The following is a 1,153,433-nucleotide window of genomic DNA, read 5'->3' on the forward strand; positions in this document are numbered from 1 at the left end:
AAATGCTTCCCACAACGACACGGCCGAGTCAACAGACCCCTGGTTGTCCTTAAAAAAGTGATCAACTGTCTTCAACAGCGCACTGCGCATCTTGGGGTCCCGAAAGTACCAGGGGTTTATAGGAGCAACCCTGCCCCCTCCCTCGCGCCCGACATCCAGCCGAACCCACACTGGCAAATGATCCAATATGCCCCGCGCCATATGCCTGGCCTCAGATACCAACGAGGCATGCGCAGCCAGGGTAAGCAGGTAATCTATCCTAGAGAGGCTACCATGCGCCCCGGAGTGGAAGGTGTATTGGCTCTGTGTGGGGTGCCGGAGCCTCCAGCAGTCTACCAGGCCGAGTGTGTCTAGGAAGTCTGGAAGCCACTTCTGAGCCCCCCCGGTATCCCTGGGCGGGTACCTATCCAGCAGCCCAGAGCCGACAGCATTGAAATCGCCCCCCACCACTAACATACCCTCCGGGAGGTCCAACAAGGCCCTACCCAGATCTGTGAACGTGGAGGCCTGCAGGGCAGGAGGGACATAGACCGAAACCAAAACCAAAGTTCTGCCTTCCCACCTCCCCGCCACCGCCACAATCCTCCCCCTATCATCAACAATGGTGGAGTTCACCTCAAACGGTAGTGAAGCTCTAACTAGGATGCCCACACCCCTGGATCCAGAGGAGAATCCCGAGTGAGCTATGAATTTGTAACCTTTCCTATTAAGAGCATGGCAAGTGTTACCTATAAGGTGTGTCTCCTGCAGTAGGACGACATCCGGCAAAGACCGTTTCAAGAACTGCAGGACTATCCCCCGCTTAATGCGATCCCCGAAACCATTAACATTCCAGCTAAGAACGTTTAAACCCCTACCCCCCATCCCCACACCACAAGAGACCCACCCCCCACCCGAAGAGCCACCATGGAATAATCCTGACAATGAGTACTGCGCCTTGCAAAAACAAACCCCCCAACAACAAAACCAAAATCCCAACTATCCCCCCCACCCTGCACCCCTGCTGCAGCTTACAAAGCCCCCCCAACTTGCAGTGTGCCTGTCGCCCTACCAATACCCAAATCTACAAAAAGTACCCTGAGGGAGGAAAGAGCTCCCATCGTCCTCCCGCAACCCTCCGTATTGTACTGCAATCGGTTCAAGTCATCATCCGGAACCAAATCAAGTCAGTCCGGCTCCAAAGGCATCAACCCTGCTCATCCCGGCCACTGTCCCCGTCTGTGGCGGCATCCTCACCAGTCCGTCGTCGGGGCAAAGCGTCCAGCCATTCACCGGCCATAGCAGGCGACTCAAAGAAGAAAGTTCGGTCTTCATACACCACCCGTAATCTGGCAGGGAAAAGCATGGCATACTTCAGGTCCCTCTCCCGAAGCCGTCTCTTCACCCCCAGGAAGCTCAGCCTTTGCTTTTGCACCAGCTGGGTGAAGTCAGGATAGAAACTCACCGACGCGTTCTGAAAAGGGACCGGGCCCGTCACCCGAGATGCTTGCAGGATAGCGTCCCGATCTCGGAAGTGAAAGAGCCTGGCGACAATCGGTCTCGGTGGAGCTCCCACCCTGGGCCTCCCGCCTGGCACTCTGTGGGCTCGCTCAACTGCGAAGAACTTCCCAAGGCCCTTAGGCTTCAGATGATTAAGCACCAAGTCCTCCACGAGAAGGTCCACAGAAACCTCGTCCGAGGATTCCGGGACCCCGATAATGCGCACGTTGTTGCGCCTGGCCCGGCTCTCGAAGTCCTCGAGCCGACGGGCGGAGAGGTCACTCTCGGCCCGCAGCTTACGAACCTCAGTCTGAAGTTCCGAGACATCGTCAGCGAGGCCCGTGGTCTTAAGATCAAGGGTTTTTACCCGTTCATTGGTTTTGCCCAAGTCCGCGCGGATCAGGTTAACGTCCACCAAGATGGTATCCACTTTATGCGACAGGGCATCAAACTGTCTCCCAATCGAGGCCTGCATCCCTTCGAGTGCGCCCATGACGTCCTGCAACGAGAGCTCCGAGGACGGGGGTGAGGCAGTCTTCTGTCCGTCCAGCGACTGGCTCGATCCACCGGGCGACCCCTTCTGCTGGGCATACCGGTCCATGTTATTAGCTTGAGTATAAGCTCCCCGCCTGGTAGCCTTGGGTTTCAGACGATCCACCTCTGGTTTACCCGACATGTCTGGCTCCAAGCAGTCCGGTGCCAAAAGACGGTCCTCTCTCAGGTAGAGGGAGCAGGAGAAGTCAGTACTGCAATAGCCCGCCTGGGTAGGGCGCAGAGCGTCCAGAGGATAATGAAGCAGGCGAGAGCACTCCCAGGCCAAGGCAGACAAAGGGCGAGAAAGTGAAAGTGAAAGGACGGGATCTTCCGTCCGACAGTTCACACCTCCCCTGGCTGCTGTTGTTCCATTAGAGGTCTGGCATCCTGCCAACGCCAGCCCCTGGCATCCCTCGGAGACAGGCCTCAAACTTCCGCCGTGCACAACTCCGGTTCCCTGGTGGGCGATCTGAGCTCGGGCGGCATCAATCGCCTCCATAACGAGTCATCTGCAAGATGCCGTGCATATAATACAGGATTGAAGACAGGATAATCGACGGAGGGCGCGTGGGTCTCGGGAGCTCAAAGCTCACGCGGCCATCTTGGTCCGGCGCTAGGCTCCTCCTCGGTGATAATCTTTGATTGGGAGTGGGTAGGCATATTGAGTTTGTTCTCTAAAGAACTATGGGCCATATTATCAAGGAATGGCGATAACATTATCGCCGCTTTAGCGGCAGGAAACTGCCGCTAAAGCGGCAATGATGGGCTTGATAATATGCCCTTGTGAATTCCCATAGAAGCCCAGGTTCTGGTGTGAACCTGGGCTTCTATGGGAATTCACAAGGGCATATTATCAAGCCCATTATCGCCACTTTAGCCGCAGTTTCCTGCCGCTAAAGCGGCGATAATGTTATCGCCGTTCCTTGATAATATGGCCCTGTAATTTAAAACCCTCTCTAATTCTCTAATTCTCTAATTCTAATGTAACACAGTCATAATTTTGAAAATGCCACTTTTAGGAAGTTGGCATTTTTATTTCCCAACCATTTGGTGCCTGCCGCCTGCTCCTGGGTCAAATGCATAGGTGTGAATGGCAGTTGGTCTTTGTGTATTCCTCTCAGACAGTCACACAATAGATAGACTGGGTGGTGGCAAAATGGAGAGAGGGAGCTGTCACCTACCACACTTGCACTTCAAAGGGGATGCCTCAGGACGCTCACACTAGATCATTGTGCCTCCAGACAACCTGGTACTAGGACAGGGAGGCAGGAAAGTCCAGGCTCTTCTGAGGGGGGAGGGACTTCAGCAGCTTCCCTTGCTTCAGAGGGTGCACCAGGGATAAAAATAGAACCCTCAGATCAACTCTTCAGTTCACCAGTTAATTTCTGTACCTGCAGAAGGAATCCTAGATTACTGCCCTGCTGCTTGAGTCCTGCTTTTCCGCTTTCACCCAGGACTACCAGAGTGACTCCATGGGCTTATTTGCTGGTCTCCTGATCAGAGCCTCAGAGACAGAACAGACTCCAACCATCCTGAACCTGTACCTAGCCTGAGTGAGTCCTGATTCTCCATGTGGTGCCCCTCCAGTCCACAACCCTTGAAAGTGGGGTTAAAAGTGCTTTACCAGCATATCTGAAGGATCCACCAAATCTGTTGCGAAGCAAAGTGAAGCCTCTTAAAGCAATGCTGCGCAGACCACACACCAAGGACATAAGGTACAACCCTCATCATACCAAACTTGATCTAGTGCAGTTTGCCTGAATTTGTGACTTTGCCGTGGTCCAGCACAACCAAATGCCCTCAGTTGGTGATTTTTGCCTTTTGGCTCTATTTATATCTAAATCTTTAAAATTGCATTTCTCTACTTCTACCGATTGGATTTTTGTAGTTTTGGTGTCATTTTCGTTATTCCATTTTCTAAATTGGTGTGGGTATTTTCATGTGTTGTATTTCTTTATTACTGTTTGCGTGCTACATAAATACTTTGCACATTGCCTCTGAGTGAAGCCTGACTGCTTTTGTGCCACACTACCAGAGGGTTAACCACCGGTTAATTTAGTGACTTTTGTTTTTCAGTCTAACAAGGATTGTGGCTGATACTTAAGAAGGGCACAAACCCCCTCAACCAACAATCCAATTTTTCACAATGATATTGGGGTTTGGGTGGTGGGGAATAGTGGAAGCATCCCTGTATCGCTGCCCACTTATCTTGTTTTTAATGGGTTGGGCAATGCTACCCCAGTGCATCAACTCTCTGGCCATGTGTTTGCTGCTAAGTGCAAAAGAGGTGTGACATAGGAGAACAGAGGGCACTGGTGGCATGGTAGTGACAGAAGTATCTCCACTGCTGGGTGGAGATGCAGTGGTGATGTGTCTGCATGCTTCTGCTCAGTAAGTTGCCATGACAGTTGGGCATTGACCTAGATGATCTCATCTTCAATGGTTCAAATGGCTTTGGACATGATGTTATCCTCAATGGCTGTCCAGCAGAGACAGTATCGAGCATCAAATTTTGCACATATCAATAAATGGAACAAAAGTGAGGACACCAATTGTGTAGAGCTGTCAGGATGACTGATTCGTTGGGTTGTTTCGTGGTGGCTGAGAAGCTAACTGGAATTGGGGGTGGAGGAGAAGAGCTATTGGACTTGAAAGTTAGAATTTACTCCCCACCTAGTTGAAGGACACAGGCGTTTCTGGCTATTCCTCCTCTGCCACCTCCTGAACCAAGGTTCCACCCATGATACTGGTGCCTAGATCTGCTAACTGTTCTTCCTTGTCAGTAATGGGTTTATCTTCCTCCTGGTGTCATGAGCCTGCCAGCACTCCTACTACAGTGTGTTGGTCTGCTCTGAATATAGGTGGCTTTGCTGCATGGAAGTGGTAGTGGCACTGAATGGTGCCCCTCTGGTGCTCATGCAAAGCAGAAACAGTGAATTGTCAATTGAACATCTACTTCTAGTTAATATGCTCATACAACCCCGTGTAACGTTGGTCATCATTAATCTCCTGTACAAATCCAAATCTCTCATTATATCCTGGTGGCGTTTTGTTCAGAGTTGCTTTAATCAATGCAACCAAAGTTGGGTAGGCAGAGCACCTAAATGTGGTGTTTTTCACTCTGGCGTACTCTTCATATTTCACAACCTCCACACTAGGCAAATGGTAGCATATGACATTGTCTTCCATTCCATCTGTGCCCAAGACAGTTAATCAGATAGTTATTACAAAGGGGTACAGGCTGATAAAATCCCTCTTGCAGTTGACCTTAGTGGGCTCTCACATGCATTGCTATGCAATCTGACTGCACTTAAATGCCTGTAGACACATGGGCTAGAGGCATTCACAATTTGTCTCTGTGCTCAACTGAGCAATAAGCATCCCTGGAGACGAAGCACTACTTATGACTGTATCATGTGAATTGGTGGTTAGTGAAGGTGACCCCAGTATAAGAGTCTGCCCTGGCATGTGACTGTGGATTTAAATAAAGTGCAAAAGGCCTATTGTAGGAGCATCGAGGCAAGTGTGAAACAAGTTAGCCTGTTGCAGTTAGCAAGCAAGTATGGCACCTGCAAGTTACATATACTTATTCTGAACATACAGGTCATATGCCACAATCTGTTCTGTCCACACACAAGGTAAAGGTGCATATACATTGTCGTCTCGGGGGATTCAACAGAGGCAGACAATATTTTGAAGTGTGTGATACATAGCCAAGGAAGAGGATGCCAAGAATGGGTCAGGCTGTTTGGGAGGGTAATGAAGAGTTAGAAGAGGATTGTAGACTACATATGAGTTTTGGTTTAGATTTATGTGCCATTGTGGCATCCAGCAGATGCCTGCTGTTGCAGTGAAGCACTGTGCTGTCCTGTCCAACAGAGATTCAGTATCTCCACTGGCATGTCCCCATTAGTGCAATCATTAGGGTGGATGTGGATGGTAGTGGATGAAGAGTGGAGAGGCTTTAAGGGATTCCACTTACTTAACAAAATTGAAAGTTCCATTGTGTACATGTCAGCAGAAGTCACACACATGCATCATAAAGTTCTGCCCACAGACACTTTGCTCCTTCTTCTGGATATATACCCACCATGGAGTCGAATGGGAACATACAGCGCAAACAATTCAGTGAGCAAGTTTATGACAGCTGGATAGCTATTTATCCTGTGAGGGTATTCGAGCTCTGTTTCATTCAGCTACAATCACTTCAGAGCCGATATTTCAGAAATGGCACTGCCTTATGTGCATAATATAATTGTTTGCTGTTTGTGAAAGCCTAAAAGCTCTTGCCCATAGTGTAGATTGTGGGGAAGCCCTGACCATAAATTAGAAATTGATTTGTGAAATGCTTGAGCTAATCTCATCCACTAATACTTTTACATTCCATTCCACTGTTTTTATCATTTGTGCTACTCTAGACAGAGACCTGAAATACAGAAATATTCAAATCAGACGTAGTCCTGCTCCAGCAGGTGCAGTTTAGCTTGAACAATTAGACCTTCCTCCCCCAGATGTCAAAACAAGCATCCCCAGACTGGATTCAGTCAATTTGGGTCTCATCACTGAGGTGCAGATTATGGCCAATGGTACAGTGAGCATGGACCCACTACTGGTCACACCCGTAGAGCATAGGGTGTTTAGTGTACAAAAATAAAAACTTGATCCATAACTTAGGCACTGTTAACAGACCTACATCACTGACCTCAAAGGTCTTGGTAGGGAGCCCAGAATGCATCTTTTATAAACAGATGTTAAACATATATGGGTACTTAAAGTAGTGATTTACAGTCCGAGGTGTCTACTTTAAATGATAGACTGTACCTTGTGTGCTTGCCTGCCTTAACTGCAGAGTCTGTGGACAGCACAAGCTTTGAGGATCTCCACTGGGCTGAAGTTATTTGAGGCGATAGCGTGCGTGTGTGACCTTGAATGATGAGATCACATGGTAAATATTGTGTGTTTTGTTGTTTGTATGTTGAGTGATGGGACTCTTCCTTGCCCAATAGCACAATGCATAAAATGTCCACCGAAGGTGATATGTGAGTGATATGCTTACATAGAAACCTTAACAACGCGGCTGAGTGGAAGGAGATATTTTCCATTATGGACAGACACTTGCCAGGTGTCAAAAGCAGATATGACAGCTGAGGAGCTAACATAAAAACGATATGACAAGATGGCTGAAGGTCCTTTGTCTTGCTACTGCAGCAGATTCTGGGTGGGGATTGAGGTCAAGACTGAAGTCAGTATGAATTTATGGGATGCGATATTGTATAATACTCAGAAGACAATCTGGCACGCATCATCTGAGGTGTGTAGCAGTATATATCCCCAGTGTGATTCAGGCAGCAAGAATGGGACTTCAAAAATCTGCTTAATGATGCTACCAGCGTGTTTGTGCTTTGCAATATCATAATATCATATATGTAAATAGTATCATATACGGATCCCAGTTTAAAATGATAATCTTGATGCACAGTATAATGAATTTCAACACTGTTTATGCACTTTATTACTCCACAGGTAACCATGTATCTGATAACATATAGCAGTAGTATTTCCGCGCAATAGTACTTTACGGATCCCAGCTTAAAATGTTAATCTTGATGCACAGTATGAATTAGCTGGTAGGAGAATTATAAAAAAACTCATCTAGATTACTTGGTGTTTTTTTGAATAACAAATGTTATTGTTTTATTGTTGTCACTAACAAACACAAACTTGCATATTCGGAACTTAGGGGTCTATTGCGATGTCGGTCAAACCGTAATGGGATGGAGTCTGCCCGAATACTAGTCGGCGGTTTCATCGACCAAATTAGGATGCGACTGCCCTATGGGCAGTCGAAAACATCAGTTTTTCCATTGCAGCTTGTGTAGCGGCTGGAAAAGGGGCGCAGCACAAGGTACAATATAAAAATTAATGTTTTCAAACATCTATGCACCTTGTGCCAGGCACCATGCAGTGCCTTTCACATGGTGCATGGATGTTTGGGGGGCACCAAAGTTGCCCTTCAGGCCTCATAGTGGAGGCCGTGAGGGGACGGTGGCCTTGCTAGGGCCCCCAGAGTCTGTTTCCGATAGTTTCTCTATGGCGGTCGGACAGCCATAGAAAGGCTGTCAGAAAAGTGCATCGTAATACACGGTGGTGCCTGAGCAGCACCGTCTCCACTTTGGGGTTTCCTATCCACTCCGACAGGCTCATTGATATCAGAGTGGAATTCCCCATGGGTTTCCCTCTGGCTGCCAGTATTGTAATGCGGCAGTCAGACAGAATCCGCTGATGTCGAACGGAAAGCCTCCGATGAGCTGTCAGATGGCTTACCGCCCGACATCATTATGAGGCCCATAGTCATTCCCCCACATCCAGCCTGTGGTATTCCCGCCATTCACCCCATATTTTCTCATGTTTCCATTGGCAGCCTCAAGCTGCGTAGATGGGCCACTCTTGTTGAGCACACCAGTCTACCCCTGACATGGTCCCACACAAAAGTCACTACAATAGGCTGAACACCATGTTGATGTAGTGTCAGCAAGAAAACGTTCAGTGCACACAATAATGTACAATGTGCATTCGCAAACATCCTGTACTGATTGCATAAGATTCTGGTGGTGCAGAACAGGCCCTTAGATTCAAAGGTAGTAAGTGCATAGGAGATTGATTGGGCAGACTAGCCCTCCTTTAGTGCCTGCAGTGGATGGCTAAAAGTGTGATTTTCAGGATGTGGTTTCCAACACTGCAAAGTACTGAAGGGGTTCAGGGAGTGGCTGACTGACGGGGCTCTGGGGTGTGCCCTCATGAGGCATCATCCAGTCTCAGTGGCAATTTTAGATGGATTCCTATAAAAGGGTTTCCTTGATTGCCATGCCCCTGCTAGGCATCAGCCCTCAAGAGGAAAGCAACTTGCCAGACCTCAACTCACCCGATCCAGTGAAAACGCCTCCTCTGTTGCCTTGATGATCCCCAGAGCAGCGCTCTTCACTGTCATCCTCAGGATTCCTGCAGCTCTTGTTTTGTTATTCTATCCCATTTCCCCCATTCCCTTGGGAGATTGGTGGGTAAGGTGGGCGGGCTCTGATTCATGGTCTCACTTTAAGCTTCTGCAAGCGTGGTCAGATAATTTGCAAACCTCTCTCCCTATTTACTGCCAGTAGGGGAACAACATAGGGCAGGACCAGGCCACGTGGAAGAAATCTGCCTCCGGTAAGGAGCATTGGAAGCAGTTAGCCTGGGAAATCCTATCAGCTCCGTGAAGCTGCAGGGAGGTCATGCAGCTGATGTGTAAGTAGTTAAGTTAGATCATTCTAAGATATGTGGAAATAGCTAACTCTCTGGGACAATTCTGACCTCACTCCAGTCAGCATTTTCAAGCTCCCTCACCCAAGCCTCCCATTTCTGTCTCAACCTGGGAAAATCAATTATACATCAGAGGGTCCCTGTAAAGACAGAATCAAGGGGGGAAAAGCAGGGAAACACAATCAAATAAACAACAACAAACCCCTTTAGATTATATTCACTGCAAAACTGTGTCTTCCGGTAATCTACGAGTGGAAGACGCTTGGCGGACCCGTGATTTCAGAGGGACTTCTTCCCCTTACTTAATTTTTCTTATCACCTTGGGATAGAGGAATTATTGCAAGGCTATAGTAGTATATGCCACAGAAGGGACGGACCTGAGTGGATAAAATGTCTATGACCCAAGCTATTTCATATTTATTATCTGTGGAAATGGACTTGTCCATTCACACTGTGCTTCTCAATTTATGATGTTCCTTATTATGGATCTACACGCATATCACCTGAAGTATTTGATGCCCTTTGTGGTTTAAGTATCTAACCTTGGCGAACATCCACAGCTTCCAGTGGCCCATATCCATTGACAAAATAGCTCGATATATCTTATATCTTCTTTTGAAGACATACATAAGCATTGAACCGTAGGATGAGAGCCTCAAGGATTAGTTCAATTTGTAAGATAGACTGCTTCCTGCATAAACTATTTTCGACATAACAAATATTACTGACGGAGCTACGACAAATATTTGAAAATAATTTTGTATCAGATTAAATTATTGTATAAGTTACCTTTGAATTTTTTTTAATACACCATCAGCGCCCAGAGGAAGGATGGTACATGGAATTCCGAAACGCGCGTCGGCGCAATTGTGCTGTATATATTGTCTGTAATGTATATTATTGTTATGTATTGTCTTTGTTTAAATTGTCTCTGTTTTTTGATTAATTGTATTTTTTCTTTTTGTGCATGTTATGTTATTTATTCTTTATTGTTGAATCATGTACTTTGATTAAGTGTTCAGCTTCGTCGTTTTTTGAGACTTCTCTCTTTTTTGGACAAAAAGTATAGTTATATGTATTTTTGATACGTTATGGATATCAATTAATTGAAAAAGATAAATATTTTTGAAAATAAAACAAAATAATGCTATAGATTACTGTTATCCTTTTTTTGGGACAGTTTTGCAGTGAATATAATCTAAATTTGTTGTTTATTTCAACCTGGGAAAATGACTCGGGCACTAATGACTAGGGATCGGTAAATCTGTGAGATGGTGCTCGTGTGAAGCTTCCCCTTCAGTAGTTTAGCCTCAAGTGGGCTGAAATCCGAAACCTCCGTAACTGGGGGAATATTAGCCTAGAGTGCATGTTGCAATTGCAGGTATTTATGAAGCTGGCTACGGGACAGTTGATACTGCTCCTGTATCCCTCAAAACATCTGTATATGGGTACCCACCCAGATGTCTCAGAGATGGATGATTCCTATCCTGTCCCACTTCACAAAACCCTCTAGCCCTGCATTGCGGTGCAACCATTTCCCCTGCCAGAGGGGGGTCATCCCCATCAGCCTGTGGTCCCAGCCCGTGAGGAGGCAAGCTCTTTTGTGGTCAGCCAGTAGAGAAGCTTCCTTGAATTATCCCCGTGTTCATAGACCTGTTGGGTAGATGCCTTCCAGCACTGCTAGTCCTCCTCCAGCGGGATTTGTTTCACCAGTGTTCTGTCCAACGACAATAAACGTTAAGCTCGGTTGAGCATCTCAGCAGCACCTGATGTTCCAAAGTAAGGATTTGGACCTCCAGGATTGTGATTTGCACTCATTTATTTTTTCCCTGTTCCTAATGTATCTGCTAACTGAGCCCCTAAGTGAGTGCTTGCTGGCTGCCCACAGAGTACCACCTGACTTCAAGATACCTTGTTTGATCTCGAAGTAGGATTGAATTTCCAACTCTATGTAGTCGGACCTATCTTGTCAATTATGTACCAAGCATTGAGGATCGACATAGAACATAGCGTGACATCAGGGTACCCAACTGTAATGGAAGAAAATCATGATCCAATATCCCCCGGGGTAGGGCTTCAACCTGAAACAACTGAAAGATGTCCGCAGCTAGGAGTCAAAGTAGATCGATATGCAACATGGTTTTGTGGGCCACTGAGGTGTGAATATATGCAAGATCTCAGGGATGCCACATTCTCCATGCATCGCAAAGTCCCATAGCGTTTGCCCTGTCCGATAGCTGGTGAGAGCGTGCCTAACGCCCCGGCCTTGGGGAGCCAGTGGCATCCATCTCTGGGTTAGGAATAACATTGTAATCCCCTCCCACTACAGTGACGCTCTGCGGGAATGTCAGCAGGAGGGACCCCAGGGAGTTCAGCTGCTGAGGAGCTATTGTTTTCGAACGTACACTGATATGAAGTATTGTCTACCTTCCATATGGCCCTCTAACCCAATGTATCTCCCTTGAGGGTCTGCATGTGAGTTGGTTATTGCTAACAGAAAACCTTCATGTTGAAAAATGGCCGACCTGTGATGCTCAGGTGAAGTCCACATGATAGACTCTGTCATAGCCAGGGCGGTGAAGGAATGGGCAGCGATCGCCCAGTAAATGGATTTCTTGAAACATAAGAACTGCAGGCTGAAATTTTTAACATACCGAAGGACGGCTGATCTTTTGATGCGATCCAGCATGGCGTTTACGTTCCATGACATTAGTTTAACTGCCACCATAAGGACTGGGAATCAGGCGGCCCAGGCTGATGGGTGAGAATGTGTTCGGGCCCGGTGGAGCAATAATGCCTCGTTTTGTGTGGGAATCCACTATCTCAGGAAGAGTGCCCTTGAGTGTGACTGTCCTGATCAGTAAGCTGTGTGGTCAAACAACCTGTAACAAATATAACCTCTCAACTTCATCTCACCCCTTGCATCTACCCTGGAAGCATCTGTCACCCTAACACTGGTCATAATGTTGGCTACAACAAGCCCCTAGGGCAAAAGCCTAAAGTGGGCCTCCTCTATTGTAGGATCCCTGTGCCGAACAACTTCTATACTCTCATTTGTGGAAAATTGTACAGTGCCCCCTCTGGATAAAGTTTCACCAAGATGGACTCGTCAGTATGAAATATTTCTTCATGGGGGGCCTCGGTTCCCTCAGGGAACCCAACAAACTGGAGGATATTCCTGCTTAATCTCTTTTCATCATCTTTGGCTCATTCCTCGAGTAGTGCTGTTGTGGAGAACAACTTGGAGACCTGAATTTTAAGTGTAGCTACCTCATCTTCCACTGAGGACATCAGGATTTCCGCTGTAGCCACCCAATTAGCAACATTGTTGAGGTCTTGGCACAGCTGTGAGACATGCCTTTTGACTGCGCCCACCTCAGTCACTACTGCCTCTCTCACGTCCTGGATTGCCTTGAGTATGGTTGCAAGTTTGGATTGCGCAGCATGCCTATGCTGCACCAGGGGGTTGTCAGTGGCTCCTGTGGCTTTCAAGGATGATGTTGAAGATCGGTCGATCTTAGTTTGTGCCGGGGCAGGAGGTGGAGGTTTGCCTCTCCCCATTTTGCTCAAAGCACCTCAGGATCCAGGGCAAAGTGGCCACTCTCTGTGACTGTGGTCCGCTTACTCTCCTGGGGCAGCACAAGCAGCCAGGGTTAAGGCTGCGGTTGGAGATGTTTTGGGTGCAACAAGGCACAGCAAGCCCAGATAGAAACAGGAAAGGCAGGTCGCAGGTGGTGAGGCCCCAGTCCGCAGGGCCAACACACTAGGCCTCTCTCACTTCAGTGGATTCACTACTGAGCAGTCCACGGTCCCAATATGGCAGCCATAGATGATTTCCCCAAAAACATGGAAAAAGGGCTCAAGGCTCCAGAGTACTCTTTAGTTAATCACTAGCCTGGGGCTGTTGGTTCCTCTCTCCAGCCACACAGTGAGCAATCTGCAGCCACCTGTCTCGAGGTGGCTATTCCAAAGGCCTATGAGACTCTACACTTGCTGTATTCATACCATTAAAAGGAGAGCATGATGTTTATGGGGGCAGAGGCTGTCCAAGTAGCGAAACTGAGGTTCACATTCACTACACTATCCATATGAAGCGAAATCCAAAGATAGATTCTCACCCAAGGTGTTCCCTTCCCAGCTCACCTCTCACCCAGACGCTGCAGAGATAAAGTGGTAGCAGCCAGGGTAGTGTCACGCTAGTCATAGGCAATGAAACCCATCACCACGGTTTGTGCAAGGCTTCCTTAACTGATGGCTCACTGTGTGAGCTTTACGGGCACCAAGACCAGGCCCTCGCCCTCTTGACTGGAGCCCAACGTTGTTGAAAATGCCCTGTTCCTTCATCACTGCTCTCATCCCACCCATGGCCCATAGCAGCCCCGTCACGTACCAGGCCTTCGCTCATTCTGTCCACCCGGGCCCCAGCACCACAGTACTGTACCCAAGAGCCAGAGGGCTGGGTTCACAGGAGAGTTTGGATGCAGCTCCACCCGTTGGGCATTCTGCTCAGCGCTGCCGCTGGGATGCGGTGTCAGTCAACCTTCTCTCACCTGTCTGTCTTCGGGGCCCTTTCCCATGGCTCTCACAATTGCTTTGGCCCCAGGGCAGTCGTCTCGCTCCTCGGCTCTCTTCCCGCAGGAGGTCCGGGACTCGTACAAACAGTATCAGGAGCGGGCCACCATTCACTACAGGTTAATGCCCCATCCGTTAGTGGGTGGCGGCATCCAGGGACCTGGGTGTCAGCAAAAAAAGGAGGGGCATTGCAGGCTCCTGATGATAGTGGTTTCGCAAGGAAGGCTGAGAGCAGCCCTAAACTGTGAACGCCATCTTGGCCCTCCCACTTCAATATCTATTGCTTGATGTTTTAATGTTGATATTTAGAGAGGAGTGTAAGTTGGTTTGATTATATGTTGCTCTAATTTTTAGTATGCTGTTGGAGATTCTTTAATATAATATTTATTTTAGAAGAAAGATTTTTTAATTGTTAAGGCATAACTCTTGGAACAATAAACTTATGTGTTATAACTCCTCTCTCTCTCCGTTGCTCACATTCAGCGATTTTTCTCACCTTTCTCTTTATAATCTTTCTCTCACTCTTCCTCTCTTACTCTGATGCTTCTTGCTTACTTGACTCTTTATAACTCTCTTTCCCTTTTCCTCACGCTGGAGTCTTCTTCAAGTCCTCTCTCCTCCTCAATTCTCTTTCCCTGGTAGTTCTTTTTCTCTTCTCTAATTTCCCACCTGTGTAAAGTGACACAGAGTCACATGGGTGGCTTTCACAGTATTTTCTACATTGCAACACGAAATTATTACCGAAAATGCATCTGAGCAATCAACATTTTTTAGACTTTCCTAGATTAAGCTGGATTAATCTCAAGCAGGAGCTTGGATTCGAATCCTAGCCCATTGCACAATGATGTAAACCATTACTTATCTGAAAGACTATTATTTTTCAACTTTATAGACATTGTGCTTGCAAATCTTCATAGGGTTTTTCTGTTTTTATATGAATGACGCAGTCCTGAGGATGGTCTCGGGGATGAAAACACTTTGAGACCGAAATGTCGACGCATTTCCAATCTTTCCTTTGATAATATCCATTAGAGTTGGTTTGTAATGTCCATCAGACATACATCCTCAAGATATATATAGAAAGTGGGCTTCCAGTACATGGATGTCTGTTCAAGAACATCAACCCAACTTGTGTAATAGACTTTACCATATCGATGTGTTTGGAACTTTTTTAATAAATAACCCCTGGACAATATCACATACATTTACAATGCATGCCTTTACAAAGCAGTTTTCACATCGCAACGTCCTTCACAATGCATTCTTTTACATCGCATGCCAATACATCGCATTTTCAAAACTACCATTACAACGCATTCCATTATCATCGCATTATACCTTTAGAGTGCATACCATTACAATGCATACCATTATATCGCATTTAAGGTAAGTGTTGGATAGTATAGGGGTAATAATTACTATTCTAACTCCAGTGAGTGCAACAGTAGGGTAAGTGTTGGATAGTGTAAGGGTAGTATACGTTGTAATGGTATGCATTGTAATGACTTGTGATGTAATGCCTGCGTTGTAGTGACATGCGATGTAATGACATGCATTGTAGTGACATGCGATGTAATGACATGCATTGTAGTGACATGCGATGTAATGGCTGCATTGTAATGACATGCGATGTAAAGGATGTTGCGATGTAATGACTGCTATGTAAAGGTAGTGTGATGTAATGACTGCGTTGTAAAGGTAGTGTTATGTAATGACTGTGTTGTAAAGGTTGTTTCCCTCTTTATGTATGTTGAAATAAATGTTGTTTTGATATTCTATGTTACAAGCGTTTCAATGGATGCACATCATTTGTCTTTTTGATTATGAGTATGTGATGTTCATTGCATTGATATCGAGTGAGATTCATGTGCAGCTGACTGGCATAATTGAAGATGAGAAAATCATAAGCAGAGTATTTCACACAATGCCCCTTGTTGGCACCGCTACCTGTTTAGATTTGAGTACCCAAGGCCACAAGGGTAGATTGGGGAGCCCTTTTCTGTTTTTACTGTGCTACTTTCAGCAACCTTCAGCAACCTGCCAAGCGCATCTGGCAGAGTAAGCCTTCCACGGCCAGTAACAGTGGCTGGTCTGTATTTTAATCACATCGTCCTGACATTGCACGGGTGCTTGGGGTCCCCCACACCACTGGGGCTCCTGGACCCTCTGATACTGCCTTATAAGGATAAGAGATTAAGGGGCTGATAAAATAGAATTGAATTTGACTTTATTGTTTGATTATGTAATACCTTTACAATTAGAAAATACTGCATTTGTATAAAAGAACTTTAAAAAGGCGAACCGTATATGCAAAAGTTAAAATGCAATAATGTTTCTAAATTTCGTTGAGGCATAGTGCCCTGGATGTTAAATGTGCACAGTTTTCAAGCGTCGTAATGTATCTAATGAAGGGTGTTGGCCAGCAGGGACCAAAACTTCATTGTTAAAAAGGTGTGACAGGCCAGGGTTAGACAGACGAAAAAAGAGAAAAGAGAAGAAAAAGGGAGCCAAACTGGGTAATTGTCTCTAGAGTTTCGAAAATTCAATGTAGATTGAGGGCCTAATTTAGAGGGTTGCTTACTCACTGGATATGCTGTCCACTTTACTACAAGTGCCAAGGGATATAATGCGCTTGTAATAAGGCGGACGACTGAACTGTAAATCAAGCCCTGACTTGGACCGGTTGGACTTTGAACTGAAAAGTCACATAATTTATCAGCAATGACAGTATAACTTGCTGAGCCCTCTGGTTAGCTCCAGGTGCACAGTCAAGAGTGTGCAGATGTGAAGCAATTGCTAACAGCCATTGACCCAGATAATACTGATGTTCGGGACCTATCTTGAATGTTTTCAGCCACATCATCACAGGAGCCTTTCTCAGCTCTTTCTTAACTCGCTGGTGACCAGCAAACGCCTCCCAAGACTCAGTGCTTCGGTGTTCCCACCCATGTCAGAGGTTCCTGCAGTGTACTGAAGCCGGGCACATCATAGGAGGTAAACCTGTTTCACTTTATGAGCATGTCTTGTACCGAACAAGAAAACATGGTGGATCAGGATCTGGCGCCATCTAGTGGAATTAGTCAAGCTAGTTGCCCTGTCATTGATGAAGTTGGCATGTCTAGTTTTGAAATTAGTCAGTAAATGTGTGTGGCATGAGTACTGGGGCCCTCGAATAGCATGGGGTCTGTGGGAGAAGGACACCTCTGCCCATCACCTTCTGGGGGGCCTGGATATTCCAGATCTCCTTGGTGCCATTCAAGGCTTCTCCAATGAAACGTACATGTTCTACAAGCACTGTTAGCATACATCGTTGTGACAAGGCTGATAAGGGAGAACGTGAAATAAACATTTAAGGGTCAGAATGGGCGGTTGTCGGAGGCATATTGTGATAAAAACAGCTCAAGGATGATGTGCTCTGCTCATCAGTTAGAATATCATTGACATAACTTTGACCGTAGTCATGCGCACTGCTGTTGTGTGCGCAATTACCACGACAAGGAGGGTCGTTTCCAAGTAGGTTTATTCTGATAACAGAAGGCAGGTCCTGCAGGTCGATGACTGCAGTCTACAATGACCCAGAACGCTTCCAGTAACGCGCACTGCAGAGAAGTCATTGTAAACAATAACAATGCCTTCATGGAACACGTGCATGCAAATCAAGCAATAAACACATAACACATCCCCCTTCCAATAAAAGCAAAAGAACAAAGGAAAATTTACAAAATAATATTGCATGGAATTTAATAATATAAACGTTAAGAATTGCATTACCTTAAAATAGAATTTTAAAAAGTTGAAGAAAAAACAAATTCGAGATAGAACAATACACAAAAGGCAATATATCTCATAAATTATAACACACAAAAGAGCGTGCACTAGTAAAACACACAATATTAAGCATTCTCACCACCATTCCCTTCCACAATGTAGGGGCTAATTATGATGTTGGTGGGTCTGACACCTACGCCTTGTCGGTGCCGGGCCCACTGACATCTCATACAGCAGTCCGCTCGCCTCATTGTGATGCGGCGAGCTGAGGCATTGGGTGGAGGGACTGGCTGTGGCGCTTCTGACGGACGCCATTCATAACCCAAAATGACGGCAGAGCAAGCCTCGGCTCTGCCGTCGGAATTATGCTAGCACTTTCCGACAGCAGTTTCATGTTGGGCTTTCCTAGCAGGGCCCCCATCCCTCCGTGGCCTCTGCTCTGGGGCCTAGGGGGCACCTCAACATCCCTGCACAGTGTGACAGGCACTGCATGGTGCCTGCCACATGGTGCAGGGATGTTTCAAAGTCTCCATTCGTCAATGAAAGTTTGTGCTGCAGGCCTTTTCCTCCCACCGCACAAGCTTCCATTGACAAATCGCAATAGTGCAGTCGGCACCGCCGACCTAAGGTAGGGCGGTTCCTTTTCCGCAATGGTGTTGGGCAGACTCTCGTAATATGCCCCATAATCTTTGAGACTTGCCGGTGGCCTCCTTTTCATTTTATTCTGAACCTCCTCTCCAACACCATCCTCAACCGAAACGTCATTCTCATCAACACTTCTCTCAGTAATATTCTCCATTACAGCTGCTTCTTTGTTCACTTCATTAGACTCTACACATTTTCCTGAATTTGGGGGGATTCCATCTCTAATGCACCATCCATCCAATGGAACCTAGTACTTGGATCATTGATACTATCTTTCCACAAATCTTGTGAACGCAAAGTCACCCTTATAAGAATCCACACTTTGTCACTTGTCACCCTCACAGCATAATTGGAAAATTCTACAACCATTTCAACCGTTGCAACCTTACCTGGTTTTTTATGCACACACAGCCCCCCACTTTTACATCGATTTGTTCAACCCCATGCTTACAATCATAGTATGATTTGCTTGTCTTGTGCACTTCAACCAATCTCTTCCTCACTTGTTCAGGAGACCAATTTTCCACGACTGCACTAGACAAACAGCCAGGGTTGAATTTCATCCTGGGGTTTCTTCCCCTCATCAACAAAAATGGGGAAAATCCAATAGATTAATTAATTGTCACCCAGTAGGCCCACATGGCCTTCATCACTTGTACTTACTTCCCAATCACTATTAGACCTGGCAGATGATTGAATCGCACCTTTAATCACTTGGTTGAACCTTTCCACCATACCATTCCTGCTGGAAGTTTATAGGGATGTGCTTCTGTGTTTCACACCAATCCTTTCAAAATACTACTTGGCTGTTTTGTACACACATTTGACCCCATTGCCACTGAGAATGGAGGACGGAATACCCTCAGACACAAAAACAGCATCCAAAAACGTAATTACTGACTCCATATCTGCTCTGTCCACTACAGGCCATCTGGTAAAAAGGTCTAATAGTATAATAATATACTTGTGTGCATTCCCCACTGGTCCCATCACATCTATTGCAACAATCCCAAGGCTGTTTAGGTATGTCACAAATACTCATAGGGGGTCTTAGAGTGCGTAATTATTTGTCAGCAAAGCCGTACCACACAAATGTGCCCTTAATGACAAAGATTCTTTCTTTCCTTCCTTATACCTTCCCGAAGGACAATTTTATCCCCTCTTATAATCACCTCATTGTCCCTGGACAGTTCCATTCTGACCTCCCAAAATGGTCTTACCTTTCAGCTAACTTTGTCTTTTCTTGGCCAACCATTCTGAATAAACTTGGATACTTATAACTAAACAGAATCCTTCTGGTATTCTGCACTCTATTGTTCCTTCTTAATAACTGGCATGCCACAATCATGGACCATAGCTACCTGAAAATCATCCCAAGCATCACTCACACATTCCTCTAAGGGAGCAGGTAAATGAGATAAACAATCGGCAGCAACATTGTCCTTCTCTGGCACATAGAAAACTTTGTAAACATAGTCTTGCATTCTCATGGACAATCTGGAAAATCTTGCAGAAGAATTCACAGTTCCTCCTGTTGTCAGCACTCTTACCAAGGGCTTGTAGTCACGCTGTATGATTCGGGTTCTCCCCCATATGAACACTCAGAAACAGCCAACGCCCATGAACATGCCAAGGCTTTCCTCTCAGTTATAGGATATTTTTCCTCAGCTGGGAATAAAGACCTTGAAGTAAAAGAAATCACAGTTTCTACACCATCACTATTTCTCTTTGACAAAACGGCTACTACACCCTTATAACTTGCATTGGTGCTAATGATATTACTACCTTCCGGATCAAAACTACTTAAACTAGCAGCATTGAAAAAGCATGACTTAAGTCTTCTGAAATCTTCCTCACAATTAAGGGGCCGATTCTGATCCTGGAAAAAACGGGTACGAATTGTCGGACAGAGCGTTTTCTCCGTCTGACTCGTACCCGGGAAAACCACCTTACAAACCCACAAGTACGATTCGTACAGAAACACATTTCCGTACGAATCGTAAAAAACACCGACCGGCTAAAATATACCCACAATTCCGATCCGGGACACCGCGTACGCGACATTCGCACGGAGTCAGGCAGCGTTTTACGGACCAGCAAGTACGATTCGAACCCACAGCACTTCGCCCGGCAATATTTTTACGGGACCCAAAAAGTGCCGGAAAAGCTAAGTACGCCATGATGCACGGCGAAAAGGGGGCCCGGTATGCACCGTACCCCCATCCCTACACATCCGCACCGTACCCCCAGCCCCACCATGTCTGTGCTGTACCCCAGCACCCCCCCATGCCCATGCCGTACCCCCACCCCCGTATGTACGGTGCGTACCCCCACCCCCGTATGTACGGTGCATACCCCTCGTATGTACGGTGCGTACCCCCACCCCCTGTATGTACGGTGCGTACCCCTCGTATGTACGGTGCGTACCCCCACCCCCGTATGTATGGTGCGTACCCCTCGTATGTACGGTGCGTACCCCCACCCCCGTATGTACGGTGCGTACCCCTCATATGTACGGTGTGTACCCCCACCCCCGTATGTATGGTGCGTACCCCTCGTATGTACGGTGCGTACCCCTCGTATGTACGGTGCGTACCCCCACCCCCCGTATGTGCGGTGCGTACCCCCAGCGCTAAGCGCTGGGGGTACGCACCGTACATACGGGGGGTGGGGGTACGCTCCGTACCTGCGGGGTGGGGTGGGGGTACGCTCCGTACATACGAGGGTTACGCACCGTACCTACGGGGGGTGGGAGTACGCTCCGTACCTACGGGGTGGGGTGGGGGTACAGCACGTACATGGGGGGGCTGGGGGTACGGCGCGTACTTGGGGGGATGGGCTGGGGGGGTGTTCGGCACGTATGCGGGCACATGTTTGGACGTCTCCATGGTTGCTATGGGAGTTCGCTCCGTACGGTGTTTTTTCCATACGGTTGTGCATTCGGACGGACGGGACGGATCGTACTTGCACGCTCGGACTTCAGTTTCCCGATTCGTACGTAAAACTGTCCGGGGACGTGTCGGACACTTTTTCCGACCTGGGGACGTGTCGGGGAATTTTCCCAATGCGATTCGTATGGATTTTTTAACATACAAATCGTACTTGCCAGTTTGTACGGGACTTGTACGATTCGTACGTAAAATAATCCGGATACGATTCATACGGGGAATATTTTTAACGGATCGGAATCGGCACCTAAGTGTCCACTCAAATCTAGCTTGGTTTTTCAGCAGTTGCCTGATATTATAAGTAAATTCAGCAAACCTGGATATGAATTTGGCACAGTACTCAGCCATGTCCAAAAAGAATCTTACTTTCTCCTTACTACTTGGTGCCAGAAATGGGTTAATAGCATCCACAAGAGATGGTTTGGGTTTTCCTCCACCATCCCCAATTTCATGGCCTTGGTCTTTCTGCACATTAACAATTAGAATGTTTAACCATTAGGTGGTGTTCCTGTGTGTTGGACTTGGCCCTTCTGGCAGGTTCACCCCTAAACTTTTTTGCTTTTATTGGTGACTTGGTGATAGTGGTTTTTGGTTTCTGCGCACTTTCCCTGTGTCCCAGGGTAAAGTGCGTGCGCACTCTGAGTGCATGTGGTGAGATAGGCCTGCCCTCCCATAGGAATGCATGGGAAATGTATGTGTCCCTAGTAGTTCCTGATGCGTGGGGTGTGCATGGTCGAGTCTGGTATGTACAGATTTGTGTCGTTAAATGCTGCGCAATGATGCATGCGGCGTGCGTGTAGCTAGTATGGAAGTGCCACTTCTAGAAGTGGGCACTTCGGTGTGCAGTGTAAAATGTGTGCCTTGTCGCGTGATTGGCTGGCTGAGGTCATGTGACGGGCTAGGGATTCCCCAGAGTCAGGAGGAGTCACCCGGTGGTGAATAGGGAGATTAGCATGCTGATGGCTGGGGAGGAGTGCACCTTGGACCTGAATAGGGCAGGGCTTTCCCGCACAATGCTGGCTCCGCCCCCAGTGGTGCGACTGACGACCCTAGCCCTGCCAGTGAATAGAGTGAGGGGCTGAGCACATCAAGGGTGCTCCCCAACCAGCTGCGACTGGTTTTCCCCCTCACCCTGAACCCAGAACAAAGGGTTTTACTGTATAAAAATGGGGCTGTGTCCCCACAGAAACTGTTCACTTCCAGGATCCTGAGGGGGGCTGCCGCTGCTGGAGGCCAGGAGGAACCGCCACTTGGGACTGCCTTCCTGCCCTGGAGGGCCCAGTGAGCTGGCCCCTGGCCCAGCCTTGCCCCCTGCCCACCTTCCTTAGGACTTTGCTGGACTTTGTGCTTATTTTCCCCTAAGCGCTGGGAGCGCTTTATTTGTATCCCTAAAGCGCCTGGGAGCTTCTATTGGCCTTTAACGCTGAGAGCGCTTTCCCTTTTTATCCCTAGCGCTAGGAGCGCTTTATTTCTGCTAGCCGGTGTCCACCCGGCGTTTGCCCCGTTTTTGCCGATTCCAGAGTCTCCTGGCAGGTGCCCACCCTGCCAGGGACATTGCTGTAACTGTAAGCGGGTGCCCACCCCGCGGGATATTGTTTTATTATCACGAGGGAGCCTACCCCTCTGGTTGCCGAGTTGTGGAATCACCGCCGCGGCCGGGGTTGTAGGAAGTCAGGCAGGCTGGGGGCGGGACTCCGGGACAACCGGAAGTAGGAGGGCGGGAGCCTACCCCGCCTCCTTCCGACGACGCGCGGTTGGACTGATTCCCCTTCGAGACCCAGGCGGGAGCCTACCCCGCGCTGGGCCGGCCCGGAGAAGAAGCGGGGCCGGAGGTTCGGCAGGAGCCCACCCCGCCAACCAGCGAAGAAAAGAGCCCCGTGTCGGCTGCTGCGCCCGATCCGACGGAGTCCGGTGAGTGGGGGCAGCCTGGTTGGTGTGAAGGGCGCGAGGTCGCTCCCAAGCAGGGCGCATTGGTGTTTAGAGCCCCGAAAGGCTCCATCGCGGGCAGGAGGCTGCATTGAGATAACGAAGCCCCGTGGGGCTTGGGGGACATTTTCTAGCGCCCCAGTCTGCTCAGTGCCACTGATTTATCCAAGAGTCCAGAGGGACTCAGATTGCGGGGGCATTAAGTGCGGAATCAGAGTGGCCCCGGAAGGCAGTGGGCCGCTCCCACGAAGGAGCGCATTATTGATTCGAGCCTGCGAGGCTCAGGGGGCATTTCTTGTTTAGAGCCTGCGAGGCTCAGGGGGCCACAAGTGTGGCATATTTAGAGTCCAGGAGAGGCTCCAACCCCTGCCATATTTGTTTAGGAAGGCACAGTGGTGCCCCAGCATCTCTCCAGTTGCCCAGCACTTAGTGGGCAACTGCTACGTGTAGGTTGTGCTTTGTGCGCCCTGGTTTGCGCAGCCTGCGCAGGCGCGCCCTGACTCTGCTGGACACAGGGCGTCCTTGCTCCTTCCAGGCCAGTTGGCCTAGGGACTGCCACAGTGGTGGCTAATGTGAGTTTGGCGCTATTCTTGTCCTGCACCTCTGAATGTATTTTATGCATCATGTGTTTTCCTTCCCTACACCTCTGAATGTGATGCATCATGTGTAACGTGCTATTACCCCTACAGGTATTGTGATACTTAGGTGGTTGTTTGTTTTCTCCCTAGTACAGGTGGTCCTAGTTCCCTGCGCAATATATTCCTAAGGTGGTTAGGGTTGCGTAGGTGGTACTTACCTGATACCAGTAGTTACTGGTTGTGTGCTACATTTGCTATTTTGTACTACAGTATTATTCCTATGTTCTAAGTGCTAATTTCTACCAAGTGCTAATTCCTGACAGTGGTCCATGTGGCCCTGTCCCCTGTCCATATAATCCCTTGTAAATTCTGCCCGTGCCTGTTGGCACATTGTAAAGTGTGTGTTTTATCTAATGTGTTTTGGTAATACAAAGGTTATTTTTATACAATACCTTGTGTGGAGTTTCTTTTGTGGTGGGCCTTGGGTGTTGTTGCTGGGTGCGTGCGCAAACGCTTTACACATCGCCTCAGGGATAAGCCTGTCTGCTCGTGCCAAGCTACCAAGGGAGTGAGCAGGGGTTATCTTTGGCGTGTACCTTCCTTGCCCTGACTAGAGTGGTGGTTTCTGCCTGGCTTTGGCGCAAGCCCTAGCCAACCAGAAATCCCATTTCTAACATTGGTGATCAGCGGTGGGATTTGGACTTGCGTTTGCGCTGTACCTCAGCAGCAACTGGCCGCACTACAGAACTCTGCATTTAGATAATCACATGGTATAGGGATTATTGTTTTAAGTTTGTTTTTGAATGTCATTTCTTTGGAAATGTGTTTCTTGTGCACTGTGAGTTAGGTGTCCCTAGCTCGGGAGGGTAGATCATCCCCCTTAGTGCACTGTGTTTTCTGGATTCACCAGAGGGAGGGATCCAGTGGTGGCAGCGTAATAGTGTCCAGTACATTTGTTCCCTGCCCTGCGCCCAGAGTTGGTACCTGTGTCACTTGTAGTCAGGTTGAGGAATCAGAGGTGGTAGAAACTGCCTTACCAGTCCGAGGGGAGGGTTGTGTGTGGATGAATGGTGTGTGGCACTAGGCAAGTGAGTGTGAGTTCTCTGGGATAGAGAGCTTGCTGAACCCCTTTTTTGTGAATTGTGTACTCCTGTTAAGCTCAGACCCCTAGGTTCCCTGTGTAATCTTTTCACCAGAACGTCCGCCAGAATGGAGCCTGCTTTTGATCTCAGTGATCTAGTTTATTACAGTATGCAGGAGTTGGAAAGGTTCTGTAGAGAAAGAAACATAGGGGTGAGAGAGTCAGACACTGTGTACGAACTGAGGAACCACATGATCGGATGGCAAGCGGATGAATGGGAACGTGAGCGCAGTGAGGAAGAAAGGGCCCGGGCCTCACACCTGGAGGGTGTTGGGTCTGTGGGGAGCCCTGAAGATTCAGAAGAAGATGACAGTACCTGGACACCAGTAGAGAGTGAGGACCCCGTAGGTAGGGAGTCCCTTGCTGGGTCCAGCGTAGGAGATAGCGCCTCATCCCTTTCCCTGTCCCCTGAGCACAGTGGTAGTTTTCTGGATTCCCCAGTGAGGGTGGAATCCAGTGGTGGCAGCGATATAGAGTGCAGTACAGAGAGTCCCATTCCCAGTTCACCCAGTCTGGTACCTGTTTCCCAAGAAGAGGAGTATAGGTTGAAATTCAGGGGCAGTAGGAAGCTGCCTTACCAGACTTGGAAGGAGTTTGCGAATGAATGTGATGATGCACTGGACGATTGGGTGAGGCTTAGCCCAGAACGCAGTTATTCCGCCATGTATGATCTGGTTATCAAAGAGCAGATGCTCAGTAGTTGTTCTCCAGGGTTGCGCCAACACCTGTTGAGGTATGGCTCTTTTTGTCCTTGGGAACTTGCGGATGAAGCAGAGCGCTGGGAAAGTGCTAGAGGTCCTCTAGAGTCATTAGTGAGTGATTCCAACAATAGTGGGTCAGAGATCCTCCAGCCCAGCGTGGTGGAGGAGGCTCAGTGTAGCCCAGCTAGGTCCCAGGATAGCAAGGAGGGTGTAGGGGCTCACTGCCTGGCTCAGTGGAGCAGGAGTGAGGGGGTGACCGAGGGTCCCCAGATGCCCGAAACCCTGCCTCAGGACTTGAATGGTTTCATGAGGGAACACCAAGTTGGGGACCTAGGCTGTCCTGTTAGTCCACTTGAGGAAGATCTCTTAGTGAGTAGAGGACCTGGAGCGCCTGTAAACAGGGCTCCTGTGGTTCTGGAGTCTGGCAGTACCGCTCCGGTAGGGAGGGTACAGGAGTCCAGCGTGAGGAGTGATTGGGGGATGGGTTCCCCAGTGGAAGAGCTAGTGGGTCAGGGACTTCCCAGTTGGGCTAGGATCCCGTGTAGTGACCATGGGGACACCATTTCTGTTCTGGGGGATCTCCGCGCACTGTCAGGTGGACAGGGGACGGGAGATCAGCGCCAGACAGACAGTCGCTCGACATATGTGTCATTTGATAGCCTCAGGGGGATGGAGTGTAAATCCCCCAAAGTCCTGGAGTGCCAGGCGATTATTCCACCAAAGGTTCTAGGCCGGAGGTTGGAAGGCCAGGTTCAGGATCAGCCTGACCTGAAGGGTGGGACGTCTGTAACCAGCGTCCCGACCGGTTCTTCTTCCAGAGGTACCGCCCCAGTTGGTAGGGATTACAAAAAATGGGGTTTTCCCAAGGAAATCAAGGACCTGGGAATCAAATTAGTACAACAGACAATGGTCCTGACTCAATACTTAGCGAATCAGCAATATGTCATCCAGTTCATTATTTGTTAAGTTTAGAGCTAAATAACATTTCGCAGAGCTCAAGAAACTCAATTTTGATACTTCACCATGAAGCGATACAACATCCACTGATTGATTAAACGATATTTATTTATGTACAACAATTTTTGGTTATTTAAAGGATTGAACGAGCTGGAGGAGATCAATAGACAGATTTCCGTCATGAGTACCGGTTAGGATACCATCTCTCGCCATTGACCTACTGCTCATGGTTACAACTGATCAATAGTGTGAAATGTGGCCCCTTTTTCTGTCAACCCCTCAATCGAGTGCCCCGGATTTCATTTGGTCCATACTGTAACATTTAGGCCTCTACATTGACAGCCTATGCTTAATTATATGTAATTTGTATGCATGTTTGAATTGTATATACGTTGGAACTGTTGTTCTATTGTCCGTCGCTGTTAGTCTTTGGTGTTAATTATGTATTTTAAGAAATGATGTCTCCTCATGAACTGTATATTCATTTAATGGATCCCTGATTGTCGTAATTCATTATGTTTGTCATTTCATCTATGCGTGACTGAACCAATGATTTTATCGAACCACGAGTTATGCTCTTAATTTTAAGTCAATATGCCCTCCTGGTACTGTAGACCATGATCCAAACCCTCTGGACCTCAGACTGACATCACTAGCCGTTTGGAACTACAGGCTTAACGCCTCGGTGAGTCTTTTCACTCTGACTCTTACCGACGCACCGTCACTACGTGTACGGTTACCCGGTTGCTTCATATCTAGGGCGCATGCGCCCGTATTCCCTCCGGTTGAGACGCCGGTTGAGACGCCACGAGCAATACACCCTGTACTTGAGACAGGTAAGAACGCTGGCAGGCCTTCTTGACTTTTTAGCTTACCACGCTGTCCAATTGATACTTATATCACTCACTTTGTCCCTTAGAATGGCCAGCACTCGGGAAATGAGAAGCTTAAGTTGAAGTCCTTTCCCTGTGACTACACTGCAGAACGGATTGAGTCCGCGTCGCAGGTACTATTTTAACATCACCCCATTTCCAATCTCTATCTCCGCATCAGAGCGAGCCGACTGCCCCTTGGCCCTTACACTGTTCATCTGTTTAATTTCAGTTCCGGTGTTTGTGAAATATAATCCGACCAGAGCACACGCATGGTCAGTGTACTATTGCCACTAGCGATCCATGGTTGAACCACCCCTGGAATTACACTAGGTAAGCATACACCCGCTTTGCCTGTTGTTAATCGCATCTGCGATACAACATCCTGATCATCTGTTTTGCCCCTTGTTTTTAGATCCTTAAGCTAAGCTGAGGAACTCGTCAGGTTGCCCACCTCCCTTGTTGTCCTGAAGAAGACCCGCATGGTCAAGGCATCAAATTACCTTTGTACCCCAAGACGGGTCGAAACGTCGACACCCCCTCATAAATGAGCCTGGTACACGTCCCTCACCCAACGTGCTAAAATATGAATTTGATTCTGTACATAAATTTGTGACTGTATTCATTGTTACGTGACCAGGACACCTTGTACGGTGAATTGTAAACCGTGTATTTTTGTTACTTACCTTATTCTCCACCACTATCTGAAATTTCTCACCCCACACATTCACCTCTTAGCACCCTTATCTTATGCACGTTCCCTCTGGAGCAACCATGCGCCAGTTGGTAGGGAGCAGGGCTCTGGAAGGGGGTGCAGAGGGTGGGAGAGCCCACCTCTGGCCCCGGTACAACCTGAGGGGTTAAACCCTGGGTTGGAATTGCGTTCTAGGTGTACCCCTTGCCAGAGGAGGAGGAACCCTAGGAGAAGAGGTAGGGGGAGGAGAGCCTTCCCTGAGACTCCTGGTCCGCCTGAGGGTGTAGGCCCTAGGCTGGAGAACCAGTGGCAGTCTAGTCCTGTCTTGCAGACAGGAAGAGTGGAGAATGGCCGCTATGTGCCAGGGGTTACTACCCCCCACTTTGTGATTAGGCAAGGACCGGTGATACCTGGGTGGCCTAGGGCCTGGTCTTGGCCGCGGACAGCTTGGGAGTACCAGTGGGGTAGCCCAGTTGGTCCAGACAGTGGTTTAAGAAGAAATCCCATGGGTTCACCGTGGCGTAGAACCGGAGGGTGTCCCGGCAGTTGCGGGCCCGCGTCCGTGTTCTATCGCCCCAAGCAGGGAAGTCCATCACGGTGGTGATTGGTCTGCCCTGCGTTTTGGCTGGAAGGGGGTTGTGTTGGACTTGGCCCTTCTGGCAGGTTCACCCCTAAACTTTTTTGCTTTTATTGGTGACTTGGTGATAGTGGTTTTTGGTTTCTGCGCACTTTCCCTGTGTCCCAGGGTAAAGTGCGTGCGCACTCTGAGTGCATGTGGTGAGATAGGCCTGCCCTCCCATAGGAATGCATGGGGAATGTATGCGTCCCTAGTGGTTCCTGATGCGTGGGGTGTGCATCGTCGAGTCTGGTATGTACAGATTCGTGTGGTTAAATGCTGCGCAATGATGCGTGCGGCGTGCGTGTAGCTAGTATGGAAGTGCCACTTCTAGAAGTGAAATGTAACAAGGGGCAAACCCAATAAACCCTTGTGGGCTTGGGCAAGTGAATTGGAAAGGTTAAAGTGCCGACAAGGGATTTTGTTTTGGAAAAAATTACTTGGTTGTCTTTTGCAACAAATTATTAGGTGGATGTAACTAAATGAATTTTACATCAAAGGCAGAATTGTCGTCATGAATAATCATTCAATACAAAAGAGTACACACACACGGGGATTTTTTCTGTGAATTAAACACGATTCATTTTATATATAAATCAGATTAAAAAGAAGTACATAGGAGCCATTTGTTAGAGCAATATCTCATGAAAAACAGGTTACATCGAATCCACAATTCATTGAACAGACATCTATTCCAGCACAATTTTGACAGTGACCAATCTCATCATTGAGACGATAATCTACTGGACATATTGAATATTGCGAAAATAGATGGTTGAGTCGACGTTTCGGTCTTGGATGGCAGAAGTCCGTCAGACCATTTACGCGCGGCGTACTCGACTTTGGCAGACCCCTATGCGTTTGGCTCCACATGAGACATTTTTCAAAATCAGAACGAAGAATAACTCCTCGAGTTCAAGTTCCTATGACTAGCAATTTGGAATAAACAAACGCAACAACTAGAAACGCTTCCACTACGACAAAAAACACAAACATCGTGGTATTTCCAGAATTTACTAAATGGTCTGACGGACTTCTGCCATCCAAGACCGAAACGTCGACTCAACCATCTATTTTCACAATATTCAATATGTCCAGTAGATTATCGTCTCAATGATGAGATTGGTCACTGTCAAAATTTTGCTGGAATAGATGTCTGTTCAATGAATTGTGGATTCGATGTAACCTGTTTTTCATGAGATATTGCTCTAACAAATGGCTCCTATGTACTTCTTTTTAATCTGATTTATATATAAAAAGAATTGTGTTTAATTCACAGAAAAAATCCCCGTGTGTGTACTCTTTTGTATTGAATGATTATTCATGACGACAATTCTGCCTTTGATGTAAAATTCATTTAGTTACATCCACCTAATAATTTGTTGCAAAAGACAACCAAGTAATTTTTTCCAAAACAAAATCCCTTGTCGGCACTTTAACCTTTCCACTTCTAGAAGTGGGCACTTCGGTGTGCAGTGTAAAATGTGTGCCTTGTCGCGTGATTGGCTGGCTGAGGTCATGTGACGTGCTAGGGATTCCCCAGAGTCAGGAGGAGTCACCCGGTGGTGAATAGGGAGATTAGCATGCTGATGGCTGGGGAGGAGTGCACCTTGGACCTGAATAGGGCAGGGCTTTCCCACACAATGCTGGCTCCGCCCCCTGTGGTGCGACTGACGACCCTAGCCCTGCCAGTGAATAGAGTGAGGGGCTGAGCACATCAAGGGTGCTCCCCAACCAGCTGCGACTGGTTTTCCCCCTCACCCTGAACCCAGAACAAAGGGTTTTACTGTATAAAAATGGGGCTGTGTCCCCACAGAAACTGTTCACTTCCAGGATCCTGAGGGGGGCTGCCGCTGCTGGAGGGCAGGAGGAACCGCCACTTGGGACTGCCTTCCTGCCCTGGAGGGCCCAGTGAGCTGGCCCCTGGCCCAGCCTTGCCCCCTGCCCACCTTCCTAAGGACTTTGCTGGACTTTGTGCTTATTTTCCCCTAAGCGCTGGGAGCGCTTTATTTGTATCCCTAAAGCGCCTGGGAGCTTCTATTGGCCTTTAACGCTGAGAGCGCTTTCCCTTTTTATCCCTAGCGCTAGGAGCGCTTTATTTCTGCTAGCCGGTGCCCACCCGGCGTTTGCCCCGTTTTTGCCGATTCCAGAGTCTCCTGGCAGGTGCCCACCCTGCCAGGGACATTGCTGTAACTGTAAGCGGGTGCCCACCCCGCGGGATATTGTTTTATTATCACGAGGGAGCCTACCCCTCTGGTTGCCGAGTTGTGGAATCACCGCCGCGGCCGGGGTTGTAGGAAGTCAGGCAGGCCGGGGGCGGGACTCCGGGACAACCAGAATTAGGAGGGCGGGAGCCTACCCCGCCTCCTTCTGACGACGCGGGGTTGGACTGATTCCCCTTCGAGACCCAGGCGGGAGCCTACCCCGCGCTGGGCCGGCCCGGAGAAGAAGCGGGGCCGGAGGTTCGGCGGGAGCCCACCCCGCCAACCAGCGAAGAAAAGAGCCCCATGTCGGCTGCTGCGCCCGATCCGACGGAGTCCGGTGAGTGGGGGCAGCCTGGTTGGTGTGAAGGGCGCGAGGTCGCTCCCAAGCAGGGCGCATTGGTGTTTAGAGCCCCGAAAGGCTCCATCACGGGCAGGAGGCTGCATTGAGATAACGAAGCCCCATGGGGCTTGGGGGGGGACATTTTCTAGCGCCCCAGTCTGCTCAGTGCCACTGAAGGCACAGCACAGTTCTGCCTCGCACAGCTCAACCCCGGGGGCAAGTCGTTTTGTCTAAGAGCCCCGAGAAGGCTCCAACGTGGAGATTGATTTATCCAAGAGTCCAGAGGGACTCAGATTGCGGGGGCATTAAGTGCGGAATCAGAGCGGCCCCGGAAGACAGTGGGCTGCTCCCACGAAGGAGCGCATTATTGATTTGAGCCTGCGAGGCTCAGGGGGCATTTCTTGTTTAGAGCCTGCGAGGCTCAGGGGGCCACAAGTGTGGCATATTTAGAGTTCAGGAGAGGCTCCAAACCCTGCCATATTTGTTTAGGAAGGCACAGTGGTGCCCCAGCATCTCTCCAGTTGCCCAGCACTTAGTGGGCAACTGCTACGTGTAGGTTGTGCTTTGTGCGCTCTGGTTTGCGCAGCCTGCGCAGGCGCGCCCTGACTCTGCTGGACACAGGGCGTCCTTGCTCCTTCCAGGCCAGTTGGCCTAGGGACTGCCACAGTGGTGGCTAATGTGAGTTTGGCGCTATTCTTGTCCTGCACCTCTGAATGTATTTTATGCATCATGTGTTTTCCTTCCCTACACCTCTGAATGTGATGCATCATGTGTAACGTGCTATTACCCCTACAGGTATTGTGATACTTAGGTGGTTGTTTGTTTTCTCCCTAGTACAGGTGGTCCTAGTTCCCTGCGCAATATATTCCTAAGGTGGTTAGGGTTGCGTAGGTGGTACTTACCTGATACCAGTAGTTACTGGTTGTGTGCTACATTTGCTATTTTGTACTACAGTATTATTCCTATGTTCTAAGTGCTAATTTCTACCAAGTGCTAATTCCTGACAGTGGTCCATGTGGCCCTGTCCCTGTCCATATAATCCCTTGTAAATTCTGCCCGTGCCTGTTGGCACATTGTAAAGTGTGTGTTTTATCTAATGTGTTTTGGTAATACAAAGGTTATTTTTATACAATACCTTGTGTGGAGTTTCTTTTGTGGTGGGCCTTGGGTGTTGTTGCTGGGTGCGCGCGCAAACGCTTTACACATCGCCTCAGGGATAAGCCTGTCTGCTCGTGCCAAGCTACCAAGGGGGTGAGCAGGGGTTATCTTTGGCGTGTACCTTCCTTGCCCTAACTAGAGTGGTGGTTTCTGCCTGGCTTTGGCACAAGCCCTAGCCAACCAGAAATCCCATTTCTAACACTGTAAAATACTTAACACTTTCTGTAACCTTACATCATGAGTTTCTTTGTTCTCCCCAAAAACCAAAGAGTCACTCTCCTTGCAGAAGTGCTTGTACATCAATATTTGGAACCTAGCAGCAGCAGATTCTATTCGAAAAGGCATCCTTTTGAACTGGAAATATCCCACTGCAGTTATAAAGGCCATCAAATGATGAGAAAAAGACGCTACCAAAATCGGGTGATATGCTGATGATAAGTCAGTCGTGGAGAACCACTTTGCATTCTTGAGACATGCCACCATTTCATTTATTTTAGGAAGGGAAAAAAGGTCCACTACAATGTTCTCATTTAAATGGCAAAGGTCCACACAGAGCCTGGTTTTGCCATTGCCACGACGTGCCACGACCAAGGGAGAAATCCATTCAGAAGATTCCATAGCCTCTATAACCTGCATAGCGACTAATTTGTTCAGTTCATTTGAAACCTCATCCCTTACAGTTATAGGTATGCTCCTCACCCTGTGGATCTTAGGAACAGCATCTTTTTTAAGGACTATCAAGTGTTCAAATCCCTGCAAATCTCCTAAAGTCTTACTGAACACCCCGGAAACTTGTCTAGCATGGCTGTCTCGACTGTAACCCCCTCATCCACTATCAGCACTTTCTCTTTACTGTTAAGATCAAACACGATTTGAAAGTTCCCTTGATCCCTCCATCCTAACACCAATGGACCTTTCTTTGCTATATACAGCATCCCTCTAGCGGTTCTATTCTTGAAATTGAAAGTTAACCATTGGTAACCCAGCATATCAATTTTCTCACCACTATAACTCTCAGGTTGTACTCTGACTCCAACAACCTTGTACCTATCTTCTTAACAAATGTGTTTTTCCAAATTTCCCCACATACAATTGTGTATGGTGAGCCGGAATCTGCATATAATCTAATCACCATATCACCAGGGGCGGCTCCTTTGCTAAGGCGGAGGAGCGTCGCCCCACTGCTTTCAGCAGTGTAAGTAAAGGAAAAATTATAATAACTCAAAGTTATCACTTTATTTATTCTTGCTGCTGCAGCTCTGCGGGTGGGGCTGCTCTGCTGGTTACTTAATATAAGTGTCTCGCACACTTACACCGTGACTCCAATATGTGCTGCTGTTGTTTTTGCTGCTAAAAAAAGGTAACCAGTAAATCCTTGGCATGCAAAGAGTAGAACCAGTGCTCATCGCCAAATTGTCGTTAGCACAATTACCACGACAAGAAGGGTAGTTTACGAATAGGTTTATTCTAGCAACAGAAGGCAGATCGTGCAGGTCGATGACTGGAGTGTACTATGACCCAGAACGCTTCCAGTATCGCACTCTGCAGAGAACCCATTCTAAACAAGAACAATTCTTTAAGGGAGCACTTCCATGCAAAGCATGCCATACACACATAACAACCACTAAGCATGGCATGTACGTAGGTGCCCGCTTCACTATGATTGAGAAAAAGTACAAAAAATGTGTATCCGGGCACACGTGCTACATTTCCGCATGCGTTCCCTTTGGAAAACTTGAAGCTCCTGAAAGTATCCCAGAACTCCTACTGGGAATCCATGACAGTTGCAGCTTCTCATATGCACTTCTGAAAAGTCAGAAACTGACCCCAAACATAGGCATAAGGTTACATGAGTACATTCCTACATTTTGGGAGAATCAGCCCCATAATTCTTAAGGAAAAAAGTAATATTTTTTAGAGAATCCACAGGGTGTAAACCCAATATATACAGGCAGCATCCACTTGTAGCCACGCAAGGGTTCCAGTGATGGAGGCTTACAACTAAAAGCAGGCACTGCCAATAATATGTGCGATGCAGGACAGAAGCGGCAGTGTACTCACATTGACTGTCATGCGGGAATTTGTACAAGATGTTGAGTCAGAAAATCTCTTTAAATCGTCTGTTGCCTGGAGACAACCTTTAATTGCTGCATATGTTTCTTGTAACATTATCTCACCTCTATCTTTGCTTTTTCTCTGCCTGTCAACCAAAGACCTGCACAGAATTAAACACAAGGTAAGTGTTATCACTGCTTTAATTAACTTTATCTGACTGTTAGCTGAATTGGGAATTGCGCTGTTTTAAAATTATTATCTATATCTATATATATATATATATATATATATAAAATACATGAGATTCTGTAATCCTGTATAAATTGCAGTCTCTAATTTCTTTATGATCGTCGACTTGTGACGCACCAAATTGCCAGTTGATGATTGGGGGGGGTGGGAGAATGGGAAGCACCATTCCCGCTGCTGGTTTTGTTACAGGAGGCAGATATTGTAGCACTGCTTCAAAACCGGCCGCCTGTAACATAACTGGCCCCCAGGGGTCCAAAACGGGCCCCCACCCTTCCGGCCCACCGTGGAAACGACCGGTGCCCACTAGGCGAGTCCATCTCTGGTTATTATAGTCGAGTTCTGACGTCACAATGCCTGCAGCCGAGGTGAAAGGCAGGTCAGGTCATGAGGCATAATTGAAGCTGCTTTTCTTTGTTCTGCTCTATTTTCATACCTTACACTGACAAGCAGAGAGGATATGTTTATGTTTTGCACTCCTTAGATAGAGAGCACCGAGAATCTTTCTGTATGCTTCTACACATTACGTACACATTACGTACTATTCCAGCGTTTTTTTGTTCTTAAACTCACTTTTATTGAACTGTTTCTAATATCTGTTTGTAATAAATATCTAACATGTTTAGTATGTTTAATTTTGCACTAGAAGATTTATTTTTATTCTTCATGTTTACAAACACGCTCACCTTTTCATATGAAAGAGATACACACCAAGGGCTTCATTTATAAAAAGTGTTTCATCGTTGCAGTAAATCAGTGATACAACACTTTTCACTGTGCCCTCCTCGTGTCACCATGGATGTGCCGTATTTACTGTACGGTGCTCTATGTCGCATGGATTGACAGATGCGTCAGAAATCCTGACGTATCTGTCGGCACAAAACTCACGCATTGCTGGAGTTGTGTTGTAAGCATGCGGCAACCCCAGCAATGCATGGGGAGGCCTATACCTATTGCACTGTGTCACCCTTACAGCTGCTATGAGGCAGGTGTAAGGTTGAGTATTATAGGTGTAAGGTTTTGACACAGTGGCGTCCTAAAAGTGGTGCACTGAAATCTAATAGATTTCACTGTGCCACTTCTACAAGGCTTTCTTGAGGAGGAATGCCCACCACCCATACATTATACCTGCCGCATGTATAATGTGGCGCAGGGGTTTACAAAGTGATGCATCTGCCTTGATGCATCACTTTGTAAACATGGCACAATATAGGGCATTATTTATGCCGCTGTTACGTCACTTTTAGTAAAAGTGTCACAAGGGGCTCATAAATAAGCCCCCAAGGTTTTAAGTGATGTGTGGGAAAGGTGATGGATAACCATGTATTATATGGGATAAAGTAACCCCTGGCGTACACTATAAGGAAACTGCAGGTGACCTCCGAGTTCCATAATCTTTTAAATGAACTCAGCCTTTGGCTTCATTGCTCTATATGGTTATGGAACTCCTTGGTCACTTGCAATATCTTTATAATGGACGGCAAGGGGTACTGTATCATAAAAAGATAGCTATCTAGATAGATAGCAAAACATCCTACTTCCACTATAAAACATGCATTATATACCACGATCCCCATAATAATATAGATAAAAATTATATCTATATGTAGTGCAAGTGCACCCTAGAAGCAGAAATCTATCACATGTGCTGTTTTGATACTACATATTCTATACCTTTTTACATTTAAGATGTTTTAATGAAAGTATTCCTTTCATGTGGTCAACTCTCCAGCTATTTCAGCTGCATGGCTGTTGCCAAAATTATGACTGCATACCGTAGAATGTCAACATTGATTTACTACTATGCCTCTAAGTCAAATCTATCACTATGTTGTTTAAACATGGGAAAAGAGGGGTTTATTTATCAGCCTAATTTGTCAGCTTTCAATGTTCAAACTTGCACACACACAGGGCCATATTTACCAAACTTTCCTGCAACGCAGCAGGACAACTGGCTGCACTGCATGAAAGAGGGAGGGCAGAAATGCGCCATATCTACCAAGATATGGTGCATTCCTGTCCTCTGCCTGTGCTGGCACACAATTAGTAGCCTAGCACTAATGCAGGCACACTTGCATTACGGTGCAAGGGTTCGTGGGTTGTAGGCAGAATTGTTTTGTGCAGGAAAGGACATCTTCCTGCACAAAAACAATCCTAAGAGGCTTTTTCCTCTTTCTGTTTGTGCGGCAGATTGCAGCACTCGTAGAAAGAGGAAGAAACTAGGAGAAATAAAGCTATTTCTCCTTGATACGCCACATCTGGGGAGACGTAGAATTTTGACACATTTCCAGGTATGCCACTAATGGTGAATCTGGGAATGAGCTAAAATCCATGGGTGGATACGTGGGAACGTCAATGTTACATTCATGGAATGGGTCCATGGGGCAGAGTATAGCAAGGTAGCGTTAATAGCAAACAGAAAACACAGTGCATCTGCTATTTGTGTCTAACTACAGAAGAGCTACGAAAAGAGGATAAATGTTACCAACTGTGTTTTATGCCTGTTTTGTGCATAATGATACTCCATGTACCTTGGTTTATATGTGTAGTGTGTACTTGCCTGTCAGTGTGTAATTTGTAAAGAAATAAGTGCCAGTGCCCAAAGTATTTCACACAGGTCCACTGCTGCTGTCACAACCCACATGTCACTCACACAGCACCACTATGTAGATGATTCACATAAATAGGTGCTGGTGTTAACAAATAATTGCTAGTGCCGAGTACCTGAAACCACTGGTACAAATTAAGCACTGTTGCCAGGGCTAAACGAGCACAAGTGCAATTTATGCCCTCTCTAAACAATGGTAATGCTAACCAGATGCAGATTGTGTTTGAGCGTATTTTCTATGAAAACATGAATCTGAATGACTTGGAGGCTCATTCAAAAGGTACATGTATATTTACTATTGCTCCTAAGTATAACTCTACACTTTTTTGTTATTCACCATTTCCGAGTGTAGATTTACACCTAAGTGTAGACTTACATGTCTCCACCTTTGCAGTTCAAGAAGAGGAGGCATTTAAGACTGAATTTATGAGGGCAAAGTTACTAGTAGTAACTTTTCACGCATAGATGAGATCTCCCCATATGAAAGTAAAGAGAAATTTATTGATATTTAATAATTAAAAAAATACAGATTAAAACTATTTTACAATAAAATACAATTGTACTATAATTTAAAATTGATCATTTAAAATGTGTAATTATTTTTAGCCTAGAGCTAATAAAATAGGCTGTTACAGCACATCAAGTAGACCCTGACCTCCTTGGCCTCCTTGGGTGGTACTAGAGTACCAGGGACCACTGGATCCACAAATGTGATATTTGTTTTATGCTACAGCAGATCTGCAGATGATCTGCGGATCTGCAATAACATTAAAATTCAGAAAAATAAAATAAAACCCCCCCTTGGATGGGGTAGGGGCCCGGGGTTCGGCACAATATTTTTTTTGGGGAAGGGTGGCGTGCAGCATAGCAGGGGTTTGCCTAACTAATGGGGCTTGCCTATCTGGAAGGAGTTGACTTGTAATCGGCTGTGCACAAGACAAAGGCTATATATAATATAGGCATCCCAAACTAAGGGTGCTTAGCTATTTGGAGTGAGTGGTCTATTTGTGGAGACCACTGTACATGGTCAAGGCTGGACATAGTAGGACGGGGTGATGGAGAGTCCTCTACGCTAAGACATATTTCCATTTTGTTGGGTGTACGTAGTGTGATATGGTGAGTGTGTGGCTTCTGTACTGAGACTTCTGTACATGGTGACAGCTGTGTGTAATGGATTGAGATGAATGACTGGCCTGTTTTCTCAGACCTGTGTGCATGGAAATGGCTGTGTGTAGTAGGGTGTGGAAATTAACTGACCTGCATACTAAGACCTGTTTTAAGTGTGATGGCTCTGTGTAGTTCGGTATTGTAAAGGAGAGGTCTTTCTGCTGAGATCTTTCAGCAAGCCAATGTTATTGTACGGTATGCTACTGAAATTTATTAGGTTCAAAGAACTTCTCCAAATGCAGTACTCTGGCACTGAAATCTAAAGACTAGAAGGTCCCAAAAAAGAAGAATGAGATAGCAGCCACTGCTTCAAAATAACCAAGTCTTGAGTAGTCTCTAGAACATGGGAATATTATGACAAGACCAAATGTGTACAGCCAACTTGTTGTAGTACTGTCAGGCAAGATATGAGAAATAATGGCCATGTCATCGTGCTGTGCATATGTGACGTGGCATATCCAGTTCCACATAAGAAGATCTAAGACTTCCCGACTTCAAGTGTTAACAGGCAAACTAGCACAACTGGCTGTGAAAAAAAGACCATAGAAAGCTCACCCCACACTATGATGGTGATATGCTTATCAACAGCATTGTGAAGTTTAGAATTATTTTGAACTTCTTTCCACAGACAGTTCCAGCTGTTCTGCCGAAACATCCACGTTAAAGTGCTGAGAGATGGCCTTGAGTAAAGGAGTACTGTGGGGTCCTGGAGGAGGTATGGAGTCCTGAAGGAGACTGAAGGGAGCGGGATCTGCAAGTCCCAGGGGAATGATGTGATAATTACAGTGAGCAGTGAAAAATATAGAAATTGACACATAGAAGGCATTGGTGCTACCTATGCAGGCCTGTAGTACACACACACCAACATTTTACAACAGCAAAGTGTGAAATTTAGAAAAATAAAATCAGGGGGGCATATTTTCCCCATTGCCTCATATTGAAACATAGTCAATTTTAGGTGAGAGACAGCAAAAATAAAATCTGGAATCTCTCACCTGAATCGGGTCTGTTGGCATGTATGGGAGTGATATCTTTGAATGATGGTCACCTCCGTTTTTAGTCTGCTTATAAAGTGCATCATTCTTTAAGCCCCAGTCCCTGGTGGGGGCTATGGATTAGCCCATCTTCAGGACCCGGTACAAGCAAATGCAGCCCAGCCTAGTCAAAGCTCCTTGAAGATGCCTTGCGTAGTCTTCTTTTAGTACTCATTTTTTCATTTCATAAGGCTTTATTCGGAACAAAAAAAGCAATGTCCATAAAAACACACATATAATAAAATACAATAACGGTACAATTACAATCACATTAGACAGCTGATATTTAAAAAGGAGACATTCAATACAGGCGAGGGGAGAATAAATATTTAAAAACTCATACTTTTCCTAACATTGATAGCTTTTAGTAAGAAAGTAGCAGTAAAAAAACAAATGTCAGGTTGGTGCAGAATAAAGAGCAATTTCATAGAATCATGTACTGTCCTGACACCAAACTTAACAAAAATGGGTTTTAAAAAGGCTTTACGGAAGTTCCCATATAGTTGACACAGCAAGAGAAAGTGCGTAGTGCTTTGTGCTGACAAGTTATCACACGGACAGGGACCAACAGGCTGCTTTTTCACGGAAGGGAAGGCAACCAGATTATGCACAATCCCCATTCTTAGTCTAGTAAAAACAAACTGGTGAGAAACTCTGGTCACTTGGGTCAAATAAGGTTGATAACCCTCCATTTCATTCATATTGCTGTAACGCACACAGGTGGGTAGAATGCCAATATTGCAGGCCCGTCTCTCAGTTTTACACATCAAAAAGATATGCTTCATTTCTGACTTTGGAGTTTCTGAAGCCCCATATCTATCAGTTTTAATATCAAGGCCATAGATCTCCTGGAAACTGTTGATAATATATTTAATCCATGGGATCTTTAAATGGTTATCAACAGTGAGACAATCATTAATAATGGCTCTGTTTAAAGATGTCTCTTCTTTCAGCCAAATTGACCGCCACAGCAATAATGGCCTCAGGAGGATCAGATCATTCAGAAATGGAATACCAAGTTCTCTGTGGACTAAGTCATTAGAAGTAGATTTGGGCAGACACAAAAGTCTTTTTAAAAAGACATTCTCCTCCACCTGTAAGCACCCAGCCGGGGCAAGACCCCGAACCCCTACACCATAAAGGGCGGTGGAGAGGCATCGTGACTGAAAGATCTTAAGCATATCGCTTATCCGTTTATCCCCTAATTTAGTGGCAAAAGTAAAGACCCCATTAGCGCTGCTTACCATCTTAGCTCTAACACTTATGTGCTCGCTGGCCCAACTGCAATTCTTGGAATAAAGTAATACCAAGATAACTGAAATTATCGACTTGTTGGACCCTATGTTCATCTATATAATAAGAGTGGGGCTTACTCTTCCCCGGCCCACACTCCATGGTATAAGTTTTGGTTTTGTTAATCACTAATTTTCTAGATATAATAAACTGTGCGAACCCATCCATTAAGCGTTGAAGGCCTATCGGGGTCCTGGACAGTAACACGGCATCGTCCGCATATAGTAATACCGGGACACTGATATTATTAACTCTAGGGGCGTCTGCCGCTACGGTCTGTAGGACGGAGTCCACTTCATTAATGAAAAGGGTAAAGAGCAGGGGGGCAAGATCACACCCCTGTCTTATGCCCCGTCCGATCAAAAATTTGGTGGTACACTCCCCACTAGAACCATATTGTACGCTAGTACGTAGTTTGACATAGAGTCGGGCCAAGAAAAAGACAATACCCTCAGGGGCCCCCATTTCAATCAACTTGGCCCAGAGAATTGCATGGTCCACCATATCAAAAGCACTACTCAAGTCTGCAAAGCAGAGATAAATAGAGCCCTTCTTAGCCTGGGTGTATTTCCCATTCAAAAGATCGAGATTTAAACATTGCTCGATCGTCCCGCGTCCCTTTCTAAACACATACTGGCAATTTGCCAGGATGCCATTGGTTTCTGCCCATTCTTCCAGCCTGACCAAAAGTACCCGGCTCATTATTTTCACAGAGGAATCCAGCAGGGAGATGGGACGGTAGTTCTTCACGTCCCCCCGATCTCCTTTCTTAAATATTGGTATTATAATTGATTCCTCCCAAGTTGAGGGTACCCCAAAACAAACTGCTGTATTAAAAACTTTAACCAACATGGGTCCTCATACATCCGGGACTAACTTATAAACACCGATGGGCACCCCATCGGGACCCTGAGCCTTTCCCCCTTTGCTTGCACCGATGCTATCTAAGACCTCGGTGATGCGAATGTCCAAGGGGACAATGGGCCATCAGTCATTATAGTTACCCAAGGCTTTAATTTAATTTCTTTCTTTATTCGGTTTTTTGCAATTTTAAAAACCTTAAAAGAGCAGTTAATAAATAATACAATGCAGTATATAAAAAGAAAAAGAAAAAACGCACACAAATTAAAAACAGTGATAGTTAAAACTAATCAATTATCAACTCATGTAGTTAAAACCAAAAATTTACAAGGTTTCGTTTCATCTATGTAAACTAGGATCAAACTCCTGCTTACAAATTATTCCTATGTTTCAGAATACATCTTAGAAAGTTGAGGACAAGATAACAGATCAGTTCGGAGTCTAGCATTTGAAGGCGTAGCATCGCTGGGCGACATGTCTTAACCCCCAACTCTTTAGTACAGGTAGTAACCAGACCCTCCTGTGTGGATGATGAAACTTACAGAACAAAATGGTGTGTAAATTTGACTGTATTGACACTTCATCACAAGGACAAGGAGTGGGAACCGACTCCCAACTGTTTCTCTTGGGGAAGGATACTAACCTGAAAAAAGAGTCTAGTCTGAATCTTGTCAGCAACATTCTATGGTAGGTACTAATCTGTATTGTCAAATAGGGTTGAATGGAGTGAGTAATCTGAATCAAATTGGCATGAACAGCCGAAGGTTTTGTCGCCACAGAAGTCAGCCTCAGGGACTCCAAATGTGTTAAAGCCAGTTTTTTCAGCTCTTTCTTTGATATTTCAATGATTTTTTTAGGATCCGAGTAACAGTTCTCCAAGCCTAGATCCCTAAAAAATTTTTTTACATAGCGTAACCATTGTATTTTTATAGAGTGGTCTATGGTCATTGAGTCCATCAAGATTTCCTGTGAAAACACATTATTATCGGAGGACCAGATACGCCGCCAAAGCAATAGAGGTTGAATTCTTATCAGATCCTCAAGGTAGGGAATTCCAAGCTCCAAATGGAGAGCGTATACTGAGGAGCTCATTGGTACTGCTAAAAGAAATCTTAAGAAATTGTTTTCAGCGACCTGAAGGGTACTGACTTCAGCAGAACCCCACAGGCATGCTCCGTAGAGGGCAATCGCCTGACATTTAGCTGAGTAATTTTTAACAGCTCCACTGGGGGCCTTTTCCCTAACCTCTGTGAGAAACTTATCAGGGACATTATGGCTCTTTTAAACAAATGACATCTGGCCTCTACTGCTGCTCTCCATTTGAGCCCATCGTCAATCATTATCCCCAGATAGCAATACTTCGTAGTCACCTCTAATTTTTGCTCTTTAAGAAAGATATTCTTTACACGCTTTTTTACTCGCCCGGCTACCATAACAAATGTTTTTTTCACATTGACTTGTAGGTCCAGGCCACCCATGAACTCAACATATCTATTTAGGGACTTTTGCAATTCGCATGGGGTGCGGGCCAGCGTCGTCCGCGTAGAGCAAGGCGGGTATCAAACGCCGTTTAACCCGAGGTAGGTCCAGAGCCCCCTCAACATCTCCACCTCCAGGCCATTTGTGTACAGGGAGAAGAGGAAGGGGGCGAGGACGCATCCCTGCCTAACACCTCGCTCCACTCCGAACGGCGCGGTCAATTCACCCTTCGTACCAAAGCGCACCCTTGCGGTGGCCCCAGAGTATAGCTCTCTCATAAAATCTACGAGAGGCGGGTCCACTCCCATACATAACAAGATATTCCAGAGTTTTGTGTGTGAAACACAATCAAAGCGGCAGATAAATCTACATAGACCATGTACACCGTTTCCCAAGGCTTTATCCGAATCAAAAATTATAGAAAAATGGGAAATCCATGTTTCCATACTGACCGTAGATGTTAATTCTGGTACCTTCTCATCTTTTAAAAATGGACAGTTAACAGTGGCCCAAATAGTGTACAGTCTTTCCTTTCAGCAGCCTGTGTCAATTTATCCCAGGCCTCGTGTTGTAGCTCCATCTTCCTTTGCTTATCTGTAATCTTATAATTTGATCTAAGCTGGGACACCTGGCTCCTGACTCTGGGTTTGGTTGCCAGTGCATCTTTAAGGTCTTTAAGTGCAAGGGTGCAAGCATGATTGAACCATCCCCTTTGCTGATTGGACTTACGCTCAGCTGATTTGGTAAATTTTTGATCAATGATGGAATTAGTTCTAATAAAATGTTGAATAGAATCGGCAGTGACGTCAGCCTGCTCAAGAATCTCAATAATTTCAAATAAGCAGCTATTTATAATTAGATCAGACGTCATTTCCGCTTTTTCGCCTTTCCATCTTAACCTTGTACCATTTGGTCTATGTGGTTCAATATTAGCTATAACCCCCGATTCAGGTACAGGTGTTTTATTCCATAGAGTAACCTCTACAGTAATACAGTTATGGTCGCTAAGCATTATATCCATGACCTTAGGTGCCAAACTCCATGGGACAAGGATCGATGACAAACTGATAAAATCAATAACAGTATTTGCCCCCCTCCCAGAAAATGTGAGAATACTCTCACCTAGATCATTCTTTTCATTGACCAATATTTCCATATCATATGCCGCTAAGAGATGGTTCAGGGATTCCCCATACTTATTATGAGGGAAATGGAGATCCGCATCCCCAAAGCGGTTGGTGACCCCACACATACAATGGTTGGAGAGGGGACATACTGCAAGATTAAAATCCACCACCAGAATAAATTCAAACACAACATTTGAACCCGCTATAATATCAAGCAGAGCACTACCTAGTGCGTCTACCACCAGGTGCCTGGTGCTGTCAAAGATGTTATTATAAAAATTAATTAAAAGAATGTTTCTTCCGTCCCCCTGAGAAAGCCATAAAATCTGGGAATGAGCCCCCACTAAAACATGTTTTTTAACAATAATGGGTAGTTTGATAGAGATCAAAACCAGAAGCCCTCACTTAGCTCTACCAGAAGTAGATGCCGTAGCAGGTAACTGGTAAGAGACAAAACCATTGTAACCAGAAACATTTTTGCACAAAGTTTCCTGGAAACAACAGATATCGAAAGGTCGATAAATTCTAACCACCCCAGACTATCTTCTTTAGATGCTAACCCCGCAACATTCCAGCTGGCAAGAAAACTACTCGAGGACCCAATGGATGTTTCAATAACTTCATCCTGGTTAAGTATGCTTGGACTCGGGCAGTGGTTGTCTACTACAGGCAAAACCCCACTACCCCCCTCAGCATCACCCACGAAGCTGGATATCGGGCAACAATCAAGAAGCACACTAACATTAGCTGGGGTCCTATAGTAATTCCTTCTGACTCTACTCCACAGAATACTGTTCCAACTTCAAGCAGCGCCTCATCAAGATCCAGTCAATCATTAGAGTCTAAACCACTCAGGGATTGATACCGGTTGGATGTAACCACCTCAAACCTACTGGACACACTAGAGGCACAGCCACTACCCCTTCTAAAACCATTAGGGGGTTGATCAATTAAATGTTGATAGAAAAATCCCAAAGGTCTGAGTAAGATTCCCTGGTCGTTCAGGGGTCGAGAAGTGGCTCTGAGCAAGATAGTAGTAGCAAGCTGGGGATTTTTAAAGTTAACAATTACACAATCACCACTGATACTTTTGTGTGAGTTCCCTATCCAATTGGCTCTGGTAGTGGTTAGAATTTGATCGGACAAAGCTACAGGGAAACCGCACTCTTGGTTAAGCCAGGCCACAGTTTTATACTTCAGGGATTCATGGGTTTCTGGGTTACTACGAGTCCCGGTGTCCGAGAGTGGTGGAACGTTGCTTAAAACCACCACATATGGTGCACAGTCCGGGGGTAAGTTAGGCGTCGAGTAACCATATCGTTTAGACTTCGCTTCGATGTTCCCTGGCTTATCCACTGTCACAGTTTTAGTTGGAGTACTTAAACATACCATTGGGTTTGGTACAACTACAGTAACTGGACATGATCCCCCATTAGGTATCTTAAGGGTCTCCATTACAGGGCCATTGACCTTTATAGATTCTTCTGGGCTAACCTTTGTCCCAATATGTGAATTCAAAAGGCCTCCCAACCTCTTTATTTCCCCTGAAAGAGTATCAAGTTTGTCCATTAAAGGTTTAATAATTTTGTCAAACTTTGCATCTATAATGCTAATCAAGAGCTCTAGCTGCTCGGGGTCTAGTTTTACTTGAGAGTTGTTAATTACTGTACCTGGGTCACTGACAACACACTTGGATGGGGGGTTAGATCTTTTTTTGTTATGATTCCCCCCCGTTTTGGAAGGGTTATCCTACCTAAACCCCTCCCCGATCTTAGTACTCTCTGGGCTCTCAGAGCCGGAGAGCATGAAACTGGTGATACATGGGAAGACTCTGGCGTGATCAGGTTGGGGTCTAGTTCTACATGGGTAACCATAGTTAAAAGTGCAGGAAACTGCAAGTTACCACTAACATCCCCTAATGGGGTGGACAAGGAAATAGATGAATTAGGAGCGCTGGGTCACCTGTTTTCTCCAAGTGGATCCTAAGTCAGGCGACAAGCCACCCTGAATCCTGTGGCTTTATAATCTATCTTTCAGCAGCTAGAATTTAAGATTCATTCTTAACATGTACTTCTTTACTGATTGTTCTTGACAAATATAATACATCTCACTGTTTTCTAATTCTTTACTATGCCAGGTATGTGTCACAGATAATTGTATGTACTCTCATTCTTGAAATGATGAAAAGAACACCAAAATGGCCAAAGTCAAATTAAGAAATATTTTTCTACAGAAATATCCTCTAAAGTAACATTGCAGGGGCGTGGCCAAGATGGCGGGGTGAGCGGACGCTTCCTCCCGTAGCTCCTCCGGCCCGGCCAAGCTAGAGCCCTTTTCTTATGCTTTTCTCCCCCTGCTGAGGCTCAGCGCGGGAGAGGAGCGTGGCGGAGCATCAGGGGTGCACATTGGTGCTGTTTTGGTTCGGATCGCCTCGGGGGAACCCCCCCAAAAAAGTTCGATCGAGACCAAGGAACGACGACGGCGAGCCCGAGGGGCGGAGCGCATTGGAGAGCTGTCCGGGCGCCTCGGCTGGGCCTGGTGCTGAAAGTTGCGATCTGGAGGGGAGCTGGCCCGCCGTTCGACGGTGACTGAAGGAGCCTTGCGGGAAGGGACCCGACGGTGTGGAAGGCTTGGGACGGGTGCCCCGGCACTCAGACTGGTGACGGCGACACCTCGCACTGCGGAGGCCCTAACCCCTAGCCGAGGTACAGCGGACTCCCTGATGGGGTTGGACCATCTGGGCCCCTGTGCGTGACAGACGGGGGCCGGTGGTGGAACTTATTTTACTGTGGGGTGCCTCGGGGGCCCCGGTGGTGTCGTTGGGCCTGGTCGTCTTGGCCTGCTCCGCCTGGCCGCCATTTTGTCCCCGAAGGAGCAGTGGTGGCAGCCTTCGCCGGAGTCCTAGCTGCTGGATGCAAGTGACCCCCGCTGCTGCTGGGCTGATTACCGGAGGGACGTGCTGATGGGACCCCTCTGCTGCGGCCCCCTTGGTTGTCTCACACAAGCTCTTGCGGCTGACGGTGACCGGACTGGGCCGCCATTTTGTCACCTGTGACGCAGCGACTTCACTCGTGGGGGATACCCAGGTCGAGTGCTAGCCGGCGGCTGAGCATCCCTGGAGCGCCTGGACCGGTGCCCGACTGCGGAGCTAGCGATGTCTGGAAGAGGAGGCCCGAAGAAAGGGGACCGTACCCTGCCGGACATGCTTGGCAGGGCCCAGCACTTGCGGGACAGGACGCAGCCCTCACCGGGGCCCTCCCGGGCTCCGGCGGATGTGACTGGAGGGGAACCACCCGTCACGAGGGCCTTTATGGAGGAACTGTTCAGCTCCCTCAGGGAGGACTTCCAGACACTGAAGCGGGAGGTGGCCAGCGAGGTCCGAGAAGTGCGCAGGGAGGTGGAGGGCCTTGGCGAGCGAGTGGAAGCGGTGGAGACGGAGGGCCAACAGCGAGCGGAGGAGATAGTCCACCTCCAGCAGGACGTTCTTCGCCTCCGGGAACAGTGTGTGGAGCTCCAGGCCCACTCCGAGGACCTTGAGAACAGATCTCGGAGGAACAACATCCGAGTGCGTGGCGTGCCGACTGCGGACGAGGGGTCCGATCTGGGGAGCTACCTGCGGGCCCTGTTCCGAGAGATCCTGGGGGAAGCTGCGGACTTTCCCATCAGCATTGACAGGGCGCATAGGGTTGGCCGGCAGCGCCAGTCATCGGCACCTCCACCGGACATTCTGGCCTTCCTGCCCGACTTTCCACTAAAGGAACGCATCATGGCTGAAGCCCGCAGGAAACAGCCCCTGACTTTCCGGGATCGGCCGGTGGCGCTTTACCAGGACCTCTCCGCCATCACTCTGCAGAAACGCAGGTCCTTTAGGATTGCCACTGACTTTTTGCGCGAGCATGAGACGCCGTACTCTTGGGGTCACCCCTTCCGCCTGATTTTTCGGTGGAACGGAGTGTTACACCAGCTACGCTCCTTGCAAGACATTTGTGGTGTCCTGGGGCTCACGGCGGCGGAGGAGGAGGGAGCTACGCCGTCGTGGAGGTCCTCGGAGAGACGGAACCGGCGGAGGTCAACGGGGCGGCGCTCAGCGACCAGTGTGGGGCGCCCGGACTCCCCTACCATCAGAGCGGACATGGCCGGCGCCCTGAGGGCGGCGGCCGGGGACTCGACCGGCTCCTCTAGCGTGGCCTTGACGGCCTAACACACACTCCGGGGGGAGATGTCTTTAGCTTCTTTACACGCTTGGTACGGGGCGGGGGGGTTGGGGGGGAGCGGTTGGAGGTGAGTGGCTGGACGTCCACTTCGCTCTTTTCTACGGACTTGCCCGTTTTGGGGCTTGACTGAGACTATGGGGTGTTTGAGTTTGTGGGTGGCTAGTTGCCAGGGTTGTGTTTTGGGTGGGGGTGGGGGTTGTTTTGGGGTTGGGAAGGTCCCGTCCGATGTTGTCTATGCCCGCTTTGTTTTGGCTTGTCCTGCGCTGCGGCCTCGCGCGCCCCACCCGCTGATTCCCTGCCCATTGCATGGCGCTCCCGACCCCCGCGAGGAATGCCGGGCCTAAAGGTAGTGACCCTTAATGTTCAGGGTCTGAACAACCCGGTGAAGCGCAGAGCGATCCTGTCGTTGCTGGAGGGGACGCAGGCGGACATTTGCCTTTTGCAGGAGACACACTTATTGCCCCGAGATTGCCATAGGATGCGCTCTGCTAAGTTCCCTACCCAGTTCTTTTCCTCGGCAGCGAACAAGATGGCGGGGGTAGCCATTCTCCTAGCGAGCTCCTTTCGGGGGGAGGTGTTGCATAAGTGTGCTGAACAGAAGGGGAGGCTCCTTGCGTATCGCATGCGCCTGGGAGGCATAGCATTTACGGTCGGCTCCGTTTATAGCCCAAACGACCACCAAGAGCGCTTCCTAGATTCCGCGCTGGTGGATGTCACTGCTTCCCCCGACCGCCACATTATCTTGGGGGGAGATCTCAACATTGTCTTTGACTCTGTGATGGACAGATCGGCGCAGCGCTTCCCGCAGACGAGGGAACTGTCCCAGGCTGGGAGGGCCCGGATTGCGGAAATGGATCTGCACGACCTCTGGCGCTCCATGCACCCCACGGATAGGGACTACTCTTACTTCTCGCACGCACACCGAACCTACTCACGGCTGGACTACCTCCTGGTGAGTGGACCGATGCGTGCCGCTGCCACGGCGGCGGACATCGGGGTCCTGACCCTGTCTGACCACTCCCCAGTCACCGGCGTTTTCCAGTGGCCGGCGGCCCCCCCCTCTCGGGGGGTGTGGCGCCTCCGGGATACACTTCTACACAAAAAGTCGGTGGTGCAACGCATCGGGGAGGTCATACAGGACTATCTCACCCACAATAGCAACACTGACACCTCGCAGGCGACACAGTGGGCGGCATTGAAGGCCGTCCTCCGGGGGGAATTCATCTCTATCTCTGCAGCTGAGAATAAGGAGCGGCAACTGAAGAGGGATGAGCTGACAGCTCAAGTCCGGGAGCTTGAGCAGGTCCACCGCCGTACGGGGGCGCCGAGGGTGTGGAGGCAGTTGAAGGCAGCGAGGAAGCTCCTGTCGGCTCTGGATCTTGACAGGGCGGAGTACGCCGCCCTACGCTTGAAACATGCCTACTACACTGGGGGGGACAGATGTGGCAAGCTCCTAGCACACCGGCTCCGGGTCGCGCAACAGCGCAGCGTTGTGAAAGAAGTGGTGGGCGCGGACGGGGGGGTTGTCTCCGGGGACGCGGAGGTAGCGGAGTCTTTCCGCGGCTTCTACGAGGCGCTGTATGCTGAGGAGCCCTCCTCGCCACGGGATGCCGACGGCTATTTGGAGTCGGTGACCCTCCCGGTACTGGATCCGGCTCAGGCTGACCACCTGGAGCGGGACATCCATGTTGAGGAAGTGATTTCAGCTATCGCGCGACTGAAACATGGCAAGGCCCCGGGCCCGGACGGGTACACGTCGCTATTTTACAAGACTTTTTGCACGGCCGTGGCCCCTGTCCTTACTCGGCTATTTAACTCTTTCTCCAAACCGGGAGCCATCCCTCCGGATCTCCTGAGGGCGACGGTCGCGGTAATCCCGAAACCTGGGAAGGACCGGGCCCTCTGCGGCTCGTACCGACCCATCTCGCTTTTAAATGTCGACCTCAAGTTGTACACGGGGATTCTCGCGTCCAGGCTGGGTCCACACCTCCCCGACCTGGTGGAGGCGGACCAGGCTGGTTTTGTGCCCGGCAGACAGACGGTTGACAACACCAAGAGGGTGACGCATGTTCTGGAGAAGGCCTCAAGGATCTCGGGGGAGCGGATGTTGCTGTCCGTTGATGCGGAGAAGGCCTTCGACAGAGTTCACTGGCCGTATCTTGAGCTGGTCCTCAAGAAACTGGGAATCGGCGATAAGTTCCGCACCATGGTCTTTAACTGCTATAAGCATCCTTCGGCGTCGGTGCGGGTCAACGGGGGTAGCTCCGGGGGCTTTGCCATCGAGCGCGGCACGCGGCAGGGCTGCCCTCTTTCGCCGCTCTTGTTTGCCCTCTACATGGAGCCGTTTGCTCAGAGGATTCGTAATAATCCGGATGCTGTCGGGGTCCGGATGGGCCAGTACGTCCACACCGTCAGTCTCTACGCGGACGATGTCCTGCTGACTTTGGACAACCCTAGGAGGTCGCTGCCTGCTTGCCTCCGAGAGCTGGACGCCTTTGCGGGGGTGGCCGGCTTCAAAATGAATATGAGCAAGTCGATGGCATTAGACGTGTCCCTGGCTGCGGAAACCAGGAGGGATCTTCAGCGGCTCTTCCCCATGCAGTGGTTCTCGTCCACGGTGCCGTATCTGGGGATTCTGCTGGCGCCTACATTACCGGAGATGGTTACGGCCAATTATGCCTCCCTCAGCAGGAAGATCAAGGACGAGCTTGGCCGCTGGAACAAAGGCCTGCTGTCCTGGCTGGGGCGAATCGCGGCGGTCAAGATGACGGTGTTGCCCCAGATACTATATCTTTTCCGGGCCCTTCCGCTCCAACCCCCGGTGGGCTGGATACGACAAATGCAGGCTGACATCTCCCGCTTTGTCTGGCAGGGCCGCAGGCCACGCATGAAGAGGGTCCTCTCCACGCTTGCTCCGGAAGCGGGGGGTCTCGGCATTCCGGACCTCCGTAGGTACTTTCAGGCGGCACAGCTCCGCTATCTGGTGGAGTGGAGCAGGTGGGAGTCCGACAAACATTGGCTCTTCCAAGACCAGGCAGTGGCGGGCCGCACCTTACAAGAGGTTCCATTCCTGCGCCGTGCGCATCGCCCCCCTAATCTTTACGCTTCCTTTGTTACGCGGGTCCCCCTGCGTGTGTGGGACGCGGTCTGTGAGGCCCGGGGCTTTACCACCTTCCCTTCGCCGCTCACGCCCATTGCGGGCAACCCGGACTTCTCCCCAGGGATGGAGCCGGGGGTTTTCTCCCACTGGGTGCAGGCGGGCTGCAGGGCACTCTTCCAGATCTATGGCCCGGAAGGAGTGGTTCCTTTTCAGCAACTCCGCCAGGAGTTCGGCCTGACGGAGCTGGACAGATTGCGCTACATGCAAGTTCGGCATTGGGCCCTCCAGCCCCAGGTGCGTGCCACCGCCGCCCGTCCAATTACACCGTATGAGAGGTGGTTGGCTACTCGGACCTCCGACGCTAAACTGATCACCGATCTGTACAAATACCTACAACCCCCGCCGTTTCACTATTACAACCCGGGGAGGGAGCGTTGGCACAGGGAATTGGGTAGGACACTCAGCCACAAGGAATGGGACAAAATTGCGTATCGGGCGCGGCACTCTGCATATCACACGGGCCTTACGGAGACCTTTACTAAGGTGTCCACATACTGGTACTACACCCCGGAGAGACTGTATGAAATGCATAAACACACTGACAGGGGGTGCTGGCGGAGCTGTGGGCAGGAAGGTACCCTTACACACATTCTTTGGGATTGCCCAGTGCTGACCGCCTACTGGAAGGAAGTCTTGGATGAGGTGGATAAGCACTTTGGGATAGAGCTGCCGCGATTCCCGGCGTATGTCCTGTTGGGCCTCCCCAATGACCTAATGTACCCACTGAAGTCCCGTAGGGGTAGGCAGATCGCAATCGCGCTGGGGTCTGCGGTTCAGAACATTCTAATCCACTGGCGCACAACCACCGTCCCCTCCATCACCGGTTGGTTGCACAGGCTCTGGCATGTGCTGGGGATGGAGAAGCTGTCGCTTACGGTTGCGGGGGAGATAGACCAATTTGAAGAACTATGGCAACCCTTTCTAGCGCTGTTGTCCACTGAATTCCGGGAGCTCACCTGCCCGAGGTATCTTAGACTTCTCAGGCTGACGCCGCCGGTGACCCCGGCGGACTAGCTTATATGTGAGACGGGGTCCCCCCGGGGAGGGGGGGGGGGTGCGGGGCTTCCTGGTTAAGATTACTCTGATGCGGGACCATAGGACGGGGGGGGGGGGGGGAGTGTTGCTGTTTCGTTACTGGGAGGATGGGGGACGGGAGGGGGGGGATTGTGTTCTATTGAGGTGTTGATGGGGGGGGTTTTTATTGCTTAGATTGGGGGTGTCGGATACGCGTGTGGGGATTTCACAGCTTGTATTTCTAGCTTTCATTCACTGTGTTTTTCCCCCTGACCTACCGCGCTACCTATTGCCAACCCTCTGGAGTTGCACCCTTTTTCTTTGACTGTATTCCATGTATCCTGCCCTCCTATCCCCCTCCCCCATGGTTTGTTTTGTCTCAATAAAACGTTTTAAACATAAAGTAACATTGCAAGTTAATGTTATGAAGCATTAGCCATTGTATAAAAAGATGATCTTGTAATAATTTGCAAGATTCATTCTTCCTATTTTCCCATGTAGTCTCATCTTAGGTAGATATTTTTGTCACTTAACTATTTGAAATCATTTTTGACAAGTACCTATCCATAGTTTTAATAAAATCATTAAAGAGCCAGATTGGGAACATGCTGAGTGTAAGGGAGTTCACCACTGGTGTTACAATTATGTTGATTATTTGCAGTCTACTTCACAAGTATAGGCTTTTGGGGATGATTCTAGTATTTCATTGGTGTATCCGATCCATTATTATTTCTGTTATCCCGATTGCTGAATTAACCAGAGTTCCTAACATCCTGTGAGCGCAGTGCAATTCATGCTTTAGGTTCTAATTTATTTTAACTTAAGATATAGCCAGACACCTCCAAATAATATGAGCGAATCAAGAGTTCTCATGTCATGTTAAGATTAAAATACTGCCTGCAATATCATCAACTCAAGCCATTCTATGTAATTCACATGTTCTATTGCTACAGGGAAGTCTTCAAAGGAGTGAATCTTTTCATTTGGACTGGATGCATACTTTTGGTGCAATGGCGAGAGTAAGGAGGGACACGCTGGTCTGTCCAGTTCAGAAACATTGAGGAATTGCAGTGACATGAGGGCAATACTGAATGATGGTGAGAGCATTGCCTTTGGAGTGAATGCATTAAGTGATATTCATCTTGATATCCAGAGTATTGGCTGAAGAAGGAGTTTAATGTCTCTGATGCATGTGGGGCAAGTGAGCTGAATGGAGGCTGAGGCAATGATGTCAAGATTTCTTCTGCGAAAATCTTTTACTGTCCAAAGGCTTTGAGATGAGGTTGAAAGAGCCAACGTGACCTGCTGCAAATGTGGATGAAGAGTTCAGATGATTTAGAAGTTACTGGTTCGCTTAGAGTGCCAGGCCATGTAGCAAGTTTGCATTGCACCTCAGAATACCGTGTTTGTAATATTGTGCCCCCCATATTACCAGCCCAAAAATATTGACAAATAAAATATCAGTAAGGTAAGTCTGTATTGCTAAGTATAGATTTACTGTTCTTAAGTTCACATTAACATACCTTGAATATATATGATCAAGGTACAGGTATCTGGAGGTAGCTATAGTAAATCTATACATACCTCTACAAACTTCCTTTATTAATATTTTGGGTGTCTATATTTCTACTGTGATATTATGATATCACAATTTTAAAGACTCAGTATTCCTGTACCATACCTGAGTTTGTGAAGAGGTGGTTAATAGCCATATTTCTATGATGTGTCTGTAAAGTTGGGGTTGTGTGATGAGGTCAGCTACGTCACAGGCATGGATGATAGAGAAGTGTGTTTTGAGAAGCAAGAGTTTTATTGTTTTAGCTGTTGATGCGTGAGTATGCTTTTATGGATTTGAGTAGGGTGTGACTGAGGTGTGATATAGGTGTTTGCATAGTCTCAGTGTGAATGTGGAAATGGGAGTGCTGTCAGGTATCAGGTACTGCAGATGGTTCAAAATGCAGTAGTCAGAATTTTTCTTAGGATTAACTTTAATTTTAGTCTGTTTTAAAACAAATCTACAGATTGCATTGGCTTCCAGTAAAAAGCCATATCAAATGTAAAGCTCTCTGCATAACCTGCAAAGCCCTGTATAACATCCGCCCAGATTTTCTGAAGCATCTTTTCAAATGGTACCAGCCCACCAGAATCCTGCGCTCTACTGGGCTAAGTAATTTGTCACACCCAAATTCCGTAAAACGAACTGGGATAATAGAGACTTTGTCACCGGAACGACTAAGTTGTGGAATAAGCTTCCCCTCCACATTAGAGCTCTGCCCTCACTGATCTCCTTTAGGAAGGAGCCCAAACATGGCCGTTGAACAATCATTAATTTCCTTTCAGTCATCCTCAGGTTTACTTCAGCGCCAAGAGATAACATAACATACAGACCACTCTCTTATTAATATGCGGCTATCGCTAGCCGGCCCCAAACTACAGCTACACCGCAAGCCCTCACTCAAACGCCCCTGGCATAAACTCTATCATGCTGCCTTCCTGGCCGCCTTAAGCACTCAGCTCCCAGAAAGGTCTGCCAATATTAAAGAGGCCAGTGTGCACTTTCGGGGGTGGGTTACCAAGCTCTGGACACCTGTATCCCATTCAAACTCACTCACTCTAAAAGCGCATGGGCTAACGTCTGGTTTAATGAATCTCTGACCCTAGCCAGGAAACAGCAAGGTCTTAGAGCGAGCCTGGAGGCGATCCTATGACCCTTTGGCTAAAGCACAGTACTGAAGTTCGATTAAGGCCTACCACAAATTGGTGCGGAAGACAAGGGCAGCACACTACACCAATCTGACCACCAACAGCAATAACCCTACTAAAACCATCTTCTCTCTTTTGAAGGACCTGGTAAAGTCCCCCTCTGTCTCAGACAGTACCATATCTTCTAGTCTGCAATGTGAAGTACTGGCTAAATTCTTTCTGGAGAAGGTAGAACACATCTACAGCAGCTTCCACTCAGGTGATACCTCCCGGGGCACGGGGTGGAACGTGTTGGCGGGCTCTGAGACCTACTCGCTCGCCTTGCTCCCACTATATCCCACCAAGCCATGGAAACACTGTTTGTCAAAGTGAAATCAGGGTGCAGAGATGACCCCATGAAACCCAATGCTTTCATAAAATTCCAACAATGTCTCCTGCCTGAATGCTTGGAGCTAATTAATCTATCCCTATCCTCAGCAGTGGTCCCTAAGCCCTGGAAGCACGCCACAGCAGTTTCCCTGGTGAAAAAAACCAACACTAGACTTATCCAAGCCAGAAAACTTCTGACCAATCTCGCTGCTCCCGTTCCTGTCCAAAATCACGGAATCACATTTTAATTCGATCTTAACTCATTACCTGGAAGCAAACTCAATACTAGACATATCTCAAAACGGGTTCCGGACTCGGCATAGTACAGAGTCTGCTCTGCTGGCGGTCATAGAACAGCTACGGACCTCCTTGGATGCAGGCAGAACTACAGCATTAATTCTGCTGGATTTGAGCGCGGCCTTTGACATGGTCTCCCATGAGATTCTTCTTCTACGTCTGGAGGAGACCGGTGTCAAGGGCTTTGCCCTCTCCTAGATTTCGTACTTCCTAGACGGTCAGACCTTCCGAGTCACTGCCTTTCCTTTGCCTTGAACTCACTTTGCTGTGGGGTGCCCCAGGGGTCAGCATCTAGCCCTACATTATTCAAGGTCTATGTGAGACCGTTGGCTCTGCTCGCCAAAGCCCGGGGCATCTCCCTGGTGTCATACGCAGATGACACCCAGCTGGCGATCGCCTTCTCTAACAATCCCAGCCAGGATGCGGCAAAATTTAAACAGGATCTAACAGCCATCTCGGAGTGGATGGCCACTAATTATTTGCAGCTAAATTCAGCCAAATCCGAGATCCTTCTGGTAGGCATGGATTCGCATCTCTGGGGCATGAGTGGTGGCCTCCTGCTCTTGGAGTGCCCCCCCATACCCAAACCTGTGGTGAAGAACCTAGGTATAATGATGGACAATGAACTCACCTTTAAGGCCCACGCCAAATCAGTGGCAGGGAAATGTTTCGGACTGTTGCGTGGCCTCAAACCAATACTGGGTCTCTTTGACTCTCAGACTCGGCAGCTGATCATCCAATCATCAATCCTTGCCAGATTGGACTATTGTAATGTGCTACTTCTAGGAGCCAACAAATCCATGATCAAAAGGTTGCTGAGCATTCAGAATGCTGCTGCTCGCGATATCTTTGCCCTTCCCAAACACTGTCATGTCTCCAAACTCCTCTGTCGCCTACATTGGCTTCCTCTAGAACAGAGAGTGTGCTTCAAAACGCTGTGAGTCACCCAAAAAATCCTTCTGGGCATTGGCCCAAGAATCCTGAGTGATCTATGTTCCTACTACGCACCCACACACGCCCTGCACTTGGCAGATCTGCTCCTGGCCAGAGTCCCTCAGATACGGAGGTCCAGGGCGGGTGGCCAATCCTTCAAGCTGTTGGTTCTCGCCCTTTGGAACTCCCTCCCTACTCACATCCGCAGCAGCCCTGATCACCTGACCCTCAGAAGGCTGGTGAAGACCTGGCTTTTCTCCCACTGTTAATCTTCTTTCTCTCTATCTCCTCACTCTGTGTTCAACAATAGCGATGGGACACCCTGATGCTGGGGCAGCCATGCGCTTTACAAATACTTTAACAGAACATAACATGTATGTGCCCCACATGTGCCCACTTACCTTTATTGGGGGCGCATCATGGTGGCCTTTTGAACCCCTATCACCCTTGTAATTGCATTAACAATTTGCGATTACCAATTTGGTAATCGTAAATTGCGACTGTCTTCCCATTCATTCCTATGGGCCTCGAGGCCCATAAGAGTGAATGGGAAGGCATTCCTTAAAAGCGAATCGCAATTTGTGATTCTCTATTAAGGAATATGTAGGAATTGCAATTTTTTTGCGAAACCTACATACATTGCATTTTGCGATTCCTTAATAGCGAATCGCTAAAATTCGCTATTATTGACTCGCAAAATTCGATGTTGATACATCTGGCACTAAATACTTGAAGAAACTACATATAGAAGAATTTTAAGCAAACCTAAAAATATTGAAAGAGAAGGAATGCCCTGAAGACTCACCAGTAACCTCTATATTCGGTCGGCCCAACCAGGGCGTGTTTGAATAATGAACATCATTATTGATTTAAATGGAGTCTGTTTGGAGTGAACACAGAAAAACCAGCAGCATGCTGTTTCGTTTGTGGAGCCTCACGGAGATCACAAGAAATGTGTCCTTACTAAAGGAATCTGATAGCGTGTTTGGATATAAGACTTTTGACCTACTTTTTGGTGAGTTTCACTGTATTTCTGTGGCGGAGGGTTGTGTGTTGTCATTAACAGCAGGGCGTGCCATTTAAATAGCCATTTGCCCACTATGCTGCATGCACGTGCTGAGTGTGTTGGAGCCTTACTGTGCATGCAACATTGGAAAATGCTGGGTCGGTTGCGTGGACACACTGCAGGTGCGTGATAGAGGCTGCGAGGCAGCAGGAACCTTTGAAGCCACGCTGAAGTCCAACAACGTGCTTCTAGTATGTGATGACGTATGCATTCTGATGTATGCGGTAGCAAGGATGTGGTATCCTGAAGAAGCTGGAGCGCCAACTTGTCAGTTTCCTCTGCATGGCTTTACGTTGAACGGTATGCGCCATCTTTGAGTGATGTCCAGCACCTGATGGTTTGGTGCGGCAGAGTCCGTGGTGATGCAACCTACATCGGTGTGTCGTCTCTCCTCTGCTCATCACCGCCCTGACCTGGGGAGAATTTCAGCTCTATTGGACATTCATATTGAAAGTGAATGGAGTGGCATGGCCGTTCTTAGTTGGTGAAGCGATTTGTCTGGTTAATTCCGATAACGAACGAGACTCCTCCATGCTAACTAGTTACGCGACCCCCAGCGATCCCTCTCCTGTGTTTCAGTATATTCCATTTCTCGGTTACAACCTGTCTTCTTTTTAATGGGAACTGCTTACCAATATTGTTTATGTGGTATGGACAATGTCATGGACCATTCCTGCTGAATAATTTCTCTGAGTTGGCAGGCTGGTAAGGCTGGATCAGTTTTGGGTTGTTTCAATTCGAGTGAGATTTCTCTCACTGGTGGTTTATGGATACATTGTTTTTTGCTCATGATGGCACTCATAGTGTTTCTCCCTTATTTACGCATTTGTAAACTGTCTCAGCTGGGCGTGGCCTGTGACGCTCTGGAGCTCTGTCCACAGCCATAAGTTGGGGAAATTCTTGTATTTAGTCTGGAGTGCTGCCTTGGAGCCGGAAGCTTCCCTTAATGTCTTGGATGCTGCTGGACTGACTTCCGGGTTAATCCAGCAAATGACAGATGTGTGGCTGCATGTTATGTTATGTTAGAAAGTATTTGTAGAGCACAACTATCACTCCAGGGAAAATCATGGCGCTAGAGTGGATTGATTGGTGGGCAGGGTGATTGAGACTGGAATGGAGGGTTTAAATGAGTGCTCTACATATTGCATCTGGGCCGTGAAAATCCAGGTTTTCATAGTCTTCCTAAAGAGAGTTTCCGATTGAATGAAACAGAGGTTACTAGGGAGTTGGTTCCAGGCTTTGGTGCCTATCACAGTGATAGTTCCCCCCTTATGAAACACATCTGAAAGCTGGGAGTTTTAATAGATTTGCATTGGAGGATCTAAGGGTGCAGATGGTGAATAGCGAATGAACTTGGACCCAAGGTACTGGGGCCTGAGGAGTGGAAGCTTCTAAAGGTAATTATCAAGATTTTGAACAGGATTCTTTTGTGGATAGGTAACCAGTGAAGTGCTTCCAGATCAGCTGATGCAGATGATTTTCTAGGCCATTTTAGTACTAGTCGTGCTGCAGTGTGTTGAACCATCTGAAGTTTTTGTGGGACTGATTTATTAGCTCCTTCATAGAGGCTGTTGCAGTAGTCGATTCTAGATGTGATTAAGGCTGTTGCAACTGTCTGCCTCACCATGATGGGGAGTAGATCAAAGAACTTTTTTAGTGATTTGATCAGGTGGAAGCAGGTGCCCGCCACAGATAATGATTGCTGGTGGAAGGACAGGGCTGCGTCAAATCTGACTCCCAGATTTCTGGATGCCGTTACTGTGTTTCAGGGGGGGGGGGGGAATGTAGGCCGGCCACCATAGACTGGGGCAAAAATCATCCCCTTTCCCCAACGGCATGATTTCAGTTTTTTTCTGAAGTACATCTCAGGTGATTGGCTTTCATCCAGTGAAAAACTGCTGTGAGACATTGATGGAGATTTTCCGCAGCTAATGTGTTGTCTAAGACCAGGATTAGCTGTGTATCGTCCGCATATGAGATGGTCTTGATGTTGAAGGATGATATCAAGCTGATCAATGGGGCTATTTAGACATTAAAAAGCACTGGACTTAGGATGGACCCTTGCAGGACCCCGGAGAGCAGAGGCTTTCCTGCTGACTGGTATTGTCCAAGGGTGATGACTTGCTTTCGGTTTTGAAGGAATGATTTTAACCAAGCCAGGGCAAGGTGAGAAATACTATAGGATTCGAGGCAGTCAAGGAGAGTGTCATGTGAGACCGTATCAAAGCTGCTGATAGGTCCAAAAGGACCAACACAGCATTCCTTCCCTGTTCAAGGGCGGCTGATTCCGTAGAGTGCTGTGGCCTAAAACCAGATTGATTTGGGTGTAGGATATTTGCTCCTACCAGGTAGGTCATAAGTTGTGAATTGACTAGTTTTTCCGTGATCTTACTTAACAGGGTAGTAGAGAGATGTGGCAGAGGTTAGTGAGTGCGTGTTGGGAAGTTTAGATTGTCAAGGTTAGTCTTGATTTGCCCAGGGTGGTATAATGTGTACTTTCGGGTTGGTTATTTGCATGGTGTATCTACTATGTAATTATTATAATTTTTTTAACTATTTTTTATTAACAGAATGCAATAATTACATCAGGATATATGAGATTTTCGTACATGCAACATCATCTATTAATAATGTCCTCACCTATATAGACCTATATAGTCCTCCTTAGCTTATTACAAAAAGCATCACAGTGATATAACTCCCCAAACTCCCAGCCCCCAATCCCCTTTTCCGATTCGTGTCAGGTTAAATGGTTACATAAACAGATTTGATGCTGTTCAGAGGCCCTAGAGTTACCAAATTTAATCTAGGCACTGTTCCCATCTTGTTCCCCCCTAGGAGGAACCCCCTCCTGTGGGTTCCCATGGGTCTTGGGTGCTCGTTCATCCCTAAGTTACGCTATCATAACAGCCCATGCAAGGAGATCGTCTTCCACCTTTTCATCCTTTCGCACAAATTTTATTTGCACCGATTCCGCAGTCACCCATTCACATACATCTCTGATCCATTCCTCGGGCTGTGAGGGGCAAGGACGCATCCATGCAATAACAACGCGTCTCTTGGCCAAGACGAGCCCTAAGAGAACAGGCTGTCTACTCAGCTTTCTGCGCTTCGGCGCAGGCAACAGTCCTAGCAAGACTTGCCTATCTCCATAGGGATACTCCATCCTGTAGCTCCTCATAATCTTGCAAGTATTTCCTCCCAATAGGAGAGCAGGAGCGGGCAGGACCAGATTATGTGGAGGAAATCCGCACATTCGTTACATCTTGGATATTCATCTGTGCAGGACGGGTATATTATGTGTAGCCTGCGTGGAGTGAGGTATACCTGATGAATTACGTTATATTGGAGCAGCTTGGGGCGTGGCTTGGAAGCCGAGGGAAATGGCCGCCACCCGTCGGTGCTCCGTGACGGGGTAACGTGCCGGAATCCCTCCAGGCCAATATTCCTATCCTTCGGATCCTTCGGTAGCATAAACATGCTTCGGAACCCATCCTGCATCGCCCGAAGTGTCTGCGAAGTCCGGGGGTGAGCGCCACCGACGTGTATCCGTGATTTCTTCTTGCTCACGGCTTAATGAAAGTCGCGGCCGCCATTTTGTGTATTCCAGTCTTCCCATGTTTCAATGCTGAAACTTCTCCTCACATTCTGACACTCATATGACCAAAGGTGAGCGTATATTACCTCACTTGTCACCTTTTCTTGAATGCTGAATACAACCTGCGCTGTCCTATGTGGAATTTACTGATATTCCATTTTGAAGAATCTCTCCTCATGGATTAAGGCTTCAATGTTTTAAAAATGAGCGTTTCTTCATGTTTTTTCGCCGCACTCACATATTTTTGAGCAGTAATCTACTCCAGAGTTTGCACCATTGAACTTTTTGCTGTTTTTTATCTTTTTTATCTCTGCAGTCTACGCATATAAAAAGATTCTGTGACCTTTGATTTTATATTGGTCTCTGTCTAGTGTATTTCTCCTCTATTTTTGATGGCAATGCCTCGTACTAATCGTGGTAACATCCAACATAATAAAAATATGTCACTAGAAGACTCTAATCCTTTCAGCATACTACAAGATAATATGGAGGAGACTTGTACTGACTCTGCCAGTTCTAAACTCTTGTCCTCTACCACATCGAGTTCCAGTTATAAAACAGTTTCTAAAATACCTTCCGCATCCCTTTCTCCTTCTGGTAAACGAACAAAGGTTAATCCTCCGTTTCCTCCCACTTCTTTATCCACAATCTCCATGGAACTCTTACTAGAAGAAATACGCTCTCTTAAGCCGTACATGACAGAGACTAACTCGCGTCTCCAGAGTCTTGAGGATAATTGGTCACACACGGAGAAAAAATGTGATGCTCTTGAAAACCAAGTGGAGTCTATTCAAGCTATCATGGATCAAGTTCCTGGTATGTGAAGAGAGATTCTACAATTTACAGAACAAGTTGAAAATTTGAAAACCGCAATAGGCGTAATAATTTACACATTTATGGTCTTTCAGAAGGTCTCGAAGGCTCTGACCCTTTGTCCTTTTTTCAAACCTTCTTACCAAAGCTTCTCGGTTTTCCTGACATGCCTCCTCTAAACATCCAACGAGCTCATCGCTTAGGGCAAAGTCCTCGTTTTTCTTCTGCTGCATCCTCAACCTTGAAACCTAGGGGAGTTATTTTATACTTTTTGGAATACACTGCTTTGCTCAAAGTCCTTCGTGCTGCCAAACAAAAAAGAAAGATTTCTTGGAATGGCTCTAACATATTCTTTGCTCAAGACTATTCTAAAGCCACTGCAGATCGTCGGAAGAAATTCTTAGATATGAGACCTGAACTTCGTAATCTGAATGCTCGCTATGGTTTATTTCATCCTTGTTTGTTCAAAGTGACTTATAATAACAAAACAACAAATTATGAAGATCCTGTACTTCTTCAACACTTCTTCAACACTTGCAGAGACAAATCCAATGACATACCTGAACCATAGCTTTCTGGATTGAGTTATCATTGTTTGTTGCTATTTGCTTTAGTCTCCCCTCTGATATATTTGGTTTTGTATGTGATATTTCTTGTTAAAAATTTTCTTTTCCTTTTTCGGATGTACGATGTTACAACGCGAGTTTTTACAACGCGTACTGTTACATCGCGGTCGTTACAACGACTGCGATGTTACCACGCCATGCCTTTACAACGCAAGTCTTTACATTGACTTGCACTAGATGGCGTGCTAACATTAGAAAAGCGTAATTTACTATTCCAACTCCAGTCCACTTAACAGTAGGGAAGGTGTTGGGATAGTAAACTACACTATTTGTAATGTTAGCATGCCATCTAGCGCAAGTCGATGTAAAGACTTGCGTTGTAATGGCATGGCGTGGTAACATCGCAGTCGTTGTAACGATTGCGATGTAACTGCATCGCGGTGTACTAACCGCGATGTTAAGGATGTTCCCCTCCTTTTTCTTTATTAGACGTGCTTTTGTGATCCGTCACCTCATGTCCCTTCGTTATTGCTGGAGGTCGTTTTTCATCATGCCTTCATCCGTCCTGGAGTTCCCCATCGGGTGTGCTGCCTTTCCTCATGTGGCTTCACCCCCCCTCCTTCAATGTATACCTGTGGTATGTCTTTTTGCTACTTTTTTTATTGTTTTTTTGTAGTTTGTCTTTTTGACTTCTGTTTTTCTTATCAAATGTTGGCTTTGTATTGTATTTTTGTTTTGTTTTTGGCTCTTTTTCATATTTTTCCTTTCCTGTCCCTCTCCTTCATCCTTTTTTCTTCTCACAAGGATATAACTTATAAATTGTTTGTTTTGTTTTGTTTCTTTGTTTTTTGTTATGTTTGTACCTTTTCTATCTTTCCGCTTAATCATTTTTCCCCTCACTCCACTTTCTGGTCTTTTTTCTATTTCTTGTATTTCTCTTACTAATTACCTCTAATTTTCTGTTTTAATCTTTCATGCTTTTCTGCTTTCAATTTCCTTATTTTACTTCTATTTACTATTTCATATTTTTCTGCTTTATTCCGACAATATTCCTCTATTTCTAACTTCAATCTCTCAAATTATTATATGATGTTTTACTCTTTACTCATGTAAATAATTGATCTCCTCATAGTTTTTTGCTATACTTTATATTTTTAGATGTCGTTAAATATATTATCTTGGAATGTTAAAGGTTTGGGCTCTCCCATTAAGCGACAACAAGTCTTGTCTCATCTAGCAAATTTAAAAGGAGGCATTGTGTTATTACAAGAAATTCATATAAAAGATGCTGAAATTACAAAATTACGTCGTAATTGGGTAGGCCATGTTTTTGCGTCTCCTGGTTCAGGGAAATGTAACGGTGTTGCTATTCTCTGCCATAAATGGTTAAAGGTCAAACTCATAAACCAAGATAATGATTCTGATGGCAGATGGGTTACAGTATCTTTGTTTGTTTTTTTTTTTTTTTTTTTTTTTTTTTTTTTTTTTTAAAGTTTTTATTGAACAATAATTCGATTACAAGCACGGGCCTACAACCACCAGGGCCGGCCGCTAAGTACAGAATGAAATATACATTTATCAACGCTGCAGTCGGTTCCCGGGGGTCGGCCCCGTAGTGAGTCCGGATAGTTCTAGAGGCACAGGAGACTTAGATCAAACAAACACAGAAAACTAAAAGAAAAACAAAAGGCGAGGCATAAAGACAAACGGCGCAGGTCAGGCTTCCTCCGGGGAACTCCAGGTCAGACCATTAAGCAGCACACGAAAGGAAGGAGTACCGGGAGGCTGGGGACGGGGGGGGGGGGCCAAGGGAACTGAACGTCCATATGTAGTCATTCCAAAAGGTGCCCGGAACCGTCAAGGGTCAGGGGGACAGGGCGATATCGGTGTCCACCAGGGGGGGCGTACAGATACCCCCGCGATAAGCATTCCATTGCCCCCAGATTCTGCCCCATGCCCCCGGCTTACCACGGGCAACATACACAGTCTTCTCCCTGAACATACACCAGTCCATATTCTCCTTCCATACTGACACGGTGGGCGGCCGCTGGGCACCCCAAAGCTGCGCTATATCTCTCTTGGCAATCATGTTCCCCAGGGCCGCCCACCGAGTCTGAGCCGCGCTATAATCATTGGGCTCCCACACATTCAGGACACAGCGACGCACCTCCGGCAGCAGCACAACCCCAGTGACCTGTCCCATAACCGTATGTACCCGGCGCCAGTAGTCCGCCACCTCGCGGCACTCCCACAGGATATGGAGAAAGGTGGCACTGAGCCCACAACCCCGCTTACAGAGCCCATCGTCGGAATATCCCATCGAGACCAAGCGAGGACCCGTCACATACACCCGGTGAAGAATCTTAAGCTGTACCAACCGGAGACGGGCTGGAATGGCGACCTCTTTGGGGGACGACAGTGCAGACTGCCAGTCCTCGTCGTCCAATTCCACCCCATCCCCCGTCCAAGCCTCCCGAAGGCGCACCAAGAGGTCAGCCCGATGATTAATCAGTTTCTTATAAATTAAAGAAATAGTGCTGTCCGGGACATGTCCGTCAAGTATGCGGTCCTCGAGGGGCGAGGAAACCGGGATCGTGGTCCCCTCTCCAAAGACCGAGAGCAGGGCGTGTCGAACCTGGGCATAGCGGAAGAACTCCCTGTCCGTAAGCTCATATTCGGCCTGAAGAGCCGCGAAAGTCTTAACCGCGCCCTTATGCCACAGGTCTCCCACTTTGCTGATACCAATCGTGTCCCACTGGTCAAACCCCTTCGTAGTCCAGAGGCTCCCCAGGCGATCGGAGGCAAACAAAGGAGTAGCACATGTCAGTCGCTCACCCCAGCCCGTGGCCGCAGTGGCAGCCCTCCAGGTCCGCACAGCGATCTTAGTAGGACCCGTAAGGGTCCGGCCAGCCGAGCGGGAGTACAGCGCCCTGTTATAGTCCCCGCCGGGAAGCAGGAACTTGTCCATCTCATACGCCGGGTTCAGGCCAGGCGCATACGTGGCATGGTTAATGGCCGAAAGCTGCGCGGCCCAATAATACCTGCGAATGTCGGGAAGCGCGATGCCCCCGTCATACCAGGGGAGAGTAAGCTTAGCAAGAGCAATACGCGCCCGCCCGTCCCACACCAGTCTCCTCTGCAGGCTCTCTACCTCCCGAAAGTAGGCCACTGGGATGACGTCGAAGGAATTCTGGAGTGCATAGAGGAACCTGGGAAGGGACATCATTTTGAACAGCGCGGCCCGACCCAGCGGGGACAGGGGCAGCCTGCACCACCGGGCCGTATCCTCTCGCAATCGCCGAAGCGGACGCAGGAGATTCAGCTCATAGCGAGCCACCGGGTCCAGCGAAACGTATATCCCCAGGTATTTAAAGCCGCTCAGTGATACCTGGATCGGAAGCCGAGGCGGTAGGAGTGGAGGACCACCGGAGATCGGATAGACGCAGGATTTAGACCAATTGATCGTGAGACCCGAATTACTCCCAAAGGAAGTCAGAACGTCAAAGAGGACGTTGAGCGACTGCCGCGGTGAGGTGAGATATAGGAGAATATCGTCCGCATACAGCGAAACCCGATCTTCAAAGCCCGGGGCCCACCGGATCCCTCGAAGCGAGGGCTCCCAGCGGAGCCAAGCCGCGAGTGGCTCCAGGGCGAGAGCGAAGAGCAGAGGGGACAACGGGCATCCCTGCCTCGTGCCCCTGCCGAGGGCAAAGGGCCGAGAGACCCGCCCGTTCACCACCACCTGAGCCATGGGTCCCGTGTACAGAAGCTTCACCCAGCCAATAAATCCTTCCCCAAAGCCAAATTTAGCCAAGACAGCCCAGAGGAATGGCCACTCAATGGTGTCAAAAGCCATCGTGGCATCCAAAGAGACCAGCACGGCCGGTTCGGAGAGGAGCTCCGCCCTGGCAAGGGCGCCATGAAGACGCCGCAAGTTAAGAGCGGTGTTACGATGCGGGATGAATCCGCATTGGTCCGGATGAATCAGATCGCACACGACGCTCAACAGACGATTGGCAAGGACTTTCGCCAGGATCTTAGGCTCCGCATTTAGCAGTGAAATAGGCCGGTAAGAAGTACAGCGATCTCGCGGCTTGTCCTCCTTGGGGATAACGACTATCGTGGCCAAACGCTGATCGGCCGGGAGGGAACCCGCCGCCAGAGACTCACGGAACATGCGACAGAGGAAGGGCGCAAGCTTGTCAGGGCGCAGTTTATATAGCTCAATGGGCAGACCGTTGGGACCCATAGCCTTGCCCGAGCGAAGGGAGCGGATCGCGGTCGCTATTTCATCCACCGACAAGGGGGCCTCCAGCCGCTCACGGTCCTCAACGGACAGGCAGGGCAAGGCGATATCCCTCAGTAGAAGGCGAGAGTCGTCCTCATCCCTGTCAGTCACTGGGGAGTACACAGCCCGGAGGTGGTCGGCAAAACATTCCACAATCTCGTCAGGCTCCGTCACACACACACCATCCGCAGCACGCAACTCCGGGACCACACGATTCACTCTCTCCTTCCTGTCCAGCCACGCGATCAACTTTCCCGCCTTGTCCCCGGCATCGTACAGTCGACCCTGCTGCTCCCTATACATAGTTTTGGCCGCGTCAGTGACCAGGGACCTATATTCAAACTGTTTCAAGCTGAGGGCATGGAGCCCGTCCGGAGTAACATTCGCCTCCAAGGCCGACTCCAGCCCCAAGATGTCAGTCTCCAGCCTCACCACTGCCTCACTCTTGACCCTCTTAGCCACCACTATCTGGGAAAGGGCGTGTCCGCGGATCACGGTTTTAAAGGCTTCCCACAGGGACATTGCAGAAGACACCGACCCCTCGTTATCCAGGAAGTATTGGTCCATAGCCTTAACCAGGCTGTCACGAGTCGTAGGGTCTCGCAGGTACCATGGGTTAATGGGAGCGATCCGCCCTGCAGACCGCGGCCCGGTGTCAAAAAACAAGCCACAGCGGAGAATGGTCGGAGATACCCCGCGCCAGGTGCCTGACCTCTCGAATCCGACCAGTCTGCGCCGCGGGCATAAGGAAGTAGTCTAACCTAGAGAGACTCCCATGCGCCCCCGAGTGAAAGGTGAATTGACATTGGGTCGGATGCATTAATCTCCAACTATCCACCAGGCCGAAGGTCTCCAGCATCCCACCCAGCCATGCCTGGGCAGCGGGGAGGGTCCTTGGTGGGTGACGATCCAGTTCACCCGAAACCACAGAATTGAAGTCCCCGCCCATGAGCAGGAGGCCGTCCGGAAGGTCCAGCAGCATTCGACCCAGGTCAGTGAAGGTGGAGTTCTGGAGGCCCGGGGGGACGTAAACTGAAACCAGGGCAAGGGGCTGCCCCTCCCACTTCCCAATCAAACACACATAGCGCCCTCTGTCATCCGAGACTATCTTAGTGATCTCCACCGGAAGTGAGGTTCGCAGCAGAATGCCCACCCCCCTGGAACCAGTTGTGAAACCAGAATGGGCCACGAGGCGGTATCCCCCCCTGTTCATTGCATGACAAACATTGCCAACAAGATGCGTCTCCTGGAGAAACACCACATCAGGAGTCAAACGACGCAAATATTGCAGTACTACACCCCGCTTGATACGGTCCCCCAACCCATTGACGTTCCATGACATAAGCCTCAACCCGTCCCCCCCCATCCCCCCCAATAGAACAAGGGTCCCCCCGCCTGCCGCACCGTTCCCAAATGTGGACAAAAATCAGTACCTCGCCCTGTAAACAAAAAACACACAGCAAAACAAACCCTCCTCCCCCCCAACCCCACCCCAGGACCAACTCCCCCCACCCTGCACCCCTGCGGGCCAAAAAAAACCCCCCAACTTGCAGTGTGCCTGTCGCCCCACTAACCCCATTCTACGAAAAGAACCCAGAGGAGGTAAGGGACCCGTCCCCGCCCGCCCCCCTCACTGGTCCTGGTAAAACACAATATGCAAATGAAATAAGACCCGACTGTACAGTGCAAAAAGGCAAAATCAAGGACCAGAAGTCATTCTAAAGGGGACCCATCACCTGCGGTGCCCGCAGAGGGTCCGGGACGGCCACCTCCGTCCGGCAGAGAGTCCAGCCAGTCACTTGCAGCCACAGGAGAGTCAAAAAAGGCTGTCCGGTCCCCATGTTCCACTCGGAGTTTTGCAGGGTAGAGCATCGAATACTTTAGGCCCAGCTCACGAAGACGACGCTTCACCCCTTGGAATCCCATCCGTTGTTTCTGGACCAGTTGCGTGAAGTCCGGGTAAAAATTGATGGTCGAGTTCTCATGACGAACCGGGCCGTGGGTCCGTGAGGCCTGCAGAATAGCGTCGCGGTCCCTGTAATAGAACAGTTTGGCCACGATAGGCCTCGGGGGGGCCCCCGGCCGTGGCCGACCGCCCGGAACTCGATGGGCCCGCTCCACGGCAAAGAACTTACTTAGGCCAGCCGAGGACAACTGTTTCAGGATAAGTTCCTCGACCACGAGGTCAACCGGGCGGCCGTCAGAGGACTCCGGTACACCTATGACGCGGATGTTGTTGCGTCGGGCCCGTCCCTCGAAGTCCTCAAGCCGCCGGGCCATATGGTCGTTAACCACCCTGATGTCTCCAAGCGCGGCCCGCAGATCCGACACATCCGCACCGAGGGTGGAGGTCCGCGCGTCGAGGGCCTGGACCTTCTCGTTAGTTTTGGAGAGGTCGGCCCGGATCAGGGTGACATCGATCGCGACAGTGTCAATCTTACGGGCCAGGGCCTCATATTGCGTCGCGATGGTTTCCCTGATGCCATCAATGGCGCCCATAATGTCCTGCAAGGATAGTTCCGTAGTGGCGGTCGCGCCTCCTTCCGCAGTATCCGAGGGGAGGCCAGCAGCGCCAGAGGGCCCCCTGCCCTGGGTGTAGCGGTCCATGTTATTGCTCTGGACTGCCCCCCCGCGGAGGGAAGCCTTGGTCTTGCGGCCCTCGGGACCCCCTTTGCCCCCCATGTGAACACGGTCACCCGAGGGGACCTCCAATCAAGAGGTGTAAGGCACCAGCAAGAAGACCACAAAATGTCGGTATAGGGGGTCCGAGGCGATAGGCGCTCTAGCGGCAGATGAAAGAAAACCTCATACAGAGGCCCAGGAAGCACCTCTCCACCCCGAGCGCACCTCCCTGCCGGTCTCCTGAAGTGCAAAACCGAAACCAAAAGTGGTGGATCGGCAGCTGGCACCGCGCTGAAGCCGCTGTTGTTCAATTGCAGCCCGGTCCCTCGGGTCACCTTCACCCCGGTCACCTCCGTCGGGTGGGTCCCAAAAGTTCCGACGACGACAACTCAGGATTCCCAGGTCCGATTTGAGTTTTGAGAAGAGATATACGCTCAGCTGGTCTTTATCTCCCAGATTCCATAAGCCACGTCAGGATATTCTCAGGATAAATTCCGAGGAGCAGAGAGGGTCCGGGGAGCCCTGTGCTCACGCGACCATCTTGGATGCGCGCTAGGCTCCTCCTCTCTACAGTATCTTTGTTGATTGATAAAATCCCTTTAACTATTTTTAATTTGTATGCTCCCACTTTACAAGACAAATTGTTTTGGCCCCAGGTCCTCGCTTTATTGATGCAACATACTGATGATTATCTTATTTTAGGGGGTGACTGTAACATGATTATGGATCCTATTTTAGATGGAAGGTCCAATTCTCGTTTCTCACCATCTCCCATGCACATTCAATTTACCTTTACTATATCTCAAAGATCTCTTGTTGACTCATGGAGACTTTGCCACCCTACGCTACAACAGTATACATACTACTCACCTGCTCACTCCTCCCAATCTCGGATTGACTATCTCTTTATTTCCAAAGCTTTGACCCAACACATTATCCACTCTGATATAGGGTCTATTTTAATCTCTGATCATGCTCCAATTTCCTTACGCCTAGACTTACTCCCCCCCATAAAAGGTTTAATAACTCTCTCCTATTGGATCCCAAATTTACACCAGCTTTCCTTGATTTTGCATCCCTGTTTTTTACGGATAATGAATCTCCTCGGATATCCCCTCAATTGTTATGGGACACCTTTAACGCTGCCTCTAGAGATTTCGGGCCATATGTAGGTAAAAGTGAAATACCGAATTCTTAATACCGAATTTTACCGAATCGGTATTAAGAATTCGGTATTTCCGATGTAGGTAAAAAATTGGTATTTTTTACTGAATCTGTAAAATTCAGAGAAAAAAATACCAATTCGTTAATACCAATCGGTATTACCGATTCTGTATTACCGAATCGGTAAATACCAAATTGGTAAATACCGAATCGGTATTTCAAAATAGCAGCAATTGAGGAATCAGCCAATCCTGTGCATCCACCCCACCTCCCAACCAGGAAGTGGCCACACCCATGCAGGTGCATTGCATCTGAACCTTCTGGAGAGGCAGGGAGTGCAGAGGAGAACACAGGAGCAACAGTAAGAACTGTCCCCTAAAAACACTGCATAATGGCCAACAAGGAGACAGAAAATGTAGGAGCAGAAAGGAAAAGAAAGCTATAATTCAGCGAAAGGGAGCTGCAGATCCTAATTGAGGAGGTGGTTAAACATCACACAAAGCTGTTTGGGAAACAGTCCTTGCAAGTACCAGAATCAGAGAAGCGGAAAATATGGCTTGGAATCTATGCACAGGTGAATGCGGTAGGAGTGACCCCCCGTGAAATTGACGAACTAAAAAAAAGCTGGTACGATGTCAGGAGTATCACAAAGAAGAAGATGGCTACGATCAAAAAACAAGCCAGCCTGATAGGAGGAGGACGAAACAGGGCACCTGCACTGACTGCACTGGAACAGCTGGTGGAGCCCACCATTGAGCCTGACAGCGTCAGTGGAATCGGGGATGCAGACAGCTCAGCCAGAGCTGTCAACAAGCAAGGTAAGAAGCATGCACACCAAGCTGCGCCCTCTAACCCCATTCCCCAATGAGACAGTGTGAATCCCACTCCAGTACAGGTTTTACTAAACACCAGCAATGCATGATGGGAGATGTAGTCAGTGTAACACCTATCATGACAGTCATCCCACTGAACACAAAGGCATGTGACACGCATCAGTGATAAGCAAGCAGAGGACAGAAAGATAGATTGACAGAAATGAAAATGTATTATTGGTACATAGTCCTGCAAGACTAGTGAGCTAATGTACTATTTGTGTCCACAGGCGAGACATCGCGCAGGTCTGCACATGACAAGGCAGGAAGGACACCCCGGAGGGAGAGATCGGAGGAGCCCGTTGCAACTGCAGGGCACACCACACCACCGGCATAACCACCACTGCCAGCCTCACCACCACTGCCAGCATCACCACCACTGCCAGCATCAGCACCACTGCCAGCATCAGCCCCACTGCCAGCATCATCACCACTGCCATCAGCACCACCACTGCCATCAGCAGCAGCAGCGTCACCACCGGCAGTAACAAGACCCAGGAGGCAGGCATTTGCCAGACTCCAAGAGATGGAGTTGTCCTTGGAAGACAGCAGAGGTGGCGAAAAGTCAACAGCGCCAGTTGGTGGCAATGATGCAGGATCGCAGGCCCCAACAGAGCGATCACACACAGGTGCCAGACGCCGCAGGGCTAGTGAACCCAGTCCACCTTTGCAGGGTGAGGAGCATTGTGTGTTTGCAGGGCTGGAGGCGAGCATGCTAAAGGTTTAGCGCCTGCAAGGGAAAGCAATCCTGTCAGTACAGCGGCAGCTGAGATAAGTAAATGCAAACATGCATAAAATAGAGAAGGGCATCTTCTCAATGAACAAGACGCTGGCTGAGGGCATGAAGGAAATGGCAGAGGGCATGAGGGACATGTCCCAGTCAGTGATGCTGCTGTGCAGCAAGATGGATGAGGACAGGATGGCACGGCGCAGGGAGAGGCAGAAGATGGAGAAGTATACGAAGGCGGTGAACCGCATCTCCACAGCCACTTCTCTGCCCTGCAGGCGCTTCGTGGCCATGCAGGAAGGGCTGGCACACTGCAGCTGTGATGCTTCAAGGGGGCTGGTTGAAGTTACAAGTGCACTTGAAGTGCTCCTAACTACTCAGGCAGCCAACATTGGTGCAGGTGACGTTTGGGACAGTGCGGAGATGACAAGTCGCAGCAGTATAACGCTCCCTGCTACTGAGACCAGAAGGAACAGTAGACGTCATGGGGCTGGCACTGGATCGATTCACAGTGATGACAGTCTGCTAAGGGAATCCAGCAGTGTTGTGCGTGGCCGCACCTGCTGCGTTGGGCTCTGGCTGTGCAAAATCATCATCATCGTCCTCAGAGTCAGTTAATTCAACTTCTGTACCTTTCTTAGTGGCAAGGTTATGCAGCATAGCACAAGTTGCGATGATCTTGCAACAGATAGGATAGGATATAAGTCTTCTAAAGCACTCGAATGCCGAAGCGTCTTGGCGCTGGTAAGTATAGAGAGGGAACAACAGTCTTCAATCTAGGCTCCCTGAAATAGCCAGGTTTTTAAAACTTTCCTAAAACATTGATGGTGGTCTACTGATTTTAACGAACAAGGAAGCCTATTCCAAAGTCCTGCGGCACGGTTCGAAAAGGCTCTACCTCCCCATCTGGCTTTCCTAATCCTACTAACCTGGATGAGGCTCTGAGTACTGGACCTTAGCACATGGCTGGGAGTATAGGGGACCAATATTTTCTGGATATCCTTGGCTCCACCACCAAAGACAGCCTTATGGACCAAACATATGGCCTTAAAATCTATCCGTTGTTGGACGGGGAGCCAATGTAAAGTTTTAATTCCCGCAGAGACCGATTGATTTCTGGGAATGTCCAGAAGTAATCTCGCCGCTGCATTTTGCAAAGCCTGCAGCCTTTTAAGCTGTGCCTTGTTTATCCCTAACAGTAAGGCATTACAATAGTCTAGCTTGAATAGCACAAGCGCCACCACGACAGTCTTGCGAAACTCTGGCGTAATAAAGGGGAATATCTTTCGTAAGGTCTTTATTAAGAAGAAACACGATGATACAAGGCTGTTGACATGGGCCGAGAAATTTAACTGGCAGTCAAACAGCACGCCCAGGTTTCTCACCTTGGACACAGGACTGGGACACTCCCCGGCCTTCAAAGGCCACCAAGAGTTATTCCACAGGGGATTCCCCTGGCCGAACTCAATGATCTCTGTCTTTTCAGTGTTGATCTTCAGGAAGCTCTCATGCATCCAGGTCATAATTTCCGATTTAAGCGCCATGTCTTTAGATTGATTGGCAGTGGAAATTATGAGCTGGGAATCGTCCGCATATGAGACAAAGGCAAAGCCATGCTTCCTGATGAGTCTGGCCAGAGGAGTGACATAAATGTTAAACAGCGTAGGCGACAATGCTGATCCCTGCGGAACCCCACATGGAAGATGAAAGCTGCCAGATTGTAGGGCATCCCAGTGTAGACTTTGCTCCCTTCCTTCCAGGAAAGATGAAAGAAGAGACAGCGCTGGACCCTCAATACCAATCTCCTGTAGCCTTCGTATCAACACTGTATGATTAACGGTCTCGAAAGCAGCCAACAGATCTAATAAGACAAGAATCGTCCTGCCTCCTTTATCGACTATGCTACGGATCTTCTCTGCTTCCGTAAGAAGTGCTGACTCCGTCGAGTGTTGTGCACGAAAACCATGCTGGGTGGAGTCTAATAGGTTATGGGAGTCTAGATAGTCCATCAATGATCTGTTAACTGCTCTCTCTAAGATTTTGGCTGCAATAGGTAGTGCAGCAATAGGGCGATAGTTCTTAGGTACACGGGGATCCAGTGTAGGTTTTCATCAGTAGTGGTCTGATCGTAGCTATCTTCCAGCTGGAGGGGTAGCTACCAGAGTCCAATACTTGGTTAATTAGAGGGGCTAGTTCGCCTGCAATTGTATCAGCGGCGAGGTGCAAGATTGAGGGGGGGCAGGGGTCTTTAGGGGAGCCTGATTTAGTTAGAGTGATCAGTCTACGGGTTTCTTCTCTCGTTATTGATGGAAATTTCGTTCAGCTAGGATGAATCGTACCTCTGCTTGTCAGTGGATGCCCTTGCTTCTCTAGATCGGGGTCCAAATTTATGAATTCTTTGTAGATTAGCTGGACCTTCTCCTGAAAAAAGGAGGCTAATTTTTCGCACATCGCTTGGTCAGGCTGAAATGTATTGTCCTGAGGTGGTTTTGAAAGTACAGTTATTGTTTTAAAAAGCGCTTTAGTTGTGTTCCCTGCTTCCCTAATTCTTGTTGCATAATAAATGCTCTTTGCGGCAATTATTGCGTTTCTGTATTGTGAAAGGGCGTAATTGTACCTGGTTTTATTCTCTGCACTGTAGTCCACCCTCCAAAAGCACTCAGCCTTTCTGCAGGCTATTTTTAGGGCCTTGAGTTCCCGACTATACCAGGGCGCAGACGGCTTAGATCTTCTAACGGATAGCCGCTTTTCAGGCACTACCTCGTCAACAGCTGCCGCCAACCATTCATTGAAAACCTGAACTGCCTCCGAATTGTCCTTACTATGAGGGAGATGGGAGTGGCCAAGTGCAGTAATTAGCCAAACTGCACAGACCATAGCCCATTGTCTGATCTTTACCTTTGCCGGCTTTGGACGAGGTAGGGATTTTGGTGATCCTGATTTAATATTAAAATAGATTGCACTATGATCAGAGCAGGGGAGAGCAGTGATTTTGACCAGCTCCAGCTCTAAATTATTAACAAAAATACCATCTAAGGTATGGCCCGCTCGATGGGTAGGACCATTGACTACTTGATTGAAGCCGAGGGCTGCCAGATTCACAAGCAGTTTAGTCGAATCTGGATGATTGGTGAGTTCCAGATAGTAGTTGAAGTCACCAAGAAGAATAAAAGGGTGGGGGTCCATACGGGTTTCTAGATGGTTCATTAACGCTTGTGGAAAGGAAGGCTTAGGCCCAGGTGGGCAATAGACTAAAAGGCCCTGAAACTTAAAAAGGTTACCTAAATAGATGGTAAAATAGAGTGCTTCTGCTGGTAAGTCTAAATGAGTTTCAACCCGTAATTTTAAATGGGCTTGATGAACGATCACTATCCCTCCACCCCTCTTGCCTACTCTGTCTTGTGCAGTAACCACATAGCCATCAGGTAGAGATGTATTCCAATCTGGACCGGAGGTGCTGTCGGTCCAGGTCTCGGTCAGAAAAATTAGATCTGGGGAAATATTTTCAATCAGGTCCGCAATCTGATATTTGTTTTTATGTAAAGACCGAACATTCAGAAGAATACAACGTAAGGTCTGAGACTGGCCCATCTTACTATCTGTCCGAAGATTATGTCTAGAGGAGTCTTCTGAACAGGTTGCACCCACCCGGTCTGAAAAGATATCTGTCCCTATGATGTTCTGACTGCCACCCAAAACAGAGCCTCCCTTTCTATCCAGTCTGATCTGATAGGTACATTTAGTACAGACCAGCCTTTCTATTTGTCTGTTGGATAGCGCCAACTCATGAGCTTTACACAAAGTCCTATTTAGAGCAACCGATGATGGGTGTGTACTGACGGGCACCTCCGCTTTTGTGGAGGCAGCGGAACCTGCTTTTCAATAGTCCAAACGTTCGCTCCACAACGTTGCGTGTTGATTTGTGCACCACATTGTATCGTCTCTCACTTGGGGTCGATGGGTTTAGGTAAGGTGTGAGGATGAATGACCGCACAGCATAAGCGCTATCACCTAGGCGGAGAAGACAGTGCCATTAATAACAGTCACCAACACATTCATCTGCAGTGTACATCAGGGTGTGTCACAGTGATTTACCTAGCAGGTATCCTTTTCCAAATTCTCCCCCAGCCAGGCGTGTGTAGATCCCACTGTTCTGGAAAATGTATGAGTCGTGGGTGCTCCCAGGAAATTTGGCCACAATGTCGGTGATTAAGCTGGCTGCATCGCAGATTACCTGCACATTAATGGAGTGGGTTGATTTTCTGTTTCTGTAGATGTACTCAGTGGCTGCAGGTGGGCAGATTGGAATGTGTGTCCCATCAATGCACCCTATGACATGCGGGAACTGTGCCTTTTGGTAAAAGTCTGTCTTCGTTTTCACCAGTTCCGGCTGTGTGGTTGGGAAGCTTATGTAGTGATACATTCTCTGCATCATGGCATCAAGAAAATTGTTGAAGAAACGGGAGAGGCAACTCTGTGACACCCCACCTACCGCAGCTATCACCCCCTGGTAACTGCCAGATGCAAGTAGGTGTAGGCTACAGAGCACCTGCACATGTGGTGGTATAGCGTGCGCCCTTGGTGTTGGATGCTCCAGGAGTGGGTGCAGATCCCTTATCAGGTCCAGGATGGTTTGGGGGTGTAGCCTGTACCTTTCATGGATCTCTGCCTCAGTCAGTTGGAAGAGTGTGATGCACTGTCTGTAAACGCGCTCCTCCCGTCTCCAGATCCTCACTCCTGCTGCCTGTAGCTGTAGCCACCTTGCTATCACATAGAGGGCCGCCATATTGATCAAACTGTTGCATTTTGGGACTGTTTAAATACACTGCAGCTGATTACCACCTGCTTGCAGTCAGTGGTAATTACCGACTCTTAAATACCGAATTTTAGGAAATTCGGTATTACCGAATTTCTATACATCTCTTTCATCGTTTTTACAGTTTCTTATTTACCAATTCGGTATTTGGCTGTTCAGTAAATCCGATTTAGTAAATTAGAAATCTGTAACAAGGAATCGGTATTTACCGATTCCTTATTACCGATTCCTTTCCTACATTGGGGATTGCTATATACCGGTCGGTAAGGCAGAGGTGTCAGACAAGGATGTCCTCTTTCTCCTCTGCTTTTTATTTTAGCATTAGAACCCTTTCTAACAAAAATTAGAATGAATAAAGATATTACTGGCTTTCCTTATGGGGATAAACATCTGAAAATCTCTGCTTGTGCAGACGATATTATTTTAATCATTTCTAACCCCCAAACTACTATTCCAGCTTTTCTATCAGAAGTCTCTGACTTTGCGATGGTACGTGGTTACAAACTTAATGTTGATAAATCTGAAATTGTCCCTCTAAATAAGTTTTGTTTCCATGCAGATTTCTTGGCTTCCTCTTTTGATTGGAGACCAGCTAAGATCAAATACTTCGGTTTATGGTTTACACCCTCCATTAAAGATACTGTAACACTAAATATGAAAAATCTACAAACAACTTTAAACAACTCTACAACTCGTTGGCATCCCTTGTTCTTATCCTGGTGGGGTAGACTAGACTCTATTAAAATGATGTTAGTTCCAATAATTTTATTTTACCTTTCTAACCTCCCAATTAATATTCCTAAATCCTGCTATAAAAATATTTACTCTATTTTATCAAAATTTTTGTGGCAAAACAAGAAAGCTAGGATGTCATTCGCTAAACTTAAGTGTCCTAAACATTTGGGTGGAGTTAATTTTCCAGATTTTTCCTCATATCACACTTCATTTTTTCTTAATCATTCTATTTCTTTGTTATCCAAGCATATGTCTGATCTCGCCTCTCAACCATTGTGGGTAGAGATTTAATCCTCCTTTTTTCATCCTTTCACCTTTGAAGAATTTGTATCACTATCCCATATTCCAAAGACAGCTTTGTAAACGCTGTTTCCCCTTCTTGCGGGGTATGAAGCTCCATCTGTAGGGTATCCACCTTTTGTTCAGTGGTGGTCAACCTGTTTCAATCAATCAATCAATCAAAGCATTTATATAGCGCACTACTCACCCAGAGGGTCTCAAGGCGCTAGGGGAGGGGGGTCCGCTACTGCTCGAACAGCCAGGTCTTGAGTTGCTTCCTGAAGGCGAGGTGGTCCTGGGTCAGGCGGAGGTGGGTCGGGAGGGAGTTCCACGTCCTGGCGGCGAGGAAGGAGAAGGACCGTCCCCCTGTGGTGGCTCTTCGGATGCGGGGGACGGTGGCGAGGGCGTGGCCGGTCGATTGAAGCTGGCGTTTGGGAGCGTAGAAGTTGAGGCGGCTCTTGAGGTATCCTGGGCCTTGGTTGTGTAGGGCTTTGTGTGCGTGGGTGAGGAGACGGAAGGTGATTCTCTTGGTGACCGGGAGCCAGTGCAGGTCTCTCAGGTGTCCGGAGATGTGGCTGCGACGGGGGATGTCCAGGATGAGTCGTGCTGAGGCGTTCTGGATCCGCTGAAGTCTTTTCTGGAGTTTGGCGGTGGTTCCGGCGTAAAAGGAGTTGCCGTAGTCCAGACGGCTGGTGACGAGGGCCTGGGTGACCGTCTTCCTGGTCTCGGTGGGGATCCACCAGAAGATCTTTCGTAGCATGCGCAGGATGTTGAAGCACGACGAGGAGACGGCGTTGACTTGTCTGGTCATGGAGAGGGTGGAGTCCAGGATGAAGCCCAGGTTGCGTGCGTGGTCTGTTGGTTTGGGTGCGCTGCCTAGGGTGGGGGGCCACCAGGAGTCGTCCCAGGCGGAGGGTGAGGATCCCAGGATGAGGACTTCCGTCTTGTCCGAGTTCAGTTTCAGGCGGCTGTTCTTCATCCATTCGGCTACCTCTTTCATCCCTTCGTGGAGGTTGGCTCTGGCGGTGGCGGGGTCGTTGGTGAGGGAGAGAATCAGCTGGGTGTCGTCGGCGTAGGAGATGATGTTGAGGTTGTGCTGGTGTGCGCTGTCTGCGAGGGGGCTCATGTACACGTTGAATAGGGTAGGACTGAGCGAGGAGCCTTGAGGAACGCCGCAGATGACTTCGGTGGTTTCAGATCTGAACGGGGGGCGGCGGACTCTCTGTGTCCTTCCGGCGAGGAAGGAGATGATCCACTCCAGTGCCTTTTCCTGGATTCCGACGTTGCTGAGATGCTGCACTAGTGTACGGTGGCAGACAGTGTCGAAGGCCGCGGAGAGGTCTAGGAGGATGAGGGCCGCTGTTTCTCCGTTGTCAAGCAGAGCTCGGATGTCATTGGTGGCTGCGATCAGGGCGGTCTCGGTGCTAAGGTTGGCCCAGAAGCCAGACTGCGAGAGGTCGAGGGATCCGTTCGTCTAGAGGAAGGCGGCCAGCTGCCTGTTGACGGTCTTCTCGATGACTTTTGCAGGAAACGGGAGCAGCGAGATGGGGCGGTAGTTCTAGAGGTCGGTGGGGTCGGCTGATGGCTTCTTTAGTAGAGCGCTGAGTTTGGCGTGCTTCCAGCTCTCCGGGAAGGTAGCGGTGTCGAAGGAGGTGTTGATGATGTCCCACAGGTGGGGTACGATGACAGCGTCGGCCTTGTTGAAGACGTGGTGAGGGCAGGGGTCGGTAGGAGATCCGGAGTGGATGGAGTTCATCGTGCGGACGGTGTCTTCGGTGCTGATCGGGGTCCAGGCGCGGAGGGTGGTGGTGGGGGGCGGTGGTTCGGTCGTGGCGTGCGTCGGTTGAGTGCTGAAGCTGTTGTGTATATACGCGATCTTGTTGTGGAAGTAGGAGGCGAGGGAGTTGCAGAGGTCTTGTGAAGGGGTGATGTCGTTGTTACCGGCGTTGGGATTGGAGAGCTCTTTGACGATGTTGAAGAGTTCCTTGCTGTTGTGTGCGTTGTTGTCCAGTCGTTCCTTGAATGCGGTTTTCTTGATGGCGTGGATGAGTTGGTGGTGTTTTCGGGTGGCGAGCTTGAGGGCAGTCATGTTGTCCGGTGTTGGGTCTCTGCGCCAGGTTCTCTCGAGGGCTCGGCAGTTCTTCTTGGAGCTCTTGAGTTCGTCGGTGAACCATGGGGCTTTCTTGCTACCGGGTCTGCTAGTCGGGGTCTTCAGAGGGGCGAGGTCGTCTGCGCAGTCGCTGATCCACTTCGTGAGGTTGGTGGCCGCTTGGCTGGGGTTCGTTGCGCTGGTGGGTGGGTTCTTGCTCAGGGCGGTCGCAAGCTGGTCGGCTGTGATCTTGTTCCAGCTTCTGCGTGCAACCTGTTGCTGGTGGTGGTGGATCGTGGTCCTTCTGAAGCTGAAGTGGACGCAGCTGTGGTCCATCCAGTGGAGTCCGGTGGCGTGGCTGAAGGCGATGTCCTTGCTTGATGAGAGGACGGGGTCGAGTGTGTGTCCGGCGTAGTGGGTGGGGGTGGTGACCAGCTGCTTGAGTCCGAGGTTGGCGAGGTTGTCCAGCAGGGTGGTGGTGTTGCGGTCGTTGTTGTTCTCCAGGTGGAAGTTGAGGTCCCCGAGGAGGATGTAGTCAGCGGAGGGGAGGGTGTGCGTGCTGATGAAGTCGGCGATGTCTTCGCTGAATAATGTGCGTGGTCCCGGGGGTCTGTAGATGAGGGTGCCTCTGAGGGTGGTCTTGGGGTTGATGTGGACCTGGAAGTGCAGGTGCTCGGCGGGTGCGAGGGTGTCGTCGGTGTTGGTCGTGATGCGTATGGTGTTCCTGTGGATGATGGAGATGCCTCCTCCGGTGTGGTTGATGCGGTCCCTTCGGATGATCTTGTAGCCGTCTGGGATGGCGATGGCAATGTCGGGCGTTGAGGAGGCGTTCATACAGGTTTCCGTGAGGAAGGCGACGTCTGGGGCTGTGGTGTCGAGCAGGTTCCAGAGCTCGACGGCGTGTCTGTGGACGGAGCGGGTGTTGAGCAGGATGCATTTCAGGTGGCTGCTGCTGTTGCTCGTTTTGGTCTTGGTTGGTGCTGGAGTAGTGCAGGTCCGGATGCAGGTGAACTTGCAGGAGTTGCAGCAGAAGGGTCCGTGGGTGCGTCTCGGTAGCATCCTGGGCTTCGGCCGGCGTTGAGTGCGTTGAGGGTGGTGGCGTCGTACGTCCGGTGGGTGGGCTGGGGTCTGCGGGGGCCAGGGGTCCTGGCGCTGGGCGCGGTCCAGGCGCGGACGGGCGTAGACGGGCTTACCTTTGGCGCACCTTCGGCGCTCAATCGGTGCTCCCGCTGCACGCGTCCGCTGCGCGGTCGCTCTGGGGACGTCATAAGAAGGGAGCCGGTCGGGAGGGTCTGCGGGGAGGCGGGAGCGCGAGCCAGTCGGCTGGCGGGGGGGCGGGGCCACGGGCTGGGGCGGCGGGAAAGCAGGAGCGGGCTTGGCGGCCCTCGGGTGGCTGGGGCTGCGGGAGGCTGGTGTGGGCTCGGCGGCCCTCGGGTGGCTGGGGCTGCGGGAGCAGGCAGAGGCACAGGAGCGTGGGGGTGACCAGGCCGGAAGGCGCAGTGGTCACTCCCTGGTTCTGGTCAGGCTCCCCTTAAGAAGGGAGCCGGTCGGGAGGGTCGCGGGGAGGCGGGAGCGTGAGCCAATCGGCTGGCGGGGGGCGGGGCCACGGGCTGGGGCGGCGGGAAAGCTGGAGCGGGCTTGGCGGCCCTCGGGTGGCTGGGGCTGCGGGAGGCTGGTGTTTAAAACTTCCCCCTGATTACAGTGGAGCAGATTAACTTCAATTACAAAGGAGTCTATTATCATCTCACCCCGCATGAAATAGATGGCTGCCAACACATCAGCAATAGAGGGGGCCTGCTCCCCGGCCCACTGTGCCCCGTCACCATGTGGAGCCTTAGCCGTCATTTGCGCTCTCTGGTCAAGGGAGAGAGAGTGTGCGTAATTTGAATTTTTGTTGGTGTGGGTTGCATTTCCTCCTTTCTCTTTCGCCATTTTATCTGTTCAGGAAACCTTTGGGCGCCACCTGCATGTCCCCAGTAAGCACCTCTCATGGCACCAGACAGTGTCTCTATGTCTGTACTGCGAGTAATGTCGTCAATCTCCCTCACTGCACAGACCCGTATCAGACTGCAGCCTCAGATAGTAAGCAGTGCAGACATCCACCCTGACCTCTGCATTCCTCCCAGCAGACAGAGTATCCCCTGCACACTGGGCCGCTCGGTATGTGGGAGAAACTTCGCCCCCCGGCTTTTCCTTCTTGTATCCTGTTCTGTGGGCTCACAAAGCCTTTTTACAGAGGTGTGCGTATCCTTACAGTAGTTGGTTCTGTTGGCTCACAAATCCTTTCTACAGAGGTGTGCATATCCTTACAGTAGTAACAGTAGTAGCTGTGTAGGCCTCATACGAGATTCCTTGCTGCTCCGCGTTGCTGGTCACCAATAGAACTGCCAGTTGCTCACTTTCATCACTCCGGAGTTACCAACCAATGCCGTCAGAGCCAGCACCCCTCACCACCGCCTGTAGTTAAGGCCCTTATTTAGGGTTCACAAAACAGTTCACTGTTAGTTTCCACTTCAGCTACTCCACCCAAGGAGCCACTGCAGATCAGCTCTCTGTCCTGAAGGAAGCGCCAGGCAATTTACCCCCCAGTGTTCACTGCTGCCGCTATTGAAGTGCGGTACCCTCCAGTGAGGGCACCAGGCGTGCACTCTGCTGGCCGCCGGGGCGTGTCCCACGTTGGGTCGGCCTTGTCACAGTCTCCTGCAGCAATCTTTCAATGCAGTAACTCCAGCCGCGGGGCCGCCCCCACAGTCGCTCGCAGTTCAAAAGAGGTTCTCACTTGGCCTCCGCCTTCCGCTGGTGTCTCTACTCTAATCCGGTTGCTTTGTGAGACTAAAGCCTCTAGGGCTAGGCCAACTGCCCTGGGATCTCAGGCCCAGGCCCTCTGCCCCAAACTTCACCTGTCGCCCGAGGGGATTGGGCTGTCATGAGAAGGGCGCTCTCTCACCAGGCATTCAGGAGTGCTTCCCTCAACAGGATGGCAGGTGCCCACAGTCTTGTGCCGCACTTTCCTTCCTCCAGCCGCCTTGAGAGTGAGACCCCCGTCCCGGGTCCCAGCAGCGAAGGCGAAATGACCAGCTGAGCTCCCATTTGCCTGAGCTCGTCCGGGAATGCCACCAATTATCGGCCCAACAGAGATCGCAGTCAGCGGCAAGGTAAGGGAGGCAAACTTTTGAAGCGGATATTTATTAACTTTACAACTTGTAACACACAGGATTTTTACAGATCACTGGAGTTAACGGGCACTCCAGGAAAAAGCGCCTACTCCGCCATCTTGTTAGGCCACGCCCCCTTTACTATGTAATGATGTGCTGTGTTTGCTATGGTCTGCTTCCAGGGTTTTTCATGTTTATTTCTGAGTGCGCTGTGATGTATGGTGTGTGGTTGCATGTTGGATTTGCAGACATTGCTGTGATACTCTAGATGCCCTTGTATAGGGATGATTGTGTGGGGTTGTGGGCCACCCATTCTTTGCTTTTGTGACACACTAGATACTCTTGTGTAGGGATGATTGTGTGGGGGTGTGGTTTGCCCATTCTTTGCTTGTGTGATACACCAGATGCCCTCTTGTAGGGATGATTGTGTGGAGGTGTGCATCACCAATTCTTTGCTTGTGTGATAAACCAGATGCCCTCCTGTATTCATGATTGTGTGGGGGTATGGGTCACCCATTCTTTGCTTGTGTGATACACTAGATGCCCTCTTGTAGGGATGATTGCGTAGAGATGTGGATCACCCATTCTTTGCTTGTGTGATACACCAGATGCCCTCCTGTATTCATGATTGTGTGAGGGTGTGGGTCACCCATTCTTTGCTTGTGTGATACACTAGATGCCCTTGTTTAGGGATGATTGTGTGTGGGTGGGGGTCACCCATTCTTTGCTTGGGTGGACACTAGATGCTCCTGTGTAGGGATGATTGTGTGGGGATCACCCATTCTTTGATTGGGTGGATACTAGATGCTCCTGTGTAGGGATGATTGTGTGAGGGTGGATTTCATCCATTCTTTACTGTTGTGAGGGATGGCTGTGTGTTAGTAAGTCCACCCATTTCTGATGCAGATGTGTTGTTTGCATGGGTGTGATCTGCTGTGCCACTTTGTGTTTGTTTCCCTGTGTGCTGCCATTCGTGCTTGTCTGGCCAACGTCTGTGTTCTGTGGCATGCAGGGTTTGGTATGAGATGTGAGGCATGGTACAGCGTGGTGTTGTCTACTGTGGTTTTGTAGGGAGGGAGATGTGTCCCTTTTATTATTTAGTGCTAGTATATGTGTGGTCTTTTATGTATCTATCTGGTTCTCAGGGTTTTTGCATGCACGGTTTCCTATGTATTACATCTAATTTTTTTCCATGCATTCTTCATCAGATAGCGATATGTCTATCTGTTATTCGTTAAATTGTCTTTCTTTTATTTAGTGTTTTTTCATGCATGGTTCCTTATGTATTATATCCGATTTGTTTCCATGTATTCTTCTTCAGAAAACGACATGTCCATTTGTTTTTTGCCATATTGTCATTCTCCTTTGTGATGCATTTGCAAATGTGAATTATCTCTTGGGCAGTCACATTGAGTTCTTTTTTCCCTGTAAAGAAGGGAGATGTGTTATACCTGTTGCTCAGCCAGTGTGAGTGTGGTGAGGAATGTTGGTGTGTGGTGATGCAGTGGAATGTTGGATGTCTGAGAGAGTCAGTTGGAGAATGGGCTGAGCAGCAGGGAGGCTGCTCCTGGTGGGGCTCTTGATTGTAACGACTTAATAAACCATCTTACTTAATCTACATCTGGAGTAATGGACTTCTTTATATTGCATCATATATGGGACATTATGTGGGCGGAATGACTTAATTGAATGATATTTTGCAGTTGCCCTTTCTGGACATAACAAGCCCAAACAGTTGACACCCTTGTCTGTGATCACCCTTAACTGTGCATGTCCAATAGGAGGGACGCCCTGGAGGGCAGGAGGTGAAAGGCCTCGGGGTGTTGATAGGCTGTTGGTGTTAGATTGTCAACGCCAGTGGCAGGGAGGTAACTGGACTATCGGAGACGCAGTGGGAGGAAGCAGCATCCTTTGCTGGAGATTTTGGAGAGAATGTTCATCAGATGGTAGGTTTCTGTAGAAAACACTTGGCGAGGTTTAGGTGCACAGGGATGGTGGGCAATGCCCTAGAGGCATTCGAGGATTAGGCAGAGCATGTTGCCGTAGACAATGGCTTCACCAACAGGCAGTGGGATTGCATGTCCTCTTATTTTGCAGATGGCAATGAGCTGTCCAGCACAGCAGACTAATAAATGAGGGTAGATGCTCAGGTTACTGTCTTGAAATTGAAATGCCAGCTCGAGAAGAATGGCAGAAATTACTTTAGTGTTCTCTCCTTAAGCGTGCTGCTTTAATATCTGGCAGCTCTTTCCAACTCCATAACTGATGCTTCTGACAGGTTTTAGGATCTCGCACTATATCTGCAGCAGCAGCAGGTGTTTTCAAGTATCCCTCATTCTGAACGCATAAAATATATGCGATTAAGAGCCTCACATGAAAGGAACTATGGGCATTATTTGTGTCAAAGAGCCTGGGACACCTAAAGAGAAAGAAAAAGAAACACACATTGCTGACATCTGAAATAAGTACCATTGATGTGGGCCTTTGTTCTGTGTAAAGGACTTACAGGCTTCCATTGAAGGCATTAGACTTTCAAATCGTTTCACCAACCAGTGTTCAGTTCATGCCAGTGGTTCTCTTGAATACGAAACTCAAGAACACACGGGCCATTCATCTTCAACAGTTCAGGCCTCATTCAGAAAGCTGTTGAGCAGCATAAAAAGCTTCAGAGATTCTCAAAATCTTTTGCGTGGGCGACGCTGCTCTCTAAATGACTCATAGAACAGCCCTCTTCATCCCTGCAGAATTCAAATCCACAGTATTGGCTTCACAACTCACTTTGTGAGCTGGAGTAGTTATGTGTCATTTGAAAAAATGTCCCACCTTTTCACACCTTACCATTAACTTCAATCCTGGAGTTACTTTCAGCCCCTGCTCTCAATGGCATGCACATGTTACTTATGGGTTTTTATAGCACCACATGTCGGGGTAGGTCTACCTCAGAACGCTTCAGCATCAATCTGGTCCACCCTAGGGCCTTTGCCCTAACTCACCAGAGCTGTTATTGGGCTTCACTATAGAACTCAGTTTTCAGTTGGGCTCGCTACTTGAGCTTTCATCTTTTTCATTGTGTTGTTTTGACTCCGAGCATGTCACAAATGTGTTATTGTTATTGGAAAATTATTTAATTCATCAGCCAGACTTCCCACTCTTAGGGCTCTTTCAAGCCTTTAGAATTGTAGACACAGGGGGCCAGATTTACTTACATTTGACGCAGCACTACGCAGCAAGACAACTTGCTGTAGTGTGCCAAGTGGAGAGAGCAGGAATGCGCCAAACATATGGTACACTCCTGCCCTCTCTCTGCTATGACGCACTTGTGGCTGCCATGGTGCAAGGGTGCCTGCATTACAGCCAAGATTATATTTTGTACAGGAAGGGGCACCTGCCTGCAAAAACACAATCCGCAGAGGCATTTTCCTTTTCTGATGCATGCTGCAGGGTGGAAATAGCGAGGAGAAATAAATATATTTCTCCTTGTTCCGCCCTCAGCTGGGAAGGCATAGCATTTTGAGGCATTCCCAGGTTTACTAGTATTAAGAAATCTGGGAATGCGCCAAAACCAATGGGTGGATGCATAGGAACAGCTACAATCCACCCATGGAACGCTTTCCCCAAGCAGAGTAATATAAGGCAACTTGCACTGCCTAGTGGTACTCCAGGTTTCCTGTCAAGCAGAACCATGCAAGGTGGCTCTGCATGACATAGTAAATCTAAGTTAAGGCCTTGCCTTGCGTCGCCTTGTGTGATGCAAGGGCAGAACAAGCCCTTGATAATTCTGGGCCAGGATATTGGAGGTGCTTTTGTTAACCATGTACCTGAGCATGAGATAGCCAGCATACCTGCTCTAATTAAACTGGTTGAAAATATATGAATCTTTACAAAACGTCTTATGTTCACTGATAATCACTGAAGATGTCTTTGTTTGAAAAAAAATGCATAAATGAATCTTCTGCCTCCTTTAATCCTCCCGGCTGCGGCATTCTGACCCATTTTTTGTCTGATCAAGGATTATACCCAAATAAGGAATGTTGGAGCATATATTCATGTGGCTTGCGCCATACACTGCAGTCTAATAAGGGTGCGGATGGCAATCGGTGAAAAAAGTCAGTCCCGAGGTTCTTGTGGTGTACACAGGAAGGGGTTCTTAAGACTTTTCTCTTGGGCAGGTTGGGAGAGCGTGCTTATGAGTTGACAGCTGGCTTCACAATTTGGGGTCTTGCCAGCAAGGCAACTTGCTCTGTCTCTCAGTTTTCTGGAGGAGGTTGCTGTATGCACATCGAGGAGGTTTTCAAGAAGGGCTGATGGACTTTTTGATAGACAAGTAGGATTCCAAGTTCCTTAGCAGCATTTCTTGGTTGGGCGGAGAACATTGACTTTCAAAGAGAATTTACTGGCAGTCAGTGGAAGTTTCTCACGTCTCTTATCTTGATTTCTGGAGTGAATTGCTCAGCAGCTAACACTCTACTAAATGAAGAATAATTATACGATTACTGTTCTAAAATGTTGCCTATTATGGCGGTATGAATTCCATTAATGTTCTTGATTTATATGTTTTCTAATACCTGGTTGCGGTTTCTACCTTTGGGACAGATGCATATATCCGATCCCAACAAAAGATCTTCCCATATATCTTCAGTGCCAGATGTTAGGCAGCATTCGTGGTGACAAGTTTGGCACAATTTGGTGTCCTCAGATGTAAGCATATACCACAAGAATTCAGATTTCCACCATATATATCAAATCTACCGAAGCATTCATCGGCCGCCCAAATCTCCATGTTGTATTGATCATGCTCTATTATTTGAACACTTTGGGAAGTACAGTGTCAGCAAAGCAAAGGTCTGTATTTTGTTTTCACTATGGGGTTGTGTTTAACCCAGAGAGGGGTATGTTTGTTTTGGGCATTTCTGGGAGTAGGTAGGCCTGTTTCTGTCATGTGATAATGGAGTGTTAAGTGTCTTTAAGGCTTCTTACCTAAATATGATTGTGCTCATAATTATGAGTTGTGCTCCTTAGGCACTCATTAACAGTTGTCTAAAGTTTTATGGCCACTGTGCAAGCCCCTGTTTGTGCAGGGGTCGGAATAATACATTATTCAAATGTTAGTGCACCTTTAGATGAGAAAGGGGGATATGGACCCTAATGCAAACATAAAAAGTCCCTCCCCCACACGCGCCCAAATATTTCTAGCAAATGACAGGCATGCCTGGGGACCCAAGGTCCACTCCCAACCCTGGGCCCCGGTGCCCCTGAACTTGGTGCACTATTGATAGACCGTTATGGTGGACTTAGGCAAGAGTTGCATAGGCAGTGAGTGGATTCCGGCAAGTTCAGGTTGGTGGAGTCAAATGCTAGATGGTTTGTTTCATTGTTCTAGTAAAGGTCCCACGGGCTCTAATGAAAGCATAGACATGGTCTTCATGCCCTCCGGATGGTTAGTAAAAGACAGAACAAATTAGGGTGCAGTGGCCCCAATTTTTCCTTCGATCCGGTGACACCAGGACATTACTTACTGGCTGGCTGTGATAAAGTTTGCGTGCCCTGTTACATTGTGACATGCCAAACCAGCTGGAATTGAACAGGGGGAAATGCCCAGTAATTATTGTAACATGTGGATGTTGGTACAGTGGGCCCCGAAATTGCACGTTCTTCCCCATTATCGGAGAAGCACTTGTAATAAGTGCTATTTATCGCACCAATAAACTCAATTATCGTTGTAAATAGTGCCTAAATGTTTCCCATTCTCATGCTGATGTTGCACCAATGTGATGTCATAATGACTTTTATACATAATGTGACATTTTACTACCACGTTTTCTCTCAGTATTGAGTGATTTTGCAATTAAATGTTAAACCACACACTTGCTGATTTTTGCGCCAATGGTGTATTCCCACCTTAATATTTGTGTAATTATCTTTTTTCTTGCACATATATGAGCTTCTTCATATTCATTTTGATGTAGTACAGATGGTAATTTCCACCTAAATGCGATGTTGCCGCTAAATTAGATTTTTCGCTCCTGTAAGTGTTTTCACGCTGTTGTTCATGTTACGCCACTGATAGTTTCGCACCTAAATTGTTTTAGGTCTGGTGATTGTTCCTCTGGGCGTCCCACACCTCTATTGATGTTTCACCAATTGAGATTTTGAATTATATGTCATTTCGCGCATACATACGATTTGTGTTTCTGAAGGTTTTCCACACTCATTTGTCATTTTCTCAAGTAGCTACAATAAGGCTTACATTTGAGCTTGTAAGAGCTAAACACAGACACTTTCTCAGAACCGTTAAAAATCTTGTAGCCCTTGATTCGGCCTGCCTCCCGGCATCCACCACTGTGATGGATATAGTACCCTTACCACATAGGGCCCGATTACGAGTAATGTGGAATTGTTCTGAGGAGATTCTGGGAGACATGAATTTCTGATACCGGCTGGAATTTCCACACAGAACTCCTCTATTACAAGTTCAGCCCATGGGTATGGGGAATAACTGTGCTTAGATTGCATTGTTGGGCAGAATTCTGCATGGAATTTCAGATTTTAGGAGGTTTGACACACACACTTACCATCTACTCTGACCAGAGGTAAATGTGTGTGGAGGCTCTTGAATTGGTTGTGGCGTGGTATGAGGGTAGGACAGGATGCTACCTGGCAGACAGGGCCGGAATGGGAACCAAAACCGGCCCTGGCAAAGTACTCGGCCGCCCACCCCCCCTCGCCCGCTTGGGGGTGCTGCCGTTCTCTTTGCCAGGGCCGGTTTTGGGCCGATTTTGTTACAGGGCCGATTTTTCAGCTATGCTGCAAAAACGGCCCTGTAACAAAAACGGCCCCCAGTGGCCCAAAACCGGCCCCCACCCGTGCTGCGCACCGGGGGATTACCCGGTGCCCGCTACGGCCAGTCCAGCCCTGCTGGCAGAGGATGCTGCTTGGCATGCTTCCCGTGCTTTAGCTGAGGATTATGTGAGGGCTTGGAACTGGGTCGATATAGTCCTTTCCCAAAAATATTTCACCAGATAGATTTTGTGGAAAATCCAAGTGTGGGAACACTGGAATTCTGATAATTGTGTGGAGCATAATCCCACATGGCAATCATGCTCTGCCCAATTTATAATCAGGAACTGGCTTGACGCTCACCAGAGAATGGGGCCTGGGCTTGTTCTCCATGGAGGCTGTAATGCAGCCTGCATGGAGAACGGGGAAAGTGCGCATGACTGTTTTGGGCGGCCTGAGAGGGCTGACACAACAGTCATTGCGCACTTAGGAGTGGGCAAACCATTCTTTCCCTGCCCTGCTCCATGAGCCGAGCAGCTCCGCCCACCTGCAAAGGAAACATAAATTGATAATAACCCAAAGTTATTACCATTTTATATTTCCTTTCCTTTACACTGCTCAAAAGCAGTGGTGCGACGCTCCCCCGCCATTGCGGCGGAGCCGCCTCTGTTGCTCTACTGTCCAGAAAAGCCTGATCTGTACATTTTTTCCAGTTTGCAATTAGAGGAAAAATAATGCTAAATGACTCAGGAATCAACATACTCACTTCCTGCAGTGCTGTGGTACTTTATTTTGTGAATCATGTTAGCCTATGGAACATTACACCATTAATAAATAATCTAATTTGGATAAATTAATGAAATACAGTGTTGGTAGGCTAACCCTCAATTACACAAGAAATCAAATTCCCTACCTTCCTCACTCATAAGGAAATCTCTTTTACTCTGTTACACTCCTTAGAGCCTCTTGTGAATACTAGGAAAGGACACCTCATGCAAATTAAAAACTGTTTGAAGAAGTCTATCCTTTGTAAACAAGGTTCTCGCTTACCAATCTTGCTAAGGACGTGAATTGTAGGAATCATGGCGTGGGACATCTGGGTACCTAGACAACTTCTCTCCATCACACCTGTTTAGGAGTAAACTAAAATTGCTTTACAGGACACTGTGCATCATCTATCTGGATACCTAGAACCGCAGCCTGCTGACTTTTTCGGCACCCGATTCTACCCAAGACAAATATATTGAGCACCCTTTAGTACCTAGCTTTTAGGATTCCTTTGTTCCATAGAGCCATCATAACCCAAGCCCAACTCAGTCCTTCAGAAAAGCCCCAAAGACTGATTTCCTAGACTCAGGGAAGGCACCTTCACTCCAGCTCAGTTCTTAGATTCTCATGTGCACTACCCATATTAGTTCTTTCTCAGTAGACATTTCCAGAACTAATAGTCCCGAGTAAACTGCTGTCATTGACACTTGGGGACAGATTTCCAAAGATTTGATGAAACACATCCCTGTAAAACAAATTGATTCACTGCGTCAAATGGGGAGAGGGAGCAATATAGCATATTTAAGAAGTGGCACATTCCTGCTCTCCCTCTGCACTGGTGCACGGAGTGCTGCCCAGAGCCAATGCAGACACCCTTCCACCATGGTGCACCTTCAGACAGACTTCAAAGTTTTCAGCATTGGGGTGGCCCTACTTGGGGAGTAGGAATCATAGTAGACAGAGTCCAGGTGCTGGGTTCAAGGTGGTTGTAGCCTTTTCTGTCCCTAAGGCTCTGATCCGGAAGCCAGTCAACTAGCCCTTGGAGTCACTCTGGTGGTCATGAGTTCAAGATGGAGGTCCAGTCCTTCTCATTCAGGCAGCAGGGCAATAGGGTTTTAGTCCTTCTTGCAGAGCAACACAACAGTCCTTCTGAGTCTTACACAGGTCCAGAGGTGTACTTAAGAGTTGGGTCTGAGGGTCCATTTTTTATACCTGGTGCCCACTGTGAAACAGGAGAAGTTTCTAGAGACTTCCACCCCAGAGGTGCTTGGAATTTCCTGCACGCCTGCACTGGCTGTAGCTTGTCTGGTGTCACAAAAGACTAACTCTTTGTGAGTGTGCTCAGACAAAGCCTTTATGATGTGTAAGTGTGGTAGATGACAGCTACACCTAATCATATGACCCAGGATACAGGCTGCAGGCACCAAATGGTTAGGACAAGAAAATGCCAACTTTCTAAAACTGAAATTTTCAGAATTATGACTTAAAATTCAACTTTATCATTAAAGAAGTTTTTTATTCCGATTCTTTAGACACTAAACTCGACATTCCTACCTGCTCCTAATAGAAAGTAGGCACATATTTAATGTCATAGGGTAACACAATGTTATTCTATGGGAGAGATAGCCCTTGCAATAGTGTAAAATGAATGTAAGAGTTTTTCACTACCAGGAAGTGTAAAACTTAGAAGTATATGTCCAGCCTTTCAAATACACTGCACCCTGCCCAACAGGCTATTTAGGGCCTACCGAAGGGGTGACCTATGTGTGTTAAAAATTAAGGTTTAGACCCAGCAAAAAGTTTATTTTGCAAGAAAGAAATGGCAGTTTAAAATGTACACAGGCTGCAAGAGTAAGTCTAATACATGTTTAAAATGCTACTTAAGTGGGTGGTACAATACGTGCTGCAGGCACACTACTAGCATTTTAATTTACAAGCCCTGGGTACATGTAATACCACTTTGCTAGAGACATACAAGTAAATTAAATGTGTCAATTAGGTATAAGCTTATGTTTCCATGTTTAAAGAAGAGAGCACAAGCACTTTAGCACTGGTTAGCAGTGGTAAATTGCTCAGAGTCCTAAAAGTCAACACTTTTCAGAAAACAGGAAGGTGAAGGCAAGATGTTATCGGATGACCCTGCAGAGAGGGCCAAATCCAATACTTGCCCTTCTAAATAAGACATGACTGTGGCCTGGAAATACTGACACTACAGCTGCCCCAAGTGAGAAGAAACCCTTTTGCAGTCAACTTAGAGGATAGGCACTTTGGTAGATTTAAAAAAGCTAACTACATTGAGTATGGAATCCAGAGTAGAATGTTCTGCTATTTCATGTACTATATTGAATCTGGTCCTTCATTCTTAAACCAATATGAATCTATGTCAACTATCTGACATTGCTTTCATTTATTTTTTGCTATATAGGGTGAACCTGGCCAAAGATCATTAGAGGTCTTTAAGTGAGCACCACCTTAAACTACACAATGGCAGATTATCTTCGTTGGCACAGGACGATTGGGTTATTTGCTCAGACTTGCAGGATGTTGAGCAGACACCGGGATTTGAACTGGCCAAGCAGAATCACCTTGTGTGGCTCTATGTGGCCTAGTAAATCTGGAGTAACTCAAGGCAGTGCAAGTTGATGACTTGCATTGCTCTGGCCTGGGAAGGCTTTCCATGGGTGGAGCGTGGGTGTTACCACACATCCACCCATGCTTTTTAGCACATTCCCAGATTTACCAAGATAAATAAACATGTCTTTGTGTTAGAAATGTAGCCTTCCTGATAGAGGCGCAACGTGGAGAAATAGGCTACACTACGTGCTCCAGCGCAGGGCGAGAGCAGGAATGCACCATACCTTGGTAGATATGGAGCATTCCTGACATCTACACTTGATGCAGTGCAGCAAGTTGTCCTGCTGCGTTGTGCTGCATCAAATATTGATAAATCTGCCCCTTGGTTTTAATTTTTTCAAAGTCGCAGCTCTTACCCTTATGCTACATCTTTTCCAATCAGTTCACCTACATTTGTGCATATTCTCAGCCCTTCCTGGCCTTATTAAGCCAAACTTCCTTTTTGTGTTATACTTAACTTGCATTTGCCTTCATACATATTATTATTTTTGAAACTATTTCCCCCCGCAGTTCATATTATTTTTAATTCAAAAGGCAGGTATTATATATGTTTGTTTCTTAAAATTTCTTTTCCAGACGTATTGCCCTGTTTTTCATCAATATCATCCTGAAATGTTGGGATACTTGCCTGGAATTAAGGAGTAAAATTGGCTGGTAATTTCATTTCATAAATCTTTGAGCTTGAGTGAATTGGATAGTCAGAGTTTCCTGTTAATAAGAGCACTTATGAAGCTTAGTGTGCCAAGGATACCTATAATTCCAATAGTAACTACCATATTGGAAACTTCTAGAATCTGCTTGCCACTAGGAGCAGCATACTTTACGTAAACTATTCAGACTACCATGCAATGTAGGGCTTTGTGGTAATAATTCTTCAATCAGTGTTCATATTCAGTCTGGAGTCACATATTACATAATATCTGATGCATGTGAATTAATCAAAACATAAAAACTGAGAAACCACATTTAAGGAAACCAAATCATGGAAAACCAATTTTAACCCGTTCGTTGTGTGCGTCGGCCAACGGCCGTCACGAGCAGTAGTAATGCACACGTCCGTTGCCCGACGCGGCCCTGCCCGCGCACGGAAACGTCCGCACCGCGGCGGATTCTACGCCGCGCTAAAAGGGTTAAGGAAAGACAATTTTAGGTAAATAAAAATAAATAAAAAATTAATGGTAACATTTTAAAGCAAAGATAATTTTAAGGAAACATCCAAAATCACACCCTTGGGTGAGTATTAGGGATAGTAAGATTTTTTGGAGGTTCAGGGATGGATGATGTTTTGGGGCAACAAGGGATTTTTAGAGTTTTAAGGTGGCTGGAGTTTAAGGGTGGTGAGGGCTTTTAGGGTCAGGCATGGGTTTTTAGGGTGGAGAGGGATTTTAATGTTTTCAGATGAGTGGACGTTAGGGGTGGTGAGGGGTTTTTAGGGTTCAGGAATGGGAGGCATGTAGGGGAGTTGAGGTTTTGTAGGTTTTGCAGATCAATGGAGTTTAGGGCTGGTGAGTGTTTTTCAGGTTCAGTGATGGGTAGAGTTAGAGCATGAAGGAATTTAGAGGTTGTGAGGGTTTTTAGAGGTTATGAATGGGTGATTTTCTAGGGTGGTGTGGGTTTTATTGGGGTTCAGAGATTAGTATAATTTAGGGGAGGTGTGATATTTTAAGGGATCAGGAATTGGTGGGGTTTAGGCATAGAAAGGGGTTTAAAGGGTTCAGGACTGGCTGGAGTTTAGTGGTAGTGGAGGGGGTTTAAGTTAAGAGATGGGTAGAGTTTAGGAGTAGAAAGGGCTTTAAGGTTCAGGGAAGGGTGGAATTTAGGGGTCATAGATGGGTGATGGTTTATGCGTGGGGTTGCAAATTTAGGGGCAGAGATGGATGTTGTTTAGGGGTGGTCAGGTGTCTGCAAATTAAAAACATCTAAGGTAAAATGTGAGAGAGAAAGAGAAACTCATCCGGTGGCTGAATTGCAGAATGAGAAAGGAGAAAACCTAATATCAGTACTGGCTTCCCCACTTGACCGAATTGTGTGATCCTAGGCAATTAGTTAATTTCACTTTGCCATCTTTTTCATCATCATCATCAAATATCTTTATTTCGGTCGTTGAGACCATAAAATAATACATCATAATACAAGACACATTTGTAGTATAAAAACATTGCACAGTTGTAATAAAAATATTAGCTCAATAAAACATCATTACTTGATATGGTTTTAAGAAGGCGTAATCGTGTAAACCACATGGACGTTAAGAATTTGGCAACCGCAAATGCAATTGGGGGCGAAATGTCAGACTTAAGTAATCTAAAAGCGGGGGAGTACTGATTAAATCCCATATTTCTAAGTAGTGGACAAAGCCAATACTTCCTTGCTCTTCTATATACCGGGCAAAAAAATATGACATGCAAGTCAGTCTCTTGTGTCTGCTTACAAAAGGGGCATGAGGCCGTATGTTCTGATTGTGGCCAAAGAGCAGTAAATGCCCTCAGGGGGAGAGTATTATAGCGCCATTGCATATAAAGCTTTCTTGTGAGAGTGGGACCCATATCATTATAAGTCGACTCTAGGTGGTAATAGTCTTTGAAAGCCAGGAAGTAGGCAATGTGAGAGCCCTCCTTCGCATTCCTTATAGCATCTTGCAAATGATGCTCACGAAAAGCCTTTGTGATGACTTTACGTGAGTCCCTGAGGCATGCAGCCTCGGGATCATGCCATAAGTCTGGTCGATCCAATGTCTCACAAGTATGCTTTATGTAACTTAGCCAAGGTATTTGTGTATTTTTTCGAAGGCGCAGAATCTCTTGCTGTTTTGGGGCAACAAGGGATTTTTAGAGTTTTAAGGTGGCTGGAGTTTAAGGGTGGTGAGGGCTTTTAGGGTCAGGCATGGGTTTTTAGGGTGGAGAGGGATTTTAATGTTTTCAGATGAGTGGACGTTAGGGGTGGTGAGGGGTTTTTAGGGTTCAGGAATGGGAGGCATGTAGGGGAGTTGAGGTTTTGTAGGTTTTGCAGATCAATGGAGTTTAGGGCTGGTGAGTGTTTTTCAGGTTCAGTGATGGGTAGAGTTAGAGCATGAAGGAATTTAGAGGTTGTGAGGGTTTTTAGAGGTTATGAATGGGTGATTTTCTAGTGTGGTGTGGGTTTTATTGGGGTTCAGAGATTAGTATAATTTAGGGGAGGTGTGATATTTTAAGGGATCAGGAATTGGTGGGGTTTAGGCATAGAAAGGGGTTTAAAGGGTTCAGGACTGGCTGGAGTTTAGTGGTAGTGGAGGGGGTTTAAGTTAAGAGATAGGTAGAGTTTAGGAGTAGAAAGGGCTTTAAGGTTCAGGGAAGGGTGGAATTTAGGGGTCATAGATGGGTGATGGTTTATGCGTGGGGTTGCAAATTTAGGGGCAGAGATGGATATTGTTTAGGGGTGGTCAGGTGTCTGCAAATTAAAAACATCTAAGGTAAAATGTGAGAGAGAAAGAGAAACTCATCCGGTGGCTGAATTGCAGAATGAGAAAGGAGAAAACCTAATATCAGTTCTGGCTTCCCCACTTGACCGAATTGTGTGATCCTAGGCAATTAGTTAATTTCAGTTTGCCATCTTTTTCCCCATCACTACATATGAGAGCCTGTTGAAATACACTAGTTCGGGAGGTGTTCTGTACAAAAACTTCTCTTGTTTTTTTTTTCAATAAATTATAATGTTCCCAATCTTTAAGAACCAAGTCCACACACAAGGTCTACCTGACAAATGACGTACCTCTTGGTTCACTAACGGCATTGTTTTAAGAACGGGGGCGAAATTAATGTTTCCAAGAACATGTTTGAAAGCTATTACTGCTAATAAAGGCCTCTCAATGCAGTGATATAATCTACTAAGGTAAAGCGCTCAGGCATGTTAATAAAATACACTTTTTTGAAGTTTGCAGTGAGTTTATCATGTTTTTACATGTTTAGTGCAAGGTGTCTTTAAAACTAAAAGTATTCATAATGATAAATTGTCTAGGACACCTTTGTTGCTTCTTTACTGTTACTTTAAGTGTAAATAGTTTAAGCCTATTTCCCAGCTTTCTGAATGCTCTTGCTCTGTCAAGTGAACAGCAGCCCAGTGCTGCTGTTTGCCAGGAGACCACAATTAAACGCCAGGAGGGTCGCATGCAGCCCCCGGGTCCTACTTTGAGTATCCCTGATCTAAGGCAATTGCTTGACAATGTAAAAAATATAAGTCAGAAATATTGTGCTCTATCGTCAAGCATTGAAATAAATACATTTGACAAGAATGCTTCTGAAAGTAAGACCCACATACATTTCGTCTGCATTTTTAAAATAAGAATGCAAAAGCCAATTTGGCAAAGAAAAGACTATCTATGACTTGGTTTCTATGAAATGGTAAATGTCATTCATCCTGAACATTTCCGTTAATCCGTTTAGATGAAATGTTTCTCACTAATGGTATTCCATTAAATATTGTTTCTATAAAATCACATCCAACCATAACATCAATATGCCACCAAAGCTTGGAGGGGAAGAAGGATGACATTGGCAGAGGGAGTGGGTGTTCAGAATTTTGTTACATTCCACTGTGGAGCGCTTTTTGCCCCCCCATCGATTTCTAGGCCCCAACGTCAGGGGTGCAGCTATCAACAGTGCAGAAAGTGAAGCAGCATCAGAGGCAGGGGTTTGTTTTTTCACTACTCAACCCTATTTCATTGCTTGCAATAAGGGCCCATGACACGCTTATCGCGTTAATACACAAGCTCCACGTGGAAGTTTAGAGGGTGTTGAGGTAATTCAGTTTTCCGATCCCGTTCGTATTTAGCCACCATTTTGTGTCTTTCCGCCATTTTGTGTTGCCCTCACTCAGGCAGCACGGTGAACGAGGTGTTGTTTTCCCTCATCCTACTGCAACGTGTCAAATAACCTCCTGCCTCTGTTTAAAGCTGGTGTCAGGGTCTGGCCGACTCCACTAATCCTCGTCTGGTTTGACTGATCCCTGTCTCGACTATCTGTTGGTTCGCACCATTCTTTCCTGACTTTATCTTATCCTCTGGCCTTCGCTATTCTTTACTCGTATTCTCTCATTTCACAACTGTCCTCCGGGGCATACAAATGTGTCCTGCCACCTGCAAGTCGACTTATAAACACTACCACTGATTAACTTGTGGGGAAGGGTGACAAACACAGTTGGAAGAGAGGCTTATTTGAGTTACTTAATATCTTGTTTTCACATTCTTCTCATTGGTTAACCCTGTATGCATTGGGAGTGTTCTTTGTGAATATGTGTGTTATAAAAGATTGTGCGCCACGAAGTAAAGTGGCAGTCTCCTAAGAACATACCGAGTGTACTTCTGGGACAACTGTACTTAGCTGCAGCTAATAAACCTTATCTTCTACGCCTAACGGAGTGTCCCGTGTCTCTGTTCGACAAAGCAGGTGAACTCAGGAGATTAAGGCGTACCCTGCGCCGCCAGGCCCATAAGGTCCCGGTTCTTCAATTTGGTGCCCGAACGTGGGCCGGCTTCAGAGGTAGCAGTTCTGCCCGAGGATCGTGAGGAGCCCCGCAAGAAAATTCTGGAGGAATCGCGAACCACGTCAAGCGACCCCTGTATGTCGAAGTGGTCCGAAGGTCTTTTGCAGCGCGGTTTCTCCTTTCTGACGGCTGCTGATGACTGCTGCCCTGACTGCCGCCCTGCTTTGGTCCCTTTGATGATGTTCGGTATCGCGAGACATTAGACGGGCCTCTGTTGGCGTAAGAAGACACTTAGTTAAGTATTGGTGGGTAGCTCTCACTATTTTGTTTTGATTTGGGTCTTTGATTCGGCTATTGCAAAAGCCGAAGCCGAGGGGTGAGTACGTTTGTACTGCATTATTTGATTTAACCCCTTGATGTTTGTGAACAGTCCAGTGAAATAATGATGCCTGGTCTGAGTAAGTTTAGGAAGTTCTGTTGCCTTGGTTGTAATAGGGATTCCCGGCTGGAGGACTCTTGTCCGATTCCTCCGGTTGGAACTCCCACCTATGAGCTTTATGGTGTCAGCCCCATTGCCTTTAAGAAGGCATGGAGCCGATACACGAAGAACGATGGCGTTCTACAGTGGCCACAAAATGGTAATTTTGAGCCTGACATATTAGACAATTTGGAAGCGATATTGTTCAAAAGACAAGCCCGGCCGGCAATGTTTGACTCTTTCCGCCTCTGGCGTAAGGAAGCCAAACAGAAAGAAATTAAGCAGGCAAAACGAGATAAGAAAGCACAAAATATGACGATTATACAGGCTGCCCAGCAGTTTAAAGATAATGAGATTGATAATGCAATGGAAATTTCAGAGAGACAGCATCGTATGGCAATAGATAGATGCTATCCGGTGTTGCCTAATTCCCCTTCTAATGAAAGTAAGGATCTGGAGGGAGACCGACATCACCCTTTATGTCAAGGATCCGGAGACGAATTTGAATCCATTATTGAGGGAGTTTGTGCGTTTCGGGGGGCTCTCGGGTATCCACATTAACTGGGCCAAATCACAGATCTTCCACCTTGCTGTGGCGGTGTCGCGTTTTCAGGCTGACTATCCATTGGAGTGGTGCGCCACTACGGTGCGATATCTGGGGGTGCATGTCTCGGCGGACCGGGAGGAACTGATGAGAGACAACTATGGGCGAGCGCTCGATGCCATGAAGGACTCTATCACACGATGGATAGCCCTGCCGCTGTCTCTTGCAGACAGAGCGTCTCTGATAAAGATGGTTGTTCTCCCGAAAATGCTTTATTATTTCATGAATATTCCCTATCATCCGGGCAGAGTGTTCTTTGCCGCCCTGCGCACTGAGCTCTTGCGGCTGGTGTTGGGGGGGAAACAGGCCCGCATTCGGTGGGATGTGCTTGCTCGGCCGTACGCGGTGGGGGGCTTGGATCTGCCAAATTTTGAACTGTATTATCAGTGCGCCCAGGCCCACTATGCGCGCTACTGGACGGGCGGCCCGCGGTACACGGCGCATGTTGCCACGGAGCATTGGTTGGCTGACCCCGTGCCGTTGGGGGGGGGGCATTGTGGAGGCCCACCTCCCGCCGAGAACGCAGTCCCGACACTGTGGAGTGTACGACTCGCGCTTGGGAATGGATAATGCAGCGGACGGGGCTGCCTTTGTTGTATTCCCCGCTGCTCCCGCTTGTGTACCATCCTCGCATGCCACTGTTGCAGGAAGGTATTTTCACTAAACTGAGGCAGCACAGGGGACTCCGTACCTGGGGTGATTTATACAGGGACGGCAGGTTCATTACTTTACAGCAGCTGTGTGCTGACCCTGCCCCCTCCGTCATGGAAACCTTCCTGTACATTCGGCTTCGAGCCGGGGTCCAGGCTGTCACATCGGACTATCCGGCAGAACCGGAGACTTCTCCCCAGCTACATGCGTTGCTACGTGCTACCACTGCCTCCCATCTGGTATCGATACTTTACCGATCCATATACTCTGGGTCGGAATATGCGCAATGTGCCGCACGGGGCAAGTGGGAGGAAGAGTTAGGACAGCCATTGACTGACCGTGACTGGCTATTTAGTTGCAGACAGACAGAGCAGATTGCGGCTAATAGCAGGCTTCGGGTCACGCACTACAAATTCGTTCAGCGATACTATTACACCCCCATGAAGCTGCATAGATTTGGGCTGCGGGAGGATACCAGGTGTGCTCGGTGCGGGGCCGAGGGGGCGGACATGCTCCACCTGGCGTGGGCCTGCCCCTCAGTGCATGCGTTCTGGCTGCTGGTGTTTGATGCGGTGGGGAAGATGATTGCGGCCCCTTTGCCGCCGACCCCACTAATGGGTGTTTTAGGTTGTACGGAGGGCATACCGGCTCCTCACAGGAAGTTCGGCTCATTCTGCCTCCTCCTGGCCAAGCGTAAGGTAGCCTGCAGATGGGGGAGAGGACGGGCCCCCAAGTTCAAGAATTGGCTGGAGGATCTGATTAGATGGCAGGAACAATTGACTCTGTACGCGGACCTCCTGCCGACTGCTTCCAAGCCCAGGGACATATGGGACCCCTTGAGGGGGTACCTGCTTCAGTACCCTCAGGCTCATGTTGGTACGAACACTGTCACTTCCTAGGCTGGCCGCACACTGGGAATTAATGGGGTGCGCTGAGTGAGTTCGGAGACTCTGATGCCTGCTTTCTCTTATAGGCACGGGCTGTCTGGTCCCGAGGGCCTCTTGTTGCCGTATTGTGCAGGGGGCGGCAGGCGGGGATGTGGGGAGGCCGTGGGGTGTCCATGTGGGTATGCTGTGTTTGGAGTAGCGATGCCTGGCCTGTCGGGGGGGTCCTCTTTGAATGCGTGCTGGTTAGGGTGGTGCTGTGTGAAACATATGCTAGCTTCCCACCTTCTTATTGCTTCCCTACTATTTATTTTGTCCTTTAATATTGAGATGCCATAATTGGGTTTTTTTGACTGCCTCTCGGGTTGCCTGGAATTACCTGACATATATGTTTTCTATGGACGCGGCCGGCCCTGATGGGTTGTAGGCGGCATGCTGTGTTAAATTTGCAAGGTTGTAGGCGGAAGACAGCTGTGTCAAACTGTGGGTTTTTTGTGTGTTTTTTTTCGTTCAATAAAGGTCTTTAAAAAAAAAAAAAAAAAAGGATCTGAAGGAAGACCCTTTGATGTCTCACCTATTGAGATTGCCTCCACCCTATGTACAAGGTGCTAATGCACCCCCATTGTTACAACCAGTTCAGCCATTAGTTGCGCCTCCGCCTGCTCCGGCTCTTCCGCATTTGCCCCTTCCGGTGGTGCCACCCCCACCTCTTCCGCCACCGACTTCTTTGCCTCCGTTTCCTGAACATCAATCTCCTTTGCCTTCGGCTCCCCTTATAACTGCCAGTCCCTCTCCTGTATCGCCTAATACCTTGTCCCCTGTCCTTATGTCTAATTCTCCTACTGTGCGCAAACGAATAACAGATACTGTCTCTGGTTTTTTGTCCCCTTTCTTTGGGACTCTGAACATGTCTCTGGCTTTTTCTCGAAGACAGTCTCGTAGTCAACTTCCAGGTTCCGACGAGCGGGTGGTGTTGGACTCTCTCGCTCGCAAATGGATCGAGAAGGGTCCCCAGTATAGTGTGAAAGATATCATGATCACCTTTCATCAGTGGGATGCGCCCGCGCTGATATATGTATTTAATGTTATGTGTGATACTCTTGCTAAAGGATAGGAGGATATGGATTTGGGTTTACTTCCCCAGGGTCTGTTGGACGTTCAGGCTAATTCGAGGACTCATTGTGGGTTCTAAGGTTGAGGACACCGTAAGGACGCTTGTTAGTTTTAGGTCCTTATTTTCTTCACAAACTTTTCTTGATTCTGATCCTGCTGTTCGGCAGACATTGAAACATTACCCAATGAGAGAGGTTCCTCCGATATGGAGGGAAGAGGTTGCGCAAGCAGGTAATCATCCAGCTATTCCCGCTCACTTCCAGCGTATATGGGTACATGTGCCCTGGAAGAGATCTGATGTTTTGGCCCTCAAACAATCTTTACCGGATCCCCGTAAAAACCCTGCTGGTTACTATAAAGAATTGTTCCAGACTGTTGATGCCTGTATTATGAATTTAGCCGATATTGACATGTTGATGGGAAATGTAGTCTCACAAGCGTTATGGGCTCGGATTCGTAGAGAGGATCACGTTCAAGAATTGGGTGGTACATGGAATGCTATATCTGCCTCGGATAGAGCACAAGTGGGTGGTGCTAAGCCTGCTGTTTTGATCATAGAACTCCCTGGTAGGATTATTACTTTAATGAAAACAATGATGCCCGCCTTACGAGTTAATTGGCACAAATTAGCTGCGTGTAGACAGAAGAAAGATGAGAGTGTCTCCGATTTCTTCACTCGTTTTGAGGAAACATTTATTGATCACAGTGGTCAGGATATGACTACGGAGGGTGGACAGCGATTATTTGTAGACAAATTCGTATTTAATTTGCTCCCCGAGTTGTCACATAAGTTAAAAGACTCTGGAAAGTTCATGGGCTGTTTCTTCTTCTGCTCAGATATTGGCTACTGCTCAATATTACGAAAACAGGGACAAAGAGGAAAAAGACAAACAAGAGAAAAAGACCAAAGAATTAAAAACAAAGGTTCTTCTGCAACAAGCTTATCCTCCTCGCTCTGCTCAGCGCCAGTTTCAACAGCCTCCCCAGATCCGGGGGGTGTTTCAAAAGCCTGAGCCCTATATTCCGCGGCCTTTGTTAGGTCCTAACCAATGCGCCTATTGTAGGGAGGAAGGTCATTTTAAGAATGGCCGCCCGGTTTTATTACAGCGTAATGGAGGACTATCTACTCCACGAGGTCGTGGTGGTTCCCAGTTAGCGCCCAGGGGTAGAGGTCGAGGTATGTCGCCCCAGACACAGCGTTCCCTTCCACCTCCACATTCTATGAACTACTTTGATCAGCAAAATACTCAGTCTACACAGTATTACAATGATGATTACTATGTTGAAGGTGAGAATGATGGTTTTCACGCTAACTAGGACAGCCATAGACAAAGTAAGGGAGTTGTATCGATTCCAGTAGATCAGAATGGGCCTTATGTTAATGTCACTACAATGGGTGTTTCAGAGCCATTTCTTTTAGATACTGGTGCGATGAGAAGTTCTATTATTCACTCCAAACTCCCTGGGGCACCTTTGTCTGGCTTAACAAACGTATCCATAGGATTTTCTGGCGCCCCAGTTCATAGCCCGGTCTCTTGTCCTCTGCCTATTTCAATTGGTTCTTATGATTTGGAAGCTCCGCTTCATTTAACGACTGGTTGCGGTGAAAATCTGTTGGGTTTGGATTTATTGAAAAGATTGCATGCAACGATATATTGTTCTCCTTCTGGTGTACATCTCGTGTTGGGGCAGAAACTGACTTCTCCAATGTATTTGTCTAAAGATAAATTTCCACCTGAATTGCTTTCTCTCCCTGCAACACTTTGGGCTACGGGTCCAAATGATGTTGGTTGTCTTGAGATCCCACCCTATGTCATTACCCTCAAGCCCAATGCTAAATTGCCACGCATCCCTCAATACAAAATTCCCAATGATGGTGAAAGAGCACTTTTTGCTATTATTTATGATTTCGTTCAGAAAGGTGTGGTTGAGGAGACGCGGGGAAATGTATGCAATAGTCCTGTTCTCCCGGTTCTTAAACGCACTGATCCTTCTCAGCCTCCTGTTTATCGCTTTGTTATTGATCTCCGGGAGGTTAATAAAATTGTTGTGCCGCAGTTTCCTGTTGTTCCAGATATCACTGCCCTGTTAACTATGATACCTGCCTCGGCAGCTTGGTTTTCTGTTATTGATCTGAAAAATGCTTTCTTCAGCATCCCCATTGCTGAAGAGAGTAGGGATATTTTTGGCTTCTCTTTAGGAGGCCGAAGTTTCCGGTTCAAGCGCGCACCCCAAGGCTATTGTGAAAGTCCCTCCATCTATAGCCAAGCTCTGAAATGCCAGCTTGATGCTTTTCCTTTGCCGCCAGGTGCTACCCTTATTCAATATGTGGATGATTTATTGATTGCTGCTGATTCAGAGGATATTTGCAAGAACGTGACTATTGCACTATTGCGTCACTTGTCTGACCTTCACCATAAGGTTTCACCTTCTAAATTACAACATGCCCGCCAAGAGGTTACCTATTTAGGTCATCTCTTGTCGAAGGAGGGAAGGCGACTGACCCCAGAACGTATTTAAGCAATTGCACAAATGTCTGTGCCATCCACACAAAGAGAAGTGCGTGCCTTTCTGGACATTACCTCTTATTGTAGACAGTGGATTCCAAATTTTTCTTTGTTGACTAAACCTTTGTTGGCACTCACTTTGAAAGACACACCCCAACCCCTTCCTTGGACTGACAAATGTCAGAAGAGTTTTTCTGATTTACGTGCTGCTCTGTGCCCTGCTCCTGTGTTGGGTACTCCGGATTACAGTAAGCCCTTCACATTCTATGTCCATGAAAGAGAGGGTTGTGCGTTTTCAGTCTTAACAGAACGATTTGGAGACAAGCAGCGGCCATGTGCCTACTTTTCGGCTACATTAGATCCAGTAGCCAAGACATTGCCTAGTTGCCTTAAAGCTACAGCAGCAGCAGCAATTTCTATTCGTCAGTCTGCTGGAGTGGTGCTAGATAACACTCTTATTGTTATGGTACCACATGCAGTGGATACCTTGCTAAATAGGACAAAAACGCAGCTTCTTACAAGCGCTCACTTGTCTGGGTATGAGCTGACGCTCTTGGCTAGTCATGTGCACATCAAACGATGTAACACTTTAAATCCAGCCACATTGTTACCTCTTCCAGAGGAGAAAGGTATTCAGGAACAACATGATTGTTTTCTCCTTACTGAGGAGGAGACAAAAGGTAGGATTGATTTGAAAGATACACCACTAATGGACCCGGATGGGATCCTATGGGTGGATGGTTCTTGTTTTAAACTCCCTAATGGTGAAACAACTTCAGCTTATGCTGTTACCACCTTGCATACAATCGTGGAGACAGCACGCATCAGACATAATTCAGCTCAGGCAGCTGACCTGATAGCTTTGACCAGAGCGTGTGTGTTATCTAAGGGGAAGAGAGTGAATGTATATACCGACAGCCAGTATGCGTTTGGTGTGGCACATAGTTTTGGTCATTTGTGGAAGGAAAGTGGATTCTTTACCTCCCACGGTACTAAAATACAGCATGGTCAGTTGGTAACTGATCTTCTTGAGTCACTTGCTTTGCCTACCCAGATAGAAATCATAAAGTGTAGTGTGCATAAGAGGATTACTGATGATGTTGGTCGCGGGAATGCTTTTGCGGATGAGGTAGCGAAAGAAACAGCCAGAGATGCTATGAGTCGCATGTATGTTGCGGGCCCTGCAAATTGGATCCAGGAAAAAGGAATGTGTGAGGATACAATAGAAAGTGTGAGATCGATTCAAGGAGAGGCTACAGAGAAAGAGTTTAGTAAGTGGAAAGAGAGTACAGGAATGTTAGACGCGATGGGATGTTGGGTAGAATTGTCAGATCATCAGAGTTGGCTGTTACCAGATGCCTTTGTACTGCCTGTAGTTGCTATGGCACATGGTCCAGCCCATATCAGTGCGAAAGGAATATGTAAGCTTCTGGCTCCAGTGTGGCTGAACGAAGGGATTCCAAAATGTGCAGATAATTTAGTGAAGCATTGTATCGTTTGCTTGATGCATAATCCAGGAAAGGGAACCCCAACTCCAGCAGGTCATTTTGCTCCCCCAACATATCCTTTTGAGGTGTTGCAGATTGATTATATTCACATGGAACGATGCAACAATCTCAAATATGTTTTCGTGGTGGTGTGTGCCTTCTCCAGGTGGATAGAGGCCTACCCCCTGAAAGACAACACTGCTTTGTCCACTGCCAAAGTTCTTCTGAAAGAGTTCTTCCCTAGGTTTGGTTTGCCACACATTGTCTGGAGTGACAATGGAAGCTAATTTTTATGGGCCAAATTATGAAAAAGGTGTGTGCCGGTCTTGGTATCAGGCAAAAAAAAAATTCCATGCGGCGAACCATCCCCAATCAGCAGGTTTGGTAGAGTGCTATAACGGCACTCTCCAACTTAAGCTTGCAAAGGTACAGGCTAGCACTAGACTTGCCTGGCCCGATGCTTTACCTTTGGGTCTCCTATCCACTAGAACAGCTGTACATTCTCGTTTGGGACTCAGCCCATACGAGGTTGTTTTTGGGCGCCCTGCTAATGTTTGGGGAGTCCCTCGCCCTAAAAAGTATTCTGACATACAGTATCCAATGCTGATTGACTACTTACATGACCTCACCACTAAATTACGTGTTCTCCATCAACAGGTTCAAAACGCTTTACCAGAAGCCTCCACAGACCCAGGTCATTCTATCCAACCGGGGGACTGGGTCTGTGTGAAACATTTTCAGAGAACAAGGAATTTGGGACCTCGTTGGAAGGCGCCTCTACAAGTTCTTCTGGTGACACGTACAGCAGTGAAGGTCGAAGGGAAAAAGAACTGGATCCATGGCGTGCACTGCAAAAAGGTGCCCTTGCCCTTGCCTTTTGACCAGTGGGTCCGTAAGGGTGTAGGTGATTTTGAAGGCGAAAGGGTCCCTCGGTTTGTACCTTTCAGTAGTGCACACCTAGATGGAACTCGGTCAGAGAAAGAAGATGACGACGTTTTACAAGAAGCCGTACCGCCACATCTCCGATTGAACACTACAGATCCACAGACACTATTTCAGGACCAAACTGTACTGAACAGAACTCAATATAATTTAAGGCCTAGACTGGTCAAGGACACCTGAGATTTTCATCTCTTTCGTGACATGTATCATCTGTCCAGGTTGCAGGGTCACGGCAGGAGTCTTGGTTCGTGACCTGTATAGTGGCTAGGCCCCCAGGACTTGCAGTGTCATAGGACGGCTAATAATCACAGCCAAGTGAGTAAGGAAGATTGCCGTGAGCAACAATTTTAGAGGATGGATGTCAAAGTGGCAAAGAATATTAAGAAGGAAGAGATGAGAAAGAAATATTGTAAATTAGTGTACAGTCAATGTGGCATAACATTGTGTGTTCTTATGTTTTTTAGTACCTTATTGGCTTGTGTAGGTTGGATTGTTCATGCTATGTAGCACAAATCTGTCCCTACTTCTATTTCCTTGCCTCTCCATTCTACTATCTCCCCACATCAATTACATACGCTTCCCCAACAAGAACTAATCAGGAGAACAGAATATTTTAACAATTCATTTGTCCAGTTGTTGCATCAACACCAATTGGTAGTCAACACAACCGACTGTTGGGTGTTTTGGCTTATGCCTCATACCACAGACAAAGGGATGCCATATTTAACCCTTCCATTTTCTTATGAAGGTTCCGCTTGGGCCTATTTTGTGATGTTTTCAAATGCATATCAGAACCGATTCAGATGTCCAGTTGGTTCATATGGTAGTGGACAAGATTTTAGTCATAGTTCTCTGATAAAAGGAATAGTGGCTATGGCTAGAATTGTGGAGAATAGTAGGGTTCCTGTTGATGAGAAACGGGCATACGATGGTTGGAACGTGACTCGTTACGTTACTAGCCTTACAGATAGAGTTAAACAGGGAAAATCTCCACCAATTTGGACTGTGCCTCATCGAGGTAACTTTTGTTTACAAATGAATGGCCAGACTACTGACACTGGACAAGGAAAGAGTTTGTGTTCCCATACATACATTCACACATCTCAGAATTGACCACCGTTAGTGCCATCCCAGGGCATGTATTTTGTCTGCCACGATAGAGCCTACACGTGGCTTCCGACGGATTTTTCAGGAACGTGCTATATAGCCTTTCTTCTCCCTCCTACATACACTGCTCCTTCGGGACATCACATAAACAGATATGGCAGAGGGATTATTGATTCTAAAGACACGGCAGGACAAGAGGGAGGTGATTTCCTTAAAGGATTTCTCCCTTTTTGGGGCCCAATGGCCAACAGTAGAAACATGAGATAATTGGTTCGTGTTGTTGAGACTACCATAGATGTCACTGTGGGAGCCTTGAGTAATCTCACAGCTGAACTTCAGGCGGATCGTCTCATGACATTGCAGAACCGGATTGCTCTGGTTGTTATTCTTGCGGACCATGGTGGAGTTTGTAAATTCATCGGATCTAGCTGTTGCATTTATATAACTAACGACGCCCCTACGGTATACCAAGCCATCTCCAAATTACATGTGATCTCCGAGTCGATTCATCAGGACGAAGGAGATTGGTCTTTATTGGAATGGTTTTGGGGATTACTGTCCAAATGGGGATGGAAGGTATTAACATTCCTTGGAATGGTTTTGGCCATAATTTTTTCCTGTTGTCTCTGTATGCAGTGTGGCCCCGCCATCTGTGGTCTTTGTGCCACTATGTGTGTCTCAAAGCCTGTGCCACGAAAGACGGAGAGCATTAAAATGATGTTGCAGCAACAGCTTGATGACCTCATGGCCATTGACGTCGACTCAGATTAAAATGAGTCTGTGTGTCTTGCCTGAGTAATGGCAAAAGGAGGGTCTGAGGTAATTCGGTTTCCGATCCCGTTCGTATTTAGCCACCATTTTGTGTCTTTCCACCATTTTGTGTTGCCCTCACTCAGGCAGCACGGTGAACGAGGTGTTGTTTTCCCTCATCCTACTGCAACGTGTCAAATAACCTCCTGCCTCTGTTTAAAGCTGGTGTCGGGGTCTGGCCGACTCCACTAATCCTCATCTGGTTTGACTGATCCCTGTCTCGACTATCTGTTGGTTCGCACCATTCTTTCCTGACTTTATCTTATCCTCTGGCCTTCGCTATTCTTCACTCATATTCTCTCATTTCACAACTGTCCTCCGGGGCATACAAATGTGTCCTGCCACCTGCAAGTCGACTTATAAACACTACCACTGATTAACTTGTGGGGAAGGGTGACAAACACAGTTGGAAGAGAGGCTTATTTGAGTTACTTAATATCTTGTTTTCACATTCTTCTCATTGGTTAACCCTGTATGCATTGGGAGTGTTCTTTGTGAATATGTGTGTTATAAAAGATTGTGCGCCACGAAGTAAAGTGGCAGTCTCCTAAGAACATACCGAGTGTACTTCTGGGACAACTGTACTTAGATGCAGCTAATAAACCTTATCTTCTACGACCAACGGAGTGTCCCATGTCTCTGTTCGACAAAGCAGGTGAACTCAGGAGATTAAGGCGTACCCTGCGCCGCCAGGCCCATAAGGTCCCGGTTCTTCAGTGTGGCCTCAATATTTTCTGATTATATCTAGAGGAGGGAACGCACATGCTTTACATATCACCTGTATTTCCATAGGTCTGCAAATTCTATGAGGTGGCCGAAGGCCTAGTCAAATATAGCCAATCGATAGTGTTCCACTGCACTGTGCCGCCACAGTGTGTTCACTATCACCACCAGTTCGAAAAGAAAACCACACACACACAATTTATTTGCTTCTTTTTTTAAAACAGACATTTTACATTTTGCTGGGGTGAAAAGTCCCAACATCGAAGCAGCGACAAGAAAAAGAAATTATTGATAATTAAAAAAAAAAAAAACAAGAACATTGTTTTCCATTGAATAAGCTGGCACTAGGAGAGTTTGGGAGGGCCTCCAACGTCCAAAGTCACAATGCCAAAAAATACAACTCATGGCCCTGCAACTGGAAAGGCCTCTGGGCGCTTGAGACGTCACCTCCAAACTTGAATGGACCACTTTCCACTCTTCTTTTGCCCAATCCTCAAGGTTTACCACGTACAAAATCAGAATTGGCAAATTGAACCCTTGTAGGTATCCATGGCGAAGAGGCAGAGTCGATGCATGTACCTGCGTCCCTCTGCCCGAAGGGTCTTTTTGCTCGTGATCCCCGTGAACCTCGATTCCTATTGGCAGAGTGTGGTGGCACATGACCCCTTGTGGGCCTGTGTGTCCTTTGGCAGGGCCTTGCCCTAGCGCGCCGGCTTGCCTTGGCACTCTCTCTTGGAGCACTGCGCTGGTTTCCACCAGTCCCCGTTGTGACAGTGGCAGATGTTGCATTCGTCCACCTTCACTTCGATGCCCGCAGGGATGATCGTGCTTCCTGCAAAGCAGTTTGGACCTAAAAACACACAGAAAGGGACCGGAGTTAGAGGTGTGTAGAAAGAGGCAGAGCAGAGTTATTTTGCAGAGAACACCTAGTGAAAAATGCAGAGATTCGGCGTGGGATCAACTATAGATATTACTTTCTCCAAGATCACACAGTGAATCAATTTGCAAAAAAAACGAATATGAACAAACTAGCACCTGTGAAACTGCGCCCAATCACAAAATTCAGTTCAATGGGCACTTACAGAGTCTTTCCCTACAGCTCGTTAGCGTGATCACAAGAACCACGGGCTGTGGTCAGACTGCAGATATATGTGCCAATTATGCATGGGTAATTTGTGCAAGTCCAGAATGTGCCAGCAAAACGTATCCATTCATTTTAATGTAAAGTGTTGCTATCCATTGTCGAAGTGGGGAAAAATAGTAGGGGAACTGTGGCCGGAGAATCAGAGGGCAGGAATATCCTGAGAATCGGGTCATTGGGCGGAGTCAGAGGTGTGGCCAGAAAGAGCAAAACATCCCAATTTTTAGTATTTATTTGGCATTTTACTGCCCAGTTACAGCCTTTTATGTTATTCGATTCAACCAATGGATACATATGTTTATTTATGGTTTAATATGAGTTAGTGACATTAAAATACATTCACAAAATGGGATATGTTTCCAATCACAGAATGTCCCAAAGAAGCTTAAAAGTGGAATCACAAGCCATTTGTCTCTGAGCCATGCAGTTTCTGTCATCAGCACTGTGTGGTATCTTCATGTCTTTGCTATGCATTCTCTCCATAGTTATATGCCCCTGCTGCTCAGCCAGTTTGACTGTCAGGTAATAGAATGTTGATGTGTGGATGGTTTGAGTGAGTGTCGGTTGGAATGCGTGGGCTTAGCAGCAAGGATGCTGCTCCCAGTGGGGCCTTTCTGCTTCCTTACTACCATCTTTTGCTGTAACATGAGACTCCTACTTTAAACCTTATCCTGTTTCACCTATTCTACTGGCTACCCTGCATCTTCATTTACCACACAGTTCTCCCTTCTTCCACAAGAGCAGTTCAAACATGAATGGCAAAATATCATAGTTTGCAAATGTTTTCCACATAATTATGCCTCTGCCATATTTGCCACATTGTACATCATCTGCTGCATAATCTGAGGATTTAAACAAAATGTTTGCAGCTCAAATGGATCAAAGTTACAAAAACGTGACTTGTGTTGCTGCACAGTGGAGGGCCCTTTTTGAAGGCTGACTGATCACCTTTCTCATTGCTGTATTTGTATGTTACACTGGTGCTAATGAGGCAAAGACTTTGCAGAGACTGTTAGTATGTGTAAAAAGTCAAAATAATAAAGTATCAGAAACTTTACTGCATTAGGCTGCAGCCTTATTTTGCTGCATAATTTAGCCAATACAGCGAACACTAAGACATAATTTTGTCCTCCATTGCTGCATAATTCCAGTGGTCCCAAAGCAGGCAGCATGTGTTAAAAGTGTTTGTCCATGAAGCAGCGAGACCGTGAAGTTTGCAAACTTAGTTTGGTGTGCATGCAAATCCTACATTGCTGACCCCTGGTGAGTACACTTCTTTTGCAGAAACAAGGCCAATGGAGGTACCAATGGGTGAAGTGGACTGGCCTCAAGGGCCCTGTGACCTCAGTGACAGTCACTGTCGTTCTAGGGCTTCATAGGCCTGTCCGCAAGACTGGAGGTGAACTACAGTATGGATTGTGATGGACAGGCCTTCAAGGTTAAACCACACTTGTCACCGCTAGGGATCACCTTCTGAACCTAAGACACCATGTCTACTGAGCTCTAGCGGGGCCTTCTAAGGTCTAGCATGGCTGAAGTGACCTGGTTGCCCAGTTCCAAATACGGCAGCTCTGGCCATAGTGCCACATCCTTTTCCCCCACTGAACAGCATACTGCCCCACTGAGAGAAACTTGCACTGCCTTTAGCTGCAACCCAATTGTGCCCCACATTAAACACATGGATGCGACTCAATTCAAATTATGTTCTAGACAAGAGTAATATGATGCCTTGAAAAAAAAAAAGTAATAACGTCCTGGATAAAGCAAACACTCATAGGGAATGCAAGATTAAGTAAAGCATATGAAATGTAAGCAGAAACATGGTTACCTTAACGTTTTTACACTCAATATCCAGAAATCAATGAGTGTTTTTGCCTGAAAGGTTAAGGAGATGTGTACAGGGCCCAGAAGGGACTGTTTCAATGTCCATTGCTTATATTTCTACAAAACATAAGCAGTATGGTTTAAAAAGATCACATCCCTGAACACAGAGCAGAGGGGCATATTATAAAAACTAAAATAAGAAAAATAGCTGATTAACCATTTTCCACTCCACTCATCAACCAGGTATTGTAGTACCTCCAGGAATGGTGCACTTCCCAACCCAGGGAAAACTATGTTGTTCATAGAAAGACGAGAAAACAAAGGTAGCGCTTCACTGGCAAACTTTCTGTAAAGTGGCGCTAATGTGTTTGGGTGTGAATAAAACCAATCTGGTCACTTTGTGACCACTCTAGCTTGCTTTATTTAGAATTTTTTTGTATTTTAAACCTTTTTTTTCTCTCCATCCCGGACTGCACTTCGGAATAGAAAAATGTCAGAAAAAGACGACATTTCCTTAAAAGTGTTTCTTTCTTTTTTGGATTAATTTCACAAATTGAGGAAGGGGGGGGGGCAGCTGACAATAGCGGAGCAGGAGAAATGGACACCGTCCTTTCTTCTCTGGACAAGAAGGAAAAGACAGAGTTCTTTTCCCTCTCACTCAGGTGGCTTCAATCGATCAGGCGGCTTGTAAAGCGTGACTACTCACCCGTAAGGGTCTTATGGTGCGGGGTTGGCATAAGCTGCAGGTCCATCGAAGGTGCTGTGGTTCAGTCTAAGAGCCAGGTCTTGCGGTCCTTCTTGAAGTGATCCAGTAATGCTGATTGCCTGAGGTGGAGAAGCAGGATGTTCCTGGTCTTTGCTGAGAGGTAGGAGAAGGATCTTCCTCCGAATGTGGTCTTGCAGATACGTGGGACAGTAGCCAGGGCCAGTTGGGTGGAACAGAGTTCTCTGGTGGTTGCATGGCATGCGAGGCAGTTATTGGGGTGTGCAACTTCCCTGCCCACCCCGCCCTTCCCCCAATGGCCACGAATGCCAAGCCTTATCCATAGGCCATGGCTATTTCTGCCATCCAGGGATGCATTTTTAAAATAAAAAAGTTGGGGAATGGAGTATAAAAAAATTTGAAAGTAGGGGCACACAAAAAACACTTAGGGGCCTATTAGGATGGCAGGCAGACTTTAGTCTGCCTGCCATCCTTGCGGTGCTGGGACCGGCCGCCAGACATGAGGCGGTCCCGTTCCACTGATTAGGATGCGACTGCCACCCTGGCGGTCGCATTCCGCATATTTGCCAAATGAACATGTTGTGCATTTCCATGCACAACGTGGCAGGCATCGCGTGGTGCCTGCCACCTTGTACATGGAACTGCAGGAGGGTACCATGGGTACCCCCCAAGTGCACCCCCCACTCTCCCCTGCTGGCCTGCAACGGGCCCCCACAGCACATCTCCGCCAGCCTTTCCATGGCGGCATCGCCGCCATGAAAATGCCTTTCACTCAATGCATCATAATATGGATGGCGGTGCCTTCTAGGCACCGCCACCATATTGTGCTCTAGCTCCGCCCCGCCGGCAATCGGAACGATTGCCGACCGGCGGAAAAGCGGCAGACAGACTTTCCGTTCGCCATCCTAATGACCCCCTTGGTACTAATTGACTATTAACTCTAATCTTAGGTTCCAGACTAACGTTCTACTCACAGAAAAGTGCTTCAATCCCTGTCCTTGTCTGCTCTGAACAAGAAGGATAAGACAGAGGGGCAGATTTACAAGGACTGGAGCATCCCTGCATATCAGCAGGGATGCGCCAGTACCGATACGACACGCAATTCTACCCATGCGCCACCACGGATGCATTGTTAATGCGGCACACCGTGGCCCAGGGATAGACAGATGCATGTCGCACCTGATGGTGTAAGGGCGGCGCATTGCTGGAGTCGTGTCGCAAGCACGACGCAACTCCAGCAATTTTCAGAGACTGCCCATACCTAACGTGCTGCGCCACTCCTTACGCCTGCTTCAAGCAGGCGTAATGTTTCGTCGCAGCGGTCTCTGAAAAGTGACTCAGTAAAATCTTGTAGATTTCACTGTGTCACTTTTACAAGGCTTTTTCTGACGGAACTCCCACCCTGCATACATTAAACCTGACGCAGGTTTAATGTGGCGCAGGGCTTTACAACGTGACGCATCTCCCTAGATGCGTCACGTTGTAAATAAGTCTCAGAGTCGTGCATGGTTTATGCCGCCGCTGCGTCACAGAATTGATGTGGTTCAGTCGAAGAGACAGGGCTTGAGGTCCTTCCTGAATTGAGGTAGTGACGGTGATTGCCTGAGGGGAAGAAGCAGGGTGTTCCAGGTCTTTGCTGCGAGGTAGGAGAAGGATCTTCCTCAGACTGTGGTCTTGCAGATACGTGGTAGGGTAGCCAGGGCCAGTTGGGCAGAGCGGAGGTCTCTGGTGGGTGCGTGGAATGCGAGGCAGTGGTTGAGGTATACAATTTCTCCGCCCACCCCACCCATCCCCCACGGCCCGGAACGGCCGAGCCTTATCCATGGGCCATGGCTATTTCTGCCATCCTGGGACACATTTTTTAAATAAAAAAGTAGGGGAATGGATTCCATTAAAATAAAAAAGTAGGGGCTCACAAATAAACACTCAGCACTAATTTTTTGTTAACTCTAAAATTAGGTTCCACTGTAACGTTCTACTCACAGAAAAGTGCTTCAATCCCTATATATATATATATAGTGAAAATTTCCAGCACAGCTGATTCCTCACCAAACGGGGCCGGTGCGATGTCCGGGTGCCGGAACCCGGTTTGTAGATACAGGAAATTCAATATCCGATTGTATCCACAGAAAAGACTTGCACACCAGGGTCACTTTTCCAAGATTATATATATACTGTGAGAGAGGTCAGCCTTAGGATGGTCTTCCCCCAAACTTTTTGCCTCGCCTCCTCCAATTTGCTGAACCTATTTTTGTTGGACTTAGGGTACTTTACAACTTCTAACCAGTGCTAAAGGGCTTGTGCTCACTCCCTAAAACATGCCAGATTGGCTTATACCCAATTGGCATGTTTAATTTACTTGTAAGTCCTTAATAAAGTGGTACTAAATGTACCCAGGGCCTGTAAATTAAATACTACTAAGGGGCCTGCAGCACTGTTTGTGCCACCTCATTAAGTAGCCCTTTAAAAATGGTTCAGGCCTACCATTGCAGAGTCTGTGTGTGCAGTTTTAACCATCCTTTTTAATACATATAAGTCAGCCCTTGGGTAGGCTCTGGACAGCCTAAAGGGCAGAGTGTGATGTGTTTAAAAAGTAGGACATGTACTTTTAAGCTTTACATGTCCTGGTAATGAAATGAGTTTTTCCTGGTAAATTCGCTCTTCTCTCCCATAGGATAACATTGGAGTTGTCCCCTTACATTTTATGAGTGTAATTTCCACATGGGAAGAGATGCCAGATAATGTTTGGTGTCTGGAATTGGAGTGAAAAGCCATGTTTAGTAGAGATGTCTGGTCTTTGATCACAATTTCAAAACTGCCACTTTTAGAAAGTTGACATTTGTCTGCCCTTTTGTGCCTAAAGTCTGGCCTGGGTCATATAACTGGGTGCAACTGGCAGACATTGTCAATTCCTCCCAGACAGTCACACAATGGAGGGAGTAGGTGTGCCTGAGTGGGCCATCTGCTGAGAGGACAGGGCAAAAAGAATTATTTATGGACAGAATGCAGAATAATGTCATGTTTGCTCTAAGTTAGCAGGGTATGCCCAGACATGGGTCCCTTGCTCACTTTGCCACTGGATTCAAGATAACCTGGCTGATGAGGGTTATGAACCCGAAACCGGTCCCAGGATGCTTGTTTCTGGTCCAGGGAAGACATGGTTTGGCAGTTCGGGCTGGACTGTTCCCATGAGGCACAGGGTCAGACTGATTTGCATATGGCCATGTCTGAACTGGGGTGGTGGAGTGAGCTAAAGAATGATAATGGATTAAACCCAGATCAGTTGACTGGGGGTGAGTGTTTGATTTGCTCAAACGCTCCGTCCATCATCTCCTTTGGTATCGCTTTGGGAGGACAGGGCGGAGCTTAGCACAGACCCACTTACACCTGAATAACCTGTGATCTGCCTTCACAGAAAGGGCCTAATGACCCTGCATTGTCACTTCAGCTACCTTAGAGCCAGGGCAGGGGATGCAGGAAATTCATGCCACTTCAAAGCCACTGTCTAGAAGCTTCTCCTACCATCCAGAACCAGGACACCAGGGAATAAAAGAAGAACCTCAGACACCAACTCTTCAGTATACTTCTGAACCTGTGGATACCCTGACACAAAAAAGGACTGCTGTGCTGCTAGATGGACTGTCACTGTACTGCTGCGCTAAAGTAACTGCTGCTCTGATGTGCTGACCTGTTGCCTGCTTCCCTCTTGCCTAGGGAAGAAGAACTGGACCTGCAACTTCATCTTGAACCCAAGATGACAGAGTAAATCAAATGGCTAGTCTGCTGGCCTCCTAACCTGAGCCTCGGGACATAAAGGTCTTGCCAACCAACTCTTGGACCCAGCTGCTGTGTGTTCCTAAGTGGTGCCTCTCAGGTCCTGGACCCTTGGTATGGTTCACAAGCTCTAGAAATCAAGCCTTTGAGTTCCTAGTGAGCATGTAAGGACCCGTTCGCACCGGAACCGCGTTGCTGACATGGAAATTCTGCGCGAGCCGCGGCCATCCCATCTCTTTGTACAGCAAGCATCAACTGCACACAGAGGACCACCACATGAAGCTCCAGCCCTCCCGTCCACAATACCCGACCAGCTCTTTGTGCCACATCGACCACCACCCGAGACGCTCCCCTTCCCCCTGCAACCCTCCCCAACGCGAATGGGACACAAATTAAAAGGGAAAACTTCAGTGGGACTAATCTGGCCCTGTATCCGACCTGTGCTCCATCGTGGTTGGCCTGAACATTTGACTTCAACATGGTTCAGGGTTACCAGACAGCCACTGTTGTGCTTTCTGCTTTTAGGTGCTATTCTACAGTTCATTCTTTAAAAATTCAAAACTCTGGTTCTACTAATTGGATATTTGTCGTTTTGGTCTTGTTTTATATATTAAATTAAGCTCCATATTTCTAACTTGATGTGGGATTTTGTTTGTGTGGTGGTTACTGGGTCAAGTATTTCACATTACACATTGCCTCTAAGTTAAGCCGACTGCTCTCTGCCAAGCTACTTGGGGCTGAGCAAAGGTTAATTTTGGGTTTGCTGTGCCTTGCCCTAACTAGGTTGCTGCTTGACCAGGGCTCACACCCCAGTCAACTTAATTTGTAACATATACTATTTACAATTTACAATTATAGACTAACCAGAGCCCTTTCTTTCTTCCTATAGCAAACATATTCGTATTCCTGTAACTATTTATGTCACCTCTCATGCACCTTGTAAAGTGCATTGCGGCCTAGGGGAGTAGCTATTGACAGTGCAACAGGTGCAGTGGCACGAGGGCACAGAGATCTGAGGGGCCACTACAACCACATTATTCCTTTTTATTTATTTTTATTACTAAAACAGGGGAATTTTTCTCATTTTCATTTCTTGCCGTGTGGCCAATAGTACAAAAAAATTAGGGGTCTAATTATAACACTATGTGTCAGAAAATACCTGTCACTTGAACATTGAATTATCGAATGGTTTCTTCCCCAACTTCTCTAGACTTGCCCTTTGATGCCAATGACCCCATAAACTTCCACCCACTGAACTGGTCTGTAAGATGACATTCTAAGAACAGGGTGAAATGGAGCTGTCCCACATAAAGAGAGTACCAGAAGTACTACATTTAAGCAAGGTATTTGCTACTGTTTTTGGCTGAGATGGCTTAGACAGTTGAAGAAATGGAGGGTAAGTGGTTGTTTGTTCCTGGACAATGCAATAAAGGTATTGCTCTTTGGCTGGTTAAGAATAATTTGTTGATTCCAAGGTAATGTGGTATAGTCATGTATATTGTGTATTTGTGTGCATGAATTATTAGTAGTGACATAGTAAGATGACAAAGTAAGATTCTACAGTGAATGTTGATGAGACACAGAAAAGCCGTTGGGACTGGATGCGCTTCTGGGATCTGCTATTTTATAACTTATAATTATAATAATATATGCCAATAAAGCAATAACTATTCAACTTTCATGTGACTTTGTGATTAATGCTACCTCAGGTAATTATAGTGAACAACAGAAAAGGACATAATACTATAACACAAAAAAAATAACACTCAAACAAAATCGTAACAGGGTAGAACACACCAATATATTTGAACGAATGCGAGACAATAAGAACAAAGCAATGCAAAAATGGGGCAAAAATCACAGCAGCATAAAAACAACACAACACTATGCCATCAAAACATAATGCAGCCCTACAGATATTTTTGTTATACGTTACCACCGATAATAACCGGCTTTCATATTATGGTAGTAAAGGGTGTTTGCACCTAGCTTACCACCAAGAACATATGAGAGGTCAGTCAAAAATGTCTTGTGATCTGGTCCATGTGTTTTTCAGTATCAACTAAAAACAGCTTTATCTGTCTGTTTACCAGACTTATTGTTTCCAAATATTACAGATACATAGAGTGGGCTTTACTTCAGCCCCTTCCTCATGATTGGATGGCTCTGTTGTCTGCTCTTGATTTGCTAGCTTTCCTCCCTATTCTTGTATTTGTCCCATCCAGGATAATTTTGGTCTCACAGTCTTCTGATTGGATGAGTAGTATCATTTCACTGCATATTTATTTGGAAGACCATTTTCTTATTTTAAATTCAGCACTGCTTGACGTTCGGGAGCAAGGCGGAGGGCCTCCTGGGTGGCTAGTCAGGAAGATGTCATACAGTTTATCTTGGACTTGGTGGAGAAGGGGCTTACAAAGGTCACGATCATGGGCAAGGTGGCGGGCATTTCTTTAGTCGGGAAATTGTTGTGGGGCTACCCCCCTCCGCGGGTGAACTGGGGGCAGGGCGCGGGAGTGTGGGCGCGCCTCTCGAGTGCGGAGACCTTTGTCGTGGGAACTGTTGGAACGGGTGCTTATGGTGTTGCCTGGAGTGTGTTTTGATGAAGGGGAAGCAATTCTTTTTCTACGCTCATGTCCTGGATGTTTTTCGGGGCATTTAGGGTTTCAGAGTTGTTGGGGTCCAAAGGGGAGAGGGGTTTGTCTTGGGGGGAGGTTTCTTTCAGTACAGAGGAGGTTAACATATGGCTTCGAAAGGCGAAAACAGATCAGAAAAGCAAAGGGAAATGGGTGGTTTTGAAAAGGGGCGCACGTCGCCAGTGTGTCCTTATCGGTGGAGGCTGCGGTGGAAATCCTTGTTGGGGGAGCAGGGAGGGCTGGTCTTTGCTCATGGGGATGGGCGGTGCGTAAAGGCTTCCCAGCTGTTAGCGGCACTGAGGAAAGCGCTGGGTAGGATGGGGATCGACGGGAAGGGGTTTGGCACGCATTCCTTTCGGATTGGGGCGGCGTCAGAGGCCCATGCTCGGGGTTGGGGGCGAGGGGACATTATGAAGCTGGGTAGGTGGTCATTGGATTGCTATCAGCGTTATGTGCGCAGCGCTGCTGGGGGAAAATTTTTGTAAAAAAAAAAAAAAAAAGAAATGTTATCTGGTGCTTTTCTTGTGTCTCATTCTTGTTTCTCCTTTCAGGTTCGGTTATGGGTCCCCTCGCCAGGGAGATGTCCATCTGGATTGTGGGACATTCATTTGTGAAACGGGCGCAGGTCCAGACCTGCTCGAGCTACTTTGGAGACAGTTTGGGGTTCAATAAAGACTTATTTTCGGTGGCTTGACGGGGTAGGGGGGGTATGCGTTGGAAGGAGTTGCTGTCGGTGCTGAACGGTCTTTTGGTGGCGTGTAGGTGCCCGGATGTGTTGGTGTTACATCTGGGGGAAAACGATATGGTCAGGGAGACTGGTTTGACGCTGATGCGGGCTATGAAGAGGGATTTGTCGTTGATCAAAGCTCAGTGGGCAGGGTGCTCCATTGTATGGACAGAGTTTGTCCCTCGGAGAGTTTGGAGAGGGGCGGTCAATCCGGGGGCAGTTGACAAAGCTAGGGGAAGATGAACACTGAGATGGCGAGGTTTTGTCGGCACTTAGGGATTGGTAGGATTGCTCATAGGGAAATTCGGTACGACTCGCATGATTTTTTCTGGGATGATGGGGTACACTTGTCTCGGCTCGGCATGGACCTGTATTTGTTGGAATTGCGGGAGGTGTTAGCACGGTTGTTAGGAGTTTACCGTTGTAAAAAAAATAAAAAATAAAAAGGAAAGTCGAACGGTTGGGGGGGGCAGAAAAAGAGGGAGGCGGTGTATCCGCCTACACTCCCGCCTTTTTCTGGGTGGCGGGGTGGTTGACAGTTGGCCGGGATTGGCTGGAGTTTGTTGTTATATGTTTGGTAGTTAGTGAGTAGGAACAGGGAAAGGGTAACCATATAGGATAAGTTTAGATTAGAGGTTGGTTAGTTACAGTAGCACAAAGGCAGGTAGGGATTACGGTCAGGGGAGTTTAGGATTTGGAAAGGCTAGATTGTGTAGGATTGGGTTATATTATGGTTATGGAATGTTATGTTGTATTTTGTGGGATGGGGGAACTGATGTGGGGATCGTAGGGGTGAGGGGAGGAACAAGGGGTCAGGAAATTTTTGTATAGTGAGGTGTTTAGTTTTGTAAGGCAGTGGCCAAGGGATGAAATTGTGATATGCACCTGTTTCAAAAAAGCGGCCTTTTTCACACACAATAAACTGGTCTCGTGTCGGCTCGCCCCCATCTCCCCCCTTTATCTCCCAAGGTACAATTTGACATCACCGTGAGGAATGCGTCAGCTGCTTCCATTTACCAGCTTTGTGAAAGGGCAGAGATTTTTTTCCCATACTCCCTAGCCTCCCGTTTTATCACATTAAGCACCCAGACCAGGCTTGGTACTGCTTTGTATTAACACATTACGCTTTTCTAGGTAGTTTGTTGCCCGCTACTGCCGTTTCTTAGGTTGGGTTTGACTCAGGCTTATTTTTCCAACAGATTGCACTTGCTTCACGGCTTGGAAGAGAGAGATTGCGCGCGTGTGTCTCGCTCCCTTTAGGCATGCTGACACTGTGGACCCAACTGATAGGAGCCATTATTAATCCCTTGTCCACAGTGACTCCAGAGTGGACTCCCCAGCCCTTCCCTGCCAGGTGAGCGGTCCCCCAGCTGTTCGTTTCCGTACATATTTTTCATAACGTGCTGGTATTTAATTTGTACATGATATAGTGGAACTGTGGGGCCTGCTGCAGTTTATTATTTGAGGCCATGGCTACAGAACTACTCAAGAGGCTCTGAATACAATATTTGGTTTTTAGTAGGTCTACACCCGCTTGTTTAGCTGTAGGGGTCTGATGGCTATTAGTTGTGATTTGAAGGATTGGCACTTTGTGGTGTAATTCTCGCAGGGATGCAGGGTCTGATGCAGTATGGTTCCTGGGACTATCGCCTCGTAGCAATGCCCAACACTGTTTCTAAAACAAGTAGAGCAACTGATTCTGAGAGAATCGGCGTGCACTGAGTCTGCCCGCAGCCCACGCAGGGGCCCCCATAGGAGGGCGGCCATCTAGGTGCCACATTGGGCACAAACCCAGCGGGTCTAGTGTCGGGACCTAAGGGGTCCGGTGCTTCCTGTCGTCATTTCCAGAGTGCAGAGTGGGCGAGGGCCAGGTATATTTACCTCCCTCACCCATCCGGCAATCCTTTCGTGCCGAGGTTCCATGCCGTCTGGTCGTTTGCTCGTTGGAGCTGCTAATGCGCTGAGTCCATAATCTCCCCCTCCCCTAACCCTCAACTCTTCAGCACCGCCCAGCCATAGCCTGGGCTGGTGTCCGCTAGAGGGGGGAGGTTATGCAGCAACCCTGGTCCAGATTCAGGTTCACTCGGAAAAGAAGATGGCATTGTGGTCGGGGATGCACATGGGGGCAGGTGGCCGTGGGCGATGCGTCCGGGCCTCCTCCCACCCCTCCTTTATGTGTCAGGAATGGACGATAGGGCGGGGGGCACTGTTGGATGGGGCCGGTTGGCTCATTTGTATGCGGGGTGCTGGTAGCGCTATGGTCGTGGGTTCAGCACAATGGAAAAACAGTTTTGGGGAGCAACCGCCATGGCGCAGGGAGTGGCGCACGCGAGTAGGACAGGGCCCCCCCGAACCACCGCGTAGGGAGACAGGCATCTGCCACAAAGCAATCGCTGGAGCGAGGAGGGCACTGCGATAGCTCGCGGCCCCTCCTCGACACGATAGTTGCCCTGCCACACCCCACCCCAGCAACTAACAGCTGGGGAGGCGACTAATCTGGGGATGCCAAAATTTACGACATGGGTCCAGCAAGGTCATGGAATGCGGGTAGGGGGTGCCATGGGTGCATGTGGGCCCTTCCCAGCACTGCAGGAACAAGTCTGCCCCACCCCAGCAAGAATATATGTCGTTACTACGCATTCCGTTGCAACGCATGCCTTTACCACGCATGCGTTACAACGGAATGATTTTTCTAGGCATAGCCTTTACCTCCCATTTTTCCTTTACCACGCTTTTTTTTTTGGGGGGGTGAGACCCCCCCAAGCCCCCATTTTTTCTTTTTTTTGCCTTTTTCTCACGTCTTCGCCGACACTAAAAAAGGACTGACGCATTTTTTCAGATGAGGAAGAAGACGTTCCGTGAAGACGTTGCTTGCGTGGTAAAGACGGTCGTGGAAGCAATACGCGTTGTGAAAACGTTTACGAGGTAAGTGTACCATTGTAAACGTAACGCGTAGAAAAGCCTTCGTGGTAAAAGGCTGTTTCCCCCCCAGTAACTGCCACACGGGGGTGGCAACAGTTCAGCACAGGATGCATTGTTGTATTTCAGGTGCGAAAGGACCCCGGTTCGGGACTGGGCGGAAACAGCTTTTGATTGAACTGATACGCTCAGTGCACTCTTGCTGGCGTGACCGATCTTTAGGCAGGGTGGATGAACAGCTGCATAAATGCCTCCAGCAGGGCATTTCAAGGGTTGGGTGTGTGTATCCTGGTGTATCCATGATTGTGATTTCTCAGTCGGGGGTAGAGCCAAGGTTACTTCCTTGGCGGGGTGCGCAATGCATGAGCCCAAGGGCTAGTTGTGTGGTGTGGAGAGGGTGCCACAGGAGCATGTAGGCCCTCCCCACCACGGGAGGAACCAGGCCCCCCAGTCCCAGCAACTAGCACGCTGGGGTGGCAACGATGTGGAGGGGATGCATGATGCTGCGGGCCCCAGGCAGTGGGCTTGAGGCACAGGTAGGGTGCCGCAAGAGCCACAGTGCGCACTTGGTGACAGGCCTCGGTGGTGGTCCACTGGGCGCGGGGAGGGTGTTCTGGGTGCGCGGGCCCTCCTTTGCGGATGCCACGCCCTTGACCTGGGGGTTATTGTGGGTCGCACTGCACGCGGCACCCTTTCTTATGAGCTTTTGGGCGTGGGGAGGGGTGCAGGTGGCACGCAGACCCTCCCTGTTCGGTAGCAGTATGCAGGTGTAGGATATCAGGCGCACCCTGCGTGCTGGAGGGGGAGTTGAGCATTTACCATTGTCTTTTGTGTCCCCAGCTAGCTGTTACCGATCCGGGCCTATCGTGAACAGCTACAGTGTGAGCGTGCACGAACGGACCAGGTTGTCCTTAGCAGGTACAGGGTGATTTGAACAGATACCCGACGGCGCTAGTGGCAGCTCAGCAAGGGGCAGCATAGGTCATTTGAGGGGACCTGAGTGAAAGTATTAACAAAGTAACCTATTACAGGATCAACACGTATGCAAGGGGAGGGAACCGTGACTAGACTGCCAACTTGTAGGAGAGAGGTATCACCGGGACGTTCTCAGGTATGCGATACGCTTGGTGCGCAAGGCCGGGGAGTCTGCGAGGGAGCACCCATTTCCATGAACTTCCTGCGGGGTGGGCAAGAGTGCGCGGCAGGGTAGAGGTGGCGGGGAGTTGGCAACCCTTAGAGGTCAACTCAGCGTGACTGCAATATTAAGCGGGAGACAGCTGTTAACATTTTGTTTTTTTATCCTCGCAGTCGGAGTAGTCGTTGATATTTCAGTAGGGCGAAGGACAGCATCAGGTCACGCCAGGGTCGATACACAAATAAATTTGTCACTGGGTGGCCGCCTTTTTCAAGGCGTGGCATGGATAGCCAGGGCTCTCCCTCCCTAGTCTACCATTTGCCCCCCGTGGAAGATTCACTGCCAGGCACGTCGCAGGATGTGCAATGGGTGGCTTTCATGCAGATGGCCAAGACCAAGGGTTTGTGTTGGGCGAAGGGAATCTTGAACTCGCACGAGGCGGAAAATTTGGGGTTCATCATCGACGCTCCCATCCTTGAGCAGCAGATGAGTGCGGACACAGAGCATTAAAGGCCGAAACAGGCTTGCAGGCCGACCAAACATAGACTTCCCTGCTGATCCGCTGTCACCTAGAAGTAGAGTGCATTCAACCCCTTGAGATGCCGCCCCGCAACAGCACCCCCGTATGCCCAGGCCCAGGGACAGTGGCAATGACAGTTAAGTCTAATTGGTCGCACACTGCTCCACCTACCAAGCGTGTTACCCCAATGAAAAATGGTCCCTGAGGTCAGCGTCGGCGAGTACGCCTATGCCCGTGTAATGCATGCAAGTATGAGTAGCGTTAGCCATCCCTGGACACGTGTTTCGAGGTAGTTGCCTCTCGTCAGCAGGGAGTAGGAAAGTGTGTAGGGTTGCTGTGTAAGCTGCTAAAATCGTTATCAGGTAAAGTACCTCTCGTAGTGCGCAGGTGCGTAACCATGAGCCCGTCGGCTCCGCCGGCTCAAGGGAGCCTGAAAATAAAGTTAAGTCAGTGGCAATGACAGACAGTAGTGCAGCCACAATGATGTCTGAGTCTACGGACTAGATGGGTAAGCTCATGGACACTATGATGAGTTTCATGTCAGAATTTAAATCCAGTTTTGGTGAACAGGGCCCCCCGCCAACTCACTGTAGCCCAGCCAGCAGCAGGGAAGGGGTGCAAGCAATTATGAAAGTGTGGGGAACTTATTCAAACAAAGTGCAAACCTCTAGCGCAGTCTCTGTGGCAGCTATGCTGGCATTTCCCACGGAGGTGGCGAGACAAATGGAGCCAGAGTTGACAACTGGTTTATCAGCAGCACGCATAAGTGCACCAGCTCCCAGCAACACACCCACCCCACTTCCTCCCCCAGCCCATTCAGTGGCTTATGTAGGTACGCCAGCCTCTCCCCTTGTAGCGCCTCCCGTGACTCTCGCTCAGAACTCCGCCCTGCCTGCTGCTAGCATGGATACCCAGAAGGTACCGCTGACAGCAACAGTCATCCCGCCTCTTATTACTGTTGCTCCCTTGCTGTCTGGTCGTTGCTTTCTAGCGTGGCAGGTCCCCTTGGCTGTCAAGGAGGGGATCTGGCGAGGGGACTTCATTGATATTTTCACACTCCTAATGCATGGTCTGTATACTGTGTACTGTCGGCAGTACTAATGGAAAAACACCCAGACTTGGGCCCATGTTTATTCCAATATTTCTGGACTATTCACAACAAGGCCCTCAAGTGGGGAGGCATGGGTTGGTATAACTATGATCGAGAGTTTAGGAAAAAGATGGCCATGTGCCCCAACATGGGTTGGGACTAGAAGGAAGTTCAACTTTGGATGGAACATATAGGTAAACACACTCCGCAGAACAAGGAATACCACACCAGATACCAGGGTGGGAACTCAGCAGGAAGGGGTTCTTTCCAGTCCAGGAGGTGTAACTTCAAACAGCCCTTTCGAGGCGCGCGGGGGGAGCGAGCAGGAGGGGAGGTTTCAAGCACAAGTTCTCTGGAACTTGTAGGCTGTTCAATGCTGGATCCTGCTCCTGGGTCAAAACGTGTAAATTTGCACACACTTGCAACAAATGCGGGGCTCCCCACCCTGCAGTGGCCTATTACAGCAAACATGAGCAGCAGCCACCCAGTAAGAACAAGCAGGACAGTTAAAAGGGAACAGCCTAGCCTGCTGCAGTTTATTATTTGAGGGCCATGGCTATAGAACTACTCGAGAGGCTCTGGATACAATATTTGGTTTTGAGTAGGTCTACACCTGCGTGTTTAGCTGTAGGGGTCTGATGGCTATTGGTTGTGATTTGTAGGATCTGCACTTTTTGGTGTAATCCTCGCAGGGATGCAGGGTCTGATGCCGTATGGTTCCTGCGACTGCCACCTCGTAGCAATGCCCAAAACTGTTGCTAGAATAAGTAGAGCATCTGTTTTGCGAAAAGGAGTACATGAGCATTTTTTGGAGCCTAAAATGCTGATTCTGAGAGAATCCGCGTGCACTGTTTATATAGTCTCGAGGACAGACCGGCACTTCTCCCCGCGGCAATCCCCTGGTGCCGCAACTGACCAGCAGTTTGCATTTCCCAGGTTGGTTTCCTAGTTACTTACTACAGATCCTTTGCTCTAGTGATTGCCATCTCAGGCACACTCCAGTCACTGAAGGAGACAAAACACCGGTTAGATCATGGAACCTTTTGCAAATTGGACCCTGGGGAATAGTTTTCTAAATATATATATTTGCTTCTTCCAAATTAAAACAGGGCTTCATTTGCTGCATGATGGATTTAATGAACACTGTAGTGAAGCTTCAAGATGCAGCATTTTGAATAGCCGTGCCGCGTTCCACCATGGTAATCTGCATTTGAAAACTCTGCCGCCAGAACCCAAAAAAAGCTTTGATCCATAACATAGAGATGAAGGTTCAATTCTAAGGCCCATCTATCATATGGGATCCTGCAAATGACGTCTTTGGAGACAGCTGCAAGTGCGACTGACTCTGTCCCAGCTCCACGTCAATTCCAGAGAAATCCCCTTGCCTGGAAATCTACCTATCTCGCTTTCATCCATCCAACCTTGATATAATGACGTTTGTGAAATATAATAAGTTGACTCAATGTTATCTTATGGGACATGCAGGGTGAGGGTGTTAACCCCGTCTTGCTGAACGTATTAGTTAGGGGGAACAACCTTTACAACGCAACTTTTACAACGCACTACCTTTACAACGCATTTTTTACAACGCATAATCCATTACAACGCATGACATTACAACGCATACCATTACAACGCATTTTTAAAAACTACCTTTACAACGCATTCCATTACAACGCATACTACCATTACAACGCATACCATTACAACGCATAATATTACACTACACTATCCAACACTTACCCTACTGTTGCACCCCCTGGAGTTAGAATAGTAATTTTTACCCCTATACTATCCAACACTTACCCTACTGATGCACCCCCTGGAGTTAGAATAGTAATTTTTACCCCTATACTATCCAACACTTACCCTACTGATGCACCCCCTGGAGTTAGAATAGTAATTTTTACCCCTATACTATCCAACACTTACCCTACTGATGCACCCCCTGGAGTTAGAATAGTAATTTTTACCCCTATACTATCCAACACTTACCCTACTGATGCACCCCCTGGAGTTAGAATAGTAATTTTTACCCCTATACTATCCAACACTTACCCTACTGATGCACCCCCTGGAGTTAGAATAGTAATTTTTACCCCTATACTATCCAACACTTACCCTACTGATGCACCCCCTGGAGTTAGAATAGTAATTTTTACCCCTATACTATCCAACACTTACCCTACTGATGCACCCCCTGGAGTTAGAATAGTAATTTTTACCCCTATACTATCCAACACTTACCCTACTGTTGCACCCCCTGGAGTTAGAATAGTAATTTTTACCCCTACACTATCCAACACTTACCCTACTGTTGCACCCCCTGGAGTTAGAATAGTAATTTTTACCCCTATACTATCCAACACTTACCCTACTGATGCACCCCCTGGAGTTAGAATAGTAATTTTTACCCCTATACTATCCAACACTTACCCTACTGTTGCACCCCCTGGAGTTAGAATAGTAATTTTTACCCCTATACTATCTAATACTTACCTTAAATGTAATTTAATATAATGCGTTGTAATGGTATGCGTTGTAAAGGTAGTATGCGTTGTAATGGCAATGCGTTGTAAAGGTATTTTTTAAAAATGCGTTGTAGTGTCATGCGTTGTAATGTCATGCGTTGTAATGGATTATGCGTTGTAAAAAATGCGTTGTAAGTGCATGCGTTGTAAAAGTGTGCGTTGTAACGTCATACATCCATTAGTTAGTTTATGGTCAGGTTTGTTACTGTTTTTGTCTTTGCAGTCAAAAGGCACCGTAAGATTATTGCCAGTGCTTTTCCAAACACATAATTAATAAAACCTGTTGTCAGTTCAGTTTTTATCAGCTTTACGTATTCCAAGCCTGGTGCCCTTCACAGTTTTTTTACCTCTCTCATCTTGGGACCCTGCGGCCGCACCTGCTTCTCCTCCCTCTGTTCAAGCCCAGTCTTCGCTCTTCCAGACCTTCTTCTGGAACCTCTTCCGATTTTAAAACTGCATCCCTCTCTGCTCTCTTCCTCTACCTCATATACACTCGGTTGTGGTAACGTGTTCTTCTCTATGACCACTCAGAAACCATGGGTTGTGGCAATGCTTAATTTTTTCTTGTTTATGGAATGTTCCCAGATCTCATAGTTTTTATGTTTCAGACAAACATCTTCGGATTTATCCAGTGTATTATACTGGGTCACTTGAGGCTTCCTTCAAAAACACGCATTCTCCACCCAATTCCCTAGGAAAAATAGTGGTAATTAGTTTTGTTTATTAAATGGCACCAACGTCTTCAAGGATCACATCACTTAGCCACTGCTGAAATCAGTTACCATGAAATAAGACACATTTTCAGACTTCGGTTCTTAAACTTAAAATAAATGGATAACATGAGTTGAATGTACCCATGCTGTGAGTGTGAGATGCAAAGCAAAGCATGAGACACACAATTAATAGACGGAATGCAGAACAAATGAAAACATTCACCCCCAGTCAAGAGATCTTGGTAAAATCCATCATTCTTTTGCTCTCCATGCCACCCCAGTTTAGAGCTGACCATATGCAAATCAGTCTTGACCCTGTGCCTCATGGGAACAGTCCAGCTCGAATCAAGCTATCCTGGCTGAAGAGGGGTGAAACCCCGAAACCAGTCGTAGGATGCGTGTTTCCAGTCCAGGGAGGACCTGGCTTGGCAGTTTGGGCTGGACTTTGCCCATGAGGCACAGAGTCAAGACTGATTTGCATATGGCTGGGTTCAAACTGGAAGGGCATGGTGAGCAAAAAATTAGGCCCAGATTTCTGTACTGGGGTGAATGTATACCATTGTTCTGCATTCTGTTCATCAACTGTTGTTTTTGCTTGTGAGTGTGAGATAGACACTTCATTTCCCTACGCCTATTTAATCTCTTACTTTGTGCTTGCATTAATGTGTGCGTATATATTTAAGGCTCCAGCTTCCATGCTGAAGACACAATTCCACACAACACAATTCAAAACTTCCCAGCATAATTACACTACACATAATACCACTCAGCACAACTTCATTCAACTCCACATAAAAACACTCTACTCACTGCCACATAAAGATCCCACACATAAAACCAATCTATACCCCATAGCAACAATCCACATAAATATACTCCACAAAATTCCATATAAATACAATCAACACAGTTCCACGCCACACAAATCAACTCAACACATTTCCATTACACACCACATAATTCAACAACTAAGCACATAATACAAATCAACAACACAATTAAATAACACACCTCATAGATACAATCAACACCACCTAATTCCACATCACACCACAAAATTCAACACCACAGCACATAATTAAACTCCACTACATAACATTCCACAACACAAAATACCATACCACATAATTACTCTCCATAACACACAATCCCACTACACAAAACTCCTATACACTAAATACCACATAAGTACTATCCACATAATTCCACTATACCACATAATTCTATTACACACCACATACATCCACTCCAATCCAAAACACATAACTAAACAAAATTACATTTACAACGCCAATAGTGTTAAGTCTCGCAAATTCGAGACCTATTGCATTGCAAATGCTTGTTTACTTTCACCGTCGTGAGTGCCTTTATTTTCACTTCCACCTCCTCTCCCTGATGTTTCTCACCATGTTCCCGCTCTGTTATTTACTTTATTTATTTACTTTTGCGAGGGGCGGACAGCTGTAAAATGTTACAGAGCTGCTTGCCCCCTTTCCTTACTTTTTATTTTACTTTTATTAATTTATCATTCTAACCTGGCAGTCGCCCATGTTAGAATGGTATATTGGAATGCCCGTCTTGTGTTACCATGCACATGTGCGCATGCATCACTATGAACACGTTCACCTCGGGTGGCCATTTTGCAATGTATTTTTAATAATGAAAATCAATTGAAAAGGGGGGGCTGTTGGCCCCCCCACCCGCATGGCGGTGCGGCGACCCCTCCCCTTGTCCTCCGGACATCTCGGTGGTGGGGCGTGTCCACTGGGGCGCGCCCTGTCACCGATTGGTTGCCACTCCACCCGTGACCCGGATGGCGTTAATCGACATCCGGGTCGGGGGGAAGGGGGGGGTGGGGCGCTAGGAAATAAAGAGGCGGGGAGCGCCCAGGTGACCCCCTTGTTGCCTGGACGCTCCCCCACACCGGACGTGCCCCGCGCTCGGGGCCTCGTGTTTTTTAATTGTTTTATTTTTTCTGTTTGCTCCAGGTTGGATTCGCGCGGCTCCCGGCTTCGCCAGATCAGCTGTGATTGCCGGCTCGAGAGACCCCCGACGGACGCGCTGCTACCTGGTGAACAAGGGGACGCTGGCCAGACACGCGGTGGGCGATAAGTACCGTTGCCTTGTCCGGTTTTGTTGAGGTACGGTAGTTGGAGTGGGGGCGGTGTTGCGTGTGGCTTCCGGAGTCGGCGCGTGCACAGCACGATAACATTCTCGGCTCCCGGAGGCTGCGCGGCGCTGCTCTCATTGTCTCCGGTGCAGGTGAGGGGTGAGCATAGCTGAAACACGAGCGCGCCTTATACCGCCCAGGTCGGTAGGGTGGGGGTTACATAGCGGAACGGCCTGCACACGTGGGCAGCCTTTTTTGTGGAGCGAATAAGGGGGTGAATAGGTTGTTTTATCGGGCAATTTTACTGTTAAGACCCTGAATGGGGGACAGTAGGCGGTAAATAGGGGGTTTGGGACTTTTACCTTTGTTGATTGTGCCCAATTGGGATGTGGCTTCTCTGTTACCAGGTGCAGTGGGCTGGGCAGTAAAAGAGTTCGAGCAAGTACATGGGGGTTTAACTTTATACAGTCTGCTTTGCATAACTGTGGGCCTTAATATTCCCAGGAATTAATGCATTTTCTGTTTCAGGTGTATTGTTACTGCATTCATCCAACGTCACGTGGTACGCTCTGAGTGGTGGACAGCGGTGGTGGTCACAGGTCAATTCCGGCTGGGAGTACGCAGGATTGGGACGGTAAGAGGAGAGCGGGGGGCTCGCATTACATCGCTTCTGGTAGCCGCCGGGTGGGTCTACGTTAGAGTTTACTCACCCCTGACAAACCGGATAAGCCGGGGCGTTGCGGCTACGGTTGCATGGTGCTTACAGCCCCCTGTACATCCTCCTTCTGGTAAAGGTATTAAGCACACTCACACCTGTGTTGGAATACTAGGAGTGTAGGGCGGTGCACCTCAGTCATGCCGAGGTCGATGGGTGAGAAAGGAGGGTCCAGGATGGAGGTTATGATGCAGGCCATGATGCATGAGATGAACAGCATTAATAGGCGGTTGGGGAAGGTGGATGAATTGGAGGCCCTCATGAATGAAAGGTTTGCTGATTCCCCAGGCCCTTCAAGCAGGCCCGCGCGGCGGCGAAAGGCGCCCTTGCCAAGGGGCGATTTTGCTAGCCCGCCAAAGAAGTCTAAGGCCAAGAAGCCCAGGTGCAGTGCCCCAGCCCCAGCAGTTCCGGTCTCGATTCCTCCCGCACCCGCGAGTCCAGTACCTTTGATACCTGTACCGGTAGTTCCGGAGCCCGCTGCACCGGCTCCTGCCATGCCGCCGGCGTTACCTCCTGTGGGCCCTGTTTCCCCGCCCGTGGCACCCGATGCCAGTGCCGGGCTTGCCGCCACCGGTTACTCCGTTGCCTGCCATACCAGTGCCACCGGCCACGCCCCCTGGGGCGCCCGTAGTCCCAGTTGATAACTCGGACTCGGTCCCTGCTGAATTGGCTTCTCAAATAGCGGCCTTATTGCCTTGGTTACAAAAGGGGGGCGTGTTACCGGCTTCATCAGATCACACTGCGGAAGCAGCGCAGTTGGTAGAAAAGATTAAAGCGGCAGCGGCAGCCGACAGAGCTGCGGTACCCTCATCTGCTTCACTTTCAGGTTCCAGCCCCGCTCAACGGAACGCAGATGGTGGTCAACCAGCCCGGGTACAAGGAAATGGTAAGGAGGTGGCGCTGCCTCTCTTAGGGGATGGGTCAATACCTTCCAGGAGTGAGAATTTGGCACAACATGTGTCCCAGGCAACGAAAGAAATTATCTGGGCGGGAAAATATATTTACATCTTTTCATTGCTACTTGATAGCAGGGAAATGGAACATGCGAAGACACTTAAGGAATGGATGCTTCCTAGTGAATGGAGGGCACAGTGTTCTAGATTTAGGGTGGAGGAAACTTTGCTCAACTGGGTCAGGGCTTTCGCCGTATTCACGACCATCATGTCCGAACGGCCGCCTAATGTGCAGGCGCCATTGGCTTGCTACCAGAGTAGGATTGTGGGGTGGAGCGAGCAGTACCCGGGGGATGCCTGGAAGGAGTATGATGTCAATTTCAGGAAAGCTAGAGAATTTGACTCATCACTGACATGGGATAGGGTTGACTCTGTGTCGTGGCATAGGCAGTTCTCAGGGAGCTCGGCCCCACTCCAGTCCACCAGTGCGGGCAGGGGGTACCCCACCAGACCTCATCACCCCTTTCGGGCGGCCCAGGGGAGCGAGGTCCCGGGTAGGAGTAGGGGGGGGGTTTGAGAGGAAAGGGGTGTGCTGGGATTTTAATAAGCGCACCTGCACGAGGGCTCCTGGCACCTGTAGATTTAGACATGCATGTGCAGTCTGCGGTCACCCCTCCCACCCCGAGTCATCTTGCAGGTCTAAGCAGGGCAACCACAGTCAGAAGGGTAGGGGGAAGCCGGAGTAGTGCAGATAATTTGGTTATCCCCACCCCTATAGATGTTTTGGCAATGATTCCTTGGTTGAATAGGTACCCGAATCACACAGCGGCCACTCTACTTCAGGAAGGTTTTTCCCAAGGTTTTAGGATCCCGGCAGGGGGGTACACAGGGAGTGCACATTGCAGGAACCAACTGTCAGTACAACATAACCCCACAGTGGTGGCTGCTAAGATTAGCAAGGAACTCTCTTTGGGTAGGATAGCTGGCCCTTTCCAGACGGTGCCTGTTCCCAATTTTGTGTGTTCTCCACTAGGGGTAGTACCTAAGAAAGAGAGGGGGGAGTTCAGACTGATCCACAACCTGTCGGCACCTAGAGGAGCGTCATTGAATGATGCGATTGATGAGGGGATTTGTAGTGTAAAGTACGCCTCATTTGACCAGGCAGTTGACTTATTGCGGGCGCTGGGGCCAGGGTCGATGATGGCAAAATCAGACATAGAATCTGCTTTCCGTCTCCTCCCAGTCCATCCTCTGGACCACAATTTATTAGGTTTCACTTTTGATGGCAAGTTCTATATGGATAAATGCATGCCCATGGGCTGTTCCATCTCATGCGCCTATTTCGAGACGTTCAGCTAATTTTTGGAATGGGTCATGAGAGAGGCGACGGGCCACCGGCAGGTTATGCATTATCTGGACGATTTCCTTTTCTTGGGTGCGGCGGGATCTCAGGAGTGTGCGTGGGCGTTGCAGGAATTTTGTGTGCTCATGCGGGCTTTTGGGGTCCCGCTAGCGCCGGGGAAGACGGTCGGACCGTCCACCTGTTTAGAATTCCTTGGTATCGAAATTGACTCAGTGGAAGGATGCTTCAGGTTGCCCGTGGACAAAGTGTCTAGGTTTAGAGCAGCCCTACGTCAATGCCTACGCAAAGACAAGGTTACATTGCAACAGCTACAGGAAGTGGTGGGGCAATTGAATTTTGCGCTTCGGGTCATCCCAATGGCACGCCCCTTTTCACGCTCCATTGCTCAAGCCATGAAAGGGTTACGGGAGAAACATCATCGCACGAGGTTGTCATCTGAGGTTCGCCAGGATATGCTTATTTGGATGGCATTCCTGGAGGATTTCAATGGCAGAGTAGTGTGGTCAGGTCCTCCCGCCACATCAGCAGAATTGGGCTTATGGACAGACGCTGCGGGAAGTGCGGGCTTTGGTGCCATCCTGGGGACTAAGTGGGTCGCCCAGCGGTGGCCAGCGGAATGGAGAACACGGGGTCTGACCGCCAATATTGGCTTTCTGGAACTCTTCCCGATATGGGTAGCATTGATGGTCTGGCCGGAACACTTATGCAATCAATCCGTGGTGTTCTGGTCAGATAACATGACAGTTGTGGAATGCATAAATCAGCAGGGGGCACGCTGTCCATTCATACTGCGCTTAATAAAGGAGATTGTGTTGCAATGCTTAAAATGGAATGTGGTGTTCAGAGCCAAGCATGTCCCTGGCATCCTCAACAATGCAGCTGACTCCCTTTCTCGCCTTAAAAGCAGGTTTTCAGGGAACATCTTCCTGCGGCAGACCCCCAGCCAGCGCAATTCCCGGCAGTACTTTGGCAGATTGGTGCTCCAGATTACAAGACCTCGTGGTTGCTAGCTTAGCCCCCAGGACCAGGACAGCTTAAGAAGGGGCGTTTTTGTCTTACCGGGCCTTTTTGGGGCAGGAATGGGAGGTTAGGTGGGCGCAGGAGGACAGTTTTGCAGCTTACCTAGAATCGATGCACAGGGAAGGGCGCTCAGTGGCGGCTGCGAGCAGACATAGGGCGGCGGTCTCCTTCTTCGCACAGGGTAAGGGTATGCGGGATCCCACTAACACCTTTCTGGTACGCAAGGCCTTGAGGGGTTGGCGCCGTTTACAGGGTTGCCGGGGTGATAAGAGGAGGCCCATTGGACTGGCACGGCTGACAGCATTACTGGGGGCGCTGCACAGTGTATGTAGCTCACAGTGGGAAGTACTTTTGTTCAAGGCTGCATTTTCCATGGCCTTCTATGGGGCTTTGAGGGTTGGGGAGTTAGTGGCTGGGTCAAAGGCTGATAGGGTGGGCGGACTACAGTGGGCCGGTGTGAAGATCAGGGAGGACGTTCTGTGGATAACAATTCAGAGATCAAAAACTGATCAGGATTCTCGGGGTCACACTATAGTGCTCCGCCGGGCTCGGGCTAACCCTTGCTGCCCGGTTTCTCACGTGGAGGCTTTCTGCAGGCAGCGTGAGGGCACGGTGGGGGGCGCACTGTTGTGTCATGCCGATGGTACACCATTGACCAGGTACCAGTTTAGACGAGTCTTGGAGTTAACGGTCAGACGGGCAGGTTTTGATCCAAAGGAATTCGGCACCCACTCATTTAGGATTGGGGCAGCAACTGAGGCAGTGGCGAGGGGTCTCTCAGTTGAGAATGTGAAGAGACTGGGGAGATGGTCGTCCGAACGTTACAAGAGTTATGTACGAATTGACATGTTGTGACAGGATGGTGCTCACGCCTGGTATGTTTCTGGTTTTTTGCAGTTTCTCAAACCTGTCACGCAGGGGAGGAACTCGCCACCGGGCGTCAACTACCGACATCGGCACAGCACGGAGGACACAAGAAATTGGTGACTTGGATTGTGGGCCACTCTTATGTTAGGCGTGCGGAACATGTTTTTCTTTCAGGAGACCGTAGGAAGAAGGTGGCGCAAAAGGGGTTTGATATCTCATTCTTCGGGAGAGGGGGTTTATGCCTTAACCAGTTTCGGAACAGATACTTCACCTGGGGGAGAATGATTTGGCCAAATTGGGGAGGCGCTTGCTTATTGAGGAGATCATTTCCACTGCGGGGTGGGTGGCCAGGACTTGTCCGGGTTCCACAGTAGTCTGGTCGCAACTTATCCCTCGGTGGCAGTGGCGAGGGGGGGACTCGGTTAGGGCGTTGAATCACTCGGTACGGAGGATCAACACACAGTTGGACAAATTATTTCGAGCCCCCCGGTTGCAGACGATTCCACATGGGTGTATCTGGGGTGAGCAGTTCTACCTGAGGGACGGGGTGCACTTGACTGAGGCAGCGAACGTCTTGTGGTCTAATAATGTCTGGGCCTGGTTGGAGGGATTTGCAAGGTAAGCGCGCTCCTGGCTTAGGTCTAGGGAAGGGGGAGGCCAGATCGTCGGTCAACAATGCTGGCCTGTGGCGGTAAGGTCATGACCGGTGAGCAACTATTTTAAGGTCTGAAGGGGCGGGCATCATCCTATGGAGGTTCCCGCCCAGGGGGAGGGGCCATTGGCCCCTCCTAGAACTTCAGGGGCAAGGTAACTGGTGCTTCAAAGGGGCGCGGGTTGGGGAGTCACGCTTTCCTTAGGCTGGTAGCCACCCCTCGCGCGCATACTCATGACGTCACCGGATGGCGCAGAGTAAGGGCCCTCCTTTAGTGGGTAAATGAAGTTCACGGCGTGGACCAGGTAATTACCGGGCCCGGCTGCGCATGCGCACATCTGAGGCGCAGCTAGTAGGACCTGACACCGGTTAGCGACCTTGCCATTTGGCCCAGAAATGTTAGTATACAAAAATGCAGATGAGGATGTTAGACTCGGTTAGGAAACAATCTGTATTAGAGTCTTTGTTAAGGATAGTCATTCACACTTGTTGACAATAATGTATCTAATGTCCTGCTGATTTTTGTATAACGGTTTATCATGCAATTATAACATTTTTATTGTTTTATAACTTAATAAATACGGCCGGGGGGTATTGCGACCTCCCGCCTTCCAAAGATACCATGCTTATGTTCCTGTCTCTGGGTGTGGTGAGGTCATAAGGGGGGGGGGGCGGTAGCCAGTCACTGACCATGTGAAAAGGGGGGGATCTTGGCCCCCCCGCCCGCATGGCGGTGCGGCGACCCCTCCCCTTGTCCTCCGGACCTCTCGGTGGTGGGGCGTGTCCACTGGGGCGCGCCCTGTCACCGATTGGTTGCCACTCCACCCGTGACCCGGATGGCGTTAATCGACATCCGGGTCGGGGGGAAGGGGGGGGGGGGTGGGCCGCTAGGAAATAAAGAGGCGGGGAGCGCCCAGGTGACCCCCTTGTTGCCTGGACGCTCCCCCACACCGGACGTGCCCCGCGCTCGGGGCCTCGTGTTTTTTCCCACCCACCATCCCTGTAGGACGCGGTTGATGCGTTACTAGTCCGATTTAGGGTGTAAATTGCTAGGTTGTGGTTAACTTACTTTCTCAGGCACGGTAAACACGGTAAACTGGGTCTGAAATGTTGGTTTTTCTGATGAGGTTTTCTTTTAGGACTTTCTCTCCCATTGTAGTGATCGATATTGTATTGCGAAGATATGTTGCTGATTATGCTTTCTCGTAGGCCTTTTTTCTCCCAATGTAGTGAATGGTACTGTATTAAGTGTCACTGGTACAATTGTGTATAGGCCCTTTTTTCCCTTGTAGCTCTACGGTGTTATACATGATGTATGTTTTTGTTTTTAGTCAGTGTAGTTGTACTTGAGAATTTTTTCCCATAGGTCGTCGTATTTATTAGGAATGGGGCATGCGGTAAGGTCATGACCGGTGAGCAACTATTTTAAGGTCTGAGGGGGCGGGCATCATCCTATGGAGGTTCCCGCCCAGGGGGAGGGGCCATTGGCCCCTCCTAGAACTTCAGGGGCAAGGTAACTGGTGCTTCAAAGGGGCGCGGGTTGGGGAGTCACGCTTTCCTTAGGCTGGTAGCCACCCCGCGCGCGCATACTCATGACGTCACCGGATGGCGCAGAGTAAGGGCCCTCCTTTAGTGGGTAAATGAAGTTCACGCCGTGGACCGGGTATTTAGCGGGCCCGGCTGCGCATGCGCACATCTGAGGCGCAGCTAGTAGGACCTGACACCGGTTAGCGACCTTGCCATTTGGCCCAGAAATGTTAGTATACAAAAATGCAGATGAGGATGTTAGACTCGGTTAGGAAACAATCTGTATTAGAGTCTTTGTTAAGGCTAGTCATTCACACTTGTTGACAATAATGTATCTAATGTCCTGCTGATTTTTGTATAACGGTTTATCATGCAATTATAAAATTTTTATTGTTTTATAACTTAATAAATACGGCCGGGGGGTCTTGCGACCACCCGCCTTCCAAAGATACCATGCTTATGTTCCTGTCTCTGGGTGTGGTGAGGTCATAAGGGGGGGGGCGGTAGCCAGTCACTGACCATGTGCAATGTTGTCTGCCATGCATGCATGTGTCTTGCTGCATGCGTTTTTATGCGAACAGCACAAAGCCTTGAAAAAGTCAATACCTCAGCCTTATCAAGTTGACTGTGCCAGGGCTTGCTTAGAACAGGTCGCCCCGCCCCCCTCTCCTTCCCAGCTTCCTTTCTTCCCCACATTCTAGAACATGATGCTCATAACTCTGCAACTAAGAGCAGCTAACAGAGTCTGCCGCTCAATCTGTACCTTGTTCCCCTCAAGTGTCAGGGGCTTCATGTCAAGAGCTCGTGTTCCTGAAAAACACAAAGCTTCCCTGCTGATAAATAATGCAAAGCTTCACTCTGTAGCCCTGCCTGCGAAATCTCATCACTTGAAGTCACTTCACAGAGAGTACATTATATTTCTGCAATCCTTATCTGTCGGACGCGGAAGCAGTCTTCCGAGCAGTGAGCCGGCTGATCTGCATTTATACTTCAGCATCGCCACAGCATCAGCAAAGGGAACCGAAGGCACTGCACAGGCTGTGCAAGGATGCTTTACAGCACTGAGGTACAGCGCAGGCAGCAGCACATGCTTCCTTCACACACACAACCGAGTGTACGAGCAGGAGTACAGGCATCCCTTACCCAGTGGAGCAGGTACAACACCAGCAGCAGCAGTTCAAGGCTCAAAAAATCATAGCACAGGGACCAGGAGAAAACAGCCTGCAAACTTCCTTTCTGCATAGAAGATTCCTTTCTGTGTAGAAGAGGTGCATGAGAGGAAGCGGACACTGAAGCTTTCGCCCCTCGAAGCTTTCCTCCCTCATAGAAGAAAAACAGCACGCAGTATCATCTTCAGAATTTTTTGGGCCCAGCTAGAGAGATGTTAGGGCCCCTGTACGAATTTTATTGCCTATTTTCTGCTAATTCAAGATTGCATCAATATCAACAAACATACACGCATGCACGCTGGCACACACATGCGCATGCACGCATACACACCCACACCTACATATATATATATATATATATTCAATGAAAAAACAAACGTTACAAGAACGTTATAGTTAGCCAATAGGAATTTTAAAAACTTAGAAATTCACACAAAAAAAACCCCAAAGGATACAGGGACGTTATAGTTGGGGGTCAGATTTTTCTCATACAAAACCAGAGAAATTCAGCCCTTAGAGTTACCCAAGTTAACTATAACTCGCGCCCCTGCAATGCTTTGCTTATGACCTCACATATTACATCACTCATGACATGGTCAGTGACCTCACTGATGACATCTCAAATGACACGCGGCCCCTCTCCCATTTTGAAAGTAGCCACTGGGAGGTGGTGGTCCCTGGGGCAGCGGGGGGGGGGGGCGCGTGCACCCCCAATGTTAAAGTATAGTAGCCCTGGGGAGGAGCCGGTCCCTGGGTTTGCGTGGCGGGGGCTGGTGCTCCCCCACACATTATAATTAAAAATAGCCCCGGGGTTTACTTGCTTTGGGCAATCAATCCCACAACTTCATCAGGGCTGTAGAGGCGTATCTTGGTAATCCTTATCTTCTCGCCAGTTGTAATTTCATACTGGCCTCTATTTATTGATGTATTTCCTTACGAAACAAAAATCTTGTGCTCCGTAGTAGGAATTCCGAACTGTATCAAGTACTTTTACTCGTGTTCCCTGCGTTTCCGTAGTATGTGCCAATGTTATCCTCCTGCCTTGCGTGTACGCTCCGTTGTGGACGGGATTACAACTGATGTGAAGATAAGGATTAGCAAAATATACCTCTACAGCCCTGATGAAGTCACGGGATTGATTCCTCAAAGCGACAAAACACGTGTTGGCCAAGGCTAAGAACATAACAAGAATATAAAGAACAGATGAACAAAATAATTTGGGCAATCTTGTGACATTACTGTTAAACAATTATATGTGGATGCCGCGTGTGCTGGAGGGCAGAAATCGTTCAATTGTTGACTTATGTCACCTATTAGGGAGAAGGGTGATCTCCGAACCTCTAAGCACTGCAGCACACTTTAGAGAACTCAAATAATACCACACTGGTCTATTGTGCACCATATCCCTTTTATAAAATTCAACCAGGAAATTATAACTGTTCTGCAGTATGTTCTATTACCAGGACTGAAACACTTGTGATGTCAACATTGGAATGTTGAAGCTGGAACTGAGGCATGGAGACGGGTTTGGGAATGAGAGGCTGAAGAGAAGGGAGTCACAGATTGGCTGTAGAAAGGATGGAGCTTCAGTATTAAACTGGTAAACCTGATAGGAGCCTTTGGGTATGTTTAGGAGGTTCCAGATTCCTAGAGACTCAAATGTTTTTCAGTGAACTACCTTAGCAGAATTGATGCTGTATGAGATGTGGGGCCAGAGGCAAGCAGTGTTGCTGGTGAACTGGCAGGATTTCTCTGTTTAACATCAACGAGGGAGCAGATATTTTGTCAACCTTGCAGGCTCAGACTGGGACAAAAAAATAGGCCAGGGCACCAAATTAAAATTGCCCCCATTAGCAAACAAGATAGCTAAATCAAAGTGGCTCATATTTTCAAATCAGGAAAGTTTTGAAATGGTAACGATACAATGTATGAATATAACATATGGAAGGCTTTATACATTTGGGAGGCTTTACCGGATCTTTGCTTGGGCCACTGTTGGCCACAACTTGCTCCTGGGATGCTCTTGTACCTGCTCCTGTTGACTGCCAACGATGGGGGCACTATCATTGGGAGTGAGCCGTTGTGCTACGGCCTCAGGGTAGTACATGTCCCAGAAGCCCCTCCTGCAGCTCCACCTGTGCCGGATGAGTGCTTCTTGAGAGCGCTTCACACTGTATTGTGGGACGCACACGGGCAAAGCCCGGCGCAAGGGCGGGCCCATCCACGCCCCTCAGAGACTGGAGGAGGCTGGGCCACCTCTCCTGGATGAACTCCCCGGACTTAGCGTGTCGAGGTCCTTTCTGAGTGTTAACATAACAGCACAATTCCAAATGGAACTTTCCATATTACATGGTCCGCAGGTTTTGAACGAAGGCTGCTTTCTCTTGTTTAGCCCTTGTTGCATCCTTACTGACACAACCTCCGCATTTCTGATTTTAATGTTATTTAGCATTTGTTTTATTCCTCACCAGAGTTTAAAGTCTTGTGCATTTTTTGTGTGTTTTCTCTTTGCAGTTAATGCTTTTTTTCTGTGTTGATTATCGTAGATTTTAATAATATCGTGCATTTTCTCTGCAACTTCTAACCAGTTATTAGGTGCTGGTAAAATGGGTAAACGGAAGGCCTCAGACCTTCCACAGGGCATTGTCAAACATCCTAAAAGCACCAGCAAACCAGACAATTGTATGTTTAGAGGGATCAGTTTTCTGATTGAGGAAGTGGAGTCACTTATTTGCTCATATACACTACCCCCAGGGAAAGATAGACCTGACTCGAGCAACAATAATGTTGTAGTCCCCCACACTAATCTTGGCTCCATCCCTAAGCAAACCACCTACTTGATCTTAAATCAGACGTTCGGTCAGGCACGAAGGGCAAGTGGGGCACCTCAAACATAGCTAACTTCTTTAAAGGCCATCCCAAGGGAACACAACAAAAAGAACCAATTGCAGTTCCTGATACAGCTGACACAGATTTAGCAATACGACCACACACACACACAGGCAATTTTGATTCTGTGCAGTAATAGATGCCTCTCCCTTGAAGTGCAGACCCAGACTGTTTCACCACACTGATCACTCGACAATCCCATCCTCGCACAATCCAATACCTTATCTCCTGAACGCCAATTGGCTACCTTAACACATACAATTTCTGAACTTAGAAATGTGGTAGAGGAACTTAAAACAATGATCCTTCATTTATCCACCCTCCTAAACGAACTAATTGTTGCCAAAAATACCACCACTATTTGTAAAGAGACAAGGGAACCCTGTAAGTCAGAAGAAACCTAGGGTGTGCATAGCGTTATAAGGAACATTGGTCCCTCCAGGAAGGGTATAGGAACAATGGTACACAAAACCACAGTATTTCCTGTGGTGACATTAACCCAGTGGAGATGCAATACATGTATTAAATATAAAGCAATTGAAGGACAGAAAGCAAAAATATATACTAGCGTCCTTGCCAAGACTAGCGATGGGTGGAGCAGGCATAGTGCCTCTACACGGAATTCCACGGAGTTGGAAAAAAACTCAGTGGAACTCCGCTCCACTCCCTCCCCTCTCCCAAAGTAATTATAATGTTAAATAAAAGCACTTACCTGCCGTGGCTGCCTCCTCCTCGCAATGGCTGCTCTCCTTCCTCGTCTTCTCCGCCCTTCTTCTTTGATAACTCCTACGTTGTACGTCATGCTCGCATGACATACAACCTAGGGGTTATCAAAGAAGAAGGATGGCGAGGACGAGGATGGAGAGTGGCCATGGCGAGGAGGAGACAGCCACAATAGGTAATTGCTTTTATTTTACATTATAATTACTTCGGGAAGGGGAAGTAGCCGGCTAACTCCGCCCCGCCACAGAGTTGGAGTTTTGCCTATAATCCGCGTTCGCAATGGAATGTGAAGAAGGCAAAACTCCAGAAACTCCGCTGGTGTAGCAGAGATACCCACCCGGGGTTAGCCGAGACTCAAACCCGGTTCCACAGAGTCGAGGTCGACCGCTGTAGCCGTAAGTCCACATCCTCCTGAGTGGCATTAGATATATGGACTCTACCCTTAGTGACTCAAATATTTGCTTCAAGTGTAGATGCCAGGACCAGAGTCAAACCATAAATGGGCATACCCCCTCCACTCTCTACTCAAGAGAATCTCCCTTGCGGGGAGTAGATTGACTGCTAAATTTCCCTACAGGCCTTCATTTGACAGTCGAACCCTGTCCACTCAACAATAACTATCAGTGTGTGATTAACTCACCATCAAACACCTCGGTACCCACACATAATGTTTTCCTCTTCGCTATCTCTACTGGTCATTCCAAATCATTGCTTTTCCAATCACCCCCCAACCGCAAGGCCACACAATTCGCAAACTCTCATTCCATTTTTACTGCTCCTCAGTCCGTGGAAGCTGGCTCCATTATATAGTGCAAACAAGCTGGTATAAATGTGAAAGCAGCTTCCCCAGATTGGAACGCATATATAGATTTTAAAGACATCTGCCTATTACAAGAAACCTGGGCCCTAGAACTAGTCTTTAAGTTAGGTTATCTTAACTTCTGACAATTCTAGCCACACGTGGATCTGTAGGACAACTAGTGGGTGGTTTAATGACATGGATTATATTAAATCTGGATTTTACTGTTAAACAACTGTAAACAGATTGCGCTGATATCTTTAGTTTATATTAGACTAGGCAATTCCAACCTTATTGATATATACAAAGTGTATATCAGAGAGGTTAAGGAGGGGCTAAGGTCAGCAACTATTTCTATCTTAGATGACATTTTTGATGAGCATCGAGGGGAAGCGTACTTAATTGTAGCAGCCTCGAGGGGAAGCGTACTTAATTGTAGCAGGCGATTTCAACTCCACCTTTGAACCCTTAGATACAGATGACATTCATGTGGGAGTGGAGGAGGACGCGACTTGGGGAGTACCGCAGCTTGAATTGCCCCCCAATTCATAAATGGACGTAGACAGCCCTACAGTTAAAGTTACTTACATTGGAATACAGGCTTAGATCTGTGAATGGAAGAACTGAATCTCACACGAAGGGGACCAGTACTTTTTACAATCCACCTTATTCAAGCCACATTGACTATATTTTAATTGACTTACATCTATGTCCATGCCTTAGTGACGTGATTAGGCATTGATCTGCAGCTAGTCTTAGCCGAGATGAACGAAAGCACAATAAATCATAAAGGGACAGCCGCCATAGCTGATATTCACAACCAATTTTTAAATATATTTTAACATATTCTACCATTCAGGTCAGTAAATTCTGGAAATGTCGAATCAAAATCAAAACGTGGTATAACAGCAAGTGCCAGCACAACCATCCCCAGTTAAACAAGGCACTGAGATCTATGGACATCTCCCATATCCAAGCAGCCAGGAAGGCCTACAAATTGGCCCAGGTCCGTATCAAGAGGGAATGGGATGACAGGAGATGGCAGGATCTGAAAGAGGCCTGCTTTGCCAAGGACTTGACCACAATCTGGGCCTTAATCAATGGGGCAGAGAGGGCCATCCGCCATCCACCTACAACTTTGTAGCTCCTTCTGTATGGGTGGAATATTTCTCAGCCTTGCATTCACCATTCTAGCCCACTCCTTCAATAGATGATCAATCGATTGTCCTGCCACTAGATGATTCCACTGCACTGCGGGAGCTTACTTTTGAATTGTCAGAAGTTAATCTTGCCTTGGATGCTGTAACCAGAGGCAGGGCCCCTGGCCTGGATGGTATTCCTGACGATCTATTTTTACAAGACATGGAGAACTGGTCTATCTATTGTTTATTTCTGGCTAATGCCATCGCTGGAGGAGCTCACATTCCGGAATCCTCGAAGTGAGCTGAAGTCATCTCAATACACAAGAATGGCGATAAAGCCATCTTATGAAACTCCAGACCAATTAGTTTAATTGATTATGCTCAGAAAATCGTTGTACACCTTCTACTGGGTAGAATACAGGGCTGGATTGATGACAATAGTATTCTGACCCCTTTTCAAGCTGGATTCTGTAGGAGGGTAAGCAACATGTATCAGGTCCTCCACTCCCCCCTTCTATACTGGAAGACAAACGTGAACAACGGAGGCAGCTTGTATGTTGCCTTCTTTGATATTAAATCGGTCTTTGACCTGGTCCCTCGAAATAAATTGTGGCATGTCCTCCTTTGTATAGGCATGCCATTTGCCCTCCTGGCAATTTTTATCCATATGTGAGAAAAATAATTCTCTTGGGTATAGTTAGCTACTTTGTCCTCAAATATATAATATCAAATAATGCATATATCAATCACTCTTATATCCAATTGGGATTATACACATCCTGGTGTTAAACCAGCATCAAGCTAAAATGTGGATCACCAAATAACAACCGCGTTTGACTAAATGATAAAGAAACTGAATCAGTTAAAAATTATTATCACAATTTACTAACAATTATATAATCACATATCTACATCAATAATAGTTGACAAATTCATATAGACCTCATAAAATAAAAGACACCAAAAACATATAAACATACATTAAAAAATTAGAGAGCAAGAATGTGATGTGAAATCAATATATTCATCAAACAATTGAAGGTTGTGAATTTAATAATCAAACTCAGCTTTTGGTTACTTTAGACATTGAGGCCCTCTACACGAACATACCCCAGGATGGCACCCTTAGGGTTGTCAGCGACATCCTGGGTCCGGGTGAGTGTAGAGGGGCCCAGGCTGATTTTATTCTGGCCTGTACAGAATTGGTACTTAAACATAATTTGATTCTATTCAAGGATGACCTCTATCTCCAAACCAAGGGCACCAGCATGGGGGCCACCTGTGCCCCAAGTTTGGCCTGCCTATATGTGGGTCAATTCGAAAATACCCACATATTTAATGAATCTGCTCCATTTTTTGAGAATGTTGTCAAATGGAGCAGATTCATAGATGATATCCTCTTTATTTGGGAGGGCACAACTGATATGTTGGAACAATTTTTGGCTTGGTTAAACTTGGGGGATGTTAACCTCAGATTTACGTCGGAATACAGTAACTAAAGTGTTAACTTTTTGGATCTGAGGATCAAAGAGATTGGAGGCACATTAGAGGTCGAATTATTTACCAAACCTACAGATAAAAATACATTATTACATTACTCGAGTTTCCATCCCAAGGCACAAAAGGATAACATTCCTTTTGGACAGTTCCTCCGGTTGCGGAGGAACTGTTCGTCTATTGATGACTTCTATAAACACTCTGAGGTTCTAACGAACAAATTTAAGGATAGGGGTTACCCCAAAAAACTGATTTCACATTCCTTCAAACGAGCACGATTTTATAACCGTGATAGTATGTTGGGAGAAAGGAAAGAAAAAAAATTGATTAATGACGCCAAAAAATTAGTTTTTGTAAGTCAATATTCTTGTTTGAGCAATAAAGTAAAAAACATTATTAACTCAAACTGGAATATTCTTAATGACTTAGCATCGACTAAACTAGATAGACCACTGTTCGCTTTCAGACGAAATAATAACCTGAGAAGAGAATTAGTTCACACCTACAGAGAAGTTTCCTCTATACATCAACGTACTTTGATGGGTACTCAAGCTATTGGCAACTACAAATGTAATAGTTGCAATATGTGCGGACAATGTATACAGGGCAAAGAGGTGATTTACAATAAATTCACTCTGGTTTCCAAAACCCTGAATAATTGTAGAAGTAATAATCTAGTGTACCTACTTCTATCTCCCTGCAATTTGGGATATGTTGGTGAGACTTCACGGGAATTGCGAATCAGGTTAGGAGAACATAAGTCTGCAATAAAAAACAAAAAGGAAAATGCTCCGCTGGTCAATCACTTCTTAAAAGAAGGACATACCTTAACGGATTTTAGGTGGTTCATTATAGAGAAGATAGAAGGCAATAAAAGATTAGGTGACTTAACCCTAAAACGCAAAAAACGTGAGCAATGGTATATCTCTATTCTAGATACTATTAAAATGGGTCTGAATACCAAGGAGGACTGGATGAGATTAATAGATTGATATACATCTTGGAAATAACACATTAACTGTCTGTATTGATGGTTGATGTACTAGTGACTAGATTTCTGTTCCATTAGTTTAGTTGGTGTACCGGCAACCAGCCCCTCTATGGAGTAGACTCTGTCCAAATTGTACCTGCCATCTGTATGTTATTTTTAGATTGTAAAGAAATAATGGTAGAAGCCAACCTTACATTTGATGTTCCTATTTTGTTATATCCCAGCTAAAATAAAGATATTATTTCATTCCTGTTATCTTGGTTTCTTTTGGGAAGTTTATAACTAGGTTGATCAAATCTATTAGTCTACGATTAATTCTAGAAATTATTTTAAACTGTACATTAGTACTCTTCATATTCATGTCACTGAAATGAATGAATGATTTGATGGACTTTGTAGATGATGTGCCGCATTTCGGCCACTTTCTCTGCAAGTGGGTCCCACTAGAGGTTCCGTTAGATATCGCCGCTTTAAGAAAGACAGTACCGCTTTAAGTAATGAGTGGCAGTCGCGCGATTTTGACGTAACACTCCAGGTGAAAATAGTTATGTCCGACTACTTAAGATATAAAAATGACCGTGAACCGATTATGGGTTCATCGGTCGCTTACCCGGACACGAAATGCACGGGAAGACGTAGCGGTATTCGAGAGGATCATTCCGAATCAAGTTACGAAGGTAAAACGCAACACAGGGTGAAGTTAGCTGTAGGCACGTAGGGGTAGCTCATTGAGAACCCGTGAAGGGATATTAATAGTTTTATATAAACCTTGCTTCATCTATAAAAGTATTTTTGTTTTATCTTTAAATTTCGGACGCTTTGTTAATATACAGCGCCGCATTATACAGCATCTTGTTGGTAAAAAATACAAGACTGCCTGGAAATCACTGATTCTGTGGGAGTATAAATAGAAATCTTTATAAATCTTTTACAACATCTTATTTCACTTTTGGAATAGTTGGAGCTTTGTGAATACACAGCTCTATACTGGCTAGCGTCTTACTGGTTAATAATACAATGCTGCCTGAAAAAATGTTTGACTTTAAGACGGTTGTCAGCATACGATCTGAGTGAATTTCGCCCAAAAACGTTTTTATAAAAACTCACAGGACCATAGTGTATTAAATAATTGGTTAAAAAAGGCTAGTTTATATTGTTAAAACTTACGTTTTGGATGATTCAATCTGTATGAAACCCTAAGTGAGTGAATTAAGACCAACAATACACAAATGTCAAGTAGGCATAACTATGATTTAAATATTTAGACACGTCAAATATATAATATATGTTATTTATTGACATTGTAGGTTGAAGTGGAATACATACTATTCACAAGAAGATTCCATCAACAAATATAAAATATTGGTACATTTCTGCGATTACCTCCAAATAATCTGGTTGGATTTATACATATAGATTCACTGAAAAAACCATAGGTTTCACACATGTTATAGTTAGGAATTAGCATTTAAAAAACCTTGCAAATTCACTGAAAAAACCATAGGTTTCACACATGTTATAGTTAGCTGTACATTTTACTGATAAAAAACCAATGAATTTCCCCCGTTATAGTTACTGTAGGCAACTATAACTCACGCGACCGAAATCCTCTGCTGATGCTAATACTGTATTTAGACACTTATTTGCCCATGTCTTCTTCCATTAAATTTTAGCTATACATATATTACAAATATTTTTTTTTCATAAAGACACATATGTCATCAGCAGAGGATTACGGTCGCGTGAGTTATAGTTGCCTACAGTAACTATAACGGGGGAAATTCATTGGTTTTTTATCAGTAAAATGTACAGCTAACTATAACATGTGTGAAACCTATGGTTTTTTCAGTGAATTTGCAAGGTTTTTTAAATGCTAATTCCTAACTATAACATGTGTGAAACCTATGGTTTTTTCAGTGAATTTGTACGGTTTTTTAAATGCTAACTTACTTTACGCCATTCGTGGTGTGCGCGCCCAGTTAACGCAGTTCGTTCCGTGCGCGCACGGTGCGCTTCGCGCACCGTGCGCGCACAGTGAGCACGCGGTGCGCTTTGCGCACCGCGCGCCCACTTTACGCAGTTAGTGCCATGCACGCACGGTGGTCACGCGGTGCGCTGCGCGCACCGCGTGCCCACATTATGCGAGATGGGCCATGTACGCACAATGCGCTTCGCGCACCGTGCGCACATGGGGGACATATTATGCGCATCGTTGTGAAATGTTTTGTTTATTGTTTTCAGTTCTTTTATAAGCCATGCACAAATGAAGTCCTTCGGGCACCATTTGCACATGGGGTGGGGAGAGTGTGGATACTTTTTTATTAAAAAATTTTTTTTTACCGTACGCGTACGGTAAGCGTAATCGGCGATTTTTCGAAAAAAATAATAATTTTTTTTTGGGCCTTGTGGGTTGTTTGGGGGCCAGTATATCATTGCTGGGTGATTATTATCTCAATATACTGCCCCTTTACACATTTTTGGGCTTCATTTATGCTGCCCCCCTCAGAGTGCGAGAGAGAAAATGGCGGCCGCCGCTTCCTGGTTTCGGCCGATTCGAATGTTTACTAAGATCTAACAGCCAATCAGAATCGGGCTCGCGCACGTCACCGTACGCGTACGGTAAGCGCACCGTAAGCGCACCGTAAGCTGGCTCAGATATATATATTGATTTAAAGGCTATTTTCTCAGAATCTACTGAACAGATTTACACCAAACCTACAAAAGGCACTTCCTTGACCTGAGGACTACCTCTCTGCCAAATTTCAAGTAATTCTGTTCAGCCGTTCGGGCTGTAGCTGTGTCTAAAGGTCCTATGGAAAAATGCATGGGAAAAACGCGTTTTGGGACCCCCCTTTTATCTCAGCCCCCGCTTGACGAATCCCCCCGAGACTTTCAGGGTAGGAGCGGAGCGTAGCGCCCCACCTATTTTAAAAAAGTCGCGAGGATTCGTCGACCGGCGCAAAAGTTATTCAAAATAGAATGTTGCGGATTTCCTATGGAAACGTGGTCCTAACTATAACTACCTACTGGCGACCGCCAGTAGGTAATATACATATATTCTATACCACAGTGAGAACACTGAGGTAAGCAGGAAACTTTTAATGTCCCAATTCTTTTGCACATTCATTATATCTGCACTGGATCTAATATTCAACATGTATTTGTATCCCTTATTAGGACCCAATAGTTTGAACAAACCGATGGACCAAGATATTCCATTAGGAATACATTCGTAATAGGAACTCGCTATAAGTCTGTTCCTCTGATTGGATCTAACCCATAGAAGGGGTATGTATTATTATTGAAAAATACCCCTCTACAAAGGAATAGATTAAGAAGGGTTATTAATTATTTAATGAAAAGTAGAGGAACCACTAAGGTTTCCATGATTTAGAACATAAAGGACAGAATTGACAGTAGGATGATATATCATTATGGATTAGTAAGCGTGTGTTGTTGAGTCAGGTATGAATTAAATGATTGGTGGACACCATTTTTAATAAACTGCATGGACTTATTGATAAAGAGAATGACATACCTATTTCTGTTTAAATAAAATGTTATATTGGCTTTAATATTGTTGTGTAATATTGGATAAATCGATCAAAGATTGATTTAAGAACTTTATGACTATCTATTTAGGACTCTTAGATCTTTTGTTACTTTTTATTTAAAAATTCTTTTTATTGTCTTACTAGGTTATTTTATGCTTTTATGAAAGTTTGGAGAGATTTTACTATTCTAGTCCTGATGAAGGTGGAACCTATATAAGCAACTACCACCGAAACGCGTCGACGCCTGTGCTATTGAGAATTGGTTATAAAATCCAGGAACTGTTTCATATCAAGATCTATTGTGAAAATAATATACTAAATGATCCCTATATATTGATTTATACTGGATTTATACCTTTCTTTGATGAATATATTGATTTCACATCACATTCTTGCTCTCTAATTTTTTAATGTATGTTTATATGTTTTTGGTGTATTTTATTTTATGAGGTCTATATGAATTTGTCAACTATTATTGATGTAGATATGTGATTATATAATTGTTAATAAATTGTTATAATAATTTTTAACTGATTCAGTTTCTTTATCATTTAGTCATACGCGGTTGTTATTTGGTGATCCACAGCTTGATGCTGGTTTAACACCAGGATGTGTATAATCCCAATTGGATATAAGAGTGATTGATATATGCATTATTTGATATTATATATTTGAGGACAAAGTAGCTAACTATACCCAAGAGAATTCTTTTTCTCACATACTTGAGGTACCCTGTCTCTTGGGCAGTGGGGTCGCTCCTGATTTTTTGTATATAATTTTTATCCATATGCACAAGGATAACTATGCGCAGGTCCGCTGGGGGCAACAGGGAGAGCTAACAGAACGATTTCCTATTCTTAAAGGGGTTTGCCAAGGCTGCGTGCTGGACATTCTTTATTTTCCTTATTTTTAAATGATGTTTGCATCTCTCAAGTCATCCCAACATTGCACCATCTTTGGCTGGTATTAACACACCCATTTGATTATTTGCCGATGATACTCCCCTGATTTCTAAAACCCCAGTGGTCTACAGAGAATGCTGCTTTTCTTTGAAGACTTCTGCAAATCTCATGGACTTGAGATTAAATCTCCTAACACTAAGTTTATGACCCTTCAGAAAAGGAAAACGTTTAAGGGCAGACTAGGGCTAGGGGCACCCAGCTAGAGAGGGTTTGATGTTTTTACTTATTTGCGGGTTACCTTATCCTCAAATCTTGCAGGGAAACTTTAACTGGAACTTTCCTCTCTTAAATACAAACAAATTGCAGGTGCTATAACTCCTCTCACTCAAAAACCATCTCTCCAACTTTACTTAAATATGATGGTAAAGCACTGGGCTCCACACTTTATGGCGCTGAACTCTGAGGCTTCTCAGATTTAACTTCTCTTACATGCTCAGAGAACAAATTCCTAAGAAGCCTGGTTTATTTTCCAGCTACCACTGATGCTTGACATGAGCAGGTACTCAGTGGTAAGATAAGGCCAGACTTCGGCCTCTACTGTTCTGGAGAAGGACCTGGTCCCAACTAGAACTGACACCATACAGGGTGGTACTGACAGATATTCTAAAAGTGGACACATATAATTAAATCCTATGGCTTCGCCAGATAAAAAAATTCCTTGCATCCAATTGCTTAAGTACACTATGGGATAATCCTCCAACCGCCACATCCATCACAGCGATGTCCTTAAAGAAACATTATTGGTTCTGGGTTAGACAATCGTTCATTACTTCAGTTGCCAACTCTTTTTAAAATGGAACATTTTTGGACTTTAAATCAAATAGTCATCTGGAGTTGTACTGGGACACTATCACAGTTCCCGGATGGGAAGCTTTACTTCCAATTCAGTGTTGGCATCCTACCTTTAAAACCTTTTACTAGTAAATGGTCCTTAAATATCGACATTCAGTGTCCTACCTGTAAGATCTTAAAAGAAACACTTGGGCAAGTGCTTTTCGCTTGTCCAGGATATATTGCACCCTGCCAAAGATGGTTCAAACCACTCTGTAAGCTCCTAGGGACCCACAGAAGCTGGACAGCATTGAGGATCCTGAGGTCAGACACGAACTTAACTTATGTCTGTGTCTTTGCAATGTTTCTGAGCTGGATGTGGGTGATTAGAGCAAAAGCTACATGAAAGAACTTACCTGTTTTGGGATTGTACTTTTAAAGTTGGTCCCAATTGTGAATAGCAATGAATTGTGTTCCTACTAAGCCCTATCCTGGCTAACCGGCCAGTAACAATTTGCTACTAAATCTGGGTCTTCCTACTTTTTGCTAGGGTTATTCCTTCCCCACTCACTTTTAAAATATTTTATTATGTTATTACGCTGTGTGACTATGGCTACCACCAAATTTGCACCTGAACTTTGATATTTTTATTGTGGCTAAATGTATTATTATTTGATTTTATTCTCTATGTGCTTTTATGACTGAATATTTTGAATAAACCTTATTTGAACGGCTTCATACATTTGTGTTTTCTGCAGGCAATATTTGTGGCAATATCAGGGAAATCAACAGCAAAAAATGGCCCACCTGGCCATAAAACAGACCCACACACTGCTTCAAATAATGGCTCACACATTGATCCGTCAGATCTACCCATCAGACCCTGCCTGTTTGCCCTAAAGGCCAGTCTGACCATATTCCTTTGTGTGCCTGAAATGTTCTGAGGAGAGTCAAAAGGGTCCAATAGAAGGTGGTGTTTGAGAATGACTATGGAGGTAAGATATAAGATGCCCATTTTACAGGTGGTAACCACATCAAAACATGAAGGAAAACAGAACAGGAAACCTTAACAGAGTCTACGTTATACGCACGTACAGTAAAGAATCAACAAAATCATAGGGATAATGCTCAGTTAACGTCTAGCAGTATTCTCTCACTAAAATTTGGTGTGCGGCTAATTGCATTAAATACAATTATTTTTTTAGTTTTGGCCCTTATAAAGCTTAACTTACACCCAACATTGATAGCTTGATGCTAAAAAGTCTTAACTATTCCCAAAAACTCTGACAAGATAGAATAGGACATAATGGTGGCCGGTTGAATCGGCTCTGGGCAGAACGACTCCCGAATCTCTGGATGGGTGACAATAGCTCTGATTGTCCCCTGATGAATACCTCAGACTTTTGGCAGACACCAACTACCCCGCTTCACCACCCAAGCACACACTGGCCGTCCTCCCCTCACCCCCTCTACTAAACTCAACATCTAGTGCCTCCCATATGCGGCATGAACAATCCTTTCACGAGCTTCCCCTCCAGGGCAGCAAGCAGGGGAGAATCCAGGGGATGCCTGACTCTAGCATGGCGGCCGTGGGAGTCACGATCATCAGGATGAAGCAATTGAGGGACCTCAAACTACCTGGGTGACTGACCTCGTCTTGGCCTCCACACAAATGAACTAAACTCCTAGGCTCCTACCTTCTATTCTTCAATCCCTCACCCTTGAAACCCCTCCACCCACACTGGACTCCCTGGACTGACAATTCGAGGTTGCTCTAGTGAGGCTAGAGGTGCTCCCCCTACACCCTCCCACCCTGGCTAACCCACCTTGACATTAACTTTGGGATCTTTCTCTGACTGTTGAGACCTATCTAGCTGACCGATACCCGGTGGAGCTACCTGCTAACTAACGAAGAGTTGGGCTGTAGATTTCCCCCGCGACCATCACCTACCCAGCCGGACATTGGGCCGACTTTCCTTCGTCTTCCTATACTCTTTAAAATGTTTTGCTTCTTAACTGAGACCTTGCTATTTGGCCCTGGCCCGGTGGAGCTACCTGATAGCTAAAGAGGAGATGGGATGTGGACTTCCCCCTTAGCCGCCACCTACCCAGCCGGACTCGGGGCAGATTTCCTTTTGTCTCCCTGTCCTATCTTCCCCTACCCCACCTTCCCTGCCCCCTTACTTTTCCTCGCATCTATGCTCTTGAAATGTTTTTCTAGAAACTGATGTTACCTGATTCTAATGTACTGTGTAATTTTGAGGAACCTTATGTAAAGCGCTCTGATACCTTCGGGTCTAGTCAGCGCTATATAAAACTCTTTAAATAAATACATAAATAAATGAAACCTAATCTGGGACCAATCATGTCTCCAATGATCTGCCTATAGAAATCAGATTCATGAAAAAAGAGAGGTGAAAGCAATTTAATTTTGAGGCCACCACAATAGACAATGACCTGGTATTGAAATGATACTTTGGAATCTTCAAGAAAAAACTATCTTCTGATCTTAGAACATGATCTGGGGAGTACCAGCTGAATCTGATGTGGTGAGCAGACATTTCAGGGATAAAGATTGCCTTGTGTACCAAACACATAGCTTTCAATAGGGTCCATGAGAAAGTGTCTCTTTTTGTGAGGTCAGCCTTAGTTTTTGTGTACTAATGCAGCTGTTTTTCGAACTCTGCTACTGGAGCACTGCTGTACAGCTCCCAATGTATTTGCATTGCCCTCTAAAATGTAGTAAGATTGGATAACTCCTAATAGTCATACATCCCTTTCCAGAAAAATACACCAATGGCATGGGAAAGTTGAATGTAACATATGGGCTGCAGCACATGCTGTGTCATCTGCTAAGCTGATAACATAGGTTCAGGGCTAACTGTGTCGGCGACTCCTACAGCTTTATACCTACAGGCAAACCAATCAAAATAGCCTTTTGTAACAGGAAAGAAACATACTTTTTATTATTAAATGAGACACCCCCAAGCAGGCCTTGCAGCCCACAAGTTGGGGTGCCTGTTTTTTAAAAATGGTACTAGAAGAATTTAGTATTGGCATTTACCTACAGGGGCTAGCCCCCAAACAGTATTTTCAATGTTGAGGGCTGTAGCTGTACTTTTAGAAAGGAAAAAAAAAACTTAAGATGAATTAATAATTCTCTTATCTTAGGTTTGGTATAGGTTACAGAGATTATCAACCACTATTGTTAATGGTTATTTAAAATTCAATCCATTGGTGAAGTCGGATTTTCAATAAACGTTTAGAAAAAGTATATTTTGAAAAGTTACACTTTGTTTGCCAGAACGTCCATTAGTTTATTTAGCATAAGCTTGCCATTATTGGTCCCTGTCAGTGCTTCCTCTTGATGTGATTGAACACTGCTCCCTGGGCAGAATCAATGGCTTTGTGTTTTGGCAGGAAGTCCTGGGTGTCAGGCATGTGACTACTATCAACCCAGGAAGGGCAGTTCAGGAGGGTTCAGAAACTTTGTTAACTTGAAAAGGACCAGGGTGATGCCTTCCAATCCATAGTTAATTGTAAAGGGAAACCCGGGGAGGAGCAGTCTCTTAGGGCAGAAAAGTGCTGCCCTCTTGGATTTGCCTCAGAATAATGAACTGTGGGAGAGTTTCAGTAAATTAAACAGGATGTGCTGGAAAAGCGGGAAGGATTGCCCGGGAAACTTTTCTTCATTGGTTAGGGAATCTCCTGGAGTCATTCCCACCCACTGACTAGTGAAACCTACAAATGTGGCACCTCCCCCACAGCTCATCATAACACTTTCTGAACATGTGGATGAACAGAAGAAGACTGGAATTGTTGTTTGAATTCTGTGTGGAGACCTGAAGGGCTCTACCTGCTTCCACTTGTACCCAGCACTAACAGGTGGACTTTTCGGGATCAGATGGCTAACCTTCTGTGTATGTACAAGGACAACAAATGCTGAAAGAGGCCTTTTTCCTGGATTGATGAGTTGACCAGTAATAAGTAGGACTGGCTTGAACCTGGTAAGTGTCCACTGCTGCAGTGAATCCTGGTTCCTAGAAGCCTTAGAAGTGATCAAGACGAACTTCTCCACAAAATCGGAAAGGTTTTAGACTTCCAAGACCTCCAGAATGTCAGCGAGACCTTGCAGCTAACATGTCCGATTGTTAGTGCCTTTTGTCACATACAGCTTCGCTTGTGCCACTGGAGGATTTGGAACGGCATAAGAAATACTGAGTCCAAAGGCAAACATTTTAACCAGGCGAAGGCACTAAAATTCTCCACCTGATGTGAGGACTTTGGCGAGCATGAAATTTGAATTTCTCCCGAGAAAACTGATTTTGTACTAATTAAGTTCTAGGCTATTTCACAAATTGAACAAGGAGAATATTCACTAGATATTTGCCTATGGATGAGGCAATAATTCCAGTGTGATATCAGCTGATCCTCAAAAGTGAGTGTTCACCATTTATTTAAATTAAGTTAAGCAACTGGATTGCACTACATTGAACGTGTATTCATTCACTTGAAACATTATGTGGATCCTTCCCTTATAGTATCTCAGAATTTTGAAGTGATGTTTGAGATCTTGTTTTGAAGTAAGTATTAACTTATGTGTGAGCAAACATGCATGACCTGACCTTTGGAGGGCACATTTCATTTAGATGGATTAGTATATTTAACAGAGAGGGTAGTATGTTACATTGCAATTGAAAGGAGAATAAACTCCTCAGAGCATTATTTTAATAGGAGACATAATTAATAAAATCCTGACTCTAGCTCCCAGTGCATTGAACACCTTAGAATAAATGTTAGATTGAAATGTATTTGAAATGACTTGAACTAATTAAGTGGTTGTTATGCTACCTTAATTGATGGCCACTATCTAAGAATTAGCAAATTGTCATTTGAGAATCTTAAGGAGAAATCATCTGTATCTAAATATAGTCTTAAATAGATGGTATACTAAAGCGAACGTACATTTATGGGATAGATCAATTTTCGAGAATAGACTTTGGATTCAGTTCATGAGAATGGACGTAATCAATGACACGGTCACTGATTAAATGCAAGTGATATCTCTTATTTATACATATCATCTAGTATGTACCCAATCCATTGAAATAGTGATTTTCAATTGAATTATTGAGATGGAAACAATTTCACGTGCTGCTAAAGGCATTGTACTAATAAAATGAAAGCTGAAACGCAGCTACTTATATTTCAAAACTCGACAACCAAGGACAAAGATGATTACATATACATTTATTTTCAAGTGCATATGTATAAGTGAGTGTGTTTTGTGTGGTATGAGTGAATTATGGGAATCTTTTCATTTTTCTAATACGGATATAAGCAAGCACCAGAAATAATATGAATATATATTTGGAATATATAGCATTAAGAACAATGGAAACTGCAAGTAAACTAAGAAAGATGTATTTTCTTTAAATAGAGCTTGAGAGTAATGCATATGTAAGTGATTTGAATATGCAATGAATCCACAATTATTTATACTTTCATCGTTATATGGGGAAAAGCAGATTCTCTGAAGAAGACCAAAGCTAAAAAACACAAAGAAAAGCCACCAACTAGGTTCAAGGATGCTACCAAAGGGTAGAAGAGGAAGGAGAGGGTGTGGCCCTGGTTCCTTCACAGCATTTACTTTGAGAAGCAGACAAACTTTATTAACAGGGTGTCATTGGTGGAATAGCAACATTTATAGCTGTTAAGCAAACATTTTACAGGTCTGTAACATGAAAAGATATATGCAAATAGTAAACTCTATCGGTGACCGGCTAAACACCAGGCCCTCAGTCTCAAGAGTAGGGTGTAATGAAGCCAGTAGAAACCAAGAGCTAAAAAAAGAAAAAGAAGAAGAAATGCATTGCTGATGGAATCTCTACATACAAACACACACACACAGACACACACACCCTCAGGCTTGCACATGTACACGCGCGCACACATCCATCCATCAACGAATCAAGGATTTTTCACTTAGAATTTCATTCTCTTGCACGCATGCATTTGCTCATTCACCATTTGCTAGCCTCTCACCCGTTAATTCATGGTTTAAGACAGTCATATCAATACATTCGTTCATTGTTTTATTCTCCTAAACCCATATTTGCAAATATTGTTTCATTCACTCACATTCAGAGGCTGAGCCGTTCGTTCACTAACCCCAGGATCAACCATCCTCTTATTATTTTATGGAGTGCGTGGTCACTGGCGAGGAATTCACTCATTGTTCAAGTCTGTCCCTGTTAAATACTCACTGCTGGTTTTATTCTCTTAAACCCATACATGCATTCTCAGCCTCTTTCATATCATCATCCCTTCACCATTCCATTCATTCCTTTTTATTATTTCACACCATCCCTGACCCGTGCCACCAAGGATCCTGCATGGCATCAGGTGGCTCTCCTGGCAGTGCTGGTGCTCTTAGCGGGTGCTCTGACATCCCCGCCGGCTGTCGACTGGGTCATATGAGGACAGCACGATGCCCACTCCCAAATTCATGAGACAGACTTTCCCTGACAGACTGATACCTGCAGCATACATTAGCCTCCCCAGACATAGTAATGTTTGATGAAGAGCCCTGCCAGCCTAGGGCCTGAGGACAGAGTGAGCGGAAAAGACTCCTGGGAGGGACCGCACATGCTGGAGGGACTGGGGTGGGCGAGGGAGGAGAGTCTGGGCACAGCTGGCAAATGTGCACGCTCATTGCTGCGAGAACTGCCCTCCAGGAGCCCGCGTTTCAGAACAAAGAGGCACATGTCCCGGGTACTCTGACATGCGAAGACAAAATCCACAAATGTAGGGGCCGATTTACATTCCCTGGCGCATCCCTGCAAATCAGCAGGGATGCGCCAGGGAAGATGTGTCACGCAAGTTTGCCCTTGCGCCACCCGGTGCAAGGAAAAGCAGATGCGTGACGCATCTGCCGGCGTAAGGTTGGTGCAGTGCTGAAGTTGTGTCGCAAGCGCGACGCAACTCCAGCACTGTTCCAACCTGCCCTATCCCCTAACATGATGCGTCACGCCTTACGCCTGCTTGAAGCAGGCGTAAGGATTTGACACACCAGCGTCGGAAGAGTGACTGCGTGAAATCTTGTAGATTTCACTGCGTCACTTTTCCGAGGCTTTTTCCGACGTAACGCCCACCCTGCATACATTAAACCTGACGCGGGTTTAATGTGGCGCAGGGCTTTACAACGTGACGCATCTCCCTAGATGCGTCACATTGTAAATCTGTCGCAGCATGGCGCTAGCTTTGCGCCGCCACTGCGTCACAAAAGTGACGCAACGGCGGCGCAAAAGTGGCGCACGGGGCTTGTAAACCTGCCCCAAAGAGCGCATTTATTTAATTATTGGTGCATTATGGAGTGATATATACCGCTCACCGGCCCCATCACTGTGCCAGAATGTGAAGGAGGAGGAGGGAACGCATAATAAAGGAAGCATACATGGCATGAATGTCATGGCCGCGGACTTTCTACCATTAATAATGTGCAATAAGACAGTGCATGGGGACTTTGTTGGAGACTGATTTGCATCAGGGATTGGGTGACGATGTAAGATTGGGGACTAGTGATGACATGCAAATGACATTACTTTCAGACAGAGCAAGGTAAAGTAAAGAGTCAAAGTTATGTAGACAGGGATTTTAGATTAGAAACAAAGTATGTTAAAGTGGAACAATATAGCACATTATTTATATAAATGCATATAAAGATAAAGGGTAATGTTGGAGAAACAAATAAGGTGGTAGGTGAGGGTGGGTTCCATTTTGGTATGGCTGTGAGTATGTTCTTTACTTTGGAAGTGTAGAGTGAGGTCTGGCTTGAACCGAGGAAGTGTGAAGAAGTTGTAAAGTTGACCTGGGAAAGTATTCCAGATAAATGATCTTAGCAGTTGGAAAGATTGTAACCTGGATGTTTACCGAAGAGCTCTGAGGCTTAGGAAGCTATGGCTGGCTAAGCACCGGGCGTGATCTAGGACCATGGCAGGAGAGGAGCTCTTGGGGTACACAGGTGAGGGGGTGTTCAGCTTTAGATTTGCATTTCAATCAGAGCCTTCTGGCCTGATGTATTTATGAGAAAGTGCCAGAGACTCTTGGAAGGCTGAGCAAACTCCTGTGACAATACATTTTTTATAAGGAAAATTGTAGGAGTTCCTTTTTTTATTTTTTTTATTGAAAGTAAAAAAGTCAAAATACATATAAGTAGAAAAACCAATTCGAACAAGTACCTCCCCCCTACCCTCCCTCCAACCCCCACCCCCGGCGCTTAAACGTTAGAATAGGAGCTTGGTGAGGGATGTAGTACAGGAATTCAATGTCTAAAGTTTCGAAAATCGATAAACCAGTGAGTATAGGGGAGAAGAAAAGAAAGGATAAAGGTGGAAATACCAGTGCATCATGATTTATATAATTAAATCTTGTTATGGCGTAAACAATATAGGTAACTGAATGTCTCATCTGAGATCGGACAAGGTCACGGGCTATTGTAAGTACCCGGATAGTCCCCCCCGCTAAGACTTTCCTGGGCTTGGGTGTTGCCTATATTTCAGGGTACAGGAGGTAGGTAAATCCTGCCTAGGATGGAGTACATTAATTATTACTTATTTATATGCCTAGAGCCCCAGTTAAGTCCATCTCTATCTTAGCCAAGCAGGTAAGGGTTGCCAGATGGCCAGACCCTTTTTTTTCTTCGGCTGCCCATTCTGGCAAATATAGCCTTTTCCATATGGCAGGTAGAAAACAGTCGAGCTAGCCAATGAGAGAATGATAGAGGATTGGGGTCTTTGCAAGAAGAAGCTATGCAGAGGCGTAGTATAGTCATGGCCACAAAAATAAGCGCGCCCCCATTATTTCTACTAATCTTGTCTTGCATGCCTAATAAGACAATCGTGGGGGTCAGCTGGAATCCCCAAGAAAGAACTTTAATAAGGAAGTCTTGTATCTGACCCAATAGAGGTGTGAGTTGGGAACAAGTAGCAAACATGTGTATCGAGTCTACACTGAACTCTGCGCATCTAGGACAGAACGTTCCAGCCCCCATTCCCCATTTAGCGACTCGGCCAGGTGTACTGTATAAAAAAAAAAGCGGTTTTAAAAAATTGTGCCTGTAATTTGGCTGAGAGTAAGTCCTTCCTAGCGGATTGGATGGCCTTGTTGAATATATTAAAGGGGATGGTCAATTTCACTTGCCATTTATTAGCAGTAGCAAGCATATCGTTGGGCATGAAACTAACTAATATAGCATGTATATATCCAATCCTAGGTGGGGTGATGTTTTTTAATTTGTCAATGAGGTCTACCCTAGAGAAGCCAGCAGTCCCCCCGGTCTTGCGTGTCAAGAAGTCTCTTATAGCCATGTATTTAAAAGATTCCAGTTCCCCCAGATGAAATTCAATTTTAAGTCCACAGAAGGGTTTGATGCCATCGGTGGTTATCAGGTCTCCCATTTTTAGTATACCGACTCGATGCCATTCATGTAGGTTAGAAGACCCGAAAATCGCAGGTAGATTAGTGTTGTTATTAAGGGGAGAATAGTAGTTTAGGCAACCCAGCCCTAAAGTTTTAAGGATATTGGAGAAGACTTTAAAGGCATTCGTTAAGGTCTTAAATCTTACCAGTTTGTAATAACCAAAGGAGAGCTGTCTCCAGAGACAGCCGCGAGTCTCTTCCCCCAAAAGCAGTTGAAAAGGCGATGGTAGGCCTGTGTTTGGGGTATGTGAGTGTTCCTGAAGCAGCTCTGCGTTATATTGCATGACCGAGGCCCAATAGTAAAATCTTAAATTGGGCAGCGCCCAGCCACCCCTCTCACGGGGAAGAGACAGCAGTTTAAAAGGTCGCCTTGGTCGAGAGTATGCCCAGATAAATTGAGAAAAAATTTGGTTGAATCTCTGTAACATTATTTTTCCCATCTCCAGAGGAATGGCCCTGAAGAAGTACAGCAATTTAGGAAAGTAGGTCATTTTAATGACATTACATCTCCCCACTATGGCAAGATGTGATTATTATTTAGCCGTTTAAGTGCTCGTTTAGTTTCAGTAGCAACCGGGGTCAAATTCCTTTCTACTATCAGGTCGATATTGGCAGCTAGAGACACCCCCAGATATTTTGCTGACTGTACCACCCGGCTATCTGCCCAGTCAATCTGATTATTAATAATAATCTGGGATTTGCCTTGATGAAGGTCATAGCCTGATATTTTCCCAAATTGTTTGGCCTCTTGTTCTAAAGCGTTAATAGCGCTCACAGGGTCAGGGGTCACTACCGCCAGGTCGTCGGCGCAAGCCATGATTTTAGTATCTAGCCCAAATCTGCTCACCGCTCGAATAGATTGATTATTTTCTATAGCCTTGATGAAAAAATCTATATAAAGAGCGAAGAGCAGAGGTGAGCACGGACAACTTTGGCGGGTCCCCCATGAGATTTTAATCTGCTCCGTCAGGGTCCCATTAATTGATATATTAGCTGTGGGATTATAGTAGCGAGCTTGTATGGCTTGTATGGCCTTAGGCCCAAAGCCCATTTTCCTCATGATGACCCAGAGAAATGGCCAGGAGACTCGATCAAACGCTTTCTCAGCGTCGAGTAGAATTAGTGAGATCGGGTCTCCTGCTACCTGAGCCGCGTCCAGCACGGTGATAGCTCTGCGGATGTTCTCCATCGTACTCTTTTTAGGGATGAACCCATGTTGCCACTGTGATACCAGAGACTCTATTCTCAAAGATAGTCTTGTTGCGAATATTTTGGCATAAATCTTAGAATCACAGTTATTTAGGGTTATTGGTCGATAAGATATCATTTCTAGAAGAGATTTATCCTTTTTTGGGAAAATTGCTATCTTGGCATTGGACCAAGAGTCCGGAGGGAGTTCACCATTAAAGATGGAAGCTACCAGTAGAGTAAGAAGGGCGTTTATCTGAGGGGCAAATACTTTATAAAACTCAACCGGTATGTGATCAACGCCGGCCACTTTCCCGTCTGGGAGACAAGCCAGGGCTTTAGCTATCTCATCCCATCCGGGAAATTCCTCAAGTTAGTTGTAATCTTTGGGACTGAGTTCCGCTAGGTTGATCTGTTCTAGATATTCCAGGCTTTCCTCTTCTCTCAGTTTTAAGGCCCCTGTGTTGTCTTCAGAGTAAAGATTCTGATAAAACTCGCGGAATGCGTTACGGATCTTAGTTGCATCCTTTGTGATCTCGCCAGAGCTGAGTTGAATTGACAGAATTTCGCTAGCAGACGCTTGTTGTCTAGTTCTAAGAGCAAGTTGGTGGCCGATGTTATCATCACATTCATATATTTTCTCTCTAGCAGAAGTCCATTTCATAGCAGTTTTTTCCGCAAATATGGCCCCTATTTCTGCCTTGCTGGCTATCACTTCTAGCTGGGCACTTTCGATTTCGACACCCGAATTAACTGCTAAGATAAATTTTTCCTCTGCTTGCTTCATTTTGTCTTGTGCCTTGACTAGCTCGACTTTGTTTTTTTTTGTTCCTCCTTATGGAATACCGCCAAGGTCTCCCCTCGGATGCCCGCCTTCAATGCGTCTCATACGGTTCGCACTGCTGCTGAGCCTATATTATTTTCCAAGAACTCTTTAATCCACCCCTTCATGTGTGATCGATAGCCCTCGTATTACAGTAGAGCTTTTTTGAAGCTCCAGCTCGAGATTTTCCCCCTGGACCCTAGCCCGCTGATGTTTAGGATGAGAGGATTATGGTCCGACATAAAACGTGGGGCAACCTCAATAGAGCAGTTTTGGAGAAGAGATGAGGAGACAAGGAAGTAATCTAGCATAGCAAGGGAGAGATGAGGAGCTGAGAAATAAGTGTATCCCGGATGGGTTGGTTTTAACGCGGCCCAGACGTCGCTAAGCCCATGTGTCTGAATTAAATTAAGCAGGGCCTGATAGACTTTAGGCTTCCTACCTGTATAAGGCCAGTTATCAGTTGCTTTCCAATTACTGGGCAGGTTGAAATTTAAGTCCCCAGAGATTACCAGTGGTAGAGGTCAATGGGCAAGTTCTCCCGAGATCCAGTAAATGACTTCGGGGTCATCAGTATTGCTCCCATATATAGAGCACAATGTAAAGACCAGGCTGGGGGGGATATGGCATTCTGCAATAACCCACCTGCCAAGAGGATCAGATTTCACCCTGTTGGAAGTTAATGGGTGTCTGTTTTGAACCAAAACTCCTACCCCTCTTGTCTTTGCCCCATGGGAGGATTCTCCAATAGCCCTATACCTCGGTGAGTTTAATAAATGTTTCTGGGATCCCTCTACATGCATTTCTTGCAGGATGGCTACTTCGCTCCTAAAAAACGTAGGCCCTGAGCTACTTTCTGCCTCTTCAGGGCATCATTTAAGCCACAGATGTTAACAGACACAATTTTTAAGGAACATTGATTATTCATATTGTTTAACATTTTTGTTTTTCTCCTAAATCTACGCCTTGAGTCGTCATGCCTTTAATGTATCCCACCATATACTGAGACTTACTCACTTGTAAATTTTTTCCTTTCCTATTTTCTATTCTTTTGATTTCTTTTTTACCCTTCTTTTTCTGTGTTTTGGTTTCATCAACCAATATCAAACTAGTCAATATCATGAGCCCCTCACCACCAAGTCGTGTCCCTCCCTTCCCTCCCCTCCCACCCCCAAAAATAGAGCAAACAGGGAAACCCTGAATGATGGTTGTCAGTTAGAATGCCTCGCCTCTAGGCCGCGCCTTGAGTTTAACCGGTAACATGATCGGCCTTAGACTATGATATTGCGGTTTTTTTTTCCCCTTCCACTTTAAGGCCTAAAGGAACAGACCACCCAAAAAAAGAAGAAAGAGAGTCAGAGTACTGCACCATATATGACTTATGGGAAACTTCCCTGTCAATCAAGTATGGCAAGGGAGAGATGTTCCATTGAACTGAAATTACTTTCCTAGCTGATCATATTACACTTCTGCAGGTAGATTTTCCCTCTAACCCTTACTTGTTTCCCCCTTTTTTTGCCTTAATCTCCGCCAGGTATTCCCCTGCCTTGACCTCGGACATAAAGATCCGTGTGGATCCATTCAGAATAACTTTCAGCCTGGCAGGATTCATTAAAAACACGTGGGCGCCTAGCTGTTGAAATGGAGTGATTAGTTGGCGCAGATGCCATCTACGCTCTACTGTTGTGTGGCAAAAATCGGGTTTAGCGAAAAACATCACGCCATTAGCTCCCTTCAATGAGTTCGGGAGGGCTTAATCGTACACAAACTGTCTGAGAAGGAAGTTCCCAAAGAACACTAAAAAAGCCCCAGGCTTTCCGTCAGAAAAATTGCTGCCACTTCGTCTCGGTTTTAGATTGAAGGGGAAGCGGTGCGCTCGCTGGATTTCATAGTCCCAGTTCCAATTCGTTTGGTTCGGGAAGGTTTCACGGAGCAGTTGTACAATATAGCGTCTCGGGCTGTCTCCTTCGGCTCCTTCCGGGATGCCTAGCAGTCAGAGATTGTTCCTGTGCTGTCGATTTTCTTGCTCCTCCATTTTCATCCTGACATCTGCTAGGCATGCCTCATGAGAAGAACCCTGGCTCTTTAAGGTGGATACCTCTGTTTCTAGGCTCTCTGTAGGGCCTTCAACCATACTGACATGGTTGCTGATGTCAGTGCATATCTTATTTAGTTTTCGCAGGCCCCCTTGTAGCTTTTTGGCTGCCCCCTTAGCAGCTTGATTTTCAGAGCGAGCCTCTTCTTGGAATTCTTTGATCAAGCCCAAGATAGAGGATAAGGAGGGTTCTGTCATGGGTTCTGTTGCTGGTTTAGCATTTTCCCAGATAGACATCTGCTCAGCTTCGTCAGCTGGGGGAAAGGACATATGCGAGTCTGAGTAGTCCCATTTAAGTTGACTGCATCTTTTAGGAGGATTTCTGCTTTTCTTCTTCTGGCGTAGTACCGTCCCCGTGTCTTTAGAGATGTCAATGCTGATATCTTCGCTAGAGCTGGTTTGATCTCCATCAGAGGATGTCAAAGAGCCATCTGAGTAGAAGTGCTCCCCATTGATCTCTGGGATCCAGGGGGCTCTGAGGCCCGGATTGGGCTCCACTCTAAGGATATAATGCCTGTTGTTAGGTGTTTTTGCCCAGTCGCATTTTCAGCCGTCTTGGAGAAGCTTACGTGTAGAATAGTCGAGAAGGCAGAGTCCTGAAGGGATATTGAGCCTAAGTCTAGAGTAGGTCTGGTAGCCTCTTCAGGTAAAGGAGTGATATTGCATGGGTTACTAGATAAGCTTACTGAAGCCACTAGTCCTTCTGTGCCACTTTGGACTGCCGGCTGCTCACTAGGTGGTTGAGATTTCTCCTTCTGATTAAATATGCCACTTTCTTGGGGTCCATCTGTCTTTGGATCAGGGTTCAGGTACTCCCGGACCTCTCCAGGCGGATGTTCTGATTCAGGCGTGGTTGGAGGGGTAGGGGTAGGGCTTGGAGCAGCATCTAGAGCAGTGTCGAGGTTGTAAGGCGGTGCCTTGGGACCGGTGAGCATTTCTACAATCATGGGTTGAAGACCTTCTTTAGCTCCCCCAGCGGCCCCGCCACCCCCAGTTTTCCCCGTGGCCTGTCTAAAACAATTAGCCTCCTGTTTACCTCTGAGTGAGCTGTCCTGTGTAACTGCTTCCCCAGGAGCAATGCTACTTGACGTAGACTGGCTTGTTGGATTTCCCAGCCTTGAAGCCTCTGGTCGACATCCTCAAACACGCACGTGGCAAAGTGGCACAGTGTCAGAAGGCAAAGATGACTTTTGGTCTTCCCAAGGCTTGAGCACAGAGATGCTGCCCATGCGTCTTACTCCTTCTCGTACTCAGTGTTGCCAACAGGGAGCCCAGAACGATCACGAGCCCCGCAGAAAAAAGGAGATATACAATCTGGAGGCAGAAGAAGAGACATGGCACTCCTCCCAGCGCGATGTGCACCACGGCAGCAGAGTGAACTCCCGAGCTCCCCCGGACTCGACGGCAGAGCGGCAGCGCTCGCGTCTTGTTCTCTTTCAGTGTTAACACCGGGCGTCCGGAAGTAAGGGTGGGCGCTGGGGGCACAATGCTGCACAATGTCTGAAGGCAGCAGCAGGAATGTAGCGCTCCACCTCGCGCGACGCGATCCCAATAGCCCGGAATGCCTCCCCAGGCTTGAAAACGGAGCTGCTCTCCTCGCGTCTGACTCCCTTGCGGCTTCAACATCGTAAGTCAGTCAGCCGATGGTCGAGATGCGCGGCAAGTGCGGCTGTGCGACATGGATTCACACTGACACCATCTTGCTCCCTCCGATGACGATTGTCATACCCCGGAAAATTGCAGGAGTTCCTAGTGTAAAATATTGCAGAGGGGCAGACTTTAGAATGAATATTAATACTTATAAATTGGCTTTACTGAAAACAGTCCAGTTTGCAATTGAGATTTTTTTTTAATTATCGTCTTTCAAAACAAGTGGGCAACCGTACTATGAGTATTTTGGTGACATCTACTACTTCACTCATATGCTTGAGCTCCTCCTAAATAAGACTCTATAGAATGACGGTATAAGAGCCTCAATGTGCATAGATACCGAGGAAATGGACTAAGAATATATCAGTTGAACACACACTGGAAACTGATTCATTGAGATACTTCATTCAGAAACACAACAGTAAATAAGAGCAATTGTTTTTTTGTGTTTTTTGTGTGGTTGTTGTAACCAAAATAATCTTCGTCTCCTAAGAGCACTTTGATGCAAATTTGCATAACCAGTTTTGTACTGCCTGTGTTTGAAGAACATATTTAACAGAAGTGCAAATCAAAAAAAATAAAGCCTGTCTTTTTTTAAAAAGAGTACTCTCTTAGACACGTGTAAGTTTACTACAACACTAAATGAATTAATTAACGGAGAAATAAGCTAAATAAAACAAAACATTTGAAGGAATCCTCGTGTGTTGGCTTACATAGGTAACATCATGATCAGCTTGAACAGTGCTTAGCATCAGTCAACACAGATTTGATCCTATGTCCCTATGGTAACAACCAGAACCCTCACTAACACTTAGCAATAAAAGTTCAGTAGGAAACACGTAGTAGTAGATCGATCTGCACTCTGTTGATCCTCGGATGACTTTTACAACCCTCACTACAGTTGTAACTCACCTTTCTTACCACAAAGTGCAGGGGATATTGCTCAGCACCACCCTGGCTTCAACGTTTTACAAAGGCTACCAAAGTGTAAATATGCTTTCCTAAATACAGGGCAAAGATATCTTCGATCCGGTTAGCATGGCATTCAAACTTTCGGGCGGGGGATGGCAGAATGGTGGTTGTGCACAACGTAGTGCCCAAGTAGAATCCATAGTGTAATTTCTAAATCTATTCGGAATTTCTCAAAAGCATATGTCTAAGAAAATGCATTGTGAGTTGAAATGCGTCACCCTTTTCATAGATAAAAATTAAGGTATGTGTTGTATAATTTGTACTTTAGGGAAACCTAGGGGCATCTGGAAAATACAGAGGGAGCCTTGGTTTCCTCCAAGGGCAGGTGTATTTGACTGCCTGATGGGGAGGATAGTTTCAACTTTGTGAAGGCATCAACATCCGTGAGACAGACTTTAAGAGTGGATCCATCTCAGCAATATGCCTGACTCAGCCATGGCACAGCGGTGTGTAACGTGCGCGCAGAAAGTTAATACGGCCAAGTCCTGCTTGATGACCTGTGTTGCTTGAGCCAGCTCTTTTTAGTCAGTTTTTAATTGTTTGTATGCAGCCATATTACAATTGTCATCTACACCCTATTACCGGCATTTTAAGACTGTGATTCTCCCTTAGCGTTTTTTGCACAGCTATGTTTTAAATTACGCTATTTGCACATTCATGTATTTTAAAACAGTAATAATTGCATAAGAGCCATTTGAATCTAGTCTTGACGACTTGCCGTGTCCGGTTGCTCCTCCCCGTTCCACCGCGGGTGCCGTCCCGATTGATGTGGAGGGAGATTGCCACTTCCGGTGCACGGCAGTTAGCGTTCTAGTTGTCTCACTTCCTCACGCTTAAAACGGATGCCCTGGACAACGCGCAGCGGACGCGCGCAGAAAGTTAATACTGCCAAGTCCTGCTTGATGACCTGTGTTGCTTGAGCCAGCTCTTTTTAGTCAGTTTTTAATTGTTTGTATGCAGCCATATTACAATTGTCATCTACACCCTATTACCGGCATTTTAAGACTGTGATTCTCCCTTAGCGTTTTTTGCACAGTTATGTTTTAAATTACGCTATTTGCACATTCATGTATTTTAAAACAGTAATAATTGCATAAGAGCCATTTGAATCTAGTCTTGACGACTTGCCATGTCCGGTTGCTCCTCCCCGTTCCACCGCGGGTGCCGTCCCGATTGATGTGGAGGGAGATTGCCACTTCCGGTGCACGGCAGTTAGCGTTCTAGTTGTCTCACTTCCTCACGCTTAAAACGGATGCCCTGGACAACGCGCAGCGGACGCGCGCAGAAAGTTAATACTGCCAAGTCCTGCTTGATGACCTGTGTTGCTTGAGCCAGCTCTTTTTAGTCAGTTTTTAATTGTTTGTATGCAGCCATATTACAATTGTCATCTACACCCTATTACCGGCATTTTAAGACTGTGATTCTCCCTTAGCGTTTTTTGCACAGTTATGTTTTAAATTACGCTATTTGCACATTCATGTATTTTAAAACAGTAATAATTGCATAAGAGCCATTTGAATCTAGTCTTGACGACTTGCCGTGTCCGGTTGCTCCTCCCCGTTCCACCGCGGGTGCCGTCCCGATTGATGTGGAGGGAGATTGCCACTTCCGGTGCACGGCAGTTAGCGCTCTAGTTGTCTCACTTCCTCACGCTTAAAACGGATGCCCTGGACAACGCGCAGCAGACGCGCGCAGCGGGCGCGCCAGCGGCGCGCCGAAGGCGCGCCAAAGGCAAGCCCGTCTGCGCCCGTCCGCGACCCGTCTGCGGCCAGGGCCAGGCATGCTGCTCGTAGCGCTACAGATAGGGGGAGGATCGTGTGGTCTCGAGATGACCTGTGGCGGCTCAACACAAACGACATGTGCTGCACTCACAGGTTTGACCTAAGTTCTCCCCCCCTCACTTACGTTTGTGGGACGTGTGGGAAATCCTTCGGAGGGCGGGATAATGAGGAGGAGAAGGGGCTCCGCAATTCCAGACCGCTCAGTAATAGAAGTAATAGAAGTCTGAGAGCGGGGCTGTTGAATTGCAGATCCCTCTCAAAGCATGCCAATGATATCTGGCTGCTATTGGAAGGTGATGACTGGGATGTTTTATTTCTGTCTGAAACGTGGCTTAGTGAGGATAATGTGACGGCAATAGCTTTGGCAGTGCCCCCGGGCTACACAATGTGTCTCGCCAACCGTTTGGGCGGAAAAAGAGGTGGAGGGGTTGCTGCTATAATTAAGGAACAGTTCACATTAACATCCTCGGCCCCTACGCAGATTGCGGGTATGGAGGGATTACACTTCTGCATTCAGGTGGGCTCTCAGACCTCCTTAGCAGGCCTAGTTATCTACCGCCCACCGGGTGGGAATGACTCTAACCTTACTACCCTGATGGACGTAATAGTGCAGAGCTCCCTCCTCCATCCTTACTTCCTTGTAGTGGGGGATTTTAACATCCATATGGACAGTACGGATTGTGCCCAAGCAGAGATACTTAGGGCCACTCTAAACGCCGCTAATTTGAGATTAATTATTAATGGCCCCACACATAGAGCGGGTCATACACTTGATCTCATCCTGTCCAATGTTGAAAAGGTGATGATGGAAGAAACCCTACCACTACTCTGGTCCGACCACATGCTCATACCCTTTTTAATTAACCTGGCAGCCGACAGACTAATGCCAATCAAACGCGTTTACATGAGAAGGCAATGGTCGAAACTTGTCCCTACCGCCATGGGCTCAGTGCTGGCACAAAACAAACCCCCGTTAACTCTGAACGCCAACACTGACGCCCTGCGGATTCATCACTGGATTGGGAATATGATTTCTTCCATTGCCCCAGCCAAACGCGCTATGTCTAAGAGGTATTCGCCCTCTGCCCCATGGTTCTCTCAGGACCTTAGAATTGAGAAGGCTAAATGTAAACGGTTAGAGAGGCTGTGGAGGGCAAACTATGGGTCCCAGGAAAGGACCCAATATAAGGTGGCCTCCCGCAAATTTCAAAAGTCTGTCAGACAGGCTAAAAAACAGTTTTTTGCAGAGTCAATCGAACAGGCTGAACACTCCAGCAAGGAAGTCTTTAAAGTGATTCAGTCTTTTTTTAAACCTAGATGTATTGAAAGGGAAAATACCGTCTTCGGTCACCCTTTGCAATGAAATCTCGGACTTCTTTGATCAAAAGATTAAGCGTGTCTATGACACATTTGGCCCAGAGGTATTAACAGAGAAATCAGATCAGTTTGCTAAAGTGTTGACAAGTGGACCGTTAACTTGCTTTCAACCAGTTACTCTGCCCGCGGCCATGAAGGAATTAAGTTGCTGCAAATCGGGCTCACCGGACGACCCTTGCCCCCCTAAATTGTGGTGTTCAATCGCGGATTTTGTGGCTCCATCCCTACTACATGTTTGGAATACATCTATTTCTTTGGGGGTCTTCCCAGATATATGGAAACATGCCACCCTGCTCCCACTAAAGAAAAAGCCTAATGGAGATCCTAAGGACCTCAGCAACCTTCGCCCTATTTCCTTGTTGGCTGCCCCAGGTAAGATGCTGGAGAAAATGATCCAGCGGCAGCTCAGCAAATATATAGAGGACAACAATATTCTACATGAGACTCAATCGGGCTTTAGACCCGGCTTTAGTACCGAGACAGCTTTGATCGAGGTGGCAGAGTCGATAAGATGGTCGTTGGATTCGGGAGACTCAGCTTTACTGGTCCTCCTGGATCTTTCGGCGGCTTTTGACACCGTCGACCACGCAAGGTTGATGATGCGGTTGTCAGAAGTGGGCATACAAGACCAAGCGCTGGACTGGTTACATTCATACTTGTCCCAGCGCACCCAGAAGGTGGCTTTGGGGTCCGCTTCCTCTACGCTGAAGCCGCTGGGCTGTGGCGTACCGCAGGGCTCGGCGCTCAGCCCTTTATTATTTAATATCTACATGGCCCCACTTTTCACACTTATTGCTAACTGGGGGGTCAAGGCAGTATCTTATGCCGATGACACCCAGCTTGTGTTTCCATATGCAGAGGTGTCAGAAGCGGCCTTATCAAGTTTTAAAGGCTGTCTCCTTGATGTGGCGCGTTGGATGAATATTAATAAACTAAAGCTCAACGCGGATAAAACAGAAGTGCTGTACTTTGGTAAAGGCACTCCGCCCCCCTCTGAGCTTTGGTGGCCGATGGCAATGGGTTCCCCCCCTCCCCCAGTCCCTCGGCAAAAAATCTGGGAGTGCGATGGGACAACAATCTGTCCTTTATTTCGCATACACAACAGCTGATGGGCCGTTGTCTGGGCAAACTCAGGAATCTTCGCAAAATTTTGCAATTTCTTCCGGTAAATTGCAGGAAAACAGTAGTCCATGCGACAGTCACATCTAGATTGGACTACGCGAATGGCCTGCTCCTAGGTTTGCCCAAATATTTAATTCAACACCTGCAAGTGGTTCAGAATGCGGCTGCGAGACTGCTAATGCATATTCCATTTAAACATTCTGTCTCTCCGCATCTTCGAGCACTTCACTGGCTACCTGTAGCCCATAGGATCAAATTCAAGTCCCTTACGCTAGCTTTCAGATCCTTGTTTGGCCTGTGCCCAACCTATTTGAGGGATCGGCTGCCAAGATACACGCAGTCCCGCGCTCTCCGTTCTAACCGCCGGATCCAGCTAATAGTCCCTCGAGAAAAAAGGGCTCGGCTGGGTGGGAGAACGTTCTCGGCCAATGTAGCAAGGCTTTGGAACTCACTCCCCCTTGAGCTCCAACAGGCCCCCTCTGAACCCTGCTTTAAAAAAATGTTGAAAACCTGGCTCTTCGCCCAACCGCGCTAATTGACTGACTTGCACTTCGGTATTTGCTTCTCTGCTCTGCGTTTAGCGCCGGGACACCTCCTCGTGAGGTAACTGTTCACGCTCTATAAAACTCTGTATTATTATTATTATTATTATTATTAAATAACTTTGTTGCTCCCAATAGGAAGCGGAACATTGGAACAGCATGTCTCACATTATGCAAAGTAAACAGCATTCCAGTCAGTAAGGCAAATCCAATGGCCTTTCCCTCTTCTTAAACTGTCATAAAAGTGGGAAGTTTTCCGTTTTAAGGAACACTCATTTGTCTTAGTGAGTTGAAATAACACACAACTCGGCTAAGGAATTCAGAATTGAATGCCGACCCATAGACCACTTCAATGAACAGCCTTTAGGGCGAGTCCAATCGCCCTTGGCTTACTTGCTTGAGTTCTCGAAGAGAAGAGCAAATCTGCCTGCTCCTTGACATATGCGCTCGATGAGTGGGTTTTTATTGTTGGAATTTGGGAACTTTCCTGTTGCTGTGGAACTAGTGACTGGAATTCTTAAAACAGATGAACAAACTTAAAGTAACAGAGTTACAGGGCAAAAGTAGGATGTGGTTAAAGGGAATTCGAAAGCCACATGAGAAATAGGTTTGCTGTCTATGCCAAACTATGAAATATTGTCATACTTGGGCATATCAAAAGAAACTGCATAAGGAAGTGAATGTGAGCAAGACACAATACCGAGTACAATGTTGGTCACTAAAGGATAATGAATAAAGTTGATGTTCTCATGAAAGAAAGCATGATATAATGATACAGAATCTCTTTTAAAATGTAAGAAATTGGATATTATTTGGGGTGGGAAAAGTATAATCATAACCTTTGTCAGGGTGAACCCCTAAAGTTACTGAATTAACCTGAGCCCGATCCCCTGGTAGCTAAAGCACAGAGGTAAGGCTTAACTTGGGGCATTGTGCAAAGTACCAAAACACCAATTAGGTAGAAACACCAGGCAATTAAAATCCCAAACCAAATTAGAAAAATAGAGTGAAATTTAAGAAACCAAATTACAAAAATTCCATAGGGTGAACCAAATATATGATTTTTTTAAATGTTTAAGTAAAAATAGCCCAAAAAAGCACAAATCACCAATGATAATCAATGATCACAGTAGACCATGCAAAAAGAACAATTGATGGACAGAATTCAGAACAATGTCATACATTCACCTCGGTACAGAGATCTGGGTCTCAACCCATCGTTTTTTTTGCTTCCCATGCCATTCCATGACCAAGGTGCGATTTGAGTCCAAACATTATAAAGCACTGGTTCGATACACCAACAAAGGTCGTCATGGTCAAAGATTTTAACTTCTGATTAAGGGCCCGATTTAGAGTTCAGTGGATGGGTTACTCCATTACAATTGTGACAGATATCCCATCCACCATGTTACAATTGCCATTGGATATAATACACTTGTAATAGCACAGACAAGATATCCGTCACATTTGTGACGGAGTAACTCGTCGCCTAAAAACTAAATCAGGCCCTTCGTCTTTTAAATCCCAAATCAACTACAGAAGTACAAGGCTGCAAGGACCACAGAGGAGGCACTTAAAGATTCACAGGGGTCAAGTAGAGGCCAACAGCAGGGTCCAATCCAGGTCCAGTTTCTACTGGTCAGTTGGGCACTACTAGGTAAAAAGCTCTTGCAGCTTGTTCTTTCCCTTTAGCCACACGGTAGGTCAGCCAACTTACTCTTGGAGTCCACTTCTTATTCCGGGGTACAAAAGGGAGCAGCCCCAGTCCTCCAGGGCTTTTTCCAGGCCACAAACAGCAGATCTAGTCCTCTTCTCATCTTCCACAGGTCCAGCAAGTGTTCTGAAGAGGGTGCCTGGAGATGCCACGTTTATCCCTGGCACTAGCTAGTGGGTGGGGAGGACTCCTGGCACTCCCTAACCAATGGGTTAAAAGCTTCCGGGGCTAACTTTACCATCTTTTGCAATAGTTTCTTACTGCAAACAGGGACAAATTACATTGGGTCTGGGTAAATCCAGGATGGTAAAAGTCTCTGACTGCGCTAAACTTGTGCCCTGAGGCCATGGGTGTGAATAGGGAGTGTACTATGGTAATCCTATTGTCCTCTCAAATAAAAACCCCCCACTAAAATCCAGTTTGAAGCTGGCAATGATTGTACCCACAAAAAATCCGGAGACAGAAATCAGGTAGGATAAAGCAGGACCCTTCAGCAACCAGAAAGGGGATCCACAAGAACTGACTTGGCATCCTGTTTTAGCCCTTTTAAGTGCTCCTCAAGTGTTACTAGTGGCTCAACAGACCAGGCAAGCAGGATTGGACAATGTGCTGTCAAGAGGAGAAACACAGCCCCACTCAGCAAATTCTGTTGAGTTAAGAGGAGTCTTTTCTGCTCATTCAGGTCACCTATTGTTTGCTACTGGGAGCATTTCACACCTCTTTCACACCTATTCAGTGTGAAAGCTGGCAGGGCTACTGCTGGGAAGCTAGTGCAAAAGAGCTACCAAGACTTTCTGGGAGGGGAAATGTAGCTTTCTAAAAGTTACTTTTCCTTAATATGTATTAAAAATCTAACTTCACTGTTGAATTGAATTTTAATAACCATTAAAAATAGCTGTTTGATTATTTTTCCAGCAAGTCTCATTCTTGAGTTACAGTATTTGCCCTATAATCTATACTTTGGTTTTCTACATAGGACAGCTAGGACTGTCACAGTTCAAATAGCTTTTTGGGGCTTTTCACTGTAGAGACATGGTAACATTAATGTTATACATTTCCCATGCAAATACCAGGTACCTTACCTTGTAGGCTACCAAGCATGAGTAGGGGTGCCTTACTACTATTTAGAAAGGAGATTTTTCCTGCCAAAAGGGGATATTTTAACCTGGCTACAGTGGTAGGCCTACAGCTATGTTTTCCTTGCCACACTAGTGTATGGCACAAAAAATGCTACATTCCACAGGTAACATTACTTTCAGGGGTCTGGGTGAACGTTTAATACAGCATGCACTAGAAACTTATTGGTAAGTTAAATATGCAACTGAAGGAGAAGCCAAAGGAGGAGCACATGCACTTTACTACTGGCTAATCAAGTGGGGTGGAGGGAGGAATCAATTCAGACAGTACTGTGCAGCTTTTTAAAAATCATAGATATAAGTACATTTGCAGTTTAAGGCACAGGAAAAATAAGTGGTATGCTTGTGCAATTTTTGTCAAGTTGCAAAACTGAAATTAGAATCCAACTCTTTGGGATTCAAGGTAAGTAACATTGGGCCTGATTTAGAGTTTGGCAGGCGGGTACCCTGTCACAAATGTGGCAGATATCCTGACAGTCTTATTACAAGTGTCATAGGGCAGTTTGCATTTGTTATGAGTCGAACAGCATAGCCAACACTATTATGACAGAGTTTCCCATCCATTAAACTTTAACTGAGAGCCTTGGTTAGTAGCCCAAATGAGCATATGTTGCTCTTAAATAAGAAATGGAACGAACTCCCACAGCACCTCATTTTATTGAGCATAACCATGGCCTCCATGACGTTCAATGGTCAAGCATTTGAAGGGTCAGATATTCCTTTCCCAAGCGTAATGCTAATGGATATTCTAATAGAACCCAGTCCATAGATGAGTAGATCACTACAAAGAAAGGGATAGAATGATTTCCGATATGACATTATCACATTAACCAATTGGATAAATTCTTCTGAAATATATACTGGGTGCAATTCCTGAAAGCCACAGTGAGGCTTGAGAAGAGAATACTTTAACCATTACCAGAAGTAATCTATAGTATTATTTAATCGAAGCAATACCGTGTCATCGGAGAGGGTAAAGTACAGTCAAGGAGACATTAATCTTTAATAGAGATCATAAAAACATTTGTACACTATGTAAACCAATAATTTACATCGAATTCTTAATTGCCTGCTTCAGTTTTTCCACATTTACGCCGTGTTGATTATAATTGTTTATGTAAATTAGTTTTCCTGATGAAAGCTCACAGTGTAATGTGTTCCACTGGAAGGAAACCCGTTGATGCTGCATCTGTAGATAAGTTAAGTTTGCCACTCACTTCTTCTTAATTCTTTGTTTGTAGAAATGTGTTAGTTGTGGCCAGCCTGTCAAAGGGTTCCATTGATGACTAAACATAAACATTTATTACTTTTTCATTGTGTATTACAATTAATTTGTCATATATTTATTTTATATGTAGCAGCAGTTTCTTTAAAAATGTTACAAATGGGCATTCTTTAGGGATTTCGTGTTGTAGACCATTAACAATATAAATATTATTAATTTCTAAGCCTCCCAAGAACATTAAGAGATTATGACGATCTGATCTCATTAGGAGCGGCTTGGAAATTCTGGTATGTGCCGAATTCCACATTTTGCACCTAAAACCAAACCCCTGCAATTTCCCCAAGGTAAATTTTGGCAGGTTAAACCTACCAAAATGTAACAGTGGCAATTAGCCCAGAAATTACCGGGACATGTGTATTTTATGCCCCATCAGGGTTGAACTCAGAAGGGGCAATAAGTTATCACAGCAGTTAAATTCTGATTTCCAGCGACCTGAAGTTTAACAGATGCAACAATTATCACTTCTGGGGTTGGGTCAATCCATAGTACCCATACATTGTCATTTCAGTCTAGCGTGGAACCTGAAGCAGTGGAAGGTTCCTCCTCTTGCGCATTTGATTCAGGTTGGTATTTTTCACCACAGTTGGAGATTTTCTATTAAAATACCGATTCTCGTCTATCCAGAAAACTATGGGCCAAATTTTATTAGGTTTTGACGTAGGCCAGCACTGCAAGGAATCTTGCTGCGTTGTCCTATGTCAAAACAAAAAAGGAGGAATGCGTTGTATCCATGTGATATGGCGCATTCCTGTCCTATTTCCCAGCACCGGCGCACAATGGGCTGCCGTTCGCCAATGCAGGCACCCTTGCACCATGGTGCAAGGGTGCAGGCATTGTAGAGCTGATTGATTTTGTGCAGGAAGGCCCACCTTCCTGCACAAAATCAATCAATTCAGGCGAGATCCTTTTTCAATGTGTGCTGTAGAATGCAGCACACATAGAAAAAGGAAAGCACTAGGAGAAATTAAAACATTTCTCCTAGTTGTGCCTCCCTAACGTCACCCCCAGGGTGGCGTTCGGTTCTGACACATTCTCAGGTATATGATTTCTCGTAAATCTGGGAAAACCCGCAGCAACACCCATGGAACGCCCTTTTCACGCAGTATTCTGTGTGAAAAGGGCACATATTTATAAGGCCATGAAAAGCCACGTAAAGTGGCTTTACGTGGCCTTATAAATATGATGTGGCACATCGTGCCACCAGAACGTCAAAAAAGTACAGTTCCGGTCATGCAAACGTGCCAGTAGGGCCTCATAAATGTGGTCCTAGGTTCTTTACTGCATGTATAGGGCTTGGAGCATTACCTAGTTCTCTAGGCCAAATGAGTGGGAGACATTTAATTGAGTGGCCACCTACTCTCCTGATCTCGTTCTTTGGGCCATTAATGCAACTAGCTGTCCTTTATCCAATGGCACACATTTATAGTCAAATATTTATAGTTCTGTTTTTGTCTTCTGCCACACTCAACCTTAAGTGTACTTGAATACCATCTGTGTACATTTGAAACTGGAGGTTGTTATGTTATAGAGGGTTTTATAGCGCGCTCAAATACTCGAGAGTGTCCTGGCGCGTGGTTGTGCTACACTAACACCAGAGCCAGTGGTCTCCAATGGTGTTAAAATGTAAAGGACTAAGAGATTGGTGAGAACCCCACACAATGCATGCTTTATTGATGATGATTGTAACTACTTTGGTCCTCACAAAGCTGATCACAATATTTTTTCTAAAATTTTAAATAGCCAAAGGACACCAGCTACGGTGTAAAGGTTGATTAAAATATCAGAATCTAGGGGAGTATTGTTCTTTCAGCAGATTACAATTGGACTACTAATTATTAATTTGCTTTTCTTCTGTTATCATCGTTGTACCCAGGCTTGAAATATCTCACTAGGTTGACCAAAGGAAAATCTAATTATTTGGCTTTGAAAATCGCCCTTGGTTGAATCAAATCCTCACCATATTTGGATTTCTGCTAATTAGTTACCATTTGGCAAGATGTTATGGGATAGTACATCAGCTATCTGGCACGGGGGGAGACGTAGCAGTAGTAGTGGAGAAGGTGAAATATTAGATGTAAAAGATGTGATTTTATCACAAACTAACAAGAAGGTGTGGCTTAGGTGCTCCTTGGTAACGCCAGGGAGATACAAATGCTCCAAACCTATAATTATCAGACAAGGCCAATGTGGTTGTACCATTAAATTAGAGAGAGTATTTTTTGTCAATATAAACGACAAGGCAGAGGTCCATATTATGCAGTGGCACATCAGTCAGTAATATATTTTGACATGCATCAATCACAGCAGAATTGCTTTGTGTGTTAAAGTGTAAATGAACATCCATCCAAATGGCAAAAATCCTTCAAGAGGCCAGGAAAGACTACTGGGTTAGTGATTTCAATGAAACTTAGCTTCTCTAAGTGGGTGAGCGAACAAGAAATTGTGTGACTAGCTGCACATTATGAAAGATATAGAATCTCAAGAATTGGGTGTTGTGTCAAGAATCAGTGAGTCTAGAGGTCTGAAACAAGAATTAAGAGTGAAAGGTTCACAGACAATAAGACATTGGTGCACAGGTGACACAGATTGGGGCAAGGTTGGAAGAGTTGGAGGATGAACTTGTGGTGGCTGGGGCAGAGAAGGATAGAACGTGAGGTCTACCCGAGAAAAAGAACCAATCAGGGTTTCTCTTACAGCACATAGGTTAGATCAGGTGCTTCCAGGTGACATTAAGTGGTAGCAGCCGGAAGAAGGGGGTGCCTTGCAAATTGCTTTGTGGTAAGGTTCCTGCTCCTTTATGTTTTCTCACTGTTAGCGTTCCTGCACCTTTGTTGTTTTTACCATTCCCTTTGTGTTTCTTATCTTTGTGTTTCATTCCCATCATTCATCGACGTCATTTGGCATTTACCTTCTCCCCATCTACTTTGCTGCCTCCTGTGGTCCAGAGCTCAGAGAAGGTCTCATGGTACTCTCCAGATATGTCATTGGCCCATGATATGGAGCACAAAGCAGGTTCAATACTGTTTGAGTGTGTTGTGGTGATTACTGCGCTTTAACATTGTCAATTTAGTTGCATTCTATGTTTATCCAAGATTCATCCCTACATTACGAACAATACCTCAAGCTAACAAGAACTACTTGTTGATATATAGTAGATGAGCAAAGCAGCCATGTTTTTTTCTTGCTCTCTCCTCCCTTACCTCCTTTTGCCACAGTTGTGGCCGCAGCAGTGGTTTTTCTTCAAAGTCTTCCACTCACAGACCCTCTCAGGGAGAAAATTGGTGGAATCTCATCAGAAGGCTAGTTCCATTCACCTCACACCAGACAATTGTCTGGGGAAGTCTTGCATTGCATTCCACAATTTGTAAGAAAATCCTAAAAATAATTGCTTCATCCCTACCATTTTGTAATTATGCTGTTTAGTACATTGATAAGGTATCTCTTACAAACTAAATGAGCAATGGCAGGGGAGGGAGCAGTCATACTATCACCAGCCCTCTCACCCAAAATGTATGATGCAATCAAGGGATGTTCTAAGTTGATCCCCACTTTAAGCCCCTTGCACTGTATTGACTGAAAGGAGAACCCTGGTAGACCTTCTTATGAAAGGGGTGTCACAGTGTCCTTCATTTCTTTTCCTTGAGACAGAGCACTTAGCAGACAGCAGTCAATTGCTGTACGTATTAAGGCACAGCATTTTACGCAAATGAACAGAAGAAGTCAGTGATGGTCCATTGCAGGCTGGAGCAAATGACTGAAGGGGAGTGGCCATCTGAACAATGGTTGTTGTCGCCTCAGGCAGGTGGACAAGTCCCAGTATTCAATAGGGAGACCAGTGAAGATCCTTGGATGCTGCTTCGATTTCTTTGGGTGGTCCCGCAATCCTGCTCCCTGCCCCCACTAGAACCAACTCTGTGATAGTCCATGATCTACCCTCATTCACCATGCATGATCTGACTTTCAGTCAAATTCCTGAATTATATTTTATCTTTCTTCGTGTCTGGTGAGATGTACACCAGTTATATCCTGGAACAGAAATCCTTTCTTGTCCCTTGTCTCATTGAAGCCAAAATCATCAGCATTCAGAGGAAGCTTCAGTGTTTTTTATTCAATCACTGCTTTTCTGAATTCTGTGGTAATCAACAATCTTGTCTCCAAAGGGAGCGCTAGTCCTGCACTCTAAGTTTACGGTACATGAGACACTGACTGCATTTAACTTGTGAGAGACATAACTATCACACTGTCTACACCTTATTTGATTCCATGGCAATACACCCTTCATAGCACTCTTTGAAATGATGGGTTCAATAGGTGACTGCAATATGGGTCACCTTGTGGTTTGCCAAGCTAACCTCCTGCCACATCAACATTTCACATTATAAGTTTGTCAGCGTTAGTCTGATGTAAGTATGATTATTGACCCTTCTTTTTACCATTTATGCAAAATAAAGTCCACATTACATTCTGCTAGCCAGGTATACCCGGTGCTCCAGTTAAATCCCTGTTTACTTCATTGTAAAGCTAATATAACCAAAATAACGTCCCAAGGGTTCTTATACTTGCTGTTGCTCTGTATTTTCTCCTTAAGGAGATGGTCTACATAGGTCCATTCTTCCACCTCTTATGGTCGCATTGGAACTCTAATAATCCTGCTTGGCTGCTTTGCCTTCCGTTAGGTGTCAAACATGAAAAGAAGACAGGAAGACTGACACCTCATGAAATTATTGGCTTTCATTATTTATCATGAAAGTAATTTATTCCAAGAACTGCAGACATTACTGAAAAATAGATCCTCTTTCAAGCTTTTAGACATGAATCCAATGATTCATCTCACAAAAGCCTAACTGCAGCTCTGTGTATGCCAAAAAAGACTAACCTACTCCAATTCAACAAAAAACAAAAAACATTTTATATTCATCAAGTCTCCTGGAAGATTATCTTCAAGAACAAATGCCAAGCAACACTCTTTGTCAAGCACCAGCACATTTACCATAATGCAGCCACACAGTCACCATCATATGGCCACACACCCACCATCAGACACACACATGCAGCTACCATCATACACTCATCATCAACTCCGAACATCAAATGACCAAACAACAACAATGAAAGCCCACACACTTGCACTTCTTGATAACTCTAATGACTGACATAGACCCTTTATTTTACAGTAGTATGTAATTCAGTACTCCGGTGGTAAAAGAAGAATTGCTGAAACAAAATATGATCGAACTATTTGACATTTGTGATCAGCAGCAGGAACTTATTGTGAACTCAGTATATTGTGTGTGTTACAATTGGGTACTGCTCTTTCAGAAGGCCTAGATTTGTTTCTTTTTGGATCACCCAGTTTTGGACTTTTTTATTGTGCGTGAGTCTCACTACATGTGTCTCATCAATGGAAATCACATGGCAAATGTACTACACATGTTTACCACCAGTGTCTGCCTTTTAAGCTAAGGCTGCTGCAACGTAGCTAGAGTAAGGGGCACTTGGATGTTTACACATGAACACGTGTACACACGCATGTGCACATGTGTGAGACTACAGTTGTGCACAGTCCGGTAATTGCGCATAGGTAGCCTGGCACAGAGGGTACTCTACAAGATTAGATATTGACCTAAGGTAGGCCTTATAATGTTAGTGTACACTAATAGGGAAAGCCAGTGTTATTTATTGTTTTGTCTGTAATGACATTTTATTATACACATAGGGAAAAAACTGGCTTAGAGTGCAGTTTTGCTTTGCCTTGGCCTACAGAGAGCAGTAACGTATCGAAATAGGGTGTAACCTGTGCAAGAAAATCAAACCTGCAAGTTCCAAAAATATATCTGTACAATTTATGAGTCAACCAGAATTGTAATATTTTTCTGGTTCACCTCAGGATCAGAACCCAGGCCTTTTGTCACCCTGCTGTGCAAGTTAATTACATTTCTCTCAAGCAGCAGGAGCAAAGGCCTCCCCACAAGGAGCAATGAACAGTTCTTGACTCATCTAATGAGGAGGAAAGGGGTGAGGCTGGAGGATCTGCGTCAATCAATCAGCTATCACACTGCACTAAGAATGGGCCTGCTCAAGCCCACTGAAAAAAGAGAGAGATCCCAGACCTCTGGAACTAACACAGGAGGGGGCTCTCCTTTGAAAATTTGGTGAGAAAGGCCCTGGCAGTGATGTCAGTGAGGAGACGTGACTAGTGACTCCTTGTTTACGCCATCTTGAACTGTCCCAGCATTCTGTGCAGGAGGGTCAGACAGGGGTGGAGAGGTGACATGGCACCCTAGTATTAGCCAGGGGTTCCTGGCTTCTGGAACCTTCCACTCCCTTTTAAAAACTCTTGCAGAAGAGGGAGACTCTCACTTGGTTGGTGTTTTTCTGTGCTTCACTGCTGGACTCGGGGGTTGCCATGGACAACTGGAAGGTGAAACCCCCTGATGACCGGAAAGGATGAAGGGCTCTGTCCCATCTGACCTAAGGGCCAGTGAGACCACCTAAAAACCAGTTGGGGGAAAGCCCTTGACTTCTTCACCCAGAGACAAAGACCAGGAGGAAGGCACAGGGAACCAGCAGAAACAGCTCTGTGTGGATTACACAACTTTGGAGGTGAGGAGGTCTGCTGCAACTGCCTGTGTCGACTAGAGCTCGCCACCAGGAGTAAAATTAGCCCAGGATCATCCAGATCAGCCCAACAAGGCCCAAGTTATGGCGTCTTGAAGATCATGACCTTTGACCCCTCAAGACAACACAGCACGTGGGGCTCCACTACTCTGGTCTGAAACTATCCCTGAGGTGAGCCAAGGGCCAGGGGTAGGTGCAGGATACCTTATTTCATTTACTTTTTCCAGGGATGGGGAGTGCGTGGGATACCCTCCCCAGACTTTCCCAGGGCCAGGGGACCCCATCCCCCTGGCTGTATTTGTAATGGAGGGGGCTGGGACCCCATTCCCAACCCCCAAGCATCAGCAGGCAGAGGGAGCATTGTCGCAGCACCAGTGGCGGTGTGCCTGCACCACTCCCTGTGCCTGTGTCTAGGGGATGCAGACGGCCACCATGGCATGAGGATCATTGCTCGCAGAAGCCGTTAGGGAGGGAGAAGCTGCAGGCTCCCACGCTTGCAAGCAGAGGTGAGGGCCGTGCAGGAGCTGGTAGGACAGCAAAGGGTGGGCTCCCTCAGCTGCCCCTAAAATTAAGAAGGCATGGGGGTGCACGAGTGGGGCTGGTAACAACCCCCAAAAAATTAAAAAGCTGCGTGGCCAAAGGCAGTGGCTATCCCAGGCTCAGTGGGAAAGCCGCTTATTGGATATTCACCGCTCCCAAAGGAGTGCCCCAAAATGCCCTGCTGGGGCCTGCAACTGATCAAGCAATTTCTGCTGCTTGTGCTGCCCTCAGGATGGCTTGCCACCACCAATACCATAAAAAAGGATGCAGGGAGCTGCAGGAGCACCACCCCACTCCCCCTGCCCCCCAGGAGGCCCACCAGAGCGTACCAAAAGGTATTGACCCTACGTCTGTAAGGTCTTCAAAGGAAGGACCAAGCCTGGATTTTGCTTAATGTTATCAAAGCACTGCCCAGCCTGAAGCTTCTGCTCTACTACTGGGAGTGCAGCGCCCTCTAGGGGTTCGTTCTATGGCTGCGTTTCTGGTGGCCTGAAGATGTTTAAAGATGTACATGTTGTACAGCAGCCTCTAGGGGCTAAGACTATGATTGCATGTAATGTGATCAAAAGGAAAATGTGATGCCCACTATGGGCTGTTTGTATGGTTGCATTTTTATTTTTGGAAAGTATATAAAAAGATTGCAGAAATGTTTTGCTCATTTTAAAATGCTTTATTCCTATAATAATGTTGACAGTGATTATGGATTACCATGACTATGCTTTATTAAGAGTAATAAGTGCATTTATATATGATTATTATTGATGATTTCATTTACATGCAAAATTATGTCTTTAACATGTGGTTTGTTGATCTTGAACCCTCAACCAAGCCAATAGACTTACCTTATATGTTTGTATGACTCTTTTGGGGGACAAAGGTGATTATTCAATGTCATCTATGTAGTTTCCCATCGGCCAATGTATATGATTGTAAATGACTGCGTAGTATTTAGTAGTGTGTGTGTAATAAGTGTGCTTTTCCTTTTTTATAAAGAAAAAGCACTGAATGGACAATCATTTATTGAGTGTTAATATTGTGTGCCAGCGAATGGTGATTACTAGCCCACACCACCTCCCCAGAGTAGGCCTTGGACTGCTCTGCTTTGCTACCCTGAGAGAGTCAAGCTATACAATGGGGTGCTTGGTTCCCAGGCAAATTGTGGACCTATTACCTGTGCAGGCCACACCACTAATATTTCAGTTTCCTTCAGTGTAACTCCTTAATTATACCCGAGGTAACATACACCAGCACATTCAGAATATTACTGGTCCCTGAGAGCACAAGTCACAAATCTTATGTAATTTGCCTTATCCATTTTATATATTTATGTCTATGGATTTTGCTTTCAGAATATTGTTGAGGCAGTTGTCCCATGTCTTGAAACTGCTCAAATTTTGTTTACTGTGCTGGATGGGTTATCGTTCATTCATTCTTTTATGTATCCCTTAAGATCACTTGGACCCAATTCACAAAAATATTGGAGTTTTACTCCATTAATTTTTCTCATAAGTTTGGAGTACATATTGAGGTTTATTGGAATTCAAAAGAGGTTCCAGAAGTTCTCCTGGGAAGTGGAAGGATCCGAAGAGTACTCCTGAAATTCATTTGTGAATTTCTCTTCATAAAACAATGTTCCATGCATCACTGTTCGGAATATCTAGATACCTATGCATAAATGCATCACAGTAAAGCAATTGCATTTGTTGGATAAAATATTTTCTCCTTTAGGAATCCTCATACCTACAACCGCGCCAATTATGGAGGTCCATCATTTCCACCCTGAAAAAGGATTTACTTCATCTCTTTTTAAAAAAATATTCTATATTGATTTTCAACAAATTGTAAAAATAAAATTCATGTGTTAATGATATTATTATTGGCATTACAATGACAGTTGCTTGAATAGGCTAGGCAGGATGCCAGGGTATAACCAATAAAATCAACACAATATTAACGTTAGTCGCCTACAATTTTTCAGGAGAATATAAGGAGATTCGAATACAAATTTAGATTACATTACAAAGCAATTGAACTGTTAACTGTATAAAAAAGAAACAAAAAGTCAATCTCCTCGGCCGCTGGTGGGTTGGGGCATAGGGCCACGTGTGTGGCTGAATGAGTGTGGACGTGTATGATGAAGGGTGGGGGGGCGGAGATATGCCCATAGCCCGACTCGGGTTACCCAACAGGCACCTCTCCACGTGATATAGAGATGTATTGTGCGTACTTGTGCGTGAGGGTATGGTCTGCTAGAGGCATCCAGCGGAGCTGCAAACTATGTTGGGCGGTTGCGTTGTGGCTAATTTGGTCTCCATGGACGATTTTGCCACTGAGTGGGACTGGCCCGTGCAGATGCACGTGATGCATTGGACAGCTGCACTGTATGTTCTGCGACTAGTGCCCTGCGAAGGTCGAACAGCCATGGTTGTGTGTTGGGAACTAGTTGCGACTTCCAAGACATTGCTATTTTATGTTTGGAGAGGCCCAGGGCCAGATCCAAGAATTTATTGAGGCCTTTGTGAAAGGCACTACGTCTCGTAATTCCCAATAAGAAATAAGTGGCCTGGGCTATCACCGGGGCATTTGCTGCCTCCGCCAGCACCGCCGCAATTTCGTTCCAGTATGACTGGATGCGGGGACATGTACATACCATATGCGTAAATATTGCCTCCGAGTTCAGACACCTGGGGCACACACAGGTTGGATACATCCACGCCAACCTATGTGGTGTTAAACATGTGTGGTGTAAATAGTTAAATTGAGTGTATTTCAGTCTGGCGTTTGTGGATTGATTTTGGGGTGGCTGATGCATTGTGGCCACTGTTTGTCGATGAAGGTGGTTGACAACTCCATATCCCAGTATGCACAAAGTGATGTCAAAAGAGGCATGCCATCAAGTCCGAGGGAGTTGTAGATTGCTGTTATTGCGTGCCTGCCACGTCCGTGTGACGGTAAGGTTTGTACGAGTTTTGATGTGGCAGGTAAAGTGCGATCGTTGTCTTATGTCTGGAGAAACTGGCGCATTGGCAATGCGTCAAGTATGAACGTCCGCCGTGGTATCCCAAAGTTAGTCACTAAAGCCTCAAAGGTTTGTAATTGCGAATCAACGTACATATCAACCCAGGTGTCCAATCCCTCCATTCTCCAGGACTCGAGCTCTGGGTGGCCGTGGCAAGCAAATGTACCTTGTAAGACTTCCAGTGGCAGGTTAGGAGCGTAGGGCTTAGCCTGGTTTTTAGGGAACACGTATTTAGATCAGTTGTGTCTCGCTATCAACATTAACAGATTTACTCCATCCCTAATGGACGATATAATGATTTGAATACTTCTGATACAGGCCTTATCCTATCTAGTAACAGAAGAAGGGTGAGATGGGAGAAATTGTCTAACATCCCTGGTGCAATTCAGGATTTGTACTCAAAGGTAATTCCGTCATTGGAAGCAGTAGGACACCTTCCTCTCCAATATCCCACCAAGGATACACTCAAAAAATTTGAGAATTTGAACCTTGAGTTAAACACCATACTAGCTAGCGTGTTCAATCCTGTAACAACTAAGGAAAGTAAAAGCTCTGCTCCACCAAAGTGGTATAACGCACAATGCAGGCAGGCAAAGATTCAAATCCTGACTGCACTGAAATCCACCAAGAATAAATCGTTAATAAAGCAGAGACGTTGGGAATACAAAACACTAATTGCACATGCTAAAGCAGATTGGGACACTGACAATTGGGTTAAACTACCGCAGGCAGGCAAAATGTAATGACCCGCGAACTTTTTGGCAAATTGTTAACACGGGTTCGTCCGCCCCTACACCAGCAGTTGTTTCCAACATAGCTGCAGGAGTCTGGGATGCCTATTTTTCAGCGCTCTGTGCTTGCGCTCCTCCCTCTGACGGTGTGAGTACAGAGGCTAGTTTAGAGTTGCCCGTTGCACCCCAGTTTTTGGAAGAGTTTGGGGTTCTTGAAGTTGTTGATATTTTGAACACTCACCCCACTGGGAAAGCCCCGGGACTAGACAAGCTCCCTGGTGACCTTTTAAAAAACGAACCGTTAATATGGGCTCCCTACCTAACGGCACTATTTAATGCCATTTTAAATGGCATGGCAATTCCTACCACTTGGTTCGGAGCTGAGATAGTTCCCATTTTTAAAAAAGGCTCTCCTCTACTTCCTGTAAATTACAGGCCGATTAGTCTGATAGATGTACCTCAAAATTTTTTCGCCCGCTTGATCTTAAATCGTCTCCAAGACTGGATGGAAGAGTGTTCCATCCTTAGTCCCTATCAAGCTGGTTTTCGGAAGAAGGTCTCTACGACAGATCAAATCTTTCGGCTTATGCTTTTACATTGGAAAACTGTACATGCTGAGCTGGGATCATTGTATATCGTCTTTGTCGACCTGCGGGCGGCTTTTGATCTTGTCCCAAGATCAAAGTTATGGACTGTCTTAGCTAACTTGGGTGTACCTGCCTCGCTGTTGAATATCTTAATTCGCTTACACCAAGCGAATTTTGCTCAAGTCAGGCATGGGAAGTTTGGGACACTTACTTCAAGATTTGCTGTAGAGAAAGGAGTCAGGCAAGGATGTGTCCTGGCCCCTACTTTATTTTGTCTCTACGTTAATGGAGCCTTCACCTATCTAGATAAGGTTATAGACAGCGATGCTCCTAAGTTAGCTAGCAGCAGGGTTCCGGCGATAATGTTCGCTGATGATACCCTCCTGCTTTCGAAATCCCCCTTTGGTTTACAGAGGATATTGGACGCGTTTGAATTATTTTGTTTGGATCATGGGCTGGAAATCAACACATTGAAAACTAAATTCATGATTTTCAACCCACCTTCTAAAACACGTCCAAACCCCTCTATAGGTGGTACAACTTTGGAGAGAGTTAATACCTTCGACTATCTCGGTCTCACTCTAAATGAAGGATTCTCTTGGGCCCTTCATCAAACCAAGGCCCGTTTAAAGCTAGTTCAGTCAATTGGTGGGATTATGAAGTTTTATAACTCTTCATCTGCAAAACCACTAGCGCCCCCACTCGAAATATATAAACTTCAAGCACGTGGTCGTATTTCTTACGTCGCTGAACTCTGGGGATCGAAATGTTGCCCAGAGATTGTACGTGCGGAATGCAAGTTTTTAAGACACCTTTTATTACTTCCTCAAAGCACTCCTTTACTTCCTTTAAGACTTGACTTAGGTGTACGTCCTATAGATGAAGTCCTCGGTCTGAAACCCTTGATCTTCTGGAGAAGGATGTGGACAACCCCGGAGTTACAGCCTTATAGGAATGAATTAGCGGAAATATTGAGTTTCCCGAGTGCAGGCAAATTTCCCTGGTTTCAGTATATTAGGACCCAATTTGATGCTCTTGGACTTTCTGATCTTTGGTCAACTCCAGCGACAGCCTGTTTCACCATTTCCGCCAAAAAATTGACTTTTATTTACTATGCGGCTAAATTAGCTAATGCTATTACAAAATCTCAATCTTCTACTTTAGCCAAAAACTTTTTAACCTCAAAAGATGATTTTCACTTTGAAGAGGCACTCAGTGAGATTAGACCCCATCTTAATAGGAAATTATTTATCCAGTGGAGATTTGGCACACTTCCTGTAAGAGCATACACAGCCAATTGGTCAGTCTCCACTCTGGAAAATTGTCCTAGCTGCGATGCTGCATCAGAGTCTGATTTACATATACTGTTTTTCTGTCCGACCTATAAGAATAGCAGGAAATACTGGATTATACCTATTTGTAGGAATCTTGGATTCATGCACTGTAGGGAAGCTTACAGAGTCCTTAAGACTGATTTATCTAGACAAATAGTGTTTGCAGTATCCTCATTTCTTGCATCAATGTGGAGGATAAGAAGACTAAATGTGCCCGCTATTTGATCCTATTTTGCTGGTCCTATGTTTAATATAATCTATGTGCTATCAGATATCTCTTATCTCCCATTTATGCTTTGGTAATGAAATATCCTTTGCATATGTTTGCCTTTTCATTGTAATATTTTACAATTTGTCTTTTACTGTTTTTTTTACATGTATGTGCTTTTATGACTATTGTGTCGAAATAAAGCTGATGATGATGATGATATATTCGACTGTGTCCAGGTTAGGAATGGCTGTGGAAAGGTTTGCAAATACTCACAAATATGTAACTTTGTGGGTGTGCACGAACACTTCAGGCAATCTCTGTCCTGGAAATCACACCCCACATCCTTGGAAGAAACTTTTTTCATACATCCAAGTCAGCCGCGGCCCGTACAGGTAAAAGCGGTGGGGCCAGGTGGGGTGGGGGGGGATTTCTGCAGACCATGACGAGGGAAAAATAATTATTTTTTTAATTTTCCCTCATGGTCATCTGTCGAATCAACCCCCATCCCGGCCTCACCGCTCTTACCTGCATGGGCCGTGGCTGATACAAGTGTGTGTTAGGAATCCTTTTTACCAGTGTATGTCCAAATTCGGAGAATACTAAACATTCATGTACGCTCCCTACTGGGAATGGTCATTTAACACAACAGTCAAATTGCCGAGATTTTCTCTAAAATGTCTTAGAAACTTCACTGAAAATGTCAGAGAAGGGGGTTTTATGCCAAATCGCCTTTTGAAAACAAAAATGGCACTACTAAGGGGCTTCTACAAACTTCAGAGCAGTACCAAATAGGTTCGAGACTCCAGGCTAATGCATGGAGTGCCACAAAAGAAGCCATACTGTGTCTGGACCCAATGTAGTGAAATCATGTACTTTACATGATTACACATTGACTTGATTGTCCCTGGAAATATTTACAGTTGTCTCCCCAGAACTCTAAATTCAATTCAGAGACCCATCTGATATATACAGAATGGGACAGAGTTGTGACATCATCTGTCTGTCTTTGGCAGTCCTGTACAAAGAAAAAGCTTAGGCAAAGTCAATAGGTCTGTTTTTAATGACCAAACTCATGGACACTGGTATGCATAAATGACATATACCTATGTTAGCATATTAAGACAGACCTACTGTCTTTGACAGTGCTTGTTTTTTATCGGGTTATGCACTTAGATGAATCGTAAATCTATTCATTATACCTGTGCTGCTAACTCTCTAGTTTAGCACAGATATTAAGTCAATATACGATACAGTGCGATAAAACATGATTATAAATGTTCTGATTTATATCGGCAGGTGTTTCCATCAAAGGTTGTTGGCAGGCGGTAGTAGGATCGAAAGACAACAATGACAAGCATGGGATGCAGAACAACTTACACGGTATGTCAGTAAGTAAAAGGCACACTCGCAAGTCAATCATTGGGTTCTCTGAAGCATAGTCCACACTACAAGCCATTCAAGGAGCTGGCAGGGTCAGCTTCAATTAACCACAAAAAAGACAAGTCCAGCACAGGGTCTATATTCTACACCAACTCTCCACAACTACAGATTGTACACACTGTAAACAGTCAACTACCAGTAACATGTGGTTCAGCGTGAAACTGGCTATACCTTTACACGTCGCAATTATATAATATAAACGTACACTTAGCACATGTTTCTTGTGTGGTGTAATAACATTAAAATAAGGGTTGGACTTGACATTATTACTACAGTGCATTTACAGTAGGATTAGCGAATTTACTCATATTGTTTGCCTTAACTGCATTACATGATATCCTTTGAAGACTTGATGAATAAAGCTTCCTTACTTAGTAGACATGCTCTCATTATAAAACTAAATTGATTTACATAATGAGTGCCTTAATATATCAAATTACATTTACTGTTGGGATGTTGAGTAGAAACCATCCTCACATATTTTATTAATTAAATGTGTGCACTAACATTTCATATATTACCATAAAATGTAGTTGTTATACATACTTACACATATACCATTAGGATATTGCTGTATGCCACAGATAGTGTGAACCTAATGCGCTGACATTTTACATTTAATTGTGTTTAAATTTGCACATATATATTAAATGTGCACCATTGAGTTAATACTTTAAGATGTCTTAAGTAGGCCTGTCTTCCACTCCCATAAAATACTGTTTTCCATTTTTTGCTGACATGACTTTCTTGCAAGTATTCACATGCACTGTTAGTTTGATAATAAATACACTACTTTACTATTGATAGAAGGCTGAGAAGAAGACCTTGACGAAAGAACATGGAGAGCCAGAACGTTAACTAAAAGGCCTATTCAGCATCTTTTGCAATCTTGTCTGTCTGAACAATGACGATGTTGTTTCCATGTGCAGTGTGGAGTCTTTTGTTAATGTTTCAGGTTACAACATAAGAATGGAAAAGGACAATGGAACCCCTGATGATGCGAACAGAGGGTGTTACCTGAATGATTTTAGTGTGAATAACTGGAGTCTACACTGTCTGTTTCTAGAGCACTTTTTCCTTGGACTTTGAGAGTTTTAGACATCTATGCTTATTGCCTTTAACTCTTTCTGAGTGTGGCTTAGGCTAACACTTACTTCCATGACCCAAGAAGACTCTTGACTGAGCTTCTGCAATGCTGACACCTTCCCTGACTTCCTATACTTCCTGTTTCTCACTTCCTGTACTTCCTTAGATTTTTTCAAATTTTCTGAAGTTCCCTGAATTTTGAGATCTTGAGGTTTCAAAATCATCCTTTTAGCTTGGACTCTAATTTAGGTGATTCTAGGATTTTCTATATTGAGATGAGAAAATCTAATACTCTTCTGCATCTGATACTACTGCTAATCATTTGTATTGCTTTTGTATTGGTTGAACTTCTTGTCTTTTTAATTCTGGTACGCCTAACCTTCTTTAGGAGGTTGGGTTTACCAGTTGCTATTCTGTATCTTTATAGCATGGTGCTGAGGGTCATGTACCTTAACTTGATTGCTTACTTGTAATAGACCTTCTTAACTATAGTTTCTGATTCCTGGTCCTTATTTTGTAGGCAAATGGGTTACGCTGTTAATTGGAATTGATTGATGTAATTCTTAATTCCCATTACCACACATTATGAAAGGTCCACCGAAGGATAAATGCTAAGAGGGTTAGCCCAAAGTGCTGCATCAATTCAGTAGCACGTCAGATGGTTTTCCCCGAAAGTGAGGGAGTTTGGGTGCCCTATTTAGAAATTGCCCCAGCCCAGTGCAAACCTCAAAATCCCATGGTTCAGAAGAAGAATTGATGGAGTTACAGCAGTTCGGAAACTAATTGTAACAGTGGAGGAGTGCGAGTATTACCAGGGTTGCTCGTTGTAATTGCTTATGCTTAGATTGTGGTATTTTGCAGTGGGTGTGTGGTGTTCTGCAGAGATGATTTAAGTTGATGTGCGAGTGTGGCTCTTGATGCAGAGAAGTTGAATCGGTTATCGGGTGGATCTCGGGATAGAGAGACTAAAACTCAAGTTGTCAGTCTAGAAGACACTGGGTCTAATTGTCTGCTGTGTTGTGGTGCTTTTCGTGAGACATCGTCAACAGCATTATTGAGAAAGAGACTTTCTCTTTGTGTGATCGTCAGGTGTGGTTGGTATTGTTGGTCTCTGTGCACACTGAAGAACTGCATCAATCGAGTGTGATCCAGCTGGTCGAGGTCTCATTTAAAGTGAAGTTCAGGATAGGTCGGAAAGTGTTGCTCCAAACTGTCTCTTGTGTGTATGAATACAATGTAATTTCATTAGAGGAGCAAACAGAGATAGTTGTTTAAATTGCTTGCATTTGTTTGTGCATAAATTGCTGAGAGAAACTCGCTTGTGAAATAGCAAAGGAGGGTGAGCTGCTGCAAGGAGTTAGATTGACGTTACAGTGTGCTGCGCTGGCATAGGTCGGTTGGTGTGGAGCCACGCTGGTATTGGTTGGATACGTAATAGAGAGTTGCGCAGGTGTTGGTTGTGGTCATCAAACAGAGAATTGTGGGTGGAAAATCATTACCTGGTTTAAACGAAAATTCATTTGTGAATGTTGCATATTGATCCAAAAAGACGTTCTTTAAAGCATTACAAAGCATAGTGAAGGGAGATGTGACTGTGCCTGTTAGAAAAGGGGAAGAGGCACCACCTTAAGGTTCACCAGGTTATACTATGGCAATAGACATGGGTCTTGACACAATGGCATAAGATCACTGAGAAAAATGGTCTTTTGACATTTCATCATTATGGGACATTTATTTGAGAATTATCGAACATTTAAGGAGGACCCTGTATGACATGAAACTGCCTACTAGGCCTATGCAATATGAAGCACTCAATGCCTGGGAACATATAGCTCCTCTTAGGCAGAGCATCTTAGGCACAGAGAGAGATTTCAAGGAAGGGTCAAGAAAGCTATTTGCATTTGTGTGAATGAAGAACAGAAATATTGGAGAAGTGACATGATTGAGGGAGCTAGATTAAAGCCTGCATTAATGAGTGAGGAAGAAGGGAAAAGTTAACAAAAGTATAAGATAAATAAGAAAGTTCCAGAAGACTCAGAGAATATAGCTGTGGACAGTCATAGTGATTCAAATGAGGATTTTATAACCAAATTATTGTTGAACCATCCACCTCCATACAATGTCACCCAAAGTGGAGGAGTGAGTAATGTACCTATTGGTGAGACTTTTGATGTGCCTATGGCACCAGTAAATATGAATCCTAATTTGATGGGAGAGAACTTGGGAATGACAGCCCCTTCAAATTCGCTTGTTCCAAATGCCCCAGATGTATTGACTTTTCCTGTCACAATTGGTCCTGTAGTTCCTTTGTATAAACCTATATTAGCAAGAAATACTACACATACTTTGGCTATTCCTTGTGGAACTAATGCTGTAGCTAGTAAGTCAATGGATTCGCCAATGTGACCAGTTCCTCAGACTCCTATGGTTCCGACACAAGAGAATAACCCATGTGCTGAGAGTGCAGCCCCTACATTAAATCGGACAGGATTTGACCCAGCTAGAAGGTTTTCATAAAGATCATCACACTTTTTTCTGCCTACAATGAATGAGCTTCAAAATGTGAACTATAGTACAACCAGGACAGAAATGTCTATAGGAACACCAAATCCTGACATGTCTCTGTTGAAATCACCACCTAATGCAAATAGTGGTACCTATTGGGGAGAGATAATTCTAAATATCCCAGCAGAACAATCAGGTCTCACTGCCTGAGAACTCAATGATTGGCTCAGAGGTATAGATACTCCGACTGGTGTTGGAAATCCTGTCACGAATGGAAGGAATGCTCAGGTCCCAGAGAGAGAGAGAAAGGTCAATGGATGTGGCTAAACTAAAACTGGGAGAAATAATAATTGGAACTCTTGATTTGACTCAATTAAAGTCTTACCGAGATGATGAACTGTTGTTCCTGTGTAAAGACATTACTAGATGTGCAGGGCAGGCTAATGAAAGATTGTCTGAATTTACTCACAGATATGGAATTGGCTTGCGGAATTCTAAAGCTTTGCAGAAAAGTTACTGTTTAAGCTTCAATGACAGAGATCTTGCAAACATGCGACTACCAGGAATGAAATTACATACAAGGAATTGATTGCCTATGTTCAAAAATTGAGTGAGTTAGATAGATGAGAAGGTAGATGAGAAGGTAGATGGGCAATGTAAAAGGAACCAAGGAAGGTCAGGCTAGAACTACCTCTGTCTGTAAAAGAGGAGGAAGATGAGGATATACATATGTTTCCCATGAGAGAGGTGCCTGGTGGAGGTTATGACCACATACCTTGAAGTAGGACTGATCTTGCGTCATTCACAAATGATTTTACGAAATTGAGAGAGAACCCAGTGGAAAGGTACAGACAGGTTGATTGAGTTTTAAATATCTCAAATGTTCTGTGGAATGATTTGAATACCTTGTTTGAAATTGTGGGTCCAGGTGATTTGTGGGTTGAATATAAAGTTGTCATTGATTTGCCCGAGGTGGAACCAATGAGACATCCTATTTCATAAGCTCTGTCTCCAGAGGTAATGAAAAAGTATAATCAGATGTTTCCATTTTTGGAGTCTAAAATTTCTCCTAGAGATATTGATTGGGCCAAGATTGTCACAACGACCCAATAGTCCAAAGAGTCGATACATGCTTATTATGAGAAACTGTTGCAGGCATTCAAATACTTTAGTGGGACAGAGACTATTGAGGCAAAAGACATGGGAAATATTGTGTACAGATGTGTGTATGGATTGAAGCCAGAGGTTAGTTTGATGATTCAGCAGCATTTGATATTTTGGCAGAGTAAGCCTATTGACATATATTGATATGTGCAAATATTGTAGTGACAAACTGGAAAGGAAACACAAGAATTTGATGAAAAAGATGATGGCAGCACAAATAAAGGCTGCACAGTGAGGTCAGAATCAGTAGTTTGTTGGGAATTCTGGTACCATGCAGGGAGTGTATTCCCCCTGTTGCAGCACTGTGTATCTGGTGAGTCTGGCAGTGGGACTGGGACAACGATCAGCACATGTCCAATCAACCAGTGCTGTTGGGACAAATCAGGTCCTTTGCTCTAATTAGGACTGAGTGCTTTCTATGTTGAAAGGTCGTGTGCTTCACCAAGGGTCAGTATTTCGCTTTCCCAATTCGGCCTGCACAGGTAGTGCGCTACGAGCCAACGAGATGCATTCTCCACAGACATGTTGCAGAGGCAACATGGAGTCCCCAGATGATGTCAGCTTTGCCTCAACCAGCCACAAGGGAGTGGAACCCAACATGGTGCGACTGCCGCTCATCCTAAGCCCGGAGGGAGAAGCACACTGGGCTAGAAATCGCCGTGCCCTTTGGTCCTGGTGGGCCGCTGAGTCAGCCCCGATCACCTCCTGTTGCATTGAGTCTTGTTTTGCACTCACTGTTTCATCAATACACAAAGACTAGAGAACCACAATGATGGCAAATAAAGAAGAATGCAACACAATCCTTCACTATAATACACAGAAGGAAAGCTAAATGACTTGTAGGGAGCTGTTTTGTGTTTAGATTCTAAAGGAGAATTTGCACTTCCTGCTGTATAATCAAAGGTGTTTTCTGATGAGAAATACATGCATTACTACTAAAATTGTAATAGGCGTTTTGGAGTATTCACAAGCTCACCTCAGAAGCCACAGCTGGGCATCATGATGTCCAATCTGTAAATACTCCAGTCAAGGCAGGGTCCGGTTAACACTTTCCTACTAACTCTGACACTTTATCTTCTTAGCAATTTTAATTCAAGGTTTGCCAGGCAGGAAATGGTCTTCCTCAGTTCAGGATGTCTCGGTGTTCTCTATAGTAATGTGTTCAGGATATCATAAACTCCACTTGCCATGCTCCTCTCAATAGCCTTTAATCTAAGCACATTGCGGAACCATGTATCAACCAACCCGAGTAGTCACAGCAGTTCTCAAAGAAGTTGTACTCTCAAACTGTGTAGTTTAAGGGCCACATGTATCAAGCTATTTGCATTCCCAAACTGTGCAAATCGCTAAATTTGATCATTTGCAAAATAGCCTTTCAAGATGTATGAAAGGCTTTGGCAGTGCATTTTAGGTCATCACAATTTTCTGTGATGACCTAAAATAGTGACTACAAATAGGAAATTCCAATTTGCAATTCTCTAAGCACATGTACCTAGCATTTTCTAAATGCAAACAGTGCATTTTGGAAATGCTATTGCCACCGACTCCAAGTCGATGGTTACCGTGTGCAATTTTTGAAAATGCACAAAAAAATGCATTTTTCAAAGAGCAATGTAGCGCATTCATGCCCTTAAAGCATGTGTGTGCTTTACACATTATATTTTTTGTGGTGCTTCAGAGGGGCCGTAGGCCCCCGGGCACCCTTGGTTTTGCATGACCTAATTTGCGATTACCAATAAGGTAATCGCAAATTAGGTAATGCAAAACCATTCACACCTACCGGCCTTTAGACCCATAGAAATTAATCGAGTAGTATTACCTAATAGAGAGTACCTAATTGTGATTGCACCTTAGTAGGAATTGCTATTAGGTAATTGCTATTTTCTTACATACCGTTTTTCACTCCTTAAATAGCAATTACCTAAAATTTGCTGTTTTGGGAATGCAAAATGGATTTTTGATGCATGTTGTCCTTAGTGCCTAAGACTGCAGTGGCGGCTGCTTAACTTCTAAAGTTGTGGGGCTTTTCATAAATCTAATTCATTTATATGGTCAGTGGTTTTACTTAAAGTTTGACATGGATCCTTAGCCATAAAATTGCAAAGATCTGATGACTGAATGATAAGACAAATTTGACAGGATCCTTTCCATTGAAATCCATTAGCAGACTTATATTTCCACCTTACTTGTTCATAATTCATCTATATGTTTCCAAATACACGTTAATAGGTACTCAGGCTGGGAATTTGATTGTTCCAAGGCTAGTATTCATCTCTAAAGTCAGAAGTGTTTTGTGCATAAAGTGCAATAGTTTCACACTGTCTCCACACAGTTCTCAGGCATTGGGAAGTAAGCTATAGTATACTCTGTAATTCTAGCTTTTTTTAGATTCCAATAAGACTCCGATCATAACATCGCTAGCCACAAATTACAAATAGTCCCAATGTCTATTCTCAATTCATAGACATATATTGAAGCCCACAAATTACATCTCATTGAGTTGGATAGTGTAAAGTGGCCAAGTACAAAACAAGATCATTGACGACAACCAAACTCTATTCTCACAATAAGTAAGTGTTTGTTTTCATAATGTCAGAAATTGGGCCTTGATTCCACTGCTAATCCATCACACATCCTAATTTAGGCTCACTTGTCATTATGGATAACAACCTTTGGGTATCTCTTATGATAGGCATCCTCCTGAAGCAGACTGAAGCTTGTTGATAAATCCATAGAGTGCATACCTTGTCTGTTCTGAAAGCATTATCTCTTTGAGATCAATTATAAACTACTGTTGGTTTAATCATTATACCCTGCATGGGCATCCTGCAAGGACAGTCACTTGTGACCACCCTTAGAGGATACAATGTATCCCATAATGGATGCTTTCCTGATCTGGTACCAATATATGTTTATCTCTCTGTGCTTGATGACTGTCACTACTCCCCTGCATGTTAAATCTCTTTCCAACCAATCAATCAGGCATGGTAAAGCGCAACTACTCATCCGTGAGGGCCTCAGGGTGCACGGGGGGGCGAAGGGGAGGGATGGCTCTGTTAAGTGCTGGGGTCATCCGAAGAGCCAGGTCTTGAGGTCCTTCCTGAACCGGGGCAATGTGGGAGATTGCGAAGGTGGTGGGGGAGTGTGTTCCAGGCTTTGGCTGCGAGGTAGGAGAAAGACTCACCTCCCGTTCTGGTCTTGTTGATCGTGGGACGGTGGCCAGAGAAGGCTGGGCTGATCGGCGGTTTCCTTTGTTTGCGTGGAAGGAGAGGCAGCTGTTCAGGTATGCAGGTCCAGTGTTGTGACAGGCCTTGTATGCGTGGGTGAGAAGTTTGATGGTTATTCTTCTTACGACTGGAAGCCAGTGGGTATCACAGAGGTGTTGGGTGATGTGACTGCGACGGGGGATGTCGAGGATCAGTCTGGCTGCAGCGTTCTGGACTGTCTGGAGTTTTTGAAGGAGTTTCTTGTCAATTCCGGCATGGAGAGAGTTGTCGTAGCCCAGTTTGCTGCTGATGAGTGTGTGTTTGACAGTTTTTATGGATTCGGTTGGGGTCCATCTGAAAGTCTTTCGAAGCATGCGGAGGGTGATGAAGCAGGTCGTGAATATAGCGTTGATCTGGCGGTTCATTGTCGGTGATGAGTCTAGTATGATGCTGAGGTTTCGTGCGTGGTCCGTCGGGGTGGGTGGATTTCCGAGGGCGGAGGGCCACCAGGATTCGTTCAATGTGGAGGGGGTGGAGCCAAGGAGGACTTCTGTCTTTTCTGAGTTGCGTTTCAGGCAGCTGTTCTTCATCCAGATGGCGACTGCTTTCATCCCTTTGTGGAAGTTTAGTTTGGTGATGTTGGGTTTGTTGGTGAGGGAGAGGATCAGCTGGGTGTTGTCGACGTAAGAGAAAATGTTGAGCCCGTGGTTCTTGGCCAGGGGGGCTATGTACACGTTGAAGAGGTTGGGGCTGAGGGGCTGAGGGAGGAGCCCTGGGACACAGTTGTCTCTGTCGGTTCCGAGAGATAGGAAGAGAGTCTGACCCGCTGAGTCCTGCTGGTGAGGAAGGAGTGTATCCAGTCGAGGGCCTTGCTGCAGATGCCGGTGTTGTGGAGTCTAGTGGATAGTGTGTGGTGGGAGACGGTCTTGAATGCACCCAAGAGGTCCAGGAGGATGAGGGCTGCCGTTTCGCACTGGTCTAGGAGGAGCGAATGTCATCAGTGGTGGCGAGTAGGGCAGTCTCGGTGCTATGGTTGCTTTGGAATCTGGAGAGGGAGCTGTCCAGGACATTGTTAGCTTTAATGAAGTTTGCTGACTGGGTGTTGACTGCCTTTTCGATACCCTTGGTTGCGAACGGAAGCAGGGAGATGGGCCTGAAGTTCTTAAGGTCCATCGGATTCGCAGAGGGTTTCTTCGGGAGGGGGTTGACTTCGGCTGTTTCCAGTCATCGGGGAAGGTGGCGGTCTCAAAGGAGCAGTTGATCATCCGGCGTAGTTCGGGTGCGATGATAGAGGCGGCTCTGTGGAAGATATGGTGTGGGCAGGGGTCTGAGGGTGCTCCGGAGTGGATGCTTTTCATGGTCTTCATTGTGTTTTCTGTTGTGAGCGGATCCATTTGATCAGGGTCTGTTTGGTGGCAACGCATGAGGGGGGAACTGGAGAGGTGAGGTGGTCTTCGATGTCGAAGTTCTCGTAGAGCATCTTAATCTTGTGGTGGAAGAAGGTGCTAAGTCTGTTGCAGGGATCTTGGGGGGGTGGGACGTCTGTTGTTTCGCTGCAGGGTTTGGCAAATTCCTTGATGGAAAAGAGCTCTTTTGTTTTGTGTGAGTTGGTCTTGGTGGTGTTTCTTCCTTGTGAATTTGATGAGTTGGTGGTGTGCGGTGGTGGCTGCTTTGCAGGCGGTGCATGTTTCTAAGGTTTTGTTGTTGTTGTTTTGTAGTTCCTCTGTGTCTTTTGGAGTCATCTGCAGGAGCGTCTGGATGTGTCTTCTGGTGGCTTTCTTGAGGGGGCGAGTGTGTGGACACAGTTCGTGATCCAGCAGTGGAGGTTGCGTGCTGCGGTGTTTGCGTCTGACATAGTCGGTGGTGGTGTGCTGACAGGGGCGAAGGTGAGCTAGTCTTCTGTGACTTTGTATCAGCTTCTGCGGGGGAGGCGGTGGGCGTACTTCTGTACAGTGTTTTTTTTTTTACTTTATTTATTTGATTTTCCAAACAGACAGAAAAAAGAAAAGCATATAATGATAGAAAGATAAAGAAGACATAATTGTGTCTCGTAGTCATAACGATTCAGCGTCTTGTCATTTTCATTGTGAGAAACAACACCAACTAAAGAAAAACATAACTTACACAAACATTAATGGAGCATATGTGATTTACCATAGACTGTAGAGCACATCATAGCTCGTATAGTGGCACTTGCAATCCAGCGATTGTGGATGTATAGGATCCATAAAGGAGTAAAGGTATATCTGCATATCGGTGCCTGTCTCTCCAATTGAGCGGAACCTGCAGACCCCCGTGTTACTACATAATTTACCCATGTCCACCCTGCGCCTCATCTATGGGATGAATCTGCAGGTAGTCTTTGAGTGGTTGCCATATATCCCGAGGCCGGGAGGAAAGAGATAGTAGTGTAGCATACGTATCACTTGTTGTGTTGATATAAATAAGGTCCCGCACCCAGTCTTTTGCAGTAGGGGTTTGTGATCTGCCCCAAGGGAGGGATATTTGACGTTTAGCTAGGAGGAGCGCAAACACTGTGAATCTTCTGATACTTCTCTTAAGGGGCTTGACATAACCCAACAATGCCATCATTGGGGAGGGTCTTAGTGTTAATACAATCATGAGCGATAGCTGGTGAAAAATAGTCTCCCAATAATCCCAGATTGGTGCACAATTCCAAACAAGGTGTGTGGAGTCTGCGTAGGGCATCGCGCATCTGATAAATCTACTCAGGACTGTAGGGGTTAATTCTGGCCATCAATTTAGGAGTAATATACGTTCTGTGGAGATATTTAAAATGTGTTAATTTATGCTTGTAGTTGTTTGATACAAATCAGGTTTGAGCACAACAATAGGACCATATTTCGTCTGAGAGTGTCTCACCCAAATCCAATTCCCAAGTGGCCTTGGACTTAAGTCCCACCACTGGGCGCATGGATTGTGATACCCTATTAAAGTGGGAGATGAGATGTGCACTATCAGTGGATTTAATGGCTAGTGTAAGGGGGGAAGTCAGTTGGTTCTGTTGTAGCATCAGGCAGAACACTCTTTAAGGCGCCATGTACTCTATGTAATAAAAATATATCCATGCAAGTAGTGGCGCCTCTTGCTGCCAAGTCAGTAACAGAGCACAGTTGAGAGTTTGTAAACAGGTCCCCTATAGTGCCAAGCCTCAACCTGTCCAGCGTCCTTTTAGTAAGGGTTTCAGTGGTAGGGGGTAACCATAAGTTATCGCGTAGCGGTATATGAGGGGAATATAGAATATCATGTTGCAAGATCGACGCAGTTTGGTCCATGCCCAACAAGTTGTGGACACCGTCTGTATTTCAGTGGGGCAGCGTGGGAGCTCTTGCGGTAGAAGCCATGAGAGAGTATTCGGTGTGTTTGGGATCGTTCAGGTCTGAGATACTGAATGCGAGCATCGGGGTGATACCAAAAAAACGTGAAATGGACCTGCGCTATAGATAGTAAATATAGAGATCGGGAACAACGAAACCACCCCGTTCATACGCATCGTGAGAGTATCCCACCCGATTCTGAGTTGTTTACCCGCCCACACCAGTCGGATTAGTATAGAGCGTAGGGTGGAAAAAAAAGCAGTTGAAAGTGCAATTAGAATATTTATAAACAGATATAACAGGCGTGTGAGAATAACCATTTTAATTATGGCTGTACGACCAGCTATAGAAAGGGAGAGTTTGATCCAGCGGTCGACCTGCGATGTAAGATGGTCAATAGCCAGCCCATAGTTGGTGTGGACGACTTAGTTCGAGCTGCAATGTAAATAAATTCCAAGGTACTTAGGGGGAGAGGTACACCAGTGCAAACGGAATTTGATGTCCACCTCGGTGGTTGCAGGCGTCAGTTGAAAACATTTCCGACTTTGACCAGTTTATGACCAAGCTTGAGTGAACGCCAAATCGGACTATATCCCTTAATAATGGAGGGAGATTGTCTGCCAGATTTTGAACAAATAATAGTACATCATCCGCGTAGAAGAAGGCTATGAGCGAACCAGTGTGTAAATGCAAGCCTCTATGGAGGTGGCGCTCCTGCATATGGCGGGCAAGGGGGTCCATGGCTATAATAAACCGTAGGGGTGATAATGGACACCCCTGGCGGTTGCCGCGTGACAGAGTGAATGGAGCCGTAAGTATCCCGTTTACTCTAAGTCGAGCAACTGGACTGGAGTATAGTAGGCGAACCCAGTTCATGAAACCTATGGGAATGCCCAGTTTTTGCATTGCTGCATATAAAAAAGTCCATTCTAAGGAGTCCAATGCCTTTTCGGCATCTAGCATCACGACAGCAGCTGGGAGTGCAGGTTCCATTTGATTTATTACTGAGAAGACTGTATGCAGATTGATAGTCGCGCATCTACTGGGAATAAACCCCGCCTGGAAGGGGCATAAGATGGTATCCACCAGTAGTGAGAGGCGAGTAGCTATAATTTTTTGCGAGAATTTTGTAGTCATGGTTTAGCAATGATAAGGGTCTGTAAGACTGGCATTGGGTAGGGGCATTCCTGGTTTAAGAAGGAGTGTTATTGTGGCTTCTCGCATAGTTGGAGAGAGGGACCTGCCTTCCAAGGCCTCAACGTATACCTCAACTAATCGAGGGGTGAGTAAGTCTTGGTAAGCTTTGTAAAAATCCGCTGTGAGGCCGTTGTAACTAGGGTCTCGGCTACTGTTTAAGTCTTTTATTGCTTGTCGCACTTCATCGGCATCGATGGGAGATGCTAAGAATTCACGTTGCCCATCTTCGAGCAAAAACCATGGCTATTTCTTGCAAAGAGTTCCTCAGGGCTTGGTCGCCAGGTGGGGACCATGTTTCGTACAGTCGGGTATAAGATGTTAATAGGGTTTGCGTTATGTCAGAGTTAGTAATCGGTGAGTTCCCATCATCTGAGTCCAGTTGTGTAATGTATGTCGATTGGTATTGTGGGCGAAACAAGTCTCGCAAGTGTCCTACCAGGCCTTTCACCCTCCCCATAAACCCTGGCCCTGGCATATTTCCCTAGGTATTTGATTTTCCGGGTGGCTGCATCATGGAATTCCACCATAAGCTCATAGCGGATACGAAAAGAGGAAGCAGAAGGGTCTGCAAGGGAATTAGTGTCCACCTCTCTTAGCTTACATTCGATTGTACTCAGCTCTGTACGTATTGAACGGAGCACCCCCGCCTGCTTGGAGATACTGATCCCACGTACTACAGCCTTGAAGGCATCCCAAAACATAAGTTGGGAGTCCACTGTGCCATTGGTAAGCTCGAAATATTCTTTAATAGCGTCTCCTACTTCAGTGCGAAACACTGGATCCAAAAGAGCAGAGGAGGGGAATCTCCATAACGGGCACTGTTTGGGGAGTAATGAGAAATCCAATACCAGGAGGGCTGGGGAATGGTCTGAAATTGTGTTAGGTAAGTATTCAATGTTACGCACATCTAGCAACAGCAGCGGTGTAAGGTACCAGTGATCTATCCGGGATCATGACCATGTGGGGCTGAATAAAAAGAATAGGTATGAGCCGCTGGGTGATGTGTTCGCCAAGGATCCTCTAGTAATGATGTATGTAGGCCTGAGGTTCAGGAGGCTTGAGGTAGAGTGTGGCATTGTGGTGCGTCCCGGACCAGTAGTATCAGCAGCGGGGTCAAGTGTAAGGTCACCCCCCATCAAAAGAATGTCAGTACCCAGTTTGTCAATACATGCGGATAGATTAGGAAAAAAGTCGACGGAGTCTGTGTTTGATGCATAAACATTTACAAGCAATATAGCCTCACCCCCCAGAATCCCCTTTGCGAGGACATATCTACCCTCTGGCTCAACAATGACCTCAACAGATCGGAAAGGGAGGGAACGGTGTATTAAAATGTACACTCCCCGTGAGTAAGAGCTGTAGCATGAGAAGAAGCGGTTCCCACCCCAAGTGGATACAAAATTGTGTGCGGGAAGTGGTGCATAATGGGTCTTTTGCAGAAATGCAATCAAGATAGTGTGACGAGCCAAATATGCTAATATTTGTCTACCCTTCTTGGTATTAGCCAGGCCCCTAACATTCCAGGACAGGCACCTAAGTCGGAGTCCAGGGCTGATATCACTGTCAGTGGTCATGTTCATGTTCATATAAATAACAGAACGCATCAGTGGCTAATCGTATGCACAATTTGCAATAGAACAAAAAAAAAAGGTTGATAATGCTCCATACCTACAAACAACATGACTAACATAGTCGCATAATAAGAACGCCCTTGTAACCCTTTTCCACCCCCACCCCTATCGGATACACAACAACAAGGTACTCGGTGAATTCCAATAGAGAAAGACCAGCACAGAATGAATAACAAAGAAGAAAAATAAGAAGAGAGAAGAGAACGAATAGTCATCCTATGGGGGATGGCAACGCTCCGTGGAGCCGTCAAATTGTACAGTAAATACAAACAATAGTTTCCACCCAACCAATAGTAGCATTCACCAGATTGTGGACCGATCCCATCAGTATTTGTAAAGAGCACTTCAGACACCAAGGCAGAACAAGGGTATTGCATTAAACTTGCTAATGGATAGTCAATCCGCCTCAAACATGCGGAGAGTCAGTCGCAGTGTGTCTAGGATATATCGCGCATGGTGATATCAGTTCACCCTGAATGAGAAAGTCATGGGTCAGGCACTGTGTCGGCCTCTCGTCATTGCGGCGATGTAGATGGTTTATGCTTCTTCCAGAACTTCTCCACCTCGTCCAGTGAATCAAAAATCGAAAGTGAAAGCCTGCTCTTAGTTCAGCCATTATGTCCGCTGTGCCCTCAAGCTGGCCCCCCCTCCTCTCCAGCAGCACTGTAATAAAGTGTGTTTTGTAGACATGCAACAGTCACATGCTCTGGTCATTTTTGACCACGGAGAAGAATGACATGTCTGATGTCAGTGGGAAAGGCTACTGTATGACTACTAGGGAGCGATGTTGGAGAGGGGCCTCTCTGGAAGATCAATCTAGCAGGTAAGCCATAGACTATCTTCACATAAGAAGAATACGCAGAAGTTTGGAAGTGCTCCAACTAGACACAGACATGCCCCATAAGGGGTAAACTGCATCAGGAGATGCAGCCCGACTGCCATTATTGGGACGGACAGCAGCCTCACTAATGAAGGTGGAGATGAGTTTGACAACCAGGCTCCTAGGAAAAGAGGAATCATATACAAAGAAGCAAAGTAGGACATGAGGAAATGGACAACCCTCCACCCATATATGTTACACAACAAAGGAAGCTCCAGTCAAAAACTGGAACAATACCAGATAGGTTGACAACAAAGAGAAAATCCTCTTATGTTATGATGTTGAACGACTAGTATGGGTCCCTCTACAATCTTGGTTACTAGCAACAGTGCATTTATCAAATGGTTTGATGAGCCTAATTCTGTAGAGAAGTGGCACCACACAGGTGTGGAAAAAGGGACTCCAGATGCTGAAAGTTACTGGTTTCCTGGCTTCTCATACTCGGTGTCAATCACAAAGGCTGGCCTATGTCTACTAGACAGAGTACTTGAGTCAAGTAACCTCTTGCAGAATGAGAAATCCTTTATGCATTTGAGAATATCTTTTATTGAGAGAGATGGGACAGGCTAAGTCCACAGAAAATCCATTTAAGGATTTCAATTTGGAACTTGTATAGCACGCCACATTTCACAGCTGAAATTGGAATTTGACCAACTAACACATTCAGGGGGATATTCACGAGGACTTATCTCTGATTTATCTGCACCTTAACGCATCAAAAGTAGAGATAGACTTAACACCCCGTTCACAAGCTGGTACAAACTGCAGACATCGGCAGTATTCCTGGGATAACTGCCCTAAATTTTTCACCACGGCGGACACCACCAACTAACCCTAATGAGATGCAGAGTAGGCGTTCCCGTGCAACAACACACAAAAAAACACACAACACCACTTTCACAACGAACTGCCAGATCTGCGAAGCAAACCAAAAACAGGCGATAAGCTGTGGTAGCCGCAGGTATTTAACACCTGCCTCAAGCAGGTGTAAAGATAGACGACTACCTGCAGTATGCAACGGAGCCCCGCACACAGCCACACCCGAAGAACAAACGACGCCATGGAGCTACTCATCATGCAGCTCGGAGCACCAACAGGGCCACACACCCATCGCCACAACCCCCAGGACCGCCACCACCCCCATGTCCCGGACCCACCCCAGACCACCACAGAGGCAGCGCAGAGTAAGACAGCAGCAGAACGCACCACTCTCACAGACCTAACGCCCGAGGAAGTCATTGTCCACAACAGGCTCAAAAGGGCAACCATCCTCCTTATCATGACCCACATCGCCCACAGGCTGACGGTCCCAACACAGCGGGGAACCAACATCCAGCTGGTGACAAAGCAAGGCTTCTATGCCATAGCCGGATTCCCGACTGTGTTGGGGGCAATCGACTGCACACATGTCCCACTTGTGCCCCCTGTGGATACTGCACACCACTACCACAACAGAAAGCATCAGCATTCCATCAATGTGCAGGCAATCGTGGGCCACCGGGGACTCTTAACCAATGTCGTCGCCAACTGCCCAGGCAGTGTGCATGATTCCTTCATCTTCCGACAGTCCGTCATCAACCAGCGCTTCCAGGATGGCATATATGGAACGGGACTGCTCGTTGGTAAGTGCCAAATCAACACATCACACACCCCAAAGCCACCAACACACAACGCACCACTGTGGGAATGCACACGTGACCAAACCACATACAACATGTCAAACTACACGGCCACCTACCAGACACGACAACACCACTCCATGGTCATCCTGGGCTACCCCTGCACTCAACACAGACATTTCATGGCAGAACAGCCAGACAACAGCTGAACGTGTGGAGAAGCGGAATGCAGCCATGTGCGAGGATGCAAGTGACCCGTGAGTAAATGTAAATGTAAATTGATACTTGTATAGCGCACTACTCACCCGCAAGGGTCTCAAGGCGCTTGTACGAATACCGCTGTGGAACCCATCCTGGCTTTCCCGGTGAGGTGTCCACTCCTGGGCACCCCCAAGGTGGAGGCCAGGCATCCTTAGCGTTGTGGGGGCCGTTGTGGAGATTAAGCAAGCTATTGCCCAGAGTTGCAGAGTGGGACTCCATGATTGGAATGGCACCGAGACGAGAATTATCAGGTCCGTGGAATTTTTGAGCCCAAGACCCGCCGAGGCGGGGAATTGAACCCTGGTCTGCATCAGGGTCTGCCGCTCTAATCATTGAGCCACACTTCTCCACTGGGAATGTACACAACGAGAAGTGAGGCGCAGATGTGCAGGACAGACATGGGAATGCAAACAACTGATATGTCCATGCAGACCACAACTGCTGGTGACTGGAGAGTAGTGAGCAGTGGACGCAACCATGTCACCCCAGGCCATGGGTCAGGTAGCGGATGCCGTGAGCAGCGGGGCCTGCGACCCTGTGCACCTGCTGCACCCCAGGATGCTGATACACAGACCAGGCCTGCCCACCTCAGCACACCAGTGCCGCACTGCTCACCTGCCAACACTGTCGTGTGTCAAAGAGGGCCCAACACTTGCCGGTGCAAGCACCAAGCCACAGTCCCGCGACCTCTGCAGCCTCTGTAGACCATTGCTGGCCCCCCCGATGCTGGTCCCCATCACTCCTTACTAATTTACATGCTCCACCAGCGTCCTCTTCGGCCCAGTAGGTACCACATGTGGAACAGAGTCCTGAATGGCAGTGACCCCAAGTCCGTGGCAGCAGCCACAGCACAAGACTCCCTGCGACATGTGGTGCCACTAACCCTGTGCACCATGAGTGACCGTCATCCTCCTGTTGAACATCGTTGGTGTCTGAGCCTGTGGCCTGGGGGTTGTCATCAGCAATGGACAGGTACGGACTTGGTGTCTGGCCTGGGTCTGTGGCATTCATATCCGCCATGTTCCCGGACACAGCTGGCATGTGCCCCCTACATCATGCCCTGGGGGTAGGCCTCCCATTCTCCCCCGTGACACTCCGGGGAAGGCACCCATGACACATGTGAGGCCCTGCTCTGCCCTCATGACCCTACCCCAGTCTCCCGCAGGTCAGCGTCCCGTGGCGGTAGGCCCGTGTCGGCCGCTGTGCCTCCGGGGCCACTAGCCCTGGTGACTCAAGTCATTCTCCCTTGTTGTACTGACATTGCATTTCTGAGTGCCTGATGACTGTTGGAGTTGTTGCCAGCACCAGCTACCCCCACACACAGCCAGCACAGGTGTCACTGTATTAGTAGGCCTGCCATCACATCCTGCCGAACCAAGTATTGACTCTTTTCTCCCTGCACTGTCACAGGTGATCAAGGATATGCACTCTGCCCTTGGATGATGACACCCCTCCGAGACCCGGACACACCCACCCAGAGGCAGTACAATGCCGCCCACATACGCACCTGGGGCATCGTTGAACGCACATTTGGCGTGTTGAAGTCACATTTCAGTTGCCTGGGCAGCACAGGTGGAAAGCTCCTGTACAGCCCGGACATCGTGTGCAAGATGATCATTGCATGTTGTGTGTTGCACAACATCTGTGTTCGCACCAATGCCCCATGGATCCCAGTACCAGAGGTAACGGATGATGATGGTGACGATGGGGCAGGTGGCCCACCTCCCACTGCAGCTGTGGCAGGAATGGCCCGTAGGAACTCCATCATTGACACCTACTTCTCATGAGCACGTCACATTGTGGCCGTCCATGGCACTCATGGGACAATAGAAGATGTCCAATTGCACTGCATGTGTGATTAAAACATATTTTCAGGTTCCAGGTTGTACTTGTACATTGTCATGGTACATTTTCCTGTGGTTTCAGATGTGATTTGCCATGTTGTGCACATGTGCGGAACCAGTTGTGCCCTGTGTTCAGTTGTGATGGGGTTTCTGTTTGTACCAGGATGTTGTCAATGTCCAGGTGCACTTCTGCTTATGTGCGTATGCTGCACGCTGGGCGAGTCGCTCCTGCGGCTCTGATTTGTCTGCCACTTGTCTCTTTCATGCGGTGTGCCTGTCGGTTCTGTTCTTCCACGGTGCTTGGTTGTTGTGGTGTACATGTTGTCCTCTGCAGTCGGTCAGGGTGCATCCGTGGTACTCCGCTGTTGATGTATTTTTTTCTGTGGCATTTTCCGTATGCTGTTCTTCTGCTTTTTCCCTCATTGCGCGTAAGTATTGCTGCCCTCGCGCTGGTTGTCACTGTTTTGCTATCGCGCTTTGGCTCATGGCAGGTTTTTAGGCATTGGGGTTTGTGTTTTTATCTCCATCGAGGTGGTTGTATCGCGGGCATTGGCCGCCGTTTCGGCAAACTATCGCATGGGGCTGCCTTGTTGTGAATTCCACGTTGACACTGGGTTATTTTCCCGCGATAGGCTGCAATGTTGAGAGTTGCACTAAGCTACTCTTGCTGTAGTTATCACACATTCTTGTGAATATACCCCTCAATATAGCGGTTGAAGGGCAGGGGTAGGCTAGGGAATTTTGGAGTACCTTAGAAGATAATTTATAAACAGCAGTTAATTTAGAATTAGAACTGAATTCATTGCGAATAACTAGCTCTCAGCACACACATGATTGGAAAAGAATGAGAATAAATAAATAGCATGTACTATGCAAATGATCGTCCTAGCCATTATAAGGGAGGAGTTAGACCTTGCTTCTCAGTCATTTGAAGTCTGGTTCACAGAATCCACTGAATCCAAAAATCCTTCAGGTTGAAGTCTTGATGGAAAACTGTGAGTATAGTCTCTGGAGGTTAAACTATATTGATGATGGATGGACGGCAACAATGATTAGAGGGACTCAGTCTATAAACTATAAAAAAGGAAGAGAGCTGTCTCGCCTGCTTTCATCCAGCTGTGAGCCTGAGGTCACAGAAGAAAAGCAAGGAACTATATGGTTACACCGCCATGACATCACATGCATAATATCAGATGTCAATTACATCATGTCCACTATATCTTCGCTTTACTACATCGCAAGCCAAGTTTAGAAAAGCGTAAAAGAAAAGTATTATAATAGGCTGTCAATGTAAGACTTTGCTTCTGTGCCACTGTTTTTTCCCCTTTGCTGCCCCGCTTTTTGCCTTCTGTGCCACTGTTTTTCCCCCTTTGCTGCCCCGTTGCTTTGGTCCTGTGCCACTGTTTTTCCCCCTTTGCTGCCCCATTTTTTTGCCTTCTGTGCCACTGTTTTTCCCCCTTTGCTGCCCCGTATTTTGCCTTCTGTGCCACTGTTTTTCCCCCTTTGCTGCCCCGTTTTTTGCCTTCTGTGCCACTGTTGTTCCCCCATTGCTGCCCCATTTTGCTTTCTGTGCCCTCGTCTCCCCCGCCGCTGTGCACCCGCCCCCCCTGACTACCCACTGCCCATTCGCTGATCCCGCCTTCCAGCTGCTCCTCTCTCCCACCTCCCCATATATGCCGGACGCTGCGCGGTGAGGAGAGCGACCCCTGACCCTCCTGGTAGGTCGCTCCCCCTCCGCACAGCTCCGCCTGTGTGCTCCTGCCCCAACTGCCGTTGCTGAAATCTCGCCGGTAAGTGTGCTTCCTCCATTTCTGTGCCCCGTTGCTTTGCTTCTGTGCCACTGTTTTTTCCACTTTGCTGCCCCATTTTTTGCCTTCTGTGCCACTGTTTTTCCCCCTTTGCTGCTCCGTTGCTCTGCTTCTGTGGCACTGATTTTTCCCCTTTGTTGCCCCGTTTTTTGCCTTCTGTGCCACTGTTTTTCCCCCTTTGCTGCCCCGTCTTTTGCCTTCTGTGCCACTGTTTTTTCCCCTTTGCTGCACCGTTTTTTGCTTTCTGTGCCACTGTTTTTCCCCCTTTGCTGCCCCGTTGCTTTGCTTCTATGCCATTGTTTTTCCCCTTTGCTGCCCCGTTTTTTGCCTTCTGTGCCACTGTTTTTCCCCCTTTGCTGCCCCGTCTTTTGCCTTCTGTGCCACTATTTTTCCCCATTTGCGGCCCCGTTTTGCTTTCTGTGCCCTCGTCTCTCCTGCCGCTGTGCACCCTGCGGCCCAGCCCCCCTGACTGCCTGCTGATCCCGTCTCCTGCCTCCCAGCTGCTCCTCCCTCCCACCTCCCCATATATGCCGGACGCTGCGCGGCCACGCCCATGGCGTGCCAAAGGCGCGCCTGAGGCAAACCCGTCTGCGCCTGTACCGCGCCCAGCACCAGGAACCCTGGCCCCCGCACACACCATGATGCCCGCCTCCGCTACGACTCCAGCACTCTCCACACACTCAACGCCGGGCGATCACGCACCTGCTGCCTGGCTGCCCCGAAGCGCACCCAAGGACCCTTCTCCTGCCAGAACTGCAGCTTCTCCAGCATCTGGCTCGCCAACCCGCCCAATATGGAAACCAACTTTCTCAGATGTATCCTGATCAACACCCGCTCTGCCCACAAACACGCCATTGAACTCTGTGACCTACTCGACTCCACCTCCCCAGATGTCGCCTTCCTGACGGAGACCTGGCTGACCCCCTCCTCGGCACCCGACATCGCCATAGCCGGAAGGCTACAAGATCACCCGCAAGGACCGCACCAACGGAACAGGAGGAGGAATCGCCATCGTCCACAGGAACACTCTCAAAATCTCGACACACGCTCCGACGACACTCTCAGTACCACCGAACATCTGTACTTCCAGATTCACACCGACCCCAACACCACCCTCAGAGGCACCCTCATCTACAGACCCCCCGGACCCCGACCGCAGTTCAGCGACTCCATCACCGACCTTGTCAGCACATACGCCCTTGCCTCCACGGACTACATCCTCCTCGGGACCTGAACTTCCACCTCGAGAACAACAACGACCCCAACTCCTCCACCCTGATCGACAACCTCTGCAACCTCGGACTCAGACAACTCGTCACAGCACCCACACACTCCACCGGCCACACGCTTGACCCCATCTTCTCAGCGAGCACCCACGTCTTCTTCGACCGCACCACCGAACTCCACTGGACCGACCACCGCTGCATCCACTTCACCTTCCGGAAACCCACCACACACCACCACACCCAGCAGATGCCACGCCACAGCTGGGGCAAGATCACCGAGAACCAGCTAACCGCCACCCTCGCCCAGAGCCCACCCACAGACCCAACCGACGCCGCAGCCCGCAACCTCAAACAATGGATCAATGACTGCGCCAACACCCTCGCCCCGCTCAAGAAACCCCCCAACACCCACACCAGCAAGAGAGCCAGCTGGTTCACCGAAGACCTCCAGGCCTCCAAGCAAACCTGCCGTAAACTAGGAAAAAACTGGACCCGCGAAAGAACACCCGAAAGTTACACAGCCCACAGGAACGCCACCCGCCGACATCACCAACTCATCAGATCTGCCAAAAGGTCCGCCTTCAGAGACCACCTCGATAATAACGCACACAACAGCAAAGAGCTCTTCAGCATCGTGAAGGAACTCTCCAACCCCAGCTCCAACACCAACGACATCCCACCATCACAAGAACTGTGCGACTCGCTGGCCACCTTCTTCCACCGCAAGATCACAGACATCCATGACAGCTTCAACGCCGTCACCACCGCAACAACAGCCGACACCCCTGCTCCCACGACCACCACCCGCACCAACCGCCTGCTCGCCTGGACCAACGACGACACCATCAATATCATGAACACCGTCCACTCCTGATTCCCGGAAGACCCCTGCCCACACCACATCTTCAACAAAGCCAGTAGGCACCCCACCTTCGGAAAACCATCAACATCTCCTTCGAGACAGCGACCTTCCCGGAGAGCTGGAAGTACGCAGAGATCAACGCATTACTAAAGAAACCCAAGGCGAACCCCAAGGACCTCAAGAACTTCCGACCCATCTCCCTGGTCCCATTCCCGTCGAAGGTCATCGAAAAGGCAGTCAACAAACAACTGACCAGCTTCCTCGAAGAGAACAACATCCTAGACCCATCCCAGTCAGGGTTCCGCAGCAACCACAGCACCGAAACTGCCCTCATCGCTGCCACCGACGAAATCAGGATCATGCTCGACAACGGAGAAACCGCGGCCCTGATCCTCCTGGGCCTGTCAGCCGCCTTCGACACAGTCTGCCACCACACACTAAGAGCACGCCACCACGACGCCGGAATCCAAGAGAAGGCCCTGGACTGGACCACCTCCTTCCTCTCCGGATGAACCCAGAGCGTCCGCCTACCCCCCTTCCGCTCCAAAGCCACCGAGATTATCTGCTGCGTACCCCAATGCTCATCTCCCATTGCAATGTTATTCAACGTCTACATACATGGCACCACTCGCCCACGTCGCCCGACTACACGACCTAAACATCATCTCCTATGCCGATGACACCCAGCTGATCCTCTCGCTCACCAAGGACCCCCACGCCCCCAAAACCAACCTCCACGAAGGAATGAAGGCCTTCGCCGACTGGATGAGGAACAGCTGACTGAAGCTGAACTCGGACAAGATGGAGGTCCTCATCCTCGGCTCCACCCCCTCATCCTGGGACGACTCCTGGTGGCCGACGGCACTAGGAGCACCCCCTACACCCACCAACCACGCACGAAACCTAGGGGTCATCTTCGACTCCACACTCTCCATGACAAAGCAAGTCAACGCCGTCTCCTCCTCCTGCTTCAACACCCTCTGCATGCTTCGCAGGATCTTCAAGTGGATCCCCACCGAAACTAGAAGAACGGTCACCCAGGCCCTCGTCAGCAGCAGACTGGACTACGGCAACGCACTCTACGCAGGAGCCCCAGCCAAACTCCTGAAACGACTCCAACGCATCCAGAACGCCTCCACTCGCCTGATCCTGGACATCCCCTGCCGCAGTCACATCACACCCCACCTGAAAGACCTGCACTGGCTCCCCATCAACAAGAGGATAACCTTCAAGCTCCTCACCCACGCACACAAGGCAGTCCACGACACCGGACCAGCGTACCTCAACAGACGACTCAGCCTCTACACCCCCGCCCGCCAGCTCCGCTCCGCAGACCATGCCCTCACCACCATCCCCTGCATCCGAAGAGTGATCAGCGGCAGATCATTCTACCACCTCGCCGCCAAGACGTGGAACACCCTCCCCATCCACCTACGGCAGACCGAAGACCTTCTATCCTTCAGGAGACTCCTCAAGACCTGGCTCTTCGAACAGTAGCAGCATCCCCCCCCCCCCAGCGCCTTGAGACCCTCATGGGTATGTAGTGCGCTTTACAAATGCTATGATTGATAACATACAGAACAATGTAGTGCTGGGCGATGCACCGAATGCAATATTTTTGTAGGTCAAGATTATTGCCCTTGATATAGTGTTAGTTAACCCTTCAAGGAGTTCAAAAGAGACTTTCCATGAAAATAATTATTGGTCTGTAGCAATTTAAATATTTAATTGAGACGTATAACACACGTCATCTTCGACATGGAAAGTTCAGGCAAATTGCTTAACAAAGTGAAAACAAGTCTGCATTTGCGAGGCAGCACAAGACGGTGCATGCCCCCCCGGCTGTGAATCTCTTAGGGCACCCTCAGTTTATGCATCGCTCATCAGTGACAACAACTGTCCTTGAGGTGTAATTTACAGGGTTTACCATTCATATATTCTGCCGATTCGAATGATTATACATTCTTCTCATGAATATACATTCATTTCCAGTTTTACCTCTTTTTGCAGCATTAGCGAGTAAACCCTACAGCCATGCCTCGTGATCTAAGAACCGTGTGAGACACAGATGAGCAAATTAGTACAAGTAATCCTGTTTTGTGTTTGTTAACATTGCACCTGGAGGAAATTTCAGTCTGTAGCTCCCGTTACTGTGTTTGTTAAAATTAAATGTTAATAAAAAAGATAAAAGGTGTATGCTGGAAGAGAGTCTTTACTAATGAAACATTACCAAGGGCTTTCGTTTCGAAAAAAAATATTTTAATGAAATTACATTTTCAAAGCTCTATTGAGTATATTTACATAAGTAAATATTCTGACACTCAGGGCTTATGAACATGCCTTAAAGTCATAAACGCATATGTGACTGGACGTGCACCTCGTGCTACCAGCTTCAATCCTATGGAGGTAATATCTGTCCATTCTCTACAGTTCAAACATTATAGGCTTCTTTGGGTGACAGGTTTGTGAGTACTCGGCAATCCTCAGAAACCTCTGGGTCTCAGTTCATCCACTATTGCTGCTTATAGTTCCTGCTCAGTGGACCTGGAGGTGTGAATGTGGGGATACGGGATAGTCACAGCCCCAGTGGAATCCAGTGGGAATACAGGTTCCCAGAGTTCACGGAGAAACTGATATTTAGAATTAGGGTTCAGTCTTTAAACCTCGATATTCGGATAGCTTTAAGAATGAGATCTTCAATGAAAGGGAGAACCTATGACGCCCGCTTGGGCTGCAAATGAGCAGAAGTGAGCTCATACAAAGGGAGGGAATTGCTAGGGTGAAGGCAATGCAGGGTCACCAGAGCCACAGTCCAGGAATGTCTGTGGTGGATGTTATAATTCTTTGAAAAAGGGGCTTTCCGATTAAGACTGACCGGGAAGACCGCCTCTTGCTCTGGCTCCATTGCTTTTGGCTCCTTTGCCTCTCATATTCTAGTTCAGCAGCAGCCCTAGTTTTCCCACTAGTTTCTCTTTCCTCTCTCCATCTAGTATTGACTCCTAGTGATCCCCTATCTTCCACCCATCTCCTCGGTCCTCAAGGGTTCCCAGTGGCCCTTTCTTTAAGAAGGAGCAGGGCACCAGGAGCCGTCTCCCACTCAATCATAGCCCATGAGTGCATGGCATTATCGAAGACATATAGTCGTGAAAGCTCCCAGAGACTTTGCAACCAAGGACAAAACTACCTTTGAGCATCCAACGCCTTCCCTCATTTTCCCCTTCCTTCTGTACATGTACCATTTACTTTTATGATCCTAATTAACTGCTATCGGACCTAGTTATCTATAATTATACGGCTTGCATCATGTCACTGCATACTTTTCCCACAGGACAGCTCAATGCCAATATTCCGTATTAGACCAGACATAACGTACACATCGAAGGTGCAGAAATGCACTTCATTAAATGAACTAACTTCACTCCATCTTGACTCCAGTCAGTGAGAACTCCCAGAACCCACACACCGAAACCAAATATGGGTTATCTTGTCCCTACATCATCACAGTGCTTTAAAGGCATGTCATCAAGGCGGCGCTATAAAATTATCGCCGCTTTTGTGTCAGTTTTCAGCCGAAAAGCGGCGATAATTTTATCACTTTATCAGCAAGGTCACGCTATCGCGCGAATCCTTGCCTTAGCACCCTTTCCCTTAACGCCTATCTTTGCATCTCTAATGAGATGGAAAGTGGGCGTTCCTTCCCAAAAGAACATGAGAAATATCACTAACCGACATTTCTCCTATTATCTAGCCTCACGCTAACCTGCAAAGCGATAAGAAAAGTAGCGATAACTTCGGTTATCGCTACTTTCCTTACGCCTGCTTTTCATCTGACTTACCCATGATACCCAATGGAAGGTGGATACCATGGCTGAGTATGCCCTGCCCTATCAACAAGGTATCGCCAAACGTTGTGCGATTATCGTTGGATTTCCAGCAATAATCGCACATTTGGCAGCTTGCGCCTGGAATTTTATCACTGTGAGATAAGCGTTGCTGATAGCACGCTATAGCAGCGATAAAATTCAGCATTAGCCAGCGATAATTATCCTCGCGCTAAGCGCGCTGAGCGATAATTATCGGCGGCCCTTGCTGATATGCCCCTTAGACACATCTATTGGCGCTATCATCTACTGCACAGAGCACTCCAGCAAAGTCCTGGCTAAACTCCGCCACCTCAACCACATATCTATTTCAAGATTTACTCCTACTCATGCCTCGTGTGCCATCAACAGGACAGATTTGACATCCCTCTTGGCACCATCATGCCAATAACAAAGTATTACTGTTGGCCAAGCATTGCTACTTCAACAGCACATTCCTTCACTCTCAATCACATATACATCAATACACTCTCAATAACAAATTCGCCAACCATTCAGAACAAGTTAAAAACACTACCCCCTTGTGCTAACAATATTGCACCAATGTCATGGCAGCAGCTAATGATACTTTTAACTAATGAACAACCCATGAAAAGGTAATGAACAACCGTGCACGCCATAGAACGAAACAAAATGTCAAACTCCTTTGGGGCATACCTGCATACATATAACACATTACATGGACTCAGAACAGGATCTAATTATCCATGATCCAATTTCTGCTGCTGGCAGTCACCATGATGTATTACTAAGCAACAACGAACATACCCAAAACACAGTGTACAACACAAATCCCTTTGACACCGGGCAACGAGAATGCCTGAGCCAAAATAGGTACCGAGACTGAAATTTCGATGGGACCATACAAATGGTAGGAATGCGCCATACAAATAATCATAACATATCATGAGGTATGGAGAAGGTCAGTATGAATATATAAATGGACTGTTGAATTACTGAAGTTGATTAGTGCATTTAGAGCACAATCATAGCAGTAGAACCTTTTCGACTTGAACATTTTGCATGCTACTAATATTTTGTGCTTGTTGTTGGATCCAGGTCCCCCACAATGTCTGAGTGTGGCCCTTAGGAAGTTGTAACTTTTGTTCATTAACTCACTGAGCTGGAAAGAGGCTGTAGCTTAGAATCAGTGATACGATGAGTCGAGCATTCCACACTCTCATGTTCACCTGAGGTCTCTCAAGGCGTTGCTATTTCTAAAAAAGGCTATTTCTCATGTTTCAATATTTATTAGAACAGATGACCTCAACTCACTGACTGTTCGCATCAAGGCCTAATGGTGCTGACATCCTTAGTAAGTAGCTCAGGTGTCAACGTCCCAATCGGGTTAGGGACTACGTTGTAAAGGCAGATCGTGGCTCTGCCTTTATTGTAAAGGATGTTTCCCAAATTGAAATGATGCTGGAGTAATTCGCATAATTTGCGATTGTACCAATCTGATGCTACGTCATGTCAAGACATTTGCAGAAACATTTTTTGAGAGTGTGAGGGAATAACATAGATGCACAGAACAACAGCTACTTTTTCTTGTGCCACTTATTTTTTCGCTTTATTTGTTTTACCACAAAATGCATCCTTGCATCAAAAAATAAATGATAGCGCTAAATGAAGGATTTTCATTTCACTTAATTACGTGCAATTTTAGGTAAATTTCTCGAAATTTCATTTTATTACTCAAAAGAAAATTACACACATTTTGCACACCCCGAATAGCTATAAGTGTTTGCCAACATGCACTTGAATCACCAAAACGATGTTGAAAAGTTAGATAAAATCAGTTTTGGGGGGTCTTTTTTATGGCTGGTTGATTACTAGGGGAAGAAAGGTTCTGCCATCTTGGATTTAGGTGGACAGTGCACTGTGGGGTTGTTTGCAACTGTGCACACAAGAACTGCTCCAAAAGTGGGTATTGTTACCTCTGGAAACTTTTTCCCTATTGGTTAGGGAGAGGCCAGGACTTACTCGCACCCGCAGTCCAGTGCCAGGCATAAATGTGGCACCACTGGACACCCTCTTCAGAATGCTTCTACAGCTGTGGAAATCGGAAGATGTTGTAACTGTGACGAGAATACTACGGGCTAGACCTGCTGCAACTTGCAACCAGACCAGAGAAGTCGACTCCAAGGGTCAGTTGGATGACCTCCTGTTAAACTACAGGGACACAAAAGCTGCAAGGAGCCCAGCTAATCAGTTTCTACTTAAAGTGCTCAGGTTCCTGCTGCATCAGCAGCACATCTTTTTCAACGGGGTGTCGCAGAGAAGGTATGCAGCCTTGTAGAGTCCAGTACAGCTTACAGCTTTCAGCCTAGCCCCGCTCCAAAGAAGTGACTAAGTCTGTCTGTAGAAATCATTACCGGGCAAAGGTATCATAAGTATTTGGCTGGTGAGGGACCATTCCTGGGCACGAATGTTGAATTTCTCCCATTGGAGCTTTCTGACAAAAGTCTGTTACTTCACCGAGCCAGCCTGGTATGGCTATCTGGCCTCATGAAATGGAGGCCATCTCAGCCACAGCCTGCTCCCTTGCCCTGCTGAGGAGTTTTGACTTCTGTTTCTGAGACTAAGGGCCTGATCATGATCCTGGCAGATGGGATACTCTGTCATAAACATGACGGATATCCCGTCTGCCGTATTACAAGTTCCATAGGATATAAGGGAACTTGTAATACTGCAGACAGGATATCCGTCACATTTGTGATGGTGTCTCCCATCTGCCAAGATCGTAATCGAGCCCTAAGTAAGAGGGTACATCTTCTGACCGGGATGAGCCTGGTCTCTAGCGACGTGTGCTCCATTGCGGTTGGCCTTAACTCATGACTAGTTATTGGTCAAGTGCAACCAGATCGCCGTGGTTGAGGCTTAATATTTTTTGGCACTAATATTATATTAAAGTAATAAAATACATATCTCCGGTTCCCCATATTAAATTTTTGTCATTTTTGTGTCATTTTTCCATTAAATATTCTTTAGTTTTATAATTTAGAGTGTGACTTTTTATTGTGTTGTGTTATTGACTTTGTATCTGCTTTAGCGCTTTTAAATATTTTACACATATTTATTACGTTAAGCTTATCTGTCCTTTGCAATAGCTATGAGGGGTTGAGCTCAGGTTTAAATTGCTTAAAACTTTACTGGACCTAACAAGAAGAGAGACATTATTACTTATGGTGGACTACCATCCACCCCAATTAATAATCAACTCTCTTACAGTAGTACTCAGGTTAAACTAATCAGCAAGCCCTTGCTAAAAGGGTCATCATTTAATTTCTAATGTCTCTATCCTGCTTCACTTCATTGATGGGTTTCCCAAACTAACACATGCTATATCATTTTGATGAATATTTACATTTATTAAAACATAGACAGGAAGGAGTCCCATTTACTAAACGTGACTGGACAGGATTCACCCATGGAGGCTAGCAGAAATCAAACCTTGTTGCTTCTAAACACTCCAATAAACTATATAATGGTGATGCCATCAGGGACCCTGACACAAGTGATGAGGGAGCTATCGCTGTGAGGTTACAAGGTGGTAAGACTAATTTATGATTGCCCAACATCACAGGGCATAGTAAGGATATCCCCAAGGATCACTAAAATACAAGTGGAAGTCTCTTGCAATTAGTGGTCTAATAAACAGCCAGAAGATTGAAAGGGAGCCTCTGAGATGAGGAAGAAAATGTCAGGAATGATGCAGCTACACACTGAGGGGCCGATTCCGATCCTGGAAAAACCGGGGACGAATCGTCGGACGGAGCGTTTTCTCCGTCCGACTCGTACCCGGGAAAAATACCTTACAAACATGCAAGTACGATTCATACAGAAACACCATTTCCGTACGAATCGTAAAAAACACCGACCGGCATAAAAATACCCACAAATCGAATCCGGGACACCGCGGACGCGACATTCGCACGGAGTCAGGCAGCGTTTTACGGATCAGCAGGTACGAATCGTACCCACAGCACTTCGCACGGCAATATTTTTACGGGACCCAAAAAGTGCCAGAAAAGCTAAGTACGCCGCGATGCACGACGAAAAGGGGGCTCGGTACGCACCGTACCCCCATCCCTACACATCCGCACCGTACCCCCAGCCACCCCCATGTATGCACCGTACCCCAGCACCCATACGTGTACGCGCCGTACCCCACCTCCGTACCACAGCCCCGTACCCGTACGCACCGTCTCCCCACCCCCCCACGCATGTACGGTGCGTACCCCCACCCCCGCATGTACGGTGCGCACCCCCACCCCGTGTAGGTATGGAGCGTACCCCCCGTAGATACGGAGCATACCCCCACCCCGTGTAGGTACAGAGCATACCCCAACCCCCCCGTATGTACGGTGCGTACCCCCACCCCGTGTAGGTACAGAGCATACCCCCCGCAGGTACGGAGCGTACCGCAACCCCCGTATGTACGGTGCATACCCCCACCCTGTGTAGGTACGGAGCGTACCCCCACCCTGTGTAGGTACGGAGCGTACCCCAACCCCCCCGTATGTACGGTGCGTACTCCCACCCCATGTAGGTACAGAGCGTACCCCCGTAGGTACGGAGCGTACCCCCACCATGTGTAGGTGCGGAGCGTACCCCCACCCCCCGTATGTACGGTGCATACCCCCAGCGCTACGCACTGGGGGTACGCACCGTACATGCGGGGGGTGGGGGTACGCTCTGTACCTACACATGGTGGGGGTACGCTCCATACCTACGGGGGGTACGCACCGTACCTACACGGGGTGGCTGTACACTCTGTACCTATGGGGGGTACGCTCCGTACCTACACGGGGTGGGGGTACGCTCCATACCTACGGGGGGTGGGGGTATGCTCCGTACCTACATGGGGTGGGGGTACGCTCCGTACCTACGGGGGGTACGCTCCGAACCTACACAGGGTGGGGGTATGTTCCGTACCTACGGGGGGTACGCACCGTACCTACACGGGGTGGCTGTACGCTCTGTACCTACGGGGGGGTACACTCCGTACCTACACGGGGTGGGGGTACGCTCCGTACCTACGGGGGGTAAGCACCGTACATGTGGTGCGTGCAGGTACGAGGCTGTGGTACGGAGGTGGGGTACAGCACGTACACGTATGGGTGCTGGGGTACGGTGCTTACATGGGGGGCTGGGGGTACGGCGCATACTTGGGGGAGTGGGCTGGGGGTTGTTCGGCGCGTATGCGGGCACATGTTTGGACATCTCTATGGTTGCTATGGGAGTTCGCTCCGTACGGTGTTTTTTCCATACGGTTGTGCATTCGGACGGACGGGACGGATCGTACTTGCGCGCTCGGACTTCAGTTTACCGATTCGTACGTAAAACTGTCCGGGGACGTGTCGGACACTTTTTCAGACACGAGGACGTGTCGGGGAATTTTCCCAATGCGATTCGTATGGATTTTTTTACATACGAATTGTACTTGCCAGTTTGTACGGGACTTGCACGATTCATATGTAAAAAAATCCGGATACGATTCGTACGGGGAATATTTTTAACGGATCGGAATCAGCACCTTAATTGGGGATTTCTGACCTTAAAGGTTGGCACTAAATTATATTTAGTTCAGGGTAAAGGTAAAGGTAAAGGATGGAGTTTTCGTCATGGTCATCTTAGTGTTGGAGAGAGAGTAATAATCAAGGCGAGGGGAAGGGTCAGGTCATTGTTAGAGTAAGCATGGGTGTCATGGCCATGGGTATGGTCAGCGAAAGGGTTGGGTTAGAGTCAGAACAAGGTTAGATTGAGGTAAGTGTTATGTGTGGGTTAGAATGTAAGATCAAATATTATGTTATTAGTTGCAAGGAGACCTGTGTACACTGTTTTCCCAATTGTAAGAGGCCCATATGACCACAGACCTATGACCCCAAAACCTCAATCAATATCCATTTACATCCTGTCATATACAAGGGAGCAACATTATGCCAGGTGTTATTATCTGGGCATGTTCTTTACAATATTATGCCTAAGTTCTATGTGTACAATGTGCCTACATGTTAAAGTTACTTATTAACAATGCACAACCCTACACCTCTATTTCATACAAATTATATGACAGTAGGGACTACATGTGAGTATTCTTCCAGCACAAAATCTCATGCTACTGTTCTCACACTCACATCATGAGAACACACCTTGCCATCCACTTTTCACTTTGTCAGAACTTCTAGAGGAGCACATTATGGAACTATGGCCATATGTGAAAAATGTATTCTTTGGGTTTGTTCAGCCCTAGATAAATGTAGGCAGCTTTTGTTTTTCACGTCTACTTACGGTAGATTGTTATCTTCTAGTAATAAGGTTTCTAGGCTATATATGAAATATATAAATACATATATAATGATTTTATTTAATGTATCATTTCTTATGCTTACTATTGTGATAATAGCATTTCACCATATATATTTTGTATTACATTGACGTAGTGACCTATAATATTAGAATCTATATGTCTCGTGTGTGGATGTGTGGAGATGAGCAAATGGGAACCCACCAATAAAATGCTAGGCCTCTGGCAGGACGGTTCCCTGATTAAATTTCGATTAAAAAAATATAGTTTACAAAAATATCGTGGTAAAAATATCGAAAACAAAAATATCAACTCCCTATACTTAAACAGGTAAGTACAATAATATTGATACAAAAATATCGAAGTAAAAAATAAAGATGTAAAAAATATTGACTTAAAAAAATATATAACTTAAATAAAATAAATTAAATAATATTAATATTTTTAACAAAATAAATTACATTTAATATATATTTTAAATAAATATAACAAATAAACTTAATTAAATAAAATATAAACACACAAAAATGTGTACAAATACATATATGTACTTAAATTCTTTTTATTAACTCTTATCGTTACTTAATTTATAAACGTTTTAAATTATATAAAAAACATATACAAATATGAATAATTTAAAATAAAATAAAACATTCTATATTTAATTAACACATTAAACTATTAAAAGAAATATTAAAAATACATTTTGCAACACAATAAATACAACAGTAGGGAAAATGTTGGATAGCGGAAGGGTAAAAATGACTATTCCCACTCCAGTGAGTGCAAAAGCAGGGAAAGTGCTGGATAGCGGAGGGGTAAAAATTACTATTCCCACTCCAGTGAGTGCAAAAGCAGGGAAAGTGTTGGATAGCGGAGGGGTAAAAAATACTACTCCCACTCCAGTGAGTGCAAAAGCAGGGAAAGTAATGAATAGCAGAGGGGTAAAAATTACTATTCCCACTCCAGTGAGTGCAAAAGCAGGGAAAGTGCTGGATAGCAGAGGGGTAAAAATTCGTTTTCCCACTCCAGTGGGTGCAGCAGCAGGGAACGTGTAGGATAGCGGCGGGGTAAAAATTACTATTCCCACTCCAGTGAGTGCAACAGCAGGGAAAGTGTTGGATAGCCGAGGGGTAAAAATTACTATTCCCACTCCAGTGAGTGCAGCAGTAGGGAAAGTGTTGGATAGCGGAGGGGTAAAAATTACTATTCCCACTCAAGTGAGTGCAACAGTAGGGAAAGTGTTGGATAGCAGATGGGTAAAAATTACTATTCCCACTCCAGTGAATGCAGCAGTAGGGAAAGTGTTGGATAGCGGAAGGGTAAAAATTACTATTTCCACACCAGTGAGTGCAACAGTAGGGAAAGTGCTGGATACCATACCAATAAAAAAATAAACATCAAAATTTGTATTACATTTTATTTCCATTATTAACATATTTAATATTGAAATTTAAATGTTATTATTAAAAAAATTAAAAAACATTCATTAATTACACATTGTTTAATACTATAATATCCACAACACACATCTAAAATGAATGACACAATTACAATTAATAATTACTTATTAATTAATTCAAATTAATTAACAAATTAATTAATACAAATGAATTAACAAATAATTTATAAATCATCAATAAAAAATAAATTACTTCCCACCATTTACACCTATAAAAACCACAACACACACCTAAAATTGGTTAAATAATTAACATAATTAATTATTAATTAATTAATTTAAAATAATTAACAACTAATTATCAAACAATTATTAATAAATTAATTAACACATTCATAACTCAATAACATCACAATTATACAATTATGAATAAATGTAAATGATTAAATACATTTCATATAATTAAATTACTTCCCACCATATTCCCGCAAAATTAAATTTGAAAAAAATTAATAGCTACTATATATAATAAATAAAATCTATATAATTAAATTACTTCCCACCCTATTCCCCTATAAACCCTCAACCCGCTACAGAACTAAAAACGCAAAATTCAACTTAAAAAAAAATATTAACTACTAAAATGTTAACACATAATAAAACAACAAACAATTCTCATACAAAATACTAAAATACATAACAATATATATATATTTTTTAACTTTATTTTATTGATTATCCATCATAGTCATTATTGATCTCTACAAATCACATATGTGTTCAACATGTATATATCACGTTAATATTGCATAGAAATCAAACAGCATTGTCCAGCTTTCTCGTTATAATGAAACAATATACACGTCAAAACAATCGAAATAAAGGAAGCATATTTCTAATAAGTCCCTCCATGTCCATTCATGCAACCAACTGCTTCAGAGGATCTAGCGGGGCTATGCACCCAAGATACCCAAACTATATGAAGGTGACATATGTTCAAAAGTGATAATATCTATAGTGTTGGGAAATGTCCAGTACAACTAATTCACGCATGATGTCATTGCCCTATCCCACCCCGTAGGTACTATACCCGAGCTGGCCTGAGGTGTGGTAGAATTGTTTACGGAATCGATGTAGACTTTATATGGGCCCCAGATATCTCTGGGACAAGCTGCGCTCGATAAGGTGCTGGAGTATATCTCTCTATTTGTTCTACAGTGGGCTAAGCTGTGAAACCAACCTTGCAGTATGGGCGAAGACTTGCTGCCCCAGCGTAGTGCGTAGTGCAATTTCTCGCATTGCCAACAATAAACTAAGAGATGTCAATTTCCGGACTGCTTTAGGAAAATTCACTGTGTAACCCGGAAGTGCTACCTCAGGAGTAGGAACAATGGCAAGACCGACGAGCGTCACCTAGCGTCGAATTCACTAGGGTCCAGTAGGGCCGTATGCAGGGGCAGGTCCAGGAGAGGTGGGCAAAATCTGCGTGCGGAGTGCCGCATTTCCGGCGTGTGTGTGGTCTACTGGGATCTATTTTATGTAACTTGGCCGGTGTCATGTATATCCGTTGTAAGAACTTGTAGTGTAGTAATTTGTGCCGACTATTCAGGGAAACGTCTTTTGTGGCCCTGCAGCAGACCGTCCATTGGTCATCCGTAATCTGGTGACCCAAATCTGTATCCTATTCCGTACGTAGTCGGCTGTCCACGATAGGGAGTTGCGTGATGCAGAGTTTGTAGAGTTTGGATACTATGTGCACTCGACTATCGCTCTCAATAATGTGGGACAGAGGAGCGAACGAGTCAGGTTCCAACGGAGAGCCAGTAATCGTGGCTCGTAGGGCCGACTAAAATCGTTTGAGCACAAATTTATCCATGAACGTGCCCTCCTTAAAACTGGTTTCCTCAGTGGCCGAAAAGATTTGGCCGCCCGGATACAAGTCACCTATCGTACAAATATTAAAATTAGTCAGTGTGTGTTGTACGAGTGTCTCATTTGAAATAGGAAGCCTGCGAGACTGTTTGTATATCTACGGGATCCCTAAGTTCTCCTCTGGGCAGGACGGCAGCCAGTCGCTCAGGAAGGACTAAGTTAGCCTCTGGGCGCAGAAACGGAATCCTGGCATCTGGGTGGTACCAAGCGAAGGCGAAACTACTCTGAGCCACCAAATAGTATAAATAAAAATCCGGAACCCCAAGGCCACCTCTATCGTATGGTAGAGTGAGAATCCTCCATCTAACACGTGGCTGCTTTCCACCCCAGGCCAGTCGGATATGATGAGATCGTAGGGATGAAAAAAAACTGTGCGTGATGGGGATAGGAACATTGTTAAAAAAATACAGAAATTTGGGAAGGATCATCATTTTAATTATGGCAATTCTACCTGCTATGGATAATGGGAGCCGGAGCCACCTGTCCACCTGAGTGTCCAATTTCGCTATTGCCTGTCCATAATTTAGTCGAATAATCTGGACTGGGTCCAGGTGAATATGAATACCCAGATATTTAATTGAGTCCGAGCACCATTCCAAAGGGAACTTGCATTCCCAAGGGGATGTACTGGTAGTCAAAGGGAAAATAATTGATTTGTGCCAATTAATGCCTAATCCAGAATGCTGCCCAAACCGAAGAATCTCTCTGAGGAACGGATCAAGGTTCAGGTGCGGCTCCCGAACATAGAGGATAGTGTCGTCAGCATATAAAGAGACCCCTATGTAGTCCCCTATGCAGATGACGCTCTTGGAAGTGACGTATTAGAGGGTCCATGGCGAGAATGAACAGCAGAGGTGACAAAGGACAACCCTGACGCGTGCCGCGGGTCAATGAAAAAGATTCAGAGAGGGTCCCGTTTATGCGAAGTCGGGCTATTGGCCGACTATATAGTAGGCCTACTGTGGCTATAAATCCGGCAGGCATGCCCATGCGACGCATGATAGAACAGGGTTCGCAAATTTGGGGAGGTCGACCTATGGGGAACAAAACCTGATTGTGCTGGAGATATGATGAATTCCATTAATTGGGAAAGTCTATTGGCGACAATTTTAGTGAGGATTTTGTAGTCAACATTCAATAGTGAAAGCGGCCTATAGGATCCGCAGAGGGAGGGGTCTTTACCGGGCTTAGGCAGGAGAATGATAACTGCTTCACTTAGTGTAAGCGGTAAAGTCTGTTTTTCCAGGGCCTCGGCATACACTTCGATTTAGCTTCGGCGCCAGTAGGTCAAAGAAGGCTTTATAGAACTCCCCAGTAAAGCCGTCTAGGCCAGGGGCGGAGGAGCCACACAGCACTTTTATTGCTCCACATACCTCGGTCTCAGTAATAGGTTCCGCCATGAATTCATGCACATCTTTTTCAAGGTATACAAGGGCCACGTCAGAGAGATACGCTTCCTGCTCAGATGGGTCTCGGCCCAGCCTAGAAGTATATAATGTGGTGTAATACGACCGGAATTCATCCAGAATATCAGTGGGGGATGTGAGTAAGGTCCCGTTTGCAGAGCGAATATCGGCAATGCAGGCCTTGCTATAGGGCGGTCTAAGCGTTTGTGCCAGTGTGCGACCCGGGTGGTCTCCTTCTCCGTAGCGACGGGCAGTTTGATATTTGCCTAAATAAAGGATCTCACGATCCGCTGCTTCCCTGTATTCTGCAAGGAGCTCCAGCCTTCGTACCTGCGAGGGGGATGACAAGGGATCTTGAGCTCCATTGTCGAGAGCTGCTAAATCACCCTCCAATTTGGCTAGAGGTGTGCGCAGAGAATTGAGCACAACAGAGATGCAGAGATGCAGACGTCACAGATTTAGGCTTTGAATCCCTCCCACAGCATCGTCCAGGTGTCCACCGACCCAGTGTTCAGTGTGAAATAGTCCTCTATTGCTTCTCCGATCTCGTGGCGAAAAAGATCGTCAAGGAGGGCCCGACCAGGGAAGCGCCACTGCCTCTTGTATCCCTCTGGTCGCGGGACCCGGAGGCGAAGTAGGATCGGGGAATGGTCAGAGTACGTTCTAGGAAGCGTAATCAACATCTGATACCACAAGGACACATCAGGGGATAGGAGCCAGAAACTAATTCTGGTCAATGTGTTGTGCTGACCTGAATAATGTGTGAATTTTGTGAGAGTGGGGTTACGTCTACGCCAGATGTCAATCAAAGAGAATTGGTCACATAGCTCTAACAGTGCGCGCCGGGCTCGTGGCTTCGTATCTGGTGTGGCTGAAGTACTGTCTAAATCAGGGTTAAGTAGAAGATTGAGATCCCCACCCATGATAATCAGACTAGGTTCTAATTTGGAGAGTTGTGCGTGCAGTCCATGGAAACATTCTGGGGAATCAGTGTTAGGCGCATAGACACATAGCAATGTGACCTTATGTCCCATCATGGACAAAGTGACAATAGTATACCTGCCCTCCCTATCATTAACAACTAACTGGCAGGTAAAGGGGATCCTCTTGTGTATGAGAATTGCGGTTCCTCTTGCATAGTTGCTAAAATTAGCAAAATACCTGTGTGCCCCCCAGCTTGAAGTGAAACGTGCGGTGTCTGAAACCGGTCAGTGCGTTTCTTGTAGGAAGGCAACATCTATATTATGTCTAATCAAATAGTGCACCACCTGTCGTCTTTTACGGTTGTTATTTAAGCCACGAACATTCCAAGACCGCATGGACAAATTGGAGGGACCCTTAATCAAACCTGGCTGTGTCATTTGTAAACCGTAAGGTTTCCAACGTGTTTTGATTCAATAGTAAAGCAATGGACCTAAGCAAACAGCGACAATAACGACAATCAATAATGAAGACAGTGTAACATACCCACGCCCCCCCACCCACCCCCCAGCACTACTGCAATAAAAGTAAGGCATACCCCAATCTGCAACCAAAAGTACCCAAAAGTACCCAATTTTTGTACTATATGACAATGCTACGTCATAAGGGTACATCAGAATCAAAGACAATATTCCCAAGGTTTTCACCAAAGGGCGTGGCAATGCCACGTCAGTCAACCAACTGTGAAGTTTATCTGAAACTGTGACATAATATAATCCCAACTCAATTTAAGACCAATCAAGGATATCGATACGCCAATGCCACCCAACCCCGGAACCTGAAAAGAGTTCTAGGCTGGCCACAGAATCACTGTGAGGAGGGGATGGTCCACCCCTGTCTTCTTGCAACTGTTTATTGATACGTTTAAAGGTGCGACAAAATTCCTGGACCTCGGTAGAGTTATCAAAAAAACTTGACCGGCCCCCCACCTCCACCCTCAGTCGTGCAGGATACAGCATGCCATATTTGAGGCCAAGATTACGCAGCGTGGCTTTCAATCCAGTACACTTGCGCCTGGCTTACTGCACCATAACAGTGAAGTCTGGATATAGTGCAATTTTAGAGCCCTGCCAGATGGTTTCTCTGCACTCCCTTGTGAGTCGAAGGGCAGTATCCCGATCCCGGAAGTTCATGATGCGGGCAATAAGAGGTCGGGGGGGAAGGCCATTGTTAGGTCATGGTCCTAAAGTAAGATGGGCCCGCTCCACCACAAATCCAGGTGTGATGGAGTCTCTCCCGAACAGGTCCGACAGCAGCGTTTCCACAAAGGTGTCCAGGCGACCCGTGGCGGCGGATTCCGGAACCCCAAGGATACGGACATTGTTGCGCCGACTGCGCGCTTCAAGATCCTCGTTCTTTATGGCGACGTCTTTCAATATGCGTTCCATTCTATCTAATCTCTTGGTCGATTGCGCAGTCTCATCTTCTATATTGGAGATCCGGGCGTCCGCCACATCTAGACGCCTGTCATGTGCCTGGATCTTACTGCCCATTGACTCAAGAGTCTTAGCGAGGGAGTCAAAAAGGCTGTCCAGCGCCTGAAAGCCAGCTCTCATCTCCTGCAGCCGCTCTGCTGGAGGGGCCGCAGAGGCCGCGCTGCGATCTGGGCTCGAATCTCGCTCTGCCATGTCTGGCCCTTCCTCCGCATTTTGTTCCACCAGCTTTTCAAACTGGAGTGTTCTTTGTTTCGGGTCTTTGCGGCCCATGCCGTTGGAGAACGTGCGGAAGTCAGGCCAGAGATGCCCAAGGAACACTGCAGGGAGCACCACCCAAGGCCAAGATATGCTTGTGTCACTCGGCCGCCGCAGCTACACCGGGTCCACAAGTCACTGCAGTCGTCAAAGCAGCACCCGCAGCACTCCAAGCCAACCCGCCGTAGCGCCAAGCACGTAGAGGGTCATTAGGATGGCGGGTGGACTTTGTCCACCTGCCATCCTGTCGGGGAATGGGAACGCCCGCCATTGGTGCGGGGGTCCTGTTGCAGACATTAGGATGCGCCCGCCACACTGGCGGGTGCATCCTGCATTCCTAACATTGCGGCAGGCGGTGCTCTCAGCACAGTCTCCCGCAATGCCAGGAAGGTATGTCATGCACTTCCATACACAACGTGGCAGGCACCAAGCGGTGCCTGCCACGTTGTGCATGGAACTGCAGGGGGGTACCATAGCTACCCCCCATGTGCACCCCCAACCCCCCAGAATCCCTGGGGGCCCACTACAGGCCCCCAATGGCAAAGACCGCCTGCCTTTCCGTGGCGGAAAGGCACATCCCCACATGTATGCTAATATGGATGGCGGTGTCTCCCTGACACCGCCACCATGTTAACTGCTTTTCCGCCCGGTCGACTCTACAACCGGGCAGAAAACCGGCAGACAGTCTTTTCGTCCGCCGGGGTCCCCGCTGCCATGGTAATGTGGCCGGGGGGAATTTTGAAGCGGGCGGTGTTTTTTAGAGGGTGGCTCGCCACCACCATATGGGCGGTGGCGATCCGCCCACTATACTAATGGCCCTCCTAGTGCATAATCGCCCTAGGACGGTGCGCCCAAGGCAGAGAGGGGACTGTTTATGTAGCGTGGCAGACCAGGCAGTGGCGAGGAAGGTTATCAAGGGGCCAGTATCTGATGTCACTTGCGCCGTGGACCAGAGTTCACATATTTGATGGGGTCAGAGAATGTCTGCTGCTGAACTAATGCAGTGTGTGGGCGTCCAGTGAAGAAACAGCGGCTTAATCAATGCAGGAGAGAAGACCAGACAGCAGCCAACAAGCCATGCGCCATTTACATAATGTGCCGCTATTTGCAGGGGGCAGCTTGGGAGATGTATTGGGCACCGGTGGCATTAGGCGTTCTCAGGCTCTACCCAAACCATGACACCTGAGCCGCCATAACAGACCCTGCATCCTCCCCCCAACACTAGGATGGGCCACAGGGGTTAAGGCGGATTCACGGACCAGGAACGTCCCGGCAGCCAGGCATGTCACGACCCTGCGTCAGCGCCCCACTGAGAATCGGAGCGCCAGAGGGGAAGCGCGGGGGGAGCAGAGACACACCCGACCGGCACCCAAAACACTCACCGGCAATGCGTGGCCCGATCCATGGAAGTTACTGCGTCTGAGGTCCTCAGCGTCTGTGCTCCGGCCCGGCGATCTTGAAGACCGCCATTTTCTTTACTACCTCGTCGCAGATGCCAGCTCCCACATCTCGGTCGCACAGGCTCTGTGTCGTCCTGGGGACATCAGCAACTATGCGGTATCGTTTCCGGGAGACAGCGACCCCGGAATCACTCGCTCAAACACACAGGATTGGGGATTAATCTCCTTAAAACTGGTTTCCTCAGTGGCCGAAAAGATTTGGCCGCCCGGATACAAGTCACCTATCGTACAAATATTAAAATTAGTCAGTGTGTGTTGTACGAGTGTCTCATTTGAAATAGGAAGCCTGCGAGACTGTTTGTATATCTACGGGATCCCTAAGTTCTCCTCTGGGCAGGACGGCAGCCAGTCGCTCAGGAAGGACTAAGTTAGCCTCTGGGCGCAGAAACGGAATCCTGGCATCTGGGTGGTACCAAGCGAAGGCGAAACTACTCTGAGCCACCAAATAGTATAAATAAAAATCCGGAACCCCAAGGCCACCTCTATCGTATGGTAGAGTGAGAATCCTCCATCTAACACGTGGCTGCTTTCCACCCCAGGCCAGTCGGATATGATGAGATCGTAGGGATGAAAAAAAACTGTGCGTGATGGGGATAGGAACATTGTTAAAAAAATACAGAAATTTGGGAAGGATCATCATTTTAATTATGGCAATTCTACCTGCTATGGATAATGGGAGCCGGAGCCACCTGTCCACCTGAGTGTCCAATTTCGCTATTGCCTGTCCATAATTTAGTCGAATAATCTGGACTGGGTCCAGGTGAATATGAATACCCAGATATTTAATTGAGTCCGAGCACCATTCCAAAGGGAACTTGCATTCCCAAGGGGATGTACTGGTAGTCAAAGGGAAAATAATTGATTTGTGCCAATTAATGCCTAATCCAGAATGCTGCCCAAACCGAAGAATCTCTCTGAGGAACGGATCAAGGTTCAGGTGCGGCTCCCGAACATAGAGGATAGTGTCGTCAGCATATAAAGAGACCCCTATGTAGTCCCCTATGCAGATGACGCTCTTGGAAGTGACGTATTAGAGGGTCCATGGCGAGAATGAACAGCAGAGGTGACAAAGGACAACCCTGACGCGTGCCGCGGGTCAATGAAAAAGATTCAGAGAGGGTCCCGTTTATGCGAAGTCGGGCTATTGGCCGACTATATAGTAGGCCTACTGTGGCTATAAATCCGGCAGGCATGCCCATGCGACGCATGATAGAACAGGGTTCGCAAATTTGGGGAGGTCGACCTATGGGGAACAAAACCTGATTGTGCTGGAGATATGATGAATTCCATTAATTGGGAAAGTCTATTGGCGACAATTTTAGTGAGGATTTTGTAGTCAACATTCAATAGTGAAAGCGGCCTATAGGATCCGCAGAGGGAGGGGTCTTTACCGGGCTTAGGCAGGAGAATGATAACTGCTTCACTTAGTGTAAGCGGTAAAGTCTGTTTTTCCAGGGCCTCGGCATACACTTCGATTTAGCTTCGGCGCCAGTAGGTCAAAGAAGGCTTTATAGAACTCCCCAGTAAAGCCGTCTAGGCCAGGGGCGGAGGAGCCACACAGCACTTTTATTGCTCCACATACCTCGGTCTCAGTAATAGGTTCCGCCATGAATTCATGCACATCTTTTTCAAGGTATACAAGGGCCACGTCAGAGAGATACGCTTCCTGCTCAGATGGGTCTCGGCCCAGCCTAGAAGTATATAATGTGGTGTAATACGACCGGAATTCATCCAGAATATCAGTGGGGGATGTGAGTAAGGTCCCGTTTGCAGAGCGAATATCGGCAATGCAGGCCTTGCTATAGGGCGGTCTAAGCGTTTGTGCCAGTGTGCGACCCGGGTGGTCTCCTTCTCCGTAGCGACGGGCAGTTTGATATTTGCCTAAATAAAGGATCTCACGATCCGCTGCTTCCCTGTATTCTGCAAGGAGCTCCAGCCTTCGTACCTGCGAGGGGGATGACAAGGGATCTTGAGCTCCATTGTCGAGAGCTGCTAAATCACCCTCCAATTTGGCTAGAGGTGTGCGCAGAGAATTGAGCACAACAGAGATGCAGAGATGCAGACGTCACAGATTTAGGCTTTGAATCCCTCCCACAGCATCGTCCAGGTGTCCACCGACCCAGTGTTCAGTGTGAAATAGTCCTCTATTGCTTCTCCGATCTCGTGGCGAAAAAGATCGTCAAGGAGGGCCCGACCAGGGAAGCGCCACTGCCTCTTGTATCCCTCTGGTCGCGGGACCCGGAGGCGAAGTAGGATCGGGGAATGGTCAGAGTACGTTCTAGGAAGCGTAATCAACATCTGATACCACAAGGACACATCAGGGGATAGGAGCCAGAAACTAATTCTGGTCAATGTGTTGTGCTGACCTGAATAATGTGTGAATTTTGTGAGAGTGGGGTTACGTCTACGCCAGATGTCAATCAAAGAGAATTGGTCACATAGCTCTAACAGTGCGCGCCGGGCTCGTGGCTTCGTATCTGGTGTGGCTGAAGTACTGTCTAAATCAGGGTTAAGTAGAAGATTGAGATCCCCACCCATGATAATCAGACTAGGTTCTAATTTGGAGAGTTGTGCGTGCAGTCCATGGAAACATTCTGGGGAATCAGTGTTAGGCGCATAGACACATAGCAATGTGACCTTATGTCCCATCATGGACAAAGTGACAATAGTATACCTGCCCTCCCTATCATTAACAACTAACTGGCAGGTAAAGGGGATCCTCTTGTGTATGAGAATTGCGGTTCCTCTTGCATAGTTGCTAAAATTAGCAAAATACCTGTGTGCCCCCCAGCTTGAAGTGAAACGTGCGGTGTCTGAAACCGGTCAGTGCGTTTCTTGTAGGAAGGCAACATCTATATTATGTCTAATCAAATAGTGCACCACCTGTCGTCTTTTACGGTTGTTATTTAAGCCACGAACATTCCAAGACCGCATGGACAAATTGGAGGGACCCTTAATCAAACCTGGCTGTGTCATTTGTAAACCGTAAGGTTTCCAACGTGTTTTGATTCAATAGTAAAGCAATGGACCTAAGCAAACAGCGACAATAACGACAATCAATAATGAAGACAGTGTAACATACCCACGCCCCCCCACCCACCCCCCAGCACTACTGCAATAAAAGTAAGGCATACCCCAATCTGCAACCAAAAGTACCCAAAAGTACCCAATTTTTGTACTATATGACAATGCTACGTCATAAGGGTACATCAGAATCAAAGACAATATTCCCAAGGTTTTCACCAAAGGGCGTGGCAATGCCACGTCAGTCAACCAACTGTGAAGTTTATCTGAAACTGTGACATAATATAATCCCAACTCAATTTAAGACCAATCAAGGATATCGATACGCCAATGCCACCCAACCCCGGAACCTGAAAAGAGTTCTAGGCTGGCCACAGAATCACTGTGAGGAGGGGATGGTCCACCCCTGTCTTCTTGCAACTGTTCATTGATACGTTTAAAGGTGCGACAAAATTCCTGGACCTCGGTAGAGTTATCAAAAAAACTTGACCGGCCCCCCACCTCCACCCTCAGTCGTGCAGGATACAGCATGCCATATTTGAGGCCAAGATTACGCAGCGTGGCTTTCAATCCAGTACACTTGCGCCTGGCTTACTGCACCATAACAGTGAAGTCTGGATATAGTGCAATTTTAGAGCCCTGCCAGATGGTTTCTCTGCACTCCCTTGTGAGTCGAAGGGCAGTATCCCGATCCCGGAAGTTCATGATGCGGGCAATAAGAGGTCGGGGGGGAAGGCCATTGTTAGGTCATGGTCCTAAAGTAAGATGGGCCCGCTCCACCACAAATCCAGGTGTGATGGAGTCTCTCCCGAACAGGTCCGACAGCAGCGTTTCCACAAAGGTGTCCAGGCGACCCGTGGCGGCGGATTCCGGAACCCCAAGGATACGGACATTGTTGCGCCGACTGCGCGCTTCAAGATCCTCGTTCTTTATGGCGACGTCTTTCAATATGCGTTCCATTCTATCTAATCTCTTGGTCGATTGCGCAGTCTCATCTTCTATATTGGAGATCCGGGCGTCCGCCACATCTAGACGCCTGTCATGTGCCTGGATCTTACTGCCCATTGACTCAAGAGTCTTAGCGAGGGAGTCAAAAAGGCTGTCCAGCGCCTGAAAGCCAGCTCTCATCTCCTGCAGCCGCTCTGCTGGAGGGGCCGCAGAGGCCGCGCTGCGATCTGGGCTCGAATCTCGCTCTGCCATGTCTGGCCCTTCCTCCGCATTTTGTTCCACCAGCTTTTCAAACTGGAGTGTTCTTTGTTTCGGGTCTTTGCGGCCCATGCCGTTGGAGAACGTGCGGAAGTCAGGCCAGAGATGCCCAAGGAACACTGCAGGGAGCACCACCCAAGGCCAAGATATGCTTGTGTCACTCGGCCGCCGCAGCTACACCGGGTCCACAAGTCACTGCAGTCGTCAAAGCAGCACCCGCAGCACTCCAAGCCAACCCGCCGTAGCGCCAAGCACGCAGAGGGTCATTAGGATGGCGGGTGGACTTTGTCCACCTGCCATCCTGTCGGGGAATGGGAACGCCCGCCATTGGTGCGGGGGTCCTGTTGCAGACATTAGGATGCGCCCGCCACACTGGCGGGTGCATCCTGCATTCCTAACATTGCGGCAGGCGGTGCTCTCAGCACAGTCTCCCGCAATGCCAGGAAGGTATGTCATGCACTTCCATACACAACGTGGCAGGCACCAAGCGGTGCCTGCCACGTTGTGCATGGAACTGCAGGGGGGTACCATAGCTACCCCCCATGTGCACCCCCAACCCCCCAGAATCCCTGGGGGCCCACTACAGGCCCCCAATGGCAAAGACCGCCTGCCTTTCCGTGGCGGAAAGGCACATCCCCACATGTATGCTAATATGGATGGCGGTGTCTCCCTGACACCGCCACCATGTTAACTGCTTTTCCGCCCGGTCGACTCTACAACCGGGCAGAAAACCGGCAGACAGTCTTTTCGTCCGCCGGGGTCCCCGCTGCCATGGTAATGTGGCCGGGGGGAATTTTGAAGCGGGCGGTGTTTTTTAGAGGGTGGCTCGCCACCACCATATGGGCGGTGGCGATCCGCCCACTATACTAATGGCCCTCCTAGTGCATAATCGCCCTAGGACGGTGCGCCCAAGGCAGAGAGGGGACTGTTTATGTAGCGTGGCAGACCAGGCAGTGGCGAGGAAGGTTATCAAGGGGCCAGTATCTGATGTCACTTGCGCCGTGGACCAGAGTTCACATATTTGATGGGGTCAGAGAATGTCTGCTGCTGAACTAATGCAGTGTGTGGGCGTCCAGTGAAGAAACAGCGGCTTAATCAATGCAGGAGAGAAGACCAGACAGCAGCCAACAAGCCATGCGCCATTTACATAATGTGCCGCTATTTGCAGGGGGCAGCTTGGGAGATGTATTGGGCACCGGTGGCATTAGGCGTTCTCAGGCTCTACCCAAACCATGACACCTGAGCCGCCATAACAGACCCTGCATCCTCCCCCCAACACTAGGATGGGCCACAGGGGTTAAGGCGGATTCGCGGACCAGGAACGTCCCGGCAGCCAGGCATGTCACGACCCTGCGTCAGCGCCCCACTGAGAATCGGAGCGCCAGAGGGGAAGCGCGGGGGGAGCAGAGACACACCCGACCGGCACCCAAAACACTCACCGGCAATGCGCGGCCCGATCCATGGAAGTTACTGCGTCTGAGGTCCTCAGCGTCTGTGCTCCGGCCCGGCGATCTTGAAGACCGCCATTTTCTTTACTACCTCGTCGCAGATGCCAGCTCCCACATCTCGGTCGCACAGGCTCTGTGTCGTCCTGGGGACATCAGCAACTATGCGGTATCGTTTCCGGGAGACAGCGACCCCGGAATCACTCGCTCAAACACACAGGATTGGGGATTAATCGCAGGAGTCGTTGGTCGGCTGCGGAGCTTCAACAGCAGGCGGCCATATCTGTCCGCGGCTTGGCCACGCCCCAACATTTATAATAATTCGATATTTTTAACAACTATATTTTTGTAAACGATATTTAACACTTCAATATTTTTGAAATTGATATTACTTACCTGACAATCGATATTCTTGTCCACGATATTTTTGCTATCGATATTTCTTCCCCATTATATTTTTACGTCGATATTTTTGTATATCGATATTTCTACATCGATATTCTAGCTCTGTACCGGCAGGACTGACTGCAAGTCCCTATGTTGGTGTACCTTCTGCTACAGTCTAAGGGAAGGGCACTGGCATACCTCTCTCTTTATAATGATCTGCAAAGCAGCTAGGGCATACTCTTTATGTCTTCGTAGCCAAGAAGAATGTACTGAGTTGTCTAAAATATTGGCATTCATAAGAGGCAGATTTAGATCTTTAATACTTCAGCAAAAAAAGCATATTTCAAAAATATGCAATTTCAAAAAAGTAGCGTTATCATAAAAAAATCAATATTGTTTTCAATTTATTTTTTTCAACTCAAGAGATGTCATTGACATTTCCATTTCTGGCTAATTCAATGAAAGGGTTTTCAGAAGTAAAGATACTTGGAAAATGTATGTATCTTAAATGACATAATGACCATTCATTGATTTCCTGGAAGCCATGGGCCTCTGGAAAGCTGGCCAGGCTGTGGCAGGTGCATATCAGGTGTGTTTCACATATGGCTGCCATTGTGACATCCCCAGCAGTATTTCAGAGCCCTTGGCCTGCTGGGACCTGCTGGGAGGTTATTATCTCTCTGAAACATCTGGCGACCCCTGGATGAAAGGAAAACTTGCAAGTGGGGAAGCTGCGAGGCATATTTCTACTCCATATTGGGTTAAGGAGGGGTATGTGTCCTTCATGCTTATTGACTTCTATATTTTTACAGCTAATTAAATTTGCATACAGTAATTGCTTAATATAGGGATTATCAATTGTCAGCCTGCGCCAGGCATGCTTAAGATCACTGAAGCCATTAAACATATCTCTATGTTACTTCCTCTCTTCTGAGGCCCTGGCGAGCTCCTTTGCTTTTTACCAGTTATAAATCCAAATATTTTCGTGCCAATACCCTGTCCTCGTTGTCATTAATTAAAATTCAATACCATGAAGGTTACTGGCATCGGTAACTGTATTTTCAGCCGCAATGGAGAAACATGCAGACGAACTTGGAACTGTGTCGAGAGCAACCCGAGGAAGGCGCAGGGATGCCTGGACAGAGAGTAGGTACACACTTAGCCGAGCACCTTCAAGCGATGGTGCTTGTGCGTAATCTATCATAAACCCAAGCGTGGCAAAACCACTTGTGCAACACTCGCAGTCGAAAGAAGGGCTCGCCAGTTGTTCTAGCTCTGTGATTGGTTAAGGTGGTGGCAGCAGTGCCAAACCTTCACAATCAATGTCATATGTGCATTTGTGCAGTGATGTTGGTCAAACTTGAATGTTGATGGCCACAAGAAAGCAGCCAGAGGTTAAACTCCAGACACAAAAGGCATGAGGTTAAAACAAGCATACTTGTCATTGCTTTGTTAAAAGGGTCCAATGCCCCCCACTACCCATTCTGCAGAACGTCATCATGGCATGCCAGGCCTTCGGAATCATGTTTATTCCTATTATTGTATGTGTGCGAAAAGAAACCCCACCTCAAGAGACTGTCCCCGAGAAAAATACACACAACAAAACTCCCATGAGGATGTAAACAAATGACTCGGCAACTGTGTGTTTTTATACACATTCACACATGCACAACACGCACACACACACACACAAGCTCACTGCTTCTCGTACTCTCTCTCTGTTGCTCTTTCTCTCTCGCTCTCCCCAAACAGAAAACACACACACTCATACAAAAGACACACAGAGGGGACTACACAATGCGCCTCGGGAGGCACCCAGCTGCACGCACAGAAAGCAGTAGGTGTACTGAAATGGCTGCTTGTGTAATATTTACATCCTCAGCCCTTCATACCAGTTTTCCAGGAGTACAGCACACTCCACTGCTCCATTCATTCATTTGCATGCCCTCTCGGACACGGCTGTGTGTCTGCACTGGTGAGCGCCAATGGCTCATTCAAGGTAGCCATGAAATCGGTGCCACGTGCTTTCAGAGACATACAGCGCCCAGAATTCCGAGACTTATGATGCTGGAGACTTAAGTTTGAATTCCAAACATTAAGATAATTTCACATTTGCGAGGGCCTTGTCAAAATGTGTTCCTGTTAAAAATGCAAAACAAAACACACAAATGCCACACCAGGCCCTGTCCATGCTTCAGCAACAGTGCAATGCTCATTGAGCGCCTTCTGATCCTGGCTCTACTCTAATAGTACGGAGAACATTTCAAGAAGCATTTCTTTCGAACACTGACACCTCAGTGTTTCACAAGCCTTCAATCACTTGCTCAACGAATCTGCCATGTGTGCTATAGTAGCACAATATCAAGTACTAAGTATCGTGCTGCAAAAATACCACAGCAAAATTATAAACAACCAAAATATCAGAAAGTTAAGTACATAGAGGAAACTATAGGTTTAAAATACTAGACCTCACACACATATACCTTGACACTAGGCCTGGTAGGTTCCGAAAAACTCAGCGGGGGGGGGGGGGGCGCTGAGTGGAGTTTTTCCTCTTTCGCGGCTCACCAATTAAGTTAGCGAACAACAAAAATACAACGCTAGACCACCTCCCGCCACGATTTCACAATGCGGACAGGTGTGGCAGGTCACTACCTCTCGCATTGAGAAACCTGTTGCTCGCATTGAGGAAGATTCTGCTCGTGTAGAACATCTACTCGGCCAGTAGAAAGAAGCTGCGCCCTCTTGCGCTGCAGGTGGTGCCATCTGCCCTGATTTTACAGTGCAGGACAAACACCCGGTGCTAAAAATCAGCATGAGCAGCGCAACTTACCTCACTCAGCCACTTGCGGACTGTAGAGTGCGGCCTTGTTTTTTTGTCATTGAAAAAGGCTTTGTGCCCAAACGAGTCTGTCAGTGCTTGTGGTTTGTGAATAAAGCATTTTGTTGAAAGAAATTTTGTCCCGGAGTGCACTCGTTGTTTGGCAATATGATTGCAGTTGCCGAAGTTAACCAGTGTTGAAGCGGCTCACCACTGCAGGAGTTGCAAGCAATCTATATATATATTCACTTAAAAAACCATAGGTTTCACACATGTTATAGTTAGCTGTACATTTCACTCGTAAAAAACCAATGAAATTCCACGTTATAGTTAGATCAGGTAACTATAACTTGCGCGCCCACAATAAACTGCTGATGACGTCACATAGTACATCACTCATGACATGGTCAGTGACATCACTCATGACATCAATGATGACATCTGAAATTACACATTGTGGATTGCGGTCGCGCAAGTTATAGTTACCTGATCTAACTATAACGTGGAATTTCATTGGTTTTTTACGAGTGAAATGTACAGCTAACTATAACATGTGTAAACCTATGGTTTTTTAAGTGAATTTGCAAGGTTTTGTAAATGATAATTCCTAACTATAACGTGTGTGAAACCTATGGTTTTTTCAGTGAATTTGTACGGTTTTTTAAATGCTAAGTTATGTATTTATTTTTTATTTTTTTTTCTGGTTTTTCAGTATACGCACACCCTGCGCGCTGTGGGCGCTCGGTGCGCTACGCGCACCGAGCGCCCACTTTGCGCAGTCCATGCCGTGCGCGCCTCGCCTTTTTTTACGCAGTAACATTTGTTTTTTTCTCCCTTGTGGGGCCTTTAATTTATTTAATAAATGTGATTGTTACTTCTTTATTTTTTTTATTTTTTATTTTTGCCGTGCGCGTACGGTAAGCTTACCGTACGCGTACCCCGCGATTTTTTTTTAAAATTATTAAATTTATTTTTCGTACTTTTGGGTCCTTCTTGGACCCCCTGAGAAACACTAGGGGGTCTGCAACTCTCTTCGTTGCCCCCGTTTCACGTTCCCCACCTTTGTTTCTCAGTGCGAGAGACAGAATATGGCGGCCGACACTTCCTGATTTCGACCGATTCGAATGTTTACAGTCACGTAACCACCAATCAGAATTGAGCTCGCGCACGGCACCGTACGCGTACGGTAAGCTTACAGTAAGCGCACGGAGCGCGCTTACAGATATATATATTGATTTAAATGCTATTTTCTCAGGACCTACTGAACAGATTTACACCAGACCTACAAAAGGCACTTCCTTGACCTGGGGACTACCTCTCTGCCAAATTTCAAGTAATTCTGTTCAGCCGTTCGGGCTGTAGCTGTGTCTAAAGGTCCTATGGAAAAATGCATGGGGAAAACGCGTTTTGGGTCCCCCCTTTTTTCTCAGCCCCCGCTTGACGAATCCCCCCGAGACTTTCAGGGTAGGAGCGGAGCGTAGTGCCCCATTAGTTTTGAAAATTTCGCGAGGATTCGTCGACCGGCGCCAAAGTTATTCCAAATAGAATGTTGCGGATTTCCTATGGAAACAGGGTCCTAACTATAACTATCTACTGGCGACCGCCAGTAGATAATATATAAATATATATATATATATATATATACCAGCCCAGCCCATGCCGTGCGCGCCTCGCCTTTTTTTACGCAGTAACATTTGTTTTTTTCTCCCTTGTGGGTCCTTTAATTTATTTAATAAATGTGATTGTTACTTCTTTATTTTTTTTTTTTTATTTTTTTTGCCGTGCGCGTACGGTAAGCTTACCGTACGCGTACCCCGCGTTTTTTAAAAAAAATTATTACATTTATTTTTCGTACTTTTGGGTCCTTCTTGGACCCCCTGACAAACACTAAGGGGTCTGCAACTCTCTTCGTTGCCCCCGTTTCACGTTCCCCACCTTTGTTTCTCAGTGCGAGAGACAGAAAATGGCGGCCGACACTTCCTGATTTCGACCGATTCGAATGTTTACAGTCATGTAACCACCAATCAGAATTGAGCTCGCGCACGGCACCGTACGCGTACGGTAAGCTTCCGGTAAGCGCACGGAGCGCGCTTACAGATATATATATTGATTTAAATGCTATTCTCTCAGGACCTACTGAACAGATTTACACCAGACCTACAAAAGGCACTTCCTTGACCTGGGGACTACCTCTCTGCCAAATTTCAAGTAATTCTGTTCAGCCGTTCGGGCTGTAGCTGTGTCTAAAGGTCCTATGGAAAAATGCATGGGGAAAACGCGTTTTGGGACCCCCCTTTTTTCTCAGCTCCCGCTTGACAAATCCCCCCGAGACTTTCAGGGTAGGAGCGGAGCGTAGCGCCCCATTAGTTTTGAAAATTTCGCGAGGATTCGTCGACCGGCGCCAAAGTTATTCCAAATAGAATGTTGCGGATTTCCTATGGAAACAGGGTCCTAACTATAACTATCTACTGGCGACCGCCAGTAGATAATATATAGATATATATATTGAATGCAAACAATTTATCCTCGACTAAAGACCCACACTAAATATATATAAATATATATAATATGGTAACACTATCGATCTGTTTATTTTTAACAGATATTTCAGCAGCCAAAAGTAAACAATATCTCTCTGCATAAATCTAGGGACAAATGAGGAATTAGAAGAGGAATCGGAATTACTGATTTCCCTTGTAATTCTTCATCTCTAGGGGAATCGTCCTTGTCCTACTTGTAGTTACCAGGGCCCTTGGTATTAGTAACTCCAGAGGGGGCAAGGTTATATGGAGGATTTTAACTTTTTGCTCTATATTCAAAATTAAACTATTGACTAACAATAACTGCTGGGCCTGCAACGGCCCCAGCGAAGACATTCTGCATATGTTCTTCCAGTGTCCAAACGTCTCCTCTTTCTGAAAGCAGGTATGGCACAAAATGTCTAAACATTTTTGTATTATGACTCCTAATAGCACGGTTTATGTTTTTCTCGGTGGGTGCTTGGATATATGGTCTGGTAACAATGTTAAAGGTATGATGGTAGATCTTCTCCTGGTGGTGGCCTTTCAAGTCATTACCTCCAATTGGAAGAATTCTAATAAAATTTCTTTTCTCACTTGGTGGAACTTGATCTTTCATAATCACAGACTGGACACTGTTCATTCACCCACATTACAAGTAGCCATTAAGGGAGACCCCCTGTGGCTAACTTTGACTAAGTCTGGGCGGTGAACTGCGCACTGCTCGCTTTCATCAGTTTAAAGTTGGGGAGTGCGAGTGAGGAAAATAGCAGAACTCCGCGTACTCCACCCAGGATTACCTTTGACCTCATACTTATCAAACCATGACACCATCAACATTATGGGGTTGATTCCGATCCAGTAAAAAGGCCCTACGAATCGTCGTACGGAGTGTTTTCTCCATACAACTCGTACCCGGTAAACTGTCCGTACAACCCAGGAAGTACGATTCGTACAGAAAGCCGATTTCCGTACGAATCGTACAAGAGACTGTACGGGTAAAAAAACTGTACAAATCATCTCCGGAACAGCCTGTACGCGCCGTCCGTATGGATGTAAGCAGCGTTTTACGGCCCAGCTAGTACGATCCGTCCCTATGGCACTCCGTACGGCTCTTCATTTACGGGAGCCAAAAACAGCCGTAAAAGCTGATTCCCCAGGGGTACGAGTCGTACAGGCCCCCCCACCGCACTAGTATGTACGCACCGTACTCCCACCCCGTATGTACGCACCGTACACCCACCCCCCCATATGTACGCACCGTACTCCCACTCCCCGTATGTACGCACCATACCCTCAGCGCTAAGGCTTTGTGCCCAAACGAGTCTGGTTAAGAAAATTTTTCTCTTTGGGCTGAGATAAAGGAATTGTATCGTATCAAGTATCCTCAAGTCATTCACTCACTGACATACTCCATAGAGCTCAATTGTGAACACCCCACCAGAAATGTTGGAAAATTGTCAATATAAGACACCTTTTTTTTGTAAAAAACATCCGTTGATATTTATTAGCATATTAAAAAACACATTATATCAAAATAAAAATAAAAAAGTCACAAATATATGACTCGAGATTGTCACAAAACTACAGTGCAGAAGAAATATAAATGCTATCTAAAGGTACAAAATTAAGAAAAACATGATACTCAATGTGAATAAAAAATTAAAAATTAAAACAGCACATATAGACAATTCATATATTGGGAGGAAAAAAGGACAGACATCAAAATTGTATCTTGAAGGTGTGAATTTGTAATTATGGTTAACAGAAAAAAACTGGTAATGCTACACCCTAATTTTTTGCGGGGTTCTGTACCACACAAATTCCACTCCACACTATATGCGTCGACGCGTTTCGGTGGTGCACAATGATGAAGACCACCTTCTTCAGGACTGACAAATGTATTCCTCCATGTAAAAAACTATCAATAATTCCTAAACATAAAACATAATATGAGCATTTAGATATAATAAAAGTGCCAAAATCATTTACATGTGTAAATTTCTTTTAGTAACACAAAATCAATACTTGTTTGCAAAGTAAGGCAAAAAACATAGCATGACATTAAATCTAAAAAACCCCATATATGAATATGGGATATAAAATACAAATTTTCCAACATCCCCCCGGTCACACAATATGACCAAACGAGTCTGTCAGTGCTTGTGGTTTGTGAATAAAGCATTTTGTTGAAAGAAATTTTGTCCGGGAGTGCACTCGTTGTTTGGCAATATGATTGCGGTTGCCAAAGTTAACCAGTGTTGGAGCGGTTCACCACCGCTAAGCGCTGGGGGTATGGTGCGTACATACGGGGGTGGGAGTACGGTGCGTACATACGGGGGGTGGGGGTACGGTGCGTACATACGGGGGTGGGGGGGCCTGTACGACTCGTACCCCGGGAACAACTTTTCCCGGGCTACGAGCCGTACAAACTTTGCTTCGTAGCGGGTAGAGTCATTCCCCGTGTACGGGCCGTTTTCCGTACGATTCGTAAATCGGATAGCCGGTCCGGATCGTACTTGCACGCTCAGACTGTCATTGTACGAATCGTACGGAAAAGTGTCCGGGTACGTCTCGTACAACTTTTCCCGCTACGATTCGTACGGAGCGGGCCGATCCGTACGTACTTTTTCCCGTACGAATTGTACTTCACGGGTCGGACGTGACTTGTATGATTCGTACGGAAAAAAATACGGATTCGAGTTGTACGGAAATAATTTTTAACGGATCGGAATCGACCCCTAAATGTTGAAGTTTCTAATCTTCCCTGATTCCCCATTTTATTTTTCATCTTGTTCCTTCAATCTCACCACATATCTTACTGAATGCCTCCAGTCTGACTACTACCACCATATCTTAGCCATTTTCCCCAAAGCATAAGAGTTATAGATTGCTTCCCCCTTTTCTTTCTCCCACTCACCCTAGAAATATAAAAATGCAAAAAATGCTATTAGCTTTATGATGCAAAATTTCGTTTCTCTAGATATTCTCAGAGATATCCCATATTTTGTATAGATAAAGTTATTGTATTGTATATTTTAATTGTTTCTTCTCTCTATATCAGTGGAATTATTACTCTGTCAAGTCTCGTTGATATGTACTTTTGAACATTTTGCAATGTTTCAATATGTTAAATTCACAATAAAGCTTCTAAAACTTAAAAAAATATAGCAGAGCCGAAAAGCTCAGAGGGATCTAGCAGTCAAGTTCACATCTACTATGGCTGACTTTTTGCAGGTCTTGGGCGTTGTTTAACCCCTTTGCTGCGGCGGAAATTCCGCCGCAGTGCTGGGGGGTGCGGGGGGGCAGCGCGGTGGCGCGGTGCTCATGACGGAGCCACTCCGTCATGAGCCACGGTTGGGCTGTGCTCATGACGGAGTGGTTCCGTCATGACTCCGCCCCAGCGCTAATCGCCCGCACAGGCGGGGAATTAGCGCCGCGTGGGCGGCGCGGCCGCCAACGGCCGCAGCATGACGGAACCACTCCGTCATGAGCACACGGCAACCGTGGCTCATGACGACGTGGTTCCGTCATGAGCACGGAACGAGTTAAAGAAATCAGATAAAATTGGATTCAGCCCACATTTTTACTTTAGTTCACAGTTCAACATATAAATTCCAATCCACTCGTGAATAACACAAACGTGTAGTTTAGAAAGTTGTCTTAATAAACTCATTAATCTCTTAAAAATGTGAACATGATTAGCTAAGTCGATATTATTAAACAACTCTGGTAGGCAACTGAGTTGCTGGGGTAGTTTGTTGAGCTCTGTGTTCAAACTTTTTTTAGGATTTTCTGAGTGTTTGTAGCAGTAACCAGTCGGAATTCCACAACGGCCGGGAATCTAGAAGGGACAGACCCACATGCCAAAGAAAACAAAGATTGTACCAAGCAAAGTTCTTCCGGACATCTTCAGAAAATATTATATAACAATCAAACTTGGAAAGAAAACATGACTTCACCTTTCACAAATCTACTCACCCCGAAACAAACATCCACAATGCGATTCATAATAACAAACGCTGAGCAAACACAGACCTGTGCAAATAAGAGCCTTGATTCTGAGCATAGCACATAGGAAATGCGATATAAGGTAAGAATGAATGTTGCAGTTAAGAGAGCACCCAATCAAGGAACCAGTTCACTTCTAAACTGATACTTTTGTAACATCCAAGTTCACTGCCACCATTACTTACGCCACAGGTACGTGGACATCTACAACCCCTATCAGAGTACTGTAGTGATCATCACCAAAACCCACCAAAATGGTTTTATGAAGCAGAACGCCATGAACTGTGCAGATGATGAAAGGGAGGCTCAACCTCCTCCAATGCAACTTCAACAGGCAAGGGTGTCATCAACAACAAACTACACCTGGTCATGCCACACATCGTCACCCTTAAAAACGCATGCCCGCCACCATATCAGCCCATGCAAAGCCCCTCTGTGCACTAAAGTATAAGGCTACTGCGTCTCTCCAAAATCCTACCATTAGCGCATCAAAACCCATCCACACAGCACTATAACAACCCATCATGACTCCCTGCATTACCCCCACAAGTGGCAGCGGATACCAAATGGGCATATGGCAGATGACACCACCACAACAATGACAGCAGAGGATAGAATAAATATAACAGGCACACATTCAGATGCACTACCCCAACAAGTGAACTAATAGGGTTATCAAACAGCAACTCAAGGGCCTTCACCAAGAACCCTGTGAGAGACAAGTGTGTTTCCTGAATAGAAGGAACCTGCTGCCGGATTGCCTCATGTACTATGACCACAAATAGATGGGTACCAATCCTGGCTGATGATGGGCATACGCACATGAACATTGGCAGCCCTGATGAAGTTGTGCGGTTGCACACCCATATGCACCAAAACATGTGTTGACTAAAAGTGAGTGTCCAAAAGGCCGGGAAAGAAAAACTGAAGTTTATGATTCTATATTGTACTATCATTTGATTAGTTTGCGTGTGCTTAAGCTTGTGTGACTAACTACTGGTATCTTTCCACTTAGGTGCTTATCTGTTCATGTCTGAGACAATTATTTTTTTCTTTGCAGCTCGTCTTTGTTGAAGCTTCCCTTTTGGTGGTTTCCTCGTGGCAGCTTAAAGGCAGTGTGATTCTCCTTTGCGGTGCCCGTCGCTGCTTGCATTTTATTTCATAGTTCACTCAGTCTCCCGTGTTATCCCCCCACCACCACCTCCCGTTTGCCGCTGCCTAATATTATTTTTTTATTAGCTAGCACTCCATCTTTTCCTGAGCTGTCTGAAACAACAACATGAAGTAGAGTGGATTGTACTATAATGTCCAGAAAAGCGAGGGATGTTTCTTTTTTCAAGTGAAGATCACTTTAACGCTGCAACAGTAGCTGCTACTTCCGTTCTCCTTCAACGCTAATGACGGAATATTGTCATTTGATACATATCCTATGGCTTAACATGTTTTTCGAGTGTGACAAAGCAACTTTCCTGTTTACTAAAGTGTATCGTACTCCATTAATTTCATTACCCACCACTCCTTTCCCCGTGAGTTGAAGCCGTCCTGTAGCTTTTCTTCAGGACGGAACACCCCCACCCCTCCAGGGGTCAGGCAAGGAGAGGATCTTCCTCGAGGCAGCTTAAAGGCATTGTGAACCTCCTTTATGGTTCCCATCGCTGCTTACATTTTTTGGGCATTTCTGTACCGCCATTGGCCTTTGATGTCCCGTGAATAGTTCTTATCAGTGTTTCGAGCTAGCAGGCCGCCAGTATCCATTTTAAGTCTCTATGCGGACATGTTCACAGAATCTGAGCAGTTTATTGCAGCATTCATCCATCCCACCTCCTCTCATGTCACAGCATGCCCAGTCTTTGCCGAGACTTAAACCTGTTTTTCCAGCATTTTATTTCATTCTTTTGCTTCCCCCCGTCATCTTTGCTTACTGTGCCCATCATTACACAGACATCCCTCCTTGCACAGCTGGTGTCATGACAACCCCCAGCTGTGCATTGTTTTTAAAGGTGGGCATCTTGCATTCTGAGTCTGCCCAGACTGTGAGACTCTGCAGGGCTTTACTCCTTTTAGATGCTAAAGAAAGTCTTTGCAACAGCCCATTTACTGACACATTGACATAACTGGTGATCATAATGCCTTAAGCACTTCTATGTACTTACCAATTAAGGGATTGGCACAGAACTATAACTTAGCCTCCATCACCCAACACTAGACGGATGGCTTCCGCCTAGTCTAGCATATGAATAGTCACAAAGAGTCACCCAGATCCCTCCTCAAGCTACATCTAAACACATTTCTCGACTGTCTTGGGGGAACTTACCAGACTCTATAGCACTACACTACATCCAGCTAATGCATGCAATTAGGGACTATGGGGCAGATTTATAAAGCCCTTGCGCCTCAATTACGCCGCCGTTGCGTCACTTTTGTGACGCAGCAGCGGCGCAAATCCTGCGCCATGGTGCGGGGTATTTATAACGTGACGCATCTGGGAGATGCGTCACGTTGTAAAGCCCTGCGCCACATGTAGGCGTTCCAGGGCAGGTGGGGGCGTTCCGGCGCAGGAACGCCTCCTAAAAGTGGCTGAGTGAAATCTACAACATTTCACTCAGTCACTTTTGAGCCCATGCTGCGTCAAAACCCCGCGCCTGCTTGAAGCAGGCGTAAGGATTGACGTAGCATTGTGCAGATAGGGCACCCTCGAGCCTTGCTGGAGCTGCGACGCGCTTGCGACGCAACTCCAGCAATGCGCCATTTTCGGCACAGATGCGTGACGCATCTGTGCCGTTTTTGCCCCATGGTGCGCCGCATTATAAATGCGGCGCATCCATGATGGCGGAGCTGGGGCGCAAAATAACTGGCGCATCCCTGCTGATATGCAGGGATGCGTCAGTTATTATAAATATGCCCCTTTATGCTTAAGCCCATACGTACCCCAAATGCAAACCCAAGATGGTTCAATGGGGCTTGCTCATTGGCAAATAGGAGGCTGAGGAAAGCCCTACACGCTTGCCCCAGGAATAGGTCTGAAATCTCCTTGGCGCGCACTGAGTACAAATCCGCCCTTGCAATCAGGAAAAGGGAAGTATACATCCAAGACTGGGAACTTTTGGAACTCGTGTCTCAGGGAAATGATAGTAAATCCTTCTGGGACGTAGTAAAATTAATACGGTCAAGGAAGTCTCCCATTAATCCCCCACTCAAAAATAATATCTCTGTTGCAGACTGGGTTACCCCTTTTTCCTCTATTTATCACACCGCAGAGGACCCTATTTTGTGTGCCGCTCTTCACACCTCATTGCAGAATTTGCCCCCACTTTTGTTAACTTTGGAGGAAGTCAAGTTGGCCATTCAGCACAGTAAGGGAGGTAAAGTCCCAGGCCCAGACGGGGTTCCAATGGACCTGGTGAAATCCATGCCCAAAATGTGGGGCCCTCTCATTACGAATACTTTTAACACTTCCCTATCTCTTTCTATCTCTCCCTCATGGTCTTCTGCAACAATAGTCCCCATATTCAAAAAGGGAGAGCGATCGGCGGCCAAGTGCTATCGACCAACTTCACTCATTGATAGCATGATTAAAATTATTGGTAGAGTTATCTACGACCGTCTGGTCGTATGGGCAGCTGATAAGCACATACTCTCCCCTTTTCAATTTGAGTTTTGTCCCAAATTAGGTATGAACGAACAATGTCTGAATCTGGCTTTGACAATCTCCAAATATACTAAGGCAAAGCGATCCCCCATATATTTAGCTTTTATGGATCTATCCACTGCCTTTGATTCAGTGAACAGAGCCAAACTTTGTTTAATGTTGCTGGATCAAGTCGTGAATCCCTTTCTGGTCAACTTCTTATTTTGTCTGCATTCGGACCTCACCGCACGGATCCATTTAACTTCAATTGGGAAGCTGTCTTCCGAATTCTCGGTAAAGAGTGGGGTGACATAGAGCTGCAGATCAGCGCCTTTATTATTTATTTGATATATTAATGGTTTAACAGTTCACCTAGCCTCGTCTGACACAGACATACCCAGAATTACAGGCTCTCCAGTCTCCGCTCTGTTATATGTGGACGATGCAGTACTGTTGCCCCTTACTCTAAAAGCCCTGAGATATCAGGTGGACTGTTTTGTTTCCTTTATGCATAAGTTGAACCTTAACACTAATTATTCCAAGTTGTACATCAACATCATGTCCTTTGGCCCATGCAAACTAAGATGAAATAAAATCAGTATTAACGGCCAGGTTCTGCTGTCCGTCGAGACTTTTCATTGCATGGGATTAAATTATAGTTCTTCAGGGTCATGGTACCCCCACTGTGCTCAGGTTTGTTCTAAGTTAAGCAAAACCGCGGGCACAGTAAGCAACCTCATTAGACCACTGTTGGACTCGGCCCTTCTGGCAGGTTCACCCCTGAAACTTGGTGCTTTTTATTGTGACCTGGTGTTAGTAATTGTTTGGCTTCTGCGCACTTTACCACTGTGTCCCAGGGTAAAGTGCGTGCGTGTAGTGAGGTTGGCCAGCCCTCCCATAGGAATGCATGGGGGAATGTATGTGTCCCTGGTAGTTCCTGATGCGTGGGGAGTGCAGGTGCGAGTTTGGTATGTGCGGACTCGTGTGATGAAATGCTGCGCGATGATGTGTGCGGCGTCAATGTACCTAGTGCGGAAGTGCCACTTCTAGAAGTTGGCATTTCTGTGTACAGTGTGAGATAAGTGCCTTGTCTGGCGATTGGCTGGCTGAGGTCATGTGGTGGGCTAGGGAATCCCCAGAGTCAGGATGAGTCACCCAATGGTGAATGGAGAGGTCAGCAGCCAGATGGGTGGGAGGAGTGCACCTGGGACCTGAATAGGGCTGGGCTTTCCCCACACAATGCTGGCTCCGCCCCCTGTGCTGCGACTGATGACCCTGGCCTGCCCTGTGAAAGGAAGGAGAGGAGCTGAGCAAAACAAAGTGCTCAAGTGCTCCTGAACCAGTTGTAACTGGTTCTGCCCTAAACCCTGTGCTGTGTCACAAAGGAAACCTGTGTATAAAAAGGGGCTGTGACCCCATGTATGTTGTTCTCTGCTGATCCTAACTGGGGACTGGGGGGGCCTGTTGCTGCTGCTGGGCACCAGGAGAGACCGCCACTGGGGACTGCCTCCCTGCCTGGAGGGCCTTGTGAGCTGGCCCCTGGGCCCAGCCCTTGCCCCCCTGCCTCCTAGAAGACTTTGTTCCTGGGCCTTGCCTGGGAGGGGCGCTTTGTCTTCCCTGGCTGAGAAGCGCTTTTGCTGAAGAGCACCTTCGTGGTGACAGCAGCGCTGAGCTACAATAACCTACGACGGAACCCCGACGTAGGGATTCCCCCGCTTTGCCCTGGATTCATAGCAGGTGCCCACCCCGCATTGTGGTGCTAGTTGGCGGGTGCCCACCCCGCTTATAACGTAATATTTGCGGGAGCCTACTCCGCGTTATTGCCGCCATACAGATTCGCTTGTCTTAAAGCGGGTGCCCACCCCGCATCACGGTGCTCATTGGCGGGTGCCCACCCCGCATTTGTTTAATCTAAAAATGGGAGCCTACCCTGTATTTATCGCCACAGAAAGATTCACCGCCGCGGCCCGGAATCCGCCTGACTGGGGGCGGGGCCTCGCGACGGAGGCAGGAAGCCATCCGGGAGCCTCGCGGGCTCCATTCCCGCCCCCTCCCCTCTCGGGTCCAGGAGGAGAACTGCACCAGAAGAAGAGGCCGGTGTCTCCCCCCAGGGCTCCCGAGAGGGAGGAGAGCCCTTTGTGCAGCGGAGGAGCAGAGAAGGGCTGAAGTGTATGCGGAACCCCCGTGTTCGAGAGCGCCGCGGAAGGAGTCCCGGTGAGTGGAACATGCGGGAGAAGGGGTTGGGGGGTGTGTTGGGACACAGTCCCGGGGCCCGTCCTCCTCCTAAAACAGTACCTACTTCTTTTGGGGGCATTATTCTTCTTTGTTAAGAGCCAGAAAAGGCTCCAAAGTGGGGGCATATTTGTTTTAGAGCCCGAGTGAGGCTCCAACATACGGGGACATATCTTTTGGTGACAAGAGCGGCCCCGGAAGGCAGCGGGCCGCTCCAACGTTGTCCCAGGGGCACATTGGTGTTGTCGAGCCCACGAGGCTCCAACATGACTGGGGCATGTTTCTTTTGCGGATCTAGAGCCCACGAGGCTCCCACGTTGTTTTGGGTATTCCAGAGCCCAGAGAGGGCTCAAGAGGCACGCCGGTGCCAGGTTCAGTCACAGCTGCCCAGCACTTAGTGGGCAGCTGCAACATTTAGGTGGTGCTCTGCGCCCTGCACCCTGTGCGTTGCTGCATTCGCAGCTAGCCCTGACTCTGCTGGACAAAGAGCGTTTGAGCGCCTGAGAGGCCAGGTTGGCCTAGGGGACAGGTCTAGGTGATCTGTGCGCTATTTGTAATTATTGCCTAATGTGATTTATGCAATGCTTTGTGTATCCCTCTAGATGTATTTTTTATACCTAGGAGGTTGTGTTACCTAGTATAGTGATACTAGTGAGTTCATGGTTCCCTGCGTAATATTTTCCTAAGGTGGTTAGGGTTGCATAGGTGGTACTTACCTGTTACCAGTGGTTACTGGTTGTGCGCTACATTTTGTAATTGGTGCTACAGTGATTATATGTGCTATGTTCTAAAGTGTTATTCCTACAAAGTGCTAGTTCTAAAAGTGCTTATTCCTGACAGTGGTCCATGAGGCCCTGTCCCATGTAGATAATAACCCTGTAAATTCTGCCCGTGCCAGTGGCACATTGTAAAGTGTGTATTTATTACCTAATGTGTTTGGTATAATACAAAGGCTATTTTTATATATAACCTTGTGTGGAGTTTCTTTTGTGGTGGGCCTTGGGTGTTGTTGCTGGGTGCGCGCGCAAACGCTTTACACATTGCCTCCGAGATAAGCCTGACTGCTCGTGCCAAGCTACCAAGGGGGTGAGCAGGGGTTATCTTTGGCGTGTAACTCCCCAGCCCTGACTAGAGTGGTGGTTTCTGCCTGGCTTTGGCGCAAGCCCTAGCCAACCAGAAATCCCATTTCTAATATTGGTGATCAGCGGTGGGATAGGACTTGCGTTTGCGCTGTACCGCAGCAGCAACTGGCTGCACTACAAAACTCAGCATTTTCGATAATCACGTATTTGGGGATTATTGTTTTGAGTTCCATTATTTCTTCTCCTAAAGGTGTCCTTTGTGAATTGTGTACTCCTGTTTTAGCACAGACACCTAGGTTCCTTGTGTTGAACTTTTCTCGAGAACGTCCGCCAAAATGGAGCCTGCTTTTAATTTCTGTGGTCTGTTTAGATTCAGTATGTTAGAGTTGGTCAGATTCTGTGAAGAGAGAGACATAGAGGTGGGTGAGTCGGACACCCAGTCCAAACTGAGGGACAACCTGATCCTATGGCAAAAGGATGAATGGGAACGTGAGCGCAGTGAGGAGGAGAGGGCCCGGGCCGCACGCCAAGAGGGTGGTGGGTCTGAGGGGAGCCCTGAGGAGTCTGAAGAGGAGGAAGAAAGTGACAGGACAGGGACGCCAGTAGATAGTGAAGACCCCATGGGTAGGGAGTCCCTTGCTGGGTCCAGTGTCAGGGGCAGCGCCCCATCCCTTTTCCTGTCCCCAGAGGAGTGGGTAGATAGGAGGGAAGAAAGGGAGCATCAGCTGGCATTGGAGAAGCTCAGGTTAGAGCATGCCAAGCAGATGGTGGAGGCTGAGAGGGCCTTCACCAGGGAGAAATTAGATCTGGAGGGTAAGTTGTCCCCTGAGCGCAGTTGTAGTTGTCTGGATTCCCCAGGGAGGGTAGAGTCCAGTGGTGGCAGCGATATAGAGTCCAGTGCAGGACGTCCCATTCCCAGTTCCCCGAGTATGGTACCTTGTTCCCGAGAGGAGGAGTACAGGTTGAAGTTCAGAGGCAGTAGGAAGCTGTCTCACCAGGATTGGGGGGAGTTTGCAGATGAATGTAGTGATGCACTGGTTGATTGGATAAGGGTTAACACGAAACAGGATTTTGAAGGACTGCTCAATCTGGTTATCAAAGAGCAGATGCTCAGTTGTTGTTTTCCCGGGTTGCGCCAACACCTGTTGGAGTGTGGGTTCACTAGTCCATGGAGACTTGCAGAAGAAGCGGACCGCTGGGAAAGTGCGCAAGGTTCTGATGAGTTATGGGAGAGTACTTCCAACAGTAGTGGCTCAGTTATCTTCCCGTCCAGTATGGGGGAAGAGGCTCAGAGTAGCCCAGCTAGTTCCCAGAGTAGTGAGAGGGGTGTAGGGGCTCACGACCTATCTCAGTGGAGTAGGAGTGAGTGGGTGACTTCGAGTCCCCTGAGGCCCGAAACCCAGTCTCAGAGCCTGGATGGTTTCTTCAGGGAACACCAGGTTGGGGGCCTAGGCTGTCCTGTTAGTCCATTTGAGGAGGATCACCTAGTGAATGGAGAACCTGGAGAATCTGTAAGTAGAGCTCCAGTGGTTCTGGTGTCAGGCAGTACCGCTCCAGTAGGGAGGGTGCAGAAGTCCAGCGAGAGGGGTGGCATGGGGTTGTGTTCCCCAGTGGAGGAGCCAGTGGGTCAGGGACCAGCCGGGAGGGCTGAGTCTCCTAGAGGTGACCATGGTGACCACACGTCTGTCCTGGGGGATCTTCGCGCACTGTCAGGTGGACAGGGGACGGGAGATCTGAGCCAGGCAGACTGTCACGCACCCTATGAGGCATATGTTACCCTCGGGGGGATGGTGTGTAAGTCCCCAGAAGTCCTGGAGTGCCAGGCAAGTACTCAGCCAAAGGGTTTAGGCCCCTGGTTGGGAGGCCAGGTTCAGGATCAGCCTGACCTGGAGGGAAGGGCGACTGTAAACAGTGTCCTGACCGATGTAGCTGTTAGGGGCACCACTCCAGTTGTGAGGGTGCCGGACTCTGGAAGGGGGTGCAGAGGGAGGGAGTCCTTGCCTCTGACCCCGGTGCAACCTGAGGGGTTAAACCCAAGGTTGGGAGACCACTTCTCAGGGAGAGGTCCTGAGCTGGTGGGTGAATTGCGTTACGAGGTTGCCTCTCAGAGGAAGAGAGGGCGGAACCCTAGAAGAAGAGGTAGGGGGAGGAGAGCCTCGCCCATGACTGTTGGTCAGCTTGAGGGTACAGACCCTGGGCTGGAGGATCAGTGGCAGTTTAGAACTGCCCTGATGAGGGGTAAAGTGGAGAATGGTTGCTATGTGCCAGGGGTTACTACCCCCAGGGGTGTGGAATTTTTAAAATAATCTACTTGGCCAAGGGACAAAATGCTACTAAGATCTACATGTCCTGAAAAATCCACTTGTCCCACCAACTCCCGACAAAATTATAAGAGCTGACAGAGAAACATTCACTATATTTTTATTTTGTTTTACACGTTGTTGCATTTCTACAGCACCGGGTGCTCCGGTCAAGGGCCTGAAGGAGACTCTGGATTTTCTGAAAAGTTACCACCTCGTTAGCTTTGCATGACCGGTAGATTTATTAAGTTGATTTATAGCACGCCCTCATGTCCTTTAAAGCATGAATTTTGTAGACAGTGGGTTTAAAATATCTGTTTTGGATGTTGCAAGGGGGTTTTGAAAGTGCTCCAGTTTTGTTGTGGCAAGCTTGCAGTTGTATTCAGGCAGGACGTGAAACAGAATGGTGCATTTTTGGTTACAGGGTATTTGATCATGCCGATCATACGTCATGTCAGAAGCTTGAAACCAAAATTTGCGTAACAACGAAGGACACCTTGCAGTGGTCTAAGCTCAGCACGCAATGAACAGCATGGTAATTTGTAACATTTATAAGGTGCAAACTAAGTTACAGGTAAGTCATGTTTTTCAATTCTTTTGTTGGACCTTCTGCTGGGAAAGGCTCGTGTGTTTGGGAGGTGCCAATTCTTTACCGCGGTCTAAAAATCTGGGTATTTTTGAAGTATCCGTATTCTTGACTGGGAGATTTTCCAGAGTGTGACTCGCAGGGCCAGTCTGTATCAGAGACACATTCTTTAGCAGTAGGTGTGACGTTTGAGTTGAAGGAAGATCGGTCCTGTATAATGGATGGTCTCGTGTGCGATGCAGAGAGCCATGAATGAGCTGTTTCTTGCAGCCAGTGTCATTCTTGAAGAATGTGAGTGATAGGATTATGCATACATGGGTGTTGACATTGTCTGATGCCTGCATTCGTAATTAGCTCAAAGTTGGGGAGGAAAAATAGCATTGGGCACCAGTAAATAAACTCTTGGCATAATGTAGGTGTGACTGTCCCAAAGCGATGGTGGCCATCTCCCTGTGAGGAATCCCCAGATATAGAAAGATGTGGCATTGAGTTCACATTGAGTAAAACATGCCTTAGTCACTTAGTTTACCTAAGCAGTGGTCGAGGCCATAGTCCCCATCTTGTTTCTCACTTCATTTGATAGCTCTGGTTCATGCCTGTGTCCAGATGGTGAAGAGGTGATACTTTGCTTTGTCCAAGTTTGTTTTACGTGCGAGAATCTGTCTTTGACAATATGAACTTGAAGTGATTGAGATTGAGATGCTGAAGATGTGTAATAGCGTGTTAGCACACTTTGAACAGCTAAGGCATAAGCTTAAATAAAAAACATTTTACTTCTGTCTTTTTATTGATATTTTCCTTAATAAACCTAAACAAAATGACTTGCTCTTCTGTAAATGTTGGGCATAGGTATAACTCCTGCAGGGATTAGAATACCCTGTGTTTACAGTAAAAGACTCACAGACTGTCACTAATGCACCCTTGGAAATGACAGGGGGCAGTGTTGTTCAATTATTGTAGTGCCCAATATATCACGATCATTAGTTATCAAGAGGTGAGCTGCATAAATAGTCTCAATTTACATGGAAGAGTACCTTGCTCATATAGGGGCATGTGTAAAGACGCCATATTTGTGTGACATAACCACAGCCATAGTGAACAGAATACAAGGTTTCCGTGTCAACATGGAAGATGCGAGGCCGCAGTTAGGACTAAATATGACCCAGTCTAGAGCTCTCCAGCTGCAAGGTACACCCAAGCTAATGGGCTCACGTGACTATTGAATCCATCGATCACTGTCACTGGAGTGCGGCCTTTCAGCAAAGGGAAAATAGTTGCCCAGCACTAACTAACATAATGTCGTTATGCGTGATAAATTCATACCCTTGCTGTAAATTACCTTTTGACCCCCTCCCCCATGGTCATTGATCCCGGCCCGTAGCATGCAGCATCACAGTTTCCGTACATTTCTTAGTAAATGGTGTGGTTTTCTGCAGATAATTAATGTGTTTATTCAGGGTCTGACTTACCTGTCAGAGACGCCTGCCACTGACAATTCTAGAAAGACGAGCGCCTGTGTGAGGCGGAAACGGACACTGCATGATGGGGGAAATCGAGCCACTCTACAACCGGCGGCAGAGAGACCACACGGACGCCCTGTCCCACGACGCTTGGACCAGGCAACAGAGAAAGCGTTTCCTGCCTCGACCCACTCTTTGCATGTTCGGCAGCTTGGTTCAGAGAGTGGGTGGGCTGCACCAGTGTTTAACCCGCGCTTTTCCCACTAAAGAAACAGTGATGTTTTGCTGGGCTGAAGACTCCCAGACAATCACTGGCTAGAGCCAGACATGGGCTTTTAGCCAATCAGAAGCCTCCAATGTTCTTAGGCTTTCTGTCAGCATGTCTAATCGCCGCAAGTACCCGAGAGTGCACGCAGCTCGTATATTTTTAGTGATTTAATGTCTACTTGTCCGTCGGACAAAGTAGATATTAAATCTTCTTGGCCAAAATAAAAATCAACATGTTTCGGGCGTCGGGCGATACGATTCCCCCACCCCTGCTACCCCCCACTCTGTGGTTAGGCAAGGACCAGTGGCACCTGGATGGCTTAGGGCCTGGTCCTGGCCGCGGACAGCTGAGGAATAACAGTGGGGTAGCCCAGTTGGTCCGCCGAGTTTTTTCAGAGGGAACCACGTGGGTTCAGAGTAGCGTAAAACCGGAGAGTGTCCCTGCCGTTGCAGGCCTGCGTCCGTGTTTTATCTAGGCCTGGGCAGTAAATTCCGTTCTGTTCGCGAACTTTGCGGAATTTGGCTAATTTCGCGTTCCGCGGAGAACGCGAAATTGCCCAAAAATCTGCGTTCCGCGACTTCGCGAAACTTTTTGCTTGTTCGCGTTCTCAATATGCGTGTTCGCGAGATATTTCACCCCGAGCACGCATACAGCGGTCGCGAACAGGAAAAAAGTATCGCCAACAAGCAGTTCCGCGTGTTTGCGGAATTTCTGCGTGTTCGCGGAGATTTTCCCGTTTCGCGGAGATTTGCGGAACACGATTACGCATATTCCGCCCACCCCTAGTTTTATCGCCCCAAGCAGGGAAGACCATCACAGTGGTGATTGGTCTACCCTGCGTTATGGCTGGAAGGGGGTTGTGTTGGACTCGGACCTTCTGGCAGGTTCACCCCTGAAACTATTTGCTTTTTATTGTGACCTGGTGTTAGTGATTTTTTGGCTTCTGCGCACTTTACCACTGTGTCCCAGGGTAAAGTGCGTGCGTGTAGTGAGGTTGGCCTGCCCTCCCATAGGAATGCATGGGGGAATGTATGTGTCCCTGGTAGTTCCTGATGCATGGGGAGTGCAGGTGCGAGTTTGGTATGTGCGGACTCGTGTGATGAAATGCTGCACGATGATGAGTGCGGCATCAATGTACCTAGTGCGGAAGTGCCACTTCTAAAAGTTGGCATTTCTGTGTGCAGTGTGAGATAAGTGCCTTGTCTGGCGAGTGGCTGGCTGAGGTCATGTGGTGGGCTAGGGAATCCCCAGAGTCAGGATGAGTCACCCAATGGTGAATGGAGAGGTCAGCAGCCAGATGGGTGGGAGGAGTGCACCTGGGACCTGAATAGGGCTGGGCTTTCCCCACACAATGCTGGCTCCGCCCCCTGTGGTGCGACTGATGACCCTGGCCTGTCCTGTGAAAGGAAGGAGAGGAGCTGAGCAAAACAAAGTGCTCAAGTGCTCCTGAACCAGTTGTAACTGGTTCTGCCCTAAACCCTGTGCTGTGTCACAAAGGAAACCTGTGTATAAAAAGGGGCTGTGACCCCATGTATGTTGTTCTCTGCTGATCCTAACTGGGGGGGCCTGTTGCTGCTGCTGGGCGCCAGGAGAGACCGCCATTGGGGACTGCCTCCCTGCCTGGAGGGCCCTGTGAGCTGGCCCCTGGGCCCAGCCCTTGCCCCCCTGCCTCCTAGAAGACTTTGTTCCTGGGCCTTGCCTGGGAGGGGCGCTTTGTCTTCCCTGGCTGAGAAGCGCTTTTGCTGAAGAGCACCTTCGTGGTGACAGCAGCGCTGAGCTACAATAACCTACGACGGAACCCCGACGTAGGGATTCCCCCGCTTTGCCCTGGATTCATAGCAGGTGCCCACCCCGCATTGTGGTGCTAGTTGGCGGGTGCCCACCCCGCTTATAACGTAATATTTGCGGGAGCCTACTCCGCGTTATTGCCGCCATACAGATTCGCTTGTCTTAAAGCGGGTGCCCACCCCGCATCACGGTGCTCATTGGCGGGTGCCCACCCCGCATTTGTTTAATCTAAAAATGGGAGCCTACCCTGTATTTATCGCCACAGAAAGATTCACCGCCGCGGCCCGGAATCCGCCTGACTGGGGGCGGGGCCTCGCGACGGAAGCAGGAAGCCGTCCGGGAGCCTCGCGGGCTCCATTCCCGCCCCCTCCCCTCCCGGGTCCGGGAGAAGAACTGCACCAGAAGAAGAGGCCGGTGTCTCCCCCGGGGCTCCCGAGAGGGAGGAGAGCCCTTTGTGCAGCGGAGGAGCAGAGAAGGGCTGAAGTGTATGCGGAGCTCCCGTGTTCGAGAGCGCCGTGGAAGGAGTCCCGGTGAGTGAAACACGCGGGAGAAGGGGTTGGGGGGTGTGTTGGGACACAGTCCCAGGGCCCGTCCTCCTCCTAAAACAGTACCTACTTCTTTTGGGGGCATTATTCTTCTTTGTTAAGAGCCAGAAAAGGCTCCAACGCGGGGGCATATTTGTTTTAGAGCCCGAGTGAGGCTCCAACATACGGGGACATTTCTTTTGGTGACAAGCGCGGCCCCGGAAGGCAGCGGGCCGCTCCAACGTTGTCCCGGGGGCACATTGTGTTGTCGAGCCCACGAGGCTCCAACGTGACTGGGGCATGTTTCTTTTGCGGATCTAGAGCCCACAAGGCTCCCACGTTGTTTTGGGTATTTCAGAGCCCAGAGAGGGCTCAAGAGGCACGCCGGTGCCAGGTTCATTCACAGCTGCCCAGCACTTAGTGGGCAGCTGCAACGTTTAGGAGGTGCCCTGCACCCTGTGCGTTGCTGCATTCGCAGCTAGCCCTGACTCTGCTGGACAAAAGGCGTTTGAGCCCCTGAGAGGCCAGGTTGGCCTAGAGGACAGGTCTAGATGATCTGTGCGCTATTTGTAATTATTGCCTAATGTGATTTATGCAATGCTTTTTTATACCTAGGAGGTTGTGTTACCTAGTATAGTGATACTAGGGAGTTCATGGTTCCCTGCATAATATTTTCCTAAAGTGGTTAGGGTTGCTTAGGTGGTACTTACCGGTTACCAGTGGTTACTGGTTGTGCGCTACATTTTCTAATTGGTGCTACAGTGATTATATGTGCTATGTTCTAAAGTGTCATTCCTAGAAAGTGCTAGTTCTAAAAGTGCTTATTCCTGACAGTGGTCCATGAGGCCCTGTCCCATGTAGATAATTCCCCTGTAAATTCTGCCCGTGCCAGTGGCACATTGTAAAGTGTGTATTTATTATCTAATGTGTTTGGTATAATACAAAGGCTATTTTTATATATAACCTTGTGTGGAGTTTCTTTTGTGGTGGGCCTTGGGTGTTGTTGCTGGGTGCGCGCGCAAACGCTTTACACATTGCCTCCGAGATAAGCCTGACTGCTCGTGCCAAGCTACCAAGGGGGTGAGCAGGGGTTATCTTTGGCGTGTAACTCCCCAGCCCTGACTAGAGTGGTGGTTTCTGCCTGGCTTTGGCGCAAGCCCTAGCCAACCAGAAATCCCATTTCTAACAACCACAAATTAGGGGAACGCTGTATCCACCTTTGAAAAAGTGTTCAACTCTCAATGCATTAGTGTGGCCACTTACAGAGCGGGAGTTTGGGGTTTTAGCAAGTGCGGCTCCATTCAGGCAGAGGAAAACCGCTTTCTTCGTACGCTTTTAAGTGCACCTCCATCTACCCCCACCCTCACCATGCACTTTGAGCTAAACCAAGGTTTTATTGAGGATACAATCCAGATGGCGCTGCTTTATTTATGGGTTAGCATCTAGTTGAATCCAGCCGCTAAACTTTGTAAGGACATTATATCTGACTGTATGACGATTGACAATGTTTCCTCCATACCATGGCTGAGCCATTTACAAGAAACTTTTAGCTCCCTTGGCATATACCCTGTTGGTACTCTGAACCCAGCTGCATTCCCAATAATGCCAAGTCTGAGGTGAAATCATTATTTAAGGCCCACCAAGCAAATATTAGGTCGAAATCTGAGCTATCCAAACCCTTGGTGCTGCAATATTATAGTGTCTTTTATACTGACGACTCCCCGCTGTATTTGGCCTTGCAGTTGACCAGATGGGAGAGGTCCTTACTTTTTCGTTTCAGAGCTGGTACAATCCACTGGTCACTTGCTTTTTTTTAACATTTCTTAGATTTAGAAGGGAGTATGGTCTCCCGTTGTCCGTGTGATTATCACACTGACCAATCTTTGTTGCACTTTATGTTCTTTTGCAATTTGCACAGTTTAGCAGAACTGCACTTTCTGACTCCACTATTAAGGAGGTTAGGCATTCGTCAATGCAGTCCGGCTATCCTCCACTTACAATCTCTCTGTTCCCCCGAAATTGTTTTTTCTGTCTGTGCCTCCTTGAACGCAGCACATAGGACCAGACAAACTATGTTGGGTTAGTCCAACAGAACATTATACGCAGCGTGGCAAAGTGCACTGAACCCGGTAGATGCATGGGGTTTTATTAACAGGGGGTAGTAGGAGCACATGGTGGACTCTTTTTTGAATTTTTTTGCCCTCTCTCCATCCCCCACTGTTGGTGCTTTAATCGCAGCTTTTACTGTTATTTTGTAACAGTGTACTTCAATCTGAACCTCCACCCGTGAACTTCACTAAACACTTCTTTAACCTTTTCTTATCTTTTCTGTTTGAGCGCTCTTAGCTATCTATTTAATTTCATGGCCACGTTGCTCAGCGTGTCTGGTTATTTGATATATTAGCTATCATGTTTCGTCTTGTACGTCAAAAGTCTCTTTTAGTACTTTTAAATATTCCTCATTATATAATCATTTTAAACTGCTATGTGTGTTTACAGCTATGTGCAATATTTTTATGGTCTATTCTTTTAAGACTGAATAAAGGTTTTTGATTGATTGATTGACTGACATAACTGTGTCTTATTGGGAAATGTCAGTTAACAGTGCAGTTTGCACATGCCGATCCTTCCACCTAGCCTGTGATATCAAGAACAATAATTATTGAAAGCAGGTAACCTTTCATAGGGAAGTCCCAACACTTTTAGCATCATTTGACATTACGTCTGTCTATTCACCTGCGTCATCCAGCTTGAGGTAGTAGAGAGAAGCAAGAGATGCAGGATAATATGATGCATGTCTAAACACTTATAAGGTCCAAAAGGCGAAACCTATTGGCTATACCAATGCTTGTTATACATTCTCTCCTAGGCATAGTAGCTGTTACCGTTGAGTCAGTGTCCTGTGCATGCTCAAACCATTCCTGAGGCGTCATGACTTGTAAATGCCTATGATCCCCATTGGGTACATCGTCAGTCCCCACTGCAAGCATGTCATCTTGACATCTACAGAGAATAAGGTTCTCAGCCTGAGAATTGTCTAGCTCCCTGGCACACTTTGTATTTATTTTCCATGCTGAAAATATCAAAAACATAACGTCTGAGCAGAACAACAATGATTTTCTTCATTGACGGTAAATGATGGCAAGAGAGAAATATATAGCGCTAGGAATGTTGTGTCATTCCAGGGACATTCACAATCCCAATGAGATGAGTCTAAATATGGCATGTACCAAGTTAGATCTAGGTCAGCATATTGGTTTACAATTTGTGGCTCAGTGCCCATGCCATGAAGGGTGTGGGCTGGACTGGGGTTTCTGAAATGTTTGGCAACCGCACCAATGTAGCGTTATTATGGTGTTCTTTGGAGCTAGCATGTCTTGGGGGAAGGAGTACCGCAGATAAATCAGATCATACATTTATAGGCCTGCAAGCTAAATAGTTGTGCTTGAATGTAACAGATATTTTCCTGTAACACAAGAGTTACATAATCTTGCTCAGGAAAGAGTGCTAAGTAATTAAAGTACTTCAGACACACAACAGGGCAAGTTTCACCTCAGCATTTTGGCCAGGGAGATTCCTACATGGTATTATCTACTCTGCCATGTTGCCTTTGTTGGGACACACACCTATTGTTCGCTGTTTTTGGCTCTGGTGTCACTGGTGCTACTGTCTGTAAATGTAATGGTCACCTGTTGTGTCGCTGAGGCATGCGTGTGGAGGTATTTGGAGGCAAAATTTGAGGGGTATGACCCCACATAATTTGCAGTAGCTGCTGGCTATTGGAACCACAGTTGATGTTGGAGCCCTTCAGTATCTAGTGTTTCTTGTATTTCCCTGAATGCTTCTGCCATCTCTCCATGGTTTAGGTACATCTGGATGCAGAACTTCCTAATCTTCTTTAAGTGTGCGTCATTGCTTGATTTTCCTGTGTTTGACGTGTGGGTGATGCTTGAACATGTTGGTCGCTGCACTTGTCCTATGTTGGCTGTGGAGCAGCTGCTGCTGTATTCTGTATTTGTACAGGGTGCTCTTCTCTTTAGGTTCTGGCTTGCAACTGTGAGTGTGTGCTGAACCAATACTGCGTAGAACAGTTGATGGTCTCATTGGAACTGGGCTCAGATGTGGCCTGCTCCATATGCGGGGAGTCGTGGTCAGTCTTGGGTAGATTATTTCTTCTGGATAAAGATTGGTAGGTCCAGGATAGTGATGACTTTGTGACTACATTTGCTAGCTCCGTTGGTACAACACTTTGTCCTAGGCATGATTCAGGGCCTCTAGTGGTATTTGTTTTTGGTCCAATGCTCACAGTTTAGATTCCCTGCAGGTCTACTTCGCCTGTCATCATATGAGGTCGATAAAGTTAGTGTCACCAAGTTAAGTAACAATATAAATCTATTAGCTGCATGTTAACCCTAAGATACTCTTCGTTATGAATAGATGCTCTATGCACACATAGTTATGTCATGTTAAGTTGTGGATTTCTGCATAGTGGTGTATTATGCTAGTGGTCAAAATCACATACCTTCACTCTTAGCCTCTGTACAACTTCCTTAAAAAAAGGTTCTAAAAGAATTTAGCCAAACACATGGGTTTGATTCTAATTGCACCCTCTTCTTGCAAAGACAGGTCCTCGCAACAGCATCTTTCAATTGTGGCCACTTAGTAATTCACCCAGAACCCTTAGAGACCTACCTGGGGCCGAACTGCAGAAAGTGCCCCGGGGGGCAACTGACATTTGCACCCACTTTTTGCGCGCCCACATGGCACTTTGGTATTACAGACATTTGTGCGGCCCCATCTGTAATACCGATAGCTCTGGCACATATAAAGCGCCAGCACTACCTGCAGGAGGTGTTCAATCATTTGCATGGCGGCATGCCCCATGCAAATGAGGAAATCCCTTTGCCTCTGTGCCATATTACAGACGTGGGCACAGAGGCAAAGAAGTTGTCAAGGGGCGCATTGACAGGGCGCCACCTAATAAGTGGTGCACTGTCAGTGTGCCCCCTGAGAGTAGCCCTCTGGCAGGAGAATTACTTTTAAAGATCTGTGTTCTGTTTTGAAGCCCTGAATAAGAAGTCATGTGCATAGATATGTGCATAAAATTGGCATATTTTTAGGTCTGGCTTGACAGGGCAGCTGTTGTCAGGCTTTATGTGATGAACAGAAAAACAGCTTTAAGAAACATCACTGAGAGAGGGGCTAAGGCTCCGCCCAAAAGTTGCTTCTACCACATTCAAATTTTGATTAGGCAGAGTTTGTGTGTTTCCACTAGAAAAAATAGTGCTTGTAATGTGCTTTTTGTCTTGTGGGAAAGCTTAGGCTCAATATAGCTGGCCTGTGATGGTTATGGTGACAAGACAATGATCATGACTTTGGGGCCGATATGTTTATTATGAAAAGTTATAACAAAGGCAGAAGGCTTGACTTATTTATTATGGACAGCATATTTTAAAAAACATAGGTCTTTACGGGTAGGTTGTAATTACACTCTGTTAAAGCGTGTAGACCGTATTTTGCTACATGGAAACTCACACATTACCATATTAGGCAAGTGCTTTGGTGGTGGTTAACCCCTTGGACAAATGCTCAATGTAGAAGATCTGCACTTTGACAACCCTTGATATGCTGTTTTCCGAAGTGTTAACATTGTTTTTTGAGTGATAATTGTACATATTTGTGATTTTACACCAATAGTTACCTACCAATAGTATACCAATATTTGACTTACTGTTAAAGCCTGTAGACAGGTATTACGTCACATGAATTCTCACTGGTTAATGTGATAGGCAAGGGCTTTGGTTTCCCTCTCTAGAATCTCAGTCTGACAAACCCTGCGGGTAGAAGTTTTATACTTGATAATTCTTGACAACCGTCTTAGGTGGGTCTGAATATTGTTTTCCCAACTGCAATTTTATGTATATTTATAATGTTCTGACTTTATGCTGAGGGTTGTCCTGTCGGACGGCTTGTGCAGGATTCACTAGGATTAAAAAACAGGTTATAAAATAACAAACCACTGATAAAGGCTTTGGGCCTGATTGGTACCTTGGGAATATTTATATCAAATGCTGTATATCAGATTGGTTTATTATGAAAAGTTTTGACAAAGGCAGTAGGCTTCAACAATGTATCAGCATTTGTTATTGCTGATAGGCCTCTTGGAGTGGATTGTCATTACCCTGTGTAAAATACTTTAAACCGATATTTAGTTACATGGAATCTCACTGATTACTGTAGGAGACAAGGGTTTGGTATTGCTTGCCCTCCCTCATACTTGAAGATTAGCAATGTGTTAATCCTTGTTGGGCTTTTATTCAGAGGCATTACATATTGCTTCACCAACCTTCATGTTATATATATTTTTAATTTTATGACTGTGTTCCTGATGTTTGCCAGCTTATGCTCAATACAGGAGACCTCAGTTGGTTACGGTGGCAAGCCAATGATAACCGCCATACACTTGATTGGTTTATTGGGAAAAGTTAATTCAGATTCCATAGGTCTGCTCTTTTTACTCTGAAAAGTTACAACAAAGGTAATAAGCACGACTTACTTATTGTGAAAATGCATTTATTAAAACCAATAGGCCTTTCTGTCTGGATTGTTATCACACTGTGTTGAAGAATGTAGACCGGTACTTTGTTACATGCAATCTCATCGATTAATTAAGAAAGCAGGGGTTTTCCTGTTGGTCATCTCCTCGGATAATTCCTTGAGGTGGAAGGTTACACTTTGATAATTCTTGTTAGACTTTGGCAAGAGCTGCACCAATTGTTTCTGTTTTGCCACCTATAATTTTACACAAATTTGTAATTTTGCTGACTGTTTGCCTCGTGGGAAAGCTTATCCCCGATAGAGTAGGCATGAGCTGGTTATGGTGAAGAGACAGTGATTAAAGCTATAGACCCAATTGATTCATTAGGAAAAGTTCTGTCAAGGGCCAATGGTCCAATCTGTTTATAATGAAAAAATACAATAAATGCAGTAGTTATAACTCATTTATTTTGAGAATCATATGTTAAAGACACTAGGCCTTTAAAAGTGGGTTGGTATTACACTTTGTTAGAGTTTGTAGACAGGTATTTTGTTGCATGGCATCTTCAAGATCACTGCAGTAGACAACAATTCTGGTGTTACTTCCTTTGACAAACACTGGGTCAACAACATTTGTACTGTGATATTTTTTAGTAGACTCCCTTATGAGGGCCTTGTCCTACAGTTGTGAACCATGCCATTCTATTAAGAAACATCAAAAAACTCTACATATTAAAAGGGTCTTTGAGTCAGCCCTATTCTGTGTGCTCAGGTGTCATTTACATTCTGCTTCTCCCCATAACACCATACTACATTGGGCAATGAGTTGGCCCATTTCTTCAGTTTGCTCTATTGCTCTGCGAGTGACAGCATTCTGCCTGATCCGGGGACATCTTAAGGATTTTGGGGCCCTAGGACAAACATATTTTGGAGGCCCCAGTTCGGAACAGTTTTGAATATATGAACCAATTTTAGCTCGTTCATGCCCTTCTTTGGCCAGGTTACTGACAGTGCACAGTCACACTGGTCCAAATTCGAAATGTGTTTACATCTAATATTTAGGGGTAGTGATGTGTGTTTTCAATGTTGTAGCCCAGCAACAGCTCACTAATATTACTGTAAATAATCTGTGACACCCCCGCCCCTATTTCTCAAATGTTTCTCATATGATCTGAAAAAATCTTTTTTTATGAATGTTCCATGAAGCACAAACACAACATTTCTCTGCAAAATGTTTGTAATAAACTTTCACACATCACTCACATTAAAAATAAATGAAAGGAAGGTTATTAAAACAATCTGTTTAAGAATTGTTCAAGGTCATTGGGGCAAGACTTTCTTCAGAACAGAGCTGGCTGTAACAGGGGGCCCCCTGAAAGGCTGGGGCTCTGAGCCTGAGCCCACTTTGCCCTTGCCTTAAAACGTCTTTGGTGTCACTGGCCGGATCACGTGTACACACCTGCCTGAAATGAGTACTCTTCTATGCCTAGGTCGGTGAGCCAGTCATTTCGTTTTTCATTATTTTTAAAGGTCTAATTTCTTCTCTTTGCTTCTTCTTTTCCTTTATTATTAGCATCTTCTAGCTCCGGAGACAGTTCTACCAGGCTGTCTGCTTTACATTTATTTTTGTCATTTTTATTGTGTGTGCTTGTTTTCTGTGTGTCTGCTTTATTGTGGTTTGCTAAGAGCGTGAAGGCAAGAATGAGTCAGTTGGTAGATGTATGAGTGCAAGGATGAGTGAAACAGTGCATGCATGATGACTTATTGAGTGCTTAAATTCATAAATGACTGAAGAGTCACTTTCACTGACTAGCAAAACCTGTTGGCATTGCTAATAAGTGTTTTAATAATGGGTTGGACTGATATTTAGGGCCATATGTAGGTAAATTATATTTACCGATTCTTAAATACCGAATTTTACCGATTCGGTATTTATGAATCGGTAAATGTAATGTAGGTGAATTATTACCGATTCGGTAAATATCGGTATTTAAGAATCGGTATTTACCGAATCGGTAATGGCAACTGGCTTCCCATTCATTCCTATGGGCCTGGAGGCCCATAGGAATGAATGGGAAGCCAGTTGCCATTACCGATTCGGTAAATACCGAATCGGTAATAGGGGAGGCATCATCATGGGTGGCAGGGTGTCACATTGACACCCTGTTGCACCCCTGATTCGTGCATGTGTGCACATGTGGCGCACACACATGCCCTAAGGGCATGTATGTCTGCCACATTGCACTTTTCAAATGGCACAATAATGCTTTTGTAAAGGTATTCGTCATTTACCATCAACTTTTAGTTGGTGGTAAATAACGAATCCACACACCGACGATACACTCCCCCTACATATCATTTCAGGATTCGGTATTTACCGAATCGGTAAATTTACCGATTCGGTAATTTTACTGATTCGGTAAATTACCGAATCCTGAAATATGCCCCCTACTTAGCAAATGCCTAAATACCGGTCGGTAACGGGATATTTACCGAAAATCGGCCGTTACCGACCGGTATTTGGCTTCCTACATATGGCCCTTAGTCTTTAATTAAAAGATTCCTCCTGAAAATACATTTCTTTTATCTTCTTAATTCCTATAGGTCGAAGGATGGTCAGTGCTCGTCCAGAAAAGAGTTCCGCACATTTGAAGCAAAGCCAGAGAAGAACGGAACTGTTGAAGTGTTTGCTGCTCCCTGAAGTTGGAAGTTTCCAAGGAACATATTTACAAAGGAAGCCAGTGGGAAGATTTTCGTAAAATAAAAAGTAGACAATTTCTGTAGTCCGTTCAGTTGTTACTATGAAGTTGTTCCTGGGCATAGTAGGCTCTTATGTAGTATTGGGGCTGAAAATTTGGCCACCTGGTTTTGATGCAAATGTGCCCCCCTGATTTTGAGGCGAACTCCTTGGTCTGTCTGTCTGTCTGTTGTATAGTGCAACACAGCACACTCTGACTGTACCTGTCAGCGGTGTAGGAGAGCAGATACATTATATGTTACTTTGGGCCCCCAACATATTTCACATTAACTGGTAAACGACCATGCTTTAAGATTTTAGGTGATCAAGTTTTGATGGCAAGGGCAAAGGGAGAGAGTCTCATCATTTTTTCTCCGAGCAATCTGATTGTTCACCAACCCAATTGTGAATATTTAAACTTAGGTTTGCTGCATTAATGTTTAGAGGCCAATTGAGAGATAAAGGAAGGTACACGTATCGATAACGTTTTACTCTGTAAACTGAACCCATACTGTATAACATTTGATGCACAGAACATAGACCCTGATACTGAATTGCAAGGTAAATCTGGATTGGGTGCATGGAGTCTTTGCACCTGCATATGGACTACAGGTTGTGCAGTAATTTTGTACCACCGTTGTCTCTCCTCAAATTAAATATGTCACCTGCAGGAGTTTGCATTGGTAAAACGGGCTCGAATGAAGTAAATGTTTGTAATGTGGATGCGGTGAAATTGCATTTTGCAAGTTATCTCTCATTCTGGCCTAAGAAACTCAGAATTGGATGATAGCTTTTGTCTGAGAAAAAATAACACAAGATGCAGTAACGGATATACCTCATGACCATTTTATCATCAAGAAAATCCGAGATACGTGTAGTGAATCCCATAGGGGCATATCAACAAGGGCTTTAACTCTGCTTTTTTGGCTTTAAAAGCCAAAAAAGCAGAGATAAAACTAGCGCCCTATCAACAACAGGGTGCTAACACGCAAATTTGCATGTTAGCACCCTTTTACTCTACGCTTCCCCTTGCATCTCTAATGAGATGCAAAGGGGGCGTTCCAGAGTAAAATAATAGGAGAAATGTCGCTAAGCGACATTTCTCCTATTATCAAGAATATCGCTAACCCTGTTAGAGACAAAAAAAGCAGTGCTAACCGCGGTTAACGCTGCTTTTTTAAGTCTGGTATTTTTCTGACTTAGCCATGATATCCTATGGAAGGAGGATATCATGGCTAAGTTTGTCTGTCCCTATCAACAATCTAAAGTGAGATTATCGCTGAGTTTCCAGCGATAATCTCACATTAGCCACTTAGTGTGAGGATTTTTATCGCTATTGAGATAAGCGTTGCTAATTGCACGCTATCTCAGCGATAAAAATTAACGCTAGCCGGCGATAATTATCCTGGCGCTAAGTGCGCTTAGCGATAATTATCGCCGGTTGTTGTTGATATGCCCCTTAGTGTGAGGATTTTTATCGCTATTGAGATAAGCGTTGCTAATTGCACGCTATCTCAGTGATAAAAATTAACGCTAGCCGGCGAAAATTATCCTAGCGCTAAGTGCGCTTAGCGATAATTATCGCCGGTTGTTGTTGATATGCCCCATAGAGTCTTAGATACAAACCTCTTGTAAACTGACATCATCTGCTGGCTGCTTCATGTGGCAGATGCATGGTGACCTTTCTTTATACCAAACACACAGGAGCAATATGTGTAATATGCTAAAGCCTATGGATGGTTTCCCTTGGTAGACCTACCGAAGCAAAGTTGGCAAAATCCGGACAAGACTGAATACATGCCTTGAACAATTGTAAGAATGTTAAAATGGAGTAAATTATTTTCAGGATTAATAAATAGATAGATAAAACAGACCTCAGAAAATGCAGAGACTTGGGAGTTTAGGGAAAGATGTGCATCCACAGGCATGCACAGATATTTTCTCAGGGGAAAGCAGGACCCCATGGGTTTGGCCCTAAACAGTAAACCCTGTTGCTTATTCTGGGAAAGAAGAACCTGTGCTTTGGAAGAGTATCTTAGTGAAGGCGTCCTTCAGCGTGGAGCACAATGGATCAACGCTAGGACATGACATAGGGTGGATCAGCTGTTGAAAATAGCCCAGTTCCTGTCATTAGGAAGCCTAGTAATGATGCCTCCTGGCTCTTCTGTCAACTATATTAACTCTAATTTGGAACTTGTGCTGATCTGGTCCCCAAGACGAGCCCTCACTCACTGATACAAGGCTACTTAATTCCGTTTATAATTAATATTGTATATCTCATCACAAATCCCCTGCTTGTTGCATGAAAGGGCCACCCTGAACCCTTCCAAAGTAGTTGTGTTATATGCGAGAGACACCGTTTCTTCCTAAGAATGGTCATTGATTGGGGAATGGCATACTGGTATAGTTTCTGTCTCATTTATGACTGCTTTCTAAAAAAAAATGCATTAAATACCCCCACAGCTGCAGCCTGAATACAGGCTGAATGGGAGCTTTTTATGCTTCTTCGATTTGCTGCCAAGGCCTTGTCGTACATCATACCGACTGCATTCCAAAGGACAAAGTACAGTTTTAATTTTCCGCGCCAAGTTTTTTTTAAAGATATATAAAGTTGTTAGAGCGGCCTATAAAAAGGATAGCTGGCAGCCCCAGGCGTTGGACATAGCCCACAAGGCCAAGCGCCAAGAGGGGGGTTCCTGGATTTATGCCTGCAGATCAATGGCCGCCGCACTGAATCACGCCACACTCACGGGGCGGGAAAAGTGATTCATGCCTTCAGTCTCCTGGTGTTTGATGTGTTATTATCATATGCTTTATCACCTCTGTGAAGAAGTGCTTGGTTTCTTGATGCTGGGCTCCTCAGCGGGGTCACCATTTCCCTGTATTTATAACTTCTCAAGACCAGTCTTTATTTTCTAATACAGTAGAACAGTTGTGAGGGAGGGGGGCAAACTTGGGCTTTTTGGGGAAATATTTTTCCTAAAAAGGATTTCATGTATTCTTACTGTTTCAAGTTCAAAAAAACATAAATGTACCTTAGGCCAGGAACCGAGTCTCTGCTCCTGCTCTCCTGTCTCTGACTCCAGGAACAGGAAGCAGGCAGCAAGCCTCCCTCCACTCAGCCAATCACAATGCTGCAATGCAGCCTTGTGATTTATCTGACACGACACTGAGCCAGGGGCTGGAGAGGTGGGCATGTTCTCCACGCAGGCTGTAATTCAGCCTGCAAGGACAAGGGAGAAAGTGCGCAAGACTTGCTTGGGTGGCCCAAGAGGGTTGACTAAACAGTCATTGTGCACTTAGGAGTGGGCAAATCACACCTCCCCAGCCCTGCTCCAAGAGCAGAGCAGCACCTCAAAGCAGCAGGACACAAAGCATAAAATGATAGTAACTGACAGATATTATCATTTTTTGTTTCTTTTTCAAACTGCTGAAAAGTAGTGGGGCCATAGTGGAGGAGCTGCCACTGGCTGCAGGTATTAGTAACAGACTAGTAAGCTCCTTCATTCACAGCAGGCCTGGTAGGCAGTGCTTTACATGGGCCAGTACTCATCAGAAAAGAGTACTGCCACTTTTTAATTTTCTCCCTTTGAGAACCGAAACTTTTCCTTGGCCAAGGAGAGTACCGGTAGTCTTATGGCGAAGGCAGGCAGGACAGGCTCAAGAAAGTGCTCTGCTCAACTGCGTCCCATTGCGTTCATCTCAGCCATTTATATAAGCCCTTCATCTCGTGTGTCACCACTCTAGTTCCCTGTAATCACTTCACTTGCCCACTGCTCAAGTTAGGTACCTCGTGCACCAATTGTAAAAGCTGTGGCTGGTTTTGATTGACCATAGTAGGTGCCTGCTGTATAACAGATGATGGCTGAGACAGTATTGAAGTCTGCATTATGTTGAAGACTGGATTGAAAATGTTCCCTTTTGTTTGGGTTGGTTCTGTGACTTCAGTTTTGATGTTTACTGTGTGAAAAGTGGAGGAGGCAACAGAGAGGAAAAGGTTGTAAAGATACGAGGTGCAGGGTGTACCCTACAGAATGGAGACCAAAAGGAATAGGCCAATCGTTATCCAGGTTTCTTGGTCAAATTGCCTACAATAGCTGTTGTGCACAATGAGAAAATTAATTACTTTTATGTTTCATATGTGCATAGGCTCAGTGACAATCTGCATTGGTGTGACATTCCCCAAAAATAAACATATCCTTTTGCACATGGGAGGTAAAAAACAAAGACTCTACAGATAGCAGAAATATTTCTGCATTATCAAGCACAATACAATGTGGCTCCCATTAAAATGCCTGCCTCAAAGCTCAGCCTCTATCCACGCCCACAATTGCCCCTCCTCCATTCACTGCTTAAATTGATTAGTACCTGAACATATTTTTCCCCATTTAAAACACTGCTGATAGGAATACTATGTACATCAATGGGAGTACCTAATTTGCAGTGGCGGTCGGCAACGCTCGGGGTGGCGAGGCGGGCGCGGGGAGGGGAGCACCACGGGGCGCCGGTCGCAATATAAATTTAAAAAAAAGAAATAAACACTTACCTTGCCGCCGGGTCCCGCGTCTCTGTTCCTGCTCTCCTGCATCTGACTCCAGGAACAGGAAGCACTACCAGGCTCCCCTGACCAATCACAATGCTGCAATGCAGCATTGTGATTGGCCTGAGCGCCGTGAGATGGCACTCAGCCAGGGGCTGGAGGGGTGGGCATGTTCTCTATGCAGGCTGTTATGCAGCCTGGGTGGAGAAGAGGGAAAGTGTGCATGACTGTTTTGGATGGCTCGAGAGCGCCGGCCAAACAGTCATTTAGCACTTAAGAGGGTTCTTCCACTCCTCCCCTGCTCTGGAGCCCCGCCCCCTCATGCAAAGCTGCAGCAGCAAGAGGACCTTACGTTATTATCATTTTCTTTTTTCTTATCTTTTACAGTTTCAAGGCAGTGGGGCGACGCTCCTCCTCCATAGCAGAGGAGCCGCCACTGCTAATTTAGAATAAAATAAGTGCCAACACTATTACTAATCATCACACTCCTACAAGCGTGATAGTTCAGTCTATTTCAGGCCCCCAAAGCTATAAGAATTGCTTGGATGGCAGTCAATAGTCACTCTTAATGTATAGTGAATTAATAAACAATTGTTGTTGTGCTCATCTTTAAATTAGACAGCTAGAGCCACTATGTGGCAGACTGTTACAAGCCCCGGTTTAAGTGCTGGTGTTGAGCACCGGAAACCACTGGCTCAAATAAAGCACTGGTCAATGGTGTCTATTTGCTTCCTCCCTCCAGGCCTGCCCCTACAATCATACTTTGACCACAAGGTGTTGCTGCTGTGCCGAGGTCAGGTGGATCGTTCTGAAAACTCTTGCTCCTCTCTTATGGGTCCAAGATGCTACTGCTTCACAATGGCCTACCTGATCTTCACAAGACATCCAAATATGCCGTATTCTGATTAGCCACTTTATTACCTTACTGAACCAGTATCTGCTTTCTCTACAACCTTTGCCAGTGTATTACTCCTACTGGACACAGTGGACTGGATCAAGCAAGCCATGAAATTCCATAATCATGAAGACGATATTCGGCGCCACATAAATCCATGTCCAAAAACTGGGATGTAACAATTAAGAGTGGGCAGAGCTCGCGGAGTGTTACTCCATGGAATGCCACGGAGTTCCTTAAAAACTCTGTGAGATTCCGCAGAGTTCCGCACATCGTGTAGTAACAGGTACAGCACTACTGAAAGGGAGACGATTGGAAGGAAACAATTTCAATAAAAATATAGCTGCACAAGGCTCGGTTCAAACTACCTACCCTAACCACAACGTACATCACATCAGAGCATTCCATTCCGACCCACCTATCATCGATGTAGAGTCATTATTATGCCAGTGCTGAGCCCTTTGACCCCGAGGATGGCCTCTCTGTCAGGTTGCTGCGGCTCTTGGAGTCGGACGCCTTCACCTGGCAGAGCGAGAGTGCCAGTAAAGTGCCAGCTCTGCTTTCAGGAGAAGTGCGATCACATGCATGGTGAATATGCGCTGCAACAATGATTCCAAACTGGCAGCATGAGGGCAGAAGTGAACTATGAGCGGAAGCACACTGACCTGGTACACGCTTTGCATAGAAATAGAAAATGGACATTGAAGATCTCCCTGACAACCACTGGAAAGCGAATAGTTATTTTGTTATAAAGTAATTATTCGCTTTCTAGTAGTTTTCAGGGAGAACTTCAATGTCTGTTTTCAATGTCTATCCTAAGCGTGATAGGAATCAGGACTATGTCAGAGGCGGAGCACAGATACAGAAGTAATAATTGTGCCATTAATGTGTCATCATAGAAGGGAAACTGCAACCCAACACAACGATCACTATGACGTCATGGAGTGTAATACAGCAGCACAGCAGCTGACAATGCAACATCAGAGAACGAGTAATGTGACTTCTGAGTTGGAGGTGCTGTAGAGGTAAGAGCACTGCAGTGGGCACTAGGCCAGCCAAGGGGCGCTGTGCTGGAGATAGGACCCAGGGCAGATATGTATACGTTGGATAAATGTGATATCTAGGGGTGCTGCACTGCTGTGTGATGCACGATAAACTCCGCTCCGCTATGCAGCAGAGTTTTTTGCCGAACTTCGCGCTCCAAGCGGAGCCCATAGTGGACAAAACTCTATGAACTCCACCAGCGGATTGGAGTTCACTGCCCACCCTTAGTATCAATCATCTTACGCATATTATTTTCTGATTACCTCATAACTGGACCTCAACAACATCATCAATGGCTCAATACAACTCTGCCAAAACAAACAAAGTAATCCTTCATCTTATCTCCACAGAAACCCTCTACATAACCATGAAGCCAGCTATCTACACAACCCAATAAACTCCAAAACAATCCTCTACATTAACTTACACAAATATATATCGCCATGAACATTTGCAGTCTACTATGCTGAAGAAACTCACTGCACAAACCCTGCACATATCCTCTCCTCATCTCACTTGAAAAGCCCTCTACAACATAACATCCATTCATATGCTATCCTCGACAAGGCTTCAAACTTAGCAATCCACACAAACCTACACAGATACAAAAACTTAACTAGGACCACTCAGTCAATACTCCTACAAAATACATCAGATTAACCCTGTGCCTACAAGACACAGTGATCGGTCTATAAACCATCTACTTCAATTATCAAATACCCACTGCCAACCAGTAGCAATTGATTATTTTCTTTTATTGTATATAGCTCTGAACTTAGTGAAAGTGGTTTCTTAATACCTTTTTGAGATACGCAATTCAGTGTCTTGTTTACACTATATTAAATTGCACCTCTGCCTATGTCATTGAAGTGAACTTGAGCGTTTGCATGACTGATTGGTGTTGTGATTGACACGTGTGCCCGTGCATTGCTAACAAGTGTGTGATATCCCTCACTTTAGCACAGGACTGACTAGTTGTACTTCCAGGGTTATTTGCCACCTGCTATTCCATTTTACCATGTATCCCTGAACAGCAGCTTGCCAGCATGACTGTGAATGACACTGGATGAAAGGGGCGTGGCTTGTGTTTGTTTTGAGTGTTGTTAGGGCCTTTTTCCGTATCGTTGGACCCATATGGTCATCCCCAAAAAGGGCTAGAAGGTCAGAGTATTCCTTCCTGGGCTCCTTATGTTTTTTATTTGTTTTTGGAGTCCCTAAATCCTGTAATGACTGCTGCCAATCACATAGATAAGTACTGCTGGACTAGCCAATCAAAATAATAATAATAGTTCATTTATAGAGCGCCTGGCTACCCCCGGAGGTGTGTCCCCCGTGCTAGAAGCCCTACAGTAGGAGTGGGTGAATAACTAGACTAAAGTTTGTAGAGCCAGGTTTTCAGTCCTCTGCGAAAGATTGGTTCAGATTTCTCAGCTCGTAACTAGAGAGGAAGTGTGTTCCAGTTCTTGGCTGCTAGATAGCCAAAAGATTGTGCGCCCATCCTAACTTTCCTTATCCTGGGAATCTTGAGTAATTGTGCTCCTGTTGATCTTAACTGCCGGCCAGGAATGTACGGGGTGAGAAAGTCATGCAGGAATTCTCTTCCCGATTAGCAGCCAATGGAGGGAATCGAGAGCTTGTGTCGTTGAAGATCGACTAGGTAGATTAAGAACAAGGCATGGCGCTGCATTTTGAATACTTTGGAGTCGTTGCACACAGTCTTTTGTCGCACCCAGATATAGGACGTTCCCATAATCAAGTTGCGAGGTCACCAGAGTATGAACTATGGTTTTCCTAGCTGATACAGGAAGACGTCTAGGGTTTTTCTTAACATCTTAAGGGTGCCAAAACAAGAGTATAGGATCGAGTCATATTCCCAGATTTTTTACCTCAGTTTTGGGCTCAGGGATAGGTCCCAGTGCCTCCGACCAAGAGGCTGTACCCCATATGGAGGGAGATTTCCCGATAATCATGACCTCTGTCTTGCTGCCATTCAATTTAAGGCAGTGATTCGACATTCATGCGGCCAGATCATTTAGACAAGAGGAAAACTACTGCCGACTCACCAGAGTCTTGTGCTAGGGTCACCACAAGCTGTGTGTCATCAGCATACGACACCATGGAAATCTTGTATTTGTCCATGATCCTGGCCAATGGTCCAATGTACAGATTAAAAAGGGTGGTACTCAGAGTAGATCCCTGTGGGATCCCTTGCTGGAGTGGCAGGATTTTTGATCGGTGGGGGTGTTGAACAATTTGGAAACTACAATCTTCCAAAAAGGACCACATCCACTGTAGAGCTGCCCCATCCAGTCCACACACCTGTAAACGCTGAAGGAGTAGCATGTGGGATACTGTGTCAAAAGCAGCACTTAGGTCTAATAGGACCAAGGCTACCGTCTGGCTGGCATCCGCCTGTCTCCTTATGGTCTCTGTTGCAAAGAGGAGAGCGGATTCGGTAGAAAAGGATGCTCTAAAGCCTGATTGAGTTGGATGTAGAAGGTTGTGTGAGTTTATATGTTCCACTAGTTGTTTGTTCACAACCTTTTCAGTGAGTTTGGATATGTAGGGGAGCAGAGAGATAGGACGCAGATTATCCAGTAGCTCGGGGTTGGCCGAGGGCTTTTTCTTTAGAGGTATGCTGGTCGCATGTTTCCATGCCCTGGGAACCTCTCCGTCCTTAAAGGATGCGTCTCTTAGTTGCTGTGTTTTGTTGTTTTTCTCTCAAGGGTCTCTTTGCAGCAACTGATATCGCTATTTGTTAAAACTTTCTTTCTCTAAAACAGCTGAACAGATTTACACCAAATCACTAAATGCACGCTCTCTGGATAAATATCTAGCTTTCTGCCAATTTTGGTGTAATTCTGTTCACTAGTTTTCTTGTATCATCTAATTTTCAGTGTTTTATACCCCCGCAGCCTTGTCTTCAGCCCCTGCTGCACGGATCATCCTGAAACTTTCCAGGAAGGAAATGAGGTTGATAAACTTTTTTTTTTGCAAAACAGTTTGGGAAGACTCATCAAATGTCACCAAAGTTGTTAACTAAATGAAAACACTCTCCCTATGGAAACTCTGATTCACATTTAACTACACAAGGGCGTCTTTAGCATATTCTACAGTGAACCTCAGCTCATAATCTTGCATAGCAAGGGTTGACTGCAGGGTCTTTGGCCAACCCAAACAAGCACCCCCTTCATGCACTGCTTATGACCTCACATATTACATCATTCATTACATGTTAAATTACACCATTCATGACATCACTGATGATATCTCAACTTACATCATTGATGATATCATCCAATTAATATGTCATTGTGCTATGGCTACACTTGAGACCAATTTTCTATAACAACTCAAGTGCAACATGCAAGACATTGCATATCTACCAACTTACCCATATTTAGTAGATGTGACCCTCTTTTTTTCTGGTAGTCAGCTGCCTAGGGAACAAAATGGTTCTATAGACATTAATGGGGTCAGCAACTTCTTAAATATGCTCCAAAAAAGTGGTCATTCTTTATTTACCTTAATAGATTCAGCTTGTTAAACCTCTCATCTGACTCACAATTTTGAGTGAAGAGCCTCACATATATGTATTAGCCACTGATAAAGTATGGACAACGCTCCATAGTTTGTTAAAATACACTACACACATTCCTGAAAGGAGCAGAATAGCGCACAACTTTAGAACAATCCTTACTTCCTTACTGTGAGTTAAACCATCTCCGAGTGGGTCATTCATAATTTTTACATTCTTCAACAATGTATAATGTCTCAAAATATTCAGGGAAATTATGGAAATAAATATCTACACCTTATAAACCTCCATTGTATATAGAAGTTGTCTATAGCACTGCATGGCAACTATTTATTTAGCTTGCGCATGCGTCCAGATATCCACCGGCGATAATATATTGTAATATATTGTAAACAGAAGCTTTAGCTTTTTTCACAATATTTTGGCAATAGGCCTTGGATTTAAACCACAACCTATTTGAATCATGCCTCCACAACTTTCACCAGTTGCGCTCAATTTTTACTTTGTTTAACATGGAGCACTGGTTACACTTGAAACTTTACTGTAGGTAAACTGCATACTATATAACTTTCAGCACATTGAGCCATACTTGTCTCAAGGGCTATACTTTTTCTATTCTGTACATGCACACATATACACAAAGTAATTCTATTCTGTATGTGATTATAGGCCTTTACAAATAATGATTTTTAAAATGACTTAAAGTTCATGAAGTAATGTGAAAATATCAACATCATGGATGTTGTGATGGCAGCAATTATGCAATTTGTGATGTCATCAGTGATGTCACCAATGACGTAATTTAACATGTCCTGAGTTATATAATATGTGAGACCATAAGCGGTGTGTGACGGGGCACAAGTTTTATTTAGTTCAGTGAACTATAACTGATTCATTTCAGCGTTTTTTAGTTTTTAAACGTAAACTCCTTAACCTTTAGTTTTTACACAATGAATATATAAATTTATAATATATATTATATTATACACACACACAGAAAGAGAGGGAGGCAGCAAGCAAGAGAAATAATTTATTGTATGATTAATTAAAATCTTTAAGAAATCTCCAGAAATAAGCATTGAAAAATCTTAACATAATTTAAGATCAAAATGGGTCGTTGACCATAAATAATAACAGTGCAAAACGTAAACTTTCGTGACAGTAACATAAACCTTGGCTCTTCGTACACTTAAAAGACCAACGGCACTTTGCCATTTCGCAGTCACCGGGGATTTATGAAGTATTCGTTAAAAATAAGCATCTTTCTGATAGACTACATGCTCAGGTCCTACATCTCAGCTTATGACCGGTCTTACAACTCAAAGCAAAAAAAGGTATTACTCTCCAAGAGCAGGAATAGACAATCACAAGAAATGTGGTTCACGGTCACCATCCTATTGCCACATACCTAGCAGTGGAGGCCATGACTGATGTGCATTGACCACGTCTACAGACCTTCCAAATTGGGAGCAACAGGAAACAGACCCGCAGAAACTTGTGCTTTCGGGACTTTGATATTGGATGCCTCAAATATGGACAGCAGAATATGGGAGGTGATGCTAGGCTGCTGAGGTGTCTCTGGGAAGGTAATGACGTGAGGAAAAAAAAGGAAGGTGCGTTATAGGGCCTCGGCTGTTCGACCTTTTGTTGGGGAGATGGGGCAAGAGGGTTGAGGACTTTGCCTTGGGCAAGCTCAGAGCAGAGGACGATGTCTGCAAAGAGGTTCCAGTCCACCTGCTGCCCTCGTTGCAGGACCAGTTTCATGCAACTAAAGTGAGCTGGAAACGGTGCCATTTTTTCTCTTTTTTTTAACTTCACTACCTTTGGGAAGTTTAAAATATAATTATGTCAATTCGAGTCGGGTGTCTTTGCAGCTTCACACCCACAGTTATCATGTTTGCTGTGGCTACATTAGCTGTGAGTGCAGTAATCCGGTTGACAGGCCACTTTTATTTAATTACATCCTGTTCTTTATAACTAAGGCTATATTGAATGATGTGCGCATGCCATCTCAAAACAAGCATTGGCATAGCCAATAGGTCTCGCCTTTGGGGTCTTATAAGTGTTTAACCATGCAACAGTGCACCAAGGATATTGTGCTGCATAACTAAATACTTATAAAGTCCCAAAAGCGAGACCTATTGGCTATGCCAATGTTTGTTTGTTTATGTATTACAGACGTATTCTGAAGGTTGGCATCTCCAAGCAAGAGTTAATAAATGATTTACTCAGATTCTGGTAGATATTTTTCTTGTAACTTTTTCAAGGGCCTTTTTGGTTCTTGTTCATGCCATATGACAGCAGTATGTAAAAACACGTGCAGATTTCTCAAAAGTGGGTGGGACTCGCTAGCGAGGAGGAAGGCACTTTCGATTTAGAATGCATAAACAACTAGAAAGGGACAGTTAGGGCAGGTGCAGTGGCACAACAAAGCCCCACCCCTCCCCGAACCCACTTAGCAGCTCTCAGGCCTGGGGGATGCCGCCACGCATAGGAGGCCACCTGGAGTGCCAGAGGCTAAGGTTACGCCACTAGACTGGTGTACCAACCACCCTACTTCCTCTTCGTTTCCCAAATTGCTACCAAATTTGAACTAAAGTAAGAAAAGAAGGCAGATATTCTGGATGTCTCAACTTTCATTATGCCAGCAGGTGATGCTGGAGGAGCTCCAGCTGGAGTCCCAGGATACTGGACTGTGATGGCTGCCATTTGGCGCAAGAAGACAACATGCAAGCCAGCGCAGCTGGCGCTGCAGCTTCAACAGCTACAGGTGCAAGTGGCAGCAATGAGCTAGAGTGAGGAACATGAGATGAGAGGCGGACTCAACAACCCTGCACTACCAAGCAAGACGTTTTGCCTAATCACTCTCAGGTAGCCCCAAAACAAAGTGGCCTCAATAGGCTAAGGTGCACTGCGAGCTGACTAGCTAGAAACTTAGTGTGAATGCCTTGCACACAGTCTTCTAGCAGCAGTGACTAAGATGATTACCAAGACAAATTTCTTTAACCTAGCCCTCCTGTGAGAGAATACCCATGCCGTGGTGAAAGAAGGACTATACACGACCCATGGTCCCTCAGAGATGCGTTAAGTATCAAACAAACGTTGCATACTACCTGTATTGAGAGGTAGACAAAAGGTTTAGCTGAGTTAGTCACTGTCATCAATCACTGTTTCAGTACAAGCGAGGGAGAAGGAAGGTAAATGAAAGGCTTTACAAAAGCAATCATTTCAACCAGCATTAAAATAGTGTGGGGGGTGAACACAATGGGAGAAAGGAGTGGTAATGGTGAGAATCCTGGGGGACAGGTACAAGATAGAAGGGGAGAGGGTATGCAGTCTCTCAGGGAGGTTCACGCTTCAACTGTAGTCACTTGGCTCACTAGAAATGTGAATGGCCTTCCCTGGTTTTTAATGTTGCCTTTCATCCCGTAGCCTCACATTCACCCAAACTACGCACTCTCAGTACTTAACACCTTCCCTGCTGGGGTAATTGCCCCACGGTACGGGGGCGCGGTGCCGCTGTGCTCGTGACGAGCTGAGCTCGTCTTGACTCACAGTGGAGCTGTGCTCATGACGAGCTGAGCTCGTCACGACCCCGCCCACTGATTAATTCTCCCGCACAGGTGGGGAATTTATGGCGCGTGGGCAGGCCGCGGCCATTATGATGAGCTCCACTGTGACTCATGACGAGCTGAGCTCGTCATAAGCATGGAAGGGGTTAAAGTAGCAGGACAGCCCATGAGGCATCAACTGCCCCTTGAATACCAACATTCAAGTTCATCAAAATGGACAAAATATGAAGTACGCGATTAACAGTAAACCCACTTGTCTGATTGATACTGGTGCCAGCCAATCATCTCTAAAGACATTAGAGGATCCCTCTTTGCCTCTATTGGGTTTGTATATTGATGCAGTTGTCATTTCTAATACTAGATTTTCCCCACAATATCACCGATCCAGTTTTCATCAGTTTAAGACCTGTAAATGTGCCACATGCTTTTTTTGTGGAACTTTGTCTGCAATTTTACTAGGTTGCGGCTTGCTATTTAAGTTGAATTGTTCTATACACTGCATATCTGAAGGGGCGCTCCTCAATGTACCCAATGCACATGAAAATGAAGTATTAGGGGTTTTGTGTGAATCGGACGGGTTGGATGAGTATACGAGAAAGTGATATGTAAATTCATAACAGTAATTTCAAACAAGTACCTTCTTCTTTACGGTCACACTATGCAACTGATGTAGGCTATTTCCTCTCAGCTGATCCAGTTAAGACTAAAGTTAAACCCATGAAGGGATTGCTTCACATCCCACAGGATCCTCTACATCCAGAAGCTTAAGGTGGAATAAGACCAGTCACTGCAGTACTTATAAAGCAAGGAGACTTAGTTGCCATTATGAGCCCCCACAATACTCCCATACTCCGAATTTAAAAAAAAGTAGGTACTAAAGACTGTTACAAACGTGTCCAAATCTGTGCGCTATGAGGATGGCGAGGTATTGTAGATAAGGAATTTTAGGTTGTTCATCTCTGGTTAAGTCTCTTCAAGTCTGTGTTTAGAAAGACATCCATGACCCATGCACTGGACCAAAGAGGCAGAGTGAGTGTTTGTGCAGGTGAAAAAAGTTGCCTTTACCCACGACTTAGGACTCCCCGACTATGCCAAACTATTCACAATGTAGTGTCATGAACAAAATGGTACAAGTTCTGGTACAGAATCATAGGGACTAAAAGAAACCCACTACCTTTTACTCTTCCATTCCTGACTCCATGGCAGTTTCTCACCTTGTGTGCAGTCTGTGGATGCTGCTGTCCCACTTGCTAAGGCCTCTATAAAGATTATTTATTGGGTTCTACTTTTACAGTTTATTTTCACCATTCTGTGGCTGCTTTATTACTCACAATGAAACTCAACATTTGTTGACTGCATAGTTGCCCTGATACGAGATTGGTAGACTCCCTTCCACAGCACAATAATCCACTTCCTGTCAATGAATTTGTTTTCCCTAATGCCCACTGCACAGACTATCTCATTACAGAACACTTGATTAAGTCCCAAATTGATTTGTCTGGTGCTGCAATCTCCAACAGTGAATTGGTACATTTTGTGTTTGGACCGTTTCTCAGAAATAATGTTGACAATCTTATTGTTGTATATGCTGTATATATAATTGTATGAAGTAGTGAAGAGCAGACAGCTACCTCAGGCCTACTCGGCACAAGTAGCGGATCGTATCGCCCTCACCTGGGTTTGCATTACAGCATTACGTAAGATTACTACTGTGTTCACAGACTTCAGGTACGTCATAGCCCATGACTGCGGGCTGCTCTCGAGTGAGAAGTTTTGTTACTTCTGCTAGGATACCCACTAAACTGGGTTTATATTAAGTCTGTTAAATGATCTCATGCTGCTCCACGAGGCTACAATTGTATAACGAGTTGCCAAAGTTCTCAAGATGACGTGTCTTGGGGAAATGCTTTTTCCATGAAACTGCTAAAAAGGCTGCTCAGTCTCCAAATAAGGAAATTGCATGTGCATTGATGAATTTCCTCTCTACCTACACAGAAAGACTGGTCTCTATTGCAGGAGCAGGTATCCGAGAATGACAAGCATTGGCCGCATGGCTCACTAAGAACATCAAAGCGGCCGAAAGGGGAGAAAGGAGGGGTGAGTGCAAGCCGAGGTGACAAGAAGGGCTGGGCGAGAAGGGAGGGGGGAATGCAAGCAGCAGAGGAGCCTGATTAAAGCTGACGAAAAGGGAGGGGGAGAAGGGAGGAGGGAGTGCGAGCAGCAGCTTTGCACGTGCACGCCATCGTGCACTCAAGCTTCAGGCCTGCAAAATCATGTGGGGAGCACTTTGAAAACCCGTATACTAAATGCTCTCCGAGCAACGCATGCACGCTGGCTCAGCGAGACCTAAACAAAAATCACTCACAGTCTTTTGTTCATCTTCTTAAAGAAGTAGAATGTAAAAATCTGCTTTACTCCCTTAAATATGCCTGTCAGTTGCAAAATCCATTTCCAGACATTGCATCTAAGGATCGTCTTGACCACCTCATGCCTGTGCTGTGGAATGGAATTGTAAGTTCTGAATTGAAGGTTCTAATTGTACTTCCGGTTTAAAAAAAAACCATAATTAGATCAGGTAGATGGAGTCCTATCACACTACAACATTCTGTTGTTAGTAAAAGTCCTGGAGTCTGGCAATCGTGAGTGTTTTGAATTTCATGATCTGCTTGACTGAAATCAATTACACTTCCATTGCCGGCATAGGATGGAGACTATGATGGACGCTGTCTGGGATGACATTCTAGTGTCAGCAGACTGGGGAGAATCAGCCCTACCCATCATTTTAGAGCTCCTAGTGGCTTTTAACACCACCATCTTGTTTATTTGCTTGAGCTCTGTGGTACTGCTGCAGAGTCACTTTTGATGTAGCTGCCATCTTGTTTAGAGTGAGGTGTCCAGTGTGTCATGCTTGGTCATTTCGCTTTGTCTTCTCTTTTATCCGGTCTGTCTTTGACAGCACATGTATCTGTATGATTAATTGTTGTCAAGTCTTTAAAGTATACATATAATGAACATTGGCTCGACCCAGTGGAGCATCACCTTCTTACCTCATGCTATTGGCTATTTGGTGTATCATTCCATCTCCCAGGAGTACTTCCATTGTAATGTGTGAGGGACTATTTCATATATGAATAGTGCACTCAGTCATCATGCTGTTCGTGATATGAAATTCTTTTCCTTAAATGCATGCTGTAGAGAAAGCAATCCTCTTGTTCCCCCTCCCCCCCAGTAATTGCAAGCCCATAGGGTATATTTAATGTGATGCACGGTATATGTGCATGTAAGCAGCATGTGTGAGTGCCTGTTTGCATGCTTTGGCACATTATAACTAGATCTATTGGCAACATCAATGCGTATTGTGTATAAAGGCCAATATTAGACTTATTGAGAGACCAGAGCTTGACATTTCATTGATATGCTGGTGACAGACAATGTATCTGTGTGCCAGTGACACCCTTGATGAATTTCACGAAGTATGGCAGGCTTTTGATGGCATGGCTGAATGTTGGGATGTAACTCAATGCCCGAAAAGCTGAGGTTATGATGTTGGGACCTTGTATCTAATTCCCAGTCCTTTTTTCTGCCCTTAGTCCCTGGTGTTGCTTGGGCTCCTTTCTACGATCGCGGAGAGAGACAAGGACTGAGCTTTATCTGGGCATCAAAGTTTAGCCTCAGTGCCCAGGTCAGAGCAGTGGTCAAAAGTTGCAACTTCAGACTCCCCACGTTCTGCAAAGTGCTCCTTTTTTTACTTAATGCATGTCACATTTTTTATATTTGCCTCTTTAATTAACTCCAATTTGAAATTTGTAAACCACCTCTTTTCCTTTAGGCCAAATGCGGCCCTTACACAGGAGCCAGACTGCTGGTCTGAGGATGTGTTTGTCTTAAAGAAGTCTGAGCTCCAGTTGTCACTGCACTGGCCACAGGTGAAAGGCAGAATGGCATTTTAAATCTTGAGCCTCAAATTTCTTCAGTGACTTAGCTCTCTCTTTCCTGTGAATACATTGGCTTGGTATAGTCCTTCACATCCCTCATCGTTTTTCCCAATGTGTTTATGAAGCACCTGGGTCAGAAACTGCACTTCCAAATCCTGTGTTAATGTTCCTTGTTGGAGTTTGAATCTTCGAGAGATAATTCTGGTGATACCTTCTCGTTTACCGGTGATGCATAGAACTAAAAACTTTCAGCGATTAGCTGTTAACATATGGAAGCGTTTTCGATTTGATCTCCAGACTTTAGACTTTGTTTGGCATTTGTGTTTATTCTCATGTTGATTAGATGGACGTGACTATTCTTGCTGATGATTTTTCGAACTGTTTCTTGAATCCTACATTTAGAAGACAAAAACCTACTATCGAACAGAGCCAGAGATATGACATCAATGAGGGTGTTGTTAATACTTGATAAAATCTAAATCTGTGGAAGACTTTTTAAACCATCCTTTTTTTGTATTGAACATGAGCATGCCACAAATCTAGCACTTGGGTGGGTAAACTGTTGTCCAAATAACTGCATTATGTGGTCAACACCCGAAGAGATCTGCCCCACAATTCCCAAAAAGGCTTTGCTCCTACAGAGAATACAAACTGGCCCAATTATGCCAGAGGACCAATACAAGTAGCTTGACCTCCAGGTTCCTGGATTTCAAACAGCAATACAAGTTGGAGTTGGCACTTGATAGTATCCAACCACTCTTGGCAAAGAAACTGTTCCTCCAATTTAGACACAGGGTGCTTCCACTTCGAGCATTTACCATCAAATGGCAGGGAGCACTCAAACTAGATTGCCCAGGGTGTGATACAGTTGAGGAAACAGAACTACATGTTCTTTTCTTTTGCCCCGCCTATAGTAGGCCAAGGGCTAAGTGGGTGTTCCAGCTCTGCAGAAATCTGGGGATTAGACACCATACTGAGGTCTTTAGGCTCCTCAAATATGAAACTGACTCACTATTTGTGTTTGCTATTTCCAGGTTTCTCTATGCAATGTGGTGCATTCGCAGGGGCATTTTAAAGAAAAAGAATTTAGAAAATCCTTAGCTCCCATTGTCCATCAAATATGTAGCTATGTTATGCCTGTACATTTTCACAGCTCGAATATAGTCCCGTAACTTCTTCTCTTTTGGGTTGATTTCCTTTCTAAACGTTTTATATTTTAATCGTTTTCAACCTGTTTTTTAATATATGCCTTTGGGGCTATCAGTTAAAGTTAGAAACTTCACTATGTATCAATTGATTTGAGTTTTATATATATTAATGCAGCGGCAATCACTAATAACATGGGATATTGCAACCCCTCTTGTTGAGATGTAGAATACACATCCACTGTCGAATATTGCCTGCCTATTTTAGTACTAGAACTGTCAAGAGGCAGCGCAGTCAATGCTGAGCCGGAAAACCTTGCACAATCTGCACTTGCACTCTTAGCTCTATGATGACATTTTATTCTAACATCTGTTCTTTTATTATTGTATGAAATGTATTTGTATTATTTTATGTGCTTTTATGGCCATACTGGCCGAAATAAAGCTTTCTTTGACTGACTGACTGGCATTATTATAATATGATGGATATACATGCAGTCAATAAAATAATGTATTCATTTTCTGAGACAAGAGTTCGGAGCATAGTCCAAGACCAAGATTCCACAGAAAGAGACCCTCAGAGTGGAACGCCAAAGTAGCATGTATTAACATGGGCAGACAATTCCTTAACAGGATAACAATATGATTGTTAATTCATCCATATGTATACTAATCACGATATTATTTGTTTCCCTTCCAAAGGTCATGTTCAACTTCCTGAAAAGCAGTGTTTACACACCCAAACTAGTTTGAAGTGGTTCCTAACTAGTGTTTTTCTCTCTTTTCCAATTGCCCTTCCCACCTGAGATTCCAACACAGATCCTATTGTGTATATGGAGTTATATAGAACTTTGAAAGCAATGTGGATATAGGCATCTTCTGTCTCTGGCATTCCTAAAGAAATAGTAATCCTTTGTATATGACACCATCCAAGCAGACTAGTCCTTCCTTTATTACCAATGAGCATAGGAATAGAAGAAGAACAACCAATAGAGGATTCCCTCACCATTTCAGTGTTCCATGAACCACAATGGGAATTAAAATAGGGCTACTTACTGATCTCTCTCCCAGCCAGTGTGCATACTTCTCACCCACAAGACTGACAGTAAATCTAATGAAAAGGCAACTGGCAGATGTGGCGTAGTCTCAGAGCAGCAGCAGCAGCACACCAGGTAAGGCCGGCCTGCCTGCCAATTAAGGAGACCGGCATTGTGTTTTTAAGAAATTAAATCATTGCTGGTTGGCCTACAGTAGGAGGGGTGACCCTGCTAAAGGAATGTAAGACAGAAATAGGGGGCTACACTTTTGCCTCTGTTACTAGTTTTTCACAAACGTTAAGAAGAGAGATAAGGAATGAAGAGGTGTCATTGCCAGATGCTATAAGCGGGAAGTCCTTCAGAGTTGGTGGCATGCAGCAGTGCAGGAAGGGAGTTGGAGAGCCAGAAATATGATAACCAGAATAGCCCTGAGAAAGCTGTGATGGAGGATAATGCCCAGGGCCCTTGAACTGTGTGATTCTGTGGCATTTTCCAAATACTCCCCATACATAATCCACCATCTGCTGCATAGTTTGCATAATTCAACAAAAACCTTGCCATTTAAATGGATACAAAAGTTGCTTACATTGAGGCATAATTAAGTCAGCCCTGCTGTGTAACTTGGTCCTCAATTGCCACATTTTTTGGTGGCCCTCATAGTGTCTCATTACACGGCAGTCAAAAGCTGTGTGATGGTGGCAGCGAGCCAGCCTGCTGGTATCACCAGAGATGTGTTCAGAGCACTAACAGGGCAGCTGTGGACCTGTCGGGGCCCAATGGGCGTATGGGTGAATTCTATTTTACTAACATTCTATATTGCCTACGTATACATCTCTAGGACAGAAAGAAATTCACTTCCATGATCGGCCTCCAAGCAGGGGTGCAACAAAGGCCCCTGTGGCTCAAGAGGGCCACCTTTCCACCTAAGGCTATGCATATCTGTGAGATTTCGGAATCTCAGGCCCGTTGGCACATTCTGCGGGGATGGGGGGGGTGGGGGAGGGCACCACCATGTTTTATTGCGCCACTGCCACAAGAATGAATCAAGTTAGACAACTGTGCACTAGTGGCCCTCGCGGGGCAGCACCAGCAGCATGGGCTGCAGGTCTCTGACAATAGTGGTATAAGTGAGCCACTTAAATCACACAAACCTCGATGATGGGGTCACGGAGAGGGGTGACAGGTCACTATTTTTTCTTTCCCTGTTTCTGTACACAGGATAAGCTGCTAGTGCTCTCTCTGTCTGGTATATAAGGCCATTTTAAATGCCGTTTTTCCAGGAGTGTTAATTCTTGCCCATGAACAGGCAATGATCGCAGTCATATCTGAAAGGCTTCTCTGCCTTCTCACCCTCAGGGCTGTTTAACCTGTTATTGGCTATAGGAAAAAAACGCAGAAAGCCAGTAGGATGTTGCATTGTGAGGTTTGTAGTTTTGCTTTTAATAGTTTGATTATGGGATCAAAATCCCAGCTTGCAAAGGCTGCTAGCCGAAATGGCAAAATTGGCTTGCTGTGTTATTCATGACATGGAACCACTTGTCAGCTATGTTTTTACATTTTACTGAGTTGCCTAGTACATTTAAAAAAAATCTTATTTGACTTATCAAACCAAAAGTAAATTCTTTCCACATATTTTGTGAGGGATCACTCTGTCACTCTCATGCATTGGCAATGACGATTGATTTTTCTCGTAATGGAAACAAAGGTACAACGTAGGCAACCGCGGCACTACCTATCCTAACACAAAGTGTAAGTAGATGACGGGCAGCAGTGGCAGAAAAAACATCACACCATTTTTATACACATACAGGATAGGTACAACATGTATAGATAACATACTAAAGAGTGAGTGAGAGGCGTTAAAAGACTGTTGTATGATTTGAATTAGCAGACATAAACATTCAAGAGGTACAAAACTCCTGCAAGAAACTACCAAACCTCCTATGAAATTACCCTATATTCATGTACTCATGTAGGATGAGGAACGCTCACCTACCTAGTATGCTTCATCAGTGCACTGGAAAGCATTCAAGAGAAGTACTGTTCACTGCTTACACAGTTCCCAGTAATGGATTTCTCTAGTTTGGGTGAGATCATGTCACTATGTCAAGCAGTTATACTCCCTCTTTGTTAAACTGTCAGGCATATTAAAATTTTATGTGGGTGATCCAAAGCAATTTTTAGTTGTGTCTCCCAACTGAAAAATAAAAAAACAAGAGGGCAGAGTGAAGAGATGAGAAGACGTCCAGTTCAGGTAAGTTCACCTTAGTTTATTTCCGCCACAACATCAATACCGAGCATCTGGCAGCAACTGTCAATCTCGGAATCTTCACTCATCCTCCCAGCTCCTCTTATCATTCCAATTCCCATCACGAAGATTAGAATGATTATAGGCCAATTCCCAACACATCCCTTTCAAATCACTCACAAGGAACAAGAAATACAATCATATACCACACTCATATCCATAAAACTACAATACCACAAATACACAATTACAACTTTTCCTATAAAGAAAACTTAGTGAAATACAGACAGTTGAAGGAGAACAATCAAAATAACCTTATACGTATAAACTACGATAACACAAAAACAAAATTCAACATCTCCTATAACGAAAACCAGGTGGAATATGACCAATATAGGGGAGGATTCAACGGAACATTTACATTATAAAATCATTGAATTTCTGGACACAAACTTCTTCCACTTTGAATTTGGGCAACACTCTGGAACATACACATTCCCTGACCCCTGAGGTTGCCCAATGTTCATCCTTTTCACACACATAGTCAGATTTGCCCTTGGGTACCTCCACCACCTTGCTCTTTTTCCAGACTTTATCATTCTCCATGATCATGACTCGGTCCCTCACTTCTCTTACTAGTTGTGGTGGTGAAAACATAGACTGACCCTTATGAACATGCCTGGAGATTAGTATCCTCACAAGGCATCCAGCTCAGACTGTATGCTCATTCTTTTCACTCCCTGTGGAAGCATACTTTTCTACAACACACCTTCGCATGTCCAGTACACCACCTAATTTCTTATCATGTAGATTCTTTCTGTTCATCCATTCTCTGTTTAAGCGAGTATTAGCCTCTCTGCCTCTCAATAAGGAAAAATTAGGCACCCCAGTGATGACATTTGGAGTGGTTCTCATGGCCCATAACATGTCCTTAACAGCTTTCTCACAATTTATGCCATTGACCAGAGCTAGCTGAAGTTGATCCTTCACCGCATGATTCACCCTCTCAACAAGTCAGTTACTGTGGGGATGGTACGAAGACATTCTTATATGTTTGATAACATTGGACACTAAGACATTACACATCTCACTTGATATTAATTGACTACCATTGTCCATCCCTAACTCTTCTGGAAATCCCTCTCTGTTAAAAGTGTCTTGGAAAAAAACAATGATTGTCTTGGATTTGACATTTGTGACAAATCTTATTTCTGTACACTTAGACATGTAGGCAAATTGCCCAAAACCCGGAAAGAGCCAGACACATCCAGTGCTAACTTGTACAAAGGTACTTCATTGCTGATTAGAGGGGAAATGGGAGACGTACAGTGGACTGCGGCTTGTCACCTCCTACATGTCATGTGCTTTGGGCCATTTGCCAGTGACATATTCCCTCATGCAACACATTTTACTTAGAGGTAACAGAACTTATCAGGTTTGCGTGCCAACATAATTGGCACCAACCATTCTGAACGTTCGATGGTTTCAATGATACCTAGATCACATAGTTTTTTTAATTTCTACTTAAGTTCCTCTCTCAGACTGATGGGCACACACAGTATTTTATGTACCCTTGGCTTAGCATTCTCCTTCAAGATTATGCGATGTCTGAAACCCTTCAACCTCCCAAGGCAACCCATAAAGACTTCAGGACACCTACTGGTCCATCTACTCTCAAACACATTGCACATCTTCTCACTGCATGTCTCAATAAGGCATCTTGATAAAACTAACTCAGGATGATTTGGATCCTGAATTATATCCAGATCTCCTTGCTCATTCCATCCTAACAAGTTGGAGTCTTCTTTTAGTTGCATAACCTATATCACTTGATGTTTTGCTGTAGAAACCTAAACTGCCATCAAATTGTCCTACCACCTCCACCTTTTTTCCATCATAAGCAAAAATGTTGACACATGACTGCTGAAGATGAGGAATATTCAATTTAGTCAAGCCGGAATCCACCATATCCTTCACTTTAGACCCATTAATGTAATGTCACACAGTGGAGGTTTCCTCTTCTTACCTTCACACATGGACACATCCTGGTTGGCAATGTCACCCTTGTTTGGTTCAGGGAACATCAATATCATGTTTTCGTCATCATCAGATGTGGCTTCCTCAACGGACTTTACCACAGGGTATTTTAACTTTTCTTATGTGCTTTATGTATAAGACTTCCTGTTTTCCATTTTTACGGACTTCTACAGATAAATACAGACAGAAAACAACGTGTTTTCTGTCTGCGTTTATTTTTAAAAGTGGATATATACAGAAAATTGTGCTTCTTTTAAGTGACTCTCTGTGCTGTCTTTCATGAATTATAGGCCAGCAGCTGAGCAGATGGACAGAATGGGAAATTAAAAAACAGGATGAAATTTCTTTAAATAACTGCATTTGTCAACATACATTTATAGTATAATGCTAGCATTTACCAGTGGATGTATTGGTGTGTAATATCTGGCAGCTTAAATAGCTAAAATATGACAGGCATCAAAGTATGAGTGCGCGTCTATCAGTTAAATAGATATGGAAATGTACAGTTTTGCAACTTCATTTTTACGCAAAACACAAAATAAATATGGATAAATACAGATAAAATGGGCAAAAAAATAAATTTGGATAAATACAGATGGAAATAGCCAAAAAAGAAATACCATAAAACTGGGAGCCTAATTTATATATCATTGAAAAATTACCCTTTTTTCGCATTTAAAACATGACTGGTTGACAGCAGGACAATTCTTATATGACCTTACATGTAACCTGCTCCCACAACAAAAACATACTATATCTGCATAGCCACTTTGCCCTTTAACATTGCTACGATTACTACCTGAATGTGATTTGTCCTTTGAGGGTTTGCTGACTCTTTTGTCAACTTGTTTGGTAATGACTTGACCTTATGTGCCTTCGTACTCATACTCATTTCCTCCATACAATGCTCCAAATGTTCTGCACTCCCAGCAATAGTTAATGCAGATTCTAAACTGGGGTCTTCTGTTTTCCTTCTGTTTTCCTGAACCTTCCTATTTTCGGTTTTCTCAATCAACTGGCTTCTTATAATTTAATCTTTTATCTCACGATAATTGCACGTAACACCTAAATGTATGTAAAGCTGCTGCAAAGTCATCTATATGTTCTCCTGGTGCCTGAGAGCGTTGAAGGAACTTATGGCGTTCTAGTACCACATTTTTCCTAGGGTTGAATCTCCTTTCTAAAGTAAGAACGACAGTAGCATACTCATCCACTACTTCATTGTCACCATCTTCCTCGGTGCCTTTCCCGTTCCATCACTTTTTCTAAGGGAAGTGCAGTGGCAAGGTTAGCCCTTTGGCCTCCCGTGGCGGTCCCTTAGTTTGGCCGGAGTGAAGATCGGGGGGAGGGGTGCTGACAAGAGTTCCATTTAATTTGCCCCCCGCGGCAGCCAATTGAAGAGCGGGGGGAGTCCCTGTCCCGAGACTGCAGGTAAGAGCAGTGGGAGGCCACCACCCCCAAAACTCGTGCCACATGGGGCGGGCCACTCCCCGCCTTCCCCTTGCTACGCTACTGGGGAAGTGTCTTAAGAATGCTTCTGCCCTCAGCACTGAGGTTATACGTTAATAGTGCTTTTTTTTTTTTTTTTTGGGGGGGCCTGGTTTAGCGCCCGCGGAAGATGGCGGTCTGTCCGTGAGCTCCGCGACCCGGCGCCTTGTCAAACTAATATAATGACAGCTTCGTAGTCCTTCAAGGTGAACAGCTCGGAATACGCTGTCGGAACCTCCCGGCTTCCTGATGGTTCCTTTTATCTCCTGATACGAGCGCCCGTCTTGAGGTATTTGACGGTTGCGCTGTTTCCTCAGGTGCGGCCGCCATTTTATCAACGTGCCTGATGCCCGTTAGCTGCTGTCTCTCACTCGCGCAGCTGCAATCCCATTTCGTTTTGGATTTATTATTGCTCTTTTAGTGCAGTGTACCTGTTTATAATGCTTTTTAAGCATTACTGAAGAAATTGGGCTCCTCTCTTCGCTGGTCCTTCGAGGTGATGTTATCTCTGGTAAATATTCTTCTGGCTTGCTGCGGATTATGTCTGCTATTTACAGCTTCTCTCCTCTCCACAATGGCGGCCTGTGCCCTATGATGCTGCAGGTTCTTTTTTCTACAATATTGCTCTGAACGTAATTACCTGCTCTTTCTTTTATTGACTTTGGCCATCTGTGGTGGGACTTCTCTGCGGCATTTCACCTTCTTCTCACTCATCGCATCGCTATTCCCTTCGGAGCTGGTTTGCAGTGGTTTTTATGGATATGGGAGGAGAAGGTTCTTTATATGACTTTCTTTTATTTTGCAAGGGATGACGTACGTACCTGTGGCACTTGACATGCACTTCTGAAGACCCTGGGGCAGCATGTTCTACGCTAACGGAATTTGACGACATCGGAGTGATCCGCCGGAGTTGCCGCGCTAGATTCGCACCCACAGGCTGTTTGATGTGTCATTAATCTGCCGGAAGCTCCGTTGTTTGCATTATTGTATCCCAATGAATTTTTGCTTGCCGCTTTTCAGATTGGTGCGACATCGACTCTATAAGATATAAGCTCCTTTTTGAGTAGACTTGACCTATTGTTTTGCTCACTAATTTTTCAGACCTTCTATGGGGAAACTCCGAGGTCTCAAGCTGGCTGATTCTTCTCAGCTCCCAGCGGATTCGGACTCAGATTCTCCACCTCAGGATATGGTGGACGCCACGGCACCAAGATCAGATCTATTGCGAGGAGCTATTCCGAAAGCACGCGTCAAAGGAAAGGTGCCGACCTCTCTTGCTTCCTCTAAACGCCTGAAGAAAGACCCACCTTCTCCAGAGAGTAATTCCTCACTCGCCTCCATGGATCTCATTTTGGAAGAACTCCGCGCGTTCAAACCCTTTATGGAAGCTACCACGAAGAATATGCAAGCTATGCAGGAAAAATGGTCATCTCTGGAGTCACGCGTCCAGATTTTGGAAACTTCCACAGACTCTTTACAATCCTCTTGCTCTCATATTCCGTCAATGGAGGTGGAGATTCTTCTTCTTAAGCGCCAGACAGAGGATTTAGAAAATAGAAATCGTAGAAACAACCTTCGCCTGTATGGCCTTCCAGAACTTACAGAGGGGACAAATCCCACCGTCTTCTTCCAATCCTTCCTTGCCAAGATCTTGGATGCCCCGGCTTTGTCTTCCGTTAATATCCAGAGAGCTCATCGCCTCGGCCCGAAGGTCACCAGCAAGCCCAGAGGTGTTATTATGTTATTCCTACAATTTACTGACCTCCTTCAGGTCCTGTCAGCCGCCAAGCTCAAAAAGCAAATTATGTGGGAAGGTCATCGCCTCTATCTCTCACAAGATGTTTCCAAGGCCACTGCGGATCGACGGAAGAGGTTCTTGGACTTGAGACCTCAGCTACGGGCCCTGAATGCCAGATATGGATTACTACACCCCTGTCTCTTCAAGGTCACATTCAAGGACAGAACGACCACATACGACGATCCTGCAGCCTTACAGGCATTTCTTCAACGACATCGCCCAGATGTTATGGATGTATCAGGACCTGGTTGACGAACGTGCTCATTCTTCCTGAAATTCTGCTGTTCATGATTCTGTTCTCTCCATTTTCCCTGATGTTGTTAGTTCTCCATTGTCTCACCTTTCGATAGTCGTTTTCACTCCATTTGTTTCTCCTATGTAGTTCACCTGTATTTTGTCTATTTCTTCAACTTCCAGTGACACATTTTTCCTTTCATTTGTATATATCTCTTGTTTCTACAGATATCTCCCCCCTTCCTTTTACCTGGATGTCCCGCGTTATTGTTCCTACGCTGCGTTTTATTTGGATCCGTTGTATTTGAACTTTGTTGTCTGCCCTGGATGTCGCCGTCGTTGTCTTCTGGCGCTACCACCCCATCCTGGTTCTTGAGTTTTTTCGTTCGTAAGTATGTTTCTCAGTCGTTCATTTCGAACGTGTACTGTCTTCTTGATGGTTTTAGTTTCTGTCCTTTTTTCTATACTCGCTCTTTTACCTCTCGCTTTTTCCTCTCTTTTCATTTTCTTTTTTCTCCCATTTCCCTTTTTTGTCCCTTCCTTTCTTTGGACTCAATGCTATATTCACAATGACACCTCCTGCTTTTTCTTTTCCTTTTCTTCCTTTTCTTCCTCTTTGCTTTTTTTCCTCCTGCCCTCTCTCCTTATTCAATTCATTACAATTTTCTCAGTTCTGTTTAAATATTTTGCTGTAATGACAAGCATGTTATTATTAGATGTTTCTTTTCGTTGTTTCATTCCGTATTACTTCTTGGAATGTTAAAGGTTTAAATAACCCCATTAAGAGGCAAAGGGTTTTATCGCACTTAGCGAGACTTGGGTCGGATGTTGCTCTCCTCCAGGAGACCCATCTTTCTGACACGGAGGCTCTAAAGCTTAAGCGTTGTTGGGTGGGTCATGTTTTTTGCTCTCCCACAGTATCTAAGAAAAACGGTGTTGTGATATTACTGCATAAAAAGTTAAATGTTTCATCTATTACTCATGAATGTGATGTTGATGGTAGGTGGGTTATTGTTACACTGCTTATAGATAATATTCCTATCACTCTTTTTAATGTGTATGCCCCAACTGGAATTGATAGATCATTTTGGCCCTCTATTTCAACCAAATTATCCTCCCTTTCTGAAGAGTACATACTTCTCGGGGGGGATTGTAATCAAGTTGTTGATCCCTTCCTCGACCGTCATTCCACTGTTAAATTTGTCCCCTCTAAGATGCACTCTCAATTTGTTAACACCTTTCAAAATAATGCCTTGGTGGATATTTGGCGATTGTGTAACCCTGACCTTAGGGAATACAGTATTTATTCCCCTTCACATCATTCACAATCCCGCATTGATCACCTCTTCCTTAGCAAATCCCTTTCCCAGCATGCCATACGCTCTGACATTGGTTCTATCCTAATTTCAGATCATGCTCTGATTTACGTGGACCTTGACCTACTTCCATTTTCCCCTCATTCTGGCAGATGGCGTTTTAACAATGCCTTACTTTTGGAACCTACTTTTTGTTCTGAATTCACTGCCTTTGCCACTGAATTTTTCCTTTTTAACCACACCCCGGACTCCGCTTTTGTCACTATTTGGGATTCTTTTAAGGCAGCCTCTAGGGGTTTTATTATCAATTTTGTAGCCCGGCGAAAGAAACTTCGAGAAACTAAGTCCAAATGCATTCTAGCCAATATTAAGACATTAGAACTTGATTACCATGCTACCGGATCTGAGGTCTCCCTTAAAAAACTTATCGACGCGAAAATCTCTTTCAATAGGTTTACAACTGACGCTGCCTCTAATCTTTTGCTGAAATGTAATTCCAGGTACTATGGGGGTAAGAACAAAATGGGGAAGCTTTTGGCTAACTACTTGAAGATAAGGAAGGAGCGTACAAGGATTGAGTCCATCAGGACCTCCACTGGAAACTCATGCTTTAAAGATAAAGACATTCTCTCTGAGTTTGTTAAATTCTATGACAATCTTTATACTCCTGAGCATATTCCGGAGACCGCGGATCTTATCTCATATTTCCACTCGCTTCCCTCCCCCCCGGCTTCTCACGTTGATTTCGCCGCCCTGGACCAGGACATTTCATTTTCTGAGATTTCCCGTGCTGTCTCTAAATTACGCCACGGTAAATCTCCTAGCCCTGATGGTTTCACTATTGAATTCTACAGCCATTTTTCCTCTTTACTTCTCCCCAAACTATTACTATTATTCCAATCTTTCCTTACTGCGGGCTCTTCCAGTGGCTCCTTCCAACAGGCTTTAATCTGTTTAATTCCCAAAGAGGACAACGATCACTCATTATGCAAAAACTACAGACCAATCTCCCTAGTCAATACGGATTACAAAATTCTGGCAAAAATTCTAGCATTACGCATGGATCCACTTCTACCCGACCTCATTGGCCCTGAACAATCAGGTTTTGTCAAGGGTCGTCTCTCATCTGACAACTCCTGTGTTTTTCTCAATATACGTAATAAAGCTTCCTCTTTGTCGCTTCCTTTCGCGGCTATTTCTTTAGATGCAGAGAAGGCTTTTGACAGGATCGGGTGGGACTTTATGTTTCAAGCCCTCCGATGGGTCGGTTTTTCTACCAAATTCATCTCCATTATTTCTTTACTTTATTCTCATCCTCAGGCTTCCATTTTTGTTAACGGGATGACCTCGGACTATTTCTCTTTGCGTAGAGGAGTCCGTCAAGGCTGTCCTCTTTCTCCCCTACTTTTTGTCCTAGCCCTGGAACCCTTCCTTACTAAAATTCGTTTGGACAACAGTATTTCAGGTTTTAAATTTGGCTCACGTCAGGTCAAACTCTCGGTCTATGCTGACGATATTCTTTTTTATTGCTCTGACTTTGCTTCCTCTATTCCCTCTTTTCTCAATCAGGTATCTTCCTTTTCCTCGGTCTCTGGTTATCGTCTAAATGCTGATAAGTGCGAGATTTTACCTTTAAATCCCACTTGTCAAAAACATCTTTTTTCTCAAACTGGTTTCTCATGGCAGCCGTCTAAGATTAAATATCTGGGTGTTTGGTTCGCTCCTCTCCTGTCAGATACGCTTACATTTAATTTTGATTATGTTTTCAAGAAAATGGATACGGCTATTCAACGCTGGCACCCGCTCTTTCTATCCTGGTGGGGTAGGCTCAATTCTATTAAAATGATGCTTTCCCCTCTTCTTCTCTATACCATTTCCATGCTCCCAGTACGCATTCTAGTTTCTCTTTTTAGACGGATTGACTCTTTGTTATTAAAATTCTTATGGAATGGCAAGCGACCTCGGATAGCTTTAACTTCGTTGCGCAAGGATAAGGCTCAATCTGGTGTGCGTTTTCCGGATTTCAGACAGTATCATCGAGCTTTTTCTCTGAAACAATCATCTCGCTGGTTTTCTTCTGATCTCCCGCTTTACCCTCCCCTTTGGCTAAGTATGGAAGCTTTCTTTCTATCTCCCTTTACCTTTCGCGAGTTTTTATCCTTCTCGTCTCCTCTAATCCGCTTTCGTACACCTGTTATTTCTTACTCTCGTACTCTTCTTCTCCCCTATCTATCATCATCTTATCCCTCATTTCTTTTCATTCACGAACAACCGATATGGCACAACTCTCTCATCAAGATCCGTAATCGCACCATCTTTTGGAAGTCATGGTATTCTCGAGGATTGTGTTGGATCTCTCAACTAATTTCCCAAGATACACCCCTTTCTTTCCAAGAACTTCAATCTTCTTTCTCATTGCCCTCTTCTGCTCGATCGCAGTATAATGCTCTTCTCCCAGTCTTGATCTCATGTCTCCGCTCTCTAGCATTATCTACCGACTTTCCTTTAGAGTACAAAGCCACCTCTTTACTTCTGGAGGCATCTCCCTCTGCCTCTGCTATTTATAACTCCTTTCGTTACTCCATCGGCAGACCAAAATCTAAAACCGAGATTGCATGGGAATTGGACCTTTCTCAAGACTGGCCAATACCTTTTTGGGACAAAATATGGGCTAAGCTTCATAAGACCTCTAGGGCTGCTAACACTACCCAAACCTTATACTTTATTTATAACAGAACCTTATGTACTCCACATGCCCTATCCCGTTTTTCATCTGACTCGTCCCCTATTTGTTGGTCATGTTCCTGTCCCATTGCGGATTTCAAACACATGTTGTTTGAATGCCCTCCCATTTCCAAATTCTGGCGCTTAGTGTGGACACACCTACAAAAGATATTTCATTTTCAAATCCCCTTTTCTCCTGTACAAATTTTTCTAGGCTCCCTATCACCGTCCCTCCCGCAATCTCCTTCCCATTATCTATTACTTGACCTCCTAATTGCTGTAGCTCTCCATACCATTACTTCTAACTGGAAGCAGGCTGCAAATGTCTCCTACAATTCGTGGTGGAACGCAGTTTGTTTCCATCATCGCTTAGATACTAATTATGTTTCTCCCATCTCCCTAGCAGTCAAGCGTGACTTGCTTTGGCTCCCTCTGGTATCCTATCTCTCCTCTTTTACTCCAACTCATACTTCCCCAGTCCTTGACACAGTTGAGGTGCGTAAGCCTCCATGATAGTCTTGTTTCTCTATTGCCTCTTTGTTACGTTTCACTATAATATATTATATAGTATTTTCACTCATATAATAATTTCTGTTCATGTAGTCCACATGCTTGTCACCTTTCTTGTTTTTAATGAGAGTTTCCATTGAATTGCTTAATCTTTGCATATGTTTATCATGATGATTACACCCTGTACCCCTTTCCTTTCTCCTCCCCTTCTCTTTTCTCAATAAACTCAAACTTAAAAAAAAAATAGTGCTTTTTTTTATTTGAAGTGAATGTATCCCCATCCACAGCCTCTAATAGGATACAAATGTTTCATACCATTGCTCCCAACAGACTGGCGGTGTACTCGGAACTGTAAAAAATGGGGGTGGCGCTATAATTTTAACCATGACTGTTGTAGCCAAGTAACTAAACTCAAGCAAATAGTAGCAATTGTAGTGTTAAATTTGCTGTATGTGATGTCTCCTGTGTCCGTATCACCCTGACACGCAATTAATTTATGGTTGCAACCCAGGGTGTGCGTATAACTGAATTCGCTAATGTGACAGATTGGAAATGCTTCAGTTCAAGAGTCAGACAGGGGCATATTTTCAAGGATGGCGTTAAAAATTATCGCTGGTTTAGCGCAGGAAACTGCCGCTAAAGCAGCAATAATGGGCTTGATAATATGCCCTTGAGAATTCCAATAGAAGTCCATGTTCTGGTGTGAACATGGGCTTCTATTAGAATTCTCCAGGGCATATTATCAAGCCCATTATCGTCGCTTTAGTGGCAGTTTTCAGCCGCTAAAACGGTGATAATTTTAACGCCGTCCTTGATAATATGCCCCTAATATGGGTACTGTACTAACACTCACTGATGTCTCCGTAAAACACAATTTACAATGTATTACTAATGGCTAAAGAATTATGGGTGTGCGGATCACCGCAGACACGCAAATTGAAATGAATTGCTGATAACAAATTTCTGCCTAACAGAATTTGTGCACGTCACTGATCGTCACGCAAGGTAGTCAATTATCATTCACTAATATACATCAATTGGTGTGTGTGTGTCACTGATTGTAGCACACAATAGACCAAACCAACATGGCGCCCGTGAACAATGTCTGCGTGTGACGTCGGTAACGCCGCTGACGTAGTGGTAAGCATGATGCTCGTCTCCTTGCGTGCACAGGCTCTTGCAGTATCTAAGCACAAGCCAAATACAGTACTCCTCACCTTAATTAATAGTCCTGCAAGTAAGCGGCACCCTTCCTGAACAGAACAGCATAACACCTCAGCCCTGTCTGGGGCAAGGAAGGACAGACCAGGTCTTCCCTGACAGTAACCAACAAAGTGCCCTCTTACGAGAGCAGGAAGCACCACTTGAGGATGCTGTGTTCATGCATGGGTGCGCTCGGTGCCACATCATGGCCACTGAAGAGATGAGAAGATGTCCGGTTCAGGTAAGTTCCCGTATGCCTATTTCCGCCACAACACAAACACTGAGCATCTGGCAGCAACTAGGCCTGGGCGAAAATTTCGTTCCGTTCGCGGAAATTGCGATAATTTGACATTTTCGCGCTCCGCGGAGAGCGCGAAAATGTAAAAAATTCCGGTTTCCGCAGCTTGGCGATAATTTGTTTCTTGCTCGCGCTGTAAAATAATACATTCTCGCGCGCGCGCGATCGCCTTACCTGAATCCCTGCGTTCGCCGACAAGTTTTCTTGATCCGGTTGCGTTCTCCATGAGATGTTGTATTGTTTTTAGCCATTTGCGCTGTCTCGCGACAGTTCGCGCCTGCAGTGACGTCATGCGTCGCGCGATCACGTCTTTCTTCTCGCGATCATGCACCGCGAGACAACTCAAAACAAGATGGCCGCGCCCGCAAGCAACCACATGGGTAAGTTGGCGACCCGCAACCATGCAGAAAATCTCGCGAACATGCCGGAAAAAAACTTCCGCATCTTCGCGATATTTCCGCTTGTTTGCGATAATTTTAAACATTTTCGCGATAATTTGCGAAAGTTAATTTTGCAAATTCCGCCCACCCCTAGCAGCAACTGCCAATCTCTGAATCTTCAACCGTCATCCCTGCTCCTTTCATTATTCCAATTCCCATCACGAGGATTGGAATGATGACAGGCCACTCCCCAACACAAAGCAATAGACGCTATATATCATTTATTTTCATCAGCATGTTTTGGTGCTTGAATTTTACCCCTTTGGACACAGGAGTCTTCCCCAAGAATACAGTATCTCACATCAAATAATCCCTGCTTTCATAGGGCATGTTCACCAGCCTCGTCAGGGGGGTGAAAGTTTCCTCAGGTCCCATTCATTGGCAAGGTCATGAAACATACCATTGGCGATGCTGTCTTCCAGTGTAGCATGTTTCACAGGGGGAGACACTCTAATCATACCCTGCACTATGAAACAGGCCATGCCAAGTCACACTCGCATCTGACTGAGTATGGACAGCAGGACTGCATAGGCCTTGCGGCTCATTACTATGCACCACTGCGTACTATGCAACACCAAAGCATCTCCTGCTCCCTACCAGCACAAATAGGGCAGTCACTACCCAAGTCCCATAATTCTTCAGAGCTCCATCAGTGTTGTAGCCTGTCTGCAAAAGCAGCGGCATGAAAGCTGGCAACATCTGTCAGGTCAGCCTGGACCGCCTGCCCTACTGCAAGAGTCATAGACTGCCACTCCATTTCTAACTTTTATATATAAAAAGTGTTTTTTGGATTGTTTCACCTTAGATTATATCACTGAACTGATTGCACTTTATTAAAATTAGTGAACCACACCCTCTCTCTGGTGTCAATTTTATTAATAACTCAAGAGGCAAGTCAGTTTTCTTGTTTCTTCTATATAAGACTTTATTTTTATAGATGGAGCAGCATTATTGTCTATAAACCGTACACAAGAGAGGTTGTTGTACAGAATGCATCCTGAACTATTTCAAGGTGCTCTCAATTGTGGTGGACTCTTGTTTTGAAACCAGTTTTCCTGATGACACATTGTGCAATGCAGAGCCTGGGTGGACATTACGTTCTTTGCCACTTCTGCCCTGATGACAATTTTATAAGTGACCCAAGAGACAAGTTGATTGTCTTGTGACTCTCATGAAAGGCCTTTATTGTTGTTATAGATTGAGCAACATTATAGGCTAGTAAACTACATGGAAGAGAGGTTTTAGTACAGTGCACATCTTGAACTGAATTATTTGAAAGTGCTCTCAAATGTGAACATCAATGAAAAAGAGGCAGTGTGAAAAATTGCCCATGGTCATGCAATTTATCCAAGCTGGGATTGAAACCAGGGTCTCTGGGTCATGGTTCCACAACAAGTTTTGCCCTTGTTCCATTAACAGCTTCTGACTGGTCTGAGCATCAGTGGCATGACACAAAATGATGGGACCCGCCTGCAAAATGTGATGAGGAGCCCCAGCGTCTTTGCTGCAGGTGGTCTGAAAGAGAAACCAGATTGACTTTCCAGAGCTTTTACCTTTTTCTTAGTCCATGCCATTGCACCCATTCTGAAAGACATGCAAAGACATAGCTCTGGGAGGTTAGAGGACCCCCCTCCGAAACAAGCAAACCTGGAGGCACCACAGCATTGCCATGGCTGTGGGGCCTCCTTTACTCTGCGGAGCATGTTATCCCGCACTACAACTAGGTTTGTAGTGCAAGGAGATACCCTTTAATGAAACATGCCACCCTCGGTGGGTGAGGAGAATGGTCCCCAGAAAGGGATTCCCCACTACTTTATTTCTAAACTAGACCAGGGGCCTTCTATTGTGTTTTCTAGTTGTATAGTGGGGAATCGGCACCTGTTGGTCTTTAAAATTCCTCTGGTCACCTTTTTTGTGTGTGACATCTAGGGTAGCACCAGCACAAGGTTTTTCAATTCAGGTCAGGTACATATCAAGCAGCAGCAGTGCAAGTTTCGCTGCCTCTCAGAATAGGGACAGGATGGCAGCAGCAAAGAAAGTTTCTCTTTCTCACAGAAACTATAAGTTCAGTGTTCTATTTCTTGCTGAACAAATCCAGCAGGACAAATCTCTACAAAATGGCAACACTGCAGCTGCCAGGGAGATTAGTGTAGAAGATGCAAAGCGAGGGGCCTGCCAAACTCAGGCCACGATCCAATCACCCACCCCCCAGGGCAATCATTTTGATTTGCCATGCCACCCGCCCTAGTCCAGTCTGACTGTCCCTGGTGTAAGTCCTGTCTGACACTCCTGGCAGCTGCTGCAGAAACTTTACTGGTCAGTGAGTGTGAGGGCTGACTCCGACAACGTCTACTGCACTCTCCCTTGGCTGGGATCGGCAATATAGAATTTGTCGCAGGTGGCGGTCATCAGCCCCACAGCATGGGCAGTCGGGCCGCTGCAAGCAGACAGCAGCGCTGAAAAAGAGAGCCCAGCACCCTCCTCACTAGTGCGCTCCCACAGCTCTGGCTTTTCTCTCAAACTTCCCTCTGCGCTCTAGCAGGAGGACGTGATGTCCCCCACTGCGCCACCGGCCAATTGTATCAAACAACTTGTCTGGTCCCAGCCCTTAAGTCAGCTTGTCTGATTGAGAGCCACCCTTCGCAGAGGAATCATTACATTAAGATACATTGTAGCACTTGAGCCTGCCAGCGGCACCTTAGCTCAGCTAAGATCACATCACAGGCGGCACACTGCCACAAACTCACAGCTTCAGCGCTTCACAGTGGCAGCTCACGGACATATGCAAATATGCGTGACAATGCATTTCAGTACGGTGATGCAGAGCACCACAGTGAAATGCGTTAGTCCAACGCCTGTTGCATGGTACCTGGCAGGAGTGGGTTAGGATTTTTCCCCCAGTCTTTCATTATCCTAATGTTGCAAAAAGGGTTTCCATGGGTAGAAGTCAATTCTTATTAGTAAAGCCAACCCCAAATGTTTTAAATTCTGAGTTTGTGCTTCTCCAGACCAAGCACTCTTAAACTGTACTGTCTACCAGGAGGAATGACTTGTGACTCCTACACCTTGTACTCCTCTGTCTGATGTAATATTTCCTATAGACTGATTTTCACACGTGATTTAAAGTGTTCTGATACCTTACACTGGTATGAGTGATGCTATAAAACAAAAGAAATGCATGAGTGGTTATGTCGAGTTGAGGGGCACTCTTAAAGGGTGGTAGTGAGGGAATACGTGTAGAAGGAGATCATTGGGGGGCACCAACAAACATTGCCACACTGAGCACCACCAGCACTAAAACCGCCCTGGCTGTGTTTTTTACAACAATGGACCTGTGATATTCCCGCCTGTATCAGGTCGTTTAATAAACTAAAACCAGTGATACTGGGAGGCCTGACTCCTGCGTGATACATGGGTATGAGATATGGGAAAGATTTGTATTCACCAGTGCTTATTTTGAGCTGGTAGTCACCAGCACTTAATCATCAGCACCAGCGCTTTTTATGGGCACCAGTTAAGAACGCATTAATTTACGGGGAGATTAAGTGATTTATCCAGAATCACAGGGAGTTGAGCCGACGCTGAGACTTCAACCTGGTCCCCCAGCTCCAAAGTCCGCAGCATTAGCCATTATGCCAAATCCTCTCCCCACTTTCATGTTTAGTAGGTGGGTCTCTTTTAGGCAGCAGCTAACAGCAGAAGTGAGCTGGTGCAAGCTGCATCCTGACAAGAGCCCTGGCAATTATTCTTTTTTACAAATGAACCACTGGTATTCACATGCCCTGAATCATCCGAGGGATTTGTGGCTTCTTCTGATCTGGGCTAAGACTGCAGGGGCAGTGCTTTCTATTATGGAACATTTATTTTTAAATATATATAGTGAACGCGACCCGAATGGAATGCTTTACATCAGCACTAGTTATATGACACAAGGACACTTTCATTTTTTGAGAGATTAAGTGATTTTCCATGAATCGCATGATGGTGAGCCAACGCAGAGACTCAAACCTGGTTCCCTCTTCCAAAGTCAGCAGCTCTGGCCACTACACCACAGCTTTACCTTATTCTGGAGGAGCTGAACATTCTATTGTGAGTTGTGCAGGAGCTGTACATGTTATTATGAGTCCTGGAGGAGCTCTCTTGTTTGTCATTAGACCTGCAGGAGGACTGCTTTTCATTGTGAGACCAGGACTCATGTTTTACTAAGAATGGCAGTGCTGCGCTTTACACTGAGGCATCCTCTGCTAATAGACTTGCTTCAGACCCACCTTCTATTGTGAGTGAGCCCAGAGGGGCGTGTGTTTATTGTGAGGCCAGCCAGTGCTGTGCTTACATTACGAACAGTTCATGAGCTGTGGTGTCTATGATAAAGCCTGCGGGATAGGTGATGAGTATTGTGACATTGGCCCATTTTTGGCTGTTTAATTCATTACTGATTTTGAATTTCCCCAAAAATCTGTATTCGAACCTCTTGTAAAACAGTATTTATTTAATTGTTTGTACAGCAATTACTTCCTTGTGCGGTTTTTGCGCTGTCTTCCCTCTGTCTCACTTGTCACTTGCACCATTCACACAATTGCACAAGCACTGTTGTGCACAACTTCTCATGAGTTGCTCCCACATTCAATGTAAATAGTGCTGATATTGTTTTTTTTGTTCTTTTTGTTGAAAAAGTGAAAGAAACTGGAATTCAGGAATCCAGGAAAACACATGATGCAGTAAAGTCAGATTTTCCTCCTCTTTTATTATGCCACTGGAGTACAGCAGAATTTGCGCATATCAATTTACAATTTTCAATGGCCTAACGACATAACGTACAAGAATAAATACCTGCATCCCACATTTGATTCATTACAACCCACGTGCTCCCAACAAGTATATTTCAAAGACAAACCACGTGCACAGTGGCACGCATGTCACAGCATCCCCACTTCATAAATAAACTATGCCATACACGAAAGCGCACGAGGATGCCTAGATACCTTGTGCGCTCGTGTGTATGTAACACACCTTCCCCCCTAATTTTTTTTCCTTCTTTAACTAAGAATGTAATCTGCAAATTTAGCTGGAGGGCGTCTCATTCTATCCATTTTTTGCCTTGCAGTATCACCAACATGAATATGTTCCATGCTAACATGTTGATGTGGTTTAGTTACATGAGTACTAACATATTGATGTGGTTTAGTTACATCCATGAATACAATACTTTCAGAAAGTTCACAACTATTAGTATTACCTTTGAACAAAGACACTCTGTTCAGGTTCCATACACTCCCCCCCTTCAACTCGAACAGCACTCCTAAAAACTTGTATGTCACGAATGGGATCCATCCAAATACTCCTTCCCTTCCCGTCAGCTTTGGATGTTTTTTTATTGGAATTTTTTTATGCATACCACATCACCAACATTCACTCTTTGGTTGCTAGCAGAACCCCTTTTGCAACTCATGTTTTGCTTCATTTTGGATTTGTAATCCTCCGTCTTGCGTCTAATTTCCTTGAAATCCAACTCAAAATCATCAACTGCATTATCACGCTTGTTCCTTAACCACCATGGCACTAATTTGGATCCAGGTTTACGTCCCCTAAGTAGTTCAAAAGGACTGACTGATGTGATGGCATTAGGAGATGATCTATAAGCTAATAGCATGGAATGTAACGCAATTTTCCACTTTATACCGCCCTACACACTCAACTGAACAGCTTCCTTGACAACTCTGTTAAAGCGTTCAACTTGGCCATTAGCCAGAGTATGGAACACAGCAATCTTCTTATGTGACACACTACAATTATGAAGATAATCCTCAAAAAATCTGCTGACAAATTGTAGTCCATTATCCGTGACCAGCTCTTGAGGAATACCCTCTCTGAAAAATACACTGTCCAAGAATTCTACAACAACTTCCAAGGTTACATCTTTCACCATTTTGATCTCAAGCCACTTGCAGTAATAGTCAATGAGGACCAATCCACATGACTCATGTTTAGGCAAAACAGCAAATGGTCCAATGATATCAAGCCCTAATTTCCACAATGGACCATCAGGAAACTGAACCGGTTGCGGTTCAGACCATAAAGCTTTTGCAGATTTATCACTCAATACACAATGTTGGCATAACCTTATATACTGTTCAATGCAAGCATCGATTTCTGGCCACCTAAAACACTCTTTGACCCTTCTACTGGTAAATGAAATTCCAAGATGTCCTTCATGAGCTAAGAAAATGATAGAATTCCTTAGATTAAACGAAGGAATAGATTTGTCCCCCTTACAACTATACCGTTTTCAATTACTAACTCCTCGCAAACTTTAAAAAAAACAGGCAATTCATTTTTTACTTTCCTTTGTTCTGCCCATCCCTTAATATTACACTCTGCCACATTCTTAAGTTCAATCTCTTTCTCCATTTCAACCAACCATTTATCCTCGTGAACAATAGGACAGGAACTGCCAAACAATATAATATCTTTGTGTGTAAATGCTACTTCACACTCAAACTTGTCATCCTACTCAGACCGATCTGAAGCTAATGGCAACCTTGACATGCAATCGGCATGTACATTATTTTTCCCATTCACATTTTCCAATTGGTAACGAAAATTCTGCAATCTAGAAGCCAACCTTGCCAACCTAGCAGACATTGTGAGACCACCACCTGGTGCCATCATATATACAAGCGGTTTGTGGTCTGTTTTTATATTAAACGTGGTGCCCCATAAGAAAGTCCTAAAATGTTCGGCACCCCAAACACAAGCTAAAAGCTTCTTATATTACAGAATATTTTTTCTCTGCATCTTCGACAGACACCTGAAAGGGTCTACTTTAGAAGCATAATTAGAGATACACTTTGCATAAAATTCAATCAAGTCAAGAAATGCTACTAACTGTTCTTTTGCATTAGGAGTATGTACATTAATAATACTGTCAACATGGCTCTTCTTGGGTTTGATGCCTTCCCCACAAATATTGTCCCCAAGATTCTCCACTTCCAATTTTTTACATCTGCACTTGTCAGCACGTAATGTAAGACCTTTTGAAGATAATACAAAAATAACTTTCTTGAGATTGTGATCATGTTCCTCGTGGTCTTTCCCAAAAACTAGGATGTCATCTTGGAACGCAATAGCCCAAGATAATCCCTCCAATGTTTCCTTCATAAGTCTCTGAAACACTGAGGCTGCACTTGCAAGCCCAAAAGGCATTCTACAAAATCTAAATAATACCTCAGGTGTGATAAATGCAGTGAAATACCAGATTCCTCATCTAAGACAACTTGATGGTATGCGCTAGCAAGATCTAGACACAAAAAAACCTTGGCACTCGCTAAAGTTGATACCATTTCATGTAAATTTGGAAGAGGATGAGCACCAATCAAAATGGCACTATTTAAACTGCGCAAGTCCACACATAATCTCCCAGAATGTTTATCAAAATCATGATGGGAGAAACCCATGTTGATGACTCTACAGGTTCAATAATGTTTTTGCTACAAAGGTCTTGTAACATTGTAACATATCTTTGAGTTTATTTTTTACTTTATGATGCACAGGAATAGCGCCCTCCATAACTCTGATGGAATGTTTAAATCCTTGATAAGTTCCTAACTTGTCACTGAACACTGTAGGGAAAGACTCTTTTAATTCATGAGTGATTTTGTTGGAATCTTTTATATTAGTAATGGTACTTCCTACGGTGAATATTTGAGGATTAGCATTAGGGTCAAAAGCGATTGCCCCTTCTTGGATATATAAACTTTTCCATATGTGGAGCGGCCAGAAAAACTTAAATTGGCCCAAAAGTATCCAACCAACTCAATTTTGTGGCCTGTATATCCACCAGGTCTAATATCTGGGTTACCTAATTCTAAATTGGGCCAGTTTTTGTTGACAACATCATGAGACAAATCAATATAGCAAGAACATGAATTCACCAATACATGTGTGCATACACCGTTAATTATAACATGACAAGAAGGAAACTTATTGCTACGCTCACCTAAATTCAATATAGTGTTTATATCTTGTTCATCATAATCATAGGAAGAATCAAATTCATCAGAAACATGTACAAAATGTACTCTTTTAGGAATGGATCTACATACTCTGCTAACATGTCCTTTCTTTACGGATTTAATACAAGATTTTCCCATGACAGGACAATTTCTGGAGCTCCCTAAATGCCCACTGCTGCCACATCTATAACATAAATAAGGACCTCTTTTATTGTCTTGCCTCGGATCTTTATTTTTCTCATTCCTTTGAAAATTACTAAACTTGGGAGGAACATTTTTTTTGTTTTTATCAGGATCATTAGAGACAACTTGTACTTCACACTTCTCTGTGCCCCTTATCTCTTGTACAATCTTCTTAGAAAGTTCAATTGCCTTGGCAATATCAATAGCAGCATTGAGAGACATATCAGACGTGGTCCACAACCTCCCTTGAATTTTCTTATTGTTGGTTCTCATTAAAATGTGGTCCCTTAATACTTGTTCATATGAGATATGTTCAAAATCACATGTGACAGCAAGGGGTCTTAACGATGAGGCATAATCATCAATAGACTCATTAGCTAACTGTTTTCTAGAGTTAAATATAAATCTTTCCATAACAATGTTAGTTTTCTTACCATACATTAGACTTAGGGCCATATTCACAAGGAGCTATCGCTGAATTAACTGCACTTTATCGCTGCCAAAGTTGTGATAAAATTACTTCCCCATTCACAAGCTGGTGCTAACAGCCCACAGCACCACTTTACCCGCGATAGCAGCCGCAAAAAACATCGCCACAAAGGACCCCCACAACTATTGCTAATGAGATGCAGAGTGGGTGTTCCTGTGCCAAAAGCCGCGACCACACCACTCCTCACCATTCTCAACGATCAGACAGATCGGCGATAAAAACACAAGAGAGGCGATAAGGCGTGTTAGCAGCAGGAAATCTACACCTGCTCTGACCTGGTGTTAAGTCGGACGGCAGTCAGCACCACAAAAGGGAGAACAGCCCAGGGCCACATCGGAAGTGCAACAGATGTCAAGGAGCCACTCATCATTCGGCCCGGACACCCAAGAGGGCCACAACACCCACCGACACCACCCCAGGACCCCACCCCACAACCGGAACCACCTCCGGACAACCACAGAGGCAGCCCAGACAAAGAGAGCGTACCCCCAGGAAGCGTACCAGCCACACAGACCCATCCTCTGACAATGTCACCATCCACCACAGGCTGTAAGGGATAACCACCCCACGCATCCTGACCATCGTCGCCCAACAGGCCTACGGCACCAACACAGCGGACAACCAACATACCACCCCACACCAAGCTGCGGGCTTGGCTGCACCTGTTGGCTCCTGGCACCCCCAACCAACACCCGCCACAGTCGGAGGAGTCTCACTGCCAGCCACATCCAAGTCCCTCACACCTGTCTTGGACATCACCATCACCCTGGTACCCCAGTCCCCATACGTCCAACACAATGCGCAGGTCACGTTGAAGACCAAGCAAGGATCATACGCCATAGCAGGATGCAGCATGTGTTGGGGGCAATCCACAGCACACATGTCCCATCTGTGCCCACAGGTGACACAGCACGCAATCACCGCAACAGAAATCACACATCCCACCCCAATGTGCAGGCAACAAAAGAACACCATGGAACCTCCAACAATTTCACTTTCAAATACACAGCCAGTGTGCATGATTCCTCCATCCTCCGACAGTCCATCAGCAACCAGCATCCCTAGGATGGCACCAAGAAAAATGCACAGCCCCTTGGCAAGTTCCAAATGAACACCCCGCTCACCTCAACTCCAGAACCATGCAAATCACAACTCTGGCAATGAACACATCCCAAAATCACAACCAACATGCACAACAACATGCCCACCCTCCAGACACGACAGAACAACTCACAATGGTTACCTGGCCAAGCTGTGAACATGAGCCATCAACGGCACAGGACCTCAGCCACACATCAGCTTAATGTGGGGAGAGGTGGCAAACAGGCATGTGTGAAGGATGCAGTAGTACCATGATTGGGAAAGTGCACAATGCCAAGTGTGGCGGAGATGTGCTGGACAGACCGCAGTAGGCAGCACACACCCATATCCATGGCGACACACACCTCTGGTGTATGGAGTGTAGTGGACAGTGGATGCAACCATGTCACCACATCCAGTGGGGGACCTCAAGGAAATCTTGCCTGTTACGCCCCCCCCAAGCGTGACCACAGTGGGATGGCCTGGCGTACGCCATGCCAGCGTAGGGGTGTGAATAAGTAGCACGTAGCCCTGGGTGTGGTCCTCTTTCGGAAAGCCCAACGTCTCTGCCAGGGCTGCGCCTCTCACCCCGCCATGAGGCCGATGCCGTCCTCTAGAGCGGAGTTGCCTGCGACGCTGTGTGCCTGCCGGACCACGAACCCGTCAGGCCTGCCCCTGCGCAGCCAGGCCTCACTGATCTCCTGCTGACACCGGCGTGTGTCAAGGAGGGCCCACCACGTTCCGGCTCAAGCTCCAGGCCTGAGTCCCGCGACCTTGGCAGCCTCCTTAGACCATCACAGCCTCCACGACAGGGGCCCGCTTGAGTCCTTTTTCGTTGACGAACTCTACTGCCGCCTCAGGCCTACTCCTCGGCCCAGTAGGTCACATGTGTGAAACTGTGTCCTGAGTCATGAATGGCAGTGACCCCAAATCCAGGCCACAGGCAACAGCACCAGACTCCCTTCAATCAGTGAGGCATAGTTCCATATGGGCTTCTTGCAACATGTGGTGCCACTAACCCTGTTCAACGCCAGCTGGCGACACGTGGTGCCACTAACCCTGTTCAATGCCAGCCGGCGACACGTGGTGCCACTAACCCTGTTCAATGCCAGCCAGCGATACGTGGATGAGGGACCAGGACTACCCTGCGGACCAGTAGGACCCACAACCAGCACCTAGGCGCAAATCACGAATGGCAGAGTCCACACCAGTGGTCGCCCGGAGAGGAGTAAGAGGAAGATGCGGCTCAGTCCGGACGAAACCCGGGTCACATACACGGAGGTGTCCCAACACGTGGTGCCACTGAACCTGAACTACGCAGGCCGGTGGGGCCATCCAAACTATGCCCGCGACACTCTGTGAATGGGCCGTGCTGACTGCTGCCACAGGCCTACACTACGGTCAGGTAGGTCACACATTTGACAACTGAGTCTTGATTACACCATGGCAGTGAACACCATTTAAGGCATAGGACAAGTCACTATACTCACTTTGATGCTGTGCCAAGAAGTCTGTGCATGGCATCACAACCACACGTCTCTGTGGCCCTACGCGGACTACTGCCCTCGGCCTACGCTGCGCACGATTGGGTCACAGATTTGGAACTGAACATTGGTTATTCAAAAGGCAGAATACATGTCATCACACGCCCGGAGAGGCGTAAGAGGATGACGCGTTGCAGTCCGGAGGGAACAAGATCATCGTTACGGAGGTGATCGGACACTACTGACAACTGCCCTTGTGTCACTAACTCTGTGCCTCGCCAGCCAATGACACTTGGCTGGGGGCCACTGCTGACCGCTGCCTCCGACCTACACTGCGGTCCAGTAGGTCACAGACTCTTCAGTTTGCAATGACTGAGTTCATATCAGCGTACCAGCATCATCGCAGACAGCATCCCCTCTCAGCCCCAGTGCCACCAAGTCTGTTCCCTGACAATCATGGACACTCTCTGGTCGAACTTTGGTGGCGTCTGAGACTATGGACTAGGGGGCAGTTTTCATCCTCATGTAGCTGATACCTAATTGGTGGTGGCAATGAGACTGTTGCATTCCACTCCTCCATTTGTTGCTTCCGGATAAAATCAAACCTTTCTGCATCATGCCCTGGAGGACACCTTCCACTGTCCCCCGATACCCTCCGCAACATACACCTTGGACATTGATGGTGACCTGCTCAGGTCGCATGGCTCATCTGACTGCACCACAAGTCACCGTCCCACAGCTGGGTGCCTGTGCCGGCTGCTGTGCATCCAGGGCCACTAACTCTGTGCTGGTCAGGTCCGGGACCCCTTCTCCTGAGATATTGGATGGCCCCTGAAGAGTTGGCCTTGGGGTCATCAACGCCATTTCTCTGTGGCCCTGCGTTGTACGCAGCCTCCGTGCCCAACAGTGTCCCACCAGGGCTCACACACCAAATCGAGTCCTGATTGACCCGGATGTGGCATCACTGCAGGAGGCACACGCCACCACCGCAAGGACCACCTCCAACAGCCATCTGCTGAAACGGTGGTCTTGACGGACTTGCGAAGTTGCTCAGACCTGTCAGACCTGTCGTGGATGCCATCATTGGCCTGGTACCCTGCTCAGCACTCCAGGTGCCAGTGACTCAGTGCACCGCAAGCCATTGTCCATTACTGATTGAGTTATGAACTGTGGAGAGGTTGCCCAGCTATGTCACCTCAAACAGTGTGGGGGCCCTGAGACATTGATGGGGAAGATGATACAGGTATGACACACCCCACTGCATCGGTATCAAGTGTCTGTCGGAGGGACACGATCTGAGACTTTTTCTTCACATGGGCACGCTCATCTCTAGTGTCCCATCCCCAGTGCACTGCAACTCACGGACACTTCTGTTTGCATGTTGGCTGTCCTCTGGACTTTCTCCAGCTCCCTCCATGTTGCTCAGCAGTTGACTCTTTTATGCATGTGTTTTCTTTTTCCGTTGCACTGGTGTCTAATATTCAAGTGGTTGTCAGCACCAGACATTCCGTGCGGAATGGCTTACACTGACCCCACACACATCTAGCACAGGTGTCACTGTACATGTGGCCCAGCCAATAAAGGGGCAGGGCGCATGTGCCTGTAGCCAGTTCAACATGGTATCTGCGTGTGTCCCTGTGGTCTTGTATGCATGAGGGCCCTGGGCCCGACGCCATTACATTGTGCTGTGTACATCGGATGCAGATGTGTCACCGCAGGCAGCGGGTTCGAGCTTGGACATGTAGCTTTGTTGTCACCCACTCAATTTGAAAGGGGAGTGGCCAGGGCCGTTGTATGCAGAGCCAACATAGGTGTGTGACTGGAATTTAAGCGCCCCTGCCCGTGGTTCTGTACTGTGAATGTACAATTGCATGTGTCTCTATGGCAGTGTGGGTCTCTTTAGTGGGGTGTTGGTGGCCCCTGAAGGGTGATGGACACCTACGTATATGTCCTGGTTTGCATTCCATGGGTTTGACCCCCACCCACACCTGTGGGGCCACCTCTTTTTGGCGTGTAGGAACATGGCATTGGGGTGCGATGTGTGGGTGGGTGAAGTGTTGTGAGCCAGCTGTGTTTGCGGGTGATTCCTGCTGTGTGGTCTGTTGCAGGCTGGGTGTTCTCCTCTGAGTAGCTTGGCTGTCCGGGTCCTGGTGGGGGGTTACGTGGGATATCCATGTGCTGTTGTAGGGCGTGGGTGTCAACGGTGTGATGGTCCTCTCCGGCATCACTGATGTGTTGTTTTCTGTGCTCTGCTGAAGGTGTTTTGTGCCTCTCTGCGATGTGAAGGGGCGGTGCGTATTGACTTTGCGTTGACATATATGTTGGCGCATTGTGCAGGTTTGCATGCAGATTGTATGGCAATGTACATTGTGACTGTTTGGGGTGCTGGATTCTTCTGCTGGACAGTGTAGATTTGGTCTACATGACGGATGTGATGTCGTACGCGTACATTCCTATTTCACAGTTTCCGGCTCCGTCAGATGTAGTAGGTATGTTTCAGTTGTGTCCTCTGTTCTGCAGTGTCGGCTATGCGCGTTGTTCCTCGTTGTCATCAATGTGGGTGTGCTGTTCGTGCTTTGTGTGTGTGCTGCAGTGTGCCAAGGGGATCGGGCCCATGGACCTGGGTGATTGTGGGTGTGCAGTGTGCTACACCTTGTTGTGCATGTATGCCATTGTGCCCACTCCCCCTTCCCCCCAGTTCCTGTTCGTTGCACTCCCTGTTGATGTTGTGTCAGGTCCTCTTGAGCTGTGTCTGTACTCCCTACTCTTTGCACCATCTCCACACTGATGACTGTGGCCTGGGTTTCCTTCAGCTCTTCCGGTGGCACTGGACTGCCACCTCCTGTCGCTGTTGCTGCCTTCCTGTTGGCAGCGGGTTTGTGCCTGGCTAAGGTAGTCACGTCATGCCAATGTCTATTGGCCTCCTAGATTTGCCTCCTGGGCACTCCGACTGCAATCCAGGTGGTCTGCTAGTGGGTCAGTTGCTGCCTTCCTGTTGGCAGCGGGTTTGTGCCTGGTTAAGGTAGTCACGTCATGCCAACGCCTATTGGCCTCCTAGATTTGCCTCCTGGGCACTCCGACTGCAATCCAGGTGGTCTGCTAGTGGGTCAGTTGCGGGTAGTGTTCTGTTACCTCCGTGACGCGGGTCTTGTTTTACTGCGGTCTGCACCCCGTCTTCCTCTCCCTCTTCTCCTTGGCCTTCCCCGACTCTGTTGTTCCTTGAGGGTAGTCTGTGGGGGTTGTGGAGTTCCGGTTGGCCCCTGCGCTGTGTCAGGGTGCATCCATGTTGCTACGTACTTTGGATTGTTTTTGGTGTATGTTTTCTGAGGGTTTTTATAGTGCATAGTTCCGCCAGACGTGTGGGATTTGCAGGCCTGTGGCTGGTTTTCGCTACTTTTTGTACCGCGGTTGGCCTAATCGCATGTTTTTTTGCATTCGTGTATCATATTTATACGGCGTGGCGTTGATTTTGACTGGACATTTGGCATGTTATCTGGTGACTATCGCATGCTACCGCCTTGTTGTGAATCCCACGTTGTCACGGGGTTATTTTCCCGCGATGGGCTGCGATATTGAAAGTTGCGTTACGTTACTCTTGCGGTAGTTATCACACGTTCTTGTTAATATACCCTTTAATTGCTTAGCTGCATATTGATACACATTGATATTTCCAGGATTAACTAAAGGCGGAAAATTCTTAAATTCTTTTAAACAAATACCCCCCAAGCAATGTTTCAAAAGTGCCAGCTTCCTTTCAGGTTCTCACTCTTCCCCTTCAAGTACCTCAACATAAGCTAAGAATACAGGTTCCCATATATCCCAAGCCATAGGTGGTTCACCAGGAGTTGATAAAAAAATAGGGGGTGGTACAATTCCTGACATATTTGTTTAATGCAAGATAAAAAATAAATAATGGAAAGTAACAGCAATTTAAAATAATAAACGTAGTCACCGTTGTATTAAAATATGTAAATAGTAGGTGTATCACTGTGATAAAGTGTACATGTTGTTCAACACAGTACCTTCCGAATATAAATATGCACAAAACGATATCAGAATAAATAAAGTAGAGAAAATTTTATCATAACATGTGTGAAAACATGTTAGAAAACGCAGGATTTCCGATGCCAATGGTGAATCATTAGATGCTGTAGAAAATTAGTCAACACTTCCTTATGGAAACAGCTTGAAAGAAAATAAACTTGGCCAAACAACTGCCTTGGTTGCATTAACTCCCGTAGATCAAGTGAGGCGTTAAACCATGAAATCCCTTGAGACAGCAACCTCCGTGATCCAACGAGGTGCTGCAAAGGTTAAAATGCCCTTCAAACGTCACCGTGGAGGGGCGGAACAAAACGCCCAATAATCAATCAGTGACAAGATGCTTCAGGTGACGTGCCGCGCTGTGAAAGAAAACAGCCAGAAGATTGTTGAAAACTCAAACGCTGCGATATACAGACGGAGAATGAATCCACAAAATCCAGGAAATACTTAAAAGTGTCGTGGTTCTCCCGCTCGTCACCAGTGTTGAAAAAGGGAAAGAAACTGAAATTCAGGAATCCAGGAAAACACACTATGCAGTAAAGTCAGATTTTCATCTTTTATTATGCCACTGGGGCCAGTGGCGTCACTAGGGTTGGTGTCACCCGGTGCGGGTAACTCATGGTGTCACCCCCTCACGACTTACCGCATGGACCTCCTCCGCTCCGAGTCCCCTAGCCTACAAGCCCTAGATTAGATTATATCTACTTGCAAACAGTCACCAGTATACAACGGATCAATTCTGTGTGTACACAGAGCAGGGCTGGCTTTAGCGCTGGTGGCGCCCTGTGCGACAATGTTTGTTGTCGCCCCCCTCCCATGTCCACTTCCACCACGTATTCTCTCACTAGCACCCTTTAACAGTCTCCATAACCACACTCTCTCAGATACATTGAATTAGTTTTATAGCACCACTCATACCAGTGTTGGGTGTCAGAGCACTTTGCATCACACACACATTACACAGAGACAATCAATCATACGTGTTTTAAATTAGAGTATACAAAATGTTTACATAAGCCAAAGGACTAAAAGTGTAGGAGTCACATGTCATCCATACTGGTAGGCAGTATAGTTTAAGAGTGCTTGGTGTGGAGAAGCACACACTCAGAAAAAGAAACAGCATAGTTGGGAGTTTTCTTTAATAAAAAGAATCGATTTCTAGTCAAATTAACCCTTTATGCAACATGAATCAATGCTCTAATGTATGCTTTGCAGTGTGTATGCAGTTCTATGATGAAAGTTAATAGCTCACTGTTGAATATTAGGACTTTAAGTTATAAATTGCAAGTAACAAAAGGATGTCTCTTTTGAAAGCAGTAACCTGCTGATCTGTTCACATTATAGGCACTCTGTAATCAACTTGGTACACGTTCTTTGCAGCAGGCATATTAACCCTCTGCACTAACTTCACAGAGGTCAAAACCTCAACTATACAAAACGCTGATCTCTCTCCAGGAAGATAATTAATCGCACGAGTTATCTTGACATTTTTGTGAGGCCTGGTAATTGCCGGAGGAAAGAAATGCAGCAGGTGCTTCAAAAACATAATAAACTTGCAAACACGGCGCCCCCAGGAAGCCAGCACCCGGTGCGGTGGCACCGGTCGCACCACCCTAAAGCCTGCCCTGATACAGAGCATGTGGAGAGTTATTTGAAAGTAAGAGCGATGTCTGGATGTAAGTGCAAACCCTCAAATTCCAACAGGCCAGGTTTTAACACAAGTACTTACTTCCAGGCCCGATTATCCACTTTTCGACCATCCCGCTCCGGTGTACCTTATCTCACAGCTGACCTTCGGGCCCCAGCCCCATATCAGCCTCATCCAGCTCTACTTTCATTATTACCGTAAAAAACATTAGCAAAATCACCTTCAAACTTAAAACATTAAATATAGCAGTAAATATAATTAGCACGCACTTTAAAATATGTTCCACAGTTGCCCTAATGACCTGATTGCTAATTAAATAAAAACAGAAAGGCAATGACAGGGCGGGTTTTATCGCTAGTATGTAATTCCCATCTACAGGGAATGTCACATGACCCAATGAGGATTACAAGATGTAGGAATCACATGGCATCCATACTGGTGGGCAGTAAATTTAAAGAGGGTTTGGGCTGGGGAAGCACAAACTCAGGATTTAAAGCATACCGTAGTGGTTGGGGCTTGGCTTTACTAATTAAAATGTATATCGGCCCAAACTCTTTTTAGCAACATTAAAATAATGAAAGACTGGGGAATTTCTAACTTTATAGTAACACAAAAAAAGTGAAGTTCTAACTATACCATTCATGTTTGTCTGCAGGTCTTTGATGACAGTTCATAGCCACTGTCCTATGTTAGGATTGTAACTTTTGAACTGCAAGTAACACAAGAATCTCTGTGACAAAGGCAGTAACCCACTGAGCTATCCAAATAAAATACAGTTTATCTTCATTTCAAAACTACCAACAGGCAAAGGACTGCTCTCCAGCAGGATCATTAATCACCAGTTCTCTGGACATGTTTTATTGTTGCCTTGCATCCATGGCCATGATAATGATGTGCCTTGCTGGGCGTGTGCAGATTTTTAAAATAAAAACAAACAGTAATGAGGTCCCTAATTATCCCCTTCCATTCATCTTTAAGACTTTCATGTATACATCCATCTATCCATCGTTTCATACTTTCAGGAATCCTTTCACCATTCCATCCATCCACCCTTTCATTATTAGTTTTCCATCCATACATCCTTTCGCTCACACTTCCAAACATTCATACATCCTATTACCCATCCATTCGTCAATCCATTCTTCTTCATCCATCCACCAATTCACCCTCCTTTTATCAGTCCAGCAGTCCATCCTTCCACACCTCCATCCAGGCGGCCATCCATCCAGACTTCTATCGTTCCAGCCACTTTCTTTCTCACACTCATGCAAATATTGTTTTGTCCTTACATGACCTTCCCTCTCAGCAGGCAAGTTAGCTTCTAGGTTAAAGAACAGTAGATGTTTCAGCACAAATTGCTAATATGCTGCATTGCTAAGTACATATAAGGTCCCAAAGGCGAGACCGATGCATTGCAAATGCTTGTTATATTAAGAACCCTGAGGGCGAGGGCAAAAATGGAGACACGGATAGGGACCTGTCTCACCACACCTGCTTTTAGAACTGTGGTGCTGAGCACCGCCAGGACCCGGCCCACTTAAAGCCATAGGAGGTTCTCTGGATGAATAAATCTTGAACAGGCTGGCTCCTGGTCTGTCCCATCTTTGCAAAACTAACAAGCATTTGCAATGCAATTGGTCTCGCATTTGTTAAAGTTAGAGCTGTTGGTGTTGAAAATGACAATGTTTTTTTATTTTGTTTTTTATTTGCAGTGTAGTCATTATATTTGCATAGCGTATAATTGGTATAAAAAAGCAAAAGTACAAAACAATGTCATTTTTAAGAATAAAAAACAGGAAGGAGTGAAGATGAGAATTGCTGACAGGCTTGAGAGGACTGGTGAAGGGGTGAGCATGCAAGAGCAGCAACCGTGTGGTACAGTGGGGAAGAGAATCTTAATGGAAGGAAAAGGGACTATGGCAGCAGGTCTGTGCATGGAACTACAACCGACCTCAGGCCCGGGGCAGTGTGCTGGTGACAAACATATGAGAAGGGTGGAGGAAGCAGCAGATCGAAGGGAGAGAGATCGAGGAGAATGAGCAAAAAAGATTAAAGGGTACATCAAAAGAAACAGAATGAGCTACAAAGAGAGGCCTTTTTTCAGTCCATAGTAAACAGAACTGGCAGCAATTATGCATCTGTTTACTGTGGTTTTAAAAAGAAAGGATATCTACCTAGGAAGTAGAGAAACAGAACCACCGTATATGTCGAAGTGATTGCAACATGGAAACAGCTCAAGCTGTCTTCGGGTCCCTCCCTGAAAATCTCTCACTTCTTTCGCCATTTAACTGTATCTGTGCCCGTGCTCTGTCCAAAACTCCCACACTTGCTTTTTCTTTGTGCCCAACAGGAATAAATTCATTAGAGATCTTATGAAATAGAGGGAGATGAAAATATTGTAGGGTTGTGTGTTACCGAGAGCAACAGCCAACAAGAAAGGAAAGTGAGGCTCACCCCAAACACACACACACGGGCTCGCGCACACACAGTCTCTCACACACGGAAACGAAACCAATGAGTAAGAGATGCAAAGGCACCAAAAACACACAAACACATGGAAACCAATAAGCATCAGACACAAACATGCACATAGAAAGACACATTATACAGAAATGCAACTAATTAAACCCACATATTAAAAACAATACCTACACTCCAGAGCAAGTAAGACATTAAATAACACACCGATCAAGTGTGGTTTAACAACATGCGTACTTACAAAGTGCAGGTGAATTTGTGCCATTGCGCAGCGGGGAGCCCCCGGTGGTGGAGGAGGGAGGAGGTTGGTCAGAGCAGGAAATTCAGTGGAGGAGTGAGTATTGAAGAGGTGTTGCTGCCTCATTAAGGTAAATGTTGCTTTTGTGCCGGGCTCTGAATGCGAAGTGGGAGGGGAAAAGCAAATACAGCTTTAAGGAGCACGCTGCGGTGTGCAACTCTAAAGAAAGACGGTGCACACTTTATGCCTGGGTGATACCTCCAAGCATAACCCACACCCAAGAGCCATCTTTTTCACGGGCTTCGTTCTGATATGGAGCGAGGCACCCGAGAAAGGGCGAAGGAAGTTGTGCAACTTGGGGCCCAATGCTGCGGGATTCGGATTCCTCCAACAACGCCGCCCGACTGCACCCCTCTAGTGACGACGTGACGTCACTGCCGAGGCGCGCAGACGCGGCGGAGGAGGAGACAGTGCGCGCTGCGCACTCACCCTGGAATGGTTCTGACGTCAGCAAGCATGCTTTTGATTGTCTACAAAGGTAGTATTTGGGGGCAGTGGACAGTGGGACACAGATGCAGACACTGGTGATAGTTGTGAACACTAGGATGAGGAGGCAAGACTCCGAGTACTCAGATCACCGGCGAGTATTCGCTCCTCCCCCTGGAGGGGCCCTCTCTGTCCCCTGGACACCGGGAGACCGGCTTCAGCTGTCACTGCTTTCCTGCCGACGCTCATGACGTTCTGTCAGCGCCCGCCAAGAAGCGGGGTCGGAAGCGGGGTGCACCCTGCACAGGGCCGTGACCCCCCATTGTCAGCGCCGGTAGCAGCCGGTCCGAGCACCAGGGACACTTCTGAGGTTTACTACCAAGCAGAGCTCAGCTGCGGCCACGAATCTTATCAGGATGAAATGAGAGCTTTGTTTCTCAGTTCAACAGACATTGTGTTCCCAATAAAAATAATGATAAAAACAAGCTGTGCCTGTTGGGGAAGGGGAGGGGGGGTGGGGGATATATTTATGGTTGATTCGTATACTCCCCGTGCCAGGGACCCTTGCCCTATTTTTCAATAATGGCTGGGAGATGTGTTGGTCACGCACAGGTACCTCCTGCTGAAGGTTAGGTTGCGCGCCGGTTTCTGGACTGCTGGTTTTAATAGAATTTTGCACGGACGGTTGCAGTGCACCACACAACACCGACCGGACCGGCCCTTTGGTGTCACCCCCCCGTGAGGGTGTCACCCGGTGCGGTCCGCACCCCCCGCACCCCCCTAGTGACGCCACTGACTGGGGCACAGCAGAACTTGCGCATATCAAGTTACATTTTTCAAAGACATAACGTACAAGAATAAATACCCGCATCCCACATTTGATTCATTACAACCCACAGCTCCCTACACAGTCCTGCCAAGTATCACGCATCAGGTGTGACTCTAACGCATTTCAGTGTAGTTTTCCGTATCACCGCACTGAAATGCATTGTCACGCATTTTTAATGCCACCTCTGTGCCCCTGTGCGCCGGCTCTGCTGCTCCCCGCAGACTTGCCAGCAGCTCTGGCTCAGTCTGTTTAGTTAATAAACAGTTAACTAAAATCTTAATCTGCTCAGTCCTGCATAAGAGTCTGTCTGTGCTACAATGTTACAAATCGGCCGCCTTTCTGCCGTTGAATCCTGCCCGCGGGGGGGGGGGAGAGGGGGGGGGGAAAATATCCGGATGTGACCTCACCTCTGCCAAGTAGTCCCGTCCGGAAGAGTGAGTGAGGTTCAGAAGCGACGGGGGACTCTAGAGAATCGAGTCCTGGTAGTGCGCTGCTCTGCCCTGGAAGTGGCTACCACTGCAATTGGGATGGTGCAGCGATGGGCTCAGCTGGAGGGAGCAGGAGATCACCGCGGTTATCATAATTGCATTGAAATCTACGAGTCGCACTACAATTTATTTAATTTGAAACTGAAAGGACAGGTCGCGCAATTGAGAGCGTTTACATTGCACAGAACTCCAGAGATCATCTGGATATTTAAAAACTGTTTGTAAGTGCTGATGGTGGCTGTGTTGTAGTTGACCTGTGCTTCCCTCTATCGTACCCGTGGGTCAAGGGGTCACCTATTTGTTGGGTAATGCAGTGGCTGGAGTCTGTTCAAACCGTCACTTATTCTATTAACAAATCGAGAAGAGGGTCTGCCACCAAGACTTTGCTTGCCTTGCCTAGACTGTTAATTTCTACCAGGAGGTGTACCTTACCACAGAGTGAGTCTGTTAGTGGTAGGAATAAAATCTCTGTGTTGCAAGAAACACGACTGTCTGTCCTGTTTAGTTTTTATTGTTAGGACATAAACTTTGTTACGTTATTCTCTTTTTCTCTGACAGAGTTTCATTGCATATCACAAGCAAGCACCCCTCGGAGGTATTCTACATTGCTGTGATATGTACACACTTGATTAATTCTCTTAAATTAATTTTTATGTATGCTGTATACATTTCAGATAGGAGCATTTTTTAACACAGAAATATGTTAAAAAATGCTCTTATCTGAAATGTATACAGCATACGTAAAAAGCTGTGCTGAGCTTAGAAATAAGATAAGTATATCAAGGACTGAGTGAGCTGTCCTGTTTAGTTTTCATTGTTAGGACATAAACTTTGTTACGTTATTCTCTTTTTCTGTGACAGAGTTTCATTGCATATCACAAGCAAGCACCCCTCGGAGGTATTCTACATTGCTGTGATATGTACACACTTGATTAATTCTCTTAAATTAATTTTTATGTATGCTGTATACATTTCAGATAGGAGCATTTTTTAACACAGAAATATGTTAAAAAATGCTCTTATCTGAAATGTATACAGCATACGTAAAAAGCTGTGCTGAGCTTAGAAATAAGATAAGTATATCAAGGACTGAGTGAGCTGCATCAGTCTTTGTAGTTTGCTCATAGTAGTGCTGCTTTTAGTGATTCTTGACTCGCATGTAAATACTGCGTTCCTAAACAGGGCCAAGAGACTCAATTAAAATTGCACATTTCAAGAGACATGCAGTACAAACTCCACTGCAGCTGTGTTTCTGTGGGAAAGGTTTGCCTGCACTTGATCCTCCTTTTGCCAGGATCATTATATTAGCTTTTCTCCCTAAAAGAACAGTGTGTGATGATATACCACTTTTTCCCACTGAGGTTCTGTAATTCTCGAGTCTGACTCCATTTTGTTCTGTGCCACCATTTTGTGTTGCCCTCACGTAGGCCTGTGAAGGTAGCCTGGCGAATAAAGTGGCCTGGCCTTCTTAGTTCATGTATACATTAACTAGGTGTCTTTTTGACTCTGAAATGAACTGTAAGAAACTGACCTCTGCACCTGAAACTGACCCCGCAAAGCTAATTTCCCTGATCGATCTTTGTCTGAGATTGCCAATCAATGTTCAGGACATCGTTAACTTTTAGTTTCCTTGCACATGCCTTATCTTGTTCAGCATCTGTTACCGTTTCTTTTTTTATGTTTCTTCATTACAATGGTTATGCTTTCAATTATAGGTTTGTCTGGCTTATGGAGATTGAATTTGGGACATTCCTAATAATTAACTTTTGGGTTGGGATACTGTAAATTGAGTTTTTGTTATGTGACACTTTGTTTGAAAATGTACCTTATTGGCTAGAATTTTGTGCAGTGGGTGTACATTTATAATGTGAATATTGGGTATAAAAGGAGATGTCTCGCAAAATGAGCAGTCTCCTGAGAATTTACACCGTGATGTATTTCTAGGATCACTGTAACTAGCTGCAGCGAATAAACTTGGTCTCTGATGCCATCCAGAAGTATTCCGTGTCTCTGTATACCAAGACAGGTGAACTCGAAGATCTTAGGCGTGCCCCTGACGCCGCTGGGTTAAACCCCGGTTCTTCAACTGGCGCCCAACGTTGGGCAACTTCAGCGGTACTGGTCCAAGCCCGAAGATTGTGAGGTGCCCCGTGAGGAAATTCTGGAGGACAGCCGCCACTTCATTGACCCCTGCATGTCGACGTGGACTGAAGGTTTTTTTCTGCGATGCTTCCCCTTTCTGACGGCTGCGAAGGACTGCTGCCCTGACTGTCGCCCTGTCTTGGACCCTCTTGTGATGACTTGTAAGGCGAGACGTTAGACGGTCTTCTGGTGGCGTGACAGACATTTTGGTTAAGTATAAGTGGGTCGCTCCCACGACTTTGTTTTGTTTCTTGGTTTTGATTCGGCCATTGCAATAGTCGAAGCCGGGGGGTTCGTATATTTGCGAGTGTATCATTTTTGATAACCCCTTGAAGTTTGAAGCAAGACTAGTGAGCTAAAAGATGCCTGGTTTTAGCAAATTTAGGAAATGGTTTTGTTGTAGTTGTAATAGGGATTCCCGATTGGAGGACTCGTGTCCGATACCTCCGGTTGGAACTCCAAATTATGAGCTCTATTCAAAGCATGGTGTAGGTCCCAATACCTTTAATGAAGTATGGGTCCGTTATACAAGGAAAGATGGTGTTTTACGATGGCCCCAACATGGTAGTTTTGAATCAGATGTTTTAGATAACCTAGAAGTTACGCTATTTAAGAAGAAAGCCCGGCCGGCGATGTTTGACTCTTTCTGCCTTTGGCGTAAGGAAGCCAAACAGCGAGAAATTAAGCAAACTAAGAGAGATAGGAAGGAAAGGAATATATCGGTAATGCAAGCTGCTAGGCAGTTTAAGGAAGATGAAGAAGATCGTGCGATTGAAGTGTCAGATAGACAGCATTGCATGGCCATTGACAAATGTTACCCGGCTTTGCCACCTCCCCTTTCAAATGTGACTGTAGACCCTGAAAAGGATCCTTTGATGTCACATTTACTGAGATTACCACCCTCTTATGTGCAGGGTGCTACTGCACCTCTGGTACCTCCAGTTGTTGCACCCCTTGTTGTCGTTCAACCCCCTGTTGTTGTTCAGCCACCCGTTGCTTCACAGGTGGTTCTTCCTCCCCCGGCGCAGACCCCTCCAGGGCCGCCAGCCTTGCCACCAGCCTTGCCTTAAACTCCTTTGCCTTACACTCCTTTATCTTCGACTTCTCTTATTTCTGTCCCTACGTCTCTTTCACCTCAAAACACTTTGTCTCTTGTCCTCATGTCAACTTCTTCTCCTTCTGCTCGGCAACGAATGACTGAGACTGTCACTAGTCTTTTGCCTCCTTTCTTTGGGTAACTGAATATGACCCCTGTTTCTGAACGTAAGCAGAGACGTAGTCAGCTCCCTGGTCCTGAAGAGCGGGCAGTGTTATATCTCCTTGCTCGTAGATGGGTTTCGAATACCTCCAAGTACAGTCCACAAGTGGTTATGGATATCTTCCTACAGTGGGAGGCACCAAAACAAAGGTATGTTTTTGATGTCATGTGTACCTTCCTTCGTCAGGAGTGGGAAGATAATGAGTTGGGTTCAATTCCACTGGAATTGCTTAATGTTCAGTCTGAATTTGCTAAAGGGACGATAGTGGGTTCCGATGTTGAGGAAGCGGTAGAGACACTACTCACTTTTAGGTCTAGACTTCCACCTCAGTCATTGTTCGAACCTGACCCTTCTATTAGGAGAAAAGTGAAGCAGTATCCTATGAGAGAGGTTCCCCCTGTATGGAGAGAGGCAGTTGTGGCTGATGCCGCTCATGGTATTGCAGCTGCGCCGGCTCATTTTCAGCGAGTGTGGGTGCATGTCCCTTGGAAGAGAGCTGAGGTCCTGGCTCTTAAGCAGACTTTGCCTGACCCCCGTAAAAATCCTGCTGGTTATTATAAGGAGTTGTCTCAGACAGTTGATGCGTGTGTTATGAATTTAGCTGACATAGATATGTTGATGGGTAATGTAGTTCCTCAACCCTTGTGGGCGAAGATCCGTCACGAGGATCACGCGCCAGAGTTAGGAGATACGTGGGTTAATATTACTGCTGCAGATGGTCGGCAGGTAGGAGGTGCCAAACCTGAACGTTTAGTTGCATAACTACCTGGTAGGATTATTAATTTAATGAAAACTAGGATGCCTCCTCTGCGGGTGAATTGGGACAAGTTAGCAGCATGCAAACAAAAGAAAGACAAGAGTGTGTCTGATTTCTTCACTAGGTTTGAGGAAACATTCATTGATCTTAGTGGTCAGGATATGAGTACAGAAGGTGGTCAGAGGTTGTTTGTAGATAAGTTTGTTTTTAATTTACTTCCTGAACTTTCTAATAAGTTAAAGGACTCTGAGAGTTCATGGGCTGTTTCTTCTTCGGCTCAGATATTGGCTACTGCATAATACTATGAGAATAGAGATAAAGATGAGAAGGATAAAATAGAGAAGAAGACTAGAGAATTAAAAACGAAAGTTCTTCTGCAGCAGGCTTATCTGCCTCGCCCTAATCAGCGTCAGTTTCAGCAACCTTCCCAGTTTCAGCAACCCCCACAGTTTCAGAAAATGTTGCAGAAGCCTGAGTCTTTTGCTTCGCGACTCCCGCTAGGCCCTAATCAGTGTGCTTATTGTAGAGAAGAAGGTCACTTCAAGAATAGTTGCCCGATCTTGCTACAGCGTGTGAATGGTATGTCTGGTCTGAGAGGTCGTGGTGGTTTCCAACAAGTACCTAGGGGTAGGGGGCGTGGTACGTTTCCCCAGAATGAGCGTTCCTTTTCCCCTCAGAATTCTATGAATTATTTTGACCAACAGAATGTTCCAACCATCCAGTCCGCTCAGTACTACACTGATGATTATTATGTTGGAAGTGAGAGTGCTGGTTTTAATGATAGTTAGGACAGCCATGGACAAAGGGAGGGAGTAGTGTCATTTCCATTAGACCAGAGTGGACCTTATGTTGAAGTGATTACATCAGGTGTGGCAGAACCTTTTCTTTTGGATACTGGTGCAGCAAAGAGTTCTATCATGCACTCTAAACTCCCCGGCGCACCTTTGTCTGGCTTGACCAATGTTTCAGTAGGATTTTCTGGCGCCCCAGTTCGTAATCCGGTTTCTTTTCCTTTGCCCCTTTCTATTGGTCCCTGTGAATTGGAGGCTCCCCTTATTCTAACGACGGGCTGTGGCGAGAATCTGTTGGGTTTGGACTTGTTGAAAAGATTGCATGCAACATTACATTGTTCTCCTTCGGGAGTACATCTTACGGTGGGTAAGAAAGTGATTTCCCCGATGTATCTGTCTAAGGATCGCCTTCCACCGGAACTGCGTTCTCTCCCTGATACACTTTGGGCTACAGGTCCCAATGATGTTGGTCTCTTGCAGATTCCACCCTACGTTGTTACCCTTAAGTTGAATGCTAATTACCTCGCATTCCCCAGTACAAAATCTCCAGTGATGGCGAAAGAGCTATTTTAGTGATTATCTATGATTTGGTTGAGAAAGGTGTGGTTGAAGAAACGAGAGGTAATGTGTGTAACAGTCCTGTTCTGCCTGTCCTTAAGCGTACTGACTCTTCTCACCCACCTGTGTATCGGTTTGTGATCGACCTTCGAGAGGTCAATAAGGTCGTTGTGCCACAGTTTCCTGTTGTCCCGGACATTACTGCTTTTTGACTATGATCCCTGCCTCAGCTGCTTGGTTTTCTGTTATTGATCTGAAGAATGCTTTCTTCAGTATTCTGATTGCTGAGGAAAGTAGGGATATTTTTGGCTTCTCTTTAGGAGGCTGCAGTTTCCGGTTTAAGCGCGCTCCTCAAGGTTATTGTGAGAGTCCCTCCATTTACAGTCAGGCTTTGAAAACTTAGCTTGATACTCTTGCATTGCCTTCTGGTGTTACTCTTATCCAGTATGTTGATGATCTGTTGGTTGACTACTTACATGATTTGACTGCTAAATTGCGTGTTCTTCACCAACAGGTCCATGACACTTTGCCTTCAGTTTCTGTAGACGAAGGCCACACGATTCAACCTGGCGACTGGGTTCTAACCAAGAATTTCCAGAGGTCAAAGAACTTGGAACCAAGATTGACCGGTCCATACCATTCGCGGCGAGTCAGGCTGCGTGTTATTGCGCTGTTGTGGATGCTGTTTGTTTATGATTTATGTTTTTTGATGCAGTTAACCTTCTTTTAACTAAGCACGTTGAAAAAGCATTTTAAAACGAACACCACTGTGTACTCACCTGTACTTTCATCCCCTCGTGACCCCGTTCCGCCCCGGCTTGTGCCGTTTGTGCGGAGGGTCAGTTCGAGGAGCGTCACTTCCGCTCGTGACACCACTTCCGCCCTGCACGTAACGTTTGCAGGTTAGCGGTCTAGTGTTGCTGAGCCTGTCAAGTATAAATAGTGAGACTCTTGCTCCCAGGCCCTTTGACATTCGCGGCGAGTCAGGCTGCGTGTTATTGCGCTGTTGTGGATGCTGTTTGTTTATGATTTATGTTTTTTGTTGCAGTTAACCTTCTTTTAACTAAGCACGCTGAAAAAGCATTTTAAAACGAACACCACTGTGTACTCACCTGTACTTTCATCCCCTCGTGACCCCGTTCCGCCCCGGCTTGTGCCGTTTGTGCGGAGGGTCAGTTCGAGGAGCGTCACTTCCGCTCGTGACACCACTTCCGCCCTGCACGTAACGTTTGCAGGTTAGCGGTCTAGTGTTGCTGAGCCTGTCAAGTATAAATAGTGAGACTCTTGCTCCCAGGCCCTTTGACATTCGCGGCGAGTCAGGCTGCGTGTTATTGCGCTGTTGTGGATGCTGTTTGTTTATGATTTATGTTTTTTGTTGCAGTTAACCTTCTTTTAACTAAGCACGCTGAAAAAGCATTTTAAAACGAACACCACTGTGTACTCACCTGTACTTTCATCCCCTCGTGACCCCGTTCCGCCCCGGCTTGTGCCGTTTGTGCGGAGGGTCAGTTCGAGGAGCGTCACTTCCGCTCGTGACGCCACTTCCGCCCTGCACGTAACGTTTGCAGGTTAGCGGTCTAGTGTTGCTGAGCCTGTCAAGTATAAATAGTGAGACTCTTGCTCCCAGGCCCTTTGACATTCGCGGCGAGTCAGGCTGTGTGTTATTGCGCTGTTGTGGATGCTGTTTGTTTATGATTTATGTTTTTTGTTGCAGTTAACCTTCTTTTAACTAAGCACGCTGAAAAAGCATTTTAAAACGAACACCACTGTGTACTCACCTGTACTTTCATCCCCTCGTGACCCCGTTCCGCCCCGGCTTGTGCCGTTTGTGCGGAGGGTCAGTTCGAGGAGCGTCACTTCCGCTCGTGACACCACTTCCGCCCTGCACGTAACGTTTGCAGGTTAGCGGTCTAGTGTTGCTGAGCCTGTCAAGTATAAATAGTGAGACTCTTGCTCCCAGGCCCTTTGACATTCGCGGCGAGTCAGGCTGCGTGTTATTGCGCTGTTGTGGATGCTGTTTGTTTATGATTTATGTTTTTTGTTGCAGTTAACCTTCTTTTAACTAAGCACGCTGAAAAAGCATTTTAAAACGAACACCACTGTGTACTCACCTGTACTTTCATCCCCTCGTGACCCCGTTCCGCCCCGGCTTGTGCCGTTTGTGCGGAGGGTCAGTTCGAGGAGCGTCACTTCCGCTCGTGACACCACTTCCGCCCTGCACGTAACGTTTGCAGGTTAGCGGTCTAGTGTTCCCTCGCCCCCTAGTATTTAATGGCAGCATGGAGGAAGCGCAGCGGACGAGCGCAGCGGGAGCGCCGACTTCGCGCCGAAGTCGCGCACAAGTCAAGCCCGTCTGCGCCCGTCCGCGGCCGACCAGGCCCAGGGCCCTGCCATATTGCCCAATTTTACTCATATTCCTCCTCCGAGCTCCTGGGACTCAAATCCACAGGACCTATACCTGCTCGAGCTGCTAGTATGGCCCAGGCATGTGGCATTTTTGTTCCCTCTGGTTGTCCGACACTTGGTTCTCCCCCCAATCCTTTTTCTTCTACACAGCAGACCACCTCCTCTTTACTCATCTACTACCTAAACACCCGCTCACTTATAAGTAATCAGCTTGAGATTTTTCAGTTATTGCACCAGAGCTCTATTGATGTTCTCCTTTTAACTGAAACCTGGATCTCAGAAACTTCGGCCCCTGATATCCTTGCAGCAATCCCTTCGGGATATTACATTATTCAAGCTAATCGGCCTGCAGGGAAGACGGGTGGTGGGGTGGCAGCTATCATCCGCTCGACCCACACCTTTTCAGAGATTGACGTAACTCCGCTTCCCAATACTGATTATCTGGCTTTAAAATTTTCCTCTCCCAAGTTATCTTTTGCTTGTATTCTTGTTTACAGACCGCCTGATCATATGCCCCTTTTCCCTAAACTTTTCAGCGACTCTATCGCCCAACTAGCTATCAGCTATGCGAATATTATAATAATCGGCGATTTTAACTACTGGCCTTCGGACACTCATGAAAGCCAATCATCGCTGGAATTCACAGACTTATTAAAAGGAATGAATCTTTCTCAATCTATTCATACTCCTACTCACTGCAAAGGTCACATATTGGACCAGGTCTGGATGTCTGACCTCGACATATCTCCTCCTTTGGTCTTCCCTTGTTCCTGGTCTGATCACTACTTCATTTCTTTTGTCCTTCACTTACACACTATATGCCCTCCCCCCGGATTAAGAATTTTAGAGCCCGGAACTGGAATAGAGCGGATCTGGCTGAATTCTATGCCTCACTAGCCTCCACTGTACCTACCCCGTCGACTTCGCTTACAGCTCAGTCAGATAACCTCGATACCTGGTTACGTCAGGCCAGCGACAAAGTCGCCCCCTTTAAGAACATCAAAGTTAAGCGCCCTCATGACGCCCAACGCTGGTTCACGGACCAACTGAAAGCGGAGAAACTCGCCTTGCGGCAATTTGAACGCCGCTGGCGTTGCCATTATGACCCTCAACTAAAACTAGCTTACACTGAGGCGTTGAAGCTGTATAAATTATCGATCTTGGCAGCCAAAACGACATATTATTCTAAACTCATTTTGGATTCCAACAACAATTCCAAAACCATCTTTTCTGTTGTTAATGAGTTATCCCTGCCGGATAGGGTCACTCCCCAACCTTTGCCGACTCAATCTCTCTGCGATTCACTTAACTCGTACTTCATTGACAAGATCATCACAATAAAAAACAATATTCCGACCCCGGCATCCCCCACTCCGCCCCCCCTCCCTCTAAAAAACACTAGCTCCCTGTCTAGATTCCCCCCTATCTCTTCACAAGAATTCATCTCTCTTCTTCTTAAAGTTAAATCAGGCTCCCCCAACGATTGTTGTCCCCCTCAGATTCTGAGAGAAGCCTTCCTAACATGCCCAGGCCCTCCCCTTGCTCTTCTCAATAACTCTCTTGCTACTGGGGAGGTCCCTCTCTCCTTTAAGCAAGCATCTATTGTTCCTATTTTAAAAAAACCTAACACTGATCCCCTTACACTCAGCAATTACAGACCCATCTCCCTTCTTCCCTACTTGGGAAAAATTTTGGAGACCTATGTCACCCGCTGTTTGAGTTCATTTATTGAGGAATCTGGTTTCTTGGACTCTCAGCAGGCGGGCTTTAGACCCCTCCACTCCACCGAGGCGGTCATAGTAGCAGTCATGGACACCCTCAGGAAGGGTGCCGACAATAACACCTCTCAGGCCCTTGTCCTGTTGGACCTCTCGGCGGCTTTTGACACGGTCGATCATTCCATCCTGATCGACCGTGTCCACAATGCCGGCATTCAGGGAGTGGCCCTTGACTGGCTCAGATCCTTTCTTCATCAGCGATCACAGTCCGTCCATCTCTCCTCCTTCTCTGCCCCTTACACCTCTCTCCCTTGCGGCGTCCCACAGGGCTCTGCATTGTCCCCTCTCCTCTTTAATCTGTATCTCCAACCTCTCCTAGTCTCCCTCCGTGATTCGCCAGTTACTAGTTTCAACTATGCTGACGACCTTCAGTTGATTTTTCCTATTGACTCCTCCCCATCCTCCTGTCTTAATTTTCAGTCGACTATGTTGTCCATTGCGGAATGGATGTATCATAGTCACTTGAAGCTGAATCCTACTAAGACTGAGCTTGTCTTGGTTGGCAGCTCCAACCATCCTTGGAACTCCTCTTTTTGGCCTCTATCCCTGGGGACCGCTCCGGTCCCTGTGTGTTCTGTCAAAAGCCTGGGAGTGATTATTTCTGATGATCTTTCAATGAAGCCACAAATCAACGCGGTCACCTCAGCCTGCTTCTTCCATCTTAGGCGGGTTCGTAAGATCAGTAGGTTTTTTACTAAAGAAGCCCTGACCCTAGTTGTTATGGCACTCATCACTTCCAGGCTTGACTACGCCAACTTACTATATGCCGGTCTCCCGGCTTGTCATCTGCATCGCTTACAGCTGGTGCAGAATCAAGCTGCCCGCCTGATTTTCCACCAGCCGAAATTCCAACATGTCACTCCCTTCCTTCACAGTCTTCATTGGCTTCCTATCTCCAAACGATGTATTTTCAAGATGGCATGTTCTACCTTCAAGGCCCTCTCACAGGCTGCCCCGGCCTTCATTTCCTCTAATCTGTCCCGTTATACCCCTTCCAGAACCCTTCGATCCTCCTCTCTTAACCTTCTTGAGATTCCCAAGTATAAAAGGAAAAAGCATGGTGGCCTCTCCTTTTCTGTTTTGGCCCCTTCTACCTGGAACGCTCTGCCATTAGCTCTTCGCATCTGCCCTAAGTATGAATGCTTCCGCAGACTTCTGAAAACCTCGCTCTTCCAATCTGCATACGGCTAATTTATCTCATCCTGGCTCTCTGTTATTTGTCATTTAGCGCCAAGAAACCGATGGTGAAAGTGCGCGGTATAAATATTTTAACATAACATAACATAACATAACATAACATACCAAGTCCTGTTATCAACTCGGACTGCTATTAAGGTGTTCAGCAAGAAAAACTGGGTACATGGTACCCATTGTAAGAAGATACCTTTGCCCTTACTGTACGATAAGTGGGTCCGGGAAGGTGTTGCCGATTCCGAGAGTGAAAGGGTTTCGAGATTTGTACCTTTTAGCGATGCACATCTGGAATGGACTCAGTCAGAACGTGCAGATGATAAAGTCTTGCAAGAAGCTGTGCCGCCATGTTTGAGACTTGATACTACGCACCCAGAGACACTCTTTCAGGATCAAACTGTGCCTGGTAAAGAACGCTACAACTTAAGGTCTAAAAAGGACAAATAAGATTTGAATTTTTTTGTGAAATACACTCTTTCAGACAAGAGACTATTTTTCTTTTTCTTTTTCGAACCACCATCCGGGTTCAGCTGCAGGGTCGCGGTATAAGAACTTAAGGGGTGGCCCGCGTATTGACGAAAGGTCTGCGGTTCTAGGGACGTCTAGGATGCCTGGACGCACACTTGAGTGAGGAAGGAAAATTGCCGCGAGCAGCACGTTAGAGGATGGAGTCTGTTGTTACTGAAAGAGATGTTGAGAGAATAGATCTTAAGACAAGATTTTGTACATTGAAACATAGCAAATGTTTTATAATATTGTGCTTTTTGATGTTTTTAAGTATCACAATAGCTTGTGTGGGTTGGACTGTCTATGCTACACAACAGACATCTGCACCCACCTCCCAACCTATGCTTTCTTTCACTACTGTTTCTTTGTACCAGTTTTATACGTTGCCTGAACATGAACAGACAAGGAGATCAGAATTTGTCAACAACTCGTTTATACAGTTGTTGCATCAGCATCAGTTAGTAGTAAATACCACTAATTGTTGGGTTCGTGGTCTTATGCCTCATACCACAGATAATGGTATGCTATATTTGGTTTTGCCTTTTTCTTTTAATGGGTCTGTGTGGGCTTTTCAGACCATGTTTATCTATGCAAATGAGGTACGCCCCTTACGTTCCCTTAAAGATAACTCGAGCAATAGGGCCTTAATAAGGGGAATAGTAGCTATGATCTGAGATATTGATGCATATAATGCTATCCCTAAGGATGAGGTGCAGGCTTACGTTGGTTGGAACGTGACTGGATATAGTACCAGTTTGACAGAGAAGGGGAGACAAAAAAGGTCTCCCCCTATTTGGATTGTACCCCACCAAGGCCACTTTTGTTTTCAAGGTAATGGTCGGAATCCGAAAGCTCAGCTAGGTAAGAGTGTGTGTGCTCAAACCTATGTCTATTCATCTCGGACTTCTCCACCGTTTGTGCCAGCTAAAGGCACATATTTTGTTTGTCATGACAGAGCCTACATGTGGTTGCCACCTGATTTTTCAGGAACATGTTATGTGGCGTTTCTACTTCCCCCTACATACACTACTGCTTCAGACTATCATAGAACGAGATATGGTAGAGGTGTCTTCAATAAGGAAGATACCGCAGCACACGAAGTAGGAGATTTCTTCAAGGGCTTCTTGCCCTTTTGGGGTCCTGTGATCAATAGTAGGCATATTCGACAGCTTGTCCGCGTTGTTGAAGCTACTATTAATGAGACAGCAGGTGCTCTTAGTAATGTTACAGCTGAGCTTCAAGCGGACCGCCTTATGACTTTGCAGAACCGTATGGTATTAGACATCATACTTGCAGATCGAGGAGGAGTATGTAAATTGATTGGATCCAGTTGCTGTGTTTACATTCCAGATAATGCCCCTACAGTGTACCAAGCCATCTCTAGGTTGTATAAAATCTCTGAGTCTATCCATGTAGACGAAGGAGACTGGTCATTGACGGGATGGTTTTGGGGACTGCTGTCCAAATGGGGATGGAAGATGTTGACATTCCTTGGTATGGTTTTAACCATCCTTTTCTCTTGTTGTCTTTGCATCCAGTGTGGTCCCGCCATTTGTAGTCTTTGTGCTACTATGTGTGTTCGGAGACCTGTCCCGAGAGAAGTAGAGAATAATAGGATGATGCTACAGCAACACCTTGATGGCCTAATGAATATCGACATAGACCTAGATTCAGATTAACATGAGTCTTAGGTTATTGCCTACGTAATGGCAAAAGGAGGGTCTGAGGTTCTGTAATTCTCGAGTCTGACTCCATTTTGTTCTGTGCCACCATTTTGTGTTGCCCTCACGTAGGCCTGTGAAGGTAGCCTGGCGAATAAAGTGGCCTGGCCTTCTTAGTTCATGTATACATTGACTAGGTTTCTTTTTGACTCTGAAATGAACTGTAAGAAACTGACCTCTGCACCTGAAACTGACCCCGCAAAGCCAATTTCCCTGATCGATCTTTGTCTGAGATTGCCAATCAATGTTCAGGACATCTTTAACTTTTAGTTTCCTTGCACATGCCTTATCTTGTTCAGCATCTGTTACCGTTTTTTTTTTATGTTTCTTCATTACATGGGTTATGCTTTCAATTATAGGTTTGTCTGGCTTGTGGAGATTGAATTTGGGACATTCCTAATAATTAACTTTTGGGTTGGGATACTGTAAATTGAGTTTTTGTTATGTGACACTTTGTTTGAAAATGTACCTTATTGGCTAGAATTTTGTGCAGTGGGTGTACATTTATAATGTGAATCTTGGGTATAAAAGGAGACGTCTCGCCTTAGTAAAATGAGCAGTCTCCTGAGAATTTACACCGTGATGTATTTCTAGGATCACTGTTACTAGCTGCAGCTAATAAACTTGGTCTCTGATGCCATCCAGAAGTATTCTGTGTCTCTATATACCAAGACAGGTGAACTCGAAGATCTTAGGCGTGCCCCTGATGCCGCTGGGTTAAACCCCGGTTCTTCACCACTCTCCCACACATCAGGCCTGTTGCCTGTCTAAGGTAATTAGATGACTCCATGTAAGTAGGGACACAGTGCTGTATTCCTGGGATTTTCTGTTAGTTCAAACGATGCGAGCCAGGACTGCAATGACCAGAATGCAGTAGATTTGTTGTTGAATGAAAATCTACAACAGGAGCAAGGCATCCTTGGTAACATGGGGTTATCTTGTCACTGTACTGATGTCTGTCATTGGATCCCCGTTTTCTCATCTCTAACTACATTATAGTATTTCTTCTCTATATACCGGATGGGGTTGTAACTCAAACTCTTATGTCTTCCAGAAGAAAGTAGGCAGTACTCCACACCATTGAGGCATCCACACTGCATGGATAGTAGTGCTGCACAGGTGCGAGCATGGATCTGTCAACCTGCAGTCACAGAAGCATTGCTTATGGATACAGAGAGCTGTCAGAAGCGGCTGGAATCCTCTCCCTCTCATTTCTCCCTTCATTAATGTGCCGGTCAACCCGGGTCCAACAGCAACTACTTTACTTTCAGCACTGATCAGCAGCGTCACTGTCAATAGAGCCTGTAGCTCTGTGACAGGCTGCCTGCGGCTGGTGTGATCTGGTGCTTGCTGCAGGGCTGGGCACATAGGGGAGGACTGCTCAGCTAGGGTTGACTGTTTTTATTATGGTTGAGGCTGCTATAGTAGTCTTGAAATAATAACATACAGCCTGGCTGTGACCTATGTGTGCCTCAGCCTCACTCACTGGTGTCATTTCTCATATGTATATTACTCGTGAGAAAGTGTCGCTCATAATCGTTGAAATGTCACTCATAATTACATTGAAGTTATGAGAATGTCACACATGGCAATCTGAAACCTTGGCAACTATGCCAACAAGTATATTTCAAAGACTAACCACGTGCACAGCGGCACATGTCACAGCATCCCCACTTCATAAATAAACAATGCCATACACGCGAGCGCACGAGGATGCCTAGATACCTCGTGCGCTTGTTTGCATGTAACACTTTTACCTTGTTTCCCTGAAAAAACGCTCCTTAAACTTTCAAGTAGTCATTTTTGTCTCCCTGGCTCTCTCTTTCTTTTTTGCACTTGTCATGCATATATATCATTGTCTATGAATATTACCTGGTGAGACACTGTTGTTTGCTATAATACAAGATACCCACCCGGTCTCGACTGGTTTTATGGGTAACCCCCTGTGGTGTTGTACTGCTACATTGCCAGTACTTCATGAGCTGTGGTTTCTATGATCAAGCGTTCGGGATCAGTGATTTGTATTGTGACATCGACGGGAGATTTTCTTTCTGCTAGTTCTGTGCCTCCTTTCGTGACACTCGAAGGAGCTTTTCGATTAACAAACCTGCAGGGGCTGTGCTTCGAGTCTGAGACCTGCAGGGGCTGTGCTTCGAGTCTGAGACCTGCAGGGGCTGTGCTTCGAGTCTGAGACCTGCAGGGGCTGTGCTTCGAGTCTGAGACCTGCAGGGGCTGTGCTTCGAGTCTGAGACCTGCAGGGGCTGTGCTTCGAGCCTGAGACCTGCAGGGGCTGTGCTTCTAGCCTGAGACCTGCAGGGGCTGTGCTTCGAGTCTGAGACCTGCAGGGGCTGTGCTTCGAGTCTGAGACCTGCAGGGGCTGTGCTTCGAGCCTGAGACCTGCAGGGGCTGTGCTTCTAGCCTGAGACCTGCAGGGGCTGTGCTTCGAGTCTGAGACCTGCAGGGGCTGTGCTTCGAGTCTGAGACCTGCAGGGGCTGTGCTTCGAGTCTGAGACCTGCAGGGGCTGTGCTTCGAGTCTGAGACCTGCAGGGGCTGTGCTTCGAGTCTGAGACCTGCAGGGGCTGTGCTTCTAGTCTGAGACCTGCAGGGGCTGTGCTTCGAGTCTGAGACCTGCAGGGGCTGTGCTTCGAGTCTGAGACCTGCAGGGGCTGTGCTTCGAGTCTGAGACCTGCAGGGGCTGTGCTTCGAGCCTGAGACCTGCAGGGGCTGTGCTTCGAGCCTGAGACCTGCAGGGGCTGTGCTTCTAGCCTGAGACCTGCAGGGGCTGTGCTTCGAGTCTGAGACCTGCAGGGGCTGTGCTTCGAGTCTGAGACCTGCAGGGGCTGTGCTTCTAGCCTGAGACCTGCAGGGGCTGTGCTTCTAGCCTGAGACCTGCAGGGGCTGTGCTTCGAGTCTGAGACCTGCAGGGGCTGTGCTTCGAGCCTGAGACCTGCAGGGGCTGTGCTTCTAGCCTGAGACCTGCAGGGGCTGTGCTTCGAGTCTGAGACCTGCAGGGGCTGTGCTTCGAGTCTGAGACCTGCAGGGGCTGTGCTTCGAGTCTGAGACCTGCAGGGGCTGTGCTTCGAGTCTGAGACCTGCAGGGGCTGTGCTTCTAGTCTGAGACCTGCAGGGGCTGTGCTTCGAGTCTGAGACCTGCAGGAGATGTGAGTTTTATGGTGAGACTTGCAGCAGCAGTGTTTCCCTTTGATAGACCTGTTGTGAGATCTGCTTGGCTGTGCTTTCTATGATGAGACCTGTAGGGGCTGCACCGGCTGTGCAACAGTTGCACGAGCTGTGCTTTATACTGTAAGAATTGCAGGGACTTGCTCTGTTTGCGAGACTCGCATTGACTATGCTTTTATTGTGAATTTTGCAGGTGCAATTCTTTCTTTTTTGAGATTTACAGAAGGTACGAGCTCCAGTGTGATACCTTCAGGAGCTGCGTTTTCTTCCATCAGACCTTCTGGAGACAGATGTGTGTTTATTGTGAGGAAAGCAATAGTTTTGTTTTTACGTCTCACCTACGTACAGCATCTAATTGTTAATACACAGAATGACGGTGGCTATGCCAAAACTTTGCACATCTTAAGCAGCACAAAAAAGTTTGGGAAAATCAGTATAAACAGCAAACAGAATTCTGAATTGGTGCTTTGCTGTTATAAACATCCTGCCACCCAGGGTGTGATAGTCAAGGCCAAGGAAGTTCAGGCCGGCAGATAAACATCAAACAAAATGCCGAAGCACACAAGGAAGTCCAAAAGTACAATATGCATTCAAATGTAAATCTCTCCTGTTGCAAAATAACCCCGGGCGGAGAACTCCGCTCCGCCAACGGAGTTTTGCCTTCTCCGTTGAGAAAGCAGAGTTCAGGCACAACTACGACTCCGTGGTGGAGCGGAGTTAGCCAGCCCCGCCGCCCTCCCTAATTTAATTATATATAAGAAAGGCACTTACCTGCTAGGGCGTCTCCGGGCTGCCTCCTCCTCACCATGGCCTCTCTCTCCTCCTTGTCCTCGTCCATGGAAACTCGCAAGACGTACAACGTAGGGCTTTCCATGGACGAGGACAGCGAGGACGGCGAAGAGAGAGAGAGACCATGGCGAGAAGGAGGCAGCCCAGAGACACCCAGCAGGTAAGTGCCTTTTTTAAAAATAATTAAATTAGGGAGGGTGGAGGGCAGCAGAGCGGAGCGGAGTTCCACAGAGATTTTTTCCAACTCCGTGGAACTCCTCGTAGCGGCACTAAGCCAGCTTCCCCCGGCCTTATTGCAAACTTGAGGCTGTTTTGTGCATGATTTATTCTTTCCACAGTAATTCACACAGATGATTTTTTCATTTGGATGCATATTGTACTTTTGGACTTCCTTGTGCGCTTCGGTAGTTTGTTTGAAGCATCTAATTGCTATTATTGTCCTATTGTGAACTATACCAATCTTTATAGTGGACTTGGGTCATCTCATTGCTTACCATTGGTTGGTTTTCTTGTCAATCTGAGTTGCTTGCTTTTTATTGAATTGCGTTCCTTCCTCTTGTGCTTTTTCCTCTCCTGGAACATAGGCTCTTTAACGGTCCTTTACATTGGATGGCTTGCGCCCTTCCACTGTTTACAGCCAAGGAGCTATGGGATATAGGGGCAGAATTTAAGGATTGCAATTCTCAAATTGAGATTCTTTGTGAATCGTAATTAGGAAATCGCAATTTCTAATGTACAAAAATATACAGGTTAGTAATAGTGATAGACCTACCTCATGAATGGTGAAGAGGTAGGTCGCAGTGTGTGACCCATTAGGAATTGCAGACATCCAAGGGATGATGGCCTGCTGGGGCCAGCAGACCACCATGTCTGTGATTGCTTTTTAATACAAATATTTTTAATAATTTTTTATCTTTATCTTTATTTTTTTTCAAATGCAGCAGTTGTTTTTAAAGTAAAATGGTATACGTTTATTTTAATGTTATGTTATGTTAATGAGATTTATAAAAGCGCATAAATACCCAAATGTGTCTTAGCGCTAATACACATCTGAACAATATATCCTCTCATTCAGCCTATCACCACTGCGAGGATATTATGGTCACTTACTGGAAATATTTTTATGACCATTCTGGACGCCATGTACCTATTTGTATCGCATATCAATACATAAAAAAGAAGAGTGGCAAAATCCAGTCCCAGTGATTCAGGAAGCTAGTATTTGAGCCATAAAAGTAAATTTGGCCTCAAAAACAATGAAACTCTTTTTATGTAGGTTTAATTATGTTTGCGTCTGTCGGAGGAACTATTTCGACATCAAAAGGGATAAATATTTCCAGGAGTGATTTGGTAGCTTTCAGTTCCAGGTTGTACTCCTCAGCTATCTTCTAAGCAGTCAATGTCTCAGGCTGACGCTTATGATTGCTGGGGACTGTGAGTGCTTCTATGATAGATAGTTTTCCTTTCGGTATGTTCTGAACATCTACAATGGAAAAGTAGCCATGCTTGGAGGTCTGCACTCCTCCTGTTGATTATTGATGACATTTCCTTTTCCTGTCTGGATAGGTGTGGGGATGTAGACTCAACATAAACCTCTCTTACTAACAACATAAGGTGATCATCCTTTTTTATAAATCTTATCTTGAACTGCATCATTTTGAACACATAGCTCTTGTGGTGTTGTAGGGTGAAGCAGAGTCACTTTCGGCTTCTCTTGGCTAACCACCTGGGGGCATATGTATGAAAACCCGAATTTGCGAATCTCAAATAGCGATTTTTTGAGAATCGCTATTTGAGAATCGCAAAATGGGATGTATTTAAAATATCGCTAATATTTAGCGATTTCTTAAAATTCCTTAATTGCGAATAGCAAATTGCGAAATCGCAATTAAGGAATACCTGCCCATTCATTTCTATGGGCCAGGAGACCCATAGGAATGAATGGGAAGTAATTCTCAAATTGCGATTCGCAATTTGCTAATCGCAATTTGAGAATAATATCAAAGGTGCAAGGGTATCAAGATGACACCCTGATGCACCCCTGAAATCTCAAGTAACAACAAAAGAGGAAGGGTAATAACACGACTGATCCCCTCAAGGGAAAATGTATAAACCAACGAAGTCAGTGTAATCTCAAGAATGCACTCACCATCCAAGGAAGCACCGGTCTCCAAGGTCAGAACCTGCCCGATCAATTACAGGGAGGAAAACAGACCTACGGAGGTAATACAAATTATGTATGAAAAGCCCTCACTCACCAACCTGGTTGGTGACATGCTTCATCATCGGGCTCCACCGGGCATGGCCGAATGCCATCCCAGTGTGCTGCAACGCCAGGTTACTGCGGAGCGGGGTTTTGTGTGGTGACAGTGAATTTAAAATTCCCAATTAAGTCAAAAAAGTGTTTTATTCGTTTTGCTAATTGGAAAATTAAAACATAATAAAAAGGAGTGATGGTCAAAAAATAACAAACCGGGTTCACTCCATGGCGGTCAACATGTTTCTGCCTTTATGTGTGATCTACAGGCTTTCATCAGGACCAGAGTGGAAGTGTGGGTGCCCCGGTGGTGTGAACGCGCTAAGGTTCACCCTCCCGTGGGCTGCTGTGTGAAAAATAATATATAAACACAGGACAAAATCCGCCAAAAGAATAAAATGGTGGAGAGAAACGAGTTTACTCTATAATGAAAAGAGAGACGTACATACACAAGACAAAACACAAAAGAATCGTAAATGTGCGTAGTCATGACATTATAAAGCGCCATATTTATAGGCTAAAACATAGTGCATGGATGGGGACTGTGCCAATAATCAGTACCTCAGGTGCATAAAAGATGTGCTGTCAGTGCACCTAGAATTAGCCAGATACTGGTGTCAGGGAAGTAAAACAAGACTTCACCTGAATAGCGTGACTAGCGATGTATCACGGAATCGACGTGGAGTCTCAATGCTACGTGAGAGACTAAAACTAACAAGGGCCAGGAGACAAATGAACGCGGCCCGTGAAGCATTCCTGGTGGGTAGAAATGCCGAGGGGAGTAGAGGGGTTCTTACTGTGAGGCTAGACCGTTCGTCGCCTCAGGGATCCCGGGGTGGAGGTGCGAGCAAATATGGCACACCCTGGAAAGAAAAAGAAAGAAAGAGCGGCCACGAGCGGCTGAATAGTGAAAACACAAGCCGAACAGTACTGTAAGCCTTACCAAAAGGATACAGGAGCCAGAAGGTGCACTTACGCCCTCGCTGCTCGGCACCCGTTAGGAACCTACACCGCCTCGAGCCACCGGGTCCAGGGAGAGAAGAGACCAGGGGCGAGGTACCTAAAAGCAAGAGTGCAGAGAGGAAGCCCGTCGGTGATAGGGCAGCGCATCACATGCTGTGTTGTGATTGGATGAGCCCCAGCCGATAGGACGTGTGGAGGCAAAAGGCTCGTCCGATTATTACCATAGACAGCTAGTCAATAGAGGGACGAGACAACCCATGCTGTGCAGTGATAGGTTAAGGCACAGCCAATAGGACGCGAGACTGAGTGGAGGCTCGTCCGCTATTTTGAATGACAACTCAAACAAAGGAAACTTTATGCGGTGCAAAGCGAATAAGCATGAGCACGCAGGATACATCAGAAACGTGTGTGTGTTTGAGCACTAGATGCAGATTAGGGGGACGGTTCGTGGAACGGACGTCCACAAGCTCATTCGGAGTAGAGTGCCAGTAGTAAACTGGGAAGCGGTGTGTTTAAGGGGACACTGCATGTCATGTGCCCCTGGTGGTCGGAGAAAGCTAATTGCGTAATGGGGTACAGCACAAGGGGGTCAGAACAGGACTATATACTGGGTAGACAATGGTGGAATCACACAAGGTGACCCAGCCCAGTAGATGTGAAGGTCACTGTTGATCAGCGGTACCATCAAAGTAAATGCAAAAAATGAGAGCATACTTAGAGTATGTTGACCCAGGGTATATTGTCATTAAGACCCACCAGGTTGGTACCCAGACGGTACACCCATCTTTGTTCCTTCTCGAAAAGGATTTTTTGAGTGTTTCTGCGTGTTGTGACTTCTTCGATTACTGTCCAGTGCAGGTCATTGGTGGTATGGTTAACAGACAAGAAATTTCTTGTCTGTTAACCATACCACCAATGACCTGTATATAGTCCTGTTCTGACCCCCTTGTGCTGTACCCCATTACGCAATTAGCTTTCTCCGACCACCAGGGGCACATGACATGCAGTGTCCCCTTAAACACACCGCTTCCCAGTTTACTACTGGCACTCTACTCCGAATGAGCTTGTGGACGTCCGTTCCACGAACCGTCCCCCTAATCTGCATCTAGTGCTCAAACACAGACACACGTTTCTGATGTATCCTGCGTGCTCATGCTTATTCGCTTTGCACCGCATAAAGTTTCCTTTGTTTGAGTTGTCATTCAAAATAGCGGACGAGCCTCCACTCAGTCTCGCGTCCTATTGGCTGTGCCTTAACCTATCACTGCACAGCATGGGTTGTCTCGTCCCTCTATTGACTAGCTGTCTATGGTAATAATCGGACGAGCCTTTTGCCTCCACATGTCCTATCGGCTGGGGCTCATCCAATCACAACACAGCATGTGATGCGCTGCCCTATCACCGACGGGCTTCCTCTCTGCACTCTTGCTTTTAGGTACCTCGCCCCTGGTCTCTTCTCTCCCTGGACCCGGTGGCTCGAGGCGGTGTAGGTTCCTAACGGGTGCCGAGCAGCGAGGGCGTAAGTGCACCTTCTGGCTCCTGTATCCTTTTGGTAAGGCTTACAGTACTGTTCGGCTTGTGTTTTCACTATTCAGCCGCTCGTGGCCGCTCTTTCTTTCTTTTTCTTTCCAGGGTGTGCCATATTTGCTCGCACCTCCACCCCGGGATCCCTGAGGCGACGAACGGTCTAGCCTCACAGTAAGAACCCCTCTACTCCCCTCGGCATTTCTACCCACCAGGAATGCTTCACGGGCCGCGTTCATTTGTCTCCTGGCCCTTGTTAGTTTTAGTCTCTCACGTAGCATTGAGACTCCACGTCGATTCCGTGATACATCGCTAGTCACGCTATTCAGGTGAAGTCTTGTTTTACTTCCCTGATACCAGTATCTGGCTAATTCTAGGTGCACTGACAGCACATCTTTTATGCACCTGAGGTACTGATTATTGGCACAGTCCCCATCCATGCACTATGTTTTAGCCTATAAATATGGCGCTTTATAATGTCATGACTACGCACATTTACGATTCTTTTGTGTTTTGTCTTGTGTATGTACGTCTCTCTTTTCATTATAGAGTAAACTCGTTTCTCTCCACCATTTTATTCTTTTGGCGGATTTTGTCCTGTGTTTATATATTATTTTTCACACAGCAGCCCACGGGAGGGTGAACCTTAGCGCGTTCACACCACCGGGGCACCCACACTTCCACTCTGGTCCTGATGAAAGCCTGTAGATCACACATAAAGGCAGAAACATGTTGACCGCCATGGAGTGAACCCGGTCTGTTATTTTTTGACCATCACTCCTTTTTATTATGTTTTAATTTTCCAATTAGCAAAACGAATAAAACACTTTTTTGACTTAATTGGGAATTTTAAATTCACTGTCACCACACAAAACCCCGCTCCGCAGTAACCTGGCGTTGCAGCACACTGGGATGGCATTCGGCCATGCCCGGTGGAGCCTGATGATGAAGCATGTCACCAACCAGGTTGGTGAGTGAGGGCTTTTCATACATAATTTGTATTACCTCCGTAGGTCTGTTTTCCTCCCTGTAATTGATCGGGCAGGTTCTGACCTTGGAGACCGGTGCTTCCTTGGATGGTGAGTGCATTCTTGAGATTACACTGACTTCGTTGGTTTATACAGCACCCCTGAAATCAGCATGTGTGGACATATGGCGCACATACATGCCCTAAGGGCATGTATGTGCGCCACGTGGCACTTATTAAAATTTAAAATAGTGCATTTTTAAAAGATTTCGCAAATTACCACCAACTAGAAGTTGGTGGTAATTTGCGATTTCTTACGGATTTTTCGCAAAACTTTGTTGCCTGTTACATTTCATTTAAGAAATCACAATTTGCGATTTCTTAAATGCTTACGAAAAGTTAGGAAATCGCAATATTAGCGATTCCTTAAATTTGTGCTGAAAAATGGCTCATACATACCGTTTAGCGATTTTTTTATTCGCAAACGCTGTTTTTTGCGAATCGCAGCGTTTGCGAGTAAAAAATCACTTGATACATATGCCCCCTGGTGAGCCCTGCTTTTAACGTTAACATTTCTGAAGCTTCAAGCAACCAAGCCTCTGATTGTTTCTCAAAGCACAGTCAGTCAAGCCAAGGATAAGAGTCAGCGCCATGAAAGAAAAGGACCATCAAAGAAACAGAAGGAGGATAGGACAGTGTTCAGCGGTGTCCATTGTTAATCTGCACAGAAACACTCCCATTCCATTATGGCAACCATGTAGAACTGGGAATGAAAACAGGATGGGTTTCAAAAATGAAAATGAAACATTGAAGGTACATTTTTTTAAAGTTGCCAGTGGTCCCTTGGACTACATCCTGCTCTTAAAAGTGATTGGCTTTAACATTCACAACGTAGTGAACAAGCGCAAGGGCCAGGACCCTAAGGGGAGAGGAGTTGGCCCAACGGCTAGGGCGGTCGACCTCGAATCTGGGGAACTGGGTTCGAGTCTCGGCAATGACGCTGAACATCCTGTGATTCTGGGCAACTCACTTAATCTACCTGTGCCTAACAAAAAATCAATATGTCCTCAAGTAACGCAACTGGTGCTATGTAAAGTGATCTGATACTGATACCTTTGGGTCAAGTTTGCGCTATATAAAACTCTGTTAAAAAAAAAAGCAGTATTCATCCCTGGGACTTAAGGAGATGGCTTTTAAACTCCCTCACCATGTTCCTCAACAAACGCTCGACCTGACTGTGGTTGCTCCAGTGAGTAAGGAACCTGGTTTTGGGCCACCCCAGACCTCAAGGTGAGTGCGGAAATGCCGATAGCCCCAACGGCTATTGGAAGGGCAGGGGGCTCTCTCCGGCTTCTTCTAAAGCTCTATTCTACTCTATAAACTGCCGCTCCCTGGTGAAGCATACGTTTGAATTTTCCGATTTTATTTCTGATCTTGCACCAACTACAGTTTTTCTGACTGAAACTTTAGCCTCTGAATACTCAAAGCATGATATTTTTTTAGCTGACCTTTCAGGTTACACAATGGTTAGAGTAGATAGTCATGCCCAACAAGGCAGGGGTATTGCTATAATTTTTAAACAGACCTTGCAGTGTAATCTCACAGAATTAACTATAGCTGGTTGTGAGGTGGCTCTCTTCACCCTGGTTGCTCCAGTAAAATTCTCGTTTTCGAGGGTCTTGATTTTTCGGCACCGGGTCCGGCCTCTAGTTTTATCACTTCTTTGGCTGATAATGGGCTTGATAATATGCTGCAGAGAATTCCCATAGAAGCCCATGTTGACACCAGAACAAGGGCTTCTATGGGAATTCTCTGCGGCATGTTATCAAGCCCATTATCGCCGCTTTAGCGGCAGTTTACTGCCGCTAAAGCGGCGATAATTTTAACGTTGTTTCTTGATAATGTGCCCCCTAGTTTCATGGCTGACGACAGATGTGGGCATACACTGGATCCCTTTTTCTCTGATTTATGTAAACTACTGGTTGACCCCGCCATAATTCTTACCTGGTCTGACCATCTAGCTTTTCAGCTCCAGGTCCCTCCGAGCAAAGCTCTCCATAGCACTAGTGTGGGTCGGAGGTTTAGAGCTAGATAATGGCCTAAGGCCACTCCCACTAACGTTTTACTGATGTTGTCATGGCCTACCTCGAACTCAATAGTTGTGTTACCTCTGCAGATTCTCAGATTGAGGATTGGATATCTGGAGCCTTGGATTCAATCGCATTTGTTTTTGAGACGATAGAACGCAGAACTAAACCCACAATAACTTGTTCAATGAGGAAATAGTCTGTCTCAAAAAGAATTGCAAGCGCTGTGAGCGCTCATGGAGCAGAGACTTTGATCAGTCCAGTGAGGACACATACTGATCTGCTCTTAAAACATATCACAGTTGTATCAGGCAGGTGCAACGGGATTCTATGCCAATAAAATTGAAAGGGCTTAGAACACATCTAGAGAGATTTTTACTATTGTTAAAGCTCTCTCATCATTGGATCGAGTCTCCACTTTCACCTCTCCTTCGGAGGAAAGGGGTAAAAACTGTAGCTACATTTTTCCCAGACAAGGTAGCAGACATCTATTATTCCTTTTCAGTGGCTGCTAGACACGCTCCTTGTCTTGATGTCTGGTTTGAGCCTTCGACAGATGGTAACAGGTTACTTCAGTTCAAACCCATTGAGCTGGATGAGCTGCATTCCTGCATGTTAACGGTTAAGTCTGGCTCCCCTTCCGCTCTAGCTACTCCCAACATCTTGGAGCGGGGAGAAGGCAAACTTCTTCCTGTGTTTAGGGCTCCTCTTAACAACTCTTTTGTGGCCAACCAAGAACCACTGAGATGGAAACATGCGTTGTTGATTCCACTGCTCAAAAAGCCTTCTCTCTACCCTACTAAGCCTGAGAGTTACAGGTCAATACTTCTGTTCCCTTTCCTTTCAAAGGTGGCAGAACAATACATCAATTGACATCTCTCAGAGTTTATTGAGGAAAACAATCTCCTGCATAGTACGCAATTGGGTTTTTGCCCTGGTACAGTACCGAGTCAGCCCTTTTGTATGCCACGAAGTCCATGAGCCAAATCATGGACAGGGATGATACTGCCGCCTTGTTGCTTCTAGATCTGAGTGTTGCTTTTGACACATATGCCACAGCCGTCCACTGAAGCAGCTGTGGGAATATTGTGTCCATCACAGGGAGCTAAAATGGTCAGCACCTTTTCTTCCGGGCTGCACTTTTCAAGCCGGAAGAGGCCTTTCCAATCACAGGTGGTCTCATTGATTTAGGGGGTGTCTCAGGCCTCTTAGTTGAACCCTACTTTGTTCAATCTATAGATGCTGGCTGATTTAATTGAGCGTTATGGTTTTGACATCATGTCATTTGCTGATGATACTCAGCTGATTGTCCCACAGTCGCAAAATTCCGCCTCGGTGTCTACCACCTTGAGGGATTGGCTATCTGAAATAAATCAATGGAGGGACCTCAACTGCCTGAAATTGAATGCAGGTAAGACTGAGGTCCTCATCCTCTGTAGGCAGCCTTTGATCTGGTCACCTGACTGGTGGCCAAAGTCTCTAAGTTCTTTTCCTTTGAGAAAGCCTAAGGTTAAGAACCTAGGCATGTGGTTTGATGAACATCTCACATCTGACAGCCAAATCAGAGCCTTGGCAGGCAAGTGCTTCGGGATGCTGAAATCTCTCAAAAATATCATCAGCTTGTTGCCTCACTCTGCCCAGAAGACAGTGATACAAGTGTTGGGTTTAAATATGTTTAATGTTGCAGGATAGAAGCACAGAAAAAGGCATACATTGCAAGAGAACCTCTCAGGTATGGTACATGATAATGCAACTTTCGATTTTAGAGATTTTAAACAAACAAAATCAACGATCAAACAAACCCCCATCCTCCCACCCCAGAGACCCCCTCCCTCTCCCTCCCACCCAACCAAGTACCTTCAATCAAATGATCCGTCCAACTGGGGAAAAGTTTGAGTTGAGTGCGATCAAGCCCCTGACTGAGCAGTGTCGGGATCGGCCTGGCAAAGATGCCAGAGATAGCGGTACACGTTAGTTCCCTGAATTCCTTGGTCAACAGCTCTATAAAAGGTTGCCATATTGTTCTAAAGGTGTCATCCCTAGATGTCAGAGAGAGGGTTAGTTTTTCCATCCCCAGTTTGTCCCAAAGGTGTCTGACCCAAGCGATGTGGGTCGGAATAGTAGTGCCTGATGGGCCTTCCCTAGTGCGATGCTAATCTGATGGCCCCTAATGGAGGCAAGCGGAAATGTCAGAGGGTATGGTCGACCCAATAGGATGTATGAGTGGAACCTAGGTAATTGTGTGGAAAAGTGGGCATCGATATCATCCAGGACAGAGGTCCAGAATGTGGAGAGTTCCAGACAGTCCCAGAGGATATGACAAAGTGTACCCTTGGCCCCACACTGCTGCCAACATTCGTCACTGCGGGTTGGATTCCCTATATGTAGGCGCACCGGAGTTAGATACCAATAGGTATTGATTTTTACTTCTGTTTCAGTGCTGGCCACATTATATGTAGTGTGCCTAGCTCGGCAGAAAATGTCGAGCCACTCATTCTCAGTGAGCAATCGGCCTAACTCGGACTCTTTTGCGAAGGTGATTTGTCATGTGTCTGAGGAGGTTGGAGGAGAACATAGAGCTCCGAGGTGAGGCGTCTATCCGTATCTTTTCCCAGTAGCCACCTCTCATAGGGAGTTAGTGGTCTCTCTGCCCCTGGCCTAACCGACTGGAGATTTTTCTCACACTGAGCGGCGCTGCCCGTATATCGATTCGGAATCTATTGGAGGCGGCAATATTTGCATTATCCTGCTTTCTGCCTACAATAAGAACCGCATTTTGACTGGCCACCGCTACAGAGCCGTGAATCTTATCAGTACTACTTAAAGTTTGACCTATAAACAACTCTAAGGTGTGGGGGTTATCACTAGATATATCCTCCTCTCTCTACCTTACTACCATTATCGTATCTGGTCAACTGCTGCTACAGAGTCCATCTATATATCGACTGATAAACAACTCTAAGGTCTGGGGGCCATCACTCTAGGTATCCTCTTGCCCTTCAACAAACCATCGCAACTATACCTGGTTATTTGACGCTACAGAGTCTCAAAGCATACCGACACGCACCAAAAATCTCTTCTTCAACTACTAATGCTCATCCCTACTGAGATCCCACATTTGAATATATATTTATTTGGGTGTTTTCGCGTAATCTCATATCCATAAGATCACCGACAGCTAAGAACATTCATCCAGTATAAGCCCTCCATGTACCTGCTCTAGTTTACTATCCTATTGGAGATAACCAGATTCGAAAGTCTACTATAAAGATCTATACTTTAATAACACAACTTTAAGCAAATAGACGGTTTCCTGACGAAGGCTGAAAAGCCGAAACGCGCGTAGTATTCCATCTACCGCCTTGCTTGTTCAACATCTACTGTACTGCTCTGATTGACTTCATATTTATATTGGTTACATAATTGTCTGAACAATATGTACTGTATGTAAAATAGTAACAAAATGAATGATGGATAAAAATGAAAAGATCAATATTAAATATATTTTTTCATAATCAATATTTGTGTGTGTAAGAAAATATATTCTCTCTCTTTTATATCACTTTTTTACAGTTTATGGACAGTTCCTTACTATACACCTAGTTATGTATATCCACTTGCTATAGTCACTTATCTAAATAGCTCTTTTTCCCTACATATAGCAAGTCTATTAGTCAAGTAGGGGTCCCCTGTTTTTCCAAATACTAACCGACTGGTGAGTCACCCAGTGGCTAATTTGTAGGTATCAAAACTGCTCAGCTTCAGGGATGGAATAATCCCTTTTTAGGCTTTCAAAGGGAACAAGTCCCTCTACATCGAAAAGATGGCCTATCGCTCTGCAGGGAGAGTCCTGACAGATCTGGATGGATGCCCTCAACCCTGGGGTAAAGTCTGGGTTGTCAGCTATTGGCGTTAGGGGCGAGGGTATGGTAGTGAGTCTACCTCTGCGGGTGCTTTCATCCCAAACTATTAATAGCGATTTTGTAATGGGAGAGATGTATAGGCTAGGGGTTCTATGTGTACGGGGCAAGAACGGAACCTTGAGATACAAGTTTTAGTGATCTCCCATCTGGATTATTGTAATCTCTCTTTGGCAGTTTCCCAGTCCAGGCAGATGTGGCTCCAGCGGGTTCAGAACTCGGCAGCTCGGCTGTCATTAAATCTGTCAAAATGAGCTTCCATGGGTTAGGTACTTCCCAAACTTTATTGTCTCCCAGTGAAGAAATGACTAGCTTTCAAGGCCCTTTGTGTGTGCTGCAGAATTATCAGGAATGCAGGTGCAGCCTGCCTGCACTCATTGATCCCACCATCCTCTCCATCTAGACTTCTTAGGTCCTCTGATGCTTTGTTAGTGCATGTTCCCAGAGTGAGGAGAGTTCCCCTAGGGGGGAGCTCTTTCAACTTCCTCACATCTAAGCTATGGAACCCTCTCCCATTTATCTGAGGCTATCCATGACAGAACTTCTGTTCCAGAAAAACCTAAAACACTGGATTTTTAGATTGGTGACTCTTCTCTTTCTTTCAGATTTCATGGGTCTCTATGTGGGAACTTGACCTTGCTGGGGCACTCTTGAGGGAGTAGGTATGTGCCTTATAAGTCTATTTCGTTAGACAGACAGACAGACAGACAGACAGACAGACAGATTGATAGATAGACTGAAATAAGTGGCAGAGTGAAAATGTATAATATAATGGATAAAAGTCAATATAAGCAAGATATGCAAGAGCACTGAGAGCACACTAAAAAATCATGCAAGCAAGACAGTCCAACTAAATTGGTTTACCAATACATCAACACACAAGAGCACTGAAAGCAAACTAGAAAGTCGTACAAACAGCACATGTGGACTAAATTGGTTTACAAATATAACAAAAACCGTCAATTAAAAAAACTTACCAGAATAGCATACATGAGTGCAGTAAGAAATGTACTTCGTTATGCTCATACCAGAAAAACAACTTCATGAAAACAGTTTAAAATAAAATTTGGTATGCTGAGAAATATAAGCACTTAGAAAAGAAAAAGGCCACTCCAAAACGAATTTACAACACCATTAAAAGGAGATAGGGACTGATAAAGCTGAAATGTGCCCTGTGCTTCACAGGGAGGAGCTTGTAGAAAGTGTTCTGCTTTCATATCAGACTCTAAACAAAGGTAATACTAGGGTTATAAAGTAGAAACAAAAACGCTGTCACTGAAGAGAACTATCCAGTGAAAAAGCAAAATGCAATCACTTGAAGTGAAGTTAACCATTTGTTTGATGTGGCGGGTGGAGACAAAATGCGAATGACAAAGTAGCAGAACAATGAATGAAGAAAACAGCTGGTTGAAAGATTCTTTAGATAAGCCTGTTATACATCCATTTGAAGAAAAAAAATCAAAAGGTCTTGGCTACCGCAATACCGAAAACATGTCTTTTGCAGAGCAACTTTAAATTTTAATCACAAAGGAACTCCACTGTGTGTGTGGAGAAGGGAACAAGAGGCATGGGGTTCTAGGAGCTAGCAGCCTCCAATATTAAATGTTTACCACAAAATAGCTGGTCCTAGTGTGATAACCCAAACGAGTTACGAGAACGTAGTGAGTTTGGGCATCTCACAAAAAATTACGGACGGCAGAGCAACAACATTAGCAGAAACAAAAATAAAAAGGCTGCTGCAGCTTGAGGACATATAAATGTTCTTGAGTGGTAAATCAAAAAATATGTGTTAAAGTACATCAAATTCAAAGGAGATTTCTCGTAGCAAATTGCAGCTGCTGCCCCCCCCCCCCCCCCAAAAAAAAGAAAAAACTTTACAAAAAAAGGCACAAAGGTGGGGGTGGGAAAGCAACTGAGGGGTGAGTGAGGGATTAGCACATGAATGCCGTTGAACTGCAGGAGCGGGTAGCACAGTGCGGGGCACAATGGAAGTGCTGGGTGTGTTGAAAAATACAATTTAAAAAAGCAAAACAAAGAGAGAAGAGAGCACAGACGCCCCCCTTTCTCCTGGAAGGCTTACCTGCCAGAGAGAAATTAATTATATGAAAGCAAAAGATGAGAAAGAGTAAAATAATTTGAACTCATACAATGGGTAGCCAGGCTACTCTGGTGCGACGGCGCTTACGAGGAAATAAAAGCCTCAAGGCAAGTATGAGAGAAACATTAAAACGTGGCGGACTCCAATTCAGGAGCTTAGACCAAGACCTATGTATCTATCTGAGCATTTTTTATATAATCAATTATCGAGTATGAATGTGGTAATAGTCTAGTCAACTGAATATAAACTATTTATGACTAAAAATAGAATAGACATAAAAATAAGTGAATTCTACACTATAACAGCAACCACCGAGCATGCCAAAAGGATAACATTCCTTTTGGACAATTTTTAAGAATAAGACAAAATTGTACTAGTATGACTGATTTTAACCTGCATGCAGATAAACTGACCACAAAATTCTTAGAAAGAGGTTACCCTAAAAGACTGATTAGACAAGCCTATAAAAGGGCCAAATATTATAACAAAGATTATTTTTTTGAAAAAAAAGAAAAAATCTAGATGCACAGAACTTATTGTTGACATTTGTGACTAATTTCAGTAACATCAGTAATAAGGTTAAAAATATAATCAACAGAAATTGGCACTTAATAAACTAACAAAACAGTGAAAAATTACCAAAGCCTATGTTCTTGTTCAGACGCAATCGTACAATCAGAAATTGCTTGGAACACACCTACAGAAATGAGTCAGAAAGTAAACAACTAAGTATAATCAACACTCCCTTGCCTAAAGGAAATTTCCCCTGTGGTTCCTGCAGCAATTGCGATAATATCATAAAGGGTTCTGCACTTAAACATAATGGAGTAACACACAATGTGAAGAACGTAATAAACTGTCGTACGGAAAGTGTGATTTACTTCATTCAGTGCCCCTGCAAGAAGGGGTATATTGGTGAAACATCCCGAGAAGTAAGGATTAGGATGACTGAGCATAAATCTGCCATAAGAACTAAAAAAACGAACAGCTCCATTAGTAGAGCACTGGATTGCCCAAGACCACAAAGTTGATGATCTGAAATGTTGTGGAATTGATATACTCCAGTTAAATGCATGAGGAGGCGATCATACAACAAAGAGAATAAGACGTGAACAATTCTTTATGTCAAAATTTAATACATATAGAAATGGTCTAAATAGTTAAGAAGATTGGGAAGAACTAACAAATGTGTCAAATCAGTCATAATATATAGATGTTCCAGATGGCATACTACAAACTTTATTCAATATTGAGAGCCAGTTAGCCCGTACTCAGGTAGTTATAAAGAATACTGGGCTCGATTCACAGAACTAACTTAAGACAAAATCCTAAACTTACTACTTTTGGTATTCACAGAAGTTAGGATTTTGTCTTAAGTTTGTCTTAAGAAAAACTTAAGACAGACTTAAGACAAAATCCTAACTTAAGTCTGTCTTAAGTCTGTCTTAAGTTTGTCTTAAGTCTGTCTTAAGTCTGTCTTAAGTTTGTCTTAAGACAAACTTAAGACAACATCCTAGCTTCTGTGAATACCAAAAGTAGTAAGTTTAGGATTTTTTCTTAAGTTAATTCTGTGAATCGGCCCCACTATACTTATCTTATTGGATTTGCAGGCTAATCGATTTGCTTTAATCTGATAATTGTTATTCTTTTAAAAGTGGATCAAATTTGTTTGCATCTTTCGGAAGAGAGCCATGGAATAACGTATGTTATCAACTAGTGATGACAGAATTCCGCTATACTATTACTTTGGTTTCTGATTTTATCCGTATTAGTGGTGGGTAAAACACTCAGAGTATAAAAAACAATAAGAATTCTATGAGGAATTTAACATGTTCTCGATACATATGTTCTTGACGAAATCGTACCCATTTTCAGATGGCCGCCATGTATCAGGCGTAAAATATGTAAGCATTCTAAAGATGGGACTCCGCCTCTAATAATGATGTCACCGCCTGTGACAGATAAAAAGGCAACTGGACCAAACACTGCCTGGATCCAAACCTGGAAGAAGTTCGTTAAGGCAGGGTGACCGTCTGTTCCTTTTCCGGTAAGTGTGCCAAGCGTAAAATTTAAATACCGTAACAAGCATTATTGAACTGCCTTTTGTTAAGGGATTATTCAAGCCATGTGTAAATACTTTCAAAATGCCAAACTTTACTAGTGTTTACAATAGTTCTAACTATTTTTAAACAAAGCGCCCATTTGGTAAAATATCGATAACAATTTCTCGCTTTAGTCTCTGCTTTTAACGAACAATGATCGCCACAATGTTAACAGCGTTTGCCTTTTAACAAATAATGCACGGCACAATGCTTATAGCGAGGTCTTTTCTTTAAGGTCAAACGTAGCTAGAGGATCCTATGTAACATATGGGATTCTAAAATATATCATCACATATCGTGTGAGCATTTTTTATATAAATAAACTATTGAGTATGCACACGAAAATATAGACTACACAATACAATTTAATTGAATGTGGTAATTATCTAGTCAACTGAATATAAATTGTGACTAAAAATAGAATAGACATAAAAATAAGAGGATTTGGGTTCTTTTGTTAACACGAAGGCCAGTCTTCTTAACTTTCAGATTTTAACCCATCAGTTTAACATTAGTTTCGAGCCAACACACAAGGTAAATGAATTCTACAATCTTTTAAATCACAATGTTGGATTACTTCATTAAATATATGATTCTGGCTTCTTTTTAATCATCAGTATATCGTCAATGTTGAAAAAGCCGATATCCTATAAGTACAGCCGAATCACATGCTATATCTTACTGCCTATTTGGTAAGCAGTTTCATTTGGTTTCTAAATCTCTTGGGTATATTTTAAACCTAATATAGTTTATGATTAAATCAAGTAACATAAATATAATGTTCTTTTTTACTAATAAAGATGATGACTCAATCTTCAGAGCAATGCTGATTTTTAATCTACATATTCGGTGGCCCTAACGAACGAACTGAAAATTATTACACATTTATTCAAAAAGGTATGCCTCGTTTTAAACCGACTTTAAATCAATTATGAATAACCATAAAGCTTCATTTAAAATAACGGGCCCTTTATTAATTTCAGGTTATCCTGTTTTATTTTTGGTTGAGCTTCTGCCCTCCATACCAAGTGGCATAAATTCAAGAAAAGCCCTGATATCCATATAATTTCAATAGGTGGTTTTTAAAATACAACAAAACTCTCTCCTAGTTATCCTGTTTTACTTTTGGTTGAGTTTCTGCCCTCCATATTAAATTAGCATAAATTCTAGAAAAGCACTGATACTCACATAATTTCAATAAGTGGGTTCCAAAATATAAAACTCTCTCTTAGTTTTCCTTTCATCTATATGGATCATGTGTTAGGTATTTGTGCAATATACTACAATGTTAAAATTAGTAAAGAGTCCAGCATATGTTTTAAGTGCCTCTATAAACGTTTAATGTTACAATGTGGTAGTTTTTATCATTTTGACTATTCTTTTGTCATAATGAGATGTTCTTATGCTATTTAGACTTGTTGAGCACGTTGTCCTGAAGAAGGTGAAGAAGTTACGTTTTCGCCGAAACGCTGCGTCTACTGTTTTTAAAGTTTACGTGTTATTTATTGTAAAATATAATTAGAGTATACATATCTCCAGTGCGAAGATTTTTAATTGAGATATATCTTGTTTTGTATCTGCTAAAATAAACTGAACGAAATTACCTATAGTCAATCTTGTTTTACTAGACCCATTGTACACTGACATGTTTAATTGCTGTTCTGTTTACTGTTCAACACTTGATGCATAGTGAGGGAAATCTATAATACAAAGATTGTTACTGCACCTCTCATTAGGTCTTTGTGTCTTTCCTTCAGTACTACCCCGTCCGTTTTATAATATAAGGGTACCTCCCCCCGTTTTTTTACTTTTGTATGAGTGAAACCTGAGCCTAGCTATAACATCCCTGTAACCTTTGTTTTTTAGTGACTGTATATATTATATATATATATGTTTATATATTTTTTTGAACGCTCGTTTCCAACTTCTTTCTTGAAAATTACGAGTGTGGACCCAATTCAGTGCGTTAAAGTGATTATTTAGTGCTTCACCAAGCCGCCATAACGCGTTTCGGCCGTTACCGGCCTTGATCACATATATATATATATATATATATATATGTATACTTTGTGGCTGACAGTGTTAAGAAAAACATCAGGGGTGGGAACAGACAACTTGCACTAAGAAGGTTGGAGTCACGATATATAATCCAGTTAGACTGCAAGATTCCAAAAGGCTTGAATGCCGACGAAGCATTAAGCGTTCATCTATAGACTCAAAACTGCCTTTTTAAATTTCTTGTAACAATCCTTTGAGTCTTGACCCAGTTTTTATTTATTGGTTCAGTATAATTTTTTCCATACGTGCTTAGTAGGTCCCCCATGCTAATATATGGCAGCTTATAAAAACACTATGATGCTTTATTGATTCAATTGGTCATTATCATTAGATCTTGAATGTGAAATTTACAGTGATTATTAATAGCGGTATAGTAGGCCCACTTGGGCTTTACTCCACAAATACAAATGTTTACAATGGTTTACAATTAGCACTATCATGCTTATAACTCACTGGTTATTTCAGGTATTATTCCTTTATCAATACGAATTAATGATGGACCTATGTAACATTTTTGAATGTTTTGCATTACTATAAGTATACAGAGAGACACTGGTCTGAGGAAAGACTTTTTCAACAATAGTATTTCTTTCATGTTAATTTTTTGTTTACTGGTTGCCAAGTAACCTGGGGGTGTGTGTCACATGCACGGAATCAGCTTATAAGCATTGCATTTGAACCGGGTCTGACACAGTGAGCAAGGCGGACTTGTTCGCCGAAACGCGTCTGGGCCACAGCTTTTGAAATAAAGCATTATCTTTAGAACCTATCCCACGGAGTCAGTGCCTGTTTCGTATGCATGGAACCCGGTTTGGAGCTAATATATATATATATGTGCGCGGCCACAGCGCACTTGAGCCCCCACCCTACAAGTTGCTCAGTGTTAATAGTAGCAAACTTCTGGGAATACCTCGCGGACCGGGGAAACACTGAACCTCCGCAATTTGCAGCAGTTACCTACCCGCTGGATGGACCGTGACTGCACGAGGGGGCATCTTGCACTGTTGGGATGTTCCGAGGTCTCGGCTGCGCTTTGCGGAAGGGTGAGCGTCCAGGCCAGCTGCTTTTTCCACAAGCTAGATCCAGGTACATTGGGAAAAGAGGCAGTCACGGCCCACCTGGGTAGTACCTACGCCGTTTGACTGCCTTTGCGAAAACTCGGAGTGCTGAGTTTTGAGATACTCCCTAGTACCTGCCAGATGACTACAGCCAATCGCAGTGAGACAAGCTGGTTTAAAAGGTGGACACTAACGAGCATTCATGATTTAAAGGCATTTGAAAAAGTTTGACTACGAAACGCGTCATGCCTTGAATAGCCCAATAAAGCTGCTGGACCTGCTGTGCGCGTGTGTGGCTCGTTCTTCTTCTCAGAAGGGAACTTGGTTTTGGATATTATGTGCGCGGCCACAGCGCACTTGAGCCCCCACCCTACAAGTTGCTCAGTGTTAATAGTGGCAAACTTCTGGGAATACCTCGCGGACCGGGGAAACACTGAACCTCCGCAATTTGCAGCAGTTACCTACCCGCTGGATGGACCGTGACTGCACGAGGGGGCATCTTGCACTGTTGGGATGTTCCGAGGTCTCGGCTGCGCTTTGCGGAAGGGTGAGCGTCCAGGCCAGCTGCTTTTTCCACAAGCTAGATCCAGGTACATTGGGAGAAGAGGCAGTCACCGCCCACCTGGGTAGTACCTACGCCGTTTGACTGCCTTTGCGAAAACTCGGAGTGCTGAGTTTTGAGATACTCCCTAGTACCTGCCAGATGACTACAGCCAATCGCAGTGAGACAAGCTGGTTTAAAAGGTGGACACTAACGAGCATTCATGATTTAAAGGCATTTGAAAAAGTTTGACTACGAAACGCGTCATGCCTTTAATAGCCCCATAAAGCTGCTGGACCTGCTGTGCGTGTGTGTGGCTCGTTCTTCTTCTCAGAAGGGAACTTGGTTTTGGATATTATGTGCGCGGCCACAGCGCACTTGAGCCCCCACCCTACAAGTTGCTCAGTGTTAATAGTGGCAAACTTCTGGGAATACCTCGCGGACCGGGGAAACACTGAACCTCCGCAATTTGCAGCAGTTACCTACCCGCTGGATGGACCGTGACTGCACGAGGGGGCATCTTGCACTATTGGGATGTTCCGAGGTCTCGGCTGCGCTTTGCGGAAGGGTGAGCGTCCAGGCCAGCTGCTTTTTCCACAAGCTAGATCCAGGTGCATTGGGAGAAGAGGCAGTCACCGCCCACCTGGGTAGTACCTATGCCGTTTGACTGCCTTTGCGAAAACTCGGAGTGCTGAGTTTTGAGATACTCCCTAGTACCTGCCAGATGATTACAGCCAATCGCAGTGAGACAAGCTGGTTTAAAAGGTGGACACTAACGAGCATTCATGATTTAAAGGCATTTGAAAAAGTTTGACTACGAAACGCGTCATGCCTTGAATAGCCCAATAAAGCTGCTGGACCTGCTGTGCGCGTGTGTGGCTCGTTCTTCTTCTCAGAAGGGAACTTGGTTTTGGATATATATATATATATCTATATATATATATATATATATATATATATATATATATATATTCCAACTCAGGGCGTAACAAACACCCCCGCAGCCCACGCGGTGTGGGAGGGGTTTCTCAGTCTTCAGTAGGTGAAGGGGGCCCCCTCAGCTCTTCAGTAGAGAGCTGTGAGAGAGAGGCTTGCTCTAAAGCAGCAGCAGTATGCAGCCTGCTGTGAGCTCCTCACGCTGACCCAGGACTGAACAGAAACAAAGTAACAACTTACATTGTTTCTTTTCAGTCAGAGCCAGGCCTGGAAAAAGGATGGGGGTGGGGGCCCTCAGAGAGAGCATTCTCCACAGAGCACAGCCTCTGAGAAGGGACGAGGCAGCACAGAGCTGACAGGGTAGGAGAAGGATTGCAGGTCCAGGAACAGGATCTGCTGGGACGCATTGGAAGGTAAACAAGCATTTGCAATATATGGTTTTGCAATATATGCATTTGCATGTATGCAAGTCGTATATGGTTTGGATTTGAATTGTTAGTTGTGGAATTGTGTTGTGTGGATTGGATCTGTGTAGTGAAATAACGTGGCATGGTGTGCAGTGTAATTATGTGGATAGTAATTGTGTGGTATTGAGTGTACTGGAATTATGTGGAGTGGGATTGTGTGTCATGGAGTGGGATTGTGCGTCCTGGAGTGAGAGATTATCTGGAATGGTATTTCGTGTTGTGGAGTGGTATGTAGTGGAGTTTACGTATGTGGTGTGCTGTTAAATATTGTAGCATGATGTGGAATTTTGTGGTGTAGATTAGATGTATGTGGTGTGTTGTGTAATTGTGATGTTGGTTTGAATTATGTAGTTTGTTGTTGAATTATGTGGTGTGGAGTGGAAATGTGTAGAGTTGAATTTGTGTGACATTGAAGTATGGGCTGTTGAGTGAAAATTATGTTGAGTGGTATTATGAGGCATGGTGTGAAGTGTAGTCATGTGGAATGTTGCTACGTGGCATAGACTGGATTCATATGGAGTGTATTTACTCAATATGGAGTAAAGCATAATTATGTGGCGGTAAATTATGTGGTGCTGAGTGGTATTGTGTGAATTGTAATTATGTTGTGTGATGAATTGTGTGGGGATGAATTGTGGAATTGTATGATGTGTGGAATTATGTGGCATGGTGTAGTGTTTAATTGTGCGGAGTGGAATTATGCAGCATGTTGCAGAGTTGTATTTTGTGAAGGGTAATTATGTGGTTTGGAGTGGAGTGTAAATATGTTGTGTGAAGTATAATAATATAGGTTGAAGTGGAATTATGTCTAGTTGAATTGGGTTGTGTGAAGTGTAATTATGTGGTTTGGAGTGGTATTAAGTTGTGTGAAATGTTATTATGTGATATGGAATTATGTGGTATGGAGTGAAGTGGAAGAATGTTTTTTTAATTTTTAGGATTGTAATTATGTGGTAAGGAATGTTGTAGGGTTAAATTATTTACAGTTGAATTGTGTGGCATGGAATTATGAGAAGTTCAAATGTGCTGTGTGTGGTAGACTTAGCATAGCTGCCAATTGCCTATTGCGATGTGTGACATTTTCATAATTTCAGTGTAATTATGAGTGACATTTCAATGACTATGAGTGACACTTTCGCGTGAGCAACATCAAGCAATGAAGAGGAGGGAAACATATAAATATTAGAAATTACGCCCATTTGAGCAACTAGAAACTCTAAGAAAGTCACTGAACTAAAGTGCGCTAACAGCAGGCTACTGAAAACTGAGCAGAGTCAGACTGTGTGAATGTCACCCGTTATTACAGTTACATTATGAAAACGTCACACTTTGCATCTATGAGTGAATCAGTGTGAAAATGTGCTCTAATTGAGGTGTATTCCTCTGCACCCTCATGGTGACCAGCCTGCAAGGTGTCTTTGCAAACTTGCAAGCGCCAAGCAGTTTTCTATCAGCTACATGTTAATGTAACTCTACAAAATAAATACATAGGATGTTCTCTGCAGAAATCAGAGGTTTGTCTGCGCCAGGTTACACTTACTCCAGCACTTTAAAAGTGGCAGTTGATTCAATGTCCAATCAGGCCTCACATAATGTCTGGTTACTCTGCGTAGAAATGCTGCAAAGTTTTTTTTAAATGCTAATCTGTGATCGTATTAAACCTTCCAAAAAGAGCTGCTTTCATCTATGAGTAATCAGTCAATTTCTGGGATGCTAAAATCACAGTAAGACCCAGTGACTTACCCTCTAGTGCCTCCTCAGTGATCTTCTGTCTGAGTTTGGGTGCAACTGGGATCTAACATGTTTTAGGACTGTGTGGTCTAGACTGCCCTGGTCTGCAGTGTTTTGTCCATTTAGCCAGGAGTGTGAGGAGGGGCGAACCGAGCCTGAAGCAGTATGTGCAGTGGTGCCTCTGCTGCTCCCAGACTAGAGTTAGGCCACAGCTACCTGCGCCATGGTAGGCACCTAGGCCTTCAGCGCAATCAGCTCGTCTGTGGAGCAAGGTCTGTAGGTGCATTAATACAACACCTGCTGGACGGAGGGGGGCCTGAGGCCTCTTCTGTGTGTGTGTAAATTGGGCCTCACGGGCCTGCGACCAGCAGGCAGAGACCTGAATTTGAGAGGCTGGATGAGGCAATATAGTAGACTGTTAGAGCATGCCTCTCGATGGACTCTAGTCAAAAGAGGAGCATTGAGGACCGCGGGAGGGCCAACAGGTGTTGGATGGCTGCGAGGTGACTGACCACAGTAACAGGTGGAACTACGAGAGATGACTGGAGGCGCTCACCCTCTGAGGAGCAATAATTCAAGGCACTTCGAGAGTGTATTGTGCAATATCAATACAATGTCACCTGGGTACAGTAACGCTTTCCGAAACCGTTGTCACTCATTCAGCAATTACTCAATGTAACACCCCTAATCAGTGCAGCTATATATCTATCTTGCATCTGAAGAAATCAACACTCTGACACAGGTAACAGTTACCAATACTCCTAGGTAACACGAGTTACGGGACCTTTACAATTAATGTTTTTGTTTTTCATTCTGGTATGTCTGCTGCTGAAAGTAGCTATTACCGCCATGTGAAAGTTTTGAAGAAAACAAGTAGGAATCAGCCTGGAAACAGACTCCCGCATGTTATTCCTTTCATACTTACTCATCGTCATTTCCGTTCCCCCAACAACAAAACAGCAATGAAATTGGGCACTTCACTGCTGGGGTGTCATCGTGTTGGAATCTTAGATCCGGCTCCTCCATGCAGAGCGGCCGCTTTTGCACATCGCTCCCCGCAGGGAGGCGGAGGTTATCCCGGATCACATCATCCACTCCAGAGCTCCTGTGCCCTTCTCAAGCCCCTAGCTCCCATCAGGAACCAGTCCTTGCATATGTCGCACTCGAAACGGCTGACATCGTAGGGATGCCTGTGCAGGGAGTGCGCCTGCAACAAATCCTAGCGAGACCTAACTTTATGGGCATACTACAGAAATATGGAAAAATGTTGTGAGCACAGAAAAGGGACATTCATTACAGGACTAACACACAGGCAGCTGTACTGCATAAATGAAATTTACCTTATCGCGTTTAGGAGACAGGGGAAGCACCAGAAAAGAGACGGCGGCCACATGGAAATAATACTACACCAGCATTGTTTAGCAGCACTGGTACCCGAGGAGGCGCGATGCCTGTTATGCATGATTTTGTGCAGTGATGCGGATCACCACACTTAAATGCGTTAGTCTAACGCCAGAGGTGTGGTACTTGGCAGGGCTGAATTAGGTGGCGTGGATTTGGACAAGCTGTGTACGCTAAGGCTTTTATGTCTTGGGGTATAAAGTGGATGTTTGTCTATTTTTCTTTGTAGAAATAATATGGGCTGTTTTTTTACCTTCCGGTACATTTCTGAACAATTTGTTCAGCCAAATTGTATTGTTGCATTGTGTGCGCATGCAGGGAAGAACAAGTGTCTGGCAGACATGCTAAATATCATCCTAAATCTAAGTATTAACTTCCACATTTCTCAGCAGTAATTCCAATCCTAGAATGAGTTACCTGTTTGCTTTACAACGACAGTTAGTAAAATAAGTAAGTGCTTTGTGAGCCTGTATAAGTAGCAAAGGTTTTAAAGGGACTTGTTTTCATGCAAGGTATTGGTTTTCCCAGTTCACGGAAGGGATAAAAAACATCTCCAGATAATAATAGGGTTGACAGGAAGGTTCAATAGCAGAATATTGATACGTGTGGATCTGGTGAGAATTGAGTGTAGCAAGTGCTTGATACGCTTTTTCATAAGAAAATACTATATATTTTTTTCATTATCCTCCATTAGTTATTAGTAAGGAAGGGGGAAGAGAAGCGTTCACTGAGAGCATTCAGTTAGTCTTATGGAGACAAAGAATGCTGTGGTCTGTGGTAGATGTCGCCCAGAAGTCATATGTATATGTTTCAGGAGCTGCCATTGAAAGGAAGTGGAAATGCGCTTTAGATGTTGCCGGTATTGATGGCTACTGTGCGGTTGCAGACTTTGCTGGGCTGACAGTGGTTGTGGAAATGCTACGTTGTCACTGTAGGTTTAATTACATAAATCTCGCATTCTCTCTGGTGTTTGTCCTTGGGGTACATGCTAAATGGTGCTACACATGGGATCAGGTTTGCCTTTGCCAGGAGGTATGGTTTAATGCGGTACATAGTGTAAATTAATGTTGGCTTGAGGAAACAAAAATCGGGCCCTTTGTACATTTAATATTATTGTGTGCATCATGCAAAGGATGAAAAGTAGCAGGAACGGCTTTGATGCCGTAGAGGAGAGCAGGAAGAACTGTTTTGGGGTGGTCAGTTGAAGAGATTGTTTAACATGTTTTAAACTACTGCCGTGGCATTGGGGAGGGCAGCAGCTGAAATGCTCTGTCTTTACTGGTAGGCAGTGGTTAGATGTGGACCAGCCATCAGTCTTTCTGTCGGTGGTGGACAGGGGAGCAGTGGGCGGCAATCACGGGTTTGCAGTGACAGCCGAGGGGTGGTTTTAAAGGCGGGCAGAAAAGCATAACTGGGGATTCGTAGGGGTGAGAGTAGAGTAAATGGATGTGTTAGTAGCAGGCACGAAGGCAGTGGTCTGTATTTGGAGGTGGTTAACTGAGTAGGCTTCGCTTGAAGGTGGGTCATCAAGTAGGAGGATGTGTTTGGTGGGCTGGCTGAAGGCAGTGTTATGTAACTTTGCTGGAGGGCGCAGCAGCAGTGTTTACTAATATATGTAAATCGCCCAATGAAAGGGCGGATGTGACCAATGGAGGAACCTGAATCCTTTTTTTATGGCTGGGGTGAGCCCCTGCAGTATGGTGGATCGCTGGCCTGAGAGCTCTTGACTGACACGGAGAATGGGGGCCACCCTCCATGTACTTTGCAGGGGGGTCCCATCAAGTTTTGTTACCCACTGGCCAAGGAACAAATGGTTCAGAGATGGCACTCCCGTGGAAGGGTTTTATTGCAAATAAAATAGCGCTTGTAGACAAACAAACGTCTACGAATTTCAGCTAAACTAGCCTTGTTCACAACGTTTTTGCAGTGAAAATAGCAAGCATTTTGTACACTCAAATTATACATAGGCATAGAAAATGGTCTAAGCGCAGTGATATGAATTCAAGATATGTGTTGGACATCTTTTAACATGTTCTGATCCATAAAACCATATAGAGTGTCAATCACATAGGAATAGAAGAATTGAACTTGCAAATGATTAGGAATGAAAATAATGCCACAATCCAATTATAATAGAGTTAATTGTATTTTGGCATGGTAAAACAATTCCATGCCCCATAAAATTATTTTACAGATAGAAAAAAATTCATTTTAAGCTTAGATTCATATGATTAAGCCCCATTCATTGGGCATATTGTTCGCCATGCAAATGAGTCAAATTCACCATTTTCAACATCTGTTAATACTGCATGTGTAAAAAAATATATATTTGTGCTCTTACACAACAGACGCGTTTCGGCAAAGAGCCTTTTTCATTATTGGCGGCTGCTATTATTTTCACTCCTTTTGTGTAGACGTGCTTCATTATGTCATGTCAGCAACAGTGAAAACAGACTTACTCTTATGCATCAAATGTCGAAGCCATCGTGTAGCATGGAAATGCATTTCTATTACAGTGTGTCTCAAATATATTACTCATTTTATTTTTCAATTGCATCACTTGAGCGCTATAATTTTTTGCCTTAACTTTAAGGTTTCAGTAATTGTGTTCTATTTACTTAATGAAGAGTCCCCTCTATTTTTGGACATTCGTCTTTTATTCCCATCATTGGGAAATACTGGGAAATCTGACCCGCTTGTTACTGTCATGCTCTGAATGAGCTTATATTGAAGTTACTCTCCTACTTCTATATACGCGGGTCTCCCCCCAACTAGTCCCGGAGGAACACAGTATCAATATCTCGCCCTGTAATGACGTTTTCATGCTACTTCTAATTATTAACCTCGCTGTATTTATTACATAGTTGACCCACATTGAAAACTCATTTTCTTTTGTAAGTGAACGCCCAATTCTTCGCTACTGGTCAGACCCATGGGAGTTTTTATTTGTAGATCTATTATATATCTGGATACCAGCCTTCGCAACTTCAATTCTCTATTCCCACCTCTCACCTCTTACCTCCTGAGGTACATGATCTAAACAATAACATTTGAGCACATTTCTGTTGCTCAGGTGTTGAAATTCAAAATGTCAAGCCACTGGGTAGGTAACATCCTTATTGCTAATCGCCCTCATATGTCTACACAAAAATAATGGTGGCCGCGAATATTGAAAAAGGTGTGCTTTTCCGAAACACGTCTGTTGTGGTTAGTGCACGAATAATCCAATAAATGAATAATTATTTTCTTGTGAGTGCTGGTCTAAACTTTCTTCTGAGCCGGATACATGCGCGTGTTCCCGTGCACGACTCAGCACCACCTGCTCATGAGTGAGGAAGCAAGGGGGAAACTGGAGCTCTGATTGATATATATATATATATATATATATATATTACCTACTGGCGGTCGCCAGTAGGTAGTTATAGTTAGGACCACGTTTCCATAGGAAATCCGCAACATTCTATTTTGAATAACTTTGGCGCCGGTCGACGAATCCTCGCGAAATTTTCAAAATAGGTGGGGCGCTACGCTCCGCTCCTACCCTGAAAGTCTCGGGGGGATTCGTCAAGCGGGGGCTGAGATAAAAGGGGGGTCCCAAAACACGTTTTTCCCATGCATTTTTCCATAGGACCTTTAGACAGGGCTACAGCCCGATTGGCTGAACAGAATTACTAGAAATTTGGCAGAGCGGTAGTCCTCAGGTCAAGGAAGTGCCTTTTGTAGGTTTGGTGTAAATCTGTTCAGTAGATTCTGAGAAAATAGCCTTTAAATCAATATATATATCTGAGCCAGCTTACGGTGCGCTTACGGTACGCTTACCGTACGCGTACGGTGGCGTGCGCGAGCGCGATTATGATTTGCTCTTAGATCTTAGTAAACATTCGAATCGGCCGAAACCAGGAAGTGGCGGCCGCCATTTTCTCTCTCGCACTGAGAGAGATGATTAACAAACAAAGCACAAAAACATTTAAAGGGGCTGTTTTGACAGCTCCCACACACATAGCCATGTACAGGGAGTCCCCAAAGATCCCCCAAGGCCAAAAACGGAATTTTTATTTTTTCGCTAATTTCGCCGATTACGCTTACCGTACGCGTACGGTAAAAAAATATAAAAAAAAATAAAATATCCACACTAACCCCACCCCGTGTGCAATTGGTGACCGAAGGTCACCAATTGTGCATGGCTTATCAAATTTGTAAAAAACGAAAAGATTAAAAAAAAAAATATTAAAAAAAAAAATTATCCACACTCTCTCCACCCCGTGTGCAAATGGTGCACGAAGGGCACCATTTGTGCATGGCTTATAACTACTGCGAAAAATTAAAATATTACCTTTAAAAACGAAGTGCATCATATGTCCTCCATGTGCGCACGGTGCGCGAAGCGCATCGTGCATACATGGCCCATCTAGCGTAACGTGGGCACGCGGTGCACGTAGCGCACCGCGTGCCCACCGTGCGTGCACGGCACGAACTGCGTAAAGTGGGCGCGCGGTGCGCGAAGCGCACCGCGTGCTCACTGTGCGCGCACGGTGCGCGAAGCGCACCGTGCGCGCACGGAACAAACTGCGTTAAGTGGGCGCGCACGCCACGAATGGCGTAAAGTAACTTAGCATTTAAAAAACCGTACAAATTCACTGAAAAAACCATAGGTTTCACACACGTTATAGTTAGGAATTAGCATTTAAAAAACCTTGCAAATTCACTGAAAAAACCATAGGTTTCACACATGTTATAGTTAGCGGAAATTTTACTGATAAAAAAACAATGAAATTCCCCCGTTATAGTTAGTGCAGGCAACTATAACTCACGCAACCGCAATCTTCTGCTGATGACATATGTGTCTTTATGAAAAGAAAATATTTGTAATATATGTATAGCTAAAAATGTATGGAAGAAGACATGGGTAAATAAGTGTCTAAATACAGTATTAACATCAGCAGAGGATTGCGGTCGCGTGAGTTATAGTTGCCTGCACTAACTATAACGGGGGAATTTCATTGGTTTTTTATCAGTAAAATTTCCGCTAACTATAACATGTGTGAAACCTATGGTTTTTTCAGTGAATATATATATATATATATATATATATATATATATATATATATATATATATATATATATATATATATATATATATATATACATTTAAAAATAAGATTCTCTTCTTTTTCAGGAAAAAATCGTCCAGCTCTCAAGAAGGGTAAAATCACTTGGTTCTTTATTTCAAACGACAAAACATCTACGCGTATCAGCAGTCTCAGCTATGTATGTATGTATGTATGTATATATATTTTTTTATTTTTATATTTTTTTGGGGCGGTGGGACGAAACCCCCCATTTTTTTTAAAATACCTTAATTTTCTTTTATTTTAGGGGCAACTCCACCAAACACCCTCTTTTTTAATTACCCTTATCACCGAGGGAGGTTTCTTTTAAAAGGCGTGGTGGCTATTCCACCCACATTTTTTGCCTCTTTCATTTTTTTTTAATACCATGAATCCTACCTGCAATAAGTGTTGCTTGCAATCAGCATAGCTTCTGTCCCTTGCTCTGCGCAAGGGTCAGGCAGTCAGAGGGCTCGATTCCGATCTCGGTCGGAAGGGCTTCAAATCGGATTCGTCTTTACCTAAACCGATCGGGAGCCCTTGTTTCTGACCGCCTCATTCCCAATTCCGAATGACCAAGTACAATGCCTGGAAACCCTTAGCACTGACCGAATCGGTTCCGGAAGTCTTTCAGAGAGATAGAACCTTTCCTTAGCCGATTCGTACAGCTCTATGGACATGGTTTCGGAGCAAGCAAGTATGATGAATGATTTGGACAGCCTTTACTGTCGGTTTGCCTGGATCGAAAAGGCTGATGGAATCTGTCTTTGGGGGCACTTAGCAGGCTTCCCTCCACCAGGGTCCCTCTGAATCAGGCCCGTGGGGGTACCCATGGGTCCCCTCTTTCAGGTCATACACAATGTGGCAGGCACCAAGCGGTGCCCACCACACAGTGCACCATTATCGCCAACAACCACTTTTGTCAATGTTAACCTGTGTTCACGTTTGGAACCCAGGCTCCCATTGGCTCAATGGGAGCCTGACTGAATCCTATCCGGATGCATTCAAATGCATCGTACTTGTTTGGTTAGACTCCCCTGATCCGAGTAATTTGGAAAGCATTCTGGACCAGAGTCGTTCAGTATGTTTTCCGAACGAAATCGGAATCGGGCCCAAAGTACAGACAGGCTCAAGCACTCATGAGCATGTCACAGGGTTTTCAGGGCTTGTCTGATTTCAGCTATTGATTCTGCAGTCTGTCGGAGCGTAAGTCCACTCCTCTCCCTGATGAACCCCACCCTCTCTGATCGATTGCACTTGGGCACATTAGGCTGCAGCCTGGGCTTCTCAAAGGAGAGTGTCAATCAGCGTCGGTTTGGATTGGAAGCGGTGCATGTGACAGGTGTGGCCACTGACGCCATGTCACATGCTATAAATAGATACAGTGTGTATGTTTCCATTTTATAGAAACATGCATGTTGTAGATTTCGTAAAGTCCTGCCTGTGAGATTTCCCCATTAATGTCAGCACAGACTGATGCGGTGGAGTGTGCCTCTCTAACATGTTAAATCTCCTTTCTCCGGGCCATCCGCCTGAAGGGTCACATTTCAAGCCTCGCGAGACATTGGGCAGGACTTTCAATGGAGTGTGCCAAAGATAAGGTGAACACTTTTGTGTTTTTTTTTTGTCGGGTGGTTTGTAATGTTCATTATTCTCTTGCTCAGCAGCTTCTGGTGGCTCTCTCAGGGTCGGTGAGGAAACGATTATTGTTTTTTTATTGGTATAATTCCTTTATAATTCCTTCTCTTACTGACCTCTCTTTCGTCTTGCCGCTCCAAGGGCTCAAATTAGAAATGGGCGAGCCTAAACATTAGCAGTGCAAGCTACGGGTCTTCTCTGGCTGTTACGGTCTGGCACAAGCTGAGCTTTGGCAATATTTGGCATGTAAATGAATCATGCAATAGAAAATGGCAGCTAGCAATGGACTCTGGCCTGGCAACATGCTTAATGCCCTGCTCAGTGGTGAATGTTTTGATGGGACTGATAAGATGCTGTCAAAACACAAAAAGTGTGATTTTTAAGACATGAAAGCTTTACACCCTAGTAGATCACGTTATAGTCCTCTATGGTGAAGTGTTATTTGAAAGTGAGAGTGTTTAGATCTGGCTGGCCTCGATGACAGTGCTGTTAGCGAACTAGGAGCCAGTCTTCTACAACAAACTAGAGAGACATTTATTCACAGTGCACATCATGAACGCAAGTATTTGAAAGTACTCTAATATGTGATATTGAACAAAAAGGAGTCTCAATGAAAGAAAGTATTTGCTTAGGATCACACACTTTGGTCCAGCAGGGTAGCCAGGATTAATCCCAGATTTTCCAGTTTCGTTCTGTGCAGTACAGCTACTAAAGTGCATCTCTTTCTGATATTTTAGATTAATGCTTTGTCTTTAACTCTGAAAGGATGTGATTGGAGCATGGGGTGACAGGCAGACATTTTATTGTTGGCAGTGTTAAATAGCAACACAGGCCTTACCTAAGGCCATAAGAATGCTTCGAAACAGACGAAGCTTATGTTACATAATTTTTTTCCCACAAACAAAGATTCACTACGAGTCACACAATGCTAAACTGAGGCCAGCATTTGAACCAGGGTCCCCATGTTATATGGACAACAACTGTACCCATTAGGCCCAATTGCCTCCCGTGAGAGCTCTTCTGGGTTTAGGTTGGGTGTTCCAAAAGGGCCTCTAACTGAACCAAAGCCAGCCCTCCAGCTTGAGCCTGGCTCCAGCTTTTAGTTGCTTGTGCTTCTCTGTCTCCAATCCCTTCCTTTCTGACTACCACAGACCCTCTCACAAGTCTGCTTTTATGCGCTTAATGAGTACAACGTTTTTTAAAGTTTCCATTGTGCTGAACAATTAGACTCGGGCTGTCTTCTGGGAGAAAATGTGTTGTGAGTTTGTTACCAATGAGGGTATTGTATCAGGGGTGTTGAACCCATTGTTCATTCCCTCTGGAAAGCATTCTTATGCATTCTGCTTCATTTCACCTTTTTCACTTCATATTGTATGGTATCTATATGTCCCAATTTCCTCCGAGCAAGTGTTTCTCTGGCTTTGTTTTTCATGCAACGTATGCGTGTTTACGGCACATACTGCTGGGTACGATTGAGAGCGCTATTGTTGGAGCTGAAAGCTGTGGGAATTTCTCATAATGCCTGTCACTATCATACAGGTGTTCAGACTACTTGCTCTTCTTGTGCTTATAATGGTATTGGAGCAACAGAATGGCAGTCTCTTTTTCCCACAGTGGTACAGTGGAGGTGAGTGTGTTTACAACTGTTGATGTGAATGACACACAGCTCTAGTCGAACTGGTAGCCCTCCTAGGAAAGATTTATTTGTCGACGCAACATACTTAATGCACTGCTCGGTGGTGAATGTTTCGATGAGACTGTTTTAAGTGTACAAACATTTCAGCCAACCACATAATCCAGGGTCACGTTTATTTTCAAAATAGTAAATACAGAAAAGCTGAGTATAAAACAGCTCATGAAGTTCCAGAGCACACTCACTTGGATTTCAAACAAATTAGAGCCTGGATACGAGGGCTGAACATAAAATGAGGCGTTGCTTAGTGTGATGTAGCCACCTGCCTTCCAAATGTTTAAATAATAGTGGGGCTACATTAAGCCTTAATTAAGGGTGTGAGGAGGTGATATTTAACTCACTTGTATAAAACTGCATGCCTGCGTAGGGAATTTAAAATGTATGATAAATTTCATTATTACAAATTTGAGCCCTCTGTGATTGGGTCCAGCTTGCGTGGTTGGTCTTATGCCCTACCACCTTTAAAATTCACCAGCTGCCACTGCTTATCACCCTATATCCCTACCACCCCAAAATCCTAAAATACCCTTACCACCCTCTACCCCTACCCATTCATGAAACCCAAACATACCCTTCCCACCATATGCCCCTACGCACCCCAAATCCTAATATAACTTTACCCCTATAGCCATACCCACCCAGAATCCCTAAAAACATCCTTACAACCAAGTACCCTTATCCATCCCTAAAGCCCTAACATCATCCTTACCACCCAATTCCCTTACTCAACCCTAAACTCTAAAACGACCCTTACAACCCAAAACCCTTACCTGTCCCTAAACCCGAAAAACACCCTTAACACCCAAATTCCCCTCCCCACCGCTAAGCCCTAAAATCACCCTTACCACTCAATTCTCTTATGCACCCCATAACTTTTAAAACACCCTTACAACCCAATTGCCTCACCCACCCCTAAACCCTAACAACACTGATGCCACCAGTGGCGACTGGTGACATTTGAAAGTGGTGAGGCATAAAAGTGACGCCCGAGAGCACCACAGTGAGCGTGCCCAGCGAGTGAGCCCGAGCAATATACGGGGGTTTGAGGAGCTTCTCCCCAAGAATTTTTTTAAAAAGGATTCGGCAAATGGTGCATTTTTAAGCAAATTTGAGAAAGCAAGAAGGTTAATAAAGGAATTGTGAAAGTGTAGTTATTACATCGCACTTCCCCATTCTGGAACTGAGCTTAAGGCAATGGTAGTAATCCACAGAGAGTTAATAAGCCTGCTGCAAAGAACATGTACCATGCAAATCACAAAAGTGCATATAATGTAAATAGTTCAGTGGGTTACTGCTTTTGTCAGAGTCATGCTTTTGTTACTTGCAGTTTAAAAGTTACAAACCTAACATAGTGGATAGAGCTAGTCATTGTCATCAGAGAGCTGCACACAAATTGCACGGCATTTGTTAGATCATTATGATTTTCATTATCCTAATGTTGCTAAAAAGGGTTCATTTGGCTAGAAATTAATTCTTATTTGTAAAGTCAATACAACCATGGTATTACAACTGGTTTTAAATTAGACATTTGTGCTGCTCCAGACCAAACAGTCAGCCTTAAACTATACTGCCTGTGATTATGGATTACATGTGACACCTGCACCATGTAGTCCTCTTTGTTTTATGTAACATTCCCTATGCAATGATTTACACATGTATGCCATTGTCTCTGTATAATGTGTATGTGTATGAGATGTAAAGGGCTCTGAAACCCTACACTACACAGCACTATAAAAAAAAAAATGCATGTGAGAGAGGGGCTGTGGGGAGATGAGGGAGGAGGGTCTGTAGGAGCATAGTAGATCCATAGAGACAAGAGAGTCCCAGGTAGATTCGCCTTACAATGATTGCATGTAAAGATGCAGCTTGTCTTAGCTCACTGTAATGCAATGTATGCCTTGTATAATGATGATGACGCATAACACAATTACACGCTATGCCATCCATGGATTGGAATTTGTTCCGAGGTATGTTTTGTTAGTTTTAGTTTATACCCTGATTACTAGCTTTACTGCTAGCGTTTGGAAGCGGCTGTTTTCAGCAAACCAGTGTGTTTATTACTTCCAAATGCAAGTAGTAAAATGCAAGCCATTTCGCATCCAGCATAAGCCATTTGTCACTGCACCCCTCCCGTCCAGCAGGCCATTTGTGACAGCTGATTAGCCAGGTAGTACGTCATCATCCATCATGCACATGGCGATTTGGGGAAGCCATAATCATCCTACCAGACAGAAAGCCCCATAAAAACAGCAGCAGGATCATCAGATCTGTGTAATGTACCTGGTGCTCGGGCAGGCACTATGCTCGTGTAAAGCGCTCCAATTGAGTCCCCCCTATATAAAAACCTGCAAAACACACACACGCACACGCAGACCAGCTGAGGTGAACCATGAGTTTGGGTCAATAAATAAAATATGTTGCCATAGATTTGCTGTAATGCTGACAGACTCACTTTCCTCATTTCAACCCTCAGCTAAACTTTTCTTTTTTTCCTTAAACTATTGATTTGAGAGACCTTGTCAGTTTTAAATAAAACAAAAAATTTTGGAAGGCATGTGACACTTTTCTCGTGAAGTATGTAGCAATTCAGTGTAGTTTTAGCTTTTTTGGAATTCATTTCATGGCATCGGCTGGTACTAAAAAATAAACTCCTCTCCTACAGCCACAAAAATAAATAACTTACTTTGCAAATAGCCAGGTCTTCAAGTATTTACAAAATAAACTGTGTCAAAACTAGTGCTGAGACCGACTTCCGACAGTAAGACACGGCCAGGGCCAGGAAGTAACTCGAATAAAGATATATTGAAGTTTGCAGCAAGGAGCTCAACAGACCTTGACACGTAATGCCTCTGGCGCCACTTGACACAACAGCCAAGAACGTGGAACGAGAGGAATGTGACACACTGAAGGTAAACACGGGGCAGGATCTTGAGGCGAGCACAAACCTTAACTGCATTACTAATAGTCCTGTGACGGTCACAGGACTATTACTGGCACTGTAACTTGGCCCTAATTTGGCGCGACTGCTCGCCAGTAAGATCAAAAATACTATTTGCATTTTTTAGGTCTTGCGACCTCCATTGCACTGCGCAGCAGTGCTTGCGCAGGCGAGAGTCCTTTTGTTCTGGGTTTCAGAAATCAATCTAGGAATCGCACACGCTCGTGCATGTGCGATTCCTTTTTAGCTCCCCCATTGGCCTTTGCGTGCGTCTTCTTCCAAAAGACTGCATGCAATTGGCCTGAGGCGCGCGCATAGCTCCTCCCATGGCCTATTGGTGTCTATTACGCGCCCCAAGCGCGTAATAGACACCAATAGGCCATGGGTGGAGCTGTGATCGTGCCGAGAGTCAGGCGTGATGCGCGGCCCACTTGCTTTTCTTTACTTCTGGTATAAGCACGGCACCCGCGCTTTATAGTAAAGCGCGGGTGCCGCGATTATACCAAAGGTAAAGAAATAGATGGAACTGGGGAACAGAGCGATAAGGTGACGTGCCCAGGATCACACCATTTCCTGAAGTGAGGAAATTAGTATGGGAGTTTGGTGCAGCTTTTCAGTGTGAGACCCTGCCTTCTGTTAATGGCACGAAGTGTTAATAGCTCCTGTTTGCACTTTGGCAACACTTTTTCAGTCTAGCGCATATTGGAATGCACATAAACGACCTAGATTTGCTTTTGATTCGGAACAACATTGCTTTTATTGTCAGGCCTCAAGGACAAAGCGCCTTCCTTGCTATTTTCCCGTCACCTTCACACTACATAGCATACCCATTTTCTTTGCGTTGGAGTCTGCTGATGTAAACCAAGTTGTTCTCAAATATAAAGCTCTTGATTACGGTTAGTAGCGAGAGCACAATGTACAAACAAAACATGTAAAAAACGATATATTATATGTGTGCTCAATGCTGGAAATCATTAGACTGGAATTAGCTTTAATGGAAGAAACCACAGCTGCTCTCTGCGATTCTGGGATGATTGCTTTATCTTATGCATTCTGTGGGTCCACCTCTTGGGCTATTGGCCTTTGCTGAATGGATTAAACTGAAGGGGCAATATGGTTATCTTGGCGCATGGGCAATCACGATTAATGCAAAGCTGATGGGGAAGTATGATGCTTATATTTTCAAAATGATGTGCATCAAAGCCATAGTTGTTGCTTATTTGTCTAATGCAACTAACAACCATTGACAAAGCCAACAGTCCTGGCTTGTTGTAGGTGTAATGTTACTTGTTGTATCTGGATGGAATGACGAAGCAGCAAAATATCAGTGGGGCAACGCACTATGCTAAGCACGGGTTTTCAGTTCGTGGTTTTAAGCAACGCCCTTCATTACATCGGCCGCGTCCCTTTCAGAGCCCCCCCCCCAAAGCCTTTTCATTCCACTTAAAGCCCTGCCTCCGTTATAGTGACTTCCTGCTGTAGAGGGAGAACAAGTTCACTCAGGTCATCATACCTGCCAACTTGTTATGAATATTACAATTAATATTTTAACAAGCATGGCATAAAAAATAACACTAAACAATTTCTTACTAATGAAAAGATTACACAACTATTACCATACCCAATACGTATCGCCTTCATATTCTTAAAAGTATTGCATAACTGTTACAGTATTCAAATTACAACTAATTCCATTTTTTTCAGATATTTAATATCATCTGCATAACCTGCTACATCTATTTGCATTTCTGACCATTTTTAATAGGTTGCGTAGCTTATAAATACTTCATTTCTTAATGCACGTACAAATACAAAAAAATTATAATCTCATTTTCAGTGCCAACAGTCAAACTTTAATAATGCGAGACCTATTGCATTGAAAATGCTTGTTATATAGGTCACAGTGTGACCGATATAAAAATCGCTGGAATTTATGGCCTGACAGAGAAGTACATAGTATAATTTTGATCTTACTGGCGACACGTGTACCACATACAGTGCGTGGCTGGATAGCATGTGAACACTGGGGCATACTATGCATCTCACACAGTGCAATACTGGGATAGTGCGTGAACATAGGAGCAAATGTTGCACCACATACAGTGAAATGTACATCGGGGCACAAGGAGTTAAAACAGTGCATTGCAGTAATAACCTTTGGGCACAAGGAGCACACAAAGGGCATTACTGGGATAGCGTGTTAACACCGGGGTACAAGTAGCACAGACCGTGTATTATTGCTCATCTAGCCTTTGGGCACAAGAAGCCCAAACAACGTTGCACAACAAGTAGTGGCGGTGCACTTACTGAGGCAGCCTGAGGCCCAAGGATAACAGCACGTGCAGCCCGTGTGCCATGGACGCTTGAGAGGCTTAACAGGGATACTGCTGCGACAGCTATCGGGCACGAAAATGCGCACTACTAGAAAATATGTTGGCACAGAGAGCACACACCGGGCATTACTGCGACAGTCTATGGGCACAAGGTGCACACGAACAGGGAAGAAAGAACACGCTCGGAAGCAGTATAATCAGTACAGTGGATGCAAGTTTCTGTGCTGCCTACACACGAGGCAGTCGTCTTATTGTGCGCAACACGTGGCCTGCTATCGAGTTCCTCCCCAAGTCCCCCCCTTCGCCCCCAGTGCCCAGACTGGAACTCGGGCAAATGCGATCCCCGGCTCAGACTTCGGTTCTGTGCGCCGACTTCAAACACCCGGATGACAGGACCCCGCCTGCGCCTTCCACCAACATTTTTCCAGTATTAAAATAGTTTATTCCCAAACGTTTCAGCTTTGTCACGTTTGCACATCCTTAAAAAAATACCGACTTTTACATTTTGTTTTGCCCTACCACGCCCAAAAGGTACCACTCTGATTGCTGCCAGCAGCGGGAATGAAAGGAAGGGCAGATATGGGACAGAACCTACAGAGAGCGTGGATAATACAGTACAAACAGCAGAAACTGGGGGTCACTGAAGCAGAAAGTGGATTGTCCTGAGGGGGGAATAAACTCACAGACCACTACTTGGAATCTGGGCCGTGTGCACGAGGGAGCATTCATTCCACGTCACTGGAACCAAACCCTTCTTCGAACCCAATCACGGCTTCTCTCCGAGCTTCCATGCTCAAACTTGTTACTACTTCGCACCTCTTTCTCTGAATTCATCCTACTCAAGTCAAGACATTCACCCGGTTTGTGAAACTCTCTCTCAGCTCATCTCACATTCAAACTCCGATCGCCTCCCTACATCTGTACCTCACTTTCCCCAATAGCAAAAGACACCGCTCCGTGCCCAAAGGCTGTCGTGGCCGGCTTGACTCATGGGTAGGAGTGGGGGGATTTTTTCGCGGGGAGTTAGGGGGGTTATAATAAAACAAAAATTAAACTTACCTTACCGCCGGGTCCCGCGCGCGCCGCCTCTGCTCCTGGTCCCACGCCGCCTCTGCGCCTGAACAGGCATGCTCCCTCTCCTCCTGTAAGCCAATCACAACGCTGCCATTGCAGCGTTGTGATTGGTGCGGAGTCGTGTGCAGCACCCAGCCGGGGACCGGTAGGGGGGCCATTTTCTAGCCTACACTGAGAAAATGTAGAGTGTGCATGACTGCTTTGGTCGGCCCCAGGACCGACAAAGCCGTCAGGGCAATTAGAGTGGTGAAAGCCACTTCTCCCAGACCCGCCGACCCACCGGCCCCCAACCAGGCATATCCTCCCGCCCACCCCCAACCAGGCATACCTCTGCTTTCTTGCAGCGCGAGAAACAGAAAATAAAATTGTATTTAAAATACCATTTTATTTTCTGCTTCTCGCACTGTAAGAAAGCAGTGGGGCGGCTGTCCTAATGGAGGAGCCGCCCCTGGATGCCACTCTACACCCTTGCTCACCCCTAAACCCTAAAAACACCCTTACAAACCAATGCCCGTACTCACCCTTGAACCCTAAACATACCCTTATGACCCAATACCCTAATCCACCCTTAAACCCCTAAAAATAAGCTTCCCACCCAATACACTTACCTTGCCATAAGTCCTAAAAATACCTTTAACACCCAATACACTCACCCACCCCTAAACCCTAACTCACCCTTACAACCCAACACCCTTGCCCACCCCATAACACTAAAAATACTCTTAAAACCGATACCCTTATCCACCCCTAGACCCTAAAAATGTCCTCACCACCCTATACCCCTACCCGCCTCTAAACATTTTAATGTCTATCTATCTATCTATCTATCTATCTATCTATCTATCTATCTATCTATCTATCTATCTATCTATCTATCTATCTATCTATCTATCTATCTATCTATCTATCTATCTATCTGTCTGTCTGTCTGTCTGTCTGTCTGTCTGTCTGTCTGTCTGTCTGTCTGTCTGTCTGTCTGTCTGTCTGTCTGTCTGTCTGTCTACACACACACACATTCTTACCGTAAATAGACTTACTATGCATGCATGGTAATGGTATGCTTGGTAAAAGACCCCAAAATGCATGAGTGGAAACATCTGTGTGGTAAAGGCACTGTGCGGTAATGACCGCTTTGCAAAGGCTGTTTTTCCCAGAAGAGACCGATAGGCCACTGAAGGCCAGAACATTGGATCCCAGCATATTTTGAACGCAGGACTAAGAAATGTATTGTTTTGTCTTGAGGGGTTCTGTTACTGAACTATCCAATGAAAGAGTAGGCAAACTATGAATGTTTGAATGAACATCCACAGTGAGTTGGATACACATTCACAGCTTCACTTTACTGCCCCAGACAAGTGACGGGTCACAGGATGACAGTAAATAAAGGATATTTGATACAAATGTCATTGAAACGTCCGCAATCCGAGCCTTGGCAAGTTAGCTCTGCATCATCCACATTGCCCTAATCCTGTTTATTATCATAATCCTGTCCATAGTCCTGTATTCTCATCGTTTGCATTACAGTAAATCACTTTCAATCATCTGGTGAACTACTGCGCCGCTGCAAGGCTGGAGGGCTCTAACTCTAGGACAGTGGGGGCTCACCCTACGTTTTTCCCACTGCAAGTTTCAGTGAGATTTTTCCCGCGTTAAATTTAAACAACAGAACTCACTATCGTACCAAAGCTAGTGCTTTCCAGCAGAGCCCTAGGCTTCTCCCCACAAGGTGCTCACCAAGAATGTAATTGTCTGTAGTGATCGTCCACAACTGGTTATTCGCAGACTGCCTGTCTGGTGCCAGTCTATCAAGTATTGGATGCTTAGATTGTTTACCGTACCACTCATGTGACGCCTAGAGACATGCACTTTTACTATCCATATGGTCTCCTATGAGTGGACACTCCCGCAACCTAGAATGTGTCTAATATGGTTATAGTGATTCCGGCTTGGGGAATGCATACCTGCAACCTAAGGGCTCCCCACTGGACATGGCTGATCTGTGGACAAGAGTCTACCCCAACTTATGTGGCTTTACAATATGTTGTTATGAAGATGTCGGGCTCTGGGATGGAATACACACTCTTTCCTGCCCATCCCCATTCCCACAATTTGGCCATAAACTAGCCAGTGAAAATGCTCTCTTTTCTGGGAGAGCAGTCGCATAACATGTTTTAAACACGCCTGTCCCTTATTAGGCACATGACCCATGTTCACCTCCTCTGAAATTAGTAAATACTGCGCTCCTGACGCCAGCACTTTGCAGAGTAACACATTAAAGGCTTGTGTGCACCAGAAAGGTTCCTTCCTGAATGGGCACATGTATGTTACTTATTCCTTCTATTCAGCTGGGACTATGGGAATTAAACTGGTCTTTGGGATTAGCTAGAGGAAAACCTATTTTGAACCCACACCTGAAGAACCTGATCACTGGAAGTGCTTATCTGATGACCGGAACCTTCAGCTACGAAAATGAGGACAAAAACATTATTCAGGCTAGCCTGCTAGCCCTTAAGAGTCATCCAAGAAACAAAGCACAGTGTGGCCCAGCTGTGAGTTGTGACCCCACCCCCTGACATGAGATCATGCCGCTCCCCGACCTCCTCCAGGTGGTGTTGATGTACATCAGCAGGTACCATCTGTGGAGTGGGCACCCTGTGTTGTGAACACCCACTGTCCCCTAAGCCAATACAGATCATCGGCCAAGCTGCGAGGCTGTAAAGAAGGAGGAATGACCACTGGCCACAAGGAAAACGATTCCACGAGTCAGCAAAGCTGGCATCCAGACCCGCGCCTGCTAACCGTGGCAGCGAAGAGCAGCGGGCACCTGAAGGGAGCCAAGGAAAACTCAACTGTCAATATTAATTTTTGCAATACAAACAATTTTTGGGTATCTGGTTCACTTAAATCTACAGTTTTGGTGCCAGATTTATGATGGACGTTCTTGGCATTAGATATACCCGACCAGTAGCAGCAGAGATACAGACCAGATTTAGTTGCACAGGGTCCCTTAGGTCCGACTTGTAGGTAATACATTTCTGGTGGCGTCCAAATCACTGAATTTACTGCAACTTTCATAGAAACATTATTACTTTTTCAAGGGAATTTAGTTGCCATAAAAGGCATATTTCAATGTGGGTAGGTGCACCTCTTTGTACATTGCCAGTGACTTTGTGTCCCTGACTTACAACATTAATAACGTTTGTTTCTGTTTAGGACGGGGTCTGTGGGCTTCGCAGTGCCTTCCAAAGCTTGACATTGGTCTCATTCCTTTTAGGAGGAGGTATCTGCCAATAAGGTAACATAGTTTGGCAGCATCCGTGAATGTACATGACAATCTGTCAGAACAGGGTCAGGCCTAGGGTGGTGAGGTTCATAAATGTGGTCTTGCAAGCAATTCTAATGTAATAGCTCTTGCTCTTGGCACTTTGGCTGGTGTGACTGGGCAGAGGTGTTTAATGAAGCTGGTTGGGTCAAAGGTATGCATGTTGTTGGCAGGTGGTGAGGCTGATAGAAGACCTATGCTCCTGCAAGCACCGCATTGTTATTGGTGGCCTTTATGCTATGGTGGTTGCAAAGCAATCAAGATGTCACATGGTAGAGTAGGGGGTGTTCCTGTTTTAGCAGATGCATTGGTGGTGCATGTCGCAATTGTCTATTGACCACTTATGCCTCTTTCTAGTGCACATAGTCCCTTATACTTGAGGTGGGTGTCATCGCGATGCACAGTGGTCTGATTTGAAATAACTTAGGTCTTCGAACTGAGGGGCGCACCTCCCTGGGGGGGCGCAGCATCGCCTCACGGGGTGCGTGCACTCCACCCACCACTTCACCTTCCATTGTTGTTTCCAGGTGCGCAACGCCCATTAGGCTGAAAGGGCTTCAGCCCCCGCCGTCCTGTGTCTCAGCCTGGGCTGCTGCTGCAGCTCGAGCTGCTGGGGGCTCGGCTGGGTAGTGTTTGGAGTCTTATCACCAGCACACTGGAGTTTTTCACAGGTCTTTAAAGGCCATGTGCATATTTACATACCTTAAACTGATTACAGATGCTGTTACTTTTCTGGTTCCAGTTGGGCCCCCACTCTGCCTAGTCCTTACATTTGGATTTTCCTTTTTACTGACTTAGCGTGAGAATGCATTTCATTAAAAAGAATATAAAGTAGGGATACTAAAATAAAAATGCCAGCCATGTTTTGTTTAAAAAGCCTGCAAAAGCCTTATCTTGGCACTGAATAGGTTAGAAATAAAATGTATGTATTCATTTGTAATGTGACTTTTCAATCTTTGTTCCCTTTAATCAGTCATTGATCACTCAGGCAGCCCTAGAACACAATTAAAAATGCTTTCTATTTATTTTTGCTGTTCCAAGTATGTACAGATAAGTTGTGAAAGTAGGCTTTAGGAGACTGCTTATTTTTGTACCGTCTGGGACATCAATATAATGACATGGCAACCCTAATCGCAAGACTGGAAGGTTGTTGCAGGATGAGCACATTATTTATTTCCTCCACCCTCGATCCCTGGAGCCTGAATAATGCCATAAAAGCAATAGTTTAACTTGTATCTGAAACCCTATGCCAGCCCTCAGTAACATGCTTAGTAACTTCAACTGTGTCTGGGAATGCACCCTGCATTCAGACAACTCACTCCTCATTCTCGCCCTTCACTATCACACTCACCCTGCATTCACAGGGATCACAATGTACTCACACTGATCACCATGCACTCACACCACCCGCTCATGCCGCACTCACAGTGATCACACTGCACTTATGCCACTCGGCATGAACTCACACCGTTCTCCATCCATTTACCCTGCGGTCACAAGAGCACACTGCTCACTCTGCACTCATTGATCACTGCACTCACAATGCTCTTGCGCTGTTTACCCTGTACCTCACCCTACAGTCACACAAGCACACTACTCACCCTGCTCATGTGACACTTCACTCACCTGTCCCCCTCACTGCTCACTCTGCAATGTCACTCAAACAAGCTCATCACTAACCATACATTCATTTGTCCCACTCTGCACGTACATCCGCACCCAAATTCATATTGTCACCTCACTCACCCTACAGTCACTCCTCTCACCCTACTCTCACAGTGTCGCTTCGATCACCGTGCACTCACATGGGCACTCCTGTCACCCACACAGCGCAGAGTGCTAATGTGCCTGCTACAAAGACTGTGTACCATGCAGATCACAGAACTGAGTGTTAGCAAACCACGGGTAGCCCTATAAAAAAGTGAAATGTTGGTCAGAAAGGGGCTACAGAGAGATGAGGTGCATTGTTGTCGAGTGGTAGTTTGGGAATTCATGAAGAAGGAAGAAATGGGAGAGGGGACGCACAAAAGGACTGATGCACTGTGTGCGACCAGTGTTAGGGCCAGCCCTAGCTGGGAGTCTTAGCCCCCCCCAAAGTTCGGGTCTAGTTGCGCCCCTGGTTGCTTCCCACATCGGAAGTATGTTTGCGGCCTGTTTTTCATACCCCCATCTCGAGTTAGGGCTCTCTGATTGGAGTAGTCAGTCAGAACCGCCAATCAGCATGTAGTTCCTGCAGCAGAGCACTGCTTTGACGTCAGCACTGACGTTCCTCCAATGAACGGGGCAGCAGGAGAGATGCCAAGGAGTGCCACGAATTTTGTATACCTAAAGCTGCAAAATACATCAACTTTGCTGATGAAACAGCACTTCTTCACTGTTGCTTTTTGCCTCGTGGTTGCAGAATTTAACATCTGGTTGCTGCCGTTCACGTCGCTCTTGAACCCTTCCTCCTCAAGGTTATCCTGGTTTGTACCCTTGCAGCTATTGCATTTCATTGCAAGGAATTAACAACGGTTGCATCCTTCCTGAAGATTCCATTATATGGCAGGTAAGAGTGAAGAGCTTTTTGTATTATTTTTTTTAAGCCTCGCTCCTTTCCCCTTCGTCCTACTACTAGTGGGAATGTTGGATGTTTCATGCATGAGCAGATTTGGCATTAATGCCATAGGTGTTGACTTAGGTTCTGGGGACCTGGGTTTGAGTCCTGGCATCGGCTCAACATCATGTGATCCTAGGTAAAATCACTTAATTTACCAGTGGCTTATGAAAAATGAATTTGACCTTGATTAAAGTCGCTGGTGCTTGATTAACATGTTCCAATCCCTAGAGCTGAGTCCACAAGCCTAATATAACAAATATTGGGATTTAAATGCTTTCTTGTGGAGCTATTTCTGTAGCTTTGGAAGGCGATCTTCTTTATAAGCCAACTATCCTAACAAATTGACTCTTGATGCTGCTAGAAAATAAAGATGACTATATCCTCTTGAATCACTTATATGACATGTATATGATGTAAATGTTCCCTAGGCCTTCTTGGAAAACTGTTGCTGGCCTCCACTTGGCATGGCAACACCTGGCCATACTCCGCATAATCATGTATTTTTCAATTGTGTCAGAAAGCATGTTTTGTGGAACGCCTTTTGCTGATATCTTGTTTAGGGACAAAGATGTGGCGCAATAGCCAGAGCTGATGATTGTGGAGCTGGGCAACCAGGTTCAATTTTTGGTGTCTGCTCACATCCTGTGATTATTATTATCATTATTTTTAATTAACACATTGTAGGAGAGTAGGGTCTGCTATCCTATGGTCACCCCAAATTTTTGCTTTTTGCTTCACTGGTTTTTGACATATTGAGGCTGTGGGCCTGCCAATCAGACCCCCAGCCTGCTGTTCTCTCTACTAAATTAAAACTATGCACCCTAGGTGCATAACCAATTGGAAGTGGATCACCCTGTCAGCCCCTGTACCAGTGTACACTAGGTACCCAGGGCATTGGTGTACCCAAGGCCTGCCAGGGGCTGCAGCATGTATTATGCCACCCCAGGCTTGGCCTAACAATCTGACACAACTGGCTGATCACTCAGCTGGGGTAAGTTGGTGTAATCACCTCTTACTTAGGTGTAGTATACCTATACCTAACCTTAAATGGGACACCTGGTAACCTCTAAGTCACTCCTATGGCAGGCCTTAACAATCCTGAAGGCAGAGTGCTTGGTTCCATGTGAGATGGTGCTCTGGCATGAGCTGAGCCTGTCTGCAGTGGTCGGAACAACTTCCTTCTGCTGTTTCCAGATATCGTCATACCATATACTCTTAAGTGCATTATGAACCTCGCGGTTAAATGCTATCTTTGGTTTGGCTTTATCAAAACATGTCGAGTAAGGTGTCATACGAATTGGAATACTAACCCCTCGCCAATTCTGGCGACGGGGTTAGCATTCCACCCTTCTAGAGGGACACGACATGTACAGTACCTGAAACCCGGGTAAAATCAGACATAGCCTCAGCTCCACAAAATGGATGCTGCCACCACAGACACAAGTCTGCCCTCCTGCTGCTGGGAGTCCTTCCAGCTTGGGAGGTGTGGACAAAGGGTTTCCTGCCAGGGGAGATGCGTGCACCACCCCAGACAGGGTTTTGTGTATTGGTCAGGTAGGGCTTGAAAGAAACCAGACATGCCTGTGGCTCACAAGGAGCCTCGGTGCATATGCCAGTTCAAACCGGTCCTGGGGCACACCAGTCCCGGGCCTGGGGCGAGCTGGACAAAGGGTTGGGGGTGTAACCACCCCCCTTCCTGGTCCCACCCATAGGGAGGGACCTAGCAGGTAGTCCGGCCCCTAGAATCCGCTTAAAGGTAGGAGCTGTGTCCTAAAGACTTCAGACATCCTGGAATCAACTTGAAACTAAGAAGAAGACGGGAACTTCGACATTCTGCTGCACAGAAGACTGAAGAAAATCTCCCCTGTGGTCAGGGAGTGACCACCTTGCTAACGCAAGCACCATCCAGCGAATCACCGTCTGCTTTGCCGCCGCCTCCCGCCGGAGCCCGAGCCCAGAGACTGACAAGACCTGGACCTCCAGACCTCTCACCGCCCGATCCACAGTCCCTGAAAAGAGGAGACCCGTGGAGGCACCGAGACACGTGGAGCCAGCCATCTTGGAACGACTACGACAAGCTGACCAGTGCAACAACCGAGGCTCCCTCCAAGTTGTGCTTTGGGTCCTGAGAAGCCCAACCCTCGAGCAGCATCTGCACCAAAGGTGAGCCCTCCAGCATCTCCACGATCTGCGTGGGGCCCTTCTGCATTTTGCCACTCGACGCGCCTAACCGGTTGCTGGCCCGCTGGCTAGTGGCCATCTTGGCGACGAAATCTACGACAAACACCGCTGGTCTGGTTGCTCCAGACTGGCCCTTGCTCCCCTCCAAAGGAGCAATCCCTCTGACCTTGCTGGTCAGAACCAACAGCTGATTTCCGAATCCTCCTGCAATTGCTTTTGCCAAGGCTTGTTTGCTTCGATCAAGTCGCCGACACCGCCGACAGCGAGAGCCTGCGTGGGACAGCTCGTGAGCCGACTCCTGGACGTCGTCGACCTTCAGGGACCACGTGGCTGCGGAGACAAGCTACCCCTCATCACCTGTTTGCACCCGACATCGCCTGGTACCCACCTGGTGCCACGCTGGTCACTGGCTAGTGACTGTGAACACTGTCCCCTCTGCTTACAGGTCTTCAACATCTCCGATCCACTCTTGGATCCACTGCATCTCTCCCGGACCGACCGCCTGCAGCATCTTTGTCTTCAAGCTCCACGGAACAGATAGAAGAAACCCGACGCACTTCGAGGCCTATGCACCCGCTTCCTGTGGGTGAGGTAAAGCTGGCACACCTGTGCCCAAGTGTAGTAATACATCTCTAGTGCCTGTGTTCCAAATCTTAAGTTCCTAGGTCATCCGGAAGATTCCTTTTGCAGTAACTTTGTACTTTTTACGCACCCATTGAAACCTATGGGAGCACGCGTGTGACTATTTGCTCTGCACACGCCACCCGTGGACCTCCTGGTCACTAACTGACGTTAGCTCCTTGTAGGCCCAGCGATTCTAGAGGCCTTAGGCCTTTTCCCTTTTCTGTTCGTGGTACTTATACCACTATTTTAGTATATGGTTTGAGTGGCCACCAGGGCCTATCCATATAAAGTGCAACTTCTGTGTATTCTGTGATAATCTTGTTTGACGATTTGTGCTCCTGTGCTCATAAAGAGACTAGGGGTTACTTTGATAAATAAATACATATATATTTTGAATATATATCTGTGTGGTGTCCTTTCATTGGTATAAAAGGGGGTTGCATTTGGTAAAACAGCTGGCTTAACACGCTTCACGAGTTTAGCCTCAAAGACTGCTTAGCCTACGCTACCACTAGGGCAGCTAGTCCAAAAAGGTTGACTTACAACCACACCATAAGGGTTGCTTGGCATGGTACAAGGTGGTCACTAGAACTAGTGAACAGCATATACCAGGCCAACTTCTCACATTGGTGAGCAGCGGTTGGATTTGAGCTTGCTGTGTTTTACCATTGTAATCTCTTGGTTACCAATTGAAAGATCACATAGGTACCTGTAGGTACATATAAAACAAGATTAGATATACATAAGTTCTACTGAACTTAGTTGTTGTAGAGCAAAGGGAGTAGCACACCCTGACTACAACTACTAGATAGGTTTAGTAGGTAAACCCAAGTGTAGGTAGATTGCAACACATCCACCCACACTTAAGAGCAATGGCCGGGGCAGAGGGGTCCACTGTACCCATCTCTGTTGAGAGTGACCCCCAGAGGGCACCATCCAGCTTTGCTACCCTTAATCAGAATGAGCTCAGGCATTTGGCAACTCTTAGAGGCCTTAAACAGCCCAAGAACCCAAACTCTGCTGAGCTCAGAGAGCTCTTACAGAATGATGAGAATCAGAGAGCACTCAAGAAAGCTTCCCAGTTAGCCCCCTTAGGGTCAGGAACAGGAGGCCCCCCTTCTGAAGATACTACAGAGGTACCCAGTTCCAATAGCCATCCCTTAGATGAGAACCATACTACAGGGGAGGAAAGTGGTGAGGATACAGAAAGTAGTGATGATGAAGGGAGAACTAGCCCAGTGCCAAGTATTATACTTGGCCCAGCTAAACTAAGGCTATTGGGGACTGACAATGGGTTCCCCCCATTGGATCTCCCCAGTGGACTTAACACAGGGCTTGGGAGGCAAAGGAATCGCTCAGGTGACTCCAATGCTTCTCATGGCTCTAGGGGCTCTCAAGGTCACTCCAGGAAAAGGATGACCACCCCTCAGAGGAGGGAACATGAGGCCAGAATGCAGGAAGCCCAGCTGAGGATCAGGAAGCAGGAGCTAGAAGTAGCCCTGATGGAAGAAAAACTGAACAAGGCTAGGCAACCTAGAGAGAGTGGGTCTATACCCACTGGTGGCAGCATTGTCCCTAAGGACAAAGATAGGGTTTTCGATAATAGAAACCTGTCTAAGGTTGTGCCCCCCTACAAAAGTGGGGATGACATCCACAAGTGGATAACTGCTCTTGAGAGAGCCTGCAAAGTACAGCAGGTTCCTGAAGACCAGTGGGCAGCCATCCTCTGGCTCTCCTTTGAAGGAAGAGGCAGAGACAGACTCCTCACTGTTAGAGAAGAGGATGTCAGAAACTACAGAGTCCTGAAGAGTGTTCTGGTAGATGGGTTAGGCTTAACCACTGAACAGTACAGGTTAATGTTCAGAGACACCCAAAAGACACAGACTCAGGACTGGTCTGAATACATTGAATGTGCCACTAAGGCTTTGGAGGGTTGGTTGCTGGGAAGTAAGGTATCTGATTTTACAGGATTGTATAATTTGATGATGAGAGAACAGATTTTAAATAACTGCCAAAACCAGCAACTGCATCAACACTTGGTTGACTCTGATCTGACCTCTCCCCAAGAATTGGGAAAGAAGGCAGACAAATGGGTCAGAACCAGGGTTAAGCAAAAGAACCAGAACCAGGGCCAAGGGGGTGATCAGAAGAAAACAGACCAAAAGGGTGGAGATCAGAAACCTAAAGACCAGAAGTCTTCAACAGGGCCCCAAACTACTGCTAAGGAGGGTGGGTCCCAACAGTCCAAGAAGAAGAAAGAAGGTCAGAAGAAACCCTGGTGCAATCATTGTAAAAATACAACTCACTGGACTAGTGATTGCAAAAAGGGTGGAGCCCCCAACACTGTTGCCCCTAAGGCACCTGCTCCCAGTACTACTGTTAGCAGTGTTGGTCCCCAGACAAAGGGTGTAGTGGGAATCACTATGGGAACTGAAGGAGATTCTGACTTAGACAGAACCCTGACACAGGCAGTCTTGATCTGTGATGGGGACATTGATTTGTCCCTGACGGTGAGCCCCAGTAACCTGGGCAAGTACAGACAGACTCCTTTAATTAATGACAAAGTGGCTCAAGCCTACAGGGACACATGTGCCAGTGTCACTATGGTGACACCAGGCTTTGTGGACCCTGGACAGTACATACCAGGTGAGAACTACCTGGTGACCAATGCCAGCAATGCCACTACTTCACACAGGGTGGCAGTTGTTAACTTCTCATGGGGAGGGGTAACTGGCCTCAAAAGGGTTGTGGTTAGTGCAGACCTCCCAGTAGAATGTTTGTTGGGCAATGACCTAGAGAGTTCTCTATGGTCAGAAGTGGAGTACAGGACTCATGCAGAGATGTTAGGTATATCATCACATGTCCTTGCTGTGACCAGGTCACAGGCCAAAAAGTGCCTCACTGAACCACAGGTCTTGGATCCTGGAACAATGGACCAAGCACCTACCAAGAAGAAGAACAGGAGGGTCAAGGCTGTGCCTTCCCCCCTGCCTCAGAGTGATGATCAGCCTTCCCAGGAAGCTGATCTAGAGGACCCTGAAGGAACTGTCCCTGAAGAGCTTGAACCTGATCAGGTTGAGTTTCTGGGGACAGGGGGACCTTCAAGGGCTGACTTGAGGCAGGCTCAGTTATCCTGTCCCTCTCTTGAACCCCTCAGACAGCTGGCTGCTGCTGAGGCTGCTGGGAATGCTCAAGGTACCCATAAAGTGTATTGGGATGAAGGGCTCCTTTATTCAGAGGCTAGAGACCCCAAGCCTGGTGCAACCAGGAGGTTGGTTATACCTCTGCAATTTAGGGGCTTCCTTCTTACCTTGGCCCATGATATTCCTTTAGCAGGACACTTAGGCCAGAACAAGACTTGGGACAGGCTTGTCCCTCACTTTCACTGGCCTCATATGAATGAAGATACAAAGGAGTTTTGTCGCTCCTGTGTTACCTGCCAAGCCAGTGGCAAATCAGGTGGCACAACAAAGGCCCCCCTAATACCACTACCTGTGGTGGGGGTCCCCTTTGAAAGAGTGGGAATAGACATAGTGGGTCCCATGGATCCTCCCACTGCATCTGGGCACAGATTTATACTGGTGGTAGTGGATCATGCCACCAGGTATCCAGAGGCAATTCCCCTTAGGACCACTACAGCTCCTGTTGTGGCCAGGGCCCTGCTGGGAGTATTCTCCAGAGTGGGGTTTCCTAAGGAGGTAGTATCTGACAGAGGTACCAACTTTATGTCAGGATACTTGACAGCTATGTGGAAGGAATGTGGTGTCAACTACAAGTTCACCACCCCTTATCACCCACAATGCAATGGGCTTGTTGAGAGATTCAACAAGACCCTAAAGGGTATGATCAAAGGATTACCTGAAAAGCTCAGGCGAAGATGGGATATCCTTCTACCCTGCCTTCTGTTTGCTTACAGAGAGGTCCCACAAAAAGGAGTTGGCTACAGCCCCTTTGAATTGTTGTTTGGGCACCCTGTGAGAGGCCCACTGTGTTTGGTGAAGGAAGGATGGGAGTTACCTCTCAAAAAGCCTAAGCTAGACATAGTGGACTATGTACTTGGTCTCCGCTCCAGGATGGCTGAGTATATGGAGAAGGCATCTAAAAACCTTGAGGCAAGCCAGGCCTTACAGAAAGCTTGGCATGACCAAAAGGCTGTCTTGGTTGAGTATCAGCCAGGACAGAAGGTATGGGTGTTGGAGCCAGTGGCCCCAGCAGCACTCCAAGACAAATGGTCTGGACCCCATACAATCCTGGAAAAGAAGGGAGAGGTCACCTACTTGGTGGACCTAGGAACTCCCAGGAGTCCCCACAGGGTACTCCATGTTAACAGGCTTAAAGCATATGTTGACAGGGCAGACATGGGCTTGCTCATGGCTACAGATGAGGGACAGGAGGAAGAGAGTGACCCTCTCCCAGACCTGTTGTCTCAGAACCCTGAAGATGGCTCAGTTGAAGGAGTGACCCTTGGAGGCACCCTCACTGCCCATCAGCAGACTGAATGTAGACAGGTTCTACAATCATTTTCACATATGTTTTCCTTGATACCTAGTCAAACTGACTGGTGTACCCATGTTGTGGACACTGGTGACAGTCTGCCTGTAAAGAACAAACTTTACAGACAACCTGACCACGTCAGGGACTGTATAAAGGCTGAGGTACATAAAATGCTGGAATTAGGTGTCATTGAACCCTCAGAGAGCCCCTGGGCTAGCCCAGTGGTTCTGGTCCCCAAACCTCACACCAAAGATGGCAAGAGAGAGATGAGGTTCTGTGTGGACTACAGAGGACTCAATGCTGTCACCAGGACAGATGCACACCCTATTCCAAGGGCAGATGAGCTCATAGACAAACTAGCTTCTGCAAAGTTTTTGAGCACATTTGACTTGACAGCTGGCTATTGGCAAATCAGGTTAGCTGAGGAGTCTAAGGCCAAAACAGCATTCTCAACCCCAGGTGGGCATTATCAGTTTGTGGTGATGCCCTTTGGTCTGAAGAATGCACCTGCCACCTTCCAAAGGCTGGTGAACCAAGTCCTTACTGGGTTGGATGACTTTTGCGCAGCATATCTTGATGACATTGCTGTCTTTAGTTCCACCTGGGAGGATCACCTGATCCACCTGAAGAAGGCTCTTGAGGCTCTGCAAAGGGCAGGCCTCACTATCAAGGCTACTAAGTGCCAGATAGGGCAGAGTAAGGTTGTGTATTTGGGCCACCTTGTAGGTGGGGGCCAAGTTCAACCACTGGAGAGTAAGATACAGTCCATCAAGGATTGGTCCCCTCCAACCACCCAGACTCAAGTTCGAGCTTTCTTGGGCTTGACTGGGTATTACAGGAAGTTCGTTAAGAACTATGGGTCCATTGTGACTCCTCTTAATGACCTGACATCCAAGAAGATGCCCAAAAAGGTTCAGTGGACAGTAAGCTGTCAAAAGGCATTTGATGACCTGAAGGAGGCCATGTGCTCTGCACCTATCCTGAAAAGTCCTGACTACTCCAAAGAGTTTATTGTCCAAACAGATGCTTCTGAGTTGGGTGTGGGAGCTGTGCTGTCACAACTTAATGTAGATGGTCAAGACCAACCCATTGCTTTTATTAGCAGAAGGTTGACCCCCAGAGAGAAGAATTGGTCAGCTATTGAGAGGGAGGCCTTTGCTGTGGTGTGGGCCCTGAAGAAGCTGAGGCCATACTTGTTTGGCACTCACTTCAAGATTCAGACCGACCATAAGCCCCTCTTGTGGCTAAATCAGATGAAGGGTGAAAACCCCAAACTGCTTAGGTGGTCCATTTCCCTACAGGGGATGGACTTTACAGTGGAGCACCGGCCAGGTACTGACCATGGGAATGCAGATGGTCTCTCCAGGTACTTCCACTTAGGACATGAAGACGAGACTGGTCAAGGCTAGTTTAATGTCCCAGCGTTTGGGGGGGGGTTGTGTAGGAGAGTAGGGTCTGCTATCCTATGGTCACCCCAAATTTTTGCTTTTTGCTTCACTGGTTTTTGACATATTGAGGCTGTGGGCCTGCCAATCAGACCCCCAGCCTGCTGTTCTCTCTACTAAATTAAAACTATGCACCCTAGGTGCATAACCAATTGGAAGTGGATCACCCTGTCAGCCCCTGTACCAGTGTACACTAGGTACCCAGGGCATTGGTGTACCCAAGGCCTGCCAGGGGCTGCAGCATGTATTATGCCACCCCAGGCTTGGCCTAACAATCTGACACAACTGGCTGATCACTCAGCTGGGGTAAGTTGGTGTAATCACCTCTTACTTAGGTGTAGTATACCTATACCTAACCTTAAATGGGACACCTGGTAACCTCTAAGTCACTCCTATGGCAGGCCTTAACAATCCTGAAGGCAGAGTGCTTGGTTCCATGTGAGATGGTGCTCTGGCATGAGCTGAGCCTGTCTGCAGTGGTCGGAACAACTTCCTTCTGCTGTTTCCAGATATCGTCATACCATATACTCTTAAGTGCATTATGAACCTCGCGGTTAAATGCTATCTTTGGTTTGGCTTTATCAAAACATGTCGAGTAAGGTGTCATACGAATTGGAATACTAACCCCTCGCCAATTCTGGCGACGGGGTTAGCATTCCACCCTTCTAGAGGGACACGACATGTACAGTACCTGAAACCCGGGTAAAATCAGACATAGCCTCAGCTCCACAAAATGGATGCTGCCACCACAGACACAAGTCTGCCCTCCTGCTGCTGGGAGTCCTTCCAGCTTGGGAGGTGTGGACAAAGGGTTTCCTGCCAGGGGAGATGCGTGCACCACCCCAGACAGGGTTTTGTGTATTGGTCAGGTAGGGCTTGAAAGAAACCAGACATGCCTGTGGCTCACAAGGAGCCTCGGTGCATATGCCAGTTCAAACCGGTCCTGGGGCACACCAGTCCCGGGCCTGGGGCGAGCTGGACAAAGGGTTGGGGGTGTAACCACCCCCCTTCCTGGTCCCACCCATAGGGAGGGACCTAGCAGGTAGTCCGGCCCCTAGAATCCGCTTAAAGGTAGGAGCTGTGTCCTAAAGACTTCAGACATCCTGGAATCAACTTGAAACTAAGAAGAAGACGGGAACTTCGACATTCTGCTGCACAGAAGACTGAAGAAAATCTCCCCTGTGGTCAGGGAGTGACCACCTTGCTAACGCAAGCACCATCCAGCGAATCACCGTCTGCTTTGCCGCCGCCTCCCGCCGGAGCCCGAGCCCAGAGACTGACAAGACCTGGACCTCCAGACCTCTCACCGCCCGATCCACAGTCCCTGAAAAGAGGAGACCCGTGGAGGCACCGAGACACGTGGAGCCAGCCATCTTGGAACGACTACGACAAGCTGACCAGTGCAACAACCGAGGCTCCCTCCAAGTTGTGCTTTGGGTCCTGAGAAGCCCAACCCTCGAGCAGCATCTGCACCAAAGGTGAGCCCTCCAGCATCTCCACGATCTGCGTGGGGCCCTTCTGCATTTTGCCACTCGACGCGCCTAACCGGTTGCTGGCCCGCTGGCTAGTGGCCATCTTGGCGACGAAATCTACGACAAACACCGCTGGTCTGGTTGCTCCAGACTGGCCCTTGCTCCCCTCCAAAGGAGCAATCCCTCTGACCTTGCTGGTCAGAACCAACAGCTGATTTCCGAATCCTCCTGCAATTGCTTTTGCCAAGGCTTGTTTGCTTCGATCAAGTCGCCGACACCGCCGACAGCGAGAGCCTGCGTGGGACAGCTCGTGAGCCGACTCCTGGACGTCGTCGACCTTCAGGGACCACGTGGCTGCGGAGACAAGCTACCCCTCATCACCTGTTTGCACCCGACATCGCCTGGTACCCACCTGGTGCCACGCTGGTCACTGGCTAGTGACTGTGAACACTGTCCCCTCTGCTTACAGGTCTTCAACATCTCCGATCCACTCTTGGATCCACTGCATCTCTCCCGGACCGACCGCCTGCAGCATCTTTGTCTTCAAGCTCCACGGAACAGATAGAAGAAACCCGACGCACTTCGAGGCCTATGCACCCGCTTCCTGTGGGTGAGGTAAAGCTGGCACACCTGTGCCCAAGTGTAGTAATACATCTCTAGTGCCTGTGTTCCAAATCTTAAGTTCCTAGGTCATCCGGAAGATTCCTTTTGCAGTAACTTTGTACTTTTTACGCACCCATTGAAACCTATGGGAGCACGCGTGTGACTATTTGCTCTGCACACGCCACCCGTGGACCTCCTGGTCACTAACTGACGTTAGCTCCTTGTAGGCCCAGCGATTCTAGAGGCCTTAGGCCTTTTCCCTTTTCTGTTCGTGGTACTTATACCACTATTTTAGTATATGGTTTGAGTGGCCACCAGGGCCTATCCATATAAAGTGCAACTTCTGTGTATTCTGTGATAATCTTGTTTGACGATTTGTGCTCCTGTGCTCATAAAGAGACTAGGGGTTACTTTGATAAATAAATACATATATATTTTGAATATATATCTGTGTGGTGTCCTTTCATTGGTATAAAAGGGGGTTGCATTTGGTAAAACAGCTGGTTTAACACGCTTCACGAGTTTAGCCTCAAAGACTGCTTAGCCTACGCTACCACTAGGGCAGCTAGTCCAAAAAGGTTGACTTACAACCACACCATAAGGGTTGCTTGGCATGGTACAAGGTGGTCACTAGAACTAGTGAACAGCATATACCAGGCCAACTTCTCACACACATCTTAAGCACAAAGCTACCCTGAGGCATCCCAGCGCTAGCGCAAACAGGCAAAGGAAGGAGACTCACCAGTTAATGTTCTGGAACAGCCAAGTTTATAGACGCTTTCGAAAGGTGAGGTGGTGGGTCTCCGAGCGCAAATGCAGGGGAACGGTGTTCCAGAGCTTGGCTGTATTGTAAGAGAAGGAACGTCGCCCACTTCACGTCCTTTGGATTTTAGGGATGATGGCTAGACTCAGGCTTGCAGAGCGAAGGAGTTTCCTGGGATGGGAGAGTGCGATAAGGGACCGGTTAATGAGAGGGCCTTTTCCCATGAGGGTCTTGTGGGTTATACAGAGGGATTGAAATGTAATCCTCTCCTTGATGGGCAGCCAGTGTAGGGTCTTCCGACAAGGCTTGGCAGACTGTGTTCTAGGAAAGCCCAGCAGCAGTCGAGCGGCGCAGTTCTGGGCAACTTGAAGTTTCCTTATGGTGGGTTTAGGTGCTCCCAGGTACAGGGAGTTACCATAGTCCAGGCGTGAAAGAACCAAGGCCCGGGCAATAGTTCTTCTAGCCCCCATCGGGAGTAGTGGGACAACTTTCCGCAGCATTCTAAGGGTACCATAACAGGCACCTGTTACTTCCACTGCTTATTGACCAAATTTAAGTGACTTATCAAACCACACGCCCAAGCTTTTATTCTTGGGCTGTGGCGTCGGGGGAGGTCCCAGACAGGTTGGCCATGGTAGTTTGAGATCCGCATTAGGTGGATTGCCTAGATACATTATTTTGGTTTTGTCTCCATTAAGCCTGGGACATGAGTGTTGCATCCAGGTTGGTACCTTCTCCAGGCAGGATTCCTGGTCAGATGGGGTATTGTGCTGGTGGTTTAGGGATACTACCAGCTGAGTATCATCCGCATATGTGACAATTTTAATCCCATACGGCAAGATGATATCAGCCAGAGGTCTCATGTACACATTGAACAGCATAGGACTCAGGGAAGATCCCTGTGGTATTCCATAACTGGGAGGTAGAGACCTAGAGTTAGATTTCCCTGCAAAGACCTGAAATGTTCTGCCATTCAGGAAGGATTAGATCCAGGAAATGGCTCCCTTTGACACCCTGGCCCTCCTAAGCCTGTTAAGGAGGATGTTGAAATTAACAGTGTTAAAAGCAGCACTGAGGTCAAGGAGGATAATGGCCACCGCGTTAGCTGCACTTTTCTGCTGCTAATGCAGCGATCATTTTATTGCCCTATTACCAACCTGTTAGGCGAAAACGACCGTTATAAAAATTGCTACTTCTGTTAGTGATAATTATATGCAGGAGAGGCGTTCCCATGCAAAAACGCCCGCAAATACCACTAATCCACATTCACAAGGGGATCCTTGAACTTCTGAAGACCAAAAAAACTGGCTCTAACTGCAGTTAGAGTCAGTTACTTAAGACCAGAAAATAGATAGTCTTAAATGGGGATAACGCTTGGGGCCACATCTCATCATGTTTTGGTGCTAGACAGCGCTGCAAGCAATGTTGCAATGGTGCCCTGCGACAAAACTACAGTGCAGGAATGCGCACCATCAATAAGATAGTACACATTCCTGGGCCCCAGTCATGAAAACTGTTGCAGCGCTGCAACAAGATAGCGTTGCAACACTTCTCACTATGCCCTTCTTGCGACAGCATGTATGTGGTGTATTCACCGGACAGTGCTCCATAACGCAAGTAATGACAGATACGTCAAGAATCTGGACGTATCTGTCTGCGCTAAGGTCATGCATCATGCATTGCTGCAGTCGTGTCACAACCATGATGCAACTTCAGCAATGCATGGGGCCAGCCTATCCCTGTGGCACTGCTTCACCCTCACGCCTGCCATCAGGCAGGCGGAAGGTACTGACGCAGTGATGTTCAGGAGGGGTGCCCGAATGTCGGCGCTGTTGGAGATCCATTGCTGGTGGTTGTGCGCTGCGGTGTCATCGTTCGGAAGCATTGGTGGAGTGTTGTTATGGAGGGAGTGGACGAGACGTTCTTCGGTGGCCTTGATCCAGCTGCGAGGAGGTGCGATGATGGTGGTGGCGTCTGGTGGGCAAGGTGAAGACGTGATGTTACCAATGATGGTCGGTCCAGGAGAGTCCGGTGTTGTGGCTGTAGTTGAAGTTTCCGCTGGCGCAGGTGACATGCTCGACTGTGTGTCCTGCTATGTGGCTTGTTGAGGTGACTTGCTGCTTGCGTCTGATGTAAGGGACCTTCCCCAGGAGGGGGTTGTGTCCGGATCACTGGGGTTGTCCAGGTGGAACTTGAGTTCACCGAGTAGGATGTCGTTGGTGGATGGGAGACCCTGGGGTGCAATGAGGTCTACAATGGTATTGGACAATGGGGGGCCATGGCCTGGGGGGCCTGCACATGAGGGTGCCGCAGAGGATGTGCTTTGGCTTGGTCCGGATCTAGGAGTTGAGGTGGTCCATGGTCACCCTTGGGTCATTAAAGTGCGTGGTCAGTCGGAGTGTGCTTATGTAGATGATGGCAATGACTCCTGCTTCATGGCCAGGGTGCTCCTTGAGGGCGATACTGCAACCGTCAGTGATGGCGATGGCGATGGCGATGTCCGGTCTGGAGCAGAGGTTGGTGGTCCTGGCAGGCGAGGTGGCATCCAGGGTTGTTGGCGAGGAGGGTGCTGGCGTCGTTGTGATGGAGTGTCCAAGAGAAAGGATCCTTGGTACAGAGCGCGGTCCAGGGACAGACAGACGCAAACAGCCTAGCCTATGGGTTGCCTTTGGCATGGGAGACGACCACAGGCAGTACATCGTAAACAACGCAACTCCGACAACGCACGTGCCTTTACATCGCATTTGATTACAATACATTATGAGGTCAGTAATGGGGTAGTTTAACGTTTTTCGTGTGGGTATGGGTTTCGGATGTCAAATATTAAAATTGGGGTGTGTGTTGGGGTAAAATATGAAATTTGGGGTAAAATATGGAATTTGGGGTGTGTTTTGGGGTAAAATATGGAATTTGGGGTGTGCATTTGGGTCAATCCGCCCATGCCCTGCTCCGTGTCTGGAGCAGTCCTAACCAACCTCCCACCCCCTGAGGATACATAGCATGATTACATCAGTCAGTTATGCCTTGTTTTTCCCTTTTGAATCCGTTTTTTTGTCTTCTCTGAGCCCACGCTTCCCACCTGCTGCACTGCAGCCAATGCGGCCGCGCCCCCTGTCCTCGCCCGATCCTGCCTCCCAGCTGATAGTTCCTCCCTCCTCCCCTACTAAATGGCGGCAGCTGCGCGGTCGGGCGCAGCAGCTGCGCGTTCGGGCGCAGCAGCTGCGCCTAAGGCAAGCCCGTCTGTGCCCGTCAGCGATCAACCGCGACCAGCGCCAGGAAACCTGGATCTCAAGCCAACCACTGCTACGGCACAGCCACCCCCCACACACTCATCCCCGGAAAACTCAGAGACTGTCAACATGCCTCCCCAAACATGACCCACCGCCAGTTCTCCTGCCTCCACTGCCGCCAGACCTTAACCACCATCCCAGCATCCAAAACAGATGATGCCAGCACCGACGACACCCTAAGATGCATCCTCATCATCGGGCGCTCCGTGCACTAACATCCCATGGCCCTACTCGCCGCTACAGACGACATCTGTACCCTCCCGGTCCAAGTCCACTCTGCAGGCCTCATCCTACTCGACCTTTTACCGGCGTTCGACACCGTCTCCCACCGCACACTAGTTGCCAGACTACACGACGCTGGAATACAAGGGACAGTCCCAGACTGGATCCGATCAGTCCTCACCAGAAGAAGCCAAAGGATCATACTGCCACCCTTCCTCTCTGATCCCACTTAAATCACCTGTGCAGTCCCACAGGGGTCATCTCTGAGCCCGACCCACTTCAACATCTACATGGCCCCCTCCCCGCAATGGTCCGACAACACGACCTCAATATCGTATCCTATGCTGATGACACCCAGCTCATCCTCTCCCTCACCAAAGACCCCACCACCGCCAGAAACAACTTCCAGAAGGGAATGCAAGACGTCACAGTTTGGATGGCTGACAGCTGCCTGGAGCTCAACGTCGAGGAGACAGAAGCCCTCGTCCTTGGAACCACCCCTTTAGCATGGGACAACACCTGGTGGCCCTCCCCCTCGGAAGCCCACCTACCCACTCAGACCATGCCAAAAACCTCGGCTTCGTACTCGACTCATCCCTCACCATGAACCGACAGGTCAACACCATCGCCTACAGCTGCTTCAACACCCTGCGCATCCTCCACAAGACCTTCAAATGGATCCCCCTGGAGTCAAGGAGGACAGTCACCCATGCACTCATCACCAGCAGACTGTACTATGGAAATGCACTCTACTCTGGCATTAACAAGTCCCTACTCTGCAAACTCCAGACCTTACAGTACACCGCCGCCAGACTCAACCTCAGCATCCCACGGCAGGAACACATCTGCCAACACCTACAAAGACTCCACTGGCTCCCCATGGAGAAAAGAGTCACCTTCTAAGTCCTCACTCAGGCTGACAAATGCCTAAACAACAACGGACCCGATTACCTCAACTTTCACGAACCCAAAAGAAACCTCCGATCTTCCAACCTCGCACTGGCCGCAACCCCGCGCATCCCCAGAGCCAGAGCAGGCAGAAGATCCTTCTCCCACATTGCAGCCAAGACCTGAATGAGCTACCGGCAGACATCAGACACGCCCCCTCCCTGAACAACTTCAGGAATACCCTCAATACATGGCTCTTCGGCTAACAGATCTGCGGACCCCCCTCTGCACCTTGAGACCCTCACGGGTGAGTAGTGAGCTTACAATTCCCCAGATTGATTGAGTTATCTTCATGTGATGATTGTTAGTTTTCTGCACTGCTTGGGGCAGTGGAGCAACACTCTTCCACCATTGTTGAAGTGCCGCCACTGGGGGTGCGTCATCTACGTGTGATAGGCCTGAGCAACACGCATCCCGGCCCTCCTGCGCTATGCTTCCCTTCTCCTTACCTGGACATTGACACCGTGGCACAGTCCAATGCACTCTCTCCAAATCTGTGACTCAGCCAGCAGGAGCCTCAGCCAGGTGTGATTTTACTAGGGTACAGCAGTCGCCGCCTAGTCCGCTGGTGGACCACCCGATGCAGTTGATGCAGCAGGGCCCCGTTAGGAGTGAAGTTGCAGCGTTCACGCCACACAAGTTCGGCGTAGCACAGGGGCCTCACCTTCAACAGCATATGGCCAGTCCAACAGCATGGGGCCTGTGATGTAGGGAGACGGCACACACTGTTGGATATCCCCTTCGTGCACCCTGGTGTAGTGGTGGATCGTAGTATGCGATGCAGACCTCACTATGTTGATGCGCAGGAGCGCCTCTACCATTCACAGCTCCAAGGGTCGCAAGGCGGTCTTCTCACACAGGTCAGCAACATGTCTCCATTCGACCAGCCAGACTTCACCACCAGGTATGGGCAATCGTCGCACCTCAATGTCTACCGCCACAGCTCATCGACTCCACAGCTCCTCCACATCCCACTCCAGGCTCCAGACGCAGGTCCAGCAAGGCATCCAGGCTCGCTTCAGACGCAGGTCAAGCGAGGCATCCAGGCTCCAGACGCAGGTCCAGCAAGGCATCCAGGCTCCAGGCGCAGGTCCAGCGAGGCATCCAGGCTCCAGGCGCAGGTCCAGTGAGGCATCCAGGCTCCAAGCGCAGGTCCAGCGAGGCATCCAGGCTCCAGGCGCAGGTCCAGCAAGGCATCCAGGCTCCAGGCGCAGGTCCAGCGAGGCATCCAGGCTCCAGGCGCAGGTCCAGCGAGGCATCAAGGCTCTCCTCCTGGATGTTGGCTGGCATGCAGGGGTTATTGATGTGTGCTGCACTTGGCCCTGGCTGCTCCATTCTGCATTTTATTGGTTTTTATGCCCATTTTATACTGGAGGTTGACTGATAGGCTATTTTTTGCATTAGGGGCAAAAAAACTCGTGTTGGGCTGACTAACATGAGTTTTTTTGCCACTAATGGCCCTATCGGTGGTTATCGCCCGCTAATGCCGGTTTTCCTATCGCCATCGCGCTGATCTTAGCGCCAGTTTTCACTGCTGTTCCCTGTTACTATTGCCATGTAGCGACAGCTTGTTAATACACCGCTAACATGGATATAGTTTTCAGGGTTAGGCGACGGTAAAAAAACGGCCGCTAACTGGCGTTTGCAATAGGTATAGCCGCGCCTTGAGAATATCCCCCTTGATGTTAATGCAACAGGAGTGTCTTTGTTCAAATTATTATTACATGGACATGGACCACAGTGACCCCATGAGCCAGTGAGAGAAACCGGGGGGCTTCTCAAATTTCTTGGTTGGTACCAAACTGTGACTTGTCTTTGTTTGTCTCTGCTACACACAGGGCTGTATCCGTCTAGTGGACTAGTGTAGCGAACGCAATGCTGTGGACACCAATCACCTGTGGTGGCCAGAATCCAATGCTGCATTGCAGTTCACTCGACAACCAGCCAGCCACACAGTGATTTTAGGATCGATCCTTTTGAATGCCACATTTTCCAGATAGTTTGGTCATTCCGCCTGATCTTTTCCTGTCTGTTGCATTATTCCAAACAGAACTGACTTGAACATTCCAGTGAGTCATTGATGCCATCATTCAGTTGATGGAGGAGCCAATCATTAAATCAGTGATGCAAAGAAACAACTGCAAATAAGTTAAAGAATGGCTCGAGTTATGAAATAATTCAATCAATAAATGAGTAATTCAATGAAGCAATGAAAACAAATCAACAGTCCTCCAAACATTCAGTTGTTCAGGTGAACAACGCAATGAATTGTCCAAGGAATCTATTAAAGAATCATTCTATTAATTAACAAATTAATCAACCAACCAACCAATGAAGCATTACAATCTTTAATGTACTGCTTAATGTTGATCAGTCAGTCAAGTGTTCAATCAGTCAAAAAGTCATTACAGCTCTGCTGGATATGAAACAGGATATTAGAAGGCAAGGGCCACCAAACAAATCCAAAATACAAATGATATTACCTTAAATAATTTTTCAGACACAACTTGGTTTCCAGCATTATTCTAACATGTGAAAACATGAAATCCATTTTGTGTGTTCATGCCCGGCCCTCCAATAAACGGGGATCCTCAACCTTGAGGATTACTCAGTCATACATGAAATATGTGGAGGAGACAATCAAATAAAATAAAAAATCATGCAAGTAAATGGATGTTTTTTTTTTTTTTTAAAACTTCCATAAATTTATAATGCACACGTTCTATTATAGATCTCTACATCCAACTTCTATAAAATAATACCAAAAGAGTACTAATTGAAGGTGAGTCTTTTTAAGTAAAGGTATATTCAGATGTCATGTTTCAGTTGGACCACTCCTTTAACAATGGAAATACTGCAGCTTCCTTGGCAAACCACGGTGGTATTGCAACTATTTTTAAAATTGGTATAACTAAAGCATTATTGCCTTCTGCTAAGGGCATTAATGAAAGCTACTGGTGTCACCAACTATCAATACCGTCTGTGGCTTTTGTCACCGCGGTTAACGAAGGTGAGTGTGCAGGAGGGAAGGCTGGTAATTCCCTAGAACTTGAAAATAATAATAATAATGTCTCTGGACCTTTTCAATATCATTATGTATATTATTGTCATATTTACTGTGGCACGTTTATTCTAAATGAGCAGAGTAATATCAACTGCAGGAATAGCAAGCAAAAAACAGCTTCGACTTATGAGGACGAAAGGCACTTGCACTGAAACCGCCACTGGCAGTGGTGCGCATCATCATGAGACATATAAACCTTGCAGATTTCCATGGGCGTCCGCAGGGGGGGGCAAGGAGGGGCGCTTGCCCCCCCCCCCTGGAGTGCCCCTCTTTGCCCCCCCCCCCTGCAGACGCCCTTGCTTTTACAGACGCTGTTTGTCTGTAATTCTGGGCCCTGCAGGGAGCAGAGCTGTTCCCTGCCAGAGGCCTCAACTCCCTGACGCGGCGCCTCGCACTCCTCCTCGCAGCCCCTCCCGCCCATTGTCATTCTGTCTGTGGCTCATTATCACATACAGAATGACAATGGCCAGTCTGGGCTGCTAAGGCATACTTCCCACCCTGGAACCTCTATAGCCCTTAGCTTAAAACAGAGGTATTCAAACGGTGGGGCGCGCCCCCCTGGGAGTCAATGGCTGCATTCCCAGGGGGGCGCGAATGCGTCTTCAACTAGTTGTTATTTTTTACAAAGTGTGTGGAGCGCTTTGCTTGGGAGAACCTGATTTCAGGTTAGCAGGACAGAGTGCCCCCCCTATAAACGTAATCGCAGTGTGTGTGTCCTTCAGTGCGCCCCCCAGTCAAGGGAGCCACAGCATTAAACAGTCCTAGAGTTGAGTGACACTTGGAGGCACCATCCCTCTGTATGCAAAATTGCCATCAGCCACTAAAGAACCCCCCCTTGCAAGGCCGCTCCTAAACGAAGCTGCCTTGCTAACAACCTGCTCTATGTCTAAGTGTGTGGCCGATCCAGCCGATCGTGACGAGGCTTGAAAGCTCGCACTCCTGCACTCACAATACTGGTGTTTGAGCGCCGAAACTCGGGCCATGAAGGAGGAGCAGCGCTATCTCCACTCCCGTCCTGCAACCTCGGAAGGCTGCATCACAATACCGCAGTCGAGCACCAGAGTCCCTGAGAAACACTGCCAATCTCATCTCCAAGGTACCGGGAGTGGTATGGGCCCAGAGGGTGATGGTGGCACGTTCAATACAGCTGAAGCCCTTGATTTTATGAGACGCAACACGAGCGGTCTTCACTGTATTGTGCAGCACCTCATGTTCTGTGCTCTCTTCACCTGGATTGGGATGGAAAGGTGAGCAGTAGGGGATGTGAAAGAACAATAGTGTGCACGTGTGCGCTGTCCGCGGGGTTTCCCACCCTTCACACCACCAACTATGAAAGATAGATCAGTAAAAGGATGGATTGATGAGTGAAAGGGTGGGTGATGGGCGAGTGAATAGGTGGACGGATGAGAGAAATGATGGATGTATTGATGAATTAATAAGTGAAAGGGTGAATGAATGGATGGATGGATGACTGGATGGGTGGGTGAAAGACTGGATGGATGAGTGAAAGGGTGGCTTGGGTGAAAAGGTAAATGGCTGGATGGATGAGTGGGTGGATGAGTGAGAGGATGGATCGGGTGAAAGGGTGGATGGGTGATGGATGAGTGAAAGGATGGATTGGGTGAAAGGGTGGATGGTTGATGGATGGATAAGTGAAATGGTGGCTGGAGTGGTGAAAGGGTAAGTGGTTGGATGGAGGAGTGGATGGATGGGTGGACGAGTGGATGGATGAGTGAAAGGATGGCTTGGGTGAAAGGGTAAATGGTTGGATGGATGAGAGTGAATGGATGGATTGGTGGAAGAGTGGATGGATGAGTGAAAGGATGGATTCGGTGAAAGGGTGGATGGATGATGGATGGATTGGGTGAAAGGGTAGATGGATGAGTGAAATGATGGATGGACAAATAGACGTTGGATAGGTTTGCAAATGGTTGAAAAGGTTTGGATATGGATGGGAACACAGTTGGAAGAACAGAATGAATGGTGAAAGACTGAATGGTAGATGAAAACACTAATAGATAACAGAAAGTACATTTGAAATGGTAGCTGCCAGGGGTTTGATGGAAGGATGAATGACTAGATCCCTGGACAATATACCTCTTCTGGGGAGGGTTATGATGACTTACTTTGCTTTCTTGGTGCCATAAGAGCTTTAGTTCAAAGTGGGAGGTATTTCAATTTTCTGGCTACTCCCTTGCCTATGTATTACTATTCTGTATTTGATACATCATACATACAACATTTTGAGTGACACCCAACTACTACTTGAATGTTACACTAGTAATTTTAAATGTTTGCATGCTTTGTCTTGGGTGTAAGGTTTTAGGGAGAGCCTCAAAGTGCCATAAGCTGTGCTTGAGATGTATATTGTGTTTGTAACAATAGGCAAGGTGTCAAAAATAAACTATGTAATAGTGTATTGACAGTGCCTTCTTTAAGAAAGCTGCAGGGAAAAGCACCATTGTGACTTCCGTCAGCTAGTGCAACTCTCTGCGAAGCACCCATAAGCAAAGTCAGATTCCATATTTTAAGTTCCACTTGCTGAAACACCCATAATGCGTTCCCTACAGTGGGGTCATCACAGCAATCCTCCCTTTAAATCACCTATGCTTGCCGCTTTTACATCTCACAATGGCATTCAGATATGAGATGCTGGTAACAAAGTCTATCCGAGCAGATCTTCCTGAGCACTTCTCGCACCATACATGTCTGCTCAAGACCATGAGTTGTAAACAAAACATCAGACTGGCTAACCCAGTGCAGTAACCATATAAATAGATTATTATCATATGAAATACCTCAAAAAGACCTGCACAGTTGCTCAAAGCTGTGCGCATACCAAAAAACCCTGAAATGTACGATTGCCTAAACTTGATATAAACTTATTTTGACTTGTATTTAAGTGGTTGTCTATTTACTTACTTTTATACTATCGCGCAACTTCCTCTGATGTTTCTGTAAAACGTACCTTTTGTCCTGAATTTTCGTCCTGAATAATGACCCTTTGTCCTGAATTTTTACACTTACCATCCTGAATTTGCAGCCAGGGAGTAATTTTAGGGTTCAGGGTGGGTTAGGGATTGGGGTGCCAGGGGGTAATTTTAGGGTACCGGATGGGTATGGGTTTTGGGGTGCCAGGGGGTAATTTTAGGGTTCCAGGCGGGAATGGGTGTTGGTGTGCCAGGGGGTAATTTTAGGGTGCAGTGTGGGTATGGGTTTTGGGGTGCCAGGGGATAAATTTAGGGTTCAGGGTGGGTATGGGTTTTGGGGTACCAGGGGGGTGATTTTGGGGTTCAGGGCGGGTATGGGTTTTAAGGGGCAAGGGGGGTAATTTTAGGGTTCAGGGCGGGTATGGGTTTTGAGGGGCAGGGGTAATTTTAAGGTTCAGGGTGGGTATGGGTTTTGGGGTGCCAGGGGGATAATGTTAGGGTTCATGGGGGGTATGGGTTTTGGGGTACCAGGGGGTAACTTTAGGGTCCTGGTGGGTATGGGTTTTGGGGTGCCAGGGGGTAATTTTAGGGTTCCTGGGGGGTATGGGTGTTGGTGTGCCGGGGGTAATTTTAGGGTTCAGTGTGGGTATGGGTTTTGGGGTACCAGGGGGGTGATTTTGGTGTTCAGGGCGGGTATGGGTTTTAAGGGGCAAGGGGGGTAATTTTAGGGTTCAGGGCGGGTATGGGTTTTGAGGGGCAGGGGTAATTTTAAGGTTCAGGGTGGGTATGGGTTTTGGGGTGCCAGGGGGATAATGTTAGGGTTCATGGGGGGTATGGGTTTTGGGGTACCAGGGGGTAACTTTAGGGTCCTGGTGGGTATGGGTGTTGGTGTGCCGGGGGTAATTTTAGGGTTCAGGGTGGGTATGGGTTTTGGGGTACCAGGGGGGTGATTTTGGGGTTCAGGGCGGGTATGGGTTTTAAGGGGCAAGGGGGGTAATTTTAGGGTTCAGGGCGGGTATGGATTTTGAGGGGCAGGGGTAATTTTAAGGTTCAGGGTGGGTATGGGTTTTGGGGTGCCAGGGGGATAATGTTAGGGTTCATGGGGGGTATGGGTTTTGGGGTACCAGGGGGTAACTTTAGGGTCCTGGTGGGTATGGGTTTTGGGGTGCCAGGGGGTAATTTTAGGGTTCCTGGGGGGTATGGGTGTTGGTGTGCCGGGGGTAATTTTAGGGTTCAGTGTGGGTATGGGTTTTGGGGTACCAGGGGTGTAATTTTATAGTTCAGGGTGGGTATGGGTTTTGGGATACAAGGGGGGACATTTTAGGGTTAAGGGCAGGTATGGGTTTTGGAGTGCCAGGGGGGGGGTAATTTTAGGGTTCAGGGTGGGTATGGGTTTTGGGGTGCAAGGGGGGGACATTTTAGGGTTCAGGGCGGGTATGGGTTTTGGGGTGCCAGGGGGACAATTTTAGGGGTGAGGGCGGGTATGGGTTTTGGGGTGCCAGGGGGACAAGTTTAGGGATCAGGGAATGTATGAGTTTTAAGAGGCCAGGGGGTAATTTTAGGGTTCATGTGTGCTCTAATTGTTGTCCAGTTTCAAATGCAGAATTCACTACTTTTTTTTCTCAGCTTGGCCTGAGCATTACCCGATCCTGATTGTCTGCCATTTTAGCCCCGCCCCTATTGATTAACATTAGCCACGACCCTTCATTTGCCAGGTTAGCCCCCCCCTGGAAAAATTTCTGCGGATGCCCATGCAGATTTCGGCAAAGGAATTCCAAAATGTCAGTGAGGCTGGCTGCGTCACAGGGGCAGAGCCTTGGTTCGATGGTGGCCACCTTGGTGGGTGGTGGCCCCGCAGCACCACGAGCTGCAGGAGGGCCTTTGTTATGCCCATGACGGCACACTGTCACCCAGGTTTTCAAGTCGGGGTACCACGTGGGTGGAAGGCGTCCCCCCACTTATTTTACGTGGAGCTCGACAACTGGAGCACATAGAGCCACACGTTCACTCTTTGGCCTCTCTGGGGCGAGATCGGAGTTCATTCAGAACGCTGTTCACGCGCTGGCTTCTCTGATGCAATCGCATCTAAGGGGTGAGCGAGGGGAGGCAATGAGTCTGATCATGGTGCAAGCCTCCTTTAGTGACGTCACTTCCAGCTGCTTTGACCGGAGATCGTTCAGTGCTACGCCAAGCCAGCAGCCGCCCAGGAGCGCCTCTAGCGGCCATCCATGTCCTTGCGGTTGCTGGGCTCGATGTCTCAGAGATCGGACGTGCTGGAAACAAAACCGCCCCTCAGCTGTTGTTTCAAGTTGCCAGATAGAAGACTGTCAGATGCTGTTAAGCTTTGTTGATGTGGGCTCTGAGGCATTGGTATTTTCATTACAGTTATACTGAAATGTACCCCGGGGGTACCATATCAAGGGTGACGCGTCATCCCTTGCCGAGAGAGGTGTCCGCTTTGGGTGCTGGTAGCCTGTAACGACCTCATCGAGGGCAAGCCAACTAAAACCAAACTTGCCCACTCGTGTGTTGTGCTGACCGTCTGTAATGAGCGCAACAATTGTCACTTTGCACTTTAATAATGGGCATCATTATTTACCAACTTCTTTTGACATTGCAGCAGTGCCATCTTTCTTCACAAACACAACAAGCACAGCGGGGGCAGAAGCAATTACTTCTTCACACATGAACTGACAGATGTGCACATGTGCTGAAAGGCAGAAACGCACACACAATATGCGGGCACACACACAAACACACATAGACGTACACACCCACGTATATGCGGGCACACACACATACACACACACACACACACACATTCTCTCTTTTTTCTCACTCTCTCCCTCTCTTTCTCTCTCTCTCCCTATCTTTCTCTCTCTCTCTCTCTCACCCTCTCTTTCTTTCTCTCTCGCTCGCTTGATCAGCAGTATTGCAGGCTACCATCAGGCAGCTGGCACTGAGGGACTTGCATCATGCTTGGAGATATTCTTTCAGATCGGATGTTCTTAAAGACATGCGAGGGATGGATGTCTTTAACAACAATTTGCATTTGGGATTAGCTCTTCTACACAGGAATAGCCCAGATCTTTCCTGGGGGATCAGCAGTCCACAGAACCACCAAAGTGCAATGTACCAATTAGCCCAGCTCCGTGGAGATAGTGAAGAAGGAGGGATGAGAGGGTGTGCCAGGTCGCTGAAGGAATTCAGATAATTCTTGACATTTCTGTGGGTGAGGCATGCTGACTTTAAGAAGGTTTAGTACAAATGCTTCTGCTAGCATCTGTCAACACTTTGGCTGTTACATTTGAGCTGTTTGCAGTGGTGACTAGGCCAAAATGGTCCTTCATTCAGCACAATACATCTCTCGCTCCATGGATGAGGGAAATGAAAAAAAGCTGAAGAAAATAGAAGAAATGGTGAAAGACAGGACAGGCACAATGGCTTGTAGATGGAATTAAAGAAGGCCAACCACTGAATGGCTGTTTGTCGCAATATCAGGGACAGAAACAATGACCTGCACGTATATTGACTACCACAATAATTTCAAGGTAATATTAGAGTCACTATTCTAACTCCACATAACCTTAACATAACATGTGCATCATACATCACATGGTCAATAGCCCGGGCAACATTTAAAATAGACTCGCAAAATTTGGGTAATATTGGAAATATTGCAGTTCACCTGTTTTGCAAAATTACGCCATTAAGCCAAATCACATAATTACGTACTGTAAATGGCAAGATTTTAGCATGGAAGTTGAGAATCACACAAACGACAGAACACGTGTGGCTGTCATTCTTAGTACGTGTGTTTTTGGTGCTATTTTAGTGCAAAATGCATCCTTACATCCAGTGGCGGCCGCAACTTAATTAGAGTGGAATGGTGAGGCTGGAAGGGAGGGCTCAGGTGGAGGTAAACAATAAAACAAAAATGAAAATGAAAAGCACTTACCTGCAGGCTGTTTGCCGCCACTCAGTCCTCTTTGCCTGCTTCCAGGGGCAGGAACCAGGAACAGGAAGCACCGGGGCTTCCAGACTACCATAGCCAATCAGGATGCTGCTGAGCAGCGTTGTGATCGGTCTGAGCACTGTGGTTCGGTGCTCAGAGAGGGACTGGGGGCCTGGGCATGTTCTTCAAAAAGGCTGTAGTACAGCCTGGAGGAAGAACATGCAAAGTGCTCAGGACTGTTTGGTTGGCTAGAGAGGGTTGACCAAACAGTCCTGCACACTTAAGTGAGTGCCTATCTCTCCTCCCCTGTTCCTGTTAGAGCCCGCCCCTGCCCCTAACCAGACGAGCCACGGAAAAATAAAACAATAAACACTTGGTTATTATCATTTTATTTTCCATTTTTAAACCTCTCATAGAGCAGTGGGGCAACGCTTATCCACCTTAGCGGAAGAGCCGCCCTCGCATACATCCAAGATGGACACTAAAATATAGCGCTAAATGCGGGATATACATTTCACATAATTGTGTGTCGTTTTCATTAAATTTCACGTCATTTTGCATAAACATATTACACAAATTTTGTGCATCCTTAAAGTTTGTCCCTTGGCATACCTTGCAGTGGATAACACATGTTTATTGTTACTCAGCTCAATGATGTTCACTTTATTGACCCCAGAGGGATGAAAGGCTGGGTGGGCCCACAAAGATCCGATCCTGCAGCCATGCGGCCTAGGAGGCTCTTTGGAGTGTCATCCATTCGAAAGTATATTTATCGTCAAGGTACACATATGTGGAGTTAAGTAAAGTAAACCTATACTTATCTATATATTCTTCCATTGTAAATACTTTGGTCCTTGATATATTGTAGTATTATGATTTTCTTTTAGTAGGATGCCACCCAATGTGTGCTGAAACAAGCCCCGGCTAATATAATACAAGCAACTGAACCACTACTGTAAAGACAGCACAAAAATGGGCCCCTGCACCCTCTGTCTGCAAATGGCATATGGACTGATGCTTCAAAGTCAGTTTACACAAGCCACCTATTGGAAAGCTTCCAGCGGTACAAAATCCCTCTCATCTTTTCTTCCAGAGCACCAGTACAACAACCATCTTATTTCTAGCTTCCGGGATTCATATTTTAATGACCTGTGGCGTGGAAATGCATTCACAAAAGGCTTTGTGTGCTGAAGAAAGAAGTAGCTCTTCAGTTTTTGAGGGTGAGCCTAGGAAGCGGGATACAAAGCACACCATGTGCTCCTGTAGTGCCCTGTTTTTGCCAAGAACCTCCTGATCTGCATGTAGCTTGGCACAGCGTCTGGCTTCTTCAATATGTCGCCCAAGCCCCCAGACACAGTTGAGCTCGCTTTGTGTGCCATATAAAAAGTACACTTTGTTCCTTTATCTATTTGAGCCTCTCTGAGCCATACAGTGAGTTGACAGCAACACACGATAAAAGCATTGCATGCAAAGACATTGATGGCTGTACTCAAGATGCCTTGTTGCAGGTGGGATTGCGGGATGAAAGTGGCAACAAAAAAGGTTGAGCGGTATCACCCTATATCTTCCGCAATATATCCTCTAGTTCCACTCTTACTCATCTCAAACCTCATTCTACTACTCTCTCCAGTGCACTACCCTGCACTACCCTATTACTCACCCTCTAATGCTCTCAATAAATCCTCTACCTCAACTCTCTGACTCATCTCAAACCTTATCCTACTACTCTTTTCCAAAGCACCACCTATACCTCTCTTAATATATCCTCTACCTCCACTCTCTCATTCATCCTGAAACCAATACCACTACTATGATCCCCAAAATAACCCTTTCTAGACTCTATCCTCCTCTACCCCTCCCTACATCATCTCATACCTCTTTTATTATTCATATCTCCCAAACAAGCCTTTCTAAACTCTTCCCTCTGACACTCTCCCCTCCACCTCCCCTTTACTCATCCCAAACTCCCTCCTACTGCTATGAACTCCATGAAACAACACAACCTTTCTAGACCCTTCCCTCTTCTATCCTTCCACTATTTATTTTCAATCCAAATAACAGACTAACATGTCCACCACTCAAATAATTTCATATTTCCCTATACTAATTCCTCTCTAATCCTGTTTGGGTTCAGAAGTAGCATGATACTCACCAAAAAGCACTTCAACACCTCATCAGTGGTAGCAAATACTATAAATGCAAACCTACTCCTCCCCTATCCTTTTACTATTCAAATAACAGACTAACATGAACACTGCTCAAATCAAATTAATTTTATATTTCCCTACACTCATTTACCAATAATCCTTCTTGGGTTCCAGAGCAGCGTGCAACTCACCAAAAAGTGCTTCAACACCTCATCAGGGGTAGCAAGCGCTATATAAATGCAAACCTTTCCCTCTTCTACACCTCCACTATCCTTCTCAATCCAAATAACAGACTACCATAGCCACTGCTCAAATTAATTTCATATTTCACTATACTAATTCACCACTAATCCTTTTGGGTTCTGGAGTAGCATGCTAGTAAGTGGTATATAAATGCAATTGCAATACAATGCAATTAATGGCAACTTAAAAGACACCCAAGACAACTGCATCAAGTAAAGAACAAGTGTTGGGCTCTTTTGGAAATGGCGTGGGCTAAGCCGAGTCTAGTTTTGGGGAAATCTGAACCATTCATAAAGTCTAGTACCTCTGCTTGACAGTAGACAAACATAATTCCATTACTGGCCTTTCAGAGGGGTTGGCTTGTTTGAATTTCTTTTAGCAATGCCTAATTTGAGCCACTGGTTGCAGGTGGGGCCCAACAGCATGCACTTTTGGAAACCAACACTTATTTTTCCTCATCGGACTTTGATTCAGAACGAGAAAGAGGAAAACACACGCATGGGAATGAAGGAGAATGAGAAAGAGAGAACAACCGTCCGAAAGAGATAAAGAAAGGAAGAAAAATAACCTGAAAAGTGAAATAAAGAGCCAGGGAGTGTCTGGTGGTGGATAAGATAGAATCAAGACTATGCAGCCTCGTATTCGTCACTCCCAACGTTCGATAGTGCCAGCGGCGGGCTTCTGAGCAAACATTTGGGCCCGGCACTTATTCTTTTACAAATTTAGCACTGCCTGTTAGACAAGATTTCTTAGCCATTACTGACAAACACTCTGTAATTGTCAGTGGCCCAGCTATTTTCAGTATTTCTGTACAATTAAAATAAGTCAAAACATGGTGACTTAAAAGGCGACATGTCTGTGCATTATACAGTATAAGAAATAATCCTTCTTATGCACAAATTCCAAGGTCTTGAAGTGGAGACATGCAAGGTTGGAGGGCAAAGCATTGTTAATCCCTGCTGTTAGCAGCATGGAGCTCTCAAGTGTGTCTTACCACTGTCCTCCAGCCTCTGCCTGCCTCCCTCCACCGCCTTGGGTCGCTCTGTTGGACAGCTCTGATTTCTATAAGACGTACAGAATCCTTGACTCACAATTCGTTATCGAAAACATATCCTGTGCCCAGTCCTTTCTTCTCAGGGCTAATTGGGTGATGCCTCATCTGTGCCCTTTCATCTTCGTGGATCGGCTCCAGCCTGGTTACTTTTTTCCTTCGGTAAAACCAAGTGCGCTTTATCTGTTCCGTGTAGCTCTTGAGGGTAATATCCATCTGGCACCCTTGCCCTTGCTTCCTTTTTGATCTCAGCTGCACAAAGAGGTCTTTTTTCTCTTTTTTTAGGAGTTCAGGTGAAGGTGGCTGCATGCCCGCATCACAGTTAAAGCAAAAAACACCTTTCTGAAAAGCAAGGCGCACTTTGTGATTGCACAGCTATTCCTGGCCCTTTTTGAGCCAGATGGTGGCGGGGACCGGCCTGCTGCACTGAGACACCGGGGCAGTCCCAATAGGAAGGTGGCTGGAAAAGGTTGGGGTACATTGAGACACAAATCAGCCAGGTGCATCTATATATAGTCACTGAAAAAACACAGTTAAAGTGTAGGTAAGCTAACCATCATCATGCCTTGCTTCAGGACCACGCACATGACATCACTCATGACATGTTAAATGACATAATTTATGACATCACTCGTGACATCTCAAAAACCAACATTGATGACATCATCCATGATACTGGTGTTAAATTATTCTGCAAACACTAACAAAAAAGAAAAAAGGGGGCCTACAGCCATATGTAGCAGGAACTGACTGCATGTAGAGAGATAATAATTAGGGCCTAACCTGGTCCTGCACCCGTTTTGCAAATGAAAACACAGAAAGGTACCATTTGGGGTCCCTCGCATGTGTCTGGAGTCAGGATGTTCTTACCCTCCAAATCTTATGTGCCCTTTCAAATTTATTTCAAGACAAGGGCTCATTTTCTGAACGCTAATGCCTCAAACTGATTTATAAAATGAAATTAAATGAAAATAAAATGTATAAAGTGCGACAATTATCTGCGGTATCTAGGCGCTAATTCACACCAAGCCAAGCAAAGACAAGTGCTTGAATTAAGTTTTACTTTCAGCTGTTTTTTAGGTTTCGCTGTACTTGAAAAATCTATTGTTTTGAATATAAACTTAAAAGGGACTTACATCCTGCCTCTCCTCTCTTTCCTGTCTTCTCATTGGTTCCTGTGTGTGCCACTTAACTTTCCTCCATTTCTATTAGTTGTAGCATATTTTCCTGCAAATTTCAATGCATGTTCCTTGTCTGCTTCTCTTATCAGTTTCGCGCCGCCGAAAATCCTCTTTGGTGAAACTATATTTTCATTTAGTTTTGCCTTTTACTATTGCAGCATATTTATAAAACAATTTATCACCTGGAGAGATTAAGTGATTTTCATAGAATCACAGGACAATTCCATGGCACAGCTGATACTTGAACCAGGATCTCCAGGTCCCAAGTTAGCAGCTCCAGCCTCTGGGCCACTTCATCTCCCCTTCCGTGTTATCTGTCAGGGACTCTTTCCTTCTCCCGGACAATGATGGATGAAAACAGCTCTTTATTCATTACATATGCGAAACAGATGCATTACCAATGCTTGTTTCTAGATTGAGGAGCAAAGAATCCTATGGAATTAAATTGGAAAATGTTACCTTTGGGCCACCCCCTTTTTATCCCGACTTGATTAATTTGCATGAAACGTGCCCTGAAAAACCCATCCATATCACAGAAGGGGCTGCACTAGCATCTGGGGTCCCTGGTATGATACCAAATCTCCCTGGGGTGCAACCAACAGGCGTACTTGCTGTCTTACGAAGATTATTTAGAGAAGAAAAGCTGCTACATTCGTACTCCGAAGTAGTAAATCTTTTCTAGAAGACACTAAATGCAGCTATAAGTCTGGAGTTACACTGTGTATAGACATTAAATGCAGTCGTAATTCTGCAGTACAACGGCAAACAACTAGCTGTCCTCATGGAACATATGCATTGTATTTTTACTGACAGGAAATGGATGTCTTAAATCACATTGGTGTGTCCATTCCAGGTTGTCATTGATAATGGCATTGGTTAGGTAAGACTTGATTCTCACCTGGACAGTGGACATGAACATCAGGATGACTTATGGAAAATCTTTATTATACCGAGGGGAAAATGTCAAAGGCTCAAAGGTGGTATTTCATAGAGGGCACTATCAAATATTGGCTTTGCAGCAGGACAATGACTATGGAGGAGCACATGTCAGTACAGACTCATAGTAAAAATATGGGACATACAACCATAAATTTGAGCCAGCAACTGGTAGCGCCAAGAGTGACAATCCAGTGGAACTCATGAAAAATCATTGCTCTTCTGATCGAGAACCAAGAATATGTAAATATGTCACAGGATTCCATAGTCTTCAGCAGAGAATTCAGTTGCTGCAAACTGACCGCAGAGGGCTACGTTGATTCAGATGTCACAAGACATCTTAAATGACACTGTTCTGGCTCTTGCTGTCTTCATTCAAGTCCTGCAGGGCCAAAGTGTGGCAGGACACCATATGGGCTCTTGAATGTTCATTGAAAGTTTTCCCAAGCTTAGCCACACCACTGATTGGACACATGCCGCCCATCTACCCAGTCTTCAGCTATCAAGGAAGCCACAATGCTGTGCAGTCAAACACTGTGCACGTGAGAGGGGTTGATAATGAGCAGACAAGCAGAGGGAGATGTATGGATGCAGTAAGGTTATACAAAGAATGGAAGGAAACCAACATTTGGTTCCCCATGCTAGCTAGAAGAAGGCTCAGACAGGAGTTCCTAGATCCAGAGCTCCACCATAGTGCCGGCCTTGCGCTTTATCTAAAACCATGGAACTTGACCCCTCCTCCCTTCCTTCCACACCAGAATTGAGCACCGGAAGTTGGAAGGGGGGAATCACAATGCAAAGCCGGTCTTCAGGCTGTCTCCATGTTGACACATTGTCCCTTCGTGAAAATGAAGTATTAGCCAGACCGTGATATCAAAGCTCAGAACCCTTCCATGGTTGCAGAGAGCACCAATCCTCATTCTACGCAGGCACAGCCATGCTCAGTAAGGCAAAACTCTGTGAAAGTGCAACCCACAAGCTTGTCCCTCCCTTTCTCTTTGGGCGTACGGAGAGGCACAATAGAATGAGGAAGGAGCATGTCACCACCAGGCAAATAAAAAAGCAGAATTGCATAAACCTGTCACCAGGCTGTTAGTGCCAAGCACAGGGTAGCTGCTGTCAAGGGAGTGGCTTGGAAATGGTGGTGGTGAGTTGGAATCAGTATTGGCATGGCACAAACCTGGAGGCCAGGCATTGCAGTCTAAACAACCCGACTTCTGCACCGCCTTTTGCCCTTGGCAAAGCAGAGCAAAAACGAATCTGCATATAATAAACGTGATCTCTGCCCAGAATGCGAGCAGCCAGGTCTCTGCACAGAGAAGTAGCACCACTAGCCTGTGCTTCGCATCTCAAGAAGTCTCAACAAGTGAGTGATTCCCAACTGCTTTGGAGCGCATGCGTCCACAACATACAATGCTCACTCTATGCTGTGCATCACTCATCCTTCCCTACACCCATTTATTATTATAGTTATAGTTGAAGGGCCCCAATTCTTAAGGATGTTGCATAGGGTGTAGCGCTCTATATAAAAGATCATATTCACTCAGTGACCAACCAGGGTGCTCATGAAATGCAGTAAAGGTCGTGATGAGCAACAGAGCTATAGCTGAACACTAGGGATCCATCACTATGCATTGTAATAGGTAAGGATTGACCGGGTTGAACTGGTCTTTCTCTAAGGCTTAATTTACCCACACACAAAGTGCAGGGGCTGCCTTTTTTCTTAGGAGCTCAGCTCCGCAAGTGCTGCAGCATGCTGGGGTTGCCAAACACCTAGGGCCTGATTCACAGAACAAACTTAAGACAAAATCCTAAACTTAGTACCATTTTGGTATTCACAGAATGCACTTACTACTTCTGGTATTCACAGAATAAACTTACTACTTTTGCTATTCACAGAATGGATTTACGACTCCTAACTTTACGTCCGCACTCGGGCTGGAAATTCTGGCCCGAAGGCGGAGCTTCCGGCCCGGAGGCGGGGCTTCCGGGCCGGAGGTGGGGATTCCGGCCAGTGGCGGAGATCCGCCACTGGCCGGAATCCCCACCTCCGAGCCGGAAGCTCCGCCTCCGGCCCGGAAGCCCCGCCTCCGGGCCGGAAGCTCCGCCTCCGGGCCGGAATTTCCGGCCCGAGTGCGGACGTAAAGTTAGGAGTCGTAAATCCATTCTGTGAATAGCAAAAGTAGTAAGTTTATTCTGTGAATCGCAAAAGTAGTAAGTTCATTCTGTGAATACCAGAAGTAGTAAGTGCATTCTGTGAATACCAAAATGGTACTAAGTTTAGGATTTTGTCTTAAGTTTGTTCTGTGAATCGGGCCCCTAGTCTGGATTCGACATTATGCCCCTTTGTTTCACGACCATGAGGAAATGTATTTTCCATTAGAAAAAAATTGCCTAATATTGTTTTGGTTCTGTTATCATAAGCAGGCCCCACCAGGCTGAATTTTTGAAAGTGTATATTTAAAAGTTGTGCGCTTGCATTTCTTTTCATTTGATTGTCAGAAATTCATCGAGGCTCTAAATTTGTATGTAGAAAACGATTTTTTTAGCTTCCTTAGCTAATGAGATGTAATTGAAACAGTTCGAAGGTTAATGTGTCAAAACTCTGTTGCTCTTTTCGTTGTTATGAATGTGAAGAGGAGTCCATTGCATTAAGTTGCATTTGTCATGTTTCTGTTCAATGAAAATCATTTGCAAGTAGGCATTTAGAAATTAACTATTTGATTAGTTTGTTGCAAGAAACATTTTGGTACCATTTTCATTTTCCCATGACATGCCACAATGCTGCATGCTGTCTTTGTCCACACATTAGAAAGGACCTGCAAATATGTGATATTGATTTTTCCTTTTAACATTTGCATATTTGCTTTACATAATCAGACCTTTAAGACTTTGGCTACTTTTACGTTTTGCATTGAAGCATTGCACATTTTAGAAGAGCTGCTTTTTATTGTAGAGAGGCATTGCTCACATTATTATTCCAGTCTGACAACTGTGTTCAGAACAGAAAGAAATACTGTTTATTTTATGTAGAGATGGTTAGACACTCGCGGTCGTTTTGTGGTTAAGATGTATTATTAATTTTCTTTTCTGTTAATTCCCCGATTATGATTAAAGTTTGCTTTCTGTAATGCCAACTTTGATATGTGAATAAATATGCACAACTGAGAACTGTAGAAACCTAATTGCCCATTTTTCTAAATGGTCTTGGCTGAGTATTTGATCACTGGATTTTCCAATTCCAGCAAGCTAACCTTCCTAAATGTTAATTGGGTTGATGCGCCAACAGTTTCTGGTGGAGAATGAGAGCAAAGGTTAATTAGGGGCTAATTAGTAGATAATTGGATCTTTGTGGAAGATCCTGTGGATTGTTGATCCTTGGACAGGAGGGCTGCCCTATGGTGAAGGGATGACTGGTAAGAGTCTGGTGGAGAGGTAATGTGGTGGTCCAGTCTGAAAGGTGGATTGGTGAGTCTGCCTCAGTGGTGAAATGTGGTGTATCTAGTGCAGTGTATTCTGTGGCGGGTGTTGTGTTATTGTGTTGTCTTTTGGGTATTGTGTTTTACGTGTGGAATATTATTGGCTATTGGTGTTGGTGTGTGTTTCAATATTGTTGTGATTCATGTGTCATGAGAATATGGATTTTATGTGAAGATTTTTGATTTTGGAAAGCACACGTTAGGGAAAGGTGTCTGTGGAAGTTCAAAGGGTGGAACATAAGGTTTGATTTTAAGTTGAGTTTATGATTTCTTTAATAGTCTAGTTGTGAATGTACTAATTTTGGAGTGGAACAGGGGTAGTTTATTTTGTGCACAGAGGATAGAGTACACTATTTCAGGTCCAAGGGTAGGCCGGCACCGACCAAAGACTATCTTGGTGTTTGAATGTGTAGTGCCTTGAAGTACTTTTGCTCTCATGGTGAATTTGATTGCAGAACCGTTTCCTGGTACACAGACACATGGGTTTATTGTTTTTGATTATGTGAATTATTGTGTTTGAAAATATACTGTTTTGTGGTTATGTTATGTTTGTTTGTGTGGTGTATTGTGACCATTGTTTGTATACACAATGGTTGCGAGTTTCTGCACGTCTAAATCTAAGTCGCTAGCAGAAGCACAATCTCCACCGCCAGATGTAAGTCCAGCCTATGTGATGTGAATAATGGTATGTACATTCAACAGTGTAAAAATAGATTTCATTCATGATAAAACATCATAAATCATACAGTACCTCAAAGAATTATATAAGTTTGCACAAACCATTCTGAGCCAAATCCGGCTCCAGCACATTGACAAGGGACTTTCACATCTGCTTTTTCATCAGGTCTTTACAAATTGTTCAAAATGGACTAGTGCTTTGTGTTTTTATTGACAGTGAGGACGTAACACGGTCCTATGATTGACTATCCGTTCACTTCAAAACGGTTCTGAATGTACAAGCTAGGATTAATGGTGATTGGATCTGGCACCACATGTTTTATATTTTACATTTGGTAAGACTTTATATTCACTTACTATGGGCTTTGTGTCGTTCTCGCTTTTCGAGACTTGCGGTGTTTCCTTTCCTTTCTTTCTTGTGAACTGTATATGGATCTTGAATGTTTACGTCTATGTGGATTCCCTTGCAGAATCCTAAAGACATGTTTCTAATAAGGACAAAAGTGCCACAGAAGATCGACTGATTATATCCAAATAAAATAATTATTTATTCCAAAAGGTAAGAACTTATTGTCTCACTCTTTGAACTAATATGGGAGCTATAGGGATCAACTGTCTACTGTTGGTTATAGCAGGCACCTTTTTCTTCACTCAAATAACCTAACTCCACATGTTGGGGTCAATAAGCATATACTAATATATCTTTTTGTGGTCTTGGTACTAATTTCCATCACTTTTTCATTGTATTTTGAACAAAACCCTGATGGGTTTTTCAAAATTATTTTTCTTGGTTCATGTTGTTTTATTGGTGATGGTTTTGTACACAGATGTTCTCAGAGTCATTGGAGATGAAAAAATATTTTTATTGATAATAGCTGATTTTATATGAAAGTGTTTAGAAAGATTAGGTATAATTTGATGTTTTTATATGTAATTTTTGCAGCCTTGTGGAAGCCCTGCCGGGCGAAACGCGTGTCGGCTGCTGTATGAATTTGAAATAAAGACTGACTATTGAAGTCTCGACGTGGATTTGGATCACTTTGTGGAGCTGTTTGAGTCATTGAACACACCTGTTGAATGGACATAACAACATTGAATACTTTTGCCTTGACAACGATTTTGTTGTTTGGGTAATTTATGTAGTGTCTGTACTTTGGTGTGCTGCAGTGCCTAGGAGGTGGATTCAAATTTGGGCTACTTTGCAGTTCCAAAAGTATAATACTCTGGGTGGATGAGTATTTGGCACCGTATTAGCACCCAATCTCAAATGTTTGGAGAGCGACCTATTGAAATTTCCATGACCTCTGTACGTATAGTGATGTGCAGATCAAGATAGTATATCCACCCATTCGCTTGAGTTAACAAATTGTGTCAGTGACTGGGTATAACTGACCTTGGCTTTTCAGTGAGTACTATGGATGCTTTTCCCCATATGCCTTTAGCCCCTCTTGATCAGGTGTACTCAAGATTGATTTAATTTCCTAGGAATCCAACTCCTGGCATTTTTTTTCTCGTGCTCAGTTATTTTCTCTTGTCCTGATGATGCCCTGTTGAACCATGGAAGGTCAAAAGGCCATTGACAATAATTCAAAGATTTCTTTAATTAACTCAACGATATGCATTGGAATAATTACAAATGACTATCTCTGAAGTCAATTGCACACGCTGTAAAATTATCCCATTCTTTTCGTTTCCCTTTATTTCTGTTCACTACACTACGCCTCTCAGACAAGTTTCTCGTGCACTGTGGGTTCACTGTACACATTGAGCACTTATATATATTTTTTTCATTTATTGATGTTGCTAATAAATGGTGTTGTTAATAAAAAAGTTTCTACTGAACTGGCCTTCTTGTGGTTCATTGAATTTTTCCATATAACAATCCATTTTTAGGAGTACTTTTTAAATAATGATGTCTTTACATGAATATATCCTATTTAAACACTGTTGCTTATCCATTGTTAGCGAACAAGGGACTGTGCAGTTCTTTGAAGGTTCCAAAAATGAAAAAAAGGGGATTTTTTTCTGTGTTCCCATATGGGAGAAGTACTCCTATAGGACCAAGGTAAGCAGAGCCGGAGTAGGCTTGACGGAGGACACCAGTACGCATTCATGACCCTAATAAGCACCATACTCTGCCATATCTTCGAGGGGGCAACAGTCACCCAATCTGGGTACTTCCTATCCAGGTCAAGATCCAGTTTATTGCCTAAGTGATCAGTTTATGGACTGATTTCCACAATCACATTGATTAAAGCTTGGGAATCAAGTCGTTGAGTAGTGTAGTTTTCACCATAAGGTCCTGAAGAATCGCAGCCTGATCTGAGCAGACAGACAAAGGCGAGAAACATGTCGACCATATACTTTTAAAATATGATATTTCTGAGGCTTATTAGGAACATTGCACCCTAACTGATCACCACATTTTTTTAGTAGGTTAGTGAGCTCAATCAATAAAATTATTCTACCAGTAATATCGCTAAACCTATTTTTAATCACTTCCAGTACAAACACCACTTTACAGACACTACAAAGTATCATCTACATACGCCCACCTCACTAGGCGGCTATGAAAAAGATATCCTGTAAAGGGCCCCTTTGTGGGTGCCCGTCAGGCATTGCAGCGCCGGCCTGACGAGGAGCAAGCCATACGACGAAGCATGATACCCTCTGTGGTGTGTGAGGTCACCTGCTCCTATATGGAGTACTCCGCCCATACTGCAACAGAGAAAAAATCCCCCTTTTTTGTTCCTTATTTGAATCTTCAAGGAACTGCAAACTCCCTTATTCGCTGATCTTGTATCTATAAAGAAGAAGTGTGCTGGACCTATTCATGAAAATCTCCTGGTCCGCCTTTTTGCTCTAAGCCTATTGTTAACACCCTGGTCCTCTTGAGTGTACAGGTCACTCATATGTTTTTATATTGTGAATGATGGGATGCATACTTGCTTATAGATTAAGGATTGGCACAAGACTAAGGAGGATGACAAGAAGCTACTATTTTCTCAGTGTGATTATTTTGGGTAGAATAAAATTGCTTCCCGGAGATGACGTTTATTGAATACACTACACAACCAAGACCTGCACCATTTGAAGCATTAAATGAATGGGATACTATGGCCAGCTAACCTGGAGGCACAGAATAAAATGTTGAAGGGTCAAATTGGTAAAGCTGTACATGATTATATGGATTCTAAGTTGTGCATGACGAAAAAGGCCTGGCGTACTGAAGTGTTGTAAACTGTGGGTATGTTCCCTTCGATGAGAAGGGTGAATCAAAGGCGCTTATGAAGAAAAAGGAGAAAAAGAGTGACTCTGATGAAGATGATGAGGACACCAACTTAAAAGGAGTTTGTAGAGTTATAATTGAGTCCGGTAAGGATGGCGACTTTGAGTCTGGAGAACCACAGAAGAGTGTAACACAAAATGCTCAAAATGTTGTTTCAATGATTAAAGTGAATCTACACCAACTTATTAATTAAAGTATTAATTGTAATATGACTTCGAAGTTGACATTTGATGAGATGCTGTTTTTGAATTTGGAAGCAGGAAAGTGAGCTTGCGGTCCATATGAGAAGCTGAAGAGGGTAGCTAGTGGCCGTGGATTTGCCCAAATGGAGGATCTGTAAGTCATATAAATGGGTGATGAAAGAAGCTGAAATGTGAAAGGAGACCATTACCCAAATGGGAGCAAATTTGAGAAGGATTGTGGAGTTAATCAGAGATTGGGAAAATGTGGAAAGTCACTAGAGAGAATTGATTTAAAAGCCACTGAAGACTGAAGTAAGAAGCGTTGTGAGTGATTCTGTGTGTGATATAATCTTCCTGTATCCATCTCGCACTAACAGGTTCCTTTTCATACGTGATTTCTCCCTTTGCCACTGTTTTCTTATCCTTCTCTTCCTTCATCTTCAATTAGAAAGTCTGCATATAAAACTTCAATGTGAGGCTAAGACTCCCTTTCAATGAGTCACGCTATCATTGTGCAAAATAGACACCGTAGGCATGTCGAGGAGCAATTTTTAGTGTTGCTGTATTAACAAGGAAGACAAAGTTTGTTAATCGTGACATCCTCTAATCACACCACAATTTGTATTGCCATGATTTACATTACAAATATTCCTTAATTACCAAATGTTGGACTTGGCCATTTCGGCAAGGTCATCCACAAACCTTCTGGGTTCTCCTTCCTGTTTTCTGAAGCCATTTGTGTTGGCTTCTATGACTCTATGCACTTTCCTACTGCTAACCAGTGCTAAAGTGCTTGTGCTGTCTCCCGTAAACATGATGAAATTGGCTCATACCCATTTGGCACATTTACTTGTAACTGCTTAGTCAATTGGTACTGCAGGTACCCAGGGCATGTAAATTAAATGCTACTGGTGGGTCTGCAGCACTGATTGTGTCACCCACTTAAGTAGCCTTTTAAACATGTTTCAGGCCTACCACTGCAGCCTGTTTGTATAGTTTTAAACTGCTATTTTGACCTGTCAAAAAACCTTTTGCCAGGCCTAATCCTTTCTTTTTAGAACTTGTAAGTCAGGGTAGGCCCTACCAGGCCAGAGGGCATGTTGCAGTGTATTTAAACTGTTGGACATGTACTTTTAACATTTACATGTGCTGTTAGTGAAAAACTAGGCCTGCATCTCCCTTAAGATAACATAGGGTTACCTTATTACATTTAATAAGTGGTAACCTTCCATTGGGAGCAGGCAGGGATGTCAATATTGTTGCCTAAAGACATGTAATTTAAAACCTTTTTTAATAGAAAAGTTGGATTTTAATTCATAATTCTGAAAATGACACTTTTAGAAAGTTGCCATTTTCTTTTTCTCACCATTTGGTGCCTGCAGCGCCTGTATTCTGGGTCACATAACTAGGCTTAGCTGACATATGGTATTTGACAGTGAGCAAAAGGGGGGATAGGTGTTTTCATCTCTGTCAAAATGAGGAGGAGGTGATGTCACCTACCATACTTACGCATCTCAAAGACTCTGCCTCACCTCATTCACAAACGGTTTCACACTAGTCTTTTGTGTCCCCAGACAAGCTGGGATGAGGGCAAGCAAGAAGGAAATTCCAGACATCTATGTAGGGGGGACTCAAGGTGTTTTCTTCCACTTCAAAGTGGGTACGAAGTCTAAATAATTGACTTCCAGACCCAAGTCTTCAATACGTGTGTGGACCTGTGGAAGACTCAGAAGAAGGACTACTGTGCTGCTTTGCTGCAAAAGGGACTGCCTTGCTGCCCTGCCACTCTGCTGCCGAGCTGCTCAGCTGCCTGAGTGAGAAGGACTGGACCTGCATCTTGAACCCAGGACCACCAGATTGACTTCAAGGGCTAATTGACTGAGCTCCTGATCCGAGCCTAAGAGCCAGAAAATGCTGCAGCCATCTTGAACCCTGCACCTGGACTCTGCCTGCTGTGAGTCCTACCCACCCATTGTGCCTTCCGAGTCCTAGCCCCTTGGAAGTGGGGCTAAAGGTGCTCTGCCATCCCAGCTGTGGTGCGCATCGGGTGTAGCAACGCAAAGCAATGCAAAGCCTCACCGCACAGCTGTCAGCCTCACTGGAATCGATGCAGAGTGACACAAAGGACCGCAAAGCCTCAACACACAGCTGCCAGCTTCATCGGAACCGACAGAGAGCAGTGCAAAGCCCCACCAAACTCTGCTGCACAGAGAGCCAGAGCCGATGCAGAGCGATACAAAGCCTCTTCACACAGCGTCATCGGAACCAACATCGGATTAAGTGAAGCATTGTAAACCAACGCCATGTAGACTGCGCCCCAAAGAACATAATGTACTTTGTTCAGTGGGCCTAGTTTGGTCCCTATATCTGGCCTGTGCCCCATTGTGGTCATCCTGAACTTGTGACTTTGTCTTAGCCCTGAGCAACCAGATAACCATAGTTGGTGCTTTGTGCTTTCAAGCACTATTTCTACTTAAATCTTTAAAATGTATATCTCCAGTTCAATTAGTTGATTTTTTGTCATTTTGATCTCAAATCATTGATTGCATTTTACTCTGTTTTTCTAAATTGGTGTGAGATTTTTCTTGAGTTTTCCCGTTCTTACTGTTTGAAGTGCTGCACAAATACTTTACACATTGCCTCTAAGTAAAGCCTGACTGCTAATGTGCCAAGCTTCAGAGGGTTAAGCACATGCTAATTTGGAGTTTGCTTAGGTTTCACCCTGACAGATATCGGAGGACTGATATGTAAGACACCGTCACCTCCTGACAATTTCTGGGCAGGGGACCAGGGAGGACCAGGACTGGCTTTAGCACTGATTGTGCCCAGTACAACAATCTTTGTTAGGACCCTTCAATGATTCCCTCATGGTCACCCTATAACAGTGCCTCTAATCTCTCCATTGTCCCTCACTCACGTTTTCCTTTGTTTTATAGTGTCTCTCAGACCAGTGTAGGGTGTTGGAGCACTTCCCATCACACACACAGACAATAAATCATATGTGCGTAAAGCATTGTAAAGAAAATGTTACATAAGACAAGGACTATAAGATGTAGTATTCACATGTCATCCATGCTGGTAGGCATTTTTTGGGAGTGCTTGGTCTGGAGAAGCACACACTCAGTTTTCAAAATGCAACACACTAGTTAGGGTTGTTTTATTCTTATAAGAATTAATTTATACTCAAAATAATCCTTTTTAACAGCATTAGGATAATGAAAAACTGGAAGAAACATTACTTTCTAACCTGTACCATGCAGTTGGCATGCAGCTTTTTAATAGCAGTTCATAGCACACTGTGCTATATTGCGATTGTAAATTATGAACTGCAAATAACAAAGGCATCTCTGTGACAAAAGGAGTAACACACTTAGTTGTGCACATAAAATACAGTTTTGTGATCTGCATGGTACACGTTCTCTGCAGCAGGCATATTAAACGTCTGCGCTACATAAAATAAGTCAAAACTGCCACTAGACAATACTCCATTTCTCTGGCAGGAAGATTAATCATCACAGATATCCTGGCAGTTTTATTATTGGCGGACCCTGCTAGATATTCAAGGAACTCTGTAGCGGGTGCTTTAAAACCCATAGCCAATTTCTAAACGCAGTGCCCCCCCCACATCCCAACCTGATCTCAGCTGTTGATGCGGTGGGGTGACACCAGTAACATCGCCATAAAGGCGAGTGGATTATGCTGGCATGCTCATTTTATTAGCGGGGCAGATATTGTAGCCCTGCTGCAAAGCCGACCCTCAGTAACAAAACCAGCCCCCAAGACAAAGCAGGGATCCCACACTTCCAGCCTCCCAGGGAATTGTCCAATGCCAAGTACTGCCAGTCTGGCTTTGCCTTGGCCCAAACTAGGCAAGGGCAGTGGGCGTAGCCTGGCAACTGCCTATGTTAATTGAAGGCATGACCTCACTAGACTGTGAGGCCGCATGGTGCGGCTGCATGACAGAGATGACCTAGATGCTACAGAGGAAGAGAAAAAGTAGGCCAAAGAATGAATGCGAACAAGGATTTGGGGATTATGTGGGAAGCGTGTTGTCTTTAGGACTCTCTTTCAGACCCACTAAGAGAGTATCCCAGTCCCCCACTATCTAGCATCTACCAGGATCCTAGCTTCTTCTTGGTGCAGTGCTTTACCTTTGGCATTGGCCCAAGTGATTGTGCATTGATCAAGTGTAGGGTGGACCTCCGCTTTCCAGCGCAGGCTGATAGCACTTGTCCAGGAGGTAGGCTCAGTCGATAAATCAGGTCATGGCCTTGTGTTTTTTTGTTTTGTTATAAATACATAGAACGTATATAACCCAGCTGGGGAATATTTCTACTAGTGAGGGATGACAGTGCATCTAGTAAACCAGACCAAATGAGAGCCAAGGAGGGCCATGACCAGATCATCTGATTAAATTCTGCATGGTCCACCTAGAAGCAAGGGCAGAGGCTCCAATTGAGAGGCAGTGTTCATTAATCGCTGTTTGGTAGAGGTAGGCTCTCTGCAGGGTATAAAACTGGATACGTTTAAACCTCACGTTGCGATAATCCATGCAATCTTGGTGCATTAATACAGTAGAGATTCATGCAACACAGGTGGAACTCGGCAGAATGAGCCTCACAGTCTTATTACATTAGGTAGCATACTGCTGATTCTTGCACAACTGTCGGGATTGGGCATGAGGATCCAGTGGGTCATAGTCAGGGCTTTTGGAATTATGTGATTCTGCAACTGTAGTGCATTCCACGTGATTATCGATTTGCTGCATTTGCCATGTAACCTACCATCTGCTGCATAATCTGTAGATTTTAAGAAAATAAAATGTCTTAGCTCAAAATGACCAAAGGGTACTAAAAACAGGGTTGCACAAGTTGCCTTGCAGTGGAAGGCCCTTCACAAAGTTTGACTGTTCACTTTTCAGTTTTTTATTGCTGTATTTATTTGTTAAACTGGTACTAATGAGGGGAGCCCTTTGCCCAGATATAGTAAATGTGTAAAAATGACAGAATAATGAAATAATACTATCACAAAATGTACTGCATTATGCTGCATAATTTGCCTTTTGCCATACCTGGGAAAATAGCCCAAGAAACAGTTTTTTTGCCCAGCTGAGAAAGCTGTTGAAAGGGATGGAAAGCTGATTTGTTTCAGGCATGATCTGGTCTAGTTTCAGTACTGAGTTACTGGTCATCTTCATATTAAGGGTCCTGCAGAAACGGGTGTACAGGCCACTGCTTTTGTTAGATGTCTCACCAGTTGATACTCTCGATTATTCTAGTCTCCTTATGAGACTTAAGCAAGTATGTTTCCCTGGCACTCTCCTAAAACCAATGAGATCTGTTCTGTGCCACAACTCAAATCTTATATTACTATGTCCTAAAAGCTGTATCAGTGAGCCATACTGTCACCTGTGTCATTCAACATCCATATGCGGCCTGTCGCCATGCTGCCATATCACATTGCGATCCAGTTCTACACAAATAGTGAAGACAGCCAGCTGATCTTCAGGCTTACCAGTACCACCAGTGTCACAGACAAAAAAAACTAGCCCTCTATATTCGCTGGCTTTCTGATGATTGTATGCTAGTAGATGTTCATGAATTTTACTCCTGCAAAGTAGGATCTCCTGATCACCAGAAGTGCCCTCTGAAGCTGAAACCCTGACAACTTGACCTTGCTCTTTACTTAGCCATCTCGTTCAGTTTGGAATCTAGGCATCTTTATTTATTCCAATTTGAGTTTGGTGACTAAGGTGGCTTCTTCACTACAATCGGTTTTTTTTGCAAATAAAAACCCTTAACATTTTGCTATCCAGGCCATCTTTTATGAGCCAGTATTCAACGCACTAGTGAAATCTAGATTAGTTGTCTACCTGTGACTCCAGCAAAACTTCTAGATAATCTGTAACTATTTCATCAAAGTCCTTCCACTAGATCACTGTGCCCTATTCATTCATATAACACACTATTGATTACGTATTAAGGGGCATATTATCAAGCACATCGTTAAAATTATCGCCGCTTTAGCGGCAGAAAACTGCCGCTAAAGCAGCGATAATGGGCTTGATAATATGTCAGTGAGAATTCCATTAGAAGCCCATGTTGACACCAGAACATGGGCTTCAATTGGAATTCTATAACGCATATTATCAAGCCCATTATCGCCGCCTTAGCGGCAGTTTTCTGCCGCTAAAGCAGCGATAATTGTATCGCCGTTTCTTGATAATATGCCCCCTAGTTTGTTCTAGCATCCCCAGATAGAATTAGAATATAGGGGTCAGAATAATTATTAATGTAGTGGGTTAGTGCTAAAGGTGTTACAGCAATATGACGTGATTTTACTGCAAGCTGATTTGCTGATGAAATGATACATTTGCTCGCACCTCGATTCTTCCATTTTCTTAATTTCATTAGTGAAAATAATGTATAAAACCTCGATTTTGGAGGTGACTTTCCTCTTCTACTGGGGATGCTGTCTGTTACTCTCCTGATTTTGTTGCCAACTCGTGACTTAGACTCATTTCTGATGCTGCAGTTTTCTGTATTGTCCTATTCACTGAGAGCTTTTATGGCATTGAGTCTGTATCACCGTATATTTGAATTTTGTAATAAAACCCTTTAACTTTTTCTTTAGGTCTGAAATTCAGTTTACTAAATTGACTGTATTTCTGATTTTTTAAGTCTTGGGAGGTGCTTTAACATAAAACACATGCCTCATGAAATTGAGATTTAAAACCATCCCAATCCATGGAATGTGGGCATTCTGATTGAGATACCTATTGGAGTTTGTAAAATGTCAGGGTTCCCTGAACCCACACAGTAAACACCTATACTTAAGGTAGTGTAATTAGCTGGCATAAACCCCAATGTACATTATTCTTTGCCCACCATACCCTAGTGGAATTCCCCCAAATTAGACTGGTATTTTGACTGCTTCTAAAGCATGGAACACGCTACCACACCATTTGCGCTTGTAGTCTAAACTGTTGAGGTTTTATTAATGTTCGATAAGCAGGCTGACAGTGCATCTGTGCTGCTGGTGCGCCGCTGGCATGTCAAAGGCAAGCACCCCTGCGCCTGTCCACGCTTTGACTGTGCTCAGCGCCAGCCCCCCTGTCGGATTTACGCCACAACAGGTAACTCCTTTGTGGTATTCATGAGAGTAGCTGCTCTCTCTCAGGGGAAATAGTGTGAGGTGCTCATCACCCCCGCTGTTACCATCTAAGCCCCCAAAAATCTTAATCTGCCAGTTAACTTTGACCAATAATAGGATACAGTGTTTAAAACCCCTCATATCTCATATTACCAAGGCAACCAGGATTCCTAGGACCTTAAAGCCACCCTCATAAATGTCAGATCTCTTAATAAATATGCCCCAGTTTTTGCTGATATTTTTGAAACCCATTCCCTTGACATGGCATTTGTTACTGAGACCCGAGCAGATGCCGCCTCAGCTCCAGATCTCATTATGGCAACCCCCACTGGATTTTTCATTTCCAGGTTGGATTAGTCAGGGAAAAGGGGTGGAGGAATAGCAATAATTTACAGGGACTATTTCAAAGCTTCTTTTGAGCCATTGGAGGCGATTTCAGATTGTGAAGCTTTAACCTTCAAAATATCTTTTACCAATCACTACTCTTTTTAACTGGGCTCTTATTTATATGCCCCCTGGTGCTAGAGCGGTCTTTCTGAAAAACAACAGTCAGCTGATGGACATCAAAATCAACTTTTCGGACTTCACCATTCTAGGGGATTTTAATATCCATCTGGATAATCCTTTAGATAGAGATGCAGTACTTTTTTTTCTGTTCTTTTGGTAAGTATGGGTCTTGTTCAGTTGGTGAAAGAACCCACACATGTTGCTGGCCATTCTTTAGATGGTATTTTCTCTGATAACCCCCATCTTAGACTCACTGCCACTCTTCCCCTTCCTGGTCTGACCATCATGCGGTCATGTTTCACATCACGATGGAAACGGCAGACTCCACTGCCAATTCCAGTCCACCTAAAACCTTAGGTCGGCCCTGGCATAAAATTACCCCTGAGGCATTTAATGTGTATCTAGTCGAGTCTAAACCTGAGATTTTCTTAGATCTGGATGAGGCCACCATTAACTATCATAAATGGATTGCCTCTAACCTTGATTTACTTTCCCCACTCAATATTATAAAGAATAAAATGATCCTTCACTCTGAGTTGTGGTTTGACGACAATCTCAGGAGCCATAAACAAGTCTGTCATAGGCTTGAAAGGAAATGGTGGACTCTCTATGACCCTAACGATAAAAGTTCCTATATAAAGGCAATTCAGGCCTATAAAGTCACGGTCTCAAATGCCAAATCTAGTTACTTTACAGCCAGAATAAAGGGTTCTCTAAATCTCCCAAGAGAGCTTTTCTCAGCAGTAATAGTAAATTCCCTGAACCAAAAAACACTGCAGTTAATCAAGAATTTTGTAACTCTTTGGTGTGTTTTTTTTCAGAACAAAGTTAAAATGGTTTATAATACATTTGTCTGCAACCATCCTGATGAAGGAAATTTAGAGGAAGGAACAACTACCCCTATACTTGTGGGGATTACTTCTTCTGACACCCCATTGGAAAATAGCTCCCTAGTGGAAGACTCTAACCCTCTCTCAGAAGCTACTATTCAGGTTTTTAGCCCATCGGAAAATAACTTCCTTTGGGAGTTTTCAATCCCCTCTCAGAAGCTGCAATTCAGGCTCTTCTTTATCAAGCAAGATCAGGGTCTCTATTGGATCCTTGCCCCCTAAGTTCCTTCATCTAGTACTGATATCACAGCCAACTAATTTAGGGACATCTGTTCATGGAGAGAATGGAAGAAGGCCTTCATTCTTCCCCTGCGATGCCGAAAAACCAGAATAATTACAGGCCTATGTAACGGCACCTTCTCACCGCAAAACTTATAGAGAGAGACATTAATATGGAATTATCCCTATTCATTAAGAAAATCGATCTCCTAGATGCTACACATTATGGATTCAGAAGTCAGCATAGTACTGAGTCATCTCTGATTACCGTTTCTGAGGAACTTATGCAAACTATGGGTAAGGGCAGTAAGGTTGCTCTGATTTTACTTGACCTCTCCATAGCATTCGATGCGGTCAACCATAGACTTCTTTTTGACCGTCTTTCTGGGCATCAGCTGCATGGCACTTAAACTTCTCACATACTTTCTCTCAGATAGAGAGCAGTTTGTGGAGCTTAACGGTTTCAGGTGTAAGTCCTTTTCTCTTCCTTGTGGGGTTACTCAATGATCACCTTTGAGCCCCACACTTTTAATCTTTATGTAACCCCTTTGGCCAACCTTATAAAGACATTTGGCTTTACAGTGGTGTCATATGCTGACAACACTCAAATTGTGGCATCACTGGTTAGCAGTCTAGAGGACAAAGTCTTCAGATTCCATGACTGCATGCAGGAAATTGGGAATCGGATGACTAACAACTGTCTTAAGTTGAACTCTAGAAAGACAGAGGTCCTGCTGTTTGGGAGGGATACCTCTTTTTGGTCCCCTGAGTTGTGGCCACAGGACATAGGAGAGCTCCCCACCCCAGTCAACAAGGTTGAAAACCCAGGAGTTTATTTTGACAACAAACTTTCCTTCGAGGGCCAAGTAAACTCTATAACATCATCTTGCTTTTTACGTTAAAAACTTTCAGGACAGTCCTGTCTTTTATCCCTCTTGATCTACCTGTCCTTCAGAAAATCATTAAGACTTGGCTGTTCAATAAGTAAACCTTCTACTTTTTCCTCCGAATCAGAGCTTGTAATCTAGACCCCTTTGTGTAGTAGTGCGTGCTATAAATTACATTTTCATTTCATTTAATTTACTTTCCTCCATGGGGTTCAGATGACCCTTAGTTAGGGTGACCAGAGATCCTGAAAGCAATGCTAGTTGCAAGTATTCTTTCTGTTCCATAAGCATAGGCGAGTGGTGTATACTTAAAATGGATCACACACATGTCCCGAGGAATGCAGCGGATTCCTAGGAGCCACCTTGACAGAAACATGTTGACAATTTACTGGGGTTGGGGTACTTATTCCCCTATTCTCCATGCCCAGTTTTTAAAACCAAGTGGTACCCTGCGAAGCAAAAGCCATAATGGGTTACCACATTGGTTTTTAATTTGTCTTATGGATCCTCGGTTAGAAAAGTGCCTCCCTGACTTCATGGTGTAAGACCACTCTCCATGAAACCATGGTTTAGGAGAACGTGGGGTTTTACAACGATGAAGCATGACACCTGGCATGTGTGTGAGGACATGTGGTCAAACTTTATTTTTGTGTCAAAGAGTGACTAGACAGACAAAGAGAAAACAAGAAGAAATTGTGAAACCTAGTCAAACTAGGGTGGCCGTTTACAGAACTGATTCACCATAAAATGTGGTATTGGCATGTCACAACATGGCCATATACACTGACCAAGCGCTGTGGTATCCATAACATTTAAACTTTCACGTTCACTATCGTTGATGCCCTATTGTAGTTCCTCTATAGGTTTATCCCACATTAGCTAATGTTTCCTATCCTTTTAATCTGTTTTGGTCACCTCATAATGCTAGCCCACTCGGTTTTCTGTCCTACATGGAAATAAAGCTAGAATTTGTGGTCTCAGTTAACTCTTCAGCCATGGCCACTCCAGGCACTTTGCTTGCCAATATCAGGCTAAAATCATGTAATTTTTATCTATAAATATTTTCAGTTGGATCAGATTAGGAAGATATTGAATTCTATTTAAATCATTCTGTTTTTGGCACACTGCAGAGGGTTGTCGCCACAGATGTTTTGGTGTGTACCAGAGATAGTCCAAAGATCCAATGCCCACAAAAAAACTAGAAGAAATGTGCTAGTCTATGTGACCTTTGACACAAAGGTGAGCTTGTGCAGCCAACTCACTCACCTTGTTCTAATAAGGACAACACACATATGAACACATACAATAAAGTCAGAGAACCCTTTGCTTCTGGGCACTGAATGTGTCCACTATTGCGAGGTAGGGTCTCAAACACCATGCCAAATCCTAATGAAAGCAACAGGCATTTAGAAGGCTCTAGAGGGCTCACACACATAACCATTGGCTGAACGGTATGAAAAAAAGCATGGCAACTCTGACCCTGAGTGCAGGGCGGGAGCAGCAAGTGTGGAGTAAGATCAAAGGCATGGCTAAAAAGAACAAAATATTCAGAAAGATTTTGTTGGCCTATCACCTAATAGTAACTACATGCAAAATATAGAATGCACAAGCCGATGGAAGTTCAATTGGTTAATGCAAACACAGTAGATGTCTGTGGATGTAATGGGAGATTTACAGAATTGAATCCTGGTCGTCTCTGTGGGGGATAGTGATGTGTTTCTACGCTTCTACGAGGCCACACACTGTGACAGAAAGCACTATGAGTCAGTCATTATCATAAAATTGTATTACACACAGTACCACGTAGGCTGCCACAAAATGTGCAAAAAAGATTTAGTATTTGCGAGATAGAAAGGTCTTTCAATATACATATTCGTAGTGATAAACAAACAATCGTGCAAACCTTTTTTATAAGCAGCCATTAAAAGGATGCATTCCCAAACTCAGCTGGTAACACCCTTGCATTACCTCCCAAAAATCATATATCTTTGTCAACAGGAAGCTTCAAATGGGTCTATCAATTATAGTCTTGACTGGCTCCAGGCAGCCTTTTCCTTTGCTTATTTGCCAATTGCACACATTTACATTTCTTTCAGGTGGTAGGTACCTTGGAGAGAAGGCATTATTTGTATTTAGCTGTCATTCCCTCCTCTGCTTCACTTACAAGAGATCCCTCCCTTCTCTTTCAACTGGAGACAACTCAAGGTCGGCATTAGCTTGTGTTTTTAATTAGGGGAATAGTCTTCCTAAAATTAAAAAAAGCTTGTGAATGTCCTTCCAAATAGATCCTACCCACTTTGACCTCTGGTAGTAACTCTCTTTTTTTAACATCTTGTACAAGAGAGACAGAAGTCATATTTTAAGAAACATCTGTGTACATGCACGCACGCAAACACACACACAAACACACACTATCTTAATCTATGTTCTATCTTTTTATGTGTCTCAGAATTTCCAAAAATATTGATGGGAGTCATAAAATCTACCTGTCTTGTCTTTATTTTATTTCCATGGTACATGTGAATGAGAAATCGATTCTCTATTCATAGCCACAACCATGGTAGGTGAGAGACTGTCTCTAAAAACTACGTTTCTTTGTTTATGTACTGTTATTTCTTGTTGTGTAAGGCCTATAAGGTCTCTGACCTATGCCCTTTGTCTCAAAACATCTGCCGTATGATGTCTCCTTTTACACAGTACGTCATGTATGTTATTACAATGTTAAGCATGGATTATATGATTACCGTATGTTTTTCTGTAGTGTGCTTTTTGTTCCGTATATATGATTCATGTATATGGTATCCTTATATAGTAGTACTTCCATTTTTATTATAACGAATGTAACAGGTCAATAAATCCTATAAGTGAGCACATTTCCACTAAGAAATCTCACCCTATTGTTCTCATCACGACATAAAAACAAAAGCATATTTTCATACACTGTTTTCTCCAGGTGAGAATCACAACAAAATGATATTTGATCTTATCTCAGGGGAAGAAAGAATTGATCTATCAGGGAAATGCCAACTCCAAGGGCAATTGGAATCTTCCCCAGAGACAGACTGGTAAGAGTGTACAAGACATCAGAAAAATACCTTTTAGAGGGAGGACTATGTTACCATCAGGTAATTGACCAGTGGAGGACCCGGCTAGAGGGTGAGATACGAATGTGACGACGAGTATATCATGGATGAATCTCTAAACTAATCCTCTGACTCCCCTGGCTCTGTTTTTGTAATTAAAAATATACTTTCATTTAGAGAGTAAAAGGCACTTTTAACTTCCAGGCTTGTGACCTCCATTGGTTTATCTAGGTCTTTAACCTCATTGGTGACTGGGAATACTTGTCTCAGGATCATGGTTTTGTTCCAAGTTAAAATAAACCCATTCTCATCTGTGCATATCATCCACCCTATAATGACCTGTATTCTTCTGTCTGCTAAAGTGCATTGTATCTTGGTGCGGTGGCTGCAATCCCTGTTCTAAAGCCCATCTCTAATGTACTTACTACAAGCAACTTGTGATATCTCTAGTCACTTGTAATAAAGAAATTAAGTAGCTGCTCAACTGTAATATGTTTTTACAATTGACTTTTGACAGTGCAATGCTTGCTGCCAGAGCCAAGAGACAGGGTGAAAGGCAAACCAAGGAGCATAATTACAGCTTCAATTTAAACAAGGAAAATGGGAACGGGCTTTTCCTTCTTTCACATATTTTTCCAAAAAGAAAATATGAGCAGAAAAATCAGATATTTATTGCAACATGTTTATTTTTTACACTTTATGGAGTCGTTACAGGAAAAACACAATTCTGCATGTTTCCACTCATTCTGAGGTATAGCCTTTTCTTCTGAAATACATTAGAGTGATTCTAATACCTTTTTGAAAAATTACTGTTTTGATGTGCTTAATTTGCCTACAGATTTGGCGTTTATATTTATTTTTTAGCATTGAATATGAAAGAGCAAGACACCAAGGTTTTTAGTTGTTTGAGGGATGGATGGTGGTATGACCATGTATTATAAAGAATAAAATACCCTCTGCTCTACATTAAAATGTACCCCCATTCCTCTATGTGGTCATGGAACTCCTCTGTGACTTTCAATATCCTTAAAATGTACAACAGCTGGGGGGCTGTTCAGCTGTCGAGGGTATCACAATGGAAGAAAGATCTGGACTGGTGCTGTGGAAAAGTCAATCTATGAGAGCCGGGGCTGTCTCAAAAAATGGAAGAAAGTTTGGCGAGGGTGGGAAACATATAGGGGGAACTGGGAGTTATCAGATAGCTAGATGGGGAGGGGGAGGCAAAGGAGGGGTAACTAGACGGATGGCATCCGCCTATGCTATGGACTGTTCCCAAATAACCATCTGTAAAAGGTCGAGCTAAATGAAGAGAAGCTTGTATTTTAGCCATTGCTGGTGTAATTTGTATTTTGCTGCTGACACTTTTTTAACCCCTTCGCCGTGGCACGAATTCCGCCGCGGCGCTGGGGGGGTTCGGGGTCAGAGCGGCGCCACCATGCTCGTGACGGAACCACTCCGTCATGAGCCACGGGCGCGCTGTGCTCATGACGGAGTGGTTCCGTCACGACTCCGCCCACTTGCATTGTTCGCCCACCCAGGCGGGGAATCAGTGCCGCGTGGGGGAGTGGCCGCCAACGGTCGCAGCATGACAGAACCACTCCGTCATGAGCACACGGCGCCCGTGGCTCATGACGGAGTGGTTCCATCATGAGCAGGCAAGGGGTTAAAAAAAAGAAGTTTAAAAAAAAATGTAAAACAGCGGTCTGTTATCCCAATTAAGTGAAAGCAGACAAAACCAGTATAGCAGTATGTAGTAATTGAGTCCAGACGTTTGGAGGATCTTAGGATGTTTATTGGTAGTTAGTTCCAGGTAATCCAGATCAATCCATAAATGATGACAAGACCAGTACATAGAACAATAGTAGGCCCGTGGTAAACCCCACCAGGAGCAGCTTGTCTCTTGCTCAGCCCTTCCCAACTGACTCGCTGGCTCCCAACATTCTGTGATACCTCATAAACTGAACATTCCACTGGCTGAGTGGGAGATCACAAACATAAATACAAAGCCAGGATATAACATATCCCCTTTTCTTCCATATAAAACAAATATATTGCTTCAAATGAAAAGATAAAGAAAAGAAGAAAGACAAAGAGTAAATCGGAAACACTGTACACCAATGAAAAAGAACAGAAAAACCACAAGAAGATGCAAAACATAACTGAAAATGACACAAGTGAGAATACCATCCTCCCTTCAATGACAATCACAGAAACAAAAAAAGAAAACATCAATGACTACCCCAAGATATACTGGCTGGCCAGGCATGTATAAAAAGAGACAATCGATATCAGACGCTAACAGATAGAAGGAGAAGAAAACTTCCAGTGAACGAAAGAATAAACACCATTAAAGTAAAACAGAGAAGAACACAGAACGAAAGAATCCAGAATCCACAAATGACATCAGTAAAAGAAATCACAAGGAAAACTGGGGTATAACAGGAAAAAGTGAGAAGATAAACAAATGAATCACTCACACTTCCCATTAAATAACAATTTCAAAACAAGAATATAGATGTTGAATACCAATTGAAAATTTGTAAACATAGCACATTAACTTCGAGAAAACAACAGATGGTATTCAGACCAGATACCCTGTGAGGGTAACATAACAAAAATAAACAGGTGGTGTATAGGTGCAGACTGTGCACTAAACAGATGAGCATAAAACCCAATAAACACACCACCTAAAAATATATTGTGCACTGTTGTGAACTAACAGGTAAAAACTAAAAATGTTGTGCACTGTTGAGGAAAACGACATACCTCATGTAGAGGTTAAATATCGTACACTGCAGTGATGGGACTGTAACCCATACTACTCACCTCGAGTGGAGGTCAATTGTTGTGCACTAAACGGGAATGTAACCCATTTAAAAACACCTCATGTAGAGGCAGACACGTTGTGCACCGTACAGATAGGATTGAGACTTTATGCATAAAACTTACGGAACAAAAAAAAAGCAAACTACACATGAGAATTATGCAAACCGTGAGCAGATGGGACTTAAACCCATTGCTAGCAAATGGGACTACAACCCATTGCGAAACTAGTGTTGGCAGACAAAAAAAAACATGCAAACAGTGCATTATAGACCGATTATGGACTACCTATGGTCCATGAACAAACTTGAGACAAATGCCACCATGCAATAACATCTGAAACAAAACGTAACCATAGAGCAGCACAAGTACAGATATGGTAAACGATATAAACATAAAGGCATGAAGAAACTAGATATTGTGCACATGAAAACAAACAGGCAGTCTTAAACAAGGTGTGCCTGTCACCGGAGTGAAGAGGAACACAGGTTTGCAAAGAAACCATGAAACGATGATCATGTGCCAGACGACTCATAACTCGTGGACTTGTGGAACATCCTCCAACCTTCAACCTTTCCACCACGGAATAGTTTCTTGGAACAGTCACTTTCGACCGCATAGTACCAACACTACCTCAAGACTCGTTGAAAGAACTTACGGTTGCAGGCCTCGAGACAGAATGACCATTAAAAGCTTTTCCAACGTAAGGTAAGCTTTTCCAACGTAAGCCGGTGTCAAATGTGTGGTGAATTGAACGGGAGGACTGATAAATCTGAGGACGTCTTTCAAAGTTGGCAGGAAGTACTAGATGGTTGTCCGTGAGCCAGCGTTCAACTCTAGTGACATGTACAATAAAGTTCATAAATAAAAAAAAACGTGGCTGGCAATGTCCCACAAATAAATGAAGATCGAGATGCATTGAAGGTGGATCGGATGTTCACGCCAATTCAAAGATGGCGGCACGATTTTTCACGCAATCCCGGGTGGCTCAGGGCACGCTGGCGCACTTAGACGTGAATCAGCAGCAGAACTCCGACAAGCGTCACAGAGAGCAGAGGAAATGAAGACTCACTGCCAGCACGCGACACTCGTAGGTAAGGAACGCGCGCATATATTTTAAATTTGAAGGATGCGCTCGCGTTAAACTGTAGAGAAGCGAAGATCCATCTCAGGGCTTAAAAAAAATATATTTAAAAAAAACGGACTCACAAAAACAAATAGTTTTTGCCCTGACATATGCGAATAAGCTTAATCAAAGATGTAACAGTACTCACGTTAAGAATAGCATGGCCAGATCCTCAGTGTGAAACTGCCCTTCGACAAACGCCGTCTATAAATGAAAGTGCAATGTCCCCTTGAAATCCAAAACACACAGAGACAAATAGCCGGGTGATCAGGCCGACTACGTCTAGGTGCTGTAATCGAGGCTCTAAGAAAAGATAAGAATGCACACTTGAATAACAACTGTAGGCAAATTGAATGAAAAATTGTTTTGAAACGCTGTAGATAGAGCTTGCAGGCTGGCTTGAAAAACGCATACAGTTCGCTTGTTTGAAGGAAGTGTTGGGCAGCAGTTGAACAGAGTCACTTCAGTGCTGGATGCTTTAAAAGAACAGAGCTTTTCACACGCTTGCAGTTACTTGTAGACGTTGTTGGGCTGCAGTTGAAACAGACAGACCATTTGAGATGCAGCTTGCGTTGGAAGACAGACCAGTAGAGGCAGGAGCTTGAGATGCTTCAAGTAAAGGTAGTAGTTGATTACCTTTACTGGTTGATTGCTGCATGCGTTAGAAGAACAGAGCTGGAGCTGTTTACAATCTTGAACTGGCACGTTGTGTTGAGGGCGACCGATGGAGGGTCACTGGTGGGGTCATGAGTGAGTTGAGACAGGTGCCAGATTGAAATCAGTTGAAGAGGTTGATGAAGCTTGACAAGGTTGAAAATGCAGGTTCTTTAGGAAATCGTCGCCAAAAATTGTAGTAATTGAGTCCAGACGTTTGGAGGATCTTAGGATGTTTATTGGTAGTTAGTTCCAGGTAATCCAGATCAATCCATAAATGATGACAAGACCAGTACATAGAACAATAGTAGGCCCGTGGTAAACCCCACCAGGAGCAGCTTGTCTCTTGCTCAGCCCTTCCCAACTGACTCGCTGGCTCCCAACATTCTGTGATACCTCATAAACTGAACATTCCACTGGCTGAGTGGGAGATCACAAGCATAAATACAAAGCCAGGATATAACACAGTAGTTCATTTTTTCCTGGTTTTTGGAAAGATGATTAAATCCGCCCATCTCAATGACTGGGGAAATGCATCTACAAAGGAAGCATAGAACATCACATGGAATCTTTCACATCCTGGAACCACAATTTACTGCCTCTGTTAGTGTGATTGTTACCTTCCTCTCTGAATGACGTAACACAGATATTTCTCAGTGGTTCTCTATTTGTTAAGGCTGGAGCATTACTTTCAAAGGGTTTCTTGTCTTAGTTGTAAAAGTCCCTTTTACCCATCATTCTTAAATATAACTCCACATTCTTTTGTGGGTGTAGTGGTTATAGACCCCACCCCCGATCCTTCCTGAGCATCAATGGCATTCTGCTAACTTTTCCACCCTCTTCCTTGTGTTGTCAGTTGAGACTGGAATAACCATCATAGCGCATCAGATCTTCCACAACTTAATCACAATAAATCATATAGAGAATGTATTTACTTCCACTGACTAAGCTAATTTTCTTGCTTATTTCTGATAATTCCCTCTCATATGTTTGTAGTCTATCATGTAGTATTCCCCTGACAACAAGATACAGGGATATGCATTCCTCAATCCTACCTAGCCATAAATGTTTACTGAATTACAGCTGCATCCATCCTTGCTGTGCAATTGAATTTAACGAACACAATAATCGTGGCTTCATGATGTGACGCCCCTCTAAATTTCTTCATTCATTCACAAGACACGGATTTTAGGGGGCACAGCCTCATGGCATTAACACATTTTAGAGAGGATTGGTTTGTCAGACCTCGAGTGTGCAGTGCCTTATGTAGTCCAAATCAGTACCATTTACAAGCACCAGCGCTATCCATGTAAATACTGCAAGGGCAGAATATCCCTATCATTAGGAAGCCTGCAGCATGTCATGTTAAACCTTCATTTTAATATCCCCTGTCATGGCCCATTTCACATAGTATCACGCCTTATTACAGATATGGGCACAATATCAAATATGTCATTAGAGGGCGCTCTGACCGTGGGCCATGTAAGTTGACGCAAAGTCAGTACACTCCCAACGACACCCCTACCTTTAAATAGAGGTAGGTCCACCTCAACTGAAAGATGGAGCCATGGTTTTGTAGCCCTGTCTTTCATTAATGCGCTCGCCTCAGTGCAGGTGTGAAGTGATAGAGGACAATGCATTTTTAGTATAATTGGGCTCTGTCCCAGTTTGTTCTGTGGAACATCCAATTTAGGGCTTGCTGCAGTACAAAGAATGACAGTGGACCAGCCTTGTAATTCAGGCACTGGACTTGAGTCCGGGATGGTGGTCTTCTTGCAGCTAGCAAACCACCATGTCTGGGACTGCTTTCAAGTGAAACAATCTGTGTTTTTTTTATTGTAAGGCATTAAAAAAAGTGAAAATGTACACAAACATGTTTTTAGGATTAGACAGTGGTCCCAGGGACCACTGCTTACTCATAAAAATCTTTTTTTCAACATTCACAAAGGAGAAAAGGTCTCCTTGGGACCCCTTCCCGTTTGCGAATGGCATACCCCTCCTCCGAGTTTATGGTAAAATATCATTGTTTTACGACCGGATTTTGGTTACAAAACATTCGTTCATACCATTAAGGATCGGTATTTGGAAGTGCCGCTTCCAATTAGAGATTTGGTACATAGTTGCAAATCCAAATTACAACTTTGTAACGCGTTACAGAATCACAGTTTGGAATTGGTAAATACTAAAAGGCTATTTTGCAGTAGCAAAATGCCTTAGTACTTCAGGCCCTAGGTGCCTATTTTTTAAAAACAATTTTTACCAAAGTATGTGATTGTGACACAGGGTGACAAAACATTCTTAGGGTGATTCAGCTTTCTTCCAATTGCAAGGAGGGTTGAGTATAAACAACATAAAACCAGTGAAAGCACATTCAGCTGAAGTGCAAACCCTTTAGCAGACAAAAATACCAGTGATAGAAAGCCCAGAGGGAATTTTAATGCAGACTGAACATACCTTCTCCAGCCGACTGTAAATGGAATTGTCAAACAGACAAAGAGCATTCCCGCAAGTCTTCTCCAAAACTGTTTTTAACTATATGAGTGCCCCAAATGCCTCCTACAATAATATATTTGTTGGAACAGGGAACAGTTCGTTCTGATATTAAGAAAGGGTAGTTTTAAGCTATGTCAGAAGCAGTGGCGGTGTGTAATTTTAGCAGGGGAGGGTGGGCCACATACACACACATACACACTCACTCCCATCTAAGCATTCACACACACGCACACACACGTCCATTTCCAACACTCACTCCCAAATATTCATACATACACTCACACACACAAGCACAAAAAATTAATAGAAAAATTACACTTACCTGCTGAAGCTCTCCGGGTTGGAAGCATCGGAGACCCTTGCTCAGCCTGACAGACAATCTTCTTGTCGGGGAAGAAAAGTGGGGATGCGTGGCCCCTTCGCCCATTTGGATGGGCTGCAGCTGGTCAGTGGTCTAGTGAGGTGGCACATCAAATACTCCTTTTGGCTGCAGCCCTGGGGAAAACACCAGAGTCTGTTCAGTGCCGGTAATGAGAGGCATTAGAAGATCCCTGGATCTTTTTGGGTTTTGCCTGCACAGCGCTGGCATTGTGCTTGAGAAATCTATTGTTTTAATATAAACTTGAAAGGGACTTACATCGCGCCTCCTCTTTTTCATGACTTCTCATTGGTTCCCGTGCGTGCCACTTACCTTTCCTCCATTTCTAGTGGCTCTAGCATATTTTCCTGCATTTACAAATGCATGTTTCTCGTCTGGTTCTCTTATCAGTTTCCCACCACCTAAATACTGTTAACATCTTCTTTGGTGTAACTATACTTTCATAACGTTTTGCCTTATACTCTGGCAGCATATTTATCAAACAATTTATCACCAGGATAGATTAAGTGATTTGCCTAGAATCACAGGATGTTGTGCGGCACCACAGAGACTCAAACTGTGATCCCCAGGTCTTGAGTAAGTATATCTGCCTGCTTTGCCACATCCTCTCCACTCACGTATTTGCTGTCAGGGAGCTCTTTTCTTCTGCTGGACGATGATTGATGAAAACAGATCGTTATTCATTACATAGGTGAAACAGATGCATTACCAATGGTTGTTTGACAGAGCTGGCTCTTCATCGTGAAGAAATTCCCACTGTTGGTGCCATTCTGGAACAGCCACATGTGCTGTCCATCTTGCTATGGTGTATGACACACTATATTGTTTTTGAGTTGTGTGTCAATTGCATCTCCAGCTTGCAGCAGAGTTGGTTTGTTGATTTCTCCAATTTCCAGCAGGAAACTAATTTATCCAAGGGTTTGTTGTGTGTCTTCTTCAAAGGTTTGTTTTCAGAATCTTATTAAATGTGTTTTTTAAGTAACCGCCAGAGGCTGCTCGTAGATGTTAGTCAAGGGTGTTGACAAAGCAAAAGCCAGTGGCACTGCACGTTGGATGCTTCTGACCCTTGAAATTAAGAGCTCAATCGAATGAAGCAGACACTTCTCTGCAATAAGGCCATCTACTCTTTTGTCATCACGGTTTTTCTAGAGGCTTTCTCTAAATGCTTTAGTAAAAGAGGGTGGTCTACAGCATCATCGTTATTGCATCCATTATATCGCATAACAATTATATTGCATCCATTACATCACCATGGTCAGGTAAGTATAAGCACAGGCATTCATGAGAGATAAATTCAATATTTAAGATTGATAGATAAATGATGTAAAGGAAATAGTGAAACTATGCTTACAATATTGATGTAGTGTATGAGATATAATTGCAAGTCAACACAATCGATTTCCTATAATCATCCTACAATCATCAAAGGTGGATGACGGGTGAAGCAAAGTCAACAGTGATGCCCTCCCTCCATAGCTGGTCCATATTAGCTTGTCCTTTATACCCACCCTAACGCCTGACTGGCAGCAGTCAAGAATTGGATGGGACTCTAAATGGTTCAAAAGCTGCCGAGACAATTGTCTGTGTAATGTTAATTAACAGAAGCAAGATAAGAATTGGCAACAGCTAAAGGGGTCTATCAGTGGAAGTGAATTGTTCTCAAGAAGAAGTGGTAAAACCGCAAAGATTTCACCTGATGCTAAACTATGGTTCGCAATCACTTTAATTGCAGGTGCCAAACTATTTGCAAGCTTCCTTATCACCTGTCCAAGGCTCAGGAGCTACATGGGACAACGGAGCGTAATGATAACTTCATGACCTGCTCCTTTACAAAGACCAATCCTCTCCAGATGCCTAGGGTCTACAAACTATGAAGCCTACTATCTAGCGGTGCAACTGCAATGGTGGTGTGATGGCTGGCGCCAGTAAGCAGTGGCTTGCAAAAAGAGTTTATGCTCACTATGGTGCTCATCTCCCTCTACAAGGCAGTGATGGGAACTACTCTCCTACCTGTTGCATCCCCCAGGGAGATACAAGTACCGAGAAGTTGCTGGCAATGATACCTGACACAGACAAGACTCCACACAACATATGCTCCAAAGATCCCACTCAGGCTCACCCCGTGCTTCAAAGCACTGACCGTACATCACAACCATAGTGCATGAACAGATGCAGGGATGCACTGGGTGGCAGACATGCTTTACATGCATATGACACCTTGGCAGATAGTTGGGTCCTGGGGGTGGGCCATTTCCTTATGCATAACCCACTCCTGGGTGCAATCAGAGATACATGGGGTGAAGGGGAGATTGAGCCGTCCAGGGACCACATAGAACGTACTCTCCTCACACATGGGGCTGAAGGGTCGGTCATCAGGGTCCAATACGGGTCGATATCTACCACACTACACAAAAGTCTTGACTTGCTCAAGAAGAAATGGCAAATATTGCTTGACACTGAGCTCACTGACAGTAAATGGGGCAAGATACTTAGAAACACCAAAAGCGTGATGAGGAACCCCACCTAAAATGTACCTAATTCAACTATCTACACCAAACATACCTGATGCGGTAGAGGGTGGCTAGGATGTCCCTGGTGCTCCAGACACCTGCTGACGCTGCCTAGTGTACAGTGCTGACTTTGTACACATGAACCTGTGATGCAATCGCACACCACAGGGTACAGATAATGAACATGTTGCAAACACTCATGAGCTAACAGATTATTCCAGACATTAAGACTTGCTTCCTACGCCTCCTACTGCACCCACCAAAACATTAACACATAGCCAAATTTATAGACCTTGGACTGTCATGGCAAAGTGTGCCATAGCTATGGTGTGGAAGTTGCGATCATCCCTAGATATTATACAGTGGCTGAAAAACGCAGAGAAATGGACCAGAGCTGAGACATAGGCGTTCCAACACACAATAAAGGGGACAGCACAGCGTCACTGGGGTTGACTACTGGGAAACCCTCCTGGTCAAAGTACAGGCCAAGACAGATGAAAGGCCCCCTTTGGGGAAGCAAGCACGATGGTTACTCACATACTTCCAGCACATGATCAAAGGGCCATGACTAACCCTGATAATTCCGCCTTGGCAGACATACCTAATGCAATGATTTCCCACGAGACACATACTGGGACCCAACTTCGAATCACGTGCTGTCTCAGCGCCCCTTCCACACACACACATACATCTCTCTGTGACCCTCCACGCGCTTAGCCCTCCTCTTCCCCACCCGAGACACTAGTATATATAGTCCGTCAAGTCTGGGCCTGAATACTGTTGCTGCTATACTTTCACGATTTGCGCTACCTCTTGCCACGCGGAGATGCACACGACTTTTATTGAGTCATATGCTCAATACCTTGTAATCTACACATGACTTTGAAAATATTGATTCATCTAGTATGATTTGAATTGGGGCAACTCCCCACAAATGTTCACTAATCCAATACATAGATAATGTATGAATACCGAACAATGTAAAGTGGGCAGTGAAAACAAAAAAAATATCACTTTACGACTTGCTCCGCTGTAGTCTTCACCCAGCTTACCAAAGGACAAATGAAGAGGGCATCCCGTTTTCCTCACCCAAACACCCAATATCGTGCTCCACAGCATGATTTTTTTAAATATGGTTATCCTCTCCTAAAATAAGAGGCCACATTTTTCACCATCTGCAGGGAAGCTTGAATAGCAGGCTCTACACCATCAAAAGAGTGAAGCACTCTAAACATCTTAAACAAGGGGCTTGAGTTGTTCTCCACCGCAGCATGATCTTTGAATAAAATGTCCACTTTACTACCACCATCATTTTCTTTTGACCTCATTGTGCTTAATTTGTTATTTTCTTTACGGAGTTTTATATAGCGTGAACTTGACCTGAAAGTATCGGGTATCAGTGCGCTCTACATAGCACCAGTTGCCTTACATGAGGACACACATTCATGTGTTTTTTATTTTTGTTAGGTACGGGGAGATTAAGTGATTTGCCAAGAATCACAGGATGTTCAGCCTCATTGCTGAGACTCGAACCCGGTTCCCCAGGTTGGAGGTCGACCGTCCTAGCAGTTAGGCCAACTCCTCTCCTCACCTGTTTCCCTTTGTCCTCCATGGTCTCTCCAAACACCTACATTTCCTACAATTCATAAGGTCTTCGGCAGGACTCTCCCTCCATCTACACTCCTTCATCACTTTTACAAGGTCACCATTATTCCACCGAGTTGCATCACTGATGTTGGCTGATTAGATACTGGAATAGGGAGTTTGCATATGTAGGGGCATATTATCAAGGGCCTTATCTCCGCTTTTTTGGCTTTAAAAGGCAAAAAAGCGGAGATAATGTTTTCTCCCTATTTACAAGGCAGTGCTAACATGCATTAGCGCATGTTAGCAGCCTTTTTACCGAAGCCTCGCTTTGCATCTCTAATGAGATGCAAAGTGGACGTTTCCTTCAAACACAACAAGGGAATCATGGCTAACAGCACTTCTCCCTATCAACAAGCTGGCCCAGGACACCAATACCAACGTCCGCGCTAACTGCGGATATCGCCAAAAGCTAACGTCTGCAAAAAAGCAGACTTAGCTATACATATGATGGGAGGTGGATTCTATGGCTGAATCCACATCTCCCTATTTGCAAGGAATACCTTATCGCTTTCGTTGTTGCGCTGGATTTCCAGCGATGTTCGCGGATTTCGCCGCTATCGCCGGATTTAATATCGCCGTGGAGATATGCGTTGTAAATAACACGATATCTCAGCGATCAAAACCGGCGATGGCCGGCGTTAAGCAAATCCGTGCTAAACCCACTCAGCGATATTTAACGCTGCTCTTTGGTGATATGCCTCCAAGTAAGTAGGGGAACTATGGGTCCAGCATGCTGCCTCAAAGGTTAATAAAGTTGCGAGTAATGGCTTCTTAAACGGTGAACAGCAGCTCCAGAGAGATATGACTATGCTTTCTGTGACCTAGCAGAAGGTGGCCCACGGAATACTGTGCTTTCCCATTGCTAAATAGTCAAAGATGGACTATCCTAATTTTGCGCGACCACAACTTTTGTTACCCATTCCCAAATATTTAAATGATTCTTCAGTCGAAAGTCGTGGAATTCAAGTAGCCCAAACGATCTCGCAATTAAGAAAAATGATAGACTACCCCACCAAGATGCAACCACGACCAGAAAATGGGAATGTCAGATTTTGCTATACCATGCATGACACATGATATTTCTGTGAAAAATAGTTGGTGAAAAAATCCTAAATCGGGAAATGACATACTTTTGCTGAAATATCCTCTTTTCTTTTGCATTTTTTTTATGTTTTAATGTATTTTGCAAATACCCTGAAACCTAATACTCCCAAGTCCAAAATTGTAATCCAAGTTCGAATCTGAGTCCTAATTTAGCCATACCATGACCAAACTTTGGGGCAGATTTACAAGCCCCCTGCGCCACCAGTACGTCACTTTTCGTGACGTACTGGTGGATTAGGGGGCTCCTCCATATTTACAAGGAGAGGAAAAGCCACCCTGCGTGACTTTTACTCTCCCTGTAAATATGGCCCCTTCACACGCAGCACTTTGCGTTGAAGGGGCGTTCCATGGGTGTTGCTGTGGGTGGTTCCACGCAACACCCATGGAACAAGACACATCTCCAAATTTATGAGAAATCGTAAATCTGGAGATGAGTCTGAATGCTACGCCACCCTAGAGGCGGCGTAGCGAGGCGCAACAAGAAGAAATGTTTTAATTTCTCCTCGCTTTTTCCTCTTTCGATGCGTGCTGCATTCTACCGCACGCATTGAAAGAGGAAAATGACTGCAGGGATTGTTTTTGTGCAGGAAGGTGCGCCTTCCTGCACAAAAACAATCTCCCCATGACGCAGGCATCCTTGCACCATGGTGCAAGGGAGCCTGCGCCGGTACATGGCAGCAGTTTGTGCGCCAGCGCAGGGGGAAGCACAGAGATGCAACATATTCTTGTAAATATGTTGCATCCCTGTGCTTCGGAAGTGCCGCAGCGTGGCGCAGCCAAAGGGTTTGCGGTGCCTCACTGCGGCACTTCCTTGTAAATCAGCACCTTAGTTTCTAACCCTAACCATAATCTAACTTTACCTTTAATGCTATTTTGACCTTTACTCTGTCTCTAAACTGTAACCTACTAGGTCTGATTTCTAAACTTGAACATATCCTTTGCTTTATTATCATAATTTCAATTAAATGTATGTAAGTGATTTTGTATTTTTAATCAACTGCTTTTCAATGAATTGTTTTAATTGAAATGTAGTTCCCTTAAACGTATTGGGTGAACTGACAGGCTAGTATTGATCCATGCTTGCCTTCGCAGGATTTATATTGCTTACACACTTGAAGATGATTAATAGTATGTGGTCAATCTCAAGGGCAGCACACTGCCACTGGCATTTTGTTTCACACATTTGGCAATATATTTTAGGTACTTTTAGACATTATGTAAACTATTGCATATAGTGCTCTTCAACAAATAAAGCAAGGGCATGGAATAAGAACATTTCATAAATTAATAGATATAATTTAATCTAAATTTAGGGGCATATTATCAAGAACAGCGTTAAAATGATCGCCCGTTTAGTGGCAGGAAACTGCTGCTAAAGCGGCGATAATGGGCTTGATAATATGCCGCAGAGAATTCCAATAGAAGCCCATGTTCTCACCAGAACATGGGCTTCTATTGGAATTCTCAATGGCATATTATCAAGCCCATTATCGCCGCTTTAAAGGGGTGATAATTTTAACGCCGTTCTTGATAATATGCCCCTTAGAGTAGAAAAATAGATGGATGTTCCTAAACACACCACCTCCAGTGGTTGGAGGCTATCTTTCTTGGTGTTCCATCAGAATGTTGGGTTTGTATGATCAAGTTACATGAATATCAGCTATCTCTATATTGTCAACATAGGGATAATGATAAATTGACCACTCTCAACACATCTACTTAAAGTGACAATAACGTTGTACTGGATATCCTGCAGTCAATATTCTACCAGATTTATATTTTTGTCCTTGATATTGTGACATACAACCGTGTGTCTACTGGATCTTCTTTTTGTTAATAACAAGAAACGTTGGTGGGTAGTTCAATCTCAGTGTTCACTGGATATTGCTTCTGTGTCTCCTTCTAGAAGGGGGTGGGGGGTTGTTCAGGATCTGTATCCTCTCTCTGTCTCTGGTGGAATCTTAGCAAGGGGCATATTATCAAGACAGGCGATAAAATTATCGCCGCTTTAGCGGCAGAAAACTGCAGCTAAAACGGCGATAATGGGCTCGATAATATGCTCTATGGAATTCCAATTGAAGCTCAGGTTAGATGTCCTTCACATCTAACATGGGCTTCAATTTTTTCGCCTGTCTTGATAATATGCCCCTAAATTGGCGGATCAATCATGCTCTGTGTCTATCAATTCCTGTTCTGGGCAGTATCACCTCTGCGAGTTGATGAAGTATTCATGCACTCTGCCCATTTAATATTTGGTTACTCATAGAATATACAGTGGCAGTCACACTCTGTGCCCATTAAACATCCTTCTCGTTTCTGGTGGCGCTTCTACTAGGCGTTGTGGGGAATTCCGCATCTGTTTCCATGAATTGTTCTTGTGCCCGGCATGAACACCTGCAGAGTTCAGGAGATGTCCAAACTCAGTATTCATTGAATTATGTGAAAGGATCTTTTCTGGAGACTGGGGCTATAATTCAACAAGGGACAAGCATTGAAGTTCAGATAACTTCCATTGAAAATTACACATCTATACAGATTATGCCAGAATAACAGAGTGCAAGCAAGATAGAGTTTCTGTCCTACCGGGATATCATATGTTGGTCGAAATGAGTGTCGTCATAGCGCCCGCTGTGCATACAGAGCACCCAGTGCCCTTTCAAAGGTTGCAGCAGCAAGTGCACTCAGCAAGACAAGTATTTATCATTAGGGCTTACCCTGGATTGCTCTGTGCTGCAAATAGGATGGAAAGATACCATGCATCACTGTTGGTCTCCTCGTGAGTATGGCTTCAATTGAGTGCTGATTCTCTAACTTTCCTCTTCTGGTTAAAGTTTTGTCATATAATTGCACCACAAGTGTTTCTCTGCTAACTTAAAGGGTCCTACAGACCCTGGCATTCTACCAGTTCAGTGGTGGTCACTTTTAAGGATTGCCTGCCATATTTTGAGATCCCCACCCGCCTGGCAGGATCTTTAACTCTTCGTAGCTGCCACCGCTTTGGTGGTTCCTATAAAGGCGGAAGAGTTTGAGGAGCAGGTGGCAGGCGTGCAACGCCCATTGGGCTCAAAGGGCTTCAACCCTCCACCCTGCGTCGTGTGTGTCAGAAAGGGCTTAGACAGGTGCCTGGGCTGGCGACCGTCTTATTGCAGCCGTACCCAAGTACTTCACCACAGGTCTTTAAAAGACCATTTACATGTTAACGAGGCTTTGTTGTTTTTTCACCCCTTCATCTCCACTCTGCCAATTTCTGGAAGAATTACCCCCCCAGACATTTTTAGTAGCCGCCCCCTCCCGAAACTTGGCTCTAGTTGTGCTTCTGGCTGGTGGCATGCATGTTGTGCCCCCATGACAATTCTTTTGATTAAGAGTAAACTTCTAAAGTTGGAGATTGTTCTCGAAAAATAAAAATTATTGATCCTGATACATAGAGAATGTTCCTGAATCTAGGATGCATTAAGCAATTTCCTTACAGAGGACCGGGAAGTTTAGAGATGATTGTCCTGCCCTACATACAGAGTACGTTCATTGAGAATATGGTGGAGCAGGAGCTCCCCTAACTTACTGCAATGCACTGACCACGCCTAACACTAAATGCCACTCACCAACCCCCCTCCCCCACACCCCTATCATTTCCATTGGCTCTAAACTCCATTCATGTAATAATACCATCCTTTCAAATATTACCAGCAGTGGCTTCGTGATCACGTAGGGGAGGGGAATTATTACGCTACCATATACACATGCTTTACATCTTCTGAGTATGGTGGTGACCTGAAGCTGCCCACTTCCTGCCTGGACTGCACGAGCGCTGCAGCAGCCATTACAGTGATTTATTTCCCTTCCTCTCTCTCAGAGGGGATTCTAAATAGAACCTTTCATTACATTTAGCATCAAGCTATAGAACGGGTTGGTGATAGTTCCTTATGGACCGCCTGCTAATTATAACAATTTAATAGGAGGCAGCGCGCTCTCTCGCTACAATAAAACGCCTTCTCTTTAGGATTTATTCCGACAGCTGCTCAACAAACCTCTTACCCACACGTATTTATTACAGGTATTTAGAAATTGCTTCCTGTTGAGGCTATCAGTAACAGCCAGAAAGGAGAAGCAAGGCACAGCTCTTGAGGGATCATCAGGGGTGACCTGTTCATTCAGTCTGTGCTTTGTAGCTCATTTTACTTTCGTTTGTGTTACACATAGGATTTGGGCGCCAAACACTTTGGGCCTGGTGGTGATTTGCACGGTACTGGCGTGGTGTAATCCAAATACAAAGGTAACATTACTATGAGGTAACACCACCCCAGTGCCATGTAATTCGAGCAACGTTAGGTCATCTGTGAAACTGTTATTTCATGATCTAAGATAATATGTTTTTATAAGGGAATGGATAATGTGGTATGGGTATGCACTTTCTTGGTTTTTAATTGTTTTCCATATCTTTTATTCTATTCTTATTATAATTTAGAATGTTCTTTGTCTAGAATGTTAATATGTCATCTTGCTTGGTATTGGTATTGGTAGGTTGCCTGCTGCTCTTTGCTCTGGATGCATGTTTCTTATCTGAGAATAAACTAGATACTTATTTAAAGGAAACCTCCTGCTGAGATTTGGCTCTTTTCTCTGGATTACTCAAACCATCAACACCACAATCTGTCATGTAAGGCCCTAAGTATATTGTTTATTTTTCAAAGTCACTCTCATGTCACATCCCCCACCCTTTTCAGTGCATAGCCCCATTTTTAGGTCTCGCCTAGCGGTGCAGCGCATGCGCTGCACGCTTTGCGAGGCATGCGCTGCACGCTTTGCGAGGCATGCAGTATACACTATAGGTGAGGGAAGCCCCACCCACTCCCTCGCCCACTTTTTCATTGGCTTGTGGCTTTGGCCTTTCTAAATGCTGCATTCTGATTGGTTTAGAGGCTGCTAGTCCCTCCTTTTGACAGCCATGTCTCCTTCAATGGCTATTGGCCCCTTTACTGCGTATTTCCTGAGCACTACTTTGTTTCCGTGCCACCCCTCCCACTGTCCGTGACTCCTCTACCGTTCCCCACTCCCGTTGTTCGTGCCTTAATCACGCCCGCCCTCCCGCACTCCCGTTTGCAATTCAATAGGTCTCGCGTGAATGCGAGTCCTCTTGCATTGCAAATGCTTGTTTAATTTCAGTTCTCTCCCTTGGGGACTTAACTTCCATATTGTTGTCACTGCAACTGGTTGTTTATGGGATCATGGTGTATTTCTTTCTGTTCATAGTACATTTACTCGAATTAAATTACGGTCCTGCTACACCCTAATAATATATGTGTGGCCGCAGTTCAGAGCACAAGGCTAAATCAGAGCTGATTGAACAGTTAAGTAGACGCCCCAAGGGTACAATAACTATTACGTTCTAAAAGTACATATATATATTTTATAATTGACATTTCAGAAGAGAATGGTAATTTTAAAATATGATACGTATTGAATAATTATCGCTTTCTTCGTGTTAGGAAAATTACCGAAATTGAGAATTTTGAGTGCAGACAATGAGGGGGGGGCCTCACTTTAACAGCGCAAATTCTCTCTCCCTTACATACGGTTAGACATTGTTTTAACCTCTGCAGATCTGAAAGATGGCCATGATTACACACAGCTGAGAGCGACGATCCTTAAAGACCTTCTTCTGTTTCTATTTTGCTCAGTACGTTTCGGAATCGTCACTTCGTCCTCTTTTTATTTCCACAGTCGTGTTACTTTTCTGTGCTCCTCCTACTTCCTATTAACTTTCAAAGCGTGCAGCTGCCTAGTGCTTGTTTCCCAGGTTTTTAGGAGCTGCTTTCCGCTACGGCAGTGGAGCCGCCAGCATGGTGAGTCCGCTTGGGAGAGAGAGCCATTGCAATTCCAAACCTCTTTCGCCAATTCTGTGGGAGTGTTATCATCCTCTGAGAGATACCCTTGAGTGTCAATCCTGGGCTGTCACTGACTACCATTCCAAAGAGCAGTAATCTTGGAGTTATGCGTGTTCCACTTTACCCAGCACCACCTACAACTGACGAATGCCACGGCTATTAGCTACTTTTGAGCATTGACTCAGTGGCATCACCTGTGGCATCTCTTTGCCACCTGGTGACAAATGACACCGAGATAGAAGAGAAATTATAATATCAGTGGCATGTATCAGTGATTCCGGGACAGCCCCACCAGGTCTGTGAGCCATCGAACAGTGATCGTAAAATCTCTTTTCTCAGACATGCAGAGAACAAATATTGACACTAGAGTTAATGTTTACATGTGCTTCTGGGTGCAGCAAGAAAAATAAGTCTTGGACTGTCCACTTCTGCTTACCAAGAAAGAACGATCGTAGGGCTGTCAACAGTGCCTAATTTGTTAACAATTAATAGGTGTAAGTGCAGCCCCCAATTTTTCCCCCTACGAACTTGCAGCCATCTGTTGGTGTTGCCATTAAGCAAGATTGCCTTGTTGGGATTTCACATCATGTTTCTTTCTTCCACTGTACTATATTTCCTCTCTGTTGCTGGAAAGGATGGAATCTAGCTTGATAGTGTATCCGGCAGCTTCCGTTGCACCGTATCTGTGCCTTCCATACTTTAACGTGCCGACTTTGCTTCCTGGGCAGTTTGTTGACACCTAGACACATTTAGCAGAGCCTGCACTTTTATTGTTTTGTGTTCAGAGCAGCAACCTACAAGAAATGAGGCAAGTCTCTTGTTTTCAGGTCTAGTCTCAAATGCCACACTGAAAGGGTCATTAACATTCATTTTATTTCAGTCTTGACCTTGCGGGGCTCTAGCTGAAGCTCACACATCTCAATGCCAATGTCACCAAAGACAATTAGCTTTCCACTTCACCAGTGCTTAAGAGATAAACTGATTTCCTTACATGTGTCCTCGTTAACAGTTTCTTTGAGACCCGCTTTTTTCCCAAATAAATTCATTCTCACACTCTGCTCTGTGTGACTCCACCCCTTTTTGCTGCCTCTCATTGACCTCTAATTTATTGGATCCATGAGTAAAATCTTTCTGTTTTCAGCACTGCCTGTCCCTGTTTCACACTCTTGCAGTTTGTTTTTCATATCTGCTTTGCTACTGTTTTTCTCTTTCTACTTTCTACTGTTTCTTGCCTTCATCTCTAAGTCAAGGTCTGATGAGGAAAAGTTAGACCACAACCCTAAAACTAATTACCAGTGTCCACCACCCTCAGTCACCAAGTAACATTAAGCATTGGCCTTCAGTTACTTTTTCTCCTAACTATTCATTAATGGGTAAGGGTGGCACAGCAGGGGTGGGGAATTCCTGTCTTCCGATGCCCAGGATATATTGTTTGGGGTCAAGGACATGAAGTTTCCATGTTTATTTTGTCATTGGACAAGTAGATGCAACCCCGTGCAGCACAAGCCCTTTAACTGCCAGTTTACAGTACCACAGTACAGTTGTGGAGAAAAGGATTTGTGCTTTTTGAATTGCAAAATATGTACCTTAATGTGCAAGATGCTCAAACTTGTATACATGATTAATTACACAAAACCTTTCCTGCAGGTATTCGTGGAAATACAGTAATGTGTCAGTTCAGCTTGCTTTGCTAAGAGTAGTCCCAATATACAAATATTAGCAATGCTTGCAAAATATTACTATTTGGGTTATTTTTAATGCTTCCCATAACACTCCTTGATAGTATGCAAATAAGTGTAGATGAAAGAAAACAAGATTTGTTTATTGCATTCAAAATAAAATATAACCCCAAAAGATTCTGCAACTTGGAAAAAATGGATAACAGTCCAGACAGATCTGCTGAACTATTGTGCGTTTAGTTTCTTTACAAATAAAACGTTTCCAAAAATATTTGAAAATATTCCTGTAAAAATGGATTTGCATAGAGTGGCGCGAATCATACTGAAAATATCTGCAAATTCATCAAAACTCGTATTGACTGATTTGGTGTCCAAGAGGACTGGCATTGCGCACACTGCTTTTACGTTTTACTCTACCGCCATTTACAGCTCTGCACATTGCCATGCATTCATTGAGGGCTCTCGCTTGTCTATATGACAACCCCTATGTATCATAGTTCTGCACATTCTTCCAATAAAATCTATTGCTTATGGGTTTTTTTACATTGCGCTGAACTTAAGGTTCCTGATGACGTCCTTAGAACAAGGGCATCATATTATAGACCATTGCTTCTTTTTACAAAACACTGTAATTTAAAATAATGATCCCAATATAGAACCTGGACGCAGCTCCTAGAGTACAATGGTTTTACTGAAGGTTAAGTCTGGTCTGGTATGTGATGCCCCTAGTGACACAGTGCCATCCTGTAACCCTCACTTCATTCTAGTGCTTAAATCGTTTCTATGTGCTGCAATTTTTGACATGTTTTGGAATATAATGTACCTGGAACTAACAGGGTTGGCCCAAGATCACACAATTTGGTCACTTGGGTAAACAGTGACTTGAACTTCGATCTTTTAGTGCTACGGTCAACGATTTAACCCCCCAGACCAGGTCTTCTCCCTACACCAATTATCGTTTTCTGTTTCTCAGCTGTAAGTTTTCCCCTCCATTGAGAGCCTCCAATCCGTTCAGAGCCTAACAATATGCAAGGCAATTCTACTGACATAAGGCATCACTAGTTGTCAATCCAGGGAACACTGCACCCTGACACACCCTGGCTGTCCCTCTGTCTGGCAGCCAGCCTTTGTTATTCAAATTATATCCAAGTGAATTGTAGTCGCAATGTGCATAGCAGGCAAAGCCAGGCGATCCCATTAATTCTCAGCCCGACAACTGAGATTCTCTCAGAAGAGCGAGCCTAGATGGACACATTTTTGATTAACAATAATTGATTGATGAAATGACAGCATTAATTGCAGGCCTGGCACGTGGCAGAGGAGCGTGCACAGAATACGTGTATGGAGTTGTTTACTGTGTTTATGGTGGCACAGCAAGGATGTCGTGGGCTCCAACACAAGGATTAGGCCTCTATCCCCTCTGGACCCAGTGCCACTGGACCGTTCATAGGGCTCAAGTGCAGGCCGCCATGTAAGATGGGCGGATGATGTTGCGCAAGCCTCGCTGTCCAGTATGGCCTCCCTGGCGCAGCCAGTGTCCGGGGACATGGAGCTCGCCAGGCTGCTTCCATGTCTCAGCACCAGGACATCCTGCAGCAGATAATGGCCATCACCGACCAGAGCCTTGACAAGGCGCAGGCCAGGTGAGACTGTAATTTTTTTAGGGGATGAGAGTATGAGGATGTCGTAGCACCAGAGCAATGACACCTATGCAGGGCCCAGAAGCGGGTTCAAGAGCCATGTAAGGGGTAGAAGTGGACCATACAGTCCAGTGTGGGCCCTATGTGATTCAGCATTAAGTCCAATGGTAGCCCCGACTTGTGGAATCATGAATCCTAAAAGCAAAAGGGCCTGCTGCTATAAATTCCATTGGTCCCACCAGTGTATCTATTGGGCATTAAGAACACATGGTACTTTTTAAGTTCTGTCGGGCCGCAGGGGTCAAGCAATGGGGTCTAGAGTGTAGGGCTTTAAGACTGTGAGTTCTCGAGAGATCCCAGGATGTAGCTCGGAGTGTTATTTGTGCATTAGGAGTATATGGAGTTCTGTGGTGTTCCAGTGACTCGGATATGTTGGTGTCCTACTGGGCTACAAGTGGGTGGAACTACATAAAGACTTCAGGTAAAGGGGCACAGGCCTGACAGGGGGGACATTGGTTGTGGGGCTGCAGCTGCAGAGGGGAATGAGTATGTTGGAGGTGGGGACCCAAGTGGTTTATAGGCTGCTTGAAACTACGGGGAAGCAAGGGAATACCAGTAGTAGCAGGCACTTGGGTAGACCTTTCAGTTTCTTGTGGAGGATATCGCAATGAAAGTAAGCGACATCGGGTTTGGGGACTGTCAAAGATCTGAGGCTCATGGGCTCAATAAAGGATCGCAATAAGATAATTGTATGAGTGTCTTTAAGTCTGCATGGATCCTAGAAGATAGTGGCAACCAAAGGTACTAGGGAACATCTCTGTGTGACGCAGCGGAAGGCCAATGTGATACCCTGGGGGTACACACAATTATAAAGGCGCTGCATCATGCCTTTTGGATCATCAGAGAATAGGGTCTAAATGAGGCCCTTGAGAGCACAAGGTGTGGAGCATAGGACACATAATCCATCTCTGGTTGATGTTTGGAAGTGCAGTTCAGAACAATCTGTAGGTCTTAAGGGAAGACATTTGATGTCTGGCTGGGGCTTTGTGGTGTGGTGTTCACAACCTATTTGAAAGAAATGCTTAATGTCTGAGATGAGGAGTAGTGAAGGACGTTAATGGAGCTTGATTAGCTTACATAAGGTCATGTGCCTGCACATTAATTGCTTTGGTTTTGTCTGCTGAGGTATGCAGAGGTTCCTTCAGTCCCCCATATGGTGAGTTAATTACTGTGGTTTTTACTATGGCAGGAACAGAGTTATAGCTGAAGCATACTTGAACTTGGAAGAAGGAACACCAGGGAGTTCTGGACATTCAAGTGTGAACATGGCAAGAGAGAGTTTACTAAAAGTGTAGTTCATGTTCATTTTGATCTTTATTGGTTTACGCAAAGTAGATGTTTCAGCACCCACGCTAATGTGCTGCATAGCTGAATACATATAAGGTCCCAAAGGCGAGACCGATTGCATTGCAAATGCTTGTTCTAGTAGGGTACATTGTGGTGATTGTCAGGAAATCTAGGATTCACCCCCTCTGACTCTCACTGATTTAGACATGCCCCTGGAATGGTGAGGGGTAGATTTTAGACACACTGAAGCACAATGACAACTGGGTCACAATTGTAAACCTTCTTAGTGTAGATATGTAATTTGAGGAAGTTAGTCTGGAGGTATCTGTGATAGGTGAGATTGAACCTCTCATACGTCAGTCATACCTGACATCTAATGTAACCCATCTGCTGAATGTTCCTGGCCTCTTAGAAGTGTTAACCTATCAGGATTTCTCCAGCCTTCAACGGCCCAGGCTGATCATTAATACGATGCTGACAGCGTATGCCAAATCTGATTCCCGCTCCCCGTGACGCCCTCCCTTGTCGCAGCCTGCGCTGTGCGCTTCTTACCATTCTTGCAGATGGGGCAGCACTGCTCAGGCTCGTAGACGGGGTTGACACACTCAGGCACTGCACAGTCCGCCACGACGCAGTGCACCTCGTTGTTGGGTTCACACCGACACCACTCGCACGGGGAAGGCTGGAGGCACAGAGGGTACAGTCAGAAAAGCTTATAGAAAAAATACAAGCAGTTCATTCCCCCCTATTTCAAGTCATTTTATTGCACTTCAAGCATGTATTGCACTATGGCAGGTAACTTCGCTGTCAATACAAAAGTGCCTCATTGCACAATCTTGTCAGTAAGGTGAAAAGTAAAAACAAGCACATTTTAGTTAACATCTGTAGTTCATTATTCTCGTTTGTAAACATCGGTAGCTGATTATTCTCGTTTTTAAACACAATAAGTAAGAAAAGTAGTTTAACCTTATAATTCACACATTTATTTTACTATCAGTAAAACAGCAAGCAGCACCTAACGTCTTGTCTACTGGAGGCACTTGTTTTGGTGTATGCATTCATGATATATATAGAGGCAAGTCTGTTGTTTTTGGAGTGTATATGTTTATATAGTCAGTTACGGTTGTTAACTCTATTATTAAAGTACACCTGGGGCCATATCATTGCCTAAAAAAGATAGTGGTATGAAGTATAACTCTCCTCTCATGGTCTATTTAGCAGCATCCCAAATCATATCCCAAGAAACCTCTCCGCTTATGTTGTCTATAAAATAATGCTCAAGTGTATCTTTTATATTAGAGCGAAGAACTGGGAATAGAATTTGTGCACATTGGAAACAATCATAGGGAAGTCGATGCCACCATATATCTATCAGATTCAGGTCAGCAATACCTTGTACTAAGGATTGGGGGATGAGTCGCCCCCTACAAAGGGACTGAACAGTCCAATTTGGGGTCAAGCGTCACATTGTAATCCTCACCCATTATCACCTGGTGAGTGGACACAGTGGAAACCGTAGGGAGCAGGTAAGTGAAGGAAGGGACCTTGTGGTCATTGGGTCCATAAATGGAGGCTATAGTGTAGAAAGTGGTAGTGTCAGAGGCCTGAATTATGACCCACCTCCCCTCCTTGTCCCTGTGGAACTGACACCTGAAGTGGGACATCAGCCCGTATTAGAATAGCCACTCCCTTGGTTTTATTGAGAGCCGAAGAGTAAAATGAGTGGGGGCATAGTCCGGAGTGATGTCTAGGAACATCTTTAACTAACTGTTATGTGGGTCTCCTGGAAGAGCGCTATGTCCGCTCGCTTGGAGGAAAGCCAACAAAGGAGGGCCTTACTCTTGCAAGGGGCGTTAAGGCCCATTGACAGACCAGAGATGTAGTGTCGCCTCATCTGCCATACAGGAAAAACCTTCAAAAACGTGCAATGTGGGGCAAGCCCTCTGAAACAAACAACGAAAACATCAACAAGAACTTTGTCACAGAAAGCTTGGACCAATGCATACAGCATTGGACCATCTATAAAAAAGCAAGCATATTAACAGTATTCTGGATAAAAACTACAATAGAAGGCAAGAAAAATCTTCCACAATGCCCCATCCCAGTTGAAATATCCCATTTAAGGGAAGAAAACATAAGTAGCTAACCTCCAACAGTATTTGGCCCCATCATCTGGTACCATTATGTAAGCAACTTTAATCTTAGGGAGCCATAGGGTAGTATAATAGTAAAATACAAGGAGAGCACGAACCACAAAAATCTTACTATACTTTGGAGCCCAGATGGGCATAGTAGAAAATGTCTTCGTAGGCCCGGGTTGCAATTACAACACACGTCGACAATTAAAATAGCAAAATCAGAAGAGAGAGAAAAAAGGCAACATCCAGTAGATGAATTGAAGTCCTCTTGAGGACAGGGCAAATGTTGGTATTTACTGTGGGCTGGGTAGTCTTTCGGTGCTGTTGCTGTAATATCCTTGAAAGCCATTTCCTGCATTTAAACTAGGTAGAGGACTGCAATGTTGCGGAGTCATCCTCATCTGGAGACAGGCCTAGTAGACGCATGGCATCATCTATGGAAGAAAGTGCCACTGATATGTCCTTGACATTTGAACAGTCTAATTTGCTCCTTTGCTCATTCCTGAGATAGGACTTCATCACCCAGGATTCTCCCTGCTCGGAAGGCAGGGCACAGCTCCTATATCACGCTAAAAGTGCTCTAATGCCCCTTTGGTACAGGACATTTGATCAGCCTCGTTTCCCACTTTAGTACTGGATAGTACTGTCTGGGACATCATTAGAGGGTCGCTGACCGAGTTACTCGATTGTAAACTTCGGCCTTTGTGCAATCATCTCACAGTCATTGAGGATGTTTTGGGCAAAATTGGAAAGTGTGGGAAAGTATGTTCACTAGTCCAGTTTTACATTAAACTACGGCCGTAATTATAAGAATGAGTGGTCTTGGTGAAATGTGTGCCAGGGAATCAAACATATCTGTGAATGTGTCCGCTCTCGCCCCTCCTGTGCCAGAACAAATTGCCCATCCCATCCACAAGAACTCAAGGGAAGGCAAGACATCGCCTAATGTAGTAGAGAACCAAATTTGTGAGGAACCCCTTCCCGTGAATAATCTATCACCTTTTTCTTGCCTATATGTGGCAATGTTAACCAATGCCCCTTGTCTTTCCCCTGGCACAACAGAGTCCACACTCAAATTAAAAAACAAGGTGATAAACTGGATGTATAGAAAAGTGGGAAGTGGCTATACCCTTCATGAAGAAACTATCTTGGTATGTAGAGTTGGGGGAATAGGGCGGTTACCCAGTCAAGCCCAACAGAATTGTATTATTATAAACTTTTGCAGGTCGTTAGTAGTAGGAGAAGTCCTTTGCCAGGCAAACACTGACACACCTCAGCCAGGGCATATAACTATTGTGCCTCTGGGCTATTTTGTTTACAAAACATAGCCTCCAAATACAGGACACAGAACCAAATCCATCAGCCTTTGCAGGGAACAGGCTCCAGGTCATTCCCAGCCTGGAGGAAAACGATTGACAATTGGTGGGGAAGTGGGACTTCACCAAAGTCAGGATAGCAGGGAACCCATAGGCTCACCTAACACTCTACTACTACTTGAGCTCATTGTGTCCATGCAAGTAGTACAAGTATGGGGCGATTTTACAGAATGACAATGTCTTCCGTGATGGTTGACCTGGCTGGTGCACCTCTAGCCTCTGGAATTGAGGTCAACCATGTTACAGCCATGGGTCCCCTCTCACCCATGCCCTGCTCGGTCGCAGGGAGGGCCGCCTCCCCTGGCCTTGATAATGCCCAGTCAAACGTGGCTAACGAGAACATATCTGACCCATTCATGCAGTTGCAAAATGAAAATTTAGGTCCAACTGGATTATGTGTTCTTGTAATAACTCTCCAGGCCCTGATTTTTGAAGTAATGTAGCTGCGGATTTCAAAGGGATCTCTTACCTGCCTGTTATGACCTCAGTGGTTTCGTGGAACGTGGCTGGTCTTAAGGGCAAGCTGATGCAGGCACCATGGTGTGGTTTCATCGATAATTGCGATACATGTTTAGTCTAAGAATCCTGGGCTACCGAACCTTATCTGAGGTATCTATCATATCAAATTCCAGCCAAGTTGGGCAAGTTTGGGAGGCCCATGGGGGGCCTAACAAAAAGAGTAAGGTCCTCCTTAAAATGCCAGATTTGCACACTAACAGTTGATTGTCCTGAGATATTAGGCATTGAAGTAAGTAGGGGAGGGACCATAGGGTGATTTGTTTTACCATATATGTACCTGGGGTCAAAAGTGGGCATCCTTTAGGAACCATATATGTGCTTAAAGCATACATGAATAGACTTTGGTTACATCCATATCTGACCCTTGCTGGGTACTTCAACGGTAGGTTCGAGCCCCTAGCCAAGAACGACACTGAAATTACCGCTGAGGAGGACAAAACTTGGGCTATCTCCCAGCTGGAGCTTGCCCCAATATATAGATGGACCCAAGCCGACCTCCAGTTGAAAGTGTTGACTGTTGAATTGGGCATAGGGCCAATAATGGTCACACCAAATCTGACTCCAAAGGGGCATGTACTTTTAGTAATCATTTGTCCAAAAGTCGCATTGCTTACATTCTTGTTGACTTAAGACTGTGGTCCTGAGTTGATGATATGATTGTACGGGAAAGAGTGGAGAGTGACCACAAACCTCTGTGTCCTACTTTGCTATCACTTTTTGATAAGTACACAACAGACCTTGCCATGTTGACTAGCACTAATGATTTTGGGCATACATCTTATAGGTTCGACTTAAATGGCGACAGGTTAACACAAAGCCAGAGGTCCTGTCAAATACTAGTAAAGTTGGACAGGCGACATTGCATACTACTGCTACCAGTATGGATAAGGAGGGTGACCCTATATATTTCACTGAGCTGCATAAAGATATTTTTCAGGAGATAACAGCTCATTTTTTAATTTCCATCAGGCACCCCTCCCAACAAAAAGGCAATTTGGGGTTCAACAGCGAGTGTTGGCCCTTAGGATGCACTCTGGCAGATGAAAACCCCATGCCTGGTCACACCCATCAGAAAGGAATATACACATAGTTTTCTGATTGCAAAGAAGCAGTGGGACAATAATAGATAACAGGAGATATCAGATACATGTTCGCCCAGGGACAATTCACGCTTCTGGAAGTGGGTTGCCATTGGGACGAACTCCCAAGAAATTGATCCACAAAACCACGTTCCACCTACAGAATATTTCTCCCACTTCTCAGCCCTGTATCAGGAGGAGGTTGTTGCTACTACCAAGGGCACCCTATTATATAGCAGCCTCCAGAATTTTAATACCCCACCATTTACTAAAAGAATATAATCGATTCCTTATCCTCCTTTGCGAGAGGGAGGGCTCCAGGCCCAAATGGTCTACCGGTAGATGCTTTTGCACATGACAGCGATGCCTGAGCAGATTGCATATTAGCTCTATCTAATGTTATTGTTTTGGGTGCTTCCATCTCCGAATCATGGCAGGGAGCTGAGGTGACCCCAGTGTATAAAAGGGGCGACAAGTCTTTACTTGTTAATTACGGGCCCATCATCCTCATAGACTGCAACAATACGCCATAGTAAAAAATCAAAAGTTTGGATATCAGCCAGCGACATCAAAAGCCCACTCCAAGTGGGATTCATAATTAACCCTCTTTTATAGACCAGGTCATTTGGTTTGCCTTACACTTTTGGTAGTCTGTTTAGATCTAAAATTCGCTCTTGACCTGGTCCAACGTTTGAGAGTGTGGCAGGTCTTGAAAGCGATGGGCATGCCCCATGACAACTTATACCTACTGATTAGGCTTCATGAGAATAATTTCTTCCAACATGTCATGGTTCCCACATATTAATAGGCCTTGCTTGAAACATAGGCAGACCACTGGTGCTATTTCAAAAGAAAATTGTGCATCAAGCCAGTAGCACCAGCTCTACAGGTGTACGAGGCCAAAGCCATTAGCACTGCATTATATGGTGCTAAGTTATGGGGCTTTGGTGATGTCACCATTTTAGAGTGGTCAGAGATTAGTTTTTTGATAGCATTGGTCTCTCTCCCGCCTTACACCCCATTGTATCTCTTATTCCTGGACATTGGTGTCAGAAAAGGTAGCCATTAAGGCACCCTTATGACCCTTGCTGTTATGGCGAAGACTACGGGCCACCCCAGAGTTGGCCCATTTTGTTTCTGCTCTGCAAGACAATAAAAAGGTGGGTAGATTCCACAAAATACCCTGGTTGAGATTGATAAAAAATCTGTTGATTTCTTGAGGCCTTGGTGACTTTTGGTACATCCCGCCGCAGCCCTAACCCCTTCTAAAGGGGCATTGAAACAACAGTACTAGGCATTCATATTACAGAAGGAGGAGTGCTGGAAATTGCCCTTCTAAATGAAGTCTGTGCCACACATGTTGTTTGCATGCCCGGCTTATGTCCAGCCTCGTTCTGCTTGGTTGACACCCACTTGTAGGTAACTTGGCACTGCTCTGAGAGGCTATTAAGAATGGATATTTCCACACTGTATTCCTATGCAGTGGCAACATTCTTGGGTCTGATGTGGGTAAAAAGAAGAACATTTATTAAATGATCAGGACTTGCCATTGATTTTTCAATAGTTGATATATTTGTGCTTGGTTTTATTCATTTTAAAACTTGTGCTATTTTTAAATATGTGAGCAAATTTCATATATTATGAGGTTTTAAAATGAGCTTAGGCTGCGATATCGGCGGCACTTTGCCACTAAAATTTAACTGGGTTTCATTAATTGTTTATCTGTTGTATTTTAATGACGGCTTTAATGGCTTTGCTCAAATAAAGTTATATTTGAATTGAATTGTCCTTGTATTGAAATAGAATTTTAAATGGAAAGCCCCAGCGATAGGGAATGTTATGACTCTGGAGGCGGTCTGTGATAGGCTTAAGCGATTTGTGTTTCAAATGAGTATGTGCAGATATATCCTGATATATTGCTTACATCAATCCTTTATAGACCAGAGGGTCCACGCTCCAGGCTGCTTTAAGAATATTATCTTTGATGCAATAGAAGTGACCCTGAACCAGGACAAAAGACGTGAGTTTGTTGCAAACTTGGTATGCAGTTATAACTCTGTGAACTCTATCAAGTTCAATCTGTTGATCATCCGCCGATGACAGTAGAGAGCAAAACAGGCTCTGAACATAGCCCACCAAAACGGAAGCACCGACTATCTCCAGAATACTGCGGATTCAGATTATGTTTCTGTTGGACCTATTTTAATTATCATCCATTTTATTTTGGAGAAGTTCACAGTGCCTTTCCAATTCGTGCATCTGGGACATCCTTTTCATGGTTTTTTTCATCGATCGCAGGCTCAAGTCCCTCTACCTTATGGTCAATTTTCTGTAAACTATAAGCTAGTATGGTGACTGTGCTTTGAAATTCTCTTTTAATGCCCCCTAGATCTTTCCAAAATTTGTAAATTATCTCGTGGATATCTGCCTTGGTAACCAGACCCACTATATCTGCTGTTGTAGGTTCTGAGTGATCTAGAGTTGCCATGGTGGAAGTCTCAGGGTGCCTACATTTGTCCCAAAAAGCACAAAGCGCGACAACAGTTATTTGGTTGTGCTAGACCAGGTCAAAGTCAAAAGTTAAGGCCAACCGTGATGGAGTGCAGGTTGGATACAGGGACCAGGTTCATCTTGGTGGAAAGTTGACTTGGAAATTTTTCTAGAGTAAAAGTGGTCATCGATGCATCGTCAGCAGAGCAAGTTGGATCTAAAGTGCTCGATGATCATGGGTAGCTAAAGGTAGGGTCCTGGTGCGGTTGTCGATGAAGGTGGAAAAGTTCAGAGTGGACAAAGTCTGTGCCGAGAAAGGTCTCAACATCGATGGTTTGCTGTTCAGCATCTGCCCTGATGATACCCTCTATGTTCGGACGTAGAAATGTTTCTGGAAGTCAGATCTCCTTCAGTGGGGCAAACCAGTAAGTTGATTCTGAACGGCAGTTGAATGTAGATGGCTTCAGGTCAGTGGCAGTCCCGGTCTCCCACCAGTTCTCTGGAGGAAAAATTGGCAAAAAGTTTACAAGGGCCAGCTTTTGCAGTTTGTGCAGGAGGAGAAGAATACACTCTAATACCAGCCAAGAGTACAGGACTTTGTAGTTACCACTTAGGTTAGGACATACTCCAACAGAGACCAGCAGCAGATTCCAGGGCAGTATCAGTTGGAACTGGAGAGCTGGGGCGTTGCAGAGAGAGAGGTCTCTGAAAATGAGTTGTGTCCATGTACCTCAAACAGGAGTTCACTGATCTAATCTTCGAATTGGAGTCACTTCTGGGATCCTTGGTTCAAGGCAAGCAGTTCCTGTCTTCCTTCAGGCTCTTGATAGAGCAGGACCGCCCTCCTGATTCTTTACAGAACCAGGAGAGCTCTGAGGAGGCTACTGTGATTGCCATATTTAAACCCACTGCCAGTGTGTGGGTGGGGTAAACTCCTGGCCACTCCCTAACCAATGGGGTAAAATTTCCCAGTGGTGACTCTACCCACTTTTGCAGCACTTCCTGTGTGTTATGCTGCAGGCTATGCCACAATACCTCTCTTTCCTAAAACCAAGATGGCAGAACCCTTCTTCCCCTGGCCAAAGCTCCCTGTGCCCACCCACCAGTATGTCTATTGGACTGGGCAAGAATTCCCTTGTGGTCACTCCAAACCAGTTCTGCAGCAGCTCCACCCTCCCACTGGATTTGGGTTAGGCTGCATAGGAAGACAAAGGGAGGCATGCCTTGGTGTGAGGTACATCTGTCAGTGAAAGGGAAGGCATCCTTTGAAGCTCACAAAGGGACTGGGAACAGCCCTTCTAGTCATCCTGCTTAAGTAAGAAAAATATCTCTTCACATCCAAACCTCTTGTCCACTGTCTGGGAGCAATCCACATCTCACCACAGGGAAGCCATTCAATAGTCAGGTGACACTGGGCACTGGCAGAATGGCCAATTTAGCTTTGGGAGAGAAATGCAAATGTCTACGGTTGTAATTTTTACAATAGTAAAATAAAATCAGACTTTAACATTAAGTTGCATTTTAAACTACTATTAAAATTGATTCATGAAACATTTTTCTAGCTGCTCCCAAACTGATATTAAGCATTATGAGTTGTTATCATGTAACCCAGTGTTTTCCTATGAGAGAGCCAGTCTTGCTACAGTAAAGAATTACTTTGGGGGTGTTTTCAGCGTGAGGATATGTAAAACATTCAATATACTTGTCCCACATTTTAAATACCATCTATCCTGTCCCACTGGGCATTTAGGGCCTACCTTAGGAGTGACATATGTATTAGAAAGGAGGTTTAGGCCTGGCATTTGGTTTATTTTGCTAGGTTGAAATGGCAGCTTAAAAATGCAAGGGTAGGACTGGAGACATGTTTTATATTGCTAATTTAGTGGTTGGCACAATAAGTGCGCAGCACACAAGAAGCATTTAATTTACATGCTCTGGGTACATGTAGCACTCTATATTGGGAACTTGCAAGTAAATTAAATATGTGAATTAGAAATATGTAATTTTTACCATGTTTAAAAGAAGAGAACAGAATTTTACCACTGGTAAGCAGTAGCAAAATATGGTCAATTCTATGGCCCAAAAAATGGGTTCATTAAAAGAAGACAAAGATCTGGGGAACTGCCTCACACAAAATGGTAATTTCGAACTCACATCCCCTGGAATGCCCCTGCCCAGATCCTCCCTCCCCCATTTTCTAAGTGCAGTACTGTCTCATCAAAGGTTCTGTGCTTTTTTGGACTCTATACTTCCCTTTGTTTGTTGTCACTTCTTATTTACACTAGGCAGCTGGGAACTTGGCATGGGGGCGAGCAGGATGATCCTGGTCCTCCGCCACAGTGAAATAGTTGGAGACCCTATTACTCTGGGCTCTCTTCGGTGGCATAAATGATTCAACAGAGAACTCAATAGGCGCACTGCCCCAGAAGCCTGTCACGCCTGCTCTGCCTCGACCGCGGGTTGTTTCTGCTCTAGTGGTAGTGGCTAATGGTTAGAACTTCTCCTATGTTCCCCTGCATTTTCTTGGTGCATTGGTTCCCTCCTGGATAACCGAACTGCAGGGGAATGGAAGTCAGTGCACCATCCTATTTGCTCAGTTTCAGTCCCATGCACAGTGTCTGCCAATGGTAGGAAGGGCATAGCACTATGTCTGGCCTTGTGCTAGTGGGTTCTTTGGCCTGCCTGCTTTGTCACCTCAGACAGTAGGGCCCGCTTGCCCTGCCTGACTCATCCCTCTGCCATCTTGGAGTCAGGCAGTCAGGGGTTTCATGTAGGGCCTCACTCCCGTTGAGGCATACCAGTAAATGTAAATGTAAATGTAAATGTACAGATATTTATATAGCGCAAATCACCAACCGGTCTCTAAGCGCTTGCTTAGGGAACCCGTCCTGGTATTCCCCTGTGAGATAACCCAGCAGGGCATCCACAAGGTGAAAGCCAGGCATCCCGCCGCGAGGGGCCATTGTGGAGATTAAGCAAGCTATTGCCCAGAGTCGCAGAGTGTGAACCCATGAATCGAGTATGCACTGGAGCGAGAATTATCGAGTCCATGGACAATTTATGGACTCAAGACCCAGCTGAGCCGGGAATTGAACCCTGGTCCCGTCTCAGGCACCCATACCCTGATGACACTCACCGGGCCCCAGATGGGGAAGGCGGCATCACCCTCTCATTGCGGCCTTAGGTTCTTCGGGTCCGGGAAGCCTCGTCTGCCGAAAGTCCAGGTGGGCAATCAGGTCCCTAGTGAGATCCTCCACTTGCTGTCTGCCTCAGATCACTGTTCAACCTCAGGGTGCCACCCTCCACTGCCAAATCATGGGCCTCTCAGATGCAGGGATCAGATTTCCCCACCCCAACCGCCTCACTCAGCCGCCTCTTACATCCGACTAAGGCCTCCAGCGGTTTTTTCAAACCTCCTGGTAGGCTTCATGATGTTCGCAATTCCTCTGTTTCGGGCGGGAGGGTTTGGGGGCCCTCTCTTTCTCCTACATTTGGTTCCCCGCTGTCAGTGCTTGCATTGTCCTACTATTTCTGCCACGTTTGCTTGTTTTTGCAAGCCTCCGGCCATTCCTCTGTGATTGCAGCGGAGCCCTCGTGGATCACGTCCACACGGCCATCTTAGTTGGCCATCACCCCTACATATATTTATTATTGGTTGGCTCTGTTTCCTTTGTCTCATTATTGTGTGTATGTTTCTACCTTATAGAATCTACTATGTGCTCGCTAACCTAGTCTGGCCTTATGATGACCCTTGAATTGATGCTTTTGAGGCAAAACACCATGGACAATTATCGGCGTGAAAACTGTTTGTGAAATTATGGTGACCAGTAAGGAGCTTTGTGAATTGTTCCAGTTATACATTGATTGTCTTTTTCCGCCGCAAATGTCATAACTGTATTAGTTTGCTGGCCATCTTTTGTTCTATCTCCAGTTTCATTGATCGCAATATGTGGCTTTTTCCATTAGTTTGATGTTCTCAATCACCTGCATTGTTTGATCATCACCCATCCAATAAAGCACTGTAAATATTGTAGACCTGACTATGTAATCCATTTTTGTATCAATCATGGTTGATAAAACTGTATGTATACATAATGATTTTTCTTAAAACAATGTTTCCATTAAATTGATGTATTTATGTATATGCTGAGTGGATAGGAATTTCGCTCTCTAAGAATTGATTTAAATGTTTACACTAACCAGTGATACCTTGAAGGATATTGTTGTTTTTACACCATATAGATGATTAGCAGCAGTGACAATAACAATGTATAGATGTTTGAATATGAGCCCCTCTGCTGCTGGCAGTGCCCTGAACCTTTTTTGAGCAGTAAGAAGGGGTTTATAAGACCCATGAGCAACATCTCAGTGTAGTTATATTACAAGTGTTCCTATGGTGAGAAGGGGGTTTGCCCCTTATTCTTATAATGCCTATGGGTGATTGGATAGTCTGTAAAGCGCTGAAATGCTTGAACACATTGGATAAAAAATGATTCCAGGCACTATTTTGACTATAGTTTTGACTGCAATTGGCGATGCAGGAGGGTGGGAGGTATTCTTCCAGCCTAAACTTCCGAGATACTCAGGTTTGCTGATCTTAACTGGTTTGTGCTATTGATGAATCAATGTGTTTATTTCTATGAAATATTGCGAAAGTGGTTGAACGGCTGCTGGTTTCCTACATTCCATGCATCAACAAGAGAAATTGACATACGATTTAAAGCTGAGCAAAATTCGTGAAAATACAGTACTTTACAAATGTTCTCAGGGGGGAGTTTGAGCTAACAGATGCCTGCTAAAAGCATGTACTGTAAGGAATGGCTATAAATTACTCTTTTTTCCACATGTCAAAACATTATTTTAAAAAAACCATATTATCAAGAACGGCGATAACATTATCACTGTTTTAGCGGCAGGAAACTGCCACTAAAGTGGAGATAAAGGGCTTGATAATATGCCCTTCTGAATTCCAATAGAAGAACAGGTTTGATGTCCTTCACACCAGAACCTGGTCTTCTATTGGAATTCACAAGGGCATATTATCAAGCCCCTTATCGCCATTCTTGATAATATGGCCCATAGACTTCGAGGATGCGTATCAAACCCCCAGAGGTAGTTGGTGAAGAAGCAATTTAAGGTCTGAGAGGAATGGAGGAAAAACTCTAAGAAAGTAGTTTTTTCAGGAACCCATTTCATATGACACATACACATGCATATTGATAAACAAGAGACAATGCAAATGATTATAAACGAGGTGCTTGGTGAAAAATACCCATGAGTAACTGGTGCTCCTTGAGCTGCTTTTCATGATTTACAGGTTGTGTATATATACACTCAGCAATCACGCTGCATTTTGAAATGAGTGATCCTCAATAGTATAGCCTTATAGCGAGCCGTAGTGGGCTATTCCGGCTATTAAAGGCCTGCTACCGCGTTAAAGGCCCGAGCCGAAGGCGAGGGACTTTAACAAGGTAGCAGGACTTTAATAGCCAGTATAGCCCTGCTACGAAGGGCTATTAGGCTATTAGAACATTCTGCCACTGGAGGGAAGAATGTTCTAACAAATAAAACAAAGGCCTCTCAAAGCTTGAGGGGATTTAAATCCCCTCGAGCTCCGAGAGGCCTTTGTGAGTCATTGGAATGTTGCTCTGCGGGCCTTTACCGGCCCGTAGAAGCATGGAGCACTCCATTGTCTACAATGGAGCTCCCAACATTCCAATGTTCTAATATGCGTTATTAGCTGCTTATTTAGAAATGTAATGCTGTTTAGATATCCACGGTTTCACTTTTGTCCTGCCATCTTTCTGATAGGAATGCACTGGTCCTCCCGGCCGTTATGTCGAAATTGGACTACAGTAATGCATTTACATCCGACTGCCTGACAAAACCATTAACAGATGACGCTCTCCTTATCTTCTGAAGATGTTGGACTAAACACATTACTGTGACCTTCCCACCATCTAAAAGACCCCACCCACCTAAACAGGGTCTTTCAAAAATACCACCTGACCAGATATATATGATTGCCCCCTCTTACCGCTTGGGGATGACTCCTCCTCACTCAGTGCTCTGCACTCAACTCCAGAGAGGTTTGAAGACTCACCTGTCAAAGGAGGCCTGTGGCCAAGTATCAGCCAACATGCCTCCTGACCAGGTGTCTATTTGTTACCGTTGGTGTTCTCATTTATAAAGTGCTTCAAGGTGGCTGACAAATTGTGTGAATGCTTTATACCCTCCAAATAAAACATAATAAAATACCATCATTATAAGATCACTGTAAGCAGTAATGCTTTTGCTCGAAACCATATTATTAAAACTTTATAGACAGTCATAAAAGGCTTTTCTATAAATTAAACGCCCACTCCAGTTTTATGGGGAGGGCTTGTAACAAGGGAGCGGGCCTTTAATGGCTGGTATACTGTGCTAAGGTGGGTGATGACTATGAGAATATTAGAGTATTCTACCTCATGAGGGTAGAATTTCCTATAAAATAAAAGCATCCTGGGAGAGTGGTTTACAACCCCTCGCAACTCTGACACCTCAGTTTCTTTTTGCAGCTTTTGTGTGTGTATGTGTGTGTGTGCTCCCAACAGTAGCTAATGCGCAAGAACTGTGAAAGTCAGTCCCGCCCGCCCCTGATTCTTGTTGGGTTCCGCCAAACTGATTGGAGCTGAGCAGAATTTCTCCTTTCCTCCGGCAGGGGAGAGGGAGAGTCAGAGGGTGGCAATTAGGACATTGGGAAGTTGATAGCAACGGGCCTATATCAGTGTTATAGCCCACTGCTGCTTCATTTTATTCAATGGAGCCGTCAACGTTCCATTGTTCTAATACTGCCCGCGATAAGGCGACAGAGCTGCTTAACTGTCGAGCAATATTTACAGCTTCAATAGAGTGCCTTACATCAGGTGACCAGGAGTGGGAGAATCCTAGTTTTTCACCAACTGTCCCAGCAAATCTCACTAAATCTAGCACTTACTAAATTTACCATAGACTGGTATGTAGAGTGACTGAACACAGAGGGAGCAGATCTTCATGTTTTATAGTGCAGAATAAGTTAGCAGCGCTTAGCAGAAAGTCATTTAGATAACATTCATGACATTGTGAATAAAAGTTGTTTTGCCTCACAGGCCTGTGTTTCCAATTTGCAGAATGCGATCAATTAAATGATGTGCACCAATGTTGATGCAAAAAGTGTAGTCCTATTTCAATGTTTGCTAAATGCACCGGGTTTGGCTTTCAAAATCTGTTCACCCAAGCCTTAGGGCACCACAATTGGAAATGTTCAAATGCTGATGGTGGCAGTCAGGCCTGTCTTTCGTGAATAAGGCCTCCAGTCTTTGTAACTGGCGATTTTGTCTTGTTCTGATATTCTCCAACTCTTACTTTCCGAACTGTGGTTTCTCTTTTCAATTCCTTATTGTACAGCTTGATAGACACTTCAAATGGGCACTCGTACATAAACAAGCACAGGCAAATCATATTGAATTCTTTTTACAGGTGATTACCAAACGATTGGCTTTGCCAATGCTTGACTGCATTGGTGCTTTCACAAACTATCTTAAAACGCTGTTTGACTTTTTAAAATGACCATTGGACATCTAGAACACTGTAATAAAACTGCCAATATGGCTGCCGATGCATCATGTGTGGGCACAGTGAAACATTGCAAGTTGGTTGCAGTGAGCGCATGTGCATGATCATGCTGCACCAGCATCTTTTTTGGCAGGGATTAACAGGGGGGACCGCCAACCCGAGTCTGGCACCCATGGGCACCCTCCTGGGGGCCCCCAAAGTTGACTTCCAACATCCTTTCTGTGTACGAAAGGCTGACACAGAAAGGCAGTCGGAATCCGACCTCGTAATCCCTTGGGCAGTAAAAGCCGCCCTTGGGCCTACTGAAAGCATTCCGACTGGCAGATGTGCTCTACGAGCCTGTCAGAAGCCAGTCGGAATGTCCGGTTGAAATCCTTTCCAACCGACTCCATCATAATGGGTCAGTAGGAGAGGAATCCAACCGCCTGATTATGATTCGGTCGGAACCGCATCGTAATCAGGCCCTTAATGTTCCATGATACTGCAGGTTCACTGATAGGAGCAGTGTTTATACAGGTGCAGGATCCTCGTGTTTGCATGCCTCAAATTTACCAATGTATTTTCTGCAGACAGCTTTCACCACATCTGCTAGATGCCACTGTGATACTACCTTCTCTCAACCTCTGTATTTAGTGGCTTATTTACAAGCCCCTTGCGCCGCCGGCACATCACTTTTTCCAATATTTCTGATTGCGGGCTCGGCCTGCCTACTGCTGCACTTGGGCTTACTCAAAGAGAAGAGCTACATCTTCTTGGACTTTTGCTACAAATTCATTTTCCTGGACGCCGTGGGTGTCACACAGGCCCTTCCAACCACTATGGTGCTCAGGGACACCCCCATTCAGGGAGCCTCGATTAGGCTCAAGGTCTATGAATATCTGTGAGATATGCAAGAGTCAATGGCCCCTCTCCACATTCGGCATGGGTGTTCCATCATTTTGTTTTATGCCACTGACTGGACAGGCCCCTGCCAGGATCTGGGATGACTCTACCTGCACCACCAGCACTGCTTGAGAGGGCGAGGGGTGGGGATTCAACTTTGGGAGATGGACAGTGAAGAAAGGAACACAGGTAGTAGAGTAATCCTTCCGGATCATAAAAAACCCACTTCTTTAGATCTTTATATGTACAGTGCGTCTTGCAGTAAATCACTGGAGTAACTGCTGAGGTAGTATATAACCTGAGCTTCACTGTGAACAATGACTAAGGCAAAAACGTCACCCTCCTTACCGCCACCACATGAAGAGGTGTCCTTTCTATTGCTAGAAATAAAATAATGCACTACTTCTGCGTGGACCAGCAAAAAACACCAAAGCATGATGTAATGCAGGTTCGAACTGGCCTATGAGGGAAACGGGCAGTGCCTGATGGGGTCGTCTGATAGGTCTGCATGTGGGCTGCTTTTTTGGCTGTTTGTGGGCCTTTTTATGGTTTGCTGGGCCACTTTTTACTGTTGATTTCCCTGAGTAAGGAACAAACATTTCCTGCAGGAAGCTCAAATCCATACAGTCTTCTATTTCCTGCAAAACACTTATATAGCAGGGGCCAGATTTATCAAGGGATTGCGTTGCCACTGCTTCACGCAGGGTGTTGCAAGGGCAATGCAGCCCCTAAATCAAAGTTATCAAGCAATGACCTGCCTAATTTGGTACATCTGGAGTAACGCAAAGAGGCGCAAGTCCCTGTCTTCTCTGCCCTGAGATGCTTTTCATGGGTAGAGCGTGGGTGTTCTCACGCATCCACCCATGGAGTTTGGTGCAATCCCAGATTTACCAAGAGTGGTAAACCTGGGAATGCGTCAAAATGCTACGCCATCCCAGGAGACATACGAGGAGAAATATCTTTATTTCTCCTAGTTGTTTCCTCATTCTGCAGCACACTTAGAAAGAGTAAAATGCCTTTGAGGATTGTTTTTGTGCGCAAAAATAATCCTGTCTGCAATGCAGTCACCCTTGCACCATGACACAAGAGGGCCTGCATTTATGCTACGCAGCAAATTATGCTCCGGCACAGGCAGAGAGCAGGAATGCACCCTATATTGGTAAATAAGGCGCATACCTGCCCTCTCCCTTTCATTCAGTGCAGCACAGCGCAGCAAGTTGTCTTGTGGTGTTGTGTTGCATGAAAGTTTGATTAATCTGGCTCCATGTTTTTCCAAGTTCAAAATTGGCTCAATTTGCAAACCTGGGCTACTTTTTAGGTCAAAGCCTTTTGCTAAAGACATCTTGGGGAGATTCAGAAAGCAGACCTAGGAATTCATTCTGCCTGTTACTTCGATTGGCCTTATGGTTTGTAACTCACATTTCTGTTTTTCTATTGCTCGCTTAATTTGCTTTAGGCTGACCAACTAGAGTTTTTACTGTATTCTTCCACAAACTTACTTTCTGTAAATAAGACTTTAAACCTTGTTGTTAACTTGTCACATTTGCTGTGCATTCAAAGACAGAGGTCAAATGTCAAGCTCTCTCTTCTGAGGGAGCATTGTGTTTACTTTTTGTTCTCTGACTTCAAAGTGAGAGGATTTATGTGCAAACCTTCTGAGTACCCACGTAGAAGGAGAGAGTGTAGGATGTTTTTTTTCTAGAACTCAAAAAATGTAAACTGTGCTGTTGTTTCAGAATATGTCAGAATTAGTACAAATAAAACACTTTTTTTGTAATTCTGAAGTGTTGTGGAAACAAGTATTTGAATACTATCAAAACACATTCACATCGCTACAATCTACCCCAATCCACTCCACTCCAATCTACCCCATTTCAATTTACACCACTCTTACCCAATCTACCCCACTTCACACCAATCTACGCCAATCCATTCCATTACGATCCAATCTACCCCACTTCGCTACAATCTACCCCACTCAAATCTACCCCACTTTACTGCATGTAACCCAATCAACACCACCCCACTCCAATCTACCATACTCCACCCCAATCTACCACAGTCCACTCAAATCTACCCCACTCTGCCCCAATCCACCCCACTCCATTCCATTTTACCCCACTCCACTCCAAACTCTATTGCAATATATCCACATTGTCTCTACTCTAATATACCCCACCCCACTCCAGTTTAGACCACTCCAGCACAATCTACCCCACTCCAATCTACCACAATCCACCCCACTCCACTCTAATCTACCACACTCAATCCACCCAATCTGCACCAATCCACTCTAAGCTACCCCACTCCACTCTATTAAACTCCACTCCACTCTACCCAAATCTACCCCACTCCACTACCCTCCAATCTACCCCACTTCAGTGTACCACACTCCACTCAAATCTTCTACACTCCACTCCAATCTAACCCACTCCATCCCATTCCACCACACTCAACCCCACCCGATCTACCCCACTCCAATTTATCCCACTCCACCCCAACCTACCCTACCCTACTCCACCCCACCTCACTGCAATCTACTCCACCCCACTCTACCCCATTCCAAACCAGCCCACTCCAATCATCCCTTTTGTGCCCACCCCACTCCAATATTTGCCACCCCAACTCAATCTACCATACTGCAATCCACCCCAACCTACCCCATTCCATTCCACCTTAATTTACCCCACTCCACTCCAATTTACCCCACTGCACTCTTCCACAATCTATCTCACTCCACTCCAATCTTGACTCCACTCCAATCTATCCAAATCCACTCAACCCTCACCCCACTCCAATCTACCCCTCTCCAATCTACCCACTTCAATCTGCCCAATCTACCCTGCTCCACTCTACCCCAAACTACCACACTTCATTCACTCTAACCAATCTATTGAACTCCATTTCACTCCTGTCTACTACTTGCCACCCAAATCTATCTTGCTCCAGTTCAATCTAACCCACCCACCTCCATTCCACTCCAATCTACCCTACATCACTCCACCCCAAACTACCCTACTCCAATCTACCCAATTCAATCTGCCCCACTCTAATCTACCTCTCTCTAATCTACCCCAATCTACTCCACTCCAGTCTACCCCCACCCTAACCCAATATACTCCACTCCAATCTCCAGTCTACCCCATCCCATCTCAATCTACCCCACACCACTCTATCTAACTCCACTCCAATCTACTCCACTCCAGGAGTACCCCACTCCACTCCAATCTACCACAATATATCCCACTCCTATCTATCTATCTCACTCACTCCACTCCAATCTACCCTGCTTAACTCCAATCTACCATACCACAATCCCCGCCCAATATATCCCTCTTAAATCTACCCCACTCTACTCTACTCCACTCTACTCCAATGTGCTCCTCTCCATTCCTACCTACCAACTCCACTTCAATCTACCCCACTCCATTGCACTCCACTCTTCCCCAATCTACTCAACTCAACTCCAATCTACCCCAATATCTCCCACTCCACTCTACCTGATTTACCCCACTCCAATATACCCCACTCCAATCTACCCCACTCCTCTACACTCTACCAGACTCCAACCCAATCTTATCTACCTCACCCCAATCTACCCCAATTCAATCTACCCCACTCCAATCTACCCCAATCTACTCAACTCCAATCTACTCCACTCCAATCTACCCCACTGTACCCCAATCTACACCACTCTACTCAACTCCAATCTACCCCACCCCATTCCAATCTACACACTGCACCACTCCAAAATACCCCACTCCCCCAATCTACTCCACTCCAAAATTCCCCAATCTACCCCACTTCAAACTATCCAAATATACCCCCACTCCATTCCTTCCATTCTACCCCACAATAATTCACCCAATTTACCCCACTCCAATCCAATCCACCCCACCCTACTCCAATCCAATCTACCTCACTCTGCTCCTGTCTACTCCACTCCAATCCAGTCTACCACCAATCCACCCCACTCCTTTCTTCCCCAAACTACCTCTGATCTACCCTACTCCTATCTACCCCAATCCAATCTACCCCACTCTAATCTACCCCAATCTACTCCACTCCAATCTATCCCACTCCACACCAATCTATCACAATTCAGTATACCCCATTCCAATCTGTCACACTAATTCACCCAACATCCCCACTCCAATCTACCCCACTCCAATCTATCCCACATTTTCCCTACTCCACCCCACTCCACTTTACCCCAACCCATCCCACTCTATGCCAACCTACCCCACTCCACTCTACCCCATTTAACTCTACCCCCATCTACCCCACCCCACTACACACCACTAACTTGTAGCCATGCTGAACAGCAGCCTCACTTGTGTACATAATGGCTAAAACACATTTCCAAAGCCAATTGCTCTCTCATAGGTGAGACCAATTGGCTTTGTCAATGCATGTATAGCTTTCTAAATAACTAATGCGGGTGGCCAGGCCTATTTTCTGTCTCAGTCCGATGCCATGCATGTGCCCATTAAAAATAGGTATGTACATACGATGAATTCTCCTCTAAGACGTTTCCAAAGTATTTAATGTGCACAATCAGCATTTGGCAATGAAAATCCTCGTTTGGGAGTGTTTATAAATTCTGTAATTGAATTATTACCACTCTCTCTTTGTGATCAATTTCCCAAGCATCGTATGTTTGCACAGTGTATTCTGCGGGGAAGGAAGTCTGTAAATATGAAGAAAAAACCGAGCTCCCGATATTGATAAACCTGCCCTTTAATAAAAAGGACTTAAGCAAGACACTTCTTGGTATCAATGTACCCGATTGAGTTTTTTCTAATCCTGCGCACTGTAACTCTGCTCCTTGGCTTGTAGGGATTTTGGGAAAGAACAGCTGTGGAACAGAATAGTGCCCTGAAACCTCTGTTACTGCCCAGACCCTTCAACAAAGACTAAAGAGACTGGAAGCAAACGCACTATGGTCCGAGGTCAACTGTGACCCTCATCTTAAAAAAGGGCAATTACACAAAATACATGAAGCTCTCAAAAGAAATCCGGGGATTTTGCATTTCTCTGTGCAATTAGGTGGTGATCTTTCCATTATTGCATCACAGGACACTCATTGAGCCACCTTGCACTGGGTGAGACGTCAGAGGATGTTTATTGGGGAACGGGGAGTAAGAATCATGCAGAGCATCATGGACGTCAATTCACCAAAATGCCAAGGGTAACAGAAGTGACATCACATGTCCTTTGACCCGAGTGACATCACAGAAAGTGACATCATGTGGCCTTTGATGTCTTCCAGGCAGTGATGCCATGTGACCTTTGACCCTGGTGATGTCACTTAAGCTGTGCATTCTAAAATGAGTGCAACATTAATTAAATAGATATACCATTCATACCTTTATTATATCATGCCATGTCTATTCCATTACCCATCGCTACCTCTCACAGCTTTGTTTCAGGATCCCTCTCACCTCCATATCTGCAATCTTCTTATCACCTTACTTCCCCATCTTCCTCTAAACTTCAACCTTTTATGTCATACTCATCACTTTAACAGATTTTCTACATCACCCTATGCTGTGTTATCCTGTCCCAGTTCACCTCTTAACCACACCTTTATCAACAGCTATCTCTCTCTCTCTCTCTTATTCTCAGAGTTCTATTACCTGTTCCCTCCCACTACCAATTCTCATTACTATTGTTCACATATTTCCTATCATATCTCCCTCTCCTTCTCTCACCTCCGTATCAGACGGGTACTCTCTGCACACCATTCACTCTAATTTGGGTTCACAATTTGCCTCTTCCTTCCAACTTCATCACTCTAATGTGCTCAGATTTCTCTTTTCATGTTTCACGTTTACCTACATCTTTTCCATTTTCCCTTTCAACTCCCCCTCTCTAATTATCACCACCATTTCCTGCACTGTTAGACCAGCTGTCTTGAGTTATCTCAGTTAGCTCCCATTCCATCTTCACCCTTACCTTCGACAACTAATTGTAGCTATTTCTTGATTCGTCCTCTTTCTAATCATCTGCTATACATCCCCCATCATCCCCTCTACCTCAAACATTCTCTCATGATTGTATGACACAACAACGCATGTGTTTTCAACATGTCTTTACCATGCATACATCACCACTTAGTGCCTTTATCACACATTGCCTTTACAACGGAAGCCTTTACCATACAAATGCATTTACCACACATGCCTTTACAACGTAAGGTAAGTATACATAAGGTAAGTGAAATCCCTATATGCCCTAAGAAAGAAAGAGAAAAGAAAACAAAATAGAAATTGATTGAATACCCCCCTGCATGCCGAGAGTTTGTACTGTGCCGCTGCATTGGTAGTTCCTGAAATGAACGGCGTGAAGGAGAATGTGTGTATACGTGTTTTTTAATTGCTGGAAAAGCCCCATTTTTTAATTACCTTTGCCATCCCATGTCCCTACCCACCCTAAACCCTAAAAACACCTTTACCACCCTATACTCCTACCCACCCAAAAACCCCCAAAACACTGTTAACACCTATTACCCCAACCCACCCCTAACCCTAAATATATATATATATATAAAGCACACACACTTACCTTACATACACTTAAATTGCGATGTAAAGTCAGGTTGTATAGGCATATTTGTGGTAAAGGCTTGTGTTGTAAAGTCAATGTGTGGTAAAAGCATTGCACGGTAATGGATGTGTGGTAAAGGCATTACGTTGTAATGCACGCATCGTAAAGGCTATTTCCCTTTAATGACATCTATCTTCCATATTCAATCTTATTTGACAGGCTGCTTGTTCAATAACTCCCCTCTTACTTCCACATTTCCTAGTTTTCATTTCAGCTTTCATCTCACACTACTCTAGGAAACTTACAAGCTTGACATCCACATAAGGCATTGTGGTCTGGAGAAAGATGTCAGCCAGGATGCCTCTCTATCTCATGGACACCCTGCTGAATGATCTGGATTTGTTGCTCTTCATGCACCCCCAGACACATCAAAGACAAGCCAAAGATTTACAGCATTATGCTCCCTGAACCTCAGAATTACATATACCCCGTGCATGGGTTCATCTATGAGGTGGGGTGGGTGCAATAACTGGGCATTTCGAGGTGTAGACTGAGGATGCCTACAGAAATAAGGAATTACCCAGGAAATCAGGAGTATCACACCACGCCCTCTTGTAATTCCCTATTTCTATACAGAATTTCACCCAGTAATTTCAGTTATTATCAGTGGCTGACATTTCGAAGTCAAATGCACCAGCTTTATGGAATTACCATGGATCTTGTAACCCAATTAGACCAGTTACCGCTGCTACTGGTCCAATTAGGATTGCAATGGGACTTGCTATGAGGCCCTCAGAGAATGTTCTTGCTTTAATTTCATTAATCTCCAGGCGGCAGAGAGAGTGAAAATGCACTGTCCATGCAAGTGGGTTATTGGCCACAGCTGAGAAAGGCTCTCTACCATCCATGTAAGGACATGGGCAGCATGGGGGCTTATCCAGCCCTCCCTGTCTCCTGCTTTTGAAAGTGTCATTTACTTTTGCAGCAAATGGCAATAATTAACAGTGGTAACCGGCACCCTGGGGGCAGTTGTGGAGATGCTTTTTACATATTTGCATGACAGCATCATATTAATTCATTAGTATGTGTATTGCATTTCAGATTGTCTATTTTTACAAAGTATTAAGTTTGTTGGACATTCTAATAAATTAGAATGTTCCAGTTCGGGTGCTGCACTGGAAAGTAAACAGGGATAATTAACATCCCGCTTTCTTACTGTTCCTGTCACTACTTTTGCATCCCAGAGTTTACAAGGGGTGTCCCAGGGTTCGCAAGGTTACCTTTGGAGACATCCATAGAAAGTCTTCCTGACCTCACAGCGGTCTCCCATATTGCATTAGCAACTCTCTTTTAGACTTACAATTAAATGCTAAAAATCAAATCAACCCATATGCGGTTAAAGGAAATCCTGCTCAAAAGTAGATCAACTGGTATTGCCAGTCACCAAAAGGTCTGTGCCTCAAGGGTAGGATGTCCAGTTGTGGGGAAACATGAGCATTGTTTTGTCCATCATGTTGCGCTATATCAATATTTTACTACCTCATTAGGGATTGAATGTTGGCTGAGGACTGCAGGCTGCCACGGAGGCCACAAGAAAGTCTCCTGCTGTTGTGGAGGTTCTGTTTTTCCTCCCCCCCTTAATTTTTAAAAATGTCCATACCAGCTTCTCAATTCATGAAGCAGTCACAGTTTTGAATACAAAGTTTTTAGAGCCTCCTCACAACTTCTCACAACTGAGTGATTAATTGTAACTGAAAGGCCCTGGTTATGAGTTGAACAGCTTTCCTGTATGAAATTCGCTCCACTCAATCATCAGTAGACTGTTGTTCCTGCACCTTGATTTTCTATGTGGTGGGACTTGAAACCGTACTTAACTGGAGGGAACATTCTGCAGGGAAAATTGCATTAGGAAAGGTCTGCATTGCATTCTGGACCTATTTCCCAGCCCAGCCTCAATTTCAAGCAAAGTTGTGGAGGATGCATGTAATGGTGTCCCACAAGCCAACATCTTCTCTTTCCCCTCCCACCCTTTCCATCACCTTATCGCCCCACACTGATGCCCCTGCACATATTTACCAGCTGCTCAGAGCACGTGTTAAATGTGTGTGTTACACCTCTCCGAATAGGAAATACTGTGCAGAATTCTGTAATTTCAGGTGTGCACTATTATTATCCATTCCAAGGGGTTTAACTCAGAATTGCATGGCACTGGTGAGGTGACAACACAGGATACTGGAGTTTACGGGTGCAGAGGTTGCACCCTAACAGTACCAAGCAGCTTAGAGTTGGCAGTAAAGGGTCATAAATAAGGCATTGAAATGCCACAAATATACAATCAAGCTAATAGATCACTTGGCAGCAAGGACGGACTGGCCGTACTGGGCATCGGCTATTTCACTGGTAGGCTGGAAGGGATGGGGGAAGGTTTTGTCACTGGGGGCCAGTGTTGTTACTGGGGGCTTCTTTTGTAGCAGTGCAGTAGTTTTGGAAGCACCTGCTGCAGAGTTTCTTGAATATTCAGCAGTTGTCAGGCAACTATAAAAGTGCCAAGATAATTCTGGTGATAAATGTACCTTTGGGAGAGAGATGGAGTTCTGTTTAGTGGCTGTTTTGACTCATCTAAGGTACCACAGAGGAATAATATGCTTGCTGCAAAGAATATGTTCCATGGATTTCACAGAACTGTATTTTATTAGCATAGCTCAAAGGCTTACTGCTTCTGTTACAGAGATCCCTTTGTTATAGTGCAGTTCATAAATTACAATCATAATCTTGTAGAGTGGACTATGAACTGCCATCAAAGCTGCATGCATGCTGCACGGCACAGGTTAGAAAGTTACGTTAATTCATTATCCTAATGTTGCTAAAAGGGGTGTGTTTGAGTGGAAATAAATTCCTATTTGTAAAGCCAACCCTAACCACTGTGTTATGTTCTGAATACTGAGTTTGTGCTTACTGACAACCACACTTAAACAAGCATTTGCAATGCAATAGGTCTCGCATTTACGCGAGTTTGAGCTATTGGCATTGTAAATAACAATGCCTTTTATTTATGTTTTAAAAACAGAAACAAAAATAAAAGGCATTGTCATTTACAATGTCAATAGCTCAAACTCACGTAAATGCGAGACCTATTGCATTGCAAATGCTTGTTTTAGTTAGGGGTTAGGGTGTTAGGCCTAAGGGCAATGGGGGGTTCGGGGTAGTTATAGGGACAGCGTGGGGTGTGAGGGGGTTGGGTAGTGTATTTAAAGGAGCAGAGTTTTAGGCCTCAGGGCAGGGGAATGGGTAGTTGAGGTTGTTTTTAGGGCTTAGGGGCTAGCGGAGTCGTTTTTAGGGCTTAGGGGTGGGCGGGGTAGTTTTTAGGGCTATGGGAGGTCGGCATAGGTTTTTAAATTAGGGGTTAAGGTTTTAGGCCTGAGGGCAGTGGAAGGGGTTGGTGTAGTTTTAGGGACAGCGCGGTGAGTAGGAGGGGATCGGAGGAAGGTTTTGGGCCTCAGGACAGGGGGGCAGGTAGGGAGTTTGTAGGGCGGGGGAGGGGTTCAGAGAAGTGGCGACTTTAGCCACACATACCCCTTTACCATTCATGGCTTTACCATGAAATTGTGTGATAAAGGCATGCATGGTAAAGGAATGTGTCTTTAGGACGCATTTGGGGTTCGAGCTGCGTTGTAGAGGCACATGTGATTAAGCCATGCGTGCCTCTATCATACAATCTCTGCAGCACACATAGCAAGAGGAATACATCTCTCTCAATGGTTTTTGTGCAGGAAGGTGCCCCTCCCTGCACAAAAACAATCCTGCCTGCAATGGAGGCACCCTGGTGCAAGGGTGCTTAGGTTGGAACTAGGCAACAAATTAATCAGCGCAGGGGTAAAGAACAGGAATGCACCTTGTTTCATAAATACGGTGCATTCCACCCGTTTCACATTGGCGTAGGACAGCGCAGCAAGAAAACTTGATGTGCTGCCCTACGCCAATTCCTCGTAAATGAGGCCCATTGTTCGGGGGGGGGGGGCGGGGGGGAAATAAACACAAGCACTGAAAATGCAATAGGTCTCGCCTTCGTTTATGTTAAAGCAAGTGTAGAGAGTGGTAGTGAGAGAGGTGGAGAGGTAGAGAGTAGTAGTATAGAGTGAGTATTTGAGAGTGAGTAGTAGAGATTGAGTATTAGAGTAGCAGAAAGTGAGTATTAGAGTAATAGAGAGTGGATAGTAGAAATTGAATTGCAGAGAGTATTAGAGAGTTAGTAGAGAGTAGGAGAGAGTGAGTAATAGAGAGTGAGTAGTACAGTGGATAGCATAGAGTAATAGTGATTGAGTAGTAGAAAGTGAGTAGTAGTTAGTAGTAGAGTGAGTAGTAGAGAATGAGTAGTAGAAAGTAGAGAGTGAGTAGTAGAGAGTGAGTAGATAGCAGTAGAGGGTGGTTGAGAGTGATTAGAGAGTAGTAGAGAAGTAGAGTGAGTAGTAGAGAGTAGTATAGAGTGAGTATTAGAGAGTGATTAGTAGTGATTGAGTAGTAGAGAGTAGTAGAGTGAGTTGCATAGAATGAGTAGTATAGATGAGTAAAGAGTGAGAAGAGGGTAGAGAGTAGTTGAGGCGAGTAGTAGAGGTGAGTAGTAGAGAGTCTGTAGTAGAGTGAGTAGTAGAGTAAAGAGTAGAGAATAGAGAGTAGAGAATAGAGAGTAGTAGAGAGTGAGTAGTAGAGAGTGAGTAGTAGAGAGTGAGTAGTAGAGAGTGAGTAGTAGAGAGTGAGTAGTAGGGAGTAAAGAGTGAGTAGTATAGAGTATTAGAGAGTGAGTAGTAGAGAATGAGTTTCAGAGAGTAGTGTGTGTAGTAGAGAGTAGTAGAGAGCGAGTAGTATTGAATGAGTAGCAATTAATAACAGCAAGCTGCGTACTGAAAGCGGCATTTTAATATAAGAACAGCGTAGTGACACCTTCAAAGCTTCCGTTGCTCTAACTGCAAGCTGCGTACTGAAAGCGGCATTTTAATATAAGAACAGCGTAGTGACACCTTCAAAGCTTCCGTTGCAAGCATTACCTTTAGCTGCGCACTGAAAGCGGTATTATAATAAGAAGGAACGGCAATTAATAAAAGCTCAAACACTCATCTGGATCCCTTAAGCAAGACGTGGTGCCACTGCACCTGCTGTACGTGTGACTGCACTTTGGTAAGGCTGACTTTAGAGCAGTCTGTGGCCGCTGTGCTGCTGCTAGGCCATCGCTCAAGCAAGACGCGGTGACACTGCACCTGCTGCACGTCTGACTGCACTTTGGTACGGCTGACTTTAGAGCAGTCTGTGGCCGCTGTGCTGCTGCTAGGCCATCGCTCAAGCAAGACGCGGTGCCACTGCACCTGCTGCACATCTGACTGCACTCTGATAGGGCTGAAAGCGGATTGTAAAATAAGAAGGAACGGCAATTAATAACGGCAAGCTGCGTACTGAAAGCGGCATTTTTAAATAAGAAAGAGTTTTAAAGGAAGAAGGAACGGCAATTAACAGCAAGCTGCGTACTGAAAGCGGCATTTTAATATAAGAACAGCATAGTGACACCTTCAAAGTTTCCGTTGCCAAAACAGCAAGCTGCGCACTGAAAGCTGCATTTTAATAGAAGAACAGCATAGTGACACCTTCAAAGCTTCCGTTGCAAGCATTACCTTTAGCTGCGCACTGAAAGCGGTATTATAATAAGAAGGAACGGCAATTAATAAAAGCTCAAACACTCATCTGGATCCCTTAAGCAAGACGTGGTGCCACTGCACCTGCTGTACGTGTGACTGCACTTTGGTACGGCTGACTTTAGAGCAGTCTGTGGCCGCTGTGCTGCTGCTAGGCCATCGCTCAAGCAAGACGCGGTGACACTGCACCTGCTGCACGTCTGACTGCACTTTGGTACGGCTGACTTTAGAGCAGTCTGTGGCCGCTGTGCTGCTGCTAGGCCATCGCTCAAGCAAGACTCGGTGTCACTGCACATCTGACTGCACTCTGATAGGGCTGAAAGCGGATTGTAAAATAAGAAGGAACGGCAATTAATAACGGCAAGCTGCGTACTGAAAGCGGCATTTTTAAATAAGAAAGAATTTTAAAGGAAGAAGGAACGGCAATTAACAGCAAGCTGCGTACTGAAAGCGGCATTTTAATATAAGAACAGCGTAGTGACACCTTCAAAGTTTCCGTTGCCAAAACAGCAAGCTGCGCACTGAAAGCTGCATTTTAATAGAAGAACAGCGTAGTGACACCTTCAAAGCTTCCGTTGCTCTAACTGCAAGCTGCGTACTGAAAGCGGCATTTTAATATAAGAACAGCGTAGTGACTTCAAAGCTTCCGTTGCTAGGACACCAAAATAAACAAGAAGGGCTGGGCGAGAAGGGAGGGGGGAATGCCAGCAACAGAGGAGCCCGCGAAAGTGAAAGTGATCGGATTACGATCGCTACGGAGTTAAGACACATGGCGCTGCGCGCGTGCACGTTCACGTGCACTGTAGCTTTAGGCCACGGCAGCACTTTGAAAAGCCCAGATATAAAATGTCTCTTCGAGCCTTTGGCTCGCGAGACCTAAAAATGTCTACCAGTATGATCGACATGTGAATCCTACCCCTTGTCGTCCCCTTTGTTTTGTAACATTTTCTATACACTGATTTACACTCCTATGATTCATTGTCTCTGTATGTGTGTGTGATGTGAAGTGCTCCGACACCCTACAGTGGTATGAAACAAATGAAATACTTGTGAGTGAGAGAGAGTCTATGGAGAGATGAGAGGCACTCTAGGAGGGTGGTAGTGAGGGTATCATTAAAGACCCCCAAAAAGATTGTTGTATCCCGGTGCACTGTAAGGTCATCATTTACCATGTTTAGAAACTAATATGACTGAATATACACTGAAGAATGTGCTATAAAATGCACAATTTATGCCATTTGTTTTGAAATTTTCTTGGGGGGGGGGGGGGGGGCTTCCAAATTCCCCTCGTAGTGGTCAGGATTGCTCGCTATGTACCATATGGGGGCTGGCTTGACAAAATTTGCCAAGGCTTCTTTGGGTTTTCAGTCTGGCCCTGCTTGACAGATATATAATGCTGTAGGGGGAACATAATCACACATTGGCTTGCAAATATGAAGCAAATTAAACAAAAAGTAAAACAAAACCACTTACTGGGACTTCCATGCAGTGATTCCTGGCAGGTTGCAAAAATGCTTAGTTTTGCAATAGTGCAGGTCACATACCAGAAATAAAGCTGAGGTCCAGCAACACTGGGAAACAGGACAGGCCTGTCTAGAAGCACCCCAAAATCCACAGAATGCAGGCCAAACAGACTCTTGCTTGATGGAGGCTGGAAGCCTCAAAAGGTGTTGCTAAGCAACAAAGTAGCTGTTCCGACACGATGAAACATTTAAATGTTTCAATATTGAAACATTTAAATGTTTCAATTTTGCTCTGTGCCCAGCTGCCTTCAGAAGCTGCTCGAATAAAAAGAGGAATGAAAATGCCTGCTCCTGGATTCCTGTTGCTTCCTTTTCACCTCTGAGGCCAGGGGTCGCAAATGAAGAGATAGTGTTCGCAAGGTAAAATCTAAGGGGTCGCAACTGCAACCCCTGGTGATCCCTAAGTGACGTCCATGCAGAGCAGTCTTGGAGATTCTTTCTATACCCCCTCCTATAAATCAGGCTTTCTTAAGCTCCTCTGGAGTTTAAGTTTATCTGGTGTGATTCCTCTTCATACCATATATGAGGTCTAATCCCATTAACACCTCCAGAAGTGAGCCTTGAATGCTCGTTAAATGCAAGTTTTGAGAGATAAGCCTTAAAATGTACAACTCTGTTGCCCTCAGCATCAGTGCCAGCCCAGATGTGGCCTATTGGACTAGCTGGAAACGCAGAGCCAGGGCACACGGTTTTTAATCCCGACCTCTGAATTGGCCAAATGTTCCCTCTTGGGCAATCACTTTTTGAGCTATTTCCTTTTCTCAGTTTTTTTGGAAAGATTGGGAGCATTTATAATCAAATAAAAGATGGCAGTGAGTTTGTGGTTAAACAATGGACTGGACAATACCTGGGGGAGATCCAATATGGGAGTAAATGTAAAGCCTTTTCAGCAAATAACATAGTGCTGTAGTCGTCTTGTGTCTACTACCTTAACAAACTGTTTGATCCTGGGCAAATCATATGCTCCCTGTGCCTCTGTCCACTAATCTGGCAATACTTTATCACTTTAAAACAGGCTTGATGAAAGAAATTAACATTAATGGCATACTACCAGGACAGGTCCCCAGCATGGTATTCATTCATGCATTCAGGGCTGCTTAATTGCAAGTGGGTGGAATTGCATCTCAGTAGGCAAATGTGATCCTGAAACTACATTGTGCATGACTCCTCAAATGCTGTAGCTCCTCCCGCCTATGCATTGATAGTTATTTCTTTTATGGCTTTCTAAGGGCTGAAAAAGAGAGAGTTGCTTGTCCTTTGAGAGGGTTAGAAGGGGTGGGGAACCAAAATGCGAGACACTGGGTGTCTCATCCTGCTGTGCCTCAATGCGGGTAATGGGTCTGGAGCCATGATTGTCTGACAAACCTGCAGAATTCAGAATGGTTGGCCACCATAAGTGCAATGACTCCAGTTACTGTGTTGTTCTGGTTCTGAAGGCTAGATGGATTGTGATTTAAGATCTTGCAGTAGAGGAAGGTGTACCTGTGGTGTTCAGCATCAGCTCGGCTCGAACCTGAAGCACCCACACTTTGACAGCATCTCCTCATGTATGTGTAGCTCTCTAGTGATCTGTGTGGTGCCACAGGGCGGGTAGTGGAATATCCTGCAAAGTGGGATAGCTGGCAAAATGACTGTGGAGCTCTGTATGAGTTTCCTTCCCCTTTTTAAGTGCCATTCATGTTGCTTCAGCAGGTTAGTAGGTGCTCTGGAGTGAGCTGCCCAATAGACTCAGACGGGGGTGGGGTGGGGAGGGTGTGTTAAACCTCCAAGAAAATGGCAGTAGAGAAAGGACTACCAGCAGAGGGAAGAACAGCAGGAAACAGTGAGAAAAGGTTGTCAAGTCATGTTTCTTTTTTCCTCAAAGAAACGATGCTTGTTGTTATAATGGCCTGTGTTTACTGAGGAGGCCTTTACAGGCAGTGACAGTCCTGTGTTTGAGCGGAGCACACAACAACAGCACCCAATGGCTCTGTAGCACTGTGATGCTGCTGGGATTTTGAAAAAGAACATTAAAAAAACAAAGAGTGTGGGGGGGCGTGGCTTGCACGCAATCAAGATGGCCGCATTCTTCTGAAGCTCCGGAGCGTCTCCGACACAATGTTTGTGCCCTGACGTTCGGAGCTTGTGTCAGCCGGTTTTTTCGGCAGCTATCGGTGACGGAATGCAGTAGGATCACGAAGGATGTTTTGTGGCGCCAGTGGAGTGCGTGTCACCTAAGATGGCGGCGGCGCGAGGAATACGGGCGCATTGAGCTGCACTCCTTGCCCAACTGCTTCTTGGACATTTCTCTCCTTGGCATGGTGCCTCAAGCCCAACAGGTACTTCCTCCAGTTTTGATGTATCTGTATATCGGGTTTTGCTCGAGCAGTGGGATTCCTGAAGCCTGTCTGAATATGCCTAGTGCAGTCCTTTCTGAGGAGATTTTTACTGCAGGCTGCTTTTTTTTTTTTCTCTTTTCCTTCGACCTCCTTGTCTGACAGTGGATGATGCAGTGTTCTGGCATTTTTTTTTTTTTTTTCTTTTCAAACATGTGATTAACGACTTTGAGCACTCTCATTGAACATTGTCAAATACCCTTTATTTGAAATTTGCGCGGCGAGTCTTGCTGTCTGTTTTGTGAGGTGCTCTGTTCGTGTGGTGCAGAATCTTCGGGACGGATGGTCTTCTCTATTCTGGTGCTGCTGGTGCTGACGTCCACTTTTTTCAACAATTTACTGCTTCCCTGTGGTATCTAAGCGCCTTAAATTTCCACAACGTAAACTGTTGTGTTACGCTGAAACCTTCAAATCTCTGCGCCATACTTACACTTATTACTGTGGCTTCGCCATTTATGCTGTGTTGGCTGCTGTGGTGGTCTGCCTTCCTCTGTTGTCTTCTGCTGCACCTTCTTCAATATGGAGACTGCGCACTCAGGTAAACCTCAGGCAGGCTCCTCAGGGGGTCGTAAAGACTCTAATTCTTCGTCTGTCAAGCGGTCCAAGAAAGGTCCACCTTCCCCTAGTAAGTCTCCATTGCCTCTTACTCTTGAAGACATCATGGAGGAATTACGCCTTATCCATCCTTTCATGACAGACACTGTTACTACTCTTCAGAGGCTAGATGATAAATGGTCCAGTCTAGACACAAGTCATTCTGATGTTGAGCAGAAGATTAGTGATGCGCAGGATGTAGTCGCAAGAGTTGACACACTCACTAAGGAGATCAGCCAGCTTAAAAGAGTCACAGAAGATTTAGAAAATCGCAATAGGCGCAACAATCTCCGCATTTATGGTGTTCCGGAGGGTTCTGGAGGGGCGGATATGATCCACTTTCTGAAAACTCAAGTTTTTCCAATTGTTGGCCTCCCGAAATCTCCAGACTTTAACATACAGCGCGCACATCGTCTGGGGCCACGGAACACCTCTACTACATCTAAACCTCGGGGAATCATCGCCTATTTTCTTCTTTACTCAGACCTTATGTCGATTCTTCAAACAGCCAAGCAACATAAGCAAATGATCTGGTCTGGCCACAAAGTTTTCTTCACTCAGGATGTTTCCAAGCCCACTGCTTCTCGTCGAATGGAATTTTTGGACCTCCGTCCTGCGTTGAGAGCCATGAATGCACGTTATGGTTTGATCCACCCCTGTTTTTTCAAGGTGACTTATAAAGATAGATCGTACAGTTTTGAAGACCCTGCAGACTTGAAGAAGTTTATTCATACTCACAAAGGAGAACTCATGGAACTGAGCAAACCCTAATTGTTTTTTTTCTTGCTATTGTTTAACATTCTGTATCTTGTTTACCCGACTCTAACTGTATAGGTTAGTTCTTACATGTCTTGTGTTCATTCCTTTTTTTTCCTTCTCCTTGCAGATCTTCCCCTTTTGGTGTCGTTGTGAAGGTTACCATTCGTGTTGCTCTGTGGTATATAATGTGTGTCTTACCCTGCTGCTGTTTTTCTCTCCCTAACTGGTTGGTAAGTCCCTTTACTGGTCCTATTTTGTTGCCTTTGTTAAATACTTCATTCCATGGTTTGTCCTTTTTCTTTTATTTTGTTCACGATGGCTTGCTCTTTCTTGTTGAATCTACCGAGTTCGGCTGTCTTGCTCTGCGTTGCCCCTCTCCCACATTAATGTTTTTCGTTTGGATGTGTAATATGGTTAAAGCCTCTTGGCTTTTTGCCATCTTTTTTCTGGTACTTTTTGGGGGACCTGGTTCCCTCTTACACTCCTTTCTACTTTTGTTTTTCCCTTTTCCTTTCCCTTTCCTTTCCTCTTTCTTATCCTTCATCCTTTTTCCCTTCTCTTTTTACTCCTTTTTTTTCTACCTTTTTGGCAACATGTACAGTATTTGTTCTATCTTATTCTCTTTTCTCTATTTTGCCCTTTTTCCTCTTCGCTTCTCCCCCCTTTTTGTTGCCTGTCCTCCCTTCCCTCACTTCTTGTTACCCTTATCATCTCTATTTTTTTGGCAACATCTTCACTATCTGATTCACTCCACATTTTATTTTTCTTCTATTTCCGAACCTGGTACTTCTTTGTTTTTATCTTCCTTTATATCTTTATCACTTTTTTTGTGGTGGTCACCTGCTTTAATTTCTTTGTTTCCTGCTTTCTATTCAGTGTCACATTCTCTCAACTTCTCTTTTCAGCTTGCTTTTCACTCTCTACTCTGTCTTAAATTCCATACTCCTTTTTGCTTATTTTTACTTTACTTCCAGAGATGAACGGTCTTCGTGTTATTTCCTGGAATGTTAAAGGTGTTCGTAACCCTGTCATAAAACAACGTGTCTTATCTCACTTAGCAAGGTTGAAATGTCATATTGCGCTGTTACAAGAAACCCACCTTAACTCTCAAGATTTGTCTTCACTACGTAGACAATGGGTTGGGGAGGCGTTCTGTTCTCCTGCAGTAAATGGTAAAAATGGTGTTCTTATTTTGTTTCATAAGTCATTAACTGTTCAGTTGCACAATGAACTCCATGACGCTTGTGGTAGGTGGCTTTTTTTAGATGTTACTGTTAATAATACACAATTTTATTCTGCAATGTTTATGGTCCTAAGGGTGTAGATGTATCCTTTTGGAGGGATTTTTCTAAGCTTCTTTCCTCTCAGGCAAGTGATAATTTGATGGTGGGTGGAGACTGTAACCAACACATGGACCCCTTTTTGGATCGTAAATCTCACACCAGATATGTCCCCAATAAGATGCAAAAGTCCTTTTTTAATGCTATCTCCTCTAGAGGTCTTATAGACTCATGGAGACTTTCCCATCCCGACACTTTAGAATTTTCCTTTTTCTCTCCAGTGCATTCTTCACATTCCCGTATAGATTATATTTTTCTCACGCAGTTTTTACTCCAATTTATGACCAACTCAGAAATAGGCTCAATTCTTATATCTGACCACGCTCCGGTTATTACTGATTTGGACTTTCCCTCATCTACTCCCATCTCCAGGCGTTGGCGCTTCAATAACTCGCTCCTCCTAGATTCACAGTTTGTTGAGCAATTTACACTCTTTACTAAGGATTGTTTTGTAAATAATCTCCTTTCTACTTCTCATTTTCACTCTATTTGGGATTCCTTCAAAGCTGCTGCTAGAGGTTTTATTATTGCTTTTGTTTCGCGGAAAAGGAAAACAGCTTCATCAAAATCGACTCAAATTCTTAAGCAAATCAAAGACCTAGAGCATCTCTACTTTACCAATAATTCCTCAGAATCACTCTCTTCCCTCATCAAGGCAAAAATGCAATACAACAAACATTCTTGGGACTCTGCGTGTAATAACCTTCTCAAATTTCATTCCAAAATGTATGGGGGACGCAATAAGTCTGGCAAGTCTCTAGCTACTTACCTTAAAATTAAAAAACAAAAGTCTAAAATAATAACCATTACTGACTCACATGGGAACCCTCAGTATACTGACGATAAAATTCTCGATTGTTTCGTTCAATATTACTCCTCACTTTATACGCCTGAATCCGTTCCCTCGCCCATTCAAATTGACTCCTTTTTTCAGTCTCTCCCTAGGTCCTTCGATAGTTCTTTGGATCTTTCTTCCCTGGACGTTCCTCTCTCGGAGAAAGAATTACTTAATGCTATTACTCTTCTTCCCAAAGATAAAATTCCGGGCCCAGATGGTTTTACGGTTCGTTTTTATCTCCATTTTAAGGATATCCTGTTGCCACATTTATTTTCTTTGATTAACTCTTTTGTTGCTCAGGGAGAGTCCCAAGGTTCCTTCACACAGGCTATGTTATGCTTAATCCCTAAAAAAGATAAAGATCCTTCCCTTTGCAAAAATTATCGACCTATTTCTTTAATTAATACTGACTGTAAAATTTATGCTAAAGTTTTGGCCTCTCGCATTAATAAAGTTATTCCTGACCTCACCAATATTTATCAATCCGGGTTTGTTAAAGGTAGATCCATTACTGACAATTCGAGAACTTTCCGCAACATTATTCACTTGGCCTCAAAGATGGATTCCCCAATTGCAGCCATTACACTGGATGCTGAGAAAGCGTTCGATAGAGTCTGCTGGGATTTTATGTTTGTTGCGTTGAGGTGGCATGGCTTTAGCCCTCCTATTATTCATTATGTTAAATTGTTATATTCTGCTCCCTCTACGTCTATTTGGGTTAATGGGTCTCAATCCCCTTACTTTTCTTTGCATAGAGGTACCAGACAAGGTTGTCCTCTTTCTCCTCTTCTTTTTATTCTTGCGTTGGAACCCTTCTTGGAAAAAATTCGACGTTCTTCATCGTATACTGGTTTCATATTTCAGAACATTGATATTAAGTTTACGGCCTATGCTGATGATATTTTGCTTTACATTTCTAATCCGTCCACTTCTTTACCTTCACTCTTTTCCTTGTTACAGGAATATTCTTCGGTTTCTGGTTATAAACTCAACATAGATAAATCTGAGGTTTTACCACTTAACACATTTTGCCTTCCTTATATGTTCCAGGGTTCAGGCTTTGAATGGAACTCTGGTAATATTAAATGTTTAGGAATTCTTTACGCTAACACCATTAGAGAAACTGTTAAACTTAATCAGAAGGATATAATTAAAAAGCTCTCCTCCCTAATAGATAGCTGGTCCCCCCTTTTTTTATCCTGGTGGGGGAGGCTAGCCACTATTAAAATGATGCTTCTTCCTATTGTCAATTTCTACCTTTCAATGCTTCCAATCTCCCTTCCACTTCATTTTTTTAAAACAATCAACCGTATTTTTACAACATTTTTATGGAATAAACGTAAGGCGAGGATTTCTCTCTCCCGTCTTCAGCAGCCCAAGGATTTAGGTGGAGTCAACTTCCCCAACCTTATTCGATTTCACTCGGCCTTTACTTTGAAACAAATCTGGCCTTTCCTATCTGATTTGTCTGACCCTCCTCTAACAGCCTGGAGCGCTCTAGAACTTGCGCAGCTTTCGCCCTTTTCGTTTGTTACGGCTACTCGATTAACTCTTCCTCCACAACGTTTTCTCACTCCTATTTTCAGGCACTCTAAAGCACTTGCTCTTTCTGTTTTTCATTCTTCCCTCTCGCAGTTGGAGTTTCATTCCTCAATCCCAATTTGGTATAACAAATCCGTAAAGATCAACCACAGAGCACTTTTTTGGAAAGAGTGGATTGATAAAGGCATTATTACTTACGGTCCCTTACTTAGCAATAATACTCTGCGCGATTTCTCTGACATTTGTGCCTTCTTTCATCTTTCCAATGCACATTCCTCTCAGTACCCCTTGCTCAAAACTTCTTTAGATCTCTTTATCTCTCATAGTGCTTCCCTCTCTACTACTGATTCAACCACTTTCCCTTTGCCAGACTTCTCTATTCCTCTTAAAGCTGCTGCTATCTACAAACTACTTTCATGTTCTCTTGTTGAAACAACCAAGTCTAAACTTGAACTTTCCTGGGAAACGGATCTAGCTCATGAATTTCCCCTTCAGGTTTGGAATTCCTTGTGGTCAAAGTTGCACACTGCTTCACGTTCTGCCAGCACCACACAGACTTTGTACTTTTTTTATAATAAACTCTTTTTTACCCCTTCGGATTTATATCGTTTCAAATTAATTGACTCTAAAGAATGTTGGTCTTGCCCTTCGGCCAATAGTGACTTTTTTCACATGTTTTTTCATTGTCCGTTGGTTAAATCCTTTTGGTCCCGTATTTGGTCTAAATTAAACGAAATATTAGCTACTGACCACACTTTTGAGATTGTTCATATCTTCCTGGGTGGTTTGGCTCCTATATGGAATGTTTCTAGTAATGTACGTAAATTTATAGATTTGTATATAGCCATTTCTCTACAGATAATTACGACCAATTGGAAAGATACTTCAAAGATTTCGTACAATGCTTGGTGGAACCTATTATGCCACCACCATCGGCTGGATCGTGCTTTTGCCACCACTGTACCTCTTTTGATCAAAAAAGATTTGTTATGGTTGCCATTAACTAACTTTCTCTCTCAGATTGTCCATTGAATAGCTTGTTTTTATTTCTCTTTTTGTTCATGTTCAACATACAGCTTCATCTATTTTATATATGCATTTTTTTTAGCTTACGATAGTTACATGATGTTTACCCTGTACAATGCTTGCCTTTCCCCTTTCTTTTCCCTTCTTTCTCTTCTCCTTTCTCCTCTACCCTCCCTCCCCACCAATCAAAATCTTTAAAAATGCTTTTCCCCTAAGTATATTCCCTATTTCTCTATCGGCATTTGTGAATATTGTATGATTTCACATGTATTCTATTGTTCTATTACATTGCCTTTGATTTCCTCTGTAATGAAGTTTTACTTTGCTTATGATATTTAATAAAGCTTTCTAAACTTAAAAAAAACAAAAAAACAAAGAGTGTGACACGGAAAGGGACCAGTGAGTAACAGAGGAGCGGAGGGTATTTAGGGGAGGAAATAGTCTACAGTGTGTCTTGTGTTGTGTAACTATGTGAAAATTATGACATCAGAAAATGCCACAGGTTGGTATCAAAGCTGATGGACTACCCCTAAAGTCAATGCCTCTAGCCCACTGCACCATAGTGACGAGTATATGACAGGTCTTGTCAAAAAGGTCCTTTCTGTGTCTGTATGTATCAGTAAGTGTACATATATGGTCCATAGTGTGTGACATGTCACATGAGTCTCACCAGACAGCTAAAGTAGCCGGTAAGCGAGACCTAGAAATGAGAACATTTAGTTACTCCCTCCCTTTTATCTACAGCAGACCTTTCTAAACGTTTTAGAACCACAACCCAAATTTTATAGCAACAAACATTTGTGACCCACCTAGCTTAACTGACATGAGGCAGGGGCAATTTTCTAATGTAATTGTAAACATGCTTTCCAAATTCTGTGAAGTATGAAAATAACATACTCCAGAATTGTTTGTGTTCCTCTCTAACATCATTTGTTTATAAATGTCATGATCTTGACGTTTGATATCTCTTTATCGGACTGTGGTACAGATATTGATCTGCCCATAAAAGTGGCAGATTGTGAACTGCAGATTATCTTTTTTAGAGTGGGTTGCTGCCCTGTGGCTTCTGAAAGATGGTGTTGATAGCAGTGATTTTAAAAAAATTGAAAAACCCCTTCTGCAGCACAGTATGGGTAAAGCCCTCATATCCATTTTAGTGTTAAAACAAGGCCCCCAGCAGTGCGTTTTGGAATCTATCTATCTATCTATCTATCTATCTATCTATCTATCTATCTATCTATCTATCTATCTATCTATCTATCTATCTATCTATCTATCTATCTATCTATCTATCTATCTATCTACCCATCCATCCATTGGACTCCATCCATCCATCCATCCACGCTTTCCATGAGCACCAGGTTACATTACATAAGGGCAGAATAATTGATTCACTTTAGTGCCCAGAGCCAATGCAAGAACTTATACCTGGCTCCTTAGATTCAAAGTTGGCAGCTCTGGCTGCTAGTTCACATTCTTATTCCTCCATTTATGTGTGAAATCATATACTAGTGGGATGATAGTGTATGATTATGTATAGTGAGCACATTCTCTATTGCAATGGCTTTCTGAAGTAAAAATAAACAGAAGCAAAAAATACTGAAAGGTTCACTGAGATTCTTTTTAGGGAATACTTGCAAGGATTTGTTTTAAACTGCACTAAGGCACCTATGCACCAGCTGATACAATTTTCAGATTGGGGGTGATGCCATCAATACTGCTTCACTAGAGTCAAAGGCATTATTAACAAGCATTTGCAATGCAATAGGTCTCGCATTTGCGAGAGTTTGAGTTATTGGCTTTGTAGATGACAATGCCTTTTATGTATGTTTTAAAAATGAAAACAAAAATAAAAAGCATTGTCATTTACAATGTCAATAGCTCAAACCTGTGTAAATGCGAGATCTATTGCACTGCAAATGCTTTTAGATAGATGTTCTGTGCACTTCCTCATATTGGGACTTTCAGCTGTGTGCTAAGAAGTGTAGAACTACAAAACCATCATACATATAATCTGATTTCATTACATAACCTAATTTTGTTTATGATATTTGCCTTTCCCACGAGTGAAGATGTTAAATGCACTGAATTCATATGTTACATTTATATGTGCACGTTAGTGTATGAAACATTTTGTGCACATTGTTTTCGTCCTTTTCCCTCAGATAACCCCCTTCTTTGTATTATTTATTTTGATTTATATTTGGTCAATAGATAAGATAACACAATCTTGAATATTTCCCTACAATTGAAGCAATAGGTGTCGACTTGTTGGCACCCTATTGTAAAAGCACCTGGATATCTGTTGTAGAAGTTTATGTTGCAAAAACCTTAAAATGCCTCATTTAGTCAGTTGAATTCCATACAGCACACTGACATTTACATTTTGAGGTTATCCTTTTTCAGTTATAATGTTCAACAGAAGTTACACTCTGAAAAACAGCTGGCTTCAGAGAGGTCAAGGTTACAACCATATGACATAATATGTGTGCTACTAATAAAACACGTATCTTTCACAGAAAACAAATCAAATTTCCAAACAAGGTAAAATTATGATGGGAAAGCAATAAAAGGGGAGCTCTGTTTTACGTCGCTGACTCACTACCGAGTCATCCTCGTTAACGAATTGAAACCACAGGTGCACACTCACATAACGTACGTAATGAATATTAAACAAAGCTATTTTACGTTTACATGAGTTATTTCGATTGCGTAACATACAGGACAGTCCCTAACAGCAATGGCCACAGCACCGAAAAAACAGAACAGGAAAAAAGACGTCCTAGGCACGGTAAAACGGTTACCGTGCTACTTCATTCTGTGTTGGATGAAGGAGTTGTCAGCAAGGAAAACAAGATAATGAACAGGTACTAAGGTAACGTGCAGGTCTGAAATGGCTTGTGAACAAAAGCGTATGTCATTCTAGGGAAGGTGGTGAGGTAATTTGTAGATCAGTAGAGTATGTTGTATACTATCTATTGCAACGTGGGAAAAATACAACAAATATCTCAAGTGTATACCTTTTACATTAAAAAAGCACCTACTTCGATGCCTCGCTGGGGGTAGTGGGCGCTATATAAATGCAACTACAATACAATACTTCTTCATTGTCTGTTGCGGACATACATTTCAAGTATGTAATGGTAAGCTATCTGTGCGCGCGATGACGGACAGCAACATTGCAGCTTGTAATGGTACAAATGAACTAGCAGTAAACGCAGCCTAAATATGGACAGTGAAAATCATTGTAGCTACCTATCGGAAAAGGGTCAGTGGCCCTTGGGCTTGGCACCCGCTTCGGATCTTGAAGGTTTTGGGGAGAGGATGTGGTCCGTCGGCTGCGCTGCCGCATCTGGTGCAGGAAACCAGGGTCTGAGCCTCGAGGTCGCGTCCACATCCTGTGATTCTGGGCAAATCATTTCATCTCCCTGAGCCCGAATGTGTAATGTAAATACGGTGCTATGTAAAGTGCTCCAATACCTTCGGGTGGAGTTCGCGCTATAGAAATATGCCAAAAAAATAAAAATAAAAAAAGGTTACTTACTAATTACTTATTGAAGCGCCTGGTTGAGAGACGCGGTATACTACCTTATTCCTGCAGCGACCGGTAGATGGCGATGAAAGGCCGCGCGGCGTCTTCTTATCAGTGCGCAAGCCCGTTCTTACGGCAGAGCGCTCAGCCACCCACCTGTGTGCGCTCGGAACCTGGCAGGAATCCTGGGAGAGATCTTGTGCAAGTCTGATGTGATCCCGCAGCAATCATCGAAATCAGTGCCAGTCGAAGCAGTGCTTTAAATGCTCCAGTGCGCTCGCTGTGGCCCGCCCCCTTGTGTATCTCGCAGGCCCGGCTCCGGCCTGGTGTCAGAGGGCCTGCGGAACTGAGCCGCTGCTGCCAGGTGGGGGGCGGGGAGTCCGGGGGTCGAAGCCGCGCCATGGAGGTCCGCATGGCCGAGCTCTTCTGCTGGAGAGCAGCAGCGCTCTGAAGACCAAGGGTAAGAAGGCACCCAAGGGCCGGGGCCGGAGAACCAACAACAACCGGCAGAGCACCGCGACCAGTCTGCCCCCAGAGGTGAGGCGGCGAGGAATGGGGGTGGGGGGCAGAAGTTGCGCTCTTGCCTGAGCTCCGTCTGCGGGAGGGCTGGTTTGTGGGGGCAGGTATCCAGACGTTCTTGTGTTAAAGAGGAAGCGGGAATCACGGGACTGTGGAGGGGACCATGGGCTTAATGGCAATCGAAAGTGAAACTTCATGCTGGCTTGTGAGGGAAGGGGGACAGGAGATGTGCACGCCGCGTGGCTGTAAGCGCGTACACCAACTCAAATCCGCCAAAAGCCTGCGCGTGCACATCTCCTGTCCCACTTCCGAGGCAAGTCAGCAACAATAGATCTCGCTGGCGACAGCAGCGATTCGCGCTGCGTTCGCCAGGCGAGACCTAAAAATACTACCTGCTCACAAAGTATAGCAAATGGATTCTGCAGCGGTGTGGTAAGTGTGTAGTATGTAGCTGGTGCATTCTGAAGCACACGTTGCAAATATTTTAATGTGGTAGCGCATTATCATTTCCAGACAGCAAATCATCCATTGAAATGGCCATTAAATTTGCACAGATATATAGTTTTACTGATAAAACTATATAACATGCAAATGATAATATGTGAAAATCAGGTTTCATGGAAAATGTGTCATTTGTACAACATCAAGTAAAAGTGACGTAATTTATTTTGATCCTTTTAAAATCTTAGGGCCGCATGAAAACAACATGCATCACTTTTCATTGCGCCCTCCATGCGACATGCCGGATGCATCATACTTACAGTATGAGTATCATGTCGCAAGGAGTTACAGATACGTCAGTATTTCTGACGTATCTGTAGGCGCAAAAATGGCACATTGCTGGAGTGTGTCACAAAAGTGACGCAACTTCAGCAATGGGTCCTTTCACATGGGCAAGTACCATTTAAAATGTGCCTACATCAGTCTTACGCCTGCTGTAAGGCAGGTGTAAGATATTGACACATTTGCGTCCTAGAAGTGATGCAGTGAAATCTCATAGATTTCACTGTGTCACTTCTACGAGGCTAACTTGCGTTGGAAAGCTCACCCTGCATACATTATACCTAGCACATGTATAATGTGGCGCAGGGGTTTACAAAATGACGCATCTACCTAGATGCGTCACTTTGTAAATATGACGCAACATGGTGCATTTTTTACACCACTGGTGCGGCACAAAAAGTGACGCACCGGTGGCGCAGAAGTGACGCAATGGCTCATAAATAAGTCCCTTAGTTTCCATCACACTTCATAATTGCAAAAAAGTGCTTCATTTTTGGTTTCCTAACTGCTGATATACTCTGAAGTACGTGCACAGTTAATTTACAGGTATTTAGGTTTTGTTGTGTGTTACACAAAATGACATCCTACAGCCTTTGCTTTCACACTCCATTTACCCCAGCAATATTGTCCCATAGTTCACTTTAAAAACTTCTCTAACTTTGTAGTCAGAGAAAAATAGTAAACACTAATCTTCTGTTAAATGAATGAGCATCAATTTGTCAGAAAACATAGGGCTTTATTATGACTTTGGCGGTGTTGGAGCGTGGCCGCCATGCTCCAAGACTGCCAAAGCCATAAGAAACTTTTTTTGTCTCTGGCGGGCAGTTCTTTTGAGGGCCCACTGCGGTGCCTATGAAAAAGGCACCGCGATAGGAGCGTTAAAGGCTGTTCCTGCAGGGCATGGACTGTCAAGTCCATTCCCTGCAGGAACTCTGGGTGCATGCATGGTGTGCCCCCCTGCGTGTATCCCCTGGAGCAGAGGCAACATCGGGCCCTGTAGGGCCACCTTTGTTTCCTCACCTCCACACATTTGATGTTGGGCTCACCGCGATGAAAACTGTTGCAGTGAGAAAACTCCTAATATGCTTGGCAGTGCCACAGAGGTACTGCCAGCATATTCGGGGCCTCAGACCACTGCAAGACAGCCAAGGATCGCGGATCCCTGGCAGCAGCAGCAGTCCCATGGTGGCCGACTGCCCTACTTGTAAGAGTGCGGTCAGACCAACGGTGTGGCGGTCTATGGCCCATAGCTTTACATTAGACCTTTTACACTGAAGCACAACACATCTGGCATAATGCAAAATGTAAAGGCATCTTTTTTTGTTGCTTTTTCAGACACACCAGAAATCAGCTAGTAACCCCACCAGTGGGTTGCTACCCATAGTTTGGGAAACGCTGATCTAATGTGTTTTAGAGAAAAATACACCTTTTTACAGTGAAAATCTTGTAGCAACAAAAGAAAATATACAGTCTATTAATCCCATCAAACGCATGAGAGACAAATCTGACTAAGATAGTCAAAGATTCTATTAGATGGTGACAAATAGATAAACCCGAGTGCTGTAATGTTGGCACAGACAAAAAATAACAGCATTTGCAGGTCGTGCAAGGTGACCAGAAAAAGCTTAGCAAATATTAATGTTAGGTTGGTAAAAGACATTAATAATGGTAGGAAAAGAGCTAAGCAATGGTAACATTTAAAAGCACTATACAAGAAGTGGAACTGACACCCTAAATAGCCGGACAATCCAAACTGTTGACAGACATACAGAGAAGAGTACCAAATAAAAGAAGACCAAAGAGAATGTAACTAGATGAATTCAAAATAAATTGTGAAGGAGTTATATCATACTTAGGAAGCCCAATATGAAAACATGGCAAATGATGGAAGAAATAGCGCACGTTTATATATAGAAAATATAATTGAGGGGAAAAACCATTAACAACGCATTTTCAAGACAATACTTGACTGTAGCCGGTGTAACAGTTGAGATTTCTTTCCCCAAAAATAATTGAAGATGACTTCAAAATAAAGCATTGCCTTCAAACAGAGTTGGTTGGGACTCCAGAGGAAGAATAAAACAAATTTGAGAGTGAAACAAAAGAAGATACAAGAAAAGTTCTGCATTTGTTGGGTTTAGGGGTTTGAAATTGGTCAGCCATTCAAACTGAAATTGTTGTTATACTGTAAGAATAGCATGTCTCAGGTCAGAAGATATAATAAAGAAAGACATGATTGGTTATTCATCACACTAAAAATGAGTTTTAAAATTAAATTAAGAAATTAAATAGCACAAAACAGCAGTATATTTGATAAAAGATTCAATAGAACAGTATTGAGCCCTGGGCTAGTGCATAATGAAACTTTGTAAGACACCAAATATGAACCACTCCGAAACTCAGACACCTAGACAACAAATAATAAATAAAACATAGGGTGATCCAACACATCAAAAGCTGCAGGCCAGAAACAACAGTTATGTAGGAATGCATCTTTTAATACACTTGGAAAATAAAGTTGCAATAACACAGAGGTGAGCTATTGCATTGGAATTCCCTGGCCAAACGAAGATAGTATAGCGTTTGTCGAAAGATATGCTTAACGTTTAAAATGTACAATCCTGTCAAATAATTTGATCAGGAAGAGGAGTAAGGAAAGGTGTCTGTATTTAGAAAACGGTGTATGCATCTGGTAAATGTTCTTATTGAAGATGTTGGGATAGTAAGAGATTTGTGAGATGAGGAAAAAGTTTCTGATAGCAAATATGAATTATAGATTAAAGAATAGAAGGAGAATAAGTCGAATGATTTAAGGAGAAGAGAGGACATTCGATTCAAAGGTGAAGCAGATGAATTAGGAAGTATCAGACAATGAAGAACTGCAGCTTCTGATACTTGAGCAAAGTAGTGATTGGCTGGTAGGGGTGTGGGAGAACTAGAATTAATTTGAGAGTGATGAAGGATGGAAGACAGTACAAAGTTGATTTTGTTGTCAAGGTAGGAAGCAAAATCTTAAGCAGAGAAATTAGAAGACAAGGAGGGATAAGGTGAAGGGGGATGAATAAGACAGTTTCAGAACCAGCAGCATTCAATTTGATGAAGCAAGGTATGAGGTTGAGAATACTCAGGATTGAAGCCAAGTCTTTGAAGGAAACGTAGAACCAAGAGAAGACAGTGTCCTGTTCCGGAATGTACTGGGTGCCAGATCAGGTGAAAATGTAGAACAGTTATCAACAGAAAGAAGACAATAGTGAATTACACAGGGAACAATTGATAAATATCCAAATACAGAAATGTATGCATTTAAGGATGGCATTAAGGATTATCTCCTGGAGAAATATCTGAGTCAGAAGAAGAAAGTGGTGAGAGGGAGAGGTATGAAGTGAGGCTGTAGACAACATAAATATACAAACTGAAGTGAGAATGAGGTTATGTGTACCATTTTGGATGTCAGGCTAGGGGAAGCAATGGCAATGTCCTATTATTTACCAGTATTCTTCATTACTCCTGGTCCTGTGGTCCTCGTCCCATTCATTACTTATGGAGAACTATCATCTCCCCGATAGAAAAAAAGAACACAAGGAATGCTGGTTCTCCCCACCCCACCACCTCCCACCAGGACTACATAAACCATACCCACCAAGTAGTTGTTCTGAACTGCCAAGCCCTCCAAGGAAGGCCGGCCATTTGGGTGGGAGGAAGTGGCGTAATGAATGGGATGAGGACCACAGAAGCAGGAGTAATGAAGATTACCGGTAAGAAATAGGATATTACCCCCCGTTCCGTAGGTCCTCATTCCATTCATTACTTATAGAGAATGACAAAGCCAGACAACCGAACTCTGCACCCCAGTAAAAAAACACCCAGGACACCACACTCAAAGCAGCACCCAAGTGAATTTATTCAAACAGGGTTCAAAAAACCAGAGTTAGGAGAACACAGCCTCCAAAACACCTAACCCAAAATTAACATCCTCCCCCAAAACATTCTGGAGATGATAATGGCGAACAAAAGTATTGGAGGAAGCCCATGTAGCCGCCTGGCACACCTCAGCAATGGACATCCCATGTAATTCAGCCCACGAGGCCGCCACACCCCTCGTGCATCAGCCTTGCACCCCAGCCGGCTGAAGTGCCCAGCCAGGGAAGAAGCCAGCTCGATAACCTGCTTTAGCCACCGGCTAATGGACAGGGAGGAGGCCTTCTCCCTCTTTAAAGCTGTCCCAAAAGAAACAAACAAGGCCTCAGATTTCCGAAAAGGCTTAGTGCGATCCAGATACACCAAGAGAGCCAGATTCACATCCAATAGGTACCAGTCCAAGTCCCTGGAAGAGCCAGGAACCTCCACCAGAGCCGGCAGAACCAGCTCCTGGGACATATGAAATTGAGATGCCACCTTAGGCGCAAAAGAGGCATCCAACCTCCAAACCACACCATCATCAGAAAAAGACAAGCAGGGTTCCTTGTCCATGAGAGCTTCAAGTTCCATAATCCGCCAAGATGAAGTGATCGCCACCAAGAAAATCACCTTGAAGGTGACAAGCGTAATGTCAATCAACTCCAACGGTTCGAAGGGGGCTCACACCAGAGCCTTCAACAACAATGGCAAATCCCACAAAGGAAAAAGCGGCTCCACCAGAGGGCAGGCCAGAGAGAAACTGCAAAGCAACCAGACCAACAGATCATCCAGATTACCCCACGGAGCCCGAAAAGCATTAATGGCAGCCCACTGGGCCCTCAGGGTAGACACCGCCAGGCACTTCTAAAAGCCCTCCCACAAACATTTTAACATATCCATGAGGGAACACTCCAAAAGAGACAGATGAAATGAACTACACCAGCGACCAAAATTCCTGCAGTGTCTCTCATAGGACTTCGGAGTGGAAGGACGATGGGACTGCTGAATAACCAGTGCTAGGTGCTGAGGCAGCCGCTGGCACTGCAAACCCCGCCTTTCAAATTTCAGACCGAGAGACAGAGCCACGGAGCAGCCTGCAGAGGAGAAGGGAAGCACAGCACCCTCCACGTACCCTGAATAGCCTGAGCCTGGGAAACCAAGACCGACAGGGCCAAAAAGGCACCACTACAATCACCATCCTGGACTCGTCCTGATGACGGGGTAGAAACCTGGGAATCAGAGCAATCGGTGGGAAGGCATACAACAGGCAGTTGTACCAATGTACCGTCAGGCCATCCACCCCCCAGGCTCCCACCTGAGGAGCTCAACAACTAAATGGAGGAACCTGAGCATTGTGCCAGGTAGCAAAAAAGAAGGGTGCAACAAAACTCCTGCACACCTGTTAAACCTCCATGGTAAGACACAGCTTGTGAGAGGAAGGGAAGAACCGGCTGAGGCCATTGTCCACACCCGAACATACACAGCTCGCAGGGACAGAAGTCGTTGTTGCACCCAGAGGAACAAAAGCCGAACCACCACATTGAGGGACTAGGACCGGGTCCCTCCTTGATTGTTCAAATACGCCACAGTGACCTGGTTTTCGGAACACACCACCAGGTTGCGCCCCTCCAGCAAGACTTGAAATCCCCCAACAGCCCGTGAAACAGCCATCAGATCCCTCCAATTGGAGGACCTCTGCCCCTCCCTCAGAGACCAGTGGGCCTGCAAGGACCTGTCCCCTAGAGTCACACCCCGACCAAACGCGCTGGCATCCATAGTCAACACCAACAGGGGGTCGGCCTGCAATGGCACACCCTGCTCCAGATTGACCACCACTTCAGCTACTGGCAAACTGCAGAGGACAAATGGATCACCATATCAAAGTTGCCGGAGCGAGGATCCTACACAGGCCGGAGATACAACCACAGAGGGCAGATATTAGATTTCACATGCTTGATCAAGTCCGGCAGCATGTCCTTGGAAACATACTTCCCCTTCAGATCCTCGGGCCTTTGCCCCTCCTCCTCAGACCTCGAAGACGAAGGATACGGAACAGACCCCAACCCTTTTAGGCTTAGGGAGTCCCTTGTCTCCAACATTGTCTCCCAAATCAATCTCTTCCATTTTGCATCCCCACACTCCCTACAGTGTTTTGGTGGGGAAGGCGAAGAGCTGGAGGAACCAGAGGCAGACGAGGAAGACCTAACCCCATGCTTACTTTTTCCGGTGTGCTTCCTAATGATCTCGTATCAGGAGTAACCACAGACCACAGCACTGCAATACCAAACCAGGAGCAATAACCAGATAAGGGTATAAGACATACAATCGCTATGCTGTACTTACCCCAGGCAGAAATATCAATCAGGGATTTTCTCTCAACTGCCAAAAAACTAAAAGTAACCTTCCCCCAGGATAGTCCAATCACACCTTCTATGATTGTCGCGCCTGGACCCAGCCCGCATATCCTCCGCATAGACCCTGTAAACCAGGCACCGCCAGAGCACTCTGTACCAAGCTCCGATGTGCCAACCAAAACCCCCTGCGCCTGCCAATCGGGCCCGACCCTCAGACAGATGCAACTGTGACCTGGAAAAACCCCACCCACCAAGGCACCAATCGCTGCTCCCACCCAGCAGGAGCAGCCCAGCAAACCCATGTCCCATTCTGTCAGAGACAGAAAAAAGAACAGAACGAATGCTGGGTAGGTGCAGTTTATGGACTCTCGGTGGGAGCGCTGGGGTAGGGGGAACCAGCATTCCTAGTGTTCTTTTTTCTGTCGGGAGATGATAGCTCTCCATATGTAATGAATGGGACGAGGACCTAGGGTCCCGGGGGTAATGGATGATCAAAAGAATCAGTCATCATGTTAAGGCGAATTGCAAGCTGCTTAGCATGTAAATAAATATTACAGTGAGAACACCCTTTTTGCTCTAGTTGAGGTGCAGTGCATGCTTTGGCTGTATCTGCCTCGTACCTGACAGTCCAGGCGCACTGCCTTTTGTGCCGCTCTGCTGTTCAGAGCCGCGGCCTGTGCTTGAGGGCTTCCAGCCCCGCTGTGCCTCTTGGGGCCCTCATCTTCCCACAGGCGCTTGCTCTGTCATTCATTCGGCAGAGGGGAAATACAGTAAACGTCACAAGGTTTGATTTATGTGCTAAACGACTGTTTCCCTCAGACTTATGAGGCATCTTTTTTCACACTTTCTCTCTAAATGGACGTTTTATTTCTGTCATTTTTGCATTCTAATTTGCCAGTGGGAGTAAGGCTGCAATGTGAAATCACTGCAGTATGTTCTGACACCAGACGTTTACAATAGGGCATATAAGGCAAAGAGGCATGATCCAGGCAGCTTTCAGTGTTTTTTTGCTTGCATTCAAAATGAATCGATTTGATAGAGCTGCAGCAAGGAAAGCTCACAGAATCTAAAGAATTAAACCCATTCTCATGCCCTGAAATAACTTGGGCACAGTATGTGCCTTAGTGGTTCTGAAAGCCTTCCTTCCAAGGACGGCTGACGATTTACAGCACAATCAACACAACATTGCCCTCATGCTCTGCTCCCTACAGTCCTGCCCAACTCTAGATCAGAAAGAAACCTGGAAATCCTCTATTCTAACATTTGGGCCTTTTCAGTACCACGGTGCAAGTAGTTGGTTCTGGTATTGTAGGAAATCACTCTGTCCTCTTTAGTATCCCACTGTCTGCACCTCTAGATTTATTTTCCTGTTTGCATATTTTTTGGGGACCCCATATTAAACAAGCATTGTCATAGCCAATAGGTCTCACCTTTGGAATCTGAGAAGTATTTAGTCATGCAGCACATTATCCTGGGTGCTACAACATCTACTTTACCATCACGTGCCACTGGTGAACAGCCACACTCACCCATGGTTGGGCTTTCATGATATTTCATGAACAGTGGAAATGCAATTCAAGCCCAGATTGGGCAAGTCTGCAACCTTAAGGAACATAAACGATGATTAAAAATAATATTATGTCAGTGACCTCCATTTTAACTCCGTCCTTGTTCCGGCATGCAGTGTGTGACTGGACGAAATGGCTAAGCCATGCATTATATATATATATATATATATATATATATATATATATATATATATATATATATATATATATATATCTACTGGCGGTCGCCAGTAGATAGTTATAGTTAGGACCGTGTTTCCATAGGAAATCTGAAAATTCTATTTTGAATAACTTTGGCGCCAGTTGACGAATCTTCGCGAAATTTTCAAAACTAATGGGGCGCTCTGCTCAGCTCCTACCCTTAAAGTCTCGGGGGGATTCGTCAAGCGGGGGCCGAGAAAAGAGGGGGGTCCCAAAACGCGTTTTCCCCATGCATTTTCCCATAGGACCTTTAGTCGAAGGTACAGCCCGAACGGCTGAACAGAATTACTTGAAATTTGGCAGAGAGGTAGTCCTCAGGTCAGGGATGTGCCTTTTGCATATATGGAGTCAATCTGTTCAGTAGTTCCTGAGAAAATTGCAGTTAAAAGCACATACATATCTATAGCCGCGCACGGGGATGAATTGTTTACTCAAGGATGAAAAAGACCACAGGTACCAGCATGCTTGATAGCGTGACTCACTCGAAAGGCCCACTGGGGAATATTTAAATGAGCATGCAACAATGGTGCCTAATTGAGCTTTTCAGCGCCATTTCCAGAAGGTTTTTCCTAGGCCTGGGCGAAAATTTCGTTCCGTTTGCGGAAATTGCGATAATTTGACATTTTCGCGTTCCGTTCCTGAAAATGTCAAAAATTCCAGTTTCCGCAGCTTGGCGATAATTTGTTTCTTGCTCGCGCTGTAAAATAATACATTCTCGCGCGCGCGCGATCGCCTTGCCTGAATCCCTGCGTTCGCCGACAAGTTTTCTTGATCCGGTCGCGTTCTCCATGAGATGTTGTATTGTTTTTAGCCATTTGCGCTGTCTCGCGACAGTTCGTGCCCGCAGTGACGTCATGCGTCGCGCGATCACGTCTTTCTTCTCGCGATCATGCACTGCGAGACAACTCAAAACAAGATGGCCGCGCCCGCAAGCAACTACATGGGTAAGTTGGCGACCCGCAACCATGCAGAAAATCTCTCGAACATGCCGGAAAAAAACTTCCGCCTCTTCGCGATATTTCCGCTTGTTTGCGATAATTTTAAACATTTTCGCGATAATTTGCGAAAGTTAATTTCGCAAATTCCGCCCACCCCTAGTTTTTCCTATGATTAAGGAGCTTTTGCCAGCCCCGAAACGCGTCAGGAGAGAGATACCATCAGAGTGTTACTGCCGGTCTTATGTAATAAATGGTGTTTTTGACCACTCTGCTGCTGAGTTCGTCCTTGCAACAGGGCAAGTTTTGATGGAATATATATATATATATCTATATATATGTGTATATATATATATCTATATATATATATATATATATATATATATATATATATATATATAATTATTTTTTTTTTAAATTTACGGGCACAACTAAAGGTGTTCATGAGGCGGGCAGTGTATATGGTGCCCATACACATACATGTGTGCCAAGGGGGTCTAGTAGGTCCTTGCGACAATAATCAAGCTTCTTTTTCTCTTACTGATCGTGCAGACTTCCCTTCTCTACATTTGACTCATGAACATGTTTTGCACATCCCTCCAACCTGCATGGAGCTGTGAGTGTCTCTAATGTAACTGGAGCGAGTTTATGTCGATCTCATGATTCAAGTCAGCTTACTATACAAAGCAGTTATTTTCTAGTGCCTCATTTTGAATATATTCACTTTTCTTTACTGCCTCACCAACTACAAGAATAAGAGAGCTGTTGACACTTTCCGGATGTCTAGAGGAAGAAGATGACAGAAGCGTAGTCAAGCTCTCAGATGCACCAAAAGTAATGTTATTTATTTATGGAAAAATATCTTGCTGCACGTTGATGCCACATTCTAGTGCTTCCACATGAATAGGAACAGCCAGAACATGAATGTCGCTCAAGCAGCCTGCATATGGTGGTGGCCTCCCAGCGCTGTTCTGCACTGTCTAAGCTGCCCTTATAGGGTGGTGGTGTCCTAGCGCTGTCCTCAGTGGCGTAGCAAGGTCAGGTGGTACCCGATGCGGAACATTTCTTGTCACCCCCGCCATTTTGTCACCCCCCTCAGTGATGACACTCGGGCGGCCCCCACCAACCGCACCCTCCTTCCCAAGCCACTGGCTGTCCTGCACTGTCAAGGTTGCCCTTATAGGGTGGTGGCGTCCCAGCACTGTGCTGTGTGCTGAGCCATGCAACCACCTGTAGCTGCCAACTCTCAAGTGCCAGCAGGAAGCATATGCTCCAGGCCCCAAGAGAAGTGTGTGATTTACGGGGCCCTGGGCCCTCCTGCACTGGTTTATCTAGGCTGTGGGACGGGAGGTGGATTTGTCCTGTGCCACATAACACCCAATATTCACACTGCCCATGTTCAATGAAGGCAGCAGCATCTGCATGCAGTACAATGCACCCGTTTCCACAGCTCACCTTTTGTTTTTATAAATATTTTCAGAATTTTAGAAGTGCTGCTCTAGACAAGGGACTCTGTGCTAATACTGGCAGAAGCTTGCTGTTGAAATTCTCTAAAAACGTGCCTTCTTGGGTGAAACATACACAGGCTGACACTCCATAATGGTATGTGAACAGCACAAAGCTGCACAGAGCAGGTGACCAGACGAGAAACCCCAAAACTGCATATTTCCATACATATAACAATTATTAAGCACCCTGGTGTGCTCATTTGTTCAGAGTCCACAACTGAAGCATGTATGCTTTTATTTTAACTTTTTTTTTTCTTAAATATACATTATGAGGTTAGCGGGATCTCGCCTATTTGAATAGAAAATATTTTTTAAACTTGCCGACCATTATAAAAGTCCAAAATTGGCAGGTGGCTCGGCCATCCCACCGAACTCGCTCGGTTTTAAAGTGGACACGCTCTCAAATGTGCCCAAAATTATTATTGTTTATTTTTATGTGCTTTTATTTCTTTCATCTCTACCTAGTGGTCCTCCTGCCAACATTGTCAAAACATGACAAAGTCATTGCGTTTCTGCTGCAAAATCTGCTGGGTGTTCTTAAAAAGGACAATGTTCTGCAAGTGAATGGCTGAAATTCAAGAGTTCCCGGGGATAGAAGCAGACACTCACTGTTCGAGAGACAGTTCGGCAGTACATTCACAGAACAAGCTGTGTCATTATTTTTGTGTTGAGGTGCTGGTGTTTGTGTTTTAATGTGCCGAAGTAGCGGCCTCCCTGCCTTTGCACTGTTAAACGTCAGTGCTGCATTGCTTACAAAGTCCTCAATAATTATATTAGTACAAACCACTGGCGGCTGGCCGGGGACGGGGTGGCGGGGTGGGACAGGGGGTGGAGCGGGGGACAAAAAAAATGTAAAAATCCACTGACCTTTTGCTGCTGGCCAGGCAGCCGTCCCTCCCCTTCGGTCCCTTCAGCTGCCTTCTCCTCTGCTTCCGTAGCGGAAGGAAGCAGGAAGCACAAAGGCTTCCTGCCTTACGCCTGGTCTGAGCGCCGTAGTTCAGCGCTCAGACGGGGACTGTGAGGCTTTGCATGTTCCTCACCAGGCTGCATGGTTGGATTGGGAATAAAAATCGGACAGGGCACAATAAAAAAAATGGCCCACATTTGCATACTGCCTTTTCGCATAACACTGCTTTGGCAAAATTGTATAAAAAGGGAGGGGTTGGGGTGTAGGACTTGGCCTTTTTAGGTCTCGCTGAGCCAGCGCATGCGCTGCTCTGCGAGACATTTAGTATTGGGGTTTTCAAAGTGCTGCCACAGGCTTTTGGTGGCCTAGCGCTTGCGTTCACGTGAGCGTGCACACGTGCAGCCGCCATCTGCCTCCCAGCGCGATCACTTTCACTTTTTAGTGCTGCTGCGCGCACGCATCACTAGTGTGTTTTTTTAAATTTTACGTTACTTACAAGCTTCCCGCATTGCGCGGCCAATGCTTGTTTTTTTTAGCAACAGGCCCAATTTTTCTACCCGTTCATTAAAGGATGAGTTGTGCTTCCGTCATAAAATACCGTCAGCACTCTCCACCTGAGCACCACCCTTTGTCGGCGTGTACGTCTGCCTCTATGACTCCTCCAAGATGCAAAAGACACACAATTGATGGACGGAATGCAGAACAAATCAAAACATTCACCCCCAGTCAAGAGATCTGGGTTAAATCCATCATTCTTTTGCTCACTATGGCACCCCAGTTTAGACCTGGCTATATGCAAATCAGTCTTGACTCTGTGCCTCATGGGAACAGTCCAGTCCGAACTGCCAAGCCAGGTCCTCCCTAGACCGGAAACAAGCATCCTAGGACCGGTTTTGGGGTTTCACCCCTCTTCAGCCAGGATAGCTTGATTCCAGTGGCACAGTGAGCCCAGGACTCACGTCTGAGCATACCTGGCGCACTTAGGGCGAGAAAGCAAAAGACACACAATTGTCACCCCGAGTGGGACGGGTATGCTCAGACGTGAGTCCCGTGCTCTCCATGCCACTGGAATCAAGCTATCCTGGCCGAAGAGGGGTGAAACCCTGAAACCGGTCCTAGGATGCTTGTTTCCAGTCCAGGGAGGACCTGGCTTGGCAGTTCGGGCTGGACTGTTCCCATGGGGCACAGGGTCAAGACTGATTTGCATATGGCTGGGTCCAAACTGGAATGGCATGGTGAGCAAAAAACTATGGATTTAGGCCCAGATCTCTGTACTGGGGTGAATGTATGACATTGTTCTGCAATCTGTCCATCACCAGTTCTTTTTGCATTTGTCACCCCGAGTGGGATGGGTATGCTCAGACTTGAGTCCTTTGCTCTCCATGCCACTGGAATCAAGCTATCCTGGCTGAAGAGGGGTGAAACCCAGAAACCGGTCCTAGGATGCTTGTATCCAGTCCAGGGAGGACCTGGCCTGGCAGTTCGGGCCGAACTGTTCCCATGGGGAACAGGGTCAACACTGATTTGCATATGGCTGGGTCCAAACTGGAATGGCATGGTGAGCAAAAAAACGATGGATTTAGGCCCAGATCTCTGTACTGGGGTGAATGTATGACATTGTTCTGCATTCTGTCCATCACCAGTCTTTTTGCATTCCTCCAAGATGCAGCACAAAGACTGGGCCAAGGTAACATATTCTGTTGTTTCTTTCTTAAATAATTCTACTGCTTTTCTCCAGTGCTGGTACATTTCTCGCGACTTGATCGTACTGCCGGTTGTTGACTAAACTACTAAAAGCGTATTTCCTGTAGAAGGCGACTGTGGTGCTCAATTAACTGGAAAATGTGCATGAGATAACCACTTTTAATCAAAGGACACTGTGGCTCGGGAAATGTTTCGGAATATGTTTATATCTTTTTTCTTTAAAAAAAAAAATGATTGGGGAAAGAAAACCGATTATATTTGCACTGCAGTTCAACAAAGCACTTTACAACGTATAGAGAGGAAGATTACATCACCCAGAAAGCTAAAGGAAAAAATGTGAACACAACAGGTGGCGATACTTTAAAGAAAGACCAAAAAGACTCTCAGTGAACATGACCAAGACCGCAAGGACGAAACGCATTGATTGTTTTTCTGTGTGTAATAAAATAAAAAATTAAGACCTCTCAGAGAGTAAGGCGGTATTACCGGTTGATGTCAGCTACGGGTCACCCTGCTTCAGCCATGGGTTCACTTCACTATGAGTGAAGCTTTCTGGCCATGCACACGGTGCAGGTCCCTTCAATGCCATGGACTACTGTGGCAATATGTCGTTTTTGATTACAAAATATATTTTTTGCTTTAATCCAATGCTTGGTTTTATTATGTTGGTGCATGACAACACTTCTGCCCGGTCACTTGCATCAAACGCGCACATAAAGTGCACAATCCATTACTTTATATTTAAAAAAAAGAAAAGTCCAAGAAGACCACCAAAGCTTCACCGTGTCTACTTGCATGACACCCATCCTTTAATGTGGTTTACCTTAATAAACAAGCATTGGCATAGCCAATAGGTCTCGCCTTTGGGACCTTATAAGTGTTTAGCCATGCAACAGTTAATGTTGTTACAGTAAGGATATTGTGCTGCATAACTAAATACTTATAAGGTCATAAAGGCGAGACCTATTGGCTATGCCAATGCTTGTTGGCTAAAGTTCCCTAAACATTTTGCTTTCCCCCTAGACCGTTTTCCTGACATAGAATAGCCAATTTAGATGCTTTGGGTACTTTGCCACAGCTGATCAGTGTCAAAGTACAAGAGTTCCCTGTTTACAATGTAATGGTGATTGGTTGACCATGATTGGTATGTTTGCCTTACTAGTAAAAGTCCCTAGTGATGTGCACTCTGTGTGCAAGGGCTAGTAATGCAAGGGCGTGCAGAGAAGGGAACTCAGGCCTTCAGTTTAGGGCTTGTGCGCAGAATGCTAAGTTAGCATGTAGTCCTGACAAGTGGAACCACTTGTCAGGCCTGACTTTCCCTTTTACTTACATGTTGGGCACCCCCGTGGTAGATCCCAGGTAACTCCTGGGCAGGGTGCAGTGTAGGTAAAAGGCAGAACATATACTGAGGTGTGCGCTATGTTCTGACAGTGAAAAACTCTCCATTTTGTTTTTCACTGCTGAAAGGCCATCCTGCCCATAGGAAAGAATGGGGAAGGCTGGGTGTTGTGTTTGTTAGCCTAGTTTCCTGTCAGTTTATAATTGAGAGGTGAAGTTTAGTATGTATGTACTCACAGTGTTATAACACATCTTTCTGTGAAGGTGGTTTTGTCACTGTGTGTTCATAAACCACTTTTTTAGAAAATGGCTGAGTTTTGTGGTCTGAGCATTTCTGTGTGTCTCTGAATGTGGATTGTCTGTCTGGAACTGAAAGGTGAGAGGAGATGAGAGAGGTCTTGACCCAGGGAGGGGTTGAGATGGCACCAGGCTGCCCTGCATCTGGAGAGCAGGGGGAAGGAGAAGCCCGGCAGGTAAAAAGAGCTGGGCTAGTGCTGTAAACCAATTGACCCATCTCCTGCTGAGTGATTAAGGATCCAGACCCCTAGTATCAAAGTGAGAGAGGTGACACTGGGAGGGAGACACCCAGAACTGATTTAGGGAGGGGTCAGGGACCCCTGAGCACATCCGAACTTCAAAAACATTAAGGGGTATAACTAGGAAAGTTAAAACGCCTGAAAGTGGGAATGAAACAGATATGGATTGAGACTGTAAAGGCTTGGACTCATTCTGTGGTCAAGAGGAACCTCTGCTAAAGAAGAAGCAAGTGAAGAGACTACGGTGGAAAGACCAATCCTTGCTTCGTGATCTGGGGCTGGTCTGCAGTTTGCTGTTCTAACTAAGGGAGAGGCTTTTGTGATTGTGCTTGGAGGCGCTGGGTCCCCCTGCTTGAAGAAGACTGTGCTTTGTGCTGTGTTTTGTAACCCCCAAGGGTCAGAGGTGAGCTGGCTCCCTGTTTGGAAATACAGGATCATAAAAGTTTCCAGAGAAGTCCCAAGCAATGCGGTGTGCGCATGCTTTTGCAGCTTGAGACCCTCAGAAGTTGTGCCGTGTGATCGTGGGCACGCAGGAGTAAGCTAAGTCTCAGACACGCTGGGTGCGTGTCGAAGTGCAGGCCAATGGCATTGGTGAAGAGCGCCTCGTCGTGGTTTGCACGGAGAGACGAGGTGAGGCTTGGACGCGCAGTGTGCCTGTGGCGGTGCAGCCCGGGTGTTGGTGAGGAGCGCCTGGGCCTCGTGTGCACCAAAGGAGGAAGCAAGACTCGGACGCGTTTGGTGCGTGTCCGGGTGCAGCCAGGGCACTGGTGAAGAGCGTCATGGCATTGTGTGCACCAACGGAAGAAGTGAGTCTCAGATGCACTGGGTGCGTGTCGTGGTGCAGCCAGGGCATTGGTGAGGAGCGCCTGGACATCTTGTGCACTGGGAGAAGAGGTGAGACTCGGACACGCAGAGTGCATGTCGTGGTGCAGCCAGGATGTTGGTGAAGAGCGCCTGGACATCGTGTGCACTGGGAGAAAAGGAGAAACGCGAATACGCAGGGTGCGTGTTCAGGTGCAAGCAGAGCGTTGGTGAAGAGCGCTGGATCATCGTGACCACCAGAGAAGAGGCGAGTCTCGGACGCAGGGTGTGTGTGTTGAAGTGCAACCTGAGGCGCTGGTGAGGAGTGCCTGTGTAGGGGGTGCACCGAATTGGAAGTACAGTCTCTACAGTGCTGAGGGCGGATCTCAGTGTGGACTGAGACCGCCGGAATGAGGGCCAAGTCATTGGGCCCTCGGAGTCACTCGCAGCGGCCTGGACCAGCAGCCACGGAAGAGCGGAGCCGCCGGCCCGAGTCTGCCGCACCCCGTGACGGAGTTCTGGATCAAGCCCCAAGTCGCTGACGTCAGAGAGAAGAGTGGGGTCGCGCCCCCCCCAGGTAACGTGGATCAACACGGGGTGCGGGCCTGGAGGGACACTCTCGGCCTCCCGCTTCAGTCAGCTGCGCGAGCCGTTGCTTCGACTCGGATCCCGCCCTGTGCTGACCCAAGGAGGGGCAGTCCTGGGGCCGGAGTGGGAAGCAGTACCTTTGTGTCATCATTTGATCCATAATGGGGGCACTGTTAACGAAGCATGTAAAACTGTCGTACTACACATTATTGCTGCTAATGAACTATCGAACTGTCGTATGATGCCTGACCTCATTGTTGCCTGGCAAACTACATGCTTGGTGCGCTAGGCACTGAGTTATTTTTCCCTTGCATATTACCTGCTTGTAATGTGGCGCATTGCATTATTTCTTCAGTGCACAGTATCTGAGTATAACATGGCGCAGTGTATTATTTCTTCATTGCACTGTACCGGATTGTAGCGTGACGCATTGCTTTGCTTCTTCCTGGTACAGGGCATGCTGGTGGTGATACGCATTGCATTATTTCTTCAATTGCAAAGTACATGACTGTGGCGCTACGTATGGCATTGTTTCTCTGTTGCACAGTATAAGAGAATATCGTTACGCATTGCAGTATTTGTTTCCTTTTGCAACGTGTGTGATTCTAGCAATACGACTGGCCTAACCTTTTGGAAATGGTTAGAAGTGAGATTAACTGTTGGTTAGGAGCGGTGGTTGGGATTAGAACCTACCAACCCACCGGAAAGAATACTACCCATTCTTTTATGTTGATATTGTATTGTGTGGTCGTATCGTATAATTGCTTATATAAAGATTATACTAATTTTATCAAAACTCGTTCGGAGTCTATTTGTGGTGACATCATGGGGTTACTGTGAGCGTGGTTGCACATATTGAACACTCGTGCCTTGGAGATAAGCCTGGCTGCTCGTGCCAAGCTACTAAGGGGGTGAGCAGGGCTATCTCAGACGGTGTCCTTACTTAGCCTAACGTTGAAGCGAGGGGTCGGGGACTTCAGCCTCCAGCATTTAGTGGCAGCGGTAAGCGATAAGGACCCCCACTTCCAACAGTGGGGTAAAAAAAAAACACAGATTAGTTTATACCTTGTGAAACACACCTGAAAACAAGTGAGGCCACTTCTGCTTAGGCCCCCTTCCCCTGCTCAGTATGCACACATTAATGGGGCCCAGCGAGAGAAAGGGAGTGACACATCTGCCGTTGATAAATGGGAGGTAATGGATGCCCATCTACCTCCAGAAAAGGCACTCACTTGGCCGCTGGCGGCATCGAACAATGCAGAAACCGCCTAAATCGCCCCACCCTGCGTTACCAATCTAACTCTGCCAGGCTTTGTATAGCAAGCCTGGTGGGCAAGATGCAAAGTGCGCAGGACGGTTTGGCCGGCCCAAGAGGGCAGGCCAAGCAGTCATGCGCACTTGGAGTGGGAAAACTACTCCACCCCCGTTACTCCAGCCCCGCCCGTCCTAACCTAGCCTGTAGTGAAAAATAAAATAGTAATAACCAGATTATTATCATTTTATTTTCCCATGGCATTGCTCTTAAAGCAGTGGGGCGATGCTCCTCCACCTTAGCAGAGGAGCCGCCACTGATACAAACCCAGCGGATGGCGTCCATGCACACTGGTGCCATTTAAATAGTGGGCTTTTCCCCTTCGTTCACTTTCGAATAGACACCCACACGTCATGTAAACTTTTCTTGCAGACTAACTCCCGGGTCCCCAAATATGAACAAGATGATTTTATCAAGCCTCAGACGACATAAAAACACATAGGAAAACAAGGAGGGAGCCGGCCCATGACCCCGTTCACTGGGAGCAGAGCAAAGCGTTAGTGCAATGGTAGGCAGGCTTACATATAATGGTGACACACTAGCAAGGTCTCGAGGGCACACACATGGACAAACATGATGTAATGTGTCCCTGCAAAACAGATACAATATTTGCGCACAAAGCTACACACACACGTATGTGATGCCTCACACGTGTAAACCATAAGCACACAAACATGCAATACACAAGGAAGTGTCACTTCAGTACCCCTTCTCCATATGCCCATCTCCACCCCAATCTTGGCTCAGCATCCTCTGTGCTTGAGGTTGCCTCCACCTCCTTCATGTCCGTTCCAGGAGAGCGTCCCGGTCCTTTGTGCATAGAGAACTGGATAAGAGGAGTAAGGGGGTCTGCATGAGCCATGGACTGTCGGCACTGCACAGGAGACATTCATCCATCACTAGGCTCCTAGTGGTGCCCTTAGGAAGTTTGAGAAGGGAGGTAGCACAATGCAATAGAAGGGGTGAGAGGCAGCTGATGAAACTACTTACTGACAAAAAGCCGCACTTCAAGTAGCGTGCTGTTTCTGCTTTTTGGGTTATAATGCACAGGCAGCCAGCTCGTCACTTCTCCATGCTTTACAGGCGGAGACCCGTGGTGCCAGCAGAGCACAGCTGAGTTCCTTTTCTGGATGCTGGGCTGTTGTCAGATAAAAAATATCCTCCGTACGGGGGAAACGTTCTCTGGATTAAGCATTCGAAGGAGATGTTTTTGAGGGAGGTGAAAAGTATAAATAACAGCGTTTAGTATAGAGCTGTCAGCATAATGCATTAGTGCAAATATAGTCTGGGCCAGAGGTAAGCATGTGTACATCAGTCTATACATGCGGGGAAGCTGAGAAGTTTGTATGTGTGTCTGTGAGAAAATAAATGCCTTATGTGAAACACATTCTCAATATATAAGGGAATACATAGCACATCTGCATTTACTAGCACTGTAGGGCAAGAATGGCGGTCCTGCACTGATGTATAGAGGACGGTATGTGCTGCTAAAGCGTTGCAGGTGGTGATGGAATTCTCATGTACCTACTCGCCTTGCTGCTGTGGCAGTTTGTGTCTGGAAGCAGGTGGGGGATACACACCAAGGGTTGGTCGGGCACTACCAAGCCCTTATATATCTGTGCTTTTCTTTAATAATAATGTTCCTTTTGTGTAGCGCTTCATACTACACTGCTCACACTTCTAATCGCTACACATACTAAGGCAGGGGGAGGAAGGGGAGAGGCGGATGGGGGTTAGAGAGTGGGATGTGCCTTTTAGAGGAGGCTGGACCTGCCCTGGGCAGTGTGGCTTATCAAGCAGGAGGGATGTGATTATAGTTGGGGAGAACGATGTGCCATCAGCCTTAGCCAAGAGCCTGAGCACTGCTTAGCTGTATGCTCTCGGGAAGTGTCACCCCCATTACCTCTTCCCACCGCTCCCCAGTGGGCCAGAGAATGCCTCATAATTAGGTGCGCGTAGCACCAGGAAGAATAGGAGGGGCTGCAATGCCACTCTCCTTCTTACAAAGAAATCTTCAACAAGTCCAATCTCCCTTAAAAAAAGCCCAAACCAAACCAATATTCTACCAAACAAATCCCAACTGATGGTGGACATTGAAAAGTGCGAGAAGCTAAAAAACACACACAAAGGAGCAGGAGGCACCGCGCAGGGGACAGCACTTACACAACTGTGGCATTAAGAGAAGGTGGAAAGAAGGATAGCTATAGTAAAATCTAAGCAGCATTTGCACCAAAGCTGAACACAGGCAAATAGTAATAGAGCAGGAGACCAGAACAAAATAGTCCCCCAAAGACCAGATAAAGAACCATAGCATAATAAGACAGTACTTAGTCCCTGCTCCATGGGAGGAACTGAAGAGAAAAAGGAGGGACAAAGAGGCAGGACTGACCACTAACAAGTAAGGATTTTTAAAGGACACTGGAACAAACAAGTCAAAAGCAGGGGATTGCTTTAAGCCTATAAGAGAAGTTACAACAGTCTTGAATGCTCGATCTAAAAACAGGCTCCTGTGTTTCGACAGACCTGCTAGACTGAGCACACACAGTTCTGCTTTTAAATCAAATACAAGAAGGCTCTTTCATTGATAACACTGGTTAGTCATCTCCTGCCAAGTGACAGAACACTTTTTAAACTGACACTGTGCAAACATTACTTTTTCTCCCATGTCACAAAGTGTTTCTATTAATGTAAACCTTTGTGGTGGTATCCTAGAACAAGATTCTTTTACAGTCATCGGAAGATCTAAAATTGTTGTTATTAGGATTATTAAAACTATTTGTACATACAAGTTTTGATAGAGAAAGGTAATATTTTCCAGAAATTGTAGTATCAGCTTGTTGAGAACATTCCACAGTATTACACAAATGCTGGAAGTATGGAGCCATTTGTTCAAGACAGGTTTCGCCCATGAGGTTGTCTCAGTAGTTTGGGCCTTCATATACCCCTGGACACTCCTGTGTCTGGATCACTGAAATATTCCAGCAGGGGATTCAGTCAGGCAGGTGTCAGTTTTCAGGAAGTCTGTCTGCTGCAGTTTTACAATAACTTAGAGCATATTATGAAATTTAGAAAGTTGCAAGGCAAATTCAGGGTCAAAGTGTTGTAGAGGACAGGTGGATACAAAGCCAGGAAAAAATATTAAAAGGGCAGCTAATGGAGTTCATCCTGAAGTTATCCATGCTAATGGGATACATACTGGTAAGAGGTATACTTCAATATACAATGCCTAGCCTTAAGCAACAAGGCATGTTACGGTAGTTTACCACCATAACAGGCTTAACAGCTACCTTCCCTGAGTCATTTCTGGTTTTAAGGTTGTTTTCAGGTTTGGTTTGCCAGTCTCTGTATGCTGTCTCCCAGAAAAATAAGACTTTGTGGTTGTCAATGGATTCCTTATGCTGTTTTGTAGTGCTCTTTGCTAGATATACCCTTCAATTGACACTCAGCATTTTGGCTGGTGGTCCCACAACACCCCACCTGGCAAAGAAAAAATTGACACCTCTTGCAACACAGCTGGTGAGGCTTGTGTGGTGCTTATTGTGTGGCTGCTCGAAACCGGTCTCTGATTCCGTCTCTTCCTCTTCAGAGGGGACCTGGCATGGCAGTTCAGGCAGCTGGTCTAAGCTGATTTGCATACGCCTTGTTCCTGTCTGAGGTGGCCTGGTGGACAAAATATTGATGGACTCGACTGAGGCATAGAGTAACTAACAATTGATGAGATTAATTCAAGCATTCCCCCATCACTTTTTTGTCTTCTTCAGGTCACATTGGCTGTATGTAATGCTCAAATTCTCCATGTCTACGCATCTTTAGAATACACCTGAAACGTTTTGCTTCTCACAATTCCAAAATAAAGTCAAAGACAATTTGTGGGAGCTTGCTACAGCCATTCTTACTTATCATTATCCCACTACCATCGATGTATTTGGGTTGGTGGCATACCAGTGTGACTTCACAATCATTTTACAAGCTTTGCCTGCTATCCAGGTAGAACATGCTATAACTGAGGAATTCACCTTATTGTATTGGACTTTAATGTAGTGGCAGGGGTGTGCCTACGGTCCACTTCTAAGAGACTTCTTGAGGAACTCTTGAGGGCATTAGGCAGAAATTTCTGAAAGAGATCTTTTAGTGGACTAATGTAACCACTATGGTAGGCGCAGTTAATCTGTGCTTGATTGGTGGCTATGAATAAATTGTAACATAGTCATAAAATTACCAGATTTGACAAGATGTTGAAAAGATGTTGACATGAGACAATTTTGATGACTGTGTTCCATTTTAAAACGTAATCATCAAATGTTGTTGCCAATTTCATTCCTCTTTGTTCACAGACCAATTTGTGTGGTTTTCCCACCCTTATCTGGTCCTTCTGCAACTCTCCTTTAAAACTATTTCTTCCTTTCAGGCAATCAGGAACCCTCACAATTATTTTTCAATTCCAAACATTTCTGTTACTGAGTCACAAAGTATCTCTACTAACTCTCCTCACAACCAATGTTTTAGAAAACTTGGACTCACATGTATTCACTTTCTATCCCCTCAACACACGTATCCAATCTCCTACTTTTGTAATCCTCAGCATCACCACCACAACTTGGGACAGTGATCTTACTCTCAACCCCTTCCCACAACAATCTGGCACATGCATCAAGCAAAAATCCAGTCGGTAAAATACCGAATCGGTAAAATCCGCCGTTAGCGAGTGTCAAAAACCGAATCCCAATGCATCAACACTAATCGGGAAAAAATAAAGAATCGCTAAATAATGACCCGGAAAAATAAGGAATCGCTAATAACCAACCCGCAAAAATAAATAATCGCTAAATACCGAACTCGCAATCACCGAAATCACTATTAGCTCCCGGCAAGTGCCAATGGCTAATAACGAATCGCTACTCAATGCATCAAAAATCGCAAATACCGAAAATCCCAAAAATCGCTATTTAGCATGAGCAGATTAAGGGGAATCAGAACCTGGAGGTAAAGTTACAAACAAAGAAAAAAATATATATTAAAAAAAAATTACATGTGCAACAGATGGTACCAATCAGTAAACCCTTAAATTTGGCCCAGGAGACCCTGTTGGCTAGCACAAAATGGCAGCCCTCTACGTGCTTGCAAGGAGGATGCGAATCAATGCAGCAGGACAGCGCAGGAGAAGGGTCCAGGAGAGAGTCTTCAGAGTGCGCATCACCTTGCTAGGACAGAATGAGGACGAGGTGTACGACAAGTATCGACTGAATCGTGCCATGATCATGTGCCTCATTGCAGACCTCGAACCACTACTGCAGCACCAGACACATCGGACCAATGCAATCCCTGTGCACGTCCAGGTCCTATGCAGCCTGCACCTACTGGCCTCAGGAAGTTTTCAGGGGGTAATCGCCGTAGCCGGAGGCGTATCGCAAAGCGCACTCTCACGCTTCTTCCACAAATTCATTGATGCCATGCTGACAATGATACACACCCACATCAGCTTCCCCACAACCCCACAGCAGTTGGACCGCAACAAACAGGCATTCTACCAGGTGGCCCATTTCCCCCATGTCATTGGATGCATCGACTGTACGCATGTCCCCATCTGTCCACCCTCTGCCAATGAGTACATATTCCGTAACCGCAAGTCCTACCACTCAATCAACGTGCAGGTTGTGTGCGATGTCAAGCACATCATCACGGACCTAGTGGCACAATTTCCGGGGAGCACACACGACTCCTACATATTCAGACACAGTGGCATCCACAGGCGTCTACTCAACGGAGAATTTGGAGAGGGACTCCTGCTTGGTACGTACACATACCACTTCCACACATGAGCACCACACATGTATATACATCACCATTGCTAAGCCTTTGCTTCTATCTTGTAGGTGACCGTGCATACGCCCTGCGGGAATATATACTCACCCCCTACATCAATCCAGCAACACCACAGGAGCAACGATACAACGCGGCCCACATAAGCACAAGGAATGTCATAGAGAGGACCTTTGGGATTCTGAAGAGTCGCTTTAGAATCCTACATAAGACTGACGGTGCCTTGCAATACAAACCTGATACCTGCTGCAGGATTGTAGCTGTATGTGCAATGCTGCACAACATTGCGACCAGAAGGGGGATACCCATAGAGGTGGACAGGAATGACGACTACCGGGATGACCAACCACCCGCGCAACACCGACAGGCACACATCCCTAACACAGCTGAGGGCCATAGGAGGCGGACATACATCACGCAACATCATTTCTGAACCAGGTAAGAATGAAACATGACGATTTCATTGGTGCTGCTACTGTTTAATGCACAGGAGCACTGAGGTATGTGCGACCAAACAAGCAATAAAATAATATATCCCCAACAAAAGTGTAACAACAAATGGCCGTTGTAGTCACAGCTGTGCAGCGTCAAATAGGGGAGGACCCTGGTTGCCCCACCACGGTCAAGCATGACTGTCAGTTAGTCTAGTGGCGCTTGCCACGAACGCCAAGCCTCCTCTCAGGTGTCTACATCACCTCACCACGGCCTGTCCCTGTGGAGCACCGTGAACTGCGCCGCCTGGTGCTGGCCTCTGCAACCGAAACACTGCTCACACTTGAGGCAGCCTCACTGCCGTCCTCCCCTTCCAATGCGCTAGCACTGAATGTACTGCTCTGCAGGTGTTCAACTGCAGCGGTGACCTGTCCTAGGGCCTTGGCAACATCACCGCAAAAGTGTCCAAGGTCCACCTGCAGTGACACCGAGCGGTGTGCCAACACTGCGGTGCTGTTGCTCAGCCTGGTGATGGCCTTCGTAGAGGCTGCGGACCGGAGCAAGTTCAGCCGGTGCCTCCTCCTCTCGCTGTCATGGCCTTCTCTCATGGCACGGGTGAGTTCCTGTATGTCCTCCCTCAGGTACCCATTGCCCTCTGCCACCACAGTGCTCATGTCCCTCACTACCGCAGTCATGGAACGTATTTCTTTAGCAAGGCGCACTATGTTACAGCTGATTGTAGCCATGTGTCTCCCCTGCAGGCGCTGGACACGCAGCATCCGTTCCTCGATGCCACCATTTGGGGAGCTTGCAACGTCGCCTACAGATTGTGAACTGCGCAGAGACCTGCGGCGCTGTGGGGGTCTGACACATGCTGGTGGTGCTGCAGGCGGTGGGATGATACTCAGACTTTGGCCCGATGGTGTTGCAGGTGTTTGACATGTATCCATCACCTGCATGGGTGGAACTTGTGACCTGCGTCTCCGCTTTTTAGTTGCAGTCGTTGCGCCAGCAGGTGTTGCTGGTGCTGGTGCTGGTGGTGGTGGTGGTGTTGGTGTGGTTGCTGGTGGAGGTGGTGATTGCGTCTCTTGCGGTGTATCCACGTCCGAATCTGCTGGTGTCTCCGAAATGATCAGCCGGCCGCTGTCGTCGGAATCGCCAGGAGATGCATCTGTGTGTGAAACAGTGCATGGTTAGTGGGATAGTTACACCTACGTAGTATTGTAAACATACATGTCCCTCTGTGATCCACTAAATAAACTGTCTATATCCAGCCTCTACTGATGTAGTGAATTTTAATTTTAGTTTTATCCTGTGCATGCACACCGGGCTGACTTGACTACAACTCCCATTATGCACTACTGTTATGAGTAAAGTTGTGTGGGGCAAATCTGCATGCACACTCTGATCGTGCTGGGGGGGTTGGGAATGGTTTAACGCAATGCTGGGTATGGGCACAGGCATGCATCTTACCTTGGGCACTTGTGGCTGCGCCGGAGGTATCCATCTGGGTAACTCCCACGACGGCCTCAGGCTCGATGGTCCCTTCCACCAGCTCCTCCAGGGCAGTGTTTGCTTGCACTGTTGAAGGTCCGCCTCCCGTTCTGGATGCCTCCCGGAGCCTCTCCGCAATCCTCTCCTTGGCCCGCTTCCTCAGGTCGTACCACCGCTTTTTTAGATCGTCTATGCTGCGGGGCGTCACTCCCACCGCATTGACCCTCTCTCGGATGCGCAGCCATATGCGCCGCTTCTCTGACTCTGGCACCTTTAGGGACAGCTTCCCGAACAGCCGATCGTGTTTGCTGCTCACCCCCTCGATCAGGTGCTCCAGCTCCCGGTCGGAAAACTTGCGTTTTCTCTTGCGTGCAGCTTCTGCGCTGGATGGTGCTTCTTTCTCCATCCTGGTTGTGTAGGGTGGTAGTCCTGTAAGTTCAGCTTCAATGGGCTCAGGCAGTCTCCAGTACCAGCTCCTGTTTGCTCCTCTGGCGAGGCAATGAGGGTGGGGCTGCAGTATTTCCTGGTGGTGATGTCATAATGCCGTTCCCGGAGCGACCCGTTTTTTACGTTTTCGCTAATAGCGATTTCGCTAATACCGATTTCGCTAATACCGAAATAGCTATTAGCTAAATCGGTGATGCCGATTTCGCTTTTTGCTAATCGGTGTTTTCTTTACTCGCTATTGTATCTCCTGTAAAATATAGCGATTTTTAAAGAATCGCTATATTTTACCGAATCTGTTGATGCATTCTGAAAAGCGATTCCTTGATACCGATTCCTTATTTATCGCTATTAAGGAATCGCTTTTCCTTTTGTTGATGCATGTGTTCCAATGTGGCGGGATTGCGACCTCTCATCAACTCAAAGAGAGATTTACCTGTGACAGAATGAGGTGCAGTGTGATATGACCAAATCATCCTTTTCACTGCTTTCCTCAAATCAGTAACATTGCTGAGACCCAACTGCATCCCATCCTCGCTGACAGTGAAAAGAAGCAGGAACCTCAGGTATTTAAGGGTGTTTGTTCAGGAAAGATAAATACAACCAACCCGGGAGGGAGCCTGCCTGCAACTGATGGCAGCAAGATGGTTGCCAAAATATAGACATTCTTCACAACATCACAAAGCATTCATACACATCTCAATGCACCAGCAGCCATTTTTGCTTTCTTTGTAAGTTTAATTTACTGTTTCAAGATGGGAAGTTTTAAATGGTAAATTGAATTATAAAAAATATCAAATGCCAGATAGCAAACATAAACAAGCAAGTGATGTATTAGAAGTGTGCAGCTACCAGTCCTTTGGGAAAAAAGTAGGACGAAAAGAAAGTGTGAAGAGGAGGCACAGGGAAGCAACAGCAGGAGAACAGAAAGCAATTGAAGAGTGGGGAGTCCGAGCAAAATAATGGAATATCAGGTGGGGATATGGCAAAACAAGAGTACAGAGGGGTAGTAGAACAACAAAGGAACTGGATGTAGGACATGAACTAATGGAAAAGTGTGGAGGTTGGAAAAGCAATACTGAAAGTGGAGAAAGTACCACAGCAGAAAGGTGGGTATAAATGTAAATTAACAAGAAACCCAACCAATGATAAGCAATGGGTTGACACAAATCCCACTTGGGCATTGGTTATTTTACGATAGCTCAAGATGTCTGAAGGGAAAACAGAAAAGATTACAATTTTTAGCTTTTGTGTGTGGACAGTTGTTGCTTCTCCTAATCAAATATATATCAATATATCTATATATATATATATATATATATCACGCTACCATTGTGCACCTAAAGGCCAAGGCACTCGCAGGCGGGTGCTTTTCGTGGTGGTGCCCCACGTATAATCGCGCTTCCCCAACTTCGTCGTCCCTTGGAACAAAGTATAGCACTCCCGGGGGTGTCGTATCAGCTTGTCTTTATTCAGCAAACAAACAAAACAGACGCGTTTCGGAGATTCCTTCATCAGCGCGAATATATATATTATATATATATATATATATATATATATATATATATATATATATACATGTATATATATATATAATAAAGTATTGTTTTTGTATTGCAGATATCGTTGCACTTATACACATTTTCAATTTCAATGATACTACAACATTGTTTATGGATAATATAAGGATTCTTTCACAAATAATGGCTAGTGTGTTTTAGCTTATTTGAGAACCCACAATGATCCTGTTTTAAAATAATGAAGAATATGTTGGAATTTGTTTAGAGAATGTTTTGTGATATATTTGTTTGCTATCAATATGATTTCCTGATTTCAAAGAAAGCTCATATGGAATGTTCTCTTTCATATGTTCTCTTCCTTTTTTGTTTTGCTTGTATGAAACTGGATTTACTGTCGTGCTTCGACTCTGTATTCTGGGAAACTGCAAAAAAATTCCAGTGCTTGTGACTTGACCCTTAAATATGGTGAAAGATTGATTTACATCCATTGGGATATTTAAACACTTGTAAGTAAGGCCACAGTAATCTGTTCAGGAGCTGCATCCATAGCACACAAATGAAATACCTGATTTCAGCTGCATTTTAGAATTAATCCACATGCATTAGTGACATTAAGAGCATTAATCAAAGCTTGCCACCAAAGCCTTTAAAAGCAGTGAACAAAGCTATTGAAGATAGGTGTCAAAGGAAACCATTTCTCCCACGTTTCTAAGTGTATGCTTGACATAAGCTAAGTCACCTATGTATGGTGGCTTGCAGCCCGTCTCATGCCAGCGCATGATGTATAAAAGTGAGATGTGCTTAATGTTTAGACTGATGTGTCACTGCAGTGACAGGTTGCAAACACTCTCTTTCACTCTTTTAGCCTGTGGTTTCTGTTTCCTACAGCAAAAGCTTTTATAATATTAATAGACAAAATCGCCAGATGTCTGGTTAGGAAACAGTTCCAGAAATAAACTGTATACTTTTGCAATATTTATCAACAACACAATGTAATGGTACAATTAGATTTTTGCTAAATATGATGCAAATATAATTGTATTAAAACAAGCTTTTCTCTGCATGAAACCCTGAGCAGTAATTAATTTAGTTCTGGCTGTGCTCCCTTTCACCAGTGGAAATAATGAGCTCTTTGATCAGATGTGAAATACCATAGGTATGGCTTGCTGGCGGCAAGGCGTGGGGTGTTAATTAGAGGCCATTCTCGGCTAGTTATCTTGGAATGTTCGGAGGGGGTGGACAGGGACAGCAGATGGCATCAAAAAGACCAGGCCAAGGCCCAGACATTGCGTTGTTGATAATTAACTGGGTCCTAGTGTGATAAATGCCCTTGATTGTAGTATGTTCCTAACTAACTTGTCTAGACTCTCAAAAGGAGGGGTCCTGGCATCAGAACCAACCAGTGTGGCGTTTGAAGGGGAGTGCCCCTTCTTTCAAAAGATAACACAGTGGTGGGAATTGAGAGCCCAACACTGACACAGGGGTCCTGTCATTGGTATTGAGGGATTGTTTTAAGCAAAACAATAGAAGGCTGGTTTAACTGTGGATATTTGCTAAGAAACAGATTAGAAGTAGTCTCCAACTACTGGCTAGTTAAACCTATAAGAAAAGCTGCATTTCGGGGCACAAATGTACCTAAAGCAAGAACGGACGAGGAAGAGGCTATTGTTGCATTTGACTCGGGAAGGACTGGCGGCTTGCTTCTTAGGTCCCCTAATGCCACAATTTGGAATGTGTTGCACCACGGTCAGACCATCTGACCTCCTACTGCCGCAGGGACATAAAAGCAAAGAATGGCACCTTGGAAGAAGAACATGCAGATCAGTAGGGCTGGTACCTGTGCTTGAAGCCATTACTGAGGAATGCAATTGAGTATGACTTCTACTACTGACCCTAGAAGGCTTCAATACCTGTCTAGGAGCTTTAAGAGTGATCAAGATGAAGTTCTCTAGCAGCTGAAAAAATTGTTACAGGGAATAATCATGAATCACCCAATGCAATCATTTTATATTAGGATGGATATGTTCTTCGTATGTTTATGTGACTTTTTGTGTATATCTGGTGTGTATTTTGCAGATAAAATAATTTGACTGCACATTTAAGGCAGTTTATTTAAACTGCTCAGTGTGTGGTTGGCCGCATTAACCCACTATGCACTTGGTTGCATGATCTGTATCTTTTGCATGCATAGACATCATCAGAATCTACCTAAATATTGTTTATGCTATATTAGTGTTAAAAACCTGAAAGCAGAAGCCACCTTCCATCCCTGAACCCCTCCATTATCACCAAGGGTTTCCATTATAACTAACGTCATGCTCAGCAGGTTTGGTAAGAAAGCCCAGTACTTGGCAAGCCACATTCGTTTGAAATGCAATATGTAGGCGTAGTAAGGCGAGAAGACGGAGAATACATAAGGAATTTATTAAATAAGTAAAATTACGTAAGGGGAACAAGCGAGTGCCAGGGAACCCGACTTGTCATCTCAACATCTAGTACAAAATGAAGTAGCAATCTAGAACCTTAACAAGAAAGAGCTAAGTACTATGACATATTGCAAAGCTCTATGTCTCACGCAAGCACGAGTAATTAAAAGGAAATGCAAAAGGAATATAAATAAAGAATACACTACACATCCCCCTCCCTTATAAAATAATAAAAAGGAAACTAAGGTGAGGGAAAGAGGAAAAAAAAGGAATAGGGAAAACCAGGAACAAGGAATAAGGTAAAAAGGAAGAATACATCACATAACATACTCTTTTAACCAAGCAGGAAGAACTCTCTTCCTTTTGGAAAGATTGATGTTATCAGCATTAGAAAAATGTGAGTCGTGAACAAGTTCAGAAGTAGCAGAAGACTCTTCCCCTCCTATTGTAGCAGAAGCAGAATTATCAGAAGAATCATCACTCGTGGAACATGTAGAGTCCAGATTCTCTTGTGTAGGATTGACTTGTTCACTAAGGTAATCTTCTGAAGCCAAGTGAGATTGTAGACTGCTGTTACTAAAATAGTCCTCTACCCAATCAGAATGGGATGAAGCTGCAGATTGTTGAATATCTTGTACATCTTGATGATTAACATCCAGGGCGACATTTTAAATATTCCACACTTTTCCATCAGCAAGTCTGATGGAACTGCGTAGAACCTCTATGACTTGCTGTGGTGAGTCAAATCTACTCTGCCCTTTAGAGACTTTAATAGGTTTTCTGACACAAACCCAGTCACCCACATTAATAGGTGATGAGTATCATAATATACCTTGCTCTTCATATGAGTGGACTCTAAATCATTTTTGACTTGTTCTGGGGACCATTGTTGTACCTTCCCCTGAAAAGACCAACAGGAGTTAAATTTACACCTAGGGGTCCAGCATCTCATCATAACAAAAGGAGACAATCCAGTAGTGGTTTGAGTGGTAATCCTATAAACCGAAATAGCTTTCTGTATTTGTAGCTTCCAATCCAACTGTTTATTCATGTCAGCTTGAATCACTCCCTTGATTACTCTATTAAAGCACTCCACAGTGCCATTACCACTTGGATTGTACAGTGAAGTGGTTTTGTGTTTCACCCCACACCTGTCAAAATAATCTTTAGCCAACTTCGACATGAACTGCACACCATTGTCACTAAGGACACAAATAGGAAGTCCTTCCAAGACAAAACAACTTGGGTGTCAACTCTATCTACAATTTTGACGAAAGGCCATTTAGAGATAAGGTCAATTAACACCAACCCATACTCCTTCAGATCACCAACTGGTCCAAAAATGTCAATAGCAACAGTGTCCCATGGAAGACTGGGAATTAAACCCTCACACATTGGAGGTCTCAAAGTCTTTAAAGATTTATCAGCTGATGAACAAACAGAACAGGTCTTGACAAATTTCACTGTCAATTCCAGGCCACCAAAAGACACCCTTGACAATCAACTTGGTTCTGACAATTCCAAAATGACCTTCATGGCATAATTGTAGGACCCTTGTGCGTAACGATTTAGGGGGGATGATACGGTCGCCTCTCATTAATAAATCTTTGTCACAAGATAACTCCATACGCACATCCCAAAAGGATTTCAAATCAGCAGTAACCTTGTCTTTATTAGGCCACCCTTTACAGATGAAATCAGAAATCAGTCTTAAATTATTATCTTTGTGTAACTCTTCCATCCATTCTGTTTTAGTGATGGCCGGTGCACCAGAATCATGAATAACAGCTATGCTGTAATTACCCCAAGGATCATCAACACACTCTTCCAAAGGAACCGGTAGTCTAGACAGGCAATCCGCAACCACATTATCCCTGCCGGGTACATAACAGATCTTATAAATGTATTCCTTCATGCGCATTGAAATCCTAGCTAACCTAGCAGAGGCTCCCACACTACCTTCAGTGGTTAAAATGCGTACTAAGGGTCGATGATCCGTGCGAATAACTACAGGTTTTCCCCAGAGAAAAGCGTGGGAATGTTCTAAACCCCATGCACAGGCCAAGGTTTCTCTTTCAATAATGGGGTACTTGCTTTCTGCAGGGGACAAGGCTCTAGAAGCAAATAAAATGATTCTCTCCTTACCGTCTCCCCCTCTCTGTAAAATAACTGCCCCCAGTCCTTTATCACTTTTCTTTTAAAGCAGGGCAATTTTTGCTAAAGGCTAAATGTTCACTGCTGGTCGCAGTGGTAACACCTTCTTTCTTCCATTCTCTTGTCACTTTTAATGCTTTTTTGTAACTGGTTAGGCCAACGTCCCAATGTTTGTTGAGTTTGGCCTTTAGTGTGAGCCTGTAATTTGAAAACTCCTGCAGAGTCTTTCGTTAAGTCTTTGTCAGATTCTTTTAAAACAAAGGCACATCTCCCTAACATCTCCAATTTCCTCCTAATGGCTAAAACGTCTTCAAGAGGAGCATCTCCATTCACCCATAACCGATCCTGTATAGGCGAATTGTTGTTGTGCACAACCAATTGGTCCCGAATCAAATCATCGTGGAGATCTCCAAACTTGCAGTCTAGTGCTAATTTTTTTAAATCATCGAGTCATTCATCTACCAACTCCTCCTTGTTCTGTTTTCTCTGAAAAACTTGTGTCTTGTTACACCGATGCACACTTTTGGAGCAAAATATTTGTCCATATCCTTAAGTGCACACTCAAAAACATCCAAAGCCGCACCAGTAACTTTTGTCATGCGAGAATACGTTTTTAAACCTTCCGGGCCCAAGGAGTGAAGAAGAATTCTCTTTTTTTGTTCAGGCTTCATTTTACCAGCCTCATCAATGGCGCATACATAGTTTATAAAGTATTCCTTCCACTCAAGCCATTTGATGGTAGGCTGAGAGCCGGTAGCCCAAAATGGGTGAGGAGAGCTAATACTAAAATTCTGTTTCGCCATAGTTTGTTCTTCAACAGTATCGCTTTGAAAGGCCATTTAGAGATAAGGTCAATTAACACCATTATGCTATATTAGTGTTAAAAACCTGAAAGCAGAAGCCACCTTCCATCCCTGAACCCCTCCATTATCACCAAGGGTTTCCATTATAACTAACGTCATGCTCAGCAGGCTTGGTAAGAAAGCCCAGTACTTGGCAAGCCACATTCGTTTGCAATGCAATATGTAGGTGTAGTAAGGCGAGGAGACGGAGAATACATAAGGAATTTATTAAATAAGTAAAATTACGTAAGGGGAACAAGCGAGTGCCAGGGAACCTGACTTGTCATCTCAACATCCAGTACAAAATGAAGTAGCGATCTAGAACCTTAACAAGAAAGAGCTAAGTACTATGACATATTGCAAAGCTCTAAATCTCGCGCAAGCACGAGTAATTAAAGGGCAATGCAAAAGGAATATAAATAAAGAATGCACTACAGTAGGATTTCGCACATTGTAACTTTGGCTCTCCTATCACTGGTTGGTGTACGTCAACAGCAATGTCTTGATAAAACTGCATGTGAAAAAGCCATGACAGTATTGATTTGGCTCACTGCTCCACTTCAAACACTCACTCCTGGAACTCCATACACACCATCAAAGAGGGTCAATTCTTTCAAATTTAGGAGCTGTGCAGGAGACAACTACTGACCAATCGTTTGGTCTTCCTATATGATTCAACTTCTTAGTGCTGGACATGTCTCCATGTTAATTACAGCTCTGACTATGCTTTTCATCTATCTTTTTTCATAAGCAGAAGAGCTTTTGAAAACTATATAGATTGGGCCTGATCCGGCCTCATTCGCAAGGATTTTGCTGTGAATATGTGTGAGTAGGTGTGATTTATGACTGGACTATTTTTGGCTTACCCCTCGAAATCAGAAATAAGACAGGAGACCTTTTCCATTTCAATTCTACCCTCTTTGTTTTCCCTGCCTCAGACGAATATCTGAGCTTGTTCTCAACCCATCCATTTAAGCTTTGCTTTCCCTACAGTCTGCTGGAATCAGGAATGAAGTCTATTTTAGTGCTTCCTGCTGGTGAAGCTGGAGCTGGAGAAAAGGGATTCTGATTTCAAAGTCTGTGGGTGAGCATGCGGGGTACTGGAAGCAGTGGCGAAAGAAAACTTGAGGGGGCCCCCTGCAAAGTACATGGAGAGGGTCTCCCATGCTATTGGCCAGTTACGGAGCTCTCAGGCCAGGGGTCTGCTGTCTGTGCACAACACTTGAGGGGGCGTCCTGGGGCTCACAGCCCCCCGCACCACAGGGGCTGTGGGGACTATTGTTACGCCACTGACTGGAGTCCTGGTTGCTTTTTGTGCTCCGGCAATGAAATGGATCTTGGTCATTTGGAGCCCTCCTGTTCATATTTGGTTCTGGGAATCTTCGTTTTATGGAGATATTCTGTTAATAAATTTCTGTTGCAAAAAAAAGGAGAGTAAGCCAGTAGTGCTCCAAGGAAAAGTCACAGAAAAAAACTTCCAATCAGCCCTTTGGTTGAAATCCTGTTTCCAGAATGCTGTAGTGGCAGAGAGTTGGCAATGTGCATGTTGTCACTGAGATAAGTGATGTACGAAAAACCTGGAAAAGTCTGAGGAAAACCAATGTGTTTAGGGTCGAGACACGCCATATCAAAACCTCATGTTTTTCGCACTGCCAGCCTTCTGTGCCAGGAAGGTTTCTTTCTGTTCCCAGCAACAGCTCTTGAATGACATGGACCAATTCCGGGTGAGTGGTCAGAATTAAACCAGGGGTATCCAACCTTTTCTGTAGTGAAAGCTACTTCTGATCAGTGAAAATCATTGTCAGCTACCAAAGGCCAAGTAACTTGCGCATTGTTACCTAACACCCCCTCACCCAGTTTTATTGACTTTAAACCTAATGTCCCTGGCGCCTGATACTACGGTTTGAACAACATACTGTGACTAGGGGTGCAATGCTAGGGCTGCAAAATGTAAATATGGCGCTGTGTCTACCAGCCACTGGGAGCAAGATGCCTGATGTTTGTAAATGTGACACTTTGAATTTTAAATGAAGACTTAATGTAATCATTAAGGAAACTCACATTTTGTGGTATTTCATTTAAAAGCATTTAGAATATTATTTTGTTTTCATGCTCCATTATTGAGCTAAGAATAACTTTAACTTAAGACTTGAATACCTCAGTGCTTCAGGTCTGAACCACTCTGACCGCCGTGGGTCATACATCGGCGTGGAGCACTGCTCCTCATCGGGCTGTGCTATCTGCAGCCTGATAATCATGTGAAATAAACATAGCTTTTCCTTAACTTTTAAATAAAGTTTAATTTATTTGCCGTAGTTCTATTTAAAAATGAACTCAAGGCTGAAAGCTGCTTTGCAGGTTACTGCGAGCTGCTGGTAGCTCTCGATTGGCTGGTTGGGGACACCTGATCTATATGTACAGAGAAAAAGCTTCATCCTGGAGATGAAATCCCAAGTGCCCGCCAACCAAACCTGCTTTAGGAGCTTCCATCTCTATTGCAGGATGGTCTTAGCCCTGCCTCTCCTCTCCTGATGAGGCCGACTTACCGAAAATCTAGACGTTTTAAAACTATGCTTTAGAAGAGTATTTGTTTTTTTTACATTTTCTTGGCTGTTTACTGAATCACGTTAACTTCTTTTCTATGTTAGTTTTACTCGTATATGCTGGTGAATTCAACACACAAGCCTGTACTGTAATTGCCATGTGTGGATACGAAAACATGAGATCATAAATTGTGAGTCCAAAATCCTTCATTAAAAAAACTGAATAAGGAGAAATGTTCTTGAACCCAGCTGACCTAGATCTCTATATGTTCTTTGAACATGAAGTGGCGTTTTTCTTGAGTTTTACAGTCTCTCTTTTGGTTGTCTTTAAACCATTCTTGTTTCACAAATGCATAAATGTGTTTAAAATATAAAGATGTGCATCTTTTTCTGGGTTTACCCTCTGTAATTTAAGTTATTAATCACTGATATTACTTCTACTGACTGTCCTGATGTCCTCAACGTTATGGTGCACCAAGCAAGTGCATGTATAGTTGCATCTCTGGAATTTAGTGGGAGGAATGGCTGGAGATGTGTATACAATTTCTTGTGTTACACAGTGGAACTGTTTTTTCAGTAGCACATGTATGCGATTTATATGACCCGTTGGAGCTGCCAGTGGGCACGGTGAGCTTTCGGTGACCACAGTTTAGTTCTGTGTTACCAGTGCTGTTAGGTTGAGATGACGTCAGATGCACCCTTAATGCTATAGACGGTTTGTGTTGCATGATTTTTTTAAGAATGTGAGATTTAGTATGTGATATTTTGTATGTGGTTTGAGAACTGTGGGGTATGTTGGCAAAAATGTTTATTTGTTTACATGGGGGCAGTTGGATACTGTAGCATAATGTGCGTTTAGTTGCTTGTAAGGAACGATATGTGGTATTGTGTTTGGGCAAATATTTGACAACGAGGCAGGGATAAGGTGCTGCCTGGAGTGACTGAAGTCTATTGTGTTAATGGTGCCAGAGGTACACTTGACTGTTTGTGGTGTGTTATGAGTAGTGTGAGGTGTGCAAGGTATTTCTTATGTGGATTCTGTACCACAGCTTGTTTTTGATGTTCGACAGAAATGACCATTGCCTTTGAGGTGTGGGTGAATGCAGTTTGGGGGTTGCAGGAATAAATACATGTACGTGTGTTGCACCTTCAAGCGAATAGTGCTTGGAAGATGGTAATCTGTTACGTCACATGGCTAGTTGGATATGTACACTGTGAGAACTACGTGATTAGGTGTGGTTTTTTCCTAACAAATATTTAGCAGATATGATTTGTGGTGTGACGAGTGATATGAGTAAATGTCTCCTGTTGCATGGATTCTGGCTTTGGTAGGATGTGTGTAGGCTATGGAGAAGTCAGGCACATTGTTTATCTAGTTTGAGCATTGTTCAAACTGTACGAGAGTTACTGTGTGTGATGCGATGTGCTGTTTCGCACGCAGGGGTCAAATGAATGACATATGGATGCTTCCCGGCTATGCATTTAACTTCACGGCACGCTACATATAGAATGATTAGGCATTTGTGCGTTCTGTAGATTCCAGGGGGGGAATTTAAAAGGAAATAGTGCAGCTCGGCGCTGCACACAAATTATCAGCGCCGCGCTGCGTCATTTAAAAAATGCAGAAATGCGCTGTATTTATAAGAACGTGGCTCATCCTGTGTTTTCCCTTGTGCTAAAAAATAGCTGCCTGCTACCAACACAGACACCCTTGCACGCCTGCGTTGCAGGGATGATTCCCTGCAAGGTAGGCACCCTTGCACCTGATGCAAGTGTGTCTGTGTTGCCAGGGTGATTGTTCGTGTGCATGAAGGGTCACCTTCCTGTACATCAACAGTCTTTATATGTGATATGTGTACGCAGCACACATAAAAAGAGCAAAAACGTGGAGAAATGAAATCATTTCTTCTTGTTGCGCCAATCTATCACCTGCTATTCAGTGGCGTTAGTTTTTGGTGCTGCCTCTTATTTACAGATCCTTGTAAATCTGGGGCAGCGTCAAAAAGCAATGGGTGCTACGGTGAAACGCCCACAGCAACACCCATTGCAGGCTCCTTTCACACAGATACCTGCGTGAAAGGGGATGATATTTACAAAGCAACATAAAGCCAGGCAATGTGACTTAACACCGCTTTCTAAATATAGAAAAGGCTATTGCGCCACCGTAACATTGGAAAAAGTGACGTTCCGGTGGCACAATGCTCTTGTAAATATGCCCCCTTGTTTATTGGGATATGTGCAGTTCATTTTGAGTTGTTTTCAGTTGAACTCAGTCAGTGGTTGTGAGATTCTGTTTGTGATGGCTTAGTTCCAGTTAAATTATATTTGTGGATGTTGGGTCAAAGGTCGTTTGCGAGTGCAGGTGAGTGGTCTTTCTGAAGTTATGTTATGTTACTTGTACTTGTACCGCGCACGGCTACTCATGAGTGTCCCAGCGCGATGACTTTAGGGGAGCAGGAAACTAGCAGATGAAAAGATGCATTTTGAGATTTTTCTTAAATGCAGACAGGTCTTCAATACTGCGTAGAGCCAGGGGAAGTGCATTTCACGCTGCCGCCACACTCCAAGTCAGAGACCTGCTGCCCAGCCTCTGGAACTGAAATCGGGGGAACCGTTGCTAGTCGGAGAGATACCGATCGCAACAGTCTTGAGGGCATGTAGAATGCGAAGCACTTTTGCAGATAGGATGGACCAGTGCCATGAAGGGCACGATGGGCTAGGACCAGCGATTTAAACTTAACCCGTTCTGCTATGGGAAGCCAATGGAGTGAGCGCAGGTGGTGCCGCACGCTATGTCTGGAGGAGATGCCCAGCAGAAGTCTGGCTGCCGAGTTCTGGACAACCTGCAACTTTTTGATCAGGTAGCCAGGGATACCAATGTAAACTGCATTGGCATAGTCCAGCTGAGACAGGATGAGGGCACAAGTGATCGTTTCTCTTGCTGCTTGAGGCAGGAGAGGAAAGAATTTTCTTAGAGTCTTGAGAAGGCCAAAGCAGGTGCCGGCCAACTTCGAGATGTGGAAAGAAAAGGAAAGACTCTCATCAAACCAGACCCCCAAGTTCTTCGCCGGCGTCCCATCGGAGGATGGCAGGGGAAAGTCAGGTGGCCACAAAGTTTCCCTAAACCTAGGAGGGAATTTGCCAAACAGCAAAATCTCCAATTTCTCCTCATTGCATTTTAGTTGTGCTCCTGAGAGCCACCTGAAAATGGAGGAGAGACAGTGATGAACTACAGTAACCAAATTGTCATCCCTGTCCCAGGTGAAGTGTAACTGCGTATCATCGGCGTAAGCCATCACCTTAGCCCCCAAACTCTCAGCCAGATAGACCAGGGGGTTCACATAGATATTAAAAAGAAGGGGACTGAGAGAGGACCCCTGAGGGACTCCCGTTGTAACAACCTGATGGAGAGAGGCCGATGGAGGCAGCCAGATCTGCTGGGCCCAACACTCGAGAAAGGACTTGAGCCAATTCCTGGCCGACTCTGACACACCTATCCTGGCCAGACGCAAGAGAAGAAGAGAGTGGGGGACTGTATCAAACACCGCCAAGAGGTCAAGCAAAATCAATGCAGCCCTCCCGCCGGCGTCCAAGCACTCCAGAATGACCTCCACAACCTCCACCAGCACAGACTCCGTGCTATGAGCTGCACGGAACCCTGACTGAGTGGGATGCAGCAGACCCTCTCTCTCGACAAACTCCGTAAGTTGTTTGATGACAACCTTCTCACACACCTTGGCCAGACCAGGTAAAAGAGAGATAGGCCTGTAATTACCTGGACTGCGCGTGTCTAATGATGGCTTTTTTAGGAGTAGTAAGATCTTGGCCTGTTTCCAGGATGGAGGGACGCTAGCTGTGCAGAGGGACAGATTGACAATGCTATTTACGTCTGCATTAATTGTCTCCGCAGCTGCCGCTAGCAGCCTGGCCGGACAAGGATCAGAGGGAGAGCCCGACTTTAGACTCTTGAGGATTTTCAGTGAATCAGCCAAGTTCACCGGAATAAAGGCATTCTAACCGTGTATAGTGTCCACCGGAAGAGTCAAGGGCATTGCCTCAGTCTCGTTAGCACCTGGTAAGAAAGCTGCCTGAATCGTGTGGATTTTGTCCCAAAAAAACGTAGACAGAATCTCGCACCAGGTGACTGAAGATGGAGAGGCACTCGCCTGGGCTAGAGGCGACTTAAAGCTCTGTACTATCGAAAAGATTTCCTTAGCATTATATTTCGCAGATTCGATACGTGCAGTGAAGAATTCCCTCTTGGCCTGAGCTATGGCCTCACTTGGCTCTGAGCTTCAGCTTGGCAGCCAGGCAGTAGTCACTGCGGCGCCATGCTCGCTCCAGAATCTTGCGTTCATGTTTCAATTCTCTAAGTGCTAGGTTGTACCAGGGTTTAGAGGGAGAACCCCTGGCAGGCCTCATTGAACTCAGTGTGGCAAGAGAATTGACAGCCTTTGAAACCCAGCTGGTGAATTCATCTAGTTGGCTCTCCAAGTCACCCGAGAGAGGGTCTAGATGATTCCAAAGTATGAATAAGAGCACCGGGGGCAATTTTGCCAAAAGCCGGTCTATGGACGGGGCACACTGGAGGCTTAGCATTACGCACCTCCCAAGAAAAATATATCTGGAAATGATTGGACCAGGACAACTGACACGGGTCCCTCATCACGATGGGGAAGTTGGGTCTAAAAGATTGGGTCCAAAATGTGCCCAGCCAGATGGGTAGGGAGCCCGACCTGCTAAATTGAGCTAGGTGCAAAGTATCCAGAAAGTCTGACGTGTCCGTAGCCTGAGCCTGATCGAAATGGATGTTTAGGTCCCCCAGCACAACATATTTGGAGAATCGCAGTGCCCTAGTTACAATAGCATCCCCACAGGCCAGCAGGAATGGGCCTGCCTGCCCTGGGGGCCTGTAACTGAGCGAGCCCCCCAGCGTGAGGTGACTCGAGAATCGAATGCTGAAGTCAAGGACTTCACAGGCCCCCCATGAAGTGGCATCTTCCCTCCGTAACTCCCACTTATCTTTGTAGAAGATGGCTAACCACCCGCCCCTCCCTTCTGGGTGATCCTCTCTAATAATCTTGTAACCAACTGGAGTAGCAAGAGTGACAATGGGGTCAGACGAGGCATCCAGCCAGGACTCCGTGATAAACAAGAGATCAGGACAACAGACGTCGAGGAGATCGAAGACCTCGGCATGATGTTTCCTGAGGGATCTGACGTTAATCAAAGCTTCCGTGATGGAGGGGACCCTCATGGACTCAAGGAGGGGGTGCTGATGTGAGCAGGAGTGACGATGTCTGAAGTCAGCCTAAACCCACAGGTCGGACACACCTTGTTACTACTGGCCAAAACATCCCAGTTACCTTTACAGGGGCAGCTATCAGTATCAATATCTTGCAGGGCAATACCCGTATAGCACAACCTACCCTGGCGGCCTTCATCCTGACCGGCAGTGTGGCTGGCGCTGGCCGGGACGCAGACAGGCGCAGACGGGCTTGACTTAGGCACACCCCTTAAGCCTGTTTCTGATGCTGATGCTCTTCAGTAGTCAAGATGTTAGGGAAACAAATCGCCAGGTATTGACAGTAATATAATTAACTTTAATTTCTTCACCATTAGGCGATCAGAGAAAGTTCAAATTTGGATGGGAGATGTGCTGCTTTTCACATGAGCCATATGTCTTGAAAATTGACTTTCAGACATTAAGGTTCAGAAAGGTTCATAAATCTGTGCTTTAAATGCTGGCATGATTGGAATGAGAAGTTGTGAGAAACTGGATTATTATTTGAGAGGGCCACTACCTACCTCAAGGTATAATCACAAATCTTGTCAGGCTGAACTCTTAAAGTCCCGAAATTAGCTTGATTTCATTTTCCTGGTAGCTATGGCACAGAACAGACAGGCCTAATTTAGGACAATTTGTACAATATTTATGCAGTACCAAAACAGTAATAAAGTCAAAACACCAAGCAATAAAAATTGAATTAGTGAAATTTAATAAAAAACGACACCAAAACAAAATAAATCCAATAAGGGGAACCAGAGTATTAACCTTTAAAGATTTAAGTGAAAATAGCTCTAAAAACCATCTATAATTGTGGTAGACTCAGACCTAGGCATGATTTCCGGCCAGCCGCGCTGCAGCACATATTGGTTAGATGCACCAACCAGGTTCAACAAGGTCGAAGGTTTTACCTTGAGACTCAGGGGCAGATGTGGGAGTTTGCATTTGTGATTCAGTATTTGGAAGGGAGAGTTTTGGGTGACCCTTCCAAATACTAATCGTTATTGTATGCATTACTGTTTTGCGATCAAATTCCAGTCGTAAAACAGTAATACTTTACCACCATTTTAAAAGTGGTTGTAACCTACTCGCAAATTGGGAGGGGTCCCCTAAGGTCGCCTTCACATTTGAGAATGTTGAAAAAATATTTTTCAAGAGCAGGCAGTGTTCCCACAGAACGAATGCTTACTCTTAAAAATGAAATTTCAAAGATTTCAAAAATGCATCTCATTTTCTTTTAAAGAAGATGGGTTAAATTTTTTTTTTTTAAATTGCTTTATTAAAAATGTATCCCAGACCCGGTTGTCTGCTGACCTTATTAGGCCACCATCGTGTGATGGCTGCGATTTGTAATGGGTCGCAAATTGCATCCTACCTCATTATTATCCATGAGGCAGATCAATTTGCAACCCATTAGAATTCACTATTTAGAAATGAAACATTTTGTGCATTAGGATTACTGATTTCCTAATTGCGATTCAGATATAATCGTAATTAGGAAATTGGTATTCTAATGTTAGTACATCTGTCCCTTAGTCTTTTTTGGAATCCAAAATCCTTCATCAGGTAAAGGCAGCAGCTGTTTTCAAGGAAGTCCTCACTAATTCATATATGTGTTGGATGAGGTCCCACTGAAGCCACTGTTTTGGTGGGAAATGTTTTGAGCAGGAGAAAGTCAAATTTCGCACCAAGGGAAGTCCTCTTGCTGGCCAGATATTGTTGCTACCTTTGCCCGGGCAAGATTTTTACCTTTGGGCTTAGGGCCACATTTATATATAGCCAGATGGTCCGCTGTTCCACCATGGGGACAGATTAAATTATTCCATCCCCATGACAGAGGGACTGCCTGTAAAATGTATAAATGACCACCAGCCAGGCGGACATTTATAAAGCACTGGCGAAATGGGATTTTCTTTTTGGAAATAAAAAAAGTAATGCTCCCCTCACAATGAGAGTCATCTCTTGTGGGGGTGCGGAGCATTTTTTTGTTTTTACTGTCCCACACTGCAGGAGTCTGTCCAGCAGACAAGGGCGGTAATAAATGACTTCATGTCTTCCCATTCTGATTGGGTGGGCAGACATGTATCTATTTCTGTGACGATCTTTATTCCATCGGGCCATGTGAGAGGTTTGGCGATGGTGGCAACAGATTAGTCACTGCTATAGCCAAACTGAACGGTCCGGCCACATTTAGATTGGTTGGGCAGACCTTCATGTATGCAGTATGTATACTCCAGTGCAGTTGCGCCACAGTATACATATTGCCAACATTTAAATTGGGCCCTTAGTCTCTTTTTTGAAGCTGAGATTCCTCCAGGGGGAAATGCGGTAGGCTATATCTACAGATGCTTCCGTTTCAGCAGCACTGGGCATCTTTTAGGTTTTTGCAGCCTAGCAGTCATACTGCTATTGCGACAGAGGCAGCACCTTCCTCACACTGCCAAATCTAGAGTTGGCTGCCATTCAGACAAAGATTTTACCTCTGTAAACAGGCACTGCCTACATTATGTGAGTCGTTTCTGGGCAAACCCAGTGAGGAAAGATGCACAATTCCATGACTGCATGTCAGGCGTGATGACACATATGTGATTCTTCTTACAAACTCTCAGTGCGAGATGCATCTTCAAGTCTTATATAATAACTTCCACATGACGGATTGTCTCCCAGGATGTAGAAGACCTTTTTCTCTGGCTGGGACCACCATGGTGCCAGGAGGTGCCAGAAAGAAAGTATGCCAGTGGGAATTAGGTTAGAGGGGCTGCACTTAATTGGCAGGCTGCTCTGACATAATTCCATTGACAACAAGCATTGGCATAGCCAATAGGTCTCGCCTTTGGGACCTTATAAGTGTTTCGCCATGCAACAGTTGCATAACTAAATACTTATAAGGTCCCAAAAGAGAGACCTATTGGCTATGCCAAGCGGCCGTGTGGCCGCGAAAGTGATCGCGATCAAATATCAAAGCGGCCGCGAAAGTAAAAGTAATCGCGGTAAAAGTGGCGCACGCGCCCGCGCACATGCAAGGTAGCTCTAGGCTGGCCTGGTAGCACTTTTTGGAGCCCTCTCAATAAGTCTCGCCAGACCAGCGCATGCGCTGGGTCAGGCGAGACCTAAAAAGGACCATTTGGAAGGTGTTGCTAATGGAAACTCCAACATTGGACACTGCACCTTTTCCCATAATCTAAGTGAGGCTAGGAAATATAATTGCGGGTGGATGGAACATTCAGTGACTTTTGGCTGATGTCACATGACCACTGAATTTAAGCCCGTACTCTGATGATGACAGCGTACCCAGTTAACTTGCAACATTGACTGGGAACAGAAACGTCGTATAGTCCGTAGTGATTATTTCATAAGGCTAGCTTCATGTTTTATTACCTACATTTGTAAGCCACTGTTAGCTTGAAAGTCTGCTGAAACACTGAATGAATAGAATTATTGCACCAAACCTACTGTAACAGGTCCAAGACAATTTTTGATTTTAAGTAGCAGTGTGTCCATTTTGCCCTTTAGCATCTTCAGAAGGATTTATCATTCTGCACTTGAGCTTTAAATATCAGCCGCAGATACATGCCATATCCAGTCCAGTTTGTGCAAGCCAAGGATCGGATTTAAGAGTCTGGTGGACAGAGTACCATGCCCACCAAACCCTAGGCCCACCTGCCTCATTTAAAGACAGGCAACCTTAAATATTCCATCCACAGAGCCTCCATTGGCGCAGTTGATGGAAGAGTTCCTCAAATGGCCCTACGATGTAGGGGCCATTGACGGAAGGATATTACACCACCTACCATTTAGTATGGTCGTTGTAATGTCTTTTTTTCCTGTGCATCCTCTCCAGGAAACACCTGGTGGTAAGGGGCAGGAAAAAAACAATAATAACCCTCACACCCTGGGAGAAAAGGGTGGCAACTGACTCCTAATTGCAAGGTGCAATAATATTTACCAATCAAGGTCAAAAGGGCCGGACCGTGCATAGGGCATTTCCTTAGGAGGCTAGAAGAATGGGAGGCCAGTTTTGTTAGAGAGAGACGGTTTTGTAGCCGTGCCGCAGTTTAAAAAGCACTGCAAAGTTCCTTGTATATTTGTATATTCAGCAGTTTTCAGGTAACAATAAAAGGGTCACAATAACTCTGGCGATTAATGTACCTGATGGAGAGAGATGAGAGTTTTGTCTAGTGGCAATTTTGACTTATCTAAGGTCGTGCAGAGGGTTTTTATGCCTGATTGAAAGAACATGTACCATGCTATCAAAGAACAATATTTTATGTGCAGACCTCGGAGGGATACTGCTTTTGTCATCAAGATTGTTTTACTGCTTTTCAGTTCATAGGTTACATTCGTAATAAAGCACAGTTAGCAATGAACTGCCATCAAAGAGCTGCATTCAAGTCTCCAGCCTTTCATTATCCTGATGTTGCTAAAAAAGTTTGGGTAGAAATACATTCTTCTTATTAAAGTCAATGCTAACCACTGTGTTATGTTCTCCTCCAGACCAGTGTTCTCCAGACCAAGCATTCTTAAAAAAGGTCTACTAGTATGGATGACCTGTGAACCGTACACCATGTAGTCCCCTTTGCCTTAGGTAATATTTTCTATACACTGATACTATACTATACTATACATGTATGATTCATTGGGGCATATGTACAAGGAGTTAACGCCACCTTAGCTGCACTTTTCCGACGGTTTTGCAGCAAGATTTTTATTGCCTTATGTACAAGCTGCCGCTAACCTCTGTTAGCGGCAGTTTTCCTGTGAAAACTTCCATTCTAAAGATCGCCACTTCTGTTAGCTATAATGACATGCAAGGAGGTGTTCCTGTGCAAAAACGGACGCTAACCCCACTTTGCGATATTTATAAGGGGATTCCTGAACTTTGGAGGACCAGTTAGAGGCAGTTTTTTAAGACCAGAAAATAGCCGGCCTTAAAAAAACCTGGGGCCTCTTTTCAGCAGGTTTTGGTGCTGGATAGCACTGCAAGCAATGTTGCTGCGCTGCGACAAAACTACAGGGCAGGAATGCGCACCATCAATAAGATAGTGCGCATTCTTGGGCCTCAGTCATGAAAAGTGTTGCAGCGCTGCGACAAGACTGTAATGCAACACTTTTCACTACCCCCTTCATGAGACACCATGGATGCGCTGTATTCCCTGGACAGTGCTCCATGACACAAGTAATGACAGATACGTCTGGAATCCAAATATATATGTCTACACTAAAGTCACACATTGCTGCAGTCGTGTCACAACAATGACGCAACTCTAGCAATGCATGGGGCCAGCCTATCCCTGTGGTGCTGCGTCACACTTAACGCCTGTCATCAGGCAGGCATAAGGTACTGACACAGTGTCGTTCTTGAGGGGGGCCAGGCTGTCGGCGAGGTTGGAGATACATCGGTGGCTGTTGCGCGCTGCGGTGTCATTGTCTGTAAGCGCTGGCGGAGTTGTGGTGCTGAGGGAGTTGACGAGACGTTCTTCGGTGGCCTTGATCCAGCTGCGACGGGGGGCGATGATGGCGGTGGTATACGGTGGGCATGGTGAAGACGTGATGTATACAATGATGGTCGGTACAGGAGAGTCCGGTGGTGTGGCTGTAGTTGAAGGTCCCACTGGCGGATGAGACATGCTCGGGAAGTTGAGGTGTTCCATGGTCACCGTTGGGTGATTAGTGTGCGTGGTCACTCGGAGTGTGCTTCTGTAGGTGATGGCAATGCCGCCTCTTGGACATTTGGGGTGGTCCTTGCAGGTGATTTAGTAGCCGTCAGTGATGGCAATGGCGATGTCCGGTTCGGAACAGAGGTTGGTCCTGGCAGGTGATGTGACATTATTGGCGAGGAGGGGGCTGGCGTCATAGCGAGGGGTGTGTAGGAGGAAAGGTGCTTGGTGCTGAGCACGTTCCAGGAGCAGACAGATGCAGACGGGCTTGTCTATGGCTTGCCTTTGACACGGGAGATGTCCATTACAATGCAGGAATTACATCGTAATGCCTTTACAACGCAACCCCAACAATGCAGGTGTTGTTACATCGCATTCCATTACAACGCATTGTGAGGTCAGTGATGGGATATTATTAAGTTTTAGGGCGGGTATGTGTTTTGGGTGTTGGAGATGAAATTTGGAGTGTATTCTGGGGTAAAATTTGAAATTTGGGGTGTGTTTTGGGGTCAAATATGAAAATGGGGGTGTATTTGGGTCAAATATGATTTTTAGGGTGTGTTTCCTGGGCGCAAAGATGAATTTTAGGGTTTAGGGTTTGCTTAGGGGTGCAAGGGTAAGCTTTAGGGTTGCACTCACAGAAGTGGAAATAGTAATATTTACATCTCCGCTACCCTACACCTTCCATACTGTTGCAATATGCCTAGTATTAGTATGCATTGTAATGGAATGTGATATAATGGTACACGTCGTAACTTCATATATACCTTTTTCACACAAGTGGTATGCCCACTGTGCATGGCCGTAAAGCGGCTGTCATTGAGAAGTGCTGCGAAGGGGACTGGACAGCTGGGAGGTGGGAAATGCCGGAAAGGACACTGGATGGGGCGTGGATGCGCGGGGTATGTGTGAGCGGGTGTTGTAAATAGTTAAATGAGCGAAATCTCGCCTTGAGGCCGGGTCCCATGTCTTTGTTGCTTCTGCTCTCTTGAGCCTGCTTCCAGGAACAGGAAGTAGGCAGACAGGCTCCCTCCCCTAAGTCAATCACAGCACTGCAATGCAGCGTTGGGATTGGTCATTGGTGCCGGGACAAGGCGTTCAGCCAGGGGCTGGAGGGGTGGGCATTTTCTCCATGTGATGCAGCCTGCATTGCAAGCAGGACAGTGCACATGACTGCTTTGGGCAGCCTGAGTGGGCCGACCAAACAGTCATTGCGCACTTGAGTGAGCATGCCACTCCGCCCCTGTCCTGCTCCGTGAGTGGAGCAACCCTACCCAGCCGCCCGCAAAGGAAACATAGCACGATTACATCAGGAAGTTATCATCATGTGATGATTTTACCTCTTCTTGCACTGCTTGAAAGCAGTGGGGCGATGCTCTTCCGCCATAGCGGAGGAGCCGCCACTGGGGGTGGCATCTACAGGTGCTAGGCCTGGGCGACTCGACCTCCGGGCCTCCTCCGCTACTCGTCCCACCTTCTCCTTACCTGGACATTGACACCATGGCCCAATCCGCTGCACTCTCTCCAAATCTGTGAATCAGCCAGCAGAAGCCTCAGCCAGGTGGGATTTCATAAGCATGGGTACAGCAGTCACCGACAAGTCCGCTGGTGAACCTCCCAATGCAGTTGATGCAGCAGGGCCCCCTTAGGTGTGAATTTGCAGCACTCCCACCACACAAGTTCAGCGCAGCTCAGAGGCTTCACCCTCCACAGCGTCCGGCCAGCGCAACATCATATAGCCTGTGATGCAGAGAGGCGCTGTCCACCGTTGGTAATCCCTTCCGTGCACCCCGGTGTAGTGGTGGATCATAGTATGTGATGGAGACCTCCCTAATTTGGTGTGCAGGAGCACCTCTACCATTCACAGCTCCAAGGGGCTCAAGGCGGTCTTCTCACACAGGTCAGCAACGTGTCTCCATGCAACCTGCCAGACTTCACCACCAGGTACGGGCGATCGTCGCGCCTCAATGTCTACCACCACACCTCATAGACTCCACAGCTCCTCCGCATCCCACTCCAGGCTCCAGATGCAGGTCCAGTGAGGCATTCAGGCTCCAGACGCAGGTCCAGCGAGGCATCCAGGCTCCAGACGCAGGTCCAGCAAGTCATCCAGGCTCCAGATGTAGGTCCAGCGAGGCATCCAGGCTCCAGGCGCAGATCCAGCAAGGCATCCAGGCTCCAGGCGCAAGTCCTGCAAGGCATCCTGTTCATCCTGGATGTTGAGTGACTTGAGGGGGTTGTTGATGTGTGTTGCACTTGTCCCTGGTTGCTCCATTCTGCATTTCATTGATTATTTTGCCTATTTTCTATTGAAGGTCGACTGATAGGCTATGTTTTCCAATAGAGGCAAAAAAACTCACGTTGGGCTGACTAAGGTGCATTTTTTGCTACTAATGGACCCTGTCATTGGTTTTCGCCTGCTAATGCCGGAATTCCTATCGCCATCACACTAATGTTAGCGGCGGTTTCCGCCACTGTTCCCTCAAGCTATCGCCATGTAGCGACGTCTTGTAGATACATCGCTAACCAGGCGATAGTTTTCAGCAGTACACGGTGGTAAGAAAACTGCTGCTAACTAACGTTAGCGATAGTTTGCGCAAGTCCTTGTACATATGGCCTAATGCCTCTGTATGTGTGTGTGATGTAAGGTGCTTCAACACCCTGCACTGTTATGAAATGTGCTATAAAACAAATAAAATACATGTGAGAGAGGTGAAGCACTGTTGGAGGGTGATAGTGAGGGAATCATTGAAGAGTCCCAACAAAGACTGTCATAACCTGGTTCACAGTAAGGTCATAATTTACTATGCTTTAAACGCTGAGACAACTGAATATATCACGACAAATGTGTTGTAGAATGCACCATTATTTCCCAAATACTCTTGGGCGACAACCCTGGCTCAGCCCCTTCCCCCCCTTTTGTAGTGGTTAGGCTTGCTCGCTGCACTTGCTATGCAGCGTTCATTGGAAAGTAAACAGCACATCAAAGGTGGTCATAATTGATACATAAGCGGACAGCTTCCCCTTTGGGAATTGTGCTGGGTGGCCTGTCAGTGTGCCCCCTGATGCCAGCCCTCTGGAAGGGAGAAAGAGGGCCCCATGGATACCCCAAACATCCCTTTGCAGGCGGGGGCAGTCACTCACTGAACCCACCTGCAAGGGTATCGCCTATCCCCCTTCAAAGTGCAGGTGGGTTGCCACCTGCACAGTGAAACACAGAGCGGCTGCTTCCAATCTGCTCATTTCTCACCTGAATGTGCTGCCCTCAGGAGTGCGTTCATAGCTGCTTTGGGGGTTGCACATTCACTATAATGCGGTGCATTTTCCTGGTTAGCGCTGGGCGCACCTTTTGAAAAGTGCGCCCAGGGCTAACCAGGAAAATGTGCTGCATTCGTAATACAGCCCCAGAAGGTAACAGCTGCATGGATTTCCTTGGGAAAACAGGCTGTGAAGGGGAATTGCATAGGGTTTTACCAGCAATAGTGAAACTGTACACTATTCCCCATTCTGACCTGGGAAACTTTGAATCTGTTGGTAAAGCTGCCGTATGTAATGTTAAGACTCCATGGTCTCCAGTACATCAGTTTTCAACCACCACGAAATAAGGAGTAAATTGTAAATATAGTGGTAAATCAACTCTGATTGGTAGGGAAAGAGAAAAGAGAACAAAGCAAGGTTGCTGATTCTGGGAAGGGGATTACCCAAGTGCTTAAGAGGAATGCGAGGCTGACCACAGCATTAAGTCAGCCATGAGCTTGGAGGGGAAGAAGTGTGTGTTGTACTGGATTGTTTATTTTATTTTATTCTATGTGGTCAAAATACATTACAGTTTAAATGCTGCGGGAAACAATTATAGAGTATCAAGTAAAACTTGAAAAAAAGGAGGTGCACTTTAATTGCAAATGGAAGAGTACCGGAGCTGGGAAAATGTTTGTAAAGTGCCCAATAAACTGAACAATAATAGGAGAAGTGATGAAGCCAACTCCCATTAATTTATGTTCCCATCAGTATCTGGACAAACTACAGACTTTCAGGCCTTCCAGAGACACTGACACATCTAGAAGTGTAGTCTTCTCTCTTAGGCCAGCACACTTCTGCTCATGATCCAATGATGCCGTCCAGTCCCCTCACTGGTAACACCAATGATGGGGCCCCACCCTAAAAGGGATTGTGCTCCCGCGACTCTCCCATATCTTGAGCTGAGTATAGGCCTACTGAAATGTTGGGGGTCCCCTGAAGGGTGGGGGGCATCCTGTACCACAGGGGATGCAGGGAGGCTTCTTATTATGCCCGACTCGCGTATGGCTGACTCTCCACTGGTTGCATATCGGTTTCGTTCCGCAATCTGAAAAAACGAAAAATGCGACCTATGGAAATATTATTATAGAGGACTTAAAATTCATATTTCAGTGTTGTTAAGTGGAAGGCTTCATATTTTCCTCTTTCTTGCTTGTGTAATGTTTTTACTTTATTTAATTAGATATTTATACAGCATGGACCTATATTCAACGGAAATAGAGCATTTTGTAGAGAACATTTTGGAGATACAAATAACATGAAGATGATAACGGATGAAGAATGGGGAGGGGAGTATGGGATTAAAACAGAGTATAAACTGGGGCGGGTGGGGGGGCAGTCTTTCCAAACAGAAGGAAGATTGCACAGGAAATTGATTTTTGAAGTGCTCAGTCTTGAGGTCTGTCCTAAATATTGGGAGGTTTGATTGAGTTTATTCTGAGGGAGTCGGGGATGGAGTTCCAATATCAGGGGACCAGGCAGGAGAAAGCTTGGTTCGCGGTTTATTCTTGTTATGTTTTGGAGGATGTGGCCAACTGTCATGGAGTGGGGATATACCTTGAAACTCCTCTCTTGATGACCGCCATTAAACAACAAAACCCTACATACAGGAAAGCAAAGGAGCATCTGAACTTCACAGGTCTTGGCATACTGGACTGTCGGGCTGCTGATGGAGGCATCAGTGGTCCCTAATGAGGCATGCAGTGCTAAAACAGCTTCTATGACATGGTACCTCTTCTTAGAGGTGTGGAGTAGGCAGACATTTTGAATAAGGAGGAGCCCCAATCTTCCTTGCGGAGTATCAGCACACACGAGCCTGGTCGCTTGCTCACTGCAGCAGGATTTAATGATACTCAGGGCTGAGGGTCACAGGCTTATAACGAGGTGGAAATTCACGCGGCACTAAGTCTTATGAGGTGAAAGTGGCAATATTGTAGCTTGCGGTGGCTGGAGGCAGGGGATGTGGTGATCAATGAGAGTGGCGAGATCAAGTAAGTAAGAGTCACAAGAAAAGATTTAAAAGACTGAACAGGCACAAATTGCAAAAGGCAATTATGCATTTTTAAACCCCTAATGGAACATCAGTGAATTGTACAGGTAGAAATGGGACAAAATGTGAACTAAAATGCCCTGGACTTGGAAACAGACACTGGACAGTCAAAGATGAGCATGCACAAAAGACCCCAATTGACACTGATGACAGCATACAGCATCATCTAACTTCCACGCTGCAGTAGAAAACGTCCTGCTTCCTCCCTGGCAGCTAAATCGATCGGGTAAATTAGCTGAAGGTGAACAGGCAACACAGAAAACCACAGATGTCTGGCAACCGTTATTGTAAACAAAACAGGTCTATGGAGTGGATGAGTACACACCTGACTAATGAGGCTGCCCTACACTTTATAGAACCTTAACAACACATTTTTAGGCAATATTTACCCATCACTATAATTTTTAATCTTTGATGATTGGTTATCTTCACCTAATTAAATGTTAGAACATTGGATGGGGTAAGGTTGGACACCCTGGTGTGGTTTGAGGTCATTGAGGAGAATGGTTCTATGATGGACAACCTGGGTAAACTACTGAGAAATTAACTGAATTACACATGCCTCCTGAAAATAAGGAGCTTCTTTTCAAGCCCCTTGTGCTGTTGGTACGTCACTTTGGGGCAAGGGGTTTGTAAATACGCCCCTAAATGATGAAATAGATCAATGTACCATGCTCAGGAATGGGTGAGGTAAGTTTTATCTGACTATGCATCACAAGATACTTGCCTATCTGGAGAGGGGTTCACTCAGTGTTTCTCCAGGAAACACACATTGTAAGTACAGAAGGTCAAAACCTCCAAACTGAGGGATGGGACACGTGTGCACCATCAAACATTCTGCATATGCAAGAGGATCGTTAATATGAGTGAGACTTGGGGTTGCCCTTGCAAGAGTGAGTAGAATACGTGATCTGAAAGGTAGGTACCTTAGTAATAGATACTTAAGATGGAGAACCTGTGATCCTTTTATGTATTTATGACCCTAATGTAGTGCCAGTGCAGATCCATAATAAAGTAGTGGCTTATTTGCCTGTAAAAGAGTGTCCTCCCGTGGAATGGAAGCTTCAGTTACATCACAGGACATATCCACTGCTGCCTATAATGACTAGCATCAATATAGCTGCAGATTTTAGAGAATGAACAAATCCGTGGGTGTTTGGGGTATACAGATCCCTAAAGCAGGGGTTATTCCTATTACTCACCAATGCACAAGTCGCACACTAGGCTGGATATATTCCTGCCTTTAATGCACTCAACTGGCTGACCACTGATTTAGAATATCTGAGCAAGATGACATCTGGTCATTGCCCACTCGTGCTATGTTAGAAAGTCAACCTTTTTGGCCTGTTCACCCCTATTTTCTTGTGCTGAATTGTAACTGGTGGTAGCTAACTCTGACTGTGTTCTGGGCGCTGCTAGTCAGGCCCAAGGCCAGTGCTATGTTAACCACAAACACATACATTGAGATACACTTATAGTTGGCATAACCTTCCCTATAAGTCCCCAATAGATAATAGGACAAGGGGATAAAAACTACATATCAGTCCCTAGTATATAACGGGGCATGGCTGTGTGGAGGCCAGCAGCTTTTGTTGCACTTTTATGTGTGCATGGCTGAGAGCCTGAGGTCATTTTAAAAGTAGCCCTTTGTTGCAGCCCTGCTTTCAAAAGTAACATTCACTGCAAACTCGCCTTTGGTATTCTGGACACTGTGAAGTAATAACCAAAATCGTTTTTGCATATTAGGAACCCCCCCCTCCCCCCTTCCCCCAGGCCGTCTCTAGGTGTTGCAGGGGTGGGTGGTCCTGTAATTATGAGCAGGGGTTTTATAAAAGAGATTTTCTTCTAAACCCTGGTGATGAAGAAATTACACATTTTATTTTCCCCATTGAAGCGAATTGTCTTCATAGGCGAACATGACAACATGTTATGTACGTATAACTATTGCTAGGAGATTGTGAAAATATCATTCAAAGATTGAACAAAATGGTACTGATAAATCAGGTGACTTGGCATTGTTGAATTTACCATAACTTGTACACAAAAGAAGGTATACAACCTTATTTTCTGTAAAACAAAATCAAGCCTCTACAACTCTTCCCTGATTGGTCAGCCCTGAGGGGATTAGCCAAGCTGCCCTGATTTTTTGATTTTTTTAGAGTCTTACATAGCGCAAACTACTAGGTGATAAGTGACCTGGCAGGGCAGAGGCTATCTGATGGAGGGAGCTCTGTGGGGCACAGGAATGCCAGAGCAGGGTTCGGCCATAAAGCATCAGCTTCAAAGGAAGTATGGGTCAAGCGAGCCACTCAGCCATGGCCACCCCATCTCCCTGCCAGATGGGGGGCATAATGAATTCACAGATGTGAGTGGGGGGAGTTTATGGAAATAAGCCATGCTCTGATTTTTGGTTTAGTTAGCTCTTGCTGCTCTGCTAGGATGGATTTTGAGAGAATAGTGCTTTTTGGGACAAGACTATGCCACACTTTGGAGGAAGTAGTCATGCTTTGGGGTGATGCCCTGCACCTCATTGGTCAGGGGTACTCCCTTGCTTGTTGCCAGAGACACTGGATACATATTTTCGAGGTGTAGAGCCTCTCAGTTCTGCTGCCTGAAACTACAAGAAGAAGGAATACTGTCTTGTTGGAATCCTGATTTGCACCCTAGGGCCTGCCTGCTGAAGACTGCGCCTGCTGCACTGTCTGGGGCTACAGCTCTGGGGGTTTTGTCTTGCTTCAAGAAGGAGTAAGGAGTGGACTCCCTGCAACTACAGGTTGACAGAGCTTAACTGACCCTTCTCCAGCCAGAGTCCCCCTCCTGGAGCATACGCAGTGGAGATTTAAGGGGCTGACCAAGTGCATTGTGGGAATTTAAGCCCAGGCCTACCAAGGACCATCTAGGAGACTCCAGACCCTTGGTTTGGACACTTAGAACCCACCAAGAGACCTTCTGGAAGGACCTCCAGAGGTATGGGCAAGTTTAGGAAACTTTTTGGAAAAAGCTCTTTAGGGGGACTGACTGGACCGTGAGGGCCAATCCGGCCACCTTCAACCGTGACCCGGCCTGTGTTCCAGGTTTGTCCTGCTGAAGAGGTCTGGAGGTCTGACTTCCAGGGACCTTCCATAGACTTCCAGGGAACCCTCACCAGATCTGGACTGTGGAGAGTATCAAGGGACCTCAGCAGAAAAAGCTCACGAAAAGTTCCTAAGTGCGAAGGTAACATTTTGAGCAGGGCTCCATCACGGTTGCCCTCAAACTTTGACTTTGTCCCGGTCAAACGCACTCAGATTTTCAGAAGTGGTGCTATTGGTTTCTAAGCACTAGAGAGTATTTATTCTATAAAAATGTATATCTCTGGTTCCCTACATTGGCTATTGATAGTTTTGGTGTTGTTTTAAAGATAAAGATATTTCATATTTTTATACATTGGTGTGGGATTTTTATTGTGTGTTGTGCCTTACTTATTCACTGTATTGGCGTTTTTAAATGCTTCACATGTCTGTCTCCTAAGTTGAGCCTTGTTGCTCAGTGTCAGCCACCTATTTAGGACCCATTACCGTGTTGCTTGCCTTTTGGCTGGTGTTAGGTGCCTACCTACCACTCCCTATAACCCACCTTCCAACATGCTATCTCTAGCTTAGGGTAGGATTCTTGACCACCTACATTCCCTCCTGGGGACTGCAGCTATGGACGTTTTAGGATCTAGCAGTGTTGAGAAGCGTGATACAGGATGTGATCAAGGACTAATTTGCAGAATAACCTGTTTTGATTGTCAACAGTATAATGGAATGGGAGGCCTTTAGTTTAAATTAATGGTCAAACTATTGCAGTTAATCTTGATAAAGCAGAAAGGCACTGCTTGATTTCTTTTTGGCAATGTCTCCTGCTTTCTGCTACGTTTTGTAAAGAATTTTCTACACTGGAGGCAGAACCTATTTGGGGAGGCGTCAGGAGGAGAGTAGGCATTCACAAACACAAGTTACCAGCAGTTAAATGAGGCCTGGGAATCACTGACTTTGAAGGCTATTATTTGAAAGCACAATACAGTGGGTGGTGAGATGGTTAGCACAGAACAAGGCGCTGAAATCTTCATTATTGAGTAAGCTTTTAGGCCACATTCAGAAGTGAGAACCATGTAGAGAGCATTGTGCAAAACATGTGTGCTTTCAGCACTCATCTTTATCCTACTGCTGGATGAGGTATCTTAAAGAGCAAGCCTGAAACTGACGTTCACATGTGAAATACTCTTATGGTGCCTAGCTGCTTTTGAGATGAAGGAGCAAAGGTCTACTCAAAAAGTGTCACAGTGGAAAGATAAACACAAGTTACATTTATGTGAGGGAAGGAAGTGCAGCACATTTATTGAGTTAAGTTTCACATACAGCATACGACTTGTGCAATGTATTGCACATCCTTATCTCACTAGATTATACAATAGAAACAGGGCTGCGAATATGATTAACCGTTAATAAATGTAACTTATTGTTTACTTTGGGTCTAGGACTTAAAGCTATCGTACACTATAATCTATGGGGCAGATTTACAAGCCCATTGTGACACTTTTGTGCCACTGCTACATCACTTTTTGTGACGCAGCAGCGGCATAAACAATGCGCCACGTTTCAGCCAATTTACAACGTGATGCATCTATGGAGCTGCGTCACCTTGTATAGCCCTCTGTCACATTAAACCTGCGTCAGGTATTATGTATGCAGGGTGGGTGTTCCCACGCATGAAAGCCTCGTAGAAGTCAGTGGCGGTTCCCCCATTAGGGCGTTGGGGCGTTGCCCCACTGCTTTCTCGCGGTGCGAGAAGGCAGAAACATAAATGGTAAAAAACGACCATTTATGTTTCTGCCTTCTCGCATTGCGAGAAAGCAGAAGTGCCTCTGTGCTTGGTTGGGGGCGGGAGGGTGGGCGGTCGTGCTCGAGGGCAGGGGGGGAGTGGCTTGCCCACTGTTGTAGATACTGACTGTTTGGCCGTCGGCCCTGAGCCGACCAAACAGTCAGTACCCACAACAGTGTGGGTAAGCCACTCCCCCCTGCCCTCGCGTAGGACCGCCCACACACACTATTTCTCTATGCAGAGAAAATGTCCCGGCTGGGGCGCTCTCCTGCTGCGTCTGTGCCTGCGCAGCGATTGACTTGCGATGAGGAGGAAGCTGCCTGCTGGCTACTTCCTGTTCCTGCAGCAGGAACACGTGGACCCAACCGCCGCTGCACCAGTACAGCGTGACCGGCCAGGAGCTGAGGCGGTGAGGTACCCAACACCCAGGTACGTATGTTTTATTTTTAATTGTTTTAATCCCCACCCGCGGCCCCCCCTCCTCCCTCGAGCATGCCGGCCGCCTCTGGCAGTTTTCCAACCTGGCACTCGTATTCGCTGAATAACATCATGTTTTTATGTTTTTTAAAGCTTACCCGTTTGCTTAAAAGGAGAGAGGCTGCCTTCAAAAATAAAAGTTGGCCTTCCAAGTCTCATCAGCGGAGCCATGCAGTGGTACCCGAGCACTATTTTCTCCCACTTAGGCCTAACGCACACATTCACAAGGCGGGAGCTATCCCATGGAGATAGATTTCATTTTGCAGATGTAATACCACCTCCTTTAGATAGTCAATGGTTTACCATCGCAGCAGTAACAAATCACTAATACAATCCACCACTGTAAGTCAGTAGAAGGCTACACTCATTTCATGCCCCTCCTACTAATGAACTGAAATCAGTCGCAAATGGATTTTTTTATGTTTGGCAGTGATTTTCAAGTAGCAATTTATATTTGTACATTTCAAATAATTACCCTTTCACAAAGCCTGTGAAATGGCAAATCCCAGGCTTTGCAAATATTATAAGTGATTAGCAAAACTGCCACGCAGTGGAAATATGACTATGTTGTCAGGGGCACCATTTTCCGGTGCTACGCCTTTACTTTTTACAAGTTAATGCATTATGGATATTTACGAGCATATTGCACAATACCTCGGTCGTTCTTACTGCTGAATCCGGATATTGCCTGAAACAACAATGCTAGATTCGTTTCCATAGAGTCGCGACTCGCACCCCTTACACGGAGACGTACACACACGCAGACACACACACTCCTCCCCACCCGCCTTATTTATTCTGATTATGTGCTTTCAGTGTCATCGTTTTATTTAAAGGGACGCTCTGTACAACATACTACTTAATTTAATACATGCCTATTGGCGGGGCAGTTCAGTCACGCTGAAATACAGCACTGTATGCAGCAGGGTGAGTCTTTGTTACGCTGAAATACAGCACTGTATGCAGCAGGGTAAGTCTTTGTTATGCTGAAATACAGCACTGTATGCAGCGGGGTAAGTCTTTGTTGCAAGAAAGCTTAACTATTCTATGGCACTTGTAATAAGGCGGGGTTTCTAAGCTCTAAATAAGACCCTCAGACATGTTCTTTGGCTAAAGCAATAATATCTTGCAACATACAGATGCAAAAAAAAAGTATGCGCTCAGGTTCTCAATTTTTATGCATAAGAGTGAGGAAGATGTCATGTTGTTAAAGCTTAGTACGTCCTAAATAGATAAATAGATTGCATTAGATATATGCGTATAGACTTCAGCCTGAAGTTGTGTTACATTACATGCGTGTCTGGCGAGATCATTCCTCGTAGTATTACAGAATGCCTCAGACTGCGCAGGTAAAATGTCTCCTTGTATTGGTCTGCACAGATTTTTCATGGGTTTGAATGTTCTCTCTTTAATTTGTTTTTATTAGTGACTTGTTCTCAGTCTTTCTTCCGACTTGACTCTCACGCTTCTAAAATGTGGTGTTTCGTTCCCTGTTTTGATTCATAATTGTCAGTTGTATTGCTTCAGATTTCCCTGTTATCTTATGTGAGCAGTTGCTTTTAATCGGCACTTCGCAGTCCCTTTAAGTGGTGACGGAAAGACACTTACAGAGAAAAGGGAAGTTGTTCTGAAAACCATTCCCAGGGGGTAGTGGTGACCCCGCTTCAGCACTTATCCCTGTAGTGTCAAAGCACCGGTAGGAAGTGGGTGAGAGCGTCTGGGCTTTGATTGACATTTCATCGTCACTGCCAAAGAACACATTTCCACCTGCTAACATAGCTAGGACAAACTTTTGTGAAATGAGATTTTGAATTGGCAGTTGCTAGTGAGGAGCCGGAAGGGCTGGGGCAGTGTTAAGATTGTGTCCTATAAAGCTATTGGGTTTTATGTCAGAACACCAGGAAATAAATCAATTTATCAGCCTTCTGGCTTCCTGGCATGTTCAGCACAGCACAGGGTGAGGCCCTGTGTTTTGGAAGTGGTCTGAAATTTGTCCTGGCATACAGGGATAGTGTTGGTATCATATAACTGGTATCATCACCCAAGCCCACCTGTCCCTGGCATTGATTTACTTGTTGCAACCAGAGCAGCCTGTAGAGAACTGCAAAGAATATTCTGTGAAATTAGTCTTGTTTACGGGGGATGTATAGGTGATCATGCCATTTTGGGCATGCTGTCGCAAATATATTACTAAAGGATTGTGTGCAAATATATTACTAAAGGATTGTGTGCAAATATATTACTAAAGGATTGTGTGCAAATATATTACTAAAGGATGGTGTGCAAATATATTACTAAAGGATGGTGTGCAAATACATTACTAAAGGATGGTGCAGTAGCACACTGCCATTCACATAATGCACATTTTCACTGTAATGGACATTACATTTTAACAACCATGCACTTCTACTAATAATTTTATAAAGCAATGATTTGCCCTAAAACTCTCCAGAACCTCCCTTATGATAGTCAGGCTACCTCGCTTAGCTGGCAACATAACACTCAGCCACGACTTTTACGCCCTACCACTTTCAAATGACACCAGCCGCCACTGGTAGAAGTGATACAGTAAGATCTACAAGATTTCACTGCACCACTTCTAGGATGCCACTAGTGACGCAGTGTATTGGGAATAGGCCTCACCGTGCATTGCTGGGAATGCGTCGTGCTTGCGACATGATTCCACCAATACGCGATTTTTGCGCCAACAGAAGAGTCCGAATTTCTGACACATCTGTCAATCCTTGCACCATGGTGCGCCGTATTGTAAAAACGGCACATCCAAAGGTTTAACATGGAGGTGCAGGGAAACCCTATGTTGCTCCAAATGAACATAAGGATATTCAAGGAACTCCGAACTAAGTGGAAAAATAATATTGGCATAGAACTCAAAGATGATAATTGGCACAAGAACAAATGGTTTCCAGCTCAGGTTTCAAGGAATGCATGCTTCAAAATATAGGCACTTACAAAGATTTTCCCAGGAGCCAACAAATTTGGCCAGTGATGTGACCGAGGGCCGCATTAATGTCAGTCAGTGTGGGTGGGGGCTTGGTGGAGGGCATTGGCGGTAAAGTGGTGGTACAGGAACAGAAGCATATACATCTAGTGGCTTAATTGCACAGTGTGAAACCAGAAAACCTGGGATCAATCATGGCTTCTTCACTTAATCAAATTGTGTGATCCTTGGTAATTGCTTTCTTTCACTTTCTCTCCTTTTTCTTCATGATCAAATATAAGAAGACATCAAAATACATGACTTCAGGATTTGCGCTGTACAAAACCGTCTCCTGTGTTTGATTTAATAAACTATAATGCTATTCATGTATAATATAAACCCAGGCCACCCAAAGAATGCACGTAACAACTGACTTGCCTCTTGGTTCACTATAGACATTGTTGTCAGGGTGATGGGGGAGGTTTAAGAATGAATGTTTCTAAATTCATGCTTGGAAACTATCACTTTAAAAAAAATACTTCTCAATGCACTGATATAATCTGATGTACTACATTGAAATGGTTCTGGATGTTAAAGAAATACACTTTTTGAACTTTAAAGAGAATTCATCATATTTTTACCCTTTTGCTGCAATATATCTTTAACCCCTTCGATGCGCATGACGGAGCGGTTCCGTCATGCGCATCGGTTGCGCTGTGCGGATGACGGAACCGCTCCATCATAGCCCCGCCCGCGCACGAACCCTTCAGCACAGCACGGTAATCCGCGCCGCGCTGAAGGGGTTAAAAGATCAAAGTGTTCCTAAAGTTAAGGAGGGGTACAGAACACCATAGTTACCTCCTGTCTTTATACTTCAATTACCCTTTAAATAAATGCGTGGGTGTTTACTTAACTTCTCCTTCATGTTAGTGCTGAGTGAGTTAAAAGCAGACAAGTGTTGCTGTTGAGGAGGGGACCGTATGTAAAGGTCAGGAGGGCTGCATGTGGCACCTGGGATATACTTTAAATATCACTGCTTCTATACATTCAGTTTACACAGACACACACAAAGCCCGTTCCATTACATAAAATGTATAGAAAAGTCTCTTTCTACAAGTGTGGACCAGAAGATGCAAATTTCTAGCACATGATTTAAATTGCTCATACATCACAGATTACAAGTCACGACAACATTGACTGAGGCAACTAGAAGATTGATTTTACATACCCCGAATGCATGTCTTATAGGTATTCTTGTCAGACCTTTGAAGCGTGGATTAGAATGCAAATTCATAGATTTAACATTAGCAAATAACAAATTGTGATGCCATGGAAATCCATCAATCGCTGAAAAATATCCGATTGCTAAATGTAAACACAGAAATGGGTAGAGGCATGAGTCAGTGCTCTTAGAGCACTAAAGGACAAATTAGCGCTCCCCTATCACAGTTCCAGGCAGTAGCGGCTCCTCGATGGAGTGCTGCGGGGCAGTGGGGTGGGGCGGGGGAGTGGCAGGGTGGAGGGTAGTATACTACGGCATACGGCCGAACAGAGGTAAGTAAAGAAATAAATAAATAAAACAAATTACATTGCACACGCTGCATCGCCATTTGGCGTTGTAGCGTGCGCAATGCAATTCGTTTTATTTCTTTCTTTCTTTACTTACCTCCGTTCCGCCGTATGCCGTAGTTTACTACCCCCCACCCTGCCCCTCCCCCGCCCCACCGCCCCACAGCACTCCCTCGAGGAGCTGCTACTGGTTCCAGGGAAACAAGACCACATGATCCCAGGCCCCTTCGCACTCAATTAATATGTTTGTGATGTATCACCACAATATGGTTACGAAATGTGATTGTTTATGAGGGATCTCACTGTCTGAAATAGATTACAAATGGTGCCCAGGGTTATTTTCAGAAAATGATGATGCATAACGGTGTGCCTGCATCAGACGATCACTCCCTGACCTAGGGGCATATTTAAAAGGAAGTGTCAGATCACAGCGTTAACGTCCTTGGCCTAATGTCGCGCTGCGCCACTTCTGAAGTGCAAGGGTGCACCATACTTACAAGAATTCGGTGCAGCCTTGCGTTTCCCCCTGCGCTAGTGCTAATTTAGCTGCCTAGTGCCAAAGCAGGCACCCATGCACCATAGTGCAAGGGTGCCCCTTCCTACACATAAACAATCAAGAAATGGCGTTTTGAAACTTCTATGTGTGCTGCTTAACACATAGAAGTTACAAAACATAATTTTTTTAATGATTGTTTATGTGCAGGAAGGGACACCTTCCTGCACATGAACAATCAATGGTGTTTTGCTGTTTCTATGTATGTTGCAGAACGCAGGACATATTGAAACAACAAAAACAAGGAGAATTAAACATTTCTCCTCATTGTGCCTGGGTTCCCTGGTCTTAGTTTTGGCGCTGCCCCATACATATCCCAACCTTGTAAATATGGGGCAGTGTCAAAATCAATGGGTATTGTGGTGAAACGCCCACCACAACACCCATTGCCAGCCCCATTCACGCCAAGTGTAGCGTAAAAGGGTGCCTTATTCACAAGCCGGCGTTAAGCCACATTAAGTGGCTTAACGCCGCCATGTGAATCAGGCAAAGCCCCTATCCACACCACAAAGTCAAGAAAGTTGATGTTGTGGTGGTGATTTGGGCTTGTAAATAAATATGCCCCATAGTGCACTACAAATGTGGTGATCATGAAATACCGAGTGTGAATCTGTCACAAATGTGGGGTCTTATTTACAAGGTGGAGTTAAGCCACATTAAGTGGCTTAACACCGCCTTGTAAATAAGGATTAGGGGATAGCGCCACCAGAATGTCAGGTGGAGATATCCCCTTGTAAATATGCCCCGGGTCTGCTGTAATTGTACGTTCTCCTCCGTATGTACTCTGTTATGTTAAAGGCATGGCTATCCACATTGAACCACTGGAAGTGAAACCGAGGAAAGGTAGGTTGTAATGTGCTGTAATGGTTCAGCAATGCAATGTGACCAGAACACCATGTACAAACTTTTTCTTCTCTATTTCTTAAAGTTGAATGAGTTCTGTCTTCAATATGTACTGCATAATGCAACACTGATCCTCGCAGAAGATGCAGAACTTGCCCTAAAGGTCACTAAAAATGTTTTATAAAACTGTTTTTATTGTGCTTGGCTTTCTGTGACAACTACATACAAATTTCAATAAAATGTTTTTCATTGTGGTTGGCTGTCTGTGAAGACTAACTTAAAATGAACTTCTACCTCTGTCTTTCCTCTTTCAACCACTCCTCATTACCACTATCCTACCTGTAGTGAAGACACTGTCCTTTTATGCGAACAAAGCTAACACAAGCTCACAATGTACACCTGGTAACGCCTCACTGTACAATGTAAATCTGACGCAGTGGGAGAGAGGAAAGGCGCCTGAGATACTACAAAGCGCGCTTGGTACCAAAGCGAAGCTGTCTGAAAGAGCTCACCTCCCACGTTTAGCCTCGGCCTCCACATACAGCTTTACATCTTCGGTGCTAAACTGATGAAGTGGCACAAGAAATGCTATTATGTTACACAAAAAAGAGGATGTAAAGACTGTTCCAAAAGGAGGAGAAATGGACAGCTCCATTTTCAAAGTGACACAGATATGTGATAAGTAAAACCTGTCTAGAAAAAGGCACATCCCTCTTTCAAATATATCCTCAGGGGCTTATTTACAAGCCCCTTGTACCGCCAGTAGGTCACTTTTCCTTAAGAGCTCTTCAGCTATCTTCCTCATCATCATCTGTGCAATGTGATTTGCGCCTTACTAAGCAATAGGGGATCCTCCCCATGCCACTGATTTCCCGCTCTTAATATTATTTTAGATTTCTATGTTGAAAGTAGAGGAGAGTTTAGCTTAGTTTAAAACATCCACCTGCTCTGCTACTTCCTTGTTCTTTTCCTGTCTCAACAATCAGGTGAAGTTTCTTATTCTGATCATTCAGGTAAGTTTCAGTTGAGATTGTCTATATTTTAATTAATACTGTGGTTCCTGTGACTATATGAGAGCCAGCCCAGAGACCTACTTGTACAATATTTCAGTTTTCACATTATGCGTCAGTGGTTCATCATGCATTATTAATCTGTTTCAAATTCCTGTTCATTTAATTTTTGGTATCTTTGGTTTTTTTGGGCTGTTTCTTTGTGGAAGGTACCGGGGAGTTCGGGTGAGCATGGCAAGTGCTTAATTTGGATAACAGTGGGGCAACTGTCAACAACAATCAAAAAGGGAGGAAGCGGGAGCCTTCAAGACTTTAAGAGTGAGATTAAGGGGCAGGGTGTGTCTGGTAGTCAATTAAAAAGGCGTGAGGTACATTCAAGACAACATAGCTTTGGTATTGTGGGCCTCCACATTCAATTGTACCAGTCATGGGCTTCTGAGCAGAACATTGGTGTTAGAAATGTGTTTCTCTAGTCGGCAGAGGTATGCAACTTTGTCCAAGTAGGGACCCTTGCTTCTAGTCATGATAACGGGGTTATACACTTTAGATAACCCCTACGCACCCTTTTGTTAGCTTGGCACTAGCAGACAGGCTTATCCCAGGGGCAATGTGCAAAGTATTTGCACCCAGACACTAGTGTCGCCAACTGGCCTGGGTGCAAATTCAGGACAGTGAGTGAATAAATTTCAGGACAAAGAGTCAAAATTTATGACAAAAAAATCAGGACAGAAGGTAACAATGCAGGACAAAACCTTGGGACAAAAGGTACATTTTAAAGACACATTAGAGGAGGTCATGTAACAGTATACAAGTAAGTGAATAGACAACCACATAAGTATAAGTCAAAATAAGTTTATATTAGGTTGAGACAACTGTACACTTCACAGTTTTTTGTTATGCATAGCTTTGAGCAAAGTTGCAGGTCTTTTTGTGGTATTTCATATGATCATGATCCATTTATATGGTTTCTACACTGGGTTGTCCAATCTGATATTTTGTTTACAGTTCATGGTCCTGACCAGGCATGCTTGGTGAGTAAAGTAGTCAGGAAGACCTGCCCGGATGAAGTTTGTTACTAGCATCACATACATCTGAGTGCCATTGTGAGATGTAAAGCAACATGCATAGAATGTAGCTAATTGTGACCTTCAATGCTGGACTAGAGTGCAGTCCTCTGAGTGGCAAGCTTTGTGTCAGATCGCTTCAGGTACTCCATATTTCTTCAGTTGGTGATAACTGGTGCAAGGGCTGGTACAGTGCTGAGTGATGGATAAGACCTATAGCGGACAAGTCTTGTGTCAGGGTAAGAGCATTATGCAGGAAAAGGGAGTTATTAACCAGACTGCATGAGCCATAATTGGCTGCACACTGCTGAGTGTAATGGTATTAAGGTGGGTCAGAATGGTTAGATAGGAGTTGACATTACTATATAATTCCGTGGCTAGCCATCCTTATTTTAACTATATATTGGAAATAGTCAGGAGCAGCTCCTCCGCTAAGGCACAGGAGCATCGCCCCACAGCTCTCAGAGCAGTGAAAAAAGGAAAAATAAAATGATGATGACATCGTTATTATTGTTTTATTTTTCATAGCTCCGGGACTAGAATAGGGCAGAGTAGGGCTGGGGTCACAGGGGGAGGAGTGGCAGGCTCAATCATCTTGGGCCGGCCAAACTGTCAGGCGCACTTTACATGTTCCCCACCAGGCTGTAATACACAGCCTGGTGAGGAACATGCACAGGCTCATAGTCCCTGCCTGAGCGCCGAAGCACCGCGCTCAGACCAATCACAACACTGCATTGCAGCATTGTGATTGGATTAGGGGAGCCTGTGTGCTCCCTAATTCACCAGGAAGAGAAGCAACGATGGAGAAGAGATGGCAGCTGTGAAGAGGTAAGTGTTTTCTTTTTATTGGTTGTTTTTTTCACCCCGCTAGCCACATTGTTCCCTGCCAACCGCCACTGGAAATAGTATACGGATTGGCCTGTTTCATTTTTGTGAGCTGCAAACTGCAGATTCTCCTTGATGCACAGAAGTGTGCTACAGACTAGACAATGTATAAACAATTTTGGGACATTATTGTAGGGCAGAAGGAGTCACTGTCTTTTACATACAGAACATTCTCTATTGAAATGGAAGCAAAATGCCAAGATGCAGTTTTACTGATAAACCTACATAGCACACTAATGCTAATGTGTGGAAATGTGAACATTACCAAGTAAAGTGTCTGGATTGTTTTGATCCTATTAAAACTCTGTTTCCAGCACACTTCTGAATTACAAACAAGTGGTCCATTTGTGGTTTCCTAACTGCTGATATGTTTTGAAACATTTGCACAGTTCATTTACAGGTATTTAAAAGTTATTGTGTGTTGCAAACAAACTGACAGCTTACAGCCTTTGTCTTCACACCCTCAAATAAATTCGGGAAAACATGGTGCATTATACAGCACATGTGTCATTATATATTCAATTGTATTAGCTTTTAAAGCATAGTAAATGATGGCCTTACTGTGCACAAGGATACTACAATCTTTGGTCGAGCTCTTCAATGATTCACTCCCTATCACCAACAGTTCATCTCGTCTCTCCACAGCCCCTCTCTCACATGTATTTCATTTGTTTTATAGGCCTTCTCATACCAGTGTAAGATGTCGGACCACTTTATATAACACACACATACAGAGACAATGAATCATACATGTGTAAATCAGTGTACGGAAAATGTTACATAAGACAAAGGGTGCTGCAAGGTGTAGGATTCTCATCTCGCCCATCCTAGTAGGCATTTTTTTAGAGTGCTTGGTCTGAAGAAGTAGAAACTCTGGATTCAGAACATAACACTGAGGTTAAGGTAGACTTTAATGAGAGGAATTTTTTTCTGCAAAAACAAACCTTTTTTTTAACAATATCAGGATAATGAAAGACTAGGAAGAAAACATAACTTTTTAGCCTGTACCATGCAGCTTGCATGCAGCTCTTTGATGGCAGTTCCTAGCTCACTGTGGTAGACTACAAATGTAACTTTTACTGCACAGTAACAAAATAATCGCTGTGACAAAAGCAGTAACCCACTGAACTATGCACATAAAATACTGTTCTGTGATATGCATGGTACACATTCTTTGCAGCAGGCATATTAACCTTCTTTGCTACAGTAGATGAATCAAAACTGCCACTAGACAAAACTCCCATCTCTCCCCAGCAGGTACCTTAGTCACCAGAGGTATTGTGGCACTTTTATTGTTGCCTGAAAACTGCTGGATATACAAGGAACTTTGCAGTACTGTTAAAGCTGCTGACTGCTACAATACCAGCCCCCAGTAACAAAACTGGTTCCCCACCCTTCCAGCCTTCCATGGAAACACCTGATGAGTATTTGGCCAGCCCGGCCTTGCTATCAGCCCCAACAGTGCCCCTCATCTTCACATAGACCCTCTCTTATGTGCCTTTAATTTCTTTTATAGTGCTACTCATCCCAAGTATGTAGGGCAGGGTGTCAGAGTGTGTTACATCACAAACATATTATGTAGAGACAATGACTCCTATAAATGTGAAAGTCAATGCATAGGAAATGTTACTCAAGACAACGAGGGCTAAAAGGTGTAAGAGTCATATGTCATTCATACTGGTAGGCAGTGGCGTAGCGTGGGTGGGGCCACAGGGGTGGTTGCCCCGGGTGCAATATTCTTAGGTGTGCAAACTTTTAAAAGAAACAAAATTGTGGTGGAAGGGACTCAGGAGTCACGTCAGTGCTGTTGTGTGCAAGTGCAGATTATGTTGTCCTGCCCGCATTTACCCGCAGGAGGGCTGTACAGAGCCTTTCCCTCACACATCTCTTGCGACCTTGGGGTAGATGGAGGGCAGCTTGTGCCACCTTCCAGTGGCATCGGGAACAGCGCCACCAAGCGGCACAACAGCAGATCATCTATTGTGGTACTACGGCACCATACAAGGAATTAGTTTTATGCTTTTTGGCACGCAGAAGGAGCATTTCAAGCCCGAGTTTCACACTTGCTGCCTGATGTTATGTGTCAGTTTGGGACGGCAGGTTGAGTCACCTGGTAATGCGAAGCCCAGACCAGGGAGGCTGCGATGTGCCACTGTATGCCGGGAGGCAACTGCTCCATGAAGCTCTTTATTTTCCAACCGATCGCTAGCAGTACTTCCCCTGAGACAAACTGTTGTTTGTCGTCCTGTGGGTTCTGTTTCATATGAAAGCTGTTTGTTTCCCAGAGAGTGTCTCAGGTCACGGTTAGAGCAGAGGAAGCAAGAGGGTGGCGAGGGCAGCCTCCGTGACCAACCTTACTATGTGAGTACAGTCCCAGCCTTACACTCTTTGGGCAATGGGTTCACTGGGCTGGAGGACACCACAGCCCTGGCTGTACACTCTGACTTACACCCCCATTTATGGGATCGTAGGGATGTGGAGAAGTGTGGCTCACTGGTTAGAGTAGGCAGACCTGGAAGCAGAGGTCAGCCCGGGACCAGGGTTCAATTCCCGGCTCGGCTGGGTCTTGAGTCCATAAATTGTCCATGGACTCGATAATTCTCGCTCCAGTGCATACTTGATTCATGGGTTCACACTCTGCGACTCTGGGCAATAGCTTGCTTAATCTCCACAATCTTAGGTACGCTGTACGTTTGTCCACGAACCTAAGAGCCAAACGATAGAGGCTTACTGACATAGATGTCCCAAGACTGACGGCTGGGTAAATTAAATTACTCTCGGATTTGAAACAGAACATGGAGATTTGAAAACAGTTTAGTCTCTCAAGAACCAAACGATTGAGGCTTACTGACATAGATGCCCCAAGATTGACGGCTGGGCAAATCAAATTACTCACGGATTTGAAACTGTACAGTCTCTTAAGATTCAAATAATACGTAAAACTGTGGACCAGTTAAGACCATTATTCCATTGGTCAAACAGGACTTACACCAAGAACTTTAAGGGGTCGATTTTTAAATCTTATTGTCCTGAGGATGGTCTTGTTAAGAAATCTGTAAAAGACCGAAACGTCGACTGTCACACTGTTTTCCGGCAAATTAATTCAATCTTTTTGGAAAAAGTGTTAGATTGACTTGAATGTGAAGGCATAAATAATTAAGTGTTCTCCTTTCACTTTATGAACAAATGTTGTTATTATCAGTACCCTTAATTGAACTTTGGATATAAATAGATTTTTTATATATACACCCGTTCGTCTTCCTTTTTTCTTTCTGTGATTTGACTAATGCTTAAATGTGGTGATTCATTTACATCACTCTGATTTCTAATTTAAAAACTGAGCTACCTAAATAATAATAAGAAATAATCACAAGTAAACGTATAGGTATATAACCAACCTATATTCAATTCATTTTTTGAAATTAAAAACTAAATCATCGAAAAAATCCCTTGAAGGTACCTATTTACTTTACTAATCTCCACAATGGCCCCTCGCGGCGGGATGCCTGGCTTTCACCTTGTGGATGCCCTGCTGGGTTATCTCACAGGGGAATGCCAGGACGGGTTCCCTAAGCAAGCGCTTAGAGACCGGTTGGTGATTTGCGCTATATAAATATCTGCACACATTTACATTTACATTCTACCATACTGGCTATACACGCTGCCCTGCACTCTCTGTCTGTGGTCACGAGGGGCTGGTGAACACTGTCTACAGTCCTGGCCAAGCACTCTGCCAATCTATGGTCAAGCGGGTGGTGAGCCCACTGTCTAATGGGTTCTGGCAGCTGTCACTATTTCAAATGTCATTGGTGTTGCTGAGGTTTTCCCACATCTGTGCCCAGACTACGGCTGCTGCTAGCAGCCCCACGCCTGTTGTTGCTGTCTGTGAGGTGTTCTAGTTATTGCTGTCAGAGTAGCGGAGTGTAAGTACTTTTAAGGTGCAGTAGATACCACACTTTGTAGTTATTGTGCAGTAACCAATTAATTCACATATCCCTAGGACGTTCATTGTATTGTAATTGTATTTAAATAGTGGGTTAGGGGGTGCACTACTTGCCTTGCCTCGGGCCCTGGCAACCCACATTACGCCCGCTGCTGGTAGGTATTATTTGTTAGGTATGGGTGGCCTGGAGAAATATAAAAACTGTGTATTTAAAACATATAATTGTGGTTGGGGTTGCTTTTACTAATAAGTATTTATTATTTTCCAGAATAACCCTATTTAGCAACCTTGAACTGATAAAAGTTTGTGGAAAAACAAAGACAGGTAGTAAAGCTACCCACTGAGCTATTCACATAAAAAACTATTAGTTGATCTGCATGTTGGACTTTGTGCTTTACAAGAGGCACGTTATCTCTCTGCGCTACTTTGAGGCAAACTGGGACTATATCTTTATTTTGTTGTGCATTTTATCTTTGTAGAAAATCAAGAAGATCATTGTAACTATCTGCAGCTTGCTGCTGTGCTCTGAGGAAGCTTGCTTTCTTCTGAGCCACACAATCCTTTTTCTGAGCCAGAGACATTTTACACTATTCAACCTCTTCTTTTTAACTTCTTTCGTCGTCTCATTTTCCTAAACTAGATTCTCACGTATAGCAGCATGAGCTTTTTTGTACATTTCTTTCATCTGGTCAGGTGCAACATTGTTCTTTATGTACTGTGAGAACAGTTTTTTCCTGGATAAAAACAGAATGGCCTGTCCTAGACCGAGGCACGAGGAGGCCCACCACATGCTGTAACAGTTCAGACTGGCCCATTGTCATTATGTATGTGACAATCAGCCACAGACAGAACGACAATGGGTCCATCCCAGACTATGAGAGGCCGGGGAGGGGCTTCTCTTGTGCTCAGAGGAGGAGCAGGAGGCAGCCCCATCAGGGAGCTGAGGCTTCTCGCTGTGTTGCTCCTTTCAATCCCCAAAATTTCAGACAAAAGGCATCCATAAAAGGGATCATCACAGACAACAGACGTGAGATACAAATCATGGACGGTCCATGAAATTTACGGACGGTTGGTCAGCCTACCAGACACATGGTAACACAGTGAAAATACTACAAATGGACACCACACCAGTTTAGAAAAAAAATAAAGTATCTTTATCTAAACCAGACAAGATCAAAATGAAAAACATCCAACATACACAGTTCAAAATATGACTTATAAAAGGATTATTGCAAAATTACAACTCATAGAAAGATACAGCCCCAACCAGGGCTATTACGACGTAGTTACAGGCACAAATCAAAAGTACGGCGTAGGCCAGCCACAGAGTCACAGAGACCCCTAAGTAACAGTACCTTGGAAAACAAAGTCAAAAGACGGTGCACTTCGTCATGGAGGTGAAACGTCAATGGCCAAGGCAAGGCCGGCTCCTTACTGCCACAGGGGAGGTGAGGCGTTGAGTCCACGAGGACGCAAGGCGTCGAGTCCTGGCTGGTAGGGGAGGTGAGGCGCAGTCAGCTGCGAGGCATTGTTTCTGTTCAGCAGTGCGTTGTCGATGAGTTTGGGAGGTCACCCATGTTTGTTTTTGGCTATGGGATGTTGACATGCAGGCACTGGTGGCGACTGGTGTTGGTGCGAGCACTGGCATGAAAGAGATTGATAACTTGCAAGCGTCTGCAGGCATCGATGGGCATCAGAGCTGCAGTACAGGTAGGCCAGTGCGTTGTGTACTCCACAAGCGGTGCCCACGTCCTCTGTGCATGTCACTGCATCACTGGTGGCTTTGCTGATGGCATCGTTGTTGTTTTTCTTGGGTTGAAACACCAACCACACGATACCAAGGGCCCAGGAACTGGAATTGCGACCCTTTGGCAATCAGGCAGTCCAGCAGAGGAGTCCAGGTGCTGTTTAGAAAAACACAAGTGAAGTCTTTGGGATCCCTGAGACTTCATAACAGGAGGCAGACTCTACTTCCAGCCCTTGGAGAATCTTCTTAAGCAGGATACCACAGCAAGGCAAACGTCTAGTCCTTCTCCCTGCCCACAGACAGAAGCAGAAACTACAGGACAACCCAGCAAAGCACACACAGCAAAGGGGCAGTACTCCTCCTAACAACTCTTCAGCTCTTCTTGTTTATTTATTTGAATAGTTTTATAGAGCCCGAACAAGACCCATACGTGTATCAGAGCGCTGTACCGAATTGGCGAAAGCAAGGGTACAAAAACAGTGGGCCAGTATGAGAGGATTACAACAAATGAGGGAAGTGGATCAGGTTAAGAGTTGGGGTATCAGCAGTGCCCTAGAGCACGAAGAGCAAAATAACATAAAAGCATACAGTAAAACGAACCAGAGTAGTGCAACAGGAATCCGAAAATTAACAACACAGGAGCATAATCACAAGTTGATGCTGTTAAAGTATCTAAGAGCACGCGAGCAAAATAACATAAAAGCATACAATAAAAGGCACCAGTGTAGTGCAACAGGACTCCAAAAATTAACAACACAGGAGCACAATCACAATTTGGTGTTGTTAAAGTATCCAAGAGCATCCAAAAGTATCTTCTTGGCAGGGTCCTCATAGTACAGAACTAATCTAAAATCCTTGGGTTTAAGGTCTAATATGAATACCTCATTTTGTCTTTGAAGTCTTTGTTATAAGAATCTCTGAGCTCAGTAAAAACCAGTTCTGTCCTCTCTGGTCCAGATTCAGGGGGTAGGGACAGCATTGTGCAAAGGAGATATAGCCTATCCAGGTGTTAATAAAAACTCCTTGCCCCACTTTAAATGATCTGAAGGTCTACTCAGCCCAGCAATGAGTCACCCAGGAAAGGTAGAACACTCCTCAATCCCCCTTTTGACTATGCAGAGTGAATTTACATCCCCGGCTCCTGTCACTCCAAAACTAGACAGTGAAAACACAAACAAGCAGAGGCAGACAGGATGGTTAAACAAGAAAATGTCCACTTTCTTAAAGTGGCATTTTCAAACACACAATTTAAAAACCAGCTCAACTAAAATATGTATTATTAAATTCTGAGTTCAGAGAGCCTAAGCTCCAAATCTCTACCTATTCCCAATTGAAATTTACACATGTAGAATTTTACAGTGCAGCTCCAATGATAGCCTATAGTGAAAAATGAAATCACTGTATTTCACTATCAGGACATGTAAAACTCACCAGTACATGTCCTACGTTTCACATTTACTGCACCCTGCTCATGAGGGTACCTTGGGCCTACCTGAGGGGTGCCTTACATGTGAGAAAAGGGGAGGTTAGAGGCTGGCAAGTGGGTGCACTTGCCAGGTCAACATGGCAGTCTAACGCTGAATGTACAGACACTACAGTGGTAGGTCTGAGACACAATTACAGTGCTACTCGTGTGGGTAGCACAGCCAGTGCTGCAGGCTCACTAATAGCATTTGATGTGTAGGCCCTAGGACACTCAGTGCACTTGACTATGGCCTTACCAGTAAATAAAATGAGCTAATCATGGCTAACCAATCATAATCACAATTTACACAGTGAGCCCTTGCACTTTGACACTGAGCAACAGTGGCAAAGTGCCTAAAGTATCTAAGCCAGCAAAAACGAAATCCAGCACAGCATCAAAACACAGGAGGTAGAAGCAAAAAGTCAGGGGAAACCATGCCAGGGATGCCAAGTCTAACAATTGGGCACTGGCACACTTTCTTTTACGAATGAGCAACTGAGCATGCTGATATAGTTGCTCCTTATCATTAGACTCTCCGGCCCGCCGAGCAGGGTGTGCAGTTTGCTGGATTCTGCTGAGACATATGTTCTTGTTCTTTAATCTACTGCTGCATGTGCCTGGGTTATTCATGGCAGTTTTTTGTGCTAAGACTAAGTGCATCAGTGAGATTTGGTTCCTTGGGAGAAACCGGAACTACTTCATTGTTCTGGCACCCTTTGCTACATCCTGGCTAATGGGTTCCCTGTCTTTGAAATGGAAAGCAGAAAGTGCCCTTCCGAACTGCACTATCGAGAACCATTGCCTGTCGAACAAGAGGGTGAACCTTCTCAGAATTATCAAGATTTTCCATCAGCTTTGTTTCCAGACTATAATAAACCAATCTGTAGAAAAAGCTTTTAAAGCTAGAAAGGGCTCAATTTCCCCAAAGCAGGTAAGGTGGAAGGAGTCTTTGAATCCTGATATGCACACTGAGGACATTGAACTGAGGGTCCGATATGTTCAAAGTGAACACCGAAGAGGAGGTCCTACAACACATTTGTAGCAATTTGGATTTTTATTTATTTTTTTTTTTTTTTAAAAAAACCTTTATTCGTATAAATCAGATACACAGCTATTCAGCCGACATCCCGGAGGTTCGGCAGCTAATCAGTCAACACATGAAGTCCTCCATAGCTCCAATGCAGGATAAAGACAAAGGTTTCATTTTTGAAAACTACCTACAATAAACACAACAAGCAAGGCAGTATACACCACAAATTCGTGCCAGTTCCCAGCGGGGGCGTGGCCCCATTTCCAACATCAAATCAAAGCCACCGATCGGGAGGATGAGGGAGAAGCAAAGGCACTAACATTCTAACGGAGGTGCATCAGAAAGACCCAAGTCGGAAGTGAGGCTAGGGGGAAAGTTGCTCCTCTGGCGGTTCAATGGCAGGAGGCAGACATATGCCCCCCCTATATTGGTTCCAACTTCCCCATACCTTATGCCATTTCTTAGGCCTCCCCCGTGCACTATACACCGTTTTCTCCCGAAACATGCTCCAGTCCATGTTGTCCTTCCATGCATCCAGGGTGGGCGGGCTATGAGAGCCCCACAGTCGTGCTATATCTCGCTTAGCCACCATATTGCCTAGGGTCGCCCATTGAGTCTGCGCTGCGTCATAATCTGTAGGACCCCACACATTCAAAAGACAGCGCCGCGCCTCTGGGTGCAGTACAATACCCGTGACCTCCTGCATCACAACGTGAATCCGCTTCCAAAAGTCCGCAATCAGACCAAACTCCCATATGATATGTAGAAAGGTGCCCACCATCCCGCAGCCCCTCTTACATAGCCCATCCTCGGAAAAACCCATATGGACCAGCCGGGGCCCAGTGACGTAGACTCTGTGCAGTATCTTAAGCTGGACCAGCCGTAGTCTGGCGGGGATCGCGACCTCCTTAGGAGAGGAGACGGCGTATTGCCAATCCTCATCGTCCAGCTCAAGGCCGTCCCTAGTCCACTGATCCCGCACCCCCAGGAGGAGGTCGGTCCGGACGTTCACAAGCTTTTTGTAGATTAGGGAGATTGTGCTCTCCGGCATATGGCCGTCCAGGATCCGGTCCTCCAAGGGAGAGGACTCAGGCACCTTTTCCCCCTCAACGAGTACCGACCGCAGCGCATGGCGCACCTGCGCATACCGGAAATATTCCGTGCCCTCCAGCGCATATTCCGTCCGTAGTTCGTCAAACGACTTAATCCGCCCCTTGGCCAGCAGGTCACCCACCCTGGAGATGCCAATCAGATCCCATTTCTCGAATCCCTTAGAGTGCCAAAGTTTCCCCAGCATATCGGAGTCATACAACGGAGTGGCGATGGTGAGCCTATCTTTTCAGCCCAACGAGTTCGTGACTGTCTTCCACACATTCACCGCCACCCTGGTCGGCCCCGTGAGGGACCCAGCCGTGGGCCTCGAGTAAAGTGCTCTATAGTGGCCACCTCCACGCAGCAACCACCGGTCCATAGCAAAGCCAGGGCTAAGCGCCGGGCCGTAGACTCCATGATTGATCGCACTCAGTTGGGAGGCCCAATAGTATCTTCTGATGTCGGGAAGCGCGATACCCCCATCGTACCAAGGAAGAGTTAGTTTTGCTATCGCTATACGCGGACGGCCGTCCCACAGCAGCGAGCGCTGGAGACTCTCAACCTCCCGAAAGTAGCTGGCCGGAACCAGCTCCTGGGTGTTCTGCAGGGCATAGAGAAAACGGGGAAGAGACATCATTTTGAATAGCACAGCATGGCCAAGGAGGGAAAGCGGCAGCCGCCGCCAGCCCGCTACATCCCGCCGCAAGCGCGCCAGCGGAGGGACCAGGTTCCTCTCATACCGTACCGTTGGGTCGGTAGAGATATAAATCCCAAGATACATGAAACCCTCCCGGGCGATCTGGATCGGGCAATTCCGCGGGGGAACCGGGACGTCTCCACACAGGGCATACAGATATGACTTCCCCCAGTTAATGGTTAGTCCCGAATTCCTCCCGAAGGAAGTCAAAATGTCGCAGACCACTATGAGGGACTTCCGGGGTGAAGCGAGATAAAGCAGGATATCATCGGCATAAAGGGAGATGCGGTCCTCGTGGTCAGGTGACCAGCGAATCCCCCTCACATCCGGGTGCCATCGTATCCAGGCCGCCAGCGGCTTGAGAGCAAGAGCAAACAACAGCGGCGACAGAGGACAGCCCTGCCTGGTACCTCTCCCCAGCTCGAAGGGACGGGACGCCCTACCGTTGACCGCGACTTTAGCGAGAGGTCCTTCATATAATAGTCTCACCCAGCCCACAAATCCGGGTCCAAAGCCGAATTTCGCAAGCGCAGCCCACAGGTATTCCCACTCTACCGTATCGAAAGCCATTGTTGCGTCGAGCGCTGCCACAATGGCCGGCTCCCGCATCGTCCCCACCCTTGCGATCACTCCGTGGATGCGCCTAAGGTTCAACGCGGTGTTACGATGCGGGATGAATCCGGATTGGTCAGGGTGGATCAGATCACCGATCACCCTGACCAAACGGTTAGCGAGGATTTTAGCGAGGATCTTCGGCTCGGCATTAAGGAGCGAGAGCGGCCTATATGAGCTGCACCTGTTCCTGGGCTTACCATCTTTATGTATGACCACGATTGTTGCCAGGCGCTGGTCGCGTGGGAGGCATCCCGTCTCCCGCGCCTCCACGAACATAGCTCGCAAATGCGGAGCGATCTTATCTGGCCGGAGTTTGTAGAACTCAATTGGCAGGCCATTCGGGCCCGAGGCCTTGCCCGAACGTAACGAACGGATAGGCCCCGCGATTTCGTCGACTGTGATATCGCCATCAAGATCGTCCCTGTCTATGTCGGAAAGGCAAGGCAAAGCAAGATCACGCAGGAGTTCACACGAATCCCCCACTGGCCTGTCCGACACGGAGGTATAGACCGTGTGGAAGTAATCCGCAAAGCACTGGACTATGCCATCCGGCTCTGCGACAACGACGCCATCCTCCGTCACGAGGTCTGGCACAACACGATTGACCCGCTCCTTTTTATCCAGCCACGCGATTAATTTCCCGGCCTTGTCCCCGACGTCGTACAGACGGCCCCGCTGTTCCCTACTCAAGGCTTTGGCCGCGTCCGTCACAAGGGCCTTGTACTCCGACTGCTTAAGGGTCAAATTGTGCAGCGCCGCCGCCGTAACCTCCCCCTCCAATGCCAGCTCCAGATCCGCGATCTCCGCCTCAATCTGAGCGACCTCCGCGTCTCGCCGACGCTTGGCCGCTGCTATCAAGGAGAGGGCCTCTCCCCTAAGCACTGTTTTGAACGCTTCCCACAAAGACACAGCCGACGTGACCGAGCCGAGATTTTCCTGGAAATAACGATCGACCGCCTTCAGCACCGCACTACGAGTCATAGGGTCCCTGAGATACCACGGGTTAATTGGGGCCACCCTACCCCCCACACCTCTACCAACATCCATACAGATCCACACCGGCGAATGGTCAGAAATACCCCGTGCCATGTGCCTGGCCTCAGAGACAAAGGAGGCGTGTGCAGCTAGGGTAAGCACATAATCAATTCTGGAGAGACTGCCATGCGCCCCGGAGTGGAAAGTGTATTGCCGCTGTGTGGGATGCAGTAGTCTCCAACAATCAACCAGACCAAGGGTATCTACAAAGTCCGGAAGCCATTTCTGAGCCCCACCCGAGCTCCTTGGCGGGTGTCTGTCAAGCAATCCGGAGCCAACCGCATTGAAGTCGCCACCCACCACCAACATTCCCTCTGGGAGATCCAACAAAGTCCTCTCTAAGTCCACAAGTGTGGAAGGTTGCAGTGCAGGAGGGACATAAACCGACACCAGGACCAGCGTCCTGCCCTCCCACCTCCCCGCTACAGCCGCAAAGCGTTCCCTATCATCAACAGTAGTGGAGTCGACCTCGAAGGGCAGGGAGGACCTGACGAGTATTCCAGCCCCTCTAGACCCCGAGGAAAACCCGGAGTGTGCGACAAATTTGTAGCCTTTCCTGTTGAGTGCATAGCATGTGTTACCAATCAAGTGCGTCTCTTGCAATAAGACAATATCGGGGGTACATCGCTTCAGGAATTGCAGGACAATCCCACGCTTAATACAATCACCCAAGCCATTTACATTCCAACTGAGTATTTTTAAGCCCCTACCCCCCATCCCAACATGTAAGGAGACCACCCCCCCCGCGTGGAACCGCACTAGAGTCACAGAAGCTTGCATCCTTACGCCTTGCATAACCAAAAACAACAACAACCCCAACAACAACCCCAATCCACCCCCCACCCTGCACCCCTGCGTAAGCTCTAAAATGCCCCCCAACTTGCAGTGTGCCTGTCGCCCCATACAAAGACTAATCTACAAAAAGAACCCCAGAGGAGGAAAAAGCTCCCATACTGCCCCTGCTACCCCCCGGACTGTCACCCTCCCGGGGGAACCGGAGATCTGGTACTTAAGTCCTGGCTCATTGTTCATCACCGCCACTGTCTGCTCCACCGGAGCGTTCCACGCTAGTCCGTCCTTGGGGCAATGTGTCCAGCCAATCTCCGACCATGTCCGGTGATTCAAAAAAGAAAGTCCGCTCTTCGAACACCACACGCAACCTGGCCAGGAAGAGCATGGCGTATTTCAGTCCCATCTCTCGTAGCCTTCTCTTGACCGCCAGGAAGCCTTGTCGTTGCTTCTGTACCATCTGGGTAAAGTCCGGATAGAAACTTACAGTGGTGTTCTGGAATAGCGTCGGGCCGGACACCCGTGAAGCTTGCAGAATGGCATCCCGGTCCCTGAAGTTAAAGATCCTGGCGACAATCGGCCTCGGAGGGGCCCCCACCTTGGGCCTCCCGCCAGGAACTCTGTGGGCCCTTTCAACAGTAAAAAACTTACTAAGGCCTTTGGGCGCCAGATGGTTCACCACCAGGTCCTCCACAAAAAGGTCCACCGACTGTTCCTCCGAATTTTCCGGGACCCCAATAATGCGCACGTTATTGCGCCTTGCACGGCCTTCGAACTCTTCCAACCGTCGGGCAAAGTGATCATTTGCAGTCCGCAAGGTACGGACTTCCAGCTGAAGGCTGGAGACGTCGCCCAGGAGGCCTGCAGTCTTGAGGTCCAAGGACTGAACCCGCTCATTAGTTTTCCCCAGGTCTGCCCGAATCAGATTGACGTCGATCGATATGGCGTCCACTTTATGCGCCAGGGTCTCAAATTGTTGCCCGATAGAGGACTTCATCCCCTCGATGGCCCCCATGATATCTTGCAGGGTTGGTTCCGCGGAGGGGGGCGACACGTCCTTCAAGGCCTCCAGTGTCTGTCCCGATCCGCCCGGTGACCCCTTCTGGTGGGCATAGCGGTCCATGTTGTTAGTCTGGGTGTAGCCTCCCCGCCTGGTACTTTTGGGCTTCTGTTTTTCGGCGTCCGATTTGCTCGACATCGCAATCTGCCGCGGGGACAATCTCTTTGCCCATACAGAGTAGACAACCATGCAACCAGTGACTGGCGCTACCCACGTCCAGGCCGGGCGCGGTGGAGACAGGAAAGCGAAAGCGAAAGTGAAAGTGAGGACACCTTCCCTCCGACGACTCGCCCCTCGCGTGGCCGCTGTTGTTCAATTAGTGCACGGGCACTGTGCCAACGCAAGTCCCGGGCACCTTCCGGGAAGTAGGCCACAAACTTCCAGGCAGTACAACTTCGGTCTCCGGTGGGCGATTTCGATCCGGACAACGGCTCTCGCCTCAGCAACGGCTCCCCTCCAATATTCCGGGCGTCAAAAGCAGGATAATAGACAAGATATCTGCCGGAGGGAGCGAGGGTCTCGGGAGCTCTAGGCTCACGTGGCCATCTTGATCACGCGCTAAGCTCCTCCCTCAGCAATTTGGATTTTAACGAGTAAACAGGGGAGAAGAAGGAACAGGATTTCTTTCTGCATTGCTAATTTATAGAGCATGATTTTATTACCCTCCACAATGCAGTAAATAGGGGTCCCAGTGGAGAATGGTAGGAGATGGTCTGTTCTGCTTTGCCTCGCTCCCTTACTCACCTCTGTCCCTTAACCAGGCTCACATAAGAGTTCCCTTCAGTTGTCAAGGTGAACTTATTGATGGTAGGATAGGTTTTACAGGGCATGGTTATTTCTATAGAACCATCATGTTCTGATGTGATTATAGAAAGAGTTGAAGAAGCCTCTAATTTTCCACTTCTTAAGAAGCGCAGGAGTTATTTTACCAAGTTGCCTTTTTCCAAAATGTGTGGAAGTTGATGCAGTTCTGATGATCACAAATGGATAGGATTAAAACATTTTTCTAAATGCAGATTCTATTCCATTTTTATAAAGGATCCCTGATGCAGCAACTAGTATTCTCAGAGAGAGAGAGATTCAGACAAAGAGAGCAAGATATTGAGTAGAATGAATCAATTAGTAGCCATTTTGGCTACTCACGAAATGGCCTGTAAGATTTTGTGGACTTTCATCCAACTATATTGAGTTTGGAGTGAAGTCACAATGTAGTAAAAAGAAGGGGCTGGTCTCTTAATCTAGATTGAACCCTTAAGATTGTGTACATTTCATCAATCATATAACCAGACCACACAGTACATTATTATACCTGCACCACTCCAAATCTATGCCATCCGAAAACTGGCTGTGGAGGTTAGCTTTCTCGCCCCATTGAGACAATGCTGCACTCACTTGAGGTGCAGCCTGCTTGATTCATTGCCTAGTGTCTAGATGCCTGCAGGGCATTGATAAGGGTACCCACTCACCTAGAAGAAGAGGTGCTGTAGGAAGGTGCAGGATCCTTAAAGGAGTCAGGCTTAAGAAACGTATTGTGTCATTAAGCCATTTCAAGGCAAACTATCTGTTTGATAACTAGTGCTGCAACACTAGTTGGTGTTCTGCCAATCTAATTAGGTCATGTGTAGGGGTAGGAAAACTCTAAACTTCACCCCAAAATTGGGAAACTTCCCCCTTCTCAAAGGCATAAACAGTCTCCTGACTATGTAAGAGGGAAGCTTGTGATATGCCTGGACTGGTCTTCCTGGGCATTGGGCAATTCTCCAGTGAGCCTGTTACCTGGAGGTTGTGTTTCCTAAAATGTGATTGAGCTGCCACTTCAGCTAAAAGCCAATCCCAGTTAATGTGTGCTTCAGCTACTAGTCGGAATGGACAGGAGAGAGCAAGGCCGGGTATGCAGGAGGCAAAATAAGATAAAGTAACAAAAAATCTCTTGTGTGTATGCCTGTGCCCCACCTACATCTCCCTCCTTCCCTTCAAATAGTCTGGTCTTTTGCAGCTCATGATGAAATTGAGCCACAATGAAGGCATTTCATGCTCTTCTCATGGGTGTCGCTCGATTCATCAAAACCCCAGGGGTAGCACAAGTGACATCACATACCTTTTAACCTTAATTACATCACAGTAAGTGACATTAGACGACTTTGACACTAATAGAATAAACCAGAACTCTTCTAGGAGGTGTTGTCTTCACTGAGACAAATGTAAAAAGAATGGGATGAAATAGTGCATTTTAAACCACAATGTTCACATAAATTTGCTGAATGCCATTGGCACTCATTAAATATTCAAATAGTTTCACGGTGTGCCTGTTCCAGTGAACCCCGAAGTTCCACAGGAGTTGACCCCGTTTTTTCAAAAAGTGTGGTGTTGGCACCCCATTTGTCAAACATTACTCCCATTGTACCAGGGCCTGAATTTTGTCATGTGTGCCTCCTTATATCCGAAATGACATAAAATGTACTCTTAATCTCACTCATTCTCACTCACACATATTTAGTGACACCGTGGTCAGGCTTACTAATGCTTTGTGTCAGGTTTGTGTCAACCCAGCGCTAAGTGTTCGGGTGGGATTGGCTATTCAATGCAAATCAGGATTTGCATTAGATAGTATCGCAGAGTAGTGAATTAAATATTCAAATAGTTTTATGGTGTGCCAGATCCAGTGAAACCCGAAGTTCCTCAGGAGTTGCCCCCGTTTTTTCAAAATCTGGTATTGGTGCCCCATTTGTCAAAAATTACCTCCATTATCCCAGGGCCTGCATTTTGTCATAACATTTCCCAAAGCCAGAATTTAGCAATTTGATGTCATCCATATACCTTAGCTGAGCCTTATGTCAAATATTACCTCACTATGGGCCTCATGTAGGTAAATAAATTTTACCGGTTCATAAATACCGAGCCGTACCGAATCGGTAAATTAGAACCGGTAAGTTATATGTAGGTAAAAATTCGGTAACAATTACCGATTCGGTAACAGTCGGTAAATACGAATCGGAATTCACCGAATCGGTAAATACCGAGGTGGTATCCACCGAATCGGTAAATACCGAGGTGGTATCCACCGAATCGGTAAATACCGAGGTGGTATCCACCGAATCGGAAAATACCGAGGTGGTATTTAGCGAATCGGAAAATACCGAGGATACTACCACCTTCCCTTAACTAAGTAGCCAATATCACAATCATGTCATTACAGAAGGTCTCTCAGGCTTGAATAGGGGACCCCATACCACAAAGATCAGCTTAGTGAAATCACATCACAGGAGCATCAGGAGTCTCCTCGCAGGAAGGCTCGTCTTCGGTCTGAATAATTAACATGATGTCTGAGCTATGAAAAGCACCAACTGTCAGGTATGTGCAGCTGCGCGTGTGCCATGGCTAAATCGTGGGTCGGACAACCTATAGTGGAAAACATGCATTGTGTAACATTCCAGACTGTGTGTCACAGCATGTACAGACCAAGGTCGCTGCGCAGAGCTTGGGATGGGAACAACAGAATGCACTCGTCTGAAGGAAGTCTCGAGTCAGCAGTTTATTCAAGAAAGAACATGTAAACGCAGTGTCGTGTGCAAAGACACAAATATGGCTACATAACATTCAACGTGGTTATGCCAACTGAACAATGCATGTACGTATTCAGGGAGAACTCACTACACGCCCCCTTGAGCGAAGCAATATGTAATAGGCAAGAAAAGAGAGAACGCAGAGTTCAGTTTCGTCAGAGCAGAACAGGGCGTAACCAATGCAGCGCCAAAGTCCTACAGTCCAATTCATTGCAGCATACAATTCCAAAAAACACAATGCAAGTATAGTAAAATACTCAAGCAGACCATCAGGAAGAGAAACACGAGAAATAAAAGAAATAAATGTTGCGCCAGGGTGCTGTCCAGTAGCACAGGCGCAATGGACGACAATCCAGTTAATCCATGAATGTATAGGCAGCAAATGTGGCCACGGCTTCCAACAAGCAATCGTTTCCAGGGCCACTAAAAGTCTCAGCCATCCAATTGAGTAAAGAAAAGGAACATACGTGTTCTCCAACCAACGGAGCCTCCAGCACAATCAGAGGGCACCCGGAATGTTCCTCCAAATAGCTCATGGACAAGAAGTCGTAGGCTGCCGCTGAGATGTCCCAATTACCCAGGATACCATGCGCCGCTCCACACGCCATGATCCGGACACCAGAACAGGACAACTCGTGAGACACTAAGGGCCGCATCAGTCGATCGAAATCCGGCACCGGAGACACCATGCTGGTCAAGCACAAATCCAGAGGCCATTCAAAGGGACAATCCAGGCAGTGTAATACAGGTTGTACGCAGGTGAAGTAGGAATACCTGAAGGATAATCCATAAGCCAGGCTCAAAGTCGCCAATGGCAAAGTACCATAGTAGTCAAACATCCTATCACGAAGAAGATGCAGACGGGACAGGTGCTCGTGTGGCACAGAAGGAGCAGCCATTCCGGAGTATGAAGAGTAAAAGCAGCACACCTGCCACCAGCGCCAGAAGCAGCGGAACACCTCCAAAGATGCTCGAGAACAGTGAATGAACAAATGCCGGAATTACACCACAAATAGTTTGGAAAGAGGTCACGAGACCCGAGCCCCACATGTTAAAAAAAATTGAGCCAGGCCGGTCGTGGACGAGGCATTGATAATACTTTGGATCAAAGAGCCGAAATGCAGGGGGAGGACAGTATTCAGAGGCGCCTGTTCCTCAGTGCGCGAAGTAGCAACGTGAAGGACAAATATTTCACGAGAGGAAGTCAAAGGCACCTCTTTGTGGGACAATGGCGCTCTATTCTGCTCAACTTGTTGGACTCTGCTTTCAAGGTTGGAATCGAAGGCCAGAAGGAAACATCCCGCCGCCCATGCGGGGGTGGAAAAAGAACAGTATAGCAGCAGACAACTTCATGCGAGACAGTTATGTACGGGATTACCACTCACATCCCGCAGCAAACTTCATTAATCATAATTAAATGAATACCGTTTGCAAGCACAGTGAAAGAAGGTGTAATCACAGGCACTGGGATACCTCGTAGGACGCACGCCAAAATCGGGGCTTGTACATTGCATGCGCCGTGTACTTGCATGTGCCTATTGTCTCATGTATGAATCCTAGAAGTGAGAGTGCTAGAGCTAATATCTATAACGGCTTAGGCCTTCTCCATGTTTGCTTGGTCAATAGCTCTCAGTCTGGAAGCCGCCTCACTGTGCGACAACTTGCAGACCTCGTTGTAATTAGCATACGCACACCTTTTGGTTCTGCCACCCACGGGACCATTCACAACATCATTCCATTCGGTATGCACATTGATGGAGTGGGTGGACTTCCTGATCCTGTAGATGTGCTCTGTGTCAGCTGGTGGACAGAGTGGGATGTGTGTCCCATCAATGCAGCCAATATAATGGTGGTAGAAATTCCTGAAGGAACGGGACAGGCAACTCTGGGAAACACCACCCACCGCAGCTGTCACCACCTGAGAAATGCCGGATGCCAGCAGATGTGGGCTGCAGAGCACCTGCACATGTGGGGGTATGGCGTGCGCCCTTCTTATTGGCTGGTCCAGGAGTGGGTGCGGGTCCCTGATTGAGTCCATGATGGTTTCGGGGTGTAGCCTGTGCCTCTCATGTATCTCTGCATCAGTCAGCTGGAATAGTGTGATGCGCTGTCTGTGGATGCGTTCCTTCCGTCGCCAAACCCTCAGTCCTGCTGCCTGTAGACGTAGGCGCCTTGCAATGACGTACATAGCTGCCAGGGTGTCCACGCTGTTGCATTTTGGGATTGCTTAGCTGCACTGTTGTTGGTTACCACCTGCTTTCAATCCGTGTTAATTACCGACTCTTATTTACCGATTTTCTTGGATTTCTTAATTACCGAGTGCTCCTACATGTCATTTTGATTTTTACCACTTCATATTTACCACTTCATATTTACCGATTCGTTAATTATGTATTCGGTAACTATGAATCGGTATTTACCGCCTCATATTTACCGAACAGTGGTTTTTGGACTCCTACATCTCACTTGTCTGAATACCGGTCGGTAACGGCATATTTACCGAATTTCGGCCGTTACCGACCGGTATTTCGCTACCTACGTGTGCCACGATTTAGCCATGGCACACGCGCAGCTGCACATACCTGACAGTTGGTGCTTTTCATAGCTCAGACATCATGTTAATTATTCAGACCGAAGACGAGCCTTCCTGCGAGGAGACTCCTGATGCTCCTGTGATGTGATTTCACTAAGCTGATCTTTGTGGTATGGGGTCCCCTATTCAAGCCTGAGAGACCTTCTGTAATGACATGATTGTGATATTGGCTACTTAGTTAAGGGAAGGTGGTAGTATCCTCGGTATTTTCCGATTCGCTAAATACCACCTCGGTATTTTCCGATTCGGTGGATACCACCTCGGTATTTACCGATTCGGTGGATACCACCTCGGTATTTACCGATTCGGTGGATACCACCTCGGTATTTACCGATTCGGTGAATTCCGATTCGTATTTACCGACTGTTACCGAATCGGTAACTGTTACCGAATTTTTACCTACATATAACTTACCGGTTCTAATTTACCGATTCGGTACGGCTCGGTATTTATGAACCGGTAAAATTTATTTACCTACATGAGGCCTAAGGGCCTCATGTAGGTAGCGAAATACCGGTCGGTAACGGCCGAAATTCGGTAAATATGCCGTTACCGACCGGTATTCAGACAAGTGAGATGTAGGAGTCCAAAAACCACTGTTCGGTAAATATGAGGCGGTAAATACCGATTCATAGTTACCGAATACATAATTAACGAATCGGTAAATATGAAGTGGTAAATATGAAGTGGTAAAAATCAAAATGACATGTAGGAGCACTCGGTAATTAAGAAATCCAAGAAAATCGGTAAATAAGAGTCGGTAATTAACACGGATTGAAAGCAGGTGGTAACCAACAACAGTGCATCTAAGCAATCCCAAAATGCAACAGCGTGGACACCCTGGCAGCTATGTACGTCATTGCAAGGCGCCTACGTCTACAGGCAGCAGGACTGAGGGTTTGGCGACGGAAGGAACGCATCCACAGACAGCGCATCACACTATTCCAGCTGACTGATGCAGAGATACATGAGAGGCACAGGCTACACCCCGAAACCATCATGGACTCAATCAGGGACCCGCACCCACTCCTGGACCAGCCAATAAGAAGGGCGCACGCCATACCCCCACATGTGCAGGTGCTCTGCAGCCCACATCTGCTGGCATCCGGCATTTCTCAGGTGGTGACAGCTGCGGTGGGTGGTGTATCCCAGAGTTGCCTGTCCCGTTCCTTCAGGAATTTCTACCACCATTATATTGGCTGCATTGATGGGACACACATCCCACTCTGTCCACCAGCTGACACAGAGCACATCTACAGGATCAGGAAGTCCACCCACTCCATCAATGTGCATACCGAATGGAATGATGTTGTGAATGGTCCCGTGGGTGGCAGAACCAAAAGGTGTGCGTATGCTAATTACAACGAGGTCTGCAAGTTGTCGCACAGTGAGGCGGCTTCCAGACTGAGAGCTATTGACCAAGCAAACATGGAGAAGGCCTAAGCCGTTATAGATATTAGCTCTAGCACTCTCACTTCTAGGATTCATACATGAGACAATAGGCACATGCAAGTACACGGCGCATGCAATGTACAAGCCCCGATTTTGGCGTGCGTCCTACGAGGTATCCCAGTGCCTGTGATTACACCTTCTTTCACTGTGCTTGCAAACGGTATTCATTTAATTATGATTAATGAAGTTTGCTGCGGGATGTGAGTGGTAATCCCGTACATAACTGTCTCGCATGAAGTTGTCTGCTGCTATACTGTTCTTTTTCCACCCCCGCATGGGCGGCGGGATGTTTCCTTCTGGCCTTCGATTCCAACCTTGAAAGCAGAGTCCAACAAGTTGAGCAGAATAGAGCGCCATTGTCCCACAAAGAGGTGCCTTTGACTTCCTCTCGTGAAATATTTGTCCTTCACGTTGCTACTTCGCGCACTGAGGAACAGGCGCCTCTGAATACTGTCCTCCCCCTGCATTTCGGCTCTTTGATCCAAAGTATTATCAATGCCTCGTCCACGACCGGCCTGGCTCAATTTTTTTTAACATGTGGGGCTCGGGTCTCGTGACCTCTTTCCAAACTATTTGTGGTGTAATTCCGGCATTTGTTCATTCACTGTTCTCGAGCATCTTTGGAGGTGTTCCGCTGCTTCTGGCGCTGGTGGCAGGTGTGCTGCTTTTACTCTTCATACTCCGGAATGGCTGCTCCTTCTGTGCCACACGAGCACCTGTCCCGTCTGCATCTTCTTCGTGATAGGATGCTTGACTACTATGGTACTTTGCCATTGGCGACTTTGAGCCTGGCTTATGGATTATCCTTCAGGTATTCCTACTTCACCTGCGTACAACCTGTATTACACTGCCTGGATTGTCCCTTTGAATGGCCTCTGGATTTGTGCTTGACCAGCATGGTGTCTCCGGTGCCGGATTTCGATCGACTGATGCGGCCCTTAGTGTCTCACGAGTTGTCCTGTTCTGGTGTCCGGATCATGGCGTGTGGAGCGGCGCATGGTATCCTGGGTAATTGGGACATCTCAGCGGCAGCCTACGACTTCTTGTCCATGAGCTATTTGGAGGAACATTCCGGGTGCCCTCTGATTGTGCTGGAGGCTCCGTTGGTTGGAGAACACGTATGTTCCTTTTCTTTACTCAATTGGATGGCTGAGACTTTTAGTGGCCCTGGAAACGATTGCTTGTTGGAAGCCGTGGCCACATTTGCTGCCTATACATTCATGGATTAACTGGATTGTCGTCCATTGCGCCTGTGCTACTGGACAGCACCCTGGCGCAACATTTATTTCTTTTATTTCTCGTGTTTCTCTTCCTGATGGTCTGCTTGAGTATTTTACTATACTTGCATTGTGTTTTTTGGAATTGTATGCTGCAATGAATTGGACTGTAGGACTTTGGCGCTGCATTGGTTACGCCCTGTTCTGCTCTGACGAAACTGAACTCTGCGTTCTCTCTTTTCTTGCCTATTACATATTGCTTCGCTCAAGGGGGCGTGTAGTGAGTTCTCCCTGAATACGTACATGCATTGTTCAGTTGGCATAACCACGTTGAATGTTATGTAGCCATATTTGTGTCTTTGCACACGACACTGCGTTTACATGTTCTTTCTTGAATAAACTGCTGACTCGAGACTTCCTTCAGACGAGTGCATTCTGTTGTTCCCATCCCAAGCTCTGCGCAGCGACCTTGGTCTGTACATGCTGTGACACACAGTCTGGAATGTTACACAATGCATGTTTTCCACTATAGGTTGTTCGACCCACGATTTAGCCATGGCACACGCGCAGCTGCACATACCTGACAGTTGGTGCTTTTCATAGCTCAGACATCATGTTAATTATTCTGACCGAAGACGAGCCTTCCTGCGAGGAGACTCCTGATGCTCCTGTGATGTGATTTCACTAAGCTGATCTTTGTGGTATGGGGTCCCCTATTCAAGCCTGAGAGACCTTCTGTAATGACATGATTGTGATATTGGCTACTTAGTTAAGGGAAGGTGGTAGTATCCTCGGTATTTTCCGATTCGCTAAATACCACCTCGGTATTTTCCGATTCGGTGGATACCACCTCGGTATTTACCGATTCGGTGGATACCACCTCGGTATTTACCGATTCGGTGGATACCACCTCGGTATTTACCGATTCGGTGAATTCCGATTCGTATTTACCGACTGTTACCGAATCGGTAACTGTTACCGAATTTTTACCTACATATAACTTACCGGTTCTAATTTACCGATTCGGTACGGCTCGGTATTTATGAACCGGTAAAATTTATTTACCTACATGAGGCCCTATGTCAGGATAGCACTTTGTCCTGGATGCCACCCTCGTATATGCCAGGTCGTCAACCTTTTTGCCAAGAATAACCTACTTTGTTGTAGTACCAGTATTTTACCACTGGTGTCCACATTCCAAGAATTTCCCCAAGCATGTCAGGCCATGAATTAACACTGGCATGCCAGCACTAGTATTTTACCCTTGTTGCCTTTTATGCCAAGAATTATCCCCAGTGTGCCAGTGCAAGTGTTTTGTCATAGGTGTCTGCCATGCTGAGAAATGCTACAAGTATGCCAGCCTCAGCATTGTTCAGTGTGTCTCTGTAAGACAATAATTACCTTCAGTACGCCAAGGACAACAACAGTCTTGCAAATATTGCATTCTGGTTCACTCTCACATTCACTAACTCACATTCATTCTCTCAGTCACATTCTGACTGATAATCTCTTTCACCCCCTTACACTCACTCTGATTCATTCTTACTCACTGATGTGCATTCATTCTTAACCTCACTCATTCTCACTCACGCATATTTAGTGCCATCGTGGTCAGGCTTACTAATGCCAAAGTAGTATCCATTCGCTGATTTGGGTTAAAGGTCATTGCATGGCTGGTGCATGGGCATTCACACCATACAGCCACCCATGAGCTTTGTCGTAAATCTCTATCTAAAGACATTGGTAGACAGGAATTTGTGCCAGACTTTTACACTACCTTGGGGCAAGTATAAGGAGGAAAAATGTTTGAATTTCTCCTCATTTTTCCTACTTTGCATGTGTGCTGCATTGTACAGCACCTATACAAAGTTGTACATGTCTTAAAGCATAATTGTTGTACTGGAAGGGACCCATTCCAGAACAAAATCAATGCTTCAGAGAACACACACCCCCTTGCACTATGACATAAGGGTGTGTGTGTTGGCGCATGGATACCAAAAGCATGCCAGCACACAGAGAGAGACAAAATGCACCATTTCTTAGTAGATATGCCAATGTTTAGCTTTTTCTCTTTGACACAAGTCAGAGCAGCAATATTGGTTCAACGTTGCCTTGTGCCAAAGAACAGTAAATCTGGGCCTCAATCTTACATGATGTGACTCCTTGCCTGTTACTGACTCTTACTCACTTTTACTCACACACACATGCTTACACATACAGACACACATCATCACACATACACATGCTTTTATTCACATAAATAATAATAGAAAATGACATAAAATAAGTATTGTTGAGCTGCTCCTGTGTTCTTGGCATTGATCTTGCCAACTCTGTGGCAGAGGTAGCAAAGGCAGTGCCAGAGATCGCAAAAAGGCAAGTCGGGGTCACAGCTGCAACCTTTGGAGACCCCTAAATGACATGCTTGGCTCTCCTGTCCATTAGGAAACCACATATAACAGGCATGCACGAATGGAACAGTGATCGCAAATGAAGGGAACAACACCCCGGAGGAGTGACAGAAGAGGTCAAGGATGTTATGGTTGGAGAAAGGAAGAGGAGATGGATTGAGAGAACCTATGAGAAAAAACAAGAAAGGAAGGGGCATATTATCAAGACAGGCGAAAAAATTATCGCCACTTTAGCGGCAGAAAACTGCCGCTAAAATGGCGATAATGGGCTTGATAATATGCTCTATGGAATTCCAATTGAAGCTCAGGTTAGATGTCCTTCACATCTAACGTGGGCTTTAATTGCAGCGATAATGGGCTTGATAATATGCCCTTGAGAATTACCATAGTAGCCCATGTTCTGGTGTCAACATGCCCCTTACAATGAAAAATCAGATTCACACCCCCCAAAAATGGTTAACGAGCCAATCGCCATACTTCAATATGCGGACGATATTGTTCTGTTGAGCCAAACTCCTATCGGCCTTCAGAGATCAATAAACAACCTCATGGCCTACCTGGATAAGGAACAACTGGAGTTAAATAAAGAGAAAACAAAATTAGTGCACCTACTGGATCGCAAGAAACTCAAGTTCAAGTGTACGGCTAAGGGGGCAACTGTTGAAGAAGTAAGTTCATATAAATATCTGGGTGTAATAATTGGGCAGGGTGCAACCCACAAAGAACACAAACTGGCTCTAACAGCAAAGGCACACTCATTAATCTATGCATATAAACTACTTCGTAAAAAGATGGACTGCCCTAACTTCTCTCACTTACTTAAAGTAATGGCCGCCCAAATACAACCTAGTTTGTCCTACGGCTTGGCTCCATGGTACGGCAATGAAGCGCATATACTGAATATACTGCAGACAAAGATCTATAAAGCAGTCTTCGACTTGCCCAAATCTGCCTCGCCCGCGCAGGTCAGATTGGAATTTGGCCTCCAGCACCAGAAATTTTGAGGAATGAGCTGTTTTATTAAACTGTGCCACACGCTCCGCTCTTCTGACCCGGAAACCTTAAATAGATTATGCTGGGAAGAAATTAAGCTCCAGGGGGATCTAGTAACTTCGAATTCCTGGGGAAGCTTTCTGAGAGAGTCCCTGGCTGAGATGGACTTACAAACAGCATGGGCAAACAGGTTGGACAGAGGAAGCTTTTGCAACATAGTAAATAGCGCTGCCAAAAAGAAATCCTTGTGGGCAGACAAACAAGAGCTCTCCAAGCGGCGGCACAGGTGGACAGTTTTAAATTTCTATAGATTTTTGAGGCCACAACCATATTTGTCCGCCCATTTCAGCTCACAGTTAAAAACGAGCTTTTTAAAGTATCGAATGGGTGTGCACGAGGCAAAGGACTTATACCCTCAGTGGAAAACGCCATTTAAAACCGAGTCCTGCAGACTATGGGGTACTAAAAAGGAAACTTTAATACATCTAATATGTGCCTGTACAGCCGTTTTAGACCAAAGGAGACGGTATTTAAAATCTATTTTCAACGAGCTGAACATTCGTTCCAGTAGGCAAGCGGTGATTCGCTGGCTAGAGGGTACATCGTCTATATTAGCATGCCGTGGAACTAAATACATGAATCTAGTCAGCAGACTTCTACGGCAAACGGAGGGAGATCCTAAATAACATGAGCCTAACGAGATCACCAGTAGCCTCCTTGGATTTTTAGTTTTTAATAGCTCCAAGTAAAAGTTACCAATGTAAGCGTTTTTTAAACCCAATTTTTACTGATAAGAGATGTGGATTTTATTCTGAACAATAAGGCTTTAGCTCACTGTAATATTTATTTGTTCTAGGGGGGGGGGGAGGTTTGTAATGATTTTAAGTAATCAAACAATAAAAACGAAATTGGTGTTGTATTCTATTGGAATTGTCAAGTGGATATTATGAAGCCCATTATCGCCGCTTTAGCGGGAGATTTTCTGCCGCTAAAGCGGAGATAATTTTAATGCTGTGCTTGATAATATGCCCTAAGAGTGAAGAGGAAATGAGGAGAAAACTAATGTATGTTCAAAATGTGTTGTGAAAAATGGCGCATGTTACCCTTTGTTCTTACAGTGCTTTGGGCAAGAATCCCCTAAACCCACCTTGCAGTGCTCGGTCTGCACTACATGAGGACTGCTATTCAAAATATGCCCAGGCTGCTGTTGGCTCCCAGGCTGGACTGGCTTGTACTGCTGCCTTCTCTGGATCCTTCCGGCATTTTTAGTGTCCAGCGTGTACAGTACTCTACAGTACATATTGCACCTGTTCTGAGTGTACCGTGAAAGGTAGCTACATGTGCTGTGCCTGTTCTGTATGCACAAGGAAGTGTGTTCAGCTGCTGCCTGGACATAGTAGATTTGTTGTGCTTGTGACGGGCGCTTCGCTATTGATGCCTATGTTGTGCCTTGTATGAGAGGGGAGCTGGCAAGGATGGTGCCTTACCTACTTTTTGTGTCAGCGACACCTGCACGGCTGCTGTCTTGCTGTGCTTGTTCTGTGCTTCCTAATGAACCTTGAGATAAAGCTTTTCACTACACAAAAGATTAAATGATTGGCCTGTTTAAGTGCTTACTTAATTTGACAGACAGGGGGCAGTGTTGCTTATTCTTCTTTCTCATCGATCTCTCTCTTAAACTGATTTTTACTCAGGTGCCGAATAATTAATTTAGTTTATTCGTTTTCATAATGCTTAAAATATGATCAGATGGCCATTTAAGTGCTTGTCACAATGGCATTATAGACATTTAAAACATTACAAAATAGAAAACAAATAACACCCCATTCGAAAACATATGAATTTTGGGGCATATTATCAAGAAACGGCGTTAAACTTATCGCCGCTTTAGCGGCAGAAAACTGCCGCTAAAGCGGCGATAATGGGCTTGATAATATGCCCTTAAGAAATCCCATAGAAGCCCATGTTCTGGTGTCAACATGGGCTTCTATTGGAATTCTCTGCGGTGCTTGATAATATGCCCCAAAGTTCTTTACCAAACTGGGCCGTAATATATTCAACAGGATTATTTTTTTTCAGACACTCCCTAAATTATGTTTGGAAAGTTCTCTTTTGGAATGGGATTTTAGCCTAACGGCTAGGGCAGTCGCGCTCAAATCTAGAGCACTGGGTTCGATTCTCAGCAACGATGTTTAACATCCTGTGGTTCTGGGCAAATCACTTATTTCCCCATGCCTAACACAAATGAGTGTGTCCTCATGTAATGTAACTGCTGTTCATGTTAAGCGATTTGATATCTTTGGTTCAAGTTTGTGCTATAAAAAAAAAATACTCCGACAAGAGGAAGCCAATTTCACAGTTCATTTCCTCTAGAGGGCGCCCTGTCCACTTCCACGCTGGTGCACCTCTCTGAGCAGCACCAGATGGGTTTCTATGAGTCTTCGATTACTGTATGTGTTTCTGAATTTTAGCCGTGCTTATGGTGAAATGCAAACGGATATCACTTCTTGCATCCAGAAGTTTCCCTACTACGCCTGGGGAGGCTGGTGCACAATGCAATTGACCAATACATTAACTCGACTGTGTGCACTTTGCAAGAAAACTAAGGACTTCGGGGGCAGTGAGATATAAAGCGCAGCCGGGAGGTGACAGGGGCCGACCTCCACCAGCTAAAAGAAAAGTCAGTGAACCCTTGAACCAGATTCCATCTCTTTGAGCCAATTGGCCCTCGTTCTAAGCTGCATGGTGATCCGGAAACACGCGGTAAATTTCCAGTGCCATCATGCAATTGCAAGTTAAAAAAACAGTTGGAAGTGGTAAATTCTGGCCAAGGAAGCGCTCTATGCCTTGCTTGCAGGGAGAATGTAAAAAGGGATCATATGAAAAAAAAAAATGAATCTGGCAGCCAAAACCTCTTCCGGTGCAACTGTACGAACTGCACAGCAAAATCGGCTCTGGCTGTCCCACACCTAGAAAAAACCAGCTGTAGCAAAACCTACCCATTCATATTCAGACGGAGCGGAATTCCATGCAGTAATTCCTCTCCACCTGACTTGTAATGGTAATTCCTCTCCACCTGACTCATACTGGTAATTCTTCTACAACTCACTTGTAATGGTAATTCTCCGTCATCTGACTCTAATGGTAATTCCTCTCCACCTGACTCGTAATGGTAATTCCCCTCTGCCTGACTCGTAATGGTAATTACCCTCTGCTTGACTCGTAATAGTAATTCCTCTCCAACTCACTCGTAATGGTAATTCCCTGCAATCTGACTCTAATGGTAATTCCTCTCCAACTGACTCATAATGGTAATTCCTCTCCACCTGACTCGTAATGGTAATTCCGCTTCACCTGACCCGTAATGGTAAATCTGCGCCACCTGACTCGTAATGGTAATTCCTCTCCGCCTGACTCGTACGAGTAATTCCGCTCCACCTGACTCATAACGGTAATTCCTCCCCACCTGACTCGTAATGGTAATCCTGCTCCACTTGACTCACAATGGTAATTCTGCGCCATCTGAGTCGTAATGGTAATTCCTCTCTACCTGACTCGTACTTGTAATTTCGCTTCACCTGACCCGTAATGGTAATTCTGCGCCACCTGACTTGTAATGGTAATTCCTCTCCACCTGACTCTTAATGGTAATTCCTTCCCACCTGACTCATAATGGTAATTCCTTCCCACCTGACTCGTAAAGGTAATTTCGCTCCAGCAGACCCATAATAGTAAATCTGCTCCATCTGACTCGTAATGGGGCCTTAGCGGTCACATGGACCAACGCCTCCAGCAACCACTGGTCTGGGAAATATACATTCTCTTGAAAAAGACACAAGCAAACGAAGAAAATGTGACACAATGCTTATGTTTTTGATGTTTGTACATAGTAAACAAATGAAAACCTCAAACTGTCCGTGGCTTCAACTGAGGGACGTCCTCCTTCCGCACTGAGGAGCAGATTTATGTGGGACTTGCGCCCCTTTTACGCCGCCGTTGCGTCACTTTTGTGACGCAGCGGCGGCGTAAACCCTGCGCCACGTTGCGCCCCATTTACATCGTGACGCATCTATGGAGATACGTCACGGTGTAAAGCCCTGCGCCACGTGAAACCTGCGTCAGGTTTCACGTGGGCGTTTCGACACAGGGGGGGGGGCGTTCCGTCGCAGGAACGCCCCTGAAAAGTGACTCAGTGAAATCTATAAGATTTCACTGAGTCACTTTCCCAACGCTGATGCGTCAAAACCCTGCGCCTGCTTGAAGCAGGCGTAAGGCTTGACGCACCATGTTAGGGATAGGGTAGGTTGGAACAGTGCTGGAGTTGCGTTGCGCTTGTGACGCAACTTCAGCACTGCGCCAACCTTACGCCGGTAGATGCGTCACGTATCTGCTTGTCCTTGCACCACGATGCACCGCATTGTAAATGCGGCGCATCTGCGGCGGCGCAAGGGCAAACTTGCGTGACGCATCTTCCCTGGCGCATCCATGCTGATTTGCAGGGATGCGCCAGGGAACATAAATCTGCCCCAGAGAGTTTTTCAAAATGCTGTTTCCAAATGTGCTGTGGTGTTTTTGCTCTGAGACCAATGCGTCTCCAGGTGCCACGTGTATGGTTTGTATCTGAATGTTCCCTTTAGAACACCCAGGGGCAGATTTACAAGAAGGTGCCGCACCGTGGCACCGCAAGCCCTTTGGCGGGGCCATGCTGCGGCACTTTCAGAGTACAGGAATGCAACATATTTACAAGGATATGTCTCATTCCTGTGCTCTCCCCTGCACTGGCGCACAAACAGCTGCCATGCGCCGGTGCAGGTACCCTTGCACCATACACAAAAACAATCACTACAGGCATTTTCCTCTTTCAATGCGTGCTGTAGAATGCAGCACACATTGAAAGAGGAAAAAAACAAGGAGAAATGAAAACATTTCTTCTTGTTGCGCCTTGCTACGCCACCCTTAGTGTGGCATAGCATATCAACGCCTTTCCAGGTTTACGAATCTTCGTAAATCTGGAAATGTGTCTGGTTCCATGGGTGTTGCGTGGGAACACCCACAGCAACACCCATGGAATGCCCCTTTCACGCAAAGTGCTCCGTGTAGAGGGGCCATATTTACAAGGACAGGAAAGGCCACTCAGGGTGGCTTTTCCTGTCCTCGTAAATATTGTGCAGTACAATGGCTGCAAGTGCGTCACAAAAAGTGACGTACTGGCAGCGCAAGGGGCCTGTAAATCTGCCCCACAGTCTGTAGACTAGTCTTGTCTAGCATTTCTTCTGGGTACTGCTTGTTTAATAACCTTTAGGGGCGTAACAAAGACCCCCCCCCCACCGACCTCGTGGTGCGGAGGAGCCCCAGGTTTACCGATACCTCTCTACAGATGTGAGTATGAGGGGACACTTCAGCATATCTTGCAGGGCCCCCCTCACGTTTTGTTACACCACACCTTTTCAGATCTATTGCTCAAGTGCTCGCTTGTTGCAAAACACCAACAAAAAAGCTCTTTCTCCAACATAGGGAAATCCGATGCGATTAGCCTAGGAGCAGTTATTATATCAGTGGGATTTTTTGCAGCCTGTTTGTTATAAAATATCTTCAGATCTATTCCAAATCCTTTTGAAAACCCTTAAATCTCTGCCATGTTAGGTATATAATGGCCAAGCAGCAGGAGGAACTCAAGTTGGTCCAGTTTTCCTGTGGACACTTAAGAGAAAATTATCTTCATTTACACTCCTGTTATCACAGTAATTTTTAGTAGAGGAGATACAAGTGGGATAACTGTCATCACTCGTTGCCATGGTGAAAATAACAGATTACCAGGATGCCATCCAGTCTCATCCCTACCACTCAAACTAAGCACCCATTATATAATCAGTAATGATGTTCATTCCATTTTGTTCTCATCAGTGGTGTGGCTAGACCTACTGCCTCCCGGGGCGGACCCTAAATTTGCCGCCCAGTGCAGGTAAGAGTGGGTGGGGGTAGGTGGCGGCAGATGGATGACTTGTTCCGGGGATGGGTGGGGGGGGGGTCTGGTGGCTGATGGACGACTTACTGTCGGGGGGCAGGGGATGGTGGTAGGCGACAGAAACGACCTGCTCACCTCCACCGGACCGGCCTCCCCACCCCCCCTTAGCTGCGCCACTGGCTCTCATGTTTCTTTTTTGCTTTTCAGTTTTACCGCCAAAACGTACGTGATTAGAGCAGTACAGATTGCAGATTATCAAAATCAACAGGCAACTGTTTAAATCATTTTTATAATTAAATATTGTATACTGAAGGGATTTTATCTTAATCATCTTTTAGTGACCGCCATCTTGAAAGAGTGAGACATAAGTAACGGGCTTCTGAGACATTTCAACTCAAAGTGCGGAATAGTGTGCTATCGCAGGAGGGGGCGAGCAGAGAGGGTTCGAAACACAACCTAAAACAGTCCAAGAATAGAAATAGGGCATTGACCTTAATGAGGGAGAGTTCAGTTGGGAAATCCAGCATCTGCCGTCAAAAGGGAGAATTGGCAAAACGGGATAAGTATTATCCATCTTCCCACTTGAGCTTTCTGTGTTAACAGTTGAATCATTCGACTGATTCTGTTGATTGAATAAGAGGTGGAAACAACGTTTGGGACCTCACCTCCAAATTCTGTTGGAAAGAAGTCCAATCGTTGTGAGTGCAAATAACTCAAACCCCTGGAAGACCAGAGTTGCTGGGTAACCCATAAGTTGTCATGGCCCCTAACTATGCTGCTTCTGCCATGAAGACACAGTGTTGGTGGGGTGTGGTCTCCTACAATGGCTTGTTAAGGATTAACATTTTTTACAAACGGCAGCTGTAATTTAGATAAAACACATACACTTAGGGGGATATTCACAAGAATGTGTGATAACTACCGCAAAAGTAGAGTAACGAAACTTCCTATAATGCAGTCCATTGCAGGAAAATAACCCAGTGTCAACGTGGAATTGACAACAAGGCGGTACCATGCGATAGTCTGCCGACACCGCGGACAATGTCCGCGATACAATCACCACGACGGTGATAAAAACACAAACCACAACACCAAAAAACACCCGATGGGCTAAAGCGCGATGAGTAAATCAACGATAAGCAGCGCCAGGCCTGCAACACACACCTGGCAGGACGAAAAAATCACCATAAAAGTAGAAAAAACACCCACACACAAACTGACCTACACCCAAGCACCACGGAGGCAGCTGGAGCAGGCACAGAGGACGAGCACAACCCCACAAGCACTACAGACGACCAGCCCGGGAGATCGGGGACTGGGAAGGGCAAGGACAAGAAGACGAGGAAGACGAAGTTCAGACCGCAGGCGAACAGGATCATAGTCACGGAGGTGATGGAACGCCACCTATAACTCTTAGTCACCTCCAATTGGGAACCAAAACTGGAATATGGCGGGACATCGTCGACAAGGTGAATGCCGTCGGAGAGCACAAGCGGACAATGGACGAGGTCAAGAGGTGGTAGAAGTACATCAAGTGGAAGACCATGGAGAAACTCTCCGCCAACCAGAAGGCAGCAATGCAGACCAGAGGTGGGAGCCCAGCGCCAAAGCTCGTGCTGGATGACATGGAGGAGCTGGTGTCGACAGTCATCAGTGTGGATGCTGTGGCCGGAGTCGGGGGACCGGACATTGCTCGACAGCACACAACACAACCACAACAGGGTGAGTGACCACCAGGTACTGGGGGCAATGGGTGGAGATGGCCACGATGGCACACATGCACAATCAAGCAGGGCACAGTACACACCCACAATGACCCTGGAACCTCGCCCAGACCCACAGACTGCCACAATGTACAATGCCATGCTGTCAGAATGTCAACCTGTACCATGCGGCTACAAACATGTGGACACATTGTAATACACCATGTCCCCTTCACATCGTAGGGGAATCGTCAATACCTCCTGCAGAGCAGTCCCAGCCACTATTCACTGATGACGAGGACAACACCAGCATCGATGAAAAAGCCCTCCTAGACATCATTGACCTCATCCGCGACTCACCTCCAGGATCAGGGCAGCCCAGCTACATCGAGGTGACCTCACCCACCACCCAAACCACCCAGCAGGAGGCACCCACAGCCCCGGCACCCTCCGAAGTCCCCCAGGGACAACAAATGGCCTTCCAACGCTGTGTGCTGGAGGGCCAGAGGGAGAAGGCTGAGTAGGTGCGGGTGGGGTTCGAACTACTGGCTGCCAAACTGGACGCCATCCTTGGGTGTCTATGTCCGCCCCATGGTATCCAATGAGCCCTGACTGACATCGCTGGAGTCATGATGCAGAGAGCAGAACAGCTGTCTGCTCAGAGTGGCTCCAGCGATACCAGCCGTGAGCCGGCACACATGCGAAGGCTCATGGAGGACATGGTGCGTATGGAGGCGGAAAGGATGGCAGCCACCGCTGCACATCATCGAAGTGTAGCTGGGATCTATCATGCCCTGCAGACTTCCATCATGGCATTGCCACCATAAGGCGTGGCGTTGATGAATGCTGCTGCCCCCACACCATCCACATCCCTGCCCCCTGGTGTGTCAGTGCCTCACAGTTCGGCAGACATATCCACCCAGGCCCCTGATGTGTCAGTGGCACACAGTGCCGCAGCTGGGACTACAACACCCACAGGGGGGGCAGGGCACACATCCGGGGACGAGGACGTGGATGGGTCTGTGATCAGGAGGCACTAGCATTCATTTCTGCCACCTGACCTGTTTCTGCTTGGTGCCAGACATGACCTCATGACCTTCCACTGACCCCCAATACACTCTGATGCACTCACCTTGGACAGCGACATGGACTGCCACATCCTGTTCGATGACCAATGACACGGCGGACGGACTGCGAACTGTACCCTTCCTCTTCCGCAGTACATGTCATCCCCGAATGGACTCTGGCTGGCCCTCCACGGGCCCATATTGTGTAGTGTGCTCGGCATTGCCCTGTATCACTCCAGCTGCATAACTGCACAGTGACGCACTGCTGTGTCATGTCTTACATCATTCAGGTATGGATGTGTGGATGAATGTGGGCACAGTGCCTTCCCTTGGGTCAATGATGTTCATCCTGTGGGATGCGAGTTGGAGGGTGTGACATTGCACCTGGTCCCGGGAACACTACAACAGGGACACACGCATCAGTCACTTCCTTGTCCTGATATGGACTGGACCACGCCCCGAGCCCACGAGTCATTGTGGCAAGCCCTGTGCTGGTCCGGCGTACGGCAGACCAGACCACTCCGATGACGCACCAAGGGGGGGCCATCATTACTACCCGTCGCAGGCGTACTTGCTGGTGGTGTGCAGGTCACTGGTCTAGTCGTCAGCATGTCACAGCCACTCCCTGAGGGCAGGTTTGCACACGGATGTATGTCATTACATCGCATACTAATACCACGCGTGCCATTACAACGCGGGTATTACTACGCGATGTCAATGACAATGCATGCCATTACATCACATACTTTTACCACGAGTATGCCTTTACCACGCATGCCATTACAACGCAAAGGCATGCGTGGTAAAGCTATACTCGTGGTAAAAGTATGCAAGGTAAGTGACAACCCTACCCCTACACCTGCACAACACACTACTCCCACCGCTACACTACCCCTAACCCTAAAACACTACTACACTACCCACACTACTCCCACCCCTACACTACCCTAAACCCTAAAACAATACTACACTACAACACTACCCACACTACTCCCACCCCTACACTACCCTAAAACACTACTACACTACAACACTACCCACACTACTCCCACCCCTACACTACCCTAAACCCTAAAACACTACTACACTACAACACTACCCACACTACTCCCACCCCTACACTACCCTAAACCCTAAAACACTACTACCCACACTACTCCCACCCCTAAACTACCCTAAACCCTAAAACACTACTACACTTCCCACACTACTCCCACCCCTACACTACCCTAAACCCTAAAACACTACTACACTAGCCAACCTACAACCACCCCTACACTACCCTAAACCCTAAAACACCACTACACTACAACACTACCCACACTACTCCCACCCCTACACTACCCTAAACCCTTAAACACTACTACACTACCCACACTACTCCCATCCCTACACTACCCTAAACCCTAAAACACTACTACACTAGCCAACCTACAACCACCCCTACACTACCCTAAAGCCTGAAACACTACTACACTACTACACTACCCAGACTACTCCCACCCCTACACTACACTACCCTACCCTAAACCACTACTCCCACCCCAAGCATAATCAGCCTTACCTCTTTCCTCGTGGTTCCAGCGTCACCATCTCTGCTCCCGGTTCCTGCTTCCTGCGTCGTCAAAGGTCCACGTCGTTGTGAGGAAACGGCCTCAGTTTCCTCACAATTATGTGGATAGCCATTACATCGCATGCGTTGTAAAAGCGCATGCGATGTAATGGTATGCATGGTTTTTACCACGCGTTGTAACATTGCATGCGTTGTAACGCATGCGATGTAATTGCAAAGCGTGGTAAAAAACGCGTTGAAATGGCTGTTCCCCTTGCACACACACCACACCCATCCGGCACAGGTGTCACTGGCCATGTGACTCCGCCAACATAAGGGTCTGACAACGTCACATTCCCCTCTTCCGGTTGTGACTGGATGACGGACGCTTCATGCTTCTCATTCATAAAGGGCCCATGAGTTGTTGCGCACAGGGTTGGTGGCATCTGAGGCCTGGCGCACGACACGGGCCTACCGCCACGTGGTGCTGACTGGGCTTGCACAGGGTTAGTGGCACCCGAGGCACTGCGGTCGGCACGGGCTTGCCACCACGTGGCGCTGACTGGGGTTGCACAGGGTTAGTGGCACTCAGAGCATTGCGGCCGGCACAGGCACCCCGCCACAGGACGGTGACTTTGGGTGCACTGAGTCAGTGACACCTTAAGCTGCTGGTTTTGTGTGCCCTGCTGGACCGCAGTTTTGGCCAGAGCCAGCGGGCAGCGCGGGCCTACCACCACATGGCGTCGGTTCCGGATTCCCAGAGTTAGTGGCACCCATTGGGCTGAGTGAGTGTGCAGCCTGCGATGGTGCAGGGTGCACTGGTATGTCCTCTGCCATGGAGTAATTAAGACCCAGCACCAAACGTGAGACCTGTTGGCCTGTGGAGCGTGGCTGCATGGTGTGGAGGGTGCCAAGTCTGCAGGCCCCGGGCTTGTGGCTTCCAGCGGCACGTGGTGGGACCTCCTGTCTACGTGCCAGTGGCAGAAGGTGAGCAGTGAGGCCTGGGTGTGCATGGGCGGGCATGCTCCGATGGGCGGCCCGAGGGGTTGGGGTGCCTCTGCCTGGGTGTGCATGGGCGGGCAGGCGATGTTGTCTTGTGCAGGTGTGTGTACTGTGCTAAGCATGTATCTGGGCTCTGTTTCAGCTGGCGGCTCTGACTCAGATGTGTGACGTGGTGAACTGCGATACATACCTGCACCTGGTTGGAGACACACCAGTGGCAGCAGGTGAGCAGTGTGGCCTCGGTGTGCAGGGGCGGCACTGTCTCTCTCTCCCCCTCTCTTCTTCTCTCTCTCCCCCTCTCTTCTTCTTCTCTCTGTCTCTCTTCCCCGCTCTTCTTCTTCTCTCTCTCCCCACTCTTCTTCTCTCTCTCCCCCCCTCTCTTCTTCTCTCTCTCTCTCCCTCTCTTCTTCTCTCTGTCTCTCTCTCTCTCTCTCTCTCTCTCTCTCTCTCTCTCTCTCCCTCTCTTCTTCTCTCTCTCCCCCTCTCTTCTTCTCTCTCTCTCTCCCCCTCTCTTCTTCTTTTCTTCTCTCTCTCCCTCTCTTCCTCTCTCTACCCTTCGCACTCTCTCTGTCTTTTGATGTGCGGAGGACACACCTTCTCATCATGATTTTTGTCTTGCAGGCTGGGATCTATGCATTGTCCCGAGGGGAGCGGCCACGTGTCTTCCTTTCATTTCAGGGTTAATTTTAATAAAGTTTAATTTGTTGCTTCAAAAGTGAATGTGTGCTGCTCTTTTGTTGTGATTGTGCGACGTCAGGCAGATTATTTTGTGCATGTTTTGGTGTAGCTGATGTGCCATGTCTTTGGCTGGGGGGGGTACCAAAGAGGGGTGGTCCTGAGGGTGGTGTTGGTGGGTGTTGTGGCCCTCTTGGGTGTACGGGCCGCATGATGGGTGGCTCCATGGCTTCTGTTGCCCTTTGGGTGTGGCCCTGGGCTGGTCTCCCTTTTGTGGTGCAGGCTGCCGTCCGACTTTACACCAGGTCAGAGCAGGTGTAGATTTCCTGATGCTAACGCGCCTTACCGCCTGTCTTGTGATTTTTTAGCTGATGTGGCTGGTCGTTGAGAATGTTGTGGTGTGATGTTGTCGCGGATTTGGGCACGGGAACGCCCACTCTGCATCTCATTAGCGATAGTTGCGCGGGTTCTCTGTGGCAATGTTTTTTGCGGCTGCTATCGCAGGTAAACTGGTGCTGTTGGCTGTTAACACCAGCTTGTGAATGGGGCGATGGATTTATCGCCACTTTGGCTGCGATAAATGCCATTGATTCAGCTAAAGTTTCTTGTGAATATGCCCCTTAGTCGTTTATTTGCACAGAAAGATTCCACGGTGCAATCCAATATTCCACGGGCATTGCTTGCAATAGTTCAGAACAATCCATTGAAAACCTAAATGGCAATAAACGTATAACTGTGTCCATATGTTACTGATCAAAGAATGTCTTCAGTTGATTGGATAATGCAAAGTTTCAAAGATGACCACACTTTTGTTGTGTTCTATGATTTTTTTTATTTCTTTATGTCATTACAGATTAAAAGAAGAGCCAACTTGTGTGGTTTCTATTAGATTTGGGGTTAACCCAGACCTTTTGATTTTAATAAATGTTCATGCAATATCCATGCTTACATGGCCTTCCTCACCCATTGGTCTGTTGCTGTGTCATTCACACTTTCCCCCAACTACAGCATATAGCATGTGGCAGTAGGCCGGCCTACTGTAGGTACAGCAGTTTGTTCTTCCACTTATGAATAGTTGCTTAAAAAGTAGCTTACTTCGATGCTGAGATAGTAGGCCAGTCTCTTATTTCAGACATCCAAAATCATTGGCACAGAAAGTGAAAGAAGTTCACATCAATTTTTGAACATTTCTCCCTCTGATTCAGCCCTTTGGGCTGTCACGCTCCTGCTCACCCGCTAGTCTGCTGCGGCAAAGCCTGGTCACTGTTGGAATATGCTCACCACCTACATGTTCCTGTACTCCAAGGTAATGGCATTTTTTCCATAGTTTCTCTGTTCCTGATGTAATAATCCAACTTCATATATCACTCTTTACACCATATCCACCCCTTAATCGTTGTAGTTCTGTAAACTATTGCCTAGTATTTGTTGTTACAAAGAGATTATCCATAAAAAAATCCTAGGTTTTTTCCAACCAACGCATAGTTAATTATTTCTTCTCTTATGGTATCAATTTCCTTATAGTGTCAAGGCAAAAAGACAAAGCACATATGAAAGCAATGCAGATTGCACTTCCTTTGTAAGGCTCTCCTTTTCTTCCTCGTAAGTGTGGAATGTAAGCATTTCAGGGCCTCATTTATGAGGACCTACCGGCACTTTTGCGCCGCCAGAACGTCAGTTTTTTGACGTTCAGGTGGCACAATGTGCTACTGGCATATTTATAAGGCCACGTAAAGCCACGTTACTTGGCTTTTCATGGCCTAATAAATATGTGCCCCATTCACGCAGAAAACTGTGTGAAACGGGCATTCCATGGGTGTTGCTGGGAGCGTTCCCAGCAACAAGATCCATGGCTTTTCGACACTGCCCCAGTTTCACGTGAAATGGTCTGAGGCAGCGCCAAAAATGTGTGGCTCCCCAGGGGAGGCGTAAGGGAGGCACAACGAGGAGAAATATCTTAATTTCTCCTAATTTTTCCTCTTTCTATATGTGCTGCATGCTGCAGCACACATAGAAAGAGCAAAAAGCCTCTTGTGATTGTTTTTGTGCAGGAGGGTTTCCCTTCCTGCACAAAAATAATCATCCCCCACAACGCAGACACCCTTGCACCATTGTGCAAAGGTTGCCTACCTTGGCGCACGGCAGCTCATTGTGCGCCGGCACAGTGAAAAAGCACAGAAATGCACTGTATCTAATAGATACAGTGTATTCCTGCCTTATTGTTTTGCTATAGGGCAGCACAGCAGCAAGGCCTGCTGCACTGCCCTACGGCAAAAAAACCATAAATAAGGCTCTTAGCGTTTATCACTGGCCTGGTCCAGCTGAAGGCTGAATAATGGAACACTAGGTCCAAGCTTCTCTAAGTCACAGTAAAAGGTTGCGGATGTAGGATTCAGTTTCTCCACATATATCCATTCAGGGTTTGATAAAAACTATCTGTAAAATGCCACTTAAAAAGCCCTCCACCCCCATTAAGTCGTGGCCAGTCCTCGGGGTATGGGGTCCCCGGGGCCATTATGACACTGATGCTCATTTCAAAGAAATTAAACCTCAACAGGAAGCACTCACAAATATAAACATAGCAGGTACCCCACCTGAAGCTCCACTTCTGTAAAGGATAAATAATGATTCTAACTCCTGGGTTGGCGAAAGCAAAGGAAGAGTGTTTTCTCGACAATTCCATATTGAAAGACAATCTCAATTGCTTCATGGAGGTGAATGCCTCATTAATCTATTGGAAGCACCCTGTAGTGACTGTGACGAGTGGGTCTTTTCTTTCCTTGTCCTTGTTCTTACCTGGTGAGAGCAAAGTCCATGGTTCTCCTATTGCTATGAGTAATCAAATGTACAAATCACTTCAAAGCTATTCCATTTAGCCCCGCCCACCTTAGTAGTATGCCAAGGTCTTCCTGCCTTTTGCCAGGGTGATGGACTGCATAACAAACCCCGCACCCCAGCGCGTTTCATGGCAATTTTAGCAAGGCGTTCTTGATGCCGAGGAATATGAGGACATCTCCACTAAACAAAGAAGCTCTTGCTTCATATAGTTAAGAATAAAAAACATTGTCTGGTGGAGATTTACCTCTGTAGTCTTGTTGTCTTCTCTATAGGAGGATTTATGTTATCACTTTTCTGAATAAGAACACACCAGGAACAACCACATTGCCAAAAGTCGCACAAGGTTGCTAATGACATTTCCCTGTGCCCCATCAAGCAGCTGTAGTATAGAATGTGTAGTAGACATTTACCCAAGGAAGTAGCACTTAGTAATAAACTATTAGAAACTACTCCACTTGGGTAGATATTTTGTGCAAAACTGTGGAACCTTGTTGGATAAATCACAGGTGCAATTCCTTTGTGGCCCAGTGTGATAAATCAGAACATATTTGCAATGTCCTCCCACTTTTTGCCCCCATTTTGACTACTAGATGCTGGTTTTCAGACTCTGATTTTGTCCTGGGCTTTGCTAACCAGACCTAGGGCAGTGCTCTGATTAAAAGTACATAGTTAGGTAGAATTATAATTGGCAATGAGAGACCCCTGTAATTCCCTTGAATACAATAAGGTAAGGGGGATTCAAACTACCTATAAGTCCCTAGTATATAATAGAGCAGAGAGGTTGAGAGGCCCAGTAGATTCCCTGCACTAGAGTGTGCATTACTGTGTTACCTGGCATCACCTCAAAAACGATCCCTGCCTTGCAATCTACTTTTAAATTGTAATTATATGCAAATTCGACCTTGGAATTAAAGGTACTTCCAAAGTCTCAAACTACCTTATTTTTACATATAAGTCACCCCTAAGGTCTTCCCTTGATTCCCCCAGGGGTAGGGTGCCTTGTAACCAGCCGCGGTCTGTGAAGGTAACAGCGGTGGGGCAGTGGGGCCACGTGAGGGGTGATTCCGAGGGACGATGCCGAGGGAACATTAATTACTTATTTAATTTTCACCCGGCATCGTCGCTCGAAATCCCCCCTCACTCTGCCCCACCGCTGTTACCTGCATGGACCACGGCTGCTTGTAACTAGAAGTAGAGACATTATAAAAGATGTTTTAAAAGCCCTGGTGATGGAAAAACTGCCAATTCAATTGTTTCCCATTGTAGTGAATGGCTCTATAGGCTAACATTGATATCTTTTATTTAAGTATCAATATTGACGAGACAACTAAAAATATACTTCAAGGTAGGAGTGGGCAGAGCTCACTGAGTTTTACTGCACGGAATACCGTGGAGTTGCATAAAAAGTTCCACGGATCCATAGTTTAATGTCAGCAGTTGGGGTCTTTAGTGATGCGAGGGGCACAAGGCTTCTACTCAGATGGTGGAGTGGGATCCATGTAGCTGAGATGCTGGCGGCATTATAATATATTCATGTACTGAGTGCAGACACACGCAGTGTACACTGATTCACGTACCCTGCCTTATATATCGCCACACAGGCATATGTGTAAAATTGCACTTAAATTGGCGCCATGCCGATTCCGGGATCAAAGCTCATCAAACCGGCACATAATGTGAAATAAAGAATGGACAAATATGGTAGAAGAGACTGAATGTGTCAGGGCACATTTTCGCGCCAGAGCTGCTATTCTTCAAAGGTGACATTCCTTCAGAGGCCAGGCTCCCATTCAGACAGATTACTGTAAGCGGTCTAGACAATTCTACTGGTTTGCAGTCCTGGGTATTTTTCTGACAAGTGGAACTAAAGGCAAATGAGTGGCTTGCCCTTCTACAAGGTAAATAACATACAATGAATGCACAGTGTCAGCAAGGGCAACCATGATTAAATGCGTCTTCATGTATATGAGATCGGGGACACCTTGTGTGTCAAAAAGCGTCTCATGCTTCAAAGAAAGCACATATTATTTATTTTTATATTTGAAGAACATATCGCATCTGCTTGCCTAACGATGTATGTATCCTTATTATCCAAAACAAAGAGGCCACATTCTTCTTTCTTTTATTAGAGTTTTTTATTCTATATAACCAATGGCTCATGCTGCCTCTGTACATAAAAGGCAAAAGTGTTTTAATTCATGGGGGTGCACAGCTCAAGAAGTCCAATTGAGACAGGTAAATAGAAAAATAACTTCTTTATTCCAATAGATTTCTTTTCTTAAAAAAGCATCAAGTGCAAGCTGTCCAGCCAACGTGTTTCATTCCCTTATAGGGAACTTCCTCAGGGCTTGTATGCTTTCACGGGTGTATAATAATGAACGTATTCTCTATAGGTTCAGAATCCAAAGTATGTCATCTATCCCTGTAAGGTTCTTAGTATTGGCCTATCGCAATTTGTGGTCAGCGCGAAAGTGCTCCCATCGTGTGGTCCATTCAATTGGAGCACTTTCGCGCTGACCACAAATTGCGATAGGCCAATACTAAGAACCTTACGCATTGGCTGGACAGCTTGTACTTGATGCTTTTTTAAGAAAAGAAATCTATTGGAATAAAGAAATTATTTTTGTATTTACCTGTCTCAATTGGACTTCTTGAGCTGTGCAACCCCATGAATTAGAATATTGTTTGATCTGGAGTACAGTGATGCCAAACAACGGCTGGCTTAGGGGAAGTTTTCCACAGCGAACTCATAAATAGGAACTGGCACGAGGTGCGGCACAGGAGGTACGCCGTTGTTGTTTCTGATAAAAGGCGAAAGTGCTCTTGTAAAAAAGGGCCTTCGCTGATAATTAATCAGAGTACATGCCACTCCGCTTTCTGGTTATGAAGTGGTGGAAACCTGATGGACGATCGATGTCTGACATAGCTATGTCTTGTTTATTTAATTTAGGAGATGGGCTCCTTAAGGACCCCCAGATGCTTCCTAAAACTAATCCAGGGATGCGCAGTTTGTTGCAAACAACTGTGACCAGGAGCGTCTTAGAGGGCGAGGGGAAATGGATTGCAGTATGATGTGGGCTAGAGTCCAGGCAAAGGAGACGCAACTCTGAGGTACAATGTGCACTGGTCTGGGAGGCAGCTCCTTTTTAAAGATTGCCACACGTCAGATGATGCAGTCACAGCACAGGGGCATACAACGCACGCGCACCTCCCTCTAGCTCCATGATATATGGGCATCACAAAGGTTACCTGAGTGGTTTTGAGAGTCCTCAATACCGTTACTGCGCTGACATAAATCTTCCAAGTGTAAAGCAGCTCTCTTCTACTTACTGCAACTTAACGATTGTAATGTCTGCTTTGCAGTTGCTAGTTTTCTGAAGTGTACTTTAGCTAAGAGAAGGTGTCTGCTGTTCTGACACAAAATGCATTTTAGTGATTTTTAGTTCTCTCTGTCCTTGAAATGTTTCTTAGATGTCCATTGCTGATGTCAATTTTTAATAACTTGGAATCATCTGCCACCTTGTTGATGCTCTTGGAACCTGAACTCTTGCACTGTACTATTTTTATGCTAAATTAGTCCTCTTGCACTGTCACTTTATTCAATGCAAAAACAACATAAGGAGTTTGTTCTTTTAAAAATATGGTGCTAGTAATTCCACAGTACAAGGAGTAACACGGAATTCCTAAAATTCCTCCAATGCTGCCGGCGGAATTAAAAACCGCTGCCTACCCCTGCTTCAAGGTATCTAATTAATAGTTAAGATGCATCCAACAACTTGCCACTGTTAGATTTATAATAACTTTTACAAAAAACAAGTTATTAAACTTTCTTTTCTGTGAGCCAAAATCCAGCTTTTCAACTGCCCTTTCCTGATTAGCTAGTCTTTCCTAGGATGAGCCCGAGCTGCTTGATGAGGTGTGAAGTGTTCTGTCAGAGAAGACAATGGATTTCCTGTAGGTGGAGACCTTTAGCTGCAGAAGTCAAAAGGCAGGAAGGGGGTAGGGGAGTTAAACTGATCTTCAAAGGAATATTGACAGTTTGAGACCAGCACAGGCTGACCCCCCCCCCCCCCACACCTGCACCCCCAGCCACACAGTAGTCTCAGTAATTAGATTAGGAGGGGTGTTGGAAGGGGAGTGTTACTGAAACTTAGCCACACCAGTGTGTTGGCTGAGACAGATCTAATCCCAAAGTATAGACTTTCTCTGTATTGGATTTGGAGAGAATGGTGCTTTCTGGGATAAGAATATGCCACACGTTGGAGCAAGTGATCATACAAGTGGGTGGTACCCTGCATCCCAATAGTCTGGGGTGCTCCCCTTCTTAACACCGAGAAACTGGGAGAGCTGAATAGCTTCTCAGATCTTCTGCCTGAAACTGCAAAGAGAAGAAGGACTGCCCTACTGGAATCCTGGTCTGCACCCCAAAGATCTGCACTCTGAAGGGCTGCACCTGCTGCACGTTTGCCTTGCTTCAAGAAATATTAAGGAGTGGACTCTCTGCAAGCTACCGGTTTACAGAGCCACCTGCATCATCTCCACCAAGAAGTCTCCATCTTGGAGTGTGTCTGGTGGACTTTTAAGGATATGGCCAGGTGCATTGTGGGAATTGTAGTCTCAACATACCAAGGACAACCTCAGAGATTCTAGACCACTGAATTGGTGTTGTGGACACTTTGAACCCTCAAGGAGGAACTTCAGGAAGAAGTTCCAGAGGTTTGGGGAAGTTTGGAGTAACTTTTGTAAAGTGCTCTATAAGCTGACCATGTGCATTGTGGGAGTTGCAGTCCCAGACCTCAAGAGGAAATTAGATCTTCTAAACCCTTGACTGGTGCTGTTGACCACTTTCCTGCATCAAGAAACACTTCTGGAACTCTTCTCTTTGTCCCAGCCCAGCATGACCTATTTTAATCCAGTTAGCGCTATGTGCTTCTAAGCGGCAGCTTTACTTTTCATATTTAAAAAATCATAACTCTGGTTCCCTACATTAGATCTTTTTCGTTTTGGTGTCTATTTTTTCATTAAAATATAGTCTATCTTTAGAAATTGTACTGGATTTTTGTGTGTGTTGTGTCTTACTTATTTAATGTTTAATGTTTTTAAATGCTTTACACAGCTGTCTCCTAAGATAAGTCTGCCTGCTGTGCCTGCTCTTTGCCAGCTACCAAGGGTTGAGCAAGGGAATAATTTATTGAGTCTTTGACTGGTTCAGTGGCGGTATTACTAGTGGTAGTTCCCAACTTATCACGACTAATACATCACTTTCCAATACCCAATCATCCCCACAGCTACTGGCACACCCCACAGAGAGTTAGATACCTACTCACATACTCAGGCACTCACACACCCAGTGACAGACCCATATAGACACTGATACACTCACTCACTGACCCACTCAAACACTCATATACCCACTCACAGACCAACTCACACGCCTAACCACAAACCTACTCAAACACTCTCACACCCACTCACAAACCTACTCAGGCACTCATGCACCAACTCACAGAACCACTCAGACACTCTCACAGTCACACATAGACCCATTCAGACACTCATGTACCCACTCACAGACCCACTGAGAGACTCACAAACCCACTCACAGACCCACATGGACACTCATGTACTGACTCAAAGACTGACTCTCTTAGAGGCACTCAAAAACCCACTCAGACACTCTGACACCCTTGCACAGATGTACTCAGATGCACATGCACCCACTCACACATCCAGTGAGACACTTATGCAGCCACTCCAAGACCCACACACTCTCACACCCACTCTACAGACCCACTGAGACTCTCACTTACTCACTCACACACTCACTCTCAAAGGTTACAGGTTACAGTTAGGAAATAAAATTAAAAACCTAAGAAATTCACTTAAAAACCCAAAGTTTACAGGGACATTATAGTTAGGAAATAACATTAAAAAGCTGTAAAAAGTCACACAAAAACCCAAAAAGTTGCAGGGACTTTATAGTTAGGAAATAGAATTTAAAAAAACCTTAGAAATTTACTAAAAAGACCAAAGGTTACAGTGGCATTATAGTTATGAAATAGAATTTTTTTTTTAAACTAAAAATTCACTGAAAAAAAACAAATGTTTCAGGGATGTTGTAATTAGGCTCAGATTTCACTGATACAAAACAGTTGAAGTTCAGCAGTTATATATTACCTGAGCTAGCTATAACTTACGCCCGCAATGCACTTCTTATGTACTCACATATTACATCACTCATGACATGGTCAGTGACATCACTGGTAACGTCACTGATGACATCTCAAAAGACATCACTGATTAACTCATGTACAGAACCGCTGACAACCTCTCATACACCCACTCAAACTACTCACATACCCATTCACAGACCCGTATAAGTACTCACACAACCACTCACTCTTCTATAGAGCCACTCACATACACACTCACTCACTCATGTAGCCACTCACACAACCATTCACTCACCTATACAGCTACTCACATAACCAGTCACTCACCAAAACACCAACTCACACAGCCACACACTAACCCATAGTGCTACTAACACACACACACATACACATATTCACCTATACAGCTACTCAGACACCCACTCACTCACCAATGCAACCTCTCAACACAACCCCTCACTCACCCATACAAGTACTCACACACTCACTCACACACTCACACAACCACTTACATACCCATTCACACATCAGTACAAGTACTCCCACATATGCTCACACCAATATAGACATTTACACAGACACTCACTCTCCTATACAGCCAGTCACACACCAACTCACTTAACCAAACAGCCACACAAACAGCCAATCACTCACCCATACGCCCACGTACACACCCAGTCACTCAATCATACTGCCATTCAGATGCCCACTTACCCATACCATAGTCACTCACATACCTGCTCACCCACCCATACAGCCACTCACACAGCCACTTACTCACCCTTACAGCTGCGAACACACCCACTTAAACACCTATATAGCCATTCACACACCCATATAGTCACTCACACAAAGTGAGCAAGGGACTCACGTCTGAGCACACCCTGCCAACTTATGGCGAACAAAGCAAAAACCAAAGGAAATGACGGACGGAGCGTCTGAGCATACCCTGCCAACTTATGGCGAACAAAGCAAAAACCAAAGGAAATGATGGACGGAGTGTTGAGTCCCTTGCTCACTTTGCCACTGGATTCAAGCAAGCCTGGCTGAAGACGGCTGAAATGCCAGAAACCGGTCCTAGAAAGCTTGTTTCCGGTCCAGGGAAGACATGGCTTGGCAGTTCGAGCTGGACTGTTCCCATGAGGCACAGGGTCACACTGATTTGCATATGGCCATGTCTGAACTGGGGTGGCAGAGTGGGCTAAAGAATGGTGATGGATTAAACCCAGATCAATTGACTGGGGGTGAGTGCTTGCAATGTTCAACACTCCGTCCATCATTTCCTTTGATTTTTGCTTTGTTCGCCATAAGTTGGCAGGGTATGCTCAGACGTGTGTCCCTTGTTCACTTTGCCACTGTATTCAAGCAAGCCTGGCTGAAGACGGCTGAAATGCCAGAAACCGGTCCTAGGAAGCTTGCTTCCGGTCCAGGGAAGACATGGCTTGGCAGTTTGGGCTGGACTGTTCCCATGAGGCACAGGGTCAGACTGATTTGCATATGGCCATGTCTGAACTGGGGTGGCAGAGTGGGCTAAAGAACGGTGATGGATTAAACCCAGATCGGTTGACTGGGGGTGAGTGCTTGTAATGTTCAACACTCCATCCATCATTTCCTTTGGTTTTTAATACTGTGCTGCAACAGAGGGCCTCATTATGATGTCGTCCGGAAAGGCTACAAACGGCAGCCGGATTCTCCTAAACCGTGTCGGAACCTATGTTTCCGACCGACTCTGAAATATTTCCAACCGACCGATTACGATGGAAAGATAAGCCTTCGGTGAGTCCGAATCGGTTTCAACCAGCATTTGGAGACTGAGTTGGTCGAAGCTGAATCGTACAGCTCTTTGGACCACGTTTCCGACCAATGTATTACGATGTCAGATTCGGACAGCCTTTCCGAATCGGTCTGTCCGACATAGAATGGCTGTTGGAAACTGACTTTGGGGGCCTGTAGCAGGCACCTCTTCACCCTGAGGCCCCCTGTTGGGCCTGTGGGGGTACTCAAGGGACCCCCGTTTAAAAGCATGCACGGTGTGGCAGGCATCATGGGGTGCCTGCGACAGGGTGCAAGGTTTTATGCAACCACCCCTTTTTCAATTGGGGCCTGTGCTGCTGGTCAGAACACAGGCTCCAATTGAAGTCAATGAGAGACTTTCCAAACGTTGTTCGGAACCATCGTAATCGGTTGGTCGGACTCGCCAAACGCCAGTCAGTCAGAACCGATTCCGACAAGGAGTCGGTCGGATTGCTTTCCGACTGACATCGTAATGAGGCCCAAAGTTTCAAAATGTTTGCTTTATTGTTGAGTGAATCCCTGTGAGAAAGGCATTTCAGTGTGTTTTTCTGTTTACACTAAAGCAGAGCTCAGTTAACCTTGCTGAATGAGATAGTGCTGGGGTGGAGGGGCTTCATTGCTGGGCTTTGCTTTCAGGAGAAGATGTGAGGTAACTCCATGGTGAGGTCCTGTAATGTGATTTCCCTTTCCAGTGAGGATCTGCAGTGTGGGTCCTTCAGAGTGAGGCTGTCAGGTATGAGGCCCAGTTGTGGAGAAGCTTGTGATTTGGGGCCCTCTGAAGTGGGGACTTGGGCATACTTGCCAACCCTACAGATTTAGACAGTATGCTGCAGCTTTGGCGTCCATCTTAATGTCTATAGTTTTAAATGTCCCTTCTTATTGCTTTTTTAAAAGACGAAGGCAGTACCTCGCAAATCCTGCTGAAGTGCAGTGAAAAATAAAAATATACTTTATCGCAGTCTAATAGAATCTGAGGAGCTTCAAGGAATGTTCTATACAGGTGTTTGAAGACGAAGAGAGACCACAGGGGTGAGCATGGGTCTCCCACCTTGGTGCCTTACTCCAGTGCTTTGAAACCTAGTGGTTGGTGTAAAACTGCTACTTGTGCTTCAGTGAGGATGTGGAAGCAGCTGCAGAGATTGAAAGGTTAGATGCTGAGAGTGGAAGAGACAAGCTGGGACGCAACTGTGGATGTGAGGTTCATGGCTAGTATGACATCTTCATATGACACTCCAAATGGTACATCTCAGGAGGTTTGTGACGTTGTCCTTTCAGGTGAGGGTGAGGTGAAGGGCCGCTAAGGAATGAAGCTTGACAGTTCTAGCTCTTGCGGATTTAATCCCATTGAGGACAATGGACAGCAGTCAATCACTGACTGTAATCAGGAGTTGCAGCGACAGCACATGCATATAGGATACTTTGTCTAGCATATTAAGGTGGGCAATGATCACAGAAGAGGGGGTACACCCAGCATCAAGCGGAGCCCTGCAGGTGTCTCATACACCAGAAGTATTTATCAATGCTATGCATACCTCTGTGGAATCGCTACTGTAGCTTCAGCGCTGTGTTTGTTTATATGCCTGTTTATAATTGTATATTTGCACTGACCTTGCTCGTATTTTTAAAATTGATTACCAGCACCGATCCTGGTCGCTTTTAAAATTGTTTATTGCACTGCCCGCATTTTGAAGCTGCCCGCATTTTAAATTGTGATTTGCACGAATACTGTGAGGACGACAGCGAGTTAGGCTGCTCCTCTTCCCCTAAAAATTCTGGCTGCCAATCCCCGGGCTCCGTTCCACTACGGCTGAGTGCCGATTGCGTGGAGAGCCAAAGGGGAGTTAGGCAGACCGGCAGACCAATCAGGGGTCAGCCCTTGCGAGCCCGAGGGCGGAGCCAGGAGCCCGCGCTCCCCCCCCCATTTATTCTAATGTGCTGGCCGAGGCGCAGCGGACGGGTGCAGCGGGCTCGTCAATGGCGCGCCGAAGGTGCGCCTAAGGTAAGCCCGTCTGTGCCCGTCCGCGACCAGCCGGGACCAGGGGCCATACCCCCTGCTGATTTCATTCGAAACTTGTCCACACCCATCCGCTACTCTCGTAGCGAGTTGCTAGCCTATGCTGATAAAAAGGGCAATAATGAAAGGCTATGTATTCAAACGGGCCCAGGATCATCTTATGGACCTATTTCCTGCCTCGCTTGTCGTTGGTCTAGCATGGATCAATCTCCTTTAGGCCATCACACAATCCATGTTAATAATCACATGAACCTCAACTGTTTATTCCTCAATGCCAGATCCCTACCTAGACATGCTCTGGATATTTGGGACTTACTTACATCCAAGACCCCAGACCTGGTTTTCATTACTGAAACCTGGCTATCCGATACTAATGGCCCGGATCTAGCTAACGCCCTCCCCTTTAATTATAAAATTATTACGCAAGATAGATCTGGTAAAAGAGGAGGGGGGGTCGCTGTGATATTTAGGGAGCATTTAGCATGCTTTGCGGAACCAATAGTTGCCCACAACGAACTTCAGATCTTACCTTTTAGAGTACTCCATGAGGGTCTCACCATCTTAGCTGGAGCAGTAATATACAACCCCCCTGGACAACAAGCCAATCTTGGTGCTAAATTACTCAACCAACTCCTGCCACTCTGTTTAAAATATAAAAACTACCTAATTGTTGGCGATTTCAATATTCACTATGAGAAAATGGATGCTCTGGGAGCTTCCCAATTGGAATATGATATGGAGATCCTTAACCTTAAGCAGTGGGTAGTGGGTCCCACTCACACAGCTGGCCACACACTGGACCTACTTTTTACCAACATTGAATCCACTAACATACGTGAGGTCCAGCCTCTTTCCTGGACGGACCATTCCCTTATATCTTTCTCACTCGACCTTCCCTGCAAGTCTCTGAAACCCAAGGCAGTCCCCCAGATCTCTAAACAAGACTGGAGGTTAGTTAATGAATCTAATTTCGATAATTATTTTCAAGAGGCCAATTTTAAATTCCCGGAGGATTCCTCTGTCTGTACTGATGTCACCTTACTAGACGTTGGAATACTGCAAATATTAAACAAACTAGCCCCGATGCGGGAACCTAGGAAAAAAGCTATAACGGAGAAATGGTACACCCCCCATTTAAAAAATCTTAAAAGGGAATGTCAAAAACTTGAACATCTTTGGAGACAGTCCAAGGATAGTGTAGCCAGATTAAATTATGTCCTTAATCGGAAACTGTATACCCTTGCCATAAAAAATGCAAAGAAAGATTATTTTACTGAGCACATTCAAGAAAACAGTAACTCAGCTAAGGAACTGTTCAAAATAGTGAAGGAGCTTAGCTAACCATCTAGCATTTCTCAAACACTCACTCCTTCGGTTGAGGCCTGTAACCGTATTAGCACATTCTTTGCTGAGAAAATTAAGATAATCTACTCTACTTTCACCCCCAACATGCTCACAGTAACAAGGATAAACCCCCCAATACTGCGATCATAACAGAAGCACCAATAGCCCCGCCAGACTCGGGAACTACTCCCCTTTTAACTGGCTTTGAACCAGTCTCAGTGGACGAGGTCTGAGCAGCCATGAACACAGTCAAATCCGGTTCCCCCTTGGACACCTGCCCCCATTTTGTGTTCTCAAAGATTGCGTCCACGCTCTGTCCCTTGATCACACAACTCTTTAATAAATCACTAAGAACTGCCATTTTCCCTGATGCTTGGAAGCAGGCTTCGGTGATCCCCCTCTTGAAGAAAGCTGGATCTGACATTCTCAACCCAGAGAACTATAGACCCATCTCCCAGCTTCCCTATCTCTCCAAAGTTCTGGAGAAACTGGTCAATGTACAACTGACAAGGTACCTGGAAACCAACCTCCTCCTGGATCCCTCCCAGACGGGCTTCAGAGCTAACAACAGCACCGAGGAAACGTTGCTGGCAGGGTCGGACAGTGTCAGATCCTCCACCGATCAAGGTGGGGCAGTGGCACTGATACTGCTTGACCTGTCAGCAGCGTTTGACACGGTATCCCACAATTGCCTGTTGGACATACTTCGGAGCAAAGGAGTTCAATCCACTGCATTGAGCTGGCTGCACTCTTTTTTGAGCAACCGCACTCAGGTAGTACATATGGGCCAGTTCCATTCCAGGCCTAAATCCATCGGCTGCGGGGTCCCCTAGGGTGCCTCATGGAGCCCCACTCTTTTCAATGTCTATATGTCATCTCTCGCCGACATTGGAAGGAAGTGGGGCATTGGTATCTGCTCCTATGCGGATGACACGCAGCTGATGGTGGCCTTGGATGAGAAGCCTGATATCACTAAAACCAAATTACTTGACTGCCTCTCAGAAATGGCCCAGTGGATGCATTCACACTGCCTGAAGTTGAATGCAGGAAAATCTGTTTGGTGGCGCCAAACGGGTGTGGGATGCCTCGTGGTGGCCACCCTCATTGGGTCTGGCCCCCACTCCAAAACAACATGCCAGGAACCTGGGGATCATCATGGATGACGCCTTGTCCATGAAGGAGCATGTGCGATCCCTCTGTGGCAAAGGTTTCGCCATCCTAAAACTTCTCGCTAGGTTATTTCCCTGGATACCTCTGGACTGTAGACATTTGGTCACACAGGCCCTATTGGTTAGTCGTTTAGACTATGGCAATGCACTGTTTGTAGGGATGAATGAACATCTGTTCTCTCGCCTACAGGTATTGCAGAATTTGGCGGCCAAACTTATTTGCAACAAAGGAAAGCTAGACTCGGCATCGGAATGTTTGAAGAAACTTCATTGGCTTCCGATGCGCCAGAGGGCTGCCTTTAAATTGCTCAGCCATGCTCATAGGGCTCTGCATAAGACTGGTCCCACTATTCTTCAAGGGAAGATCGAATTTTATGTCCCTACTAGGAACCTACGATCACTTCAATCGGCATTGGTTAGGACTAAACGTATTTATAAAGTTAGAACAGGTGGCCGTTCCTTTTCTTACTTGGCAGCAAAGAGGTGGAATGAGCTTCCTATCGACTTAAGACATACCACAAATTATCTCCTGTTCCGAAAAATGCTGAAAACCCACCTCTTCCCCAATTTCTAAACTTTTCAGTATCAGTCATCAGTAGTTTCTACTTGGTATAAGCGCCGTGATATCCCCTGGGATGAGTGTTGCGCTCTACAAAAACCGCAAATAAAAAATAAATAAACATAAGGTTACAAAAATGGCAAATCACAACAAAAGGTGCCATGAGTGGTGTGAGTGGGATGCTTAATCTGTGGACATATGGCCAATAAGTTCTAGTCGGCTCGTAAACCAGATAACACCCCAGGTTTACTTAATTCTTGAATCAATTCAACACGAGCACGCTGTTCAGTCCTAGGTCTCCCTTTCTGAATCTTGCCGCTGGAAGCAAGTTGGGACATGAGCTGCCTTGCACATCCAATCATTGGCCACTCCGGAGGTATTCCCTATATGTGCAGGATTACAGAGTTTGCAAATCCCATTGGCCCATTACATTTGTGGCCGTTTCCTGCAGGGCTCACCGGTAGAAAAATACCCTAACTCCCACTAGATTTCTGAAAATTGTTTCACAGCCCCAATTTATGAGGTAGGCTAATGCTTTTTCACTAAACTGAAGCTGGCAGTTTTATTGAAGTCGGCCTTTTTCTTTTGGAGAAGCTGGAGGTAAAAGTGAACTACCAGTGTTTATCTGAAAGCCATGTTATACCTAGCATGCCTCGATGCAGCTACTAAAGTTACCTACACTTCACTACATTCATAACTTGATAAAAGAAACTGTTAGTACAGAAGTGAGGCAGTGCTCAAATGCCACTAAAGTATGTCATCCCGTGTAGTTTTCTTGACGTCATCTCGTTCTATAGCCACACTGGCTTGGATCTAGTGTCATGTCATTGTTTTTACCATTACGAGCATAGGATTAAAACACTACCTTGCAAAGTGTCACGGACAAGAACCAAAGATTGGCTAACGTTGCCCATCATTGCATGGGGCCTCTTGCAGTGGTCCACATCTATATCATCACTGTGTGTCTGAGTAGTTGCTGCCCATGCTTTGCAAGGCAGGCTTGTTCTGCTGCTGTCTGTACTGCACCTATTTTGTATGACTGAGGCTTGCATTTCTGTTGCTAATGTTTTTCACGTTGTGTGCAAATGCAGGCTGCACGTGTCCTGTTGTACATGTTTTGAGGTAGGCCTGCAATATTTCTTCTCATGAGTTGTGGTAGGGTAGCTTCCACAGCTGTTTTCTGGGATGTAACTGTTGAGTGTAAGGGCAGGCTCCAGAGCTCCCTTCTGTGATGTGCTTGTTTTGTTTGAGGGTTGCAAATCCCATTGGCCCATTACATTTGTGGCCGTTTCCTGCAGGGCTTACCGGTAGAAAAATACCCTAACTCCCACTAGATTTCTGAAAATTGTTTCACAGCCCCAATTTATGACGTAGGCTAATGCTTTTTCACTAAACTGAAGCTGGCAGTTTTATTGAAGTCGGCCTTTTTCTTTTGGAGAAGCTGGAGGTAAAAGTGAACTACCAGTGTTTATCTGAAAGCCATGTTATACCTAGCATGCCTCGATGCAGCTACTAAAGTTACCTACACTTCACTACATTCATAACTTGATAAAAGAAACTGTTAGTACAGAAGTGAGGCAGTGCTCAAATGCCACTAAAGTATGTCATCCCGTGTAGTTTTCTTGACGTCATCTCGTTCTATAGCCACACTGGCTTGGATCTAGTGTCATGTCATTGTTTTTACCATTACGAGCATCGGATTAAAACACTACCTTGCAAAGTGTCACGGACAAGAACCAAAGATTGGCTAACGTTGCCCATCATTGCATGGGGCCTCTTGCAGTGGTCCACATCTATATCATCACTGTGTGTCTGAGTAGTTGCTGCCCATGCTTTGCAAGGCAGGCTTGTTCTGCTGCTGTCTGTACTGCACCTATTTTGTATGACTGAGGCTTGCATTTCTGTTGGTCATGTTTTTCACGTTGTGTGCAAATGCAGGCTGCACGTGTCCTGTTGTACATGTTTTGAGGTAGGCCTGCAATATTTCTTCTCATGAGTTGTGGTAGGGTAGCTTCCACAGCTCTTTTCTGGGATGTAACTGTTGAGTGTAAGGGCAGACTCCAGAGCTCCCTTCTGTGATGTGCTTGTGTTGTGTGAGGGTTGCCTGCACAGTTGGCTACCGTGCTGTAACTCGTCTATGAGGGAGGCCTGCACTGCTCATTTACCTACCATCTCTATATGTGATGCTGCACATGCTGTGCCTGTTTTGTGTCAAGTGAGCTTGCCACACATGCTATGTGAATCTAGTGTGAGCACACATTCAGTACTGTTGCTGCTCCAAAGCATTGTGAGTGATTTTATTTAGGAGTTTTGTAGCCTGTGCTAAGATGGCCACCTCACTCCATGTCATTACAAACACTGCCTTTAGTTCTGGACTTTAATGTGAAAATCAAATGTGTTTTATGTGTTGTAGTCTTCGTTGCTTCCAAATCGTTAATTATACTAACACATCTGATGGGACTGATGTGTGCGTTTAAAGCCAAGGACTGGAAACAGTGTCCATGATGATGTGGAGTGAGGTGGTAACCCTACTTGTAGCTACTATGAAGCTCTGAAGGAGCTCTTCACTTGAGGCATCTCAGGGAAGACCAGGACAAGGTCCACTGAATGTGTGATGTGGTATTCAGTGTTCCATGAACACTCTCCTGTCTGATCTAAACAGTGCAGTCTTCATTCATATTCTGAACAGGGGGTGGTTGGGTTCTGATCGCAGGCTGGAGGACCAGGGTAATCCAGAATTGGTGGCCATGGATACCCAGTAATTTGACCTTAATATTTCTGTTATTTGAGTGTTTTTGATGGATTAGGTACAAGTATATGGATTGAAGGCTCGTGTTTGGAACGTAATGTGTGGTTAGCATCCAAAGATAGTTGAATTCTTTGCTCCAGTCAGCCTTGTGGATGATGCACACGATTTTAAATATAACACTAATTTACACTCAGATCTAATGAAGTATCCTCAAAGACGGTTTCACAAGGTCATTTTTCCAGAGGACGAATTTTGGGAGCTCAGTGTAGAATTTGCTCTCCCACCTGTGCTGGGCATGTTTACTTGGGAAACAGCATTTGCAAGGTGGCTCGAAGCACTCTGTGCCTTTACAACGCAGCCCGAACCACAAATGAGTCTTTACAAATCTTTTCCTTATCCTGCAGGTCGTTGCAACAATTTGCCTTAGGGAAAGCATTGTTGGACTGAAGTTGGACTTTAAGTCCAACACTTTCCCCACTGTTGCACCGACTGGAGTTGGAATAGTAAATCATACTATGCATAGTCCTGTGCTTTCCCTAAGGTACGTTGTTGTAATGACTTGCTCTGTAAAGGAATGTGTTGTAAAGACACATTCATGGTTCAGACCGCATTGTGAATGCATGCATGATAAATGCATGGCATGCGTGGTGCGAATATACAACTGCTTTGTGTCTACCTGAAATTTGCAATGCTTTCACCCATGCAGTGCCTGTTGTAGGCGTGAGTGAAGCTTACACTACAGTTGCTGGTGCTCTTTCTGTTCCCTAGAGAAAAAAACTCGCTCTGTCAAGGTCTTTGCGATCACATTCTTTGCAAGTGTCGACGTGACCTCTATGGCTTCTCCACAACTGTGATCTAAGATGTTCTCAGATGCGTCATAATATAGCTTTATGTTGGAGCTCCGGGCTTATACCCGCCATTAGAAACCCGAAGCCACTCCTTTGTCTTCAATGGAGCTTTTAACATTCCAGTGTTCAAACATAGAAGAGACTGAACAAACAGAACCTGTGTCCCAGGATCATTTAAACTGTATAGGAATTCAATGTGTCCATTGGTTTAGCCCCCACTGACTGCGCCATCAAAAGCACACTTGTGATTTATCCGACACCAATGAAATTGCTAGCAGATGAGCCGCCCAATTAGAAATTTGCCTTCAAAGCCATTTTAGAAGATCAGGCTGCTTTCGAGGTCGGGCTTACCATACGTCAGAGCTGTTTGAGGGAATATTGTCTGCCACACAGCAAGCAATTTTAAATGAGGCCTTTATTAACAGGGATTGAATAGAATTCCATTTGACATTACGGGCATTGCCAAAACGCCTGCAGTTTTTGGCTGCCTAGCACTAATGCAGGCCCCCTTGCACCTTGGTGCAAGGGGGCATGCGTTGTAAGCAGGATTCTTTTTGTGCAGGAACGGACAACCTCCTGCACAAAAACAATCGCTTGGGGCATTTTCCTCTTTCTATGTGTGCTGCACAATGCAGCACACATAGTTAGAGGAAACCACAAGTAGAAATAAATATCTTTCCTCTTGTTACTCCTCACCTGGAAAGGCGTAGCATTTTGACGCAATTCCAGGGCTACTAGCAATGGTAAATCTGGGAATGTGCCAAAATCCATGGGAGTTACGTAGGAACACCCACAAAATGCCCATGGAATGGCTTCCCAGGGCAGATTAACGCAGGGCAGTGATTTGCGCTGCATTGTGTTACTCCAGATTCATCAAGCCACTCAGGGCCACGCAAGGTGGCCTTGTGTGGCTTGCTAAATTGCACTTAGTAGTTGCGTAGTACATGCACCCTGTTACGTGATGCAAGTGCGACGCAACTACTTGATAAATATGGCCCCTAGTGCTTTGGAACTTTATCTCCCTCAGTGAGTTGAACAGAAACATACACAGTGTCACGTTAGTATGATTATGTTGGTAATTATTAGTATTTTGAAGACTTTATATTGTATATGAAAAGGATCTGCTGCTTATAGTCTTGAACTACTTCTCGAATTAACAGAAGTAGTACAGCACTTCAAACTTTTGTTTTATGAAGTGCTCATTCAAAAAATAATTAGCAAGGCGTCCTTCATTTCTTCACTTTAATTTCTACTTTACATTTCTTCTTCTAATGCCTAAGAAATGCTTGCTTTATGTGATCACAAACCATTTTCATCCCTGACTGCAGAGTCTCTATGGGACAGTGTTATGTTCGAGTGAGCAATGTACAAAACAGACACCATCTTACAACAAAGCCTCAGACACAAACATATATAAAGTAGTTAACTGGTACAAAGCCATATATTTGGCAGCCAATGCCAGACCTATTGGCTTTGCCAGTGTTTGTTCTTTCAGGAAGTCCTTCAGGGATGTAATAATATATATCCAAAATATATGTTTACTTTTATAAAAAACAATCTTTCTAATATATACCATGTTAAAAACAGCATTGTTCCTTGATGAGCGGTCAGTTTCAGATGTTCCAGCGGTCAGTCTCAGATGTTCAAGTGAAACACTCATTTGACGGCTAGTCAAAAATATTTGTTAACTATGCACGTTATTTTTCTTAAACTAAAATAATTTTAAGGTTGTGTCTGTCTGCTTGTTTTGTGAGAGCATCAAAAAGGGCGTGATGTCAGAATGTAATATATTTTCATGCAGGTATTGTATACCTATCAATTTATGTACTTAGAAAGATGCTGTTAACAATTCTCTACACATTCCGCCTCAAAACCAATACATCCATAGAAGTGTTTATGTGACTCCCTTCCAACCAGCAACATTTGTTTGAGTGTCACGGGTGCACCCCTGATTGTTTCACAAGTTCTACTTGTTGGGATGCGTTTGTAACAGTAAAATATATCTTGGATGTAATTATTACCGCCCTGTAGACTTTTTTAAAGAAAATGAAACTCAGTGTGTTGGCTGTTTTCAATCTGTGATGAATTAAAGCAATAAAGAAGTCATTGAAAAGAATGGGTCTCAATGTGGTAATCGATGACAAATCAGTGACTATTGACTCACTGATGAGTGCATTCCCATTTATGTTTTGAATTGACTTGTTCAGGGTCTGGGACTGACTTCTCTAAAATGTTGGTGTTGAGACTTGAGGATTTACTCACCAAAAGTGATGGCATTGGTGATCTAGCTTAGTTTCTGAGAAGTCACGGTCTAAACATGGCCTTATTTCAGATAATATGGTGGTCTGAGGGAGAGGGGCGAGGTCAAGATAGGACTTAACAAGAAGGTAAGCTTTTCTCAGTAAAGAGTCAGTTAGGAACCAAGGGGCATATTAACAAGGGCCGGCGATAAATATCGCAAAGCGTGCTTAGCGCTTGCATATTTATCGCTGGCAATCTCTGGAATTTATCGCCCGGTTAGCGCATTATCAACAACGCGCATCGCCGAGGCGATAAAAATTCCAGAGATAGTGTGGATATCGCCGTTTTACATGGTGGAAAACAGCGATATCCTAGATGATAGGGCCTGTGGTCTTAGCCACAGAATCCACCCCATGTTAAGTATGCCTTAGTCAGGAATTTAACAGACATTAAATTCCTGCGTTAAGGCATACTTAACGCGATTTAAATAATCGCTACCCTTCCTTGTTAATATCGCGAAGCTGCCTTCCCGATATTTTCCCTGGTTTGTTTCACAGCCACGCCTACTTTGCATCTCATTAGCGATGCAAAGTTAGGCGTGCTGGAAATGGGCGCTAAGTCAGCAAAAGACGCGCTAGCGTGTCTTTGCTGATAAGGTGATAAAATTATCGCCGCTTTTCGGCCGAAAACGGCCACAAAAGCGGCGATAATTTTAAAGTGCCGCCTTGTTAATATGCCCACAAATTACACAGAAGGTGCTTAAGATGCCTGGCTTCTTGCCAGTGTTGACAAGATGAAGAGTGAAGTTAGTTTCTCTTTATTTCTTAAAATAAATAAAAAATATCTGGCTATTTTGGCTCCTAATTTTGATACGTACTTGAGCATGCAAATATCTGTCCACACGTATCTATTGATAATCAACCCAGTGTCTCTTTCCAATTTTGATAATATCTCATCAACTATTGTGGAACACATATTTTCAGCCAAATGTGATACCATTGGCCAATGCCTTGTGTGCACAATGAATGCTACCCTTCCAGATTTTTAAATTTTTAGATCCTGTCAATGCCAATTTCTTTGCAATATTGGTCCAGATGTCAAAATGTAAATATTGGGGTTTTGAAGTACATGTCCCAAATTTGCCATATATTGGAGTGCTACTGATTAGATGTTTTTTGACTACATAAGTATGTGCATAAATCATTCATTTGAACGGACTCCTTTGACCAGTTTATTGGGTTACACCCTGAATGCGCAAAATGATGCACAAATTCATGTTTATTTCTATTTTGATCACCTGATCTGTAGTTACTCAGACCTGGAAGGCCACATAGCCCCCTTTCTGTGTCCTAAAGTGCAGCAAAACATATAAAACGTATATGAGGTACTTGATTCAAAAATGTCAGAGAAGGACGCTCAAGTGTGCAGCTGAATATATATGAATTTTGGGGCATATTTAATAAGAAGTGATGAAATGAGGCGTTAGCCTTCCTAATTTAACGCCAGACTCCGCCACTTCTGTAATGCAGGGCGGCACCATATTTACAACAATATAGTACAGCCCTGCGTTTCCCCCTGTGCTGGCGCAAAATTTAGCAGCCTACCGCTAACGCAAACTCCCTTGCACCATAGTGCAAGGGTGTCTGCGTTGCGTTGAGGGAAAGATTGTTTATGTTAAGGAAGGTCTCCCCTCATACACATAAACAATCTTTAAAAGGCATTTTGTAACTTCTATTTGTGCTGCTTCAAGCAGCACACATAGAAATTGCAAACGTCATTTTTTCTAAATGATTGTTTATTTGCAGGAAGGGACACCTTCCTGCACATTAACAATCAATGGCGTTTTGCTGTTTCTATGTGTGCTGCACAATGCAGCACACATGAAAACAGCAAAAACGAGGAGCAATTAAACATTTCTCCTCGTTTGGCCAGGTTAAGACCAGGTTTTTCCCTGGTCTTAATTTTGGCGCTGTCTCCTATTTACACCATCCTTGTAAATAAGGGGCAGTGTTAAAATCAATGGGTGTTGCAGTGGAACGCCCACCGCAACACCCATTGCCCTCCCCTTTCATGCTAAGTATAGCATGAAAGGGGGCCCTATTTACAAGGCAGCTGAAGGCCATGTTAAGTGGCTTAACGCTGTCTTGTAAATAATGCGAATCCCCTATTACCACTATAACGTCCTGAAAAGTAACATTGTGGTGACGATGGGGGCATGTAAATATGCCCCTTTGTATCTTGAAGTAGCTTAATGGACTTGGAGGGTATGTTCATGCTCCCAGTCCCCTCTTTTATACTACAGTGTAATAATGTACCATAAAGTGGTTACTTTGATAATGTGTTCCTGTAACCTTTGAAATCCTTAAAAACAATAGTAGAAAGTAAACTTTGTGCAATGCACTTTCTTTCGTCTGTGACGCAATTAAACTTTCAAAAGTGGACAGCAAATTTGTAAAAGGACACCATTATTTGGTGTCCTTTTACAAATTTGCTGTCCACTTTTAAAAGTGCAAACCTATGTCTTTGTCAATTTCCTCCTCTAAAATATTCTCCTCTGTAGGATGTTTCCCTTGTTTGCAGTCTCTTCGTAAAATGTCCAGATACTTCAGATGTGTATCTGGAAATGCTTTCAGGTAGTTACTTAAGCTATTTACTTTGTCTCATATCACTTAAAATAATGTCTAAGTGGTGTAGATGTTAATTTCAGACAGTTGATTTCCTCTGTGCTTTTCTCTAGAGTTTCAAGAATGAACATAGCTAAAGCATTAGATTTTTTTTAAACAAGTATTTGTGTGGCCTTATGTTTAAAAGGATATGAATCACATACTGTTTCTTATAAACACACTCTGTCTGACAATCTTTGATTTCTTTATAAAAATTACCCTGTTTTTATCCCACTATATCAAGGTGGGTGCAAAGAAATTCAGTTGGGGCAGTTGACTAGTCCAGAGATTTAACTTTCTGCACCTTATAAATCAAGCTTGTGGACCATGTATTGACGTCGGTGGTGGATAAGGTTTAAACAAGCATGATGAGAAGAGCATACAGTCTTGTCATAAAATTATGCGTTTCCTAACTGATTTTATTAACGACCTGGAAGTGTTATCCCACCATAGTCTTCTTTACTCGAAGATCATACCTCCTGACGAACAATAAATGTGGATCTCTTTCTACTTACAATTGCTTCATCAAGTACTGTGTCCTGAAGCGGAATAGAGATGTAACCAGGGACATCTTAAGGATTTTGGGGCCTTGGGCTAAATAGATTTCGGGGGCCCCTGTTCCCAAAAAGCTTTGAATTTATGACCCATTGTCAGCTGTTTCATGCCATCTTTGGCAGGTCACTGACAGTGCACTCATCCAAATTCTAAATGTGTTTACATCTAGTATTCAGAGATGGTGATGTGTGTTTTCAATACTGTAACACAGCAGCAGCTCACTAATATTACTGCAAATCATCTCTGTGACGCCCTCCCATTCCTCATATGGGAGGTCCTGTTTTGATCTAAAAGAAACTTTTATATGGATGTTGCATGAAGTATAAACACAACATTTCTCAGCACAATGTCTGTAATAGACTCGCATACCTCATCCCCAGTTTAAAAAAATTAAATAAAAACGGTATTTAAAACGTGCTTACTCATTATTCGAGGTCATTAGGGCACGACACTGAAGAACAGAAGTGGCTCTATCAGGGGGCCCCCTGAAAGCCTGGGACCCTGGCCCAGAGCCCACTCTGCCCATGCCTTCAAACGTCTCTGGGTGGAATGACCTGGAGTCATTCCTTTGTTTCTGATGATTCTCTGAAATCCTTTGCTTCTTTGATAGGAATTCTTCAAAGAAAGGAACAAGCTATTGTTGCTCCTCGCAGCATTTGACATGGCCCTCATAACACATTAATAGGCTGGTACATCCTATTTTTCAATGGTCTATTCCACTTCCATAGAATGATGGGAAGTGTAGTTTTTTGTGTTTGCTTAGCTGGCACAAAAATAACTGACAGGATTGAAAGCATAATACTCGCTTACATGTCTTTAATGGAATTAGGACTTTCCTGACACTCCCATTACGAGAAATCTGCATTTGACCCCAATCTTTGTTATGGAAGTAATATTTTCATGGGCATTAAGAAGCAATTTAGTTGGCAGTGGGTGCAGTACAGATTAGCCTTCAATCTAAAATAGAGCTTGGAAATGTAAAATATACACATTATGGACTGATAAAATATGAAAAACATGAGGTACTCCCTCTTGAGACTCTTAAAAACACTTTCACTGGACGCTTTCATTATCCTGCTGCATTTTTAAAGAGAAAACATTTACATAAATATTATTTGAATTGTAAATAGCCGCATTTTTTTCAGGACTGAGTAAATTGCCTTCAGAATTCTGGCAGAAAACAAGTGTTCAAAATAATGAGGTCTTGTTTGTGTCTTTAGTCAGTGACCTCAGTGGTCACCCTAGCTGGTGTTAAAAGTCAAGAGTGACTCTAATTAAAATGTTTTGGGCTTTAATGTATTGCAGAATGTACATCATTTTAGCATGGCTCAAGCTCAAGTTGTATTTTCGTTCTTATTCACTTTCTCTTAATACAAGACTTTTTATGTCTGGTTATCGTTGCTGAACGAACATAGGTGCAGAACCGTGTTCTGGGAGGGATCTTGAAAAATATATGTGCGGGGATGGAGAGAGCGAGAGGTAGAGAGGTAGAGAGATAAAGCGAGTGATACATTGAGAGATAAAGAGAGAGAGGGACAGGAGTGAGGGCAACAGAGGGACAACAAGTGTTGAAAACATTCTATCTACCTACATATGGCCTAACCACAATCTGCTCTTGCCACCTTTGGTGGGTAAAGTATTTTATACTCCAACCATAATGGCAGAAAAACGTGTTCAAGTGGTTTAAAAACACTCACGTTGAATAATGTCAATGTCACGTCCTTAAACATAATAAATCATAAAGCTTTGGAAAGGATTTTTTTTTCAAATATATATACCACATCATGGCGCATATCCACATTATACAGTATTGTGCGCATGTCCGGCTTCGGCTTATACAGAATAATATTACGCGTCCATATCATTTCAGCCGACATCATCGGAAGACATCATGAAATATCTCTCTTTTTATTGTAGAGATAAAGAGCAAACATCAACCAATAAACACAAACCCCCCTTCCTTCCTTCCCATTTTCTTCCAAATAAATCAAATCAACTTACTACGATTACAAATTAGTAAGGAGTCGGTGCGTGGCCACCCCTAGTACCACTGGGATCAGCTGCTGGAGGGGTTTCCCCCCAGTTATGCTGTTGTGTGATCTGTTCCCGATCTTTCTGGAGATCTGTTATCTGGGTTGCCCAGGCAAGTTTATCGTCCTCAGCTTTTTCATCCTCCCTCACAAATTTCAGCTCTGCTGTCGCCCACTCATTTATATCCCGTAACTAGTCTCAGAACTTCAGAGGGTGTGGCTGCATCCAAGCTATCACAATATGTCTCTTGGCCAGGACCAGTCCCAGGTTTACAAAACGTCTGCTCAGTTTCCTATTTTTAGGCGCTGGTAGCAGCCCTAGCAGTACTATTTTAATGTCACGGGAGACGGTCCACCCTGGACAACCTCTAACTGCACTAACATCATGTCCCAATAGGATCATGCGTGCACTCCTCACCATTCAGCCTCCATCAGGGGCTCTTCCATTATCGCCCCCCATTTCTGACGTAGGCCTAGCGGTTCGCTTAGGAGGTCATCTCTAAGTGCCCTATATAGATGGGAGACAAGTCACTTTCCTTGTGCCATCTAGATCATTGTCTTGAGGAGGTTTGTAACAGGTGGCTCAACAGGGAAATTACGCCATAGCTCCTGTGTGACACTTGATATTTTACCGTATTGTAAAAATTGATCGGGTCATAGCCCCAACTCGTTTGGTGCTTCCTTACCGGTTAAAAAGTGTCCTCCACTATAGAGATCAACCATCAATTGGCATCCTCCCTCCCTCCAGCGGCCCACCAACATTGAGTCCGCAATTGCAGCAAATGGTCGAACTGCCCAGAGAGTCATCTCCGGAGCATATAGGGCATGCTGGACTATCCGTCTTACCGCTTGTTCCCACAGTAGTGCCAAGTGTCGTATCACATATGGACGTATATTAGGGATCGAAGATCACATAATTAACAGATCCATCAGCATGCCCCGTCCATATGTACCGGCCAGTAGGGCCTTCTCCCAGTTTCCTCGTCGTCCAACCAGTGAACTGCATATTGAAGTTGGGATGCCATGTAGTACATCTCCAACCGTGGGACCTCCAGCCCTACTCTTTCCCATGTCCTCTGCAATGTCGTTAGTCGAACCCTCCGTCGTTTATTCCCCCACAAGTGACTACCAAGTAAAGCCTCCAAGGTAATAAAGTATGACTTCGGTATCACATAGAAGGAATGCTGCAATGTATATAGACACCGTGGCAAAATAATCATTTTAATAATAGCTATACGCCCCATTATTGAGAGTGGTAGGTCAGCCCAGAATCGGCTCGAGCCCCTCAATCCCACAAAGACACAACCTATATTAGCTGCATGGAATGCATCAGTGGAGTTAGCCAGATGCACTCCCAGGTATCTCTTCCCTTCCGCAGCCCTTGGCAAGTCTATTGCTGGTCTCAGTTCCGTCCGGAGCGCAGCCAGCCTGCCCATCGGTATCACCTTGGACTTATCGGGATAAATATGTAGCCCCGAGATGTCACCAAGCAGCTGCAATTCCTGCAGTAGCACCGGTATGGAGCTCTATGGCTGTCACAAGAAGACCAAAGTGTCATCTGCATACAACGAGATAATATGATTGGTGTTACCCACCTGTATTCCCCATTCATCCAGAATCGTTCTAATCCGAACTGCCATAGGTTCCAATGCAATTGCAACAGCAAGAGGGAGAGCGGGCATCCCTGCCTCGTCCCTCTCCCCGGCTTTATCTGTCTCGACATGGTCCTGCCCACTCGTACCCTGGCTACCAGGGTTGCAGAGAGCAATTGAAACCATTTAAGATATTATTAGCCCACTCCTGTACGTTCAAGGGTCTGCCACATATAGGACCATTCCACCGAGTCGACAGCTTGTTCGACATCAAGTGATACTATCTTGTTATCTGAGTCTGCCAGGCAGGGGGCATGCCATACATGTGCCAGGCATCTTAAATTAAATGAGGTATTTCGTCTAGGAATAAACCCAGCCTGGTCGGCAAGGATCAGAAGCCTCATCAGTGGAAGAAGGCGTTCTGGCAGTATTCTGCTTAATATTTTCACATCTATATTCAGTAAAGATATGGGTCTATATGAACCCGGAAAATCAGGGTTTTTGTCCTCTTTTGGGATCTTAATGACCAGGGCTACCCTCATAGTAGTTGAGGGAGAACCCCTCTGCAGTGCTGCATTATAAACTTCCAATAATCTATCCCTGAATAGTGGTGTAAAACATTTATAAAACTCTGCAGGGAGTCCGTCGGAGCCCGGACTCTTGGCCGACTTAAGACGTCCTATAGCTCCATTTAGTTCTGCAGTCGTAATTGGGGAACCTAAGGTCTCTTGTTCTTCTGGGGTAGTAGGAGTGATCTGCAATGAATCAAAATAGCGTATCAAGTGACTCGGCTCTGATTCCACTCAACTGTTATATATATTCTCACGGTGTACTGCTGACGTGTCTGCAATGGCTTTCTGTGTATATTGTATCGCTCCCTCATCAGTACGTATCTGTAGTATTTGAGTGGCTGTTGTTTCCTGTCTGACCAATCGTGCCAGTAACGCCCCAGTCCTGACTCCCTCTCTATATAGCGTTGGCAGTACGTTGTGTAAACATATTTTTCCAATCTACAGAGGTCCGTCATAGGTAATTTCTTAGCATCAGTCCATTCTTTCAATTTCTGGGGGTCTGTACTTAGTTCTGTCTGCAGCTTCCCCAACCTAGCTTCCTGCACGGCTACATCCCTCTCCAACTGAGTCCGCACACCATATCTGGTTTTTATGCAAAGACCTTGGATAACAACTTTCATAGTCTCCCATTCAGTGGCATGACACCAGGTAGAATTCCAGTTTACCCGGAAGTAGTTACTTAATTCAGCGGATATCGTAGCCACAAAGGGGGGACTGCCAGTGCCTCACGTTTCAACCTCCACATAGGTATTTTGGACCATACCCATTTACCCCCAATTCCAGTAACACCAGGGAGTGGTCCGATAGGTATTTTGGTTGATATGTTATTCCCCCAACCGTTCGGCCCAGATTGGAAGACAGAAACCAGTAATCAAGCCTGCTAGATGAACCTGCAGCAGGAGTGTAGCAGGAGAACTGTTTTGTAGTGGGATAGCCCTACCTCCATAAATCCCAGAGCTGCAACCCCTGTAGTCTTCCCTGAAGTGCGGTTGTCATCTGTGGTTTGGTATGTAATCTAGGGGGCTCCCAATCCAGCATGCCATTCAAAACACAATTAAAGTCCCCAGTCAACAGTACTGGAGCCCCAAGGTACGGAGAGACAGCCTTAAAAAGATCATTAAAAAAGGGAGAATTATCATCATTCGGGGCATACACATTAATAATGCAAATTTCTGAGCCATCTAGTCTTCCATGTAGTATGACATATCTACCATCAGCATCAATCACATGGTGCAAATGTTGGAACGGCACCCCTGGCGCCACCCATATAAGAGCTCCACAAGCAAACTCAGGGTAGGAGGTAGCATACATCTGTCCCTGCCACGTTTTCCTCAAACATTTGATTGAGTCACCCCAGATGTGAGTTTCCTGAAGACATGCCACCAACACCTTATATCTTTTTAAATAGGCAAATATTCACCTACGTTTATCGACTGCAGTGAGACCGCGTACATTCCACGTAATTAATTTCGTTATGGTGGATGCCAAAGCATACTTCCACCCATATCCCTCCCATGATAATCCCACCCACCTTGTGAAAAAGTGAGTGATGGTCCCACCTCGTACAACAACTGGCAATATTTATATTGTCCCTCATGAAGGCAGGTTTGGCTTTCCCATCGTAGAACTACCCCAACATCCTCCCACCCCTTGGGCAATATTCCATTTCCCTCCCTGGCAAACCCTCGCTTGGAAAGGGCATGAAGATGTCGCCCCATTTCTCTATCTTACTAGCGTAAAAATCAAACCTTTTCAACTATAAGAAGCAACAACACAGTTATATACCACCCCACCCATCCCTCCCTATTCAAAAGAAGTGAGCGGTGAGCCACTGAGGTGTGAGCACTAGCCTAAAACTCCATTGACAGGCACCAGTCACCAAGGGGGGGCATGCCCCCATCACCCAATATGATGCATGTGGTAAAGTCTATGCTGTAATCAGTCTTCCCTATCGCTCTCAGAACCCTGTAAATAGTTCGATCTTACCAAGCAATCATGTCCACAACTGCTGTATACCAAATATCCTCGGTACTTGCTCTAGCAGATATCAATGTCCTCGCTCGCGGTGCTGTTGGATGGCAGTCCCGGCGACGAGGCAATTGAGTCCGGGACAGCGTCCGAAGCCTGCAAAGTACCATCCGGACAAACTCTGATCCTGCCAAGCTTGTGACTTCTAGCATTGTCTTGGGAGTGTGCCTGCTGTCGACGGTTCCTAGACATGTTCTGAGACCCAGAGTTCCTGGGCGTTATCGTAGAGGGGACCAAAAGGGGTCCCGGTGGGCCATGCACATCCGGCCAATCGGTTGCTTCTCCTGCTGTGAAGAAAAACAGTGCTTTGCCGTTATGCTCCACTCTCAATTTAGCTAGGTAGAAAAGACTATATTTAAGATTTAAATCCCAGGTACAGCGCTTTACAACCAGGAAGGATCGCCGTTGTTCCTGCACCCTTCGAGTATAGTCCGGCTAAATTGAGATTCAATGACTGTCGTAGTGTTGTTGGCCCTTACTTCGAGACAGATGCAGTATGGAGACCCTATCTCTGAAGTTAAGAAATCAAGCTATAATAGCTCTGGAGGCACCCCAGGTTTTGGGGGGGGGGGGGTGCAGACAAGCGCCCTGTGCACCCTTTCCACTGTAAAAAATGTGGATTGTCCCCGAGGGGCCGACACCTCCAGCAGCCAATCTTCGAGGAACAGTTCCACAGAAGGGCCCTCTGCCTTTCCAGGAAATCCGATAAAACTGAGATTGTTCTTGCGGGACCTTTCTTCTGCGTCTTCAGCATGGCCGTCTAGGTGAACTATTGTTTTCTGGAGGGTAATCACAGTGTCTTGCAGGCTGTGCAGTTTTGTTTGCAATGTGTCCACTGTTTGCTCCATGGTCGTTACCCTCTCTGAGATTTTCCATAAATCACAGCGCAGCAGATTAACATCTACAGCGACCGATTCAATCTTAGTTTTCAATTCATCACTAGAAGCATGGATGGCTGCTAGTATTTCGGCTATATATGGGGGTCAGTCAGCAGTTTGTACCTGATCTTCTGTTTTTGTGGGCATGAGCACCGCCGGGGCCCCACTTTCTGCGGCAAGAGGCTGGGCGTAGTAAGATATTTTATAAGTTTGGGCCATTTTGCTTCCTTTTTCTTTCCCCATTATGTATTGCTGGGAGACGAAGCCTGGCGTAGTATGCAAATGATGTTTATAGTCACTGCTGTGTATAGGGGCACCAGTTCCCAAAAAGCACTGCAGCAGCTGTCCATGGCACTCCCTTGCACAGGATACAGCTCACCTCCCCATGCGTCCGGTCAGCACAAAGTCGGCACAAGAGTGGGTCAACCTTTACTCTATCTACCAGAAAGCGCAATCAGGTGCTCTTCAGCGTCCTCGTTACCCCCATCCAATCAGCCCAAGCATTCATTTTGTGACCGTACCTATAGTCACTGCACATTCCATTCCAGGCACCTCAGCAGCGGGGTGAGCCTCTTTAAGCGGGAGAACCCCATCTACAGGTGCGAGCAGCAATCCCTTACCCAGCCACACTTCCACTTCTCAGTCGCTCCCTCTGGTCCTAGCGGTGATTCAGGGCCTAGTTCTGGGTACTCCTCTGCCACGCGTCAGGGAAAACAACAACTTCTCTGCCATGCCATACACGGGACCACTCTATATGCTGTCACCACAGAGGCCCTCCAGAATAAGGCTCGGACCCCGGGACAGCCGATCACTTACCGGGGGAGCCAACAGCGGCTCTCCAGTTCCCTCAAAGCCATCCACCTCCGTTTGTCAGCGGTATATTTAGGGTGCCCTATATGTGTTATTTGGTCTCAAAATCCACATCATGTAGTTTTATTTTTAAGAAATACATTCGAATGGCAATTTCTGTGTGCCAATATAAACAAACACCTCATGCACGCAAGGCTGTACTACCTACAACACCAATGTACCAGTAAACACAAGAGAATCAAAGATCCAATTCACAAATTTTGTTTCCACATATCCAAATGGGAAACATCATTTACCATGTGGTTGGAACCACACAATCAATCAATCATGGAACTTATATCGCGCACTACTCACCCGTAAGGGTCTCAAGGCGCTTGGGGAAGGGGGTCTGCTACTGCTCGAACAGCCAGGTCCTGAGCAGTTTCCTGAAGGCCAGGTGGTCCTGGGTCATCCGCAGGTGGACGGGTAGGGAGTTCCAAGTCTTAGCTGCCAGGTAGGAGAATGACCTTCCTCCAGCGGTGGCTCTCTGGATGCGAGGGACGACGGCGAGGGCGAGGTTAGCGGAACGTAGCCGGCGGGTGGGCGTGTAGAAGGTGAGGCGGCTGTTGAGGTACCCTGGGCCTAGGTCGTGGAGGGACTTGTGTGCGTGGGTGAGGAGTCTGAACGTGATCCTCTTGTTGACCGGGAGCCAGTGCAGGTCTCTCAGGTGGCACGAGATGTGGCTGCGTCGGGGGACGTCCAGGATGAGTCGGGCGGAGGCGTTCTGGATACGCTGAAGTCTTTTCTGAAGCTTGGCCGTAGTACCGGCGTAGAGGGTGTTTCCGTAGTCTAGTCTGCTGGTGACGAGAGCGTGGGTGACCGTCTTCCTGGTCTCGGTTGGGATCCATCGGAAGATCTTTCGGAGCATGCGGAGGTTGTGGAAGCAAGCTGAGGAGACGGCGTTGACTTGTCTGGTCATCGATAGGGAGGAGTCCAGTATGACGCCCAAGTTGCGTGCGTGGTCCGTCGGTTCAGGTGCGGTGCCTAGTGCCGGGGGCCACCAGGAGTCGTCCCATGCGGAGGGTGATGGTCCCAGGATGAGGACTTCTGTCTTGTCCGTGTTCAGTTTCAGGCGGCTGATGTTCATCCATTCAGCGACGTCTGTCATCCCTTCGTGCAGGCTGGCTTTGGCGGTGTCGGGGTCTCTGGTGAGGGAGAGAATTAGCTGGGTGTCATCGGCGTAGGAAATTATGTTGAGGTTGTGTTGGCGTGCGATGGCAGCGAGGGGTTTCATGTAGATGTTGAAGAGAGTGGGGCTGAGCGACGATCCTTGCGGGACGCCGCAGATGACTTCGGTGGCTTCGGAGCGGAACGGAGGGAGGCGTACTCTCTGTGTTCTGCCGGAGAGGTATGAGATGATCCATTCCAGAGCCTTCCCTTGGATGCCGGTGTCGTTGAGGCGTTGGACTAGTGTGCGGTGGCAGACAGTGTCAAATGCTGCGGAGAGGTCTAGGAGGATGAGTGCCGCTGTTTCCCCGTTGTCGAGCAGGGCTCGGATGTCGTCGGTGGCTGCGATGAGGGCGGTCTCGGTGCTGTGGTTGGCTCTGAATCCGGACTGTGATGGGTCGAGGGATCCGTTCGTCTCGAGGAAGGCTGCCAGTTGCTTGTTGACGACCTTCTCGATGACTTTGGCGGGGAAAGGAAGGAGCGAGATGGGGCGGAAGTTCTTGAGGTCGGTCGGGTCCGCTGTTGGTTTCTTCAGCAGAGCGCTGAGTTCGGCGTGCTTCCAGCTCTCTGGGAAAGTTGCTGTGTTGAAGGAGGTGTTGATGATGTCTCGGAGGTGGGGTGCGATGGTAGAGGCTGCCTTGTTGAAAACATGATGGGGGCACGGGTCGGTCGGAGATCCGGAGTGGATGGTGTTCATCATGCGTGACGTGTCTTCGGGGGTCACCTCGGTCCATGTCTGGAGGGTGGCGGCGGGGTGCGAAGGTACGACCGATGGGTGCGGGGGTGAAATGTCGAAGCTGTTGTGGATGTTGGCGATCTTGCGGTGGAAGTACGAGGCGAGGGAGTCGCAGAGGTCCTGTGAGGGAGTGATGTCGTTGTTGCCGGTGCTGGGGTTGGAGAACTCCTTGACGATGTTGAAGAGCTCCTTGCTGTCATGGGCGTTCTTGTCCAGTCGTTCCCGCAGAGATTTCTTCTTGGTGGTGCGGATGAGCTGGTGATGTCTGCGAGTGGCGAGTTTCAGTGCTGTTCTGTTGTCGGCGGTCTTGTTGAGGAGCCAGGCCTTCTCGAGGGTGCGGCAGGCCTTCTTGGAGTCCTTAAGTTCGTCGGTGAACCAGGGGGCCTTCTTGCTTCTGGGCCTGGTGAGGGGGTTCTTCAGTGGCGCGAGGTCGTCGGCACAGGAGGTCAGCCACTGCGTGAGGTCGAGGGCAGCTGTGTTAGGGTCCGTGGTCCTGACAGGTGGGCTCTGGCTGAGGGAGGTGGCGAGCTGGTCGGCGGTGATCTTGCTCCAGTTTCTGTGGGGAGCCTGCTTCGGGTGATGGTGGACCGTGTTCTTTCTGAAGCTGAAATGGACGCAGCTGTGGTCGGTCCAGTGAAGTCCGGTGGAGTGGCTGAAGGTGACGTGCTTGCTGGACGAGAAGAGTGGGTCGAGCGTGTGGCCGGCGAAGTGGGTGGGGGTGTTGACCAGTTGCTGAAGTCCGAGGTTGGCGAGGTTATCCAGCAGGGCGGTGGTGTTGCGGTCATTGTTGCTCTCCAGGTGGAAGTTGAGGTCCCCGAGGAGGATGTAGTCGGCGGAGGGGAGGGCGTGAGGGCTGATGAAGTCGGCGATGTCTTCGCAGAACTGTGCGCGTGGTCCCGGGGGTCTGTAGATGAGGGTGCCTCTGAGGGTGGTCTTGGGGTCGGTGTGGATCTGGAAGTGCAGGTATTCGGCGGCGTTGAATACGTCGATGGAGTCAGTCGAGATGCGAATGGTGCTCTTGTGTACGATGGCGATGCCTCCTCCGGTCTGGTTGACGCGATCCTTCCTGATGATCTTGTAGCCGTCCGGGATGGCTATGGCGATGTCGGGGGCTGAAGAGTCGTTCATCCAGGTTTCCGTGAGGAAGGCGACGTCTGGAGATGCAGTGTCGAGGAGGTTCCAGAGTTCCACGGCGTGTCTGTGGACGGAGCGGGTGTTGAGCAGGATGCACTTGAGGTGGTTGCTGTTGTCCGTCTTGGTGGGCGTGGTGCTTGTTTGGAGGCAAGAGAAGTTGCAGGATCGGCAGGCGAAGGGTCCATGGGTGCGTCGCGGGGACGCTCGGTAGCAACCGGGGGCTCGGGCGGTTTTGAGTGCGATGAGCGTAGCAAAGTCGTAGGTCCTGCGGGGGGGCTGGCGGGCGCGGGGACCAGGGGGTCTGGCGCTGGGCGCGGTCCAGGCGCGGACGGGCGCAGACGGGCTTACCTTTGGTGCACCTTCGGCGCTCAGTCGGCGCTCCCGCTGCGCGCGTCCGCTGCGCGGTCGCTGAGGGGGCGTCATAAATAAGGAGCCGGGAGGGAGGGTCAGCGGGAGGCGGGAGCGGGGTGGCCAATGGGCAGGGAGGGGGGGCGGGACTGAAGGAGGAGGCGGGAGTGGGAGTGTGCGCCTGGGGCAGCGGCGCCGAGAAAACGGCGGGAAAATCGGCGGGAAGCGACGGAGCCCAAGGAGTGACCAGGTAAGTGGCGGTGGTCAGCGGGCGTGAGGAGTGAAGGTAGCGGCGTGGGTGGCGACCAGGAAGCAGCAGGCGGTACCTGGGAGGCGGAGGCGAGATGCAGGCAGCGGCGTCAGGTAGGTGGTGAGGAGCGGCAAACAGGCGTCAGGCAGCGGAGGCAGGTAGGTAGCAGCAGTGGGAGGGAGCGTCCGTCTGTGCAGGCACAATACCTTTACAATGCATCCATTGCCACGCAAATGCCTTTACCACGAACATACCTTTACCATGCATGTGTTTGCAACGAATTAGAATGTATAAAATGCACTGTAAAGGCATGTGTGGTAAAGATTTGCATGGTAAGAGCATGCGTGATAAAGGCATGCATGGTATTTCCATGCGTGGTTCCGTCATACATCCAGCAGAATGCACTATTCCTAAATAATGGTATCCTGTAGAGAGAATAAAGATAGTTCAGATGGGGCTATCCACAATCAAGCCCATCACATTTATTGCAAAGATCTTGACACCAATTTGCATAAACACTGTGCTCATAAACCTTTATGCACAATTAGAACATTGGAATGTTGGGGGCTCCATTGAAGACAAGGGAGTGCTCCATACTTTTACGGGCCGGTAAAGGCCCGCAAAGTAACATTCCAATGTTGTTTTAAAAGGCCTCTCGGAGCCCGAGGGAATTTAAACCCCTCGAACTCCGAGAGGCCTTTGTTTTATTTGTTGGAACATTCTGACCTCTAGTGGCAGAATGTTCTTTAAAAAAAATATATATATATTTGTGTTTATTAACAGCTTGTAATAGAACAATAGCACATTTGTCCCCAAAAGGGGACACAAATGGATATCAACACACATATCAGTACATGTTTCATAGCGCCATCCAACAGTCTAGTAATTGAAAAAGACAACAACCCAAATCCCGCCCCCCCTTCTGCCCGGCACTGTAGATATGTGTTAGGAACTTCAAGCATCTTATACATCTCGGTAGCGACAATTGCTCCTGTCGATGTGAACCGACCACATCCCCAGGTCCTCCATAATATGCCAACAACTTATTAGTACAGTGAATCTATTGCAAGTCAGGGTTACCTAGTAGGTATACTGTGAGTGGCGGCCAGAAGTCCTTGGGGCGTGATCTTTCAGGTAGTTCCTCCGTGTAGGCCTCTTACTGCTCCCTGCAATAGACTAAGTTCCGAACCCAGCCTTTCAAAGTTGGAACCGTTTTCGCTCCCCAGCATTTCGCCACCGCCCGCTTGGCAAGCAGAGTCAATACAGCTACCAGTCGTCTATTGCATGGCATAAGAGGCCTCACCCATCCCAATAAACACACATCAGCCGAACATGGCACCGGCTCCATCACAACGTCCATGAGCATTCTAATGACCTGTATTCAGAATGTATGAACTCTGGCACAGCTCCAGGCGAGATGCAGGAAGTCTGCATTGTCCTGCCCGCACCTCACACAGCATGCACTCTCCCGCAGCCCAAATCATTTTAACTGGAGTGGTGTATAATATAGCTGGTGCAGGTATTTAAAGTGTGTGATGCGGAGTCAGGCAGCACGTCAGTGTGCAGCAAAACCGCCAAACCTCCGGTGTTAGTGAGTCTCCTAATATGGTATACCATTTTGTGTATGAGGGAGATTCGAGAGGCTCCCGTTCTCCTAGGGAATGCTTTATACAGCTTGGTAATCAGACCCCAGCGTTCTTCTCTTGCCAGTGCCACCTGCAGTGCTAGCAGTGGTTTTGGCTCCTCTGGGAAGTCCGGATAGATTGTTCTAATCGCCTGCCGTACTCGCACATACATGACCCCCAGCATCATCCCCTGGGCCTGTCCACCAAGTACCTCCGTAAGCGACCTGAACCTGCCGTTTACATAGAGGTCACCCAACTGGATAATACCTGCAGCCCTCAGAGCATAAAGATAAAGTAATTGCGGCCTTGTTGTGAGCATCTTCCACACCCACGCCGTACATTGAACAGGGTTGATCTCAGTCCTTGGCCCTCCACCCCCACCAGTGAGGGTAGCCGCTACTAGCGGAACCAGGAGAACTGAGTCCGCCCCCACTGCTACATGGGGTTGGAACCGCTGCGGAAAGTACCAAAAGTGAGCAAACTGCACCTGTGCGCATAGGTAGTAAAGCCTCAAATCAGACGCCTCAAAGCCACCCCGCTCGAACGTCTGTACCAACACTTCACAGCTGCACCGTGGCTTCCTTCCTTCCCACACAAAAGTCAACACAGCGGACTGAAGCGTGTGAAACAGTGCAAGATTGAGGCGGATAGGAATATTAACCTCTTCCATGCTCATGACGTCTCCCGGCCGTCATGCGTCACAATGGGCGTGTGCGGATGACGGCCGGGAGACGTCATAACCACGCCCACAAATGGAATGTCCAGCACTGCGGCAGCGCTGCGGCGGAATTTGCGCCGCAGCAAAGAGGTTAACAAACAGGTAAAGCAGTTTGGCAATATCGCCATCTTAATAACCGCAATACGATCCGCTAGGGAGAGCGGCAACCTGGCTCAGCGCGCTGTCTGATCTGTGATCTTAGTCACAACACGGCTGTAATTCATAGACATCACCACCTCGGGATTGCGGTGTAGCCAGATCCCCAGGTATTTCACTGGTTCAGTCGACCATGTTAACGGAAAATCCAGATCCACTTCCTGCATGCCTGCCATCAGTGGAAACACCGTTGACTTCGCCCAGTTTATGCCCAAGCCAGAGTAGCACTCAAATTTCACGTACTCTTGCAGTAGTTCAGGGAGGTACGTGGCAGGTTTCCGGATATATAACAACATATCGTCGGCATACAATGAGACCACCAAGGGTCGTTGTTGAATGCGCAATGTCGCCTGTGCATGTCGCTGACGGAGTTTATAGGCTAAAGGCTCCAGCTCTAGTGCAAAGAGCATCGGCGACAGGGGGCATCCCTGTCGCGTGCCCCATTGTATAGCAAAAGTGTCAGAGACCCACCCATTCACGCTGACTCTCGCCACTGACGCATTGTACAATAGCTTGATCCATTTAATAAAAAATGGTGGCAGGCCCATCCGAAGCAAGACGGTAAACATGTATTCCCATATAAGTGAGTCGAATGCTTTGGCTGCGTCAAGCAGCACCGCGACCGCCTGGAAGTCCGACTTGAGAAAATGCAGTGTGGCGAACACCGTATGGAGATTATGTGTCATGGAGCGGGCAGGGACAAAACCCGACTGATCTGGAAAGACCAATTTAGGGATAAGGGGCTGAAGCCTACTAGCTTTCATTTTAGCCAAGATTTTGGCATCTATATTTATAAAAGATAAAGGGCGATAAGTATCACAATGATTTGCCTGTTTGTCTGGCTTGAGAAGCATAACTATTAGTGCCTCTTTCAGGGACGCAGGTAGTGTCCCAGATTCATATGCTTCCGCAAATGCATCCAAAAGCCTAGGCGCAATATCCTCAGCATTGGTCTTATAAAACTCGCTTGGAGCGCCATCTAAGGCTGCCACTTTACAGGTCAGGAGCAATCATATAGCTAGCTTACCATCCTCTACATCAAAAGGCTGCGTGATATATTCACGCTGGTCACCTGAAAGCCATCTCAGCGCAACGTCATCGAGGTAGTCATTATTATCTGTCTCCGAGAGTTGCGCGCAGCCTCCGTACAAGCCAGAATAGAAGTCCAACACCACCCAGCTTATGGTCGGTGTGTTAAAGTGGGCCACACCGTTCTTATCAAGCAACTCAGTAATATATTCCTGTCTCCTAGGCGCAGCTAATTTTTGGGCTAGTGAACAACTTGGCCTACCCCCTTCCCCATAATAGCGAGCCATGCTCTTACGACATCTATGTGCCAGCTCTTGATCCACAGTGTCGTTATGCTCCGTTACCAACTAACTAATCTCAGCAAGCTTTTCAGGAGCGGGATTACTGTGATAATCACGCTCTAACGCAGAGATTTCCTTGGCAAGTCTGTTGATTCTGTGCCTAAGATCTTTCAGAACTCCGGCCTGCGCTCCTATGCATACTCTCTGGACCGTGACTTTGAAGGCTTCCCAGAGAAAACCTGCGCTGTCAACGGTGCCTTCATTCTCTTTTAAAAAGTTGCGAATTACCTTGCCCACCGTGCACCTAAGGATCTGATCAGTCAAAGAGGATGGCTGCAGTCGCCACTGGAATGGGGGGTGCGCGCACTCAGGCACTCGCAGCTCAAGCACCACAGGAGAGTGATCAGACAAAGTTTTCGCAAGGTGCCCAATGTCTACTACCCATGTGCAGGCCACAGTCGAGAGAAAGGTACTCTCTTGTGCTCCAGGATTACGCATGCGCCAAATATCATGTATGTCACCAGCATCCAGCAGCGCCAGTAATGCATTAGTCGCCTGTCTGTGTCTCATGATCCTCCTACCCAATCTGTCCATGTTGACATCCAGGCAAGGATTAAAATCCCCCCACAAAATGTCCACATCTGGAAAACTGGAGACGTGGCATCAAACATCTGCAAAGAAGGCATGGTCGTCAGTGTTCAAGCCATACACATTTACCAAGAGCATGCCCATCCCTCCAAGCTTGCCATGTACAATTGCCAATCGACCCTGCTCATCTGTCTACGTACTTACCACTGTAAATGAGACCCCACGTTTAACTAGAATCATCACTCCTCTGTAATAAGAAGAATAGGAGGATGCAATCCTCACCCCAGCCCAACGTGTACCCACATTCTTCTTGAAGTGTTGCATGAGATACGTTTCTTGCAAAAAGGCCACTTGGACATCCCAACGATCCAGATGTGCCACCACTGAACAGATTTTCTTGGGGCTATTTAGGCCACAAACGTTCCAAGTGAGGCACCTTATATTACCACTGGAACACATCAAATAATGGGCTGAACAAGAATTCTAGAGCTAGTGTCCACATCATGCAACTCAGAGTCCGCGCCAGTACCTGTAAAAAAGGTATCCCCAGTCAAACCCCTTCCCCCCAGCCCCCAACCCACTTTAGCATGCCCAAATTGCTAAAGCCATCCCAACCCTGAATGAACAATCCCCAACTTAGATAACAGGTAGTGATACACTTTAGAGGTGCTCCCATCTGGGGGGCGCAGGAGTGCAACTAGCTTCCGACGCAGTCGGAGGTGGCTGAGCAGGTCTAACACATGTGCCTACAGAGTTGCTGCCAACCATGTTTGCAGTAAGCATGAAATGTAGACCCTCAGCAGCTGAGGAATGCAACTAGTCCCACCTGTAAAGCAAAATAAATAGACAGACAACAGCACAATATACCATGCACCAAATGCCCGGGGATAGTAGAGTGAAATGGGGAGTGCACAGTGAACCGTCCCTCGCTCCTACTAGTCGTCATCATCCCGCGCAGCGTCAAACTCACGCCGCCTCTGCTTCAGCTGTTTAGCATGCTCCAGGGCTGCTTTAGGGTTGGAGAAAATTTTAGAGTCTCCATCAGGGCCTATCTGCAACCGAGCGGGGTACAACATGGCGTAGGGGACCCCCTCCGATTGCAAAAACTTTTTTACCGTTCCAAACTCCCTTCTGGCTGCCTGCACAGTGACCGTAAAGTCAGGGAAGAATGCAAGGGAGTTGCCTTGGTGGACAAAGTTACCTTTGTCTCTGGCCATGTGCAAGATGTTGTCACAGTCTCTATAATTTAACAGTCGCTCAATAATTGGGTGGGGAGGTGCACACGGTCCAGGCCTGGCCACGAGAGACCGATGGGCACGCTCAACGACAAACATGCTAGACAAATTTTCCGTGCCAAAAATGTCTTTTATGAGGGTTTCCACGAAAGTCTCAATTTTGCCCACATTAGTGGACTCCAGCAGCCCCGTGATTTGAATATTATTGCGCCGGGACCTAGCCTCCAAGTCTTCGTTCTTGGCCTGTATGAGGGCCAAAACTTTTTCCATGTTAAGCTTTTTCCCTGCATCAGCAACCAGGGGGCAAGACCACACTGTAGACACACAGTGGGGGCCAAGAGTTCGTAAAAGGTCACGGTTCCACAGGGCACAATCCACAGAGCCCCCAGCAACCTGCACAGACGAAGTATACTCAAACAGGCACAAGGTCACACAAGCCCGCAGCTCACCACCAGTAGCCCAGACCATCCGCACCACAGTGTTAGGCCCCAGAGAGGGCAGAGAGCCCAGACTGCATTCAGTTCCGCCACAGCGCTAGGAGTACACAATCCAGAGCAGCACCACAACAAGCACCTAGGGCCCCCAGTCACAGGTTGCCAGCTGTAGCGTCTCCAATAGAGCCCAGGCCCAGAGTTTTCAGGCCGCGATGTCCATATAGCAAAAATACAGCGACCAAGCATGTGGTAGTAGCACTATAAGCCCAGCTGTGTCAGGCCACACAACCGGGCACCCCAGCAGACAGCAGACCTTCAATTGTGTCTCTCCCTGTTCAATTTACTGTACTTTAACATTTTTAATAGTGCAACAGCACTTTAATCTTGGTTTGTACTTGTCATGTAAGGCCCTATCCATTATTTAGGCCTTAGCTTATAGTTCAGAAGTGGACCCTTAATGATCAGTATAGTATTCAGCAAATGGTTACAACGTGACACATTTGTGGAAACCTTCATACCACTTTCCAAGAGTAATACCCTGTCTACTCAACAGCAGCTACCAATGGGTAGTTCCTTTCCTTTACAAAGGTAACAGATCTCTGATACCCTTGCCTGATGCAGACCACAGATCTAAGTATGAGCGCACATAGATTATGACAAAATTGCCTTCTGGCCTGCTGCAGAAAGATATTTAATGCATTAAATTATTCCACCAGCATCACTGCTAAAGAAACTGGATTGACAAGAGAAGTGGATGCTTCCCACTTCCTCCACATATGACTCTGGCTATCAAAGTAGTGCATACCAGTGTCACTCTGAGCCACAGGAGGAGGAAGGGGGAAGCCTCGACTCTCTTTCCTCTCACTGTCTCTTGCCCTCACTCGCTCAATAAGTGCACCTATCTAGAAGTGAACTAGAGGAGAAGGAGTGACAGAGGCTATGGAACAGTGCACTATAAAACCGATGACAGCGGGCTCCTACCAGTGCTAAAGCCTGCTGTCGCTTCATTTGTCACCCATGGAGCTCTTAACAGTGCAATGTTCTAGTTGTATTTCAAAAATCTGACCTTTGGCTTTACAGAAACAAAAGATAAAGTGAAAATTATAAGAGGAGATTTCTAGCACTGACTTTAATGCTGGCAAGAGTTTGCTGGCCACGGTTGGCATTTCTGAAAATCCAGATTGAGCAAGATATTACTAAGGCAATAGCCATAACCAGGGGAAAGTTTACCAATTGGGCTTGGGTTCAGCAACTTAGGTATGGCTCTAAATAAGGTTTGGCCTAAATGAAATGCATAGTAAAGGAGTTCCATAATGGAACTGGAGTTCTTACGAACCAGCCGTTAGACCATTAAGGTGTCATGCAACATCTGCTTTAAGTCAATCTTCTGCAAGTGTCTGCTGAGGGCCTGGGTTACAGAATAGTGAAATATGAAGGTGCCACTCCTAAAAATGTTGATACTTCACTTGGTATTACCCTAAAGCAGAATTTCTAGAAGATGAAAGGTATGTGGTTACAGACAGTCTGATTCTTTCTGAGGTCTCAGAAATGTGTCCACTGTAGAATGTTACTTGAACTCAGTGGGTGGAGAGAGAAGACAGTGGCAGTGGCAAATAATATTGCAGATAGATTACTGGGCATTTGGAAGTTGCTTCAGGCCTAATGCCACCTTGATGGGTATGCTCTGATTTAGATTTTAGAATTTTGCATGGAACTTTATAACATTGCTATTTAATTAATTGTCATAGGGTTTTATGGCAGGTGGATTGTGAGGTTGGCTCTTGGATTTGGACTTTGGTGACAGATAATATCATCTGTTACTTCAGACAAAAATCGGAATGATTTTATTAGTATGTGCCACGTAAAGAGAGTTTTTACTATGGAGTCATTGAGAAGTGATCACAAAATATGGAGGCATATATTTGCCTCTGACCGACACTGTATCTGTGTGAGAACCAACTAAAGGTCAGTGGTTCCGCACACCTCATTAGGATGCAACAGCACGTGTGCGGTCGCAAACTCCCATTTCTCTATGGGAGCTTGTGTGGCAGGTGGGCACCGTAAAGTGCCTGTCACACAGTACAGGGATTTACAGGGGGACACCATAGGTGCCCCCTAGGGCCACAACCGGAGGTTGAGGAGGGGGGGGGGCCTGCTAGGGTCCCCAAAGACACTTTCAGACAACAGTTCCATGTCGTAAAGGCCGACTGGTTGGAAGTGCCATCATTATCCCGACATCGGAAACGCTGACCACTGGGCATTATGAGGCCCTTCCGACTGGCTGATGGGCTCTTTGAACCTATCAGAAATGAGTCGGATTACCTGGCTGGTTTGGACTCTGACTGCCGTCATTGTAATAGAGGACCTCTGGATCCAAAACACCTGGACTCAGTGGCACAGTTAACTGATTATAACAAAATGGATGACTTGTTGCTGGATTACATGTTTTTCTCATCTGAATGGATGAATGAAATGAGACTTCTAAAGCGCACGGCTAATCCTCGGAGTGTCCCGGCATTTAGTTGACAGTGAAATGCAACCACATCAGCTGTACTAGATGAAAGAACCATGTCTTCAGTCTTTTCTTGAACAGGTCAGAGGATGCAACTGAATGTAGCTTCAAAGGGAGTTTATTTCAGGCCACCGATTCAAGATAGGAAAGAGTCCTTTCTCCCATTCTTGTACCCTGGAACATAGGGATCCTTGCCAGGTGGCCATGGGCTTACCGTAGATTTCTGGAGGGGACATAAAAGTTAAATCTAGCCCTAAAATAGTCTGCCCCAGTATGGTGCAGTGCTCTAAGGACTAGGACTAGCGTTTTGAAAAGAATTATCTTCTTTATTGGCAGTCAGTGTAGTGAACACAGGTGCAAAGACACATGTTTTTGGGGGAAGGTTAAGTAGAAACAAGCTGCCATGTTTTGGAACCACTTGAAGCGTGTTAGCTAGATAGTCTGAAAGTCCTAGATGTAGGGCATTTCCATAGTCTAATATTTATGCTATTAGGGACTGGATCTACCTTTCTTTCGGATAGGGAAAGATAGTGCAAATGATGTTTCAGAGTCAGCAAGAGCCCACTGACATGATTTGTGGTTGAAAAGATTCAAAAAAATCTAATTTGATGCCCAGCGTTGTAACTGCTCCTCCCAGAGGTCCAGGGGGTGAAGCATCCTCGGGCCACAGTATCTGCCAGTCCGAGTGGATTAGGGTTAAATAATAAGATCTCTTTCTATCTGCATTGCATTTTAATTGGTGTAGTGACATCCAGTGAAAGACAGAGGAAAGGCAGGTCCTATTTGACTATCCCCCAATCTCCTCTCCCCTCTCACAGGTAAACAACAAATGTGTGTCGTCGGCATAAGTAATCATCTTGGCCCCTCGGGCCTCTGCCAACTGCGCTAGAGGAGTCAGGTATGCATTAAATAAAGTGGGGCTCAAGGCCAACCCTTGCGGCACTCCATCTCTCTCTAGAACGGTATCATTTTCTGACTTCTCTCCCTTACACAATTTTATTATAACTAATACTCAATTTTAGTTCTTTGCCCTGGGCACCAGCTTCTGAAAGATGCCTGTTAGTATTGTACAGTAACCTACTGAACTTTAGTCATGCCGAGGGAAATATGTATGGCAGCACTACAAGTCAAGATGGCAAAATTTCTCAGGCCACAGGGTCCACTTTCCTTCCTAATTCTTGCTGTTGAAAAAGAGTGTGGGCCAGATGTACAAAGCCATCTTGCAAACACCAACCATCCGATTTGCAAAATCACAGGGTCCCCCCCTCCCAAAGCGTCTTACAGGTATGCATTAAAGACATTTTGTGAGTTGGAAAAGCCTTTCCGATTTTGACAAATGGGTTTAGGGACACATACTGAAAAGCAATTCGAAAGGGATATGAAAGGGGTGTCCCCTCCTTCTTGCGATTCGGCATGGCATGTATCAATGATTTGTACTGCCCCCTTTGAATGGAGATTTTACATTGCAATTTATGCCCAGTTTTTGTTACCTGCCTCTTAGTTCATCTGGACATATATTAAGGGAGCTATTTGCTGGTTGCCCCGATCCCCCTTTGTCTCTTCTGAATTCATCCATCTCTCAGGGAACTGTGCCGTCTCAATTCAAATCAGCCACAGTTATCCCTATCCTAAAAAAACCTGGGTCTGACCCTACCCTCCCTGCTAATTTTAGGCCTATCTCCTTGCTCCCGTATTTAGGTAAGATCCTTGAGAGCCATATCACCCTCTGCCTGTCGACATATATCGAGGACAACCATCTTTTGGCTTCCCACCAAGCTGGCTTTCGCCTGGTTCATTCGACCGAAACGGTGGTCCTCTCTGTCCTAGACGAGCTCAAGAGCAAGGCAGATTCCAACTGACCCCAAGCCTTGGTGCTTCTTGACTTGTCCGCCGCCTTTGACACGGTCGACCATTCCATCCTTCTCAACCGTGTCAGGGCGGCGGGCATCCAGGGCACCGCCTTCTCCTGGCTCGCGTCATTCCTCCAAGGCCGGTCGCAGGCTGTTCAGCTCTCTGGTTTCTCTGCCCCGCCGTGCATGGTGTCCTGTGGGGTCCCCCAGGGTTCCTCCCTTTCCCCTCTCCTTTTTAACCTCTATATTTACCCTCTCATTGTTTCTCTGCTCAATATGGAGGTCTCCGTTTATAATTACGCGGACGACCTTCAGTTAATATTTGATCTTTCTTCCTCCACCAATTCCCTTTTTAAATTTCAATCTACTCTTGTCTTTATCTCTGACTGGATGAGTTTAAACCACCTTAAACTCAATCCGGATAAAACGGAGTTGATCCTGACTGGTGGAACCTCTGGCCCTTGGTCTTCTGCCTTCTGGCCTCCCAGTCTTGGCTACCCCCCCGGCCCCCTCTGCCTCAGGCAGAACCCTCGGCATTAAAATCAGCCAAGACCTTTCCATGCGCCCTCAGATCAGCTCCGTTGTCTCTTCTTGTTTTTTATATCTCCGGATTATCCGTAAAACCTCCTGTTTCTTTTCCCTTGATGCCCTTAAAATTATAATTTTAGCAATGGTTATTTCTCGCTTGGATTATGGCAACTGTCTATATGTGGGTGTCCCCGCCTACGAGCTGCGTCGCCTCCAGACCATCCAGAATCTGGCGGCTCGCCTTATCCACCAGCTCCCTAAATTTCACCACACCTTCCCCCTTCTTAAATCCCTCCATTGGCTTCCCATTCTGTATCACACCATTTTCAAAATGGGATGCATAGTTTTCATGGCTCGCGCTCGTACAGCCCCTCTCTTTATCAACTCGATGGTCGCTCACTACATTCCCAGTCGCAATCTACGCTCCTCCAGACAGGCTCTTCTCACTGTTCCCGCTTTCGTAAGTCCAGAGCCGGCGGCACTTGGTTTTCCGTTCTCGCCCCTCGTTTTTGGAACAATCTTCCATTCTCCATTACATCTATTGCCACCTATCCACATTTCAGGAAGGCACTGAAGACTCACTTGTTTGCCCGAGCGTTTTCCTCTCACTGACCACCCTTGTCATTTCCTCTGCCGCCTGTAATCTTTTAGCGCCAGGAAACCGCTTGGTCACAGTGCGCTTTACAAATACTTTCAGCTTCAACTTCATATTTCTCTATGTCTTTCACAGGATAACATTTCCAGGTCTAACTTCACTCTTAATAATGCAAACAATTAGAGCTGGCCTCCTCATCCTCCAAGAAGTAAATTTGAGATAAGATCTTCATGACATCCTCAAAGAACACACATGAGAAAGATGTATATACATAAATATCTTTGGAAATTAGGGACAGCTATACCAATGGACAGGTTGCAAAATGTTAGTGCAAATTGAACACAGACTTTTTGTGATCTTTCTCTGATTTTGTGATGTAACCTATGTACTAATAGTTCACCTATATGCTGGTAGTGGATTCCCACTTGCCTACCCTGGTCACCATACACATCAAAACTCCAAAATATATGTTTATAAATAATACTCTTGAAGCTTTTCTGTGAGGTTTCAGTGTTGTTTATTCACACTTATCATTTGACTTTATTTTGTTTTGTAGAAACCCATTCTTTGTTGACTTTCAGTGTTTGTTTACTGAATATTCCAACCAAAAGTCATATGATTCACAATGCTGTAAACTCTACCCAATGCATTTAAGGTCAGCTGAACCTTCTTCAGTGGTCTCTACACTAAAAGATAAAGGGCCATATGTAGGAAACACTTTTGCGGTCGCAAACACTGCGAATCGCAAGAATCTTGGTGTTTGCGATCGCAAAACTGACTGCACCTATGTAGGAGAGGTGTCCGCCGCAAAAAGGAGCGATTCGCTAAGTTAGCGATTAGCAGTTTAGCGTAAAGCTTAGTTTGCGAATAATCTAGCGTAATCGCAGTCTGCGTTGCAGTATTTGCAAAAATCGCAATTTCCGACATCGCCAATTGCGTATTCGCTAAATCAGATTTTCAGAAAAATTGCTAATAGCGATTCCACAATAATCGCAGTTTAGCACTTCTCAATTACCACCAACTCTGAGCAGGTGGTAACCAAGTGCAGTAGCAATGTAGGATGGTAACAGTTCCTATGGGGAAAGAGAGAAGAATAAACAGCCAGGTGGGCTGTAGGGAAGTGTGAAGTGTCTCCAGATGGGTTCGAGTGTGCCGAGAAAGAGTAAGGTACTCCTGTGTGGATCTAGAGGTGCCCTCACACACCCTTTCAGGTGTATAGCATCATCATCGGGCTGGTGCTCCTCGTGGGGGTGGCGCTGCAGTCCCTCACGGGCCCGTTTAACAGGGCTCTTTGATGGAGATCTTTTAGGAGTTTGCCGCACTTGTGCATGGGGGTGTGTGGGTCAAAGTGGTGGTGGTGAGTGAGATATAAAAAGAGCCCAAGGACACTAGCAATTTATTGAGGATGTCCTTGGAGTCTGGTTAAAATATATCACGGGGATGGAGAAGCAAGGTCAGTTGCCTGTATGAGAGGGGAAATTAAACAAATACGGTCCCTCTTCTCTCACCCGTGTGGTGAATAGTGTGGATATATCAAGGGGTCAACATGTTTCGCGCTTTAAGTAGTCCCTAATTGATCTAAGAGCGCTTCATCAGGACCTAAAGAAAAAGTGTGTCAAATGGGAATCGGGAAAAGACGCCCTATAATCCCATGGGTCCTTATTATAGGAAATACTGTAGAGAAGTTAGGTCAGGAACACGTCGTTTATGCGTGTCCCTAGATACGGCCTATAAAGGAGACAAAAAAACACAAAGGGGAGGGGAAACGGGGGAAGAAAAGGAACACAATGGGAGGTCATGATCTACAGTCTCAAGTAGTATAGATAGTAAGTCTGTGCATGACATGGGAAATGTGTCTATAAGTGCCCCAATGGGGATGCTATCTGGACACATGCACACACGTGGATGGAGCAGTGTAACTAGAATGGGGAAGGGATCACTGACATGCGCGGCACACTAATCCGTGGTCTGTGTAAATTCCTGTGCATGGGGATGGAAACAGCCCATCAAAGAGAAATCCCCATGGGTCAGCGGTGCAGAGTGTGTGCACGGGCCACCTTACGGAAAAGCATCCATTTATTTAACCGTAGGTGGAGGTGTATAATAGTGCGCTATGAGACTCCTTAACAGCGTGTCGTGGATGGAAACGTGACTACAGATGGTAAAATACATCGTACATAGTGGTGCACAAAAACATCATAATCTAAACAAACTCCACAATTCCTACCCTCCCTCGCTCAAGGATGGACCTCGTCAGCGAAGCCGTGAAACAGTAGAGGCAGCTGAGGAAAAAATGACAAGGCTGTGAAGCCAAAGCCGGTCAGCTAAAATAGGACTTAGAACGGGTAGGAAAGGGTACCGGATAGGAAGCAACAGGTCAAAATATCAGGCAGGGTGGAGGGCACTTACTTGGCGCTCTTCCTCTGTGCTCCGGATCACCTACCCGGTAGCCACGGCTGCTGGACGGCAACTAGAACGGCAGTGTCCGTTAAATACAGACCTCGGGCCATAGGGATAGGTGCAGATGGGCGGGTAGGTGTCACACGTTGTTTGTGCGTCATGACGGGATCGTCGTAAAGAGTTGGATGGCGGCCATCATGGAACGGGACCCAAAAGCGGGACTCCTGATACTACTGGGATGTCAGTGTGAGTAATATCGACATGCCGTGAAAAATAAAAGATAAATGAAAAAGGAATGGGAAATAAAATACCCTGGTACTGAGTATGGGGCTCCACAAACCATAGGAAAAAAGGGGTGTGAAACACTATCACCGCTAACTCTCCATAAAAACAGAAGGGAGTTAAGGAAGTTAGAAACGCCCTCATAAAAGGTCACATGAATAAAGGTGACACGCGTTGTCGGACAAAATATTGTCGTAGTGAAGTGGTAGGAAATGTCGGGGAAACATGTGCCCGTGTAGGAGGGAGCCTCGGTACGGCTGGTAGTGTGGACTGAACTCACGCTGAGTGAGCTAAGGATAAATGTCGAGTACATGTGTACAAGGACGTATGGTGGACTTCTAGCTCAAAAACCAGAGTGTTACCAGGATACATGTGGGCGGGCCTCTACTGACAAAGGTGATGGAGTCGCGACTGGGTAGTGGGGTAGTTAACTATCAGAGGGTCTCATAAGAGGATGTCACAGCGCCATGGGAGAGAATACGGTGTCAGGGAACATAAAGCCATGTTGTGTCATGTGTGCAGTGAATGCGACGGGTGTGATATGATGATACCACTGGGTAGTTATCTGGTCAGATCAACCCAGGGTATTTCATCGTTGAGACCACCATTGTCACTTTTAAGTCTGAAGACCCAACGTTGTTCACGCTCAAACAGAGTGGTTGCGGACCATTGTGGATTGGATTCTATAATGGTCCACCGCAAACTGTCTGGGGGGTGATTTTTCTCCAGGAAATGAGTCTGTAATCTCGTTGCGGAGCGTTTGCAACGGATAGTGCTTTTATGTTCTCCGATGCGTATCTTTACCGGTCGAGCTGTCATTCCTATATAATGGGAACCACAGGGGCACGTGATCAAGTATACGCAATTCTTGGTGTTACAGTTAGTGTGGCATCTCTGCTGCCATGGTTTCGAAAGTCCAAGATCAAGTTCTTTGGTCGCGGTAGTCTGGGGGCAGACTGTGCATGTGCCGCATGGGTAGTGGCCCATCGCGGGGGGTAGCATCCAAAGGGTTGGTTGTGGGTTGACTTTGTTTTTTGGACGTGTATGTACCAAAATGTCCCTCAGATTCTCAGTCCTTTTGAATGCGAACTGGGGTGTCGGTCCTGGTGACACATTTCCTGTTTCTAATATCCTCCAATGCTTCTTGAGGATTTTTTGAATTTTGTTGGAGTTGGGAGTGAATGATGTGATGCAGGTTAGTGTTAGAAACTGACACACTAACCTGCGTCACATCATTCACTCCCAACTCCAACAAAATTCAAAAAATAGGGTAGGTGATCCGGAGCACAGAGGAAGAGCGCCAAGTAAGTGCCCTCCACCCTTCCTGATATTTTGACCTATTGCTTCCTATCCGGTACCCTTTCCTACCCGTTCTAAGCCCTATTTTAGCTGACCGGCTTTGGCTTCACTGCCTTGTCATTTTTTCCTCAGCTGCCTCTACTGTTTCACGGCTTCGCTGACGAGGTCCATCCTTGAGCGAGGGAGGGTAGGAAATGTGGAGTTTTTTTAGATTATGATGTTTTTGTGCACCACTATGTACGATGTATTTTACCATCTGTAGTCACGTTTCCATCCACGACACGCTGTTAAGGAGTCTCATAGCGCACTATTATACACCTCCACCTACGGTTAAATAAATGGATGCTTTTCCGTAAGGTGGCCCGTGCACACACTCTGCACCGCTGACCCGTGGGGATTTCTCTTTGATGGGCTGTTTCCATCCCCATGCACAGGAATTTACACAGACCACGGATTAGTGTGCCGCGCATGTCAGTGATCCCTTCCCCATTCTAGTTACACTGCTCCATCCACGTGTGTGCATGTGTCCAGATAGCATCCCCATTGGGGCACTTATAGACACATTTCCCATGTCATGCACAGACTTACTATCTATACTACTTGAGACTGTAGATCATGACCTCCCATTGTGTTCCTTTTCTTCCCCCGTTCCCCCCCCCTTTGTGTTTTTTTGTCTCCTTTATAGGCCGCATCTAGGGACACGCATAAACGACGTGTTCCTGACCTAACTTCTCTACAGTATTTCCTATAATAAGGACCCATGGGATTATAGGGCGTCTTTTCCCGATTCCCTTTTGACACACTTTTTCTTTAGGTCCTGATGAAGCGCTCTTAGATCCATTAGGGACTACTTAAAGCGTGAAACATGTTGACCCCTTGATATATCCACACTATTCACCACACGGGTGAGAGAAGAGGGACCATATTTGTTTAATTTCCCCTCTCATACAGGCAACTGACCTTGCTTCTCCATCCCCGTGATATATTTTAACCAGACTCCAAGGACATCCTCAATAAATTGCTAGTGTCCTTGGGCTCTTTTTATATCTCACTCACCACCACCACTTTGACCCACACACCCCCATGCACAAGTGCGGCAAACTCCTAAAAGATCTCCATCAAAGAGCCCCATTAAACGGGCCCGTGAGGGACTGCAGCGCCACCCCCACGAGGAGCACCAGCCTGATGATGATGCTATACACCTGAAAGGGTGTGTGAGGGCACCTCTAGATCCACACAGGAGTACATTACTCTTTCTCGGCACACTCGAACCCATCTGGAGACACTTCACACTTCCCTACAGCCCACCTGGCTGTTTATTCTTCTCTCTTTCCCCATAGGAACTGTTACCATCCTACATTGCTACCGCATTTAACTTGGGAGCTCTGGTACAGGACCTTTTCCAAATAGCTCCTCGTCCCCCCTCTTATGTTTAACTTGTAACCAAGTGCAACCTATTTAAACAGGCCCACAATGCCACAGGGACTTCACACCATGGCTGGGCTGTACGTGATAGCCAGGAGGCTGCGAATCAGGGATGCCATGCAGAGAAGGAGATGCCAGGAAAGGATCTACAGAACACGCATCACCCTCTTCCAACTGACCGATGAGGAGATCCATGTGAACTACAGGCTGCACCCACACAGCATCCTGGATTTAATAGAGGAGCTGACACCCATACTTCAACACCCCACACACAGGGCACACTCCATTCCCACCCATGTGCAGGTGCTGTGCTCACTGCACCTCCTGGCATCAAGGAGTTTTGAGGGGGTCATTGCCACAGCAGGTGGTGTCTCGCAAAGTGCACTGTCGCGCTTCCTCCACGCTTTCTTGGATGCAATGTTACAGAGGCTGCATCACCACATACAATTTCCTAGCACACCACAGGCACTAGATCAGACCAAGCAGGATTTCTACCAAATTGCCCAATTCCCCCATGTCATTGGCTGCGTAGATGGGACCCATGTCGCAATCTCTCCCCCATCACATAATGAGTATGTATTTCACAACAGGAAGTCATATCATTCCCTGAACGTCCAGGTAGTGTGCAATGCCCAACATATAATCACTGCTATTGTGGCCAAATACCCTGGAAGCACACACGACTCATTTATGTTTTGCCACTGTGCATTACATCGCAGACTCACAAACGGTGACTTTGGAGAGGGCTACCTGCTAGGTAAATGCATGCCAAACACACACAGTGGCAGTAGAGTGATGCAGTGGCAGGACACTATTGACCCTGAATCTGCTTATGCCCCGCTGGTGACAGTGCGTATGCTGTACGAGACTACATCCTCACACCGTACCTGAATCCAGCTACTGACAGCGCACACAGAGCCACACGCTGTGCCATTGAGAGGACCTTTGGAATCCTAAAGAGCCGTTTTCGATGCCTCCATAAGAGCGGAGGAGCGCTACAGTACAGCCCGGAGACATGTTGCAAAATTGTGGTTGCCTGTGCTATGCTACACAACATTGCTACCAAAAACGGAACCCCAGTGGACCTGACAGACTCTGAATCATCAGATGAGGATGGACCAGCACCACATCGTGGTCCGGCAGGTGGTGATGGTGCTGCTGCCGGACGCATGAGACGAGATGAGATCACACAAAACTACTTCTAAGTGAGTAAAGAGGACACAATGCGACTGATTTGTTTCTTACAGGGATGTTTATTTCCTTATCTTCAGGAATAAAGGTATCATACATTGTGACTTTATAGTCCCTGCATGCACTTGTTTGTGTCACAGTGCACTAACTACCATCAGCCACTGAGTCATCATTGACTGTGTTGCATCACACATGGCCATTAGTCCCTTTTGTCCCTTCACCTCCTCCGTGCACGGCCTGTTGAGCCTCGCTGTGCCTGCGCACTGCCCTCCCTGGAGTCATCATCCACTCTGCCCTGGCGTGCACTCCGGCGTCTGTCCTGTGGAATTGGGGGAGTGATGCTGCTCCTGCTTGATTGTTCATCAGTGTCCATGGCACCAAGTGTGCCTATGCCACCTGTGGCAGTTGCGCGCATCTGGTCCACCGCATGTGTAACTTGCACCAGGACCCTGTCAACGTCCTGGCAGCAGTGGGCCATTCTCGTGCTGCATGCTGACACATCTTCTGGCCAGCAGGGATGTGGCGGTTGACTGGCGGTTCACTGCCCTGGTGTATAGGTCCAGCCATGTGTGTAGACGATGTCTCTCCCAGAGCCGGGCTGCCCTGTCCCTCACGATCTCCCTGCACAGGCCCTCCAATGCACCAGTCATGGCCATTACACCTGCGCGCAACTCGGTCATGTTGTGGTTATGTGCAGCCATTTGCCGTTGGATTGACCGTATCCCCTTTACTTGCAGGCGCTGTTGCTTGAGCATGCTGCCCTCAAGGCCCGAGAACACTGTGTCCTCTTCACCAGGGGCAGTGCTGGTGGACGGGCGTGCCCTGCGTCTCATCCCTCTCCCTACTCTGGAGTGTTCAGGGGACTGTGGTTGGTGCTGTTCTGCACGCTGCCTGTGCACTGGCTGTTGCTCCTCTGCTGTGTCTGGTGCCTGTGCCTCCAACAGTGGTAGTGGTGGTACAACATTGCGGCACCTGCATGGTGCTGTGCCTGCAGTTCTGGCTTCGCCCTGCTCCTCCTGGCCTGCCTCGTCCTCCATCTCAGCTGTTGCCTCGCATTCAGCCTCACTATCCTGTGTTGGTGGTGGTGCTGTGGATTGAATGGCACACATTAGTTCTGTGTCCTGTGTGGCATTTGTAATGCATTAGTTTTACACAATAAATTCACATGGGTACTATCTGTCTTTGTCACTATCTGCATGATGGAGTCCTCCCTATTCCACCTGGCTGTGTCTCACTGGCACAGTTATCAGTGCATGTGACTACGTCTCCCATAATGCATTTCTGGGTGTGCTGTGTGACATGTACTGGAGTTGCAGTCAGGTTGCCTTATGGGGGTTGGGGGTGGATTGCAGATGTATCAGGGTGTTTTGGCATGCATCTTACCTTGTCTGGTGTCTGTGTGTTCTGAGCTGTCCAGGTCAGCCACTCCACTCACACTCTCAGGCTACAGTGTGCCCTCCACCAGCTTCTCCAGTGGCGTTGGTTCTGTTGCAGTGGAAGGCCCCCCTTCTGCAAGTCTTGTGGCCACCCTCTCCTTTGACCTCTGCCGCATGTCATACCACCTTTTTCGTAGGTCCTCGACACTGCGGTGTGTGACACCAATGGCATTGACTTTCTCTTGGATGTCACTCCATATCTTGCACTTTCTGGCCTCTGGAACTCGTAGGGAACTCTTCCCAAAAAGGAGATCATGGCTGGTGACAACCTCCTGTGTGAGGACCTCCAGCTCCCTGTCACTGAATTTATGTTTCCTCTTCTTTGCTGGTTCATCATGCTGCTTCTCAGGCCCCTGGGACTCCATTTGGCTGGTTTCCAAAAGCTGTGCAAAACTGTTCTCCTCTCCACACAGGCTCTGACACAGCTACTGGCTCACTCACAGCTGCAGGCAATCAGGTGTAGCATGGGCAGTCACACTTCCTGGGTGTGATGTCATCATTCTGCACCTCAATTGCAGATTCCCGTTTTTGCGATTCCTTCTTTGCGATTTCGCAATTAAGGAATCGCAATTTGGGTAATCGCAAAAATATTCTGCGATTTTTAGGGAATCGCTAAATTAGAGCGAAATTATACCTACATCGGAATTTGCAATTCTGAAATTGCGATTCACTAAAAACGCAATTTCAGAATCGCAAATTCGGTTCTACCTACATATGGCCCAAAGTGATATGAATGTCTGTAAATGTCAGCACCTAAATAGTCCAATTTAAAAAAGTGTGTTTTAGCCACGTGCATTGATACCTGTGAGCCGATGTTTTTAAAAAAAAATGAAGTACTTTTTATTAAAGATAAAAGATCGGAAACAATACAGAAAATAAGCAAAATATACCTTATTTAACAGAGTATAATGTTATTAAGTGATTCCATAGAAACAAACATAGAAATAAAAAAAATATAGGTATAATGATGAACAAAGTAAACAGGAAAGGTTATTTATGCATTGAAAGAAGTTTTTTATTTACAAAAGGGATAGAAGGGGAAAACGAGAAAGGAGAAAAAAAGAGAAAAAACAAACGGAAGAAGGGGTAGAAAACTATTAGTTAGAGTTATTAGGGAGGAGATGAGTGTGAAGATAAGAAAGTGGTAAAAGGAAGCCAAAGCAAGTCAGATTTAATTTTTTGAGATAGAGAAGAAGATGAAACAGTTGATATTCTATGATCATCACAAATAAAGTTTCACCAAACTATAATAGATAACTTAGAGTTGTCTTTCCAACATGATAAAATAACTTGGAAAGCAAGAGCAATAAACAGGTCAAGTAAGACAGGTTTAGAGGAGAGATTTTCGAAATCAGCAGATAAATTACCAAATAAAACATTTTGGATAGAAAGTGGAATAGTACATGAGATAATCAATCAACATTTTGCCCAAATGTTTTTCCAAAATTCAATATCATTAGGACAATAATAAAGTAAGTGTGTCGAAGTACCATCAGAGGAAAGACATGACCAGCAGGAGGAAGAAATAGATGGGTCAATTTTGTGAAGAAAAAAAAGGAGCAATAACAACTCTATTATATATAAAAAAATAAAGATTGTGTGATATTGGCAGCTTGAGATGCTTTAAATAGTTTACTCCACAATAGGTCCCATTGCTGGATGGATAATGATTGGGATGAATCTTTCTCCCATAAAAATTCAATAGAGGATTTAGTGGCAGGGGGAGAAAGAAATGTATATATAAAGAAAGCTTTAGAGATGGAGTCTTAGGAACATTGTACAATGGTATCACAGGAATAAATGGTGTAACTTCAGGTATAAAGTTGTTGTTTAATATATAAGACTGAAGCACAGAAGTTAATTGATTATATTGTTGGAGGCAAGAATCAGGAAGGTCATACTTCTGTAATTGTGGAAAGCATAAAGTAGAATTTTGGGAAATCAAATGATACACATAAAAAGTACCCTTTTCCTTTCAATGTTTGAAATAAAATGATTAGTGGCAAAACTTAATAAACGTATTGTACCAATTAGATGATGCGAGGAAGGATTGACAAGGATCTGATCCTTGGTTAAAAAGTGTGTGTAATAAATAGTGTGTGTATTTTTGAATAGGGTTTTTAGATATAAATGTACAATTGGACATAGAAATAACATTTCGAAAAGAGAATTTATGTAAGAAAGAATGCTTAAAAACAATCTAATTTGTTATGGAAGAATCATGGTAATCTTTAGATTTAGCATAAAATTGGCGAATTAAAAATGCAGTATGATATAACTTGAAGTCAGGAAATCGAACACCACCTTCAGTTTTTGGTATAATTAGCGTCAATAAGGCAAAGCGAGCAAGCTTGGTATTCCAAAGAAACCTAGTACGGATGGAATTTATTTGGGAAAAATAATAATTAGGAATTCTAAAGGGTAACATAGAAAGTATAAAAAGGACATGAGGGACGATCATCATTTTAATAGTATCTACTCTACCCCACCAGGCTAAAAATAGGGGAGGCCAGGAAGATTGTAATTTTGGGAGTTTAAGCTTTAGGGCAGTGGAATTATGAATAACCCTGGGTGGACAACTACGCTACGCTCACAAAGTTTGCGTAGTTTGTGCTACTTCGTGCTAAGCGAATTGCACGTAGCACAGTGCAAAATCACGTAGCGTAGTTGGCATTTTTTGCTCGCTCGCGGTCCTCAATGTCAAGTTGGCGACCGTGAGCGAGCAAAATGACATCCCGGCGAGACTTGTTCCTCATTCGCGATCAGCAACATCAAGTTGCTGATCATGAGCGTGGAAAATAAACCTCCAGGTGAGATTCTCAATGCGGGGAGGTCAGGATTCTCATTGCGAGTGGTCGCGTTTGTTCGCGACCGCTCGCGACGAGAAACTTCCAGTCTGCGGTGAGAATGCTGCCGCTCGAGTAAAAATCTACTCGAGCGGCAGAAAACGACCGCTTGCACTGTGCAAAATGCCGTTTGCAATGATTGCACAGTGCGGACAAGCATCCAGCACTGTGCAATCATCGCGAACAGCGTGCTACGCAGTTCGCGTAGTGCTACGCGTATCTCGCATAGTGCGAAGTGCATTTCGCGTAGCTACGAGTAGCGCTACTACGCGAACTACGCCCAGGGTTAATTATGAACAAGTATTTCAGATATAGTGGAATAGGGCCAGATTCTTAGATATTTAATCTTTTGGGGACACCACATAAAGTTCGTTTTATGAAACATATAATGGAAACAAGAGGAATTTAATGGTAGGATCTCGGTTTTAGAAAAATGTTACTTGTAACTAGAGACACTGGAAAACAAAGTAATCTCTTGTAAAAAGAGGATCCAGGGAAGTGGAAGGATTAGACAGATAAATTAGAATATCATCTGCATAAGCACAAAGTTTGATTTCATGAGAGTTAACTTTAAATCCAGTTATATCAGGATTGCATCTGATCCGTTCGAGAAAAGGTTCTAGACATAGGAGGAAAAGTATAAGAGAAAGATGATAGCTTTGTCTAGTGCCTCTATAAAGTTTATAAAAGCGGGAGATATTACCATTAACAAACACACAGGCATGTGGTTCAGTATATAATAGTTTAATTAAAGAGATAAACTTGGGACCAAATCCAAACCAGCGAAGGTTAGAAAACATAAAATGCCAATTTATACGATCAAATGCTTTTTCAGCATCAAGCGACAAGGCTGCTAAGGGAGAAGAATATTTTTTTCCAAGGATAAGAATATTAGAGAACATTCTGGAATTATCAGATGCAAGCCTGCCCTTAATGAAGCCTGATTGGTCAGGTTTAATCAGAAGGGGGATGATGTCCTCCAAACGGGATGCAAAAAGTTTCGCAAAAGCTTTAAAATCGTAATTAATTAACAAAATGGGTCGGTCATTTTTGCATAGGGTAGGGTCTTTATCAGGCTTGGGGATAATAGCAATGAGGGTTTTTAAAAAAGAACCACTAGCCTTAGAGTTCGACAAAAATGACATAAAAAATTCAAGTAATTTAGGGACAAAAATTGAGGAAAAAAATCAAATAAGCTCAACGGAGAAGCCATCAGGACCAGGAGCCTTGGCTTATTTTAGAGACTTAAGAGCATCAGATATTTCCAGAAGGGAAATATCCTTTTCTAGAGAAGTAAAGTTGTCAGGAATGGAGGGAAGATTAGGGAGTCCCTGAAAAAAATATTCAATATCCTCTCAAGAGGAATCTGTCTCCTCTGTATATAATTGTTCATATTAAGACTGAAAGACCTTAATAATCTTAGAGTCTGAGGACAACATCTTATTACTGTGCTCACAACGAATGGGGACAATAGTTTTCCTCTCTGATTTTATTTTTAAATAATTGGCTAACATTTTACCTGCCTTGTTTTGGCCCCCATGATATTTGGACTTAATTTTAAGAAGGACAGTACAAGCTTCAATTGTAGCAATTTTTTTCAAGGCAGATTTAGCTGTAATCAGTTTTTGTAAACTCAAGGAAGACTTAGAGGTGAAGTAGGTGTGTTCAAGAGTTTTTATATGTTGGAGGGTTGAGAGATATTTAGCATTCAATGCTTTTTTCTTTCTGGCAGTGTAGGCTATTGTAAAGGCTGTGAATGAAGCTTTAAAAGCATCCCAGTTATTATGTATAGATGTATCTTGAGATTGGTTGATTTGAAAAATTCATTAATAAAAGAGGACGCTTCTGAAACAAATGTTTGGTCTGATAATAAAGTATTATTAAAGTAGTGATAAAGGACATATCAAAGGAAGATAAACCAGGAGCATGGTGGTAAATAAAAATGGAACCAATTTCTGATGATTGAATAGTAGGTAGTAAAGATTTAGAAACTAGGATATAATCAATACGAGACATAGTTTGATGTACATTTGAGGAGACAATGGTCTTTAAAATGCTCCTGTTGTGTTAAAAAAGCATGTCCGTACATGTGAAATAGCTGCTCTCTCAATCACCCTCCGTTGTGATACAGCCACCACAATACTAGCGTACATAGATCTGATGGGATACCATGAGCATGCTATAACCAGCGATACACAATCCATGCGGTGCGATTTACTGATTAACATGTGAAACATTTCTGATATTATGGTACATGCCTGAAAGAGCATTACATCCTTAAGTGCCAGTAAGCATATCCAAAAGTTAAACAAAAATACCCTTTCACTTACAAGTCTACAAACGAACAATGGAGAACGCTCCGGTTTCTATAACGTCTTGCCCAAAAGCAACCATGCTGCTGACTGCCACCTACATCCACTGATGAAGCTGAATGCATTACGTAAGCATGCACATATTTAAAGGTCCTGAGTGAGGGAACATCAATACTATGTGTCTCACCATTAATGCTACACGCCCCAATAAATTATACTAAACCAGTAAGCATATTAAGCATTTTAATGACCCGGCAAAACAGTGACTCATGGGGGATACTCTGTGGTGCTAAGATTGATGGCAAAAGTGCTTGAACATAATTACAAATAACAATAACAAAACTCTATGTAAGACGCATTCAATGAGCTAGTATTCATACCATACCAGGAGACTGTGTGGTGGTGACTCAAAGTTACATGCTGCAAATGTACATTACAATAATGATTAAACATGTATGAAAGATAATTATAAAAAGCAAGTATATTCCAATCCATCATTCATCTCGGAAGGCTGTCTGGGAAAGTTTTTTCTGTGTGTCCAGGTCTGATTTGATCATTAAAACCTCCAAAATCATGAAACTTAATTTAGCCTCATTGTGACTCCGCTTCAAGCCAATGTATGGCAACACTTAAGTTTTTGTTTTTGTTTCGGATGTTGCTTTTGTGTTCCGTGATATGGATTTTAATTTTTTTTCTGTCTTCCCTATATATAACTTCCCTCATGGACACTTCAGATCATATCTTACATTCCTAAAAATAAAAACTCAAGGTTGCTATGTGATAACCCTTGCGATTGGCTAGTAAACACCATCACGGTGGGCTACAGGGAATAGTAGACCACCATTCTTGCTTTTGCACTCTGAAACAGGACACTTTTTTTTTAAAGCAGCAAGCTTACCTTAAAGGAACCAGTTTACCTTTAAAAAGGTTTTTCATTTGGGAAATCTTTGGAGGGAGCATACTGCGATCCTCCTGACCTTTGTCTACTTCCCCAGGGTCATCGACAACTTTCACACAGTAGAAAGAAATACCTTTCCCTTATCGAGTCTGTTTTAATCTCCTTTGAGGTGTGAGTAACTGATCGAAGGCGTGTGACTGCAGTAACTGTCACAAACCGTTGAATCATGCCATATTGAATCAACCTGAATACAACCCTTTTAATAAAACATAATTATTTTTGCAAGATTTCTACAGTTTACCACTGGTTGTCTAATTCTCAGCAGTGTTGCACCTACGACACTACCTTGACTGTCGTCTCCGGAACAATATCTGCACGTAAGTGGGAACAAAATGAGCAGAGAATGTTCCATTTCCTATGCTTAGTCCTGTTTATATTACTTTACTTGCTGCCGAATTTTTGGATCTACACAACATCATTTACAATGTTTTCCATTTAAATGAAGCTCAAATTAGCAGTTTTTACCTAAGTAGTCTGATCCCCACTAAAAGGTCGAATATGTTTGAAATAACTATACTTTCCCTATATTTGATGTTTAAATGTTCATAGATGTTTAGACTTCGCTATCAACTAGAAGGCTGGTGAGCTCTATTGTACAGACCATTTAACCAGAGTGAGACGGTAATAGATGTTTTCCTAGCCCAAATCTGAGACATGAAAAATCCCATAAAAAATAAACTTTTTACAAGTAATTTTACCGTTGATTGGTTAAGCCCCACTTTCAACCTTTTAAGTCATACTGGATTATTGACTTTTTAAAATATATATATGAAACTTAGTAAATAAAGTAACTCTCTCACTCACAAAAAGGCCTGTTCTTTAGACTGAAATATTTCCCGGACTAGTTAGTGAATTGCCACAACCTACTGTCCTTTTCACTACAATTGTACATGATTCAACATCACGGGAAACAATATCTGAAAGAGGAACCTCTGAAAAACCTTATTTTCAATGACTGTAAACTTTAATTGTTCCGGCTGGGTGCCACTGATAGCAGAAAAATGCACTGTTTCTAAGAAGAATGTAGGTATATATAACAGTCCTGATCTTTCAGCTCCAGTGAACATATGAATACAATCTCAGGCGCCAGGTGTGCCTTGATACGCTATTCATTTAAATGTGCTGAAACAAACTATTTGTAAACAAAGAAAAAGGCACAAAAAGTTCTTCTCCTGAGAATCTGGCATCTCGAAGGTTTCATGTCCATTGTATCGGTATGATCATTCTAAATGTTATTGTTTATTCTGATCAAAATATTTACGCATCCAATATACTTACAGCCTATTTTGCTGCCCATAAAGCCAATTCTGTGCTTCTTAAAGCAAGAGCCAATGAGGTTTTGGTAATTTATATTAAAGATTATTACATGCATTGCAACAAAAAAAACACACAAGGGTGTGCAAACTAACAAATATATCCCTCTGCAAACTTACTAATGTTGCTTTAAAAAGCACTGCAATCTTTGGAAAGTTAGAACATGTTTCTATACCTTTGTTTAGGCAAAAAAGTTAGCCTGCAGATGAATTTTAGTCAAATTGCAGGAGCAGCCCGTGAAGGTAGGAGCGGTGGGGAGGAATTTGATAGACGAAGAGGGAACATTATTTATTTATTTAATTTCCCCTTGTTGTCATCTGTTGAGTTTCCCTCCACCCCCACTCAACTGCCCCACCGCTCTTACCTGCACTGGCCACTCCTATGAAATTGTTCAACTTTGCAGTTCTTGGATTTTATCAATTATGTTCAACAACAGTACCAAGCAGTGCATTTCTTGATTTATATAGTTTCCAGCATATTAAAGAAGCGTATAATCCAGAATGTTCTGCATATCGCACATGTACAATACACATTTTAGACACTTATGAAAACAATTGCTGTGAGAGCAGTCCTAATACATATCGCAGCAATCCACTACAAACATAGCCACTCAGTCCTTGAATTCACAACTGAGGTTAAAACGAGAGGGAGTTGGTCTGCTTGCCATCCTTTTATGGTTCATTGCTTCCCACAGTTCTGCCATTCGCGCCTGCCTCATTTCCTCTTTTACCCAGATAAGCTCAAATGGAGACCCATATGTCCCATGGATGGGATTTGTGTAGAAGTGTGTTGGTATATATTTCCAAATGTTCATTAAAATAGATCATATCTTAAATCCAATCCTCAATCAGGGGTAATTTACACTCCCCCCACCCCATGTAGTGCCAATCTTCTTTTGGATAGCAAGAGGGCCATCACCACCAAATCGCCTAACTCCCTTAGGTGTATTTTTAACATAAGCCAATGATAGCACTAAAAAAGCGAATGCATGGTATCTCTCCGGCCATCAATTTGGTAAGTTCTTGCGTCACCTTCTCCCAATAGGTAGCCATGCCAAGACAGTCCTACCCTTGACTGCCTTAATTGCATCCACCCGAGGCAACATCGAGGCCCATCGATCTAAGACTCATCATTGTGTAGTATGCTCTATGCAGAAACTTGAGATGAACTAATCCGTGCTTGCAGTTAAAGTAGAGTGTTAATATACAATACCTCCATTGCTCACCAGATAGGGTGTTGGCTACATCTCTCTCCCACTGGCCTCGTGCTTTTCTAGAGAATGGGCTTCTTGCCTATCCCATTGCTTTATAGTTGTTGGAAATTTGCCCTGTCTGCAGGATCAATCTATATTTTTTCCTTCTGCTTGCTGGACACATTTCTCTTGGACATATGACTGTGCATTCTACCCCTGCTAACAAGTGCTAAAGTGCCTTTGCCCTCCCTTTAAAACATGTTAAAATTTGTATGCCTCTGATTGTCCCCTTTAATTTAGTTATAAGTCACTATATTAAATTGGGGCCTCTATGAACCATGATTCTCAGATATCTGATAGGCTCCTCACGCCACTGCAAAGGGTCATCCATCTTATACTAGTGGCAACGTTTGTTTTTTCCAATTTATTTTTAGACCTGCACATTGTCCAAATTTAGCAAATTCTTGCAGAATTGAAGTTATGTTTCTGGTTGTATTTGTAACGTAATATAACATCATTGGTATACATTGATAGTATATAGGGTTCACCTAATATATTAACCCCTATGTGTGCATGTTTTTCTCAAAGCATACTGATGAGTGGCTTTGTGGCCTGTGTAAGAACAATGAGACAGGGAGCAGTCCTGCTTTGTGCCCCTCTTAATCAATATATTCGCAGAGAGAAGCCTATTCCCCCTTATTCGTGCTTAAGGGTCATTATACAAAAGAGCTATACAACTCTCATCCCTGCTCCTGATCCCATTCTGTGGAAGGTGGTGAAAAAGTATTGCCAGATAAGAGAGTTCAATGCTTTTTGAGAATCCAGCATAACATCCAGCAGAACAGCCACTACTGCAAGCTCAGGGTCTAGTCGATGTTCTCTAATTATCCACTGAACCTGTCTGGGATATATCTCGACTGTTGCAGTGAGACAAGACCTCTCAAGATTGGGTAAAGCCAATTAGCAATAATTTTTACCAACAGTTTAAATTCTACATTGAAAAGGGATAATGGCCTATAGAAGAAAAATTTTTAAGGGGGCCAATCTGGTTCAAGCAATATCTCTAAGACGGCATCCCTGAGTTAGTCAGGCAGAACCCCTCTCTCCCAGGCCTCCTCATACTGTGTCTCCAAATGGGAAGCTAGGATGTCTGCATAGTCCCCGTGAAATGACGGCGTCAACCCTGGAGCGTCACCAGTCAGAGCTCTTTAATCTCAGTCTTAGTTTCCTCAACTGTCAATGTAACTAGTTTAGCCCACTCACATCCTACACAAATCCAGTTAACAATAACTTAAATGATTATATTGCTTAGAGGTACACCAGTCGCCTTCCTCACCGCTCTGACTTCCAGGCGCTTTCTGATACATTTACACTATCACAGCATCACCAACTGTAGCTCTTTAGTAGATGCAACGCCTGGTATCTGCAGAGGAGATCAGAGTATGAGCACTTACATACGTGGTAGCACAGTCTACCAAACAGTGTGCTTGAGATCCTTGGTTCTCTGTCAGTCACTTTTTCTTACTTTACCCTTCTATTTCAATTTTTTGTGAGGACTTTCCATCTCTTTTCCATGCTACTCAAATGAGTCAGCATGTGGAATCCTTTGGTATTTGCGTAGATCTTACTATTTATTTTTTGCATGTCTTCATCAAAATATTCCGCAAAGATTTTGGTGCCCTGCAGAAATGGGACAACTGGAGAACCTGAAAGGTTCAATGCCACACAAGTACTAAACTACTTTCCTGGCATAATATAATTCTAAAATGGTTACCTGGTTATGTGTTAGAAAACTGTTGGCAGAAACACTGTTTGACAGAAATATTGTACCCTAATAATTACTTACAAATTGTTGATTCCATTGGTTGTAGATTTCAATGATGAATTCTAATGGGATTATATTTTTGTTTACGATTTAGAACATGATGTTTATGTAATTTGATATTTTCTTTATGATAGTCCAAGGCAACATCTACTAAAGGATTTTGCAATCACAAACCCTGCTGTTTGCAAAATCATTCATTTTGAGACTGCAAAATAGCTTTTTGTGTCATTCAAAATTCGATTTACAAGTCTGCAAAGGTTTATGTCTTGTAAAATAGGATTTGCAACCATTACGGAATCTCTATTTGGCAGGGGTGTTAAAGGGGCACTCCTTCACGTTGCATTTGGTATACAATGTGACAATGGTTTGCCACCGCAATTATAATCACAAACTAATGTAGAGTTGCTGACACTTCAAGGGCGATGGTAACTGATTTCCCTTAGGCATGATAGTGACATTATTCATGGGGAGTAATCAGTGGTCCTGCCTGCTCTCCCAGATGTTTTCTTTCAAATGGAACACTTCTATTTTTTCTACAATTTCAAAGCAGCACTGGTTCCTATAGGGACCACGGGCTGCATTAAAAAAATGTTTTTTATTTGGAAAAGAAACCACGGTGATGGTGGTCCTCAACCCCTTGCTTGCCACCAACCGTTTGATTGTAGCCAATAGTTGGGGGTCACAAATTGCAACCTGCTTAATTATAATTCAATATGCAGGTTCTTCTGTCACCACAAAAAGTGGATGTGCAATTTGCAAACACTTTTTGTATTCGGTATATTGGGGGCCTCGGGGGGAGCAGAGCGGAGCGGTCTCCCCCCGGGGTCATTCGCCCGAATAATACGGACGAAGGGTGACGTAGGCGGCGTAGGCGTTAGCGCACGCGAGGCGTAGGTTGAATAAGGAGGCAGGGGCGCGAGCCTAGAGTGGCGCAGCGCGTTTAGGAAGCAGTTAGGTGGGGGACGTTTGTTTTCTTAGGTGTTAGTCAGAGAAGAGCTCCCGTTTTTGCCGTTTTTTTCCTTCATAATTTCCCATGGTGTCTGAGGAGGATTTAAAGGCAGCGCTCCAGATGCTGCGTGAGGCAGTGAAGGAGGACTGGCTGTCAAGTGCAGCCCCGGCCACTGGGAGCACTGCGTCGACAGCGCCGAGGGGAACACCACGGAAGGCGTCATTGGGGGTGAAGTCGGCGGTGGCTGCATGTTTAGGTGAGCCAGTTCGCCAGGGTGGGCAGGTCAGCTGGGAGGCGACCTGCGGCAATGGGCGGGAGGAGGGGCAGGCGTCCGAGAAGTTTGAGTGTGCGTTCGGAGGCCCCTTATGTAGCAGCTGTGGAGAGGCCCCCCAGCGCCATAGGGAGGGGGCGGGCACTGCCTAGAGCTAAGTCTGCAACGGGCAGGACTTCTTCCAGGCATGACAGGTGTGTTGGCACAAGGCAGTGGGCAGGGGCCGTCACGAGGGCTGCACAGTTCGGGGAGGAGCAAGGACGGAGGGCTTTTGGGGGGGTGGAAACACTGACCGAGCGGGCCCCCCCCCCGTTTGGTCCAGCAAGCATATGTGGAGTGCCAGCCGGCTCCCCCGATACTAGGACCAGGGGATTGTGTGGGTCTGGTGGCTTATACATCTGACAGCGAGGAGGATGAGGAGCACGATGGGACAGGGGGCGTTACGGGCCGGCAGAGTGTTTTTGAAGAGACAAGGGAGCCGGTAGTGATAGCCTGGCGTGGGCAGGCAGCAGGCCACAATCCGGCAGAGTGCCCGGTTATGGAGGTTGACCGCCAGGTTGTAAGGGACCCACTAGATGGAGTGGCCTTAGAGCTGGAGGAGGATGGCGTTGAGGGCGATATCGATGAAGATGGTGAATCATTTAGCCAGGTTGGTGACTCGCCGGTTTTGGCAGTGCGCCAAAAGGGCCAGGACCACATGAGCCGTTATGACATGCAGTATATTTTTCCTAAGGCACGGCAGAGGCCGGGTATATTACAAGGCAAGGATAAAGTTGGGGAGGTTTCGGATGACGGTCAATGGGTGTGGGTGCCGCATTCACAGATGCCGGTGCAAAAGACGCGGGAGGCAGCTGTGGAAGATCATCCAATGTTGAGATTTCGCACAGCTGTCTGGGGGCAATCCAGATCGGAGGAGACGTCGTTTAGTGGAAGAACCAGGCCTACGGCTGCGTCGAGGGTGCAGTTGGCATCGGCGAAGGGAGCTAGATTGGCTTCCGGTAAGCATGTTGACATGAGGAGCGGGTCAATTGCGGACTTTGGCGTTGGCAGTTGTCCCTTAGAGCGGGGGCCGCCTGTTGACTGGAGATGTTATGATGGTGGGGTTGGGGATGGTGCGCGCCCTAGTGGTAGTGCACAAGTTGAGCAAAATGAGAGGGAAGAAGATAGGGAGGAATTTAGGAGTATAGGAGATATGGGTTCATTGGTGGACTATGCGGTCAAAGACATGGCCCAGGATGGATTTGGATCAAAAAGGGCACGGGGGGGACAAGGGGGGGGCAACATGTTCTGTTTCCTCGTTGCAGCAGTCTAGAGCAGATTTGCAGGCGACGGAGAAACAGCGAAAGAAGACTCATCACCATAGTATGCCAGCGGATCTGCGGGATAGAGAGGCACAGCTGCCTAAAGGTAGGGTGAAATGGTGGGATGTTTGGGGGGGGAAAAGGGCTCAGCCGGATTTGGGGGTGGAGGGGGTAGGAGGACAGGAGAATATGGAAATGTCACGACAGGAAGGCGTTCCCAATAGGGCGTGTCCATGTGAAGGTGTAGTGGGGGTCTCTCAGGGAGTCCCGGGGTGGGGGAAAAAGAACGAAGAGAGCTTGGGTGCCGCAGGGAAAGAAGTAAGTGTGGCTAAGCAGACGCGGCTTCCTTATATGGGTTTAGCGATGCCCCTTGGGTCTCATTTAGCTGGTAAGACAAAACAAAAAATATGGAACCACGATTTTGTGGATGTATTTCGCCTATTGCATAGGGAAGTGCAGGCCCCGGAAGGATCTAAGGAGGAGGAATTGGAGTTGTCCAGGCGTCCCAGAGTACCACGTAATGTGGATAATTGGACATCAGCGTTCCTTATTTTTGCAAGCATTTATGTGGAGCGTTATCCTGAGAGGGCGGCATCGTTGTTAAAATATATGGACATAGTGCGTAAAGCGCAGATGAATTTTGGAGGATACTCATGGTTGAATTATGATGAGGAGTTTAGAGCCCGGATGAGCGTTTGTGTGGATAAACCTTGGGGTGAAATAGATTCGGAATTATGGCTCCAATGGATGTCATCTGCTAATCCTCCCGCAATGACACATACTGCAAGTGGGTTACCGGAGGCTTATCGGCCTTTTCTTGGGCGTCCCGCCCTTCAAGGGGCGGGAATGGTCGGTAGAGGGCAGGCAGCAGGGTTCGGGGCTTGTTGGAACTTTAATAGAGGCTTTTGTTCCAGGCAACTGTGCAGGTTTCGCCACAAATGTTCACAATGTGGGGGAAAACATACAGTCGCCCAGTGTTTCAGTACGGCGGTGGGCTCCGGGGGACAGAGAGGGCAGCCTAGAGGTAGGGGGGCAATTGTCCCATTGGTTCCGAAAGGCGCATACCCCAATTAGTTTGGAACATTTAGTGCCATGGTTAAATGAATATCCAGATCGAAGGGCGGCTGCAAAACTTTATTGGGGTTTTTTGGAAGGCTTTAAGATCAGCTACCAAGGGCCACGTAGTCGGCGTTGGGCAGATAACTTAAGATCAGCAGAAGAGTTTCATGACATTTTGGGTCAGAAGTTGGCAGAGGAAGTGGAGTTGGGCAGAGTAGCGGGCCCGTTTGAATGCTGTCCTTTGGAGAACCTCATTGTTTCACCTTTAGGTATCATTCCCAAGAAGGCAAAAGGGGAATATCGTATGATACAGCACTTATCCTGGCCAGAAGGACAATCTATCAATGATTACATTGCGACACAGGATACTGCGGTCTCATACACGTCGGTTGACGAGGCATTACACATGATTCATTCCCTGGGGGAAAGGACAGAACTAGCAAAGTGTGACATTAAGTCCGCTTTCAGACTTTTGCCAATCCATCCAACAGATTTTGAGCTATTTGGGATGTGTTTTGATGGATGCTATTATGTGGACAAAGTACTCCCTATGGGATGTGCGGTGTCGTGTGCACTTTTTGAACAGTTTAGTACTTTTCTGCATTGGGTACTTTCTTCAAGTGGGGTAAGAGGTGTGGCATGTCATTATTTAGACGATTTTTTGTTTATGGGACGTGCTGGTACGCAGGAATGTCAGCAAACACTAGACAGATTTCAGAGTATGGCGGATCATTTTGGAGTGCCCTTAGCACAGGAAAAGACCGTAGGGCCAGTGACCAGGCTTACTTTTTTGGGCATAGAGATTGACACAATGGACATGATGGCTAGATTGCCAGCGGATAAGTTGGGTGAGATACGCGCTTGCGTGGCCAGTGCCCTAGAGCATAATAAGCTCGAGCTCCGGCAAATCCAGAGGTTGCTAGGATACCTGAACTTCGCTTGTAGAGTGGTGCGGGCGGGCAGGACTTTTTCTAGGGCTCTAGGTATGGCTTTGTCGGGCGCATGGCTGCCCCACCATAGAGTGAGGTTGTCCAGATTGGTTAAAAAGGATTTACAGATTTGGCTGTCATTTTTGGATGACTTCAATGGTGTCCCCCTGCATTTCATTGATGATCAATACCAGTGGCAGATTCAGAGCTATTCGGATGCGGCTGGATCGAAAGGTTTTGGCATTTTTTGGGATGGGCGTTGGTGTTCAGAACCTTGGCCCGCGCAGTGGTTGAGTGAAGGAAGAAGTATCACTTTCTTGGAGTTTTTCCCTTTACTGGTGGCCTTAACACTTTGGGGGCAGGAGTTTCGGAATCGGTCTGTCCTTTTTAATGTAGATAACATGGCAGTGGTTAATCTCATCAACTACCAAAAGGCCAGGGATGTGCGAGTGTTGACGTTACTGCGTGCATTCATGTTGCTTTGCCTAAGGCAAAATATAGTGTTTAGGGCAAAATATATACCTGGTACAAATAATGTGATTGCTGATGCATTGTCCCGGTTCGATTGGCAGCGTTTTCGAACATTGGCGCCGGGAGCAGCAGACAGCAAAACGCCTATTCCGGACAGGATTTGGGAGCTAGGCGTGGGAGAATAGTTCAGCTGATTGAAAGCTCAGTGGCACCATCCACAAGGAACGCATACAGAAGAGCATGGGCGGATTTTGCCAGTTATGTACGGTTGGTTTCTAGTAATCAGTTACATGAGGTGAATGTATCTGTAGTGTTGGATTTAGTGGACAAAGGTTTGTCTCCATCCACCATTGGGGGAAAGTTAGCAGGCATTTCGTTTTTTGGCCAGTTATATTGGGGTTTTGACCCAGTGGCCGGTATTTTAGTCAAGCGCATGTTAAAGGGGTTGGGGAGGTTGTCAGTGGGAGTAAGGAGTGGCCGAGCCCCTATTACATTTTTGTTGTTGAAAAAGATTTTGATGGCACTCCCAGCATGTTGTTATAGCCAACAAGAAGTGGCTTTATTCCGCATTTGTATGATATGGCTCTTTTTTGGGGCTTTCTGTGTATCCGAATTGTTGGGTTTGAAAGGTCAGGGAGGTTTGAGGTGGGATGAAGTGGTCTATGAGGGTGATCGAGTGAGAATTTGGCTATGGAAATCAAAAACCGACCAGTTGGGGAAGGGAGTGTGGATTTTCCTTCATGGCAGTGGCAGCAGTAATTGTTGCCCAGTACAGGAATGGGTAGTTTTCCAAACCTGTGTACAGGTGAGAAAGGGTTTTATTTTCATACACTTGACGGGGAAGAGATTGTCGGCGTCACAGGTATTGGCTGTGTTGAGGAAGGCACTTTTGTGGGTAGGGGAAAATCCCGGGCAGTATGGGACACATTCGTTTCGAATAGGGGCGGCAACTGAAGCAGCCCGTTTGGGATTGGGTTGGGAAGTCATCAAACGTATAGGCAGGTAGAGATCAAGTTGCTGCACCAGTTATGTTCGTAAATGATGTGCATGTGTAGGCTGTTTGCTCATTATGTTTTTCCATATAGGTGATGTTCGAGGCCTGTCAGGCAAGCAGCAAGTGTGGTTGGTAGGCCACTCCTTTATAAAATGGGCTGCTATATTTGCGGAACAACAGCTTTACGGCAGGAACCTTGGAATACCCAGCAGGGGGCACGAGCTGGTATGGAAAGGACGCGGAGGCATGAGGTGGGATGAATTGTTTCCTACTCTTACACGCATGAAATGTGTTAGAGGGTCTCCAGCGTTCTTAATATTGCACCTTGGGGAAAATGACCTTGTATCGCTCTCTGGGTTGTCATAAATAAAGCGTATGCAGCTCGATTTAACTGTTTTGAAGAACAATTGGCTTGGTACAAGAATTGCATGGACTGAGTTTATTTACAGGCGGCATTAGAGGAATGCAAGAAACGAGGGTGCAGTGGACAAAGCCCGGAAAAAGGTGAATCGTGCAATGAAAACATTCTGCAGTGCTATGGACATAAAGTATGTTGGCCACTCAGACATTATAGGCAAGGATGGCCATTTGTTTCGTTCGGACGGGGTACACCTATGACAATTGGGCCTCGCGTATTATTTACTTGAAGTAAGGGATTGTTTGGCCACGGAGTTAGCAGTGGATTTATGGGGAAATGTTTAAAAAAAAAAAAGTGGGGTCTGTTTTCCTGGGAAGGTGGGGTCCAGGAAAACTCTTTGGTTTTCCTGGGGTGGCAAGATGGGGGAGGGTAAATTTGGAGCGGATCTTACCCAACCCTCGTTATTGCTAAGTCGTTAAAGAAAAGTGAAGAAAAAGGTTTGAAAACAAAATATGGAAATGCAAAAGTAAACATTGGTTTTGCTTTGAAAATGTACAGTTGGTTAAGCATAGTGATAATAAAATGGTTTTGGCCCAAATTGTGAAATTGTTCTAGGGAATTAAGTTGCCTGAAGTAATGTGAGTTACCTCGTCCAATAAAGTGGCCTTTTCTGTTATCGAAGTACATGTGTAGTGTCCGTTATTTTGGGCGATGGGGGCCTCGGGGGGAGCAGAGCGGAGCGGTCTCCCCCCGGGGTCATTTGCCCGAATAATACGGACGAAGGGTGACGTAGGCGGCGTAGGCGTTAGCGCGCGCGAGGCGTAGGTTGAATAAGGAGGCAGGGGCGCGAGCCTAGAGTGGCGCAGCGCGTTTAGGAAGCAGTTAGGTGGGGGACGTTTGTTTTCTCCCACCCTCCCACCCAAAAAAATAAAATAAAAATATGTATAGTTACATGAAGGGATCATGAGGGTTGGATTGGGGAGGTGTGTCTCGCCACAGTTGGACAGGTACTCACTCAGGCGCGTATAGTTGTGTAGGCAAGATGGGGGAGGGTAAATTTGGAGCGGATCTTACCCAACCCTCGTTATTGCTAAGTCGTTAAAGAAAAGTGAAGAAAAAGGTTTGAAAACAAAATATGGAAATGCAAAAGTAAACATTGGTTTTGCTTTGAAAATGTACAGTTGGTTAAGCATAGTGATAATAAAATGGTTTTGGCCCAAATTGTGAAATTGTTCTAGGGAATTAAGTTGCCTGAAGTAATGTGAGTTACCTCGTCCAATAAAGTGGCCTTTTCTGCTATCGAAGTACATGTGTAGTGTCCGTTATTTTGGGCGATAGTACATCTGAGCCTTGTACAGTACTGGCCTCACTCAGTATTTGTGCAGTGCAGCATTATCACTCAAAGAATGCAACTATTACTACTACTACTAATAATAATAAATAGTACTAGTACGTATTCTAATATTAACACCTGTTAGTATTAAACATATTGTTAACTACAGGTGCTAGATTCATCAGCAGTGCTTGAAATATTCACCCAAGAAAAATGACAGCCTTGATCATACCAGTCACCCACAGCTTACAGGTGGGTTTGTGTTAGTCTAGTGTGCTTTCATTCACACCATGGTACTGCAACTGCATAGGGCATGTTCCTGATTGAATGGCTGATCACAAAGATTTCATAGCATTCACACTGTGAAGGGCGTAAGCTTCTAGAGGCAGCCACAGCTCCTCATCAGTGGACAAAGGAAACGCACTACCGCGCCTGTTGATTGCGTTATTTCAAGAATGGCTTGTTCAAACCGGAAGTAGAAGTAAGTGGGCCAAGCCAAAGATCCCATTTACAGAGATAAACATATTGCTTTGGGATAACTTTCTAACCCAACTGGCCCCGTAGCGGCTGAACAAATGTCAAGTGGGAGGAATAAGATGTGGGTTGTTCTTTATTGTTCTTTACTGAAATGTTTCTAACAATAAAAGTATTAGTAAAATGTAATTATCTTCAAATGGACATGTTACAGTTGTTTAAAGTGTGATAAAACATACAAATATAAAGTAAATAAAAATTAATATGTAACTGAGTTTTTATTATTAAAAATCCATTTAGCCATTGTTAAAAATGTAATCGTACAACCAATGATTGTATGTGTCTTCTTTTATTGTTTGATGCCCCTAAATTGAAACATCGGCCTTGGATATTCCTTTCATATTTTGAGTAGTTTAGGACACAAGCACCAATGTGTTGAATGAATGATACAGCTGACACAACAATTGTTTCTTATCAGTAAGGTTCCAGGAACCCTCAAACTGGCATAGCTGAATGTACAGAATACGCAACTTCAAAAAGGACTACTTTCTTTCTTTTTTGGTAGTAAAGCCCAGATACAATTGTCTTAGCTTGATATTTGTGGTGTGTATATACTTGGGCCCTCATGTACAAATATTGGAATCATAAATAGTGACAAATAACGAATCACAATTTGCGATTTCTTAAATGGAATGTACAAAATAATTTGTTAGAAGTGGTTACAATTAGTGCACCGACTTCTAATGCATCCAAATTTGGATTTTGAGAACCCACCTATGTATTAATAGGTTGGTTCTCAAAATACTGATTCATAGGGGGTCACTATTTGACCTACCTCGTTAATATATCTGAGGTAGGTCGTACAGTGTGACTCACTTCGATTGGCTACATTCACAGGCATGGTGGCCTGCTGGGGTCAGCAGACCACCATGCCTGTGATTTTTTGTAAATAAAGCAATTTATTTCTTGAATGCAGCCTGTTTTCCTAAAACGAAAATGGAATGCATTTGAAAAATAAATTAAAATGGCACAAACAATTTTTAGCAGCAGGCAGTGGTATCATGGACCACTGCCTGCTCATAAAAAATGTTTTTGTTAACATTCACGAAGGGGAAAGAGTCCCCTGGGTACCCTTTCCCAATTTCACATGAATTACCACTTCCTTTGAGGAGGTGGTTAAGTATTAATGTTTTGCGATACATAGCTGAAAGATTCGGTATCTAGAAGGGACACCCTTAACACGCCCCTTCCAAATACCGAATCTGTATTTATTTCTAAACCCAATAAGCAATTCATTAATTTCAGTAACAAGTTACCGAAACGCTATTTGGGTTTAGTGAATAAAAACAATGCATTTTGAGATCAGAAAAGCTCTGATTTTCTGATTCGAAGCCTTGCTGACCATAAAATGATTTTGTACATGAGGGCCTTGGTGTTCTTTTATTTAGATGATTATATTAGACCCCACATGATGTGCCTTATCTTGACCTACTTTTTAATTAAGAACTTGTGTTCTGTCCTGCCCGTCTTTAAAAGTGCTTCAACAATTCGTAACTTACAGTTAGTCAGTAGTGTAGTTAGCTGTTGGTAAGCCAAAGATTGTAAGTGTCCAGTTAAATTGTGCAATTCCTTTTTGATTGAGGCGTGTAATGCATTTTCTTCTGAATTGAAACGATCACAGAGGTAGTTAATAAAACCGATGTTAATAGTAACAGTTAATTATAATAAACCCTAGCTTGAGCCTTAATTGACTGGGGAGTTGATGCTCTTAAGTTAAATGTACACTGGGTACATCTCAGACAAATCAAGTCAAGCTTATGTATTGTTGTTGTTATAGGCCCATGGCTCTGTATAAAATTTGGGGGATCAGATTAGCTGACACAATGTTGACTGCAGTGTTAATACACCTCCCTATATTTCTATAGAGGAGCGTTTACCAGCTCCCGTAATGTTAGATGTTTTGATTGATGATTCTGTAACGTGAGTATGGCAGCTCATGTTTGAGTCCAGCTTAACACCCACGTGTTGTAGTGTGATACCTTGTTGATTCTTTTTCTATTATCAAAATGTACCTGGGCATAGAACATTCAAAGTGCATTATTTTCATTTGGCTGTGATTTATCTTAACACTGATCAAATTATTGCAGTCTTGAAATGAATCCTATTTAGTTGTCTCTGTAGTCCGTTTTGAATAGCAGATAAAGTTATCTAATCATTTGCATACATTAGCTGTGCAACTGGTATGTAAACAAGTTGATTCTGGACCTAACTCCTCAGTGTTTGAGTAATAGGCTGGTGTCTATACAACAGTGTACCTCCATACATTATTTGAAGATCAACGCCTCAAAGAGTAAGGTATTAGTTTTAAGAAGTAGAAAGGTTGGGAAGATCAATAAATATTTGTGGGTGTTGACTCAGAGAAGTTGGAAATTGTAAACTGTTAGAATCCCCAGTTCCCTGGTTGGCTGAGGTAGGTACCTTAGGCCAAACAGGAACCCACGAGCCCCCAACGTTAGGTAAAGACAGGTTGCCTCTACAGATAGCCCCCACTCCACCCCCTTGGTAGCTTGGCACGAGCAGCCAGGCTTGTCTTCAAGGCAAATGTGTAAAGTATTTGCAATTACGCTCACAGCAACCCAATGATGACGCCACAAATAGACTCCACACGAGTTTCATAGCAAAACAAGTATATGTTTATAAAAAGATATACGATGCGACCACACAGTTCTAAACCTCCAACATATGCGTCGGGGTAAAGCTCCCCCTGGCCTATTACCATTGAGCTAAACTAAACAATCCTATGTAATCCTATTGTCTTAATATGCAGTTCATTATGCAACAATCAGGTATTTCACAACATAAGAACAATGCGGATCGTAATACGGCTATCTGGCGATTTGTTCTGTTACTGTTGTGCAGTGCGTAATGCAACAACGTGGTAAACTGTTATGCCCCCATAATGCAATGCGTACGGTCCCCTTCAGATAGTCTGTTAACAAAAAGCAATGCAACGTGTAATACAGTTATCAGGCATTTCGTTATGCGAAACTAATGCAATGCGGAACACATATATCAGGCAATGCGTCATACAATCATCAGACACTCCGTTATGCAGGACTAATGCAATACGTAATTTACTCCAGCAACGTTCACAGTGCCTCCGGCGGTCTCTCCGCCACTAGTGCTGGATTGTGGTTAGTCTCTGGCCACGGTTGCCCCCCCCCCCACACAGGTAAGATATAACGCAATAAATGCAGCTTCGCACTCCGGCCCAGGTGCTGCCACTCCCTTGGCACATGGGCCACGATCCGAGCCGAAGCAGAGGCTCGCGCTGCAGGACAGAGAAAGAGGCCGAGAGCGTCTCCCCCAAGTCCGCGCCCCGCTCCAGAAGTCGACATACGTTACGCGAACCCACTCTCCTCTTTTCGTCCAGCAACTTGGGTCTCCGATGCAATCTCTCTGAATTTCCATGCAATGGAAAGATCCCAGGCTGCACACTACACCCGCACTCAGAGTTAATGAGACTCACTGGATTCCGGGTGCACGATAACCAGACCTGGACTCAGGCTGCACACGACACACGCACACAGCGTCGCTGAGACACACTTGCCCTTCTGGTGTGAACGATCATGGGCCAATCCACGCAAAAGTCTCAGGTTGCACTAAGCACACGCACACTGCGTCGCTGAGACTTACTTGGCTTCCCGGTGCACACGTTCACAGAAAGATCCTCTCGAAGGACTCAGGTTGCACCAAGCACACGCACACTGCGTTGCTGAGTCTCGTGTGGAACTCCACGTGCCCAAGATCACAGGGCACAACTTACGAAGGTCTCAGGCTAGACGGAGCACATGCACACAGCGTCTCCGAGAGTCTTCTCTGGAAACTAATATGTTCCTGTGTTTCTGAACAGGGAGCCAGCTCACATCAGGCCCTTGGGGACAGTTACTTCAGGACACAGCACACTGCAAAGTCCTTCAAGCAGGGGGACACAGCACATAGCAAAATCCCTTTAGCCTTTCCTTGGTTGAAACAGCAAACTGCAGGCCAGCCCCAGATCACACATCAAGAGCAGTCCTATTCATCAGTCTCTTAAGTTGTTTCTTTCTTGGCAAAGGTCCTCTTGACCATGAAGTAGCTTCAGTCTTGTTCACAGTTGATCAAGCCATTCTCCAAAGTTCAGGGGCTTCAGCTCGCATGGTTATACCCCTCAATGGCTTTGAAGTCTGTGTGTTACAGGGGGTACTGACCCCTGCTCAAACCAGTTCTGGGTGCCTCCCTACCATTGACACCTTCTTCCTTTAATTAGTGGGGGTCTGGATTCTCAATCACTCAGCAGGAGATGGGACAATTGTTTTATAGCACCAGCCCAGGCCTCTTCACCTCTAGGGGCTTCACCTCCCCCTTCACTCCAGGAACAGGTCAGCCTGTGCTGTCTCACCTCCTCTCCTGGGTCAAGACATTCCCCAGATCCTATCGCTTTCAAATCCAGCCAGTCAATCCACAACCAGGCAGAGACACACAGAAATGTTTAAAGCACAAAATCCCAGCCCCTTCTGAAAGAGTGGCTTACAAACATATAATGCAAAAACCATCTTCATAAAAAGATGTTTTATTGCAGGGTGAGTTCAGGCATACTAAACTTCACCTTTCTATCTTAAGCCTTTGGTAAGAGAGGCTGGGAAACATATTACACAGCAATGGGCAAGATGGCCATTTAACAGGGAAACCACAATGGTGATGATTTCACTATCAGGACATGACACACACCTTAGTACATGTCCTACCTTCCAAATGTACTACACCCTGTCCAGGGGGACCCTAGACCTACCATAGGGGTGTCTTAGGTGCACAGGAAGGGAAGGGTAAGGTCTGGCAAGTGAGTGCACTTGACAAAACAACATGGCAGTTTTACAAACGGCGCGCAGGCCCTGCAATGGCGGGCCTGGGTTCCCTTTAGAAGGCTACATGAGTGGGTGGCACAATAAGTGCTGCAGGCCCACAAGTAGCATTTTCATTACTAGCCCTGGCACACATAGTGCATTTTACCAGGGACTTCACTAGTAATACAACATACCAATTATGGACAACCAATTACCATTACAACTGTACACAGGAAGCACTTGCACTTTGACACTGTTTAGCAGTGGCAAAGTGTCCAAAACATCTAAGTTGGCAACACATGTCAGAAAAAAGGTCTACGGGAAAAGCAAAATGTTTAGGGAACTTTAGCCAAAAAGGGCCAAGTCCCACACAAACACATATCCCTATTTAGGGAAAATTGTATCAGGTAACAAGCTGGAAAAAGCACATATTGAAAATTGTTTCTCTAAGGCTTCTTTGCTTGCCAATAGTTTACGTGCTTTTTAGAATATGATGGGGCAAAGAGATTTTATTCATTTGATATCTATATTAAAAGTGAAAGTACTGCCCCCATTATTAAATGCCATAGAGTCTAGTAATGTAACAAAATGGGACTATTTCCAGAAAATGGAAGGGCACATTTTACATAAGCTGTGTGTGAGAAGCCGGCCTAGTATATGATGTCCACTCATGTAAGTGGGCACCTTGCACCAGACCAGACAACCCTTCTGGTGATTAAAGAGGTCTTAGACAACCTTAGAAAGCTGAGTCCATAAGGAGTGTAAAGCAGTGTGTTTTACCAGAATGGAATCTTATAGTATAGATTAAGTGAAAAGAATCACACCAAGTATTTATAAAAATATGTAGTTATTATATAATACTCTCTAGTACGTTCCAATATCTCCAACACAGAGATAAACTCAATGCACACAATACTTTGGCAAAGAAACACAGTAAATAGCACAAAATACACAGTGGCCCCAGGGGAGATGAAACCATATACTGAGAAAGTGGTAGAAGAACCACCACTCTAGTCAAGACAGTGTCGAGAGGATGTAGAAGTGCTGAGACCCCAAGGAACCAACCAAGGTGAGTAGATAGGGACCCCACAGAAAGCGTGTGCAGTGTAGATAACACAACTGCATGCTCGATGCAACTCTATGTGCACGTCGCGGTTGGATTTTAAAAGATTTTTAAAGATTTAGGACCCTTCCCAGTGGACCCTAAAGAAACCCCGTGGAAGACAGAAGGTTGGAGAACCACTCCAGCCATGGATACCCTAGTACCCATGTTAGCTACACCAGGGAAGTTGGGTGCATACGTGTGAAGTGGTGGCGGAAACCACCGTCGAACCCAATGGAGGACTTCAGGAAAGTGCCACTGTTAAAGAAGGAGGAAGTGTCCAGTAGAATACAAGGATGGATTCTAGATGAGAAGTACCTGCAAGCAGAGGGGACAGAGTCTATGAAACTCAGGGGTGACCAAAAGACTTGGAAGACGAATGCCCTCCAATGTCGATTGTTGCAGGATGGATGACGATGACCTTGACTCTGCAACTGTGAGGACCAGACAATGCTGAGGAGGACCAGGAGCCATGCACTAGCTGTCCCAAAAAGGATGTCGAGTGCTGAGGGGTCGGTGTCCGGCGGGAGCACCAACAAGCCTTGGCAAAGGCAATTAATGAAGGAATCAAAGAAAAAGCAACATCGGGACCAGCAAGGTCCAGGGGCCTCACCAAAGGCAGGGGAGTCAGGACCAGCCCTGAGCAATCAGGGTAGCCCATAAGAAACAAGTGTGACCCTTAAGTGGATCAACAGGCCGGAGGAGCTGGAGTTGCGAGAGGACCTTGAGCAGCTCACCAAAAGATGCAGGCCACGATGTACACTATGCAGTGTGGCTGAAGATTCTGGTCACTGGAGGTACTCGAGGTTGGGGCTACTTGGAGCCTGAAGATCTTCTTGCAAAGAAGACAACAAGACCTTTGCAACTGCAAGTTGGACAAGGTGAACAGGAGTCCGGGGATTGCGACCACTGCGAGGAATACTGGTCTCAAACTTGGTGAGAGGGCAGGGCAGGCCTTGGGAGCTGTGGAAAACCACCACCTGTGTTGCAGAGCCCATGGAGCCCGAAGGAGCTCAGGATCTGCATTGCGGTTAACTTAGTTGCGGTGCCTGCAAATGCAGGAGAGTGACTCCTTCACTTCAAGAGAGGTTTCTTCAGGTGTATTTGATGCTTCACAGGCCTTGGAAGATTTCTGTATGAAGCACAGGCATAGACAGAGCAGCAGACTGGAAGGGAGTCCTGGTCTCCCCCACGCTCCTCACCTCTCCTGCTCCTGAGCTTCCTGCTGCCTGAGCACATTGCCGCTGCGAGCCGACGCCGATTGCAACGCCCCAGCCGCCGCTGGGCCGCCCGCTTAGCCTGCGCCCGTTTTTTCCCGCCGCTGCCTGCCTGCGGCCCCAACCCCACGCCAGACGATTGGCTACCACGATCCCACCTCCCAGCTGACCCGCCCTCCAGGCTCCCTTCTTATGACGCCCCCTCAGCGACCGCACAGCGGACGCGCGCAGCGGGAGCACCGACTGAGCGCGCCAAAGGTAAGCCCGTCTGTGCCCGTCCGCGCCTGGACCGCGCCCAGTGCCAGGACCCCTGGCCCCCGCAGACTCCAGCCCTCCCGCCGGACCTACGACACCACCGAACTCTACGCACTCAACGCCGGCCGAACCCCGGGTTGCTGCCGAGCCACCCCGAGACGCACCCACGGACCCTTCTGCTGCCACTCCTGCAAGTTCACCTGCATCCGGACCTGCACTACTCCTGCACCGACCAAGACCAAGACGAGCAACAGCAGCAGCCACCTAAAGTGCATCCTACTCAACACCCGCTCCGTCCACAGACACGCCATCGAGCTCTGGAACCTGCTCGACACTACTTCACCAGACGTCGCCTTCCTCACGGAAACCTGGATGAACGCCTCTTCAGCGCCCGACATCGCCATCGCCATCCCAGACGGCTATAAGATCATCCGAAGGGACCGCATCAACCAGACCGGAGGAGGCATCGCCATCATCCACAGGAACACCATCCGCATCACGACCAACGCCGACGACACCCTCGCACCCGCCGAGCACCTGCACTTCCAGGTCCACATCAACCCCAAGACCACCCTCAGAGGCACCCTCATCTACAGACCCCCGGGACCACGCACACAATTCAGCGAAGACATCGCCGACTTCATCAGCCCGCACGCCCTCCCCTCCGCTGACTACATCCTCCTCGGGGACCTCAACTTCCACCTGGAGAACAACAACGACCGCAACACCACCACCCTGCTGGACAACCTCGCAAACCTCGGACTCAAGCAGCTGGTGACCACCCCCACCCACTACGCCGGACACACACTCGACCCAATCTTCTCATCCAGCAAGAACATCGCCTTCAGCCACGCCACCGGACTCCACTGGACGGACCACTGCTGCGTCCACTTCAGCTTCAAAAGGACCACGATCCACTACCAACAGCAACAGGTTGCACGCAGAAGCTGGAATAAGATCACAGCCGACCAGCTCGTGACTTCCCTGAGCAAGAACCCACCCACCAGCGCAACTAACCCCAGCCAAGCGGCCACCAACCTCACAAAATGGATCAGCGACTGCGCAGACGACCTCGCCCCCCTGAGGACCCCGCCTAGCAGACCCGGCAGCAAGAAAGCCCCATGGTTCACCGACGAACTCAAGAGCTCCAAGAAGGACTGCCGAGCCCTCGAGAGAACCTGGCGCAGAGACCCAACACCGGACAACATGACTGCCCTCAAGCTCGCCACCCGAAAACACCACCAACTCATCCACGCAACCAAGAAAACTGCATTCAAGGAACGACTGGACAAAAACGCACACAACAGCAAGGAACTCTTCAACATCGTCAAAGAGCTCTCCAACCCCAACGCCGGAAACAACGACATCACCCCTTCGCAAGACCTCTGCAACTCCCTCGCCTCCTACTTCCACAACAAGATCGCGGACATACACAACAGCTTCAGCACTCAACCGATGCACGCCACGACCGAACCACCACCCCCCACCACCACCCTCCGCGCCTGGACCCCGATCAGCGCCGAAGATACTGTCCGCACGATGAACTCCATCCACTCCGGATCTCCGACCGACCCCTGCCCTCACCACGTCTTCAACAAGGCCGACGCTGTCATCGCACCCCACCTGCGGGACATCATCAACACCTCCTTCGACACCGCGACCTTCCCGGAGAGCTGGAAGCACGCCGAACTCAGCGCTCTACTAAAGAAGCCATCAGCCGACCCCACCGACCTCAAGAACTACCGCCCCATCTCGCTGCTCCCGTTCCCTGCAAAAGTCATCGAGAAGACCGTCAACAAGCAGCTGGCCGCCTTCCTCGAGACAAACGGATCCCTCGACCTCTCGCAGTCTGGCTTCCGAGCCAACCACAGCACCGAGACTGCCCTGATCGCAGCCACCGATGACATCCGAGCACTGCTTGACAACGGAGAAACAGCGGCCCTCATCCTCCTAGACCTCTCCGCGGCCTTCGACACTGTCTGCCACCGTACACTAGTGCAGCGACTCAGCAACGTCGGAATCCAGGAGAAGGCACTGGAATGGATCATCTCCTTCCTCGCCGGAAGGACACAGAGAGTCCGCCTCCCCCCGTTCAGATCTGAAGCCACCGAAGTCATCTGCGGCGTTCCTCAAGGGTCCTCGCTCAGTCCAACCCTCTTCAACGTCTACATGAGCCCCCTCGCAGACATCGCACGCCAGCACAACCTCAACATCATCTCCTACGCCGACGATACCCAGCTGATCCTCTCCCTCACCAACGACCCCGCCACCGCCAGAGCCAACCATCACGAAGGGATGAAATAGGTAGCCGAATGGATGAAGAACAGTCGCCTGAAACTGAACTCGGACAAGACGGAAGTCCTCATCCTGGGATCCTCACCCCCTGCCTGGGACGACTCCTGGTGGCCCCCCACCCTAGGCAGCGCACCCCAACCAACAGACCACGCACGCAACCTGGGCTTCATCCTGGACTCCTCCCTCTCCATGACCAGACAAGTCAACGCCGTCTCCTCGTCGTGCTTCAACATCCTGCGCATGCTACGTAAGATCTTCCGGTGGATCCCCACCGAGACCAGGAAGACGGTCACCCAGGCCCTCGTCACCAGCCGTCTGGACTACGGCAACTCCCTTTACGCCGGAACTACCACCAAACTCCAGAAGAGACTCCAGCGGATCCAGAACGCTTCAGCACGACTCATCCTGGACATCCCCCGTCACAGCCACATCTCCGGACACCTGAGAGACCTGCACTGGCTCCCGGTCAACAAGAGAATCACCTTCCGTCTCCTCACCCACGCACACAAAGCCCTACACAACCAAGGCCCAGGATACCTCAACAGCCGCCTCAACTTCTACGCTCCCAAACGCCAGCTTCGATCGACCGGCCACGCCCTCGCCACCGTCCCCCGCATCCAAAGAGCCACCACAGGGGGACGGTCCTTCTCCTACCTCGCCGCCAAGACATGGAACTCCCTCCCGACCCACCTCCGCCTGACCCAGGACCACCTCGCCTTCAGGAAACAACTCAAGACCTGGCAGTTCGAGCAGTAGCAGACCCCCCTCCCCTAGCGCCTTGAGACCCTCTGGGTGAGTAGTGCGCTATATAAATGCCTTGATTGATTGATTGATTGATTGATTGATGAAGTCAGGCCCAAGCGAATTCCAGCGAAGTCCAGAGTGCCCAGACGGTAGAAGTGCAGTGGTGTCTGATCTGAATCTTATTCCACAATGAATCTAGGGACCTACACCCAGGTAAGCCCTTAAGTACCCTTAGGGAAAGGGTTGGCAAGATTCAGGGGACCCTCCCAGTGGAGGGTCTGGACAGGGGGCAGGTTACTCCCAGGTCCTTTGTCCAGTTTCGCGCCAGTACTTTTATTCTGGCTAATGGTTTCTGTGAAAGATGCTGTTTTCTTAGCAATCTTTGCTTGAAATACATGTTTCTATACTGCCCTTAAGGCTTTCTGGGAGGATATAAGTAGTACTATAAGGGCAGTTACAAAAAGTTAGTTTAAGGTAAGCCCTATCATAATTTTGTTTGGTGTTGGAAAAGAAGATAAAAAAGAGCAAGAACAGGACCATAAAATTTGATTTTCTATCTGAACATGTCACTTGATATGTGGAAGGTGGATTGATAAAATACCAGATAGTGCCAAGGAATGGTTGCAGTTGATTGAAAGAATAAGTAAGTCTGACAGAAGATGCCTTAAAGAAAATAAATCAAAATTCTGGTTGCCAGTATGGTCTAATAATGAGAGTGAAAGATTTATGTGAATGGGAAAGTCTGATGATTACACTCCAAAGCGCCATGGGAATTTACTCTGGAAACCTATCTCGAGTGTCCAGGACAATGGTGTTTTGAAAGGTTGGACAAAGAAACTTGAGTGCAACTGGCTCGCTTTTTGTGCACATGCCTAAGATAGGAAGCTGGCTCCAAGGTGATGAGGACCCTCAAAAAAAGCAATCTGTGCTTGATCACATGTAATAGCCACACTCGGAGTTCCTTTAGCTTAACTGTAGACTCATTCCTTTAAGTCCAAAAGAATTTCCACTAGCCATTTGAAAACATTTAGGAACATCTTCACGTGGAGAAAAGCTGAGTTCAGTGCTGGCTTTAGCGCAGATTGTAGCAGGTGCTGCAATCTTTGCTGGTGCCCCCCATTGACCTACCTCTTCCCAGATTCACTCACTACCAAACTATAGTGGTGCCCCTAATCTCTCCTTAACCACTCTCTCACATTTATTTATTTCATAGAGATATTCATCCCAATGTAGACTGTTGAAGCACTTGTTAAAAATTGGGTTTCTCGTTGGCTAGGGTAAGCACATAAGCAAGGCAGGACCCACCACTCTAGTCAGGGCAGGTCAGATAGACACCAACAAAACCTGTGCTCACCTTCTGGTAGCTTGGCACAGATCAGGGAGGCTCATCCTCAGAGACAATGTGTAAAGCATTTGCACAACACATTCGCACAGCAACACAATGAACACACCAGAAAAGAAATTCCACACAGGATTATTTAAAAATATATAAAATATTGTACATAAATCCAGACCAAAAGGACATGAATCATATATACTTTGCACACTATGCAATTATTCAGATAGTATTTGTTCAAGGCAAGACCGCAATGACATATATTATACTATTAGTGCATGTACTGCAAGTTAGATGAAGAAAAAGTATATGAATGACAATATATATCCATAAAAACATAGGACACAGTACACTTGCGCTCCAATTAAACTTTATATGGTAATCAGGAACCAGAAGTAGGGCACAGAAGTGCCTGCACGCCTACTACCATGAATATGGTAATTCAATGTCTTCCTGTGTGAGGCAAATTCCTAGCGGCAGTCTCACGCCATGCTCGGGATCCTCCGTCAAGGTTTTACCACGCAATGCCAGCAGAATAACAAGTGTCCCCAAGGTATGTCCCATGGGGAAAAGGGGGGCAAGGCACATATGCAGAATCAACCGGGGAGACCTTGTTCGGTCCACCACATTCATAATGTCAAATGCAGCTGCGCACAAGGGCACAGTGCAGCTGCCAAAGCACAGCACAGCCCCTTTTGAACCGGGACCCTCCAAGGTCACTTCCAAACTGAGAATCAGCCATGAACGGGGGCTCCTCTGTAAGGGAACCCCTTTGTGCAGAAAAGATGCTGGTAGGCTTTGATGGCGCACTGCCGCTGACACGTGTGCCCAAGTGTGTCACTCTGCACACTGTGGCTCTCCAGCAGGAGGGGCCTCGCAGGGGGATTCCCTCAGGGCGACGGTGATGCTGCATGCAGGGAGCAGGTCGCTTGGTACGGGATATAAGGGAAATCCCAATGCTAGCCTATTAAAGGAGTAGGCATGTCCTACCTTTTACTTACAGAGTACCCTGCCCATAGGGCCCCCTAGGGTCTACCTTAGGGGTGACCTTTGTGTAATAAAAAAGGAGTTTAAAACTTGGCAAGTAGTTTTAAATACCAAGTCAAAGTGGCAGTAAACTGCACACAGGCCCTGTAGTGGCAGGCCTGAGAAAGGTTTGAAAGTCTACTTCTGTGGGTGGACTAGCAGTGCTACAGTCCCACTAGTAGCATTCAATTTATAGGCTCTGGGTGTATGGGATACCACTTTACAAGAGACTTATAGGTAAATCAAATATGCCAAACAGGTGTAAACCAATCATACCTTGTTTGGAGGTGAGAGCACATGTACTTTAGCTCTGGTTAGAAGTGGTATTGTGCCCATAGTCCAAAAGCCAACACAAAGAAGGTCAGAACAACAGGTGGAGGAAGGCAAAATGTTTGGGGATAACCTTACAAAAAGGGCCAAGTCCAACAGCGCTTTACATCACAAACATATTATACAGAGAAAATGAGTCATACAAGTGTGTATATCAATGTAAAGGAATGTTACTTAAGAAGATGAGGACTACACGCTGTAGGAGTCACATGTCATCCATACTGGTAGGCATTTTATGTTAAGAGTGCTTGGACTGGAGAAATGAAGCGGCAGATTAGCGAACTTTTCATGACACAGAGTAACTAGATTTACTGCACTGCGTTCTGTGAATGGGCTCTCTCCTTTAGTGCTGATATACCTTAGGCTGCCTTCCACCAATGCACACATCCTTACACCATAGTGCAAAGGTGTTTGTGTGACATCAAGCTTAGGCTTTATCCTTGAAGGGTAAAGTTTGAGCAGAGAATTATATGATTTGACAATGTTTAACACTTTATACTTTGTATGGGTACAGTATATTGCAGCTCACCTGAAAGTTGGAAAAGTTCAGAGCAAGCAATTCTTTTCTCCAACTCCATGCCTTCCTCATGGAGGCATCTGTTTTTGATGCAAATCCCTTTCTACCCAAGCTAGCAGATATGAATTAGAGTCACAATCCTCCTTAATTAAAGGAGCGCATAGTGCTACTTTGTGCTACTCTAGGGTTACTGCCCAACACAATTCAGGATTTGTACCTCACAGTGAGCTCCAAAACAACACTTAATACCGGGTTGGGGTCACAGACACAAAGTCTTAGTAATTCCGTCCTATAAATGTAACAAAGGGATTGGGGCATCATCCTAATAAAATTGTAATGCTACCCTTTTTAGAAACCTTAGAATAACAAAGGATTTAGGGGGAAAACAAAGAGATTCTAAACCTATGCCTTTCCGTTTACAAACAGCACTTTCATACCAGCCATAGTTCAATGTGCTATATTAAAATTGTTACTTGTGAACTCCATGTAACATAAGGATCTCTGTGACAAAATCAATAACCCACTCAACTATCAAAATAAAATATAAATCTGTGATCTGCATGTCTCATGATGTAATTTGCAGCATAATCATTGACCCTCTATGCTACAATATCGAGTCGGAACTGTGACTAGCTAAATGGCAGATCTCTCCCTCAAGTGCATTGACCACAAGACTTATCGTGCCATTGCAATTATCCATTGAAAATGCAGCTCACACCAAGATCCCAGCAGGCTGCTCTTCTCTCAGTTTAGCCTGCCATGGATCAGGCGCCCCATTGACCTTGGTGCCCAGGGCAAAGGCACCGTTCGCACCTCCCTAAAGTCAACCCTGGGAGATTTCTCTGCAGCATCAGTAACAATACAGAAGTTCTGGGCCTTATAGGGCTTATTAGTATAAACCTCAAAAGGTCAACAGTTGCTAGAAGCAAAGGGGACAGATTCACAGTGAAACTATCAAAGAATGTATATGCATCCTGAGAAGCAGTAACACACCTTAACAAATGTACAGCGCTGGCACTTTCAACTTTTAGGGCTCCTACATCTTTCCCCGGGAAACCTTGGGGCAGATTTATAACGGACTTGCGCCACTTTTACGCCGCCGTTGCGTCACTTATGTGACGCAGCGGCGGCGTAAACCCTGCACCATGTTGCGCCCCATTTACAACGTGACGCATCTAGGGAGATGCGTCACGTTGTAAAGCTTGCGCCACATGTGGGCGTACCTGCACAGGGGGGGGGCGTTCCGGCGCAGGATCGCTTCCGAAAAGTGGCTGAGTGAAATCTACAAGATTTCACTCAGTCACTTTTCCGGCCATGCTGCGTCAAAACCCTGCGCCTGCGTGAAGCAGGCGTAAGGATTGACGCAGCATTGTGACGATAGGGCACCCCGAGCCTTGCTGGAGCTGCGTCGCATCAACCTTCCGCCATCAGATGCGTCACGCATCTGTTTATCCTTGCGCCACGATGCGCTGCATTGTAAATGCGGCGCATCTATTGTGGCGCAAGGGTAAACTTTCGTGACGCATCTTCCCTGGCGCATCCATGCTGATTTGCAGGGATGCGCCAGGGAAGATAAATCTGCCTCCTTGAATATAGCAACGTTGGCTTTGTGTTTCTTATGAAGAACATCCTTGAGGGGTTACATGGTGCTTCTATTTAAACATGGGCCTTCATTTCTACTGAGTACTGCAAAAAAATGTGAAGCCAAGAAACGAGGCCCAACTAGCATCTTCCAGCCTCTGAAGCCATGGGAAGTGTACCCATGGTTTGGCTCTGCCCGGGCGCGCCCCAGGTAGCAGGAGACAGCCGCGCTGTTTAGATTGCCTCTCTGCGTACAGCGAGGACCCTTGGTCTGGGAGTCCCCAACTGTATCTAGATGTCCTTTGTAACCCCATTATCTGTCCCCAGAAGCGTCCCAAGCATCGGGAGACACCCGTTCCTTGTATGTTGCTGCAAAGGAATTGAGCTATATCTACGCCCTTGGGTCCATGATGGCCCCGTGTAAGTTGCACACACAAGCCGTGTCAGCCAATATACATATTGTCTGCCTTAGGAGCGTATCTGCATTTGCTGATGAGTTCAGCTAAAATTATAACATGTGCTTATACGATAAGTTGGGACAGCGCCAGTACGTCATTAAATATGCTTTAGTCGTGCAAAATATGAAATTCTAGTAGTGAAGCTGTTTGGTTTAAATTCGGGACATGGTGAGGGGCTCTTAGATTAATTAGAACTATATACATAGGGGCTTTACCAGCCCCTTGCGCCACCGGTTGCCTCACTCTTTCTCATATTAAAAGTGACACACCGGTGGCGCAAGTGGCTTGTAAATAAGCCCTATAATGTTTTCCAGATGTTCCTACATGGTATATTTTACACTGATCTGTGTGACTCCGCTAAATATGTCTTTTTAGTATCCCGATGCGTTACAATATTTTCCCCACCATAAACACGTTTGTTCCTTCTCCCCCATATTTCGTTAATGCTCAAAAAAGTTTGAAACAGCTGCAAAATCTGGCCCCTGCTGAAATCTGACTTTGGCTTCCGTGAGTCAATTCACTTAGGATTGCTTTGTGCATTCATCTCTGTACAATAACGTTTGTGTTTCCGGTTGTGGTGCTTTCCATAGTGGCATAGCTAGCCCTTCGGGTGCCTGTGGCGGGCCCGGTGTATGCCGCCCCGCGGCAGCATTGAGAAGTGGAGGGGAGGGGTGCGATGTCGCCCCACGATGTCCACTTTGTGGGGTGGGCAATTACAGCCCGAGACGGCAAATAAGCGCAGCAGGAGACCGCAGTACCCCAAAACTCATGCCACCTGGGGCAGACCGCCCCCCCCCTGCTACGCCACTGGCTTTCCATCTGCGTGCCATCATACAGATGACTCCAGGTAAAATGTTTTCAGAAGTCAAACATGAGCTATACTAACAAAGCATTTGCAATGCAATCGGTCTCGCCTTTGGGACCTTATATGTATTTAGCTATGCAGCACATTAGCCTGGGTGCTGAAACATCTACTGTTCTTTAACATGGAGGGAAAATAAGCAACAAACTGTGTGACACGCCAGGTATGGTACACATGGAGAGAAATATTGCCTTTCAGCGGGAAATGGTATAATCTAAAGTTCTGTCTTTCGGTGGTCATATCACTGAAAATACCAGATTTAAAAAAAAATATTGTTTACGGGTGCTCATGGAAGACAATTTCTATGGACTGGAATCTAGAGAATGCTAAAGTGATTTTGGTATTTTACTGACCTCTGCTGGTCGTTTTCTATCAAGAAAGTTAAATCGAGGCAGTTGCCAGAAAAAAGAAAAAAAAGAAAGTCCCTAAGCAGAAAGCAATCCTGGTATTTTACTGACCTCTGCTGGTCGTTTTCTATTAAGACAGTTAAATAGAGGCAGTTGAACAGAAAAAAAAGTCCCTAAGCGGAAGCAGACAAGTCCTAGGGCTGATCTCTAAAGCCCACAAAGTACATACACATATAAGTATATAAAGTATGTACTAAAGTATATACAAAAGGTCTCGAATGCTCGACCTAAAAATCTCAAATCAAATGTGAACAGCAACAGCTTGCGCAGAATGAACTCTGCATTTTTTGGCAGGAGGCAAGAAGAAGAGGAAGCATTTCTAAGTCTAAAAATTCAGAGTGACTATGGTACATACATGTTTTACTAAACACTGGCAGAGACAATGTTTCTTAGCCATTCCACAACATGGCTGAATCCAAGAAAAAAAGAATCCAATAAAAAAAGCTCTATAATACAACCAAAGTTGACAGCATCATAGCACTTTTTAAAAACTTTCAGCCATGCTGCACTAGAGCCAGTGCTGCTGTACAATATGTGTAAAAAAAAGCATTGACAAAGCAACAGATCTTGCATAGGCGGGACCTATTGGCTTTGCCAATGCTTGTTTCTTCTTGGTGTCAATGACTGTGCTGCCCATGCTTTTGAAATAATTCCTCCTCCGCCACTCACTTATGAACTTGCAGGTCTGGGGACGGGAAAGGGGTTCTACTCTCTGCTTGCTCCTTTCCCTCGAAGGAATAGAGAGGAGGGTGGTGAGTGCTAAACTTTACCCGAGCTCCGTCAGCTCAAGCGAGCTTCTTGAGGTTAATAAAGGCTGTGTCAGCTGGAGGGTAACAATATCATCTCTATTCCTACTGAATGCACAGATTACTACGGTAGTTCCTGTAGCATTGTGACCCAGAGTATCCAAAGTAATCGGGCAGTGCATGCTGGAGAAGTTCCTGCAGCTGTGGGGAATACAGTGTTCTGGTAGAGGTGAGGTGGGGGCTCATCGTACCACAGCAGTTCCTGCTCTGTCCAGGAAGTGTCAACAAACCACAGCAACTTGTGCGGTTTTCAGGCAGGCTGTACAATGCCACAACAGCCCCTAAAGTGTCCAGGAGGAATGATTGGAACACAGGGTAATGGCAAAGTGGATGCACTCCGGCACGGCAGCCTCTGCAGCTCTTGTGCATTCAATGTCCATGACACTGTGACACCCCTACTGCATGGGGAGAGCAATCTGCCTTTTGCCATAAACGCTCTCCCTTTGAAGTCAGCCAAAAGCATGTCATAGGACACCAGGCTCCCTCTGAATATACAGCCTGACATTTCACCTCAGTCTTTGAATGCACAGTAAATGTGGAGAGATACAAACAAGATGTGCAGGCCTGTTGACAGATGGGAAGCTCTCAGAATGATACCAGCAGTTAAGGGTTTGGCATGGGAGGAATGAGTTGAACCTGGAGAACCTGGAGAGCAAATGCAAAAGCAAGAAGATGTGAGTTTCAAACCACAATGCCCTTGGCAAAGCAGCATGCAGAATGCATTCCCAGGTCAATTTCTGAAACTCCCCAAGATGTCTTTCGCATACCACACAGCTGCGCTGTCTGGTGGGCTGCGGCCTAAAAAGGAATTTGCACACTCGCTCAGTAACCTAATACTCACAGTTAAGGACTGATGTTTAGGAACGAAATTTAGGAGCACTTTAATCCAGGTGTGCAGCTTCCATTGGTGTAGAATGTGCAGTGGCATGGGGAGGGGGGGGGGGGCACTGATCATTGATTTTAAACTTCGAAGAGCAGCCAGAGGGCCCATTCCCTTCTTTTCCCTTGCCCATGGTAGAGTGGCACGCACACAGGGCACTGCATTTTCAAACGTGTCTGCCGTCTTCTTTAACTTCGTATCATAAAGAATTATACATATATTTTTAAAAGGTCATTAAAGAAAAATCCTTCAGATCATATAATGCAATCCTGCCAAAAACATGGAAAGGATTAGATTTTTCAGATTTAATCTCATTTAGTTTTAATACTGATCTAGAGCTCCAACACGTTTTTAAATGTAATCACAATATATGGTGTGCTGAGCCACTAAATCTGCACTATGCACTACTTCTCTTTTCCTACTCTAGGAGGTGATATGAAACTGTTGTCCTCTCATTCGGCCCAATTAATCAGATGTGATATTATAATTTAACCAGAGTGTGCATTCTCCATATTCACATCGCAATAGAGTTGTTTGTTTTCAGGCCACTTTCAAAGAAGAAACATCAACAATCACCACTGAATTATGCATTGCAATTTAACCGCATTTGTGAAAGGTTTCCATGACAGCAAACTAGAGGCTTAAAATGTTTAGTAAATTTCAGTTCTGTCATAATTAGTACAGTGGTTGTTATCTCTACTAAACATATCACTGACTTTTTCATTGCCAAATAGCTGTGCTCGCAGATGTAGGATTTTAAAACATCTTTCCATGCTGAGAATGATAGCATCCCAGATCATTATAGGACCACAGATTGGAGCTGATCCTTAAAAGGCAGGATGTGAGGGAATTCGAGCTTACAGTTTGGTTATGAATTACAGTCTGCATTTAAAAAAGTGAAATGCATGCATTCATGTTTGAATCACACACATGTACATAAGTTGCAGTATCTTTTTTAAATATGTTTTGGAGACACAACAGAGGATTTGTGAACCCTACTTGTAAAAAAAAGCAATGCCACAGAACAAGTACAATCTGTATATTTATCAGAAAACTGATCTATAGTTTGGAATAGATGAAGCTACAGGAACCAGCTCTTGAGAGTTACACATCAAACTAGACAAAGAAAAAGAAGCCAAAATGCCACCCTTGTTTTTTTCATAGAAGCGCATGCAGCTTGATCTTGACTCAAAAAAGGAATCACTTAGGGGCATATTCTCAAGGACTTATCACCTAGTTAGTGGCACTTTATCACCGCCAAAGTGGCGATAAATTTATTGCACCATTCACAAGCTGGTGCTAGCAGCTGATATCACCAGTTTTGAGGCGATAGCAGCCGCAAAAATCATCGCCACATATGACACCGGCAACTAACGCAAATGAGAAGCAGAGTAGGCATTCCCGTGCAAAAAGCCGCGACCACAGCACTTCGCAACATTCTCAACGACCAGCCAGATTGGCGATAAGTTCACAAAACATGTGATAAGGCGCGTTAGCAGCAGGGATTTAACACCTGCTCCGACCTGGTATTAAGTCGGACAAAAACCTGCACCATAAAGGGAGCCCAGGCCAGAGCCACACCTGAGGAACAACAGAGGCCATGGAGCTACTCATCATGCAGCTCGGAGCCCCAAGAGGGCCACAACACCCACTGCCACCACACCCACGCCCGCCAACCCCCCGAAACCCCCCTTCCCCCGGACTACCCCAGAGGCAGCGTAGACAAACACAGTGGACCTCCAGAAAATGCACCAGCCTCACAGACTTAACACCAGAGAATGTCATTGCCCACTACAGGCTCAAAAGGACAACCATCCTCCGCATCCTGACCATCATTGCCCACAGGCTGACGGTACCAACACAGCTGACAACCAGCATTCCACCTCAGACAAAGCTGCTGGCTGTGCTGCACTTGTTGGCCTCTGGGACATTCCAACCAACAACTGCCAGAGTCGGAGGAGTCTCACAGCCAGCCTCACAACTGTCCTGGATGCCATCATCAGCTTGGTACCCCAGTACCTTTACTTCCCCCACACTTCACAGGAACAGCTGGAGACCAAGCAAGGCTTCTACGCCATAGCAGGCTTCCCACACGTGTTGGGGACAATTGACTGCACACATGTCCTACTCGTGCCCCCTGCCGACACTGCACACAATTACCGCAACAGAAAGCACACGCATTCCATCAATGTGCAGGCAATAGTGGACCACCGGGGACTCTTCACCAATGTCGCCGCCAACTACTCAGGTGATGTGCATGATTCCTTTATCTTCAGACAGTCCATCATCAACCAGTGCTTCCAGGATGGCACCTATGGGAATGCACTGCTCGTTGGTAAGAACCAAATGAACACACCACACACCTCAACAATCATGCAACTCACAACTCTGGGGATGCACACGTTACAAACTCACATACAACATGCCAAACAACATGCCCACCTACCACACACAACAGCACAACTTACTGTGGTAACCTGGGCTAGCCATGTACGTAAGCCATCAATGGCATGACACCACAGCCACACAATAGCAGATTGTGGGGAGAGGTGGGAACTAGGCATGTGCGAAGGAAGTGAGTGACCCATGAATGAGAATGTACTCAATGCCAAGTGTGGCGGTGATATGCTGGACAGACTGCAGTATGCAGACCACAGACATGTCCATGTCGACATATACTGCTGGTGTTTGGAGTGCAGTGAACAGTGGACGCAACCATGTTACCTCAGCCAGTGGGGAAGATCGCAGAAAAGTAGCTTGTCACGTCTCCCCCTGGAAGCGTGAGCGGAGTGGGCTGGCCCAGCATACCCCAGGCTAGTGTAAGGGTGTGAATAAAAAGCACATAGCTCTGGGCATGGTTCTTTCCCGAAAAGGCCAACATGTCTGCCAGGGCAGCACCTCTCACCCCACCACGAGGACGATGCCATGAGCGGTGTTGCCTGCACTCCTGTGCGCCTGCTGCACCCCGGGCCACTGGTCCCCAGGCCCGTCTTGCCTGCCCCTGCGCTCCCAGGCCTCACTGCTCACCTGCCGACACTGGCGTGTGTCAAAGAGGGCCCATCATGTGCCGGTGCAAGCTCCAAGCCTGAGGTCCGCGACCTCGGCAGCCTCCTCTGACCATCACGGCCTCCGCGACATAGGCCTGCAGTACTCATTTTCGTTGACATACTCCACCGCTGTCTCCGGCCCACATTGCGGTCTAGTAGGTCACACATTTGGAACTGAGTCTTGATATTATGACTGAGTTCATATGCCAATGGCCGCATTTATATCACTGTACTCCCTTTGATGTGGTGCCACCAACTCTGTGCATAGCATTCCAACCACACTGGTCTGTGGTCCCTTGCTGACCGTTGCCTCTGGCCTACACTGTGGCCAAGTAGGTCACACATTTGGAACTGTGTCTTGATTTCTCAATGCGGTTCAGTCCAGAGGGAAAAAGGATCATCGTTACGGAGGTGATCAAACACTACCAACAACTGCTCTGGTGCCACTAACTCTGTGTATCGCAAGCCAACAACACGTGGTTGTGGGCCCATAATGATCACTAGCTCCGGCCTACACTGCGGCCCAGTAGGTCACACATTTGGAACTGAGTCCTGATTTATTTATGGCAGAGTTTATATCATTGTACAGGCATCATCGTAGACTGCATCCCCTTTCAGCTCTGGTGCCACTCAGTCTGTGCCCCGACATTCATTGACACTCTCTGGTTTGGTGGCATCTGAGTCTATGGCCTGGGGGTTGCCTTCATCATCATGTAGGTGATACTGACTTGGTGGTAAAAAGTGAGGCTGTAGCATTCCACTCCTCCATTTGCCTTTTTGCTGGCTTATGCCCTCTGTATCATGCCCTGGAAGGACACCTTCCACTGTCCCCCGCAACCCTCCGTGACATTCACCTTCGACATCGATGAGGACCCGCTCAGCTCGCGTGGCCCTACCTTAGTGCACCGCAAGTCACCGTCCAGTGGCGGTGTCCCTGTGCCGGCCGCAGTGCATCCGGGGCCACTAACTCTGTGCAGCTCAAGTCATGGACCCTGTCTGATAGAATATTGGATGGCCTCTGGGCCGATGGCCTTGGGGGTCATCAAAGCCATGTGTCTGTGGCCCTGCGCTGTCCGCTGCCTCCAGCCTCAACTGCGGTCCACCAGGGCTCACACATCAAATCGAGTCCTAACCTGCCCGAACGTTGCATCACCACAGGATGTACACCCAACCACCGCCAAGACCACCTCCAACCAACTGCCAGAGTCAAAAGAGTCTTACTGCCAGACTATCAGAGTTGTTCACACCTGTTGTGGATGTCATCCTCTGCTTGATACCCTGCTGAGCTCTTCAGGTGCACCACGACTCATGGACCATTTCTGATTGAGTTTTGTGCTGTGGACAGCTCACGCAGCAATGTCACCTCAGGCAGTGTGGAAGACCTGGGACGATGATGAGGAAGATGATGCAGGTGTAACACACCCCACTGCAGCTGCAGCAGGAATATCCCAAAAGGACACAATCCTAGACAATTTTTCCACATGAGCACGCTCAGCTCTGGTGCCCCACACTCAGTGCACTGCAACTCATGGACACTTCTGATTGCATATTGGGTGACCTCTGTACTTGCTCCGGCTGCCACCATGATGCTTCACAATTGTTTCTGTAATGCTGGTGTTTTTTGTTTCCGCTTTACTAGTGATCACTGTTCAAGTTGTTGCCAGCACCAACCACTCTGTGAGGGCTGGCTTGCACTCACCCCACACATATCCAGCACGGGCGTCACTGTACATGTGACCCTGGCAATAAAGGTGACGGGCGCACGTGCCCGTAGCCAGTTCCACAAACTATCTCAGTGTGTCTGTGTGGTCATAATGTATGCATGAGGGCACATTAGGATAGGATGAAGTCACCTCGGCCATGGTCATGCTATAAGTATAATGCAACACTCAATGGTGCACTACCTGGTATTTGGCTGCACAATGTCATTTTAGGAATATATCACATGACATGATTAGGAAATCAACACACATTGACGAAAAGGAACAACTCACACACTGACTACTAAGCTTCTTTCCACTCCTCAAGGTGAAAGATCCTTCCAAAGGTAACCATTATTTGCATCTATCTGGAACCTGCTGCCTACTTATACTAAGAAGATGGAATATTTAAGAACCCTTTCAGAATGGAAACTTACTTTGGTACATCATTGTCTTTTTCAACTTTTTGGTACCAAAATTCTCTGTTTTAAACAAAAAATAAATCGTGCTCCTCCATTTCTCTTCTTTAACAAAGAATTACAAGTTTCCTCTGTTTCCATTGAGTTTCATAATCGAGTTGCTGCTGAGATCTGGTAACAGTGGTCAAAGAAACAAGGGCCTTTTGTCTGTGCTCATTCCTGTCTCATTATTCAGGGCAGCTTGATTTTGCTTTCCAAGCTAATTGATATGTCAATGATAAGTGTACTACAGACTATAGATGGTAGGAATATTGATATACACGGATATGATGGACGGAATATTGAGGGACAGAATATCGAAAAGTAAGTGTATATAGAGGAAGGATAGATTTACTATCCTTAACTCTACATCTGTTCTCCTTGAACATATATATATTGTCAAGGTACCTATATGTGGAGCTTTGTATAGAAAAGTTATACTCGCCTCTCCGTATTTTGTCCTTCGACAATTTGTCGATGATAGATATTTGGTGCTATCGATATTCCTGCCTCGGTATTCAGGGGGCAAACCATCAATGACATGTTTGATGAGCCCGTTGTTTATTTTCGCTGCCTAATAAAGCTTGAACACTTTTTTAGGTCCAAACTATCCAGCATATAAGATTCCTTTGTTATCTCACATTATGGGAACAGAATGAGAGTTTCATCCTATAGAGAATCAAACTTAATTCTACATGAAATAAAGCAGCGTTTCCTGCTAGCAAATGGACCATAAAATACCATCATCTGTGGTCCGATGTTTTGTGTTGTTGTTTCATGTTATTTTTATATTATAGCGTGTTCCTACGTTGAAGGCTTCATAGCGCTGTCTCGGCTGATAACAGAGCAATACACCGGACCCACAGAGTTGAGGACGACGGAACAAATGTCCGTGTTTAAAGAGTTCTAAGACAACAGGTTTCAGTAAGAGAAGAGGAAAAGTGTGGCTCAATGATTAGAGCGGCAGACCCTGATGCAGAGATCTATCCCGGGACCAGGGTTCAATTCCCCCCTCGGCGGGTCTTGAGCTAAAAAATTCCATGGACCTGATAATTCTCGCCTTGGTGCCATTCCAATCATGGAGTCCCACTCTGCAACTCTGGGCAATAGCTTGCTTAATCTCCACAACAGCCCCCACAATGCTAAGGATGCCTGGCCTCCACCTTGGGGGTGCCCAGGAGTGGACGCCTCACAGGGAAAGCCAGGATGGGTTCCACAGCAGTATTCATAAAAGTGCCTAGAGACCCTTGCAGGTGAGTAGTGCGCTATACAAGTATCAATTTACATTTAGTAAGCATGGCTAAAGGGAGGGAATTTCTCCATCGCAGAAACAGCCCTGCCCGTATATGTCTTGGTTTTGAGCACAAAGCGCTATGTCCCCATATATTTCGTTTCTGAACTTGCAGCCAGAGAACCCTTGTGATTTTGAGGGCGTCAGGCTTTTCGGTGAGGTCTTATTAAAACCGAGGCTTTGAATGACCACAAAACGCTGTTAGGAACATGCGTCTTCCATGGTGCATCTCTGCCATGGAATTCAGGAGTCCGGCATTCTCGAGTCATGAATTCACAGAGCACGCTTTTCAATCATTGCTGAACAGCATTGTTTAACAACTTTCCACATCGGTCTGTTGCATTCTCCGGTTTCTACAGGATTCCTTCATCGATTTGTAAGCAAAATAAAAGACTATTGTAAAATCAATGAGATGATCTGATTGATGGTTGTTTCGAGCCAGCTTTATCGCCCACTCTATAAATTCATTCTTTCGAGTTATTGTTCTGCATTTTACAATCTGACTGACTCATCCGGCAAAAAAGTTTAACAACAAATAATGAATCCCTGATTTAGAACATCTGTCCACTACTTATTCGCCTTAAGATTGTGCACCTTTCTTTTCATTGCAGATTCGACTGTATTTTATGAAGGATTAAAGGTGGGCGTCATAGGGGTCGACCTTTGGAGAATAACATTTGTGAACCTTTTATGGACAGCCCACGCCATGGATGAGCAGATACTCTCCCCTTAGTCTAAGAGTCAGCAAAGTGTGATTAGCTCATGGGTTGATGGCACTGGGCCCCCAAACATAGCCATGAGCCGTTAAAAGCATGTACATCAGCAGAAACGTCTGGAGAGAAGACATGAGACATTCGTAATAAAACTAATTTTGTTTTAATATTATGATAGGGAGGCATGAGTAAAGGTTAAAAATCCCAGAAAATCATGAATGAAGTATCCTACAAAATGGTATGAAATAAATATCAGCTACCAAAATACCATGAGGGTAAATATATAGAGGTAACAAGGTTTACTATACTTTACTGCACATATATGCACTTTGATTTTTTTACATATGTATATTACCCAGTTGTGGTTGCACTGGGTAGTTAAAATTAGAATTGCTTTACCATAGACTAGAGGGCATATTATCAAGAACGGCGTTAAAATTATCGCCGCTTTAGCGGCAGCAAACTGCCTCTGAAGCAGCGATCATGGGCTTGATAATATGCCCTGGAGAATTCCAATAGAAGCTCATGTTCTGGTGTGAACATGGGCTTCTATTGGAATTCTCAATAGCATATTCTCAAGCCCATTATAGCCGCTTTAGCAGCAGTTTCCTGCCGCTAAAGCGGCGATAATTTCAACGTTGTTCTTGATAATGTGCCCCTAGGAGTTTTTTTATTTGCAAATAACTTTGGCGCCATTTGACAAATCTTCACAAAACTTTCCTCCAAAAAGCAAATACACTTCAGTTCCTTTCTCAAATGTTTCAGGGTGAACTTTCTAGCGGGGGCTGAGAAAAAGGGTGGTCACAAAAGCATATTTGCCGATATATTTTCCATGGACTTCTTTAGGCAGCATTACCACAAAAACTGCTGAAAGGATTTACACCAAAATTGGCAGAAAGCTAGATCTTGGTACACAGAGGGTGCTTTTTGTGATCTGTTCAGTAGTTTTTGAAAAATTAAGGTACAAAGACATTTGTATAGTTGGACGGTTGGGTCTGAGAGAGGCTCGCAAGAGTCTTGCGGAAGTGCCAATTTAAAAATACAAAGCTTTTTTTCTCTTGGGCCATCTCGCTTCTGCTGGAACCAGACTCCTGCAGGAGTGAGCCATCGGATTGACTGCCAGCAGCATGATTACAAATGTTGCAGGCAGGCATTTTAGTCCCCTGCCCTGAAGGGAAATAAACATAAATGATATAAGGGGGCAGGGTAGGGATACCCTGCACCCTAGGCTTCGTGTGAAGCAAATTTGTAGTCCCACTGGATCGCAGCAAAAAAATGAGGAGGGTAGCCCTCCCCAGCCTATTTAGAACCCCGGGAAACCCATCGTCTGAGGCCAGGTATATTTAAGGGGAATGACGCTCCTGCCCCCTCTTCGTGACGTTTTCAGCCCCGGAGACCCCATTCCCTGGGGCCAAATGTGTTTAATAAGGGAAAAGTGTGCATGGTCCCCCATCCCTGAACTATTTGCAGTCCCGGTGACCCCATACCCCAGGGCCCCAATGTATATGTTAAGGGGGAGAGCGTGCCCCCCTCCCAGAGCCATTTTTGGCCCCAGGGCCCAATGTACATGATAAGAGAAGGGAGGCATGCACCCCCTAAGTAATTTTTGACCTCTGGGACCACAATCACCAGGGCCCAAAGTATTCATTAAGGGACACGGGTACCCAAGCTTTAAAAGGGCCTGGGAACCCCATCCTCCAGGGCTGTAATTCAACTTTAAAGTGAGGAGGGCGGTGTGGCCCCCTCCCTGAGCCTTTAATGGGCACAGGGACCCCAGCCTCCTGTACTGGTCCACTTGCTGAGTCCCGGAAAGCCTATCCCTGGGACAGAGTTTTTTCCCTGCCCGCACTACTGCACACAAGGAAACGTGTTTGCTCCCCTCTGGTAGGAGCAATTTCAAATCTTCCGCAAAACGAGAGTGTAAGACCTAGCATCTTTTGGTGTGGTTTCCCTGTATTTTGCTTCTGACCTCCTGTTTTTGATTGTGTGCTGAGCTTTGTATTGGCTAGTTTTAGGACTCTGGGTACTTTACCACTGCTGACCAGTGCTAGAGCATATGTGCTCTGTGTCTAAAAAGTAATGGCATTTGGTTTCTCCATGATTGGCATATTCGATTTACTTATAAGTCCCCTGTGCAGTGCTCTACATGTGCCCAGGGACTGTAAATCAAATGCTACTAGTGGGCCTGCAGCACTAATTGTGCCACCCACATGAGTAACCCTTCAAACATGTCTCAGGCCTTCCATTGCAGAACCTGTGTGAGCAGTTCAGAACTGCCATTTTGACCTGGCAAGTTCACCTATTTTCCAGACCCAAACGTTCCCTTTTATTACATGTAAGGCACCCCTAAGGTAGGTCCTAGGTAGCCCCATGGGCAGGGTGCAGTGTATGTATAAAGTAGGACATGTGTTTTTAAGTTTACATGCCATGGTAGTGAAAAACTGACAAATTCGTTATTCAATACAGAAAGGCTTATTTCTTCCATAGGTTAGCATTTGAGCTGCCTTGTGACACTTTACAAGTGTAACTTTTAAAAAGGGAGCAGATGGAAAATTGGTGTTTGGTGTCTCTGGGCTCACAATTTAAAAACACCTGTTTTTGTGAAATTGGTTTTCAAACTGCAGGTCTCAAAATGCCTTTTTTAGAAAGCTGGTATTTTCTTGCTTTAACCATTCTGTGCCTCTGCCTGTCCCTAGAATACACGCACGTCTGGGTTGAATGACAGTTGGGCTTTGTGAATTCTCTCTAGATAATGACATGCAAATGGAACTGAGGTGTCTCCTGCATATCCTGATGGCCCATCACGAGGCTGATGGGTCTTCTTGAGCTACAGTGGTGGAAGGAGCTGACATTTGCATTTGAATTGGGCTGTGCCTGTTCCCTCACAAAGAGCCGCATAACCCCTTGTAGTGTGTCTCGAGCCAATAAGGGTAGGGTCTTGTGCACTACAAAGACCTTTCTTTGAAGTCTCCTTACTTCAAAGGCTAAAATGGGTATAAGTACTGGGCCTCTAACGCCACACACTCAGAACACTTCTGGACTGAAGACATTCTGCCAGGAAGAAGGACTGTTGTGCTGCCATGAGGACTACCAATTTGCTGCTTGCTTTGCTGTGTTGACTTGCTGCCTGCTCCCCCTTGCCTGTGAGTGAGAGTTCTGGACTTCACTGCCTGTATCCTACTTTCAAAGGTTCTCCAAGTGCTTGGCTGAGTTTGCCTCCTGTTGCTGAAGTCTCAGGCACATCAAATACTTCACCTGTATCTTGCTACCAGCATGTGGGATCCTCTGCAGTGAGTGCTGCCCTGCCAAGTGGTGCCAAATACAGTCTTGCACCCTTGGAGGTGAATTAGGTGCTCTTACCAAGATATCGATGCATTGACAACAAAGTGTCAATTCAGAACTGGCACATCCCTGCGAAATTACTGCATCGCTGCTGCGTTCACCAAAGCTATGCCCCGCTCGCCGAGTGCATGACGCATCGACCGTGACTTACTACGCTGCCGGGACTTTGCCTCAGCACCTCCGAAGAACCCTGACTGCCTGAGTCTCAAACACCGCCTTACCTAAGTCCGTGAGGCACTGCTCTGACTCTAAGGCAGCACCGACCCTGCGTGGCTTTCAGCTGACACATTGCCTGCAGCCCAGCAGTTCGACTTCATTGCCATAGAATCGACACATTGCACAGTTGACATTGACGCATCCTCGGCATCGTATTCAATACAGGAACCTAGGTCTCGCACCAGCATCCAGAGCATTAACCCTTCTGCACAACGCATCGTTCCCAGGCGTTAAAGCTTCAACAACTGTGCAACGCTTTCAGAAACTGAAGAATCACCTGCATTCACGATGCCTCCCCTCCTCTGCGCCACACATCATCGTCTTCGATGTCAGATGAATCCAAGGGGCTCTAAAGGGGTCTGTGTGACTCCTGTATCCAGCCCACGCTCCATCGCTGTTGAACTGAGCTTTTGGATTTGTCCCAGTCAAGCGTGACCATTCTAAGCACTGCATTTTGATTTCATCTTTAAAAATTCACATCTTGACTTGAATACGTTGGATATTTGTCATTTTAGTCTTGTTTTACTCAGATAAATATTGGCTAGTTTTCTTAACTGGTGTGGAGTACTATGGTGGTGTTTTCACTGTGTTACTGTGTGTGTGTGTGCACAAATATTTTACACATTGCCTCTTTTGTTTAGCCGACTGCTCGGTGTCAAGCTAACAGAGGTTGACCACAGGTAAACATTTTAGTGTGTACTACACTTACCCTAATTACAATGAGGGTCCCTAATTGGACACCTCTGCTAACTATAGACCCTATTTCTAACAGCAGTAGCGGTCCGTGGAGGGAGTTCAGTGGGGCAGTGAGGCGGGGCGGGGGAGGGGCAGGGTGGGAAAATGTAAACACCGGAATATGGATGAACAGAGGTAAGTACACATTTAAATAAATAAAAGGAATTTTGTTGCGTGCGCTGCATCGCATTTTGCGATGCAGCGCGCGCAAAGGAATTTGTTTTATTTATTTAAATGTGTACTTACCTCCGTTCATCCATATTCCGGTGTTTAGATTTCCCCACCCTGCCCCACCCCGTCTCACTGCTCCACCGAACTCCCTCCACGGACCGCTACTGTCTAACAGGGAGCAAGCAGTACGTCTGTTCCATGCCAGCGGGAGATTTAGATATGCTCCTGCCAGCTGGAAGAAGACTTGTAATCTGTTTCCCTAAATGCTCTAATGTAGGCAGGGAAACTGAACAACATATTACTCCCCTGGGCGTGTGCAATGCTGGCTCCATACGGGGAACAGCTGGTGCTGCGTGGGCCCTGGTGCTCCCCTTGCGGTCCCCAACATTATGGGCCCCTTGATGGGTACCGGCGCACCCACCTATTTAAAATGCAGATGCCGAGGATTGGGTCCCTGAAGCAAAATAGGTTTAGTGAGGGGGGCCACATGGCTCCCCTCCCTTTTTAAAAATGGCTGGCCCTAGGGGATTGGGTCCTGGGTCCAAAATACGATCGGGAGGGGGTCATGTGGCCCGACCCCCTCTTTTATTTATATTTTGGCCCATGTGTATGGGACCATCGTGGCCTAATTAGGCTCAGGGAGTGGAGGCACACACCCTCCCTAGAAGGATTATTGAGAAGGGCTGCATGGCCCTCCCCTTTTCATTGGAACTGGACCAGGGAATTGGGTCCACTGGGACAATTAAGAGTTAGGGAAGAGATTACACCCCCCCTTCATAGATATGTATTGGCCCCAGGGGATAGGGGTCCCCAGGGCCTGAAGGCCAACCCTACACTGATTATGACAAAGGCTGTTCATGGTGTGGGGTTGGCAGTTTGTGGTGAGTGGCTACAAGACAGGCACTACGGCACGCTCATGCCAAGCGTGACCAAAGGCGGTGCGCTGCGAATGGTTCGCTGCATCAGTGGGTGGTTGCCTGCGGCCAACCCCACGCTGCATGCAATGAAAGGCTGTGCACAGAGTGGTTTTGGCTGTCTGCAGAGGGGTTGGTTGCCTCTGGGTGTACACATTACTCTATAAACTAGTATGGTATTAGAGGCCTAAAAGTAAGTACAAAATAGCTCAGATTAATATGATGCATCATTGATTCCATCACAGACCCAACTCCCTTAGGTGTAGCAAGCATGGGTTATGTACATCATTGACCCTATACCATCAACTTCACGGATAGCCTAGTTTACATAATTAATCAACCACACATATACGGGTAACACTCATTGCACATAATGTTCAATATGTACACAACTGTTCAGAGAAAGCCAAGTTCCTCAAGATGCTCAACGTCTGTTTCAAAATTAATGCCCTACTATGGACATCTTTAATCTGTATCAAACCCTTCACAGTCACCAAACCTACATTGACAAATGAAGTTAATGTGAATAGAAAAGTGGGTTCTGTAGACAGTGTTTACTCAATGGATACACAGTTTGCAGACAGTGAAACTCTCATGAGAAATGTGCCACAGAGTATTAAAAAATATCTACTAAGAACAGTGTACACTCTACGCAACACTTGTCAAAAAAGCCACTATTCACTTAAAATAACCAAGGTCTGGAGGTGCTAAAGATCATACTACCTGGAGCTTTCATACTGTGGTGTAAACTTTACAGACAACCCATCTTCTGAAGCTAAAGAAATACATTTGCATAGTTTAGTACCTGGTGCGCAGTCTTTAAGGTTATTTAGAAATTGTCATGCTGAGAGGATTCAGTTTAATGATTCAAGGCTGCTTACAAAACGTAGAGGTTAATTAATGAGGAATTGGCATAGGGCAGCCCCGTAGGTCTTCTTGCTGCACTGCCATGAGCCCTACGCCCAATCTGAAAGGGCAGGAATGAATTGTATTTATGAAAGAGCGTGCATTCTTGTTCTTTCCCTCTGTGCTGGTGCACAATTGGCTGCCTAGCGTCAATGTAGGCACCCTTCCACCATGGTGCAAGGGTGTCTCAGTTGCAGGCAGGATTGTTTTGTGCAGAAAGGAGCATGTTCTGTGTTGTTGTTTCATGTTATTTTTGTATTTATTGAGTGTTCCCATGTTGGAGGATTCATAGCGCTGTCTCGGCTGATAAAAGAGCAATATGCCGGGCCCACAGAGTTGAGAACGACTGTACAAATGTCCATGTTTAAAGGGGTTTTCTAAATCTAAGAAAACAGGTCCGAGAACCATTTTCCTTTTTGCATGTGTGCTGCAGAATGCAGCACACATGCAAAGAGGAAAAGAAGTTAGGAGAAATACAAATATTTTTTCCTGTTACGCCTGCTCTGAGAGGCGTAAGATTTTGACGCTACCCCAGGTTTACGGGGGTTAGGTACATTTGGGGAAGCGTCAAAATCCATGGGTATTGTGCGGAAAACCCACTGCAATGCCCATAGAATGCCTCCTTGATGCAGAGTAAGGCAATGCAGCCACTTGCGCAGCTTTGTCCTGCTCCATATCTATAAGGCCATGCAAAGCCACGCAGAGTGGCTTTGCGTCACCTTATAGATATGATTGAGAGACTTGTGCCACTGGAGCATGAAAAAAAAAAAAAGTGATGCTCCGGTGCCACTAGCCTCTCGGAAATAAAGTTTTTAGCATCTACTACGTGGAATCTTTGCTCTGTTGAAAAAAAATTCTTCAGAGCCAAAAAACTTGTGTGGAAAAAACTGGACACAAGTCAGCAACTGTCATCTGCACACAGTGTTACTCTTAAATCAAAGATTTATAATGTGTTTAATACCTCTACAGAACTATGATGCAGTAGAAGCACATACGCTTTGTAAACATTTAAACCCATAAACTGAACACAGGCTGTACAAAATTAGGTAGAAAAGTAGTATGGTAGCCACTTGCAACTACGTAAACTATAAAACAAGCTAACACACTCATTGGATGATGTCAACAGAGACGTCATTTGAGATGTCATCAGTGATGTCATAAATGGTGTTATATAACATGTCATGAGTGATGTAATATGTGAGGTCATAAGCAGTGCGTGACGGGCACAAGTTTTAGTTAGCTCTGTTAACTGGAACTGGTGAATTTCTGTGGTTTTTTTGGGTTCACATATTGACCTAACTATAACATTACGATAGATAGATGTTGAGTTGAGGATCTATACGAAGATAGATGAATATGAAGTTAATAATCTATACTTGTCGATAAATACTTAGCTTCACAGTATTTTGTGTCTCCATGTTATGGCCATTAAAGTTTGGAGGATGATATTTCTCCCTCTGATAGTCTGGTGTACAAACAAGAAAATATTGGCTTAAATTCGTACAATGTTTAAAACTTGAATTGTAGAGAAGTTTGATTGACACATGCAGATGGAGCCAATTCTGAGATGTTATCATAATTGCTAGGGGGTGACTAAATTAATTAAGGACTTAGATAACTATTCCAGTGCACGTAAGACATAATTTCAGACGATGATAGCCCTACCCATGAACACAACACTGCCTAAATAATCAGGCAAGAACCCCCATGATGAAGCATGCCACTTGATGTGTTTGAGGGTTTGACATCCTTTTACTGGAACTTTGCAAATGTATGCTTTCTAGACTCAGGTTCAACCTTAGGAGCACGCAAAGAGCCTACTGTGTCTGCGCATTAGAGGCAGCAATATTTTTGTGTGTTCACAAAGATACTTATAAAATGAAAGGTATTGATGTTTCTTGGACAGCAGTGATGGACGTCCCTGAAGAGCATTACAAACATGTAATGCAGACCATAGTTTCAGCAGGGCAGTGCTTCTTCTCCTTGTAGTTTCAGGCAGCAAATCCCAGTTGCTGTGCAGCTCTCACATATTAATTCTGTTATCTGGGGAGACAAGCAGGGGGCACCCCTGTCCAATGAGGTGCAGGGTGTCACCCAAAAGAATGACAACTTCCTCCAAAGTGTGGCATATTCTTGTCCCACAAAGCATTGCACCTTAAATTCAAGATGGAGAATTTTCTCTGCTTTGGAGTTACAGCTGGGTGAACCAACCGAGTGGTGTAACGCATTTCCATTAACACACCTGCTCTACCTCCTGCAAATTCCATTCCTGGGCCTGCCATCTTGCTTGGGTTACAGGAAGAGGGTGTAGGCCCGGCTGGCATTCCTTATTTTCTCTCTCTTTGAAGTCCAGTTTGATTTACCTAGCCTCCAACCCGGCCTGTTTTCTGCAGCTGCAGACCTCACCCCATCAGATAACCTTCACTCTATGCAGGCCACTTATCACCTCATCAAAGCAGCTTGACTAAGCCTGTTAAGGCTGACCCATCAGGAAAGGCTGCTAGAAGGCTGCATTTTGGCTCATGGAAAAGAGAGTCTTATAAATTCCTTTCTGCACTAGTTATGATAAATTCAACAGTAGCACGTTTTTGAAGTTATCATTGCCAATTTTCTAAGTCCTTGAATGACATATTCAGCCTCTTCTTTGCAATGTTTATACTTAAATAGCATATTCCTTTGTTAGCCTATGGAGTTAATACTCTAAAATGGGGGAAAACAAAATTGGTAGTTTTTCCCTCACCAGGGCATATGAAACATATTTTATAATGTCCCTGCATATAGTTACATGGCACCCTCCCACCACCCCCAGAGCTCCAAGGGGAGACCTTAGGGGTGACTTATATGTTAAACAATAATGTAGATTAACACTTTGGAAGTACCTTTAATTCAAAAGTCGAATTTGCATATAATTTACTTTCAAAGGCAGTCTGCAAAGCAGGGCTACCTTTAAAAATGACAGCAGACAACACAGTAGTGCACACTCCAGTGCAGGAAAATCTACTGGGCCTCTAAACTCCCTGCCCTGTTATTTACTAGGGACGAATAGGTAGTTTGAATCTCCCTTGCCATATTATATGCTAGTGGCTTACACGGTCTGTCATTGTCAATTGTAATTATACCTAATTACCATCATCCTTTTTCATCAGAGCACTGGCCCTGGGCCTGGCTAGCAGAGCCCAGGGCACTGTCAGAGACAGTTACTGCCAGTATCAGTCACAAAAAAGGGGGTGATCAGGGCAAAAAGGAAGACTCTCTCACACCCACACATTATGGTTTAGTAGTGAGGTATTTGCATTTCCCTGTGAGTTGTTTAAATTTGGCATCATGATGCATTCTGGCAATATTTAATTGCCCTGCAAGCAGCAAGGTAATGAATTAGTCCCCCTTCTAACACACAAGATAATTGTTTTGCTGTGTTGCAGTGATATTGTTTTAAAATCTAAATTTAAACATATCTGTTCAAAAAACCTCATGACAAAGGCAGCATTTTTTTAAACAGTAGCTAAATTATTGCACTGTCACATCATTGTGCTTGTATTTTGGCTTTGCTTTCACGCTTGATTTGGGAAAACAAGGCTATTGTAAAAAATCTGGCTTCCAGTTTGATCTTTCAATTCAATTATGCTCCAATGGTTTCCTCACAGTGCTTTAATGTTTAAACTACAAGCCTGCTCGCCCAGCAATACCACTTTTGGCAATCACAGAGCAGTCTGTGTGAAAATATTGTTTGCGATAGTAATGTGACTTTGTGTAGTACTTTGTTAAGTAATTGAGTCTCGGAGGCTTCAAATGAAGCACTGCATAAGATTATTGTCATTGTATGTCCCACTGTGCTAAGCAATGGAGGCCTCCCATAAAAGGTGTGTTGAGCTGCTGAGGCCTCAATCATTCTCAGTGTGGTTTTAAGTTATCTGGGTCTCTCATGAAGTAATGCCCAGTTCTAGAGGCTTCATCTCATCTGTGGTATTGTGTAAGCCTTAACTCTAATAATGTGACCTGTTGTGTTAGTCTGTTGATGTAATTTATGGGTATAAAGTCTGAGGGGAATATTATCAAGAAATCTTTCGCCACTTTAGCGGCACATATCGCTGAAAAAGCAGCGATTTTTTTATCACACTATCAACAAGCACACACTAACATGCTTTAGCGCTTGTTTTCTTGAGATAGCTGCTGGTTTTTTTTTGCTTTGCATGTCAACGACATTTATCGCTAATGACCTGCAAAGTAGGCGTTCTTCACCAATACTACATGAAAACAGTCGCTAACATAACTTCGCACTATTAGCAATGCGGCACCAGACCCGCGAAACGAGTAAAAGAGCTGTGCTAACCTCGGTTATCACTGGAATTTAACACCGGTTTAAAAGCTGACTTAACCATCTTTTGTATTGGAGGTGGATTGTGTGGTTAAGTTCACACTTGCCTATTAGCAAGATTTTGATTGGAGCGTACTAATTATCGCTTGGTTTCTCACGCTATTGCTGCTTATCGCCGCCCATCGCTGGATTTGACTTCGCCTCTGATCAAAGCGTTGCTAATACGCCACTAACACGGCGATGTCAACCAGCGACTGACGGCGATAAAAGAAAACGCGCTAAGCGCAATTTGCGATAATTATCGCATTCTGTTGATAATATGCCCCCTAGTGTATTGGGGCTTCATAGTAAGTATTAGGGTATGTCATATGAAGTCTCGTTTGAAGTTACAGAGGGCTCACGTGAGAACGTAGTGAGTAGCATGCAAGTTTCAGAAGTCTCTCCTGAAGTATTGCCCAGTTCTGGAGACCTCGCCTCATCCGCGGTATTGTCTGCGGTTCTGTGGGCCTTCTTTGGAGTGCTGTACTCAGTCTGGAACCCTGGAATACTGTGACAAGTTCTTACATCCTTTTCAAGAGCCTCATGCCTGGTTCAGAATCCCTTTTCTCAAAGGGTTTAAACCAGTCTCAATACTCTCGGTAGACTACATAACGCATAAAAACGTCGAAGAGAAGCTCAAGACCTGAACATGTACGCACAGGAGAGGAGAGGAGAGCAGCCCTGGGGACTGTGGTAAAGATGCCCAAATCCTCAAAGTGCGCATGTGCGGTAAAAGCACCGAGGTAAGGTAGTGAATAGCGCTGCTAGAGGTGGAGACTAAGGTATCCGATGTGAGGAGAGGAGTGAGCTCGAGGAACCATAGAGAGTCTCTCTCACAAAAAGGGCATAGATACATAGAGCCAATTCCTAGCAGAAGTTAAGGGGTCGAAAGCCGTGCATGCGTTCACAGTAACGAACGCCTGACAGGGAGAGCGACGCAGTGGAAAATGCAGACAGAGGCAGGGACTGGCTGAAGGGCCTAGAGGCCTTCAATGGCATCCATTGTTGTGTGCCCGCTACTTACACAACTTCTGCTGCAGCAACAAACAGAAATGAGTGCATGGCTTTGGGATGGCATGCCATGCATCACTATCCGAACCTTTCACCCTCTCACCGCAGACACGCGCGCTCCTTCTTATTAACATGCCTCATTCTGGCACAGTGGCTAGTGACCACTGCTGCCAATATGCCCCGTGTCACGTGGGACACCATCAGCTGGTCCTGGCCTTGCATCCCCCATCACATTGCTTCATTTGCAGGCTCAAATGTACGCGGGTGAAACTAAAAGTTCTAGAATACAAAGTGAGGTCAGTTGCAGAGCTAGGATCAGCTGATAGTGCCACAGATGACGTAAGCTCCTCAAACCACGCCATAAGCACAGGGTTAAGTACATTTCAGAAATAAGCAAAGTGATTTTCCAAAAGTGTACCTTGAACTCCTCCAAGATTTTGTAGCTTTTCCCATGGTATTCACAAAAGTTTTTGACCTCCTTACACTCGGGGCAGCAGCCATTGTGTTCCACCTTGGTGCACTTGGGATGAATCCGCGGGCACTCGGGCTGGTCGCAGACCGGCCCATCCTCGGTGCAGATACACGGACAGTTTGAGTGGCCCGGGAAGAACCGCTCGGACAGTTTGTACACGAAGCCGCTGTCGTCCACGCAGCCCTTCCCCCGGTAGTCGTCGAAGGTCAGGTTGTCGTTGCTGGAGGTCTGTTCGGCTTCATCCGCAGGGTAGTCCTCATGGCTGACAGAAGCGGGGGCGGCGGATGCTGCAACGGCCAAGAGAAGTATGCAGGCCTCATAGATGTGCCGAGCCATCCCCCAACCCGGAGCCCGCTGGACACCTCCAGACCTCACACAGAACCGGCGGCCCTCATCCTGCTGGGAAGGAACGGGAGAAACATGGGGACATGTTACCAGGAGGGACAATCGCAAAGCTCTGACACACCTATTGCCCAATGGCAAAATAAAACCACCCGCACCACAAAAAACCCTGCAGCCAACCTATAACCACCCACAATCAAGTTAACAGCCCCCCAAAAGCAAGAACCTGGTACCCTAATGCTTAAGTGATCCATAAGCAAGAAAATTCAGATACATCTCGTGAATACCTAAAGCACAGATTGCTGGAGTTATTTCTGTCAAGAACGGAGTCGAAGGGAAACGTCCCAAATTCTAAGTAACATAACATATTTTTGCGTGCTTTCGGTCTAAGCAGCATTGTTAAGCAGTTAAAAGGGGCCAGTGTTTTGTTCTATAAAACTGCAAAAAATATATATTCTATCAATGCCTTCCACACTATAAGTAATGAGGGAGGAGCTCTAAAAACGGAACGCAAATGTAGTTCTAGCGGAAAGGCTCTGCTTGGATTTATGCCCACCACGATCTCAACTTCAGTGGCATTTTTTTTCCTTCCCATATTCAAAAGTATTTAATGTTCGACAAATCACTTAATATTCCTTTTTTTTTTTTAAAGTAGCTAGAAACGTAAAATGCTTCAGCCCCTACTTTAAAAAAAAATCCGATGTAGGAGGGTTCAGGGAAAGATTTCAGGCAAAACTGCAAGTTGGCAGGCAGTTGTGAATGGATACCGATGAAAACATCGACAGAAGTAAAGGCTGCTTACTGAGTCTGGACTTTTCTCAGGGTGTGAGGAGGTCATATCCTCAAGAAAAGTTTGAACAAATGGACCAAATCGTGCAATTCATAGGAAAGCTGAAATAAACTGACATCAAAGCAATAGGGCTTACAGCAGGTCCTGACACACCACTCATGAACTGTCTCAATACTTTTATGATGCACTGAACAGGTCTACTAGTCCCCCAAAATACTGGGGGGGGTGGGGGGACGGGGGTTGGGTTCATCCCAAGGAACCTTGATAACAACGGTAGCAAATGGAACGTTTTTCAGTATAAGTTCACTAAAAATGGCCTGAGAAGACATGAGTAATGCAAGCCATTCATCTAGTTTGGGCACATAATGTTATAAGTCCTTCTGTCATTTTGCTTCAGTTTTACCTTCCACCTCCTTTCATAGCTCCTTACTGACCCTTCAAGGTAGATATTCAGTTAAGAATGACTGACAATTTACTTTTAAGAGCGAGCTTGTGAAAATAACATTTACACGGATCTCATACTCTCAGTTAGTAGGTAGCAGAGCTAGCCCTCACGTTTAACAGATATCATAGACTCAGGCACTAAATCGACCATGCAAGTTTGGAAAGCTGACATACTCATGAGGTTATGCTAATCATAATTTTATAAAATATTTATCAACATAGATATGATGCAAGTGCTGTATATGAAATAAATAACACTGTTGTAGCGGGTGCTCTTTGCACCAAGGTAATATCATAAACAAAAAAATGTATCCAACTCAGCATAAAATATCCCTTAAATAATCACCTAAGATTTCCACATTATACCAATGAAAGCGACTTTTTGCCAATGTTGGCCGCCATAATACCAAGAATGACCATACCATGCTGATGAGGGCTCGTGCCGGGCCCACCAAAATACCCGGGAAGGCCACAGTATGCTAATAATGTTACAATGCACAGAATATGTCACAGAGGGGCACAGCATGCCAGAGTGGTCTATAGTAATGCTTGGAATTTTCACACTATGTCAACGAGGTCACCCTTATGCCTGAGCCACCTTAGTAGCTAAAAGTCCCAAGTATACAAAGCAGAGTAATAGTATTAAAACGCTGGGGACGAAAATGACATGTTAGATATCAGTGAACTGAATTATCCTTAGGATAATCATTGCCTTCTATCTCTCTCAAGGAGGGGACTTGTGCTTTCTTTGCAAAAGGGAATGCATTTCAAGAAGTATTTAGTTCTTGAAATGCAGAAGGTAGTGGTGCAAAGTTAATTTTGCTAAATTCACAACATGGCAAAATTAATTGTGCATATCATTTAGTGCTGAGTGTATTGAGAGTCTGGCTGGCATACTAGGACATTAGAGTTTAGTATTCTTCTGTTTTATTTTGAGGCAACGCGCTGGAGGTGTTTGTTATGATGTTCGAATAAAAGGAAGGCAGGTACCCTGCAAGAAGTGGGATTTTGGTGTTGTGTTGTTTCCTCATGCTGTTTCTTACTCTCCTCCTCACTTTCTTTAGCCTGTATTTTTATTTGCTACTCTTAGTTTCTCCCACATCCTCTTTATCGAGTATAGACTATACTCCCTCCAATCCTTCCTTTCATCTTTCCATCTATCTTGCTTTCAGTCATTTCCTCTTTCCTTTTATACTTCCATCATTCCATTTTTTATTTAATACTTACCACCAACTTTCCTTCTGTTTCATCTTTCCTTCCATTTTGCTATCATTCCTTGATCCTTCCGCCCTTCCTTTTTTCTTCAGTGTTCCCATCTTGCCTTCACTCTTTCCGTATCTCCCTCCATTGATCCCTTCACCTTTTCCACAATTAGATCCTTCCTTACATCAATCATTCCATAATTCCATCATGCCATACTTCAACCATCCCATGCTTCCTTTCATCATTTCCTCCATCCTTCCATTTTTACATCCTTCTCTACATCTTGCCTTCCATCATTCCATTGTTCCTTTCATCCTACCATCCTTTGGTCTATATTTCTATTGTTCGTGTCCTAATTACATCCTTATCCCACTGTTCTATCTTTTCTGCCATCATACCATCTTCCCATCCATCTATCCTTTAATTACTCCTTCCATTGTTCCTTCCCACATTCCAGTGTTCGATCCATTCTTTTTTTATCTCCCATCTGTCCATTTTTCGGTCCTTCCTTAGTAATATTTCCATCTTTCCTTGCTTTTTCCCTCCATCCTTTGATCTTTCTTTCCGTCATTCCATTCTTCCTTCCAACGTTGCTTCTATCATTCCATTCATCCTGTCAGTTTTCCTTCCTTTGATCCTTCTTTTCACTTTCTTTGCCATTTCCTTTTAACATTCACCTGTCCTATTCTTCCAACCCCCAACCCTCCATGGGTGCATCTTCTTTTAACCATCCCTTCCATTCTTCCGACTTTTCTTCCACCATTCCATATTTGTGTAACCTAATTCCTTCCTTCCATATTTACTTTCATCTCCTGTCTTCCATCTTTACTTTCATCTCCCCCCATTTTACTTTCACCCCCTTGCTTCCATCATTTCATCTTTACTTTCATCTCCTTCTATCCTTCCTTTGTTTGGTGCTATCCCTACATTGACTCGCTGACTTATTTTTTCTCCATTTCATAAGTTTCTTCCCATCACCCCAATGCTCTGCTATTTTATCCTCTTGCAGTGAGACTTATTAGCTTCTCCCTGGAGTCCAGTGAGTCATACATTAGAGCTTAGAGGGGTTACAAAAGCCAACTCAATGATACCAGTGCTACCAATTCTGCAGCTAAAGGGGAAAGGCGAGGACAACTTTTAGGCAGAAGACACTTTACTGATGGGATATTACAGAATTCTGCAGAGACAAAGTCAAAAGTAAACGTAGCAATAAGCGTATGAGCCGTGGTGCACATTTTATGGCGCATTCTAAGGGGCAGATTTACTTAGCACTTTTCTGCGGGTTTGCTTAACAAATGTAACACAAACTGGCACAAGATATGAATTGGGATTTCCTTTCCAGTGTAAAATTTGTTTTGTGCTGGAAAATAGCCAAAGTAACACAAAGTAGCACATTGTGCTACTTTGCATCAAGGGAGCCTACAATAGCTGGTACGTGGCTGCTCCGGTGCAGCCATCCATGGTTTTAATGCAAAGTCATCTTGACTAAAAACGTATGCCTCCTTGCGGCAGGGTAACATTGGAGAAAAGTTGTATTTTCTCCAAACTTTTCCAACTTTGAATGTAGGCTGTAATGTACAGCACACATACAAACTTGGAAACGTTTAAAACTATGCTTAGTATAGTATTTTGAACTGGAATTGTGCACTTCTAGTACTAAACATATGCCAGACATCACACCTACACACTGTGGTGCGGGGGTGTTTGTTTAGCACAAGGATGCCTAAAGTGTGACATTGCAGGGGGAGAGAGATACAGCACCATGTCTGTGTATATATGCTAAAGTTCTCCTCCCTCCATTTCATGCAACTTTTATTGCTGCACCCATTTGCATGAAAAATATGTACATTTATCCCCAGGAGTCAATATTTACTCTGAATAGTGTTCTTACGTTCTTAAAAAGACAAACGAATCAGGGAGTAGCAAATTAGAAGCTTATCCATGCAGACATTTTTGAAGGTTTCAGTGCACAAGGGCATAGCCTTGATCACCTGTCGTCGGTGTGGCCTTCCGCATTCTACCACTCACTTCTGAGTAATAAAAGTGAAGGAAGGACAACATCTAGAAATGAAAAAGCTACTCCCATCTTTCAGTGAAACATTCAATAAGAAAATGTAAATACTGGAACTTATTTCAGAGAAATGTCTTCACAGTGTCTTTGACGTGTATATGGTATACTTACTAAACATACTCATTGGAAATGTTTTACCAAACATTTGTCGTCGAATAAAACGTAATTCTTGCAATTTTTTTCACTTGCTGCAGGAGTGGACATTAATGGGTGTCATCCACAGATGGCCCTCTCTTGCCTCTGATCGGTTTCCATTAGCCAGTAGCTCATAGCTCTACGTTAGGTGTGAATAATAGCCCTTTCCCTCTCCCCCTTTAAAACAAAGGGGCAGCAGGAGCTCTTGCAAGCGAATAGCCAAGCACTTCCGTCTCAGCATTTTTCGTTTCCCTGAAACCATTTCTTTCCTACTGAAGGCTGCGGAAGAGTCCACAGGGCATTCACTGCAAGAGAAATCACCTCTTTTTCTCTTCAAGGCCAGGGAAACAAAGAGAAGTGCTTTATAATTCTTCAAATATATCTTGTTGTGGTTCCTCAGGTAATTCAAGGTCCAGCAAAACAGCGAGAGGACTCCAACATGAAAGGATTCTGGGAAGAAAGAGGTTTGTGCATTCTTGAACTGCTGGCCATGGCTCAAGGGGATGTGAAAATAATTCTGTCATTCCTACTTGCTGAATCACATTCAATTGTTGCCAGTGCAGTAATAGTTTTTATTAACCCATTATAGAAACATAGTCTCCCTTACCAGTGAAGTCAACTGACTGTTTCTAGCCCTGGCCTTTTCTAGGGCGTTCCCTTGACATGCATGTGCATGCAGCCCGGTGCACACTTCACTGGATTGTACCACTGAATACCGGCACTAACCATGTCACGGCACAGGGATATCGAGGGACGAAATGCCGAAAGGTAAGTGCATATAGGGAAGTATAGAATTACTATCCCTAACTCCACATATTCGTACTTTGAAGAAATATGTACCATGTAGGTACATATAGATGCAATTAGGTATAGAAAATCTAGACCTACCAGTTGATAGTTCAGTTTTGATATTCTGTCCTCCATGTTTTGTCCTGTCATGAGGTTTCGATATTCAGGGGGCACGCCGCTCACTGGAGTGATGCATTTTGGTGAGATAATGTAACTGGGACACCTGTGGACAGTGATACCAGTGCGTTTTCCTCTGACACGTGGTATCCATCCTGCACGATGACTGGGTAGAAATGATTCTGCAGGCGGCATCGTCGGATATTGTACATTTTTGAATCCATAAAGCTCGACAATTGGATCCCCTTCGAAGCAACTACAAAATATTTACATTCTCGTGAAATTACCTTCGTGATTTCAGAGTTCTAGTAATTTTCCTGCTGCTAATGGGCACCACCCCATAAAGGAAAATATTTAATGTGATTTATGGTATTTTGAAAATGCATCCAGAATTCCAGAATTCCTTGCTAATCTCCTGTCATGCCTATTCCAGAGTAATTATGCAGAGTATGCAGAATTTAATTGCATGCCATATAATTTACCGAGGAGAGTGAATTTGGCAGTTCTACCCAAGTATAGTCTAACATTAGAATCCCAACATTGTTAAGCCCCAAAGAACCCCATAATGGGGATCCCAGCGTGCCGGTTTTTAATTCACCCTGACCCTGAAAAGCCTGCACAACAAAGAATTAAGGGCACTCATGTGCTACTCTTGATGAGGCTAAGGGGAGGAACCGGCACAGCCACACTCTTCCCCAGAGGGATGGCACTGCACAGGCACTGATGCATCAGTGCCACTAGGGGCCAGTCTGTGAATTGCCCTATGCTGTTGAAAAGGAGCAGCTGTCTTCATGAATACCGCGGTAAACAGAGGCAACAAGGCCAGGCAGAGGATGACGGCCTGCAGTGGGGTCTTTATTATCTCCCATGGTCCCATTGATACACCACTGACTTGTAAGGCTAAAATGACAAGCTGCAAGACACCGCCAAGGATAGGGGTGGACTGTAGTGCCCACAATCCCAGAGTGCTCACAGAGGAGGAGGGGCTGCAGTTTGTGCCAGTCGGCACAACTTAATTTGGTTTCCCTGCCCACAGCACGGGATGCGCAAGACACTGCCAAGAAGAGGGACGGACTGTATTGCTCACAGATGAGGCGGGGCTGCAGACTCACACCCGTCAGGCGCTACTTAAACTGTGTTCCCTGCCCGCATCGCGGGATGCACATGGACGTGTCCCCATGCAAAGACCAGGCTAAGACTGGGCCCATCTGCGCCCCTCATCGCCTACAGTACCTGGACTGGGCCATCCCCCTTGGTCCTCTCTTACGGATCGTGGCAGATACTTTTTGACTTGGTTGTTTGTTTCTCACCTGTCTGAAGTCTGGGTAAAAGAGAGATTGCTCCAAATAATCCCCCCTCCTTTGCCCCAAGAACTTCGACGATTGATGGGTTTTTGGCCCGCGCTGTGGGGCCATTTCCAAGGAGATAGAACTTGTGGACAGCCGCCTTTCCCTGACTGACGATAGTCTCCCTCCTCAGTCTCTGACCTTGACTCCACTCCTGGGTAACTCCTCACCTTGCCCTGCACCGGCCAAAACTGAGACTTCTACTTTGGCCGCTGCAATCCCCTCCCAGAGGAACTCACTACTTTGTTAGAGTCAGATCTAATAGCTGATATTGCACAGAAGTCTTCTTGAAGACAGTGCTTGAGCCCAGCGATAAAGCATAGGGGGATGTCTGCCTGACCTAAGGTGACATCTACCATGTCTAATTCAGAGACAGAAACTATGGGTAACCAATAGCAGGGCTTGAACTGCACGGATCATCTGGTTGATTTATTCAGGGCCAAGCTCGACATCTTACTAAGTGCTAAACTTGATTCCATCAGCTCACGACTGGCGACTTTTGAAGCTAGATTGAAAAAAAGCTGTGTGATGGTGTGAGGTCTGGCAACTCTGCGTACCTGCGCAGGATAAACCAGGAAGCTGTGCTAACCCTACTTCTATCACTGGTTGTCCTGTAAACTCTGCAGCAGATGCCAGTGTTTCTGCTGTTGGAACCTCCTGCAGAGGCTGGCCCTCGAAAGGATGTGAATACTGCCTACTCCAGTTGGGGTGCGTCACTGATAGCAACCCGACATAGGAATTGAGAGAAGGAGTACTTCAAACTTGAAAGGAGGAACCGATACTGCAACTGCCTCCAAAATCATGTCCGTATGTGATGTTTTAACCAGCGTCCCAGCCCTGACACCTGAGTCTGTTGAAATTCTACTGAACTAAAAAACAAGGCCTCCCATTGGCTAACCCTTAATACAAATGTTCTGCCTGTCTCCCCGGTGATATTCTATTAGTTCGTAGAGTTGGGTGGGTGGGCTCACAACCCACATGCTTTGACGGGGACTTTGTTCTTGTCAGTTTTAGTCTGGCTAAGACTGTAGATGGCTTGACTCAGTATGCTAAACAGGACATGATTAAGTCGAAGGTGAATGAAGCTCTTGTCTTTATCTTTCTTCTATACCAGCCTGGACCTCTCGGTGGCGAGACTGGCTGCCCCATCAATTGTACCACACATCTGGGGATCCCTATCTCCAACCGGTTTGAGGCACTCTCCAATCTGACCATGGTGCACTGACTTTCAGAACTTGTGCATAGTAAAACCAAGCTCGACGCCCCCTGCACTATGAATAATTGCCAGGACTCAGAGGGACCTTCAGTGGATTCATTTGTTAGCATGATTGTGCCTGTGTGTATATGCGGGTAGCGACAATTGCACCAATCTCTCAGACAAAGATCATGTAATCATTCACAGTTATAGTGTCCTCAGCTGGAATATTGCAAGGGTCAAAGCTAAGATGGGGCCTGATGTTTGGTTGAATTTTATCCAGCGGTTTGACATTGTCTTGTTACAGGAGACCTGGACTACGGAGGATGTATTTTGTGACGGTTTTGTAGGCTTTGCCGAACATGCCTCACACTCATCTTTTGGGCTGGCTAGCGCTGGTCTCCTAGCCTGCTTTAAGATCATCCCTGATTCCTCTTTAACAAGCAATGACACAAAAAGTAGGCTTTTATAAGACTTTCTATTGAAAATGGTCATCCAATTTCGGGCTATTTGTTATGAATTTTTATAATAATGATTTTTCTGCTAGGAACAATACGAATTATACTGTCCTTTTTTCTTTTATTGATTCCTTCCTTGTACACCAGCCCCTTGCTTAAAGGGGACAATGTTAATGTGTTGGTAGCAGGAGATTTCAAGGCAATGCTGGGGGATACCTTGAGTGTCTCCGAGTTACAACCCCTTGAAATCCCTCGATGTCGATACTCTTGTCGGAACCGAGATGCCAGGGGTGCCATGCTCTTTCCTATGCTTGTCAATCATAACTTATGTAATGCTCTAGAGTCCTTTGACCATGGCACTGTCAATGCAACATATTCACTGGAAGAGGTCAGCACTCAACCATAAACTATATTTTTAACACATTATACCTGTCTACTTGAATTGCTGATGGTGGAGTAATTTCAAATGCATTTAGTGATCATAGCCCCCTCCACCTCCCTATCAGTCATACCGTGAAAAGCAAAAGAGGGGGTAATGAGGGTAACTCACTGATAGCGGTCAAGGGCAACCTGAGCAGATGAGTTTGGAGGCACGCTGACATCACACAAGTTTTTGCCAGGCTCATGGTTGGTAACCAGATCAGAATATTAAACTGCCTCTTCTTAGAAGTTCACATACACATAGTAGTCGACTTCTTTGCGTCCCCGAGATCTGCAACGAAAATGATTGTTATGAACAAGGTATGGGCTACTGATTTGGGGGCCACTCCTTGGTTCAATAAAGCATGTAGGTCGACTTAAAGGAAACAACATTTTGCTTTGAGAAAATCTCCAAAGAACAGGGAGGAAATTGCTAACTGTTGAGTAAACAGGACTCTTGCAGTGAGGGAAGCGGAGGTGAGGAGTGAGCATTGGAATATGCTGGCATGGGCTTGCACTGTTAAAGACTTTAGGTCCTTTTGGAATTTGGTTAACAACTATTCATTGCCCGATGCACATAAACAGGCCCTTCACTGTAACATTGCTCCAGAAGGCTGGGTGAATCACTTCCGCCATATATACGACCTGAAGGACAGTGAGTATTATGGGCCCGATCCTGCCCAGTCGAATTTTCCCAATTCAAACCTTCTTCTCCTTGGGAGAAGTTGTATCAGCTATCTTGCAAAGCACAGTCAACAACGCACCTGGACCCGATGGTGTTGCAATGGACCTGTATCAGGGTAACATTGATTTTTGGGCTCCCCTGCTCATGAAACTCTGTAGTTCCTCTGTGTGGAGGGATCTCCCAGAATCTTGGAGCCTTGCGATTATCATTCTAGTTTTTATTAAAGGAAACAGACAGGATCCGGCCTGTTACCATCCCATCTCCCTCCCAGAATCTTTGGTTAAGATAGTGGGTTGCATAATCTTTAGGCCGGAACTTTGGGTCAGTGATGATAATGTCCTATCCGCAGCGCAGTGTGGTTTTTGACTTGGATTGGACACCATCAAACAATGTCTCAATCTGCACCTTATTATTAGTAAGTATAAATTACTCAAATACTGTGCCATCTATCATGCTTTTGTTAGATCTGCCGAGCATATTTGGCAGCATTAACAGATGCAATCTTTGGGATCTCATGACCGCTATGGGGATGGAGAAGAGGTTAGTGCAGTTTTTGAGAGTGTTGCACGCTAATCTCTCTGCTACAGTGATATATGGGAACAATGGTGAATGTTCAGACCCCTTTAGCCTCCAGCTAAGTGTCTGTCAGGGGTGCGCGCTGGCAACAATCCTTTTCGCATTATATATTAACAAGATAGAGTCCGTTTTGCAAGTTGTAGGAGTTGATGTTCCAGCAATCAAGAACAGATTGGTACAGGCACTACTCTATGTCGATGTCACCCTATTGTTAGCCAGAACTTCTTATGGACCTAAGTCCCTCATTGCTGGTTTTGTGACCTTTATACATAGACTTAATTTAGAAATCAATAGGTCCGAAACCTTTGTTATGGTTTGTGGCCCTAAGAATGTGAAGACTTGAATTACTAGCATTAAGGGCAAGTGTATTGAGAGAGTGCAATCCTTTCCCTACTTAGGTGTCATTTTTTAAGAAAACCTTAGCTGGACTACATACATGGGAAATAGGAGGGTTGGTTTCTGATGTGCTACTGGTTCTATTGTTAAAGTCTCTGCTTGCATTGGAAACAACATTCACCCGCTTGTTGAGATTTACAGGCACAGGTATGTCTCTGTCTTAACATATGGTGCTGGGATCTGGGGCTGTTGTGAAATGGGTAGTTTACAGATTGAAATAAATAGGGCGCTTTGTAGACTATTGGGGGTTGTTCCCAGGAGCCATAATGTTATGGTACATGAGGAGCTTGCATTAGATTATGTGGAAGACTGTATAAAGCCGACCCCTATGTTACTCCGGTGTTCCATCTGGTGTGATGTAATTGAGGTTTGCTTGGCGTGTGCCGTAGGATCTTTGATACCCTGGTTTAAGTACATCCAGTCAAACCTCTCTAATTAAGGGAGACCCAGCCTCTTCACCGACCCTACCACCAATAGGAAGGTGTGTAAGGTGTGGGTAAAGAATACATTTTTGATGAAGCAGGCAGGGTTAGGGATCTGGGAATGTCTACCTCGGATACCCTTAGAAGGTATGCGATGGTACAAACACACCCCTGGGTTGAGCCATACTTGGAATGGGTTATTCGCCCTTGGGAGAGATCAGTTCTCAAAAGATTCCACCTGGGCTCACTTAGATGGAAACTATGTTTCCCTCTTGGTCAATAGGACATTACAACCATCAACCACTGCCCTGCTGCCGAAACATCTGACCAAACTCTGTTGAACTTTGTATTTTTCAGTAGATTTTATAAAGAATTGTCCAAGGGCCGGCTTATCCAAGCGATACAAATGGTACAGATTAAAAATTGTAGAGTAGCCCTAATTTATTTAGACTCTGCCTATGCAGGAAACATGTTTTAGAGTGGGCCTATTTTTAAAATCTCCCGTTAGACTAAGCAACTGAATGCTGTTTTAATTCTTTTCTTATGCAACTTCCACAAAGTTTACCCTTTGACATGACCAATGTGCTTTTTATTTGTGAATGGTGGTTTTAATTAATTATTGTTTTGCACAAGGCTGCTTGTTTTTAATGTATTATGCTCTTGATTGTATCTGTGTGCTTTTATGGTCATTTTGAATAAGGATGATTGAATTGACGGGTAGCTTCTTTGAAGCACAGGGGTGTCATTGGGCGGGAAGGTGCAAGAGGGGTTGGTGTACATAATTTACCTGGGCACCGCTCTAGGCAGAGCCTTGGCATTGTAGCCGACAATCCATGTGCAGACAATAAACGAAGACAGCAAGGTCTGTCCATGAGATGGTGATTTCCGCATCATTAGTGGGCGCTTCCTTTGCTTTTGGGGGTTGAAGGGATGCTGTCCTTGCAGAAAGCATGCCCTCAGGATGCTCACTCTATATTGTGTGCTACAATGAGGTGTGCAGTTTCCTACCCCTCTAGGCACTGCTTGACAATTGCTGTTCAGACACACATAACCACTGATGCCGAGGAGGAGGATTTGCAGAGAGGACACACAAAGAAGTAGAACACAATTTGGGAGGGTAAAATGTCACTGAAGCAGACAATTTGCTTGTGTATTTATAATTCACGGTGCATGAGCGACAAATACTGTTGGCGTACATACTATTAGCGCCTGGATGCACTCTACAAAACTATCAAATAAATAAAATCCTTCTTGTGGTGTCACACCTGTTCCTAAGTACTCTATTTTATTTCATAAGTGGCACGAGAGCTTAGCTGATTAATACTCCTGATGAAGATGTCTGTGTGCAACCTGCAAGTTGCTGAGATTAATTTTATCTCTTAGACTCTTATTTTTCCAAACTGAATAACACGAGAATTATTGAGTTGGGATAAGACTCGTACTTGCTCTTTATAGTGCTTGGCAGAGGCAGATCTGTGACAGTAAACCATGTAGATACAACAGTGTTGTGTGCCCTAATGCGGTAGTAATGGTGACAGCATAGTTGGAAAATGACAAGATAATATAAGTTATAAGGGAAACACTGGAAGCCAGGCAGATCCGCAGGCAGTGGTTAAATCAGGCAGGCGTAAAGTAACATTACTTTCTCCGAAGAAAGAAGAGCAAAATACCTCCTCCTGACCCCCAAATCATGTCAATAAAAGTGTGAGTCATTAGCAATATTTATTGCAAACCATAGTGGCTATCTCAGCTGCACCTCTGTAAAGAAAGCTAAATGGAGGTGGCAAGCGAGGCAGCCTGTTCTATGGTGTGATTGTTTGCACTGTAAACCATTCTTTCCTGTGACGTTTATTGACTCAACAGGTTCCTGTGCATTCTTGATAAGACACTTTATACATTGACATCACCTTCTAATAGACCGGGTCAAGGCTGCGCCGGGCTGAGAGGATTGCCTCTGGAGTAGACATTATAAAATAAATCTTAAGATTCATCTTCATGACCGCTGGAGGAGTCTTATAAACACTGCTTGAACTAAAACCAGTTTCCATCATTATTTCCCTAGTTGATGCTGTATTTTAACAAATACAGTTTAATTAAGTACAAAAATAAAAAAGATCCAGCAAGGCGCCTATCTTGTTATGATAAAAGGATAGGTAAAGTAAAAATAATATTATTTTTTCCAAAAATAGATATTTAACTTGAGTGCTTGAAATGGAAATTCCGAATCTGCTAAAACAGAAAATCACAGCCAGTCTTTTTCGGATATCACCCCAAGGAAGAGTGACCTGGAACTTCATCCTTCTTAGGAGATAAAACATTAAGAACTTAGGGGCATATTATCAAGCACGGCGTAGAGAATTCCCATGGAAGCCCAGGTTCACACCAGAACATGGGCTTCTATTGGAATTCTCAAGGGCATATTATCAAGCCCATTATCGCCGCTTTAGCGGCAGTTTTCTGCCGATAAACCAGCGATAATTTTTAATGCCGTCCTTGATAATATGCCCCTGAGTTTCTTCGTTTTAAAGGCCATTTAAAACGTTCTCCTTTCCCATCCCTATTGCGAACCAATAGAAGCCCATGTTGACACCGGGACACCGCGATCAGAGTCAGCACAAGTTACGTGTAATGAAGAACTGGAACAGGTTCCTTGATCTCTGATGTCCCGAGGAAGCAATAACGAGACATTGAGAAAGAGACAATAACTGTTCAAAGGAATTAACATAAATGTGACCACTCAATAAAAGGCGGCAGAAAGGGCCCCTTTCACATTTCGGTCCTGACGAAAGCCTTAAGAATGAGCGAGAAGGCTGAAACATGTTGACCTTATTCACAGACCTTATTCACTGATGCAATAGACTAGTAACTCTGTCTATCATAACATCATTTTTGTTTTAATTTCCCACTCCACTCGTATTCTCAATAAAATTTTTGTAGCTTTTTGAGTTTAGTAGGGAATTTTAACCTCACCACCTATGAGCACTTTGCACATCCCTCTCTCTTTTTGATACCTGGACGCTACTGTAAAATCAGTTGGTCTACCTCCAGGTGGAGGACAGCATACTAACTAAAGAAACCCAATGAAGATGCTGTGACAGTACACGAAGGCGGAGAATCAAGATACACCGCCCCGACCTGTGTACTCATAGGAGGGTTTTCTTATACAGTTTCCTAAAATCTAAGACGCTGATACTACAGGACAAGTGATCCATTCTCCCAGAACTTGATTTTTTGTATTACTATTGGAAGCCGGATGGATCACTGCTTCTCATTCCCTCCCCTTTGATATTTACGACACCAGAACATGGCCTTCTATGGGAATTCTCAAGGGCATATTATCAAGCCCATTATCGCCGCTTTAGCTGCAGCGATAATTGTAACGCCGTTCCTTGATAATATGCCCCTTAAAGATTGGTGGTGGTGTGGGAGGGGGTTCTCTAAAGAGCTCTGCCACCAACCCACCAGCAATGGCGAATCCACTTTTTTAGTGGGCATTGCATAGCAGGAGAGGAAGTGCGTGTCAGGGACAACAAACGTGCACTCCAGATGGGCGCTGGGGGGGGCATTGAGCACCAGGGGGCATTGTTTATGGTACATGGGCAGATTTCTGTGGAAGCAAGAGCAGGGGTAGAGGCACTTGGGGGAAAGCAACAGCTTGCTGCCATCCTTGGAGCATGGGCAACACACCAAATGGTCCTTTTTATCCCAGGGGTCCACCCCAACTTTATGGCAGCACTGTTAACACCTGGGGTTCAATGTGGTCCTTGTTGGATCAGCTGGGTTAATACAGGTATAATGACTGGGGGTGCACTGTGAATAATTGCATTCATTAGCTAGTGTATTGCATTAGTGATGAAAGGCAACCAAACTATGAGGAGAGAGTAAAGACAAAGGAGATAAGTGGCAATCGGCTATACGACCAGACACAGATAGTAATGTTTATAAAACCTATATACCATGTTCATGTGTCACCACTTTCACTGAAAGAGATGGACATCACAAACACAGAGCTGGAGGCCATGGCGAGTCTCCATGGTGACAGCAGGCAGGGGCAAAGGCATCACAGGGGGCTTCTCTTATTCTAGTATCCTTCAATCAGTGTAACTTTGGTCGCCATTGTTGCTGTCTGCTCCCCTTTTTGCTGTTCCCTTGAGTTTGACCCCAAACCTCTCCTCTCGAGCGATTTGTTCTACACAGTCTGCAGATGGAGTGGGGGCGGCTGAGGTTACTGTTTCCAGGTATAGCTACAGAATGTTTTTTTCGAAATGTAAATATTTTGCAGTTGGAGTGGCAGACGACCCTTTCTGGTGTCAGAAGGATAATGCAGGCTTTAAGGGAGTGTCAACTGGTAAAGATGGGACAGAAAAGTCGCTGCACTATAGGAATCTGCAATCTTAAATTCCACGTCCACGTCGCCAGAGATTTCTATTCCTTGGCGACCACCATCAGTTACAATAACGCATGGGGAAAGTTCAAACTCTTGACCTGTCAGGGCGGAGCGGTGTTTCACACTTCTGGGAAGGTGCAGGAGTTGCTGAGCTCAGCAAGCTTGTTTTTGTTCCAGCATGCCTTGCTGGAGCCTTGTTTCTACATGCCGCCACACATAGGGGACCTTTGTAAACCCAAACACGTGGAAGAGAACGAGAAAGACGAAGTGGAGACGGTCTGACTGTCATTTTACAGAAAACATGCACCGAAGCGTCGGGGAATCAGACATGGTGCTCTCGGAAGACAGGTGCCTGTCTGTCTGCACTCATGCAGAGGTTCTTAACCAGAATTCCAATCAAAAACCCACTAAGGAACCCCAACAATAACATTTATTATGCAAAAAAGAGACCACTGTTACCAGAGATCGCTGAAATCATTCACATGGTGGCCGCCAGGTGGCGTCTTCCCTGGGTGCATCTGCTGGCGCCAGAGCTCTAGCGAGGATGCCCCAAGACAGAACTTGAGGCCAGAGGGGGAAGGGGGGGGGGGGAGGGGGGAGAGGGGTTCCTCCTCCAGCACATGCAGTGCAGCTCCAGTTCAGGGTCTTCCCACACGCAAAGGTGACTCCGAAAAAACCTGCATTCCTTGTTTGTGCTCCTCAAATTAGGGGACCTTCAAAACTTAACCAAGAAGTAAAAAGACACAACAGCTTCATGGGAGAAAAGTGTTACATGGTGGATGGGACGGTGGGGGTAGAAAGCTGTGCGATTCCAAGCTCACATAGGGAGACATGAAAAGATGAAATAATAGTGGAATTTGAAACAAATCCATGAACCCCTTCACTATGTATTCCAAAACCTAGCACAAGATTTATTCTTCAAACAATACATCTTGAAAAACCTCGATGCCCACCAGAGGATCCCGATGAGTCAAGTTCTTCAGGCAGACATCGGGCGATGGGGCGAGGACAGACGGACAGCTGTCATTCCTCCGGGGGAAGCTTCATGGCAAGGTCCTGAGATGGGTCTGCTGGTTTTGGACCAGGACTGCCAGGAGCAGCGACTCAAGTTGATGACGACAACTGTCTTGCACTTCAGGTCCGGTGGGGATGTAAAGCAAATGCACTTCAGCTCGGTCTTGGATTACTGTGTACAGGCTTCTCTACAGGGGCAAAGCCTTCAGTGGTGCAGCAGGTGCAGTGGCACTTGGGCCCAGAAGCCGAGGTGCCCATTGAACCCTGATTATTGCAGTATTTCACAATTCAAATAGTGGCCATGGGGCCCATTTCCTTCCTTGCACTATGGCCCATGACACATTGTGTACGCCACTATTTCACCACGATGCTGCAATGTAAGCACTGTGCTGACACTTGGATTGGGAAGAGGCCCAGTTCTCTGGCCACCAGAAGGAAAGTAATACTGCAAAGTGCAGAACCCAGAACTCGAGTAATCCATCTTCAGTGCTGGTTGGTGCCAATACATAGGCTTCTCCATCTGCTAGGAGCCCTGACAGAAATTAAATACATCCATCCAGTTTCCCTGAGAGATATCACAAATTGGGCCAGTAGCACATTTTGACAATCAAGATTGCTAGGTGTCCGATGCTCAAGAACCGTAAGGTGCTCCATCATTGAATTCCAGGCACGTGGTCTGCAGCAGGGAGAAGATTGCAGAGATCCAAACACAGTTCGGAACTCTACAAAGTGTATTTTAATGAAATCAGGCAACAAGAGGCTCACTGATTTTAGAAGGATACTGCATAAATTCCTAATAAGAAAGGTTTGGCTTCACCTGGCAGAACTTGCCTCTTTTAATGATGAAGTCTTAGGTCTGGTTTGGTGGGAATTTCAAGCCCCTTAAATAACAAGAACTGAAAAGGAAAGTCAGTCTTGTTTTGCTAAAGTGCTCACCATTTTTAGCTTTGCTAATGCAAGATGCTTTTGACATTTTGCTAGCATTGGCAAAGCAAAGAACACAGGCTGATCGCCTTCCAGTTTGAAATGTTTTTATACTTTCAAGATGGTCAACATGTTGTGTCTGCATGACACGTGGTGCTATCTTGAAAGTATGGAATATACTATTTTTCATATACAAAGTTAGAGGAGCACATTGACCTAAAAGAAATATTTTTAGCTACAACAATATCTATCAACAAAGAGTACCCACTTCTAAAGCATGTATTATTCACTCATATTCAAATCAATATTGCACGTGAGACAATATGATCATTCATTTCTCAAAAAAAGGGGAAACCTCTCCATGTTCTTTTTTCTTTTTCCTTTTTATTCATGCATCACAACAACGTCGTAAAAAAGACTTGATACATCTAGAACACAGCCTATGCGTTTCGTCCCTGTTTCACTGGACTTCTTCAGGGCAAGCAATTCAGGCATGGGTAATCCAAATTTTCAACGAGACAAAATATCACTCACTCCAGGGTTCAACTAATTCCAATGCTAAACGTAGAGCGACCCAAGACACCGCATTTTCAAAGCACACTAAATCCAAATGAACAATTCCCATCAGGTTCTTCTAAACAACTACCCGCTATCAACTTGTGTATTCATGTCTTCCACCTCAGATTACTATGATGGAACTGTGCTCCAAAGTCACACAGTTAAACGCTGTCACTAATATGACAAGAAGGCATTTGTGACAGGTTAATACCTAGCTATCAACCCCAGTGCATGCTGGACTTTTCCCTGTTTGCATCGTGCAGAAACGAAAGGCCCTCCCTTCTACACTTAGGAGTGTTAGTTAGTTGCTGAAGCTGTTGGTGAGGGTAAGACTGGAACAGGGGAGAGTGCGTCTGCTTAGTTGTCCTACCAAGCACTTCCACAAGCCCCCAGAATCCTTTGAGGGAGGGTGCTAGCAGTGCCCGTGGAGTCGGAAGTTGTGAGCTCTTCCCGTGGACAGAGTGGGTTATACGTGCTCAGGTAGGCCCGGTGCCTCATTTATAAGATTCCAAGAGCTACCTCCCCTTCGTCCACACGCTGTATCCGCAGGGTCTCTGTGGGACTTGTTGTTCAGGGCCTGTTTGTTTCCCAACATGGGCTGGTCTTGTGCAGTGATAGACGTGATTGGCGGGTGTAAATGGTTCTGGGCCTGTTTGTTTTCCACAGGGGCTGGTCTTGTGCAGTGATAGCAGTGATTGGCGGGTGTAAATGGTTCTGGGCCTGTTTGTTTCCCAACACGGGCTGGTCTTGTGCAGTGATAGACGTGATTGGCGGGTGGAAATGGTTCTGGGCCAGTTTGTTTTCCACACGGGCTGGTCTTGTGCAGTGATGGCAGTGATTAGCGGGTGTATATGGTCTGGGCCTCTTTGTTTCCCACACGGGCTGGTCTTGTGCAGTGATGGCAGTGATTAGTGGGTTTAAATGGTCCTGGGCCTGTTTGTTCCCCGCTTTATCACCAGGTTGTACTCGCTGGTGAATCTTGCTGCAGAAACTCGGGAAGCAAACGCTAACCGCGCTCAACAAGCAGTTGGTGCAACAGTAAAAACACACACTAACCAAGCACGTGTTTCCACTTTGAAGCAACTGCTAAACGATGCTATTTTAACCCCTGGTCTTCTGTCACCTTCTGCTATTCTCTTTAGCCCTTTCTGAATCTTTTTCAGAGCAGAATCGTTGTCCTTGACAAATCCCTATTCTTTGTGCCCTCCATTTCTTGTTACTGCCATTCAGCTCTAAAGCACCCGAAAAATGCAAGTTTCAATACCTTTCCACCCCTCGAAAAACCCTGATTCTCACGAAGTAACTCCCAACTTGGCTAACGACACTCTCGTTTCCTCACCATTCCCTGGTATTCCCTAAAACTCTACACTTCTTAATTCTTCTTTTTTACTTCTACACTTCTTAATTCTTCTTCTTGACTATATTATCCTTTCTCACTCACGTCTGTCCTATGTTCCCTCAGTTTGTTGCCGTTTGATTTTCATTCACAGTCCTGGCATCTCTGCTTCCTGTTTACATATCTTCATGGTTTTGCATCGTATCACTCCTCTCTCATCACCACATAATTTGCTCTACAGGACAATTAGTTACTTTCTTTCTCTATTGCATTGAATCCCTTCTTCCAGTTTCTGCTACATTGGATCTCGTTCCATCTTAAGGTTTGTTCTGCTAGTACTCTTGCCTTCATCTGCTTTCACTTTCTTTGGATTTTTGGTGGAAAAGATAGGCCCTTTAAAGGGGCTCATCACAAACGGACAGATATCCCATGCGCTGTATTACAAGTGCCATTGGCCATGGTGCATTTGTAAACTGATGCACTGGACGTCTGGCATGTTTGGGACAGGGAACCCTGTCTGTCAAGCTCTACTTAAGGCTCTAAGGGGCATATTATCAGGAAACAGAGTTAAAGTTATAATGAGCTTGATAATATGCCCTCGAGAATTCCCATAGAAGCCCATGTTTTGGTGACAATATGGGCTTCTATTGGAATTCTCAAGGGCATATTATCAAGCCCATTATCGCCGCTTTAGCAGCAGTTTTCTGCCACTAAAGCGGCGATAATTTTATCACCTGTCTTGATAATATGCCCCTTAGTTACTATCTGAAAAGTAGTACTGTGCTGTATCACAGCGGAAGCTCTACTGCATTTCTGAGAAAAATGCTTTTTTTTGTAAAAGCCCCCATGCTGAGGTTTCACTTTAATAGCGGCCGCGCACCTTTCCTTAGACACCGATCTTCTAAAGAAAATGGCGCGGGCTTCATGCATGCAAAAGTGCGGCATGGCTGCTCTGACAAAAAAAAAAGTATTTGAAATGCAATAGGTTTCGCATTTCTGATAGTTTACGCCATAGTAAAAGGGCCAATCCTCATGGGAGGTTTTAAATGAAGACACAGCGGAACTAAGGAGGGACTAACAAGGTGATTAAGGAGTCACAAGCCAGCATTTACAAAGGATAACGACAGAAGCCAGTGAAAAATATGGTCAGAGAGTGGGCAGAGGTTCAAATCCCTAACTGAATACAGCCTGCCTCGCAGAGCAGTGCACGCGCTGCCCAGGCTCGACCCTAAAAAGCAGGAGTAATTAAGAGGTGAAGGGCCAAGAGGCACCTTGACCTGGCTAGGGGTAGATTTACTAGAGTATAGGCAGAAGAATAGCGACTAGTGTGTGGGTATTGGTAGGGTTACTTGTGTGGAAGCAGGGCTTGCAGTACAGGGGCATCTGAAGGGTTGGAGGGACTAAAGTTGAGACATGTTAAGATGCACCGGTGCATAGGTACGGGTAAAGATAGGATGGTACAGGCAAGAGTAGATGTTCTAATGTACAGGAGGGTAGAGATATTAGGGGATAGATGGACTAGAGGTACTGAGATTTAGTATAAGGGAATAGTTTGGGGTACCAGAATCTAAAGAGGGGTAGAGGATGTGATCAACATATATGAAAGATAATGGAGAGGATCCTGTCTGAGTACTGGAAGAGGAGTGAAGAGAAGAGAGAAAAGGGGACGAGGATGAGTGGGGGTCCCTTCCTCACAAACAAGGTAAGAAACTTCAAGAAAGAAACCTCTGGTACCCCTCTTGAAAAGGGAAATAAGAAATCTATATGATCTTGGAAATTTAAACTGCAGAGAACTTTTTTTAACACGCTGGGCATCCACCAGGATGGAGTATATGTCCGGAAATGCCGTTTATGTGGACACATTTGAAGAAAGTAGTTAGTGGAGAAATTGTTTCCATTAAAGTTTTTAGTGTGTTTTTTCTCCAGAATTACATACACCGATGGAGACTTGTAAAAAGCAAGTCACTCCTGGGATGTTTTATAAAGCCCCATAGCTTTAGGTGTTGTAGGAACTGGCAAGGGCTGAGCTATTTTTGAAGGATGGTAGTTTGACTGGTTGATGGAAGAGGTGAGCCACTCGTAAGATTTTATGTGAACCACCATGGGTCTGATTGTTGGGAGAACAGGCAGGTACTGAGTTGTGTTTTTTGAAGGATGGAAGTTTGTAAGGTTGATGGAGGAGATGAGCTACTCATCAGAAGTTTCCTAAAGCCCCAAAGGTTTGGGTGTTTTAGGTCCGGGCATCTTCTAGGTTGTTATCTGAGGATGGTAGTTCTTGGCCCTGTGGAGTTAGGAGAAAGGGAAGTTGATTTCTTAGGCCTAGTTTGCTGGTGTTGCTGTTGGCATTAGACATGTGTTGAGTTGTGTTGCAGGTCGATTTGTTTGCAAAGCCCGCCTCCAGAGGATTAAGTTATTCCCATGCTTCAGTCACTGAGTTGGTAAATTTGAAAACATGAAGTTTGTCGAAGGAAGGGAAGATTTGGGTATCAGATAAAATCACTTTCTGTTAGTCTTTAAAAGTGTTCTTCCCAGCAAACCAGTGCTTCAAAAAGTAACTCAATAAGGGATCAATGGCCGACCTTATGGAATTTCAGAAAACGACCGAAGCACCTTCATCATCTGCGATTGAAGCACATCAGCACAAGAATTCCATGTTGGTAGAGTCTTGCGAATCATTCAACTCAGCCAGTGCTGCCCAATAAGATGCCAACCTAGCCAGGAAGGTATCATTTAATGTTCTACACTGCCGCCAAAATATCAGAGAATATCCAGTTGAGAGGGAAGTCTCTCTACCGACATATAAGTGCCCTCTCTGCCTGTTGTGGGCAGATGTCAGAGGCTGATGTCGAAGGCGTCAGTGAGATAAAGTGGCCTGGTTTTAGAACGCGGGCGTGATTGGTGGAAATGACACTCGTGGCTAAACCGCATGAGAGGAGACACTACCACCTTAAAGTAAAAACCATCCTGACCATACTTCATCATCAACAACATAATAATAGACAGTCCTATTCATATTAGTATTATTGGCATTATTATTATTGTAAGTATTATTATTATTACTATTATTATTATGATTATTATTAGTAGTATAATTATAATCCATGTTATCAGTGCCAAAATTATAACAATAATAACAATACAACAACAACAATAATAATAAAAATAATAACAATAATAATACTCATAATTCATCGCAGCACACACTTGATTCCCCGGAGTCCACGTGCTGTTTCCCTATCATAGAAATGATCACAGACACTTTACAGTGAGTTAACTAGGGGTGGGCGGAATTTGTGAAATTGACTTTTGCAAATTATCGCGAAATTGCGCAAAATCTCCGCGAGCATGCGGAACTTTTGCGAAGATGCGGAGATTGCTTTTCCCGCCCGTTTGCGCTGTGTTTTTGCGTGCTCGCGGGGAAATATACCTCCAACTTGCCCATGTGGTCGCTAATGGGCGCGGCCATCTTGCTCGCGATGCTAATTTCCTGTTCGCGATCGCAATGACGTGTTCGCGATCGCAAACTCTCGCGGGATAGCAATCCAACATCTTGTGGCGCACGCGAACGGATCGGAAAACTCGTCGGTGAACGCAGGGACCCAGTAAGTTGCAACCGCGCGCGCGAGAACGCATTTTTAAAGTTCGAACAAGAAAAATACTTCCGTTTCGCGTCAGGTTGCGAAAGTTTTGACATTTTCGCGTTCTCCGCATAACGCGAAAATGTCAAAATATCGCAAATTCCGCGAGCGGAACGAAATTTACTGGCCAGGCCAAGAGTTAAACAGAATGACAGCTCCCGGAGACAGCTCAGTGGGCTTTGTCGATGGTTTTTACTGCAGAGATATGTGTGTGCAGCCTGTAGACCGCAGCATCAACGCTCCTGTGGCTTGGGGTTTTATCCTTTCAAGGTCGATAACATGAATGCTATGGGGGTGGCAGTAAACGCTACATACTGAAGAGGCTGATATCCGCGGAGGGACCGCAAACACATGAACAATGTGGGAGGCCCCCGTCTTACTTGCTTTTCTTGCAACCTATATTTTCCTAACGTCATCAGAATAATTATCTAGGTGAAGATTCTTTTTTTGGGGGGGTGCGGGCGCAAAATGTAAAACATTTCCATAGCAAACTCCAGGTAACTACTGGAAATCAAAGATAACTCGGTGTGTGAATGCACTTGCTGCACAGACCTGTGTGTGAAGCTCAAGTCACGGGTACAACTCTGTGGGTGGGGCAGACACAGCTTTCATTGTTAGGATATGGATAAAAGGAGCTTCAACGAACCGAGCTATGGTAACACCGGTTATTTAGGGTGCTTCGAAGGCGCGCGGCTAGCAGCAGGCCATATGTTACCCACTCACGATGAATTCGCTGCTTGCTTCTGGGGCCAGATGCAAGCTGTCGCGCGTGCTGGGGGGGGGGGGGGGGCGTGGGGGCGCTCTGCTCTCTCGTCTTAGGGTCACCATGAGGATTCACTTGCTGATGTTTATTGTTTTGTTTGCCCTTGCCAGGCAGCCCAGCCTCATAAGAGGCTCGTCACCCTGGCACTGCTTCATTTTAAGGTGACAACGTGGATTCGCGCTCAAAGAAATACATGTATCAAAAGTCAAACCTTGTTTTGCACAGTGTGTGCTGCATTATGCTCCATTGTTGCAAATAACAGCTGAACGGGTTACCCTCCCCCTCCCTCAATGGCACTCATTCCGTCGACCCCAAAATTTGAAAGGCCGGGTCTTCAGCAGAGAGAATCCGAACCTGTGACGTTCATTTGGACGCACGGCACGTGCACACAAACATACACTGTAGCCTCATTAATCTCATATTCAGAAGGTTCATTTACCGAGCGAAGCAAACACACGTCTCTCCGTGAAGGAGCAGTAGTGAAACCGAGCCTCCTGCACACACATGCACACGCGCGCGTGTAGCTTCAAGTGGTGCAGCAGGTGCAGTAGCACCGGTGCCCAGAGGCTTAAGAGGCCCACCAAATCCTGAATATTGCTGTAAACATCCGCCACAAGGCCAACTTCCTATCTTGCACTAGCGCCCATGGTGCACTGACTGAGCACGCACACGATCGTGCACATACACACCCACACTATAGCTTCAAAAAAGCTTGGGTGGAAAATGCTTGGGGTGGAAAGGCGCGGCTGGGGCAATATCCGATCCGAGACTCCCGGGGGGGGCGGGTTTACAGAGGGATGTTCAGTTCCAGCAGGAGTCTGGGCCGTCCCTCTGAAGCACAGAATTAGGGTATGCGGGGACGGCTAGTATCCGAAATGGATTAAACGGATTGCAAAGACCCCTTGATTTACAAAAACGGGAAGCGTGTTTTTATCTATCAGAGTGACCCTAGGAACTAGATAGAAATTGGAAACAAATACCCGCAAATATGATCATTATTTAATATTTTGACCTTATTAATTTCCATAATGTAAATTCCAAATACGACCCCGATTATGTATGTATATATATATATATTCTCTATCATCCAGGTCGTATCAAAATAATAGTATAAATAGTGACGATGATGATGAGGCCGATGATGATGATGGGATTAATATACAGGGCAGGGGGCGCGCTGACAGTGTACACAGCCGTGCTGTGCTTCGGAGCACTCACTCCTTGTGCCTGGGCGTCTGCAGAGAGACTCCCTAGATGCAAGGAGAGAAGGCTGCCAGCCACAGGTAGCAATGTCGTGCGATGGACACAAAATCACAAACCAGGACGCTCCTCGCTCTCCCCTCCCCTGATGCCTCAAATCGACCCTCCGCATGCAAGGGAAAGGCAGGGTAGGACTTGCAGCGTCGCAAAGAAAAGTTTCACTTTGCGGCAGTTTTCTTTCTTTATGTTTCTCAAAATGCCATGGGTAGATTTTAGCGAGGGTCTTGAAGTATAAAGTAAGGGCTGTGAGAAATGGGGGTGCGCGTTCTCTGAACGGGTCCCAGCCTGCAGCTATTGGGGCGCGTGTTTGGCGTAACTCACAGATTCTCGCAGTTTCTGCAGGTAGCGCCCTACTTACCCCATCAGAGCCAGCGCTGATGCCCCAGTTCCACGACTCAACTAGAAGGGGGGTGGAAGAGATTTTGTGGGTGCCGTCCCGTTCTCGGTTTGAGGGTGGGGCTCATCCTCACAGGGAAACCCCGGTGCGTGCTCTCCCGCCTCCCACGCCAGCACGGAGAGACGCCGCAGCCTGTGGGGAGTAGCGAACAAGGATCGGTGCAGACATCCTCCCCTCCGGGGCAGGCTTCAGGGATGGCGGCGGAGGCACGTCCACATCTGAGGGCGCCCTGCGTAAACCCAGCCGTGAAGGGCGAAATCAGCGCCACGTCTTATGCCCTCCAGGTCCCGCAGATTTCCCAGGCCAGTCAGTGCCTCCCACGGTGCTACGATCGCAGCCTCACACACAGCGGAAGGCTGCGGTGCCCGGGGGTCACCCCAGCCCCGGAGGCAGGGGGCACCATGGCAGCTACTGCAGGCAGCAGGAGACTCGCTCCTCTAAGGGTGACCCAACTTCAGGAGCCGTGTGCCGCAGGAACAACAACCGTGCTTCTCCGCAGAGCTTTCAGCCTGCACTGAACAGGGCGGCTTCAGCACCGCGGACAGCGCACAGCAGCAGCAACTGCAGACCACGGACAGCGCAGAGCAGCGGCAACTGCAGACCAGCAGCGACCATACGTTCAACAGCAGGGGCAGAGCACAGGCAGAAGCAGCGCGGCGACAGCAGCCAGGAGTCCACAGGCTACAATCCAGCCCGCGCTAGGCTGTCCAGCACCACGGTTGGAGGAAGCAACAGCAAGAGAAATCCCAATAACTAAAAGACGCTCAGCACAGGAAGAGAGCAACAAGCAGTCGACAGCTTGCAGCAGCCAAATGGAGCCACATAGTGTTGAGCATCGGAAGACCGCCGGGCTGCACCACCGCGATAGTCCAATAACTGCATCACATTCAGCAGCAGGGACAGAGCAGTCTGTCAGCGAGAGCAACAACAGCCAAATGGCTACTGTACATTCAGCAACAAGGACAGAACATAGGCATCAGTCACAGGTGCAAACAACGGTAACACACCCGACACCAGGGGCACAATGGAGGCGGCTGTGACAGGAGCAACAAGTGACAATGCATCCGGCAACACGGGCAGAACAGAGAAGCAGTTAGAGGTGTAAATAGCGATAATACTTCCTGCCCCGGGGCAGGACAGGGACAGCAACCACATGAGCAAACCATCAAAATACAGTCGGCACCAGGGGCAGAACAGAGGCAGCTATCACCGGTGTAAAAGGGGCAATAAATTCAATACCGGGGGCACAGCAGAAGCAGCAGTGACAGGCGCAACCACTGACAACGCACCCAGAATTAGTGGCAGAAGATGTGCAGGCATCACAGGTGCAAGAAAGGACAATGATTCAGCACCAGGGGCAGGAGAGATGCAGGAGCCGCAGGTGCATAAAGCAGAACGCGCAGAACACCAGGGACAGAGAAGAGGCTGCAGCAGCGAGATAACCACAGGATGAGGGGGAGAACTTCGGCCACCTACAAGCGTCCAATTAATGCAAGACACTGAACAGCAGGGCTAGGGCTACAAGCAGTCGGTAATAGCACGGCTAGGGTAACATGCAGTCGGTGACAGCAGAGCTAGGGTAAAAAGCAGTCAGTAACAGCAGGGCTAGGGCCACAAGCAGTGAGTAGCAGCAGGGCTAGGGGCAACAAGCAGTGAGTAGCAGCAGGGCTAGGGTCACAAGCAGTAGGTAACAGCAGGGCTAGGGGCCACAAGCAGTGAGTAGCAGCAGGGCTAGGGTCACAAGCAGTAGGTAACAGCAGGGCTAGGGGCAACAAGCAGTGAGTAGTAGCAGGGCTAGGGCTACAAGCAGTCGTTAATAGCACGGCTAGGGTAACATGCAGTCGATGACAGCAGAGCTAGGGTAAAAAGCAGTCAGTAACAGCAGAGCTAGGGTAAAAATCAGTCAGTAACAGCAGGGTTAGGGCTACAAGCAGTGAGTAGCAGCAGGGCTAGCGTCACAAGCAGTAGGTAACAGCAGGGCTAAGGCCAGGGCCACAAGCAGTGAGTAGCTGCAGGGCTAGAGTCACAAGCAGTAGGTAACAGCAGGGCTAGGGTAAAAAGAAGTCATTAACAGCAGGGCTAGGGCCACAAGCAGTAGGTAACTGCAGGGCTAGGGTCACAAGCAGTCAGAAACAGCAGGGCTAGGGTAACAAACAGTCGGTAATAGCAGGGCTAGGGTAACAAGCAGTCAGTACCAGCAGGGCTAGGGTAATAACCAGTCGTAACAGCAGGGCTATGAGTAACAAGCTGTTGGAAACAGCAGAGTTAGGGTCACCAACAGTCAGTAACAGCAGGGCTAGGGTAACGAGCAGTCGGTTGCAGCAGGGCTTGGGTAACAAGCAGTCAGAAGCAGCAGGGCTAGGGTAACAAGCAGTCGATAACCACAGGACTAGGGTCACAAGCAGTCAGTAGCAGCAGGGCCATGGGTAACAAATAGTCGGTAACAGCAGGGCTACGGGTAACTACCAGTTGGTAACAGCAGGACTAGGACCACAAGCAGTCGGTAGCAACAGGGCTATGGGTAACAAGCAGTCGATAACAGCAGGTCTAGGGTAACAAGCAGTCGGTAGCGGTATGGCTAGAGTCACACCACAAGCAGTTTGCGCTCGTATGCAGCAGACAGCACCAACAGCAGTTGCGGCTGGCATGTATGGGGAGTGGTGGGTGGGCAAATGTGTGGTGGGAAAAAATAAAGCAAATCACTTACCTCAAACAGCCTCCTCTGCGCAGTACATCCTCCTACTCCTGCTACTGCAGTCTGAGTCCAACGCGGGCCCCAGCCAACTGCCTTAACCAATCCTGGCGCTGCTCTCACCAGCATGAGAGCAGCACCAGGATTGGAGGGAGCGGCATCTCTCACTGCTCCCGAGGACACTGGAGCCCTGCACTTGCGGTAACCCTTCTGTCTTAAGTCAGCGGGTCAGAACTTTCAAATTGCCCAAATCTGACTGGCCATCGCTAGACGGCTGGCCGAAGGGACATGCACACTTTGAAAAGTGCCCAGGCAGTCCACCTCCTCTCTGCTGCGGTCACTGGGCAAGCCCTGCCCCGTCCTGACCTGCGGTTTTGGACAGGGGGGAATAACAAATAAAATGGTAATATATTAACTTTATTACCATTTTATTATTTTTCATGTCTGGGGCTTTTCGGGGCACTTTAGATGGGGAGATGCTCCTCTGCCCTCACGGAGGCGCCGCCCCTGATACAGCGAAGTGTAAAAGGGCTGTCCAGCTTCACGAACAGAGAAGGTAACCGGCATCGTGAATATGCCAGTACAGCTGTTGGCGCACACCAGCACCAGGAAACAGTCCCATGGTACCGTAGATGCGGGCAATCCAACACAGCACACTCTGAAGTTGCACAGCCACAGAGCAACCCACTGAGCAGCGTGCCATCTATTTTTAGCGCAGAGAAGCAACAGCACTCTAGGAAGAGAGGGGAGCAGTCATACACCCAGGCACATGGACAGAGCAGATTCAAGACCACTGTCAGCTCAGGTGAAAGACCATGCAGAGCAAAGTCTGGAAGGTGGACAGAGCAGATTGAAGACCGTGTACAAAGGAGGGTCAGGACAGAGCGGTTCAGGACGACGGGAAGAACAGACAGGAGCCTCCGTGCAAAGTAGGATCAGGACAGAGCAGGCTCAGGACTTACGGCAAATCAGATTTAAGACCATCGACAGAGCACAGAGTATAAACAGAGCAGATTCAAGAAACAATTAGCACCAGAGCCGTGGACAGAGCACATCTAATTCTAGTGACGGAGACTAGAGCCTGGGCAGAACAGATTGCGACCAGCGGTTGAGTAAATTGAGGACCACCGACAGTGCACACACCAGGGACAGAGCAGGTTTAGGACAGAACAGGCTCAGTACCAAGGACAGCACAAGTTCAAGAGCACAAACAGAGCACGGATAAAGATGATTCGGACAAAGGACAGGACAAGCTGAAGATTTAAAGGGCAGAACAAGTTGAAGACCATGGGCAGACCAGGAACAGAGCAATGTCAGTGTTGTGTAGGTCTATAACCAAGGACAGTAAAAGGTGGGATGATGAATGGAGCATAGCGCAAGGATGGGTCAGATTCAGAACCATGGACAGAGCTGTGAGATAGGGGAGAATATATTCAGGATAATGTCCAGGTTCAAAACAACACCTTCATCAGAGCAGAATCTGGGCAGTGGACAGGTCAGATTCAGTACTAATGGCAAGACAGGTTGAAAACCATGGGCAGAGCCGAGAGCATGGACAGGCTGGGTTCAGGAATAAGGACAGGGAAGATATGGTGCATTGAGGACATAGAACAGAGCAACCTCAAGATCCTGGGTGTTCAGAGACAATGGACCGCGGAGGGCTCAGACAGACAAGCTCAGGGACAGGGATAGACAAGGTGCACTGGCTAATCAGAGCAAGAGCACGGGTAGAGCAGCTCCAGCCTCGTGGACAGAGCAGGTTCGGATCATGGACAGGGTAGTTTCAGATCATTGATAGAGCAGGTTCCAATCATGGATAGAGCAGGTTCAGGTCAAGGATAGAGCGGTTCAGGTTAATGAATATGGTACACACAATGTCGTGCACTCCAGAGCAGAATACTTCCAGGGACATGAGACTAGCAAATCACTTCCAGGATTGCAAGTAAGTCACAGGCAGGAGAACGGACAGAGCACATTCAGGGGTTTGGGAAGAGCATGTTCAGAAGGCTGTGCAAACAAGCATTTGCAATTCAATAGGTCTCGCATTTGCGAGAGTTTAAGCTATTGGTATTGTGAATGACAATGCCTTTTATATATCTGTCTTGCTAATTAACACATAAATAAAAGGCATTGTTATTTACAATGTCAATAGCTGGAACTCTTGAAACTGAGAGACATTATCAAAGAAGCGGCTGCTATTGTCCCAGGCTGCTCGGAAACTGAAATCACGCTGAATGTTGCAGGAAAGCATGTCGTGGCTGCAGTAGGAGAAACTCATTAAATAATATAATGCTTACAGACTAAAAAAGACATACAGTGTAACAGCCAAAGTAAAAGGGCCACTCCTCATGGGAGGTTGCAAATGAAGATAAGGCGGTACTAAGGAGGGACTAACAAGCCTATTAACAAATCAGAAACCAGCATTTCTGAAAGGACAATGACACAAGCCAATGACAAATATGGTTGGAGAGTGGCCGTGGCTTCTATTCCATACTCCAATACAGGATGCCGCAGAGCAGCGCATTGCTGCCCAGGCCCGATCTAAAAAATGATTAAGGAGCATGGACAAATCATAGTTGGAAACATACAAAGGTCACGTAAGTGGCCAGCAAGATATTGCTTTCAGTAGCCTCTGCAGGAGCATGAGTACACATGGAGCTTGAATACATGTGTGCACAAACGAGGCCTGGGAAAGTTCATGGAGTTCTGCTGTGCAGAACTGTGCAAAGTGCCTAGAAAACACCACCAGGCTCCGTGAAGTTCAGCAAGCATCAGAGTGTGGTAAGTCATGCTACTCATGCTGATTTTTAGTTACGGATGTTTGTCCTGCACTGTAAAATCCATGCAAATGGCATCACACACAGTGCAAGAGGGTGCTGCATATTTCTGCCATTGTTCTGCACAGTCAGGAGCACTGGTAGAAACAAATTCAGATGAGTATGGATAGAACACACCCAGGAGCATGGGTAGAAAATATTCAGGAGGAGCAGGGATAGAAGACAGCCAAGAACAGGGCTAGAAAATATTCAGGAGTGGCCATGATATATCACACCAAGTCGCTCGGGTAGAACATACCCAGAAGCACAAGTAGAACATGCCCTGGAGCATGGACAGAAGTCACTCAGGAGCCAGTATAGAACACGCTCAGAAGCTCTGGTGGAAAACACCCAGGAGTAGGGATAGTTCACACCCAGGAGCATGGGTAGAACACATCTTGGATCATGGATATAGCAGACCAAGGAGTATGGGTAAAACACACTCAGCAGCTCAGATGGGACACATCAAGGAGTAAGGCTAGCAAACTCCCTGGAGCAGGATGGAGCACACTCAGGATCAGGGATAAAACACTCCTAGGAGCATAGGTAGAGCATACTCAGGCGCATGGATAGAACAACACACCTAGGACCACACCTAGAAAACTTTCTGGAGGAGGATAAACAGAGCACACCCAGGAGTGGGGCTAGAACATACCAGGAGCATGGATGGAACACACCCAGGAGCACAGGTAAAACACACCCAGTAGCATGGGGAGAACACACAGAGGAGCACAGACGGAACACACCCAGGGGCACGGGTAGAACACACCCAGGAGCACGGATGGAACACACCCAGGAGCACGGGTAAAACACTTTCTGGAGGAGCAGGGCTAGAACGCACCCAGGAGCATGGATGGCATAGCCAGAGCACAGGTAAAAAACATTCAGGAGGAGCATGGGCAGGTCACGTCCTTAGGCAGAGAACAAGGAGTCGTTCGGACAGATTATGGGCAGAGCAGTAAGAGAGCATGCCTAGGGGCACGAAGAGAGCAAATCCAGGAGCATGACAGATCACATAGGCATTGACAGTGGCAGACAAGGGCACGAAGAACAATGGATAGCACAGGCAGCTCCTGGGTGGGGCGAGGAGTAAGCACGCCCAGAAAATGGAGGAACCACAGTGAAGACCAAAGAGACGTCACACTCGGGACTATGGACCGATCACGAGAAGCCACGGATCAAGGCCTATGTACAGACGAGAGTGCACTGAACTTTCACACCTAGCACACATGAGGCCAGTGCGTACTGCCCCATGGCCAGAGCCCAATGCCCCAAGGAAATTCGTGGATATGGACAGACTCTAAGTAAACAGTAACATTCAGATGCGGAGAGAGCATTCACAGTGAAGCTTGCGAGCAAGCTGGCAAGAACGCTCAGCGGATATCCGGTTTTATGTACTGGGCAGTGAGGAGATCACGTGCCGCCTACTGCCAGGACCAATCAGACAACACTTTGAACACTCTGGTCAGAGCACGAGCAGCCAAGAGCATTCACGGCTAAGGACAAAGTTGTGCAGAGAAAGAGCATAGGGAGGGCCACCCAGGAGTTAGAGACAGAACATGAGTACAGGGCTCTCAAATTACGGGCACAACCAGTGGTGCTGGGAGAGTTTTTAGAGTGCGGGTGCTGGCCAATAAGCTCATCTCACTAATGGCTTAGTGGTCGTGTTATAGCCTGCCTTTGAAAACACAAAACATGGTGCCAGAAGAAACTCATTTAAAGGGCCCTTTATTTTTTCATTCTTAGTCTAAACTCTTTCAGGCCCCCCCCCCCCCCCCCCCCCCAGCTCCAGGGGCACTGTGCAGAGTAGAGACAGTGGATCACAATTACGGGCAGGATGAGTGCAAAGCTTTCAGAATTAAGTGCATGAAGTAAGGAGGGGAGCGCGTTCAGAACCATGGACAGAGAGGAAGGCGAGCAGCTCGTCCAGGACCATGGACAGAGCGGAATGAGTGGTATATGTCATGATAAAGGACAGACAGGGAGGAGTCGAGCGTACCTAGGATCCTGGACAGAGAGGAACGAGTGCCGCAGGTTCAAGATAATAGAGCAAGAAGAGTGCAGCGCGGCCATGACTGCGGACAGAGAAGGCGTCGCGCAGACCAGAATGATGGACAGGGCGAGCTGAGTGGAGCGTGATCAGGATTACGGACAGAGTGTAACGAGTGAAGCGCACAGAAGGGTGTGGACAGAGCCCTCGGAATCGAACACGTCAGTGACTGTTGTCAGAGAGCATTGAGGACAATCTCCCATAACCATGGATACAGCGACGCGATTGCACCCGATAAATTCCAGCAGCACATTCAAGGCCACGGATGGCTCAGCAGATTCACAACAGCAGACCGCGGGGATGTAGCATGGGGAGAGCCAAACCTGAGAGATCACGGCGAGGCATCCATTTCAACAGAGCCGAGACGGCTCATCAGAAAGCCGGCACAAGGGCAGGGCAACGCGTGTCAACAGCCCACTAGAAGCGGATAGAGAAACAGCAGTTATGCATTCAAACCCGCACCCAGAGGCTGCGCTACAGAGCTGTCACAGCAGCTGGATTTTGGCATTGATTACGAGAATCCTGATGGCGAGGCGCTATTTATCAAACCTGTAAAAACCCCTAACTCGCAGGATTTGGAATGCATCGACTGAAATAAGTAGAGCCTTGTCTGAGCTTTTGGTGCATGGGGTGATTTTTGCTTCTTGCGGCACCAAAATCAGCAATTCAGTAAAATCACTACACTCTTCCCCTGCTAAACTTTATCAGGCGTGACCTGCTGATTTTAACGAAGGGTGTCGTCGACTTCATGATACTCAGTAATTACTGGGTGCAGTAAAATTCACACAACTCGGGTTCCCAACTCTTGCGCAATCAGGACCGTAGCATTGATTACAGAGTATATTTAGCACTGCAGATCGAGCACAGCCCGAGGCCCTCATTACACAGGGTCCAGTGATGTGTGTGATATTTATCGCACGTGATAAAATCCAACCCTGCTGAGCTGGAATTTATCAGGTGCAATAAACACCACACAATCCCAAAGTTTTGGGAGAGTAGCATGTACATTTTGGTGCTTACTGCACCAGACTCCGCATGTTCCGATATATTTGATTCCAGAATGATATGGGCAGGTTTGCAACGTGTGCTGTGTCGGTAGTTATGGCCCATATTGCAATGAAACAGGCAACCCGCAATGAACGCCTGAAATATTTCACTGTTCAGCACCGTGGACAGCTCAAAAGCATCCGAACACTGAACATCATGGACACAGCGGCATGACGTTGATAGGCCCGCCAGCTTTAATGCGTATACAACGAAATATATACCTTCCTCTTTAGTAATGACGTCTCCAACAGACTGTTGTGTATTTCAGTATTTATTTATTTGCATAAGTTAACGAAAACCATTGCATTACAAAGAAATAAAAACAGACTGTTGCGCATCACTCAATATCAGAAGGATCTACTCTGGGTGCAGGAGGACTTTGTGCACAGAAGGGCCGCAGGTCATCACCTGTGGTCCGTATATGCTTCACATCACAAAGGAGTGTACATGATGATGTTTGCCTTCGGACCACAGAAGGTATGGGCTTCCGATACAATCTTAATTTAGACTAAAGTAGATGTTTTTCAATGTATCAGTGAGACGCTTTATGTTAAGGGACATGAAGGTTAAGACATAAAAAAATAAAAGGATCCAGTTACGGTTACCGTTGCACGTTAAGGTGCCTACCAAGGCCCTCATATGTATTTTTGGGGGGCAAATCTAGCATTGGCTGAACTCAACTATTTAATCTGCTTCATGACGTGTGCCTCTTTTCTTTGGAATCAAATGTATTTTCCACCCCACTAGTGTGGTGCCTGGTTCTCCCGTTGGCTGGAGTGTACGTGCATGGCGCCTACAATTGTTTTTTTTTTCTGAGGATGCTGAACTCAGTTCTCAATGTGACTCTTATTTTGAGGCATTTCTTCTTGAAATGAAATGCATTTTCCAAGCTTCCGGAGCTGTAGCGTTGCCACTTTTAGTGTTTATGCACAGAGAACAGATGATGGATAGAATGCTGATCAAATCAAGCATTCACTCCCAGTCACAGATCTGGGTTAAATCCATAATTTATTTGCTCGCATGCCATCTCTGTTTGGACCCACCTATATGCGAATGAGTCTCTACGCTGCTCTTCATGGGAACAGTCCAGCCCGAACTGTCAGGGCAGGTCCTCCCTGGACCGGAAACAAGCATCCTGGGACCGGTTTTGGGGTATCACTCCTCATCAGCCAGGCTAGCTTGAATCCAGTGGCAAAGTGAGCAAGGGACCCACGCCTGGGCAAACCCATCCCACTTAGGGTTACAAATGCAAAAAGAGCAGATGATGGACGGAATGCTGAACAAATCAAGCATTCACCCCCAGTCACAGATCTGGGCTGGACTGTTCCTAGGGAGGGCAGGGTCAAGACTGATTTGCATATGGCTGGGTCAAAACTGGAATCGTATTTTGAGCAAAACAACTTTGGATTTAGGCCCAGGTCTCTGTACTGGGGGTGAATGTTTGACATTATTCAGCATTTCATCCATTAATTGTTCTTTTTGCACTTTTTGTGTACATGGCCACATACATTATTTTCCCTGTACATATTTGAGTAACTGTGGATGGGAAAAGTTATAAACCTTGTCCCTGAATTTAGAATACAAAATATAAAACTGTGCCCTTACAAAAGTATGCAAAGTTTCTAAACTTCAATTGAATTCACCTAAGTTTACCCCCGGCTGCAAACAGTAAGAGTTTCCCATTTTAGGATTTCTTGAAGCAAGCAAAATTGGTTGCATCTCTCTCTGCAATCACCATTGGTTAAGTATGGTGAGGGGGCATAACAGTAGGATGCGTGGGGTCACTTCCTGAACCTAGCTCAGCGAGAAAGCTGAGCACAGAAGTACCACAACGTCTCACTGAGAAGTTGTGGACAAGGTTTGTGACTTTGGCCATCCACAGTTACTTTCAAGACAGTTACTTTTAAAGTTTTAGAATCAGAAACTCTGGTTTGAGTTTCTGATTCTAAAATTTTTGAAGAAAGGCCCTACGAGACTTTTTGTTTCTCTGCCAGTCACCTTAGGTTTAACCATGTTTGCCTTTTCATTTAACATTGTAAAAACAGTTGTGTATATTTGCAAAAAAATATGAACGTCTTTTTAGCTAGCCCTTTCGCTGATGCCCTGCCAAGTCTAGTGAGAAGCAATCTAGCAGTTGTTGCTGCACACTTGAGAAAAGGTTTCTTTCGTTGAATCATTAACCGGGAATCAAAACTTTTAGTGCTGCCCTACAATATGAAAGACAACATAGGGCGGCTTTCTAGGTTCGGTCAATCACTTGTATCTATTGAACTACTTAGAATGTGATGAAAAAAATCACCATTAAAATTGAATTGGAGTCCATTATTTATGCCTGGGGCAGTGCTTCAGAAAACAATGAATGATTTATTTTGACATACTGTGTGTAGAAGAAGTTGACACGAACAATTACATATCTATCTAATACATTGAAAAAATGGGTTGTAATTAGGTCTCACAAAATCCAACTATATTGGTTAAACAATCCACATAGTTTGCATTTCAGTCATTGTCAACAAGAAATGTAGTGGATCATCTTCAGCGCAGATTAAGACAAACACCCATGATTCTGAATAGAGGCATTGCCACCCATGTGAACAAATCTAGTGAATCTGTTTCTCTCTTTCTGTTATACCCAGTGTAGCAAAATTCCCCTTTTTGCGTGGTCCTCTCCATTTTCTTGCTAGATTTGATTCTTGGTTTTTGGACTTTTCCCACTGAGACACTGCTGTCCAGTGACCAGTGCATGTGCTTTGATCCCCAAAACATGTCAAAATTGGCTATACTCATAATTGGCATTTTGAACTTACCTGTAATTCCCTAGTATATGGGACATAGTGTACTCAGGGCCTGTAAATTAGATGTCACATGTGAATTTACGCACAAATTATGCCACCACTAGAGTGATAGCTCAAAAACATTACTGCAGGCATACCACTGTAGCCTTTCTGTGTAGTTTTAAAACTGAAAATTTGACCTGTCAAAATAACCTGTTTGGACAGGCCTAAAACTTTCTTTTAAATATGAATAAATCACCACTAATTAGGCATTAATGTGCAATAATGCCGGGCACATAGTATTTAAAAGTAGGACTGTGACAAGGCCATAAAAGCTATTTGCACTGTAGCATTGTTAGCTGTTCTACACGAAAGCACTGGGATATATTATATTAGAATTAAATAATATTATATTTGCTTAGGGAAGCAGCTAAAAAATTTGTTTTTAGACTTTTTAAAATATGTATTACAAGCCCAATTCATTGGTAAAGTTGGATTTGTACTTAGAAGGTACTTTTAAAAAGTCTCCTTTTACCTGCCTAAAACCTCTAGAAGTCCATTTTCATGATCCTTGTACTGTCACCTCCAGGGTGGGCACAGGAGTTCTGCACAAGGGAAGGAAGGTTTTGCCATGTTAGATTTAGGTAGAGAGGGGCACTGTGGTATTTCCTGCAGTAAAACACACAGGAACAGCTGCAAACGTTTGCAGGGGTACCATAGGAATTATTTTTCTTCTTGCGTCAAAAATATCCAGGAGCCAACCACACCCACAGGCTATTGCAAGGCATAAATGTGGCACTCCTGGGCACCTTCTTGAGAACACTAATAGTCCATTGGAAGACAGAAGAAGGGCAACACCTGCACCTGAAGCCTAAAAATGTGGGACTTAGAAACTGCCTACAAAGTTTTTACCTGGTGAACCATTGGGATACCAGGACTAACCTGCCCTGACAATCCAATGAGGGGGCATCTCTGCTAGGCCTGACTTTGCTATAGTTCCTACTACAGTCTTCTCTCGATGTTGGAATCTGTCAACACCAAGCCCTCTTTGGTTCCAGCCTGCAGTTTCATTGACACTGCAATCGAAGGAGAAATGATCTACACCAGAGACCTCCAGGGTGTGAAAACGTTGAAGTTTTCTTGCATCAGCTTTTTCCTCTTAATGGTTTCACCAAGGCTTCATACCAACACTGAAATCCACCAACTTCGAGCACATTCTCTGGATGCCAGCCCTATCGCCTGCTCCACTGAAGGCTGTCGATTCTAGGAGGTCACTTGTCCACCTGAGCACCGTGGCAACTTGTATACAACTCTCCTTCCATCATGGTTTGCCGTCTGCCTGAACTTACAAGTAGGTACCGGTCAAGTGCAATCAGATGAATGCGCTTGGCGCTTAATGTTTTTTGGTACTATTTTTATTTACATTTTTAGAAATTCATTTCTAGGGATCCCCTTATTGGTTTTTTGTCATTGTCATTTTGGTCATTTTTCTGTTCACTAACATGTTCTCTATTTTCATTTATGTATTTATTTATTCAGTGTTTTCTATAGTGAGACCAAGACCCAAGCTTTGGTGTCGGAGTGCTTTACAATTCAAGAGCATTTAAATTCCCAAGATATACAAGTCCTTTAAGCATACTACAAGGCATAAGTATTCATCTAACAGTGGCACATGCTTAAACTCACAAATAGTACACATTTAATGCTCACTAAGAATCAGATCGAGTTACAGTAGTTTATGTAATCTCATACTTCAATTTAAAAATAATACAACTACTGATCATTACTAGGAATCCACACTGGGTACAGTATTACATGTCCTGTCAAATACACATGTGGCTTGATAGAGGTACCTGCCGTTAGACAACGTCCCTGTCATCTACAGTAGGAACTTAATGTATCAAACGGAGCTGTTTATCGGCGATAGAGCTAAATCGATGAAAGCAAAGTGACTTGCCCTATCCCCAGTTTCATTGTTCTGAGATTAGCAGAACTATAATCCTGCTTTCTGCAGCCTAATGGAATAGCTGAATGTAGAAGATTGAAGGATTGTCTGTTGGTCTCAGAAAGAGCCCTAGCATTTTCCGCTGTTAGTTATGGGAGGAGTTTGGTCATAAGAAAGGACTTAGCCTCCTTTTTGAATCATGAGGTGGATGTGATTCTTCCAATATTCGGTGGAAACGAATTACAAATTCTTGGTTCAGCTCCCGAGAACACTCTATCATATGTTCTCTTATTACAGAAGAATGCTGGATATTCTGGATGGATAAGGAGCTGACCATGGTGACCCAAGCAAACAAAGTGGCAGCTACTTGATTTGGGTTGCTCATAATGCTCCGCAAGATCCTTGAGCTTATTCCCCTACAGCTAAGAAAAATGGTTAAAAATGCTCTAGTCACATCACGTTTGGATTATGGCAACTCCCTCTTTCTGGGCGCACCTAAATATGTCATCAAGAAATTACAGGTCATGCAGAACGCCGAAGTCAGACTTCTGTGTAAGATCCCAATTCAGGAACCAGTGAAAAAGCATCGAAGAACTCTACATTGGCTCCCGATTGAGGCGAGAGTCAAATTTAAAGCACTCTGCCTAACGCATAGAGCCATAAATAATAAGGGACCGTGCAAGATCAGAAATCTGGTGTGCCTACACCTCCCCAACAGAAGTCTGAGATCCAGCACTGGACGCCTTTTAAAAACTACCAGAATAAAAAGGACCAGATGGGGCGGAAGATCCTTTTCCTGCCTGACTCCCAAGCTATGGAATTCACTTCCGCTGGAACTTAGATTCATAGGTACAGAAGTGACCTTCAGCAAAAAGCTGAAGACTTGGTTTTTCCACGAGTTCTGCTAATTTCCTCTCCTGCTGCCAGTACCGTATTTTATGCTTAGTGCGTGGAAGCCTTTGGGCAGCCATGTGCTCTACAAATCCCTATCACATAACAATGCTGGTTTCAGTAAAAAAATCTCTGGATCCCCTAGAGGATCTACTGCCTCCAGATATCGTAATTTTCTGGGCAAGGTAAAGTGGTGTTTTGTGGTGTAGTGCCTTGTGTGTAATACATGCAATCTTCAGCTGTATTCTTGCCTCGTACAGGAGCCATTTGAGTGCTTTTGTATGTGGAGTGATGTGGTCAAATTTTCTAGAACCCGTTAAGAGTCTAGCTGCAGCATCGAGGCAATCTTTTAGGGGAGCTGTTGAAATCTTAGGAAGACCTGATAGAGTTGTGCATCCATACTCAATCCTAGATATGACCAAAGCCTGGACTGCTGTTTTAAGGTCAGCTGTGTTCATGAACGGCTTCAGTTTTCTAAGATAGCTCAGATGGAAGTGGGCATTTTTTGCCATTGTGTTGATGGGGGTTTGCATGTTTAATTCCTTATCCAGCGTGATTCCTAGAGACTTGGTTGAATCCACTAGAATCAGGGTACAGTTTAGTGCAGTGGTCATCTTGGTTCATTCCTTAATCATTGTGGAGCTTTTAGGGGGGAGATCAAAAGGAATTCTGTTTTCTGCGAGTTAAGCTTAAGATGATTGCTGGATAGCCATTGAACGGTCCTCTTTAGTGCTTGGTTCATTATGTTGATCTCTTCCAGAGATGTAGTCTTCATATACAGCTGAGTGTCGTCTGCATACATGTGGAAGGAAATGTTAGCCTGCTGTAATGTTTCTGTTAGTGGCTCGATGTACAGATTGAATATGGATGGGGATAGAGTTGATCCTGGTGGAACTCCAATTTGACTCGGGATGGAAGGGACAGATTATGGTTTACCAGGAATCTTTGCGATCTGTTTTTTCAGAAGGAATAAAACCATTTTAGGACTGCTCCTGATAAACCCATCCTTTACTCCAGTTGGTCTAATAATTTGACATAGTTAACGGTGTCAAATGTGGACGATAGGTTGAGAAGGACTAGAGAACAGGTTGTGTCGCGGTCTAGAGCAAGAAGAGCATCCTCTACTGTGTGCAGAATTGCTGGTTCTGTACTGTGATCTGGTCTGAACCCCGATTGACACTTATTTAGTAGCTTAAATTCAGTATTGTGTTGGCTCAGTTGTTGTTGAGCACATTTTTCTAGTACTTTGGCTAGTTAGGGAATGTTTGTTACCGGCCAAAAGCTGTTTGGGTCCAGGGGGTTCTCTGTAGGTTTTTTCAAGAGAGGGATGACCTGGCCAGATTTTAGGCAGTCAGGCAAGGATCCTTGGGCTAGCTAAGAATTAATTATCTTAGCCCAAATGGGAATAACCATGTGGTTGATTGTAGGCCAACATTTTGCGGGAAGATGATCATTGTAATGGTTGATCAGTTTTGAAGTCAGTAAGGTTTTGGCAATGTCATTATGGTGATATAGGTTGAAGGTTGACCAATAAGCATTATTTTTGGGCATTTTTTGTGCAGGTTGGGCTGGATGCTCCACTTGTGTACTCTTTAGATTCGAGGATTTATCAGCGGTATTCTTGAGTACTCTCTCCAGTGAGCTAGCTTTAGCTGTAAAGAACGATGAAAAATCTTCACAGCTCAATTCCTTTTTAGATGTTAAGAGAGAGGAATTGGCCAATTTTGTTAATAAATTTGAGTGGAAGTTTTATGGTGTTATGCATTTGGCTTTTCAACTGTTTTGGTGCTTCTAAATGCTTTACACATTTTCTGAAGTTAAGCCTGTGTGCTCTGTGTCATAGCTACAAGTAGTTTAAATTACTGAAACTGTTAGTGCACCTTACAAGAATAGTTACATTATTATTGGTTTTGGAGTACCATCTGCCTCAAGTAATAATCCACTTTGTCACACCCAGTTCTCTGAGGGTTCTGTGTCTAAAGTAAAACCTCATCTAACATTGCCCTTCCCTTCATCAATGTACACAAAACGTAGCAAAGATTTTCAGAGATGGACAAACCAAACATGAACTAGGGACAAATTTCATGCACCTTCATTGAACATGTCTAAAGTTAATATTAAACAAAAATATGTTTCCTATAAAAAGTTGTATTCGAGAATAAAGTCAAAGTGACTATCACTGACTCTTTAATAAAATATACATTTTGTGTAATATACCAATAATGTTATCTATGCCTCAAAATGTTCCAGAAATGTTGCAATGCACATAACATTGATTCAGGAAAAAACAAGGAGACTGTTCCAAGTTAGTTAATATAGGGTGAGAACTGTGGCCTTAAAAGTTAAATTTATGACTTAAAATATTATAATCATTCACCTCCTGCTATGAAAAAAAAACTGGATGAAATGTAATACTACTGCAAACGTCTCAAAAGCGCTAATGAGCTCTTTTGAGTCATTTGTAGTAGACCTGTTCAATAGTTTTATAAAAAAATGAAATAACAAAAATTTGAAGATAATTTGTAAAATATATTTTTGAACTAGTGCATGCACCTAAATTTGCAACTGAACTTGGAATCTGCTTGTCTAGGATGGGGTTACCATTTTAGATCTTGTAGCCATGATATAGGATGTGAACTGGAAAGGCTTCACAAATCGTGTTTCAGAAATATGTTTCGGTATTGCGAATGTGTTGTATTTATGCTATGTTGGGTAATTTTTATTCATAAATGAATGTACTGAAAGATTCACAGCACTTATTAAAACACTCAAAAACTTAAAAACAATTCACAGTTCTTCATTGGAGAACCAGAGTACACAGATGGGATAAAGGTGGTGTATTTAATAGCTACGTTTTGTCGGATTTCTTATGTATGAAAGCTTTTGCTCTGCACCAAAGTTTAGAGGGAGGGAATTTCACAGCTTAGCTGGTGCTATAGAAAAGGCAATGCCTCCAAAGGTGACTGTTCTTGGATCTTGGGACTGTTAAAAGATCCTAAGAGAGGCAGATCGAAGAGAATAGGGGGTTAGGGAGGGGGTGTTAAAACAAACTTAATCGGTTAACAAAGTAGGCCATAGTTATAGCCTTGTGGACAATTTTCAAGGCTTGATGTTGATTCTGGAGCAAATTGGCAGTCTGTAAAGAGACCTCAAGATAGGTATGATAGGGGTCACATGAGAGGTTTTCGTGATGGTCTAGGCAGCAGTATTCTGAACCATTTAGAGGCGACACAAATGTTTATCAGGAAAGATCAGTTGGATGAAATTGGCACAATCCGACGCATTGGATTTCAGTGTATGTAGATGGTAAAAGCAGGATGTGGCTACTTCATGGGCACCAATTCACCAACAAGTCAGGGGTAACGAAAGTGACATCATATTCAATTTGACCTTTACTTTGACTCTCACATACATGCTTATATATACACAGAAATGCATACACTCTCTCACATAAACACACTCTCACCCACAAACATGCATACAACATACATTTAAAAGCATTTTTTCTAAAACTGGGATGAGTTCGCAGACTTCACAGAGTTCTGGTACACGGATCTCTGTGAAGTGACAAAAAAACTCCACCAAGGTACGTGGAGTTCTGCGAGCGGCGTAGTGGGTTACCTCGTGCTGTTTGCACTGATTTTTAATGCCGGGTGTTGGTCCTGTGCTGGAAAATCAGCACAAATGGCATCTCACACAATGCAAGATGGCGCTGCTTCTATCTGCCACTTGAGTAGAAGTTCTACTTGAGCGGCAGGTTCCTCAACACGAACGGAAGGTTTCTCAACGCGAGCGGTGATGACCATCCACGTCCTCCTGCGTTGAAAAATCTCGCTGTGAGGTGGTCTAGCACTGGATTTTCCTCACTCGCGCAAGGCCAGCTTACCAATGGGGAGTGCAAGTGAGGAATAAACTAAACTCTTCTCCGTTTTTGGGATGCTGCGAGCGTGGCGGAGCGTGGAATGCCATAAACTCCACAAACTCCACAAACAGAGTGGAGTTCACTGCCCAGGTTTATGCTTTTCTTACCTTAGCTGCCATATAGAGTAATAATCCAGGTAATTGCACAAAATATTTTTGTTACCCTAATAGTGAATATTAGTATTCACTATTTGTGTGATAAAAGAATTGGCAGAAAACCAAAAAAGTGGCGCCTCAACCGACATCCATAAGGATGAGCTGCCCCTGTGTTCCAGGCACAGAGTTTGCCACCTCTGAGGCCGGGTGTCACAAAGGAAGTGCCAGGGGTCACAAAGGGCAAACTAGGGATCGCAGCTGCGACCCCTGGTGACCTCTAAATGATGTCCATGGGCTACTTATGATATCTGTGCAGCCAGAGACAGCTGAGTTCATGAGAATGCCCATGTTCCAAGCCACCTCAGTTGGGTGAGGGGTGGGCCCATGATCCGCGGCCAGCATGGAAGCGTCCACTCTGTGGCAGTGATGCAGATTTCTGCTTCATCATTTTAATTTGAAAAATTGGCCAACATCCACCAGCAGACAACTGATTGATACTCCATTAATCTTTTAGGACATTGGTTGGTGGAGTTATCGAAGAAGGCTGCTCATATATGAAAACAAAGTTAGCGTCATTTGCATACATATAAAAATTAGCTCTAACTTGATGGAGTTGCCAGGCGAGGGGCCTCATGTAAACGTTAAATCGAAATGGCAAGAGAATGGAACCCTGCAATGTACCTTAATAGATTTCATTGCCTCCAAAATGTAATGGTGTCAGAGCTACTGTTTGAGTTCTGTTGGACAGGAAAGATGAAATACATCTGAGAACACTGCCAAAAAGCCTAGAGTAGTAAGGGTTTGAAGAAAGATGCTGGGGTCGATGGTGTCAAAAGCCACCGACAGATATGATAAAATGATTGCTGTAACACTACCATCACCCACAAAGTCTTCTTGGGTAACACAATGTGATAAAATCAACATCTCAGAGTTGTGCCCTGTGCAGAACCTCCTGAAATGTATCAAATATGCCCTTTATCTCTACATGTTGATAAAGCGAATTGAACACATGTTTCTGCAGTACTTTTTCTAAAACGCCAATAACAAAATTGGCCGAAGGTTGGAAGATTATTCTGGGTTAAGTTTCTTTGTATAGTGATTTCACTACTGATGACTTCCACTGGTTAGAAAAATGTATCATGCTTGAGAATTGTTGTAAATGGAGGGAAGCTCTTATTTTTTCTTCCAAAAAGCGAGTGGTAACTTTACCACTTTTACTGGGCATGTGTGATTAGGAGAACCAGACATCCTGCAGACTGCCATAGTGGCAGGTAGCTGTTTTTCAGATATGGGAATGAAATGGCTCAAAAAAGTGGTAATCAGGTACAACTGACCAGTGGGCCCTGGGATCTGACTGGGCCAGGAAGCATAACAAGGAGAACTGATGTTTTAAAATCTTCTCAAAGGAGAAGGCTGTACTTTCTTAACTGATTTGTTGAGAAGGCTGAATTTTGGTGCCAGTAGCTTCTGCAGAATTTAATTCGGAAAATATATTAAACAATTCATTTGCCATGTTGAGGCTTGTCTAACAAGTTGCAGAAAATAAGTTGTCTTATTTAATTGATTCTGGGCCTCATTTATAAAAAGTGTCACATCGCTGCGGTAAAACAGCCATGCAGCACTTTTCAGTGCACCCTTCTTGCGACACCATGGATGCGCCGTGTTTACTGTACGGCGCTCCCTGCCGCAAGGATTGTTAGATACGTTAGGAATCCTGAAGTATCTGTCGGTGCAAAAATGGCGCATTGTAACTCAAGCAATGCGTCATTTCACATGGAACAAGCCCCATGTGAAAAGGCCTGCATCACCCCTTACGGCTGCTTCAATCAGGGGTGAGGATTTGACGCAGTGAGGCCGTAGAAGTGTCACAGTGAAATCTGCAACACTTCTACAAGGTTTTTCTGTGCCAGAACGCACCCGAGCATACATTACACGTCTCGCAGGTATAATGTAGGGCAGGGGTTTACAAAGTGGTGCATCTGCCTAGATGCGTCCCTTTGCAAATATGAGGCAGCGTAGCGCATTTTCTATGCTGCCGCAGCATCACAAAAAGTAACACAACTGCGGCGTAAGGGTCTCATAAATAAGGCCCTCTGTATTTATAGAATGAAGCAAGTAGAAGATGGTGCAGCCTCTTCCCCAGTTCCTCTCTGCTTCCCGGATTGTAGTTTCAGTTTCTTCAATTCTGTCATGAAACAAGGATATACTTGGGAGTACTTTACTGAGTTTCTTGTTTCATAGCAGAAGCGTTGAGTTAAGTGCTGAGGAATGAGTGCAAGAGGAAGAAAGAAGCTGGACACTGGAATTATCATTCTCATACCAATTCTTGTCAGGACGGGATATTCCACATAAGTGAGAAAGACAGGACAGAGATGGGTGGAAGATGCATGTGTTACTGCACACAAGATACATTTGAGATGAAAAGTTTGTGAATCAGCTCTTGTAGTTCATGAACCATTAGTCAAATGCAAACATTATATTTTATATTGAGGGTGCCAAAACAGGCAGTTATGGAGGTTTTGCAAAAAGGCAAAGACCACAAACATTTATAATGTAAGGAGTTGTGAGCGTGTTGCATTGCCACATGTCAAGCCCAGTTTCTAGTGTGTCCTGGGTAGCCTTAGAAATGGCTTATCTGATTTGTAGTGGATTCTCCACCTTTCACAATAGAGATGAGACAGGAGAACATTTTAAATGGTCTTCAAAACGAAGAAACTCAGGGGCATTTTATCAAACCCAACATCGCCGCTTTAGCGGCCGTTTTCAGCCGAAAAGCGGCGATATATTTATCTCCATATCATCAATGCGCCGCTAACATGCTTTAGCGCATGTTAGTAGCAGTTTTACTAATGCCTCGCCTTGCATCGCTAATTAAATGCAAAGTAGGCGTTCCTTCACAAAACAACAGCAAAATAGTGGCAAAGACAACATCGTGATATTAACCAGCCGGACCCGGACACACGATGCGATAAAAATAGCTGCGCTAACGGCAGTTATCGCAGCAATCTAATGTCAGGTAAAATTCTGACTTAGCTATCTTTTTAATGGAAGATGGATTGACAGATTAAGTCCACACTCCCATATTTACAAGCTTTTCATTAGCGCTGTGAAATCATCGCTTGATTTCAAACGCTGATGATCATTATCGCCGTCTATCGCTGGTTTGAACATTGCCTGTTAGCAAAGCGTTACTAATACGCCACTAACACGGCGATGTAATTCAGCGATAGATGGCGGTAGACAAAAACACGCTAAGCGCGCTTTGCGATCATTATCGCAATTACTAGATAATATGGCCCTCAGTATTTATCCAGTGTGTTATAATTAGTGCTTTTGTATAAATCAAAAGTTGAAGCAGAAGCAAGTTCAGCTACATTTATGCATCACTACTTATTCACTTTCCAACATTTGATAAACTTTGGACACCACCGAAAAACATTTGCAAAATCCCCTGGATCCTGCCTATTTCGAGGACATCAGTTTAGTCTACCTGCATACACTGAGTAAATTGATTCATGAGGGAATAACTAAGAAATACCAGCCAATGATCTCAATTTCAGCAGGTTCTCAATCTTGATGGGATAGAGGAGACATCATTTTTTTGGCTTTAATATCAGTAATCCATTGTGTGTTATTTGGCAGGGTCAATGTTCTAAAGATCTGTAACATGAGCTGCCATTGGTTAGGCTATGTGATTGCCTGACAGAGCCATTAAATGTTCAAGGAAGTAGAATTCCGCATCTTACTAAAAGGCATAATTGCCCTTGATTGATAAAATAGTTGTGTATCAGCTTTAGGAGAAGCATATTTTGACATATGAGTTTGCAATAATTTCATATTGCACAACTCACTTATCTTTATGGTGGAAGTTATTGACTGCAAAATAGGCATGGGAGTAATTTTAATCACTCCAGAGTAATCGGAGTAATTTTAGTAATACTGTGTTACTCTTTGATGCAGAATTACTAATAATTATACCTACTCACGTAATTTAGAGTAATTTGAGGGGAAATTAGCACAGAAACAATCAATTTAGTGAGCACTATTGGCTGGTCACACTGCTGTCCGTGTTGTTTTGCGTTTAGCGCTATTTCCTTGATGCAAAATGCATTCTCATGAGGGTGCATTTTGCACTAAGAAATCAGTACTAAATGCCGGAGTAAGTTGGGAGAAAATCCTACCTCAAGAGCACATTTAGCAATGTTTGTTGTATTCATGGCTTGTTTAATTTAGCGCTATTTCTTAGCATATTGTGCATCCTCACGTGCAGTCTGGATGCAAGGGGTAATTTTTTTGCAAAGAAAATAGTGGCTAAATGTAGATTAACTCTTCTCCAGTAATTCTGTGTAATCTTTTGGAATTTTTAGATAATTATACTTGATTACGGTACTCGGAATTATGCAAGTTACACCCACCCCTAATGGAAACTACTGTCCATACATCCTTAGACTGACAAGATGAGGTTGAACATTGTAACTCATCTGTCACAGGCCATAAGTAATGTTTTAATAAAGCTTAGGACAGGTGCAAGGTATTTCATTCTAGTGACAGTTAAGTAGACTACATCCATCCAAGACCAACAATCCTCACTCCATTTATATTTTGATTTAAACAACAGAATCTGAGTAATATGTGCCATCACCTAACATTAATTAAGACTAGTTACTATTATTTCGCCTTTATATCTTGATATGTAAGTCAACTACTTAGCTTTTCTAGCGGATGATTTCCCATCACAAAATGATGCAATTAGGTACCTTGTTGTCTGCATTTTTTGGTACTTCTGATGGCGTTTACTGAACAAGGAGTACAAATTATCCATTTTGATGGATTACATTTGTGCCACAGGTGACACATAAAATTACAGATTGGTAGCTGACAAAAAAGGGTTGTTTCACACATAGGGGTTCCAAGTGAGATAAAAAAAAAAGTCAACATGGGTGAGGCCTGGGTTGCCCATGGTGTCACTTAGAAAACCAAGCAGGGATAGTAAGCAATCAATGGAATGAAGTGATATCCTGTGTAGCCTTCCTGACCAGTGTATACCTCTTAGTTGAGAATGCTAGTGGATTTCTTTACCCAATGGTGACATTGCCAGATAGTAAGTTAAAAGGGAGATAAGCTGCATGCTTGCTGGGTTCCACATCCAGGTGAAATGAATTGGGACACTTTTGTTCACTTCTTTGTGTTTTGTTGGCCTAATTTCCATCGGTCTTCCCCTCCTAAAACATTCACTCAATCTCATTTGAGTAACATGAGCCGTAGTAAGTCTCATTAAATCCGAGCTATGTACAGCTCCACAACTTCTTCATCGTTATTGTACACTTTCTGACCACTTTTAATATTCCCATTGGCCAGGATATATTAGGTACAACATTCCACCTGGAATAAGGCAGCATCCTTACTGCCAAGAGTTTGGCAAAGCTTTTAATATCCATATTGAATGCAGACAGTGATTCTATAGGGGGGGTCAGTCTGTACTATATACAGTCTCTAAGCGCTCCAGACCGTTTTATGTTTTCGTTTTTTCATAGATAGCTGAGTTCATCAAAGAAAGGCCAAGGTTTAGGGATTGCAGGTTTTCCTGAGATAAATCAAGAATGGTAACATAAATTGGCATTTTCTGTGTTTGATATAGCTTAACTACCAAACGTCGGGATTAGAAAAAAATTGCTTTTCATGATAAATAAAATTCAGGCAACCCTTACAAATTGTACCATAAAAGATGTTCTTCTTACCAGATCTTCTAAGATTCACAAAGGCACAGTCCTTTTTAGCTCTAATGTTGGGCAAGACCTATTGATTTTACTAAAACTATACATATAATACACTTATTTTTAGAGGCTCACAGCCATCCCTCTTCATCCATTGGCATATTCTGTCATTTGCATTTTTCTTTCACCCACCACAGCATAGCTCAAGCTCCCTCCATCCATTGGCTAACTTCACTGTGAATGGTGACATATTGCTCTTTCACAGGAGCATATCTGCAAACAAACTAGGGGGCATATTAGCAAGGGCTGGTGATATAATTATCGCCGCTTTAGCGTCCGTTTTCGGGCGATAAGCGGTGATAATTATATTGCAATATCATCACGGACACGCTAGCGCGTGTTTCTTTGATGTAGAGCCCACTTTTTCACAGCCTCGCCTCGCATCGCTAATGAGATGCAAAGAAGGCGTGGCTGTGAAAACAACACATGAAAATATCGCGAAGGCAGCTTTGCGATATTAACAAGGAGGTGCAGCAATAAAATAAATCGCGCTACCTCGGCCTTAATGCTGGAATTTAACGTCTGTTAAATTCCAGACTAAGGCATACTAATAATGGTAGGTGGATTATGCTGATACGACCACAGGGTCGTATCAGCAATGTTATCGCTGTTTTCCATGGAACATCGCTGGAAAAGCAGCGCTGTTCCATGGTAAACACCGCTATCGCTGAAATATTATTGCCATAGCGCTATGTATTAATATAGCGTTATCATGGCGATAATTTTCAGCGATAGCTGGCGATAATATTTTTACCGCTATGTGGGGCCAGCGATAATTATCGCTGGCTTTTGTTAATATGCCCCTAGATCCTTTCAATGCCCACGACTCCTATGGCAATGTTTACTTTTTGAGACCAAAAAATATATTTTTGATTTTAGTCAATGTTTTTATTCTTTTACACAAGGAATGTTCAAATAGTTCCCCCTAAAAAATATAACAAATCAAGCATTGACAAAGACAAAACGCTAGTTGTCAATGTCAGACTTAAAGGCCTTGCCAACTCTTGTTCTTTTTTTGTGAATAATCTAGGAAAATCCAACTGTCTTACCTTGGTATAAAACACTGTGGTGCTGAAGTGCTAGAGCAGGGAATATAACTTTTGGGACATGTCTAACATAAGCATAATGCCGTTTTGAGTCTCAAAAAATTGTTTTAGATATAAAACATTAAGCTGATATCAGTGGTACCACCCCTTCGACATGCCCTGGGGCCCCACAACCAACACTTGTACAGTCTGAAATTATTGTGCATTTGTGTGTGCTTCCTACCTTTTTCAATTTTCCTTGCACAATTTTATTGGTCACAAAAAGGCTTTTGACAGATTTTCCCACATCCATATTCTAGGACTAGCCTTTCTCCTTGCAAGCATATGCCTGACTGAAGAAATCCACTTTCGTTTCTTTGTGGCTTAATGTTAGTTAAGAATGAGTGGCCATCATAAGGGACTGGGTATGCGGAGCTCAATGCATTCTCTCTTCGAAAGGGTCTTTCCCCCAGCTTAATTATCTTTCACAGGAGGCATAGAGTATGTTTGCAGACTGAGCTGGGAGGCAGTAGAGCGCTTGATGGATGTTGACATAGCGTTCACGCTGAGCACGCCTTCTTTTGCTTTCAGCATATTTTCTGTTGTTGATCTAGCTTACAAAGTGCACTTTAGTCAGATTATTAGTTTTCACACATCCAAATCAAAGGTTGAAGTGAGCCGCTTTTACCAACACTGTACAGATATACAATGTTTAGACAAATGAATAAAAACCAATGAAAGGTTTCACATTATTCTGTTTGCACAGTTGATTACATTGGAATAGGCACTTAATTGATGTCTGTAATTACCAGTGAGTAGTCAGAAGGCGTCATTCACTGTTTTGGTTATTACTGATATTGGTGGTGGTGGGACTCTGCTGATTATCATCAATACTCTCTAGCTAAGATTATCAGTGGTGGAAGCTTCTGGAGGCAGAGTTAAAAATTAGATCACCTACTTGCCCGCCATCCGCAGGCCGTCCTCTTCCTGGCTTCTGTGCGTACAGGAAACAGGAAGCACCCAGGCTCCCCTGTGCCAATCACAATATTGCAATGCAGCGTTATGATTTGTCTGAGCTCCATAGTTCGGTGCTCAGACTGGGACTGGGAGCTTGTGTAGCCTGGGTGGAGAACTTGGAAAGTGCCCATGGTGGCCAGCCAAACAGTCATGCACACTTAGAAGTTTCCACCACTCCTACCCCCCGTGCTGGCCAGCCCCGCTGCCCAAAACTGCCTCAGCACAAAAAAATAAAATGGTAATAACATCACGTTATTAATATTTTATTTTTCCTTTTTTTCCATACTGAAAGGCAGTGGGGCAATGCTTCTCCACCTTAGCAGAGGAGCCACCCCTGAAGATTATAGCCGGCAGCCCCCCAAAAAAGTAACAGCTATTGTATCTGGATAAAGTGAAACAAACTCTACAGAACCATGTGGGGTGTGGAGGTGGCACGAGGAAGATGCCTGGCTTTGGACCTAGCTTGGCATGAGGTCCTTTAAGACTCTTGATCCAAAAAACAGCCTAGCTGTGAATGAATGACAGGGCAGAAGGAGATGAACAATTGTCAGGAAGAGTCAGGGCGGTGAGAAATGGGAAATAAGAGAAAGAGCAGGGGGAGGAAAGATGTGCAATGGAAGAAGGTTGATACGTTGACAAGCTGGAATAAAACTAAGGTAGTGCTGTGTAGGAGTGGGCGGATCTAGGGGAGTTTCACTTCACAGAATTCTGCAGAATTACATGGAAACTCTGCCAGACTCTGTATAGTTCTGCTAGTGAGCGGACCCACACTACACACCAGAGGGTGCTGCTTCTTTGCTGCTGCTCGAGTAGATTTTTTGCTTGAGCGGCAGCTTTCTCACCATGAAAGGTCTTGACTGCCCTTGTTGAGGAAATATCACCAGGTGCCCTCCTAGTGCCCTAAAATGGTGCAGTAGGATTCAAACTCTTGTTCGCATTGGTGAGCTGCACGCGAGAAAAAACTCTGCCACGTGGCAGTTGATGAAGTTTGGCTGGTACTAAAACTCAGCTAACTCTGGCAGAGCGGAATTTATCGCTCACCCCTAGTGCTGGGCACAGTCTGTACTATCGCTGAAAGCGGCTGTCTGCACTGGCAGTTTTTCAGAGGCATCAGCCTGTCACACTGTGCCAATAGCTACAAATGGGTCAGACCACTGCTCAGCCCTTGTGCGACCCTCCCACTCCCTTCTGCCCCGTTGTCAATGGTTTTGTGAGCTCAATCATCATTTTGGTTCTCAAAGCCAAGCTGGACCACTGGATAGGTTGTGGCTCGGCTCTGCCCATAAATTCTCAGACTTGCCTATCTCTAGTGAAGGGCTTCCGCATAATGACAGCAATTTATTCATTAAAGGAAACAAGAATGCATTTTTCTTGTAAGGTTTTCAATTTTGAAAAACTTCAGTCAGAGTTGGCAGTGGTCCCCTCAACCACTGCCTACTCCCTCTGGAGTTCCCACCCTCATTCATAAAGAAGAAGAGGTTATCACCTTATCTTCGAAGTAGACAACTGTTCATTGGTTTTCAACTGGAATTACAGTCACAAACCTCTAGTACATATGGTATTGATTCACAAATTGGAAGGAACGCCCATTGTAGAAGTCAGAAAACTTTACCAACTTGTAAAATGGGTTTAGTAAATAAGAAAAATAGATTTTGTGGCTGCAAACCCTATGATTTTACAAAGTGCAGGACTTGCAACAGTAAACTACCTTAGAAGATCTGGCCCTAAGTATAATCCATAGGTGATTGTATCAAGGTGGGATTTAAATTATGCTCCAGGAATATTGACATTCTTAGCGGGAGCTCTTGACCAGAGGGCATTGTGAAAGCATTAAGTCCCTGATTACAAATGGGCAGTATTTAGGTGCAGGGAAACTATTTGGCTTGAAACAATTATTCCAGAATTCTGAATTTCTGACTGTGGAATGTGGAATAATATGTGGACAAGGGAGCCAATGCTTCTAATGACCATTCTCAGGGGCCAATCTACTTTCAGCAGGTGGGTAATGGGAGAAGAGGTGTTTGTGTGGGGCAAGTGCAGGGAGAGCTTTCTGTTAGTTGTGGGTTAGTGAAGGGGTTTCTGTGCTTACCTGTGTCATAGGATGGAATTAGGCAATGTTTAGAAGATAAGGCCATGCTTCACTTGCATATCAATCTGCACATGATTTTACCATTCGTATTTTCACACCAGTAAAACACAGTGTACCAGCAGCTAGACTATGTGGGTGCCTGGACACCTGGGGCTGTATAACAGAAAGTGCCCCGGGGACGCTATGGGTATTCCGCATGGGGCCCCAGACACCGTGGCCCCTTCTGTAATACCGATAGTGCTGGCGCCCATGTAGTGCTGGTGATATCGTGAGAGGGCATGCCCTCATTTGCATGGGGTTTGGCCTCATGCGAATAAGGGAATGATTTTGCCTCTTCACCCACGCCAGATTACCAAGATGGGCGCAGAGGCAAATCTGCCATTAGGCAGCGAACTGAACGTGTGTTGCAAAAAGGTGGCACACTATCAGTGCTCAGGGCAGCTCTCTCGAGGGATGGGGCCCCCGAGACATCCCCCTGCCGGCGAGTGTGATCACTCACTGCACCTGCCTTCAAGGGGATCTCTATTCCCTCTTGAAGGTGCAGGTGGGTTGCCCCCTGCACTGTGAAACACAAAGTGGCTTTAAAGCAGCTGCTCCATATTTCATTTGAATGAGCTGCCCCTAGGGCAGCAGAAGTTCTTAGCTGCCCGAAAGCAGCGCATTCAGCATAATAGGCTACATTTTTGCGGTTTGCGATCAGCGCATCTTTTGAAAGGTGCTCCTTGGTGCATGCAGGCAAAATGCGCCCTTTTAGTAATATAGCCCCAGGTCTCTTGATTGGATGCAGTGGTTATTCACATGGGAATACTGAGGTGTCTGGCATGTTATTTGGTTATAAGTGGGAAGAAGTTGGTGAAATGGTTTACTCGGGGTCTCCTTGATACAAGGCAAATATTTCTAACTTTTTTAGAGTTTTTTCTAAACTTTTGTTTAAAGACCTTCTTTGCCAGAGATGGGTGCCATGTGGAATTTTAATCTTGAAACTTTTAGAATTGTAAATATTTTCAGTACTTGTTGAATGATGAGAACCATAGTCTACACTAGCAAGATGCCAATAAGTACGGATGCTCCAAACCGTCCCACTATCCAGTGAAACTAGATTTCTTGATACTGGAAAGCTCCACTACTGAACTTCCCTTTCATCATCCTGCAGCATCCTCCTTTTTCTTCTCATCCACGGACAGAGCATCTCAGTTAAAACAGCCTCGTTCAAGACCCTCTGGCAATTTAGGTCGCAATACAAACTTTAAGGAAGAAGCACTGCCCTGAATCTTGCTGAAGAGAGGTCAGCGATTGGCTGAAACAGCTGTCACACAACTTTCAACAGGAACAATTTGTATGCATGTAAGTAAAATGGCTGCACGATGGTACATTTGGATGGGCAGAGCTTGGCACCACATAGTCTAACATAAAAGTGGCTAATGGCTGACTTCACTAATGCATTACTTCAAGCTCGAGAGAGCTCTTTTAGGGCATTACCGGAAATCTTGCTAATTTACATCCTGTCCAGTGAAGATTCTTGAGGAAGGTGAAGTCCCCCTGAGCAGATTGCTGCATCTTGGCTAGCTCAAACACACTTTGCTTCAAGAGGCTATTCTGCTAAATCTGTGCTCATTCTCGATTGTCAGATTAGGGCTCATGAACTTGTCCCTTCACAATAAGGGCCTGAGTTTATTTAGTACAATCAGAGCCCACAGTCAAGACAAGAGAATAACAGGTGATTTTCAGATCAGATAAAACAGCATAGCAAACTATGGGTAACTGTACATAGTATAGACCCCAGGTGTCTGTCAGCCGAATAGCACTAAAGAGAGTTGAACAAGCATTGACAAAGCCATTTCTTTTTTATTTTGGCTCTAGTTTTTGTGAATAGCAGCAGTAACAATTTATGTGGAATTCAGTGCCTAACCAGCTTGTTATCCAATTGCAGGAAAAATCTGCCAAGGTGCCATGTTAGATTCTTGTTGGATTAGTGCCTAATTTTCAAATAAGACTGGTGTTGTTGCTGCAGCAGTAAGTACTGTTGTGAGGACTTTCCCCATTCCACTGTTTAAAATCTAAACACCTACTCAGAATCCACCCTCCCCACCTTGTCCCTCCTCTCCTCTCTATATGTGTGTACTTATCTGGCTGTACAGTTACATGTGACCCCGTTGAGTGAGAGAAATGGGATGGGGCAGGAAACAGGAGATGGATAAAGGCATTAAGAGAACAGTATAGCGAGACATGAAATCGAGGGAAGAGGAGGAAAAGCTATGGATGATCTGGAAAGATAAATGAGGTATGGAGAGAACTAAAGATAGGTGAGGTAGCCAGAAAGAAAGCTAAAGAGAAGTAGAAAGAGGAAGCTCTTGGTAGAGAAAAACAGATGGAGAAATAGGTATGATTTTGGAGTCTTCTACAGTGGTAGAGAGAGATAGAGATAAAAAGAAGGACATGTAGAGAAAAGCAGAGGAGTCCAGTTTCCAAAGGGTGGTGTAGAGAAAGAGGCAATGTAGAAAAAGAGGTGACTAGGGAGAGTTAAAGGCAGTGAGATGTACATGTACACAGAGACACTTGAAGAAAAACAAAGAGATGTTAGGTAGAGTGAGCAAAATAAGAGATGTAGCAAAACGGGTAAGGGAAAGAGAGAAGAGCTCCATATCTTTGTACATGTGGAGCAGTCCTGCTCTCTCCCTGTTATGCATCGCTGCACAGCAGCTTTGCTGGCTGCCCTGCATCACGTGAAAGATTCGCTTTTTGCCACATAGTCCACAATAGAAGATGGGGGTCACTTAAGCATCCAGTCTGGGTGAACGTGCGAGGCAGTCCAAGGCTTCAGTCATGAGAGGAGGTGTGAGGTGAGTGTGAGCACATCGCAGTACAGCTATTAAAGCCACCAAAAAGTATAAATGTCCAGCCAAGGTATTGCGTTCACCACACTTTTAATAATATGCGAAAGTTCTTAAATATAGTTTGAACAGTTCGAAGACATAGAAAGTGCAAAGCTTGATACTAAACACACAACAAATGTCACACAAGGGATGGTACAATGAATGACTGATCTCACAACGAGAATGGTAATCACGTGTGACTACTGAAGAGCAATTAATACCGAAGAGCAATTAAAGCAGTTGTGATACATACAAGAAAACAAGACCCCTGGATAAACACAATGTACACTGTTTGCAATCAGTTAAAGTTCATGAATCTGCCGTGATTGCAAAGCGATTTCAACACCTGCAACAGGAAAGTCAGTCATCAATGCAAAACAAAATGAATATGGAACAAGGTTCCTAAATGGCTGCAGTTTGTGAAATCTGAAATGACCACTGTAGCAAACACACAGGATCACAGTCCTTTTACCACAACAAGTATCAATGGTAAAGGTTTAGGTTCACAGACTTAAAATTGTGTGAACATCTAAATCATCCCAACTCAACACAAATCAAAGTAAAATGCCAACCACAGCGTCACGAGCACTTGCATCAAGAGGGGACATTGTCTCCGAGATTTTGTGTGTCGACTTTGCAGAGACCAGCAAACTATGCCAAACTCAATGTGTCAGAGACACAAGAGGAAACAGCCAAAGAAATCACGAGGCTAATAAATGAAATCTAGTAAACGTATCTGTACAGATATACACTTACCTTAACAATATAGTAATAGTTAATATTGTTGCAGCTTGATATCATCTAAAAGTCAGTATTGAGACACATCACCCCAGTTTCATGGTGAGCTATCTGAGAAGGCGCACACTTGCATGAGTGATGGAGGACTACTCTGTGGACTTCCACAGAAGGCAGTGCCAGAAGGAGGGCAGGGATGCAGAGGTCCAGCAAGGCCACACACCCAGAGCCCGATTAAGAGTTTGGCAGAGGGCTTACTCCATCACAAACATGACGGATATCCTGTCCACCTAATTAGAAGCTCAATAGGATACAATGCACGTGTAATAAGAAGGATAGGCTATCCGTCACATATGTGATGGAGTAACTTGTAAACTCTAAATCAGGTCCTTAGTCCTATCCCAGAGGAAATGGGCAGCATGCCATCACCAGACTCAGAATGCAACACAGAACAACCGGGCACAAAGGATCACGTCCAAGAAATTATTAGTAAAATGGTGGGAAATCCCAGTTTATGATCCCAAAGCTGAGCAGCTGAGCAGACCTCCACTGCTAATGACGTTCAATATATCCTTACATTATTAAAGGTCCAGACAATCAGTCAGGTTCAGACACTCACTCTCAGGGAGTCGTCTGGGACATTATCAGCCTGTGCCTATGTGCTGGTACCTAAATGCTTGGGACCCTTAGCAGAGAAGCTTGAGTTCCTTCTGCACAGGCTAAAACAAAGGTAGGTTAGGAGAAATAGGGATGGGGTTGTCCTCTGTGATCAGCATTCACCTCCCCATCTTGCAAACGTCATTCTTAAAAAAAGAAGTGTTTGCAATTACTTGAGGTAACTGTAACCACAGATGTTCATATGCCAAAACCTCTGCACTTAATTTAGAAGAAGGCCAGCACTTCCTGTGATAATCTGCTTTCACCAGCCAGGGTTCAGATGTGTCATTGTAGGATATGCTAAAGAGAGGACGTGTGGGGAAACCAGAGGCAGAAATCCCCATTCGCAAGGCACTCCAAATGTGTCCCTGAGAAGCACAAGCTCTGAAGTATGAGGGATACTTTGGGATTAGGTGCTCAATAAACTCTGTCAAAATGCAGGTGAGCAGCTAGGGATCATGGGCAAAAGGGCAGGGATGGCACAGCCCCTGTGCTGGTCATGGACTTTCATCCTTGCAAGATGTTTATTAAAGTTAGAAATGTAAGCACACAACTCTCAGCAAGCGCCAGATACATTCTTAATTTGGTGAAGATCTCTTCAGTTTTTTCACATTATTATTTCATGGGGTGGTGGTGAAGACCGGGTTAGTTAATACTTTTGGCCGTGTCCAGGACCTTGAAAGCCCAACCCATGGGGTCAGAATATCCATACTCAAACATTTTCCTAGCCTCCTAACTTTTCCCAAAGGTCATGGAACTGTGGCTCTAAACCACACCTCACCCTCTCATTTGGCTAGGGAGTAGACAGCAGTCAACTGCCATGCTTCACTGCGCTGCCTGCTTTTGTCAAATGGGGAGAGACCAGTGCAGCTGAGAGCTACCTCTGGCTTCCTCAGAGGCTTCTGGGTTCCTAATGTGATCCTGGGGCATGAGTCAAGCAATATCATTGGGAGAGTCTTTGTGTATTATGAGTCATCCAGCCTCTAAGTCTGATTGGTGCTGGGGTCCTCCTGGTGTAACAGAGAGGATCCCAGCCACCCTATCAAATTGGGATTCTGGAAGTCAGAAGGCTGAAATAACAGACATGGCCAATGTTCACACTGGACCAAGTGGGGGTCAATTGGGGGCAGTGGGCAGCTATCCCAGTCTCCTGAAATTGGGGAATTAAAAACATGTTCTGCAAAGACCTGGCATTTCCGAGTAAGAATAATAACAAAACCCAAATACCCAGTGGGGCCTGCGTCTGCTACCACATACATTATTTATCATTTTAAAATATGCAGTCTTGCTTCTTGTGTGTCAATTGAAGGGACACGTGCATGTTGAAAGTGGAAAGTGGTTCAATAGCCTTCCTAATACAAGTAATGTGAATGATGCAATGTGCTGCTAGTGAGGATAACCACTGCAGCCTTCACATTCGACATGCACGAATAATATCAGGAAAGTCATGCTGATGTTATTAGGGGACAAATTGTATATCAGATCACGGCTGACATCATCAGTGGCATCACTGGAATTGTGCACACGTCATTCTTACTCTGGTAGTTGGGAACCTTAGACACATAGCATGACTTTTGCTTACATCCTGCACTCTGAGACCACGAGGAGTGTGTGAAGGCAATGGCCTGTGCAATCTGGGGGAATGGAAGTCGGATGAAGGACATGGCTCTGACAAAGGTGGTGTGGGGCAGGAAATATGGTCAAGGGGTCTGTGCATGTAAAAACATTTCAGTCAAACATTGAGACCAGAGAATATGAGGCATGACAGGTGGATGCGCCCAATAGGCTGGAAGGGAAAAGAAAGAATGTCCAAGGCATGGTTAAAAGCTGCACCACACCCTGAATGGACAATGCTGGACAATGCTGTTGGCTGTCACATGGGCTCAACATAGGGTTTGACGAAAGTCCATAGTCTGCACAAAGTCACCTATGCCCCGGGATCACATTTGCAAACCCCGGCATTGCCCAAGGATCTGTTGATGAAGCCCGCCACGCCCAGTAGAAAGTTTTCTGGCTCTTGGAGTACACTTGACACATTATCTCTCCATGCCCAGTGAGATCTAAGAGCAGGCTGTGCTTAAAGCTACTTTCTCTGCCCACTGCTTCCTACTCCAAAAGCTTACAATTTATTGAATTCAGCAGTGCCTAGTGAGTGCTGGGTGCACAGTGTGGCTCAAAGTGATGCCTATGTAGACATAATATGACAGGTAGGGCTGTCCAGAAAGACTACTGGTGGGACAGTCATGCATGATGTAAATGCAGCCTAATGCAGTGAGGGGGATGATGGGCATTCCAAAGTCATGGAATCTCAGGAACAGATTGTGGGTGGAAGGAAACCAACTACCACTGAGTCATCTGCAGGAGGCAGCGTGCCTATGTAAGATGGTGGGGAGGCTGTGTATATGGCACCGGATGACATGGTTTAGAATACAAAGAATCAGACTGGATAAGCACATCATTGGGGGACAATGAGTGAGGACAAAATATGTCAACAGTGACACCTCAAATACAGTGCTGTTACATGCCAGCAGTGTGTTCTAGATGATCAACATGAGATTGCAGAGATGCAACGCAGCAAGATTAGGCAGAAGAGTTGGTAGAGTTCCAATGTGTTACAGTGAGCAACATTAGTTTGGCACTTAAGGTAGTAAAGATGATGGGTGCAGTGTTATGTTATGTTATGCAGCTTTGTAGAGCACACTATCATCTGGGAAGGTATCTTGGTGCTGTGCAGTTGTGAGTCTAGTTACACTGATAGGGCTTAATGGGACTTTTCGAAAAGCTAAGTCTTCAGCTTCTTACAGAATTTAAGAAGTGAGGAGGAGGCTCCTATGTGCAGTGGCTGGTCATTCCATGCTTTAGGACCAATGTAGGAGACGTTTTTCTGTATAGAGGGGATTTATGCAAATAGGAGTCCGGACAAGAAGAGGTGTCTCTAAGCTTTGTCAAAGCAGATGTGATTGTTGAGGTATGCAGGGTCAATGTTATGTAGTGCCTTGAATGTGTGGCTGAGGAGTCTGAATTGTGCTTGTGTGTGAATAAGGAGCCAGTGGAGCTCCTTCAGGTGGTGTGTTATGTGTGTGGGAGATTGAGAGTGATTCTGGATTCCAACTTCTGAATGGTCTGCAGCCTTCTGGTGAGTTTTTGTTGATCTTGGCATAGAGGGTGTTCCCATAGTTCAGCTTGCTTGTGATGAGGGCCTGCGTGACAGTTTCTGGGTGCTGGTTGGAAGCCATTTTAAAATCTTCCTTGGCATCTTCAGGGTGTGGCCCGATGAGGCGGTTACAGCATTGACTTGAGTGGTCATGTTGAGTTTGCTCTTGATGATGATCCTGAGGTTCTTGCCATGGGTGGTAAGAGTGGGTGTCGGTCCCAGCCCTGTTGGCCACCAGGTGTAGTCCCACTGTGACTTACACTTCTCAAAGATCACAATTTCAGTCTAGTCAGTGTTAAGTTGGTCTTCACCCAGTGGGCGATTTCAGTGATGCAGGCATCTAATTTGATCCAGGTACTGGACGTCTTCTCTGTGAGGCAGATAATGAGGTGCATATCATCAGCGTAGGAGAGAATGTTGATATCGTGAGAGTGGACAATGCTGGCTAGAGGATCATCTATGCTTTGAAAAATGTTGGGCTTAGGGAGGATCCTTGCGGAACTCTGCAGGTGAGGTTGTGGGTGTCCGAGGTATATGGTGCCAGGCTGACTGACTGGGTCCTTCCAGTGAGGAAGGAGCAGGTCCTTCAGAGTGCTTGTCCTTGAATTCCAATGTTGTGTAGGTGTTGGATGAGGATGGGGAGGGAGACTGTGTCAAATGCGGCACAGAGGTCCAGGAGGATGGAGGCCACCATGTCTCCTCTGTCCAGAGTCATGAGGACGTCATCCATTGCAGCAATGAGGGCAGTTTACTTGCTGTTGTTGGGTCTGAAACAAGACTGAGTTGTGTTAAGTAGTTGGTCACCATTGATGTATTCTTTGAGATGGCTGTTGATGATTTTCCCTAAGACTTTAGCAGGAAATGGTAGCAGGGAAATGCAGTGTCTGAAGGTTTTGCGAAAAATGTGGGATGAGATGCATCAGCAGCATAATGGTGTTAGGCTAAAGGAGGTAGAGGCAAGGAAGAATCAATATGACGGCTGGCAGGTAGAACCCCTTTATTATGATATGGTGTTTGCAAAGGAAAATGACTTTCAGTTTATCTGACATCCCTCATTATATGCTTTCTGATTCAAGGCTTTCCACTGTTGTTCCTGAATTATAAGTATAGGTTACATTGAATGTAAGAACCACCTTTTTCCCCTAGAATGTTCTGCAGTATATTTTCTTTTGGCCTGCATATTTCGTTGTGTGCTTCGTCTATACCAGGGATATGCAGGAAACAACGAGTGTGAGTGTGTCTAATAATGTTTCTTTGGAATCTAGAGACAGCAAGAAAATTCAGAAACATGGGTTTAGGCATTTTTAAATGTGTTGGCAGTAGCCCCAGGTGTCCCAGACCTTCTTATGCTCTCCTAATTGATATATGGGCATCTGCAGTGTGAGTGTGTCAAAGATACAGACAGTTGCCAAGTGATGGCGTCCTCTGCTTGGCAGCACAACTAGGTTGCCAGCTTGTGCCATGGCTGAAGAGCTGTAGCCCTGGTCATTTTTCGCCCTGTAAAACGGTTGTCTCTTCTTGTCCAGGACAGGTAATCATCTGTTTCGGACCATGTTGTGAGATATGAAGGTGGCTATAAGCAGACCTCTCACCCTCCTTTGCTGGATTGGGTTCCCATATATTCCTTGATGTCCGCCTATCCTAGCATACACTGGGTTATTTTGGGCAGATGTGTGCCTGGTTAGATTTCTGTATCTGGTTTGTTAAACTGACTCTTCACGTCATAGTTGCTGCCATCTCTGAGCAGACTTGGTGGGTAATGAGTGGTTGTAGTAGCATGTAGAGTTATATTATTGGATGTCCCTGAATGTGAAATGTACCCAGTCGTGCCTGAATGTTGGTGTTGGACAGGCCACACGAAGGGCTTGCTCCCTCCCCGCACGACGGGGCCCGAGCTCCGGCCCACCAGGCATAACCCACGAAAAGCACCTGTACCCCGTCTCGCGACGGATCTTCTGCCCTCGGACCTCTACTCATCACGGGGCCCAGCCCCACCGGCTCCCCCGGCCGGTTCAAGCCGCCATCTTGGGCCCTGCACCACGAGGCCGCGTGGCCTCGCCCCGACCCTAACCCCGGGCCTGACCGGCCCCGACATCCCGGCACCACCATCCACCCAGGAGGTGAGCGGACCACTTGGCAGGTCAATGGGAGGACGAAGTGTCAAGAGCTCTTCCCCCGCCAGGTGCCGATCGCCTCCAGCTCCCCCAGGCGCTGGCTCCACCCCCTGCTGGGTGTCTGGACACCTTCATCCTGGGCCCTCCGACCTCCAAGTGCGAGGGTCCGGACATCAAAGAGCGCCTGCCCTATAACTGGGGCAACTCCGGAGCAGGAAGGCAGTTGTATCCTGGAGTCGAGAGACACCGAGAGAACTCAGCCTTGACGGACTACTGGCGCGGCCGTAGCCCGCTCTTGTGAACCATCGTCCTGCCTGCTGGCGCTGCCGCGGCCTTCTGCAACATCCATCCTCGTCGGGACCTGCTGGCGCTGCCGCGGCCCGTTGTAACGACCATCCTCACCGGGACCTGCTGGCGCTGCCGCGGACCGTACATCGACCATCTTTCCGGGACCTGCTGGCGCTGCCGCGGACCGTGTCCCGACCATCTCGACCGGGACCTGCTGGCGCTGCCGCGGCCCGTACCAACTAAACCACCAAGTTCGAGGATTGTGAGCTAGTCATCATCTCATCCGAACTACCTGACTGGTAAACAGACTGTCCCGCTCCCCCTTACCCTGCATTGAGAGACTTGAATCGAGGGGACCCCTGAGTCCAGACCTCCTTGTACCATTCAACCGTACCTTAAGAAGTGCTTATAAAGAACACTGAACCTTATCCGTGTGTGGTATCTGTCTGTGGGGGGGAAGTTACTTGTCTGTACGATCGCTGGAGACGGCTCTCCCCGGAGACCTCTCCTCCTGACCCCGGCCGACCCTCCCGGTCCGTCTACCCTTTCTAACATTGGTGGCCAGCGGCGCGATCCGAATCAACGCGTAATCGTACAGAGAGTAGCTCACCCCACGACAAAAACACGATGTCAGCCAAAGATAGCAGCTCCACCGAGAAATTCCAAATGGATAAGTTAGAAGAATACAACCACCGCGAACTGAGACAATTCTGCATAGAACTTGGCATTGCTACCACCGGCCTGAGTACCAAGGATGACCTAAAGCACGCCCTAGAGTCGTGGACAGAAACTGGGGTCGCCGGACCCTCCGACCAAAGCAGCATCACACCAGAGGGGAACGCCACGGCTCCCGAGGAGCGGGGAACGGGCCTCTCGCAGGAGGAGATCCGAGAAAGAGAAAGAACCAGATTGCACGAGTTGGAAATGGCACGACTCAAGATGGATGGGGAACTCAAGTTAGCTGAACAGAAACTCAACCTCGAGCATATGCGGCTCCGAGAAGAACGAGAAGAGAAGCAGAGACAGAGAGAGCTGGAGGAGAAAAAAATAACGCTCGAGCACGAGCGCCAACTAGCGGAGATAGAACTTCGGAAACAGAATAAAGAACTGGGGGTGCCTGAGCGACCACACACCCCGGGGCCAATCGAGAAAAAAGTCCACATCCCCAAGGATGTTGTCCGCGAGTATGTCCGAGAAGACGACATACAACAGTGGTTTAAAGCCTACGAGATCGCCATGACCTCCCACCGGATCGACCGGAGTGATTGGGGAGCCGGACTTTGGGGGAGGTTTGTCAACGAGGGTCGCGATGCCCTACTGCAGCTCCCAGATCACCAAATGTCGTCCTACGACCACATGAAGGCTGCCCTCCTCACCCGCTACGGCCTCACACCCGAGATGTACCGCCAGAGGTTCAGAGATTGCACCCGGATCCCAGGTACAACTTGGGTAGAATACGTGAACTATTTTAGCCGTGCCTTCGAGGGTTGGATCAAGGGGAGCCATGTCACCACCTACGAACAACTCTTTAACCTTATGGTATGGGAGCACCTGTCGAACAACTGTTTCGTCGAGCTCAGGCAGCACCTCCTCGACAGTAAGCTGACTGACCCCCGGCAGCTCGCCGCCGAAGCTGACCGATGGGAAAGCACCCGAGTGGGCCGGAGGGGGCCACACGAACAGAACAGAAGCAACCCAGGCCAGCACCGTCCTCGGGGAGGAGGAGGGGGCCAGGGGCGAGGGAGAGACGCCTTGCCAGCAACACCCGTGGCCAGCACCCCGCCTCCGGCCGGCCGGGGCAACCCCCCGTGGCGTCCTGGGTTCCGAGCCAACGTCACGTGCCACCGATGCCAGCGAGTCGGCCACTACGCCAATGACCCGAGCTGCCCGCAGAACCAAACACCCAAGCCCCGCCAGGTAGCTGCCGCCGCCCTGGGGGAAGAGCGATTATCGGGGGAACCAGAAGAGTATGAGCCGGCCCAGCAAGAGTGGGAACCGGCCGCCATGGTCCTGGCGTGCTTAGGGGGAAGAGACATGGTCCCACGGGCTCCCCTACCCGCTAACACCAGGAAATACGGTCAGTGGGTGACCATTAATGGACAGCGAGCCGAGGCCTTGCGTGACACAGGCGCCAGTGTGACGGCCGTCCGCTGTCACCTGGTGAAGCCCGAGCAGATCCTGCCGAACATTCTCTGCCCCGTCCGCTCGGCAGACAACTCTGAGAGTATGTGTCAAATGGCCTGCGTCCCGTTCGAATGGGGAGGGGTCTCCGGCCTGTTGAAGGTGACGGTCCGGGACGATGCCCCCGTGGACTGCCTCCTGGGGAATGACCTCGAGAGTTCCCCGTGGGCCACCGTTGAGAGAAGAGAGCACCTGGGGATGCTGGGCCTCCCGGACTGGGCCTGCGTAACCACCCGGTCCATGGCCGCCCGTGCCGTCCCCCGATCAGAAGAACCGGAATGGCCAGCACCTCCGCCCCCGGTCGCCCCAGTAGAAGACAACGACGAGGCCAGCCTCCCAGACCCGACGACCGAAGGGGACGCGCAACCCCAGAACCTTCCTGACCTGGCTCAGTGGCGTCAAGAAGGGGGGCCCACCCAAGAACAGTTCCGCCAGGAACAAAAGACCTGTCCCTCCCTCGAGGGACTCCGCCAACAAGCCAGCGCCCAGAACGCAGGGGACTCCACCGGAACTCACTGGGTCTACTGGGATAACGACCTGCTATACAGCGAGCAAAGAATCGCCGAGCTGGGGGCCGGTCGAGTACTGGTGGTACCTCTCCGCTTCAGAGACTTTCTGCTCAACCTGGCCCACGATGTCCCCCTGGCTGGACACCTGGGCCAGGACAAAACGTACAGCCGCCTAGTGACCCACTTTTTCTGGCCGAAAATGAGGAACGACGTCCTGAACCACTGCCGATCTTGCCCCACATGCCAAGCCAGCGGGAAGAGTGGTCGGAAGCTGAAAGCCCCTCTGCAACCCTTCCCTGTGGTCACCACCCCGTTCGAGAGGGTGGGGATAGACATTGTGGGGCCTCTGGACCCCCGCACGGCACAAGGACACAGGTTCATCTTAGTACTGGTGGACCATGCCACCCGCTACCCCGAGGCGGTGCCCCTACGGACCGTGACAGCTCCGGTGGTTGGCCGGGCCCTAATGGGGATCTTCTCCCGGGTAGGCTTCCCCCGAGAAGTCATCAGCGACCGAGGCACGAACTTTATATCCAAATACATGAAGTCCCTCTGGCAACAATGCGGGGTCACCTACAGATTCACGACCCCCTATCACCCCCAAGGGAACGGACTAGTGGAGCGTTTTAACCGCACTCTCAAGGGGATGATTGGGGGATTGGAAGAGCCCCTCCGTCGCCAGTGGGATGTACTACTCCCGTGCCTCCTCTTCGCCTACCGAGAAGTTCCCCAGAAGTCCCTCGGTTTTAGCCCTTTCGAACTCCTGTACGGGCCCCCTGTGCGAGGGCCCCTCAGCCTAGTAAAAGAAGGTTGGGAGATGGCCCCCCTAAAGACCCCTCCAGACGTCTTCAAATACCTCCTGGCCCTACGCAATCAGACCCGGCGCTTCAGAGAGATGGCCAAGGCGAACCTCGAGGCCAGCCAGGAGGACATGAAGAGGTGGTATGATCACAATGCCTCCTCCGTTGAGTTCGAGCCTGGACAACAAGTATGGGTGATGTCCCCCACCGAACCATGTGCCTTGCAAGATAAGTGGACGGGGCCCTTCAAAGTGGTCGAGCGCAAAAGCCCCGTCACTTACCTCATCGACCTGGAGACCTCCCGGAACCCCCTTCGGGTCCTCCACACCAACCGACTCAAACCACACTTTGTGCGCTCAGAACTCAGCCTCCTGATGGCTACGGACAGTGGGGCAGAGGAAGACTCCGAACCCCTCCCGGATCTTCTGAAGACTCAGGAGAATGACGGCTCCGTGGACGGGGTCCGGCTCTCTGACGCCCTCACTTCGGAGCAACGCCAGGGCTGCCGGAACCTCCTGCTGCAGTTCGCTACCCTGTTCTCCCTCACCCCCGGGGTCACCCCTTGGTGTTTGCACGACGTGGACACCGGGGACAGTCCCCCTGTCCGACACCGGGCCTACCGCGTACCAGATCGGGTACGGGCCTGCATACAGGAGGAAGTGGCCAAGATGCTCACAATCGGGGTCATCGAGCCCTCGGACAGTCCCTGGGCCAGTCCGGTTGTATTGGTCCCCAAAGCCGCTGCCCCCGGCACCGCACCTGAACTGAGATTCTGCGTCGACTACCGGGGCTTGAACGCTGTCACCCGGACCGACGCTCATCCGATCCCCCGAGCAGACGAGCTGATCGACCGGCTGGGGGCCGCCCGCTACCTCAGTATCTTCGACCTAACAGCGGGCTACTGGCAGATCGGCCTCACACCCAGGGCTCAGGAACGGTCAGCCTTCTCTACCCCCGATGGCCACTATCAATTCAAGGTCATGCCCTTCGGCATGAAGAATGCCCCCGCCACGTTTCAACGCCTCGTGAACCAGGTCTTGGCGGGGCTCGAAGAGTTCAGCGCTGCCTACCTGGACGATATCGCTGTATACAGCCGCCACTGGCCCGACCACCTCCGTCACCTCCAAGAGGTCCTACAGGCCCTCCAGCGGGCCGGCCTCACAATTAAGGCCGGCAAGTGCCAAATTGGCCAAGGGTCTGTGACCTACCTTGGGCACCAAGTGGGAAGCGGGCTGGTGGCCCCGCTACAACTTAAGATTGCTGCCATCCAGTCCTGGCAGCCCCCCGTCACCCAGACCGAGGTCCGAGCCTTCTTGGGGCTCACCGGCTACTACCGGCGGTTCGTGAAGGACTACGGCAGCATCGTGGGGCCCCTCACGGGTCTCACGTCCAAGAACCAACCGAAGCGGATTAACTGGACCCCCGATTGTCAAGCGGCCTTCGAGAAGCTGAAGGCCGCCCTGTGCACCGCCCCTGTGCTCCAGGCCCCCGATTACAGTCGGGAATTCGTGGTACAGACCGACGCCTCCGACCACGGCATCGGAGCCGTCCTTTCTCAGTTAAACCCCGAAGGTCATGACCAGCCGGTGGCCTTCATCAGTCGACGTCTCCTGGCCCGAGAACAGCGCTGGAGCACCATCGAGAGGGAGGCCTTCGCAGTGGTGTGGGCCCTCAAAAAGCTCCGGCCCTATCTCTTCGGTACCCACTTCCGGGTACAAACCGACCATCGACCCCTGCAGTGGCTGATGCAGATGCGGGGGGAGAACCCAAAACTCTTGCGCTGGTCCATTTCCCTGCAGGGAATGGACTTCACTGTGGAGCACCGACCAGGCCAAGACCACGCCAACGCGGATGGCCTGTCCCGCTTTTTCCGCCTCGACGAAGAGAGTCCCCAAGGAGATGGGTGACTCTCCCCGCCTTCAGCTGGGGGGGACGCATGTTGGACAGGCCACACGAAGGGCTTGCTCCCTCCCCGCACGACGGGGCCCGAGCTCCGGCCCACCAGGCATAACCCACGAAAAGCACCTGTACCCCGTCTCCCGACGGATCTTATGCCCTCGGACCTCTACTCATCACGGGGCCCAGCCCCACCGGCTCCCCCGGCCGGTTCAAGCCGCCATCTTGGGCCCTGCACCACGAGGCCGCGTGGCCTCGCCCCGACCCTAACCCCGGGCCTGACCGGCCCCGACATCCCGGCACCACCATCCACCCAGGAGGTGAGCGGACCACTTGGCAGGTCAATGGGAGGACGAAGTGTCAAGAGCTCTTCCCCCGCCAGGTGCCGATCGCCTCCAGCTCCCCCAGGCGCTGGCTCCACCCCCTGCTGGGTGTCTGGACACCTTCATCCCGGGCCCTCCGACCTCCAAGTGCGAGGGTCCGGACATCAAAGAGCGCCTGCCCTATAACTGGGGCAACTCCGGAGCAGGAAGGCAGTTGTATCCTGGAGTCGAGAGACACCGAGAGAACTCAGCCTTGACGGACTACTGGCGCGGCCGTAGCCCACTCTTGTGAACCATCGTCCTGCCTGCTGGCGCTGCCGCGGCCTTCTGCAACATCCATCCTCGTCGGGACCTGCTGGCGCTGCCGCGGCCCGTTGTAACGACCATCCTCACCGGGACCTGCTGGCGCTGCCGCGGACCGTACATCGACCATCTTTCCGGGACCTGCTGGCGCTGCCGCGGACCGTGTCCCGACCATCTCGACCGGGACCTGCTGGCGCTGCCGCGGCCCGTACCAACTAAACCACCAAGCTCGAGGATTGTGAGCTAGTCATCATCTCATCCGAACTACCTGACTGGTAAACAGACTGTCCCGCTCCCCCTTACCCTGCATTGAGAGACTTGAATCGAGGGGACCCCTGAGTCCAGACCTCCTTGTACCATTCAACCGTACCTTAAGAAGTGCTTATAAAGAACACTGAACCTTATCCGTGTGTGGTATCTGTCTGTGGGGGGGAAGTTACTTGTCTGTACGATCGCTGGAGACGGCTCTCCCCGGAGACCTCTCCTCCTGACCCCGGCCGACCCTCCCGGTCCGTCTACCCTTTCTAACAGTTGGTCTTTACGGACATGCAAAGATTTGACTGGCATCTAGGGCGACTAGGACGATACCCTCTTGTCAGGTCTTATGGAAGACACCGGACTGTATGATGAAGCTACAGTTGCATTACAAACCAACTGTATGTTGAGGCTGGTTTATCTTTGTTGTTGTAGTAGATGAACGGGCCTCTTTGATGTTTTTGTCTGATGGTCCTTATTTTAAGGGAAAAGCAACTGAGGTTGTTGAAGTCTGTGGGTGCTTATTGGCCCAAAGTCGTGCCTCTTAGAAAGATAAGTGCTTCATTCATAGGGATTGAGTGCATTCATGACTTGCCACAATGAGCACACTACAGATGGAAGGGTTTTATATGCTAAGTGTGCCTTCAGTGACATTCTGGATGGAAGTGGTGACATGATCTCATAATGTTCCTGGTTGGTTTGTCTCTGCTGAAATGGACCATGAGGTCATTTTCAGGGCTACGATGTTGATAATGTCTCCTTAGTCAGTCAAATATTTGTGAGCTATTCCTTATATATGAACCATCTTTTCCAATGGACTCTCTCATTATCCTGCTTTCCAAGTTTACATTCCAGTTGGTGGTACATGCTAGAGAGATCATATTCTTCTAGGAGGTTCTCAGTAGCAGCATAATCCATATTGTTCAGCTTGATTAAGTGTTTAGATGGGGGCCGCTCTGTTCGTATCTGCACCTTCATGTGTTGTTATTTAATTCCACCAGGGCTTTGACTGGGATGACAAAACTGGGCCTACGTAATTAACGACATTGCTTAAAAATACCTACGTTAAACACCTTGTTTTAGCATAGTGTGCGGTCCGACTGGTATTTCGGTGTTTCTTTCATTGCTTCCAGATATATAATACAACAAGTATTATTATATCTACAACAAGCCATGACTATTGACTTTGTCAGTGGTTGTTAGTTGCATAAGATAAATATTCAGCAACTATGGCTTCTTTGTATATAATACTGAAAATGCTTCAGTTCTGAAATGATGAGACTATGAAATACCTACAATGAGTGTCTTTGAAGTTACATCAAATGCAGTGAAGGGTGCCACTGCTGCAGAGTTAAGATTTTTATTTTCACCCTGAGGTCAAGGAAAAAAATGGAGAGCTAGATAGAGACCGATCTCAGGACCTGGTTTTTAAAACTGACGGTGCTGAGCACTGATAGGACCCAGTCCACTTAAAGCTCTGAATTGCACTGTGCACAGCAGTGGTCGAAGTGGGCAAGATCTGAGGTGCCCGACGTGCCCATACCTTTTAATTATTTAAGTGAAACAGTTTCCCTACTTTTTGTGAGAAGATAACTGTCACAGGATGGTTAATACTGAGAGCTGAAATGCTTTTGCTGAAATGTAAGGCAGGGAGTCTCCTGTGCTGTGAAACCGAGGGAGGGACAGACAGCTAAACAAGCCTTCTTGCCAGGGTGCATGTTACCTGAAAGAAATGTAAATGTGCATAACTGGTTAATCTGCAAATGTTAAGGGGGCTTGGAACCTAGTAGTGAATTTAATTGATGGAATTACTTGCAGCTGTTTGATGACACAGATATACTCTTTTTGAGTGGTATTGCAATGGGAATTACCTGCTGAGATGCGAAATGTGCATTCTTTTAAAGGACAGTTCTAAAAAAATTGCACTATGTACAGTCTGGGTATTACTCAAATCTATATTTTGGAAGGACTTTTATCAAACCATTTTGTGCATTTTGTTGCGACCTATCTTAAACTGTGTGTGATGAAAGTTTAAAATAATGACCTACATATTCTTAGTACTTTCTGACAAAGGCTGGGACCTCATTACATTAAACGTACACAAGTCACTATTCACCACTGCACCAACCGGGATTCAGTTCTGTGGCTCTTTGGTTACAGACACAGACCTCTGCAGTGCATTAACTAATGGATGTTTCATAATGTAAAGTAGTGCATTTCTCACTGATTAACTTAAGTTGCATTTATTTTTCATTTAAGCTGTGCCTCATTTTAGATGGTGTTACCTGAAGGTGAAAACTTGATTTCTTTTTATGTTACTCCTTTGACCCACCCCTACGCTCACTCACTCCACCCCACTTTGCTCACAATATTACAGTTTCAATACTTTTTTTAATGCACTTCAACCACGGCAGGGACATCTTAAGGGTTTTGGGGGCCCTGGGCCAAACGTAATTTGGGGGCCCCTGTTTGGAACAGCTTTGAATTTATGATCCAGTTTCAGCTCTTTCATGCCCTCTTCGGCCAGGTTTCTGACATTGCACAGGCACACTGGTCCAAATCCGAAGTGTGTTTACATCTAATATTCAGGGATAGTGATGTGTGTTTTAAATATTGTAACACAGCAACAGCTAACTAATATTACTGAAAATAATCTCTGCTACACCCTCCCATTTCTGATATGTGAGGTCCTGTTTTGATCTAAAAGAAAGATTTTAATGGATTTTAATGGATGTTGCATGAAACACAAACACAAAATGTCTCTGCAAATGTGCACAGTAGACTCTCACCCATCACCCACATTACAAATAAATGAAATGAAAATGGTATTTAAAACAACCTGTTTAAAAATGATTCAAGGTCATCAGGGCAAGACTCTCTGCAGAACAGAGGTGACTCTATCAGGGGCCCCTGCCCATGCCTTAAAGCGTCTCTGGGTCACCTCTGGTGTACACCACTGCCTTAATTCATGGGCTCAATTGTTTGTGGTGTTCATTCATTCTTTGCAATGCATCTTTGTTTTCTTATGGATTAATACATGATGTCAGGCTTGTTAGCTCTTTTTGTAGCCCCTTTCTGCCTTTTGCTTCATATTAATCACCTTTCCGTGTAAAGGACACTGCATTTTCGTGTTTTTTCCCTTTGCTAGATCAGATCCATGCTGTTTGCTTGAAGAGAAACAACAGACTGATGCCTAAATTATATTATTTATTCTCCCACTTTTGAGGCCTCGGTGGAACACGTCCTCAGGCTGCATCAAGCAAACGATCATCCGCAGGGTGTTTGCATCCGTCGTGGTGATGCTGCCCATGCCAGCACGCGAGTGATCTGTCGTGAGAATTCTAGTTGGCAAACCTGAGTGCTATGTTCACTCTTCCACTTTACTTCTGTTTCGAGCCTCCTTCGCCATCTGGAATGTTCCTTGTATGTGATTGACCACACAGGCCCTTCCCAATGTCTGTGCGGAAGCAGATCGAGCAATATGTCCTTGTATAGCTTGGCTCTGCTCCCCGATGCTAAGGCATTTCTTAGTCCATTAACACGCCAGAATATACCTTTGCATGGTAGTCACTGAGGCTACACGGTACGGCTGGGGGGGTTGGGGCAGGCTCACATTAAGAAAGCAGGAGGACTGAGTGGAAGGAGTCAAACCCCAGACTCAATCCTAAGAGGTCGCTAAGTTTGGAGCAGTCTTTTTAATGCCAGACGACGCCCCGGAGGTGAGAAGGTTCTGGAAAGAAGCCGGATTCAGGCTCGGCTCTTGAGAGCCAGTGGGGTGGGCCGGGCCAGTGTCCGTCTCACCAGGCCACTGCCTTTGAAAGGTTGCCAGGGCTGTGTGACCCAATCAGTCTAATGTCTTACATGGGTCTTTATCCGCACACACACACGCCCCCCACCTCATACACACAATTTATCACCAGTCACCTTGCCTGCGTGTGGACAATCTGTCTGTCCTCGCCCCCCGAAGCCTCCACCAATTAATACATGCAAGGGCGAATACATCGGCTCATCGTCTGAAAACCAATTGTAATGCAGATTTTCATTAACAAATTCCTCTAAGGCCGGTCTCCGGGACTAATTCCACTCGAGGCTTTCAGAATATCCAGATGCAAGGTCACCTTCCGGCCTTATAAGGATCTGATGTTTATTCATATTCCGCGGGCCTGTAATCCCTTTCCTGTCAGCGGAATCTTTTCGCTGGCCCGGGCCTCGCGGAAGGGAAGGGAGAGGCCCTCGCGCGCTCCAGCAGCCCGCACCGCTGCATGAAAAATCAATGCCCTGCAATTCATCTGCTCTGTCATTAGGCGTCACCGGAAAGCTACGTCTGCAGAAAGCCGCAAATTAGAGCTTCAGGTCTCGTTCCTTATTAAAATGCGACGATAGAAGTACAAAAGACAACCAAAAAGAAGGCAGAGAATTAATTCGGAGAGAAACACGGAGTGATTCAGGAATACATTTAAGGTCATAGTACCAATTTGGACAGCCGCACATATGAACGTTATCCCACTTTTCACGAGGGGTGGAGAAATCTGACTACGGTCCATCTCACTGGTCATTGTGGTCAGGCTGCAGAATTTAGATGCCTAGGTTTGGGCAAAGTATATTTTGACAGAGGCATCTTAAGCACAATTGTGGGAGCAGAAAATGTAGTCAATTTTTTCCAAAACCACAACTAGATCAGACCAGCCACAAAGGAAGAAGTCCACTTATGGTTGACCAGGAGGCATCACATGTTGGCTTCCCGGCTGAGCAGCACGAAGCCCCATGCAAAACAACTTCCTGTTACATCTATGACAATAGCATCCTGATACAAAGCCCAGAAGGAAAATTGTGCCCTAAGCCATACAATTTGTAAAACAAAAAAGCATGCTATCTTGTAAAAAAAATTAAAAATTACCTTGGTAGGTCTTAGACCCATCAGCCTTAAGAGGGCTTTCTCCCAAACTTTTTGCCTTACTCATCCATTTTTGCCCGTCTCGTTTTACCACTTCCAACCAGTGCTAAAATGCTTGTTCTCTCGCATTTAAACATGGTAGAATTGGCTTACACCCGATTGGCATATTTAACTTACTTGTAAGTTCATAGTAAAGTTGTACAACCTTTGCCCAGGGCCTGTAAATTTAATGATGCTAGTTGGCTTGCAGCACTGATTGTGCCACCCACTTAAGAAGCCTTTTTAACATGTCGCACAACTGCCATTGAAGCCTGTGTGTGCAGTTTTAGACTGCCATTTCGACCTGGAAGAATAAACATTTAAAACATAAAAACATAACAATAAACAAAGGGTTATCGTAAAATGCCAATGGAGTAGGACGTGTCCCAGGGCTCACCGGCAGAACTCTGCCACCTGGTGCCACCCTGCAGAGATCTCAGCTCTTCCTGCCGAATTGGAGACTTGTAACGTGGTGCCTTACTGTTGGTGTTCCGGCAGTCATTGAATGGGCCTCCTGGCTGCTCCCTCTGCCCTGATCAGAGCAGAGAAATATCCAGTGAGGGAGTGTCGATTCAAGACGGCAGCGGCCTCGCAATATATGGTCTGTGGGGGAATGGGCATGCCTACGGCGGATGTGTGAGCAGAGGAACCCTGTAGGCGGGCTCTGCGAGTGGCCAGACTCCTGCAACAACCTGCTGCCGGGCAGTCCCTGATGTTGAAGCGATGCAGGTGGGGGCTGAGCGGGGCAACACATGCAGATATATCGGTGGCCCCACTGACTGGGCGCTGGGGTTCAAAGGCCAAACCTCCATGCTGCCGTGGAGAGTGACTGCCCCATGTGGCTCATCCGCTTCCTCCCCTGTTGCAGACTCATTGCCCTGGTGTTGTGGGGAAGCTGGGCCCAGCCTGTTGTTACTTGAGGTGACCGTTCTACTGCTGGAGAGGATCGCTGGGCCGCACCTGGCAGGTTGGTGGTGAGTGCAGGTGCACTATTGGAACGCGACCATGCAGGGAGCCATGCCGGCGGCCCTGCTGTATTGACTCTGAGGCTTGGTGTGAGGATGCGATAATGGGGTGGGGAAGTCATAGCTGACCCCTTGCCTCCTCCCTGGTGCTGAATCATTGTTTTCTGCCCTGCCCTGTGTGATTCCCGGGGTGTCAGTGCTGGTCTGGAAAGGTTGTATGTCGTTACAACGCATTCCATTGCAACGCATGCCTTTACCACATAAGCGATACAACGGAATGCTTTTTCAACGCATAACCTTTACCACAAATATTCCTTTACCACGAATACCTTTACAACGATTTTCGTTGTAATTTTATGCATGGTAAGGGCATACTCTTGGTAAAGTTTATACCCCTCCCCTGTATCCTTACGTGACCCCCAGCCCTCAATCCTTCTTATATTTACCCCTGCCCTTAACCCTCAATCCTTTTATTTATTTTTTTAAAACTAAAATTCCCCTTGCCTCTTCGCGTCATCTCCTCTCCATCTTCCTTGGTGACGTCGTATGTTGTAAAGAGGAAGCTGAAGTTTCTTTCCGTTTCCTCTCAAACGACGCCGATTGCCTGCACTTCTCGAAGTGACATCAGGTGAGTTTTTTTTGGGGGGTGAGACCCCCAAGCCCCCTTTTTTTCCCACTCTTTTTTTTTTATTTTGGAGAGGAGAACCCCCAAGCCTCCTTTTTCTAATTTTAGCCTTTAACACACATGCCTTTACTACGTATCTCATAGTAAAGGTATGCATGGTAAAGGCTTTCGTGGTAATCACGCATGAGTTGTAATGCATGCGTGGTTAAGGTTTGCGTGGAAACGGCCACGTTGTAGTGGCAATTTCCCATCTGGGAAACTGTGGAGTCCTCCTGAGCCTAATCTGGAACCTGAGGTCTGGAATTGCATACCAAGTGCAGCCCGTCTGCCAGAAGGATCGGTTTGTTAATTGCCTTCACCATTGTTGGGCAGTCAGTGACCCTTGTACTACCCCCATTTGGGGGCTGGTATCCTGGACAGTGCCACTGGGGCAGGGTCACCTCCACAGGGTTTTGGCACATCGTAAGGACTATACATCTGTTTGAGGGTACTCCTTGCGAGACAGCTGCCAAGAGTTTTGGGGCCCAGGCTTCAGTTCGGCAGTCATGGGTAAGCACGCCAAATGCAAAGAACCAGTAGACCGCCACAGTGAAGCCACGCCCATTGCATGTAACATGGAAGATAGAGAACATAGCTCCTCTGGTGCTACAGGGAGCTCACAGGAGGAAGCCCTGGAACTTAAAATGGAGACTGTGGTGGCTGACATAGGGTTACTGGGTGATTATCAGCGCAGGCTGGCTGAGAGGATCACCACCACTGAGAGTATGCTGGATGACCTCTCCCCTGAAGTAGAGTCATTGAAGGGTCAGATGTCAGCCCTGGAGAAGAGGTTCAAGGAGTTGGAATATCATGCAGAAGACGCTGTAAATAGGGCCAGAAGGAGCAACATCCCAGTGATATGCCTGCCAGAATGTGCTGAGGGGCCTGATATGGTAGCTTTCCTGGTGAGATGGATCAAATCTGAGATTGTACCCCAGGGCCTATTGCCATTCTTTGCATTAGAAAGGGCTCATAGGGTGTTGTGTGTCCCCTGCCTCCGGGGCACCCCCCCCACCCAGTTGTAGCCAAACTGTTGCACTATAGAACCATAACTACATCATCTTCCAGGCAAAGGTTAAAAGATAATTGCTTCCAAACAATGCCAGAATCATGTTGCTCCCAAATTTTACCAGGGAGGTGCAAAAGTAATGAGCGTCGTTCATTGAGGCCCAAAAATGATTTTGCCTTATGGGGGTCCAATATGGGATGCTCTTCCCCACCAGACTCAGGAAATCCTCTGGAGATGAAATACAAATCTTCCCTACTCCATACGAAGTATGGGACTGGATTGACCAACAACCACAGAATCAGAATCTTCTTAACACCAGCGGATCAGCAGTGGCCATGAAGGGGGGGTCTAGTAATAGTGTTAAACTGGGCTGGCGCACTGCTCCGACAAAATTAGGTGCACCGCGAACAGTTGTGGTCAATGGCTGCAGCAGCGACTTTGAGAGTCATGATGTACAGACCACTGCAGAGCATGGATGATGATGGGGCACTTGACACGGACTCCGACAGAGCATTGATCACCACTTTGCACTTGGATATGGCGTTGGCTCGCATTGTGCCTTGAATGGCAGCTGATCTGTAGAGAACTGATGGACATCATTGCTGTATTATAGTGTAAGAGGGATGGGGGCTTCATAGGACGTACCACTTACTTGACCATATCATGTCCATAAGGGGTTATGAACTATCGCCCAATGATGTACTCTAGCTGGGTGGGAAGTTGCGATGCTGGGGGCCCGCTGACCATGGCATCTACCTCCACTACTGATGGTTGTGTGCTGCCTCTGCATTTACACTTGTTGTTGTGTTACTGGTTTGGATGGGAAACAGTTGCCTTACTATTCTGGGGTGGGGTGGGAGGAGGAGGGTTTTCATGATCCAGCTGCATGTTTTACTGGCTTTGGCGGTGGGGAATGCCAAGTGGTAGGGCGGGAGGGTAGTGGGGGTAGCACCTCCACCTGTCTGGTCAGAAGGGTGTTTGTTTGTGCGTGATAGATGGCGGACCCTCTAAGATATAAGATCATATCCTAGAATTGCCAGGGCTTGAATACTATGGCTAGATGGTATCAAGTTATACCTACCTTAAAAGATGGGGAGCCCATACTGCCCTATTACAGGAGACACACTTACTTGACACTGAGGGGATAGAACTGCGCAAAAGGTGGAGAGGTCATGTTTCCCACAACAGTAACCCCGCATCTGTGAGGGGTGTCCTGATATGGGTGCAGCCTGGGGTTCTATTCCAGGTGCGGGAACAGATAATGGATCTGGCTGGCAGGTATGTGATACTTGCTAGAAACATGGGAGGGTGGGACCTCATCATAGTCAACATCTATGCCCCTAATACTAGCCAAGGGGTTTTCTTAGATGGACTTTCCAATGTTGTTACTCCCTATGTGGTACAGTCGGTGATCATCACAGGGGATTTCAGCGGTATTTCAGACCTTGTGCTATATAGATCCCACCCTCTGCTACACGACTCCCCATTAGTGCATAGGGCATATGGCATGGAAATTTACAGAACGGCAGGCCCACTGTGGGGTTATAGATTCATTAAGGTGTGCTTATCCGTTGACCAGTCACTACTCCTTCTCTGTGATGCATGCGCTGCATGTTCACCTAGACCCTTTTCTGCATGCCCGATGTTCATGCGAAGGTGCATACTGTTTAATATCGGTCTCACACGCTATCGCATCATAATGCCGTCCTGCTTCATTCCCGTGGGTGTTGGCGTGCTCCCACATTCCTAACTGGAAACTGAAGTTCGGGTCCCTTAAGGACCACATCTTTTTACATACTATCATTTAGGGGATACAGAATTATTTTGTGGAAAAGAAAATGTGCAGACTGCCACACCAAGGCACAGCTGGAAAGGGATGCCTTCAAGGTGGTCCTGCGGGGGCTGTGCATTGCTGAAATAGTGGAGTGCATAGGAGTCCAGTGCACCAGGTTGAGACCCAGAAAGAACCGCTTAGGTCTATTGAGAGAGAATGCCTGGGGAATCCTGAGCTGCAGCCTCTGCTGCTGGCAGCAAAGGAGAAACTTGTTGGGTATGTGGAAAAACTGCGCTGTTTTGACTATTGGGACTATATGGTTCTGGCACATGTGAAGTGGGATAAAGCTGGGGCCCCACTGCCTGGGACAAGACAGGTGGCTTGATATTCGAGTCATATACAGTGGTTTAGGTGACATAGTGGGGCTGCCTGCTGTCTCCACTGTTGTTTGCCTTGGTCGTGGAACCATTGGCATGTGGCATGCGGTCCGGAATTTATTATGATGGCCTAGTGGTGAGGGGCTGAATCACCACATCCCGCTATACGCAGATGAGATGCTGTTATTTCAAAAGATGCATGGTTGAAGGGAGGCACCCAGGGCTGTTAGTTTGTTGGATCACTTTGGGGAATTGCCGGGGCTGTGTGCTAACTGACAAAAACAAGTCTGTTTCCCATGGGTGCATTGCCGGAGTCACTCCAGGTTCCATGTGGCCTTATTTGGGAGCCCACATGTCTGAAGTGTTTGAGGGTAAAGATATACCATGACACCCATGACATGCTCCAGGGTAATAACAAAGCAGCAGGGTCTGCCCTGCGGTCTAGCATTGAGTTCTGGAAAACTCTGCTGATATTGGTGACTGGCAGCATTGCTATTGCTAAAATGATGATGCTGCCAAACCTTCTTTTCTAATTCGCTGTCCTTCTGCTAATTTTCCTTGGGAGTAACTTCTGTAAGATAGATACTCTGTTAATTCAACTTGTATGGGGTAGGGGCAGGCGTCGGGTGGCGCTCACCAAGCTTCGGGTTCTGGTTGTAGAGGGTGGCCTAGCAGCCCCAGATTTTGAGATGTATTATCTGGCAGCTCAGCTGTAATGGCTCAATAAATGGGTGTACAACAGGAAGACTAATGGGGTGGTTCATGATGACTTATTTCCAACATATCGAGTGTTATTCCAACTGCTACTGAACAACAGGCACCTTACGCTAGTAGCCTATAGCTAACTAGGGGTTTCTAAACACTGCTGATTGCATGCTTTGCAGCAGACCCACACACAATCCCCCTACTCTCTGGAGATACCTTTATGATAGCTATTGATGCTCCAGCGAAGGAGAAGATAGGGATGCTGGTAGAATGGGAGGCCTCTGACATTGTTACCCTGGGCGATTCATTTAGCGCAGGGAAAATAGTACCATTCGTGGAGTTGTAGGCAGATTTTGGCCTACCAGCTAACAACTTTCTGCTGTATGGAGTGATTGTAGTGACAATAAGGAAACATTGGGGATCTGGACAAAATGAACCACCCAGGAAACAGGGCTGTCATATACTCTTCACCACCACAGGTGCTCGTAGAGCAATCCCCAGCTGGTATAAGGCACTTCGAACTGATATTATTTTTCCACTGGTGGAGCTGCAAGATAATTGGGTGGCAGATATTGGTGGGCAGATTACTGATGCAGTTTGGTTGAAAATAATAAAACAGATACCCAACATTTGTAGGAAGGCTAGATTTAAGCTAATCAACTTCTACTTCCTGCATAGAACTTACCCTACCCTGGGCAAGATTAATAGGTTTTATAGTAGTGCTCGGGCTTCGTGTCCTAGATGTGGGGGGGACCAGAATTGCTTCACCTAGTATGGAATTGTACCAATCTATTGAAGTATTGGCCTGAAGTTGTAGATTTCATTAATGATGTTACCCACCTGAAGGTTCTGTGTTTCTCTATGGTTTGCTTGTTGAGACTATACGCACGGTCGGCATATTGTGAGATCACAACTAGATTAATTGACCTTGCTTTGATCCTGACTAAGAACCAAATTATGCTGCACTGGAAGTCCTCCAGGGGGCCAAGCATAGATATATGGAGAAAAGACCTTGTCGGTGGGAAGAAGATGAGAGTGGTGTGATGTGCGTGAGGTGAAATTAGGGCGGGGATCTATGGCTGTAGTGCATGCCTGGGATAACCTGTTGGACAGCATCAAGGATCGGGAGTTTTTTTTCCCTTGCTGCCGCCTCTCCCATGTGATTGGTGTGGGTCTAGCAGAGCAGACCTGAGATTCACTGTAGTGCACAGCCAATTGGAATGGGAGATCCTGGTGAAGGGCCTACAGCCGACTGTAGAGTGGTGGGGTCTTTTCTGCCCTTGAGCTCTTCCTCGCTTGGCTATTACTAGTTTTTACTATGTTGTTACCACGTGGCACTGCCCTAATACAATTTTTTGTGTTATCTGTGTATTAGTTGGCTGGACCAGGGTGTTACTGTCGGATGTGCGTTTGGGTTGTATGATGGAAGGACCAAACTCTCTTGCATCATTGCAGCAGCTTTATCGCTTGTAGTGCCTGCAAATTCATAGTAGGGCTGCACGGGGGGCCCTGTGTACACCGTTCGTACGCACATAATGTACTTGATAACACAGCCATTTTTGTATTCTATTGTTTCTTTTTTGTGGAAATCTCAATAAACTTTTGTTGCAAAAAAAACAAACAAAAAAACATAAAAGTAAACGTAGACTTAAACATTTTCCGGGCCTAAACCTTCCTTTTTAATACAGATACACCACCCCTAGGGTAGGCCCTAAACAGCCCATGGGGCAGGGAAGTGTATTTAAAAATGTGGACATGTACTTTAAACCTTTACATGTCCTGGAAGTGAAAAACTCTTAGGGCCCTATTATGAATTTGGCGATGCAGGAGAGGTATTGTCCCGCTCCTCCACCTGCAAACCCGTTTATGAAATGCAGGCCAGATTAGGAGTTCTCTCCTTTCTAGTGGGTGTTCTTTGGTGTTCCCAGGGCGGTGTCTAATAAATAGGCACAACAATGGGAACGTCAAAGGCAGTACCGGCATGGCATGGACTGCTGCAGTCCATGCTGTGCAGGTACTGGAAAGCATGCATGCAGGGGGGCACATCTTGTGCTCCCCTGTGTGCATCCACATGGTGTGAGGCACCAGGTGTCCCCTCACTGCCACACTTTTCATGGCGTTTGCACTGCCATGAAAGGTGTGGCAGTTAGGAAACTCATACCATGCTTGGCAGAGCCGCAGCGGCTCCACCAAGTGTATTTAGGCCTCAAGACTGTCACATCACCGCTACGGATCTTTGATCCCTGGCAGTTGCGGTGGTCCCAGGATGGCCCGACTGCCCTGGTCCGAAAAGGGCGGTGCGAAGACCGCCACCACCACGCCCCTGCAAGTCTGGCAGTCCAATGTAATAAGCCCCTTAAATTTCAGTAATGCAAGGCCTGCCTCTGTCATAGGATAACATTGGGTTACCTTACATTTAATAAGTGATAACTTTTAATTAGGAGCAGGTAGGAAGGTCGAGTTGGGTGTTTAAAGAATTGTAATTGAAAACTCTCTTTAATGATGAAGGCGAATTTTAAGTCAAAGTTCTTAAAATGCCTCTTCTAGAAAGTTGCCATTTTTTTGTCTCAAACATTTGGTGCCTGCAGCCTTTATCCTTGGTCACATGACCAGTTGTAGCAGGCAGTTGGTCTTTGTGTAAACGCACAAAATAATGTAACTATGTATCTTTGACGTGACGAATAAGGATTGGATTACTTTTGGAATAAATTGGATGAACATTGAACTACTAGATGAATACGTGGATTATTTGAAACACAAATGTAAATGCAGCTGTGCAACTCTTTGACTCGCAAATCGCTAGTCACTTCCTCATTTTGAATTTTCTCATGCGCACAAGGGACGGAGCGCATTCAGAGTACATGCACGCTTAAACTGTTAAATATGGACTAACAATGATTGAATTTAAGGGAAAGGTGTGCTCCAGGTTCACACACATTGCATATTTTCGTAGCCGTTCCAACCCTGTTCAGCACCCTGATGAGAGAAGGCATTTAGGAACATATAAATGAAGAGGTCACGTCAAAGTTTCCATAAACTGTCACGATTGAAATATGGATTAATCATATGCTAGAACATCGTGTGGAAATTTGTATTATTTGTGACTTATTGTTGACTTTTGTTTAAAGTTGGTTGTTTCTTGTAAAAAATCATGCAATGTTCGTTTCACATGGGTAAAGGGAGGGTTTAGGGAGGGACACTGGGAGTTAGGTGGGCGAGGCTATAATCACGTGTTACACAAGGTTCACAGGTGGGTAATCAGACGCGTAGTTTAAAGTAGGAGCGCGGGAAGTCTCAAAGGAAACTGGCCCTGAAGGAGGAGCGAGGGGTTCATGCTGTTAAAAGACTTGATTTGACAAACACAGGTATGATGAAGAGAGCATCGCCATTGGGATAGAGGATAGAAAAGAGGGGTTAGAGTATTAACATTCAGGTGAGCTTTAAACAGAGGGTGTGATAAGTTACTGTTAGTGAAGATTACGGCACATTTTATAAAAGCACTGATTGGTTTACATTAAAGGGCATGTCATTGGTGGGAGTCATTAGTATTTGGCACAGAAGTTAGATGGAAAGGTACTGATTTAACGGGGGTACAGTTTGGTTCGCAACTAATAAGATACGTTTATTTTTTTAATTTTTTTTTATTTATTATGCATTAGCTACACATTTTCAGAGCATATAATTGACGCGTGTTTTTTTAAACACCATAGATACCCCTGACGAAGGTCCAGGAGGACCGAAATGCATTGGGTGAATTTGATGTGATAGAGGAACTAAGTTGCAGAATGTGCCTATGAATAGGCCCGGATGGGCAATTCTGGAGCAATAAAATGCACAAAATAATGTAACTATGTATATTTGACGTGACGAATAAGGATTGGATTACTTTTGGAATAAATTGGATGAACATTGAACTACTAGATGAATACTTGGATTATTTGAAACACAAATGTAAATGCAGCTGTGCAACTCTTTGACTCGCAAATCGCTAGTCACTTCCTCATTTTGAATTTTCTCATGCGCACAAGGGACGGAGCGCATTCAGAGTACATGCACGCTAAAACTGTTAAATATGGACTAACAATGATTGAATTTAAGGGAAAGGTGTGCTCCAGGTTCACACACATTGCATCTTTGTGTATCACTCCCAGACATTGAGGGCCTTATTACGAGTTCAGCGGTCAAATTGACTGCCGACCCTGTGGTGGCAGTCTTTCCGCCAGCCCGCCACATTAGGACTGTGGTGTTTGGATCACCACAGGATCACTGCTGCCGCCAGGGATCCATTACCCCTGGTGGTAGCGTAGTGGTCAGAGGCCCCTAATATGCTGGTGGTGCTGCTGCGGCACCGACAAGCATATTAGGAGTTTCCTCACTGCAGCACTTTTCATGGCGGTGGTAATGAGGAAACAAAGGGGACCCTACAGGGCCTCCTTGTGCCACTGCTCCATGGTGTGCATGCAGGTGGACACATGGTGTGCCCCCTGTCTGCCTGCACCCTCGGGTACCTGCATGGAATGAAATGCACAATATGCTTTGATGTTCCGATTGCGGTGCCTATTTCAAAGGCACTGCCGTGAGAAGACCAAAGAACTACCCGCCAGCAACTTAAAAAGTTATATTCTGGCGAGCGGTCTATTTTGGCTTTGGCAGTGTGAGAGTGGGGCAGCAGCATGGCGGCCCTGCTCCCACACCACCAAAGGCCCTGAGATAAAGGGGAAATAGGTGTTGACAGGATGGGTAATCTCTGAATTGATGAGAGGGAGGAGCTATTACCTACCACACTTGCACATCACAAAACTCCGCCCAGCACACTCACAAAGGGTTCTGACATTAGTCTCTTGTGACCTCAGACAAGCTGAGGACAGGGCAAGGATGGAGATGTTTACAACCACCTCTAAGGGTGGAAACCCCCAGAACCTTCTCCTACTTCAAAGTGGGCACTAAGTATAAAGAATGAAGCCTCAGAACCAACTTTTCAGTATTTCTATGGACCTGTAGAAGTCTCAAAGGGACTGCTGTGCTTCTCTGCCAGACGAACTGCTACTCTGCTGACCTGCTGCCCTACTGCCTGAAAGAGAAGGACCTGCATCTTGATCCCAGGATCACTGGAGTAACTCCAAGGACTAGTTGGCTGGACCCCTGATCAGATCCTCAGGGACAGAAAAGGCTCCAGCCACCTTGAACCCAGTACCTGGACTCGACATGCTGTCTTGCCCCAAAGTGGTGACACACAAGTCCTGGACCCTTGGAGGTGGGCCTGAAGGTGCTCTGCCAGTCCAGCTGTGCTCCAGTGAATAAAACTGCTGCCACACAATGCTTTCCCATTGCAGAACCTCACATCACAGCCTGAAGATCCCTGAGAACCCCCTCTACACAAGGCATACTTGACGCAGACCTTTGCATCGCAAGTCCGTCTTCAACAGCATCCTCGATGATGATGTAGGACTCCGCACTGCAGCCCCACAGCTAGGTCAGACCTGCCAGTATATGATGCATCTGCCGCAGGACTTCGCATCGCAAGTCTCTCATTGACAGCATCCTCAGTGATGACACAGGACTACGCATTGCAGCCGCGCAGCTCCTTAGAACCCCCTCTGTGTGATGCTTCCTCAACGTGGGATCTCATAATGCTCTGCAGACCAGAATTGAAGGTACTTTGTTCAGATGGCCTAACTTGGTCCCTGTAGCTGGCCCACACTCCACCGCGGTCAGCCTGAACTTGTGACTTTGTCCCGGCCTAGCGTGACTGGATAACCACAATTGGCACGTTTTGCTTTTAGGATCTATTTTTACTTAACATTTTGAAATTGCATATTTCTGGTTCACTGACTGGATTTTTGTTTTTTTCATCTCACATAATTTATTACATTTGACTCAATTTTTCTAAATTGGTGTTGGATTTTCCTGCTCTGAGTTTTCACTTTATATCTGTTTGAAGTGCTGCATAAATACTTTATACATTGCCTCTAAGTTAAGCCAGACTGCTTTTGCGCCAAGCTACCAGAGGGTTAAGTACAGGATAATGTGGGGTTGCTTGTGACTTAATCTTAAAAGAAATTGTGGCTGCTGCTTGAGTAGGATCTCTCAACCAGTAATCCAATTTCCAACAATAGGTATCCTATACAAACATAATTTATTTGCATGTAAACATGTACAAAAAACGTCTTAATTCAATATGTTATACAAAAGTAACTGATTGGCAGTATATCTTGGGCACTATTTTACGCAAAAATAGATCCTTGGTCCAAAATGTAATTAAAAAACAAATCATAAGCAAAGCATCCTGATTACATTATTGGCACAGTATACCTTATAAGAAAACACCATGGCTCGAAAGCACAGAAAATAGATATGTGGCACAATGGGGCATATTATCAAGAACTGCATTAAAATTATCACCGCTTTAGTGGCAGGAAACTGGCGCTAAAGCGGCAATAATGGGCTTGATAATATGCCCTTGAGAATTCCAAAAGAAGCCCAGGTTCACACCAGAACATGGGCTTCTATTGGAATTCTCAAGGGCATATTATCAAGCCCATTATCGCCTCTTTAGCTACAGTTTCCTGCCGCTAAAGCGGTGATAATTTGTACGCCGCTCTTCATAATATCCCCCAATATCTCATACAAAGACATTCGTGAGGCAGTGGTACCCTTTAGATAGGCTTCCATACAGGATGTTTTATTGGACAATAACTCATACCCACACAAAAAACTCCAATCGCGAGTAAGCACAGGGCTTACACATCCTAAAGCTTGGTATAACTCAGATCTCGCTCTGAAGACATGCTGGTGTCTTTGAGCAAATTCACCTACTTGGCATTCAGAACGAAACCCACTTTTCTTCCCATCATTGTACAGTCTGAGGAGAAAAGTCAAATTGCTCTCCTCTCAAATTCGTGGGGTGGAGTCTCTGCTCATATGAAAATATAGGGCGGTCAAGCTTGTGAAAAGAGAAGCAACATATTAGCCAGGCCGCTTCCCCAATGACCACATGTGCTGTACTCAAGCACCTGTTTTCTAAGAAACATCTCGGAGCCCTCCTACTTTAAACAAAATCCTATTTCGGAAAAACAGAAGGATTTGGGCAAAATTACATTTGCCTGGAGCGGAAGACTGAAAAAAGAACAGAGAGAAAGGGAAAACGTTATTCTTTAACGTTGCTTCAATTTTGCAAGGCTTTCTCAGAGCTTTGGTGGCTTTTTGTTGAGTTACATTTGAGTCATCGTCCTTCTTGTCAATCATGCAGCCGGCCCTGCTCCCCGAGGAACAACATGTTATTTATAGACAGGGGCATCAACCAAGTCGATCAATAGCTTCCTTTCAAATAAGAGAGGATCCTATCAACAAATGCACGCAGGGACGGCGGCGCGCGACTTCGGCCAAGGGACCGCAGGCTGATCCTCCTCGCTTCCCGTCCGACACGCTGTCGCAGATTATGCCCAAGCACGCGCGGCTCACGAGGAGGACCGGGTGAACGCTGATATGAAGCCGCCAATACCATCTATGGCTCAGCTGTGATCTCCCCGGGAGATCCTGGCAGACGAAATGATAAGGCAGCGGAGGCGCGCGAGACATTTTGCAAATCTCGAGTCAATATTGACAGCAAACGAGAACACCAGCCCCGGCCTCTTTCCTCAGAATTTGAGCCTGTTCTTGAAAAGAATTACACGGCTTAAGTGTCACAAATCCCCACAAGGTCACCTTCTCATCGTCGCGACGGTTTGTCCTTATTTATTACAGGACATTTTGAGGCATTTATCATCGTCATCACGTTTGGGTGTTCACCAACCCACAGCGCCGCCATACACATCTCTGTCCCTATGCTCGGTTGACGTGACTAATTGTCGTTGCTGTTTGTCGTGTCATTAGCATGGCACCGCATGAAAGCACGGAGGTGACTTTCCAGGACGTTTCTCACGTTTCCTGCTGATTAGAGGCGGATTTGGTTGGTGGAAAGATGTGGTCAGGAGAGTAATATAGATATATTACATATCAGTCTTTAAGAGGTAATACAAATATTAATCTAGACGGCGATGAGTTAAAAATAATATTGAAACTGAAATGTGTCAGTTATAACCTGCACTTAGAGTGATTGCGCTTCACTTCTTATGATGTGCATTTGACTTGTTATCTGTTTACAATGCAGAATGAGGTTCAAATGTGCGCAGAAGAGGACCACAGTTTCCATTTTCCTTTGCAAATAATTTGGGCAAAAAAGTACAACAGCTTGTTTCCCCGTGTTACAAACCCTGTTCTTAATTTATACATGTTTATTGGGACCTTGACAACAAGACAGAATCTCTCATATGTTTTATTTACTATCATCTTGGCACAGTCGCCCAATAGGAGCTGAGCCCAGACCGTGCAGGATGCCTTCTGAGCTTGCTTTCACCTTTATCTTTCAGCTGTGGGTAATTATAATCTGAAAATCTAACAAAATGATCAAGATTAGCTAAAAATTGGAATTGATTCAATTTGCGTGCCTTATTCTCTACTATTTTCTCAATGTGTAAATTAGGTGCAAAACTCTATCCCACACAAATATCATTTTGGCCAAGGTTCACCTTCATCCTCAATTTATGCCATTATTTGAATGATCCAGACATGTGGCAATGTTTAAGATGTCTTACAAAAGTACAGGTTTCTAATAGTCTGAAGGAAAATCCTGATCCTATGGCAAGAATGTTCAGTGTCAAACCTGGACCTTGGAATGATCTCATTTTAAATTTTGATGGTTACAGTAGTGGTCAGATACGATGATCTACCAAACTGACTAAAGCGCAGAAGAACTTTGTTGCATTGTGAACTTCTTTTAAGGCTGCCTTATGGCGCATGTTTTTGTGTCTCTCGACCCAAACAAGATTTAGTTACTGTCGGACTGCTAACTGGTATCTGAAGGGTGAGTGAAGACTGCTTTGCAGCAAAGTGAACAAGAAGCATCACAGCACAGGTGAAAGATGTGAAAATATTTACACTTGCTGATTGTATTTGACGGCCTGCTTAATTTGAGCCGGTGCTTTCCGCTGCTCGGCACCTGCAGTTAATTTACGTCAGCGGCACTTGGAACAGCAGCTCATTTAAAGATGAGCTGGAACACAGTTATTTAATAATTCAATACATTTTTAAAACGACTAATACCAGCCACCCAAACCATTTTTAAAGCTTGGGGGCCTTGATAAATTCGAATTCTCACACTTGTAGCAGTGTGATGGTTAACCGTTGTGTAAATTCTGTTGTTGGCAGTGCTGGCACTGGCAATGTATGCTGCAAACTGTGGTGGCCTCATCACGAAGGCCCCTGCACTTGTTTACAAATTAAGCAGTGGACGTCCTAATAGCTGAGGAAAGCATTTTTGTAAATATTTCTCCCAATGAACCTTCATTTATAACATTGCAATCGCCTCAGTCCAACTGAAAAGAGTATATAGAATTATAGATGGGTAACAGTGAATAGCAGGACAGTTTTTCACTGAAGGGTTTTGAGTTGGTTACAGAACATTTGCATAATTTGTTGTTGTAAAATTAATGGACAGTTCAGGAAAATTATGTAAGATTACAGGTATTTACACAAAATGTAAATCCACCATTGTGTGCTATATTTTGGCTTGAACTGTGTTCTCAGATGTATTTTTTGAGCAAGGAAGCATTTCACAGCAAAAATATAGTGCGACAAACCCAAGTAACATGAGCAACAGTCACTCTCGTTCTGGTCGCTTGTGTTATTCCTGAGTGAAATAAATCATTGACACAAACAGTGCATTATTTCACAACAGGGCAAAATCGCTTAATTTCAGGAATTTAACATTTGCAGCATAACACATAAATAAGTATAGACACTGTTAGAAATCGGGGTCTCTAGTTGGCAGAGGTAGGTACCTTTGACCAAATAGGGACCCTTGCTTCTAGTCAGTGTAAGAGGGATACACACATTAGATAACCCCTGCTCACCCCCTGGGTAGCTTGGCACGAGCAGACAGGCTTGTCCCAAAGGCAATGTGTAAAGTATTTATACCAACACTCACAGTAACACAGTGAAAACACCACAAATGGACACCACACCAGTTTAGAAAAAGAAAATATCTTTATCTAAACTAAACAAGACCAAAATGACAAAAATCCAACATACAGAAACTTAGTAGAATGTCTTTAAAAAGGGTTGTTGCAAAAATTAACTTGAAGATGATAAATCCGTCACTTTAGTCTCAAAGTACCTATGATGCGTAACGCAAAACAAACAAAAAGGGCGCAAGGCGATTCGTCAATTCTTCCTACGCTACGGTTCCGATGCGACAAGATGGCGCCTTGATGCGTTGCGACGAGCCGGTGTGCTGCGACAAAATGGCGTCTTTATTGCGATGCGACTACGTGGAGGCGATGCATGCACGCCCGACGGCCGTGCGGCGAACTCAGTGGTTTTCTGAGCCATGACAGGCCCTGCGACACACTTCCCCGGTGATGCGATGACGCGATGATGCAATGACATCCTCGGTGACTGCGACACGCTTCTCCGGTGTTGCTGCGGTGATCAGCGGCGGCACGCATCCTCAGCGAAGCGACGGCCCTTCAACGCGTTTCTCCGGTGATGCGAAGCACCCTCTGTGGCGACGGCAAACAGCGGCACCGGCGACATGCTTCTTCGATGATGCGACAGCGGCTGCTGCGGCGGCGTCACACTTCTCTCTCATTGCACCGCGCTTCCAGTTCCCAACAGCAAAAACGCCTCACTCACAGTTACAGGCCCTCCTGGCAGACTGGAACTCCCAGCAAGGAAGCTCGGGGAATCTGGGGGTGAAGTCTTTTTGTGCCTTGGACTTCAGAAACAGGAGGCCAGATCTTCTCAGGCCTTTGGAGACTTTTCTTCAGATGGACACAGCACACAGCAAAGTCCTTCTTCAAGCAGGGAACACAGCACACATCAAAGTCCCTTGGTCCTCTCCTCAGTAGAAACAGCAAACTGCAGGCCAACCCCAGACACACAGCAAGGGCAGTACTTCTCCTCAGTCTCTTCAGCTGATCTTCTTTGGCAGGAATTCATCTTGATCACAAAGTAGTCTAACTTTCAGGGGCTTCAGCTCTCATATTTATACCCCAAAAGTCTTTGTTCTCTATGTGCGAGGGGTCCTGGACCCAGTCCAAACCAGTTCTGGGGGCACTCTGCCAGTGCACATCTTTTTCCTTTGTGAGTGTGGGCCAGGGCCATCAGACACAGCGCAGGAGGTGGAGCCAGCATTGTGGAAGGCAGGCACAGCCCTATTCAGGGCCAGGTGCTACTCCTCCCACCACTCCAAATGCAGAGAGGTCTATGCAGCCTAGTGCTGACACACCCAGACTCCTGGAGCCACCCCGACATCTGTCACTCTCAAACCAGGCAGTCAAACCACAAACAGGCAGAGGCACACTGTTAGAACCGTGATTCCGTAGTTGGCTGAGGTAGGTACCTTAGGCCAAGTAGGGACCCCCGGTTCCGTGTCATGGAAAGGAAGGACACCTTCTCAGGTAACCCCTGCTCAGCCCCTTGGTAGCTTGGCAGGAGCAGCCAGGCTTATCTTCAAGGCAAATGTGTAAAGTATTTGCAACCATGCTCCCAGTGACCCAATTGTGCCACCACAAAAAGACTCCACACGAGTTTCATATAAAAACAAGTATACGTTTATATAAAAAGATATACGATGAGACCACTCAATAAAAATCCAACATATGCGTATTTTTAATATACCTCCTGGTCGGTTATTAGGCCAGACAGCTCTTGTAAGTTCTGGCAGTATTAATGAGCAATTCTAGATGATCCTATGCAGTCCTAATGCAATGCTATGCAGTTCTTAATGCAAGAATGAGGCACTTTGCAATGTAAAAATAATGCAGTTCGTTATGCAAACCCACTGTCAAAGGAATCGGGAGCGAGCAGTGGCGCGCAAGGCGGCAGATGCATTTCTGTGCCCGCCCTCACCACTCCTCTTGAGCTGCTTGTTTATTATTGTTATTGGTTACACGGATGTTGAAAATCCGCTAAGCCCAGCTCAGTCATGATAAATCAGTAGCTCTCTCGTGCTTTTTGTAATTATGGACTATTCACGGGCAGAATTAGGTCTGACAAATTTATTTAGCATGCTCGAAAATTAGCATCTGATCCTTAAAATAAATCAGTAGCGCGGAAGGAAATCGCAATCGTGTTCGGAGGGGGTCCAGCGGAATGCACTTGGCCGGGCCCATCTTTCATTTCACGGCGCCAGCTCTACTGTCCTTGCCATCACAAAACAACAAGCGTAAAAAAACACAGGGACAAGGAGCTCGCCCCAGAAGCAGGCAGCATTGGGGCCTGCGACAGAAAGGCGGAAAATTTGGACTGTTGTGTTATTGAATGCGTCACAACAGCTCAGACGACAGCGGCGGCTGTATCTCATCTCATTCTGTCTCTCTCCTTGGCCCCTCGCCCCCGACTGCCTTTCCCCCCCCCAGGGCTCAAAGCGTACAATTGTGTGCCAGTCTGCCTTTGCCAGCCTGGTAAACAGCTGGCTTGCTGGAGACAGAGGCTCGCGGATATTCATAAATACAAAAGAATGTATCATTTAGAGGTTGAGATGCTAATGGGGGGGTCATGATGGGGTCTGGATCCTTAATCACTCAGCAGGGGATGGAGCAATTGTTTTATGGCTGCAGCCCAGGCCTCTTCACCTCTAGGGGCTACTCCTGCCCCCCTACACCCCAGATGCAGGCCAGCCTGTTGCTGTCTCACCTCCTCCCCTGGGTCAAGACATTCCCCAGATCCTATCACTTCCAGATCCAGACAGTCAATCCACAACCAGGCAGAGACACACAGAAATGTTAGAGCACACAAACCCATCCACTTCTAAAAGAGTGGTTTCTAAACGCACAATGCAAAAACCACCTTCACAAAAAGATGTGTTATTGAATTGTGAGTTCAGGCATACTAAACTTCACCTCTCCATCTTAAGCCTTTAGGAAGATAGGCTGGAAACATATTACAGAGCCTCCCCCATTCTGTCCTCTGGGCAAGATGGCCTTTCAACCCCTGACACCACCCCGACCTATCGTAGCCGACAAGCCTACCATCACGTCTTGGGACCCCGCCTCCATCGAACTCAACACCACCACCATGAAGAAATCCCACTCCGTATCACATACGGACCTCTGCCTACCGCACAGAGCCACCACCGCCATCGCACCAGAACTGGGCCGCGCCATCAACACCTCCCTCACATCCAGCATCTGCCCAGATGATTGGAAAAGGGCTGAGGTAAAACCCCTCCTCAAGAAACCCACGGCAGACCCCACGGTCCTGAAAAACTACCAGCCCGTCTCTCTCCTCCCCTTCGCGGCCAAAGTCACAGAGAAACTCGTAAACACCCAGCTGACCACCTTTGTCAAAGACGACGCCATCCTGGATGCCTCCTAATCTGGATTCCGCAGAAACCACAGCACTGAGACCGCCCTCCTAGCCACCACTGATGACATCCGCATGCTACTGGACCAGGGACACACGGCGGCCCTCATCCTACTAGACCTCTCCGCGGCTTTCGACACCGTTTCACACCGCACTCTCACAGCCAGACTTCACGACACAGGGATACAAGGAACCGCCTTCGACTGGATACAATCATTCCTCACCGGCCGAATGCAGAGGATCAGACTCCCTCCCTTCCTCTCGGAACCCACTGACATCAACTGCAGAGTCCCACAGAGATCATCTCTCAGCCCTACGCTCTTCAACATCTACATGGCCCCCCTTGTCGCCATCGTCAGACCACATGGACTCAACAGCGTATCCTACACCGACGACACTCAGCTCATCCTTTCCCTCACGAACAAGCCAGATGACAACAGACGCTGCTTCCAGGAAGGAATGAAGAATGTAGCAGCCTGGATGAGAGACATCTGTCTGAAGCTCAACTCGGAGAAGACCGAGGTCCTCATCCTCGGACCCTGCTCCACCGCCTGGGACAACACCTGGTGGACGTCTGCCCTCGGGACCCCACCCACCTCCAACTACCACACCCAGAACCTCGGGATCATCCTCGAGTCCTCCCTCTGCATGAACCGCCAGGTCAACGCCGTCGCCTCCACCAGCTTCAACTGCTTTCGGATCCGTAAGATCCTCTCTGACTGTAGAAAGACCATAACCCACTCACTCATAACCAGCAGACTTGACTACGGCAACACCCTCTACTCCGGAATCAACAAGACTCTCCTACACAGACTCCAAACCATCCAGAACACCGCAGCCAGACTCGTACTCGGAACTCCACGACATGAGCACATGACCCAACACCTAGGCGGCTTCACTGGTTCCCCGTCGAGAAAAGAGTCACTTTCAAACTCCTCACTCACGCCTACAAAGCTCTCAACAACATCGGACCCAAATACCTCAACGAGAGAGTCTCCTTCAACGCGCCCAAGAGAGACCTCTGCTTCGTTGACCTCGCCTTGGCAGAAGTCCCCCGCATATGCAGAAACGAGACTGGAAGAAAAGCCTTCTCATACATCGCAGCAAAGACCTGGAACGAGCTCCCGGTGAACATCAGACGCTCCCCAACCCTGCAAACATTCAGGAAGGACATCAAGACCTGGCTCTTTGACTGTTCCGGAGCCGTCTTCTCCCCCACCTAGCGCCTTGAGACCCTCATGGGTGAGTAGCGCGCTATATAAACCCCTGATTGATTGATTGAACAGTGAAAAACGAAATGGAGAGTATTTCACTGTCAGGACATGGTACACACCTCAGTACATGTCCTACCTTTCACATACACTGCGCCCTGCCCAGGGGGTACCATAGGGGTGTCTGGTGCGCATAAAAAGGGAAGGGAAAAGTCTGGCAAGGGGGTGCACTTGTCAGAACAACATGGCAGTTTAACAAACTGCGCGCAGGCACTTCAGTGGCAGGCCTGAGTTCTCTCTTTAAGGCTACTTGTGTGGGTGGCACAATTAGTGCTGCAGGCCCACTAGTAGCATTTGCATTACCAGCCCTGGCACACATAGTGCACTTTACTGGGGACTTTACTAGTAAGGCAAACATATCAACCATGGACAACCAATTACCATTACACTTTACACAGGGAGCACTTGCACTTTGACACTGATCAGCAGTGGCAAAGTGCCCAAAGCATCTAAGCCAATATAACGAAATCCATCACAGCATCAAAAATAGAGGAGGTAGAGGCAAAAAGTCAGAGGTAATCACGCCAAGAAATGCCAGGTCTAACACACACAGAAAGGTTGTACAAGAAAATAGCCTCTTTCTAAAAGTGCTATTTTCAAACACATTATTTAGAAACCATCTTTACTAAAAGCTGTGTTATTAAATTCTGAGTTCAGGCATACCAGACTCCAATTTTCTATCTTGCTCGTATGGGAAGATATGCAGGTAAACATGTTACACAGTAATCCCCATTCGGTCCTATGGGCAAGATAGCCTTTCAATAGTGAAAAACGAAATTGGCAGTATATCACTATCAGGACATGTTACCCACACTAGTACATGTCCTCCCTTTCACATACACTGCACCCTGCCCAGGGGGGTACTTTGGGCATACCATTGGGGTGTCCAATGTGTAAGAAAAGGGAAGGGTCAGGCCTGGCAAGTGGGTACACTTGGCCAGGTCAACAGGGCAGTTAACAAACTGCGCACAGGCACTGCGGTGGCAGGCCTGAGACCTCTTTTCAGCGCTACTCATGTGGGTGACACAATCAGTGCTGCAAGCCCACTAGAAGTTTTTTGAAGTACCAGCCCTGGCACACTCAGTGCACTTTACTAGGGACCTACTGGTAAAACAAATAAGCCAATCATGGATAACCAATCACCATAACAATTTACACAGGGAGCACTTGCACTTTGGCACTGATCAGCAGTGGCAAAGTGCCCAAAGCATCTAAACCAGCAAAAACGAAATCCAGCACTGTGTCAAAAATACAGGAGGTAGAGGCAAAAATTCAGGGGTAACCACGCCAAGGATGCCAGGTCTAACAGACACTCAAATATTTTCTTAGGAGGCCATTGGCTGAGCAGTCAAATGCTGAAGATTTCAAATATCCAAATATTATAGCTGCTTTATTTTGATTCTACTTCAGGACTTTCTTCCACCAACCTATACTTATGGTTTCTTTATTTCACCCCTGCTTTCTCCCATTGTCAATTTTGTTTCTTTCCTTCTCTTCCTTATGCTTTCTCTCTTTTCTGTCTTTTTCTCTTCATATGGGTCAACATCTAATGATGAAAAATAAGTCCCGTTCTTGAAAAATTAATGCAAGAACACAACACCTGCAATCTGTGGCAAAAGGTAGATACTGGACATCAGATGATATAACATAAAATCTCTCATGCTCAATTTTAGTCTCATGACATGTTATGGTGTCTGTTGTGTGCTGTGCGCTCTGTGCTGTGTGTGGAGTTCTGAGTGTTGTATGTTTTCCCACACTGAACCACATACTTTCTGGGTTGTTTCAGAGTACTGGGATCAAAGACCAGATGTAACATTGTAGTTCCGTATGTGCTAAGCAGTATAGTGGGTGCCACAACAATGTACTCCTTATCACATGATTGGGCATAGCATTCAACTAAGAGCAGGGATTTTGGTCCTCCCAGAATCACCCTATGTCAGTTTCCAATCCTTTTTTGTCACTAAGAGAATATCCCTCAATCTGACCCAGGTTAATCCTATCAAAGTATTTTTAAAACAATTTATCAAGGCCTAATTTGATAGACCAAGGGCCCCCAAAGCAGATTGAAGACAGAGTGGTTTAATGTTTGGAAAAGTTCTTCTGAAATAAACTGACACTTTGACCATGACAAACATATGGGCCTCGATGAGACCCATACATCTCAAAATAGTTCTAGCTGGGAGCCAGTATAGGCGGTCATATTGGGGGTAGTCCTAACTTTAGGCTTCAATTTACAAATAACTTTTCTCTAGACCTGCACAACATTCATGTTCTCGACTTGATAGCCCAAGTATTGTATTTTTTCTAGTGAAGTCTAGTAATAATTATGACCAGGAGGGCAGGATACTCTTATAAAGATGGAACTAACAATTGGAAGCTTTAACAATTTCAGAGCTTTGATCATTAATAGAAATATTTAAATTCAGATAAAAGCCTAGACTTATCGCCACTGTAAAGGTATTAGGGATGTGATATTTTTAAGAAGGCCAGTGGAATGGTGCATCTGAACAGGGAGATGCCTCCACTTGCTTTATTTTAGTCTAAGCAATATCAAGAGCAAAAAAGTTTCAATCAGTATTTTCCCCTATGTGTTAAGCAATCATTCAGAAATCTGTTATTGCACCTCCACCATCCTGCTATTATCTGGTTATCATCAGCAAAGACCTGAAAAAACATGTTATCTTTCTTTAGAAAAGTAGCCACCAGTGACTGCATATAAATAGTAAAAAAAAGTGGTAGAGTCTTGGGGAAACCATAGGTTATGTACAATGATATGAAAAGGTATGAATCGAAGGTTACTATTGCTAGATGCTTTATAGGCACCATAGACAGTCTTTAGGTTCTACACCTGTTGGCACAGAACAATTACATAAATATTATCTATCAATTAAAAAAATATACGAAAAATAAAATTAGTTAAATGACAATTTAAAATGAACATAGTTGATATCATTATTCAGTTATTTTTAATTTTCAATTACTTTAATTTAAACAACTATCCACTCAATCCCACTACATTCACCTTACTTCAAATATAAATGCAATACATAACTAAACGAACTGAAGCTTTTCAACAATTTAATTAATAATACAATAAATATTTAAAAATTAGCAAATCATTTCATTAACATAATCGATATATAGCAATAACTACCTACCAAATGCAACAATAAACCGAACAATCCACACTTAAACAATTAAAACATAAGAAATAATTAAACATGTAATACATAATTTTAAAAATAACAATTAAAATACATAACATAATTGACAAAGTAATCTGTTAACATTAATTAACACATATCTAATAAACTAATAAAACAACGTTACCTACCCAATGCCCCCTAAACTCAGAAATCCAAAATTAAAATGTCATATATTATTAATAAGTAAAAATTAAAAGTTATAAAGCAGGATTAATAGTATACATTAGTATATCATTTAAAAAACACACCCTCCACCACTCCCCACAAAAATATACACTACGATAATTTTAAAAGAAATAAAGTATTGACAAAAAAACAATATGCCTACCCTGTCACAATATTTTGAGCACAATATAATGGTCCGATAATATTTGTATGTAGATTTTTAGATGGGATACCAGAAATCTCTACTTCCTGTGTGTCTGTATCACCAAGATGTGTCAAGGCAAGAAGAACTTGGTGGGCTATCCTTTCAAGTGGGCACAGAGGTCGTATTTACATTTTGGGACCTACGTGGGGAGTTATGGTGTCAGGGACTGTACCCTCTCTCCTCTGGGGTTGTCCACTGCTCCTTTTTAAAATTCAGGCCAGGGTTGTACTTAATGACGAAGGGGGTCACACTATCAGTATATCTGCATGTGATTCATCACTGATACTGTGAGGGGTGCATTAAAAGCCTCTATGAAGAGGAGTATAATCTGGGATTGTACCCCTGCTTCCACGAGTACAGTTGGGTGAGCCAATGAAAGCTTGAGTCTAATCTGAAGCCTGTCTTTGGGTCAGCCTGGGGCCGTCTGGGAACTTCAAGCCAAAAATGAGCTGAGCTTTCATGTGGCTTCTGCTTGCCACCCCCCTGTCAACTCATACACAAAGAAGGAAAAACTAACCATTAACATGAGGTAAAATAAAGAGACGAAGAGATACACATTTAGTGCCATACTTGTACAAAGTGAAACCCGAAAACCTTTATTAATTCACAACTTCCATGCTTAACCAAATGGTGTTATTTTAGGCAAATATTTTATGGAACCTTTCCTTCTTTTCCTTCATTATCACGCATAAAAGCACTTTCAAATACATGATTTTAAAATACCAGCTGTACAAAAACACATAGGGGCCGATTCAGATCTGGGTCAGAAGGGCACCGAACGCAATCCGGCCAGAAAAACTACGTGCCGTACGCGTGTTTTCCGCCCGACTCGTACCGCTGTATGAGCGAGCAAGTACGATGAAAGCTACATGAAATTCACCGACCGACTCGTTTCCGGGTCCGAACCGCTCCGTACGTCTCGGTCATAAGCTAATCGTGGCGTGCAATGGATGCGATTCACAACTGAGCCAGTACGATGCACGCGTCGGACAGCCTGTGCGAGCTGGAGTGTCCGGCTCGCAAATCGACCGGGTGGTTGCCTTTGGATGACCGCATCGGACCCCCTGTCACCCGCAGCCCTACGACTCGGACACAGGTGGAGACCCATGGGTCTCCCCAACACAGGCATGTATGGTGTGAATGGCACCAATGCGCACTCACTGTAGGGTGCGCACTTGTCCACGACCATTCAGTCAATGGGAGCCCATGTACGTGTTGTACGACCGGCTACCATTGACTTCTATGGGAGTCCAACCCAACCGAGTCCAGCAGCATACGACCGCATCATACTCGCTCGGTCGGACTGCAGGACTCCGGTTTGGTCGGAAAACACTCTGGATCTGGCTCGGTCGGAGTGCTTTTTGCAACCCGGATCGGAATCGGCCCCATTGTGTTTAATTTAATGTACTACAATATTGCTCTATTTATAAGAATCAGGACCACATACAGGGTTCACATGAAAACTGTCTTACCTTTTAGTTCACAATCCCACTCTCGTCATTGGGTTGTGGGCAGGAATGGTTCGATGGGCATGTTGTGTTGGGATGGAAATGTCCTCTACATGGTATGAGACTTGTACCCCTGCCCTGAGTGTCCAAATGTACTGATGTTTGGTTCCTTAATACTGTTTTTTTTTGTAAAAGGCAAACACGGATCATGTGTGTGCACAATGACATAGGGCTGTCTCATTACATGTACGTCTTGTTAAATTGGGAGAAGTGCCCACACACTTCACCAAGAGTTAAAGAGTATGAGCACAGTGGTGGCAGCATACCATGTAGTGATCAGTAGGAGTGAACAGGTCCTTTTTAACATATATCTCTGAAATGAAGCCTACAGGTTCGCTCACTTTAAGTTCTGCTGTTGTGTGCTTCACTCACCCATGGCCTACATCAGATTGGTGTGAATTGCTGCACAGCTCAAAAGTGGTGCTACTGCGCTTGTTGTATATGTGCATAGGAATGTTGCAATACAGGAATAGTGCTGTACTGAGCAGTGCATGCATGGTGTTTGCATGTGCTGGATATACATGTGTCTATGAGTGGTACGGTACTTGAAGGATGTAGTGCTGTGCAGTGCATGCAGAGCAAATGTGTGCGCTGGGTGTCTGTGCACCTGTGAGTGGTACAATATATTAAGGATGCAGTGTATGCAGGTTAAATGCATATGCTGCATGTATTTGTGTGCCTGAGGATGGTACAATAAATGGAGGGTCCTAGGATGCATTTTGGGGGACCCAGGCATGCATGGTGAAACATTGGAGAGGAGGTAGAGAGATCACACTAGACAGATTTGTGTATTGTTGCATTCCTGTAAGGCGGGTCGGACACACAGGGGTAAGAGGAATGCCCAGACTGCCCTGTAAACTTCAAAGGGTGCTCCTTGATTCAGTAAGAGGTCACAAGGATGAAGCCTGGGCACATCTCAAGAAGGAGATGGGGCTGATAAGAGAATCATATAGATTAGGGCTAGGGGCCCTGGGTTAATCTTTTGATGCAAATATTACTGTGGCTGAAATCCAGGTGTGAACTCTAGTCACTCCCAATGCCTGTGTTGTGGGACACATTCCTGCTGAGACAGACTGTTCTTTAAGAGGAACAGGGAGCAGAGAATTGGAAATTTAAAAAGAAGCAGAACTCCAACATAAAACTCAAACCCTAAATCACATTTGCTGTTTGGAAATGGACTGTAGAAAGGAGAGGTTGAGACTATAGGAAGGGGAGGTTGAAACCACAAACATTGTCATTTGCCTAGCAGCCTGACAGGCTGTGTGAGGAGGGGAAGCTCTACAAGTCTTCTACCTGTGACCAGGGCTAGGGGCCAAGGCCTGCTAGTTTCCCTGCTGGATGATGGGTCATCACCCAGGGAAACCTTGGCCACCTGCCCCGGAGTCTGGAGGACCAGCGCCTGCCGGCTTGCCAAAACCAGTGGGCCCTGTGAGGAAGTGGAGAGGATTGGAGGGAGAAAGGTCCAGTGAGGAGCCCTGTTAAGTGGAATCCCTGTGCGAGGTGGGAGGAAACAGTTGCTGCACAGATCGGGTCATTGCACATGTGCAGGACAGTGTTGGCGACCCCCATATGCCAAGAGAGGGCCACCACGAGCCATGTGTCATGCTGTGCCAATCCAGCCCAAGCCGACGCGCATGTTTGGGAGGCGGCGGTCCCGTATTCCTGGAGGGGCCACTAGAGATAGACTGCTGTTCAAAAAGTGGCTGTAGTCCCTTGCGGTAGTGAAGCAGTGACCTCGTATGCAAGGAAAGCCTGACGGAAAAAAGACCATAATGAAGAAAGGAGACGTAGCCCAGTGTGGTAGCGAAGCAGTAAACTCATATTCCAGGAGGGGCCACCGTGGAAAGTATTACGTGCTGAATGGTCCAGTTCCTGTGGACTGTGAGTTGCAGTGACCTTGTATGCCAGAGGGGGTCATAGAGAGCACCAAGGATTGTGATTTGCTCTGTCCTGCTGGAGAAGTGAGGATGCCATAGGAGCACTGGTGCACCATCACCATGACGAGGGACTCAAGACCGAATCTTTGTAGCCTCCCCTGTCAGGAGTCGAATTAACACTTACCCTGCAGGAGGAGCTGCAGAAAACCTCCTATTGTTTCAGGAACTCAACCACAAGTGAGAGATGCTGCACCCCCTGAGTGCAGTCACCAGAGCTGCACGTGGCCAACTAACCTAAACTTGGCAGCAGCCACTGGGGAGGTCTGCGGACAGGGCACACTCAGGAACTCTGTACGTTTCACACCTGCCAGTGCGGATAAGACTGGATTTGTGACCATTGGCCCCGGGGAAACTTGCTGCTAGTAGCGCTGTGGTCCTAGAGCACTATTGACTTTAACTGAGAGTCAAAGTGTACTCTTGAGACTTGGACTGCTATTGGACACTTCCCGGATGTTACCAATAGTAAATGGGGAATAACCATGGTTGCTAACTCGAGGAGTGAATGGGATAGGGTACCAATAAAGAAAATCTAGAGGCATGACCTCAAGGGAGGATTGTGTAATTCTTTAAGAATGTCGTATTTTACCTTTGTGTTGTTTGCGGTATAAATTAAATGCTTCTCTTTTCTTTTTTTGTAAATGTGAGTATTTGACTGGACAGTGATATATTGCTGCTGCTACGCGCATATTGAGCGGTGAGCCTGTGTTTTTTACTCCCCTGTATCCACATCTCCTCACTGAAGGAGCCTTGGACTGCTCGCTCCACGCATATGCTGAGAGTCAATTGTAGAAGGAGTGCTTGGCCCACTTACTCCGACTCCATAATAAGTCGGGCCGGGATATCAGGAGTAAGATGTCTCAATTCCAAGGTTGGGCCGGGTAACCCCTGCTTGCCCAGAGGACCTCTGAAAGTGGTTCTGACAGTTTGAAAACTATCACTTTTAATAGGTACTTCTCAGACCAGTGCTATAATGCAACATATTATTGTCAAAGCTTCCACATGTTAGATAAATACGTTTTTGGAATTTTGAAGGGACTTTCCCTTATTTTACATGGCAAACATTTTCAGGGCTCGGCCTGCACATGGGCTCTAAGAGCTTAGGTAGACCCTTGGCTCGACTCTAGCTCGGCTCTCCCTGTTAATTTGTTGTCTTACCCCCTTCTATCCTGAGGGCCTTTCCTCCACTCCTTAAGCACTGGGGAAGTGGTCTGCACATAGTCAGGAAACATGGGTTCACACGCCATTCCATGTTTATCTTTTGCATTTTCTCTTCTGCACATGTGCTAAGTGTTCGTGGTCATCTGTGCAATGAAACACACATTTTCTGTTTTCTAAAAACATGCCTATATAGCTGCAGAGGCCATGTGCCTTTTTCTATAATCGATTCCTAGAATTCCAAATGCATTTCAGACTGGCATGAGGAGAGTGACAGGAATGAGTCGCAGGAAGGCCCATGTGGACGTGGTAATGAACGTGGAATGAAAGAAGGATCCCTTTGTTGACAAGAATTGAGGTTATCTGTCAGGAAGGTTCTGTATGTGTTCTCGAAATTAGACACAATGTCCCACCAAGAGAGCTATCAGTCAGTCAGCAGACACGCTCGCTTTGCAACAGAAGCCTGCTGAAAGAGCAAAGCTAATGTGCTTCACAGATACCGCAATATGAATAACTTTGTGGAAATTTAGTCAGACAAATCCCTGTCAAAGTATGGAGAGAGATAGTGCAAGTTGCTAATGAACGAAAGGCACTTTGTGGTCGCTACAACTGCAGGATCTTCTTAAATTCAATGAAGTATAAACATTGATATAGTCTTAAATTGTACGCAATGGCTTTTATGTGAGGGTCAGAAAACGAACCCAAGCATTTAAACAAAGGCAAGCTTCATGAAGCAAGGAACAAAACTGCAGCTACCAATATTATACTTGTATCACGTTCAATGAAAGTGCATGTTGCCCCGATAAATGGTGCTCTCTGTGTTACTAGTGGTTTAGGATATAGTAGCCAGGATCCAGCCCTGAGTTAAGTTTACAGATAGGGGAACTGAAGTTTTTTTTACCAGCCTGGGAAGTTCATTTTGCAAAGGAGTTTTTAAAAGGGGTCAACATTACTTAGTTTGTTAATGACTGTACAAATCCAGTGGAGGTCGCTCAAAAATCATTCATTCAAGTCAATAAAAAATGGAATTCCAGTTTACACTTATCTTTATTGGCTGTCTCTTATTTGTGCATCACTTGCATAAACAACATAATCGAACCAGAATTCAATAAACAACATCCTTCAAACAGCTAACACGGTTCTTGGCTTGTAAATGTAGCTTACTCAAACATAAAAGTAGAATAAAATAAAATACACAATCAATCGTTGGTATTTAACTCAGAATACCAAGCATTTATTAGTAATATGCATTATATTCTCATAGTTAATTGAAAATCAGTCCAAAGGAAGAAAATATAAAATGTAGGTATTAAATTCTATACTTGGAAAAACACCAATCTCCTTATCAATTTTCATTACACATCTTGACCTCCTCAAAGTTCATTGATTTTTCAAGTCTTATGAATTATTTTACATCCATAATTAGTTTACCTGTTATGGGGCACCTCTAACATTGTCTTCTTCCAATCATCATTGTAAATAAAGTGCATTATATTTATTTCTAGGGAAAAGAAACATATAAGCATGGGTGTTTACACAGAATATCTGAAGCAAAAATATCGTGGAACAAAATATTGTGTCAAGAGTATCGAGGACAAACATATTGTGAAGGTAAGTTTCTCTGGGTAAGGAATGTTTTACTATGTATAACTCCACATATATATGTACCTTGACGATATATTTATCGTCAAGGTACATAGCTATGGAGTTTAGAATAGTAAATCTATACTTATCCATTTTGATTGAACTTTTAGATATTTTGGTCCTCAATATTTTTGACACATTATTCTAGCAGCACAAAATCTTTGGCACTGAAATTCTGTCAGTGATCAATATATTTATATGTAATAATGTTGAGTGTTTGCACTCTGATAGATTAATTGCAGATTCAATATTTATGAGTAAAGTCTTTATTTTTAATTTCTTCATATAACTGCGTTAGATTCTCTTGCTACTTCTTCCAGCTTTCTTTTTTAGGTGTTGCTTGCAAGACAGCACAACCTGTTTGTGAAAAGATCTATTATCAGCGTACAGCAGGCTAAGTGCCCACACATTGCTTACCATTAGTTTGCTTTAATGCCACTCTCATTTTCTTGCTTTATACCTTAGCATGTGTGGATTTCTTTTCCTCTTATTTTGTTTGTCCCTCCCATGCAGAATTGCCAAATTGATGCCTTATACTGTTAAGTTTCAGGCACTACTTTTTTCTTTTTGATTAAGCACTCCATGAGAGTACATGTGTCTTCCATAAGCTTTCTTTGTGCACTTCTCTTCTCCAAACTACACTCCGTTTTGTTATTTCTCGACCCAGTGCTTCTCCCTTATACTCAGCCTCGTGTTGCGCTCACCCTCATGAGCTTTTCCCTCCAAATCCCCTCTTGCTTTCTCACTGATCTGCATCTCCCTCTTGACTGCCTCTCTTTCCCACCCACCTGCTCCATGTTGCTGCCACCTCCACCCACCTGCAGTTTGTTTTTAGGTTGAAGCCACCATGCAGCTGTCTGGTTGGTGAAAGACATCTTGCTTACCTTTGGCTTTGTGGTTTGAAGCTCACATTCTCTGGCTTTCTATTTGCTGCCTTTATTTGCTTTAGGCTGTCCAGCTTGGGTTCATCCTTCCCGTTGCAGAAATCTTGTTTGCTCTATTCTTCCACTAACTTGCTTTCTTTAAACAGGCCTTTAAATCTTGTTCTTATGTTGTCACATTTGCTGTGCATTCAAAGACACAGGTCTAATGTCAACTCAATCTCCCAAAAGAGCTTGGTACTTACTATTCTTTCTTTGACTTTAAAATGAGAGAATTTATGTGACAGTCCTGCTGAGTATCCATGTAAGAGGAGAGAGAAGGCATAGGATTTTATTTTCTAGCACACACAAACACAAATTAACTGTGCTGATGTTTCAGAATATATCAGAATCTGTACAAATGAAGCACATTCTTTTTGCTATTCGGAAGTGTGTTGGAAACAAATATTTGAATATGATCAAAACAAATCAATATACTAGATGACATTTTCACACATTATAGTTTGTGTGCAGTAAACTGTATTTAGGTGGACATGTAATGGTCAGTTCAATTGAAAATGTGTTGTCCGTAATGGCAGTGCACTACCACACCATGTATACTTCAAAGTACGCAACTTCACTCCAATCAATGCCCTTCCAACCTATGCCATGTCACTTTATTCTACGACACTCCTCTCCACTATATGATCTTTCACTCTAACACACTTATGACATGCCACGCCACTCAACTACACACCACTCCATTCTGTGCCACTCACTCCATGACACAACATGCCACTTCACTCAATGCGCCTCCACTCCACATCACTTACCCCACTCTGTTCTACCCACCCAATCTACCCTACTCAACTCCAATCTGTACCACTCACTTTCACTCCTATGTAGCCCATCTACTCCACCCCACTCCACTTAGCTACAATGTACCCCAATTTAGTCCACTTCAATTTACCCATTCCATTCCACCCAATTTACCCCACTCCACTCCAATCTACCCCACCTCAATTTATCCACCCCAATCTACTCCTCCCCACTCCAGTCTACCCCACTTCAATCTACCCTACTTCAATCTACCTCACTCTAACCCAATCTACCCCACTCCACTCCAATGTACCCCCAATCCACTCCACTATGATCCAATCTATTCCAATCTACTCTGTTCCATTTTACCCCACTCCAACCCATTCAACTCCATCCCACTCTACGCCACTCCAATCTCCTCCACTCCAGTCTACCCCACTCCACTCAATCTAACCCAGTCAAACGCACCCCACTACAATCTATCCATTCCACCCCAATCCACTCAAATCTATATCAGTCTATCCTACTCCATTCCAATCCACTCCAATCTGCCCCACTGAAATGCACCCCAATCCACCCCATTCCAATGTACCCCTATCTAACCCACTTCAGTCTTTCTGAGGGAAAACCTCCCTTTCGGACAATATCTCAGAACTAGGAGAAACTGTAGCAAGAGCTCTGACTTCCGCTCCCAAGCTAATGACCTGTCACTCAAATTGTCAGACAGAGGATATCCCGAAAAGATATTGGCAACTTGCAAAAAACGGGCTGCTAATCAGAACCGTGAGGCACTGTTGGAACCCAATCCGAAACAAGTGACGGACACGCCTCTTACGTGCGTCACCACATACAGTACTATCTCTAACCAGGTCACAAGGACAATTAACAAACACTGGAACATCCTGAATACAGGCAATCTAAAATGGGAAAAACCCTTGTTCTCTTTCAAGAGAGCAAGGAGTATTAAAGATGCATTGGTACACACCAGACCAAAACAACCAGAAACACCAACAAGATGTACTGTCCTTAATTCATGGGGACTACCTAACATTACAGGTCATTTTCCATGCGGTGACTGTAGTGTGTGCCATCTCACCACAGCCACAAAAACACTATCCCTAGAACCTGGTCACAAAGAAAACAAACAAACTGTAACACCACTAATGCAGTATATTTAATTACCTGCCCGTGTGAACTTCGTTACATAGGGATGACAACAAGGAAAGTGAAGCAGAGGATCTGTGAGCACAGGAGCACTATTAGCAGCAAAAAACTAACCACGCGTCTAACAGAACACTTTCTTCAACACAATCATACACCCAACGATATTCGTTGGACGATAATTGAAACTGTGACTGGAACTAACACACAGAAATATCTGTATGAAAAAGAACAACGCTGGATACACAGATTGTCCACCCACAAACATGGTATGAACGATTGCATACCTTGGAACTCTGTGCTGAACAAATAACCTCATTGTGCCATGTAATTTTAACTGAACTACTGTTTTCCTTTCTGTAGCATTCCTCCTACGTGTGGAAGGTCCTATTCCATGTAAATATATTTTTAATAATCACTCTTGACTCCTTTTATTTTCTCACCTATGACTAGCCATTCACCGGCAGAAATCGACCTGTCGCTTTAAGAATTGTCTCCTCACTCCAGGCCACGGCCACTAGTCATGTGACGTATAACCAGGAAGTGAGGAGTATTTAGTTGAAGCCTTGCTGCCCATTCAGTAACATCCGGGCGCCTGGGGGAAGCACCGCAGGTTTGTGGCAGGCAGTCGGTGAGCTGAGGTAAGAGTATGTAGGGAAGAGCTGGTGGCCACGCACACGTGAGGCACTTAGAGTTAAGTGTTCTGACCATTGCCGCCCGTGTTTTGTGTTTCTTGTCCAACAGTAATGCAGCACCGTCTGTCTCCCTTCTGAGCCCATGACACGATTCGAGTAAGAATCGCGAGTGAGTCTTGAGTCGTTTCCTTTTTTCCACCGTGTTCTGTTTTTAAATAATTTCCTTAGCGCACGCATGTCACAAATAGAGTCTTTTTCACGTGCGTCTTTGTCCGCTTTATAGAATCACACATCAAGTATACTCACAATTGCTGTGTAGCCGTAAGACACCCACGAATTCCACAATGATTTAGTGGGTTGATGCTAATTTCGCATAATATGGAACGAATGCTCGGTTCCAACAACCAATGGTAATTACATGGGGCGCATAACTCAGAATGAGGTGATTAGATGCGCAAAAATGAGAGTTCACACGGAAATGGGCCCTGTTCATTCTAATTCTAAATAGATCATTTTCTGATTGCCCAGAACTGTATGTGCTTTTTTCAGGTTCATCTGTACACAGAGGACTCCCTGAACCCTTTTTATCACCTTCACAAGTATATGTAGGTGGCACACAGACGCTCCAGGGTTGGATGCACCTTAGTGCGTGTAGACCGCCCGGTGTGTCGATAGGTCCTGACGAAAACCTGTGATTACACTAAAAGGTTGAAACATGTAGACCGTCAATATTTGGATAATACTTTAGGTCAAATTAAACCTACATTAGAATTACACTTCACCACTTTTTTAACCGTGACCCTGCTGCTCCATATTAAATTTGTTAGGGAGTACAGTAGGATTACTTTTAACTTTATTTCACTCACTCACACACGTCACTTACACGTACTGATATAATAACAAACCTGCTCCGCTGTAATCAGGCGTTGAAGCACACCCGAGTGGTATGCGACTGCTCGGGTGGACCCCGATGATGAAGCATGTCACCAACTAGGTTGGTGAGTGAGGGGTTTCATAAAAAAGAAATAATTTCTCTTTTTACTTCTCTGAGAACTCTCTAACAGACAGAAGGTCTTTACCTTCTCTCATTTAAGGATACCCCCTTCTTTGTTTATTTTGTCAATATATATGCCCCTACTTCTGATGATCCTGCCTTCTGGTATTATGTTTCTGCTGAAATACTCAAAATTGGTAATATGTTTCTTACAGTAGGTGGTGATTTTAATCTTATCAGGGATCCTTTGTTGGACCAGTCCTCTGCTTTTAAATTCCGACCTAACAAAGCATTTTTTGCTTTAAAATCCTTTTTTTCTGTTACCAAATTGATTGATTTTTGGAGATTAGAACATCCCACAGATAAAGAATTTACCTTCTTTTCCAATCCCCACTCCTCTTTTTCTAGGATTGATTACTTATTAACTTCACGTAATCTATGGCATATGATTAGTGAGGCGGTTATACACCCTATTACGGTTTCAGACCATGCTTTGGTTTCCTTTTCTCTATGTATTTCTGACCCCCAATTTTCTAATAAAAAATGGTGAATGAACTCGTATATAGTTCTTAATCCAACCAATTCTAAAAAAATTGCCTTAACTATTAGTGAATATTTTCTGCATACTAACTCAAGGGACACTTCCAAAATTATACACTGGGATGCTTTTAAAGCCTACATTTGTGGAGTTTAAATTTCTATTATGACACATGAAAATAAATCTTTTTATTCCCACCTCACCAAATTAGAGAAACAGATTGCATCTGTGGAATGACTTTTTGTTTCATCTAGAGATCCACAATATAAATCCCAACTTCAGAAATGTAGATACAAATATAATTGTATGCTTAGTAAAAGAGCACGTTTACTTATCTCCAAGGAAAAATCCAATTTTCATTTTAATTCCAACAAATCTGGTCGATTGTTAGCTAACTATATACGCCTCAAGCGAGACAGGATTCAAATTCCAGCCATCAAAATGAATAATTGTACATTGGTGATGGATATTGAGGATATGTGGGATTCAAGTCAGCATGTGAAGTTAGCATAACGTATCTTGGTCTGTATCTCTACTCCATAAGCAACGAGAACTGTTTTAGAAGATGGCCCATTCGTTCTCCGTGTCTTGTATGATAGAAACGGCCGAAAAGCCATACTACGGTCATCTTGGATTATGACCAGTCGTGTCTCAGATCACGTGGTTCTCTCTGAACACCATCTGTATGATTTAGCTCGTACCAGCCTAGAGACAGGGTGAATTGTATTTACGACTAAGGCCCAAGGTCACATCTGCTGTAGGGAGTATCAAGCGAAATTCCTCTATGCCCGAGACGAAAGGGAGTTACCCCGCTGACCTTCTCTGTAAAAGATAGTAACCTTATGTGTGCAGCTGAAACTAGATATGGTATGAGCTCATTTAGGAGCCCCAGGGCTAACTGGTGTTTTTCCATTTGTAAGGCTTTGTATGTTGAATCTGTTATGTATATAAGTGTGACTCTGCCAAGGGGCCGGCAGTCTTCCTCGGCGCACCTGATGGGTGAGGGTCGATGAGGCTCCTCTATGTAGAGTTCTGTTGTGGCCAATAAACGCTTGAACCTTCTACGTTGCCAACTGCTTATTATTGACTTGATATTGCGGGCCACTGGTAAGTGTGGCCCTTGGGATTACTATTTAGATTACTACAGTTGGCGACCACGAAGGGACCCCATGATAGGGTCTTTCCTCCCCCGTATTCGGGTGGCAGGATCGAGGGCGTCTTGGCCGGGCGGGCGGAGGGGAGTTCGACGTCCACTCCGTACTCCCAATCGGGGTGCCCTCTGCTGCTAGTCACCCTTCACCGGGGTCCTAAGGGCTTAACCCAGGAACAGGCCGTGTTGGTTGTAAGAAGTTGGCAGCGGAGAACGAACATTCGTACCTGGGTGCACCCGGTGAGTAACTTGGGAATTTATTTGAAGCACGCGCTGTGGAGCGGTGCATTTGTTTGAAGCACGCCCGGTGGAGCGGTGCATTTATTTGAAGTACGCACTATTGAGTGGTACATTTGAATTTGATTGAGGGGTCATGAGTACCCTAGGAGAATTACGGAAATCTTGTAGGGTGGTCCGGTAGGGACTGACTGTAGAGACTCCGCGGATCTTTTGTGATTTTGAGACACTGATCAGATGCCTAGTTGTTACCTGTGAGTAATACACGGCCGGATTGCACTCGGAAAAGCCTGTGGCTGTAACTGGGTAGCCATGAGACATATCTGAAGTACGGCTTGGACCACATCAGAACAGTCTCAGTGGTGAACCAGGGAGGTCATGGGATGGTCCGTAGTCCAGTTCGTGGTTACCCCTGTCTGACAGCCTCTTGCCAGTCTGTTGGGAGACTGCTTATTGTGATTCTGTTGGTCCTTTTGAATAATTCTCCACGAACGGGAGTCGACGGGCTCGGTTCATTTGTTTGGATGCATCAAGTTTGGATAGGTTGAACTGCTGAGAATAATGTCGACATATATGTTATCTGTGATATAAAGTCAGTTATATGTTATTTATGTCTGTCTACTAACTAAAATGTCGTGTTTCAGCAAATTGAATTGTTTCGGTTGTTGTTGCCGGACTAAAGACTCTCGTTTGGCTGAGAGTCAGCCCGCCCCTCCGGAGGGCAGCCCTAGCCACTTCATGTATGTGAAGCACGGAATTGCCCCCATATTGTTCAACACCTTGTGGCATAAGTATACTAAAGGTAATGAAGAGTTACAGTGGCCAAAGACTGGTTCATTTGATGAAAAGAAAATTGCCTTTTTACAGGAACAACTATTTTCTAGGCGCAGTAGGCAATCTATGTTTGATGCTTTAAACAGCTGGCAGAAAGAAGCCAAACAACGACGGATGAGAGGGGAGAAGCTAGCGAGAGCCAAGGCTGGGCAGACCATAACTCAAAAAGCTGTAGCCTATGACAGAGCTAGGGTAGAAAAAGGAATCGATTGTATGAATCGTGAGTTTAGATTGAAGGTCGATAAAAGTTATGTGGCTCGACCTAATGCGGAGGATGAAATAGAAGACTTGCTGGACATGCGGCCACCGCCCCCTTATGTCCCGCAACGGTTATATCCGGAGGTACCAGCAGCTATTGTATCGGCTGGGACAGGAACAGTTGCCCCTACGCCGGCTCTAGTTGCCTCCACAGCAACTCCGGTTGCATCGGCGCCTCAGCCTCCCTCCCTCCCCACGCCTGTCATCTCTCTCGGTTGTCTTCCTCTGTCTCGGAAGTTATGGCTTTATTGCCCAATTTGTTGTCAGCCACAACAGCTGAAGCTCCCAAGTTGTCACCAGGGGCCATACATTCTCCTTCTGCCTTGACCTCCTCTTCCTCGAGTGCAACTCCTTTTGCAGCTGTTTCAACTCCAGTACATCCGGCCAGTTCACTTGATGGCAAGAAGCTGTTCACTCGATCAGCTCTAGGAACAGAGGAAAAGGAGACCATTGCAGTACAGGCATCCCAATGGATGCGGCAATCTATTTATACCCTGTCTGACATATGGAGCACCATGAAAGATTATGAACCGGTGATGCAGCAGCACGTGTTAGCGCACATGGCCGAAAGCCTCATCTCATTGTGGGAGCAAGTTTATAAAGGTCAGAGAGCTCCGACTATACTGTATGATATTCATACCCAGGCACATAAGTCTCAGCTAAGTCCAGAAGCAGTATATGGGAATGTGAGAACTCTGATCAGTTACAGAATGCGCCTACAAGCTGCTAGTCCCGCAGGGGTACAGCAGTTCCCAATGCGTGAGGTGCACCCCATCTATCACCCGGAAGTAACTGAGATAGTAGACGCACATGGGACGATTACCCGCCCGAGAGCGGACGCCCATTTTCAGGAGCAATGGGTATACACCCCATGGAAACGTAGTGAGGTACTTTCATTGAAAACCCAGTTGCCTGACCCCAGAAAGAATCCTACAGCATACTATAAGGAACTTACGGAAGCCACCTCCTCGGCGGTGATGACACTGGCTGATATCGAGCTATTTTTTGCTCTATTGGTGCCGGTGGACATATGGCGGCAGGTGCATGACCAGGACCATGTGACGGAGTTTGGGGGAACCTGGGAGCAATTGAGGGACTGGGATAGGGATCGTAAGCCAGGAGATAAGCCTAGAACTGAAATATTGACTTTGCCGGAGAAAATAATCACTTACATGCATTCACTAATTCCTCCCAGGAAAGTAGATTGAGATAAATTGACCGCGTGTAAACAAAAGAAGGATGAGAGTGTGTCCGATTTCATTACGAGGTTCGAAGGGGTTTTCATTGATTTTAGCGGGCAAGATCTGTCCAAGGAGGGTGGCATACGCTTGTTTGTTAATAGGTTTGTAACTAACCTATTACCCGAGATATCAGCCCGACTTCAGGCTGCGGAGAGTACCTGCACTACATCTTCCCCTTCGACTATCTTAAGTATGGCTCAATACTATGAGCATCGGGAGAACGAGAGTAAGGAAAAAACAGAAAAGAGATCGAAGGATTTGAAGACACGGGTCCTGTTACAGCAAGTTGAAAGAGGCTGAGGGAGGGGTCGGGGAACACAGAACTTCGCCCCACGAGGGGCGGGTCCCGGGCAGGGTGTAGGACGAACAGATTTAGGCATAAATCAGTGCGCATTCTGTAAGCAGGAAGGGCATTGGCGAGCTCAGTGTCCGTTGTTGCATGCGCAAAACGGCGTTCCGAGGGGCCAAGGGAGAGGCCGTGCTGGTGGTCATCGGGGTGGACATACCAGACAAGAAGGTGTCGGGCAAGGTGAGAATAGTCAGAATTATTTTGACCATGGTCAGGGGAAGCAATATTACAATGAAGGATGTGTGAGCAACGACTCGGCAGGCTATTCTGAGGCATAGGAGAGTCGAGGACAGAGTGGGGGACATGTGTCAATTCCAATAGATCAAAACGGGCCTTATGTACATGCCCGTTTGATGGATACATCAGGTAAGTTTCTAGTTGACACAGGGGCTATGAATAGTTCTGTTTCACATGCCCTTGTCCCTGGGGCTGCTCTGTCTGGCCAGAATAATGTGTCTGTAGGTTTCTCTGGAACTCTGGTGGTAAGCCCCATCTCCCAACCTCTTTCTCTTACTTTGGGACCGATTTCAATAGATTCACCCTTCCTTCTAACTTCACAGTGTGGTGAGAATCTCTTGGGGATGGATATACTGAAGAGGCTATATCCCCGCATCTATTGCTCTCCAGACGGTGTTTATTTGACTATCAAGAAACCCTTTCCTCCTTCAGCGCAATGTTTCTCCAAAACGGACACCCTGCCCCCTGAGCTTGCAACCATTCCACAGGGTCTTTGGGCTACCGGAGATACTGATGTGGGTTTGTTGAACATACCACCTATTTTGATCACCTTGAAACAAAATGCCCGGTTACCTAGAGCCCCGCAGTATAAGATTGCTCCCGCGGGTGAGCGGGCATTGTTGTCCATCATTCATGATTTGATCCACACCGGTGTGGTGGAGGAGACAGCTTCCAATATGTGCAATATCCCTATTCTTCCTATTCTTAAACGAGCCCCGATAGATCAAAGCCCTGATTATGCTGACACATATCGTTCTGTGATTGACCTGCGTGAAATAAACAAGATTGTAGTACCCCAATATCCCGTGGTACCTGACATAACTACTATTTTGACGATGATTCCCCCGACAGCTAGATTTTTCTCTGTCATTGATTTGAAAAATGCTTTCTTTAGTATTCCCATTCATCCAGATAGCCGTTATCTTTTCGGCTTCTCATTAGGAGGCCGCAGCTTCAGATTTTGTCGCGCCCCACGGGGCTATACAGAAAGTCCGAGTATTTACAGCCAAGCGCTTAAAACGTTATTGGATACACTAACTTTGCCACCCGGTAACGTTCTGGTGCAGTATGTAGACGACCTCCTTGTGGCCTCTGATACCGAGCACGGTTGCCGAGCGGCGACGACTGCATTGTTACAGCACTTGGCAAACAATGGTAATAAAGTCTCGTTGTCTAAATTTCAATATTGTCGACCGGAGGTGACCTATCTAGGTCATCTCCTGTCGAAGGAGGGAAGACGGCTGACTCCTGATCGTATCATAACTATATCTAACATGCCTGTTCCTTGCACGCAAGGTGATGTCCGCGCTTTGCTTGGCATAACTTCTTACTGCCGCCAATGGATCCCTAACTATTCCCTACTGACTAAACCTTTCTTGCCTCTAACGACTAAAGATGTGCATGAGCCTTTACCTTGGACAGCTGAATGTCAGAATGCTTTTGTTTCTTTGAAATCTGCTCTTTGCTCTGCTCCCGTGCTTGGCACCCCTGATTACCGGAAGCCTTTTGTACTCTACGTGCATGAGGTGGACGGTTGCTCGCTTTCAGTGTTAACACAAGGATATGGTGGTAAGCAAAGACCTTGTGCGTACTTTTCGGCGGTATTGGATAATGTCGCCAGGGCACTTCCCAGTTGTCTGAGAGCCACGGCTGCGGTTGCAGTGGCGATCCGGCAATCGGAAGGGCTCGTCCTGAATACGGACCTGACAGTGATGGTGCCCCACGCTGTGGACGTATTATTGAACAGGACGCAGACTCAGCAGTTAACAAGTGCGCGTCTTACAGGGTATGAATTGACCCTGTTTGCGCCACACATCACTATCAAGAGATGTGTCACCTTGAACCCTGCTACGTTACTGCCTCTCCCTCTGGAAGACCACAGTCAAGACATACATGATTGCATATTTCGGACAGAAGAAGAAACAAAGGGGCGGATAGATTTGACAGACATTCCCTTTTCTGACCCTCAAGGGGAATTGTATGTTGATGGCTCATGTTTTAGGTTGCCTAACGGCACTACAACCGCTGCTTATACGATCACCACATTGCAGACAGTAGTTGAATCGGCCAAGGTACCTTATCGATCGGCCCAGGCTGCCGAGTTAGTCGCACTACTAAGGGCTTGTGAATTGGGCGAAGGGTTAAGGATAAATGTCTACACCGATAGCCAGTATGCTTTTGGCGTAGCACAAAGCTTTGGGAGGTTGTGGGCAGAGAGAGGTTTCCTTACATCCCATGGTCAGAAAATAAAGAATGGTCAGTTGGTTTTGAGATTGTTGGCCGCCCTGACCTTGCCTCAAGCCATAGCCGTTGTTAAATGTAGTGTTCATAAAGCAGTAGTTGATGATGTAGGTAAGGGAAATTCCTTTGCGGACAGAATCGCTAAAGAAACTGCCCAATCCAATACCACCTCCATGTTTGTAACGAGTTTGCATAGAGGGAGATAGAAGAAGAAGATAGGGAATCTAGATGACAATGGATGTTGGATTGACCTATCAGAAAGATGTAGATGGCTGCTGCCGAATGCATTTGTGAATGCGGTAGTGTCCATGGCGCACAGTCCCGCACATGTGGGGATTCGAGGTATTTGCGCAGTACTAGATCCTGTGTGGTATAATACCAACATCCATAGGACTGCAAAGCAACTAGTCCAGAATTGCATGATTTGTCTACAGCATAATCCAGGAGGCAGTATCCCTGTTCTGACTGGTAGCTTCGCACCCCCCACCCTACCTTTTGAGGTATTACAAATGGATTTTATTCAGTTTGAGTGGGTTAACAATCTCAAATACGTCTTGGTAGTGGTCTGTACGTTCAGCAAGTGGGTAGAGGCGTACCCCACCAAGGAAAATACTGCCCCAGCCACCGCAAAGGCCCTAGTAAAGGAGTTCTTTCCCCGCTATGGGTTACCACGGGTAATCTGGAGTGACAATGGGAAACATTTTAATGCTGACCTTGTTGAACATGTTTGCAAGGGCCTGTCAATACAGCAGAAGTTCCATGCCGCCCGTCACCCCCAATCAGCAGGGCTGGTGGAAAAATATAATGGCATCTTAAAATTGAAATTAGCAAAGCTACAGGATACAACAGGATTAAAATGGCCTGATCTCTTACCCCTGGCTTTACTGTCTGTAAGAACTACTCCCCACTCCCGCAGTGGGATATCACTGTATGAGGTGATATTTGGTAGGCCTGCTAATTTATGGGGTGTGCCACGACCAAAATCCCTTAGAGACATTGAGAACCCTATGTTGGCGGATTACCTTTATGCACTAACTAAAGATCTTCGTTCCATTCATCAACAGATATCAGCAGTGCTGCAGCCCCTGCCGGAGGGTCCTGGACACAGCCTGGAGCCTGAACAGTGGGTCTTGGTTCGGAACTACCAACGGAAATCGAGTCTGGACCCACGCTGGACCAAGCCTTTCCAAGTGCTTTTGGCTACGAGAACGGCTGTGAAAGTTGAAGGGAAACGGCATTGGATTCATGTATCGCATCTGAAAAGGGTTCCCCTTCCTTTGCCGGATGATCAGCAGGATCAGAGGGAAGTATTAAGGCACGAAAGTGATAAACCTACCGAAAAGTCACCTTCCTCAGAAGCCCAAGGAGAAGCGAATGGGCGAGTGGAGGGTGTCGTGAGTTCGGCGACATCTGCAACAGGTAATCTGACACCTGGGAATGCAATACCTGACAAGGAAATTCACACACTCAGTCCTTTACCTGATCCCACTGTGCCTGTTCTGTTCATAAATCCCGAAATACTGGGTCATGTTCGTTACAACCTGCGGCCCCGACAGAAAGCAAAGATCCCAGATTCAGTCTAGAGAATGAGAATGAAGGTCTCAGTAGAACTCTGGGAAAAGTAAAAACACTGGACTGAACTCGTTGAGAGCTTGGAACTTTTTGATAACGCTCTGTTCAGAGAGAAGATAGAGACATTGATTAGTTGGTGGGGGCCCAGGTAGAGTTTCTTTTCAGCAAGAGTTGTGTCAAGTACAACTCCGACGCGAGAAGTTTTTGTGCCCTTCATGCTTTTTGTGTTGCATGGAACAATAGGAGTCTGCCTGTGAGGCTCTAACACGGACACAGGAAAGAAGCACCCTCCGGCAGATTGGACTGCTTGTAGATTCCCTTTTTCCCGAGATTATACTTGGACTTTTAGTGAGAATGTACCCTTTTGGTCGTTTTGTCCCTGAAGAGGAACGTCCCATAGTACACCGCCCTTTGTATTCACATCTGCCAATGTTTTCTACTTGGAGTTTGCGTGCCAAGATTGTTTTTATCGTCATAATAATTGTTTCATTAATATTATGTTTAGGGATGTTCATCTATCTAGAATTCCGCCATCCTGTGCACACCCTGATAGCTACCACCCCCACCCCCGAGGAGCACCGTTTTCAGAATTTTGCCCCACATAAAGAGAGGCATCGTCAGACCTATGTGAATAATGCTTTTATTGAAATGTTACATCAAACCCATAGTTCAACGAATGCCACAAATTGCTGGGTATGTGGCCTTCTTCCCTCAGTAATGCACAAACATGATCTATTCATTTCAATGCCATTGTCATATTTAGGCAGTTGCGAAGCCTGGTTTAGATTATTGTCAATGATGTATGAACATTATGCTGTTGATGAGCACCGATTTTCAGAGAAGGATTACGATTTGATTCTGGCCGATATAGAAAGGCACCAGGGGTTCACTCCAAATGCCGAAGGTACAGACGGTACTCTGGATCCTACCGCTTGCATGAATGTGTATACGGAACATGAAAATGACACCTGGTTGAGGGACGAAGTGTCAGATTTTGTGTCCTTCAATTTTACTGAGTATTTCAGATATTTCCAGTAACGAAATGTGTCAAATGATAGGATCATTCCGGTCCCCGTGTTGAATACCTCGTCCTCCTTTTGCATACATGGTACTGGCCATCTATTTGTTGGATTTAGTAAATGTAACTATACCTATAGATTACAAACCTTTAGCAGCCCACCTATACTTACTCCTCCGAATGTATATTTTGTGTGCGGAGAAAACGCTTACACCTGGCTCCCCAGAGGGTGGTCAGGTAAATGTTACTTATCCTTCCTATACCCTCCCGTTTATATAGCCCCTTCCGACTATCATAGATCCCAATCACTGAACCGACGGAGTTTAGAATCAGGAAACACTGATAGAGATGCTACAGATCAGACTGATACCCCTGCCCAACACTTTGTCGATATTATGAAAGGAGTCCTGCCTATATGGGGACCCATTTTAACCAGCAAATAAATTAGAAGATTGTCCAGGGAAGTAGAGGGAGTGGTGAATACCACCGCTGGGATATTGACTAATATAACAGTTGAGCTTCAAGCGACCAGACTTGTGACCCTCCAAAACCGCCTTGTTTTAGACGTTATCCTAGCTGATCGCGGAGGAGCGTGTAGAGTGAACGGCAGCTCCTGCTGCGTATATATACCTGACTCCGCCCCTTCGGTTTATCTGGCCATTCAGAATTTGCATCGATTAGCATCTGAATTTCATACGGAGACAGGTACCTGGTCTATTTCGGGGTGGTTCTGGGGTCTCCTTACCACCTGGGGTTGGAAAATATTCATGATCCTCCTAGGAATAGGGGGTTTCCTTTTTACTTGTTGTGTTTGCATCCAATGTGGGCCCGCCTGTTGCTCCTATTGTGCCACCCAAGTTCGTCTTGCTTTACCTAAACCTAAAGCAAACTCTGCTAGGGTGAACGCTCAACTAGTGCAGAAAGAGATACATGACATAATGCAGATAGACAAGGGTATTTTCGAAGAGTAGTTTGATGGATAGCTACATTATGCTAAAAAGGGCCGTTCTGTGGGATTCAAGTCAGCATGTGAAGTTAGCATAACGTATCTTGGTCTGTATCTCTACTCCATAAGCAACGAGAACTGTTTTAGAAGATGGCCCATTCGTTCTCCGTGTCTTGTATGATAGAAAGGGCCGAAAAGCCATACTACGGCCATCTTGGATTATGACCAGTCGTGTCTCAGATCACGTGGTTCTCTCTGAACACCATCTGTATGATTTAGCTCGTACCAGCCTAGAGACAGGGTGAATTGTATTTACGACTAAGGCCCAAGGTCACATCTGCTGTAGGGAGTATCAAGCGAAATTCCTCTATGCCCGAGACGAAAGGGAGTTACCCCGCCGACCTTCTCTGTAAAAGATAGTAACCTTATGTGTGCAGCTGAAACTAGATATGGTATGAGCTCATTTAGGAGCCCCAGGGCTAACTGGTGTTTTTCCATTTGTAAGGCTTTGTATGTTGAATCTGTTATGTATATAAGTGTGACTCTGCCAAGGGGCCGGCAGTCTTCCTCGGCGCACCTGATGGGTGAGGGTCGATGAGGCTCCTCTATGTAGAGTTCTGTTGTGGCCAATAAACGTTTGAACCTTCTACGTTGCCAACTGCTTATTATTGACTTGATATTGCGGGCCACTGGTAAATGGGCCCTTGGGATTACTATTTAGATCACTACAGATATACTGAAAGAGTTTCTTTCCTTTTACTCTTCCTTATATCATGAATCTCTCGCACTTAACAGCAGTGTAATCAGTGAGTTTCTTAATTCTTGTCAATTGCCTCAGATTTCTGCTGCTGATAGAATGACTTTAAATAATCCTATTGATGTTAAAGAAATTGTTGCAGCAATTAATGCATTGAATTCCAAAAAAACTCCTGGTCCAGATGGTATTCCGGCTGAATTCTATAAATGTTTTCAGGACCACTTATCACCGTTTTTACTCTCCCTTTTTACAGATTTTCAACGTACTTCCATGATGGGGGGATCTTTTAATGAAGCCACTATAATTGTTTTTCCTAAACCTAATAAAGACCATACCCTAGTATCAAGTTTTCGTCCCATCTCTTTAATTAATCAGGATTGTAAGATATATGCCAACATTTTAGCAAATAGATTATCACCCCTATCTAATATTATACAACCCGATCAAACTGGCTTTATGAAAGGTAGATTGTCCACTCACAATACCATATTGCTCTGTCATGTATTATCCCTAGCCAAAGAATCCAGCTGTCCAATTAGTGTAATGGCCTTAGATGTGGAAAAGGCATTTGATAAGGTTAATTGGAAATTTTTATTTAAAACTTTAGAAGTATTCCTTTTTGGTACTATTTTTATTAATATGATTAAAGCATTGTATTCAGCTCCCTCAGCTTCCATTTGTGCCAATAGTGTATGTTCTTCCTCATTTCGCTCATATAGAGGCACTCAACAGGGATGTCCTCTTTCTCCTTCACCTTTTTTTATTGCAATTGAACCCCTTTTATGTTCTCTTCGTATTAGTGATATATATACAGGTGTTGTTTTGAAAAATACTAACATAAAAATTACTACATATGCTGATGATGTGTTATTATATGTTAATGATGATCCCCTTCCACTAATACCTATTATTTTCAATTTATTCACAAATATGTGGATGTTTCTGGTTACTCTATGAATACTAATAAGACAGAATTTTTCCCTTTAAATATTTTTTGTAATTCTACAATGCTGGCAAATACTGATATAGTTAGGTCTCCAAAAACCTCAAATATTTAGGAACAACTTTTACTGATTCGATTAAAGATACAGTTGAAACCAACTGTTTTACAATTTTAACTAATACCAAAGAGAAACTGGATAGATGGTCTAATCTTCATCTCAATTGGTGGGGACGTACTGAAGCAATTAAAATGTCTATAACTCCTCAAATTCTATACTTATTGTCTATGCTACCCTTCTCTTTCCCGTCCACTTTTTATGTTAAATTATATAAGTTATTTACGAAGGTTATCTGGAATAATAAACCAGCACGAATCAGTCTTAAGACATTACAACTGCCCAAATGTGAAGGTGGGGTTGGTCTTCCAGATTTAAAAAAATATCATTTTGCATTCCTTGTGGAACCATGTTCTTATGGTTCCATAATATTCTGCCCTTTAATGCACCTAAGTGGCTTATCCTGGAGAAAAATATCTTGGCCCCATATCCACTAACTGCATTTCTTAGCATGGCAAATGATTCTTTTGGTAAACGTTCCCCCATTATTGCCAACTCTAAAATTGCCCTATTATCATTTGATAGTATCTTTTCTATTACTTTGTCTTCCACTAAAAAAGTTTCTCTTTGGTTCAACCCTAAACTCCAATATCATAAGCATATTTATTTTTGGAACTTATGGATTGCTGCTGGTATTTTCTTTGTTGCTGGCATCTGTCAATATGATATGTTTAACACATTTGATATGATCCAAGCTAAATACAACCTACCTTTGTCTCAATTACCCAAATATACATTACTTTGTAATACTGTTCTTAATGCCTAGCCGCAACTACTTTCTATGTCTCAATCCTCTAGTATAGAGCTTTGTATTTCTGTATTCAGCCGCTCAGGACATATAGGGCCATATGTAGGTAGCCCAATACCGGTCGGAAACGGCCGATTTTCGGTAAAAATCACGTTACCGACCGGTATTCAGGCTTTCTGTATTTAGGGGGGACATTTCAGGATTCGGTAATTTACCGAATCGGTAAAATTACAGAATCGGTAATTTTACCGATTCGGTAAATACCGAGTCCTGAAATGGGATGTAGGGGGAGTGTGTGGGTGTAGTGTGGATTCGTTATTTACCACCAACTGAAAGTTGGTGGTAAATGACGAATGTCTTAGTTAATGCATTATTTGGCCCTTAGATGTGTGCAATGTGGCAGACACACATGCCCTTAGGGCATGTATGTGTGCCACATGTGCACACATGCAGGAATCAGGGGGGCAACAGGGTGTCACTGTGACACCCTGCCACCCTTGATTGTGCACCCCCCATTACCGAATCGGTATTTACCGATTCGGTAATGGTAACTGGCTTCCCATTGATTCCTATGGGCCTCCTGGCCCATAGGAATCAATGGGATACAAGTTACCATTACCGAATCGGTAAATACCGATTCTAAAATACCGACACTTACCGAATCAGTATTTTTTTACCTACATTACATTTACCGATTCATAAATACCGAATCGGTAAAATTCGGTATTTAAGAATCGGTAAATGTAATTTACCTACATATGGCCCATAGCCTCTAAAGTATATAACAAACTTACCACTTCTAACTCTTCCTTCTCACCTTTTAATCAAAAATGGTCACCACACATACATTTTCAATCCCATAAAATAGCCTGGAAGGATATTTGGAAATCCAACACAGCTAACTATCTTACGGCTACTCTTATACAAACTAATGTTTATCTACTATACCTATGCTTCTGGGCTCCAGATAAACTGTTTAAAGCTGAACTTCTAGATACTCCGTATTGTTGGCATTGTAAGACTGAAACTGGTGACTTAAAACATTTATTTTTCAATTGTTCTATTATTCACCAGTTTTTATTAGACATATGGAATATTATAACCCGGATCCTTAAGATCCAAACAGCTTTATCTTTTCATATTCTAATCCTCAATCTTCTTTTTTTAAATCTACATTATCCCCTATGGATTGTAAATAGTTTGACTTCCTTATTTCTACTGCAATTAAATATATTACGTGTAACTGGAAAAACGCTACATTACTCTCAGTTAATACATGGTGGGAATGGATTATTTTTCTTAGACGCGGTCAATGCTCCTTTCCACGCCCCTCTAATGATTCTTCTCCTTCTATGTCTAATATATGGCCCAGCCTGGGCCTTACCTGGCCTGGTGAACTGCCGACTCCTGAGTTCACTTTAGTCCTCCAAGTTTGGACAGCAACCTGCATTCCATCAAATGGCTTCCTTCCAGTAAGTTCCACCTTCCTGAATGCAGACTCATGCGCGCAAAGCAGTCTGAGTTTGAGTCTGTGCAGACTCAATTCCTCAGCTTCCCGCCTGCCAAACCCCTTTCCCAACTCGTCACAGGGTGGGCCCCACCACGCCCTGTAACAAGTTGGGGAAAGGGTGTGGTGCCAATGCTCTCCACTCTCTGATTGATGTAGAGGCTTAGTGATAACGGGCTTGGTTTTCAAACGCCCGGGGCTAACTTTGCCTCCACGCCATAAGGGGGTGGAGACTGGGCCCTGAAGCTAGGTCTTTGCCAAGCTGATGACATCACAGCCTTCAGGGCTGTGAGGTTCTCAGCGGGCAAACACTTAGACTTCTTTGGGCCTGCCCAGGGAGCATTACAAGGAGAGTCAGTCATGTCACGTGACCTGAATCCAGACTCAACGGCCACTGTCACGGCAGCAGTATCGGTGAGTGGGGCAGACAGTGCCCTGTGTTCACTACATGCAGTGTATATGTTATTAGGAAGACTACAAAAAACGGTTATTTTTATTATTAAATAAAATATGAACATTGAGCCCTTTTGATGAATGTAACGGGGGCGGAGCCCCGACGCCCTCGAGGAGAAACCGCCACAGAGTACATAATAGACAAGGGCACTTAGTGAAAGTCATAGAAGCATAGGAACTAGAACATTTGAAACACAAAGCACATGTGACTGAACACCAAGTTCAATATACACGTGAATAGGAGATAAACTTTTAAAGAGCAAGGGAAAATTCACAATCGACCGCTAGCACACAAGCCATGAAAACAGCAGCTGAAATATACCTTTTTTAACACCAACACTTGTCATTCTCTGCCCCCCACAGCAATAGGTCTATGAATCCTGACTGTGAACAAATAATCAGAGAGGAATGGATCACTTGTCCTGTTTATACCAGGGTCTAGGGTTCTGGCTGTCTAAAAAACCCTCATTCACGTGATCGTCGTAACAACGCTATATCTTGATTGCTTGCTTCAATCTTTGACGTGAACAGCATCATCATAGGGTATTAGTAGTGCTTTCCTCCACCAGGAGGGAGACCAACTGGTTATTCACAGTAGTGATCAGGAATGGTGAGCCAAATGGATCTCAGCTTCTCTCTCCCCTAACTGATTAAAAGATAGCAATGGGACAGCAAAGGGTAAATGCCTGATAGTACGCATGACCATTAACCCCATAATGTTTTACCTGGCCAACACCAAACCTGAAGCAAACTGATGTCCAAGTCTGTGTGTGCAGCCTTCAAGCCACGTTGAAGTTTAAGGTCATTTGAGGCAACCCTAAGCCACAACAGAAGGGCCACCAATACTACAGTACACAAGCTGCAAGCTAAGTGTCTGATGCCAGCCTTCTCAGTTTCACCATAGCAGCTGCCATGGGAGTTATAGCCATCAACTACAACATACATGCTAGCCCGCCAGTGATGTAAACGTTCCCAAAGCAATTCAGCAGACTAGGAAAAGGAAGGATGTGAGAGGCAAACTACACATAAATGAAGCAATCTGCTTGGTTGCACAAGGGCACAGATGAGTCACATTCAACTGCAGGAGGCCAAGGAGAAAGAAATCAGAAAACCCCTCACACTGGACATCATCAAAGCCCCAGAGGACCTACCTCATGAGTCTTTTCCTGATTTTAGTAGTAGCAAAGAAGGATGCTGTAGGAAATTGGGTTATTAGTTGTGTGGTATGCACAAGTAATAGGTCCACAATTTCTCCTTACTGGGGACAAGTCACCACATTGTAGCGCTTGACTCTCTCAGGGTAGCGAAACAGAGCAGTCCAAGGCCTACTCAGGGGAGGTGGTGTGGGCTAGTAATCACCATTCACTGACACGCAATAATGACGCCCATTAAATTAATGCCCGTGAGCACTTTTTCTTTAAAAAAGGGAAAATGCCATAGATGACATTACATCATCACCTTTGACCTCCTAAATGGTTGCACAAACATACAAGGTAAGGCTATTGGCTTGGTCAAAGGTTCAAGAACAACTAATCACATGTTAAAAACACCATCATTTTGTGCGTAAATGCAATCATCAATCATAGCCATATGTAAATGCACTTATTAATGTTAATAAAGCATATCCACCTTCATCAATAATCATTTTCAACATTATTATGTCAATAAAGTGTTTTAAGATGAACAGAACATGTGTCTGTGTGATTTTTATAGGCTGAAGCCATGAGAATGAAATCATTAAAACAAACCCCAGAGAGCGCCACTTTCTGATCACATAAACTACAACCATAGATTCAACCCCTAGATAGCACTTCATTACATGTATCTTCCATATACACCTTCAGGCCCCATGAAATGCAACCATAGAACAAGAACTTAGAGGGGACTGCACTCCCAGCTGTAGAACTAAAATTCAGCCTTGAGAGTGCTTTAAAAATTAAGTCAAACTTCCAGAGGGTTATGGATTTCTGGACCCCGTACATATGGGGTCAGTTCTCAAGTATTACTCCAAGGATGTAGCTGTCACTTCTACAGCCCCCCTCCCACCCCCCCATAGCACTTCCTGATTTTGTGGTGGTGCCTCTGTCCTCCTGAGGTGACCACAATGTAGGAAATATATGGAATAAGAAACCCAACATGGCATTCTGGGGCGCTCCAGCCAGGAGCAGTGAATTTTGAAAAAGAGGCTCTGCCGCTGAACCCGGGACAACTACTGTTTGTTTTTCTGGATGCACAGCCTTGCGTTTTATTAGAAATGGGTTTTCTGGTTGGCTAGGGTATGCACCTAATCCAGGCAGAACCCACCACTCTACTTAGGGCAAGAGAGTTACACACTGAAGATAACCCCTGCTCACCCCCTTTGGTAGCTTGGCAAAATAGTCAGGCTTATTCCCGGGGCAACGTGTACAGCATTTGTGCAACACACTCACACAACATTGATACACTAGGCACACCACAAAATAGACTCCACACAAGGTTATATAAAAATATCCTTTGTATTATTAAAAAACATACATTAGATCACAATCACATATGTCACCGTGCCACTAGGCACTTGTCATGATGTCCCATAGGGTACACAAATCACTTTGCCAAACGTGCAATTTGTCATATCACCTGTAGTGCACTGAAGCGATAATCCTAGGGCGCACATGTTACAAAAACATCATAACAACCTTATGCATAAACACCATTACTGAACCCCCAAGGTGCCCCTTTCTGACCATTGCAAGATATGCACAACAACATCACATCATAATATCAGGGCACGAACATAAGGCAATTAGAGTGAGGCATCACATAAAATATCCACAGATCCCCCTCATGAACTTCAGCGTAGACACTCCCGGCAGGAAAGTGCCTGTTTGTAAACACAGGCCACCTAACAGTCACTATGTATCCCCCTTAGTGTGGGGATCAAGAAGTCAGGTCAGGCAACCATGTGGAGCAGCACCGGCACCCCTACTACGTGGTGTATGGTGCTCCTGGTCTCATAGGCGATTGAGCCATCTGCCCAACTACAACAAAAAATTAGGTAGTTATCCCGGTACTGCGACAGCACCTGAGTGAGATCGGAAAATGGCCCCTCTAGACCGGGTACCAACAGTGCGGCCCATTCTCAACCCACATGCAGGGGGTCTTCTTGGAAGCACCCCCTTCAATGCCAACTTCAGTGGGGAGGCCTAGCTGGGTCTCCTGCCTTCCACTCCATGGTTGGTGCTGTGGTAACCTTTTGGTACCACCCCCTTGTGCTTATCGACCCTGCTCAGCGGGGCATGGTGGAAAGGAAGCCTGCCACCGTCAAAAACCCTGCCAAGCCCTCAGGGCCCGGCCAACACAGGGCGTAGTCTCCATTTTTACCCTCACCTTTGGGATCGCTGCAGTTGGAGGGATGAGACGTGTTCTGGTTCCCACAGGCTCCTCTTGTAGCACCATGCCCCCGGAAGCAGGGCATGGAGCAAAGCCTCAGTCGACCCTGTCCCACCTGGTGAACTCCTCTTTTTGGCTGGGCTGGTGCGAGCCCACGAGGCTCCGGCTTCCCTTTGTGGTTGGGCCTGCCTCCCTCTAGCATTGGCATTGCTCCGGAAATGCAGAGGAGCTCCCAGTTGGGGGCTCCTCACAGCCACTGTGCCTTACTGCTTGGCAGCTAGGGCCATGTAGTCGAGCCCCGGCTGCAGAACACAACAACCATGATGCAGGAACGCGAGAGGGGGACCACCTCCTCTGTTGGACCTTTTTTCTTCCTCTGGCTCAATCACCACGGAGGACATGCAGGGCCACCCTCGCTGCAGGGCCACGGAAAGCGTTTCTGTTTTGTAAAATTGCTGGGCGAGCCCACACTCGGGCACCTGCATTTCAAAAGCTCTCACCATGTGCGGGCATCATATTACCCCTAGGAGAGCGCAGGAGTCTACCAGCAAGGTGCAGGCAGGAGGGCCAGCACACATCGTCCCCTCAAGCCCAGAGCAGCCCACAGGAGCTTTCCGCAGCACTCCTATCAGGCTGGGCTCCATTGAGAGCAATGGGACACTCAGGTTAGCAAAACAGGCAGCAGGCCAGCACATATGGACCTTGGGCATGGGGGCAGTCCCTCCAGCAGATCATCTCCCATCGCAAAGCCCCAGTGGCGGTTCCCTGCCAACACAGCTCTCTCCTCATCCCATGGAGTGTATTTCTCATGGAGTCACAGCCCCTTAACTTATAGTTCTAGTGTCTTTGTTCTGGAGGCATTTTAAAATGCAATTTCAAGTGCACAACACCCCCCATTCACAGTGTGAGCCTTGGTCCCAGACACACTACAGAAGGGCGGAGCCAGCATTGTAGAAGGGAGGCACAGTCCTATTCAGATTCAGGTGCAGGTGCAACTCCCTCCACCACTCCAAATGCAGACCAAACCTATCTAGGTGGAAGGGACGCTCCTGCTACTCTATATTCAGCAAAGGTCTATTCAGCCTAGTACTGAGTCACCTAGGCAGAGCAGAACCCACCTCAACCCCCCCCGGGACTGGCTTGAATGAATGCACATCCCCTCTTCCCTGTTAGTCAGAACCAGATGGTCAATACACGTCCTGGCAGGGCACAAAGACACATAGCACACATAAATGCCTTTTTCTAAAAGTGGTATTTCCAAAATAGTAATAATAAATCTGCTTTCAACAGAGGATTTAGCACTACTATTCCAACATACCAAACATGGTCACGCTACCCCTCTAATGTCAGGAATTACCACTGAAACACATATCAGGGGATCCCCAGTGCAACCCCATGAGAGGGCAGTGAGAACCCAAATAGGCTGTTTGTCACTATCAGGACATGCCACACAGTTAAGGCACATGTCCTACTTTTTACCTACACCGCACCTTGCCCTTAGAGCTAGCTAGGGCCAACCTTAGGGGGGACTGATATGTAGTAAAAGGGGAGTTGCAGACATGGCAACCACTTTTTATGCCATGTCGCAGCGGCAGTAAACTGCGCGCGCAGGACCTGCAGTTGCAGAGGCATGAGACAGGTTTGAAAGGCTACTTCGGTGTGTGGCGCAAACGGTGCTGCAAACCCACTAGTAACATTTCATTTACAGGCCCTGGGTATATAGGATACCACTTTACAAGAGACTCACAGGTAAATTAAGGGAGAGCACATGCACTTAAGCACTGATCAGCAGTGATAAAGTGCCCAGAGTCATAAAACCACCAACAATAGGTCAGAAAAAATTCAGGAGGAAGAAAAAAAGTTCTGGGATGACCCTGCAAAATGAGCCAAGTCCATAACGTGGATTTTCTTTTTTTTGGGGGGGGGAGGAGGAACGGGTCCCACCCAGGCACCCCACATGCTCTCAACATTTGGGGCAGTCGATGGAGCCCACCACTGACTGCCTCTTTTGCTGCTGCTGCAGTAGCCAGCAGCTCTGCACGGCCCACTCTCTGTAGACAGGGTGTAGCTGCCTGGTGGCCACAACACTACCCTCAGACATGGGCACTGGGAGGGGGGAGAGCAAACCCTCACTGGCGGAGTTGCACAAAGGCGGTCCTGCTGTATCCTTTTCTTTGGAGGTCGGAAATGGTGTCACACTTTACCTCATATATGGTCAGGGGATGGGGTCCCTGGGCCAATGGAGAGTCTGGGGAGGGAGCTCCATGCATGCCCGCTGCCTGGAAAAATGAATGACTCACCCTTGGGCTGTGTTCTGGGCCCTGGCCCACCCGCGAGTAACTCTTAAGATGTGTTGGAGCCTAACATAGGCCAGTCCATGCAAAAGGTCTAAGGGCCTCATTTACAAAAACTGACACATCGCTGCTTTAAGGCAGAGGTGCGTCAGAAATATTTGTGCTTAGTTCCGTAATTTTTTAATGCCATGGATGCACCATATTTATGGGAAAGTGCCCCATGGCTTAGGTCAGATGGTTTGCCAAAGAAAAGTGACACATCCGTGGGACGGCTGAGGTAGTGAAAACTGATGCATGTGCAGGCAAAGTGACTTAAGGCTGGTTAGCGGCACGTAAAACAATGCAACCCAATTTTGCATCACCTTTGAGCGCATCAACCAAAAAGCCACCAAAAATGATGCTGTTGAAGAGAAAAAAAACATCAACTCGTGGACAGCAGACATGGAGCAGGAATCAGAGAACAGCAGCCAGGGACGCGACCCCAACAGCCCCAGCACCAGTCAGGATGTCCAGATAGACTCACAGGGGAAGAGGAAGTGTAACTTTAGTGAGGAGGAGAATTACATCCTGATCACAGAGGTGACAGATCATGAGCATTATCTCTGTGTCACCTCCAAATTGCCATTAGGAAAGAAAGAGCCCATTTGGCAGTCCGTAGTGGCTAAGATCAACAGTGTTGGACAAGCTAAGAGGACAGTTACTGACTGCAAGAAGATCTGGCATGATTATTAGTGCAGGACAAATGAGAAACTGACTAGTAACCTGAAGGCAGCTTTTAGAAATGGGGATTCTGGTTGGCTAGGGTGTGCACCTAAGCCAGGCAGAACCCACCACTCTAGTCAGGGTAAGTCAGATAAACACATAAGATAACCTGTGCTCACCTTCTGCTGGCTTGGCACAGAGAAAGCAGGCTTTTCAAAGAGGCAATGTATAAAGTATTTGTGCAACAGTAAATTACATTAACACAGTGAAATACACCACAAAAAGACACCACACGAGATTAGACAAATAGAAGATATTTATCTGATTAAGACAAGACTAGAACGACAAAAATCCAATCAGTACATCAAAAGATATGCAATTTTTAACGTCAATAGTTTATTTCCATGAGGAATCAAAGTGCCAACAGAAAAGTGGGCACTCCTTTTGGAGGAATTATGGTGATGCTACACTCTTTTAAAGTATACACGGCGGCCCAAGCCAGACTTCACTGGGCTACTGGGTTGCCAATAGGGGTGGGCGGATGTTAAAAATCTTCGCAAACACGCGGAAATATCGCGAAGATGCAGAAGTTTTTTTCCCACCCGTTCGCGGTATGTTCTGCGTGGTCGCGGCTCACCAACTTACCCATGCGGTTCCTCGCAGGCGCGGCCATCTTGTTTTCAATTGTCTCGCGGTGCATGATCGTGAGAAAAAAAACGTGATCGCGCGATGAATGATGTTACTGCGGGCGCGAACTGTCGCGAGACAGCGCAAATGGCTACCAACAATCCAACATCTCATGGAGAACGCGACCGGATTGGGAAAACTTGTCGGCGAATGCAGGGATTCAGGTAAGGCGATCGCGCGCACTCAAGAATGTATTATTGTACAGCGTGAGCAAGCAAAAAATTTCCGGTAAAATGCGGATTGCGGAAATTTTTACATTTACGCGCTCTCCACGGAACGTGAAAATGTCAAATTATCGCAATTTCCGCGAGCGGAACGGATTTTTAGCCCAGGCCTAATTGCCAAGCAACCCTGTGGTTTTTCTGGGCCGGCTTCGGAAGGTAGAGGAGAGGTACTCCTGTGTTGGGAACACTGAAGCAATGGAGTGCAGCATACACACCGGATCCAAGGATATGATGCAGTGCTCCCTGAGCTGAAGTCACAGAGGTGAAAGAGTGTGGCACACGTGCTGGGTCCGTGGAAATGATGCAGTGCTCCCTGCGCTAGAGTCATAGAGGCAAAAGAGCTAACCACACATGCTGGGACCGTAAAACAATTAAGTGCTCCACTCGTGCTGGTTTAGGAAAGGGATAGTCTACCACACAAGGATTCAAGCTTCCCCTCAGCATGGAGTACCAGTCCAAGTCGGGGAAACGTTTGCAGGAAACAAACAATGTAGGCAGATAGTGAGGATGTCCCTGAGACCTCGAAGAGAACAGGGAGCAAGCCACCATGCCCGCGGAGTTCTTTTTAGGATGTAGAGGACAGGTTCAGTCCCACATCACTGCAGAAGCAGTGGGCCAACACAACAAAGCACACTGCAGAGTGGTAGTCCCTCCTGGAAGCACAGCAATCGGCAGGCAGCAGGCCAACACAGCAAAGAAAGTGACAAAGTAGCAGTCCCTCCTGGAAGCGCAACTCCTCATAGTTGCAGAGTCTCCTCAGGGCCCCAATGTGAACTAGTTTGGGGGTGTCAGAGGTCCAGAATTTATACCAAAGTGTGTCTTTGAAGTGGGTGGAGACAACAAAAGAGGCCTTTGATCTTCACAAGGTCCATGCCCTTCTTTCCCTGGCTTCAGATGCACTACAGGGGAGTACACAGCTTTTTGTGTGGGGACCGGCACATCCCTATTCAGATGCAGGTGTCAGACCCATCCCACCTAATCTACTGCAGTGAGGCCCATCAGCCTGGTGATGGGCCATCAGGATGCAGATGTCACACCTCAGCTCCCTCTGTGTGACTGTCTAGAGGGAATGCACAAAGCCCAGCTTTCACCCTAACCCAGATGTGTATTCAGAGACAGGCAGAGGCACAGAAAATGGCAACTTTCTAAAAGTGGTGTTTTCAAACCTGCAATTTAAAAACCAACTTTACTAAAAGATGTGTTTTTTAATTTTGTGAGTCCAAAGACCCTAAACTTCAATCTTCTATCTGCTCCCAAAGGGAAGTTACATTTAAAAGATGATTTAAGGCAATCCCGATATTAACCTCTGGGAGAGATAGGCCTTGCATTAGTGGACAATCAATTTAGCAGTCAGTTTTTCACTACCAGGACATGTAAAACTCAAAGGTACATGTCCTACCTTTTATATGCACTCTTCCTACAAGTAATAAAAAGGAGTGTTTGGGTCTGGCAAATAGTTTAACTAGACAGGTCGAAATGCCAGTTTAGAACTGTTCACACTGGCTCTGCCATAGCAGGCCTGAGCTATGTTTAAAGGGCTACTGAATGGGTGGCACAATCAGTGCTGCAGGCCGCCTAGTGGTGTTTAATTTAGAGGCCTGGGGCACACACTGTGCACTTTACTAGGGACTTACAAGGAAATAAAATATGATAATTGGGGATAAGCTAAATTTACCATGTTTAGAGTACAGAGCATATGCACTTTAGCACTGGTTAGAAGTAGTAAAGTGCCCACAATCCTAAAACAATAAAAAATGGGATCGGAAATATTGAAGTTTAGGAGGCAAAAGGTCAGGGAGAAACCACACCATGGATGCCAGGCCTTACAGACGCCATGCAGATCAGAGGAGGAGGCTGTGTGGACAAGTAGGAACTTGACCCCTTGGAGGAGCAGGTGGTAGCTGTCATCCCAGGGGAGTTGGTGGCAGGAGTCCCCAGACAAGACAATGCGGGGCACGCAGTCCAACAATACCTACAGGAAAGTGGCAACAAGGGGCAATAGAGGTAAAAAGGTCATGTTTTGCAGCACAGCCAGCTATGTCCCTGCATCCCACTGTGCTAAGTGCAAGGGATAGGGTAATAACATTTCTCATATACAGTTAAACATCACATAAATGTAAGTCACACTGCCTAGTAACATGTTGCACAGCTCAGTCCAGCTCCATCAAGTTTTTTCCATTCCATGTGTGATGTGCTGCACCATACCAGGGTAATCTTTGCATACTGACTGGGACTTATATTATAGTGGAATGTATATTATCAGTCTCTAGACCGACAAGTCCCACAAAACAAAGCAAAAAACATGGACTGGAACAACACATCATGCATGGATAGTCGAAGTCTGCCCAACCTGACTGTGACAATGCAAGCCTCCTCATTTCATGAGACTTGTGTGCCTGACTTTGGTCAATCTTCTCACCGGAGAGTTTCTAATGCGACGGAACGGGCTGACATTGTAGTGCGCAGGATGAGTGGATAATCTCCACTAAGCGGTGCATCTCTTATTGTGTTTTGCATCCAGATGCCATTCGCTTCAATCTGACAACAACGCCTACATGTCTTATTTCAATTCATCGCAGTTTGGGAACTTGTCTCTACTTATTCTTTATGATTAGGGCTGCCATTTGGAACAGTCCTGTGCATAAGCCATATTTCTGCACTAAATTTAGAATTGTGCCCTGAACTTTGGAGCATATAGGTGTTTGATTTTTTAGCGGCCCTGAAGAAATCCAATGTTTAAATGGACGAAACGCGTTGGCTGATGGTTTTTTAAGAATTGAACACAATTAAATAAAGGAAGAAATGATAACCTATGGACTGTATAGACACTGTTATTCATAAGGAAGTGTCATATCACACTGTTTTATTTTGACATTGTCTCAGTTTATATGTTTGTCTGCATGTGGTGCAGCTCCAACTGTGTACTGTTGTTCTATACACCCTGTTGAAGGGAGGCACCACTGGGCAGGGGGTGCAAGTTGAGATTTGCACACAGGGACATTCTCTTGGTCATAAATGACATAGGTGACTGACGATTGGGTGCTGCATGTAGTTTTAGTCCACTGCCCACATCATGAATAATTGGCTTCAATAAAAAAGCAAAAAACATGGTCTGGAACAACACATCATGCATGGATAGTTGACGTCTGCCCAACCTGACTGTGACAATACAGGCCACCTTGTTCCATGAGACTCGTGTGCCTAACTTGGGCCTATGCACCCAAATCAGGACTGCAAAGCAATGGAATGGAATGGGCTTGTCAGATGATAAACTCCTCACCTGAGAGAGGCCACAGGTGTGGGCCATGTGAAGTTTCAACACATAGGAAAAAGTGAACAGCCATGTGTATACTCAGCATGAAACTACACTGCATGAAGCTTTCACAACGTGTGGGGTGAGAGCACACAGTTGTCACCTGCCACTGTAGGGGCTACCCAAACTTCTTTCATGTACAATTTGAAACTGGAGGTGGGGTTGAATGCAAGTAATGCATACCACTGGACCATGTGTGTTGAAAGAAAACATGGGCCCCCATTTATAGGGAACTGGCATAGGTCAAAGCTTTGCGCGGCTTGCGCCACTGGAGCATCAAAATAAGGATGCTCTGGCGGCAGAAGCCTATCATAAATAAGCCCCATGGTGTGTGCCCTTGGTACTGCAGTGCATTGTAGGTGTGTCTGAGCACATTGAATTGCCACTGTGTCTGATTGTTGAGACATTGCATAGCAATGAAGTGAGTAGGGACGTGTGTACTGGAAGGTAGCATGGCCAATACACATGCACAGTTGTATCTGAGTGTCACACTTGTATCGCAGGTGGAATGGATTACAGAGAAGAGCCCATTGGTGTACTACCTCCCACATGTGATGTTGACCTGGGTGAAGGTGTAGCAAATGGCAGGATTTAGTCTAAAAAGAAAGGTCTTACCATGCCACATCTGTGAAAGTAGGGGGATGTGAAACAGGGATTTGTAAAGTGCAAGGAGGAATGAGATTGCCACCACAAAGGGCAGAATTCAGGGATGGCTGGAGAGTGAGGTGTGTGGGCCTAGTAGTGTGGCAAGCACTGGATTGGTACATGTCACCAATTCCGGCACTACTAGCATCTGGGGTACAGCTTGACCCATAGCCCTTAAATACAGGCAGCCATGTCAGCCAATTGTATATGTATCACTGCATTTTATTGGTGTCAGAGTCACATGAGAGTCAATGTATGAACTGGCTTCCATAGGTGTGTGACAGTAAGTTGAATTCCTGGGCACAAATGAAGATTGTCAGGGAAGACATGTATACGTACAAGTGAGCAGCCCTGAGTAAAACAATTTGTGATACTCTGCAGATAAACAATTCTGGCAGTGATAAAAAGGGGGGAGCATCAGTGCTAGCAATCAACCTAGTTTGACAGTGCCCATCTCCTCAGAGTCGGTACACAGTGCCCACCGCCCACAACTATGGAACCAAGTGTGTATGCAATGAAATCACATGAGTATACACATATCGGAAACCAAGAATGAGCACATATTCTCATACATGCCTGCAGTGAAGCAAGGTAGCCAGCTGTGTAGAGACATCTGGATGTGTGTGAAAATGTAACCCTTGGACACATGAAAGCACATTGTGCATGCAAGACAGCAAAGCAATGTGAAAGGCAGACTGCTGTATCAAATCAAATACATGATCAAACCCACATCACCTTACCAGGAGCTGTGGGCTGAGTAATGGGCACAGGGAATGCAGGCACCCTTGGGACTTGGGCCAATGTGCACAGTAGTGGTATGAGTACGTGAAACCACAATCAGTATAGCCATCATGTAAGAGTTAGGTAATCACCGAGGCATATGCGGTCTCAGCTTACTGACAGCCCAGCCAATACGTGTACATACAATATGTGTCATGACAGGAAAAGTCATCCTTTTCACACAGTGGTCATTGAACAATGCTGATATACTGCTATCTAAAAGGTAACAACAATGCAACTAGGCCTCAATGACTATAAGCAATATATGGCCCACGCGTCAATGTAGAACGGAAAGTGAACGAGAATAAAGTCTGTATGTTAGCCAGATAATGCATGCCAACATCTAACTATGATCACCATTAACATATCTCAATTCCATTTCAGAGGGAGAATCAACACTTCCTGACCAGCTCTCTGTCCCAGATGAGGAACCTTTCTGAGGATGACAAGCTGCCAACCCTGCATCAAGACTCCCTCCGGGAAATCCTGGCCTCCTTGGATTCACTCTATCTGTCTTTTCCTTTTCTCTTTATCACTGTTGTATTGTTTACCCCTCCCTATTGCTCCGCCTCTAGTGTTGGTCTGCGCAGAGGCGTTAGAAGCAGCCCTATGATGAAGCATGCCACAACTTGTTGTGGGTGAGGCCAGCTTTTGCAAAGTTGGTGTGCTCTCTTAAATCAACTACATTCGGTGAGGAGATATAGTACGACTGTTTCAAGCTCTACCTCTTTTTGTGTTTTTACAACATTTTTGAGGAGGATGAGGTAGGGTTTATAATTCTCCCCCTCCTTTTTAGGTCTTGCTGAGCCCAGCGCATGCGCTGGCTCAGAGAGATATTTTGGAGGGGAGTTTTCAAAGTGCTGCTGGCTGCCCTAGCGCTTGCGTTCACGCGAGCGTCCACGCGCGAACCACTAGCCTTCAGCAGCACTTTGAAAACACGTGCTTTAGTGTGTCATCGCGATGACTTTCGCTTTCAGATCGATCGCGATGACTTTCGCTTTTACGGCCGCATGGCGTTACTTTTACTGCCGCGCAGCCAATGCTTGTTATCAACATCCTACTACTCCAGACATCAGAAATAGGATGCCCAGCAAATACCTAGCTGAAATGTACACATGTTTACACATCTTGAATGTTTTTATATTTATAGTTTATTACCATCAAACGCATTGATGCTATTTAAAGTTAAATGAGACCTACTGTTTGCAAGATAGCCTTTCATGTAGCTAAGTCCTGAGGCAAGGAAAATGTTGATAAACGGTGAAGATGTACTTAAGAGAAAACACCGTCTTTCTTCCCTCTTTCTACAGTTGTCATATGAAGCCTGTGGCCCTGAACCTACGTGCAAGTACATGTTCTGCTTTTTTTTCATTGTACACTACAATATTTAATTGCTGACTTTTTTAGATTTTGCTCTTTTTTGCTTTCTTCTTAATTTACCTCCCGATTTGTGCCCTAAAGTATATCTTAGAGTGATGCTATTACAAATTCCACTGATAGGTAGCAAGGCACCCTCTGCAAAGCATTTAATCACGCATGGGATCAGGATGTGCTGAAAACTGGATTGCAAACTTGTTTCATGTTTTTTTTTTTTCAATAGAGAACAAAAATGGTGCAAGCATCTGTTTGCTCTTCTGTTTCATCAAATACAAAATGGCAGAAAAAAACACTGTCCATCAAATTTTAATATAACAGACTGATGAACCCTAACCATCGAACTGTGGCCACAAAAACAAACTACATTAAATCCAAAGTGAATCATGTGTCACTATATTTACACTTCACACCCTCTAGCACTTCCTTTGACACATCAACTCCTCCTGACCTGGTGCCATCTGTCCACATAAAACACAACCTTGGTATTAGTTTTATTGAAGAGTCTTCTTTCACTGATGATGAACAAGCCCAAGCAGTCTATTTCCACATAGACTCAACTCTCTGCTACTACTCAGAAGCAAGCCTATCAAAGTAATGTCACTGCCCCAAATTCTTAGACTCCAACATAAAACAAAAGTCACATCCAATACCCTGGGAAATAACCAAACCCAAATCATTACACAACCATTAGACAGAGTACATAAAGAGAGGCTGTGCCATGGTGTTATTTGCATCAGGTTGATTTTAATGGCAATACACCTTTATAGGCAGAGAAATCAGAATGAAACCTCATACGCCTGCCATATTTTTAATCACCTGAGACATTCTCATCACCTGCCTGCAAGTAAACTGTTTTAACATTGTTTAGGAACACTTATATATACAGAATAATAAGTAGATGTTTTCTACATATTTGCAGCCTTCTGTAAATGAAGGGGAGGAGAGAGATTCTCCCCCTAACAATGGGAAGTTTTCTATCAACAGTGAATGCAAGGTCATTCCCACATACAGGGATGGGAAAAAGAATTACACAGATCGGGTCCTGGAGAGCGTGGTCAAGGTCCGGCTTCATAGGCTCTTTCACACATTGATCAGTGCATTTAAAAGGGACTTAACTTCCATTGTTGCTTACAATGTAATGGCAATTCTCAATCTGTTTTCTATTTTACTGCATCCTTTTTAATGCTCTCTGTCACTCGCAACTGAAACACACACAAGCCTTAATCACTTACCTGATTACCAAGCACAGTAATGTTGCGCCTGTGATGCAACAGGCGTGTAGCGTAAAGGTCATGTGACCTAAGTATAATAAAAAGGGTCGCACGCTTACGTACACCGCTAGGGCTACGACAGCGAGACCACGATAACCTCACAACTGGCTCCCGTATGTTATTAAGGCCAACGACCCTAGTCATCACCATCGGCCTACCTGGTGCCGGCTGCCCCATGGCACCGGCCACAAAACACCACAATTGGCGACAAGGGTGGGCGTGCCCTCGCCGACGAGCTGCGCATCGGAGTGGCGGCCGCGAGCACTACCATCGGAGCGCCCGATCATCGGCACAGAAGTATCGCTCCATCAATCATTGCCCCGCAAGGTTAGGAGATGTGGCGCTGCCCCTCCCCTGACTCGGCACGAGTGAAGTGCAGAGCTTCGGCCTACCGGCCCATGGTTCAGGCCTCGCCTGCAAGAGTGTCCTCCGGCCACTGCTCTCTGCAGCCAATAAACGTTTGATGGCCCCTGACTCCTGCTTCTACTCAGCCCAGGATACAGATCAGGGCGGGAGCTGCCCCCAGAGCACATTGTGCGTACTGGCACACCCCTGGCTGTGGGGGGTGGAGAAGTGAGGCCCACAACACAGTGAGCCAGGGTGCTACAGCACTGACGAGGGGCCCACTGACAGGAGGAGGGAAGGTCTCCACAAGAAACAAGATTTTCCAGCCCCGGAGGGATAGTGCTGTGACTGACGTGGGCTACCTTGAGTGGTGAGAACCCCAGTGAGGGGGAAGGCCCATACGCATTGAACATCACACATATCCCAAAGAAGCATAGCAGCCAGGAGGGACACGAGTCAAGGCAGTGAACATGGCTACAATACCACCCATAGAGCCTTTTATAGTGGAGGGGTCGCCCTCATCGCTAGCGCCCAAACGGAAGGATTGCGTGGACCGCCTACTTATCTTCTTTGAAGCTACCAAGGTCCACAAGGACCAGAAATGAGCGATGCTGCTACATTTGGGAGGCAATGACATCCAAATCGCCAAAACATTGGTAGAGGCCACACCCTTGAACCACCATACACTGATAGATGCTCTCAATGAACACTTCGAACCGATGGCCAATCAAGATTACGAGAGGTTCATATTTAGGCAATCGCGTCAGCTCCCCGAGGAGTCAATAGACACATATCATGCCCGACTTAAAAACCTAGCATCCACGTGTGGGTTCCGCAACGAAATAGAAGAGATTCATGGGCAGATAATCCAAGGTTGTGCATCAGCCAAGCTCCGCAGACGCATACTAGAAGAGTCCGGAAAGTCCCTCGCGGATATACTAACCCTGGGATGGAGCAAAGAACTGTCAAAAGCGTGAGCGGCGCACATGGAGGCAGCCCTCCAAGCACCAGTAAAAACCGAGCCAGTGAACGCCGTAACGACCAAACCTTCAACGAGATGGGGCAAGAAAGGACCAGGAACCTCCACCTCTGGACAATCCAAATCATGCGGATACTGCGGAGGATCACCACATCCGGCGGCCGAGTGCCCCGCGAAAGACAAGAGGTGCTCAGGGTGCAGACGGTTTAATCACTTTGAGAAGGTGTGCAGGTCAAAGAGGTTCCGCAAGCCCCGCCAAGTGGCGAATGCCCTGACTGAAGTAGAAAGAGGACCCAGCGACATGGACGATGATGAGGAGAAAGAGAGGGTAGTGCACAAAGTCCACATGATTGGCACCACAACACGAAAAGCGCGGCGTCTACTCCAATGCAGTATTCGAGTGGGATCTCAGGATGTCACGGCAGTTGTTGATACAGGTACCACCATCAATATCATGGCGTCGGTGCTCCACAGCACCATGAATCCAAGGCCAGTTGTCAGACTCTTTTAATTTCTAAAGGCGATCTTCTCAGGAGCAGATGACTTTGCCTCAATTCCCTTCAATCAAAGCCCGCGACAGGTGATAACAACTGCCACTAACTTCAACCAGGGGGAAAGGGGAAGTGGAAGACAAACAAGAGAGACTGCCTCAGGACTCTGGCTCCTCTTTAATGCGTCTTTAGAGTGTACCTGTAACAGCAGACAGAAACAGTTAACTATTCCTGACTCCCTGATCTGAAGTGTATTATTCTCTCAGTTATTAATATATATACCTGTGTAGGCCCTGAGTGCTGCTTCTCTCTATTAAGTTTTGCCTGTGCTTGCATGTTATAGATGTTAATTTGTCCCTAAAAATGATATGATCTTATTCATTGGAAGAACCTAGAAATAGTATTTTTGTTTTCTGTTCTGGTAATCAGTTCCTCCAATTCGATCAATGAACTTTTAGTTAGGTTTCTTCATGCTTATCTTTTTCTTCTTTCTTTGGTTATCTGTAACTTATCCTTTTTGAATAAGTAATAATAAAGTCTTTCCTCAACTCCATAGAAGACTGAAGTTTTATTTTATAATCAATTTTTAGATTCTTTACTTCCAAAACTAGTCTCTGGGCTTAGGTGAATCTAGTACCAGTCTTGAACTTCAAATTTGACAATCTCCACTAACCAGCACTAGCCAGTACAACTTATTGCAATCAAAGATAGAAAGCGACTGAACACGCTTACTTGAAACTTGGAGTACTACTCTTCACAGAAGCTACTCCCTGGATAATTCGATAGACGTTCTCTCACTCACGAATTACTCAGCGAACTTCTTACTTGAAGTACTACTCTTCGCCTTCAGAATGCTGCTCTCTTTTTGTAAATTTAAAATAGAATTTTCTCTTTGAAATAATAGTTTTTGGAGTTTAGAATAACATGCCAACAATGAATTCAGAAAATGACTGCTCTGACTTCCCTGATAAGTTTTCTCTGAACCGCTGACTAAACACTTCACAATTCTCTTCAGGAACGACGAGCACGGAATTAACTCTCCTGTCAGCACCTTTCTTTCAGTTGAAGTGCACCGCGCGAAGGTCGCGCAGGCGCATTAGCAGTTCAAAAGCGTCTCGGGCAAAAACGACTAGACCGCGCACCTCTACAGGAAGCGGGCGCGGTCGAGTCTTGTCCCGTGATTCCTGCACGAAGTATTTGGCGTATTAAACATTGAAATTAGAGTCTCCAACAAGGACTCAGTCTTTTCCAGCGTGGATAATAGCTCACAAGCAATTTTGGAGAGATGAGAAATCGTCTTTTTGAACTGTCAATGCAGCAGGATAAGGGGTTTCTGACAGTACCCCCCACCGAAAAACGTCCTCTCAACCTTGGTTTTGTTGGGTTAGTTTTGTGGAATTCTTTTATGAGTCTTGGAGCATGAACATTAGTAGATGGCTCCCATGATCTCTCCTCGGGACCAAAGTTCTTCCAATCTATCAGATAATACAATTTACCTTTCCTGACAGTTTAATCTAACATCTTGTGTACCTCAAACTCTTCTACAGAATCCACTAAAATAGGCTTAGGTGATGACTGAAGTCTTACATTAGGTGGACTCTTTTTTAACAATGAAACATGAAATGTTGGGTGTATCTTCATGTATGAAGGTAAATGTATCTTGACCGTTACTGGGTTTATCATCTTGATTACTTTGAAGGGGCCAATAAATCGAGGTTGAAACTTACGATTCTCTTTTGTTCTAAGGTTCTTAGTAGATAACCAAACCTTATCCCCTGGATTAAAAACTGGGCATGCTCTTCTTCTTTTATCTGCTTGCATTTTATAAGAAGCCTTAGCCTTAATTAAATTCTCCTTTGCTTGCATCAATGAATTTTGCACTTCTTTGACAAATTCCTCTACCGCTGGGACTGGACCTTCTTCCTTTTCTAATATTAAACTTGGATGCCTGCCATAGTTTAAATAAAAAGGAGAGTTCCCAGTAGAAGAATGCTTCGCATTGTTGTAAGCAAACTCAGCTGCCCAGTCGAAGATACTGTTCTAAGTCTTGGTTGACTCTCTCTGTTTGACCGTCAGTTTCTGGATGGAAACTGGTGGAATAACGGGCATCAATTCCTAATCTTTTAGTAAAAGCTCTCCAAAAGTGTGAAACAAATTGAGAGCCACGGTCTGACACCAAAACCTTGGGAATCCCATGCAATCTCGCAATATGTTGAAAGAATATCTGAGCCAATTAACATGCTTGTTGCACCCTTTTTAAAGGAACAAAATGAGCCATCTTGGAAAAAGTGTCAACCATTACCAAAATAGTATTATATCCATGACTAGGAGGGAGATCAACAATAAGATCCATTGAAACTGTATGCCACGGATGTGGTGGAGTGGGCATGGGCATCAATAAGCCTTGCGGTGCCATTCGATCCGATTTTCCTTTTAAACATCTCTCACAAGTGGATACAAATTGTCGTATCTGCGGCTTCATCTTTGGCCACCAAAAATTTCTCTCCACTAAATCAATTGTCTTTTGAACTCCCTTATGACCTGCAAGCAGATCATCATGGCAAGACTTCAAGGCCTTTTCTCTAAGCTCCTCATTTGGAAGAAATAGTCGATCATCCTGATATGGAAGGCCATTTTTAATCTCTCTGCCTTCTTGTTCTTGGGTCCATTGAATCATTTCACGATTTGTCATAGCCTTTTTAATTTCAATTGAAAAATCAGATTTACTGGGGACTGAGATTATTTTTTCTTTAGGTATAATAGTCTGTGGTACCATCTTTGACTCTTGGGAATCTGAATTGATTCGGGATAATGCATCTGCCTTTGTGTTGCTTGTACCTGGCCGAAAATTTATTACAAAATCAAAATCTGCAAAAAACAAAGACCAACGCAACTGTCTAGCAGATAAAGTGCGAGCAGATTTGATAAATTGCAAATTTCTATGGTCTGCGAACACCCTGACCTTGTGCCTAGCCCCCATCAAATAGTGTCGCCATTCTAGAAATGCACATTTTACTGCAAGCAACTCCTTATCAGCGATTGAATAATTACATTCCGGAGGGGTTAACTTCCTTGAGTAATAGGCCACAGGATGCAACTGGCCAGTATTCTGATGACGCTGTGACAGTATTCCTCCAATAGCAATATCGGACGCATCTGCTTCCACATAAAAAGGTTTTTCAATTCTTGGATGTAATAAGATTGGAGCCTGAGTAAAAGATTTTTTCAGAAATTGGAAGGCTTCTTCGGCTTCCTCACTCCAAATAAATTTTACTCCTTTCCTGAGCAGCTTAGTAATAGGAGCCACCTTGTGAGAAAAGTCGGGAATGAATCTTCTGTAAAAATGTGAAAATCCAACGAAGCTTTGAATCTCTTTTACATTTTTGGGGGAGGCCATTCCTGCACTGCTCTGACCTTTGCCAAATTCATGCTGACTCCCTCTGGGGACAACACAAATCCTAAAAATTCAACCTTCTTGACATGGAACGCACACTTCTCCAGTTTTACTTATAGATGGTTTTCAAGTAATATAGTTAATATGGATCTCACATGAGTAACATGATCTTCTGTGTTTTCGGAGAAGATCAAAATATCGTCGATGTAGACCACTGCCACTCGATCCAAGAATTCTCCTAAAATGTCGTTCACAAAGTGCTGAAAGGTGGCGGGGGCATTGCATAAACCATATGGCATTACCTGGTATTCAAATAAGCCATAACGGGTTCGAAAAGCCGTCTTCCACTCGTCGCCTGGAGCTACTCGAATCAAATGATATGCCCCACGTAAATCCAATTTAGTAAGCACCTTGGCATTTTTCACTTGATCCAGCAATACTGAAATCAGAGGAAGGGGGTAGCGATTCTTAATTGTTACTTGATTCAGGGCCCTGTAATCAATGCAGGCACGAAGATCTCCATTTTTCTTAGGGATGAAAAATAGGGGAGAGGATACTGGGGATTGGGAAGGACGTATAAATCCATTAGCTAAATGTTGGTCCAAATAAGTTTTCAAAAATTGATTTTCAGTCTCTGTGAGGGGATATATACGACTGCAAGGCAAAACTGCTCCGGGTTCTATCTCAATCTTGCAGTCATATGGACGATGGGGAGGGAGTTTCTCTGCTTCTTTCATGTCAAATACTGCTGATAGATCTTGATATTCCACAGGAATTTACTTGGTTTCCACGGCACAAATTTGAGCAGAATAGTGGATTAGACTCTTGACTGGTGATTCCTCGCAAGACTTCTGATGCCCACCAAAGCGATTTTCTTTACAAAAAGGAGAGTCCATCACGACAGTTCTTTTGCTCCAATCTATTCGCGGGTTATGTTCAGTTAACCAAGGTAAGCCAAGAATTAACTGAAGTTGTGGTGCATCGATCAAGTTGAATGTTATCAGTTCAGCATGACCATGTAGTCCCGTTAGTCGGATCATCTCAGTCTCGTGTGTGATTGGCCCAGATGATAGATTGGTCCCATCCACTGCTCGGACCGTCTCCAAAATCTTATTCTCTACAAACTCAATTCCGATTTGCCGAGCATATCTGATGTCACAAAAGTTTCCGGTTGCCCCAGAGTCTATCATCACAGAGACCTTGCTTATTTCTTGACCACGGAATTGCATAGTAAAAGAAACCAACAAATGAGGCGCAGCCGACTGTAGGGTATTTGCTACTTGCTGCAATTCTGGAGCTGTCTTAATCTTTGCTTCCCCCTGTGCAACTCCTTCTACAGGTGAAGCCGACCTTTTTCCGACTGAGATGTTTTGGGTCTTTTGGGGCACTCTTTCACAAAATGACCTGCCAATCCACAATACAAACATAGCTGAGAACTTCTTCTACGCTCTTTTTCCTCTTTAATTAGAGGACCTCTGACAGACCCAATCTGCATAGGCTCTTCTGTGGTTGTATTCTCTGAAACTTTGTGACCTTCGGATTTAAACCGATCAAAACGAGGAGGTAGTGGGCGAATTTCTTTTCTCTTTTCATTACGTCGCTGACTCAATCTATGAGCAAGTTGTAACACTAAATCAATGAGTTCTGAGACTTCTGTGGGTCGTCTTGAGCCAGGGCATCCTTCAACTCGTCTTTTAATCCTCTGTCGAAGATGGCAGCTCTTTTTTCCTCTGGCCAATTTGTTTCAACAATTAGCTTGTAAAAGTGCGCTAAATACCCCACCAAATCTCTTTTTCCTTGCTTGAGTTCTAATAACTCATTGCCAGTTGCTTGAGAGGCTGAACGTCGATCAAAAATTCGCAAAAATTCTATTTAAAAATGTTCAAAATTGTATAATACTGGATCGTTTCGAGTGACCAAAGACATTGACCAAGCCACTTTAGATTGATCTTCAGAAAATATCACAGGTCTACACAAAAAATGCAAGGAGCACTGGGTTAAAAATATCTGTGCCTTTTGAGGGTCTCCACCAAATCGCTCTGGGGGCACGAGAGGTATGATAGGTGAGATTGCATGAATCACCTGAGTAGAGATGTCAGAGGAGGATGGCTGACTAGACTGAGATTGGGGTCCTTTAAAAAATGAACCTGAAGACACTAACTCATCAAATTTTTGTCTAGTTTGAATGGATTCTTGACTAAATCTCCTAACTTCTTCTCTCAAAGATTTATTTTCTTCTAAAGCATTATTTAATTGTTTCTGCATTCCATCTAAGATGTTGGTCAAGGCCTTTAAATCTAATCCTTCTGTCATACTGCCCAGGAGAAGATCTTTAATCCTCAATTAAGAGGGAGGCACTTCAATCTGTCAGACTCTTTTAATTTCTAAAGGCGATCTTCTCAGGAGCAGATGACTTGCCTCAATTCCCTCCAATCAAAGCCCACGACAGGTGATAACAACTGCCACTAACTTCAACCAGGAGGAAAGGGGAAGTGGAAGACAAACAAGAGAGACTGCCTCAGGACTCTGGCTCCTCTTTAATGTGTCTTTAGAGTGTACCTGTAACAGCAAACAGAAACAGTTAACTATTCCTGACTCCCTGATCTGAAGTGTATTATTCTCTCAGTTATTAATATATATATATACCTGTGTAGGCCCTGAGTGCTGCTTCTCTCTATTAAGTTTTGCCTGTGCTTGTATGTTATAGATGTTAATTTGTCCTTAAAAATTATATGATCTGATTCACTGGAAGAACCTAGAAATAGTTTTTTTGTTTTCTGTTCTGGTAATCAGTTCCTCCAATTCGATCAATGAACTTTTAGTTAGGTTTCTTCATGCTAATCTTTTTCTTCTTTCTTTGGTTATCTGTAACTTATCCTTTTTGAATAAGTAATAATAAAGTCTTTCCTCAACTCCTTAGAAGACTGAAGTTTTATTTTATAATCAATTTTTAGATTCTTTACTTCCAAAACTAGTCTCTGGGCTTAGGTGAATCTAGTACCAGTCTTGAACTTCAAATTTGACAATCTCGTCTAACCAGCACTGGCCAGTACAACTTATTGCAATCAAAGATAGAAAGCGACTGAACACGCTTACTTGAAACTTGGACCGCTACTCTTCACAGAAGCTACTCCCTGGATAATTTGATAGCCGTTCTCTCACTCACTAATTCCTCGGCGAACTTCTTACTTGAAGTACTACTCTTCGCCTTCAGAATGCTGCTCTCTTTTTGTAAATTTAAAATAGAATTTTCTCTGTGAAAAAATAGTTTTTGGAGTTTAGAATAACATGCCAACAATGAATTCAGAAAACGACTGCTCTGACTTCCCTGATAATTTTTATCTGAACCGCTGACTAAACACCTCACAATTCTCTTCAGGAACGACTAGCACGGAATTAACTCTCCTGTCAGCACCTTTCTTTCAGTTGAAGTGCGCCGCGCGAAGGTCACGCAGGCGCATTGGCAGTTCAAAAGCGTCTCGGGCAAAAACGACTAGACCGCGCACTTCTACAGGAAGTGGGCATGGTCGAGTCTTGTCCCGTGATTCCTGCACGAATTATTTGGTGTATTAAACATTGAAAAGAGAGTCTCCAACTAGGACTCAGTCTTTTCCAGCGTGGATAATAGCTCACAAGCAATTTTGGAGAGATGAGAAATCGTCTTTTTGAACTGACAATGCAGCAGGAAAAGGGGTTTCTGACACCAGTCCTTCACCCCTCGGCCATAACCATATTTGCATATGGTCAAGACTCTCCTCTGAAGATACGAGGCCGTTTCCGAATGTCTATCTCCCATGGTGACCATTCCATCACCACCAACGTCTATGTCACCGAAGATGGCCAAGGGATGCTCTTGGGGTGCCGAGCGGCAGAGGACTTGGGAGTAGTGACATTTGCTTTCGGGGTGCACCAGGAATCCATTCAGCACCTTCTCACCGAATTCTCAGAGGTATTCCAGGGGATCGGAAGATTCAAAGGAAAAGAGATACACCTCCACATTGACCCCACCGTCCAACCTGTGGCCTTACGGCATCGGCGAACAGCATTCCATTTCCGCCCCCTGGGCGAGGAAGAGCTCAAGAAATTGGAGGCCGCTGGGATGATCAAGAAAGTATCCGGTCCCACCCCGTGGGTGTCCCCGATCGTTGTCACTCAGAAGCCCAAACAGCCGGGCGCGGTGAGGATCTGCGTCGACATGAGGCTGTCCAACGTCGCGATCAAGCGGGAGCGCCATATTACCCCCGCGATAGACGACCTAATTGGGAGATGGCCGGAGCCTGTTGGTTCTCTAAGTTAGATCTGAGGTCCGGATACCATCAGCTGGTGCTAGACGAGGCGTCCCGCAATATCACAAAATTCTCAACACATGTGGGGCTCCGCAGGTACACACGGTTGAGTTTTGGGGTGTCCAGCGCGGCTGAAGTTTTCCAGAACATCATACAGGAACTGATTGCGGATATCCCCGGCGTCATCAATGTCAGTGACGACATTATGATACATGCCAAAACCATCCCAGAACATAACGAATGCCTCGTTCAAGTACTTTGCCGCTTGCAGGACGCTGGCCTCACCCTTCATCGAGAAAAGTGCAAGTTCTTACGCAGGAATGTACAATTCTTCGGTTACACGTTCTCCGCGGAGGGGGTCAATCCAGACCCGGAAAAGGTTCGAGACATAAAAGATGCCGTTGCCCCCACCAATGTCACCGAGGTCCGCACCTTCCTCGGTATGGTGAACTATTGCCGGAGATTCATTTGGGATCTCGCCAATCTGACCCTACCACTGAGGGAGCTCACCAAAGAGTCCACCACCTGGAAGTGGGGCCCTGACCAGGCCCAGGCATTTGAGAAAATCAAGGACGCTCTCTCGGAGGCCACCACGCTTGCCTTTTTCGACCCCAGAAAACTGACACTATTAGCAGTGGACGCTGGCCCCGAAGGATTAGGGGCCGTGCTGTTGCAGAGACGGAACCCGAATGAGGATTGGGCCCCGGTGGCGTTTGCCAGCCGCTCTCTCACTGAAATGGAGCAAAGATACTCCAAAATCGAAAAAGAGGCCATTGCAATTCATTGGGGGTGCTGTCATTTTCACCTGTGTGTCTACGGAAAACCCTTTGTGGTAGCGACAGACCATAAGCCGCTGGTAGCTCTCTTCTCGTGAACCTCGACCAAGCCACCGCCACGGATCGAGAAGTGGATGCAACAGCTCCAGAACTACAATTGCAAAGTAGAGTACCAACCTGGTTCTCGGAACCCGGCCGACTACCTATCTCGACATCCCCGGGCAGCCACCGTTCAGGAGATGGAAGATGCGGCTGACACGGAAGAGTATGTCCGGTGTGTCACCGCTCGCTCCTGCCCCATAACACTTTCCATGGAGAGCCTCCGTGAAGCAACGGGCCAAGACGAGAGTCTACAATGAGCCAAGGCAGGCCTGCAGAATGGCAACTGGCACAAGGCTAAGGAGGAATGGAGAGTCCTGACGGCCAGTGCCCAACAAATTATGGACAGTATCTATCATGTCAGAGACGAGCTCCCTGAAGATGACACGGGATGCTTGCTGAGAGGACACCGGCTGGTGATTCCGACGTCACTAACTAAGCGAGTCATTGATCTTGCACACATTGGGCATCAAGGGTATGGTCAAAACAAAGTCACGACTTCGAACCAAGGTGTGGTTCCCGCTGATGGACGAACTCATAGAGGCCACTGTCCGGGCCTGTGTGGTCTGCCAGGTGACCGGGGAAACACCCCGACCTGCTCCCATCATTGTGGAACCCAGACCGAGAGCCCTGTGGTCACGAATCAGCCTAGATTTCGGTAGCCTTCCTGACGGTCGCCACACCCTTGTGGCTATTGACGACCACTCTAAGTACCCCGAAGTAGAAATAATAGCGGTGCCCAGCGCTGCCGAGGTCATACCGAAACTCGAGAAAATCATGGCCACCCATGGACTCATACAAGAACTGAGGACGGACAATGGATTTCCCTTCCAAAGCCAAGAGTTTGCCTCCTATTTGCTGTCCCTAGGCATTCACCATCGAAGAATCACACCCCGGTGGCCACAGGCGAATGGGGAAGCGGAGAGATTCATGCGGACCCCTAATAAAGTAATTCGGATTGCGCATGATAAGGCCCAGGCCCTAGAGCTAGCCATATTTACTTTTCTAAGGCGCTACCGACAAACGCCACACACCACTACCGGCATAGCCCTGGCCCACCTTCTAATGGGGCGAGTGATCACCGATTCGATTCCTCACCACCCTGAGTGGCAGCCGGAAACCCCTAAGGACAGCCTAATTGATGCCCGGTGCCGGAAGGCACATGCTCACGTGCCACATATTCAGAGAGGGGACGTAGTGTTACCAGTGGCAAATTCCGTTTGACATATGAGAAAGAACCATGGACGGTGGTATCTGTGAGGGGAACCCGCATCATTGCCACTCGAGGGAGTGAAAGAATAACACAAAATGTGTCACACTTCAAGAAATACCACCCCAGAGTGCCCGGGCCGTCACCTGTCCGGTTGGAGAATAGCCTCAACACCAGGCCAGTGAAAGAAGCCGGTCCAAGTGGAGTGGATGCTGGGACGGTCATTGAGGATGCCGGGGCGTCAGAAAGCCCTGCGTCAACTCCGTGCCGAGGAGCTGCTGGTATGGCGGTGGACAACAGCCGTCACTCTCCAGAAACCCTGACCACTGAAAACTCACTGGACATTGGAGGCCGGGACTCTCAAAGCCGTGGTATGTCACAACATAATCTGCGGGGTAACACTGAACCCTCCTGCCACCTGAAAGACTACCTCACGTAAGATTGTTTCATTTTATTGTGGCCGAACATTTCTCTGTTGGTTCTTATGCCGACCTGGGAGGCAACCCAGAGAGTTATCTGTTATTGTTGTTTTGATGTTTGTTGGGGAGGAATGTAATGTTGCGCCTGTGACGAAACAGGCGTGTAGCGTAAAGGTCATGTGACCTAAGTATAATAAAAAGGGTCGCGCGCATACGTACGCCGCTAGGGATACAATGGCGAGAACACGATAACCTCCCAACTGGCTCCCGTGTGTTATTAAGGCCCACAACCCTAGACACCACCATCGGCCTACCTGGTGCCGGCTGCCCCATCGCGCCGGCCACGAAACACCACAAAGCACCATGTCCCTTTAACACACACACACACACACATACACACACACACACACCCCTACCTGTTAAGCCCAGTCTCACCCTTCATACTGTAGACATAACCAAGCACCCCTAACTTCTCCAGTCACAACACTGCTGCGCCTGGCAATGATCAACCATCACTCTGCCCAGATACTGTCCCTCTACCATCACAGCACTGTGCGGTTACCAATGGCATAGGAAGGGTGCAGTGGCCCCTAATGTAAGCAAGAATGGGTCCCCAAGGCCTCTAGATTGAAATACAAACACCCAGTCACATTTGCAGTGGAGTGGCTCCGATTCCACTTCACATAATGCACTAAAATGAGTAACACATCTGGCCTCAGTTGCACCTGTGGGTGCTCACTGGGCCTAGCATTTATAAAGCCACCAACACTCTTGCAATACAACTCCTATTCTGTTTAATGGTACATGTGTGCTTCTATAGCTGGACACATTTTTCATCTCTACCTGGCAAGCGGGGAACTTGATCCTACAGGTATCCTACCAATTACCAATGTTTTCAATTTCTGCAATATTAATTCTATTTACATGGGGCGTTTAGCGCTTTGAACTGAGGTACTCTTAAATGAGACAGGAATGCTTGAGTTGATTTTTGTCAACATTGGCATTCTTAGTTCTCAAAAAGCTGAGATTGGCTTGGAAATAGCAATCCACAAATAAGAATACCAGTCCAGCAGTGAAATTCTGGTACTATTCCACTAAAAGCGAGGTAATGCAGTATTGATGTGTGGGGGCGGTCCCTTTTTCCAAGTATGGCAGCCCTCTGGAGGAGTCCAGCAGGGGCTGTGCCGCTAAAGAAGAGCAGCCCGGCTGACAAGGTCTATTAGCGCCTGGCACTGCCCACAGCAATGCATTACGTTTTCTGAGGATAGGGGGAATTCAGGCTCCATACCAATCACATATTATTAGACCCCTCAAATGAGACTCCCAGCCCGAGTATCCTCTTTACTCAGACACAACTACTCAAAAACAATATCTGGCAAAACTACACGTGTGCACCACACATCATCATACCTGGCACCACACACTGTCACGCCCGACTCACAAAACAAATTCACAAAAGAAACAAGCATTGGCATAGCCAATAGGTCTCGCCTTTGGGACCTTATAAATATTTAGTTATGTAGCACAATATCCTTACTACATTAACTGTTGCATGGCTAAACACTTATACGGTCCCAAAGGCGAGACCTATTGGCTATGCCAATGCTTGTTCATTGTGTATACAATGTGAAGGGCTGTCAGCATCACAGGGTCTCCAGAGGATCTGTCTAACACCAGACTTACCACATCTGCCAGCCCTGGCCAAGGTCTGGACTCCGAGGACCCCCAAGTTGAACTCCAATGAAGTGCGGTAGGAGTCTAGCAGTAGATGGTAGATGAAGTGTGGGCAGTGATAGAGACCATAGCGGCCCCCTAGAGGGAGTCCGTAGGTGCCTAAGTCTCAGTAAGGACACATCAGAGGAAATAAGATGCACCTCTTTAGGAATGGGTCAGTCCCTGGCAGACATCGCTGGTGTTATGAGGCAGAGGCATGAATAACTGCCCCTCCAAAGTGGCACCAGTGAGGTAGCCAACCGGCTGGGGGGGATCTGCAGCATCCTCAAATATATGGAGCAGAAGCAGGACTCCTACATAGCAACAATGGGTGCCCAACACTGCAGCATTGTATCCATGCTGGCAAGCCATCAGGCCCTTCCCAGTGCTGTGCTGCCTTCCTTGTTTGCACAGCCAAATGCTGCTGGGGACAGGGTATGCACATCCCCTGCCCCTGATGTGTGTGTGGTCCGTCGCCTCCTGCACCAACAATACACATCTCAGGGGAGGAAGCACATTCATTAGAGGATGAAGATGTGGACTTCTACAATTTCCACTGGAGAGCTGCCCAGTAACATTTGTCTTTGCCACTTGGCCAGTTTCTCATAGGATCTGTGTTTATGATCATGCCAGTGCACTTTTCAACTGTTACTGTCCCCTATTTGGTTCACCCCTGGTGATCTTGCCCATTTGTGGACTGTTGATGTGGCCTACCTTCCCTAATGGAAATTTGGACCTCCTCACAGAATACTCCTCTACTCAACATGTCCCATGACATGTATGCCCCATGCAATCTCTCTGGACATTCAATGGCTCTCTAATAGAGTTGGGTTTGTTTCTGGAAGGACTGCCACTTCCTCATTGATCCTTGTAAGACTTGTGAATAAACACACTACCTGGAAGCAGCATGTTGTACGTATTTTTCAGCTAGGATGAACTAGACCTGTGGAAATCGCAAAAATTCTCTGTCAGCATAAGCTGAAACCATCTTGTTTGTGGCACAATTTTGTCAGCTATGTAATTCTTCTATCCTCTGCTGCTCGTCTTTTTCCCTGCCTGTGCTGTCTATTTTAGTTAACTTCCTGACTCAGCTAAAAGCAATATGCATGCTAAAGAGTTTGTAGCTGCCAGAACACCTGGTCTCAGACTCAACTGTCAATCTCTTAGTGCTGCCATAAGCACTCCTGCTCCCCCTCCCACTTTGCCGGCTAAGTGATTTCCCATTTGCCCATGTTTGTCAGTAGTTATTCCTGTGTATGCCTGTACCTTCTATTTGTAACTACATGCTTACCAGTGCAGAAAACTCAGTATAAAAGGCCCATGGTCTGTGTATTCAAGCCACTACCTCCTGTAACACTTTAGGATGTTATATGGACGAGGTCTCACTCATGAGTGAATAAACTTGTTATTTGATATTCCAGCTTCCGTGCCAATCTCTATTTTGTTGGTCTTATGACCCGTGGACAGATAAGGGTGAACCCCTGCATCGGTGGGCCCCTAAAAAGGCTCATTTCCACAGACCATGGTGGATTTGTAGATACCAAATACACTTCTCAGCATCTCCTGGTAACTGCGCTAATCTCCCTACCACATGCTCAGGTCTGACAAGTGAAGCATCATGCACCTCCCGCCATGGCAATATGTCAGTAATCCCTTCAACCATTGACAGGAAAGGTACCTTGAGTGCCACACAGCAAAATAGAGAAACTATTCACACAATAGCTGAACTGTACTAATTGTGCCTATGACACATGTGTCTTAGAAAATGGGAAACCCAATAAACCCTTGGAGGATTGGGCAATTTAATATGGGAAGGTAAATGCGCCTACAAGTGATTTATTCAAATATGTATTCGTAACAGTAGATAAATACAATTTGGGCAAGCTCTCTCAGAGTAACTCGCAGTTGGATCGCTCAAAAACTCTCCTCTCCTTTCTTTCGGTTTCATTCGGACTGTTACTTTTTGAATAGAGACACATTTTTTGATATTCTCTCACACAGGTGTTTTTATTCAAATTTGATTCAATGTCAAATATTACGCAATAACTGTTGGTTCTCTTTCATGTATATATAGGGGTCTTTCTTTATCAACAAATTCAAGTTCCTGAGGATGGTCTAATGACCAAAGACATCATTAGACCGAAACCTTGACTATTACACCTATTTCTCATTTAATTATATTGTAGGCAATGTTTGCTTTGTGTAAATCCTTCAGATTGCCTTAAAAACTTCTCTGTGAAAAAGGGGTTCACAATTGTAACTACGAAGGACATCTAATTTGATATGTTTGTTACTTCTGGCTACATTGTGTTGTTTTTGATTATGTACCCTTTATAACTAAGAATTTTTTGACTATATACACCGGTGTCTCTTCTATATTTATTTGCATGATTCACTCATTCGTAAAATATATATTTTTTTTCTTTCTGCAAAAATATGTTTTTATTGAGCAGCTTGTATACAAGTAAATGTATAGCACCCCGAAATGGGGTTCCGCCAGCACATTTGCATAAGATATAAATACAAGTTTCTTTTTTCATTTTTTTTTAACGATTGAAAAGAATACAGCCCACATTAAACAAACCCTCCACCCATTCCCCTCCCCCTTCCCGGCACTGTGAAATGCAGTCTAAAATACCTGGGTAATCCTACAGAGTGATATGCGTCAGATCACAATATTCGTCCCAGCGCTCCCCATATACTCAATAGCACTATGTTACAAGACATCATTACAGGTTTGGCTCCCAAGGAGATACCCCATGAGTGGAGCTCAAAAATCTTTGATTCTAGAGGATTCCGGTAGTTCCTCCGCATAGGTTTCAAATTGGTCTCTACAATAAAGTAAATCCCGGATCCTCTTCCTCGCTGTCGGGACGGTTCTGGACCCCCAATTGTGCGCCACAGCCCGCTTAGCAAACAGAGTGGAAATGGCCACCAGCCGCCTATTGCACGGTTTAAGCTTTTGTACCCAGCCCAGCAGACAGATAGCAGGCACACACCCCACCGGTTCCATCCCTACATCCGTGAGCACTTGCGTATCCTGCATCCAAAAGTTATGTATACCAGCACAGGTCCATGCGAGGTGCAAGAATTCAGCATCTGCCTGCCCACAATGCACACAGCACGCACTTTCCCGGATGCCGAATCGGCGCAGCTGAAGCGGGGTGTAATAGAGTTGATGTAAGTATTTGAAATGGATGTTGCAGAGATTGCAGTTTGCCGTCTGCCACCCAGTCAGCACAAGGCAAAATTTCCAGTCATCCAGCGACAGCATGGTGCCCAATACTGTCACCCACTTAGTATAGGAGGGGGACTCCTCAAAATCAGTCTCCTTAAGGAACGCCTTATATCATTTTGTTATCAAGCCCCCATGTTCTGCCCCCGCTAGCACCATCCGCAGTGCCCGCAGTGCACGTGGATCGGTAGGGTACCCAGGGTAGCTGGCTCGGATTGCTTGCCGCAGCTGCACATAGGTGAAGCCCAGCATCAGACCCGCACCGTGGCAACTCTGCAGCTCCAAAACTGCCAGGAACTGGCCCTGATTGTATAGATCCCCAAGGCGAGTAATCCCCACCCTACCTAGCGCCTTCCAGGCACCTGGTTCCCGCATAGCAGATATGTCTGGATGCACTGCAAGTGGCAACATTGGGGCATAAAGATAATCCACCTTAGCCCTTTTAGCCAGTGCATTCCATGCCCATGCCGTGCAGTGAACCGGGCTGATTTCACCCCGCGGTCCCCGCCCTCCCATTAGGGCAGCTGCAACGAGCAGCACCGGGAGTACAGAGTCCGTCTCAATGGCCGTGTGTGGTTGATATTTCTGCGGAAAGTACCAAAAGTGCGCAAACTGCGCCTGAGCACAGAAGTAATATAAACGAAAGTCAGGGACCTCAAACCCACGGTGCTCGAATGGCTGTGCTAACACCTTCCAGCTACACTAGGGTTTCTTGCCCCCCCAAACAAATGTGAGCAGAACCAACTGCAGTGTGTTAAACAATGCAAAGTTCAATCGGATGGGGATGTTAACAAACAGATATAGAAGTTTGGGTAGAAATTTAATTTTTATGACCGCTATGCGATTTGCCAGGGAAAGGGGCAGCTTAGCCCAGCGTGCAGCCTGATCTGTAATTGTCTCGACTGCCCAGCCTTAATTAGCAGAAATCACTACATCAGGGTCTCTTTGGAACCAGATTCCCAAATACTTTACTGAGTCGTACGACCACTGCAGGGGGAAGTCATCGTGGATTTAGCCCAGTTGATACCTAGTCCCGAAAATCGTTCAAATCGGACATACTCTCTCAGTAGTTCTGGCAAGTATGCTGCGGGCCCACGTACATAAAACATCATATCATCTGCGTAGAGTTACACCATTAAAGGCCGCTGTTGAAACCGCTATGCCGCCTGGGCATGTCGTTGACCCAGTTTACAGGCTACGAGTTCTAGTGCAAGTGCAAAAAGCATTGGCAACAGGGGGCAACCCTGCAGCGTGACACAGTTGAATGGAAAAGCTGCAGCTACCCAGCCATTAACACGAATCCGCGCCACCGGTGCAGTGTAGAGAAGATGGATCCATTTCAGGAAGAATGGAGGCAGGCCCATACGCAGCAAGACGACGAACATGTACTCCCACTGTAGGAAGTCAAACGCCTTAGCCGCATCGAGCAGCACAGCCACCGCCTGAAAGTCTCCCTCAAAATAATGTAACGTACAAAAAATAGTGCGGAGGTTAGGTGTTGTGGATCTAGAGGGCATGAAGCCTGACTGGTCCGGGAGGACTAAATTTGGAACTAAGGGCTGAAGCCTTGTGGCAATCATTTAAGCCAAAATTTTGGCATCTATATTAATTATAAATAGGGGTCTGTAAGAATCGCAAGCATTTGTTGCCGCATCAGGTTTCAGTAGCATGTGTCTTTTCCTTCCTTAAGGAAGGAAGGCAGCGTGCCCGACTCGTAAGCCTCGGCGAATACCTTCAACAGCCGCGACGCTAGAGAATCCACAAACGCCTTATAAAACTCGCTAGGTAGGCCGTCCAGACCCGCTGCCTTGCAAGTAGGAAGTGACATGATAGCCTGCTTCACGTCATCGATGTCGAACGGCAACATGAGGTACTCCCGTTGAGTAAGGGACAACCAGCCCATGGCCACATCGTCCAGATAGGCATTGATTTCAGCCACAGGAGGCTGAGCACGTTCCCTATATAATTTTGTAGTAACCCAACACCACCCTGCTAATGTCTGAATTACCATAGCGAGCCTTTCCCTCAACATTCAGCAGCTCGGTAAAGTAAGCCTGACTGCGAGGCGCCGCCAGTTTCTGATCAAGGGAGCGACTGGGCCGACCCCCCTCTCCGTAGTAGCGAGCAATGCTCCGACGTGATCTATGTACCATCTCCTGGTCCGCTGTCGCATTATGTTCCGACACGTGCTCCCGAATGGCAGCCATCGTTTCGGTGGCAGGGCAGCGAGCATAGTCACGTTCCAAAGCAGATATTTCTTCCGCTAGCTTCCGAATTCTGCGGCAGAGATCTCTAAGAACCCCCGCCTGTGCCCCGAAACACACCCCCCGATTGTCATTTAAAAACGCCTCCCAGAGTACCCTAGCACTGTTCACAGTGCCCGAATTTTGCCGGAAGTAATTATGGATGGCTTCACCCACTGCGTGCTTAAAAACCGGATCTGTCAAGGATGACAGCTGCAATCTCCATGAGAATGTAGGCCTCTCATATCCCGGAATCCTCAGTGCAAGCAGTACTGGGGAGTGATCAGAAATAGTTTTAGCCAAATGTTGAGCGTCTACAGCCCAGGTACATACCGCCTCAGAGACAAGCCAGTAGTCCAGGCAGGATCATGTGCCATGTACAGTGGAAATTAAAGTGCTTTCCCTTGCCCCTGGGTACCTAATACGCCAGATATCATGCAAATACCCAGCATCCAAGAGCCTCAAAAGGACCTCTGTGGACTGCCTGTGCCAAGAAGCTCCACTCCCCTCTCTATCCATGCTGACATCCAGACAAGTGTTAAAGTCCCCCTCCAAATAATTTCAGCATATGGGAAGGCTGAGATCGTCCACGTTCGGACCACAGACATTAACTAAGAGCATACGCGTGCCACCTAGCATTCCATGCACTATAGCCAGCCGACCTTGCTCATCCATATCCGTGCCATGAACTTGGAAGGGCGTGCCCCTCCTGACAAAAATCATCACACCCCGGGAATAGGAGGAATACGATGAGGCTACCCTCACTCCCGCCCATCTGGCGCCCACATTCCTCTCAGACAGCTTAGTGAGATGGGTCTCCTGTAAAAAGGCCACATGAACATTCAACCTATCTAATGATGCTAATACAGTACAAATTTTCTTGGGACTGTTAAGGCCACGTACGTTCCATGTAAGGAATCTAATATCACTGCCCGTGTGCCATATAACACATCAAAAGTACAGCTATTTGAGATCTGACTTTTAGAACATGACGCCCAGGTTCATATCTAGTACAGAACACAAGTGCCAACTGTGTCAAACATACCTCCCCACCAATCCCCCCACCGACTTCAGCATGCCCAACTTGCCAAAGCCATCCCGATATGAACGAAACATACCCCAACAGAACAAACCCAAGTAGTGCATAGAATGGGGATCTCCCATATAGAGGGTACCAGAGGGCTACTGTCCTCCCACAATGCAGGAGGTGGTTGATCAGGTCTAGTACTTGTGCAAGGATCCATCATTAAGGAAAAATCTTAGGGCATCCTGCCGAACCAGATATAAGGTGTTATCCCCCCGCAGGCCAGCATTGTACAACAACTATGTGCTCAGGGGCCTATTACAATAGGGGAGTCCCACCAATGTGTTGGTCGATAGAGAGAGCTGATTAATATCCCCCTTTCTGACATCATAGCTCCTCCTCATCAGGGGCTGCCTTGTCCTCCTTTCTTCGCTGCTTCAGCTGTTTGGCATATTCCATCGCTGTCCTGGGGGCTGTGAAGATGTTAAAGTTCCCCTCCGACCATACAAGCAGGCATGCAGGATACAACATTGCATAGGGGATGCTTTCAGACTGAAGGAATTTTTTTACAGTGCCAAACTCCCGGCATGCAGCCTGGACTGCAACCGTAAAGTCTGGGAAAAAGGACAACGTGTTCCACTGATGACAAATAGTGCCCTTATTCCTAGCCAATCTCAAAATGGCATCTCGGTCCCGGTAGTTCAATATCCGGGCAATTATAGGGCGATGTGGAGCTCCCGGCACCGGGAGCGCTGCCAAGGAACGATGGTGCGTGCTCGATGCTGAGCATGTTGGATAAGTTCTCAGGTCCAAATATCTCCTTGATCAGGCTCTCGATACACTTCTCTATACTCCCAGTATTCGTGGATTCGGGAAGGCCCGTAATTCGAATACTGTTTCTTAGTGACCGCGCCCACAAATCTTCATTCTTTGCCTGAATGAGTGCTAGTACCTTTTCCATATCAAGCATCTTACTGGCAACCTCACTGAGGCCATACTCCGTGGAGGATACCCTCTGCTCCACCTCCCCATTTGTGCATTCTGTTTTTCCAGCTGCGCAACCATATGGTCTAGCCTGTGAGTGATAGTGGACATGTCACCCTCTATGGACTGGAGGCTTTTTTACATGGTCAGTAGCGTGGTTTCGAGCCTGGATGGCCCCTCCCCCTGAGTATCCTCCTCAGAGTCCATTGCGGCTTTTTGCTGGGTTCTTCCAGACTTCCGCGCCTCAAAAGTGAGGCGAGGCTGTGACTTATCCGGCTTTCCCATGACGAATGTTGGGTTATATAGGTAGCAGTCAGTGGATCAAGCAACACAACCGCTCTCCCAGAGACACAAGGATCACCAGTTAGGCACCAACGCTCTAGATCACCGGAAACGCAGAGTTCATTCAGTTGGCAAAGGAGAACCAGGCGACGGCTGCAATAGGTGCTCCCTGCTACACATTTAGATACCTGCACCCCTGTTCGCCAATGTGCAGAAATTGTGCCCAACTTCGAGCAGCCCAGGCAGTCGAGGAGGCCAACAGAGGCGGGGGACCAGCAGCCAGTCAGTAGTGCACGGGCCCGGAGCTCCCCTCCGCAAGATATAGCTCCGGGGCAATTAGGGATAGCGCCAACATGAGGCCATCACGTGCTTGCACAACCACCACTCCCCGCACAACAGGCCGCTGCTCGCAGAGCACGGCGCAATGTTCAGGCCCGCACCCACCTACGCAGCCACCAGCCTAAGCAAGGTCGCACCCCACTTACCGCCACCTGCCACACGTGTGAGGCGTCAGTAATGCTCCATGCTCCCTGGGGGCCAGACAGCCTCATGGCCCCACCGCACCTCAGTCCAGTCTGCAGGATGTCTGCACCAATATGTGCAGTGATGCAGGCCGCAACACGCTGTAGGTCGCCCAGAACTCTGTCGCCCTCCCGCCACCTCACTCATAGGCCCAGGCTAGGTCACCTACCGCCTCTGGCTGCCGGTATTCACAGCAGCCCACATTCAGAGTGCTGGCCCTCCTGCAGCCAGGGTCCCCGGAGAACTCACACGTGGCCACACACGGCCCAGGCCAGCTGCACCGTCCCCCTGCAGCTGCACACCCGGATTAACAGCTCCGATCACAGCGGTGCGGGAATCAGCAGCCGCCAGCCGCCGGCACACACAGGCCACCGTGCTCAGCCCCGGTGGCAGGGTCAATTGGGTCCCAGGGTGGCACCACCAAGCAGTCCCAGCGATCGGCGCAGAAGGTCACCCAATTGCAACCCGCAGCCGCCCCACGCAGCTCCCAGCTCAGCAGTCGAGAGGTCAGTTCAGCCCCGGGCCCAGGCTGCCACCATCTTATTGCCAGGCTGCCGCAGCCCTCTCGTCAGGTTTTCGTTGCAACTGTGCCCACAGGCGCTTCGATAGTTCGCCGCCAGCAGCAGGGGGGGGGTCACTCATGCCCAGCGATCGATTCTTCATTGACGATGCGATGTTTTGGTGCCGATTTTGGGCAGTTAGATGATCAGCCGGGCAGAGCAGCACTAATGTGCGGCCATCATGTGTAGCGCCCTCTAGCGCCCCCCTGGTAAAATATCTGATTCAGTTTTTAAGCGATCCAACTGCGAGTTACTCTGAGGGAGCTTGTCCAAATTGTATTTATCTACTGTTAAGAATACATTTTTGGATAAATCCCTTGTAGGCGCACTTACCTGCCCATGTGACACATGTGAGCAACCAACAAATGCTCACCCTGTCTGGGTGGTAAACTCCGCTCTGCCGGCAGAGTTTGCAGAACTTTGCCAACTTCGCGCTCCAATTGGAGTGCGGAGTTCAGCAGAAACGCCGCTAACCTCAACGTAGCGGAGTTTACCAGCACCCACCTTTATACATGCAGGTTCTGGGTTTGGCTTGCTCTTGCCCTGCACTCTGCATTATCGAATTCTGTCTATTGGATAGACACGGTAATGTGCGCTCTTGCCCCGCAATCTGTATCCTGATCACAAGTCCTCTCTATTGGCTAGCCTCAGCGGGATTTTCCTCATGTACGTTCCGGGGCATGCCTTCCCACCCTGCTGTGTGTTGTGTGGCTTCTCTCTCTATCCCTCAGGAGTGCCGGAGGCTGCAGATGGTTTCCTACGTGGATCGGCTTAGGGTGGCGACTGCTTGGGCCCTCAGACCCGGGTAGCCGATGTGCTGCAGGCCGCAAGAGCAGCGCCTGGCTATGAAGCGGGTTTATAGGTGTCAGTGGCCATTCGAGCAACCTGCAACGTTAATGAGAGACGCTAGGAGTCCTATGCACAAGAGCAGGTAAGATTCTCCTTAGAACTCGTGTCATGCCACGGGCAGCTGTAAAACCCGGGTGCTGGATGTTGTCTCTGGGGTGCAGGCACAAACATTTTGCCTGGAAGTAGCTCTGCGATACAGCCTAGTATGAGGTGCTTTAGTTGCAGCGTGGAATTCTGGAACCGCCTAAAACAGCACATTCGATTTTAATAATAGGAGCGCTGGCATCAGAAACAAAAACAGTCTTTCGAGTAATGAGGAGTGGGCCATGAGCAGGACTGCCTGCGTATAGTATGTGGGTAAGATATAGGGCACTATGGTTGTAGAAAGTATAAGTGTCACTGAGTTCAGAGGGGCAGGGAAGGGGGCCCTTGCCCTTGAGGAGGAGTGTGGTTGTGGTTGGTGGGGAGTGAGTTTTCAGGCGTGTATCAGGGTTTTCGAAGGAGAATCCAGGCACGATGACCAGGGGCTTGAGAGGTAGGCAATATTTTTCCCACTATATTTGCAGTAGTGATGGAAGCAAGAGAAGTGTGGTGCTTGAGCTAAGCTTCATGTTACAGTACCTGCTCCAAATCACATGGATATTGCCACTCTGCTGTAAGCAGTGCAGCACTGTGCAAGGCAAGAATCCAGCTGCTCAAAGTGAAATGAGAAACTCATTTACCCGTGCTACTGGGAGAGGGAGGCATTTTATTTCAGAAAGAAAACAGAAAGATGGCTACAGCTTCCTTCTTTATGGCTGGTGGTTTTTAACTGTGCCATATTTTTTTAAATAAATTTCTATATAGATGGAGTGTGCTGTTGTGCATCTGATGAAGCGCACTCAACATGCATGCATTGCAGAGCTTGATGAATGAGAATGCCCCACATAATTGTACGTAAGGGTAAGGCGAACGCTGCAGCTTCTGCAACAGCTCCCCCTGCTGGCTGATCATGGCAGTTTTATAAAGGAAGCCCTCCTGCAGTGCTTTCAGGTGTGTGATCAACCTACTCCGCCCCTAGCGGAACTCCACAGAATTCGGTGGAGTTTTTCAGTAACTCTGCAGAATTACGCAACGTGAAACTCAACAAGCGACACATTTTCAGATACCTTTCTCAGGTATCATGACAATGTCATCATGCACGCATGTTAGCATGAAAGCTCAAACAGAAGTTTACATATGAATGCTATCATAAGGCATCCAGTGCGAAAAAGGCCACTAGACACTATTAATGCCCAGACTCCACCTGCATAGCATTATATCTCTTCCAGTGATGGATGCAGAAGTTCGGTGCTGCTCCTTGGATGTCAGAAAGCATGAGCTGCAATGACAAAGTGATTTTGTTCCTGTGTGAAATGACTCATGATGTTGAAAGGCACACTAGCATACGTAGTGTCAATGTGTTCCTCTGCCCTTGAGAGTCCTCACATGCAGTGCTGGCTTTAGGGCTGTGCGACTGCTGCCGCCGCACTGGGTGCTGACCTGGGGGGAGGACACTAACCTCAGGGGGGCACTGTGTTTAGGAATAAGGTACAATTCAAAAGCACCTGCTGCAGAGTTTTTTGTGCTTCCACCTTTCATGCGGAAATAAAAATGTCATGATAATTCTTGTGACTAATGTGCCTGCTGGAGGAGAGAGATCACATTTTGTCTAGAGGCAGTTTTGGCTGCCATAAATTTGCACAGGGGGTTAATATGCCTGCTGCAAAGAGCAGATCTGCATGTTATGTGGATAGCTGAGTCAAATAGTAAAGCCAGCCTTTACCAGCACTTTAAAACAAAAGAAATGTATTTGAGAGAGGGGCTATGGAGCGATTAGAGGAACTTTTGCCTGGGTCGGAGTGAGGGAATCCGAGGACGCTGTCATATTAATGGCGGGGGCGCAAAAGAAGATTGTCGCACCAGGCACCACCAGCGCTAAAGCTTGGCCAGCTCACATGCATTGAGTGTGAGTGTAAGCACACATGATAGCAATTGTACAATGTACACACATACCACTCTGCCTAGTTACTAATAATAATAATAATAAAAGAGCTTGTAAAGCGCCTGGTTACACTCACTAGTGTGTCCCCGCGCTGCGGCACATGCTGCTAAGGGCATGCCAGAGAAAGATACTGGGCAGAAGTCAGATCCACATCTGGTAGAGCCATGTCTTCAGTTTTTTCCTGAACATTTTTTCAGATTGTTCCATCCGAAGATCCTGTGGAAGAGCGTTCCATTGTTTAGCGGCAAGGTAGCGGAAAGAGCGACCCCCCCATTCTCATTCTTTTAATTATTGGGACTTGAACCTGTCCTGAGCCGCAGGACCGTAAGGTCCTGGTGGGAGCGTAGGGGAGCAGTAGGTTGAGTAGGTAAGTCGGGCCCGTCCCCATCAGGATCCGTTGGCTAATGCAAAGGGCCTTAAAGAGGATTCTTTCTTTAATCGGGAGCCAGTGTAAAGAAGCTCGGGCATTTTTGGACGAGGCTCTTCTCGGGAGCATCAGGACTAGGCGGGCGGACGCGTTTTGAGTACATTGCAGTCTTTGAATGCTCTTACTACTGGCGCCTATATAGAGCGCATTACCGTAGTCCAAACGCGGTGACAAATGCGTGGACTAGAGTTTTTCTGGCCGCTATCGGGAGCACAGCTAGAGTCTTACGAAGGCCTTTCATTATTCCAAAGCACTTCCCAGCCACAGTCCAGGTGTGGTGGTCAAAAGAGAGCTTGGAGTCTAGCCACATCCCCAGGTTCTTTACCTGTTCACTAGGAGTGGGAGTGGCGCCCAGGGTCTGTGGCCACCATTTTGATGACCATATCGAGGGAGCTTTGCCCACAATTAGGACCTCTGTCTTGCTGTCATTCAGCTTTAAACAGTTGTTGGACATCCAGACCGCCAGCTCTTGTAGGCATGTGGAGAAGTTAGTGGCTGCTTTTTCCTGAGATTGGGATAGAGATACTACAAGTTGCGTGTCATCCACATAGCACACAACACTAATGCCATATTTTTCAATAATGTTAGGTAGAGGGGCCATATACAGGTTGAAAAGCGTGGGGCTCAATATAGAGCCTTGGGGGACTGACTGTACAATGCCATTTGCACCAAATGGGATCTCAGGTGCCTTTGGGCCCCATTGCATTGCTGTACAATGCATGATAAATGTGTCCTTTATCTACTGTTGCATGACGTGGGATATGTGAGTATGGTGCCAGATAAATTGGTAAATGTGGTGTGTTTTGTTGGAATCCACACATGCACGTATGTGATTGGTACAAGTGACAGCTTTAACATGTTTGCACAACACTAGGCCTTAGTCTATGAAAACTCACACTCAATATCACTGATGGTATCAGTAACAACATTAGTTCCAGCAATAAGCTGTGATTCACCATGCTCACTCATTTGTGAGTCACACTATATTGTGTGCTTATTCTCAGGTCTGGCAGTTGTTGTGTTGAGTTACACACTTCAATGAGTGCCATCTGCTGTCCATTGTGCTGCTGCACAACACAGCAAGACTGCTAATTGTGCAGCTTTGCACTGTTCAAGTGTAAGGTGAGAGGGAGGAGAAAAGTGAATATTGTCATGTTGCGTAGCTGGCCATGTCCTTAAATGCATTACACAGCTTCACATGGCATTTTTGTATATGTGCAATTGCTAGATGTCAGACATGGCCCCATGTTGCTCAACTGGTCTGATGACATGATTGTTATGTGGGAAAGGACCTAGGCAAATGACATCATGCGTATATATGTGCAGGCAAAAAATTCTGAATAGGTAATACGATTACATACATGTCAAATAACATACAGAGTAACCTGTTATTTTTATCAAATTATTTAACCATTGTTAAAAAATTATCACATTTAAGAAAATATATGTGGATATATACCTGATTGTTTTGTACATAATTTTTTTTTCCAGAATTGTATCCAGTGTCCAAATTTACGATAAATACATTGATAAATACACATGTGATACAGTGATTCACATTTCTTCTCTTTTTTTCTTCTACATTACATGAATTAATCAAACATTATTACTCCTTCAGAACAATAAACAATGTAGATAGCTAAATTATTGAAGAAAGCTGGCAGTATGTTGACACTACGGGCGTTTCGGCTGAGGCTTCATCAGGAATCCGTCGCAGTATGCACTGCATAGGACACAAGGAACAATAAAAAAATTGATTTATGTTTACAGGTCATCTTGAGTTAAGATCATCTTGACCACAGGACATTAGTCCGCACACAGATTTTGTGTAGGATGGGCACAGACAAGTATCTTCTTGCACACCATAGGGGTCGAGTAGAGCAATCTACCCTCTGACATGTCCAGACGTCTGAACCTGGCCTTGAGCAGACCGAAGGCTTTCGACAATTTTGCAGATCTTGCAGAGTACATGATTATAGTTTCTCTCCGGCTCAGTGTGGGGATGTCATATAGGGTCATGACCCATGGCTGAATACCATATCCTTGGTCAGCTGAAAGTAAAAAACAATATTTATGCTCACTGCTGTTACAGAATAATTCCTGTACATATGTGTAACAAATTAGTCATGGACATTTATTTTTTTATTTTTTTTTAAACCGTTTATTACAAAACTAAAAAAATATACAAAGATGGGCCTACAACCTTCCGGCCGGCCGCTAGTAAACAAAAGGAGCATATGATACACATTGTAGAGCGCGCGTTGCGGCTAAGGAAGATGCACAGGAGTTAGCAGCGTTGATAGCCACACCATCCGGACCCCACTGTACGGTTTCATTTTAAACTGAAATAACAACCAGAAAAAACAAAAACCACATGGCAATCTACAATCAGAAATAGCAGCATGTGCTCCCCTGAGAGGGGGACCCTACCAATCCATAGGAGTATCAAGAAGGGGAAGAGATCAGGATTAGGGCTGGGTAAAACTCAATGCCCGGAACAGGGAAGATGGGTCGGCTACGGGGATGGGGCAGGCGACGGATCGGGCAATAACGGTGGAGTACAGATTCCCCCGCGGTAGGCGTTCCAGGGGCCCCAGACTTTCACCCATGTCCCAGGCTTACCTCTCGCAACATACACCACCTTTTCCCGAAACATGCACCAATCCATATGTTCCTTCCAGGCCGAGACAGTCGGGGACCTCTGAGATCCCCACAGTTGAGCAATATCACGCTTGGCCACCATATATCCCAGAGTCACCCACCACGTCTGTGGCGCCGAGTAGTCGGTAGGTTCCCACACATTCAACAGGCATCTCCTCGCTTCGGGTAGCAGCACCACATGCGTAACCACACGCAGGACCTCATGCACACCACGCCAGAATCGCTCCACCTCCGGGCATTCCCACAATATATGCAGAAAGGTCCCCAAAGCGCCACACCCACGCTTACACAACCCGTCCACAGCATAGCCCATACGCAGAAGCCTCGGCCCCGTCATGTAGACTCTGTGGAGTATCTTGAGCTGGACGAAGCGAAGGCGGGCCGGTATGGCCACCTCTTTCGGGGAGGCCACCGCAAGGGTCCAGTCCTCGTCGTCCAGCTCCAGTCCATCGGCAACCCAAGCCTCACGAAGGGCAATCAGCAATCCCGTGCGGTCATTGATCAGTTTTTTGTAGATCAGTGAGATCGTGCTGTCCGGAACGTGTCCATCCAGCACTCTATCCTCAAGGGGGGAACACTCCGGGATGGATGCAACGTCCGGGAAGACGGAGCCCAGTGCATGACGGATCTGCAAATACCGAAAGTACTCCCTGCCATGCAAGTGGAACTCCGTCTGCAGCATCTCGAACGTTTTAAATCCTCCCCTCATCCAGAGATCCCCCACCTTGCTAATGCCTATCATGTCCCACTTCTCGCAGCCCTTCGAGGTCCACAGGGAGCCCAACTGCTCGGACGCGTATAGTGGTGACGCCCGGGTCAGACGATCCTTCCACCCCATCGCCACATTAGCCGCGTGCCACACTCGCACCATCACACGCGTGGGGCCGGTCAGCCGAGCGTCGGGCGTGCTGGAGTAGAGCGCTCGATTATAGTCCCCACCCGGAAGTAGCATCTTATCCATTTTGAATGCCGGGTTTAAAGCGGGCCCATACAGGCCGTGATTAATCGCAGCCAGCTGGGAGGCCCAATAGTATCATTTGATATCCGGGAGGGCAATCCCGCCGTCATACCATGGGAGCGTCAGCTTCGCCAGGGCGATACGCGGCCTCCCGTCCCAGAACAGGCGGCGCTGCAAACTCTCCACCTCACGGAAGTAGCGCGCTGGGACGGGGTCCATAGTATTCTGCAAAGCGTAGAGGAAGCGCGGCAGAGACATCATCTTAAACAATGCCGCCCGGCCGAGCGGCGAGAGCGGCAAGCGCCGCCAGCGCGTGACATCTTCCTTCAGGCGCTGGAGGGGGGGAAGCAAGTTCCGATCATACCGGGCCTCCGGGTCCAGAGTAATGAAGACACCCAGGTACCGAAATCCCTGCGGGGCGATCTGGATCGGACAGCCCCGCGGGAGAATGGGCGCCTCCCCAGAGAGAACATACACGCACGATTTAGCCCAGTTGATGACAAGGCCGGAGTTACGACCAAATGAATGCAAAACATCAACCAGTACTATAAGTGAGTTACGTGGGGAAGCTAGGTACAAGAGGATGTCATCGGCGTATAGGGATACGCGGTCCTCATGCTCGGGGGTCCAACGGAGACCACGGATGGAAGGCTCCCACCGCAGCCACTCTGCCAGGGGCTCCAAGGCAAGCGCAAAAAGGAGCGGCGATAAGGGGCAGCCCTGCCGCGTGCCCCGGCCCAGCTCAAACGGAGCCGATACTCTACCGTTCACCACCACCTGCGCCAATGGGCCCGAATACAGCAATTTGACCCAACTGATGAACCCTGCGCCAAAGCCAAACTTCGCAAGCATCGCCCAGATGTATGGCCATTCAAGCGTATCAAACGCCATGGTGGCGTCCAGGGATGCCAAAATGGCCGGCTCCCGTATGTACTGAACACGTGCAAGCACCCCATGCAAACGCCGCAAGTTAAGAGCTGTGTTACGATGGGGAATAAAGCCGGACTGATCCTGGTGAACCAGTTCGCCACCACACCGACCAGCCGATTGGCCAGGACCTTGGCGAGAATTTTAGGCTCCGCGTTCAGTAGCGAAATGGGCCGATAGGATGTAACCCGGTCCCGAGGTCTCCCCTCCTTGTGGATAACCACGATTGTAGCCAGACGCTGGTCCAGCGGGAGGGAGCCCAACGAATGGGCCTCCAGGAACATCGATCGGAGATGTGGTGCCAGCGTATCCGGTCTCAATTTGTACAACTCGATGGGGAGACCATTAGGACCCATGGCCTTGCCGGAAGCGACCGAACGTATGGCGAGGGCGATTTCGTCGGAGGTTGGAGCGGCGTCCAACGACACTCTGTCCTCCTCCGAAAGGGAAGGCAGCGCGATATCCCTGAGCAGGGTACGGGAATCCTCTTCAGAGCAGGAAGACACCGGGGAATACACCCCACGGAAATAGTCCGCGAAGCAGGAGACAATTTCTTCCGGCTCAGTAACACACACACCGTCTGTTTTCTCAATCAGCGGGACTACACGACTCGCTCTCTCCTTTTTGTCCAGCCACGCAATCAATTTACCAGCCTTATCACCCACATCATACAATCTCCCCTGTTGCTCTCTACTGAGGCCCCTGGCTGCCTCCGTGACGAGGGCCCTATAGGCCGCTTGCTTGAGTTGGAGGACATGCAATACGGCATCCGTCACCCCACTTTCTAGATTACCCTCCAACTCGGCTATCTCAGCTTCCACCCGGGTCACCTCCTCCCGCTCGGGCCTCCGGGTGTGGGAAATGAGGGACAGGGCCTCTCCTCGTAGTACTGTCTTGAATGCCTCCCACAGTGAGACAGCCGAAGGCACGGACCCCACATTCTCGTCAAAGTAGCGCTGGAGGGATTTAATCAATTCAGCGCGAATAGTGGGGTCGCGCAAGTACCAGGGATTGATCGGGACCACCCTACCCTCACCCCTCGGAAAAAGGTCCAGGTGTAACAGGAGCGGGGAATGGTCCGAGATACCCCGTGCCAAATGGCGCACCTCTCCCACCCTCCCAACATAGGCCGCCGGGACCAGGACATAATCTAGTCGTGAGAGACTACCATGGGCCCCCGAATGGAAGGTATACTGTAACTGCGTGGGATGTTTTAAACGCCAGCAATCCACCAATCCCAAAGTGTCCAATAGACCAGAGAGCCACGCTTGGGCCCGGGGGAGGTCCCTAGGGGGGTCCCCCCCCCACCACCAGAATCCCCCCCGGAAGGCCAAGGAGGAGGCGCCCCAGGTCCGCAAAGGTAGTCGACTGTAGCCCCGGTGGGACGTATACTGACACAAAAACCACCACTTTGCCCTCCATCCTTCCCACCAAGACCGCGTAACGTCCCCTGTCGTCATGGAGCACCTCATCAATCTCCAGCGGAAGCGAGTTCTTAACCATGATGCCCACACCCCTTGAGCCGGACGTAAAGCCCGAATGGGCCACTAGGCGATAGCCACGCCGATTCATGGCGCAGAAGGAGTTGCCAATGAGGTGTGTCTCCTGCAGAAAAACTACATCGGGCGAGATTCGCTTCAAGAACTGCAGGACCACCCCACGTTTAATCCTGTCCCCCAGTCCATTCACGTTCCAGGACAAAAGAGTTAGTTCCCTACCCCCCATCATAGACAAGAGCCACCATTCGTCCCCCCGAGAGCACTATAGAGCTAGCACAATGATACTTTTGCCTTGTGGTGAAAACGAACAACACCCCCCATCCCTACCCACCCACCCCAACAAAACTCCCCCCTCCCTGCACCCCTGCATGAGCCCGAACAGCCCCCCCAACGTGCAGTGTGCCTGTCGCCCCATATATATAATAAAAACTAGCTAAGCCCCCTAGAGGAGGAGGGAGAACCCCCAAGAGACCCCACACAACCTCCATAGGAGGGGAAATTATACAGACAGATGCTTAATCGAGAGTGGCAACATTTTTGTCCAGAGTGAAGCCCAACATAACCCCCTCAGTCCCGATCCAGTGTGCCGTCTCCCCCCGCCGCCCCCCCCGCCCCCCAGACCACGATCCCCAGACAGAGTGTCCAGCCAGTCTCCGGCCGCTTCGGGGCGATCAAAAAAGTGCGTGCGACCCTCTACCTCCACTCGCAGCTTGGCTGGGAAGAGCATTGCGTATTTAAGGTTCAAGTCCCGAAGACGGCGCTTGACGCCTTGGAAGCTCAGTCTCTGCTTCTGGACCGCTGGGGTGAAATCCGGATAAAAGTTCACCTCCATGTTGTCAAGCTTAACCGGCCCCAACAGTCTGGAGGCTTGGAGGATAGCGTCTCTGTCCCGAAAGTTGAAAATCCGGGCAATGAGGGGCCGCGGAGGGGCTCCGACCTTCGGCCTGCCCCCGGGAACCCTGTGGGCCCGCTCCACCGCGAAGAATTTACTCAGCCCCCGTGGCTGGAGATGGGTAGCGATCAGGTCCTCCACAAATAGGTCCGCCGCCGCTTCCTCCCGTCCCTCGGGTACTCCGATGATGCGGATGTTGTTTCTCCGGGCCCGACTCTCGGAGTCCTCCAGGCGCCGATCCATAAGCGTGCTCGCCTGACTAAGTCGGCGCACCTCTGTTTGTAGCGCCGCCACATCAGTAGTAAGGCCCGATGCGGTGTGGGCCAAAGAATCAACTCGGTCGTTGGTCTTGGAAAGATCGGCCCTCACCAGGCCAACATCCACGAGGACCGAGTCGATCTTCTGTGCCAGTGTGTCGAACCGCTGGCCTACCGAGGCCTTCATCTCGGCAATGGCGCCCATGACATCCCGCAGAGTCAGATCCGTGGGCAGGTCCGGGGCATCAGGAGGGTCCTCAGGGGATTTGTGCGGTCCGCCGGGAGATCCCTTCTGGAGGGTATAGCGGTCCATACTGTTGGCCTGATGGGTGGTGCCACGCCGGGTCGGCTTGGTCTTTGCCCGGTCTCCATCTTGTTTGGTGGCCATGGCCACTAGTCTCCCGGTCGCACCAGTCACGTCGTGAAGGGCAGGTAATCAGGGCCACAAGCTCCGGGGGGGGGCCACCCCCGATCGGCGGGGTGGGTCACAGCCGGCGGGCAGGCCAAGTCTCCCAGCGAGACCACACCAACACAAGGAGCCCCGCGACCCAACCCTGCAGTGATTGCAAGGGGGTGCGAAAGCGAAAGCGAAAGCGCGGGGTGCGCGACTCGCCAGGCCCGGCCCGCCGCTGTTGTTCACTTTGTCACTGGGTCACCCCTCAGCGCAAATCCGGGGTCTGGCGAGGAGAAGGCCGCAGACTTCAATCGGTGCTCACTCCGGTGTCCGAGGTCCGATTTGACAACGGGAAACGGGTGCCACCTCAGCTCAGGCTCACCAACACATTCCCCTCATCCGAGACAGGATAAATTCAGGATAGTCGTGGGAGGTTGCGGAGGTCCTCGGGAGCCTCGCACCTACGCGGCCATCTTGGTTGCGCGCTAGGCTCCTCCCTCATGGACATTTCTTATGGTATTTCACAATATGTGTTATACATGCCACAATAAGTGGCATACAAATTGACGCAGATCTATCCATGAGATCTCAGATAGGTTCGGTCACTTCCTCCTGTTTTTTCCAATTACGGAAATTTAGAATAATTAGAAGATTCTTCAGCAGAGAGGCCAGTATTCATATCAATATTGCCTTGATCCTGTTAAAAATTGACTATGCTAACTCAATCTATCTAGGCCTTCCATGCAACCAAAAATATCGACTACAGATGATACAAAACCATGCTGCCAGAATCATCTACCAACAACGCAGCACTGTCATGTTAGGCCGCTGATGAATGAGCTCCACTGGCTCCCAGTGGAGCAGCGATCTATGGTTAAGATGGGCTGTATCCATTTCAAAACTATTCACGGCATAGGCCCCAAGTATATATCCTCTAGGATTCACTGATACTCCCCAAAGGGCACTCGTAGATCTGTACATGTGAATCTATTGGTGGTCCCCAGATTTAGATGCAAACAGACAGGAGGGTCACTTTTCTCTATACAAGGACCCCCATTTTGGAATTCTCTGCCCATCACCATGAGACAAGAAACAGACTACACGTGATTTAGAAAAAAGCTGAAAACATGGCTTTTTACCCAAGCATATAGTTAGATACAAACTTCCACAAATGGTGACTTCTTAACTCAGTGCCAAGGGACTTAATGGAGTACGTGCGCTTTATACATTTTCTAAAACATAACAACATAACTCATGCAGTTGGTAATAGGTTTACACATGTCTCTTCTATCACTCTGTGCTGAGCATGGCCTGATCATTTGTAGATGGTCCTAACCACTCTATGTTTTGTGTTCTTACTACATGTGTGAACTGACAGATTGGTGGTCAGATTATTGGCTAGTTGCTCTTTCCGAGGTAAGTTATGACATAGCCAACATGACTTACACTCACACATGCATATGTCCATAGTAAACCACAGATGTCGTTGGTGGGCTAGATAGCATGGGCACAGCCATTTCATAGTATACTTACTTGACCATGTGAATTGAGCGCAGACATGTGGTGCAGTTCACACTTGTTTTGTGCAGAGAAGTTTTCATGGTGCACTTTGCTTTACACATAAGCATTGCAATGTGGGCCCGGTTCATGTGGGACACACCGATGTTGATACAAAGAGCTGTGTACTACATAAGCAGATCAACTATTTTTTTCATATGTATGTGTAGTAGTGTAACTTGTGTAGTTGTTTGCCTTGCTTTTATCCTCATGGCTGTGGACAAGGATTTATAATATTGGTATTCTGATCACATTACAGTGCCTAGTCCAGGTTGGATATTATTTTATGTTGATGTCTGATGTATGTCATGTTTGGCAGCACTGCGTTAGACTTTATGAGTTGCACATTGCTTGATTCCTATTTTTCATTTTGGCGAACCGTCACATTGCTGACATCCATCATTGCCTCTGTCTGCATATGTGTATTTGGGGATGTGCACAGTCAGTTTTGCTGGGAAATATGTGTGTTTGGTACTGTTGGTGTCACAATGCTATACAGGATTGAGATAGAGACTTATGTGGGCCCTACACTGACATGGCATGCCATACCTTGCGTTTCCTTGTACTTCTTCCTGTGTTTCTCCTGTAACGTTAGTCAACATACAAGCATACTACCATGTGTAACACATTTGCTGATTTATTTAGCACTTGTTCTCACCCCACTGAGCTGTTTGACCTGTGACTGATATGAAGAGTTGGTACACCATTGAGGAGACAGAGCTTAGACTTTTCTGTGGTGTTGCGTTAGTATTCATAATTGACTTGTCTGTCTCTTAAATGATTAAAGTTTATATTTGTTAGCCAGTGCAGGTGAAGTGGCTCAATCCATCCACACAGAGTGAACAGACACATTACAACTCAGTGATGTTGTGTTTATACTGTCATTGACAGATTAGTTAGCTCATGCCAATGTGGCATATCATTGTATAGAGGTTAGAGTGAATTGTTCCCACTATGTGCATATGACATATGGACACATATATTGTGAAGTGTGGCATTGTGCAGTGCATCAAACTACCTTTCTGCACTGCACTACATCTCTGAGTAAGGGCATGAAGGATTGTGTTTATGCATGAGGGTCCACCTTCTTGCACAGGTTTCAGCCTCAGAGACTTGTCCTCTATGTATGTGTTCCAAAGAATGCTGCACACATGAGAAGTGGGAGTGACTTGAATGACTTCAGTTTTTATTGATCGTTACACATCACCTGTTGATTTGTAACATTTTACAGTTTTCCGGGGGTGGGATACATGACATGCCTCATAATCCATGGCAGTGGCATGGAGACACACCGACAATGCCCAAGTAACACCTCCCTTGCACATTGTGATGCTACACCGCATTTTGGGCAGCAATGTATTGCTCTGTAGCTTTACACCATTCACAGGCAAAGTGGCATTGCATGTCTAAACATGTGTGACCCGGGTGTTAGCATTAAACAGATACCATGATGCATGGTGCATGTATGAGCCACACACCTCATACAGATGGCCTTATCTGTGTCAACAGACACAGAGATGAGTATTATGTTGTACATTTCTAACTGTTAGTAGGTCTGTTAGGTACTTGAGTTTTGCTTACCTACAAGTAGGCCATTTTCATATGTGCCATTCTGAAAGTGTTCATTGATGATGTAGTGCCTGAAGATGTATGCATCCTGCACACTTCCAGGGTATGACATTATCAAGTGAGTGTAAGTGTTTTCTAAGAGGTTATGAGTTTTAAACATATATACTAAGCTACTACAAAAGTTAGATTAGTATAGTAGGTGTCCTGGTAATGAGTAATACTATTTCTAAAATATGTGATTTGAGTAGCTGTGTGACTGTTTGTATAAGTGTGTGAGTGGCTGTATGGGTGTGTGAGTGTTGTATGGGTGAGTGGGTGGGGTTCTGAGTAGCTGTATGGGTTTGTGAGTGATTGCATGAGTATGAGTGGTTTTGTAAGTGGTTGTGTGTGTGAGTGTGTGTGTGCTTGGATGGATGTGTGAGTGGTTGTATGAGTGGGTATGTGAGTGGTTGTATGAGTTTACAAGATGATATGTGAGTGGGTGTATGGGTGTGTGACTGGGTGTGTGAGTAATTGTATGGATATGTGAGTGGGCATATTAGCTGTGGATGTATGAGTGGGTGTGTGAGTGGTTGTATGTGTGTAGGGAGGCAAGTGGTTGTGTGGGCGTATGAATGCTGTGGGAGTAGTTGTGTGGGTGTGTGTGCACATGTGTGAGTAGTTGCATAGGTTTGTAAGTGGGTGTGTCAATAGTTTTATTGGTGTGAGACTGGGTGTCTGAGATGTCTGGGTAGGTGAGTGAGTGGGTATCTGAGGCCCTGTATGAAAAGTGCCTGCATGTGTGAGTGGCTATATGGATGTATTAGTTTGTGTGCAAGTGGCTGTATGTCTGGGTGTGTGAGTGACCATATGTGTGAATGAGTAGCTGTGTGAGTTGCTATATGGGTGACTGAGTGGGTGTATGAGAGGCTCTATGGATGAGTGAGGGTGTGTGAATTGTTGTATGGGTATGTGTGCATATGTATCAGTGGTTGTGTGGGTCTGTGAGTGGATGCATGAGTGGATTTATGGATGATGTCAACAGTGATGTAATTTGAGATGTCATCAGTGATGTCACTGACCATGTCATCAGGGATGTTACTGACCATGTCATCAGGGATATAATATGTGAGGTCATAAGCAGTGCATTGCGGGGGCATTAGTCATAGCTCAGCTAACTATAACTGCTGAATTTCGCTGATTTTGTTTGAGTCAAATCTGAGCCTAGCTATAAGGTCCATATAACCCTTTAGGTTTTTCAGTGAATTTCTAAGTTTTTGTAATTCTATCTCCTAACTATAACATCTCTGAGTGTCTGAGTGAGTCTGAGTGGGTGTGTGAGTCTCTGAGTGGCTTTGTGAGTGGGTGTATGAGTGGGTCTGTGAGTAGGTTTGTGAGTGTCTGAGTGGGTATGTGAGTGGGTGCATGAGTCTCTGAATGGGTCTGTGAGTAGACACATGCATCTTTTGAGTATATGTGTGAGTGGGTGTATGAGTGTCTGAGTGGAGCTGTTAGTGGGTGCATGGGTCTCTGAGTGGGACTGTGAATGGGTGCATGCGTGTCTGAGTGGGTCCATGAGCAAGTAATGCATCTTTGAGTTGATCTGTGAGTGGGTGCATGAGACTCTGAGTGGGACTGTGAGTGGGTGCATGAGTCTCTGAGTGAGTGTATTAGTCTCTGAGTAGGTCTGGAAGTGTCTGCATGATTCCCTGAGTGCATCTATTAGTAAATGCATTAGTGTCTGAGTGAGTCAGTGAATGTATTTATTTAATTTTATTGCTATATTGGTGACTTCGTTGTGACATTACATGGGGGTCATGCGATGGTTGCGGCTAGTTCATGAGTATCGAGCATGGAAATAAACCTGTTTTTGACATTTTATACACATCAGTGGTTCCTCCAAGACCCCTAAATTCGTCTCAGGGGGGTCAGGGCATATCCAACCTGACCCCTCATACTACTTTCTGCCCTTTTGTTTGAGCCCCGGGTAGTACTCTGATGAAGTAAAATGGCAGCTGCAACTCTCTGCTCAGGTTGCGGCCAGCCAATCATGACATTCCTGTTGGCGCACACATTTGTGATTAGTCACAAAATCATCACAAATCATTTGCTGCCACAGATATACAAATTTGGATTTCCTTTAATTTCTCAACAACTACTGAACAGATTTACACCAAATAAGCTGGCTACTCCTAGTCTGCTTAGTAATTTACTCGTTCCATATGTTCCTGCGCGTCAGCTGCGCTCCTTGGGGCAACATTTGGTTACTGTCCCCCGTATTAAACGCCTTCGTGCGGGGTGCGGTCTTTTCACTGCCTGGCAGCAAAGCTTGGGAACTCTCTGCCTGCCCAGATCTGTAGTATGACCTGTTTATCCGGCTTTAGGAAGGCGATTAAAACTTTTCTTTTTCCCTCTACTTAGCGTTCTTCCTTCTTATTCCACTCCTTTTGCCGCTTCTCTGTTTTAGTGATTTGGTTTCGCTCTCTGATGCTGCAGCGCCGGGACGCCCCTTTGCTGGGGCAGCTGTGCACTTTATAAATCAGTATATCATAGCATAACATAACATAACATAACATAACTCGAAGATTAATCTGTGGAACCAAATCTATCTTTTTGCCATTTTTGGTGTAATTCTGCCCAGAGGTTCGGGATGAAGTCATGTTCACAACTCCTATGGGAATTACCATGGGAAATGCCCTTTTGTTGACCCCCAATTTTTCTCATCCCCCGCTTGACGGATCATCCTGAAACTTTCCATGCGCAACAAGAATAACCGGCACACTTTTTTGGGAACATTTTATGAAGATTTGTTAATACATGTAGGTTTTCATTTACTTGAGATAGACTTACAATTCCATTGTAAAGAAATGCGTGGTAAAAGCAGAAGCATGGTAAAGTTATTCCGTGGTAAATGATGCATTGTAAACCATGTTTCTCCTTCAAAATCCTGAAAAGTGTATTTCATTAACACATGGAAGCACCTTACTGAAAAGTTCTCAAATGAAAACACAGCTTGGGTAAGCTTCATGGACTTAATCGAGTTGTAAGTAACTCAACAAGGAGAGCGGGCAGCAGCCAGCAATTGTCAATTTCCTTCAGCATCAACATTCCTGTATTCTACCAAATGTCATTGTTGTCATGGTGGCACAATATGATAAGCTCTGAGTTAGGAACCCAACACATCTTTCCTCTATAATCAGAAATTAATAAATGAATGAAGATAAAAACATTCAAAAAGGTATTCCCAAGCATTAACAAAATCCAAAACACAATTGACATACATGCAATCTTAAAAATAAAACACATGCGTAAACTGGCATTATTGGTGCCATATCAAATGTTCCCTTAAAAATACTGATGAGAATAACAGACAGAATAACTAATTACTCTAGATACATTCAAATGGAAGATCAACATAATCTTTATAGCATGCAGGTGGTCTTCTCTCCCCTTCCAATCTCAAACATTTTGTATTCCCACAAACAGGTGAAAACTTGCTGTTTCATTGAGAACATTTCCCACCCCACTCCGTTTGGATAACCTCTCTTTATTTCACCACCTCCCATCACTTAGTTGAACTACTTTGTCCTTGACAGGCACAATATCCATAGTATTAGAACATTTATAATGACCCATTAAAATTATGCCAAGTAACCTCACCATGATCCAATACCCTACTCCAAAAATCTCCTGACGTCTTCCTTTTGTTGTCATTTTGCTGATGTATTTCCTATGAGCCTTTTTTTTCACAATTGTCTTACACCTGCTCACGTCTCACGCCAGGCACCTTCAATTCACACATCCAGGGTCTGACGAGTTTGGTGACAGCCAACCTACCCTTCAACAAGGCAAAATGTGACATATTGGTAGTGGAATTGGGAGTGGTGCGTAGAGCCCACAACAAGTCCATGAGATATTTCTTCCATTCCAAATCATTGGACACAGACAATTGAATGTTGTCCTTGATGACCCTGTACAACACTCCATCAAGCCATTACTGTGGGGATGATATAACGAGGTTGTAACATGCTTTATACCCCCATGGGACATGCATCTCTGGAACTCCTTAGACACAAATCTCTCAGAAACCAAGACAGCAAAAACTCTATCAGTTCCTCAGTGTTAGCTGACCTAACAAACTGCACTTCAGGCCGCCGTGTTTCATAGTTCACCAGCCCCAAACCATGCCTTTTCCACTCATTCAATACACACATTGGTCCTATGAAATCTAGACTCAACTTGGACCAAGGCCTCTCCGGAATAAGTATGGCTTCAACCGGACTGAGAAAAGTAACTTGTGTTTCATCACTCACTGCGCAAGCAACACAATCCCTCACATATTGCTCCACACATTGGTCCTTTCCTGGCTACCATATGTATCCCTGATCCTGCTCTTCATGACTCTCTTACCCATGTGTCCTTCATGAGCCAATGTCAATACTTTACTTTGCAGGCCAGGTGGAACCACCAGCAAATCTGTCCTTCTCATCACACCCTCTTTCATACTCAATTCAGGAAACACATGCTTAAAAGCATTCATAGCCTCACTAATTCCTTTATCTACCCAACCTTTGCTGAAAATACCAGCCCTTTCTTGGATCTTCCCACACAGCTGTCATCCATTCTTTGTCTGATATGCATCCATAATCAGACCCTTCCAATGCAGCTACCACACAAAGATCTTCTTCCCATTCCTATCCTGTCTCAACAAATGATGGATGCAATGCTCATTAAATCAAACATTCTCCTCCAGTCTAGAGATCTGGGTTAAATCCATCGTTCTTTTGCTCATTACACCATCCCAGTTTAGACCCAGCCATATGCAAATGAGTCGCAACCCTGCTCCTCATGGCAACATTCCAGCCCGAACTGCCAAGCCAGGTCCTCCCTGGACTGGAAACAAGCATCCTGGGACATTTTTTTGGGTATATCACCCCTCATCAGCCAGGCTAGCTTGAATCAAGGCCCTGCGAGCAGGATACCCATGTCTGGCATACACATCCCACTCAGGGCAAAAAGTGCTGCAGCAACAAATGATCTATGGAATGCTGAATAAATCAAACACTTTACCCCAGTGAAGAGATCTGTGTTCAATCCATTCTTCTTTTACTCACTACGCCACCCTAGTTTGGACCCAGCCATATGCAAATCAGTCTTGACCCTGCTCCTCATGGGAACAGTCCAGTCGGAACTGCCAAGCCGGGTCCTCCCTGGACTGGAAACAAGTGTCCTGGGCCCAGTTTCAGGGTATATCACCCCTCATCATCCAGGCTAGCTTGGATTCAGTGGCACAGCGAGCAAGAGACCCACATCTGGGCATTCCCATCCCACTTACAGTGGAAACTGCTGCAGCAACAAATGATGGATGGGTTGCTAAATAAATCAAACATTGTGCCCAGGTCAAGAAATCTGGGTTAAATCCATTGTTCTTTTGCTCACTATGCCACTCCAGTTTGGATCCAGCCATATGCAAATCAGTCTTGATCAGACTCCTTATAGGAACAGTCAAGGATGGACTGCCAAGTAGGATCCTCCCTGGAATGGAAACAAGCATCATGGGACCGATTTCAGGGTATATCGCCCTTCGTCAGCCAAGCTAGCTTGAATCCAGTGACACAGTGAACAAGGGACCCACATCTGGGCATTTCCATCTCACTTAGGGCGAGAAGTGCTGCAGCAACAAATGATGGACGGAATGTTGAATAAATCAAACATTCTCCTCAGTCAAGAGAACTGGGCTAAATCCATCGTTCTTTTGCTCACTATGCCACCCCAGTGTGGACCCAGCCATATGCAAATCAGTCTTGCTGTTGAGGGGTGCTGCTCCAATGCTTGTGTCTGGTCCAGGGTGGACCTGGCTTGGCAGTTCAGGCTGGACTGTTCTCATGAGGAGCAAGGTCAAGACTGATTTGCATATGACTGCAACCTGGACAAACAATCCATAAAGACATTCTTTGCACCAGGAATATATTCTAAACTGAATTGAAATTCCAACATCCTATAATGCCATTTAGCTAGATGAGATGCAGCTTTTCTAGCCCACATTGTGGTAAACACATTGACCAAAGTCTTATGGTCCATCCAGATGACAAACTCAGTTCCTCAAAGATAATTCCTGAAATTGTCCATGACCCAGCAGCATGCCAGAACCTCTCATTCAATTACCGAATACGTGGATTCTGTGCCCTGCAGGGCCCATGACAAGAATGCAACCACTTCTTCTCTACCCACTTTTTTGTGAAATAGGACAGCTCCTAAATCATGCTGAATAGCATCTGTCACCACTATCGATGGATCATGAGTGTTAAAAGCCTGAAGGGGAATGGCATTACCTAGCTCAAGTTTAATAGCCTCAAATTACCGATCCTGCTCTAAGGACCACACAAACTGTTGATTCTTCTTCATGAGGGATCTCATGTGATAGGTTCTCCTACTGCAGTTGGGAATGAACCGAGCATAGAACTCCATCAAACAAATATATTATCATAGCTGATCTTTGTTTTGAGGCACTGGAAATTCCTTAATTGCTCTTTCCAGGCTCTCCTTCAACTCCACCCCTAGGGCAGACAATAATGAGCCCAGGTAATCCACAAAATCCACTGCCAATCTGCATTTCTCTGCCTCCAGGGTAACACCCCTCTTGGTCAAGATGAACAAAGCTCTCCCTAACAGCTTGTCATGGCTTTCCATATCTCTTCCATACACCAGGATGTCATCTTGAAAGCACTTCACTTTAGAAACCCCCTTAAACTTATCCTCCACCACCCTCTGAAAAAGCACCAAGGCTGATGTCAAACCAAAAGGCATTCTCTTAAACCTAGATCCACCACCTGGGGTGACAAATTATGTTAAATGGGGAAGTTCCTTCAGGAAGGTGATCTGGTGGTAGGCAGATTCCATGGCAGGCATGGTTAAAAGTCTTGCCCCCTTAAATGAACCTAACACTTTAGTGATGTTGGGCAATGGATGTCTATCCACTCATATTCTCTCATTCAAGTCCTTCAAAACTATACACATTCTAAGAGTTCCATTTCCCTTTCTGGCTAACACCACAGGAGACAATCATTCTGAGCTTTCAATGGGCTTGATGATCCCTTGCTGATATAAAGACTCTGTGAGAAGATGGTTCTGTCCATCTAATCTGACCGGATTTGTTTCTTTTTGATCACCTGCTTTTCCACCTTTTACTGTGGGAGAGCCTCATAACCTGTGACTCATCCATGGTAAACTCATGGTAAAATGGACTGCGCGTGTTTACCACCAGTGTCTGCCTTTTAAGATAAGGCTGCTGTAACACAGCAAGGGTAAGAGGCACTTGGCTGGTTACTTGTGCACAAGTGTATGCACAGGTATGGTAGACTCCTGATGTGTGCAACCAAGGAACTGCATACAGGTAGCCTGGTACAAAAGGAATTTTGCAGGGTTGGGTATTGACCAGGTGTAGGCCTTATAATGTTGGTGTACACAGATAGGGGAAGTCAGTGTGCTGTACTGTCTGGTCTGCAGTGACTCTCCATTATACATTATGCAGAAGACAGACTTAGAATGCAGCTCTTCTTCCCTTAGGGCTACAAACACCAGAGCCATACTAATGTACAGTGTAATGTTAAACGGTAGCGGCAGTTTCAGTCGATAACCCTTCAAGTATTGCCCGGCGGTAATCGCCTCTCATACCATTCGATAATTTACCAATGAAAGAGGCAGGCGCCGGAGACTGGAAGGCAGGAAACAAAGTTTTTATTCCGTCGGAGCAGAACACATCAGATCAGACAGCAAGGTATCGTCACGAGGTGCTCTAACTGCATCTCTGAGGCCTGGCCTCTTATACACAGGTTTATGACTTTATTGCAGAGTTATCATACATGGCACATTCTTGAGATTGTCTTGGAACATGAAAGAACATCCTCGGAATCCCCACTTCGAGCTCGTTCCCACACATATCTACAGTGGAAGTCCCCACCCCATCCACAGTAGGAGATGGCTATCACACAGCTGGACATTCCGCCAATTCCCGGGGGTGTGTGCGACCGGCCGGGTCTCAGGGGGTAGGGGCTTTTGATCTACTGTAATCCCTTTGATGTGGGGTGTTTCCCTTACAGTAGGGGCAATAAACTGCATCCGCAGGGCTAGGTGATGGCCTGGGATCGATTCGGACAATGGGGCGCAGAGGAAGGGGGTTATCAAAAGAGATGCATGACCATGTATGGGATGTCGGTCAGGCGTAGGATGTGGTTCCATGGCAGGGTCGCGCAGAAGGAGAGGGTTTATGGCCCGTGTATGAGAGAGCGGGGGTGGCCGGCGCGCGGGGGATGCTTGCAGCGCCAGGGGAACGCGTTGGCGATCGACAATGAGCGGGGGAGAGAGTGGGGTGCCTAAAATGGCGGCCGTGCGTTCGCTGTGCGTGGCGCTGGGGAGAGGCAAGATGGCGCAGATAATGTTCAGTTATAAGCTAAATTTCCACAGTCCTCCCTTTTAACATATCTCGCCAGCTTGCCTGGCCGACATTCACCTTCGTTAACCCTTCAGCTATAATATCGTTAATGTTTTTCATACATTTCTTAAAGATACAGAGTTTGTAGGGCAGGCAGGAGTAATCTGACACATTTGTACATAGTTACATACAGTTGATAAAGTAGGCGAGGAGGTAGTACATACAAAATTACATCAGCTGTGCCGCATGTCAGGCCCAGGGATAGGAGGAGGGGAGCTTGTTTGAGCACAAATAGGATACTGTAAAGCAAAAAAAAATGTTTCTGGCAAAACAAGGGATATTTCGTACATTACTTAAGGCCCAGACTTCGTGTAGATCAAAAATAGTCAGTATAGTCGTGTGCATGGCTGGTGTTGTATGAATGTCATTATACAAAGTTAGATTTTCTTAACTTCTCAGTGTACAGTCGGAAGTGATTGATGCAACATCATGAAAACTCGATAGGAAGATAGTTAATATAAAAAGGTGGTTGGGAGAGGATTTTCAACTTAACATGGGTTCTTCTTTCCAGTGTCCTATTATAAAGAGCCATCACTGGTAAGCTCTTATTGTTGTTCTTCTTTCGTTGGCACTGTTGAGCACCGGCGGTGGAGCTAAGGTCCAGCTCAAATCCAATTTCTCACGTGGCGGGGTGTGACCATTCGCTGTTCTCTGATCACAGTCCTGTTCCCTAACACAGTTCATCATAGGTACTTTGAGACAGGGTACCCGCTTTTTGTTCTTCTGTAGTTAGGTCAAATTCATAATCCATATAAAAGAGGGAGAGAGAGAGAAGGGTGTGACGTGCTTCGGGATGCCGAGGGAAGAGGGGGTGGAGTGGGATCGGATCAAAAATGCGGACCAAGGAGAGCAGAATCTTCCAGCACTAGGCCCATCAATCGGGCCCGACGGGTTGGGACTTCAGGCACGCTGGTCAGTGAGCAGGGGGCCTCGATGTAGCTCTTCGTTCTATCGCTTATCATCCTGATAATGGTGCCTCGTCTCACGCCCTTTTTGCTTCGTTGCTTCCCCCTTGGTCAATGCCATAGATGTTCCATGGTCTGCAGCCAGGCTGTGCGTCACGTCCGACCCCTCTCTTCCGATGGCAGCACGTTATCTTTAAATGAGTACAAGAAACAAAATCTTAGAGAGTTGGCAGGGAAGATATTTACATACTTAATCCTCTCTCCCAACCACCGAGTAGTTGCGGACATGCTTTTATCGGTTGCTGTATGATTGATGTCTATTAACTCTGATGTTAGTGTGCGTGTTACTAATCTATTAATCATTGCTGTGGTGCAAGTTTCTGTGGGTGTCCCTGTCCATCGTCTGGTCTTCTAGGTGTCGATTCCTGCGCCCTATAATCATTGCAGGAAGCCTGACATCTGTCAACCTTCTGGTCTATTAAAAATTCGAACCGGCTTCTCCGGTAGAGACTCGTTCATCTCAACACAAGTTTTGTTTAATACACATTTTCCTCCGAGGACTGCTAAGTTTATGAAAAAGTGTGAGGTGCTACTGTCATGGGTTCACGAGTATCCATTTCAGGGAGGAACATAAGCTAAACATTATTCTTGCTGGAGACAATAGGTAACCCTTATCAGTTTAGGCGATGTATTTTTTTTTTAGAGAATAAGGTCATCAGCTGTTTCGTTCGAAATACTCTGAGACGGCTAGTATAGGGCTGGGGTCATTTTGGGAGAACGGGATGCTTTAGACATTCTATTTCGGGGTAATTGGGCGGGGGCAATTCTGGGCGGTGGAGATGGTGTTGTTAAAGCTCTAAAAACGAAAACCACTGACATATAGTCCCCGTGATGAGGGCCAGATTGGGAGACATCAGTCGTCTTACCTGTCCTTTCTTTCTCAGCCAATTAAGCTCAACATTTGCAGAAAGGAGAGGTAGTAACGTGGTAAAGTATGGTCGTTTTGTTTCTGTCAATTTGTTCGAACACCACCGTGTTTCAGGCCAATTATACACTTACCGAAGAGGTATGTGTCGTTAATTTATTTCAAAAAGAAAGAGGGTAAGAAAGCCTTTAGAGAGGGAGGGAGGGAGAGAGAGGGAGAGAGAGGGAGGGAGGGAGAGAGAGAGAGAGAGAGAGAGAGAGGGAGGGAGGGAGGGAGGGAGGGAGGGAGGGAGAGAGAGAGAGAGAGAGAGAGAGGGAGGGAGGGAGGGAGGGAGGGAGGGAGAGAGAGAGAGAGAGAGAGAGAGAGAGAGAGAGAGAGAGAGAGAGAGAGAGAGAGAGAGAGAGAGAGAGAGAGAGAGAGAGAGAGAGAGAGAGAGAGAGAGAGAGAGAGAGAGAGAGAGAGAGAGAGAGAGAGAGAGAGAGAGAGAGAGAGAGAGAGAGAGAGAGAGAGAGAGAGAGAGAGAGAGAGAGAGAGAGAGAGAGAGAGAGAGAGACATGGGTACGATAATAGGCCACTTGGTGCACACACAACATGGAGTAGCATGGGTCTCTTCTATGTAAGAAAACACAAGCGGCGAAAAGACATAAATTTGGTGATCACGTACACACAGATACCGGATAGGGTGTGACAGTACATGCATGAAGCGTAGAAACTTAAGACGGAGACTCAGGGCTACGTTGAGTATGGGGACCTCTCCTTTCCTGTCCTCTTTCCTATGCATGCTGCGTATTTTCAGTATTTTGTAGTTTATCTTGGGGGGGTGTCGGACCTTTTACTCTCCTCCCTTTGATCGATGGACGAGCACTTCAATCATACGGTGACGCTCTCTTCAAGTGACCCAAGCATGAAATGCATACACATTCATACCGTATAATCGTAGCACACACGCACAATCATACCATACAGTTTCTCATGTTCCCAATGGTGGTCTGCACTTTACGCACTATCCCACAATGTTTGTCTAAGTTTTTCCTGATATTGAACACGGTGCGGTCCATGTCCACTCCATTCTTCAGTCGGAACTTCGTCGTGACCTATAGAGGGGAAAAAGAGGGGAGGGGATGTGCAGTATTCAAAGTACCTTAGCGCGCGTAGACACAAAAAAGTTCTACTTACCACGTACCAGGCTAGCCGCAGGAGTGGGTAATACCACAGACCTATTATTCTTTTTGTCCGAGACAAAGATGCTCTATTTCATTCATCTCCTAAATTCGGGTTCCCTGGTCGTACATGCATTTCTCAATCGGTCGTGTATTATGGTGCAAGATACCATACCCTGCGTTCGGCATATACCTTAAGCTATAGTTGACCATCGATTTGACAACTCTTGGAAAAGGACAGGTGTGATGGGTACAAATTCCGTTAATCAAAAAGATTCAGGCAAATGGGGTCTGCATTATCTGTTTTCTTTTGCTTGGGAGTAACAATCATTTATTCAAAAGAAAAACCTTTACCAACCTAGATGATTTGTCATGACACTGATTCCGTAATTCCTTTTAAGAAGCCCTTTATTTAAAACAATGTCAGTATACAAATACGGGCCTACAACCGCTATAGGCCGGCCACGGCGTGAGAGGCGTCGGGTATCACGAGCAACACTACTTTAGCAAATATCGGTTCACTCCCCGCCCCCCCCCGACCATCATGTGTGGAAGCATCGCATACATATCTCTTTTTAACACAAATGCCACGTGACTGGAACGCCACAAGGAGTTGTAGGCCTCTCCTACATCGGCGCCATTTTGGGGCGAGGTCGGGCCAGTGTACAGTCTAAGTCTTTCCATGAATTAGCTGTTGGACCAGAATTCCTTTCGGTAGTTCGAGAACTTTCGTTAGCGTCAGCTTGCGTCAGCATGGCGTCACCGCGATCTTGTAGCAATGCCGTGGTCCGTTCTTGGGGCGGGGCAGCAGGCGGGTTCTTCCGCCGACGTCTTGAATCAGTCTTTCTCACTGCACCAAGCGGAGGCAAGGTGGCTGCCGCCCGGGGCAAAGAACAATGGCGGCGGTTTGTCCTTACCGGAAGTCCGCGGGAGTCGAGTGCCAATGACTCCTGCAGAGCTGAGGGGGCGTTTTGTCAAGGGTGGGGCCCACGCCCAAGCAGACAAGCTTTCGAGTCCAGAACCATCTCACGGTGGGCTAGGCCTGGATCCGAAGAACCGACCGCCGGAGTCCAAAGGCAGCAGCAGCAGCAGCAGCAGCTCTTCGGTACAGCCACCGGGGTGGGTCCAGTAGCAGCGACAGCAGCAGTTCGGATGGTATCGCCGCCGGGGCGGGTCCAGTAGTAGCAACAGCAGCAGTTCGGATGGTATCGCCACCGGGGCGGGTCCCCGATTACTTGGCTGCGGGGGCCCACTCCTCGCGTCGGGCGCTAGTGGCAATCCTGGTGAACCCGTGCTTGGGTGGTTGTCCGGCGGTCGAGTGCAGGGGCGCCAACTCAGCCGAACGGCGAATGAAGTGGCAGGGCGCAACTCGGCTGGCCGGCGAAAGAGATGGTTGGGGTGCCCTCATTTGCTGGCGAGCCTCCACCTGGGGAGGTGGGGGAGGCCCGTCCGCGTCGCTTCCCCCCGCCAGGGCACCCTCCGTTATTGAAGGAAGAAGAGAATGGGAAGATCCGCACAGCGTGGCAGACTCCGCCTTGGCGCTGCCAGAGCTTCGGCGCTTCGTGCAGCCTCCGGCCTATTCGCACAGTCGTCCGCCACTGATGTCAATGGAATTTTGCATGGCTTTTATAGCCCAAAACCGACTAAAAGGAACGCCCAAAACAGGCCAATGTTGCAACTTCGAGGAAGGAGAGGCGAGGACGGTGTCACGTGGACGTAAATGCTTTGGGATGCAGGTCGCAGCAGACTGTCATGTAAATAGTTGTTTAAAACGTGTTTTAACCTGTTCATCTTGTCGGAATGTTGTTATACCTATAAGTTATTAAAAATGTTTAACCATACTACTTTGTTGGAGTGTTGTACATATTTGCAATCTAGTTAGTGTAATCGGAAAATGGCATTGTCCAATTGCGCGTGATCCTAGTCAAGTTCGGTGACGTTGATGGTGGGTATCAACAGACTTCCGGTTGTGTCTACTGGGCGGGGTGGGTGGTAGGGCAGACATGTTTAGGCAGCGAGAGCGATGGAGCCGGGCTACCTCGTGGCCGTCTTGACCGTGAGCTTGGTTCCTTCCCCTAGTTCCATATATCCCACAAAGGGCTATTTCCTAGCGTTTCTTTAGTTTTGTAGGGTCAAAAAGGATCCCACCAGTGGCCACTGACTCTCGGGGTCCCCCTTTGTATATTTTATGCCATAGCTTGCTATAAACTACGGCGATTAGTTCATATTTAGTGAACATGTCCTTATTAGGGGTGCCTTCCAGTGGAGCCGGATGGTTCACCTCTAATAAGCGGTCCGGGCAGAACCAACTACCAATCAGTGGGGAGAAGATAGGCATGACGGGTTTCAACGGGGACAAAAGTCAGCACTACCTATCTTTTCACTGCTTGCAAAGACTAGACAGAATATCTCTATTCCTCGTTATTTGTAAGCAGAGAATACCTCCAAAGAACCAATATCAAACAACTAGTGTTCGGACAATCAATCAATCAATCAATCAATGGGGAGATAAAGATAGGCACGACGGGTTACAACGGGGACAAAAGTCTGCGTTACCTACCCTTCACTATTTGCAAAGACTAGACAGAATATTTCTATTCTACGTTATTTGCAAACAGAGAATATCTCAAAGAGCACTATTCTTCAAAACAATCAATGTTCGGACAATCAATCAGTGGGGAGATAAAGATAGGCACGACGGGTTACAACGGGGACAAAAGTCTGCGTTACCTACCCTTCACTATCTGCAAAGGGAGAGAGAGAGAGTATTTCTACTCCTCCCCGTTTGTAGACAGCGAATATCTCAAAGAGAACAATCAATAAGTAATACTAGTATTTCAAATAATCAATCAATTATTTCGCAATTTGTCGTGTTTCACGACCTTACCCGGACCGCGTGGACAGTTTCTCGTCTTCCGCCTCCAGCGCCCGATCGTCCTCTACTTTCCGTATTTGCCGCGGCACTCCTGATGGTTCCCAGTCAGGACCGTAGATCACTCGAGAGAGAGGTCTGCTCGGAACCAGTGAAGTTCGGATGATCGGCTGCCAGACGAGGGTCTATCGGGCAGGAGCTCTCCCGATCGTTGCAGTTGTTCACTCTGTCGTCAGGACCTCTCCCACTGGATCCACGTGTCGCTGATGGGCCCCACGCTTGGGATGCCAATTGTTAAACGGTAGCGGCAGTTTCAGTCGATAACCCTTCAAGTATTGCCCGGCGGTAATCGCCTCTCATACCATTCGATAATTTACCAATGAAAGAGGCAGGCGCCGGAGACTGGAAGGCAGGAAACAAAGTTTTTATTCCGTCGGAGCAGAACACATCAGATCAGACAGCAAGGTATCGTCACGAGGTGCTCTAACTGCATCTCTGAGGCCTGGCCTCTTATACACAGGTTTATGACTTTATTGCAGAGTTATCATACATGGCACATTCTTGAGATTGTCTTGGAACATGAAAGAACATCCTCGGAATCCCCACTTCGAGCTCGTTCCCACACATATCTACAGTGGAAGTCCCCACCCCATCCACAGTAGGAGATGGCTATCACACAGCTGGACATTCCGCCAATTCCCGGGGGTGTGTGCGACCGGCCGGGTCTCAGGGGATAGGGGCTTTTGATCTACTGTAATCCCTTTGATGTGGGGTGTTTCCCTTACAGTAGGGGCAATAAACTGCATCCGCAGGGCTAGGTGATGGCCTGGGATCGATTCGGACAATGGGGCGCAGAGGAAGGGGGTTATCAAAAGAGATGCATGACCATGTATGGGATGTCGGTCAGGCGTAGGATGTGGTTCCATGGCAGGGTCGCGCAGAAGGAGAGGGTTTATGGCCCGTGTATGAGAGAGGGGTGGCCGGCGTGCGGGGGATGCTTGCAGCGCCAGGGGAACGCGCTGGCGATCGACAATGAGCGGGGGAGAGAGTGGGGTGCCTAAAATGGCGGCCGTGCGTTCGCTGTGCGTGGCGCTGGGGAGAGGCAAGATGGCGCAGATAATGTTCAGTTATAAGCTAAATTTCCACAGTAACCTGTCTTAAAAGATCAATCCTGTAAAGTCCACAGTCATAACTGTAAAGCTTATGGGTCATCCAGGAATGTCATGCTTCTCTGGCTTAGCTCAGGCTCAGAGTCCAGGCCTGTTGTCACTTTGCTGGGATCGGATAATTACTTTTTCCAGCAGCAGGAAAAAAGGCACCCCCCAACAAAGGAAGCAATTAACCTTGATTAGGTCAGCTCCTGATTAGGAAGGGGTGGGTGGGACTGCTCTGCATCAATCAGCCAGCTGTCATTCTGTACAGAAAGAGGGCTGGCCCAAGCCAACTGAACAAAGGAAGGGAGCCCAGACTCTGGAGCAAAACCAGCAGAATGGTCCTTTGAAGTTTTGCTGAGGGAGGAACTGGCAGTAATATCAGTGAGTGGTGGAGCAATGATCCCCAGAGAACCTGTGGCAAGTGACTTTTGGGCAAAGCATCTTGAAGTATCCCCGAGACTCTGCAGGAAGGTTGGGACAGGGGCAGAGAGGTGATATTGCACATCATAATAGGTCAGAGGTCCATCCCTGCTGGAACCTCCCACCCCCACTTAAAAGGTTCTGCACAAGGAGGAGAGCTCACTTGTTTGTGCTTTTCTGTGAAACACTGGACTTGGAGACTGCAGCCATGAACAATTGGAAGGAGGAACCCCCTGACTGCCATCTGGCCCCAGGTATCTGACACTGATTGATACCAGGACCAGTGGGGCACTCCCCAGGACCAGGGAGTCCACTTGCACCCCTTGAGGACTGGTTGAGGGAAATACTGGGCTTCTGCTCAAGGAGGAAGCACTGCCCAGAAGACAGCAAAGTAAAAGGCTGGCACACAGAGTCAGTGAAACTTGCTCCATACAAAGTTTGGCATCTCAGAGGCCAGGAGGCCTGAAGAAAGTGCTTAAGGTGGCAAGGACTCACCACCAGTTCAAAAGGAGAGCAGGATAATCAAAATTGGCCCACGTGGCCCAAATATGCCCTGGTAAAGTTTTGTCAACCTTTGACCTATTTTCGGTGATGAGGTTAGGGGGCTCCGCAGCAATACGTGTTTTCTACCTACAGGTTGGGCCAGAGGCTGCCCCCAAAAAGAAATTCTGCTGGGGAACGCCACCGTGCTTTCCCCATGAGTAGTGAAGAAGGGCCCAGGACCCCCAAAAAACCTAAAGCATGGTGTGAGGCTGCTCGAAAGGTTGAGGAAATATAGGGCAATAACGAAGCGGCTCTCCCCCGCCCAGCAGGAGAACTGCTGCTCTAAACTTCAAGGAAAATTTGGAGGACCACCCCTTGATGCCCTGCGGGACCTCGCCACATTTTGCGTTAAAAATCGCTAGTGTTTGGTTTGTGCTCACCTCAGAAGGATGGGGTCACCACCAAAACGTAGCAAAAGTGTGGGGAAGCTACAGGAGCAGTGCAGCTTCGCCCTAGGAGGATGTAAAAACTTAAAGTCCCCACCTGTCATACGGCTTCTACTTTCTCAGTAGGAAAGATGCATTTATTGGACAACATAAACGTTGGGGTATTGCTAGACTGATTCTATGCATCCCCTCAGGATATGTTGGCCTATAGTTCTGATAGCTCACAGTGCCACCATAAGTACCCCTAAAACTTGAGAAGGTAACAAATGGATTGGGCAACCTCATAACATGACAACACTGACTCTCCAAGGAATCATGTTAACACATCTAGAGTCTTCTAAAGTGGATCTATTACCACAACCCACATGTCTAAATGTTATCCTACCTTTTCGCTCAGTCACTCGTGCATACCCAGAGAGATACACAAGAAATACACAAAGAGGCATTTCAATATTTATTAAGTCATTGTGATTCACGTGCAAAATATATGCGCTGCAATGATTAATTCATATGTGTGCAACTTGTAGGGCTCCATGTGGTAACTGGAAAGGATCTTTGGATTTATTTGAGACTGACTGGTGTCCAAACTACTGTAAGACCACAGCTTATTTTGCTCTGACAAGATCCCGATGTGGGCACATGAGTTCTAGTTTTTATCAGTGTCTTCATTGGTCATATCTGTATAAGAACAGAATAGTTTAGTGATGAACTTCCACCTTTTTAATCAGTGGCACATGGGATATGTCTTGACCTTCCATACCAAGCAGGCACTGTACAAATGCAAAGGAAGGAAAGCCTTAAAATGTGCCAAACTAATTTGGGGTTCCTCGTCATAATAGTGTAAGGACCAATCTGATTCTTTTATTTGAGGAAGTTTCTCCTTTTTTTCCCTTTTGTCTAGAACTTTATGAATTGTGACATTTTGGTACCCCTTTCTTTGATTTGCGTTCGTTGATTGGTATTGATGAATTTCTAATAACTGAAACATTACTTTCAAACAATTGTTTAGTATGGGTTAAACTACTTCGAATAGAAAAAAAGATTAATTGACACAACACGTAGAACAACCGGAAAAAAACACCAGTACCACCTAAAAATACGAAGATTTAGAAATACCCCAACAATTACAAACCGCACATAAAAAGAAACAATTTACTATATAACAGCCGCAATAATTATAAAAGAATAATAGTTTATGCTACCAATTAAAATTTGCTATCCTTAATGCAATTTTATACATGGGTGATGTATGGCACTTTTCAGTCATGCCCTTCATCATTCAGTAAAATAAACACAATGTATTTTCAACATGATATTACAAAATATCTCATTACTGTATGCACTGTTATCTAAAAACTCAGCATGGAATATAAAGCATATAAAACAACAAGCTAACAACTATAAGCTGCATAAATTCATCATAACTTTTGAACAGGCAATGAATTCAGCCATACTTAAAATCTACCCAAACACTGCGATTCAGGTGTGCTATTATCACTTTAACAAGAGCAGATGGAGGCCCTGACTATAGAATATGCAACCTACCTGGAATTTGAACATGAAATAAAAAAGCTTTGGCATATATCTCTGTAAGAGAAGTCACTAAACATTATTGTTGGACCTGACCCTTTCCGCAGGGTCATCCTCAAACCTTTTGTCTCACCCTCTTGTTTTCTGGACACCTTTTTGTTGGCCTTTAGGACTCTGCTCACTTTACAACTGCAAACTAGTGCTAAAGTGCTTGTGTTCTCTCCTTAAAATGTGAAAGATTTAGCTTGCACCTAAATGGCATATTTAATTTACTTGTAACTCCCTAGTACAGTCCCATGGACCCAGGGCCTGTAAATTAAATGCCACTAGTAGGCCTGTATTGTGCCACCCACTTAAGTAGTCCTTTAAACATGTCTCAGGTCGGCCATTACAGCCTGTGTGTGTATTTTTAAACTGACATTTTGACCTGGCAAAATAAACATTTGCTTAATCAACATTCACTATAATAAATATTACAAATTAAATAAATGCACATTGAAAAATAAGCAACATTAATTTAAATAAACAAACCCTTTTCTACCAACTAATAAAATATGCTAACAACATCAAAAAACATATGTGCAGAAAATAAATAAGGAAATATAAGATATCAAATTTAACATTCCACAGCCAATAATATAGTTGAAGAAAATGATATAACACTTACAATTTAATAACTGAAGTCCTTGTCAGTGAAATGACGATCCACAAAATGCATCCCTAAAAAATATCAATAAAAAAAGAGCCCTAATAAATGAGAAAATAAACCAGTAAAAGAACATCCAATAAAAGTTCAATAATCCAAAGAAACCATCCATAACCTATAAAATTAATAAAAATAATAAAAGCTCTAGGAACTCTGAAAAATCAAGCAAAAAGTAAAAAATAATTTTGGTTAAAAATACATAAACCATACAAAAAAAACGTAGAGCCCTGGTAAAAAAAACATTAAAATCAATGTTAAACACAGAGAATACTCATAGTAATTAACATTATGTATCACAATAGGGCCTACTGAATAACATATATTAACTAACACATACTACACTTAAACAACACAGTTATATAACATCCTATTACAAAGATTAGCCTAACTAAGCTTAAACACCCCCACCAACCCCTAATCCTTAAGAAAATGATTTTTAAAAAGTCTTACCTGGACTAGACACTGGGAAAGGGAAAACAAAAGTTTACAACAACTGTGAAAGAAAACAAAATCAAAGAAAATGGAAAATATTGCAGAAACAATTAAAATAAAGAAACACTTTCATCCCATAGGAACTAATATAAAAAATATTTCATTTCTTAATGTTAATAAAATATAAACATGTAAATGTAATATTAATTTTACAATTGTGTTTAAATAATACAAAACAGTTTATGTATAAATATATATTAAGAAATACTAATGAAAATATGAAACCATGTTTCTGTCCTTTTTAATGTATTTGTAGGAAAATGCTTCTATTTGTATGCTCCCCCACTTTTTTCTTGACTGATGCCACTGGTTGTTTGAGCCTTAGAATATTTTGAAATGGCAACCCTCCTAATTGGCATATTTAACTGACTTATTAGTCCCTAGAATATGGTACCAGATTGTACACAGGGTCTGCAGGTTAAATGTCACCAGTGGACTCCAGCCCACATTGTACCACTAATACGGTGACAAAGCAAAGCAAATGCTAGGCCTACCCCGCAGCCTGGTAGGCAGTTTTAGAATGGCCACTTTGGTATGGCAAAATAACCCTTTTGCCAACCTTAAACCTTTCTTTTTAATATTTATAAGCCACCCTTGGAGAGCCCATTATCATAGTCCGAGCTCTTTGTGGGAACAGGGAGTTCTGCACAAGGGAAGAAAGGTTCTGCCATATCGGGTTTATGTAACAACACAATAAGTACTGCAAAATTGGGTAGGATCACCCATGGGAATATTTACCCATATGCTTAGGGAATGACTAGGAGTTTCCCTCACCCACAAACTGGCACTAAGCATGAATATGGCACCCCAGTACCCTCTTCAGAACACCTATGGAAGACACAAAAAGGACTAGGCCTGCTTTTGTGACCTGTGAGGAGACCTCCTAAAAAACTACAGGGCCACGAAAGCAACAAGAAGCTCACTTTTCTGAAGAGCTCAGCTGACCAGTTCCTACAGGACCTGCCCTGGACCATACTGGTGACATGTTGTGGTGTGAGTCCTGACCTCTAAGGGCCCGATTATATCTTTGGCGGTGAGCGAGCGGGTTCGCCATGCTGCCACCCCGCTCCCAGAGTGCCAAAGCCATGTGAGCACCGCCCACCAGATTAAGAGTTCTCTTGTATCTGGCGGGCGTTTTTTGGAGGTACCAAGGCGGTGCCTCTGAAAATGGGCATCGCAATAGGAGTGCCAAAGGCAGTTACAGCACAGCATGGACTGTGAAACTTATCCACATTGTGGAAAGCATTGGACTGTAGGGAAAAGGGGTGTCAGGTTTACTACTCCAACTCCAAACTTAATCACATTAAGAAAAGTGTTGGACTTTAGGGGATGGAGGGGGTTTAAATGCACCATTCCAGCCAAAATCGAAACCGCATTGGGAAAGGGTTGTAGTTTGAAGATTTCAGATTTACTATTCTAAATCCAAACTTAACCACATTGGGAAAAGTCTTGGACTTTGTGAGGTGAGGTGAGTCAAATTTACTGGTTCCTTCTCCAAACATAACCACATTGGGGAAAGAGTTGGACTTTTGGGGCTTCTGGTTTACTATTCCAATTCCTTACTTTAGTACACTGTGGAAAGTGTTGGAGTTTGAGGGGTTCAGATTTACTATTCGAACTCCCAACTGAACCCCATTGGGGAAAGTTTTGGATTTGGGGAGTTGCAGCTTATATTATTTACTATTCTAACTCCAAATGTAATCACATTGCATTGGGTAAAGTGTTGTAGGGAAGGTGGCATACTTTTGTGGGGATAGAGGGGCTTATTTATTAATCCCACTCCAAACCCAATGACATTAGGGAGAGTGCTATGCTTTTAGTTTTCAAATTTAACCACAACCACAAAGATGTAATACACATTGCATGATGAACAGAATACTTTATAGAAATCCATTTTAATTATCCTAAAAAAATAAATCAATTCAATTCAAATCAGCTTTATTGCGGTTAGATTTACCATAAAAGCACATACAGAAAAAGAAAATAGAAAAAAGAAACACAACAATACAACAGGTCAAGCAATACATTCCAATATATTAATCTCAGGAATTTTTAGTTGATTGTTAGACATTTTTTTGTTGTTTTTTTTTTTTTTTTTTAATTTAAATAATTCTTAAAAGTTCTAAAATTAATAAAAGTCAGATCATTCAAAGGAGATAAAATGTTTTTTTGGTAGCCATGGACTTAGTGTTAAAGTGCTACAGCATTGTTTATCAAATTCCTTCGGGTTATCCACATGGAATGTAAATATTTAGCTACTGCAGAGACAATCACTGCATCTGTGTCAGTTTTCAGAATCCTAAAAAAAGCCAAGTATTGCCTTATACCCAAGTTCTTACAAAGCTGAATTATCCATTTCTTTCTAATATAGGAGTAAGCTGGACAAAAGAGGATGACGTGCACAGAAGTTTCATCCTCTTGCGAGCAAACTGGGCAGGGACGCACAGGGCCCCCTTTCCACCTATCAATTTTTTGGAAAAGGGGCAAAGTGCCATATCTAAATTGCAAGTACAGTTTCTTTGCTAGTGTAGGTTGGATTGTATCAATCACAGGCTCAAAACTATAAAAGTACTTGGTGTCCAGGAAAATATCGGTCAGGCTTGAACCTTTTGTGGAGCTAAAAAGGTTCATTAAGTTAATTTCTTTAACAGTGCTTATCATAGTTTGTTTAGATGTGGCTGGGCAGGCAACCTCGGGGTTAAACCAGAGTTCCTCAAACCCAGTCGATGTCAGTGACTGTTTTACAAAAGCCAACCAAGGGATCTTGCCAGAGCCCAATGAAGCTAACACTACTTTAAGCTCCTCCTTATAGTGCACCAACTCAGGGGTGCTCCACAGGCGCTTCCAATACAGTAAGGGCCGGAGGGCAATCACTTCTGAAATTGGGCAAATGTTTAGATCTAATCTTAGAGGAACCAAAGGAGTGCTTTGAGGTAAATCCAACAATTGTCTTATGAAATTATTTTCAGTTAGTGATAGGTTACTAACTGGTGTGTGTCCCCAAAGTTCCGCCCCATACAGGGAAGATGCCCTAGCTTGGACTTTGAAGATTTCAAGGGGGGCACTTATTATTTTGTGTGTGCAATTCTTCTGTACTTTCAAAATTCCACCTGCTGCTTGGGTTAACCTTAGATTAGCTTTCATCATTTGTGGGCCCCATCCCATTTTGTCGTTCAGAGTCAGACCCAGATATTCAAAGGTCGGGACCCTTTCGAGGGGTCTGGCGTCCATTGTTGGATGGGGACAATTGACAGTATTGGCATTAAAGACCATATATTTAGTGTTGTTTACGTTGACCACCAGGTTTCTTTTGGAGCAAAAATTTGAAAATTGGTTTAACACGCGCTGCATCCCCATTGGGGATTTTGAAAGCAGGAGCGTGTCGTCCGCAAACATTAGGGCGGGGAATCTCCGGGCACCTAATTTGGGGGAGTCGATGTCATTTGTAGCTAAAAGATCTTCGATTAACCCGTTGAGAAACAGGGAAAATAAAGTCGGGGCAAGGACGCATCCCTGTCTAACACCTTTCTCAATCAGGAACGGGCCAGTTAGCTGTCCTAGTTTACCGAAGCGAACTCTCGCATAAGTGCCTTCATGTAAGTTCTTAAATTGTTGGCATAGATAAGGTGGTGCCCCCATTAATAATAAAATGGACCAAAGCTGGTTCCGATCCACCATATCAAATGCTGACTTTAGGTCAACAAATGTGAGATAGAGACTACCCCCGTCCAAAGTCACGTGCTTCCAGTGGAGCACTTGCAACCGGAATAGTTGGTCGGTTGTTGATATTTTTGCCCTGAACCCCGCCTGTAGCGGTGTCAATATGTCATTATCACTAATCCAGGTCTCTAGTCGATGAAGCAGTAGCCTGGCATAGATTTTTTGTGTGACGTCAATAAGGCTGATCGGCCTATAGTTAGAGGGCTGGAGCGGAGAGCCCTTTTTGTGTATTGGGATAATCTCAGCCCCTAACCAAGTACTTGGCAGTGGTAGGCCCTGCAGAATCGCATTGAATAAAACCAGAAGGTATGGGCCCCAAACTGCTGGTTCTTCTCTAAATAGATCACCGGGGATCTTATCAAGTCCTGGCGCTTTGTTAGACTGAATGCTAGAAATGGCCAACTTTACTTCCTCCAATGAAAAAGATTGCGCTGGCCATGTAAGGTTCAGGGGTAGAGGGCTAGGGGGAACTTGGTTTGCACAAAGAGGAGGAAGTGAGTAAAGATCTTTAAAGTAGGTGGACCAGGCTTCTTCGGAGATATTAGGGGAGATCGTGGTCCTACCTTATAGAATCCCTGTATGTACAAGATTCCTGAAAGTCCTTGAGTCCTTTACCGCAAGTGCGGATGTAATGGCCACCCAACGATCCACCTCCCATTCTAATTTGGCGTTTTTTATCAGTTTTTTATATTCTTTTCTGGCTACGATGACATTAGGCCTGCTGCCTAGCCTTAGAGCCAGCAATTGCACTTTTTTTGCATCCCTGCAGGATTTGTTAAACCACGGATTGTTATCATTACATTGTTTGGGTTTGGCAATACCTTCTTTGTAAAAAGTGTCCTTTAGTATAGCAACCATTCCACTGTGGATTTCGGTCATTGACTCGACTTCCACATTCGAAGAGTTGGTGAGGGTGCAATATACCCTTTCAAACAGGGGGATAGCATCATGGTATAGTTTTGCCATAGTTTCGGTAGATGAAAGGACAGCCGCCCATCGGATTCTTCTCCCACCTTGCACTATTCTTAGATTATTACTTGGGGAGTTAACTGGGGCGCTATCCCCACTGATTAACTGGTAATCCAACTCAATTATCAGGGGGTTATGGTCACTTTCTGTACGGGTAGGTACACTAAAATCTAGGGTTTTTGGCCAAAGTGCCAAACTCACTAGAAAGTAGTCAATGATAGATGTATGCCCCAGAGCATTGTAAGTAAACTGGGCTGGAGTGTCACTCTTGAAGCGTCCATTGCAGGCTCTAAGAGAAAACGTATAAGTAAGGGAGGTCAGCTGGAGGGATAGGGCAGACCAATTTTTCACAGGATATGCAATAAATCACACAACATAAAAAAAGTAAATTGAGAGTACTACCAAAAAATGTTTTTAAATGACTATTTATTTACTAGAACTTCCAAATGAATAACTATAATAAATGCAAAAATGTAAACATAACAAATAACAATATTTTAAATTATGGTATATAAATCAGATACATTTGAAACCCCAATGTAAAAAAGATTTGCAAATTACAAAAAAGCTTTATTTAAAATCAGTAAAATATATTACAATTAATTAAATTTAATTATTGTATTTAAAAAGTAACAATAGTTTAAAATATATGGGAATAAAAACATCCTTATACAATAATATACCAAAAAACATACATAAGAAAAAGTGTGAAGAAATATAACAATATTAAAACAAAATTTCATTAAAATATTAAAAAACATTACATAATCAAATTTGATTTTTCATATTTACATATTTTTATAAGATAGAAAATATTAAAAATAAAGTAGTATAAAAAACGTAAAAGAAAAATTAACACAAAAATAATGTTAAACATATAAGACTCAAAATGTTTCATTTACTGATATATTAACCCAAAATCTCGCTTCTAATAATATTATACTGAAAATACAAATGTTTTAAGAACAAACAAAATACAGTATAAAAATCCACAAATACTTTTAAAAAAGCGATATAAATTATGAAATGATACAAAGATATTTGTATTAGTGTAATAAAAAAGTGTATAAAAACGATAATCCCACCTACAATCTTCTGTCCCACCATGTTTGACACTGCAATATTTAAGACACAATATTTGTATTTTACGATATTGTTTCCAAACTATTTTGTCGGAACACCCTTCTGATTGCTTGCTCATAATAGATGTAAGTCTTTTCTCATTTGTCTTTATAGAATAGTCTAAAAGAAGTTTAAAGCGTCATCTTTATTCTGTAGCCAAACACATACACATGCCCTGGGTTAATCATTCTCGTCCACTTACAGAACCCTCTTCTATTGTTTGTTACCTTCCCCTTACACTTATACCCGTTGAACAAATATTGTTTATGTATTAACGACTAATAGCACTCTGGTATGTACTACTTGGCAAGTGAGTTTCTGCTTCACCTAATTCCAATTCTGTTTTCTAGTCCTAAAGTCAAACTAAAAGCCACACTGAAACAAATTCATTTCAATTCACTTATACAGTTTTGATTTAAAACCTTATTCTACATCGGTATTTAATGTATAACTCATGTTAAAAGTCTGAAAGACTCAAACCTTTGTAATGCACATCAAAAGAACTGCACTGAGAAACCTATGCTGTACCTGCATAATGGCATAAAGAACCTTATTCTTATGGTAAATACAAAAAAGCGTTATGTTTCAATCATTAATGCACACTGCTATATAACAAATACTAGGACTCTGATATATACATTTCAAATGGATGTATTTTTCTTTAGCTTCAACATAAATCTAAGATTGTCTACAACTATTGAACTATTTTTTCCTGTTAATCTGATTTATATTGAACTTCCATCTTTGGCTAGTAGACGCAAACATGGTTATGACAAATATTATTTTACTTTCCAACACATCCTATTATTCTACTACACGTGTCAGCTTTCTCTTAGTAAGACATCAGTTATGTGTCATATTCTTATCCAGATTGGTACATAGCATGTGTACTGGTAAAGAACGTGTCCAGACTTGAACCTCTTGGTGCTGAACTAACAGAGTTTTAGTGTTATTCAGGTCAATGGTACTCATTGTATCGACCTAAGAAGGAAGGAAATCTGAACAGACCCACCAGCATTCAAGTCTGTAACCATGACAGTACACACAGCTCCCTGAAGTGGATGCATAAGTCTAATGAGTCACCAGGCCCGTACTCATCTGGGGCTACATATATTGACCTACCTCAACAATATTCATGAGGTAGGTTGCAATTTGCGACACATTGGGAATTGGAAAAAACACAGGTATGGTGGCCTGCTTGGGACAGCAGACCACGATGTCTGTGTTTGCTTTTCAATAAAGCAACTCTTTTTAAATGGAATGCAGACCGCAAAATGGAATGCGTTTCAAAAAGAAAAATGAAACGTTTTAGTTTAATATTTTAAGAGTAGGCAGTGGACCCTGGGACCACTGCCTACTCTTAAAAAACGTTTGCTGCCATTCACAATGTGGCATGGGTCCCCTGGGGACCCCTTCCTGTTTGCGACTGGCTTACCACCTACTTTAAGCCGGCCGTAAACTGCGAATGTTTTGCAACCCCATTCCGGTTGCAAAATAATCTTATATCCCCCTGCGATTCGCAATAAGAAAGGGATACCCTTGACACGCCTCTTCCTAATACCGACTCGCAAACCCTATTTTGCTAGTCGGTAATAGGTTACCGACTTGCAAAAAAGGGTTGTACATGGCAAAAGGCTCTTTAGCGTCACAAACAGCCCGATTCTCCATTTGTGACTGCTAAAACCTGTTGCACTTGTGGTCCCTAATGCCTAATTAGGCTTCACACTGTAGTAAGTTTATCCTTAACTGCACATTTTTCCTTGAAAGTATACAGCTCTGTCGTTATTCATGCCATGTTGGCTGAATCCAAAGTACGTATGCATTGTGTATATTTTCACCAAATTTGCATTCTGCACTGCCACCCTTTGCATGCTATTCCCATGAACATATTGTTAGGTCTTTTTGCTAATGTTGAAATTATCGATGTGGGGCCATTGGATATTTAGGATTACAGGGCCCGATTCACATAACTAATTTAAGACAAAATCCTAAACGTACTAATTTTGGTATTCACAGAAGATTTTGTCTTAAGTTTGTCTTAAGACAGACTTAAGATAGACTTAAGACAAACTTAAGACAAATTTAAGACAGACTTAAGACAGACTTAAGTTAGGATTTTGTTTTAAATCTGTCTTAAGTCTGTCTTAAGTTTGTCTTCAGACAAACTTAAGACAAAATCCTAACTTCTGTGAATACCAAAAGTAGTAAGTTTAGGATTTTGTCTTAACCCCTTCAGTGCCCATGACGAGCTGGACTCGTCATGGGCTGCGGTGGCGCTGTGCCCATGACGAGTCCAGCTCGTCATGAACTCCGCCCGCTAATACAAATCGCGGCACTGGGCGGGGAAAGGGGCGGGCATGCAAGGGGTTAAATTAGTTCTGTGAATCGGCCCCACAGTTTTTACGGCTCTATTGCATCTTCCCAGAGTCCTCTAATGCCTTTTTTTGTCGAGCTGACGTATAGTCAGTGTCCCATGGAGTCTGTTGTACAGTACATACACAAAACATGACATTAGAGTTGAAAGGGCCTGATCTCATTTTTTCTGATTAAAGGTTCTAAATTATCCAACTACACCTCGAACATAGAGACATAATCAATAAACCACTAATGTCACACCTCAAAGTTGGAGTAGGTAACCAGTTGGCATCAAATTGGTTTATTCCATGTCTAATAGTATCACTTGGGCCTGGTGTCTAACAAAAGTTACCTTCTGTTTTCTGTGCTTGAAATAAACATGGGTTTGGGGAGTATTAAGGGGTCAGCCTATTAAGAGGTGGGCCTGGAGAAGCATGGTTTAACGTTGGTCATACTGGGTGGTCAGTTATTCAATTCTCTGATTCGGTTTGATCTTAGTTCCGTGTCGTCTGGGAAACACCGACAGGGTGAGATTTAGGCTACAGGTTCAAAAGAGGAAGTGTAAGAATTACTAAAAAGCATAGGGAAAATGAAAACGTAATGGAACGGGTCTTTCCCCAGTATTAACATAGGGCTAAATAGTGCCCTCCTCTTAGCCGGTTGATTGCGCTGCCCTTAACATAGTTCATCACCACTGTGTGTTATTGCAGGATTCACCGGCAATTGAAATGCTGTATGATTAACACTATCAATAAACTACTTTTGAATCTCTGTTCAGCTACAGTTACAGGCGTTTTGTCGGGCAGAGGCCGGCCAATCAGAGTGTCTCCCCGGCCACTCACTGCAGACCAATGCTTGTTGTGTGGTCACAAAGATTACAATGAGTTGGGCTGTCCCTGGTGACTGAACCAAAGATAGGCACCACTGCATTCCCAAAGCAGCGTGTGCTGGTGCGGCAGGTGCATCACACCGCGATTCATAGTCCCCTGTGAGGGTAGAAAAGTGGGAACGCCGAAGGTAAAATGGCACAGTGCTAATGGTGAGGCTGCACTGGGTGCTGATGTGTGGAGGGGGCGCTGACCTGAAGGGGAGAGGGAGGCGCTGCGTTTAGCAATAACTTGTGATTGGGTAGGTGAGGGCCACGTTTGCCTGGTGGTAGTGACAGAATCCGGGGTGGTCATGGGGTGCGGGGGCGCCAAAAATGATTGTCTGACCGGGCGCTACAGTGCAAGCTGGTCCCATACACTGCCACTTTAAAAGCGACATGAAGTCTGATTAAGTTAAATAAAAAATGCAAGCCGAGAAGGCTGCTCTAAGTCCTGCCAAATGTTCAAATCCGTTCAGGGGTCTCGGTGCCAATCATGTCTCGGCAGCGGCTGCCAAGGCTGGCCTGCTGTCCTGTTGGGCAGGAGACTGACAGGTGGGAGAAAACCAACAGAGAATTTACAATCCCCGGCACAGAAAATACAAGCACGGAAAGATGAAAAGAAAGACCCGCGCTTTTGAGGCTCAGCCTGCTGCAGGAACAAGTATCACAGGAGGGAAGGGCAAAGGAGGGAAGCAGGCCTAACCATGATGAATCTGTCGCATTTGCAAACCCTCCTAAGCGCGGGGCTCTCTGGCCCAGAACAAAGCCTGACGCAGCAGCGATCGCGGGGACAGATTAGGGTGTCCACGGAAGCAGCTGTGAATATTTATTATAGAGCCCCCCCGGGAGCCTTGCTGACAGAGGCATTACATATGGATTTCCGCTGCAGCCTCCTCCAAAGGCGGGAACGGCGACTGTGCCTGGCCCCAGAGACCGGCGCGGACAGACCATGTGTACAGTAAGCTTGAAATCCGCCTGGCACGAACATGTAGGGTTAAAAGCCAAGGCGGTTGCCCTTTACAACCATACTTGTATTTTCCAATTATGGTGAGAGGTATGACGGGGAGAGACGCTGGTCTAGACGTTACATTCAAATTAAGGAAGTCGACATTATACTAATTAAAAGCAGCTAAAGAGCGAACACATTTCAGAAACATGTCATAAGAAACACGTTGCTGGCAAATAGGACGTGTTTCTCAGAAGTTTAGTCCACTGACAGACACAAAACGCATTCCAACGTCTAAAGTAAGCTGTTATTCAACACACTGCCGCAAATGATGACGAGGTAACATGACATGACATAACACTGCAGAAGTGCTGTCAGGGCATTCGTGTGCAGAAATTGTTAACCAGTGAGAGAAGAGGGAAGGCATATTACAGTGGAGAGTCCAAAACAGAAACATGATTTCCTCTCGATGGGAAGTACAGACATATAGGCGCTACCAGAAAGAACAAACCTTTAAGGAGAGGACACCAACCCACTAAATAAATAAGAAACCCATTATGCATTAAACATAAATAAGGGATTATAACAAAAAAACATGTAATTTTCCTTATACTTTACCATAGGGAGACTCCGTAGTCAGGGCTGATATTTCTGTATAGTCAACTGTTGTGAACAATTATAAACTGTGTTGAATTGAAACCTTAACTCCAACAAATTATTAAAAATATGTTACGTTAAATATAAGGGTGAATCAATAAAAAAAATATTTTCAATATAGAACAAATGTCACATCTCCATAACTTTATTTTGCATGTATTATTTAATTAATCAAAACTTATTACATTGAAATATTTTTTCTACATTTTAAATGGAATAAATTGTCACCTTAATAAAAAAAATATACTTGAATAATCATTAAAAGATACACAGAATTACAGTAGCGGTCCATGGAGGGAGTTCCGTGGGGCGGTGAGGCGGGGGAATGTAAACACCGGAATATGGATGAATGGAGGTAAGTACACATTTAAATAAATAAAACGAATTTCGTTGCGCGCGCTGCATCGCATTTTGTGATGCAGCGCGTGCAAAGGAATTTGTTTTATTTATTTAAATGTGTACTTACCTCCATTCATCCATATTCCGGTGTTTACATTCCCCCACCCCGCCTCACCGCCCAACGGAACTCCCTCCAGGGACCGCTACTGCAGAATTAATTACAAGTAATGTAATTATATGTTATTATAAATGTTATGTTAATGTTTAAATTCAAAAAGTTAGTTTGAATTTTTTATAAGTAAATACAAATACGTACTGTTTTTTTGGTTTGATCTTAATATTAAAATATATTTATTTTTAGTTTGAACAATTTTAAATATTTTAATTTAACATAATTTCTTGTAGGGTATTATTTAAAGTCCCTACCTCCATTGTTTTCTCTGGGAGGGTACTGCAGTACCAGTGGTTGGCCATGTGTAGTGCAGGACACATTACTAGTTTGCAGTTCTACATTAGAAGTAAAATTTGTGAATAGCATTTTGTAGTACTAATGTTGTATTACAATAGTAATACAAAATGCGGTTTTTAAATTAGGCTCATTGTTTGCTACTTGCTATATGCATATCTTGGGTTTCTTGAAGTGGATAAGTACAATCATGGTCGCAAAGGGAAGCCTTTACATCTGTATCTTTTTGGGGTGCAGCAGGGTAATTTCCATCACATGTCAAAGCAGGATTTGTATCATTCAATTCCAATGGCTTTCACTCTAGCTACTTGTACTTGTTTACTCCTAGAGTTCCCCAGCCCTCCTTCTCACATGCTATGGTTGAGTACCATTGCACATCCTAATCAATTGCCTGCAGATAGAAGAGAGGGAGCCTCTGTTAGGAAAGTCCTTCAATATTAAAAATACTTTCTCTTGACTGATCTTTCCCTCAGCTATTTATACAGTGGCGGCTCACAGAGGTAACGTTGAGAGGGAGTCTGGCGGGGTGGGGGAAGGGCTGGGTGGAGGGGTAGTGGAGTCTAACATACGATGGCAGATATTTATTTATTTACGTTCACCTTTGCCGTCGTATGTCGGACTCCACTACCCCCTCTCAGCCCCACCCCGCCTCACCGCCCCACAGCGTTACCCCTGCGGGCCGCCACTGTATTTATACTCCTTAGTAGTCTCAGCCTCACATTTTTGGGTTGGGATCTGCCCTGGATGGGGATAGATTTCCACTGAGAGCCTAACCTCATCTCCATTAGATTGATAAAAATGAAACTGGAGTTGTACGTCTGCAAACTGGGACCCTTTAGATTGGTTCTTCTCCTCATGTCAGTTAGTGCAAGATGGTTTAGGTGTTCTCTGTTTTTGGAAGTCTGACTCCATGAACATTGCTGTTTCCCTCCCCAACTTTATAATGCTGCCGCACCTGCTGGAGAAGCCAACTTTATTCCGAACTGACAGTCCTGCTCCACCGCAGTACCTTATTTTTCCTACTGGGAATCAACCTGTGGACCCTGTGTCCGACACACCTTTTCGGTTATGCCATAGTTGTGTAATTTGGACACATATTCCCCCAAACTTCTCAATCGGAGGTGATTACTGTCCTGTAAGGATGATCTAGTGAATTCTGGCTGAGAGACAATATCCACATCATCATACACTCTGCGGCAGTATCAAGCAAAGCAGAGAGGGAATTCCAGTGAAGAAAAGAGTCTCATCCCCTAATGGTAATACCACAGCATCAGCCCACATTGCCATTGTTGTAAACCTCTTTTCTCCAGGGACACTGGCCCTTCATGTTAGCAGATGAAAATGGGTTGGGTAAAACAGAGAAAAAGAATTTAATGAAGGCCTTTTGTAGTGTCACTTAAAAGGTCAAAACTGGAAAAAAAACATTTAATCAATGACTGTCCAGGCAGCTCCAAAGCTGCGACTCCAGGGGTTGTTCCCATGACTCATTCTCCAAGTCTTCTGCCTGTCCCTTTTCACCTAATTCTAACCCACCTTATCAATGTGTACCACATTCTGTCTGTTTGCTGATGGTACTCTATGTTATTTTGATGACTCCACAACGGGGTCTGCTAGACAGTGGTCACTTCCAAAGAGTACACTCTCTCGCATTACTGGTAGATTCTGTTTCCTCACCAGGCTAACGGAAAGGGACAGTTGGTAGCAGATGAGTAGCGAAAGCCCCAGCCTTTGTACAAGGCACACCAAAGAATATTTCTATCTCTGTAAAATCGACTTAGTCCGCAATACCGGACATCATTCACTTTCTCTTTAAAACATGTTGCAAGCTGGGCCATTTGGAATGCATGTAGTGCAAATTTGAGCATGTGTAGTGTGACCAGCATCCTTTAAGAGAACATAACACATTTAATACAACATACTGGTTCTGGGCTGTGGGAAACTGGGTTGTTGGTTGAGGGGTTTGTGAACTTTTCTCAAGTAACAGCCACAATCCTTCTCAGGGTGAATCACAAACAGTCACTAAATTAACCTGTGCTTAACCCTCTGCTAGCTTGGCACAAAACCAGCCAGACTTAACTTAGGGGCAACGTGTAAATGATTGTGTAACACATGTAGTATGATCGGCATCCTTTAAGAGGACATAACACATTTAGCACAACATAGAGATTGGGTTGTTGGTGGAGGGGTATGTGAGCTTTTTTCAAGTAACAGCCACAATCCTTGTAAGGGTGAATCACAAACAGTCACTAAATTAACCTGTGCTTAATCCTCTGCTAGCTTGGCACAAAACCAGCCACACTTAACTTAGGGGCAACGTGTAAATGATTGTAAAGCACTTAAACACTAATAAAGTGAAAACAAAATACACAAATAATCTCATCTCAATTTAGAAAAATATAGTAAAATGTATCAAATAATCTGAGATCAAACTGACAATAATCTAATCATTAGACCTGGAGTTATGCAATCTTAAAGATTTGAGTCAAAGTAGAGCCAAAAAGGCACAAAACCCCAACTGGGGTATCTAGTCGTGCTGGTGCAAATTTGACCCACTGAGGATTGTATCTTATGTCCTTGGTGCATGGTCTGCGCAGTGTTGCTTTGCGAGGCTTCAGGTTGTCCTGAGTCAATTCTGATGCAGCTATGTGGCGCACTCTGCGTCAGTTCCAGTGAGCTGTGCAGATAGGATTACTGGGGTTTTGCATTGCTTCACATCAGTTTGGGTGGAAACTTCAGTTAGGCTAGGAGGAGCGCTCTCTGATGACAGCCTAGGATCCAGGAACTGGGAAGTCACCGCCTAGGAATCAGGAACTCACTGCAGCAGAGAATAGCAGGGCTCAATAAAGTTCAGTAGCAGGTCAGCTGGGCAGTGCAGGCCTCTTGAGATTGTTGAGTCCCTGTAGCTCAGAACAGGAGAACAGTCAGCTGACTCTTTGAGCAGCCGTGGCCCATGCAAGTAGAAGCAGTGAGGCGGTGGGGCCAGGTTGGGGGGGGGGGATTCGACAGACGACCGCGTTGGAAAATTAATGAAGCAGGGCAGTATTTCTTCTATAGTATCCACCAGTCCAGGAGTGTACTGAAAGTGGGTCTGAGGGTCCTACTATTATACCTGGTGTCCCCTTTGAAGTGGGAGAAATTTCTGGAGTCCCCCTGCCCTCGAAGTGTCTGGAATTTACTGTCTCCCTGCCCTGGTCCCAGGATGTCTGAACTCATAATTGCCTAGTGCAGGGGCGTAACACAGGCCCCCGCATCCCGGCGGTGCGGGGGGCCCCCAGCTGCAGGGGGCCCCCTCAGCACAGAACTCAGATCTGAGCGCTCCAGATAAGCTGTAGGTACATATCTAAGAGTGAAGCACTTTTGTAAGATTTATAACCTGTCAGACTGAGGAGGCCTAACACCATCGCACAACTTCCCTATTGATAATGTATTTTCTTTGAAGGAGGTGATAGAGGTCGTTAATAACAGCCCCTGTTATGAATGAGATTCCATGGACTTTCATTAAGTTAATTTAGAAACGTGGGTGCTGTTACTTTCTAATTATATACACATTGCTTGCAAGTCTAGCCTCCCTCGATCCTGGCACTTTATTGTCCCATATTTAAAGAAGAGAACTGTGCGAGCCCCAGTTGTAACCACCGAATTCCACTTTTAGACTCTAAATTGTGGGCAAGATGTTTCTGGATAGGTCAACAACATGGATGGATGTCTGACAACAATGTTAACTAAAGGGTGCAGTATGGCTTTAGGGCTGGCTTTGGTGCGATGGAACATTGCCTAAACTTAAATCTCCTGGTTAGCAAGTATAGTTGCAGGTGAGGGTGGAGCATTGATGCTAAAGATAATTACATGCACCTAGCCTTTATGGATCTTTCCTGCGCTTTTGATAGAGTTGCCAGATCCATGCTCTGGGCAATGTTCGAACACATAGGGGTGGATAAGAGCGTTGTTGCTTTTTTACGTGCTCTGCATTATGACCTTGAAGTCTCGGTTAGATATGGGGCTAGTGGTGAATTCCAGTGGCGTAACAAAGACCCCCACAGTGCGGGGGCCTACAAGCTCTAGGGTGGCCCTTAGCACTGTACCTTGACCTGAGAGCTCCTGCGTGAGCGGGGGGGGGCCCTCTCCATGTACTTTGCAGGGGGGCCCCCTCAACTTTCGTTACGCCACTGGCCTAGTGTTGTTATTTTTGTGTGACCTGCGGCAGTGACTTTGTAGTGCACGTAGGGCTGCACACAGATCTGACGCCCACCCCTCCATCTTGCAAACCCCCAGGCCCTCTATTATGTGGCTGTCTGGGACGAATACACAAAGGCCGATTGCCAACTATACCTAGAAATTTGACCCAGGAAAACAGGCTGCAAGCACGAAATGGTTCTGATAAGAAAATGCCAACTTTCTAAAAGTGGCATTTTTAGAATTGCAACCAAGGAGCCATGAGGATTTATCAGTCTAGCTCAGTTGTAGATACTGTTTTTTGGTGTCAGGGGGTGAAATGTTCCTCAAGAGGTCACCAGTTTAGATGATTGTTCTAGTTTTAGGAAATAATATATGTAATGTGCAAGTTTGGCTGTACTTTTATTGCTCAAAAAGCTGAGATATATAAACCCATATTTAACAGGGAGACCTGAAATATAGAAACTAGTTAACAGTTCCTTGTGAAGCATGGAATATATCTCATGGCTCCCTGAGAAACAAGGATTTCATCATCATAATAGTAACACCAAGCCACAAAAGAGTTTTTCCGGTAGCCATTGTTTAATCGAGATAATATTCCATCCTCCCATTTGAAAAAAATGTATTAAGTTAACTGTCACAAAATATACGTGTAATATAAAAAAATATAATTAATAACAGTTGATCGAATTTAATGAGAGATTACAAAGGCATGGTAAGTACTGCATTTTTAAAGTACATGGGACATTAGCATTGGTTAGAATCTTACAGCAATTGAAGACCACTTCATAGAAATTTTAGTTGATTTTCCTGCAGTAATCTCTTCAGATAAAGAGATATGGTGGGGCCTATTACTAAAGGCATTTTTTAGTAGGAAACAAATGTACTCCTGTAGTATTCCTTTACATATCTTACACGCCTTTTTGAAATAGCTCAAAAAAATATAAAATGGGAATAAAATGAGAATGTTCAGGGAATATTCATATACAATTTGAACAACTAGACACATGTGCCTAATAGGGAGTTCAATGTTTTGAGGCCGATTCACAAACAGGTGTAAGAGTTTGTAAAAGAGTACCGCAGGAGTATGTTCTTACATTTTCCAAAATGCTTTGAGAGTAGGACCTAGTGTTTGTAGCCAGTGGCAGCTCCACACACTGGACCCTCCATTCTGTACTAGCATTGATATTGAACACTGACTCTACTTTTTGCCAGGATATTGAATGTGGGTTGCCATCTATGGAAAACCTTCCAGTTCAACCCCTCCCCTCTGCCCCGCCCCGTAGTTGAGCAAGCTGCACTTTTTAGGGGCAATATGGCAAGGAAGATTATGAAAAAGTTTGTTTTTACAATTCACCTGTTTAGATGGAAAGACTTCTCTGTAGGCGATGCCTGTGAGGGACCGAGAAGTCTTTGAAGTGTCATCAGGTAGTCCTGATTTGATACTCTCTGTGTCTCCAATATCATTAATCAGAGACACCAGACTATCTTTAAGTAGAAAACGGTCCCATTGCCTGTATGGCACCATCATCCAGTTCCGGCTTTTGGCTTAAACCCCGCTGTATTCCTTCACTGTAATTATGAATGTCTCAAATGTCAATTAATGCAGAATTTTCATGGATAGAAGCCACAACTGACGGCAGGTGTTCCACCCCACACTGTGCCACTTGGCAACCATGACTATTGCTAAATCATCCTAATACATATTATAGCTGCCAAGTGACTGTATGTCATGGGACATCTTCAGCTAGTCCTGTGCTATTCGCCAACAGTGCATATTATTATGGTATTTTAGTTTTTCGTTTAACAGCAAGAATGGGCTAGCACAATTTACTAAAAAGAGCTCCCTGGAGGTGGCCCAAATGACAAGGGGTTACCAGGTGCCTATGGCTACAGGGCAGCCTGTATACACAACAACAACCTGCTGTAAAGTCACCACGTGAATTGTGGTCCCAATCCTATAACGGGATCAACATGACGACAAATCCCAGAATGTAAAAAAAGGATCTAGACTGGATAAGCTTCTCACACATTGAACTCTGCTGCAGACCCCTTCCTTTGATACATACAGCAATCCAAACGAGTCAGCCTGCAGAAGAAGCATGCATGAATGTGCGTACACACAGCAAAGGGCATTGGGTGATGAGCTGCAGTTCCAGCTCTACACATTTGTGTACAAATATGTTTATGAATGAACTATACTGGAGTGCAAACGACCCATGCTGTTTTGAAGGAGGGCCATTCCATGTGCTTGGCTTAAGCCCAGTTTAACTCTCATACTCATAGGGTTGACCTCCTATGTGGAAGGAACTTACCTCACTTAAGGGATGCAGTGCACGCACTATTGACATGTCTGGTACTATTAATTAGAAAAAGTGAATTTTTGGGGTGAATTATAATAGACAGAGTTGCACACTGAGATTTCAAAGTGCGTTGCTGTTTTCAAACAGACAAACAAACAAGAGGGAGATGTGCAGCAGATTTGCAACCGGCAGGTGGGAGTTGCAAACCTTCCATTTCTAATTCGTCCTGGACAGTTTGGAATGCCAACCTGCGACTCTCCTCGATGTTCACATGCTGTTGTGGTAGGCTCTTCTTTGTCTGACCTGAGACAGGAGACTGCAGTATGTGCTCCCTTGTGATGGCAGACGTACGCCTCCAGAACTTATAATATAATATGTCTGAAGTCCAGCGTCAGCTCCTCCCCTAAGGTGGAGGGGGAGGAGGGTCGTACCACTGCTTTTCAGAAAACATAAAATAATATAACGCAATGTTATTTTCATTTTATTATTTCCATGCTGAAGCCAGTTTTGGGGCTGGGCGTGGCTTGGCTGTTCTCACAGCCAGCAGGGAGAGGAGTGGATAGTCCACTTAAGTGCGCATGATGGTATGTCCGGCCTTCTTGGGCCGGCCAAACAGTCATGCGCACTTAGTAATGTTCTCTACCTGGCTGTTTTGCACAGCCTCGGTGAAGAACTTGCATAGGCTCCCGCTCCCTGTCTGAGTGCCAAACCTTGACAGAAGAAGACGGAGAAGAGGCGGAGGACGGCCGGCCGGCCAGCGGCAAGTGATATTTTCTTTTCTTTTTTAACCCCCCCCTTTCCTCGTCACACCACTACTGCCCCGGAACAGCTGCCACTGGTCTGAGCATTCTGTAAATGCACATTCAGCTCTCCTTCTTTCACCCTACCCACTCTGAGGTGGCCTCTGAGCTGCCTTCTCCTCATGTAAACTAGTAAGAGTAAGTGCCTCTGGGATCTAAGAGAAAGTATTGGGCTAGATGGGGTGAGAACACAAGTGTAACATGTGAAAGCCTGATTTATTTTTTGTGCAGGTATGGTATCAGTCTAACAGGGCTTTGTCCCGCACCCTCGCATCTTCAGGGTGCCAGGCTGGCTAGGTAGTGAGCCATGATCCGACCAGGGCTCGCACAACTGGTGCTCATACACCTTTGGAAGTTTTCTGGTGCACCAGAGGGGGGTTGATCAAGTACCTCCTTCTCAAAATGGTGGCTTAGCAGGAGTAGGCGGAATCTACAACATTTAAAGATTGTATGATATCTGTTCAGATCTCCAAGCATGATTGCTCTTACATTTCTTTCCTCCCTCGTGGGGTGCATTGTGTAGCAATAGGCAATATCTCTGTCTTCAAAAAGGGGCACGGCTACTTCTCTTGTCAACTCACATTTTGGCCCACATAGCATCATTTTACTCATTGGTCAGCATGTCAACCTAGGTAGCGTTGCAATATGGATTGCTGGGTCTTCTCTGAATACTCCCTCGTTTTGTCGGTGTACACACACACAGCACCCTGCTGCCCCACTGGCTAGACAGGTACTGTGTAGCTGCCAATTTGCTTTAGCCCTTCCGTCCACCCCATCATTCTTCCCCAACTGGACTTCCTATAACACAGACCATCCAGGCAGATCCTTGCCTCTTTGCCCTTCCTCCAGCATATTAAAAAACATGAAATATGACACTGGACGTGCAGAACCAAATTACAATCACCAGTTATTTACAATAATCATTTTTGCTTTTATCTGTCACTCCACGTCCTCTACCACACTGCTAGACTCGGCCCACCAAGACAAGCTTAAGAGGACCTCTCGGGTCACTCATGCTTGACACCAAAACACTTCCCACTTAAGATCGCAAGAAATACAGCTCCACCGACCACGCATTATCCAACGGGATCGCAGCATACCTGTCCTTCACGGGGCACGAAGCGCCTCATAAATGCAACAAAAATGTACAGAACAAAAAGAAATTCTTCCAGCAAAATCGTCCAGAATTACATCTGTCACGCAGTGACTCGTCTGTGAAACTAAAATTCGGATTGCTCATAAATAATTTCTAGTTCTACTTCAGATGTGCAGAGTGCGGAATCTGATCAAAATATGGCACGCCATCTTTTACAACCAACATCTACAGCCTGACTGGTAGGCTGGAATGCTTTAATCTGATTTATTGCCGCATGACGGATTTTCATGGAATAAAAACGGAGATAGGATTGATTTGCCGACCGATAAACCAAATTATCTGCGGCAGAAGGAGTGTGCACGCGCTTCCTCGGGGACCAAAGAACAGACAATTCTAGAACGTTCCGAAACACCTGCCAGGTGAGCGGGAGCGAAGCGAAATTGACACTTCATTGGGAAACATGAAGAGGGAACTGATGACACACAATGCTGATTTTTAATTGGTGCATAGCTTTTGAATCTGTATTCAATCTATTTCCATATCTATAGGGATCTGGAAGGCTGGAGACGGAAATATTTGACGACATATTTATAAAATTGAAATAGATAATGCTTCTGGAAATGTACGTGAGGCAAAACGTGGCCTTTATAGATAGCTATGGAGTGGACTAGATAGCTTGAAAAGAAAGGGCAAACTCAAATAGATGAATTGGAAAATAAATCTTGACGGTCTCTCGGAGTACAAACCAGTAAACGTTATGGCAAGAATGGAGAAAGTATATTGATGGAGTGTGATTCAGCGCGCATGTGCGTTATGATGCCAGAGAGAGGCATGACTAATGCAGGACAGCGAGCGTGCATCAACCGAGTACTGGAGCAATTACATTGGCTGCCTATTTGTCAAAGGGCCGCATGCAGAGTTTGGCATTTACCCAGAAGAACTCTCAAGGGGGCGGGAGAGGGTGTGGGGGGAGCTCTAGATCGCCCTAAAGATAAAGTACCATAAGCCAAGCCCATCAAGTGTACTGCCCCTCCCCATACTCCTGGTATCTATCACAAAGCCTAGGTCTTCCCGTCTGGACATCTAAGGGCCTGAAAAAGGGTGGGGGACCCTCTATGTTTGAGTTTTACAAAGGATCTGCAGCACATGCATTGGCAACTGAAAAAAATTATATTATTTGTATTAAATAATAAATATATGTAGATAACAACATATACTGTTTCTTCCAAACCAAGCACTCGAAGAATTATGGTGTAAGTGCTTTGAAAAGCACAAATGTAAGTACATTTAAAATTAACACAATGCAACTCTTCCACGCAATTACATTTTGAGAGACGCAGCCGCAAGAGCATTAAGCGACCATCATACAGTGCATCGGCAGTTGCACACACCCCTTCTTATGTGACTTAGGTGTGCTCTTGAGGGTTAGGTTATTCTGGTCTCATGTGCTTTGTATTTTGCAATTCCTCTGCTGGGGCTACAGCCGGGGGCTCATAGGTATAACCTAACAGTGGTGTCACCAACTGACCAGAGGAAGCTGGACTGAGCCAAACATCTAGTATACACAGGATATTAAGAGAGCACACAATGTTTAAGAAGTAAGACCACTATCTGGGCTTCTTTAGGACAAAAGCCCAGGGGGGAAATACTTTTTTACCATAATAAGCATCAGACCACTGCAAAGTTCTTTGATAAATTCCATTCATAATCTCCCATTTAACAAGCAGCGATAGGGGCACACAAATGGGAAACAATGTTGTCTTGAATGTCACAAAGTGCCAAAACTCTTAGTGTAGGCAGAGGCAAAACACAGGCCCCCGCAGCCCCCGCGGTGCCGGGGGGCCCGAGCTGCAGGGGTCCCCCTCAGCACAATACTCGGGCCCAAGAACTCTGGATTAAATCCGGAGTGGGGGCCCCTTCGGGTACAGGGCAGGGAGGCCCCCTCAACCTTCGTTACGCCACTGGTCGTAGGAGAAGCACAGGGCTTCCTATGTAGGGGTGGGCATAACTGACATGATTCTATCTAGCATAATGAGTCAGGCCAGCCAGAGGGCAGCGCAGCTAGAGTGCCAACTGCAATCGATGGGAGAGAGAGACGGGCAGAGATCACATGCAACTATTTCTGAGTAAGTGAGGGGACACAGCGAGTTGTGAGAAGTCATGACGTAGTTTAATGTGGCACCACGCCATGAACACATGAACAGGCCAATCTGGCAATATACCATCTATACAAGGAGTATGTCCAGGGTTACGTCACCCAATGGGAAGTGGCTAAGCAGGGCCACATCAATGTTTGCGCATACGCGCTGCAGTGGTGGATTGCACGGCCTGTGCATCCTCACTAGAGCCAACCCCAAGCCGCCTGCTGCTCCTGCGTGCTTCGGGGACGGGGGGTGTGATGCTGCTGCTGGTGTCGATGCTCTCCGCAGCATCCCCTGCAGCAGTTGTCGACGCCTGACTAGTCAATAGCACCCCTAGTGCACTTGTCACCTGCACCATCCCCCGAGACAGGTCGCTGCAGCACTGTGTTAGGCCCTCCTGCATCGTCACAGAGCGCCGGCAAAGTAGGGAAGTCGCAGTTGCCAGACGGTTGAGTGCCCTGCTGGTAGTGTCCCTTCTCTGGCGTTCCCGGCGCCGTGCTTCGATGTCAGCATCTAATTTGCTGCACAACTGCTGGATTGACTGGGACATGTCCCGAATGCCCGCAGCCATGCCGCCAATGTTTGTGTCCATGTTGACTAAGCTTGTCTTCATCACCCGCATGTGCCTCTGGACTGACATAACTGCCTTTGATTGCAGGCGCTGTTGCTTCAACATTTGGCCCTCGAGCCCCAAGAAGACACCATGGCCGTCAGTGGGTGCTGGTGGACTCTGGACACGCGACCTGCGGCGCCCTCTTGCTCCCGTCTGTGCTGCCTGTGAGGTGTGGGGCACAGTGGGATGGCTCCCTTCCTGGGGCCCGGTGCGGTCTTCTGGGCCCATGCTGTCGTCTGACGAGGTGTCGAAGGCTCGTAGCCTGGCTGCTGGACGCCTCCTCATTCTCACACCTGCAAGCGGAGATGTGGCCGGTGATTCGAACATGAGTGGCGATGCTGGCTGTGGTTGTGGTGATGCTGGCTCTCGGTGAGGTGATGCTGGCTCTGTGTGCGGCGAGGCTGGCTGTGTTGGTGGTGCGGCTGCAAGTGGGCCTGCTCCCTGGTCTGAACTCGTGCTGGCTAGAGGTGATTTTTGTGGCCGGTGTGCCGTCTCCCCTGCAGCATGCCCTGTACTGCATGATGTCACATCTGTGGACAGAAAAACAACATTGGCTCAGTGTCCCCGAAGGGCTGCATTGCAAGCGTCACAATAAATCATTTCACATTCCAATCTGTCCTCTGTCTCCTTGTGCCTCGAGTGCGTGACATGCCTTGTTGCCCTGTAACATTTACGTCATGGTTAGTGTTGCCCTGACTACATCTCCCGGAATGCAATGCCTGTCTGCACTGACACGTGTGGACTGCAGTGTGATTCTCGTTTCACAATGGGGAATGTGGGATAGGGGTAGGGGAGGCTACATTGCTGTGCTTTCGTCTTACCTTGGTGTGTTGCGGCTCTGGCAGAGCTGTCGGCGTCCCCAAGACCCACGACGCTCTCTTGCTCGATTGTGGCCGCCACCAGCTCCTCCAGTTCGGTGAGGGCAGGTGCCCTGTTGGTTCCACCTCCGGTCTGGCTGGCCTCCTTCTGGATGTCGCCCATCTTCCTCTTGGTCACAATCCTCAGGTCATACCAGCGCTTTTTGAGGACCTCAATGTCCCTGTGGGTCACTCCCACAGCATTGACCTGCGCCTGGATGGCCAGCCATGTGTTGCGCTTTTCGGCCTCAGGCACTTGCAGGGATTGCCTCCCAAACAGCTTCTGGTGCTGCTTCACCACCTCCTCCACCAGCACCTGGAGTTCCTTGGGGCTGAATTTGAGCTTCCTCCTCCTTTCCCCTCCGTCTTTCTGTGTTCTCTGGCTGGACATGCTGTTCGTTTCCCGCTCGCACATGCAACTGCTCCCTGCCTCTCCTCTGCACTCCAAGCCACTCCAGGGTCGGCTAATTATGTACACCTGCCTGGGTGTGGCCACTTCGGCTAATTGTGTACACCTGCCTGGGTGTGGGCAGTTCCTGGTTGGGTGGGCTGTCGTTGCACAGGATTAGCTGTTTCGTCAAGTCATGTGATGTTATTTACCGAATCCGTACATACCGATTCGGTATTTTCCGATTCGGTAGATACCACCTCGGTATTTTCGGATTCGGTAGATACCACCTCGGTATTTTCCGAATCGGTAATTATCACCTCGGTATTTACCGAATCGGTGAATTCCGATTCGTATTTACCGAATGTTACCGAATCGGTAACTGTTACCGAATTTTTACCTACATATAACTTACCGATTCTAATTTACCGATTCGGTACGGCTCGGTATTTAAGAACCGGTAAAATTTATTTACCTACATGAGGCCCTAAATGCTTAAGGACATGAACTGCAGAAGCCAGCAGCCATTCGCTCTTTCTTAGTTCGTTGTTCCTATAATCCTGCAGTAGGATTTTTGCCCCACATTTCTCTTAACTCCTCAAGCTGGTCGCAATTGTTTCCTTTTGGATCACAAGAGTAATGTATAATTGTTGAAAATACTCTGATTACTCCAGCGTAGTTAACATTTCACTGAGGACTTTTCCTATCATATTTGAGGGCAATCATATCAATAAAATGATCCAATTCAATATTGAAATAAAATGGTAGAAAAGTACAAGTTCAAATCGAAAACAACAAGAGCGTAGCAACTTTGGTGCTAGAAAGGAAAAAGATACACCAAATAATATAAACTAAGATTACCATGAAAAAAACCGGAAGGGAGGCTACTACCTGATCTCATAGGATGTAGGAAGAGATGAAAGACTGTAAAAAAGTTGATGGGACTGAACCTTACAGATTGGTCTAGTCCCCAAAAAATACATTAATTGATACTGTATTGAAGAGTATATAAAATGACTCAATGTAATGCGCCAAACAATGCACCTAATTATCAAGCAACAGAAATTATTCTAAATTAGTTACTAACTCAAACCCTAATCCTACACTCTGCACCCTAAACCCTAATGCTAACCCTAAACTAACCCCAATCCTAACCAAAACATAAAATGTAACCCCAAATCCCATCCTTATTACTAACGCTAAACCTCAGGGGGTTGCATTTTCTTTTCCTTGTGATATGAAAAGTTTAATGGACCATATTTTTATGGCTTAAATTACGTCCTTTGTAAGATATTAACACTGACGCCAGATACTAATGGCTAGTGAAGCATAATATGTTTAGTTCTCCTAGTTTTTCCTCCTTTTATGTCTACTGCATTCTGCAGCACACACAGAAAGAGGAAACCTCCTCAGGGTATTGTTTTTGTGCAGGAAGGTGCCCCTTCCTGCACAAAAAACAATCCTTCTTACAACACAGGCACCCCTGCAAAATGGTGCAAGGGTGTCTGCGTTGGTGCTAGGCAGCCAAAAGGGCTCCAGCGCAGGGGAAAAGGCAGGAATGCACCATATTGACTTAAATACGACACATTCTTGCCCTTTCCCTGCCACACAGTGCGGCCCAGCAAGGTGACTTGCTGCGCAGCACTGCATGCCTTGGTAATAAATATGACCCTCAGTCCTTTTAAAACATAATCCCTCATCACTTCCTTTCACATGAAAAAGGGCCTGGAGGATGAGCGCACAGGGAGAGACAAGAACAGGATATGGGTTTTCGAGGAGGCTGATTGCACTGTATGTTGAAAGGTCACAACATATGTACAAATGCATGCATGCACACATACATACCCATGAAAGCACTCATGTAAAAACACACTCACTCACTCACTCACTCACTCACTCACTCACTCACTCACTCACTCACTCACTCACTCACTCACTCACTCACTCACTCACTCACTCACTCACTCACTCACTCACTCACTCACTCTGCCTCTCTGCCTCTAAGGACATTAATTGAAAAGAAATAGCTATTATCACATTAGTTAACCTATTACTACCCTCCAAGAATTAGTAGATAATAGCACCTGTGCTATTTTGAAGATGTAAAGATGGTTTTGCTTGGGTCAAAACTTCCAGAAAATTTAGCAATCTTTTGTACAGTTACAGAGTTGTATTTTCAATTCATAGAACACCAAACTATGTCAGTGAAAAGATAAAAATGAAGGGCCTCATTTATGAGGTTTTACCGTAAGGCAGCGCAGCAGGCCTTCCTGCTGCTCTGCACTACGGCAAAAGAAAAGGGCAGAAATGCGCTGTATCTTTCAGATATGGCGTATTTCTGTCCTTTTCCTCTGCACCGCCGCACAATAGGCTCCAGTGCATCAGCACAGGCCCCATTGCACCATGATGCACGGGTGCCTGCGTTGCAGGGATGATAATATTTGTGCAGGAAGGGAAACCATTCTGCACAAAAACAATCACAAGAGGCTTTTCCTTTTTCTATGTGTTCTGCAGAATGCAGCACACATAGAAGAAGAAAAAAGAAGTAGAAATAAAGATATTTCGCCTCGTTGTTTCTCGTAACTCTGGGGCTGTGTCAAAATGCCATGAATGTTGCTGGTAATGCCCCCAGCAACACCCATTAAACACCCCTTTAATGCAGAAAACTGCGTTAAAGGGAATGATATTTACGAGGCAGAATTATGCCAAAAAAGTGTCTTAGTGCTGCCTGGGTAAATATGGAGCAGGCTTCTGCGCCACCGGAGCATCACAAAAAGTGACGTTCTGGCAGCTCAAGGGGCCTCATAAATGAGGCCAGAGGTTGGCACTGTAGGGGCCGTATCATGATGGTGTTTCTGTCACGGCGCAGAGGCTGCAGCTGTTTTACGTGCCTGCTGCGTGCAAAGTGAAGTCATTTAATCCAATATTTCTCCTAGTTAGCACATTCTGCTAGACAGCACAGTTCAGAAACAGAAAACGGCAAAGTTTCTCACTGTTTGCGAGCTGCACTATCTGAAAACAAAGCACTAACTCAGAGAATTACCGGGCTATTTGAAATGACTACATGCACTGCAAGCGCATAAAAACAGGCGCTCTGCTCTGCACAATTAAAGCCCATCACGATATGGGCCCTGGACTGCAAGTTCAGCAGGCTAGTCACAGCATCAGACTTCCTCCTTTACTATTTAATGAACCTAAAAGCTTAAGGCTAACATTTTCTAAAGAGATGGGGTTGTTGCCCTCTCTATACCCTGTTCAGTGGGAGCTAGGAACACAAATATAGGTAAAAAAGCGAAAATCTTCTAGTCAAGATTGGGGATGTTACACCTGATCTCTAGCAGTTAAAACAAGGTTCACTCTCAGGAAATTCTCAATCAACTCAAAATAATTCTAATTTATGCACTGTCTGTCTGAGATTGCACACACTATTAGGACTCAGTGGCTACATTCAATTTCGCAGCAAGTAAATAACACTAGACAACAACATTTCACCTACTCTGATTTGCAAACAGAGACGGCGCATTAGTCTCAGAGTATTGGGGCACCTGGCTGTCCCTCTGTTAATCGCTTGCACCACCCCTTTGTTGTCGGACCAAAGTGTCAGCTTCATGTTCTTTAGGGCCTGCTTCCATACTGTGAGTGCGACTATTATAGGGAATAGCTCTAAGAAGGTGATGTTGCTGGTCATGCCCTCCTTGTGCCAACTACTAGGCCACTGCCCAGCGCACCACTTGTTGCCCAGGATCTCCCCGAAGCCCGTGCTCCCTGAAGCGTCAGTGTACAGCGCGATCTGCTTGCTGGTCACCCAGCCTTCCCTCCATATCAGCACACCGTTGAAGTCTGCCAGAAAAATGTCCCACATCAGCAGATCCTGTTTGACTGCCGCACCCAACCTCACATGATGGTGCATCTGGTGTAGCCCGCATGTTAACTGTGTCAAGCGCCTGGCAAACGCCCTGCCCGCCGGGATCACCCTGGCCGCGAAGTTTAGTTTGCCTATGAGCCTCTGGATTTCTCGTAAGGTGGCTTTTTCCCGCCCGGAAAGGCCCCTAATCTCCGCCCTGAAATCCTCCACTTTGTCTGGGGGGAGCCTGGACGTCCCTGCAATCGAGTCTATCTCTATCCCTAGGAAGGTGATGCTTGTGGAGGGACCCGTGGTTTTGTCCTGGGACAAGGGAATCCCTAGCTCGTCTGCCAATTCCCTGAATGCTGCCAGCGTGTTCCCGCAAACCGCTGACCCCGCCGGGCCTGTGAAGAGGAAGTCATCCAGGTAATGGAGCTTCCCGCCCGCCGGGTGCTTGTCGTGCAGTGCCCACTCAACAAAGGTGCTGAATATCTCGAAGTAAGCGCATGAGACCGAGCAACCCATTGGCATAGCTTTGTCGAAATACACCCTACCCTCCCACTGGAAACCTAATAAGTGGAAACTTGCCGGGTGAACCGGGAGTAAGCGGAAAGCAGACTCAATGTCAGCTTTCGCCATGAGCGCCCCCCGGCCTGAGGCCCTAACTAAGTCGATGGCGTCGTCTATCGAGGCGTAGCTCACTGAACACGCCTCCGCGCAGATCCCATCATTCACCGAGGAGCCGTGAGGGAAGGACAGATGGTGTATTAGCCTGTACTGTCCCTGCTCCTTCTTGGGCACCACCCCTAGCGGGGAGATCACCATGCCCTTGCCCATGTCAGGGGGGAGGGGGCCCTCAACTCTGCCCGGGGACCTCTCTTTCTCCAACTTCTTGCTCACCACTCCTGGGTGTAGCAATGCCGATTTCAAGTTTTTGGAGCTGCCTGGCGGGAGGGGGCCTGAGAAAGGGATGGGGAAACCCTCCTCAAAGCCATGAACCAAAGTTTCTGCGTCCTTCCTGTTGTGATATCTGTTTGCTAGCTTCCGTAACCGGTGTGTGTTGATTGGTGACCATGCTAGCCTGAATGCCGCCCACCCCCTAGGACCCCCCGTGGCTCCCGTGTGCCCCTCGCTATTTCTTTGCGTCTTTCCTGTCCCCTTTGTGTTCCTTTCTTTTCTTACATGCTGCTGCTGGGTGCCCCCCCCCGCAGGATGAGCAGCAGTGTTGGAACTTACATGATGCCCCGTAAGTGCACTCGTTAGCCTCGAACTTCCAACATATTGCCGGGGACCCGTTGGCGTGTGATGGCCTCCCTGAACTGGCCTGCCTGGTCTTTTGAAAAGGCCTCCCTCTACTTTTGTGGAAGGGGGGCTGAAAGGACTGCTCGCTCCTCCCCACCCATGACCTTGCCTCCTTCGCAACCATCATCTTATGGATGAAGCCGGACACATCCTCCTCGTTCCACTCCATTTCGGGGTGCGTCTGCATTTTTAGCCTGAAACCCTTGTCGTACTCTAACCATGCATCACCCGGGAATTGCCTTTGTGCTTTATGTATGTTGGCTTCATACAGCCATAGGTCAGCAGCGCAGCGCGGGAATTTCTCTACTATGATGCAGGCCATGATTCTGAATGCATCAAGCCAATTGTCGAAATTTCTCTCTTTGCGCTCCCTTCGCCTTTCCCTTCTTTCCTCATCCTTCCTATCGCATGCCGTCAAGTCCAGCCCTTCTAACTGTATTTCCAACAGGGAGAAGATGTCGATAAACTCTTTTCGCCAAATTCGCTCTTTCACTGCTGGCGGTATGAGGCATGCCAAGCCTGTCGCCCTGGTGGTCATAGATGCCGGGCCTGGTGACGCCCTTACGTATGGTTCGGGCGCCGGCGGTGTCATGTGTGAGCTGCCCTGCGCACTCGAGCCCCCCCAGGCTGTGACTGGCGCCCCGTTGTCTCCCCCGGACCCGGCCGCGCCCTGCCCTAGTGCCTGCGCTCGTGCCTGCCCTGGGTCTATGAGGTGCCACGGCAAACCAGCCCGCCCCTCCTCTGCTGTTGCCGGTGCCCCTGTCCCCCGATCCCCCTGTGCCTGGTTTAGGCTCTGTAACAGCAACGGTGTCATAGATTTAATACATTCCTGCACTATTGCGCTGATATGCTCACCGGGTGTTGTCGTGTCGCTGCCCCCCGGGCCCGGTCCCGCCGCCGCCGTGCTGGCTACAGGTGGCTGGGCCTTCCTCTGGGGAGTTTTCTTGGGAGCGGCCGCCTCAGCAAGCTTGGCAGGTGCCCTCCTTATCCTCTTGGCCGCCGGGGCTCTGGCGTGCACCTGCTGCTGGCTGCTTGCCCCCTCGCTGGTGTCGTCCTGCGAATAGCGGTCCATCCAGTCGTGCCCATGCTCCTGGGACGCAGCGCGGATCCTCTTCAACAGCTCTCCCAAATCCTCCTGCTGGCGTTTCCCGCCCCTCTTTGCCATCTCGTGTGCTTCTTAGGGATCTCGGGTCCTGTGTTTAAATTGGCCACAAGGCGGGGTGCTGCCGCCGGCTATATGCACCAAAAATCGTTCGCGCTGGCACTGTAATGGTGTGCGTCGCCTCCCTCACGTTGCCCGGCAACCCAGCTTTGTTTACGCTGCTGCGGCGGAGGCTGCTTCGTGCTCTCCTTCCTCTAGGGCAGTCAAACGCTGCCTCCACCTGCCGCGTGAGATCGCGCCTGCCCCTTTAAGGCGCGTCCGCTAGTATTTTGCTTCGCGCTTGGGGCGGGGCTGGCAGTGGAGAGATCGCTTCGCCTCAGGGCACGGGGGACGTCGTACCTGCTCCCGTACCTCGTACCTTCCGCAGCCTGGCTGGCCTCACACACTGTCCACCGCCGGTGAGAAGTGTTTCCGCCCGGTCCCAAACCGGGGACCTTTCGCTATCCCCAGCGGCCTCCTTGGGACGGGATGCGCTTGGCTGGTAGAAGGCGGCGAGCTCGGGCGGCGAACCTGGAAGGACTGCGCCGCTGCCCCCGATCGAGGCACTGGTCGTCCTGGCAGCACGGCGGTCTTCAACGTCCTCGGCAGCCCGGCAGTCTCTGAAGTCCGAGATTCTCCTTGTGCCGGGTAAGATCGCTGATTCCTTCCGTTGTCCGCTTCAAAGATAAAGGCGGGTCCTTCGCCGGTGCTGCTCCCCCGTTCCCAAGTGTAGTAGCCAGCTTGGGGGAGCCATGCTTATATCCCCCCCCCCAGCGTCGCTCGCCCCCGCCGGTGCTTGCCCATCATTGGGCCGTTTGTAGGCGCTAAGGCCCCCATTGGCCGGGGGGGTTGGCGCCAGTCCGGCGGCTGCGGCCGGGGGGGGGGAGGGGGCGGGTAGCCCCTGTCCTGTGGGCGCTTTCTTGGCGCCAAAAACCGTTTTTTTGCGGGGGTGGGGAGGGGGCCCGGCGTTGGTTATGGCGCCGGCCTCTTATGCCCCCGTTGGGGGCTGCCTCTGCGATATTTCTCCTAGTTAGCACATTCTGCTAGACAGCACAGTTCAGAAACAGAAAACGGCAAAGTTTCTCACTGTTTGCGAGCTGCACTATCTGAAAACAAAGCACTAACTCAGAGAATTACCGGGCTATTTGAAATGACTACATGCACTGCAAGCGCATAAAAACAGGCGCTCTGCTCTGCACAATTAAAGCCCATCACGATATGGGCCCTGGACTGCAAGTTCAGCAGGCTAGTCACAGCATCAGACTTCCTCCTTTACTATTTAATGAACCTAAAAGCTTAAGGCTAACATTTTCTAAAGAGATGGGGTTGTTGCCCTCTCTATACCCTGTTCAGTGGGAGCTAGGAACACAAATATAGGTAAAAAAGCGAAAATCTTCTAGTCAAGATTGGGGATGTTACACCTGATCTCTAGCAGTTAAAACAAGGTTCACTCTCAGGAAATTCTCAATCAACTCAAAATAATTCTAATTTATGCACTGTCTGTCTGAGATTGCACACACTATTAGGACTCAGTGGCTACATTCAATTTCGCAGCAAGTAAATAACACTAGACAACAACATTTCACCTACTCTGATTTGCAAACAGAGATTCTTACCCCGCTTTTCTAGCTGACAAACATATTTTTTCCCATCCTACATTGACGTCAGCAGGTCCACACTTCAGTGGAACGTGGAACCCCAGACCCCTACATTAAACCTTACAATCTTATCAATGGAGAGGAATTCTCCACTAGAGCTCAGATAAGAAGTGATGGCTTTGACCTCAATTACGCTTATCAAGAATGTGTTAATGCTTTGACCTATTCTTAGGACCTACTAATTCATTCAGTATTTTAAAATTAATTGCCTTTTTAAGCTCTAATTATCTGAATATGTGCCTTTTTGGAATATATCAAGATTTTCTAAAATATTTTAACATTTTAATGACTTTTTCTAACATACAGTAAGGAGTATAGACAGCCTTTTTATACTGAATAGGAATCGGTGCCTGGATACATAAATGCACAGATAGTAGTGCAAAAAGCCCAAGCTTAGCACAACATGGTAAGAAAAGGGCCTGGGGTGGGCAGAGCTACCTTGTCACATAAGGTGATTTAGGTCTTGTTTTTTGGTTAAAAAGTGCATATGCTCATAAAATGTATTTGTGAATTTAGACAACCTTACCTAGTGAACATTTGCAAACCTTTTAAACTGACATCATTTGTTTAGAGGAAATGTACTGACAAATCACAGGGAGCGGATGTTGGAACCCGATCTCTTTAGTATCAGGATCAGTACCTTACTTAACTCATTAGTGCCCTTTACCACAACTAAACATACTGTCCTCAGAGATATAGAGAAGATGATGTTGAACCCACTCATGTCTTTAAGGCTTGCATCAAGCAAATAGTCACAAGTAAATTCTCTTGAAGACCTAAAATCATACGCCTCAATTATACAGAAGGTTCTTCAGTTGTCACACACTCGTACACACTTTTACTCAATGGCGACTTATACGGGTGGAAGGTTACTATACGGAGAGCGTCGGAGCCTCTGTAGACTGAGACAGACAATTTAAACGTTTCGTCAGCCCAGAACATAGATTACCAAGCTGTGCTTAAGCTTCCTCATCCATTCCCTATGGTTTATGAGAATCTCTCGAAGCACACAGTAGAGGAATTCCCAGCATATATATATACGATTGGAAGGCTTTTAAGCCTCCTTACGCATCGTTCATGGCTTATGCGAGTTTGAACAAGCCCACAATGGAGTACTAAGTTTTATTTCAAGCCTTATCATTGACCTGAGTGAACACTTGTTGTGTCATATCCACCCAAACACGTCGACGCCTATTGTTAAATTTGAGGAATGTGGTTTTACATGTTAAAAAAGCTTTTTACAACATGTTATCTCTTTGGATTCCAACAAATTAACACATCTTTTAGGCTAATGTTATTTTTTTGTCTCTCTCACTTGTATTGATATTAAATTTGATAATAGAAAGTTCTCCCTCTGGCTCTTTCCAGACTGGGTGTACGACTGTGTGACAACTGAAGAACCTTTTGTATCATTGAGGTGTAAGATTTTAGGTCTCCAAGAGAATTTACTTGTGACTGTTAAGTCTAATTTGGAATCTTGTCTCTTGGAGTAGTGGGGCCTCTCTCTTTTGCATTAAACCTCCATTAAGTAAACCTACTACCTCTGTTTTCTTCAGAGGCAGCAAACTACATTTATAGCTAGTGGTGGGCTCTCCTTGGTATGTATGTGTTTTCTCCAATGACATCTGCAAATGTTTTTGGGGTTCCTCTGATCTACTTGCAGATCTCCATTTTTTCAACATTTATTTTTGGTTACTTAACAATGTAGATAAATTCCACATGTGATTATAAAGATGTCGCCCACATACTCCTCCTGGTGAGGGAATCTGAGTGAGGTAGACAGATAATTTCAGCCATACATACTGTATCTGTGCATTTAGATGCAGTGATCAGACCAGACGGCTCGTTGTAAGGGGCAGGGGGGGCCACGCCTCCTTGCATATTGCCCAAAAAGAAGAATCTCTGTCAGACTGAGCAAAGATAAGCCTGACAGAAACTCTATTTTCAATTCAGCAGCCAGGAACTAGACATGCACTAAATGTGCAGGCTCCTGACAGCCTGAACTGAACTTTTCTGGGCTGAAGATGTTACAGTTTGTGCGGACGTGACTTCTTCAGCCTGGCAAAGCTCCTCGAGGCCCTCCCTCTTGGGATGAGGGGGAGAATCACTGATTGCCTCGGCCTTGGGCACTTCAATTTTAAGCACTGAAGTGCCCAGATTCAAGAGTCAATCAGTAACAGTTCGCCACAGAGTGGGGTAGAGTCAGCAGTCTCACTGACCCCATACCACTCCATGACTAGGGAGAGACTGCTGCCTTCACTCAATGGCTGACCTTAGGTCAAACAATGAAGGAAACAGTAGTCTCAACCCTTCTGAGACCACTGAGGCAAAGTGCACAAATAAGTGATTGTTTTAAAATGTTTGGTGCGTGCAGGTGTGGATGTGTGCAGTTATGAATATTTGGTAGTGAGTGCTGTGAATGGATCTGTGTGTGTGTGCATGTGTGACTGAATGCATGGGATTGAGTGTGTATGTGTGCATGAGTGTCCTGTCTACCCCTCACCCTGCTAAAAGTACTGGCTGCCACTGGATCAGACAATGGCTGATGCTGAGAAATATCATACAGAATATATTGTTTGTCCGCAGTGATGAAAGCAACACCTTAGACTTTTAATTAGAGGAAATGGGACTTTGACCCACTTCTGTTCAATCAGTGAACAGCGCAATTTTAAAACCAAGTCAGACTCGTGAATTGGTGACATTATCTCGGTCTCAGAATCTTGATTCCACCAGCCTGATCTCTTTTTAAAAATTACACTAGGTTTTCGTGGATTGGATGTGTTATGGGCCAGCAGTATCCTGCTTAGATTTCAGGTGCAGGTTGAATTTAGCTCCCAGTCTAGTTCTTGAAGCAGTTTCAAATGGTTAACGACATGCACACCCTCCTTGTACTTGTGGCATACAATATTACCATGCTTCTTGTTCTTTACCTGCAGTGCACCGTTTCTTTACTGAGGATAAAGTACTCCTTTCTACTAACTTACAGGGTTTCCATTGTTTCTGTCACCGGCGCCAGAGAAACTGTTCTTTCACAGCACTTGCTCCAAACATGCTGAAAGTCTTACAGTATGACCTCTGACCAGAACTGTAGAGAAGTCATTCTGTTTGCCCTGATCACCCCATTTGTTGACCGATACTGGTGGTTACTGACTCTCAAAAGTGTCCTGGGCTCTGATAACCAGGCCCAGGACCATGTGCTCTGGCCTTAAAAGGGTATATGGGAATTAGTGTAGTTATAATTGTCCAAGGCAACCTACCTGTAAGTCCCTGGTATATGGCAGGGCATGTAGGTTTAGAGACCCCAGTGGACTTTATATACTTACGCGTGCACTGCTATGGTGTCTGGTGTCATTTTAAAACTGCACAAATTCGACTTTGTCGTTAAATGTACTTCAAAAGTCCAAAACTGTCTTTTTATTACATATAGGTTACCCCTATGGTCTGCCCTAGGTGCCCAAGGGTAGGATGCTGCCTTGTTATAAAAAGCAGAAATATTTTAAAATATGTTTTATATGTCCCTGGTCTCTTTTTTTAATAAATTTGTGATTGAATTTTTTTGTGTTGTGTCTTTTACTTAGCAACAAATGATGGACGGCATGCTGAATAAATTAAACATTCATTCCCAGTCAAGAGGTCTGGATAAATCCATTTGCTCACTACACCACACCAGTTTGGTCGTCCCTGGACTGGAAACAAGTATCCAGGGACTGGTTTCAGGGTAACACACCTCATCAGCCAGGCTAGCTTAAATTCAGTGGCACAGTGAGCAAGGGACCCTGTCTGGGCATACCCATCCACTTAGGGCAAAAACACTGCAGCAACAAATGATGGACAGAATGCTGAATACATTGAACATTCATTTCCAGTCAAGAGATCTGGGTTAAATCCATCATTCTTTTTCTTACTATGCCACCTCACTTTGGACCCAACGATATGCAAATCAGTCTTGACCCTGTTCCTCATGGGAACAATCAAGCCCGAACTGCCAAGCCTGGTCCTCCCTGGACCAGAAGCAACAATCCTGGGACCTGTTTCTGGGCACGACCCCATATCAGCCAGACTAGTTTGAATCTGGTGGTGTAACGAGCACAGAACCCAAATCTGAGCATACCCTTCCCACTTAGGGTGACCTGTCCTGGCAATTTGGGCTGGACTGTTAACATGGAGAGCAGGTTAAAGACTAGTTTGCAATGCATATAGCTGGGTCTAAACAGGAATTGCGTGGTGTGCAAGCAAACAATGGATTTAACCTAGATCTGTGACTGGGGTTGAGTGTTTGATTTGTTTAGTCATCTGTATATTATCTGTTCTTTTTGCATTTGTTGCCAAAAGTGGGAAGTGTATTCCCAGACATGGGTCTTGTGCTTGCTACGCAGCAGATTCAGGCTAGCTTTGCTGCTGCGGGGTGACACCCCGAAACCAATCACAGGATGCTTGTTTCTGGTCCAAGGAGGACCTGGCATGACAGTTCAGGTTGGATTGTTCCAATAGGGAGCAGGGTCAAGGCTGATTTGCAGATGGCTGGGTCTAAACTGGAATGGCTTGGCATGCAAAAACCAAGGGGTTTAAGCCAGATCTGTGACTCGGGGTGAATGTTTGATTTGTTCAGCACTCTGTCCATTATCTGCTTATTTTGCAGTTGTTGCCCTAAGTGGGAAGGGTATACCCAGATGTGGGTCCCGTGCTCGCTACACCACCAAATTCAAGCTAGCCTGACTGATGAGGGGTGATACCACTAAATTGGTCCCAGGATGCTTGTTTCTAGTCTAGGGATGACCTGTCCTGGCAGTTCGGGCTGGACTGTTCCCATTGAGAAGTCCTCCTGAGGCCTGAGCCGGGAGAGACACACGCTGAGATTGCTGAGTGCACTAATATTCTGCCGCTATCGCTTCAGAACGGTTGGAACTGTTTCTAATTTTTAATTAATCTTGCACTAATACCTTGCTGCTATTGTTTGGGAAGTACTGGGAACCGTTTTTAAACAAATCTGCTTTTTAAGAGAATTATAATTTTAAATACTGTTAGGCACTGAGTAACCTACCAGCATTTTGAATATCCCGTGAAGACGACTCGCGCGATTTGCGGGGCTTCTGGGTTCGGGGGCAGACATTTTGCTAGTACGAGGTCAGCGGGCTTGGCTTCATGGCCATGACCTTACTTAAGGGAACGCTGGCGCGAGCGTGCAGCGTGCGTGCCGCTGGCACACCAAAGGTGCGCCAAAGGCAGCCCGTCTGCACCCGTCCCCGCTAGATTCGCGCGCAGCACCAGCTCCCCTGGTCAGATTTCTCCAGCCAGGGGCACTATCTATTATTCAAGTAAAACCAGTAGCGGTCTGTGGAGGGACTTCGGTGGGGCAGTGAGGCGGGGCGGGGGAGGGGCAGGGTGGGGAAATGTAAACACCGGAATATGGATGAACGGAGGTAAGTACACATTTAAATAAATACAACGAATTTCGTTGCGCGCGCTGCATCGCATTTTGAGATGCAGCGCGCACAAAGGAATTCGTTTTATTTATTTAATTGTGTACTTACCTCCGTTCATCCATATTCCGGTGTTTACATTTCCCCACCCTGCCCCTCCCCCGCCCCGCCTCACTGCCCCACCGAACTCCCTCCACGGACCGCTACTGAGTAAAACCTTAAAACTTCTTAATCCCAATCCAGCAGGTCAGAAATGTTGTATACTGCACATGAATCTTATACATTCCCAGGGCAGAGTGTTTTGCATAGGGTGTAACACCATGTTGCCAGAGCTTTTGCTGAAACCAATAGTGACCTTACGATCACAGAATACAGTCGGAGTAGCCGACACTTCTCAATCGGCTCGGAAATTTGCCCTCCTAAACGCTAGGTCCTTGGTCAAACATAGTCTGGAATGCGCCTCCTTAATTGAAGATGAAGGGATTCTCGTCGCATTTATTACGGAATCCTGGACGGATGACGCATCTGGTCCAGGCCTAGTTAAAGCCACACCACCCAATTACCTCTGCTACACACTGAATAGATTCCAGAAAAAGGGGGGGGGGGATTGGCAATTCTTTATCATAACTCAATCACGGCATCGTTCAACCCCATAACCATGGAGGAATGCGAAGCCTCAGAGTTTTGCCTCAATCTTTCATATCATTGCTCTTTTAGAGGTTCCCTTATCTACAGGCCCCCTGGTCCAAGAGGGCGTTTTTTAAAACAAATATGCAACATACTTGAAAGAGGGATCAGCTTTGACTCCTATACCATTCTGGGAGACTTTAATTATTATTTGTTAGTCGTCCTCCGATTCGGATACAATCCGGTTGCTGGAGTTGATGAAAGGTGCAAATTTAGAGCAACTAGTGAGTGGAGCCACTCATATAGCCGGCCATACTTTAGATGGCATTTTCTCAAACAATCTGCGAATGTCTATCCTAAACATCCTTCCTCTGGCATGGTCAGACCACTCAGCGATTATTAGTGAGATTACCCTGCCTGACCGCGTGGCCTTAAACCCTCTGAAAAAAAATGAGCGGCCAGAGCATGGAATAAGATAGACTCAAGGGAACTACATCAACAACTAACATCAACCTTACCATCGGTACCAAGAGATTTGGATGAGGCTACCTGCTCTTATACTAATTGGTTAGCAGTTGCAGGGAACAAATTAGCACCTATAAAGTATCTCCGTCTTACCAGACAACAACCCTCCGCTTCCTGGTACTCTTCTGAACTCAGGGATCAGAAACTTGCGTGCAAGCACTTGGAAAGAAGGTGGAGGGTGGGCTATAAGAAAAAGGACAGAATGGACTATAAAACAAGCCTTGCAGCCTATAAACATTTGCTTCAAAAAACAAAACAAAAGTATTTTACTGACAAAATTAGCTCAGCAAAAAACTCTTCTAAAGAGCTTTTTAAAATAGTAAAAACACTAGCTCATCCATGCTCTCCGACTTTCTCAGCTAGTCAAGAGCTGTGTAATAAACTCTCTAAATGCTTCTTTGAGAAGGTAAATAAGATCTTTGTCACCTTCTCTGATTCAACCTGTGAAAATACACAGAGCGTAGCAACTTCTCAGTCGGGAATTAAGAACGATAGCCCACTTCTACTTAACTTTGCCCCTCTAACAGAACTAGACACCACCAACCTATTATTGAAGATAAAGTCAGGCTCTCCTTTTGATCCATGCCCAATTACAGTAGTTATGTTAGCTGTAGAGCCAGTCTCAAGAATATTGACTTCCATCTTCAACACGATGTATTTAGATGGATAATTTCCAAGAGACTGGAAGCATGCATCAATTCTGCCACTTCTGAAGAAACCTAATTTGGATGTCAATGACCCCAATAATTTTAGACCAATATCTAGAACTCCACTTCCGGCGCAGGTCATTGAAAGGAATATTAATGCCCAACTAAATAAGTTTCTGCAAGACTCACAAGCCTTAGTCCCAACTCAGATCGGATTTAAAGGGGGTCACAGCACTGAAACTGCGCTTTTAAAATCCATGGAAGAGATCAGAAATATTTTGGACCAAGGAGGAAATGCCGCTTTGATCATGTTGGATCTTTCAGCGACATTCGATACGGTCCACCACGGTATATTGATGGAACGTCTACAGGAAATAAGAGTCAAGGGCTCTGCCTGGAAACTTCTTAAATCTTTTTGGACGGATAGAGTACAAACTGTGGCCCTGGAAGATTTTGAAGCTAAATCATTCTCCTTGCCTTGTGGTGTCCTGCAGGGATCATCACCGAGCCCGAACCTTTTCAATGTCTATGTTTCCTCACTGGCACCCCTTGTTGAATCATTTGGGTTTACATTATGCCGATGATACCCAAATAGTGGTTAACCTATTTCCAGGCGGCTCTCAGAATACTTCATTAAGGCTACAAAATTGTATGAGTGCCGTGGGGGGTTGGATGGCAAAAAACTGTTTAAAGCTCAACTCCAGTAAAACGGAGGTGGTTCTGTTTGGCAATAATCCCAATCTATGGACACCAGTCTGCTGGCCGGTAGATCTGGGCCAGCTCCCAACGCCAGTGGAGAAAGTGAAAAATTTGGGAGTGTGGATAGACGACAAACTGAGCTGCAGGGACCAGGTAAATAAAGTTGTCTCTACTACCACCTACATCCTTAAATCTTGTAAAAAAATCATGCCACTACTCCCAAAAGCAGTACAACAAACAGTTGTCACCGCACTTATCATGCCAAGATTGGATTATTGCAACAGTCTTTATTTGAAGATACATGAAGGATCCCTAAACAAATTACAGATTCTGCAGAACGCAGCTGCCAGACTACTTACAGGTACACCTAGGACTGATTCCATCTCTGTCCAAATCAAAGCTCTGCACTGGTTGCCAGTGAGGAAACGTATTCAATTCAAGGCCTTGACTTCAGTTTTTAAATCCCTTCATGGAATCGGGCCTGAATTTCTAAAACAGCGACTCAAATGGTACACCCCTAATAGAACCTTACGATCTTCTGACGCCAAATTGGCAACAGTACCCAGGGTGAAGAAGGCCAACTGGGGTGGCAGAAGCTTCATAGTCAACGAAGCAAGAACCAGGAATGCTCCTCCTTTATTCCTAAGAAGTACGACCAATCTTCTTGTATTTAGAAAGACACTAAAAACCTAGCTCTTCACTGACTGATCCTCCCTGTTCCCGCGCATCGTAGCAGAGCAGAGCTCCACGGAGATTGTTTGCAACTCCATGGACCTCCGCGTAGCCCCGCTACGCACACTACGCCTGGGGTTATCCGCAAGACCCTGCTCCACGCCCTGGTAGTAAGTGGACTGGACTATTGTAATGCTCTTTAGGGAGCAGCAAATGAGGGGGTGTTTAATAGGCTCCAAGTAGTGCATAACACTGCAGTTCGACTTGCCCTAAATCAACCACCCAGGACTCCTTCCCAGCCGTTACTAAAAAGCTTACACCGGCTTCCTATTAGAAATCGAATCAAGTTTAAAATCTGCTGTTTGATTCACAAAACCTTTAACGATAGTGGACCCAAGTTTATGACCGATAGTCTTGTCCCCTATTTTCCCAACTGAGCTTTGCGTTCAAGTGGTAAGGCTCTTCTAGTAGTGCTCCAGGTCAACAAACTTTGTGCGGGAGGCAAATCCTTTGCCTATGTAGCCCCGCGTCTTTGGAAATTTCTCTCCAGTGCATTACGTGTGTGCCCTGACGTGCTAAAATTCAGAAAACTACTGAAAGCTGAACTCTGTTAATGATATTTGCTTCCACCTCCCTGTTTTTCTTGTTTCTCCGTTAGTGTGGAAATACTCTGGCAGGGGTGAGTCCAGTGCTTTACAAATCCCTCATTCATTCATGAACTCAGTTACAGGTTGGGGGCTGAGTTCATTTGATTTGACCTCAGGTTACTGACAGACTGCCCTGAGCACAGGAGCAAAGGAGAGGTCAGCATTTTCTGCTCCAGAGAGCTAACGTCATTTCGAAATGATGCCCTTTGGCTTGAATGACCCTCCTTCCTTTCAAAGGTTGGTGAACAGAGTGCTATTTGGGTTGGAAACTTTTGACGCAGAATAGCTTAATGCTATAGCTGTATTCGGTTCCACCTGGGAGGAACACCTGATCCACCTTAAGGAAGTGCTTCAAGCTCTGCATCAGGCAGGCCTGACTATCAAGGCAAGCAAATTCAAGATAGGGCAGAGTTAAGTTGTGTATTTGGGCCATCTGGTTGGTGGATGTCATGTAAATCCTCTCCAGCCCAAGATCCATACCATCCTGGATTGAGAAGCTCTTAAAACCCAGACCCAGGTCACTACCTTTCTTGGCCTGACTGGGTACTTTAGGAGGTTTGTACAAAACTATGGGACAATTGTGGCTCCCCTGACAGAACTCACATACAAGAAACTACCCAAAAAGGTAATTTGGACCCCAAAGTGTCAGAAGGCCTTTGACACTCTGAAGGTGGCTTTGTATTCAGCACCAGCTTTATCGGTGTCTTACTACAGTAAGGGGTTTGTGGTACAGACAGCTGCTTCAGAACAAGGGATTGTGGCAGTGGTGGCAAAAGTAAATGGAGAGGACCAGGATCAGCCTGTTGTAATGAAAATATTTTTGCTATCTTTGCTTGTGCATTATTCTATGTAAGTTAGCATTCGCGGCACCATTTTATGTTTGGCCACCATTTTGAACCATGATCGAAACTAATGTATATCTCTCTGAAAAAACGTTTTCTGGGGAGTTTATTTCTCCAAGGCTTTGCTTTGCTAATAAATGCACTGTTCTTATTAGCGCATACCTTTCTCACCAGATAGAGGCCTTCTCCTACCAGTCTAGTGGCAGGCACGGACAGAGTGACCTTGGCAGAAGCTTTATATTCTGTTGAGCTACTCAGGGCTATACTGAGAGTCCAATTATTATAGTCAAGCATTAAAGTCCCAATTGGATTCCCTTTCGCTTCCTGCAGGTAATGTATTGCTCCAGTACGTTGATGAGCTCCTTATCGCTTCTGACACAGAACAAGGTTGTAGGGATAGTACAGTCAAATTATTGTTGCACTTGGCGCAGCACGGACATAAAGTGTCCCTTTCCAAATTTCAGTATTGTTGACAGGAGGTCACCTATTTAGGTCACCTACTATCGAAGGAGGGTAGGAGATTGACTCCTGAGAGCATCAGTACCATTGTTAAAATGCTCATCCCACAGACTCAGAAATATGTGTGTGCTTTTATAGGTATCACTTCCTATTGTTGACAGTGGATACCTAACTACTCCCTACTAACCAAACCCTTGCTGGCACTAAACCCTAAAGATGTGCATGAGCCATTGCCTTGGAACCCTGAATGTCAGCAGTCTTTTGAGCAATTGAAGGCTGCGCTTTGTTCGGCTCCTGTGCTTGGTACACCTAACTATGGCAAGCCGTTTGTGTTGTATGTCAACGAGACAGATGGTTGTGTGCTTTCTGTTCTAACACAAAAATTTGGAGATAAGCAACGGCAATGTGCTTATTTTTCTGATGTTCTTGACCCTGTCACAAGAGCCCTCCTGAGATGTCTAAGAGCGGTCGCAGCTGTGGCTGTCTCGATATGACAATCGGCTGGACTTGTGCTTGATACTGATCTCACAGTCATGGTACCTCTTGCTGTGGATACATTTTTGAATAAGACTAAGACACAGCACCTCACCAGAGCACGTCTGACGGGTTATGAACTAACATTGTTCGCCAAACACATCATGATCAAAAGATGTACAACTCTGAATCCAGCCACGTTACTGCCCCTCCCTTCTGAAAATGATGGAATTGAGAAACATGATTGTGTCTTCTGGACGGAGGAAGAGACGAAAGGACAGGTAGACTTGACTGATGTTCCTTCATCTGACCCACAAGGGGAACTATCTGTTGATGGCTCTTGTTTCAAACTACCAGATGGCACTACAACTGCTACTTATGCTATCACCTCATTGCATACAGTTGTAGAGACATCACAAGTACCTTATCAGTCAGCCTAAGCAGCTAGGTTAGCCACCCTTATTCAAGCTTGTTAATTGAGCGAGGGACTGGTTGTCAATATTTATATATACAGCCAGTATGCCTTTAGGGTTGTGCACAATTTTGGGTGACTCTGGGCTGAGAGAGGGTTGCTTACTAGGGGTGGGCGGAATTTGCGGAATTAACCTTCGCAAATTATCGCGAAAATATTTAAAATTATCGCAAACAAGCAGAAATATCGCGAAGATGCAGAAGTTTTTTTCCGGCATGTTCGCGAGATTTTCTGCATGGTTGCGGGTCGCCAACTTACCCATGTGGTTGCTTGCGGGCGCGGCCATCTTGTTTTGAGTAGTTCTCGCGGTGCATGATCGCGAGAAGAAAGACGTGATCGCGCGACGCATGACGTCACTGCGGGCGCGAACTGTCGCGAGACAGCGCAAATGGCTAAAAACAATACAACATCTCATGGAGAACGCGACCGGATCAAGAAAACTTGTCGGCGAACGCAGGGATTCAGGTAAGGCGGTCGCGCGCGCGCGAGAATGTATTATTTTACAGCGCGAGCAAGAAACAAATTATCGCCAAGCTGCGGAAACCGGAATTTTTGACATTTTCGCGCTCTCCGCGGAACGCGAAAATGTCAAATTATCGCAATTTCCGCGAACGGAGCGAAATTTTTGCCCAGGCCTATTGCTTACTTCCCATGGTACAAAGATCCAAAATGGTCACCTTATATTGAAGCTTTTGTCTGCTTTGACACTCCCTAAGAAGTTGGCAATAGTAAAGTATAGCACCCATAGGAAAATTACTGGTAATGTAGGTAGGGGAAATGCTTTTGCTGACCAGACAGCTAAGGAAAAGGCACACACTAAAATGAAGAGTATGTTTGTTGCAGGTCTCTCTAGGTGGGTGCCTGAAGCTACTATGTTTGAGGATACGCTTGAGAACGTTAAAAAGATACAAAGTGAGGCTACAATAGAAGAAGTAGCAATATGGCAAGAAATTACAGCACAATTGAATGATGAGGGATGTTGGGTTGATAAGTCAGGAAAGCAGAGATGGATGTTGCCAGATGCACATGCTCTTCCTGTAGTCACAATGGCCCATGGCACAGCTCATATCAGTGCTAAGGGTATTTGCAAGTTGTTAGACCCTGTGTGGCAGAATGACATTTCAAAAACAGCTGCGCATTTAGTGAAATATTGTATGACATGCATGATGCACAATCCTGGAAAAGGTACCCCTACACCACCCGATAATTTTGCACCACCCACTTTTCCTTTTGAAGTCCTTCAGATGGACTACATAGAACTTGACAGATGCAATAATTTGAAGTATGTCTTAGTGGTTTCAGTAAATGGGTTGAGGCTTACCTCACTAAAGACAATACAGCCGTTAAGACTGCAAAGGTACTCCTGAAGGAGCTCTTTCCTCGTTTCGGTTTGCCCCGTTTGATCTGGAGTGATAACGGAAGTAATTTTAATGCCAAGGTAATACAGCTAATTTGTGATGGCTTGAGAATCAAACAAAAAGTTTGTGCTGCTAATCAACCACAGTCAACAGGTTTGGTTGAGAAGTACAATGGTACTCTCAAACTAAAGTTGGCAAAAATTCAGGCGACCACAAGGTTACAGTGGCCAGATGCTTTACCATTAGCACTTTTGTCAATAAGACAGACGGCACATTCTAGGACAGGATTGTCACAGTACGTCTGGGGTGTTCCGCGCCCTCTTAGGTTCTCCAATATTGAGTATCCATTGTTGATAGGCTATCTTCGTCAGTTAACTGAGAGTTTGCTTTCTATTCACCAACAGGTCCGGGAGACCTTGCCAGCTACACCAGAGGGGCCCGCACATCATATCCATACCTGGTGATTACGTGCTCATTAGGAACTTCCAGCGAAAGAAGAATTTGGAGCGAAGTTGGAAGGGACCCGAACAGGTCCTCTTATCCACACGTACTGCCGTTAAAATCACTGGCCGGAAGAACTGGGTGCATGCCTGCCATTGCCGCAAGGTCCCGCTTCCTCTGCCCTATGACGAATGCTGAAGGAGGGAGTCGGGGACTCCGAATTCGTTCCTTTTAGTGACGTGAAGTTGACCTGGACCAAAACAGATGAGGAAAATGATGAAGTATTGAATGCAGCGGTACCTCCAGAAATAAGAGATATTAAGGAGCCGCTGTTTGTTGATCCAACGGAGCCAGGTACAATTTGCGTCCTCGGTTGAGTAATAGTGCACAGAAGAGGAAGTCAGATTAGATAGGGATGGACTGTGTAAGTCAGGGGTACTTTGACATAGTACCACCGGAATTAGTCTAGGGTGTTGTGAGACTTGTGCCCTGTTTTGAACATTGGACAGGATAAATCGAAAGGTATCCCTTTGGGGGTACATTATCCTGGTCGCCGTGGGATACATCAAGAGCTTAGGATAGAGCAAGCTCAACTGCTGGTGCTCAAGAGCGCCAATGTATTGATGAACAATAGGAGCCTGTGCCAGTGAGGCTCTGACGTACACTGGGATCACTTACCTTTACGCAGTTCTCTCCTTGCTTAATCATGTATTCCTTTAATAAGCCTATTGCTTAGGAGGAACAGCCATTTGCACCACTGCGTTCAATGAGGGGTTGGTCAACAAAGAGTAGAATAGTCTGCATACTAATTTTTGTGATTGCATTAGCGACACTATTTGGAATATCTTCGTTTCTAGAGGAGAATTTCCTGTACACCTTGATAGGTACTACTACCATTCCCCCATAGCACATTTTTGTTACTCTAGCCCCCCATAAAGAAGTGCATAGACTGTCTTACACTGACAATTTATTTATACAAATGTTGCATCATGCACATAATGTGTCCAATACAACTAATTGTTGGGTTTGTGGGTTGCTCTCTTCAGTCACTCATAAAAGAGAACATTTGTTGTCAATGCCACTGTCGTATACGGGCAGCTGCAAAGGTTGGTATCAATTGTTTCGGCTGGTGTACTTCCAATTTCACCTTTCTACTTTGGGTATGACATCTACTGATTCTCATACCGCGCATGAATATATACGCTTCTATCAAGGGTTTACCCCATAGGACCAGCAGGACAAGGGACTCTAGGGACTCAGTCTCCAAAGTCATGTGTGAACACGTACTGTAAAGTGAAGAACAATGCCTGGTTTTGAATGGAAATGGCTGATTTCCAATGGTTTAACACATCTGAGTACTTTCAATCCTTCCGAGCTCTAAATATTACCAAAGATAAACCGATATCTGTTTCAGTGGTCACTACGACAGCTAGTTTTTGTGTCCAGGGGAGTGGGGAGATAAAGGGGGGAGAGTAAATGTAATTTCACCTTCAAGCTGAATTCAACTAATAGTACGCCTTTGATCCTGCCCCATAATGTCTATTTTGTTTGTGGGTCACAAGCTCACGTCTGGCTCCCGGGGGAATGGTCAGGTACATGTTATCTCTCTTTTCCTCTTCCCCCTGTATATGTTGCCCTGTCTAATTATCATAAAAATCATCAGCTGCAATGCAGAAGTACCTTTCGGACTCGAGTCAAAAGGGTTGTTGACACAAAGGATATAGCTCAAACAGCTCCACTGCATAGCAATTTGGGGATGCCATAAAGGGCCTACTACCTTTTTGGGACCCCATGGCTAATAGCCATCAAATGTGTCAGTTAACAAGAGTTGTTGAGGGGGTTATCAATACAACTGCTGGGATAGTGACAAATATCACTGCTAAACTCCAGGCTACAAGATTAGCCACTTTGCAGAACAGGATGGTGCTAGGCGTCATACTTGCAGATAGGGGAGGGGTCTGTCGTGTCATTGGCAGTAGCTGTTGTGTTTACATACTTGATGATGCTCCCAATGTGTATGCAGCTATACAAAAATTACATAGACTCTCATCTGACATACGCCAGGAAACAGGTACTTGGACACTGTCGGGTGGTTTTGGAACATACTCACATCTTGGGGTTGGAAGATTCTCACCCTCTTGACTGTGGTTGCTGGTATCTTCTTTACATGTTGCCTCTGCAATATCTCCCAACTTGTTGCTCCTATTGTATCAATATTCTCATCCCCAAACAGAAAGTGTCAATTCATGATACTGATGCCCCAATTATGATACAAAGGGATGTTAATGATTTGATGCAGATAGATGAAGGTATTTTTGAGACTGTATCTCTCCTTGCAGCCTCTATTCCTGAAACTGAATATATGGATTGATTCGAATACTGATGTTCCTTTGTCCATGATAATGTTACATTTTCTTTGATCATTTCCTGAAAATAGTTAGCTCATTCTAAAAGGAAAGTCTGGTGTAATGAAAATGTTTTCGCTATCTTTGCTTGTGCATTATTCTATGTAAGTTAGCATTTGCGGCACCAGTTTATGTTTGGCCGCCATTTTGAACCATGATCAAAACTAATGTCTGTCTCTCTGAAAAACGGTTTCTGGTGAGTTTCATTTTTCCAAGGCCTTGCTGTGCTAATGAATACACTGTTCCTATGAGCGCATACCTTTCTCACCAGATAGAGGCCTTCTCACACCAGTCTAGTGACAGGCACGGGCAGAGTGACTTTGGGTAGGAGATAGTGTGTGTCCGACCTCAGAGTCGAAACCTATCCTACTGTACTTCTTTGTTTAGCTGCATCTGACTGGAAAATTCCATAATGGGCGTGCCTTCATTGGTCCTGCATTGTACATAATGTATATCCATGTTTGCTGATGTCAGTCCCTCTGCAGCACTCCTAAGAGACTGGGCAGACCGGGTTCCACTTGAGTGTATTTTTAATAAACGTATATTGGTTTGTATTCTCTATTGTCTGACCGACTCTTCATTTGGTATGGAAGGCTGAGAGGTGGTCGTGAGTGACTCGGGTGACCCTAAGCGGGCCATTTCCTTCAAGCCAGTTGCCTTAATTAGCAGGTGACTACTACCCAGAGAGCAAAGATAGTGCCATTGAGAGGGAAGCCTTTGCTGTGGTCTTGTCTCTGCAGAAGGTGAGGCTATACCTGTTTGGTATTCACTTCCATGTTCAAACTGACGACAGACCTCCCAGATGGCTCATACAGATGAGGGGGGAGAATTCAAAATTCTTGAGGAGGTCCATTTCCATACAGGGTATAAACTTTATTGTGGAACACAGACCTGGGACCTCCCATGCCAATGCAAATGGACTTTCCATGTTTTTTCACTTAGCTGATGAGGACTTCCGGGGTATAGGTTAGTTACCCATCACCTTTCGACTGGGGGAAGGGGGCATGCGGTAATGTCGTCCTTTGTGCACTGATTACCCACATTTTTGATTGATACTGGTGGTTACTGTCTCTGACATTGCTCTGGGCTCTGCTAACCAGACACAGAGCCAGTGTGATGGCCTTAAAAGGTTTATGGTAATTGGTGTAATTAAAATTGGCCAAATCTACCTACTTGTAAGTCTCTGGCAAATGGTAGGGCATATAGGTTTAGAGACCCCAGTGGACTTAATGTACTTAAGAGTGAACTACAGTGGTTTCCAGGGCCATTTTAACCCCCCCCCCTTCCAGGCTGGGTTTAAAATAAAACTGTGTCCAAATTTGACTTTGGAATTCAAAGTACTTCTAGAGTCCAAAACTGCCTTTTTACTAAATAGAAGTCAGCCCAAAGGTCTCCACTAGGGACCTCAAGGGTAAGGTGCCTTGTTATAAAAAGCATGGACATTATAAAATATTAACTAGGGAGGGAGGATAGATTGAGTTAAGTAATATATTATTGACTTGTGGTATGTATAAGTTGATTGAATCAATCATCTAACATTTTACTATATCTCCAAATGTAATGGACTGACCTATATGCTGAAATACCTTGCTTGCTAATGTCCACACGAATAATTGTATTACTATATCATGTGTTGTGCTACATACGTATTCGAATATGTGTGTTTGATTGACATGTTCCATATGGAACTGTGTGTGTTCTAACTCACATGATGTTGAATTTTCGTCTTTCTTTTTGCTTTACACTGGTTTTGGGATTATCATGGCTGAACAACTACAGACACTGGGGGCCCTTCTCCTAGGGACTGCTTAGATCCAACATTATTTATTTGGCACTCTTATGGTGTTATTGTTTATATTGTTTTATTTCTATCTACCAGCCTTGAGAAAGCCCCAGGCCTGTGAGCCACGAAGGGCTGAAACATGTGTTAGTTGTTCATTCTTCATCAATTTTGCTCATAGCTTGGAATCTTTGCTTTTTCAGCAATAAAAATTACTGTATTCAACTACCAGGATTGATTCATTCAACTAATACATACCACAAGTCAATGGCAGATTGCTTAACTGAATCTGTGCTCCAACTCTAGTTGATTTATGACCCAATGGGTAAAGGGTTTCCCATTCGTGAAGATATTTGAGCCTCTCAAATTGATCTATTCATCAAGGTCAGGTACCCTCTGCGACAACAACCCTTTCTTTGTTTTTTATGAATTACATAATATGTTTTAAATGCCCTGATGAGTAAAAAACACCCAAAGTCATTTTTCCCCATTGTATTGCAGCTAATGCCATAGGCTAACATGGGAAGCCTTTATTAAACTTAATACAGTCTAACTTTTTATTGAAAGTAGCTAGCAACAATATTCAGAGTCGCTAAATAATAGCTACAATATATCCAACAACCTGCAGAGGTTGAATTTATTATAATTATTGCAGGAAAGTAGTTTTAGAACATTCTACATTGAAGTCACCTAAAGCAACCCTGTAGAAGCCTCTTCTGATTGACCCGCCTCTGACAGCCTCAGCCAAGCTGCTCCCTGAGTAGGTGTGAAGAGGCCTGGGGCTGAAACAATACAGCCATTTAGTTGGAGGAGATTTGCTTCCTGGGGAAGCAAGGGACATGGAGGTGGATGGGGAGACAAACTGGACTTCAAAAGGAAGAGCACAGATGTCGCATAATCCAGGCCAGTCCTCACTTCCTTGATCACCAGCCAGATGGGAGCCTCCATAATTTAGATTAGGAGAGGGGCTGGAAGGTAAGTGTAGGAAAAAGTTAGCCACACCTGTGAAATGGGTTAGCCAGACTTGCATTTCAATGAGAGAATTTCCCCATTTAGATTTTTGTTGAAATGTGCATACTGTTACAGAAATATGCCACACTTCCTAGGAAGTGGTCATGACAGAGGGTGGCAACCTGAACCCCATTGGTTGGGGTGTCCCCCTCGCTTCCCAACCTAAAATAGGGAATAAATATGGGCGATCTGCAGGAGCCCCTTATATCCCTGCCTGTAATATCGACAGAAGAAGGACTGCCCTGCTGAACCATGGGACAGCACCACAGAAGGCTTCGACTCAGAAGGACTGCACTTGCTGCCCTTTTAAGGCAACACGCAAGAAAGGACTGTACCTGTCTTAAAGGATAAGGAGTGGACTCCTTGAGCAGCACCAGGTAGAAAAGTGCTGGAAGAAGCCACCTGCAACAGCCAAAAGAGAGGAATACTTCAGCTGACAAGCTACACCTGGATTTTCCTGGACTGCACAAGTGCTTTGTAGGAGACTGCGTCCTAGCCCCCACATGGCAATCCAGAGCTTTTGAACCCTTGGTCAGCAATAGAGGACACTGATGTCCCCAAAATAACCAAGAGCAAACAGAACTACAGCTCCTGAACCTGTCTGCAATGCGTTCCTGACCTCCAAAGGGGCACCTCTCAGGTCATGTGCCCTTAGAGTGAGTACTGAGCCCTTAAATGTAAGCTTTTGGACTCTTCGCAAAAAGGCCCCTTCGCTGCAGAATAGAGCCACTCGCAGAAAGGATCAGTGCGAGCGGGCCCATGTTCGTGTCTTTGCACAGCAAATATTGCTGCTTGCAATTGCAAGGCTCCAGCCTGTGAGTCCGCAACGTCAAGTGGCTCTTTGCGCCCCTCAGACCTCCGCAGCAATGCTCTCCATGCGCACAGCGACTGTCTTCCCCGGGAATGGGACTCTTGGAATAATTCTTGAGAAGGTAAAACTTCAGCGGGACTACCCTTGAACTATATCTGACTTGTGCTCCATTGCAGTCGGCTTCAACTTTTAGATTTGACCCGGTCCAGTAGGACCAGATATTCATGGTTAACGATTTATGCTTTTAGGCGCTATGTTGTATTAAATCTTTAAAAATTCATATCTCCGTTTCCTATATTGGATTTTTGTCAATTTGGGGTCATTTTAAAGATAAAAATATTCTCTATATTTATAAATTGGTGTTGGATTACTTTGTGTGCTGCGACTTTTGCTTATTTACTGTTTGTTTATATTAAATGCTTTACACATCTGTCTTCTAAAATAAGCCTGACTGCTCGTCTACCAAGCTAGCAAAGATTGAGCAATGATTAATTTATTGAAACTTGACTGGACCTTATTAGTGATTGTGGTATTTTTACTAGCTGTAGGTACCTACCTGCACCTACTAATAACACAGCTTCCTACAAGAACCATTGTATCTACATTTCAAGAAGGGCATAAAAGCTTTCAATTCACTGGGTAACTGTGCCTATCATATCTTTACATAACAGCACCACAAGACTTCAGGGTGCAAGCACCCTCTGTACATAACACAGATTGATAGATGACATGTCATCACATTTTCTTTAACTGCTTGTCAGGAAACCACAAGCCTGACAGAAAAAGTATGATTTGAAACTACATCAAATGTTTATTGTCAGAGTTCCTTTGCTGCTGTGGACTGTTATCAACCTTGTGGATCGCATTCATTGTTAGCTCCATGGGAATAGCCATCTCTGCAGGAAAATGTAAAAAATGTTCCAGGATGGTTTGCCAGAACAAATGTTCGAGAGTTAGTTAAGAGTGCACTACAATTTACTAAGTAAGTTGCACATAGAGACTAGTGTTTGGCCTTTCAGTAAGCGCTCCCTGACCTCCCACATTCATTTCTGATCTGTTAAAAAATGATTCATGAACTGTTGGGATGGAAAGGCTCCACTGCATGGCAAGGGAGAGCTTATGCCACTTCTTAGAGTTTCCCATAGCAGGTTCTGTGGGTTTTAAATTTCTACCTCAGCAAACATGACACATGTGCCTGTGCACTGAGGGTTCCCTATGCCATGGAATGAGATGAAGAGTAGGGCTGTGGGGTCTTGAGTGGCCCACCATTTGCACCTTGCTTTTTCCGAGAATAACTGTCATCAGATGTAGAGGACTGACAGTATTTGTTGAAACAGATTATATTGTCAACTACTGGTGATGTTGCCCATCACGTACTCCTGTGTTTTTAAATTAGTCTTCCAGGTTCTTCACTCCATCCATGTGTGACTTGGATGATGCATGTCATTAACTCCTTGCAGCAAGTATTAAAACAAGTATTACATTTCCACCTCATCAGCATGTTGGTACCAATAATGTTCCAATGCGTAAACAACAAGATATTTGTATTACTGTAATGTCTGTTGTTATTGTTTTGTGTGCTTTAGCACTCGTGACAGTAAAGGGCTTCACTATGTGACACATTTATTGGTGCTGACTCTGATGACTCATTCGTTGTTTCCCTTTGGCAGCAGGTGCCAATCCTAGAACATTGCTCAAATGATCTGCTGACCCTTATGATTCATTTGTGCTGAATCTGGTAACTTAATTGTTGTTTCCCTTTAGCAGCAGGTGTTTGTCTGGAACATGCTAAAATGACCTGCTGACCCTGATGACTCATTTGTTTGTGCTGAATCTGGTAACTTAATTGTTGTTTCTCTTTAGCAGCAGGTGTTTGACTGGAACATGCTCAAATGACCTGCTGAGCCTTATGACACTTATGTTTATGCTGACTCTGATGGCTTCATTGGCCAAATCAATACTCTGGTGAAATATAAAAGTGAGAGTCAGTGCTGCAAGATAGAGGTCATCTTGAGAATATCACTTCCGAGGAACAAGACCTGACACGCATGTGTATGTTTATGTGTGTTACCTATATGTGTGTAGAAGGCTGTGCATGGAATGTGTGTGGCTGTGGCCACTTAGAAATCCATTTTGATTTCATTCACTAGAGTGGAACCTATGGTGGAGGGTTGAGTGCACCAGGCAGCAAAGTTAATTGCAAAGCTTCTCCACTGGACATCTGATGCTCTTTAATATGGACCAGGCTTGAGAGTGTGGAGAATAGGAAATAGAGGGATCCTTCTTTGTGGTGTAGGACAAAACTTTGCCCGTAGCCTGCATCATTCTAGAAGTATTACCCAGACCAGGTAAAGTAGTAGTTAAGTGGGGAAGTCCATTCTTCTTTTTTCCTTTTTTCTCTCCTGAAAAGAACTCCCACTCTCACCCACTTTATTACTGACACTGCAAAACAAAGACCATGGCTTGACCAGTCTGGGAGGAATATGTGAACAGCAGCAATTGCCTGAAACTAATCACAAAGGGCAACCTGTGGAACATAAAACTCTGTTTGCAAAACTGGTATATGTTTAGGACAGACATTACCAGTAATAGTACCAACATTTAGCTACCAGCATCTAGAGTCCCACAGCATGGAGGCTGAGAACGTCTTTTGTGTGCCATTGTTGGGGTCGTTGACTGCCATCTCCCCATCACAGAGTTTGGCACCAGGATCCTGTCCTTTACTCCTGCACTTGCACACAATTTTCTGCCTAGTGCCAACGCAGGCACCCTATTCACCATGGTGCAGGTGCAAGGGTGTCCACGTTACATGCAAGATTGTTTTTGTGCAGAAAGAAGTAGCGGCTGCTACCGGGCAGTAGTGGTAAGGTTGAAAAAAAAAGAAAAAAGAAAAGGGGCAAAGGCAAAGAAAAATAACACTTACCTCGCTGGCGGCTGCTTTCCTCCATCCATGCCCTCTTCAGTTTGATGAGCCAGTAAGCACCCATTCTCCCGACTCTCCTGACCAATCACAATGCTGCAGTGCAACGTTGTGATTGGTCTGATTGCCGTGGTTTGGCACTCAGCCAGGAAATGGGAGGCTCAGCATGTTCTCCATCCGGCTGTACAACACAGCCCATTGGGGAACATGCAAAGTAGTGGCGGCTTCTCCGCTAAGGTGGAGGAGCATCGCCCCACTGAGCAGGTCAAAAAAGGAAAAAATAAAATGATGATAACTCATTGTTATTATCATTTTATGTTTCCCTTGCTCAGCTGGGTAGGGATGGGGATTCTCTGCTTACAGAGCAGGGCAGGGGAGAAGTGGTTTGCCCACTCCAAGTGCACATGAGGCTTTGGCCGGCCGTCTCGGGCCGCCCCAACCGTAATGCACATTTTGCACGGTTCCATGCAGGCTGCATTACAGCCTGCATGGAGAACATGCCCAGCCTCCTATTCTCTGGTTCAGTGCCAAACCACGGCGCTCAGACCAATCACAACACTGTACTGCAGCGTTGTGATTGGCTATTGGGAGGCTGGGAGCCAGGTGTATCCTGCTTCTTGCCCTGGAAGCAGGGAAGAGGACTGAGAGGAGGCGGCAGCGACTGTGGGCGGGTGGTAGCTGCAGACAAGTAAGCATGTCTTTAAATATTTTCTTCATTCCCTCCTCCCTTGTGATCTGCCACAACACCACCTTCAAATACCAGCCGCCACTCATCCCAAGTGCACATGAGCAGTTTGGCCGGCCCAAGATGGCCGGCCAAACCCCTCATGGGCACTTAGGAGAGTGCCAACACTCCTTCCCTGCTCTTCAGGAAGTGTAGCCCCGCCCGCGCAGGCTTTGCATAGCCAATAATGAAAAGTAAAAAGGTTATAACATTGTTATTATCATTTGATTTTTCTTTTGGGGTGACGCTACTCCGTTTTAATGGGGCAGCCACCACTGGCTGCAAGGTGCATCTTCCTGCACAAAACAATCCTGAGAGGCGTTTCCCTCTTTCTATGTGTGCTGCAGAATGCATGGAATGCAGGGAAAGAGAAAATACATGTGGAGAAATAAAAATATTTCTCCGTGTTACACCTGCTCTGGGGAGGCTTAAGGTTTATGTGATTAAGTAAATCTGGGTCAGCATCAAAATCCATGGGTGTTGCGCGGGAAAACCCGTTGCAACCTCCATGGAATGCCTCACTGGTGCAGAGTAAGGCAAAGCAGCGACTTGCCCTGCTTTGTCCTACTCCATATGCATGAGGCCATGCAAAGCCACGCAAAGTGGCTTTGCGTTGCCTCATAGACATGGCTGAGAGGTTTGCTCCACCGGAGTGTCAGTAAATGTGCCTCTCAAGCAGCGCAAGCCTCTCAAAAATAGCCCCCCTTGTGCTTTACTTGGTTCTGCAGAGTCAACGCTCATCTTTCGACCAGCATACACCGGTGATTTGCGTCAGTTTATACCTCGTGAAAGTCGTCAGGGCGGACGACTGCAAGGTGCCCAATAAGCATCTGAGCTAAAGAGGAAATTGTGGCACAAACACATTTTTGCCTCCAATGCGGGATTTTTGGAAACGGTGATGTGGATTTCAAAGTCTTGTTTAGTAGAAATAAAAAAACTAAATATCACACTCAAAATACAAGAAACCTATAAAGAAATTAAATCACGCATTGTATTTGGGCATTGCAACAGCGTCTCTGATGTCTACATATACATTGAAGGCTCTTGTCTTGACGAAGGTCACACTGACTGTCACAAATGGTGCTAGGACTCATGCGCAGGCAGAGCTGCCTGTATCTTTTGCTTGACAGCACAGTGATGAGTGTTGGAAGGGATCTCAGTACTGACAGCTGCAGAGCCACGGGCAGCCCACAAGGTAATTACACATACATGCGTCAGAAATAAACGTTCATGTTTACACCGATCCCCAAATTAGTTTTTTTTCCAGGTCCTCATAAAGACATGGGGAGAAAATCAACAGTTGCCATGCCTTCAACTCGGCACCCCATGCAAGAGCCGAAATGACGTATCACAAATGGAAACAAGGGCACAGTCAATAAGGAAATGATTTTTTATAAACATCAGAACCAATCTGAAGTAATTCTGGCAATCAATACCTAGACAGAACGGCTCCTCAGCATTTATTACCTGTGGAGGGCGTTATTGATTCGCACCATTGATTTCCCTGCGTACCGGGGAATGAGGCATCTGCTCGCACCAGAACTAGGCCCCTGTGGGAGTGAGAACGGCAGCCAGGAACTGGTCACCGCAAGGGATGCTGGGAGAATAGAATAGTACAGGGGAGATATGCAAATGATGGCTGCTTGGGTTTTTTTGCCAGAAAACTGTGAGCTTATGGGCTAGATATAAAATGCTGAACAAATGTTGAAAAAGGTACAAACAACCCTGCCAATATTAAGGTAGAATCGCCTCTTACCTCTTGGATGGCAGTCAGAAAAGGACTGTTGTGCAATTACCGATGAAATCCAAACTTCTGCGACCAGGTAATAATAATACTAATCATTATTATTAGTGTTATTGTTATTAATGCGAATAATAGCATAAATAATAATGCATAAAATGTGTAGTAATAGTGTAGTAGTAATAGCAGCAATTTTCGGTGTACACAAAATAAACAAATGAGTTAGCAAAAGAGTTCCTTGGTGCTCGGCTAACGAATGATGTCATTCATGAGGAAATATGTACGCCTATCCAGAACTTCCTTATATAATACATAAAATATTTATGACAGCAGAATTCACTTGCAATAACGAAATGAAGTATTTCACATTTGCTTTAAAAAAGGACAGGATATACAAATTTAATGTATAAGCTAATTACATATGTATGTAGGGTCAGGACAGTGTTTTTACGTAGGAAATGTATTTAAGACAAAATTGTAACGAGCCTAGCCAATTAGGCGTGAAGCCTAGATTGTCGCAGCGGGGTGCTGCACTAAGCAGACCCACACACACAGTGTTAACGTGTCGGCAAAGCCGACTAGCGACCTCACACCTCATAATTTATATCCTCGGGCCATTCCCGGCCCAAGGAGTGAACAATGTGGGTGTGAACTGTGAACGTGGAGTAGATACCAGGTGGCTCTCTACATCCCTCCCTGTCTTTATACATTTCCAAAATCAACAAATTCAGCGAGGCTGCATCAGCCACACAAAGCCTCGTAAATTTTGGTGGAAGCAGGATTTGTCCAGAGATCACACTTCTGACTCAGGGAGATGTTTCTGGGCCCACTCTCCCCCAGACCATCTGCCTGTGTGTCGCTAGACATGGTTTCTGAGGTGCTCTGACCATTTCCTTGGCGGTACCTTGCCTCAGGCACCACCCCAAACCCTCGCTTTCTCCAGATGGAGAGGTCGGCAAGGACACGTCATGATTCCCCATGGGAGATTTGTCATGTGTTTCTCTGTTGCTTGGGGTGTTGACCACCTCCTTGAACCATGAGATGTTCCTTGTGATAGTGATCCCTCATCGCAGTTACCATGCTACCATCTATACGGACTACTGTACAGACATCAGGTTCAGACGGTGTCCTGAATTTCCAATGTGGGTATCTGTCCTTGAGAATCACTGTTGACCCCTCAAGGACTGTTGTGCCCTCCGACAAATGTTGGCATTTTGGTGTGTGACCACTTGCCGGGCCTGAGTGTCCTCTATGTCAAGATTCTGTTGGATGCCATTCTGGGTTGGCTGGGATGCCATCTCATGTGGGTTTATGGAACACGAGATGAGCTGGTACACAGTTGGTAGTGCTGTGTGGAGTCTGTTCACAGGTATTTGGAAATTAGTGTAAGCATGTTTCTGCGTCTTCGCCTTGATCCACACCAATCTGAAGGGCTCAGTTCAATATTCTCATGAATCTATGAATTTCTCCACCTCCCTTTTGGCCTGCGGCTACTGTAGTGTGATATTGTGGTGTCTGATGGCAAAGGAGGTGATGTATTCTCGGAACGCATGCCCGTGGAAGGGTGGCCCATTGTCTGACTTCGCTCCCTCAGGCAACCCAAAGGTTGCTAAGGCCTTTTCCAGCACCTATCTGACATGCGGGAACTCTGTTGATGGCACCCTTTCAACTGTCGGAAACGTTTTGTGGGAATCTTTCATGACCATGGTGACCTGGCCATCTTGGAAACTCCCGAAGTCAATGCTGATTTTGGACCAAAGTTTCCGGCTTGGGGCTTCTCTCAGCACTGGTACGGGCAGTGGGTCCCCAATCGTAATGTCGTAGGAATGGCATGCCCACATTGCTTCATCAACAATAGCATCCATTCCAGGAAACCACACTTTGCTGCGCAGTCTGGCTGTGGTCCTTCCTGTGCCCTAATGACCTGGGTGCACCAGGTCAATCACTCAGTCCCATAGGTCTTTTGGTCCCACAATCAGTTGACCCCTTAGCAGGAGGCCGTCCTGGCTTTCACTGAGCTCATTTCTGACTCTCCACTGTTTCTGTCTTATTTTATGATCTTCGGACGTTAGTGACCTGGATCCATCCAGGAAATGGTGCCACTGCTTCTGGGACAATGCTTTTTTGGCTCTCTCTAGATTCTCGTCCCAGTGGGTGTCCTCGCTGATCTTGTCCATGGTCAATGCCCGGTGGCACGCATTGCGTATTACCATGTGGAAGATATCTTCTGTCTTCCTCTCCTCCTCAGTTCGGACTGGTGTTCAGGGAGAAACGGGTGAAGTGAGAGATAGTCAGACGGGTTATTAGTGGCAGGGCGGTAGACCAATTCAAAAGCATATGCCTGTAGCTGTACCACCCATCTTTTAATCCTGGAGGGAGCCAGACAAATCGATCCGGAGAAGAGTGGCAGAAGGGGTTTGTGATCTGTGACTATTTTGAACTCTTAGGCACAAAGGTACAAGTGTAAATGTTAGCAGGGCCACTTGATTGCCAGGGCTTCCCTCTCTCTTTGCTCAAAGCAAGTTTCCGTGTCCAAGAAGGCCTAGCTGGTGTACGCTACGGGTACACACTCCTGGTTGGAGCATTCCTGTATGAACACAGCACCCAGCCCCACTGGGCTGGCATTGAAGATCAGTTCAGTCTTTCTGTGAGGATGGAAGTCTGCCACTATGACCTTGTCCCGGAGAACATCTTTAATTGTCTTGAACACATTGTCAGCATCTCAAGCCCAGTCTCAAGGTATTCCTGCTCTGTCAGGACGTGTAAGGGTTCTGACACAGTGGCTACACCTGGGATGAACCTCCCACAATATATTGCCATGCTGAGGAAGCTGCAAACGTACAATGGACTTGATGCATTTCGAATAGCGAAGGCTTTCCATGGGTCAATGAGTAGGCCCTCACTGGAGAAAATGTATCTAAAGAACTCCATTGAGTCACAGTAAAATGATCATTTACTCCTGTGCAAAGTAAGTTCCTATCTGCCAGGTGTCTGATGGTGTTCTATAGGCAGACATGTTGTTCTTCCAGGGTGTTCGAATATATCAAAATGTCATCGCTCAGGTTGATTACTCCGAGCAGTACAGGTAGTGTCTCTCTAAAAGCATTCTGGAAAACATCCGCCGCCGATGAAATGCCAAAGCTTAATCTTTTGTAGGGATGAAGCATCATATGATATGTGTGTTAAATGTTGATATATAACGACTTTCAGGGGCAAGCTCTATCTGGTGGTATCCAGCGGTGAGGTCCAATTTTGAGAACCACTTAGCTCTATTGTGGTCGGCTATTTTGTCGATCATTGTTGGAGTTATGTGATGCTCCCGTCGGCTGACATGGTTGGGGAGCCTCATGACCACACATAATTGCATGGCACCCAGTTGCTTTGGCATCAAAGCAATCACCAGCAACGACACCCACAGTGTGGGGCTGAATACCTTTTTGACACCTAGGTCTTCTAGCACCTGTAGTTCTCGCCCCACTTGGGTCCTGAGATGGAATTGGACTCTTCGATGCCTCAGCGTGTTAAGCTGGACTGAGCCATCAATGTGTAGCTTGAATTGCTTGTCTTTGAGCTTTCCAAGGACCTGGATTAATGGTGGAAACTCAGTCAGTATGGAGTCACTATGGGAGTTGTGCACTTGGTTAGGAAAGAACACCAGCTCTAAGTCCTTAGCTGTATGACAGCTCAGCAGTGTGCCTTTCTTTCCCACGGTGACATGGAACCTGGTTTGTGTGGAGTGCCCTTCGTGGGTGACACTCACTTTGATCGCTCCCGGTAGAGGAATTGGCTGGGTACCCCCATAGGTTTAGATTTTTGCATGGTTGGGGAAAAGTTGGGGTTGCGGTGACAGGTTTTCAAACTGGTCAGAGTCCATAACAGTTACAGGTACCCCTGTATCGATGAGTGCTCTCACTGTGTTGTTGGGGATCTGCACCGTCCACACGGGGGTGGTCTCCTTATGCGATCATCTCAACATGCAAATTACTCCATGGAGATTTCTTTTTGTTCGTCCTCAGCAGTTGGGCCTTGCCCATAACAGATAGGCTCTTTATCTTCACCGGCTTCCTCCACCGACAGTTCACGAAATGTTGCTTCTGACTTTGTCGGTCGACTGGTGTAGACATGCGGTCTATCACTGCGGCATACTATTGCATAGTGGTTGACTTTCCCACATTTTGAACAGGTCCTCCCTTTTACAGGGCACCCCCAGGAGTCTTGTGCTCAAGGCCACAATTGCGGCAGTTCCCGCTTGGTCGTGCAAGATTGGATTGATGAGGGGGTCCTGGTCGTCATTGGATGGCCTCAACCCTTTCCACTTTGACACTGGGCATCTCAAAAGGATGAGTGTCACAGGCGATATGCTGAGCACTGCTGCCATTTCTTCTGCCCGTGAGATTGAGAGTTAGTGAGAATGGACCAGTACCAGGATGTCATCAAGAGAGGTTCCTGGCTGTCATAGTATCAGACATCTGAGCACCGTGGAACAACACCCTTGAATGAGCTGCACCCTGACCTCCTCCCTTTGACCATGGAAGGTGCATGTGCTCTCCAGTTTCCCCAACTGGGCATAGAACATGTCTATAGATTCTGAGTTAGATTGCATGGCTTGCCACAGTTTGAGTCATTCAAAGTCAGTGTTTATTTGTGGGTTGAAGCACCCTTACCACAGCATCGTAGTCTGAATGAAATGAAATGAAAATGAAATGAAATGAAAAAGAAATTTATAAAGCGCGATGCAGTTACCCAAAGGTGTCGAGGCGCTAGCTCATCAGGTGAAAAATGTCGAAAGATCTTAACACAAAATCAAAGATTTAAGAGCCATGTCTTTGACGCTTTACTGAAGGCCAACAAGTGAGTTACATCTTTTAACTTCTGTGGAAGCGAGTTCCAGAGTCTGGTCATACCAACTAGAAGGCTTCTCCCACCCCAGGAGCTTTTCCTGAACCTGGGGATTACCAGATTGTGAGCATGAGCTGAGCGTAGATGGCAAGCAGGAGTGTATAGCTGAAAATTCTGTTAAAAAAATAGGTCCTAAGTCATGAGTTGCTTTGAATGCTATACAGAGAGCCTTAAACTCGAACCATCTCATTACTGGTAACCAGTGTAACTCTTTAAGCACCGGGGAAGCAGATTTGTGTTTAGGAATGTTCAACAAAAAGCGTGCTGCAGCATTTTGCACAATATGCAACTTAGTTAGACATTTCATCCGGAGGTTGATGAAACGGCCATTGCAATAGTCAGCTCTGGATAGGACAAGAGCCGAGACCACTAACTTCCGTAAATTAACAGGAATAAATGGAAGGATCTTTCTAAGTAATTTTAGTTAGTGTGTAGAAAGATACAGATGTGACCTGGTTTACATGGCCTTCAAAGGAGAGCATGGAGTCAAAAGTGACTCCCAAGTTCTTTACCTTATTTGTTGGAGTAGGTCGCGAGCCCAGCTCCGAAGGCCACAAAGCAGAGGACCAGAAATTAGTGTAGCTGCCAAAGAGTAGGACTTCAGTTTTACTGGAATTTAATTTCAAACAATTAGTGGCCATCCAGTCCCCAACCTGGAGGAGTCAGGTATAGAACTGTGATGCTGTATCTGAAGGCGAGCCTGTCACTGAAACCACAATCTGGGTATCATCGGCATAGCAAATTGTAGAGAAACCCAGAGATCTGATTAGCCTTGCCTGAGGAGCAACGTAGGTATTAAAGAGGGTGGGGCTCAATGATGGTCCCTGTGGGAATCCACATGGCAGTGTGAAATTAGGTGACTTGAATTCCGAAAGAGCCACAAACTGTTCACAGCCCGTCAGGAATGAACTAAGTAAAGCAAGAGACTTTCCTTTGATGCCTATCTTCTCCGGGACTTCCAATAATTGTTTATGATTGACAGTGTCGAATGCAGCAGAGAGGTCTAGCAGCACAAGTGCTGCGTTACCTCCTGCATCGACTGTGTGCCTAATCTGTTCGGACGCTGAAATCATTGCCAGTTCAGTACCATGGTGCATTCTAAAGCTAAACTGAGTGGCATCCAAAAAGGCATGTTTCTCAATATAGTCTGATAATACCACATTCATGGCTTTTTCGACCATTTTTGCAGGCAGGGGGTGTCGAGATTGGGTGGTAATTATTGGGATCTGCCCCGTCTAGATTTACTTTTTTTAGGCAAGGGAGAACAGATGCCAGTTTCCAGTTGGTGGGGAATGTGCCTGAAGAGAACATTTGGTTGAAGATGGGAGACAGATGAGAAGCAAATAGTTCTGGTAGAAGATGAAAGATTTTGGGGGGAGACAAGGATACAATGTGGAACCAGATTTAGTAGACAAAAAAAGATTAATGACCTGATCAGATGTCAGTGAAGGAGAGAAGGATAATTCAGTGGGTCACTAATATCTGGGGTAGCTGAAGAGATTGCCATTGTCCCGTTGGGAGTGACCGGTGTACCCGGGGAGAGAGTTGCTCCTTGAGAGAAAGAACTGGAAAAGCCACTATAAACTGCACTGACTTAGTCTTGAAAGAAAGTGGCTAAGAAGTTACAAAAGGTCTGGCTTATTGGTGTATCTGTAATTTCGGAGCATTTAGCTAGCTTTTTTACCGTGTAAAAAAGTTCTTTCGAATAGTTTTTTGCAGTTGTTATAGCTGTAGTAAAATAGCGGGGTTTCTCCTCAAACACTGATTTTTTATATTCAAGCAAGGCTTGTTTGTAGGCAGTTCTGTCATTAATATCATAACAGGATGCCACTTCCTTTCAAGGTGGCAACATTTTTGTTTTTGAATTCTGAGAGGTTCAGAGTACCAGGGTTCAGTGTGTCTTGACCTATGATTAGTAATGAGTTTAACATGTAGAACATGATCAATTTAGCTACTGAGCCACTCCTCAAAAGCAACAGCTGCAATATTCGGATTCTTTATAAACTTGGGTTGATTCTGGGCCAGGGAATTTTCGAGAGTCTCACTTGCAATCTTGTTCCAAGGCCGGACCCTTCTGGGCTGATTGGTTCTCAGCTTCTCTAACTGAAGGTTGTGGAAGGAGAGAGAGAACATAACAGCTTTATGATCTGACAAAATGAGCGGTAGAGACGGAAGTCATTGTAAAAACGTATTATTTGAAAATACTCCATCAAACAAGTGTCCCCCAGAATGAGTACTGCCAGTCACCTGCTGGGTGAGTCCTAGGCTGTTCATAATATCAATAAAATGTACTGCGTCTCTGTCTGATGGGTCTTCGAGGTGAAGGTTGAAGTCACCCAGGAGTGTAAAGTCTGACGACTGGGATATCACATCCAAGGATTGACCTATGGTGATTAAAAAGTCTGCCCGTAGGCCAGGAGGTCACTAAAATAAAAGGCTGTTAAAAGTGTATCGATTGTCTATTGCAATCTTGAACAGTAGGGTTAGCACATTATTTTGGGAGATGAATATCCCCTTCCAACTACTTCGAAATATTACGGCCAGCCCCCCGCCCCTTTTTCCCACCCAGTCTTCTTAAACATTGTATACCCAGCGGGGACAGCCATGGCTAAGTCTGGTTCTGAAGAGGCCTCAGCCCACGTTTCAGTAATGAAGGATAGATACACAGCATGGGCTTCCACAAACATAGCAAACTCGGCGGCGTGTTTACAAAGGGAACGTGCATTGAGTAAAGTACATAGGACTGTCCTATTCCTGCGTGGCCCTTTTGGGACACGATTTGAATTAAGGGACACCAATTGTGGTTTAATGGGGCAGATGAGAAAGTTGCAGTCTGGGCACTGGAAAGGTACCGTAAACGAGTCAGTGCTAAGACTAGGTTTCCAACAGCACTTACTTTTGTTGTTGAGTTCTCGCAGCTGGTCCCCGGTGTAAATATGCTTTGATGCAGAGTGGGGACTGAAACTGCCAGCGTGCCTGGCACTAGGCACGGGCCAGGCGCCGATGGGCGCAGACAGACTTGCTTTTATGTTCACTGAGGCCTGGCATCTAGACCGGAGACCCTCCCCTGAGTGATTCCTGGTCTACCGGAAGTGCTGCAAAGGACAGCCGCCCCCGTTAACCGCCCTGAGAAGGTGAAAGTGCTTCTGGTGGTAGGTAGAATTTAATTAAAAGTTTATAAACCTGTTAGACTGTTAAAAGCTACCTCTTCCTCCGTAACTGGTAGAGTTTTGAAAAGTTTGCACAGTTCAGCGCCACCAAAATGCATAAGCAGAGACCTCTGACTACTCCTTCAGTTTCCCTGGTGCCTCGAAAGTAGTTATTCAGGTGCCCCAGCCACGAGCGCCACTTGGGTGCAGCGTTTGCAGGATCAGCCTGCTTGCTAATTGGTAGAAGTGTTGTCACCGGTGCGTGGGAGCATTGATTTGTGCTTTGGGGCGCTGGGTCTTGGCATTGTTCTTGGACACTCATGATGGCGAGCATTCACTTCCCTCGCCCTGCAGTCCTTGATGTATTGGCCCAGGCCATTCAAACAGAGGGTGTCAGATGCTTGGGATTCATGCAGGTGTGCCCAGCCTATATCCTTTGTGCGATTATCCGATGGTTAGGACAGATCCAGTCATTGGTAAGGTTATGACACCCCAACCATTCGTAACATACTGCAAGTCAAAATCCTTACGGGACCATTTGGCACATAGTTATACTAGAACCCCTGCAGATAGATGAGGCTGGCTGAAAGAACAAATGGGTTTCTACAAATGTGAGAGATGCAAAGCCTGAAAAAGCAGCACATATAAGGTAGAGTACACCGTACCCACAGGGAAAACACGCTATATCAACAAATTTATCACATTTGAGAATGACTTTGAGGTATATGTTCTGGCTTGACCATGTGGTTTGCCCTATGTAGGACAAACTATCTGTCCTGTGAAGATGAGAGTGTGGGATCATTACAGAGACATAAAACATATGGATGTCAAATACCCAGTGGCCAGAAATGGGGCACGAGCTCTTAACCAGAACACTGACTCACTACCCTATTTTGGCATTTACAGGATCCTGCCGAACGCCTGTGGAAGAGATAGAGAGAAGAAACTTAGACTACTGGAGTATGAATACTTTATCCTGCCAGAGGCCTCAATGAGGATAAAGAGCCACATGACCATATTGGCTGATGTCACATAGGATAAGTCCAGTTAACTTATTCTTATATATGTATATTCATACGAGTCATGTCTCCTCCCTGTAATCATTTAGGGCCTTATGTAGGTGGCCTGGCATTTACCACTTCATAAATACCGAATCATACCGATTCGGTATTTATGAAGTGGTAAATGCTATGTAGGTATTTATGCGGTAAAAATTACCGATTCGTAGAAATTCGGTAATTACCGAATCGGTATTTACCGATTCGGTAATGAGGCATACCTTCCCATTGATGGGAAGGTATGCCTCATTACCGATTCGGTAAATACCGATTCGGTAATGGGGGGAGCACATGCAAGGGTGGCAGGGTGTCACATTGACACCCTGTTGCACCCCTGATTCGGCCATGTGTGCACATGTGGCGCACATACATGCCCTAAGGGCATGTATGTCTGCCACATTGCACACTTAAACGTGCACAAAAATGCTTTTTTACACCTATTCGTCATTTACCACCAACCTTTAGTTGGTGGTAAATAACGAATCCTCACACCCACCACACACTCCACCTACATCTCACTTCATGATTCGGTATTTACCGAATCGGTAAAATTACCGATTCGGTAATTTTACCGATTCGGTAAATACCGAATCATGAAATGATCCCCCTACATCTCAAAAGCCTAAATACCGGTCCGTAACGGTATATTTACCGAAAATCGGCCGTTACCGACCGGTATTAGGCTTCCTACATGAGGCCCTTGGTGTTATGAGTCTAGAACTACATTCCCTGATGCCCTTTGACCATATGTACATATATGTTTATACACATGTAACCTCTTTGATCCTGTCGACAACCTTTTTACTGGCCTGAGTCTCACTTCTCTGTTAATTATATACTTAATTTAATGTTGACACATGAAAAAATCCAGTTAGTCTTGAAATAGTATAAATATGTGCACTTGGTGTTTATTAGGTAAGAATAAAGAGAAACAGGGGTTCGTGCCAGTGGATTTTGTGTTGTTTTGAACATTTATATCTTATTTTTCTCATGGCAGGCTGTGTGTGCCTGAGGATATTGGTACTGCTCATTCCAGGATTGAATAACCATTTGGCTAGAGGGGGAATTTGCTGACAATGACATGACACTGCGTCGGTGACCTCATGATAGGTGTAAGTATCCTATAAGGCTACATAACATGTGTTTTGCACTTCAACCCCTTGGCTTGATTTTGATTCGATATTGCATTATATCTAGCATATATGGTGCTTTTAATTAATTGAACTTCTAGGGCACTAGACTAAGTCGATGCTTTTTATGTTTGTTTTTTTCCTGGTTGTTACTGGTTACCAGAAAATATGTTGAATATATGCCTTAATCCATGTTTTCAATATCTGCAAAAATGCAATTCATTTATTTTCACCTTGAAATTAATTTGATTACATATGTGGGTAATTGCGAGAAGGAATTTCTCTCATTAATTTCATCGTTATATTCAAAGCCTGCTGAAACGTAGTTACCTCTGTCTTTTATGTCTATGGCATACCACCCCCTTGTTTGTTTCATAAGGTGATGGGGCACAGTGTACTGTGGATTGGCTGTGACAAAGTCCGAGATGGTGTGAAATGCGTCGCTGTAATAAATCTTGTTGAAATTCAGCTGTGGAGTGCAAGGCTCTCCTCGGAGTTCTACCGACAATTCCGTGGGTTCTTTCTTCAAACTTACATTCTCAGACCACTGTTTATCTTCCAGTGCCAAAGCTTCATGTAATCAAGAGCAAAATATAACTGATTATCACCTCTTCAGGGTAGTTCAGAAAAATAAACTAAATACAGGACAGAAAACAAAAACAAACAAGAAAACAGAATAACATCCTTTTAATTATGACCACAGTAACTGTTATAAAATACAATTATTTGTAATTGTCATTGGAACAAAATACCATCTTTCCATTGAAGTAACATAACTCCACAGTGTCCAGTGGGGTTAGAGATCAGATACAATGCTATATTTACTTGTTTTATTTATCTCAAAGCAAATGAGAGGGCAAACTGGGAGGTTTATTAACTTTGAAAAAAAATGTCCATAACAGGCCAAATTGAGTCATTCTTTAAATATTAGTGAAAAGAAAAGGTTGTGTAGCTAATAAAGGCTTGAGGGACTAAACCAAAGACTTTGCAGAACTCAAATATGTATAGAAGAGAGTCCTCGTGTATTATGAGTGGGCGGTGACATATGGTTTAGTGTCAAATGTTCTTGCAAAGATATTCACTCTCCTTTGCTCATAGTCTATTTTCTCTCTCACATATTTCATAGCTTTTTGTCCTCTTTCATTTTCTCCTCAGTTTATCTCAGTCTTTTGTCCATCTCTCTATAAAACTGATCAATATAATCTTTCTTGGTTTCCTTTCAAAACTTGAATTATAAGCACACAATCTCTATCAAAGCTTTCTCTTAACCTATGATCACATATTTCCCTAGACTGTTTAGCATCTGAACTGATGCAGCTGCATAATTTTTCTTCCACTACACCAACACGTTAAATCAAATCAAATCCGCTTTATTCGATTTTTGATACAATAAAAATCATAAAAGCACAATTTTAAGAAGATAAAAACTTGTCACATTATATTACACAATACGGAATCATAAAAAACAATCCATATATATATATACAGAACAGTGCCAAGGAACTCATTATAACAAAGCTTTACATTGTATTCCGGTATCTAATAGCAGCCCTTAAAAAGGAGGAAATGGCCATAATAGTTTGTTCATTTTCCAAGAGTTGTAACCTTGTCTTAGGCCCCAGCTTCTGAGGGTGGGCATTAAAAACGTTTTCCTCGGTGCAACGTAATAATTACAAAACAGTATGCAGTGCAAAGTTGATTGTATTGAGGTATCATCACACGGACATAGGGGCAAATTTTTCGTCCAGTCATTGGCTTCTGGAAATGTGATCATTCTAAAAAAGAAAAGACCCACAACGGACCGAGCTAAAAGCATACGACAAAAACTACTCTGAAGCTGTAACAGATAAGGTTGTAACCCTAGACATGTTGACATCAGTTGGTTATCCATGACTGTTTTTTTCTATCTCTCAGTAAGCCATCACTTATTCTCTAAGTGATTCAGGCAGTATGCTTTTAATGTTTTTCTGGATATCGTTTCCATACTGTCTGGAGGGTCAAAATATTCCGGATGGCCGATATCGTGCGACATTCTTTTTATATAATTAATCCATGATATACTAGCCACCCTATCCAATTTAAGACAGTCCAAAATTACGTCTCTGTTAAAACCTGTCTCCTTAGATACCCACACCTTATGCCACAATAATAGGGGATTAATTCTAATAATGTCAGAAATGTATGGAAGGCCAAGTTCCCAATGACAACTAAAAGTAGCAGTAGAGCTTGGGACTGCCAGCAGGTATCAGATGAAAGTGTTTTCACAACATTGAATTTGTTCTACTTCTGCAGTACCCCAGATACCTGCCCCATATCTCCCTGTTGAAATGCATTTAGATTTATAGATATCTAGTAACTCTGGGACAGGTCTGCCACCTAATTTCTTAGAGAAATGAATAACTGCTCCTATTGCTCTTGAGAAGGTCAATTTCCTTGCGTTCATAGCCGCTTTCCAAGAACCATTCCTATCAAAATGTATTCCCAAATAGGAAACTCTGTCCGTGCTTTAAATGTTTTTATTATCAATAAAAATGTCACATGTTTCACTCCTTTTTGTTCCACAACACATTGTATAGGTCTTGCTGATGTTTACCTTTAAGCCCCTGTCTTTCATATATGCAACAAAACTGGTGACAGATCTTTGTAGACCTAGCTACGTCCGCGCCATAATGATTGTGTCATCCTCATACAATAAAATAGGGACAGGGCTATTCTTAATGGTTGGGTAATCATGTTGATATTCACTCAAGTGTTGTCGTAGGCTATTAATATATAGCGAAAAGAGTAAAGGGGTGAGTATGCACCCTTGCCTCACCCTTTTTTTATACAAAACTTGGTTGAACACTCCCCCTGTCTCCCATAGCGAACCCTCGCCCCTGCCCCCCTGTACAGTTCCTTAATAAACAATAGCAAAGGTGGGTCAACCTCCATCCCTTTAATAATGCTCCACAGCTTATCATGTTTAACACAATCACATGCTGAACTTAAATCAACAAACGTCAAGAAAAGTTTACCCTTATTTGCTTGTGTATATTTACCGATGATTAGTGACAAATTAAGTCCCTGCTCGGTTGTACCGAGACCTGAGCGAAATCCATATTGATAATTTGATAACACCCCTGTTTCTTCGGCCCATGTCTGTAATTTATAATTTATTTATTTATGACCCTCCCTTCAACTTTCATAAAAGCATCCAATAAAGAAATTGGGCGATAGCAGCTTGGTTAATTTCTGTCCCACTTTTTAAATATGGTGATCACAATTGCGTCCATCCAGGTGGAATGAACCTATGGCGATTACAGCTGATTAGAACATTTGTTAATAATGGGGCCCATAACCCTATATTGGTTTTATAAATGTCCACTGGGACGCTTTCCCAGAGGCGCTCTCGGTTATGGCCCTAGTGACCTCCTCAAGGGAAATATCAATATCTAGGGGAAATACTCTGCATTGTGCGTTATCTTCAGTCCCCATTACCACTGTCGCTGTCTCATTATCTTCAGTAGTCTCATCGTTATAGAGGCCCGCAAAGAATTCTACCCACTTATCCTCTGTGATTGCCATATCTATGATATAGGTCTCCCTATTCCCTTTTTAATTGCGCCTTCTGTTTTTTTAAGGCTAATCGGTACAGGATTCTAGCCTGTCTTACATCTAGATTCACTATGCAGGGCATTATTCAGATGGGCATACGCCTTAGTACATTCTTTGTCGAACCAGCCCTGTGATTTATACACTCTTTGTCGCTGCTCCCTCGTTAATAATTTCCAGGCCTCTTCTGTTATCTTAAGGAAGGCATCAAAGATTTCTGCATCGTCCCTGGTCAGTGAGAGGCATATTTCTATATCATCTGATGATCTTTTAATTAATTGTTTAGGAAATGCCACAGAATCCACTTTTACCCAGTTTAGGGTGTACCCGTTTGTACTAGCAAGATTGATGTTGAAGTTATAATGTGTATTCCTCTTAATATTTCTCACCAGCCCTCTTACAGAGAGATCTAAACAAATTGGGTAATGATCACTCATTAAGATATCAAGGGTTTTACAAGTGGAAACATTACAAGAATACCTGTTAGACATTAAAACAAAATCAATGATTGAATTACAACCCCTCCTATTAAAGGTAGGCTCAAACGGTACATGGGGTAAACACATTTATTGGCATATCCCAGATCATATTGAAAAACCATTCCATTTAACAGGTCCCTCATAGTTGTATGTAAGAAATGAGTCGGTGTTTCTTCCTTATCCTTGCCTAAGCCACAGATACCCTGCTGACTATATTGGCACAAAAAACAATTGAAGTCGCCAACCCATATAATGAACATATCCCCAAGCATTTTTTCTTCTATAGTTTTCAGAGTTCGACAAAGATCTGCAAAAACATTTGTTATAAGCGTTTTGGGGATATTGTTATAAACATTTATTAACACGATATCCTTTTCCCCACCCATATGCACTGTTAAAATCTGGTAATAATCAGTCACACTTACAAGTTTCACAATAGAGACCCCTGCCATGTTGGAGATGTAAATGCATAAACCCCCTTTGTTTCGTCCCTGTTTGCTGGTTCCAGCTGGAGTGTGAAAAGTTCGAAAGCCATTAATGTGGTTTTCCCCAATTACCCAGGTTTCTTGAAGGCAAATTATAGAGTATTCTTCTATAAAAGATAACCACTGGGGATCTCTTACTTTAGATGATAATCCTGCAATGTTCCAGGTTAATATTTTACATGGTTTGCTGGTATTTGACTTGGACTGCCCCTCTCCTGTATCCTTCCTCATTTCACTGTCCCTATGCAAAATTGATGTTATTAATTTAGTGGATCCATTTCCAATATTGCCTTGGATTTGAACTAAATCTATATGTTTATCCCCACCCTCCACGTTATAATCTGGGTGCAATATACAATCTCTTCCTTTCTCGCACAGGATATCCGGACCATATCCCTGAATGTGCGAGATATCTCCCAGTGGGGGTAGCGAGTCCACCTTCCATTGACCATCCTCCCTCTCTTGGTTTAGACTTGGTCAATCTAGGTCCTCCATTGACGTTAATGGTTCGAAGCGATTATAAAGTGGGACATTCCATCATATTGTTAATTCTGTATGGGAATCCCTTGCATGGTTTCTGGCATGGAGCCTAGGTAGGAGTGTATAGGGGGGGATAGAAATCCCTTAAAGGTAATACATTATTTCATTAATGTTATAAAAACGTTCCCTGCCCTAGTAAGAATTGCGTGCACTAGCATAGGGTCACTAAATGTCAGGACTATACAATCTCCCTGGAGCGCTTTTCATTCCTTGCCCAGCCACGTGACCCGCCTTGCCATTTTAAAGTTTTTAAATAGCGCACCGCTGAGACCAAATTGTCTTCCTAGCCAGTGCAATGACCTGTTATGGAGTTCCTTCCATGTTTCATGTTCTGGTGTCTGTAATACAGGATTACTACATACAGTGTGGCTGCCGGGGGCAAGTCAAGGCAACCACACACTGGGGGCTCCGAGGTTGGCCTCGGTCCAGTAGGAGGTACCCCTATCCTAGTGTTGGGCCTATTCTTTTCTACACCAGATCTATTTAACCCAGTTTTGTCTTGTAATTCATTCCTGGGTGGTATAGGTCTGTGGAGTGGCAGTCTAGTTACAGCATGCGAAGTATCTATATTTGGGGGTAGCTATGGGAGTCATACTGGTAGACCCATTCCAGTGTGTCCCTATCTGTGTAGTCAATAGTGGACCCCTTTTGAAAGTTCCGGTTATTCCTCTTATGTGCCCCTCCAGATTTGCCACTCTGTCAGTTTCCCCAAGGCTCCAACCATATAGCTGTGCAGTGCGTCTATACTCTTAGATATTTTTTCCAGTGCCAGGGTTTGTACCTCCATTTGCATAATCAGAGTAGGTTTTCCTGTATTAGCAGTGTTTTTACGTGCAGGTTGTTTTAATAATAACCGTTTGCCCGGGGTTTTCCTTTTCTTAGGGATCAGATTTTTTGTCCGTCTCACCGGACTCTTCTCTCCCATTTTTTTCAACTAATATACCCTCTGCCTTATCCGGATTTTGACTGCATTTCGAGGGAGGTTGGGAATCCTACTCACTATCACTCAAATCTATGTGATTAGAAATCTCCTGTATGCAACCCTTCCGGGCACCCTGGGGAGTATGGTTCTCACTTAAGGGGGTAAGAGGTTTGAAACTGGAATCTTCCATTTGTATACCCCTCCTCCCTTTTGTTAACGTCTCCTCCACCGTGTTGATTTGTTCTTCAATAGCCCCCATAGTCCCAGTGAGATAGGACAACAATGAGGTTTGGCCCACTGATTTTGAATCTGAGTTTGCCATAGTGGCTACATGACCCATCTTCCCTTTAGTCATTTTTTATGCTTTTTTATTATCACCCCCTAGATATTAAAGAGCTTACACTTACAGTTGTCTTTAAGTCCTACTCCGCTTAGAGGATTGGTCCAGCCCGGCACGGCGGGTTCTCTTGCTTCCCTTATAGCGTTCCTGCGCTCGTGACTCCAAAATTCAAAGGAAAAGCTCTTAGTTGACTTGTCCACAGGAATATCAAGGGGGGTGGCCCTGCTCTGTCTCTTCCTGTCAAAGGAGGTTAGTTAAGCCGGTGATTAGTCAATACTACACTCCTTTATACATTTTCTGCTACAAAATTATTGGAGTTAGTGTGGCAATTTTCCTTTATTAGTAACTACAATACTTGACTCTATATTTGTCTTTTGTACAATTACATTTTCTACAATGTAGCATCTTTCTTTAATACTTGGTCTTTGTCCAGCTAAAAATATATTGTACATTAATTTTGTTAGTATGTTTGGATTAGCATTTCATCATATTTGCCTTTATTGGACTTTTTTCAGAGTTTTGTAGTACTCTTGTTGATAACAGAAACCACCTGGCATATTCTCTATGTTTCTGAGGGACTCTCCCGAAAACGTCGTGGGCTCGTTCGGTGAATCAGAAACGCCTTTCGTCCCGTCCCCAATATCGGAGCCGCTCAGCCGAATAGAAGAAGAAATTGAGCTCCGTGGGGAGATAAAGCGTAGGAGCACACTGGTGAATAAACCCCCGTTCTGGCGCCCCCAAACCCAGCCTCTGTTCCTTGGAGCAACAAACACGTCAAAATTGGGGTTTCCATAACCTGAAATGGTTGAAATTCTGAGGCCACGTAGGACTCTTTCCACACCAAGATACCTTTGTAAAGAAGTACTTTCCCATTACTTAGACATTTCTAAGCTTATAGATTTTGCCAACCTTTTTAGTTTCTGAAGTAAATTATCCTTCGATATAGGGCTCTCCCTAGATTGTGCACACACAGAGCTGTTTTCATCATCAAATACTTAGTCAATAGTGTACCTAGTGTCTCTATTCCTTTGAGTTTGAGAGTGTGTATGAGTGATGTTGCACATTTACCCAGGCACAGCTGGTACAGGTAAGAGGAATGGGGTGGTGGGGTCAGGCGGGGGTGCAGTGGGGGGAAGTAAGTAGAAGACAGGATAGAGAAAATATTATAAAAAAATAAATAAAACCTCTTACATTGCACTCGCCGCATCGCCATCTTGGCGATATGGCGAGCGCAAGGTAAGTGGTTTATTTATTTATTTATGTTATTTTCTCTTTCCCGTCATCTGTCGACTCTCCTCTCGCTCTTACCTGTACCGGTCGCATCTGCATATACCTATTCCTAAGTCTGGCTCTGTGTGTGTCTCTGTGCCTATGTAACATAAGAACTAGGGGCCATATGTAGGTAAAAATTAATTTGCGATTCTGAAATTGCGATTTTCCGCGAATCGCATTTTGAGAATCGCAAATTCCGATGTAGGTAATTTTTTCGCAAATTATTAGCGATTCCCCAAAAAATCGCAGAATTATTTTGCATATTACCAAAATTGCGATTCCTTAATTGCGAGAACGCAATTAAGGAATCGCAAATCTGGGAATCTGCAATTCAGGTGCAGAATGATGACATCACAACCAGGAAGTGTGACTGCCCATTCTGCACCTGATTGCCAGCAGCTGAGTGAGAGCCTGTGTGGAGAGTTAGAGAGTTGTGCTCAGCTACTGAAAGCAAGCCAAATGGAGTCCCAAGGGCCAGAGAAGCAGCAGTAAGAACCACCAAGAAAGAGGAAACAAAAATTCAGCGAAAGAGAGCTGGAGGTCCTCACTCAGGAAATAGTCAGCAGCCATGACCTCCTGTTTGGCAAAAGTTTCCTACGTGTGCCAGAGGCACGAAAAATAAAAATATGGAGTGACATCCAGGAAAAAGTGAATTCCATTGGCGTGACACACCGCTCAGTCGAAGACCTCAGAAAAAGGTGGCACGACATGCGGCAAAGGTCAAAGGAGAGGGTGGCCACAAGATTGGCCGAGGCCAAAAAGACCGGTGATGGCCCGTCTACAGCACCAGACCAAACGCCCCTGGAGGAGCTGGTGGAGGGCACACTTCAGCCTGAGAGTGTGAGTGGTGTGGCTAACCTGGACAGCTCCGAACACACAAACACCAGACAAGGTAAGATGCATGCCAAAACCCCTTGATACATACCCAACCCTCTCACACACCCCGAAAGGCAACCTGATTGCAACTCCAGTACATGTCCACCAGCACACCCAGAAATGCATTATGGGAGATGTAGTCACATGCACTGATTACTGGGCCAGTGAGACACAGCCAGGTGGAATAGGGAGATGTCCGTCATGAAAATAGGGAAACAGACAGATAGTACCCATGTTAATTTTATTTTGTAAACTGCAATGCATTATAAATGCGAGACAGGACACAGAATTAATGTGTGCCTTTAAATTCACAGACGCACCACCAACACAGGAAATCGTGCCTGAAGGGGAGGAAACAGCAGAAATGGAGGACGAGGCAGGGCAGGAGGAGCAGTGCGAAGCAAGAACATCAGACTCTGCACCATGCAGGCGGCACAACATAGTGTCACCACTGCCACTGTTGGAGGCACAGGCACCAGACACAGCAGGAGAGCCACAGCCAATCACAACATGACCGAGTTGCGGGCTGGTGTAATGGCCATGACTGGTGCCTTGGAGGGACTGTGCAGGGAGATCAGGAGGGACAGGGCAGCCTGGCGCAGGGAGAGACATCACCTTCACACACGGCTGGACTTGAACACTAGAGCAGTCAACCGCCAGTCAACCGCCACATCCCTGCTGGCTAGAAGATGTGTCAGTATGCAAAGTGAGATGGCCTACTGCTGCCAGGACGTGGGCAGTGTCCTGGTGCAGGTAACACATGCGGTGGACCAGATGAGCGCAGCTGCCACAGGTGGCATAGGCTCACTTAGTGCAATGGATACGGACAAACAGTCCAGCAGGAGCAGCATCACTCCCCCAATTCCACCGGACAGACGCCGGAGTGCACGCCAGGGGAGAGTGGATGCTGACTCCAGGGAGGGCAGTGGGCAGACAGAGCGAGGGGCAACAGGGTGTGCACGTAGGAGGTGAAGGGACACCAGAGACTAATGGCCATGTGTGAAGCAACACATTCCATATCGACTTGCTGATGACAATTCTTGCACTGTGGCACAAACATGTGCAAGCACTAACATTGAAGTCACGCTGTGTGATAGATGTATTCCTGCAACTAAGGAAATAAACATCACTGTTAAATACCATTCAGTCAGTCGCATTGTGTCCTCATTACTCACTTAGAAGTAGTTCTGTGTGATCTCATCTCGTCTCATGCGCCCGGCAGCCGCACCGGCCCCACCTGCTGGTCCGCGATGTGGAGCCGGTCCCTCCTCATCTGATGATTCAGAGTCTGTCAGATCCACTGGGGTGCCTTTCTTGGTAGCGATGTTGTGTAGCATTGCACAGGCAACCACAATTTTGCAACATGTCTCAGGGCTGTACTGTAGCGCACCTCCACTCTTATGAAGGCATCGGAAACGGCTCTTTAGGATTCCGAAGGTCCTCTCAATGGCACAGCGTGTAGCTCTGTGTGCGCTGTTGTACCTCCTCTCACCTGCAGTTGCTGGATTCAGGTACGGTGTGAGAGGATGTAGTCGCGTACAGCAAACTCACTCACACCTGCAGGGTATAAGTAGATTCATGTTCAATACTGTCCTGCCACTACATACCTCTACTGGTTCTGTGTCTGTATGGCATGCATTTAACTAGCAGGTAGCCCTCTCCGAATTCGCTATATGTGAGTCTGCGATGTAATGCACAGAGGCGAAACATGAATGAGTCGTGTGTGCTTCCTGGGTATTTGGACACAATATCAGTGATTATATGTTGGGCATTGCACACTACCTGGATGTTCAGGGAATGTTATGACTTTCTGTTCCTGAACACATACTCATTCTGTGATGGGGGTGAGATTGCGACATGGGTCCCATCTACGCAGCCAATGACGTGGGGGAATTGTGCAATTTGGTAGAATTCCTGCTTGGTCTGATCTAGTGCCTGTTGTGTGCTTGGAAATTGTATGTGATGATGCAGCCTCTGTACCATTGCATCAAGGAAAGCGTGGAAGAAGCTTGAAAGTGCACTTTGAGAGACACCTCCTGCTGTGGCAATCACCCCCTGAAAACTCCCTGATGCCAGGAGGTGCAGTGAGCACAGGACCTAAACATGGGTGTGAATGGTGTGTGCCCTGCGTGTGGGGTGTTCAAGTATGGGTGTCAGCTCCTCTATTAAATCCAGGATGCTGTCTGGGTGCAGCCTGTAGTTCTCATGGATCTCCTCCTCGATCAGTTGGAAGAGGGTGATGCGTGCTCCGTAGATCCTTTCCTGGCGTCTCCTTCTCTGTGTGGTATCTCTGATTCGCAGCCTCCTGGCTATCACGTACAGGCCAGCCATGGTGGGAAGTCCCAGTGGCATTGTGGGCCTGTTTAAATAGGTTGCACATGGTTACCACCTGCTCAGAGTTGGTGGTAATTGAGAAGTGCAAATTTGCGATTTTCGTGGAATCGCTAATTTGCGAATTTTTCCAACATCTTATTTTGCTAATTCGCAATGTGCGAGATGGGTAATAGCAAATTTAGCAGTTGCTGTGACGCAGACTGCTATTACGCAAAATAATTTGCAGAATCTGTGTTACGCAAAAATGGTAATCGCTAAATTAGCGATACTCATTTTTGGGCAGCGGAAACCTTTCCTACATAGGAACGGTCTGTTTTGCGATCGCAAACACCCTGTTTTTTGGAATTCGCAGTGTTTGCGATCTAAAAAGAGCTTCCTACATATGGCCCTAAGACAGTTGAGTTGTTAAAATATTATTTGCAGTTGTGGTTCTGGATATGATAATGTAATTCTGTCCTAGCGTACCTGTGTGTGTGTCTAAGCTCACATGAGTCTGGGACAATTGCACTCTGTAAATGCTATCTTTATTTAAGTTTTAAAACTGATTTTATTTTAAGTATAGGTTTATATGCGTATGTTTTTTTAGATGCAGGGATGTCGCTGGTGAATTCATGGATGATGTCATCAATTATGTCACTTATGATGTCATAAATTACGTCATGTGTGATTTCATAGTCAGCTCATGGGAATGGCACAAGGTATGGCTCAAGCAGTCATGTCAATGGTGATGTCATAGGCGATGTAATCAATATTGTCACTTATGATGTCGTCTATAATGTGGTGTGCGATGACATTCATAAGATAGGCACGGAAGTGATAGTTATGGTTTAAGCCATGAACCATAACTGATGAATTTCAGTGGTATATTGAATTTGAGCCAGAACCATAACTCTGTTTTTAACTAGATTTTTCCAGTGAATTTCAACCATTTTAAAGAGATTTGGCTTCAAAATAAGGATTAGAATGTCATTCATCCACTTGTGATAAAATAGTTTTCAAAATTTGCAATTTCTTATGTAATTGAAAATAAATGTACCTATCTTATGGTGTAAACATTAAATAAAATGTAACTATACCTGCTAGTTGAAAAAGAAACAACATGATAACTTAATTGTATTATATTGCCCTGATTGAGTACATCAAAGAGTGCCTATGATTGTGATCTTGGATCTGCGTTGGACACCCACTCCCTCACTGACAAATAATTCCCATTGAATTCTTCAATTCTTTGTGGTTCCTTCTGCATGTGTACCTCAGTGAGTGGTGTTGTTTGTGTTCTTGATAGTCTGTTAGATACCTAATGGGTTACAGTGCCCAGTAGCTCACTGCCCAGGACCCCAGAGAATTTATATGATTGAGAGAGTTTGTGTTCTTGGACATGTGTTGGTTACTCACTATTCTCAGGGGCCGATTCCAATCCGGGTTGGAAGGGCACCGAACGCGATCCGGCTGGAAATACTATGAGCCGCACGCGTGTTTTCCAGCCGACTCGTACAGCTGAACGAGAGAGCAAGTACGATGCGAGCCACATGAAATTCACCGACCGAGTCGTTTCCGGGTCTGAACCGCTCCGTACGTCTCGGTCGTAAGCTAACCGTGGCGTGCAATGGATGCGATTCACGACTGAGCCAGTATGATGCACGCTTCGGACAGCCAGTGTGAGCCGGAGTGACTGGCTCGCAAATCGTCCGGGTGGTTGCCTTTGGGGGTCCGCGTCTGTATGATTACATACATTTGCTGCCAGTTGAGCACTCACTCAAATTCCTGATTGTGATTCACCCAATACGGATTAGTCGTTTTATGTACCTTGAGGTGACTTCTTGTGTATTACATCTCAGGAATGACGCGTCGGAGGAGCAAAAGAGTGCTTTACCTTGCCTTCTTCCTAGTCTGCCGTGAGGGGAACGGCTTGCCACGTGGGGGAAACCTGCAACCTGCTACCTGCCTCCATACCAAACTCCCGTGCCGTGAGGGGAACGGCGGTGTATACTACAACTCCCAGCACCCCCAGACACCGGCGCAGCGCGTGATGTCATCTTAGCGCGCCGGTGTCCTACATAAGGCACTGAAAGCTCCCGCAGCGCGGGACGCGTCGGAGGAGCAAAAGAGTGCTTTACCTTGCCTTCTTCCTAGTCTGCCGTTAGGGGAACGGCTTGCCACGTGGGGGAAACCTGCAACCTGCTACCTGCCTCCATACCAAACTCCCGTGCCGTGAGGGGAACGGCGGTGTATACTACAACTCCCAGCACCCCCAGACACCGGCGCAGCGCGTGATGTCATCTTAGCGCGCCGGTGTCCTACATAAGGCACTGAAAGCTCCCGCAGCGCGGGACGCGTCGGAGGAGCAAAAGAGTGCTTTACCTTGCCTTCTTCCTAGTCTGCCGTGAGGGGAACGGCTTGCCACGTGGGGGAAACCTGCAACCTGCTACCTGCCTCCATACCAAACTCCCGTGCCGTGAGGGGAACGGCGGTGTATACTACAACTCCCAGCACCCCCAGACACCGGCGCAGCGCGTGATGTCATCTTAGCGCGCCGGTGTCCTACATAAGGCACTGAAAGCTCCCGCAGCGCGGGACGCGTCGGAGGAGCAAAAGAGTGCTTTACCTTGCCTTCTTCCTAGTCTGCCGTGAGGGGAACGGCTTGCCACGTGGGGGAAACCTGCAACCTGCTACCTGCCTCCATACCAAACTCCCGTGCCGTGAGGGGAACGGCGGTGTATACTACAACTCCCAGCACCCCCAGACACCGGCGCAGCGCGTGATGTCATCTTAGCGCGCCGGTGTCCTACATAAGGCACTGAAAGCTCCCGCAGCGCGGGACGCGCGCGGGCGGCGCCGGGCTAAGCCCGGGCAAAGGGCGGGCCCTCTGTGGCCCTCAGAGGCCGGAAGAGACTGGACTGGGCCAGGTTCCTGTGCATCCTGTCGAATGGTGTTGATCGCGCATTGACTATCGTTGCCATTTGATATATCCGTTTGTTGTTAATTTGATTGTCCTATTTGTGAGTGCGTAGGCAGACACTAGGGTTCTGGGTAGAAGCCTAACCTATAAGTGAACGGAATGGTGAAATCGAAAACTGATAAAGCCATGGCGGCTCCAGCTACCCTAGATAATTTCCTGGTCAGGAAAGTAACACAGATTAATAATGATAGACGTGTATCCTTGGGGAAAGGCACCGTGACTGAAGAGACACTATTAGAAAATGATCCTTTAAGCCAGCCCCAAGACCCTGAGATCAACCCGAGTGGTGTCACTTTTACGGCCCTCCCAGTTCTCATTCCTGTAGAGGTGGAGGTCCATTCTGCTTCTCGGGTGTCATCAAGTTCTGATGCTGATGTATTAAATGAGACCCAACCTGAGATTAGGCACACGAGATCATGTAGAACACGGTCTCAAAGGGAGAACGGGAAAAATAATAATTGTAAGCCAAGAAAGAAGGTCAGTAAGCCAAATACTGGTACTAGTGTACCAAACCCGTTTGTATTTACGGCCACCAATGGTGCTGGCAATGGTACTAATTTAAACTCGGATATGATTGCCTCTCTTTTAAAAAACTTAGAAGCTTCTTTTACTGCCAAAATTGAGGATCTTATTAAGCCATTAACCACTAAGATTGATGATTTAGCAAAGGAAGTGATAAGGCTGGGTGACCTGTTATTGTCTCGGGAGATTGCCCAGCCTAGCGGAATTGATTACTCTGGGGGGAAAAGGAGAGATACTGCTGTTCCTAATGATCTACAGAATAAGGGGAGGGGAGAATTTGCTGATAAAGTTATCCCAGGACCTGTAACCTCTATCCAGCCGGATATTCCTGTGAAAACTGCTTTGCAGCAACAAATATCCATAACTCCCCACAGCAACAGAGCCTCTAGTGTGGCGAGACACAATGGTCATCTTAATCTACCACCAGACTGTGCCCCTTTTGTAGTAGTACTGACCAATGTGCCTTCTTGTGGCACCCATCCTGCATCCCCCTATGATGAATCCTTTATCTCTTTGAAAAATAAGACAGTGTCTTGGCTTAACAAAAATTGTGGTTTTCCGATTTCCTACTTTGACGAGATATTAACAGTAAGGCGTGTAAATTGGGTAGGGCCATCCAAAAAGGCTGGTTCAGGGGACTGTATAGTCGTAAACTTTAAACACCCCCAGCATGTAGCAACCGTACTTTTGAGAGCTTCTGCACTGGTTTATAACACAAATAGTATCTGTGTACGCCCTTTGGGTTATTTTTATGCACATTTGTGCAAACCACGACTGCCACAGAATTTAACCAGGTGGAGACGTGAACCTTTTACTCCCGTGCAAGAGACCCTTTTTCAGCATAGTTTTACTAACTCCTGTGGTGTAGGTGGACCGATTGGTGTGTCTAACAGGAGTGTTAGTGCTGGACACTATCAATATGGGCCGAATCTTCACACACAGAATAGGTTCGAAGTACTATCTGGTCTTGAACTGTGCGATTGACGGGGGGCACCTGCAGCTCAGGACATCAGGGCTTCAGGTGAACCTTCTAATCCAGATAGTTTGGTAGGCAAACTGTCAGGATGTCTTGCTGTCTCTTGGAACATTGCGGGCCTTGCTGCTAAAATGTCTGATGTAAACTGGGTGATCTATATTAAACAATTCTCGATTATTTGTTTACAAGAAACCTGGGAATTGGGATGTGAACTCTTTTTGGAAGGGTATAGGGCCTTCTTTGTGCCAGCCTTGCCATCTGTGCGTGGTAGGCCCAAGGGGGGCCTCGTAATTTTTTTATCTATATTAATTTCCTGCGAAGTACAAAGAATTGTAGCACAGCATACAGGTGTAATGGGTGTAATCTTATGTGGAGGTAATGTCCGTGTCGGGCTGGTGAACTTTTATAATGCTGTTCATGATAGTGGTGGCAGGAATCATATTTATTTTTTAAATTCCTTCGTTTCAAATTTTATGGAAAATGTGGGCCATAACCTCCTGATTATGGGGGATTTTAACTTGCATCCTTGTATAGACCCATTGCATAAATGTTTACCAGAAATGGTGTGTGATCGGGCAGACTGTCTCCATATGGAGCACACAAAGGAGGGTGAACTGTGTAATGACTTTTTGAATGACCATGACCTCTCTTTGGCTATGTCTTTAAAAGACCCTCTATTTCGCTTTGATACCCCTACGTTTAAAGGGCATGGAAGGGGTACCTTCATAGACCACATACTGGTCTCGCAGACGATGCAAACTTTCGTGGATTCTTTTACCATTGACTTTAGTGAATTCAGTGACCATAATCCTCTTATAATCGGTCTAAACTGCCCATGGTTCAAAAAAGGTATTACGAGTATTAGGCAAGGTAGTTTGGTTACAACAGATGGTAAGAGGCGCTTAAAATGGTCTATGGTCTCTGAGGATGTCCTCTATAAGAATATCACTGAAGGCTGTGCCGAGGACATCAAAGTTTGTATGAATGAGGGAGGTGAACCCAAGTCGGTTTTAGAAGCGTACCAAAATATCACGGAAAGGGTATCAGCATTTCTATCGGTCCCATATAAACCCCAACTTAACTCAGGCCCGAGATGGTTCTGTCATGACTGTTCTCTAGCTGCCCGTAATTTGAGGGTAGCCTTGGCAGCAACCCCGAGGAACAGGGAGGCGGTAAAACTATCTAGAAAGGAATATAAGGCTACTATTGCTGCCCGTAAAGAGTTTTTGAGGAAAGAGGCCTGGGAGGAATTGCTTGATCCCTCCACTTTGAATAACAGTACTAAATTTTGGGGTCTGGTAAAGAAACCTTTTTTGACTGGGGACTCGGGAGATGGACTGGTATGTTGTATAACAAAGGAGGAATGGGAGAGTCATTTTAAAAGTTTATATTATTCAGAAGCTGATGCAACTATGGTTGCTGTCCCCTCTGATATGGACAGTACTGCCATCATTTTTTATATAAATGAGGTTCTGGTTGCTATAAAGGGTCTTACTGCTAACAAAGCCCCTGGCCCTGATGGAATACCACCTGATCTTTATAAATCTGATCCGGACTTTTGGGCTCCCATTCTGACTGCTGTTTTTAATGCAGCAGTGATATTGGGCTGCCCGGAGACTTGGGGTCTCTCAACAATAGTTCCGGTCTTTAAGAAAGGAGACAGGGGTAGTGCTTTGTGTTATCGCCCAATCTCGTTAATTGATTCAATGGTGAAGATAATGGGGAGAGTTATACTCCAACGCCTAACAAGCTGGTCGAATGAGAACAATATTCTGTCGACCACTCAATATGGTTTTTGTGAAGGGCGTTCAACTATAACTCAATGTCTTAATTTGTTTCTTATATTGAGTAAATATACTGTTGTGTATAAAGGAACAATTCACCTTGCCTTCATGGATCTGTCCTCTGCCTTCGACTGTGTTAACAGGGGGAGGCTGTGGCAGACCATGAAGGATAAAGGTATTGATAAGGGGATTGTGGAGTTCCTTGCGGACCTGCACAATGACACAAGAGCTAACGTGAGGTTTTCATCGACCGGGGAAACTACAGGAAGTTTTAGCATTAACAAAGGAGTACGTCAGGGGTGTATTTTGGCCCCTTTTCTTTTTAACTTTTATATAAATGACCTTGAGGCTGTGTTACAAGAGGTAAAATCAGACTGCCCTAGAGTTGGTCTGAGGGGTATCCCTCTACTTTTATACGCTGACGATGCGGTCTTAATTTCCAGAACTGAAGTTGGTCTACAGGCACTATTGAATGTTTTTAATAATTTCATGTCTGATAGGGATCTTAAGGTCAACAATTCAAAATCTTATATTATGCATGTTGGCCGACAACCAAAGAAGAAGTTTAATTTTAAACTGAATAATGTCCCGATCCCTACCACCCAAACATTCACCTATTTAGGTATCTTATTTGACACCAAACTTAATTGGGCTCCTCACCTGGCCAAGAAAAAGGGGGAAATGACTAGAGCCAATGCTTCCATCTTCAATATTGCGTCTAAACTGGGGAATAAACCAAATGTGGCTATGATGAAATTATACAACTCTAAATCCATAGCCACTGCTGTATATGGTAGTGAGATATGGGGCTACATAAATGGCGAACAACTACAAATAGTTGAAAATAAATTTTTAAAACGCCTGTTATGTGTCCCATGTAGTACCTCGAACTTAACTGCGCATGAAGAACTGGGCTGCCAGTATCTATCCGACATCGTCGGTTTAAAACCTCTGTTATGCTGGATAAAACTATGGTTAAGTGATGAAATCCCTCTAACACACTTGATAGTGGAAGACCTTATATCACTTGATTATGCCATGTGTGTACCTTGGCTCAAATACTTGAAGTCTCAATTTTTGAAACTTGGTCGCCTGAATCTGTTTGATAATCCGAGGGATATAGTCAAGGGTGATGTAGTAGCAATTAAAAAAGCTTTCTCTATGAAATGTATTGCCCTAAGAGATGAAGTTGAGCTCTTAAAACCTAATGTTAGAAAGTATATTATGCTGAGTACTTGTAACTCTATGGAAAAGTATCTAACATGCTCCTTCACCTCACATGAGAAATTTTTGCTGACCCGATTCAGGCTTAACATTTTCCATCTTCTCTTATTTAGACCCACTGTAGATATTTACAAGAAACCTGTAGCTCCCTGTGGCTGCGACGGGAAGTCTCCACAGGATATGCTACATTTTATGTTTTTATGTTCATTTTATGAATATCCCCGTAGGAGATATCTTCTCACCCTTTTAAAGAAATTGAATTTTAAACAAATTAGACCTGCCTTTATGTATTTACAGATGCTGTACCCGGATAGTGTCCTCAAGGTGTTAGAATTTTTAAAATTGACACTAAGATTTAGAAAATGTTTAGATGAGTAAATGTAACTACCTCTGAACTGTCAGTCGCCCATTGCACCAATGCACTTTTTTTCCTGTACTGTTTTGCCTTTGCACTCTTTTATGGAATTTATTTATGTATTGTATGTGTGTGGGATTGATTTTGTTATTAATGTGATGTTTTTTAATATGAACTGTTTATTGATGTGTACTTTTATGGATTGAAATATCCGAAATAAAGTCATTATCTATCTATCTATCTATGATTGTCTATGTCCTGATGATGATCTTTTAATTCAATATGGATCCAAAAGTCATCAAATTTGACATTATTTCTGACCTTATTCAATGTGTATAATTTACTATTAGGGCAGAAGCGTGTTATATGGGCTGTTGGCATATCCCCAATGAAACTCTATTACACTCCTTTCAACCTACATAATCTGTGTTATTAAACTGTGCTAATGCCAAGAAACAGTTGAGGGGGCCATATCAGCTGTTAAACACATTTTAAAAACAACCCAATTTCACAGCTGCCTTATCGCCCACACCTGCCTCATCTTCTATAAAGATATTGTGCTTTTTAAACACTATCATATGAGCAATTAATCTCTTTGTGTTTGCTGAGTAAAAATTTTCCATTTGTCTTAAAACCAGGCTGTGGCTATTTCTGCAGTCTGTTTCCAACACAGGAGGTATGACCATCAGTTACCCTAAGCAATTTCTCTGGAATGTCCCAGTACTTCCACCACTACTTGTGCATGTCCCCATGTCAGAAGGGCATCAGGGCATCAGTGCACCAACCTCATCAATAGAGAGATTGACCCCTCTCTACTGCAGCCATTCTTTCCATTTACAATCTGGTGTGTGGTCCCGGCCATGTTAGTCTATCAGTGACTCAGACACCAAGCCTCTGTTCAGCATTTACGTCAATGGCAAAAAAGGCCCGGTGTGAGACAGTCGGTGAATTGCCTAGCTGTAGTTTTTGAACCATAGCTCTGCCGGCACCTAGGGAAACCTAGCAAACCTATACATTTTTGAAAACTAGACACCCAGGGGAATCCAGGATGGGGTGACTTGACTGCCTCTCACCGGGTTCTGTTACCCAGAATCCCTTGCAAACCTAAAGAATTGCCAAAAAAAACACATTTTCCCCACATTTCTCTGGTGGAAAGTTCTGGAATCTGCGTGGATCCACAAATTTCCACCCACCCCGCATTCCCCAAAGTCTTCCGAAAAAAAATGGTACCCCACTTGTGTGGGTCGGCCTAGTGCCCGCGACAGGAAACGGCACAAAACGCAACGTGGACAAACCTCAATTTCGCTGTGAAAAATTACCCTTTTTTGGCAAAGTGCCTAGCTGTAGTTTTTGAACCCTAGCTCTGCCGGCACCTAGGGAAACCTACTAAACCCACACATTTCTGAAAACTAGACACCCTGGGGATTCCAGGGAGGTATGGCTTGCGTGGATCCCCCAACGTTTCCTTACCCAGAATGCCCTGCAAACCTCAATTTTAGCTGGAAAAACCACCTTTTTTACACATTTTTGTGTGGGAAAGTTGTGGCATCACCGGGCTGACACAAATTTCCTACCACCCTGCGTTCCCCCGGGTCTCCCGATAAAAACGGTGCCTCACTCGTGTGGGAGGCTCAAGTACCCGTGACAGGCAAGGGCCCACAACGTAGTGAGGCGACATGAAAATTGCCTATCTCAAAATGACCTGGTTTTGCAAGGGGGATCACTTGGGTTTTTGGTCCGGTGCTCGGCGGCCACCTAGGGAAACCTACCAAACCCACACATTTCTGAAAACTAGACATCCGGAGGATTCCAGGGAGGTATGGCATGCGTTGATCCCCCAACGTTTCCTTACCCAGAATGCACTGCAAACCTCAAATTTAGCTGAAAAAAATCACCTTTTTGACACATTTTTGTGTGGGAAAGTTGTGGCATCACTGGGCTGACACAAATTTCCTACCACCCAGCATTCCCCCGGGTCTCCCGATAAAAACAGTGCCTCACTCGTGTGGGAGGCCCAAGTCCCCGCGACAGGCAAGGGCCCACAACGTAGTGAGGCGACATGAAAATTGCCTATCTCAAAATGACCTGGTTTTGCAGAAAGACTGTGGCTATTTTTTGTGGGGGTGGGGGCATTGGTATGACCATTTTGGGCAGCCCCCACCCCCACGCATAAAAAAAGCCTGCGTACTCGCTGGCGCCTAGTCGGCTTTCTGCCCCCCCCCAGGCGGCAGATCAGGGGCCGCTGCCGCCAACTACCCTCCCGGGGGGGCGGAAAGACTGGAGTTTCTCTGGGGGTAGGGGTGGGGTGGGGGTATTGTCATGCCCATTTTGGGGAGCCCCTACCCCTACACTAATAAAACAAAAAAATCCATGGTTTCTAGTGGGCTTTCTGTGCCCCCCAGAGGGGGCCAGATTGGGGGCTACAGCTCCCATCTGCCTCCTGGGGGGCAGAAAGACTGTCATTTTTGTGGGGGGAGGGTGGGGGCATTGGTGTGCCCGTTTCGGGCAGCCCACACCATAAAAACAATTGCGCAAAAAAAACCCTGGTGGATAGTGGGCTTTCTGCCCCTCTGGGGGGGGCAGATTGGGGGCTACTGCCCCATCTGCCCCCCAGGGAGGGGCAGAAAGGCTGTAATGGTGGCGGGGGTGGGGGCATTGGCGTGCCCGTTTCGGGCAGCCTCCACCCTAAATAAAATCCATCACCCTAAAGAAAATAGCGTGAAAAAAATCCCTGGCGTCAAGTGGGCTTTCCGCCCCCCCCCGAAGGGGCAGATTAGGGGCCAATGCCCCATATGCCCCCCAGGGGGGGCAGAGAGGCTGTAATGGTGGCGGGTGGGTGGGGGCATTGGAGTGCCCGTTTCGGGCAGCCCCCACCCTAAAAAAAAAAATTAAAAGAAATCCCTGGTGTATAGTGGACTTTCTGCCCCCCCGAAGGGGCAGATTAGGGGCCAATACCCCATCTGCCCCCCGGGGGGGGGGGGCAGAAAGACTGTGATAATTGGGGGGTGGGATGGGGGCATGGGTCTGCCCGTTTTGGGCAGCCCCCACCCCTATTTTTATTATTTTTTAAATTCCCCGGTGTCTAGTGGGCTTTTTGCCCCCCTGGGGGGGCACATTGGGGGCTACTGCCCCCATCTGCCCCCCAGGGGGGGCAAAAAGACTACATTTGGTCAAAATTATTTGGGGGGAGCAAAGGCCCTTGCCCAAGGGGCCACTTCCCCCTCCCTGGTGTCTAGTGGGTGGATCCCTGCTTGGGGATCGCCCTCCTGTGGCGATCCCCAAGCAGGGATCCACTGGGGAGGGGTACCATTGGAAAGGGGAGATACTCCCCTTTCCAGCGATACCTCTTCCGTCTTTCTGAGATAGCCCCCTGAGCACGTAGAAAGTGAAACTGAAATGAGCCTCTTGGCTCATTTCAGTTTCACTTTCAGTGTAATGACGTCGGCACGACGTGCGCGCCGATCGTCATTACACTGTAAGGGGGGGGCCTCGGGAGCTGGGGAAGCTCTTCCCTAGCTCCCGAGGCTATTTTTAATTAAAGGGAATCCCTCTGGTGCCCGCACCAGAGGGATTCCCCAGGGAATGCCTCATGACGTGCTGGACTCGTCATGGGCACAGCGCGACTGTGCTCCATGACGAGTCCAGCACTTCATGGGCACAGAAGAGGTTAAGGTTATTTGTTATATGTTGTTAAAATATATAGTAAATTGAATTTATTGCAGTGACAAATAATATTAATGTTTAATATATGTATTATTTTATTATATATAAATATATATTTTTTTAAATCAATATAATTTACATCTATATTTTCTACATCAATATTTTTATTCCATTTTTTTTTACTTACCTGTTTAGGTATGGGAGTCGATATTTTTGTAATCTATATTAATTATTCTGATATTTTGAACATCGATATTTATGTCATCGATATTCTATCAGTGAACCGGTGATTGGTCTATCCATGATTGGCATATTTGATTTACTGATAAGTCCCTAGTAAAGTGTTCTATGTTTGCCCAGGGCCTGTAAATCAGATTCTTCTAGTGGACCTGCAGCACAGGTTGTGCCACCCAAATTAGTAGTCCTATAAACCTGTCTCAGGCCTGCCATTGCAGTGTCTGCATGTGCAGTTTTAAACTGCCATGTCAAGCTGGCAAGTGCACCCACTTGCCAGGCCCAAAACTTCCCTTTTACTACATGTAAGGCAGGCCCAATGAACCCCCTTAGTGAAATATTGCCAATTTCGTTTTTCAGTATTTCAAGGACTAGCTGTACTGTAGGCCATCATTGGAGCGGGCTTGTAACATTTTACAAGTGTAACTTTCATTTGGGAACAGCTAGAGATTTTGGGCCTCATTTACGAGAGGTGGTGCATCGCTGCGTGAAAGCAGCTATGCGCCACTTCTCAGTGCGGCCTCCTTGCGACACCAACTATGCGTCATATTTAAAATATGACGCATCATGTCGTAAGGAAGGACAGATACGTCAGTATAACTGACGTATCTGTCAGCGCAAAAAGTGGCGCATTGCTGGAGTTGTGTCGGAAGCCCAACGCAACTCCAGCAATGTTCCTTTCACATGGGGCAAGCCCAATGTGAAAGGACCTGCGTCACTCTTACGTCTGCCATGAGGCAGGCGTAAGGTTGTGAAGCATTGGCGTCCTAGAAGTGGCGCAGCGTAATCTCATAGATTTCACTGCGCCACTCCTACGACCCTTTCTTGCGGGGAACGTCCACCCTGCATACATTATACCTGATGCAGGAATAATGTAGCGCAGGGGCTTACGAAGTGACGCATCTGCCTAGATGCGTCACTTCATAAATATGGCGCAACATGGTGCATTATTTACGCCACCACTGCGTCACTAAAAGTGACACAACAGTGGCGCAAAACTGGCGCAAGGGGCTCATAAATAAGCCCCTTCAAGTTTGTTCTCCTTGAGCTCAGAATTGAATAACACATCTTTTAGTAAAGGTGGTTTTTAAATTGTGTTGTTCAAAATGCCGTTTTCGGTCATTTTCTTGCTTAACCATCCTATGCCTCTGCCTGCTTGTGGATTCACTGTCTGGATGTAGACTGAGAGATGCTGTTGTGTATACACTCCAGAACAAACACAAAGGGAGCTGACATGTGCCCTGCATATGCTGATGAGCCATCCTGGACTAGAGTGGTGGGAGGAGTTATCACTAGCACCAGAATAGGCTGTAGCTGCTCTGCACAAATGCCGTCTCCACCCCCTATAGTGTGGCTGGACCAAGGAGGACAGAACTGGTTTTACTGGATTTTCTGAGCAAAGACTTCAAAGGAAAAAGTAATACCAGTTTTGGGCCTCTGATCTCACGATTTCAGAACACTTCTGGACCAAGAGGAACCTTTGCCAAGGAGAGGAGCTGAGAAGCTGTGAGGAGGAGTACTGCCCCTTTGCTGTGTGTTGCTTTGCTGGGTTGTCCTGCTTTTGCATTTATGTCTGTGGGCAGTGAAAGGACTGACCTTTTACTTTGCTGTATCTTTCTTAAGAAGATTCTCCAAGAGCTTGAAGTACAGCTAGCCTCCTGTTAAGAAGTATCAGGGACACCAGGACTTCACTTGCAGCATCCCTGAATTCAAGAAACGGATTCTCAATGCAGTCTCTGATTCCGCTTCCTGCACCAACGCTTTGGTGACCGCTCTCTGGGTGAGCGCAGTACCAACCATGACGACACAGCAGCCCTGACACCTGCTGATGCCATCTCTACATCGACTCCAAAGTCATCATCAGGGCTGCTGCCTGTGACCGAACTGGTCATTGATGACACAACAACATTCCAAGTGTCATCAATGACTTAATTGCATTTCATACTAAGCCCAATACAACACATCTCCTTCCTTACATAATGTTCAAATATCGACACAATAAAATACTAACAATAGTACAAGTAAAAGCATGTGTAATGCAAAAAAACAATGAAATATAAATAACAAAAGCATGTAAGTATTGTTTATTGTTTGATTACTTAAAATCGTGACAATTGGAATAAAAATGGAAGGAAAAAAAAACAAGCAAGAAAACACGGTTCGTCTTAAATGCAACAGGAAAAAGCTAAAAGTGTTAAAAGGATGCAGCAGTACAAAATATTTTTAAAAAGTGAACAAGAAACAAGCTAAAATATGTTAAAACATACTGACCTTGTTGGTGGATGTGCTACCCAGCCATAACAAAAGCATGTTATATAAAATAAAACTTAAGAGCTAATACCAGTAACATAATCCCTGAGATACTCCGGTAGTCTAACCTCTCTCCCAAATATGTCAATGGAAGGACACTATGGAATAAAAGCAGACCCTCTTGCAATGTCTTGTGTAACACACTCAAAAGGAACAAAACTCTGAAAAAATTAATTTTCAGGAGAACTGTGATTTAGTCTCCCATCTCATTGTGCCATGCGCTCATTTGAGTGGACAACACTTTGACCAGGTTTCTCACCAGAAGACTTGAACCTCATCTTGAGGGGGAATCCAGCCAATTAAACTCTCTTGCTTCCTGAAAATCCACCCAGTCCTTCAATCCTTTGTCATACCATACTAACCTAGTCATGTGCCACACTTTTTCATCACTCAATTTAGCTGAGTTAGTAAACGCTTCCAGGACTTCCCTTGCTTTTGAAAACTTAGGGGCTCAATATGATGGCAGAAGGACTGCCACGGCCGGGCCGGCGGTGGCGGTCCATCCGCCATCATACAGAAAATTCCCACTGCCAAATTAGGATGGCAGTGGGAATCACAATGGTTCCGTGGCAGATGGAAAGACCGTATGCCATCGTTCCGCAAGGCGGTCCTGTTCCAGCCACCTTGCGGAACCAGGGCAACATTGCGGTGGTGCCGTGCAGGCTCCATCATACGGATTACGGTATCGCTTTCCACCTGTCTTTTTGCCGCTGATATCCCACCTCAAGAAGACCGGTGGAGACTGACTTTGGTGGCCTGTTGCGGGGTGTGTGTGGGAGGTGCACTGGGGGTATGTCCATGTTACCCCCCTGTAGGTCCATGCACCAAGTGGCAGGCACCGCATGGTGCCTACCACGTGGTGCAGAGAAATGCGGTGCAAGCACCTTTGACATTGCGGACGGTGCTGTAGCCAGCAGCATTGCCGGCAATGGTAAAGGCCCAGGATGCGCCCGCCAATATGGCGGTTGCATCCTAATCGCAGTGGTGGGACAGCCGCACGTCTGGCAGGTGGTCCCAATCACCGCTACTGTCCGCCCCGCCATGGTAATCACCCCCTTAGTCTCTCCCTTCCTTACATTAAAAGACAGTTTCACTTATACCACATCACCTTCCATGAGGGAGAACTCTTTGGCATTGCGTTTAACATCACAACACTTCTTGTACTTCTCTTGGTACAACCTGATGTTTTTCTTGAATTCACATGGAGACCACTCACGTAATCTTCAATGACTCAACCAAAATTGATTATCCTTAGTGAAAGGTATCCTACCCCTCATTATGGTAAAAGGGCTGTAGCCCTTAACAGCAGGTGTCCTGCGATACATCCAAAGCATTTTTTACAGCTATGAACCAATTTTGATTTTGAAATTTGGCCAGTTGTTGTACATCTTTGATTACATGGTTGAAGCATTCAACTTCACTGTTCCCACTAGGATGATTGATGTAACTTTGTGTTCAATCCCATTACATTGAAAGAATTGCTCCACACAAACACTCTTGAATCGAGCACAATTGTCAGTGATCATTCGCATGGGCAACCCTTCTCTTTGAAGCATCTTTTCTAAGAACCGAATCACACTCTCTGAAGCAGCACGTTCCACAAACTGGATTTCAGGCCATTTCGAAAAGTAATAAATTGAGACCAGAATGAACCAGTTTTTCTGTTGATCAACAATAGGGCCCAAAATATCAGGTCCCACGCCATCTCAGGACAGAGAATGGGTGACAAAGGAGGGATAACTATCCTCTGAGTCTTATCAGAATTATGACAAGCATTACATTGTCTCACCCCTCTCTTTACCTCAACATCCAACCCAGGCCACCAATACATTTCTTTCACTCTTCTCTTGCTCTTGACAATTCCCAGATGACCATCGTGGCACAAGTTAATCACTTTGACTATTACTCCAGTGGGAGGAACAATTTTTTCACCACGTAAGACATTATTTCCAACCAAGGATAATTCTTCACGCACCTCCCAAAAATGTCTTAAATCTTCACTGAGGAACTTTTTTTCAGATCAACCCTTCAAAAAATACATTCTAACTTAGGTTAACCTCATTTTTGGCTAATGCCTCAGTTCATTCACTAATATCTACAGTTTCACTCCCAATATAAGCTACACACAAATCATCCCACAAATCAGGTGCGCTCTCCAAAGGCAATGGCAACCTACTTAGGCAATCAGCAACTTGGTTTCTCCCTCCAGGTATGTACTTAACAGAGTACCTGTAATTAAGTAAACGTACAGAGTTTCTAGCAATTCTAGGTGTGGCTTTAAGTAACCCTTCAGTAGATAATACTTTAAGAAGTGGTTTGTGATCACACCTTATTTCCACCCCAAATGAAACCTCTAAAGTGTTCTAGACCCCACACAACCGCTAGAGTCTCCCTCTCTATGACTGAATAGCGTTCTTCCACTGGAGACAATGCTTTAGAACAGTGGTTCCCAATCTGTGCGCCGTGGCACCCTGGTGTACCATCAAATCAAGCAAGGGGCCCCGCAAACAGATTGGGAACCACAGAACCATGAGAATAGAACACAGGCCTGAATCCTCCAGCACGGACTCTTAGAAGCCAGCTGGCTGCCTAACTGAACAGTTTTGTAAGCAGGAAGGTCTGACTGGTGGGAAATGCAACACAAACAATTTCTTGGGCCCGATTCACAGAATTAACTTAAGACAAAATCCTAAACTTAGTACCATTTTGGTATTCACAGAATGCACTTACTATTTCTGGTATTCACAGAATGAACTTACTACTTTTGCGATTCACAGAATGAACTTACTACTTTTGGTATTCACAGAATGGATTTACGACTACTAACTTTACGTCCGCATTCCGGCCCGGAGGCGGGGCTTCCGGCCCGGAGGTGGGGATTCCGGCCAGTGGCGGAGATTTAGCCATGGCCAAAATCTCCACCTCTGGGCCGGAAGCCCCGCCTCCGGGCCAGAGGCCCCGCCTCCGGGCCGGAAGCTCCGCCTCCGGGCCGGAATTTCCGGCCCGAGTGCGGACGTAAAGTTAGTAGTCGTAAATCCATTCTGTGAATACCAAAAGTAGTAAGTTTATTCTGTGAATCGCAAAAGTAGTAAGTTCATTCTGTGAATACCAGAAGTAGTAAGTGCATTCTGTGAATACCAAAATGGTACTAAGTTTAGGATTTTGTCTTAAGTTTGTTCTGTGAATCGGGTCCCTTGTGTGGGGAAATTGTGAAAACAGTTGCTGTATTCACGGTTAAATTAAAGGTTATCCTCTAGAATGACAGAGCTGGTCGCACACATCATTAGGATTGATGTTTTACATTTTTAGGGGGCACCACCGAACAAGGTTTAATATGGTTACTATGCCATTTTCTTACTTTTGAATTGTTAGTATTTCCTTTCAAACTTTAAATAGCACACAAGACCCTGGGCTTGCAGGTTTTTGTACGCCTCAACATTTCCAGTTCCTGGTAGCTATTTAAAGCTAAAGATATAAATCCGTGCTTTTTGGATTTATTATTTGTAACAACAGCTTTACTGAAGTGTCTTGGTGACAAACATGCAGAGGGGGCAGAGTTCACACGAATTAATAACAAAGGTTAAACAAGTTTGTTTTATGAGTATTGCAAATGGGAAAAGATGTATAGTAGAGGCTAGTTCTTTCATGAGATTATTCCATTCCCTGACCAAAATATATTGAACCGGTTTTATAAATGGGAACAGAGTGGCACTTCAAATTTCAGTACATTCTGGGTTGTCACAATAGGGAAGTAGACTTGGTTCATATGTCTGTAATAATTAGACTAAGAAGAGGACGAGGAAACCCTGGAAGTCGGACGGGACCAATAGATGTAATAATTAGACAGCTTGTCAATTTATTAAAACAGTTTCTACATGCTTTTGGGCAGTATTTAAAAAAACAATTTTAAGCACATATAGAAAAAGTTAGAAAGCTACAACCATTTCCTTTTTGTCTTTTTCAGGACAAAAAGAAAAATTGTTAATGAAGATGCGGCTATTCTATATTATTGCTAACTAGTGCTTTTGGCTTTTTAAGTGTATCTATCATGTCCACTTAAATGCTTGCATTGAAATGCATGACTAATTAATGGATAACTATACTACTCTATGTTCACTCTACTCCAGCTGGGATGCATTGGCACATTAAAGTGATCTTGCGAAAGGTGCCAATGAGAATTATTTATTTAGTCCCCGGTCCATCTCCTTCTCCACTTGGTTTCTAGGAGTGAGCCCCTCTCTCTAAAGGCAATTTTTATAAACAAAAAATTGTTTTAAAAAATTCCATATGCAGACCCCACTGCTGAAAAGTATTGTTTCTGACATAACCAATTAAAGTTTTTTATTAAATAATTGTTATATTTTTTATTTGTTACATCATATATGATTATAATATCTGCATCGGCTTCATCCCAAATATGTTCAGGGTGAAAAATGTAAGAACTTCTGAGGCTGGGCTTACATACCCTCACCCACCAAAAAAGGTACATATGGGGAGTTGCGGTCAATGGCTAATAGGTCAAGGAAGCCGTGAGTCAAAGAAGGGTACCACTGCACTAGAAGCATAAGCCACTGTGCTCTCTTTGCAATTCATGTATTTTTGCAATAAAACAGCTCCTGTACCCCGACTGCTTGCATCAGTAGTGATGATACAAGCAAGGGTAAGATAAAAACTCACCAAATTTTTTGCAACACACAACTCCTGTTTAATCTTGACAAAAGCAGATTGTCGGAGCTCTGTCCATAAAAAGGTGGACTTGTTCTTTAACAGCTGCCATAATAAATTGTACGTTTTTTCAGCAAAGCAACTAATAAACTTGCTGTAGACTTCTATGAGGCTCAGAAATGACCGCAATTCATCCTTGTTTTGTGGTGGAGGAGAATATTTTATAGCATTAAATAAATTTTTCCTTAGCCTAATCTCTTCTGCCGATATCTTGTGCCCCAGGTAATCTAAGGACTGAACAGCAAATCTGCATTTGGATAGCTCTGCAGTCAAACCACTTTCATGTAGTCTCTCAATCATAATGTGTACCCTACTGTCATGGAGTTTTTCCAACTCTCCCATTATAAGGATGTCATCCTGGAAAAGAAATTACAACAGGAATTCGCACAAATTATTTATGCATTAGTTTCTGAAAGATGGCAGCCGCCGCCGTTAACCCAAAAAGCATACGTATAAAACGATAACATCCTTGGGGCGTCATAAACGTGGTTAAGCTCTTGCTATCTTCATGTAACATAACCTGATGGTATGCCGATGAAAAATCTATCATCGAAAACCATTCATATTCTTTGTGAGTGGCACCAACTCAATAATCTTTGGAAGGGGAAACTTCTCAACTATAGTATTCTCATTCTCATTAAGACTTCTCAAATCGATGCATAAATGAATCTTCCCATTGGCCTTACGCCCGATAACCATGGGAGAGATCCATTCAGAGGCATCCACTTCTCTAATGATCCCAATGAAGCCTTCGATTCCCATTCCACCTCCTCTCATAACACGCATGGAATACCTTTAGATATGTGAACCTTGGGTTTGGCATCTTTCTTCAAAACAGAACAATTATATGTACAAAACCTCACAAACTTCCAATCTTGCCTAAAAACCCTTCAGGGCATTCTTCCTTTAACCTTTGACTATAAAGATCTTTACGAGCTAATACAAGAACTTGTTCAGGGCTATTAGGATCCAATATAATGTTTATATTTATTTGATCTACCCAAACCAAAACCGATGGGCCTTCAAGAGCAACATACAATTTCCCTATGGCTGATCTTCCTTCAAACTCAAAATTACTTTCCCTGTACCCCACAAGAGAAATATTTTCACCCATAAAACTTTCTGGTGCAACATCAGGTGGTAACAGGGATGAACCAAGTATTATAGCAAACTTCTTATCCCACTGATCCTTGCTGATAGTGGTATACAGAGACCCTGAATCTGCTATGATAAGCATCTCCACACCCCCAAAACATATGGAACATGCAGGTTTACTTTTAAACTTTACATTCAAGTGGGAAACATTATCTGTGATTCTCAAAACACACTCCACAACCTTGGTTGGATCATCCCCATTGGATGTGTCAGACTCTGAATCGTCATCATCATAAGCAACCAAGGACAGTTTCTTCCTATTACCTTTACACCACCTACAAACTTTGGCAAAATGACCATTCAGCCTGCCACCACCACACTTTTGTTTTTTTGCTGGACACTGCTTACTGTATGCTAGATGGTCTTTACTTCCACACCTGTAGCATTTTCATTTCTTTGGCATTATATTATTTGCCCTTCTCCCCCCTTTGGTAGATTTAATCTTAGCTTTATTACCCACTTTTACTGATGGTAACCTTCTCATCATCTTTAGGTACCCCTGATGCTGCCTTTTCACACTTATTGGCAATGTCCGCTTTCTTAACTAAAGCAACCACTTCAAATAATTGTGCCTCACCATACACCCACAACCGCTCTTGAACATGTTCATTGTTAACGTACATAATGATTTGGTCCCGAACAAATTCATCATGCAAAGAAGCAAATCTGAAAGTGATCACTAGCTTTTTCAAGTCTGAAAGAAATTCCTCAATGGATTATTGTTTTCCTTGCTTCCTGCAAAAGAATTTGTGGCGATCAATGGTGATGCACACCGAAGTGGAGTAATGGCATCTAAATATTCCAACGCATGAAGAAAAACATCAGATTTTAGAAGGAAGTATTTTTTTCCTAAGGAATTGTACACTTTGAGTCCTTGAGGGCCCAGAGAATTAAACAAGGGGCCTCATTTACGAGAAGTGGTGCATCGCTGCGTGAAAGCAGCGATGCACCACTTCTCAGTGTGCCCTCCTTGCGACACCAATGATGCGTCATATTTACAATATGACGCATCATGTTGTAAGGAAGGACAGAGACGTCAGTACAACTGATGCATCTTTCAGCGCAAAAAGTGGCGCATTTTCTTTCACACCATATGGGAATGCCCAGCCATCACGATCTACTGGAAGGGGATGATGCACACGCTCTCCCAAGTGACCAGAATCCTGACACCCCCGGAGCCTCGGCGATGTCTCCTTAACATATGGGAACAAACTGATCATAAGAGAATGACGCAGCTCTGGGTGACGTTAGGGCTCATGCTGGCAAAACGCAATATAGCCCAGCGATGGGGTTCGGGGCAGGCGCCTACCCTGGCGCAATGGATACGTGACATGGACCAAGTAATGGTGGTTGAAAAATCTGTATATATACATAGAGGGTGCCCCCGGAAATGGTCCCAGGTGTGGAATGGGTGGAATGTATACAGAGGGAATATATGTGAGCCCCCACCGGACGCATCAGATGCTGAACTCAGTGACCAAGAGTAGTGCGCCTTTCGAATGCAGGGGTTCGGGATGGGAACGACGATATGCTACGTGTGAAATGTCTTTATGTCTCACTTGTAACTATACTGCACTGTGGAATTCCGTTTGGAGTAACCTCATGCTACGCCTGAAGATCGATGAGTGGTGTTTATTTTCTTTTGTGTTTGCAAATTTAATAAAAATATTTCAAAAAAAAAAAAGTGGCGCATTGCTGGAGTTGTGTCGGAAGCCCGACGCAACTCCAGCAATGTTCCTTTCAGGGCCTGCATTACTCTTACGCCTGCCATGAGGCAGGCGTAAGGTTGTGATGCATTGGCGTCCTAGAAGTGGCACAGTGAAATCTCATAGATTTCGCTGCACCACTCCTACGACCCTTTCTTGTGGGGGAACGCCCACCCTGCATACATTATACCTGACGCAGGTATAATGTAGCGCAGGGACTTACGAAGCGATGCATCTGCCTAGATGAGTCACTTCATAAATATGGCGCAACACGGCGCATTATTTATGCCACCGCTGCGTCACTAAAAGTGACGCAACGGCGGCGCAAAACTGGCGCAAGGGGCTCATAAATAAACCCCAAGATTTTTTTCTTCCTTACTTTGGATAGCTCCTCTCCCCCTTCTTCTAACGCATCTATGTAATTAAAAACTATTCCCTCCATTCCTGCCACTTTATAGGAGGATCACCAATTGTGGCAAGAAAGGATTGCAAAACCAAAGGGGATGATGGACGGAGTGTTAAACATTGCAAGCACTCACCCTCAGTCAACTGGTATTGATTTAATCCATAATCATTCTTTAGCTCACTCCGCCACCCCAGTTCAGACTTAGCCATATGCAAATCAGTCTGACCCTGTGCCTCATGGGAACAGTCCAGCCCGAACTGCCAAGCCATGTCTTCCCCGGACCGGAAACAAGCCTCCTGGGACCGGTTTCTGGCTAATCAGTCATCTTCAGCCAGGCTAGCTTAAATCCAGTGGCAAAGTGAGCAAGGGACCCACGTCTGGGCATACCCTGCCAACTTAGGGCAAACAAAGCGAAACCAAAGGGGATGATGGACGGAGTGTTGAACATTGCAAGCACTCACCCCCCAGTCAACTGATCTGGGTTTAATCCATCATCATTCTTTAGCTCATTCCGCCACCCCAGTTCAGACATGGCCATATGCAAATCAGTCTGACCCTGTGCCTCATGGGAACAGTCCTGCCCGAACTGCCAAGCCATGTCTTCCCTGGACCGGAAACAAGCATCCTGGGACCGGTTTCTGGCTAATCAGCCGTTATCAGCCAGGCTAGCTTGAATCCAGTGGCAAAGTGTGCAAGAGACCCACGTCTGGGCATACTTGGGTTGCAGTAATGCCAAAGAATAAGTTTGTGATGCGCACATACTGAATTTGAGTGAAGAGAATTAAGGATTGTAATGCCAAATAATGAGAAATACCAACAGTGAGCAGAGCAGCAGTCTTGTACAGATATAAACAGTTAAAAGTACTTCGTAAAGGGTGTGCTTGTCACCGTGAAGAACAATCTGTTGAAAATTAAATGTGATACAAAGCCATGACTTGTAAAAGGGTGTGCCTGACTCTGTAAATGATGAGTTACGACAACCAGCATAGGATTAAACAATTGACAATACCTTGTAGAAGGGTGTGCATGTCATCGTAGAATGACAAGCTAATGAATAATAACAATACACAGTTTGCACGATACCAGTAGTAACTACAGGTGTGCCTATCACCTTAATTAACAGGCTGAAAACGCACGCACCGGTGGTGAGCCTGTCACTAAACTAAAATTGCCCAGTAGATCTGTGTCATTGTCGCTCACGCATACTCTGCAACTGATCCCAATCCAGGATGGAGGCTGGCATGTAGTGTACTGATGACAGCATGTCTAACTCTGCGTTTGCAGACTGTCCTCTATCACCGAACCAAGAGCAGCGCGTGTCCCTGTGAAGAATAATGGAAGCAGAGGCTGTTTGCGGAAGCAGGCACGTGCTCCAAAAGTAACGAAGGCACCAACGGTCACACAGCACATGCCCTACAACCTTGCCCTCAGGTGGTAAGATAGGCAGTATTCTTAAAAAATAAATTGTAAGTTGCTGCACCGTTCCTCAGGGAGAGACGCCGGGGGCTGACTTCCTAATCACAGTACTTACAGTTTGTAGAGTCTCCAGAAAAGTACTCAGGGAGACAACAACGAAAGAAATCTCTGACAAAGTCATCACACGCGCCGTGGGTTCACTTCCAATCATCGCTAAAAAAATGTAATATACCCGTTCTGTATTTGCAGTAGTATAACCCCGCTCCCGCCTCCCAGCTGACCCTCCCTCACTCCGCCCCCCCACGCTCCACATATGGCAGAGTGGAGAATGCGCAGTGTTGACGCGCAGCGGGCGCGCCCGAAGCGCGCCGAAGGTGCGCCAAAGGAAAGCCCGTCTGCGCCCGTCCGTGCCTGGACCGCGCCCAGTGCCAGGACCCCTGGCCCCCGCAGACCCCAGCCAACCCGCCTGACTTACGACGCGACCGACCTCAACGCACTCAACACCGGACGCACCCCTAGATGCTGCCGAGCCACCCCGAGACGGGCTCACGGACCCTTCAGCTGCCACGCCTGCAAGTTCGCCTGCATCCGGACCTGCACCACACCCACACCCGCCAAGAAGAACACCACCAGCAACCACCTGAAGTGCATCCTTCTCAACACCCGATCCATCCACAGACACGCCATCCAACTCTGGAACCTGATCGACACAACATCCCCAGACGTCGCCTTCCTCACGGAGACCTGGATGAACGCCTCCTCAGCGCCAGACATCGCTATCGCCATCCCGGACGGATACAAGATCACCCGGAGGGATCGCACCACCAACCAGACCGGAGGCGGCATCGCCATAGTCCACAAGAACACCATCCGCATCACGACCACCACCGACGACACCCTCAAAGCCGCCGAACACCTGCACTTCCAGATCCACACCGACCCCAAGACCACCCTCAGAGACACCCTCATCTACAGACCCCCGGGACCACGCGCACAGTTCAGCGAAGACATCGCCGACCTCATCAGCCCGCACGCCCTCCCCTCTGCTGACTACATCCTCCTCGGGGACCTCAACTTCCACCTGGAGAATAACAACGACCGCAACACCACCACCCTGCTTGACAACCTCGCCAACCTCGGACTCAAGCAGCTGGTGACCACCCCCACCCACCTCGCCGGACACACCCTCGACGCCGTCTTCTCATCCAGCAAAGATATCACCTTCAGCCACGCCACCGGACTCCACTGGACGGACCACAGCTGCGTCCACTTCAGCTTCAGAAGGACCACGATCCACCACCACCAGCGACAGGTCGCACGAAGAAGCTGGAACAAGATCACGGCCGACCAACTCGCCGCCTCCCTGAGCCAGCACCCTCCCGCCAGCTCAGCGAACCCCAGCCAGGCCGCAAACAACCTGACGAAGTGGATCAGCAACTGCTCAGACGACCTCGCCCCACTGAGGAACCCACCCAGCAGACCCGGCAGCAAGCTGGCCCCATGGTTCACCGACGAACTCAAGAGCTCCAAGAAGAACTGCAGAGCCCTCGAGAGAGCCTGGAGAAGAGACCCAACACCTGACAACATGACCACCCTCAAGCTCGCCACCCGAAAGCACCATCAATTGATCCACGCCACCAAGAAAACAGCATTCAAGGAGCGGCTGGACAACAACGCACACAACAGCAAGGAACTCTTCAACATCGTGAAGGAGCTCTCCAACCCCAACGCCGGAAACAACGACATCACACCATCGCAAGAACTCTGCAACTCCCTCGCCTCCTACTTCCACAACAAGATCGCTGACATACACAACAGCTTCAGCACACAACCAACGCTCCCCACGACCGCACCAACGCCACCCACCACCACCCTCCGCGCCTGGACCCCGATCAGCACCGAAGACACCATCCGCACGATGAACTCCATCCACTCCGGATCCCCGACCGACCCCTGCCCCCACCACATCTTCAACAAGCCGACGCTGTCATCGCACCCCACCTGCGAGACATCATCAACACCTCCCTCGACACCGCCACCTTCCCGGAGAGCTGGAAGCACGCCGAACTCAGCGCTCTTCTAAAGAAGCCATCAGCCGACCCCACCGACCTCAAGAACTTTCGCCCCATCTCACTGCTCCCGTTTCCCGCTAAAGTCATCGAGAAGACCGTCAACAAGCAGCTGGCCGCCTTCCTCGAGACGAACGGATCCCTCGACCCCTCGCAGTCTGGCTTCCGGGCCAACCACAGCACAGAGACCGCCCTGATCGCAGCCACCGACGACATCCGAGCCCTGCTCGACAACGGAGAAACAGCGGCCCTCATCCTCCTGGACCTCTCCGCGGCCTTCGACACTGTCTGCCACCGCACCCTAGTACAGCGCCTTAGCAACGTCGGAATCCAGGAGAAGGCACTGGAATGGATCACCTCGTTCCTCGCCGGTAGGACACAGAGAGTCCGCCTCCCCCCGTTTAGATCAGAAGCCACCGAAGTCATCTGCGGCGTTCCTCAAGGCTCCTCGCTCAGCCCAACCCTCTTCAACGTCTACATGAGCCCTCTCGCAGCCATCGCACGCCAACACAACCTCAACATCATCTCCTACGCCGACGACACCCAGATGATCCTCTCCCTCACCAACGACCCCGCCACCGCCAGAACCAACCTACACGAAGGGATGACAGAAGTAGCCAAGTGGATGATGAGCGGCCGCCTGAAACTGAACTCGGACAAGATGGAAGTCCTCATCCTAGGATCTTCACCCACCGCCTGGGACGACTCCTGGTGGCCCCCCGCCTTGGGCAGCGCACCCAAACCAACAGACCACGCACGAAACCTAGGCTTCGTCCTGGACTCCTCCCTCTCCATGACCAGGCAAGTCAACGCCGTATCCTCGTCCTGCTTCAACATCCTGCGCATGCTACGAAAGATCTTCCGGTGGATCCCCACCGAGACCAGGAAGACGGTCACCCAGGCCCTCGTCACCAGCCGTCTGGACTACGGCAACTCCCTCTACGCCGAAACCACCACCAAACTCCAGAAGAGACTCCAGCGGATCCAGAACGCCTCAGCCCGACTCATCCTGGACATCCCCCGTCGCAGCCACATCTCCGGACACCTGAGAGACCTGCACTGGCTCCCGGTCAGCAAGAGAATCACCTTCCGTCTCCTGACCCACGCACACAAAGCATTGCACAACCAAGGACCAGCATACCTCAACAGCCGCCTCAACTTCTACGCTCCCACACGCCACCTTCGTTCGACCAGCCACGCCCTCGCCGCCATCCCCCGGATCCGAAGAGCCACCACAGGAGGAAGGTCCTTCTCCTACTTGGCCGCCAAGACTTGGAACTCCCTCCCGTCCCACCTCCGCCTGACCCAGGACCACCTCGCCTTCAGGAAGCAGCTCAAGACCTGGCTGTTCGAGCAGTAGCGGACCCCCTCCCCCCCCCCCCGAGCGCCTTGAGACCCTCCGGGTGAGTAGTGCGCTATATAAAAATGCTGTGATTGATTGATTGATTGATTGATTTATTGGTATATGGATAAACCGACCAACAGCAAATCTTCAACTGGTCATTGATGACACAACAACATTCCAAGTGTAATCAATGACAATTACATTCCACGCTAAGCCCAATACAACACTCCCCTGTGGCAGTAAGGAACCGATGACGCCTCGGCCCATCAACGCCTCACCTCTGCGACTTCAGGCAATGTATTTCGACTTCATCAGTTCTAAGGTACTGTTTTGGGGGTCCTTGTGACTCCGAGGCCGGCCCGTGCATCTCATGGCCGGAGCCGTATTGTGGATTTGTACCTGTCATGACTCTGAGATATCCCTGATTGGAGATATTGTCTCCTAAGAGCTATAATTTTCAGTAATCCTTTATCTAGTGAAGAATTACGCATATGCAGTAGTTCCAAGTTAAAGTTTATTCTTCAAGTAGTAACAGCACATCGGGATGGAGGCGGACAACCTAGTAACCACAGCGTGTCAACGCCTCAACAACAATTCTAAACTGATAGGCTTCCAGCTCGCGTTCTAGAACGCCAGCTGATACGTCACAACACTTGTGGCACGCGCGGGGGTACGGGTGCCCAGGAGGTGGGAGAGGGAAGGGGGGAAATGAAGGGAGGCCTGCATTACAACACTTTCAACAATGGTATTTCGAGCTATTTAGGTTGGATTTATGTCGTTTTGGACTTGTTTGGTTTCAATAAAGATACTTTATTGTTCTAAATGAGTGTGGTGTCCATATAGTGTTTTCACTGTTACTGTGTGTGTTATTTACAAATACTTTACACATTTCCTCTGAGATAGGCCTGACTGCTCGTGCCAAGCTACCAAGGGGGTGAGGAGGGGCTGTCTTGAGTGTGTAATCCTTAACCTAACTGGAAGCAAGGGTTCCTACTTGGACAGGATGCATACCACTGCCAATTAGAGACCCCATTTCTAACCAAAATAAGCTTTTGTAGAGCACCCTCTGCCCCAACGGAAGCCAGGGTTCACATGATGTGCCCAGCCGCTTGGAAGCTTGGGCGCATTTGATGCTGTATTTCTGACCTCCACTTTCAAAGATCACCTACCTCTGACGGCAATGAGCAAGAAACGTTTAAGGAGCAAATTCCTCTTTCCCGCTCGCTCTTACAGACAATGGAGACAGCGTCCGTTTCAACCTCCCCCCATGCTGGGTGTTGTTTTTCATATTTCTATAAACAGCTTTCAACAAACGCTTTAGCTGCTTGTCATCTGCTGATCGCGCGCAGTTGCCTGCCAGGAAATGCAGATCTCCGCGCTGCTGTCATGCCAACGTTTCAGCAGGGCAGATAGGTTTATTTCTTGCAAGCAGCGGGGCATAACGCGCCCATAGCAGCGACACGACGCAGGACTTCTCTGTTTTTTGAAGTGCGCTGACCGTATGATGTCAGAAGGAAGACTGGACGCGATGCCATAGCAACCCCCCTTTGTGCGTAGCAGGCGCGCGCAGCCGTCGGCCTCTGCCAAGCCTCAGCTGATGACTTGAGTGCGTCGCTCACCGTCTGTTGTGCCCTAAATTTGTTCCAGCTATGAGTAGCTTATTTTTCGTTTTATTTTTATCTGAAAGTTCTTTTCATACCACAAACCGCTGGCAAACGAACACCGTGCCTTCATAATAGACAAGCAGGAAACAAAAGGCGGTAGGCGCACCTCTTAGATCGGATACGAGACGGGCAATGGCTGACTACTGATGTTGCTCATCATTCTTTGAGAAACTAGACCGTGTCTTGATTTTTGTTGGAAGTATCAGTGTTGTCAAGGTGGCCGGCCTCCTGTAAGGTTTCACATCTGATTTTTAGCTCACCTCGCCTTGCGTCCTAGGACTTGCTGCACAGATGATCTAAGATCCAGTTACGCCTACAGGTCCAGCTATTACCAGAGGGTGTCACGAGTATGGAGTTAATAACGGGATTTTGCCTTTTATAAGGCGGACTATCATTTAAAACCCCACCAGGATGGTGATTTACACCCACTGCCGTCCACAAAGAAAATCCTGTCCTAATTGATCACTGACTGACAACTAGTCAGTAGAATTGACAGAGCAGCACGAAGGCCACTGGAATTAAGTGACCAATCTCAATCAGCCACATAGCTTGCGAGGAAAGCACGTGACCTGCCCTCTTAACGTTGAATCATATATAGGCCAACTCTGGCTTTCAGCTTCGAAGAGTGATTACATGATTTTCACTGAGTTGGGTAAAAACATGTATCAATATTATAGTCAATCAATGTTATCATTTCAAGTCTTCACTCAAATATGTTAAAGCTTTTTTTTTAAACTCAGACACTAAACATTAGGTGCAGCTTGACCTCAATAGTCAGGTTCAACATTTAAAAAAATGCTCAGGGCCAAATTTAGCCAATATTTCCCCAGTAATAGTCTACGAGAAAGCGTTTGACGTTTCCTTAAGTGCCACCACTTCAAACAGAGATTTCACTTCACTGATTTTGTGCATTGTGCAGTTCTTCCATATAGCCAGCCTACCCCATGTTTCATGGTGTATATATTCAGAGTGTGTCAGTTTTACCAACCGTCAAATCAACTAAAATCAAAAGAGGAAAAGAGTTGATGGAAGAAATTTCCGTTTCTGAGACTCTACCCTCTGGAAAACCCCTTAGCTGGATTTAAGACCTAAAACAATCTTTCTGACATTCTTGAAAAGACCTTGAACAAATGTATCTTCCTCTTTTATTGAGGGCTTTACCAGTAAGGGCATTCCCAACAAATGATATTTGTATGGAATTCTTTTAATATAAATACAGAAAACTATCTTACATTTTTGCCACTTTCTGTGGTATGATTGTGGTAAATTCAAGCTTCCCGCCTGTCTCCATACTTGTTCTACCTGTACACAGCACGTACTCTAAAATCACGATATTGTCATTTGTAGTGCTTTCTGAACATATTAAAATACAATACATACAACAAAATTGAAGTGATATGCACATGCTATATTCATTCATCTGTACTATAATTTATTATAAAAACTTTTTAAATGATCATTTTCACTTGAAGGATTTTTGTTACGTAGTGTGCACTCAAACCATTGCATAAGCACAATTATATTAAGCACTCCAACAGAACAAACAATTTCTTTTACACAACATAATTTTCTTAGGACTGTTCTAGAGCCTGTAGAAAGGAGGGAGAATTGAAAGCAATTCTATTTATATGTATTTTCACAATGATTCACACTTTTTTTAAGGTTTCGCCTGCACAGCGCTCGTGCTGTGCTTGTGAAATCTATTGTATTTAATATAAATCTTAAAAGGGCCTTACATACTGCCCTTACTTTTAATTGGTTTGTGTGTTTGCCCCTTACTTTTCCTCCATTTCTATAGGCTGCAGCTTTTAATTTCCTGTTGCTTCTCCCTTATCCCTGTTGCCAAAGTACTGTTTTAATCCGCCTTTGGGGAACTTTTTTCATGGTTAAACTGTACAGTGCTTGTGCTGTGCCTATTTTAATGTTTACCCTGCACAGTGCTTGGGCTGTGCTTATTTTTATGATTAGCCCGCTGTTAGACCTGGCACCATTGGCGTGGGTCTCCCTTCCATTTTTCGCTGTTGCCTCCTGTGTTTTTGCTATGTTTTTGCAGGTTTAGATGCTTTGGGCACTTTGCCACTGATGTTCTGTGCCAAAGTGCAAGTGCTACCTATTGTAAATTGTTGTAATGGATTAGTGACTCCATGATTGGATTATTTGATTTGCTTGTCAGACCCTAGTACAGTGCACCATGTTTGCCCAGGGCCTGTAAATCAAATGCTGCTGGTGGGCTTGCAGTACTAATTGTGCCACCCACAGAAGCAGCTGTAGAATGTGGCTCAGGCCTGCCATTGTGGAGCCTGTGTGCAGTCTGGAACTGCCATGTCGACTTGGCAAGTGCACACACTTGCCAGTCCCTAAACCTTCCCTATTCTACATGTTAGTCACCCCTAAGGTAGGCCCAAGGTACCCCTGTGGGCAGGGTGAATTGTATGTGAAAGGCAGGACATGCCCTGATGTATGTGGCATGTCCTGATGTGAATTACAGCCAATTTCGTTTTTCACTATTACAAGGCTATCTGTTCCCATAGGCCAGAATGGGCAGTTTGATTATAACATCTTATAAACAGAACTGACCTAGGGAACAAGATAGAAAAATAAAGTTTAGTATGCCTGAACTCAGACTGTTAAAGTGCATCCATTAGTGTAGGTGATTTTTACATTCTTAGCCTGATTCACAGAACTAACTTAAGACAAAATCCTAAACTTACTACCATTTTGGTATTCACAGAAGGCACTTACTCATTTTGGTATTCACAGAAGGCACTTACTCATTAATGAGTAAGTGCCTTCTATGAATACCAAAATGAGTAAGTGCCTTCTGTGAATATGAAAATTAGTAAATGGTAGTACGTTTAGGATTTTGTCTTAAGTTAGTTCTGTGAATTGGGCCCAATGTGTTTGAAAAAAACACTTTTAGAAAGTAGGTATTTTCTTGCCTAAAGATCTAGTATGCCTCTGCTAGGTTTGTGTATTGCATGTCTGGCTTGTGAGTGACAGGAGCTGGGAGAGGGCTGCAGTTCCAGCAGTCTGATGAGTCAGGGCTAGGCTGAATGGGACCTGGGTTGAATTTAGAGTAGGGGGAGGAGATTTCCTTTTACCTGCCTGGGTCAGGGCTGCTTTCAACAATCCTGTCTCCACCTCCTGCCAGGAAGCTTCACCAGTGGGGACAGAACTAGTTTTGGCTGGGTGCAGACACTCTCTGCCTTCAGAGACAAAGGATTTGTGTGTTTAAAAAGGGGGGCCCAGACCCCAGAACTTTAGATCACTTCTGGGAAATCAAGAAGAACCTTTGCCAAGGAGAAGGACCGGAGAAACTGAAGGAAGATTACTGCCCCAATGCTGTTGGGGTTGGCCTGCAGTGGTTATTTCATTGCCAAGGAAAGGATAAAAGGACTTTGATGTATTTGCTTTGTCATTTTGAGTAAGATTTCCGAGGGCTTGGGACTGAGCTTGCTTCCTGTTCCAAAGTCTCAGTCACACAAAGACTTCACCACCATCTCCCCTGAATTTCCTTGCTGGGAATTCTATCCTGAAGAGAGGTCCCTGCTGCTGTTTAGGACCTCTAGAGACTGTTTGTCGCTGGGAGCTGGAAAGTTGACGCATCGCGGAAAAAGGGGGTCACCGCCGCTGCTGTTGTCGTCGCATCGCCGAAGAAGCGTGTCGCCGCCGCTGCTGTGGCTGCCGCATCGCCGAACACGCGAGTTGTAGCGCCTGTCGCGGTGTAAGAAGTCGCCGCACGATGTAGAGGGTGCATCGATCTCAGAAGACCGGGACCGGTGCACCAAGTTCAGCGCAAGGCCTCTGGGCATGCACGCATCATACCAAAGTCATTGCACCGCATCAAGGACGCCCTCTTGTCGCATCACACTGGATCGTCGCATCGCGGCGCCATAATGTCGCATCATAACCGAAACGCAGTAAGAAACCGACGCATCAACTACCCACACAGTAAGGAAGTCACGCATCACCTCCCCTGCGCTGCAGTAAGCAACAGACGCATCCACTCCCCTGAGTGTAAGGAACGACGCATCACCTTCCATGCGACCATTTTGTTTGCTTTGCGTAATGCATCCAAGGTACTTTGGGAGAAACGTGTCGCATTTACCATCTGCATTGAATTGAGTTAGTTCTACCCTATTTTTTTGATACTGTATTGTGGATTTGTGTCGTTTGGTCTTGTTTAGATAAAGATTACTTATTTTTCTAAACTGGTGTGGTGTCCATTTGTAGTGTTTCACTGTGTTACTGTATGTGTTCACAAATGCTCTACACACTGCCTCTGAGATAAGCCTGTCTGCTCGTGCCAAGCTACCAAGGGGGTGAGCAGGGGTTATTTTAGAAGTGTATCCCCCTTTCCCTGACTAGAAGCAAGGGTCCCTATGTGGACAAAGGTGCAAACCATTGTCAACTAGAGACCCCCATTTCTAACATTAGTGTTCAGCGGTGGGGATTTGGACTCGCATTTGTGACTTACATACAGTGATTGGTGTACACTACTAGTGAGTGAAGACCATTACGCGACCACATACTTTGTTATAGACTCTTTTCTTGGAACTTCTATTTTTGTTGAGAACTGCCAATTTTCTTTCACCATGAGCAAAGCAGCATCCATCGCACCTGCAGATTTTGATTTTGAAGAAAAAAGGGTTTATACCTACACTGTGCCACAACTCAAAGCTGTTTGCAAAAAATGTAAAATCTCGATGAAGGGCCTCACCAGAAAGGAGGAATACCAAAAGGCACTGAGGGCCTGGTTGGAAGCAAGGAGTGCCAGTGAGCATCCTGACGATCCTATGGTGGAGGGGGAGTATTTAGCGTAGAAGCGAGGCGGGCCATTGGGCCTGGATGGGGGGAAAGTGCCTTCCAGAGTGGGCAGCAGTGTTTCTTCAAATGGCCCTACCCCATAAGAACTGGAGGACAGGGAGAGGAGTAGAGTGCATGCAATGGAACTAGCCAAGCTCAAGGCGGGGAGTCAGAATAGCATAGAAAAGGGGAAATTTGAGTTAGAAAACAAGAGGTTGGCCTTGGAAGAAAAGAGGATGCATTGAGAGCCTGAGAGATTGGTGAGGGAGCTGGAGCTCAAAGCAAAGAGTTTCGAGAACACTCCCTCTGGTGGCAGCACACAGTCAGTGCCTGTAGAAGGGAAAGTATACATACCCAAAGATGTGATTAAGGACTTTGCGAAGCATGAGGACATTGGGCATGGGTTTAACGGTTATGAGGTAACTATGACATCCCATAGAATCCCTGAGAAGGACTGGGGAGCGGGGATGTGGGGCCGCTTTGTCAGTGATGTGAGGGACACCTTGTTAGACCTGCCCAGAGAGGATCAAAATTCCTATGCCCCCATGAAAGAAACCTTAATGTCTAGGTATGGGTTGACCCCAGAGCTTTATAGCTTTATGGGCAGAAATTTAGGAAGTGCAAGTAGCTGGAGTCTAGTACCTGGTAAGAGTATGTGTCTTTGTTTTGCAGAGCATTGGATGGTTGGGTGAAGGGTAGCAAAGTACATGATTTGCAGGCACTCTATGATTTGGTTGCATGGGAGCACTTGTCCAGTAATTGTTTTCCAGAGCTATGCCAGCACCTGATTGATAGTAAGCTACCTGTGCCTAGAGAACTTGCTATGGAGGCGGACCACTGGGTCAGTACCCGGGTCCACAAGGGTCATGTAGGAGACATCGCCCAAGGCGGGCAGGGTCCCCAGCAGAAGAGTGGGGGGGACAAGGATAAACAGAGGGAGTTCCAGAAACGTTCCAAAGTAATCCCCAAGGGAACCCAGGGATGGGTTCTCAGCCTCCCACTGAGAATAAGCCATGGGCCCCAACATCTAAGCCCGTTCAGAGGGGTCCCAAGAGATGTTTTAATTGTGGTCGGATGGGCCACTTCTTCTGGGATGCTAAGTGTCCCAGCAAGGGTAACGAAGCACCCACTGGTACACCGCCCCAGCAGATGGCTAGTGTAGCCCTGGGGGATGAGATGGGTGCCCAAGGTGGGTGGGGTCCCACAGAGATGTCCCTAGTCTCTTTAGGAGACAGTGAGATGGTCCCTAGGACTCAGCTGCCTGATAACACTTAGAAGTACAGGTAGTGGGCGACCATCAATGGCCATAGGGTGGAGGCTCTGACAGACACCGGAGCCAGTGTGACAGCTGTCAGTTGTCGGCTGGTGTCTGAAGAGCAAGTGCTCAGGGCCAGACTGGCCATAGCGGGCACCGGGCAATCCCCCGGTGGGCCGCACGCAGGGGCCGAATTTGGCCCCCTGGGGGCCGTTTTTGTTACAGGGCCGTTTTTGCAGCATAGCTGCAAAATCGGCCCTGTAACAAAATTGGCCGAAAACTGGCCCTGGCAAAGAGCTCGGTGGCACCCCCAACTTCCCGGGGGGCCATCCAAGCACTTTGCCAGGGCCGGTTTTGGTTTCCAGTCTGGCCATGCAGGTAATCCCCAATGCATTCTACCCGGTAGTTGCCGCTGAAAATTCAGAGAGCCACTGCAAGGTGGCTCTGGTTTGGCGTGGATCTCCCTTCCATTTTTCGCCGTTGCCTCCTGTGTTTTTGCTATGTTTTTGCTGGTATAGATGCTTTGGGCACTGCTGTTCAGTGCCAAAGTGTAAGTGCTCCCTATTGTAAATAGTTGTAATGGATTACTGACACCATGATTGGATTATTTGATTTACTTGTCAGACGCTAGTACAGTGCACCATATGTGCCCGGAGTCTGTAAATCAAATGGTACTGGTGAGTTTGCAGCACTGATTGTGGTGGGGCAAGGACAACTAGAGCTGGGGCACTGGCTTCAGATGGTCCCAATCCAGCGACTCAACCGCTCTATTTTGGTATGGGGTCCGAGAGCGTGCACAAGTTAAATGTTGTCCACAGGGCTGGACTGGTGATGCCGGGGACAGGGCAATTCTCGTTTTGCTATTGGTGCTGCTTTTTCAGCAAAATAGACCCCCAGCAACAAAATTGGAAGGCCACCGTGTCAGTCTCTGCAGTGCACTCTGACCTCTGTATTTAGTGTGTGCGCGGTGTCCACCACCTGCCTTATGGGGGCAGTGCATGCAGCACCAGAAGCCGTCTGGGAGCGCCAACGATTGGTCTGACTCACACGTCGCACCCTAAACTCTCACTGTCATTGCCAATGACAGTGAGAGTTTAGGGTGTGATGTGCGAATTGGACCAATTATCTGTGCCCCCTCCCCAAGTTCTCCTGCAGGCGCCACCTGCAGCATAGTACACACCGAGCCCTCTTAGTCAGGGACTCACACGCACCGGAGAAACAAGCAGCAGAGAGCATAAGTCTGTGTAGGCCTGAGGCATTCCGACTTTTAAGTAAGTGTAATTTACTGATTAAATTTAAAAATAAAACACACTGGTTGTGTCCCTTTACGTTACAAAACAACATTTTAGAAAGATGTGCAATGAGCCAAAGTGCGCTGAGCACGCACCGGGCAGGAACGGCCGTTCATTTATTTAACAGCATTTTAGGCTGAACATTATTCAACAAATGGGCATGCACACCTCACTACCGACACAGTACCAGGAGGGGCCAGCTTTACATCTCTGCATGTCAACAACTCAACAGGGCATTTTACCTCAATTTTAGCACCTTGGATGTGTCACTACTACAATTTATTTTTGTCATCGTTGGGCAGTGTTGGTTTTGACTAAAACGCCTTTTAACTTTATTCGAGACAGTGATAAAAGCGTTTCATTAAAACTTGCCTGTAATGTGAAAATAAAGGCAGGGAGTTTACAAATATTTTATGCTGTCTCACACTAAGCACACAGGGCCTGAGTCGCAACAAATTTTACGTCTAGTATCATTACGATTGCGGAGTCATATGCTGCTTAGCCATGAATCTATGTTATAAACTGTGCAATGGCCTGGGATTTCTTACTGTACTGTGTTATATTTTGAAAAATGAGCAAACAGTCACATAATTTGTAATAAATGCAGGGCTCAAAAAACGTTCTTACGAGTGTCCCGCTGGAGCTGTTGAATGCCATGGTTGCTAATTACCAATGGCAACCTAGTCTTGATTTCACCTAATAAATCTTTCTTCTGCTACCTACACTTCCTGTCTCTTTAGCTAACTCCCAAATGTTCTTTTCCATTACAAGTTTCTCCCTTTGTCAATGTTTTCCTAGCTTCCTCTATATTCTTGTTTCCCTTTTCCCCCTTTTTTTCTTGCTTTGGCTCAAATTTTAACAGTGGAAAATAAGCCCTGGTCCCCATAACTGAGCCTGTGAGGCAAGCCATGTCTGAGCCCACCTATCACATTTCTGATATGTTTCTTAAATGTCTCCCCTCCCCAGCATTTTCACAGCACTAACATGTTAGGAAGATGAACGACTGAGTCAGCCTAGCAAGGACTCTAACTTGTGACCTGCACATCACCTCACCGATCTATCCTGCCTGACATACAAAAAACGCCACTGCGCTTTTCACTCTCTTTAAAAACAAGGGTAGCCCTCAAGTGGCAGCTGTCCATTACACAGCACTTGAACCACAGTGGACAAGCACAGCAGTCTCACCACACGTCCGCTTTGTACTTATGTTACGTAATTACCACTTTATGTGAGGAGACACTCCTGAACCCTCCCAGGTTACCTAGGTAAAACACTGCAGTGGCCCTACCTTGGTGCTTAATCTCATTTTGGTTCTCAGATCGGGGGGTATTCCTCTTCATATTCACGTGCGTCTGGCAAACTCTTTGAACCTCAGTGCCAGTTCCAGTCCAGGCTTCACCCCTCCATTAATATCCCTCCACCCTCTCCACCCTTCATTGTGGTTGTTCAAACAAACAAGTTAGACTGTTACAGGAGCCATGGTGATAAGTCTGTATTAGCCAGAGATTAAGCATTCCAGGTGGTCAGCTTGTGGGTCAGTTGCTGGTAGTGTTATGTCACCTTTGTGACGCTCGTCTTGTTTTCCTGCGGTCTGCACCCCATCTTCCTCTCCCTCTTCTCCTTGGCCTTCCCCGATGTTCCTTGCTGGTGCTCTGTGGGGGTTGTGGGGTTCGTGTTGGCCTCTGCGCTGGGTCAGGTTGCATCCATGTTACTACGTGCTTTGGCTTGTTTCTGGTGTGTTGTTTCTGTGTTTTTTATGGTGCATTTTCCGACCAGACGCGTGGTATTTGCAGGCCTGTGGCTGGTTTTCACGAATTTTTGTACCGCAATTGGCCTCGTCGCATGTTTATTTACGTTCGCGTTTCGCAATTTTGCGGTGTGGCGTCGGATTTTGCTTCGTCATTTGACACGTTATCTGGTGACTATCGCAGCATGCTACCGCCGCATTGTGAATACTTGGTTGGCACGGTGCAATTTTCCTGCGTTGGGCTGCGATGTTGAGAGTTTCGTTAGGCTACTCTTGAGGTAGTTATCACACGTTCTTGTGAATATACCCCTCTGTGTATTGTGTTTACTGCACATTAAAAAAAAAACTAGCTAATAAAGCTGCTGTCATCATTAAGGATCATTGTGAACTAACAGAAGAGACAACATTCAATACACAAGGCAGCACTGAAGCCTTTGGACAGATTCCACAAGAATAAATATGAGAATATTGCCAAACATCATGAAGCAGAGCAGTGTCAAGCCGAAAGGTTCTAAGAAACATAGTTCTCAAAGTTCACATTTTGCAGAGGGCAATGCTTAAATAACCTTCTGTTTTTTACAATTTACATATTATTCTATACAACGTAACAGGTGAGTTTAGAATAATATAGATCACAAGAATACAGTGCAGAAAATGATGTTAACATAGCACTTTTCCAAGCAACTTTATTACTCAGATAAAATGGGGTTTAGCGTGTAATCTACTTCATTAGCAACAACACTTCAGAAACAAGACTATAGGTCACCTATCACCACCTACGCAATACGGAGGAAAAATAAGAGGTGGAAGGGATACAGGATAAGACAATGCATGGTAGACATGTACAGGACTTAAACCTACATCCCACATCCCTTCATTCACTTGTCTAAAAGCCCATTTACCTCCACTGGTGATAAACCGAAGATTTTTATATCGTGGGACACACAATGTTATGACTAGCACATAACTGAAGAACTTAAAGAAGAACTTGAGGAAGATATTTTCTAGGGCTTCCTCGTCTGAGCCCCTTTTGCCCTTTTAAGAAGCACTGACTGGTGTCCTTCTAGGCACATGGTCCAAGTCTAGCACAGGGGCTCCTGTGAACAGGACAATTGCATGCCGCCATCACCCTGCACTGGGCGATCCAAGGTTCCTCAGCCAACACCCCACCCCTGAGAGCTTGATGGTTCTGGCTTCAACGTCCCATTGTGCATTCCCTTCCTCTCCTACAGATAGAGAATCCAAGAGACTGGACACGCTTGGGAAGAAGATGTTTTCTTCTACCAACCTGCCATTGCGGTCAGTGAACACTACATGCTTATTGGGCCATTTCTTGCACACCCTTTGTGAAACAATTGCACAAGTGCTGCCACAGGTCCCGGAGGAGGCCATGCTCTCCCAGGCAGTGAAAGATGCTAGAGATGCAGCAAAGTTCACCATCAGGTGCGGCTTAGATACGACTGACTCACACATTAGAGCAATTTTGTAAATGGTGGCCTTATGGCGCCAAGCCTGGATGGGACCATGCCCTTTGACAGGTCTCATCTTTTTGGTGATAAAGCAGATTCGGCATTGGAGTGCTTCAAGGAATCTCATGCTGTTGCCAGATCCTTGGGCCTCTCAGTCTCAGCCATTCTAGCTTTTGCCCCTTTTGTGGCATTGGAAGGGGTTTTCAACCACATCAGTCATATCCCAGGCACTGTCCTGTTCAGACTGCCCCAGTTGTGGAAGGACATGGAGTCAGTTCATTCCAACCTTGCGGTAATGGTAGCCAGAAGTCATCTGCCACGCAGCCCCAGCAGCTGAAGCCACCAAGCATTCCTAGTTTGGTTCTGCAAGGCCATGCTACTCCAGTCAAAGGGAGCAATTAACACCATCTCCTCCGCTGGAAGTTCATAACATCGGACAAATGGGTCTTGTAGATCATTCAAGAAGGCTATTCTCTTCCCTCTCTTTCTTTTCCTCCTCCTTTACCACCAGCTCAAGAACGGCTGGCAGAGTATAATCTCCTAATACTCAGAGAGGAAGTGACAGCTCTTCCAGCCAAGAGAGCTATAGAAAAGTTTCCTATTTCAGAAGTAGGCAGTGGTTGCTATACCCGCTACTTTCTGATCCGAAAAAGAAAAAAGGTCTTCATCCTATTTTTGTCCTTCAGACCGTCAATCAATTCCTCAAAAAGGAGAAATTCAAGATTCTCACTTTGGCTCAGGTCTTATCTGCCCTAGATCAAGGAGACTGGATGGTAGTGTTGCACTTGCAGGATGCGTATTTTCACATCTCTATCCTGCCACCCCACAGTCGTTACTTGTAGTTCAAGGTAGGCCACAAGCACTTTCAATTCACTGAGCTCCCCTTTGGCATTACCAGCGCCCCTCGGGTATTCACCAAGGTGATGGCGAATGTTGCAGCTCATCTGCGCAGGTTAGGGGTGTCAGTTTCCCCCTACCTCAACTACTGGCTGTTGGAGGCATCCTCGCCATAGGCTGTCATCTCCCACCTCCAGACTATGGCGGACCACCTGCATTCGCTGGGGTTCTCTATCAATGTGCCAAAGTCACACCTCAATCCTTATCAGGTGCTCCCTTCCATTGGAGCTGTTCTGGACGCAATGCAGTTTCAGGCTTACCTCCCGAGCAGCGAGTCCAGGATATTCAGGCTATGACACCAATGTTTCAGGCTCTATCCTGGATTTCGGTGAGAACAACTCTGAGGCTGCTGGGACTCATGGCTTCATGCATCCTGTTGGTAAATTCTGCCAGATGGCATATGCAGGCTCTACAGTGGGACCTGCAGTTCCAGTGGGCACAGCATCAGGAGAATCTCTCTGAGATGGTCCAGATCTCGGAAGGAACTGCAAAACACCAGCAGTCGTGGTTGACGAACTGAGAATGCCACAGCCAGATCTCACAGTAGTGACAGATGCATCACTCCTGGGATTGGACGGCCATCTGGGAGAGGTGATGACCGGGGGATTCAGTTCTCCGGTGTGGTCGGGGCTCCACATTAATTTGTTCGAGCTTTGAACAGGACGGCTAGCATTGAAAGCATTCCTTCCCTCCGTCAAGGGGAAGTTAGTGCAGGTGTTCATGGATAACACCACCGCCATGTGGTACTGCAATAAGCAGGGCAGGGTGGGGTCGTAGACTAGGGGTGGGCGGAATTTGCGTAATCGCGTTACGCAAATCTCCGCGAAACGGTAAAAAATCTCCGCGGACACGCAGAAATTCCGCGAACGCACGGAATTGCTTGTTCGCGATGCTTTTTTCCTGTTCACAATCGCTGTTTGCATGCTCGGGGAGAAATATCTCGCGAACACGCATTTTGAGAACGCGAACAAGCAAAAATTTCGCGAAGTCGTGGAAAGCGGAATTTTGTGCAATTTCGTGTTCTCCGCAGAACGCGAAATTACCCAAATTCCGCAAATTCCGCGAACGGAACGGAATTTGCCACCCAGGCCTATCGTAGACCCTTTGTCAAGAGGCCCCGCGTATCTGGACATGGCTTGAACCCCAGGGCATAACCCAGGTGGTTCAACACCTGGCAGGTTCTTTGAACACCAGGGCGGACAAACTCAGTTGTCGATGCCTAGCAAATCATCAATGGCAACTCCAGTCGGAGGTGGTGCGAAGTCTCTTTCAGCAGTGGGGAGAGCCTTGGTTAGATGTGTTAGTCTCTGAAAAGAACATGCAATGTCAGCAGTTTTGCAAGCTAGAGTTTCCAAGGCGGCTATCTGATCGAGAGTGGAGCTCAGGCCTCCTGTATGCCTCTCCCCCATAATACTTCTGCCCAGAGTTTTCAAGAAGAACAAGAGTGACCAGGCCCTTATGGCTCTGGAATGGGCACGGAGAGTCTGGTATCCAGAGCTTCTTTGAATGAGCATCGATCAGGCTGCCCCTTCAGGAGGATCTACTGTCACAGCAATGGGGGAGGGTCCTCCACCCGAACCTGTCAACTCTGTGCCTCCTTGCGTGGAGACTGAGCGGTGACAGATGATAGCTTTCGACCTTCCTCCAGAAATATGTAATATTATCTGGTCGGCCAGGGGGCCCTCAACTAAGATGGTATATGCCTGCTGTTGGTAAAAATGTGTAAAATATTGTACAAAAAGGTCCATTGACCCTCTTTCTGTTTCTCTATCAAACATTATTCTCTTTATTTTACCCTTGCCCAGCAGGGCTCTGCTATGGGTACTCTTAAGGGTTATCTTTCTGCTCCTTCTGCATTCTTGCGGCTGCCGGACCTACCCTCTTTGTTCAAATGCCCTATAGTAAATAGGTTCTTAAAATGGTTTGTACATACGTTTCCTCCTACGCCCTTTATCATGCCACAGTGGGATCTTAATTTGGTTCTCAAATACCTATGTGTGCTCCCTTTGAGCCTTTGTACAATTGACCCCTCCAGCAGCTTAACATCAAAACAACCTTTCTAGTGGTGATGACATCTGCCCAGAGTGTGAGTGAATTGCATGTCCCTAAATGATAACATTTCTGTATAAGGTGGTGCTTTGCACCCATGCCTCATTCCTACCAAAGGTGGTGACCCCATACCATCTGGGTCAATAGGTCATGCTGCCCACCTTTTTTGCTCCCTCACATCCCTTTAAAGAAGAGGAGTGTCTCCACTATCTTGACCCAAATAGGGCATTGTTGTTCTACCTTGACCGCACAAAAGAGTTCTAGGTGGACAACCAACTCTTTGTGGGTTACTTTGGAGCAAATAAAATTTGTGCAGGGCAGAAATGAACCATTTTGTGCTAGGTTATTATCTGCATTAATATCTGCTATGTCCTGGCTATGAAGCAACCTCCTGAGGGCTTACAGACCCATTCTACCAGGGGGGAAAGCTGCCATGGCATTGGCTCAGGATCCCCATTCCTGGATATCTGCCAGGTAGCAACGTGGGCATCTCTGCACACGTTTTCCAAGCGTTATTGCCTGGGCAGTCAGGTCTGCTGGGAAAAGGCATTTCGCCATTCCGTCCTGCAGGACTTTTTGGTTTAGAAAATCTTTCTGCAGCAAACCGTCAGGATGATATGGCTTGGGTATCAATTCAAAGCTAAGGAATCTGCAGCTAGAAGTCTCTATCAGAAAAACAAGCTACTTACCATCAGTAATGCATTATCTGGTAGAGACAATATCTAGCTGCAAATTCCGTACAGACTCACCCACGCTTCCCCCTGTACTGACTCTTTTGTAAGGCTAGGTTAATTCAATTTTCAGGGCCCTAGTTGTGACACACACACACACACGTCATTTCACTTCATGGCTCTGTGCTTCTGGCTTGGAAAGGAACTGACGTCCATGCACCTTGGTGTGCCTATGTAGGTGATGTGATGGCATAGCCGATGCTAATGACGAGGACAACATCACTCTGAGCCAAACGGAGCCACCCGACGGCGCTCAGGGGAACAGCTCACCCAAAACTTTCCAGATCCAGTCGGACACCTGGGAAATTCAAAGGTAAGGAATATGCAGCTAGATATTGTCTCTACCAGATAATGCATTACCGACGGTAAGTACTTGTTCTACACCCTCTATGGTACCCTCCTCCCTTCTTTCTGATGTCCCCTTAAGTTGTGATGACCTCTCTGTAATTCGAGTTTAGGTAACATGAGGCACAGGTACAAGTTTCTCTAAGCCATCACCATTTTGTCAACTTGTAGGTCAGTGCAAATAGTTCTTAGCCTGAGTCTCAACAATAAAGGGAAGCTCATTTTGCAGCTTAGATTTGTTTGAGTTACAGTCTTTCAGTCTCGGCAAGCCAGGCCATGCATTTATCTGCTCTGTGGGGAAGTGGATTGACTGACATTGAAGAATGCATATGTTGGCTTACCCCATGGCCTGCTGGCATCTTCTTCAATGCTGGTTGGTGATGGCAATGGTTGCACTCCTCTCACATCACTTCAGGTATCAGTGCAGCAGACTGGACTGACAGAGGCTTGTCTTGGGCAGTTGGGACATCTGAGCAAGTTTGGGGTGTGCTTGTGTTTGGCATTGGTGGTCTCAGCCCCACTGGTGAGTGGCCATCTTCAGCAGTTGTGGTCTCCAAGCAGATTTCCCACTAGCACAGATACTGGTCCTCTGAGGTTAAACTTCTTGTCAGAAGTGGTAGAACTAATCCTTGAGCTAATGGGTACCAAAGGGCATATTGTTATTTCACACAAAGCTTATTTATGCACTTCACCTTGAAAAACATGCTCCGTGATGCTAGATGATCCCTCATGGTATTGGCTAGTTTTGTCTTTGCTCCCAATAGGCAATCAGTTTCTTCTGAGGCTCCCACACACTGGGAACCTGACTGAATATCTCCTCCTGGACATTTTCTCCTACTGCAGGGCCACATACTCTCCTTCTCTTGCTAAGAAATCAACCGTCTTCTAGCCAGACATATAATTTCTTCAGCATTTTACAGAGACATCAGGTGATGGGCTTTACCTCGGGAACACTGGTGGTCATGAAGACACCAGCTCTGGTCTCACAAATGTTCTTCAAGTACTATGTGGAGCATTCTCTTGATTAGTCGAGATTAACATGTAACAGGTGGCTGGTATCCCACTTTTAAACTTAATTTCCGGGTAGGGGTTTTTGATCAACTGTTTAAGGCTCTGGAATTTGTTGATGGTGGTTCACTTTTAAATGTCATTTTCTGAAGACTCAGCTTTTGTTCAAGGCGATGGCTCGCACTGCGTGCAGTGATGATCCTACCTTTAAGCAGGAATATCCAAAACATTAGCACAGTGAAGTGTGAAGACTCTCCACCTGTCTGTCCTCAGCCTTTCTGATGTAGCAATTTAGGTGAGACAAAGGGGAAGGCCCTCCCTGAAAGCTCCCACTTCCCTATCAAAACAATCTGCTGACTCACTCCCTCTTCCATATTATACACCAAATGGGGTGGGCAGAAACATCTCCTGAATTTCCAAGGGTAGTCCTGTTACCCTCTTCCCTAACTCAATGTCTGGTACTCTACCCCTTTGGCTTAAGGAATGCAAGCAATATAGTTCCTCTATCAATCCTACATCTTCGGATGTGCTCAAACAGAGGCCATCCAAATGGCTCTCATTGGCCCCACTGTTTCACTGTTATGTGTGTGCCACAAACACAATGTAGACACACTCTCTGCATGCACACTGAATGGCAGCTCAAGTCTCTGGGGCCACATTGAATAGGACATTTCACTCAAGTGGGTCACTGTGCTTTCTGACACAGAAAGATGAATTGGCGCAAATCGGGATTCTTCCATTAATACATGTCAATAAAAGAAGGAACACTTGGTGCGTCCCCTGCTCACAAAACCATACTGGACCAGGCCTAGGCTGCAGCACAAATGGTAGATCAGTATGTTAGCCAGGCTGGTAAAAAAAAATGCAGAATTTCAGTTTCACATGCAATTGGATCACTCATGGCAGGGGTACATGCCTCTTGCTGGGGCCATTCCCATCCCAGCAGTGTGACTGCATCAGAAAGAAAGATGGAACATGGTTAAAGCATTTGAATCCGTATCTTAAGAAATGTGTTCTTTCAAATAGTGTGTGCAGAATTGTGGGTTGAAATTGGAATGGGAAGTTATTCGAATATCTGTTTTAAAATAGAATAAAGGGGCATACTAGTGTGAATCTATTGGGCATGCAGTCTCTTCTTATAGATCAGAAGTAGATAAAGGACACCATCATTTATCATTAGGAAGGATCCCATCGATAAGAACCTGACAATAGTATTTTTAGAAATCTACTTGGGAGGAAAAAAGAGATTTTCTGAACATTGGAGGCTGAAGAAACCAAGATCCAATTTACGGTTTAACATTCTTTTGAAGTGTATGGAAAGACCAAAGTAACTTTACATATCCATTGGTTAATGCTTATCAGAGAAGTGAATTAAACCACTTACTGCTTAAGCTTTCAACTTAATAAGTGCAAGGGGGGGGGGCAACAAAGGATAGCCAAGTTATGAAAAAATATTAATATTTTCTGTGTTAGGGCGATTGCTCAAATTGTGCCTTTTTCAGAGTATTAGTCAAGACCAACAGGGGGAACCTAATCTATCCAGATTTCATGAACAATACATGTTTTTGGGCTATATGTGGGATTCATATTTAACATTTTATTTGGCTATTTAGAGAATATTGATGTAATCTCTCAAGTCTGTGGACCCCACATTAAAGGGCACAACGTTGTTTTTTGGTGCATTCTGCCAGAGAAGTTATAGAACTTCACTACAAAACTGGAAATAAGGTCATGGAAAATGGGAATTGCAAATGAGACACCAGGAGATGAGAAAAAGTGAGTTAGGAATCCAGCCTCTTTTTAGCCTCTGTTTGCCTTTGTCAAGCCTTCTCTGAACTGCTTAGATTAATGCTCAGAAGACGTAGACAACCAGATGCAAGCACCGAGTCCCTGGTTGATTGACCATGGCTGTCTAAATAATCTGTAAAGTGAAAACCCACCAAACAAAATGTATTTAGCGCCAATTATTCAGCCACCTATATCTACCTACATTCCAACATGTACTTTACTACTCATTCATATAGTAATTCATTATTATCCACAGGTAGGGCACCTATTACTATTGTTTTAACTTTCCTAATTTTTTACTGGTTTTAGTGAAGAAAACATATTTTTTTGGCTCATGCTACACCACAAGCTGTATTTTATTTTGAGTGTGGTTATTTTATAGGCTCACAGGTGCCCTATCCTAACCAATAAAAACAATTTGTTTATTGGTTAGGATAGATAACCTGTCAATTTGCCAGACAAACACAATGTTTTAAATTTAGAAATAGGAACAGAGCAGTGACATCCTTCAGACTAAATATTATTTCATCTTCCTGCATAACTGGACTTCTTGATGTTGGAAATGATCATCTCTTGCATGGTAAGTCCCTAAATGTTTCCCTTTACCACTTTAGTTTAGCAGAACCACCTTTTTGGTGGCTTTAGAACTGTGAACTTTACTCCTGTTAACTGGTGGTATAGCCTTTGTGCTCTCTCCCTTTTGAACTTGGTGAAATTGGCATATACCCTATTGGTATGTTTAATTTACATATATTTTCTCAGTATTTATTACTATTTGCACCCAGGTGTACAAATATATGCTGAAAGTGGGCTGCAGCATTGATTGTGCCACATACTAAATTAGCGCTGTAAAACATGTCTCAGACCTGCTACTGCAGCCAGTAGGGCAGTTTTAAAACTGCTATTTCAACCTAGCAAAATAAAACTTTTACAAGACCTAAACCTTTTTTTTAAAATACTTACAGGTCACGCCTAAGATAGGCCCTAAATGCTCATAGGACAGGTTCCATGTTATTTAAAAAAAAGTAGGATATGTATATTTTAAGTTTTATAGGTCCTGGCAGTGAGACATCTTTACAGTCTTTTTTTTCACTGTACCAAGGCTGGCCTCCCATACATTTGTTTACCTTATTACATTTAATCAGCGCTAAACTCAGTTTGGGAGCAAAGAGAGAAAAGCTTCTTCCATTAATTTTAATTGTAATTTAAAACCCTCTTTAATGGTGAAGTCGATTTTCAATTACTATTTTGAAAATTATACTTTTAGAAAGTTAACACTTTTCAGGCCTAAGTCTAACATGCCTTTCTGCCAGCTGTCCTGTAGTGTGATGTTTATTCTTCCCAGACAGGGGGCAAAAGAGCTTTGGTTGTGGGGAAGTGCATTCCGCACCTGAGCAGGATGGCCGGGTGGGTTGTACCGAGCCCATTCCTGAACTTCAATGGGTTTCCCAAGTCCCTTCCTGACTTCAGAAGGTGCCTACTGTATCACTGGCAAGTGAAGCTCACACCTAGATTGGCTGCCTTTGTGTTGCTAGACAAACTGGAGGCAAACACAGGAGAAGAGGAAGAAATTAGCAGAACCAGTTTTAGTTTTAGACCCACCGGCGTCCCACACTCAGACGCTGACACAGAGCATAAAAGAGGCACCCCCCCAGTACCTGGATTCAGAACACTCCTAAAACCTAGAAGAATCAGAGGAAAAACTGCCCTGCTGTATGAAGAAGAAATCCTGGACCTGTTTGCCTTGAACCCAGACCCCAAAAATGACTCAAAGTGTCAGTTTGCTGACCTCCTGTTTGTGCTACAGGGACACAACAAGCTTTCAGAGATTTGACTGCTTTCCAGCTGACCAGACACTGCTGGACCTGACGTGGTCCACTCTGCTGGCGTCTAGGGGAGTATTTCTAACCCAAAGTGCAGTCCCCAAGGTTCTGGACCCTGGGCTGGAGTCAGTGTACTTCTCCCTGCTCAACTGAAGTTTTGACTTGAGCCATTTCAGAGCAACGCAGGGCCTCACATTGCAGCACAATGGAAATCCTGATTGGCAGCTCCACCAAATCCGATGCAGAGCGATGCAGGGTCTCACATCACAGCCCATTGCAGTGCAGTTCCTGATTTGCAGCTTCACTGTATCTGATGCAAGGCAACGGAGGGTCTTGTAATGCAGAAGCACCCAGCTCCTGATCCCTGGCTTCACTGGATCTGACTCAGGGTGATGCACAGCCCAGAAGAACCACACAGCTCCTGATGGAAAGCCTCACAGAGCCACGAGCTACGCTGCACCATGCCACATTGTCTGTGCATCAAAGTTAGAAGGTAAAACTTCCAGTGGGACAAACTTAGTCCTGTTTCCAGCCCAGGCTTCATCGCGGTTGGGCTGAACTTGTGACTTTGTCCCGGTCCCCCGCGATCAGATACCTACAGTTGGAGCTTTGTACCTTTTGGTGCTTTTTTACCTAAATGTTAAAAACTCATAACCTCGTATCTACTGATTAGATTTTTGTCATTTTGGAGTCATTGTATTTAGTAAAATATCCTCTATTTTCTTTCTTCTTGTGTTGTATTTTCCCTTCATTGCTGTTTGAGTGCTGCATAAATACTTTACACATGGCCTCTATGTTAAGCCTGGCTGCTTTTGTGCCAAGCTACCAGAGGGTTAAGCACAGGTGTATTTAGTGACTTTGTGGTTCACTATGAAAAGGGTTGTGATAATTCGAAGTGGGTTCTCACCCAACTAATAATCCAATTTCCTACATTAACATTTATGTACAACTGCACATTTTGAGCTCCTCTGCTGATAGGTGCAAACTGTAAAATAGCTTTAAACCAGTATAGGTCTAAACAGGGCTTTAAGTGGGATGAACAAAATGGCGTGGTCTCTCATAGGGGCGTGGCCGATGTAAATAAGGGCATGGCTTAAAACACTTAAGCTAAATATCTGCAATTAATATAGTGTGCTGCCCAAATGGTATTTTGCTGCTTCTGTCTATTCAGCCAGATATATAACACAAGTAACATTACACCTACTAAAAGCCAGGACTATTGGCTTTGTCAATGGTTGTAAACTGCATACGATAAATAAGCAACAACTATGACTTCGTTGTATATTATTTTGAAAAAGGTTCAGTTCTTGTGCGGGAGGTTGTGGCGTAAGGGTGGAGCTGCTGACTTTCGAGCTGAAAAAGCAGGTTCGAGCCTCGCGTTGGCTCAACATTCTGTGATTCAAAACATGACTATGTCCTTGTGTGGTAGAGCTCATGTAAAGCGCTCCAAGGTCGCGCTTTATAAAACTGAAAAACGAGTTTTTTCAAGTTACATCAAGGGCAGTGACTACCTGCAGAGTTACGTTTTTTTTTCACCCTGGGGGTAAAACTGAAGAGCCCGATAGGGACCAGCCACCGCACCTGCTTTTAAGAACTGCCGGTGTTGAGCACCAGCAATACCCGGCCCACTTAAAGCCATGGGTCTACATATCTTATTTCTAAAGGAACTCATCTCGGAGAAGCACATGTAGAGGTGATTACCAGTTCCCACTTCCTCGGTGCGTTAAAGTAGGCGCAATCATTTTTAATTGCAAAATATTGTTAGGATGTTAGTTGCAATCCCTTCCCAAATTCTATAGCCATGTTTAAAAAGTCTTTAGGTGCATTCTGAAAGGTTATTGTCTTGTACAGTGTTTGCTAGATTTTGTATAGTAGTTCTACGTTTACGTTGTGAATTTCTTCTCGTAACTTTTTTAGCACCACAGAGTGTTCAAAGTGTGAGGTAACATTTCGAAACAACATTCCACTGCTTTTGTATTGCTTAAGAAGAGTTCCTATTCTTAAAATACACATTTCTAGATGGATAATAATTGCTTAGACCCGCCCGAGGCTTTAGGGGGTGGGAGGAGAATGTCCTCCTGTAATGTTAATCGACAAGAGAAACAACAGCAGAAGAAGAGACTATGAAACCCTATCATTTTGAATTATTTATAAACTTAATTATTTATTTATGTAAGGAAAAGATGCATGTGATTTACAATAGGTATAATTATTTTGAAATGTTATTATCACATTTTTGTGTATGATAATATGTAGTTCAAATGTTATTTTTATTTAGCGCTCACACAGTCTGCAGACGCATCAGAGAACTAATTAAAACTAAATATAATGACACATTTCAGCAATGTTCCTATTTTCTTGTCGCCCACTCCACCTAGTCCAAGCTCTGTGGGCACGTCCTATTCTCCTTTCCAGTCCAAAGGCAGGAAGGCATTGTTTTGTAGTCTTATATCTTGCCAAAGAGTGGCGGTGCATTTATTGCATGCCACCTTCAACGTGGGTTGAGAGTATCTGTTGTTCCATCAGATTGCTCAAGGGCCAGAAGATTTTTGGTATTATCTCACTTTGCGCAAGATGTGGGCATCATTGTCAACACTCTACTTTTCCCATGGGCCTGGGGTGTTTCGTACGCCCACCTTGCCCAAAGGGAGTGGATTTGTTGAGTCTCACTGCCTTATGTTGTGTTACAGAATTTATACAGCGCAACAAATACCCTGAGTGGTGTCATGGCACTAGCCAAAACAGAGAATAGCTGGGTATAACGAGACAACACTTCCCTCCCACTGGGACCTACCGAACCAGCATCATAATGCTAGCAAAAAAACTTTAGTTCTGAAAGAGCTAGAGGCAGCTTGTTGGGATATAGTTGACAAGCGTTTGTACTTGGTAATCTGGTCCTATGAGGTGGACTGCTTTAAATACAAAGCAGAGGGACTTAAACACACCCTTTATAGGTCTCGCCTAGCGATGCAGCGGATGCGCTGCCCGCCCTGGCGAGATCTATTGTCGTCGCTTTTTGGGCGGAAGGGAGAAAGGAGAAGTGCACGCGTAAGGACAGGAGATGTGCACTCCTTACGCATGCACATCTCCTGTCCCCACGTAGGGCTGGCATTTCAACACAGCGTGCGCATGGCGCGCTTTCGCTTTCCCTCCCTCCCTCCCCCCGTCGGCTCCAGATGATCAGGAGATGTGCACGCGTCAGACAGTTTTTCTCAAACCCCCAGCACACGTAAAATTCAAGAGCTTCTGACGTTCATAGTATGTGATTAAACAGTATAATTGAATCAATAAATCAATCGCGAGGTCTTCATTCTTCTCCTTTTATTTCATGACGTTTTCAAGTTGAACATCACAGTCACAGCACGCGTCAGACAGGACAGGAGATGTGCACGCGGCGTTTCACCACAGCGTGCGCATGGCACGCTTTCACTTTCCCTCCCTCCCCCTGTCGGCTCCAGATCATCTCGGAAGCTCCCGGGGACCCTGCACGGATTCGGGAGCCTCGGAGTTGGCTTGTTGTCTACCTCCTTCTAATTCTGCCTCCGTGCCCCTGCCTGTCTCTTTCTTTCTCTGACTCTGTAGGTTTCTGTCAACTCTGTATCTGCAAATCTGTTACTTCCTGTCTCCGTCTATGCTTCTGTATCCCTTTCTACCACTGCCTGGCGCTCTCTGCCTATCTCTGTCGGCCTCTGTTACTGCCACTGTCTGTTGCTGTTGGGGGTCTTTCTATGGATGTTTGTTAGTTTCTGTCTCCGTTGCATTTTTCGGACTCTGCATAACTCTGGCGGCCTTTGTCTGCCTCTTTCTTTGCCTCTGTCTGTCGCCATCTCTATGCAAATCATCTCTTGCCGCTCTGTCTATCTTTGCCTCCATTTCTGCCTGTTTGTCACTCTCTGACTCTGTCTTCCTCTGTTACAGCCTTCCTGTCTCTGCCTGCCTCTGTCTCTTAGTTCTTTTAGTGTGGGGCCCTGTCTGGGTATCTTTGCTTCTTTTGGCCTCTGTCTCTCCATGGCCGTCACTTCCCGTCACTCCCCCTCTCTCCCTCTCTCCACGCCGTCACAGGTCTCTAAGCTCCGTCTCGTGCCCGCCAGCACCAGGATCGACTAGAACGACACCTGGCCCTTTGATGGCGCCTGATGGCGGCGGAGATACCGGGCCCATATCTGCGGCTCTGACATTCACAGCTGTCTGTGCTCCCTCCATCACTGGAGCGCATCTCCCCTAATCCCTTCTGCCTGGCGGTGCTGCTCCCCGGCTACCTTGTCGCACTTTCATCCCTCTCTTTCCTCTGCAGTCACTCTCATCTCTCTTCCTTCCTCTACCCCTGATGGTTCTTTCTCCCCCGTCGGCTGTTCCTTACCCCAGTTTCCCTTCCTACCTCCTCTTTCTTTGTCTAAGCCCCTCATACTCTCATCTCCACCTCTCCATTACTCATTTCTTTTCTTCCAACATAAATTACCCTTCCCCAGGCGCTCTCCTTCCAGCTTCTATCCCTCCCTTCTCCCCGCCTCACCCCTTCTTCTCATTGGTGTCTCTTTTCTGTCTCTCTAACATCTCCACACCGTGTCTCTTCCTTCTTCCGCTCTCATTCCATTTTCCCCTTCCCAACTCTTGTTTCTTGTGCTGATGCAACTCCCTGCTTTCTCCTTTTCCTTATTTTCCTCCTTTTCCTTCTTTCTCTCCCTTACTTTCCCTTCACCCCATCCTTTCTGCCATTGTTTCTTCTTATCTTGTCTCCGACACTTCCCTGTCCCCATCTCCACCCCTACATCTCTCTCCCTGCTCCATTCTTTCTTCCCCCGCTCTCCTGTGCTCTCTTCACCTAACACTGGTATCTTTAGAGGGGTGTCCATGCAGATGTCTCCTTGCAGAGTTGTCTTGTTGTGGTCTCTTAGCGATGGTCACTCTACATAGTCCTGTCCTGTGCTCACTACACCTCACAGCGGTCACCTGACAGCGGTCTACTCGTTCAGGACAATCTCTTTGCATCAGTGCCACTGTCTTTGCAGATGTCTCTCCTGCAACATCACCATCTGAGGTTGGTCTCTTGATGGTGGTTTCTTGATAGAGGTCTACCCTATGATCTGTCCTCCTAAGGACTGTCACTTTGCATTCTTCTCCCTGCTAGGAAGCAGTCTTTGGAGCAGTAGTTTTGCACTAGTTTCTTTGTAGAGGTCTTGCCTATCTTCTCTCCCTGTTAGAATTGTCTCTGCTGAGGTCTCTTATTTGCTCATATGTCTGTGCTCTCTTCCGCTGGGAGTGGTCACTCTGTTTACAGGGATCTTCATCGCAGGATAGTCTCTTTGCAGAAGTATAAGAGGTTTATCCTATGCTCTGTCTCTCAAAGGACGGTCTCTTTGCATTGCTTTCTCTGAAACGATCTCTTTGTAGACCCCTACACTACACACTTTCCCTAATGCATTATCCTCATTAGAGCATCCTCTTCGCGATAGTCTCTTGGTAGGGGTCTTATTCTCTTGACCCAGTCTCTTTACAGCAAATTGTTTGTGATGGTATTTCATCTTATTTGTTCTGTCTCCTCTAGGTGCTCTCTTTGCAGAGTTTTCCCTCACAGTGTGGTCCAGTTTTTAAAAACATTTTTGAAAAAAGTTGTGGTTTTATATAACGCAAACTAGACCAGAAGGTATTGGAGCGCTTTACATGAGCACCAGTTACATTACACAAGGACACATTAATTTTTGTTAGGCACGGGGAGATTAAGTGACTTGGCCAGAATCACAGGATGTTGAGCTGACGCCGAAACTCAAACCTGGTTCCCCAGTTCCAAGGTCGGCAACTCCTGCAGTTACGCCACATCTTCTCTGCAGTTGAAGTGATCTCTTGGTAAATGCCTATTCTTTGCCCTCTCTCTTTTTGGGAAGTCTCTTTATAGCCCCATAACTACAATTATCTCTTGTAGAATGCCACCCTATGCTCTGTCCCTATGAGGGTAGTCTTTCTGAAGTGTTCTTTTTAATAGGTCTGTTCTGTGTATGTATGGATAGGTATTTGTAGAGAGTATACCAGTGTTGCGGAATGCCAGGATTTGAAATACAAAATTTGCCTGTATAGTCTTGATTCCATCCCATGCTTCTTTCGTCCACACCATTAACTCTCTGTCTCTTTGTCTCACCCTTATACTTTTTCATCCCTTCTTTCTCTTTGTCACAGTTTTCCTCTTTTCTCTTCCTCCCAAGTTCTCCCGTCTCAGTCTTTTGCTCTCTCTTACTATGGTCTATCTTACTCTGGTTCAAACTCTAGCCATGATAATTAAGTCCCAATCTCTAAAAATGAGCATGCCCACCACCCCTCAACCACCAGCACAAATTAAGCAGTTTATCTAATGTATGGTGAGGTATGGAGATAATTGGGTAATATCACTTAGATTGTGATGCAATAGCGTGCCAAATATAAATATCATTAGGGTTTGTTGCTTAGACTGAGATGCAAGAGCAGGCACATATTTAAAAAGCATTTGCAATGCAATAGGTCTCGCATTCGCAACAGTTTGAGCTATTGGCATTGTAAATGACAATGCCTCTTATTTGTGTATTTAGAAAACCAGCAAGTAGTGATTAAACACGCACTTTGTACTTATAGTCCTTGCTTATGCCAGTAAAAGAGGCACAGTTACTGTCAGCCTTGCTTCTCGTAAGCAAGGACTATAAGTGCAATGTACGTGTTTAAGCCCTACTTGCAGGTTTTCAAAACACATAAATAAAAGGCCTTGTCATTTACAATTGCGAGACCTATTGCATTGCAAATGCTTATTTACACTTGAAACCAGTACAATAATTTCAAAGCCTCAGGAGGAGAGGAAAAGAATGGCAGGACCAGTACTAATCTGGCGGCCTCATTCTGTATCCTCTGCAAGTTCCTCATAAGACCCCCATCCAATACCAGAAAGTAAACGTTACAGTAATCCTGCCGACTATGTATGAGCCTGCTGATATATACTACGAGGCTCTGGGGCCCTCCTGAAAGATGTGGCAAAGAAGTCCCCATGAGAATTTAGAGTGCTGTGGGCCTCCCTGATGAGCCACGTGATAAAACCCAAATCTACTCAACTCTTCTGCAAAATAGCCACACACCACTAGACACGTTGGAAAGAAATGGGAGTGCGACTTAGGTAGACTGGGGATGACTACTGGGAGATGGCATGTTGATACCCAGGAGAGGTGGTTGTCAGTGCCGTTTTGATTCAATTAATGCTGCTCCACAGGGCAAACTATACTAGAACTGCGCCATTACGTATAGGGAGGATTGATAAAGATATATGCCTGAAAGGGCTGCCGTCTGAAAGGCATCCTAATACACTCGATATGGTAGTGCCCAAGAACTGAGGTAAAGTGGATCACAGAATTTCAGAGGTGTAAGTTTGGTGATGCTCACCCCACAATTGGTGTCCCTGGGTATTGGGGAGAGCAATTCCTTGACCATTACTCACTTCTTTTCTGCAAAGTGGCCTTGGTAGTACTCAGGAATTTGATTAAATACTGGGGCAGAGAAACACTGCCTTCCATTCAAAAGTGAAAGAGTAACATGGATTGGAACATGAGAGCTAAAAAGCTAGTATAAAAGGCAAGCTAATGCCTCCACATATTGAAAAAGATCTGGGGCCTGTGGAAAAATTTAGAAGACATGGCCTAATGATGAGTGAAAGGAGAGCAGGAGAATAAGGTCAGGGGTGAGCAAAAGGGTCAGTTGGGGTGAGACAAGTAAGTATATGTATGTCTATGTTTACTTAGGGAAGAAAAGCTGTCTGGCTCAGACATTTCAAATGTGAATAGGATAGATAGTAATGATAGCTCAACAGCATGCCTATAGAATTTAGCATTGGTTTGGTATGTTATGTTATGTTAGTACCAATTTCTAAAGCGCACGTTCACCAGACGGTCTCTTGGCGCTAGGTGGTCAAGTACGGGCTTAATCACCAGTTACTGCTAAGCCTGTTTAAAGAGCTAAGTTTGCAGAAGTTGTCTGAATCTGGTGTAGTTAGAAGTATTCCTAAGATCCAAAGATAATGTATTCCGTGACAGAGAACCTACACCCTCCAGTCCTTTGCTTTTTGTGAGAGGGGATGATTAGGTGGTGTAGGTGGCTGGATCTCAGTTCTCTGGTGGGGCAGTATTTAATAATATGAGACTTTACAAAGGCAGGACAGTTCAAATTTAAGGCCGCAAAGACCGTACAGCACACCTTGAACCTAGATCTCTGTGCCACTTGCCACCAGTGGAGGTCCTTGGTCACCTGTGAAATGTGGCCAGGTCTGGGCAGGTGGAATTTCAGCCGGGGGGCTGGTTTTGAATTAGCTGGAGCCTGTGCAGAAGGAATTTGGGATACCCAAATAAAGTGAATTAGCATAGTCGATTCTGGACATTACTATGGCTAATATTACTTGGGTCAGAGCCTCCCTAGTGAGGATTTATTTATCTTTTTTATACGTCCCAATTGGCAGAAGCAAGCCAATGTCATTGAGCTAACCTGCTGCTAGAATGATAGCTCCTTATCAATGATGAGACCAAGGCTTTTTACTGCCTTTTTGGGTGTGGGGGGGACCCATCTCGCTGGGCCTGAGGAAGGAGTTCCAGCTGTCCACCTTTTTCTTTGTGATGACGATCTCTGTTTTGTCAGAGTTTAGCTTCAAATGGTTGCTGTTCATCCAATCACCGATGAATAGCATAGTATCTTGGAATTGCTGTCTGGACGTGGCACTGTCGATGATTGTGAATAACAATTGCATGTCATCAGCATAATTAAAAATGTTGACTTTCATGTTTTTGAGGGAGTTGACCAAGGGACTGATATAGATATTAATGAGGTGAGAAGAAAGGGAAGAGCCTTGTGGTACCACACAGTTCAGTTGAACCTCTGATGAATTAAAAGGGGGTAACGTAACCAATTGAGATCTATCGCTCAAAAATTATATGATCCAATTCAGCACTGAACCCCGCAGCCCTGCGGCCCTAACCCAGTCAGTCAAAATGATATGGTCGACCGTGTCAAATGCCGCAGACAAGTCTAATAACACCAAAGCTTGAGTGTTTCCATTGTCTACTTACTTAAGCATGTCGTTTACAACTGACATGATCATTGCTTTGGTGGAGTATGCGGGCCGAATTCCTGCTTGACTGAGGTCCAGGAAATCTGACTCCTCTACAAATGAGCAGAGATGGTGGGCTACATGTGCCTCCAGAAGGTTTGCCAAATTAGGCAGGAGAGAGACAGGGCAACATTTTTCATACCCATGGGATCAGCTCCCGCTTTCTTTAGAAGAGGTACGATAATCACTTTTTTAAAGCATCTGTAGACCAACCCAGAATGAATGGGTTGATTGAGAAGTGACAATATAATGTTTATGAAAGCGGTCGCTACTACTCTTAGGACCTATGGGGGCAGATATCATTAGGTGAACCTGACTTAACTTTAGTTAGTAATTTAGCTAGGTCCTCTTGCGATATATTGGGGAAACAGGAGATCGTATGACTGTTCATATCGCCTGGTGAGGAATTATTGTAAGATTGGCCAGAGGGAATGCTCTTTTTAATAGCCTCAATCTTGTTCACAAAAAAGCATTTAGAGAGTCACACAAATTCTGAGTCGGTATAACCGGGAGACTGATTCTTTCTGGGTAGGAGAGGTCTGAGACAATCTCAAATATCTCTTTAAATTTATTGGGGGCATTCAAGATTTTACTTGTGAAATAGCTCACTTTGGTTTGCCTTAAAAGAGATTTGTAGGTTTTAATTTGTTGGATACACCTTATTTTAAGGTCTGGCGAGTACTTAGACCGCCATTTCCTTTCTGTTGGTCGAAGATTATGTTTGATCATCTGAGACTCTTGGCGATCTGGTTCTATGGAGTGGTGCATGGTCATTACTGACCTCCCTCAGCCAGCTCGTGACTTCATGCTCATAAACTTCAAAGTCCTCCTTAGCTACAGGCAGAGACTTCCTTTGTTCCCTGCAGAAGGCTGTGAGGTTGACCTGGGCCCAGTTTCTAGAAGAATGGCTGGTCCAGTAGGAGGACATATCCCATTAGGCAGAGACACTGAGAAGGAAATCAGGTAATGAACAGACCACCCACATGGGGCTATATTCAGCTTCCACACCGGAAATTTGATGGTCCAGATCTGGTTCAAAACGTGACCTTTAATATGAGTCGGGAGTTTTACTAGTTGTTCCATGTTCAAGTTGCTAAGGGCGGCAGTGAGATCAATAGCTTGCTTCCCCCCTCTTTCCTCGTTGGCCCAGTATTTTAGATCTCCTATAAGAAGGACATTGGCATGATCTATAATTAGAGGACCAATAGATTCTGCCAGGGCCTGAGAGAATTCCTGCATGTAGTTCGGGGGTCTGTATAACAGAACACAAGTGAGGTAATAAATGTGTATGTATGAAAACGTAATAAAATATGTGGATCACCACTTGGTGGATAGGTTTTGAAAGGAAATGTTGGACTTACCTGAGCACCTTTAGCAGAATGACGGAGATTGCCACAACATGCTTAATCTTGCAAAAGAAAGTTCTGGTTCCAGGTAGACCTCCATATATTTAACCATATTGGCTGGGCAGGTGAAGTTGACCAAGTGCAAGGCCAAAACTCCAATGGGATACAAGTGTTTTGCCCCTGTCTTGTCTGAGTTAAGTTTATGGGAGTTCTATTTGTGTATTTCATGCACTGAAGGCCGAATGATTTGATACATTTTTCCAGTGGGTGAATGTAAATATCGAAGTGCATATGGCTAAGTGCTGATCCATGAGGGACTCATTGGCTCATGATCTTATACTCACACATAAATAGGGGTAGAAATACTGCCTGAGACCTATCGTTATCGTGCATCAATCTAGTGCCTTGTCTGCATTGCCGATCTCCTGTAGACTGGTCAGAAGAATTGGCTGTATGAATTTATAAGTAGGTGTATGAGTAGCTGTGTGGGTGAATGGCTCTGTGAGTGACTGTATTGGCGAGTGAGTGGGTGTGTCAGTGGCTGTATGGGTGAGTGAGTGGCTGTGTGAGTGGCTGTATGGGTGGGTGAGTGGGTGTGTAAGTAACTGTATGGGTGAGTGAGTGGGTGCCTGAATGGCTGTTTGGTTTAGAGATTTGGTGTGTGAGTGGCTGTATTGCAGAGTAAGTGTCTGTGTGAATGGATGTGTGGGTGACTGAGCGGATGTGTGAATGCTTGTATGAATGTGTGAATGGTTATGCGAGTGGTTGTGTGGGTGTGTGAGTGCTTGTATGGGTGAGTGAGTGGCTGTGTTAAGAGACTGTATGGGTGAGTGAGTGGGTGTGTGAGTGGCTGTACAGGTGAATGAGTGTGTGTATGGGTGAGTATGTGGCTGTGTGAGTGTCTGTATGGGCAAGTGACTGGTTGCATGAGTAACTCTATGGATGAGTGAGTGGTTGTGTGAGTACTTGTATTGGTCTGTGAATGGGTATGTGAGTGGTTGTGTGGGCATGTGAGTGGGTGTATGAGGGTATGTTTACAGGTGAGGGTGTGTGAGTGCTTCTGTGGATGATGTCAGTGATGTCATTTGAGATGTCATCAGTGATGTCATTTGATGTCATCAGTGCTGTCATCAGTGATACCATCAGTAATGTCACTGACCATGTTGTGAGTGATGTAATATGTTTGGTCATAAGCAGTGCATTGCAGGGGTTTAAGTTATGGTTAGCTCAGGTAACTATAACTGCTGAATTTCACTGGCTTTGTATGAGTGAAATCTGAGCCTATCAATAACATGCCTGTAACCTTTGTTTTTTCAATGAATTTTTAAGGTTTTTTAAATTCAATTTCCGAACTAAAATGTCTCAGTAACCTTTGTTTTTTTACAGTGACTTGCTACGGTTTAAAAAAATTATATTTCCTAACTATAATGTCCTTATAACCTTTGGCTTTTTCAGTGAATTTCAGCGTTTTAAATATTTTTTATTTCCTAATTGCAATCTGTAACCTTTGTGAGTGGGTGTGTGAGTGGATGTATAGGTAGATGAATGGATCGGTGGGTGGCTGTATAGGTCTCTGAGTGGGTGCATGAGTTACTGTATGGGTGTGTACATGGCTGTGTATGTGGGTATAGGAGTACCAGTGTGGGTCTGTGAGTGGGTGCATGAGTGTCAGAATGGGTCTGTGAGTGGGTGTATGAGTGTCCGAGTGGGTCTGTGACTGGATGCATGAGTGTCTGAGTGGGTGTGTGAGTTGGAACATGAGTGTCTGAGTGGGTCTGTGAGTTGGTGTGTAAGTCTCAGACTAGGTCTGTGAGTGGGTGCATGAGTGTCTTTGAAAGCCTGTGAGTGGATGGATGAGTCTCTGAGTGGGTGAATAAGTGGGTGTATGAGTGTCTGTCTGTGGGTGCATTATAAAAAGGCAGGGGGCACATGGGAGCAGGCCCTTGTGCCAGTTCCCCCTGTGATGTCCTCCTGCTACCCTCTGCTGCCTTCAGTTTTGTGCCTCCTCTGCTAATTTCAAGCTTCTTTTTCTGCCCCTTCTCTGCTCGCTTCTGCCCTCCATTTTGCATCTTTATGCTTATTCTGCCCATTATTTTGCCTCTTTCTGCTTGCTCCTAACCTTTATTCTGCCTCTTGCTGCTCGTTTCTGACCTCTATTTTGCCTCTTGCTTTTAATTTCGGATCTCTATTTTGCCTCTTTCTGCTACCTCTGCCTGTTATTTTGCATCTTTCTGCTTGTTTCTCACCTTTATTGTGCCTCTAGCTGCTGGTTTTTGTCCTCTATGTTGCCTCTTTCTGCTCATTTCTCACCTTTATTTTGCCTCTTGCTGCTTGTTTCTCACCTTTATTTTGACTCTTTCTTCTCGTTTCTCACCTTAATTTTGCCTCTTGCTGCTGGTTTCTGACCTACATTTTGCCTCTTTGTGCTCATTTCTCACCTTTATTTTGCCTTTTCTGCTCATTTCTCACCTTTATTTTAGGGGAGGGTGGTAAACTTTGCTCTGCAAGCTTCAAGGGAACTTCATCCTCCAACCAATAATGCCAGGAGGTGTGTTTGCAGAGTGGTTGATAAAGGGGGCGGGACCTCCGGTCTCAGCAATCCCAGTGTGTGGGACTTAACTGGTGGTAACAAAAGGGGTTCTTGGCCCCCAACGACTCTCAGCATCCAAGGGGACTTCATCCCGCAATGAGTAGTGCATGAGTTGGCCTGTTTGAAGTGTGGTTGAAAAAGGGGGCGGGCCTCGATCGAGGTCTCAGCAGAGGACTTACTTGTGATAATAATAGGGTTTCTTGGCCCTCAATGACCGTCAGTAGCCAAGGGAACTTCCTCCCCCAACCAGTAGTTGGCCAGGAGGCATGTTTGCAGAGTGGTTGAGAAAGGGGGGAGGTACCAGTTAGGTCTCGGCAGCCCTGCTGGTTACTGGTGATAGCAGGAGGGGTTCTTGGTCCCCAAGGACCCTCAGCATCTAAGGAGACTTCATTCCCCAAGGAATAAGCTTATTTTTTTGCTGCGAATTCCATGAATTTGCAACCAATATTTTTTTTTTACAAAAATACTTTTTTTGCCCTGCTAGGGTCCCTTTTCTTTTTTTGAGCATTTATTTCGGGACTCGAAATTTTGTCCCTTAAATTTCTCAGCAACTACTGAATGAATTTACACCGGCCGACTGAAAGCAAACCAAAATCTACCTTCCTGCCAAATCTGGTGTAATTCCGTCCAGCCGTTCGGGCTGTAGTCGTGCTCAAAGCTCCTATGGGAATTAACATAGGATATGCACTTTTTGATCCTCCCCCTTTTCTTGGCCCCCGCTTGATGGATCATCCCGAAACTTTCCATGCGCAACAAGAATAACTGACATACTGTATGGGGGAATATTTCATGAAGATTTGTCAAACGGCACAAAAGATATGGGCAAGTCAAAAAATGTTTTTCCTATGGAAATAAGGTCCAAACCATAACTGGTAATACACATATATATAGGATTTAATGAGTTGTTTAAGCTGCCGCACTATGCCGAATAAAATGTCAGCTCAACATGATGCCGAAGCTGTGGGCTCTTCTTGTGCTTTGATATATATATATATATATATCCGTATACAAAGAATGAATCGTCAAGGCACTCCTCATGGTGAAATCTCATATTTATTGCGATGTCAACGGCAATGCGTTTTTGCTTTGTAGCCTTTCTCAAGTATATATTTATATATGCATATATTATGTACTGGCGGTCGCCAGTAGATAGTTATAGTTAGGACCGTGTTTTCATAGGAAATCTGAAAATTCTATTTTGAATATCTTTGGCGCCGGTTGACGAATCCTCGCGAAATTTTCAAAACAAATGGGGCGCTCCGCTCAGCTCCTACTCTGAAAGTCTCGGGGTGATTCGTCAAGCGGGGGCCGAGAAAAAAGGGTGGTCCCAAAACGCGTTTTCCCCATGCATTTTTCCATAGGACCTTTAGTCGAAGGTACAGCCCGAACGGCTGAACAGAATTACTTGAAATTTGGCAGAGAGGGAGTCCTCAGGTGTGGGAAGTGCCTTTAGCAGGTCTGGTGTCAATCTGCTCAGTATTTCCTAAGAAAATAGCATTTAAAAGCATATAAATATCTATACGCGCGCACGGTGCGCACACGTGCGCGCACGGTACCGTGCGCAAGCGAAATTCTGATTGGTTGTTAGATGTCGGTAAACATTCCAATCAGTCGAAATCAGGAAGTGTCGGCCGCCATTTTGTCTCTCGCACTGAAAAGGAAAGGGGGAAAAAAGGTGGAAAACGTGAAAAGGGGGCAGGGAAGAGAGTTCCTGACCCCCTAGCCTTTGTCAGGGGGTCACAGAAGGACCCCCAAGGGGAAAAAAACATGTTATTTTTTTTTTTTTTAAATCGTGGGGTGCGCGCAATGTGCGCGCAGCGCACCGTGCGCCCAAAGCGTGTGCACGGTGCGCGCACGGTGAAAAACCTTGAAAAAAAAAAAAAATTATAAATACATAACTTAGCATTTAAAAAACTGTACAAATTCACTTAAAAAACCATAGGTTTCACACACGTTATAGTTAGGAATTAGCATTTAAAAAACCTTGCAAATTCACTTAAAAAAACATAGGTTTCACACAGGTTATAGTTAGGTGGATATTTCACTCGTAAAAAACCAATGAAATTCCCCCGTTATAGTTAGTTCAGATAACTATAACTCGCGCGACCGCCACTCTATCACAAGGATGATGTCATCAGTGATGTCATGAGTGATGCCACTGACCATGTCATGAGTGATGTAATATGTGACGTCATGAGCAGTGGATTGCGGGCGCGCGAGTTATAGTTATCTGAACTAACTATAACGGGGGAATTTCATTGGTTTTTTACGAGTGAAATATCCACCTAACTATAACCTGTGTGAAACCTATGGTTTTTTAAGTGAATATGAATATATATATATATATTTTCCAAACAACTCGCAATATAACTCCTTTAAAGGAATCACGGGCGCAGACCTCTTGAAGTGCCAAACAGTTTTATTTATTTATTTCCCCATTGATGTCAAGACGCGTTTCGGCTGTCCAAGCGGCCTTGATCACCTGACCACGCGCTTGGCCAAACCCATTTTTAAAGTGCAAGTGCTCATAAATTTACAATAGACATAAAAGACATACTAAGGGACAGAAAATACAATGTAAATACATTGCGCTGGTCACAGAGCCATTTTAGCAAATGCATAGCATGTGTTACATTGTAACTAGAGATTCAAAGCCCAAATGCCAGTAGTTATACAGAGAAAATATTTGTTTCGCATATATCTCTTTCCTAGGTGTCAATTAACAGTATGTCGTATGTCATATTATTTTAAATTATTAAAGTGCTCACCATGCTATAATAAAAAACATCATGTAAATAAATTACATGCTCCCACAATAGTCCAACTCTAAGTTCAAATAAATAATCTAATAAAGTGCATTAATGCCACAGTACTAAATGGACATAATGTGAATGGTGCTACTTGGTGCAAAAAAGGCAATCATACTGCAACAGTAGTCCAACTCTCCGTACAAAATACATAGTCTATTAAAGTGCATTAATGCGACAGTACTTAATGGACATAAAGTGACTGGTGCTACTGGTGCAAAAAAGGCAATCATTGGTTGAGACAAATGATAAATGGTACAAGCAGTTCAAATATGGTGGAATACAAAAAGAGAATAATCCGATACCACAATCTAAGCAAGTTCAAGTCAAATTCATCAGAGATAAATAGGCAATGAAACACAGGAAAATAAGCAAATGTAAAAGACTTGTGACATATTTAAAATGATCAATAAAAAGACACTAGGTATATAAAAATTACTACCCTACAGTATCCTTAAAACCAATCATTAAAAATAACAGTAAAAAGTCCCAGAATAAACTATACCTGTATTACTTTGCGATAAAAGGGTAATTATGACAGATAAGGCTGGTTACCTATCAAGTACCGTAAATCAAAGAAAGGTGTAGAGATCCTCCGTGGCATTCAGGCCCCCCGGCCATTTGGAGTCAAACTCCAAAATATATTGAGTTTCCAGACGGCGGAGTATTGCCTCCCTGTTGCCACCTCTTTTCTTCGACGGTACTGATTCAATGGCAAAATACCTAAGACATTTGGGGTTACTATTATGTACCTTTTCAAAGTGCCTGACTACGGGATAATTCTGATCCTTGTTGTTAATGGCTCTAATGTGCTGCAGAATACGCTTATGTACTGCCAGCTTGGTACTACCTATATACTTAAAGGAACAGTCACATTCCAGGACATATACACAATAGTCCATTTTGCACGTAAGGTGTTGCTTAATTTCCCTTTGCGTATCTGGGAATACCGTGCAATAAGTCTTGGTGTTTGTACCAAACTGGCAGGCCTTGCAGGTAGAGCATTTAAAAAAAACATTTCTTGTTCAACATTTCAACGTTTGTTTTTTAAAAGTATCTAGACTATTATCAGTAAGCATATTACCCATGCTTTTAGCTTTGCAAAAAGTAATAGAGGGATTAAGGGGCATGAGGCACCCTATCACTGGATCTTCCCGTATAAAATGCCAATGTTTTCTCATGATATTCCTCAATTCTTTTTCTTGTTTTGAATATGTAAGAATGAGGCGTACTGGCTCATTATTGGTGTTTGGGGCCTCTTTGTTTCTGTATTCCAAAATTTCCTCTCTCGGTTTTAGCTGGGACTTCTTCATGGCAGCCTCCACTACTTCATAACTATACCCTCTAGCTAGGAACCTTATCATGCATTCTTTTTGCTTTGTTTTCATATCCTCAGGATTGCTACATATATGCCGGATACGGAGCATCTCCCCATAGGGTATACTTCTAATTAGATGCGGGGGATGCGAACTAGTAGCATGGAGAAGTGTGTTGCCTGCCGTAGGTTTTCTAAAAAGGGTAGTAGTTAAAATGTTGTTATTTACTAAAACCTGTACATCTAAAAATGTCACTATTTCATCACTAACATTGAATGTAAAAGAGAGGTTAAGATCATTGCAGTTAATATCCTCAACAAATGTAAACACACTTTCTTTGGAGCCTTGCCAAATGATAAAAAGGTCGTCAATATAGCGGAACCATAAAATCACATTCTGAGTATAAACATGCTTGTATTTGCGCCTGACCACCAGCTCCTCCCACCAGCTCATGAACAAACAGGCATAGCTGGGGGAGAAGCTGGCGCCCATCGCTACTCCTCGCAACTGTTGATAAAAACAACCATTGAATAAATAAAAGTTGTTCTCTAAGCAGAAGGATAGCATATTCAATAACATTCTAGTGTGATCAGCATATTCCATTTTTGTTGTACTCAGATGGAATTCGACCGCTCTAAGGCCATCTTGATGTTTGATGCAGGTGTACAAAGAACATACATCTAAGGTGACTAACAAATAATCCTCTTTCCAATTAAAATTGTCAATCTTTTTGAGGAAGTCTCCTGTATCCTGGATGTACGAGTCTAACTTTTTCATGTGGTCCTGCAGAAAGTAGTCGATATATTGGGAAAGATTCTCAAAAGGACCATCACAGGCTGCAATGATTGGTCGGCCTGGCAATATATATATATATTCAATGAAAGAACCATAGGTTTCACAAATGTTATAGTTAGCTGGACATTTCGCTCGTAAAAAACCAATGAAATTCCCCCGTTATAGTTAGTTCAGCTAACTATAACTCGCGCACCCGCAATCCACTGCTGATGACGTCACATATTACATCACTCATGACATGGTCAGTGACATCACTCATGACATCACTGATGACATCTAAAATGACATCACGGATGACATCACTGATGACGTCATCCATTGAGTCTGTGTTTCTTAACAATTTTAATATGTTTAATATATATATGGAAAGGCCTGTTGAAGAATGAGTGGGTGTACAAGTGTGTAAATGGTTGAGTTTCTTTGGTGCGTAACTGACTCTATAAGTGAGTCATTACATTTATCTTACTGCAGACTAGTGACTAATCTGTGTGAATGTCTGTATGTTTCTGTCTGGTGGTGTATAAGTGGCTGCATGGTTTTGTGAATATCTATATGAGTGTCTATGTGGGTTATCGATTGGTTGTGTGAGTATCTGTATGGGTGCCTGAGTGTTAGTGTGGGTAGGCTGTGTGTGACTCTGTGCATAGATGTGTGATTCTATGGGTGCATGGTTTTAAGAGTGCATCTGTGATGGACTGTACGGTTGAGCGAGTGTATGTATGGGTGTGTTAGGGATTGAATGTATATCTCAGTAGTACATTTGTGACTAACTACATATGTGAAAGGCAGTATATATGTGTGTAAGAGTATATAAGTGGCTAGATGTGAGAATGTGTGATTGTGACAGTGACTGTATGGATGAGTGTGTGCTTTTGTCAATGATTCTAATAGAGCATAAAAATGTGATACTATTTTTGTGAGCAAGGGAACTTGATTGTGTATAACTGCATAGGTGAGTAAATGGCAGTGTGATTATTTTTATGAATGACTAGGTGTGAGAGTACCTCTATGGATGATTGGTAGTGTGTGAGTGTCTATATAGGTGTGTGTATAAATTCATATGATACTTTTTTATGGAGTGACTGTAACTATGAGTGACTTTACACGTGAGTGTGTGGAGGTGTATGAAGACCTAAAAGTTAATATGTGGGTATGCAGTTATTGGTATTGCATTATTTATGGATATGAGAATGGAAATCTGTAATTTTGAGTTGGTATATCAAAGGTTTTATAAGGGTGTGAAAATATGTTGTAATTTATCACATTGTTGCCGTCATCAGTGATGTCATCAATGATGTCATTTTAGATGTCATCAGTGATGTCATGAGTGATGTCACTGACCATGTCATGAGTGATGTAATATGTGACGTCATCAGCAGTGGATTGCGGGTGCGCGAGTTATAGTTAGCTGAACTAACTATAACGGGGGAATTTCATTGTTTTTTTACGATTTTACGAGCGAAATGTCCAGCTAACTATAACATTTGTGAAACCTATGGTTTTTTCATTGAATTTGCAAGGTTTTTTAAATGCTAATTCCTAACTATAACGTGTGTGAAACCTATGGTTTTTTCAGTGAATTTGAAAGGTTTTTTAAAAGCTAATTTCTAAATATAACGCGTGTGAAACCTATATTTTTTTGTGTTTTTGCATGGTTTTTTGAATTCTAATTCCTAACTATAATGTGTGTGAAACCTATGGTTTTTTCATTGAATTTCTTTGTTTTTTTACATTATTTTTTTCCTTTTTATTTTTTCCTTTAAACAATATTCTACCTATGTATATATTCATGGTTTTAATTCATTCTTCAATTTATAAAAATTCACCTTTTTTAAATAAATGGTATAACAAAGTAAATATCTTCAACAAACCTTTTTTTTTTTTTTTTAATTTTTTTTTACCGTGCGCGTACGGTAAGTTTACCGTAAGCGCACGCTTCGCTTTATGTACGGTGAGCGTACGTAATATTTCTACTCTGTTTGCGCATGCTTTACACAATTTGCGTAGGCGTCCGTACTTCCTACGCGACGCGTAAGCGCATGCTTTACACGCGCACGCGCGCGCGCACGTTACGCGGAAGTGTACGAGCGTGCCTGTAATGCGCATGCACGCGCGCACGTGTCTTTCGTACGCGCATGCGTACTTTTACCGTACGCGCTCGGTAAGCTTAACGTGCGCGTACGGTTGGTCATGTGATGAAGAAACAACACTTTTGATTGGTTTAAACTACTTTCAGTTCTAGAATCTTCCTACACCACACCCATTCCCCTCATTACTGCTTGTGATTTCTTAGGAGAAGGAGCTGAATTGTCTTTGGGATACAATGGCAGAGCAGCAGACCTCTTCTGAGAGTGAGCAGGGCAGCAGCATCATCAGGCAGAGAAGGAGGAAACAAAACAATTCTTTTGTTTGGGAGTATTTTACTTTTCCAGAGGGGCAGAAAAAGGTAAATGCTCCATTAGTCACCTGCTCACTTTGTGAGCGTGTCTTATCTAGAGGTAACCCAAGGAAGAAGTATTCCTTTGGTAATCACACTATGCTGAGACACATTAGGGATGTACATCCCAGGACTTTTGCTCGACATTCTGAAGCAAACCCTTCAGAAAGTCACCCGAGCACACCCGCAGAAGCTCAGCCGAGTACATCTTCGGCAGCTTAGCCAAGCCCTTCCTCTGCGGTGGGAGCATCACCCTCTTCTGCTCCTCTGGAAACGAACCCTCGATTTCAGAGGGTACAAATGAGGTGCACCAGATGTTATGGTCTAATTGTTCATGGGGAGAGCAGTGTTTCCCTAATAAACAATAAGATAGACCAGCACATCTGTGGTCCTTGTTAATATTTCCATTCTTTCTTTCCTCTGTCCCTGTATTAACACAACGGCTCTTTTAAGAGCCAACCTTACCTCACAACTTTTTTTAAATTTTTTTAATTATTTTTTTATTTTATTTTTTTACCGTGCGCGCATTTTTTTTTTTTTTTTTTTTTAAAGAAATGTTTATTTTACCCTACAAGGTCCTTGAGGGAGTACAACGGAAATGAGAAAAGCAGAGAGAGAAGTGAAAAAAAGGGAGCATGAAACTAAATGTGTGATAAATACAGAAATTTCACACATACCTGACCAACAAAATAACGTATTTATTAATAAATGCTTCATTTAAATTGCTAGAAAAAAGGTTTATTTTTTCGTAAATTTTTTTTCTCAATCTGAAAAATAAGAAAAAAGTATTAATATTTAATAATACATTTTAGAATACAAAAGAAGAATCACAATTCTAATATTTATATCAAAAATCACCACATACATCCCCTCTCAAACTCATATCTCACCTTTGAAATTAGTTAGTTGAGAAAGAAATGTGGCACTCAAACAGCAGATTATCAGAGTCAGAATCTCAGAGCTCTACACCTCTCTCCTCTCACCAGAACCAGTAAATGGCAATGTTTCCCTCTCTTTTTTCACACATATACATGTTAATGTAAAATCACAGTCCTTCCCACATTTTTTCTAATGGAAACACACATTTCTATTGGTTGCAAATTTCAACCCTTTCCAAATGAACCCTTCCCCCAACTTGACTTCTGCCTGCTACCATAGCAACAGCTCATGGAACACTGGTGTGAGCAGAGAGGTCAGAAGTTCAGCACACAATGTTTCTATTCCAAAGAGCAAGAGTGCTTCACCTGTCAAAACTAACAGCAAATCCAAATTAATCTTCTGTGGGAACACAATTTTCTGAACCAATACAAAACATGCTTCTAAAAATGTACACATACAGCCTAGTTTTAACTGTAAAATGATTTGAATCATCCAATGAGTTCTTTTTATTTAAAAAAAAATATGTATGCCTCCATTTTACAACTGTCTTTCATTTCATATTGCCATTCTACTGAAAGACACCTCCTGAGTGCATCCAGATCTCCTTGAAAGATGTTCACAGTGTGGATTGTAGGTCACAGCTATGTCTTCTGGAGTGAAAAGTATGCAGAAAAAAGAGATATGGTGAGAGACCTTGCTTTGCCAAATGTAGACATTAAATGGATTGGTCAGAGAGGGTTAAAGTGGCACCAATTAATGCCTTTGGTGAAAACCTTTCAACATCTCCCACAGCCTAACCTTATTATTGTGCACTGTGGAGGAAATGACCTAGGCACTTTAACTGGGGTAGGTCTGGAAATGCTTATTAAGGACACCTTTGTGCAATTGATGTCGCTTTTTCCTCAATCTGCCTTTGTATATTCTAACATATGCCAAAGGCAAAAGTGGAACTGGTCCAACCAATTTTGTCCGCAGATTGACAAAGCAAGAAAGCACGTCAACAAATCTATTTCTGCTTTCCTCAGAGACTATGGTATGGGTTCTATATACCACAACAACTTGCGTTACAACATGCAAGGCATTTATAGAGGAGACGGTGTACATTTCACTGATGAAGGCAACAGAGTCTTCCTCTTGAACTTTAGACTCTGCATCGGTACTTACTTGTAAGTACCACAAAAAACACTTCATAAACACAACGGCTCTTTTTAGAGCCCCCTAATATCTAAACACTTAAATTTGATTTTTACTTCCATTTTTTTTATCATTTTTTTTTTCTGCCGTACGCGTACGGTAAGCTTACCGTACGCGCACCCCGCGATTTAAAAAAAAAAAATTTACATTTATTTTTCATACTTTTGGGACCTTCTTGGACCCCCTGACAAACGCTAGGGGGTCTGCAACTCTCTTCGTTGCCCCCTTTTCACGTTCTCCACCTTTGTTTATCAGTGTGAGACACACAAAATGGCAGCCGACACTTCCTGATTTCGACCGATTCGAATGTTTACAGTCATGTAACCACCAATCACAATTAAGCTCGCGCACGGCACCGTGCGCGTACGGTAAGCTTACCGTACGCGCTCGGAGCGCGCTTATAGATATATATATTGATTTAAATGCTATTTTCTCAGCAAATACTGAACACATTTACACCAGAACTACAAAAGGCACATCCCTGACCTGAGGACTACCTCTCTGCCAAATTTCAAGTAATTCTGTTCAGCCGTTCGGGCTGTAGCTTGGACTAAAGGTCCTATGGAAAAATGCATGAGGAAAACACGTTTTGGGACCCCCCTTTTTCTCAGCCCCCGCTTGACAAATCCCCCCAAGACTTTCAGGATAGGAGCGGAGCGGAGCGCCCCACCTATTTTGAAGATTTCGCCAGGATTCGTCAATCGGCGCCAAAGTTATTCCAAATATAATGTTGCGGATTTCCTATGGAAACACGGTCCTAACTATAACTATCTACTGGCGACCGCCAGTAGATAATATATACATATCTATCTATCTATCTATCTATCTATCTATCTATCTATCTATCTATCTATCTATCTATCTATCTATCTATCTATCTATCTATCTATCTCTCTTTCTCTCTCTATATATATATATATATTATACCTATATATATATTCACTGAAAAAACCATAGGTTTCACACACGTTATAGTTAGGAATTAGCATTTAAAAAACCTTGCAAATTTACTGAAAAAACCATAGGTTTCACACATGTTATAGTTAGCTGGACATTTCACTCGTGAAAAACCATTGAAATTCCCCGTTATAGTTAGTGCAGGCAACTATAACTCACGCGACCGCAATCCTCTGCTGATGCTAATACTGTATTTAGACACTTATTTGCCCATGTCTTCTTCCATTAAATTTTAGCTATACATATATTACAAATATTTTTTTTTCATAAAGACACATATGTCATCAGCAGAGGATTGCGGTCGCGTGAGTTATAGTTGCCTGCACTAACTATAACGGGGGAATTTCAATGGTTTTTCACGAGTGAAATGTCCAGCTAACTATAACATGTGTGAAACCTATGGTTTTTTCAGTGAATTTGCAAGGTTTTTTAAATGCTAATTCCTAACTATAACGTGTGTGAAACCTATGGTTTTTTCAGTGAATTTGTACAGTTTTTAAATGCTAAGTTACTTTACGCTGTTCGTGGTGTGCGTGCCCACTTCACGCAGTTCGTTCCGTGCGCACACGGTGCGCTTCGCGCACCGTGCGCGCACAGTGAGCACGCGGTGCGCTTCGCGCGCCCACTTTACGCAGTTAGTGCCGTGCACGCACGGTGGGCACGCGGTGCGCTATGCGCACCGCGTGCCCACGTTACGCTGGATGGGCCATGTACGCACGATGCGCTTCGCGCACCGTCCGCACATGGAGGACATATTATGCGCTTCGTTGTGAAAGGTTATCTATTAAATGTTTGGTAAGCCATGGACAAAAGGTGCACTGCGGGCACCTTTTGCACACGGGGGGGGGGGTGAATGTGGATTTTTTTTTTTTGTTATTTTTGACCGTACACGTACAGTAAGCGCTTTCGGCGTTTTTTCGAAAAAAAAAAAAATTGAATTTTTGGCCTTGGGGGTTCTTTTGTGACACCCTAACCAAGGCTAGGTGGTTAGGAGCTGTCCAGCCTGCCCCTTTTCATGTTATCCAACTTTGTTTTTCCTCCCCCCCTCAGAGTGCGAGAGAGAAAATGGCGGCCGACACTTCCTGGTTTCGACCGATTCGAATGTTTACTAAGATCTAACAGCCAATCAGAATAGCGCTCGCGCACGGCACCGTACGCGTACGGTAAGCTTACCGTAAGCGCACGGTAAGCGCACGGAGCGCTGCCACAGATATATATATTGATTTAAATGCTATTTTCTCAGGAAATACTGAACAGATTTACACCAGACCTACAAAAGGCACTTCCTTGACCTGTAGACTGCCTCTCTGCCAAATTTCAAGTAACTCTGTTCAGCCGTTCGGGCTGTAGCTGTGTCTAAAGGTCCTATGGAAAAATGCATGGGGAAAACGCGTTTTGGGACCCCCCTTTTTTCTCAGCCCCCGCTTGACGAATCCCCCCGAGACTTTCAGGGTAGGAGCGGAGCGTAGCGCCCCATTAGTTTTGAAAATTTCGCGAGGATTCGTCGACCGGCGCCAAAGTTATTCCAAATAGAATGTTGCGGATTTCCTATGGAAACATGGTCCTAACTATAACTATCTACTGGCGACCGCCAGTAGATAATCTATATATATCTATATATATCTATATATATCTATATATATATTCACTTAAAAAACCATAGGTTTCACACAAGTTATAGTTAGCTGTACATTTCACTCGTAAAAAACCAATGAAATTCCACGTTATAGTTAGATCAGGTAACTATAACTTGCGCGCCCACAATAAACTGCTGATGACGTCACATATTACATCACTCATGACATGGTCAGTGACATCACTCATGACATCGATGATGACATCTGAAATGACACATTGTGGATTGCGGTCGCGCAAGTTATAGTTACCTGATCTAACTATAACGTGGAATTTCATTGGTTTTTTACGAGTGAAATGTACAGCTAACTATAACTTGTGTGAAACCTATGGTTTTTTAAGTGAATTTGCAAGGTTTTTTAAATGCTAATTCCTAACTATAACGTGTGTGAAACCTATGGTTTTTTCAGTGAATTTGTACGGTTTTTTTAAATGCTAAGTTATGTATTTATTTTTAATTTTTTTTTCTGGTTTTTCACCGTGCACACGGTAATTGCATTCATCCATTACCCAATATCGTGCGCTGATGAAGATGGGGGGATGGGCTGATGGATGTATGGATGCGGATGGATGGCTCGCTGTCTGGATGGATGAATGAATAGATGTCTGATTCAGCCTCTTGAAAAACCGACAAGGGCACACTACACATTGTCATCTTGGACAGACCTGTTCATACCTGCCTCTGTGGGCAGACTATAACCCTCAATACAAACCTGTACCACACTGCTTTAGTTAAAAAAATATGCAAATTACCATCTGCTGATTAAAATTGTAATGTTGTTGTAAACCCAATGAGCAATGACAAAATGAACAATCCTGGTAAGTGTATAACAAAAACGTCATACCAGTAAATAGTACGAAACTCCATAAACTCAATATATCTTGTCAAAATCAAATAAAATAATCCTATAAAATGTTTGAAGAGTTGGCAGTATAAGATAAAGAGTAGGTGATCCAGAGTAATATACAAACAAGCCTGTACTTAGTCAATGATGGTGTGTAAAAATCTCTTCTTTTACTTGTTGCAGACTAGCTAACAGATTGTCAGTAACATCTGTGATGGGGCCCCCAGGAATGATGTCAGACACTCACATGGCCAGTAAGCGCCCGAAAGAGGTTCTGGCCATGCTCTGCTATTAAGTCCTCCTTGTTGGACTTGGCCCTTTTTGCAGGGTCATCCAGAACTTTTTGCCTTCCTCCAGTATTTTTTCTGACCTGTTGGTGGTTTTAGGACTCTGGGCACTTTATCACTGCTGTTCAGTGTTAAAGTGCATATGCTCTCTATGGTAAACTTGGTAAGATTGCTTTACACCTGTTTAGCGTATTTAATTTACCTATCAGTCCCTTGTAAAGTGGTTTCTCATAAAGCCAGGGACAGTAAATTAAATGCTTCTGGTGGGCTTGCAGCAGTGCTTGCGCCACCCACCAAAGTGGCCTTTCAAACCTGTCTCAGGCCTCTGCCATTGCAGAGCCTGTGTGTGCAGTTTACTGCCGCTGTGACGTGACACATAAAGTGGTTGCCACGTCCATGACTCCCCTTTTACTACATATCAGTCACCCCTAAGGAGGCCCTAGCTAGCCCTATGGGCAGGGTGCGGTGTAGGTAAAAGGTAGGACATGTGCCTTAACTGTGTGGCATGTCCTATTTGGATTCTCACTGCTGTGAGGCTGCCCTCTCATAGGAATGCATTGGGGATTCCCTGAGATGCGCTTCAGTGGTAATTCTGGATCTTCGAGGGGTAGCGTGATGAAGTTTGGTATGTTTGGAATAGTGGTGATAGATGCTGCCTCCTGGTGTTCGCAGATTTATTATTACTATTTTAGAAATGCCACTTTCAGAAGTGGGCATTTCTGTGTGCTATGTGTCTTTGTGTCTGCTTGTTGTGTAGTGACTGTCTGGCCTTGGAGTGACCGGGGCTGGGGAGTTGCAGTGGCTCCAGAGGGTCTGGGTGAGTCAGCGCTAGGCTGAATAGGCCTGATCTGCATTTGGAGTAGTGAGAGGAGTAGCACCTGAACCTGAATAGGGCTGTGCCTGCCTTCCACACTGATGGCTCCGCCACCCTGTGGTTTGTCTGGGGCCAGCGCCTACACTTTCAATGGGGAGTGTTGTGCACTTGATAACTGCCCCCCAGAATTGGTTTGCTCCAGGGTCCTGTACCAGGGCAGAAAAAAGAATTTATGGCATATAAATATTGGGGCTGTGAACTTCTGGAACTTGGGAGAGCACACTGCGTAGACTGCAGTGTGCCAGGAGGAACCACCACTGGGGACTGACCTGCTGCTCTGCTTGGCAGCTGAGGGGACTGCTGCTCTGTTGAAAGGACCCAGTGTGCTGGCCTGCCTGAGCCCGTTCCTCTGGGATTTACCAGGACTGTGTGGCTGGCCTTAGAGGAAATCGGAACAGCGCTGTGCTTTCTTTTCTCCCCCCTGTATGGGAGTGATCCTCAGCCAAGCGCTTGGTGAGCACTGTGTTCTGCACCTCAGGAGCGCTTTCTGGAGGGAGTAGCCGGTGGAGTGCAGCCCCTTCCTCCTGCCACTAGGGAGAAAGAGTGGGGAGCTCTGCATTCTTGTACCCCTGAAGTGTGGGGGTCCTGACCACTAGAAGCATGTGGTGGGTGCTTTGCAAGTTGTCCCCATAAGCCCGAGAAGTGGGCTCTTCTTCTGTACGTGGCGAGAGCAGCCCACAAACTGGAAGTCAGGCAGGGAAAGCCCGACCGTAGGTGTGGCTCCCTTGAGTAAAGAGCCTGATTGTGTGCAGATCTCCCCCAGGAAGGAGGAAGCTGACTAGCGCCCAACAGGAGGAAGCAGCATCTCCCAGTCTGGCACAGCTGGGGGCTACGAGGTCCGTAAGAAGCTGCTGGAAGTCAGTCCGCGTCTGTGCAAGTATGACGCAATGCCTAATGCTTGATGCGGTTGTAATGTGTGCCCCTTAAAAGGGTTGTACTATGATTTACTGCTGATGATGTTGTGTATGCATAAGCTATTGTGTAGTTTACATCTCAGAGGGGCCTGATGTACTTATGGTAATCAGGATATGTGCACAGCTGCGACTGGTTCCTATGGTGCACTGCTGATGATATGTTGTTATGCCTAGAGGTGGTGTGCTCAGTGCACCCTCGCCAGTAGTTGCTAGTGATTCTCACTAACTGTGAGTTGTGATGATTATGACAGTGGCCCGATTGGCCTAATGATTTGTGTAATCTGTAAAGTCATGATAAGTGTATGGTGGCACGGTGTATATTTGTGATATGTTCTAATGTGTTTTATGAATAATACAAAGGCTATTTTTTATATGCTCTTGTGTGGAGTTTCTTTTGTGGTGTGCCTAGTATGTTGCTGGTGTGTGAGTGTGTTGTGCAAACGCTTTACACATTGCCGCAGGGATATGTCTGACTGCTCTGCCAAGCTACAAAGGGGGTGAACAGGGTTTATTTTCAGCGTATAACCCCCTTGCCCTGACTAGAGTGGGGGATTCTGCCTGGCATAGGCACATGCCCTAGCCAACCAGAAATCCCATTTCTAACACTCCTGCACCCAGGTGCCAAGCTGTGCTGCTCCCCATACAGATACCCTACGTTTCAGTACCTGCACAGAGATTGACAACTGAGAGGGAGTTGCTGATGGGTGAATATGGCGAGTCATGATTCTGAAATCTGCAAAGTGTCTTTAAGTGTCACTGTAAGTACCTTAACACATTTACTTCACACAGGTTCTTCTAGCCCCTATGTTTCTGAAACCACACATAAGGGTGATAAAGTAGAAGCCCAACACACTGTCACTTGGGGAGCAGATGGTGGTGTCCTGTGCTAATAATCGGTGAGCCCATACATTCCACTTTTCATCAGTCCAACTTACACAACATTTCAGTCCTTCAGTAGAAAAGTAGCTGCTTTGTAGGTTAAAATATAGCCTGTTGAGAATAGTGGAAAATGCTCTATTATCCTGTTTAACCTACAGCAGACTCAGCGTCTGCCCAGAATAACAAGCCACAACGCAATGGCTCTTTTTACATGCCTGACAGTCTGTCTTTTATGTCTCTCAAACAGGATTGATAAATATATGCCTAAGCTTGGTATAAAGCATCACCGCCGGTGCATCCCTATTTAATGAATTTCTTTACGTTAAGCACTAATGCTGTCTGTCATCGTTCAGTCTATGGTATTCACCACTTTGACAGTTTGCAACGCTGTTCTAAGATATCTGTCTAAGGGGACAGGCAGCTTCCTGTATCAATTCCAGCATACGCCACGCTAATATCAGGCTGCCAGAGCAGGTGAGATGTGATGGCTTCTAAGGTGGGTGGAGTGGTAACTGTTGGCAGCTGATGTGTTGACATAGCACTTGCTGAACTCTTCAGGAAGCAGGGCCCGTGGAAGCCCCATGCCTAAGGATAAGAAAAGCTGAATGGCCAATCATCATTCAGTACTGGAATAATGCAGAATACCGATTGGTAACCACTGGGGCAGTAAAGGGTGTGCGGCCAACGGGTTTTATGTGTGCGATAACCAAGCTCCCACAACGTCCTTTTTCAGGAAGGGTCCATGGATACAATTCAACCATCTACTTAAAGTCTCCTTTTCTCACACTTTAGTATTGTTGGCCTGGCTTATGATTTACTTTTACAGAGCTGCTGAGATCTGATCGATCAATAATTTGTACAGTTATACAGCTAAAATAAGAATTAAAAATTGTAAGAAATTAGATTATTGGTTAAAGGGATGAGAAGCCCACTTCAAATAATAATCATAATCATGGTAAGGCTGAACTACAACAGTCACTAAATAAAAGCGTGCTAAACCCTCTGGTAAATTGGCACAGAATTAGTCAGGTCTAACTTAGAGGCAAAGTTTAAAGTGTTTGTGCAGCACTAAAGCAGCAATACATGAAACAAACAACACAAGAAAACTCCCAAACCCATTTAGAAAATAGAGGAATCTTTAATAAATTAAATTACATCAAAACGACAAAATGCAACGAGTGGAATTGGAGTTATGCGTTTTAGAGGTTTTTGGTAAAAGTTGTGCCAAAATGTGCAAAGCACTAACTGCTGGTATTTGGTCATGTCGAACTGGGTCAGAGTCACAAGTTCAGGCTGACTGTGATGGAGTGCGTTTCAGCTACACAGCCAGACAGAAGTTTGCTGGGAAACTTCAATCAATTAATTAGTCTGATGACTTCGAACTCGGCGGCACATTCAATTTTCAGACTGCTCGCAAACCGATTTGGCCTGTAACTAATCTCAACATGCGTCACCAGATTAATTAATTGATTGGAGTTTCCTGGCCGAATAAGTACTGCAGTAATTTCTAGGTACTTCTGCGGTACTCCGTAAACTTTTTTTTAAATATACAACACGCTAAAAATACTGTTCCCTACTTCTATACAGTTTGCTAAACTGGCCCAATTCTTACTCAAGATTAAAAAAACAACACTAACCTATATTTCTTATTTAAAGTCAAAACAAAGGCAAAGTGTGGTGTTATCAAGATGGCTGCCTTTTCATTTTGATTAACCAACCATATTGTGTTTCGTTATCGCCACCAACTTTAGCACTAACTTTGTGTCCCTTATTTCTTAAAAATTACTGAACCAATTCACATCAAATACCAAAAAGGATCCTTTCCACACCCTAATCTATATTCCTACCGTATTTCATGGAAATCCATTCAGCCCTTTTGCCGCTCTATCTGCCTATAAAAAGTTTATGGAAAATGCATTGGTGAAAAAAAACGTATTTTGGAACCCCCTTTTTTCTTTGCACCCCCTTAACTGATCACCATGAAACTTTGCTTCACTAGCCAATGTAGAAAAAGCAATAAAAGCAATAGGCCTGCAACGTTTCGTGGAGATTCGTCACCCAGTGCAAAAGGTATTATCAAGCAAAAAAGCTGAGGAAACCTATGCCTGGGAATCCTAACTACAGAGTGGCTACCACCACTCTATAATTTTATATATATAAACACACAAACACACGCACACACAGGCACACACACCCACACTCTGTACATTTGACATAGGCAAGAATTCACAGTGGCAAAAGGTGTTTATTCCTGATTTAACAGCTCAAAGGCATCCTCGTATTTATCCCAACTTGCCAACTTGACTGGACCATGTGATTTGGGGCATTCTCAACTCTAGACGTAATGGGGATCAGATCCATCTATACCATAATATCAACTTGTTTGCGTCAAGAAATGCTCCAGGTGTAGCAGATAGTGGGACTCAGGTCTAAAGCAAAGGGATCCATTTCTCCAAATCTAAGACCCTGTCTCAACCATCAAATGTCTGACCAATCTTTCACCGAGCCCACCCCAAAAACAAAATCACCCCTAACAGTCCTGTTGGAACTCTAGCATCTTCCCCATATTGCCTCCCCCCTGTTTCATTCTCTATATTCTCCTGAAGTATGAAATCGGCTGCGTCCTTATAAGCGACCTTTCACAACTTACTGCACCGTGTAGCACATGCTCCTGCAGCGCAGGTGAGCCCCCAAATCCTTCAGTATGTCGCTGTCATCCCAAAAGCCAATGAATATCTGTGAGATATGGGAGACACGGGGGCTCCCTCTATATTCTGCAGGGTGGCCCCATCATTTTACGTTACGGCACTGACTCACAGGCCAATAAGAAAAGGCCTATGAACACTTCTGTTTAACCCTTTCGCTGCAGCGGGAATTCCGCCGCAGCGCTGGGGGGGGGCTTGGGGGCAGCGCGGTGGCGCGGTGCTCATGACGGAACCACTCCGTCATGAGCCGCGGTTGAGCTGTGCTCATGACGGAGTGGTTCTGTCATGACTCCGCCCACTGCGCTAATCGCCCGCACAGGCGGGGAATTAGCGCCGCGTGGGCGGCGCGGCCGCCAACGGCCGCAGCATGACGGAACCACTCCGTCATGAGCACACGGCGACCGTGGCTCATGACGGAGTGGTTCCATCATGAGTGGGGAAGGGGTTAACATTCTCCATTCTGTATCAACATTGGTCAATCCATAGACTTGTGGTTTACATATTGTAGTTTTCGTAAATAAAAGAAGAATGTCGTAGTTAATTAGCATCTGCGTTTCTCAGCAGGACTAGATTGTTTGTAAAAGAAAAGCACTCGCCTTTCTCACAAGTATGCCTTTAAAATAACAATATTTCTGTTTCTCAGTTGGAAAATGACAAGTGACAAGTTACAACTTTACATCCTAAGCATGAAAGCATAATCTTATTAGCAGAATAACAGCATTGTTCATCAAGATTAAACTTGTGCTAAGTAGAGAGCAATATCTTTTTCAGTGGGCTGCAATACAAGTAATAAAATACTACCTTCTGAGCTGGATTTGCATTCCAGGAGCAGGACAGTACCTGCAATTCCCAGCAGGACTGAGTTACTGGTAATTTGATAGCACCTACATTTTTCAGCAGGTCTGCTATTCTTGTAATATGCTAGCACTTGCACTTTTCTGCTAAATTGCAATAGCAGTGATAGGACAGCACATGCACTTATCTGCAGGACAACTATACTGATAATGTGACAGCACGTGCACTTATCTGCAGGACAGATATAATGGTAATGTGACAGCACGTGCACTTATCTGCAGGACAGATATACTGATAATGTGACAGCACGTGCACTTATCTGCAGGACAGATATTCTGATAATGTGACAGCACATGCACTTTTCTGCAGGACAGATATTCTGATAATGTGACAGCACATGCACTTATCTGCAGGACAGCTATACTTATAACGTGACTTCACATGCACTTATCTGCAGGACAGATATTTTGATAATGTGACAGTACATGCACTTTTCTGCAGAACAGCTATACTGATAATACAGCACATGCACGTTTCTGCAGGACTGCCAATTCTGTAATAGGAGAGCAGCTGCACTTCACAGCAGGACTGCTATACTGGTAATAGGAATGAATGCACATGTATTTCTTAGCAGGACTGCAATGCTGTTAATATGATAGCACGTGCACTTTACTGCGGGACTGCCATATTTGTAATAGGTCAGTGATAGGACTACACTTAGCTGGACTGCTATACTGGTAATATGATAGTACCTGTGTGTCTCAGCATGACATACTGGCAATATGATAGCACATGCAATTCTCTGCAGGACTGCCATACCAGTAATAGGACAGCACCTACACTTCTCAGCAGGATAAGTGAACTGGTAATATGATAGTATCTGCACTTCTCAGCTGGGCTCTGTACTGGTAATATGAGAGCACCTGCATGTCTCAGCAGGACTATTAAACTGGAAATATGATAGTACATGCGCTTTTCCACACGACTGTCATACCAGTAATACGACAGCACCTACATCTCTCATCAGGATTGGTAAACTGGTAATATGATAGTACCTGCACTTCTCCACAGGACTGCTAGACTGTAAATATGATAGCACATGCACTTTTCCGCAGGACCTCTGTACCTGTAATAGGACAGCATCTTCACCTCACTGCTGGACTGCTATACTGGTATAATGATAACACTTGCACTTCTCAGCAGGAATGCCAAAGTGTTAATAGAATAGTACTTGCTTTCAATTGCATGCATTTTTGGAGTACACCGTGTTACCTTCTCTGCAGTCTTGGTAATACAAGAAAGAGATGTTTCACTCCTCAGCAGCATTGCCTCGCTTTATGAAACAATACCTACTCGTCACAACAAGACCTTCCTACATTTCCTTTTATTGAGTTCCAGAAAAAGAATGGCTAAACCTTTAAGAGTGTGTAACTACCACTTCAGCTCGTCTGCCTCACTTTCAAGAGCACAACAAAATGACCCCGGACAGCAGAGAACACTTTTCATAGGCCAGAGTCTGCACTTGCCCCCGGGCATCTTCAAATTTAAAAGCACTCTATATCAACTTGGTCGAAAGACTGTCATACTAACAATGGGAGAGTGCTTGCGTTTCCCAGTGGATTACAATTTCTTAAATACTGAAAGTTTTTACTGGCTTATTTCAGTAGCAGCATTATAGCCTGCATTGGCCCATGTCTACCACTTTAGCACATTTTGAAAGGCTGTGATTACCTGAAAATCTTCTTTCCACTTCAAACACTTGGATCGTGCGTCATTAGGTGCAGCAAACCCAGCACATACTGGCTGCTTGTAGCAGTAAAAGCTGCCATGTCGATTTTCAGCTGCCATAACTTATGCAGGCATTTATTGAGCTAATACAAAATGGCTGGCTTGATGCCATTAATAAACAGGTTCTAAAACACAGCAGCTGCTCTGGAGGAAAACAGCTCAGCCTACATTCACATTGCTTTTATAGCAGATGCTTTTGAACTAGTGTAATGATGCAGTGGGTGCTATTTGGTCCAAGAGCGCTCTAGGAGGAACAACCTTTGGCATATTCATTAGAGTCTGAACCACTCCCCCTCCTAAGATCTAATCCTCCCGACCCACCCAAACACAGCTGACGACTTAGCTGACGAGTATCAACTTCACTTAAAATGTCGCTGTACTCATGCTTTTCCACTGAGAATAATTAATTAATCTGTTTATGTATTTTACAAATGTACCGAGTTGATGTAGAACAGTGCATGGTTTGCATGCTTCAGATATGCACGACCATTTCTTAACAAACATTGTTGAAGTCAGTAGAAATAGTATTTTATTCAGTGAAACGCTTTGGTGGTGTGAATTTGGATATTCATTCTCTGTGGAAGTTTGGTAAGATTGTGTATCTGAAGATGGTATTTGCAGGAAGCCTCAGTGGTGAGGGCAGGCGATTGATCTCCAAGATCTGAACTCTGTGTTAGGTAAGTTGTAGCAGTGTGTTTTATTGTATTGCAACATTTATATAGCGCTTACTACCCAATGTGGGGCGCTGACGCATTTTTCTACATGGGTAGCACGCTACACCATGTAGGGTGTGTGGTTGGAAGGTTGTTCTCTTTGTTTTGATTTTATGTGGCAAGTGTTTCCATGTCGTGCATGATGAACACCGAACTGCGGTTATTGTGTTAGGAGTTGCAGCACATTGCCTTGTGGTGGATGATGAAGTATGAGAGACACATAAGCAGTTTTATGGTTTGCAGTATGCTGGTAGCCTTAAACACCTATGCAGGTCCCTTTATGGTACTTCATATGATATAGACCCGTCAGCCCTTTGGCAGTTCCCTCCTCATATTATTCTTTTTTTAACCTTTCCCTTCTCATTTTTTTTTCCTGTTCACTAACTACTTTTGGTGTTGATGTAGAGGCTCTGGGCGCCTCATCCTTGCTAACTGAAGGAGAGGCGCAAGGTGCTTCAATGAGGAAATAGGAAGATGGAGGCTTGTCTCATAAAATGGTGGCTCCAACTGTCACCTCAGCACCTGGGCCATAGACTGCCATGGGAGGTTCCGGAACCTTCTGGGCCACTCTGGCCAGTCAGGCCCCAGGTGATAAATAGAGGTGGGGGTAGGGCGGCCATTTTAGGACTTAGTTGAGCTGTGAGGTAGTCAGGAGTAAGGCACCTGAGTGGGGAGGTGGTTGCGCTAGATAGGTAATTGACAGGTCTCAGGGTCTGCACGTCTTCTCTCATCAGTTGACACCACCCCGACCTTCTGACCGGTCCCTGCACACATCCAATGACGTTGGAGGTCATCGTCCATGGTGGCCTCCCTATAGCCAGAATCCCTGAAGGAGGACCAGGGGAGGAGTTGCCGTCTAGAACCACCCTGCTCACATTCCTGTAGTTGCCTGGGGCTCTGGAGACAGAGGATTGAGCCTGGTAGCGAAAGGGCGACTGACTACCGCACCGTGGCAGTGCGACCCTGGCCCCCTTAATTTCAGCCCCTCTGAGAAACAGTGAGGCGCTCTGTCAGCTTAGCGCTCTAAGACCCAAGTGACATCCACTCCAGCACTGTGTCAGTAAAGTGCGGCGCAATCCTAATTCCTGACGCGCTAGGGACTTCAGGGGCCCGTTGTCATTGAAGCGGAAACCAGCCTGTACCCTGGGAGCCCCGCGCGCATGAGACTCACCGTCACTGGCCGGGATGCCGTGGGCCGGTGCGTAGTCCTGGGGAGGCGCGGTGACTGGAGCCCGTCGCCACTGACTCAAGGTGGAGGATCGCTGGATGCTGCGGGGAAGTAGTCTGCGGTAAGCTGGGAGGGTCGGAGCCGGAGTCGGAGCTTCCTGGTGGGAGCCGGAGAGAGGACGACGCGTCGGAGCAGCTGACGCGAGACGCAGCCATTAGGCCTGGAGGCCGCCTTCCCCGGATCGAGTGACAGGGCCCGAGATCAAGGCGCCGCCCCTTGACGTGGGAAGTCCAAGGAGGCCGCGCCTCTTCACAGGGTTGCCTCAAGCGGGAAGCCTTCCTGGAGCTGCGAGGGGAGGACACCAGTTCGTGCCGGGTGGCCAGCGAGGTCACGGGTGAGAGGAAAGCGGGCTACCCCTAGCGAGACTCGCGAGCTGGGGAATCATCAAGGGAGGAAACGGGTGGGGGTGCCTCATTACCGCCCTCCTTGTGAGTTGAGAGGGTTCTTTCCCCCCTGGCAACGACGGAAGAGGTGGAAACTCGGCTCAAACTTCGCCGATCGTCAGGAGGAGAAAACCAAGAGGTTGACAGTAAGCGGGACTTGAGTAGAAAGGGGGGGGGGCTGGTGGAATTAAGGCCAGATACTGGGTGGAGAGAAGAAACCACCGGTGCCTTGCGAGACTGTGAACTATGTTGTGGGGTTGAGAGGGAAAAGCGATTCAATTGTGTAATTCTGATTCCCAGGGGCTGGGATGGTTCATATGCCAATGTTCAACCAAGTTAATGTAACTATTGGTCAATAAGAGACTACAGGTGCAAGTTCAAGTGTAACAGGGATCTCTAGTAGCCAGACAAGACATCCGTATAGCGTCTAATGTTAGGAAGAATCATATGTGATAGACCAGAGCCCAAGAAGTGAGGTGTCCAGGGTACCCAACTGTCTGTAGGGCCACCTGTGGACCCACTGTACACCTGGAGGAAGGGTTACAGGAAATGGAATATGTGGGGATGTCATGTGAGATATGAGAAACGAGGTACTGATTTGACCAATATGATGAAGGTTAGGAACGTGCTATACTGAGATAATGAAAGAAGTCACACGGTTGCACTGAATATTTTGTAATGTTAATCCTGAATGTAATCGAAAATGTTAATTGAGTGCATCTGAAAAGGAAAGATAAAACCTCTTTACTGAGTCTGAACCTCGTTTTGGTGTAGCGTCATTTTTAAGTGGTAGTGCGTTGAAGTGCGAGATGGGTGAGGTGCAAGCACGAAATGCCATAGTGAGATAAAAGCCTTTTGGCCGGAGTCAAGCTACCTCAAGGACGTTAGGTCCAACAAGATGGTGTTCAGCGGTGGGATCCGGAATCTGTGCTTGCATCCACTCATCAGCAGTTTGGCGTGCGCCACACCCTACACCTGATTGTTTTTACTGGAGTTTTCTCCAGGTTGCCTCCCTAATTGGATTTTTTTTCAAAATTGTCCTGTCCTGTGGTGTACTTCCTCTTAAAGGAAAGGTGTCCTATTGTGAAGTTCTTTTCTGCAGTGTGCGGTCCCACCTGGTAGGATGGAGTTTGAGTTGGGTAGGCTGGAAGAATATACTGTGACCCAACTGAAGGAATTTTGCCAGGAGAGGGAGGTATTTTTCAAGCAGGGGGCGAAGAAAATAGAACTCCAAACTAGCTTGAGAGCCTGGGTTATGGCCCACCCTAGCGGGAAACAGGAGGAGGGGCCAGGACCGGACATCACAGAAGAAACAGAATTACTTTTCCCCCCTGGGAGCGGCAGCATGGACGTAGGACCTAGTGCCCCTTCAAGAGCGGGTAGTAGCGCTTCGGGGGGGAGCCTGTCATCAGCTGATTTAGTTGACAGGAGGGAGGAGAGGCAGTTCAAAATGGATCTGGCTCGCTTGGAGAAAGAGAGGGAGGAGAGGAGGTTCCTCCATGAGCTCCATTTAAAGGAATTAGAACTCAAAACCCTACAGTTTGGAACCCCCAGCAGTCCCGTTGGTGGCAGCGTACATAGAGAGATCCCCAGGGAGCCCAGACCCTATCTGCCAAAGGACGTAGTTGCCAGCTATGGTGTCGGGGATGACATTGCTAAATGGCTGGCTGCCTATGAGGTCTCCTCACGAGCCCATGGGATCCCCGAAGCACAGTGGGGGGGTGGTCTGTATAGGTATATGCCTCCGGTGGGGAGGGATGCCCTGTTAGCTTTGGAGCAGCAAGATCAGACCAATTACCCCACCATGAAGGTCGCCCTAGTTAGAAAGTTTGTGTTGACCCCTGAGAAATTCAGGCAGAGGTTTCGGGGCAGTCAAAAGCTGGCCACCCAGAATTGGGTAGACTTCCTGGACTACGCCAAGAAGGCCTTGGAGGGCTGGGTACAGGGCAGTGAGGTAAAGGACTACGAGGGGTTGTATAATCTGATTTTAAAGGAGCACCTCCTCGAGAAAAGTTTTCCGGAGCTGCGTCAACACCTGGTGAACAGCAAGCTAACTAATCCCAGGAAGCTTGCCGAGGAGGCGGATATCTGGGCAAGTACCCGGGTATCCTCAAAAGGGACTGGAGGGAATTTCCAAGGGGCTGGACAGGGCGCCCCCCAGAAGAAAGAGGGGGGAGACAAAAAGAAGGAGTTCTCTAAAGGCCCCCAAAAGAGTTCACAAGGAAAGGGATTAGGATTCCCTCCTAAGGTTGGCCCCACAAACCCCCTTATCCTGACCGTGGTCAGCAGCCTAGGGTTGTCCGCTGTTATGAGTGTCGCGAGATTGGGCACTATAAGGGGGATGCCAAGTGTCCCAAGAGACCACACCCTCCCATTGGAGGAAAGACCCCTGGGGTGGCGAGTGTAGTGCTCGGGGAGGAGTTGCCCCTAGATAAGGGAGGTGAGTGGGCAGGGCTAACCTTAGTGTCCCTAGGGGATTGTGAGATGGTTCCTAAGACCCAGGTGCCCTCGAATACTACTAAGCACAGGCAATGGGTCACCATCAATGCCCGGAGGGTGGAGGCTCTGAGGGACACAGGAGCCAGCATGACTATGGTAAGGAGTCAGCTGGTGTCCCCAGAGCAGGTGGTTCCCAATGTAGTCCACCCGGTTGTGATGGCTGACAACCGAGAGGGTCACCATCCGGTGGACCAGATTCCCTTTGAGTGGGGAGGGGTTGCGGGTCCTCTACGAGTTGCGATAAGCCCTGCCATGCCGGTCGACTGTCTGTTGGGAAATGACCTTGAACATTCGGCGTGGAAGGAGGTCGAGTTCAGGGCCCACATGGGGATGTTGGGGACACCTGAGTGGACGTGAACCAACACACGGTCCGTGACTGCCCGAAGAGGGAGTTCAGAGAGGTTGGAGCCTGGGACAAAGGCCCAACCAGCTGCCAGAAAGGGTAAACGGGGACAGGGGAAGCCTGCCCCGGCATCTGAACCTCAGAAGATGGATGGGGCGACTGAGGTGGTCCCGGAGTCTACGGAGGGGGATGTGACTTCCCTGGAGGGCTTACCTACCCCTTCAGACTGGCAGATGGAGGGAGGACCTACTCGGGAGGAGCTTTGTCGGGCCCAGAAGGAGTGCCCTACCCTTGAGGGTTTGCGGCGACAGGCCGAAGCCCAGGCAGCGGGTAACGATTCGGGGAACTTCCACATATACTGGGAAGATGGTCTCCTTTATAGCGAACCCAAGGCTCCGGTGCATGGATCATCCCGGGCCTTGGTAGTTCCCCAGCGTTACCGAGCCTTCCTTTTGGGACTGGCTCACAAAATACCCTTGGCAGGACACTTGGGACAGGACAAGACCTTTGCTCGGCTTGTCCCTCATTTCTACTGGCCTCAGATGAGGATTACGTCCGACACTTTTTGTAGGATGTGTGTAACCTGCCATGCTAGTGGGAAAACAGGGGTGAAGCTGAAGGCTCCCCTGGAACCACTGCCTGTCGTTGGCATCCCCTTTGAAAGGGTGGGCATCGACATTGTTGGGCCATTGGATCCACCAACGTCTGCCGGTCACAGGTTTATCCTGGTTCTGGTGGATCATGCCACCTGGTACCCAGAGGCTATCCCTCTGAGGACCATTACTGCACCTGCGGTGGCACGGGCTCTGATGGGGATTTTCACCCGGATGGGGTTCCCCAAGGAAGTTGTGTCAGACAGAGGTACCAACTTCATGTCGGCATACATGCGGGCTATGTGGAAAGAGTGTGGAGTCACTTACCGGTTCTCTACCCCTTATCACCCCCAGACCAATGGTCTGGTGGAAAGGTTTAACAAAACCTTAAAGGGCATGATCAGGAGTCTGCCCGAGAGCCTGCGGAGGAAATGGGACGTCCTCCTACCTTGTTTGCTATTTTCCTACTGGGAGGTACCACAGAAGGGAGTGGGCTTCAGCCCCTTCGAGCTGTTGTACGGACACCCTGTTCGTGGACCACTCAGCCTGGTGAAGGATGGATGGGAAAGGGCTCCCAGGAAACTTCCCCAAGATGTGGTGAGCTATATGCTGGCCTTTCGTAGCCAAATGGCTCGGTTGTGGAAACAGGCTTCCGAGAATCTAGAAGCCAGCCAGACGGTCATGAAGGAATGGTATGACCGAAATGCTCACCCGGTGGAGCTGGAGCCTGGCCAGAAGGTGTGGGTGATGGAACCTGGAGAGCTTAGCGCCCTCCAGGATCGCTGGTCAGGCCCCTTTGAGGTGATTGAGAAGAAGGGTAAGGTAACATATGTGGTGGACCTTAAGACCCCCAGGCAGCCCCATCAGGTGCTCCATGTCAACCGCCTCAAGCCCCACCAAGAGAGACCCGAGGTCACTTTAATGATGGTGACTGATGGGTCAGAGGAAGAGGAAAGTGAACCTCTTCCTGATCTTTTTGCGTCCCAAGAGAAGGATGGGTCGGTGGAGGGAGTGAACCTCTCACCATCCCTAACTCCCGAACAGCAGAGGGGCTGCCACCAAGTTTTGGAGCAGTTTGCTTCCTTGTTATCACTTATCCCGGGAAGGACTCATCTGTGTACCCATGACGTGGACACAGGGGACAGCCCACCTGTGAAGTCCAAGTCCTACCGATTGTCAGATAAGGTGAAGGCTAGCATCCATGGAGAAGTCACCAAGATGCTAGAACTGGGAGTGATTGAACCTTCAAACAGTCCCTGGTCCAGTGCGATGGTACTGGTACCCAAAGCTGCCCCGCCGGGCACGACCCCAGAACTCCGGTTCTGTGTGGATTACAGGGGACTGAACTCTGTGACAAAGACCGATGCTCATCCTATCCCAAGGGCGGATGAGCTCATTGACCGGTTGGGAGCTGCCCAATATCTTACATCCGGGTACTGGCAGATCTCCCTGACAGATGGAGCAAAGGAAAGGTCAGCCTTCTCCACACCTGAGGGTCACTACCAGTTCTGTGTGATGCCCTTTGGGCTCAAGAACGCCCCTGCCACTTTCCAGCGGCTGGTGAACCAGGTCCTCTCCGGGATGGAGGCCTTTTCGGTTGCGTACCTGGATGACATCGCTGTCTTCAGCAGCAGCTGGGAGGACCATTTGTGTCACCTTCAGGCTGTCCTTCAGGCTTTGCAGCAAGCGGGTCTGACGATCAAGGCCAGTAAGTGCCAGATCGGGCAGGGGTCGGTAGTGTACCTCGGTCACTTGGTGGGTCGGGGCAAGGTGCAACCCCTCCAGGCCAAGATTGAAACCATCATGGCCTGGGAACCCCCCAAGACTCAGACGGAGGTCCAAGCCTTTCTGGGCCTCACTGGCTACTACCGACGCTTCGTCAAGGGATACGGTACTATTGTGGCTCCCTTGACTGAGCTCACTTCTAAAAAGCACCCTCAACGGATGTCAACAAGCCTTTGACACCTTGAAAAAGGCAATGAGTGCGGCGCCTGTCCTCAGGGCCCTTGACTTCTCCAAGGAGTTCATCGTCCAAACGGATGCGTCGGAGCATGGCATCGGGGCAGTGCTGTCGCAACTCAATGAAGAGGGTCTGGACCAACTGGTGGTTTTCCTGTCTAGGAGACTACTCCCCCGGGAACAGAGGTGGAGTGCGATTGAGAGGGAGGCTTTTGCGGTGGTGTGGGCTCTGAAGAAGCTGCGGCCATACCTGTTTGGCTCGCACTTCCTGGTTCAGACCGACCACCGGCCCCTCAGGTGGCTGATGCAAATGAGGGGCGAGAATCCCAAGTTATTGAGGTGGTCCATCTCCCTACAGGGAATGGACTTTAGGGTGGAACATCGCCCAGGAGTGGACCACGCCAATGCTGATGGTCTCTCCAGGTATTTCCGCCTTAGTGAAGAGAACTCCCAAGGGATTGGGTAGCTCTCCCCACTTTCAGCTGGGGGGGACGCGTGTTAGACCTGTCAGCCCTTTGGCAGTTCCCTCCTCATATTATTCTTTTTTTTCCCTTTCCCTTCTCATTTTTTTTTCCTGTTCACTAACTACTTTTGGTGTTGATGTAGAGGCTCTGGGAGCCTCATCCTTGCTAACTGAGGGAGAGGCGCAAGGTGCTTCAATGAGGAAATAGGAAGATGGAGGCTTGTCTCATAAAATGGTGGCTCCAACTGTCACCTCAGCACCTGGGCCATCGACTGCCATGGGAGGTGCCGGAACCTTCTGGGCCACTCTGGCCAGTCAGGCCCCAGGTGATAAATAGAGGTGGGGGTAGGGCGGCCATTTTAGGACTTAGTTGAGCTGTGAGGTAGTCAGGAGTAAGGCACCTGAGTGGGGAGGTGGTTGCGCTAGATAGGGAATTGACAGGTCTCAGGGTCTGCACGTCTTCTCTCATCAGTTAACACCACCCCTGACCTTCTGACCGGTCCCTGCACACAGCCAATGACTTTGGAGGTCATCGTCCATGGTGGCCTCCCTATAGCCAGAATCCCTGAAGGAGGACCAGGGGAGGAGTTGCCGTCTAGAACCACCCTGCTCACATTCCTGTAGTTGCCTGGGGCTTTGGAGACAGAGGATTGAGCCTGGTAGCGAAAGGGCGACTGACTACCGGACCGTGGCAGTGCGACCCTGGCCCCCTTAATTTCAGCCCCTCTGAGAAACAGTGAGGCACTCTGTCAGCTTAGCGCTCTAAGACCCAAGTGACATCCACCCAAGCACTGTGTCAGTAAAGTGCGGCGCAATCCTAATTCCTGACGCGCTAGGGACTTCAGGGGCCCGTTGTCGTTGAAGCGGAAACCAGCCTGTACCCTGGGAGCCCCGCGCGCATGAGACTCACCGTCACTGGCCGGGATGCCATGGGCCGGTGCGTAGTCCTGGGGAGGCGCGGTGACTGGAGGCCGTCGCCACTGACTCAAGGTGGAGGATCGCTGGATGTTGCGGGGAAGTAGTCTGCGGTGAGCTGGGAGGGTCGGAGCCGGAGTCGGAGCTTCCTGGTGGGAGCCGGCGTGAGGACGACGCGTCGGAGCAGCTGACGCGAGACGCAGCCAGTATCGAGTGACAGGGCCCAAGATCAAGGCGCCGCCCCTTGACGTGGGAAGTCCAAGGAGTCCGCGCCTCTTCACAGGGTTGCCTCAGGCGGGAAGCCTTCCTGGAGCTGCGAGGGGAGGACACCAGTTCGTGCCGGGTGGCCAGCGAGGTCGCGGGTGAGAGGAAAGCGGGCTACCCCTAGTGAGACTCGCGAGCTGGGGAATCATCAAGGGAGAAAAAGGGTGGGGGTGCCTCATTACCGCCCTCCTTGTGAGTTGAGAGGGTTCTTTCCCCCTGGCAACGACGGAAGAGGTGGAAACTCGGCTCAAACTTCGCCGATCGTCAGGAGGAGAAAACCAAGAGGTTGACAGTAAGCGGGACTTGAGTAGAAAGGGGGGGGGGGCTGGTGGACTTAAGGCCAGATACTGGGTGGAGAGAAGAAACCACCGGTGCCTTGCGAGACTGTGAACTATGTTGTGGGGTTGAGAGGGAAAAGCGATTCAATTGTGTAATTCTGATTCCCAGGGGCTGGGATGGTTCATATGCCAATGTTCAACCAAGTTAATGTAACTATTGGTCAATAAGAGACTACAGGTGCAAGTTCAAGTGTAACAGGGATCTCTAGTAGCCATACAAGACATCCGTATAGCGTCTAATGTTAGGAAGAATCATATGTGATAGACCAGAGCCCAAGAAGTGAGGTGTCCAGGGTACCCAACTGTCTGTAGGGCCACCTGTGGACCCACTGTATACCTGGAGGAAGGGTTACAGGAAATGGAATATGTGGGGATGTCATGTGAGATATGAGAAACGAGGTACTGGTTTGACCAATATGATGAAGGCTAGGAACGTGCTATACTGAGATAATGAAAGAAGTCACACGGTTGCTCTGAATATCTTGTAATGTTAATCCTGAATGTAATGGAAAATGTTAATTGAGTGCATCTGAGAAGGAAAGATAAAACTTCTTTACTGAGTCTGAACCTCGTTTTGGTGTAGCGTCATTTTTAAGTGGTATTGCGTTGAAGTGTGAGATGGGTGAGGTGCAAGCACGAAATGCCATAGTGAGATAAAAGCCTTTTGGCCGGAGTCAAGCTACCTCAAGGACGTTAGGTCCAACAGTCTCCTTAACTGGTTACTGTACGGGGTTGTCCAATCTGAGATTGTGCGTTTAGGTGTGGTACAATGCGCACTCGTAGGAAGCGTGAGAATATATTGCCCTTTTCTCAGGCGGTCTGCTATACATTTCTTGGAATAATTACACCAATGCTCAGTAACGTTTCCTTATTTTGACTGGGAGAGACCCATGACCCCTGAGCTTTGCCACTATGCCATAATTTGGGCCCTATTAAGAGGGCTTCTGTGCAAGTAATATAACAACATAGGCACTTCCCTGCAGGAGACAGTACTAGCACTTTGCAGCACAGCTGTTGGAGAAGCACTAGTTTTGCTACTTAGCAGCCTGTCATGCTTTATTTGGGACACTGTAGGGACTTCTCACTGTAACTGCTGTGCATTTAATGGAGTGATCACCTGCTGGATCTTTATTGGAGCAGTTGCAGCACTCCTTAGAAGGAATTTAACGTTTACATTTTTTATTGATGCAGTTTCAGTGTTTTACTGTGGCAATTATAAATTCTGCTTTGAGAAAATCCTAGAAACACTTTCTGTTTCAGAAATTGCTTAAAAAAACAATCCTTTCCATTTTCTTTTTTTCAGCGCCGATTCTTGGGAAACTTTCTCACTCTCTTTAAGGGCCAGAGGTACAAAGCTTTTGTGAGGTTGCAAATGGCCAGATTCGCAGAATCAGGCCGTTATCGACAGCAAAAAAAATATTTTTTTTAATGTACAAAGGCACAATTTGTGATTTGGTAACCAAATACTGAATCGTAAATTGGGTTTGTGATTCTGTATTTAGAAAGGGTGTGTTTAGGGCGTCAATACCCGTCAATACCCAATACCGAATCGCAGTAGTATGTATGTGTAAATGTTTTGCGACCAAAATGCAATCGCAAAACATCCGTATCTCACCACCTACTTCAAGTAGGGGTTACCCCATTCCCAAATGGGAAGGGGTCTCCTTTGAGAATATTTGCAAAAACACTTTTTAAGAGCAGGCAGTAGAAGAAAACTTTTCATTTTTTCATTTTGAAACGCATTGGGCTGTATTTCAAATAATACATTGCTTTATTGAAAAGCAATCACAGACATGGTGGTATGCTGGAACATTTTTATACGTTTCTAGGATATGGTACATGGGGTACCAAGGGCCTGTAAGTTAAACTGCCCCTCATGGACTGCAACACTTATTGTGCCACCATGAGTGTGTCAAAGTAAAATATATCTCCCAGCCTACCACTGTAGTTTGGTACAGCAGTTTAAAACTGCTAACTCGACTTTGCCATTTAAACTAATGAAAACATCCAGACCTACCTTTTTTAATACATATGTCACCCCCAAGGTAGGCCTGTCGAGTCCTAAAGGCAAGTTACTGTATGCTAAAAACTAAGACATGAATTTCTATATGTCTTGACAACAAAAAACCCAAATTATCATTTTTACTATAGTAGGCTAGTAACCCTATTGGCAAGTACAAGCCTACATGCTGACAACCCAGCTGTGCTAACTCGTAAATGAGACTACCACAGTTGGTGCTTGAAGGTATCAAAGGAATCATTGCATTAAACCTGACTTGATGCCCAAGTCGAATTCAATATGACTCTTGAGTAAAATTTTACTTCATAAAATTGCCACTCTGTTGCCAAAAGTTAGCACAAGACAGCCTTCTGCCTTTCTGGGGAGAGGTGTGAACAACTCCCAGGAAAGGACACAATGTAGGCTTGCCGTTGGAAGAGGTATTACCTCTCCCTGGCAGGAAGCCATATAGGGTGTGAGCTCAAAAGATGAGCTTCAAGAGGGAAGCTGCCCTTAAAGGGCAAATGGTGGACACACACACACGAGAGCAGCTTCTCTTTTGATCTAGTAGATAGGTTGGCATCCATGACAGAGAGGGAAAAACAGTTGCCAAACTGATTTCCCGGGGGTATATAGCTCTCAGGTAGCCACATCTCTAGGTTGGGCTACCAAGCTGCACATACCGAGAAGGGTTCTGCCATACAGGGAGTGGGCAGAATAATGCTCTTGGGGATAGTTAGATGCCACACATTGCAGGAAATCATTATCGGGTGGGTAGGGATCTGATAACCCATTGGCTAGTAGTCATCGCATCCCCAGAGGGCATGTTGTGGGAATAAAAGTAGCACCCAGACCTCAGATCAAATCTGTACTTTAGAGAGGACTGAATAAGGCCTGCTCTGCTGATCCCTGGGCCTAGCAAACATAGGCTACACCAAAGACTGGACTGCATCTGCTGTTCCTGGGCTAGCAAAGAGAGGACTGTACCTGTGGTGCCCTGCTCAAGAAAAAGTCATCTTCAAGCCCAGACAAAAGACGTGAACTCCAAGAGTCAGTTGTATGTCGGAAGCATGTTATCCTCTACCACGCATTCCTGAACAACGCAGTATTAACAACGACAACGTCTTAAACATGCATGCCTTTACCATGCATGCCTTTACAACTAATTTAGTTGTAATGGCATAATTGGTAAAGGCATATGCATCTTTAAGGTTCTTCCCTAGCCCCTGCCCAAAATCCCAACACCTGCCCCGAGTTCTACCCTCAAATCAAACCCCACACCAGACCTAAAAACACCCTAACCACCCTGTTCCCTGAGCCCTAAAACCCGCTAAAAGCAGTGAAAATTGACTCAGATCCCCCCTGCCCTGAGCACTAAATACTTGACTCCAAACCTAAAAGCACCCCAGTCCCCACCCTGACCCCTAATACCGTCCCTCCAGCCATCAAGATCGGCTCAGACTCACCCCTGCCCTAACTTGTAAAACCTTGACCCCTGTTTTGAAAAAAACAACCCAGCCCCCTGCCCTGAGCCCTAAAACCATCACTGCAGCCTTAAACCCGACCTCTGCCCTTCCTGCCATGAGCCCCCCTGCCCTGAGCCCTAAGTCCTTGAGCCCAAACCTAAAAAACACCCCAGCATCCAACCCTGACCCCTTATACTGTTCCCCAGCCTTCAAGATCGACTCACTCACCCCTGCCATAAGCCCTAAAACCTTGATCCCAGTTTTAAAAAAACACCCCAGCCCCCCGCCCTGAGCTGTAAAACCATCACCTCAGCCTTAAACTTGTCCTCTCCCCCTGCCCTGAGACCTAAAACCTTGACCCCAGACATTAAAAACACACCTGCCCACAGCCCTAAAACCTTTGTGTGAGGTTAGTAGAGATCATGTTGAGTTCCTAATTTAGTACTTGTTTGTGCGCATTACGTTGAAAGTAAATTGGTTGGTTCTTACGAGTTCTTGGTAGTGTCTTTTGTATATAAGTGGTTTTTAGCAAAGGACGTTACTCTTTTTATCTAGTACCTAGTTTTCCATTGGTGGGCCGACAAAGTGTTCGCTGTCTATGCTTCACAATCCAGATAGGTAATTATGATGAAATGTGGTGCGCATAAGGAGTGCCAGCATACCACTTTGTACCCACTTCACAGCACTCTCACAGAGTTTTCAGCATTCATAAATGCAAAGTACTAGAGTGGGATTACATGCATATAGCTGTAGTAAACCAAGTCAGTATTGAGCCTGTAAGGTTGTAAATATGGCAGTTTTAGCATTAGAAGCTTAATACTAGCATTCCTAGTTTACTATACCTTGTAGAAAGTGAAAAAGGAAAAAATATGGGTCCTTAACCAGCTCAATATCCCACTCTTTGCAGCAAGTAGAAGCCGTGTAACCGTGTTGTGCAAAAATGCTCCTCTTTTTGCATTTAAGACTTTTAAAGTGATATTTTTTTCATCCTCTTTCATTACCACAAAGTCTGCAATTTTATACCTGACTGTCAATCATTCATTTAAGCTGTAATGTAACTCATATAATCATGTATGATTTGTGCACTGTGTCATCAGTACCACACTCTGAATAAAAAAAAAATATTTGTATATGGCTAATGAATATATTACCCAGTGGCCTTCATCACTGGGTAGTTATAGTTAGGACTACTTTTCCATAGGAAATGGTTTTTTTGGTTTGCTTTTAACTTTGGAGCCGTTGACTGGATCTTCACAAAACGTTTAAAAAAAAGTCTTATCCATGTCAGCTCCTTCCTGGAATGTTTTAGGGCGATCCGACAAGCAGGGGCTGAGAAAAAGGGAGATACCCCCAAATTTTTCCCCACACAATTTTCCATTGGAAAAACAGACAAAGTTACTGCCAAACGGCTGAACGGAATTGCACCAAATTTGACAGAAAGCTAGATCTTTGTCCAGAAAGGATGCTTTGTGTGATGTGGTGTAAATTTGTTCAGTAGTGTTCTTTAACATTCTAGTACTGAGGAGAAGTCAGACACTCAGTAACTACTTTATCCTTTTTTTCAGTAGTTTTTGAGAAATTAAGATTCAAAATGTATGTATATATCATCGCTGTGGCGGATCCAACAGATCTAAAGATTAGATCTGATTAGCTGCCACCACATCAACAAAGATGTAGCGACAGCCATTTTAGGATTCGGGGACTCAGCCCCTGTCCTGAAAAAAACTTAGAGGGGGGTAGGCTAAGGATACACCCTTGCCATGCACTATTAATTACCTCACATATAATATCACTCATGACATGTTCTGTTCCATAATTGATAACATCACTGCAACATCTGAAATGACAATTAGTGAAAAAAATGTGCATGGTAGGCATTTAAGTTATATTTTCTTGAGATAACTGTAACTAGTGAATTTAGTCCTTTTGTTAGTTTAAAATTGTATGTTTTAGCTGACAGTTTCACCCAACTATAACATCAATTTAACCTTTGGTTTCCATCAGTAAATATATATAGAGGAAATCTAATACCATCTATCCTGTGACATATGGATGTTGCACATTAGTGACAATACAAACCCAAAACACAAAATGTTGTTTGTCTCCATAGTAATCATGACTAGAACGAATGATTAGATACTTGCGCCTATCTACCTAAACAAGGACCAAACTCTCAACCAGCACTTATTGTATGTATAACACTATCATGTAAATAGATATGTGAGAGAATGAGGCTTTGGATCACCAGGTCTGACAAGAATGAAACGTAGGAGACCATGAGGTAGACTTACTGTTTGTGCTGGGTTTGAGTCACAAAAGAGATGCAAACTGGTGTAAAGTGTTGAAATGGGAATTGATTTCCTGCACAAAACTTTTTTTAGTGCTGCAGAGCAACCCTAAAGTAACACAAAATAATTCTATGTGCTATTTTCCACTACTTAGCACTAAATGAGTGTGCCATGGGTGGTACATGGGCATTCCCTTTGATGCAAAGCCCGATCTACTAAACAATCATTAGCTAATAGGTCTCACATTTGTGACCTATTGGCTTTTGCTTTTAGGGAAATCAGTAACCGGAAGCGACTCGCTTCCGGATACTGATTTCCCTATTTATGCCACTAGTCATCGTGTCGAATACATGAAACACCGCTCCACTGAGAGGTCCACGAAGGCAACGCATCAGTAAGTACTATGAAGCTCTGTGTGTTACTAGGACACCTTTCTCTAGTTGATCCACTTAGTCTGGAACAATATCCTTACGAGTTGTTATAATTTTCTTGCAGTTCATCCCAGAACTGCATTGAGTGAACATTTGCATGAGCAAATAGCTAAGCCTGGGCAAAGCACTACGCTACGCTCGCGTAGTTTGCGAAGTTCGCGCTACTTCGCACTACGCGAACTGCATGTAGCACAGTGCGAACACGCGTAGCGTAGTGTTGCGTAGTGCTGCGGTCATTTTTTGCTTGCTCGCGGTCCTCAACGTCAAGTTGGCGACCGTGAGCAAGCAAAATGACATCCCGGCGAGACTTTTTCCTTGTTCGCGATCAGCAACATCAAGTTGGCGATCGCGAGCATGGAAAATAAACCTCCTGGCGAGATTCCCAACGCGAGGAGGTCAGGTTTCTCATTGCGAGTGGTCGCGTATGCTCGCGACCGCTCGCGATGAGAAACTACCAGTTCGCGTTGAGAAAGCTGCCGCTCGAGTAAAAATCTACTCGAGCAGCAGAAAACTACAGCTCGTACTGTGCAAGATGACATTTTCAATGATTGCACAGTGCCGGTTGCTTGTCCCCACTGTGCAATCATTGAAAACGACATATGGCACAGTGCGAACAAGGTACTACGCAGTTCGCGAAGTGCTACGCGTAGCTCGCGTAGTGCGAACTGCACTTTGCGTAGCTTCGCGAAGTGCTACTTTGCGAACTACGCCCAGGGTTACAAATAGCTTCGGGTTTCTACCGTTAACCCATGATTCTCCCTGTCATTAAATGATTGGAGCCATATAATAGTGAGTTCACCTCCATTATCATACCTCAGGTTGCACAACGCCAGTGTGACTATAAATTAAATTCATACATTCATTGTTACAGGTTCAGTAAGATTGCCGACCCTGTGTACTGGCTCCCCATCATTCAACCGGAATTATCCACCCTTCTAGGATACTACATGAATTAGATGCCCTGTGCTGTACTGGTAAGCTATAGTACACACAATGACCTTAGCCCTGATTACCAACACACTGTAATTCATCACCCTAATTTAATTCTTCCCCATGTTAGTCCCCAGATACGCTGTCCTGAAGAGACCTCGTACCAAGAGAGGGTCGAAACGTCGTCGACACTAAACAAAAGAGAGAGCCTGAATCATTCATCATCCATTGTGTATTGCTCTCCTTTTGATATTTACCAATAACCTGTTTTCCCTGCCTTTTCACATGTTTCACGTAGCACTCGCCAAGATAGGTTATGGTCACCTCACTGGGACTCACACATCACTTTTAATGTATAACTAATGTAAAGTTCTCAATTGCCTTATATATATAAGGAAATATACTTGTGGTACATGCTATAACTGTAGAATAAATTTCACTTACTTCGCCTGAAGTAAGCACTATCTTTACTCATTGTTGTGACAGGCTTTTTTACATATAACCTTAGGTAAAGTGTACCGTGACCCAACTTGGAGGTCAATAACTGATATAATTTAGATTCAGATTAAATCAGAGCAAACTAGCTTAGTTTGCATATTTTGTATTGTCTTTATAAATGAGTTCCTTGTGAACACTGTTTCCTTTGGCTCCAAGATGATGGATGCTACTTGGACTGGTAAACAAAACAATTAGGATCTTTAAATATGAATGCAGCAATTAAAAACAAGGATTGGCATAGTCAAAAGGTCTTGCTTGTGGGACCTTATAAGTGTTTAGCCACAGTTATTGAATTTGCCAATGTATTTAAGCTATATTGTAGAGCAGCATGGCTGCTGCGTAACATGTTAAAAAGATGTCTTATAATAAAAGAAATTTACAAACAATTTTGTTACCTTATACATAACCAAGAAGACATTATGTACAACTGAACGACTCTATTAAAAAAATAATTAACATAAAAAATGTCTTCTAGTTTTTTTGTCCTTGCAAAGCTGGCAACTTCTTCTTGCCTGTTCTAATGCTTGTTTGTTATAGGTTTTGATTGTAATGGGGAGAGGGACATAAACAATGGGAGGGTGGAGGTTGCGAAATGGTACCTGCATTACAGCATGACCAGTGGACAGACACTAGGGGAGTATCAACAGTGATACTGAGGTGGTGCTGAGGGATGCGGGTGGTGCTCAGTGATGCTGTGGTGCTAAGACATGCTGAGGTGGTGGTACTGCACTTCTGCTCAGGTAGTGCTGAGTGATGCTGAGGAAGTGCTGAGGTGATGCTGTGCTGATGCTAAAGTGGTGCTGCTGCTGAAGCGGTACTGTGTTGGCGCTGAATTACTGCTGAGGTGGAACTGTACCAGTGCTGAGGTGGAGCTGCACTGGTGGTGGAGCACTGATACAGAAGTAGTGCTCTGTTGATCCAGGGATGGTGCTGTGCTGATTTTGAGGTGGCGCTGCACTGGTTCCGAGGTCCTTCTGCACTGGTGCTGAGGTGCTGCTGCACTGATGCTGAGTTGGTGCTGCACTGGTGCTGGTGGACTGATCAGGAGGTAGTGGTGTGCTGATGCTGAGGTGGTGCTGTGCTGATGCTGTGGTGGTGCTGAGGTGGAGCTGTGCTGATCCTGAGGTGGTGCTGAAGTGGTGCTTAGTGATACTGAAGTGGTGCTGAGGTGGTGTGCTTGTGCAGAGGAGGTGCTCAGGTGATACCGAGGTGGTGCTGAGTGATGCTTTGATGCTGCTCAGGTGGTGCTGTACTGGTGCTCAGGTGGTGGTGCATTGATGCTGAGTTGGTACTGCACTGGTGGTGGTGCACTGTTGAAGAGGTGGTGCTGTGCTGGTGCTGAGATGGTGCTGTGCTGATGCTGAGGTGGTGCTATTGTGTTGCTCAGATGGTGCTGTACTGAGTTGGTGCGAGCTAATTCTGAGGTGGTGCTCCTCTGATGCTGTGCTGGTGCTGATGTGGTGCTGCACTGGTGCTGAGTGTAACTGAGGTACACAAAAGTACATAAAAGAAAGTAGGTTGAAAGCCTAAGTATTGGGAGGAGGGTCCAGATGTGCTGTCAGAGACGGAGCAGTGACTCTAGGAGCTACAAAAATGAAGGTAATGAGCTAAAGGCTAGTTGGCTTGAATTTCTTTTCTTTGCCCATCAATCTTCGAAAAGCACCAACCCACCCAAATGTGCAGCACCATATGTGTACTCAAGCATGATGCATGGTTTTCAGGTGATTTACTGCACTGTTTGCGTTTTTTGGTCTATGACATTTCTTTTCTGAAATTCTGTCTGCTTGCAGTGTCTCAAACCGTCTAAAGATGATAAAATGCAGCATATCAGCCGGCCAAACAACTAAATAAATTGACATATAAATCTGCGAAACACAATTGCACATCATTGCTTCACACTAAATACAACTTTAAAGCTTGAAATAACTACAGAGGAGAGGAGCGAAGAGAATGAGAAAGAGCTGTAATAAAAGCAAACAGGGGGGGAGACGAGCCCGAATGCCAGGGTGTGGTTAATGTGAGAGGGGGGCTATGCTAGCTGCTCTTTTGTTGATGTCTTTGTTTTTTGTTAAAATAAACCTGATTTTGAAAACATCCAGGGGTAAAGCAGTGGGGAGCACACTGGGGGGATGACTGATACGGCAAGCGTCACTTGTGTTGAGTGCTCAGAGCCAAAGACAAGCATCTATAAAATACCATATGTGGTCTAAAAATGTTAAAGGAAATGCTGTCAACTGAGTGCATTTACTTTCAAATGCACAAAACACAACATTCTGAAAACAGTAACACGAGGCAAGAGAAAACAAAAAAAATAGTGGGCCGAAACTAACAGTCAGAAGGGATCGAATATATGTAATAGGGCCTAGCTCCATGTGCAGGGATGAAACACAAAAAGCAGGGTCAATTTAAAGCAATGCACCACTGCAAAGTGAGGATTTCAGAACAGCACACCAAAGAATGAATAAAAAACGATGAGCGCATGCACTGCCTATGCGAGACCTAAAAAATTACCATGAACGTTGGTGGGATGGGATGGGATGTAATGAAGGAGTCAGTGGGGCGAGGAAGGGGTACTGCAGCACAGAGTGAGCGGTAGGGGGGAGAAAACCATAGAAGCATGCAGAGAGGAGCACAAAACACTTGATTGCGGAATAAAGCACACAATGGCGACAGAGAGGAATTACAGGTGGAAGAGACACTGATAGATGAGAGAGAGCAACACAGAGCTGGAGGGTTAGAGAAGCGCACAAGGGAAACACATGCAAAGGCAAGGAGGGTGGGTGTAGATTTTAGTTGTTTTACTGGAAAGATTTTAAATCATCTAACGGTCAATAAAAAAAAGTACTTGTTTACATGCAATAGGGGAGAGCTTAAGCAATAAAAACAAGTGAAAGAAGCTCTGAGGGGAGAGAAGCACACGAGGAAGATAGCATAAAAACACACTTTCTTGAGGAGTGCATAAGGAAAAATATAAACTAGTTCCTCAAAAGTAAACAGTGAAAGGATACAAGTAAAGAGGCTATACTCTAGGGTAGGGACAGACACAAGATGAACAAGGCACGCCATAGAATAAGAAGGTAGCAGATTAGAGTAGAGTCAGAAAGGGACTGAAAATAAGCCCAGGGACCAAAATATAGGTGCCATCCTTAGCAAATCAGATAGCTAAAAAAAAGTGGCCTACATTTACAAATCGGGCCCATTTTGAGAAAATATGCAAGAGAAAAGGGGGAAGGGGAGAGAAAGACAATCATCAAGTTCTAAAAATACTTATAATCATATTTCAAGGAATAACATCAAAGGTGAGAGTAAAAGAACAAGGAAAAAAATGAATTAATATATCACTGTAAGTATAATATATGAAAAACAATCATGGAGGTTTAGGAGCTTCCTCAATTCAAGGATTATGAGAGCAAGCATTCATGGCAGAAGCATCTAAAAAGTAGTTATAGGTTGCCAGAGGGAGTCACGCTTAATCGCAAGTGAAATGGGAGAGATATATGCCCTATCTAATGTGTGGTTGTAATAAACCGCATACCACCAGGCTCGATAAGATATGTTTGCAGAATTCTTCCATTCCCTTGTGATTTGTTGAAAAGCAACGGCTAGAAGAAGGTCTATTATGGAGAAATTAGTTAACAGGGAATCCCAATCTTCAGAAACACTCCCTAAGAAAATGTTAATAAAAGGAAGGGCGACTTGCGTCTGAAATATAATATTTATTTGCTGCCAAACCTGTGTCCAAAAAGTGTATACATATTGTCAATCAAATAACATATGCTTTAAATCTGCTTTGGTAGAAGAGCAAGACCAACAGGAAGGGGGAAGAGATTTATTTATTTTGTGTAATGAAACAGGAGTGAACATGAGTCTATTATATATATGAAATAGAGTTTGGGTGGTATTGGCTGCTCTGGAAGATCTTATTTTCAACCAAATCTTGTTCAAAATGTGGATAGGGAAAGCAGTTTGGAGATCTGTTTCCCATAGTAATTCTACTTCTATTTTCTCTCTAGTGGATGACTGAGGGAGAAAATGTTTATATAATTGAGAAGCAGAAGGGGTAGATTCCAAAAGTGTAATTAAATTAGATGGGGGAGTAGAAGATACGTGGGAGGGCATGAAATTATTATAAGTATCTTGAATCTTCGTGATTAAAGAATTGAATTTAGTTTCCCGGACAAAGGCAATAAAAATTTCGCTTGGGCATTAGCAAACGAGATGCCAAGATTATCGTGAAAAAGTTGAGAAACCCAATGAAGACCCTTAGCATACCGGTCCTTCCAAAAGATAGTTTTATTATTGATTCAAATGTGGCAGTTGTACCAAATGGAGGAATGTAAGAATTGATCCTTAGGGGATTTGTGACAAATGAAAATAGGTTGAAATTTTTTTGCAATATTATTAAAGATAGGAAGAGACAAGGATAAAGGCCTACGTGTAAAGGATAAGAATTCTTTAAAGGAGAACGGATGTAAAAAGATCTTTTCAATATTCACCCATAAAGGTAAATCTGAGGCAGCATCCTCCTGTAAGAGGAAAGCAGATTGTTTGAGGAAAAATGCTGTATGATAAGAGTGAAAGTCCGGAAAATTAACAACCCCCATAAATTGGGACTTTTAAGTTTTTGAAGAGACATACGTGGTTTTTTATTGTTCCATAAAAAGTTTGATAAAATGGAATAAATTAATTTATATTAAGAGTGAGGAATATTTATAGGAAGATTGGATATATAATAGAGAATTATAGGGACCAGCATAATTTTTATCACATCCAAACAACCCCACCAGGACAACAACAAAGGATTTCATCTGAAAGTGAGATTTTTTAAGGTTAATTGCAATTCTTTTAGATTCAAGGATATAGTTTCTTTAATAGTAGGCATGAATTATAAGCCAAGATATTTAATTTTGTTAGGTTTCCAACTGAAATTCAAAGAGATATAACCAGCATGAAAACATAGTTTATTTAGGGGAAGAATTTCACATTTGTCAAAATTTAGTTTGTATCCTGAAACCGAAGCAAAAAGTTGTATCTCTGATAGGAAGGCAGGAAGAGAGGTCTGTGAATGCGAAAGAAAAAGTAAGATATCGTTGGCATAGACAGAGGCCTTTAGATGGTTTTCACCATATTGAAAACCAGAGATTTGGGAATTCGTACAAATGTTTATCAGAAATGGTTCAAGAGCAAGAATGAAAAGGAGAGGAGAAAGGGGACACCCTTGTCTAATACACTGATATAAGGAAAATGAAGAAGAGAGAAGACCATTAACTAAAATATATGACATGGGAGACGGATATAAAAGAGAGATATAATCAATAAAAGTTTGACTAAAACCAAACCAGGAAAGAGAAAAGAAAAGGCCAACTCAATCGATTGAATGCTTTTTCAGCATCCAGGGAAATAGCCGCTAAAGAATGCTTATAAGATTTGGATTTACTAAAAACATTGAAAAAAAATCTAATATTATCTGCAATATGACGACCCTTAATTAACCCACATTGTTCCCCTCCAATTAATTGAGGTAACAAGGATTCCAGGCATTGGGCTAATATTTTTTGTGAAAATGTTATAATCTAAATTGATCAAAGAAATGGGTCTATAATTTTTACACAATGAGGGATCTTTATTTTGTTTGGGAAGGAGACAAATTAGAGCGTCCTGGAAAGAGCCACCTGAAGATTTAACGGCTATGAAGTAAAGGAAAAGTTGATGTAGTTTAGGAAGAAGTAACTGAAAAAAGTGAGAGTAAAACTCAATGGTAAACCCATCAGGGCCCGGCGACTTACCATGTTTAATAGTACGGATTGCATTAAGGATATCCTGTGATTGAATTTCTTTACCTAATGAAGAAAAGTCTACATTAAGATGAGAAGGAGTATCAATGGAAGATAAATATTGACTAATACTACCTTGAGACGTAGAAGAATCAGGTGTATAAAGTTCTTGATAAAAACTGGTAAATTCAGCCAGAATGTCATCATTTTTATAAAGCATGCAATTAGATGAAGTAAGAATCAAATTGATTTTGGAGCATTCTTCTTTTATTTTAAGATAATTGGCTAGGAAATTTCCCGATTTATTTTGACCTCCATAATGTTTTTGAGATGCTTTAAGTAAAAATGAAATTGCGTTATCTGTGGACAATTTATTAAAAGTGAACTTTAGTTTAATGAGATCTTCCACAGAAGATTTTGAGTTTGTACAGTAATAGGAATGCTCTAGTTGTTTAATACGTGTAGTGAGGGATTTCAAAGTATCTAAAGAAGATTTATTTTTGCGGTATATATATGAAATGATGAAATCTCTCGAAGTAGCTTTAAATGCATCCCATATGATTTGTGGAGAAATATGTGAAAGTTCATTTTCAAGAAAAAAAGTCTTAGCAAAAGACTCAACATTTTGGGTAAAATTATTCTCTAATAGAAGGGAGTTGTTAAATCTCCAACGTTCTTACCATGAGATGGAGGAAGTAGGTCTATATTTAAAAATACTGGAGCATGATCCGAAATAAGTATAGGACTAATCTCTGATTGAGTGATGTGTTGTGCAAGGGAGTGAGAAAGGAATAAATAATCTAATCTGGATAGAGAACAGTGTACCAGGGAAAAGAAAGTATATTCTAAAAGGGTGGGGTTGCAAAGTCTCCATGCATCCATTAAAGATCATTGTGCAATTGTAGAAGTAAATTGAGTGCGTTTAAGAGAGGGAATAAATTTAGTTTTAGAATTACGGTCAAGTATAGGATCAATAACCATGTTACAATCACCACCCACCAATAGATAATCATCTTTATAAGTCATTTATTTGGATAAAAGTGTGGGCCAGAAGGCATTATTGGGAGAGGTAGGAGCATAAATATTGAAAAGAGTAATGGGTATTTTGTTAACTAAAAGGGAAACAAAGACCCATCCACCTAGATCATAAGAGTCGTGTGAGAGCACTTGAACATCTAAGCGTTTGTGACATAGAATAGCTACACCATTATGTTTTCCATTACCCAGGGAAGCAAATACATGGCTTACCCATTGTCGTTTAAGTTTGGCAACTTCTTTATCTACAATATGAATTTCTTGAAGCAAAGCAATATCACATTTTGAATTAGAAAGTTAGGTTAATACTCTCTGACGTTTTATAGGAGAACCTAAACCTTTAACATTCCATGATACAATTCGCAAAGTCATCTAAATTAAAATAAATATGTTAAACAAATTAAGTTGAAAAATAGAAACAGTTTGGAATATTAATAAGACAGAAAAAAGTAGAAACATAATGCAAAGATTAAAAAAAGTAACAGAAAGCTGGAATATATATGAAATATAGGATACGATGTGATTATAAAGGAGAAAATTTGTAAAATGAGATGTAAAGTTTAAAGGAAGAGATAGGCTCCATGTTATGAAAGATAAAAGGATTGTCGGGAGAAGAATACGTAAAAGAAAAAGAGATTGAAAGAAAGAAAAGGAGAAGAGACAAAACAAACACTAAATATACATAGGACAAAACAAAAACATCAAAAAAAATATACCAAAAACGATGGTGGTGAAACCACATAAGGAAGATGACACAACTGACCAGACATCTCAGGGAAAGGTTGGGGGGAAGACACTCCATCCAAACGAAATCGGTAATCATAAGGAGCAAATAAACAGGATACCGCACCTAATATTAATAGGAGAAACAAGAGAATAAGGAACTATGAAAAAACAAATTGAAACTCGAACAATTAACACCAATTTCAGAGGAAAAGCAGTATATTATTCATTATAGCATCAAATGTAGGAAAGTCTGGAAACGTCCATGTCCTCCTCTCTACAGTTGTCAATGAAGCGTTGCTGCAAATCCGGATCCTCAAAGTTTGTTGTTTTGCTTTTGTAAGTTACTTTGAACAGACATGGGTGAAATAGGCCAAATCTAGTATTAAGATTTTGCAATGCAGGTCTCATATCTAAAAATGTCTTTCTTTTGTCTGCTGTTTCCTTCGCATGGTCCTGAGAAAAGAAGAGGTTAGAACCGTGCCAGGATTTTCGGCCTTTAAACTTGGCTGCTTGCAATACTTTCAACAAGTCAGTATATTCTAAAAAGTATATAATAACACCTCTTGACTTTGTGGAAGGAGTTGGAGAACGTGGGATGTGTCCCAAGCGGTGCGCTCGCTGGATGTTGAGAATTGGGGATTGAGGGATACCCAGAATTTTTGGAAGAAAAGATTTGAAAAATGTTATAGGATCTGAACGTTCTTGCCCCTCTACCACACCATATGGTCGCAGATTGTTACGTCTATTGCGGTTTTCAAGGTTTTGAATTTTTTTTTAAGGTATGACATTTCCGTTTGCATTGTGGGGATCCGGTCTACCACAACTTGAAGGGAGTCAACACGTTGTCCCACTTGTACAACTTTGTTTTCCATGTGTGACCATTTATCCTCCAAAGCTTGTAGACGATTATTAGTTTCGTCCATGTGAGGTCGAAGAGCATGAATATCTTCCAAAAGTAAGTCTAGAGACGTGGGAGGAGGAGAAGTGGCAGGAGATGGAGGATATTTTTTAACAAGTTTGCCAGATGAGAGATTGGAGGAAACCGGTGATTAGAGCAAAGGCTTCGTCGTTGGAAGTGGAATTTTAGAAGACAATGAAGAAGTACCCACTGGGGTGAATACATTATTGCTAGAATTCTCTTCCATGTTGGACTGAAGAATATTGAAAGGATCTTCAAGGGGAGATGACGAAGCAGTCAATTGTGTGGAACGCCTCACTGGTTTTGGGTTTTGTTCTCCCATAAAACATACAGCGCTTACACACAACCAGGGCGATTAGAATTACTGGAAGAGATTTGTAGATTTGTGAGAGAAAAATACTATGTACGGTATACTTTTATAGCAAAAAAGTCAAAAACTTGAAAAAACACTTCCTACACATAATATGAACCACTGAAAGTCATTGAAAATTTGTCATGGATATTCCGTCAAGGAGATATGCTGTAAGAAAATATGATGAAATTATTTGAGAGGAGTATTCAACAAAAATAGCAATGTTGCAGTGAGAGCAAAGATTCTGTCAGGAAAATCAACATGTTTGACGCGCGAGACCCGTGAAGAGAAACGCATCATATAACCTGAGGGAAAAAAGGAATCACAAAACTGCTCACCGATCAATGAAACCAGACTACTGCACTTCAGCGAGGCTTATGTAATGAAATGAGGAAGCCCAGGCCAGTTGATAGATATGTAGGCATTTGGAAAGGAGGTTGAAAAAATTTACCACAAAGGACCAACAGAGAATGACCAGCCTCTCTTGGAGTCAAGCCATGCCTTGATGAATGATAATTATAGTCAAACATTTCTTTGTTGTGCCACTTTATGAGTAAAAAGCAATTACAAGTGGTATTCTTGATAGAAACAATGCAGAATGCTATCAAGACTTTTGCATTGTCTTCATTAGTTTAATTAATATTCATGACTATTGCCAATTCCAAGTATTTGTTTTGCCTTTTCAAAATATTGCTTGTAAGGTGAGTAACCGTTTTCAGAAATTCAAATCTCCATCTGTCATATTTGATGTTTGCAACCTTCAAGATTTTACAGGTGCATGTTGAGGTTCAATGACTGACTTTATTAAAACAATTCGATTCATACTCCTTTTGACAGCAATGAGGGAATATGCAACAGAAATAACAACGTTGCCGTGAGAGCCAAGACTCCGTCAAGAAAAGAAAAAGGAGTCATAAGGCTGCTCAACGATCGGCGAAATTCAGTTCATTGCAGAAAGGCAAGTCTCATCCACTGCAAGGTATCACATTAGCGGCCAAACATGCAGATAACAGGAATGGAGGTCGAAAACCGAGTTGCCGCGGAGTATCAGCGGAGAGCGGCCATCTTCTTCTGGCATCAAGCCACGCCCCCCAGTTTTGAACTTATAAAGACACAATATGTAGATATTTTGCAAGGTAGGAGACACTGCAAGTATTTGTACTTACTGAAAGCAATGTTTATACAGCAATATCAGGGATATTAACAGAAAAAAACTGGCCCACCAGACCATAAAAAAGGCCCACAACCAGTCAGAAATCTGCCCACACAATGATCTCTCAGACCAGCCCATTAGGTACTGTTTGGATGCCTTATAGTCCAGTCCGACACTGAATGAGAGTGACAATAAAGGCAACCAATGGTAGGCAAGAGTAGGCTTTAAGCCTACTGTAAGATCTTAGGGGCATATCAGCAAGCAGCCGTTAAAAACTTATTGCCGCTTTTGCGTCCGTTTTCGGACGAAAAGCGGCGATAATTTTATCGCCTTATCTTCAAGGTCACGCTGTCGCGTGAAACCTTGCCTTATCTCCATTTCCCTTAACGCCCATCTTTGCATCTCTAATGAGATGCAAAGTGGGAATTGCTCCCCAAGATAACGGGAGAAATGTCGCTAGGCGACATTTCTCCTATTATCAAGCCTCAATCAAAGCAGCATAGCGACAGGAAAAGTAACGATAACCTCTGTTATCGCTACTTTCCTTACGCCTGCTTTGAAACTGACTTAGCCATGATATCCTATGGAAGGTGGATATCATGGCTAAGTATGTGAGGCCTTATCAGCAAGCTATCGCCAAACTTCGTGGGATTATCGCAGGGTTTCCAGCGATAATCACACGTTTGGCAGTTAGCGCTAGGATTTTTATCGCTTTTCAGATAAGCGTTGCTAATAGCACGCTATCTCAGCTATAAAAATACACACTAGCCAGCGATAATTATCCTAGCGCTAAGTGCGCTTAGCGATAATTATCGCCGGTTGTTGCTGATATGCCCCTCAGTAAATTGAAAATAGTTGCTGTGCAACCAAACAGCTTGCAACCCAAAAAGATTGACGGGCCTTGTCCCACAAATGTACACCTCAACGAGGCAGGTGCACTGTTGGAGAAAGATGTTCTTTTCTACAAACTTTCCCAACTTTTCATATTTGCTGTACTCTAAATATGTCCTTGTGATTAAACAAAATTAGTTTGGCTGTGGATGTTGTGATGAGCCTTGCTTTCAATCATAAACGAACGCATTTATGCATGTTATGTTTTATTTTATGCTACAATTTTTGTATCTAGCTCTGACACTCAAAATATTCATGTTAAACCACAAACCAACGTATGGTAGTACATAAGAAAATAAATGGAATGTTGCAAAACACGTGTTCAGGTTATTTATGTTTTTTCCAGCTAAATGAGACTGGAGAAACAGCTGAAACTATCCCTAAGCCAGACCCAAAATTGAAATGTGATTTGACAGCCTGGAGAACACAGGTCAGCTCCAGTCCCTCGTTAATTGCCTTTCCGAGCCACCCCGCGCACTACTTACGGGGCGGTGCTTGCCACAAAAGGGCGAGCTGTGGAGCGACGTGTGCGGAATGACTAATACCATTCTAGTCAGTCTCATCTTTTAATGAAATCTCAAGCAAAACCAATCTTTCCTTTTTAATTACAAAGTGGCTGTTTTCGGAGCTCAGATAGATCATGCAGAAAAATGTGGAAGAACAACCAGTGAGAGAACATCTGCTTCTGTTTTCCTGCGAATGGTTGGTTAGATTTTGTTAGCTCTGCAAAGGGGAGGTTTAATTCACCCAGCTCCGGCTGCAGATTTTGTATATTCACATTCTGGGACTGATCCGCCCTTTGGGAACTCTACTTGGAACATCATGTCCTATAAGGAGTTATTGTTTGTCGAAATGGAAAATTCTATGTCCATGAATGCAAACTTAAGATGTGATGTGTTTTCTTCTGGGTATCACTGAGCTCACATGAATTAGTCGAAAAAAGCAACCTACTCATATCTAACACACCACAGAGGACGAAATGGTTGTGCTCCACCGAGTTTACAACACCACTCCACTCCCAGTAAAGCAATATATCACTCCAGACAGTGGACAACAACAAAACAACACCAACTCAACACCCCCAGACAGTCTGTTTTAAAGGGATCCCTGGACCCTCTTTTGGCATCAGACTGCCAGTAATCTAAGACAATACTTAAAATCAGCTCATGCACATATCAGTCCTCATCAATGGAACGCACACGAAGTGGCAAGGATCTCCAGCTACATACATGGAACAACAGAACACCAGAACCCACCAAGAACCAAACATGCATATGAAAGTGCCGCATCACAGATAAGCCAACACAAACCATAATAAAGCAAACTATGGTGTGATCTTTGAGACCAGTGAGAGAAGGTACTCACACATCAACAGTTTTGTGAGGGCATACTAATGACAATACAGTGCTATAAAAATCTAAATGTGACTTCTTTGCACAAGTACTGTAACAAAATGTACACGATCAAACGGTATCTCAGTTAGAGAGATCTCAGGATTTAATAACATGCCAAAGGGATAGGTAGTGTCAAACATAATTCATTCTTTACATCCACACAATGACAAATTTTAATTTCAATTTACGTTGTTGCTTAAGCTGTGAAAGCCTGTGTTTTGTCATGTAAATTTGCTGAGTGCACTCACACCACACGCGCATAACTCTTAATGGACCCTGGGAATTCTGTCATTTTGACAAATTTCCAAAAGGAAGAAAGACAACCTGATGAAAAAAGACTGAGAAACTTTCATTTTGGAGAAAATTAAATATGACGAAATACCTTTTCCAAGAATGGATGGGGGTTGATGTAGATGGGGTTGGGGACATTTTAAGAAGGGATTAGGAATAAAGCAAAAAGTGGAGGTTAAAGCAGGGGGGGGGGCAGCACTAGCGGTATTGAAGATAGGTGTAATGTATAAGGATCATATCTAATATATCAATGTACTGCAATGTTGGCAGTCAGTAACCCTCAGTATTTGCCACAAAGCATGCATTTCAAGGCAGTATGTGGCTTTCAAATGGTTGTTGGCATTGCTTAAGTTGAGTCTGTGGTGTGCAGCACTCATTTTTGAAGACTGGGACATATTTTTCATCATTACACGTTGAAGCAGCGGTAAAGAGAGGAAATCAGAAATGGGAGAGGGAAGCATGAATGAAAGTTCAGAAAAGTGTGACTAGGGGACAAAAGACTGTGCAATAGTCACCTAAAGAGAGAGTAAGTTGAAGGGCGATGGAAGAAAGATTCACGAGGTGAAAGGAAGACTAGGCAGGTCTCATATTTGGCAACCCAGGCATTTGTCCGTTCAGGTGACGGGCTCCTAAGAAAAGGTTTGAGTCCATGGATTCATTTCTTTATTTATGTTTACAAATTAAGCTCTAAGCCTTGGCTATTCTCTTTCTGCTCAGTAAGCTAGTTTTCATCGCTTGATAGGTTAAATCCACAGCTTTTCGAAAAAAATGTACGACGCCATAAACCAGACCACAGAAGTTTGGCTGAAAAAGTATTGCCTTCTCCCTAAATTAGTAGGGGCAGCAAGTAGGTTACTGTACTTTTTAAATTTGTCTTGCAGTTTTATATAGAACGAACTCGAGCCAAAGGTATTGGGGCACCTTACATGAGCACCAGATACATTACACATTCATTTTCTAGGCACAGGGAGATGAAGTAATTTGTCCAGAATCACAGGAAGCTGAGCCTTTGCCAAGATCCGAACTTTTCCCAGGTTCAACGTCGATACCTCTGGTCTTAATGCCACTTCCTCTCCTGCAGCTGCATACATTACCTTCCTCCTCCATCTTCCTTGTCACAGTCACCTTTGAGCACTCTGTATTCAGGGTGCAGCATTCACCTATAGAAAAAAATCCCCACCCAAAAAGGTGATCTGACAGGAAGTACCTTTCACCTAACCTATAAGGGTGGGGCAAACCCATACCGCATCCTGTTTTTTCTTCTGTGTTCCAGCAAAGGGACCCATAGAAGTTAGTGTTTCTTTGGTTATGTTTCTTGTTTATTATTAGTATGTTGCGCAGACTGCTAGAGCGTCCATGCATATTTATGTATTTATACTGTACCGCTGCACCTCTGCTGAGCGATTGGGAGTGGCGGTTTCAGGTTGCACAGCATTTTTTATGCTGTTTGTACCGCAGCTCGTATGATTGGGTGCGGTGGTGTCTCTTGTTGTTCCTTGATGTGGCATGAGAGTTTTAGGCACCGCTGCTGCTGCGCTGAAGCAGTCAGGAGATGCCGTTTCAGCTTTGGTGCTGAGCACTTGGGAGTGGCGGTTCTTAGTCAGTCTGCCTGTTTGCCATTGATCACTTGAATGAGTCCAGAGGAACACTCAGGAGCTTAAATCCTGCATGATGCACTGCTGCTAAGCATTTAGGAGCAGAGGATTGCTTTACCTATTCAATCTTGGTTCTGTTTACATGGTTGCTAAGGTAGTAATATAGATGCTAAATGAGCCATCAGCAGTGCCCGCATCACTGATTCCGTGGCAAGTGCTTAGCAACAGTACTATATGGAAATATTTAAGGCGGCCGTCTTTCCCCCTCCATCTCAGCATTTGTTTGGTCATTGCAGACATGGTGGGAAAGCGTTCTGCAAAGTGGAGGTATGATTCTGAGTCTAACTATGAGTTGGAAGTGTTATCAGAGCCAACTTCCTCTCATCAGACTGTTGGAATGGATCTAGATGTCCTTCAGGCCATGATTAATAAAGCTGTGGATTTTGATTTTGCGTCACAAGAGGATAGAGCGCCTAAAATCCCTAGGCTCTCCTCGCAGTCTGACCCAGAATCAGATGGTTCAGATGAGGAACAGAGGGGACTCTTTGAGAAGGGAGCTGAGATGAAAGAGGTTATGACCCATTTGAAGGAAAATTTGGCCTCTCATCTCCTGTGGTGGTTCCTCTGGATGAGAAGGAGGATTTTTTCTCAAAATACCATTGGAAGGAGCCTTAGGCTCTGCCTATCCATTAGGCTATATGTGGACGTTTGTCAACTCTGAAGTTGAGAAATCAGGGTTCCCTAGATTCCTTGCTAAGAAGTATCTTCGTAGCAATTTTCAGAATAAATTCCCTCCTCAGGTGAAGGTGAATTCTCCTATGGCAGGCCTGGCTTCCAGTGGCTCCATCATCTCTGAAGATGTCTCAACATGCAACCAGGTTGATAAAAAGGTAGACAATGCCACCAAACCTGACTATTCAGCCTTAAACTTTGTAATCAGGGCAGGGGCTTATGTCACATAAGGATTATCTGAGGAGATTCAGCAAGGGGATGATGTTAATTCAAGTCTGTCTATTATGAAGCAACAGGTTTGCTTACTGTCGACATTAATTTTGATTCTCTATCAGCAGAAGCAGCCATTTCTGGTTCCATTGTTTCGGCTAGGCAACACGTACGAATGAGGTCATGGAAGGCGGTGGCATCCCAGAAGGCACTCCTTTATTGGCTGCCTTTTGATGGGGCGAAGTTGTTTGGTCCTCAACTAGAGGAACTTTTAAAGAAATCTGTGGAGGACCATATGCTCCTGACACCTCTGAGACCTGTGGAGAGAGTTCATGGGTTTACTTAAAGGCGGGCATTTGGGAATTCCTCGTCAGTTGGGAGAGGGCACGCTCAGCCCTTTGGTGGGAGGGGCAGAGGCAGTGGCATTCCCTCCTCTGATAAGTCCCGGCAGCAGCCTACAGGTGCCGCCTTTGCCAGTACCACTCTAAAGGCATGATTGTTAAAGGGTAGAGGTTGAATCAGCAGAAGTATTTAATCAGTTTGGTAAAGAGACTTCACCAATGCCTGGGTTCTTCGTTTGGTGGAAGAAGGCTATTCTAATGATTTTTCTTCCCACCCTCCGGATCTTTTTGTTGTAGCCCCAACTCCTTTGAATCCTCTAAAATTCTAGGGTCTACAGAAGACAATCTTCGAGCTTCTCCAGAAGTGATCCACCATTCCAGTCCTAGAATCAGAGATGGCTAAGGGAAGTTATTCTCTAATGCCCCTGGTCCAGAAGGCATCAGGGCTTACCGCCCAGTCCTGAGTCTCAAGACAGTAAATTCTTATGTTCCCTACCAAAAATCCAAGATGATGAGTTTGCAGAAGATTTCTAACTTTTTTAGACCCTTTGGGTGCCTATTTCCATATCCAGATATATCCTCTTTTATAGAAGTATTTGAGGGGGCAGCATTTCCAGTTCTGTGTGCTTCCCTTTGGCTTCTTCTCAGCCCCTAGGGTGTTCACAAAAACCCTGGCTCCTCTGGTGGGACTGTTACATGCCTGGGGGTGCTTCTGTTTCCTTGCCTAGATGATTGGCTAATTTCTTCCTCATCTTTCCTCAAGGCCCAGGAGGAAGAGGGGTCGGTGCGGGATTGCCTGGAGAACCATGGGTTCATTGTCAATCTCATCCCATCTCAGGAGCTCCTGTTCGTAGGGGCACTCTTAGATACAAAGTTGTGAAGGGTGTTTCTTCCTCATTATGACAACAATGACTCAGGGTTGCTCATTTTGGGACTCTCCTATCAGCTCAGTCAGATTCGGCAAAGGACTGGTTGAGGGTTCAAGAGGACATGTCTCCCTCACTTTTTCTGGTTCCTTGGGTTTGCAGACATCTATTACATTTGGTTTAATAGCTGCTAGTGCACTGGAGCCCGAGGTCCCAGGATTACGACACCTTGATGCCAGTGTTGGCCACAATGTCTCAGCAGCTGCAGTGTTGGTTGCAGCCAGAAAACCAAGCAAAGGCGGTGCCCCTGGACTCACCAGTGCACTGTTCCCTGACAACCGATGCAAGCCCTTGGGATTGGGGGGGGGCTGCTCTCGCGGTACTTACTTCTCAGGGGTTTTGGATCACCACGGAGAGCTGCATGACTTTGAATTGGAAATAGTTGGTTGCAGTCTTCAAATCTCTTCTGCACTTTGCCCCACTTCTTAAGGACATTTTATCCAGATTAGGACGGACAATCGAGTAGCACAGGCCTATTTAAATAATTTGGGGGGGACTTGTTCTCCTTTTCTGGCTCTCCTGGCAGATCAGATAGCGGCATGGGCGGAGGACAACCTGTTGGGTCTGACTATGATTCATCTCCCGGGGCAGGAGAATGGGTGGGGGGATCAGCTGAGTCGCCAGCTTCCTTCCTCAGTGTCTTTGTCCCTCTCACCTCTGATTTTCTATGAGATTATGGAGAGGTTTGGGAGACCATAGCTGGATCATTTTTCTTCCCTGCAGGATGCTGTTCTACCAAGGTTTTGCACCCTTCTCCCTTGTTGGAAGGCTTGGCAGTTGGAGGCCATGAGTTTCCCTTGGCCGCAGGGTCTTCTCTTTCCATTTCTATGCGGGTTTTGACGAAGATCAGAATGGAGAGGGTGATGGTGCTGTTGGTAGTCCTGTTTTGGAGATGTCAACTGAAGTACCCCCTACTGCACAGTTTGACCAATGCTCCTCCTTGGAAGTTTCCAGTGTCCCTTTACCTGCTCAGGTTTCCTCATCTGTGTCACAATTCAATCAGCAACTGCCATTGCAGTTTTGGAATGTGAAAGGAAGAGGCTAGTCAATTTGGTTTGCTGCTCAGAAGCGGCGCTTTCAATTAAAAATTCTTGAATGGTCAGCACTTTTCATGTTTATTAGAGACACTGGAAGGATTTTTCTGTTGGATGTTTATCCACAGGGTTTGTCCCAGACTCCTGTGACTGTGGTTCTGTCCTAGAGTTCATATGGGATGGGCTCTTGATGGAGCTATTAGTCTCTACAGTCCATAGCCAGTGGGCCACCATTAAGGCTATTAGGGGTACCTCTCTCCTCCCCTTTGAGTCCTTGGCCTCTCGCCTTCTTCGGAGGTTATTTTTCAAGAGACCGGTAGTTTTTTCTCCTGTTCCTCTGTGGGATCTCCCACTGTTCCCTAATGCTTTACAGAAGTCCCCGTTTGAGCCACTGTCTTCAGTATCTCTGGAGTTTCTGACCCTTAAGGTCTGTTTCCTGGTGGCAATTAACTCAGGGATACATTTTCAGGGAGATAGCAGCACGGCTTTTTCACCCTCCTTACTGAAGGTTTTTTACGGACAATGTGGTCCTTCGCCCTGACCTGGCTTTCCATCCTAAGGTTCCTTCTCCTTTTCATTTAGCTCAAGATATTGTGCTTCCTGTTTTCTTTCCATTCCCCTTCTACAGAGGAGGAAGTTCTGCTGCACTCTCTTGATTTGATGAGGGCTCTTGTTATTTATCTGGAGAGAATTCCCTACATTCACCAAGTGGATTTTCTTTTTGTCACTTTTGGGGTAGCCAGGTGTGGTCATCGCCCTATGACAGCGACTATTTCTCATTGGGTTAGGTTGGCCATTTCCTTCACCTATCTTTATTCGGGATTTTTTTCTTCCTCCCGTGATTCAGGGGGGCTCAACCAGGGGCGTTGCTTCCTCATGGACGTCCTTTAAGGGCGCCTTGTTTAAAGACATTTGTGCAGCAGCAACATGGTCTTCCCCTCACACCTTTATTTCCCATTATACATTGAGGACGGGGAGATTTTTCCAGAAGATTTTGGCTCAGCTGTTCTTACTGCAGTTCACTGATTTGTATTTGGATGGAAATAAACTTTTCTTGGCTTCTTGATAGGTGCTGTTTTTCTTTTTTTTTCCGTCAAACACTTTGGTATGCGCTCAAAGGTGACTGTGATGAGGAAGATGGAGGAGGATGGCAATGACTCTGTTACTTACCGGAAATCTTCATTACTCCAAATCATAGTCTTCCTCGTCACAGTTATGTTTCCATCCCTCCCTCCTTTGGGAGATAGACAACCAACAGAAGAGAAAACGGTTCAGCTCATTCGAGTCACTGGGCAAGTTTATTGGTCTCATTTGTTTTTTCTTATTTAATTTTGTGGTCTTTATTATTTGTTGGGATTCACAGGATGTGGTATGGGTTTGTCCTAACCTTATAGGTCAGGTGACAGGTACCTTATGTCAGATCACCATTTTGGGTGGGGATTTCTTTCTATGAGTAAATGCTGTATGTACAACTGAAAAATAGCAACCCTAGCCAAGAGCCAGAATTCATGTTTCCTTCCCTGGCCCACCTACATGTGGCACCACTCCCTCTCTCATTTCTTCAGTGTGGAGGAAGTTTCTGTGTAAACAGGGGAGAAGATGTGCTCAACGGCGCATGACTTGTTGCTTGATTCAGACAAAGGCAGCATATTGGCATAAAACATAAGTTAAAAGGCAGGACTACATTTAAAGACGAAAGTTTAATATTTACCAAAGAAGGAAACTATTTTAGAGAGAAAACACATGTGTGCGACATTATGAAGGCATGTACTTCTTTTTATAGGCAGCACACAATTGTGGGAGAGACAGTGGAGTACGCCCCTGCCGCCATAACACTATTTTCAGAGAGTGGACCCTATTTTCAAAAGTGAAAAACGGGGGTTGCTTGCGTCACTGACAATGCTTCGAGATGGGAGCATTTCAGGAACCATAACGCATCGTTACTCAGCAGGGAAAAATCAACCTTGCAGTCTCTCTGTTTTTCCAAAAGACTACAGAGCACACTTGGAGGATTCCGATGCTAGGCATTGAGGCTAAACATATTGCAACCGGAATACAGGCAGTGTCAATTTCACATTCTTTACATAATTTTAACATCCCCTGAGAGTGTTAGCTTTTTCCAGGATGTTGTGTTGCTGTTTTTCTTTTTCGTGTAGTGTGTTGCTCTTATATAGTGCATACTTTGAACTAAGTCGTGGCCAGGTGTGTACAACCGGTCACAATTGAGTTGTGGTTGACTGTAGTTCGATTATCTGCAAAATGTGTGGGTAGGGTGACACCCTATGTGGATTTTAGTGTATATGTTTTAAGCCACATCCTCTTTTTTATAGGCCACACCCTTTTATACCACCCACACCCCTCGCCCCCCACTTTTTTTCATCCCACTTAAAGCCCTGCCCAGTCCTATTCGTGACTAACTCACCCAATTCGGGTATTTACTTTCCAGTGTGGGACTTGCAGTTCTGGTTTTATATTGTGCTAAAGAGGGCTACAAATTTCTGAATGCAGCACAAACCAACCTGGTCTTGTTGAGCTACGCACGCGAGGAGCTGCTGAAGGGAGAGCTCTGCTGTGGAGACCTCTCCTTTGTCTTGCGTAGGTTCTCAGGCGTTGTTTCTCTTCCGTTCCCTCCCATCCCTTGTGGACTGGAAGAAGACTAACTGTTGACTAAACAAATAACAACATCCCCGCAACTCACGGTTAGAAGTGGTGAATAGCCGGTTATCAAAACTATCGTTCTGGTTTGTGTGAACTAGGTCGAATATTTGGCCACATTTTACAGGTTCATGTGCGACTAGTTTTGCTAGTGAGCTTTTTTACTTATCATTCTGGAACTCATAGTCTTATGTAGCCCAATATAAAATCAGAGGTACAAGCTCCGGAATTGTAAGAAAAACAGAACTGGCCAACTAGTTAAGCATGGACATGAAAACTAGGTATAGGCAGATCTTCAAATGTGAATATAGAAGTGCAGGTACTCATTCTTTAGGGTACCTACTTGTTCATGGGAAGTACTGGTACTTAGGGCTTTAAGTGGGCCGAGTCTCACCGGGTCTGAGCACCGACAGTTTTTTAAAGGGGGCCTCGAAACGGGTCTCTATCGGGCTCTGTTTTGTGCCCTGACACAAGCGGTCCATTGTTTTCCGGACTGCAGTGACAGCAGGCCAGTGGTCGAAGTGGGGAAAAAAAAGTAGGGGAACTGTGGGCGGAGAATCAGAGGGCGGGAATAACCCGAGGATGGGGTCAGTGGGCGGAGTTAGAGGTGTTGCCAGGATTGGCAAAACATCCCAATCTTTAGTATTTGTTTGGCATTTCACTGACCAGTTACAGCTTATTATGTTATGTAATACAACTAATGGATACACATGATTATATAACAATTAATTTGAATTATTGACATTAAAATAAATTCACAAAGAGGGATATGTTTCTAATCACAGAATGTCCCAAATATGCTTAAAAATGGAAGCACAAGCCATTTGTTTCCGAGCCATGGAGTTTCTTTCATCAGCAATATACACAGAGACAATCAATTTTACGTGTGTAAATCACTGTATAGGAAATTTTACATAAGACAAAGGACTACAAGATGTAGGAGTCACATGACAACCATATTAGTAGGCAGTATAGTTTAATAGTGATTGATCTGGAGAAACACAAACTCAGAATTTAAAACTTAATACCATGATTGGGGGTTCTCTTTAATAATCATTATTGATTTCTATCCAAATGAACACTTTTTGCAACATTAGGATAATCAAAGGCTTAGGGAAAAAAACATAAAGCTCTAGTTTATACCTTGCAGTTTGCTTGCAGCTCTTAGATGAAAGTTAATAGCTCACTGTTCTTTGTTAGGATTTTAACTTATAAACTGCAAGTAACAAAAGGATCTTACTGACAAAAGCAGTAACCCACTGACCAATTTACAATATGTGCACTTTGTGATGTGCATGGTACATTTTCTTTGCAGCAGGCACATTAACCCTCTGCGCTATCTTTCCATGAGGCAAAACTTCCACTAGGCAAAACTCCGATCTCTCTCTAGGAAGAAGTTTATTCACCGGAGTTATCATGACATTTGTATTATTGCCGAAAATTGCTGTAGGCCAGGAAGGAGGCAGGAAGTGCTTTTGAAACCATAATTTACAACGCCACCACTCAAAGTCAGCACCCGTTGCAGTCACACCGGTCGCACTGCCCTGGAGACAGCTCTTCTCAGGGGTCCTGTGACCTCAGTGACAGTCACTGTTGCTCAAGGGTCTGCTATTTCTTAGGCCTGCCCACAAGACTGGAGGTGAACTTCAGTATGGATTGTGGTGGGCAAGCCTTCAAGGTGAACCCACACTTGCCACTACTAGGGTCCACCTGTTGGTGCTAAGACACCAGGGCTTTTCCGGATTTGCATGGTCTTCTAAGGTCTAGCGTGGGAATGTGCTCCCTCAGGAGAGTGGTCTGGGGGAAGGCTCATGAAGGCTGAACCTGGTTCCCTAGTTCTAAATTCGGCAGCTCTGCCCCCAGTGCTACATCTGCTCCCTCACTGAACACCATACTGCCCCACTGAGAGAAATTCACACTGCCTTCAACTACAATCCATTTTGACCTGCTATAAACAACTGGATGCAACTCAATTCAAATTACGCACTAGGCAAGAGCAATACGCTGTCTAAAAGAAAAAGTAAAAAAATCCTGGAAAAAGCAAACACTCATAGGGAATGAAAGATTAAATAAAGCATGTGAAATGTAAGCAGAAACAACATGGTGAACTTAACGCTTTTACAGTCATTATGCAGAAATCAACAAGTATTTTTGCCTGAAAACTACAGGGCCCAGAAAGGACCCATTTCAATGTCCACTGCTTATATGCTTACAAACGTAAGCAGTACGGTTTAAAAAGACCACATTCGTGAGCACAAAGCCGGCGTATACATTTTGTTTTCCAATCTACCCATCAACCAGTTATTGCAGTACCTCCAGGTTGAGCAGAGGCCACCGCCGAAGGGGGCCTAAAGGGCCGGCGCCATAATCGACGCTGAGCCCCCCCCCCCCCCATCCTCCCGGGTGAAACCAGTTTTTTCGCACCACGGAGCAGAAAGCTACGGCGCGCCCCCCCCACTGCGGCCGCCACAGAGTCGCCGGCCCACCCGGCCAATGGGAGCAAGAGGCATGGTACGAACCCCCCAATGGGGGGAGACCAAGAAGAAGCGGCGCAGCACTGGGGGGGATATAAGCGCTGCTCCCCCAGGGATGCTCCTATCTGTTGGGGAGCGGGGGAGCAGCATAAGAAATCGTTGTCCCACCCACCCACACCGAAGGAACAGCTATGTCGCAGTCAGGAGGAACAAGCAGGACGAGGGCGAAGAAACCACAGGGATAATGGTTGGTACGGAGGCACACTGGAGGGCGGTGCGCCGGAATAGGACCACTTACCTTGGGATGCCTTACGGCTGGGTGATTGGCCTATGGCCGGTGGCTAGGACCACCCACTCTGGGATGCCTTACGGCTAGGTGAGTTGGCCGACCACAAAGGGGTTAGCTATCGGAGACGGCGCTCGCTGCCCAGCCCCCGCTGGATGGCAGGGCACAAAAAGAAATGGCAAGGTAGCGAGTTGTGGCCTACCTCCGGGACAAAAAGCTATACCCCTGGAAGGGCAAACCCAACCGAACGAAGCAACGATCCCATAGGGCCAAGAGACATTACAAGCCTGCAAACAACCATGTAACGAACTGTCAGTCTATATGCAATGTGTCCAATGTACATATGATTCTGCAAACACAATGTGTAACGAGAGGCAAGTAAAACAAGACACAGGATGTCAGCTCAGCAATAATGATTGATGGCAGTTTGTACAACAGTGAGGATATGTATATTTGGGTATGCATAATAAACTGCGGCCAACAATGAGCACCATAAGAGCAAGTCTGTTGGCTTATTTATGACAGGGAATCCAAGTAAGGAAACCGGGAGTGGGGCAAATGCGGGGGTTATGGCGCACTTCCCCACCAGGGGAAAACAACGCTTTACTGGCAAACTCGGTAAAGTGACGCTAATGTTTTTGGGGTTTGAATAAAAACAATCTGGCCACTTTAAGAACACTCCGTCTTGTTTTTTATATTGATTTTTTCCATATTATGAACTTTTTATTTTCGAGGCTGCACTTTGGAATAGAAAAATGCAAAAACGGCATTTCCAGCAAAAGTTTTTTTTTTGCATCCATTTCACAGGCGAACAAATGAACGACAGGAAGAAAGAGAGGGTGAGAACCATTTCTTGAGTCACGGTTTTCAGTAAGTGAGGAGGAGTTAGACAGACAAAGAGGGAATAGGAGTAAGAAAGAGAGGGGGGGGGGCAGCTGCCAGCAGCAGAGCAGAAGTGGACACTGTCCTTGTCTTGTCTGGGCAGGAAGCAAGAGACGGAGACCTTTCCCTTCCCTGCTCCCCGCCCGTCCCCGAACAGCCTCTAATGCCGAGCCTTCTCTAAGGCCGTGGATATTTCTTACGTCCCGGGAAGCACGTTCAAAATAAAAAAGTTGGGGAACGGAAACTATAGAATTAAAGATGTAGGGGCACGCCGTGTCCTGCCGATCCCGCCCACTTCGACCACTGCAGCAGGCACATGGATGTGCGTGCGCTCACACTGCTCACTAGTGGAGAAGTTACGGCATGAAATGCCAAGTGAGCATTGCAGGGGAAGGGAATTCCTTCCTTCTTACATCTCTCATGTGTCTGCTTTTTAAAACACAAGACTCCAAGCGCAGTTGCGAGTGAGGGGGCCCTATTGAATAGCGCACACTGCAAATTGCCACTTCCCAGGAGCAGCAACATTGTTGTGGTGTCACCAAGCTTTAAGTGGAAGCTTTTTCAATATTATATGCAAGCCATAGTTGCTGCCTATTTATCTTATGCAACCAGTGGTCGAAGTGGAGGGGATCGGAAGGGCACGGCGTGCCCCTACTTATTTAATTTAACAAAGTCCATTCCCCTAAGTCTTCATGTCAAAAATGTGTCCCAGGACGGCAGGAATGCTCTGAGCTTAAAGCAAATACTACTGTCTTACGTCTTGACGGAGCCTGGCGGCAAGGGATCAGGGGAGACACAGATCGCACGCGTTAACCCTTTAATAATACATCTGAGATTAAGGCTGCCTTACTACCAGTGTAGACACGTATTACCGGAGGTCTGTACTTTCACACTATCCTTTTGAACCTTGGAGATGCAGAGTGACCATACTTTTGACACTTTACACATTTCTTTCCCTGCGCTGGACAATTTGCGAAATTACCCAGGGGTGCCGCTCGTGTAGCGGAAGATCTGTGGACAGTGTTTCTGGCCGTTCTAGGGGAACCAACAGCAGCGGAGCCCTTTCTAAGACCCTCTGCGTGACCTGGGAGCATTTCGGCTCGGTCACCTCGGCTGGGGGAGTGCCTTAGACGCCACCTGCATAGGGAGCGGGACTGCGAGGTCCAGAAGTGCTTGCGCCGTCCACCGCGCGCACCTGGTTCCTCTTCCCGCCCCCTTCTCCCTTGGACCTCCCTGGACCCTTCTGGAGGCGTATTTAACTGCTCGCGGCCCCCGCTGGCGCGGGTGCCGCTCGTGTAGCGGAAGATCTGTGGACAGTGTTTCTGGCCGTTCTAGGGGAACCAACAGCAGCGGAGCCCTTTCTAAGACCCTCTGCGTGACCTGGGAGCATTTCGGCTCGGTCACCTCGGCTGGGGGAGTGCCTTAGACGCCACCTGCATAGGGAGCGGGACTGCGAGGTCCAGAAGTGCTTGCGCCGTCCACCGCGCGCACCTGGTTCCTCTTCCCGCCCCCTTCTTTCCTCCTCTACTTTAACCCCGCCTTGAACGCGTACGCGGGACGCGCGCGGACGAGGAAGCGGGCGAAGACCGGGCAAAGAGCGGGCCGTTTTAGGCCGTTAGAGGCCGGCAGAGACCGGACCGGGCCACCCCTCTAACGTTGTCCCTGTCTTAAGGCTCTTCTCCATACTCCATCAGCTTGCGGCTTTGACTGTTCCTCTCACCATGGCTACTAGAGTATCCAGGAGTAAGGCTGCCCAACAGTGCTCTAGCACACTGGATAAATTCTTTCCGAAGACCAGTGCTGCGGCTAGCAAAGGTCGCACAGTATCAGACACTATCCTTGAGGTAAACTCAGAAAACGTGTCAGTTTCAGTGATCCCCTCGGACTCTTCTTCCATCGATGTTAGTACTCCAATACCCTTTGACGCCACCCATCTATCTCTCATGGATAGTATTGATCAGACAATCGAGACAGTCCTTCAACAACTTAGGACTCCGTCTAATCTACAGAGGGATAGCGAATCTCTGCGTCCCGCGGGCGTGGTGGAGACCACTCCGTACATGAACTGTGCGGAAATGTCTAAGGCGCTGGATGAAGGGCAAGTTGCAGCGCCAACAGATCCCGTAGGCAGTAGAGTGGACCATCCTCCAAAAAGGAAAAGGTCAAGGAAACTTAGAGGGGCAAAAAGGGCCAAAGTGGATAAATCCAACCCAACATTAGATGTTAGCTCAGACATTCCAGCTTCTCCCGTGGTTACTCCCCCGGGAACTGGGTCTGATCAATCAGACTCGCCATTAACCACAGTGGTACCTGGGTGTTCTGGCCCGTTCATATTCGGTGGAAATCCTCCAAATGCGACAGAGGCTCTAATTGGCTCTTTTAGGGACATCCTTAGGAGCCTGTTGGAGCCCCTGTCTGTAAAATTGGATTCCATAGCTGCTAGACTTAGGGCTATGGAAGACGCACATAACAGGAATAGTCCCAGCAGGGGGTTGGGTCCAAGTGCACAGACGGCTCCCCGGGATTCTGTAGGGAATAGACCATCTACTGCTGGAATAAGCATACAGGCCCCGGCTGGGGCACAACACAGTGTTACAGGTAGTCATGCTCCCCCACTGCCCTCTTTACAAATGTCTAGGCCCCCTGTCCCTGCACCTAGAAGATCTAAGCAACCAACACTACCCCTTCCAACGAGTGGGGGGCGAGTTAACAATGAACATACTGGTCGCCCTACTAGCCCCAACACTAGGCGCAGGGCGGTTAATTTGCCCCCTGAGGCTGTGCCTTACACAGCGATTATGGTGGGAGTTCCTGAGCTCACTGGCGACACCAGAGAGCCACAGGACTCACTCCGTAATAAGGTAGTTAGTTGGCTTAATATTAACAGGCCACTCCCGTCTAACATCAAAGGTGATGTGTTGATGGTCAGAAGGATCCCATGGATCGGAATCACCCCCAAAAACAGGGTAGGGGACTGTATCATAATTAGTTTTAAAAGCCCACTGGTTGCCCCTTACATTTGCAACTGGCTGGTAAGGCCGGATAAGTCCATCATAGAATTAGTGTCCCTCTCACACTTCTACCCAAATGTGTCCAACTTAGTAGTGGGGAGGGAACAGAGTTGGACCAGAGTGGGCTTTGCCGTAGATGGTTCACGGTACAGACCCAAGCACAACACACTGCCCGCCCATGGCAATTTGGTCCTTCAGAATAGATTCTCCTGCCTGGACCAAGTAGATTGACCAATAAGGGGGGATATTCCACAACACTCAGTAAATTTTGCCTATGGGTCTACACTCAGGGGGGAAGGTACATCTGTTTCCGTAAATGAAAAAAGGTCCCTGGCCCCTGCAAATGACGGGGGGACTACCCTGGGAAGCATCCAAGTTTTGGATGAGGATCCACCAAACACATTAACTGTTCTTACAACGCAATTGGTGGAGCTTGTTGAATTACCCACTCAGTCGCCCAATACTACTGGTTTGGGTGACCTGGGTAATTCTGCACATGACATCCCGTCTGCACTAAGTGAAGCAGGTCCCCAATTCCAAGGTCCAGGCCTGACCATCCTTTCCTGGAATGTAGCTGGTATCTCAAGTAAGGTGGATACCCCGGAGTGGGAAACTTTGGTCAGTAAAAGTGACATCCTCCTCCTCCAGGAGACATGGGCTAGGGTACCACAGCTTAGGAGGGGATATGACATTTTTGAAATCCCGGCAAAGTCGAATGGGAGAGGGAGACCTTCGGGAGGTTTAGCAATCTGGGTGGCGAGCCACATTGGGTGTCAGGTGGATAGAATGGACACACTTTCACCGGACATTCAGTGTGTGCTCCTCAGATGGCCTGGTAAAAGTACATGGGCTATTGTTAACGTCTACTCTCGACCAGTCGCTGTGGGTAAGGAATCCCCCACCCTAGTTGATCTTTCATCCTTTCTAGGGCAACTGCCAGGTGACCTGAAAATAGTGATGGGAGGAGATTTCAACTGCCACTTTGAACCCCTGGAAGGTCTAATGGAGGGTGCCTTTACTGCCGAGGATGACCACTGGGGAGTCCCACCTTCCTCCTCACCTCACCCCAAAGCTTGGTCTCCGTTGGCAGTACAACTTACCTCTCTCACTCTGAACTTTGCACTGAGGGCGTGTAACGGACGTACCCCCTCTGACACTCCTTCGGTGTGTACTTTCAACAAAAAGGGCCATGAGTCAAGGTTGGACTACATTTTTATAGATATTTCCCTGTGGCCCAAAGTTCAAGATTTTAGAGTGATCCCGAGGACAGACAGCGACCACAATTCCCTTCTGTTGGAGATCCAGCACCCAGCCCCTGATATAGGGCCGCTAACTACCGATTCTGGAGTCGACCAGGGAGACATACTACTCACTACAAGCAGGCGCCGAGTGAAATGGGGGAAGCTAGTTGATAAAGAAGAAGCTCTAAAAAACCTCTATGGCATAGCACTCCCCAGGTTCCAGGAGGTGGATGCTCTCATTAGTCAATCTAGACCCTCAGACTACAATGAGAGACTATTTGGCATTCATCAGGCCTTAGTGAGGGACCTTGCAGATGTCTTCAATCCGGCCCTACCCACTAGAAGGAAAAAGACTCGCGCTCCGACCTGGTACACCTCCACTTGCAGGAAAACTAAGTCTGAGCTTCTTTCCGCAATCAAAGAGGGTAGCGATAAGGTGAAGATTGCAGCCCTTAGGAGGGGGTACAAGTTAGTACTGGCCAACGCAAGGGCAGAGTGGGATTGGAATCACTGGCATGAACTGTCTGAAGCCCTCAAATCCAAAGACTCTAGAAAATTTTGGGCTTTGGTAAACAATGGAACAGGGGATCTGCTATCTGCAGTAGAACCCAATATTGCCCCCTCTATTTGGGAGGCCCACTTTGGGACACTATATCAAGAAACCACTCTCTGGTCGGAAGGGATGGTGGTGGAGTCCCCCTGCCTGCCAAATGTGGCCTTGGAATTTTCCTTGGGGGAGGTGAAGCTGGCACTGGAGCGCTTAGCGCTGGGGAAGGCACCGGGGTTGGACAAGCTACCCGGTGATTTGTTCAGATACCACCCTGACATTTGGGCCCCGTACTTTCTTGTTCTTTTTAATGCTATTTTGGGAGGTATGGCGGTCCCTTCCTCTTGGTTAGGGGCTGAAATAGTTCCGATTTACAAGAAAGGGTCCCCTTTGAGTCCGGCAAATTACAGGCCTATCAGCCTGATAGATGTTCCCCAAAAGCTTTTTGCGCGCCTTATTTTGAATCATCTATTAGACTGGGTGGAGGAAAATGACATCATGAGTCCCCTGCAGGCAGGCTTCAGGAAAAACACGTCGACCATGGACCAGATCTTCCGCCTCGTTCTCCTCTACTGGAAGACGGTGAGGATCGAAGGCGGGAGATTGTACATGGTCTTCGTGGATCTGAGGTCAGCCTTTGACCTAGTCCCGCGCAGGAAACTTTGGGAGGTGCTGGAAAAGTTAGGAATTCCCCCCCAGCTACTAAACATCCTGGCTAGGCTGCATGAGAACAACTATGCGCAAGTCAGGTGTGGGAAAGATGGCAAACTTTCATCCAGGTTTCCTGTTCGTCGAGGTGTGAGGCAGGGTTGTGTCTTGGCACCGACCCTGTTTTGCTTATTTATTAATAACGTCATCTCACACCTGGAAAACGTCAAGGACAATGACGCCCCCTGTTTGGCAGGTAGGAAGGTACCGGCAATCATGTTTGCCGACGATACCCTCCTCCTTTCAAAATCCCCCATGGGGATCCAGAGGATCCTGGATGGATTTGGTCTTTTCTGTCATCAGCATGGGTTGGAGGTGAACACAGAAAAGACCAAGTTCATGATCTTCAACCCACCAACCAAAACTAGGCCCAATCCCACCCTGGGGACCGCCAGCCTTGAGAGGGTGTCCACCTTCATATATCTGGGGGTAACACTGCAGGAAAACTTAGCATGGGACCGACAGATAGCACGATCTAAGGCCAAATTATCCCAACTGTCGGGTGCAATCCTGAAAGTGGCTAATACTTCTTCCTTCAAGCCCATAAGCCCGGCCCTTGAAACTTATAAGACCCAGGCCAAGGCTGCGGCCATGTATGGCAGTGAGCTATGGGGATATAAAGCGGTGAAGGGCTTATCAACAGTGGAAAATAGTTTTCTAAGGCGCCTTCTAGCCCTCCCAAGTGCTACGCCACTTCAGCCTCTGAGAATGGACATGGGTCTCCCCCCTATTGCAGAGGAGCTTGTGTCAAAGCCAGTGAAATTCTGGCACAGGCTCTGGTCTACGGACGAACTTCATCATTATAGGAAGGATCTGACCCATGTCATGAGTTTAAACTGCAGCGGCAAAATCCCCTGGCTCACCTTTGTGGAAAATGAACTGTCTGCCATCAATCTCCGTGTCCTGTGGGAGGACCCCGCGCGAGGCTGCCAAACAATCTCGCGCAAAGCCCTGGCACAAATCTACAAAGCCAGGTCCCTTGCTCACTTGATGGACGCTCAAAATAGCGGCACCCTAACCTTGCGATTTTTAGAATTCAAAAATTCTTATGCTTTTGAACCTTTTATGGATTTTATCTTTCCTATCCTGGCGAGGAAACTGTATGTTCAATGGAGGCTTAGCACACTACCCATTAATTCATACACCTCTAAGTGGACAAATGGGGGCGATAAAACATGTCCCTGTTGTAACAACCATGTGGAAGATGACCCCCACATCTTGTTTGTGTGCCCTGCATACCAAAGGCCCAGAAAATACTGGATAGCACCGCTCTGTAAGAACCTGGGGTTCAGAGAGTATGCACAGGCATACAGGATTTTGAAAACTAGCACCCTGGGCCACATTGTGTTCGCTGTTTCCAAATTCCTTATGGCCATATGGTTGATCAGAAAGAAAAAATCGTCTGAAGCCCCTTGAACTTTCTAATGAACTTTCTATATGCAATTTTAAACCACTCCTCGCTGGGAGAGCTGACTCTATTTAAATATGTTTTAAAATAATGTTTTAATGTTTGTAATGTTTGCATTGCATCTTTTATGGTCTATATGGCCGAAATAAAGAATTTTTGGAATTGGAATTGGAATACTACAGGATCATCCAGGCGAGTGTGCTGCATAGCGAAGAAGGCCTCTGCAGTTGCCAGGACACCCTCCCCCTTCCCCACTGTATCTGTGGGCAGGGACCTGCCCAGCAACACTGTAGGAGCCGTGGTGCACTGGAGGAGCAATCAATCAGCACGAAAAAACAGCTACCTCTGTGAGTTGTAAATCACTGCCCGACTGAGCAGTGATTTACACCTCATTTAGTGAGGAGGCCACCTGCCTGCTCCCACTGTGACCAATACAATGGTCACATCAGGACACATTGGCGGCCACGCCCTTGACCTCATCTGCCCTTTATTGTCCGGCTCACCCAGACTGACAATACCACAAGGAACGGAAGAGGACTTCATGTGGAATTCGTGGCAGACTGTGCCCAAACCTTGGTGCTTTTTTAAAATAAATGTGGAAAATGTTTAATGTCTTATCTGCTGTTTTCCGTATTATATTTTATAACATGTGTACTGCTTCTCTGTCTACGTTCAGGGATGTGGTCTTTTAAAAAATACTGTTTACCCTTTTCTAAGGATAAAACATAAAAGCAGCCTGAGGTGTCCATTTCTGTGACACCCGAGCACCAGAGCCCCTTGTGAACCCCATCCATTGTCTGACTGTGAAAACAAATAAGCCCAGGCACCAAGGCCGGGCTGGTGTACTGGGCATTGGAAGGGAGGCTGGTTTGTTACTGGAGGCTGCAAAACCGACCCCCAGTAACAAAACCCGCAGGGCTGTCCAGCACAATGACTCACTTCTCACTCTCAAAAACGCAAATATCACTGCAGGATTCCTTGTAAGCCCAGCAGATTTCAGGCAACAATAAAAGAGTCAAGATTTATATCTCTGGTGGTTGATCTTCCTGTTGGAGAGAGATTGAAGTATTGTCTATTGCCAGTTTTGACTCATGCATTGTAGCGCAGAGGGTTAAGATGCCTGCTGTAAAGAACCTGTACCATACAGATCACAGAACTGTATTTAATGGGCAAAGCTCAGTGTGTTACTGCTTTTGTCACAGAGAGCTGCATGCAAACTGCATGGTGAGGGTTTGGAAGTTATGTTTTTTCCCCAGTCATTCATTATCCTAATACTGCTAAAATTGGTTTGTTTGGGAAGAAATACATTCTTATTAGAAAATCCAACCACTGTGTTACATTTTGAATCCTCCGGTTGTGCTTCTCCAGATCTTTAAAAAATGCCAACCAGAATTGATGGCATGTGAATCCTAACACCTTGTAGTCACTTTGGTCTTGTAAACATGTTCTAAACATTGATTTACACACGTATGATTCATTGTCTCTGTATGTGTGCATGATGTAAAGTGCTCCAAGTCCCTCACTGGTATGAGAGGCACTATAAAACAATTTAAATATTGTGAGAGAGGGGCAATGGAGAGATGAGGGGCGCTGTTGGAGGGTGAAAGTGAGGGAATCCTTTTACGGCCCCAACAAGATGGTCGTATCCTTGTGCACCGTAAGGTCATCATTTACTGTTCTCTAAAAGCTAATACAATGGAATGCATAATAGAATGTGTTGTAGAATGCACAATTTATGTTATGTTTTCAAAACTTTTCTTGGGGAGAGAACACCCTCTCCCCGTGTCCCTTTTGCAGTCATCAGGCTTGCTTGCAGCGTTCGCATGCATCACACTGTGCAGGGGATGGAGAAAAATTTGCAAAGGCTGCTTTGGGTTCCCAGTTTGGCCCTATCTGTCTGGCACCAAATTAAGAGTGCCCCATTTAGCAAATGAGATATCTAAACAAGCATTGGCAAAGCCAATAGGTCTTGCCTTTGGGACCTCTTAGGTTTGTGATTTTGTTTTAGCAACGCATTAGAGCCTAACTAATGTACGATTGTGTCACCACAAAAAATAGAGTTGGATGTATCCTTCACTTCCCGAATAAAAATATAATTTTGCCTTTTACTCTCAGAAGCTCTCTCAAGTTTTTTGTGGGTAGGAGAGTTAGCAAGCCAGACAGTTCAAAAGGTATCGTTAGCAGGACACTTGAATACATAATGTAGATGTTTGAGCAACTTGCTGGCTGACATGAATGTGGAGGAGCCCTGTGGGTTTCTGAGAGTCAGATCAGATTTTTCAGAAGAATCCCTTAATCTTCTGAGCCCTGCTTATGCCCTTCCTTGCTGTCCACAAGTACACCAAAGGCACACCTGTGTACACTAAGAGCACAGTTTTCATGTCCTCAATGTTTGAGGCAAAAAACACTCATTGATTTCTAAACAAGGAGTGTAAAAGCTAAAGTAGCCATGTCGTTCCTGCTCATATTTCGCACGCTTTACATAATCTTCCTGTGCCGCTGAGTGTTTGCTTTTTCCAGGATGTTGTTACTTTTTTTCAGGCAGTGCGTAATTTGAATTGAGTCACAGCCAGGTGTTTATAATGGGGCATAATTGGGTTGCAGCTGAAGGCAGTGCAAGTGTCTCTCAGTGGGACAGAAGGGTGCTCAGGGAGGATAGGATGTGGCACTACGGCCAGAGCTACCAAATCTGGAACTGGGAAATCAGGCTTCATGACCAGTCCACAAGACCACTCTCCTGAGGGAGCACATTCCCCTACTAGACCTTAGAAGGCCATACTAGACCATAGAAGCCCTGGTCTCTTAGCACCAGCAGGTGGACCTTACTGGTGGCCAGTGTGGGTTAACCTTGAATGCCTGTCCATCACAATCCATACTGAAGTTCACCTACAGTCTTGCGGGTAGGCCTACGAAGCAGCACACCCTAGAACAGCAGTGACTTTGTCACTGAGGTCACAGGACCATTGAGGCCAGTCCCCCTCACCCATTGGTGCCTCCATTGGCTTTGTTCCAGCAGTACTAATTCAACTCACCAGAGATTGGCAATGCAGGATTTGCATGCACACCAGATTAAGGGGCATGTTAACAAGGGCCTTACGTCATGCTTGCACCACGGAATGTGGCAAATGCACGTCACAAATCTGCAAGTCATATTTATGAAGCCACGCAAAGCCACTTTGCATGGCTTTGAATGGTTTCATAAATACAGAGTAATACAACACAGCGCAAATTGCTCCTTTGCCTTACTCTGCACAAGGGAGGCGTTGCAGTGGGCGTTCCCACTCAACTCTCACGTTGTTTTAATGCATTCCCAGATTTACAAGGACTTGTAAACCTGGGACTGATTCAAAATCTTTCGCCTCCCCAAGGGACGCACAACAAGGAGAAATATATTTATTTCTCCCTGTTATCCACTTTCTATATGTGCAGCACTCATATAAAGAGGAAAAAGCCTCTCAGGATTGATTTGTGCAGGGAGGTTCCCCTTCCTGCACAAAAACAATGCTGCATGCAATGGAGGTACCCTTGCACCATGGTGCAAGGGTGCCTGCGTTGGCGCTAGGCTGATGAAATAGCACCAGCACACTTGGAAAGGGTAAGAATGCACCGAATGACACAGGGCAGCACAGCAAAGTAACTTGCTGCATTGCACCACCATTCCCGTAAATATGTCCCTAAGTTCTCAAACTTCACGGTGTCTCTTTGCTTCAAGCGGCAAGCACTTTTAACATGTGCTGCCTGCTTTTGGGCCGCTGCAATTACGCAGTAATGGAGGGCAAAATTATGTTGCAGTAATAACTAAATTATGCAGCAAAGAAAGGATGCAGCTTAATGTGGTACATTTTCTGATACTTTGTTATTTTGAAATTTTTACACATACTAACAGTCTCTGCAAAGCTTTCGCCTCATTAATAGCAGCCCTGAGAACGTGACCAGTCAACCTTTGTAAAGGACCCTCCACTTCACAGCAACACAAGTCACGTTGTTTTGATCCACTTGAGATACTAACAATTTTTTAGGTAAAACCATCAGCTTATGAAGCAGATGGTGCTTTATGTGGCAAACACAGCAGAGTTATAATTATGTGGAAAACATTTGCAAACTAGGATATTTTGCCATTCATGTTTGAACCTCTCTCATGCAGTCTCTGGTGGATGGTATTCCTAGACACCTAAAGTGCTCATGGAGGAAGCTGCCTAATAGTGATTGCAGAGGATAGTAGCCTGTAGGGGAGAAAATAACTGATTGAAATAATCTGAGGACCACTACCTATTTTTGACTCTACCAATGTTTGAGTCTCATAATTTCAGAATTGATGCATTTGCAATTCTGATTGCTATCTAACTTGAGTGGTAATTACACAAACTACTCATAAAATAGTTGTATCTCATTCATCTGATACTGCTAAAAGCATCTGCAAAACCAACAGGTCTAGGTTGTTTTAGAGTGCTAAGTCTAGATACAATAACAGGAAACTAAGAGGCATCTAATGCTGGCTTCATGACGTTGCGTGAAGCATGTAAAAAACACATGAATACAATTTTGCATTGACAGTGGGGCACAGAATTATGTCATCAACAGTGCTCCCCAACACGTGGGGCTTCCTGTCATCGAATCTAAAGCCAAATGTTATGTTCAGAAATGGTTAGAAAAAGGGAGGAGAAGTGCTAATGAAAGAAACTGCATGGCTCGGACACAAATGACTTATGATTCCACTTATATGAGTATTTGGGACATTCTGTGATTGAAAACGTATCCCACATTGTAAATGTATTTTAATGTCAATAACTCATATATTAAACCTCAAATAAACGTGTATCTATTGGTTGCATTAAATACCATTATAAGCTGTAATTCATCAGTGAAATGCCAAACATAATAAAAATTGGGATGTTTTGCTCTTTCTAGCCACACCTCTGATGCTCCGCCCAGAGTTCCCCTACTTTTTTTTCCCACTTCGACCACTGTATGCAACTAACAACCATTGACAAAGCCAACAGTCCTGACTTGTTGTAGGTATGATGTTACTTGTAGCATTTATCTGGATGCAATGACAGAAACCGCAAAATACAAGTCTGGTGGCACAGTATGCTGAGCACAGATTTTTAGCTTACGTGTTTTAAGGCCACGCCCTTAATTACATTGGCCACTCCCCTTTGAGAGACCCCCCCCAGTTTTTTCATCCCACTTAAAGCCCTGATGGCACTCTCTGATTAAGTGTATTTCAGCACTGCTGAGAAGTGCTGATACTCTTCCTTTCAAACTAAAGAAGTGCAGGTACTCATTACCAGACAGTACCTGCCCTTTTAATGCACTAGCTATGGGAAAAAAAGCACTGAGTGTCCTCGAGGCACTTTGCCTGTCTTGCGGTTGCTATATGTTTAGCCACAATGCCTAGCATCAGAATCCTCCAAGGATGCTCTGTAGTCTTGTAACTTCTGTGTGTGCTACTTCATGCAAGCACACATAGAAGTTGCAAAACTGCATGTTTTTTAAAAATGACTGTTTATGCCACATTAACAATCATTGGCGTTTTGCTGTTTCGATGTGTGCTGCACAACGCAGCACACATGGAAATAGCAAAAACTGGGAGAAATAAAAGCATCTCTCCTCGTTTCGCCTGTTTAAGACCAGGTTTTCCCTGGTCTTAATTTTGACGCTGCCTCTTATTTACGCCTTCCTCGTAAATAGGGGGCAGCATCAGAATCAATGGGTGCTGTGGTGGAGCTCCCACAGCAACACTCATTACCCTCCCCTTTCATGCTAAACACAGTGTGAAAGGGTGCCTTATTTACAAGGCAGCGTTAAGCCACAATAAGTGGCTTAACGCTGCCTTGTAAATAAGACGAGCCCCCTATCGCCATCACAACGTCACTGAAAGTGGCTTTGTGGTGGCAATAGGGGCTTGTAAATATGCCCCTGAGTGTGAGTACACTATGATTAGCGCTATAGCAAAATGAAATGTTTGCCAGGAAGGTACTATAGAGAGATGAGGTGCATTGCTGGTGAGTGTTAGTTAGGGTTTTCAGGAGAAGGAGCAAATTGGGAAGGGGCGCCAAAAAAGACTGTTGCACCTTGTGCGACCAGTGCTAGGCCACCTTTGGCCAGGAGTGTTAGCCACCCCGAGGCTTGGGTCTAGTTGCGTCCCTGATTTACAGTGTTACTTGTTGTTCTCAGTTTGAAGTATTTTGTGGTTTCAGCAGTAGTTAAATTAATGCATAGAAGAACCACACATTAGCTTTGCACTCAGCTGTTAAATAGGAGTAAGCTTCTAGTTCTCCGGCTTAGCTATTTTCACCTATATAGAACACACTGGCTCGTGGAGAGGTGTGGTGCAGCGGCCAGGGCAGCTGACTTCGGAGCACAGGGTTCACGGTTCGCTCCCCGGCTCTGCAGGCAGCTCAGTTCAGCACCAAGTGACTCTGGGCAATAGCTCACTTAATTTCCACATCGGCCCCCAGTGCCTTGAGACCCGTAAAGGTGAGCAGTTCGCGCTTTAGAAATATGGATTTAAAACCTCTCTTACACTGAGCTGTCAGAGATGTAATACTTTTTTGAATTCACAATAATTTCTAGTAGTTCTCGTGGAAAGCTGCGCCAGATGCAGGTTTTTATTCATGCCACTAGGAATGCTATGCGACATGTGTCCCAGGGTTCCATTTTTCCAATGCGCAACTGTAAATACGATGCAATTGTGCAGGGGGGAAATGGAGACCTATGAAGAGGAACTTTTCCCTTTTTTTCTTCACAGATATATATTTCCGTGAAGAAAACTCTTCATTTACACCCACACCAAACCTGGGGTGATCCATTTCCATTTCATCATGGAAGAGGTGTTACTGTAGACCTTGACTGGAGAAAATCTCTAACAAAGGCATCTCTAAGGTCGGAAAGGGTCTGATTTTACTTTGTGAATGTCCACAAGTGTATGATTTGTACAAGGCTAACCACACCTGTTCTGCCTACTTTTGACCCCGTAAGTGGGATTTACTTCTGTGGATTGCTCAACACTCATCCGCAGTAGTAAAACCCTCTATTCCATCCAGGATTCCTTTCTTGAAGTCCCTCTAGGCATAAACGCAAGTGTTTTCAGCCATTGTGTTTCCGGCCCATTATGTTTACCAAATTCAGTACACATGTAAGAGCTTCGAAAAAGAAAACAACTGCGTACCAATTCTTTAATAATAATTTACACAATCAGAAATTAGAGAAACTCTTTTTAGAAACATAGGTGGCCCCCGATCTCCAGAAAGCCCCCTCTGGCACTGGGCACAGATGGCGGGCCCCTGGCCTGAGAGCTCCTGGCTGGGTCCGGAGCATAAGGGGGTCCCCACTGACACTATGCACAGGCGTCAGCCCCCTGGTCTGAGAGCTCTTGGCTGGGTGGGGGGACCCCTCCATGTACTTCGCAGGTGGGACACCCTCAAGTTTTACTACGCCACTGGTGCATTTGTTCATAAGGTGCTTTTACTGCGGCAGATTGGGCATCCGCAATGTTTGTGCAATAGTATCCCATCTACCATACTCTTTAACAAGAAACTGATCAAAACACAGGACCACACGCCACACATTTTTTTGAATCGGTACATCACACAAAATTGAGTAAGCAAATTAAAATACATTCATTACAAATTACTGAAATTTAATTGTCTTTGGTTATTGAGGGAGATGGCCAATTTTTTCAATGAATCATCTGTTGCTTGGGGATAAACTTGCAAGGGCTTTGTTCTGGTAGGAATCCGAGCACTGAGGACTGCTAACAGGTAAGAAGACAGTTTTAGAGTGTGGTGATTGCGGGGGGGCCACCCTCCCGTTGTGAGATGCGCAAGGGCCATTGCTGCACGTGGCAAAGAACACGCACACACAGTATGATGGTTCGGCACGGACTGCCAAGCAGCTCCACCCATCTTTATTTATGGACGCGCTCATGCCAGCGGGCGTGAGCACAGCGGCGGCGATCTGCCGGCGCGCGCCAGCAGTAAACGCTGGTGCGCTGACCGTCACATCCCATCTTAACTCAGTCTTTGACTGGATCTCAAAAGTCTCATAGTTCACTTACTTGACAGGCAAAGTTCCTCAGGCGAGTGCTCGGCGGAGGATTCTCTCTCAGGGCATACCTGGATGGGCCCCGGCAGGGACCGGGGAGCTGGGTTCTGGAGGCAGACTGAGGGTTTCACGGGTGGCCTCCGGACCTGCCGGTGATGGGGTCGCCCCTGGATGGTGGTCGTCAGCTTCTTGGGACTCGCCCTGGCTGGCCTCGGTCTCCTCAGCGTGGTCCGTGATAGCAGTGGGAGAATCGGGCCTGTCCACTTGTTTGAACCACGAGATGTTGCGGGTCACTGTTTCTCCCTCCTTCTCGACAGTCACCATGGTTCCTTGTCTATCGATCACTGTCCAGTACCCCTGCTCGTACTGAGTCCGGAATTTACCCCTGGGTCTCCTGTCCTTCACGATGACAGTGCCTCCTTGCTGTAGCTGGTGGGATACCGCTCTCCGAGCCTGGCTGGCAGTGTTATTGCACTTCTCTCTCCTCCTGAGGGCACCTTCTTCGTCAAATGGAGGGGGAGACCACCCCGGAGCAGTGGGGAGACCATCTCGGCGGGTGCCGTTGAACATTAGCGCTCAGGGTGCTTGGCGTGTTGAGCAGTGTGGCATGCTCCGATACTCCCGCAGGAACTTCTGCAGTTCTTGTTCTGGGTCACACTGCTCCGCCACAGCAATGCGAAGGGTCTTGTTTATCGTTCTCATGAGACGTTCAATCTCCCCATTGGCCTGGGGACATTGTGGGGTGATACGCCAGTGCCGGATGCCATGGTGGAGCATGAACTCGCGGAATTTGTGTCCTTGGAACGGGGGCCCGTTGTCGCTGCGGAGCTCATCCGGACATCCGAACATGCCGAATATCTTCTCTAGGGTAGGGCCAACATGCAGGAAGGCGGTTGAGTTCACAACTTCTACCACTGGATACTTTGAGTAGCTATCGATGAGGGCTAGTGTGACACGCCCATCAGGGAAACTTCCAAAGTCCACGCTCACTTTTTCCCATGGGCTTTGGCCGTGTTCTTCTGTGAGGATGGTCGCTGGTCTCTCGGGCCCGCTCGTTAATTGGCAGGATAGGCACTTCTGGACAGTTTCTTCTACCCAGGCATCCATCCCTGGAAACCAGACTTTTTCCCTCATACGGGCCATCATCGTTTCCACTCCTTGGTGCCCACCGTGGGCGAGTTGTGTTGCCCGTAGCTGCAGGGATGCCGGGATGATGATTCGGGGTCCTCTGAGGAGAATGCCTCCTTGGGTGAGGCTTAGTTAGTTCCGGACCCTCTGCATATGAATCAGGCTCTCCTTCTCTGGGCTTGACCATGTGTTTGAAGAATATAGGAATTGACGCCACAGCCCTCCTTGGATAGTGTCCCGAACCTTGATCATGACTGGGTTTTCCCTGGCCGTGGTAGCTACTTCTTCGAGCGCCAGTGCTCGAGGGCACGTCAGTGCTGCGATCATGTCCAGGTGTGCCTCAGTGTCATCACTGCTGGGTTCTTCACTGCCTTCTCTGGTTGTGTCTGGGTGTCATGATAGGAAGTAGACAGGGTTCTTGGCGCCGGGCCGGTAGATCACGTCCATGTCATAGTGTTGGAGCCCGATGGCCCACCTTTCAATGCGTGGCGGCGGGTGAGGCGCTGATCCTTTGAATAGCGGCACTCACCAGCCTGCAGCCACAGCCGTGAGGGGAACGGCTTTTTCCTTCACCACTCTTGCCTCCATTCCAGCTGTGAGGGGAACGGCAAATAGGATCTCCTTCCACCGGGCCACGCCGTGAGGGGAACGGCCCACCGAAGAACTCCAACTCCCAGCGGGCGCTGGTTGACGACTGCAGATCGCATCAGAGCGGCACCAGCAGGCCAAATAAATAGCGTGCAGACCTCCAGCAGCACGCGACGCACTCACCAGCCTGCAGCCACAGCCGTGAGGGGAACGGCTTTTTCCTTCACCACTCTTGCCTCCATTTCAGCCGTGAGGGAAACTGCAAATAGGATCTCCTGCCACCGGGCTACGCAGTGAGGGGAACGGCCCACTGAAGAACTCCAACTCCCAGCAGGCGCTGGTTGACGTCTACAGATCGCGTCAGCGCGGCGCCAGGAGGCCATACCTCTTGGCCGCTCCCCCGGGACACAAGCTTCTTGGCCTTAGGCAATCGAACTGGACCTGAAAGCAGCTGGAGGTTAAGGCTGTGAAACTCTATCAATACCTCCCTCTTTGTATTTATTCCTTTTCCTTGTTGTTTAGTTTTCTCCCTTGGGCACTGCAATATTGTCTCCACCAAAACTGTATAGTACACTCAAACCAGTGGAGGCAAATATTTTCGGGGATTGTCCAACTGAAACTGTTAAATAAGGCTCTATGCTTTTAACCATCTATTAAGAGTTAATGAGCAACTACTGGATTGCATATTCTAGTTTTAAAACATATCTGAGCCAATTTGACAGCAGTGCTAAATGCCCCAATGATTGGGTGGCAGACAGCGCTTTTTATCCTAGGCCCCTACATCTGGTAGCCCCGCAAACCCTATGTTGGCTGTTGAAGGGGCCCCTTCTATCTGCACTCTGTACTTGCACTACTGTTTTCTCCACGCTTTTGGGCCTGTAACACGTTAGATTGTACTTGTTTTGCTGAATTTTTTTTTTTTCTTTTTTTTTTCTCTGAGCACTCATGCACTCGATCACTTGAACTAGCTATAGCCAAGTAGCCGTCCCTCCATTTTGAGCTCTAAGACAATTACTAGTGCTCAAACTAAAGCCATCTACAGCACCAAAGATAATCGACCCAACCCAAATAGAATGGGGAAACGAGCATGCACAGAAAAGAAATTAAAGGCCCCTCCTATGCCTATATCTACAACCAAGCCAACTTCTACAGATAGGATGAGTAGTCGCCACTGAAATTGAACGGACAGAGAGACGATTATCCCTTACTCCCAACTTGGAAATCCACATGATAGACTCTCACACCCCGCAAACATCAGGAACCCCAGGAGTCCTGACAAATGATTCGCCTAGGGCCCAAACTTCAATAGTTGAAGTAAGTATTCCTGACCAAATCAGGGTGGAATCTCCTTTACAACCTGTTACAAAAGGGAGATCTAAATGGCAAGTAAAAACAGCGGCAACAAGGAAGAAAGCCATGGTAGAGAAGAAAGAAAATAGGAATACTGGGATGGGAGGGCTATTCAATAGCATTGAAACACCCAATGAACAGCCAGTGTGGGTTACCAAGCTAGTGGTAGATCTTCAAATCCAAGTGAGGGACATAGTCAAGGACGAACTTAAATCACTTGTAGGAAGGGTTGATAAATTGACTTCGCTTATTACCAACTGGACAAGCAAATGGGGGCCAGCTGACGGGACTGTTGGAATGGACACTCTTCCTCGAGACCAGGCAACTGCGAATTCTATAAAGGCCAGTCCAACCCCTAAACACAATGATCGCCCAGCTACCCATGCGCAAAATTTAGAGAGACAACAACCATTAGCTCCCACTAGAGCCAACATAGAGAGGTCACCCATCGCCACCACTAGTAGAGCAAGCCCACCCTCTTACTCAAACAACCCATCAGGCCTTGGCAGCCGAATAATCAAAGGGTAGGGGTAGACTTACCAACATGTCCAGAAGCTTCCAAGGAAAATGCCCCCCCCCCCCCCCCCCCAGTTATAAACCTACCACCGGCCTCAACCCCACATGTCCTCATCCTGGCTGGTATCCCTGAGCTTGGAAAGGGTCAACATGAATCACACCAAGAATTAAAAAACAAATGCATGCACTGACTAGTGAATCACAGGTACTTCCGGTACGACGACGCTGAAGAGATTTTAACCACACGTAGAGTGGGATGGCTAGGTTGGAGGCCCAAGGATAAAAATAGTGATTGCATAGTGATTAACTTTAGAAACCCCTGCGTTGTGCAAGAAATTCTTAATAGAGAGGATGAGAGACAAATGGGTTCTATTCTAGCCCTCCCATTGGGTTACTTTTATCCCTCTGAGAGGGCCCACCAATACACCAGGCACTACGGGTGGGACTGTAGATACGAAAACTATAGTTACAACAAAGCTGCCGGAGTGGATTGACTTGAGGCCTAAGCCAACTAAGCCAGTTGGGCGAAACTTTGATGGTAACTGAGACCAGTGAGCGGCTCACCAGGGAATACCCACGAAGGCCCAAACATGACTTTGATTTATAACCAACCACCTTCATCGTTTAGTGGGATTATTACGAAAACTGACCCTGGTCTCTGCGGGTCTCCCCCTCAATCCACCCTACCAGTTGCCAAAAAAACCAACTCTCCTGATCGCCCAAGGCTACGCATCTTATCCTGGAACCAAGCAGGCCTGAACAGCAAGATTGACGACCCCGAATGGGGCCATTTCATTGACCAACATGAGATCTGCATGTTCTAGGAGATGTGGGCAAGAGGGGACGTCTCAAAATCGGATTATGCCATATTCAATATCCCTGCAACATCAAGTGGGAAAGGGAGACCTTCAGTAGGCCTGAGCACATGGGTGGCAGCCCACCTAGGTTGTTCGGCAGAATGGATTGAATCATCTTCAAACGACATTCTTTGTGTCCTTCTGCATTTTTCCCCCAAGATTTCCATTGCCCTCCTAAATGTGTATTCTAGACCAGTTAGCCAGGGCCAGGAGTCAAAAACTCTTGAGGAATTATTGTATTTCTAGCCACCATTGCAGATAATCTCATGGTGATTGTAGGAGGGGATTTTAATTGTCAGTTTGAGCCACTAGATGACTTGCAAAAGGACAGCCTCTGTGAAGAAGACAAATATTGGGACATCCCAGAGTCTTCATGCCCCCCAGTCAAAATGTGGTCGCCTCTGGTGATCCAGATGAACTGCTTTGTTTTAAAATATTCCTTAAGGGCATGCATTGGAAGAACACAATGTGATTCATCTAGTAATTGTACTTTCACTAGAAATGGGCGAGGCTCCTTATTGGATTATATTCTGATCGACTCCAAATCCTGGCATAGGGTTATTGATTTTAAAGTTATGGCGCGACAAGATAGTGACCATAACGCCCTTGTGCTAGAACTATACGAGCCTAATCCTGGGAGTGCAACTCCACTATTGATGATAGGCTGTCCCTCTCAAATTGCAGGAGGAGAGTACGTTGGGCAGACATAAACCAGTCCCAGGATAAATTAGGCTCCCTGTACGAAGCATTTATCCCGGTGCTCTTGACCACAATTAATTCCGCACCTACTAATGGTGCCAGAATTGATCTCCAGATGGTCACCCAGAATCATACTAGAATACTAGGCTATTACGGTAGACTTCTTTTTTCCTATAAAAAACCTTAGGCCTAATAGGAAACCTTCCCACCCCTGGTATAACGATGAATGTCGCAAGGCCAAAACAGCCCTGATCGCCTCTATTAAGGCTAATGATCATCCCCTAATTAAAACATCTAGAGCGGCCTATAAGGCCAGTGTTAGTGAGGCAAAAAAAGGGTGGGAAAGCAACAAGTGGAATATCTTGAGAAGCTCTCTGGGTGCCTGGGACATGAGGACCTTCTGGAAAGTGGTCAACACAGGCAGTTGCGAAGCTAAATCTCCAATAGAATCAAACCTGGAGGCAGGTGTATGGGGGGACCATTTTGGGTCCCTATACTCAAGGGTGGAGACAGTGGATGAACCAGCCGCCAAGGTCTGTTCTGTGGGGATGGACCCCTCGACCGCACTTATGTTCACCCCCATAACATTGGACGACACCCCTATGATATCCCTCAATTAGATAACTGGCGCCCTCTCCAAAATAGCACTGGATAAAGCTCCCGGACTAGATAAGATCCCTGGGGACCTTTTCGGCAGTGAACCCATTGTCTGGACGCCATACCTGGGTGCTATTCAATGCTATACTCCAAGGTATGGAGATCCCTGCTAGCTGGGCCGGAGCTGAAATAATCCCCATATACAAAAAGGGCTCACCGCTGTTGCCAACAAATTAAAGGCCAATGAGCCTTATAGACATCACTCAAAAAATCTTCACACGTGTGTTGCTGCTGCAGCTGCAGAGCTGGATGGAGGAGCACAAGATACTCACTCCCCTGCAGGTGGGGTTCAGGGAAAAATTGTCCACATTGGATAAAACCTCAGGCTACAAATATTACATTGGAAGATAGTGCATTTGGAGGGTGGCAGCCTCTACCTAATATTTGTAGATCTGAGGTCCGCGTTTGATCTGGTCCCAAGAGAGAAGCTGTGGGCAGTTCTCCATGATATGGGGGTTCCGCCCTACTTGTGCCAAGCCATAAAGTGGTTGCACAAGGGTAATTAATCCCAAATTAGATATGGCAAAGAGCAAAAACTTACGGCCCCCATTCCTGTAAATAGAGGCGTTCGACAGGGATGCGTACTCGCCCGACCCTATTTAGCCTCTATATAAATGGGTTAGTAGATTATCTGCTCAGCGAGAAAGACTTGGACATCCCTAAGTTGGCATCACGCAAAATTCCAGCTATGATGTTTGCCGACGATACTCTACTAGTATCTAAATCACGCATGGGGAAACAGAGGGTTTTAAATAGGTTTGACGCGTTCTGCAGGGAAAGAGGGCTTGAAATCAACCTCCAAAAAACGAAATTCATGGCGTTCAACTCCCCCAAAAGCACTCGACCAAATCCATCGCTACATGGCAAACCCCTTGAAAGAGTATCCTTATTTGACTACCTAGGCATCACTATCACAGATTCCATGGATTGTGGGGCTCAAATTAAAAATTCATCCCTTAAACTATCACAATCATCTGGGGGACTGATGAAGGTTTTTCGAAAATCAAGCCACAAACCTATGAGTCCTGCCATAGAATTCTATAAGGTCCAAGCTAGGGGAGGGGCGCTCTATGGGGCAGAACTATGGGAACACTGCAGCTCTGAGAGTCTTACACAGACAGAAAACATTTTTCTCAGGCAACTGCCTAGTCTCCCACGGAGTATCCCACTCACACCGCTACGCCTGGACCTGGGGGTAAGGCCCATAGCAGACAAATCTAATCTCAGACCCCTCCTATTCTGGCGGCGCCTGTGGGTTACCCCTGACCTTGCAGCATATAGAGATGAATTAAGAGAGGTGATGAGCCTACCAGGGGCAGGCAAATTACCCTGGCTATCCTGTGTTCGACACATATTAGCGAGCTTGGGACAGGGCAACCTTTGGGATGACCCAGAGGTTGCTTGTGCCTCAATCTCTAGGAAAATTCTGAGGGATTGCTACGGGAATTCAAATTGGCCCAACTCTAATGCAACCCTTTATCAGGTTAAGCTGACTGCAATCTTCCTAGAGTCCAAGGATAGGTATAGCTTAGAGCCGGCCCTGAATGACATCAAGCCGGCAACTGCAAGAAAGCTTTTTTTGCAGTTTAGATATGGGGTCCTGCCACTCCGCTCTTTTACAAACAATTGGGGCGGCTCACAAACTTTGGGGTGCCCAGCATGTGATTGCCCAATGGAATCTGACCTTCATGTATTCTTTAGCCGTCCCGGCTACCACAAAGTGAGAAAATGGTGGCTGGTCCAGATCTATAGAAACCAAGGGACCAGACGCTGCTGTGAGGCTTTCAGGATATTTAAACACAATACCAGCCTCCCGATTTTATTCGGTAGCAGGTTTCCTTTTCTCCATGTGGTGTACTCGCAGAGCCTTTTTAAAAACAAAATCATAGTAACAAACAAGGGTTACAGCCATGCATTAATGAAACAAGGAATTTTATTGGGCCAACTATTATGATGGTTTAACTGTGATCACTTGCATTGATATACCTAATCCATATTTGGTCTTTTTCGCTGTATCGGTTTCCTGTCCCCGAACCTGTATTTAGTGGCCAAGACGAAATCCTGACCTCTTATACCTGGTCCTGTTACCTGTTTTATATCTCACACTGTCGCACATGCACTTTGTATTGTCAGAACTGTCTCCAGCTAAGACCAATCAATTGTTTTACATGATTAGATTCTCTTACATGTGGAACTAGTCGAATAGATTATACCACATATCTGTGATAGGCCATGCTTGTGTATGTTTTACCCAACTGCGTTCATTTTATGTATTCAGCCTTGCTCTATCTTTTTTATCTTTTTTAACTGCAATCGATTTTAAAAGTAAATGAATTGTATGTAATTTTAGTTGTACTTTTAAGGTCAAATTGACTGAAATAAAGTTATTACTGACTGACTGAATAGCGGCAAAAGCATTTGGTGATCCGTGACTACAGTGAACGGGTGTCCGCATTTGTACAAGTGGAAGTGTCTGCAGCCCCAACGGATTGCTAGGGCTTCTCTTTCAGAGTATCGTTTCTCTGTCGGGGATAGCGCTTTCTAACCTATGTTAGGGCGGCCCATCTCTGGGCTTCTGTTCTTGTGTGAGGATAGCCCCTAGGCCCACGGGGCTAGCGTCTACAAGTATTTCTGTCCTCTTGCAGGGTCAAAGTACACCAGCCTGGCGTGGTCGAGGAGGGCAATCTTGATGGCCTGGAACGCAGTCTCTTCGGTAGGACCCCACTGCCACATGGCATCTACCCAAGTGAGATTTTGGAGGGGCTCTGCAAGGGTGGCTAGGTCCGGAATAAAGGGGCCACAGTACGTGGCCATTCCCAGGAAACTGCGTACTCTGCCATGGTGAGTGGGGCAGCTGCGGTCTTGATGGCTTGGGATTTCCGTGGACCGACCTGTATGCCGTCTTGGGTAAACGTGTAGCCGAAGAACTCTATCTTTTGTTTTAACAGCAGGCACTTCTCTTTGTGTAGGGTGACCCCGTGGTACAGGAGTGTCTTCAGCGTGGCTCTCACATGCCGGTAATGTTCTTCCGCTGTTTTTGAGTGAATGAGGATATCATCACTCACATTTAGGATGCCAGGTAGTCCGACCAGGATCTTTTTGATGGCATCCTGGAATATTTCCGTGGCAGAGGATATGCCGAAATTCAGCCGTTTATACCTTTGGAGGTCTAGGTGCGTGCTGAAAGTTGTTATGTATCGACTGTCTTTGGCAAGGGCTAGTTGGTGATAGCCTGCATTCAGATCCAGCTTTGAAAACCATCTGGACCCGTTCAGATTTGGCCACGATGTCATCCATAGTCGGTGTTATGTGGCATTTGCGCAGAATGGCCTTGTTAGGGAGGCGCATGTCAATGCAGAGTCTGATCTTCCCCAGTTGGCGAGGTTTTTCCGCAATTACCATGGGTGACACCCACGGCGTGGGCCCGGATACTTTCTCTATGACCCCATGATCTTCGAGCCTCTGTAATTCTTCCTCCACCAGTGGCTGGAGGTGGAAAAGGATCCGCCGGTGTCTTAGGGCCGTTGGCGGGACGGTTGGGTCTATGTGTAGTCGGATGGGGGCTCTCTTTATCTTCCCTAGCCCCATGAACAGGTCCTCAAACTGTCTGTTTGTACTCTCTTGGCGAACCTCCCAAGACCCAGGTCTTCAGCCGCATGGCTGCTGAGCAGCGTGTCTACCTCCTGGTTAATGACATGGATATTGATGGTGATCTCGATGCTTCCTGACCGCACTGGCACGGTCATTTTGCCCCGGAGAGGCAGTGGCGAGCCGCTCCCATACGCAAAGATCTGGGCCTTCGACGGTCTGAGTTAAGGTTTGGGCCTTAGCTTATTGTATTGCTGGACCCCCCATTACTGTCACTGAGGCTCCGGTGTTGATTACCGCATTGACGTCTGTCCCTGCAATCTGTATTGTACAGCGAGGTTGGGGTCACCTCCTACTCTTCAGGGCTTGGGTGAATGAGACTAGGTACATCTCCCCTTCGTCTTCTGATGTAGACTCATCTCTTTGGTAGGGTGTCTCTTCTCTCTTCTTCTTTCTGGGTTGTGATGCTAGCGAGACCTGAGATAGTTGTCGGACCACCCTTCTCATATGCTTGGGTTGGTTCCCTTCTTTGCGCTGTGCCTTCTTTCTACACACTGACGCAAAGTGGTTTGCGATACCACAGTTAGTACATGTTTTCCCTTGTGCCAGGCATGCCTGTGAGGGGTGCTCCTCATACCCACAGCATCCGCAGTGGTTCCTTGGGGTCTGCGGCTGGCGATCTCGTGGCCTGTAGGTCATGTTTCTTGTTCTGACTGCATCAGTCCTTTCCGCTTTGACAGCGACGCTCTTTTCCATCCCACACACTAACGTCATGTCCACTTCTTCCACCCGTGCCACCGACAGTTTGTGAGACTGTGCCAGTACGAGGATGTCGTTCATCAGTATGTTCGACGGCCTGAGTATGAGGCCTCACAGGACTTTGCTGCGTATCCCAAGGATCAGCTGGGCTCTGATTTCTTCCGTGGCTCACTACCCCACGATGTGAGTGGCGGCTAGTTCTCTGAGAACGCGCGTGAAAAGCATCTACCGACTCAGCCTCTCTTTGCTTGGCTTGCCTCAGCTTGAAGTGTTCGAAGTCTGGGTTCATTTGGGGGTCGAAGTGAGCATTTTGGGCCGTGACCGCTGCAGCGTAGTCCTCGGGGGGCCCTGTATTTGGTAGATGCTTAAACAGTAGGTAGAGTTCTTCCCCCGCATAATGTAGCAGCAGTGAACGTTTTTCTGCCCCATCCTTTTCCCTCGTGGTGATGAAATAGTTGTCCAGGCGGCCAAGCCAGGTCTGACACCTTGGTGCAGCCGTGGTGGGGTCTGCCGACTCACTGAATGGAGGCAGGACACCTGAGGGGGGTGGTGCGGAGTCACTGGCGCAGGGGCCTGGGCGGCGTTGTCTTGATACCCCATGGCGTTAGATGTGGGTGCCGATGTGTGGCCTAGCGAGGACGCTGTCTCCAAGTGTTGGGCCTAGGTGTACAGGTGACAGTGCAAGGGCACTGGGCGTCGTGTGGGCCCACGTGTGCTCAGTCGTCAATTTTGTGCCCTTTTGACCTCCCCTGGGGCGTGCAAGACTCACCCCTGTAGCGTGGCGCCGATCGCCTGACCAGCGGATGTGGAGGCGGGGAGAGCTGCCGAGTTGTTGCTGTGTCCTGGCAGCTGCCTGTGCAGGAAATGAGGCAAGGCAGGGTTAATTGCAGTGTCGCCCGGCGGGGTCTGCAGCACTATGAGGTGTTCTAGTGGCCTTAATGGTGCGAAATGCAGCCCAGCGGGCTGGAGCAGGCGTGAGTTGCTCCGCTCCTCGTTGCCAATGTGGTGATTGCGGGGGGGGGAACACCCTCCCGTTGTGAGATGCACGCGGTGCCCTTGCTGCTTGCGGCAAAGAACAACGCGCACACAGTATGATGGTTCGGCGCGGACTGCCAGCGCAGCTCCGCCCATCTTTATTTATTCACCCGCTCATGCCAGCGTGAGCACAGGGGCGGTGATCTGTCGGCACGCGCCAGTGGTAAACGCTGGTGCGCTGACCGTCACATTGAGCAAGAGAGGAACAAAGCTCTGCTAAGCTGGCATCAGTCTCTCTCTGACAACAGGGTGAGAGCTGTTCACATCCGCAGGCTCTGCTCTGTACATTTCTGAGACCTTTCAGCTATGATTTGTGTTGTTAGAAGTAGGGATTTGAATAACTTTAGACATTATCAAAGACAGAGCTGAGATTAAGGGTTTATTAAAAGGAGTGCAGCTACAGGTGAGTATATATATAATCCGAAGTAGAGCATGAAGGGAGCCTTGGTACTATGGGAACCAAGCTGAGATCTAAGTGAGCATGGGTATTAGCAAAGACAGAGCTCCTAGGGAGTCATGCCAGTCACAAAACTAGAGCTCTGTCTAAGTATTGGCATGTTCAAGACTAGAGCTCTGAATGACTTCTGTTCTCATATAAAACAAATCTGAGGTTTGAGACAGTCCTGGTATTAAGAAAGCAGATCTGTGAGGGAGTCTGGATACCATCAGGGGAATGGCAATAGGTGAGTCTGAGATTATAATGAACCAAGCCAGGTGTGAATCCGTTCATTAACGTGAAAAGATGCATGCACAATACTTTGTATATTACACAGGGCAAAGGTGTGAGTGACTTTAGATATTACCAAGCGAACATCTCGGGACTAGTCTGTGTATAATTAAATGTACATCTCCGGACTATCTTACAGAATCAACAGTAGAATTCTAATTAAATGTGTGCTTGTGAGTCTGAGCGAAATAAAAGGCTGGCTGTTTCCAGGAGAGTCACTATTTGTTAGTTAAGGGGTTACCAGAGACATGAATCTGGGTATTATCTAAAGCACAGTTTTGAGTATCTCTGGGTATACTGGTGGAAGAGCTTTGGGTGAGCCTGGAGAACACCTCTGAGGGAGTGTGTGTATCACTAGGACAACTTTAAGTGAGTCTCGGTATTATTAACCGGCACGGCTCTGAGTGAGTCTGGCCAATAACAAACGAAGACCTCTTAGTAAGTCTGGGACCTGGGTATGATGACAACCTTAATGTGAGTGTGTGCATTAACAATATATCAGCTCTGTGTGACTTGGCTGCTTTAAGGAACAGAATGTTGAGAGACTCTTGGATTTCAATAGCAGACCACCGGGTAAAATGTGGCTGGGTATTGTCAATATCGAAGCTTTGCACGATTTTTTGAATCATCAACATCATAGCTCTAGGACAGTCAAAACTAAGAATTTTTCAGTATCGTGACATAAAAGAAGTACACATGTAATAGAGCCACATTGCTAAACCTTGCGAAGAGCTTTTCTTCTGAGCTAACATCGGTAAAATTAACCCAATCAATCTTTAAAAAAACTCTTTCGTTTAAATCGTGATAGAGTAAGATGATCTGAAGTGATGTTCTGATGCCTATAGATAACAAAGATGATTGTAAAAATAAGATCTTCTCTCCATGAAGTGGTGTGAAACATGGTTTATTCAAAGAAGATACAGAGGATCAGCATCAACGGTCCGCTCTCTACCTCAGCTCCCTGCTACAATCCTTTTCCAGCATTGAGCATTCTATGACATCTCAGAGTTCTACATGCAACATTCCTATCTACATTACAACACATCTTCCTTACATAAAAGAAAATAATTTTAAAAAACATATTAAAAAAACAGTGCTAATAACAATGCAATTTTACAGCAATAGAATCAGAACAAACTAGAAAAATAAATTTAACAAGAGTGTGACTTATACTCTGACTTCCACTAAAAAGAAACTCTACAATGATGCATCAATTAATGCAATATATAATCCTTAAATTTCCCAGGAAGAAGTCTGCGTCTCAGAGGACATCTTCTAGGACATATATCCTTCCGCAAGGTATTTTCATCCTCAAGGTTCCCACTGTTAGGTTGAACACTATCCTCACAACTATTATTGCTAAGATGGATATTAGAAGATTTCCTAAAATACTTCACTAACCTTGACATACTCCACACAGAACCAGAATCAACCCTCACAACATTTTTCTTGATGGCAACAATTGTGAAGGGACCAATGAAAGAGGATTTGCCCTTCAAGGTGTGTTTTGGATTCCTCACTAGGACCTTGTCTCCTATATTTCACTTCTTGTCCTCTACTCTCATCCTGGAGTCATAGTCTGCTTTATACTTATGCTGGTATTCTGAAATTCTCTTCCGACAGATATCCTTGTCCATTACAGGACCAGAAGACACAGGCAACCAGGAAGGATTAAGTTTCGACGTTGCCCTCCTACCTCTCAAAGCCTCGAATGGTGAGAGCTGAGTGATTGCATTAGGTGTAGTACGATGTGCCCACCACGTATCTCTCAAAACTCCACTAAATGAAACACCAGAGCTAAGTGCTCGTTGGGCACAATCCTTCACAACTCGATTCATTCTCTCGGATAAACCATTCGCTTGGGGGGCATACAACGCTGTCTTCTGATGCACTTTATCATAGTTTCTAAGAAACTTCACCATTTCATGGGACACAAATTGCACACCATTATCAGTAACTAAGAACTTAGGAATACCTTCAGAAACAAAAACATCTTTGAGGAACTCAACAACAGATCTAGTATTTACAGAGGGTACACACCTTGTGACCACCCACTTGGAAGTATAATCCACAAGCAAAATAACAAAACGCTCATAAGATGGTAGCAAATCAAAGGGACCCATAATATCCAAACCCAGACCACATCAGGGACTGCAACTGGAGACAAAGGAACTTTACTAACAACATGTGATTTATCGCTGGTGGCACAGGACACACAGTCCTTGACTATTTCCTAAATCATGTGATCCATACCTGGCCACCAATACCTTTCCCACACTCTGGCCTTGGTAAGACTCCGCCCTAAATGACCTTCATGAGCCGTGTTGACAATTTTATCTCTGAACTCTGCCGGGGGAATTACCCTCTCTCCCCTCATAAGATTACCTCCAGTAAAAGATAAATCATCTCTGACCGACCAATAGGCTTTCATTTCATGATCCAAAGTTTTATATTCAGGCCAACCATGAATGATCCATGCTTTCAGTGACTCCAAGACTTTATCCCTGTTAACACCTTCGACCCAGATTCAAAAGACAAGGAAGGTTCAGCCACCCAACAAACAACATCATCTTCATTGTCACAACTCACCTCACTAACCGGCAACCTAGAAAGACAATCTGCAGTCTTATTGCTAGATCCTGGTATATACTGCACTACAAAATTATACTCTTGTAGCCCTTCATGCCAACGCTTAATTCTGGGAGTGATGTGCTCACTATGCCTGCAAGAGAAAATTTGCACAAGCGGACGATGATCAGTCCTAACCAAGAAAGGTATACCCCACAAATAAAACTTAAAATGTTGCACAGCCCAAAAAACACTCAAAGCTTCTCTTTCTATACATGAATAGTTAATCTCAGCATCTCTAAGAGCTCTAGAAGCAAAAGCCACAGTCTTCTGCTCACCATCCACTACTTGGGAGAGTACAGCCCCTAATCCCTTAAGACTGGCATTAGTAGTCAGTACAGTCCTTTTGTTAACATAAAAATGCCCAAGGGCTGGCATTCTCCCAATCTCCGTTTTGAACGTTTCAAAAGCTTTCTGGCACTCTCCAGACCAAAAAAAAGTTGAGCCTTTCTTCAACAGGGCTCTGATTGGTTCCGTTACACAGGCAAATCCTTTAACAAATTTAGAATAAAATTCAGCAAGACCTAGGAACGACCTTACCTGTTCCTTGTCCTTCGGCATGGGGGCCTTCACAACACATTGTGCAAGTTCAAATTTAGGTTGAATTCCCTCACCTGAAATCACATGGCCCAAATACGAAACATTCTCAACACCAATACGACATTTTTCTTTTTTTACAGTTAATCCTTTTTCTTCTAATCTCTCTAAGACTTCAACCAAAGTTTAGTTATGATCTGCCTTACTTTTACCATAAATTAAAATATCATCTTGGAAGAACAAGATGTTGGGTAATGGCTGTCGGTCCACCCAAAGCCACTCGTTCAGACTCCTCAAGTCAACACACATCCTGACCCCAGCACCACCATCCTTTGGGGCTAAAACAATGGGCGCCAACCACTCTGAGGCTTCTATTTTTCAATGATACCCAATTTCAACAATCTGTCAAGTTCAGATATGAGAGGCTCCACCATCATGTTTGGTACCTTCCTCACCTTATGCACACAAGGCTGTCCTTCAAAATGATTTGATGTTCAAAACCCTTAAGACATCCTAAATCATCAGTAAAAACCTCAGGAAATCTTCCAAAATACTCACAATTCTGCTCATTCATCATTCCACATTAATTTCCACTCTCGATCAACATTACTTGGTCCTTGGGATCTTTGGCATTGGGGTTGAGCATGATCCCTAGATCCCTCTGATGTCTCCATCCCAGCAAATTATCTCCTCGTTCAGCCACGTAAACTTTCCCTACCGTGTTTCTATCTCTGAACTGGATGCATGCTTCAGTATATCCTAAAACATTGATTCTAGCACCCCCATAACTAACAGGACTGATGTCGGGAGGAAGGAGTGCAACATTGTCCAGCCCCACAACTTCGTCCCATTGTTTGTTCCCAATCATTGTGAAAGGGTAACCAGAATCAGCTAAAACTAGAAAATCATAGTTATCTACGGAGATCTTACACTCTGGCATGGATAATTTTCCAGTGTCTACCCCCTCCCCCCCATTATCCTCATCAATGCTCAAGATTATCATACGCACAATCTCTGTCTTTTTCTCTGCATTGCGGGTTGACTTACACACACGAGCATAATGACCTTTAACTCCACATTTCATGCAGATAGAATCTTTGGCATAGCAATGAGAATCATTTGAAAAATGAGCTGTGCTTCCACACCTATAACACTTCACTTTGGGCAATTCTTTTGCCATATTTCTCATCTTCGCCCCTACTGGAAGCATGGGAGTTTGAGCGAACTTCACGATCAGACTTGATAGGGAAATTCTTTGAAGAACCACAAGCTCTAGAATCCTTTTGAGGAGCCCTTGACGTTTCAGAAGAAATGACTTTGGCTACGTTTTCTGAACTCACTGTACTTTCCTCACAGTTCAGAGCGTGAACTTCGCTAGAATTTTCCTTCTTTTCGTCACCTCCTTTTTTCATTTCTTTTACCCAAGAGGAGGTGTTCTCCATTCCCTCAACAATTGCAACTGCTTCCACAAGAGTGGGGTTCTTGGATAATAACTTTTCCTGTACACGAGTACTGTTTGTACATCTCACCAACTGATCTCTCACTAGTGAATCAGAAAGATCACCAAACTCACAAGTTCTCGCTAAAGTCTTGAGAGAAGCTACATAACTCTTCACACGTTCATTACTTTCTTGGATCCTGGTGAAGAATTTGTGTCTCTCAAGGACAACATTTATGCGAGGACCAAAATACCTCTCAAGCATTGCCATGGACATCTCGTACACATCACTAGACTCACACTCTCCCGTACCTACAGGAATAAGGTCCATACTATCATAAATGTTACGTCCTTCTACTCCTAAATTATGCAACAAGATAGCTTGTTTCCTTATTGCTGAAAATGTCTCCCCACCAATTGCTACAATGTAAGAATCAAATAAGTTTCTCCACCTTTTCCAAGGTAGTATAGGATCTCCTTTTTCTGAAAGAAATGCTGGAG

The 1,153,433-nt window shown here is 45.7% G+C and overlaps 1 protein-coding gene, 1 long non-coding RNA gene and 1 pseudogene across 3 annotated transcripts; 1 reads left to right on the forward strand and 2 right to left on the reverse strand.

Moving 5' to 3' along the window:
* Nucleotides 1–110,941: 110,941 nt before the first annotated feature.
* Nucleotides 110,942–752,708, reverse strand: VWC2L (von Willebrand factor C domain containing 2 like). Of its 2 annotated transcripts, none has more exons than XM_085648556.1 (4): nt 751,509–752,699; nt 725,828–726,280; nt 467,101–467,230; nt 110,942–111,571 (listed from the first exon to the last, which is right to left on the reverse strand). In XM_085648556.1, the coding sequence occupies exons 2-4, from the start codon at nt 726,215–726,217 to the stop codon at nt 111,423–111,425; spliced, it is 669 nt and encodes a 222-aa protein (XP_085504682.1). In that variant the 5' UTR covers nt 726,218–726,280; nt 751,509–752,699; the 3' UTR covers nt 110,942–111,422. The 2 variants fall into 2 exon arrangements, with proteins under 2 accessions (XP_085504682.1, XP_085504683.1); XM_085648557.1 differs by lacking the exon at nt 110,942–111,571 and adding an exon at nt 130,322–130,433 and having other exon boundaries at nt 751,509–752,708.
* Nucleotides 347,800–421,087, reverse strand: LOC146857858 (NADH dehydrogenase [ubiquinone] 1 alpha subcomplex assembly factor 4 pseudogene; annotated as a pseudogene).
* Nucleotides 461,745–846,430, forward strand: LOC146857859 (uncharacterized). The gene is made up of 3 exons (XR_014979960.1): nt 461,745–461,840; nt 500,234–500,336; nt 843,313–846,430. It is a non-coding gene; the product is annotated as an uncharacterized LOC146857859 (long non-coding RNA).
* Nucleotides 846,431–1,153,433: the final 307,003 nt, after the last annotated feature.

This window comes from Triturus cristatus, chromosome 3_2, assembly GCF_964204655.1.
Source record: "Triturus cristatus chromosome 3_2, aTriCri1.1, whole genome shotgun sequence".
NCBI lineage: Eukaryota > Metazoa > Chordata > Amphibia > Caudata > Salamandridae > Triturus > Triturus cristatus.

Bases quoted from the DNA above. Each gene is read 5' to 3' on its own strand.
- VWC2L (XM_085648556.1), bottom strand. From the start codon at position 726,217: ATGGCTCGGCACATCTATGAGGCCTGCATACTTCTCTTGGCCGTTGCA. The intron at 467,231-725,827 runs GTACACTTTTGG...CTGTGCCTCCAG, and splicing joins AAATCTTGGAGGAGTTCAAG to CCTTCCCCGTGCGAGTGGTG. The intron at 111,572-467,100 runs GTAAGAAGCGCA...GTGTGTTTTTAG, and splicing joins CTGCCCCATCTGCAAGAATG to GTCCAAACTGCTTTGCAGGA.